General features: G+C 38.0%; 11 protein-coding genes, 1 long non-coding RNA gene and 1 pseudogene across 16 annotated transcripts; 6 read left to right on the top strand and 7 right to left on the bottom strand.

Moving 5' to 3' along the window:
- Window positions 1-22,186: 22,186 nt before the first annotated feature.
- jag2a (jagged canonical Notch ligand 2a) lies at window positions 22,187-72,756 on the top strand. 3 transcript variants are annotated; one of them, XM_052150982.1, is made up of 27 exons: window positions 22,187-22,386; window positions 22,998-23,318; window positions 36,163-36,223; window positions 44,977-45,231; window positions 46,714-46,774; window positions 48,237-48,367; window positions 49,343-49,462; window positions 51,901-51,945; window positions 55,179-55,292; window positions 55,456-55,569; window positions 56,756-56,869; window positions 58,754-58,800; window positions 59,010-59,183; window positions 59,298-59,448; window positions 60,580-60,744; window positions 61,209-61,322; window positions 61,558-61,671; window positions 61,757-61,870; window positions 61,955-62,071; window positions 62,282-62,309; window positions 62,785-62,870; window positions 62,964-63,077; window positions 63,329-63,444; window positions 63,722-63,976; window positions 64,214-64,345; window positions 66,888-67,041; window positions 67,712-72,756. In XM_052150982.1, the coding sequence occupies exons 1-27, from the start codon at window positions 22,324-22,326 to the stop codon at window positions 68,179-68,181; spliced, it is 3,750 nt and encodes a 1,249-aa protein (XP_052006942.1). In that variant the 5' UTR covers window positions 22,187-22,323; the 3' UTR covers window positions 68,182-72,756. The 3 variants fall into 3 exon arrangements, with proteins under 3 accessions (XP_052006942.1, XP_052006943.1, XP_052006944.1); XM_052150983.1 differs by lacking the exon at window positions 51,901-51,945 and having other exon boundaries at window positions 67,712-72,755; XM_052150984.1 differs by lacking the exons at window positions 51,901-51,945; window positions 56,756-56,869 and having other exon boundaries at window positions 67,712-72,755.
- Window positions 44,272-50,804, bottom strand: LOC127660661 (uncharacterized). Its single transcript, XR_007972666.1, has 3 exons — window positions 50,701-50,804; window positions 48,219-48,354; window positions 44,272-44,370 (listed from the first exon to the last, which is right to left on the bottom strand). It is a non-coding gene; the product is annotated as an uncharacterized LOC127660661 (long non-coding RNA).
- Window positions 72,757-112,082: 39,326 nt separating the features above from the next.
- cfl1l (cofilin 1 (non-muscle), like) lies at window positions 112,083-118,406 on the top strand. Its single transcript, XM_052151005.1, has 4 exons — window positions 112,083-112,236; window positions 116,899-117,194; window positions 117,542-117,618; window positions 117,693-118,406. The coding sequence occupies exons 1-4, from the start codon at window positions 112,234-112,236 to the stop codon at window positions 118,001-118,003; spliced, it is 687 nt and encodes a 228-aa protein (XP_052006965.1). The 5' UTR covers window positions 112,083-112,233; the 3' UTR covers window positions 118,004-118,406.
- A 147-nt stretch (window positions 118,407-118,553) lies between these two features.
- Window positions 118,554-146,841, bottom strand: rrbp1a (ribosome binding protein 1a). Its single transcript, XM_052150981.1, has 29 exons — window positions 146,676-146,841; window positions 142,536-143,844; window positions 139,113-139,267; window positions 138,660-138,782; window positions 138,007-138,159; window positions 137,572-137,690; window positions 136,785-136,938; window positions 134,527-134,665; window positions 133,107-133,258; window positions 132,910-132,944; window positions 132,719-132,794; window positions 132,540-132,577; window positions 132,342-132,423; window positions 132,216-132,253; window positions 132,041-132,116; window positions 131,332-131,372; window positions 128,760-128,847; window positions 127,986-128,078; window positions 127,451-127,543; window positions 127,254-127,343; window positions 127,080-127,172; window positions 125,354-125,425; window positions 125,020-125,115; window positions 122,099-122,182; window positions 121,878-121,949; window positions 121,080-121,157; window positions 119,892-119,987; window positions 119,238-119,381; window positions 118,554-119,146 (listed from the first exon to the last, which is right to left on the bottom strand). The coding sequence occupies exons 2-29, from the start codon at window positions 143,815-143,817 to the stop codon at window positions 119,108-119,110; spliced, it is 3,801 nt and encodes a 1,266-aa protein (XP_052006941.1). The 5' UTR covers window positions 143,818-143,844; window positions 146,676-146,841; the 3' UTR covers window positions 118,554-119,107.
- Window positions 146,842-154,860: 8,019 nt separating this feature from the next.
- snx5 (sorting nexin 5) lies at window positions 154,861-165,035 on the bottom strand. Its single transcript, XM_052151000.1, has 13 exons — window positions 164,892-165,035; window positions 163,975-164,079; window positions 163,620-163,730; window positions 163,279-163,400; window positions 162,739-162,862; window positions 162,212-162,307; window positions 162,021-162,126; window positions 160,552-160,627; window positions 160,034-160,073; window positions 159,828-159,914; window positions 159,165-159,324; window positions 157,893-157,978; window positions 154,861-156,460 (listed from the first exon to the last, which is right to left on the bottom strand). The coding sequence occupies exons 1-13, from the start codon at window positions 164,925-164,927 to the stop codon at window positions 156,410-156,412; spliced, it is 1,200 nt and encodes a 399-aa protein (XP_052006960.1). The 5' UTR covers window positions 164,928-165,035; the 3' UTR covers window positions 154,861-156,409.
- A 917-nt stretch (window positions 165,036-165,952) lies between these two features.
- mgme1 (mitochondrial genome maintenance exonuclease 1) lies at window positions 165,953-167,648 on the top strand. Its single transcript, XM_052151002.1, has 4 exons — window positions 165,953-166,611; window positions 166,704-166,926; window positions 167,109-167,241; window positions 167,330-167,648. The coding sequence occupies exons 1-4, from the start codon at window positions 166,086-166,088 to the stop codon at window positions 167,459-167,461; spliced, it is 1,014 nt and encodes a 337-aa protein (XP_052006962.1). The 5' UTR covers window positions 165,953-166,085; the 3' UTR covers window positions 167,462-167,648.
- A 76-nt stretch (window positions 167,649-167,724) lies between these two features.
- Window positions 167,725-169,830, bottom strand: si:dkey-76k16.6 (uncharacterized protein LOC566817 homolog). The gene is given in 8 exon segments (XM_052150453.1): window positions 167,725-167,809; window positions 167,811-167,897; window positions 167,899-168,084; window positions 168,272-168,341; window positions 168,344-168,388; window positions 168,500-168,608; window positions 168,706-168,743; window positions 169,746-169,830. Coding segments are annotated over 8 exon segments (705 nt in total).
- An 8,114-nt stretch (window positions 169,831-177,944) lies between these two features.
- cst3 (cystatin C (amyloid angiopathy and cerebral hemorrhage)) lies at window positions 177,945-179,153 on the bottom strand. The gene is made up of 3 exons (XM_052151010.1): window positions 178,834-179,153; window positions 178,415-178,525; window positions 177,945-178,312 (listed from the first exon to the last, which is right to left on the bottom strand). The coding sequence occupies exons 1-3, from the start codon at window positions 179,032-179,034 to the stop codon at window positions 178,235-178,237; spliced, it is 390 nt and encodes a 129-aa protein (XP_052006970.1). The 5' UTR covers window positions 179,035-179,153; the 3' UTR covers window positions 177,945-178,234.
- Window positions 179,154-192,145: 12,992 nt separating this feature from the next.
- Window positions 192,146-194,615, top strand: ephx5 (epoxide hydrolase 5). Its single transcript, XM_052150452.1, is given in 7 exon segments — window positions 192,146-192,197; window positions 192,709-192,940; window positions 193,082-193,221; window positions 193,323-193,445; window positions 193,448-193,483; window positions 194,116-194,155; window positions 194,468-194,615. Coding segments are annotated over 7 exon segments (771 nt in total).
- A 1,602-nt stretch (window positions 194,616-196,217) lies between these two features.
- On the bottom strand, window positions 196,218-199,322 carry mad2l1bp (MAD2L1 binding protein). The gene is made up of 3 exons (XM_052151001.1): window positions 198,884-199,322; window positions 198,409-198,686; window positions 196,218-197,286 (listed from the first exon to the last, which is right to left on the bottom strand). Exons 1-3 carry the CDS (start codon window positions 199,209-199,211, stop codon window positions 196,756-196,758), a joined length of 1,137 nt encoding a protein of 378 aa, XP_052006961.1. The 5' UTR covers window positions 199,212-199,322; the 3' UTR covers window positions 196,218-196,755.
- Window positions 199,323-203,965: 4,643 nt separating this feature from the next.
- macrod2 (mono-ADP ribosylhydrolase 2) lies at window positions 203,966-989,057 on the top strand. 2 transcript variants are annotated; one of them, XM_052150996.1, is made up of 20 exons: window positions 203,966-204,178; window positions 208,162-208,263; window positions 211,801-211,902; window positions 412,996-413,025; window positions 495,765-495,881; window positions 728,521-728,642; window positions 777,453-777,483; window positions 792,892-792,965; window positions 907,210-907,291; window positions 929,698-929,742; window positions 934,426-934,467; window positions 948,481-948,519; window positions 949,229-949,273; window positions 954,071-954,136; window positions 957,374-957,478; window positions 959,394-959,468; window positions 969,068-969,136; window positions 982,117-982,173; window positions 982,703-982,774; window positions 987,305-989,057. In XM_052150996.1, exons 1-20 carry the CDS (start codon window positions 204,142-204,144, stop codon window positions 987,340-987,342), a joined length of 1,350 nt encoding a protein of 449 aa, XP_052006956.1. In that variant the 5' UTR covers window positions 203,966-204,141; the 3' UTR covers window positions 987,343-989,057. The 2 variants fall into 2 exon arrangements, with proteins under 2 accessions (XP_052006956.1, XP_052006957.1); XM_052150997.1 differs by lacking the exon at window positions 982,703-982,774.
- Window positions 346,024-356,830, bottom strand: flrt3 (fibronectin leucine rich transmembrane 3). 2 transcript variants are annotated; one of them, XM_052150990.1, is made up of 3 exons: window positions 356,560-356,830; window positions 350,324-351,060; window positions 346,024-349,223 (listed from the first exon to the last, which is right to left on the bottom strand). In XM_052150990.1, the coding sequence occupies exon 3, from the start codon at window positions 349,193-349,195 to the stop codon at window positions 347,246-347,248; it is 1,950 nt and encodes a 649-aa protein (XP_052006950.1). In that variant the 5' UTR covers window positions 349,196-349,223; window positions 350,324-351,060; window positions 356,560-356,830; the 3' UTR covers window positions 346,024-347,245. The 2 variants fall into 2 exon arrangements, with proteins under 2 accessions (XP_052006950.1, XP_052006949.1); XM_052150989.1 differs by having other exon boundaries at window positions 350,324-351,057.
- Window positions 989,058-1,100,416: 111,359 nt separating the features above from the next.
- LOC127660319 (threonine aspartase 1-like) lies at window positions 1,100,417-1,145,462 on the top strand (annotated as a pseudogene).
- Window positions 1,145,463-1,153,433: the final 7,971 nt, after the last annotated feature.

The raw sequence follows: 1,153,433 nt of genomic DNA, 5'->3' as shown, positions 1-1,153,433 counted from the left end.
GAGTGTTTCTGGATCAGGAGTTTGGAATTGTGTCCCTTTACAATGTGTCTGACAAAATAACGATCCTACACAGAATCCAGACAACATTTACTGGGCCCCTCAATCCTGGCTTTTCGTTTCTGCAATGGGGAAATTACTCATCAGTGGCAATTTGTGATTTACCATTTACAAACCAAACTGAGGAGATCTAATCTTGGCTTACAGTGATAGTTAGTGAATGGAAACTAAAGGCTTTTAATTATGAGCCATGGCAAAAGCAATCACTGAAAATGCACTTAATCCTAGTTGAAAAAAAAAAAGAAAACAAATATACTTTGAATCAACATTTAACTCCCTCTGCTCCCCCTCCCCAATCACCAACCTCACCCGACCCCCAACGAACATCCCTGTGGTCACACATAAGTACACAAACACACAAATAATAATAATCATACACATCTAAAACTACGCCTCTCTCTCCACATCCCCTCCCGAGAGTCCCCCAAAAACGCTAAATAACTGCCCCATTTCCTATCAAATTAATCCCAGATCCCCAGCCATCTATATGACATCTCCTCGAAAGCAGGCAGCCTCCCCATCTCCACACAACACACCCAAAATGAGTGAACTCCAGCCAACATCCTACCTCTTAAAAAAATCTGTCTGCCTATCATAGCATTGGCAGAACCTAATTTTGTATGTGTTTATCCCCTATTTTGATAACCACCCCATTGCCTAAAATACAGAGTCTGGGGCAAAACAAAACTGAGTGCCCAGCACGTCACACACAATACTCTGAACATTCAACCAAAATTCTTGGATCTTAACACACCCCCAAAAAACATGAGTTGTGTCTCTATCCTCTGATTGGCATCGCCAGCAGGTGGGCGTGTCTAAGACCAAGCCTATACAATCTAGAGGGGTTCAACAGAATCAATGTAAAATCTTAATGTTTTTTTGCAGACTTGATGTTTTTTAGAATCCTAGACAAAACTACCTCCTCCAATACCAAATTTAAATATTTTTTCCCATAATCTCTTGAGAGAAGTTGAAGCTCCATCACCCAGACTCTGAATTGCTGTCTGGCTTGGTTTTTCTAAATATATTTTACATTTATGAATTTTGCAGACACTTCTGTCATTTTATATTTGTAAGTGACTTACATATGAGAAATGCTACAACATTTTGTTTAGTCACAACATAAATTCCATAGTTTCATTTATGTTATTCCATAGTTTTGATGACTTTACTATTATTCTAAATAGTAAAAAAAAGACAAGTGTTTCAAAAATGTTGATGGGTAATGTGTGTGTGTGTGTGTGTGTGTGTGTGTGTATATATATATATATATATATATATATATATATATATATATATACACACACTGTATATATATATATATACACAGGGATGGGAGGGTTACTTCTGAAATGTATTGCAGTACAGATTACAGAATACGTGCTGTAAAATGTAATCTGTAATGTATCCAGTTACATTACTCAAGGTCAATATCATATTCTAAATACTTTGGATTACTTCTTCAGCACTGGTAGATTTTTTTCACTTGTTTTGACTATAAAATCTCTGCCAGTACATTAACACAAAATACACATGTTAAAAATACATTCTCTGAAAAACCTAAATATCTTATGCAGTGTTGTTTCTAAAACAAGATTGATCCTGTTTTATTATTATCAAGAATATGATTTTTGCTCTAATATCAAAGGTCTTACTAGAAAAAAGAAATTATGATCCAACATGAATTTCTTCAACAAAAAAAAAATATCGTGTCTGGTAACGTGTGCATGTAAAATGGCTAGAAATAACATTTTAGCTTATTGAAAAGCTGACAATTTTGCTCAAAACTTACTTCTCTGTCTGCTCGTATGAATGTAACGCATCATAAGAAAGTGTTTCACCGATGCTCAAATGCACTTTGGATCACATCATTTATATGTATAAATGTATGTTTCCATCTGAAAGGACTAAATATTAAATGAAACAAATGCAAAGTAATCTCTTCAGTAATCAAAATAATTTTTTTTTTTTTTTTTTTAATGTAGCTGTATTCTATCACCACTGATTTAAATTGTAATTGTAGCACATACACACACACACACACACACACACACACACACACACACACAATTATATAACCAGAGTGGGAGGTATTTTTACAATAATAGACAAATTGTACATTATTCATTAACAATATCGATGTGCAAATATGAGTTCTGTCTGTGTAGTATGACTGTTCATGTATGTAAAATAATAAGAGTCTCAGTGTTGTGCAAATATTGCAGAACAACATGGTAAAACAAAAAAAAGGTAACTATTATATATATATATATATAAAACTAACAGTAACTATTATAGGTTTAAAATATTTACAGAGAAAATATGGTGTAAGAAAGCTCTCTGCTTGCTACTTGACTTTTGTCCCCCTCTTGCATTCTGTATTGTCACACTAGTTTAAGACTTCCAGAGATTCTCAAGAATTATCATACAACATATCAATGGACCAATTACACTAAACATGGCAAATTCATTAAAAAAGAAGGAAAAAAATTGACGGTGTCATTTGTAGGTGGCAAAGTAAGAGGAACAGCAAAACTGAGTGTTGGTGTACAGTGACACCTGCTGGTTAAATGGGAGGAGCTTTATTCTCTCTCTCTCTATATATCTCACTCTCTATATATCTCAATTCAATTTAAAGTACTTTAGTAGCATGATTGTGTTTTCATAAAATATTGCCAAAGCATTAATACACAAAACAGATAATGACAAGACAAATAATAATAATAATAAAATGGTAACAAAGAACAATACAAATATAATTAAAATAAGGTGCCAGGTAATGAATAAAGTAAAATCTACAATAACAATATACACTATACAATATAAAATAAGCATTTATCAAGACATTATGAACATAAAAAAAAAAAATTGTAACTGAAGTAGATTAAGGCAGTGGTGACGTACATTTTCTCTCTCTCTCTGAACCCCCTATTTAAATCAATCTATACAGTCCTAAGTAAAATAATTTTTCTTTTCTTTTTTTCTGTTCTTTTCTTTTTTGTATCTGGAGATTGAATATATATATTAGCACTGATGAACATGATCACTCATTAAATCTTTCTTTTGTGATATTCTCTCTGTATCCCAGCAGAGCTGGAGGTGTAGCAATCTGCATAAATTATAATCTCTTCATATTCCAATCAGGCTCACTGGTCATAGACCCATGAGATCTTAACGAGGAGAGAAAGCTCATTAAGGGCCAGGCCAATTAAACTGCATAAGAGCCCCTGCAGAAAAGCAATGCATAAGGAGGGCAATTAAGGACTAATTAGTAAGAATTTTCTTAATTAATTTCAAAAGGGCTGCTGTATGTGAGACCTCCTAAATGATATTTACAAGCAATAAAAATACAGATTGTATGTAGAAAACACATCTTCATAATATTTTTCACCGAGACATCAAGTGATCACAGAAAATGGGTCACCAAAGACCCATTTCAAAGAGAAAACCGATATATAATGAAAGATTCTGCTCAAAGATCATTCGAATTTACCACCAGGGACTTGTAAATAATTTTTTTTTAATTCAAAATCTAATTCTAAAGGATAAGATGGGGATTGCTACACTTCAGAAAACAGCAACACAAAGATTTTTACTGTAGGGTGACTGTAAAATTTAAGCAGAAAACAATTATGTTGAGTACAGATTGAGTACCTTTCTTGTAATTAATAGCCTATTTACTTCACCATTCAAACTCTGGCCTTGGTATTCAAACGTTGGTGTTTGTTTTTCTAGAAAATGATGAAAAATCTATAAACCACTGTTTTCATCGTAGTAAGCATATATCATACTGTATGCAATATTCTGTTTTCTCAGAGAGTGCAATGTGACATTTTTGTGCTGAAATCATAAATGTATTTATTGTAAAAACAGTGATATTCCATTTAACACTGCATTATTATGTGGTCAGGTAATAATTGATTTCTGTGTAAAGGCCTGACCATAATCCTTTGTTTTGCTGCCAGACAATTTAAAATCCTACTTAAAAGACACTTTTCTGCTCACACACACTATTAACTTAATCCATATCCAGCCTTCAAACGTGCAGACACACACACACTGATTATGCAATACCCACCTACATAGATTTCTCTAAGTAAAGAGAGAGACGCCGTGTCTGTTGTCACGAGAATCTAATGAATGTTAGTTCAGTGGAGCAAGGCATAATGTATAAGTGTTGTGCATGTCTTTGATACAATGTGGAGACATAATGTCTGGCTGTGTTTAAGAGTATAATGCTCAGGTAAAAGTTCAATTACCATCACTACCCTGTCCGGTGTGTGGGCTTGTGATATATCACCCTTAGAAGATGACAAATTATTCGTACAGAGGGCAGATCTGATGCCTTTAATGTACTGAGAGCCCTAGAAAAAAACATAAAACATATTTGATAGATGGTTTAGATTAACATAAAGAGAACAGAATAGAATAAAATGCACTTTCAAACCTATACATATTTACAGTATCAAAGTGTTTGTTTATCTGCATTATTAAACCATGTGTAATGAAAATAAGGCCCTGAAATCATTCTCTTATGTTAAATAGTCTGATTGAGTGGGACATGTCATTATAACTTAAAATAACAACTTAAAATAAATTGTAAACTTTCTGGTTCATTTAACAAGTGATTTGCTCTTGTTTTTGTCACTAGTCGCAATATTTACAGAATGCCAGAATACCAGCGATACTAACATACACATACACTGATGAGCCAAAAGATTCTGACCACCTGCCTAATATGCTGCTGTTGGTCCTCCGCGTGCTGCCAAAATAGTGCCGAACCGCCGAGGCATGGACTCTACAAAACCCTTGAAGGTGTCATGTGGTATCTGGCACCAAGACATTAGCAGCAGATCTTCAAGTCCTGTAAATTGCGAGGTTGAGCCATTTACAGGACTATGGATCAGACTTGTTGGTCCAGCACATCCCATAGATGTTCAGTTGGATTGAGATCTGGGGAATTTGGAGGCCAGGACAACACCTTAAACTCTTTATAATGTTCCTCAAACCATTCCCCACCAATGTGTGCAGTGTGGCAGGGCACATACCATTGCCATGAAGGGGTGTACCTGGCCTGCAACAATGTTTAGGTAGGTGGCACATGTCAATTTGACATCCACATGAATGGCCAAATCCAGGGTTTCCCAGCAGAACATTGCCCAGAGCATCACACTCACTCAACTGGCTTGTTGTCTTCCCAATGCATCCTAGTGCCATCACTTCCCTAAGTAAACGCCAAACACCTACATGGCCTTCCACAATGATGTAAAAGAAAAGGGGACTCATCCGACCAGGCTACCTTCTTCCACTGCTCCAAGGTCCAGTTCCGATGCTCGTGTGCCCATTGTAGGTACTTTTGATGGCAGAAATGGGTCATCATGGGTCCTCTGACCAGTCTGCGCCTACGCAGCCCCATACACAGCAGGTTGCAATGCACTGTGTGATGTAACACATTCATAACCATTTGTAACCATTATTAAAATATTCTGTAACTTGTGCCACAGTCTGTGGTTCGGACTAGATGGGATAGCCTTTGTTGCCCTAGACATGTGGCCTTGTTAGGTGAGGATCAACGTTAATTACTTTACCTGTGAGTGGTCATAATGTTTTGGCTCATCATTGTAAATCTATACATTATAACCATTAAAGTTATTTGGCATTAAAAGAATATTCCAATCTCAATCAACAATTTGTGGCATAATGTTGATTACCACAAAAGTTATTTCGACATGTCCCTTCTTTTAAATAGCAAAAAATCTAAGTTACAGTGAGGCATGTACAATAGAATGTACAAGAACTTTAAACTTTAAACTTTACAATACTCACTATTTAAAAAATGATAGCTAAAAGACAGAAACAATATATGTGTTAACATGATTTTAGTTTGATAAGTCGCTTGCTAACCTTTTCTGTGTAAAATTATATTTAATTTTATAACTTTGTTGCCATGACAACATAATGCTGTAAACCCTAAAACCCTAAACAACCATAAAAACAAGGATTAAACAACTTTACAACTTAAATTATACAAATGTTTTAACAGATGAATTCATGTAAATGCTTCTAAAAAATTATAAGCTTCACATTTTTACCTTTTAAATCCTCCAAAAAGTCCATTCACTTCCATTGTAAGTGCCTCATTGTAACCTCGATTTTGGCTTTTTTAAAGAAAATAATATTTTTGGTAATCAACATTATGTCATAAATGCTGTCGACTGAGCTTAACTTGCATTGAACCTGGAATATTCCTTCATGCCACAGCTGTCATATTATCAGTTTAAATGAGGACAATCAGAAAATGATCAGTCACTGACAGGCATGTTTATCTTCCAGAAGACAAGATGCTCCCAGAAGCTTCTGAAATACAAACCACCGTGAATCTGGGTAGAGCCAAAGATCTGAGGCGTCAAAGTGGAAACCAAGACAAACAGATCAGACTCTTTAAACTCTTAAATGTCAACAAAGTTGACTTTTTAGAGCCGATTCAAGAACCTTGATCTCACAAAAAGCCCTTGGAGAACTCTGGAGTGTTCTGTGCTTACAGTAAACAAAGATAAGAGCCTTCCTCATCTTCTCTTGTTTGGCTAAATTTTTCCTCTCTTCTGTTCTTCTTTGATTGATAAGATCTGCCCAGGCATTACTTTTGGCATTAGTGTGTGTGTGTGTGTGTGTGTGTGTGTGTGTGTGTGTGTGTGTGCGTGTGTGTGTGTGAGTGTGTGCACTTTGTAGTGTGCGCACATCTCCTTGACATGTAAAGGCCAGACTTTCTTCCTCTCCAATCCTCTCTGTCTCCTTTTCTTTGGAAATTAATACCAGAATCCTGAACATGAAAGGATTACTGCCCTAGATATAAAGATTTGCCCTCCAACATCGTGTCAAGGTTCAGAAATGAGTAGCATTCATGCAGGAACTAGGAATGTGGTTTGGCATTGGATTTACAGGCAGAGATTTACAGTGAAAGAGGGAGAGTGACATCTCTTGACTCATGAACTGAAAAGTGTTTGAAACAGACTGGAATGTCTGTGGAATTCCCCCTTCAATCCACTGCATCATGCAGTTCCTTTGATAAACATTACTACAATAAAGTCTCTCTCTCACTTCTTTCTCTTATTCTCTCTCTTACTTTGCCCCCTCTCTTTATCGTAGGAAATATGACCTCATCCAGAAAAATGCCCCTATGTGTAAAACACAATTGTACAGGATCTCTCCCTGCCCAAGAAAATTTCCAAGTTTCTTCTCGAAAAGAATCCGGAACGCGGAGGAGTGTTGAGAGCGCAAGAATTCATACAACAACAAAAAAAAGAGTCTTAACAAGTCTAAACAAGAGAGGAAAACATGCTCAAACAGCAGGTAATACATGGCTTTGAATGCAAGGCAAGACTGAAATGGAACTAATTTCAGGGTTTAGGAAGGGTTTATACGACTATTGATATTTTATGTAACCCCATAAACGTGTAGAAGGTCACAATCACACACGAGGGCTACTTAGGGACTTCTCTGGGAAATACATAATCCATGCACAACCAGCCCTGCCTAGCTCCTTCTATTCAGCACTGTATATAAGCAACACAATGTCTCTGTGTGTGTGTGTGTGTGTGTGTGTGTGTGTGTGTGTGTGTACTCCTCCCTTACTGTATACTAATGCAGTGAATGATTGGCACAGCTGACATAGCTGATAACAGCTCTATCCTCTACACACCCACTCACTGCAAGGCACGCATATACCCGCCTGAGGTTAACCCTCCTGTGCCACAGACCTAAATGCTGCCTACCTGGATCTGAACTACAGCTGATGCTCTGGGCTTCAAAACGTGGCCTGGTACATGTGGTCCAGTGTTGGAAAGCTGCTTTAAAATTGTAGCTTCTCAAGCTACTCTTAACTAAGTAGATAATCTATAGTCAATCTTTTTCAATCTACACTGAAGCTATTTAAAGAAAGAAAATGTTTATATATATACTACTGTGCAAAGGTTTTAGGCACTTGTGAAAAATGTTGCATAGTGAGGATGTCTTCAAAAATAATGCCATAAATAGTTTTCATTGATCCATTAATGTCATGCAAATTCCAGTAAACGTAAAAAAGCTAAATCAATATTCGGTGTGTCCACCTTTGTCTTAAAAACAACACCAATTCTCCTAGGTTCAACTGGACACCGTTTTTCTTGGTTGTTGGCTGATGGGATGTTCCAAGCTTCTTGGAGAATTTGCCACAGTTCTTCTATCTATATCTCAATTGCTTCTGTCTCCTCATGTCATCCCAGAATGACTCAATGTTCAGTTGGGGTCTCTGTGGGGGCAATGCCATTTGTTGCAGGGTTCCCTGTTTTCTATTCTATTTTACTTGCAAAAGAAATGTTTAGGAGTCTAAAATTTATATTTCCTTTACACACTATATATTACACACTAAAGCTGAAGATATACAGTAAATAACCATCTTAAGACAGGTGTTTTTGTGAAACATCTTATTAAGACTTTTGCCCAGTACTGTATATATAGTTCTGATTACAGAATTTAAAATGATTAACATCATTTTCTACTGTAAATATATATTTTAAACCTGTAGATTAATCCATTTGCAATATGGTATATTTACAATATATGCACTATAAACATGGCCAGGGATTTTTCGTGTGCAACCCCTGAAACTTCAGATGCCCAACACTGAAACAAGATCAAGAGAGACCAACCCAAACAAATTTATTAAGGAGGAGCACCCTTGGTCCGACAAAGAAATAAACAGTCGGCCACCCTAAAGATTATTGGACTTCTGTATGGTTAGGTGAGCGCATTTGATTACTCCCTGTATGCCAGTGCATGCTCAAAACAATTTGACAAATGTAGCATTAATGTATGTTGTAGCTACTCATTGGAAATTAAATCTTATTTCCAGAAAAGCTACACTATTGTGAAAATAGCCAACATACTGCAACACACTTCTAAAAAATGAAGAGCAAGTTTCTCCCCAGCACTGTTGGGGTTACATACATGTATTGCTGAAATTGTGTAATTAGCAGAGCTTTACAGTCTGGCTAGATATTTTGAAACAACAGTCAGTTTAGCATTGTTTTGTGTTTTATTGCCTAATAATTAAAGGAGAAGAGTGCATCTACTGTGTCATTAGCAGCACAAAATGTAATTGTTATTTGTTTGTTTGGACGACCCAATACACCTTATTCAGAGCAGTGCCATCTTTAATCTTTGACGGGTATGGCAACGAGGCTGTAAGGGATCGACATACAGTCTTTTCTATGGGCTGTACGGTTTAAAGTGTTTTTGGATCAGTCCTCAGACAAAACATTGAAAAACATATTTCCAAGAAAATTCAGTAGACAAAAAAACTCGTTGTGGAAAATCAACTGGGATCTAAGAGCTTTTTACAGCTTTATACCGTGAGTGGCATTGAAGAGATGGTCTATCCCTCACAGCCTCATTGTCATTTCCATTAAAAATCAAAGATGGCACTACAACGAATAAGGTCTATTGGGTCATCCAAACAAAAGTGTCAACTATGCCTGCCCACTTATTCTGCCGTCTTGGTTCCGGAAGTATTTTTCCAATTTACTTTTCATAAAATCCTTCATTAAGGAGTTGTAATTCATGAACCTATCCAAACTGCTCGTAGGAAAATCACAACATCATGAACTTTGTTTTGAGGCAAAAAAGTACTTGAAAATCGGACAAAAAGTCAAAGGTTCAAGACCGTGTACTTGACGTCTTTCATGAGGGCACAGACTACAATCCCATGAAGCTTTGCGAATTATGTTATTGAATACAAATTATGAGAAAACTATTGATATTAGGTTGTTGATTATAAGTATAGAAACAATATATTTTACATTTATTACAAAATATTCAGATATGTACAAATAGATAAGTAGTTCAAGGGTGAAGAGACTCGATTACATCCTTCACAATGCATCATGGGAGGCACATTTTGTGGGCTTGCATGGTTGGCCGCGGTTCTCTGATTGGTGAAGCTTTTTCTGCTGAACCAGGGGTAATGAAGTTGTTCATCTATCAAACTATCAAACACTATTTTTAAACAATGAAGATGTACTAACGCAGACGGATGGCTTCAACGGAAGCATTTCCAACTTATTTTTCAGCGTAACTGGGGTTGTGTTTCACTAACTTACCTCATGGGCTTGGATGTACATCATTGCTTACATTGCCCACACAGCATTCACAGATTCAGGTAAAGTTTAGTTGTATTTTCAGAGGCTTATGTTTAAATCATGTCTTTTAAGAAAAAATATATTTAATTTAAATTGATTTTTAGAAAGGATTAATCAAGTTTTACAAAAAAAAAAAAAAAAAAATTGTAACAATATTACTACCATTACTTTTCAAATGTTTCTACAGAATACATGTTGTAAAATGTAATTTATAGTGTATTCTTTTAGATTACTCAAGATCTGTAATGTAATCTAAATACTTTTTTTACTTCTTCAGCAATGGCAGATTATTTTTCACTTGTTTTGACTGAAAAAAAAAATCTGTACAGTAAAAATAAAAAGTAAGAGTAAGAAAAAATATATTTGTATTAAAAAATTATAATTTTTTATTCTTGATGATAATTTTTGTATTGTTTTCTGTAAAAAATATCTACAAATCTGTAAAACAATTTCAAACTTCAAAACCCCCACAGAGTATACACAAGAACATCATCTCATCGTATAACATTTTATCCACCTTTTCACTCATAACAGTGTGAAAGCACCCTCTTTCTGCTCGTATGAATGTAAAACATCATAAGAAATTGTTTCAGGCCTGTTCAAACACTCATCGGATTACATCATTTATATGGATGTGCTCCAACAAAGCAGACTAAAAATGTAATGAAACAAATAACAATAAAATGTTCTCTCTTTAGTAATCAAAATGTAATTGTATTCTAATTACCAACTAATTTAACTGTAGAGGAATACAGTTACTAATATTATGTTACATGTATTCCATTATTCCTAACCCTAGATATGGCTGTGTAACAAACAGTAAGTTACAATACTTGTAGGTAGCTACAAATATTATGCTGTTAAATCTCAACATAACTTTTCTAAACTGCTTTATTTACCAAACTTAACTTCCATCATTCATTAGAGTTGTGTGGGGGTGGGTCACTGCAATCTTTGGTTTGATGTTACAATTGAGTTGCATTGTGGAATAATGAGCTGCGTGAAGTGTACATCTGAGTAGGCTCGTACCCTCTGTCAAAATCGAGAGGTTGTGAGTCTGTCAACAAAAACTTCCCTTGCCCACTTAACGAAGTTAAATGGACTTCCAAAGAGGTTTCTCTGAGTGAAGTGCTTAGGGAAATTAGCGAGTGGATTTTTAAAGTGAAGTGGAATGCAGTCTAGGACGCCGTTATTACGAACCTTGAATATGACCCTCTCACAGTATAAGCCACCTTCAGCCATTTCAGCGATACAAAAACTGATTTAATTCTGCTTTATATCGCAGGCTGTCAATACATGTGATCGAATTACTATAATTTATTATTATTTTCATAACACATTAGTTTGGATCGCATATAGTTTTACCGTTTATCGCATTTTGCTATCGTTTTATCACACACAGTTGCACAGGTAGAATGTATGAGAGGTCAGGTGCTGACACGGATAGTCCTCCGTAGCTCTACACAGCTACCATAAACTTTATACAACCAGGAGAGAGCAGAAAGCTGCTGGGCAAATGCTACTTCAACTTTCTTTGCACCAAAACTGCATTTAGTTTCATTTGGGTAAAATAATTAACACATTTTTCTCTCCATTCTTGTCAGAGAGCATTCTCCCTTTCTTAGTGGTGTATAGAAAAAAGACACACAGATCTTCCATTCAGCATGGCTTACGAAACATTGCCTTTGGAAATAAATAAATAAATAAAAGTATCATTTGAGGTTATGCAGATAGATATGAATGGAGGTATAAATGGAGACATGAAAATACTGCATCGTCACGCTCTCTGTAAAGAAAAAAGCAAATTTTGTTATCTCTTTAATACAACAACACACAGCAACAAGTGAAAGATTTACTTACACTTTTTCTATCAATGCTGACATTAGAAAATGATCAGACATTAGGATATTATTCTGCCGTACATCCTGTGGTTGTATGATTGTTTATACGGCCATATCACTAAAATTGTTTTATTATTATGCTTCTAGTTATTTACATTGCGCTCAATGACAACAGAACTTTGTCACACATGCAGCCGCTGCTTACTTCTGTGTGGTAAAATAAGGTGTATACCATCCATGAACAACCTCAGAGGTCAAGGTAGATCTGTCTTTAAAGGTTTATAAGTTATCATTGAAAATCCAGTTTTTACTTCCAGAACCAGTCTATTGCGCTCTGTTGCAAGTGTATCTTTCCGATTAACATGTTTTATTTATTTCAACAAATGAACTAGAAAAGTGAAACATATTTTCACAGAATCAACTTTTAACCCTCATTATTCACCTTCTCTCTCCCAATCCCCAACCCCACCCCCACCCTGACCCCCAAAAAATCCCTGTGCTCAAAGCCAATGTACACACACACACACATTTTATATATATATATATATATATACAACAGTTAGTTCCGGTCCTCTAATCTGATTGGACGAGAGACGTTCCATGAGCACTAATGGTCTAACCCCATCAGCACTCTTCACTCATCAGACACTTCACTGTGTGTGTATCACTCAGCTTGTGTTCATGCCATTCTAAACTAACGTGTAAGAGCAGTGCAGATCTGTTAAGAGCTATGGTTTGTCTTTTTATTTTTTTCACATTAAATATGTTAGCCTGCAGGTGGTGGCAAAAGATCAATTTTGGGTGTAATATGGGCCAGTTAGGTGACGTGAAGTGAATCCGCATCAGCCGTTTACATACAACAGCTCTTCGTGATTGCTTGCTACACTTACTACACTACACTTCTGAAGCTAGGAAATAGCTTTAAACGGCTTTAAACGAACAACTTCAGCAGTAGGGCTCATCACAGCTGAGAGACACAACAGACTGATAAAATGTTTAAAATGGCAGAGGACATTGCAGTTTCTATAGAGATCAACCCTTGCGCACCAGCTAATGCAACAGAGAGAGGAATACCCCCACTTAGATGCTATTTTTCCACTGAGAAAGTTGACCTTCAGAAAGCTGACAGCATCTCTGCTTGGGTGTGGCAACAGGTGATAGCACACACTCTCCGTCTCTCTCTCTCTCTCTCTCTCACTCACACACACACACACACACACACACACACATCCTTGTTTATCCATGATTCTATTTCTAAAGTTACATTTTTTTAATAACTAAGGGGTGTTGGATTCATAATTTCGTTTGAACCAGCAATGGCAGATTCTGATCCATCACATAAGAAAGTAGTTCCATGAACAAATGCTTTTATGACTGTACTGAATTAAATATTTACTTGTAATTGAACTGATAATCAATATCACACTCGCAATTGTGCTATATGGCCCTAATTACCTAAGGCACTCGGCCTGCGGCTGATGCCTGTGTCCGAATCACAGCAGTGCTGATGTAGGGACATATCGCACTATTGCTTGTGTGATAGTGCTTAAATATATAAAAATAATAATAATCACACACATTTAAACTATAAATCCCGCTCCACTGCCCCTTCCCGAGAGCCTTCCAAAAAGGTCAAATTGATGCCCCACTTCTTATTAAACACATCCAGGTTGCCAGGATCTGCATCTCCTCAAATGCCACCACCCTGCCCATCTCCATGCACCACTCCTGAAATGAGGGTGCACAAACTTTTTTCCATCCCCTCAGAATGAGCTGTGTACCGATCATAACACTGGCTAGGAGCCAATTTCTTATCGATTTGTCCCCTATATCAATGACCGCCCCATCACCTAAAATACAGAGTATGAGGCAAAATGAAATTTGAGTGCCCAATGCATAACACACAAAACTCTCAACCAAATTTCTTGGATCATAACACATCACCAAAAAACATGTTGTGTCCCCATTTTCTGACTGGCATCACCAGCAAGGGGGGGGTGTCTTTAAGACCAAGCCTATACAATCTAGAGGGGGTCCAATAGAATCAATGTAATATATTAAATTGCATAAGGCGCACCCTTGCATCTCTAGATGAAGACTTTATGTTTTTTAGAATCCTAGCCCACACTACCTCCTCCAATACTGCCCTACAAAGGCAAAACGCCATAACATCATGTTTGGTCAAAAATGAGTTAATGTCATTTTTGGGGTATTCAAGACCTCCTTTATCATGTGAATAAATATCGTGAGTCAATTTGATTGTTTTAACGAGAAATTAAAGGGCTATGACAACCGTAACATCCAAAACCATACGAGAAACCACAGATGTTACGGCTCTTAGCCTTTGTTCCGGCACGCTGAATTTGAGTTTAAGGTGTTCTGACTTTGTTTCGCCTGGCATCAAGAGAGATGTTACGGTGCCGCTGTGATGTTACTGTACTCTGGCTTTGTCATACTGTCAAAGATTACCGCTCTTTTATTGTCACCAAACCGCGTAACAAACACACGACACATCTTTGAAATAAAGTGTAGACTGCCGACTGCTTGTTTGTTTTATTACTCTGTGATAGCGATGTGATAGGGCGATGGTTCAGATCTGTCAATGTCAGTGACAGCCCGGAGCTAGCTAAATTTAATCGGTGTCACGTAAATTAGCGCTAACGTTGACGCTGACACTCGCCTCACATCAGATGCTGAAAACCAAATATTAAATACAGAGGCATCCTACCTTTCCATGCAATCCGATATAATCCATAGAAGATATAATCCATAGCAATGCACGTCATCTGCTGTATCCACAACAATCCATACATGTTTGAGCCATATTTCCTTCTTGCAGGTGTTCACGTCAGATTTTACAGCTGGTTATCAGCTAACGTCCGTACAAAGTAGGCTAACCTAAATAGTAAAAGTAATTCCAACTTTTTTTCGGTATACTCTGTCTATATTATCTCAGAATTAAAAAGTAGTAATCCAAGTCAAGTTCATTGACTGAGCATCTTGAGCAGTTTGGACTTCAAAGTTTAACACTTTAACTGTCACCCCTCCCCTTTTTTCAGCATAGACATGAAAATCACTATCCAAACTTAAATGGTTGTATTTCAAGAATGCTTTGTCATATATACCTATGGACAAGTTGTGTTCCAAATTTTAGGTTGATATCGCAAAAATTAGCTTTCAGTAAGATTTTATTTGGAGCAGTAAAAAACTTGGAATGAGCAGTCTCTAATCTCTAATGTATTGGTCTAATGTTTAATTAATTATTACTCTATATCTTGCATTTAAATACATATACCTTTGTATTCAATTATAATTAAATTATCTTTATTGTGAAAATATGTATTGTATTTATTCATACTGTACATACTGTACTGCAAAGTAACTTATCTGTTATACTGTTTAACTGTGTTAGTGTTGCCGCACTATCCTGATCATTATAGCACTAAATAGGAACAACCAAAGGTCTTCTATATAATTTAAAACAAATACCATGATGACTAGACCTTGGTTAGGTGTTCTTATAATGGATGTAAGTATGGTGAACATTGTATAATCAAGTATATATTGATTATATGTCAGTTACGGCCTTTTGCCTTTGCATGACTCCTGCTTTTTGGCACATGATACAAAGGCAGAGTACATTAACTGCCAAACAAGGGTCAAAGGTCAATTTTGAGCTCAAGATTTTTTGCATACAAACATTTCTTCTGTATAGCAACTAGTTGTGAAATTTTGGGAGTCCTACCTATAATACTTTTGTCTGGACAAAACAGAAACTTTAAAGTCATTTTTCTCAGTTTCACACTCTAGTGAGTTAAGGTCTTTTGCTTTTGCAGGGCAGTATAACAAGTTTAAATATTTTTTTACCATAATATCTTGAGAGAAGTTGAAGCTCCTGCCCTGATAAGAGGAGTATTACAGGAGTAATGCACTGATACCTCGTAACATTTTTCAAAATAAGTAATCACAACTCCCAGAGTATCTGCCACATTAGGGGGGGTGCATTCTACTCCCAAAAGTATTAAAGAACAGGTTGCGCAGTTGTAAACACCTAAAGAATTGAGACCTGGGAATCCCAAAATGTTTAACAATATTTTCAAAGGATCTCAACACACTGGGTGTATTAATCTCCCTCACAATCCATTCTGTCTTGCAGAAAGGAGATCTACTAATACATAATTTTGGGTTCAGCCATGTGCTTGAATCAACATTTAAATAAATGTCTGAATAAAACTTTCTTGACACTTTTGTCCATACCGCAAATTCGAGATAATTTGTTGTAACTTAACTTCTCTGGTTAGTTTGATAGAAAGGCTTTGCAATGGTGAAATAGGGGCCAGAACTTCCTGTTCAATACAAAACCAGGGAGGGGCTCTCTCAGGTGGAAGCAACTAATGAGCCAAATGTCTGAGACTGAATGCATAATAATAAAACAAAATCTTGGGTAGGCTTAGCCTACCTTTTGTCAATTGGCCTATGCAACTTACTGAAGCGTAATCTGGGACGTTTACCATTCCAAATGAAGGACTTCGCGCTGCTATCAAATTGCTTGAAATAAGAGAGGGGGACATCTAATGGGACAGACTGTAGCAGGTAGTTGAATTTTGGAATACAATTAATTTTAACATTAACCTTCCCAGTCACACATAAATGTAATGAAGCCCACCTGCCCACATCGCTCAAAAACATTTTTATTAAAGGGTCAAAATTTACTCTGACTAAATCATAAAAATTTGCTGGGAATAGAATACCCAAATACTTAATGCCCTGTTTGGGCCACTGGATGGCACCTGCTGAAAAGCCATTACTTGGCAGTACACTGTCAGAACCAAAGCTTCTGATTTAGACCAATTCACTCTGTATCCTGAGAACTTAGAAAAGGAGTTAATAATTCTGTGGAGTCAAGGCATATATCTAATAGGGTCAGAGACAAATAATAAAATGTCTTCTGCGTAAAGCAAAAGCTTTATTTTTTTGCTCAGCCGACAGCTTAGGGAGTTCTAATGTTTCCACAAAGTTTCTAATATCCTCTTCAGTAGACGAAGATGTGGAACTATAAAGATCAAGATAGAATTCTTTAAAAGCATTATAAATATCAATGGAAGAGGTAAATATTTCACCACCAGCAGATTTCACTAAGGGATTGGTAGAAAAAGATTCTTTCTGTTTTATAAATCTAGCCTGAAGTTTCCCTGCCTTATCTCCCGACTCAAAGTATGACTGTCTTGCCCTGAATAGACAAAACTCCACCTTCCACAACAAAATAGTTTTATATCTGTATTTCAATCGGGTCAATCAGATGACATTCGGGGTTTCAGCTCTGCACTTTTAATATTCCCTTCCAATTCCACAAGTTCTTGTGCTTTGGATTTTTTGGTGAAGGAGGCATACTGTATGATCCGGCCCCTAAGAACCACCTTAATTGCCTCCCAAGACACGCCCACAGAGGATACCGAGGACCAGTTGGTCTCCATATAAACATTAATTTAAGCCTTTAACATTAGTTGGAATTCAGGATTTTGCAAAAGGGATACATTAAAGCACAAACTATATGATTTCTATTTCTCCATATGTGGCAACACATCTAAATTTGTTATTTGAGTCTAAAATGTTTCCAATTGAGCAATCAACAACAGATTAAATAAGGGACTTAAATAAAAAAAAACCTATTCTAGAGTAAATCTTATGGACTGATGAAATAAATATATAGTCCCTCCCAGATGGGTTCAGAAGTCTCCAAATATCTGTAAGTCCAAGATTTTTACACATCCCTTGAAGCATCAATGTTGTTCTAGGTTTCTTCCATGCTTTTGCTTCACTATGATCAAGGACTGAGTCTATCAGAAGATTAAAGTCTCCTCCCAATATTATATCAGGAGGGGTGCCAGCGGTTTATCTTTAACCTGTCTGAGACATTTGAATTGAAGATGTTATACAGCATAATGACTCCCCTGCTCTTACTCGAGCCAGCACTATAAAAGAAAAATGCCTACCCCATATCCTCTCAAATGTTTCAGCTTACTGCAGAGAAAGATGTATTTCTTGAAGGAATGCTATATCATATTTCTTATGCTTAAGAAGAGAAATAACCTTCCTTCTTTTTATGGGGTGCCCCAACCCATTCACATTCCACATGGAGAGAGACAGTCCAATCATATTAAAATTTTGACATATAAGAAAAATTTGATTGTGTGTCAAAAACAAGATAATAAAGACCACATTCCAACATTAGTGCAACAATCAGAATCCGAACATCCCCCAGAACCAAACAAACAGAAAAAAGACAAATTTGCACATAAATCCCGCGCACGATAGGGCCAACTGGCGTCCGTCCCTCCAAACTCAAAACGTCCATGCATGCCTATGAGAACCTTCCGTGACAACTTTGCCATCAGATTACTCAAGTCTGGTGTTTCTATACATATTTAGTGAGACAGAATTACACAGCAAAAGGTAATCTATAAAACAAACTCCAGCCAATAGGCAGAATAAGTGCAAAGAGCATGTAGATTCATCCATAAAACTGTCCTGAAGGTGTGACACTCTACAAAATAAACTCCAGCTGCCATTAAAGTACCTGTGAAGTGCCTTGACGAGTGAAGTTCTATTAGATGTTTTGACAGATTTTCTACTGAAACAGGAAGTGAGGACAGGAAGTGGATCGACTCATCCTATATTTTAAATTAGCCAATAGGCATTTGTTTACAGCCACTCAAACACATACCCCTTTCCGCCATGCTGCTCATGTCAGAGCCGCTTACCGTAAACTTTTCCAACAGGACAGCTTTTCCAACAACTTAAGAATGGAATGATATATAAACCTACAACATTAATCCATAACCAGCCCTAAAATGCACACAGCACATTGTGATATTTGCTTACAATGAGGCAATTTGCTTACAACGAAAAACATTTGATTGGACAAGGTTTCTAAACCTCTATGTAACATCATGGATATTCCTGAGTCATTTTAGCTTGAAGAGAGAGACTACAGATTTTACATGCTTGTAACTTCTGAAAACAAATTGTGTCCTTAAAGATGACCTTAAAGCTAATAGCTATGGACTAAAAGAAGCTAAACTTTAATTTTGATTTCACAGGGTCTTTAACTCTACCAATTGCATGATTTTGTGGTGAGTCTACAGTACCTGTTTGTCTTAAGTATATTTAAATGTAAAAGTACATTACAAAACTTAAAAGTGTATTTCTGTAATGATCTATAATGATACTTAACTGAACACATTATTATGCACTGATTTCTCATCTCAAACGTTGGAAATATTTTTTTTCTCTCGAATACATAAAAAATTAGTACATGTGTCCTGCATTTTCCAATAGAGTATGACCCCTATTTGATTTATCAGCGAGAACAGGGTGAGTTAAGTAGAGCTGTAAAGCTACCACCTCTGAAGACGGCAGATACAGGTCATCACACTGACACGCTGACATGTCTCACCCCTTCAGTCACCCTGAGAGAGGTGTTAAGTGCGCCCACACACTATGAGGGAATTTGCATTAGTTGTAATAGAAGTCAGCTTGAGGTCAGATGTTAAGCACTCTCACACTCTATCACTGACATTACAAACCTGAGACACAGAATTTCTCACCTCCCAATGACACACCTGTTCGCTTCTTCAAGAGGAAGAAAAGAGAAGGAACGAGAGAGGATGAGATAAAGAAACAGAATGAATGCATATATACTGTGTGTTTGTGTGATTGAGAACCTTATGAGTGATTTTGTATATGAGGTAATTTATGATACAGAAAAGAGTTATAATTTGTGGTGGTTGCTAAGGCAAGCATCACTATTACATTACTCATCCTTAGGATTAGGAATTTGAACAAATCCCTAACCCCAATTATTAAACTTTGGTGTGTAACTCATTCTGCGCCATTGGTGCTACGGATATGACTGATACCGCTATCTGTGTGGCTTGTTGAGGAGAGATGTGCTACTATTTTTCTAAGCAATCAGGTTTTTCACTTGGTAGACAAAAATAAATAAATAAAAATCCCATAGACTCTTTTTGAAGGACTTGGGGTTGGGCTCTTTTGACTTGGATCAGTAGGCAACTGTCTATATCTTATCATGCAACCAAACCACTTAATCGGGAACACTGCATCAAAACTACAGTTGTACTTTTGACTGCAGACCAAAGTTACAATAGAGCAAGAAGACAATGTGCATGACAAAAAAATACAACATCGTTTTCAAATAGTCATACATTCAGACCCAAATAATATCTCGATCTGAGATGTAGAAATTATCCCTTGTGCATTAGAAAAACTATTTCAAACTTTCCCATCCCTCTCCCCAATCAGAAAGCTCCTTTGAGTCATACATGTTCTGCAATCTCAACAGAACGCAGGTGCCTTTCTTTCGATCAGAGCCCCAGTGTGTCACATCCTCAGAGTGTTGCAAGCATTGTTCACATCTAATTTCTCTGCATGCAGCTCTGGAGCTGACTTCCTCTCTTTATTCTGACTATGGACCAGCACTAGAGGAATGCAGGATGGAGTCTGACGGCAAGATTAGGACCACAGCGTCACCCATTTCTTAAAGAGGGAGAAAGAAAAAGAGAAAAACACTGACTGACAAAAAGCAGGATATTTATGATCCAGCCATAAAATATATACAGTATCATCTTGTTTAGTCTATTACTAAAAGTACATTTCTGCTTATTTGCTAAAGGGTAAAAGTTGGTTGGCATCACAGCTGGGGGTGGGGTTCGGAAGCCTTTGACAAAAAAATCTCCATCCAAACATTCCCACGCCATTTTATCAGGCACATTAATGACTTCAAGTCGGAACAAGATGAAAGAGTGATATGGCCAAGTAGCCTACTGAATACAAATACACAGCACACACACACAGATACACATATGACTTGTACCTCACATAGACAAATGTAGTTCATCTTTATTGTATGCTCTTTGCAGAAACAATCTGACGAAGGCAGAGAGTCACCCTAAATTAGCATGAAGTGCAACTTTATTGTTCAAGGAATATTCTGGGTTCATTTCAAATTCAGCACAACTGAAGCATTTGTGGCATAATGCTGATCACCATGAAAAAAAAAAAATTCAGCTTGTCCCTTCTTTTCTTAAAAAAAAAAGTAAAAACAGAGGTTACAGTGAATCACTTTAAAGGGCAGTGAATGGGGCAATTTTTGGAGAGCTTAAAGGCAGAATTGTGAAGTTTATAATTTAATAACAGCACTTAGATTAATTCTACTGTTAAAACGTGTGTATTATTTGAGCTGTACAGTTGTTTAAATTGTTGTTTTTGCGTAATGACAGGGTTTGTGGCATTAAGACGTCATGGCAAAGAAGTTGTAAAATTGGTTAACTTTACACATAAAAATTTAGTAAGTAAGCTATCACACTAAAATCATGTTAGCACGCATATCGTTTACATCTTGTGGCTATACTTTTGAAACAGTGAGTATTTTAACATTTATGGATTGGCCCCATTGACTTCCATTGTAAGTGCCTCACTGAAACCCAGATTTTTGCTCCCCACCCACTATGAATTAGTTAACATTTACTATATAGTGTAGTCAAAAAAAAAAAGTTAATAATGCTATTAACAATTTTGAACAGTACACTATATAGCAAATGTGAACTCATTTAAGTAAAGTAAAGTCAGGCCCATCCAGTATCAACAGAAAATTAGGCACAAGTCGAAATACATTTTTCTGGTAATCAACATCATGATTATAATTTTCAGTCTCTTTCTGCCTCATTGGCTCATTATAAAGTTACAAATCGTACTACACAGCTGATATAAATCATTTAAATATAAAAATAAGTGAGGAATAGATGAGGCCAGAAACATGGCCATAATGCCACGAGCAGACATGAGAGGTGGTTAGGGACACTTGAAAATGTTCTGTGCAATGCGACAAGTTTAACTGGTACAGAGATACTGAATCACAAGAGGGCGCTCTGTAGCTGTGGGCGGGGTGCTTTGTGTCTTTGTGATTGGCTCTCGCAGCGGTTCGACAACTTCTGATGGCTTGTAAATGGTTTATTGCGCTGTCAATCAAAGCCCGTTCTAACGACTTGTAGTTTACTGATATGCTGAGAGTCGCGCGCTAGAATAACGAGTGGATGTGTGTGTGACATTCATCTCATCTTCTGGGGTTCTTGTGGAGAAAGGAATCACTTTATATGTCTGGATTCTGTGGATAATAATGCGTATATTTGTTTTATTTTTTTAAGCCATGTCGTATTAACTTCATAGGAGTCATGCATAACTATTTTGGAGGTTGTTTATCAATAGTGTCCTTAATTTTGACGTTTTGGACTGAGGTGAGTTAAAGTTCCTTATTCCTTATCATGCCAAACAGCCCACAATTATTTATTTATTCAAGGGCTGTAAATGTCCATAAAAACCCCGCTTTACATTGAACTGATACTCATTCATTTTGGTCAAATTAGATTTTTGGGGGATTCTTGTCCTAATAGAATTATCCTGCTGTCCACTAATCATGTGATCCTTAAAGTTTAAAGGCGATTTAAAACCAGTAAGTGTGCGCTGTAGGCTAATGCATCTACATTTCATCTACAATCTTATGCATTGCCTACATTAAAAATACGTAAAAAGCTTTAATGTGCATATTTCATTAGTTTACTACTTATTCACATTAGACGCGAATGCGTTTGCCTATCTGACTGCAGTACCTGCTGCGTGTAAATTCTTATCACTATTTCAAGTAAATGCACTTCATTCTACTGTACGGTATTGTGTTGTATGTTTTCTTACATTGCATATCGCGTTGTGTTTAATGTGCTCAGTTAACAAGAATTCTTCATTAGGGTAGTCATACATGCCCAACAAACGTGAACATCACAGTTTATATGCTGTTTGCATTTCATATTATTAGTGCTATTCATATTTTACCCCGTTGTGTTATTTTTAGGGTTGCCACTCATCGGGTTATTTGGAGCTCCAGTTGATCAGCGTGGAGAATGACAGGGGTGAGCTCGCGAGTGGAAACTGTTGCGACGGCGCGCGAAGCGCACGAGACGCTCGGTGCGACCGGGACGAATGTGACACGTACTTCAGAGTGTGTCTAAAGGAATACCAGGTGGAGATCACCACGTCTGGCTTATGTACATACGGCACTGGACGCTCGAGCGTGCTCGGAGGGAATACGTTTCAGTTCAAAGGATTCAATGGAAACCCAAACAAGGCCAATGACCTCGGGACCGTTATCATCCCCTTTCAGTTCGCCTGGCCGGTAGGTGTTTATTGACATGCTTTTTCAGTCTTTCGACATCTTTTGAACAGAGCGCATTTGTAATGCCTTTTCATACGTATTGTAATAGGCTATTTGATATCTTTAGCTTATGATTTACCACATGTTTATTTAAAGAGTATTAAATGACATATAAATGACATTTAGTGTGTATTAAACTAAATGGAGTGCTTTGTGAAGTCAATGTTAAAGCATTTCTATATATTGATGTAATGTTTTATGGTTGGAAGAAGCAAGGACGCACAACTAAAACATAAAAAAACTTGTTCATTTTAAACATTTATTGCAAAGCAAATGTTTTACTCAGTTCGGTGTCACAGTGGTCACTGGCATTAATCGTAAAGCTGATGAGTGGAGGGTCTCCGGTTACCACGCGCGTTCTGTTGCGCGAGCGGCGTCAGGTGCTTGTCTCTCTCGCGCACGTTGAGTATACTGTTACACGCTTAACTGATTGTGTATGTATAGGATGTAGTGTGTTTCACTTCATGCGGATGGGGCTGCAAGATGCAAAATGACTATATTGCGTAGTATAAACTAAAATGCTTTGATAGGTAACCTAATAATGTGCTCCAGTGGTAACGCACAAATTTACTGTTTTTATATAAAAAAAAAAAATTATTTAATATGACTATATTATACTGACAAATTAGGTTAAACTAACAAAAGTAGTTTTATTAAATATTTGTTGGTTAGCCTAGTTCAAACAGAAATAGATTGTTGAGTTAACACTTGAAGGTTACCACTTTTTTTTGGTGTAGAAGGAAGACAATCTATACAAATTTCTACTTTGCACCTTTCCGACTAGATCAATGTAACTATGGGTTATACTATATAAAACAATCTTTGGTATTTGGTATGAAAAATAGCGCATATCTAGTAATGACAGGCTATATGCATCTTCCATAACAATAAAATTGTAGGGTAGCCTTACTCTCCTACCAGAAATCTCCCATTTAGTAGCTATGGATCTACCACATTTTCAACTAAATAACATAGTTCATGCCACTAAGTGTTTTTCTAGTAATACAATGAAATTGTTTGCTTTACTGGGTTGTTTTGCTTTCTATTTCTGTTGTACATTTACATCACAACCCTGTTGCATGGTCCTACTGAAACCCCAGTTTACACATTACAACACACATGTATTTACAACTTCTGTTGGCATATTTTACGATTATCTCTTTCCGAAAGAATTATGATGTATGGTCATCACTGAAGTGTGAAAATAGCATGAGCTCACATGAATGCTGTTTTGGGCATAAGTGAGATTTAATTTTGAAAACGGTTTACACAAGACATGGTTCGTGACTACAGCTGGCATGCTCATGGAGTGATAGCACAAGCAAAGAGATAGAGAGGAAAAAGTGAGAGAGAGGCAGTGGGAGTTGTCAACATGATCACGTTTCAGATTGTATTGTCGCTAAATAGACCAGAAAAGATCGTTTGTAAGATAATGCAGGATGCATTACTATGGGTAAAATGTTTAACTAAAACCACACACCACTTACACCAGTGTAAGTTTGTTGTTGCCATTTTTTACTTTAAAACTGGTAAATCTATTTTGCTAATTGGTGGAAAACTTCAATTGCTGCATTTGATTATTAATCTTTTGCTTCCAGATTTTAGCTGTGGTGATAAACATAGCCCTGGGGCAGGGCTGGACTGGAAAAAGAAATCAGCCCCGGATTTTACATGGCAACTGGCACAAAAGTTGTTGAGCGGAGGGGGTGGGGGGTTCGCTGTCCTTTTCTGCATATCGCGGCGCCATTTTGTGGTCTGTTCGGCATAACGTGGCGACTCATTTTAGCTTATCGTGGCCCATTCGACCCGTTTCACGGACAATCCACCGGCCCGCTCGGTCCTCCCCATGGCCAGTACGCCCCTGATTGGCCCCAAAGTGCGTTGGCCCACTGGGAAAATGCCCGGTATGCCAGATTACCTGTCCAGCCCTGCTTGTGTTCTTCTGTTGTGTAAACACACCTTTTAACACCTTCAAACGTATTGTCAAATATTTGTGATGGTTAATAATTGACCCTCTGCAGTGGAGTATCACACATTTGTGTATCTGCAATAACCAGTGATGTCACAAGCTGCCAGAATCAAGTCGGCTTTAGTGCCAACACATATAGAGATTCGCTGGCCAAGTGAATTCATTTTAGCACAAATAGTTACTAATACAATTTTTTCAAGGTCATGACAAGTTAATTATACACACAGACATCAAAATGGTCACAAAACCATGCTAAAAAGTTTACAGCTCATATACATACAGTCCACACATCAAACACAGTATTTCACGCAGCTGTGTCTGCCAATTATGTTGTTATGTGGTTGTTATTTATCAAAAGTCACGCAAACAGCTAACGAACAGTCTTTTCAAGCACATAATACATTTATTTTTTTGAATTATTCACTGAAATGGTCACAAAAGCATTATGATTGGTCCAGTTGATACTGATTACCTTTTCCCCTCTGCCCCAGCCTGGATTCCTGTTTTCCACAATGGGGTAGTTTTTGTGGTTTTCCTCCTCATGGGAGTTTTTATGTTTTGTTATTTTTTAATAAATCATATTTATTTTTACTCTGCGTTTGGGTCCTCATCTCTGCAACAACCGTGTCATTACGATCTGGCCATATTGGACCCAGCAGAGATTTATTTTTCTTTCAACTGGTCACATAGTGCAGTGCGCTATTAAGCAGCTTCATGGGCTACAACATGAGGGCACCCCTCTCACAGAGATAGAATCACTCCATTCCTCAACCTCCTTTTTGGCAGTTTCTCCAATATGGGCTCAGGGTCCAACAGCCCCAGAATTTTTTGATGGGGATCCAGACACCTGCAAAGTGTTTTTGGCCCGGTTCAAACTGCTTTTTAAGGAGCCATCTTTTCTGGTCATGGCCGAACACCAAAGGGTTGATTTACATCTCCCTTTTTCTAACTGGAAGGGCAAGATTTTGGGTCAAATCACAGCAGTACCTTGACTCTCCTTGCCTCAGAAGTGTGGCACTGTTTACTGAAGTCATCAGGGCTGTCTTCAGTCATCCTTTTGTTGGCAGAATGGTCTCAGGGTGCCCCATTTACTCCACTCCTGCTCCCTTGGAGACATCTACCTTGCCTGAGCCCGCTGCTACGGACCGCCAGGAGGCGGATGTTGCTTCAGCAGCAGTGCCACTCACCGCCCGGAAGAGGAGGTGGTGCCCCTCAAGCACCCATGTCTGCCACGGCCAATGAGCCAGCGCCCATGCCTGCCACATCCAACGAGCCAGCGCCCACGCCTGCCACGGACAACTAGTGCCGGTCAACGAGCATGTTACTGAAGCCTCGTCCGTCCCAGAGCCAGCGTCTGAAGCCTCGTCCATCCCAGAGCCAGCATCTGAAGCCTCGTCCATCCCAGAACCAGTGTCTGAAGCCTCGTCTGTCCCAGAGCCAATGCTTGAAGTCTCGGCCGTCCCAATGCCTGCGTCCCCGGTCCCACAGCAGTGCTCCCAGCCATCCAGAAGAGAAGGAGTGCTCCTGTTCCCCAGTCTCTGCCAGCGCATCCGGTCACGGAGGCTGCTTCCCAGTCACTGCCAGCGCTCCCAGCTATGGAGGCCGCTCAAATTCCCTCAAAATAAAAATCCTTATTGGTGGCTTACTGCAGTGAGACAAGGACATGATTTTGAACATGGATTTTTTTATTATTCACTCAATAATTAACTTTTTTTATTATAACCAAAAAAAATCTTACACAGTGCAGCTTTAACAACTCTTTTTGCACAGCGTCGTTTCAATAAAGCTCATTTGGTATATTTGGAGTTCAGAGTTTTGGAAAGAGGGAGCGTGGCTAATCCAACGTCTCAGTCTCGGGGAAGAAGAATGGCTAAAATCGCTTACAGCACATTTAACGCTGACCACTTGTGATAAGATAACCTGAAATACATCTTAAAACCAGGTGTAAACGGAGTCAAAGGGTTGCTTTTTTTTGCTTATTTCTCTTAATGAATCTGGCAACAAGACAGTTTATGTAGTTTGTTCAATTGTGGGAAGATTTCCTGGACACATCTTTGTATCTAACTGTCTGTCTGTCTGTAGTTTCTATTGCTAGACACCAAATTTATATATAATACAAATATATTGTTATATCATCTCCATCAGAATTTGTTTAGTTTGTTTTAGTTGTTTTGCTCTTTGTTTTCTGGAATGCTTGATAATCCCTGTATTTTTCCAAGCATCATATAACACCTTTTTCTTTTTGATTTGAACTGGAAATTTCAGTGGGTTACTACCCTTGAGAGTTTAGTTATAGACTTAATCTGTCCTGATCAGCAGAACCGTCCAACTCAATAATGTATGTTATCTTGTTGCTTGGTTTCGAAACTGGTGGTTTGAAAATTTTGCAAGTAGTTCTGTGTGAAGTCTGAAGTGAGAGATATTTGCAGTCCAGTGTTAATCCTAGTGAAGACAGCTCTTAGTAGGAAGGAAATCCTCCTGCTGGGATGTTTAATAGTGCAATCCGTTATTTTTGGAACTGGCAAACCACAAAAACAAACACTTACTAATGGCAGGAATCCTCCCATAATGTTTTCTACAGTGTCTCTTCTTTGTAGTTTCAACGAATGCATAAAAGGCAAATAAAAATTATGGTAGACGATACAGTGTATTTTATAAGCGTATATACTACAGAGTGTATCACCACAATGTCAGCAGAACAGAAACCTGCCAAGACACTTTCATTTGCCATACTTTCTTAGTGAAATGGGTGTGCCAGGGGAGGTATACAGTTTACGGAAGGTGATGTTTTTGAGCCTTATAAGTCCTGCTGTGCCTGAAGTTCTACAGCTGGGAGATCTTTGATACTCTTCCAGCATACCATCCTTTGTTTCTGGATAAAAATCCCACCACACACACACACACATTTTTTTTTTATTCTTTTCCAAGAAGCAGCTTCCCAAATTCATGGTCTGTCTCATTAAAATAAAGTTCTCAGCCTTTAATCTAAACCCCCGAATATACAGTTAAGAAAATAAATCATCTAAAAACCAAATGAAAACACAATTGTATTTTCAATGATAACATTAGCCAGTGCAGTCTATTTAGTTGGTTTAAGATTTGGGCTCAGTGGGAGTGGGGGAGTGTTATTTATAAAATATCTACTTTTTAATGCAACGCTAAACACTCCAAAATGTTGTCCTGGTCTGTGCTACTCTCTCTATTTATTCTTCTTTTTTATTTTCAGAGCTTTCCTGTCCTCCTGTCACCCCATCCTGCTTTCTTTAAATCTTAGATGAGCGTTGGGCGTTTTCTCTTTTCTGCAAGTGCTCTGCGCAGTTGGCTGAGCAGTAGATCACAGGTGTTTAATGTAGACTTGCTTAGTCTGATTGATCTGGACTGTGATTTCTCTTTGTTATCTGTTGGCTGTAGAACCGATAGCAGTTCAAATTTAACAGTATTATAAAATTGAAATTTTTATAAAAAAAAAAATAAGAAGATAAAATTCCTGCATCATTTACTTGTTTCAACTTTTTTCCTTCTGTGGAACACAAAAGGAAATGTTAGGCAGAATGTCCAATTTCATGGAAAAAGGATGATATGAAAGTAAATTATGACTGTGGCTAACATTCTGCCTACCATTTCCTTTTGCCTTCAGTGGAAGAAAAAGACCCATACAGATTTGGAACAACATAAGCTGAATAATGAAATAGCCTTGGGATTGATGAGTTTCCAGATGTCTTTCGATATACACAGATGAGCCAAAACAATATGACCACTCAAAGATGAAGCGAATTATGTTGATCACATCCTAAAGGCTACATGTGAAGGTCTGGGTAGATGAAATGGTTAGCTAACGATAAGTTCTCGTAGTCAACATGTTAAAGAGGAGAAATGGGCAGGAGAAAAGACCTGAGCGAATTTGACAATGGCCAAATTTTTATGGCCAAACGACTGAGTCAGAGCAGAGTGGAGCAGTGGAAGAATGTTGTCTGGCTTTGTACATGTGTGCCGTTTAACTGAGGAAGTGATGGCACCAGGATGCACTGTGGGAAGATGACAGTGGAGGGATTGTGATGCCCTGGGCAATGTTCTGATGGGAAATCCTGGGTCCGGCCATTCATGTGGATGTCAGTTTGACGTGCCACTTACCTAAACATCATTACAGACCAGGTACACCCCTTAATGGCAATGGTATTGACTGATGGCAGTGGCCTTTTTCAGGACACATTGTTTGGGAATGGTCTGAGGAACATCAAGGTGTTGCCCTGGCCTCCAAAGTCCCGAGATCTCAATCCGATTGAGCATCTGTGTGATGTGCTGGACCAGTAAGTCCGATCTCCACCTTGCAACTTACAGGACTTGAAAGATCTGCTGCTATTGTCGTGGTGCCAGATACCACAGAACACATCAAAATTCTGCAGTGCTACAGACTGCAACATGCATTGTTTTCCAAAGGACAAAGATTACAGTATTTACTCTAGCCATCACTGGATGATATATTGTGTATATGCATCTTTCATATAGCCTACACAATACATCTTCAGTTACAAGTATGTCTTTTTATGGTTTGACAGATTGAATGAAAGACCTATTTAAGGCTACATACAGAGAAATTGCATAATATATTTAGCCATTTCTAATCGTTAAGTTTGCACAGTTACATCAGTTTCTTATAATAACCTGAAAACTCATCAATGTCACTTTATTTATTCTTGAAGTACAAAAAGCTTTGTAAATTTGGAATGCCATCTGCTCGTAATGCATGTTATATCTGTGCCTTGCCTATGCCACAATTATTATTCATAACACATGTCATTTATTGAATTGGGTGGATTTATTTATTGGGTCTATTGGTGGGGTTTGACATTGTGATTCCTGTAGCTCATTTGGTTTCTTAGGTTTGGGTTTGATTCCCAGGTAACTCACTTATTGATAAAATATATATATTGAATGTGCTATACTGAAAGTCTTTGTATAAAAGTTTTTGCCAAATGCATAAATGTGAATGCTTTATTATAGAGCTGTTGCCGCCATTTTTTATGGGCTTTGAAAAAATGCCACTCAAGGATTGTGATTTTACCATGTTAAAGGTGTTTTAAAGTAACAAGACCCTTTCACTGTGACAAAATCATTGTAATACATGGCCTCTCATACTGTTTTTATAAACCACCTCTTTCATTAAAAATGGTACACGGTGGAAGAGCATTGTTAATTCTGTGGCACAGAAACTAAAGCATTGTATAGAGTGACTGTATAACATAGGTGTGTTACCAACCAGCACCTATCACGTTCAGTTTTAATAGGCACAGCTCCTACCTTTGTGTGTGTGTAACTGTGCATTGATTTTCATTTGACCGGAATCCTTAAAGACCAGTATATTCTGCTCTTTCAGACCTGGTGTGTGTGTGCGTGTGTACGATATGTGAGTGCGTATATTAACAAAAGGGACATACAGACCGTGATCTCACAATATACTGTATGTTCTCACTCCCTCTGAGGTGTAAAAACTATGGTACTGCTTGCTCAGTGTCACTTAGGAGGTGTAATTTATTAGTTGGTAGTGTCTGTATATGTGTGTGTATCTGCTGGCATGTGTAAATGCATGTGGGTGCCTTATGTCCATCTGACTAATGAAAGATAAATTATTTCAATCCTCACAGCTTTTTTCCAGAGTATCAATCAGTGAATGAAAGCCTGGTTTGTTATTGGTTCATTGCATTCTGTGGTTTTATTTAGGGCTGCATCAACTAATCGATAAAATCAATAATTATCGATAATGAAAATCATCGACAACAAATTCCATTATCGATTAGTTGGATATTTGCGGTGAGCGGTCCGTGTTGTCACTTGACAGCCCAGTGAAAATGTGTTGCATGATTAAACTCGTTCAAAAAATTGAGACCAATTGAAGAGGGAGAAAACATGACCCAAATGTCCAGCGCACAAGAGCATTTTATAAGCAAAAAAAAGGTCATAAGAAGCAAACAGTTTAATGTGGAATGGTTGCTGCATCAGGTGCATTGAAAGAGGGCGTGTGATGTTTGATGTGCTTGAAAGTTGTTTCTCTCCAGTATATAACTTCTATTTTACTGCTATTTTCTATGTTTTATAATGTATAAATGCCATGTATTAAAAATTTCAGGCACCACGTGCATCTCTCTCTCTCTCTCTCTCTCTCTCTCTCTCTCTCTCTCTCTCTCTCTCTCTCTCTCTCTCTCTAACTGGTGTCTCTGTCTCCCTTTTATCTCACTCTCCCCAAGATCAGTGGCACCCCAGGCTGATTTGGTCTCCGGTGATGTCATGGTTCTGTCAACCGGTCAGGTTGGGTTTTGTCTGACGAGAACCATGACATCATCATCCCCTGTCTGTCTTGTGTTTTGTGTTTGTATTTTTTGTTGGCGCATGGGTCTGGGGGTGGGTTATCACTGTGTGCTCCAGTTCCATCACCCTCCAGTGATGTCACAGTCACTGCACCTTGCCAGGTTTTGTTTGCCTGTGGAGGACCTTGGCATCATTGCCCCTTGTTTGTTTTGTCATAGCGTGTTTATGTTTTGCCTTTATATGTCTCAGGTGTTGCTGGTATGCTGATTCAGCGTTTCCATGGGAACCCTGATTGTTTCCATGGGAATGCTAATCATTACAACATTCAGCTACGAGCGACACCTGCCTCGTGTTTTCTTCTCTTATTTAAACCCTCGCGTGTGTCATGTCCAATGTTGGATCATTGTTTACTGCCACTGTGTTTGTTTACTGTTACTGTGGTGTCTTTGTAACTGTTACTGTGTGTGGTAAATGTGCTCTCTCATCCAGTTGGAGATGGCTGCATTTTAGTTTCAGGAGTGGAGAACCTTCTGTTCTCATTTGCCGTGGCCCTCGCCAGTTCAGTGCCCATTGCATGTGGAGGAGGATTCCTCGATTTCTGCCCACGTCTCAGGAGAGGAGTTCAACGCCTGGGCTTGTTTTTAGTTTGAAAAGAGCTGTTTGAGTTGTGAATAAATTCCCACTGAACTTTCCCTCTGCTTTTGGTTCCTGTTTCCCCAGCATTGTGACAAGATAAATCTGTTACTTCTGTCTCCCATGAGCTATGTATTTTGCAAAATTTTCATGACAGATGCCCAAATGAGAGAGTATCATTAAATTTGATGATCAATAAATCATGACGTATGTTTCTGGGAATGGAGTCTGTTTGAAGTCTTCTGCAAGATGTGTTGATTGTAAAGACCTTCAGGCTAAATCGCACAAACTTAGACATATCTTGAATATTAGTCACAAATTACACATGTTATTTCAAGAAATGCAATAATTTTGTTTGTAGGTTTTGCCCATTTTGTATTTTGTAGCCCTGCATACGTTTTTCAGTGTTCTGATGGTTACAGTTATATAGTAGTTACAATGAAGCTAATAAGGCAGCAAGTATGACATTATTCCTGATGCAAAATTATTGCCAAACTCATATAAAATATAACGGGGCTATTAAATAAAATTTTCATGTTAAAATGGTGATGGTGATTTAGTATTTGTCCGGTAGTTGTTCTGCATTAGAAGCAAGATTTATTCAAACCACATATGTTTGCTGTAATTCTTTGTCTTCCATAATCATCTATTCCATTGTAACACTTACCATTCATGTATAATGTTTTCTGAAAGGTTTTATATACTTTTTTTGTATCTGTTGTAGCCTGTCTGTATATACACTTACATCCACAACATTTCACACTTCAAGTTTCTTGTAAAAGTGAGTTTTTAGCAATGTTTTTGGTGAGCACCCTATGCAAATTTTGTATCAGGTTTAGTTAAAGATATGCCTGGATCAGGAGTCTTTCCTGCCAACCCTTTATTGCATGCACCTACAAGTTTGAACGGTTTGGCTTCACTGATGTTAGCGTGGTAATTCATGCTTCCAGAGAAAAGATGTGAGTGTCAGCACACGAAATCCATGGGCATGTTTCTCGTGCAGCCCTGCTGCAGTAAACCTCTGCCCAAACAATAAGTAAAACCTGTTACTCAAACATTCCTGCTAAATCATGAGCTCAGAAATGGCAGTTTTTAAGTTTTGTTTCTTGTTGTTTTGGGTTAGTTTTAACATTGTCAGGCTTTACAATTAACACCCGCCAAATGCAGGTAAAAATTGGTAGTGGCGGGTTACACCGTCACTCTTACTTGCCACTTTGGCAGGTTTCGTTTTCAGGGTTTTACCAACAGTGAAAATTCTCTGAATGACGTGCGACTCGGAGCCGCTGCCAAAGTAAATTTAAAAGTAGCTTATTCACCTAAAAACAAAATGCACATCATCATCCAAAGACTATGAACATTGATCTAACTACAGTAATGTGAAGCCATCCATGGTCTTACCTGTGGTAATGGCTTTATCATTACAAATTAACACTGTTAAACATTGTTAGAACAATGATAAACTTTCATAGGCAAGTAATGTTCTATTTTAGTCCTATTCTAACTGGCCATGATTACCTTCAGATATTGTAAAAGTGTCTTATTAAATAATTAGGCTTGCGTCCTGCTAAACTAATATCATCCTTATTCAAACAAAATGTACAAACAAATGAATGCAGTTACAATCTCCAGGTGGAGCATTTTGTCTAGTAAAAATGCTAAGTGGCTAGTGACCTTGGAAAACTACTAGCCACAGAGGACAGTGAGCCAAAAAGTTACTTTCAAACACTGAACATCATAAAAAGCTGATTCCTTGCATTTTTCTTAAAATTAATGGAAATCCAGTGGTTTATTTTAGTACAAACTAAAGCTTGATTTTGTTTTTGTTACAAGGAAAGAAATCTCTTAATTAGACAGCAGCTATTCCGTGGATACAAACGGAGATGTTAGGCAGCATGTTAGCCTCAGTCACCATTCACTTTCATTGCATCTTTTTTCCCATACAATAAAAGTAAATGGTGATTGAGGCTGCCATTATGCCTAACATCTCCTTTTGTGTTCCACAGATGAAAAAGTCATATGGATTTGGAACAACATGAAGGTGAGTAAATTATAGAATTTTTATTTTTAAGTATTTTGTTTGTGTCAGAAATGGGGGAAAAAAAATCTATAAATATAAATCTAAATAGCTATTCAAGTTCAATTCTGTTCTCTTTTTTGCTTGTGCCAGAGATTTAAATGGACAATGGATTCCAGGACAATGTTTGTTATCCTAATGGCACTCAAGTTCTGTCAGATTAAAGGGAAGAGACTCTAGTACCCCTCATTTGAGTGAGGAGGGAACATGACCTCTCCTGCCTTACAGTTAGCTCACCTCACTTACTGTACTTCTAGTTCAGGAACCTTTTGAAGTGATTCTGCCCCTGCTGTTTGTCCTCTTGAGTTCACATGCTATTTTCCCACGAAATGAATGAGCTGACGAACGTTCTTTACTGGAGGCGTGTGTCTGTGTAAAACACAATCATTTATGAATAGTTGACTACAGCAGTGACCTGATATACACGCACACACACATCCATGCATCATCTCACTGCTCATCTGGTTTATAACTGGGGTAATCAGTTACCAGACTGTGGGAACCAGGTTATTGTTTTGACTTGCATCCTGTCAAACACACACACAAACAAATTTACACACATATGAACATGTTTTCACACTTGGGTCCTTTTTAAAATAACCAAAGTCTTAGTCCATTTTGCATTCACACTGTTGTTTTTGTGGAGCCCAGACCACATTTAAAAGACAAAATTTATGTTAATTTATATTATTATGGCTTTAAAATGTTAATAGTACAATAAGCGCTGCATATTAACGTATGAGATTATTAAACAGGTTTAATACCCTTAACATGAATAATTAACATTAGTACAGGTGACTTCTGCATAAAAAAGGAGCTGTATTACATAGTAAAAATATATAACATCTTGTTTTGAATAAATTAAGAGGGAAAATCAATGCATCAAAGCAGTGTATTTTTATATGAATAATACTGTATTTAGAGTCAAAATTCAAGAAATGTACTAATGCATAATGGTAGATTAATCGCAATACCAACAAAAAATAAGATTGGTTTTATCTATTGACTGCCTTGGGCAACATCCATTAATTGAAAACAGTAGTAATATATTCATGTCATAATCTTTTAACCGTCACGTGCCATACCAATGCGGTCAAACATGTTTGTCATTATTTGAAAGGGAAAATCAAGTGAGCCCAGAGTGCTTTGTGTTCACAATGCACTTTAATTCAAACCGAATCTCTGGCTGCAAGTAAACTGTTGTCAGACCACCTCTAGAGATAGTTGTGGCAGTGGGGGCGTGGTCGAGCGTCCGTCGGGGGAGAGAGCAGTAAGGGTGCATACACCTGAGCCAAATTATGACTAACACTTGACTCTAATTGTAGTGAGATTGGGGAGAGCGGCATACAAGGACCATGCCAGCGCCAGTTTGGGAGAGAGAGACTGGGTCGAGAGCCTTAGTGTGAAGCTGATATGTTATTGTAAAGCTGATGTATTATTGTGAAGCTTATGAGTTATTTTGAAGCTGTAAACCAGAGAAGTGGTTAATTAAAAGTTCCCTACCTGTGTTTGAAGAATCCAGCTCCCGGTGTTCTTTGTTACAATGGTTTTGGTTCGGTTCCCTTTAAAAGGGTCTGAGATCATTTGGATTGTTCACATATGGGCCAAAAATCCTGTGAACTGCACTCAGATACCTGAAATTGACCAAGTGTGAAAACTCGCTAAATGTCCCAGTTGTAAACTCTATTGGTAGACTAACAAAGTTATTTTTTGTTGGTTTTTGGCTGTGTTGTTTTATAGATTTTTTCTGTTTGAATTTGATTGTGGAGATCTACTTGTATGTCTAAATTAGCTAACCTCTCTATCTCTCTTTCTCTCTCTTCTAGCGAGCGTACACTCTGATCGTAGAGGCTTGGGACTGGGACAACGAAACAGTCACTGACAACCGTGAGTAATGATTTCCCAAAACACACATCATCATCCATCACTGCATACATTTCAAATATACTTATTCCATCAATTTATCAGAAATGCCAACAAATCACTCCTTTGAGCAAGCATCACTCCAAGTTTACATCTATATGACTTTGACATTAGACTTTTGTCTGTAAGAGAAACATACAGGTATGTAGAATGACAAGGTATATGTTTTTTGTGGATATACAGATTCAGTTACTCAAAGCAGATGGGTTGATGCCTTAGCCTGGGTGTTGCGCTATGCTATGCTATTATGTGTTTAATGTGACTCCTAAATATTTAATTGACATTCCTCCAAGTTACAACAGATTTTCTTCCCAAATCAGTGCAGAAAATGATTCCATCTGGGCCTGGGAGTAATTCCGCATTTACAATTTGAAGAGAAATGCAGAGATTCTGATTTATTGGACCTTCGGTCCAAATGGTGTTGAGAAATGGTGTGGTTGGTGGTATAGGGACCCAGTGTGCAGGGCATTTTAACACACGTTGTGAATGTTAATGCATATGTGTGTGTGTTGTCTCACACAGATGTGTCCTGTTTTCCTTTTCTCCTCCTGTCATTCTCCATTGCTCCATTATAGAGGATGACTCTGACAGGAAGTACCACTAATGAAGGAATTCAGTTTATGTTCTGGGTGTTGGCCGGCCATTTGCAAGCAATGCAGTTTTAAGAAAGAGAAAGAGAGAGAGAGAGAGAGAGGGACAGAGAGAGAGAGAGAGAGAAATATATTTAGAAATAGAGATTGGACCTATTTCCTGCATGCTTCTTGATCTGTCAGATTGGCACATAAATATTAGGTGTGTAAAAATTGTGATGCATCGATCTGTCAAAGAAATTTCGAGGCATCTATTATGGAATTTAAGAATCGATAATCATTACTGTATTAAAACCCAATGTGACCATCTCATATTACATAAGCCTTCTCACAACTGACATGGAGTGGAGCATGCAAGATTGAGGGGAAATAAAGCACAAAAATTAAGAAAGTTAATGTGGCTGATTTCATTTATATGATAAAATGGATGGATGGATGGATGGATTGATGGATTGATGGATGCTGCCGAGTTCGGCTCTCTGTGTCATTATTCAAAACTGTTTGCATCATCTGACCAAAGCAAGTTCATTGTCATTGTCTTCTTCTCGTATTATGATATATAATGTTAATATTGTGTAAATAGTGTTATTTCTGCATAAAACCATTTAACCACAAATAGAACTCAGTTTAAATAAATATGATTGTTGGGCAGAAATGTGGCTGTGAACAAAAACACTCACTCATTCATTCATTCTCTTTAGAGTCAAGGCTACAATACATAGTGAATAGGGAAAAATTTCAGACAGTTCTGAAGGGAATTAACTAGTTAGCTAAATGTCTGTTGATTACAGTAAAGTGTAAACGCCTTTGCCCGCTACTAATAGATCGTTTTTATTCTATGACTCTGCTTGATTTAAAAATGGATCTCATCTGCCTGCACATGACATTTCACCTGTAATTACTGGTGCAGTAAATCTCAAAGTTACATGAAATGCAAATCTATTATGCTTATTTCATGGTTTACCATCTGTTTGTGTGTGTTTGCATCAGATATTATGTCTATATGTAACATTTGCAACATATTTATCTATAATGCATATCATGTAATACATTTGTTGTTAATGCTGTATATGCAACCACACATATAAGCCAATCCTCCATGGTTGTAAATGTGTCTGTTACTCTATTGCTCAAGTCTGGTACATTTCTGTGCTGTCTAAATTAGGAATGTTCTGTAAAAACTTTAAATCATTTTTCGGCATATTATTTTTAATAATTATGAATCATTCCAAAATAATCAATTTGAATCAGATCAAATCAAATCGGGACCAAATTCAAGATTTTATGACGCATTGTAATCGTTAGATAAATGATCACAATTGAAATTAAACCCCTACTAAATATCTCTCATCAAAACAAGATATAATTCTGTTCTGCTTTTCCCATGCTATATGCAAATATAAAGCAGTTAAGCTCTGTAATGATGATAATGCAGCTTCATTTTGTGGCATATACAATTGCTTAGTCAATGGCACTACAAAAAACAACAGCTGTTATATGTTACATTTTCTTTGTTATCAGCAGTGCCAAGTTAAAAGGTTAGTAAACCCAAAAATGAAAATTCTTATAATTTTCTCACTCTCATGTTGTTACAAACCTTTATAACTTTCATGTTTGGAACAAAAAAGGAGATGTTAGGTAGACCATTCACTGGAAATGCAATGACAAAATGCAATGACAGTGAATTGTGACAGAGGCTGCCATTCTCATTATATGTAAGAACCCACACGCCAATACAAACTTTTCAATGTGCTGAGTCAAAAAAGAAGCATGATCAAAAATAGAAAAAAACTTGCACACTTGCTCACTGCTACAACATTATAATCTAAAACCATGTGGTTAAGGTTTTGACCCATACGAATCTTCCACAGAACTGTCTTTCCACCTAGCATCTCGGTTTGTGTTGTATGGAAGAAAGAAGAAAGTTATATGGGTTTGGAAAGACACAAGGGTGAGTAAATGATGACAGAATTTTCTGTAGTTCTGTTTGAGTAATACAGTGCATCTGGAAAGTATTCACAGCACTTCACTTTTTCCACATTTTGTTATGTTAGAGCCTTATTCCAAAATTGATTAAATTTGTTATTTTCCTCAAAATTCTACAAACAATACCTCAACATGACAATGTGAAAGAAAAAAAGAAAAAAAAAAAACCTCACAGACACATATGTATTCACAACCTTTGCTCAATACGTTGTTGAAGCACCTTTGGCACCAATTACAGCCTCAAGTCTTTTTTTTTGTATGATGCTGCAAGCTTGGCACACCTATTTTTGGCCAGTTTCTCCCATTCTTCTTTGCAGGACCTCTCAAGCTCCATCAGGTTGGATGGGGATCGTCGATGCACAGTCATTTTCAGATCTCACCAGAGATGTTCAGTCGGGTTCAAGTCTGGGCTCTGGGCCACTCAAGGACATTCACAGAGTTCTCCCGTAGCCACTCCTTTGTTATCTTGGGTGTGTGCTTAGGGTCGTTGTCCTGGTGGAAGATTAACCTTCACCCCAGTCTGAGGTCCAGAGCACTCTGGAGCAGGTTTTCCTCAAGGATGTCTCTGTACATTGCTGCATTCATCTTTCCCTTGATCCTCCCTTGAGTCTCCCAGTTCCTGCCGCTGAAAAACATCCCCAAAGCATGATGCTGCCACCACCATGCTTAACTCTAGGGATGGTATTGGCCAGGTGTTGAGAGATGCCTGGTTTCCTCCAGACATGACACTTGCCTTTTGGCAAACACCAAGCGGGCTGTCATGTGCCTTTTACTGAGGAGTGGCTTCCGTCTGGCCACTCTTCCATACAGGCCTGATTGTTGGAGTGCTGCAGAGATGGTTGTTCTTCTGGAAGTTTCTCTTCTCTCCACAGAGAAATGCTGGAGCTCTGTCAGAGTGACCATTGGGTTCTTGGTCACGACTAAGGCCCTTCTCCCCCGATCGCTCAGTTCTAGGAAGAGTCCTGGTGGTTCCAAACTTCTTCCATTTACGGATGATGGAGGCCACTGTGCTCATTGGGACCTTCAATGCTGCAGAAATGTTTCTGTAACCTTCCCCAGATCTGTGCCTCGATACAATCCTGTCTCGGAGGTCTACAGACAATTCCTTGGACTTCATGGCTTGGTTTGTGCTCTGACATGCGCTCTTAACTGTGGGACCTTTGATAGACAGGTGTGTGCCTTTCCAAATCATGTCAAATCAACTGACTTTACCACAGGTGGACTCCAATCAAGTTGTAGAAACACCTCAAGGATGATCAGTGGAAACAGGATGCACCGGAGCTCAATTTTGAGTGTCATGGCAAAGGCTGTGAATACTTATGTACATGTGATTTTTCATTTTTAATAAATTTGCAGAGATTTCAAACAAACTTCTTTCACATTGTCATTATGGGGTATTGTTTGTCGAATTTTGAGGAAAATAATGAATTGAATCCATTTTGGAATAAGGCTGTAACATAACAAAATGTGGAAAAAGTGAAGCACTGTGAATACTTTCCGGATGCACTGAATATGACCAGAACAAACAGATGCATTTACATTTGGTGAGCTGTGACTTAGTTTATGTTTAGTTAATTAAGAATATCTGGTGGTGCAGTATGTTGACATGCATATTTAATAAAGGTACATTACTGCAGCATAATTGTAAGTGTTATTAATGTATTATTACAGTGTTATAACTGTTTTTGCATGTCTTTTTACTGGCTTAAGTGTACTAGTGCCCTTAACAGGGCATGGAGGTTGTTTTAGGATGAAAATGCAGACTGTTTATACTTTGCGTGTCATGTTTAAAGTCCCTGGAGAGAGTTTGGGTCTAAACAAAGAGTGTGAGGTCATTGCCTTGATATGCCATTAATTTCTGTAGCTTCTCATTATTTTCCACACATGTCTATGAGCTAATTAATGTCTGAGCAGCTGCAATGCTACTATTCTCCATATACACACTCAATCCCACATGCTCACAACACTTTATTATCATCCAGTAAGGCTCTGACAGGACACACACATACCTACAATTACACACATAGATGCACACACACTCATAAAAACAAATGTACCTCGCCAGATAATTACCAAGAAATGGCCACTGACAGATCTGGCATGAATATACGCTATCACAAACAGACACACATACTTACACTGCACTTTAGTAAACACTATCAATGCTCTTATATGTTTACACCCATACCTTTATCAGACCTTAATATCTTCATCTTTAATTTGCTTCAAACTGACACAAGGTCTCAGTGGCAGATTATGAGCAAATTCTAGTCTGTGTTTTTTAAAGGGATAGTTCACCCAAAAATAAACAATCTGTCATTATGCTTTCACCCTCATGTTCTTCTAATCCAAATTGCATTCTTTCTTGCGTGGAACTCAAAAAGAGATGTTAGGTGTAGTGACATCTTTAGTCACCATTCACTTTCATTGTATGGAAAAAAGATTAAATTAAAGTAATAAGTGAATGAGTCTGTCTTTTCTCTCCTTTTGTGTTCCATGGAAGACATAAAGTCATATTGGTTTGGAACAACATGAGGTTGGGTGAACTATCCCTTTAAGATGACTGGAGCTACATCACTCAGAAATGACTGCTTAAGTGGTTATTATTCCTCGAGGGTATTTATTTTACCTGCATGCAGATTATTGATTAACATTTTATTATGCATCTACATTTGCTTTTTAATCAGGTAATTTAATTTATAACATTTAATACCAAATCATCTGTTATTAAGTACTGTATACTCAAGAACAATGTGTCTGGCAAAGTAGTATAGTTAGAATAATTATACAATTTTTAAGTACACTTTGTTTATTTTTGAAGAATACTAAAGAAATGAGCATCAGAATTCATAAGCTTTACTTTTCAGTTTATATCAGTGTTTTTATGTTTCCTAGATACAGATTTAAGTGCTGTTAGCAAGAGAGCAATTCATCATGATTGTGTCATACCTGCCTCATGTTTTCATTTTATTTCTCAGGTGTGTGCATCCCAGAGAAAAATTAGTCTTAGCTCACAGGTTTTCACTGAAAAAAATAAATAAATCTGGAATGAGATCTTACTAGGCTTTAGATGTAGTAAGTCAGTTTACTGGGCATCAGGTAGGAGGTCCCTATGGGACTGTTTAATTAAGTCAATCTCTCCAACTCTGCATTTGGACTCTAAGCAGCTCTTGCTGGCCATTAAGTCAAGAGTATTGTTCATTTATTGTCAAGGGACAGAAAAAGGACCGTTATTGTGTTTCACTTCAGTGCTGGCCGGTAGATCGGTAGATGTTAATAAAGTGGATGAATAGAAAAAGAGGCAAAAGGGAAGTGACAGTTGAGAAGGTGGGGGACATTAACATGGAGAAAGACAGATATAGAGAGGAGAAAGAGAGATAGGTAATATGGTGTTGTGTAGTTATAGAGGGATTTATTTGGCCTTGTTATTGCCATGGCAATGGGGCTGAATCACACCCATTTTGATGGAGGCAGTGAAACAGAGCAAAATGGAGACAAACCGATGGAGAGATGTGAATGGAATGGAAAGGAAATAATAGGAAAGAGAATAAACAAAGAAAACAAAGAAGGAACTCTTTGTTTTTAAGCTAAAATTCAAGCTTTGTGGCTTTTAGTCCATTTATGTTGGCCTTGAAGCCATCTATATGAAATAAAATGTTAAGAGAATTCACATCTTTCACTTCTGGGAAACATATATTTCTATACATCTATATTTGTGTCCAATCAAATGCTCTCTAGATGATAATGTCCCTCCCCCTAATACTACCTGTAGCCTACTAGCAAATAGGTAAATGTGTGATGAAACTAAAGCCTTTTAGCTATTTAAAAACAAAAAAATGGGATGAGCCCTTTGATACAGTATGTCCCATCCAAAATCATCAAAACAGTATAGAGAAAACTGTGCTTGTTAAGCAATTTAATGGGGCTTTGAAGCAAAACAGCAGCCTTTATCCATGTTTCCGCAGGTTTTTCTTTATCTAAAGGTGTTGTTATTATGTAAAGAGAGGCTCTCAGAACAAGGCTGGAGTTCTTGTGTTGATAGAGCCTATGGATAAACACAACTGATTACATTGCAGAACAGGTGAGAGCTGTTCATCTGCCTACCTGCCTGAGTGTATCTGTATGTGTGTGTGACGGTTCTTGAACTGTCTTATCCCCAGGGTCTCACACACACACACAAACACTGATGTGTGACTCTACCCAGTAACAGTCTGTAAGTGACTCCTTAAGCTTATAGAGAGGGAGTGATTGGTGTGTATTTTTATAACTAATTGCTGGAAATGAATTAGGAGTTGAGTACTAGTTTTTTATATATCAAGTGGGGGAATGGAGATAGAAGAGATTGAGCTTTAAAGAAGTGAGGACTACAAAAGGGGGGATGGCACATTTGATGTGAAAGAGTGTGGTGAATTTCTTTTTTTAGTCAGAAAGTAGGACAGTACAGTATGTCAAAGCTTTTGTTCCACTTCTGGAATTGTGTGTCCATTTAAGGAAGAGAGCGAGTGTACTAAGATGGGGTGAGTGGGGTGAATTGGACTTTGTATGAGAACATGCACAAGGGCAGTTTATAGAGCACCTTGGCTAACGGTCAAAAACAGCAACCTATCAGTAATAACAAAGACGAATTCCTGAAATTTCCTCAAAAAGGACAGCTGACTAGTTTCTTGGTCTTTTTGTACATTTAAGCCAAATTCCCAATATTTTAGCCATTCTCATCAGAAATCACGAGTTCTTTAGGAACAAGATAACAGTTCTCGCAGACAGTCTGATTGGGATTAGGGGTAGGAGAAAAAATTATATTTCAAAGTAATGCAGTATTTTACCTTAAAATACTTCATTGATATTCTGACACCAAGAATTTATATTTTAGTTACTTTTTTATTTTCAATACATTTTATTTTATTACATGATATGAATGTTCCGGGATCAGAAGATGAATCAACAGCATTTGTGGCATAATTTTGATTACCATAAAAAATTATTTCAACTCATCAATTTTCTTTTCTTTCTTTTTTATTTAGTTTTTGAAGCCATTCTTTGTAACCCTTTCCAGCATTATGCTATGATTAAGGATTAAGATTAATGCTGTCCCCTCCCACTGGTAATAAATATGCAAATTGGTCTCTGATCTTGGGTAAGTGATTGGGCCTCTGATGATCTCATCACTTGATTCAGCCACCTTATATTTAGATAAGGATGTTGCTAATTTAATAAGGTGTGAAACCCTAACCCTTGTTTGGAAAGGAGATTTCAGTGTTTCAGCCAGCACTGATTTTAATCAACAGTTTAGATTAGATTTGTATCATTGTTGATGTTGCATTCTCTCCCTCTGTCTCTTTTGCGCTTTAAAGCAGACAAGCTTTCCCAGTCCCCTAGAATGTGACTGTAGTTGTCAGGAAGGTCACTTTGTTTCTCTTCACTTCTCAAGAGGGAGCTTGGGTGTGTGTCTGGTTTTTTTGGGGTGGTGGTGGGGAGGGAGGGGGTACTTCCTGGTCCTTCCTGATTGTATTATTTCCTTACTGGCTCACAAGCAGTCTGAGACAGAGAGAGAGAGAGAGAGAGAGAGAGAGAGAGAGAGAGAGAGAGAGTTCCACTGAAACAGGAACTCTTACACACAAACACTGTAGTTTGCAACAGGTTCTGCTTGAGGACCTATATTTTACATTGGCAATCAAAGGTGACCCAATACAGTACCAAAACTGTACAAAAATAAACAATAATGTTCTTAAAATGTATCACTGAAATATATTAATATGACCTCAACTGCATAGGGACAAAAATATACAAGTGAACTCGTACGTAATGTAGTCTGGGTTGTTTTTTTTGTAGTGTTGTTTGTGTTTTTTCATGATGAGGGCATGTCACGCAACCTACCCATGTTGGCATTTGCTTCATTTGGCTAGCAAGTGGCAGATGATTTTGCGCCAAATTACAATAAAGTTTGATTGGATGCCTTTGGCAACAACAGAAATGAGTATAAATTTTCCCTTAGTTGAATATTGATAAGCCTAATTATTTAGTTTAGTTGTATTTAATTGATTGCATTTAACATTGTTTTCCCCTGCTGATCATCACAACCCATCATTTATGAACCACGGCACTAACAAACCCAAATTAATGTGTCTGTTTCTGCTGTCTTAGGTGATGATCTGTTGATCGAGCTGAGTGTTAACCGTGGGGAAATGAACCCTGGAGAGGAACGACAGATGATTCAGCACAAGGGTCAAACTGCCAGCTTTCAGTACAGTGTGCGTGTGCGCTGTGACAGACATTACTACGGCAACAAGTGCAACAAACAATGTCGCCCTCGCGATGATTACTTTGGACATTACACATGTGATCACCTCGGCAATCAGCAGTGTATGGAGGGCTGGACTGAGCAGGACTGCAAGAAAGGTGTGTGTGTGTGTGTGTGTGTGTGTGTGTGTGTGTGTGTGTGTGTGTACAATGGGCGATTCTAGAGTTTCAATTTCAATCTCAGCCCCCAATGAGACTATTAAATCTTTCCATTAATGTAATGAATTCAACTTTATTGCACAGATAGTGTTTTGTTTTTATCATTCAAGCATCCATCTAATATTCATTCAGAATACTGTTATTTTCTATAATAAACATTTACAATGTTATAAAGAATAACTGTATATAGCAACGTGTTTCATCTGGCTCAATAATGTTATGAGTGTTCATGAGTTTAGTATGCATCTGTGTTTGAGTGGATTTTAGTACATATACCGTGGCCTAAGAAATGGGACACTAAAATTACATTTTGAATGTAATTATGTTAGATATTACAGCATCAGATCAAGTTGCATCTGTGTACTAATGATGCTAGTTGTTTTCTCAGGACTTTCTTCAGCTTTCTGAGCCATTTGTGCAGTTACTTTTGACCAACTGCTCCCAATGTAATTTTTAGTGGCTGTATGAAGTCAATAGCCCTCAAGTTCACAATGATGTCCCACACCTACACTGTAAAATGTGGTAATGTGGAATTACTACCTTAAAGATCTGTTTCTACTATTCTAACCCCTTAAAAATTATTTCCGTTGGTATAACTTAATATAGTCAGATTGATGCAGTCATGATAAATAGTATTTTTGACTTTGATATTGTGTGTGTGGGTGGGTTTGGGTGGTTACGAGGAAATTTTTTAGGTTACAAACTGGTAATTACACAGTTATTATGCTATAAATGTGGTTTGTGAGGACATTTGTATTGTTCCCATAATTCAAATTGCTTAAAAACATACTAAACTATGTTTTTTGGAAAATGTAAAACTGCAGAATGTTTTTTGTGAGGGTTAGATTTAGGGGTAGGGTTAGGGGATATAATCTATAGTTCATACAGTATAAAAATCATTATGTTTATGGAGAGTCCTCATAAGGATAGCTGCACCAATGTGTGTGTGGGCATGTTTATGTGGTTTACCAGGACAATTTTTTAGGTTACAAACTGGTAATTACAAGGGTATTATGCTATAAATGTGGTTTATGAGGACAGTTCTAGTGTCCCCATAATTTAAATGGCTTAAAAAACATATTAAACGATGTTTTATTGAAAATCTAAAAATGCAGAACATTTTTTGTGAGGGTTAGTTTTAGGGGTTGTGTTAGGTTTAGGGGATAGAATCTATAGTTTGTACAGTATAAAAATCATTATGTCTATGTAAAGTCCTCATAATGATAGATTGCCCAACATGCGTGTGTGTGTGTGTGTGTGTGTGTGTGTGTGTGTGTGTGTGCTTGCGTGCGTGCATGTGTGTGTGTGAACGCCCCGTTAGACTTGTCATCTGTCTGTGACTATCACTCATCTGTCACATAGCTAAATGATGGGAGAAAAGAGGACTCTACTAAAGTTCATTCATATTTCTCTGTCTTTCAGCTATCTGTAAGCAAGGCTGCAGTGAGCTGCACGGAAGCTGTGACGCTCCAGGAGAATGTGTGTAAGTCTGCTTGTTGATCTTTCTCCCTCTCTCTCTCTATTCTCAGGTCAAGCATCATAAAGAGATGAATGAGTCCCTTTGTTAGGGTAAAACTGTTTCAACCACACGCCACACACGCATGGACTGCATCTTAAAATAGTTCTGAATGAACTGAGCTGACAACTGACACATAATAATATGAAATTAGCTCTATCACCCTCATGAAGGGAGGTTGGCTATGTTCGGAATGAAATTCTAGCTTACTAAATACTGAAAACTGTGCAGTATGTACTGTATACACTGCCTACTATTATTTTTAAATACAGAATGTCTTAGTATTCTGTGCAAATGGTAAGTTAACATACTGTGCACAGTATACATACCATATACTGCACATAGAAACAAAGCTGTTGACTCCTCATTCAGGAGTGTGTAAGTGCATATTTTGTATTAAAGTGACATTCCCTTTCCCCTGCGGAACCTCAGACATCTTTTTAAAGCATGTGAGGTGGAAATGACCTTTGACCACCAGTCTGTCTGGAATTCATTGCTGTCTAAGATTAGGAAAGAGACCGAGGTCATGACCTTTGTCTGCTACTGGAAATACGTTTTTACACTCCTGTCTCTATGACACCCAAACTCCTTTCCCTCAGAGTTAACAGTGTAGTGTACATGTTAGTTTGTTTTTTGACATTTCCAAAAATGCTAAACTTAGTAAAAAATAAAAATAGCTGAAATATGTAAAAAAATAATAATGATGCATTAATGTTGCTAATATGTGCAGTTGGGATTATTACATTAGCTTATATCTCATGTAAAAGTGGACACCTGTTTTCTATGACTGTCATAATGGAGTTACTAATAAACGTTTAGGAAAGTGTCGGCAAACTTTTTGACATGGAGTGCCATTTGTATTTTCCTTGTTAATGGCTTTAAGGACGACCCCATGTCATCTTATTTAAATCAAATGTTGTTCCGAAAGCAAAAAACTAAAAATAGAAAATGAAAATGTAGGCTGTCATCCGCCCAACTGTGCAGCGTGCAGATTTAATCAAAGTGGATGCGTTTACTTGCACATTTCATTGAAATTAAAGCGCCGCCTGAATTGATCTGCGCTGCCGGCTCGTGATGTGTGAATTGCTTGCACGCTCTGCACACATCTGATGACTATAACAATGTCTTTTCATACTTAAATAGTGTTTAGCTTCCCATACAACTCATAACTACATAAAACACGCTGTGAGATCATGAGGAAGGATTACATCAGAAGGTAGACATCTTCATGCAAGTGCAAGGGACTTCATATAAATAAAATAGCCTACTTCTCTCTTGCTGTTGCTTGTGTTGTGAACTGAAGGTTTAATAGTTATTGTTTTTGCCCAATAAATCTATGCTGCACTCTCATTGGTTAGTGGATAAATTCAGTCCAGAAAGGCCCATGCTGAAATGTCATACACACACTCACAATGTGTTGGTGTTCCAGGTGTAAGTACGGCTGGCAGGGTCCGCTGTGTGACGAGTGTTTGCCGTATCCAGGTTGTGTGCACGGCACCTGTGTGAAACCCTGGACATGTACCTGTGAGACGAACTGGGGAGGACTTCTGTGTGACAAAGGTAGGAAATGCTCACTAACACAAAAATACACAAATGTACCTATATTCACAAAAAGACACACTTGTGCATACAAATGCACACACATATGCAAATACAAAAAAGGAACAGGGTTCTCACAGTTATGAAAACCTGGAAATGTCAGTGAATTTGAATAGGATATTTTGATGATAAAATATAATTATTTCCAGGAAAAGTCATGGAAATTAATAGATCTCAAAGTCACAGCAAAGTGAATATTTCTTTGAAATATCTTATTGGCTACAAATTGATCTGTCAATGCAATCTCCTTCAAATTATTTTTAAAATCCTTATCCAATAATCAAGAATGACTGGAAACAAATACATGTAAATACATTTGTTGGCCAAAAGGTGTGGGAACCCTGAAAGAAATACACCATAAACAACATATCCTTCAAAATATTCTTTAGAAGCCCTTACTCATTTATTTTCAAACTTGTGCCCTCTTCTTCTGTGATTCTTGGTATTATGACCTATAACCCCTCACTTAACTCAAAACTGTTTTTTTAAGATAATAAATTAATGCAGTTAAGGTCTGTTCACTCTCACTCTGGACATTTACTGACATCCACAAACATTTCTGCTCTGAATGGAGTTTTGAGTCATCTTCTCCAGAAAAACCCTGTTGTGTTTTCAATGCTGGATTCTGGTATTTGATGCTGGTGTGCTGGTATCCCTACTGGACTTCTTAACTGGCTTAACCAGCAAGCCTTCCTTGGTCAACTAGCTTCATCAAAAAGAGCATGCTGGTTGACCTATAATATTATCAATATATTTGAAACTAAAAAGCCAAATATTTCTGAGCAATTGTTTTGCTGGGTCTTTGGTGGCTAGTTCAATTCTCACCCTGTCTGCACTTACACTTGCATTATTACATTCTAGAACATCCTGCAGGGTTCCTCTACTATTGTTTCACAGAAATTATGTTAAATAGTTTATTTGTTTGTTTCTCCACAGATCTGAATTATTGTGGGACGCATAAGCCCTGTGTGAACGGAGGCACATGTCTGAATACAGAGCCGGACGAATATTTCTGCTCCTGTCCTGAGGGTTACTCTGGCAAAAACTGTCATATTGGTGAGGAGTAGAGTGGTTTGCTTTTTAACACTTAAACTTTGTCATTTAGTTCTTTAAATTGTGTTTAAAAAGTATGCATGACAAATGTAGGAATGGAAAAAAATAAGAATGTATATACTGCACAGTAATTTGCAGAAGTCGTAGGCATATTAGATGTTTCACAAAAACATTTGTCTTAAGACGATTATTTTAAATCTTCTGCTTAAGGAAATATACATTTTAGATTCCCAAACATTCCTTTTGCAAATGGAATAGAACAGAAGTTGAAAAAGTAGTCTTGCAACAGAATGTATGGCCCCCACAAAGCCCCGATCTCAACATTATTTCATTGAGTCAGTTTGGTAGTACATGAAAAGACAGAAGCAACTGAGGCATCGAATACATAGAAATGTGGCAAGTTCTCCAAGATGCTTGGAACAACCTATCTGCCAACAACCTTGAAAAACTGTGTGCAAGTGTGAATGTGTGCTGTTTTAAAGGCATATGGTGGTCTTACCAAATATTGATTTAGCTTTTTATGTTTATTAAACTTTTTATAAAGTTAAATGAAAAACAAAAATTCTTCATGACATTATTTTTTAAAGGGGCCATGAAATGCTCTTTTTTTATATATATTTATTATGTTCCCTGAGATCCACTTATAATGTTAGTGAAGCTTTTTTGGCATTAAAACAGTCCATTTTTTTAATATACGATAATTTTGTACCCTGTCTCTGGCGCTCTGTCTGAAACGCTCAGTTTTGGCCTAAGCGCCTCCTTAAAACTTCAATGTAAACATCCACTGTTATGATTGGCTAACATGTGCAGCCCCTCGAATAGAGCCATTTTTGAATCAGAATGAACCAGCTCAACACGCATTTGGGTTTACAGATAACGGACATCCAACACATTGCATCCATATATATTAAACTGTTCATCTCAAGCACAACTGTTAATGTCTTCACCAGACATTGCGTCAAAAGCAATAGAAGAACCCATTATAATCAATGCTGTCCACCAGAGAAGTGTCCGTTACAGCACGCCACGGCAACAGTAAACAGGTGTCCCATTCCATTTTGCACTGGCACTACTACTGCCGTTGCCAACGACACAAAGAAACGTTTTAGAAAGTTTGTGTCAACGCGACCCATGTAGACAGCCTCAAGCCGCCGCATCAATGGACACGCCCAGTGTAGACAGCATGAACTATTAAACAACCATGACATTTGAAATATTAATGAATGTAACTGTTTACTTACATTTTGATTGGGTCTACTAGCGATTGCCCCATATCCATCAGTTACAATTCCTTGGCAAAGCTTGACTTGTTTTATGACTGCTCCACAAGACGCACAGTTTCCAGTAACATACTGCACTGAGGTGCACCAGAAACAACTCAATACAGTCAAAGACGTCCATCTAATGTGTGTTTACATACACCAGTAATTTAAAATAGCACTGATGGGCAAAAGAACAGTTGTTGAGCTGTTTAAGCAGCTAAACAAAAAGTGACAGCTGCTGATGAAACCTCATCACTCTGCTTAAATGTAATATATAATTTACCATCTATAAATGTCATTAATGTTAACAAAGTATACATCTTTTCAAAGGTCTAAGGGTTCAACATTGATATCCGATCTCTGTTTCACGATAGCAATGCTCCAGAAACAGCAATTTTGTTATTTGGCCAGGTGTACAAATGAAAACGTCTAGATTATGTATGTAACCTCTGTTCCCTGATGGAGGGAATGAGACGTTGTGTCGAAGAAACAACACTAGTCAATTCAAGTCAAGTCAATTTTATTTGTATAGCGCCTTTCACAACACACATCGTTTCAAAGCAGCTTTACAGAATATCAGCATTAACAGACGATAAAACTGTTATGTCTGTAAAGTCGATTAATCATCATTGTGTAATTTAGATAAAATACGATTTTTAATAGTGTTTAAAAATAATTAAATGATAATTGTATTAATAACCCCAGTGAGCGAGCTGTAGGCGACTACTAGTGGTCTCTCTTGAGCACCGAATATGCCTCTGATCTATGAAAAAATGAGAATTAGGCAGACAGTATTTGCATACCCCGCCCCCGGACATACGGGTATAAAAGCAGGGAAATGCGTCGAGTTCATTCAGGATTTTCCTGAGGAGCCGGAAATGGTCCGGCCACCACAGTGGCTCGGCTCAGCGACTTGGGCTTGAGGACACAACGTCTCGTTCCCTCCAAAGGCGACCAGTTGTGTCAGGCTGCACGTACCCTTCCCCAATGCCTCATAAAATTCGTCGGAATCCTTCTGGTTACCCTAAACAGGGGAACAAGGTGATGCTTGTCAACCTGGGAACAGGCCGAGCCTAGCCGGGCTTCTTTTCTCTATATGTTTCTCAGATAGAGCCAAATGGCTATTGACCTTACATGCATCGTGGGAAGGGGGTCTTACCCAGTTTCCTATTCTTTCAGGGGGAAAAGACACTGTGGAGACCACACCTGCCCAGGGACGTGGAGGTAAAAGTAGCGAAATACATCACATGGGACACTCGGGTCACAAAATGGCACGGTGGTAGATCCAGCCTCAAGGAGGGGGGAGTTGCTACAGCATGGCGACCGGAGGGCAGCCGGAACTGCCTAAGGGAGATGCGGGTCCACTCGTAAAGGGACCGTACCGCGGAACATACACATAGGAGGAGTCCACGCAGGAGTCCCGACCTGTGGAGCACCTATTCCAGTACAGGGTAGATTTGAGTACCCGCAGTGGATTGGGTTGGCGAATTCCTCCACTGAATTGCGGACCCATAGGGCTAGGGAGGAGTTATCCAGGGATCCGAATGTACGGGATCTCCTGGGAGAGAAAGCGCACAGTTTTACCTCTGCCGAGGGAAAGGGTGCAAGCAATCCACCCGGCCAGACCGTCAGCGTGTTACCAAGTTCTACCGGCTCGGACCTGAGAAAACACGGGACGATACTGACTCAACCCTGAGATTGTAAAATCTCACAAAGGTATTAGGTGTTGCCCAACCCGCTGCTCTACATATGTCTGCCAGGGAGGTGCCTCTGGCCAGTGCCCATGAGGACGCAACACTCCTTCAGAGTGTGCTTTGACTCGCAAGGGGAGGGGGGTCTGCCTCCTCCCTGGGCAGCGCTTGCAGGTTCACTGTCTGGTCTCTGAAGGGCATGGTAGGAACCTTGGGCACGTAGCCCGGTGTGTCTGCCGGACCAAACTCCAGGCAAGTGTCGCTGACAGAGAATGCTTGCAGGTCCCCAACCCTCTTGATTGAGGTGAGCGTGATCAGCAGGGCAGTTTTTAGAGAGAGGGCACTGAGTCCAACTGATTCCAGCGGTTCGAAGGGGGGTCTTTGAAGGCCCGTGAGGACCACTAAGAGATCCCAGGAGGGGAACAGGCTTGGCCGGGAAGGATTTAACCTCCGGGCGCCTCTTAGGAACCTGATGATTAAGTCATGCTTGCCCAAAGACTTGCCGTCTATTGCGTCGTGGTGGGCCGCGATAGCAGCAACATACACTTTCAAGGTGTAAGTGGACAGCCTCTCCTGCAGGAATAAGAGCACTGACCTAACTGTGCACCTCTGTGGGTCTTCAGCCCAGGAAGAACACCAATTTGCAAACAAGCACCACTTCAGGGCGTAAAGTTGCCTGGTAGAGGGAGCTCTGGCTTGGCTGATTGTGTCTACGACGGCTGGTGGTAGACCAGCTAGATCTTCCGGGTCCCGTCCAGGGGCCAGACGTGGAGGTTCCAGAGGTCTGGGTGTGGATGCCAGAGCTGCCCCGTCCCTGAGAAAGAAGGTCTTTCCTCAGGGGAATTCGCCAGGGAGGGGTTGTCGTGAGGAGTATGAGGTCTGAGAACCAGGCCCGGGTGGGCCAGTAGGGAGCCACTAGGGTGACATGTTCCTTGTCCTCCCTGACCTTGCACAGCACCTCTGCAAGAAGGCTCACTGGGGGAAATGCGTACTTGCGCAGCCCCGAGGGCCAGCTGTGTGCCAGCGCGTCTGCCCCGAGGGGAGCCTCTGTTCGGGAATACCAGAGCGGGCAGTGGGAGGTCTCTCCGGAGGCAAACAGGTCTTCCTGGGCCTTGCCGAATCGTTCCCAAATCAGCTGGACCGACTGGGGGTGAAGCCTCCACTCTCCACCGGGCCAGCGTTGTCGTGTCAGCGCCGGGGAGGTGGGTGGTTTGAGGGGATTTACCCGGCGAATGGAGCCCATCATTATCCCCAAATCGCCTTCATCGCCCGTGGCGCCTGCCCCAATCCCGTAGGAAGGAGGCGACTGGCCTTTTTTCATAGATCAGAGACATATTCGGTGCTCAAGACACACCGTCGAAGTGAGCGACAGACAGGGAACATGCAATGTCAAAGCGGGCCTTTATACATTTGTTATGAAAATGCGATCGCCAGATGAATCCAGTTCGCCACACTTGGGTCAATTGTTCATGTCAAGTGTTCATTGAAAAACATCCTATAGCACTTTTTGTCCATAAAAGTGATAAATCTGAGAAATATTTATATATTCTCCATTGTTTGAGATCTCGCCTGAAAGAATTACCCTTTGTCATCGTTCTTCAACAAATTATGCAATCTGAGCAGCATTCATGTTGTATACTGTATATTATCTTATATATTAGAGTCCCGTAAACAAAACGAGCCTGTCTCCAAAGTCTATTTTTAAAAACGGGGCGTAGTTTTATTCATAATAGCCAAGCAGTGCAGTCAGATTTTGTGTCGTCTTGAAAGGCGGAGCCTTAATTTTACTCTGTACGCTTCCAGCAATTTCACAGAGAAAAAAGCGTGCAGGAACATAACTCCTTTAAGCTTGTGGCTTTGAGAACATCGTATTTCTGGATTTTCTTGGTACTTTTTTTTTGTTTTTTTAGATTATAAAAACATGTTCAGCACAAAATATTTCCATTACTATAAAGGGAGCATCTCAGCTTCTCTAACTTAAAAAAAATAACAACATATATTAATTCTGAAACTTGGGAAATAAAGCCCAAAGTGTCTTCTTTCAAAAGATACAACAACTGTGTATATACTCCAAAGAGTCCAGTAAATACAACCATTTAAGTTCAGGTTTGTCATTTTCATGGTTTGTGCTCAAAAAGGGGGAGCGTATCAACAAGTTAAAAGCATGCTAGAGACATGACAACAGTCAAAGACGTCTGTGTAGGGCATGCTTGTGTACAAATAGTCAAGATGGGTCCCATTTGGCATTCAGGAGTAGTGAGGCCACAGTAGGCCTTTTTTCCTTCTCTCCGTCTCTCTGTTTACGAAGTGAGCACCAATGGGCTGGGCCATGGGAGGGATGATTTTAAGCAGGTGTTGATGTTGTTGCTGTTGAGGTAGTCATGAATTAATGGATAGCCGTTGTGACTTCACTTATATATGGATGTAGAGAATGAGGCATTTTGGCAGTTTGGTTTTAAATAAATGCTTTTATTGCATTGGGGATTAAGTTATGAGTTCTAAATTTACAGTATGTTTTTATATGAGAAATACCTCTTATATGCCAAAATATCAAGTAAAATTGGATTCCTCATGACATGACACCTTTAAAACATCCTCATTATACAACATTTTTACAACTGCCTAAAACGTTTACACAGTACTGTACATGAGGAATGTAGGTAATGGCAATCTGCAGTTAATGCAATGACCATATTTATATTTGCTTTTACCAAGGTATATCAAAACATCTTATTTTTTGTATGTATATGTGTGTGCATCTTACAGCCGAGCATGCATGCATGTCAAACCCATGTGCGAATGGCGGGACTTGTCATGAGCTGGGATCAGGGTTTGAGTGTCAGTGTCCCCCTGGCTGGGATGGCCCAACCTGTGCTAAAGGTCAGAGGTCATATACTTTTCATCCCAATTTCCTTCATGTGAAGCAGACTGTACTCTCAATTTAAATATTTTAATATCATGTATACTGTATTTATTTACATTTTGTATGGGACTATGTTTATGTTCATGGTTTACCACTCTTTGGTATTTGTGTGTATTTCAGACAAAGACGAGTGTGCGTCTAACCCGTGCGCTCATGGGGGAACCTGCTTTGATCTTGAGAACGGTTTTGATTGCTTATGTCTCCCACAATGGACCGGCAAGACCTGTAAGATAGGTGAGCCCTAATGTGTGTGTTTAAGTGTTGAATTCATCTGACTTATTTTATACTCAAATCTATGAATAACTGAATCAAACCATGTCAAAATAGCATGGGGCTGTTTTGGCAGTTGTCCGAGTGTGCAGATTGCTTGTTTAATTTAATGAAGCGTGTAACATGATTGTTGTGTTTACCATTTTTGTGAGAGCATGAGAGGTGGTATGCCTGTAACTACAGTAGGTATAAATGTTTGTTGTGTATGCTTGTATGTTTATTTAACCTGGGTTTTGGGTATGTGCGTGTCTGTGATATGAAATTTCAGGCTTTGTGGTCACGGCAGATAGCTGAATATTATCTGCAACCTGACCCAGGTGATTTAAGTAAAGCTAAATATATCAACGAGCCTGGCAACTGCCAAGACAGGGGCTAAATTTATCTTTTTGGGGGACTATAGTAGAGTGACCATGGGGTGGAGAAAGAAGCTTAAGAGGGGTATTTTACACTACACTGTTGGTGCAGCCTGTGAGAGGAAATGCTGTATAATCTGTAAACAAGCAATGTGGAATTGTAGCTGTGGTGTTATGTTTGGGGAGCAGGTCAGGTTGCCCAGATAGGTCTCTGGTCTCAGGTGTGGGGCAAGCAGTGTTACCTGTGCAGGACGAAATCAGATTTCAACCAGGACAGAACGCCGGTCCTATATAGCTAAAGCGTCATACTCAACTGTCATTTATCCAGACAAGAAACACAGTAAACATATACAAGCTACTTTACTGTATATACACCTACAGATAATCATATAAATGACTCCTTTCACACACTAAAAATATGACACTATGTAGTACACACAGTTGCTAAAATGAGGATGCTGTGAGTAAAGTTGTAAGACATTAAGATAACATGGTCTTTTATTTGGATATTCACTGTGTAGAAAAAACAGCTTAAACCAGTCTAAGCTTATTTGCTGGTCTCCCAGTATGAGGTTTGTGAAGGTGTTATTTAGTTTAGGCTGTTTTCGAGAAGTGATACACACAGGGGAGTTTGAAGCTGTTGTTGGTAGGATAGAGGATGTGTATATTCCAAATCTAGTGCATCAAGGAAAATGGAGTTTGCTTATGTTGTTCCACATGAATGAGATCATGTGCTTGGTGGCGGGGCTTGATTCTACATTCTCTCTTACTCCCCTCATCCTCCCCTTCTCTCACAGATGTGAATGAGTGTACGAGAAGACCTTGTCTAAATGCTTACGCTTGTAAAAATCTAATTGGTGGATATCATTGCAACTGCTACCCAGGCTGGGCGGGACCGAACTGTAACATCAGTCAGTATACAAACATTAGTCTCTATCCCTCATTTTCGCCCCATCTTTTTCTGCAGAACAACATACTTTTGTTATTTTCCTCTTCTCTGGCATTAACGTTGATTAAAGCTGCTTTGTTTTTTACACACATTCCACATTAAAGGACTGTTCCGGGTTCAATACAAGTTAAGCTCAATCGACATAATTTGTGGCATATTGCTGATTACCATAAGAAATTGCTTTGACTCGTCCCTCCTTTTGTAAAAAAGGCAAAGATTTAGGTTATAGTGAGGCACTCACAATGGAAATGAAGGGGGCCAATATTTGGAAGGTTTTAAGGCAGATACGTGAAGCTTATAGTTTTTATAAAAGCACTTGCATTAATTCTTCTGTTAAAACTCATGTATTATTTGAGCTGTAAAGTTGTTTAAATTGTAATTTTTACAGTCTTTTGTATTTTTTCAATTAACAATTTTATTGATTCATAAATATATAACAAAATAAAAAAAACACAACATATATACACTGAATCGACATTTAACATTTACCCCCCACCCCTCCCCATACCCCTCCTTCCTCCAATCCCCTACAGTCGATTTATGGTATGTTGACATTACATCATCATGGCATTGAAGTTTTAAAATTGGATATAACTACACAGAAAATGTTAGTAAGTGATTTTATCACACTAAAATAATGTTAACACGCATATTTTTTGTCTTGTACTGTACTTTTGAAATGGTATTTTCATGTTTACAGATTTTAATTTTTTTAAGAAAAGGAGGAGCAAGTTAAAATGTATTTTTGTTGTAATCAATATTATGTCACAAATGCTGTCGACTGAGCTTAATTTGTATTGAACCCAGAATATTCCTTTAACGCACCAAGTTGCTATGTTGCTTAGCAGCCAAAAACAGCCAACAGTTAGAATAATAAACTATTTTATTTGGCGGAAGAAGTGTTTATTCTGATTATTATTCTTAATAAACTATTCAATAAACATTGTTTTCTGGGGGCCTGGGTAGCTCAGTGAGTATTGATGCTGACTACCACCCCTTGAGAAACAAGTTCGAATCCAGGGTGTGCTGAGTGACTCAGCACATAACCTCCTCATGATCGTGATTAGTGGTTCTCACTCTCAGTGGGGTGCATGGTATGTTGTGCATGGATCGCGGAGAGTAGCATGAGCCTCCACATCAGTCTCCGCGGTGCACAACAAGCCATGTGATAAGATGCGTGGATTGACGGTCTCAGACGTGGAGGCAACTGAGGCTTGTCCTCCACCTCGCGGATTGAGGTGAGTAACCATGCCACCATGAGAAGCAGTGTGAATTGGTTATTCCAAATTGGGAGAAAAGGGGAAAAGAATTTAATAAAATAAAAACATTCTTTTCTTTTATGATATTCCAGTTACCATGTTTTACAAAAGCAGTAAGCCTTGAAAGATGTGCTTTACTTTTGTTGCTTATTGCCTTATAAAATACAAAAGAATAAATGAAAAGGTTAAGCAGGTTGCTTCATCTAGCAGGCTACTACTAGTATGAAAACAGCAAGGGCATTCAAGCAATAGCTGATTTTATTATGACATCTTTGCAAATGCACAGGTAATCCTTGGGGTTCAAGTGATACTGTGTAAACAATTTTGGGTTGTACCCCTTGGCTATTTTGAATGATAGGGCCATTAGCAAGATGTAATTTCACTCAGGTCTCTCTAATTTTCACTTATATCAAGATTTCTCCTGCTGTAGTAACTGTGCATGTGTTCTGTTATGGGTCGATCCTTGTGCCTGCTTGTGCATGACTAACAGATTTAAGCTATTTAATCTCTTGGTTTCTGCTCTTCTGTTTTGTTTACACATTTTCGACCAAAATGTTGTGCTGATTGTACTCATGATTATTTTATAGATGTCAACAGCTGTTATGGTCAGTGTCAGAATGGAGGAACCTGTCAGGTGGGTTATTACATTTTAATTTGATTTCTCTGGACAACTTTAATCAACTTTAAAGTACAATTACTTTGTAAACTGCTGTGATTGATGTTGCTTTTGATCTAGATATTCCTAAGAAGGTGGTAATTAAAACTCCCTAACATTTACAAGTTGGCTTCTGTCTCTGCCATACACCCCTATGAATCATCTCCACCCCTGTGTGTTTCTGTTAGGATGTTCGTCATGGTTATGAGTGCCATTGCCAGCCGGGGTTCGTGGGAAGACACTGCGAGGTGCAGCAGAGCAGGTGTGCAAGCGCCACATGCCAAAATGGTGGACGCTGCCGTTCACTAACTATGGGCTATGAGTGTGAGTGCCTGTACGGATACACCGGAACTAACTGTGAGGTGAGGTGAATAACCATATACGTACATACACACAACTTTTCCGCCCTGTCTTTGTTTTGTTTTTTCAATCACTCTCACTCATTTTTATCTCTCTTTCTCTCAATCTCGCTGCAGGTACAGGTGGATCCATGCATTCTAAACCCGTGTCAGAATAAAGCTCAGTGTCACTCTCTGCAGGGAGATTTTTACTGTGCCTGTGATGATGAATACGAAGGAAAGACATGCAGTCAGCTTCGAGACCACTGCAAGACCAGCACCTGCCAAGGTAGACAAATTACCTAATTAAAAGCCTAATATAATTCATGACATTAACTCTTTATGCACCACCACATTTGATTTTTCCCCTTATATTTTCATTGTAAGTCCACTTATAATGTTAGTCTAGGCTTTTTCCATCACAATCAGTCCTAATTTTATTATACTTAACCATCTTCCACTTTCTCTCTCTGACCCTCGATTAAAGGGTTAAATTTAAGTTAGCTCAATAGCATTTGTATATATAAAGTAATTATATATACAACACAAATAATTTAGACCCAGCCCTCGTTTATTAAAAGAAAAAAAAACAGTTACAGTAAGGGTCTTATAGTGGAAGTGAATGGTAGCAGTGCATAAGCATGAAAATACACATAGTTTCAAAAGTATAGCCACAAGACATATATATTATACATGTTAATATGATTTTTGTGTGATAAAATTGCTTACTAACCTTATCAGTGGAAGTTATCCAATTCCGTGATTACAGGGTTGTGTTGTCAAGTTGTAATATTGGATATAAATGTACACAGAAAAGGTTAGTTAGCGATTTTGTCACACAAAAATCATGTTAACGTGTGTAATGTTAAAGTCTTGTGGCTATACTTTTAAAACTATGTGTATTTTAGCGTTTATGTGCTGGCCCCATTGTAAGTGCATTACTGAAACCTAGTTTTTTTTTTTCAAAATCATTTTTAGTGGAAATGAACATTATGCCGTAAATGCTGAAATCTTGTACTGAAACTGCAACAATCCTTTAAACAGACTGTTTTGGCTACTGTATCTTTAAAACTTCTATATGTATATGTCATCATTTATGAAAGGCTACACTATTGGCCTGTCAATTTTATGCGATGTAATCCACACTCGTTCACCAGGTTGGGTTACATTGCAGAATATGTAATATTTTGTTAAGATATACTAAATGTAGGTGGTCATATGTGCTTATAGTTCTGAAAATATAACCTTGATTTGGTCTGAGTGACTGCATTTTGCTGCTTAGTTTTAATAAATGGTTCAGGCGAGCTTTGCCTTGTGAACAATGAGTATGTCTTTATATTTAAATAATATTTCCCCTTTAAGATCATGATATCAAACACAAACATGAATCATTTTAGTTTTGTGTTCTGTTTCTCATTAGTGATTGACAGCTGTACTATTGCCGTGACAACCAATGGCACAGCAAAAGCAGTTAGGCACATCTTATCCAATGTGTGTGGTCCTCACGGGCGCTGCATCAGCCAATCAGGCAGTAACTTCACTTGTACCTGCCAACCAGGGTTCACTGGGACATACTGTCATGAGAGTGAGTAACAGGCACGCACGCACGCACACACACACACACACACACACACACACACACACACACACACACACACACACACTCACTCTCTCTCTCACACACACACACACACACACACACACACACACACACACGTTTATTCATCTAAATGGGGACACACCATAGACTTGTATTGTTTTTATATAAAGCTAATTATAATTACTATAAAGTAACCCAAACCTAACTCTAAAAATTTATTTTTGCATTATTTGAATTTTTAAAATAATTATTTAATTTATGTATGTGTTTACAAATGAGGACGTCCCAAAATGTCCCCAAAGGGAGGTTTTGTCTGATTTTGCTCACTTTTGGGTACAAAAGTGTAAGTACACATACACACACACACAGACACACTCAGAACAAAGAAAATAGCCAGTGTGTACACACAGAGCTTCTAATTAATGTATCTGTGTGTCGTTTTCTCTCAGATATAAATGACTGTGTGTCATCTCCGTGTCACAATGGAGGAACCTGCATTGACGACATCAGCTCCTTCCGCTGTGTCTGTCCTGATGGCTTTGATGGACAACTCTGTGACCTGGGTAAAATATATGCTCTATTTGCTCTTAAAGGGTTAGTTCACCCAAAAACGAAAGTTCTGTCATCATTTACGCACCCTCATGTTGCTGTAAACCCGTATGATCTTCTTTCTCTGATAATGTTAGGAACTTATGGCCTTTAATCACAATTGAATTTAGGGAAATGAAAGGGAATTGGGACTGAGGCTACTCTACTTCACCCCTGAGACTTATCAACTTATCTTTTTTCTTTTTTAAGAGGTGAATGAGTGTAGTGATGAGCCTTGTCTAAATGGAGGTAATTGTATCGATCTGCTGAATGATTTCTACTGTCGCTGCACAGACAACTGGAAGGGAAAGACGTGTAACTCACGTGAGTGAATGTCTGTTTATGTGAGCACATAAATCCTCATGTTTTAACATCTTAGACATCTAACTGCATGCGTTCATTGTTACAGGAGACAATCAGTGTGATCCCAATACATGTGCTAACGGGGGAACATGCTACGATCATGGAGACTCATTCCGCTGTGTGTGCCCATCCGGATGGGGTGGAAGTACCTGCAACACAGGTGAGATGGAGCCATTTCGGTTTATTACCAATGATGAGCTTATTCAGTCGCTCTCCTTTTCTTACATATTCTCTCTTTCCCTAGCGATGAACAACACATGTGAATCTGGGCCGTGTCTGAATGGTGGAACTTGTGTTGGAGGAGGCGGAGCCTTCACATGCATCTGCAAGGATGGATGGGAGGGGCCTACCTGTGCTCAGAGTAAGACCACACCCAATTATCTGTTGCCCCAACTTTTAAAAATATCTGTTAACCAAAACGTGTGGAGATAGAACTGTAATTTGCTTACATGTATATTCCTGTGATTAGGCTTCATGTGTGTTGGCAGGCTGTGATTTGCCCTGACTGGTCTGGTTTTTATGTCCACTGGTAGTTCTGCTCTCATGAGATCTGTTTTCTTTCTGTTTTCAGATGTTGATGACTGCAACCCTCATCCCTGGTAAGTGATGCAAGCAAAGTCTACACTTATAAACAAAACAAAACAGGGACTAAAAGCTAAATGTTTTTCATTTTGTTTCGTTCTGAGCAAAAATAAAATTTTCACTCTGGAACAATTGAAAATCATTTTTTTCCACTTTTCGGTTGTTAGGCTAAAAAAAATTCATTTTCTTTTTTCGTTCCTTTAACTATTTTTAGTCCCTGAAACAAAACCAAAACCAAAACAATGCATTGTGTTCTTTGTAAGGACATGTACACATTGCAGCTAAAAACAACTCACAGTTAGAGGTACTGTGTCATTCTGGTCTACAGCACAAATGGTGTGGGATGAGCTATAATAATAAGTGTCGATACCGAACTACCTGCACCATTAACGAACCAGGGCACCTGTGGCATTTTTTGTCTTTGTCTGCTTGTGAATTCATATTAAATATGTATTACCCAGATGCTATCTCACTGTCACTCTCTTTCTGTAGTTATAATGGAGGACTATGTGTGGATGGGGTGAACTGGTTTCGCTGTGAATGTGCTCCTGGATATGCTGGGCCTGATTGCCGCATAAGTGAGTAAAGAAAAACATGGTCTTATCTGTGAATATGATATAACAGTGGCTAATAATGTTGATTATATGAATATTGATCTCAATATCTCTCAGATATAGATGAGTGTCAGTCCTCTCCCTGTTCATATGGAGCCACATGTGTGGATGAGATTAATGGATATCGTTGTCTGTGCCCTGTTGGTCGAGCTGGACCACGCTGCCAGGAGTGTGAGTTACCACAAATCCTTTCTTATTCAAGTACTGTTTGCATTATGCAAAAAATATTTCAAAAACTGATATTGTCTGAACACACCTTAACAAAATTGGATTGCTGTGCTAAATTGCTTGTTTTATTAGCACACCAAACTCATCTTATGAGGACCGTAGGAATTAGATCAGAAGCAACTTTCATTAAGGTGTGATCAGTATCTGATCTCTCATTCTTTCTCCTTGTATCTCTCATCACTCTTTATCTTTAGTTATCGGAGTCGGGAGGGCATGTGATCGCTCAGGGTTGCAGGTTCATCATGGTGATCGTTGGGAGGATGGGTGCAACAGCTGTCAGTGTATGAACGGAAACATCCTGTGCACTAAAGTGAGTTCCTATAATCTGCCTCACTCTGCACTATTACTGTGGTGCAACATGAGTCATCAATATTTTTGGTCCGCTTTTCAAAAAGATGACTTCAAAGCTAATAGATATGACCTAAAAGCCACAAAACTCCATTTGATTTTAACAAGTTTGTATATATGCCACCAATGAGTTTAAAATTGCAAGTTTAAAAATGCATTAATGAAATAAACTCAAATGTAATTACATTTTTTAAGTTAAAATTTTCAAGTTTAATTCTTTTATCTCCTGCCCACTTCAGGTGCGTTGTGGTCCTCAGCCCTGCCTGTTGCAGTCAGGCTTTGGTGAGTCACAGCACCCCCTGTGTCCACTAGAGCAGGAGTGTTTAGAGCATAATTTCCTGTCTTGCCTCCGTCCCCCCTGCCATCAGCTGGGGATATGCTCCACTTCTGAACATCCACAACCAGTCAGCACTCAATGCCTTCCCAACAACGCCTACATAGATGACAACTGTGCTCGTGTTACGCTTGTATTTGACTCTGATAGTGTTCCGCAGGTGAGAATTAGACACAGGTCCATTTTGTAAAAGGTGAAATATGCATTACAAAGTAAATATAAAAGCTTGTTATGGTCCATTAAAGTGGATACTATTGTCCTTTATCTCAGATAAAGATGATTTTTCACTCAAAACTCAAGCTATTTGTGTGTGTGTGTGTGTGTGTGTGTGTGTGTGTGTGTGTGTGTGTGTGTGTGTGTGTGTGTGTGTGTGTGTGTGTGTGTGTGTGTTAAAAAGGGGACAACTGCTGAAGGTGTTTGCACAGAGTTAACGTATCTGCCAATCACACAAATCCTGGCCAAAGACCAAACCCTTTACATTCTTTGTGACCAATCACCTTCCAGCCACAATGCAGTGGAGGTTGCTATGGTAAGCTCACTTTCTTCAGTCATTAGTTGTTAATTCTGCAAAATGACTTCATCTGCTGTAAACAAACCTTGTCTGCCTTGGTATTCATTTTCAACCTCTGAGCCAAGAGAACATATGTCTTGACACATAACATAAAACCACAGGACATTAAGGCTTTAATGATAAAATGTAAATTTTCATTGACAAAAAGTTTGTCACTTTCAAGGAGCTGCATTGTTTGAAAAAGAAGTGTGTGAAATCACCCCACAATTTTGCCAACATAGTTGTGAGATTTTTGTAAACCCAAGAGCCCTAGATATTCTCTACAACATTGATGCAAATTGCAAAATTATTTTGATATGGAACAACCAAGAATCTGCCAGCATTGACCTGAGTTACAGTAGCTTTACATAAACAAGCAGTGAATGCACACACTTCTATCCTTATAAGAAAAGATAGTTTTTTATATTGTTTATGTTTTAAATGTATTAATGACACTCAAATGAAACTCAAGTTGAATTCAAGTTTACCACCAATCTTTTCATCTAAAGTCTAGTGTAAGAAATATGTTGTATACATTAACTGTATAACAGCGTGTATCAGAATACTTAAATTGACACTTTTCCTGATACCATCACATCTGTTTTCACTTACTTTTGAGTGTTTACTTCTCTCTTTGTATCTTCTCTCCAATAAAACTTTCCCTACTTTTCTTCCAGTTTGCACCCCTTAAAAAAGTTCACTTTAATTCAGTCAAATGGTTTTAAATGGCTTCCAGAGCGCTTATAAAACATGACTTTCTCTTATCCCTTTGTGAAACTAAGACTTTCTTTCTTTCTTTCTTTCTTTCTTTCCCATTGTGAAACTGAGACTTTCTTTCTTTCTTTCATTCCCTTTGTCAAACTGAAACTCTTTCTTTATTTTCTCTAGAAATCAGATTCTTGGAGAAAGTCCTGGGGCCTGATGTATAAATGTTGAGTACACACAAAATGGGAATTGAAATGTGTCTAAGCAATTTCCAATGAACACATCGTGATTTATAAAAGATAAACTTGCTGTAAATGTGTGTGCACCGTTCGGACACTCTTGATTCTGCATACGCCCTCTTTTACTGGTGTTTGTGAATTGGCAACTCCAGCTGGACAGTACCTATAAGTCAAGCACTTCTGGCCACATTTAGTAGTTGAACAGATCATTGGAGAGACATGTCTCATCAGAAACAGTATTGTACATAAAATGCGCATCAAATGTGCTGCCTTCTCCACTTCATCCCAACCTTCATCGCAATAAAAACCCTGTCCTAGTCTAATAAATATATTCTTTGTAAACAAGTTCATATTTTAATAAATTATGTTTCTTCATGGTGCAGCATTTAACCTTTGGGCACATGTGATGTAATCACGTGTCTGGATGGTGAAATGCATATCGTAAGTGTATGCAGATGAGGATATGCATAGTAAAAATAGGTGTTGTACACTCCATATATGGTTATTTTGGGGAGGAGACGGGGTTGGGAATGAATCATGTGCATGTACGCACAATCGTCCGGTAGCTGAGATAAATTGGCATGCCCAATTCCCAATGTGCTTTTAAGTTCTCGTGGTCTCGTAGTGATTCGCCTCAATCCGGGTGGCTGAGGATGAATCCCAGCAGCCTCCATGTCTGAGACCGTCAACCCACGCATCTTATCATGTGGCTTGTTGAGTGCGTTGCCGCGGAGACATAGCGCATGTGGACGCTTCACGCCATCCACCACGGCATCCACTCCCAACTCACCACGCGCCCCACCAAGAACAAACCACATTATAGTGACCACGAGGAGGTTACCCCATGTGACTCTATACCCTCTGCAAGCGGGCCAATTTGGATGCTTAGGAGACCTGGCTGGAGCCACTCAGCACGCCCTAGGATTCAAACTTGCAAACTTCAGGGGTGGTAGTCAGCATCAATACTTGCTGAGCTACCCAGGCCCCCATAGCTGGGATTTATTAAGGGATCAATGCGTAGTTTCTAGCGTACGTACAGTTTATAAATCTGAATTATTTCGTACATATGCAAATTCTGACTTTTGTGCTTACATACACTTTTAGGAAGAAATCTAAGCAGAATTGTATCCATGAGGCCCCTGGTCTTCTACTTTAAGCCCATATTGGCTAGAATCTTATTTCTACTCTTTCTGTGATGTTGTAATGCTGCAATGATTTATGTTGTAACATTGAGAGTTTTCCGGAAAAGGAGCGGTAACTTTTATGGTCTGAGCCCTACTAAGACTTTAATTTGTGCTGATGTTCTAAGTATTGGGACATCTTCCATGGAATCCTGTGTGGTTATACTCTGACAATTACCTCATAAAAATTACATGTGGCTGATCGTGAAATGTAAAGGAAAGGTGAATAACTTTCACATTCAGGTCTAACACATCTCTGATCTAGCAATTCTATTTTCTTTTTCACCTCTTCATTCCTTTCATCCATTCTACACTCTATCGTTACAATATGTCACCATCTTTCTATGCCTCGCCCCTTCTCTGTTCTCTGACTTTTCTGTTCTTTTTTATTCACAGTCATATGAGCAAAACAGCTTTGTGGAGGGACGTGCTCAGATACAGGATGTGGTCCGTTCCATCATTGATGTTCTGACCAAACGTCACAACAGCACATTACTATTGGCTGTGAGAGAGGTCAGAGTTGACACTCAGGACCTGCGACCCTCAGTTGGTGAGTGGGATGTTTCTATCTCCCTTTTTTGGACATCTCTTGAACATGATGACCCTTCTCTTTTCAACTGCTTACCGAAAAAAGAGCCAACTCTGCAAACTGTGTTCCAGACAGATGCTTCCAGTATAGATAGCTTCTACATTCATAATGGTGTCATGCTGCATTTTTAACTGATATTCAACAGATATGCAGTGACAGGTGTGCAATTGTGCATATATCTTCTATTTTACAACACAATATTTGGAATGATGTATGAGATTTTTTGTGAATGGGGTTCAAAAAAGGACATAAATGCAGCATAAAGTAATCCATATGACTCAAGTTGTTTAATCCATGTCTTCCGAAGCAGAGCTTTGGGTGAAGTTATTTTAGTTTTAATGCCAGATTTATCATTCATTTGTTTTCAATAACATAATAATTCAATATCTCAGTTAAGTTCCAAAAAAAGTTACTATTTTTCATGTTTCATTTTTAAAGTTTTTACAGCAACAGTTACTATATTGTAATATAGATTGTTACTGCAGTATAAAATTAAACTGTGATATAAGATTTTGGTCATCTTAGTCTTTACATATCTTCTTCTTACATTTAATTTTATTTGTATTATTTGTTATTAATTTCCTCTTTTTTTGTGTTTTCATGGGTTGTTTGTGTGTGTGTTTCTCTGCAGGATACCTTGTCCCGTTACTGTGCGTGCTGTTTGTGATATTGTGGATCTCCTGTGTCGTCGTGTGTGTGTGGTGGTTCCGTAGACACAGGAAAGCGAGAGAAAGAGACCACACGCAGATGCAGGAGAGAATCAACAACCAGCGTGGGATGCTACTAAGCACTCATATGCCACACAAAGACAACACAGACACACTGCAAGAGAATAAGAACCTGATTTACCCTCTGGATCGGGTGGGAGACGGAGCTGAACGAGAGGAAGACGAGGAAGAGAGGGAGGAAGAGGGGGAGGAAGTGGGAGACAGAGGGCTTGTTATGCATAAATGCTCATCTCTCGCATACTCTAAGGGGAATGTAGTGTACACTATTCACACTTCAGGTCAAAATCAGCCACACAGAACACTCTACAGCAGCAAGGATAAGAACAATGTGAATGAGAGCATGAGCAAGCACACGAAAGATCATTATGTATGAAAGAGCCACACAAACTGGAAATATAAAAGTATTTTTTGGCTAGCTGACTTAAAAGCACCCTGGGCTTGTGCGATTGTTTCTTTTTATTGTTTTCTTTTGTCTTTGTGTGGACAAATGCAATGGGAATTTGTCACAAAACTGCAACAAATCAGATATTCAGAGAATGGCTTTCAAAATCCTTTTCTTCTGTTTACACTTGCACTCACTTTCTTTAAAAAGAAGGACATTTTTACACAAGGCTGAACTTTTGGATTACGTCTGTGAACTGTGGCGAGATCTGTGACTTATGGGGCAAAGGAGGAATCAGCGATAGGCAGCTTTGAATTGTTTTTGATTATGTCCAGACCTGCCCTAAGTCAAGTGTTAGGAGCAGTCATGTGTTCCAGAGGGATATTTACACAAGTGCCTCATTAAACCTTCGAAAAAGTGCTTGCAGCTGACAGAAGCATTTTATTCTTTTAAATACACTTTTCACAGTGATACTCAAAAAATATTTGTAGTTTTTAGTTTTTTTTTGCTGACAAATGTGGTAGACACACTTAAGAATGTTTAGACAAAAAGGTTTACCTTTTAATTTAAATTCACCAAAGTACACTTACACTAGTGGGTGATTCTCACGAAACCTGTCAAGAAAATGTGTTAGGTCCTATTTTACTCCAAAATTAAAAGAAACAAATAAGAAATTATTTTGCCTGTAGAAAGTGAAACCTGTTTTGGGGTCATTAATATTTTTTACATTGTGATATTATGATTTATATGACATTTTAGCTTCCAGTTCTCATTACTGCAACGTTAAAAAATGTCTATATCTTCATGCAACCCTTCGCACACATGCGTGGACATTGTATTTTGGCTTCACTATATGCAATGCATGGAGTCATGTGACAATACAACATGGTGCCGACCACAGCATAGTTTATTTTTGGGAGAAACACCAACAAAATTACATGTTTTCGTGTTAAGAACCCTAATTAAGTTTATACATTGAGTCAAAAGATTACAGTTTTGAGTTATTAGAGTCATCAGTAGTTTCATCCATATGCCATTTTTAAAATGTTAGCGATTTATCACAAAATGTCACGCTGCTAAACACAGTGCACACTAATGTGTTTAGCAGGTTTTTTCCTTATAAATCCTATATTTACTGTGCATTATCACTTTGAGAATCAATGGGTTCATCCAAAAACAAAAAAAAATTTCTTTCAGAGGCTTTATCTGAAGTTGTATTTAGAACTGTTCTGAGACCAGTGCAGACAGATAGAACACTGGAGGTTAATTCATTCACTAACTAGGGAACAAGGGAGCACCCTGAAGTGCATTCAATCCAAACTTCTGATCAAAAGTTCAGTTTCAATCTGCAGATGATGTTTGGACCACTCAACATGCTTGGCAGACATGTGAAATTGGTAATGAGTACATAGATTCAGAATTTATAATGCATCATTTTATTTTAACATGTTTGGCAGTGATTGGATGATGCTGGCCATTACTTTGAATAAGAGGTAATTCTGCAAATTTCTGATGTAATATCTGTAACATCTCGAAAACTTGAATAGCCAACACTCCTGGACACATAATACACCATTTTATAAAAACAAATCTGACTTTCTATATAAAATTTCACAACATAGTCTCACTGTCCACATATGTTGCCATTAATTTTTGGGAAACATATTTGCTCTATTTCTTTTTTTTTTTTTTTTGCATGTTTATTAGGTGTTACTATTTACAAATCAAAATGCATACAGCAGTCACCCTCATGTCTTAGGAGTATATTAATTAAATTGTAAAGTATTTATACCTTAGTCCCTTAGTACTACATTTCATTTGCGCTGATTTTATTAAAGAAAATCATTGTACAATAGCATATTTTTTATTCTAATAGAGTAAAAAAAATGACTTTGTTATGGTTATAAGAATAATAATTGATAACAAGGAAAATAGTCAAGAAAAACATCCGGACACATCATGACAATGGTATTTGGGGGTAAAATGTACACAAGTGTCCTAAAAACAATGTCGCAATCTTTTTGTCCTAAATCTAGGCTTAATGCAAACTATAATTTTGTGTGTATATATATATATATATATATATATATATATATATATATATATATATATATATATATATATATATATAATCATATGGATTTGGGGTTAAATTTGACCAGGACTTTTTCTTGACATGTTTCGTGAGAACCACCCTGTAAAACTCCGTAGGTTAGTCTGTTAGGGGTCTTTTGCTGGGAATTGGTACTCGCAGTCCTAACGCAGTAAAATAGTATTTTGACTGATACACTCTCACCCACATAGTTAATAATTATTGCTTGGTTTTTGATAGTGTGAGATGAATATGGAGCTTTTATTTCATGTGACAGTCTATGACAGCCATATAAATAGAAAAGACACAGTTTAAAGGATCAATGATCCTTTCTATGATCTTTCTTTGATCTTTGAGACTCTTTGAGAGTTTGTGTTGGTGAGAAACACACTGTTGTATTCTCCTTCTCCCAGAGCTCTTGGGTTTTTTGGTCACCCATTAAATGAAAATAATTTGAGTTGTTTGATCACTGAAAGATGAATGAATTAAAAAGATGATACATGTATATACAAATGTAAATAGTGAAAGAAAGACATAGCTTTGTATATTTGAGTTGACTAACTTATGTGATGCCATTTTATTATTTTAATTCTTGAATTATTATTTTCTTCTCTTTTTTTGTCTCTTTCAGTCTTTCATCAGTGTCATTCCTTTTATTTATGTTGTTCGGAAAATGTTTTTTTAATATATAAATTTGTAAAAGGTTCACAGGCTGGTAGTTTATCTGCAAAGACTTTTGATAAGAGATTATTCTGAACATTAAATTATCTATGTTCATGTTAGAATAGATTATCTGTGTTATTTTTATGCATTTTCTAATGAATGTTGACTAGGCAGTGGACACACTGACCATGCTGAAAGTAAAAAAGAAAACAACAATTATTTTGCCGCTAATTAAAACCTGCCTTTTTCTGAAACTCAAAGACTTCAAAGAACTCTGATGCATGTCTGAGTGGCACTTTGTCTCCTTGGAAAAGTCCAACACCTGCATTTTCAAGCCAATGTCTGTCGTGATATAATTATGTGTTTATATTAGTGTCCCAGACTGTCTGGACTTTTTTTTATTCATAATGTGCTCAGAACGTTACTGCTTGTCATAATACTACAATTCAAACTGAAACCACAAACGGACCAGATTCTACCATGTGATAATGACCCACGTAAATAAAAGAAGTAACACTTGAGTGCAAACTAGCAATACACTACTAAGTGTTTCTCCTGCCTAAGTATTACGTTAAACTTTAGATTTTATAAATATGACATCTTGTATAAAATGGTACTATATTGCTATAATACCATTGTAAGAAAGAACACTAGAGCTGTGTCCCAAACGACACATTATACACTATGCACTTTTAAAATATACTATGCACTCAGCCGTGTTGTGTATGAATTTTCAAAGTGCACTATCATCCCAAATGGAACACTTCACCTTTTTTACATGGAAGCATTCGCCGTTTAACAGCTGACGGAAGTGACGTTTCAAAGCCAAGCATTGTGTTGCCGCTAGCTTTAGTGCACTATCCACCCTTAGTTCAACACCTGTATGTAATATTCACCCAGCATGGTATGATGTTAAATGCTTAACTCACTTTTTTAAGGTGCTGTCTTCACTGACGTTTCACCAGTTGTCATATTCTCCATTATTTACAATTGTTTTGCCAGATCACCATCGCTGTCGGTAACTCCGCCCCTTCCGCTATGTACTGCAAGCCGCGTACTCTGAGTACATGAAGTGTCCAACATTCCACACTCCGTTTTGATGGTTGAAAAAGTGCATCATTTGGATACTCGTAGTACACTTTTTTTTGTTGCATTGTCAGTGTAAACATACTACTCGCACTACTTAAACTTCAAAATGATGTAAAATAGTGCAGAAGTGTGCGGTTTGGGATGCACCTATGAACAAAATAATGGTATAGAATGGCAGGTGTGGGACGGCCTGTTGTAGTTTCTTGGTCAAATACAATGCAATTGTTTCAAGGTTTTTGGAAGACCAGGAGAATTGTATCAGTGCATGTTGCTTTTGCTGAATGAAGGGAACAATTTCTGTTTTTCTATTTCCTTTCTGTCATCTGTTATATTTGGTGTCTTTATACAGATTTTATATTTATATGGATACAGGAGGAATTTATGAATGCAAAATCTGACAGTCAATTAGATGTATTCACATTCTGATTTATGTCACTACTCAAATAAAGTTGTGCTTTCCATATTTTTGATCATTGTACAATAAAGGAAATGAAATAATGCCCTCACATATAAAGAACAGCTCAAAACTCTTAATAGTCCATCACAATAGTGGCTGTGATATTTCTACATGCACTGTACCTAATGCTATTTCATTTAATTTGTAGTAGCATTTATTTATTTATTTATTTATTTGACTTTTCCAAAAACAAGAAGTCATGACTCATCTGTCAATCTGTCTCTCATCTGGCATCATGCATGATGGTTAAATCCAGCCACAGAAGAATCCACCAAGTCAAAGAGTCATAAATGAAAGAGTTTTGTTTTGACTCAGAGTGACAATGTTTATCATATCTTTCTTAAAGATTTACCTGCTCTAACTCATCCTGGGTCTCAGGGCTTTAATTCTCAAGATAAAAAAACCACACCCACATAAAAAATCCTTTTCAGAACCATTCCCTTTGGATTATTGGATCTCTTAGGAGAATGAGGGCATAAAGCATCAGGGTTTTAGGTGAAAGAGGGCTTCAAAGTAGTGGAGCAACTCTCAAAAATACCAAGTACTATAGATCATGTTTCAGGCAACTAGGACAAAATTATGAAAACTGAGAAATCATATCCGGCATGTTAGCCTTTATTTTATATATACGATAGCCCACAAAAAACATTTTGGACACTTTCTGGTTGTTCAACTCCTTATTCTGCTAAAGCACCTGTGTGAACTTCATACATCCATTAAAAATCAGACTTGAGACTATTTGTTTCAAAGTAATTGCAAATTGACTAAGAAGGTAGTTCTGTGAACCGGTCTGGAATACTGTAATTTGTTTGCAGATGCCATTAGTTTTGTTATTGAATGCAATGACATTCATACATTTTTAAGTGGTCTTAAGTGTCCAGATACTTTTTGGCGCCACTGTATATTGCTTTTGTTGTTGCTTTTTTAATTTGCACACCTATAAACTACATACATGGCATTATACAGCATATTTCCAAAACCCACCATCCATCCTATAGTTAATCAAAAAGATCAACTCAGTGACTTGAGTTTCAATGATGTTCCTATTCCATTTCCTGTGTAAAGGAAACAGGATTTGTTTAACCAAGAGATTGTCCCCAGATAAACAATGTGTGTGGTTTTACACCCCCTGGTCCCAATAGGCAGCCTGGTGCCCCTGATCTGAACTCTGGAGTGTAATGACTTTATCCTGTAGTTCTCTTTCTATATGTATATTTTAGGGGCCTGTTTTTCTCAAAGCACCGTAATATATACTGTAGTGGATAGAGCATATGCTGCAAAGCTTACTGTAGGGAAGGATATTAATGGTACTTGACTTCTAAAGTCCACGTGTGTGTGTGTGTGTGTGTGTGTGTGTGTGTGTGTGTGTGTGTGTGTGTGTGTGTGTGTGTGTGTGTGTGTGTGTGTGTGTGAGTTTGTGTGAGTGTGTGTACACACAGGTGAATGAGTGTGTATAACAAAAACATAAAGCTTTGATTTGATTAGTTGATGCACTGGATGTTACCTTCTTGTGCTAAGCTGTAATATTATTATTGAGTCAGCAACAAGATCAGGTTTAGAATCCAAGCTGCATGCACAAACATAAAAAAAGAATTTAGTGAACACAGTCCTTCTGCCAACAAAGGAAGCTGCCAACTGGAATCTGGCAGCTCGTACCTGAAACCTGAGGTACATCTCACATTCCTCTTTAAAAGTGAGAGAGAGAAAGTGACTAAGACAGAACAAACTAAAGACTAAATCAAACAGAAAAAGTACTTTTTCAGCCTGTGTGTTAAGGCTGCTTTGGAATCCTCCATTGGATCCCATTCAAATTTTCTTTTGTCTTACTAGGAAAATACACTGGTGGCCAGAATGTACAGATTTAGCTGTTTTTGGAAATTGGTACTTTAATTAATGGGGCTTTCAACTGATCACAAAGTATAGTCAGAACATTACTGGTGTAAAAAAATAGCACCATCACTATTTGAAAAAGTAATTGTTGATCAAATCTAGATTGGCCCCATTCTAGCATCCATCACTCCAACACTTTACCCTTGAGTAATCATGCTAAATTGCTAATTTGTTACTAGAAAATCACTTGCAATTATATAAAACACAGTTGAAAGCTATTTGGTTTGTTAAATGAAGCTTAACATTGTCTTCATGTTTGTTTTTGAGTTGCCACTGTATGCAATAGACTGGCATGTCTTAAGGTCAATATTAGGTCAAAAATGAAAAGAAACAGCTTTCTCAAGAAATTATTTTGATGAAGAAATGTTTTGATGAATGAAGGCTATACGATGCTTGAAATTGCCAAAAAACTAAAGATTTCATACAATGGTGTACACTGCAGTCTTCAAAGACAAAGGACAACTGGCTCCTACAAGGACAGAAAGAGATGTGGAAGGCCAGATGTACAACTAAACAAGAGGATAAGTACATCAGAGTCTCTAGTTTGAGAAATAGACACCTCACATGTCCTCAGCTGACAGCTTCATTGAATTCTACCCTCTCAACACCAGTTTCATATACAACAGTAAAGAGAAGATTCAGTACAGACAATTTCTTCAAGTTCACTTTAGCAGAGGTCTGTATGAAAACGGCTTGAACTAAGAAAGTTTAGAATATTTATATAATAAAACAAGATAATATAATATGTCGTCACAGGAAAGTAAGCGTCATCTTAACCGACCACTCAGAAAAATCATCCAGACCGCCCTAGCAACCCTGTTTCATGCTAAGTGCCATTCTACAGATTAGTATTTCAAGCGATGACTGATGTGCAAATGAATCATTCTTTTGAGTCGATTAGTTTAAAAGACTCAAGGTGCATCCTAAACCATACACTTCTGCATTATTCCACGCCATTTTGTAGTGTAAGTAGAGCGAGTAGTACTTTAACACTGATAATGCCGCAAAAAGAGGTGTACTTTAAGTACTTCTTTCAACCGTCAAAGTGGAATGTGGAATGTTGGACACTTCATGCACTCAGCTCACACGGCTTGCCGTACATAGCTCACAACAAAGCGTTTTTGGACTATTTATAATAAGCATGAATGACATTTAGGCCTACTATTAATAGCTCCATTCTAAGATTAAATCAGGGCCTATATGCACATGCCAAAGCGCAATGCTTCAATCCCATGAGATAAATTTGAGGGAAGTTTGAGTAGATGTGCCTGCATTTCGAAGAACTACTGCATATAATCTTAAAAGCACCATTTAACCTATATTGAAATTGTCTGTTATCACTCATGAGTTTTATATTAGAATGTACAGTAATTGTCCACCACTGTTTGTACACTGAATAAAATGTCCAAAGAATACACACTTCAGTTTTAATAAAAATCTAGGTTGTTGTACTATTTAATTTCATAAATTGTAAATATACATTTTATGAATTTGTATTTAGTTTTTTTATTTCATCAAATAATTTTCATGTAAAATTGTGTAAAATGTAAGTGCACATAAGAAATACTGAATGGAAATGCTTGATATGCGAACAAACTATCAAAAATCGCTTTAAATTTAAAGCGCTCACTTTAGCACGCTGCTGGCACTAGATTTTCTGTTGTAATGCTTTTGGAGATGTTTTTTTGTTTTATAATAAACATGTTTTAGGTCAAATTACAGCCCCCAATTTCAATATTCTATATTTATAAATTATGTAAAGTAGATAAAATGCACTATAATACTTCACCCACACCTATTATATTGCTTCTGAAGATATGAATTTAACCACTGGAGACTTATGGATTACTTTTATGCTACCTTTATGTGATTTTGGAGCTTGAACAATCTAGTCACCATTCAATTGCATTTGATTAACCTACAGAGCTGAGATATTCTAAAAATCTGTGTGTTCTGGAGAAGAAAGTCATACACATCTGGGATGGCATGAGTGTGAGTTAAAGATGAGAGATTTTTCATTTTTGGGTGAACTATCCCTTTAAGTAAATTTTTCTGTAGAGTAGTAGGTAGCTAGTTTGTAGCTGCATTTTATGAATAGTTTGCCCAACACTTAATTCTTCAGTATGCTGTATCCATGAATTAAGGTACTAATACTTGTATCTGTGCATATTTTAAAAGGACCAACAGATCAAAGACTGATTAGTTACTTGTGCTTACGTAAAATTATGTGTGAATGCGTGACTATGCTGATGGACTATATATAGGCAGTAGGTTTATGCATAGTCTGTGGAATGAAGGTGTGCAGAGCCCCTGCAAAATATAAGGCCACAAGGCCTCTGATAGTCTTTATGCGGCAGGCTCTGCCAACCTCAAGTTGTTCCAAACCTAGATGATTTTCTCTCTTCCACGGACCACAAAAAAGGTGATGATAGGCAAGATGTTAGGAACTTACAGGACTGCCTCACTCCCCATTTACCTTCATTGTGTTGAAAAAAATTCTTAAAAAATCAATATTCTTAAAATTTCTTAAAACTCTGTTTTCCCCCCATGGTTCTGGAATGACATGAGGGTGAATAAATTACAACAGAATATTCATTTTTGGGTGGACTTGCCCTTTAATGTTTGATCATCTTAAAACAGATCAGTGTTTCAAATGCTGAGGTCTCTTAATATGCTTTAGTCTGATTTCCAACAGGAGACTAACACATACATAGATGAGTCTAAGCCTATTTTTTTCTCTCTGGACGCTCATCTCAATACTTTAATTGTTTGTGGAAACAGCTGCTAAAGACCCTCTGTGGGTAAAGACTCCATGCTGGCACTGAACACATCCTTGACTTACTGAGATCCTTTTGCGCTCAACTTAACTTCATTCAGCTGGTGTTGGCAAAACATTAGAACAGCTGCCAATCGAAACTCCTCTGCCCTCCTCTCTGTAAAACTTTCAACATTTTTTCAACTGTGGTTTAAAAGTAGATAATGAAAAACAACATACTTGTTGGGTAGCATCCCTATAAAACAATAGTAACGACACATTTTGCAGTGCACCATTAAGCATTTGCAATTTCAGGCATGAGTTTCTGGGAAACTAAATGGACAGTGATTGTATTATTACGCAGATTAATCATTAAATTCCTTCTATAGGCATTCTTAGGCATGTTCCGATCTGCCCTCTTACCTTGTGATATTTATGAAGAGCCATGCGGTTCTAGATCAAATGATCCACAGGACTGTTGCAGAACACATCACAGGTGTTTTAGGAAATCTCAGCACTTTATCATGTCACAGAGTTCTGAGAATGAGAAGTGATTTGCATTTTGGATCTATGGCCCAAAGCAGGACATACAGTTTCAGAGTTCTATGGAGAGTACTCACACACAGATCTCTAAAAATAGACAATAATCTTAACTTCTATCTAACCAAACTTAAACATAGCATCTGTGAATGAAATCTTGAGCTTAAGCTTGAAAATGCTACTTTGCAAATGAGTATTTGTGTGTCTTCAGCTGATCTCTGCTAACAAAAATCATGTAGCAGCATGGCAATCACATTTTGCACACAGACCACACCCTGAATTAAATCTCTTCTTGGGGAAAAGGCTTCTTGTGTGATTTCCATTTTGAGACAAGAAAAGACCTGTGTTGTTCTAGGCTCTGACACATAGAGTGTTCAGTGCTCTACTGACGCTCACAACAAACACGATTAAGATCTCATGTTCACAGGTATCACAGTTATCCATAATACAAGTTAATCAATTCTTTCTATCTTTTTCTCCTTCTTAGGGTGGATCCGTCGTTATGGCAATGCCAAAACAAAAAGCAAGGTAAAAAGCTTGCTATTCAACACTCATGTACACCCACCCACACGCACACACATACTTAACCTATCCAGTTATCCATGCCTTTCTCTTTCTCTCTGTCTACCCATTGCCACGCACAGAGTTGAGTATCTTGTCCTGCGTTATTACAGTTGAATGGCTATACAACACAAGTTCACAACATCATAACATTATTTGGTTAGTTGGAAATAATTAAATGAGTAGAGCTTCTATGGCCTGGTCACTTGCATTGTATTAACCTACAGGGATATATTCTTCCATAAAATTTTGTTTGTGTTCTGCAGAAGAAAATCATACACACCTGACATGTAAGATTACATATTATGTGGAAAAACTGATCTTAGTTCAGCCGGTAATTGAACTTCTACTCATATCAGACTGTTGAGCATATTATTCTCTCTTCTGCCTTGGAAACAAGAGGCTGCACAATGCACATGTAATCCAAGGCCATGAGGTTACTTGCATATGATGTGTTGTAGTGTAATGGAGATAGAGTAGATAATGGCTTGAGACTTTAAGGCCTCAAACATTCTTTTATCATGTATGTTAGCACAGACAAGTCCAGCTATGCAAGCTTAGTTTCATGCGCCATTTCATTCTAAAATGCATCAGGGCACAATTTATAATGCAAAGCAAGTATGTGTTGCAATATCAGCATTGCCACATAGACAATATGGGCATTAGCATATACCAGTCCTTTTACATTTTTTGGGTCATGCTTCCCTTTGAAACCAGAAAACTTTTTTTTTCATTTTCTTTCATGTCACTCTTTTAGATGAATAATGAAAGTGTCATTAAAAAAAATCTGTAACATTTTACAAGAAGGTAATTGACAATGTTAGTTTACATGAATTAACAATGAGCAATAATTTTACAGCATTTATTAATCCATTTAATAAATCCATTAAATAAATTTTTTAAATTAAACGTTTTATTAGTTAACATTAGTTAATGCACTATAAACTAACATGAACTCACAATGATCAATTGTATTTTTATTAACTAACATTAACAAAGATTAATAAATGTTGTAAGAAATATATTGTTAATTGTTTGTTCATGATACTCAACAACTTTTGGGCCAGTTTCTATGTCAAATTTAGGGCCGATTTCACTTCCCAGTCCACGCCTGGTGCACTGTAAGTCGATTTGAATACAAGTGTCTTCCAAATGAATAAAAGTAAATGTAGTTCATATTAACTTATGTTGTTAACAAATGGAATCTTATTGTAAAGTGTTAAAGGAATAGTTCCCCTAAAAAGACTAATTCTGTCATCATTACTCACCCTCAAGCCATATCAAAATAGTATTACTTTTTCAATCCGTGGAATACAAGGATGGGGGATGAGAAAGGTGATTGTAACAGTCAAGCTCCAAAAGCACATAATAGCACCATGAAAGTCAACTACATCACCCCTGCCTTCTGAAACCATGTGATAGTGTTGTGTCAGGAGCAGGCTGAAATTTAAATCTTAATTCTCTGTAAATTTTCCCCTTCACCAATTAGAATCTGGATTGCACGCATCGTCTTTGCTTACATAACCTGACACCATATAAGGAGAAGGTGGCGAAGGAGAACAAATTGAGCACTAACTTCATTGGTTCTTCCGTATATAGTAACTGCGGCAAACTTTAATGAGTGAAAGTGGGTGTGATTTGATAACTAGGGCTGTCTTCTGCACTCTAGCAATACCTCAGGTAGCTATAGCTTGCTACCTGATGCAAGAACATATGTTAAGTATGTACAATTGGACTGCAGATTTGCAATGCACTGGCCAAGCACACACCTCTGCAGTTGCGTATTGCATAGAGTATGTTTCTGGCCTAGGTTGCTAACTCGATCCCTGCAAGGGATCAAACAAGGTACTTGCAATCTTGTCCTTTGCTACATTTTGTTTTGTTTTATATAAATACGTATAATATGGTATGTTTATTGTTATTGTAAACTGAACACAGTCTAGAGCAGTGTGTGAATATTTGTGTGTGTATGAGCACATACATGTGTCTGAGTGATTGGTCAGCTGTCATTCCCACTGCAGCTGTCTGTCGTCGTACAGGCAGCTGCCACTGCCAACCTATCAATGTATCGTTACTCCTTTACATAAACAAACCATGAGTGTGTGTGCTTTTACAAATACAAGTATTGTGTTACAACAAATGTTAGGATTGCTTTTCCTCCCTTCTTTGGTCTATGCGTCTGTATGTGTTTGTAGAGCATATTTATGCACTGTTTGATGAGACAGATTGATGGATCTAAACTCTGCAATAGCCTATTGTCGTACGAATTCAAATGTAGAGCAGGGCTAGATTGTTTTTGTTGGGTACAAGGTATCACTCTGTAATGGACACCATTGTATAGATGTAACAGTGGTTTTTATCACAGTAGCAATACATAGGGGATATTGCAGTTGTTACCTGTCCTAGAGACCCTCCACCAATGCATATTGTGAATGTATATCCCCTAAACCTACACCTAAACCTAATAATTTTGGCATTTGTACATTTTCATTAAGACATTTAGCATGATTATCAGGCGATTTTCCTTGGCTGCTACTATAGCGTGTCCCATTTGTCATTTTATGATTCAGGAAAGTGCCCTCTTAACAGCCGCTTTGCACTGTTTCTGAGACTGCGATGGTTCACACTCCACAGTGCACTACTGTGCGGCATTCTAGGCAGCATTACATAAACAAAGTGTAGACTTGATGGATGACTGCAAAGGCTGAGGGCAGCATTTAGGACAGGGCCTAAATGCATGTAAGACCTATGGGAAAAAAAAGAGTCTGCTGTATGTATGTTCCAGAACTATAACCTTACAATGTCATACAGACAATTATTTGTGTGTCAGTGTGTGTATATGTCTCTGTCTGTGTGTGTGTGTGTGTGTGTGTGTGTGTGTGTGTGTGTGTGTGTGTGTGTGTGTGTGTGTGTGTGTGTGTGTGTGTGTGTGTGTGTGTGTGTGTATCTATGTATCTGTTCTCTCATATTTCTGGCAATAGTTAGGTTGCAGCTGTTGCTCTCAGATGAGTCCAGTCACTCCTCAGCTGTTCCACTTCTGATCACTGAACATGTGTTTGTGTGTGTGTGTGTGTGTTCCTTCAAAGAAAACTCACTAACCTCAAATCACAGAAAAGGTGCAAATGTACATTACCTGTTATTACAGATAATCTGTATTATCATATATATATATATATATATATATATATATATATATATATATATATATATATATATATATATATATATATATACACACTCACCTAAAGGATTATTAGGAACACCAAACTAATACTGTGTTTGACTCCATTTCAGCCTTCAGAACTGCCTTAATTCTACGTGGCATTGATTCAACAAGGTGCTGAAAGCATTCTTTAGAAATGTTGCCCCATATTGATAGGATAGCATCTTGCAGTTGATGGAGATTTGTAGGATGCACATCCAGGGCACGAAGCTCCTGTTCCACCACATCCCAAAGATGCTCTATTGGGTTGAGATCTGGTGACTGTGGGGGCCATTTTAGTACAGTGAACTCATTGTCATGTTCAAGAAACCAATTTGAAATGATTCGAGCTTTGTGACATGGTGCATTATCCTGCTGGAAGTAGCCATCAGAGGATGGGTACATGGTGGCCATAAAGGGATGGACATGGTCAGAAACAATGCTCAGGTAGGCCGTGGCATTTAAACGATGCCCAATTGGCACTAAGGGGCCTAAAGTGTGCCAAGAAAACATCCCCCACACCATTACACCACCACCACCAGCCTGCACAGTGGTAACAAGGCATGATGGATCCATGTTCTCATTCTGTTTACGCCAAATTCTGACTCTACCATCTGAATGTCTCAACAGAAATCGAGACTCATCAGACCAGACAACATTTTTCCAGTCTTCAACTGTCCAATTTTGGTGAGCTGTTTTTCTTGTAGCCTCTTTTTCCTATTTGTAGTGGAGATGAGTGGTACCCGGTGGGGTCTTCTGCTGTTGTAGCCCATCCGCCTCAAGGTTGTGTGTGTTGTGGCTTCACAAATGCTTTGCTGCATACCTCGGTTGTAACGAGTTGTTATTTCAGGCAAAGTTGCTCTTCTATCAGCTTGAATCAGTCGGCCCATTCTCCTCTGACCTCTAGCATCAACAAGGCATTTTCGCCCACAGGACTGCCGCGTACTGGATGTTTTTCCCTTTTCACACCATTCTTTGTAAACCCTAGAAATGGTTGTGCGTGAAAATCCCAGTAACTGAGCAGATTGTGAAATACTCAGACAGGCCCGTCTGGCACCAACAACCATGCCACACTCAAAATTGCTTAAATCACCTTTCTTTCCCATTCTGACATTCAGTTTGGAGTTCAGGAGATTGTCTTGACCAGGACCACACCCCTAAATGCATTGAAGCAACTGCCATGTGATTGGTTGATTAGATAATTGTATTAATGAGAAATTGAACAGGTGTTCCTAATAATCCTTTAGGTGAGTGTATATATGATAATACAGATATATATAAATGGACTGCTATTGGTTATAAACAGAGCTTATTATATTTTATCCTTATATCCTTATAGAAAACTTAGCATTTTTATTTTTTATTTAGATATTATTAAGTATGTTTATTAAAAGATAAGTTCCCTCAAATATTATAATCCTCTCATCCTTTATTTACACTTATAGTAGCTCAAAATTATATGACTTTCTTTCTTCTGTAGCACACAAACAAAGATTTTTTGAAGGAAATCTGATGTCTGTTTGTCCATACACTGCAAGTCAACAGGGTCCAAAATTTTCCATCACCAAAAAGATCATAAAGGCATCATAAAGTTAATCCATACAAGTTGTTAAAGTTGGTAAAAACTAGGGCTGCACCATTATGACGAAAATCATAATTTCTGATCATTTGTTTTGACATTGATATTCATTTCGTTTAATAGAATTTACATAAATATTATTGTTTTGTGTGGGGCAGCTGCATGCCATATTCTTTATTCGTTAGGCTATGCATCAAAACAACATGAGAACGGTGTTCCTAAATTGCTTTAATATTTTAATTGTATGAAAAACAAAAAGTGTTATTGACATTTTGAATAAATTGCACACAGTATAATTTAGATAGTGAGCATTACTGATATGCCTACTAATTTAAACTCGTCAGATTTGCCTTTGCATTCATGCACAAAACGTCCAAAAAAATATGTTGTGATTAGAAAATGTTGACACAATGGGTGTACATCTAAATGGAATGGTGTAATTGACACTGTCCACGATGATATAATTGCGACAGCTGTAAATGTAATCTCGGTTAGTTTTTCGATTATTTGTGCAGCCCTAGTTTAATCCTTGTCTTCTGAAGCCATATGATCTGTTTTGGGTATGAAACAGACCAAAATATAACTCTTTTTTCACTATGGACCCAATTGACTTGTATTGTATGGATATAAACAGAATATATCCCTCAAAATATCTTTGTTTGTGTTCCACAGCAGAAAGTCATACATGTTTGAGATGGCATAAGGGTAAATAAATGATGAGAGAATTATAATTTTGGGTGAACTATTCCTTTAAGCTGATTTACTTGTGGGGTCTGTTGGCTGGCCTGGTCCCCAGTACTGCAGGTGATTTCAGGTTTTACTATACTTGCAGGGACATTTGGTCCCCACAGTGTAGGCAAACCCTGGTGCGCACCCACACAAACACACACAAATATCACAATGAAATTGTGAGACTGTCTGAGTGACTGATTTTTCATTTCGGAATGTTTCAGTGGCTAGTTTCATACTCTTTGTGACAACCTGCTTCATGAGATTTTAAGATCTCCTCCTACTCACATTACCTAAACACCTTTGGGAAAAACTGTAGAAATGTTGCATGGGAAAGGCTTCAAGTGCAATAACACATCATCAGTCAAGCTGATTGGCCACTAACATGAAAAAGATTGTTCTGGGAAAGTCTTATTGCAAAGAGGGGTATGAGTATGTGTCTGTACGTGTAAAGAAAGTGAAAGCCAAAATAAACTTTTATTCATTTAAAGCCAAATCATCCACTTGTAAACACACTCGCACACTTTTTTTTTTTTTTAATGTATCAGGTTTTCCATTTGCCGATTGCCATAGATCTGATTGGTTGATTTACAATCTGTGCATTATATAAAACTGATTTAAGGTTATAATGTTCAATGTTTTATAAGGTTCAATGAACCCATAATTACATCAGTAGAAATCTATCAAAAATAATCTGATGGGTGCATGCAGGTATTAGCAAAAACACACTTAATAAAACACACACGTTTGTTTTTCTATGTTGGGGACTTTTCATTGATTTCTATTGTTTTTATATTGAGCTAATGTTGTTTTCATTCCCCTAAACCTAACCATCTCAGAACACTTTTTGCACTTTTGGATTTTTATTAGACATTATTTACTATGCTTACTAAGACATTTTCCACATGGGACAGCTGACTGCCCCCCCGCCACATACAATACACACACACACTTTGCATTTACATGCTCAAGTTCAATGATGTCATCAAATAACCCATACGTGTTTTTCCCCTGGAGTGATGGAAGTGTGATTGTGCATCTCAGAAGAGAGTATTGTAGTGGTTTACTGATTTATCGAGAGTCTTTAATCAGTCATGTCTTTATTAGGGTCTGTCATTAACCAGCTTGTATGATAAAAACACATTGGTAGAGTCTGGGAACTGGCCTTAGGCTGTGGGGTGTAGCCTGGGATTGTGCGTGAATGTGTGTGTGGATGCGTGTTAATGGGTGTGGCAGACTACTGTCTCCCTCAATGAGACACAGACTTTTCCCAGCCTTGGTTATGGAGCCAGTGCTAAAATAAACCATCCAACACACACACACACACACACACACAAAGATAAACATACACTGCATTATTACTAGTAACTGCAGAATGCGTCACCTGAGATTAGATCCTTAGAGGACACAGATCAGTTCAAAGGGAACCACAGTGAGCCATTACATTTCAGTAACTTCCCCAAATTGCGTTAACAACTAATGGAACTAATGACACTAGCGCATGGATATCTAGTGACTTATAGTCTTCATATTGTTATAGTGCCAGTCCAAAAGGATTCATCGTGTCATTCTGGTATTCTCAGACTCATGCCCGATTTATACCTACACAGTGGTTTTCATTTATAGATACTGTATGTGCTGGTGTTTCTGCGTATCGTTCTGCAAGTTCATAGCCAAAACTCTAGTGTATTTCTGCGTGTGTGTGCAGAAAAAAATCACTTAATTTCTGACAAATTTAAATAAACAGTCCCTTAACTTGTTGATTCAGAAGTATTTATTAAATTATTCAAGCATTACAAAAACAAGTTAATCTAGGTATGTGAACATGTTGAGATTTAGATATATGCTATTTTGTATACATGTTGCCTGTCATTTAGAGAAAATAAATCACCCACATATGCTTGCTCTTGAGTCGATTAAATAATAATAAACACATATTTTGGCATATTTTGCCCTTTCATGCTGCAAAAATAATTAAATAAAATATATAAATAACTACTCTGACTAACACAAAATGGGTGTGACTGACAAGATTTAGCTGGACTTTAGCTGTACACAATACTATCAAACATAAGGTCAAAAGTTACGTCAGATTGGAAAGGTCTCAACAAAGACAAAATAACAAGCCTATTGTTTCACAAACAGACCAAGTATATGTGTGCATGAAAGCACACAGGTTACATATAAAGTTGTTAACTGCTTTTTGTCATGATTTCGCTTATAACTATGGATGTCACAATTATAAAATTCGGCTGACAATTTAGAAGTAATTTACTTCTGTTTGTTTGAAATCTTTGCAAATTTATTAAAAATAAAACTACAAAAATCACATGTATATAAATATTCACAGCCTTTGCCATGACACTCAAAATTAAGCTCAGGTGCATCCTGTTTCCACTGATCATCCTTGAGGTGTTTCTACAACTTGATTGGAGTCCAAATTCAGTTGATTGGACATGATTTGGAAAGGTACACACCTGTCTATATAAGGTCCCACAGTTAACAGTGCATGTCAGAGCACAAACCAAGCAATGAAGTCCAAGGAATTGTCTGTAGATCTCCAAGAAAGGATTGTATCGAGGCACAGATCTGGGGAAGAGTACAGAAAAATGTCTGTAGCATTGAAGGTCCCAATGAGCACAGTGGGGCAGACCATCATCCTTAAAGGGAAGAAGTTTGGAACCACCAGGACTCTTCCTAGAGCTGGCCGCCTGGCCAAACTGAGCGATCGGGGAGAAGGGCCTTAGTCAGGGAGGTGACCAAGAACCTGATGGTCACTCTGACAGAGCTCCAGCATTTCTCTGTGGAGAGAGGAGAACCTTCCAGAAGAACAACCATCTCTGCAGCATTCCAACAATCAGGCCTGTATGGTAGAGTGGCCAGACGGAAGCCACTCTTCAGTAAAAGGCACATGGCAGCCCGTTTGGTGTTTGCCAAAAGGCACCTGAAGGACTCTCAGGCCATGAGAAACAAAATTATCTGGTCTAATGAAACAAAGATTGATCTCTTTGACCTGAATGGCAAGCATCATGTCTGGAGGAAACCAGGCACCGCTCATCACCTGGCCAATACCATCCCTACAGTTAAGCATGGTGGTGGCAGCATCATGATGTGGGGATGTTTTTCAGCGGCAGGCACTGGGAGACTAGTTAGGATCAAGGGAAAGATGAATGCAGCAATGTACAGAGAAATCCTTGATGAAAACCTGCTCCAGAGTGCTCTGGACCTCAGACTGGGGCGAAGGTTCATCTTCACACAGGACAACGACACTAAGCACACAGCCAAGATAACAAAGGAGTGGCTACGGGACAACTCTGTGAATGTTCATGAGTGGCCCATCCAGAGCCCAGACTTGAACATCTCTGGAGAGATCTGAAAATGGGCTGTGCACCGATGCTCCCCATCCAACCTGATGGAGCATGAGAGGATCTGCAAAGAACAATGGGATAAACTGCCCAAATATATGTGTGCTAAGCTTGTAGCATCATACTCAAAAAAATCTTGAGGCTGTAATTTGTGCCAAAAAAAAGTGTGTGATTTTTGTATTTTTAATACATTTGTAAAGATTTCAAACAATGTACATGTGATTTTTTTTTATTTTTAATACATTTGTAAAGATTTCACATTGTCATTATGGGGTATTGTTTGTAGAATTTTGAGGAAAATAATGAATTTTATCAATTTTGGAATAAGGCTGTAACAACAAAATGTGGAAAAATGAAAGCACTGTGAATACTTTCCGGATGCACTGAATACCTTTCAGGCTTTAAAAAGCCGGCAGTGGGAGGTCTCTTAGGAAGCCAACAGGCCTGTGCTTTGCCGAACCACTCCCAAATTAGCTGGACCACCTGGGGGTGGAGACTCCACTCTCTTCTGAGTGTGCCCTGTTGCGACAGCATGTCCGCTGGAATCAGCCAGTCATCGAAGAAGTCGAGTACCGAGGCAAAATGAGACATGAAAGTATGTATCCTTCAGGTCTGCCACTGCGAACCAATCTAGATGCTGGACACACGTTAGAATAAGGGTAGGTACGATGAAGATAGGGCCGTAGAACCCTGGCTTCATCTCGGCTGGAGGGATGGCTCAATCACAACCCTGTGGGGCGAGTGCATGATGAACTAAATCTTGTCGCCGCCAGCGCAACGGGTTGGAAGCATAAGCGATGCGTCCAAGCTCCAAGCGGGGGGCACTAAGGGGACGATCACATATGACGTACCCGGTGGGGCTTCACAGTGGGAGGAGCAGGTAAAACTATTGTGCTGAGAAAAAACTCAAAGCACTTACCTTGCTCCACGTACCCAGCTGGGGGCGGGAAAGTGACTGAGGAGGAGGTCCTATGGAGGCGTCCTATAGACTCTACAGAACCGGCCCACCGGGAGTCTACAGTCGAGGGCGTGGAGGGGGCCGCATCCATGGTGCCGTGACTGTAGGTGCTTGGTGCCAGACCGCCGTGAGAATTGCGTGTGGGGACAGTGGTTAGGTGGCCAAAGGAGTGAGGAAAACGCTTTATTTTTCCTGGCAATGTGGGTACCACGGTCCGGGCGGGGTGCGGCAAGAGGATTCCCTCCCGCCCCTCCACAGGGGGATGGAGTGGCCCAGATACCAACTCCGTAGCATCCATCTCGCTCCTTGATTTTTCAGTCTCAGGAACACTTGGGAGCCTTCTGGGTCACGGTAGTGGTTCGTGAGATGGGGGTGTTAGTTTCCTGCAGGGAGCTCTACGCTGGGGCTGAGAGCTGGGCCCAGGTTAAGCGAAGCTGCCTGTTGTTTAGAAGCCACAGGGGGACACCCTCAGCAAGTAGATGGAGCACGGCTCGCGCTGGAACGGCAGCGCGAATTGTGTATTTGTGTGTGTTTAGTTTCATTCATAATGGGTCATGAGAACTACATTTAATCTTAGGGCATCTGGTACTCAGGATGTGACGTTCCATGGGAACTCTATCCATGACAACAAGCGGGAGAAGGCCCATAAATAGGGGGTTATGGTGCCATCTAAAATGAAAAAAGAAAAAGAGAGATGGCAAACTATGAAATGTTAGTATGTTCAACTTTGAAAATAATGAAGATTTGGTTTGTAATTATTATTATGTCCCTTTACTTTGGAATGTAAATATGAAAAAAAAAAAATTTAATGGAGTACTGTGTGTCAGGCTAAATCATTGTTTGTTTATTTTTTTTTATTAGAACTGTCAATTTAACTCATAAATTTAGTGCAATTAATTGTTCAAACACAGCTGTATGGAGCGCAACTCTAATGCAAGGGTCTACGTAACCAAAGTAAGATGCTCCAAAAGCATCCGTCACACGCATGTGTACATAGCATCCTTAAAAATGCCCTTTTAGAAGTTTGCCTCTCACAGATTGACGAATTCAATTGCAAAATGGATTGCTTTGGACTGTAGACCAATGATGGTCTTGTATTCGATGTTATGGAAATAAACAGTAGTGTATTGTCTAATCATTGCTTTCTCATCTGCCATAATAATGTAATGCATTTTAATTATCTGAATTGTTATATTACACACACACACATATATATAATGTAATTGAATATAATTATTAAATAATATCTATTGGATTGTTCTTTGGAAATATTGATACAGGTGATTAATTGCAATTAATTTGATTAATTAATTGGTGTGTTATGTACTTAGTTTGATTTAACATTTGGATTGATTGACAGCCCTACTTTTTTCATTTAATATTTCCATTAACTGTTATGCAGCACCAGCAATGAAAATAATCCCATGCCATTTTATAAAGGTGTTTATTGTTGTTCCTCACCACTTGTCTTTTGGCAAAGAGTCTGAAGAATGTGATGTGGATTACAAATAGCAAAATATATATTCTTGATGAAGTTCTAATCGTTAAACTAAAGCTGCTGGGAGGAGCATGGTGGTGAGTAATATAAATCAGGACCTTGAAATAGTTCATTTTCACATTTGTTCCCTTTGTCAGATGGTAGGGCAAGCATCAGCCCTGCAAACGAATGCATTCTTTAGCAATGAGTCAAAAATAAAGACATCTCTCATACATGACATATTGTAAAAATCTCTCAGAGTTTTACTCTAGTAGAGCTTTATCAAAGCTTTATTAGAGGGTTATCAAATCTGCACTCAATGTCTTTTCAAAAATGTTTTTATTCCTTCATTCATTCAGCCCTCAAAGTATTTCCAGGGAAATGTATACTAATTGAGAACATGGCACTCGGAGAACTATGATATATTTCCAATGACGGTAGAAATGTTAAGTGTAAGAGTTTATTGTAAAACATCTGCACAGATTTGACATCTCGTCAGAATTTAAGATTAAGTTTTATGTGTTGCTTTGGATTTGACAGCATTCAATTGAAGAATGAGTTTGATGCGATTCATACACGAGAGTTGATTAAAAAAATCAGCACGTCATATTGCAATCCAGGTATTATTATAAGAATTTCACATTCCTAAATCACTGGCAATTCCAAACCCTATGTAAGGAGTTGGTAAAAAATGGCATTGATGTTTTTCAGATTAGCAATTACTGAACCGTTGTCTTTGAGATTGCATATTGACCGAAGCAAACACCTGGAATCTTTTAAAGTGCTATGCATTCTCATCTCAAATCCATTAAAAATGTTGGAGGACTTTTTAGACACCTCACCTCAAGATATCTGGTTGTATTTAGGGCACATCTGTACTGCAGCTGTGATATTTCTTGATTCAATATTATTGACAGTTGTTGGGCATACAAATTAAGCCATCTCTTACACACAGACTTTTTGCAGTTTAGTGCATGTCCCATATTTTCATAGTCATCCTCTTCATAACCTGGTATGTAATAATTTTCAGGGATTCTTTGACACTGATCTTGGTTGGGTGTATACATCTCTGCAGAATAGTAGTAGAAGACAAAATCAGTATGAAGCAATTGCGTTCTGCATCCAGTGGGATGAATGTGGGGAGCTGAAATTTCTGCCTGAAGGATAACACAAAAAAGCGGAAATCACAAAAAACATCATGGTCCATATGTTTATAGGTCTCTTTACATTGGTAAGAAAATGTATGTGAACCCTTTGGAATTAGTTGGTTTTCTGCATTAATTGGTCATAAAATGTGATCTTCTCTTCATCAAAGACGCAAGTATAGACAAACAAAATGTGCTTAAGCTAACAACACACGAACAATTATAATCTTTCATGTCTTTATTGAACTTTTTTCATTAAACATTCAAAGTGCTGTGGAAAAAGTAAGTGAACCCTTGGATTTAGTAACTGGTCGATCCTCCTTAGCAATATCCTCAACCACTCATGTCCAGTAACTGCAGATTAAACCTTATTTTTAAGCCATACAAGGATGTCTGGTGTGAACAGCTCTTTTGAGGTAATTCAACAAAATCTCTGTTGGGTTAAGGTCTGGGCTCTGACTGGGCCACACCAAAAGGTGAATTTTCTTTTTTAAATCCATTCTGTAGTGGATTTACTTGGGTCCTGCTGCATCACCCAACTTCTACTGAGCTTCAGCTGGCGCACATCCACCCTGACATTATCCTTTAGGATATCTTGATAAACTTTTCCCTTGATGATGGCAAACAGTCCAGACCCCGAAGCAGCACAGCAACCCAAAATCATGATGCTCCCTTCACCGACTTCACCGTTGGGATTATGTTTTCATGTTGGTATGCGGTGCCCTTTTTACGCCATACGTAGTGATGCATGTTCATCCCAAATAATTCAACCTTAGTTTCATCAGTCCACAAAAACAATTCCCGGCAGTGTTGTGGAGTGCCATGGTGGTCTTTGGCAAACTTAAGGCATGCAGCAATGTTTTTTTTAGAAAGTAGTGGCTTCCGTCGTTGTGTCTTGCCATGGACACCATGCCTGTGTAATGCTTTCCATATAGTAGACTCGTGAACAGAGATGTAAACCAGTTTCAATTATTCCCTCAAGTCTTTATCTGTCACTCTGGGGTTCTTTTTTACCTCATTGAGCATTTTGCGGGATGCCTTCTGAGACATCTTGGCTGGACGGCCATTAGGGAGAGTAGTCACAGTACTAAATCATCTCTATGTATAGACAGTTTGCTCTTCGTGATAACTTTGTAACCCTTTTCAGCTTCATGCATAGGAACAGTTCTTGATCGTAGGTCTTTTGAGATCTCTTTGTTGGAGGCATGGTCCATAGTCCATGGTCAGCAGATGCTTCTTGTGAATAGCAAACTGTGTTTTGAGTGACTTTTATCAAAAGTCAAAGTAGCTCTAACCCACACCACCAATCTACTTTCATTAACTGGATGCCAGGTTTGCCAACTCCTGTCTCTAAATAGCTTTTTGTTCACATACTTTTTCCAACCTACACTGTGAATGTTCAGTATGTACAAGAATAATTTGTCTGTTATTAGTTAAAACAGATTGGGTTTGTTCATTATTGTAACTTAAATGAAGATCAAACTAGATTTGAAGACAAATTCATTCATAAATGCAGGTAATTCCAAAGGGTTGACATGATTTTTCTTTCCACTGTACTTAGTTGGCTGGAACTATCTTTGGTACAATTGTCTTTAGATGTAATAGGCTTGCCATCTGCCACTTACTGGCACTGAGACATTCTGATACTGTTTCTGCAGAGGATTCTTCTTTAACAGCTGTAAGCCCATCATCAGCTCACTTCTGTTGTGAAAACAGAATTTTTTATAGATCGGCCAGATTAAGTCAAGTGCATCAAATAACCCATAAAATGCTTCTGATGATTTGACAAATGTGAAAGAAATGGCTACCTTGTATTATTAAATCCACTCTCCTGTCACTAAATACAGTGATTTCGGAAAGGAATCTGTATTTGAATTGTAATAATTGTGCCAACAATTCATTTATTTTTTAAATTGCAACTAATATTCTGGATTGAAATGGATCCATTTAAAACTTCAATGGAATTGGAAGATGTTGAACAGCCCAAGTCCCGAAGGGAAAAAAACAACCGTTAGAAATATTGCTTTAAAATGTACTTACTGTATAATTAATTATCATAAGAATTAAGGCACTGCTAAACTGCTCAAACTGCTAAGATTGAGAGCTGCTTACATGCTATGTCACATGGGACAGGACACTATTACTGCATGCACACACTTACTATGGAGCATTCAGTAGCCATTGGATGTACAGTTGTAATCAGTAAAGGTGTAATTATCTGTCTCTTTTTCTTCTGTTTGGGTTTGGCTGTTTGTCTGAGAAGGGGTCAAAGGTTACCATAAAGAGAGGTCTGCAACACCCCATTAGATCACACACATACACAGGCATTCACACAGTCTCAAATTCATTCTCTCTTTGACATAACTGTTTATCCCTCTTTGTGGAGTGTGTGTTAACAGCTGTTTTCTGCAGTTGCTTGTCACTTTGTCTGTCGGTTTTTCCTCAGTAAATTTTATTCAGGACCATGACCATGAGTATGACACATATCCAGTGACTACACACTTGCTCTTACTAAACATTTTGAACTAAAGTCTCACAATGCATCAGTTCATGTTGGCAATGTACCGCATCATTTATTGCATTTATTGCATACGCCTACATCTCATTCGTAATGTACCATGCAGACTGACCTGAATCAGTGTGGCTTTTTCACAGAATATTCAAGACATATCTTGTTTTAATACTGTGAGAAAAAGCTAAGAGCAGATACTTCTAAATTGTACCGTTAAAAAATTAAGAAAATTGTTTTTGCTTACGTATCTTCTCTGCAATCTCATTCTCTTTTGGGTTGTCTTTAATGTTCTGTTGAATCATGACTCATTTTTAATAAGGCTGCTAAACTGAGGCAGCTTTCCAATATATCAAAAAGACATATCCGCTTTGTGCATACACACACAGACAAACTTATTCACATGCATTCCTCAAGATTTCTGACCTGGGTCAACCAGCAAGCCCGGACATGCCCATCTTCTCAGATCTTTCACACACACATGCACATTTGTGCACTTACGCTAAAAGCACCCATAAAAAAAAAAGTACTTCTGTCCTTTGCCTGCTGGACCAATCATTATCTAAATCTACTCAATCCGTGCAATTTTGTGAATATAAAACTTTCAAACAAAAGCAAACAATCTGAATAAGAAAATCAATAAGATCTTCTGTTAGTGTGTCTGTGTGTGTCTGTTTATTGAACACCATACACTAGTGGATCAAGATGTTTGTGCAAGTGTGAATCCATGCATCTCTGTCCTAGAACTCAGAGAACTCTGTGTGTGTTCGTACCTGTCCAGCCATCTGTGCTCTATTAAGGTGTATTGTGTGTAATGGAAGCTTGGCCATTAATCTGGGTCTCAGACACTCTGTCATAAACACATATTACTTTGCTAGAGGCTATACTTATTGAATGGGCAGTGTGTACAATTGTGTATGCTTATGAGTGTGTGTTTATGTGTCACACCCAATCATAAACTGTGACTCTGGGAGGCCTTCAGGCTATGCTTTTTTTGTCATTTTAATCCCAGTGTAGTGTCTCATCCTTCTCTGTACTCACCGTGTCTGCACCTGTGACATTTGCCTGGCAACGCTGCCTCCTGCTGGACAGGAGGGATTAAGTTTTATGTTTATTTGTGTCTTTTCATTAATTTAAAGGAATTAGTTTAACTGTAGAGATTCGTGTTTCATGCAGTATTCTGGAATAGTAAAAGGTTTTGGTGAATTAAGATCTAATTTGGTTAATTGAAATCTGCCATTTATTAAAGGGTCACATGTAATAACCCTAATATAAATACCTATTTTTATTAAGTTTGAACAGTATAATGTATCATTTTATCATTTAAAACCACTGTATGATAGACCAAAGTCCTAGTGCACTTAATGAATGTCATGCAATGATGAAATCAAAGTTGTATGATTTATTATTTATAAGTAATAACAACCTGCTACTGATGTGTACAGTTACACTGCTAAGATCTTCACAGGACATATTATGACACTTTTATATCACTTGGTTAGGGGGGTTTTGTACAGTGTTAAACCACTTCTATGAAGGTCTCATGTTCCCCAACATCATTGTTCACTCAGAACTCACAAGGAGTCTTTTGTCCTCAATAAAGCTGAATGGTTTTGTGTGGCCTATATAGCACAACCATAAAAGACAGTAGAACACAGAACTGCCTCTTGCAGAGTAACAGGGTGGGGATGCAGAATCCAGCCCGACACACTAGGGGAACAAAACCTCAGAGAAGGAACTGTGTTGCTTGCAAGAATTACCATTCACCTCACAATGCATCAGTCAGCGGAGACCTCCACACTCTGAAGTTATCACCTCTATCACAGTTATGCGATAAAGGATAAAGTCATGTGCATCAAATGCAGGATATTGGGCAAAGGGGGTGGTTGTGTTTTTCCAAAAATCATGCCTTAAAAAAGCATTTCACCCCAAAAATTATGATTTGACAATTATGATTGACTCACTGTCATGTCCTTCCGAACACATATGACATCTGTCTTATGTGTAACATTGAGGAAAAAATTTAGGAATTTTGATGCTTCTCTTTCCCATAGTGAAAGAGAACTGTGGCTGAAGATTAAATTGTAAGGATACTTGTGAAATTGAAAGGCTAATTATTAATTTATTGTCTTTAAAGTCCATCCTAAAACACACACCAGTGCCGGCATTGGGAAATCGAAAGGAACTGAACCGCAAGACGAAAAATATGTGACAGGTTTTTTTATGTATTAAAACCAATAATGATGATTTGCACGCATACATTAGTGCTCAGATCTTGAGCTGTACAGGATGCATGCAAAGATACATAAGTTTTGCTCTCATCCTGCTAGTTTGTGTTTGTGTGTGCCTGTGTGCATTTATATAGCCTGAGGGCTTGTTACCACATCAAGGTTCAGGAACAATGGACCCAGAGCGGATTTCCTCCATATGGACAGGTGTGGTGAGAAAATCTCCCACCCTCTTTTCCTCTCTTCTCTTCCTCTTTTTTCTGTCTGTCTGTCTCTCTGTCCATCTAACTCTCCCTTTTTGTGTCTATATCTCAATGCATTGTTTATTCCTGCCACACACTATATGGCCAAAAGTATGCAGACACCCAAACACCATTTGTGCTTCCATTTTATTTCAAAACCACTGGCATTTACAGGATTTCCACTAGATGCTGGAACATGACTGCAGGGATTTGCTCCCATTCAGACACAAGCTTATCAGTGAGGTCAGACACTGATGTTGGGTGATAGGGCCTGGCTCACAGCATTCCAATCCATCCCAGAGGTGTTCAGTGGGGTTCAGGTCTGAGCTTTGTGCAGGTTGGTCAAGTTCTTCCCAAACAGACTCAGTAAAGCATTTCCTTTTGGACCTTGCTTTTTGCACATTGCTTGGCATTGTCATGCTGGAACACAAATTAGAAGCTTACAATTCTCTAGGAAGGCATTATATGTAATAGCATTAAGATTTGTATTCACTGGAACCTTTTAATTTGATGGTGGTGTCCACATACTTTAGGCCATGTATATCTCTCCCTCTAAATTTTCTCTGTCTCAGGCGATTGTCATTATGTGAAGGACAGGGTCGATTGTGAAGTAAGACAGATGCGATGTAAACTGATATTACTGTCCCTACAACTGCTCTCAACAGTTTCTTATCAGTTGCTATTTTATGTGTGTGAGTGTGAGTATATTTGGATAAATCACAAGAGTGGCTATATGTGTGTGTGAACACATGTGTGTTTGTATGAGGAGTGTATGTGAGTGTGATTAAACAGTTTGCCCAGTTGCTCATCTCAAGGCTTCTTTGTGTATCAACTCTTTATGTCACTCTGTGGCTTGGGCTGTGAATCGATTAAAATAAATTAACTAATTAATTTCACTGATTTCTGTGGTTAATCACGATTAATCATGGTATATGGTGCATTAAAACAAACATGAAAATATAATCATAAATATATTCACTTTACACTTTGTCGCAGAGAACTTTCAGAAAATTGGTTTGTCATCATTTATATTAACAATTTAAATATGTTATAATTATTTGTATTGTTTTTTTGCAGACAAATTTTTACAGTTATATATATTTGATACAAGTATACTGTATGTATACATACCATAAAATCACTTTAAATGTTATAATTCAAAGTAGGGCAAAATCGTCATGGTTACTTTGTAACCTCCATTCCCTGATTGAGGGAACCAGATGTTGTGTCGATTGTAGTGACACAAGGGGTCTCCCTTGCGTACCTCTGAACTTGAGAAAAGGCCCATGTGAAATTGGCAGTGGTGGCTCAGCGGTTGAGGCTCTGGGTTACTGACCAGAAGGTCGGGGGTTTAAGCCCCAGCACCACCAAGATGCCACTGTTGGGCCCTTGAGCAAGGCCCTTAACCCTATCTGCTCCAGGGGTGCTGTATCATGGCTGACCCTTCACACTGACCCCAGCTTAGCTGGGATATGTGAAAACTAATACATTTCACTGTATATATGAAACTAATACATTTCACTGTATATATGCAATAAACTGTGTGTATAATGTGTGACCAAAATAAAGGATTCTATTCTATTCAGATTTTTTCTTCGGAGCCAAGCGGTTGTGCAACAGCAAGCTGTTCACCACTGTTCCACTCACCTCTATTGGCAAGAAGCACTGCTGTTGGATCTTACGGCACATTTCCAGCTGGCGTTCTCTCTCTCTGTGCAGTCCACACCACTGGGCATTTCGACAGCACTTTCACTGCCTAAAAGTGTGTTTTCCCCTCCTAAAAGTGTTTGTTTCTCTAAAAGAGTTTGAGTTTTCGCTCATAAAAGAGCAATACACTGCAGGAGTTGAACGTCCTTTTCAGGACATGTCTTTTTAAAGATGTCTTTCCGCCTCAGGGTAGTTCCTGGATGCGGTCGATTTCTCTCCACTTCTGATGGTCATAAAAGCTGCCTCGCATGCCTGGGCTGCGATCACACGCAGGCAGCGTTTTATGAATGGTTTATGTTCTCAGTGTGAGAAATAATGCCAGAAATGAAGATAGTTGACAAAGACCTATAGGCCTTTACAACAATTTAACTGCAATTTTAGTTGCATATTTTTGATCCCTGATCATGAAATTAAGGTCAAATAATGTCAGAGCTGTGGCACAGTGAGTAATGCATGTGGACAGGACATCAGAGGGGTCAAAAATAACCAAAACATGCTCTGTGTTTGTGAAAGGAATAAAACCCCTCTGCAATTTTTGGTGCCATTTTAATTGCTCCCAAAAACCTTAGTGTGCTTTAAGCTGAACTGCTTTCATTGGCAACTGGAATCTTATTAAACAGTTTCTCAAATAGTCTGTCCAATGGCCCAAACTCTCAGAAGAAAAGTGCTAGCTTGTGACCTCTAAACTTATTACACACCCTAACAGTTTTATAAAGGGTTTTTAACACATTTATAACAACATTTTAAAAGGTCACTGATTTTATCCTTGCAGAGTTTCTTTGCTCATGGCAAAAGACTTTTAATTCTAGAGCATCCACAAGAATGAAAGCCAGAGAGAGAGAGAGAAAAAAATAGGACTGAACTATTTGGGGTTCATTGGAGGCACCAGCATCTCTTTATGTTTTTTTCCTGACACTCTTTTAATCAGCTCTCTGCTTTCATTTTATGAAGTCATAAATCATTATCTGACTGCAGTGAAACAATTTTGGAACCATAGCAGCTGGTCAATATATACTGCTGACTAAAAGGCACTGTGTGTGTGTAATATGTATGGTAACTTGAGATTCACTCATTCATGGCTTTGAAAGTGAGGCTGATTTTCCTTTTTAACAACCTAAAATCAAATGTGAGGAGCATTAATATTATATGTTTGGTCACACACACACACACACACACACACACACACACACACACACACACACACACACACACACACACACACACACACACTAACACACTCACACACACAGTGTTCTTAGTCTTCAAAACTGACATTGTTAAACTACACTGCCATTTCATTTAAGGATTTTCAGCTATTAGATTGACTTCATATAACCACAGACCCCAAAGAATGTTCATGCCCTGCCATTTTCAGAATAATAACATAATATAATTTAGTTACAGTGTAACATTAGGCAGTGGAGATTCTTCCAAGAATCAGAAGCTAGTATAGTCTCACATGGGCATGGAAATGTCTCATTATCTTTGATTCTTGAATATGATAGAAAAGAGCAGGGATGGGCAAAACCAGTTGTGTTGAAATAACCTTTGACCTCTTCTTCCATGCACTAACTCGGGTTATAGAGTTCAAGGTAGGACATCTGCCCATAAACACACACACTCGCGCACACACACATGAATGCACAGAGCTGAAATCAGTTTTGTCTGCAGATTAACTCATTCTAATGCACATACACACACAAACACATAGGACCCCCTTGATTGGGAAAGTGCAATGATTTCATGTCTTCTTATACAGTAGGACCCAGTGAACATCAAAACTCTTGTGTACCAGGAGACCCCTGAACTGACAAACAGGGTTCAAAGAAATCATCACTATCTGCACCAGATGGAGATCCACCCCCTACTCACCAGCCAATCAACATTCGACTATCTATGTTATACCAACAAACCAAAACGCTTCTACCCATGAGCCTTTTGAGCAATCACCGTGCTTGCTTCATCTGCACGCTGTGTGTAATTCCATTTTAACAGTCACTTGGATTACAGATCTACTGAGCAACGGTTCAGTAGCATAGAGACATTTTAAATTAGCATTGCACAACTGCGAAACCGCAAACTTACACAAGTGCACATCTAGAGAACAATTACCAAGCTGAAACTTTGGCATCATGCACAGCAGCGCAGCATTGCATGTGGGTAAATCCTAGAACCTTTTACCCTGAAATCATTCAGTACATTGCAATATTGCAGTAGTAAGAACAGTGTGCCACAACAATTTTGTCTTAGGTACACCCATATTTTAGTCCATAGTAGCCCTGAGGGGAGCCAAGGATTAAATGTGTTTAGACTGGACTTGGTGTGTGTGTGTGTGTGCGTGTTTATGTGATTTATGAGGACAATTTTTTAAGTTACAAACTGGTAATTACAAGGGTATTATGCTATAAATGTGATTTATGAGGACATCTCTAGTGTCCCCATAATTCAAATCGCTTAAAAATCATACTAAACAATGTTTTATTGAAAATGTAAAAATGCAGAAAGTTTTCTGTGATGATTAGGTTTAGGGGTTGTGTTAGGTTTAGAGGATAGAATCTATAGTTTATACAGTATAAAAGTAATTATGTCTATGTAAAGTCCTCATAATGATAGGTAGACCAACATGTGTGTGTGTGTGTGTGTGTGTGTGTTTGTTTTGAAAGTGTGTTCAGAGTAAACTGGAATCCATCTGTGCAACAAGCAACTCTGATGTCCAACTGGCACTTCTAGTTTTTTCACTTCTGTTTAAAAAAAATAAAAATAATAATAATAATTATATATATATATATATATATATATATATATATATATATATATATATATATATATATATATATATATATATATATATATATATATATAATTATTATTATTATTATTTTATTTTTCAATTACTTTCTCCTGCATTTTCTAGATTGACCTGGTATCAGTTAACTGAATACTTGAAGTATTCTCCTGATAAAATCGCAGTAATTCTGAATTGGCTTTAAAACCTAAACGCGCTACCCCTGAGGATTTACTGAGTAGACTACAACGCCCTCTTCTGGTCAAGAGGGATCTGTGCAATAATTCCTTTACCTGGGCGAAGGCGTTCAACAAGTATTCGTGGAGGAAACAAGGATTTATATATATATTCAGGACACTGTATTATAAAGATAATTTCCAAATAACTTTACAGATATTTATTGTAAAGGGTTTAAACAATGTTTTCCATGCTTGTTCACAAACCTGTTCAGTTTATTGCTTAGTTGTTGAATCTTTTTATGTTCATACAAATATTTACACTTGTTAAGTTTGCTGAAAATAATAGCAGTTGAAAGTGAGAGGATGTTTCTTTTTTGCTCAGTTTATATATATATATATATATATATATATATATATATATATATATATATATATATATATACATACACACACACACACACACACACACACACACAACTATAATATTTACAATGGCAAGAAAAAGAATGTGAACCCTTTGGAGATCTTCATCTAAGTTGCAATAATGAACAAACACAATCTGTTTTAACTAATAACATTTAATTAATAACATATTATTGTATTTTTCTTGTACATATTGAATAAATCATTCAAATATTTACTGTGTATGTTGGAAAAGGTATATGATTCCCTAGGCTAATAAAGTCAACAAAAGCTAATTTGAGACAGGAGTTGGCAAACCTGGCATCCAATTAATGAAACGAAATTGGAGCTTGGTTAGAGATACTTTGACTTATAAAAAGCACTCAAACTTTTTGAGTTTGCTATCCACAACAAGCATCTGCTGATGTGGACCATGTCTCAGAAAAAAAGAGATCTCAGAACAACTACAATCAGGAATTGTTGCATTGCATTAAGCTGGAAAGGGTTACAAAGTTATCTAGAAGAGTTAAGACATTCATCTGTCCACAGTTAGACAAACTGTCTATAAATCTAAAACTGTGGCTACTCTCCCTAGAAGTGGCCGTCCAGCCAAGATGACTCAAAGGGCACACCGCAGAATGCTCAATGAGGTAAACAAATTACTCTAGAGTAACGACTAAAGACTTCAAGGAATCATTGGACCTGGTTAACATCTTTGTTCATGAGTCTACTATACAGAAAACATTAAACAGGCACAGTGTACCTGTAGTGACAAAGGACACCACTAAGGAAGCCTCTACTGCATAAACTCAAACATCAACAGTGTCAACACCCTCAAACGGATTACCACTTTCCCTAATCAGAAGCCATGGATGAACAGTGAGGTCAGACTCCTGCTGAAGGCACGAGACATTGCATTCAGATCAGGTGATGCTCAAGCCTATAGCTCATCCAAGGCTAACCTGAATAGGGGCATCAAAAAGGCCAAGCACAACCACAAGCTAAGGATTGAGGATCACTTCAAGAACAACTCTGACCCCCGACACATGTGGCAAGGCATCTAGGCCATCACAGACTACAAAGCTACTAACTCCACCCCCCTGTCACTGACACCTACTTGCCTGATGAGCTGAACCACTTCTATGGCCGCTTTGATAGGGACAACAAGGAAGTGGCGATCAAGGCTGTGGTCTCTGCAGTTCACCAGCCCCTCACACTCTCCTCAACCGATGTGTGTGTGGCACTGAGCAGGATTAATGCACGCAAGGCTGCTGGTCCTGATGGTATCCCCGGACACGTACTCCGGGCCTGTGCTGTGCAGCTGACTGAGATTTGGATTGACATATTTAATCTGTCACTAGACCAAGCAGCTGTCCCCGCGTGCTTTAAAACCACCTCCATTGTGCCAGTGCCAAAACACTCCAATGCAACAAGCCTTAATGACCCATCCAGTTGCACTCACCCCCATCATTATGAAGTGCTTCGAGAGGCTGGTACTGGCCCATCTCAAGACCTGCTTATCACCCTCACTGGACCCCTTCCAATTCACCTACCTTCAGAACAGGAGCACAGAGGATGCCATCTCTACGGCACTTCACTCTGCCCTGTCCCACCTTGACAATAGCAACACCTATGTGAGAATGCTGTTCATTGACTTTAGTTCAGCATTCAACACCATCATCCCCTCCAAACTGATCACCAAACTCAGTGAACTGGGCATCAATTTCTCCCTCTGTAACTGGATTCTGGACTTCCTAACCAACAGACCTCAGTCTGTAAGGTTAGCTAACCACACCTCCTCAACCATCACCCTGAACCCCGGCGTACCACAGGGATGTGTGCTGAGCCCTCTCATTTACTCCCTCTTCACCTACGACTGCACATCTGTACATGGCTCTAACACCATTGTCAAGTTCGCAGACAACACTACGGTGATTGGTCTCATCAGAAACAACGATGAGGCGGCCTACAGGGAGGAGGTCCAGCACCTATCATCGTGGTGCACTGACAACAACCTGGCTCTCAACACTAAGAAGACCAAAGAGCTCATTGTGGACTTCAGGAAGTCTAAAGCTGGCACACACACACACACACACACACACACACACACATTTCTATCAACGGGACTGAGGTGGAGCGTGTAACCAGCTTCAAGTTTCTGGGTGTCCACATCTCTGAGGACCTCTCTTGGACCCTCAACACCTCTACCCTGATCAAGAAGGCTCACCAGCGTCTCTTCTTTCTGAGGAGACTTAAGAAGGTCCACCTGTCTCCTCAGATCCTGGTGCACTTCTACCACTGCACCATTGAGAGCATCCTCAACAACTGTGTCTCAGTTTGGTATAGCAACTGCTCTGCCCATGACCGGAAAGCACTGCAGAGGGTGGTGAAAACTGCCCAACGCATCACCGGTTCCTCGCTCCCCTCCATCGAGGCCATCCAGAGTAAGCGATGCTTGCGTAAGGCGCGCAGCATCATCAAAGACTGTTCCCACCCCAACCACAGACTGTTCACCCCACTCCCCTCTGGGAGATGTTTCAGAACCAGCAGGTTCAGAGGAAGCTTCTTTCCTGCAGCTGTCGCCCTACTGAATTCTAGCTCTGCATCCCAGTGACAATTGACTACCCCCCGGACACTACCCTATTCCACCCATTCTGTTCTATTATTTATTTAAATGTACATACTGTAATTACACCTATACATAGCCATATTCTACTACTCTTCAAACTATTCATCCTGTACATACACTTATTCTTACTGCTCTTATAATGTTACCACACTGCACATAGCTGTACATACTGTACATATCTATCTATATTGTTCATACAGATTATCCATATTTACTGTTTTTCGAACTATATATTCTGCTAATACATAATTATGTTGTTCATACACTGCTCATATTACATAGCCATATTTATTCTGCTCTTATAACACTGCAATATATTTCTGTACCTGCCATGCACCACCTGTCTATACTTGATTATCACATTGCACTTTTCTGCTTTTTTGCACTTCTGGTTGGACGCAAACTGCATTTCATTGTCTTTGTACTTGTACTCTGCACAATGACAATAAAGTTGAATCTAATCTAATCTAATCTAAAACTTTCCAACAAAAACATTGCTGTGTGCCTTAAGTTTTCCATACACTCCACAATACTACTGGGAAAATGTTTTGTGGAATGATGAATCTAAGGATAAATTGCTTGGGAAGAACACGCAGCACTAAGTATGGCATAAAAATTATGAAGTTTGGTGGAGGAAGCATCATGATTTGCGGCTGCTTTGAACCGCTTGCCATCATCGAGGGAAAAATTAATTCTCAAGTTTATCAATAAATCCTACAGGATAATGTCAGTGTTGCTGTGTGCCAGATGAAGCTCAATGGAATTTGGGTGATTCAGCAGGTCAATGACCCAAAACCTCAAAGTAAATCCACAACAGAATGGTTTTAAAAAAGAAAATACACCTTTTGGAGATGAAGCAGTTCTGTAAGGAAGAATGGTCCATAATTACTTCTCAACATTGTGCAGGTCTAATTTGCAGCTACCGGAAATTTTCCACAGCACTGTGAATGTTTAATAGGATGTGTTCAATAAAGACATGAAAGATTATAATTGTGTGTTGTTAGCTTAAGCACATTGTGCTTTATCTGTACTTGTGACTTTAATGAAGATGAGTATTAATGCAAAACAGCTAATTCCAAAAGGTTTACATAATTTTGCTTGATACTGTACATAATATATATAAAGACAATATAAAAGTATTTCTCAAGTGATTTTTATTTTTTTTCAATAATAGAAGTGAAAAAGGGTCCATGATGTTTCCCTTCTGTCACTCACTCGATGTTGTATCGAATTAAGTGATACAAGGGGTCTTTCTTGAGAGCCTTGCGTACCTCTGAACTTGAGAAAAGGCCAATGTGAAATTGGCAGACAGAATTTGCATGTCCCGCCCCTGAACATACGGGTATAAAGGGAGCGGACGTGCGTCTGTTTAGTCAGATTTTTCTTCGGAGCCGAGCGGTTGTGTGATCAGCGAGCTGTGTTTTTAAAGATGCCTTTCAGCTGCTGTGTAGTTCCTGGATGTGGTAGATATCTCTCCAGATCTGACAGTCATAGACACTGCCACATGTGCCTGGGTCGTGATCACACTGAGGTGGCGTTTGTGGATAGTTCATGTTCTTACTGCGAGGACATGACCATGGCAACGTTGCGGCCACGGATTTCGTTCTTAAAGATGAACGCCACTTCATCTGCCCCCCGCATCTCTCCTTCTCACGGGATTAAGGACGACCCGGCTGGCGATGGAGGCGATTTGGGAATGGCAGTGGGCTTGGTTTCGCCGGGCACAGCCCCACGAACCACCCGCCCCAGGAATGCCAGATGTTTGCTCCGGAGCTGGTAGCAAGACCACTCCATCCCCCGTTGGATGGCCGGGAGGAGAATCCTCAGTTCTCCCTTTTTCTTTCGCCGCTTCCCCTTCAGGCTGCGGTAACAACATTGTCGTCAAATTAGCTATTTCCTCACTTCCTGGGTCATCAGTGTGCACCATTCTAACAGCACATCGGCACCAAAGCAGTCCCAGCTCCCCGGACAAGGCCATCTCGCCTCCGGACCCACGATTGCCCAGTCAGCAGGCAAGCGCCTCAAAAACGTCCCTACAGGACCTCCTCCTCTGTCTATAACCCACCCCCTGCCGGGTGCATGGAGCAAGGTGCTTTGGGATTTTTCTCAGCACCCAAGCCTCGGGACATGCTTTTGCTTCCCGACACATTATTAGCCTGTTCCTCCAGCCAAGATGAAGGGTTTCTACAGCCTTACTTCATCGTACCCAAAAAAGGTTGTGGGTTGTGTCCAATCTTGGACTTGTGAGTTCTCAACCGGACTTTACACAGACTCCCGTTCAAAATGCTCACACAGAAGCAATCCTAACCTATGTTCGGCATCAATATTGGTTCACGGCGGTAGACCTGAAGGACGCGTACTTCCACATCTCCATTCTGCCTCAACACGACCCTTCCTATGGTTCGTGTTCGATGGCAGGCGTATCAGTACAAGGTCCTCCCCTTCGGCCTGTCCCCTCGCGCCTTCGCCAAGGCCGCAGAGGCAGCCCTTGCCCCGCTACGGTAAGTGGGCATCCACATACTCAATTACCTTGACGACTGGCTCTTCCTAGCACACTCTCGAGAAGTGCTCGTGCACCTCAGCCGTTTAGGGCTTCAGGTCAACTGGGAAGATAGCAAGCTCTCTCCGGTTCAGATCATCTCTTTTCTCGGCTTGGAGTTAGACTCAGTCTCAATGTCAGCGCGCCTCACAACTGAGCGTGTGCAGTCAGTGCTCAGGTGCCTCGCTCGCTTCAAGCCAGGCACAGCGGTTCCTTTAAAACTGTTCCAGAGGTTCCTGGGGCATATGGCATCCTCGACCGTGGCCATGCCACTCGGGTTGATGCATATGAGACTGCTTCAGCGCTGGCTTCAGACTCGAGTCCCGAGATGGGCATGGCGTCGTGGCACATACCGTGTGTTAATCACCCCTGCCATCAGACTTTCAACCCTTGGACAGACCCCTGTTTTCTGTGGACAGGAGTCCCCCTACAGCAGGTGTCCATATGCGTCGTGGTCACCACAGATACCTCTCAACTGGGTTGGGGTACCGTGTGCAACTGGCATGCAGCCGCCGGCTCCTGGACGGGGCCCCGACTGCATTGGCACACCAATTGCCTCGAGTTGTTGGCTGTATTCCTTGCCCTGCAGAGGTTTCTCCCTCTAGATCGGGGCAAGCATGTCTTGATCCGTTCAGACAGAACCGTGATGGTAGCGTACATAAATTGCCATAGCGGCGTGCGCTCTCGTCATATGTCACAACTTTCCCGCCATCTCCTCCTTTGGAGTCAGCCACAACTCAGGTTGCTGCACACCACTCACATCCCAGGCGACCACAACACAACAGTGAGAGTGGAGGATCCATCCCCCAGGTGATCCAGCTGATTTGGGACCGGTTTGGCACGGCACACATAGATCTCTTTGCCTCCTAGGACAACTCCCATTGCCCGCTCTGGTACTCCCTAAGGAGGCCCCTCTCAGCACAGATGTGTTGGCACACAGCTGGCCCTGGGGGCTGCGCAAGTACGCATTTCCCTTAGTAAGCCAGTGGCCCCTTATTGGCCCACTCGGACTTGGTTCTCGGATCTTACGCTCCTCGCAACAGCACCTCTCTGGCAAATTACCCTGAGGAAGGACCTTCTTTCTCAGGGACGGGGCACCCTCTGGCAGGTTGTGATCTCCGCAGAGCCTTTTCCCCCTGAAAGAATAGGAACGGAAAAGGATGCTTTCCCCGACTCATCTATAGCGTTAAGATAACCCCAGCCACTTAAAACTCTATGACGAGAAACATAGAGAGAGAACGAGACGTTGTGTCCCTTCTGCCACGACACTAGACCTACCATTGTAACGTGCCGTACCTTATACTCGGATCATCAATGCAAAAACCTGACTAAACAGATGTACATCCGCTCCCTTTATAGACTGGGGGCGGGATATGCAAATTCTGTCTGCCAATTTCACATTGGCCTTTTCTCATGTTCAGAGGTATGCAAGGCTCTCAAGAAAGACCCTTGTGTTACTTAATTCGACACAACGTCTCGTTCCCTACATCAGGGAAAGGAGGTTGCAACAGTAGCCATAATGTTTTTATAGTGGGCTATACCACCCTCTTGTGATTGGTATTGAGGCTTAACGTTTATTGCCTAATGCAGTGTTTCCCAACCACTGTGCCAGCGGCACACTAGTGTACCGTGAAAGATTGGCAGGTGTGCCGTGGAAAATTACTAAATTCCACAAAATAAAAAAATGCATGGAAAAAAATTATAAAAATTGCAGGGATCCAAACGCCTCACCTTTCTGAGAAATTCTCCGTTTTGAAACCATAATCGATCACATTTGTGATTGTGAAGAGCAATGATTAATGTGCAAAAGTGAATGATATTTATACGCATTAAGCGTCTTTCATATGACAGCAGAATACATTGAAGTCTATGAAGTGACGTCACTTTACACCAAAGTGTTTTGGCGACGACATTCATCTGCTTCCTGTGGTGTCTCTGCTTTTCATCTGTTCTCTTCATAAAAATATACAGTGGGTACGGAAAGTATTCAGACCCCCTTAAATTTTTCACTCTTTGTTATATTGCAGCCATTTGCTAAAATCATTTAAGTTCATTTTTTTTCCTCATTATTGTACACACAGCACCCCATATTGACAGAAAAACACAGAATTGTTGACATTTTTGCACATTTATTAAAAAAGAAAAACTGAAATATCACATGGTCCTAAGTATTCAGACCCTTTGCTGTGACACTCATATATTTAACTCAGGTGCTGTCCATTTCTTCTGATCATCCTTGAGATGGTTCTACACCTTCAACTGAGTCCAGCTGTGTTTGATTATACTGATTGGACTTGATTAGGAAAGCCACACACCTGTCTATATAAGACCTTACAGCTCACAGTGCATATCAGAGCAAATGAGAATCATGAGGTCAACGGAACTGCCTGAAGAGCTCAGAGACAGAATTGTGGCAAGGCACAGATCTGGCCAAGGTTAAAAAAAAATTTCTGCTGCCCTTAAGGTTCATAAGAGCACAGTGGCCTCCATAATCCTTAAATGGAAGACGTTTGGGAGGACCAGAACCCTTCCTAGAGCTAGCCATCCGGCCAAACTGAGCTATCGGGGGAGAAGAGCCTTGGTGAGAGAGGTAAAGAAGAACCCAAAGATCACTGAGCTCCAGAGATGCAGTCGGGAGATGGGAGAAAGTTGTAGTAAGTCAACCATCACTGCAGCCATCCACCAGTCGGGGCTTTATGGCAGAGTGGCCCGACGGAAGCCTCTCCTCAGTGCAAGACACATGAAAGCCTGCATGGAGTTTGCTAAAAAACACCTGAAGGACTCCAAGATGGTGATAAATAAGATTCTTTGGTCTGATGAGACCAAGATAGAACTTTTTGGCCTTAATTCTAAGCGGTATGTGTGGAGAAAAGCAGGCAATGCTCATCACCTGTCCAATACAGTCTCAACAGTGAAGCATGGTGGTGGCAGCATCATGCTGTGGGGGTGTTTTTCAGCTGCAGGGACAGGACGACTGGTTGCAATCGAGGGAAAGATGAATGCGGCCAAGTACAGGGATATCCTGGACGAAAACCTTCTCCAGAGTGCTCTGGACCTCAGACTGGGCCGAAAGTTCACCTTCCAACAAGACAATGACCAATGACCGCTAAAATAACGAAGGAGTGGCTTCACAACAACTCCGTGACTGTTCTTGAATGGCCCAGCCAGAGCCCTGACTTAAACCCAATTGAGCATCTCTGGAGAGACCTGAAAATGGCTGTCCACCAACATTACCATCCAACCTGACAGAACTGGAGAGGATCTGCAAGGAGGAATGGCAGAGGATACCCAAATCCAGATGTGAAAAACTTGTTGCATCTTTCCCAAAAAGACTGGATGGCTGTATTAGATCAAAAGGGTGCTTCTACTAAATACTGAACAAAGGGTCTGAATACTTAGGACCATGTGATATTTCAGTTTTTCTTTTTTAATAAATGTACAAAAATGTCAACATTTCTGTGTTTTTCTGTCAATATGGGGTGCTGTGTGTACAATAATGAGGGAAAAAATGAACTTAAATGATTTTAGCAAATGGCTGCAATATAACAAAGAGTGAAAAATGTAAGGGGGTCCAAATACTTTCCGTACCCACTGTAAATGCATAATCTGCTATATGCTCGTCCTGTAAATTCATGATTAAAAATAAAAATGTGAACGATGATAAAAGCTATTAAATGTCTTAAATGATGGGTAATAATAGATTGTGACGGATTTTTTACAACCCTGTCCGTCAAAATGAAGGACGATAAGAAAGTTTAACGCAAGCACCGTATGGGACTTGTTTATTTACTTTGTAAAAAATGTTGCATAGCCGAATTTCAAACATTACAAGTAATCATGCTACTATATGGACAGAAAACATAGACAAGTTCTTGAAAAGGATCAATATTGACGATGATTAGCCTGTGTGGGGTAGTGGTGTGCTGAAAAAAAGGTTGTGAAACACATATGTCACAGATTTTTGACAGCACCTGAAAAGTAATTAAAATAAGACACATTGCCTCTTAAAGACAATAAAGATTAAAGATTAAACTTAGTACAGGAAAGATGATATTAAAAAACAGAACTGAAATGTTAAAAAAAGAAGAAGTAAAAATTCAAAAAAGAATGTCAAAACTTATTTACTTGATGACACCTAGACACCTTATTGTCTGAAACATCTCAGAAACGGTTTTCATTTAAAAAAAAAGCCATTGATATCTGCTTCTTTATCCAGTGATATCTTGTAGAAGAACTCTATAAGAAGAGAACATAAGGATAGTTGATATGAAATACATTTTGGAAGCTGACTTGTGGTATGACATGACAGCTATATACTATTTTAAAACTATTAAACTATTTTTAACATTTTGCCTATTTTTTTATTTATTATGCATCAGCTTTATTATTACATATAAAATTATATATATTCATGTATATTTAAACCTAAAATCTTAATGTTAATAACAAAAAGACAATTGACACATTATTCATCAACTTCCCATATGAGATCTTAATAAGGCACCATCCTTTTCCAGTCCTGCAACACAAGAAAGTCAGCTTAGTGTCATTTAAAATGGATTACATTGGTGAATCTGCACTTTTAAGAGTGTAGATGATATGCCTTTATCAGGACTGCACATGCAGGCTGACACATTCTTCCATGAGCGGAGAACCTGCCTCATCATGCTCAACTCTACTGATGAAGTTTTACACTCAAAAACAATGTCGAGAATTATAGGTGTGGAGTCAACTCTAAACTCTAAGAGCAATAGTGTCTCTAAAATTAATATAAGCTATAAATAACTAGCATGAATAAATGCAGGACAGTAACCACCATGATGTGTCTCTTTTCAATGATTGATTCTTTTTTTTTTTTTTTTTTTAAATATGGAATGCCTAATTCCCAATGTGCTGTAAGTCCTTGTGGTGGCATAGTGATGGTCTGAGACCATCAATCCATGCATCTTATCACGTGGCTTGTTGAGCGCGTGACTGTGGAGACATAGCGCGTGTGGAGGCCCATGCTATTCTAAGCACCATCCATGCACAACTCACCAGGTGCCCCACCGAAAGTGAGAACCGCACATTATAGAGACCACAAGGAGGTTACCCATGTGACCAATTTGGTTGCTTAGGAGACCTAGCTGGAGTCACTCAGCATGCCCTGGATTCCAACTCGCAACTCCAGATTTGGTAGTCAGTATCAATACTCGCTAAGCTACCTAGGCCCCATTCAATGATCGATTCTTGAACATTTACATTTGGTCCCCATCAATCTGAAATATTTGGTTACATCCTACATGAATGGATGAATTCATGTTTGAATGAATGAACAGCATTTTCCAATAGAAAAAATAAGGCAAAACTGACTTGACCACAGTGGCTTATAATGAATCCACCATTCTTAGCACTGCAATAACCAAAATCATCCTAATAAATACAAAATATACATATAAAATCAGACAAAGCAGCATCCCAGCAAACACAAAGAACAATCATCTAATGTTAGTGTATGGTTCCCATTTGGTTATTTTTGGGAACAACTCCTAACATCCTTGGAATGTTCTTTTTAGGTCTTATTTTTACAACCATAAACTAACCTTCCCAGAACATTGCAGGGAGGTTTTTGTGTGACAACCTAATAAGGTTTTATTTTGCAGTATCACATTTTTGTATTATTTTACATATTTTTCAAAATGAAATACAGCATTTAATTAAATGTAAAAAATTAAGATCACAGTTTATGGGTTTGCAACCAAAACATATTATAATGATCAGATTAACTTTATGAAGAATTATTTCCAACATTGAAAACTAGGGTTAGTCGTAGTGTGAAAAGCATGAACACAATTTCCTTTCAAATTAACTGCTGCTCTGTGATAATCATCATCATCACCCTACGTCATGTAACTCATATTTTCACACCTGGATCCTCCCCTCTGTAATATGTGTGCCCTTCTCACCAAATAAGGGTTTTTTGGCAGGCTTTCCTCTGATGCCCTGTCTTCCTTATAAGGGTGTTTTGTGCAGTCTCCTTCTGCACACTTATAAATAAATGCATCACTTTTATATGGCTTTCTTATCACAGGTAGAAATCAGATATAACTCCAGCAACAGCAGGATGCATTACTGTACAACTATCCAGCAATTAAAGGTGTTTGTAGCTGCGAATAGGTGACAAGGTATTGCAGTGGAATTTCAGGACAGTGAGGCCTGAGCTGTGGAATAGAGGGTGTGTTCAACTTTGTGAGTTTGATTGATCGTGCAGTGTTGAAGCACTTCTTTCCTACTCAGGGCAACAGTGTACTTCTCCCTTCCTTCTCTCAAGAAGCTTTAGGCATGGTGAGTCCTGAGACATTTGTAATTGTGTGGTATATTTTAAATGTGCCTTTTCAACCATTTAGTCAAAACTAATAAGGGCATTGTTATTATTTGCACAATAACTGTTAAAAACTGTGCTACTTTTATTTCTAAATTGGTGTTGTGAAAGATCATGTAAAATGGGTGGAAAAATAAAATGTATTCTTATCATTCAATTTACACAACTGAAATTTCTTTTGCAGCATTTATATTAGTTTTAGCTAATTTCAACCTAAAAATATGGGTATGATTATTTATTTTTATTTATTTATTAAGTGCAATCAACAATTTTGTAGATATTTATTTAAATGGGAGATAAGTATTGTGTCTCACATTACATTTCATAAGTTCTGAAGTAATACTAATTAACTACATGTACTTCTGTGTAATTCTTTTGTGGAGGTGCTTCTAATTAGTCATTATAATAGCATTTAATATGTGTAATGTGGAAACTATAAAGTGTTACCAAAGTTTGATTCAGAGGCATTCCAGAATTAACTCCCACCAATGTGTCTTGAGGTGTAACATCTTCTTGTTTCAACTTGTTTGTAAAGGAATGGAATGTGAAGGCCACAAACTTGTTCAGGTTTTAATCTAAATTTGTGTTTATAGAAAATAAGGTATATATATATTGAAGCTAGCATTATATATATAACAAACATATGCATGTATTTTACACACACACACACACACACACACACACACACACACACACACACACACACACACACACACACACACACACACATATACAGTATACATACATATACAGTTGAAGTTAGAAGCTTACATACACTTAGGTTGAAGTCAATAAATCTAATGTTTTAACCACTCCACAGATTTAATATTAGCAAGCTATAGTTTTGGCATACCTACTTTGTGCATGACACAAGTCATTTTTCCAATAATTGTTTACAGACAGATTGTTTCACTTTTAATTGACTATATCACAATTCCAGTGAGTTAGAAATGTACATACACTAAGTTAACTGTGCCTTTAAGCAAATTCCAGAAAATGATGTCAAGCCTTTAGACAATTAGCTTCTGATAGGAGGTGTAATGAATTGGAGGTGTACCTGTGGATGTATTTTAAGGCCTACCTTCAAACCCAGTGCCTCTTTGCTTGACATCATGGGAAAATCAAAAGAAATCAGCCAAGACCTAAAAACAAAATAAAAAAAAAATAAAAAAATTGTGCAGGTCTGAAAAAGTCTGCAAAAATCTGGTTCATCCTTGGGAGCAATTTCCAAATGCCTGAAGATATGACAATCATGTGTACAAACAATAGTACGCAAGCATACGCCATGGGACCACACAGCCATCATACTGCTCGGGAAGGAGACACATGCAGTCTCCTAGAGATTAATGTAGTTAGGTGTGAAAAGTGCAAATCAATCCCAGAACAACAGCGAATGATCTTGTGAAAATGCTGGAGAAAACAGGTAGACAAGTATCTATATCCACAGTAAAACAAGTCCTATATTGACAAACTGAAAGGCTGTTCAGCAAGAAAGAAGCCACTGAAGCCACAGACTTCAGTTTGCAAGTGCACATGGGGACAAAGATCTTACTTTTTTGAGAAATGTACTCTGGTCTGATGAACCAAAATTAGAACTGTTTGGCCATAATGATTATCATTTTGTTTGGAGGAAAAAGGGTGAGGTTTGCAAGCCGAAGAATACCGTCCCAACCGTAATGCATGGGGGTGGCAGCATCATGTTGTGGGGGTGCTTTACTGCAGGAGTTACTGGTGCACTTCACAAAATAGATGGCATCATGAGGAAGGAAAATTATGTGGATATATTGAAGCAACATCAGCCAAGAAGTTAAAGCTTGGTTGCAAATCGGTCTTCCAAATGGACAATGACACCAAGCATACCTTCAAAGTTGTGGCAAAATGGCTTAAGGACAACAAAGTCAAGACATTGGAGTGGCCATCGCAAAGCCCTGACCTCAATCTGACAGAAAATGTATTGGCAGAACTGAAAAAACCTGAGCAAGCAAGGATGCCTACAAACCTGGCTCAGTTGTACCAGTTCTGTCTGGAGGAATGGGCCGAAATTCCAGCAACTTATTGTGAGATGCTTGTGGAAGGCTACCCAAAATGTTTTGACCCAAGTGTAAACAGTTTAAAGGCAATGCTACCAAATTCTAACAAAGTGTATGTAAACTTCTGACCCACTGAGAATGTGATGAAAGAAATAAAAGCTTAAATAAATCATTATCTCTACTATTATTCTGACATTACGCATTCATAAAATAGTGATCCTAACTGACCTAAAACAGGCAATGTATTCTACGATTATATGTCAGGAATTGAGAAAAACAGAGTTTAAATGTATTTGGCAAAGGTGTATGTTAACTTCTGGCTTCAACTGTATGTGTGTGTATTATATATATATATATATATATATATATATATATATATATATATACATACACATACATGCAGTGCATCCAGAAAGTATTCACAGCTCTTCACTTTTTCCACATTTTGTTATGTTACAGCCTTATTCCAAAATTGATTACATTTATTATTTTCCTCAAAAATCTACGTGAAAGAAGTTTGTTTGAAATCTTTGCAAATTTAAAAAAAATAAAAAACGAAACAAATCACATGTACATCCGTAAGTATTCACAGCCTTTGCTCAATACTTTGTTGAAGCACCTTTGGCACCAATTACAGCCTCAAGTCTTTTTGTGTATGATGCTACAAGCTTAGCACACCTATTTTTGGGCAGTATCTCCCATTCTTTTTTTCAGGACCTCTCAAGCTCCATCGGGTTGGATGGGGAGCATCGGCCCATTTTCAGATCTCTCCAGAGATGTTCAATCAGGTTCAAGTCTGGGCTCTGGCTGGGCCACTCAAGAATATTCACAGAGTTGTCCCGTAGCCACCCCTTTGTTATCTTGGGTGTGTGCTTATGGTCGTTGTCCTGTGTGAAGATGAACCTTCGCACCAGTCTGAGGTCCAGAGCGCTCTGGAGCAGGTTTTCATCAAGGATGTTTCTGTACATTGCTGCATTCATCTTTGCCTTGATCCTGACTAGTCTCCCAGTTCCTGCCGCTGAAAAACATCCCCACATCATGATGCTGCCACCACCATGCTTAACTGTAGGGATGATATTGGCCAGGTGATGAGCGGTGCCTGGTTTCCTCCAGACATGACGCTTGCCATTCAGGCCAAAGAAATCAATCTTTGTTTCATCAGACCAGAGAATTTTGTTTCTCATGGTCTGAAAGTCCTTCAGGTGCCTTTTGGCAAACTCCAGGTGGGCTGTCATGTGCCTTTTACTGAGGAGTGGCTTCCGTCTGGCCACTCTACCATACAGGCCTGATTGGTGGAGTGCTGCAGAGATGGTTGTTCTTCTGGAAGTTTCTCTTCTCTCCACAGTGAAATGCTGGAGCTCTGTCAGAGTGGCCATTGGGTTCTTGGTCACCTCCCTGACTAAGGCCCTTCTCCCCCGATCGCTCAGTTTGGCCGGGCAGCCAGCACCAGGAAGAGTCCCGGTGATTCCAAACTTCTTCCATTTACAGATGATGGAGGCCACTGTGCTCATTGGGACCTTCAATGCTGCAGAAATGTTTCTGTAACCTTCCCCAGATCTGTGCCTCGATACAATCCTGTCTCAGAGGTCTACAGACAATTCCTTGGACTTCATGGCTTGGTTTGTGCTCTGACATGCACTGTTAACTGTGGGACCTTATAATCTTAAGATTATCAGTGGGAACAGGATGCATCTGAGCTCAATATTGAGTGTCATGGCAAAGGCTGTGAAAACTTATGTATATGTGATTTTTATATATATATATATACACACACACACAGACATACATACATACATATACATATATACACACATCGATCAGCCACAACATTAAAATCACCTGCCTAATATTGTGTAGGTCCCCTTCGTGCCACCAAAACAGTGTCAGCCCATCTGGGACCAACAATCATCTATCAACAATCATCTACCAACAATTATCTAATCAGCCAATTGTGTAGCAGCAGTGCAGAGCATAAAACCATGCTGATATGGGCCTGGAGCTTCAGTTAATGTTCACATCAACCATCAGAATGGGGAACAAATGTGATCTCAGTGATTTGGACTGTGGCATGATTGTTGGTGCCAGACAGGCTGGTTTGAGTATTTCTGTATCTGCTGATCTCCAGGGATTTTCACAAAACAACAGTCTCTAGAATTTACTCAAAATGGTGCCAAAAACAAAAAACATCCAGTGAGCGGCAGTTCTGCAGATGGAAATGAGAGAGGTCAATAGAGAATGGCCAGACTTGTTCGAACTGACAAAGTACGGTAACTCCGATAACCGCTCTCTGTACAATTGTGGTGAGTAGAATATCATCTCAGAATGCTATGAGATGTGGGTTGGTGCTATTTTGCCAACACGAAGGGGACCTACTCAACATTAGGCAGGTGGTTTTAATGTTGTGGCTGACTGGTGTGTGTGTATCTATCTATCTATCTATCTATCTATCTATCTATCTATCTATATATATATATATATATATATATATGTGTGTGTGTGTGTGTTAATTATGACAAATGTGTATTATTGTGAACCTGCCTTGGTTTAGCTTTCTCTTTTACATAATATATAACCATTGATTATCATCTAAACCAGACCTCAGGTGTAGCCATCAGTGATGAGGTGGTAACCATCTATAACTTGATCAAGTTGCGCCTCCGGGGTGCTGAGGAGAAAGAGAGATACAAACTTGTGATCATGCGTATGAGCGATGACCAAAAATGCATTATTGTGGACCACGACAACTGCCTGAGAAACAAGGATGTGGAGAACGAGGCGGACGTCTTCAAGAAGATCATCAGTAAGCTTCCTCCCACAGAGTGCCGCTATGCCCTGTATGACTGCACCTATGAGAATAAAGGTCTGAAGGAGGATCTGGTCTTCATCATGTGGTATGACATTGATTGATGAGATTTTGCAAGTCACGTGACAGCTTGTGTTCCATGTGGCAAGCTTAAGTGAAGCAAGTTAGCATTTTTAGGCTTTAATTTTGACAGTTGTTATAAATGCATCCCTCGAATTAATCAGGAATTGGCTGAAAATGTTCTGCTGCAGTTTAGTCTAGGGTATATTTGTCACTGTTAAATATATGCTCATTGTTGAAGGCTGAGAAGTTTAGTGGGAGCAAACCGATATAGAACAACTCCTAGGACAGCACTTTTTCTATGGCTTGAATTTTTAAAGATTTTTGTATGTGCAGAATAGTTTTCTTCCTGTAATAGTGACTTCTTCTGTACAGGGCCCCTGATGAAGCACTCATGAGGAGTAAAATGGTCTATGCAAGCTCAAAGGGAGCTCTTAAATCCAAATTGCCAGGTTTGTTAAGGTGCTGATGTTATAATGAATTTGGTGTCCAGTGATGATGCTAAGCCTCTGTTTTTTATTCTCAGGTTTGAAATTTGAGTGGCAAGTGAATGACTGTGCAGACAAAGATGTATCGAGTCTTGTGGAGAAACTTGGTGGGCGAGGTGTAGTAAAGACTGTGGAGGGTAAAAAGTGTAAAACTCCCCTTGATCAATGGTTTTACAGACCAGATGTTCAAAATGAAAATGTTCACAGAAATGTTATGTTTTCAGGTATGATAATAAACTTGGCATGTCAAGTATTTGTATTTCATTCCACCAAGTATTCCCAATATAATAAAAGTGTCAAATGTTGCAACTGCTTTTGCATGTATGGGAGTTCAGTTTGGCATTGTTAGCCAACTCTTTTTTTTTTTTTTTTGCCATGTCAGAACAACTCCTTATCTTTATACACACATGCAGCATTATTCAGCAGATAGGATTTGTTTTAAATGTTAAACCATCAATGAAAATTATAGTGACAGAAACACTGTTTTTAAAGTTACAATTACAAATGACAATTTATACAATTTGTACAACTATGTTAAAATGTATACTTAAAATCATGTATTGTGTGATTGTAAAAAGATTTAAATATCTGTTGCATCAGGGGTTTACCTTGCAATATTTTAATGCAGTTACTGTCAGAGGGCTTTTGCATTATAACATACATCTTTTGTTTAGCATAAAATATATCTGCGGTTGAATGTTTTACTTTGTCCAGATGGACCCATGTCCAAATAAACAGCCACTTTAAAACCCTCTTCCTGTTTCAATGAATAGATGAGAAACAAAAAACATAATTCAACATACTTCGGACTTAATAACCTGATTTAACAGAGAGTGATTTCATATTTCAGATTCATAAAAGGGATATTTTGACTGATGCTGGCACTACGATTACTAGTTCATATACATTTATTAATGTCCCCTTCCAATACTAGTAAAAAGAGACCATTGCTTTTTCAAACAGATAAACAAGCCACAAAATACCAAAAAACTATTTTAAAAGGAATCTGACAGTAATACTAAAAGCTATGTTGTAGGTATGTTTATTAATCATCAAACTTATACAGTGGTCTTTAAACCAACTACACAGAGGGCATTCAAATGCTTTATCCATGTACCATAAAAGTATGTATACTCATTCACTTACAAGTAATTGCACTAATTGGTGTACACTTAAATGTACATATGGTTTCCCTTTTAACACTGACATCAGAGGGGAGAGATCCAGGAGCAATCAGAAAATATAAGGCAGTTGAGGAATAATTCTGACATAGCCATAAGATTTTACATGGAATGTGTAAAGTAAAAATCGTTCCAGCACATCTCCTAAATAAAAAAAAAAAACGATTTATCCAAAAAGTGCAATTTATTCCCAAAAGACTCCAGTACAACATAAATGCTCCATTTTGGTCATCCTAAGGCAATTTTTGGCAAAATGTGTAGCGTTTTCCTCCTCAAACAGAAGTGCCTTTCTTCACCTCTCCACTACCCTCCTGAAAAGACCACAGTAAGATAGAAGGAAGTTAATGTAGCCATGTAGAGGCTCCCCCTCTTAACTTGTATTAATATTGGTGCAGTATTTACCTTTTCAAGCAATTGATCCTGCAGGGTCTTGACTTTTTCTTTTTCTTTGGCAAGTAGGTCCTGACTGTTTCTGAGCAGCTGCTGGAGTTTGGTGGCTGCCTGGCCTAAATCTTTGGTCATCATTCGCTCCATTTCTAGACACTCCTAAAACACAAATTCATGAACATTAGGGCTTTACGCAGAATCAAAATTTCAAAGAGTTTTCTAAACAAGAACATTTCAGAGAAAGTAGAAGGGCTAAATGGACAAATTAAGGATAAGTGGGTTTATCAGAATCAGATACCGGTAATATTATTGACTTTTTTTTTAAGCCAGAATTCAAAGAATTCACATCTTTTCTATTGTATTCATTGTTCATTTTCATTTTATGATGAGTGATTTCAACTGTAATAGTAAAAAGGTAGCTTCAGTGTTAGGAATCGTTCACCCAAAAATGTTAATTCTCTTATCATTTCCTCACCCTCATAATCTCCCTTGCCCAGTAGGTGGCAATATGCACAAAGAATGCAAATTGATGAGAGAACTGTAATTTCTGAGTGTGAACTATCCCTTTAACTGATTTTATGTCCGGTTATTGGTTATCAGCCACACCATATTTAGTAGCATATGCCCAAATTTCTATATCAATGCATGCCTTGTCAAAATGCACAGTACCTTCATCTGAGCAACATCCTCCATGGATTCAGTGTCTCCAGCTGACTTTATTTGTTCTATATGGGTTTGAAGCTGGTTTCTGAGGGTCTCCTGTGCCTTAGGAAGAATGAGTGGATGGACATAATGAGCTTAAAATGAAAGATACACAAAGAACCAGATGCGCATCAAAATAAAGCTGATGGAAAAACATATTATCGCTAAACTTTCACAAGCGTCTACATAATATTTTTCCGTTTAACTCAAGTGCATCAACTATGTCGATACTTCAAATGTCATGAAAAACTGGTTTGGAAACACATGATTTTTTTGTGTTGGCATTAACAGAAAAATATATATTGTCACATGACAATCGTTAGCCTGTATTAATCATGACTACAGTATACATACTAGAAAGCCAATTTATTATACATGATTATGGATTGATCTTAACGGCATACCTGCACAGATCCGATGCTGCAAACATGACAATTCCAGGAGTGCCAACACAAATATCTCGTATCATGCACATCGACACGTGCACAGAAAACAAATTAATGGCCACTATTTGTGATTAATTTAATTCATCCATTCATTTATTAAAGTTGCTTTTCCACACCATTCAAAATAATAGTCGGCAGTCATGGAATAAGCCCATAATACAAAAAACATAATCTCTGTGCACAATGATGTTTTATTTAAAAAATAAATACACAATACTAGGAGAAAAGCATCAGTGTGCTTTTTTTGGAACTCTAACATATAACCCAATTCTATAAAATTATTGTTTAGCTTACTTTTTTTTTAAATGTCGACAAAATTCCCTATATTAAATAAAATAAATTAGCCTACCAAATGAATAAAGCATTAAATAAAATAATTAATGGCTTAAGGGCAGATTTCCTTTGCGATAAACCAAAACTAATGCGACAAAGTGTTTTTTAGGCATGAAGTCATCACGCATACCTTTTTATCAATAAAAGGCCATCTGAATGGAAACAGGCACAAGACGGCAAATTTTGCATTTTCACTTTGTCGATAACAATACAGCGTGAAAAGTGGAATGCGACAAAGTGTTTTTTAGGCATGACGTCATCACGCATACCTTTTTATCAATAAATGGCCATTTGAATTGAAACAAATTTCCGCATTGTCACTTTGTCGATAACAAAACAGCGTGAAAAGTAGATGGAAACTTGGCTACTGATGTACCTGCTCTACTTCTGCAGACAGCTGATGGTTTAGAGCCTGTTCAATTTGCAGTTTTTCCACCATCTGCTCAGCCTGAATCTGAACCACAACACATATTTAAACCATGTCAGTCCAAACTGTTATTTTGAACATTAAAAATCAGTGGCAAAAAGACTAAAAACTTCAAAAAGCATGCAGTCAGATCTTTTAAAAGCAAAAGAGACAAATGTTAGTGGTTAAAAAGGTAAAAACTCAAAAGTGCAGATATTCATAAGTGAAAACAGGTGCCGTGGTTAACAGAAGCTATTGAAAGAAAATGCTGAAATATGAAATGGCTGGAATATACATTCGATGTCCCCTTATTAGCAGCACTGGATAGTGTGATAATTCTGTAATTATTTGCTCACAATGATGTTGTTCCAGACCTGTATGTCTTTCTTTGTACTGTGGAACCCTTAAGGAGATGTTAGGTAGAAGTTTAGCCTTAATCACCATTTACTTTCATTGTATGTAAAAAGATGAAAGTGAATGGTGATTGAGGGTAAAACATATATTAGCCAAACCTAATATGCCTAATATAAAAATGAAATTCATACAGGTTTAGAATGACTTGAGGGCAAGTAAAGACAGCATTTCCATTTTTGGGTGAACTACCCTTTAAGTGAAACCTAGAGATTCCTAACTAGCTAGTATTTTAGGGGAATCATCAACATCATAGGTTTTGGGACACAGACTACAGCTAGTAGTTCCACAATTGCAGTGCATATCTAGTGCTGCTCAGTAAGGTGTGCAGGGTGCCCCTGTGTGTCGAACCCTAACCTGACACTCAGGCTGCCCGTTCTCGGCCACTCCCTGAGCTCGCAGTGCCATGTCACCAAGCTGCTTCCTAACCTGCAAAAGGAAGCAGTCACTCAAGAAAAACCACCACTTTGATCTGTCCTTGGCAATCCTTCCCATTGGCACAGGATTGAGGGTAGCACTATTAGAATTATAGGTGTAAATGCTCACCTTATGGTTTTTGAGGGAAAATGGTAACTGACCTGTGAAAGCTCCTCACTCTGTGTCTGAATCTCTTTCTGGGCTGCACTCAGTTGTCTTTCCGATTCCGATAAAAGTTGCTTTAACTGAAAACAAGCAAAGGAACTGTTAAATGCCAAGGCATAAATAGCCACTCAATAGATGGTCATATGTATGTGAATCTGATTTAATGCCTATTCACAACAAGCACAAATTTTTTTTATTAACATTTTATTTACGTGAAGAACGCATAGCTTATTGGTGCCATCTTGTGAAACCGGTAATTACCGACTCAAGTTACTGACTCATTCTTCTATAATAATTTTGAGAAGCATAAAACCTTTGCTTGATGGCTAATAGCTATGGAGTCCCCAGTTAAATCATGAAAACAATAACAATGCTTGGATGAAGAAGCCACCGAGACACAAAGTGCTGGATAAGAGAGAGCTTAAAACAGAGAAAGACAGCAATAAAGCAACAGTAAAAAACATCATAATGGGCTATGACAGATTTCAAAGGTTGGCCAGTTGAGCAGGGTATCGATTACGATTTACAAGTTCTCAATTCAATATCAATTCATATGGGTATATTTCAGTTTATAAAGGGCACCTTCTAACTACGTACTTCAAGAAAATACTTAATTTTACTCATTACATTCAATGTGTTTTTCATCATTTTGGTCACATTTTGGCTTTTTAAATATAAACAAATTCATGTAATCCATCAATAAATATGATACAATACTGCATATATTATGTTTTGTTCAGGGCAGTCTATTGATACATTTTTAATTCAATTAATTACATGGTATGGCGATTAATTAATCGTAGTTAATGGCATAATAAATATTTGCTGAGAAAGCCCCTCAAGTAATTCTAAATTTTTACAAATTATATACACACACATATACATTATATATATATATATATATATATATATATATATATATATATATATATATATATATATATATATATATAATTACACACACACACACACACATTATTATTTTTTATAATAATAAAATAATAAAATAAAGGGATTACATTATTTAGGCACAAAAGTTAAGCATTAAAAAAGACAATAAAAAAAAAAGTGGCTTTAGAATGCAATATAGTTTATTTCAATATTCATCATTGGCCTACAGCTGAATTCGAGATTTATTATAAGGGCTTGTCTAAGGATGCATCAATGTACACATGTATCAGACGGATGCTTTTGGAGCATCTTGGTTGCAATGTGTCATAAACAACAAGGTCACCCTGTCAAGATAAACAGTTTAAAACTTAGAAAAACACGTCTTGAGATCACTGCCTTTTGTATTTGTGCTCCATGAAGCTGCGTTTGTACACAAGAGCATGTTCTCATCTTGTGTTGTTTGCCCTCTGTAAGTGTGATTTGTTCTCTCTGTTAGAGCTGTGTCACATGTTGCCTATACAGTGAGTTTTGCTTACTGCCCCCTATAGAAAACAGTTAGTACTTCATGTATGAATTCCTAATATGGAAGGAATATTCCTTATTACGGTCTAGGGACATGATTAATCGCAATAATTGTTTTAACAGAATTATGGTTTATATTATTAAGAACACTGAATTAACACATTAAATCGACAGCCTTATTTTGGTTACATGTTTATAACATGGATAGTGCTTGTCCTGGATGCTGACTGGTCAACAGCTGTGCTTTATTCATGATAAAGCACAGCTCTGACCTCTTCATGGAAACTTTTATTTGTATTACTCAGCCGCGCCCATAGCTGACAGTTATTCTTTTTGCCAAGCAATGTTCTATTTATTATTCACTTTCAGGGACTACATTTTCAGACAGAAGGATGATTTGTGTCCTTAATATTTGTATTATTTGGTTACCATTTTACAAAAGCAATAAAATACTTGAGGCTGTGCCATATTGTGAACATATTCACGGCTGAAGGGGTTGCAGGCACTCCGCTTTGCTTTGTGCCTAATAACGCCCTTTAGCCATGATTATATTAACAATATAACATGGCCTCTCATGACTTTTTGCTTAATTATTGTTTAATTGCATAGTTTGTACTATTTAAAAGTATTTATTTTATAAGAAAACCGATTGTTCTGTAAAGAGTGTCTGTAAATGAGCGAATGTTAACGAGAAAGAGACTTCAATTGCTTTATCTCATCTATGCCATGCATGAATAGAATTCAAATGTTATTTATTTTTTTATCAACAACTGACTCTTAAGAACAGAAAGGGTATTAAAAGAGACATTATTCAATGACAAATGCATCACGTGGATCTCGTTTTTGGACACACATTACACAGAACAACTTTTACGCTCATCATGCAGTGAAAGGATTTTGCTGCTGAATAGTTCACCACTATACTACACAATCACTGGTAAGGGAAATCTGAACATTTACCAGCCAGTTGCCAAATATATACTATATTTTATTCGCACAGTGCAAAATTTGGTTGCATACGCGTATGATTTCCTTGGATTGTGTAGAGGGTTGAGTAAAAGTTTGATCTTGGAATTTAAGAATTGATATCGAGATTGTTCAAATGAAGATTGTAACTCATCAGAAAATCTATATTTTTACTCACACAATTGAGGGAAACAGAGTGATCACAACAGGTAGAAAACCGCAATAAAGTTCTAGTCATTTTATGCATCTATTCAAAATGCAAACGGTCAGCCTTCTTCAATAGCAAGTTACATGACATAAGGGTTGGTAACAGCAGAAACTGAAAACATTTTCGATCTTAAAGAGTATCAACAGATCTGTTACAGTTTAGTGATGGGTAGCATTTTGCATTAAAATTGTGAACGATATTAGTATATGCCACTTTTTTTCGCTTATCTCAGGGACTTTTTTTGTGCACCCGAAAAATAATACGTATTTTGTTAGGCAATTTGCATCACTGTAATTGTTAATAGGCCTCTAGTCAGGAGTTTTCGCTCACATGTGTCATCTCTTCAAATTGGCTCTGGCTGTCCGTCGAAGCTGACTGAATGCGTTCCTCTAGTTGGGCCTCCAGCAAAATAACCTTGTCCTTCAGCTGCACACAAATGAACAAATGTACAAGACTAGAGTCACTAAGGATTTTTAGTGTGTTTTTCTTTACATACTCAGTTGCAATCAATGGAGTACTACAAAACAAATAATTAACTCGCTGCATACATGACAATCAAATGTTGCTCAGTGAGGAAACACTCATTTACGTACAGCTGATTAAAGTAGGATAATCTGAAAGTGATATATGATTTGTCTTTGTCTTGGTGAGGTGAGAGTGGTACCTCTTGACTGCTTTGATTCTCCGCTCTCAAACTCTCTGTTGTCTCCTCCAATTCTTGAATGTTTTTGAGTGCCTAAGAAAACAAGACAAAATGACACATTGGCAAAATGTCAGGATGACACTTAGTATACCTCAGTAGTGGAATGATCCTCCAAACGCCACCCAATAAGGAGAGTCCAGCACAAATTTCAAAAATGTAATAGTAAAGCCATTATAAAGTTTTTCAATTATGCTACATCTATGTTTTAGCCTGCACTGGGTTAACTTTTCAATTTGTATTGCAGTACTGCTAATATTATGGTCTACAGTTACTAATCACTAGCATTTGAATTGTTCCTTATTTAAAATTATCTACTAAATTAATAAATGTAAATGAATATTTAATATGGAAAACAAGGAAAAGAACCTTTATTATCAAAAATGTTCACATCAATCTTCACTCCATACCCCATAATGATAAAGCAAAAACCAGATTTTTGATAACTTTGCAAATTTAATAAAAAGAAAAATCTGAAATATCACATTGACATAAGTATTCAGACCCTTTGCTATGACACTTGAAATTTAGCTCAGGTGCATCCCATTTCTCTTGATCATCTTTGAGATGTTTCTACACTTTAATTGGAGTCCACCTGTGGCAAATTCAATTTCTTGGACATGATTTGAAAAGGCACACAACTTTCTATATAAGGTCTCGCAGCTGAAAATGCATATCAGAGGTCAACGGAACTGCCTGCAAAGCTCAGAGACAGGATTGTGTCGATGCACAGATCTGGGGAAGGATACAAATACATTTCGACTGCATTGAAGCTTCCCAAGAGCACAGTGGCCTCCATAATTCTTAAATGGAATTAGTTTGGAACAACCAGAACACTTCCTAGAGCTGGCTGCCCAGCCAAACTGAGCAATCTGGGGAGAAGGGCCTCGGTAAGAGAGATGACTAAGAACCTGATGGTCACTCTCGTTGAGCTCCAAAGATCATGTGTGGAGATTATAGAAACTTGCAGAAGGACAACCATTACTGCAACACTCCATCGATCTGGGCAACACTCCTCTCCTCAGTGCAAGACACATAAAAAAAAGCACCTAAAGGACTCTCAGACAGTGAGAAACAAGATTCTCTGGTCTGATGAAAATTGAACTGTTTGGCCTCAATTCCAAGCTTCATGTCTGGTGGAAACCAAGCATCTCTCATCACCTGCGTAATACCATCCCAACGGTGAAGCATGATGGCGGTGGTAGCATCATGCTGTGGGCGTGTTTTTCAGCAGCAGGGACTTGGTGACTGGTCAGGGTTGAAGGAAAGCTGAACGCAGCAAATAGGTTCACCATCCAACAGGACAATGAGCCCAAGCACACAGCCAAGACAACGCAAGAGTGGCTTAGGGACAACTCAGTGAAAGTGCTTGAGTGGCCCAGTCAGAGCCTGTACTTGAACCCAATCAAACATATCTGGAGAGACCTGAAAATGGCTGTCAACTGACATTCCCCATCCAACCTGACAGAGCTTGAGAGAATCTACAGAGAAGAACAGCAGAAAATCCCAAAATCCAGGTGTGCAAAGCTTGTCACTTCATACCCAAAAAGACTTTAATTGCTGCCAAAGGTGCTTCAAATAAGAACAGTAGCAATAAATATGAACATTAAAAATTCTCCCATTGAACCTCAAATGCTCCCAGTGTTCACCATGGGTTATGTGTGTGTATGTATTAAAAATGTAGACACACCATCCTCAGTTTCTCCTCTGATTCTGTTATCTTGGCCCTCCACACACTTTCCTCCTCCTCTACACTCTTCTGAAGGGTCTTAAGCATCCCCTCCTGTAAAACACAAAACAGACCTGGCTCAATCACCTTTCCATTAAAGCTTTGCTGAAACAGATTCCTGAAGTATAATATTACCGTTTCAGCCAGTACGCTCCTGTACTGTTCACATTCTGCCTGTAGTGTAGACTGACACTCTTGGGCTGTCTGTAGTTTCTCCATTACCTCCTATTAAATAAAAACAGCATTTTAACCTTTACAAGTCTGCCTCATATCCCCACTAGGGGTCGACAAAGATGAAAAAATTACAAGGCCAGAAACTGCTGCATTCTTACCAACATCTCTGTGCTTTGTTGGGATTCTGGGGTCTGTTGCTTTTGATTTAATTCCTCTTGTGCTTTCAAAGCAAAGTCCTGCAGCCATTTTGTCTGAATAAATAATATGCACAGAATCATCTAGCATTCAATGACTTGCAGAGAGAAAGTTACAGAAGATTAAATGGATAGTTCCCCCAAAAATAAAATGATTAACTAACCTTCCGTGAAACACAGACAGCATCAGTCACCATTGACTTTCATTGCATTTTTTTTTTTTTTTTTGTCTAGACAAAGTAAATGGTGACTGATGCGGTCACTATGTGTAACATCTCCTTTCTCCATGGGAGAAAAGTCACAGATTTGGAAATACATGAGGGTGAGTAAATCATAATGAGGGAAGTTTTTGGATATTAGATAGTTACTCTATGCATACTTAAACTTAAATCATTAAATATAGGAATGATATTCCCTCTATGAAGTATTTGCTTTTACAAGTTAATATTTGAAAGACTATGTTCATGTGATAACTATGAGACACTGAAATATAAGCCACCTGTTCTGTCTCTATGTTGATATGTGGGAAAAGGGAATGAAGAACTTCTTTGGTCTCAGTCTGGAAAGATTTCAACATGTCCTCCAAACTCTCCTGTAATGACATGTTCAGTGACAACCAAAAACACTTTCAGTACATTACAACAAAAGTGCTAGAACCTTTCAAACCAACATCAATTCAAATTTTAGCTAACAAATTAAACGTTAAATAACTTTATAAGAACTGATGTTAAACACTATTCCCTGGTCAAAAGTGACAGCTGAAACTGTCTTGGCCCAACCAAATACTGACTAAAAAAAGAAAACTACACTAGAAAAATATTAAATAAGACATTTTCTGTGAAAACAGAACAGCAAACCTTTTATTCTGCTGAATAAAACTCAAACAAATCTTGAGTGGTTTCTTAATAAATTGCATTCTTCTTCATTTGAAAGTGTTTGCTAAATTACCCATACAGAAATCTGATATATGGCCATAAATGAACACACACTTACACACATTTGTACAAATATATACACACATATGGTCACATAAAATACACACAAAATCCCCTCACACTGAAATTGGAAATGCAAGAGTACTGCTTAATTGAATTTTATATAGCAGGGCCATATAATGTACTGATATGGTGAGATATGATGTGTGCCTCTGCATATTTATATATATATATATATATATATATATATATATATATATATATATATATATATATATATATTATTGTGCATATGCAAGATAATGACAGACACGTTTACAATAGCTTTGTCTACTTACGCAACTCTTGCCTTGTGACTGATATAGTTCCTTGAGTTGCTGCAGTTCCTGATGTAGTGATGTTGCAAGGCTTTCTTTCTCAGTTACACTGGGAAACATCAAAACCACTCAATATAAGAATCAAGAGACTTTATTATAGAGTAATCTTAAAGGGATAGCACATCCAAAAATTTACATTCTCTCCTCATTTACTCAACCTCATGCCATCCTAGATGTGTATGACTTTCTTTTTTCAGCAGAACACATTTGAAGAAAAATGTCTTAGCTCAGGAAGTCCTTAAAAAGCAAGTGGATGGTGATCAGGCCTTTGAAGCTCCAAACAGAACAGACTGTCAGAATAAATGTCATCTATACAACTCCACTGATTAAATTCATTAGTTAAAGCTGCACTACATAACTTCGTGCTCTCTATCGACATCTGTGGTAGAAACTTGAAATTGCAAGCAAATTGCACACTCAAAGCACTTTTAAACAGAGAACAGGGGACTCTGGTCAGCCACCACAAGTGATTATTTAAGTGTTTTATCTACTCTTAATGTTTGAATTGTACAACAGTTTTCAATTTAAGAGGTTAAACTCATAATATGGCTGATATGATTTCAATAGAAGACTTCATTATATGTATACTATATTGTCCAGCCTCAGTTAAAGGGGTCATGACATGGTTTTTTTTATTGTATTATTATGTTCCCTTAGGTGCAATTATAGTATTAATATATTTTTTTTTAAGAAAAACTTTTAAAATCTAGTGATTTATGACCTTTTCCCACCCTGTTTCTCATCCTCTGATTCAAACAGTCTGTTTTGGGGGCGTTTTCCATTTAAGACTTCAGTGTTAACGCCCACTGTTATGATTGGCTAACGTCAGTGCCTATGTATCAATTATTGACGCCCCAGCCAGAACAATATGCAAGTAAACTAAGTAAAAACACTGTGATTATTCATAATGAATGAAATTGCGCTTTAAAAAGTAGTTTAAAGTTTAAAATAGATTACTTACAGTTTGCGTCGTCGTTGTTCCCAGAATAGTCGGCACGGACTTATCTTTGAGCAACAGTTTTCTGGCAAAGCCAGCATCATATTGAGATTTGTTCTCAAAACAGTCATCCTTAAAATGTACAGAACAAACGCTTAAGTTAACACTGCCGTGACTGGAACGTCCGCAAAAAATAAACTGCATCCATTTTTCCCTGACGTCTGGATCTTTCGGCAGCTTATTCAGAGGTTTTGTTTGACCACAGCCAGGAACAGCACATCTGTGTGGCATCGTAATTTTCCTGTGCACAAGTAGTCTCTGTCAGAGCTCGCTGTCCATCGACTGAACACTTGTGAGGCGCACGGCGATACTGAAATGAGCGTAGCTGTCTTGCGCTTAAAGCGTAGTTATCTTGTGCTGGAGGCGGTCATATGCAAACGCTGTTACGTCACTTCTAACCGACACGTCACTTCTAACCATGAATCCAGAACGAGCTGTATTTTGAGCTTGATTAAATAAATGATTCGTTTAGAATGGGGAGGACGTCTTAAAATATTAAACTTGCAGGACGTTTTAATGATACAAAGACCTCTTATATACCAAAAGATCAAGGCAAATTTGGTTTCTCATGTCATGACCCCTTTAATACAAAAGCATGTATATGCAAAGCACACAATAACACACAATAAACTAAAAACATAAAATGAGGATTCAATAATGATGGGGATAAAATATACTTTAAACATAAAAATAATATGCTTAAATATGCAATATAACAACTACAAGAGTATATTACTTATGGATATTACATTATGACGCAAAGATGAACGTCATAAGCCAGCGATTTTGTGCCAAATACAACCCGACAGCTCAAAATACAAATCATCTTTATAGGCTTACGGTAGTGAATCGGGGTAAAGGACATTGTTTTGAACATTGACTGTATATGTATTCAATCAATTATAGCAATTTGTTAATTTTTAACCAAAAATTTTTAAACTGCCCAGCAAGAGGTACATTGTGCAGCTTTAAGAACTTTTTAACTATAAATCATCACTTCCGATCAGCATTAGTATGTGCATTCAAGAGAGGGCGGAGTTCACACAGTCTCTATGGACCCAAGCTCACATTTTTCTCTCTGTTGAGACATCCAGGATGAGCACACAGAGCACCACTTTTAGTAAACATACAGATACAAATAAAGATCTAATCCAAAACCAACAATTCTTCCGTACAGCATTCCTCCTACACAGTTGTAAACAGCGCTTCTCTTCCGGGTGTGTCACGCATGCGTCTGTTCTCGCGCGAATATGCTGCTGACCGGAAGCAAAGATTTATAATTAATAAGAGATTAAATATTGATCTTTTTCGCATCAAAATTGATAGTTTTGCTTTAGAAGACATTTATTTAACCAGTGGAGTCGTATGGATGACTTTTATGCTGACTGCCTGTTCTTTTTGGAGCTTCAAAGATCATATCTCCATCCACTTATATTAAGGGCCTACTGAGCCAAGGTATTTTTCTATTTTTCTTCAAATGTGTTCTGCTCAAGAAAGAAAATAAAGTCATACATTTGACTTAGAGTGAATATGTACCTCTTAATTACTGACTCCATTTTGGCTTTGTTGTCTTCCATCTACAGAGAAAGAGTGTGTTATCAGACATGGTCGAATTGATCCAAATACATTTAATAATAACTAACAATCCTGAACAGGTATTTCAAATTTGTCAGTGCTTTTTGAAATCCGTTTAAAAGGCCCAGTGAAATCAATATTGCAGTTTTATGGCATTTAGTCCATGTCTATTAGCTTTGAAGCCATCTATATGCTACTGTACTCCTAATAGTTAAAATATACCTTTAGCAGATACTAAATGCATTTACAGTCTCTCTCCTCCAGGAAAATGGGCCAAAAGTATACTTACAATGACTCATCTTGAACATTACAGATTTTTGTCCAATCAAATGCTCTCTAGAATGAGAAGGTCCCTCCCCCAAATAGTCCTAACAACAGGTGGTAACTAAACGCATTTAAAGCCAATAGGCTATTTCTTAAAAAAAAAAAAAAAAGAGACATCCATTCGATATATTCCACCCAGACTTCCTGTTTCAATGGAAAATACATCAACACGGGAAAGAAACCTGCACTTGCAAAGCACTTTCATGGGGTCTTTAAGATCTACAAAACATACTTTATGCATGTTTAGTATTGTTCCAAAATGTAATAAATGCAATTCTGTCAACTTAAAGTCAAGATAAGCTTTCTGTGGAGCAAACTAATAAAATAATACAATATATGCACTTACTGTAGTGTTGCACTGTTCTTTATACTGTCTCAACTCATTCTCAAACGAAGCCACCCGAGCCTCCTCTTCTTTCAAACTACAGGAACAGGAAAAACAAAACACATGACAATTAGAAACAGCTTAAAAACAAAATTGCTTTACTTAAGTTTTTGCTTGGATTACAAATGATGCCTACCTGTTTTGTAGCTGTTCCAGCATTTTTGTGTTTTCAAGCTATAAATAATTGAACAAGCAAATTTGCATGAATGTTTAAGTCTGAATTTAAATATGTTGAGGAGTACAGTTGACATGATAAACTTACATTGTTAAGGTCAGAACTTTTTTCTTTAACCTGTTGAAGTTCTTCCTGAAGAGTAGCTATTTGGTCATCTTTTTCTTTGATGCTTACATTCAAATAATAAGGATAAATAAACAAGATTAATATTGGGTGACATGTCGTGTGCATACTAAGCTATATTCAAATACATTAGTGCAGTGGGAGCAAATATGCTCACTGTACCTGTGCAAAAACTGCTGCACCTCTGCTCTGTTATCCACCTGAGAGGGACATGAGATTAGTTCAAGTCAGCACAAAGAAAACGAAAAGACAAATAAAATTAAGTTATATTAGTTGTTCAAATCAAAGCATTTTAACACTTTTACTTGCAACAACCCCCAAAACATCAAGTTCACCTTCACCTGATTGCCGATGGTGTTTTTGAGTTGGGTCATCTCTTCTTCAAGACTTGAAACTCTACTCTCTTTCGCCTTCAGGCTACAGATCAATGAGTGAATGAGAATTCAAGTTCAACTAAATGTTATGTCAAAAAGCTGACGTACATTTTTTCATACAACCAAGAAGGGAGATAGATGCAGACAGTAAATCTCACCTGCTCTTTGCTAGCTCCAGTTCAGCCATAAAAGCCTGTAAAGATACATACAAATGATTATCAAATCACTGCCTCGCCATACACATAGTAAAATGCAGATGAAAAGTTAATATTAGGGATTTTTAATGGTAACGCATTAACAGAAAATACATAGCAGTAGCTCTTGTAGCTTATAGTCAAGGAAAGTGGAATCTCACCTCTGAAATGTGGTTCCGTTCCTTGTTCTGGCTTGCCTCCTGCAGCTGCTCTTTCTCCACCTGTGTCTGCTTCAGCTGGCTCTGCAGACTCTCCACCTCTCCAGCACTCACTCTTAGTTCTGCCTCCACACTAGCCACACGAGCTTGAGCCTCTGATAAAGTTCATTAAGGAAGAGATACATTTTAATGTGGATGTCTTTTTGATTTAACTTGTGCAATACAGAGTTCAAAAGTAAAAAAGAAAAAAAAAAGGATTTATAACGGAAGTAGGAATATTTCTAATTACTTATTCACAGTTTAGCTGATGCTTTTGTATAAAGTGACTTACAGTACTCTCATACACAAGCAACCTGAGATTAAGTGTGTTGATATAGGGATGGGCAATATGGCAAAAAAAAAAAAAAAAAAATCTTGATTTTTATCACATTTATAGACTATTCACGATTAATTTTATTTTCAACTTTTAAATGTGCTCCAACATGATTCAAATTGTATGTTCTTTATTAGAATGCAAGGCAATCTGGTTAGAGAAATCGAAGTTCTTTTGATTATAGGAAACAAAGGTGTGCAAGACAAATGTACAAATGCACCGCAGGGGTAAGTTGTCAACAGTGTGTAAATGTAAAATGGATTAGAATCTAATAAACCCAGATATTCAGAAATAATAGAATAAGAAAACTGCTAAATAATTCTTAGCCAGTGTAGGTATTCATTTGATCTAAACGAAGTCTATCTAGAAAATTATCTAGAAATCAATATCTATAAATGATCACATTTATCTGGAAAGTACACATTGAATATCCAAAAATGTGTGTGTATATTCATAAACCCCTGCAGATAGAGAGATGCCCTCTAGCATTTTACACCGAGCAGTGCAACAACATGAAATAATTTATAATTACAAATCAACAAGCAACATTTGTTAAAATGATCACTTGCCAAATGTTGGCTATAGCCTATTGTACAATTGAAACACGTCACAGAACAAAGCAATATTAGCTATCTATCTGAATCATCATGGCAAAAGGAGCAGTGGATGTAGGATTCTCCCATACACAGCCTCTCCATGATTTGAAATGAAGTGCCCATAACTGTCACGTAACATTTTTTATTGGTAAAAAGAAAAGAAAGGAGACCGTTCATCAATATGCGCTTGATATGGTCTTAAGCCGGTGTATACCTCTATGATGAACGAAGCCTAGCCACAATCACACCACTGTCTTTTATATCAGTCTCCGTGTTAACCTGTCATGTTTTTTTGAGCATGCAACACGTGCAGCTGATCAGATCAAGATTTTTTCTCTTCCACATTCGGCCTTTGGTGGATTTACAACAAATCTAACTTTAGCGTTTGCAATATTTTTTGTAAACGCTTAAGATCTTAGCCCTGCACCCTGGTACTGTAATGTTTGGTGCTGACCTGCTAAAGCATTGGCATCTCGCTGAGCTTGTTCCAGCTGTGTCTGAAGGCTGCTTTTGCTGCTTTGGGTCTGTCTGAGCTCCTCACTCACTTCCTCCAGATGCTTCTGCAGGGCCTGTTCACTGCTCACACAGCTTGCCTGCACCATAACACAAACACAACACGGTCAGGTTTAAGAATGAAATGCCACTGATTTCAGAGTGTTTATGAAAAAAAGAAAAAGCAGGTTTAATAATGTTGGAATGTTAGATGTGAATTCTTTCAAAAGTATTTGTATCAGCTCATTGAAAAAGTTGAGGTGCATTACTCCATTAAAGGGATAGTTCACCCCAAAATGAAAATTCTCTCATAATTTTCTCACTTTCATGCCATCCCAGATGTGTCCGACTTTTTTTCTTCTGCTGAACAAAAATGAAGGTTTTAGAAGAATATTTCAGTTCTGTAGGTCCTTTCAATGCAAGTGAATGGTGATCAGGCCTTTGAAGCTCCAAAAATCATATAAAAGTAGCATAAAAGTAATCAATAAGACTCCAGTCTTTTGAAGTGAAACAGATCAATATTTAAGTCAATTTTTTCACATTCTGAAAGTGGAAATTTAAAGTAAAAAAGGACTTAAATATTGATCTGTATCTCACCCACACCTATTATAATTATTATAATTGCTTCTGAAGATTTTTAGAGCTTGAAAAGGTCCGGTCACCATTCACTTGCATTGTATAGACCTACAGTGCTGAAATATTCTTCTAAAAATCTTTGTTTGTGTTCTGCAGAAGAAAAAGTCATACACATCTGGGTTGGCATGAGGGTGAGTAAATGAGTGAATTTTCATTTTTGGGTAAACTATCCCTTTAATTCCATTTACAGTACATCCATTAAAGGACATTTGGGTCTTAATGCACTTTAAACTACTTATCAAAAGGGGATAGTGAAAATGGTTTACTTTGCATCCAGTTACCCAGATATTTAATTTATATTTATGCACTTGTCAGAGTTTTATCCAAAGCAATTTACAGTGCATTAATTTTGGCAGTTTGTGTCCCCTGGGAATCCAACCCATGACCTTAGCATTGCTAGATTCATGCTCTACCAGTTGAGCTACAGGAGCACTGGAATTCTAAATTATATTACAAGTGTAGTTTCTCATTGCAAGCTGTAGAGAAACACTCCATTTGGGATTTGCATCTTGTCAAATGAGTCTGACTCACACTATCCAGACATTACCTATGTCTCTCTTGAGTCAGTACAGTCTAGAAATGCTTAAAATATGCTCAGAACACACTGTAACAAGGCTGTACTTTATACAGTGGCCTTTGTGAGTTGAGACAGTTTGCTCTCAAAGTAAGCGAATAGGAGTGTAGATCGTCTCATATTTTATCTGTACTTTCAGTAAGTAAAGAATATTTAAGAATTAGACACTCGTGTGTATCTGTGTGAAATCCTACTTCTTGGGCAGGCTCACATTCCAGATTGTTCAGAGTAGCTCTTCTGTAGCGTGGGCAATGTTCCAACCCACAGAGCAATGCTGAGTGATCAAACTGGCAATCAAATGTTCTGGCAGCATGCAAACAATCCCAGTAGTAGAGGAACCAGCGCCAAGGGGTCAAAGCTTTTACCGGCAAGCCTAATCAATATTTTTTCTCTCTCTCTCTCTCTCGCGCGCACACACACACACACACTTGTTTGGTTTCCATGTTTTATGGGGACTTTCCATAGACATAATGGTTTTTATACTGTACAAACTTTATATTCTATCCCCTAAACCTAACTCTACCCCTAAACCTAACCCTCACAGAAAACTTTCTGCATTTTTACATTTTCAAAAACATAATTTAGTATGATTTATAAGCTGTTTTCCTCATGGGGACCGACAAAATGTCCCCACAAGGTCAAACATTTCAGGTTTTACTATCCTTATGGGGACATTTGGTCCCCACAAAGTGATAAATACACGTGCGCACACGCGAGCGCGCGCACACACACACACACACACACACACCAAGCAACTAAGCTTGCCCACCTGTAGATGTGAAATGCTAAACCCCCAGTAAGAGGTAGCTGACAACGCTAATGAGGCTTCTGCTGATGCTGGGAGATCTTTAGTAATAATCAGAGCGGTATTTTCAATTCTTTCAGAAAGGTACTGCTTGGGCCCTTGTTGTGCAGTTTTTTGGTACAAAACAGTGCAACTCTGCAAACTAAACAACAGGAATAATTGGTGAGTGTGATGCAAAGGTAATGTCTAGAGGCCGGCATCTGACCTGCAGCTGGGCCAGTTGCTTCTCAGCAATGGCAGCTTTAGATTCCAGATTTTTCTTGAGCTGTTCATCAGCCTTCAAGGACTCATTCTTCTCAATCAGCTCCTTACTCAGCCGCATGCAGTCCTGATGCAGTTTGGCCAACTCAGCATTTTGTCTAATGGACCAAAAGTAAAATGTATTTCCAAGTGAAACAGGATATTTAACAATAAAACAATGTAGGGCAGAACTTTATTGTATCCATCTTGTATTGCTTGAATGACAAATATTGGGTGTTATACACCACAATGTAGCCAGGAGATGTGTTGAAAAATATTGAAAATGTGTGAACTGAAAAGGTATATCATTTCAAAAGCAAGCAAGATAATACATTTTGATAAATTATGCAAACTTCAAATAACGTGCTACAATTAATCAAGCACAATAAGACCAGGGCCATGCTAAAAGAAGGTAAATAGGGTCAATGTTGATAATGTTTTTGAGTGTAGTTGTTGAGTTTGTACTCATTAGTCATGACCGTCAACAGCATCACACATGAAGACATTTTGACTGTTGCTATGATGGGTAGCACACTGTAATCTCATTGGCTATCATTTTCTTTTTTTGTAATTACGTGGCAGAACATTTCTCTTTAACGGAGGCCAAATAAATTATTTGCCACGTTGTGCCAAGAGAAGATAAATTGCATGAGTTTGCTGTGGTCTTTGATAAGAAACAATGTTTTTCACCATTACAAAACAGATGAGTGAAAAATACATTATTAGGTTTGGGAGGAGCTGTAAGTTCATACTTGCTCTCAGTCTGACTGGTGGCTTGGTTGAGAGCATCTCTGAGGATGGAGTTCTCCTGCTGTAGACGGGCCAGCTGAGCATTCGGGCCTTTCTCCAGCTGGTCCTGGAGAGCCAAGACCTGAGAAGAGTAATGGCTTAGATTGTCACCTAAATATATGAGCTGCCAAAGTTAACATGTTCACTTACAGTATGAGATTAATGAAATACATCTTAAAACATGACATTACCTTTAAAAATTGACATTAAAACTGTTCACGAAATTACTTAATTTGACATTAAAGATAACTTTAATGAGATAAACATTGTTTTGTTTTCCTTCAGAGGAACTGAATAGATTAAAACCAAAAAATATTTTGAGCCAAATTTCTGCAAACTCATAATGTGAGATTAATCATGTTAACTACAATTGTGCAGGTTTACAGCAGAGTTCTCACTTTGGCATTAAGCTGCTGGATCTCGGCGAGGTGATCTTGATAACTGGCCTGCATGCGTGCTTGCAAGGCGATAATATCCTGCTCTCGCTTGCTCAGCTGAGAGCTCAGCCTGGTCTCTACAGATGCCACCTTTGACTTCTCCACAGACAGCTCCTACATACACAAAAACAGGTCATGATCTGGGCATCTGGTGCAGGTGTAGTGTAGCTTAGTTGTTAAACATATGGGCTGGCAACTTGTAAGATTGTAGTCAAACCCTACAACAATTACCATCAGACCCTTGAGCAAAGCACTTATCCCCTGTTCCTCCATGGGAACTGTCCCTGTTAAGTGTACTAGAAGCTGCCATTCAAACAGGAAAATTTTTTTTGTATTATTATTATTTGCTGGTTTATTGCTGATAACTACATTCTGTTCCATTACCATGTCTAGCTGCTCGTGCTCAAATGCAAGAATGCATTCTGTGTGAAGTAGCCATGAATAAAAGTGTGAGCTAAATGATAAATTAATACTTTGTAGCTTCCAACACAGAACTTCCCACAGTTTCATTTAAGTTAGATTCAACTGATAGGGCCTGACCTATGTCCACTTGTCAAATAGCACTTTTAACAAATGTTTCTTCATTTTGTGTGTGTGTGTTTTAGAGGCTTTACCTTATTCAGTTCTCTCAGACGGCTCTTAGCAGCTGCTGCATCCTCCTGCTCGGCTGCCAGCTGCTTTTCCCGTTCCTCCAGCTGTTTCTTCAGAACGGCTACTGGATCACCCTTCTGTGTAGCCTATAAGCACACACAGAACTCTGTTTACACAAACTTCCTGCTTGAGTGTAAATAAAGTGAGCACGGAATGAAGATAGAAGCATAGGGGATGTAGAATCTACATGAAAATGAATCACTGATGAATTTAAGATTGCATTCCTTTGGAAATATTTAACAGAACACCACCACAGAAGAAATAAACACCCACTATATTTAAATCTCTAAAAAATAAATTGTGTCTTAACATGTGATATTGTATGACTACTTAAAGCAGGTGTGTGTCATTTCTGCACCACTAGTGGCAGCAAACAAACAGGTTTCCAGACCCCTGTACCCATTGTTTGAACATACCCTGTGCCAGGTGTCCTGGATGATGCCAGTTTTATCAGACAGAATCTCAATGAGCTGCTGGGCCTCTCCTTCACTGAACACCATACTCCTAACAGTGGACACCAAACCCTTATACGGTAGGTACATCGGACTGTCTGCGGGGTCTGCAGCCGCCGCTAGAAAGAGAGAGAGAGCATAGATAATTTATTAAGGTGTGTGTGTGTGTGTGAGAGAGACATTGAAGGAGTAACCTGAGAGAGAGAAATGAATTAAGAAATGACTGCTATCCGCTGAGAAGATTCAGTTGGAGTGCTGCCCCCTGTTGGAGTGTGCGTGGGTGTAATTCAGGGACGCCAAATAAAAATAAATAAATAAAAACTTAATGGCAGTAGGGTGTACACAAACACATTGTTTTTATGCAAAATCTCCAAATAGATTTATTTCATTTATTTATTCACTGCCTAAATACCCATGCCACAATCTTCTGCATCCAATCTGTCATGTTCCATCCAGTTCAAATCAGAAAAGCAGTGAAAACAAAACTACATTGTTTAAAGGAATATTACGGTTTCAATACAGGTTAAGCTTAATCAACATAATTTGTGGAATAATGTTAATTACCACACAAATTTATTTTGACTTGTCCCTACTTTTAAAAAAAGCAAAACATGATTTTAATATTCAAACTGCTTACAAAACTTTGTGTAAATTTATATCCAATTTTACAACTTCGTTGCCATGACAACGTTATGTTGTAAACCCTTAAATAACCATTTAAATAACTTTACAGCTCAAGTAAAACATTAATTTTATCATTAATTATAGTGTTTTTATACATTTTGAAGCTTCACATTTTCACCTTTAAATGCTTCGAAAATTGGCCTCATTCACTTCCATTGCAAGTCTCACTGTAACCATGACTTTTGCTTTCTTTTTCTTTAAGAAAAGGAGTAACGACTCAAAATTATTTATGGTAATAAACCTGAACCCGGAGTCCAAATCGAATCCAGACACACAGGCCATGCTCTAAATCAGGGCTACTCAACTTCAAGGTCAAGGGCCGCAAAGCTGGATCAATGTACCCACGAGGGCCACACTCTTACTTTTTATGATTATATATACGAAATGAAAATTCTCTCATCATTTACTCACCCTCATGCCATCCCAGATGAGATGTGTATAACTTTCTTCTGCTGAACACAAATGTTTTTTTTTTTTTTTAGAAAAACTTTCAGCTCTGTAGATGAGAGACAGATCAATATTTAAGTCCCTTTTTTTTTATTTTTTTTTTTACTATAAACTCCACTTTCACTTTTAGATGGGAGGGGGGGTTACATTTTTTTGGCTATTGAAAATGTAACATTTTAATTACATTTTGCTTAAATGAACTAAATGAAAAGATTTGTCCATTTTGCTGAATGAGACTCAATGATTCAAGTCAGTAAAATGATCCGATCTTCCCATCACTAATAAACACCTATTGTCAAGTTACTAAAGGCCTTTGTATGCTCCCCTAGCGGAGCAGCTGAGGCAAGAGTATTGTTTGAATAGAGTCAAGAGGAGCTGTGCTCTGTTTAGAGCAGTGGAACTCAAGAGTTCTCGAAACCCACCTGAACACTGGCACAAACTCATTGGCTTTTCCCACTGGTGCCAATACCACATCACAAGTGAGTGGAAAATGTATAATGTCTGACTGTGTGTATTTTTAAAGAAGGAGAAAAAGAGAAAGTGAGGGAACTTGTTTGACTAAGTGTGACAGAAGGTTGATGGAAAACAGTGTGAAAGAACAACAAAAGGTAAAAAAGTGAATCCAACATTATGTATAATAGCATGAGGCTCAAGGAAATCGTCGATTATGAATGTGTTATTAAAGGGACATTTAAACCAAAAATGGAAATCACCTTTTGTGTTCCACAGAAGAAAGGCATATGGGTTTGGAACAACATGAGGGTGAGTTAAGCATGGCAGGATTTTTAGTTTCAGTTGAACTAATCCTTTAAGTGAAACCTTTGCATGCTTTTAAGAGCCTGTGAACTGGTGCACTTGTGCATGAAAATCAGCTCATGGGCAGAAAATGCAGCTCAAAGCCTTCGTTCCCCTGTGAGTAGCACTTTAGACACAGAGTTTTTTGCTCTCAATACAACAGCCAGTCAGGGCAAACATCAGCAAATAAGGAGCAGTGCTATTCCAGCACCCGCCCAGAAAGGAAATAGAGCATGTCAGTGCTATTTGTCAGTAGAAACCATCCAGAGAAGTACTTTGAACTAGATTAATGAAATCAGGAAGTGACACAAATATAAACTTACATCACAGACAATCTATTTGTTTTTGGAAGTTCATTAAACAAAGATAGCATCTGTGAGCTTAAGCCAAAAATGCTTTATCTCTGTGTATTTAAGAGTCTGGTCAAACACTAGCAAACCAGTCAGATGCATCCTGTTATTGCGTACTGAGGCCAAGCTTCCTTGAAGACTTACCTACTCATTATAATTAATTTTTTCATTTAACAAGTTTAATAAATGCTTCTGCTACATTTCAGAATGATTCTGCTGCATTCTCCTGATAATGAGAATGACGATGATAATGGCAAATATTTATTTTATGGGTCTTTATTACTGATATATAATATAGAACTGGATTGCTGATGGCGTCTTAGTATTGAAGCCACTGTGCCGCCATATTGCTATGACCAAACATTCCATTGACATCCTTGCTCTGTGTAATGAATATGATCCATAACAAGCAAATTAAAAGTTAATCATGATTGTCATACGAGTGAGAAATGCGACAATCGTATCTGGATGTCACAGGTGGCGAGACGTTGATTGATTTATCTAGTTGAGCCAAACCAGCCTGTCAAAGGACAAATCCCTCCTATTTTTGTTCATGATTGAATTTTTTTTTTTATTATATAAAACATGGCCTGAAGAATCTGTGGTGAGGCGTGTAGGTATATTGGCGATAATGACAATGAGATAAAGACACAAAGAAGTTTCTGTGGAAGGTCTCATGTGTTATCACACACTGAGCTACAGTACTGTGGCCTAAGGCCATGACGAAACACAGCACGAGGCCTTTCATAAATACCTTAAACACAATATGCATGTGTTTGAAAGTGAGTTTTAATGTGAATGAATTCATTCAGCAGGACCTATGTGTACTTAAATGTAGCAACAGAAAAAGATAAAAAGGAAAGCTGGAGGAACTTAAGAAAAAACTATAGCTCTCAAGGTTTGATGATGTCTTACTACATCATACAGACTCAAGTGAAAGGCCTGAAAATGTGAATAGAAGATGTCTTTATGTAATAAAATGTGCCAAGCCTTGCATTGTGTCAAAAAAGGACCAGCAGGGGGCAGTCACCTCTCCTGAACACTAGCCTGAGCACCCTGACTAGTAAGTATCAGACCAGTTAAAGGCAGTTTGGTGGAGATAACAGCTTACCTGGCTCTGCCTTCTTGGATCCTGCTTTCTTCTTAGGTGGAGCCTCTTGTTTGTGTTCCTCTGCTTTAGTCAGCACAGCAGTTACTGGGGAGTCTTTTAGAGTGCCCACTGGAGGTACAGCCATCACTGGAACCTTTTTAGTCACTGTCTCCAATGGAGCCACTGATTTGAGCAAAACCTCAGCAGAGGCAGACTCCACTTTGGCTTTCTTCTTCCTCTTATTCTTAGGAGATGGGGCAGGTGGGGCATCAACTAGAATGGAACAGGGTGTAGGACCTGCTGCAGACTTAGATGATTGAGCTTGAGATGATTTCTGGGTTGGGGAAGTTTGTAAAGTCTTTTGGCCTGGGGCAACTAAAACAGCAATTTGGGCTGGTGCAGGTGGAGCTGCTTTCTGGGCTGGGGCAATTGAAGCAGACTTTTGGGCTGGGGCAGATGAAGAAGATTTCTGGGCTGGGGCAGATGGAGCAGATTTCTGGGCTGGGGCAGATGGAGCAGATTTCTGGGCTGGGGCAGATGATTTCTGGGCTGGGGCAGATGGAGCAGATGCAGATGATTTCTGGGCTGGGGCAGATGCAGATGATTTCTGGGCTGTGGCAGATGCAGATGATTTCTGGGCTGGGGCAGATATTTGTGCAGGGGCCGGTGGAGCAGATTTCTGAGCAGGGGTAGGAGAAGTGGATTTCTGGGCTGGGGCTGCTGGCGAAGATTTTTGGGCAGGAGCTGCTGGAGCAGATTTTTGGGCAGGAGCTGCTGGAGCAGATTTCTGGGCTGGGATAGGTGATGTAGATTTCTTGGCAGGAGTAGGTGATGTAGATGTATTGGCAGGAGAAGGTGATGTAGATTTATTGGCAGGAGTAGGTGAAGCAGATTTCTGAGCAGGAGAAGCAGATTTCCGGTCTGGGGCGGGTTGATTCAACTTCTGGGAAGGAGCTTCTGGTTGAAGTGTCGGAGCAGCTACTTGTTCTGGGGCAGGTGGTATTAATGAAGTGGGTTGAGCTGGTGCTTCTGCAACCTCAGGGATGACCTCTGACTCCCCATTGGCCTTATCTTCTTTTTTCTTACCTCGGTTTTTCTTCTCAGCTGCCTTGTCCTTTTTCTTCTTGTCTGTTCGTTGACCTGTTTGGGACTTTCCTTGCTCCTTTCGTTGCTTGGCTATAGCTTCTTCATACGAGGTCTCCTTCATGGAAAATGTTGAGACAAGGACAATCCCAATTGCTGAGAACAACATGAAGCCCCCAAACACAACTATTCCAAGGGTCTGAGGATCGTAGATGTCCATAGCTGCAAGTGTGCCTTCTTATTAAACCTTTTAAACAAGAATTGGATTGGGTAAATTTTGTGGCATTATAATTTATTTATATAACATTGTTTTAAAGTTCTACCTAAGGACAATTTTTAAATAAAATTAAATACCAGCTGAAATCTTTTCCACTGGAGTTGCACTGTTAAGTATTAACCACTTTTTCATTCAAACACCTAAACACTCACAGTTCTACAACGCAAAATTATTTAGTAGCATCTCTTCCTCAAACATATGTCTAACACCACAAAACTGGGCTTTTGAAAGCTGACATAGAGGGAAGAAGTCAAATCCCAAACTCTACACTGCTCTGAAAAAGAAAGCTAGACGTTTCAGGTCCAGAATTATCCAATTGACTGAATTGTTTAGTGTGCTTCAAGCCAGTGAGTAAGTCCAAGTTCCTAGACACAAGTATCTTAAAGCATTACTAGAAAAAGAAGTCCAGTGGGCTACCCTCAACTTCTACTAAATACTGGTGAAAAAAAAGTTTTCCATATGATATGCAAACACTGCATTTGGTCGGTTAGGACAGAGTTATGCAACAGTGTTCTCCATTACAATATGTGCTGCACTCATCTGCCAAATAAAATTTCTATACTCTTCTACTTCCATGGGATTCTTGCCATACAATTCTCACATTTCAACTGCACATCAAAGCACAAATGCTTTGTTAGTCTAGAAACACATGGCAAAAATCCTTAATCATTGTGCTGTATACCAGAAGCAAGAACAATCTAGACAACCTTCAGAGCACATTATTAAAAAGTTTTATTGCCCATCTGTAACATGTAGCCTACTTTGGAATGTTGAGGATCTGGGGACCACAGATTTGCATACAGGCTGCTCTTTTTTGCATAGCTTTAAACTGTATTATTGTGTTGTAATATCAAACCTAGAACAGCATTGCTTGACACACAGCTTCCCAGGTGTGGAATCAGCGAAAATCTACACATTTGACCAGATTTTAAAGGATCATAGTTGAACAATCAGTAGTATGTAAAAATGAGTTTTTAGAAATTAATCCTAGTCCTGCACAACCAGATATGTTAAAACCACTTAGATTTTGTCAGTATGAGACTTGATTGTGTGCCATTTAAAAAGCCAATTCAAGATTTTGGGGGAGATATTACAAATGAATGAACAAGCTTGTTTAATATGAAAAACCTCATTCAAGTACAGTATATTAAAGCTGCTAAATGAGACTACAAGTTTTACTTGGTAATGGTTCATCTGCATTTTGGATGACATAATAGACTTTTTTTTCACACTCAACGTAAATATTTGCAGGGTAAACCTTGACAGCGGTGAATAGGAGTGAATGGGACCAAATATTATTTTCATTTAACCATTTGCTCCAAGACCAAAAGATACTTAAAATTACTTTTGAATGACTTTCCAGAAGAGGAAAATATAAAGAAGGGTGACATATGCAAGTCAGGTGGGAGAAGATGACAAATGTACTGTCATTCTCTCAGCAGATTTAATGGAAACCCCCTCGCAGCTGCAGTAATTTGTTTTTTTTTTTAAACTAATTTCAGAGTAATAAAACAATAAGCATAATGTTAAAACACTCAATATTTAAAAAAATTGGCAAGATTTACGCAGCAAAATAAGGTGAAAACGCATCATCACAGTCTGTGAAAAAGGTCTATAGCAGTGCTACTCTACAAGCGGCCCTCGAGCAAACTTTTGGAGCCCGCGTTATGATAAGAAATATATTAATCAGCAGCCTGTCAAATCTGTATGAGTTGTCCATTTTCATGAGGATTTACGCTAGTTCTCTACACTGCTGAATCATGTTAGAGAGGGAATTCAACTGCAAGAGGATTTTGGGGGAGGGGGTATGGCAGATGCCTCCTCTTTGGTGCCCTCTCAGCAGGTGGCTAGAAACTTGCCTAGAAACGGCCCTGCGTCATGACAACAGTATTTACAGGAAAAATAAGTTTTTCCTGTACTGACGGAATTGAGAAAACTTCACACAAATGCTTTTTAGTGATCTGCTTGGGGCAAAATGGAAAGGGGGTGAAAAAATATTTATTACTTCAGAACTTTTGGGGTTAAGAATGGATATATCGCTCTTGTTTTTTAAATATAAGTATCACTGGTGTATCTGATGTTGAACACTCATTGTGTATATTAGTTGACAATCACAGTGACGACAGAACTGATCTATATCATAAAATTGAACTGTTACACACCTTAAGATTAAAATAATTACTAAAAGTGATAGTTCACCCAAACCTGACCTTTCCGAAGTTGAGAAGCCCTGGTCTATAGGGTGCCGTTTGAAAAGTCAATTAGAAATTGTGTGGGCGAGGGGGCGGGGTTAATTTTTTATATATATTCATTAATATTTTTATTGTTTATTTTTATTCACAATGAAGCCGTTCGTAGAACATACAAAAAAGACAATGAAAAAATATTAGTTTATAAATTAGCCTGTTCTACTTCTCACTCTGAAACTTGAATGAACTATATAAAGGATGCGATCAGAGCAGACATAGCTTTGCTAATTTTTACAGACATTAAAGCTGTTATAAGGGATGAAAATTGATTTTATATCGGTACTCTACTTTTCTAGCTCACTAAAGAAGCAGAAAATCTGATATCAACTGTCTGCCTACAACTGAGCATCACCAAAACCAAAATATAACACCATTAACTTACTTTTAGTCAGGCCCTTTCGTTCCATAAATGAAATAACATATTGTTTTTACCTTCCCTGTCTACAAGCTAGTTAAACAGCAGAGTAAATAAAGGACAGAGATCAAAGTTTATGGCTAATTGCTACTGAAGCTTCTGAAGAATAACCCTTTAACCAAAGCTTTATCTCTCACCTTTTCTCGCGGGCAGAGTTCCGTGAGATGAATCACTTCAGGAAGAGTTTAAAAAGAAGTGAATACCTTGAATACAACTATCTTACCACGCCGGCAAAAAAAACAAAACAAAAAATCTTAACAACGGGCTGAGGAGTCAGTCGATGTATGTGTGGAGTCGTGGCACTTTCTCTACGCCGGTCAGTGGCCCACTTTCCGTCCACCCTCAAGACAGCTGATTGGTCAAAACAGAGTCTCTCATAAACCTGAGAGCCAATAGTATAAGATGATAGTGGAAAAAGGCGGGTCCTTATGAAGCGTTTGGGAGTTGTAGTCTTATTTATTGCGGTTCAGAAATTTCCATGTGTTTTCACAGGTGAGCAGAGCAATTTTATTTGTTTAACTCTTTCATTTTCAGTCGTCAGTTGTTGTCTATATGCATTTTTTATTATTATCTATCTATTTATTTTATTTACTAGATTCTTTTTTGCATATCACGTTTGATAAAAGTGTCTGCTTCTTTTCATAGTCAAGATTGGAGAGGGCCTTTTTTTGTAAAAGCCATTGAAAACATATTTTTGTTGACAAATAATCTGAATAATGGGGGATTATGGCCCTGTATTGAGTTTATGTTTATCCACAGTAGCCTACTAATTTAAAAGGGTGTCTTTTTTGTGAATTATTTGATGCAAAATGATTTTTTTTTCCCAATGGTCTTTTATCAATATTAGATCAGACAACATTTATTTTCTATAGGCTCTTCTCTGAAGATTATCTGTATTTGCCTTATGCTCATGCCATGACACCCATTATAATATAGCTGCTCATTAAACATTTTATTGACTTTTTAAAGGTTATACTTTAGTTTTACTGTGCCAACTGTGTGGTGTCACATTCATTTGTTTAGCAGTGGGTGGGGTTTACATCTGCAAACATTTGGTTGACAACATTAGTATAAATATTGAATGATGATACATATTAATATATCCTTCCTTAAATGCAAGTGTTAGTCATGGTGTTGAACAAATAATTACTTTACTTAACAACAATTTGTTAACAATTCATATTAAATCGCAAATATATAAAATATCCAAAACTAATCAGTTTGACATATGCATTAAACTAAATGTTTCATTAAATTAGCACATGAACATATTCCACACTCATTCCTTTATTGTGTCATAGAACAGGTTTACAGTCCTTACATCATCATAAGAGGCATTGAAAGGTCACAATGGGTAACAATGAGGATGCCATAGAGCACATTTACCGGCACTCAGTGTCTCTCACCACACCTGTACTTGCCTCTCCCAAGAAAACATTTCTGATGAGCATCTTCTATCTGAGCTCACTTCTGCAATCACAAATATGCTTTACACTTAGTTACTTTCCTGGTGCAATGTTTCGTTTTTGTTTTTCTTGCAGTACATACCTTTATATGTGCACAGAATTTCTATATAGACATGTGACAATGCTATGCATGACTGAGATATTTTCACTTCATTTCCTTTATAGCATAATCCTCCATGAATGTTGCACCTGTCACATGTATAATATATCAGAAACTATGCATAAATGTCAAATCTATAACTCCATAAATTCCCTGTATTCAATATTTTTAAATGTTTATTCAACCATAGGACACACAACAAGAAAGCAGTGGCCACAAAATTGAATTGCTTCATAATAGTCTTGAATTTTACAACAGGTCCCATATGAATGGATATGTTTAAAAACCTGGCATGAAACTGCAGATTTATCACTGACTCATTGATTTCTTGTTTAACCATTCAAGGATATGTCAACGTGGTCTGTTTGCTCAGTGAGTGAGAAAGTCAAAACTGTAAAAGCACATAGCAAAGAAGTAATCAGAGGAAGCTACATCAGATGGCCATTATAAAACACATTCACAATTTTTGATTTGATAAGAAATACATAGACATTTAGACAAAGCATGAACAGTACATGATTTGTAAGCCTTTTGCATTGTTATCCACTGCACAGATGGAGCCCAGAACCTTATATAACCTATAAATGATGGCACAGTGGCGTGTTTCTCAGCTGTTACTGCAGTGTTTGATTTTTGTTAAGAATAAACATGACTGCTTCTCCAACCATATCCTGAGAAATGTACAAACTGGTCTGGTTCACACAAGAATAGAAGGTAAAGAAAAGGACACAGGATGCTGAGCATCATAACCTGCTCTCTCAGAGGTCCACTGACTTGGGAGAGCATTGTGGAGTACTGCACTTTATTCAACAGTGTTTCTAGTGGTTCACGCTTCATGGTTTGTGGCAACACCCTGTTGCTAACAACTTTACACCATCAACATCAGCCCTGCACTCTGTTTCTCTGGTTCATTTAACAGGATCTGAGTTCTATACTTGCTGCAGTAAAGAAGCGCAAATACTGAACTGTCAATCAACTACAACTTTAAACATCAGTGTCAGCCATAAAACTTGTGTGTAATTTGTGCATCACTATGGCGTCGTCAAACGGAACAGCAACACATAAGGACTGTTTTCAAACAGGCAAACACTCCCCAGCTTTTATTGGTCTGACAAACAGATAGTCCCGCCAAAATTCACGCTATTGGTTGAGTAGGTTTTGCTGTGTAAGGCTGGTTGGGATTCTCAAACAAACAGAGCAATGTTTTGAAAGCAACACAGAGCCACAGTATTTTTACTTCAGGGACATTTCTTAATTGTAATTGTTTCCACACATTTAACTAGGATAAAGTATTTTAAACTGAAAAAATGACACTTCACTTTAAACTTAGCTGATAACAAGAAGTTTCATTTAACATGCACTTCCAGTATTTATTACATTCCCCATGTCACTTGAGCCTACATTTTATTTATGTAATTCATTGGGCTTTTAAATATACAGAAAACTGTTCAGAGTCTTACTTTAAAACATGCTACCAAAAATATATTTATTGAGTGGGGGGTGGGGTCTTCTGTTCTGTGTGCAGTTACAGTTCTTTGACACAGGACAAGGCACTTTGACCCAAAATTGATTGAGTAATCTAAATTAAATTGAAACTTGGCAGGAAACTAGGTCCAAAATGTGCCAGTTAAAAGGAAACTGGGGCAGAATAAGATTTAGTGGCATTGCGTAAAAAAAAGGCTAGTATGGTAAGAAAGTGGGTGGAATTACATTGAATGATCCACTTAAGGTCTTATAGTTCTGCTTGAACTGCTCAACTATTGTATTTAAGGGATAATGTAGTGTCAGTCAGTCTTCTGTGTGTCGGGGTCCGGATCAGACCGGCGGGGTATATTTTGCGATTATGACCATATGACTGCATTATCATGTTTATAAGATACTGCATGTTCTAAATAAAAGTAATGAATGGATATGAAATATTTGTTTGTATTGAATTGATTTAATTGTGTGTAAAGATAGAGACCAAAGAGTGAAACAAGAGACATTAAACTAGCAGGAAATTGATTGCCTGGGACAATGGTCAATTATACATTTTAGCGATTTAGCGATTAACCAATCAGAATAATTTATTCCAGAGAGTAGTGTAATACATACATTTATAAATCCTAATATATATGTAAATGCCATTTTAAGAGCCAAACCAAATATTTGCATATTAGTGTAGTGTGTGTGCATGCATGTGTGTTTGTGTATGTGTGTGAATGTTGCTAATTTTATCATCCCATTTCTCTGGACATTTCATCATGTACTGACATGCATTAATACATCAGCCACATTATTATAGTTTTTTTAAATGGCAGCCACCTACACAATCAAAAAACTCATATGGAAAGAAATTATAAAACAGTGGTGTTACGACCCTGGTTTATGACCAGAGCTCAATAACAACAACAAAAAAATTAAAAAACATGAAATAAATAAAAAGCCTTTCTGTTTCACTGGTGAAACAGATGAGGAACTCTCACTCATGTATGACGATTTAAATGCAAACCCACAAAGTTTCCACCTCAACTGTTGACACCAACCATAGTTATTGGAAGTGCTGACTCATTTCCTGACTGCAAAGAGAATATTTTAGGAATATTTAGAAGAGTCCAGCTGCCCTCTTCTATGGTTTAACAAATTATTATTATATTTTTGTTTCTTGGTAGAGCATAGTAGAGGCCTGTAATGAAGTTCTTGCATCAGTACTTGGACGATTAGCCAGTTATGATGAGTCATAGACAGTATGCTACATCAGTAAACCACCATCATCTGAATGACTGAATGGAAAAACAGACCCAACCATCATTTTGTAAAAAAAAAAAAAAAAAAAAGAATAGTTTTCAGTATTTTAATAACTGAAATCTAGCAGAAACTGGAGAATTTGACCAGTTTTCTTGCATGGAATTTGGACACAGGAGAAGTTTAGCAGAATGTTGACATTGCTCTTTTACATATAATGAAAGAATATATTGACAAGTGACTATCAAACTCCAAAAAGGACAATATAATGAATTAATTATTTAATTAATGCATTTATTTAGAGCTTTTCTGATACTAACAGGGGACTCTCCTCAACCACCACCAGTATGCAGCATCCATCTGGATATGCAAAGGCAGCCAGTACGCTCACCACACAACACATAGAAGCAGCTCATATGACTTGTGCACTATATTCCAAGTCTTCAGAAGCCATACAATAAAGTGAATCTTTCATCTTTAAAGTGGTCCTGTTATTACAGTGAATTTGACAGATTTTTACAAAAAATTACTTGTGGTGGTACCATGACAAATGTCAGACATATCATATTAACAAGATACCAACTAACAATACTATTATAAAGTCTAGTAATAGCTATTTGATGTTTGAAGCTTAATATCAGGGACATGATTGACCATAGACCAATGCAGGGGTCTTCAACAGGGGGTTCCACGAGCCCTAAGGGGGTTTAAATGCATTCCTTGTGCAGTGGTGCCTGATTTAGGGCGAAGTGCTGACTGAGGATAATTATAAAGCTTCTCAGAGGGTTATTAGCATTGGCACAAAAGATCCTCACATGTTCACTAAAATCATTTTAGTTTCCTCTAGCCTTCTATTTTTTGTTTTTATTCAATCAGGTAAAACCTCCATTAGACCATTGTAGACCAATAAATATCGAATTAATGTCCTAATGTCCCACAAAATTTGTATAGAAACACCAGACTTGAGCAATCTGATGGCAAAGTTGTCACGGGGGTTCTCGTAGGCACGCATGGACTATTTCAGTTTGGAGGAATGGACGCCAGTTTTCCTGTCGTGCACGGGGTTAATGTGCACATTTTTCTTTTTGTTTTGTTCTGTGGGATGTTTGGGTTTGGATGGTTGCAATAATGTTGGAATATGATCTTTATAATCTTGTTTTTGACACATGATCTATTATTTCTTATATGTCAAAATGTCAAATGTAAATATGAGTGGATTGTCTCTCTCCACGTGGGATGTGAATGGTTTGGGGCACCACATAAAAAGAAGGAAGGTTATTTCTCTTCTTAAGCATAAGAAATATGTAGTGAATATATAGCGTTTCTTCAAGAAACGCACCTTTCTCGGTTCTTAGGGGCCGTATCATACAGTAAAACTCATTAACCAAAAAATCCAAAAAGTCTCTTGATTCTGAGATAAACTTGGAGGAGCTTGGCGAGGTAATTAAGGCCCTGCCTACAGGACGGTATTGCACTCGCTCTATCGCACCGTTGTCACGAAAAGAGAGCTGAGCCGAAAGGCAAAGCTCTCGATCTACAGGTCAATTTTTGTTCCTACCCTCACCTATGCTCATGGAGGCTGGGTCATGACCGAAAGAACTAGGTCACGAGTACAAGCGACCGAAATGGGCTTCCTCAGAAGGGTGGCGGGCTTCTCCCTTAGAGATAGGGTGAGGAGCTCAGTCATCCGTGAGGAGCTCGGAGTAGAGCCGCTGCTCCTTTGGCGTCGAAAGGAGTCAGTTGAGGTGGTTTGGGCATCTGGTAAAGATGCCCCCTGGCCGCCTCCCTAGGGAGGTGTTTCAGGCACGTCCAGCTGGGAGGAGGCCTCGGGGAAGACCCAGGATTAGGTGGAGAGATTACATCTCCAGACTGGCCTGGGAACGCCTCGGGGTCCCCCAGTCAGAGCTGGTTAATGTGGCTCGGGATAGGGAAGTTTGGGGCCCTCTGCTGGAGCAGCTGCCCCCGCGACCCGACTTCGGATAAGCGGTTGAAGATGGATGGATGGATTTTATTAAATTATAAGCTTAACATTTCTGCCTTTAAACCCTCCAAATATTGCCCCCATTCACTTCCATTGCAAGTGTCTCACTGTAACCTCACTTTTTCATATTTGAACATAGAAAAATGAAACATGTATACACAGAATCAACATTAACCCCCACTATTGCCCCTCCTCCTCCCAATCCCACCCTGGCCTTCAACAACATCCCAGTGGTCGTAAATGATATAGACACAAACAAATACAATACAATAAATAAATAAAAAAATATAAAATATAATAATAGTAATAATCACACATCCATAAATGACAGACATCTGCCCCATTTCTCCACAAACAAATTAAACTTCCCCATTCTTCTAAATGACCCTTCTTCAAAGGCCACCACCCTTCCCATCTCCAAGTACTGCTCCTGAAATGAGGGCGCTCCAGCCGACCTCCAACCCCTTAAAAGTATCTGTCTGGCAATCATGACACTGGTTAAGACCCAACACTTTGTGTCTATTTTCAGCATCGATGACCGCCCCATTGCCTAAAATACAGAGTCTGGGGCAAAATGTTACCCGAGTGCCCAATACATCACACACCAAACTCTGAACTTTCAACCAAAACTACTAGATCTTAATGAAGAGAGAGGGACATCTATGGTGAGAGACTGTAGCATGTAGTTAAATTTTGAAATACAATTCATTTTAATAACATTAACCTTCCCAATCATGGATAAATGTAATTAAGCCCACCTGTCCACATTGCTCAAATGGGTTCAGAAGTCTCCAAATATCTGCAAAACCAAGATTTTTACACATCCTGAGAAGCATCAATGTTGCTCTAGGGGGCTTACACACTTTTGCATCACTATGATCAAGTACTGAATCTATTCCAATATTATATCATGAGGGGTGCCAGAGGCTTGCAACATCCCTTCAAGATCTATAAAAAAAGCCCTGATCATCAGTGTTAGGGGCAGAAATATTAACCAAAATCAACCTTTGCCCCTGAATTTCTGCTAAACAATAATAACTCTTCCTAATTTATCTTTAATCTGTTTGAGACATTTGAATTGTTCAAATTTTTCAGCTTCCTGTGGGGAAAGATGTGCTTCTTGAAGAAACACTATGTCATGTTTCTTTCATTTATGAAAATAAATAACCTTCCTTCTTTTTATAGGGTGCCCCAACCCATTCACATTCCACATGGAGAGAGACAATCCACTCATTTTGAAATATTAGAAAAAATAGATTGTGTGTTAAAAACAAAATTATAAAGACATTTATAAAAACATTAGGGACTGTTTTCCTCAGCGGATCTCCGAGCAGGGATTCTGTGAGCTCGCTAGATTTCCAGCTTATGGCTGTTATGTCGAGCAGACTCGGGAAGTGCTAATCTAGAAATTTCACCATATCTCGGCCTTCTTCGTTCTCAGGAACTCCAACAATTAGGACATTGTTTCAACGGCTATGATTCTCAAGGTCTCAAATGCATTCCAAATCTACTTTGGTCGCTAGGGAATTAGCAGCTAATTCCCTCTCGGATGATTCCAGATAATCGATCCGTTTCTTGATATCCCCCATTCTTGTAACCAACTCAATGAATTTTGTCTCCATGGAAGTGATCCTCCAATTTGGCTACGACATTCGCCAGCGTCACCGACATGTTGGGACAGCAGCCGCTGAATTTCTCCCACAACTCCATCCAAACGAGTCCCTGGTCTGCAGCTCTGTCAGGGGTATCAGCTTGAACATATATGTCTTTAAATGTCTCCAAATTCTTTGAAATATTGACCTCACAGAACAATTATGGAACAGGGTATATCAAATCTCACCGGATTATGACACAAATAGAATGAAAAAGTGTGCAGAGCTCGCTGTTCACAAGTCTGACCCTCGCAGGTATTGATTGACCTTTAGTATTTTTCATGGAAAACTACAAATATCTGACACTTTATCACTGTTATGCGGAAATACATAAGCACTGCCACCCTCTGGTGAATAAACATTTCTAAACAAATACAGCAGAGACATAAAAGACCGAAATTTGAAAGCAGGGCTTATTTAATTTTATTATTGCAAGTTTTCATAAAAATTATAATCCATACGAAAATGCATTTTCTATACATTCCTTTATAAAAATTTATCTATTTTTGAACTACCTGTGCTTGTACATGATTGCAATAATGTTTTACAAAACATCATCTCAATAATCAGAATAGTGTGGAAATGTTTGTGGGTTTTACATCAAATTAAACTTTTTTGGTCCATTAAATGTAGCTAATTTTAGACTGTTAGTTTCAGTAACAACACCAAGAGAAAACATTTAGTCAAGCAAAAAAAAAGATAAACACATTTAAATAAGGAATCATGATTTGCATTTAGAGGAAGAAATGCTGTATAGTGAAACTGGATATAAATTGTTATCAAATGTCTGAATAAGATCTGTCTTCAGTCTCCTGAAAGGGACAAGTTCTGGGAAAACACACAGATAATTTGTGGTGAAATGCTTCTTGCATACACACACTAAAGCACCATATTATTTGTGGCAGTGTAGCCTTTACCATAAAGAAAACAATCAAAAAGAATGACAAAAACTGCTAATAGTTGTGTGATTCACCAACACACACACCAACCAAGTCCTCTAAACAACAGGGACATTAGGGTCAGCAAGCCCTTTACATCAATGAAATCACAATTTCAAAAACAACCTGATGTAATGAGAAAGTGCTGTTTTTGACCCTGGCAATGTTCCATTTGAAATGGAATTTGATCATTAATGACTGTCAACATTCCCTTTTTTCCCCCTAGTAATGCATGATGTTGGGTCATGTCTTTGGATGAATTTCTATTGAACAGAAAAATGGTTATGAGGAATTTTTATTCACCATATTTGGAAGAGATCTGTCAGCCTATTTCACAAATAGTCCATGTCACGCAACACTTGATTTAGATTTATACTGATCTGTTTGTTACACCTGTATTTTTTTAATAAAATTTATATGATAGATGCTAGAACGATTCATAAACATAACATTTTCCAAAGTGACAGAAAATGCAGATTAATGATCATATTTAGATGTACAAAAATGCAGAACAACAACAGAATGATTTTGAGAGTGAATTAATATATGACAACTTGCTGTAATCGCAAAATATAAAATTCACTGAAGTGATTTAATTTGCCTGTTATTGTGATTGCTTATAAATGTCTTCATAATCTAAGATAAAGCATCTCAGCTAATGCAAGCAAAACATAAAGGACAAAGAAAGGGGTGAAAAAACATGTATTTGTGTTCTTAATAACTCAAAATAGAGACAAATAAATGGGAAAGGTTTTAAGTGTTATTCATGGAAGGGGTCACTGCCCTCAGTTTGATGTTGCAAGATACTGGCAGTAAAGAGGGAGAGAGAAGCACAATACAGAAAGTGTAAACATAGTAGATACATTGTGCTAGTGGTGGCTCTTTTTTACATTTTGAGTGGTTGCTGAGCCATGTTAGGGCTATGTGAAGAAGGTGCATCCACGTTCCCCTCTATTAAGTCAGTAACAATTCGAAGTGCTCAGGGTGGTACAGTGACGTCATCGTTTAGGTCAGTTGCTTTTGAGCATCTCAATGCTGCTCTGCAGAAGGGACACGCTGTTCTGTGGTGAGCATGAAGGAGAGAACACAACAGAAAGATGGCGAGAAAATCATGGAAGAAATTCAATATGTAATCAATCAATTTATATGACTTATCCCATTTTCATGGAAAAGTCCATGATCACTGGATAATTTTTTTAACCCTTATATTGGTTTTTTTTATTATTTCTTCTGAAAACTGTAGTTTTTTCATCCAGTTGGAATAAAATTCCATGACTTTGTTCACACATGGCATCTGAACAAAAAAATAAATAAAATAGTATTTGTTTTATTTCACTTTGTTACACCTGTGGTATTTATAAGTGACAAGCCTTTGGAAATGAATGGATTAGATATACAAAATATTGAGTGTTCAGGAGCATCCGAATCCTTTAGATAAGCACTTATGTGGACACAAAGTCCTCGCACATGTGCACACACGTGCATCCTTTTGTGCATCATCTTTCCATGTACAATCTTTGAGGAACATTTCAAAATCTACTTATCGTCTTTTGTTGTGTTTGGGCTCCTTTAAAATCGGGATATTCTGCTTTAAGTTACGATATGTCATTGCCTATGTTACAAGAAGATGTATGTTTCAAGAAGTAATAAGGAAAAAAACGTGACAAAAATACACTCTTGTTCATTATATTTGTGTGTGTCTGGGAATTTCATACATTAATACTCTCTGCAGTTTAGTCTCTGAGTGAAACATTTGCTCATTGCATTTTACAAAATGAGACCTTTCCAACGATATATAACACATGGCTATCTAATCTTTTTTATGTTTTTACCAACTCTGAATATAATTGTTGCGATTACAAAATAGAAAATTATGAGATCAAAACAGTTTTTTCAGCAAATTAAAAAGCATTATTTAAGAATTGTTAGGATTGGCTATGTGCATTGTAAAGTCCAGCTTTAAATTCGAAGCTTTAAAATAACACCTATTTTGTTTAGTTCAAGCAAGTGGTTATTAACTTATTACATAATAGCCGAGTAAAAGCTCAGATCAATTACTCCTTCTATCAAAAAACAATTATTTACATAATTACAAAAATCAAAATTGACAAAAAGATGCATTCAATAAATAATGCAATATCTTGGCATAATATTTGCAAAATGAGAGATTTATTAACAACTTAGTGGGCCGGTAATTTTTGACAGGGAACACAAAAGGTGTAGGCACAAACATTGCAAATTATTTTAAATATCAAATATTTAAGAGCAAAGCACAACTAGAAACATTTCTAAAATTCACTATAAGAATTACCATGACTTAAAATAAATAAATATATAAATACATTTCCACGACTTTTCCCAGTTCTGGAATTCAGGGTGTTTAAATTTCCCTGATATGTCCATAGGGAATTGTCAAAATACATGTTCCAATACACATGGATAACCTCCTGTACACCATTGAATAAACAGAATGCATGACGCAACTCATCTCACCTTGGCATGTTTTATTTCCAACTCAGTCATCTCGATCAAGTTCTTGCGGAAGGCCACTACACGCCTCGTGTTGAAGCTGGTTAGCTCTGCAGACACAACAAATCTGCATTAGTAAGTAGTCACTTACAAGCTTCCATCAAAAGTTACTTAAAGTATACCAATTGCAAATGTCTTGCACAATGGTGAGCCTACAACATTTTGGTTACCAGTTCAAATTTATAAACGCTATGCCACCCCACCATATAAACTGTTCATACACTAAACTCAGACCATAAGTTTAATTTATTAAAGGAATTAAAATGAAACCTAAAATGAAAATTCTCTAATAATTTACTCACCCTCATGCCATCCCGGATGTGTATGACTTTCTTTCTTCTGCAGAACACAAACAAAGATTTTTAGAAGAATATCTCAGCTCTGTAGGTCCATACAAGTGAATAATGACCAAAATTTTTAAAAGATCAAAAAAGCTAATAAAAAGGCTGTATAAAAGTAATCCATATGACTCCAGTGGTTTAATAAATCCCTTCTGAATCATTCCAATACATTTTGGACCAAACTGTAACTAATTTGGACCAAAATGTATCTAATTTGGACCAAAATGTAACTCCTTTTTCACTATAAAACTTCAGACATCAGAAGTCTCCTTGGCGATCAATATTTTTATGCTCTATTACATTTACGCATTTGGCAAACACTTTTATGCAAAACGACTAACAATGCACTTATTAAAGGGACTATCCCCCCCTGGAGCAACCTGGAGTTAAGTGCCTTGCTCAAGGACACATTGGTGGTTGGTGTGGGGATTGAACCGGCAACCTTCTGCTTACCAGTTACGTAATTTAGCCCACTACACCACCACCACTCCATCTATTACCTTTCCTAGCACACAGCGCATGCGTCAAGCACTAGGAAATCTAATCAAGCTTTAAATCATGACTGCAATGGCAAGATGTGCAGTGAAAATGAGTTATGTTCTTTTCTTACCCAAAAGCAACTGGATCACTTCAAAAGACAATGATTAAACCACTAGCGTTATGGATTACTTTTATGCAGATGTTATCTCCTTTTTTGGTGCTTTTGAAATTCTAGTCACCATTCACTTGCATTGTATGGACCTACAGAGTAAAAAATATTCATCTAAAAATCTTAATTTTTGTTCTGCAGAAGAAAGAAAATCATAGACATCTGGGATGGCATGAGGGCGAGTAAATAATGAGAGAATTACAATTTTTGGGTGAACTATCTCTTTAAGATGACTGTAAAACATACCTTTCTTGCCAGACACAGAGAGCTTGTCAAACTTCTGCAGACACCGCTTCTGCAGCTCCTCCGCCTGTGCAATGTCCTTACCCTTCAGCCGAGCCTTGTCAAGAGCTTTATTGGAATTCTCGTAATCAGCAAGCGCCCGAGCACGTCTGTATAAAAGGTCCTGAAGGAATTTGAATGTGTTATTATTAGTCAGGCTATAATCAGAACATCACAGCTATTTGAGTGTTGTTGGTTTACAATTAACCAATTCTCAGAATCAGTATACATTTTTTTTTAACATAAAACATTTGGGTTTTGCAACATAAAACACCTGCTTTAACTAGCTAGGACACTTTCTTAAATAGGAAGTCCTAAAATGTATTTGTAACAAGATTTAAAATGGGCAAGGAGGAGGTAGAAACCGACTTAACAGTCAAAATAATGTTTAATGAAAACTTAAAAAGACACAAAGATAAAACACACATGGCAGCTGCGTGTGGCTCTCTCTCTCGAATTGCTGCATCAGTCTCGGCTTTATCCCTCTCCTCGGCTGATTAGCCAGATTGAGGGCCAGCCAGCCCTGACCTTCTCCTCATCAAAGTCTTCTAATTAAACCATTCTTTGTTGACTTTAATGCATCTTGTAATTTTGTGAATTGAATTTAAAATAGAGGGAAGGTTTCACCTTGGCTGCTTGAATGTCCCTTGAGTAATATCTCAAAAGTTCTGTCAACTTGAGATCTTGATCTGATGCCACTCTATCATCCACTTTCTGCAAAACACACCCACACGATCAAAAATAAAGGGCCACATAATTATTAGTTTCCATAACATGATCTTATGAACGTAGCAACAGTGTGATTGGAAAGAATACTCCTAAGAGATACTCACTCTAAGCTTTTCAAACACATCAGCAAATGTTTCTAAGTGCCTGGGAGAACAAAAAAGAACATCTTACAATGATGGTTAAGCTTGTTTTTTGGTGGGCTAATATTTCATATCAAAGTTTTTTTACATTTCATAGAGAGTCTCAACAACAAGGATTTCATGTTTCATTATAATTTCTTGGTAATAAATTATTGGTAGAAAATAGTTTTTATTTTGTAAATGTTCAATAAAAAAATAAATATATATATATATATATGTTGCTAAAAATGAAATACATCATTTTGAAGCAGGGCCAATGAAAATGTTGGTAGATCAAGTAAACATTAAAAATACTGGCTAGCAGAAAAACAACCTTATTGTTGAGCATTGAGCCAATGTTTAAAAATAAAAAAAGCAACTTTTAGATAGTAACTATAGGCTATATAACAGATAATACAGTATAAAATTGTTCACTACTACCAATAAAATGCTGTGAAATATATCAAACACTTAAACTTCTTGTTTGAATGCATGTTTCTCACTTTTTCAAGGCAGTGCTGTTGTCTGCAGCAGTGCTGTTCAAAGCAGTAGAAATGTGATTATAATCCTCAGCAACATCTTAGAAAAGAAAGTAATAAGAGAAAAATAAGCATTTATTAATTAGGGATGTACCGATCCAGCTCAGATATTAAAGTTTTTAGACGGATCAGATATCGGTCCGACGAGCCCGATCGAAATGCGATACTGTGTGTTAGTCATGTTTGTTACCATCAAGCTCAAAAAATGACACAAAAGAACCATAAAAACACAATTAAAGTAGTTCATATGACTTGTGCATTTTATTCAAAGCCACTTGAAGACGTGCAACAGCTCTGTGAATCACAAAAGGCTGTGTTTAATAAGTAAATATATAAAATGCACACGCAGCTCCAGCACATCAGTGAATGGTGCTGCTCTGTTTACATACACTTGAGGCTATTTATAGCTATTTTTAACTACTCAATAGTTCAGTTCACTTATAATATGCATTTAGATTGGCACCGGAGGTGCATTTTTTTTAACCAGAATTTGAATAAGAAGTGAATTAAACTACTGTGAACTTGCCTAAAAACAGACACACATACAGGACTTCCTGGAGAGTTCAGAATGTCAAAATAAAAGCTTGAGGGTTTAAAAGTTAAAGGTGCACAATTGAGATATATAAATTTTATAATGTATAATGAGATATATTAATTTTATAACGAGTGGTGGTGGTGTAGTGGTCTAATCACATAACTGGTAATCTGATAATCAGAAGGACACTGGTTCAAGCCCCACAGCCACCACCATTGTGTCCTTGAGCAAGGCACTTAACTCCAGGTTGCTCCGGGGGGATTGTCCCTGTAATAAGTGCACTGTAAGTCGCTTTGGATAAAAGCGTCTGCCAAATGCATAAATGTAAATGTAATATATTATTATTTGTTTACAAATGTTAATAATATTTAAGTTGAATGCGTTCCAAAAAATAACTGTGTGAATGAAAAGTGAGCTGATATCTTACAACTAAATTGAACAAAAAAAAGATCTGAATCCTTTAAAGTACAGATACAAGTTGAAAAAAAATTTGCCCAAAAAAAAAAACTGCTTATTTTCTACTGATGACTTACACTGGAATTACTGTTAATTTTGCTCCTACATAATCCAGTATTCTAGTTAATAATTAAGTGTTTCTTAATAAGCTATACATTTATATTGATATAATGTGTAGTTAGAGGTTTGTGTTTCTTTACATATTAAAGAGCACACCCAATTAGTTCCACACAATAATGTAAAGATATTCTAAACTGATTATGCAAAAAAACAACACTGGGATCAGATCGGGATCGTTATCGGCCAATACTGAGTTTTCCGATATCGGAATCAGAAGAGAAAAAGTGGTATCGGTGCATCCCTATTATTAATCTCTAAGCATTGAGAAATTATAGCCAAAATATTTCCTGCCAGATTCACGTGAATTAAATAATAGTCTCACTTTTGTGTGAATGGGTCATTTTCTCAGCCTTAGCAGTGGCATCTTTGATTTTGTTAGAATAATCCAACAGAAAAGTCTTCTCCTGTTCAAAAAAGTCATCAACCTCCTGCAAAAATAAAAAATAGTCATTGTAATTATCAATCAGTCATACACTCCATATACACCAATGGAGAGTTTATTTACACACTGACCTTGACCCCTGAGATGAGGAACTCATCAGCACTCTTTACCATGATTTTGAAAAATCCACCAAACATTTCCTTGGTATTTTTCCTCCTCACACTGAGCTATACAACCAATGAGAAGAAGAGTGGAAAGTCAAGCATCCTATGAATCAGAATGCATAAAAACAGTGAACCACACTCTTTATCACCATTGGCTGCGATTCAGTAAGTTCAGTTTTCTGTGTTATCCGTTGCAATAACTGACACTTATCAGTGCCATACAAGACTTTCAGGTTATGGCAGATATGAATTAGCAAAAAAACAGAAGTACAGTCAGAGAGATTTTATGCTGAACTAAGCAGGAAGTGGCCCTTATAGTTATATCCCACCTCCCTTCCCCATTTATCTTCGATGCTCATCCTCCACTCTCTCTCTTTTTGCTTATAACATTGCAGCTTCACAGGAAATAAGCACAGCCAACAGTTTCTGTCACCGTCTCTCTGTTTCCTGAATTGGGGAAAAAAGGTCTGGACTATATAGAGAGGAAGACTCACATCCTGGTCGTATTCCAGAAATATCTGGAAGTTTCTATCCTTGCTGAATGCGGGGTGGGAAGAGAGCCGCTGGAGAAAAACTTCATGAACCTGCACGGTCTTCTTAAAAACAGCAAGATATTCCCTGAGAGGATAAATCATTTAAAATACATTAATTTAAATGGCTGGTTTGCTATAAACTAAAGCTGCAGTCACACTACGGTCTCAGCATATAAAATTACATTTAATTATATTATGTTATAATTTAAAAAAATATACATATAATAAATTAAATTAGACTATCTACACCACTTTCCTGCAATGTTAAAAACTACACATCTTTGAAATTTGCATCTATAGAGCTTAGAGAAAAAACTGTGACATTTATATCCTCTACGCAAGTAGATGATTGGAAGTTTGCATGAGTATGAATGTAAGAGAATGGAAAACAAAAACTAGTGCGACTGCACCTTAAGTGCATTTAAAGCAAAAAACATAAGATCAAACAGAAATTAGCTTGGCGAGACAAAATACAAAAATACAATATAGAATTAGACTCACGCCTCAAGTTCCTGCTTCATTTTGGTATATTCCTCCTTTGTCATGCTGGATTCCCCCTCTCCCAGCTTATGCATTTTCTCCCTGGGACCCTCAAAGTCAGGCTTTGGTGGGGCGGGAGGGATCTGAGGAATATTGAGAAGTGATGGGGAAGGAAAGCACTAGACTTGTAAACTTACAATTCAGCTCCAACTTGAAGGTGCTATTTGGCTATTCCAACTGTCTTCAATGCAGACTGATGTTCAGCAGAGAAACTCTGTGGTTTGCATGTTGGCTGACAGTTGTATAATGTGGCTGTGGATGAGTTTAAATCTGGACAACATGAATATGGGTTTTGGACTTACAATGAGGCCAGCATATTCCTCGGTCTCCACCATTGTGTCATGGAGCCAGATGAAATCTTCGTGCTGGCGTGGCACAGACAATTCTGGCTTTTGAAATGAACTAAGTGTGGTCTATAAGGAAGTGAGGGGCAAGTCACATATATGAGTCAAAGACATACTGTGTGTCAAAAACTGAATCCAAAAATGTAGAAACTAGATCAAATGTGACAAATCAAACAAAGATATACATTCAAAGAAAGAAAGTTAGAGAAATTCTAGATTATGTTATGCTCTACTAAATAATACATGAATGTACGTGCAATATACTGAAATATTGATTTATTTTCAGTGGTTATAAGTTTATCTGTAGGCTTACCATGGTGTGGACGGTAAATTTGACTTTGTCACGTTCACAAAGGGCATCAGGGATATCAATAAGAAGAGATGCATCTTTGTTCAAGTCCACCGATACGGAGCGCACCTTAATTAAACAAGACTTGAATTATAGTGTAACAAAACATGTCATGAACATGGCTTAACTTCAGACAAAGTCTTAAGGAGATGAGAACAGTATCTGCTAAAAACATAAATGCAAACATATTGACAATGTTATTAACATGGACTAAATCTGAAAAGGTTTTCTGGAAACAAAAAATATGTTATTCAGTCACGTGCTCTACTAAACACTTGTACTAAACTGCTTTCACACATGCAGCCTTTTCCAGAAAAGTGGCTACAATTTCCAGTTTAGAGGTCATTTAAGAACACGACCCTTTTGAAAATACTGGTAAATTTTGTTATGGCAATTTTCCTTAATACAAAGTTGTATCATTACATAAATAGTGTATTATTAATGGTATGTGTGAACAGCACATTTGGTACATTTACCAGTAAAGGCAACCCAACGACTTTCCTGTAATTTACCTGGTTGCATGTGTGAACGGGGCTAGTGTATTAACGGCCCACAAAGTTTGAAAAAGCAGCTTTGGACAAACTTCTATATAATTCCTACAGAAATGAGACTTAATATGCAATATTTAAAGTTTCCACTACACTAAATCAATCATAATCTTTCAGAATATATGTCATACACCCAAAACAAATCTTACATTTCTGACTTCACTGCCACTGACTGGCAAACGATTACTGTTATTGAAAATAAATAAACGCGCGCGATTGTTTACTGCATGCCAGAGTTGGGCGGTTATAAACCAAGCGAGCTGGTTGAGTGCTTCAAACATTCTTCATTAATAATACCTGTCTCTATAATTAATGATCTACCGTATGACTCACCTTCTCCTTATCTCTATTCTCTGAGACAGATGTCATGATCAGAAGATTTTTCACTTATCTGCTAGTCTCTGGATAGTACATTTAAACTGTACTTTAAACTTTCCAACTGCAGTTCTTCACTTTCCACTCACGCCTGTCACTGTGGACTTCCGGTTCGAAATTTCTTCTGGCAACACATCAAAATAAAAGACATTTTAATAAAATGATTTAATATAATTTTAGTCAAAACACAGACATGATTGTTGGGGTATGGAGGACGAAACTTGTGAAAATAATAAATATTTGTGCATAAATAAATATCTAATTAAATTTGCGAGGAGATATACAAATAATTTAATAAATAAATAATATATAGATTTATTTATATATTTATGTATGTACGTATTTTTGTATTTATTTATCATTTTTTGCAAGTTTGGACCTACTTATTGGGGGACCCGTTCATCTTTAAAGAGGAGCGGTCAGAAAACAATCCCAATTTCAACTTTTTTTTCTCAACTATTTTTTATTACATTTTTTAAAATAATAATATTTATAATTTGCTTATTTACATTGTTTAGTTACATTTACCGAACTGTAAATATTTTTCGCTGTAGATGTTTTAAAATAGTATCTTGCAAGTCAAATAATTACATATAGTGAAAGAGCCCGTTGTAGAAACAAAATAAAAATCCAGCCAATTATGTAAGGGTACTGTAACGATAAACGAGATTTATTATGCGCTCTACGTTGTTTTCACCACCAGATGACAGTCATGTACCGTATTGAACTGAAACGCTTCGAGTAATAAAACAAATAAGTAAATGAGTAATGATATTTTATTGAAACCCTCGTCGCTTCAGAAAGCTGAACATAACTTGTGTATTTTCTTTCAATAAAAATACACAACGTAGCTTTACAGTCCACTGATTCGATTGATGCCAAATAACAGCATTGTGGGAAATGATGTTTTATTCAGACGAATTCTATGCACTTGCGACGTGTTTAGAACTACAATTCCCACAATTCACTAAGAGGAATTGTCCATTCTGTTCAAACTGTTGGCTCCATTTGAAATTACAATAACAGTTTGGCTAATCCACTCTAAAACGTTTTGTTAGGTTTTTAAATACTTTTATCAACTTTGTATCCAGCGCAAGAGATGCAGAAGTAAGGTTTAATCCTCACAATAGAAACAGAAAAAGAACATCACAAATGAGGATCACAGTACAGGTTTTGAAGCAGATGCTACAATGTAACCGCGTGAGATCAATGGGCTTCCCATCTGGTCAGTTCTTACGTGTGGATAACTTTTCAAGCAGCTGTCAATGGCGAACACGCAAAAAGGTCAGTCAGTACAGCACAGTGGACACAGAACGGTACTCATCACTGGTACGGCCGGTTGTATCCTCAAAAACGAGCTCTCAGACTCCTGAAAGCATTGTGGATGAGGACTGTCAGCTGTACGGACCTGTAATAAGATCAAGACTACCCTCACAGGAGCGCAGAGTGCCTAAAAACCTGCATCCACTTCTAAATCAGGCCAAAGTTCAATCGGAGTATGTGCCGGGACATTTGGCTCGTATAAACTTACAGAAAGACTTTAATAAGCCATCTATGCCCAGTGTGACCAAGATCCTACAGAAGACCATGCCACCTGAGCAAGCCTTTTACCTGGAGAGGTGGAAGAAAAGGATGATTGCTGAGCTCGGGGAAGACGGGTTTAAAGAATATAGCTTGAGTACGTTTTTTAAATATATATATATATAAATAATTTTTCTTTTATTACTTTATAACAGCACTACACCTCATAATTCAATTGCTTTGTTTTAGATGTTTTCAAGCAAGGAAAGCTGTTCCATTCTGCCATTGAGGAAACTTTCTCACAGGAAACCCCTTCTAAGGAACAATTAGAGTGTCCAGAATTGGTGGCCGGATTTTTAGATAGTGTATCTCATGTGCTGAATGATGTCACAGGAGTGAGAGCTATTGAGAGTGCTGTGCATCATTCAACATTACAGTACCTGGGCATAGTAGATTGTGTCGCCCATTACAGGTGAGATGCAATCCTTTATAACAATGAGACGCATGCATAAGAATTCATAATCATACATTTCCATAATGTGATTTTTAATTTATGTGATTGCTAGTTTATTTTAACTGAATCATTATTTATTGATCTTTTCTTCCATCTTGGCAAATGTTCTGGCCATATTGAATTCTACTACAAAACTAAAGGGGTTCATTGTGTGTCATCGACTGGAAGACCTCAGAGAAGCCTAAACCCTTCCTTCACAATACTTACGATAATCCATTACAAGTAGCCGCATACATTGGAGCCTTGAATGGTGATGACAACTACAGTTACCAGGTAAATGTCAGCAAGTGTCTTCTCTTTTCAAATGGCTTGCTGTAGTTTCACTATCCATTCATTCATGTGGTGTTATGTTTATGTACAGGTAGAAAATGGGTTAATTGTGGTGGCCTACAAAGATGGATCACCAGCACATGCCCACTTTCTGAACTCAGAGCAGATTATGGCATTTTGGAAGAAATGGCTACTTCGACTAGAAGATTATGCTGAAAAATAAGAGACCTTCTGATAGTATAACAAAATCAAGCAGATGCTTTTGAATGAGGTCTACACAATGTGTAGTTTAACTGTAAATGTTTGTTTAACATTTGATACAAAGAATAAACTGTTGTTTTTACATATTTAAATCAAGTAATGAGTTAATCAATTTTTGGTGTTGATGATGGATGGCCTTGTGACCATTCTTATTTGCTGTTTGGTCATTACATTAAAAAAAAAAACTTTGCTGTTTACAAATCATCTGTGTCAAATTTGTTCACATCAGTGCAACTGATCAAAACTCATTAAAGACAAACCAGGGACCTCAGTGAAACCCAAGTGTGTGAAGAGGCTGTAAGATAACTTTCTCTTCCCCTTTAAAACAATACACTTGATAACCCTGAGAGTGAAGTTTTTGTGACATAATGGTAACCAAAGCTTTTGCATAGCTTGCATAGTGCACAGGAGTTATAAGTAAGTATCCATCCTACTGGCTGATCATCTGAGTCCAGAACACAACATGAGGGAAAGTTCAAAATCATATTCCTAATCATCTGTTTGTTGTGCACATTGCCAAACTTCCAGGTGCTGTTGACTAGAGCAAGATGAGACTCACTGAGAGAAGACAGCTTCAGTGACAAACTAGGAAAAAAAGAGAACAAATGCACCTGTAATTTAAACGTTTACCTTTTAGATTAGGTAATGATGATGGAAACTGATCTGGGTTTAGACTCTAATGCAAGATCCTAAATTTGAAGAGCCATTAATAGGTTACTTACCGTACATGGTTAGACTGATTGAGTTAATGATAATAGTTGATCTACTTTACGTATCAACTGGTGACAGTTTTGATGGTTCCTGAAGAATCATCAAGTGTCACACAGCTTCTTTACACCTCCGTTGGCAGCCACAGTTTCCACCATCTTCTCATGACAAAGCTCAGCAGCTTGATAAAGATTCATCATAAAAAAAGAAATAAAAAAAAAAACTGATATCTTCAACATTTTCATTGATTCATAGTAAAGTAAAAAATTAAGTACAGAGTAGATATATGTACACAAGCAAATAAAACTCTTCCAATCAATAACGTCTGTCTGAGCCAGCATTTCTTTTAGATAGTTATCACTTTTGGAAAATACACCCAAGTCTTTGAAATTATCTCCCTCCTACTGTAGAACAAAATAAAATAAGGGCAAAACAAGAACACTATCCTAAACCATTGTAAATCAGCCAAAGATTAAAATGTTGCAGTGTTTCTTACACCTTACTAAATTTTGGTTTAATTAGTACAACTCTGGCCACTTTTTAACACACCAGTCGGATCAGCTCTCTGTCCAGTTCTGTTGAGGTATATATATATCCATAGGCCTGTAGATATCCATGACAAAGAAAACATAAATAAAGATAAAAGTAAAGGCTTTTAATAGCCTACAGAATAATTCTATTTTCTGATTGTTTATAAGTGTGTCATTAATCATGTCTGTCCTTGTCACCATGCACATTACATGCACAGTCAGCAGCTTCAAGTTCCTCTGTGTCCACATTACTGAGGAACTCACATGGTCCGTCCACACTGAGGCCATTGTGAAGAAGGCTCACCAGCCCCTCTTCTTCCTGAGACGGCTGAGGAAGTTTGGAATCAACCACCACAACCACCACACCTGCAAAAGCACCGCCCACAACCGCAAAGCCCTGCAAAGGGTGGTGCGAACTGCCAGAAACATCATCGGAGGTGAGCTTCCCTCCCTTCAGGACAAATATAACAGGCGGTGTGTGAAAAAAGCTTGGAGGATCATCAGAGACTCCAGCCACCCGAGCCATGGGCTGCTCTCACTGCTACCATCAGGCAGGCGATATCACAGCATCAGGACCCGCACCAGACGACTACATGACAGCATCTTCCCCCAAGCAATCAGACTTTTGAACACTTGATCTCTCACGATCAATACACATCAGCACTGCACTTTATAAATCTTACACTGGACTGTCATTAATTATTTTCTCTTTACAATACAATCTATTGTATATTTTTTTTATGCACTTTATATATTTTTATTGTTTACTGTACATTGTATATTATTATTGTGTTGTGTAATTATGTGTACATTAGATATGTAAATTGTGTTTTGTAAATCTGATGTTTATTTTAATTGGTATATGTCTCGTCACTGTCGTGACTGCTATGTTGCTCGGAACTGCACAAGACTTTCACCCACTGCTGCACTTGTGTACGTGATAGACAATAAAGTAATTTGATTTGATTTGATTTGATAAACACCGATCAGCCACAACATTAACATCACCACAGCTGGACTGGTAATCTGGCATACCAGGCATTTTCCCAGTTGGCCGACCGCCTTTGGGCCCGTTCTGGTGTGGAATGGCCATTGGGAGACCAGTGGGTCGGCCACGAAACGGGCCGAATGGGCCGCGATAAGAAAAATGAGCCGGACCACAAAACGTATTACATGGTGGAGTGATGGTGGTGTAGTGGTCTAAGCACCATACCTGGTAATCTGGCAATCAGAAGGATGCTGGTTTGAGCCCCACAGCCATTGTGTCTTTGAGCAAGGCACTTAACTCTGGGGGGGATTGTCCCTGTAATAAGGGCTCTGTAAGTCGCTTTGGATAAAAGTGTCTGCCAAATGCATAAATGTAATGTATAACAAAAAAAACTTTTTTTATTTTTTTCAGTCTTGATACATTTTGTGACCAGAAAAAAAGCTAAATTTCCTTAAGGTGTGCCTATAGCCTCGTTGTACCTTATTATCAGGGCTGGACTGGAAAGAGAAAGCGGTCGCGCATCTCGGCACCATTTTGTGGTCCAGTCGGCGGCTCATTTTTAATTATCACGGTCCATTCGGCACGTTTTGTGGCCGACCAACGCTGGACAGTCCACCCCGATCGGCCCAAAGTGCGTCGGCCCACCAGGAAAATGCCCAGTATGCCAGATTGCCAGTCCAGCCCTGCTTCTTATACCTTTATTAATTCATTAACAAACATAATATAATGCTTGACTGATTAGATTGGCTGTCCATGCACATTAAAAAAGCTATAAGTCAAATCAAGCAATCAACGTTTCATAACATTTCTATATAAATGTATCTAATATAAAAGGAGTTAGTTAAGTCATGCTGTTTTTTTTAATGTTATTAAAAAGATGTATCATAAAGCTTTACCGAATGTACAATACACTCCCTAGTCTTCACTTTTGTCATTACAATGGCATGATTTTGTTGGTTTGACCATCATCTATGAAAATGTTTTAGTGGTAACAGCTCTGTATAACATTTACATTTATGCAGACACTTTTGTCCAACGTGACTTACAGTGCAATTATTACATGGACAATCCCCCAGAACAACCTGGAGTTAAGTGCCTTGCTCAAGGGCACAATGGTGGTGGCCATGGGGTTTGAACCAGCAACCTTATGATTAACAGCCCTGTGCTTTAGCCACTACACCACCACCACTCCATAAACGAGATCTTCCTATATGAAGGTTTATAATGAAGCTAAATGCTGATTTTGTTTAAGGTTGGAGATTACTGAACACTGTAGTATCACTCTATTAGATAAATTCATACCAGGCAGCCCTATAAGAAGGATCAAAATGCTTTAATTTGTTTCTTAATTGGGAGGAAATTCTAAATCTTCATATTTAGCCACAGATCTCAAAATTACAGAGTCGTTTACATATTAAGGGATTCAAATTGTGCATGATTTTGAGGAAATATTGTCAATCAACTACGCTTTAATAATCTCTGTCTATTGATAGATTGTCAGCTCTACCAATCTCACTAATTGGCCGAATTAATATTTTAAAGATGAATATATTGCAGAAATTACTCTAATTACAAATATAAATTATTCCCTTAGCACACCCCACCTCACTATTTACCACATTACAGAAATTGTTAATTAAATTAATTTGAAGTAACAAACATCCAAAGATGCGCACAACTTTATTATAGCTTCCATATGAGTGGTTTTATGTTTTCTGTCTTTAGGTATATACATACAGATAGGTTGTATTTACACTAGGTATTCTGTAACAGTATATTATAGGCTAGCTGTCATACATACCTTTTAAACAGCATTCCATCTCTTTCAAATCATTTACCTGTTTGAGAATATCTCTGAAAGTCAATATAACTTCTACTATGAATTTAACCAGATAGTGCTCAATGCAGAGGCATTTGTCATTCAACTATTTTTTTAGTTAAGCATGAACAAATATAGAAACATATATTATTTAATAAAAAGGTATGAATGAGTCTAATGACACGCATGGCTGCGTGTTAGTGTTGTTAGATCCAGTCTCTCACAAGATCTTTCTCTATCTCTCATAAGACACAACATCAATAGTTTGTTATGTTAAGTTTTATACAAGCCCAAGAGCTAGGTATAGACAGAGTTTACTGAATAGTCTTAGTTGCGTCTTTCTCAATGCTCAGTCTGACTTCATCTTATCTGCACAAGTTCAACAAGTGTTATTATACCAAGCAAACAAGACCTTATATTGTAGACAACTCTTTATCTCTAAATTGTGAAGACAATTGTTAAGATTGAGGACGGAGTAGGACAAGGGATGAGGATCCAAATGCAGGGTTTATTTGACATGAATGGAAACGAACAGGTATGAACAAACAAAACTACCACGATGGGCAAAATGAAAACAAAACACGAGAACACCCATGCATCAACAGGCTACAACTACGTTCACATACAATCAACGACTGACAGAGACTGAACAAACAGACAGGGTTTAAATACAAGAATGTGGGACAAAGGGGCCAATGAACAAACAGGACTCAAACAAGATAACAAGGTGATCGACAGAACCCAAAGGCAAACAAATGAGGGCAGGTGCAAACAATGAACGAAAGCTAACAAGGAGACAGTGGAGCTACCAAAGGGCCAAAAGTGAAAACTAAGGAGTACAAAAGTGACAAAAATGGTAAACAAAAGGGCAACGGTGGAACAAGACAGGGTAAACATAACAACAATAGAGCACCCAATATAAGATAAAGGACAGAAAGAACTGTAAAAAGAAATATATAAATGTGAAATAATACGTACAAATGAATATATAAAATGATATATGTATGAATAAGACAATAATATGAAAGAAATAAAAGAAACAAAATAAATGAAGTACAACACATTTGTATGTTTGCGCTCTTGAATTAATTTTAAAAACTCAAAATTGTCCTATAAATATGAAGCATTCTTTTATTTGATCTGTTGTTGATATCTAAGGTTATCTGGACAAATAAAATTCCAATTTTGTCAACAATAAAGTTTTATGGTTTACTCATCTTAGCAAAAGCAAGTCAATTTTATTGCTGCATGAACGGTAAAAATACCCAAACTGCACTAGTACCATGTGCTCTATGGACAGGTATTTTTAAGGACCTTAATTGAGTTCTTCATCCATAGGATACTGACCACTATTGTGCATTTAGTGACTTAGGGACAAGACGTAAAAATGTTGCATTATCACTCACAAAGCCAATATCTTTCATTTTGAAAGCAAGAAATGTAAACAGATAATCAAATATCTGTGCATTTGATTCCAATTTGTGTCTAACCTGTGCAACAACAGGGTCCTCATGACCTGTGCAAAGGGTCTCGACTCCCTTTCTGCAGCTGGTTCTGGCCATTTTAACTTTGAAGATGTACTTCACACCAGAGGAAATCTAGAGTGTGCACTAGAAACATTTTTAGAAATAATTGCCGCAGTGTTGACTAAATGTGTCACCAAGAATAGTCCCTTCATTGAAAATCTGCTTATATGAAAGACATTCAAATTATGTTCCTTATGTGAGTATGTTGGACTTTTAATCTGCTTTTTATTTCTGAAAACATGCTGGAGACAGCAGAAGCTAGGCAACACTTTTTGGACATGTCTACTATATCATCCTTGAACCAATATTTATTTTCTTAACCCTACAATTATTTTGTTCTCTTATTTAGCTTATAATAAAATGAATAGTCTTACTCCATGTGGGGCCAAGTGTTTTGTTGCTCTCATTTGAACTTTCTTTGAGGAAATGTACAAAGAAGGAAATTATAACTGTGAACAAGCAAACTGTTTCTGTAATTTTGCTTTATTTGATGTTAAATACAGCCATTGCTTAAAACCGCCCTATCAACACACACCTCTTTGAATGCCAGAGAAACTGATCATGCCCTGTCATGTCCTAAACAGGCCCATAACAACAGCTATGTCTGTCACCTATACTTAATCGGAATTATCCCACTTCCCACTTCTGAAGTGGTAATTACGAGTATGTGGCATTCAAGTGCTTTGTTGTCGGTAAAAAAACATTCATTCATATATATTTCTTGAGGAACTTTAATTTTTTTTATAAAAAATATTGCTCAGCTTGCTGATGATAATGGAATTTTGGTCAAATACAAGCTATTTTTTACAGTGTAAAACTTTACAACATGCATCAAATAGCTGCTGATATTCATAAATGAATATGACCAAACGGTAAGTGCTAACAATTAACTATATTTATAAAAATTTATAAAATCTGTCATTCACTACAGAAACTGTACTCTCCTCCGCCATGTTGAGAGTTTAGGACTCAGAAACTCAGGTATCAAGAGTTTCCCAGTCATAATTGTGACTTAAATGTCATATGCAACTTCCAAGTGGAAAACTCTTATTTACGATAATTCCTACAGTACCAATGTTAAAGAGGAAAGGCAAATCAACGTAAAATGTACTTACACATATTTGTAGTTGTACATGTACAACGTGTCGTTTTGAATAGTACTGAATAGTTTTTCTAATTTCAGCAACTTATCACAAGTTCAGCCAACAAAATCTTGGATAATTGAGTTATTTCAACAAGATCAATCCAGGGTAGTTATTCTAAATCTTCATTTTAAGTAATGATAACTAAAAGTCTAAATACCTTTTGTGTTAAAATTAAAACAGTTTTGCCCTCAAAGGTAACCAAAATATTATTTGAATATTTTATTGAGCTCTATGAAAGGTGCAAATGTAATATCCACATTGGGAGATCCACAAAAAATATAAGGTACTTCAGATGTTAAACAAATTCACCATATTATTACTTTATAGTTATAACACCTTAGTTACTGAGATATAGCCATTGTGACAACTTCACCTTCTTACATCTAGTCCTTGAATTCCCTAAAAAGCTTTGGATTGTAAATAAAATGGATCTTATATGTAATCTCACATTTGGATCTGGTCGAACAATGATGTGGAAAAGGCTGGCCAAGAGTCCATCAATACCTCCAAAGTGTGTGTTTTTCCTCTGTTCATAGTGAAAAGAAATCCATGCACCTAAAAACATCAGGGGGTTGATGAAGTGTGACAAAAAAATTACCTTAGTCACCTTTAAAAATGTAGGCCAGTTCTGGTATAAAATGGTCTCTGCATCTTTAACTCATCTTGCAAATTGTAGCCTCTTTTTCCTATTTGTAGTGGAGATGAGTGGTACCCGGTGGAGTCTTCTGCTGTTGTAGCCCATCCGCCTCAAGGTTGTGCGTGTTGTGGCTTCACAAATGCTTTGCTGCATACCTCGGTTGTAACGAGTGGTTATTTCAGGCAAAGTTGCTCTTCTATCAGCTTGAATCAGTCGGCCCATTCTCCTCTGACCTCTAGCATCAACAAGGCATTTTCCCCACAGGACTGCCGCATACTGGATGTTTTTCCCTTTTCACACCATTCTTTGTAAACCCTAGAAATGGTTGTGCGTGAAAATCCCAGCAACTGAGCAGATTGTGAAATAATCAGACCGGCCCGTCTGGCACCAACAACCATGCCACGCTCAAAATTGCTTAAATCACCTTTCTTTCCCATTCTGACATTCAGTTTGGAGTTCAGGAGATTGTCTTGACCAGGACCACACCCCTAAATGCATTGAAGCAACTGCCATGTGATTGATTGATTAGATAATTGCATTAATGAGAAATTGAACAGGTGTTCCTAATAATCCTTCAGGTGAGTGTACAAAGTGGAAACTTGGTCAAATGTGTTATATTTAAGTAATATCACAGGACAAGAGTGCGATATGGCCCTACATCAGCACTGCTGCAGGCACCAGGCCGCAGGCCGAGTGCTATAGGTAATTACAGCAGTGCTGATGTAGGGCCATATAGCATGATTGCGAGTGTGATATTGCTTATATACCCTACAACAGTTCAATGAACAATTAAATTTTGAAAAATTAGGAAAAACCGAGTAAGGTCAAAAAACGCATTTGTTCATGGAACTACTTTATTGCTATGGATCAGAATCTGCTGTTGCTGGTTCAAAACAAATGATGCGTCCATGCCTCCATTAGTAATTCAAAAAGTTAGCTTCAGAAATAGTACCATGGCTTGCGCTATCTCTAACAAGTTATTGGATGGATTGATGAGTGTGTGCATGTCTATGTGTGTGTATTAGAGAGAGAGAGAGATAGAGAGAGAGAGAGAGAGAGAGAGAGAGAGAGCATGTGTGATCACCTGTTGACACTCCCAAGCAGAGATGCTGTCAGTGTTCTGAAGGTCAGCTTTCTCAGTGGAAAAATAGTGTCCAAGCGGGGTTCTCCCTTTTTGGTGGTAGGCACGCAATCTTCCATTCACTATAGAAACAGCGATGTCCTCCGCCATTTTAAACAGTGTGTATCCGATGTGGAAACCCGGTATGCACCTCAAGTTCTGTAATCAAACATTCCTTTGTGTCTCTCAGCTGTAATGAGCCTGAATCCTGAAAATTGTTCATTTAAAGTTGTTTAAAACAATATCCTAGCTTCAGTAATGTAGTGGTAATACGAAAGATCACAGAGCGCTGTTTTATGTAAACAATGACTAACGGATTCACTTTACGTCACCAACTGGTTCATATTACACACCAAAATTATCTTTTGCCACCACTTGCTGGCTAACATATGTAATTTCAAAAATAAAGACAACTCCTAACAGATATGCACTGCTCTTACGCCATAGTCTAGAAAGGCACGTACACAAGCGGAGTGATACACACAGTGAAGTGTCTGAGTGCTGATACTGTCAGACCACCAGGGCCCATGGAACGTCTCTGTCCAATCAGATTTGAGGACCGGAACTAACTGTTGTATATTTAACCATAACTTAAGAGTGCATGGAACATTTAATCGAATACTGTGATTCTATCCTGACTTGTTCATTTTTTGTACCCCACCAATTTTATGAGCAATCCCGCCCTTGACCTCAATACAATCTAAACAAACAACTTCTCAATTATGCAATCGCAGACCGCCAATCCGTATTCAAGAGGCGGAATACGTCAGCATACTGTTAGATTTAAAAAAAAGTGTAGAAAAAAAAACACTCATGCAGTCAGAGAGTAGAGTAATGACTTTACACTAACAGATGAATTCTGCTTTATGTTTTGCAATTCTTTTCTTCAGCGTACTGTCTGCCCTTTATGTGTGAATTTCTGCAAGAATGGGTAAACTCTGACACGTGATTACATTGTAATCACAAAATATATAATAAAATATGTCTCTATAATGTTTTAACTTGAGTAATTTACTCCAACTTAATTTCAAATGATGCTTTGTTTTTGTTTTTACTATATTATAAGAACAAGACATAAGAAAAATTCCCAGTTTACTTCCTAATTTTTGTTAAATAATAATAATAAAAAAGGCAAAACATGATACAGTAAATCATACTGTGTTTGAACATTACTGCTGACACTTGTTGTCATGATTCCCTTGTTGTCTGCCCTGTGTTTCACCAGTTTTTGTCTAAAACTACACTTCCCACAATTCCCGGCCCTCATCACTGCCAGCCCTGTGTCATTGTTCTCACCTGATTGTCGTTTGTTATCATCATGTCTCCTGTGTATTTAAACCCTGCTGTTTCTCCACTCCTTGTCGATCGTTGTATGTTTCACTGCTTTGTATGTTTCAGATGTGTTTATTTTCTGGTGTTTGCGCTGTTGCCTGTCTTGCCGTGATCCTGTCGAGTTCATCCAGTTCTGTGTACTTCCGATGTTTCAGTTTTTCCCCCTGTGGATGTTTCATTTGTTCCTGTTTGTTTTGTGTTCACTTTGTTTAAATAAAGAACCCGCTTCTAGATCCTCACTCCTCGTCTGCATCCCTAACACTTGTATTCAAATATCTTACAATTACAATCAAGGCAGCAATTTTGCAAAGGTTAATTTTATAGGCAGAGGAAAAGTATTCTTGTGTTTAGCTGTATTCTGACGTATATTTCCATATTCAATTTTAACATTAAATAAAAAACAAATATATCTGTTCTGGTATCTGCAGACCTATAACTCATATTAAAACATAAAGACTACTTTTGTTCAACTCTATATTGTTTTCTGACTTTCGGTATATACATATAGAAAACAAACTACTGTTGAATACAGTATGCTGTCTCTTACCATTTCTTTTTTACCTGTTTAAGAATATCTCTGAGAGTCAAAATAACTTCTACAATGAACATAAACAAATAAACTCAAAGCACAGACATTTTTCAATCAACCATGTTTTAATAGTAAAGAATGAACAAATATATAAAAGTGCCATTTATGTTTTAGAAATTCATAAAAACTAGCTTTTTCATTTGAAAGAGTCTAATGAAATGCATGGTTACATGTTAGTGTGAAGCATTCTTATTTCATGATTTGTCGTTGACTTCAAATGTTATCAGGACAAATACAATTCTAGTATTGTAAATTATTAAGATATACATATCTCAAAAGCAAGTCAATTTTATTGCTGCATGAATGATGAAAATCCCCAAACTGCATTGGCAGCATGTCCTCTATTGACAAGTATTTTCTAGGACCTTAATTGAGTTCATCCAAGGCTGGCTCCAGACCACTATATTGCATTTAATGACCTAGGGGGTTAAAAAATTACATTATCACACACAAGGTCAACCTCTTTAATTTGGAAAGAAATACATGTAAAAAGATGGCCTGGTTTCCAGTATGTGTCTAACCTGTGCAACAGCAGGGTCCTTATGAACTGTGCAAAGGGTCTCGATTCCACCCTTTCTGCAACTGGTTCTGGCCATGTTCACAGTGAAGATGTACTTCAGGCCTGAGACAACCTAGAGTGTGAACAAAAAACATTTTTTAGATATACTTGGCTCAATGTCGACATGATGTATCACCAAGTAGAGCTCCTTTATTGACGATCTGCATATAGGGAGGGGGGCCCTTGGAGATAATTGGGCCCAAAGCCTTTGCAAGTCATAATCCGTCTCTGCTTAAATGATGTTACATATGGAAGTAAGTAATTCCGTTAAGGACACTATTTGTTTTCTAGTAGGGTAAATGTTTAACACTGGGCTGTGATTTACTGTCGTTCAAATGTTAAACAAGGGAAAACGAGTAAACGTATAAAAAAATGACTTACTTGTCTTTGGGCACTGATGACTTCGGAAACCTGACGCACATACGCATCATTGCTTTTTCTGTTGTACTGGACCACTGCGAACTGTAACGCATTCTGAACGCCTTCATCATTCATGTCCGCATCAACAGGGGCTCCAACCATCGCGGAGCTCGCCACGGCCAAGATCACCGCGAAAACAGAGACAATCATCTTAAGATACATGTTGAATTTATGTCTTGTATTAAATTATTCCAAATACTCAAGATACTCTTGATAGTTCTGTCTATGGGTAGAGACCGCGAAGTGAAAACTGCGGTCTGAGATTATATAAACAATACGTCATTCGCTACAGCGCTGCAAAGGAGGCGGTGTTTGCGGCTCTACCAATCACAGTTGTAGGCTGGGTAAGTGCTTTGGGAAAATTATATATAAAATGTCAGAAATTTTCCCAAAGTAAATATATATATACGCGTTTTACGAAATTCACATACATGTAAGAAAGAACAGAAGAAAAAAAGAGAAAAAATGAACATAAATAAATAACTATATAGCCTAGCCTGGGTGTTTCTTCAACTTCTTGTCCCATGTGATTTTTTTTTTTTTTTTTTTTTTTTTAAACTAACAGATTTCCACATTTTCTTTTTGTTATATGAAGGTCAAATTAAAACTGACTTTTTACCATGCCTTTTTCATTTATTTTTGGTACTTTTTAAATGCCTTTTATTTTATAGTTTTAGCCTTGTCCCAGACATTCAACATTAAACAATGAAAATCCATTATTAAAATACAAATTATAACGTGTGTAAAACTACAATACTCTAAACAAAAATTGAAATAAACATAATCAGTTTTACTATTTCTTGTTTTAAACAAAAACATTTAAAAAGTACGATTTTCAATCAAGCTGTAATTTTGTCAAAATATGCCAAAAGTGTAGAAATGTTATTTTATTACGCGTATTATAGGATGCATAAAATGTTAGCTATAAAATTAGCTTTAGCAAGTTTATTTTTAAAACGTTAAACATTTTATTTTCATCACTGTTATTTCTAGCTATAAAACACAATAATGAATTCCAAAAGCCACAACCACAAAAGCAGATATTGTTTCGAGATACTGGTCAAGTTTCTCCTTTGACCATCTACATTTATATATACAACATTAACCTAAAATAATAAATCAATTAACAGCATTATCATGATACATTGTCAGCTGAGGTTTTTGTGGTATCTGGTTTCGCTGAGATCTCAGCACAGGAGTGGTAAAATGACTCACCAGTATATGCATAGCAAGGACAGATTTATTAAATCACAGACAACAGGCCATAGAGACCTGCAATTATCTAGCTGGGAGAGTAACTTTAAAAACAGAACTGGACCTGCTGCTCATGATTCAGAATCAACTCGGACAACATGTTCTTTGTTTTTGTTTGTAGTTCAGCAATTGCAACAGACGCTCTATTGTTCTGCATTTCACATTTTTAAACGTCTTATATGGGAACGGATTGCAAAATTGATAATCTCTTATTGTAGAAAACACTGCCAGTATCTTGCTGTTACTGCAATTTTGTAGATTTGGCTTGAACAATCCCCCCTGGTATCTACACCCCTGGATTAATTATCAATACTTGCATTCATGGTAACTCATTCATACAGAATCAGGATGCAGGATGTTTTAGCTCACTGATTAAACAGGATTGATACTGATTACATTTACTGACAAGTTTCAGATATATGTTTTCTTTTTCCAACAAATGTACAAAAACTTTATGTACATATACAAACTATAACATATACAATAATGCATTTTGTATGGTTTGGAAATGATCGTAGGCTACTATATCCCCCCTTCATATTAACATGCAGTTGACTGATATATAGCATATCAGCCTTATGATATAGCCTTTTCCAAACTACATAACTGCAATTTTATGATAATGGTACTATGGAAGTATACTAGCCTACTAATAATTCAGAGGGAACTGCAAATGAATGACCAACATATAAGGTTAATGTCGAATAGCATGCATTTTTAAAACAGGCAACTTATGAATGCAATAATACTGTAGTAAAACTATAGTTATTATATGAGTCCAATATTACTGGAGTAAAACCATGGTTATTATATGAATGCAATATTACCAGAGTAAAACCATGGTTATTATATGAATGCAAAATTACCAGAGTAAAACCATGGTTATTATATGAATGCAAAATTACCAGAGTAAAACCATGGTTATTATATGAATGCGAAATTACCAGAGTAAAACCATAGTTATTATATGCAATTACCAGAGTAAAACCATGGTTATTATATGAATGCGATATTACCAGAGTAAAACCATAGTTATTATATGAATGCAATAATACTGTAGTAAAACTATAGTTATTATATGAATGCAATAATACTGTAGTAAAACTATAGTTATTATATTAATGCAATAATACTGTAGTAAAATTATAGTTATTATATGAATGCAATATTACTGGTGTAAAACCATGGTTTTTATATTAATACAATATTACTGGTGTAAAACCATGGGTAATATTATCAAAACCATGATTTCTGCAAAACTATAATAAAATAAAAAAAGCATACAATCATGGTTACTTACCCTATATTAGTAATACATTACCATATTAAATCCATGGTTTCTGCCAAAAGACCATTGCAATCAATTACAATCATGATAACTATAATATTACTATAGTAAAACTGTTTATTACTATACTATAGTAAAACAGTTTTTTGGAAGAACTGATCACAATTTTCTATATTGCAATGAAGTGGAAAAGTGGCTCTTCGAAAAATTAAAAACTAAACCACGAGTGAATTAAACTGTAAAACCCTTAATTTATATTTTAAACTTTAAAAATTAACTCTCAATTTAAAATTCTTTCTATAAAAGTAATAAAATAAATCTAAAATAAAATAAAGATTGTGGCCCTCAAGGTTTAGGGGTCTTGCTTTGCAGCCCTTGAGCTCCAAAGTATAAAATAATACAGGTTTAAAGCACATTGAATGATTGTGCTGATGAGCTATAAAGTGCAGCATGTATACATTATTGTCAACTTTCTTTCTTCACTTTTAGAGACACCCTTAGCAACCTTGATTGGACTAAACTACAGCTCTTGGCACTCTCTTCTGCTGGGATCAGGGGTCTTTTGTACTATTTGGCATGAAGGAAATGCCCCAAAAAGATAAATGGAGGAATGGCTGGTGGGGAGCTGGGGAGAAGTCAATAACAGAGGACAAAACTGTTCACAAATATGAAGTGAAGACCTCAGTGGAAGCGATAGAGGTGGCAAACAGTGGTTTATTCAAATGTAAAAAATACATAAATAAATAAATACATTGTACTTGTATATTTTTTGAATACTATTCTGATGCTAGTGAAACATTGTAGTATGGCACTTTTCGTACCATTGTCTCTGTAAGGCGGGTGCTAATGTGTTTGCATTCAAAGGCAAACAGCAAATGTATGATCTTTGAGAAAATCAACATATAACTTTCTCACAATTAGCAACTCTTCCTGAGGCACCACACCCCACTGAGTGAAGACTGCATATTCACACCTCATTGTTGCCCTTCTACATCTGTCCCATTCTCTCCTCTCTCCTCCTCAACCATTCCCTTTTAGCTCAGAATCACCTCAAAATCACCTAAGATCTGTATGTAACAAAAGTATATATCTGATGTATACAAATAATGTAACTAGTGTAACATGTTTGGTATCATTTAAAATGTCTCAGTGCGTCTGGTATAGTGATCTTATTCCCAGGTTTGTAAAACTTAATGACAACAAAGTTATAAGGTCTTTGCCAAATACTGAATAATTCTGGAGGTCTATCCCCCTCCTTGAAAGTTTAACACCAGGATGTCAAGAACCCATTCACCCCCAAATTCTCATTGTTCAAAGGATTTGCTACACAATGTGTATTCTGTCTGGATATTTAAGGAAGGCTGGCCCAGAGCTCAGGGTTCTCTGTAGAGAAACGATCCCACACAGTTTGCTGTGTGTAGTTTATATCAGGTAATTGCAACTTGAATTTCTTATGTTACCTGGTTAATAAATTGTAAACATTAGATTTTATTCTGACTGACTCTGAAATAGTTTTTCCCAAACAGATTAAATGATTCGTATGTTACTGCAAGTCTGCGTCAGATTAGTGACGACTAATATTTGGCATCAATTCAAGTGTACTTGGTTTGCAAAGACAAAAAGGGAATTTCCGTTTAGAACAGCAGATGCTGCTTGACCAATCTAAATTCGGGTGTGTTTCTCCAGATAAGTGTACGCGGGAAACCACGCATGAACATTCCAAAGCTATTACAAGAGAAGTTATGTTGGTCAACATACATCTGTAATAGTGGCCGTGACCTCTACTGAAGAAAACGTCAAGTTAAATTCAAGTGTATGCAATTCCATGGGGGCTATACTGAAGTATGCATTGATTGTGTAAACGTGAATGTGACCGATCTTAGGTATATACCAATTATCTCTGTTTGATGATCCAATACTGGCTGCTTGTGATCATGAGACCCGCAGTGTAGAGAAAAACATGCGAGGACCTCAAAGCGACATAGTTTCCGAATCTGAACGGGTAAAATATAATTAAAGGAGTTAAAAAGAACAATCAAACATTCGCTCACTTTTAATGATGCTCAGCTATCATTAAAACCTTTTTCATTTATGGAGTCAGATGAAATAACGAGGTAATACATAAGAGAAAATTTATTTCATTTAATCTTGTTGTGTTGCGTAAAAGGAAAGACAGTAACGCGCAGAGACCTTCACCCGTATTATTGGAGACCACCATTGGACCGATAAACGGGCTTACATCTCCTTAAGATGATTAGTTTATGTTTTCCTCTTTTGTAAGTCGCTTTGGATAAAAGCATCTGTCAAATGAATAAATGTAAATGTAAATAAATGTAAATATAATTCTGGCTGATAATGATAGCTGAAAAATGTTCTTATGGGTACCACGTTAAAATAAGGTTGTATTCATTAACATTAATTAACGCAGTAGTTAGCATGAACTAACAATGAACAATACTTTTACAGCATTTACTAAAGGGTTAGTTCACCCAAAAATGAAAATCCTCTCATGATTTATGTACTGTACCTTTAAGCCATCCCAGATGTGTATGTCTTTCCTTCTTCAGCAGAACCGAAGTGAAGATTTCAGCACATTTCAGCTCTTTTTGTTAGGTCGATGTGGATCGATCCTAAAGTATCGAAACTTCCGATACTGGTGTTGTATCAAAAATATCGATCCTCACACAAAAATATTGATTCTAACTTTTTTTTTTTTAAAGTAGGGATTTCATTATTTGTTACAATGAACCATTATTTGTTACCATTAAGCTTCAAAAATGAAATAAAAAGGATTAGGTTATATTAACAAATACTTGTGCAGGATGGTAACTATTTCTTCTTCCGCTCATCTTAACATGCATGCTGGAAGTCACAAGCAGACAAGCGCTTGTGCTGTCACAAGGCTCGTTCAAACAAGAGGGTTCAGTGCCTTGAGTAAATTCACACTAAACATAACATTTCTTATAATGAGTTTGTGTGACCTTTGTTACAAGTTTATTATTGTTAAGTTAAAGTTATTAGAACATTGATAATGTTCTGTAATTGTTGTTAAGAATTATAAATAAAAATAGTTAACCATGGTTTTACCAAAGTAATATTGTATTAGTAACCATGGATAATTGTGTGGAAACTATGGTTTAACTAAATACTATGGTTAAAGGGTAACTAAACCCTAAACCAACATTTTTTAGTTAATGATCTGTAAGCATGGGGCTTTATTAGTACTGGTCATTGATTCAAGTAATTTTTTTGACATTTGTGTATAAAGTGTTTTAATTCTACAATATATGGTGTAAAAACGTCTGAGTGCTGCCCTCTTCAGGTTGAACGGTGGCTACTGCAGTTGAAGTTTCCTATTGGCTGTTGCGGTACTTCGTGACGTAAGCGGTGACAGCTGATGTAAGCAGGTTCCAGCTCACCACGCCAGATTCATGTACAAGTCGTCTTGCGACCGTGTGAGGAATAATAATAACACAGAGTCTGACAGCAGCTGTCAATTAATCAGTCACTAGGAGTCTCAGGTGCCCCCGCTCAGCCCCGCACTCGGTTCGTTCCCTCTATCCCCGCCGGGGTCTGCCCACTTTTCCTGCATTTTCAAATATTTATAGTGGGTGGAGTCAGACTCTGAGCAGGTGTTCCCTTATCGAGAGGTCTCTCCTATTGCATAAGTAGCTTACGCTATGGGAAAACTCCGTTTCTCGAGAAATATTGAAGTCTTTATGTAAAACAGCAGACAGTGATGAGCGAGGCAGCTCGGTCATTGGCTGTGCTGCGGCAACTGCTCGAACCAATGACGGGGTGATTTAGAGCAGCGCCACCAATGGGGCGCCGCTTCGCAGGCTCATAGCCTGCTGAAATTAGCATATGAGGGCTATATAATGAGCATCCCGTCATTCCGGTCCTTTAGATTTAATCTCCTTCAGCGAAGACCTTCTCTTCGCTGGATCCTCCGGATTGTTGGAGTCTTTCGCCGCCGTTGAAAAGCTACAGCGGGACTGCTAAGAGGACGCTGGCACCTTCAGCCGCCTTCGAAGCCTTCTGCTACGCCATCCGGCGCGCATCGCATATCCTTTTACTAAGCATATTGTTTTACTGCAAGCGCTCGCCCCGCGACGCTTTTTTAAGTAAAAGAGTGATGTTTCTAAGGCGTTGTTTCAGATGCCTTCAGCCTGCGCCTCGTGCAGAGGCCCTCTTCCTGACGGGGATCATCACATCATTTGCACTCGCTGCCTGGGACCAGACCACGCAGAAGCTGCACTCATTCAGGGCGGATGCCCCGAATGCGACTCACTGGGCCTCGCCGGGCTGCGTGCTCGCTTTGCCGTTTTCACCGCAAGCGAGCCGTCTGCCACCGTGCTGCCACCTCTGTTCGAGCCGCGCAAGAAAAAGCGCCGCTCACAGAGGCTGCCAGAGTACGTAGACTTCGGTGACGTCACGCCGGCTCAGTCCCCGCGTGCTTCACCGCTACCAGAGATCTCCCCGCCGCCCACGAGGCGGACCAGCACCCTCCAACAGAGCGGTGGGTCTCGTCTCGTTCGGCGCGCCAGGGACGACGATGGAAAGGATGACATTCTTTCTATTGACGCTGCATCCAACGACTGGCCGGGCTCATTCGACCCCGCGCCATCGACATCAGCGGACACGAGCGCGGGCACCAGCATGGAAGAGACCGCCTCAGCAGCAGCAAGCAAAACGTGTAAAACATTACCCAGTCCCCTTACAGGTGGCTGGAAATGTCTGTACAGCAGTCGATGGGCCAGTCACAGAACTCGCTCACCTGCACTCAAACGCCGTGTTAACGGCAACACACAGAAAACACAAAAATCATTTTCTGCCTGTGTCACTAAGGGGTCACGTGTCCACGCTAAAGTGCGCACTCCCACTTATCAATACTGTCCAAACAGTGCCAAATACTTCCCCAGCTCCATCTGGACGACCCATAAATGTAGATCGTGTGCCTACTGTCATGTATGCACCACTACACACAAGCACTGTTCCCACAGTTATAAACGCTTCCCCAGTAAAAGCGGGAAGTACTATAAGTATAGCGGCGTGCCTGCTGTCATGCACGCACCCCTACACACACATACCCATACAGTTTCACACAGCTCTCTAAATGCCGCAAGCATCACAGATGCAATGCGTGAGCTAAGAAACTCCCAGCTAAATCGCGGAAAGCTTTATGTGGCGCGTGTGCCTACCACAGTATGCACCCCCACCCATAAGCTGCCCATACAGTTCCAAACAGAGCCGCGAGCATCACAGATGCGACGCTGAGCTAAGAAACTCCCGCTAAGAGCGGGAAGCTTTATGGAAGTGCCGCGTGCCTATGTATGCACCCCCACCCGTAAACACTGTAGTTTCTAACATTTCTCCGGCTCTTTCTGCAGAGCATTACGGAGATAACGCAGCGTGCCTGTAATCTCACACGCACTCAACAAAGCTGCTCAGCGCACGCGCACCTCTGAGAGCTGTAAGCTCAGTGTAGAAAATTAGAACATTACCCAGTCCCCTTACAGGCGGTTGGAAATGTCTATACAGCAGTCAATGGGCCAGTCATAAAACTCGCTCACCTGCAATCAAACGCCGTTTTCACGGCGACACACATAAATCACCAAAGAGTCATTTTCTGCCTGTGACACTAAGGGTTCACATGTCCACACTAAAGTCGCATTCCCACATATCAATACTGTCCAAACAGTGCCAAACACCTCCCCAGCTCAGGCTGGATGTCTCAAATATGTAGATCGTGTGCCTATTGTCATGTATGCACCACTACACACAAGCACTGTTCCCACAGTTATAAACACTTCCCCAGTAAAAGCGGAAGTGCTATAAGTGTAGCGCTGTGCCTGCTGTATTGCACGCACCCCTACACACAGCTACCCACACAGTTTCAAACAGCTATGCCGCAAACATCACAGATGTAATGCGCGAGCTAAGAAACTCCCCGCTAAATGCGGAAAGCTTTATGAACGTGGCGCGCGTGCCCATAATGATGAATGCACCCCCACTTCAAAACACTGTTCATACAGTTTCAAGCACTCATGCTGTCAGCATTTCGGAAATAGCGCATGTGCATGTAATCTCACACGCACCTCTGCACTCGGCACTCAATACAGCTGCTCAGCGCGCACCTGCGCCTCTGAGAGCCGTAGATTCTAAGTTAGCACAAAGCGATTTGCCGGCGGGGCCCATATGTCACTGCGACACACCCCCAGCCGGCATTCAGCCCATATCTGTGCGAGCAGAAGCCTGGGAAAAAATCCCCCGCTTTTCAGCGGTGGTTGAGACGAAAGTGAGGAAAGATGTGTCACATGTTCTATGCACCGAGGTGTTCAAACTGATAGAGAAGGGCGCTATAGAAACTGTTCCTCCCTCTTTGAGCAAGGCGGGTTTTTACAGCCGCTATTTTCTCGTCCCGGAAAAGGACGGTGGCCTTCGCCCCATCCTGGATCTCAGACATCTGAACAAAGCGTTAATGATTCGCTCGTTCAGAATGTTAACAACCAAACACATCCTCGTGCAAGTTCGCCCGGGATTGGTTTCTATCAGTGGATTTGAAAGACGCTTACTTTCACATCCCGATAGCGCCTCATCACAGGCCCTTTCTGAGATTCGCTTGAGGGACAGTCATACCAGTACACAGTACTACCATTCGCCTATCATTGGCCCCCGTACATTCCACGAAATGTATGGATGCAGCACTTTCCCCTGAGACAGCGGGAGTGCGGATACTGAATTACCTCGACGATTGGCTAATCATAGCACAATCAGAGTTTCAGTTAATGACACACAGATCTTGGACTATCAGCCATTTACAATGCCTGGGTCTGAGAATAAATTTTGCAAAGAGCGTGCTATCCCCAGCCAGAATATTTCTTTTCTGGGAATAGTGCTAGACTCAGTGCAGATGACAGCGCCTCTCATCAGAGCTGCGCTTTCTGTCGACGCCTTGCAACATTGTTTAGAACGGCAGCGCACGCCCGTCAAACGATTTCAGAGAATGCTCGGCCTCATGGCCTCGGCATCAGCTGTACTCCAGCTAGGATTGTTGCACATGCGTCCTCTCCAGCGCTGGCTCAAGAGCCGCGTCCCCACTCACGCGTGGCGCTCAGGCCACTTTTTGATCAGAGCGAATCACGGCTGTATAAAAGCCCTGACGCCCTGGAAAGCCATAGAATGGTATCAAACCGGCGTGAGTCTGGGCGTGAATACGCGGAGAAAAATGATCACGACAGATGCCTTACGAGGGCAGGCCTGTTTCCGGTTTTTGGTCAAACCCGGAAAAGCGCCTACACATAAACTGTCTGGAAATGAAAGCGGTCGCCTTGGCTCTCAGAGCCCTGCTTCCGTACCTGCAAAACGAACACGTCCTGGTCCGAACGGACAACATGACGGTAGTTTCGTATATAAATCGCCAAGGTGGACTCAGGTCGAGCTCCCTGCACTCTATGGCCAAGAGCAGCGCATGTGCCAGGCGTCCTGAACCAAGGAGCGGACATGCTATCCAGAGACAAAGTTCTCCCAGGAGAATGGTCTCTCCACCCTCTGACGGTTCATTGGTTATGGCGAACCTTTGGCGAGGCGGAGGTTCAGCCTCCAGGAAAACGCAGCACTGCCCTCTCTTCTCAAAAGCACGGACGCCTCGCCCAAGTTTGGCCGAGCCGCCCCTTGTATGCTTTTCCCCCGATCGCGATGCTGCCTCAGGTCATCAGTCGGATCAGGGAGGTGAAATGTGCAGTGCTCCTGGTAGCCCCACTCTGGAAAAACCAGACGTGGTTTCCAGAGCTGGTACAGATGATGCAATCTGCCCCATGGCCGATTCCGCTGAGGCAAGACCTCCTTGGACAGGCCAGCAGGATGATTCTTCATCCCCGCCCCGATCTGTGGGCCCTCCATGCATGGCCCCTCAGCGGGTTCCCGAGAACCTCCCCAGTGGAGTTCTGAAAGCCCAAAAGTGGAAAGTGTTCAGTGACTGGTGTGATACCAAGAGCTTGAACCCCAAAACGTGCGAGATACCGAGCGTACTCGCCTTTTTGTAGGAGCTGCTGGAGGCGGGCCGCACACCCTCCACGCTCAAAGTCTATGTGGCTGCCATAGCGGCGTCACACAGTCCTGATAAAGGACACTCATTAGGAAAAAACGATCTGATCGTTCGTTTCCTAAGAGGCGTTAGGAGGATGAACCCTCCTCGCCCACCTTCGGTGCCGATCTGGGACCTGGCCACGGTCCTGGATGCACTCAAAGGTGCCCGTTCGAACCTCTCCGAACCGTGCACCTCAAGCAGCTCTCGCTCAAAACCACGCTCTTGCTGGCACTTCGCTTCAGTTAAAAGAGTGGGCTGACCTGCAGCGCCGTCATCAAGCTGCTTGCCTGGAATTTGGACCTAACGACTGCAGAGTTGTCCTTAGGCCAAAGCACGGGTATATTCCTAAGGTGCTCTCCACTCCCTTCAGAGCACAGGTGATATCTCTGGCAGCGTTATCGTCCTCAGCAGACGAAGGCGACGCAAATTTACTCTGCCCGGTCAGGGCGCTCAGAGTATATTTGGAACGTTCTGCCCTGTTCAGACAGATGGAACAATTATTCGTATGCTTTGGCGGCCGAACTAAGGGTCTCGCTGTTTCAAAGCAACGAATATCGCTGGATAGTGGATGCTATAGCTAGCTTATGAAGCCAAGGGCCTTCAATGCCCCTTAGGCGTCAGAGCTCACTCTACGAGGAGCATGGCCTCCTCGTGGGCATGGTCGAGTGGGATACCCATTTAAGATATTTGTGCAGCGGCAGGCTGGGCCTCGCCTCGACATTTATCAGGTTTTATAACCTACAGGTCCCTCACTACATTCCAACATTCTATCAGTCTGACTGTGGAATGAGCTGGAGTATGTACATGCTGGGCATTATCTCCTCCCTTATAAGGTCCGTCTCTGACCGACTTAGAGGGTTTATTATGCGTACCAGTACACAAAAAACTCAGTACATAAGATGTGAACTTGTGTTTGTACAAGGAGCACCCACCTTGTAGGTAAGGGCGCCCTGTCATACCCCACTAAATAGCTCGCCTCTGGCCGGCTCGTGGAATAATCACTTTGCTTTAAGGCTCAAGCTACGTACACACTGCCAGCGACTTTATCGCTGCAGGTCGCCAGTGGCTGGCGGCGAAGTCGCTAGTGGGTGTTCCCACTACTGGTTGCCTAGTAACGTTTATAAATGACATTCACGGATGTCATTCCATTGCTGTAAAAACAAACATTTTGTAGGGAAAAGACTAAATATAAATGGAATCAGTACATAAAATGCTTTATATCAAAGATGAATGAGAAACAAGGCGTGCTGTTTGCCAGAGCGGCTGTTTATCTGCGGCGAAAATGCAAATGTCGGTCTGTATGGGTCCATAAAATCCCCGCGATCTCAGATACACCTTTCCACGCAGTATTTTTCTTTAAAATGTCCTTGTACGTGGGAAGAGACATATCATAGAGCACTGGAACATTTCTAACAGCAAGAATTAGCCTTTCATCCATCTTTCCGTTACTGCAGGAGCTGAGAGAAAGAGAGAAGGATCACGTGAGCTCTCCCGTCGTCTCTCCTATTGGCTGTCGCTTCCGTTAGTCGCTCCAAAGTTGAACTTTTCTCAACTTTGTCGCGTCGCTGGACACGCCCACACCTAGCGCCAACGGTCGCGACAGCTCGTATCGCCGGAAGTCGCTGTGCTCGCATTGAAAATGAATGGTATTGAGTCGCTGTCGCGCGCGATGTCGCTGGCAGTGTGTACGTACCTTCAGGCACCTGCCTCTGGCTTTACACAGCGAAGTCAGCACGCACGGCGTTCTACATGGGGTTCCCATATCGCAAGCTACTTATGCAATAGGAGAGACCTCTCGATAAGGGAACGACTCGGTTACTAACGTAACCTCGGATCCCTGAGAGAGGGAACGACTATTGCGTAAGCTGCTGTGCCTGTGCTTTGTCAGTCGCTTCAGTCGATTGAATCTAAAGAACCAGAATGACGGGATGCTCATTATATAGCCCTCATATGCTAATTTCAGCAGGCTATGAGCGCGCGAAAGCGGGGCGCGCCCCCATTGGTGGCGCGTTCTAAATCGCCCCGTCATTGGTTCGAGCAGTTGCCGCAGCACAGCCAATGACCGAGCTGCCTCGCTCATCACTGTCTGCTGTGCAGCTGCAATGCGTTTTACATAAAGACTTCAATATTTCTCGAGAAACGGAGTTTTCCCATAGCGTAAACTACTTACCAAATAGTCGTTCGCTCTCTCAGGGAACCGAGGTTACGTTAGTAACCGAGTCGTTTAGTTACCCTTTAAAGTTTAGTTACAGCAGTAAAACCATGGTTAATTTTTGTAAGGTAAACAAAACAGAAGTTAAGGGTTTGACAAAACAGAACAGCGGTTTAGGCTCATAAATATATATATAAAAAAATGACTTGAATTATGACTAAACATACTATTTTAAATACCCATTTTATCCCAAAACAATCCATACATTAAAAATCTATTTAATATAGGCTAGATAATAATTTAGCTAGATAATAAAGTTTGAATTATCAATTATGTTTTTACACAAACATATCAATTTGCTTCAGAAGACATTATTTGATCGACTGGAGTCATGTTGATTACTTTTATAATGCCTAAAAATGCCATTTAGACTGTCAAACAGCCAGAAGCCTGATATTTGTCACGTATGCAAAGTGAAGTAATGAAAATCATGAAAGATCCCACACATCCTGCTAAGTGCCTGTTAACTCCTCTACCTTCAGGTAGACGACTCAGGGTAATTAAAGCTAAATCCAAATGCTTCCTAAATAGTACTTACTGCAGGATTGTTCATGTTCTTAATTCCTCCAGGACACACACATCTGCACCTTATACAATACAATGATGGACTGTTTTCTTATGTTGTTCCCAGTGGTGCATGATGTTGATATGCTATTGCGCTTATGATGATATTCTCTGTATTTTTTTTTTTTTTCTCTTTATTGTATGCTATTATTGTTGTGAGCTCACCAGGAAGAATCCCAGACAACTATGTTGTTTGGCAATAAAATACTGATTGACTGATTGATTGATAACTGAAGAAAAGACAGATAACTGTTTGGTACTTACAAAACCTTGCAAATAAAAAGAGTGAATTGTAAGTCCTGATATGGACATTGACCTAATCAGAACAATGCAGATAATAATAATATATTCAAAAAATGCTAATAATCTCTTAAACTAATTTGTTACTTTGACTTTTTGACCTCTAATGTCTGTATTACATCCTCTCAGGAACAGATGTGCATTTAATTCACGTGAGGCCTGCTCAGACACCTGGACAGAAAGTTGTCCCTCTTATGATGGTTCATGGCTGGCCTGGTTCATTCTACAAGTTTTACAGGATCCTGCCCTTGCTCACTGAGACCGATTCAAATGTGGTCTTTGAGGTCATTTGCCCCTCCATTCCAGGCTATGGCTACTCTGAAGCTCCACATAAAAAAGGTGATACTGTAAAAGCGCAGACATAACTTTTCACTGAAAACTAATGGCATGTCAGAGATAATCTATAGTTTCAACATCTGTAAACATTTTCCACTAGATGACCTTTCATATGGAAACTGGTGAGTATATCAGAGTTATAAGGGAGTTATTTCTGTTAATGAACTTTTTGGATGCTGCTCATGGAAAGATTAGGATTTACTCATTATTACATGCAAGGGGGAGACTGGGGTGCCTTCATTACAAGCAACATAGCCCAGATGAAGCTTGAGTAAGATTCCAGGATTCTAATCACTATACCTTTCAGTTAATTCTAATCCCATGTCACTTCCCTAATGCAGACAAATGGATTTTACAAGTTTTAATTGTCAATTAAAAAGGCTCTTTGTTTTTCTTTGATGAATAAGGTGTGTTTGTGGTCTTACTTGTTGGTTTTTACCTGCCGTTCCTGGTTGGCTTCAGCAAGGAAGATATCAAACGACTCTATCACTACATGGAGAAGAATATATATGAATTGCTGAGAGAAACTGGCCATTACACATTAAAGCCACAAAACCAGATACAGCAGGTATATGCCTGCCACCTTATATGTAATGTATAACCTGTAATATACAGTATTATATTCTTTTTTTATGCCTTTTTTAAGAAATTCAAAAACCTCTAATAATTAACCATAATTTAAAAAGTCACTGTTTGTGCTGTCAATGTGTTTTTGATAAAGAATTATGTTTTTGAGCATTGCAAAATGTAAAGAATTTGTGTATTGTAATTATATTTTCTGCACTTTGTCTGCCTCTACAAGATGTGGACTGAATGACACTCCAGAGGGATAAACTGCCTATATCTTTGAAAATGTTCCTCCTGGACAGACTTGGTAATGGGAGATTAATCACAAAACATTTATACAGTATATGCAGATAAAAGGACCTGTTGCACATAAACTTTCATACATTACACATACAACTAATTTTAGAGATTAATAAAATACATGTTACATTAATAACTGCACTTAAATGCACAACAAAGTAGTGCTCACACACGCACTGCAAAACCTGAAAGCTATGTTTAGTTCAATTATTATTGAGTGGCTTTGTCACTTTTTTGTTCCATTACAGAAAGTTCAATCTAGATGATCTCCTAACAAATATCATATCTACTGCACTACATGTTCCATCATTCCCTCAATGTGTTTCTACAAAGAGAACCTGAATTCAAATCTCAGTACAAGTGTGGACAATAAGTAAGTGAAAACAGACAGTTATGAATCCTTTAATCATATAGCGATGGTCTAAATTGTTTGTTATTTCTTTTATACTGAATATAACTTTTAAATTGAAATATATATTATACACATTTGAATAGTGTAAAATTTTAAAATCAGGACCAGGGAAATTCAGACAAAATGTTTTGCTCTGGCAAAGAATAAAAAAAATATGGCTCTCCTAAATGTATTAATCATCTTGGCATACTTAATTCTTGGCAGCCTTTTCATAACAGATTCAATTTTTAATTACAAAGATGTTTGTGCCCACTAGTCTGTCCACTTTCCTAGGTCTTGGACTGGAATGCAGTTTAGGGATGTCCGCTCTAACACCTACATGCCTGGAGGGGGACATTTTGCTGCCTTTGTGGAACCCCAGCTTCTGGGTCAAGACATCATGCAGTTTGTGGAAAAGATGGAGAGTAAAAGGCGCAAATAACAGCTGTCTGGGAAACAATTTATTGATTATGGTTCTGATTACATTGGATTTAGATGTTAAGTTGAATATTAATACCTTAAAGTGTTAACATGACATTTAGTAGTAGAGTTAGAAATGATGTTTATGGCTCTGCTGATGTGTGTGTAGGCCTTGAGAAGAGAGCTCAGAGAGCTTTCTCAGAGGTGTCAAGTCTCTAAACATAGCATAAGAACTTGTGATGCATACACACACATTATCAGAATCATGAGTCAATACGCCGTTTCCATCCTAGGCATGTTTTTTTTTTTTAAAGAAATGTATTGAAAAGAATGGTTATTGCATGCCCTGTCTGCACTGGTTTAGCGCTTGATTCGCTGCAGGAGTTATGCAGATCAGATAATGGCGCAAGCGTGAGCACAAATTCAGTGCCGAATGCAATTTGCAGATGAAATTCTGATGTTGCGATACAGTTCTGAGCACTTTATAGCAAAGAATGCAGCAGACCACCATTATATGAAACACTCTGCCGTGGCTATAAAGCATTACTCCACTACTGTGGTCCAGACACCTGAATTATCTCTTTAACATGCCAAAAGCCTGCTTCACTACACCGCACATCTGGATATATGGCAGGTTATAATGTTGTTTCATTTGATCATTATGTGATGAATATGCTGATATGATCAGTATAGAATGTACACAAATAAAAATAGTTTTACCGCCTGCTTTCATATTTAGCACGATGTAATTTTTTGTGAATAAAGCAGTCTATAATAAGCCTTATTTACAGAGAAAGCAGGCGTGGTTGTGTGGAAATGAATGACAATAATTTGATTGCGCCTGCTTAAACTTGATTGGGGGTGGTTGTTCATGAATTAAGATGCAGGTTTTTGCGCTGAAATACCACTCGTAAAAGTGGTGCAACAATTTAGTTTATTTGCTCCAGTCTCTTTGGTGCTACAGAAAATCCTATTTTTAGGATTAAAATCGACCAATGTCATAAGTTTGGTGTGGGACTATCTGTTTGTTCATTCAATGGTAGACAGAGTAAGTGTTCGAAAAAGCCATCCAACAATGTATATTTTGCTATTCTCTTAGGTTGCTATAGTGGCGAAGAAAATCTAAGTTAATTCTTGGACAAGCAAGGTTTACTATTTAGGAATGATGTGGGTTTAAATTAACTGGATGAAAATACAAGAAGCTCTGAATCAGTAATTTTGCAGATTTGTTGCATGTTGCTTTCTAAAAAAAAAAAACTTTTAACTTTAAGGACTCTGTGAAAGGCAAGAACATATGTGAAGTTTTAGAAACTAACATCTTCAGTTTTTAAAAAGATTTGGTGGTACATTGGTCATTTGGATAGACATGCTACAGTCATCAGTTTGTATCATTTCATCAAGATTTAATGAACCCTGGCAAGATTTAATGTTCTTTTATACGTTAACTGAAATAAAATGCTAACAAAACAAGATCCTAAAGAAGAACAAAGATGTAGCACCAAATGGAAAATGAAAAGCTAAATTGCATTAATTTCATAAAAATAAAAAAAGTATACCTATATACACACACACACACACACACACACACACACACACACACACACACACACACACACACACACACACACACACACACACACACACACACACACACAGTACTGATTTTGTTAAAGTGTAAAAAACACAATTAATTGATTTCTCAATGGGTAAAAACTAACATATACATTCACCAGTTTACAGAAGCTGCCTTCCAGCAGTTAGTTTTAATTCATAATGACTTGAGTTTGTTGCCCCAACCAGGGAATAACTTCCTTGCTCAATGGTGCAAATGGTAAAAGAGCAGCATAATCATCACAGTAACATTTCAGGTCCTGGGTCACTTCTACTTGAAGTAAACCTGCAACTCATTAGGTTGTTAAACATTAGAAAAGCACTGTATAATAAAGCTGCAAGGTGGATCATCTGATGATAATGTAAATGTAAACTTTGCATAAACAATCTGAGGTTTTTAAAACACTAAAATTCACACAGAATTCCGGAATTAAGCATAATAATAAGACAGCCAATATCCCTTTGGGTCAGAAATACAGTGATCCCTGAGAATGGAGTGAATTGTATTACAACATTCCCTCTCTTTGACATTTCATTGTCTGGTCATTTTATTATTTACAGAAACCTTTGACAGTGACAGGGGCCTGAAACCAAATATAGTCCTTCAGGTCTCCATTACATTTGTGTGCCTCTCCAGTGAGGGACAAATTACTGGCTAAGGAGATGACCTTTCTTTTCACCTTTGTGGGAACCCTAAAATCTATTTTGGGTTTAAATCCAGTCACTCCACAATCCCGGTGACCCAGAGCCATGACTGTGGTGCTCAGGAGACGAACAGACTTTGCATCTGACAGCAGGTCGGCCACAATTAGCGTGCGGAAAAGCTGTCTTAGACAAGATGAAGTCCTTACACTGTTTTCCCCAGCCCCGACAGCCACCGCTTCCAAGTTAACCTCGTACAGCTCATTGGGGATGATGGTAGAGCCCCCTAGCATAAAGAGCACACGGGGAACATGGCTAAGAGAGAACAGTGTCTCCAGGTGGGCCAGCACCTCGTCCAGCTGCTGCAGCGTCCGCTGGCACCGGCGCCAATCCAAGCCCCCTGATGTCTTCACAGGCCGATGGTTCACCATGTCTTCTGTCTGAGAGAAAGGAACTAAAATGTCACACCAAGGAAAGTCATTCCAGACACACATTATATCAGTACATCATTATACAATAAATAAACAGTATACACATTTTTAAATAATAAGGGTGATGTTAAAGGGATAGTTTACCCAAAAATGAAAATTCTCTCATCATTAACTCACCCTCATTCCATCCCAGATGTGTATTACTTACTTTCTTCTGCAGAACACAAAGATTTTTGAAGAATATTTCAGCTCTATGGGCCCATACAATGCATGTGAATGGTGATCAGACCTTTCAAGCAACAAAAAACACATATAAGGCATCATAAAATTAATCCATAAGACTCCAGTGGTTTAATATGTATTCTGAAGCAATGCAATCACTTTGGGTGAGAAACAGATCAATATTTCAATCCTTTTTTATATATAAATCTCTACTTTTACTTTCACATCCAGAATGTGAAATAAAAAGTGGAGATTTATTGTTAAAAAAAGAACTTAAATATTGATTTATTTCTTACCCATACCTAATATATCCCTTCTGAAGACATATTTAACACTTGAGTCATGTGGATTACTTTTATGCGGACTTATGCAGATTTTTTGGAGCTTGAAAGGTCTGGTCACCATTCACTTGCATTGTATGGGCCTACAGAGCTGAAATATTCTTAAAAAAATCTTCATTTGTGTTCTGCAGAATGAAGTAAGTAACACATTTGGGATGGTATGTGGGTGAGTAAACGATGAGAGAATTTTTATTTTTGGGTAAACTATCCCTTTAAAGACACAAAATACAATAAAAGTAGTCCTTGTGTCTTTGAAGCTTAAATGTTTCAGTGTCTTATAAATATATCTCTCAGAGACCCAGTGTAGCAGAATTGCAACATTTGTTTAAAGCCACTAAAAAGTACCTATTTTTATAATGATTCAAATTTTAAAATAAACTAACAAAAACATTACACATAACCGTAGCTAAACACTCTGAACTGGATCACAACACGAAGGTAAATGACAGAATTGTCATTTTTGGGTGAACTACTCATTAAATTGGATCTTATTTCACAAAATTTTATTTGGGACAACAGTGAAAAACAGTATGCTCTTTGTGAACACATATGAGGCCTTCAGTCCTACCTGTGTGGAATTATGCTGTTGTTTCTGGAGGAACACCATTTGGTCATATGTCATGGGCAGCTGTTGACACTGGTAAAGGACACACTTAAGAAGCTCACAAACAAGTCTACAGCAACCATCCTGTGTGATACGCCCTGGGAAGACAACAGTCACTTGTCCCTCCTCTCTTGCTCTCCTGAATATTTCCTCATCATCAATATGGTGTGCAGCCACAGCAAAAGATTCACAATCCCTCTGTGAGCCAGAAGCACAGGCCAAAGTGTCTGTCTGCTGGCAACCTTGAAATAAAAACATAAGCCACTTACATGCCATTCAGTACATGCCAAACAAGCAAAATCAACATTTCAGAGATTTTCAGTCACTGGAGACTAGTTCAGACAGACGTATTATACATTTAGATTCAAATGGCTGGTGTTAAACCATTACATTTAGTTAAGATGAGCATGAAATACAACCATTTGGAAAGACTACTTACTTAAATCACCTCTATATCCTGTTCTTGAATCTGTAGGGCAATTTCTATTTTCTTTTTCATCTGACGTATTAAAAGACTCCATCTTACTAAAGCTATCCAACATACACACATTTTCCACCTTAGACTCATGGGAGGACTCGGCATCATCGACATGGCACAAAATGTTCCTTTCCGTCTCTCCATCTGATGGAAACTTTAACTCTTCTTCCACAGTTGTGCATTGATTGATCTGATTAAGTCTGATATTGGAACATTCTGCTGCGTTGCTGTATTTGATCACAGTCACGTTTGCACTCTCAGACTCTCCCTTCCTCGATCGCTCTTCCATTTTTACTGTTTGAATTTACCTAACAGTACTGCATCATGGGAAACATAGGAACCGGAAATATAGAAAAGTATAATAAAAGTCCGCATCTTGCGCTGATATCTTATTTTTTTTTTCTTCTTCTATAGAACAAGGCATGGTAATTCAATTTATACTTGTTTTGATAAACCATACAAAAGTATTCTCTAGTTTAATTATGTATATTTTTGTTTCCTTATTTGGGTTTTGCGCAAACCGGCCCAATGACGCCATCTACAGTTACTTATCAAATAATCTCGTTAGGAAACTTACTTTTTTTATTCAGTAAACGTAATCAACATCATACAATTTATTAGATTATAGACATTAAAAATTATATAATAAGTTAGGATACAACAACGGGGCAAAAGGCACCCCTTAATGAAGATGCTTTTTTTGTTTGCATCAAGTGCATCAAGATTGAAAAACGAAAGTTTATATATATATATATATATATATATATATATATATATATATATATATATATATATATATATATTTATTGAGCAATATAATTTGAGTGAATAGAAATAATAATAGGAATGTTGTTTTGATTAAAATTATTATTTTTAAAAGAGGTGGCGAGGTTGATAATAGTGATACAGTATAAAAATGGGAAAATTGCAGGTAATTTGAGACAGCAGTATACTTTTTTTGGAGTAACTAATTAACATAATGCATATTTAAAATAACCACTTTAGAATAGGGTGCACCATTTCCTGGTCATTTCAATCTCAATCTCATTTGGCAATTGATTACATCTCAAATATTCTATAAACAAATTACCAGCCATTGTGATTGGATCAGTCAATTTGAGACCTTTGAATATTTTATATTAAAACATACAAATATATTTTCTAAGACTAAGCAAAGTCTTATTTGCCCTATCTTAGAAGATGGACAAACAAAGGCAGGACTTTGAGAAGGAAACTTCCCCAAATATTTAGATTAGTGTTCAATCAATGTGGGTTTTTGTATGTGGTGCTCCTAATCTTAAATATTTGGTGTCATCCTAAAGGAAAAGCATTGCACATATATTATACAACATTGAATTTGAACAAAGTCACTGTGTTTATGTGGTTTACAAGCTCAACTCATTTAGGAAATGCTTGCTTTTAAATCCTTAGACCTGTGTGTGTTTTTTTTTTTATTATATTAGTTTATCAATTAGAATCCTGGAAAATCTGGGATTTTGTGTCTCGGGCCAGTACATTTATTTGATTTATTTTTGTCTTTGTTTTTAGGGTCTTTAAAGTGCTATAACTCCAGCTGCCACAAGCCTTTTAGTCTGGAGGTTTACTTTTGTCCTGGCACACTTACTATAGAGACCTGATTGATCAGAGTGCTGCAGAGGTGACTATATCCTTAGGCATCATTTATAGGTGGGACTGGTGGGACATGCCCCTACACTTTTTAGCTTTGTCCCACCTTTTTAAATAGCCCTTATCAGGCAAGTGTTTAATGCAGGAGAAACATCTCCACTTCATGAACAGGAGTTTCATTTGTGTGTTTTATAATAAGTACAGATTCAGCAGTGGAGTTTGATATCTTTAATGTTATAATGAGTATTCGCTGCAGCTTTTATCAGTGACGCTTGAGAACGCACACATTTCCATGATATGTACATGATATGCACTCACTGAGCACTTTATTAGGAACACTATGGTCCTCTGCTGACACAGCTCGACTCAACAATCATTGATTTTGTCCTCTTCACTTAAATAACTGTCTGGTCTGATTCAGCAACTAAATCAGACATCAGAAGACTACAAAGGACAGTTCGGACTGCTGATTATTGGTTGCCCCCCTGTCCTCCCTTCAAGAAATAGAAGTTACCTTCTGGCCGACGCTTCAGAGCTCTGATCACCAGAACCGCCAGGCACAAGAACAGTTTTTTCCCTCAGGCTATCCATCTCATGAACAGTTAAAACTGCCCCATTGAGCAATAATTATGTGCAATACACAGCTTAGTCTATTTATATTTATTCAATATATCCTACCTCTTCTATATAAAAATAAAAAGCGAATCGAAAATATATGTATAGAAATACACAAGACTATATATATATATATATATATATATATATATATATATATATATATATATAGTCTTCTGTATTTCTATATTTTCGATTCGCTTTTTATTTTTATTCTATTATTATCTCTGTCTTGTTGTTGTATTGTTTGTGCACTGGAAGCTTCTGTCAATAAGACCCAATCCTTTTATGTGTAAGCATAGTTGGCAATAAAGCTCATTCTGATTCGGATAAAGTGCCTGACGTGGTCTTCTGCTGTTATAGACCATCGCCTCAAGGTTCAGCGTGTTGTGAATTCTGAGATAATATTCTGATCACTACAATTGTACAGAAGGGTTATCTGAGTTACCATATCATTTTGTAAGCTGGAACTAGTCTGTCCATTCTCTGTTGACCTCTCTCATCAACAAGGTGTTTCCATCCATAGAACTGCCGCTGACTGGATGTTTTCTGTTTTTGGCACCATTCGAAGTAAATACTAGAGACTGTTGTGTGTGCAAATCCCAGGAGATCAGCAGTTACAGAAACACTCAAACCAGCCCATCTGGCACAAACAATAATCCATGCCAATAGTGTGGCAGCATTGCGGTACATAAAATCAGGAGCCAGGATCTTCAATTAATGTCCACATCAACCATCAGAATTGGGAATATGTTAGATGTTTTTTGTATTTGGCACCATTTTGAGTAAACTCTAGAGACTGTTGTGCAAATCCCAGGAGATCAGCAGTTACAGAAATACTCAAACCAATGTGAAAATTAACTGAAGCTCTTGACCCATATCAGAATTATTTTATGCATCGCACTGCTGCCACACAATTGGCTGATTAGATAATCGCATGATTAAGAAGGTGTACAAATGTTCCTAACAAGGTGCTCAGTGAGTGTATATCCACTGATATACAGATGCAATCTTAGTTTATTAAATTAAAAAGTTGTAGTTGAGTGCAGAAAAACCTGGAACTGTATGTGAGGTGAACATTTGATCAAGAGTCTGATAAGTAAATCTGAATTATCCATATGTAGTTATCCACTGACTAAATAAAACCCAGTACTGACAGTTTTAGAGGTATGGTACAAGTTGTCAAATTAATTATGAGAAATATTTACTGGTGCACTTAATTTGGTAATCAAGAATGACTATTTATCAAAACAGTGAAAGATTATTTGATATTATCTGCACATACCAGATATGAGTGAGTTTCATCACTTTGAATTACAGAGTCCAAAAATAACTTTTTTAAACGAATTATATATATTTAATAATCAAAATATATATTTTTTTAAATTATTACTAATTATTACTATCCATGAAACTGATTTAAAAATGTTTTTTTTATTCAAATGTATTTGTCCCAATGACACTGGAATTATTTAGCTGTTTTTCCCTTGCATATCAAACAACACAGGTTATTAACTGTGTCGGAGTTACTACACCACTCAGAAAAAAATATTTAAAATATATTTTCATGATTTTGTTCCTCACATATTCTTTTGGTGGCATAATGTAAGTAGTATTTCGCATACATCTCATTGAGTTCTGGAGAAACTAAATAATGGGCCGATTATAGGGGGACTCCCCATTTTTAAAAATGGAAAACAGTGTCTTATGATGTTTTATTCCTAACAAAAGCATGTTATTACTATTATAATATCACTGAATATCAATATAGCCTTTCTGTGGCTCTAGTACTCAGGTCCACCATAACCCAGTCCAACACCTCTGGTCAACACCACTTTTTTTCTTTTCTTTTTTAAATGTGACTAACGGTCCTGATGGTTCATCTGGTCTACCCAGCAGCTATGGGTCTTTGTTAGAGTGACCACTGGGTTTTTGGCCATTCTTGCTCAAATGCCCAGTTTTTTTTTTGCCAGATTAACAGTAATTGGTCAATAACAGCATAGTTTTCAATTGTAGCATTTGTAAAGAAGTTTATTTGGATTTCAAAACACTTTCAAAATGTGAAATCTGCATTTTCTTTTTTAGAACAGGCTCATTTTGGTATGATTCAATTCATCGTTAAATTGTCAAGTCAGTGTCTTAAAGCAAGAGATTCTGAATATCCTCAAAAGGCTATTATTCATTTCTATGGTCATGCTCCTTTTTGAGAGGAGAGGCTGACCATTCAATGTGGCTCTGTGTATGCATTTGGTAAAATCTGGGTTAAAACACCTCCCCAGGCACAAAAAGGATGTATTTGTGCACATAATACAGTAAACCTGTTGCTGAGTATTGCTTTTACCATGTCATCACCAGTATCATCAGATTCACACTATAGACCTATATAACCTATCCAAATTATGTATAGTAGCAAAAATACAAAGAAATACTGAGAATAACAACTTTGTAGCATTAAATAACAGATAATAGCATGATGATAGAAAGATGATATATGATAGATAGATAGATAGACAGACAGATAGATAGATAGATTAAAATCTGTTTGAGACTAAACAAATGTGACTCATCTGTGCTCCATTCCCGCATTCCCCTAACACAAACGGGACTCCAAGGTTTTCCAGCGGTGGGCAACCCGCCGTTGCTACCCTACCGACCTTACAACGCTGTGACGCTCAACCTACCGCACGTCACGTCAAATGTCATGCATCAAGCATCAAGCCATCCAATCGCAACCCCACTTCCTCGTACGAGCCAACCAACCACAGCGCGTCATTACCCACACAGTATCCACGGTTTCAACCATCAGGTGCGGCTGCGTCTTAAACTACAGGTTCCCTCAACTACAATTTGACAGTTTCTTAGGCGTTACGCTATCGGAGCGCTTTCACTTTCTCTTGACTTCCAGAGCGCATATCACTGTGAGCCTGGGGTTGTTTAATTCCAAACCCAGTTACCAGAAGCCCTCACACCACGGCACCATGAGCAAAAAGAAAAAGGAGTGGAGAGCGGAAAAAGGTAAGTCTCTTTTGGACTCTACTCGTGTCTCCTCAGGATTCATTAATAGTATGCCAGTATGTGGTTTGATATGCACGGGGTGCATGCTGACTTCACCCGCCACCTATAGCGCGTGAAGCATGTTTATATTGATGTACTGTCAGAAGCATCAATAGCATGGACAGATGCACACTTTAAGTAGCAGGTAGAGCATCTGTACATGATGCTGTGATCAAGGCCCTGATTGTGTCCATCATATACACCTGTTTGACTGAAAAAGAACAGCTACTGTTGTTCACGTATTCAGGATGGAGTTGAGTAAGCCTTGACCTTTTAAAACAAGTTGGCACATGCATGTGTTTGCTTGATGCAGACCGTGATGCACTGTAACAAACAGACCCACATGGTGCTTTTAACGAACCATGATGACCATAGTGTACTTGGTCAAAACTCAAAACCCCATGTAACTCCACGGGCACTGGATCTGTAACAGGTGTGTAAGCCTGTTGGGATAAAAGTGTTAATTTAATTCCAAATTAGTATGGCTGTTAATAAAGTAAATCTATTTAATTACATGAACATTAAAGTACAGGCATGCACTTTAATGTTCTTGAATATCCACCTTCATACAGAGTTTAGTGCCAACCCTGTTTTGAAACACGTGCCTGTAATTTTCAATGTTATACTACCATAACATACCACTATTTCTGCCATATCTGCTGTATATATGGCAGAATTGGTAAGGGTAGTATGCCATTCTGAACTCAGCCAAGTATCCCAAAAGACATTGATTAGGTGGTCCAGGTGTATTTGATTGGAGTTGAAGCTAAACTCTGCAGGAAGTCTGATTTGGTTGAAGTACAGCTGGGCAAGTGAAACTTTGGTTGTATATTTGGAAGTTTTGTATGGTCACAGGCATCAGTTGATCTCCATTTGTTGTGATCATATTCTCACACAATTAGTGTTGTGAGCTGAAAGCAAAGTAAGCTTAATGAACCTGTACAAGGTTCTATCATTAGAATACAATACATTTTTGATTAAATTAAAATAATTTTGAGTGTATCTTCAAGGATTTGTAATGCATAATGTAGCACATAACTGGCACCTGTTCTTGACATAAATATTACAAGGTGTTTTTCATAAGTGCGACCTGAATGTTCAAGGCATTATATTTTTGGACAAACAATTAGGACTATAGTGAATTCTGTGTTTGATATGTGTCCAGTAAAGTTGTAGGAATGTAAGCTGTTAGGACAGTTATTGTATTCTACACACCACACATTTACATTTATTTACTAGTGGACTCTTTTATCCAAAGTGACTTACAAATGAGGAATACCACAAAAAAAAAAGTCTTGCTATGATGAAAAGTACCGCAATACAAAGTTCTACAATTGCTCAGAAAATGATGAGCTAATACAGAGATTTACTGTGTGTGAGTCCCTATGAAATACCAGAAAGACCATTTTAATTTTTATAATGGTCCTGTACTGTACTGGTCTCTTGCACATGCAATGTAATATGATAAATACAATCTTAAACTGGCTCTACACTAGCTGATTTTTCCAATGATTTTCAGGTGTTAGCTTTATTAACATAATCACCTGCCAGGCAGAGGGAGACAGAGCTCCCATTAGCACCTCTCAGTGGGAGGTGTTAATCCCTTGATTCCCTGCTGAGTTAATTGCTTCAAGCGCTGAAAAAACTCATGTTTTGTTTGAAAAAATCATTCTGATACTGAGAAGAACTGACAAGATGACAAGCTGATCAGAATTATAATTTTTTTTGATCAAACTCTGCTGCATATCATCTTAAATTCTGATTAAAATCCATAGTGATTCTGTAATTCTGCAATTCTGCAGAAATAATGCAAAAGCAACTAATGACAGAAAAAGTTATCTTAACAGAAATGTACAGTTTTGGTGCATTTTAAATATAATCTTTTGAAAGCAAACCGAACCATTTTAGCCCCTGTTTCGGAACAATAAAGCAAGATACTGGTTGGAAAATGCCACAATTTTGTTTATATTGTTATTTTGGCGAGCTCCACATGACTGGTTCAGAGAGAGTTAGTTGTGATGAGTCGTTTTGTGTGTCACCCCTCCACCATTTTCAATCGGCAAGTGTGTCATACCTCAGACGAAGAGAGTGAGATCTCTGCAAAACAGTCTGCATTGGTCAAAACTAGTTGTTTTGAGTCTATTAGTGTAGAGCCAGCTTTATGAGAGCTGTTGGCCTATCAGATTTACGAATGGTATAGTATAATACAGTGTAGAACAGTATAAAGAAGTATTGATAATATCTTTATAATGTGTTTTGATGGTGATTCCATTAAATGGATCTGTGCGAAAGAGTGTAGCATTCTGTTTTAAAATCATGAAGAAACTATTGTGCTTCATTTGTCTAGCAATAGGGAGTACAGGAGGATAAAAGCAGAAAATAAATACATTAATGAAGATGGTACAAGGCAGATGCAGGGGCAGTCAGCATGAAATATCAGATGTGTTAGAAGAGGCTCTTTGGAGCTTGTTTTATCAAAAATATTTGAAGATGAAATTTCAGTTCTTCTTGAGTGAGATAGAAATAATGAGAAAAACATTTCTTTAGTTTTAAGAGTTGGGAGGGCCTTCAAGCTTGTGTGATATTTTGGAGTGGAGTTTGTTAAACATGGATGGTTATTTAAGGAGGGCTGCACAATTATAAAAAATCGGAATAGTCGATTATTTCCTTTGATATTGTAATCACGATTATGGATTTTGATTAATAGAATTTACATTTAAAAATACGTATTTTGTGTAGGGTACTTTGTTCTTTAATAATGTCTTGCTTTTATATTGTTATATTATAATGAGAGCTTTCTAGTTTTGTGATACAATTACTGATAGGCTTATGTACTCCACATACATTGCTGTGATGGTTTCAATGCTCAGCCACTGAAATATTTTTTGTAAAGACCATATAAAATATTTATGAAATTTGAGTAGATTCCCAAAGCTATTATGTCAGACTGTTAAACAGGCCAACTGAGTGAGTTGGGAAGCATGCACATTAGGCTTCTAATTTATATGTTGGTTAATTTGAATATATCGATGCCTCAAAAATATATAAATTAAATAACGTGCCGATTAATAATCTATTTGAATGATTAATCTAATTTTATGACATCCCTACTGACCACATAACAACTACTGATGACATTACATGTAATTTAATAGGACAAATGTCATGAAATACCAGATGTTGCAAGTTACTAATTTCCAGTTATATCTCTGCTATGCTCTATATAAATCACTTTGTTTCTGTTATTTCTTAATTTATTAGACATAAAGAATTAAGGGAAGTAAATTAATTGAAGAAGTTGCTATTGCTTGCCTCTTACTAAGGGGTTTTATGCTGTTCAGTAGCAACAAATGTCCAATAAATGGGAGAAACAAAAGTGAAACTAAAACAATAGAAACAAGTTGTCAAGAGCGGACGGAGAATGAAAAGAGAAAGTTGGAAATGTATTGTACATTGAAGCCACCTGTTTAAAGCCACTTTACCACAGCCTAAATAAGTGTATGAAACTAACTTAAGGCCTCAAATTTTTATCATGCCTCAAAGTCAACAAATAAATCTATGATTGGAAATCAGTCATTGATTTTGAATAATATTTTCATTGTTTACTTGATAGAACTGATAACAGACGGTCTGTTTCCATGTCAAGTATACAACTTGGGCCTGTAGCTGTATACAGAACAGTGTACCCTCATTAGCTTGTCACTTCTTTCTCATGCATACTTGCACGGCTGCCACAATTACCACACCAAAGAGCACCACTCTGACAGCGATGCACAAAGAAAGTCACAGATGTTCCTTTATGAGCCCCTCTGATTCTGTATAAACTGATTAGCTTTGCTTCACTATATATCCTCTTGTCTGTATTATGACAAAGTAACATAACACAATGAAATGGAATTAAAAATGACCATCTGTTCTATAACTTAATTTCTTCTATTGCACAGATCGCTTGCTCAGCCTTGGACTAGACGAAAGACGCAAAGATTATCGGGGCAACTATTTGACACTGGACAAGATTCATACCTGGGCAAATCATGACAATACAGGTAAATCTTAAGACTTGGCACACACGGTATATAAAAGTAAATAGGCACGAGGGGGTATGCATTACAGTGATTTTACTAGTTAAAGTGGTCATTTTGATTCTCCTTTACCAACAGAGTTGAGTGGCTTAATGCTTTTATAAAACTGGGGCAACATCAATGGTTACATTTCTTAATAATGATTGGAATGAACAATTCTTCTGCCAAGTAGTTTACTTATTTATTCAAATTTTAGGCTGTTTGCAATTGCTAAGCAATGTATCAACTTGACACAGTAACATATAATGTGTGTTCACAGGTGTGCGTTTATAGTCATTTTACATGGGCTTGGAATGAGGCCCATCCAGTCAGAATTTGAAGTCAGAACTATTTGCTTTTTAAAGACCTATTTTCCAGTTGCTGCAGCATTGGGGTAGATACTCCTGAATTTGGCATGTGACAAGTGCCTGCCATGTGAGACAAACCTGCCACTTGCAAATTTATATCGGTTTGTCTTATGTTGGTGAATAGCTTTAGGATGTTGGTGAATAGCTTTAGAACTCTTTAGTGAAGTTGCATAGCCATTCTACAAGATGGTACCAGTTGTTTTATTCTCTTGTCTTCCAGCAACCATGATAGCCACTCTGCATGCAAGTGACTTGCTGCCCTTTTAAAAGAAAAAGGACACATGGATCAGTCTTGCCATGTCAGCTCATATGTCATGGCTTATTTATGGATGAAGCTGCTATCATTTTGAAAAGGGTGTCAGCCACCGTCCCTTTTGTAGAACTTTGTGCTACGTTGATATGTCTGATGGTTGAGCTTCCTGTTCTAGTTATCCTAACTTATTTTTGATAAGATTGATATGATAGATTATGATGTATATGCAGTACAGAAAGGCATAAATGGTGTTAGAAATAGAGACTGAGTTTTTCAGAGTAGTCTTTAGGTGGTCTAAAACATCTAAAATATAAAAAGTGCTCAATACACTCACTGATGACTTAATTAGGAACCCTGTGGTCCTAATAAAGTGCCTGATGTGGTCCTTTGCTGTTGTAGCCCATCGGCCTCAAGGTTCGATGTGTTCTGCATTCTGAGATGCTATTCTGCTCACTACAATTGTACAAAGTGGTTATCTGAGTTATATAGCCTTTCTGTCTGATTTTCACTGTAAATCTTAACATGAGCAGTCGCCATGTCCATGGACATGGATTAATCCACTGGAGTCGTATGGATTACCACATTTATGCTGATTTTTTTGAGCTTGAAAATTTGATGACATAGGGAAATGTACTATAATTTTTGGGTAAACTATTCCTTTAAAAAAACTTTAAGGACCCACACAAATGTAATTTTTTGTTCACCCTTATAGTGACTCTTTGAGGCAGTATGTGTTTATACTCTTAAAATGCTTGATCAAATAGTAATTTTTCTATATTTTGGTTAATTTGATCATGTTTTCAGATATCAATAAGAGAGTAGTACTCTCTGCTCTGTTTAACACATTTTACTTTGTTTCAATCCATTTGGCAGAACTCTACAGATTTAAACCTACCCCAAAATCAGTTCAGAAAATGCAGTAAAAATGTACAGATTTCATTTAGGTTTGAATATAGATCATTCTGATTTATTGGTAACTTGTTTTTTTACTTGAAGGGCTAGTTCACCACTGCCCAACCAAATGCCAAAAACATAACATTTCAACAATTGTAGGGTTTTGTTGGATCAGTGTGTTAAACATGTTGGTATTTGTTGGGGTATTGTGAAAATGACATGTTATGTTTCCCAACATTCTAAATCCCACTGCCAACTTTACCCACCTTATCTTGCAATGCGAAAGTAAGCAGCGGCTGTATTTCTGGCTAATTTTACAAAGTTCTGTTGTCATTGAGCGCAATGTAAATAACTAGAAGGTTATAATACCAGAATTTTGTGATATGAGCTTATAAACTCTCACACAACCACAGGATGTACTGCAGAATTATGTGTCAATGTCGATAATTTTCTAATATCAGTGTATATATAGTAAAAGAGTAAGTAAATCATTCACCTGTTGCTGTGTGTTATAGTATTGAAAATATGGTAATAAGATCTGTGTCTTTCTTTACAGAGATTGTGGCGATGCCATATAAACCTCCTTTCATATTTACCTGCATAACCTCTGATGCCTTTTATTTATTTATTTCCAAAGGCATTTTCATTATCAAGAACGGAGAGCAAAATGCATTTATTTTTTTGCCAATATGAATCGAGATGCCATTTTGGTGCAAAGGAAGTTGAAGCAAGATTTTCGCAGCATTTTACTTCTCTCTACTGGGTGTTTAAATTTGTGGAGGTGTGTCAGACAGCACGGAGGAAATTCTGCCTCTGCAACAGTGTGATAAAACGATGGCAAAATGTGATAAACGGTAAAACTTTGTGCGCTCAAAACCAATGTGTTTATGAAAACCGTAATTAATGATAATATGTCAACATTTAATGCCAGCCTGTAATATAAAACAGCCTAATGTAGTATTTTTGTATAGTTGTATAAATGGTATACATTCAAGGTTGATAATGGCGGTGTACTAGTTTAGCTGCAAAATAAGTTGGATAATGTTTGAAATGCTGGTGTTTGTTAGGGAAGTCTCATTTGATACATTTTGGACATTTTCAATATTTTGTGTAAATGAGGTTTTATTGAAAGTACTTGACAGGTGATTTTAGATGTTTATTAGTTTTATGTAGTCAAAGGCCAGACAACTTCTACTTTTGCTTTTGACTTTTTTTTAATGATATGAATTTAAATGCATTTATGTCAAAACTGATAAATGGGACATTTTCACTGTCTTGGATGAGGTCTGTTCATAGGCCATCCTGTTTTTGCTCCACCAAATGTTTTTGTCCTGTGCCAAATGAACTGACAGGAGCTGAAATGGTTAGTTCACATTAGATATTTTCTCCAGCCCTGCCAGTCTAAGAGGACAGTCTGAAGGATGTGTTATAGGCAATTATGCAAATAAGCACATTGAAAACAGCTTATAAATGATTTATCATTCTTTGCATACTCTGGCAGCCTATGACATCTAATTGGCTGACCGACTGGCCAATGGTTACAATTTGTGGCTCGATTTTAGGCTGTTCTCACAGTTGGACCACTACAGTATCTTTTCTGCTAACCCATATGTACAGTGTTACATGCCAGTGCTTTAACCAGCCAGATTTGTTTTAATTGGTTCCCACTCTCTCAGGGTTCTGGTACATGGTACAAATCTATGAGTATCCAGTAGGTGATTTTGAGTAGGTCAGAATGTGCAAATACTAATGTTGTTAGACATTTGATCATGTCTATTTAAGTTAAGGACAAATCCCTTTTCATCTAATATCATCCAGTCTAGTTTCCTTTTCAAAATCCAGTGTTTGCCCTTTATATGAGTGTGTTTACAGAGTGGATATGTGTCAGTGGACTGCAAGACCTCTGAACCTGTTTGTTCCAAACAAGTCAACATGCAACTTGACATTTAGTAGTACCTTTCTTTGTACATCTTATACAAGCTAATCTTTACTCTCTGCTCCATACAGCTACAGAGGAAGAAGAACCACCATCTTTCTCTTTAGCTAGAAAAGTGTCTCTGCACAGAGGTGACATAACTTCCCTTGAGGTGGATGCCATTGTGAATGCTGGTGAGTTTGCAGATTCTGATAAATTTTAGTGTCACAGGCTCAATATAAATTCCACTAGAATTTAAGTGCAAAGTGAAAATGTTGTAATTGTTTCAAGATCAGTTGAAGAATTGCATTGCTCAGGGTCAGAAATATTGATTTATTATGAGGCATTGTTTTTACCATTATGAGGGTATTAAAACACTGCGTGTCATCCTTTTTATGTAAAATAATTTGAAATGAATTAAAATTCCAAATTAATTACCTATGAAATGAAAACAGTATAAACTCATATTTTATGTGATATGGATGAGACCTAGAACAAGAATATTAGGAAATATATCCGAATGAAAAATAAGGAATTTATTACAAGGGTATTTTTTACAAGTTTTGAATTTCAGAGGCATTTTTGTCACTTTTGGTGGTGTTTTAATTTCTGACCCTGGCACCAGTTTTTTTTTTAATTTTAACCAAATCACAAGCTTTTGATTTTGCACATGCTACAATTCACTTTGCATTTGTTGAGTTTGCCTGTCCTCTAGTGTCAGTAAGTGGTATAGGCAATACTATTGTTTATTCTTTTGGTGTTGATTTTACAGGAAGGGTGAGCTTTCTGCATGTATATTCATATAAAACTGTGTGTGTTTTTCTACAGCAGTGCATTTTGAAATTTAAGTTTTCTTCTTAATAACATTCTGTATTGTTTTGTACTGATGATATTTCCAAAGGATGATGTGTGTGCAAATCCAAAGACATCCAGACATGATGCATTTCCTCTGTAAAATGAAACCTCTTGTCTGGTGAGGAAGCCAAGGATCAAACTTATACAATAATTATTTGTTTGCTCCCTTTGTTTGATGGGCTTATTTTGCCTCTTCATTGTCTTGTTCTTATGTTGCAGTGAGGTTGTATAAAATCAGTTTACTTTGTGCCTTTTAAAACCTAGATAACTGTTTAGTTTGGAGGCTTGTTTCAAATCATTCTGTTGTTTCTGAAAGGAAAAAGAGCTGTTTAAATGGAGGCATTCTGCAGAAACAGACAAGAGTTTAACGGTTTTCCGCTGTGGTGAGTGAGCAGAAAAAATAGTTATGGTTTACTTTGAATCATGTACAGTTTAAATCAGAAGTTGACATACATCTCAGCAAAATATATTTAAACTCAAGTCTTTTCACAAGTCCTCAAATTTAAATGTACAAACATTGCCTGTCTTAGGTCAGTTAGATCACTACTTTATTTTAAAATGTGAAATGTCAGGATATTAGTAGAAATAATTATTTATTTGAGCTTTTATTACTTTCATCGCATTCCCAGTGGTTAAGAAGTTTACATACACTTTTTTAGTATTTGATAGCATTGCCTTTAAACTGTTTAAGTTGGGTCAAACATTTTGGGTAGCCTTACACAAGCTTCTCACAATAAGTTGCTGGAATTTTGGCCCATTCCTCCAGACAGAACTGGTGTCAGGTTTGTAGGCCTCTGTGGAGCGGAGGGGGGCGGGGCCGGGTCGGAATATCGCGCGCCCGGTCCCCAATCGGCCTGTTGAGGCGCGCGAGGGATAAAGGCGCCCGGTGACGATTGTTCGAGAGAGAGAGAATTACGGGCATGTCCGTCATGTGTGTTTGTTTATGTGTTTTTGAGTTTACGTTTCTCATTAAAATATCATTTATGTTGACAAGCCGGTTCTCGCCTCCTCCTTGCCCATCCTTTAACTGTTTTACAGCCTCCTTGCTCGCACACGCTTTTTCAGTTATGCCCACAAAGTTTCTATCAGATTGAGGTCAGGGCTTTGTGATGGGCACTCCAATACCTTGACTTTGTTGTTCTTAAGCCATTTTGCCACAAATTTGGAGGTATGCTTGGGGTCATTGTCCGAAAGACCCATTTGTGACAAAGCTTTAACTTCATGGCTGATGTCATGAGATGATGCCATCTATTGGCACTAGTCCCTCCTGCAACAAAGCACCACCCACAACATGATGCTGCTACCCCCATGCTTTAAGGTTGGATTGGTGTTCTTCAGCTTGCAAGCCTCATCCTTTTTCCTCCAAACATAACGATAGTTATTATGGCCAAACAGTTCAATTTTTGTTTCGTCAGACCAGAGGAAATTTCTCCAAAAAGTAAGACCTTTGCCCTCATGTGCACTTGCAAACTATAGGCTGGCTTTTTTATGGTGTTTTGGAGCAGTGGCTTCTTCCTTGTTGAGCAGCCTTTCAGGTGATGACAATATAGGACTTGTTTTACTGTGGATATAGATACATGTCTATCTGTTTCCTACAACATCTTCACAAGGTCCTTTGCTGTTGTTCTGGGATTGATTTGCACTTTTCGCTCAAATACGTTCATCTCTAGGAGACAGAATGCGTATCTTTCCTAAGTGGTATGTTGGCTGTGTGTTCCCATGGTGTATATACTTGCTTACTATTGTTTGTACAGATGAACGTGGTACCATCAGGCATTTGGAAATTGCTCCCAAGGATGAACCAGACTTGTGGAGGTCCACAATCTTTTTTTCTGAGGTCTTGTCTGATTTCTTTTGATTTTCCCATGATGTCAAGCAAAGAGGCACTCAGTTTGAATGTAGGCTTTAAAATACATCCACTGGTACATCAGTCTATCGGAAGCTAAATGTCTAATTGCCTAAAGGCTTGACATAATTTGTCTGTAAACAATTGTTGGAAACATTACTTTGTCATGCACAAAGTAGATGTTCTAAACGACTAATATGAAATCTGTGGAGTGGTTAAAAAATTAGTTTTAATGACTTCAACCCAAGTTTATGTAAGCTTATGACATCAAATATAAGTGCTGACAGCTGAGAGTATTTAATGTGTATTGGCTGTGACCGTATAGAAAGGACCTGTTATCCATTCAAACTGTTTATCTCCATGTCAGTCATTCAGGGAGAGTGTTTAACATGTCCACCACAGAGGTTGATTGGAAATAGCTAGGTGTGTTTCATTTGAAGTCTGAATCTTCTTTCTGTTTGACAAGAGCATCTGTGAAATTTGATTTTTACTGGACCGTTGAATCTGCAACAGCAAGCAGATCGGCCTGAAACAGCTGTGCTGTGATCTTTGCTAACAATATGTACAAAGATAATGTGCTTGTGAAGGATTGAGTCTGTGTGTTTTTTTTTTATCTTGAAGTAGTTCAAGCATTAAGTATTAAGGTAATCAAGGTAATGATTCATTTGAGATTTGTCAATTTAAATGAATCTAAACCATCTGTTGCCCACCCTGCCATTCTGTAAGCTCTGGAAACATGAAAGTTGGTATTTTGATCATCATTGAATCTTATTTTGTTTGAATAATGCCTTTTGTTGTCAGAGATATTAGGCCCAGGATATCTCTTTAGTTGTCATGAAAGTGGAATAATCGAAACCTGTACATTTTTATATTTGTCAGGAACATTTCTGGAATTAAAGCTGAAATGCATAATTTATGCTCCACTATTGTCTGTCCTCTTGCAACCCTGCAGACAAATGGGTGGACATTGTATTTTGGCTTCACTATACACAACGCATAATTTAATTTCATTAAAACCAACTTAAGAAACCTAATTAAGTTTTTACATTGAAACCTGTTTGAGTCAAAAGATTAGTCTCTAGATTCATCCAATGCCATTTAAAAAATGTTAGCTATTTATCGCGAAACACAATGCTGCTAAACACAACGTACACTATAGTGTACAATAGCACAAGGTTTTTATTTGAATTCCTATATTTACTCTGCATTTTCTCATTGAGAAAAGAAACTGTTGCTTTCAAAGGCTTTATATGGAGTTGGGAAGAAAATAAGGTGCATTTCAACCAGTGCAGACAGACAGCATACTGGAGGTTAAGTCAATCACTAAATGGGGAACAAGGGAGTATCCTAGCTTTCCTACGATGCCAAGTGCATTTATTCCATATGTTTGAACAAAAGTTCAGTTTTAGGCTGCAGGTGATGTTTGGCCCACTCAACTTGTTCGGCAGACATGGGACAATGGTAATCAGTACTTTGATTCAGAATTTCTAATGTATAATTTTATTTTAACATGGTTGGCAGTGATTGGACAATGCGGGCCATTCCTTGTATCAGAAATATTTATTTATCATTTCTGATTGGAAAATTTCTCTTTTTTTATTTTACAGTGCAAAAAGAGAACATTGTTACAATGGGTTTTTTTTTTCTACTTTGGCAACAAAAATTCTAATTCAATAAATTTTTATTTGTGCTTTCCCCAATGCACATTGTTTCAAAGCAGCTTTACAGAAAAAAAGCTGTAATATCTGTAACGTCTCAAATCATTAATAGCCAACACATCTGGAAACAAACAATTTGATAAAAAAAAAAATCGGACACTAAATAAAGCTTGGCTTTATTTAAAATATCAACACTTAGGCCTTAAAATATAAAAATTTCATGATACGATATGATACAAATTATGCAAACACCTACACATGTTTCACTCAAACTTATTCAAGGATTCCACAAATGTCTTTTTAATCATAAATGCCACAAAAGTGTCTGACATTGGCAACAAAAAGTAGAGCTCTAAGTAGCTTAAACAACAGCACTGCATTTATTTAGTTTGATTGTTGAGAAAAGCAAATATGAGCTCACAATTTTCAAGTTTTTCTTGATAAAATAAGTTTGTCTACAGTCTAGTCATTTATATTTGTACAACACTTTTCACAATACATATTTCAAAGCAGCTTTTTAGAAAATCATGCCTTGTTGTTTGAAAGCCCCCTGTGTGACTGTTGCAAGGAAAAAAAAACTCCTTTCAATGTTATTTAGTGGTAAAAAAAATCTTGAGGAACCTGACTTCTGGTTATACGATATATGTACATAATCCAATATTATTTAGCGGCTTGAGCAAAAAATCAGCACACGTCATTTATTTTGCCCTCTTCCGTCTTTTGCATGTAAACTTTACTGGCGTTATTTCCAGCTTAAATGTGCGCATTTGTTGTTTTCAAAGCTGTTTACATTTCTAAGTTATCTGTCCCATGTAATTGCGGGTTTCTTACTTTGTTGTTCTTACTCCGTGTCGGCTGGGAGAGGCAGCTGTTAAACTTACTGCTGCTGTCTCTGCCTCACAAATCCACCTTTTTTTTACAGGGATGTTGGCATAAATAAAATGACACTGATGTACTGTTGCACCAGGACATGACACTGTTGTTTGGCAATTCAGCAAACTGTACCGCTACAGTACAATCTACTTGGCATTTGCCATCGATCTTCTCACCTACTCTAAGTGCGTTGCTCTGTTTTTCTGTGAGTGCCCAGTGATGCCTCTCTGGGGAAGAGAATGTTCCGCAGCTCTCAATGCTGTGCTGCTTGGTTTTAATTACACTGTAAGGCCATGTGTCCACCAAAGCATTTTTTTGCAGCTGAAAATGCCAGGTGCTCTTCTGAAAACACATCTTTTGACACATGGTCTAATGTGTTTATGTATTGAATAGTGAGCGTCATATCATATTTTTTTACACCCCAACTATCCACATGCTAAACTATTTGCTCTAGAATGTTTTTTTTTTTTTTTGCATGTTTATTAGGTGCTACTTGTTAAAAAAACACATTTCAGATTCAAATACATTTTAGGCGGTTTGTATTGAACAAAATATGCAATTAATCGCCTGAAAAAATAAGAAAAAATAAGGCTAAATGTCTTTAAATGACGTTGATAATCTGTTAACCAACACATGATGCATTTTACAGTATTCAAAACATCATAGCTATTTAATTCACATAATTATCCAGGATGATTATAACTGCTCATCATTCAGGCTGTATGTTACAGGTAAGATGTGTCAATCACATTAGCAGAGGCATGTCCAGAATGTTTTGACTGGGGTGGCCCATGTGGGGCACAGACGCACGCATTCAAGGGTGGCATGAAGCGTAAGTCAACATCCCTGTTGTATAATTCTAAGATGCACATTTTTAGGAATTTGTAATGGTCAAATGTTACTTAGCAAAATAATTGATTTATTGTTAATATTGCAAAACACAGAACACTCCAAATAGCCTTTCTTTTTTTAATTTTGTATTTTTTTCTGTATATTATGTGTTTTTAAACTGCATGAATGTTATTGACACTGCTAATATGAACACAGTATTTCTATGCCATTTTGTGGAGTTTTGGTGTTGGAGAGATGACACTACCAAGGCGTGACTTCATACTATCAATTAGGCTATCGTTTTATTTTTAGTAAATAAAGAATATATTGAAGACATTTCTAAATATTACCTTAGTCCTACACATAAAGAATGTGCATGGATTTTGTGTAGGATACTCAATTTAGCAATATATTTGGTCTGCCAAAGTTAATTTGATTATTTAATTAAACAGTGCTTTAAAAACAACTTAATTTGATATTAAAACTTTTCCTGATCTCCAATTTGTTTTTAAATTTTTGCATCTTTTCTTAAGAGACAAGCTATGTATTAAGACTGAATGCATTACATTATTCAATTTTTACTCCCAACACATGATTATGATATAAAAAAAAAATGGCAATGTGACATTATATCTTTTTAAAAAGATTTTAAAAAACTTTAATGTAGATCCTTTTTAAGTAAACTAGATATGAATGCATGTTAAAAAAAATACTTATGATGCACACATAAATGTTATACACACCCCAAAACATCACGTGGGAAAGTAGGGATTTCGTATTTGAATGAATGAAGGGTTCTGGGCTAGAATAAGATGATTAAATATGCAGAATATTACAGCATTACAATTTTTGTCTAGTTGGGATAGAAGTGAGTACTTGTTCACTTCATGCACTGTTGACGAGACATAAAGGTGTATTCCCACTGAGCTCCCATAGGTTGTTTCTTGTGGTGCCAGATTAAATTTCCAAATTGAAGGCGGGAGCGGATGGTGATTCAATGAGATGTGGATGCGATGGGATAGGAGCGGGCGGTCAGAAAATATCCAGAGGAAACCGTGGCATCAAAGGATGTGTACCTGGGACAAGAAAATGGTCAATTTAGTGTTAAAAAAGTCCAGATGTGCATCATGTCACGTGTCATCTGATATTAGCAATTCTTCAAAAAAAGTTTTTGTGTAGGCCTACACTTGTTGTCTATTTGTATGCCTTTGGCCCTATGTGGAAAACAAATACTGGGTTGAGGGAACGGGAGTGATCGTGAAGAAAATCACTGTGGGCAGAGAATGGGTGAACATGCTGTAAAATTCATCAGAAGAGTTCAGGTGCGGGACAGAAACTTACGGTAGCGGGATGGAAAAAAACTGTCCCGTGCAGACCTCTAATGGGATGGATGATCATACTGCGTTTTGTCACATTGTACAGTGTTTGCAGTCAATGTGACCATTGTTTAGAGTGAAATGGTCCCTCACCTGATTTCCTCAAGACCTCTTCACAGGTGCACTACATTGTCATGGTCTTGGAAATTGATTTAAACAAACCAATGAGCCAACACAATTGGCTAAATTACATATTTACCCCCAACATCTAAACATAAGCACACTGTATGCAGTGATTTCCACTCGAATAATATATAATTTCGTGACACTGCTTTTCTTAAACCAACGAGGTGTAGCAGCCCAGCTGAATATAACAAATTTGTTCTCTTTCACTGATATTTGTAATTGTCTTCATTTTTTCCTTTCTCATATTTTGACTCCACAACACACTGTAAGAGCTAGAACAAGCAAATAACATGGTATGGATATTTGCAGAGGGAAATTGATTTAAATAAACCAATGAGACAACACAATTGGCTAAATTACATATTTACCCAAAACATCTAAACATAAACAACATAAAATTAACCAAAGTTACTGACATGAAGACTGAAATATACAAAATATAGTACTGTGCAATATTTAGGCACGTAAGATGTTCACAAAAGCATTTGTCTAAAGATGGTTATTTATATCTTCAGCTTTAGTGTGCCAATAGGAAAAATAAATTTTAGACTCTCAAACATTACCTTTGCAAATAGAAAAGATTAGAATAGAAGATCAGGGCGCTCTGCAAGAGATTGCTTTGCCCCCACAGAGCCCCCCACTGAACATCGAGTCAGTCTGGGATAACACAAAGAGACAGAAGCAATTGAGACGGCTGAAATAGATTCTCCAAGAAGCTTGGAACATCCTATCTGCCAACAACCAAGTAAAACTGTGCCCAGGTGTACCTTGGAGAATTGGGGCAATTTTTCACAAGTGCCTAAAACTTTTGCACAGTACTGTATGAACACATAAAATAAACATTACTGACCTTGTGCACTTATCAGCTAGAGGTCGACCGATATATTGTTTTTGCTGGTTAATCGGCACCGATAACAGATTTCTGGAACTACCGTTTATCGGCAAAAATACTCACCGTTAGTTTTTCCCCAATGTGTCCGGTGCTGGAGTGGCTGGGAAGGGTCCGCTGGTATTATACAGCATGAGAGTGGCCTCTATAGGCAAAATAAAGCACTTCACTGATGCCTTGTGGTGTTTGATTTGACACGTGAGACTACACTCTGCATAGTGTGGAACATTTCAGATGCTGATTTAAAACATCAACAATTAAAAGATATGTATACAGTACACTACAGTACTCGTTGTCATATCATTATAAAGTAATTAATTTGTTGACTAGATGCTGCATTAGTAGAGAACAGCAGTATGTTTGCCGACAAGGCTGAGAGGATGCTAACAAATACATGCAAGTCCTACCCAAATGTTTAAATGTCACGATTGTTACCATCTATTACCATCCATTTGCATTAGTTTATATCCAGCTGGTCACATGTTTGCATTCATTAGCCAGCTAAATTGCATATAGGTGAGAAAGCAAATTAATATCTTCATGCAGCCAAGAGAAACATATAAACAAATAAGAAATGCATCTTCTTTCAATTAAAAATATTTTATCCTCACTGTAATAGGATGACATCAGATCGATCACATTGTTGCTCTATAAAAGGCTAGACACAGCATAACAGTATGTTTTTAAAGTTCTTTTAAATTTTTTAGATTCTAAAAAACAGCGCTACTGCATGAGATGCTGAATAAACAAAAATAAATGTTTGTGTAGCACACGTTTATGGATGGTTGCAAAAGTGTTTTGTGTGAACAGCCCCCCTACTGAATTTATGTATTTATTGCACCCCCTTGTGGACTAAGGAAACAACCTCAATTTAAAAATCAGCTGACACGCCCCTGGAGGTGAATGACATTATTGCTTCTGTTTGCGAGACTGCGTATCTGACTTGACCTACGGCAATCTTGCGGAAAGTTTCAGAAGTGTAAGTGAATAAAACAGGAAATGAAAGAAGGGGAGTCTAATCTGGTATTCTGATACAATCATACCGATGTGAAACTGCAAGGGAATCTACATTAATCATGAGTTAGGCTGCACCTTGGATGAGTTTCTCTCAGTGATTATTTCAACAAGTTTGTTGGTGGATTCTTCAAATCAGTGGTCACAAAGAATGCAGACTCTTTCTGTTGGGTTTGTGCGATTGAATTAGGGAAGTAATTGGTTTAAAGGCTTCAGAGTATGAGGGAGGCGACTTATCATGCAGACGGGTGGCTGTTCATCCATCAAAAGCCAGTGGCTCAGGCCAGGAAAGTAATCGCTTTATTGCAGCAGTGCTTTGGGCTGACGCTTAAAGCCCCATTTGCTCCAGTGTTTTTGAGTTTAGATTCCTGGAATGATGTTTTCATCTCAAAAGCTATAATACGATGATAAGAACAATCTGAAAAAAGCTCTTTACGATTGCAGGGAACTGCTCTTTCTTTTCTTTTTTTCTTTTTTGTTTCCAGTAGCCTGCATGAGATTTTTATTTTTATTTGTTTTACTTTATTTACTGTAATTCCTCTGTTTAATTCTGAAATAGACTGCAATTTTGTAATTACATTTAAAAATATTTTTGTCTTCTGCTCTTTTGAAGGGACTGGGAATGCCTATTTTTCAAGATCCAATCAATTCCTGATAGATAAAGTCCAACCCTGCATATTTACCCCCCCATTTTTTTTCTTGAGTAGCTTAGTCCTCACACCTTTTTTCACTTGGCATCTTTTAAAACATCATTGATCTAGTAAGATGACAAACCTCCAGCTGACTCGGACTCAACTAACTGTAGAATTTACATTGGCCCATCTCTTCATTTTTGTATTTGGGTGGATTTACTGAGGGTAATCAGTTATTTTCCTGCACTTCCACACATCGATTGTCCTCACAGAAAGAAACTAAGTCATAAAAACTCCAGGAGAGGAGTGAAATTGACTGATTATCATTGTTACTCATAATTGTGTGGAGAAATTGGTGGAGAGCTGTTCGCCCGTCTTAAGCGGTTCCTCCCCTTCCGATTATTATAATAGGCTAGTTTTTTACTCTTCTCTCTGGCCCTCCCTCCCTCAACCAATTTACTGCATATAAGTTTGAAGAATATTGCTGCAGTAATCATGTAATATTTTATATATATATATATTCAGATAATTAAAATGCATTACATTACAAAAAGCGGCTTTAGAATACAATGTATTATTTACTACGATATTATTGATCATAAGTCAATCATTGGCATACAGTTCACAGCAATCCATTTCACAAGTGAATTTTTCAATCAGTTGGAGATTTATTATGAGGGCTTGTTTAAGGACCGTCAATTTACACCTGCATCAGACATTGTTTTTATTTTTTTTTATTAATGCTTACAAAACTTTTACATCTAGAGCCAAGAGGTATATTAAAACAAATAACAACAAAAAGGAAAATAAATAAAATAGTTTAATAAAAATATCAAATTGTTTACATATTTCAATACACTTTACAGCTTTCTTGTTACTCAAATTGGAAACTAATGGTTTATAACCACCATACTTACATTTATGAATACTAAACTTTGCCAACAAAAGCAGAACATTAATCAAATAATATTCCTTATGAAGAGAAATGTCATAGCTAAAAAAAATGAATAAAACATTTTAAAAACAAAGTTGGTAATGATATGATCTCTAACAATCTTGCAGAAATCAGACCAAAAACAAGTCGAGTAGGGACAACTCCAAAATAAATGTTTCGCCTGCAGACCACAAAATGTACAGAATATATCGACATCACAATTAAATCTCTCTACAAGAAAATAATTAGTGGGGTAGTACTTATAAATAAGTTTGAAGGAAATTTCTTTGATTTTATTCGTGATTAAATATTTATGGGTAATTTCCAAATTTTGCACCATCTCAATCCAGCGTCAGACATGCCTGTGTAGTGTCTCGGGTGCGTTGCATCATAAACATAAAATATTTAGGTCACAGTTTCAAGTTAAATATAGTTTAATACTCAATCTTTAAACACATCTTGAGATCCCTTAGTTCGCATTTGCGCTCCTTCAAATGTTTTGAACGCAAGAACTTGTTGTTCTGCCTACTTAAGAGTTTTCTTCACTGTATACACTGCGCGTTGCTCATACAGTTGAAACACTTACTGCCCTCTGGAGTAAACGGGTGGTACTACAAGCTTGCATTTCTCAGGACTCTTTCTAATTATGGTCCGGGGGGGGGGCATTGCGATTTAAATGCGTTATTCTTTTTAAAATTAATCGCACTGAATTAACGTGTTAAATCGGCAGCCCTAATTATTATATTCTAGAACTTGGTTTTTGAAGACTTTATTGGTGACCTGAAGTGAGCAGGATTAGTTTATTTGGGGCTATTTGTTCCCTCTTTATTAGAAAAGTGTGGCTGCAGATGTCATGACTGCACACCTGTGGACATCTTAAAGTTGACCTGCACACTGTTTTGTTTAAATGGATAGTTCCCCACAAACTTCTGTCATATACACACACCCTCATTTCAAACCCATTTGAAGCCAAGGAAATATTTTGAAGAATGTTCACGCTGTGTTTTCCATAAAGAAAAAACTCTTCAGTAACTTTTTACAGTGAAAACCTGTTTTATCTATCAAATTGATTTGACTTGCCCCTCCTTTTCTTTAAAAGCTAAAATCTGGGTTACAGTTTATTTGGACACCAGAAAGCGGCTTATTGCGAGAAAGTTAACAAACCCTAAAATTACTGTAAAATTACGATTTAAACAATTTTACTGCTTAAATAATTTTAACAAAATAGTTTATGTAATAGCTTTTATAAAATTATAAGCTTCACATTTCTGCCTTTTAAACCCACTGTAACCTTTTTTTATTTTTTATTTTCTTTTTATTCATTTATTTTTTTAAATAGGGTTGAGTCTAAATTAATTTTGTGGTAATCAATATAATGCCACGAATGCTGTCGATTGAGCTTAACTTGTATTAAACCCAGAATATTATTTTAAGTCAACCAATCACAGGAGAAGTCCTCCTTGAAACCTTGTGAGTTTGTTGCCTTCACAGCCATTTGAGAGGTTCACCAAAAACAAAAGATTTGTTTTAATGCAGCAATATTGGTTAATAAAGTGTGCTGGTTTTACACCCAGGCTGTGTAGAGTTTGCATTGGAAATGCCAGGAAGCATGAAATTAAATGGCAACAGTAATTAATTCTGGGTGGCTTCATGCTGCATGCTGAGAGGGGTGAGGCTGTAAGCATGTTAAATGGGTTTTTAAATCACTCTCTGGATGGCCAATTATTTTTTCATAGAAATACATTTCTTGTCAGAGCTGCTAATTGAAATGGCAACTGACATCAGGGTCGTGATAGGTGCAGAAATTTTAATTGCTCTCCCTTTCTTGTTTTCACACAAGGTGCTGCTAGGCAGAACAAACAAAACGAACACCAAATAAAAACGCTGAAGTCTGACAGGGTGGTCAGGCGATGTAGCTGTTAAATTTAATATAGTGTTGAAATTTTTGCCCCAAAATATCCATCTGTCTTTGAAAAAGCAAATGAGAACAAATTAAAACAAGGACTAAAAATGAACGTGTAAAATATTGTTACACAGTATCCTTTCCCTTTTAACAAATCTGAGTTATGTAAAGCATGCCATTGAGCTCTCCGCCATTTGAAGATGCTGTGCAGCTTTTGTTCGCAGCATGACAGTGTCGTTTTGTAATTACAGCAGCTCTTCAAAGAAGAAGAGGAAAGCTGTGTCTTTTGCCCTGTTGCGTGGTAAGACTGAGCCACAGATGAATGCAGTAATGGAGTCTAATGCACTCTGCACATTAAATGTTCTATGACTCACAAAGCTTAATGGAGAGCCCTTGCATGTTTAACCGAAGACGGCCTGAGCTCTTTTGCAATTGACATTTGAGAGTTGGAAAAGAGCACTCCTTATCAACATGACTTGCATAGGGGAAAAAGGGCCAGTGTGCAATAGGCATGTGCAAATCTACCAATTTGTATAATCTACTAGTTGGTCAGGGAAATATGGACTCTAAGTGCAAATAAATAAGCTAAAAAAACGAAAACTCCTTATTTGCACAAAACTATAAAAAGAAGAGAGTAACCAAAGTAAGAAATAAGAAAGGCTCCAATACAGATCGGCACAAAACTGCTTTTGCGCATTCAGAACACATGCTTCAACGTAACTGGAGTGCTTCAGGGCAATCCTCGCTGTGCATTCAAAAGTGCAGAACTGCAAGATAATATTGCTGGTATATACAGTGCATTCAGAAAGTATTGAGACCCCTTCATTTTTTTCACATTTCATTTCAGGTCTCTCCAGAGATGTTCGATTGGGTTGAAGGCTCTGGCTGGGCCTCTGGCTGAGAATTGTCCCCAAGCCACTCTTATGTTGTCTTGGCTGTGTGCTTAGGCTCATTGTCCTGTTAGAAGGTGAACCTTCAGCCCAGTCTGAAGGCACTTTGTACCAGAGTTTCATAAAGGATATATCTGTATTTTTCTGTATTCAGCTTTCCTTCAACCCTGACCAGTCCCCCAGTCCCTCCCATTGAAAAACACCCCCACAGCACGAAGTTTCCACCACCATGCTTCACCGTTGGGATGGTATTATGCAGGTGATTAGCGGTCCTTGGCTTCCTTCAGACATGACGCTTGAAATTGAGGGCAAACAGTGCAATCTTCGTTTCATCAGACCAGAGAATGTTGTTTCTCACAGTCTGAGAGGCTTTAGGTGCTTTTTTTTTTTTTTGTCTTGCACTGAGGCGAGGCTTCCGTCTGGCCACTTTGCCATAAAGCCCTGATCGGTGGAGTGTTGTAGTGATGGTTGTCCTTCTGTAAGTTTCTCCCATCTCCACATATGCTCTCTGGATCTCAACCAAACTGACCATCAGGTTCTTGGTCACCTCTCTTACCAAGGCCTTTCTCCCCTGATTACTCAATTTGGCCAGGTGGCCAGCTCTAGGAAGAGTCCTGGTTGTTCCAAACTTCCATTTAAGAATTATGGAGGGCTCTTGGGAAAACAAATTATCAAAAGCACACACATCCAATGGGAAAAATGTGGGTTCCTGTCCAAAAAAATTAATTAAAAAAATAAATAAAAAATAAAGACACTGTGCCTTGAGGGCCTCTCCAGGTCTCTGTCTTACCATTAGACGACCAGTTGGAGGATCGGTGATGATATGGGGGTGCTTCAGCAAGGCTGGAATCAGGCAGATTTGTCTTTGTGAAGGATTCATGAATCAAGCCATGTACAAGGTTATCTTGGAAGAAAATTAGCTTCCTTCTGCTCATACAGTTTTCTAAGGATTGGTTTTTCCAGCAGGACAATGCTCCATGCCAAGCAGCTAGGTCAAAGTGTGGATGGATCCCCACTCCAGACCTGAACCCCATTGAAAACCTCTGGAATGTGATCAAGAGGAAGAAGGATGGCCATAAGCCATCAAACAAAGCCGAACTGCTTGAATTTTTGCACTAGGAGTGGCATAATGTCACCCAACAGCAATGTGAAGGACTGGTAGAGAGCATGCCAAGACGCATGAATGTTGTGATTGAAAATCAGGGTTGTTCCACCAAATATTGATTTCTGAACTCTTCCTAAGTTAAAACATTAGTATTGTGTTGTTAAAATTTTTTATATAAACTTGTTTTCTTTGCATTATTCGAGGTCTGACGACACTGCATCTTTTTTTATTTTGACCAGTTGTCATTTTCTGCAAATAAATGCTCTAAATTACAATGTTTTTATTTTGAATTTGGGAGAAAAGTTGTCTAATTTATAGAATGAAACAAAATGTTAATTTTACTCATACACAGACCTATAAATAGTATATCCAGAGAACCTGATCATTTTGTAGTAGTCTCCTACTTTATCCAGAGCTGTATATATACACTGACAACCAAAAGTTTGGAATAATGTCCAGATTTAGCTGTTTCTGAAGGAAATTGTTACTTTAATTCACCAAAGTGGAATTCATCTGATCACAAAGTATAGTCAGAACATTACTGATGTAAAAAACAGCACCATCACTATTTGAAAAAAGTAATTGTTGATCAAATCTAGACAGGCCCCATTCCAGCAGCGATCACTCCAACACTTTACCCTTGAGTAATCATGCTAAATTGCTAATTGGGTACTAGAAAAAAAAAACAGTTGAAAGCTATTTGGGTTGTTAAATGAAGCTTACATTGTCTTTGTGTTTGTTTTTCCTTGCCACAGTATGCAATAGACTGGCATGTATTATGGTCAATGTTAGGTTAAAAATTGCATTAAAGAAACATCTTTCTCTAGAAACTTGTCAGTCAATCATTGTTTTGAAGAATGAAGTCTATATAATGCTTGAAATTGCCAAAGAAATATATATATTTATACAAAGGGGTACACTACAGTTTTCAAAGACAAAGGACAACTGGCTCTAACAAGGACAGAAAGAGATGTGTAAGGCCAGATGTACACAACTAAACAAGAGGTACATCAGAGTATATAGTTTGAGAAATAGACGCCTAGCATGTCCTCAGCTGACAGCTTCATTGAATTCTACCTGCTCAACACCAGTTTCATGTACAACAGTAAAGAGAAGACTCAGGGGTGCTGGCCTTATGGGAAGAATTGCAAAGAAAAAGGCACTTTTGAAACAGAAAAACAAAAAGAAAAGAGTGCCAGATCTTAACCCTACTGAGCTTTTGTGGGATCAGCTAGATCGTAAGGTGCGTGAGAGGTGCCTGACAAGACAGCCACATCTATGGCAAATGCTACAGAAAGTGTGGTATGAAATGTTACCTGATAATCTGGAGAAAACCACAGCTAGAATGCCAAGGATCTGCAAAGCTGCATTGCTGCTCGTGGAGGACGTAGAAAACACTTTGAAGTAGTTCTGAAATTATTTTATTTTTTTCTTCACATTTTTATAGTAATTGCTGAAAAATGCAGATTTAAAACTGTATGTTTACAGTACATGTTGTCATATTATGAAGTAATTAATTTCTTGAATATATGCTGCATTAATAGAGAACAGCAGTATGTTTGCAGACCAAGCTGAGAGGATGCTAACATTAAAGCTAACCTCAAGCTGTTAGAACAATGTGACAAAAAACACGCAAGTCCTACCCAAATGTTTAAATAAAATGTATTACTATCTATTTGCATTTAGTTTTTAATTCCTTTTTTATCCTCACAGTAATACGTTTTTTTGTCATTTTGATTAGATAATCAAGTGATCGGTGTTTGTGTGACGAGTTTCTTGGAGAATGTAAAGGAGCGTAACGGCGCAAAATACAAACCAAAATATCACTGGATCTTATAGAAGTGTTAAGCGCTACTCACGAACAACATCTCAGATGTAGATGCTCAATAGTTCAGTTCACTTATAATATGCCTTTAGAACGGCACCGGAGGTACATTTGAACAGAATTTGAATAAGAAGCAAATTAAACTACTGTGAACTTGCCTACAAGCAGACACACTTACAGGACTTCCTGCAGAGTTTGGATGTAATGTCAAATTTGAAAGTGTGAGGGTTTAAGAAGTGCATGACTTAAACATATTACTGTTGTAGTTAAAAAAAAAACCCAAGTATTTATTATTATTATTATTATTGTCATCATTAGTATTTGTTTACAGTTTATAACTATATTTAAAATGAATGGGTTCCAAAAAATAACTGTGTGAATGAAAAGTGAACTGTTGTCCTTTAAAATCCAGATGCAAGTTGAAACATTTTTGGGAAAAAAAAGAAAGAATGATCAAAAATAGAACACTGGTTTCTTTTCTACTGAAGACTTGAAGACTGGAATTACTGTTAATTGTGCTGCTACATTATCCAGTATACTAGTTAATAATAAAGTGTTTCTTAATAAGCTATACATTTATAATGATATAATGTGTAGTTAGAGGTTTGTGTTTCTTTACATATTAAAAAATACTCCCAATTAGTAATGTAAAGATATTTTAAACTGATTATGCAAAAAAAACAACACTGGTATCGGATCGGTATTGGCCGATAATGAGATTTCCGGTATCGGAAGCGGAAGTGAAAAAGTGGTATCGATGCATCCCTACATTAAATGTTGTTTTTCATTCAGAATCAATTTTAAAAACTATCGGCCGATTAATCTGTTATCTGCTTGTCTTCTCAATTAGTTATCGGTATCGGCAAAATCCTATATCGGTCAACCTCTAATAAATGTATATATAAATATGTATATGTGTCATGGACAAATACGAATATAACATATACAAAACACTTGAAATCCATAGGTGAAACGCATCAGGTTAAGATACCGTCATAATACCATGGACAAGGGGCTAAGAAAAAGGTCACATTAAAACATTAACAAAAGGTGACAAACCCAAAATAATTGCAAACAATAAGCTTACATGTTTACATAATGCTGTGCTACAGACCACTGGTTTACAGTGTACCATATCGCACATGAAATAAGATGGAGAATGGGGAAAATGTCAAAATCCCCATTCAGGCCTGTAGGCACTACAGTATCTAAAGTATAGATTCAATATGTTTCACGCCTCAAAAGCAAGTTATTAATATCGTGACCCCTCCATGGACACTTGACTGTTTCTTTTCCTATATATTGAAGAGTCGAAAAGGAATGTCTAAAAGCAGTAAAATGTTGTACTACAGGACTTTTAGGATCTCGATGCCTAATGGCACTTCGATGTTCAGATATGCAGGTTTTAAGAGGTGTACTAGTTTTGCTGATATAGTGAAGTCCACAAGAGCAATGCAACGTGTAAATAACAAACACAGTCTTGCAGGAAATGATACCTCTGACTTTAAAAGTTCTCCCCATATGTGGATGTTTGACTGTTTGTGTTTTGTAAGACAAATTACATTGCTGGCAACCACCACATTGATAGTTTCCGAAAGGCACATTACTCAAGAAATGGGAAACTATAGGAATTGTAAATTCTGACCAAAATGTTAGGTGGGTTGGGTGGTCTCTTGTATACTAAACACCGTGGTTTATCAAATCATTTCTTAAGGTGGTGGTCACTATCCATAATGTGCCATTGTTCCTTAATAGTTAACTCTAGTCAGTGGTGAGTACAGAAGATACAAATTTACACTTTCCTCTGTTTTCTGGGGTTCTTCTACCAGACAATCTTGCTGTGACATGCTTATGAATTGAGTCACAGCAGATTGAATCCATTCCTCTACATAGAATCTTTGTCTAAACCTATCTGAGAAAATGTCAGATTGGTGCTGGTAATCATACTTTCTACTACAAATCCTATGAATATGGCTAAATTGAGAAAGAGGTAGCAAACTCTTCAATGGAACAGGATATGAAGAACAGAGTAATAACGTATTGCAGTCAGTACGCTTTACGGTATAGACTTACTTTTAAGACCATTCTCAGTATTGGCAACATATACATCTAGAAAGTTAATTCTGTCATGATCACAACATACTACTGTTATCATTAACAAAGCTATGAAATTCCTTTAGCTGAGACTCCGTACTGCTCCAAATGAAATAAATGTCATCAATGTAATGTTTCATAATAGAACAAAATGTGAAAAATTGTTACACTCTTGACTACACAAATTGTTGTTCAAACAGTCCACAGAATAAAGAGGCAAAACTCAGGGTGATTTTAGAACCCATGCCAACTCCAGAGATCTGTAAACCGAAATCAGATTATACGACAGAAACAATTTCATCAAATCAAGTAAACATATAGTGCTAGGAACCTACAGCTTGTAACGCAACTTAAAAAATGAGTCCTTCCCAGATTTCCTAGGTTGCCTATTAAAGCCTGTAGACTGATTTTCATCCGAAGGGAGTGGGTCGATTTTGCCGGGAAAATCCAAAGGATGTGACATTTATGCACGCTCCTGATAGCCTTGCCTCAGTGTGTCTCTTCTGCTATTCAACATCGACAACTGTCTACAACACTAGGTAACTTTATCTTAGAGATCTTAGAGAATCCAGCAAACATCTGGTTCCCAGCACAACACCGACTCACAAACTCTGAGTAAGCCAAAAAACCAAAACAAAAAATGTATGTACTGAATCCCGTCTGGCTAATTGGGAATGTGATCGTGCTCGATTTGATTTCTGGAGGGACATTCGTTCGGTTTTGGGGATCAAAACTGACCCTGAATTGGTGTTGTTCTTATTGGACAGGTAAGCTTACGTAACTGCAAAGCATGTGAAATATAGTACCATAAGGATTGATCTGTGTAATTTTAGCTAACTTGATCTTGCCTGCTAACGCTGACGAATTGCAAGCTACCTTGCTTCGTAATTTTCAAATAATTTCAACGATCTTCTCTTTATACTAAAAGTCAGATATGCTGAGTCACAGTAACTGACATAATGTTAATCTGTAATTATTCAGCAAGGTAAACTATAACGTAATGAACTAAATTAATGCTAGACAATGTTAAAAATAATTCAAAAAGACACTTTCAGTAGTGTAACGTAACTTGGTTATACAGAAAATATATACATTCTGTTATTATAAAACAATAGCACATCGTAGCATATATCAAAATGACAGTTGTGAAGGAATCAAATCAATACTGAAATGTGTCAACATATTTATAAAGTACAGTCTATTTTATAAACGGCTACTTTCATCATCCACCAAATTTAGCTAACAGCTATTGATAAAGCTGGCTAGCTAGCTAACGCTGACATAGGCTATCGTATAAATGCAGTCAATGTATCATGCAAAGAAAAGTGATTACTTCAAACTACAGTATTGTATAGCCAGACCTATATTCGCACTTTGTTTTAGCCCTGTTCCAGCACTGGATATATATAATATACAGTCTCAAATTTTGTAGTAAAACAATCATAACTGTGTAATTTTAATTATGCTACCTCATCTGTCAGCATGATATCTTTGTACGTTACATCATTGTTTTGGACGTTTCTCGCTCATGACCCTTTGGAGTGTGTGCACGAGCAACAGGTAGCTGGCTTAAGTTCACTTAACGGCCACAGGTGTCATTAATAACAAGGGTTTCTGAATCTTACAAACTGCACCTTTTAATTAAAATTCTGCTGCTTTTAGACCACTTTCAAAAGGAACTTTGGTATAAAGGGATTCCACGTCCATATTTACTAAGAGAACTGGTGTAGTAGGTAATTGTACAGATAGAATAATTTCAATAAATCCATAGTATACCTAATGTACGAGGGTAACGAAGAGATTAGCGGTTGAGACTAGCGGTTGAAGACTAGCGGAATTTGGCCCAACTCCAGAATTTTTTTAATGAGTCGTGTACAGATATTTTAAATCAAAGCACAGGATTACTGTTTAACTAATCATAAAAAGCCGTATTAGAAAGTTGTATCTGGATTTCTCTCTCATAAGCTTGTCGATCAGTTGTAACCATATCTACTCCTTTTATTTGCACTTTGGATAACTGTAGAATTGTCTTTTTGAAGAGACTCAAGCAATTAATTCTCTGAGAGATTATATACCAATTTATATTGTTTTTTACGCTTCAGTATCAATATGAAATCATGTTACACAACTCTTCAGTAGGTGTCTAGAGCAGAGTTTGTATTTTTATGTAGGATTAAAGTGGAATTACCTAAATGGAGTGCAAGGTTGCACATTCAATGTGTCATCGTCCATTGAAGTACCTCTAAAGTTCCCAACACCTGTACAATTGATAGGGCCATATGAAGAGCTTATAAGTGTCCTCGGAGTACAACAGATCAGGTACAACCGCTAAAAAATTCTCAATCTTAAATTACCGAATTTTGTTTTTATATCTATGTATGTGTCAAACTCAAAGTCCTTTATTGATTGCAGTTAGTCAATCTTCTGAAATGGGCATACTTGAAAGATTGATTACATTGAATTAATCTGGGTTGTTCTGCGTGTGGCATATTGTTTTCTTGCAGAAGCAAAAGTTACCCCTCCTACATTTCTTTTTGTGTGAGATGTATCTGATTGATGTCTTGCCTCCATAAAAACTTCAATGGAAATCTTCAATGCAGCCCAAAAATTTGCCTCTACACAATACTGGCTCTGAGCAATACTGGCTCTGAGCTCTGCAGGCAGTTCCGTTGACCTCATGGCTTGGTTTTTGCTCTAATATGCATTTTCAGCTGTGAGACCTTATATAGACAGGTGTGAGCCTTTCCAAATCATGTCCAATATATTGAATTTGCCATAGGTGGACTCCAATCAAAGTGTAGAAACATCTCAATGATCCAGAGAAAAGGGATGCACATGAGCTAAATTTCAAGTGTCATAAAGTGTCTGCACTGTCAGTGTTATATTTCAGATTTTTCTTTTTAATAAATTTGCAAAGTTATCTTAAATGTGGTTTTTGTTTTGTCATTATGGGGTATGGAGTGAAGATTGATGTGAAAAAAATTATAATTTAAAGCATTTTAGGCTTTAAATAAGGCTGCAACATAACAAAATGTGAAAAAAAATGAAGGGATCTGAATGCACTGTACCTAGTTCACAACATCAAGCAATTTAAACAATTTTCACAGCAACTATTTATTTAAGTGTCAGTCAGAATTGGAAAAAATACTTTTATCTCTCCACAGCACCTCACAAGTACTCACAGAGGATTTAACAACTGACAGTGTTTGTCTTGAAATAAAAATTTTATTCTGAATTTTGATTGCTCTACATATCAGCTGCACATACATCTGAAGTTAGAAGTTTATATACACTTAGATTTAAGTCATTAAAACACATTTTTTAACAACTACACAGATTTTATATTAGCAAGCTTTAGTTTTGGCAAGTCGTTTAGGACATCCTCTTAGTCATGCACAAAGTATTACTCGTGCCATGCACATAGTAATTTTTCCAACAGTTGTTTAAAGGCAGACCGTTTAATTTTTTATTGACTATATCACAATTCCAGTGCGTCAGACGTTTACATACACTAAGTTAACTGTGCCTTAAGCATCTTGGAAAATTCCAAAAAATGATGTCAAGCCTTTAGAAAAGCTTCTGATAGGAGGTGTACTGAATTGGAGGTGTACCTGTGGATATATTTTAAGGCCTACCTTCAAACTCAGTGCCTCTTTGCTTGACATCATGGGAAAATCACAAGAAATCAGCCAAGACCTCAGAAAAAAAAAATTGTGGACCTCCACAAGTCAGGGTCATCTGGAACTGGAAAAGTGCAAATCAATCCCAGAACAACAGTAAAGGACCTTGTGAAGATGCTGGTGGAAACCGGTAGAGAAGTATCTATAACCACAGTAAAACAAGTCCTATATTGACATAACTTGAAAGGCGGCTCAGCAAGAAAGAAGCCACTGCCCCAAACCTGCCATAAAAAAGCCAGACTACAGTTCACAAGTGCACATGAGGACAAAGGTCTTACTTTTTGGTGAAATGTCCTCTGGTCTGATTAAACAAAAATGGAACTGTTTGGCCATAATAATCATTGTTATGTTTGGAGGAAAAAGGATGATTCTTGTAAGCCGTAGAACAACATCCCAACCGTAAAGCTTGGGGGTGACAGCATCATGTTGTAGGGGTGCATTGCTGCAGGATTGACTGGTGCACTTAACATAATAGATGAGGAAGAAAAAGTTATGTGGATATATTGAATCAACATCTCAAGACGTCAGCCATGAAGTTAAAGCTCTAATTTGATGAAAGTAATTAAAGCTGAAAGCAATAATTCTCTCTCCTATTATCCTGACATTACACATTCTAAACTAAAGTAGTGATCCTTACTGACCTAAGACATGCAATGTTTTTTACAATTAAATTTGAGGACTTGTGAAAAACTGAGTTTAAGTATATTTTGCTGAGGTGTTTAACTTCTGACTTCAACTGTATGTGTGTGTGTATATATATATATATATATATATATATATTAACTTTCATTATTGGTTTTGCCAGACTCACACATGGGGAGTTGAAATATATCTCTCAAATCCACTATCATGTATATACAATTATAACCGATGCTATACCCACCTAAATGTCACCCTAGAAGTGAAACGAATGCAAAATAAAAACAGACCATGATAGAAATTTTACAACGTGATAACATGGTGATAAAGATTGTTCTATCGCAACCCATATGGCAATTGATTTGTTTGAAGTGCAGAGAACAGCATAACCTTTCTGTAGAATAATTCCCAGGGATGTGGTTGTGAATAATATGGGAAAAACACAGTTTTAACACAACCATTTTCTCTAAATGTGTAAAAGCTTCACAAACACTCAGTTTTCATTGATTTTGCGAGTTGTAACACCCTTCTACTGATTGGAGAACTTCAGCTAGATCACCAAATTGGTTTGTTCAACAACACACACCTCACGAATGCAAGCTGACAGAGGCCCAATTTTTTTCGACAGTTTTATAATTGATCAGGAGGTCGTGAGCTGTCGTGAGAATTCCTCTCACACGACACAAGCCGCGACCACAGAAGCACCAACGATTTCCACGCAAACTCTCGGATTGGAAGAAATCGGTCAGGAGCTCGCACGACAGCTGAAAATTGCACAGTGTACGCCTACCTTTAGTCACACCGGCGGGGGAAAAAGGTCACAAAAAGTGACCATTTAGTCACTGTCTAGAGCCCTGTTCTAAGCTTTTCAAGGTATTTTGTGTTGGTCAAGACTGTAGTTATTACTATTTTGACAATTTTGTTTTTCTCTAAAGGGTTAACCTGTATTTGTTGTTTTCTTATGTCATCGTTTTCCAGAGTTTGCTGTAATGGAGATTGTTTTTGAAATGGTGGAGGAAAACACCATTCTGTTGTGGATGAGAGGTGTAAACATATCAAAATAAATGTTTTCAAACTAAAATATGTTAGTGTGGACATGGCCTAAAGAAATATATTTCTTTTTTTCATTGAGCTATCAATAAGAGTGCAACATTTTAAACTTAAATCCAATTTATGGATTTCTGCAGATTCATTGCAAACAATTGGGGAAAAGTGAATATTTTCTGTCGTGGGTCTTGTTATGTCTGACCTTTTAAAACTAGATGGAAAGCTTCTGTCAAGCTTAAAGTGTTCTCACCTCATGGTAAAACACACCTTTCAGAAGTTCAGAAACAGCAGTCCTTGTTTCAAGGATGTTTTTCTGTGATGTTTGTGATTGTTTTAGTGCAAGGGAGCTTAGACAATTTGAGGACTTCAAGGCTAAACCATTTTCAGCAGTATTGATTCTGTGGTGATGTGAGCTAGACAGAGGGTGTGTGTGTGTGTGTGTGCGTGCGTGTGTGCGTGTGTGCGTGCGTGTGCTTGTGTGCTTGTGTGTGTTTGGCTGGATGTAGCCAAGGGGAAGTGAGGTTGACATTTTTGTCTAGTATTGCTGTTCAAGGCTTTGTCACTTAATGAAATCAGTTTTTGATATAATGCTTTAGTGGCCTTTGCTCTTAAGCTTATATTGATTGTTGACCCACCAAAACACACACACACACACACACAGACACACACACACACTGACACAGTTCATGTCATTGTCCAGGGTTTCAGCTGGACAGTAGAAAGTGAGTTGATGTGCAAACTTGTGATTGTTACTGTGTTGCATCAGGAATGCAAATCGATTGCCATGGCAGTTGCTGCTCTGATGAACAGTAAAATAACTGTGTGTGCTTGTGTGTGTGAGCGAAGAACCAAAATCCTGTTAATGCTGTCAGAGTGATGGGAATCATGGTTTTCCTTGATTAGGCTGTAATCAGTGTTGGGTGACATTACTTTTAAAAGTAATTCGTTAGATTATTGCATGACTCAAACTAACTTAATTAAAAAGTAACTTTTTATGGAAAGTAAAGCATTACATTACTTTTGCGTTATTTTTGCATTACTTTTTTCTAACCGCCACACTCTCTTCTGCTATGCATTCCATACAAATAAGCCATTACAGTGAGACATTATAGGTCTATCATGCTAGCTACTGTACATCACTCTTGTCAAAACAACATACTAAACAGATATTTAGAAGGTCTACAATCAGTAGGTCTTCACATCATATTTATAATAAAGACTCTAACAGGAATATGCATGGTTTGTTTTCCATCGACATGGCAGCCAACATGAATAATGAAGAATAACCTATTTAGTCTTACTAAATGCAAATAAGTTCAACATCTGAACCTGCATCATACACTGATCAGCCACAACATTAAAACCACTGAATAACGTTTATTATGTTGTTACAATGGCACCTGTCAAGGGGTGGGATATATTAGGCAGCAAGTGAACAGTCAGTTTTTGAATTTTATGTTTTGAAAGCAGGACAAATGGGAAAGCGTAACGATCTGAGCGACTTTGACAAGGGCCAAATTGTGATGGCTAGAACAGAGCATCTCCAAAACAGTAGGTCTTGTGGGGTGTTCCTGGTATGCAGTGGTTAGTGTCTACCAAACGTGGCCCAAGGAAGGACCATCAGTGAACTGGTGACAGGGTAATGTGCACCTAAGTCTCATTGATGAGCATGGGGAGCGAAGGTGAGCCCGTCTGGTCTGATCCCACAGAAGAGCTACTGAAGCACAAATTGCTGATAAAGTAATGTTGGCCATGATTGAAAGGTGTCAGAACACACAGTGCATCGCAGCTTGCTGCGTATGGGGCTGCGTAGCCACAGACTGGTCAGAGTGCCCATGCTCAACCCTGTCCACTGCTGAAAGTGCCCACATTGGGCACGTGAGCATCAGAACTGGACCATGGAGCAATGGAAGAAGGTGGCCTGGTCTGATGAATCATGTTTTCTTTAAGATCATTTGGACAGCTGGGTACATGTATGTCATTTACCTGGGGAAGATATGGCAGCAGGATGCACCATAAGAAGGCGGCAGGCTGGCGGACAGTGTGATGCTCTGGGCAATGTTCTGCTGGGAAACCTTGGGTCCTGGCATTCATGTGGATGTCACTTTGACACTTACCACCTACGTAAAGATTGTTGCATTCCCTGATGGCAGTGGCCTCTTTCAGCAAGATAATGCACCCTGCCACACTGCAAAAATGTGACAGGATTCAAGGTGTTGACTTGGCAAAATGTTGCCTTATGAGGACACATTTCTGAACTATTGCTGTGATTGTCATGACAACAGCAAAGTTTATGACAGCTACTCATTTAAGCTTCAGTGCACAAACAAATTAACTGCTGCAAATGATGAGTACACCTGGATTCCATTGAAGCGTTCAGATTTACATAACATTACCAGCAATATTTTGCAATTTTTAAAACATAAATCTCAGGGTGTGATAAAGAAGACTTGTTTTGCCCTGCCCATCACTGATAAGCTTGACTCGTACTCTCTAGAACTACAATACCCATCATGTGCACACATAAACTTAAATGTGCAGCTCTGGTAATCAAGCCTCCCACTCTCTAGAACTACATTGCCCATCATGCACCATATCTCCTCCCCGAAGTTTGCAAGATTTTACTCCTGATTTATCATAATACAGGGAAAGGAGATGTGTACAAAAGCAACATGTTACTTAATTAAAAAGTAACTTTGATATTATGGTCTAAAATAAAATAAAAATATCACGTTACTTGTTACTCTGAAAAAATTATTCGATTACGTAACGCACATTACTTACAATGCTGTACCCTAACACTGGCTGTAATACTACACACACCCCTCCAATTCATCCAAATCAGCCATTTGAACTGCTCATTACAAATGAAAATAATTTAAAGATGCTGTTTACATAAATACCGGGTTTTGTTGAAGAGACTGTACCAATTTTTAGCACATGTTTAACAACTCGATGTAAATACCTGTAATCTGTACAAATTATGAAATTAAACAATAAACATGTAACAAAATATATGCAATATAATATCATATTGATTAAATACATTAATTTGTTCATTTGTTCATCACAAGCCAGCTTCTGAAAGGCTAATTGGTTAATTGGAGGTGTACCTGTGGCTGTATTTTAAGAACTACCTTCAAACTCAGTGCCGCTTTGCTTGACATCATGGGGAAATCAAAAGAAATCAGCCAAGACCCCAGAAAAAAAAAGATTGTAGACCTCCACAAGTCTGGTTCATCCTTGGGAGCAATTTCCAAATGTCTGAAGGTACCATGTTCATCTGTACAAACAATTGTTCATAAGTATAAATACCATGGGACCACACAGCCATCATACAGCTCAGGAAGGAGACTCGTTCTGGCTCCTAGAGATGAACATTGTTTGGTGCTAAAAGTTCAAATCAATCCCAGAACAACAGCAAAGGACCTTGTGAAGATGCTGGAGGAAACCGGTAGGCAAGCATCTATATCCACAGTAAAACGAGTCCTTTATCGACATAACCTGAAAGACTGCTCAGCAAGGAAGAAGCCACTGCTCCAAAACCATATATATCAGTCAAATTAATATTTTTGTGTTGTACCTAGTTAGACGGTACCTTGTATAATTAGCAGCGTAAGCTGGGAGAGAATTTATTTCATATGTAAGCTAACTGAACATAAAAAAAAAAATATGACATGAATTGAATTCAAATCAGAATCGAATCGAGAGCTTGTGTATCGGAATTGAATTGGGAAATCTGTATCAATACCCAGCCATAGTATTCAGTGTTGCTCACAGCAGTCAAATGCACAAAGAAAAATCTATTTGCGATATTAGAGTAGTGTTTTTAATAGGTGATTAGCTGGTGCAAAATGAGTACTCGATTAGTCGATTAATTTTGCACATCCCTAGCCATTAGCATCACCAAACTGAACTGCAAAAATAGGCACTGTTTTTAAAGAGGTTTACCATTATTGGTCAGCTAAACGGATAGTCCCGTCCCAAACTCAGGCCAATGGTTTGTCAGGATGCTCAAGCAAACAGAGAAATCTTTTGATAGTACCACAGAGCCAGTGTTTAATTTTTTCAGGGGAATCAACCTAGCAATAGATTTCTTATAGTTGACTCTAAAAATTAAGCTGGTATAAGAGGAAGTATTGTAACATCGAAAAAATTACATACTTTACCTTTAAGAAACCATGAAACATCTGCAATTATTTGGTATTCATCTGCTTTGTGCTCTTAATGGGCCAGTCCATGAAATCTCATTACACAAGCTGATTTCTTACTACCTGATTGTGAATTAATTTAAAGAGAAGATAGTATCTAGTGACACTATACAGGGCTGTTCGCCCTTGCTGTGTTATGAGTTGGTTGGTAATTTCCCATTATTAAAGTTTTTGAGAACATTTTAAAAAATGAATTTCCCATACTGATACTGACAGAACATAATAAAATGTGTTTTAATTAGTACATAATTAAATATACTGTTGATTTATTTACTGATAAACTTCTATGTTTTGACTGAATGTTTGTCTCTGTATCTGAATGTAACATCACATTGTTTAGAAAGGAGAGAGAGATTATTATTTTATATAGATTATTGTTTTATATAAAGTATTATTTTATTTGGCACAAAAGATAAACTTACTAAGTAATATGTGTAGAAACTCCTTATTTAAATCCTGGCCCTTATGATATTTAGAATTGTTTTCTATGTTGTAAGCTTTTCTACAGGACTAGTATATTCTCAGTCTGAATGTGTCAAATGCTGATGAATTAAAGCCCCTTTTTCGGTTTTAAAAATTTGAGTTTTGGCTGGAGCTGCAGTCCAGTTGGACTCTTTGGCCTAAAGGGGGCACTGTGCACCCACGAGAAACCTGACACGCCTGAAACCCCCCCCAAAAAACACAGCTCCAACCTCTCATGCAAACCGCCAGTGCTCATCTCTGTTGTTTTGACCAAATCCACATGGCTTGTTTGGATAGCTGCTTGTATTCCAAGGATGCCGCGGTCGTGATGGATGTCTCTTGTCTTACTTTAGTCTCAGATTACTAAAATAAGGAGATGTAGCTCATCGTTTCTTCGAAGTGTGGACATGTAGTTGATTTTATGCTAACATAATATACAGTATATGCGTATGAGACTGCTTGTTTTGTGTTTGTTTAGAGTACCTTAAGGAGAGAGAAAGTGAGCGGTAGACTGTATAAACTGTTTTAAAGTAAAGAAAAACAGTCTGTCTTTTCAGATCTTTTAATTCTGAGCACATGAAGAGAGAAGCTATGCAGAGCAGTTGTTCTCAATGGGTCACTACCAAAAAACACGACGCAGTTCTGTCAGGCTGATCTCCTTATACATGACAATTTTTGGCTGTTTTGACAGCATCGAAAACTTTCACGTTCTAATTTAGACACTTAAAAATACAATATTTAAGAATCTTTTATATTAGAAATATTTTATAGATATCTAAACCCCCTAAACCTAGCCATTTTACAACAATATGAAAAACATAACAGCTAGTTAAATGTGCAGTGATGGTAATATTAGTTACAATGTACTATTATATATAGTTTTGGTAATCTCACCGCACAGAAATCCTACAGAATAATAATAATAATGTCAAATTATGTAAATGCATCAACTAACTTCATTAAATAAATGATGGCATTCAATATTAAATTAATCTTGTTGATTTTATATACAATAAAATCAACCAATGAATTCAATGTTTATATAAAAAAATAAGGATTTGTGAAATGTGTATGTTTTTAAAGATGTTCATATAATTATTTGCGATTTAGATGCCGTCAATATGTCAATATTGTACATTTCGCTGTCATTGCAAGCGTAAGCAAATTACTACCTATGAATACTCAAGATTACATTAGTTCTGATTGGGTCACAGACAGCAGGGAAAAACAATGCTAAATAAATAATAAAATGCAATTAACCATATAATCGTGCATTGGATAGCAAAATAAATAGGCTTATCAAGTTTTAAAAGGGAGTAGAAAATAAATCCAGTCAAAAACTTGCCGCAAATTGTGTCACATTGTGGAAGCCAAATTAGGTGGCAACTTGGACAGGTTGCATAATTTGCATTCATCCATTATCTGTAATATTAATACGTTCAAATGTTTGATCCATAAGAAAAACTAGTTGACGACCACTGGCTTGGAGAATAACTTGCCAAAACAGAACATCAATCAAAACATGTAGCATCAGTGTGGTTTTCTTTGTGGCTTGGTGAGTGGGAAGAGGCACAAGCAAAGTGACAGCAAAACAATTTATAAGAAGCAAAGTGAGTTGAATGCATTTATTGTCGTATAAGAACAGGCCATTCCTTTTCATGGAAATTCCTTTTCCCAGAAGTTCCTCCTGCCAGGCCACCTGCTGGTTGTCCATTGTCTGTGCTGCTGCTGCTTTGCCCAGAAGTTCCCAAGATACGTCCATATCTTCCTAATTTTTTTCTTTCCTGCCGTTTTGTCCATTTACATGACTAATCACTAGGTATTTTGACATTCGCTAAAGCCTGGTCTTATAATCTATCAACACAACACTCAGGAAAACCATGTGCCTTAGCAGAAATGCTTATTAGGTGCTTGGTAACATGCCCACGGTGGGATTATTTGCAGTAATAGCCCCTCTAAACATGTTCATAATGGGCACGTTCACTGCTCCACAAATACAGATTTCAGGAACCATGCTATTTTTGAAGGAGGTTGCTTGCTCAGTGGACGCTCTCTTTTTTTTCTCTTTTTGAAAAAGACATGTCGGTTAATGCAGACCACCAATAGGCTTATCAGAGTTACGACTTCCAGTAATACCCCTATGCTATAGTAGGATACAATTGGATTTTCTTTCTCGTTCTTGGTGAAGGACCTCTTACACACTAATTTTTATAACAGTCAGTCATTCCTTTTATGTGTGCCGCTTTGTAATCACTAAGATGTAAAGACTGAGAATATTTGATCTGTTCACCCTAACCCCTAACCCTCTATTTTTTTTTTTTCTATAGTTGCTCAGAGCCTTTTGCAAAGTGAGCTATTCCTTCAAGGGTCTGCGATTTAATTCAGGCATAAATGCAGTTAAAGTGAGCTTTAATTAACAGCCCATAATTATAAAACACTCTGCTTAAAGCAACACATCAGTGGGTGAAATCTAGACTTGATATTTAAATTGAAATGTGGCTGCACTTTCCTTGTGTTAGTGTGTAACTTTATCTGTGCTTCTCAGCACAATTGCAGATCAAATGGTAGTATGAGGAAATTGATTTTGATTTTGGTGTAGCTGTCTGCATGGAATTGAATGCATCTCTGCTGCTTAAACCAAGCTCTCAAATGTCCTTCATCTGTATGCTTATACTAGCTGAACGCAGTTTGTTAGGAAATTAGTTTCAATTCACTTGACACTACATCAGTAAACCCTAATTTTGCACACTGAAGTTTAATGCTGTCATGGGCAGATACAATTTTGAAAGCCTTAGTGTGATTTCTTCCTAATAATACTTTGTAATCAAATCCAGGAAGTATTATTTAAAAGCAAGCTGGAAAGCAAGATTTCCTGATCTCTGCTTTAGGTAACTTTGGAGGAATGTTTAACGTAGTCTTGGATGTATGTTAAAAGCCTTTGAGTACTTCTAGTTTCAAAGGCAAACCGAAGTTTTGAACTGAAGTTCAAGCTTTTTTTTTAATCTGCTTTACAACAGTAAACAGAGTATTTATATATAATCTACAAAATATACAAATAAGCATGAGCTAGAGCTTGGAGGCCATGAAAAAGTATGTAGGTTGCTTTTCACTTGATAATTGATTTATTTTATTTAATCCCATTTTTTAATCATGTTTTTGCTGCTAAGCCCTGGCTGACACCTTACTGTGACAGATGTAAAAAAAAGAAAAAAGAAAAGAAAAAGGAAACATTAGTATATCAAAATCTAACCTTTAACCTTTGAGAGTTCACCTCAAAATGATAATTCTCTCATTTACTCACCCTCATGCCATCCCAGATGTGTTTGACTTACTTTCTTCTGCTGAACACAAAGATTTTTAGAACAAAATTTCAGCTCCGTTGGTCCATACAATGCAAGTGAATGATGATCAGACCTTTCAAGCTCAAAAAGTCAAGGCAGAATAAAAGTAATCCATAATACTCCAGTGGTTAAATCCAAATTTTCAGAAGCAATATATTAGGTGTGAGTGAGAAACAGATCAATATTTAAGTCCTTTTTTACAATGGCCATGTACACACTACAAAATTTCGGGAGTGACAACTGCAATTGAGAAGATTGACAAGTGATAACCATAGCAACGCTGCATCGTCTCACAGCTGTGAAACATGACTGCCACTACTTGAACCCGTTTTGTGTTCACTGATTTTGAGCAAAGAGATTATCCACCACAGATGTATTATCATCTGAAAATGTCATTCATGCTTCCATCGACAGAATCACTGTGTTTTGTTTATGTCTTTCTAAATGGCTGTTGTTAAACAGCTTGCGCACACTGTGGACTGTAATGTACCAGTTACCCTGAGAAACTACAGAGGAGAGAGACAGACTGGAAAAATTAATGAATAAAGACTTGCCTCCGATTGTGTAAGTTGCACCAGGAGAAGACAAACACATCTCACTTGAACCATTAATCATGTCATTAACAACTAGTTGTTCAGTTCGGTTCTGTACACACTGCATGCATGGACATTTTTGAAATGCGGTTGTCACTACCTGAATTTTTCGGGAGTTCATTCTGTGTAGAATGTGGTTGTCACTCCCGTATTTTATCGAACTGTGTGTGTTCAGAACAGGATTAGGCACTAAAAGGTGAAATGACAACAGCAATTATCTTCAGTGTGTACGTTGCCTATAAATCTCCACTTTCACTTTTACATTCTGAAAGTGGAGGTGGACATTTATAGTAAAAAATTATTGATATATTTATGTGTTTCTCACCCAAAGTGACTGGTTAAGAACACAGATATTAAACCACTGGAGTCAAATGGATTACTCATACTATGACTTTTTGGAGCGTTGTATGGACCTACTGTACAGGGAGCTGAGATATTATTTTAAAATCTTCCATTGTGTTGTATTGCATGTATAATTAAAGTCATAAATATGTATCTGGGATGGCATGAGAGTAAATGATGAGCGAATTTACATTTCGGGGTAAACTGTCCCTTTAATTATATCAGCTATAAGTGGCACAAAATACATGAACCTCATCTCCGTCAATAAAAGTTAATTATAAGACTGTGACGACAAGGAGGAGTGTGGGCCTCCAATCTGGCTAATCAGCTGAGGAGAGGGATAAAGGCAGCCGGGTGCAGCAGTTCGTGAGAGAGCGCCACACGCAGCTGCCTTGTGTGTGCTTTCTCTCTCGAATTGCTGCACTTGGCTGCCTTTTATCCCTTTCTTCGGCTGATTAGCCAGATTGTGGGCTGGGCATGTGTAGTCATGTCCCGGCCCCGCCCTCCTCTTCATCACAAATGCATTTCGTTAAAATAAACTCAAGGTAGTTTGCTTTTATCTGACATGCTGGATACGTAGAATAGTGTTAAATACATTTTTACATATGTTGTGTAGCAGAGAGAGAGAGCAAGAGAGCGAGAGAGAGCGCAAGAGCAGAGGTTGCCTTGGATACATTGAACAATGCCCATTTTGTGTAACACTATTCTAAACTTTACTGGCTTTCTCAACTGGCCCTTCATTGAACTCATGATAACACATGCCATGATATCTTTTCTAACTGGTAATAGTGTAATTTTGCACTTGCTAGGTCCAATAAATGAATTCCCTTAATTGCATCATTCCTATCACCTGGATTGATTGCATTCTTTTGAGTATTAGTCACTTTCAGGTCTTGTAAATCTGGTTGTCTAATTCCATTAATTGCCCTTAATTTAATGACATGCTGCAGCTGAATGATTGAAGAACATTTGATCCATACATATGTTATGTTCGGAAAAATAAACTACCGTACTACTCTTATTATATCAATAGTTTGCATACACAGTGTGTATACAGTACACAGTATACAAATGTAGTTTGCATGGAATATCCCACAATACAGTGTGATCAACCTGACCTTTCATAACCTGTGACAAACAAACTGGAAGTAATATCAGCCACTATCAGACAATTTTACTTGATTTAAAAAATTTATTTTTTGTCATACACACAAGATAGTGGGTGATATTACTAACAATTTGGAATGTTTATCATTGTGTAATGTGTGCTTGTTTCACATGTTATTTAAACCCTGTAAAGCCTGACATATGAAAGAATTGTCAGAATTAAAAAAAAAAAAAAAAAAATATATATATATATATATATATATATATATACATATATATATATATATTTTTTTTTTACATTAAACTGTTTTTAGCACCATTTGACAAACAACAAAAAAGATTTATAAAATTGTTTTTGCAATTTTAATTTCTTTATGTTTCATATTTTTAGGTAAAAAAAAAAACATAGCCAGCATGTAGTGCTGATTACACAGTAAGCAATATACTAGTGTTCCATTATAGTATTATATAGTATGTGTGCCCTATTAAAAAATATATATAATTCGATAACAATATTTATCACAAAATACATTTTACACCATTAATGGGGATGGAAATGCATTCCACATTTTCGTTGACCTCAAGAATAAATGTAACATAACTTGTTTAAAAGTAAACGCCACAGGGTAAACTACCTTTTAATTTAATTTTGTGTCCGGTACGTTACCTGAACATGACATAATTGCTGTAGACTAAAAGTAATTACGTCTGCTGTCAAAAAATTAGCAGACGTGATTGCGCTATGGATCATGAAAAACCTTTTTTACTAAATAGTACATAAATAAATGTAATGGGATGATAGCTGTTGCCATCACTATGATGAAATGGCCAAATAAGTGATTTAAATGTAGCCGCATCAAGGCTTGTCACCCTGTTGTTTTGTTGCCTTTTGATGGCATGGTCGGCGAGTTCAACCAACCGATTAAGGCTACCAATATGACTGGAACTAGTCTTTTAAGGTACAGCAGGATTATTAAAAATGTCCAACGCTCATATATTCTGACATGCTGTGAGACACAAAGAATTTTGAAACTGTCTTGCAGAGCATTTGCAGTGATTTGTAGTCGTGCTTTACTTCTGTTATTTTCTTTACGAGGTGAGACGGAGGAACTGTAAACCTAATAAGACTATTTAAGATTAGAGATCAGACTGCTCTCTGTTGGCCTGTTATTGTCCTTCAGCTTTAATGCATTCTTCTCAAACCAGCAATGGCATGAAATCGTTAATGATGAGTTTTTTTTGCCTTAAACCACTGTGGCTTACTTTTTTTCTTCTTCATTTTTTCACAGCCAGGCTAAGGCTGCTCTGAGGAGGCTCTGTGGTGACTAGGGATACACAGATTACACTTTTTTGAAGACCAAGTTTTTGTTATCTGCCAATACAGAGTACCGATTCTAGTAGTTTTGTGTTTGTGTGTATGCCACTCCATTTGTCAATGTTAGCGTTTTCATGCACAGAAAGTGCAACTACTTCATTGTCAATTTACTCATACTCGGAAACGTTAAATGATTATACTGAGAATAATACAAGTATTTACCCCCCCATTATCAGCCCAATAAAAGTACAACAAAGCAGCAGTGTTGCATCCCTAGTGCCGGCTCCAAGTTATGACCATTACTGACCATTAGGCAGTATAGACCATTTCAAGACAGTTTAAGGAAGTGATGTCTTTTAGTTCCTTGAACATTTCTTGCTAGTTGTCAAACTTACTCTGTGTTCCAAATTGGATAAATCACCCTCCGAAGAGCAATTTTTGGTTTTCTGAATTTCCTATAAAAATTGCTTAAAAGGTGAGTTCTGAATGACCCTTATTTTTGAGCACCACACCTTTTTAGCCTTTTAAATCTCTCACAGTGGATGGTAAAGTCTTCAAAAGGGAATAGGGCATAGGGATGATCACTTCTGAATGGAACGCACTCTCATTCAAAACAACAGCGAGAGGGGCTTCATTCATAGTGACTTAAACACAATTACCGTTACTAACGTTAACACGATTAAAATGTGGACCATGTTGTTCAGTGGCTGGATGGTCCTTGGATCCATGGAACTAATGGAAATTAAAGTGTTTAGATCTCCGACAAATGGGTGCTTGAAGTGCTTCAGTGAAGCAAGACGGCTGGATGGATACATTCAGAAACTGTAGCACACATCTTATCTTTTGTAGGTGAACAACATTTATGCCAAATAATTCTATGTTTAAGAGGTAGAGCTCTAAAAGTGGCTATCACACCCATTATAATGAATTAAGCTCTGCAAGTCATTTACTTTAAAATTTTAGTCATTTAGCAGATGCTTTAATCCAGAAAAAAGAGACAAGAAAAGTATTTATCATAAAAAAAAAATTCCTTACCTTGTCGGTAGGTCATGCGGACTGCTTTATTGAATGACTTTATTGATTATAATAGGAGCGATCCAATATTCAGACCTTGCCGCTGACTATAATACAAGTGTACATAGAAATAAGAAAAAGTTGATGACTAACGCCCGTTTCACACATACTCCGTGTGCGGTACGTATGCGGTGCGTATACGGTACAGGAGCAGCACGCGCTATAGTGCTTTCACATATGTTGCGTTTGCAGTGCGCTACTGATCCGCAGTTTCTGTGTGCCACAAAATCAAAAATGTGTAAGGAATTTTGATTTTAAACCCAGACGTTAAATTTGAGATTGTTTAAGGCATTGAAACAGTATGAAAATTCATTTTAATCATTGTGATTCTTTGTTTTACATGTAGTTCGAGTTGAAGAAAAGCTATCGCGCTATATCTGTTGCTAAGAAGAAGAATGAGACGCATTTGCGTTCACGCTGTCTTTTTTTAGGGTAAAAAATCATATAGGATGGCATTTTGCAACTTTTGGGACTATAATCATTCTTTTTTTTTTTCTTGACCCTGTAATTTAGTAACTGTAGAACACATTAACTGAAATTATGCGTATATGATGAAATGATTACAGTTTCTTGTCAATCTATGTCTATTTTAATGTGAACAATGTGCTGCCACTTTAATTCAGTGCGGTGCAGCACAGCAAAAATAGACTCGGTGCGTAAACGATCGCTGCACTGCTGTATACGCACCGCAATTGGAACGGATCGACGGACTGCATCCGCGTGCAGTGTAAAAGCTCTAACCTGTTAACATGGGTACGGAAAAAAATACGCACCGCATACGCACTGCAAACGGAGTATGTGTGAAACGGGCGTAAGTCTCATGAAGTTGTATCTATTATCAAAATACCAAAATAATGTGAGTGATTTAATTTTTAATGAGAATGTTGTAAATCATACTTTATTTGAAATGTTTTTTTTTTTTCCATTTAGAACTATTTTAATATGAAAAAGAAGCTAGCAATACCACAGAAGGCAACATTCTGTCTTAAATGTAACATTCCTTTGTTTCATATGTAGAGCACACTGAGCACAGCACTAATTAGATTCATATTTTGATTCATCATTGCAATATAATTTTCGCAATTGTAATTACTACATGAATGCATTTATTCAGCCATTGTACAGCATTACACGGTCTGTGCTACAGATTCATCTTCTGCAGTAATGTCAAGTTCGTAAAGGGTAACATATAGTCAGCCTGTCATTAATACAAAATAAACCCTGCTAGGGTAATCAGGATCCCAACATGAATCAAGTATTCTAGAGAACTGTGTAATAATGAACCATGAGCATTGGTGTTGTATAACTTAACAGTTAATTAGGATACCAGATTCATCGATTGCACAACAAATTGGTGTCTTCATTACTGATACTAACTTTTCTGGGATATTTGTTTTCCTGGAAGCTATTTTATCTTCATAGCTAAAATGGAATGTCACAGCGGTAATTATCTCCAGACATCTCCTGAGTTAAACATGCCGCGAAACATCAGACGCTTCATTCTTAACAACCTAACAGATACTCTCAAATGTCTCGTCTCTAATGAAACAGCAAGCAGACTTGCACATTCCTTAACGCATGCTCTTTCACTCTCTCCCTTTTCTCTATCTCTCTTTAGCTTTTTCGACAATACTTCCGGCAAGCAGGTGTTGATTGATTTGAAAGAATATAATTTGCTGTTTTATTGTGAGAGTGAAAAAAGGAGGGAAAAAAGAAAAACAGGCAGAATAGATGTCTCCAGCATTTTTGTCATTTGATGGTTTTTTTTTTTCATCATGACTTCTGTTACTCTGACAAACAGGAAGACAAGGTGTCTATGCCTTGTAGGGAAAATGTATTTATAGTGCTATTCTCAGAACTGCACCAGCAGTCACAGCAAACAGCAGAAGGAAGAACAGCTAGAACTGCAGATGAGTGAAGCTGAGACAATGTTTTCAATCTGAAGAACTTAATTGCACGTTTGTCATGTTCACATGCAGCCCACTGAGCAGACCGCTCTCGACTGTTGTGGTGCGTAAAACACTGTTTAACGGGCATACAGCCCCAATGTATTCACAGCCCCACTGTGAAATGGAACTAAAAGTGCTGTCAATCTAAACTGAATACAATGTGCTGCTCTGCCTCTGTTTTTAGTAAATAATCAATTATAAAAATAAAAAAAATAAATATGTTAAAATATATTACCTGCTCCAATTTCCTGCAACACTATAAGAGTCTGTTCACAACCAACAAATTGTTTGTGACCGTTTTGCACTAGATGGACATCTTTGAACGTCGCATTGCACCTCACTGTTTTTGTTTTTTTTGTCGGAGCCACATTTTTAAGAACCTATGCTGAGAACTTTAAAAACTCATCTCGAAGCACCTGCATTCTGTTCCATTTGTTAAGCTACATCTATCCATTTTTAAAGCAAAAAAATGATCGTGGGAATGCCACTTATCATATGCAGCTTTGAGGTTGGTTTTTCTTTGTGTTGAGCCAAGTGGTTAATCTATGATGATTAGAACATCTATTGGTCAAACGTTATATCTCTATTCTAATTCACAGGAAAGAATTTACCTAACTTGAAAGTTCAGTTCGCAGTTGAAGACAATTTCTTCGCATATGCGTATGTTTCTGCTCTCGTGTTCGCTCATGGAAGTAAATGGAGCACAAAGTTTGGTGTTACCGCATCTTTAGGTGGCCTACTTAAATGATTATTAACTTTACGTTAAGAAGATGCAGGTGTACAGATAAACAGGAAGCGGCAGGGCTACCCAGTTATCTTGACGCATGCACGATGCATTACTTGTCTCGTCATTCTGTTTTCCTCTCTCACCCCATTTCTGCCTATGCCTCCACACTTGGGATGCACCAGTACATAATTTCTGGGCTGATACCAATAATTCACAGCTCATTGTGGCAGATACCAATAACTGATATTTTAAAAGTTTTCATTTTTAGTCCATCAACCTGTAACTGCAAGCTAATTCATTACTAGCTTCTCATTTGAAAAATATTTGTAATTTAAAAGCTTGGAATTTAGACTTGCTGCTATTTAAGGTTTGGCTGATGTAACGTGAACCAGAAATGTGCCTATAAAACAAATGTATGCTGATTTGAATGACCAATAAATTACAGTACACTTGCATAAATGTTTACGGTAATCCTGATGACTTGTAAACAGAGAATAATTAACTTAAAAAAGCTCTAACACTGTATTTAATCAAAATTAGGCGATAAACAGCATGCAACGAACATTAAAACAAGAAAACACCATACAAAACCTAAACTTTGTATACATGGTGTAATCTTTATGATAGCATCTAGACTGTGTGAGCAGTGGTGGTTGTGTGTGTCAGTTATGTATGTGTGCTTATGCGTGTCTCATTCAGATACTTGTTACGGCGCTCATCTGTGACACTTCCACTAACTTATGAAATGTGAACACAACAATCATAATGGGAATATGTAACATTATACAGATCGAATAGTCATGAGTCATAACATTCTAAAAGTCTCAACTCACAAAATACAACAAGCTCATTATTTTCACAAACTAATGTTTTAAGCCATCTCAAGTCACTCTTTAAAACCTTTTTCAAGATCTATGAACTGTCTTAAGTTGTTTTGGGGCTTGTTTTAATCGCATTGCTTAGCAAGTAACAATGTGCAATTTCCCACATTCTGTTAATGTTTCATTAGGTAATAAGCAAAAATTATCACCCTAAAGTAACATATATATATATATATATATATATATATATACACCCATCAGCCACAACATTAAAACCATTTGCCTAATATTGTGTAGGTCCCCCTCGTGCCGCCAAAACGGTGCCAACCCATATCTCAGAATAGCATTGAGATGATATTCTTCTCATTACAATTGTACTTAGCAGTAATCTGAGTTACTATAGTCTTTGTCAGTTTGAACCAGTCTGGCCATTCTCTGTTTACCTCTTTCATCAACAATGCATTTCTGTCTGCAGAACTGCCACTCACTTGATGTATTTTGTTTTTGCCACCATTCAGAGTAAATTGTAGAGACTGTTGTGCATGGAAAATCCCAGGAGATCAGCAGTTACAGAAAAACTCATATCAGCCCATCTGGTACCAACAATCATGGCACTGTCCATATCACTGAGATACATTTTTTCCCAATTCTGATGGTTGATGTGAACATTAATTGAAGCTCCTGGCTCCTGATTTTATGTACCGCAATGCTGCCACACTATTGGCATGGATTATTGTTTGTGCCAGATGGGCTGGTTTGAGTGTTTCTGTAACTGCTGATCTCCTGGGATTTGCACACACAACAGTCTCTAGTATTTACTTCGAATGGTGCCAAAAACAGAAAACATCCAATCAGCGGCAGTTTTGTGGATGGAAATGCCTTGTTGATGAGAGAGGTCAACAGAGAATGTCCAGACTGTTTCAAACTGACAAAGTCTACAGTAACTCATATAACCGCTCTGTACAATTGTGGTGAGAAGAATAGCATCTCAGAATGCTATTCTGAGATGCGGGTTGGCGCTGTTTTGGTGGCACGAGGTGGACATACACAAAATTAGGAAGGTGGTTTTATTGTTGTGGCTGATCAGTGTTATTGTTTTTTTGTGTGTTTTCGTTATTGCCTTAATGAAGCATCAACAGAATATGGGAAATGGCATGTCGTTACTCACGGCAGATGAAACCAGACCTGAAACAACGTAGCAAGGTGCAGAGAATTTGAAATAATGCTCACAGAGCGAAATGAGGTTGGCTCTCACCTGCTTAATCACACACTTGTGGCTGCCCGAGTCCCTACCTGAAGGAAAGATGTTGCAGTCAGTTAGAGATTCTCATCCGCAAGCACTTAACCCGTAACAAGTTATCTGTAAATATATCGTGGTAATTCCATTATCGGTGCGATTAATAAAATATGATTTTCTGGTTATTGGTCAATAATATAACGGCCTCTGATATCGTGCCCCTACTTCACACTGCTCTTTACAAGGATCCTTGCTCAAAGCGCGCTCTGCTCGCATCCATGCGGCATCAGCTCCGGCAGAATGAGCCCTGAATGTGAGCTGAGTCATGACAGTGGCCGAAGGGCTGCTGAGAGGATAGTTTCATTGAAATCGAAGCTGTGATGCATTGGTAGTGAATAGACGGCAACGTAAGATCAAGAAATAGGGAAACAAATCCTCTGAGTAATTTACACTGGCTAAGAGCAGGCCCCATCATCAAGAGCCTCTGTCACATTGCCTTTCTTGGAGCATTAGTTACCGATGAAGAGGAAAACATGGAATAATTGCTCACGGTTGCCTCAGTTTTTTTAAACGCCTTCACCTACCATAAGTGCACAGTTCTAAGGACAGCGGGGGGAGACTGAAATGTTTAGGGGGCAGTAAAGGGGACATAGGAAGAGTGTAAGAGAGCCCAGATAATATGTTTTTTTTGGCCAAGTCCAAAGCGGCCATAGAACATTGAGCATATCTTGCGTTGTAAAATTTCCCAGGAAGCCTCACTGGAAATGGCAGATATTCTATGTAAACATGCATTCCCTGCTTTTATTGTGTTTTGGATGTTGGACCCAATAATGGGGATGCTGTGTGCTGGTGTCTCCACCAGGCTTCTTAACGAGCTTAACCAGCAAGACTCCTTTGATTAACCCAAAATTGTCTCATGACAACAATTTGTTCGAGATGGAAAAATCATAAGATATCGTTCAACTTGGCTTTAGGGCTGAATTGATTAGTCGATGTTATCAACAACGTCAACAATAAAAAAAAAAAAATTGCCAACAAAAATGTTCTTTGTCGAATAGTCGTTTGATCTCATTTAACGTAACATGATATCACATTATACTCTGTCGCGCAATAGCAGGTCATGTAATTAACAACAAACTCTGAAACTGTCATTTCTCTGTGCGGTCAGCACTTCTGAGTTGCGCGAATGTCCAGATCTAAGGGGGAGAAATTGGAACTGCACCCGGCTGATACACACTCTGTCGCAGGGACACTCAACCCTCGAGCGCGCTTGCTTAATGCAGCTAGATTATAATGTGATGGCTTGTGATTTATTGAATCATAAAATATGTCACTTTGCATTTCTTAATTGGCAATGCACAGCTTTTGTTAATAAGAGAGAGATAAGGTGAGAGAGGCTAGTCTTCGTCCCATTATACACTGCAACAAAATACGTTTATGATTAGTTTTGGCTTGTTTTCCAATAAAAATATCTAAAACTCATTTGAAACAATGTACATTTACTTTAGGAACTATACTGCAGAAGAAATAATTGTTATCTGAGAATGTTGAATATAATATTAAAAATACAAATATTTTAAAATATCTATAAATCGTTAAAAAAAGATGCATTCACCTGAGAAGCAGATAAAGATATTTAGACTTGCTTTTAGACAATAGATATTGAATATAAGTATATTTTGTATTTTCTGCATTCGCAGAAGAATAACCAAGTTAAAAAAATACACGTATATACTAAATACACTTATATCTAAAGCAAATCTAAATATCTTATATGTTGCTTCTCAAGAATTTTATCTAGTTTTAAGGATTTTTAGACCATTTTAAATGGAAAACAAGACAAAAATACTTTGAATTAACAATAGAATTTTGCAGTGAATATATTTACTGAATTAAACCTAAAGGGTTACTTCACCCAAAAATGAAAATGATCCCATAATTTACTCGCCCTCAAGCCATCCTAGGTGTATATGACTTTCTTCTTTTAGCCAAACACAATCTGAGTTCTATAAAAAAATATCCTGGCTCTTCCAAGCTTTATAATGGGAGTGAATGGTACCTTAGATTTTGAAGCCCAAAATAGCGCATCCATCCATCAAAAAAGTAATCCATACAGCTCCAGGGGGTTAATAAAGGTATTCTGAAGCGAAGCAATACATTTTTGTAAGAAAAATATCCATATTCATAACTTTATAAACTATAATCACTGGCTTCCGGTAACGGCCATCCTCGTGTTCATGAGAGAGTCGAGTTCCGGTGTATGACGTAGGCGTAGCGTAATCTCAGGTGAGAAGTGACGAACTAACCCTTTAATACAAATTATTTTTTCCCATTAATTCAGTGAATGTCATTTAGAGGTATTTTTAAAAGATGATTTGGACCTCCTTATTGTTGTAAGCATGTTTAATACAACCTATTAAGTCGGGGCACAAGCTGAATAATCGGTTAAGAGCTAATGATTAATTGTTACACTAATCGCAGAATAGTCAAATGATCATTCTAATAATCGTTAGATTAATCGATAAACAAAATAATCGTTAGTTGCAGCCCTACTTGGCTTGTTCGAGAAGGTATGAATTTATTTCCATAGAATCAACAAACAAAAATTGAAATAGATAGAATAAAGGCATAAACTTTATGCTAGCCTCCTAAATTTGGATTCTGATTCCATATTTACACTATTTATGCAATACAAATGACTGATGTATATAAATAACATGTAACACAAAACCCAAATGTTTTTTTCTTCCGTTGTACACAACTTATTGGGTTTGGGTAAGGGATAACATTTTTAAGGTTAGTTTCAGGTTTTGGTTGATGGTTAATAAAGGAAAAATCTTAATTAAATTCTTTGTTGGTTAATGTAGTTTTCTTTGTTAGAGTTTGTCTAAATTTCGTATGATTTCGCCATCATGTACTTTTAGGCCTATTACGTCTTGTAATGAGATCGGGTTGGTCTACCAGCTCCACCAGAAATATCTTGTTGGTCGACCAACTTCACCAGCTAAGTTTTTCTATTGAAAATCACGTCTTTGCTTTTCAGTAGGGGTTGTGTTTTGTCAATGAAAGCTTTTGATTTTTTTTTCTTTGTTTTTGATTCATGGATAGCTTCATAGTTCATTCATTATATTGGAACCATATTGTTATTTTTTTTTATACAAATACATCTTTTCAAGAATGGGTCAGGAACTCAAACTTTCAACCACACTAAGGGACTTTTTATAGAGACACATTGTCTACACACATTACCCAACTTTTTTGTCATATAATTTTAACATTGTCTCCCTGCTCCAAAGCAAGCAAAGAAAACAATCCTTTTGAGGATTGGAACCCGAAACACTGTATAAAGTTTCAGCAAAATGGCATTTTCCCAAACTTGCCAGAATCAGACTTTGAGGAAACTCATCCTTTCCTTACATGCTGGAAGCTATCTGTAAGGGTTTGTAATGCCGAGTGCATGGCAGAGAGGATTTCTGAATGGAATTGACTGAGACCTTCATGCTGCCTCGTCCCCAGAGTCTCATCAATGTCAGGCACAGCAGCAGACCTGCCTGTCATCTCCGATATAGAAGCTGTCATGGCTGAAAATCAAGTACTTGGCCCAGGCCGGTGCTTGGCCCTGCAGAGGTGTTAAAAAAGCACCTACTAAACAAAATGGAGGATGACTGTAAGTCAGAAGCAGGCAGGACCGCTCCCTATAGACCATCAGTCTTTCAGTTATAACATTCAAATCTCACAAACTCTTCCAGCTGATATTTTAATTACGATGTTCTGCTGGGCATTTTTAACATTTACTTCAGTTACTTATGTATACAGTGAGAATTCCTTTTATGTTAGATTTTTTTTTTGGTGATGTCTTCCTTTTGATTGAGAGGTTGTTTTGAGATTTTGGGACAAGGCAGCTAGTATTGTGATGATAATTATAAATAATTTTTAGGCCAAATCAATACGTTTTCAGTTGAAAATGTATTTGTTTGAAAATGCAAATACAGTGTTGGGAGCTGGTATTATATAGCTAGAGTATGCATACCTATGTGCATATTATTGGCTAATACTGTGTCAGTCATTTGTTTATAGAGATCTTTGATAGTTACTTTTCTTGGCAACCATAAAAGCTTACAGTTAGGATAATAAACTATTGTTTTCCAGCAACAATTCTTTATCAGGATTATGCTATTATTAGTAAAAATGTAATTTTTTGTTGAAAATTAGTGTCTGTTATCATATTTTGGTTTGCACCATTTGATAAAAAATGTGTTAAAATCACTGACACATGTTGTGGCTTAATGCTTTAACAACTATCTTGTTTGATTTCGCATCTGGTTTTTACTTCTGTGGTGAATACATTGAATGTTTGGCTTTTCTTGCTACATCGCTTTTAGTAGAAGATAGCCATCTGACATGAGAGCCCTCAACCACAGGCTAACACCAGGTCACATCACTGTATACCTATGCACTGAACCTACTCGTATTAAAATCAGGCAAGTGATTCATCATGCAGCCTTTACTTCTCTCCTCGCACAAGGGCATCATAGAAGTCCCTGACAGCCAAGGCAGGAAAATCAACATCAGCATTTGAGCTACCATTTCTAAAGATGAAGATGAGATTTCCACTTATCTATTCATATATTCCTTGTCAGGCCTTAATAAATGCAGCTTCTTTTACCATCTTTTTTTCTCGAGGAACACTGCCTGTCTGTTCGTATGACTCCAGTTTTGGTGGGTGTTAGAAGGGGCATGAAGGATGCGCTTGTAGCTTTACTCTTTGGTAATGGGATTTCAAAAAAATCCTGAAACAGACCAAATGTGAAAGTAAAGACATGGATATTAATCATCATAAAAAGACAACAGCACCATGTCCTGCATAGGTCTAAAAATGGGAGATAAAGAACACATTTGGATGGGATATGTTACAATGTCCTCCAAGTCTCCTTATTAACTGTATTTTATGTCACCTGTTACTCCACCAGAAACTTCAACTACAGCGATTGCTCAAGTGCCCTTCCAAAAGTCTGATACATTTCTGAGTCAAATTGAAAAATGAAGCCAGAGGTCTTGATTCAGGATGAGAGCATAAGTGCACTGTGACAATCTGGCCAGGAGCTGGAGTGGCTGTTAATGAAATGTTTTGATGTTTAATGGAGTGGTCCAAGATTTGATCCTCATCCTTGAAGTGCTCCACTTGCAGCCAAACAACCACAAGGTTATTTCTTAATGGCACCACATGCTCTCCTCACTTCACCATGAATGGATGGGTGATTGAAGATGTTTTTTCTGTGGTTCTTTTACTAGCAGGGACCGTCAACGGCACTTGGAAGAGAAAACAGAAAGTTGACTACCCAACATGATGGTGTAATTTTCTTTCAACTGTTGTTCCCATTTCCCTCACCTCTTTCCCCAAACATACGTGCTCACGGGCCATTTGAACGCATTCCAGGAGGCTTCGCTTTTAGGCGTAAGCAGTTAGGTCTGGTTTTCATTATGGAAATGCACTGATTATAATTGGTGGTTAACAGATTACCCCGAATGTTACCCTCTGATTATGTTGTTTTTTCAAAAAGGCAAGATGGATAGCGTTCCATTTAGTGCACTTTTTCAATATTGTCCGTTGGCTGTGTTTATGAGGGAAAAAGTAATTGAAAATCTTTGTGATGTGGAATTCTAAAGTGTGATCCAGCATATTAATAAAACACTAATGTAAATGAAGGGACTGTTCTGAAATTAAGTTATTTTGATTGTAATAGTCTTTTTTTTTTTTTTCAAGGATCACGGCTAACTAGCTAAACAGTGGTGCTATTTAAAGACCAAATGTTTACCTGTTGATACGCATTTCCCCACATGCGGTGGTGGCGTCACTCTGCTTACGTTTAATATATAATTTACCGTCTATAAATTTAATGAATGTTAACAAATTATACATCTTTTCAAAGGTCTAAGGCTGGGGTGCCCACTCTTTTTTGTGTGATGATCTACTTTTAAATGACCAACTCAATAAGATCTACCAACTAAAAAACACAGTTTCATTTAAAAAAAGAAAATGCTTATTGGGACTACTGCATGTATCCCTACATGGAATTCATCTTCTATTTAATAAAAAAAATATATAATAATGTTCAATGTTGGTATCATTCAGTTTAAAACTAAACCCAAAACACCTACAGCACAATAGATTACAATAGCCAGGGCATTTACCTTATTCTGATGACTTGCACTGAATGGAATCAGACAGTTTTGCATAATCCGGGTAGTAGCTGCTGGTAGCAGGTCTCAAACACTGCTAGCATCGCAATTTCGCGCTCTGTTCTTAGAAGCCTTTGGAAGGCGTGTATGCGCAAACCTAGTTGTCATGGCAACTGAATAAACAAAAATCTCACCTGGTCAATATTTACTCGTCAAGTGCAAGTCAGACAGAATCTAAAAGAATTTATATTTTACGAAAGTACATTTACATTTTGTGCGATCTACCAGCATTGCCTTTGCGATCGACTGGTTGATCGCGATCGACATATTGGGCACCCCTGGTCTAAGGGTTCAACATTGATATACGATCTCTGCTTCATGATAGCAATGCTCCAGATACAGCGATTTAGTTATTTGTGTCAGGAGTACAAATGAAAACATGCAATATCAAAACGGGACTTCATACCTTTGTTATGAAAATGCGATCTCCAGATGAATCCAGTTTGCCACACTTATGTCAGTTGTTCATGTCAAGCGTTCATTGAAAACATCCAGTAGCACTTTTTGTCCATAAAAGTGATAAATCTGAGAAATATTGATATATTCTCCATTGTTTACATAAGATCTTACCTGAAAGAGTTACCCTTTGTCATCGTTCTTCAACAAACTATGCAATCTGAGCAGCATTAATTTAGTAAAACTGTATGTTATCTTATATATTGGAGTCTCATAAACAAAATGGGCATGTCTCCAAAGTCTGTTTTTAAAAATGCGGTGTAGTTTTATTCATAATAGCAGAGCAGTGCAATCAGATTTTGTGTCTTCTTGAAAGGCGGAGCCTTAATTTTACTCTGTATACTGGCAGCGATTTTCAGAGAAAAAAGTTTGCAGGAAACTAATTTTTTGTTAGATCATCTTCAAATTTTAAACGTAACTTCTTTAGACTTGTGGTTTTGAGAACATTGTATTTCTGGGTTGTCTTATCACTTTTATTATTGTTTTTTGTTTTGTTTATAAAAATATGTTAAGCACAAAATATTTCCAATACTATGAACTTCAGCTTCTCTAACTTTTAAAAAAATAACAACATATATTAATTATATTTCTAAGATACTACAACTGTGTCCATACTCCAAAGGATCCAGTAAATACAACCATTTAAGTTCAGGTATGTCATTTTCATGGTTTGTGCTCAAAAAGGGGGTTCGTATCAACAGGTTAAAGGACTAGTAAACATAGAAATGAAAATGTTGCTTACCATTCATGCTGTACCAAACCTGTATGACTTTTTTTTTCCATGGAATAAAGTAGATGTTAGGCATATTGTAAGCCTCAGGCACCATTCACTTTCATTGTATGGAAAGTGAATAGTGACTAAAAATAACATTCTGCCTTAAAAACAACATAAGTTTGAGTATGACAGATTTGTATTTTTGGGTTAAATATTCCTCCCCTTATGGTCAGTTTTTTTTATTCCTCTCAGTTTGTACATAACAAATATATTACAGGTATGAAGAATAAAATAATGAAGAATACATCTGAATGTAAAATTGGAAGACTTACTGCATTTGACCTCCTTTTAGTGCACTTTATTTCCCAGTAGACACACCAAATAAGATTTTGCCGTCCACCAAAGTTGGAAACACTTTTCTGTTCTTAACCAGAATGGAACACATTTCTCTGTGGCTGAATTCTTGCTGATTTATCCTGCTGCTGACTGCCATGGAGTACGTCTCTGTTATGGAGGCATCCCTGACTTCAAAAAGCATTTCTGGGGATAAATTGCCATTTGCAGGAAGAGGTGTTGACTGACTGGAGATTTTATTTATTCATATATGCATTTGTGACTGCTATGCTTGTCTTTGGAGCCAGGGCAACAGCATAAAAGTGTGCAAGGCAGAAGATGAATACCTGATAGCTTCTCTCCCTAGACATTGTCAAACGTGCAAACGGGCAGTTTACAGCATTGCCACAGCCAAGCCTGCATATTTTATTAATGAGTAGATTTGGGCACAGAGGGATCTACCCTCTCCCTCAGAATGGTGCACCATCCTGCCAATTTGATTTTAACAGGCACTTAAAGGCTCTTATTACATTCTTTTCCCCATATTTGCTTATATTTTTCAAAAACGTCCATTTGGAAAGGTGGAAAAGCTTAAATGAAGCCTTAAACACAGCAATGTGCTATTAAATGTCATGACTTTTATTTCACAGACCACCTGTGTGGTTGTTTTGCTGAAGTGGAGAGTAAAAATGAGTGTTAACTCCATTCCTACACTCTAAAATAGCAGGAAAAAAGGAGATTGCCAAGCAGTAATAACTATTTCTCTGCCAGCACTGCTTTCATGACCTTTCTCTCCAACCTCAATTATGGCTCAGTATGAGCCTCCATGTGTAAAAGCACATGCATGAGCTGTGTGTGTGTGTGTGTGTGTGTGTGTGTGTGTGTGTGTGTGTGTGTGTGTGTGTGTTTAATAGTCTAAATACGGTATCTTTAAAGCACTGCTTCAAGTTTCATTGACATTATTTATAGCATATAGGTTCTGGTTCACATTGCAGCATTGTAAGTTAACTCTACCTGTGATTAGACAATGCAGGTTCATAATTGGTCTTGGAGATCCACTTCCTGTGTTTATTTCCTATACGCCGAGACACAATGCTCCCCACCTGAGTTCAGAGAGCCTGCAGATATCGTGCTGAGCACTCTGGTCTCGATTAGCACAGTCTCTCAGGCAGCTGTGAAGAGGGGAATGTGTCGCCCTCCTGCCGTTTAGGGTTGATGAACCTGGGGATGAGGCGAACTCTCCAGAAACGCATTACAAAAGGCCTTCAAGCTTCCAATTAACACAAGCTCCATCTTCCCCTGTTGGGAACCTGATACCCCTTCCAACAACAACACAGCTCTCTTCTCAACATGTTCCTCATGAAAAATGTCTCGTACTAGTCAAATGAAGGTCATCAGTCCGAAACAAAAACAATTCTTATCTCTATTTTCTGAAGTGTATATGGGATAGTAGGACTATTCTGCAATTACCTAATGTGTTGTATTGTTCTCAAAGGTAGATCATTTTCTATCAGGCATTAAAAAACTGAATAAAGGCTGATCTTATTATAATCATTTTTCTTCTGTTAATTTATTATTCAATTTAACACTCTACATCTGGAGTTTTAATAAAATAAAAAAAAAATTAATTATAGAACTTTTAATGTTTGTTGCAAAGTGGTGAGTTTTTACTTTTTTTTATTCTCAAAACATTACCAATTTACACCCTAAAAGGGTCATGATGCGGGTCTCTCGTCAGTGATTTGACATTCCATTCAGCACACAACTGACTTCAACATTTCTAAATTGCACAAATAAAAATATATATATATACATATTCGTCTCTCGCTTGCTTTTGTTCGTGTGCTAATGATTACCCCTCTGCTTGTCAAGGATGCCGAGATCTACTTTTATATATAATTTAATCTCTGAGAAGGTTTACCTGCAAACTTAGTAGCACCAAACATCACAAGCAGCCTAAATAATAAGTTTGTTCAAAGGTGAAAGCAAGAGCTAGAAAGAGCGCACTCTTGTGCATGGCTGCAAACATTAAGTGGAATATATCCAATTTGCGCAAGGATAAATGTCAAATTTGTAGTGTTACGTCTCTTATCTGGCAACCCTGAGTATGTTAAATACTTGTGGAGGCGCGTTAGGTCCCATGCTAGGTAACTGGAATATCTAATGAAAAAAAAATGCTTTTAGGATACATGAGCCACGGGCCACATTAAACCAGATGGAGGGACAGATCCGCAAGTTGCCCAGGCCTGCTCTAGGATTTTCTTTCTTTCATGGAACACCAAAGGAGACCTTTAAAGAGGAATTCATATTTTATAACCAGAACCCCCAAACTTAAAACTAACCATCAATGGAGTCAAAATATGTGTGGCACTCGTCACTGATTATGCAAACTCTATTACTTCCTGGTTTCAACTTGGGATCTGAACTTGGTTCTCCCATACTGTTGACAAAACGTGGTATGGGATTCGCCACAAGGGAAGGTGAAGACACTTGAGCTGATTCAAAAATGGCTTTTGGGAGATGGTTCTTACTACCACTTCCACTTTCAGTGTGGAAATACAAATTAGTGAGTGAAAATTCTCACCCTCATACCATCCCAGAGAAGAATAGCTCAGCTCTGTATGTCCTCACAATGCAAGTGAATGGGTACCAGAAGCACATAAAGGCAGCATAAAACCAGGGACTAAAACGGTTCAAGGAACAAAAACAAAAAATGAACAACATTTTTTAGCAGATCGTTACCAAAAACCAGAACAAAGTGATTTTCAATTGTTCCGGAGTGAACATTTTATTTTTAAATGCTGGTAACCGTTTATAACTGGTTATTTATGTTCCAATATTATTTTCATGAAGCCAGAGGGTTTATCACAATATAATTTTGGAACTACAGCACTTCATGTTGCCTGAAAAAATTAAACGTGCTTTGATCCTGAAGGAAAATTGCTGCATCACACATCTCTTTGCCTATAATTGTCCTTTTGTGGATGTCATATTCTGTGAATGAAGACATTTTTAACAACCATGTATAATTACTAAATACATGCATGGCTAATTCAGATACATGAAAACATTATTAGAAGTAAAAATTGTTTTCTTAGTTGTTTCCAAGCCTTCACTGAATTATGGTTAGATATGATGCATTAATACAGATTTGATGCTGCCGGGTTTTGACTCCAAAGCAGATCTGTAAATAAAATTATACTTAACTGGTTATTAATTGCTTGTTATGATTTCTATGCCGATAAATCCTTAAAAAATATATATAATTGCTGTTTTTTGCTTATTTTGGTGAGGCAAGTGGCTTATTATGGGCTTGTTTTTCCAGACCATGTTGCTTGTTTCTCTTGTGAGTTCTGGCAACACTGCAATTGGTAATTCCCTCACCTCTTCGCACAGAGTACTGTAATTTCAAAAAGAACATTATTAACCGGTAATCTTTTGGAAAGGAGGCTGCGGAACGACTGTACCGGAACGAAAAAATTCAGTTTTTGCTCAGAACCAACCAAAATGAAAAACATTTCATTTTTAGTCCTTGCATAAAAGTATTCCATACGACTCCAGTGGTTAAATACATATCTTCAGAAACTATCTTCGTAAGTGAGTAAATTATGAGAGAAATTACATTTTTGGGTGAACCATCCCTTAAGAATTGAGCATTTTTGTTTGGTGTTTTGCCTGGTTTCCCCTCTTATTTAATACAACAATTAAAGTAATACATAGTTTTATATGCATATATGTCCTTGGAAGAAAGGAAAAACATTTGATGATGCCACACTGAAACCCAAACAAGTGTTAGCACCACCCCCAGGCCTGGGAAAAGATAAAACAAACATAACTATCGGTGTTGTGCTGAAGATAGATTTTAAAGGTGTCCTTTTGTCCTGTTCATCTTCCTTTCAGTGACTTAAGTCTTGGCTCAAGAGACTCTTGTTAGGTTTTGGGTTAACCACAGCTCAAAGCACAGCCCCCCCCCCAATATAAACACAGTGAGGCCAAGTGGGACATTTTATTTAAAATTTGTTGGCAGTGATAAAACAGTGGCACCACTGAAATGTTACTGGGTGATAACAATGGATGGAGATGTTAAGGGTGCAGGTCATTGAAGAGACTGACAGGATTACTAGGTAGTTAAAGGGTTAGTTTACAGAAATAAGATAATTCTGTCATCATTTACTCACCCTAGCCCAAAGTGGAGATATTACCTCCAAATCCAAGAGAGATTTTTTAGGTAGTTGTTTTGCATCAATCACCATTCAATTTTATTGCATCTTTTTTTCCATACAATGAAAATGAATAAAGTTTGCTGAACATCTCTTTTTGTGTTCCATGGAAAAAATAAAAGTCATGTTTGGAACAATATGAGGGTGAGTAAATGATGACAGAAGTTTTATTTTTGGATGAACTATACATTTAAATATAAGTTATTTGAAGCCATTGAAACTTGCAGATATCAGGTAGTAAGCTGCAAAATACAGTTCATTCAAACATTTTTTCAAGAACTTTTCTTGAGTCACCCCTAGGATTACGCAATCTTGTGTGTCTGAGGCTGTTTTACCTTGGCTTTTAAAGCAACTTGGCTTCTCTTCTTAACTGCAGTTCTGTCCTTTTGTTGGGCAAAACACTACAGGATCATAATTAAATATTCATTGAAAACTCAATTGACCTGTCCTCTTTGTCATTACTAATCAATCAAATCAATGACAGATCTATCTGCAGATTACAGATCTTGAATTGGAACTCCTCTGCAATTGAACGATCAGTGGAGGTCATTGTCTCAAGACCATCAAATCGATTAAAGCTATTCCCGGAAACTGACCAGTGCACTTTAGATCAAGCCATCCAGCCACGTTAATTCACTCTTCGCAGAGCCAGTGTCACTCTGAAACTTCACAGTAACAGCTTGTTGTTCACGTGCAACTCACTGCCTGCCTGGATCATCTCGGCGCTCTCATCTCCCGTCCCTCATCCGCCTTATCTCTGTAGGTGTTAATACATCTGAGAGTAGAGAAAGCGGGGACAGCTGTGTCTTTCTGGTGGAATGAATGTAATGGAAAGGTTGAGGGGGTGGGAAGGGAATCAAAGGGAGGACTGCATTGCCCCTGTGGCTACGGGCGCAGGGATAATAGAGTAAAATTGCACTCAGCCCTAACTCTGGGCAAGCCTGGCTTCCTCCCCATACTAGTGTGTTCTCAGCATGGCGGCCTTTGTGGTGACTCCTGTGTTCTGGTAATGAACAGGGCAGCCTGCATGCCTGCTTACTTGCTTTCTCTCAGGCTGAGAGGTTCAGGGATGCAGGGAGGGGATAAAAGCTGGTTTCATTAGCCAGGGAGAATTGGCAAATTTCAGGGCTCTGATCAAGCGTGACATGGAGGGCTACATTTTTCTTCTTTTTTTTGATGGACACGGTCTGAAGTTTGTGGAACTAAAGCTGCTGTCCGTCCAGATGGGCTCTGGCTGCCTCTGATTACGCTCCCCTCCAATCTTCTTCTCTGGTCATATCCTCATCTCCCTCCCCTGGACGCCATCTGCCTCCTTGTAATGATTTAGGAAGTAATGTTGTGTAATATTTCCTGTCACCTTAGTCTATCCTGATTTTTTTGTAATCTACGTAAAACCTGTCAACGGGAGCTTCTCGCTAGTCACATGTGAGAACAGCAAAGTTACTGTGTGAACTAAAAATACATTTTGAAAAATGTACAATAAATAAATGGCAGCTGTGGTTGCCAGAACTTTACCATGAAAAATACAGTGACAACGTTTAAGGCATAACAGGATGACATTTTGGTACCTTTATATTTTATATAATTTATTGATGTATATATATATACACACATACACACAGCCATTTACTGTAATGCTAATATACTAAACCTATTGGAACATCATTGACCAATTGAATGAGCAATGACCAAAAAACATGTTCAGACAGTGGACTGAGTCGCCCACACAAATACAAAACTCTGTGTTTTACCATACCCCTTGTGGTAAAACACGTGACATTAAAATATGGATATCTGAAATTACTATCGGTTAGGTTTAAGGTTTTGGGTGTGGGGAGGGGATACATTTGTTAATTTAAAACGTGATAGATCATTAACCTTAACCTTATCTGTTTGGGAGAACATTTAACTTTTTTTTTTTAAGTTAAATTTAAAAGTACATTTTATTTATTTATCTTTTTTTAGCGCTACACACTGGACATTTCACCTTGGAATTGCCGCGATACTTGTAATGAACCATGTAATATAATTTTAGTAGCCATATCAACCTGCAGCTCTTGCCTTGTTGCCAACTGAAGCTATGCAAGGTTGAGCATGGCCAGTACCTGGATGGGAGACGTTCTGGAGAAAAACAAAGTTATTGGTAGAAGAGATGTTAGTAAGGCCAGCAGGAGGGGGGCTCACCCTGCAGACTGTATTGATCATAACGCCCCAATAGTGATGAAGACACTATACTTTAAAAAGGCACTGTCTTTCAGATAAAACGTTAAATCGAGGTTATGACCCTCTATGGTCATTAAAAAGTCCAGGTTATCATAAAAGAGTAGGGGTGTAACCCCGGTGTTCCCATTAGCCCTTATCAGTCATTGCCTCCTAATAATCCCCATCCATGAATTGGCTGTGTCATTCTACTCTCTCCTCTCCACCAATAGCTGGTGTGAGCATACTGGTGCACAATGGCTGTCGTCGCATCATCCAGGTGGATGCTGCACACTGGTGGTGGTTGAGGAGAGTCCACTGTTCACTATGTAATGTGCTTTGAGCATAGTTTAAGAAAAGCTCTATATAAGTGTAACATTAACTAATTCATTTAAAAAAAATGTCACCACAGTCACATAATTTTCATGAAATCAGGCTGGAAGAAACGTAACTTTCATTAAAATATAACTGCTACTACTAAGAACACAAGACCTTTTTATAGTTATAGTTTTTCACCAAATTTTTAACAACGCTTTACTGTTAAAGTACATGTATTGTCTTGTTAAACATAATTTAAAATTTCATCATTAACTATAAGGTAATTCATAAATATTTAGATCTAAAAAACATAATTCTTACAATGTTTTACACTAAAATTATATGTATTTTCCTTAATTACAATATCATTTTTCACTTTATATGGTAAGTAATTAGAAGTTAACCAAGAAACACATTTTTATATTCTTTACAGTTTGTTTCTGCAGTGATTTGCGTTGGCTTGTCCAGTGATATTCTGATCATCGTTGTGAGATTGCCATCCATGAAGGGAACATGGTTTGTGGTAATGGATTTTATGATGCAATAATGGAGAGTGACCTCATTTTGATTGAGGGACCTCATTAAAAAGCAGCAAAAAGAAAAATGGAAGAAAATAGCAAGCCATCATGAATGAGGTGCCAGCAAAAGGGAGCAATGAATTAAACCAGTTGCAGATCATTGTTGTCCAGCCACTTGAATGGGAGGAAAAAATAAACTATTTTGATGTAGGTAAATGGCTCCTAAGTCTCCAAACTTCTGCATTGTTTGCTGTTGGGCATACAACTTGTAATTAGTGTTGTCAAAAGTACCGGTACTTTTATGACTCTATCCAGTACTAGCGTGCAGTATGTCTGTACTTTAAAATGCTCACAGGCTTATATTGAACACATTCTCTGTTACTCCTTTTACACTGAAATGGACAATCAAATTAAAATCGTGATATGTCCTAGTGTTATTTATTAAATGCTGAAGGCTGCAGTCTTTAATACTTTAACACTTTAAATAAATCCTATCAATCATCCACTAGAAACTCCACAGACATTTAGAATCATTCACGTTGTATTAGATGACAGAGCAGAGCACTATTCTACTGTGAACCATGCAGCACATGTAAAATATATATTTATATAATTAAAATCATAGCATTTGGGCTTTAATCTCAGCTCAGGTTTATTTATATAGCATTTAAAACAACAGAGTTGACCAAAATGCTTCACAGTAATAACATTTTAAACATAACATTTCAAAATTACCACATACACAAACACCAATAATCTAAAATACAAACACTTCAAAACTGTGTCCTATATTTCATTTGTCAGACTCCAGTATGCAGGCCAATGTAAAGAGATGAGATTTCAAACATGACATAAAAGTATTCAATGATCACTTTGGGCCGTGTTGCAAACTGTTTATCCGGAAAAGTGATGCTTCCTGCAAAAAACACATGTCATAATAAAAATATGATTCAAAATAAAGGCTAGATGCATGAAATAGACCATTTTCACAGACTGTGATGACACGCCTTATTCATCAACATAAATCTTGCAATTTATTTTTATATTATACATTTTTTAAATATTGAGTGTAAATTTATAACATTATGCTTATTGATATATTACACTGGAATTTGTAAAAACAACAATTAATTACCGCAGCTGCGAGGGGGTTTCTATTACATTTGCTGAGAGTGGGACAGTGAATTTGGCATCTTCTCCCATCTGACTTTCTTAATCCAACACTCTCTATTTTTTTCATCTTCTGGAAAGTAATTCCAATGTAATAGTGGTGGTTTTATTTTGGTCTTGGAGGAAATGGATAAGTGAAAATAATATTTGCTGTGATCTCCCATTCACAGCTGGTGAAATTTACCCTGCAAACGCTTACTTCTGCATTCTAAAATCCGGAGTGTGAAAAGGGTCTGTTGAAATTGTGAAAGAAATATATTACAACTATTAATATTCACTGTAATAATAATAATTCATAATAATAATAATAATAACAATTAAACAATATATCACAAGCAAGACTGCTGTTGAATAAAAGTTTAGCAAAAAATGTCACTTGTTTTTTTTAGAATTTATTGATTAGACACCATTTTGATTATGAAATGTAATTAAACTATTTAAAACATGGAGTTCTGGAAATTATAATAATTATTAAACTATAATTATTAAACTAATATTTAAAATAACGAAACTGGTGTGTTTAATAGCACATTATCATATTAGCATTTTTTTTGCTGTGGTATCGAAATTGGTATTGAGAACCGTGAAATTTCATTAGTATCGGTACCGACTGCTGAAATTTTGGTACCGTGACAACACTGTGTGAAATTGCAAATGGCAATTTTCTTCAGTCACAACACCCTGCTTGGCATGGGTTTGAAGCCTTCTACAGACACATCTGAGTAACTTGAAGTACTCCGTTCTCTTATCTCATCCACTCTTTTTTGTTTCACGCACTTTAACGCTTGTGGTTTAGCATAGTCATCTTGATCCCTGGGTTGAATCCTCTCCTACACAAATTGTCCATTGTTGCAGGCCTTGGAACCATGTGTGCTGCAGATGGTACAAATCTCTTGTTTAGATTGAGGATTTAGGTATCTTAATTAATTTCACAGGCATCTCTCTAAGAAGCAAGTTAGGAGCGTGCCGCAGCTTTTTCACCTGACTTAATTGATCTCAACTCTTGGGGTTTGGGCCATTTGTTTTAGAAAGAGTCTCTCATTTTAGTGTGATATAGAACAGGCCACTTTCTCTTTATTCACATGCCATGCAGATAGAAGAGGGTTTTGTGCTGATCGATTTCCACAGCAAGCCAGTGAGAGCTGAGCTATCCTCAGAAGGGTCTGCTTATTAGGTGTGGGTTTTGGGCCAGAGGAGACTGTGCGTATCTGTAGGTCGTGGATGAGCTTTCATGCAGGCTGCACTCAATGAAAAACCCAGATGATTCATATGCATGGTGTAATGCTTACACTTTTCTTCTCAGTTACTCCCTCTCATTATCTTTCTGTGCTTTTTCTCTATGGCCACTTGTCAATCACAGGGGTAGATCAGCTGGTAGAACAGCTGCAATCTGGTGGTGGGAGCAGACAAGAAACTGATGGAACAATTGGAGAAGGCATTCATGGACAAATGAAGATGGGCTAGGATTGCAGTATAAACCATCTAAAAGGCATCAGCTTTAATATAACTAGTAATTTGTCATCAAAAATCATGATTACTTTCTTGACTCTTTAGCTCAAAGGGGGGCAATGATCTGACCTCTCGGACCATCCCTGAGGGATCATAGGAGGAGAAGCCTTTTATCTTTTGTTTAAGTGACACCAGAGGCTCCAGGGTTTCATAAATTACTTCTTACAGCATTGGTTGTGCATTAGTTGTGTGTGATCATGTAACAAAATAACAGTTTAAAAATGTTAGTGTTGTCAGTCAACTCGAGGCTGATTATGGAAATATGAGTGACAGTGGAATAATCTCCCTTGAAAAGTGTAAAATCCACACCTGGTTGACAAATGTCAAGCTATCCTAGCAGAAGGCAAAAGTTTTGCTGGAAAGACCAGTGCCGAACCATTGAAATAATGTTTCATGAAGTTTAAGCAGTGTGCTGTTGTCTGCCTGCAGTATTAGAAGACCAAAGGTTTAAAAACAAAGGAGCGAGATGTGGGGAAAATTTGCATATATTTGCATGCGTTTTCAAATAAACCCAAATAAATTTGTACCCATCTTTTAGAAATACGCTTGCTTATGATCTCCTTATCTCTTTGTATGTCTGGATGGATAATAGCGTTGTGGGCTTTAAGTTTTTAAGACTATACAAAGGTCTTGTGCTTATAGCTTTGCTGAAAACGACAATTTTACATCACCCACACATTTTCTTTGTGTCGTGTACTCTGTATTGTATCCTAATTCCTCTCTGATTATGGTTCATTGATGCATAACTATCATTTCCTGTGGATCTACACAAGAGAACTCATCATGAGATAGACACCTCTTTTATCTCTATGAAGAAATACGGGAAGTCCAGAACTTGGGTGGTTATACTAGAGCAAAGGGTTAATTTCAATATTCAAGCTTGACATTTCACCCTTATGTCGTTCCAAATACATATGACTGATTTTCTTCTGTAGTAACGGACATTGCTGGCAGAATGACTCGATCAACATTAACTGTCATTGCATCTTTTCCATAAATTTCCATACAATTAAAGTGAATGCTGACTGCCAAACATGTCGAAATCAGCACTAGAGTTTGCAAAGGTGTCCAGGATTTGCCATCACCTTAATTAACAGCTTTAGCATTGATCAAACAGAGAGGGAGATAATTTAACAGACGTGTTTCATTAGAATGTGTCCATTGTGTTTTTTTTTTTAACGAGATAACATATGCTGAGGGAGATGGCAAGACCACACTGGCACTGATAAAAACCATCAAAATATATATAATCTTTCATGTTAATCTCATTTTTTGATTTTGTTAACGATAATGAATTGAATATGAAAAAGACTATTTTATTACTTTTGACGAAATATAACGAGAAACAAATTATACTGCTAGATATTTAGAGTACACGATATAAACAGAAGAAGAAACATCTAAAGAAACAATTGTTTTTAGAAAAGACATGCCATTTTAGTCAAGAGTAAAACTTTTTTAAAAGACTAAAACTATGACAAACAAAAAACTGTTTAAAAATGAAAACATATATGTTAAAGGGATAGTTCACACAAAAATTTATATTCAGTCATTGTTTACTCATCCCTGTGTTGTTGTAATACTAAATAGCTCTTAACATGAAGGGTTGTGGTCAGTGATGTCATACATTGGCAGTTTATGGTGACTACTTCAAGCTCCAAAAGAACGCAAAAGTATAATTCAGAAGTCTAATAAATGATTCCATGAGACTCATGATTGTTATGAAAGTATTCGATAAGGTTTGGTGAGAAAAAAACTGGAATCTAATGTATTATTTTGTAAAAATATTCACTGACCATTGATCTCCTGTGCATGTTCATGATTGGGCATGAGAGCAACAGTTCACACAGTGCCCTTGCGAGATTGGTGCATTCAAACGAAAGCTCATTTTGTTTATCTAAAAACAGGTCCTCCACAATGATCGTGACAACAGAACACAACACAGCTGCACACAAAACAGAACTTACTAAACATGTCTAAAGAGTTTGCAGTTGAAGAATCGATGTATTTCTTCGAGTACTCTGAAATCAAACAGAAACATATAGAGGAGACTATAGGCATCCACAGTCAAAGCATATCCTAACCTGATGGCAAACGACATGCGATATAGGTATCTTTTCTTTGTTAATCAGAATTTTTGTCCTAACCAGCAGTGACGAGATACGGTGCATTCTATAGATAGGTTGTTTTAAATGTTTTGGCATTGTGCTTGTAACTCCATCTGCTGTGATCTGGCACTGGTTCAAAAACTAAATAAAAATAAGGCTGGGCGTAGAAATGCATAAATTCTTCGAATAACTATCCAGACATGTTTAGTAAGTTCTGTTCTCTTTTTTTTTTTGTTCAGCGGTGTTCAGTTGTCGCCATCACTGTGGAGGTCCTGTTTTTAGATAAACAAAATTAGTTTTCTCTTTAATGCCCTAATGTCATGAGGGGGCTGTGTGAACTGTTGCTCTTGTACCCTATCATGAAAGTGCACAGGAGGTCAACAGTCAGTGGACATTTTCAATAAATAATACATTAAATTTCGGTGAATAAACAATGACTGAATTTTCATTTTTGGGGAATAATCCTTTAACCCTCATATTCTGTTTTAAGCACAAAACCCACAATGACTACATGTACATGGACACCAGAAAGCAGGTTATTATGAGAAAGCTAGTTATTGTGAGACCGCAGTGTTCCTGTTTACATGCACTGTATAATTGGCATACACTTTCTTCCGTATACATGCAGCTCGTCAATAAGCAGCTTTCTCCATAGCAACGTAATTTCTCCGCAACACTTGTGTAAATAACAAACATGGTATCTGAAGTAAGACTTTGCTAATTTATTCTCTGTTGCTTCACTTTATTTTCAGATATTTCAGAGTTGTTGCTGTGTTTTGTTTCTTTACCTTTCTTTCGAGACCTTAGCGGAATTAAATTTTGGGGTTTCACTTTACGTAAAACACCAGGATTCCCTCAATGTACAAGTGCCGATACGCAAACGTGAGGGACCGTCGATATTTTACAGTGGTGTTTATAAATAGGTATAATTTATAGTGTTTGTGCTTTTCCCACTGTTCTCTCAGAGATGTTTTGTTGTCTTGTTGGCCTGTGCTGCTACGATTGGACCATAGCAATCCCACCGTTGGAAACAATTAGTGAGGCAGCCGGTGGGAACACTCCTTGTCCTAGCTGCATTACCGAACATAATGTTTTTCCACCATTACTAAGCCCCAGCATTTTATAGGTGTTCTTAGTTTGCCACAAATAAACTGGAAGTGCCGTCCGATTCCAGAAGAACCCAATTACCCCCAATGGCACCAGTAGAGTAAGTATCATGTTTTGTTTGTTATATATAGGCTATATGACAAAGTTTTCACAGATACTCAAGTTCGCTGGAAAAACGGCACGGGCACAGCCGATGAATTCAGATATTGACCCTTTGTTTCTTTCGATGGTCTGAAACCCTTAGGGGTAAAATGCTCACAGCACACCTCCAATATCTGAGAGAATATAGGGGTGTAGTGATATCCAGGTTCAGCGTGATAAGCCAGAGCTTCAACCACTCATGATCATGTACAGTCAATCGATGAAAAGTTAATATTTTTCCCATGATGCATTATCTTTGGGGTTTCTAAAGGTTGAAGCATCCAGGATACACTCACCAAATGACCATTTTGAACAATACACTTACACAAATACAAATCTACAACAAAGACTATTTAACTTTTGTGCATCACTCCTTCTTCCTTTCCATCTTGTAAACAATGATGCGCTTCCTGCCTCCTCCACATGGTGCATGACCTTACCAACAAGCTTACGTCATCCCTCTCGTGAGCGTGTGTCACAGAGATGAACGGAAGTTAACATTTGTAATTAAAATTATGTAAGTATTTCAGAAGAACTTTATTTGTCGACTGGAGTCGTGTGGATTATTTTGATGCACACTAAATATGAATTTTGGCTGTCAAAAAATTTACATTCAAATGCATTGTTTAAAAGAGGTGGCCTGAAATGAAATCCTAAAAATCTTAAATTCTGTTTTGATGAAGAAAGAAACACAGATACATCTTGGATGGCCTGAGGTGGAGTAAATTATCAGCAAATTTTCATTTTTGGGTGAACTATTCCTATTGCATGTAAACTTGGTCAATGAGATTCTAGGCATATTGTTAGCTGTAGTCATCATTCACTTTCATTACACATTTCTTTCCATACAATGGAAATGAATGGTGAATGATGCTAACATCCTGCCCAACTTTTGTTTTCCACACAAGAAAAAAAAAGTCCTACAGGTTTGTAACAACATCAAGATGAGTAAATGATGACAACATTTTCATTTTTGGGTCATAAGTACACACTGTACTACTACTGTATGTTTCTTGGTACCACATCTACTTTACTATTACATTCAATCAATTTATTTTAAAGATCAGCAGATAAAGACATTTCCAATGTGAATGCAAAGCTTAAGGGTTGTTAATGCTGATCATTTGGCACATTGTCATCATCAATGGAATGTTCCCAATTGAATCCCATATCAGAATGTTCCTACCCAGCAACAACACAATTTGCACCCTTTCTATTGTCTTTTATAGTCTTACCTTGCCTGGCTGAATTAAAGTATTTCTCCAGGCTCTGAAAATGAAGGCACCAATATATTCTCCTTGTTGTGAGATGTATCCTCAAGGCCGCCACTGATAAGTCTGCTGTATTCCATCTTTCAAACAGACCTGCACATCCTGTCCTGATTGGGTGATATTCAGAGACAGAACATAGTGACCCTTTGAATGATGCTCATTACAGACTCCATTGAGTTTTTTGAGAATCTTTTAGATCAACCATGACTACTTAAATTGGAGGTTCAGTTGATAATGCTGCAATTGACTGGAAATTGAAGAACCCCATTGATCCTGTGAGTAAAATCTACCAAAAATCGGGACAAAAGTACAACGTGTTGCACTGACCAGACAACTGAATATGAGAAAAAAATCAGTTTTGGAGACATGGCCATTCAAAGGTGCTGAAAGCTATTTTTTATGGAATGCCAAATAGAAAATGTCTCTCTTACCTGACAGTTGGGTAGATGACATCACTTTTGTTTTGTCTGGATGTATTCATTCAAATATACACTAGAAAATCAATTCATACAAAGCAATTACTTGAATATGCTGCTACTATGAGTTTTCAATGTATAAATTCAATACAATTTTATATCATTTCATATTCTGAAATTCTTGAAACATTTTGGCATAAATAGTGTGGAGTAATCTTTATTATTTCTTTACAAAAATAAGAAATATGTTTTTCAAGTTTTATTATTGAATATATACAGGTGAAACTCGAAAAATTAGAATATCGTGCAAAAGTTCATTAATTTCAGTAATTCAACTTAAAAGGTGAAACTAATATATTATATAGACTCATTACAAGCAAAGTAAGATATTTCAAGCCTTTATTTGATATAATTTTGATGATTATGGCTTACAGCTTATGAAAACCCCAAATTCAGAATCTCAGAAAATTAGAATATTGTGAAAAGGTTCAGTATTGTAGGCTCAAAGTGTCACACTCTAATCAGCTAATTAATCCAAAACACCTGCAAAGGGTTCCTGAGCCTTTAAATGGTCTCTCAGTCTGGTTCAGTTGAATTCACAATCATGGGGAAGACTGCTGACCTGACAGTTGTGCAGAAAACCATCATTGACACCCTCCACAAGGAGGGAAAGCCTCAAAAGGTAATTGCAAAAGAAGTTGGATGTTCTCAAAGTGCTGTATCAAAGCACATTAATAGAAAGTTAAGTGGAAGGGAAAAGTGTGGAAGAAAAAGGTGCACAAGCAGCAGGGATGACCGTAGCCTGGAGAGGATTGTCAGGAAAAGGCCATTCAAATGTGTGGGGAGCTTCACAAGGAGTGGACTGAGGCTGGAGTTACTGCATCAAGAGCCACCACACACAGACGGGTCCTGGACATGGGCTTCAAATGTCAAACGCCTGACCTGGGCTAAAGAAAAAAGAACTGGTCTGTTGCTCAGTGGTCCAAAGTCCTCTTTTCTGATGAGAGCAAATTTTGCATCTCATTTGGAAACCAAGGTCCCAGAGTCTGGAGGAAGAATGGAGAGGCACACAATCCAAGATGCTTGAAGTCCAGTGTGACGCTTCCACAGTCTGTGTTGGTTTGGGGAGCCATGTCATCGGCTGATGTTGGTCCACTGTGCTTTATTAAGTCCAGAGTCAACGCAGCCGCCTACCGGACATTTTAGAGCACTTCATGCTTCCTTCAGCAGACAAGCTTTATGGAGATGCTGACTTCATTTTCCAGCAGGACTTGGCACCTGCCCACACTGCCAAAAGTACCAAAACCTGGTTCAGTGACCATGGTATTACTGTGCTTGATTGGCCAGCAAACTCGCCTGACCTGAACCCCATAGAGAATCTATGGGGCATTGCCAAGAGAAAGATGAGAGACATGAGACCAAACAATGCAGAAGAGCTGAAGGCCGCTATTGAAGCATCTTGGTCTTCCATAACACCTCAGCAGTGCCACAGGCTGATAGCATCCATGCCACGCCGCATTGAGGCAGTAATTAATGCAAAAGGGGCCCAAACCAAGTACTGAGTACATATGCATGATTATACTTTTCAGAGGGCAGACATTTCTGTATTTAAAATCCTTTTTCTTATTGATTTCATGTAATATTCTAATTTTCTGAGATTCTGAATTTGGGGTTTTCATAAGCTGTAAGCCATAATCATCAAAATTATATCAAATAAAGGCTTGAAATATCTTACTTTGCTTGTAATGAGTCTATATAATATATTAGTTTCACCTTTTAAGTTGAATTACTGAAATTAATGAACTTTTGCACGATATTCTAATTTTTCGAGTTTCACCTGTATATATGAGAGAGAGAGAGAGAGATTAACAAATATTAGATTAATACTTTATTACTTTTATTAAATTATAAGAAACTTTATACTTTACACCCTCATGATATCTTGACATATTTATGAAAAGGCACATTTTGTTCATGTCAAAGCGAGTAAACCTAAGAAACAGTTTTGATATTTCTGACTCAGACATTCATATTTGTAGAAACAAATCTTTACCTTGAAATACTCACATGTATTAAAGGAGCAAGGAAAGAATTTTAATACCTTTTACTTGGTTACTTGACTTTTTTTTTAGTCATTAAATAATTGTTTTGTCAAATGCTATAAATGTTTTTGTTTTTAAATGAGTGAAACCACAATGGGCACACACAAACTTAAACTAGATTTATAAAAATATTTCTTATTTTATGACCTTGGATAACCTTAATGACCTAGTTAGCAGTGAATTTAGGTGTCATGAAACACCTGTCTCTATGACCGTGTAAGTCTCTATAAATCGCAAACAAAAATGTCACCGTGGTCAGTTGCTTTGTTTTAAACAATCAAATGCTTTTTCACTTATCAATCATTTTGTATGTTCACAGGACAGCCCTTATATGGGCAGCAGGAAGCTGAAAGTATGGTAGTTGAAGCAGATCATCCAAGTTTAATGCATTTCAGCTTCATAGCATGTATCAGTTGTTAGCTTGTCGTGCAAGAATGCTGTTTTACCAATGCTGCCTTTGATGACATTTAGATTATGTTGCTGCTCTGCTGCTCCACCTCTCAACAGCACAATGGTATATTTATAGGGCCGGTTTTGAAAGAGGTGGAAGTCTGGTGGAAGTTCCAGAAAGTTTGTCATTGCTTATTCTCATTTGATTTTGTATTAGCCAATTTTCTTGGAGCTAGGCTGTTGCCTACTAGGATACAGCATTACTTTACAAGTTATGAGCCAATTATATTTTGGTTCTCATCTTTTGACCTCAAGTTTAATGCCCACTTACCACTCTGTTGATGCTGAATGGTCTTGCATTTAATATCCTGAAGGGAATTTTGTCACTTAGACTTATGTTGTCTGAAAGATAAATATCCCACCCATTAATTATTTTAACTAAGAATCCACAACATCAAATAATTCCTTCTCTTTCTGTGTTAGTCTGAAATGTCACTAGAGGCCCAAAGACACCAATTTTCTAATGAAAATATCTCTTTTCCATTTTGCCCTTAATTACCTGTGGCTGGGAAAAAAAAGTGTATTTCACAGATAAAAAAATAGTGTTCTATTTCTTAAAATTTTTCAGAAGACTATTCAACTATGCCATTATTCAGACATACTTGTAATTTTCTGTAATGTAATGTGATTTATTTTTTTTAATTCTCGCTTCCCTTTTACTTTGGTCTTTAGCGACATTAAATAATCAGAGAAAAAGAGGGCGGTGGCGATGTTAATGAATCTAATTGTTGCTTTTTTCCTCTCATCAGAGGCTGTTTAAAGTAATTGTATGGAGCCTAAGAATATGGCCCTCAGGGAGGGGGAATGGCATAATTGTAAGCACCTCACACGCCTCTGCAATCTGATCCTATTATCTGACAGTGCTCTAAAACCAACCTCAATCACTACAGTTAGTGAAACACTGTGCCTTCGTCCCCTCTATTTGTCTCCTTATCTTTCATCTTTCTTTTCACTCATAGTTTGCTGAAGAAAAGTCACATTTCTCATCACATTGAGCATTTTTTGAAAGCTCAAAATAAAGTAAATTCTCTTTGTCTAAGGAGCGTACAGCCTCTATAAAGAGCACTACCTAAATGATATGTCTAAATTTTTCTCGAGAAGGTTGACATAATTGCGCTTTTTAAACATAAATTGAATTCTGATCAACACAATACGTCTTTTATTTTTGAAATGCCTATTGATGAATAAATAATTGTCAAGTAAATCATAATTCACAAATTATTCCAACGAAAATGATTCAAATCACTGGTAATTAGTTGTTATTTCTTGACAGGTTGATATGATGTATTACGGTACAGTTTTGCATTATTTGATATTCAAATTGTTCAGATTTTGTTACATCTTCAAGTAGACTACAACAGAGATTATTTAGCAGAGATGGGCCACTTCTATTAAAATGAATTGGAGAAATTGGAACGCCCAACCTGTCAACAGATGTAGAAAGGAAGTCCTGTCTTACAGGTAAAAGAGCCTATCACCTTTTAGATACAGACATCACCTGTCAATCAACTCGAGCTATACAATTTATACACAACTGTAACGCAGTCCAACGGAAAGGAGGTGGTGAGAACCGGCTTGTCAATCTAAATAATATTTGAATTATAAATTTAAACAAAAGACGACAACCACATACACATGATGGACATGTCCGTAAACAATCTCTCGCGTCGCACCACCGCCTGCCATCGTCCCTTATCCCTCTCGGAGGCTTAGTTAGCCTGATTAGGGACCGGGTGTGTATAATCACAACCTGGCCCCGCCCTCCGCCCAGCCACAACAACAAATGCATTTTTGGGGGGTAATATAAGGTTTAGAAGAACAATTTACTATTCCAGTGTTTATGATTATCTGATTTTACTGTTGATTTGAAACATTTTCTTTTGATCTTAATCTTGACAAACTTTTTTTTTTACAGATTTCGGTGTTCCCCCATTCAAGTAGATAGGAGCTGAAATTTTATTACTGGAAATAGCTTCCCAAGAGCATTCCAAAGATGGCCGCCTGTGCACTGACTTGCTAAGAAGACTTTGACTATGAGTAGCACAATATCCAATATCTTTGTATCTCTTAAGAAGATGATTCTTTTGGTCTAGCAGTTTGGTTGGAGGTTAAAGAAAGACCAATATCTGCAGCACCTGTGTTCAGAGAGCTTACTAAGCACAGACATTTAAGAAGGGTTTAGACAAATTGACCTGCTGAGAATCTAAGTGTGCGATCAGCCACCAACTCCGTTTTGAAAGAGTGGGCAGTAATTACATTTGACTTGCTCTGATGGAAGGATTAATCCACGGTCAGTACGAACAATGGCAGGAAGAGAGTCTTATTCCAGCCCCACTCCCCCACAGTCTAGCTTTAAATAATATTCATACCCTGATAGAATGTTACTGATGTGACATTTTCTTGGCTGTTTCATGGCAGCTTATTGTTCATATTTCAGGACCAGGACTTAGTAAGACCTCAAGATGATAGCCTAGGTTTAGGTCACCAATCAGGGTTTCAAGAGTCACCTCAGTTTTTTATTACACCACATCCAAAGTAATCATATCAGTTTATTAATAAATTTACCAGAATTTGTCAGCGCTCCTTATGTTTCTTTCTCAAGTGTTGGGTAAAGCAGAAACCAAAGAGCACTATGTACCTCATCCGCTACCTCCGTCTCCCTCCACACCCATTCTATTACACTTAATGTCCTAATTCTATTGGATCTGAGAGATGGAATACTTAACTCTGACAAAGGTTTTAATCTCTCTTATAAAAGACAGCATTTTTCAGGTAGGATGTCATGGAAATGGTTTTCCCTTGCATGAGGTGTCTGTCTGTATACGGCAAGAGCTTCATCAAATTGGTAATTAAGTTATTTTTCCAGCAAGCGGGAACGGGGAGTTGGAGAGCGAGAGAGGAATCAATAATGATATTGTGCTGCGTGAGTCTGCCATATAATACTCCATGGTACTGGAAGTGCTTAATTTGGCTAGCAATATGCCTCTCCACCCATTGTCAGAGCATACCTGCACCCTTAGCTCTCTTTAATAGCTTAGAAAAACAAGAAAGAATGCATTTTGAAGATACTAAGAAGCAGATAATCTTTGTCTTTGTTTACAGAGAAGTACAGTGCAGAGTACTGTATGTTCAGACCTGCTTCTTGCTCTGAGAGAAGAGAGCTCACTGGTGACCTGTTAGATTGATGCTTTTAATGTGTCTACCACTCATCGACTTGAGTTACACCGACAGCGGCCCAGCTGGAATGTAAAATAACCGCTAATGGATTTGGGCGTGTAAAAGTACCTGCATATATGACGTTTAAGGTTTCGCACCACCTGATCCAAGAACTGAAAAGATCAAACACTATTGCCCTGAACACCTCATATCTCAAAGTGGAAGACCCATTATCTTTTAGTTCTTTATTTCCATGTGCATGACCGTGACACTGAACCAAACAGAGGCAGGAACTTGCTGCTACTTCTGAAAGTTATATAGCTTAGATGTAACCAGAAACAATATCAAAACATAAGAGGGCCTTTTTTGTGGTCAATGTTTTGAGATGGGGGTATACTGTAATCACAAGAGCATACACTCACCTGCCTACTACAAGATTAGCAATAAGAGATTTGTAGACAACCAAAGCAAAACTGTTACTCATTTTTCAGATGCTGTCATGTCTGAATCCATTAGTATGTATTACTAACAAGTCAGACATTTATGACATCAACAAACTCCGCTCGAACAATAATTAAGATCTATCACAATAAAATGGTTTAATTTTAAGCAGAGTTTTGTCCACTAGCATAACTTGTGATGAGTGTCAGAAGTGTTTCAGGATCACCCTTATGAAAAACCCTGGTTTTACCACAGTAATCATGGTTTAACCATGGTATTTGTAGTAAAACCATAATAATCACAAACTTAAGGAGCATATCCATCTCAGGGTCATTCAGCTGCATTTCTGGAGGTTGTAACTGTGCTGTCTAGTTGACGTGGTGTTTTCTTTGCCAAAGATTGTGCTCCAGATGCATCTTTAGACTTTAGATGAACCGCAGTGCAAATGCTCACTGAACTGTGGGTGGCGAACCGTACAGTTCGTTTTTTTTTACTGATAACTGTTACACCCATTCTTAGGATATATTTAGTATGTTTACCTGCACAGCTATCAAGCTACAACAGGTTTTTCCATTGTTGAGCTATAGTTTTCATCTGTATGTCCAGTTGTACATGTCACAATGCTCAATCAAATATTTGAAGGAACGACATCAAATACGCTGGGTTAAATGCATGTCCTAAGTCACCTCTGTTTTTCAGAGCATGAAATCACACAACCATGAGGCTAAGTTTGGTCTAATTAATGTAAAGTATACCTGCTGAACGAAGCAGTGCTACAATTGTATTATGTATGTCTTTTAGTACGACTTTGCAAAAATTATTTGAATTATTGTTTGAATCTGACTGAAATCAAAGTTGTGTTAACATAAAATATTGGCTGCTGCTTGGTACATTAGCATGGGTGTTCTACAGGCAACCAAAGTTTGACAAATATTCAAGAGTGGTAATTTGTGCTGGTGATAGGGCTGCACGATTAATCGAATTTTAATCACGATCACGATTTTGGCTTCCCACGATCAAATTCGCGTGATCGAGCGATATTTAAAATGCGTCATTGCGTTCCGTATCAAAGTTTTTTGTTAGCGAATCTAGGCTCTGTAAACCACTGTCTGATCACGTGATTCCATGCACCGCGCGCAGCTTGGTTGACAATCACAGAGAACAGAGTAACATATAACAGATAGCGGGTCATAAGGCTATAAACAAAGAAAAGTCTAACGTAGCAGAGGGCGAGGCTGAGGAGCTTGTACCGAGAATCGGATCGTCATCCATTGTGTGGAAGCATTTTGGGATCAAGGCAAGTGACACAAATCAACAACAGGTTATATGCAAAGAGTGCCGTAAAGTTGTGTTGGCGCCACAAAGCAACACAACGAAACTCTTTAACCACTTAAAAAAAAAACATAAAGTTCAATACGATGAATGTATAAGGAACAAGAAATGCATTGCAAAGACTAATCATCCCACGTCAACTCAGACATCCATTGAAGCAAGCCTTTTTAGCGCATCGCCATACCCATCCATCTCCCAAAGACACAGTGAAATAACGAATGCAGTCGCATTTTATTTGGCCAAAGACATGTGCCCAATAAACACGGTGACAAACGAAGGCTTCAAATTCTTGGTCAACACTCTGGATAAACGATACGTGATCCCCTCGCGCAATTATTTTTCCAAGGTGGCACTACCTGCGATGTACAAAAAACGCAGAGGGGAAATAGAGAGTGATCTTGCCAATGTACAGTACTTTGCAACTACAACGGATCTTTGGTCAAGCAGGACAATGCTCAAGTACATGAGTTTGACAGTTCATTACATCGATGAGGATTTTGCAATGCAGAGTCGATGCTTGCAAACGTCTTTTTTCCCGCAAGATCACACGGGAGAGTCAATTGCCCAGGGTCTGAGGGAGGCGATGGCCTCTTGGAGCTTGCAGGAGGAGAGGCTTGTCTGCATTACAACAGACAACGGAGCTAATGTGGTGAAGGCAGCTTCTCTAAATAACTGGAATAGGCTACAGTGCTTTGGCCACAGACTACATCTAGCAATAGGTGAGTAAAAGTTATATTAACCCTTAGGGGTCTACAAACGAGCCAGCTGCTTTTGCTGTTTTTTTTTCCCCAAATAAATATATTTTATTATTTATATTTATATAAATAAAAGTAATATTTAAAATATAAATTTAATTTTAAATATAAATTTAAATATTTATTACATTAAATATATAAATTTAAAATATAAATTTATATTTTTTTCCAATATATTCTTAGCAAAATATACTTAAATTACTCCGTAATTTATGGTCATACAGAATAAAATAAATATGAAAAAATAATCTGTAAGATGTCTACTTTTGTATGTATCTACTTACAATCAAAACAAAACAAAACATTGTGCTTTTGTAAAATTGCAAACATGCATGATCAATATATATATCAATATAAACATGTAATTGTCTTCTTTTAAATTCTCTAATTAAAAGTGAAAACAAATATTCTCTGTTTATGTAATCTGTATGAAAAGAGAGATGTCAGTCTAATGTGAAAACGCCCACGGAGAGCTGCAGCTATTCAAACGCAAATGATCTGAGGTGATCCATCAGATTCATGTACTTTATGCTTTGAGGAATAACAATAGCCTAATAGTAATAATAATACTGGAGAAGTTTACCTCAGAAGTGTTGGTTTTGGTTTCATTTCGAGGAGCAAAATGAATTAAAATAATTTTATATTAATTAAAAATATATAATTAATTAACCATTTATGCTATATTTGTGATAATTAATTTTAGTTAATCAGTACCTATTATGTTAATGTGTGTGAATATGTTACTGATAATAACAATATAGCCTAATATAACAACTGTTATTTCTGCTAGTGTTGAGAAACCAAACAGTTTTACTCATGTTGTCTGACATAGGATTGAACTAACTTAAATCTTGAATAATATGATTGTGGTTGTTTACCAAATATTTGGTTTAATTTTGCATATTATTTGTTCATGTTCTTTCTTAGAGTATGCAATGAGAGCTCCTCGGATTGACCGAGCAGTGGATCTCTGCAAAAAGCTGGTAAGCAGTTTCTCTTACAGCTGGCGACGTAAAAAGCAGCTAACAAAGGCACAAATAGAACTGAAGCTTCCAGAGCATACACTGAAGACCGAGTGTCCCACAAGGTGGGGATCAAGGCAGGCTATGATTGCACGAGTCCTGGAGCAGCAGAGGGCAATATCTCAGGTCTTGTCCGATGACAGAAAAGCCCGACACCTCATCCCCACTTGGCAGGACATAGAAGTCCTTGAGGCCATCAATAAATCCCTCAGCCCTCTGTCAGAATTTACTGATGCGCTTTCCAGTGAGAAGTATGTCAGCGCTTCCTTCTGTGAAGCCAGTCCTCCACCTTTTCAGATCCTCCATCTTGAAAGTGAACGATGATGAGACAGACCTAACCTGCACCATCAAGACAAAAATCCTGAGCTATCTGGATGAAAAATACAATGACCCTCTGACACAAGAACTGCTTGATCTGGCTTCTGCGCTTGATCCACGGTTCAAGCTGAGCTACGTCAGTGAGGACAATGTTGCACAAATTCATGCCAGACTGACTTCTGAAATGGCGAGGACTGCACCTGCAACCATGGCTGTAAGTAATAATATTGATTTTAGATACACAGAATGTATGATAAATTAATGATTTTTTTAAGTGGATTAAAATGATATGAAGTCCAGTGGTGTAATGTACTCTCTGGAAATGAGTGTTGAATAGATTTAGATTATTAGGGCTATTCATTATTCATATCTTATTTACTACACTCTTCAAGGAGATGGGCCCAACTGATCCTCATGGTGAGACTGCTGAGGAGGATGCCAATGCACCCACAACAAAAAAGAAAAAGACTTTGGGGAGTTTCTTTAAGACTGCTGCTGCTGAGGGAGCCACACAAAGACTCAGTCCTCTCCAAGAACAACAAGCTATATCTTCTGAGCTTCAGTCGTACCTACAATCAGGTAACCTAGACAGTGAGGAGGACCCGCTTGACTGGTGGAGGGAACATCAGAGACTCTTCCCACGTCTCTCAAAACTGGCGAAGAAGTACTTGGGCATCCCGGCTACAAGTTCTCCCTCTGAGAGGGTGTTCAGCACAGGGGGAATGTGGTGACCTGCCTTCAGCTCATCCCTCAAGCCAGAAAATGTCGATAGGCTAGTGTTTCTTTCCAAAAACCTGTAAACTAGTCTTTTCTTCATAGTTCTGCCGTAAAATGTTCTCATTTGTTTACATTCTGTTATGTTATATTTGTTTTTTATTGACTGTATATTTTGTGTTTTATTCACATCCATTGCAGGTACAATGCAAGTTTATATTTTGCTTCCTTAAATACTGTATATTTACACAATGGAAAATAGTGCCCTGTTGAAGTTTTTTTTTTTTACATTTTCTTTATGGTTTTATTTTGTTTTTATTTATTCTTTACGGAGATGCACTGAATTTTGGTAAATAAGAAGACCTATTTTATTTTGATGCACATATTTGTTCAGTAGCAGGAATGTAGCACAAAATGGATGTGAATGCAGTTATAATTAGACAATAAAATTTGTTTTGGTTAATCAACAAATAATTGTGATGATTAATCGTGATCTCAATTTTGATCAAAATAATCGTGATTATCATTTTGGCCATAAGCGTGCAGCCCTAGCTGGTGATTAAGTTTAAGCAATCGTTGGTAGCTATCTGTACTATGCACAATTGTCATGTTTTTAATCCTCTTTAATATATCTTCGTGCAAAGTAACAATTAGGCGACTGGCTACTCTGTAAGTCACAGTACACTGACAGCATGAAAGGCCTTGGCATTAGCTCTCAAATTTGTCCAATATTCCCAACCTTTTAAGATCAAAGAGTGTGATCACTTCCACATATGGTGAGTGGGCTCCACAAAGTTCTTCCTAGTTCACTAGCCTTGCAGGCAATGTCTTAAGCCAGCCCTTTAGTTTGGGGTCCTACAAACCTCACATCTTGTCCTCTCAATGGCCAACCAACCAATTAAATGTGAAGAGGATTAGAGCTGAGTATGCTATGCTTGAAGGAGCCTGCCCTTTTGATGTCATATCTTGAAAAGTGAAGGCTTCAGTTTGAATCTCTAGACTCTGAAAGAAGCTTTGAACCTACATGCATCTGCATGTTTATTTAGAATCTAAACGGATCCTACATATTTGTGATGGATAGTTGTGTGCCTTATTTATATTTCGCTTTGGATAAAAGCATCTGTTAAAAATAAATGTGCCGTTTTTGTTACTAAACAATGGATTTGACTGCAATTATTATTAAGTAGTACTTTAAGGGATATTTCACCTAAAACTTTGTCAGAAATTACTCACTCCTAAGTTGTTCGACGCCCATATGACTGACTTTCTTCTTCGAACACAAAACGAGATGATAGACAGAACGTTAGTCCTCTTTGTATGGAAAAAAGATGGAATGAAAGTGAATGGAGACTGAAGCTAACATTCTGCCTAACATCTCCTTTTATGTTCCACGGTAGAAAGAAAGTCATACGCGTTTGGAGCAACATGAGGATTGAGTAATTGATGATTGAATTTTCATTTTTGGTTTGAACACTTTGGTTTGGTTTTCCCTTTAATTTCCTTCACATTTATATCTCACAATTTTAGAGCACGGATTGCTTTCATTTAAGCAATGAAAAGGCCCGTTTGGAGAATCCTGAATAGCCAAGAATGTTTCTTTCAGGAATTGGGCAGGTTTTCTATGAATGGAGAAGACCCTTCTGCCCATTAGCAAAGCTCTGTTTCAGTCAGCACCAGGCTCTTGCCAATGTGTCAAGGTGGCATAATAATGAATCAAATGGGTGGCCGAGACAAGAGCCAGGACTGAATACTACCTATCGTTATGTGCCAGGTCTTCTAAACTCTGCTGAGGGGGAAGGTTCCACTGAATGATCACGTCTTTCTCTTTACTTTACACCTGCTCCCTCTTCCCAGCTTTCATCTTCTCCCTCACTCTATATCTGCCTCTCTCGGTCCCCCTCCTTTTCCATAGCTTAGTGAGTCTGTGGATTCGGGTCAAGAAAGTCTGGTAGCCCATTTTAGCAGCTATTAAATCCACCTTCTTCAGATCAATTCTTATGTGGACAGGCTTCAATCGGAGAAGTTAGAGTAAAAAAAAAAAAAAAAACTTCTTTGGCTACGCAGATAGAAAAAGACCACATGAAATCAAAAATGGAGTTTTGTGAATTTTTACGACTATTAGCTTTAAGGCATATATGTATGCTGGTACACTTCTTTTAACCTGGTTCTTTAACAAAATTAACCTGGTAGCAGTTTACAAAATGGTTCGGCCACCGCTTATCTCACTCTCCCGCTGATCAGCTGAATCATTGCCCGACCACGCCCTCCTCCTCGTCACACTCATCCCCCTCATTTAAATACTTTTCCCTCCTATTTTCATTAGTGGTTCTTTTTAAGGCAAGTATCATTGTTACCATAAATTAAAATTATGCAAGTATTAGACTCAGATGGTCAGACTTGAGATATTTGCCTGGTGTGTGATAAAACGATTAAGAAAATACATTTAGATTTACTTTGAGATGGGAACTGAGCCATATCTAAGGAACAGAATATCATAGAGACTTGGGGGTGGACTCTTTTCATTTGGGCCAGTAAACAATCTCCCAGAACATCCTAGCAACTGCATAGCAATGCGCTAAAAAAACAAGGCAACCACAGGCAACCACAGTTCTGGCTAGTTTTCTCCCCCCCAATGAACTGCATGTCAGTTTCTAGGTTAACAGATTGTGTGACGCAAGCTTACTGTTTGTTTGTACTGCAGGTCAATCACACAATTCCTCATCACCGGGATGTAGAGAAGCACACCAGTGTTCATAAACAGGATGCTGGCCTGTAAGTGTAAACAATATATGCAGGTGAAATTACAGGGTGGCTTCTCGTCTGAGAACAAGTCATCATTAAAATTATCGGTGGAAGCTTCTGAAGATCACATAGCCAGAGCTCAGTGCCAAACAAACTTACTTGACCCAAATATTTTGACTTTCTTTTACCCTAATATGAATTTAGGGTCTTAAAAAAGAAGAAGAGCATTACAGTATTAATTAAATGATTGATCAAAGCTTTTAAGTACAGAAGGACTCTTTCTTGTGGGTATTGCTAAAATGTAATTATTATTGATATGTTATTATTACTACTAATACTACATTTAATACTCAATTTAGCTATAGAGTAGTAATATTACTTAAGCAATTTCTTAAATTTCACACGTCTTGTTAAATTTAGGCAAAAAGCTTTTATTTTGGAGTGAAGCCTTTACAGTTTCTGTTTGTTTTTGACGGACGCTTCTCACTTCCTGATAAGCAGTTTGCTGAATGGTTTAAGGTCCTTATTAAACTGTGTAAGGCTGCGATTTAAATATTTAAATAAATAGTCTGTATGTGCTGCACGCTTCAAGGTTAATGAGTGCTCCTCTTTCTGTAATTTGCAGAAAAGCTGATGCTACTGATCAGAGACTATGAAGTCTTATTAAGCTGCTGGCTTCACACATTCATTTTGAAGCACGCAGAACATGCAAACTTTATATTTATTTCATTAAATCACAGCCTTTCACACGTCACAATTTTCATTTGATTATCTTTTTTATCCCAAATATGTCACATTTTGTAACATTCCACATTATATAGTTAATAACATTTTTATGACTGGATTCTGCGATTCCTTCTGTGTTTTTCTGTATCATGGAAATCATATGGCCCTATGACTTTCTTTCCTATGTGTAATACAAAAGGAAAAAAATTTGTTTTATTTGTCATATAAGTCTTCGGAAGTCATATGGTAGTTTTTGGAGAGAAAATACACTAAATGCAAGTAATTTGTCAGTGAATTTTTTTTTAAAAATAAAAACAAGTTCTGACATAAAAAGCTCTAGTATCTGTGAACAAGCTTTTCACAAACTGCTTATGAATGTGCAAGGAACATCAAGATTTGCACTGAAAAATTACTTTTATTTGTGGTTGTTTTGAACCAAAACCTATACTATCAAAAGACATGGAAAATTAAGCACAAGCTTCATGGACTACATTTCATGGACTACATTTAATGCTACATTTAGCTGCTTTTTAAGCTTTTAAGGGAGCCACAATCAACTGCTGTTGCATTGAATAGTTGGTCTGGTATAATCTTTAAAATTATTCCTTTTTTCTTCAACATGAAAGTAAGTCATGTATGTTTGGAATGATATGGTTGTGTGCAAATTGACAGAATTTTCATTTTTGGGTGAACTATTCCTGTAAGATTGCATGGACGCTACCTTGACTTCCTGAGCAGGTGGAACTAAATGTTTATAACTTATGTTAACACAGGAACAGCTAGCACACTCTGTTGCAAGACCTCTTGCAGCTCCTCACAAATGCTCCCTTCATGGCACGCACAACATCACAATAGAAAATAAAAAAATTGTACCGTTGGGTCACGACTTAATATTCAGCATTAGTCAGAGCTTTCGCTTGTATTCAATGTCCACAGCTCTCACAGATGGGTTTCGAAAACATTTCAGTCACACTGGAGGGTGTCCTTTGTGAAAGAATCAGTCATAACTCTAGAACTCTCTTCTCAACATTGGTGGCGCATGTATTTTCACAGCTGCTTCTACATGATGGAAGCAACCATAAGATGGAGGATCCCTAAAGCTGAAGACGAGGCCTTCAAAACTAAGCAGGGCTAGCAAGGGAGAGCTTGTAACCTTCACAAGGTTACTTCCTGTTCCAATCCACACACATAGAAATGCTCTCTCCCACAGGAGAGCAGTCCTTTGGGATGTCCAAACAAGCCCTTCACAGTCAGTTCATCTGTTCCTCCAGATAAACAGCTCCATCCATGCTGGTTTCTCTGCCAGTGTTAGATCCAGCAGTCTAAATACAATTCCCTGGAGAGAGGTAAAAATAGGAACCACACAAAAGATTGACAATAATGGCAGCCATTGTTTGAGTGCATTCTCTAGACACAATGTCCTTGATCAACATATCTCTCCGTTTGGGATTTGTACAAAATGTTGATTACTGGATAGAAGCCTTTATTCCTTATTGAAATCGAGTCCTCCCTCATGACACATTCTCTGTGACCACATATGCCTACTTCACTACCATGTAGTGTTAGGGATGGGAATTGCTATAGACCTCCTGATTTGACATTACAACAATATTTAGTGGCCTATTCAAAATGTACGTTTTTTACTTAAGATAAGTTGCGTCTACAAACTTGTACAAACTTTTTTTTTACAAAGTAAAAAAGACAGAAAGTCTCCTTATTGCTTTTATGCTCACCTAATATACACTCACGGAGCACTTTATTAGGAACACTATGGTTCTAATAAAGTACCCGACGTGGTCTTCTGCTGTTGTTGCAAATCCATCTCAAGGTTCGACATGTTGTGCTATTCTGCTCACTATAGTTGTACAGAGTGGTAATCTGAGTTACCATAGATTTTCTGTTAACTCTAACCAGTCTGGACTTTCTCTGTTGACCTTTCTGATCAACAAGGCATTTCTGGATGTTTTTTGTTTACTCAGTAAACTTTGTTGAATGGTGATTCTGAGTAAACTTTTGAGACTGTTGTGTTTGAAAATCCCAGGAGATCAGCAATTACAAAAATACTCAAACCAGCCCTTCTGGCACCAACAATCATGCCATGGTTTAAATCACTGAGATCACATTTTTCCACATTCTGATGGTTGATGTGAACATTAACTGAAGCTCCTGACCATATTTGAATGATTTTATGTATTGCACTGCTGCAATAGATAATTTTTGATACTGAGTAATTTTTGTCCCCACACACCTGTAATGGTATGTGAAAAAGCTGTTTATTAAATGAGGAGGATGTCCTAATCATCAGTATTCATAAAACAGTAATTCATTTTCCTGGTTGTCGTTACTACGCCATGCATTCCCGAGGACAATGCCCGCGATCCCGGATGAAGGATGTCCGGGAATGTACTCATACTTGTTCTCAAAAGAATGCAATTTATCAATGTTGTTCTTCATCAAATGAAGTAAATACTCTGAAAGTATGCAAATTCAGATGCAGCTAAATTCAGATGCAGCTATTGTTTGCGAATTCAAAAGTTCTAGCACTTTCCAAACAGGTGACTGCTTTTAATTTACATATTTGTTTTCTCTAAGAATAACTTCCTGGTGAGATGATTTAGACTATTATTTCGTAAAAGCAGTGTAAAACAACAATAACAAAAAACAACCTGAGCACCTTGAATGGCATCGTAATCACTTCTCACATTACAATGTGCAAATTAACAACGCATCTCTTGCGCAAATGCTCAATGCCATTTGGATGTCGCATGCAAAATGAAAAACGTGTCATTTGGGAGCATAACAAGTCATAAAAGCCATTGTTATACCAGATTTAGTGATACACTGTACAAGGAAGTCTCTTTGCATATTTCTGCTACTCTTACCAGTAGAGACAGTTCAATATTAAGAGCGGTTACGATCGTGTCTTTTTAGCAACTCTTGGTGCTTTTCCTTTTGTTGCGGCCAGTTTGGCTGGCTTGGCAGGGGGAGTTAAAGACATTAAGCTCGTAAAGGATTAAACTTTAGTAAATTTGATTGTCGTTCCCTTGCGGCTTTCGGGGACTGTTAGGACTTCAGGAGAAGGGCACAGAGAGGGTCCTGGCCCCTAATCCGCGGATATTAAGCTGGATTCCTGGGACACGACTGCTTTCCACTCCTTTGCTTCCTGAGGTGTGACGATAGATGCTGGGGAGGCCGAGGACGGGTGGTTTTCTTTTTTTTTTTTTTCATGTGGGGGGGTGGGAGTTTTTGGTAGGATTCTCTGTGTCTTTTGTTCATGCTAGTTTTCACAATTTTGGGCCCGAGTAGAGAATTGTGTGTCCAGTGGTGTGCGTCTGAAGTTTGGGAGGAGGCGGCAGGGGCTTCAGAGGATTAGTCTCTCTGAGAATAATCACAGGATCAGTTCATAGCTGCTCAGGAGGGGGCCACACTCAATGCATAGACAATCCTGTGAGAGAGAGAGAGAGAAAGAGTGAGTGATTGAGAGAGTGAGTGAGACAGACAGAGAGAGAGACAGACAAGAGAGAATGCTGTGACGTAACACTGACATAATGTTACATTGCACATTTTCAAAAAAATCCTTCACGTATGTCTAGTGGTAGTTACAAAATGTTATATATAATATTTAACAGTTCATATTGTAATTGTTTTACAACAAAAGGGCTAAATTATTATTAAAAATGTCTTATATAATTTTTATTAATTAGATTAATATTAATGATTTAAAGTATACAAAAATAATTAAAATATTATTATTATTGAATGGTTAAGAGACCTAGCTGAGCACCTACTGAAAATCTTTAATGGACATATTATATGTCAAGTACCCCTATGCATGTTTTAAAGATACAAACATCTATTATTTGTAGAAAGATATACAAGATTTGGTAACAATGCATTCAAATGCCCTCTGATAAAATATATGAAACTAGAACATTTAAAATGAGTTGATGTAATTCATATTTTTGGCTAAGCCTTTTATGTGATCCAGGCTGTTTCTTTTAGCCAACAAATGCTACATTTATTCTATTTTACATTTACGGATTAAGTTTTCATACCAGAGCTGTCATATGTGGAGCTGTTACGATTATGAAATTTGTCGGATGATTAATTGTCAAACAAATAATTGCGATTATGTCTATTAATTATCTGTTTTAGGGCTTTGATGATTAATTGTCTCTAAGTGCTTTCACGATTAATTGTCATATAATTGTCATATTTCTTAAGGTGTGCTTTTTTAATGTGTAAGTCATTTGTACACATTTATCTTGATACATAAAAAACAAATAATAAAATTGGGATTCCCTTTTAAGGCTTTAAAAACTTATGAATGACATGTTTTAAATATACAAATATTTCTAAATACTTAAAATATGTACCTAGTTTTGGTAAATTTGTACATTTTAAACAGTTTTTTAAACTCATGTTTTACATTTATATATTTTTATAAAAATATATATTATACAGTATTATATTTATATAATATTTTATTAAATTAAACAATGGTAAAATATTTCTGTCCTAATTTCTTCACTTTCCCACTTGATGCTCTTTGATTAAACCCATGAGCCCTTATTTGTCATTAAGCAAAACCCTTGAGATTTCGTTTCATAATTTTTTCACTCCAAGGAAATAGAGCGTGCAATAAGCGTGCATCTCCTGCTCTGTAACTGCATATATGAAGCAGAAACATTTGCCATTACACAATCGTTTAAAGTGAATCCGGAGTGCTTTGCGTTCACTTTCACAGTTTATACTTGTTCGTTTATAGTTTCATGGGAATTTGGAGTGAGCCAAAATCAATATTTAATCGATACCTTGGCAACAAATAATACAAAAAAAAAAAAACTTGTCTTAAAGAACTGCATAAAGTCTTGGATACAAATGATGCCTTTTCTGTTTTAATTTTTCTGGATTAAAGTTAAATGTTTTAATTAAATGTTATGATCAAATTGCATTTAATCAGTTGAAAATATATTACTTGTGTGTGTGTGTGTATATATATATATATATATATATATATATATATATATATATATATATATATATATATATTATACATACAGTAAAGTATTCACAGCGCTTCACTTTTTACACATTTTGTTATGTAACAGCCTTATTCCAAAATGGATTAAATTCATTATTTTCCCAAAAATTCTACAAACAATACCCCATAATGACAAAGTGAAAGCAGTTTGTTTGAAATATTTGCAAATTTATTTAAAAAAAAAAATTCACATGTACGTAAGTATTCACAGCCTTTGCTCAATATTTTGTTGAAGCACCTTTTGGCACCGATTACAGCCTCAAGTCTTTTTGAGTATGATGCTACAATCTTGGCACACCTACAGGACCTCTCAAGCTCCATTAGGTTGGATGGGGAGTGTCTGTGCACAGCCATTTTCAGATCTCTCTAGAGATGTTCAAGTCTGGGCTCTGGCTGGGCCACTCATGGACATTCACAGAGTTGTCCCATAGCCACTCCTTTGTTATCTTGGCTGTGTGCTTAGGGTCATGGTCCTGTTGGAAGATGAACCTTCACCCCAGTCTGAGGTCCAGAGCGCTCTGGAGCAGGTTTTCATCAAGGATGTCTCTGTACATTGCTGCATTCATCTTTCCCTTGATACTGACTAGTCTCCCAGTTCCTGCCGCTGAAGAACATCCCCACATCATGATGCTGCCACCACCATGCTTAACTGTATGGATGATATTGGCCAGGTGATGAGAGATGCCTGGTTTCCTCCAGACATGACGGCCAAAGAATTAAATCTTTGTATCATCAGACCAGAGAAAATGGTCTGAGAGTCCCTCAGGTACCTTTTGACAAACTCCAGGCAGGCTGTCATGTGCCTTTTACTAAGTAGTGGCTTCTGTCTGGCCTCTCTACCATACAGGCCTGATTGGTGGAGTGCTGCAGAGATGGTTGTTCTTCTGGAAGGTTCTCCTCTCTTCACAGAGAAACGCTCAAGCTCTGTCAAAGGCCTCACTGACTAAGGCCCTTCTCCCCTAATCGCTCAGTTTGGCCTGGCGGTCAGCTCTAGGAAGAGTCCTGGTGGTTCCAAACTTCCATTTACGGATGATGGAGGCCACTGTGCTCATTGGGACCTTCAATGCTGCAGAAATTTTTCTGTACCCTTCCCCAGATCTGTGCCTCGATACAATCCTGTCTCGGAGGTCTACAGACAGTTCCTTGGACTTCATGGCTTGGTTTGTGCTCTGACATGCACTGTTAACTGTGGGACCTTATATAGACAGGTGTGTACCTTTCCAAATCATGTCCAATCAACTGAATTTGGACTCCAATCAAGTTGTAGAAACATCTCAAGGATGATCAGTGGAAACAGGATGTACCTGAGCTTTTTGAGTGTCATGGCAAAGGCTGTGAATACTTATGTACATGTGATTTTTTTTTTTTATAGATTTGCAAAGATTTCAAACAAATTTCTTTAACGTTGTCATTATGGTGTATTGTTTGTTCCACAAAATGTGGAAAAAGTGAAGTGCTGTGAATACTTTACAGATGCACTGGATATATAACTTGTGGTAAAAAAAAAAAAAAAAAGATCTTTACAGTATTAATGAAAACATTCAATGAAAACAATCTGATTACCTGAGGCAAAAGGTTGCCATGTCTGAATCAAAACATGCTAATATTCAGTACACTTGCTTATGTGATATTGCTTACAGATAATAATACTAATAATATAACCATTTAATATTATATTATTGTTACTATGAATATTATTGCAACTGCTTTGAATAATACACTTTTATACAGTAGTAATATTTTTATGTCGTACTGTCTAAAATTTCACGCTATCAGTTGAATAGAGCTCTCATTTCAGTGGGACTTCTATTTTGAAATATCTTTGAAGTTCTTACTGTTTGTGAATAGTTCATTAATTCAAGCTTCCCACGACTCACAAGCTGAAATCTCAGAGCTGAAACGGAGAAAGAGTTAATTTGATAGTTCACAGGTGTTCATACATTCAACGCACTGATCTGCAGTTGTATACTATTGGAAACACTGCATGAAAATCAAGCATTTGTAGTGTGTGTGCCTGTGCGTTGGTGTGTGTGTGAAGGAGATGACAGGGTAGAGAGGCACCTCTTATTCATTCTGGGGATCGCAGTGCATGTGACTGTATATATTTTCATTAAATTACATCCTTCTGCTGTTTAATAATCACACTTGGCCATATAGAGGCTTTTTTATTATTATTTTCAAATGATCTTTGATTTCATCTCAAAACTTTCACATTACATTATATTTTGCTAATGGTAACATACCTTAATATGTTACCGAAATTAAAAACAAGATGATATCGTACCATTTTAAATGTTTTTGTATAGGTGTATTTCGTTAGTACGTTATACTGGGTGACCCAACTCTGCTGACAGCATACTCTGCTCTTCCGTAAAGGAGCTGTTTGACGTCTGTGGCTCAGTGATGCTCGGACTTGGGAGTTCAACTAAACGATACACAAACACACTGTTCATGGCATTTGTACACTATATGCACTTAAAATTCCCTTATTTAGGCATTAGATTGCCTAATAATCATGGTTGTCTCAAATAACCGTGGTTAGATCAAATAACTGCCATCAGATGGTTATTTAATAATCTCGACAGGCCTAATCGTAGAAATGCGAACAATAGAAAAAATTAATTGTGATGAAAGCTCTTTATTATCGAATTATTGCACATTTCCATAGTTTTTTGCATTTCCTGTGCAGTTTGAGAAATATCAAAACTGTTGTTATTTTTGTGGTACAAGTAAAGAGTGCTGTTTTTTTGCGCATTTGTTTGCACTATGAGTATCATCCACACAAACTACCAAACCTAATAATAACACAGGCCTATTATTTTGCTTTATTTGAAATGGAATGTTTTAATATGTTAACTATGAAACAATTTAGCAATTAATCACAGTCAAATATTTTATTTTACAGCCCTAGTTTAAAGATGATAGATGTATACCTAATACCATGTTTGATTAGTCCTGGACACTGATGATATGTAGAAAACCAGAGGCAAATTTTTTAATTTTTTTTATATAATTGTATATCCTGTATGAATCATTCCCTCTCTTCCTGGCTGGTGTGGTCACCTTGATGGGTTCTCAATAAGGAGATTTATTGAGAGGCTGGCAAAGGCAGATGCCAAGCTGAATGAGCCACATCTGTTCTTCTCATTCCCTCGATGTCTACTAACAGGACAAAACCCGGAGAAACACATGGAAATGAGTTCTGCAGGCTTTTCTTTTGACAATACAGGGATGATGTTATAAACTGCAAATGATGCCAGCCATCATTAAATGGCGTAAACACCTTGGGTGTGTAATATCTGTTTCTCCACTCCTAAAGGTCTGTCTGTATTGTGTATGATGCATATCTTTTTAGCAGATCTTATAGATCATTGTATCCACAAATAGCACTGAATCACAATTTCACATGCGTCATTCATTTGTCTAAATATTTTTTTCTGTTCCTCTATTAGCTGTTATGCTGGAAGCATTCATGCACTTCTTTTCAAAAGTACAACCCAATAAGATGTTATCTTTAGGGTTCTCAAATTAACATGTTAATTCAGTGAGATTAATTAGACAAAAATATTAACAGAATTTATCAAGCTCCTGGAACGTAATAAGAAATTGTTCTAACATCGGAGTAATTTAAGCTTGAAACAACACCATGTTTTAACAAGTCTCAGTCAGCAGAGGGCAGTAAGTGCAACTCCAGCTGTACAGGAAACAAACCACACTTAATGACAGCAGTCAGCACAAGAGTTGGCCCAAATTTGGAATTGTATACTACCATACTACTATAGTATGTTTAGGATGCTGTTTTGAACTCAACTGAGGAAGCGTTGTTGTGTTCAAACACAGCTGGATTCAATGTTGCCAGTGATTACCCCTCCATAGGTTGCTGACCCCTGATATAGAAGCCTGTAAGGCTGAGTAGCCTGCCAGGAACAACTCGGGGCACCTTTATTCAATCGCGTTGGACAGCTGCTCTTGTGCACTCGCATGAACGCGCACAGAAGTGCAAATATCATTGATGATTTTCACTAAATATTAAATTAGATTAAGGTTTGTTAATCACCTAACTTTATCGTATTCCTTAAGAACAAGGAATAAGATGCATGGAATAATTTATTAGACTTCTGAATTTTACTTTTGCATCCTTTTGAAGCTCGCAAAGGTGGTCACAATTAAATGTCTTCAGTGAGCATAACTTCTCGCTTTGTGTCCTGAAAATGAAAGACAGTCATATGTTTTTAGAACAACCCAAAGGAGCACAAATAATTACTGAATTAAAATGTTTGGGTGAATTATCGCTTTAAGCATATGTCAACTACACACACACAGGCAAACAGATTAAATGCACATACGCCCTTACACACAGTTGTCACCCAACAAAAAAATGGTGAGAATTGTAAGATGAAAAGAGACCTTTTTTTCCCAGTCTGTACAAATGGGATTTTGGGGCAGCAGAAATTTAAGCTCATCTGAGCATTCCGATAATGGAATGGCGCAGGAGCCCAACTTGACAATCCTTCATTTCTGTACACTCTCGATTGATCACCAATCCAGTTGCTAACTGGAGTAAATTGAATTTTGAGCCCTAACATTGTTCGTTAACCACAGTGCCGAAGAGATCACGATACAGATTAATGATAATGGAGGGCCCGGGATGGCTCTCTCTTGTAGTCTGCGAGATTTGATTAGCCTCAGAAGGCTGCGGAGACGGAGATGGCCCTCCTCGGCTGTTACGAGGGAGCACTTAATGAAAGGCCTGTATGGACAACTAATCGGTAAATGTTTGTCTGGCTCTCCACTTACTGTAGATGTCTGCCATAGACAGAGTGCTTGTACATGTGTGCGAATGTATGAGCATACACACACGCTCCCTGTGACTAATGTCCTTGAGGAGACTTGTTTATTACGCTCTCGAGGTTAGTCTGTTCGTATTCACGCCATCCGTGATGATGTGCTGAAGGGTTCTTTATGGCTTTTAGCCTTACCCTTTCCAGACTCTGGGTAAGTGAGCGCTTATCTGTGTGAACATGTGCGCAGTGAATTAGCTTGTCACTGACACATTTCATCATATTTGAGACATTTACTTTGAGTTGTTTCTAAACTGGCCCGTGTTAGTTGTAAGCACCGTAGCACTAATTACTAAGCAGTTAAATATGCAGAGTGATACTCTGAGGCAGTATGAGTTGAATCAGGTCATTACCAGACCGTGCTGGAGACACACACACATTAACTTGTCTTTCTAAATAGGGACATACCATGTACATATATTGTTTTTGTACTAACTCTATTTATGAATAGTTTTTCTTTTTCAAATGTGGATATCCCAGATGTCCAATAGGGAGTTTATGCCATATTTATGTCATATTTTGGGGACAAATTTTCCATTAAATTACAGTATATTTAATTTAACCCATCACCCACACATTCACTTGGCCTAATAAGGACATACCATACACTTCTATTGTTATTATATCAGCTTATTATGATCATAACAGACTAATCAAAACCCTAATATAATTTTTATTGACTTCTTAATATTAAAATTAAGAAATAAATAAAATAATCATTTTATTTATGAATCACGTTTCTAATAGAGCACAACAGTCTGGTTCTGGAAGTAAAAATCTATTTTTTTTCTGTAAGGGACTTGATTTTTATTGATAATTTATAAACTTTTAAAGATAGACCTTCCATGATCTCTTAGGCTTTGTTCACACTGCAGGAAAAATCTAATTTATTCTAAAATCAGATTTTTTTAGACTGACTTTTCAAACTGCAGATTATATATGGACAGATCGGATTGTTTTCTGTTCATTTACATTTACATTTATGCATTTGGCATACACTTTTATCCAAAGTGCCTTACTACAGGGACAATCCACCCAGAGCAACCAGGAGTTAAGTGCCTTGCTCAAGGACACAATGGTGGTGTCAGTGGGGATCAAACCAACAACCTTCTGCTTAGCAGTGCAGTGCTTTAGCCCACTACGCCATCACCACTCCATGATGTTCAGACAGCAGTTGCTTTTTCTATTACGTCCACGTTAGTTGTCATAGTAACGATGCAAACTTGCGTATTCACCATCCGTGAGGGTTTAGCAATGGAGTTTTTCATGAGGGCAGTATCAAATATTACATTCGTCACAGACTACTGCTTAAAAAATGAGCGAGCCTGTTGTTCTGTATTTTAGTGGGTAGCGAAGCCTCCCATATTGACATGCACCAGTCAATACCTTATCACGCTGTGGTGGCTTTCAGCCGGGTGTGTGTTACCGCACCTTGGCGCATCTCTTTTGGTGAGTAAAGCCAATATCTATATTTTTTTAGAGATTTGCACCACTTTGGTTTCCCTGTAACTTATATAAATGACACTTGGGTGCGTTCCATTGAGATGTGATCAGCCCAATGCCCTATTCCCCTCATAGACTTTACCTTACATTACCTTCAGAGGGCTGAATGGTGTAATAAAACATTCTGAACACCCTTTTAAATGAATTTTTAATTGAAAATATACTTGTAATGATCCTACAGCGCGGCCATCATCATTGGTTTCCCTTTGAAGTGCCCTGTGAAGGCATCATTTAAGCCATTTGGAATGCAGTACATGTCTTCTCCATGAATCAACCTGTCGCGCACAATGAAAGATGAACCCCCCTACATAAAAATCCTATCTGACCATTCAGACTGAGACGCATTTAGAAAAATTCGATTTTTATCGGATTCCAAACCACCACCAAATGTGATATGGATCAGGCTTGTATAAATCAAATTTTTTTGTGTTTTTGTCCTGTTCAGACTACAAAATCCTAAATGGATTTGAATCAGTGGCCAACATTTTTTTTATTTCTTCTGCCTGTGTGAACAAAGCCTTAGGGTGTTAATCTATTGTATTTGCTACTTTTGAAGCCATCAGTCTGTGTAATTTCAACTTGATTAAAAAAGAAATGTGTTTAGTAGCGGAATTCCTGGGGAAGATATACAATACACATGATCCACCAAGAAAGAGCCACCAATTAGAAAGTTACGGCAAACCAACCACGGCACACAAGCTATATAGTGACCGCCAACTTGCATGACTGCAGATGATGCAGCTGGATCAGTCTCCTACACTCTCAAACTGCTTATATATTTTAATTGTTCTGGTTTGCAATATACCCCAAATATTATCTGTCTATACTTATAATCCACAACTTTAAATCAATAGTTTTATTTATTTATTTAAATTTTTATTAAATTATGCCATTCCTAAGGATTTATGGGATTGTAGTTCACACGCTCATTTAGACATTTATTACAAAATCTTGTACCTTTTGTTTTTTTTTTGCTTTAAATCAAAGTTTATGATGACGTAATTCACCTCAAATCTGTTTGATATGGTTCATGGCATAGAACACTTTTATGAAATCCCTAAGAAAAAATAAAATAAAATGGGAAAAACACTTTTGGAACCAAGATGTCTAAGAAAGTGGGCGGTTACTGTTGCACTCTTTTAAGGGCATCCCTAATTGTCCCCAAACGGAGGTTTTGTCAGATATAGCTAGCTCATGGGGACAAACTACAGCTAGATAATCACATACACACTCACAAAAGAGGGATACAGTTGTTTCTTTCTCACAGTTGTGTACTTATTCCATGACTTATCCTGCAGGTCAGTCAGTTTTTTTTGTCTGTAATAAATTCAGATGTTTCATCACAACACTGAGGCTCTAGGACAGTTGGTAGGCTTAAAAAAAAAAACAAACAAACAAAAAAAAACCCTCCAACCAACTGGCTTAGAGCATCTGTGAGATTACCGAGCGAGCTTTGGAAAATCTTTCAGTTTTCCATCCTACAGCTTTAAGAGTGTTTACTCCGATTTCGAACACAGAATCCATCGCACCACTTGCAGATTTGTGCGCCATATGTGTTTGGCATGGTATTTAAACAACTTGTGTAAGCAAGCTTTCAGACTAGCTACTGAAAAGCCAACACTTTTTGTCTAAACCTGTGATCTACTGAGACAATGGGAGGAATTCATATGTGAAAAGCTGCAGTCCTACAACATGCCATTTATTTATCAAAAGCTGGTGAGCAGCCAAACTGTCTACTTAGGCAGCTACTTTCAAACGCAGCCTCATAACCTATGTGTGAGCACCATTCTATTCACCCACTCACTATTTCATGGTATCAACCCTGCAAACGGTCAATCATGCACACCAAATTAGTTAAATTAACTAATTGTATACTTGGCAAATAAGTATATTTAAATAAATCAAATTTAAACCAATGGTTTAAATCTTACTTTTGTTATTTCAAAACTTGTTTGCGTAGATGGGCATATCACTAGGTTTTCATCAATTTATAATTTGTTCATATAAGCCAGCAGTAACATTGTAATATTGTTTATTTCATATAATTTTAGACTTCAGAGGATTCAATGGGTTTTAGTACACAGTGACCATGACTTTGAATGCACTGTATTTAAAGGAGAACCGCTTTCCCAGCAGCAATGCTGCTTGACACTTTGACCTGCGCTGTTGCGAAACAGGATTTGCTCCTGTTGGATATTAATTGTCTTGTTTAATTACAGCTTATTAATGAGAGGGGTGTGAGACTCCTATTCCCCGTTGCTTAGTCCTTGTTAGTGTTTGCACTTTCAAAGTCAAAGCTGTATGTTCTTAAGGATCCTCCCCCGCCAGTTAATGGACAGAGACAGGGCTGGAGTCAGCACCTGCTTGGCGGGAATGTGTAGAGTATGAGTATTTGATGACATTGCAAACATTTTTGTGCTGAGATGCGTAGAGATGTGTTGTCGGTTAAGACCCCCACTGGTATTAAACACCTATAGATTAATGGCACTCCTTAAACGACGCTCAATGGCCACATGATATCACCTAGACTGACCGCAATCCTGCAGGCATTACCACAACAAAACTTTAAGTACCATTAAAAGTAAGGAAAAAAAGGTAAACCTGTATTCTACTACATTGATTGGTTTTGCTCTAAGATCCACATTTTACACAGTACATCAAGTGTTGACCCAAAATTGTTTATCAAACTTAGGTAATCTAAAATGTTGTTAAAGGGATGGTTCAGCTCAAAATAAAATGATATCATTTACACACACACATGTTCAGAAACCCATATGATATGTTAGGCCTCAGTCAACATTCAGTTTAATTTTATGGGGGAAAAAATCAATACAAATATAAATAAAAATGTATTGTATTTATATAAAGAGTATACATTATAATTAAGCAACTAAAATAATTAATTTTCTATCCATCTAATATTTCAACATACAAAAAATGTTGGACAGCAGTGACCTTGTTGCAAGTGAACCCATAGTTAATGTAGCCTGTGTCATATTTTCTTTTACACTGCATATTTTTTGTGAATTGATTTCAGGAATCAGGGCATGTCATACCAACTGTTTCAAGAAATTTCAAGACACCATATATATATTAAAGAAGTACATGGAATTTGTAAATTTTTAAAAAGCTGGAAGATTATTCTTTTTTTTTCATATTTAAGCAAAATTATAATTAGAATTGAAATATACCCAAATTATTCAGAAAGAAATCGGAATTAGGAATTCTTAATCAATACCCAGCACATTTGCGCATTGATAAAGGGATGTAAATAAATCAAACCAATACTAATTGATTAATAATTATCTATATTAATGATGTTAAATTATATTTAGTCTTTGGTACACATCTTTGTAGGGGTACTACAGCCTTACTGATGGTGCTGAGGGTGTACTTAAGGCAAAAAAGGTAGGAAAACACTTTTCTAGTTAATTTACTTCTGGAAACACGTAAACCAGGATTTCACTCGCTTAAAAATGAAACGCCATTCCAAAAGCCAACCATCCCTGCACAAAACATGGACTTAGTCATCTCAGTGGATGCTTGTGTATTTGTGTTTTTACGACATCATAAATCCAATCCCTGCTTAAGCAGAGGACACGGACTATGGGCTTGTACAGCTGGCTTAGCACGTTGAGGCTTTTCTGTCCATGGTCACACAGAGTGATGTTTTGCATTTAGCCTCAGTCTTGTGATTGTTGTCCAGCATCCGTCTCATTGAGCCATGGGCTTCCTGCAGTATTGCCGCGGGATGCAAGTTGCAGTGTTGAGATAACAGGCCCAACCCAGCTGTGCTATCACGATCTCTCTTCCCGTTAATCGGCTTTCGGCGCAAATAAAGTTTAATGTTTCTCTGCATGATGAGGCTAGCCTGCTTAGTTAAGCAAAAGCAAATGGCAGGGCAGGCAGGGTTAATTTACTCCGAGCCCGTCTCACAGAAAACCATCCGTCATTGGCACTAAACGCCACGTCCATATTTTTGCTCCAGTCTGAATGTGAAGACTAATTATGAACCATTAAAAAGATCCATCTGCATGAAATCTGGCTTGTTTTTTTAAATGAACAGCAGTAAGGTAGAAAACAACAGCACAGATAATGTTTTTTTTATTTTATTTGGTATGTGTTTTCAGTGCTGCACAACTCTGTCATTCAATGGCAAATAGCAGTTGATACACAAACATTGATACTGAGGAAGATGACTTCATAGTTTTCTGATTGTCCAGCCAAATGTAGATTACCACAGTTTCCCCCTTCGTAGATTTCTTCTGAATCTATGCAAAGTCTAACAAGTCACAGGACAGATCAAAGTCTAAGAAGTTTTAGGTGTTTTTTTTTGTCATTGTTTGAGCATTGTAACCAATCTTATTGTTTGCGTGAATGCAATTCTGAATCTAACGTTTAAATAAGTCTGAAGGCATGAGAAGTTAACTGCAGTTTGTTTATTCTACAATAGACGTCTTCATTGATTGGAAGAAGTGCACGCACAGGTTCACTTCCGTGAACAGACAGTCAGTGAGGTCGTACAGAACTGCAGGGCTCAGACAGTTGTGTAAAACTATGTAAATCTGCAGTCTCAGTTTTGTTAATTAAATGGGGTGGGAACATTCTAGTGTGGTTGCACAGCCCGTTTTCTGCATATAATTTATTCAACATTCAAATTGCAGTTTTGTTATTCATGCTGCTTAGAAGCCAAAGTTGAAGTGACTGTTGTCATCAAGCGAAGTCTTGATTCATTACCCACCCTCATGTTGTTCCAACCTCTATGTCTATATTTTGTCTATAAAACACAAAGGGAGATTTTATGCAGAATGCTAGTCTCCGTCATCATTCACTTTCATTGCATTTTGCTACTACAATATCAAGGCAAATATTAGACAATTATACTTTTTCATAATCATGCAGCTATTTGTGTGTATGACAGAATCAAGATGCAGGCTCTTTTATCTCTGCGGTTTATTCCTGCAGAGTATCCTGTGCATTTTCAAGATGAATTTCACACTTTCAAAAGCCCCCTAACCCTCTTCTCTGGAGATGCAGACAAAGTGGAAATGAAGCGAGACGCAGACACAACTTGATTAAGCGTGCATAATTGTCAAAGAGCAGCATAAACAGAAGTTGCTCATCAGTTCTCATGAATATGCAGTAAATATTCATAAGACTCTGCTGTTACGTAGAACAATGAGAGCAGAGCTCATGGCATGCTGGTTAAAGGTTAATGACTCAATGAGGGAATCCAGCCATTGCCTTCTTTTTTTCCTACTCAAGCGGATCCTGACCTTTGGAGGCCTGTATCGCCACGGTTCTGCTATCACTGTTTTGCATGCGGTCCTTCTCTTCATGAGTTCTTCACACTCATCAGCTGCAGTTTTGCACAGTGAAAAGGATGCACACACTTGTCAGTGCCAAAGTGGCGAAATGAATGAAAATGTGGGAACATTTTCTCCCTTCCCAGTATTTATTAAATTTGCAACTGATATATGAACATCTCCTCAGTTTGTGCCAAATCTTTTCTTCTCTGTAAGGAATCTAGTTCACATTGCCTGGCAATGACAGCAGGTAACAGATAACCTACTGTAGATTCGGTGCAACAAATTGTAGTGTGCTGTACACATTGTGTTTAAACAGAAAATGCAGAAATGTAGAAAAAAATTATATAAAGTGTTTTGGGTCTGTTAAAGGAATTGTTCAACAAAAAATAAAAATTCTGTCATCATTTACTCATGTTGTTCCAGACCTAAATGCTGTATTTTTGGAATGTACAACACAACAGGACAATTTTGAATAATCTTTGCATAGTTCTTGCCATACACTGACAGTTCATAGTGACCATGGCTGTCAAGCTCTAAAAAGGATAAAACAACACTACCATAAATGTAACAAACAAGATGTTTTCATGTCTAGCCCAAATGCACATCCACAAATAAAAAACACTACCTTTTATTTCCTGCTATATTAAGACATCAAACCATTTTTACTATAGTGCATGACTTGTAAGGCAATGCATTTAAAAGTTTACATGACATATCCATCTACATTTACAAGCGTATTCAGGCACGATCAAATTAAGCAGTAGCTCAACTGATAGAGCACTTGTGATGCAAAGGACCGGTGTTTGAGTCCTGAAGAGCATGCAAGTTGTTTAGCATGACAGTTTTTAACTGTCTCATCCATTCAATAACAGTTCCTTTGCAAAGCTGGAATCATATTATGATGGCTCACAAAAAATCAACGCTGACATGAGCTGAAAAAAGCAAACACATCGTTGTTCAAAGCCCAGTGAAAATATGCACACTCATACTGAAGGCGCACTGAGTTGTACATTACCATAAACACACCGAAATGGTCAAAGACATCCGTAGTCAACGACATCCTGTGTTTACCTACAACAAGAATTAAAAATAGCACAGATGGGCAAAAGAACGCACACATGACGTGTTTGTGCTCAAAGCAAAATAGGCAGCACCTTTCAGAGTTATAACTTGGCTTTTAAAAGTGGCGAGATGCATGATAGCGGTCAAAGAGTCTGTGTACTTCATGTTCATATGCAAAATTATTAAAAATAGTCCAAATGGGTCCGCTTTGGTATTATGTTAGGAATAGTTAGCCAGACAAGGCCTGCCATCTTGACTTGAACTGCGTACCAGTGGGTGGGGCTAAGTATGCGATGACGCATGTTGTGGGATGTGTAAATACAAGTGAGCAATGTGTCATGTCCTCACGAACAGACATTTCTGCAGGGTGGCAACTATAAATGCTCTTTTTAAACTGGAGAGGAAGTTTTGAGTTCTGAAATTTACAGCATGATTTTGTAGTACAGTTACCTCTTACATGTCTAAATACAAGCACCCCTTAAGGTTTAGGGTAGGCATGTAGGTTTATTAATTAAAACTTGAAAGTTCTGGTGTTTTTTTTTTTGTGTCCATTTTGGAGCTTGACAGCTCATTGTCACTATGAACTGTCAATTGTATGTAAAAAAAAAAAAAGCACATGGTTTTGGAATGATATAAGAGTATGTAAATAATTAATTTTCATTTTTGGGTGAACGATGCCTTTTTCTTGTGCAACTGATTTAAGACCTTGAAGGAATATTTTTCCCTCTCTATTTCTTATGGGAGATGTTGAGGCCCAGCAGCAGGGATACGGCTATGGAGCTTGGCTTTCGAGCAAATACGTCTTCACGAGTACTGATGGGGAAAGCTGCCAATGCATTCTTCTTTACCCAAGTAAGATTGAGGTGTCTGCATAAATTGACAGCAGCAGAGATAAACTTTCAGAGGTAGATTTGGTTTCCTTTTCAAAGCTCAAATATGGGCCTGGATTTGTTGTCAGGGTAAGAATGATGCTGTGCATCACTTAACAAGCTATGTTTCAAACAGAGCTTTCACTGATTTACTGCTGATGGGAGAGTGTGATTAATGTTCCCTTTTAAAACCCTAGCACTTTATTACATGTCGCAGCTCGGCCCAATATTCCCAGGACGGCACATTATTTCAGCATGTCACATCAAATGGTGAATCTTCAGTGGTTTGTAATTAATGCTCATTGTCGAATTTTATTGCATCATCTCCAGGCACAGCAGTGTTTTAATTGTTTAATGTGTAAATAAAGCTGGAAAGGCCCTGCCCATGGATTTTTTAAACGTTGTATTAGTATTTCTATTTAACTCTGCAAGCTTTGGTTTTGTATGGTAATTGTTGCATTCTGCTGTCATATACGTATTTGTGTATTATGACTGAAAATTATTTCCTACATAACTGTGCTACATTTCATGTCTACTTTCACAAAATCTCTCTTCTAATCAATATTTAATATTCACTTATTTGGTGAGTAGCCATTTAAGTAAGGTATAATCTTCAGTCAGCTGGTCATTATCACAAAATAAATCCAGACAGGGTGGTCAGATCCACCCTGTTTACTTTGCAATAATGACCATTTGACTGTAGATTATCCTGCTTATTACATGAATACTTTATATATAAAAAAATTTATATATGGACATGAAATAATGATTTCAGTTGAAATGTTTATGTGAGGTATTATATGAGAAGAGACTAGGGAGTCTCAAGAAACTGTTGAATTCCGCCTATAGTTTGCGTTCTGTAAAGTGTTTATGTTGCTAAAATGACCACCGGAATGGTGGTTCTCATTTATTGCAAGACTACTTTTCCAAAAATATGTAAATGTAAAAAATCTATTTTAAACTAAAAATATTTCTTTGAGTTAAAAAAATACAAAGTAGCTTATAAAGATTGCATAGTAATATGAAAAGTAGGAAAGATGACTTGTTATACCCAGATGACTGGTTAAATATATATATATATATATATATATATATATATATATATATATATATATATATATATATCAAACTAATATATAAATATCTATATATCAAACTAATATGTTTTCGTTTGAAAACGCACCTTTTTCTCTCCGTTTTGGCCTTCCGTCCACACTGAGATGGCGTTTTTGTCTGCAAAAACCGAGCTTTTTGAAAACGCACTCCAAAGTGGATACATTTGAAAACGCCGTCTTCACGTTGTAGTGTGGACTGTGAAAACGGATGCTTTGGATTTTAGTCATGTGATCTATCCAACCAAAACAATCAAGATGGTGGCTTGTGTTACTCACTTTGATAGCGTTGTTAAAAAATAATCACTTTGTACAACCTTCACATTGCATTCCTTCAAAGGCGAAGGGAAGTTTACTCGGATTTTGTGTCCGATGACAGAACACGAGGACAATTGCGTTTCAGACAGACATGCAGCGGGGATTTTTCGCATGCAGTGACACAATTTAAGCATTTTCATACGTTTCAGTGTGGATGAGCAACTTTTGGAAAAATGCTTGAAAATGTTTGTGTGGACAGAGAGCGTTTTGAAATGAAAATGCCGTTTTCAAATGTATCCGGATTAATGTAGACATAGCCTAAGTGCTTTATTTATAATGTCATTATTTAGAAATGACAGACCACTGAATGGTTGGATTGACCAGAATTTAGAATTTATTTTCTCAGAGATCTTTGTTATAATGAGTAGTAATGCATAGTAATCTGGTCATTATTGCAAAATAAACATCTTAAAGGTGATGTATGACCCCTTCTATTGTTTGATGGTCCTGTTTTCTTGAGCTAAAGTCAGTCTGTACTGACTGAAATGCCTCTAGTGTTTTGGAAAGTAAGGGCTCGTGTGAGTTCAGTTTCCAGATGAAATGCACAAAGAAGTGCACCAAAAGCAAGTTGTTTTAGCTGTAAATAATGTACAGCACTACTGCATAATTTAATAACCCCTAAATCTAACCGTCAGTGGAGAAAAATAGAACCTCAGAATCACACTTGTCACTGATTATACGAATGTGATTACTTCCTATTTTCAGTGCTGTATGAGAACCCAGGTCTTCCATGTTGCTGACACAACATGCCGGTTGTGTGACAGGAGAAGGTAAACACTTGAACTGATGCAAAAATAACTGATGGGAGATGTGGCTTCGAAGTAACTCAGCATAATGGGGTCGATGTCAGAGTATTGGAACATTCTGATGAAACATGTCGACTTCCAGTGTGATCAAGTTGCCTACAATCACATTGTCTGGGTTTATTTAGCGATAATGACCGCCTCACTGTACATTATCCCTAACATATTTTCTGTAGAATTTGAATTCTTGATTCGATGAACCGTATCCAGCTATGACCAGCAGAATTTACACACACTTTAACTGAGCAATTACATTTCAGCTGGCTGAAAGCTCATTTTACAGTGTTAGAATTTATAGTGCTCATCATGCCGATCATTTAGTTTGAATCTAAATCCTGTCTTTAGTTTCAATTCTTCAGATTTGTTCTCAGTACAAGACAGCTCACATTCATTGAATACAACCTCCCACTGTGACCTAAACAAAACACTATATTTTTCAGTTGTTACCAAAGGGTCATTCCTGTCTCCATCTTTATCCTTCTCAATCCTTAATCTATGGTGAGTGATTGGCGATAGCCCTGCCAGGTGTTTTGGATGGTTTCCACTAGTTCCACTGTAATGCTCAAGCCTTTTTGTTTTATCCATACACAAAACAATGGTATCTCTGTAATTAGTATGTCAGTTGTAGAGAATTTACATCTAATGCACTCCAGTGTTGGTAAAACCACTTTTATACCAATGAACCGAACCGTGACATCAAACTGACTCTGTTCTGCATGAAAAGCTCTCATATTAAAGTATCATTAATAACCTCAAGAGCTGCCTCAACCAAAGCATCTTTAACAGTAGCTCAGAGATAAAATGACTTCTACTATGCTTTATTCATAACAAGTATCACAAGCATGCTGAGGTTAAGTCAGTATGCCCCGTGTCTAAGATAGTCTGGAATGCTTTATGTGAGTTCTGTCAAAATTGTGAATGTGGATTCTTCACAACCTCCATTAGCAGCCCATTAATCTGAGGGCTTTACCTGAAGGCCTGACTCTGGATCTGTTTGCATTTTCAACCAACCTCTCCCTTTCTCCTTCATGACTCTCCCCCAGCCACCATGCAAACGACTCAAAACGCACACTACCTTGACAGCATTTTAAGGCATCATAGGCGCACTCCTGACAGGAAGGCTGTTTCAAAATGTAGATCCAGTACCCAAAATGCCTTCTTTTGGAGAACTTCTAAGGCAGCATAATATCCTTTGTAATGAACGGAATAGCACAGAGCTAAAGTGAAAGAGTTATTCCAATTTGGCGAATGAGAAAAGTCTTTACTTTTTATTATTTCATTTATATACTGAAAAGCACCTGTAAACATGGTTGTCTTATTAAAAATCGATTATTGTATCTGTGTGCTTTGTACTGTTTTTGCTCTATAAAGTATCACATTGTAAACTTCACACCATGCAAAACTCTTTTGGAACTAATTGTGAATCTCCAGTGTGCTTTGTGTGAGCAGCTTCCAATGTTGATTGGTTATGATAAGTGTTTCAAATCAGTCACTTATGAGGTTCTATATTTTGGTTAGAATGGTGCTTTAGAAGGCAACTGCCTATATAGGTAATTAACAACAATGTAGCTCACTAGGTTTTAGACTAGAGATACTTTGTAATTGATCCTTCTAAAATGTAAATATAGGGAACACAAGTGGCTTGTTCACTGTTTACATTAGCTCAGCACAGGGTCCTCTTAGAAAACGAAGCTAGCTTGAATATTGGCCCATTTCTGAATTTGATTCTGACGCATTTCCTGAGCTCTGGTTCTCTGTCATTTTGTCTTAGCTGCCAGCCAGTCCTTCTCCCTCCACATCTCACCAAACTTGCAGTTTCACTCCCTCTCAAACTAATTGACTTTTCTTCCCTCCTTAATTATAGACTGAGTGTCCGTGTCACAGCAAGTGCCATTTTAAAACGTATTGCCCAATAAAAAACATGAGTGTGACTGATATTAATTAATATTCATGCTTTATGAAGTGTGATACTGGTCTTCCATTGTTTTTGATACCCTTTGCCATTTAGCATCATACAGTAAGCGCTGATCTACTGACCAGGGCTAACGAGCCTTGTCCCCTGAAATGGAACCCAGTAAGGAAATGGACCTGAGCTGTACATTATCTTAACACAATGAATGCGTTTATATGTCCGGTACTAAGGAACATTTCAAAGGGAATTTCATTTCCCTCTTTTAATACATTTAGCTCAGTATTTAGAGTCTTTCTTTCTCTAAATTAGTCATTAGAGGTTACATTACGACCGGTTTTATTGACAATATTTGGAGGCTTTTATTTCAGGACAGCTTAATCAATGGTACTTTGTTGCAATTTATCCTTCCTTGGTTTGTCTCTGTCCTTTTTAGTGATCTTAATTTTTTGCCAAGAGGAAATTTGTAGATAATTATTACATTCTGGGCAATAACAGCAGGTTTTGCCTTATTACTTTTGTTGTTACCACTAGGAGGACCTGGCGTCTTACAGAAAGGGAGGGAATGTTAATTAAATCCCTGCCATTTTTGTTAATTTTTGCATACAAGAGCTCTATTTAAGAACACTCCAGTCTGTGGCTTTGGAGAATAAACAATTACCTCTTGCCACAAAGCCAAAATTTAAATGAGGGTTTCATAAAACCTTTTCTGGTTTACTCATGTTGTCTCATTTCAAATGTGGTTACTCTTATCTGATGTTGTGGTAATTTAGGTCTGGGCTATGAGTGCTTCTCATGAAAATGGAAGCTCTTGGACCTCAACAAACAGACAGCCATAGACGACAGCTTCTGGCACAATTACCTTAAAACTCTGCCTGTCTTTTAACCTCTCTGTTTCTTGTGAGCGCTTTACGTCAGTCACTATGGAATGTTTAAGTTGTGAAATTCGCTCAAAGATTAGGCGCAGCTCACCGTTGGGTTGCCTCATCTTTTTTAATAACACGTGGAGGTCGTGAAGTCAGTCCATTTGTCCTATTTCTCCCTGCCTCTGAAAACCAGCTCAAGGTTGCTGTTTGAAATGCACATCTCCAGCCTGTGTAAATAAATTGCCTTTGAAAGTATTTTCTCCGTGCCTGGGTTTAAAGACCTGGCTTTGTGGAGCTGGTTTAAATAATTTTTCACTAGGGTGGTTATGTACTGTATTTGATCTTCAGGTTGTTGTGCATTTTATCTTAGTGAATTATTTACATTATAAAAATAAACACAAACCATATTTCAGCTCGTTTCTGGAATCTTTGCAATGATTAAACTTTCAAAAATCCGTCTTTGCTGTATCACCCTTTTGGAGGTCGAACGCCTTTCTTGTTTCACTGTCAAATCGATACGGATTACCTAGAGAGAGAGAGAGATTGTGAATACCAGATCTGTTCAGTAACAACTGTTCTGCGTTTCTGCCAGGTATTTATCTATTATGAACTGAAGAGTCGAATGAGTGAGTTCGTTCACCTGAATAGATTTTTTATCTCTACTTTAACTCCAGTCTCTCTGATACACACATATTTCACTCTCTCTTTTCACTCTGCATTCGTTGTTGCTTGGATTGAATTATATCTCATTGTGTATTTTAGCATCAAGGTTCAACAAAAATCCACTGAAATGGAAATTCCTTTGGTTGCATATGTGAATTTATACTGGTGTTACAAGCACACAAACATCTAAAATACAGTCACTGGTGTCTTCCCTGTTTATTTGTTCACATAAAATGTAAAGCCAAAAGCTATCTGAGGGATAGGCTTTTTAAGGTAGACTTCACTGAAGTTTTTTTCAATTATCTGCTTCTTTATCCTGAGGTATTGTCCAATTCACAAGAAGGAACTCTCACTCACTAACCTTTTTCTTTATGGGCCTTAGTAAAGGTAGATGGCATATTTAATTTGACATAAATGAAAATGAGGTTGTGAGGGCTAGACGCACAGTCCGCGCACAAAAAAAAACTTTGTCATGAACAATAGACGTGACTTAGGATAATACAACCCATTGAACGCACTGTATGCATATTCCTCACAACCTTGTATTTAATTTGTATTCAATTAAATATGGCGTCTACCTTGACTAAGGGCTAAAGCGACTGTTTCGTGAGTGGTTTTCGTAGATATGCTGGCATTTGGATGTTGAATGCTTTTGACATGACAAAAGAACATCCAGACTGTGATTTTACAGTTGGACTGACAGAGCATCATGAGGTCATTTTTGGTGCCTTCCTTTCAAAATAAAAGGTTTTAGATCTAGTCCTCCTTTCAGTCATCTATTTTGAAGCAGGATTAATTCATGCATTTTCTAATACATAAATAATGAGGATCAAAGAATTCTGATTGAAGGAACCAGAGCTATTAAACATATGGCAACCCTTTTATCAACAAAGGCAGATCTGCTTAAAAATAGTTTAGATTAATTATGTTTTAATCAATTCTGTTAGCATCTCATAGGGTGTACCTTTCTTTTTAAAGGCTTTAATAATGACTGCACTGGCAAACATTAAGCTATTGACTTATGTCCTCTAGAAGCCTTTGGAATGGGTTTTTAATGGGAAATATCTGCTCGGAAGGTGTATCGGGTCTAAATCATCACTGCAGTTTGAAGTAATGCTCTTTGTTCAGTAGTAATTGTATGAGTTTCTGAGGGCCTCCCAAGCCATAAATTAGTGATGACGGTGTTTGCTGAAATGAATTTTGAGATGGATGTTGCAGTAACTGATCTCAGAGGTTTTTTGGCAGGGTGGGAGATGGACATGGGCAGGAGATACATTAACTTTTTCAGTTTTTTTGCCAATAACTAGGCAGCCTAATGGATCACAAAGCCCTTGATATGGCACTGCGCAACCCCCCCAGGAGGCCTTTTGATGGAAAACATCCTTGTGAGGCCACAGTTAGTGTCTGGACACCCAGAGCTTCTCAGAGGCCACAGATTTACCACCACCTTTTAACAGAGCCTTTTAATGGAGTTATGGAGTGTATTAGTTGAGGTGTGGGACCTAATGTTTTGGGAATTAATTTCTGTTGGTTTAGACTGAGATTTATGTGGCGATTTCAGAGTTGAAGGGTGTGGTGTTTGCATGCTCCTACCTTAAGGTGATTTTCATATATATCTCATTGCACTGTATATGTGTACATTTGACATTGACTTCAAAAAGGTGCCTGGAACACCACTGTATTTCTAGGGTCCTGTGTTTGAGATGCGGGGTTGAAAAATAAACTTTCTGTAATGAAATTGGCTTGTTTGCTGCAACTTTTTTTTTCTTCAGACAATTCCCAAGACTCTGTCTCACAGTCCCACTGCTGGCTCTTTCTTTCAACAACTCTAACATGCTCTAAACACATCAGGCACCTTGTCAAATCTCCCATCTGCGCACTTTGTTATTTCCTGCCCTCTGTTGCTGTTGTTGGCTCCACTGTCTGTTCCCAACTTGCTACATCTGTTGTCATTCTCTCACCCCTAGCGAAGTGTGACCTCACACTCCTGTTTCTGTGGAACGATGTGTTTTTAAAGAGCCCTCTCTCTCCCATTGGCTGCCACCGTCAGGTAACGCCCGACATGTTACAATAGACATGCCGGCTCGCTAGATCCCGCTCATTCCCAGATAGTCTCCAGAGAGGCCTGCAAATGTTGAACAGTCAAGGCTGCTTACACTGAAAAGAATTATACCTTGCTTCAGTAAATATCGCTCATTAAAATAAATAGATTTTACTGAAAATGTAATGCTGTCAACTTTTCTTAATTACTTGCTATATGTGTGACACAAGATATTGAGATTATGCTGTACTCATAATAATTAAGAAGCTTTGTTTTTGATGCCATAAATTCTTTGGAGCAGGAACAGAGAAAGTTGTCTTTCAACCCACTGGATATACAGGTGCTGGTCATATAATTAGAATATCATCAAAAAGTTGATTTATTTCAGTAATTCCATTCAAAAAGTGAAACTTGGATAATGCATACATTCATTCCACACAGACTGATATATGTCAAGTGTTCATTCCTTTTAATTTTTATGATTATAACTGACAACTAATGAAAAACCCCAAAATCAGTATCTCAGAAAATTACAATATTGTGAAAAGGTTCAATATTGAAAACACCGGGTGCCACACTCTAATCAGCTAATTTACTCAAAACACCTGCAAAGGCCTTTAAATGGTCTCTCAGTCTAGTTCTGTAGGCTACACAATCATGGGGAAGACTGCTGACTTGACAGCTGTTCAAAAGACGACCATTGACACCTTCCACAAGGAGGGCAAGACACAAAAGGTCATTGCTAAAGAGGCTGGCTGTTCACAGAGCTCTGTGTCAAAGCACATTAATAGAGAGGCGAAGGGAAGGAAAAGATGTGGTAGAAAAAAGTGCACAAGCAATAGGAATAACCGCACTCTGGAGAGGATTGTGAAACAAAACCCATTCAAAAATGTGGGGGAGATTCACAAAGAGGGGACTGCAGCTGGAGTCAGTGCTTCAAGAACCACCACGCACAGATGTATGCAAGACATGGGTTTCAGCTGTCACATTCCTTGTGTCAAGCCACTCTTGAACAAGACAAAGTGTCAGAAGCGTCTCGCCTGGGCTAAAGACAAAAAGGACTGGACTGCTGCTGAGTGGTCCAAAGTTATGTTCTCTGATGAAAGTACATTTTGCATTTCCTTTGGAAATCAAGGTCCCAGAGTCTGGAAGAATAGAGGAGAGGCACAGAATCCACGTTGCTTGAAGTCCAGTGTAAAGTTTCCACAGTCAGTGATGGTTTGGGGTGCCATGTCATCTGCTGGTGTTGGTCCACTGTGTTTTCTGAGGTCCAAGATCAACGCAGCCGTCTACCAGGAAGTTTTAAAGCACTTCATGCTTCCTGCTGCTGGCCAACTTTATGGAGATGCAGATTTAATTTTCCAACAGGACTTGGCACCTGCACACAGTGCCAAAGCTACCAGTACCTGATTTAAGGACCATGGTATCCCTGTTCTTAATTGGCCAGTGTGGAGCTTTCCACTAAGGAAGACACGGGAACCAGCGTCGGCTTCAAGGTAACGTTCTTTTAATTATCTATTTTCAGTTTACATATAATTTGCACAGCACACGTTTCTTCTAGCTGCTACTCAGGGTGTAGCCATTCTCCCCAGGCTCTGTGGCTGCTGCTCTTTTATGCCGCTCTCCTCATGCTTACTGCAATTAGACACAGGTGTTAGACATAATTTAGCTCAGGTGTAAGCGCCCTTGCCGCTTTTCTCTCCCGGACGGGCGCTTGACCACGCCCCCGCTGCCACATACCCCCACCGCCCGACTCAGGCCGGGGCGTCATCCGGCCTGCCTACCACTCCCCCCACATTTCTGGAGAGGAAGTCAGCGGCAGCCATCTGCACCCCCGGTCTGTGGATCACCTTGAATTTAAAAGGCTGGAGTGCCAGATACCAACGGGTGATCCGGGCGTTAGTATCCTTCATGCGGTGAAGCCACTGGAGTGGGGCGTGGTCCGAGCAGAGGGTGAAGGCCCGCCCCAGCAGGTAGTAACGGAGTGTGAGGACCGCCCACTTGATGGCCAGACACTCCTTCTCCACGGTGCTGTACTTGGTCTCCCTCAAGGAGAGCTTCCGGCTGATGTACAGCACCGGGCTCCTCTCCCGCCACCACCTGCAGAGTACGGCCCCCAGCCCTCTGTCTGAAGCGTCCGTCTGCAATACAAAAGGGAGAGAGAAGTCAGGTGCATGCAAAAGCGGCCCCCACAAAGTGCAGCTTTAATCTGTGTAAACGCCTGTTGGCACTGCTCCGACCATTGGACCGGATCTGGAGCCCCTTTTTAGTAAGGTCAGTCAGCGGGCTGGTGACATCCGAATAATTAGGCACAAATCTTCTGTAATAGCCAGCCAGCCCCAGGAACTGCCTCACCCCCTTTTTGGTCTTGGGTCTAGGGCAAGTCGCAATCGCTGCGGTCTTGTCAATTTGGGGACGCACCTGGCCATGACCCAAGTGGAACCCCAGATACCGTACCTCCACACGCCCAACCGCAAGCACTTTTTCGGGTTTGCCGTGAGCTCCGACCGCCGCAGCGATCTCAGGATCGGCCCTCAGATGTTGCATGTGCCGCTGCCAATCATTGCTATAAATGATGATATCGTCTAGATAGGCAGCGCGTAAGCAGTGTGCGGTCTGAGGATCCTATCCATGAGGCGCTGAAACGTGGCTGGTGCCCCGAACAAACCGAAAGGAAGCGCCACGAATTGGTGTAATCCGAACGGCGCGGTGAAGGCCGCTTTTTCACGGGATATTGGTGTCAAGGGGATCTGCCAATAACCCTTCGTTAGATCCAAGGTCGAATAAAATCGAGCCATACCTAACCGATCGAAGCAGTTCATCAACACGGGCATTGGGTACGCGTCAAATTTAGACACCGCGATTGACTTTCCTATAATCCACACAGAAACGTACAGACCCATCGCTCTTGGGAACAAGGACGACCGGGCTGGACCAATCGCTGTGGGATTCTTCTATTACTCCCATCTCCAGCATAGCGTCCAATTCTTCCGAACTACTTTCTTTTTATGTTCGGACAAGCGATAGAGGCGGCAACGCACCACCACACCCGGCTCGGTCTCGATATGGTGATGTATGATGTCTCATGCGGCCCGGTAGAGGAGAAAACACGCCTGCAAACTCCTTTTGTAATTCGGAAACCTCTGCGAGTTGACGCGGTGAGAGGTGGTCTCCACAAGAAACCGGGTATTGAGATTGCGGGCTTTGTTTACCTCCGTCCGAGCTCCGCCCTCTCCGAACTACTGTTGCCAACGCCACAGAGGCCGCCTCTTCTCTCCACAATTTCAGGAGGTTGAGGTGATATATTTGACGCCACCCTCTATCGGTATCGCTTAACCTCATAATCGAGATCCCCTACTGGCCGTGGTGACCTCAAAGGGTCCTTGCCACTTGGCGTAGTAATTTAGAGCTCGATGTTGGGAGTAATACAAGCACTTTATCTCCGGTGCGAATTCTCAGTAGCTGAGCACCCCTGTCATACAGCCGGGCGTTGGCGTTCTTGAGCCTGGAGCAAATTCTCCTGTGTTAATTTCCCCAGAGTGTGGAGTTTTGCTCTAAGATCAAGAACGTACTGAATTTCGTTTTTACTATTAGAAGGTCCCTCCTCCCAAGCTTCGCGGATGACGCCGAGGACCCCGCGTGGGCGTCGCCTGTACAGCAGCTCGAACGGTGAGAACCCCGTGGAGGCTTGTGGGACCTCCCGTACTCGCGAATAACAGGGGTCGAGCCACCTATCCCAATTCCTAGCGTCTTCGGGTACGCTAACTTACTGAATCATATTTTTTAGTGTTTTATTAAATCGCTCCACTAGGCCATCAGTCTGCGGATGGTAAACGCTAGTGCGAATCGACTTAATGCCCAACAGTTCAGTAAAGCTCGCGAGCGTATGCGTGACATAAACGTTAGTGCCCTGATCGGTGAGGATTTCTTTCGAATCCCCACCGGAGATTATTTTGAAGAGTGCCCCTGCAACACTACGTGCTGAGATGTTGCTCAGGGGCACTGCTTCCGGATATCGCTTGCGTAATCCACTAGGACTAACACAAAGCGATGTCCGCGTGCGTCCGTTCTAATGGCCCGACGAGGTCCATTCCAATTCTTTCGAAGGGACCTCGATCAATGGAAGGGGCGCAAAGGCGCTTTTGGGGTGGCCGGTGGGTTTACCAACTGACATTCATGGCACGCCGCGACACCACCTGCGGACGTCACCGCCAATGCCCGCCAATAGAATCGGGCTATTAGACGGAGAAGTGTCTTCCTTTCCCTAAGTGACCGGCCATAGGATTATAGTGGGCCGCCTGGAAAACCATTTCCGGCGGCTCCGTGGAATCAATAATTGTGTCACTTCCTCTTTTGTTTGAGCGTCCCGCGCCACTCTATACAACCGATCTTTAATAAGCGTAAAAATATGGGTATGCAATGGCGATGCCCGGCCGGAGCTGTTGACCATCAATTACTCTCACTTGGTCAAGAGCATGTTTAAGGGTTTCGATCCCGCGACTGCTCTAGAGGGAAGTCCCCTCAGGGAATTCCCTGAGAGGAGGGGCGGCCACCTCGCCCTTCCCTCGTCATTCCGAAGCAGCCGAGGACGGCCCTGCTCCGCCTCCCCTGCCAAAGCATCGCACACCGCACACCTCTTCATGCAGGACCCATCCGCACAAATACCCTCTAAAATATCTTTGAAATCCGGCCAATCAGTACCCAAGATTAGCGGATGGGTGAGGCGGGAACTGACCGCTGCCTCCACACTATGTTTTTTTCCCCTGAATTCAATCGCCAAAGTCACCATGGGATACTTGTGAACATCCCCATGCACACACCTCACCCTCACCAGTTTAGCTAAACCCAAAGCCCCGGGTTGAACCAAGCGTTGGTGGATGGTGGTCTGGTTACAGCCGGTATCCAACAATGCTTGGTATCTACCCCCCTGGATCCTTACCGGAATACGGTACGCTCCAGCCCGATCGGGGGCAGCGTGCGGGAAGTCGGAGACCCGCACCACCGTCCCTATTTCCATCAGCGGACACTGATCCCGGAAGTGGTCCGGGTCTCCGCACCTCCAGCAGACCGGCCCAGGCGCCACGGCTGCACCCGTGCTGGCGGGTGCCCCCACCTGAGGAGGAGAGCGGCTGAAGGACGGGGAAGGTGTAGGCGGGTTCTCCCATGGCCGGGAAGCTGGTGTCATGAACCCTCCGCGCCTGCGGGGGGCAGGAACGGACCCTGGGGAGAGAGCAGAGCGAGAGGGAAGAGGGGAGGGGAGAAAAACAGGGAAGACACAGGGGAAGGGAGAGAGAGAGAGAGGGCTCATCCGCCCTTGGAATCACCGCCATGTGGTCCTCCGCGAGTCGTACGGCTTCCTCCAGCGACGCCGGGCGGTGGCACTGGACCCACTCCGCCGTTTTCTGGGGCAAGCGCTGGACAAACTGCTCCAGTACCACTTGATCGACGAGCTCCGCGACGTCGCGGTCCCCCGCTAGCAGCCACCTCCGACAGGCATCACGGAGCCGCTGGGCGAACGCAAACGGGCGGTCGGATTTATCCAGTTTCATGGTCCGGAAGAGCTGGCGACTTTCTTCCGGGGTCCGACCCACCCGTTGCAGGATGGCTCTCCTCAAGTCGGTGTAAGCCAGGAGACTTGTTGCCGGAAGTTGTTGTGCCGCGAAGTTGTGCTTCCCGGACAAGAGAGGGACGAGGCGGGCTGCCCACTGGTCGCATGGCCAACCCCAAATTTCCGCCGGCGCTCAAAGAGGTCCAGGAACGCCTCGGATCATCTGCTGGCCCCATCTTCTGTAGCGGGTGGGGGCAGTGTGGCGCGGGTGTCCGGGGCCGCGGCTGCGTCTGGAGCAGCCTCCTGGCTGAGGAGGCTCCGGATGGCCAGCCGGTCCTCTGCCTGAGCCCGCATGATCTCAAAGAACCGACGATCCTGGTCCTGTCGGAGCTCAAGCAGAGACTGTTGGTGGCCCTGATGGAGCGTAGCGAGGGACTGGAGGACTTCCGCCAGCTGGGAGGACTCTATGGGGCGACTCTGTTCCATAATTTGCAGGAATTTTTTCCTTGCTGCTCCCGGGTTTCGGCACCAGTGTGGAGCTTTCCACTAAGGAAGACACGGGAACCAGCGTCGGCTTCAAGGTAACGTTCTTTTAATTATCTATTTTCAGTTTACATATAATTTGCACAGCACACGTTTCTTCTAGCTGCTACTCAGGGTGTAGCCATTCTCCCCAGGCTCTGTGGCTGCTGCTCTTTTATGCCGCTCTCCTCATGCTTACTGCAATTAGACACAGGTGTTAGACATAATTTAGCTCAGGTGTAAGCGCCCTTACCGCTTTTCTCTCCCGGACGGGCGCTTGACCACGCCCCCGCTGCCACAGCCAGCAAACTCGCCTGACCTTAACCCTATAGAAAATCTATGGGGTATTGTGAAGCGGAAGATGCGATACACCAGACCCAACAATGCAGAAGAGCTGAAGGCCACTATCAGAGCAACCTGGGCTCTCATAACACCCGAGCAGTGCCACAGACTGATCGACTCCATGCCACGCCACGCCGCATTGCTGCAGTAATTCGGGCAAAAGGAGCTCCAACTAAGTATTGAGTGCTGTACATGCTCATACTTTTCATGTTCATAATTTTCAGTTGGCCAACATTTCTAAAAATCCTTTTTTTGTATTGGTCTTAAGTAATATTAAAATTTTCGGAGATACTGAATTTGGGATTTTCATTAGTTGTCAGTTTTAATCATCACAATTAAATGAAATAAACATTTGAAATATATCAGTGTGTGTAATGAATGAATATAATATCCAAGTTTTTTTAATGGAATTACTGAAATAAATCAACTTTTTGATCATATTCTAATTATATGACCAGCACCTGTATTGATTGCCCTTAAAAATGAGCTGGGGACATTTGTCAAAACTTGGGTCAGTGCAATTACTTCTTGGGCTACTTTATGTCCTTCACATCAGCTACCCAAAGAAGCTGACACTTTTTCTTTCTTTTTCTGATGTCATACAGTAAATTATGTTGCATCTTGATGATGGCAATATCTGGCCAAGTTGAAAAGATCTTTTGAATTAATGGTTTCATTTATAAATACAAACTGTTTCTGGTGTTTTTGTTACAGTATTAGTTCAGACCGTTTTCTCCTACCTGCATATATTTCTGCAGTGTTCAGTCTGTTAAAATGCGTTTTGAATGGTTTATTTCGATTTACTGACATTTTTTAATTAATTGTTTTTTGTTTATCGTCATGATTTTGTTACTATTTTTGTATTTGAGAACGTATTTTGGTTCTAGGAAAGCATGAATATCTGTTAGATTGTAAATTTGTAAACAACCATAAAAACCTATGACATTCACCAGTTGTCTGTTATTTCTTCTGGTAATTTTATTTTAAAGTTAATTGAAAGTAAATTAACAGCACCTAGAATTTGAAGCTGCTAATAGCACTTACAATTGAGCTAAATAAGCTTAAAATGCATAGTTGGGTAAACAGAGACTCTTAGGGTTAAAAACCCTTAAATGTAATAGCTGGTGTGGCACAGTATTTTAAGTAAACATTTTTTAATGGAAGCTTATTAATTTGTCCATAACCAGCTATGTTTTTTTAGGTAACATTGATTACAATTCCTAGTGGAATGTGGGATGCAAAAATGATGCACTATATTTATATTTCTTTTTTTCAGTGTATACAACATTAAGAGTGTTCTAGTGTGGCCTGTCAACGGCATTTGAGTTGAGAAAATGTAAAAATGCTTTACATGTTTGGTCAAGTTTGAAATATTGTTTATAATCCATTCATATAAGATTAAGAAAATTCAAGTATCAGCCTGATTCTTAAAAGCAGAATTCACTAAAAAATGAAAATCCAGTCATCATTTACTCACCATCATGTTGTTTCTAACACTTGTGATTTTCTTTTCTCCATGGAACACAAAAGGAAGTGTTAGGCAGAATGTTAGTCTCAGTGGGCATTCACTTTCATTGTATGGAACAAAGATGCAATGGAAGTGAATGGTGACTGAGGCTAATTGTCTACCTAACATGTTTTATGTCTCAAAACAGAACATGAGGGTTAACAGATGATACATTTAGATGGTTTTTATCAGTGTCTGTGTGGTCTGCCCAGCTCCCTCAGCGTACGTTATCTTGTTCAAAACAAGATAATGGGCACATTCTAATAAAGCACATCTGTTCAATTCTCTCCCTCTCTGTTTGATCAATGCTAAAGCTGTTAATTAAGGTAACAGCAAATCCTAGACGCTTTGCAAGCTCTGGTGCTAATTTCGACTTTATCGATTTCTGCAGCATTGACGGACGGATTGATTTCTTGCGTCAATCCAACCATTCACCCGTTGAGCAACAATAGGATTTACCACCTACAACCGAATTTTGAATTTCTTTTTTACTCAAGACTGCAGCGCTCACACAGAAACACAAGCATGCACATATACAGATTGGAGGTCAACATCAGTCAGCCTTAGAGGAGAAAAGAGTGAGACATTGTGTTTTCTCATCTGGAGTCAGTGACAAGAGTTCACATTCAGCCTGTTTAGTATGCCAAAGATATTTAGGTGAATGCAGAGCCAGTCAACTCCTGTTTTCTCGCCAGCTTGCACAGTCTGCCTCTTGAAGCCGTAGCTGTAAAACTATGATGACTGAACATGGCGCTTCATTTAAAGTTTCAATTAATCACTCGGCAGAGGATATGAAATGCATTGAAGTATTTATGTGAATATTTTCTAGTTTGAGCCTACTTAACATTCAGATTAAAGCTTGTTAAAAAACAGACTATTATCGTATTATAACAATCACATTATTTTATCGCAGATAATTCTATTCAACCTGTCAAGCAGACTCTGCTCAAAGCTATTGAAATGAACTGCCTCTCAGGAGAAGCACATCAACAGATTGTTACAAGGCTTGATTGATATGTTATTCTACATTTTTCCAGCAGGACTTTTATTAGATTTGGAATGCAAACGGGAGCTGCTCTCATGATCAATGTTCCATCTCATTTTTGTGCTTACTAAAAAAGCCTATTTCTATTGGGCAGACCCTTCGGCTACCTGAGCAGAAACATTAATATATTATGAAATAATATCAATAAACCATTATAATAACAAAAATACAATAAATAAACAAAATATATAAAAATAAATATCATGATTATTAATCTAATTTTAATTAATAAAATATAAAAAATTTAAATGATCTTATATTCAATATAAATGAATGTGTGTGTTTGAATGTACACTCACCTAAAGGATTATTAGGAACACCATACTAATACTGTGTTTGACCCCCTTTCGCCTTCAGAACTGCCTTAATTCTATGTGGCATTGATTCAACAAGGTGCTGAAAGCATTCTTTAGAAATGTTGGCCCATATTGATAGGATAGCATCTTGCAGTTGATGGAGATGTTTTGGGATGCACATCCAGGGCACGAAGCTCCCGTTCCACCACATCCCAAAAATGCTCTATTAGGTTGAGATCTGGTGATCTTAGTACAGCGAACTCATTGTCATGTTCAAGAAACCAATTTGAAATGATTCAAGCTTTGTGACATGGTGCATTATCCTGAGGATGGGTACATGGTGGCCATAAAGGGATGGACATGGTCAGAAACAATGCTCAGGTAGGCCGTGGCATTTAAACGATGCCCAATTGGCACTAAGGGGCCTAAAGTGTGCCAAGAAAACATCCCCCACACCATTACACCACCACCACCAGCCTGCACAGTGGTAACAAGGCATGATGGATCCATGTTCTCATTCTGTTTACGCCAAATTCTGACTCTACCATCTGAATGTCTCAACAGAAATCGAGACTCATCAGACCAGGCAACATTTTTCCAGTCTTCAACTGTCCAATTTTGGGGAGCTCTTGCAAATTGTAGCCTCTTTTTCCTATTTGTAGTGGAGATGAGAGGTACCCGGTGGGGTCTTCTGCTGTTGTAGCCCATCCGCCTCAAGGTTGTGCGTGTTGTGGCTTCACAAATGCTTTGCTGCATACCTCGGTTGTAACAAGTGGTTATTTCAGGCAAAGTTGCTCTTCTATCAGCTTGAATCAGTCGGCCCATTCTCCTCTGACCTCTAGCATCAACAAGGCATTTTCGCCCACAGGACTTCCGCATACTGGATGTTTTTCCCTTTTCACACCATTCTTTGTAAACCCTAGAAATGGTTGTGCGTGAAAATCCAGCAGATTGTGAAATACTCAGACCGGCCCGTGTGGCACCAAGAACCATGCCACGCTCAAAATTGCTTAAATCACCTTTCTTTCCCATTCTGACATTCAGTTTGGAGTTCAGGAGATTGTCTTGACCAGGACCACACCCCTAAATGCATTGAAGCAACTGCCATGTGATTGGTTGATTAGATAATTGCATTAATGAGAAATTGAACAGGTGTTCCTAATAATCCTTTAGGTGAGTGTGTGTGTATATATATATATATATATATATATATATATATATATATATATATATATATATATATATATACATACACACACATACAGTACTGTTCAAAAGTCTTAAATCACATAAGATGCTTCACAAAAATATTTGTCTTAAGATGGTTATTATGGTTATATATATATATATATATATATATAAGTAGGCCTCCTTGCTCGCACATGCTTTTTCAGTTTTGAATCGGATTGAAGTCAGGGCTTTGTGGTGGCCACTCCAATACCTTGACTTTGTTGTTCTTAAGCCATTCTGCCACAACTTTGAAGGTATGCTTGGGGTCATTATTCATTCACAGGGGCGGCTGTGGCTCAGTTGGTAGAGCGGGTCGCCACTAATCGCAGTATTGGTGGTTCGAATCCCAGCCCACATGACTCCACATGCCAAAGTGTCCTTGGGCAAGACACTGAACCCCAAGTTTCTCCCAATGTCAGGCTAGCGCCTTGCATGGCAGCTCTGCCGCAATTGGTGTATGAATGTGTGAATGAATGGGTGAATGTCTCACAGTGTGAAGTGCTTTGAAAACCGTTAAGGTTAAAAAGGCACTATATAAGTGCAGATATTTACCATTTGGAATACCCATTTGCGAATGAGCTTTAAGTTCCTGGCTTATGTCTTTAGATGTTGCTTCAATATACACATACCATTCCTTCCTTGTGATGCCATCTATTTTGTGAAGTACACCAGTCCCTCCTGCAGTAAAGCACCCCTACAACATGATGCTGCCACCTTCATGGTTCACAGTTGGGATGGTGTTCTTTGGCTTGCAACCTCACCCTTTTTCCTCCAAAAAATAACGATGGTCATTTTGGCCAAACAGTTCCATTTTTGTTTCATAATACCAGAGGAAATTTCTCCAAAATGTAAGGTATTGTCCCCATGTGCACATGCAAACTGTAGTCTGGCTTTTTATGGTGGTTTTGGAACAGTGGCTTCTTCCTTGTTGAGCAGGCTTTCAGGTTATGTCAATATAGGACTCATTTTACTTTGGATATTGATACTTGTCTACCTGTTCTTCAATAAGATACACACGTGACACATAGGCTACAGTATATTATGATTCAATACGTCACAATCCATCACGTTATTAATCCAGCTACAGCAAAAGCACAAGTGACGGGCATCCCCACACCAGAGGGTGCCTCAGTCGGGTGCAGTTTCAATCTCTCCCCTTCACGTGACACATGGACGTGGCACTGATTGCACAGAGAAATGCCATTTTTGTAGTTTATGATACACTTCCATATTATTTGAACATTAATAAAGGATGCATTAAAGATATAATGCTAGGTTGTTTGCTTTTTAGATGCTTTGAAATTCAGGGTTTGCTTAAGTGGAATGCCAGATCCGGCTCTGCTTTATATCACGATGCCAGTGCTTCTGTATTTCCTTATTTTGCATTTTTCATTATAATTTAGTTATATTTTGTGATCTACCATCACCTGATGCTGTTTGGAAAGTTTAGAGTGCATCTGGACTTGTGTTTTCTTCCTCTCCTCAGTCAGGCGCGAGCTTTTGTGCTCCTCTCTCGTCATCATTAGAGTTTCATGTGATCTCATGTTGTGTTAAATGAGATCAAACGACTATTGGACAACGAACATTTTTGACGATAATTTGTAATTGTCGATGTTGTCGATAACGTCAACTAATTGTTTCAGCCCTACTCTCTACAAGTCTTTAACATTGCTGTTGAGTGACTTCATGAAGTTCAAGCAGCTCGGCTTTGTTTGATGGCTTGTGGCTGCCATCTTCCTCTTGATCACATTCCAGAGGTTTTCAATGGTGTTCAGGTCTGGAGATTGGGCTAGCCATGACTGGGTCTTGATCCGGTTGTCCTACATCCACACCTTGATTGGCCCAACTCAAACACATACCTAAATCCAGAGAAACTGATAATTTTGCAGTGGTCACTTAATTATATATATATATATATATATATATATATATATATATATATATATATATATATATATATATATATATATATATATAAAATATTTTTTATTATTATTTATTTATTCCTAAACCTCTAGCTATTTTTCCTCCATATATTTTTTTTGCTTTCTGCACAGATTCGATTTTTTGCGTGTGCAGAAGCAACAGAATTGCTTGGCCACAGTCATAATTTAACTGTCCAAAACTTTTCCCCCTACTCAACTTCCACACCTTTCGTCTGTGCAGCTGCTGGACCCTGTTGGACACTCAAGCGTTCCACCCTCATCTACATCCCTCCACCTCCTCCCACCTGCCATTCCTCTCTCTGTCTCTCTGTCATCAGAGGGATAATTAAACTGATCCTCAGCTAGAGTCCTGAGGCCCCGCAGGACCGACCATGTGCCAAAGCCATGCCTGCTGACCTATGAGACATATTTCCCCACCAACGGCCCCGAAGATTGATTGATGGATGGATGGTGCTGCCTTCTATGGAACTGCATATTTGCTCTTTTTGTGTGTTATCTAATAATGCATTGGCCATACATATATGTGAGAAATTACTTATGCTTGGCTAAGTGAATTAGCCCAAAACTACAGCCATCTGGCTAATGAAAATAAGAGAGGAGGGAGGGAGAATTAGAAACTAGATTTACATGCTCAATTTGCATAGCCCTTTTTTTTTGTTTGGCAACGATGTCCACAACAAGAAGTTACAGAGTACCCACACATAATCTTTTATAATTTCCCTACTAGTAGTTCTCCTTTTGGAGAGGTTGACCTCTGTTTGTTGAGGTCTCTTTAGAGGGCTTGGCCTTCTTACAATAGCTAAACGAATTCAGTGCCTTATGCTCTCCTGCTTTGTTGACGTAATTCGATTAGTGACCTGGTAAGCATGAATGTGGCGGACCGTTTCATACAAGTTCATAGAGCCTCAGTGGAACAGGCCTTGTCACATTAGACTCCGCCCACTGCCCCCTCAATGCCCCTGCCCTTTTGTCATGTTGCCAACATAGGAAAGGCATGATTAATGACCAAGCTCATGAAGTCAGTGTCAACCACTAGTGATGAGGACAAAATAGACACCCTGTGTCTCGTTAACCCTGCTTTAGAAACAGTTGGCTGGGTGGAGGGATATTGTACTGCGTCCAAAGCATTGTGTTGAGGTGCCTCGCAGGAAACAAAGTTTATGGTTAGATCTGCTTGTGGACAGTGATTGTGGACAGTAAAAATAAAATTGTTTTATTGGTGGTGGGAGATGTTTTCTTACAGGAAAAAGAAAAGGCACAGTCAGGGGTGAGGGCTTTGTCTTTTAGATAGATGGCGAGAGAGAGAGAGAGAAAAAAAATGATCTATTGTTGGACTGACACTAGATTTGTATCCCTGCTCATCTCTCTTTTGAGAGACTCCTTGGGCAGTTCAAGCAAACATTTATAAAACCTTACTCAAATTTTGGATCACCTCATCGATCAGACCTGTGGCTTCAAATGCTGTTCCGCACAAATCACGCCAGTTTCCATTTTCATCTGACATTTTAGAGCTTCATCTTGTGAGCAGATATTTAATGTTTCATTACAACACTGACACCATTAATTCAAAGCCAGTTTTCCTTTCTGCTAATAATAGGCTGGCTCATTAATTGAAAATGAGAAATGAGCCTGCCAGGCAACCCGGCAGAGTTTTCCAAAACGGAAGAGAGCATAATTTCATCTTATTTTGCGCTTAAATGAAACGTTTGCATGTAAAAGCAGGAACATAATTAGCAACCAAAAAGAACTGGAGGAATTTTTTAAGATTTCATTCTTTTCCCAGACAGGATTTGTATTGTTCCCATGTAACTTGTTGAGAAAAGAGTTTTACTGAGAAAAAAAATACTGGCTGTGGAACATAAAAAAGATGTTAGATTTCAGAATCAAGTCACTGTTAAAGCTGGTGTATGCTATTTATACCAGAAGCATTTTTTGTTATACTGGTTGAAAGCCTCTTTGCATCCTGATAGCAACCAATATATCAAGTGCTCTGATATGAAAAATCCATTATCTGTGGCAGTCACAGGCCTGTAAAATGCCTGTCCAATGATTGGATGGCCTAGCAGCCTGTCTAAATACATACCAGCCTACTTTCAAGCTCTCTTCCCATGCACTCAATGGCGTGAGTTGGGGGTTGGACTATCTGACTGTTTGAACATCTGCAGGCAAGATGCATATTCAGAAACATGTTTTAAAAACAACGCTTATTTTTGCAATTCAATTCGGTGGCGTTAGTGTCAGAAATTACATACCCCAGATTTAAGCACAGTAAGTAATCATCACGCAAAAATGCTCTCTGAGAAGTGGCATCACAATTAAATCGAGAATTGCGTCTCTCACCACTAAACATATGAATGGATTAGTTCACCTTTTGGACCGTGACTGGACCTTTTGGTTGTTGGACGACTAGTCGATTAGTCGACCACCCTGCCACATCCCTAGCTTCAGACACCATTAACTTTCATTGCATCTTTCTTCCATACGTTTTAAGTAAATGGGACTAAGGCTAACATTCTGCTCACATCTCTTTTTGTGTTCTATGGAAGAATAAGCCATACAGGTTCAGAACAACAGTTAAACATTTTTTATTCATGATTTCGTTCATTTTGGCTGAACTATCTCTTATTGATAGTAATATAATATTGATAGCGATGCTTCATCAAGCTCCGCTAAACATTGAATTGGCCTGACTTGTTTTTTCCAATGGTTATAGCCAAAAAACCCATAGACATGAGCAGTACATCTCAAATATCCTAAATGTGACATACTTGAATAATCAACCAGTATTTGTAGAACACTAATACTATTATACAATGCACATGCACAGTTTATCAAATGCTATGTTAGCTCCCTGTGCTCCTAAAGAGAAATATCCTTCATGAAAAAGACTGACTTGTATTTCTCTTGAGCAGGATAAGAGTGTGTTGTAGACTGAATGCTGTGCCACTTCTTGTCATTCTATAATCCTTTTCTTATCAGCACAGCTGTCAGTTTCTAAATGAAGTCGGGCTTCTGAACTCATTTAGAACTGCGACACTCAAAACCTTCACTTCCTCCTTTCACTACCAATGTCAGACACGGAGATGTAAAATATGTAGAATACACCAGTGTTCATTTCACCGCCTCTCCCCAATAATTTGTTCTAATTACATAGTAAACAAAACAGTACTATTTGTATCATAATACAAATAGTATTCAACATGTAAAATCTGTGATATTTGTAACATAGTATTTACACATTAAGCGTTACAATAAATGCATAGCTTTAACTACAAAGCTACAAAGCTCAACTCAAAATTGAATCACTGAGTCAGAATTAAGTAGACAAATTGAAACCACAAGAGCTCATATTCTGATTTAAATGTGATAAGATAAAAAGAACAACCCGTCTTTCTATTGTGTTGTCGCTGAATACACTATGAATAGAGGTCTGCACTTGCCTTAAAATGAAACGTGAACCCGACCTGTACCCGAGGCCTTGTGCCCCAACCCTACACGGCCCAAATGATACCTTCAGATTATAAGCCAGAACTTGAAATCACTCACTATCTTTATAGTTTCTTGTCCTATTTAGACGCAGTGCAGTGAATGAAACAGAACACAGGTGTCTCGACATGCATTTTTGAAAATTTGAAGTTCTTTTTAACTTGACACGTGTTTAAACAGTGCCGGTCCTGTGCCAGACGCTGAAGAAACAGCGAGACACGGCGCATCAGTTAAAGACATTCGTCCAGCATGTGTTTAAATATGAAAACAATGGGAAAACAGAACAGACACTTGCAAAAACACGTTTGGTGTGATCGGCCCCTAACTCGTACGTTTGCGTTTGTCTATGAGTGCAAGTTCAGTAGGCCTGTTTAATTTTTCATTAATTACGAACCTGACCCAAACCCGAATATATATTAGAGCTGTCAATCATTTCCAATTTTTTATCGAATTACTTTAATTAATTACAATTAATCGCATAAATATTTCCTGAGAAATCCCCTCAGATTATAATAATTCAGTGATTAAATAATTAAATAGTTATATTTAAATATATAATAAAAGAACATATAATTTGGTTAATTAAAATGCATTACATTATTTTGGCAGACAAGTAAAGAATTGATCATACAATATAAAAATTGGCATTTAAATACATATATATATATATATATATATATATATATATATATATATATATATAGATGTACTTATTTAATCTAAAAAATGGAGGATGGACTGCTGGACATTTCATGCACTCAGTAGAGTAGGTGGCTTGCCCTATGTAGCAGAATGGGTGGGGTTACCTGGCCTCAATGCTACTATTGATAAATGTGTCAACTACTTTTTTGAAAACAGCACCTTGCAAATAGGAGTTGAATGCTTTACCATCACCCTACGCTTTGTGAAAATGCATGTTATTTGAGATTTAAGAGTTGGACTGAGATTGGCTAATGCTCTAAAGCTAGCAGCAATACATTGTGTGCATTTGAAATGTCGCTTCCATGTAGTAAAAACGGTCAGTGTTCTATTTTGGACGATAAGATACTACACTTTGAAAATTCATACAGTAGGTGGCAGATTGCAAAGAGCGCAGTTAGGGCTGGGCGATAAAACGATATCAATATTTATCGCGATAATTATTAACTCCACGATATCAACGATAATCTTTTGAGTAATTTTCGATATTTAGCCTGTGTTCTACATCTAGACATACATGTTGCTAAAAAAACTAGCAGTTTGACTTTCTTGTCGTATGTTTCCACTGGCGCGTGCTGAGCGAATGTGAGCGAGCGCTTTCAATTCCTTCCTATGGAAGCTGAGCGTCAAGCTCGCGAGGTGGATTGTAAAATTGACAGCAGTGCAGGGCAAGCAGTTCCCTAGCGTTGGGAGTGGCTTTTTGCGGATTTATTTGCTTCAGTGGAAACGCAGCCTCAGACTGTATGAAGTTGCTATTGCCCCGCTACGCTGGTCACCGCGTTCCGGATCTGAACCCCAGATTGATTCCATCTTGACTGCAAGATATTATTACAATGGTTACACCCTCTCCTCGTCTCTAGTGAGCAGCGCGACAAAACAAGAGCGCCGATTACATCATATATGATCTTTCTGCGCTGTATTCTTGAATATTTTTCTCTAGCACTGAAACACTCTTCACTGATGCCCTGTCCCGGTCCACACCCACATCCTCTATTCCCCATATATGCGTAAACATGAGGTACATGTTTCCAGAGCGCCTTTAGACGCTTTTCTTTCTAAATGTAGTTTTATTAATCAGCATGTTCCAACCCTTTAATAATAAACAAATAGATTTCAGTTCTAATTTTGTGAAATTATTCAGATGTTATCATCTCTGACAAGGATTTAAAAACAATTATTAGTTTGTAGCCTAGTCTTTCTCCCTTTTAATGAAAATATAAAAATGGTCCAATCAGTCTTTTACATTTTCAAAAGTTTCTCTCTGGAGATACCCCTGAACCCCATACAGTATCATTCCTCAGTCACAAGGGCTTCTATGCCCCCTTACTTGGATATCTGTATGTAAAGAAATATGAAAATCATTTTAATGTAAAAAAATATATACTGTCATAATGATTCAAAATGAACAGATCATCTTATAACATTCATGTCCAACTGCACTTAATTGATAAACTCTATAAAATATTGTAATATTTTCATGGAAGATCTCTCAGACACCACTGCGTTGGCTGTGTCTGGGCCCCAATGCAGTTTTGTAAAGACTATTTAGACTTTTCAGGATTTAGTTTTCTTTTCTTTTTTTTGGAAATTCAAATGTGATTCAATATAGTGATAAATATCGATATTGAATTATATGAAAAAGAATATCGTGATAATATTTTTTGCCATATCGCCCAGCCCTAAGCACAGTTTATATTTCATAATTTGGTTCATTCATTGAAAACATTAATTCTATCAGCGCATAGATTCGAAGGTTTGCTCATGTGAGAGTGTGGCGGGTTTAATGCCATAGATGGAAATGGCCTTGTGGTCATTAAAATGTCTCTTCAGATATTACCAGTCATCATTGTATTAACTGAGTAAAAATGTTGCTTTTATCATGATTGATGTCTTTACGGCTCAGTGGTCAGTGTACTGTATGTTATAAGTGACATTTCACTTCAGATTTCATTCTGCTCTTGTTTCACTCTATTCTTGGTCTTTACTGGAGGTCAGAGAAAGTTTTTGACTGCTGACATCAAAGAGTCAAATTGCATGCCACCGGCTTTGTCCATGGTCAAATGATCCCAATGAGATTTGTAATGACTTTTTTTCTTGCCAGCAAGTGGCGCCTCATTTCCTATCATCGTCTCTTCGCATTCATTGGACAGTGGCCTTCTAAGTGATGTATGTGTTGAAAAATGGGTGGAAGTACCAAAACAATGGGATGGTAAATGGTCAGCTGTCCCTTTAAGCCATGTGTAAGTGAGAGTGTGGGTCCATTTTGGGACTGTCCTGGCTCTCGGAGGCTTGTCATTTGGGATAGGCAGTCACAGGAAGGTCTTAAGCAGCTGAGAGGCGTGGATTAGACTGGCTTATTTCCTTACACTCTTCTTGTGGATCATTGGAGTGAAATAGCTTTGCTTGATTTATATATATATATATTGTGTGTGTGTGTGTGTGTGTGTGTGTGTGTGTGTGTGTGTGTGTGTGTGTGTGTATATACACACGCACTACCAGTCAAAAGTTTTAAACACTTACTTATTTTTTATTATAATTTTGTTTTTCTTTAGATTTTAGAATAATAGTAAAGTCATCAAAACTATGGAATAACATAAATGGAACTATGGGAATTATGTTATGACTGAACAAAATCCAAAATAAATAAAAACTGTGTTATATTTTAGCATCTTCAAAGTAGTCACTCTTTGCCTAGAATTTGCAGAAATGTACTCTTGACATTTTCTCAACCAACTCCTTGAGGTATCTCCCTGGGATGCTTTTTAAACAGAACTGAAGTAGTTCCCATCTATGTTTGGCACTTATTGGCTGCTTTTCTTTATTATTTTGTCCAAGTCATCAATTTCAAAAACTTTTTTTTAATTAGATTTTAGTTTTATATTGAAATAAATTAATATGGTGGCACAATTATATTTTTGTCTACAAAACTAATTTCAAACATTTAAGCATACGCCTTCAGATCAAAAGATTTTTAAGCTCATGAGAAACATTTCAGTCAAGTGTTTCAAAAGTTTTGACCAGTAGTGTGTGTGTGTGTGTGTGTGTATGTGTGTGTGTGTGTGTGTGTGTGTGTGTGTGTGTGTGTGTGTAAATAAAGTGGGGGCCAGAGGACATCCCTGTCGCACTCCAAGGTGAACAGGGAATGGCTCCGACTCACGACCACGTAGTTTTACCCGGGCCCGCTCGCCATCATGAAGGTCCTTAATGATCGCGAGCAGCGGGTCTGGGACTCCGAAAGCACGAAGAACAACCCAGAGCCCAGGCCTACTGATGGTATCATAGGCCTTGACCAGGTCAATAAAGCAGAGATGTAGGTCTTGCTGGAATTCCCTACACCTCTGCTGTAGCAGACGGACAGAGAATATGGCATCCGTGCAAGACCGCCCCTGTTGTTGAATAATCCTTGCCAGGACCTTTCCTGGCACACTGAGGAGTGAGATGCCCCTATAGTTATTACAATCTGAGCGGTCCCCCTTTTTAAAGAGAGGGACCACCAGGGCATCCTTCCAATCCTGCGGAACCCGCCCAGTGGTCCAGACTGTTGTTATGATGTCATGTAGGGCAGTCTGTGCACAAGCACCACCCTCCCTCAGCATTTCACTGGGGAGATCATCTCTGCCCGGTGCCTTTCCTGGCCTCAGGCTCCGGATCGCCCTCAGTACTTCCTCTAAAGATGGTACCTCAGCCAGCCACCCACAAGGAGTGACTTCTTCCTTCAATATTTGTGGCACCGCAGCCCCAGCAGGGTCATCCCCACTTTGTCCCACAATGTTTTTCAGGCTCAGGGACTTCCCCTCCCCCAGGACCTCACAGAAATGCTCAGCAAATCTGTAAACCTGTTTCTGGGGGTCGGAGATTGGATCACCATTCTTTCCCCTAATGATGGTAATAGGTGTGGCGCTGCAAGTAACTTTTTTGATAGAATTAAAGAGCGATTTGTGATCGTGGGACACTGAGGCAGACTCCATCTCCTCAGCAACCCGCATTGCTCTGGCCCCCACATTATTTAATATCTATTTTGACCATGTGGTTCGTGAAGCCTTCGATGGCTGTACTGGAGGAATTTCCATCTGGTACAGATATAATGGGAGGTTGATCGATGCCCGGGTGCGGTCAAGGGATGGCTCCCTATTGGTCAACCACATTATGTATGCTGATGATCTGGTGATTGCTGCTCACTTAGAGGAGGAGTTGGAGGCGCTGCTGATGAACCTGGAGCTTGCCACTAAGAGATGGGGCCTGACCATCAGCCCAACCAAAACTAAGCACCTTCCTGGGTATTATGTACCAACGGACACTACACCCCCACAGCTCCCAATTGGTGATGGGGCAGTTGTGGAGAGAGTGGAGTGTTTTCCATACCTGGGAAGTGTGCTTATGACCAGCTCCGGCTTGACAGCAGAGGTCTCACTCGAATCAGTCGAGCGGCATTATCTTTTCATCGGCTGCGTAATGCTGTGTGGAAGCTACCCGGTTTGTCGCTCCGCACAAAGCTTCAAGTATTCTCGGCCACGGTCGTTCCCTCCCTTCTTTATGCTTGCGAAACGTGGACCCCCCTAATGGAACATCATCGCCGGCTAGAAACATTTAGGCTGGCCTGCCTAAGATACATCCTGGGTTTAACCAGGCTGGATTGTGTGAGGAGCTCACAAGTCTTTGAAAGATGTGGACAAAGTCCCATCGGTGAGCTCCTCCGGCAGGCAAGGTTGCGTTGGCTGGGTCATGTAGCCCGCATGCCCAGCCACCGCATGCCTAAACAGTTGTTGTTTGGCCGGATAGAGGGGCTAAGCGGAGCGGCACGGGCTGGAGAAGAGATGGAGTGATGTGGTACAGGAGGATCTGGAGCTGAGTGGACTTGCCGACGACTGGTACCAGCAGTGTCAAGATCGGCCTCTTTGGAGGAGGCTTGTGAAGGATGCTGCTGGCCAGTTGGAGGCAGTCGCCTCCAACAACAACGGAGGGCAGAGGAGCGATGCTCACAACAACGAGCAGAGCGCAGGGTGGCTAAAGCACAGCAAGTTGGCACAGTAGGGGGCACAGGTGGTGCATCAACCAGTCATCTCAGTCATTCGACCCATGTCACCGGTTGGATCTGTCCCGTGACCTCCTGCCAGCGGGCGTTCGACACTTCACGTGGCCTTAACGTGCACATAGCCTGGCACAAGCGTCGTGGTGACGTCACCGCCACTTAGTGGCGAATGGCGGTTGTTTGTTTGTTTGTGTGTGTGTGTGTATTATTCTTTTTTTTTTATTTGTGACATTGAAAATGATAGAATTTTTATGCATTGTTACCTTGTTTACGTAAAAAAATATATAAGAATTGCTTTCATTTCTTGCTATGGTATAATAGCACTGAACCAAACCTATCAGATACTAGACTAATAGATTGACAGCCACACACACTGCTTACAGACACATTAATCCTCATGGGTAAAGTTCCAGCCCCAAGAAGTGGCAACATTAGATCTGGAGTGCACAAACACACAATCACATGCATAATGTGATTACAATTGACATTATGGTCTACTAGTCCACAAGTTTATTCTGAGAAAACTTTCATCTGAGTTGCAGATGCAACTTGGTTAGATATTTTGTTTTCTATTGCAGTGACATTTGTCCAAATACTTGTTTGGGTCACTGTATTTAAAATAAAAAAACAATAAGGCTGTATTACTTGCCTAAATAGCTCTTATAAACAGTTTGTCTTTTCACCAAAGTCATGTCTGATTGACATGCTGTAACTCTCTAAACACAAACCTTTAGCAAACTCCTCACCTTGCACACATGCAGTGATACAAAGACCTTGAGGTGTCAGAGTGACACTGTCGATGTTCAGATGAATAGTGACAGCCAGTATTTAGAGCCTGCTGACACCACTGATTGTCCAAGACTCGGTGTAGGCAGCCAGGCCCCCTTCCAGATCCTCCCAGAGAGAGACAGAGGCCACAGAGAGAGAGACAGGGCTGTGTTGTGGTTAGGTCTAAGTGTATTGATGCCGACTGAAGTGTTGTGTAAGACGAGCCCATAGGGAGGTGGTTTAAGTCTCATGGTTTCTGCAGAAGGTCAGACTGTCACAGGCCTTATAGAGTTAGCGTGGCAAATCCCTGTTTTGTTTCTAAATGCACTCTTCTTAGAGGCAGGTTTCACCTCATCTATGCGATTTTCTACTATGAGAGCTTATGCCTGGGCTTTTAGAAAAACAAACAAATTTAAATTGTTTCCTTTTTGCTAGGAATATGAGTGTCACATCAAAACTTGGGAATTTTTTTTTTTTACCATGCCTTCGTCGTTTATTTTTGCTACTTTTTAAATGCATAATGAGTTTATTGTTTTAATTCAAGCTTAAATGTTATGCCTATCATAGAAATATTGCTGTATTTGATATCTAATTAAAGGGTGCACTAGTCATTATCATTTAATTATTGTGTGAAAATTATTTATAAACTATAAAAAGAAAATAACATTCAAATAATATAAGTAAAATAAAATGTAAAATAAATTAAATAAAACATATATTATTAAGTTTAATTAAAAAAAATCAGTTGTGGCATTATTTCAACCACATTATTCTAAATATTTTCATTTTTTCCAAATATTTATCATTTACATCACAGAATGCTATCAAACACTAAACATAATTTGAAATAACATTGGAGGAAAAGTTTAAGAAAAATTACTTCTCAATTGATGCATGGATTTCCTCTTTTGGACATTGTTGGTAGAAGAGTGTGAAACGTGTAAGAAATGTTTTTTTTTCTGAAAGTCCACAAGGCCGAAAATCCAAAAGTACTCATAGTTGAAGAAACACCCTTATATGAAGTTTTTAAGGATGGCAATGGAAATCCGAAATAAAGGTTTATGATACATGGGTTCGTGCGTGGACAGGCTGTTGATTTTTTTTTAAACACCTAATTTAGTAATGACTGAAGCTTTTAGTGCTCCATAATGGAGAATTTTGAAAGGTGTTCTTAAGAACTTCTTGAGTGGTATGACTCATATGTACAGTGAGTCACTTCACCTGACCCCCTGTTGCAGAAAATGACCGCTAGACAATAGCCACAGCTCTTAGTCCCTGGGATTTACTGAAAGGTGTATATTTTTAACAAAACTTAACTTGAGTGTACATTTTTTAAATGAGGCTGAAAGTTGTGTAGTAGGTCTCTTTTATGGTCTTAAAATTAAGTTATTTCTCAAGTTCGGTTCCTAGTCAAGCTAAGTTGCATGTTTTTAACCCTCAGACTAACTAACAGCAGAAGTCTATAATCAGTTTCCAGAAGGTTTTTGCAAATTACTGTTGTTCTCAATCTTCTTTTGATGCTGAATAATGACCGTCACATTTCAAAAATGATCTGATTGAGTCTCAATGGCCTAATTTGACCTTCAGCTGTTCTTTTGCCAGTTTTCTTAGAAAATCAGAAGAGAAACTTGTTTAATTTGGCCTTTGTAGAAAATCTTCATGTGACAGTGGCTGGACTTTCTAGTCATGTGTCATTTTTTTCGTTTCATCATAGAACACTTGCCTGTTATTTTCCACAACTCAAATACTTCCACTGTGACATTTAAACTGAGCCTCATCAGAGTAGGGGTAATCTAATAACATCTCCCTCTTACAGTTGGCCATGTCATATCAGTAGGCTACATCAAATCAGCATACATAACGCCAACATGCACAAATGAACCAGTTGGCATTACAGCATGGCTTCACCATCTGTCAGTAGCGTATATCTTACCACCATGCAAATACGCCATTGACATTTAAAACTTGGCCCTTGCATGAATGAGAATTCTAACTAGAATGCGGTCCTCGGAGCATCACCATCATGGAGGGCTAAAGGATGATTGTGCCGCACAGGACCTTTCTGATAGAATGAAATGATTATTCCCAAGAAGAACATTCTGGACAAATACCCCTGAAGGTCGATGGAGCCATGGAGAGCAGGCCACACAGATTTGCTAAAGGGCACAAGAAGATATATCACTTTTTAAAAGATAATTTAAGCCACTTAATATATGACATGAATTAATGTCTCTCATCTAGTAAAGTCAATTAAATGGATGTTCTCTAAACATATGATGCTCTACATCAAATTATCAAAGCCGATGTTTGCCTGCAGGAATCAGTTGTCACATGTTATTACATTAACAAATGCAGGCTGGACGTTGGAATCAGTTGCCGTGCAACAGTTGTAAGTCATTTTCCTTTTTCAACAATTCAACCAGCTCCACCAGCAAAGTGTTTGAAGCCCTAATAAACGAGCTCCTGTTAATTTGTATTAATGTCAGATGATTTTATGGGAAGATAGATGTATGCACACTGTGTGCTGTCAAGCAAAACATTGGATTCATTAAGATGATGGGAGATTGTAGTTGTTGTGGCCTCAGAGTTTCAGGTCATCGGTCACAGCAAGGAGAAAAACTGTGTCTTGGGTTCCCTAAGTTGTAGAATAAATGGAGAGATATTAATGAATCGAAATAGAGAGGATTGAGAGGTACAGTGAGGACAGGAGAAATAAATGGTGTGAAAGAAAGAAAAAATGACAGTGAAAGCTGTAGTGTTATAGAAAGAAATGGAGTGTGTTATGATGTGTGTGAGCAGAAAAGCAAATAGAGTGAAAGAACAAATGACAGCAATGACATACAATAGTGTTAAAAAGTCTTTGGACACTTAAGCCACACTTAATGCATGAATATCTTTGCATTAGATAACAAATTAACAAACCCAAATTTTTAATTTTTAAATCTTTAAATTTATTTAAAGAAAAGTAACACAAGCACACTTTTCATACAAAGGATATATATATATATATATTAGCTAGGTTTCAAATGATAAAACCATAGATACAGTGTATATTATTTAAAACGAAGACAAAGTAGGTTTGATATTTTGTATCTACAGCAATGACATTGAGACTTTTTAATAGGGATGCTCTGATCTATCTGCCACCGATAGTTATCAGCCGATATTCGCGTCCTATGACTCGATTGGTGATCGGAATTTGGCCGATCGCCTAAACCAATTGCTCATGTCGCAAAATACTTTTTAATAAGACTTTAAACTTTATAAACCGTTTTGCTAACAAAAACCAGGCAAAGTGATATTACTAGTAAGAGGAAAATGTAATTAATAGTGACGGTGTGCAGAAAGCTTGCATATAGCCAGTTTTCACAGAGATCCCAATAAAAGGTGAAATGATCAGTATCAGAATCTGTATTGGCCGAACTAGTGACAAGAAGAACGGTGATTGTTATCGACTGTAAAGATCCTGATCGGAGCATCCCTACTTTTCAAGTGTGAAAAGGTGTCTAAATGCTTTTTTGGGCCATTATATTTATACTTTGTATAAATGTGTCTAAATATGTGCAACCCAAGGAGTCTTGGTTCTTCCCAGGGTTCTTCCTTATTTATTTAACATCTTAGGGAGTTGGCCATTATATAAAACTAATGTATAATATATTTGATATATATAATACATTAGTTATGGTTTTCCTTCATTTTTGAGCACTAACTTCTGTCTGTTTCTTCTGTCTGTTTCTTCAAATATTTGCTTTTGACATTGCATTGTATTTTTTTACCACATGACCGTGGTGACAGCAGAGCACATGTGGCCATGGCTTCACGCCCAGACCGCAGCTGTCTCTTCAAGACATGCATAACTTATGTTGTGGTTTCAGCATCTCAACGACCGCTTACAGGAAAGGGAACGTATCCATTAAAAAAAAAAAAACGAAAAAGAAGAGTATGAACTGATGTAAACCCTGAACGTGTTAGTTGACTAAGGGATCTTTAAAAAAAAAAACTCCCCTTACCTCAACAAACCAATCAAACTTTGACATAAACCATACAGGAACACACAGTTTTGTATGTGCTAGGTATTATTCTTACTTTAGACTCTCATATTTGCTGATTTGATTCATAAACACACTTTTGGCCGTAGTCCAGGCTTGTTGGGAGGCCTTGTTTGCGCCCAGTGCTGACATTTTGACCTCCCTTCCTACTCTGCATCTCGAAGACACACAGCAAGGGAGCTAAGCTTTGATGTGCACGATGTCTTGGACCGAATACGAGGTGCATAAGGAGAAGAGAAAGCAAATGGCTCATTAAGAGGAGTTTTGCTATTTTCTATTGGAGCTTTGAGCTGAGCTGTGGGAAAGGGCATTGCGGCAAACGCGAGGCCAGGCAGAATGGGAGCAAACACATCACGCACTTGGGAATAGATATGCAAGGAGTTGATGACTACATCTCCCTGCAAGGTGAAAAAAATTAGATCAGAATAAGACGGTGCTTTTAAAGTCAGCTCCCTTATGTCTCTTTTGGTAAATTAAACTCTAAAAATAATTGAATGACATGTGGCTTCTGCATTTCCCAGTAATTGCCTTTCTGGTCAAAAGCATCAATCTCATTACATTTTTCGTTGCTCTTATAAACATTTTATGATGCAAGAAATAAAACTGCTGCATTATTTTACAGACTAGGCTATTTGTTCCTTTAAAGTGCAGGACGTCTATCATTGTCTGTGATGACAATGCCTGACCTGACCTTGATGTTTCTTTGCTTATATAAAGAGATCATAAATTTAAAAAGATGAAAATTGTATACCAATTGCTTAATAGAGGGGTCAACATCCAAAAAGATGAAAAATGTCTACCAATTGTTTAAGAATAGGTCAAAAGTCCAGTTAGATGAAAAATGTCCTCTAATTACTTTAAAAAGGGGTCAAAAGTCTGAATAGATGACAAATGACAAATTTGTGACCCTTGTTTCACCTGCCTTTATCTGTCCTCTGATCAGTCATGGCTTTCTCTCAACCTCAATCACTGCCAGTGAGATGACCAAGCAGCATCCAGTTTCTTGCTGTACTTTGCGTGATATTTTCGATACCTTATTGTGATGTGTTGACCCACAAACTCCTCCATGGTTTAAGGTTAGTTTTGAGGGAGTTTTGTCCTTGTATCTCAAGTGAAGTGCCCTAGGCAAGGTAGAATATCAAGTGTGCACAGGCCTCCCTGACATCAGACCTGATCAATGATATTCTCAGAGAGCGGGTGAGGTCATCTGTTAAATCCAACAATGTGCTGACAAACACGCCAGAGGTTAGGTCATTGTATTAAAAGGGTCATCCCAGTAGCAGGCACCCAACTCCCCCTCCCCTGTTACTTAAGATTAATGTTCGGAATAGATCATTCTAACTGGAAAATACAAGCTGTTTGCACTATCCTCCAAATTATTTGCTTTCACCGTACAGCAGTTGTTCTCAACTGAGTGCCGCGACTCACTAGGGGGCCTCAGCACACTTCCATATTAAAATAATTAAAATAATACAACTTAATTCAAATACTATGTATGCCCACAAATTATAATCAGACTTTTTCATAGTCATACACGTCTACTTTCGGGCGAGGGGGCCTTCAAAAATGGTCTTGGATAGTGGGGGGTCTTGGAGTCAAAAAAGTTGAGAACCAATGCCATACAGCACAAGATATTAATATTTCAAACCATTTTGCTTGTAGCTCAAGCACTGACAATTCTGATGGTTTTAGGAAACTGGAGATTAATTTACTGCATACAGAAAGTAACATAAATGAATTCTGCAAACTCACACAGCTGTGTGCTTTGATAATTTAAACTGCTGTGATCTCATTCCTGCTTGATGCTGCTTCAAAACTTGAGGTCTGACTGACATCTCATCTCCAAATAGCATGATTTATTTGTAAATTACAACAACCACTTGGATTTAGAAATAAAATAATTTTTTTTTATAGGGCAATCCTCACTTTAAAGGTGGTAACAGGGTTCCCACACCTTTTAGGTAATTAATTTACTTGACATTTCAGTGACCTTTCCAGTTGTATTTGATATCTCAATATGGATAAAAAAAAAAATAATGCCGCTGTGACCAATTAATTCATATGTGATTTGCTCATTGCTCTCAAATCAAACATCACTATTGAAAAAGTTCAAGTTTACACGAGCAATATTAACATTCATAACATAAAATACAAATAATGTATATTAATTATGGAAATTAGAACATTGAAAATATATTTCCATTACTTTTTCAGGCCTGGATAAGGCCATCCCTGATATTTCCATGTTTTTCATGACTGTGGAAACTCTGGAGTAATAAAACTCTCATTTCTGAGCATATTAAACACAATGGATTTGATATCCAGCAATTAATATGGTTCTAAATTCAATTTTGAATGTCATGGTTTTCATATAAATTTACATTCTTTGTCTGAATTTTACATTCTTTTCAGATTTACAATCAAAAGTATAAAAGCAACCATGAGACAAATGTAAATTTAAAATAAATTGTTAAATGATTATTTGAAAAACAAAAGGGGGAAAAAAAAGAGGCTGATTTACAAGGAAGTGACACAAATAAAACTTAGCAAAGGCCATCATTCAGCATTTGAAACTTGCTAATAACTTCAGTCAGGAAACCACTTAAACAAATGATAGGGCAAGTTGTGAAACATCAACAATATTCATATATGTGGACCCATGCTTAACCATGCACTCACAGGGGTGTTCACTTTAAATTCAAGCTGATGTGTATTTTTAGAACATGGGTAGGTTTAAGTATACTTAAGGTTTGGATCTTACTTGTTTCTTTTAAAGGCACCGTGAACTGTAATTAAAGCTTGGGGCGTGTGCACCTACGTGTGTGCATCTGTGCCTCAGCATGTTTGCTCACTCGTGGCCCACAAAAATGTTGTGTCTATGTGTATCAGACAACCTACTCATAAACTACATATGAATGGGAAAAATCATAACAATAAATATAGCATCTGAACTGCCTTTTGTGTTAAAAGAGCCAGTCACCTTTTTGATAGAATTTTGATTATTTACTTGAAAACGTGCATGAATATTATCTGAATAAGTATTAAAAAAAAAAAAAAAGTGTATTTTGTGTGTTTTGAGGTAAAGATGCACAATTTATAGAACAGGTGTTGTCAGATTTTATTGCTGAACATAATCTGTTATTTGAACAGTCTTAATCAAAAGTTTTGGAGAATTCTGTCTTTCCTCATTCGATTAGATAGAAGCTGTACCTGCCTTAAAGGGACTTTGGCAGTGTGCTAGGTACCTACATCCACCTGTGTGATTTCTGCCTAAGTCATTGTGGAAGCGGACTGCCCCAGCAGCCAGTGACATCCTCCTAATGCTTTATAGTCATTGAATACGTTTTCTCCCCCTGTGGCTGCTGGATACATCAAATCCAGCACAGCATCTCTCCAACGGCCTCATTTAGCTTCTGTGCCATACTCGCTGATATTTCCCACTTGGGCCAATCATATAAGTCATACATGGCTTAACCACACAAAAGAGCACTTGCAGCCCCAAGCGGATGCTGCACTATGAAGAAGCCTCTTCACGCTTCAGATGAAGATTGTGAGAATAGTCTATGCAAAGCTTAGAGAGATGAAAAATAAACTGAAAGCATTCTGTTGGGGAAAAGAGACCACGAGTTGGGTTTTAACCACTTTTATTTTGCAATATGACCAGTATCCTATCATATTAAAGTGTGTATGAAAAAAGTTAAGTCACTGATTTACTTTTTTGAAAAAGCTAAATACAATAAGCATTGGATCAAGGCACATACAAGACTAGCCAAAGGGCATACAATGCACTTTGGTCTTCAATTGTAAAGAACAATTAACTTTCAACTGTGGTAACTTAAAAGTGGCTTGAATTAGGAAAAAAATACAAATAAGAATTACATGAACAAAAAAAATAGTTGACACTTTATATTCCAAATAAAAAAGAGCCCAAATGTGTTTCTTGCCATATATATTTCTGCCCAGAATATGTTCATTTTGGAGGGCAACGTTTACAATGACAAGTGGTTAACTTTACTGAGGGATACGGTTAATGTTATTTCCACTTGCACACTTGAATGGGCGATATAGAGTTTTATCCTGTGTTTAACCCGTACACACTGATTTGACTGAAAAGTTACTTTTCATTTGATCTGTGTGCTTCGTTTGCTATGTGCTGGGGCAGAACCGTCTTGCTGAGGCACAGGATTTAGGATTCTGTGCTGTGTTGCTGCCTCTCCAGGCCAGAGAGGAAGCAATAGACATCTCATTCCTTAAAAAAAACTGCAGAGATGTAAAGCCTGTCGACATTCTAAAATGGGCAATCAGGATTCGTAACAATACCCAAAGGTTTCTGTGATACCACAGTAAGTGTGTGGCCACCCTACACATAATTAAACACTTTTGTCTTTCATTCCTTTGATCAACTATGCCCATATTTCTGCAGTCATTTTTGTAGTTTTTTATTCCACTGACAGCAACATAATTTGACCTGTGCTTATACTACATGGTTTTCTAAAATCTGATTGTTCAACACAGCAATGAAAACCCACTTTCACAGTTGACAAGTCCTCATATCTCAGTAGAGCACAACGTTTTTTAATTGGTCTAAAACCATAAGTAAAGGAAGTACAGTACAAATTACTACAAATCTCTAAAATATAGAATTGCAGTTTGTGGCAGCATACACTGATGGCTCAGTGATTGCCTGCAATTGGAACCTTCTCTCCTTTTATTAAATTGTCCTTAAATATAAATTATATGGCAAATGTACATGACAATGCTTACTCAGTCTTTTCAATCCAGTGTTTTGCAAAAGACCAAGCAGTCTTTGAGTCACTCAATCACAATACAATGTCTATGTAATCCGTGCACACTATCATGAATGAGAGTAATCGGAATCTGGTATTCCACTGTCTCTATAGCTTCTGTTGTTGATGCTGTTGTCACTGTGTGGACTCTTGTAGGGGCATAAGCCATTGGGAGGAAAAATTGTGTGTATCACAAACTCCTCCTTTGACACCGGCATGTGATTTATGGGTATCATTTGAAAAGAGGTCTCTCTAATCTCCAAAATGGAGTTGTCCTTCTTTGTCCCAGCTTCAGCATAATCATCTTTTCTCCTGCGACCTTTGTTGTAATTGCAGTTCCTGGAAAATAAGGAACCATTCCTATGGACATACCAGCACACCAGGGCCAACATGATGATGGCCAAAAGGGCCACAGCCCCTCCGATAATAGCAGCTAAAGGCAGATTGGAATTTTTGTAAGGCTCTTTCTCCTGCTCCCTGTTCAAGGTTGTGGTGGGATTGTACGCTTTGAGAGAGCCAGTCTCTGTTTCTATGCAAACAGGTGTCTCGTCTGACAGGTAAATGTTGCTTGTCTCCATGGGAACCATGCATATCCGATATGAGGATTCAGGCTCTAGAGCTGTGAGCAGGTACTCTGTTCTCTCCCCTTGCACAATAGTCTCGGTTATGGATCCAAAAGCAGGACTGTGACCCAGCTTTAGCCAACTAAGCCTCAGGGCCGTCATAGGCTGAGATACTCTCCAAGAAATGTGCACTGTCTCAGCGCTACTGGATTTGACACTTATCGTGATGATCTTTCGACTGGACGGTGTTGTGCTACGATAGTTTCTACCCAGTTCTGGGCCCTTAACCACAGGTCTTTTAGTTACATAAGTGGGCCATTGGGGTCGAGAAGGTGGTATAGTGTTAGAAACCGTGCTGGTCTCGAATGTAGGTGAAAACTCTGTTTCAGAGCAGCCAAAAAGCTCTGTCGTTAGATCCTTGATCGCCATCCCCTTGACCTTATCAGGGCCCTGGCACATAAAGCCACGTACATTGACTTTAGATGGAAGAGTTCGCAGCCAGTCTCGTACCCACTTCATCCTGCAGTTACAGTACCAGGGGTTGTTGCGCAAAAGCAGCTGGGTAAGGTTATCCAGATCTTCAAATACCCCCATTGGCAGGCTGCTCAAGTTGTTGCCTGACAAATCTAAGCGGTACAGCTGTCGCAAAAAAGCAAAGGCACCTGCTGGCACATGATTGATGTGGTTGTCTTGAAGATTAAGCTTCTCCAGGCTCATGCCCGGCAGGTTGGCAGGTGGGGACGTAAGGGAGTTCCGTACCAATGAAAGCTCGGTCAGGTTGACTAAATTCACTAAGGCCATCTCCCCAATGCCTCTGTTGTTCAGGAGGTTACCATCCAGAACTAGTCGTTTCAGGTTTATAAGATCCTGCAGAGAGGCTTCAGAGATAGATGAGATACGGTTATCGTCAAAGCGAAGCTCCTCAATAGTCATTGGTAGACCGGATGGTATCGTGCTGAGGTGGTTCCGTGACAGGAACAGCAGTCTCAAATGGTTGCTGTCCCTGAAAGCACCCTCTTCGATGCTGACTGCTGACACTGAATTGTCATCAAGGTGTAATTCCTCAATAAAGGGAATTTGTGCCAAGGAGGCATGTGTGATCATCCGGATATTGTTCTCCTGCAAATGAAGTTCCTTGACATTCAGTGGCAGGTTGGTGGGAAACTCATCCAGGTTGTTGCAGTACAGGTAGATCTTTTCAACGTTGTTTAGCCGACGCAGATCCGTGGGGATACCTGCACTTTTGATGCGGTTGTTCTGGAGAAAAAGTACTGTAGCATCCTCTGGGATGCCCGAGGGGATGGAAGTCAAATCCCGGTCATTACAGTAGATGAAAGTCCCATCACACCGGCACTGTGAAGGGCAGGAGGCTGAGGTCACCAATGGATTGGCCAGGCCGAGCAGGAGCCCAACTCTGATGAAAAGGGCAAAGATGGACTTGTATTTGCATGCCATTGCTAATGTCTTCTTTTCAGTTGTAGCCCTTAAAAGAAAAATGAAGATTGTCAAATTCAGGCATTCTGACGAGAAGGCAAAGCCCTGCTCTAAATAATTGCTGTATTACGTATGGTGCCTGCAGCACCTTTTCATAGTACATAATTTGATTTAAGACAAAGAATTATATATTTCTGCTGTTGAATTAATGAAAAGAGGCTATTAACATGAACATGAACAAATGAAAAAACTATAGTAGCGAGACATGCCTGGAGTGTTTATCGTGATTGAATTTTTTTTCCAGGATATATCAAAACAATACAAAGTAATGAAAAGAAAGGAAGAGGGATTAGAGTGAAAAAAAGGAGAACTGAGAGGTTCAAAAGCAAGTCTAATTGAAGTGGAAGGATATTCCCAATCAGCCGTGGATGCAGATAACAAATCCTTAAACACACAAGCTTTTCTTGAATGAAATGCCTGTGTGCGAGAGGCTTTATCTTTTGCTGTGTGTAATGTAATCGCAGGCTCTTGTTGTTTTACACATTTCTGCAGTTAGCCAGTGAATTTCAAGGCTGCTGTTCATTGCTGAACACTGTTCTGGTAGAACAGGCCTTGTTGATTTGATTGTTGTATAATTAGCTTGCTATTTTGCCCTGCCTTTCTGAAGGATTAGTGTCTCCTGTAGGTTATATCAGGGTAATCCTAGTTTGCAAATGTGTGTAAGATTGCTACTTAAAAAGAAATAAGAAGTGTTATGAATTATTCCTGACAAAACTAGATTAGTTGTAAAGACATGTCTACATTTTATAAAAATGAACACTGCCATCAAACTGCTCAGTCAGTTAAAAAATGCAGAACTTGAAACAATAATGTTTAGATCTGAGGCACCATGGGAGATGACAAACAATATTAAGGCAACCTTCATCTAGCCAATATCCATATTACAGGGGGATTTTGTTTAGTGTGTGTAGATCATTTTCTACTGAAAAAAAAGGCTACTGAAAAAATTTGCCTCTTTTTTTTAAATGAGCTAAATGGTGATTTATTACTTGAATTTAACATTATTTTCATGACCTCTATCCCGCAGATATATTATTAGATGAAACGCACATAAGCACAACAAGACACAAGCATCCATATTTGTCATACCTGATTTAGAAATGCCGGTTAATCCTCTGCTGCCACCCAAAATCCAATAGGGTTTTAAGCTCCCCTTTCGTTTCTTTCAGAAGATGTTTGTCCGTCTTGTCATAGGGCTCTCTTTGTTTATATCCTGACCAAACTGGTATTTGCTGAACTGATCCTCGTTTGTACCGCTGACCTCCTGTCTTGTATTGCAGTGTCCACAGTTCATGCAATCAAAGGCTTTGCCATGGTAGATAAACCTGTAAAGAAAGCCCCTCTGCTTTCAGACAGACCTTGGGCAGTTGTCTCCTGTGTAGGCATGCGATTCAGTGCATTATTTAACCCCAAAAAGAACAGAAAAAAGCAAGATGCCTACATGCAAAATCCTTTTTTTGTTGCACTTTAAGTTGCAATGCCTAGTTATGCCCTTTTGATTTTAACGCAGAGTCCTCTTTTAGAATTTAACTGCTCCCATATTTCCCGGGGCAGACCGGGCATGGCATTAAGACCACAAATCAGACTGAGCCCTGTCTGCCTGCAGTACTGTGGGCTCAAATCCAGGGCGGTTCGGTTCTGAAGTCCGGCCCTGTAGTCAGCCTGGGATCCTGTAGTCTCAATCCTGGCCCGAGCATGAATAACGTATCCAGCCTAGTGGCTTGGAAGCAGAATCTTCAGTGCTGCAATAGCACTCCGCCTCCCTGGCTCTTGTTTCACAAAACCCGTGCTTGACGCCCACTTCTTCTCACATGCTTAACTTCCTACTGGCAGAGAGGGGGAAAAAGAAGAGCCAATAAGATCAAATTCTGTATTATGGAAAGCAGGTCATAACTGAATATGTCATTGATGCTGAAAAAAGGTGAGCCTGGTATGTGGCCTTGTTTAGGATTAGTTATTGACTATGCGTAATATGCTATCTAGGCAGCATTTATTTAATACTGAGATGATCGTGCCAAGGCTAAGATTGAGTTAGACAACGATGCAGCCAGCTGCAATTGGCCACTGTCCTTCAAAACAGAGCAGATTCATGCTGCCATCAACAGAACACTAGTTGATATAAACGAATGGCTCTTCTATTTTGGTGAAAATGTAGTTTAGGCTATAACAATAAGGTTGCAATTTCAGTTGTACTTTTTCTATTTTGACAAGATGTGGCATGTTTGTACCTTATATAAAGGTACACCACAAATTCTCTGCAGATTGGACCACTGCATTCGTGACCATTATCAGATGGAAGATAGAAAAAGTGAGAGGGGCTATATGGTTGAAACAGGAATTTGAAAGTCCCTTAAGCTTATTGGGTCTCTATATATCAGGGGATTTCTTTGCCTCTGGATAAATGACCACAGAGAAAAGCCCCACAGCTTTTTGATAGTCTTTTGATAGTGGACACTCTTTGTGAAACCTGGATTAGAGGATGTTGTGGATTTTTATAAAAACCTTTCTTTTTTCTTGCCGTAAACCTGTGCTGCCAGGATAGCCGTGTTCATTGCGCTGTCTGCCTCTATCCCTAACACCCCTCCCAATCCTCTCTATGGAGATAGGAGAAAATAATTCCATTGCATAAGAGAAGCAAAAGTGACAATAGCTAAAGACTGCTCCCTCACGTCTCGCTAAGTTCTCCAATGGGCTGCACTTTCAAAAAAAAAATCAAAGTAGCTGGGGCATGCTAAAGTAGAAAATGCTCAGGAAGGAGAGGGTGAAGGGAAAAATATGAAGGGTGCAATCACTGTTGTTGCTTTCTAAAAGTTAAACTTATTGTTGCTGAGGTGCTGAGCAGGCAGCAGGGTTCCTTGCGGCTGGCCCAACAGTACTTGAATGCAACGCCCTCTCACTGCTCAAAAATGCACATGACAGATGAACATTGCCAAGCTCATCTCACACACTCATAAATTTCCAAACGGGATTCTCATGCAAGTCACCACCAGTGGCCCCAAGGAGTTGTCTGTGCTGCACCGTCTGTGCCCTAATTTCCCACTGTGCAACTTCCCTCTTAGACAGAGTGACAACATACATTTTTATCCTCCAAACCTAACATTGACAGCCTCGGTTTGTGCCCTTGCCTAAAACCCTTCCAGTGACCTGCTGATGGTAACCTTCCTGTAAAACACAAGGGGGCATGTCAGGCAGCTCTGAAACATTTAACAGTAGTAGCCAGTGACAAGAAGATGTTAGGAAATTGAAGGCCCTGTAACTTGATTACAGGTCTCGCCAGCACAGTCTAATAATACGCCCCATCCTTCTGTTGAGCCTAAGTGCTCTGAGCACCTGGTATTGTATTAGTAGATTAACATGAGTTTGGAAACGGCAGCTGTGACCCTAGTTTTAAGGACAGCTGATGTTTGACAGGGTGCTTTTAGTATTTTCTTAAACAAGCTCCTTTGTTTTTTTGTGTTTTGTTTGTGTGTTTTGTTTCTATACTAAGATTGAATACCTTGTGCAAAGTGTCCTCTACAGGGTTCAATCACAGGTAGCTGTGTATTTCATAAGATCATAGTCTGGAGACCTTGATAATAGGGAAATGTATGCTGGCCGATAGACTGTTATGGCCATAAAGGTCAAAAAAAAAAAAAGGAGGGAGAGAAAAAGACAGGGCATCAACATTATATGCCAGGTCTGCGTCTCAATGATCATGCAAGCCATGATCTGGCTGCATGATTAACTGCATTATTTTGTTTTTGTGTCCCTCGGCTACTCGGATTTCACTGAAGTGGCGATGCTTTATCGTTCGCTACAAAGCAAGCATAAGGGCCCTGGCCTTCACTCTTCTGCTTTACTGAACTCCTTTCACTGAGAATTATTAGCTTTTTCACATTTGGTTAAACCTTCCATCCCCTCTGCTCATGGTCAAGGAATGTGAAGTGACGGACACCTCTCGTTATCATTCTAATAGGCCGTGTTTCCCAATAGGAGATTGTTTTAATGGCCTGGGCCTGCTTCTGCTCCATTGCTCTCCACTAGTGATGTTTAATCGAGCATCCTGTTTAAAAAGCTACCGTAGCCACAGCTACATTTGCTCATTTAGTCTCTTGCGTTTCGAACACAATGGTTGTGAAATAAGATTAAAAAATGCAGATGGAAAAAAAGTCCCTGTTTCTAAATGCTTTCTGAATGTGATTATGCAACAAGAAGTGAAGTAAAAATATTAGTTTTAAAGAGTTACAGAAAATATTTATTTCTAAAAGCAGCACAAAGATTTGATTTCATATGAAGATAATATTATTGCTGGATCAAGATCTTCCTTAAGGCTATCAAGATTATATGAGTCTGGAATAATTCTATATGCATATATACACACACACACAGACATTTATATATATATATATATATATATATATATATATATATATATATATATATATATAAAATAAACATATACATTTTACATGATTATCAGTTAATGATAATTGTATTGCTTTATGCTTTTGCATTTGGGGAAATTAGTTAATGCCTGAGATGTTTTCTATTAGTTCCCAAAAATGCAGTCACGTTTCATCAGTTGCCATGCATGAAAGAAGGCATTTAGAATGAAATTACATTTGCACTTCAGTCTTTATTGGTAGGTCCTGGGCTATGATTATGAAAAACAGATCTGTCATTTTCATAGGATAAAAGAGTTTGTACCCCAGGCAGGATTGGAACTAAATGCCTCTCTTTGTCATGTTGTATCTTATGTCTATGAACCTAAAGGCAGATCAAGCCTGGAAGCCTAGCGAACTGAGAGATGAAACATATTTGGAAAGAGAATGACAGTTTAGACATGGTTTAAGCATTAATTTAAGAGCAGGCTATTGTGTTAGTTGTTCCCCACTGTGTGCTGTTTTAGGCCAGATGATTTGCAGGTTTATCTCTGGCTGGCGTTCAGAGAGCAAGAGTGGATTCTAGGGGAGACATGGGGTCTCTTTCTTTTGTACTGCACTGAAAAGAGAGTGTTCTGCGGCAGCTGCACTGTTTTTCCCCACTTGGGGGTGGTAGGTGCTGCTGTATCAGGCCTGAGCATGGCAGATACACACACACACTTTGAGGCTGAGCTAGCGCTTTAATTACCACATTTGTACCCCCTGCCAGGGAACAAGGGGCAGCAGTTGCTGGACAAGGGCAAAAAGACTTGGTTTGATTTACAGCACTGCATTTTACTTGTTCACCTCAAAGGGGGTCAATTGTATCTACATTAAAGCTAAAATTCATAGCACTTTTCTGTTTGCACTTTCTTATACTTTTTTGTTAGGTAATAATCATTGTTTAGGAAGGTATATTTTAGCAGCAGTCTCTTGAGCATTTCAGAAAATGAACATCTTGGCTAGTTTTCGAAGGTACATTTTAATGAACGGCCTCACTGAGGTCAGAGGTTGTCTGCCAACATGAGTGGAGAATTCTACTAGATGATTTTTTTTGTCCTCGGCACAAAAGGGTGACAGACGGTTTTTTTTTTCTTCGAAAGGCCTGAGAGACATGACCATTTCATGTTGACTCTGAGGGAATGCCATGGACCACTGGGTTTAGCCTCAGGCATTCATAGCTGGAAACAAAGAGTGCTGTCCGACCTGGCTGCCAGTAAACGTTTACTGCATTGATGCTTATGTTTTTGTATTGAAATGCAGACATCTTATTTTATATTCCTGCCTATTGGTATCTAAAGTGTGACTGGCCTTAGGGGTATGTTTCATTTCTTTTAAAGCTCGGAGGTGGGGTGTTTGAAATGCACTGATACAAATTGTTTATGCAAGTGGAAAGGCCGCCACAGAGTGCTTTGACACGTCCAACAAAGAACAATGGATTAGTTAATTTGATCAACCGCCTTACATAGTCAAAACAGCCTGTTTGTGTTTGTCAGCCATTATTATGCTAAAAAAACTACCTCTACGAATACACACTTCTGTCTTTTTAGTGTATTTGCCAATATGAAACTCAAAGCTGGGGAGAAATAACTTAATCTTAAAAGTGTGATCAAATAGGGATTCAAAATGTCCACTTGAATCTCTTGTACTGTTGTGTATCAGTGTGAATCTACTTTATAATAGTCTTATAAACTGATTTAATCAGCCCTGTCTGAAGGCATGGAGTGTTATCATTACCTAACAGTCCCTTTATTTCTTTTTATCTGCTCAAAACTATTATTTCAGTATTAAGTTGTCTGCTTAACAGATATGACGGCTTATCTTCAGATAACTTTGCAGGGTTTTGTCGTGTCGCTCGCTCGCAATGTACTTGAGGGGCCGTTCACACCGAACTTACTTTTGCGCCCATCTGCGCCTGTTTTCGATGTAGAAATGCGCTAGACGGACGTCTTAGACTGCATGTGTTTTCAGCGTCTCGCTGTTTTCAGTGTCAAATTAAAAATAACTTAAATTTGTTAACACCTGCGTTCGGTTGCAATCGTTTTTTTGTCTGTTTTTTTTTTTTAGCGTAAGAACACGTTGGGTCGGAATGGCCCCTGTGGGTGCCAGGCTCCGCATCCCCTCGATTTGCCCATTCTTCATTCCAATCACTCGCTCACCGTGGTTCCAAAGCTTCGGGTTCGGAATTATTTAGTATATTTCCCCCCCCGTTTTTTTATCGACATATGCTCGTTTGCTTCGTGCTACTCTTCTCGTATAAGAACATGACTGTTTTAAGACGAAACACATTAAGTTTACGTGTATTTGATGACTCCACGCCGTAAAAAAAAAATGTAATCTGCATTGCGTTTTCTCCCCCAAAACAGAGCTGTTATTTTATAGATAATTCCTGGTAGTTTTTAATCATTCTGACAGAATTGTAGAGCACAATAATGATGCGGAGGAGGATAAAATGGAAGTTGTGCGCCTGTAGTGCGTTTATTCTGCACGCAACGGCACATCAAAATGTTTTGGAGATGCGCATCGATTCCTAAATTACAAATGAAGGGCTCTTATATTATGTGCTATTGGATTTCATCGCCACTGTACTTGTGTGAGTTCAAATTGCTATTACATTCCCGTCAAATCCCCATGGGTAGGCTATGTCTATAGTCGAAATAAAATGCAATAAACCCCCTTTTCCCACCGCAAAGCTGCTTTAGTGAAGTATAAAAACTGACAGTGCAAGCAAATGACTAGAAATCGAAAAGTTTAGAAGCAAAGGTTACAACTTCAATCTCTGCGAGTGACTTTGAATGGATGCTTTCCCTATGTAACTAAAATATTGCTCTATATGCATGATTTGATGGTATTTGATCACCTCAAGGTGATGAAACAGAAAAGGTAGGGGTTAAAAAAAAACAGCCCAGATCAAAACACACTTACCTGCCAAAGCAATACTTCAAAAATGTAAAATCAAAAAATAATATCCTCAATGAAAAAAGTCACTCCGCAGGATAAATCCAATATGTTGGAAGATGGTTTCAATCCCCAAAAAAGAGCCCAATGTCAGAAAGGCTCAGTAGCAGCAATGGTAGCAGGGTGTGTTTTTATTTCCACACACATATATACACACACACACACACACACACATACTCATTTGGCTCAGAGAGAGAGAGAGACAAGATAGAAGAAACGGCAGGGCTGGTCTGCTGACTGGAGCTCACTACAAGTGTGAGGATGCATCTCCGTCCAACTCTGCCTCAACACAGTGGTGATGTCATCTGGGGGCGGAGTTAGAAGCTCGTCCTCTCTTCATCCCCTTTCACTCTCTCTCTTTCTCCCGCTCTCATCTCAGTATGTGAACGGTGGCCACAAGGGGGAGTAGGAGAAAGGAAGATAAGTGTTGAACAGCCTTGAATACATGGAGGACCAAATGTGACAATATTAAAAATAAATAAACAAATAGATATATTTGCAAAGAAATGTAAAAAAAATGTATAAACTGTATTTATAAATAAATAAATAAATGTTAAAATCTGACCTAAATGGGTATTTGCATGTTTATTTCTTTATGTATTATTGTATTTATTTTCACGTGTATTTATTTCCTCATTGATTTCTTTCTACATTTATTTATTTCCAAATGCATTTATTTATTTATTAATATTTGTTTACGTTTCCATATTTGTCTACATTTATATATTTCCACATTTATGTATTTCTCCATATCTGTGTCCGTATGGTAATGAGGGGGCGTGCTTTCTACTTCAGGCATAACAAGGCTCGGAGTGCTCTAGAGGTCTTCACAGGTCCAAAAATTTGAGGAGCCATCTATGATTTGAAAGCTGGGACCCGGACCCGTACGGGAGACACAGACTCGATTGACACAGATTTCACAGTTGATTGCTATTAGCAAGTTAATTTATAAGTTGTGAAAACAAAACTTTGTGTCTTACCTAATGTAACCTTAGTAGCCTTCTGCCCTGTGCCTGGCCGTGACATACCAACTTTATTTGTTAAGCACTTTACAACAACCAAAATTGACCAAAGTGCTGTACAGAAAAATATAGAAAATATACATAAACCTATGTACAATTAATAACCATACAATAAAAACAAAGTAACAAATACAATCAAGTAAATAAAATCGACCTCTTACTAGGTGTCAAAAGCCACAGAGAAAAGATGGGTTTTAAGAAGGGTTTTAAAAACAGATAAAGAAGAGGCCTGCTTTACATGCAAAGGCAGATCATTCCATAGTCTAGGGGCAGACACAGCAAAGGCACGGTCCCCTCTGAGCTTACGCTTAGTTTTAGGCACAGTCAGGAGGAGCTGATCATCTGACCTTAGAGCGCGGACGGGTTTATAAGAGTGTAGAAGCTCAGAGAGGTATGGCGGGGCAAGACCATTTAAAGATTTAAAAGCAAATAACAGAAATTTAAAATGGATCCTAAATTGAATAGGCAGCCAATGTAATGAAGCTAAAATAGGGGAAATGTGCTCATGTTTACGTGTGCCTGTTAAAAGACGTGCTGCTGTCGAGACAATTGAGTAGTTGTCCAACAGAGTTATCATTTTTCTTTTTAAGGGGTACATAAATCTGACTGTCATCTGCATAACAGTGGAATGAAATGCCGTACTTTCTAAGTATGGAACCAAGTGGAAGCAAATACAAAGAGAAAAGTAGAGGGCCGAGGACTGAGCCCTGTGGGACCCCACACAAGAGAGGAGCAGTGGAGGATACAAATTCACCTATGCTGACACAAAAAGTTTGATCCGCTAAATATGACCTAAACCACTCCAGTGCCATGCCACTGATGCTCACCCACTGCCTTAAACGTGAAATCAATATCTCATGATCCACTGTGTCAAATGCAGCAGTTAGATCCAAAAGCACAAGGATAACACAGTCGCCAGAGTCAGTCGCTAAAAAGATATCATTAAAAACTCTTAAAAGAGCGGTTTCGGTGCTGTGCAAGGTTTTAAAGCCGGACTGGAAAACCTCTAGTATATTATGTTCTAGGGGTGACACACATAATCTATCCTCCTTGCCAAGAAAGTTGATAAAATACATCCACGTTTTCTGTGATTCCTCTCTTGCTGATTGAAACAGCATAGCTTATCCATTATTTCATCTTCAAAAGTCACAAACGTGACAAACACTGTTTTTTTTTGTATCTCGCATAAGATAACTTTAACTGTTTGCCCTTTTGAACTATAATAATGATTGCTCGTTCATTGCCACGGCTGCTAACCTTAGCATTGCTAATTGCTATCGTGTGCCGTAACTCATCCTAATTTTACAATGTAGCAAGTTACAACACATACACATAGCACCATCATCATCAACGCTGTGTGATCACGACCGGGTCTTATCGGATCAACTTGGGTGTTACACATAATGTTAAACAGACCCGGGACCCACAGCAATAGAATGGGACCCGACCCGGACCTGGCTAACCGTATAAAACGTGGATCTGTACCCGTATGGGTCCCGGGTTGGGTCTCGGGTCCTCAGGTTAGGGTGGACCTGTGAAGACCTCTTGGAGGCCACAGTGACATCTTGTGGTTGAAAAAAATGTAATAATTGAAATATAGCCAGGTGGGTGTCGGCATGCATTTAGAAATTGTAAAGCTTGAGTGCTCATGTGAAATTATCCAGTATCAATTAATGCAAATGTGTGGATGTTAGTGATAGGAGCTTGATTTATTCAGGACTGGGCACATATAAATAGTCAAACAAAACAGCTCATAGAGGGTGGAAAAAGGGAGGGAGAGAGAGAGAGAGATCGCTGATTCAGAGGTTGTATTGAAGTACGATTAGCAGGGCTGGACTGGCAATCTGGCATACTGGGCATTTTCCCAGTGGGCCGACGCACTTTGTAAGAAAAAAGCATTTCATTTTTTTCAACCACAAGATTTCACTGCTCAACTCTAATGTTATGCCTGAAGTAGAAAGCAAGCCCCCTATTTACCATATGGACACAGAAATGTGGAAATAAATAAATGTAGAAATAAATACATTTAAAAATATATAAATGTGGACATAAATACGGAAATATAAACACATATAAATAAATAAATGCATGTGGAAATAAATGTAGAAATAAATAAATGAGGAAAAACATGTGGAATTAATGTGGAAATAAATACAATAATACATAAATAAGGAAATAAAAGTGCATTATGTCAGATTTAAAAATGTATTTATTTATATGTACACTTTATTCATTTTTTTTATATGTTAAAATATGTTTATTTGTTTGTTTATTTTTTAATATCGTTACATTTGGTCCACCATATGAATAAGGCTTGAGTGAGCACTTCATGTGTTTGTGTTGAGAAGCCCACCAGAAGCATTATTTAGATGAGCTTTGTGTGTGTGTTTAAGAATTAATTAATAGAGTTTATATGTGTAAGATGCTAAGAAAAGGCAGAGCAATTCATCAGCTGCTGGTGTGCATTTATTTAAATCTAAGCAATGCTCTTAAATTTTAAGTGGCGTGTCTTTGTAAGAGAGAAAGAGAGCACTGTAAATGGATTCTTATTTTCACATTACATTATGAATTTTTAAGCTCGGAAGTCAGGCGTTATGTTCAGCCTCATTATGCTTATTAAGTATTAAAGTGCCACCAAATGGTGAGTTTGCTCCCTCATAAGCCTGTAGTACAGACTGCGTGTGTCAACGTCTCAAAAGGGCTTTTGAGGACTTTGTACAGTTTGTTCCATTCTGACCTGATCACACCTCTTCTGCCTCTGGATAAACAGTTATTCTCCTTCATTTTGTTTGCAGATTGAAAGTTGGCATGTCCTATGTTGTGGAATGCAATACTCTATATCTAAAACTGTTTTAAATAGCATTTTGCTAATTCTTTCATAAATATTGTTCATGCAGTTTTACAACCATATTTATTGAGAGACTACATGGAAGACTTGTATTTTTAAAGATCGTTTTGTCTCACTGCAGACCAAAGCACCTAAAATAAACACTTATAAATGCATAAAAATCTTGATGTTCAATACAAAAAAAGTTAATGGACGTGTTATGCATCAACTACACTAGAGACAGTTGTATATATTCTTCACCTTGTTGTTAAGGATAACTTTTTGGTTTACAGATGTAGTTGCATACTTCTACCCATATGTGAGCTTAATTTGGTGTTGAATTCATTGTTGGATCATGATATCTAATGTACTAACTAATGTTAATGAATATAAATGAGTGTTACCAGTTTACCAATGAGTATGTTTAATATATAACTGTAGCATTTTTCAGTACAAAAATGTACACCGTTCAAGACTAAATGACTTCAAGAACAAATCATGTTGAATGCCTACTTAATGATGTATGCCACACTGTAAAATCAAATTATTTGACTGTTTTTAAGTACGGTTTACTAGTTACAAGTAAATGTAACTCATCTGTGTATAAAATGTTTTTTCTATTGAATTATTTAACTTGAGTTATAGTATGTCTTATTCAGTGTAAGCGAAATTATGACTGGCCTCTAGGTTAGCCATGGCACATTGAATTCTCAGTACTTCTTTTGTAAAGTACAATGCACTATAGAATAATGACTTATATGTAACAGGCTCCAAGTTCACCAGAGGTAACTCTAATCACCCTAATAGTGACTTCACACAAATCACAACTGTCAACCAGCTACAAAACAACAACAATAGTCATAAGAAGGAAAACTATATAATTTTTTTTTTTTAATAATTATTATATTTCTTCACAAGTTCCTTTGTCTTGACCAAACATGCATCATTTATTCAAGTGTGAGGGCTTATGGGGATCCCACATAGCCACAATTTTGAGTTGTACTTGAAGCCAAAATTTAAAGAATGTGTATATTTGAGTTATGATTCCAAAATGTGACATTTCATGTACTGTTTAATTAGGTTTTAATTAAGTTTTTTGTTTTATTTGAGATAACTATTAGTATTTAAAGTTTATGGCATGCTTCACAAAAACCACTTCCCTTGGAGGAGGGCATTTTTGTAAATGTACTATCCACTGTAGACTTTTACAGCAGGCCCAGGTGTCATGCTTTTAGGGTCAGAGGTGGAGAAGCAGGGGACTGTCGTAGGTGACAAGAGGTCACTGCAGGGTATCATGGGCAGAGGCCTGTCCGTCTCCCACACTGGGACGGATTGCAACTGGCCCCTTCATCCGACCCTTCCGGCACTTTTCTCTCCTAAATCTGACTAGGCTCTGTCTGTCATCGGCCCTTGATTGACTCTTAGACGTACAAAGGGCCCCAGTGGAGGGCCTCGAGAGAGTCTGATTACCGTTTTTTCAAGACTGTTGGGGGAGCCTACGGCTGGGGTCATCTGTTGTTTGGGAGGATGAGTTCCTCATCTTTCCAAAAGATGCCATTTACTTTATCTCCTCCATCTCAATGTGTTTTGACAACAGACATGGCTTTGAAGGAACTCAAACCCTTCTACTCTTGCTCCTCTCTTGCCCCTCTCCTCTCGTTTGTTGTAGTTAAGGGTTGGAGACGAGCATAGCTAAGTTTATTAAAGCACTTGATATGGTTAAGTGCTAACAAGAGCGTTTTTAGTTCAGGATCTAAGTGGACCCATGACTGAAGAACGTCTGACCTCTGCTTTCAAGGATGTTCATGGGACATTCTTGGTATGACAAGCAAATTACTCTCATTGAATTGGCCTTTCATTTACTGATTTCTCATATGGTGCTGTTAACGTGAATGGAATTTATGGTGCAATTGTGGCAAAATCAAAGCCATACCATAAGTTGCTAATTTCAAAGACTTGTTGAAGGTGTTGTCATTCTGATCTTTATACCTCAAGTGTATATTTCATGCCCTCGGCCTGTTCTCAAACAAACAATCCTCAGCTCAGCGCTGTGCTGTCCAGACCTGGAAGATTTGTGATGTATTTTTCTTGCGTCTCAAGCGACTCCACTCTCTCTCAAACACATACTCATGTTTACCTAGCTAAAATGGGGACATTACCATAGACTTGTTTTTAAATAAGCTAATTAGAATGACTACCAACCAACCCTAACCTTAAAAATTAATTTGTTTAAAGTAGAAAACATTATTTATGTATTATGAACCAAATTTCCATTGGAAGATGTTTACAAATTGTGTATCCATCCGTCTGGACACTAACGTACTTGACAAATTAATACTGTCTTCTCTCTAACCCCTTTCTAATTTTTTTCAAACTAATGAATACCAGATGTTTAACATTAACTTCTCTTGGTCTCTGGAGACCAGTAATCTTCTAAACAACAACAGCCTACCAAACTGACCTCCTGCTGTTCGAACCCAAACCAGAGGACTGAGTCAGCGGTCACCACTCTTGTGTATTTGAGGAATGAGCAAATCCTCACAAATAGCTCTCTGGGTTGTCTTCTCTTTTTCCCCTTTGTGTCTGTCGCTCGTTTTTCTAAGGCCCCTTGTGTCTTGGCGGCAGGGATAGAGGGAGGGGTGAGGTGGTCGGTTGGGGTTACAGGGGGATGGGTTGGGGTTGACTTGTCAACTGTGTGGAAACCTCTGGACCCCCCAGCGGGTAATGAGCTTCAAAACAATGGTCTCTGATCAGATAGCCCACCCCTTTAAACCCCCTCACTTCCCCAAACTGCTCCGTTAGCCCTATCAGTATTGAGACAGATAAAAGATGGCATCAGCACACAATGCATCCACAGTTTCACCACTCTAACGCTCTAATGCAACTCACTCAAGCACCTCACTTTCTTCTTCCTCTCCACTGGTTTTCTGTTTCAGCTCTAAATCTGTAATTAGCCAAATAACAGTTTTCTCACTCCATTTCAAATATAGAAGCCTCTCCGTATTCACAGTAGGAATTTAGCTGTATGGTTGTCTCTTGAGGATTTTCTCTTTCACTCATTTGCAAAAAGTCTTCGCCATAAAAATGTACACCAGCATTTTATTCTTTGGTATCAAAGGCAGCTTGCTGGTAGTTTTTGTTTGTTTCACTCCTCAGAGAGGAAGCAATGCCTAATGACATTATAGGTTTGCTGACACAAACACACACATGGATATTATAGATAAGGTTGATAAAGCTGCATTCTTAGTCATCACAAACATGTTTATTCCCACTGGTTTGGCTAGATTTCAGGAAGTCTCATTTGGCAGAGATAGGACACAGAGAGTTATACAATGATTAAAGCTGTTGGTATGAGGTTTTATAATTTGGTGCTAAACAACAGTCAGTGCCTTTGTTCATTTTCTGTTTTCATGAATTTTTATGAAGCAAAAAGAATACAAATACAGTAGGCTTTGCCTGGATCAATTTTTAATCAGTTTTGGTCTTAATTTAGCTAAATCCACTAAATAATTTTCTTTGTTTCCTCACATCTTGTTTTGAGATATGACAGAAACTGCCATTTTACTACTACTCATAAAAACTTGCTCTGCTGCTATTTCTAACAGTGTACACTGAGAATTGAACAGCTCTTTAAAGAATTACATCTGCTGTGAATCAGTGTGCTGGAGAAAGACAAGGAGCCCATTGTGTTTTCATGTTCTCCAAACTAAGTTCAAACAATGCACTTTGAGCTATGTACTTTTTACGACACATCTCACCTCACTTTGTCTTATGTTGTAGCTACAGCAGGCCTACATCAGGGCATGCAGCTTCAGTCTCTTTTTCTTTTTAAAGAATTTATAAATATTTTTCAATAGAGGAAAATCATTATGAACCTTGAAATAATGAATACCAAGTGGCTTTCACAGAACCTTTAGAAATGAAAGGAAATGTGCTATATTTATTCACTCTCGTGCTGTTCCAAGCCAGTATGATGTTTTTGTTTCCATGGAACAAAAAAGGAGAATTTTTAAAGAAACCTTACCCAACTCTTTTCCATATAGCTCATAGTGAGTATGACGGACACGTTCCAAAAACACATAAAAACATCATAAAAGTAGTCCATACGACTCATTTGTGCTATATTCCAAGTATTGAAATAAGGATGAACCGAAATTGAGGACATTATTTACTGAAAATCTTCCCTTCCACCGTAGCTGTCTAATATGGCACCAATAGGTTTGACGTCAGTGTTGTTTTGTCATAAAACTTGCAAGAACCAATAATGTTGGATCAAATTCCATGTTTTATTTTAGAGCTTTGGCAAAGGGGAAGTTTTTCAGAAAATACTGACTAAGAAAAACTCAAACAAAATTTATTCATACCTAATGAGACAAAGTACTACTACTACTTACTGTATGACACTTTGGTGTTTGTTTTTGGAGCTTGACAGACATGGTCATCATTAATTGTCTATTTGTGGAACAAAATTGGTGAAAAGAACAGTAAAAAAAAATCTCCTTTGGTGTTCCAGGGAATAATGATAACAACAGCATACTGGTTTGTAATCAAATATTGGTGAGTAAATAATAACGGAATTGTAATTTTTGGGGGAACTATTCCCAGAACTTCAGGCACTGTAAAACAGCATAGAGGTTTTATTATGTGTGAGCAAATACCATATCAACTGTCTTAAGCAATCAGTCACTGTTACTTGTGAAAAGGAAGAAAAACATGATAGATTGTTGTGTGTCTCTCTTCTAACTCATGTATTTAAGACTTTTGGCTTTGAACCTTTAGCCCATAATGAAATTTGAGTCATCCTCACAGATCTGGAGGTGTTTTTCTCAACACCTCTGAAGCGTCTGCGTGCCTCAGCATTCTTCTCAAGCACTTGTGTGACTGCTGTATCAAATGTACCCCACGTCTTTGTGAAGAACGGCTCTAAGGCAGTCTGGAATTGAACGTTGACAGATAAATAAGGGGAACCTTTTAGCGCTGATAGCTTGTGTATACCTCTCACTTGAGTTTCCCCCTCCATTAGTGACCATTGTTCCCAATGAGAACTGGCAATTTGTCGCCACTGCTTGGGACGACGAAAGGCGAGGATTAAGGAAACTGGAGAAGGTTCCTCACGGTTGGTCTTTGTCCTTGAGTGAGGAACGATTATTTCTGTCATTTCCCATGTCGCTCTGAGAACATATGGGGCTGTCTGGCCAGTGATTTTTTTTGTTAAGTTTGGTTATATTGTATAATTGTGCCTTTGACGATTGCCAATAAACATCCTATATTAATGCAGCAAGTTGCTTCAGGACATGGTTCCTTTTCACATATCTGGATTTGGAACACATAAGCAAACACTGTCAGGGTTAAATTTGAAAAAGGAATGGGTTATCATGGTAAATGTTATGCTCCAACAGAAAAATAAAAAAAATAAAAAAACTTTGACTTTTTCACAACTTTTTTTCACGTCAGAGCAGTGGATTAAGGCAGTCAAAAGAGATAAAGAGGACAAATTTACTCTCACTCACTCAACAGCTTTAGTTGAAACCCCATCAAAGCAGTTGACTAGTGTTTTTTTTATGGCAGGATTATATAACAAAAAAGTATAGTGATGTAATATTAAAAAAATTGACTATAAAATGTCTGTTAAATTGATGCTGCTAAATTAAGACATAAAGGCGGTATCTGAGAAAAGGATACATTTACGCTACATCATGGTAACAAAGTTTTAAAATTGGGTATAACTTTACATAGAAAAGTTTAGTAAGCAATTTTATCAAACTAAAATCACGTTAACCTGCATATTGTTTACGTCTATTGGCTGTTCTTTTGAAACAGTGTGTATTTTAACGTTTACAGATTGGCCCCATTGACTTCCATTGTAAGTGCCTCACTGGAACCCAGATTTTTGCTTGTTTTTTGTTTGTGTTTCTTTTAAAGTGGGACAAGTCTAAATTTTGTTATCAACATTGTCACAAATGCTGTCGATGAAGCTTAACTTGTATTGAACCCAAAATATTTCTTTAAGGAGGTGAGAGAGTTGATTTTTAACACAGTTAAGTGATTTTGGCTTGTTGTTTATGGCTTATTTCTTTATTAAACACCACATTGTACATGAAACCAATGTTCAAAATATTTGAAATCTCTAACAAGGAGCTCTTAGGAAAGTCAACCCGCATTAAGTGTGTAGTTCAAACTGAAATGGTCTCTGAAACTCCCACTTAAAACATCTTTTCTTTTTATTTGCCACTTTTGATTAAAGAGATGAACCAGGTACTATTATTTACCATTAGAATGCTCTAGGAAGCGGAATCTCCTGCTATAGCGTTGTCTTCAAATTGAAGGTCAGTCTAATAATGCATGGGTGACATTTCAGCCCACTCCTACAGTACATGAATTACTATCCTGCTGAGATCAGCTGTGATAAAGGAAGTGAAATCACTCCTCTTTGTGTGAGGATGTCGCTTTTTTTCTGTGCGAGTGAGTGAGAATGTGTGATGTCCACCAGTCTTTGTGGGAACAATGTCTGTTTCTGTCAGTCTGTTGTTTTTACATATTACTCACGCTGTTTTACATGTCTTAGCCTCTATTAAAAGGACCCATTTGCATGAGACCCACAGCGCTGAGTCTGTGCTGCAGAAATGTGGTCAGTGTGAAATGAGTGAGCAGGCATGCGGGGCTCCTTTGAGATGAAGAGGGAAGACGGATGGTGGTAATGCTGGTGTTGATGGGGAGAAGAGGAGCATGGAGGCACCTTTGCAGTGTTGATGTATTCTCCTCTAGGGCTCCGAACGTTTCCTTTCTGTTGCTGACTCAGTGCTGTCTGGGCCCCCTCCATCCCCTTTGGCCACAACCTGATGTGTGTGTGTGTGTGTGTGTGTGTGTGTGTGTGTGAGTCTACTCCAACACTCTAGCAATCATCCAAGACATTCACCTTCCCAATAATTGCATATAGAGTTAACAAAATAACAGGATTCACAAAAAGAAACAGCATAGGTAAGTGGTAGTGTGCCAAAATGTACAGAGTTATCAAGATAATTGCATAAAAAAATATTGGCAGGGTGTAAGAGATTATTTATTTATTCATTATTTGCACAGAAACTGAATTAAAAGTGTTAAATCTGTGAGCTGCTGTGCTTTTGAATTTTATCAGTACAACTTGTATTAATGTTGTTGTTGTGTATATACAGGGTACCCATGGTCATGGAAAACCTTGGAATTTTAAAACTGTTATTTTCAGGCCTGGAGAAGTCATGACAAATCATAAAATCTTAAAGCCATGAGGAAGTTGGAAACATTTCTGTAGTCAATTTAATATTTTTCTAGTTATTCTCAGCCATAAAATATTTCATCAGCTAAAAGTAGTTCTTTTTGAGTGTAATAGAAAATTTTATATATATATATATATATATATATATATATATATATATATATATATATAATATAAAAATCACTAATCATAAACGACAGGAAAACAATTATGGAAATCAGGAAACCCTATAAATGAGTTTATCTGAATGCCCACAAAGTGCAGCGCAGCAATGGCTGATTTCAAACTTTCAGCTTGGCACATGCAGTTGCCCAATAACAAGCTAATGTCTGGCTCATTGATAGGCAACTGGTTGTGTGTGTGTAGGTGGGTAAAGGTGTGTGTGTTGTGACCAGTGAAAGCTCCGTACAGCTTTTCTCAGCTGTGTGAAGGTCACTTCTCCCATGCAAAAATGTCAGACTTCTCTGTTGAAAGCTTTTAGCAAATAAATTACATTGTACAGTGTAACCTCATAGTTCTGAAAACAACCACTTTTTAATGCTTTTCTCACTTCCTTTCACCTCATATGATCCACAGTTGAGTTAAACAAAATGTTATTTATATTTTTTTAATCCCCTTTTCTCTCCAATTTGGAATGCTCAATTCCCACACAGTAGGTCCTCATTGTGGCACAGTTACTCGCCTCAATCCGGGTGGCGGAGGACAAGTCTCAGTTGCCTCCGCTTCTGAGACGTCAATCTGCTTATCTTATCACGTGGCTCGTTGTGCATGACACTACGGAGACTCCCAACATGTGGAGGCTCATGCTACTCTCCACGATCCACACACAATTTACCATGTGCCCCATTTAGAGTGAGAACCACCAATCATGACCACAAAGAGGTTACCCCATGTGACTCTACCCTCTTTAGCAACCGGGTGAATTTGGTTGCTTAGGAGACCTGGCTGGAGTCACTCAGCACACCCTCGATACGAACTCGTGACTCCAGGGGTGGTAGTCAGCGTCAATACTCACTGAGCTACCCAGTCCTAGTTAAACTAAGTTTTTACCACATTTACATAAGTTGACTAAGTAATTTGCTTGTCAGAACTCAGGAACCTGCAAACGGCCTCAGTAATTTAATTAGTGGTGCTTGCTCAACCAAACATCAACATCACTATCACTATTGCTATTGCTCATTTGGATTTGGACACAAAACTTGCCCAGTATTGTTTGTGCCACGGACATTATTAATACATCAAATTGTGTGGTTTGTTGAGAGGTGTGCTGTTACTTTCTTAAGCAGTCAGGCTTATGATTTTCTCCTGTTGGATGATAAACCAGTTGAAAAAAATCCTATAAACTTACTTTGAAGGACAAACCTGAGCCATTTCTAGTGACCAGACTGTCATAGAGACATGGGATGGGCTCTTTTGACTTGGGCCAGTTAGTAGTCACCTAGCAACCACCCAAAATAAAAATACCTGAGCAATTGTAGTTCCTTGACAGAAATTGCTTTTAGAACCATGCTTTTTAAGTTTCATCTGAAGGCAGGGTAGAGCCACCATACTTCCTTTTTAATTTATGCTCTCCTGTAAATCTTTTTAACAACCAAAGTATTGACATTTTCAAGTATTTCTACAATTCATGGAAGTCACTCTTTCTTTGCTGTGAATTGTAGTGGAACATCATTCAGTCCCCAGTTACTGTCCTTGAATTGCGCAAGAAGTAGCACAGAAAGAGTGGAGCAGGTTCCACTTAAACTCTGCAGGATTAGTCCTCATGCGTGCTTTAGCAAGACTAAAAGGTAAATGTCTCAACACATCCTGATGATATGGGCTAAACCTGGCTGATCACAAACAGATCAACTTAAGCCTAACTTTAGACATTAAGCTGGTCTCAACTTGCTAAGGGAGAGGAAAGGGCTGATATGCCACTAATAGAGTGATCTGCAACTAAACCTGCAGTTACCATTTATGTCTGGGATTTAAGAATTAGCTCTTGTGTGTGTGTTTGTACTTGGCTATAGTTTCAAAAGGAGCTAAATCTGACAAAACCTCCCTTTGGGGACATTTAGGAAAGTCATCATTTTCAAAACTGATTCATTTATTATGTTAATCATAAAAAAATATTTTAGGGATAGATTTAGATTGTGGGTTGAAGTTAAGGTTAGTTTATAGTAATTTAAAATAGGCTTTATGTAAAAAGACCAGAAGTCACTAGCGTGTGTGCGTGCGTGTGTGTGTGTGTGTGTGTGTGTGTGTGTGTGTGTGTGTGTGTACGTACATGTTTAGCTATAGTTTCAAAGGTGAGATAAATCAGACAAAACAGTCTTTAAGGGACACTTCGGGACGTTTTCAATTGGAAGAAGGCATTAAAATGATTCAAAAATCAAAATAAAGCAAAAAAAAAGTTTTTTGGTTAAAAATAAGGTCCATAGTAATTTTTTATTTACTTTATATAAAAAGAGAAGAATTACTTGGACATATATCCCCATTAAGACAGCTAAGAGAGCTAAATCTGACAAAACCTCCCTTAAGGTACATTTGCGGACGTTTCTCAACTAAAAAAATAGATTCATATAGCAAATGAAATTGTTTTTAATCACTAACTATTGTAAATGTTTTCTTTTAGGGTTAAGGTTAATAATTAGATCTATAGCAATTATAGTTGGATTATTTAAAACAATGGAAGTCTTAAGTAAATCCATTTAGATAATCAAAGGTATGTGTTTGTTGGCATTTGTTTGTACGCCTGGCATTCTCTACTGTAGTATTTGACCCCTAAAGGCAAGCTGTTGGCAGGTCAAACCACGGAGACGGAGAGACTGTGTGTGTGTCTGAGAAATGACTGTAGTCGAGTTGTCTCCGCAGTGTTGACTCAAGATGGTCGTTGACATTCCCCCCCAGTGTTCGGCTTGGCTTTCGTCAGTTCTCCTTTCAAACATGCCAGCAACTGCTAAAACACACACTCGCGCCATTCAGACAGTTGGAAGAGACATTGTGTGAGTGTGCATACACTCTGAACATGTCGGCTCATAACACTGTCATTCACATTTAGAGTGTACACTCTATAACAATGTTTAGTCTTGGCCATACAATCCACCAAGCGTTCCCCTCCCTGAATCTCCATGCTGTCTTTGCCTGCTGTTAAGGAGGCTGGATATATGTGGCTTGTTGTATATTGTTAATGTTTATTTCAGGTGTTGTGGCACTGATGTGACAGGATAATGGGTTTTATGGATTTCCAGCACCAGAGGAGGGGGCAACCAGAACAGCTGCGCTTGTGTATTCATTCATATTTATCTCATCATCACCCTCCCAATCACAACCCCCCAAACCATTAATCAGACCCCAGTCAGGCAGCCAGGAGAGTAGCGTGTGCGTCTCTGTCACTTTTTTTTTCGCTTTTAACAATGTGGATGTCTACCCACAGACGGCATGTTGGGAAATTTCGCGCCTATAGTGTCACTCCCCAGAAGAGAAAGGGTGGCAGAGAAGATGTATACGAGAAAACAAAAGTGACGTGTCATATTAGGCGAGAATTTAATCAGCTAAAACCCCATTAAAGCTGGGAAGTCTGTTTATTTATTTATTTTCAGAGGAGACCAGGTGCATGCTTCACCTGCAGCATTTTGTGTGTGTGTGTGCGCCTTCCACCTATCTTAATTGGAGTGTGCTATTCTCGCTAATGAATTTTCTCTTCCAGCCTCGATGTGGGTGGGAGACGAGAGGGTCATTGGGGAATTAGTACAATCCTAGTGCCTCCCCCAAGAGAATTTAAGCAGCTCTCCCTTTTAGTCCTTCTTGAAGTGCTCACTCGATCCTTGTTGACCACATTATCACAAGAGCCTGTTATCATTTTTCTGAAAGTTTTTTCCTGTAGAGTTTAAAATGCGCTTTCTCTGAGCTGCTATGAACGTATAATATACAAAGTCTAAATAAACAACAGCAGCAGAGGATTGCAGTGTTAAATAGGGGTGGGAATCAGCTGGGACCTCAGCGGGGATAGAGGATTATATCGATATTTGGGTTGCGACACAATGTGGCAAATCTTAATGTTTATAGTGTATTGTGATTCAGCACTGTGCTATATTTACTTGCTTGTTTATAATTCTTCTTCAATGGACATCTGAGTTTGTATTTTGGTCGAATAGAAATAATGTTTGTTGACCTAAGGGACAGAATGCTTTTGCATATAAACAAAAAGTTATGAACTGCCCCTAATGCTGCAGTACATTTGAATATTAATGTTAAAAATAATACAAAAACATTTAAAATATTGCATCATTTTTAAATATCAATCCCCTCCCCCAACTCTAGTATGCAAGAGTTTTTTCGTGGCTTTGTAATGGTGAGAAGGCCAAAGGGGAGGTCTAGGTTAGAATTTCCAGAGTTTACCTCATATGGTGACAAACCACATGAAAGCTCCCATCTCTCTAGGGAACGGAGTGGGGATTTTCCATTGAGCAGACATTTCGGAGGCAATATTGTAATGCAGAGAGAGCCAGGATTGTGATAAACTAGTCACTACAGGAGCAATCACAGATTCAACACTGCAGTAATGGGGCTTAAAGAAAAGTGCACAAGCCTGCATGTGAAGGGTGGTCCACTTAATCCTTACCTACCCACCATCTACTACCTGATCATGAAATGCCCTGTCAGAACATGTCAGTTATGCTGGCCTGGGTGTGCATGTTTGAGTGCTTTCGCCTGTATGTATAAGTATGTGTACAAAAATGACATGCTACGTGTCACAATCACATCCAATAAGAACATGTACTGTATGATGCTTAAAAGAGTAGTTTACCCTAGAAATGAAATTCTGTCATTTTGTATTTCAAACCTATGTTTGTTTGTTTTTTGGTGGAATACAGAAGTATTTTAAAGACTGTTGCGATCACTGATTTCCATACAAAAGCAGGCGATGGTGATTCACTTTAAAGCTTAAAAAAGGGCACCCAAAAGGGCCATAAAAATGGTATTTGCTTCATATTCCTAGACTTATGAAGGCATACGATCACTTTGTATGTTGAACAGACCGAAATTTAAGTTTTTATTCACCCTCAAATGAAATGAAAGCATTGATCAAATGTATACAGAACCCAAATCAAATGTGGTGACATGCCAATAATCAAATATAATTGGCTCTTGTGTCATGATTTCATAACGTTTGGTCATGAAAGCACAATAACCAATGAGGTTTGATTGGTATAAATGTTCGCCATAAATTATTTGGGCTCTGATTTGTGTTCTGGAGCAATAACACAGTCTCCATGCCAGTGATAAGAGAGATCAAAGTGCCATGGTTTATAGAGCAGTGACTGTACCAAACACATTCCCATTTGTGCTTTCCCTAGATCAATTATTGTCTTATGGACAAAGGTTCAGTGCTGGTCAATAATAAGTCAGATATGTAGAGATATCTTTTGAAATCAGAATTGGTTTGGCTCTCTTTGAATATCAGTGCTACAATGCTAACATACAGTATCTAGAGTGCTCCCCCAAGCCAGTGCGACTGCGGTGCTTTAGATAACATAGCTACATCTTTTGTGTTTGGGATTCCATCTGCTTGTTGTGTAAGGCTGTAGCCAGACACAGCAGTAGGCTTGCCTTTCATTAGCCAAGGCCTTGTGGTGCTCCTGGTCTCCGACTGTAAAGGCCTTTGAAAACAAAACAACAGCAAGCAAGCAAGCAAACAAACAAACAAACACATAAAGGACAAAGATGGTGGCCCAGTGATCCTGCTGTGGCTATTTTGGAGGGATTTTTGGAGCTGCCCCCTCCTCTTTTCCCCTCTTTTATCTCTTACATTATAAATCTAATGTCGAGGTACTGTAGATTCACTTGTGATTCAGATGGATTTTTTTTAATGAGTTTCTGTGGCTTTAACAAGGAGAGAGCTACAAATCACAGCTATTCTGAATTTGTGAACATTAGTGATCTACATTTGTGTATCTAAACTGGTCAACAGTGCTTCTGTCGATATCGTGGGACAGACCACAAAACATTTGCGACCCATTGTAATTTCTATTGAGAATTGTTTATTTAAAAGCACTATGGAGGAAGTCAAAGCTTTCAAACACATTCCGATATGCTAAACATCACTGAGGAGGTAAAGAGCAACACTTTGCGCTAAAATAGAGGTTTTTCAAATGATACATCACCATTACTAAAACGTATCCTGATTTGACAGTTGTAACAGTAGCTGTGACATTTTGACAAAAGTTTTATAGTTTCATTTTAAATAATCTATTAGCAATATTTTTTTAGACCTCATTTCGATTACAACTGTTGCAGTTATAGTTAAAGTTTTTAAATGGGTTTAGGCTAACATTTTCTTTCATAACAAATACTATAATTTATTATCTTTAATATTATTATAATTTTTATTAAGACTATAATGTCCTAACCACAGTAATGAGGAGCCATCCATGGTCTTACCTGTGCTTACATGGCATTGCACTGTAAACATAGCAGCAAGTAAATAAAGGGCTTTAATATCTAGACCTCCAAGACAGAATAATAAAACAGAAAAATAATTATAATAGGCTTATATAAATAAAAAGGCTTATCAACTTTTGGGAGAGAAAACATCCTTTATCTTCTACTGTTTACATCAGCAACACAAATAATGCTACATGTCATGTCACATATCCTTATACTTAAAAACCATGAACAAAACTATGCCGAAAATGTGACTCAGGCTACATTAAATACAAGATAAGTTTTTTTCTGTGTTAGGTCGCTACTTGATGTCCAATGTAAAATCTGTGTTTTAGTTGAAAATCATTGATCGACACAATTGTCTACCATTTTGTCAACACCACAAAAAATAATAATAGGTGACCTGTCAACAATGTCCAGATGACAAAAAAAAATAAAAATGACAAACAAATATGAATTTAAAAATGCTATACAGAAAATGAAACCTATTTTGTGACGAGTATATTATTTAATTTTTTTAATGTTTTAATGACAATTAAATACATTGCCCCCCAAAAAAATTCTCAATTCTATAAAAAAAGTTATTAAATATTATTTTAATAGTAAAATATTCATACATTATAGTAGCATTTGTTGTATTGCCTTTCATTTGTGCTATTGATGATTATTAATAATTAATAAAATGGTATTATATTTTAATACTGTAGTACAGTCTTAAAATCTAATGAAAATGGGAATAAAATAAAAAAGAATTAAAGGAATGAAAATTTTGGGGTAAAATGTTTGTCAGTTTGCAATATAAATGCATATGGCTTCATGCACAATATATTTTCTTATTGTTTTCTTTTTATTTTGGGGTGAAATGATTTGACTTGGATTGTTTTTTGTCCGAGATTCACCCAAACGTGAGTCGTGAGCCTCTCTCTGCATTTGTCATCAACTTTTCTTGCATCTCAAATTGGCTATTAAACAGTATTGAATGATTGTGCACATAGCACAAGATGCTGTATTTGTGAACTGCCTGTTTGGGGGTTTTATTTTTACACTCTTAAACGGTGGTCGTACGCTGTGTTCCTCATTAGCGTTTATGGGTGTTAGGCAGTGCTTAACAAGCTATTTGTTTATGTAGCTTCAGCAGGTGTGTCTCTGGGTTCACAAGCCGCCATGGTGAGATTGGTTTGTGTGACTGTAATTACTAATTTAGGGAAAGTGTGGTGAAAACAAACAGCGATGGAGGAAGAAAACGCTGGTTGTTTGAAGGGGGAGAGAGGGAGGACGCCTTCAGCTCTAGTTCTGCACAGGTAATTCCTTTCAAAGCCATCGAATCAGCTCAGACGATTGAATTTCAATGTGCCTGGAAACAACTGCCTCTCTTTGTGCACTCAGCTGATTGGTGAGCAGCCGCTCTTTTAAAGTGACATCTGGCAAGAGGTTGACGTCATAGAAATGCATTTTTTCTCCCTACCATATTATACATTTAAGAGTATGCCCTCTCAAAATGCAGAGCAGTAATCACGTTTTAAATGTTCAATCACAAACTCGCCTTCACAGCTCAAACCAATTCAGTTTTTTGATTGACAGACCATTGTAAAATGTGTTTAGATATTGCATTAGTGGAGCTGTTGAAATTCACCCTTTTGAGTTTACCAGCACACGTGCATCCGTTTGTGGGTGTGAGGTCCTTTATCATTTTAAGACCAACATATACTTCATGTGCTTACATGTTTCACAGAGTGTCGTGGATTACTGTATATGTGGAAGATGGCTGATTTTTATCACCCATTCTGCATCCCTCTTTATTGAAATGCAAAGTGTCTGGCAAATTTTACACCTCTCCTAGGCTAGCAGCTCCCTCATGTTTATGCAGCAGTAGTCAGGAGCGATAAAGCTTTTCAGCTGCACTGGCTGGAACACATCAGAGGCTGAATTTGTACCACATCTTTAAACACGACCCACGTTCCATGGTCAGTCAGACGTATGAAAACCTTCACTGAAGATTATAAAGCCAAGCTTGTTTGCTGTTCATTTGGCTCCCAGGATTTTTCGTCTGCTTTTTCATGTCACTCTGAAGTAGAGCTGCGCAAAACAAATATTCACTGTGTTACTGCGATGACTTGCCATGGCATATTAAGCAATATTGTGAATGTGGCATATTATTTTATTGCTCTTTATATTTGGTGATTAAGTTTCCTGAAGACTATGCCATTAGAGTTTTCATGACCCCTTCTTGTCAAGCAACTTAAGATTTTTAATAGCATCTCTAATTTAGACTCAAGTAGCAAAAATGTCAACGAGGTGGTAAGTTTTATTAAATACCATGAATAAGCAATTAATTGATTCAACATTCATGATTCAGCAATTTTTTTCTGAACAGTCAAATCGTTCACAGAAGTCTTGATGTGGCATTTTAGTAAAAATAAATGTAGATGAATATTACTGTTTATAACAATATAATTATACTGGTGTTTAAAAAAAATTATAATTATTTTAGTGAAAACAGTGTGGTAAACATGCCTTGATTATTTTTCACTTAATTTTAAACTTATTGTATTGACTTGGCAAAAATGGGTGGTGGTTCCACTGATTGAAAAAAAACATTGCATTTACATTTTTCGACACATGAAACTGTGTTTGCCCTTATGGCTTTGGTGCATTTTTGAGCAAATGCTTTTGGCATGTTTTTTGTTATTTAGTTTTTATTTCGCCAAAGCAGACAAAAGTGTAGATCATTCAAACAGAATGGTTGAATTGTCCCTGAAGGAGCTAACCATCTCCTTTCGATAGTCATTGTTTGGCACTCAAAAAGGAAAGAAGAAAAGAGCTTCACTCAAAGTCCACTAGTATGTCTCACTAAGGAAACATCTGTGTCAGTGAAATCCTCCACAAATGTCACCCAGTGGAACTTCATACAGTAGTGTGCGACCGCAGTTACCCTTCACTGTCATGTGAAACCATGCTAGCTCATTAGCACACACTCACCTCTTGTGCTGCTTCCTCTGCAGATCAGATGCGTGCCGGAGGATATTACTGACGAGGTGTCGGCAAGCGATCACACTTTCAAGCCCTCTTAAATTCCTATCACACTTTACCTCCCCCATACTTTTTCTTACCTTTCCTGACACCTCAAAAAAGGATCTATAAACTCTTTAGAAGGACTTAGTAGAAGTCACATGGCTATGTGCTTGATAGTTTTTTTTATCAACTACTAATTGTATTTTCTGCAAATTGCCTGGATAGTCATCCAAATGAATAAATTGTTAAAAGTCATGAAAATGTTTTAAGTAAATATATATATATATATATATATATATATATATATATATATATATATATATATATATATATATATATATATATATATTTATTTATTTATTTATTAAGCTGTACTCTAAATATTTAACCAGCGAGATATTGCTGTGGTGTAGACTAAAACTTGGTGGCAAGCCATAGTGATGTCCAGTTTGTTAGTGAAGCGTTCTTTTGAGTCAGTTATTTTCTATGAACTGGTCCAACCGATTCAGTAAATGGTTTCAATAATTAATCAGAGAGTCTGAATTTTTCAAAATCAATGTCCAATGATTGCAAGCGACTGAAAAGGTCATGGAAAAGCCATGGAAATTCATTGGTTCATTGGGAACCCTGTAATATTAAAGCAGCTAATTTCTAAAGCATAAGACCTAGTCAGCCTTCATATCAAAGTCACTATCATATACTCCAAGTATATCCATACAATTTTAACTTTACAGATCAGACTATCGCAGCTTCTTGAGGTGGACAGGAAAGCCGACTTTTGGCCAGTTCATCATGGCAACAATTGAGGATGTAACACCCACATAATAATTGATGATATAATCATAAACTCAATTCTAAAATGTAATTGGATCTCCACTATGAGTGACAGGTTCATTTATTTGAACCTTCATGCATTTTCGAGTTCCTTTGCACAAGGATTCGGCCATAGACTATTTATCCCGTGACTGAGCGCTTGTATAAAATTCAATGGGTGAAATTGGTAGGTCCTATATGGCGGATATAGGAAAGGAAGTCTTGCCTTACAGGTAAAAGTGCCAATCACCTTTTAGATACAGACATCGTATGTCAGTGAACTCAAGAAGGCGCAAGCACATTAGCTGGACCAGCAGATGTACTTTTATGCTATATTTATCACTGTAGCTGCCCAGGAGTGATCAAAAGATGGCAACTAAGTGGACTGACTTCCCTTGAAAGGGACTTTGATTCGGTCCCCTCTGTTATGACAATCAGGGAGAGTATTTGAGCACCTCTAATTTGGATCCAGGGTGGACTTTGATCTTCTGTACACAGTGCCCTGCAGTCAGCAGATCAGAAGCAATTGAGGATTTTTTTTGCCATGTTAGGGTTAAAGAACACCCACAGAAAAGTCGGAGGTCATTCTTCATTTACTGCTATGGTCATAGTATGGTTAAATTTTTTCCTAAGGGGACGTTCACACCATGATTGTTTGGTCTGAATAGCCCTTAAGGCCACAGAAATCCTCATCATCCACATTTAATACACACTCACTTGCAGCACCTCACGTTCTTAGTGTTTAGCCTAAAACTTATTCAAGCTGGGAGTCTATAACTTCCAACTGCTGTTCCAAAAACATCTGCAGGGCTTTTTCCTAAAAGATCCTTTGACCAAATCTTGATGCTTATCTACCAATTACTTAATGGCATGTTTAAGAGATATGATCATGCGTTAGTGACCAGTTGTCATAATATGGAAGGAAAGAGGGGGATTTTGTGGGTTTAAAGCCTATTGTCTCAATTGACAAAGAGCAGGATTAGAAAGCAACACTGGTGACTGTTTGAGCCCTTTTACTCAGTGCCAGTAAGTTCAGCTCCCCTGATCCAGGGTTTAATCCCTCTTCTCCAGGGCTGGCAGGCTCATTGGGATGGAGCTAGGCTCCTACAGTTTCTTCGAAGAGAAAAAAAAGTGTCATCATTAGCTTTGCATCGTCCCTCCTCCCTCTGCTATGAAGGTAGTCAGGCCTGGACTTCTCTTTTCCAGGGCAACCACCGTTTCCACATGCATTAGCTTCCACAGCCACTGGGCCACATCCTAATATCTCCTTTTTAGTAAAAGCTCTAATCCTCATCTGAAAAGAAGCAGAGGTTGGATTTGCAGATGGCTCTGCAAACCCTTGTGTGCCTGGTAGTGTGTGTGGAGCAGTAAGAACCAAACCAATATTTATGCTCAAGATTTGGACCTTGCCTGAAATGGACTCAATCTAGATTAGTGAGGAATGATGGCAACAGAACTCTGTAGATACATTTACCTAAATCGTACATTAGAATCACTTGACCAAACTCTACTGGATCATCCAACTTTAGGTGATGGCCACTTTAATTTGGAAACTGCACAACTTGTAGAGTCACTAAACAAGGTCATTAGTCAAACTGCATTCAAATAGAATTAATTTGCTTGACCAATCGTTTTCACTGCAACACGGACCATTGGCATCTGTTGCTGTAGATGTACAGGCACTCAGTCACAGTTTCCAAGCGTTTCTCTTTTCTCTACTGAGCTCTACTTTTCTTTAGAATCTGCTTGCTGGTTACATGTCTTAAACCCTCAGGCCAGAAGTGTGGATGAAATAGTGATGGGGACTAGTGCCTTGTCCCTGTAGTGTTAGACTCCATCTTTTAGTCAGAGAAGATTAGGTGCATTGCTGCATTTGAGAGAGAAGGCCTTTGATGAAGTCAGAAATGTGGACAGAAGGATCAGTTTCAGAGATTCCACCTGGCTAGCACTGCTTAAGCACCAACTTAGTAATGGACTATTTCATCTGTTATTCTGCCACATTACCTTGTGGGAATAAAAGAGAGATCTCTTTAAAGTTAATTTTGAGGTTGTCAAATATGGCAAATATTGGTAACGACTATACTCTGAAATATATTTTCAAAATACATTGATACACACAGGACCTCGACATGTTGCTACTGAAAGTTTCAGTACCCTGACTGTGTCCATTTCACCCTGACTGAATTCATCTGAAGATCTTTCTACCTAAATTCCAATTTTCCAATTTTGATTGTAACTTTTCAGACTTTAAAAAGGAATAGCAGGTGACATGCAGCAACACTGAACAGTTATGGCTGAGACATGCTTTAAACCAGACAAGCAGTGCTCTACAGCTAAGCTATCGTGTCTTATTAGATTTCAGAGTGGTGCATACTATAGATGTTTCTCTGGGCTATTTGGGCAGCAGCCAAGCAAAATGTCCTTTTGAACAAACATTTTCTGTTTAAATCATGAACTCTTCTTGCAGACAGCCATTTTGCTCTTTCGCTAAAGAGCTTACAAGCTGCTCTCATTGCTTTACAATAGGCTAACCCTTTTGCCAAGCAAAGTGGAATTGTAGCAAAGTCTTGCTACTAAATCTCTTGGAGTTAAGAACTACACATTACAATTGAATTTACTCTAAAGCCAGGTCCATATAAGCTAATCTTTGAATATTCGATCCAGGTTGACGTACAGTATTCAACAATTACAAAACATCATGAGCCTTTTTAAAGGGTCCAGGCTCATTCCAATATATGAGCTCTGATATTGACTAAAATGTCACCATAAGCATTCATCACAAGTATTGCTATGGTCATAGGCTTCTGTTGAGTGTTAGCCTACAGTCAATTTAGTTCAGTATCTAGCCTTTCGATTGTGGTGATCTCAAGCTGCAAGCACACTTTTTGTTATGAAAGGAATGGCACATTGCCTGGTGTAACTGAAAGGAGGCTGTTTATGTAACATAGCCATTTGGGAGATAAGAAAGCAAAGCATGTAGGTGGTGTTGCGGTGTGCCCTTCTGGGTCAGACAAAAATGCTTTTCATAATGCTTTTTTTACCATTTATAGTTTGTCATGTCTTATCAGCCTGCATCGCCATATCATGGGAATGACGTAACATGTCTCCTTGACACTTTGTATATATTTTAGCAGCCATTTCTCACTCACTAATTCCCTGACATGAAATGAAATTCCATACATATGGGAAGGTTTCCAGTACATTGAATGGTTAGTCTTCAGTTTTTGTTTTCAGTCATCGTTCACTTTAATTGTATAGAAAAAAAGCCTCTTTTTGTCTATGATGACAGAATTTTCATTTTTGGGTCAACCTATCCTAAAATATTTAATTCATATACAAGAGTGGGGTTGGCATTAAATGCTATAATTTTAGACCAGTATGGCCATTTTTCTTATAACGTTTGTATCAGGGAAAATGGTCTTGGAACTGCATACAACTGTAGCTTTTATTTGGAGTATTTAAATAACCGGACAAGAGGAAGAAAAATGTAGAGAGGTCAGTTTGACAGAGCTACAGTGTGACTCTGTTCTGTTTCAGACAAATCCCTGTCTTATTAATTACAGAGTCAAGCCCTTTTCTTTATATTAGAACACATTCCCTGAATGGATGTGCAAACCTGTTGGAACTACTTGACACTGTTAGAGCATCTGTCAGTTGCTTAATGAGATGACATAGGAAAAAATTCCCTCTGATTTGAAATTATTTATGGAAGTTTTTTCATGATTAATGTATATTTATAATTTTATTATGTCTCATAACTGATGTCATTTTGTACAGGAAATTTAGAGGACAATGTGTTGGTGGGTATTTTGCTGCCGTGTTTTGGGTGACTGTTCCACGGAAAAGGCAAAGGAATATTTATTACCCCTAACTGATGTTGCAATTGAACATCAAATTTAGCTGTCAATTTAATCAGTAAGCATTAATTGACTGATTAATAAGATATAGTGCTGGATCAGTAAGGTGTTTTAACTCTGTAATCATGGCGAATAGTCTGTACATTCATAAATGGCAGAGCTTTTAAAGCGTGTATGTGTCCATTTAAAGTCTCATTAAAGAATATTAAATAGTGCTAGATACTAGGCTTTCACAGAGTTAAATACAGGCTACATTTTCAGCTGACATAGCATGTTTTTCCTTTAACAAATCTACTGCTCTCTTACTGTGGGTCATTTCAGAACTGATCGAATCCTCTAGGAAATCAAGGTTTCACAATGTTTTTTAGGCTTTTATTAATATTTTAGAACATATTTAAGCTATATTACTCAAGCAAGAGATCTATATGGCTCTACATCAGCACTGCAGCTGAATCACAGCAGTGCTGATGTAGGGCCATATAGCATGATTGCGAGTGTGATATTGCTTATATACAACAGTTCAATGAACAAGTAAATGAAAAAAATAGGAAAAACCAAGTTCTGTCTTAAAAACGCATTTGTGCATGGAACTACTTTATTAAGCTATGGCTCAGAATCTGCTGTTGCTGGTTCAAAACAAATGATGCGTCCAAGCCTCTATTAGTAATTCAAAAATGTCACTTCAGAAATAATATCGCGGCTTGTGCTGTTTCTAACAAGTTATTTGATAAACAAGAATGGATGGATGTGGATGTGTGAGTGAGAGTGAGAGAGAGAGAGAGACAGACGGAGTGTGTGCAATCACCTGTTGCCAATTCCAAGCAGAGGTGCTGTCAGCTTTCTGAATGTCAGCATTCTCAGTGGAAAAATTGCATCCAAACGGGGGTATTCCTCTATTTCGCAGTAGCCAGTGCGCAAGAGTCATTCCCTATAGAAATTGCAAGGTCCTCTGCCAAACAGTGTGTATCCAATGTGGTAACTCCGGTAAGCGCCTTGATTTCTGTAATTAATCAGTCTGTTGTGTCTCTCAGCTGTGTTGAGCCTTAATGCTGAAGTTGTTAGTTTAAAGCTATTTCCTAGCTTAAGTAATGTAGTAGTAATACAAGCGATCACGGAGCACTTTTCTATATAAACAATGACAGATGAACAGTAAAATAGTAAACAAATTATATAATTGCAATAATAATAAATATGAATGTACAATAATATAATAATGAATGTAATTGCTAGAAAACTTTTCATACATCTAATGCAGCTCAAAGTATTTCTAAGATCAGAGGCCTGTTGCTCAAAGCTGGTTTCAGTGGCTACTCGGGAAAGTTTGAAAATCAAGAAGGCGAATCAGTATTTACTGGTGTTCATCGCCATAGAAACTTACACTACAAGGCTAACCAGCTCTGGTGCAGGTTTATATTCCGGGCAACAGATCGCTAACACATAGTAGTTCAATCACCTGTGAGAAAAGTGACATCTCTGACACAATAAAGTCACTCCACCCGTTTCACTCCCACCAAATTAAAGCGCACTTCAAATGGAAATGTTTATGCCTAATGAATTTAGATTTATATATTTAGCTTTAATATATGTATAGTATATGTACAGATGATTTGTATAATTGATTGGGAACCTTGTATCTTTTGAACAGCACATTAAAAATGTATTATACTATGAACCGTAATACATAATTTTTTTATTATGCCTATGTATTATGATGTAGAGAACCTCTGACCAAAAAAATACATTTGTAAGGTGATTTCCAACCTTTAAAGACATAAACTGTGTAAAAATTCTTTCCACCTGAACAAATATGCTGATTAAAATTATGTTGTAGGCTCTCACAAAGTGACATGGTATGCAGTTCATTAAATATATAAGCTTTTACACTTCAAATGTATAGATTTGTATGCTTTTAATATTAATACACAATAATTATCTTATTGTGAACATATATACATTCAATTACACATTACAGTTAGTAATTTTTTCCAGCAATTACCTCAAACTTGTTTGTTATTGCTGTGTAAATGTATTAAATTCTTCATGCTTACATAATGATCTCTTGATCTTCAGCAGAGACATAAATCACAATAAGCACATTCAGGATCAAACTCTGAGTTGACAGAGAACATTTATAGTGAGCCTCTAGAGATCGCTGAACCCAAAAATATTAATGTCTCATTTCAATTGGTAGGATGTTCTAGATATTTGGTGCATAATAACTTAAAGCTAATTTTTCTTATCCCCTAGACCTTAAACAAAGTTTCTTGCATTTGCAAGAAACAGCGCAAAAGTGGAGTAAACATATTTAATCGTTTTACATAAAGATCTCCAGCAAAGCAGATCATAATCAGTGTAAAGACAGCATGGCATTGAAATTTGTAGCAGACAGGAAGGAGTAACCTGATTGTGGATAATAGGGCGAGATCGGGGTCATTGCTGACTCAACAGTGAGTGGGCTCTGCTCTGCTGTCTTCCCTGTCGGTGCTTGCCAACTACTGCACAGACACAATTTTACAGTCACTCCAGATGGTCAGGTCTATATGTGTGTTAGCTACGGCTGTGTGTTGACATGCTCTCTATAAAAACTCCCTGAAAAACAGATGCTCTGCTTAAATGACACTTCTGACATTAAAAACAGTTTGCCCTTTCAAAAGAGGCCTTTCTCCTCCAGCTGTTCAGAAGGGTATTTCTCTCGATCATAGATCATATATTACATTAGCACAGTAGGCTCCCTTGGCATGTCGGCCGAGGAGTAAGAGTGTAAGCGGCCTGTTGTTGAATCACACCCCATTAAAGCGCTCTGTTTTCCTAACTGATTTTACAGATCGTCTGGCAATGAGCATATTTGGGTTAAAGGGTTAGTTCTCCTAAAAATAAAACATTACTCTCCCTCATTTTGTTCTAAATCCTTTGTTCTGTGGAACACAAGAGGAGAAGGTATGACGAATGTTGACACTGCTCTTTTTTTTTTTCTCTATACAAAGACAGTGAATTGTGACTGATCTCCTTTTGTATTCTATGGGTTTGGGACAACATGAGGTTGAGTAGCCTTAATTTTGGGGTGAACTATGCTTTTCAGTTGACTTGTGCTTATGTGTGATGGGATGTAGGAAATGCTGTTTGCATCTTGTTAGGTGTATCTGTACCCTGTCGTCTAGAATCCAGAGCAGGAAATATTTATTTAGCCTCCAGGAACTAAACTTTTACTTTGTCTAACCTAATTTTATTTTTAAATGGATGCAAACTGAAAAACGAGATGCAGCGTATGCAAAGATTGAAAGATATCCAGTCTAACTCTCCTTGATTTTTCTGGAGGTCGCAGTGCTAGCTGTCTAGACTGTTTGATGGTAACATATCCTCGCTGTCTGGCCAGCAGTGACATATTATATATTTGTAGGAGACAATCCCCTTATTTATATATTAGTTAAATATGCCTCAGGGACCCCATCGGAGATTGCATATCTGCAACCGGAGTGCCTGCCAAGATTGACAGAGGCCTGTTACTCTATTCAAACTTGATTAAGTCGAATAGAAGAAGGAATGGGTTCCACTCAGGAATGGGATGGAGGGGAGGACTGGAATTAAAAAGAGAGCACAGCGATGGCGACATTACATTTACTTTAAACAGGCCATGAATGCAGCGAAAACCTGGCTGCAGGGTGAGGCATATGGTGTTCCTATGGGAACATTTGTCCAGTAGAGTAATAGACTGTGCCTTTTGGTCCTGCCTGGATAAAATATTGAGGTGACATTTGATCCAGACTTTCAGGGTTCCACATAAACCATCTGACTAAAGGGCTCTCATAACTGTAGGAGCACAGGTGACCACAGGGGGGGGGTCCCTGAATTTAGGTGGCGATCCATTTCACTTAAGCGTGAAGGGCTTGGGGAGGTTAATCCAAGACTAGCAGCGGCACGTTCGGGTTTCAAGATGGCTTCTTGCTGAAGTCTTGTTGAAGAGGAAGGCTTAATCTCTGGAAGCTTTCTCATTTATGCGACAAACCTTTTTAACCAAAGCATCAAAGCATCATTTTAACCACACATCTAATCGAGGGCATGTTTTAATGGGTTGTGCTGTACAGAGACATCAGGCTAAAGAGAAGTCAGCATCCGTGCATTAGGGAAGGCCACTGAGTCCTTCCTCCGTCTGTTCAAATAAATGAAAGAAGTGCACAGTAAACCACATCCTTGCATACCTACTGATGCCCCCCCGTCTCTTACTTTATCCAACCACGGCTGTGTCCGAAACCTACGGCTGTTTCCGAAACCTAAGTCAGATGCCTTGCTGCCCTGTCAGTCAATTTCTTAACAGGCAGCGTTTTGGATAAATCTAGTTAAAAAGTACTTAAGGTAGGACTGCATGATATTACAAAAATCTTAAGTGTTGATTACTTCCCTTGATATTATATTTGCAATCAGTTTGATTATTAGAATTTATGTTAAAATACTTATTTTGTGTCTAGGCCATATTCCTTATTTAGGCTGCTCATCCAAAACAAGCTGAGAACTGTGTTCAAGAATTACATTATTTGTGTGAAAAACTAAGTGTTATTCAAATTTGAATAAATGATACACAGAAAGTGAGCAACGCAACAATGGTAGAATACTAGGTTGTCATTCATGATATGCCTATAGAATAATTTATTTGTCTGCATTCTGCATTGTTAGTGCCTCACTGGATTTCGCTCTCGGTGTGTTGCTTGGTGAGTTGTCCGTGGATGCCGCAGAGAATAGCATGAAGCCTCCACACGCGCTACGTCTCTGCGGTAACGTGCTCAACAAGCCACGTGATAAGATGCGTGGGTAAGATGTCTCAGGTGTGGAGGCAACTGAGATTTGTCCCCACCTGGATTGAGGTGAGTCACTATGCCACCACGAGGACCTAGAGCGCATTGGGAATTAGGCATTCCAAATTTGGGAGAAAATGGGGAGAAAAAAAAAAAAGAACTCTAAGGACTGTCAACATTTCCTTCAGAAATCCCATCATAAGAGAAAGGCTTTGAGGCATTTTAAATATATATTGAAGTTCTTTGAGTACATAAATAGAATATTTGAGGCACCTTAAAAAGGGTATCTGTAAGAAGCTTATGCTGGTGTGGCATCTGAGGAACCCCAAATGGAGCCTCAAGTATCTTTTAAAAGGTGCTGTAAGCAATTTTATATTTTTATTGAATGGTATGCTGAAAACATTCTTTCTCCCTGAAAGATCTATTTTGCCACAGTTGTGTTTGACAACTTTGAGAAGGTGGCGGACTCAACGGAAGGCAGTGTTATGAAAAGAGGGGGCATGTGTAATTCAACGGCATCTTGTTGATGATCTTCAAGGCTGCAACTAATTAATATGTTTTTAATAGATTAATCTAACGATTATAAGAATGATTATTTGACTATTCTGCGATTATTGCAACAATTAATCATTAGCTCTTAACCGATTATTCAGCTTGTTCCCCGATTTAAAATGTTGTACCAAATGTGCTTACTAACAATAAAGAGGTCAAAATACCTCGAAATGACATTCACTGAATGAACGGGGAAAAATTACTTTTCTTTACGGTTAATTCAGTAAAGAATTATCCCTCTTTTATTAATAGAGCGGTATATTGCCAATTTTCTTCATGATAAGAAATGCAGTGACATATATTATCATTCAATAAGTCGCGAGCATCACGTTATAATCTTGCTGTAGCAAATGTGCTCAAGGACAAGTGTCCCTGCGACAGAGTGTGCCTCAGCCGGGTGCAGTTTCAGACTCTCCCCCTTAGAACGGGACATTCGTGCAACTCAGAGGCACTGACCGCACAGAGAAATTCCAGTTTCGGTGTTTGTATTTATTTACATGATCTGCTTCCATATTATTTGAACTTTAATAAAGCTATAACGCATTCAACATAACTGCATTTAAGATGTAACATCAGGGTGTAACATCAGGCTCTGGCTCTGCTTATTCCACAACTAGAGTGCTTCTATATTTACTTATTTTGTAGTTTTGCATTATAATTCCCTCATACTTTGCAATTGTACTTCATCTGAAGCTGATTAGAAAGTTTAGAGTGCATCTGGACTGTGAGCTGTGTAATTCTTCCTCGACTCAGTCAGGCGCGAACTGTCCTGTTCATCAGAGTTTAATGTGATCTCATGTTATTTTAGTTGAGATCAAATGACTATTCGAAAACAAAAATTTTTGTTGACAATTTTGTATTGTCAACCTTGTTGATAATGTCGACTAACCGTTTCAGCCCTACAGAATGGCTAAAATCGCTTACAGCACCTTTAATTGTTACAGTGTACTAATGCTTATTTCTTTGTAGAAATGTCAGTTGAAGAAAAACTGTGCATTTATTCATGAATATGCTCCTTTCAACAGCTCAGAAGCCATTTTTATTTTTTCCACTGTCAAACTTGTGGGATATCATAGGCAGCGAAGGATAAATCTTTACTTAAATTTCTTTTTTCTGATTTTAGTAGTCAGGATTTGATGCAATGTTAGATTTGGATGTGCCTTGTTGCTTTTCTATGTCCACATACTGCTGGAATGCAGCTAATAAAGCTTTCGTGATTCCAACATCCTATCAGCATCCACTTGTGGAACATGCCACCACCTTATAGGAGGTATCTGATTGGATGACCAGACTGAACAACGATACCTTTGGGGTTTGGCCTGTCATCCTGACAAAAACTTTAGCTGAGCCCAGACAGATTTCCTCCTTGAGGCCTGACACTGGCTGATAGGACTTCACATGAAAGTGTATCAGGAGATTTAAAGGAGAGGTGCTTGGGGAGTTCAGTACACAGACTGGTTCTTCACACACAGAGTCTGATGGATCCACCTCAAGTACAAACAGGGTGTGCCGCCTTCTCCAGAGCTCTGTAAACTGTTTCATGTTGAATTCCTTGCTGTGTGTGGAACGCCGACATAACAGGAAGACAGAAATTCAGATGAAAGTTGGCAAAACATGTTTTGTATGTTTCTGTTTATGTGTGGGAGTGTGTTTGTAGAAAAGCCTTCACTTTTCACCTCTTCCTGCAAGTGCAGATGGCGAAAAAACATTTAGTCTCACCTTCTGATTAAGTAATGTCGTAGGAGGTATTTCAAAACATATTTTGTGTAAGTGAGCAATAGGTGCATCGGTTTGATAGAATTCATCGGAGAGGTGCCAATGAGACACTTTTGTGATGGTACTGTAGCCATTCTTCATAAATAATGAGAACGGTGAGCGCACTAGTGCATCCTCTGTAATTAGGATCTCCATGAATGATCACAAAGTCCCACTCATTTGAAGTCTTCTTCTAATCTTACCAGTGTCACATTCTTTTAGTCTGTTCAGGGAGAAATATCATAAAGAGCTTAATCTGATGCCAAATCCCAATTTAGCAGTAGTGCTTCAATTATATCAGGCTGCAGACCCTCGCTAGGGCTTTTAAATTGAATATTAAGATTGGTGGGACGAGAGCAGAACATCTAGTCTCGGATTTAAGCAGCTTGCGGTAGCAGTTTATAGTCAGCTTAGACTCTCTTACAGCGTTGTTAAAATAAGAAGAATGCTTGTACAAAAACAGCAGGAACCAAGAGCAGTTTTTAAATTGGTGATGTAGGTTTGGGCGATACCCAAAAATATTTTCAAAAATGCGAAATCCGATTACATTGTCAAACCCCCTAAACGTATTACCTACCTGACAAAATGTATAAGTAAAACAAATAAATCGAATAAAAAAAATATATACTAATTTGCCATCAATTTCTTTGCATTACCCTCATGTCTTGAATTGTGTCTGTGACAAGCAGTCTGAATGGGTTTTCAGCTGGTCCCATAGTTATTCCTTTCAGCAATGCTTTAACCTTGTATTTTCCTTTCTAGAAACCTGTGTTAGATGATGTCGCCAAAAACAAAAAAACAACACAGATTCAGTTTTTGTCTGCTCTTTATGATAAGAAGTCCTTTAATAGAGCGTTTAACTACTGTTTGTGTTTCGGACTTCCAGGTTAGGCCTTGGAAATTAATTTATTGAAACACAGAAAGCATAAACCAGAGATTTCTAAATTCAAATACACTTCAAATGAAACAAAAAATACATGTAAATAATGTAAAATAATAATAAAAAAAAAAGCATATATAACCACCTCCCTAAATCCAAACATTTACTGTCTCCAGCTTCCTCCACCAGCCCCATTTGACATGACGCGCATCTGTCTACGACAACAGGTGGAAAATTACCAATACAACTATAAAGACAATAATAAATGCAAACATAATGATAATAATAATAATTTAAATAGACAATAAATAAACCATTACCTCTAAAAAGTTTAATACAACACACACATTTTTTTTTTTTTTTTTTTTTCATAAAACGGCTACAAGATTTTGCTTACCTCACTTAGTCTGTGCTCAAACAAATAGAAATCACCAGTTTTCCTATTAGGTGTAAGCCTAATAATTTCCCTTGTGTTCCCCAATTAATGCTGTCTAATTATTTCCAGTGTTTTCTTATCAAATTTGTGTTTGTGTTGCATTTTGTTAAAGCAGTTAATGCTGCCTAAAGAAAATGATATAGAATAGTTATAGAACCTAATTTGTTGGTTAAAGCTGGGCATGTTTTTGTATTATTTATGATTTAATCAATTTCATTTTTGTTTTTCAAATGCTTTCCCTAAGCAAACCAAAAGGTTTGTTAGTGGGGCCTATATGCACGCCATAGATACATTTCAAAAGAAAACTTTAGTTTAATTCCATACCTGCAAATTAAAAACTTTTATTTATGGAGTGGATGATGGATACAATTGATATCACAAACCAATGTGTTTTATATAACATTTATCAAAGTGTTTCTTGATGACAGACCTCTCATTATTTTCCATAGCTAATAGCTTATTTTCCATAGCATTAATATCTAATAAGAAAGAAAGAAAGAAAAGTACATGGTAATTTATTATTGTTATACATGGTATTTGGCAACCTCCTAGCTCCATGGTTTTTCTTTTCCTGATATTGTTGATCATCGCCTATCTATGACGACATCAATCGGCATCTGGGTATTTCTCAAATATCATCAATATCAGACTAAGTCTTCCCAGCCCTACTGGTGATATGTTTAAGCATTTGCTAGGTTTGCTAGTTTTATTGAATAAGACCTAACATTTACCCTAACAGGAATATTATTAATGTATTTTTTTAAGTTTAGCTTTTTTATTTATGTTAGTCATTTCGTTTTGCTTTGCTTTGCTTTTTGTTTTGGGTTGACTTGGCTTTGTTTGTTTTGTTTTGGTTGTTTGTTTTTTTGTTTTGCTTTGCTTTGCTTTTGCTTTTGCTTTTCTTTGCTTTTTGGTTTGGTTTGTTATGGTTTGTCCACAGCTCCATATTAGAGAGCGTTTACACTTGACCATGATTAGCGACAAGCTGAACGTTATTTTCAATAAGATTTATTTACAGTTGAGCAGAGATCAACTTCATGATTAGCGACAAGCTGAACGTTATTTTCAATAAGATTTATTTACAGTTGAGCAGAGATCAACTTCATGAAAATCTTGTGCTGCAAATGTGATGCAATGCAACGCAACAACTACCACTGCGAGTGCAAACAATGGAGCTTACTTAATCTACTGCCTGATTAAAGGTGCTGTAAGCAACTTTTTCATGGAAAAGTATGCACAAATGTTCCTACTTCCTTAAAGATATTAATGAAATAAGTGTCCTGAGATATCTCGCTGGCCTCTGTGATAGCTGTAGACTTAGTAAACAGCAAACAAATATGTGTCCATGGAACGCAGTAACACAGAATTTGAGAGCCACCAGAACAAAAAATGCTGCTGTTTTGCTCTGTATTTGTCTCAGAATTATCCTTGGAGCACCTTTAAATTGGATATTGCAGGTGAGAAGGAATGCCTACTAGCAATCAGTGATCACTGAGGAAGCTGTTTATCAATCCAGTTAAACTTGGAGGCCCTTTTTCACTAATCTGCAAGCAAAGCATCCAAGTGGTGATTGAATATAGAATTGAACTGATGTAGACTTTCCATGATGTTCTTATCTTGGCCTGAGAGAGAGGAAGACAATGAGAGACTGAAATAAATATATAGGGAGAAATCCCAGAAATGAGTAAGGTGTAGCACTGGAAAGTTCTATCTGCGTTCACGCCTACTCCTTTCTCTCCATCTCAGAAGCCGTGATTGAATTGAGCTTTAATCACATATGCACTCAACCCATCTGTTGCTTCACTTTAATATGCCTCAGCATTCTTGACTAAATGCATGAAACTTTGTATTAACTGCCAAGTGAGGACACAAACAATAGTGCAAGGTCACCTTTGCAAGCAGGTGACAGGTGCAACATGAGGCCCTGACTTGTCTGAGCTTAGGGCTTGGAAAGGAGTGACACTAATGTTTACACCCCCAATTTAAAAAGCCCCTAATTAATCAGCTAGGATCATGTTTTTTTTTTTGCCAAATGGAATATTTCAAAATGCACTTTATTCGCCCGGATCTGGTTAAGGAAAGAAAGAACAAACAAGACAGCTAACAAGCAGCTAGGGGTTTGGGAACAGGGGTCCTGTCTCAGCATGTCCAAAATGATTGTTCACTGACAGAAGAGTCAAGTCGAGTTAAGCATGTCCTGAGATGAACGCTCTGACATTCAATGCATTTCAAATGGAGTGTCCTTGAGATGCAAGGTCGCAGAGATGTCTTGGTGACAAACTGAATGAGGCGATTCTTGTTGTTGGGCCTAATTACACAATTGTTCTGTTATGTGTGTTTGGTGGAAATATAGGGCGATGCAACATTTGTCTTTCAGTTTTCTTTCGATCATCCACTATTATTACTGCGAATTACTCTTCACAGTCTCTAGTAGTGGTTTTTGTGGCTTTCATGACAAGAAAAGTGAGTATCTTGCCATTCACATCCAATGGATGGAGCTTTCTAGAAATTAGTTTTTTCTCATTTCTGCAGTGCTCAGGCAGTGTGTTTTTCATAGGATTTTTGTTTTCTCTTCACCAGATGTCCCTAGCATTTTAACTGAGGTGTAATTCAGACGTTGAGGTTTATTTACAGAAACACATAACCCAATCAATGTTGGAAGTAGGGTTGCATGGTATTATCGCGATACTAAAGCTTCAAAATACTGGTAGTGCCACAGTATTTTTTAAACTGTAGTACAGGCAATACGGTAGTAATTTAAGTTTTGTTGTATGTGTGGATTTTCGGTAAAGCCTTCATTTGAGTCTTTTCGAGTGGTGTCCCCGTCACGCAGTGCCTTTTAAGAGCGCCAAATGCTGAATTTGCCCCTTATATGATATTGTTTATTTTTTCAGTGTGTGGTTTTCCCATACCTCAAACACGCATGTCTGAATCCCAGCATGTTAATTTGTCAATTGTGTCTCCTAATGGATAATGTATTTAACGGGTATTTAAAAGGGTTATGAATCTTTTTTTTTATTTTTTATAATTGTATCATCTTCCGTGAGGTCCAATGATAATGTTATAAAAGTTTTTTACACCAAAATTTTGTCACAATTTAGTAATATATGATTATTTTCCATTCTGTTTTTGGCCCTCTGTCTGAAACGCTTCGTTTTGGCCTAAGCACATCCTTAAAACTTCAACGTAAACGCCCACTTTTATGATTGGCTAACATCATACAACCCCTTATTCAGCAAACTGGGAAGAGAATGATCCTTGACTTTATCAAACTAAATTGCAGGGTTTACGCAACATTTACATTTACATTTATGCATTTGGCAGATTTATTACAGGGACAGGCACTTATTACAGGGACATTCCCCATGGAGCAACCTGGAGTTAAGTGCCTTGCTCAAGGACACACTGGTGGTGGCCGTGGGGATCAAACCAGCGACCTTCTGATTAACAGTTTAGTGCTTTAGCCCACTACATTTTGTAAGTGTTTTTAACTGCCCCATCCTACAAAAACAGTTCCTTTGCAAAGCTTAAATCATATTTTGACTGTTCACAAGCAATCCATGCTGACATGAGTTGATAAAAATAAAAATAAACACATCATAGTCCAAGGAATGGTGAAATTACACACACACATAATGGTAGTGCACTGACGTCCATTGTCAAAGACATACTATGTTTACACACACCAACAATTAAAAATTGCACAGATGGGCGAAATAACGCACCCATGACAGAGGTAGCAGCTGAATAAGAGAATTACTTTGCCCTTTCAGAGTTGTAACTTGACACCACATCTTTTAAAAGCCACGAGATACATGGCAGTGGTCAAAATGTTTGTGTAGTTCATGTTCTTCTACAAAATAATTAGAAAAAGTCCAGATGGATCCCCTTTGGTGTTATGTTAGAAATAGTTAGCCAGACAAGGCCTGCCATCTATACTTGAACTGTGTGCCAGTGGGCGGGGCCAAGGGTGCGATGACGCATGTTGTGGGATGTGTAAATATAAATGAGCAATGTTTCATGATGTCACGAACAAACAGATTTCAAAAAGAGATGTTTCAGTATGGTGGCAACTATAAATGCTCTTTTTAGACTGGGGAAAATGTTTTAAGTTTTGAAATTTACAGTATATTTTTATAGTACAGTTACCTCATATATGTGTAAATATCAAGGAAAATTTTATTCTCCATTTCATGACCCCTTTAAATAAAACGGAGAGTAAGAAGCTTTTTAAAACACAATTCACACAATGGGATTTTGAATTATTTTGGGATTTGTTTGGAAAAACATTCTGCCATGAATGTTTACAGAGATTTCAAGTCAAACGGATGTAACCAGTCCTACTCAACCCGCTCTGTGCGAGATATGAACCGGTGTCTCCGGCATGGGAGGTGGCATGCTAATGAGGAGGCTAAAGGCTACAGCCCCTCTAGCGTCAGTCGCTAGTGTACCTCTTTAGGCCAGGGGAGTGAGGTTTACATACTGCACAGCTATCTACCAGCTGGCTCCGGCTACACTCATCCCCCTAAACTTCACTCACATCCGGGTCACAGCACTACTGTAACCGGTCCTGCTCAACCCTCTACGAACGGGATTTGAACCAGCATCTCCGATATGGGAGGCAGGCATGCTGACAAGGAGGCTTAAGGCTACAGGCACTAGCGTCAGTTGCTAGTGCGCCTCTTGAGGCCAGGGGAGTGATGTTTTACACACTGCATAGTGGTGGTGGTGTGGTGGACTAAAGCACATAACTGGTAATCAGAAGGTCGCTGGTTCGATCCCCCATAGCCACCACCATTGTGTCCTTGAGCAAGACACTTAACTCCAGGTTGCTCCAGGGGGATTGTCCCTGTAAAAAGTGCACTGTAAGTCGCTTTGGATAAAAGCGTCTGCCAAATGCATAAATGTAAATGTAAATATATAGTGTGTACCAGCTGGCTCCCGTTACACTCACCCCCCTAAACCTCACTTCGCACTTAAGATTAGATAGATTTGATCATGACTTTGAACTGTATGATGAGTGGAGTGTGTGTGTAATCTGCATTCATGCTGCTGTTTACCAGGAGAGAGGGGCAGAAGCGGTTGTAATAATTAAATAGCTGCTCAAATAACAGCTTTTCTCTGTTAATCCAGTGGTTATTTTCACCACTTCCGGAGCAGCAAGTGTAATGGCTAGTTTCTAAGAACCACCTTTGCTATGACAAACTGCGTTAAGAGTTAACATTGTGTGGTATTGTGATACTACTTAGTATTGTGTTACTTTAGCTGATATAGTATTGTAAGATATGATTATGGTATCATGACAACCCTAGTTGGGACTATTCAATTTGGTCACGTTCTGTCAAATCAGTCTGTGTACTTATTACAGACATGTTTGGATTTTCATGCAAATTTCAGTGAATTGTTCCATAGTATGTATACCAGTTTCCTAAATATTGCTACAGACATAACTGGTGTATTGTAGCCTTATGGGAAGACATCTGACAGTGCAGAGAGATTCGTCTGACAGGCGAGTGCTCTTTACACTGACATGCTTTTACTCTACTGTCACTCAGTGTATCTGTGAAAATGAATTTGATAATAACTAATGCTAATGCTAATCATAATAATAATATATACACTCACTTATCACTTTAATAGGAACACCTGTACACCTACTTAATTTTTGTGATTATCTAATCAGCCGATTGTGTGACAGTAGTGCAGTGCATAAACTCATGCAGATATGGGTCAGGAGCTTCAGTTAATCTTAACATCAACCATTAGAATGGGGAGAAAATGTTATCTCAGTGATTTCGACCGTGGCATGATTGTTGGTGCCAGATGGGCTGGTTTGAGTATTTCTGTAATTGCTGATCTCCTGGAATTTTCACACACAACAGTCTCTAGAGTTCACTCAGAATGGTGCAAAAAACAAAACAAAACAAAATATCCAGTGAGCGGCAGTTCTGCAGATGGAAACGTCTTGTTGATGAGAGAGGTCAACGGAGAATGGCCAGACTGGTTTGAGCTTATAGAAATGCTACGGTAACTCAGATAACCACTCTACAATTATAGTGAGCAGAATAATCATCTCAGTGTTCACAACATGTAAAACTTTGAGGTGAATGGGCTACAACAGCAGAAGACCACGTCAGGCACATTATTAGGACCATGGTGCTCAGTGTGTGTGTGTGTGTGTGTGTGTGTGTGTGTGTGTATATTCATATAGTATATGTGTCTAAGGTAGGTGGCAATCTGATGTTGAGATATAAATATATACATTTAAAATGTATCATGCAAAATATCACTTGGTTGTGCTAGGGTTTAATATTACATAATTGAGCTTAATGCTAATGTTTGAATATCCATTAGATTATTTCCATATATACATACCTTAGCACTCCAAGAATGTTTTTGACACATTTAGTTCCCATGTTTAGCAGCTCGAGTGAGGAACATCAGGATTAGTGCTAGAGCTCTTTCTGGATATCAGGAGGGAAGTTTGCATCTTATTTATCCCCACACATATTCAAGCTCATTATCCCTTATTCTCCAATAACAATTTACTGTTTCCTGCTTGTGGCTTCTGAAAATGAATTTTGCCAGATGTCGTGGCAGCGTGGTGCAAAGACATTTGTTATTATTTGGCCTGCATTGGAGACGTGGAGTTCTGAGAGGAATAAAAGGCTCATGAGACGTAAGCCAATTATCCACACTGTGGGAATTCCACTGCCTAATGCAAACTATCGTTTACGTAACACTCATACACACACACACTCTCTCATGTACGCTTGAACCCTCTCTAACTTAATATAGCTTCTTCTAGCAAAGAAAAGTGTCCTATAAAGATTGCTTTGTAAACTAGATCCAGAGAGCTTGATGCAAAGAAAGACAGAACACTCCATTGTGGAAATATTCATAAACCTGTAACAATAACAGTAATGCCAAGAGCCAGACATTTTTAAAGATTACTTTTTTTTTTCTGAATGAGTCAGAAATGTAACTCCAATCCTTGTGCTTCCATTTGCCGTTGATGCCATTGAAATTCAAACAGATACCTATGCAAATCGGAAGCCTTTAATATTTGGGCTGTTTGCCTTTACTTGGCCTTCAAACTATGAGAGATGCATGTTATGCCTCAGATAAGTTGCAAAGATAAATACTTTCCTTACTGCAGTCAACTCGAAATTACATTTTAAATGCCTTCTGGAAAACAGACGGCTTCAACTCAAGCTCAAGTATGGATTATCAGAGTAATTTAATGTTTATGTTTCCTTTGAACACTGCAACTGGTTTATGATGATTCCACAGTGGCCTTTCAATTTGAACATATGGCTCTGCTACATCCAAAAAGGTTCTTTTAAAGAAATGTTATTTGGCCCCATTCAAAAATCCATGAAGGTCTAAAGCGGTAATAAGATCTTTTGTTTTAGCTCAAGAGCTGGTTCTGGTTTACACTTCATTGTTGTCCCCCCTCACAATATTTTTTTTAACCATAATTAAAGAATTCTTCATGTTTGTTTTTTCTTTTTCCTTTCCTTTTTTTCTGGATTCTGGTCATTATCTACTTGATGAAGTTACACTTATCAAAGCAGTTTGTGTTTAAAATAGTTGCATGTTGCCTTTTTTCATGCTCATTAAGTTTTTAAAGACACAACATGCACATTTGCTTTGTAAGATCATGGCGGTTTCTGAATAGGACACCATTAATAGATGCACAAATAGAGAAGCACTATTTTTTCCTTTGATGGTTTTATGTTGAGATGAATAGCGCTATAAACGTAACGCGCACATGATGCCTTTATATCGCCTTTATTTGTGTGTGGCCCTGGGCACTAATGATAGCACACGATTTTAGGTAATAACCTTGTTTATCTCCTCTTTACGGCTCACCGAGTAACAGTGGGCACAGTCTGCGTGTGATTTTAACCCAAGTGTGATGCTTTTCTCTTTGAGGTGTAAAAACCGGCCTTAGTTTCAACTTAGAGTGGCAGAAACATATAACAATGTTTCTTCAAAGTTTCATTGATCTCCCCTCAAGGGTCTGTATGTAAATGACCCCAAGATTATTAATCAGGTACCCAGAGAGAGTACAAAGCATCCTGGTTTACCTGTTATTTTAGCTTTCATCTTGAGCTTACAATCCACCATGTTGGACCTAATATTATGAATGAGTGGGACATCTGTGATTTAGATGGGATAAACATTGACGTGTAAACAACAGCGTGGAGCATTTTTCAGGGTGTATTTGGAAGATTAAATTGATGTATATCTCATCCAAAAAAGTAAAGTCAAAAAGAAAAGTTGCAGTTAAATACAGTAGTTGTAATTTAAGATAGAATTGTGGACATCCTGAGAGTTATCTGAGAAGAGATAAAAGAAGTTAGAGTTTTGAAAGGATGATAGTTAAATGTTTCTCTAATTAACCTAGGTTTGTTTATAGCAATATTGGATTTCTAAAGGCAAAAAAATAACACACTCCATGTTGTTGGAGAAATCCAATGCCTGTATGATTGCAGCTACTGAAGAGATTTGGTGTGGTCTGTATAAAAAGTGTATGCTGTATACTTTAGGCTATGCTATAAAATCTGGTAAGTCAAGAGTTCCAGGTCATATAAATTTTATTCACAGCAAAGAAAATATACTTTATTGTTTAAAAATTATATTTTGTTACAAAAAAGTCTAAAGTACAAGCTAAAGTTGAGTAAGTTACTCGAAGTAATTTACTATACATCACTCTAATATTTTAATCACACAACTGACTTTACTGACTACTTAATTAAAAAAGTTCATTGACATTTTTTTTATTTTTTTTACAAAAATTAAAACTAAATTACATTTGTCTATTTTCCTATTTGTTCATTGCATAGACTGTAAAAAAGATGGACGACACACCTTCGCTCTTTTCCACTGGTGAGAACTGAAGCTGCCAGTGTCCCGAAATGGCGCTGACATCTTGGGACTTGAGTCTGCGCAGTTGCGATTTCGGGACCAGACCTGCGCAGTAGTGAGCAGGAAGTAAAGCCGCGAAATCAAGGCCCCGCCCTCACTCTCGCAGAATCAATCGCAAGCACACGCCCCTGCACTTTTGACTTTTGACTTATGACAGTGTGAAATAATTAATTATAGAAATTTAGATATTACATTTAAAGCTCCACTCTCCTCAGTCCTCTGAAGATCCTGAAAAAAAGTCAGTTGGTGCTTCAGTGACTACTTTGCTCAGAGAACCTGTCAATCACAGCTGTCAATCATGCTGTCACAGCACTGTTTTTATAGCATCAAATAACTAACTAAAAACAAACTTATTTTGAAAACAAACACTTGAAATTACATCAACGTGATAGAAACTACAGTAAATGACAGAAACTATCTTTGGAAAAAAGATATGTGAAGTGTAATTTAATTGTTTAGTTGGTCTCACGTCCCGTTGAATAACATGGGGAGGTGGGGTTTATGACCTATACTAGAACCATCGAGACGTTTTGGCTTCACTTTTGAGGGCTTGTGCGGCACACTTGGTTCATTTCAGCTGTTAAAGAATGCAAACAGATGTACATATTAAAGGGGTCATGACATGAGGAATCACATTTTCCCTTAAATAGTAAAATTGTACTATAAAAATATACTGTATGTTTCAGAACTCAAATTTTCCTCCACAAAAGAGCATTTGTTGAAACCAAGCTGCCTAAATGACGACTCCTCAACTTCATCCCATTTGTGATGTCACACTGTGGTAGATGTGCATCTGACCGCCTGTTTCCAAGTGTTTCTGACAGAGGGTCAGAATGAGGCTGGAAAATTATAATGTTTTATACATTTTTGACTAAATATATACTATTATAAGTGAACCTTAAGGAACATTTAAAATAATAAAATAAGCCATGCCATGACCCCTTTAACGTTATTAATCTTTCAAAATGTATTATACACTCACCTAAAGGATTATTAGGAACACCATACTAATACTGTGTTTGACCCCCTTTCGCCTTCAGAACTGCCTTAATTCTACGTGGCATTGATTCAACAAGGTGCTGAAAGCATTCTTTAGAAATGTTGGCCCATATTGATAGGATAGCATCTTGCAGTTGATGGAGATTTGTGGGATGCACATCCAGGGCACAAAGCTCCCGTTCCACCACATCCCAAAGATGCTCTATTGGGTTGAGATCTGGTGACTGTGGGGGCCATTTTAGTACAGTGAACTCATTGTCATGTTCAAGAAACCAATTTGAAATGATTCGAGCTTTGTGACATGGTGCATTATCCTGCTGGAAGTAGCCATCAGAGGATGGGTACATGGTGGCCATAAAGGGATGGACATGGTCAGAAACAATGCTCAGGTAGGCCGTGGCATTTAAACGATGCCCAATTGGCACTAAGGGGCCTAAAGTGTGCCAAGAAAACATTCCCCACACCATTACACCACCACCACCAGCCTGCACAGTGGTAACAAGGCATGATGGATCCATGTTCTCATTCTGTTTACGCCAAATTCTGACTCTACCATCTGAATGTCTCAACAGAAATCGAGACTCATCAGACCAGGCAACATTTTTTCAGTCTTCAACTGTCCAATTTTGGTGAGCTCTTGCAAATTGTAGCCTCATTTTCCTATTTGTAGTGGAGATGAGTGGTACCCGGTGGGGTCTTCTGCTGTTGTAGCCCATCCGCCTCAAGGTTGTGCGTGTTTTGGCTTCACAAATGCTTTGCTGCATACCTCGGTTGTAACGAGTGGTTATTTCAGTTAAAGTTGCTCTCTATCAGCTTGAATCAGTCGGCCCATTCTCCTATGACCTCTAGCATCAACAAGGCATTTTAGCCCACAGGACTGCCACATACTGGATGTTTTTTCCTTTTCACAGCATTCTTTGTAAACCCTAGAAATGATTGTGCGTGAAAATCCCAGTAACTGAGCAGATTGTGAAATACTCAGAGCGGCCCGTCTGGCACCAACAACCATGCCACGCTCAAAATTGCTTAAATCACCTTTCTTTCCCATTCTGACATTCAGTTTGGAGTTCAGGAGATTGTCTTGACCAGGACCACACCCCTAAATGCATTGAAGCAACTGCCATGTGATTGGTTGATTAGATAATTGCATTAATGAGAAATTGAACAGGTGTTCCTAATAATCCTTTAGGTGAGTGTATATAAATTATATTATTTTAGAAATATGTGTAACCCAAGTAAAGCAATTAAAATTATTTAGAAAATGTTTTAAAGTCAGTAACTGTAATCTGATTACAAAAATTGGCAATGTAATGCACCACACTGCCTTTTGTACTAAAAATGATTAATTACATTATCTAATTAGAAAGTAATTAATTAACACCTAACACTAAATATGAGAAATCAGATAATCTTCTTTATTCTTCATGCTTATTTAAATTAATTTATTAACGAAATACTATAACTTGCATTTTGACACTTATGTTAACTTGTTAATACTGACAGTTTAATTACTCAAGAAACATTTGTTTACATTGTTTACAAGTTTTACTGCTTCTAGTTACATTGCAACAAGTTTCACTGACTATATCGTATAAAAGAAACACAGGTAAAACTAAATTTATGCAATATAGAAAAAGATTGATCTCAATAAATATAAATTTAGGCTCAAAATAAAAGCAAGTTTGACATTTATGGTGCTTGCAAGCATTGGCCATGACTTTATGTAGCAGCTCACTTAAAAGCATTTGCCTTGACTCCAGTCACATACTCTGCAACATGTCCCTTATTTTATCTCAACATGCAGGCTATACCTTGTCCCTTTTTTTTTTTTTTTTTTTATGAAGTTTTTCTCAAATTTTAAATCTGTCTCAACGATATATAAGCAATAGATCTTTCCTTGTTTGTAGGCCTGCATGCTACTGAACAAGAAATGTTTTGATGAGTCCGTTCTCCGTCTTCACACATTTTCCTGCCACTTATGTAAAACTTCTACATTACCTCTTTTTCAATCAACTATAATGTTGTTTCTGGCTACATGGATATAAGTAATTTAGGCCAAACCAGCTGAAAGAGACTCTTTTTTTTTTTTTTGTTCTTTTGGTTTTGTCCGTTACTTTATCCTCTTTATTTATTATAATTTTTTTGCTCAAATGATGAATCATAACACCTTTGCAGAATGCATTAGTCCATCTTTGCATTCACCAAAGGGAGTATCATTATATTTCACCATTATTTTTTGTTATTGTTTTTCCTTCTGCACACCTAACGGAAAGAGGACAGCGGATAGATGCAAGCAGACATTGATGTATGGAGGTTGTTCAGATCTCTGCAGAGTCTTTGAAAGAGACCAATGAAAAAAATGTCGTGCAAACATGAATATAATGTGTATTATTTTGGTTATTGTTCTCAGTTTTATTCAGGGATAAAAGGGATTAAACCTCAGGTTGGTTGGTAATGTTTTTGTAGTTATGCAACTCTGATATTTAAAATATTAGTTCTTAAAGTTGTTAAGCACCCCATGAAACCAAAATGGGAGTTTTGTGTCTTTTAGTCCATACCTGTTAGCTTTGAGGCCACTTGTATGCTAGTGTACTCCTCAAAGTAGCTGATGTGCACATTTAAAAGTCCTGTCTGTTTCTGGTCTGGGAAAATGGACCAAACAAATTGGTGGCTGATGACTTGTCTTGCACTCATGAGGATACAAAAAAAAAAAGGTCAAGTCATTTTATATGTCCCAACCCTACTTCCTCTTTCAATAGGAAATACAGTATATGACTCAGGAATGAAAGCTGTAGGCCTCAAGCGATTTCATTGATCTTTAAAATAATAATTTTATCATGCTTTGATGACAGTACCACAATGTTGCACTGAGTAGAAAATATATCATAATGCACATAATTGCTGATTACATGTAGACCGGCTGGACATTTCTAAATGCATTCAATTTACAGGAATATGTTGGGCTGACAGTTCTTGAAAGTCTTGTCATCTTTTTTTCTTTCTTAAAAAAGAAAAAACATATTGCTCTGACCTTTGTAGAAAAGTAAAAGGTGCTCTCTCTCGTAAAAGCTTTTTTTTGTGTCCTTCAAAGGAAAGTTCTAAGTTAAGAGTGGCATGACAATTGTGCTGCTTGATGAATTATGCATCCTAGTTTTCACTTTCTTGCGCTGTTGATGAGGAGAAGAACGAATGTTTCTTCACCAGATACTTCAGGGCCACCTAGAATGCCTTTGACACATTTTAAGGAATTTGTGATTTAAAATGAAGCATGATAGATGTTCCATGCAACCGTTCCAGCTCTGCGGTGCTTCTATTCTCAACAGGTCCCTTGACAGCATCTTTCATTTTTGATGGTTCTCCTCAGTTTTTAGTTGAAGCTATTTTGTGTTTGCTAATTGTCCTCAACACAATGAAATGGTGATATCTTGATTTGCACAAAAAGCAGAACAGGTCTTTTGGTATAGCTCATTTTGTTGAGAAAAACAGATGCAGCAGGATGTTATCTTGATGAGTAAAGATTGAAAAATTGTGTTTTGAAAAGTAGCAAAAGTGCATGTTGACCTTGTATAGATAAAATAAAGGTGTGAAACAAGAACAACAAAAAAGTATTTCGGGCTTATTAATAGAAGTTTGAAGGTCAGCTAAGTATCGAGCCGCAGTTGTTTGGCTTGGTATCGGCAGCTGCTGTGATTGATATTGTTTATAAAAAGTGCTGTCTAGGGTGCCAGAAAGAGAGTCAAAAAACATTTCATGATGCCACGCAACCCAGCCAGTTGTAAGAATTTACAGTTTGTGTGTTTATTTGTTACGCAGGATTTAGGGGTGGGTAAGATGACCAAAATATTATATCACAATATTTTATATCACGATAACGATATATATCAAGATAGAAATGTATTTATAAATTAAATCTCTCTTTATTTGGAACAAGACAAAGTCAAAGTAAATAAATTCATAAAAATCAACTTGTTTTCAAAAATCAATCTAGCCAAAGTGCTTAGTATGCCAAATTTCAGTTTAAAATGTTGTTGACCATTATTATTATTATTATAAACTTTGCTCAAAAAACTTATGAGCAAACTTAAGAGAAGAAAATAAAACACATCCAAAGAAAATAAACACTACTAGAAGAAAATATATAGCAAATAAATAGCACTTCTTGATAAACAAATAAATAGACCAAAATAATGTTGTTCAATAGAGTTCATCTTTAGCTTTCATAATATTCTTTTGTGTGCTTCATTTTGAGGCTGGTAATCCGATAACCGATTGCTTGTATTACGAGTGATTATCATTATTTTAATAACAAGCTTCTCTTCATTTTCTTGACCTGTTTGGGAGTTGTCCCTTTCTGTGGAGATTTCTTTCTCCATTTGGGGTTTTCCTGGGTCAAAAATGATTGAGTAGCACGAGTGATCCCTCTCTGAGCTCTCCTGTCTCTGGAGCACAAGTATTGGAACGCGTGCTGGATTTGCTCAAGAGACAAAGCGTGCCACAGTCAATTCTTTTCCCCTTGATGTTTTCAAATAAAAACAGCTTCATATAAATCAAAATGACACATTCACGTGCCTATTTTTGCTGCGTGGCTCATGGTGAACTCAGCGGCTCAGGGTGCAGTAGAAAACTAAAATAATCAGGTGATTTTAGAAAAGAAGCAAAAACAAATAATCAATATATAAACCCAACCAAATATATACTACAATTTATAGATCTGCATCTTGACCAACCTTTTTGGAAATTTCAGTCTTTTCCCATTCAAGTAGATAGGAGCTGCACTTTTATGTCGCATGCTTACAAAGAAAATGGCTGCCCAGCCTGCCGAGAGCAGCACTTGCTTACCTTGAAAGGGATTTTGAATGTATTAACCAATTATGACCAAGTACGCTGATAAACAATTGCACGTGATTGCCTGCCATTGCCATAGGAACCTAGAAAAGAGATGCGGCCAATATGAAAGCCCAAACGCAACACTTTGCTCACACCTCGCTGCGCGACAGCTGGTGAAGCCCTGCCCACTGACAGTTAAGCCCACGCTGCACACATGGATATTTACATATCGCAATATACACAATATAGTAAAATCTGTATTTGTTGACACTTTATATCGTCGCAACGATATACATGGATATATATATCGTCATATCGCCCAGCCTTTACAGGATCTTTATATTGTACATCAGGGCCATCTTTTGATATTTGTCTCCATACCAGATGCTAAACCTGCTGAAAAGAAAAGAAACCAGCCTAAGCTAGATTGGTGGTCTTAACTGCTTTAAGTTGGTCTACCTGCACTACCAGCCTTGCCAAGCTGGTCTTAAACTGGTCTAGCTGGTCACCCAGCCTGTTCTAGCAGGTCTCCTAGTGTGTTTTAGCTGGTCTCTCAACCTGAATCAGCTGGTCATCAAGTGGTCTCGCTGGTGTTCCAGCCTGGCCAAGATGGCCTCCAGCTGATCAAGCTGGTCTTTCTCCCAGCTTGGCCAAGCTTGTTTTTAGATGCCCTAGTTGGCTTGCTTGTCTTAGCTGGTTTAAACTGATCTTACTGGTCTCCCAACCTGGCCATGCTGGTGATCAGCTGGTTTAGATGGTCGACCTTTACTCCTTTAAAACCACAAAACAGACTAGTCTGACCAGGTTTAGAGACCACCTAAAACCATCAAACCAGCTTGGGCTGGTTTAAGGTGTTTCTTTCTGCAGGAGACTTGGAAGACTACTACTTCTACGATCACTCACATCCCTCAAAATGAACATTCAGAACTTGCCAGCCTGGCTGAAATCGCTGAAGGCTAACTAGCCTTGGGAGGTACGTTTGAGGATCTCTTGATTGTCATGTTGCAAATCATAGAGGATAAGAATCCCTCCTTATACAGTTGTAACCACCAGAGATGCAGGGCTGTATTGCTGTGTCTGTTGAATGGATCTCACTGATGTGGAGAAAAGGGGCTTTGATCAAGAGTGGTACGCTACTGAGTGTTTTTGGGCCTTTCCTTCCTTGACTGAAATATATGAGTATGGAGAGGGAGAGAGAGAGAAAGAGAGATCTGTTCTGGTCTCATACGCTCTGATTTAGCTTGTCTTGTTCTGGTGCTTAGTGGTTGCTGTCAGATTCCTCTGGGAGTGCTCGGTGCAATAAAGAACAAAAGAGCCAAGCAGAGTTATTCGCACTACACTGCGTCTGGGCCAGGCAAAATGGCATGTATTTTTAATGTGTCGCAAATAAGAAATACAGCCCCTCTTTTTTTCCTCTTTCTCTCCCTCCCACTCTTTTTTCTTTCTCTGGCTCTGTGGCTAATAAAGAGTCTTATCATTACACACAAGACTTAGTTTAATTTAACGCTGAGCTTTGCTGACATGAGATGAGTTCTCCCTGATATTTTCAGCCTTCAGCGATTTCCTGGAAAGCTTTGTGTATGTGTACGTCTGCTTTTTTTGTGTGGAGGTGTACAACCCATTTCTTACTGTATTAATAATCTCACCTCAAAATTCTGGATGTCCGGCAGACCAATCTAAGTTGTTTTATGAAGTGGAAAGGCCGATGTGTATGTGTGTGTGTGTGTGTGAGCTGGAGTGTGGTTCTTCTATCGTTCCTATTCTGAGGTTTTTGCAAGCTCATTTTCACGTGGTTGAACATTTGTACTATTGAATTCAGCTCGGCTATACTAGCAGCAATACTTTGAACAACACTTGAAGATTATTGAAATTTGAGTGTACTCTCTGGCATCCTGTTTTCCGCCTTTTTCTTTTCACGAAAGGCAAATCATTTTTTAAGCCAGCTACATACTGGCATGTGAGATATGTCTGGCCACTAAATATAGCTCTGTTTCATTTTCTTCCTTCAACAGCTTCTGTTTGTACTTGCTTTAATTTTGTGGGAAAAGCTCAAAATGTCTGAAGAGAATTACCTAACTTTTTTTTAACTTGGAAACATAAAAGCGAACAAGCTGAAGGTATGGTGTGTATCCAAAAGCAAACTCCAGGATAAAGGGTTTACAAACATGGCAACATAAAAGCGAACAAGTTGAAGATATAGTGTGTATCCAAAAGCAAACTCTTGGATAAAGGGTTTACAAACAGGCAAGAAAATAAAGTTTTAACTTGGTTCATTTGAGGCCCAGGCAGACAATTTTTGTTTAACCTCAGGTTATCACACACTAACTCCATTTACATGCAGCCTAATTGGTTATTATTCCGACTGATGGCTCAATCAGAATGAAAAAGCCTTTACTTAAACACCTCAATCAAAAAAGAAAGATCCGACATAGTGCGTTCCAATATCTGAACTCCGAACTGTACTGTCAGTATACTGTAAGTCACTTTGGATAAAGCATCAACTCGGTGACTAATTACAATATGAGATGATTACTTCAGTGTCATCCTGCCATGTTCTGCCCTGTCTTTGTAGCATCTTATTGTTTGTGGTTTCCCACAGTGTTTTTGTCTCTTTGTGAGCTTGTATGTGTGTGGTGTAGGAATACAGAGTGTTTTCTCTTTGGTGTGGTGGTTTTTCTGTCTGGGCAGCATGTGCTACTTCCCTAGGGTCCTGACAGGAAAGTGTGAGCAGCTTTTAGCTGTTGGGTAACAACCCGGAGTGCAAAAGGAAACACAGGAAAGATGTGATTGTGTGCGTGGAAGTGTGGGAACGTGTGAGGATGTCGTCAACATGGAGGCCGCCATTTCGTGTGTTGTTTTCTGACATTAACTATTGACCAGCGCAATCTCTGTGTTGCACTATTGTTAGTTTGATGAGTTTAGCTGGCACTCCAACAGCCCTCATCAGCTCTCCAGAAGGGAGTAGGAAACTTAGATACAGGGGTTTAAGACCTGGACAGGACAGGAAAACTTCACTAGATGCAGACAGAGCTTTGTCTTTGTGTCTCTTGAGCCTTTTGGTCTTATCTTGGGTGGACAGCCAACAGAGCAGATGTCCTGGATGACACAGGAAGTAGCACATGTGTTTCTTCCTTTCTGATTTCCTTCTCTGGACTGGCATTGTTGGGTGATGCTTGTTTTTGTTTCTTTTTCTTTTTGGTGCTAATCCTCTTTCATTGTGTTGAACAATGGTGATTCTTGAAGCATCAATGTAGTTTTTTGCACCCTTGCATTCTAAGCAGCAAACATATGAGTTTAAAGGATCTAGATAACATAAATTATAAAAATAACATGCTATGAATGGCTGTTTAGTTATGTATTTTTGAGTGGTACCATTGGGAAATGCAGTATAAACTGCTTAATGAAATACATGATGCATTATGCAATACAAAACAAAACCAATAAAAGCATAAAAATATGCTTAAAACTTAAAGCAGCTAATTCTTCTGTTCCCTGTGATGTTTTCAAATAACAGCTTCATATAAAACAAAAATAGGTCCCAGCTGGATAACAGATACCATTTATGGATGATGTCCTGGATGCTGGTTGGTCAATACAGTGTTTCAGCCATAATTAAAATTAATCAATATCACACTTGCAATTGTGCTGTTGTACTGAATATCATGACTGTGATTTGGATGGAATTCATCATCTGGTGGTAGCATGACAATTTATGAATATGCTTAATAAAATAACACTTTAATAAGCAATTGAATTAACCATAAAACTTTACAGAGAGTGAGCTAATGTGTTCTATGATTAATTTTTCTATCAAAAGAGCAATATGGCTTGATTATGCCTCTGGTGTGGATTTCTGTTTAGAGTTTGACTCTGACCTGTTTGAACTCAAGTTTCTGTCACTTTGGATCATGCTGCAAGTAGCCAGTTCCACTGTACACCAGCTCTGAGACATTCTTCTGAAAGTACACACTTTTTTTCTCTCTCGCCTCACAACAGCTGTTTTCTATTTGTTCTCCTCCCTGTCTTCTGATAAGGGATTGTTAAAGAAAGTCCCCATCCATTTTGAGGATTTTAATGACTCCCTTGATATCAGTTTGCTGATGAGTTAGTCTTGTTCTCGATTTTAGTGGCGGTAACAGTTTTTTTTCTGGTGCTGAAAAAAGAGCAGGGGCACGTGAAAGAAAGATCAAATGAATCCTGTTGCGAGACTCGCATCACAAATGAAAAGAAACATTTATGAAAGTTAAAATAAAAGGGCCCTTGTGGGTCGTTATTCTCAACTTTCTGGGTGAATGAAGTCTCCACATGAGAGATGCCGAGGTGTCGTATTTGGAAAAGCTCAGACATAGGCATGCTGTCACCTCATTTCATCTGTGTATTGTAAAAAGCTCACGTATCTCTCAGAACAGTGTAAAACTGATGTTCCTGTTGCCAATATTGTTCAGGGTTCTTTCTCAGTCAAAAATGGCCTTCCACAGACTTGAAGGTAGTTGATTGGATAATTGTAATTAATTAATAATTAACATAATTACTTAAAAAACATTTTGTTTACATAGGTTATTTGCGTTATTATTTAAGAAGCGGGAGCCTTTTGAATTCAACACAGAATTTTCTACTTCAAAGTGTTATAATAAGTCAAACCTAATGTATTTAACATTTTGATATAGGTTTAGTTGAAAAATGTTGACTGTACCATAAGTAGATTACTTTATTACCCCTCAGAGCCCCTCTTTACCCCCTTTAGAGCCCCTCAGAGAACAGGGTGGGATTTCTTTTTTTTTCTTCTGTAATTGCTGTACCTTGCAATATATTTTGCGTGCCCTCACAGTAGTTTGCGTTCCATTGCAATACGTTTTGCATGCCCTCGCAATAGTTTTCGTTCCTTGCAGTACGTTTTGTGTGCCCTCACAATAGTTTGCGTTCCCTTGCAGTTTTTTGCGTGCCCTCGCAATAATTTGCGTTCCCTTGTAATAAGTTGTGTTCCATTCACAATACATTGACCATAGTTCTACAATAGTAACCATATTTTAACCATGAGATTCATAGTAAAATCTTTTTCTGATGGTTTCTAAAGGCAAAAGTGCTGACCACTGCTTTTTGCATGTCATCATTTACACAAAATTTTGTTGTGTCTAAACAGCAAAAAAAGGAATGTGAATTCTGTCAACACAAAGTCGCCATACTCTGCCCAGCAAGTGATATACGCGAGAAGCTTTTAACCTGTGTGCATACGTTTTGATGAAAAGTATGAAAAGAATGTCTCATCTAAAATAGGGCTGAAACGATTAGTTGACATTATCGACAACGTTGACAATAAAAAAATTGTCTACATACATTTTAGTTGTCGAATAGTCGTTTGAACTTATTTAACATAACAAGAGATCATATGAATGATGATGGCACACAAGAGCGGCACAACAGCTCACATCTGATTGAGGATAGGAAGAAAAAACAGCTCACATTCCAGATGCAATCTGAACTTCCCAAACAGCTTCAGGTGATGTAGATCACAAAGTATGAGGGAATAATACAACATAAGTAAATACAGAAGCACTCTCGTTTTGAAATAAGTGGAGCTGGAGCAAAACTTGCGTGACGAATATCTGTAAAGGAAACACCCTTGCATTGCATCATAAATGCAGTTATATTGAATGCGTTATAGCTTCATTAAAGTTCAAATAATACAGAAGCAGATCATGTAAATAAATACAAACTCACAAACTGGAATTTCTCTGTGCGCTCAGCACACCTTCTATGAGTTACATGAAGTGTCTCGATCTAAGGGGGAGAGATTGAAACTGCACCCGACTGAGGCACACTCTGTCACGGGGACGCTCGTCCCTCAAGCACACATGATTAATGCAGCTAGATTATAATATGATACTGAATATAATATATAATAACATAATTTAACATAGCATGTGTCACTGTGCAATTTTTAAAAATATCTAAATACTTAAAAAAAAAAAAAGGTGCATTCACCTGCGAAGCAGCATATAAGATATTTAGACTTGCTTTTAGAGAATAGAATATAAGTGAATATAAGTATATTTTGTCTTACTAACTCGCAGCAGTATAACCAAGTTAAAAAAATACACATATTTATAACTTATATTTAAGATATATTCTCTAAAAGCAAGTCTAAATATCTTATATGTTGCTTCTCATGTAAACGTGTTTTGTTTTAAGGATTCTTAGACAATTTTTAAGTGGAAAACAAGATAAAAACACAATTTAATTCAGTAATTTAGTCGTCAAAAATGTTGTCGTCTTTATTGCTAGTAAGCAAGTTTAATGCAACCTTTTAGTGCCCCGACTGCACAAGCTGAATAATCAGTGAAGAAAAGCAAACTTAAGCATTCTTCTGACGGGGCTTGTTGGATTTACAACAAATTCAGTGTGAAACAAGTGCACAATTCACATGGTTGCAAAATATCCCAAATGCAACCGTTAACATAAGATAAGATATGGCTAGGGTAGTTGACAAGCAGATAGAGTAGGAGACTATAGCCTGTTCTGGATAACATTCACTAGATAATGTACTCGAAATTTTAGGTCATTTATACAGGTGTATTTGACACACAGTTCATGAAAAGTCCACGAGTGGCTAATTTTCTAGTTTGAATACTTTTTTAAAAAATATATGTCTCTATGATGCTAATATTCTAACATTCTAATTCTAATATTTAAAAAATATAAATATTGTTTTCAAATTTCAGTCCATCGTTTATTTTATTTATTTATTTGTCACAACTGATAGTCAGTTACAGCTCTAAAATCAATACCTCCACAGATCATCTTGATTCAAGATCAGAAGTCATTCTGCTATATCTTTGATTTTGGATATATACAAAATATTTTTCTTTGAATTGGTGAATTCTGATCCACAAATACATATATCCAGTAGTGATGGGAGGGGCAGGAAAGATGGGAAACAAATGTTGTGCCTACCCTTCTGATGAACTTAACTGTTGGGAACATGCAAACCCAAACAATGTTTTTAATTTTTATTATTATTATTTTTATTATTATTTGTGGCAGGGCGGAGGGCGGGGCCGGGGCCGGGTTGTGATCCTACACACCCGGTCCCGTATTAGGCTAATCAAGCCTCCGAGAGGGATAAAGGTCGACTGCAGAGGATCGTGCGGGATAGAGATCGTTTACAGACATGTCCGTCATATGTGTGTGTTTGTCTTTTGTTTAAGTTTTATATTAAAAATATGATTTATATCATAAAGCCGGTTCTCGCCTCCTCCTTTCCATTGACTGCTTTACATTATTATTATTAATCCCTTCTGCAATCTTTTCCTAAGGGTTGTATCTGTAACAGACAATAGGAACCTTCCTCTAGGTGACTCTTACTTGTGTTTTAATGGGGATCCTCTTTTAGAACAACTTGTTTGCTTCACAATTTTACTTGTAGATGAACTGAGAATGGTAATACATTGTGACAGTGTGTGGTAACAGTGTGTTGCCATACCAAACCACACACTTAACAAGCATTTGTATGGCTGATTGCCACTCTTAAGAAAAGTGGAGTGGAATAGTGTTTTACTCAGTCTGTTTTTAGCACTCTTATCTGGGCAGAGGGAACGATTTCTCAGACAGGCCCCTGACGCTTAGCCGCCTGCTGCACTATCAGAGATCTGAAACATGGCATCAAAGAAACGGTCGGGCCCCTGCCGCTTCTTCTTAAACTCACCACAGCAGCCCTACGTGTAGCCCACTCAACACTGACAGAAAACACGCAGCCTGGGCGTTAAGCGCTCAATGGCGTTCATTTAGAAGTGTAATGATAGCGTTGTGCGGCACTGCTGCTTGCTCAGTGGTGCCTCAAACCTCTATTCAATGCAAACGTCTGGCTTTGGAGTGTACTTGACCATCAGGTTGTACATCTCTGTTGGTTCTCATCTGAATGATGGTGTGCTATGGTATTCTGCGCTTTGAGCTAAAGTGCTTCTTTTCAAAGTATTCTTGAATTCAGACACTCATGTTGTTTTTCCTCTCTTTTGTTTCCTCTACAGCAAACTCGTCTCTGCTCGGGGGTGGAGGAGGTAAGTGTCTTGTCTTTTACAATGTATTCATTGTGACATCATTTAGACTATTTCTGAGATTTTTGGTGGATTCTTCAGGTTTTTGATATGTTCAATAATAAGATCTATTCATGATTTAAATGAAAAGTTAATTAAAGTTCAACAGGTCATTATTTAGTCACTCTGCTGTTGTTCGAAACCCTTTAAGCTGTTATATTTTTTATAGATCTAAAAGTCTAAAAAGACTTGTGTGCCCATTGATAACTAAAAAGGTTATTTAATGGTTTTACATCAATAACATTTGGTCACATGTAGGGATGGGAATCGAAAGGAATTTAATGATTCCGGTTCTGATTCCTCTTAACGATTCTGGTTCCTTACTGGTTCTATTAATGGTTCTATTAATGGTTCTAAGTATTTGGAAATAATACATATAATTCATTTTAGATTTACTGCCCTAAATAGCATGTTGCAACACAAAGAGATCATTTCATATTTGAACACAACAAATTATTACAAAATACTAGTAATTACATCAAAACTCATAATGTGGATCTTAAACAACACATTGTCATATCAATACCATCCAGAATTTACTCAGATTTAAGTCTTGAATGCCTTAAATACACATAACACAGCAACCGCTTTTGTATCATTTCAAATCGTATATGACAAAATGAATAACGGTCAGCAAGTTATTCGCAAAAAAATGCGGCTTATAAGAGTCATTTGTTCAGGAGGATACGGTGTATATTCTGCTGTCTAGATTCAAGAGAACAGATTAAAATTAGTCCTTTGCTCGGGAATCGTACTACACAGATTCAAATGAGAAAAACAGATTCAAATGAGTCGTTCATGCAGGAATTATGCTACACTGGTTGTGCTTTATGTTTCATGCTGTAGATTCAAAAGAATTGGCTCATAAGAGTCATTCATTTGGGAACCATACCACACTGGTTGCATTTGTCGTGCTTGAGATTTACAGTAAAAGAACCGGCTTTTAAGAGTAATTTGTCAGGAATCGGATTACGCTGGTCACGTTGTTGTGTTTCATACTTGAACGAAACCAAAATTCTGAACATCATTCGGTTCTGATAAAAAAAAAAAAAAAAACATTTCTTGATTCTCAACCATACAGAATCAATAATGTAGGATGTCATTGGTGTCCAACCTATTTGATGTGAGTGCTCCAGCAAAAAGGAAAGATTTTCAGTGCATAACAATAACATTTTTGTGTTTTTAGACAACATTCTCATATGGATTCATAAGACACTTTCAGAACTATTCCTTTAATTGGCAGATGAAATCCAGGGTGTCCAACCATGTCTGGGATTGCCTATGTGGGTGGCTGTTAAGCCTGATGGAACAACACAACACAGGCTTCTTATTTGGAAACATTTTTGCACACACTTTGACATGATTGAAGTAATTACCCATGAAGCACGAGACATGACAGAAGAAGTAGAGAAGTGTTGGGGGGTGGGGTGGTGAATCAACCCAATTTCAACTGGAATTTTGATCCAGGGAACACCTCACTTTAGCAAGGAATCCAGTTAGTCCCTAGATAATTAATGTGGGTCAGTCATTTCCACCATTTACCACCGATCCATTGTTTATCCATCTGTGCCATGGTGTCGGGGAGGGGCCCTCTCTCATGCCACATCTCAGGAGCCAACCATGCTTGATTTGGTCCCTCGTGAGGAAGTGATTAGCACTCATGATACACTATCTGTCTCACATCACACTCTCCTTAGTATGGCTCTTATGTTATCTGATGTGTGCTAAAACTGCCCCAGACCCCCCCCATGTTCATTGTAGCAGTGATGTCTGCTCCAGAATACATCCTTATCAACCACTGTGACTGATCTTCCTGATTGGAGAAGTGGCAAAGAAAAAACCCTGGCCTGATTAAGGGCAGAGATCGCACGTCTGTGACAAAATTACTTAATGCAGCACTTGTCAGTGAATCAGTGTGACCCAGCCACTGGGAGTCAAATGCTTCTTTTGCCCTGCACTTTATTGGCACCTTGTTGTATGTCATCACGGTCCTTTTATTGATTTGCCATGTTGCGTGATATCTCAAGGGCAATTCAGTTTCTTCATTATTTTATCGTAATTGACCTCTGCCTTTTGAAATACGTGTGTAAATATGTGAGTCTGGGTGACTTCAATTGCCCTTTTCCACTGGCCTGGTATTGGTTCTGGAGCCAGTGCACAATCTTGAAACTTAACACATTTTTACAGCAAAAAAGGCATTTCTCAGCCACTAAAACCTATAGGTGTCAATCTTGGAATTTTTAAAAACATAACCTGGCGGCTGGATAATGTTCGTAAGTTATCATAACAACAGTTTAAAGGGACAGTTCACCCAAAAATGGAAATTCCATCATCATTACTGATTTTTAGTGAATAACAACTTAAATTTAGTTTTTTTTTTTTTTTTTATCAGAAAAAAAATATTGGATTCAGAAGACCTGAACCTATATGAGGGTAAATGATGACAGAATTTTCTTTTTTTTGGGAAATTGAAAAGTAATTTCTGATTCAAGACAGATGCAAAAACAAAAACTAAACTAGATCAAAAACAGGCTTGTTGCATTTCATCTGAAGATGTTATGCTTTCAGATCCATCAGCCCCCAAACAGAGCTCACATTCGTGATATAAAAGAGCGCATTGTCATATTAAGCACCAAAGGGAGTTTAATCAAAGCCCATATCAAGTGTATTGTTTCCCCTAATTGCCATCCCATGATGCCAGTGCTAGAAAACCAATTAACACGTAACTATAAGACATTTGGTGCAGCTTCAAAAAAGAAAAATGCAAGGTTGGCAACACAAGGAAACACAAGTTGAAGACTAAAAAAAGCAGGAAACAACCATGCTAGTTTGAAATGGGACTCGTGGGGGAAACATAGGCCATGTTTATTTGCACTTAAGAAAGAGGGTTATTCCTGGGTTTTTGCAGAAAGCAGCATTCTGAAACATCAGGTAAACGAGAAGACCGATTTCCTTTTACCATTTAAGGGATTTAGATGAAGCTTAACTAAGTTTAACACACCTAGGTTTCTCCCGGAGAAAGCTGCTTTTGTGGCCATGTAAACACATAAACAGCATTCTAATAGGTTTTTGAAGAGTGCGCATGTGTATGGAACAGATCAAATGTCATAGCACGGAGCCCAACAACAAGTCAAAATAAATTTCTGCGATACAATGGGAAAAGCACATACACCATTTATAAACACCACTGTAAAATATTGATGGTCCCTCACCTTCGTGTATATGCGCTAGTACCCCACTATTGAAGTGTAGTTCCGCTGCAGGTTGCTAAAGAAAGAAAGTCCTTCTTCCTCGGATACCATGTTTGTTATTTACACAAGTGTCATGGAAAATTTGCATTGCTGGAGACAAAGCTGCTTACTGACTGAGCTGCATGTATACAGTAATGAGTTTGCCACTTATACAGTGCATGTACAACCTCAGTTCCAAAGAAGTTGGGGCAGTATGAAAAATGCTAATAAAAACAAAAAGGAGTGATTTGTAAATTATATTCAACCTTTTCTAAAATGAAAACATTGTAACTACACATTATATGTTTTACCTTGTGAATGTCTTTGTTGTTTTAATTTTATGTACAGTAATATCAAATCAGATGATTGCAACACGGGCAATTTAAGACTAATAACAATTTGACGTGTTAAAATAACATGGCAATGTGAAACAGGAGATTTAACCAGGTGAGGCAATATTGTCAGTATATACAGTAAGGAGCCTCCAAAAACAGCCTAGTCCTTCAAGAGCAAGGATCGTTCGAGACTTGTCAATTTGCCAACAGATGCATCTGCAAATAATCCAGCACATTAAGAACAATTTTCCCAAAGACAAATTGGAAGGTTTTTGGGCATTTCGCCCTCTATAGTGCATAAAATAGTTTAAAGATCCAAGGAATCTGGTCAAATCTCGGCGCATAAAGGGCTAGAAGAAAACCACTTCTGAATGTGCGTGATCTCTGATCCCTCAGACATCACTGTTTTGAAAAAACATCATTCATATGTAATGGATATCATGAGCATGGGCTTGGGATTACTTTAGTAAACCTTTGTTAGTCAACACCATTCACTGCTGCATCCACAGGTGCAAGTTAAGACTTTACTTTGCAAAGCAGAAGCCCTACATCAACACTGTCCAGAAGTGCTGCTGACTTCTCTGGGCTTGTTCTCATCATAGTTGGAAAGTACTGTAGAACAGTGGAACCATGTTTTTTGGTCCTATTAGTCCACATTTTCAGAAAAAAAACAGCTGTTGTGTTCTATGGGCCAAAGAGGAAAAGGACCATCCAAGTTGCTATCAGCATCAGGTCCAAAAGCCAGTGTCTGTATGGGGCAGGGGTATGACAGTGCTCATGGCATGGTAACTTGCACATCAGTGAGGGCACTATTAATGCAGACAGTTATGTACAAATTTTGGAGCAGCATTTACTGTCATCCAGCACCGTCTTTTCCAGGGATGTCCCAGAGTTTTTAGTAGAACAACTTCAAACCACATACTGGCCGAATAAGCAGAGAGTGCGGGTGCTAGATTGGCCTGCCTGCAGTCCTGACCATCTCCAGTTGAGAATGTTTGGTGCATTATGAAGCGCACAATATGGCAACAAAGACTCCGTACAATTGTGCAGCTGAAGACCTACATAATGGATGCTTTTTCACAAACTTGTGTCTTCAGTGCCTAAATGCTGAATAAATGTTATTAGAATTAATGGTGATGTTTCACTGTGGTAAACACTCGACTGTCCCAACTTTTTGGAGTGTGTTGGAGTGTTCTTAAATTTCAATAGTCTGTACCGATACCAGTGAAATTTCATGGTTCTCGATACCAATTTCGGTACCACAGCATAAATATGCTAATATGACAATGTGCTATTAAACACACCCATTTAGCCTATTTAAAAAATTACACTTCAATGTAAATAATACATTAATTAAAATGCATGTTTCCTTCAAGTTTGTTTCAATCAAGGATGCACTACTTGTGTGTAATTAAGTAGCACCCTACTGAAATATGTTTTATTCTTTACCAAATCATGTTGTTATTATTATTATTATGATTATTATTATTATTTTCCAGAACTCCATATTTTAGAGTTTAATTTAATTTCATCATCAAAATGGTGTCTGATCAATTCGTTCTTAAAACTTTTAATAAGTGAAAATATAACTTTTCAATATCATTACATTTATTTTGCCAAACAGCAGTCTTGCTTGTGATATATTGCTTAGTTATTATTATTATTATTATTATTGATTATTATTATCATTACAGTGAATATTACAATTTACTATACAGTTGTAATATATTTCTGTCACAATTTCTTTAGTATCAGGGCTCTAGCTTATATTTTGAAATGTGTTTTTATTACAATGTATTTTTTACCGGAATCGTCCCTTTCCATATAAACAGTTTGTGACACGGAGACTTTTAAGTCACATCTCAACTCATCTCTTTACACTGGCCTCTGAGTCTGAAAAATGAAATGTAGGACACAGTTTTGGGGTGTTTATATTTTGAGTTTTAGATTACTGGTGTCTATGTTCATTTTTAAATGTTACATTTTAAATTGTATTGCTGTGAAGCAATTTGGTCAACTCTGTTGTTTAAATGCTAAATAAATAAAGTTGAGTTGAGATATTAAAGTGCAAATGCTATGATTGAATTATATATATATATATATATATATATATATATATATATATATATATATATATATATATATATATATAGTTTACATTTGCTGCATGGTTCACAGCTGATAAGTGCTCTGCTCTGTCATCTCATACAATTTTAATGATTCTCAATGTCTGTGGAGTATCCAGTGAATGAGCGGTCGGATTTATACATTCAGTTAAAGTATGCATTTCTTCCACACTAAGATCACAGCCTATCGGTTTAGTAAATAACACTAGGATATGTCACAATTTTAATTTGATGAATTGTCCATTTCAGTGTAAGGAGTAAAGGAGCACATGGTCAAAATTAGCATTTTAAAGCTATGGTGTGTCAGTACTGCGCGCTGGTACGGGATTGAGTCGGTGCTCGGTACTAACGGTACTGCAGAAATACTGGTATCGTTACAGCTTTTTTAATTTAGTATCGACTTGGTACCGAAGTACCGGTACATTTGACAACACTAGTGTGTTACAATCATCTGATTTGAAATTACTGTACATAAAAAAAAAAATACATTTTCAGAAGGTAAAACATCAAATTGTAGTGCTATTCAATATAGCAAAGGGTGAATATAATTTTCAAATCACTCCTTTTTGTTTTTATTAGCATTTTTCATACTGTCCCAACATTTTGGGAATTGGTGTTGTAAACCGGAACACAGCTTACTTGCAATAACCCTCTTTCTCGCAATAACCCGCTTACTGGTGTCCATGTAAACGTAGTCATAGAGTATAATCTAGGGGTGGTAATCTTTAGTCACCTCTCTAATATACTTGGGCGAGTTCAAGTGTTTCATTGCCAAATTCTGTGTAAAGATTCCGCTTAAAAAACACACTAAAATATATTTGCTTTAACTCGCAATTTGAAGTAGAATAAGCAGGTGTAATTAACTTATATCAGAGCCAGGTTGTCAGCTTCTGTTCTATGTAAATGAATTACTACATCAGCGTGACCTTAAAATTTGCCATTTTCAATCAGCTGCATCTTGTTTTCTGGGGGTGTAAGTTTTGACTTTTGAGGATGTCAAACATTGTGTCCTGCAATTGTGATTACTGCGTAAATACATATTCCCTTTATATATAAAGTTCATGTTGCAGGATGCTGGTTGCTTGTTTGAAAAAAAAGAAAAAATGTGATGATTTACAAAAATATATATTCAGCAATTTTGTGAGTTAAACTAGTCTGAAAGTTCCCACATACATTTCAAAACACATTATAAACTCACCTTTTTGTGGTAAATGCTGTGCAAAAAACAGACTTACATGAGCAAAGCCTATTCTAGAAATAGCATGATGGAGGACTGATCTTGGATAGCAAGAGATCTTTGGCTTTTATCGACAGGAGACTTCAATCAAAGGCAAACATTTTCCCTCACCCCCCTTTTTTAATCCCTCTTTCCTGTTTCACTCCAAACAAAGCTTTTAATTTCTCTCACTCTGTCAGGTATTTAAAAAAAAAAGTGTCCTCGAGTGCTTTATCTCTTGACCCTAAAATGTCACCAATGGCAGATACACAATCCTGTTTTCTTTGCTCCCCCATTCTCTACCGCCTATCGTTTATCGAGGTGAGGACCTACATCTGTTCATCTCAGCTTGCTCCTCTTAAGAAAGACTTTCTCTTATCTTTAGAAGGTTTTCCCTACTCTTGTTTTGCTTTCTAATGACCTTAGGTCTGGCAGAAAAAAATGATACTCTAATGTAAATAAAAGAGAAAGTCTCTACTGTATCAGGCTTTGAACTTTGTGCAAAAGTTCATGGTCATTTAATTGTTCTTATAAACTGTTTTGACATTTTAAGCTTTCGTAAACAAGCATTCCACACAGTTTAAGATTCTCGAGGGGTTCCATAGCTGTGGCCAAGTGGTTTTCCTGTTGTTAAGCCACAAACACAACACACAACAAACTCAATGTAAATATAAATTGGTGTGGTAAGCAAAACACGCTCTTTAGTTCCATTGCAGTTGTCAGTAAATCTCTATTTTGAAAAGGCAAAAGCAAGCATTGTATATATCCTTTATCTTAATGCTCTCCGACTAATTCTAAAAGCAATAAACAAGCCCGGTCAGTAAGAGTGTTTTTCAAGTAGGGTATCTTTATACTTTTAATTGCAAAATTTGTTAAATGATTATTATTGGATTATATTTAGTGATGGTTACAAGACCAGCTTCAATATTGAACACATCTTGAAATGAATAAAGTGGAATGTGCCGGGGGAAATTGTCAATCTCAGGCAAATAGCAGTAAACTACACAACTGATAGCAATAACTTTGTTTGCTTCTTATTAAATAGGCAACCCAGAGATGCATCTGATTATGTAAACTGTTTGGGGTTGTTTAGTTGACTGGGTGATGATAGAGGCCTGATCTAGTGTGAATAAGTCTTTCTCCGTCGCCTTTCAGTCTTCCTGTCCGAGGCTTTTCCTTGGCATAGAGCATAATAATTTAGTTTTTCCTTGGCATAGTAGCTTCTATAGCGGAGAGAACTTTGATGTCTTAATTCAGAAGGGAAATTGGCTCGTTAGCTGACTATAATGATTCCGCCTATTTAGCGCTGGGGTATAAATAGACCACCCAGACAAATCATTGCACTTAAGGTGAGGTTTCCTCCTCGTAAAGTTGTGTAGAACAAATTAAATTCTAATGACGTGTTGAAATGCAAGCAGACATATCATGGCGTAATTTCAAATGCCAGTATGCATACTTCACATATTAGAGTTATCATGGTCATGGAAAACATGGAAATATATGGCTGTGTCCACATTAATCCGGATACATTTGAAAACTGCTTTTATGTTTTCAAAACACAGAAGTTATTTTTAATATAGGTTTGTCTCTATTTTGTGTTGCTGATGTCATTTTATTGTTTCATTAGAAGTCACTATAATGGTGATTAGTGTTCACTTTGGTTAGACACTTGCACTTTATATGATTTTTATATGATTTTCTTCCAGCCAGTGCAGTATTGTTCAAAAGAACAGTTGTGATGCACTATGGAGAGAAAACATTTTGATGAGTTCAATTACCTCATTGAGACATAATTTAGAGTGTAAGGATTAGAAGTCAAAACTTAATTTAAAGTTTGAATTTTCTGTGGAAATATCATTTGTAAGTAATAAAGATGGGCAAATGCAATGACGTTTTAACAAAGTAAGCACACACTTCTCAGAGATACAATTCTTTAGTTATCAATGATACACACAGACATTAAGACTCAGCATACAAAACGCAACAACGGTGACAATCAACAAACTCATTTTCAGTCTCATGCCACAATGCATTGTGGGTGTCCACATAGTATAGAACTCAATATTGGCACTCAGCATGCATTGCGGCATGAATCTGAAAATTAGTTTGTTGATTATCTCCGTTGTTGCGTTTTGTGTGTGCAATGTTGATGTCTGTGTGTCTTATTTTCAGCTCAATTAATTATATACTCAACTGCACAACAGTATCACCCATCTTTATTACCATTTTTAGTCTGAATTAAAAATAATTTTTCCCAAAGCATATTAGAAAGCCAAATTATATTTTGTTTTATGCCTTAGTAATACTTCAACCAAATATTTCGTTGTTCTCGTGAATAACATTGCTCTGGCTGGAAGGAATTTGTTTGTGATTAAAGTTCAAGTGTCTAATCAAAGTGATAAAAGTGAAACCTCTCTTAAAAATAACTTTTGTACATGTATGAAAAACAAAATAACCGACATTTCTTAAACATCCTCACACAACTTGTTAAGAGATTGTTGTCCAATAATCTTTTTTATTTGCAGTTGATATACATCTCAGTAAGACAGATTCAGCTGTTGTGGTGTCTGCTGGTTTGTTCTCTTGTTTTCCTGTTCTTGTTGTTCCTCTTTCCTTCAGTAGACTCTGCTTGTTAACAGCAGGTGTCATCACTAATGATCATCACTCAGGGAGTGTATCTACTTTATTTATTTGCATTTATTTATTTACAGATTTCATTAAATGAAGCTTAACATTATCTTTGTGTTTGTTTATGAGTTGCCACATTATGCAATAGACTGTCAAAAAAGAAATGGCTAGAAACTCATCAGTCAATCATTGTTTTGAGGAATGAAGGCTATACAATGCTTGAAATTGCCAACAAAAATTAAGATTTCACACAAAGGAGTACAGTCTTCAAAGACAAAGGAACTGGCTCTAACAAGGACAGAAAGAGATTTGTAAAGCCAGAAATACAATAAAAAAAGAGGATAAGTACATCAGAGTCTCTAGTTTGAGAAATAGACTCCTCACATGTCCTCAGCTGACAGCTTCATTGAATTCTACCTGCTCAACATCAGTTTCATGTACAACAGTAAAGAGAAGACTCAGGGGTGCAGGCCTTATGGGAAGAATTGCAAAGAAAAACTCATTTTTGAAAAAGAAAAACTAAAAGAAAATGTTAAAGTGTGCAAAGAAACACAGACATTGGACAACAGATAATTGGAAAAGAGTGTTATGGATCTTAACCCCATTGAGCTTTTGTGGGATTAACTAAACTGTAAGGTGCGTGAGAAGTATCCGACAAGACAGCAACATCTATGGTAAGTGCTACAGGAAGCGTGGGGTGAAATGTAACTGAAATATCTGGACAAACTGACAGCTAGAATGCCAAGCATCTGCAAAGCTGTCATTGCTGCATGTGGAGGAGGATTTTTTGAAGTTGTTTAGGAAGTTCTGGAAAATAAAAATCAAATTGTAATAGTAATTTTTCATATAATTAATGTCCTGACTATACATTGTGATCAGTTGGATGCCACTTTGTTGAATAAAAGTACCAATTTATTTCTGTACAAGCAAAATCATTATTCTATTCCAAACTTTTGGCTGCTAGTGTATAATATGTCAAGATTATTGATATATTGATACAACATGGCCATTGAATAGCTGTGTAAAATAGATTTTTTACACATTGAACCATCCTATTGATACTGATGGATTTTAATATTCTTTTTCTTTATGCTTGTTGATGTTTATGTTTAGCAAAAATACTATATTTGGTTTTGTTTTGCTTGCATTATTTTGTTTCATTGCATTTATACACTGAGCTCATTTCAGCTAAACAAGCCTAATGCTTCTGTTTCAGCTTTATTTTAAAACTAGTGTTTTTTACACTACAATCCCAACTGTAGTGTTTGGCTTTAGAGTGATTTCAGAATATTAGTTCCGGCTGAAAGCCAGTGCGCAATTTATTCATTCTTTGCTCTCAAATCGTCCATGCATCCAACCCCTTTCTCTGTCTCCCTCAATATCACTTTTTTACTTGAGAACAGTTCAGTGTGTATACATTGGTAAACACTATTCTAAGTCCATCTATATGTTATGTCTGCATTGCTTAGTAACTCATAAATCAATATTTACGAAGATGGTTTTATTCATGCACCTGCTATGAGGCAGCTCTCATCCATGTTGCGTTTACTAGCATTGGAAGAAAAAAAAAAGAATCACACCTGCCACTTAAGCTGCATCCACATCTATCCCCAAATTAAAGCCTGTAATGATGCAAAACCCATCTTTTTGTCCCAACTCGTACCAAAGCATCATTCACAGGCAGTTGTCAAAAGGCGAAAGTCAGCACATGGATACATCTAATGGATCTCAACAAGGTAATTTTACTTTTTGATAGAGATGCTTGTTACGAAAGCACATGAATGTGTGTTATTTTGGAGGGGAAAGTTTTACCAACAGTCCATCGCTGTGTGCTTGTTTCACATGTTTTTGTAGGAGGGAGCCTGAAATAGATTCTGCTATCACACTCTGGCCCAATCAGCATTGATGGATGGACTAATTGATGGGAAATGATCACACCATTAGTTTTTGGGCTACTTCAGAAAGCTCTATATTTGGATGTGACATTGTGTTATGGTATCATGTAGAAGTTGTTAGAAGACTATTTTAATTTTCGGACCTTTTAGAAATAGGCTTAAGTTTATGGGAACCGGTACAGTATATTTTATGCAAAAATCCTGTCTTAATTTTTTTGTCCATTATTTCCTTGTTTGTTTGTTCTTTATTTGGTTGTTTGTTTGCTCACAAAATTGAAACACATTTCCTTAATTTATCCAAGCACACATTTAAAGATTCTCACAACACTGGTTTCATAAATTATGCACCAAAATGTAAAACTTAATTTTAGGGATTTCTTAAAATCTTTAAGTTTGAGCAATAGTAATAGTGATGCTTGCTATATCAATCACCAATACATATGCTACTTCATTTTTCATTTTTATTTGTATATGAGTCCAGGCAGTCTCAGTTTTCAAAACTTCATATAGAACACTTTAATGCAGGTGTTAGACAAGGTGACAGGTCTACTGTCAAATCTTGGTTAAAGAGCGTAGATTCTACCGCTGATGCAGGGCTCAGTGTTCCCAAGAACTGATGAATCATTCATCTGTGTCTCCACACATAAATCTCCCTGCTGCTCGTCGCCAGCAGCAACCATGTCATTAGATAGTCAATTGCATTGCTTGGGCTCTGCCTAGGCACATAATGCCAGAAAGGAGTTTTAACTTTTACTAGCAATTTACTGTGCACACACAAACATGTTTACAAAGTTATCTAAATGAGGATGTAAAATAGACTTCTATTCTGCCTTGCAAAGGGCAAAAGTAAATAGACATTTTGTGAAAATAGACCCTTGTTTAGAAACTGTAAATCTAGCTATTATTATAATTTTTTTTCAATTTATATATTATTTCAATGTACATTTATATCACTACAATTTGAGTGATATTGTGAATTTTTTTTATTTTGCTGTTGGAGCAAATGAGAATGAAAAAATAATATTTGCCATTTACCGCTTATAGAAGTTTGCCCATCTACATCTAGTTTACTCCTGTGTTCCAAACCTGGAACCTGTGATTGATGGGTTTTGTTCAACAATGCTCAGAAGGAACAGAGTGATCTATATTTGGCTGAACACAAAAAAAAAAAAAAAAAAAAAAAAAATACAAAAATGAATCAAAAGCCATTTTTCTCAGTTTCAGTGTTGGCATAGATACTGCTTTTTGTATTTGTTAGGGAAGTTATTTTGTGTAAATAAGGCTAATTAATAAATAAATAATAATAAAAAAAACTTAATTAGCGTTTTTTTTAAAAAGCAACAGTCCCCAAAGAGAGGTTTTGTCAGATTTAGGGAAAGTATGTAATAAGTACTAAGTGCCACGTATGTACACACACACACACACACACACACACACACACACACACACACACACACACACACACACACACACACACACACACACACACACACACGTTGTGTTTCCATGTTTTATGGGGACTTTCCATAGACATAATGGTTTTTATACTGTACAAACTTTATATTCTATCCCCTAAACCTAACCCTACCCCTAAACCTAACCCTCACAGAAAACTTTCTGCATTTTTACATTTTCAAAAAACATCATTTAGTATGATTTATAAGCTGTTTTCCTCATGGGGACCGACAAAATGTCCCCACAAGGTCAAAAATTTCGGGTTTTACTATCCTTATGGGGACATTTGGTCCCCACAAAGTGATAAATACACGCTCACACACACACACACACACACACACACACACACACACAAACCTGTATTACTATATTATGAGTCATTTCATTAAGTAAAGAAATATGCTAATTTATTGAAATCCCGCTATATGGGTGAAGCTTTATTATATTGCAAAACAGTTGTGGATGATGTGCAGTATTTAGGTTTTCATCAGACACAAGTGTAAAAGTCAACAGACACTCACTTCATTGCATTCCAGTGAAGCTTATATCTTCCAGTAAACACCTGAACAAACTACTTCAGTGAAGCCTTCATTCCCATGGGAATAACTCTGTTGGGGCTTTTAAATGCGTTCCCCTTCACACGTTCTAACAGTAAACAACAGCAATCTCGGGAAACCATGATCCTTGTAATGATGTTTGGGGAAGGAGTCATCTTTTTACAATGTTCTGTATTTTTGTCTTTTCTTGTCCCATGTAATGTTTCTCATGTTATTTCCAATGTTTGCACTTTAGTTACACACCCTCACTGTGCTAACGTGTGTATGTTTTAAAATGTGTGATGCTGGGATTTTTTCTATGCTACAGTATTTGAAACCTCCAGCATAACAGAGAAAACCGCCACAGCTATATCTGATTATATCTGCTTGGGGAGGAAATGTCGTCCAGGGAATGTTTATCTCCTATTTGACCCGTGACAACCTATTTTAAATAGAAGACTCCAGGTAGAAAATTCCAGTGTGTGATGCAGAGATGGGTGTTTTACAGTGTTATCAAATAAATGTTTGCAGAAATGGTCTGCAAAGTAGTGATTTATCTTCCCTCAGTGATGCATCACAACATTGGAGTTCTGAATCAAGCTCACCCTCCTCACCCCCACCCCCTTCCATGTCTTTCTGGGTCAGTCGCTGAGATTTCAGACAAAACCGAACATTCCCTTTCTGAATGTCACTTTGGATTTGGCTCTGGAAAGCCTCGTGTTTAGTGCTGTGGTCATCGAGCCTAGCTGGGTTTGCCCATTGGGATTCATTCTTGTTTGGGAGGATGAGTTGTCCTGTCAGTTTACTCACTGGTCAGTTTTTGCATCCTCCAGACCAGGGCTGTGGACAAAATTCATCCTGACAGTTGTAGGAGAAATGAGGAATAGTCCCCACCAGAGCGCCATAGTCTCACCAGCAAATCACATCACAGGCCTACCGTGCTCACCCACAATTGCTTTAATTTTTGTGGATCTGTCAAATTGATGGCTGCTTTAAACATGAAAATGGACTAGTTTTGAAAAAAAGCTCAGTCAAAATGAATTATACAACAGTCTCTAGCACTCAGGAAATAGTTATTCTAAAACCCTATTTGGGTGGGTCTAGTTTCCCCTGAAGAGTGAAGGTAAATTAGTATTTCATTGACACTTCCCCTTTAAAAATTAAGAAGCAAATTACCTGCTTTTTTCATCTGAACATCTGAAAAATGTAATTCCTCATGAGTAGGAGCATCTGTTATGATTCCTTCCATTATAACTAAATATATTGTTAAAATGAATTAATCACATAAACTGGTATGTCTTGTTTATTTCAACATGATTTGAGATGCATGCATCCTTTGTTAATAATTGTTGCTGTAATGTTGTTATGGTAGCTAATCCCATTCAAATTGTGCTTAAGTGAATTGCAACAAAAGTACGCACACTTTAGCAATCTCTCAGTGAAATTGTCTAAAAAAAAGATTATTTAACTTTTTAAATACTCAAGGTATTTAGCCAATTAATGCCTCGTTTTGAGCCCATCACAGAGACTGTCATTTATTATGACTATTATTCATTTAAATGTTTCTTCACCTGGAATGAATTTAACACTGGTTTTAGAAGATTAAATTGCCTTTAGTAGATAATAAATGGATAAATAGATAAAGTCAATGTGATATATTCCCATATACTCACGGAGCATTTGTGTGATTAGCTGTCTGGTTTGCAGAGCATTAACTCAAGCATGGGATTAAATAGATTTGGGACATAAAGCGATTAGGTTCAGTGCTATTAGGTTTTAATGGGCTAGAGTTTGCCTCAAGAGTGTGTTGGAGGAAAGTTGGATACTTCCTCGTAAGTGAACCAATTCAAAAGGTTTTAGAAATTATCTATTAATTACATTTTAAATGGAATTTACTGAAGACAATTGTTAAGTCAACTGTAAAGAAGACGGCATTATCCACCAATGCAGGAGGCTGGGATCAGTATGGGGTGTATCTTAATCACGACAGTACTAAAGAAAACATTAGCATTCACCAAAACCCACAACTTAGTCTTATAAAATGCAGTGTCCATAGGAAGCAATTAGTTCTGAGTGTGAAACAATATTTATAAGTACCGATCGGCCACAACATTAAAACCACCTGCCTAATAATGTGTACGAGATGCACGCTAACCCACATCTCATAATAGCATTCTGAGATGCTATTCTTCTCACCACAATTGTACAGAGTGGTTATCTGAGTTACCATAGACTTGTCAGTTCAAACCAGTCTGGCCATTCTCTGTTGAACTCTCTCATCCACAGAACTGCCATTCACTGGATGATTTTTGTTTTTGGCACCATTTGGAGTAAATTCTGGAGACTTCCCCCGAAATACTCAAACAAGCCCGTCTGGCACCGACAATATTCCATGCAATTATCTAATCAGCCGATTGTGTGACAGCAGTGCAGTGCATAAAATCATGCAGATATGGATCAGGAGCTTCAGTTAATGTTCACATCAACCATCAGAATGGGGAAAAATGAGATCTCAGTGATTTGAACCATGGCATAATTGTTGGTGCCAGATGGGCTGTGAGTGACAGTTCTGCGGATGGAAACGTCTTGTTGATGAGAGAGGTGAACAGAGAATGGCCAGACTGGTTTGAACTGGCAAAGTCTACGGTAACTAAAATAACGCTCTGTATGATTGTGATGAGAAGAATATAATCCCAGAATGATATTCTGAGATGCGGTTTGGCACTGTTTTGACGGCATGAGGGGGAAATAGGCAATATTAGGCAGTTGGTTTTAATGTTGTGGCTGATCGGTGTATATATGTTTGTATGTGTGTGTTTACTTGAACACTCATTATCAAAATAATGTGTAAACTCTAAGCATCTTATTTGTCAGTTCTTCTGTCATAATTGCAGACTTTATACTTTCACAGATGTCAAAATTGTCTGGAAGAAAATTAAAACCCCTTGAATAATGTATTTTATCCAAGACATACATTTGAAGTCAGAAGTTTACATACACTTATGCTGGTCTTTAAAACTCAGTTTCTAACCGCTCCACAGATTTCATATTGGCAAACTATAGTTTTGGCAAGTCATTTAGGACACTGCAGTAATTTTTCCAACAATTTTCTACAGACAGATCACTTTTCAATTTTAATTGACTATATTACAATTCCATTGGGTCAGAACTTTACACATACCAAGTAAAAAAGAGGGTAAGGCTTGAAAGCCGAAGAACACCATCTCAGCCGTGAAGCTTGGAGGTAGCAGCATCATGTTGTGGGGGTGAATTGCTGCAGGAGGACTGGTGCACTTCAAAAAATAGATGGCATCATGATGATGGAAATTTATGTTGATGTATTGATGCAACATCTCAAGACATCAGCCAGGAAGTTAAAGCTCAGTCATAAATGGGTCTTCAAAATGGACAGTGCATACCTCCAAAATTGTGGAAAAATGGCTTAAAGACAACAAAGTCAAGGTATTGGAGTGGCCATCACGAAGACCTCAATCCGATTGAAAATTTGTGGGCAGAACTGAAAAAGCGTGTGCGAGCAACCAGGCCTACAAGCCTGACTCAGTTACACAATCAGGGGTGAGTGAAACGGTGTTGTAATTAGACAGAGGTTTTTAAGGTGAATATTTGTCGGAGGTTTTAATGAGTAAAACGTACCTACCTAATCCTAACCAGTAGTGACCTGAATTAAATTGAGAGGTGAACAAAACAGATATCCTTACCCTTTTCCAGTGCCTAAACCTAATCAATAGTGTCCAAAATGTGAAATGAAAAGCACATTTTCTGAACTATCTCGTGTCGCTTCTATTATACACTCGTTTCACATTTCAGCTTACGAACCGTGGTCTTCTGAGTTCAAAGTCCAACACTAGGTGAGCCTGTAATACAAGCGTTAAAATATATAGTTTTTAAAATATTTAATATTATATTAAAAGTGTTTTATTGGGCTGCCAATCGCTAAAAATTTTTATCAAAATAATTGCACGGTGTCCCACATTTAATCGCATATACAAATATTTGCTGAGAAAGCCCCTCATATTACAATAATTCAGTATATAATAATGAAATAATTATACATTATATATAAAATAAAATAAAAATTTAGATAATTAAATGCATTAAATTCTTATGGCAGAAGAGTTAATCATTGATAAGACAATACAAAAAGTGGCTTTAGAATACAATGTATTGTTTACTACCATATTATTGAACATACAGTGGGTACGGAAAGTATTCAGACCCCCTTACATTTTTCACTCTTTGTTATATTGCAGCCATTTGCTAAAATCATTTAAGTTCATTTGTTTTCCTCATTATTGTACACACAGCACCCCATATTGACAGAAAAACACAGAATTGTTGACATTTTTGCACATTTATTAAAAAAGAAAAACTGAAATATCACATGGTCCTAAGTATTCCGACCCTTTGTTCAGTATTTAGTAGAAGCACCCTTTTGATCTAATACAGCCATGAGTCTTTTTGGGAAAGATGCAACAAGTTTTTCACATCTGGATTTGGGTATCCTCTGCCATTCCTCCTTGCAGATCCTCTCCAGTTCTGTCAGGTTGGATGGTAATGTTGGTGGACAGCCATTTTCAGGTCTCTCCAGAGATGCTCAATTGGGTTTAAGTCAGGGCTCTGGCTGGGCCATTCAAGAACAGTCACGGAGTTGTTGTGAAGCCACTCCTTCGTTATTTTAGCGGTGTGCTTAGGGTCATTGTCTTGTTGGAAGGTGAACCTTCGGCCAGAGCACTCTGGAGAAGGTTTTCGTCCAGGATATCCCTGTACTTGGCCGCATTCATCTTTCCCTCGATTGCAACCAGTCGTCCTGTCCCTGCAGCTGAAAAACACCCCCACAGCATGATGCTGCCACCACCATGCTTCACTGTTGAGACTGTATTGGACAGGTGATGAGTAGTGCCTGGTTTTCTCCACACCGCTTAGAATTAAGGCCAAAAAGTTCTATCTTGGTCTCATCAGACCAGAGAATCTTATTTATCACCATCTTGGAGTCCTTCAGGTGTTTTTTAGCAAACTCCATGCAGGCTTTCATGTGTCTTGCACTGAGGAGAGGCTTCCGTCGGGCCACTCTGCCATAAAGCCCCGACTGGTGGATGGCTGCAGTGATGGTTGACTTACTACAACTTTCTCCCATCTCCCGACTGCATCTCTGGAGCTCAGTGATCTTTGGGTTCTTCTTTACCTCTCTCACCAAGGCTCTTCTCCCCCGATAGCTCAGTTTGGCCGGACGGCCAGCTCTAGGAAGGGTTCTGGTCGTCCCAAACGTCTTCCATTTAACGATTATGGAGGCTACTGTGCTCTTATGAACCTTAAGGGCAGCAGAAATTTTTTTGTAACCTTGGCCAGATCTGTGCCTTGCCACAATTCTGTCTCTGAGCTCTTCAGGCAGTTCCTTTGACCTCATGATTCTCATTTGCTCTGACATGCACTGTGAGCTGTAAGGTCTTATATAGACAGGTGTGTGGCTTTCCTAATCAAGTCCAATCAGTATAATCAAACACAGCTGGACTCAATTGAAGGTGTAGAACCATCTCAAGGATGATCAGAAGAAATGGACAGCACCTGAGTTAAATATATGAGTGTCACAGCAAAGGGTCTGAATACTTAGGACCATGTGATATTTCAGTTTTTCTTTTTTAATAAATGTGCAAAAATGTCAACAATTCAGTGTTTTTCTGTCAATATGGGGTGCTGTGTGTACAATAATGAGGAAAATATGAACTTAAATGATTTTAGCAAATGGCTGCAATATAAAAAAAGTGAAAAATTTAAGGGGGTCTGAATACTTTCCGTACCCACTGTAAGCCAATCATTGGCCTGCAGTTCACAGCAATCCATTTCGCAAGTGAATTTGTCAATCAGTTCGAGATTCATTATGAGGGCTTGTTTAGGACCCGTCAATGTACACCAGCATCAGACATGCTTGTGTAGCGTCTTGGGTGCGTTGCGTCGCGTCAATAAACATACAATTTTTTGCTCACTATGTTAAGTTAAATATAGTTTAATACTTGGAACACATTTTGAGATCCCTTAGTTCATATTTATGCTCCAAGTGTTTTGAATGCAAAAATGTAACTCATGTTTGTGTTATGCTGTCTGCTGAATTGTTGTTTTGTTCACTTTATAAACTGCGTTTCATTTACTGCCCTCTGGAGTAAAAATTTGGTACTACAAGCTTGTATTTCTCAGGAATCTTCCTTATTACGGTCCGGGGGCATTGCAATTTATTGCGTTAATTTATTAACGTGTTATTTTTTTATAAAATGAATCACACTGAATTGTGTGAATGCGACAGCCCTAGTGTTAAGATATCATAACAAAGCAATTTGTAAGTAATAGTATTAAAAACAAGTGTTTATAAAGTCATAGTCACCCATTGTAGTCATGATTTGGGTGAAAGTGAATAAAACACACAGTTGTTGTTGCGCCTCTTGTGTTAATGTTACCAATGTAAGCAAGCAGGTTATTGGCTCTTTTAACTGTAAGGTAGGACTTCTATTCCTATCGCCATCATATTGAGAGTTGCAATGCCTCTATCATAAAGGCGATTGGGTCTCTTAACTGTGAGCGAGACTGTAACCGTCATATTTAGTGTTAGGATTTCTCCCCTTGATAAATTTTATATCCCCCCCTCCCCCCTTTACAATGTCAAGTGAAACTAAGATTGGGGTTTGGGGGTGTTGGGAAGAGAGGTGTGGTTGTGGGAGCAGTAATGTGTTGTGAGACATCTCCTTGGCACATCCAATGCGCAGACCCAGATCAGGAGTCGTACCCTTTAACCATACCGTAACTGACTGTCAGCCTTTTGGTGTCTCTCAGGAGGCTGTGCTAGTTAGCACTATCTGTCAGGTTGTGCTTTTGCCAACAAACGCAGTGTTTCTGCCGAGGGATGGAGGGAAGCTCCAGAGAGATGCTGTCATCTTTTTTCTCTCTATCTCTTTCTTTTTCTCTCTCCTGTTACCAAAGCAAGAGAGGTCATCTTTCCTTCTCGATTTTCAGCTTGTGAAGCCTGTCCAAGAGAATGCTACATCTGTCTAGAGAGTGTCACTCAAGCAAAACAGAGACAGCTCCTTAGGGCCATAATGGTATTAATTCATGCCATTAACCCTATGGTACCTTTAGCCCTCCTGTCTGGTGCCGGCACATTTCACACAGACACACACACACGTACGTGCACATACACATACTACGTGCCTCCGAGGGACTTAGCTGAAATATGAGAGGTGACTCAGAGGACATAACATTGAACTGGGAGCCCTACATTTTGTTTTGTGTGGGGGGGATACACTTTCACCACTGTGAGTAAATACAGTTCCCTGACACAACATGGAAGCTTAGGGAGGAAAGGTGCCGATAGAGAGAGAGCGAGAGATATTCAGGAAGTGAGAACAAGAGGAAAGGAAACCAAGACATGGAAAAAATTATATAAGACAAGACAGAGAGAGAGAGAGCTGTTGAACAGGACAATAAAGTTGGTTATAATGATGTGAAGTGCAGAGCTGCGAATGGGCCCATATTTCCAATGACTTAAGAGCTGAATGATGTATTGACTGTGTTACTACTGTACATAACCTGTCCACAAACACATATGCAACATTGCAGTCTTTGCTTGCATGGCTTATTCCTAGTTTTGAGAACTTTAACATCAATAGTAATCAGGTTACTGTGTATATAATATATTTTTTTTAATTCAGGGTTTTGACAGTCAAGGAAAACCTGAAAATATCAGGGAATTTTCAAATTGTGATTTCTGGAGTGACTCCAGCCAGGTCTCCTAAGCAACTAAATTGTACTGGTTGCTAGGGAGGGTAGAGTCACATGGAGTAACCTCCTCATGGTCGCTATAACGTGGTTCTCGCTCTCTGTGGGGTTCGTGGTGAGTTTTGCATGGATGCCGCAGAGAATAGCGTGAATCCTCCATGCTCCATGTCTCCGCAGTAACGCACTCAGCAAGCCATGTGATAAGATGCGTGGGTTGACGGTCTTAGACGCAGAGGCAACTGAGATTCGTCCTCCGCCTCCCGGATTGAGGCGAGTCACTACGCCACCATGAAGACCTAGAGCAAATAGGGAATTGGGCATTCCAAATTGGGTAGAAAGGCATGGTAATTGATAAACCTTTCACAATCATGGGGTTTTTGTAGTGAATATGCATTTTTCTAGTTTTTCTCTGCTAAAAAATATGTCATCAGACAGATTTTGCTCTTGTACGGAGTAAAACTTGTTTGCAAGCAATATTAATATCTGATATGTAAGTGAATTATTCTTTTGAGTTAATGAATAGGTGAAAACGGTATACAAAACTGAAATATTTATTGTTAAATGTTGTTAAAGATTGTGGAAAAATCAAAAAGGGTGGGAACCCTGTTAATCCAATAAAAAGAAAATATTGTGATCTTCATTTGGATGATCGTGATATTGTTTAAGATCTCAAGATCGATCTCTTTTACTTGAAAGTTCACTTCAGTTTTGTTGGTGTTGATTATTATATGTTAAATAAATAGCAACTACACTGCATAGATTTTTTTTTTTTACATTTTCTATAATGTGGCTGAAAGATAATTTCTTACATATGTCATCAAAATGGACATTATAGCTGAAATATAACCAAATGAATCAGAATTTAATCAAATCGTATCAGAATATTATTGTATCGAGAGCTTATGAATTTGAATATAATCAAATCAGGAAATCAGTATCAATTCCTAGCACTGAAAGTAATATTTTTCAGTCTATTTATGCCTTCTGAAATTGGCTTTGATGTAAGTTATTTAATTTACAGTATAACAAATTACATTTATAGTAAGCATTTAAAACCTATGGTATGCATAATTAAAATAAAAGCATAAACTTTATATTAGAAGGACATGTAAATACAGCTAAATTAAAATGCAATGTTCTGTATACATTTTAACAGTACAGTATGTGTTTCCTGGTAACCCATGACCTCGGTATCGCTAGTGACATGCTCTGCCAGTTGCTCCACAGGAACATACTTTTATGGCACCAGCACCAACACCCAGTGGGTGGAAAAGGGGTAGAATACAGCTGCCGATCAGGAAGTCAGTTATAATGCTGTGGAATCGGTTATAATGCTGTGGAATGGGAAGCTCACAGTGGTGGATGTTATCTTAGGCAGAGTGTGTGGAAAAGTAGGACTGAGAAGCAGATTTGCAGTGGAACAAGGTGGTGCAGGTTAATGAGGAGTGAGATGGCAGTTTTTGGGAGGTGAAGGGATTTATGAGCCAAAGAAGAGATATTAGCAAAGGGGAAAATTTCCTTCAACAATACTATCTTCAACTCTTAGTCCTCATTGGCTCTTATCTCTCAGTATCTGTAAACAGTCCGCTGTGTGAACTGCGGAATGGAGAAGACATGGGGAGAGCGCTCAGTAAAATATTCTCCATAAATGAGATTTATATTCATTGCATTTCCAGAGTGGCTGTTTTAATTTGTCAGTCACCAGGAGTCTTATCGTTTAAACCATTAATGGTCTTCAAATGGTGTCTGGATCCTAATGGCCAACCAAAACACAAAGCCAATTTCTCTTCTTGTTTCTAAGCACAGAGAAATAAAATCCTTTTTTGACAATTTGTTTGATTTTCTCAAGAGAACAAAGCTAAAATAAAGTCCAGTTTTAAAGGGGAAAGATGCGATTAATATGAACTAATTAAGATAGGGTCCTCAGTTCCTCAGTATGTGTTTGTAGAACAAGTAATTAATTGGTAGAATAATAAGGATATTTCTAATGCTGGATAAGATGTTTCTTCTGCAGTGAATTTTCTTTTCATGCATGCTTCTGAAAGTCAACTGATATGTCTGAAACATGTAAGGGGGTTGACACAAAAGACACATTCATACAGTATACTTGTCAAAGTTGGAGTCAAGGCAAGAACTTTCAAGACCCAGATTAATTCATCAAGAACCTTGAGGACTTCTTCCAGACCAAAACCTTACCTCAAGACCTAGATCAAGACCTATCATCCAAGAACCAAGCTGTTTTAATGAACTGAAATGCAAAGAATGCTGGACATGTTGGCATTCTTACAAATTTTGTCTGTAATAGTAAAGATACTGGGCCAACCAGTGGTTGAGGTCATGTTTTACTTTAGGACAATGGAAATCGACTGCAATCTTGTCTGAGGCCTTAAGCATAAACCTTGATCCAGACATTTTGTGACCAAGACATGTTTATCTTGTCTTAAGACTACATAACTAAGACTCCAACTCTGGTTGCTGCACAATTTAGTCTATGCGCACATGTGTTATTGTATCACATCTCACAGATTTTTAGCATCTTACTCCATGTATGTTTTTAAGACATTGAGTTAAACACTTCAACTTTTGTTATACAATGCATCAGTGTCAGTTTTAAACTGATAGACCAATCAAAATAAACTGAGGATGGTACAAACATCTCAGGTGTATTGATATTGGGTGTTTATAGCAGCAACTGTGAAATTGGTCTGCTACAATATCAAAGGTTACCCTTGTCTTAATGGTGTCTGCTTACCTTCATGACAGTATCACAGATAAACTATCATAACTTGTTTTTTTTTTTCTTCCTTTAAACACCTTTGAGAATTATCTCTGTTAGAAAGAAGCTCTCAAATCTTACGTTCTGCGCTGTGTTCCATTCTGTTGCGCTCCGTCGAACTGCTTTTGAATGCAAGAATGCATCCTGTTCGTGTGTGCCCCAAGTCTGTTGTGGATTTGCACATGGGTAGCTAGGCAGACACACAGGGAAGAAAAAAAAATATTATCTCAATTGTTCCTCCTAGACAGAAATGCAACCTAGTCTCATACAATGAACAAAATGTTTGCAAACTGAGATTTGCGTGAATATTTCTATGTTTTGCTGCAGTTTCCTTGTGAAATGTACACTAGAGGCACTACAACCACTGTGTATGTCTAGTGTCACTCTATTACTCACAAACTGCTATACTATGATATATAGACAATTTTACTGTAACGCATAATTTGAAAATCATAAAATTTACACGCTTGTATTACAGACCTACATTTACATGTGTATTTCAATATAATTAACCTGATAAGAGTTTTTGACTTTGGACTCAGAGACCGAGCCTTGAATCTAGCCAAGGACATTTGGAGTGAAAGTGAAGTGAAAGTGCCATAGAAGCGACAAGAAATGACTTGGTTGCGTCAGTTAATGTGTTTTTCATGTTGAATTTGCTTTTAAAACACTAAACTAACTCAGTTAGGTTTAGGTGTTGGTTGAGGGTAAGGATATCTGTTTTGTTCACCTCTCATTTATTTTTTTGAACACTATTGATTAGTTTTAGGCTAAAGTTTTAGGTTAGCGAGGTACGTTCTCTTACGAGAGGTTCTCTCGTATTGCGTAAGCTAGCTTACGCTACGGGAAAGATTCATCTTTTCTGAGATATTGAAGCCAAAAAATTATCCTTAATTTTTGTATCCATTGTCAACGCAGTGCGGCAACTGCAGACCTTGAGCGGGCTAGCTAGCGAGCTCATAGGTTGCTCTGCGGCAACTGCTGCAGCCCATAGATGAGCTTGGGCGAACTCGCATCCAATGAGAGGCGTCCGCGCACTCACTGCATCAAAGCCCGCCAAAATGGCCGTGACTTGAGTGCATATAAGCGTAGTTCGTAGGCTGGAACCCTGATTTTCATCTCTTCAGCGAAGCTCTTCGCATCGCTGACCTGGAAGCCGCGTCGCCGTTCGAGGGGCATCAAGCAAGCGTGGACAGCGCTAGAAGAAGCCGGCCGTCTCAGCCACCTTCAGCCATCCTGCGAACTGCGCCATCCGACGACGTATCCTTTTATTCAGCAAGCTAGTTCTCACGAACTATTCACAAAAAGTACTGGCGTCTTTTTCAAGATGCCTCGCTCCACTTGCGCCTCATGTCGCGCCCTTCTCAGCACAGGAGACCGCCACATCATCTGCGCTCTCTGCCTGGGACTGGGGCATGCAGAGCTCGCCCTCACTGAGGGCGGATGCGATTTCTGCGAGGAGCTACCGATGTCTCGAAGCGCTCAAAGCAGAAACCGCCGCGCCGCCTTACCTTCAGCCGCGCAGGAAGAAGCGCCGCTTACAAATGCTGCCGGAAACTGTGGTTGAAGCGACTGCCTCGCCGGAGCCTCTCCCTCGAGCATCGCTTTCACCCACCCCGCCCCCCCGGGACGCGCAGTTGCCGCCGAGCGGCCACACTGCTGCTATCTCGGATGACAAGGCGGAGGATAAGGGCCGCTGTTCCATCATGGCTTCGGACACCGAGGAGTGGTCAGGCTCCCAAGCCTCCTCCTTGGCCCAGGAATCCAGCAGGACCCGCGCCGGAGTCGAAGGGGAGTTAACACGCCTCCTCACACAGGCCGTCGACCGCCTCGGGCTCGAGTGGTCACCGCCCCCTGAGCAGGCACCCAACAGACTCGGCGGCTGCTTTCTTCAAAGCCATCGCCGCTCTACACCCGCGGCCGGGCCGCTCCCTTCCTGCCGGAATTACACACGGAGCTTGCAAAGTCGGTGGAGCGCTCCTTTTCAGCCAGGTCACGTTCCCACGTCTCCACCTCTCTCGCGTCGGTGGGCGGCGCCACTGAGAGAGGCTACTCTTCCATCCCCGGTCGAGGACTCGGTAGCAGCACACCTTTGTCCGCCCTCCGCGAGATGGCGTTCCAAGCCTGTGCTCCCGTCTAAGGCCTGCAGAGCGACTTCCGCCTATGTTGGCCGCGCCTATTCCGCCGCCGGCCAAGCCGCATCTGCTCTGCACTCAATGGCCGTTTTACAGATCCTACAAGCAGACCTTCTTCGGGAGTGGGTTGAGAAAGGCAGGCACCCAGAGGCTGTTACTGATCTACTGGCGCGACAGACCTCACCCTTCACGCTACCAAAGCTGCAGCCCAAGCTCTAGGGAAGTGCATGGCCTCGCTGACTGTGACCGAGAGACACTTGTGGCTAACACTAGCCGACATGGGAGAAGCAGAGCGCTCCACGTTCCTCAACGCACCGCTCTCTCCGACCGGTCTCTTCAGCTCCGTGGTGAGTGGCATTGTTGACCGCTTCTCAGAAGTCCAGAAAGCCACCCAAGCCATGAACCTCTTCCTGCTGCATCGCGCTAGCTCCTCTGCAGGCCGCTCACGTGATCAGCCTCCTGCACGAGCCTCTTCATAGCGCCCAGTTCAACAAACTCAGACTTCTCAGCGTCGACAGGGCGGCCGCCCTCGATCGCGCTCAGACAGCCGCCGCAGACTGCCGCCCCCCCCGCGGGCCTCGATCTAAGGTAACGCTGAAACCCGAGCAGCCGAAGTCTTCCTAACTGTGTTGAACAAACAACGGCTCAGTCCCGCCATGGCCGGACCACCGTCAAAGCTTCGCCCCCTGTCAGTCCCCTTCTCTCAGGCTACTGCAGTGGTGAATTTAGCAGCCAAAAAGCCGGTGACACTGCCCGCTTGCCTGCACTCAAGCGCCATTTTCACGGCGACCCAAATAAATCTTGTAAAGAGCAAACATGTCTTATGTGTAGAAAATGTGCCCACAACCCAGTGTTCACCCCTACACACAAGCATAACACATCCCGTGCCCCTATCAGAGCACGCTCTCATAAAGCGGTTATGAACCGCTCGAGCGTCAGAGTCAATGAAGGTGCCTACAAATGCATGCGCGCGCCCATTCTCTGGCCGCTCTGTCACACGACCAGCCCTATGTGTAGAAAATGTGCCCACAATCCAGTGTTCACCTCTACACACAAGCACTGCATGTCTCGTGTCCCCACCAGAGCACGCTCACATAAAGCGGTTATGAACCGCTCGAGCACTAGAGTCAATAAATGCGCCCACGAATACGTGCGCGCGCCCATTCTCAGGCCTCATGGCCTCAGCCGCAGCAGTACTTCAGCTGGGTTTACTGCACATGCGCCCGCTTCAGCATTGGCTAAACACCCACGCGTCTCGCCGGGCTTGGGCCACAGGCCGCCAGCCCATCAAGGTGACTCAGACCTGTATTTCAGCTCTGCAGCCCTGGACATTGGCCGAATGGTATCAGCGGGGAGTGACAATGGGAGCTGTATCTCGCCGAAAAGTCATCTCGACAGAAGCGTCCAACACGGGTTGGGGCGCGGTCTGCGAGGGCTCTCTGGTTTTCGGCCTATGGTCAGTTCAGGAAAAGCTCCTTCACGTAAATTGTCTGTAAATGATAGCGGTCGAGTACGTGCTCGTGCGCTTTCTCCCGGTCATTCAGGGTCACCACGTCCTGGTCCGTTCGGACAACAGATCTGTGGTATCCTACCTAAACCGTGAGGGCGGTGTCAGATCCAGGAACCTATTCCATCTGACAAAACGCATACTGAGTTGGTCCCAGTGCCACCTGCGCTCGCTGAGGGCGACGCACGTGCCAGGCCACCTGAACGACGGCCCGGACAGACTGTCCAGAGACAATATTCCCCCAGGGGAATGGTCCCTGCACGCTCAAACAGTCCAGACGTTATGGCACCTATTCGGCAGAGCAGAGATAGACCTCTTTGCATCCAAAGAGAACTCTCACTGCCCAATATTTTTCTCGAAAAGTGAGGACGCGCTGGCCTAGGACTGGCCCAGACGCCCGCTTTACGCCTTCCCTCCCGTCTCGCTATTGCCACAGGTAATGCAGAGGATCAGGGAAACGCGTCACTCGGTGCTCCTCATAGCCCCGTGTTGGGAGAATCAGACATGGTTCCCGGAGCTCGCGGCACAATCTGGCATCCCCACCCAGAGCGCTGGGCGCTGCATGCGTGGGTGATCAACGACTACCCGTCGCTCTGCCAGAAGGAGTAATAAACACCATCATACATGCTAGAGCCCCTTCCACGAGAAGACTCTATGCGTCCAAATGGTCTGTGTTCTCAAAATGGTGCACCGACAGAGACCTGGCCCCGCGGACATGTGGGGTGTCGTCGCTGCTCATATTTCTACAAGAGCTGCTGGATAAGGGCAGATCCCCATCCACGCTCAAAGTGTATGTGGCGGCCGTTGCGGCGTTCGCTGAACCCCTGCACGGCCAGTCATGGAGTAAAAACGAGCTGGTCATCCGCTTCCTCAGGGGAGCTAGAAGGATGAACCCCAGCGCCCCATCGGTTCCTATCTGGGATCTTTCTATAGTTCTCGAAACTATGAAAGCCCCCCCTTTCGAACCACTTCAATCTGTGGATTTTAAATACCTTTCACTCAAAACCGTTTTTCTGACTGCCCTGTCATCAGTCAAACGTGTGGGAGACCTTCACGCGCTGTCTGTCAGCGCTGCGTGTCTTGAGTTTGGACCAAGTGACTCCAAGGTCATTTTAAAGCCTAGACACGGCTATGTTCCCAAGGTGATCGGTACTCCTTTCAGAGCACAGGTCATTTCCCTATCGGCGCTGCCAGCACCCGATAGCGAATGCGACGCCAATCTCCTTTGCCCGGTCAGAGCACTGAGATTGTATACTGCGTGCTCCGCCGCTTTCAGACGCTCTGAGCAGCTTTTCGTTTAGTTCGAGGGCGCACCAAAGGTCTCGCCGCCTCGAAACAGACACTATCTAGATGGATAGTGGACGCTATTGCTGCTGCATATGCGTCAAAAGACCTGCCATGCCCGTTGGGCATTAGGGCTCACTCCACTAGAGGCATGACATCCTCGTGGGCATGGTCCAGCGGGATTTCCATTCACGACATATGTGTGGCAGCGGGATGGACTTCCCCTCCACCTTTGTCAGATTTTACAATATGGAAGTGCCCGCTCTGCAGGCAAAACTACTAGCAGTTTAATACGCTACAGCTCCCTGGTGAGCTGCACTGTTGGGACACATTCCACACAGACCGGCACCGCCGCTCTGTCGTTCCCTTCCCACTATGTGCTTATGTATTACACAATCAATGACCCGCATTCTTGCCGGCCAAATATTATTTCCCCACTCATAAGGGCTCCCCCGGGTCCCCCCTTAATTCCCTGGGGCTCATACAGTGGATGCTTGGCGCGCATGGCGTTGACAATGGGTTCCTGTAGCGTAAGCTAGCTTACGCAATACGAGAGAACCTCTCGTAAGAGAATGTATCGGTTACCTAACGTAACCTCGGTTCTCTCTAGATGAGGGAACGAGTATTGCGTAGCCGGCCGTGCTTGCGCCACGAGCGACTTTTCGCTTCAGTCAATGAAAACCAGGGTTCCAGCCTACGAACTACGCTTATATGCACTCAAGTCACGCCCATTTTGGCGGGCTTTGATGCAGTGAGCGCGCGGACGCCTCTCATTGGATGCGAGTTCGCCCAAGCTCGTCTATAGGCTGCAGCAGTTGCCACAGAGCAACCTATGAGCTCGCTAGCTAGCCCGCTCAAGGTCTGCAGTTGCCGCACTGCGTTGACAATGGATAAAAAAATTAAGGATAATTTTTTGGCTTCAATATCTCAGAAAAGATGAATCTTTCCCGTAGCGTAAGCTATCTTACGCAATACTCGTTCCCTCATCTAGAGAGAACCGAGGTTACGTTAGGTAACCAATACGTTTTACTCATTACAACATCCATCTAATATTCACCTTAAAAACCTTGTCTGATTTTAACATCATTTCACTAGCTTTTGGCAACCCCAGCTGGACATTTCACTTGAAATCTGCAGCAAAACATGTAATGAAGCACATAATTTTGGTTTGCAAAAATTTTGCCATTGTCGCATAAATTTCACGACATCAGACTGCAGATATTAGATTTAATGGAGAGCAAATGGAGACATTTGGACAAAATGGAGATGGTCTATAGAGTTTCCGCAGAGGTCTCAACAATGTCACAAACTTTGCACAGATGTGATTAGGTAATTGCATTGAAAAGTCAGAGATTTAAATTTGAACTAAAATATTTCTCATCAATTACCAAATTATCTGAATTATTCACATACAATTTTAGCTATTTGCTTTTTATTTTTGTCTATTTAAAAAAAAATTCTTGGGGATATTTTTGAAGAAACAGATGGGACCAAGTAGATTATTCAATGTAACAATACTGAGAACTAAATTAAGAATACTGAGCTATGAAACAACACAATTTTAAGCACAACATTTTTTCCTCTGTTTAATATCAGTGAATTTCAAAAACTACTTTGCTTCTTCTTTGTCTCTGAATTCTAAAATGCTTTCCCAGTACCCTAACTTATCCCTACATTCTTTGCTGCTGGTAAAAGTTTATGTAGTAAATAAATGCATATAGCATGTATTTGAAAACAGTCCTTGCAAGGCTCTGTGTCGCATTGTCATGTTTATTCTCAACCACAACTGACAGAAAACAAGATGCATACTAACTGTCTTGGTAGTGTGCATTTCATTTATACATAACTAAAGCCTAAATCCCAATGCTATTCTTTTACTGCCTTGCAAGCACTGGTATTTCCTTCAGGAAAAATGCAAACTTTGTCTTTAGTTGCAATGTGAAATACAAGACATAATAATTGTGACTGTTAAACCAGTTGTGTAAGTGTAAAAATGCAATCAACACAGTTGCACACATTTCCACTTTTCCACCAACATGGTTCGGGTTCCTGGGCCTGTACAAATTGTCGAACTGTTCCGCACAAAAGGTAGTTACGGGGCTGAAAACCTGGTTCTGCACCAGCCCCAAACGTTTGCTGGTATCTACGCAGGAACCGATTACATCAGGGAATGGAGGTCGGGATAAAGTTTCGTCACCATGGTAAAGTTTTCCCAAACAACAACTGTAGCTACTGTCTACAGCAAGGAGTAATTGTTCGCTCTATAACTATTAAAAACCTACAAAATATCATCAGTGTTCAGGTAACACGACGAAATGAGTGCTCTACTTGCGATATGGTATTTATTAAGATCCGAGACAAACTAGAGAGATTGCAAAGGACAAAAAAAATACTCTACGATAATGAAGATACAGCTCGAAATGATGCATGCTGCCTTCAATCGGACAATTGACCAAATCATAAACAAATTGAAAAACACTTAAGGGATGTGACACGTCTCTAACTCTTCTATGAAGGAGGAAGAGGGGGTCAGGTGAACAGTCCACATAATTCTTTATTCTCACTTTTCAGTCTAACACATACGTTTTCTTTTCAGCACAACATAATCCAAGGCACACATGATCACCGCTGCGTGCGTTTCTCTCTGACCAGCTACTAACAAAGTTTGGAAGATCGCGGCTATCTGTTACGTAAAACGGTGGACTTCTCTGTCAATAATATAATATGCTACACCAATGTTAGTTATTCCTTGCATTTACATAGCGCTTTTCTAGGCACTCAAAGCGCTTTACATAGTATAGGGGGAATCTCCTCAACCACCACCAGTGTGCAGCATCCACCTAGTAATGATTCCACTGTAATAATTAACATAACTTAGCAAGTTAATCCATAGTTTATACAATATTATGTAATTCCATTACCTGTCTTCTTTATCGGAGATATCATCTCTGACATACTTGTTGAACAATTTTATAACAATGGATTGCATTAATCCGTATGTTTAAATATGTCCTCTATAAACAAGAGTAAAAGCTGTATACAAACACACTGTCACCGTTCGGCTCTCTGGTCAGTGGAAAAAGCGTGTCCGGTTTACGATTGGCTCCAGATTGCCCCGGATGTGAAACAGCGGAGCACAGGCTTGGCACGAGACCAATCGCAATATCGGTGGAAGAGGGCTAACAGAGGCTTTTTGGATACCGGTTTCATACACTGCTGTGTGAATAGTTTGGCTGTGTCTGGTTTGGCACTGCATTTCACTTCCCTCCCTACTGTGTGGTTAAATGAACTCCAGAGGTTGGCCACCAAGCTTGTGTGAAATCTGCACTTACACCTGGGCCCATGGCAGGCCCCTGTGGGCCAGAGACCCCAGCTGGAGACAGGCTTAAGAGGAGATCAGTGTTTGAGGTGGGCGGTATGACCGCTGTGGCCCTAGTCCTGTGACAGAACTGTCTCTATATTTGCAGTGTGGACTTGTATACGTTTACACAGCTCTGCAACCTTGAAAGCACAGGATCAACTGCCAGCGTCCCCTTAGTGTTGTTTGAAGTGCTGTGGTGTTTTCTTTTTTTTGTTGGCCCTGAACACTCTTCAAAGGGCCTTGACTGTGGGCCTCCTGATAGACTGCAGAGAGGCTGTTTACACTGCACAAAGTTTGAAGTCCGCAAGAGTCTGTTAGTGCGATTTGTTTGTTTGGTGTCAGGTGATTTGCAGGACACCGGGAAAGACATGACCGGTTACGAGAACATCTAGTAAAACACAATTAGTCTCTTTTATAAAGCTCAAAATAGAAAAATAGAGAGTGTTTATCGAGAGATTTGGGTGAGATTGGTGGTTTCTTGGTGTAGTAAATAGACCAACAAATATAGGCAGTCAAATCATTCTCATTCTAGTGAGAAAAAAATTTGAAAAGCTGGTTAATTTGAATTGATCTTAAAAGTGTATTTTAAAAAGGACATATTAAAGAAATGATCTGTTATACGCTATGTTGTAATGATTTTGCAATGGGTAAGGAGTGTTCTCAGGCACAGTCTAGTGCCAAAACCCTGTTAACGCATATCCTTTGATGGTCTTATTTTATTTAGAAATGGTGGCAACATCAATACTATAAAAAAAATATCAATGCTCATTAGGGCTGGGCTATATGGCCAAAATTGTTATCATGATAATCTTTTTCATATTGTTCAATATCAATATTTAACAGGATATATATACATTTAAACATTTCACTTTCTTTTTTTTATTTAATTTGACGGAAAAAAAGAGGAAAAAATTTATTCTAAACAGTCAAAATAGTCTCTACAAAACTGCACAGGGGGTCCAGAGATGGCCAAAGCAGTGGGTCTGCGGGATCTTTTACCGTTTATCAATTGAAAATGAATGTTAAAAGATCATCTGTTTGTTCTGAAGCATAGTGACAGCCGTCCAGTATTTGTTGGAATATTTTTACATTCAAATTAAATATTTGTATGTATTTCTTTAGATTCAGAAACCCAAGTATGGGGCATAGAAGCCCTTGTGACTGTGGAATGATTCTGAATGTGGGTTATGGGGTGTCCCGAGAGAAAATTAATAAAACGTTTAAAAAATTTTTTTAAAACATTTGTATATTTTCATTAAAGTGAGAGAGACTAGTCTACCAACTAGTAATTTTAGTCTTTCCTTATCCATTCCAGACATCTAATACATTTAAAAAAAATTTGAACAGAAATCGATTTGTTTATTAAAGTGATCGATTTGTCATTAAAGTGAGAGAGACTAGTCTACCAACTAGTAATTTTAGTCTTTCCTTATCCATTCCAGACATCTAATACATTTATAAAAAATTTGAACAGAAATCGATTTGTTTATTCGATTTGTTTATTATTAAAGGCTCGTAACATGCTGATTAATAAAGATACATTTAGAAGGGAAAAACGTTATGGTCTAAAAGGTGCTTTGAAACCACGTTATCTCATGCAGCGTTTCATGTCTACACACATTGCAGGAAAAAAGAGGTAACGCATGCGGAGTGGGACAAGGCAGACATAATGAATGTTTGGTGCTAGAGAACAATATTCAAGATTACAGTGCAGAAATATCAGAGCTGTTGTCCATATCACTGTTGTTGTCGCGCTTTTCACTAGAGACGATGAGAGAGCGCAATCGTTGTCATGAAGTCTTGCGGTGAGGATGGAATCAATCCGGTGTCCGACGTAACCTAACTGTTAGCAAGGCAGCTAGCATTAGCAAGTTCATTCAGTCTTACCCTACGTTACCACTGGAAACGCAGCCTGAGAAAGCCGAACTGCTTGTGTTTTAGTGACAATTAGTAAATATCGAAAATTCCTCAAAAGCTTATCGTGGATTTTCTTTATCGTGATATATATCGATATCGTTTTATCGCCCAGCCCTAATGCTCATTAAATAGTTATGTCTTCCACCTAATAATATAGTGTACTATATAATATATGTATAAGTAGTATTGGATAGTATATGTATTATAATAATATATTAGTGTTTTAAATCGATTAAATTTGACTAATTTTATCTAATTAATTGCACAGTTTTCTGTTATTTTCTGCGACTAATCATGGGACATTAAAACATACATTAAAATATAATCAGAGATATATTTACTTTACACTTTGTCTTAAAGAACTTGCAAGATGTTGGTTAGTCATAATTGTTTTAATTTTTTAAATATTTAATATACTAAAAAAATTAAAATTATTATTAATGTAATTAGACACATTTTGTACAGGTATAAATATTTGAAAAAAGTATAAGCATACATGCCATAAAATCATTGGACATGCTTTAATTAATAGATTGGACAAATCTTCTGGGTTTTTTCAGTCGACTTTTTTAATGACTGGATCAAATAGGCAGATTCAATTCATATCAACCTATTTTTGCAAGAAAAAAAGGAATAGTTCACCCAAAATTCAATATTATCTCATCATTTATTCACCCTTATGTCTTTGTTTCTTACGTGGAACACAAGCAATGACATTTTAAAGGAGATATGATGTCTTTTTGTCCATACACTGCAAGTGAATGATGACCAAAATTGTAAGCTCCAAAAAGGAAATAAAGGAAGCATAAAGATTATCCATATGATTCCAGTGTCTTAATCTGTCTTTATAATTTATATATGCCATTTTTACCCACAAGAAGAGGGGGAAAACATTAGATGAGTTTCAGGAAGTGAAAAAAAAAGGATACTGCATTAATTGCATTTTTTTTTCAATGCGTTAAATAGTCTTATATTAATTGCAGAAATTAACACATAAAATTTCCCAACCAAAATACTCTGTGTGTATGTGTGTGTGTGTGTGTGTGTGTGTGTGTGTGCATGTGCGTGCATGTTTTATTACTTATAGTATAGCATATTTAAGGTGGTTGCCATGTAACAGAAAATTTGTGTCGGATTATCAAAATTTTTACAATGGTCTTAAATGCGACTCATTTATTAAAAATGTTGTCTGTTCCAAGTGTTAATTTAGTGTGATTTTTGACTCTACATGTGTCAAAACCCTTGGTTTTAATGAACCTGGCTTACACATGGTTGGCTATTTGTTAACTATTCAAGGTTCATTGTGTGTGTAGGTACCAGTGAGGCCAGGCAGGGAGCCCAGCAGTCTCATGTATGAGTCCTTACTGCAATGCAGTTGTTAATATTTTATTACCCAAGCCCTGATGAGATAAGAGTAATGACTGAGTAAAATATTTCCCTCATTCTGTCTGTTCTGTTACTTGCCAGCCTGTCACCTTCCCTCCCCTCAATGTGTATCTGAATACCATTAACTGCCCTAGACAGATATAAAAGTTGTCTATAAAATGTATCAATGCAGACAACACAAAGAGATATGTACAATATAATTATACATTTAGATTTGTTTTGCTTTGTGTTGTTTTGAAGGAAAAACTGCCTTTGACTTGTTACGTCTGTCGTAAAAGTGTGTTTTTCAACACCCAGGGCATTGAAAGCGGGAACTCTCAGTTGGTGGTGGTGGCTGAAGTCTCCCAAGGTAAACCGGCGATGATGCGGATGGGCCCTTTGATCGCACAAAAAGCACATCACGCCCAAGTCTGCTTTAGTCGACAGCAGATGGCCATTAAATTTACAGTTTTATTTTTACAGCCTTTTTTCCCCCCCTGAAACGTGGCTTAAAGATTTACAAGTCCTTTTATCACCCTTATTTAGGAGGGTAAGCATGCTGATTAGAAACATGGAGTATTCAACAACAAGATGAGAAATGTTTCATAAATGCTTTACAATATCACTCATCTTGTTTATATCTCTTTCTACACACAAACTCACTTTGCCTTTTTTGAGTCCTGTGAACGAGTAAGTCAGACAAAACCAAGAACGGTGTGAATCTGATTAGGCCTGACTGTAAAACTTTTAAACTAGTGGGGAAATGTATAACATTGCCTATAATTTGTTCTTGATCTATGCTGCAGTAGTGGTGAGCAAGTCTCTCTGGTTTATTGGAGAATAATATGAGTCTTTGTTTGGTTATTTTCTGTAGAGGGTCACAACCAGTGTGTTTAAGTGTGTTTCATAAAAGGAAGAGACACACATTTACAGATGTGTGTAGTAACTGTAGCGCACACCAGCCCCACACTTCCGCTGGATTATAACACGTTGTTTCCACGGGTCTGCTCAGACAACAAGCGGCGAATGTCACACCTCCATTCAAGCGTGGCACGAATACTCGTTAATCTTCATGTCAATCTACACAGGCATGCAGGTCTAATTACCCCAGCTTGATTAGTCTCTTAGCACAATGTGGAAAGGAAAAAAAAAACTGTTTAATAACGTCTGCCCTGTGCTCTCCTCAGCGCAAACTGACCGCCTGGGAGAAAGGGAAAATACAGGAAACTGAATTAAAACCCAAATAATTTTTACCTGTACTTGCGCACCTTTTCTTTAAAAACATTTTGTACCCATCTCATGCTTCCATTGCACACAATTGCCTTACCAAACACTTGAAAAAAATTGTAAACAATAAAGTGCAAACCGTAGCATGACCTATTTTGCAATCTGCGGCTAGCTATCTTTTATAACTTTTTAATTTACTGTGAGAATAAGAGTAGTTTATCCTCTTATTCCAGAAAGTCTCCTGTGAAATTGGAAAATGAGGTATCACCGACCATTTCTTTGTTATAGAATAGACCACATCTGTGGTTTGGGTAACTATGTTTTGCCATTGGAATATTGTGAAGCTTTATTACACAGAATGAATAGGGTTCTGTTGGATACAGGCCCAGTGCCGGGATTGCTGCCACAAGTCCATGTCCACCAGATTTCTCTGCGAGTATTATCTGTGAAAATACCCAGTGGAGTTTCTCCATTCTTCCCTTGTCTGACTCCACACCAGAGTAAAATCTAATATATCAAAAGTCAATGGTCTATTGTTGCTCTTGCTTTCCTTCCGTGATGCATCTGTTGTTGATAAATGTTAAAGATTGGAATCCATCATCCAGCTTTTCTCCTGAGTTGAATGAATTCACTCATCTTCAGTGTCAGTCTGCACACATATACACCGACATCAGCGCATTTGTTGTTCGAGATAGCGTCCCTCACCTTTTACCCTCCCCTTTTTAACAAAAGATGGCCATTTTAGGGGGCAGTGCATTAGGGGCCAAAGTTCCTGACTGGGCAATTTGCAATCTATTCTGTCAGGGTCTACTGAGTATGACCTGGCAGAGTGTAACCCTGTGGGACAGTGGTGTGAAAGCGGGCTGCTCAACTAGCGGACAACTTTAGTCCTAGTTAGTCTAATGAGTATTAATCAGCTCTCACTGGTGCTCTTCACATGTGACCTCATCCACCAAACTCTATTAAGAGAGGTGATGAAGACTATTTCATGTTCTGTGGGGTTTGTGCATTTCATTTAGCTAAGAATTAAATGGTAACAGGTATACATACAGGATCATTAATAAGAGTGATCAAGTATTACCATCGCCATGAACTGCATAAAGAATTAATATGCTACATCTACCTCCGTCTGTCTGCCAGCTGATTTGAATTCCCTCTTCGTTTGACTACCCATCTGTTTATTCAGTTGCAAGTCATCAAAATTCTATATAATCTTTGCCTTTATTTTTTGTAATTTTTTAAATTTATTATCTCAGTACAACTATTTATTAGATATATCTATCTATTTCTCTCTCTCTCTCTCTCTCTCTCTCTCTCTCTCTCTCTCTCTCTCTCTCTCTCCATCCGTCCGTCCACAGTGTGTGCGTATATATATATATATATATATATATATATATATATATATATATACACTGGTGGCCAAACAATTAACAAGTTTGGAATAATGTACAGATTTTGCTCTTAAGGAAATAAATTGGTACTTTTATTTACCAAAGTTCCATTCAACTGATCACAATGTATAATCAGGACATTAATAATGTGAAAAATTACTATTACAGTTTGAATTACTTTAAAGAGATCCTTGGCATTCTAGCTGTCAGTTTGTCCAGATACTCAGGTAACATTTCACCCCATGCTTCCTGTAGCACTTGCCATAGTTGTGGCTGTCTTGTCGGGCACTTCTCACGCACCTTACAGTTTAGCTGATCCCACAAAAGATCAATGGGGTTAAGATCCATAACACTCTTTTCCAATTATCTGTTGTCCAATCTCTTTTTCTTTCAAAAGTTGCTTTTTCTTTGCAATTCTTCCCATTAGGCCTGCACCCCTGAATCTTATCTTTACTGTTGTACATGAATCTGGTGTTGAGCGGGTAGAATTCAATGAAGCTGTCAGCTGAGGACATGTGAGGCATCTGTTTCTCAAACTAGAGTCTCTGATGTACTTATCCTCTTGTTTAGTTGTATATCTGGCCTTCCACATCTCTTTCTGTCCTTGTTCAAGCCAGTTGTCCTTTGTCTTTGAAGACTGCAGTGTGCACCTTTTGTATGAAATCTTCAGATTTTTTGGCAATTTCAAGCATTCATTAGCATTAATCATAGCCTTCATTCCTCAAAACAATGATTGACTGATGAGTTTCTAGAGAAAGCTGTTTCTTTTTTGCCATTTTTGATCTGGTATTGGCCTTAAGACATGCCAGTCTATTGCGTACTGTGGGAACTCAAAAACAAACACGAAGACAGTGTTAAGCTTCCAGCAAGTACAGATTCTCCATATGGCTAGTCTGCTCCATTTTATTCCATTGTGCTGTGTTTAGCTGTTTTTGAATGCAAGAATGTGTTCTGTGTTAATTGCCCCTAAAACTGGGTATGTTATTGAATTTTGGGTGCGTTCATTCTTCTTTGGCTGCTTCATTATTCATGTGCTGTACAGAAATATTTCAGCATAACTCACCCGTTGTTTCCCTATTAACAGTATCATGTCAAATAATTGTAATCATACCCTACGACTAAAAGAAATATAACCTTCTTTTCTTTCATGGTACAGTTAAGTGAAATCTAAAGTAATACGTCAATTATGCTTATTCCAAGAATAATTAGATTAGAGAGTCTTAAACAAGTACAGGATTTCAAATCAATTATATTCTGATTCTGAAACAAAACAAAAATGAATTAGAAATGAAAACTGAGAGAAGCTTGGCAGCCTGTTTCTCATTATATCATAAATAAGAGATGTGCAAAAGAACAGAAGTTTAACTGACATCCTGGGAGGAGGTTATTAAATTCTAATTATAAGGATGTTCCTTCTTTGAAAAAAGTGAGGAAAATATTTCTCATTACAGAGAGAAAAGAAAAAGGCCTCCATTTTACGGTTAGCCAATTTTACAGTTCAGCCGCTGATACATTGGTAAGCCTGTCAATGTATTTGTAAGGAAATAATGTTTGACTCACGATTAAATAATGCAGCCAAATATACATCTGGCTTCTTTCTGTAGACATAGAGGAATAATTTCAGTATGCTTTCAGTCCATGTCTGTTTACTTTTACACCGTCTGTATGCTAGTTTATTCCAAACAGTTTTAGTAGATTTACACATTTAAAATGTACAGTATTGCTGGTCCAGAGCAACAGACCAACAATTTTGATGACTCCTTTCCTTAGGGGCATATATATAAACTTTTGTCCTGTAAAAAGCTCTTTAGATTGAGAATGTCCCCTCCCCCAATACAACTGCCTCTGGCTAGCAGTAGCAAGTAGCAAATCATGGTTCATGGCTGTGATTGAAACTGAAAGCTATTGGCTAGTAAAAATGGGCCCTTCAAAATGTCCCGCCCCAAATTCCTGTTTCAACAGGAAATGTGTCAAAGCACAGGGGCCTGTAAAACTCAAATACTAAGATGGAAAGACAAGCAAACGGACGATTCCAGCATAAACACAATGTTTCTGAGCTAAAACAAGAGATAAAAGAATGAAGACACTTAGATGCCCACAATTACATAAAAATAGCTGGTATGTTGGCTCGCTTTGAAGCTGCAAGCATATTTGTTGGCTAGATCAATAACGGACCTCCTGGCAAACCTCATCAAACATTAATGAAGTGGGAAATGAGAGAGTGAAAAAATTGAAACAGGAGTTGGGCATGGAGTTGTTGCATAAAAGCAGATCCATGACATGGAACGGTAGAACACTTCTGTTCAGCACACCTTTCTGATGACATTATATTTATAATAATATGCAAACGTCAGGCAGGGGAAGATGCATTTCTCCATTCAACCAAAGATTAAACTTGAATAAAGTGCAAACTATTAAAGTTGATTAAAGTATTAAACCCTTCCATTAACCCTCTTACACAGCCATGCTGGGTGTTCTCTCTCGGTTATTGAGTTTTGTTAATTTACGGAGCGGCAGTTTGAATTGATCCCTGACCGGCAGTAAGGGACGTTTTACTGGCTCTCAGCGCATGCTCAAAGCCCACTTTAATAAAGCTGGCCTGTCAAAAGCCGTTAAAGATGGAGGTGAGAGCCATAAACAAACAAAGATGCCTTATACATGCAGTCGCCTTTCACAGCAACCATTCAGAAGCACAATGCAGAAAACTAAGCCGCATTCCTGATATCTTGTACACTGCTGTAAAAATCCCAGCAATTAATACTACTATACATCACATGCAATGGCTCATTAACGTTCCTATTAACATTCTCTTAAAGGTGTATCGACTGTTTTTGAGGGGAAAAAAGGTTTTCAATCTCCTGCCGTAAATAGTATCAATTAACTGTGACTCTGCTTTTTTTAATCACTTAGAGATGTTTACAAAGGCAAGCATCAATATTTGTACTGTTTATACTCATGCTTTTGGATTTAAACAAGCCCCTAACCTTAGGTATTAAACTTCGACATGTAACTTGTCCCGTATGTATGTGCTATGAACATAGTGATGCCTCCAATGGCGTGGCTTGTTGAAGGGAGGTGGACTATTGCTTTAAGCAATCAGACAAACGATTTTCGGGCTCTTGAGAAGATTTGATTCCTTTTGTTGACAAGTTAAACAAACAAAAAAAAAACATAATATGACATGTCACTACATCTCGATCATACAGATGTAGGTACATTTGCACCAGCTCGCTAATAACACTACATGCCGGTGTGTTCTTGTTCACTGATTTTGACTGACTGTACAAGATAAACAGTATTGGCTGTCAGCCTCAAGGTAGATGAAGCTTCAGGTCACACCTACCGATCACATAGACTAATGGCAGTAAGAAGGTGGTTAGCAGTTAGTAAGAGTTTTTCCTAAATGTTCACCCAAGTGAGCTGTTACAAACCACCAAAACGAATGCAAAAACACCTTCTTTTTGGCCATATTTTGTTCTAAATTGCATCCCCCGTCTTTGATTTCGCATGAAGTATATCTGGTTCTTCAGGATCCACATAGCAGCGCTTTGGCAACCACCCACATCACCCAGCTTTGTCACGGAGAGTTTTGCATGGGTAGATTTTTTTCTAGAAATTGTCCAAAAGAATAGGAGAGCAGTGTGAATGTGCGATGAGATGGCCTCCACATCATGAGAGTTTGATAGAAGGTTTGTCTGGTCTATGCAGATAGACCTTATCGACAGCAGAGGTGGTTGAGATTTGGTCCCAGACGTGCCAGGTGAGGAGACGCTGTCATGGATCAGACACTCCCAAAAGATACACAATACCCCAGTGCTTTATATTCAACCCATGAAGAATAGGGCATCATTTTCCAAGACAGCAAATTAGGTGTTTCCTTTAGAGAAAATTCTATTATTCTTGAGCTGTCACAATAGAGCAGAGATACTCTTCAGCTCTGATTTCTCTTGTTGCATCCTATGCATCCGGTGATGGGGAAAGGATCTGTCATCTGAAGGAACGATCTGAAATTGAATCTTCTTAACTGTGGCTCTCTTGGCTGCAAAATGTGAAGTATCTCTCTCTCTCTCTCTCTCTCTCTCTCTCTCTCTCTCTCTCTCTCTCTCTCTCTCTCTCTCTCTCTCTCTATATATATATATATATAATCACTATCACTGTATGCTGTTACTCTGAAGTGTTTGTGGAAGAAGTATCTGTATTCAGTTCTTCTCTTGGACACAAATGGAAGGTTTGATTTATGAGACTCTGGAATTAATGATCAACAAGTTACCCATAGCATCAAGGACACATTTACTAGTTTGAGAGTTTTACAGGAAAATTAGTCAACACATCTGTGGGAGAATGGTAATTGTACTAGTACTTTAATTTTGACATCTACCAGCAAGGGCTAACTGCCCAACCTAACTAGCCCAACCTTGACTCCATGTTTTAGTTGCTTAATGTGGCTTTCACATAAAAAAGTAAAGCATTTCTGGTTCCGTCTTCTATATTCCTTCATGACCTAAAACTTGAAACAACAGCGCAGAAAGTAATTTTGGTCACTCACAGTTGTAATTGACTGAATGCACTTTCCAGAAAACCCTTCTAAAGGGAATGGGCTATAGGCTATGGACTGACTCAGGGTTCAGTGCCAAGTAGCCTTGGCTTGGCCTCGAGTTGCGATTTGTCTCTCTCTATAAGCATGTGCTTTCTGATTACTGATAATGGTTTATGCATAATATGAAAGACTTTAGCCAAAGTAGGATTGCACCTTCATTATTCTATATCCTTTTAAAGCTGTATGCTAGCATGGTGGCTCTAATGGGCTGTAGCTGAAGGTGACAAAGGAAATGTGAAAGGGAGAAAAAGACCAAAGCTAGTGAAACCTTCTCTTGTGATTTGCTGTGTCAAGTCATGGTATAATTTTCTGGAGCATTGCAAAGCTGATGCTGAGGTTAAGTCTCAGTGAAAGGCCTTAATTTACAAGCTTCATAAAATATATTGATGCTGACAGTGTTTGCTTAACGATTTAAATGGGAAAATACCATATACTTCTACTGTCTTTATATAAAGCTAACTATAATTACTATGAACTAACCCTAAATTACTAAGCCCTAACCCACACCTTAAACCTAACCTTAATATATATATTTATTTAAAAATCATAATTTAATTTACGTGTGGATTATTTTAGAAAATAAGGACATCCCAAAATGTCCTCAAATGGAGGTTTTGTTTGATATTGCTCACTTGCTGGGTACAAATCTGCCCCCAAACTTTAGCTACCTGTAAGTAAACGCACACACACACACACACACAAGCTTGTTTTTCTATCATCATGGAGACTTCCCATTCCGTTCTATTCTTTTTATTATAGGATAACATTTCTAATCAGCAGTCCCTAAACTATATCATTAAGACATTATTTAGTAGGTTAACTATGCTGTTTTCCTCATGGGGACATTGGCTGGTCCCCAGAGTGTAGGTGATTTCAGGATTTACTATTCTTGAGTGGGCATTTGTTCCTTAATAAAGTTGTATTGTTTTTCTTGAAAACTAATTATAAGCACTGATAACCTAACCATAACCCTTAAAAGCAAAACTATGTTTATATTATAAATTATATGATTATTATTTATTTTTTCAATTGAGGGATGTCTCTGGATGTACCCAAAAAGTGGTTTTGTGCCATTTATCCAAAACGAAACTTAAATTAAGTTTTAGAAATTTTAGGTAAGTTTTACCCAAATTGTAACTAGGTAAACCCACACAATACATACTGAGTGAGTGGAATCAATGTATGTTTGTTCACCTATAGTCACATCTTTAGTGGTGACCTCTCCACCTGGCCACTGACAATGAGACTCACTGGGGCCATTCTGGAGCTGCTAAACACATTAAATAATTTTCTCTTCCTCTCTCTCTTCTGCATTCCTGGTCTTTTCCTCTTGTCCCCAGGGCTCCTAGTTGAATCGAGGACCTTGAGGTGGACTGACTTACTATCTATTTTCCAACGTGAAGATTGTTTTTCAATCCTTGAAATTTTACCCGAGAAGATCAGTGTTGCAGCTGGTATGTGTGTTCTGTGCAGGGGAAGGGGGAGAGGTCGTGGGCTGTGGCCCGGCACCCTGGTGGGCATTTAGGAGAATTCAGAATGCTCCTGAGTTCCATGTCAAGGACCAGACTTTTTTTACTTCCTCTAAAAGGCCTCTTTATATGAGCACCTCTTCCATACCCCTTTTCCACCAAAATGGTGCGGGTTCTCATATTGAATGACAACGTAACTGAATACTTATCCACAAAATAAATATACTGCACTAACATCTTTGTTTATGAGTGTTACAAGTTTTGAGTATGTATTTAAACATCCAAAGTATTTTGATTCAGCAACGTTGCCATCAAAATCTGCTTCTGATGCAACAATGCCATCAATTTCTGCTATTGATTTTAATAATCAGATGTTATAATGAATAAATTAATTTCAAGTAATTGAAACTTTTTTTTAAAACAATTGAAATTTTTGACCGAGAGGGAAAATAAAGCTGTGCAATACAACATAGTACTTAGGAATGGGATGTCCGTCTGGACGCACGTCGTATCAGGCGTTTCCAATGAAGAGAGCTTTGTGTGGAAGCTTTCTACAGTAGTTTTGCTTGACATCTTTTTGTTATGCATCAGTCTTAGCAGATTGTTTTTCTAAAAGCTTTGATTGGTAAAGTTGCTGTCATGACTTCCAACCTTTGCTGTTATTGGTTCTTGGTTTGACACCAGCAGGATTTAGAGGCCAATGGCAAGTCGATTTTTGAATGGTTTGTCTGAGAACTGTCACAGAAAGTGTATAATGCAGTTCATTCTCAAACTATCAATGGACACTTGCAAACACAGACAGTGGTTTTTTGGCATAAGACAACCTTCCCTTTTTTGTGTGATAATTCTCTTTCTTGTTTGAAATGCATAGCTAACAAGGGATGTTTTGGACGTCCCGACAGTTCCTGACGGGCGAGTTTAGAGTGCAGTCTAAAAAAAAGTGGCCTACAAGGGCATTATTCCCCCCTCTCCTTTATCAGCCTCCACAAAAATGAGTCTCAGTAGAGCGATTTCATGCTTTCAGCTTACTAATAGCATTATACAAAATACCATTACCCTGGGAAGGACACTGGTGTGCTGAAATCAAGGCAGAGCTCATTTTAGCCAGCCGAGTGTTTTTGCAACAAAAAACTTTTCTTGCGAGTCATATTGCACTGTGATCCTAGACACAATATAAAAGCTCTGCTTTTTCCTTTTGGGGTGTTTATTGTTTACTATGTATTTGCATTGGTTTCAGGCCTTAAACTTCAAGAGTAGCCATTTTCAGTTCTTTCATCTTTGTTTTAGGAACTGGAATGATACAACATGTTATTTAATTGATGAGAGCAATGGCACACGGTTTGCTCAGGTGCATCTTCTGTTGTTTTTTCCTCTTTATCTTCTCTCTCTCTTTCTCTCCCTCTCTCACTTTAGTGAATAATGAACAAACTCTTTGAAAGCAGATGTTGCCTCTTCGGCAGCCTCTTCAGAGAGGCCCTTTTGAACAACAAAAAAAAAATGTTTGTTTAAAAAAGGAAAGAGAGAAAGGAGAGCTGCATCAAAGTGCCGTCTGACTGATGATAAAAATGGTCAAACCTGTGGCAGTGTGACAGAAACAATACCTCTGGCACATCTCTGGCTAAGAACCATGAACGATAATGACATTAGACATGGCCTGATGAAATTCCTGACCCTTGAGAAGCCCTCTTTGTGTGCCTATTTTAGGACTACTACCAGAACTCACTCACCAAGTTAACTTTATCTTTAATCCTCTCGATTCTACTTTTAACACTGTTTTTTTCATGAGGCCCGGTCTCACTTTAACACAATGATGTAAGAAGAAAAATAAGCAAGCAAACAATAATTAAGCCAGAAAGGAAGAAAAGCTAGTGTTTAATAGTAGAAACAGAAAATAATAATAATACATGATTTCACCATCCTCAAGTGTGTTTTTCATTGAAATGAAGCTTGAATGAAAGCTGTGCGTATTAGCATGCATATGGTTTTGAAAAACAAGAAGAGTTTGGCCTTTAGATATAATGCATACATATTAAAGTGTTTTAAGGGGAAACATATCAGGTTACATATCTTTCATCCAATCAATACTTTGCAGATTAAATCAAAAGAATGAGGATTAAACTTGCAACAACTTGAGAATGTAGTCAATGAGAAATTAATGAATGAATTAGACATTTTCTAGGGATCTAGAAAATGTCTAATTTATATATATATATATATATATATATATATATATATATATATATGTAGCGGGTAGGGTGGTTGAGGCGGGAAGTGTGCCTTTAAGACTTGTTCACTGGCACTGATTAATTTGATCAGGTGGCATAAGTGGCGTGTCCCTTTAAATATGTTGTGAGACATGGACAGAAAAACATTAGTGCGGTGTGAGTTGAAGAGTGAGCTTCTTGGTGTATCAGCTGGGCAAACGGGAGAACCGCGGTCTGGCGTCTGCATGTATGGTGGCCAGTAAATGGTACACACAGTTACAAGTCCATAGAAACGCGCTTGCATAATAGCGGGTAGTGATTTTTATGCGGGTTTGCAGTAACAAGCAACACTGGTGCGAGTGTGCACCGTTATTAGTCACTCATACTGATTAACTTTATTGCTACGGGGCATATAGCTCTAATTCATCTAGGCTGGTGTCTAAAGAGAAAAACGAGGATTGCCTTCATCTGTCTAACTAGCCACTGTTTTTCCTGGGTTCAACTATTCTGGTTTATTTTTTTGGGTGTGTCGTGGATTTCGACCGCCACCATTCTGTGATGACCTGGACCTAGGTGGGACTAGGGCGGAGTCCTGCTAGTGGTAGCCTGTTCATTTAAATGTTTGGTTTCTTTTTGTGTCTGTTTGGCAATCTTCATATTCTAATATTCGGCCTATGGGCCTTGTGCAATATCTCCTTTAGGTATAGTGCTTATTCTGCAATGTTCATTAGTGTGATGTGTGAAATACTGGGTTAGTGTGTGTGTGTGTGTGTGTGTGTGTGTATGCACGGCCGATTTGGTTTGAAGTGTTTCTTGCAGTGTTGGAGTGTTTGTATGTGAACAATATCTATTTACTCACTGTATTCTATTTATTATAAGATTTTATATCCAGTAACTCATTTAATATGAGACTTCTATTCACTGTGATGTATTTATTGTAGAATTGTTCACTGCTACCTATGTGGAACATTTGCCTGTTCTAATTGCCAATCGGTGTATTATTGTGTTTAGTGGTTAATAAAATTTATATTTGAGTACATCAGTCCCATTGCTGTTCCTTCATCGGACATAACCTGCCTAAAATATTTTAAAGGGGAGCGCTGTGTGGGTTTTCTGGCTTTGATAGTTAACTTCTATGATAGAGCGCCAGTGGAAATTCAGTTTGTGTTTGTGCTTCCTGTCTATGCAAGTTCCCATGCCCAGAAGTGATTGGTCTCTTTGTTCTTGGCACATTAGTGAAGATTTTTCTTGTTATGCTAAATAGCTTAAAAGCCTTTGCACAACCAAATTTAGTAGATAAATCATTTGTCATGTGACCAGTCAGAGAAGCTTTTCTCACCTTTCTTTTTTAAATTGATTTTTCTTTTGTTCTGTATCATTAAACACAGTTATTGTGGGGTACAATATGGGCTTCTTTCCATATTTCTATGCTTATTTAAGGATTGTGTAGTTAGCTTAGCACCACATTTTGACACAGGAGTTTTGTCGTGTAGTTATAAAAAACCTCTCTTTTTGCAAATGGTCACTTCAGTGTTGATTTTGTTGATTTTTTTTCTGTAATGAGCACAATTCTTTGTTTTATTTTGTTTTTTGGTCAGAATTGTTGCTGCATTATTAAATGTCTCAACACAGGGTGATGTAAGAGGCCATCCTAGAGTCTGCTTACATTTGTTAAAGACTGTAAAAGTGATGCTAAGAAATCTTTCTTTAGATAATTTGTTCTCTGATCTGTTCTGATTTCTGACCTCGAACATAACTGTCAGCGAGCAAACGGAATACGTTGAAGGATTAATGGCTTACCATTGTGAAAGTATTTATATGGGAGATTTCTGAATAGAATTGCAACAAGATAGAATGATCTTAGGTTTCTGAATGCCTCTCTAAATGAGAAAATAAAGCTTTTTGAGAACAGCTCATTCTCTGGTGAAGCATATCACATTGTGAAAGGAGTCACATTGCCCTGTAGCGGTTGACCCTTGTTGTTTCTGCCTTGTTGCACAGGTTGGTGATGTTAAAGTTGCCGATGTGCCAAAGCATGTGTATTCCCGTAGCAGGACGAAAGTCTTTGAAGTCATTTTACACCTATAGATCCAACACTTTTGCCCAGTCTGCCGGAAGATCAAACATTATCAAAAATGAATTACGGAGTGAAGCTAGCCCAAAATGTCTGTTGAACTAACTTTCACTTGATTGATCACAGGTGGTTCTTGTGTTATTTTTACGCTTTTCCTTTAGTTTTTTTTCCACTGAAGGACATGACCTCCCTAAAGCGTCTTCCTGAATAGTTATGCTTGACTAGAGAGTATTAATCACGGTAAATGTCCTAGCCGGGTCATTTGTTTGGGGGTTAATCAGGGTGGCATTTGTCAACCTCTGACTCCAAGGTCAGGTGGAACCCCAGGCCCAGGTCACGTTCCAGAAATGCAATTTATAATCGAGATGCTCTGCTCTTAATTGTTTCATCTGGGTGATGACAACAAAATGTTGGTTGGGTAAAGTCAGTGGATTATTGCCAGCTCCATTTTTACAGATGCTTAAGGTCAAGGTATTATCTATGTAAAACATACATAATAAAAGGAGTAGAGGTAGACTGATATTGTTTTTTCTATGACCAGTACTGATCATTCCTGTGTCAGACAGCAGATATACATAACATATTTTTGAATCGGTTGATTATTTATGCTTTTAAAAACATTATCTAAATCATTCATCACTAATCTCTGAAGATGAACAGCCTGCTTTACAGTACTAATATTTGGTTATTAGTCAACAAGGAATGCTTTAGGAATTAGTAAAAAAGGAGTGTTTAAACTGTTTTATTTGCAATAGACATTTGTCCAAGTCTTTTTAAACTGTTTATGCTGCTCATAATATATATATATATTATGAGCAGCATAAACTATAATATATATATATATATATATTATGAGCTGGCTGTTCATATATATATATATGTAGTAGAGCTGTCAGAATTAATGTGTTAACGCATGCGATTAAAATAATTTAGCGCTTACATTTTTCTTAATTGCAAAACACACATTTACCATTAATACAGCATTAACCAGTATAAACATTTGTTTGCCAGTGATCAAGTGATTTACTGGGCGATATGGCAAAAAAAATTTTTAAATCATGATATTTTCTTTTTTCATATTGTTAGATATCGATATTTATCATGATATACATTTCATACCATTGGGGCGAGACTGCATTGCACATGTTTGTTAGACCTCAAGAATGAATTAAACATAACTTGTTAGTGTACAAGTAAACTCCAGAGGGTAAGTTACCTTTAAAGTATAGTTTAGGATTTAATCCTACATAAATTGTGTGTGACCTCTTTTCGATGAAATTTCACCAATATCATCTTCAGCTAATATCAATATAGATTTTTCGCCCAGCCCTACATTTAATGTTACTTGAATTGGTGCTAGTTTGGTGCATTTCTATATATACTGTGAAAGGCTTCATTTGGAAAATAAAGCATTAATATGTTACGTTTTGTTTTATTTCCTAATATTGAAATAAATGCATTTTGACCGGAAAAGAAGTATATATAGTGTCAAATTTCAGCACTTTCAGAATCTGCGATTACTTGCGATAATACATTTTTATCGACTGACAGCACTATCAGTACTTATTTTCTGAATATTATACATTGTGTTGTTAAACATTTCTCATTGTGTTAACTTGTATAACATTTTAATGCTATAGTACTTCTTTATCTGCAGATAGTCATATGAATCAAGACTCCTCACTTAATAAATGCAACTTTAAATGAGACTTTTTAAATGTAAAACTTTTAACAATTTGTCTTTTGCTATGTTAGTTCATCTTTGTTTTGTGCCATGTCTAGCTTTATCTGTAAACCTGATATTAAAGAACTGATTGGAAGTGTAAATATCGACTAAAATATCTGTCAAATGGATTATTAGTCTATCTCTTAAAATACAGCGTGTGTGTGTGTGTGTTCGTGTGTGTTGGTACTGTTTTAGCCTCTATTCTCTCACCTTGAAAATTGTTACTGTCAGCTTGCCATTACTCTTGGCGAGCTACTGTTGCTCACACTTTTCCTTGTATTGGTGATGATTTCCACACTGGTAATTATTGATGTCTCACAGGTGTGTGTGTGTGTGTGTGTGTGTGTGTGTGAGAGAGAGTGTGTGTGTGTGAGCTCCAGTCTAGACACTGGCAGTCTTATATTAGACATCATAAAGAAGGCATGACTGTCGGGGGGGGGGGGGTGTCTGTGTTTTTGACATGGGAATGCTCAAATAGTGTGTTTTATTGCACCTTTGAGTGTAAAACCCAAGGCCACAAAGATGATGCTAGGAGTGTTTGTGCCTCCTGTGTGAGAAACCGTTTTAATGAGCAGACAATAGAAAAAAACAGGACATCTTTGTCAAAGAACGCTGATGCCCACAAAACGTTGGCATGCAACTCATCCTGTTTTGTTTGTGCTACTTATTATTTTTGCCTGGTGGATGATAAAACAAGTAAAAAATAAATCATTTTGACTTGCAGAGAAGGAGGCACCCAAACCATAATTAGGGACAAGAATACTATGTAAGGGATAATGTATACAGCCAGCCAGTTATTATCACAAAATAAACTTTGACAGGGTGATCAGGACCCCCAGACATGTAGCATTATTATGCAGCTACTTGCCATATAAATAAACATATAGACTTGAAATATTAATCTGAATTCAAATTAGTTAATTAGCTTCCCAGGTGAAAAAGACGTACAATTAAGTGTATTAAAAATGTACTTAAATATGTTTTTAGTACAATACAAATATAATGTAATGCATTTTTAATACACTTAATTGTACGTCTTTTTCACCTGGGTTGTTGAGACCGTAGAATGATATAAGAAAAAGAACACAAGCACAGCTATGCAGGAAGCATAGTTAGTCTGGATTACATAGTTTATTATTCAGAAACAGTTGACTTTGGAATACCCAGATTGGCTAATAAGAATCAAGGATTCCAGAGAGCATATAATAAAGATTCTTATTGTATTGGTGCGCTCTTTTGACTTGGGGTGAGCAACTGCTTAGTAAAACCATAGAAGTCATAGCAACCACAACAACCTCTTAGTAACCACCTAGAAGATCTAGCAAAACATAAACATCCAGAACACTGTAGCAGCCACCTAGAAACCTACATTCTCATTTAGAACACCTTAGAAATTGTGTAGCAAAGACCTGGCAACCACCTAGAACACCTTTGTGGTGGTTGGTTTTGCACAAGCAAACACCATTTTCCAAATTCTCTTCAGAAAAAAGAAGAAGAAGAAAAAAAGAATGAACCAGCCTCGTTAATTTACAGTGTTTTAGATTACACGGCAGTCTTTTTTTCCCTTTCAGAGGGTTTTAAGGTAGCCTAGTCTGAAGTATCTTTTAGGGCTTATCCGTGCCAATATAAATCTTAAGGCTATTGTATGCCCCCAGAGCCTGTGCTCTTAGACACAATTATCATTCTTTTAATGAAATGGCTTGGCGTTTAGCAAACATGTTATGAAAGGATAGTTTCTATTAGAACTGGGACACCTCCTCCCCCATCTCTGGAGGATCTAATTAAACTAAACTAGTTTCCAACCCGTTCTAAATGACTTCAGAAAAACCCATTCATTATATGTGCCCTCCAGTCCTGTTAGAAATACACTCAAACATTATATTTATCAATTAAATAGGTTATTAAATGACTTAAGTATTGTTGAGAAAAATGCTGTATCTGAACCCTTGAGATTTGTGGTGTTTTATGTCACATAAGGAGAGTAATGTGGTTACTGGACATGAGCGTTGTTACTTAAGCCCAGAACAAATGTGCTTATGAATGTATGATGCAGAACTTGCTTTCTACATTCTAATAATTAATCCTGACCTCGGGTTCTGCGAGGTAATATTTTCTATAGTTCTTATCAGATTTGACCCGAGTGCAACAATTCGATAAACTAATCCACCTTCTCCACTTTATCTGATGAAAGTTTAAACCTATTGATCAATGGCTTACTGCAAACAGAGACTTCTCTCTGGTGCCATGGCAACAGTATAGACTTTTAACTGTGTATTTACCAAATGACTTTGTGGACCCTGGTGAACCTAAGCCAATTGCTTTTTTTTGTAGCTAAGTGTGGAAAAACAAGTATTGAGGGAACTGGCACATACTGAATTAAGTAATATTACATGACTGCTGATTACTTTTTTACTGACAAAGTAGCAAGCATCAGCAACCAGTTCTCTGCACCTAACACCCACAGCCACTCTCTTCCAACATCCCACCCTCTGTTTCCTCATTGTCCCCTCTCTCTGAGACTGAGGCCTCCAAAGTGCATCTAACCTTCTACCACCTGTCCACTTGACCCACACATCTTATCAAGCTGCCTCTCCATCAATCTTACCCACACTCACACACATTATCAATTCATCTCTCACAGCAGGAAACTTTCCCAAAACATTAAACAGTCTCGAGTAACCCCATTGCTAAAAAAACAACAACACATAACCCAACAGTGGTCGACAACTACAGACCAGTCTCTCTCCTTCCTTTCCTGTCTAAAACTATTGAGAGGATCGTATTCAACCAGTTATCTGCTTTTCTCAAACAGAACAACCTACTTGACGGACATCAGTCTTGCTTCAAAAAAGGACACTCAACAGAGACTGCCCTCTTGTCAGTTGCTGAAAACCTGCGACTGGCAAGACCTAACTCCAAATCATCTGTCCTCATCCTCCTTGACTTTTCTGCTGCTTTTGACACAGTGAATCACAAGATTCTCCTGTCCACCCTCTCTGACCTTGGCATCACAGGAACTGCGCTTGGATTGGTTGAATCATACCTCATTGTCAGATCTTTCATGGTCTCCTGGAGAGGTTTCCAAGTCACACCAGCTGACCACTGGTGTTCCTCAAGGATCAGTGCTTGGACCCCTCCTCTTCTCAATATACACAACATCACTTGGACCAAACATTGAGGCACATGGCTTTTTCTAACACAGCTACACAGATGACACGCAGCTCTACCTGTCGTTTCAGCCTGATGACCCTACTGTCTCAGCTTGTATCTCTGCCTTCCTCTTGGACATTTCTGCCTGGATGAAGAAACTTCACCTTCGGCTCAACCTTGCCAAGACAGAACATCTCGTGATCCCAGCCAACCCATCTGTTGACCACAACCTCACTATTCATCTTGGTTCAACTACATTAACACCAAACAGAACAGCTCAGAACTTGGGAGTGGCGGTAGATGACCAGCTTAATTTTATCACCCACATCTCATCATCTGCACGGTCTTGCAGATTCGTGCTCTACAACATCAGGAAAATCAGACCTTTCTGTATGAATATGCTGCACAGCTTTGGTCCAAGCTCTGGTCATTTCAAGACTGGACTACTGTAATGCTTTGTTGACTGGCCTCCCTGCTAACACAATTAAACCACTGCAGATTGTCCAGAATTCAGCAGTGCATCTTTTCTTCAATCAGCCCAAAAGGGCTTATTTCACTTCACTGGCAACCTGTAGCTGCCCGCATCAAATTCAAGGCTTTGACTCTGGCCTTCAGGACAACCTCTTACTTCAATTTACTTCTCCAGGTCTATGCTCCAACTTGTTCTTTGCGATGTATGAATGAGCGACACCTGGTGGGCCAATCACAAAGAGGCTATTTCAGGATCTTTCACTTTCTCTGTTCCACTGTGGTGAAATGAGCTTCCAACATCCACATGATCTGCTGATACCATCTCAACATTCATGAACCAGTTGAAAACACATCTGTTCCACGAGCACTTAACCAATCCACACTAATCGCACTTACTATTGACCTTAACTTCCACTTACTGTACCAAAAAAAGAAAAAAAAAAGACTTCTGTGTTAGCACCTATACTACTCCAGCCACCTTGAGAGCTTGTCAGTACAACACTGTCGATGTTGTTGAACTTCGTATTTCAAATTGCTTGCCATCTTTTTTGTAAGTTAGCTTTCCATAAAAGCTTCTGTTAAATTACTAAATGTACTATGTAAATTAGAATTTTACATCAATGATTTGTGATTGTGACTTTTATTTTAGGTATCTTTGTCTTGTTTTTATGTTATATACAGACAGATGTCTACTCTTGTAGTAATATCCTGATGAAAACAGTGGGTGGGCTGTGTTTAGATCTAGTCAGTGAGAGGTGCAAAGCCATTAGACCTGAGGTGTGGCAATGACTGCTAAATTAAACAATTTCTCTTCAGGCTTTCCTCATCACCATATTCACCATAACTCATCCAGTCTCAAGTCCATTTGGCTAATAGCGCTGGGCACCCTTGTCCAACAGGGTTGCTGATTGTCTGTCTCTTGTCTGTACAGGCCCATCCAAGACCTCTTAGCTGAGGACAGGGTGGATTATACGTTCTGACAGAGACAAATGGCTTGAGAGAGAGAGAAAGCGATAGAGAGAGGTAGACGGGGAAGTAGACAGTGAGAGGTGAGATAATCTTTGAGTCGCCTGAAAATGAGCCCTGCCGGACTGCCAGGTTGTGCCTCCTTGATTAGAATTTCAGATAACCCAGACAATGAGGTGAGACTGAGCTACTGGTGCTAGAGCTGTGAGTGACAGCAGGAAAAGCTCTGAAGCTCCAGGCCCAGTCAGTGATTTTGCAAGTGTGTGTGTGCACACTCAGCCGCCCAATAGACACTTTCTAATAGACTGAGAAAGAAGAAGCCATTTACTGAGATGTACTGTGGTTTGATGGATGAATGTATAATATCTGAAAGTGTGCATCGGGGTTGTTCTGGCTAAATTGAAGTAACAGTATTTACTAACAGAGGTGACCGTCCAGTAAATTGTCCAGTACATGCAACTAATGACATAATGGCTCAAATAATATTTGTTTAGATGGGTAACTGAACTCATTCTTTAACTTATGATTAGGGTTGCACTGATGTATTGACTGTCAATATTTATTGTGCAATTATTGAAACCATCTGTATATTGTTATATGCATGAAAATGGCAATATGAAAAAACTATGGTTTATTTATAATTAATACACACTTTGTAAAAACTCTTTGAATTTGAATTCACAATCAAGAAATAATCATAGCCACAATATCTAGAAAGGTTGGCACTCCTAAGAACATGCAATATTTATTTTTAATCTGTCTCGTTCTTACATAAATGCGGAAAAATACGCCATAAATGGACGTTACAGTTGTGAAAGCGGCACTTACCTATAGGTTACATGATGAGGGAAACCATCCAAAAAACTTTTAAACTAGGGATGTGCGAGACTAGTCCGGTTCTGATGCTGCTAGTTGACACTGGAATTACTAGTCGGTTAATATTTCCATCCATTAAACTGATCAACATTTTTACAGATTTACGTTTGGCTTTATATTTTTACAGAGGCTGTGCTTAAATTACTGTCAAATTAATGTTACATATTTGAAATAGAATAAATAATACAAATATTATTTAAATAAAGATGATATCTGGAGCAGATACAAAGTTTCATTTCATCTCAGGCGTCAAGTGCTTCTTCCCTCTCTCACTCACGGAATGCAGGAAAATGTCCTCTCGCTAGACAAACTCAGCAAAGAAGTTATGCAATCACTTTGGTGGTGGTGCAGGAATCGGATTTCCAAACGTTTGAAAGTCCTTATGGATGTTTTCACATTTGAGTCTTCTTTAAATATGTGTGTGCTTGTATCCAATAGCTGCTTTTTTACGTCGTAACTTCTTGGTTAATTTTCTTTAATGAACAGCTCATATTAGATCAATGGCTAATGCACGACAAAACATCGTGAAATGCACGCAACATTTTGGTGCATTTTTCTCTCGTAGATTTTATTTAGCCTACCTGTTCATTATTTTAAACAATGTCCTGACTGTTTTAATATGTTAATTAACTTTTACTTGGTGAATTCCATTTAGAATAGGCTATAAATGCCCCTTTTCAATTAGCATCGTATTTGGAATAGATTTATGATTTTAAATGGGTCGCATAAACAGGTTTTTGACTGTTTTCTGAAGGTTGGTTTCTTTTTAGACTAGTCGACTTCAACTTTTTATTTTGAACGTCAGTGAAATTAGTCACTCCGCATATCCCTATTTGAAACCAGCAGATTTTGACTTCTGAGATATCGGTATGATATCTATTAATGCTGCCTGATTGAATCAGTTAAGATTGAAATTTGCAATATGGCTTTGTGCGATTACTAATTTTTTCATATCAATCATCATGTTATCATATTTAGTTGTTTTTTGTCTCTTTTTTCTTTTCTTTTTATCTTGTATGTATCTTTAACTGTTTTTGCGGTTATGTGTTTTAACAAATCCAATGTTCAATGGAAATGATTTATTGTTATACAGAAAAAAGATTTTGCACCTCTAAATTTTACATCTAAAGTAAAACAGTGAATAGATGAGAAAATAATGTAAATTGCAAAATGTCTGTATTGTTATCGGCCTTTAGTTTTTTGTTAGAATATCGGCATATAATTTTCATCTCGGTGCATCCCTACTTACAATAGTATTGTGTAATGCCTGTGACCATAGTGACAGATAAGAATAGTAAATATGAAGACTTTATATAGCTTATATTCCTTTTAATTTAATCCTACAGGAAGGGAAGCAAACGTGGCCCTTAAAGGACAGGTTGTCTCCCATTGCAGTTTAAAACAAACGCAGTTAGTTTTAAACAAAATGTGACCCATAGGACATCAATGTAGTCTCTGAAGTGACCTTCATAGTGCGGTACTGTCGGAAGCTCTATTTTAATTTACTGTTTAATTTAGCAAGTTGTGTAGAGGATAGCAGGAATACAACAGTCCTTAAAGTATGCACACACACATTGAAAATGGAAAAAAGTGTCAGAATTCACTGCATGTCATTTCTAACCGACATGCTGGACATATTCTGTCTCTTAAATGAACCTCAGGGAATTCTCTGCAGAATATATTTCCACTCTTCGGCTGACAGAAAGCACTAGAGCTGCCGTGGATACACATGGGTAAAACTGGCACTGGTAAAGACACATATCTCCACCTGTGCCAAACCAGCTGTCTTACTCTGCCAACTTAGTCAATCCCTGCTAAGCATGGATAGTAATTATGGTAGTGTGTGTGTGCATACTAAATAAAGAGAAGTAAACAGTTGTAGGTGGGATTTTTTTTTAAATATTAAAGTCAACATTATACAGCATTTGCAACACACTTTAATTTCAAAAAGAGACATTTAGGAGTGAAAGAGAAAAAAAAAATCTATGCTGGGACTTTATTTGATCAATTGGGAATTGATTGATTTTGAAAAGTGGATTAAGATATGTTTGGCTATTGGTTAACATTATTTTCACTACCCTCACATTTTGGTGAATTTAGCCAAGTGGGAAGATCATTTCAGAGATGGAGCAATGTATTACATTTTAATAAAAAATTACGAAGTCACTTCTTTTAAGAATAATGTTCAACGATGAATCATTACAATAACACCAAGAACCATAATTAAGAAAATAAAATAGGGTACATTTTGAGTGCATGTTGACTTGATATTCTGCTTTGTAACATAATATTGATGATATTCTGCTCTGTATATTATTTGAAAGTAAAATGCAATACTTGAAATCAGGGAAATAATACCTACCTGTAAATTTAATTGATGGCAGCTCTCATTTGTGTTACCAGAGCGTGCCGTTATGAATATGTGCAAGATAGATTATGAAATGCCTTATCTGATTTCACCTCATTACCTCATTTAAATGTCATAACCTTTAATACAGCTGATTATCCCTCTCATTGAAATACTGCCACAAAGTAAAACTTTCTATGTGTGATAAAAGGGCATTTAAAAGTTGAACACCCTCTGCCTGAGAGCGTTAATTCTATTCAGGCCTTTTTAAATTCACACTGTGATTTTGGCGTGACGACACATTAAAATCAATCAAAGGTGTAAATTATAATACATTATAATAAGTATATTAAAATTGTTCTAATTACTGAATTCACTAATGCAGTTTTTAGCCCTGTTCCCGTTTTTGGCAATTATTAATCTAATATTTAGTTTTTGTTTTCTTTTGTTTGGCCAGGAGCACAAATTCTGTTCAAGCCTTTTAAATTCACACCATGTTTTGGATTTTGTTGTAAGTGAGTTGGGGGGACAACACATCAAAAATAGAAGCATATGGAAAGTGTTCTAATTATACAGTTCTATAGTTTTCATTCACGTTCCTGTTTTTGGCTTGAAATATATTTACTCCACTGAGATAAGTTATTTTTTTAATTTTTTATGTTGTTTGCATATCAGTGAAGCTTTTGCTGCTGTGAGTAATTAATTGGTTGAATTGTGATGTATTGTTTTAAGATACCATCCGTGTTAATTGGAATTCAGAGAGCGACTGCCACAGGGTTTCAGGATAATGGTTGCTGTTACTCTTTAGTTACTCTTCAGTGGCATTTTTACACTAAAGAAGGTTTTATAGCAGGAAGTCCTGCATGACTACTTGCACTGAGAACGAGAGGGTAAAGAAAAAGTGATGAGTCAGGCTTGGAGGAGCTCAATGGGAATTGTGTATCCTTCATGTCAATCATAAGCCAGACTGACAGTTCACACAATTGATTTAAAAGATGATCTACAGGGAGAAGACCTTCCACCTTTCGGCATTGATCACAATTTCAAAAAGGTCTCCCTAGATGTGCAGCATTTATTTTATATCCACTTGACACCGAGCATAGGTCGTTTTGAAGTTGTTTTACCACATTTCCTATTCCATAACTCTTTTAAACATTTGTTTCTTTACAAGGTCTGATTAGTGTTTCCAATATTTGGTGTGAAATAGTCTTGCAATTGTATCAGTGCTCATCATTTCCCCCCTCACCAGGAGAAAATGATGGTGTTAATAATGAAGACCAGCAGGAACAGACTGGGATCAAGATGTTGCAATTATTAGAAGTCTGCTTATGCTAATGCTCTGCTTATTAGCTTTATCTGAGTGGCTGATCTCTGGAAACAAAGAATCTTGCCTTCAAACACATATGCAACTGTAACGTATACATGGCAGTTCTTATTTGCAAGAGACTCATGCTGTTTTTAAAAAAAAAAAAAAAAAATGATTGATTATTTTATTTTATTCTTTGCTTTGTTTTATTTCTTTTTTGCTTTGTTTTGTTTTGCTTTGTTTTATTTCTTTTTTGCTTTTTGTTTTGCTTTGTTTTATTTATTTTTTTGCTTTGCTTTGTTTTGTTTTTGCTTTGCATTTTGTTTTGTATAAGTTGTGCTTTTGTTGTTTTCTTGTTATGATGTTTTTTTATGTTCTTTGATGTTTTATGTAAACCATTCAGCATAGTACACTTAAATGAAACAACTAGACACTCATAATTCATTCCGTCCTGTAATAATGCAATATTTGGAGAGCAACATGGCAGTCATTAGTTGGAAACCTGTCTAAAGAACCATTTGACCAGTTTCAAACGGAGATCTTCCTCCAAATGTTTACATGACTCTGTGTGGCACCAGTGCTTTTGATGAATCCTGAAGATGCTCTGTGCTCCGGGCCGGCGCCGGTCAATGCAAGGCCAGTGATTTGTGCCATACAGCTGGGCCTGCAGAGGCTGGAAGGAGGTGTGGAGGGGAGAGCTGAGTGTTTTAGTGGGCAGCTGCTAATGCTTAATCTCCTCAATGCTGACACCGGCTGAATTAATTGACAGTGTTCTCTGGAAGTCTGCTGGAAACTTGTCAGGGCCTGTCAGATAAATCACTGGACAGGATTCCTCTCTGTCGTTTACTGACTCTGGCCTCAGCCGCCTCCGTCTTTGTTGATTCTGGTAGCTGGTCATAAGAAGGGAGGTTAGAGAGAAAGAAAAGTAAAGCTCAGTCAAAGAGTAAGTTTTTGTTTGTCTTTGTTCATTAGGTTTTTCTCTTGTATTTCTGACCCAGTAAGGAATTCAACGCTTGGAAGGAAATGTGTAACCAATTGTACTGAAAGGACCACCTTTAATCTGTTTGTTATGTTGTGAATTTCTTTATTTTCTCTTTGTAAAAGTAAGAGTCAAACTGAATATATGCACATTTTGATCTCAGAAGGAATGTCTTAATATATATTTTTTATTATTATTTACTCACCTGAGATTGTTTCAAAATCATATGACTTTCTTTCTTAAATGGAATGCAAAAGGAGAAGTTTTGCAGAATCTCCAAGCTTCTCTATTCCATACAATAACAGTAGATGGAGGCCAGGGGATGTCAAGTTCCAAAAAGGAAAGCAAAACACCAAACACGTATCATAAAAGTAACGTAAAGTACCGTAAAGTAGTCCATACAACTCGTGCACTTTATTTTAAGGATCCTGATGCCATATGATGGCTTTATACAAGGGGCAGTCTGAAATTTAAGAATTTTCCTTGAAAATCTTGCTTGAGAGCTGTGGTCAGTATTCACTGTGATATAGAAAAGAGCTGCTGGGGCTTTTTACAATTAATCTGCTATAAATAACTGCTTTTGCTAATTTGTTTTTGTTTAAACTATTCCTTTATTGCGTATATATTTAAAACAAACTAAAAAGAGCACCATTTTATCAAGGAGGGTGAAAAGGGTAGCTACATCTTTGTCCTAATGTTCTCAACTAAGAGATGAACTTAACATTATACAGCCTATTGAATGACTTCCTGTTTCACAAGAGCATTCCTGGCCCAGCATTCACTCTCCATAGTGACTAATTCTAAAAAAGCTATAGCCTTTATTATTTTTTATAATTTACTCAGTCTGTACTTATTATGATCGAGAGCAACCTAGAAGATTAAGACGTTAGGAAAGAATAATTGAAGGATTATACTAATAGTAGCTAATGTAAACAGCAGGATTATATATACATTTTCTCTAGTCACCACTAAAAAGTCTTCCTCCCAGCTCTGGTTTATGTATACATACATCACTATGGACACTTAATATATATATACACACTCACCTAAAGGATTATTAGGAACACCTGTTTAATTTCTCATTAATGCAATTATCTAATCAACCAATCACATGGCAGTTGCTTCAATGCATTTAGGGGTGTGGTCCTGGTCAAGACAATCTCCTGAACTCCAAACTGAATGTCAGAATGGGAAAGAAAGGTGATTTAAGCAATTTTGAGCGTGGCATGGTTGTTGGTGCCAGACGGGCCGGTCTGAGTATTTCACAATCTGCTCAGTTACTGGGATTTTCATGCACAACCATTTCTAGGGTTTACAAAGAATGGTGTTAAAAGGGAAAAACATCCAGTATGCGGCAGTCCTGTGGGCGAAAATGCCTTGTTGATGCTAGAGGTCAGAGGAGAATGGGCCGACTGATTCAACCTGATAGAAGAGCAACTTTGCCTGAAATAACCACTCGTTACAACCGAGGTATGCAGCAAAGCATTTGTGAAGCCACAACACGCACAACCTTGAGGCGGATGGGCTACGACATCAGAAGACCCCACCGGGTACCACTCATCTCCACTACAAATAGGAAAAAGAGGCTACAATTTGCACCATGTCACAAAGCTTGAATCATTTCAAATTGGTTTCTTGAACATGACAATGAGTTCACTGTACTAAAATGGCCCCCACAGTCACCAGATCTCAACCCAATAGAGCATCTTTGGGATGTGGTGGAACGGGAGCTTCGTGCCCTGGATGTGCATCCCACAAATCTCCATCAACTGCAAGATGCTATCCTATCAATATGGGCCAACATTTCTAAAGAATGCTTTCAGCACCTTGTTGAATCAATGCCACGTAGAATTAAGGCAGTTCTGAAGGCGAAAGGGGTCAAACACAGTATTAGTATGGTGTTCCTAATAAAATATATATATATATATATATATATATATATATATATATAAAAACCACAGTTATTTTAAAGACATTTTGAATTTTTTTTGATGAGTGTAGTTTTCTTTCCCATGTTGACAAACTTTCTAAGCAGAATGTTGGGGAGGTACATATTGAGGACTTTTTTTTTTCTTTTTTTAATGGCCAAAGGTCTGTAGTTTACATCACTGTACACTGTAGTTTACTATTGATAGATGGATTTGCGATTCTCATTTTAAAGTACATTTTATAAAAAAAATATTATTATTATTTTCATTTTGTATCCATTTTCTCAGAGGTGAAAAACTGCATTTTAAATGTGTATATCTTTTAAAAGTTTATTTTGTCAGGAGTACACTAGTATATAGAAAGCCTTAAAATGAATAATAATAGAATACTGTAAATTTTTTTACTTCATGGTGTCTTTATGTTCTGCATTCAATACAAGTTAGGTTTAGTAATCAACTGCATTTGTGACAATGTTGATTACAACAACAACAAAAAAAAACAATGCTGTAAATGAATGTGGCCAGAAACAGTTAAAATTACATAAAGAATAATAAATACAAATAAATAAAAATACAGTGTTACATCATCATGTAATATTAGATGGTGTGATTGTTAAGCAATTTTATTGCAATAAAACCATGTGTGATGAGGAGGAGGGCGGGGCCTGGCTGTGAGTTTGCATGGCGGCCGGCCCCCAATCAGGGTAATCAATCGGCCCAGCCCCACCCTCCTCCTCATCACACCATGGTAATGCATATAATGTCTTGTGGCTATAATTTGGAAAAGATGTGTATTTTAAAGTTTACATAATGTCCCCAGTTCCTTCTGTTGAAAGTGCATTACTGTAACAGCAAATTTTGCTCTCTTTTTTTTTCATGAGGGATGAGTCAAAACTTTTTTTTTTTGTGGTAATCAACATTATACCACAAATTCTGTCAGTTGAGCTTAATTCGTTTTGAACCAGGAGCATTAATTTATAGATCAACAGAGCAGCTTACAAAAATGATTTTCATTATTATCATTTATTTTAACAGTTGTGCCATTCTGTAATGAAAAGTGGAAAGCAAACACCTGCTTCATTATCCTCAGAAAATATGGCGTATTAAAGTATTGATATTGGGACTTATTTGTCCTCCTGCAACACTGTTTATTTGTAACATAGGCCTTATTAATGTTTACACTCTCAACAGCCACTGCGTTCATAATGAGATTAACACATAAAAATCAATTAAACTTTCACGAACCAAAGCAAGCATGTACCTCAGGGATATTGTTTCACCATCAGATTTGGCTCCTAATGTTACACATTGTCTCGACCAATCTCAGCTCCCCGCAATCACATTGACTGTCCAAAGCCATCTCATCCAATTTCCACACAAATGTGTTCTCCTAGATTAGGCTACGCAGTGTTAATTTATCCTCTTTCTCTTGCTTAAGCAGAGATGCCAGGCAGCAATAGCTTAACCCTTATCAATGTCAAGGTTTTTAGTTTTACAGTGCTTTGCTGTATTAAGCCTTTGAGCACTTGCAATTTTTTTTTTAATTTGCCGTCTTTCAAACATCAGTGAGCTGACACCTTTCAAATGCTCTGCCTGGCAGGTTACATCCCTCAAATTAGAGATATTTTGAGCCAGATGCACTGATGTTTGGCTGTTAACCAGCATTATTTAAGCCGCTGAGAAATGTCAGGTGGAGGCAGTCATGAATATTGATTTGTTTCTCCACTATTATTTCCTCTTTACACTTGTATAGTGTAGCTAGATTTCTGTCTTTTTCACTTTGGGAATTCCTTTTGGAAACTTTCACTTCTAGTAGATTTCAATCCATGATCAAGCAGTTAAAAAAGTAATTTTCCTCATAAAATATCTTATCCTGCAGCCTGCTGTATATAGATTTTTTTTTTTCAACTCAAGGCCGCCTTGGCAACATTCTGTACATTCAGGCTATCACATTTTCTGTGACCTTCAAACACTGTTTCTCTCACACTTACTCTGGTCCAGTTATTCATTTCCTGGCCTATGACCTTTGACCTCACAAATTCTCCACACAACAGCTTCAGTGCGTATGATTTTGTTCAGCCGTTTTCATTTAAGTTCATTTTGTTTTGGCAGAGGAGTCGCTACATCATTCTTGCAGTGGCGTCTCCGTGCGTGCTGCCTTAACACATAGGTTAAACGGCCCCACAACAGAAGCAGATGTTCATGCATTTTAATCTGAAATTGTGGCTTTTGTTTTTCTGGCTCCATCGCTCTTCATTTCCGTAATTACTGCTTTTGTGGAAAAGTCCATTTGAGTGCCAGGGATATCGGGGGTGCAGAATAGTATTGTCTCTCCCTCCTTTCGCACTTTCTTTCTAAGGGACAGACTCCATTTTACTAATTGCCTGTAATTACTTGGGTTTGGTGGTCAGTGCTATTGTCATTTTCCCTGAAATAACAAGTGAACAGGGGCCCTCTGTCCCTGGACTCACCTCTGAATGCATGGCTATTTACCTTCATGGCACCAGGCTGAACTCAGGATGGAATTCACTTTGCCAGTGTCCTTGTACTGATTGAGACACATCTGCTTTACTGTTATAAATGGAATACAATGAAATGCCTCTACTTATCTAACATAAATTTAAGTCACGTTTTGATCATGTCAGGTTTTTATATATGATATGTTCCATATCAGATTAATCTCGGGTTTCTACCATAATGGAAAACCTGCTGATATTACTAAAGCAATATTACAAGAGCAAGAGTGCGATATGGCCCTACATCAGCATCAGTGATTCGGCTGCAGGTGATCACAGCAGTGCTGATTTAGGGCCATATAGCACGATTGCGAGTGCGATTTTGCTTATATACAACAGTTCAATGAACAAGTACATTTTAAAAAATTAGGAAAAACTGAGTACAGTCATAAACGCATTTGTGCATGGAACTACTTTCTTACGTGACGGTTCAGAAGTGTGTGTGATCACCTGTTGCCACATCCAAGCAGAGATGATGTCAGCTTTCTGATGGTCAGCTTTCTCAGTGGAAAAATAGCATCCAAGCGGGTGTATTTCTCCCTTTTTCGTGGTAGCCGGTGCCCAAGAGTTGATCACTATAGAAACCGCAATGTCCTCCGCCGTTTTAAACAGCACACATTTTGTAATTAATCATTCTGTTGTGTCTCTCAGCTGTGATGAGCCCGAATGCTGAAGTTGTTGGTTTAATGCCATTTAAAGCTTTTTCCAAGCTTTAGTAGTGTAGTGTAGTAAGCGATCACAAAGAGCTTTTTTATGTAAACAGCTGATGCGGATTCACTTCACGTCACCTAACTGGCTCATATTACACACAAAAATGATCTTTTGCCACCACCTGGCTAACATATGTTATTTAAAGAATAAAAAGACAAACCATAGCTCTTAACAGATCTGCACTGCTCTTACACTTTAGTTTAGAACAGCACAAACACAAGCAGAGTGATACACTCACAGTGAAGCGTCTGAGTGCTGATGGTGTCTGACCAACAGTGCTCATGGAATGTCTCTCATCCAATCAGATTCAAGGACCAGAACTAACTGTTGTATATATATCAATATCTATTTACTGCATTCCCTCAAAAAAAAAAAAAAAAAAAATATCCACACTTTACATTTTGGGGACTGACACAATTTGGAGCCAATACTTATGGTAATTGGCCAAAAGGAAAAGCAAATATTCTGCCGATTAGCCGGTAGGGCCAATATATTGTTCTGTCACTAGTTTTAGTATTCATTTTAGCCATAGTAACTATTAAGCATTCTATCTGAACACCCTCAGGGTTTTCTCTGGGTAAGAAAATACATCAGAATAATAAATGAAGATTAAGAGTCAGTGCTAAGCATTTAGAAGGTCTAGGACAGAGTATAACAATAATAAATCATTGCATAGATGTGTAAGGATATGATAAAATAAAAGATACTTCATCTCTTTCACACTAAGTGAGTAATATATTTAAGTGTAATTGGTTTCCAGGACTGTCCGATGCATATTCGGAAGTGAATGAACACAGGGGAGCGTATTTATGTGTTTGTTTGTTCTGTCCTTTCTGGAGAAGATTGCTTATCTTCAATTGTACGAAAAGGTGCCAAAGGCAATCTGACCTGGGAGTGCAGGTGATAATGGTCATATCAGCAGAGAGGTTGTTTGTAATAAGACACTGTATGTGGAGTCAAAGGTGAAAAATGAGTGTTATATTGTCAGAGGGAAAGGAAGGTGTGAGTGTGTGTGTGTGAGTGTGTGTGTGACTACATTATGTTGAGAATGTAGACCCTCTCTCACCCATATTTGACAGACAATGCTTCCTTTACAAATGCCCCCCCTTAGAAACACAAGACTACCAAAACAGCGCAAAACAATCAGAATGGCCGGCAAGTGTCAGGGCTATGGTGTCCCCAGGAATCCAGCTCTGCCGGGGGCTGGCACCGAGCCGTCCGCAGCTGTCAGGGCCCTATGCAGGAAAATGCTCGCACCAGATGAGCTTTGGTAACTTAACCTGGCCAAGGACGCTTTATGAGCCTGGGAACAATCCTGTGTTTTCTTTTAAATGTTTGACCTGACCCCCTGGATGTTAAACACGGGAGTTATTCCAGTGTTACTCCAGTGGCTTTACTTTTTTTTTTTCTTCTTTTCTTCCTCTCCTTTCTGTTTTCTGTGACCAAAACATGTTTTAAAGAAAATGCATCTGTGGATGTTCTCATCCAATATGAGATATTATAAGACACCTTTTGAATCAACTCAGAGACACAATATATATATATATAGTGTCTCTGAGTTGATTTAAAAGGTGTTTTGATTATTTTTACTGCTCTGGTCTAATGACAGTGATATGTGAGAGTGCAGAGAAGCGTTTGATCACGGTGAGGGACTGAGGACTAAATAAACAAAGATGGTCAGAGGGCCTATCCAGAGATTTCTGCTTTACTTTGAGAATTTAGTCACAACAAAGACAGATCATATGTAGTCTTCAAAGATGGTCTGGAAAAAACAATTTGGACTTTTTAAAGAATTAAAAAGCATTGTGTTTGTCGTACAAGTGTGTGTGGGTGTGTGTGTGTGTGTGTGTGTACAGTATCTCACAAAAGTGAGTACACCCCTCACATTTTTGTAAATATTTGATTATATCTTTTCATGTGACAAGACTGAAGAAATGACACTTTGCTACAATGTAAATTAGTGAGTGTACAGTTTTTTAACAGTGTAAATTTGCTGTCCCCTCAAAATAACTCAACACACAGCCATTAATGTCTAAACCGCTGGCAACAAAAGTGAATTCACCCCTAAGTGTCAATATTTTGTGTGGCCACCATTATTTTCCAGCACTGCTTTAACCCTCTTGGGCATGGAGTTCACCAGAACTTCACAGGTTGCCACTGGAGTCCTCTTCCACTCCTCCATGACGACATCACGGAGCTGGTGGATGTTAGAGACCTTGTGCTCCTCCACCTTCCGTTTGAGGATGTCCCACAGATGCTCAGTAGGGTTTAGGTCTAGAGATATGCTTGGCTAGTCCATCACCTTCACCCTCATCTTCTTTAGCAAGGCAGTGGTCGTCTTGGAGGTGTGTTTGGGGTCATTATCATGCTGGAATACTGCCCTGTGGCTCAGTGTCCGAAGGGAGGGGATCATGCTCTTCTTTAGTATGTCACAGTACATGTTGGCATTTATGGTTCCCTCAATGAACTGTAGCTCTCCAGTGCCGGCAACACTCATGCAGCCCCAGACCATGACACTCCCACCACCATCCTTGACTGTAGGCAAGACAAACTTGTCTTTTTACTCCTCACCTGGTTTCCGCCACACACGCTTGACACCATCTGAACCAAATAAGTTTATCTTGGTCTCATCAGACCACAGGACATGGTTCCAGTAATCCATGTCCTTAGTCTTCTTGTCTCCAGCAAACTGTTTGTGGGCTTTCTTGTGCATCATCTTTAGAAGAGGCTTCCTTCTGGGATGACAGCCATGCAGACCAATTTGATGCAGTGTGCTGCGTATGGTCTGAGCACTGACAGGCTGACCCCCCCACCCCTTCAACCTCTGCAGCAATGCTGGCAGCACTCATACGTCTATTTCCCAAAGACAACCTCTGGATTTGACGCTGAGCGCGTGCACTCAACTTCTTTGGTCGACCATGGCGAGGCCTGTTCTGAGTGGAACCTGTCCTGTTAAACCGCAGTATGGTCTTGGCCACCGTGCTGCAGCTCAGTGTCAGGGTCTTGAAAATCTTCTTATAGCCTAGGCCATCTTTATGTAGAGCAACGATTTTTTTCAGATCCTCAGAGAGTTCTTTGCCATGAGGTGCCATGTTGAACTTCCAGTGACCAGTATGAGGGAATGTGAGAGCGATGACTCCAAATTTAACACACCTGCATCCCATTCACACCTGAGACCTTGTAACACTAACGAGTCACATGACACTAAGGAGGGAAAATGGCTAATTGGGCCCAATTTGGACATTTTCAATTAGGGGTGTACTCACTTTTGTTGCCAGTGGTTTAGACATTAATGGCTGTGTGTTGAGTTATTTTGAGGGGACAGCAAATTTACACTGTTATACAAGCTGTACTCCCACTACTTTACATTGTAGCAAAGTGTCATTTCTTCAGTGTTGTCACATGAAAAGATATAATCAAATATTTACAAAAATGTGAGGGGTGTACTCACTTATGTGAGATACTGTATATGTATATATATATATATATATATATATATATATATATATATATATATATATATATATATATATATATAAGAACATAGTAGTCACTGTATTTATTGATTTTACATATTGTCAGCTAGCTATACACTGTATTACTGCAGGGATAATTTTTACTACACTACAGTACACATGCTACAAAATATAATTTTCTTAATCACTATTTTTTGTCTTATTTTTCAGTAATTAAATCAGAATTGTGCAAGATAATAAGACTTATTTTTTAAGTAATTATGTTGAATAAGTTAAATAAAATCTTTGTCTTAGCCCTTGTTTTGGAGACAATGCCTCCTCAATGCCTCCTCAATGGAGACAATGCCTCCTCAAAAATTCAATTTAGAAAAATAATCAACTCTACATAAATATAACATAATATTTTTACAAATATTCTTCATAGCAGTTACTGTATATTTCTGATAATGAGTGTATTTCTGATGGAAGTTGAGAGAATCATTTATAGAGTAAACAACTAATCAACTTGGACAACACCACTTTTAGTCACGTCAGAGATCAAAATAAACTAGAAATGACATGAAACATTAATGTCAACACGCCACTTTTAAGTTGGCACTCATTCTTAAAGGCACAGCTCCATCGTGATACCTACTGAGGAATAGAAGTGTAATGATCCAAAATATTAAGGGATTATGAAAAATAATAGGCCAACATATAAAATATAAATGAAAAATGATTGTTGCTGTATTATTCTAGGTATAATTTTTTGAGCTATGTAAAAAAAGAATTATTGTAAAGTGCACACACTTGATGAGTCTTTGATTTGTATTGATTTAGTTAAAAGATGGTTAATATTAACATCGCAAATAATATTATTGAATGTTTATTAACAGTGTAAGATAAAAGGTATTTCATATGCCTTCCCATACTGAAATCTGATATATGTCAATGAACATAAATATAAAACTATAGTTAATATTTTTTGTGTATATATATATATATATATATATATATATATATATATATATATATAAGTAGGTTACATAATCAAATTCCAATTTGATTATTTTAAATATGTAACATCCTGTCTATGAAACAGACATTTTTCTTGTATGTTTCACATATATGTGCCTGTATGTGTTTTTAATGTAATGCGTTTTTTTTTATATACTGTATATAGGCCTACAGTGCATCCGGAAAATATTCACAGTGCTACACATTTTGTAATGTTACAGCCTTATTCCAAAATAGATTAAATTAATTATTTTCCTCAAACTTCTACAAGCAATACCCCATAATGACAACGTGAAAGAAGTTTGTTTGAAATCTTTGCAAATGTATTAAAAATAAAAAACGAAAAAATCACATGTACATAAGTATTCACAGCCTTTGCCATAGCACTCAGAATTGAGCTCCGGTGCATCCTGTTTCCACGGATCATCCTTGAGGTGTTTCTACAACTTGACTGGAGTCCACCTGTGGTAAATTCAGTTGATTGGGCATGATTTGGAAAGGCACACACCTGTCTATCAAAGGTCCCACAGTTAAGAGCGCATGTCAGAGCACAAACCAAGCCATGAAGTCCAAGGAATTGTCTGTTGACCTCCGAGACAGGATTGTTTCGAGGCACAGATCTGGGGAAGGGTACAGAAACATTTCTGCAGCATTGAAGGTCCCAATGAGCACAGTGGCCTCCATCATCCGTAAATGGAAGAAGTTTGGAACCACCAGGACTCTTCATAGAGCTGGTTGCCTGGCCAAACTGAGCGATTGGGGGAGAAGGGCCTTAGTCAGGGAGGTGACCAAGAACCTGATGGTCACTCTGACAGAGCTCTTTCTCTGTGGAGAGAGGAGAACCTTCCAGAAGAACAACCATTTCTGCAGCATTCCAACAATCAGGCCTGTATGGTAGAGTGGCCAGACGGAAGCCACTCCTCAGTAAAAGGCACATGACAGCCCTGAAAATGGCTCCCGATCCAACCAGATGGAGCTTGAGAGGTCCTTTAAAGAAGAAAGGGAGATACTGCCCAAAAACAGGTGTGCCAAGCTTGTAGCATCATACAAAAAAAGTCGTGAGGCTGTAATTGGTGCCAAAGGTGCTTCAACAAAGTATTGAGCAAAGGCTGTGAATACTTATGTACATGTGATTTTTTTTATTTTTTATTTTTTTTATTTATACATTTGCAAATATTTTAAACAAACTTCTTTCACGTTGTCATTATGGGGTATTGTTTTTGGAATTTTGAGGAAAATAATGAAATTAATAAATTTTGGAATAAGGCTGTAAGATAACAAATTGTGGAAAAAGTGAAGTGCTGTGAATACTTTCAGGATGCACTGTATGTTTTCATATTATGTGTTGTGATATTATAGTTTTCTGTATCAGTTTAACCTGAAAGCTATATGACAAATTAAACTAAAATATGAAATCACATACAAAAATAAAATAAAATAAAACATGGAACCAAAACATTTAAATTTCAAAAGTCCAACACATGCCACTGAAACAATAAATGAATAAATGAATATTTACAGACAGGGGTATAAACAGTAAACTTAATTCAATATATATATATATATATATATATACACTCTGAAAAAAAGTCTTATAAATATATATCATATGTTTTATTTTTTATTTAATTTGTTTTGAAGGGCTTGTTGATGCATAAATGAAAATGTTGTCATCATTTGTTATTTCCTACCCATATGACTGACTTACTTCCATGGAACTGAAAATTTGATTTTTGGCAGAATGATAGCCTCAGTCATCATTCACTTTAATTGTATGAAAAAGAAGTAAAAGAGAAACATAGATGCAATTAGAAGTGAAAGGTGACTGAGACTAACTGCATAAAGTTCTTTTTTTTGTCCCATGGAAAGAAGAAAATCAGGAGTTTGGAAGAACATGAGAGTGAGTGAATGATGACACAATTTTATTTTTTGAAACACTTAACGCTTAAGAATGAAACTGATTAAGATGTTTTATTTTTTTTTTAGCTAACAAATGTTCACTGAAACAGTTCACTGAAACAGTCTAAAACAACAGTTGTTGATCTATGTTCCCATCATTATATATATGGTCCAAAAGAGAGATCCACTCCACCCCGTTATCTCATTCATGGCCAACATGACTCTCTAAACTCAATGATAACAGCAACTATTCTTATCAGCATCTTCACTCTCAAATCTTATATTAACATTGGTACAACAGGTGAGATTTTTATAATTGCAGGCACCATTTTGAAGAGTACTTGAATAATGTCTCTTTCTTTATTCCCACTGCCTAAACCGTGCGTGTGATTAGCTAATATAACAATTCGTTGCCACTCTGGAACTAGCGATGGGTGACGAGACGTGTAATATCTGACATTTAGAGTTCTAAGGATCTCTGATTGGCACTTGATTAGGCCTAATTCATGCCATTATCTCATCCAGTAGAATTAGTTGGGTAGAAAATTGTGTGGTAAATCACAGAGCCTGGGAACAGGAGGGGCAGGGAAGAGTCAGGAAATAAGGCACAGAATCACAATCAATGCCAGAGTGAGGCTATGTGGCCAATGTAGTGCAGCTTTCAGTTACCTAATAATAAAATGGACTTGTAGCCCCAAAGAATGGCACAGGACCCTCAAGTCTTTGCCAAATCTCTTATGAATGTTTTGGCACAGTAGTGTGTCATTCCTCTCAGTGCAGTTCATTTAGGGCAGAGCTCGTCTTTTTCTTTCTTTCTTTTCTTTCTTCTGAGTTCTCGTTTCTCACCCAACCCACCCTAACCCACCCTTGTGTGCACTTAATGGCAGCTGCTCCCCAGGCCTGAACTCCAATCCTCACTGGGGACGGAAAATAATTAGGGAGGGAAAATTGCACCTGACACCATTTCTGAAAAGCAGGGTATTGTAATGAAAGCAGAGCAAGGATCTTTGTGTCAGAGGGAAAATTGAAATGAAAGGAGTTGGCTGAGAAAAAGACTTTGCGAGAAAGGCCTTTGGGGGGGTTATCGAGGCATTAGTGTCTCGCTGCAGTGCTTGTGGGAAAACGGTGAAACTCATGCATTTGCCCGGCTGCACAGAGGTACCTGACTTGTCTCTAGGTACTGTCTGCACTTGTGCAGAAGAAGAAAAAGGATATATCGAGGTCGTGAGGATGTGGGACAGGCTGATGGCTTGTGTTCCGCTTCTACACGTACATCAATTACTTCTCAAACCTCCTGTCCCCTCAGCTGTCCCTTCAAGTGATCATTCTGTCTTCTCACTACCTTTGGTCTTCATTAAAGTCAAACCCCAGCCCAGGATGCAGAGGACTCTCAGGCACTATTTATACCCGGTATATTAAGATCTGGTTTGGACAATCTGATCACTAGTGGACAGGCGAGACACATTAAGTTTACACCTGATCTTACATGCATCTCTTTTGGTCACTTGTGAAAAAAATCACTGCACCTTTACTCCCAATTATTCTACTGATGTTTTATGTGGAATTTGTAATTATTTTGTGGGTGCCTCACTTCTCTGTTAATGCATTTTGATATCAGGCACACTGAAGAAGTTCCATCAAGTTCTGGTGCTTTTACATGTGTTTTTATTTATTTATTTATTTATTATATACATTTTTCTGATCAAACAATTAGCCACACTTCACCTGAAAAGTCAAATAAATAAATAAATGTGTTTGAGCACAATACAGGTGAGTTGGCGGCAGTTTTGGGAAAGCTACTGACGCTGTAGTTTCCCAAGCTACTCATAACCTAAAGTAGTTAAAATACAGCCAAGCTACCCTTTGAAAAAAGTGGTTAGCCTTACTATAAGCTACTAACAAAAAAGTAGCAAACTACATTGACATGTTTTTTGATATACAGAATAGCAATCAGATTATATTACAGTGTGTAATTCTTCAATAAGTTCTGATTGCAGAATTCAATATGTTGATATCACCTGATATTTACAGTAGATATTTAATTAGGGTGACATTCCCTTACAAAGACTAACCATAGTTTTACTATTGTCATGGTTACTGCAATATTACTATAGTATAACCAGTATTACTCTTATAAAACTAAGGTTAATTGTATCAAAACTGTGGTCAATGTTTTAAGGGTTAAACATATAGAGTCCCTATTTTATATAACTGTATTGGAAAATGGTGATAACCAGCAGCTATACACTTAATATTTCACTGAAGGCAAAGCCGTTTTAAGCTGTGTGGGGCTCAAGTGAATCATTGAATCCTTTTGCATGAATCATCCAAAAAACAGACCCACTATAATTAAGTTCCCAACGCTAAATGCAAGGAAACATTGTTTTTTTTTCACTGATTCACTTGCATGAACTATCCAAAAGAATCAATTCACTTGATTTGGATTTCCAAGAGCTACATAAAAGAGTGAGGACGGTTTAGTTGACCGTGTTTTATTACTCCCTCGGCTCCATTGCTCATTTGTGACTCTACTGCACCACTTATTGATAAAAATATCCTGTTACTGGAAAGCTAAACTATTGTGAAAATAGCTGATCTAAATTCATGCTACTGAAAAATGTAGTTATGTTAGTTGCGTCACTTCTTTTAATGAACTATTCCCCAACCTGGAGGTGAGCGTTTACACTAGAAGCCTAGTATTGTCGCATGCATTTTCGACCACCCCTGAATGTAGTTGAAGAGTACAAATCTCAAAATGTTTTGGACCCTGTTTAAACCCGTCTTTAGCGTCGTTCCATTTCAAACGGATTACCTAAAATCATCTTAAAACCAGATGTAAATTGGGCCGCAGAATAAACACACATAGGCACACACACAGCCACAGGGTACCAGGGCGTGGAAAAGACAGATGAGCCATTAGTGTTAATATTCTACAGAGGTTGAGAAGACCTGAAATGGCGGTCGTGGACAGCACCAGATGCTTTGACGCATAGACGGGACTGTGCAAATGACAGATCTGCTGTTGAAAGGTCATTGGGCTTTTGAGGAGGAGTGAAATATTACACAGGATGGCATAGTTGCAGGATTACTGCAGGCTGAAAGTGCTGTTTTTAAAGCCTTGGCAGCTGTCTTGAAAGCAGGGGAAGCCAGGGCCTGCAAATTTCTTTAATGACCAGGCCATCAATGTTTGTACTGAAGCATCATCAACTCTAGGAGACTGCACAGATCTGCTCTTGGTGGATTTTATGCGATTACCTGGTTCTGATGTCATGGTGCAGTGCCTAAATTTACAATATGAGCCACACGGAAGATGATTGTAACTGGCCAGTGGTTGACTCATGAAGATGTCTTGCTGTCTTGGACTGTGCCCACCATGTATTAATTGACACCATCAAGCCAAATAAAGAAATAAATGTGTTGCTTAAGTGTATCGGGAAGACCATTACTTGCAAGTGTTTCACCAGAAAGATGCAAATAGCACACTATATCTCTTGATGACACATTCTCTGCGTATAGGTGAAAATAAACACCACACTTAGCTAATGATGATCAGAGGCTGCCCTTGTAAGTTTGCTAGTGTTGCAATCAGCAGGGAATTCTCCTTAAATCTTCCCTAGATTAGAAAATAAATTGACACCCCCACTCACATCTGGGTCAAGCTTCTGCTGTGGCTCAGCTGAGACCTGCTTTCGGTGTTGCAAATTCATTTGTCATGAACGGAAATCATCAGAGTCGCTAGGGAACGATTGGGAACAGTAAGTCCTGCATCCAGAGCTCAACAAAAATTCCTCTGGTTAGAAAGGGTTATTGATTCTTGCAAAGAATTACATTGTTTTGTGCCACACGTTGTTGTGTCTGACTAAAAGTCGAGGAATTGGCTGACTGCACATGATTGCGCCCCGGATCGAGGCCCAGGCCCCTGGGCTCATTACCTGGGCTGGATGGAGAATCTGCTCTCACCTCTTCTTTCTCATCTCGAAAGTCATTTTTTTTAATCGGAATTCATCTCTAAATATACTTGCAGCAGGGAGGGGGTGAAGGAGGTGGAGGGTAAGAGAGATTACGGTATTGAGCTGGTAGACGATTCCAGTTTTAGTGCCCATTGCAATTTCATATTGCCTGTATTTAGAGATGTATGAATGCTGGTGCATTTTTATACCTCTGCTTAGCAGTGAAATGGGGAGAACAGGCTGCCACTCACAGTGATATGGCATCTGCAGCACTGCGAGTCAACCCAGCTCCCTGAAACAGTCCAAACAAATGGAGCAAAGGTACACCTTAGCTTTTATGATGCAAGGCCACCGAAATCAGCTGAAGCCTCTCAACTATTCTAACAGGATTTATTGGCACAGTGAGCTGAACTCCAGATTACTTCTGAAACTCATAATTTCGGTCATACAACAATGTAATCAGTTAAATATCCTACGTTTGGTAGCAAGATTGTAGAGCCCCAAGTGCTGGGATTTTATATATATTTTTTAAGTGGACAGTTCACTCATAAAGGATAATTATGTCATAATTTACTCACCCACATGCCATTCCCAACCTGTGTAAGTTATTTCCTTCTGTGGAATACAAAAGGATATTATTTTAAGATTTTTTTTACATGCAATTACAATAAACAGAAACAGAACAAATGTCTCAATTTTGAAGATTTTAAAGATTAGAAGATTTATTAAAGCAAGCATAAAATTATTAAGACATAAATAACATTAAGGAAAACAGTATAATGCAAGGACACTGCTCTTGCATGTGAAGTACATACATTTGCATATTTATGTAACATATATATACATATTATCAATGCAGGCTCACAAAGCGTATTTAGAACATATCTATGTATATACACTTATGCATGCACTTGCATGCGTACACACACAAACAGGGCTGCCACCCCATTCCTTTAGTAGCATCAGAGACTTGGGCCTGGTTAGGGAAGGTTTGATGATGCGGAGGAAGATGATTCTTCAAGCAGCTGAAGGCTCTAGGGCACCAATAGACACCTCTCACTCGCCCTCACTGTCTTTTCTCATGGGATGAGTTCACCCAGCACCTGCTGGAGGCGAGCTGGAGCTCCATAAAGGACTTAATCTGCAGTGGAGCCTCAGGGTTCTCCATCTCCCACAGCCACCTTAAACCCACCACTGTGCCTATGTGCACAACTTTCATCAGCAAACTCTGCCTTGTCTCTTGGCCATTTTGCTGTGTTCCCTAGACAGCTGTTAATTCTACAATATGATGTCCATTCTGCATTGCTGGATGGGACAGTGAGGTCCATGATATTCATCTAGATTGTTTCAGATACACTCACTGACCACTTTTTTAGGTACACCTGTACACCGGCTTATTCATGTGATTATCTAATCAGCCAATCATGTTGTAGGAGTGCAATGCATAAAATCATGCAGATATGGGTCAGGAGCTTCAGTTAAGGTTCACATCAACCATCACAATGGGGGAAAATATGTATGTCACTTGCTTTGAACATTACATGAATTCTGGTGCCAGACAGGCTGGTTTGAGTATTTCTGTAACTGCTGATCTATTGGGATTTTCACACACAACAGTCTCTAGAGTTTATTCAAAATGGTGCCAAAAACATCCAGTGAGCGGCAGTTCTGCAGACGGAAACGCCTTGTTGATAAGAGAAGCTTATTCGCCTCAGGGTTCGACATGTTGTGCATTCTGAGATGCTATTCTGATCATAACAATTGTTATCTGAGTTACAGTTGCCTTTCTGTCAACTCGAACCAGTTTGGCCATTCTCTGTGGACCTCTTGCATCAACTAAGCATTTCCTTCTGTAGAACTGCCACTAACGGGATGCTTTTTGTTTTTGGCACCATTCTGAGTAAATTCAAGAGACTGCTCTACGTGAACATCCCAGGAGATCAGCAGTTACAGAAATACTCAAACCAGCCAATCTGGCACAAAACATCATGCCATGGTTTTTCACATTCTGATGGTTGATGTGAACATTAACTGAAGCCCCTGACCTGTTTCTGAATTATGTATAAATATAAAAAATATATATATGAATAAGTAGATGTGCCTAATGAAGTGGTCATGAGACCAGATAGATGGACGGACAGACATTGATTTGAATGATTGATTTATTCATTGATTGATAAAACCTCAGAAATCAAACTTTAGTTGACTAATTATTTAGACAACTCTCCAACAAGCAGTAGTTTTGCACAACCCTATACTTAACCTTCATACGCTGGGGTTTGAGAGACTTTCTACAATAGATTTCTACAATTACTTGACCAAATTGAAAACATGCCTTTTTCGAAACTAATCCAAGTCACTGTCCTTGTCACTGATAGCACAAAGCAAGCAAAACAAATATACAAGAACAAAAGAAAACATCTGAGCAACGATGAAAGCTCTCTGTCCAGTATGAAACATGGCGTGGGATTGAAAGAAAAGAGGATAGGATAAATCATCATGTGATGTTTCTCTGAACAGATTTGACATGTAGAAGGCACAAAAACGAGAGTTGCATAAGCATCAAATAATCAGACACAGGAGATAAGGCTCCACCTACGCCAAAACGCATCTGCTGTGTTCGACAGCAGCATCAGGTCAGATAATAATGTGCCTTGACAGGCTGTAAGCCAAAATCAGGAGGTGAGAATATCCTGATTTTTATCATGTACAGATTGACTTGTATCACCCGATCTCCATCAGCTCCTTGGCCTCCAGCTACAGATATTGCTCGACAGCTCAGCACATACAGGAACCTTGGAAGTTCAGTGTATGAACTCTGACATAATTAGATGGAGAAATTATGCTAGTTTTCACCTCTTGGTCAGGTTAGGCAGCCATGTGTGTATTGAGATTTTGGCAATACATGTTGCTTGATTTGTTTTATAGATTATTTTTTCAAGTTGGAAAATTTTCATAAACATCTTACAGACTTGAAAGTAAGGTTTTTTATATATACATATATTTAAATAACATTCTTGCTTCCAGTCTTATTTAGGTAGTCAACTATAACAAGCCACTTGTATGTCTCTATGGTGCTTTCAAACATTGCTCTGCAATGAGCATACCAATCAGCCCGACATAGCAAATTTGGCTCAACCAGTTGTGTGTGTTTGGGGTGGGATTATCTGCTTGTCTGGGGGGAATTCTAGAACATTTTCCAAAACAGTAATTATTTTTTAAATTGTGTTTGCTGATTGTAGTGGCATAGAAATTACACACTCTACCTTTAAGATTGTACAAACAATATGTGTTCAGATAGTAAAGCACAGTTCACCCCAAAACCATTATTTACTCACACTTAAGTTGTTCCAAACTTGTATGACTTTATTTCCATGGAAAACATAAAGTAATGTTAGGCAGAATGTTTGTCTCTGTCACCATTCACTTTTACTGTATAGAAAAATATGTGAAAAGTGAATGGTGACCGAGACAAACATTCCATGGAAATTTCTTTGGAATGGTCATACAGGTTTGGAACAACATGAGGGTGATTAAATGGCAGAATTGTTATTTTATTGACAGATAGATCCATTGAACATACGTATGAGCATAGGATGATCCATAATGTCATGAGAATTTGCTTTTTGCTGTCCTTAATAAAAATAAGCAAAATAAGTTATTAATTAGCACTAGTTTGTAAACACATTCAGCAAACAGACTGCCATAACTGAGGAACCATTTCCTGCATAAATGAGTCCCTCCAGCTGGAGTCAAACATTCATGCTTGCATGTTGATTACCTATTCAACATGCTACATGGATTTATTGCCTTTTAACTGTGGCTGCAATCTGCAATAACATGCTCTGCTTACTATAACACTCATCTCTCAGAAGCTGTGGTTTGTTTTAATGCTAAATAATAAGAGTTGCAATAATGGATGTTACATGCGGCAAAATATGCTACTTTTATGGTGATTCCGTTTGCACGGTATTTCCGGTCTTGGATGCTGATTGGTCAATAAAGATTTCCAGGCATGCAAAAATAAACAATACAGTGATGTGAAACTCCTGTTTGCCTAGCTAATTTGCATATCACTGCACAGCACCCATTGAGTCCAAGGATTATATATTATAGTGGAAATATTGAACTTTATGGATTTACTTAAGAAAATTGTGTTTTATTGAAATGAAAAGTTGTCCTACAAATGCTTATTGAAAGTTCTTGTGTGAACGAGCAGCACTGTGAACAAACTTTCCTTATAGTACTTATGAACATGCAGCAGACGTCAATATTTTCATTTAAAAATGACATACCTTTCAGGATCTTTCACCCCAAAAGCTATCATATGGCTTCAGGAGACTTGGAATATGATGCACGAGTCACATATTATTTATGATAGTTTGGGTGATACTTTTTAAAGCTTAACAGTGAGGCACAATCCGCTGACATTGCATTGACGGCCCGCAGTATTCATTCAAATATCTCCTTTAATGTTTTACATTAAAAAAATTAAATAAAAAGTAATATGGGTTTTGAACAGCATAAGGGTGAGTAAATGATCAGAGATTGTTCGTTTTTGGGGGAACTTTTCCTCCAAGTGTACTTTTCATATCTTTATGCTGAGAAGGAATTATAGTTTTTGAACTTTTACAAGAGGCTAAAATGCTTTCGAAAGTTTTGGTAGATATCAAGCTTCTCATGAAAACATTTCAGGACTTATACAAAATGTTACTAGAGCGAATGTTATAATATAAATGCAGCATATCTCCAAAATTGCTTTTCACAGTCACTCTACTGTCAGAATAATCTTCCTTATAGAATTTCTCAGGAATTGTATATGTATTAAAGACCCATATAATCTTCAGCCAGCCAGATTTAAAGAGATTCTCCTACACAGCTCTGTCAACATGTCCATTGCGTGCTGAAGGCATTTAATGCGGTAATTGTCAGACTGTCTGAAGAAGTGATTCCCTTATTGCGAGCTCTGTCACCATCTTCATCTTTTTCAAACTGAGTGCTTTCTCAAAAGCCATCGGAATTTGTATCTCTCGACTTGCTGTCGCTCAGACCATTAAATATGATTGATCGTGGTGGAAAAATCTTTCCTCCTGCTGGTGTCTTCCTCAGAAAATTGTGACGAGCTACAAAAAAAACACAAAAAAAAACAAATTTAGTTTTGTCAAGTTAGGTAGATTTTCTGACAGAGAAGAAATGCATGGGAAAAGGGAGTTATGAGTTAAGGTTATTTATTTTGGGCCAAGGCTGTTTACACTCATTTACAACATCTTTGCACAATGAATGAGCGAGTAGACAAGGTGGATCATGGAATTTAGCACATACTCAGGTCTCTCTTCTGGATCAGCGGGATGTCTGTCATCTTTATTGGCTCTCATCTGGATGTGCCATTAGTGTACTGAGTCTGATCTCCTCCATGACATGCTGCTCATCTCATGCAAACCAGATCAGTGACAGCAGCTAACTCATACATTTAGTTCATATGTATCATGGCCTGTGCAAAAGGTTTTTAGACCTTGACTATTAAATTAAAGGGACGGTTCATAGAAAAATAAAAGTTCTGTAAACATTCACTCACCCTCATGCTGTTCCAAGCCTTAATAACTTTCTGTCTTATGTGAAACACAAAATTAGATGTTAGGCAGAATGTTAGCCTCAGGGCCATAGCAGGTGGTGCCATGAAGTCCAAAAGCTTCACTGTAGTATAGGAATTGTTCACCCAAAAATGAAAATGTTGTCATTGTTTACTAAACCCATGTTTACAAAGCTTGGGGAAAAAAGTGATGCAAAAGCACTATAACATTTCTCCATAAGGCTTGTGCCCTATAAGTCACACAATAGCTTTGTGTGAGGAATAGACCAAAATGCAAATCATTATTCACTGAAAATCTTAATGAACAAATTGTTCTCTTGAGTCTTTTGAAATGAGTGAGTTCTTCAGTTTTTTTATGAATCGATCAGTTCACAAAACTGTCCTTAAAGGGGTCATGACATGAAGAATAAAATTTTCCTTGATCTTTTGCCATTAGGTCATTGTACTATAAAACATACTGTAAGTTTCACAACTCAACTTTCTCCTCACGGCAAAAAGAGCATTTGTTAAAACCAAGCTGCCAAAACGACTTGTTCTCTACTTCCTCCATATTGTGATGACACACTGTGGTAGACATGCGCATCTGACCGCCTCCACAACAACACATAAATTCCCACTTTATCTTATCACTTCCAAAGCCTCCTAGAAGCGGTGAGCAGTGAGATGGCAAAAAGAGAGCTAGGCTGTGTTTCCCAAAAGCATTGCAAGCTTAAGTTGATCGTAGAGACCAACAATGGTTTCTACGATCTACTTAGGCTTGCGATGCTGCCCTGGTCAGTCAAGAGCCAAGAGCCAGACATCAGTCATCGGTCAAGTCTTAAAGGAACAGCAGCATCAAAACCAAGCATTTCTGACATATGGTCAGAATGAGGGTGGAAAATTATCATGTTTCACAAATTTATGACGGATTTGTGTGCATAAAATGTCACTAATATTATAAGTTAACCTCAATGAAAGAAAAAAAAAAAAAAAGGTGTGTCATGACCTTTTTAATGATTAGTTCACGTTCAGTTCTCGAGTTTAACTCACTGACTCGATCCTGTTACATCGGTTGTTGAGTCAGTAGTCCACTGGAGGGGTTGAATATGTGTGAATATCTACTTAAATTTGGGTTTTTCTCCTTTTGTGTTCTAAGAAAAAAAAAGGGGTTTGGAATTCCACGAGGGACTAAATGATGACACAACTAATATTTTTGTTACCTTTTTTTGCAATGTCTGTATGATTTTATTTGCTCTTTTAATTAATACAATTGTTCGTATTTAAAAGCACAATTCAGTTGTCACATTAATATGTGTTTCTCTTGCAGTGGATGGCTGTATACACAGAGCTGCCGGCCACCTCCTGTATGATGAGTGCCACTCTTTAAACGGCTGCGACACGGGCAAAGCCAAGATCACGTGTGGCTACGACCTCCCTGCCAAATGTAAGCTCCAGCCTGTCTGGCTTATTTTCTCAGGAAACTGAACACCACTGTGTGACCTTTACAGCACTCACATACTCCCTTATATGATGCCTTACCGTGTTGTTCCTTACTACTTACTGACCTGAAAGAGTTGATTAACAGAATAATAAGTGTGTGCTACCACGACTTCTTCGGCAGCAGGGCACCCGTTGTTTGCTGCAATGCACTTCGAGCGTGTGTGTGTATGTGATTAATGGAGTGGAATTATGAGTGTGCTGATTATCATGATGACTTGCTGTGGTGTGCTTGGCTGGCTGAAGGGGCCATCTGTACTTCAACGAAGACATTAAGGGAACTATTAGTTTGTAATTTGATTGATATTTCATCCTAGATTTATTCCATTAGCTTATGGCATTCTCTGATGAGCATCACGCTGGTAACGGCTGGAGGACGACAACACAACATGCCATGAGGTTTAGAATACACCACATCAGGAGGGTGTGTTGTGTCGTGTCGTCAGCCTGCTGTGGTGAAGATGTGCTTCAAACATTGAAGAACTGTATTGGCTTCTCCTGAGGTGGCTCAAGGGTTGCAGCCAATTCATTATTTTTTGGTCGCGGCTTGCCGTTTCTTTCTGCATTGCTGGTCTGACTAAACAACTGTAAATAGCGGAGAATGTAGCAACTAGCGAAACTTCAGTGAAGACAGAACTTTACAAATGTAAGTTGAATGCTTTAACATCACCTCACATTATGTGAATATGTACATTGTTTGAGATACATGTGTTGAACTAAGGTTGGCTAATGCGCTAAATCAAGCGGCAACACTTCACCTGTGTTTGAAACATCACTTCCATCAGCTGTTAAACGGTGAATGCTTCCGTGTTCCATTTGGGACGATACTACACTTTGAAAATTCATACTCTACATGGCTGAGTAAATAGTATATGTTGTAAGCGCTTTCCTCATTACTATAGAATGTGTTTTTGGATCAAAATGAACACCTAGCACACATTTCTTTTGAATAAACCCACCCCTAAATGTCACTACAAAAAACAAACCACCTGATGGCCTCTATTTAAGTGGGTGTTTCTTGGCCAGAAAGAGCTTCATTGTGTACCATAACTTACACTGTTGAGTCAAAGGTTTAACATCGCAAGACTAACTTTTACCCAGCTCTTCTTTGATACTTTTACTTTCAGAGTGCTTTCAAAACTGATGTTTTTTTTTATTCAGTAGTGATTTTCCATCGTTTAATTGCAAGGTAGGTCGGATATCTTTCAAACATTGTTAGATGTTTGTGTTGTTCAACCTGTCTTTGCTAACAAGGAGCTGATATTGAATAAATCTGAATCTCTGTGGTTTTCTCTACTGTCCTTGATCTAATGTTATGTCACTTCTGAGCTAAAACAATTGAATTGTATGCAGCATCCAACAACCTTGAAGCAATCTTTTAGACAGTGATGCCCGAGCTAAAGCTTTTATGGGCTTATCGAAATCTCTATGACTGGATGATGTGATTCATTAGTGGATATGGCAAAAAATCAGCAAGAAGAACAGTGTGTTCATATCCACCTCATGCTTTAGGACATTCATCAATTCTAAGTACTATAAAATAAGCTGCATTTTGTCTCTGTCTGCATCCTAACATCCTGTCACTTCAACCATTATTTCTCTTTGTCAAAGCTGACATCTAGAAGTAGAAGAACTCTCTCTGTCTCTTCTTTCTTCCTCCTCCTCTTTCACTCTACCCATCGTTCAATTTTCTTGTGTTAAGCATTTACTCTGCTGTGACTAATTTCCACCCACACACCCATTCTGAGACAGTGTTTTTTAGCTTGTTTTTCCCCTCTCAGAATATGTTCTGGAAGGCCCTCATTCAATAGTCTAATTGCAAAACTTTTATTCAATTCTTTGAATGTGGTTTACAGAAATTGTGGCTTACAAATAAGTAACAATCTGTAACATGCATAATTCTAGAGGACACTTTCCAAGAATGGACTGTGAATTACGTCTTCTTTGGAAATGATTATTATTGTTTCGGGGAAAGTCAGTCACATCAAATGTGTTAAGCAAGAGTCGAAACATTCATACTGTATTACATTTAGATTCATGCTTTTGGCAGACACTTTTATACATAGCCATTTATAGTGCATTCAAGATGTACATTTCTGTACAGTGTGTTTCTAACCCCATGTTCTACCAGTTGTGCTACAGGAAGTCAAGCTAAAAAAACATACAGAAACATACTAAATAACAAAGCTTCATATGACATAATTTTTATAGTAGTAAACAAAGACATCACACACACACAACTTAATTCTGTATAAAAAAAAAACAGGCTGGGATAGTTGCCATGGTTATGCATGCAGCTTGCAACATGTTAAAATGCATATTTGTGCAACTTGCAGCATGTTAAAATGCATATTTGTGCAATTTGCAGCATGTTAAAATGCATATTTGTCATCTCTGAGGCTCGTTGTGTTTGGGCACTCAAGCTCTCTCAGCATCACTAACTTGTATTCTTGCGTTTCATCAGCATCTGCTGCAAGATGGTTGACTCTACTGCACACGAGAGATGGCCAGGGACTGAGATGCAAATGGCACAGATGGTCCTTTTACCTTTTATATCTTGGCGTAGTGAAATATTTCCAGCATGGGCTTTTTTATGCTTCCATAATTTGCCAGAACACAAGCACGTTTTCCCTTCAATCTGCTCTCAGAAATTGTGTATTCCACTCTTCGCTCTGAGAGGCTGTGAGCAAGAGAGAGAACTTGACTACATCGACCTTTTCTGGAGCCTTACCTGCAAGCGTCTCTCCTCCCATTGGACTTGAGTTTTTACAGTGTGCAAGGCCACTTTATATCTCACTTTTCCTTTTCTTTCCTTCTATCCTGCCTTCCTTCCTCTAGTTTCAATTCAACTGAGACTGCCTCATAGACTGTGGTAATACAAAGCAGACACCACAAACAGAAATTCATTCTCTTCACGAGCATCTTTACAGACAGTGATTTAGAATGACTTATCCAAGTGCACGACATGACCAGATGTACTGTATGTGGACATCAGAACACCACATATATATGTGCTCGTTAAACATTTCATTTCAAAACTATTAAGGATTATTTCACCCAAAAATAATCTTTCCAAACCCCATATGCCTTAATTTCTTCTGCTGAACACAAAATAATATATTTCAAAGTGATGCCAAATGTACCAGTAATTAAGTACCAAGTCAAAACTAAAATAAAACAAAAAGCAGTGTTTCTCCAGTACCGAACTCTGAATCAATTCGGTCCCCATGCACTGTCTGACTGACTGGCGACTGCTTTCAAATGCTCAAATGCTTAACAGTGTGTGGCTACTCCTTTAAAATTGAAATACACAATCAATCAAATTAAAATAGTGAGATGTCCTAGTGTGATTATTAAACTGCAGATTTCATTTTAGAAAAAACTATTAAAACTAATTCCAACTTGAAACAATGTTCATTTCATTCAATGAAACATGCAATAGTTTAATTTATGATTCACATTGATTCATTTAACTTTGTTAAATTGGCTAAATGAGTGTGTTCAATGGCTTATTATCTTTTTTTCGTTTGTGGTACCGAAATTGGTATAGAGAATTACAAAATTGGTATTGGTGTCGACTTCTGAAATTTTGGTATTGTGACAACGCTTTTTTAAAAATTGTTGCAATTTCTGATTTCCATACAATAGCAGTTGATAGTGACTCACTTTAAAGCTTAAAGCACCCAAAAGTCTCAAAAAAGTAGTTGATGTGACTCAGGCTTAATATTCCATTTTTTCTGAAGGCATGCAATAATTGTGTATGATAAACAGACCAAAAGTTCTTATTCACTTTCTTGGTTGTTGTGTCATGACGTTTGGTCACGGGGTGAGCTAGAACTAATGATGTTTGATATTATTTAGATTTGACTTGAGTGAACGATTAAACAAATTCCATTCTGTTCATCACACAAAGCGATTGTACTGTATGCCTTCAGAAGACAGGATAAGACGCACAAGTCACATTGACTTCTTTTTGACACTTTTGGGGGTTTTTAAGCTTTAAAATGAGTGATCAACTCATGATATTGTATGGAAATCAGCAACGTGACACACACACACACACACACACACACACACACACACACACACACACACACACACACACATGTTGTGTTTCCATGTTTTATGGGGACTTTCCATAGACATAATGGTTTTTATACTGTACAAACTTTATATTCTATCCCCTAAACCTAACCCTACCCCTAAACCTAACCCTCACAGAAAACTTTCTGCATTTTTACATTTTCAAAAAACATAATTTAGTATGATTTATAAGCTGTTTTCCTCATGGGGACCGACAAAATGTCCCCACAAGGTCAAAAATTTCGGGTTTTACTATCCTTATGGGGACATTTGGTCCCCACAAAGTGATAAATACACGCTCACACACACACACACACACACACACACACACACACACACACACACACACATATTCTGCTAGTAATGAGTTTAGCTGAAATACCCAAACATATCATTAGAATGGGGTTGTCCATATCCATTGTCCACATACTTTTGGCCATGTTATGTATGAAGCACATGAATATATGAGGATTTCTATATACTGATTACGGATTTCAAAAATAGGAACTGTGTACAGTATGTCTCCAGGAATTTTAATGGCCATATAGTTCTTGCATAGTAACCATAGTTTAACTGTGTTATTTAAAGTAAGGCATACTGTAGTAACCATAGGTAAAGGCTATGGATGGCTCTCCTCACTACCATAGCTACATCAGATTAACTGTGGTATCTCTAAACAAACAAACAATGGCATTTGTTTTAAATAAGTGTTATAATTTATAATAAACTATAGTTTCAATTGCCAAAACTGTATTAAAATGTAGTTTAGTTCTCATAATAAATTATTTAAAACACAATTTTTTTTAAAAGCAGGGTAAATGTAAATAAGGGATCGCTCCCGTCTTTTAGTATATCATTCTCAGTGAAGAGAAGGACTGGTCTTACTTGGTCTGTTTTGCTTAATTCATGAATATATTAAATTTTGAGAGACAAATAGAAGGCCTTTGTCTTTTCCCAGATGGTGAAAAGATTATATTGTGTTTATATCTATGGGGCTTTTTGTTGTTGATTAAAAGTTAAATTGGACAAATAAAAATAGTGTTTGTCTGGTCAGAATGGACCCTAGTGTGCCCTAAACGCTGTGGGAGAAGAATTCACTTAAAGATGTACCTAGTGAACTAAACTCCTCCACTCATCAAATAGTCATTCCTCAAAGGCAGTCGGTGCTGGCTTGCATCCCTGCTACAATCTGTCAAGGTCACTGAATGGCAAATTATATTGCCTTAGCTAATGTCAAAATTAAACGCAAAAGAGAGTGGAGAAGAAAAAAAAAAGCTTAAGGGATAAAATGCTTCCTTGTGTTTGGACAGAGGCTATGGGCGCCCAAAAGGAACGACCCACTGTGGCCTCAGGAAAGTGCCTGTAAGTAATGAGGTAAAACTCGACTCTTTCTCAGAGGCATACTATACTTGAAGCCGATGGGACATGACATTTAAAAAAGGGCTCTTTTGGATCCCTGTTCTTGTTTGATTCACTGTCACCATTGACAAGAAAATTGTCTGCTATTAGTGATTAGCATGGCAATTTTTTATTCTTTTTGTATGCTCTCACTATTTTTGGCTTTGTTATAAAGACTTGTGTATCTCACAGTCAACCGGTACACTGTGGCAGGTTCAGACTGTCACATGTGGCACACATTACAGAAGACCGGCCCTGGGATTATTAAGAAATGACAGTAATTATCATCCCACCAAAGCGGATAAAGGCACTAAATAAAACTGTGTGTTACCTCAGTCTGATAGTGAAGCCAATGATTTATTTAGGACAATAACCTTTTTTTTTTTTATTGTGGTGGGTATGCCAAAAGTTTCTGGTTTGAGTTGGTTTGCATGTTTTGAAATTGTATTGTTTAGTTAAAATGAAGCAATTCCAAGGCCAGCTATACACTATAGGCATGTGGAATTTGTAGGATTAATTCTATTTTCCTCAAAATCTTAAAAGCTAAATTTTTTAGAATGCCAAGTGAATGTGTATATTACAAATGGCAAGTAAATTGCATAGTTTCTGCATAAATGTCCCTCTTTAAATTTATTGAACATCTCCCTTTAACAATCATTTATCTCTTGACATATTACAAACAGGACAAAGATAATTAGCAAAAGTATCAAATATTAATGCAGCCGTTGATGGTGCTTGAATTTCACTTCAAAACACTTTGCAATGCAATACATACTCCGACTAATCAGTGCAACGGAAACATTATATGATGGGTTGTTATGAATTATTGAACCATCACATAACAACAAATCCATTCTTTGTGTTTGGAGAAGTAATGGTGTTATTTTTCATCCCTTTTCATTTGTCAAAAAAATAAAACAGAGTTGGGTTGTTTGTAGGCGAAGTTAGGCCAAGGACAGATCTCAGACTGTGATATATCAGCTTACATGTGCAAGTTTGCTCTTTTATGTCAAATGTTCTGTTGTTTTGTGTCCAGAGGCTTTGCTCAGTCAGTGTTCAAGGTGAAATCTAAAGTGTGAATGTTAACTACTGGGCAAACAAACCAAAATTGTGGTATTTGTTAACCTCTTCAACTCTCAACAAAGCTCACCATTTATTAGTTATAGCCAAACATTTGTCTAATTTATTTTTCAGACACCCCCCAACTATTCATAAACAATATTGTGTATGTTTACCACATTTTTGTGTTGGTGTTTGACTTTTACACAGCATGTGTAAATGGTGAGCTTTGGTGAGAGTTCAAGAGGTTATTAAAGTCTTTATGTATTCCACTAGATGGGAGCAAGTACTTCACAAAATGCTGTTCTGAAATCTAGGAAGTGCTCTAACGCATTTTAGCCCTCACAAACTGCTCGTCCATAGACATTCAGTCTAATTTCCAGTTCAGGCACCACCCCCACTGTTTCATCGAATATCTCGGCCTCTGAGCGGACTAGGAGCTCAACCTTTGCGATGATGTAGAACATTTTATTATCAATAGTAAAAAACATACAATTCCAATAATTTTTTTTAATAAGCTTTTCCTGCTGGACTGCATATTTTGACATCCAAAATATAACATTGGATGATTAACACAAGCATTCTCACAGACATGTTAACTACCTAAGGTAAAAGCAGATATAAAGCTTTTAGCTATTGAGGGCTTTCAGCAGCAGTGATCGGTGTATTAAAGAGACGCTTGTATTTTTTTTTTTTATTTTGTCTTTTATAAATAATATTTCTCTTTGATTCTTTTGAAAATCTTTCGAACTGTGGTATTAGGGCAACACAATTAAAGAATGGAAGCTGTTTTATATATATGCTTTTCTAATTAAGTGCTATTTTAAACTTTTATGAACTTTTATTTAGACTTGTTATATTTATATTTCTACCACATGATGTCTGGTAGTGATATGCGATGCGAATGGATCCACCGGCAGGTCTGCAGAGTTGAAGAGGAATAATCACCTCAAAATGAAAATCCTGCAATCATTTATTCACTGTAGTGTTTTTCCAAACACATATGACGTTTTAGTTGTTATTAACTAATAATCTTCCCTCCATTGAAACTCTGGGCTACAAAAGTTTTATGTACTACAATAAATGGCTTGATTATGCCATTTAACAGCATTGACGGTGAACACCATTGGTTCTTGCATGTCTCGTGACCAAATGTCATTGATGCCAAACCCGAGGCATCAGATCTAATGGGACACATTTGATTTCATGGGATTTACATGAAATAAAAAATGTTGGTGTGTTCATCACACAAAGCTATTGTATGATTGTGAAAGACACATTGAAATATAGTACACAAGTCATAAGAGCCTCTCTTAGGGCTAGTAAACATGTGCGAGATGGACATCTTTGACCGCTGTGCTGCACTGTTTTTTCAGAGTTTTGCACAGGAGTGCTTTGTCAAGTTGGAAAGTTCTTCAACAATCTCGAGACTCTTGCATTCTATTCTATTCATGGTGCTGTATCTAGCTTTTTGCACAAGGACACTTTCGAATTGAATGGCCCCTTTGAGTACATAAATAGACCTAGTCCCCATTTACTGCTATTAAATGCAAAAGAGTGTCTAGGATATTCTTCAAAAATACACCTTTTTTGTATTACAGAAGAAAAACGAGATCAGTTAAAATTAGGGTGAGTAAATTACAAAATGTTTAGATTAACTATTCCCATCTACATAATCAACAAGCTGTTTTTTATGTTATGACAGTCCAAAAGTTGTAACACACGAAACCCTGAAACACTAATCCCACTCAAACAGACACACACACATAAACACAATCCATTTAACACTACAGGGCAGATTTCAGTGGTCCGAAATGTTGTGGGGCACTTGAATTCATGTTGGGGGAAAAGTAATTTTATCCTCCGCTCCTCCTCTTCTCTTTCATCTCTCCATCTATTCTCAACGAATCCAGCAGGGCCTCATCTTTATTAATGTGCTTCTACATAAACAAAACTGTGAAGTATTTAGCATCAGCTGTCACTGCAGAGCCTCAGCTCTTTAATTGTTAAAGCTGAAGAGGACTGCCTGGGAAAAGTTAACGTCCCTGAGGAACATTTAAGACAGATGAGTAAATGAAGGGATGGAAGAACAGAGGAGAAGAGGGGCTTTCATTCTCCAATCTCATGCGAAATCACCCATTCTCTCTTTGCATTTAGTTTTCCCTCCCGAGAAATGCTGCGGATTGTCAGTTCCAAATCATTTCGGTGCCATTTATTGTTCTGTTCTGTTTTTATTCACATTTTCTATAAGAAGAAACCTTAACGTGCGCTCTAAATAATGCATCATGAACTTGAGATGAAATGCACAAACACTACACGCTCAAAGATTCAGGGCCATATCTAATTTCTGCTTTCGTTTCCTATCTACAGATTGCACATTGTTCGATAATTATTGTTCGGATTCAGATGTGGTCACGACATCATGTTATGCATTGATTGATGTAAACATCAAATGAGCGAACATCATTCTGATGTTCTCAAAGTACATAATTACTTTTATGTCTAGTGTTTAACGTCCGAGGAATTTTTTTTGTTTTGTTTTTACCACCATGACAGGTGTGCCAGCATACACTGGGAAATTATCGACTAAATACATTTACGGTTTACATAAATGACAACAAAATAAGATTACATAAATGATGATTTATGTGGTAAGATAAGACACTTAACATACTGAAGTCTTGAATCATAAAAATCATAACTAATTAAATAAATATAAAAATAAATTAATAATTTTAACAATATTTGAATATAACCAATACATGTTGAATTTTTACTTCCATAAGTTTACATTATTTTACATTAAAATTACATGCATTGCCCCATAAAATGTAATATAATTTGATTTGGTATAATATGAATTTAATATAAAAAAGAGTAAGTATTATTTTATCATTTTGCCATACATGCTAAGGTAACTTATTACTGTAGCATTTATATCCTTTTGTATAAAAAAATAAAAACTAAAATAATTAAAAAAATCTTTTAGATTTGTCTTTTAGAATCTCTGAATTTGACCAGCCTGTGACAGTGCCACAACTTACATGTTTTAGCACTCAAACACCTACCACCCACTGTTCTTAACCTTTCAAAACAAAGATCTTCTTATAATAAAAATCCTCTGGACTCTTCTGTTTTCAGCATTGTGCAGGATTGTGGGAGGCCCCATTTAATGCATCTGGGGTTCACAAGTCACAAGATGTCCGCCCCTGCAGATGTTGTGTTTCAAACACACCGTGATTAGTTGGTGTCAGAGTTGCAGTGTGATGGATGGGCAGGAACTATATAAGTGAGTGGCAACCAAGGCTAAAACAAGCCTCAGAGTTGGAGTGAGAAACACTGCCTGTTTGGTCTGCCTTAACTTTGACCACAAACACACAGGGGTCCCTGACACAAGTCAAGTCAAGTCAAGTCAAGTCAAGTGGTTTTTATTGTCGTTTCAACCATATACAGTTAGTACAGTACACAGCAAAACGAGACAACGTTCCTCCAGGACCATGGTGCTACATAAAAACAACAAAGGACCAACACAGGACCACATGAGACAACACAACGAAATAAAATACCTATATAAAAAAAACCTACAACAGGTAGCTCATGCAGTCTAAGCCAGGCTGATCATGAGCATAATGCTTTATTATTATGTTCAAAAGCCTTGTCTTGGACATTAATACAATGAAAGTTTTTAGCTTTGAGCATCTTATTTGATTGCACCTTATCCTAAAAGCATGGTCTCGATCAAGAGTCACTACTAGGCATGTGAGTAATCTAGCGAGTAAATGGGTACTTATCTGAAATTAGGGAGGTCATGAGTGAGCTGGTTGTTTTTTCTCCATGGTCAATCCCAGTTAGAGTGCTAAGCACAGTTTTGTTCATACAAAGTTAGGTTAGTTTGCATTCTATAACCAAATTGACTCCCTTAAATTTTAGAACTCGCAACTGTTGGCTATTCTTTACTGTAAATCACTAATGTTAGGGCTTTATGATTATGGAATATGGCAGAACATAGGGGTATTGTGTGGCTGAGAGAGAGACAGACGAATGTTCTGTTAAATATTTGGTTTGGAGGGAAAAAAATTTTTTTGGCTGCATATCTGATTGGACGAAAGTAGTGTTGATTGGCCAAAATATATACAGTATGTATGTTGAATAAAATTCTTGAAAATGCAATATACATGTTTACTTTATTCTCTGAATTTGATATTTACTATAGTTACTGTGGTTACTGGCATTACTCAAGGCTATTATGAGTAAGAGAAGGGGTTGACTGATTGATTAATTTGTTGCTATGCACTTCAGATTTTTCTCATCATTGTTTTATTATTTTAATCAGACTCCCAGTTAGGAAAATTTTGATCTGTTTATAAAATAACTAAACTGTCTGTTCGAAATAATCAATAACAATTAACATTGTATTAACTCACAGTGTGCAGAATTCGATAATTATAGCAGAAAGATAAATTGAGGTGCATCGAGTGCACAGCAGTGTTAATTAGCTCAGTTTGAAGGTCGTATCATCATCGTCTCCATCAGAGTCAAATTCTGACTCCAAGTCAGATGCCAGGACTCTATATTACAGTAAACACACCTGGAGCAAAATTACTAATCATTAGCACATGTCTTAGTGGGTGTGATAATTTCAGTTGGGGCAACCGAGAAATCACTCGGAGAGTGAGAAATCACACAGATGCCCTATTTCATTTGTGGACCGTCTGTTAACCTCTCTTCGCCCTGCAAATAGAAATCAATTACTCCAAAGTACCCAATATTGGTTAGTGACACATTGCTCATTTAGTTTAAATTATCCCCTCTGCAACATTATCGTTTCTCTGGGTTGCATTTCCCACCCCGAGCTCTATCCTGATGTCTGATTGGATGTCATTGACACTTCTGTGAAGATGACTGTCCACTTTAATTTGGTAATTGGTGGTCTGCCTACGGCTCTTTCCTTTGTAAATTGGTTACACTGCCCTTGTGCCACCCTTTTAGAACATTTACAATTTAGTTTGCTGGAACTAAACTTTGTGATGCCCCTTCATTGGGTCATCACTTCTGAAATGACATCAGCTCACAAATCCCTCTTTTTTGCCCCCCTCCCCTCCAACGACATGGCTCCATTCTGGTAAATAACACCCACTTTTCCCAATCCAACCAATCCCTTCCCTCATTTTTTTATGAAACATTTGGAAATGCAAGTAATGGGAATGTATTAAAATCAAGTTAATTGAATAGTTCACCCAAAAATGAAAATTCTCTCATTATTCACTTACCCTGATGCCATCCCAGATGTGTATGACTGTCTTTCTTTAGCAGAACACAAATTAAGATTTTTAGAAGACAGAGCTCTGTCAGGTCCTTATAATTTAAGTACACGGGTGCCACAAAAGTCACATTTAGGAAGCAAATCGATATGATTCTGTAAAGATAAATAGACAATTAAATGTTATTATCTTTTAAAAAGCACTTCCTGCCAGCAACAGCTTATTTACAACAAAAGAATGAACCTCGTGTGAGAGTTAGTATATTTCAAACAGCATCAGAGACCTGGATGAAAATGGCAATTTAAAGATAAAAACGGTTTCCATATCGACTTTTTCTTATGGAAGTCGATATGGATTACTTTTATGCAGTTTAAATATGACTTTTGGACCATCAAAGTGTTGGCTTCTGTGTACTTGTATTAAAAGGACCTAACAGAGCTCTATTTTCTTCTAAATATCTTCATTTATTTTCTGCTGAAGAAAAACAGTCATACACGTGGGATGGTAGCTAGGTAAGTGAATTATGAGAATATGTACATTTTTGGGTGATCTATTCCTTTCATTTAAATCAAATTAAATTGAGGAACATAATTCGTTTTTTCTTCTAATTTTTCTTTGCTCTTAACTATTTCATGAGCTAGATATACATGCGCACAATAAAACATGCTCACAAGCTATAGTGATGTTCGATTTTGCCATAAATCATTATTTTGAGTCAGTTTTTTCTTTCTTTCAATTAATTAGTCAAAACAGTTCACAAACCCATCTAAATTATTCATTTTCAGATCAGTCTGAATACAAATTATTACATCCAGTAATCACAAATGTCAAGAAAGGTCTTGGCTAAGGCAAGATGTATTGGTCAAAAAGGGTGGAAACCCTGTATATGAGATTTTGAAGTAAAATAGGTTGACTTTAAGAATTGTCACATACTTTAAGTGTATGCTAATGTCCTTAGTGCAGATTATGTTTTAGAGCTTTATGAAAACACATAAAAAAAAAAAAAACATTAGAGGAAATCCACTGATGTTGGAATTCAGTGAGCAATTTCTCCATTTGTAGAATTGGCCCACGGTGCAATGTGTGATCTTCCTAAATCAAAATTTCTCACTTCACGCTTTAGTCAGAGTTTTGCCTCGGGTCCTCTCTTCTATACAAGTTTAGAATTATTTGATAGCTCTGCACTGAATAGGTGCTCTAATGCAGCATATTTTCATTATGCTTCTGTGGAAAATTCTTTCTTATTGGCTAATGCAAAAGAATATTCTATGGCTTCTTCTTAACATAATTCTGAATCGTATTTAAGAAACTTACCCTCAAAGCACAGGCATGGATTTTGGACAATGTTCTGTTCTAGATGTGGACAATTTAGCAGAAACTGCTTGGTGAAATATTACAATAGAATGTACGGTTTATGAGAAGTTTTAAGAATGATATTCAAAGGCATATGCAGCTCTCTTTCAAGATGCTTGATACAGTGGTCCCAAAAGGTATTTGGACAATTGTGGACACTTATAAATATTTACTCTGTACCAATTATATTTTGTTATATGATGCAAAAACACATACATTTGTAGGTTTCCAAGTGTCCAAATACAATTTGAGGCCGCTTTATATGTTTTTTTATACCTCTTTCTCTTCCATATAATCAGACAATTAAACTTATCAAACTAATTTCATTGTATGCAGATTCTGCTCGCATTAAAGGAGTCGGTTTTCTGATCAAATAAAATGAGGCACTTAAAGAACAAAAACAACAAAAAATAAAGTTATGTGCTATTCCTTTTTTATTATGAACCACCCAAGTGTAAAATGAGACATTACACCTTTCTTGCTGAGGTTCACATGCAAAGTGCTACTCGCGGCTTTGTGAAATGTTGAAGTGGGGCCCCCCATAATTCTCCAGCCGTTTGCAGGGCAGACAGAAAAGAACATGTTGGCATGTGGCTCTGGAAACAGCAAGTGGACACATCGTAAATGTAACAACCTTCAGTGTCTATTCACACAAAGTTGTTTCAGACTATGGTGGAAAACCAGAGGCCAGACTCTTGCAAGTCGTCATATGCTGTTATTATCACAGCACAGCTCAGCTTTGACAGTGAAATTTCCGGTAAATTAAAGGATGCATACAAAAGTGCAGACTGCTTTGTTAACGATTTACATGAGTTTGCATAATACAAATAGATGCATGTGGACCCGCATCTACTGTATAAGTCTGAGACCACATTGGAAATCTGGGGTTTCAAAATCTAATTTCAACTTTGAAATGAATAGATGTTTTAAGTTTTATTATTCGAATTAATAGTAATATTTAACATTCTGCACTAATTCTATACCAGTAATCTAATAAGCACATTTTTTATATTTATATTTGAACCCCTTTGCTTCAGTTGAAGCACAAAAGATGCTCTTTGAAACATTATAAAATGTTTCTTGAATAAAATTGATCATTAGTGTTTGTATGAACTTTCAAAGTACATTCATGCTTTCAATAAAATACATTTTTAAGTGTATGTAATTAATAATTTTTTTCAATTAAACTTTTTGAATAGATTATTATGCTTATAATATCTGTAATTTGCAATGAATAAATGCATTAAATCAGAAAAAATGCAGAGTAGAAGCCCTTTCACTAGTGGTCTCAGATTTTTGGACTCCTCTGTTTGTTGGCATAAGTTTTAATCAAACAAGATTCACCTTCAAATAAATACATGAAAGAACTTGAACCATCTGCTGTATGAAGAAGTGAGGAATTTCCCTACTTCCTCCATGCTAATCAAAAGCTGCTCTATTGCCTTATTGAGCATAATTACTGAGCAGTTACCAAAACGTGAGAGAGAGAAAGAGAGGGAGAGAGAGAGAGAGAGAGAGAGAGAGAGAGAGAGAGAGAGAGAGAGAGAGAGCGCGAGAGAGAGAAAGAGAGAGAGAACTGTTAATTGGTAGCTGTAGTTTTCTGTATAAGCTTGGAAAGACTTCTCTTGGAAAGACCCCCCCCCTTCTCCCCTGCACCACTCTGGTATATTTGTGTTTCTTTTGTTGGCTGGACCTGTCAGTCGCACCAGTGCCTCCTGGGGGTTTGTATAATTTGGTAATTTTGCCTAAACGGTGATACAGTGATTATGTGGCATCAGCTGCAAGCTTGTCAGAGTGACACTCAACGCTCATCCATCACCGCAAACGTGCCACCAGGAAAAAAAGACACAGGAGTGGAAGAGGGGAAAAATGCAGAGTGGGGGGATAATACGCTACCTATGAGTATCTATATGTATCAGTGCAAAAAGGGATTCGTGAAGGTTAGCTTTCTGTAGAGCAATACAGAGAGGGCTACAGACTAATGCAGGTCTGTCTGTTCAGAATCAGAATCAGAATGATCTTTATTGCCAAGTGTTCACAAGGAATACATTTTTTCCTTAGTGATAGGAGAAAGTGCACACAGAACATTACAGTGAGACACAGAATATAAAATAAGGTAAGAGTATAAATAGACATACAATTAATAGGACATAAAACAGAATGGCATATGTACATGTGCAAGTGGTAATGTATGTGCAAGGTAGGGGTTTGTACAGTTATTTAATTAAATATGTGAGTTTACATATATACATAATATATGTCAGTTCTGCCCACATGCTCGCAGATCTGTCCATTTACCCATCCTCTATGGCTCTCTGCACCATCATCAAACCATCCTTTTTACATCTCTTATCTAATGTATGAAATGTACTGCACTCAGTGTTTGTAACTCTCTGCTGAGCTGTAGGAGTTGTCCAAATGGGTCATAATTTCACTAAAGACAGACACTAAAAAGACATGTGGTTTCTGGAGACTTTCCCCCCACTCAAAATTCAAAATGGGGTTTACAACCATCCTGAAATAATCTTCATGATTTTGTCAGTGGAAGTGATTTTCTGGTCCTGATTTAGCACCAAATCTTGCATTTGTCAGGCAGTGTTTACAGTGTTGGGCAATCCTTCATTAAACAGCCCGCCACCGTAAAAATAAGCAGCCGCTACAAATACCGTAAACCCCCATGTTTAATAAAAACAGACACAGCAGATTGAGTGTGAATGCGGTCCTGTGGCTTGCCGGAGCCAAAAGCAATGCAGCCAATGTAGTTAATAATTAGGAGACAGATGGGCAAATTGGAAACAGCCAAGTAATGAAAATCACAGGCAGCGTTTGGACTGTTACTATACCGTTCCTGCATTTGCATCTCAAAGGAAAAGTTCATCCAAAAATTAAAATTCTTTCATGGTTTAATCACCCTTGTGTTTTTTCAAGCCTATATGACATTGGTGAAGCACAAAAGGAGAAATTTCAAAGAATATATTTGTTGTTTTTCCACCCATGCATTTACGAATTTACAGGAGTTGTCAAGGTAAAACATTTTTTACATGTTATAAACACTCACTGACCACTTTATTAGGAACACCTGTACACCTACTCATTCATGCAATTATCTAATCAGCCAATTGCGTTGCAGCAGTGCTATGCATAAAATCATGTAGATAAGGGTCAGGAGCTTCCGTCAATGTTGACATCAACATTAATGTTCTCATCAACCATCAGAATGGGGAAAAATATTATCTCTGTTATTTCGACCATGGCATGATATTTGGTGCCAGACTGGCTGACTTGAGTATTTCTGTAACTGCTGATCTCCTGGGATATTCCCGCACAACAGTCTCTAGAGTTTACATGGTGTAGTGCCAAAGCAAAAAAACAAACGTCCTGTAAGCGGCAGGCCTGCAGAAGGAAATGCCTTGTTGATGAGAGAGGTCAACTGAGACCTCATATATATATATATATATATATATTCTATGTATGTATGTGTGTGTGTGTGTGTGTGTATATATATATATATATATATATATATATATATATATATATATATATATATATATATATATATGTGTGTGTGTGTGTATGTATGTATATATATATATGTTTAATGGCGTTGTGCAGGTTTATGTGAATGTATCATAACATTAGGATGTTAATAATTATGACCATAGACGCTCGAGAAAAATATATACAGTAAATACTGTAAATGTATTATATCTTATGGGAACAGTCCCCTTCCCTCCAAAATTAAACACACAAAAAATGTATTCATTTCAAATATATATATAGATATACATCTGACTAATTCATGTCATTTTATTAATAGATTGGTGTGCCAAGAGTGACATTAGTCTTCATGTAGACTGAGTTAAGCAAGAGTCTTGTGACAAATTATAATAGGAAATTATGGCCATAAAAAATCATAGTACTTGGATACTTAAGTACATTTGAAGGCAAATACTTTTGTACTTTTACTCAAGTGAATGTTTAAAGGCAGCACTTCTACTTTTACTTGAGTAATATTTTACCTTGAGTATCTTTACTTTAACTCAAGTACATGGTATGTGTACTTCGTCCACCACTGCATAAGAAAGTGCCTGTTATTACCCTACAGCTGTCTGGAGTTACAACGTAAATACCATGGACAGTATGTACCATTGGTAAGTACACTGATGTTCCATACTTGTTACTATTTGTAAAGACTTCAGGTAAGTACCTCTTGTTACAACATATTTTTCTGTAGGTACAACATATTTATCATGTATGTACCAGGAAATTACACATACACTCAACACTAAATATTCATACTTTAAAAAAAATAAATACAAATAAAGATTCTTTGTCCGTCTCTTCTGCGTTAGCATCTTAACTACTCCAGCCACAGTGAGATCTTGGCAGTGCGCTACTGAAGATGTTTTTTACTTTTGTATATCAGATTTTGTAATTCATTTGTAAGTCGCTTTGGATAAAAACATCTGCAAATGTCTAAATGTAAATGTAAATATTCTGTGTGTGTTCCATTAGCTGAGCTGCATCTAGTTTTTCTTTCTTTTTTTTTCTCAGACTGAATCGCCCCTAAGGCTTGTTCACTACCCCAAAAAACACCAACATTTCACACTTCCCCAACAAGCACCAATTAAAACACTGACCAACAAAACCCAACAACAGGAATTTCATGTTTGTTGGTACTGTGTACACTAGCATTTACTTTAATGCTATGTGTCTCCAGAAAATAAATGAGAAACAAAGATGAAAAGCCACCTGAACAAGATGTTGTTAGAGCAGACAACTTTTGTTTACCTCACTGTTAAGATTTAGCAGCACACCTAATTAAAATAGCAAGTGAAAAAAGTACTGTCATGCCATTTTCCTGCTAATTATGTCTGAACACTGGCTGCCTAAATAGTTTCTCCTCAGTCCTTGATGTTCCTTTCGCTAAATTGCTGTTGTTACTTCCACTCATTATGTTTTAAGACTTAAATGCTCAGTGCCTGTGTGTTTGGATATTTTCCTCTAGCTCCTCTTACTCGTGTAATTCTAAGCTTGAAGCGACTACCGCATTAGCGGTGGAGGCGGTTTTTTATGCAATGGCTCGGTCGAAAAGTGATGTCAAGGGTTAAAGCCGAGCTGCGCTCGATACTGCTTTGAGCAGCCGTTTCGGTGTGACCTCGGCGGAATCCCACTGTGCCATTTTTCTGTTTTTTAATGTTGTGGATTTAGCTCAGTACTTGCTCCTTTAAATGCCATTAACCCTCTAATAAAAGTGCATACAGCTGTCCATAAAGCCTAATGGGTGAGCCAAGGCGTACATTGAGACCTTTGTGTGTGTGTTAAGTAGGGAGAACTTTGACAAAAACTCGGAAATGAGACTTAATAAAACACATATAAAAGCTTTTATAATACACTGTCAAGACCTGTAAATCCTCCGGTATCTACAGTATGACATGGTCTGCCTTTTGTTCAAAATTATGGGAAGGTGTATATTTGATTTAGATATTGTAAGGAAATATTGTCCAAACTCACTCACAGAAAACAGACCATGTTCTGAAGGTGTAGTTTTAAAGGAATAGAATTCCAAACCCATATGACTTTCTTTTTTACATTCTTACATTTGCTAGGCAATCTGTTAGTCTTGGTCACCGCTCACTTTTATTGGATATCTTTTCCCCGTACAGTAAAAGTGAATGGCGACAGAGACATTCATTATGTCATTCTGCAAGCATAATATATAAAAAGTAATATATTAGAATAACATAAGTATGACATCATAATTTAGATTTTTGGGTAAACTATCCATTTAACGTTTCTTCTTTTAGACTTGGAGAAAAATGTAGGTTAATGTCTCAATATTCTCTTTGTTCTCTCTACCTGCTTTGCAAAAAATAGGCTGCAAAATGCAAATATTGCATGCAAAATGCAAATAATGTCCTGCTGACCCTGAAATGGCTTGCCTATAACAACATTAGTAACCCCCTGCTGAATGGCAGAACAATAAAGGCTTGGAGAGACCATTTTGTATATTTACACCATTAACCACAAGCCAGTCTGGCTGCGAAAAACACTTTTTCAGTCTATGAATCCTCTATTGATCTCCAAAACTTGCAGCTGATATGAAGTATTCACAGTAACCGATCTCAAAAGCCAATTTGCTTATATATTAAAGGGGTCATGACATGGTTTTTTTTATTGTATTATTATGTTCCCTTAGGTGCAATTATAGTATTAATATATTTTTTTTTAAGAAAAACTTTTAAAATCTAGTGATTTATGACCTTTTCCCACCCTGTTTCTCATCCTCTGATTCAAACAGTCTGTTTTGGGGGCGTTTTCCATTTAAGACTTCAGTGTTAACGCCCACTGTTATGATTGGCTAACGTCAGTGCCTATGTATCAATTATTGACACCCCCAGCCAGAACAATATGCAAGTAAACTAAGTAAAAACACTGTGATTATTCATAATGAATGAAATTGCGCTTTAAAAAGTAGTTTAAAGTTTAATATAGATTACTTACAGTTTAGCGTCGTCGTTGTTCCCAGAATAGTCGGCACGGACTTATCTTTGAGCAACAGTTTTCTGGCAAAGCCAGCATCATATTGAGATTTCTTCTCAAAACAGTCATCCTTAAAATGTACAGAACAAACGCTTAAGTTAACACTGCCGTGACTGGAACGTCCGCAAAAAATAAACTGCATCCATTTTTCCCTGACGTCTGGATCTTTCGGCAGCTTATTCAGAGGTTTTGTTTGACCACAGCCAGGAACAGCACATCTGTGTGGCATCGTAATTTTCCTGTGCACAAGTAGTCTCTGTCAGAGCTCGCTGTCCATCGACTGAACACTTGTGAGGCGCACGGCGATACGAAATGAGCGTAGTCTTGCGCTTAAAGCGTAGTTGTCTTGCGCTGGAGGCGGTCATATGCAAACGCTGTTACGTCACTTCTAACCGACACGTCACTTCTAACCATGAATCCAGAACGAGCTGTATTTTGAGCTTGATTAAATAAATGATTCGTTTAGAATGGGGAGGACGTCTTAAAATATTAAACTTGCAAGACGTTTTAATGATGCAAAGACCTCTTATATACCAAAAGATCACGGCAAATTTGGTTTCTCATGTCATGACCCCTTTAAAAGAATAGTTCACCCAAAAATGGCACAGGGGTGGATGTTCAGTGAATAGTGACTTACATGTTGGTCTTGCCCTCACACATAAAGCTATTAAATAGCTGGTAACACTTTTCGAAAAAGGGTCTATTTTTTATTATTATGAAATGCATTAGGTATCATGAACTAATTACAGTATGACATTTTTTTTAACAACATTAAATACATTTTATTAATAATAAAAACCCAATTGTTCATTGTTAGGTCATGTTAACTAATATAGGTAACTAATGTATACAAATACAACCTTGTAAATTGTTACCAAATAGCTTTGGAAGACTTGCCATATAGTACACAATACATAAAGACTATTTTTTAATGTTGTTTTATGGCACTTTTTTGTTATTTTTGGAGCTTGGCAGTATAAACCACTGCACATTTTAATTTAATGGAAAGGAACAGTGTTCTTCAAACATCTTCAGACAGAACATTCTTCAAAACATCTACCTTTGTGTTCCACAGAAGAAAGATACCATACTTGAGCTTGAAACCATATAACTTTGAGTAAATGATGACTCTATTTCAAAACTAATTTCACTTTAGTATTAACTCATTCTTTAATACTTCTCACCAAAAGACCAACAATGTCAAGAGTTTCAGGGAAGAACCCCAGAGTTCCTGTAAATCCAAGTGCTTGTGGATTTGGCCTGGCATTGATGAAAGACGACGAGGGCTGGCACTTTTATGGTGACCACCTTGAGCTGTTGTTTTGGGATGGAGACCAGTGTGGGTAATAGATCCTCTGGGAGTTTTGAGTGGCTGAGTGCATTTATGAATCAGAGCTGGACTTGGATTTGAAATCAATAGCCCTCCTTTTTGCAGACTCTATCATGAATAATGCCACATAGTTTACACAAATTTACAGTTTTCTAGAAAAATACTGAGCCTACCCAGCACAGCTCTGAACAGGGGACATTAAGTATGAGGCTAGTTGGAGTTATGTCCTGTCATGGGGTCCTCCTTCCTGTTGTTCTCAACCCTCATTGCACAAATCAATAAGAGGAGCTGCCTTCTCACCTCTGTGACTTTTTTATGATTGGACTAGATTGTGACAGAATAGGGGTGGTTGGTATGATACAAATTTTAAAGCTGTGTTTAATTTATTCCATGTTAATATACTTTCTACAATCCTAGCTTAATATGCAGAGACAACCATATGTAAACAATCTGTAGGTTGATTTCCCCTTAAAATTAACCCTGTTCCTCTGTGGCAATATCAAACATTGATCTATTTGTTTGAGCAGCCCAGCCAGCCCAACATTTGGGGCGTGGCTATGTGTTTTTTTTTTCAGTCAAATTTAGATTGAGGCTGTATTTGGAAATCTGTTTGTTTTTACAATTCCGTTTGTTGACACTGGTGTTACATAAATTACACACTTCAGCTTTTAATCATGTTGCATGTACAGTCATTTTATTTCACTTCACATATACACTTATAAACATTTCTAACATGACATATTAGTTTGAAGGGGAAGAAAGTAAATAAAGCATTACTACAAAAACTTAAGATAAAATAATAGACTACTTTCTGCTAGTTTCAATATAATACTATTTAAGAAAACTCACACAAAACAATCTAGTTAACTAGAGTTATATATAAAAAGAAAAACACATCATTTCGGAGTGTGGGCAGCAAATGGAGTTGCTGCTGTGGGCGGCACGTTCTCCGCACAGGAAGGACAGAGAAGGAAGCAGAGGAAGAACGGATTTGATTCTCCCACCTGCAGTCTAATTATCGACCCAGCTAGTATTGTCTTTTCAATTGTCTCAATTATGATGGCACTGGTGTTCCTCCACTCTGTGGTGTCCCAGCCTGCATAATTCATGCGCAACACCCCGGACTCCACTCAGAACTTGGGAAAATGAGGAGAATGTCAATACTGTGGGATGAGGGTGGGGGGATTAAATTCAGCTCACAGTGGGCTCTGAACAAGAGAGAGAAAGAGATGCAAAGTGAAGAAGACAGATTTGTGTCAGACGCCCAGTTCCTTCTGTCTTACTGTAAAAAAGGACTAAAATAGGTTTTAAAGATGTTGGTTGTGAAAGATCTAATAGAACACACACAGTACTGGTGTGTCATGACCAAACACGACTCGATAAAGCAACAAGCGATCAAAGCTATTTCTTCTATTTTGGCCTAACCAGCCACAACAAGCGGTGAGCAACATTTGGTTAATCGCTTGGTTTCTACAGTGTGCAAAAGTCTGGTCCTGAAAGTACCTACCGTGAGCTCTGAGATTGTTAATCGATTGCATATGCTTCTGCTGCAATTATCAGTCTGTGCTATTTCATATAGATTTTATGTTATTTTTTTATAGTGAAATCTGAAGTGATGCATTGGATTTTGTGAATTCAAATTGCAAAATCTTTTGTTGTTATACTGTCTGGTTATTATTACCCTGACTCCTTAACATTGAAAGTAAATTTGCTTTCCACACTGTATGAGAGACAGAGAGACGCTGCAAAACGCTTGTCGTCACTCAGCAGCCGCAGACCCCTGTAGCACACAGAGTGTCCCTTCACATGTCGCCGCGGTTTATGTTTACAGTTATCTGATCTCAGGTCCAATTGTCACCCCAGACCTCCAAATCAATTGTGTTAAATTAACAATGAGCACCAGCCTCCTGAGCCGAGATCCACTCAAGCCACCCCCCAGGAGACACAGTGCCACCCATGGGTTAACCCCACCACCTGCAGATGGCTCAACAGAGGGAATTCAAACACGAGAGAGAAAAGGTTGTGTTTGAGAGAATGTTAGTGAGAGCAGGTGTTCAATAGAAGGTTTGAAAATAAATGTCAGATGTTTCTGTGATTGGCTGCAATGGCGTTGTATTGGAGGTTCTCGGAGCGGAACCGAATGCTACATCTTTAAAATGCTTCATTAGTGAGTGCAGCCACTGCAGGCTCGTTGTTTACTCTGGAGCGGTAGAGAGCGAAAGCTTTGGCTATGATCAAAGGAAAGAGGTGTACATGTGGTGCAAGCCTCATTTTAGCAAGGGATGATGGACCCTAATGATGGTAAAATTATGGACCAGGTTAGATGCCCAACACACACACACACACACACACACACACACACACACACACACACACACACACACACACACACACACACACACACACACACAGTGAATCTACCTTCTGCAATGAAGTAGATACAGAGTGTGCCTTCAATCACTGACATGTTTCCCAGAAATAGTTCTATTGTCCAGACATATCATTTATCTTTTACTAATGAAAAATACACTCTGCATCCTTTATGATGTACAAGAAGCCTGTTTGTCCAGCTGATGCAAGAGATCAGACGTAAATGCACTGCATGGTGGTTGTCTGTTTAATGTCTTGATCAAGCCGTTTGAATGAAACCCTCTAAGAAAACAAACAGGAATTGAAATAAGATGTACATGTCAAGTAATTTTGATTTGTATAGCACTTTTCACAACACACATCATTTCAAATTAAGCTTTACAGATAATCATGCATTAAAAAAATTAATTGTAATATCTATAAAGACTTAAGCTGCATTCACACTGCCAGCGACTTTGTCGCTGCAGGTCATCAGTGGCTGGCGGTTAGGTCGCTAGTGGGCGTTCCACTACTGGTTGCCTAGTAACATTTTTAAATTATATTCACGGATGCCATTCCATTGCTGTTGACAGCAAATCAGTTTTCTTGCTGCAAAAAACAAATATTTTGGAGGGAAAAGACTAAATATAAATGGAATTAGTACATAAAATGCTTTATATCAAAGATGAACGAGAAACAAGGCATGCTCTTTACCATAGCAGTTGTTTATCTGCGGCGAAAACGCAAACAGCAGTCTGTCTGGGCCTATAAAACCATTCAATCTCGGAGTCAGTACGGTGAGTACCACCGGCTGGTGCAAGAGCTGCGGCTGGATGTAGTCCATTTCAAGCAATACTTCAGGCTTGATAGGACCCAGTTTGATGAGCTGCTGCAGAGGGTGGGTCCCCTGATCTTTCCATTACTGCAGGAGCTGAGAGAGAGAGAGAAGGATCACGTGAGCTCTACTGTCTTCTCTCGTATTGGCTGTCACCCCCGTAAGTCGCTCTTCATTTGAATAAATTTAAACTTGTCTCAACTTTGTCGCGTCGCTGGACACACCCACATCTGGTCCCCAAGGGTCATGACAGCTCGTGACGCCGGAAGTCGCTGTGCTCTCATTGAAAATAAATGGGATAGTGTCGCTGTCTCGCGCGATGTCGCTGGCAGTGTGAAACGCAGCTTTAGAGTGGTCATTGTTGAGTTTGATTATATTTGATTGTAAATTGTTTTTACAAATATGATAAATAATAATTGTATTTAGAACCCATTTGAGCAAGCTAAAGGTGAATGTGGCAAAGAACACAAACTCCATAAGATGTTGGTTAATGGAGAAAAAACATGGGGAGAAACCAGTCTCACTGCAGGGGCCAGTTCTCCTCTGACTAACCAGCATGAATGTAATGCCAGTATTAGTTATTTATATGCAGTGCAGGTCATGGTTTAAGATTAGTAGACTGTTAGTTAAAAAAAAAAATAATATATATATATATATATATATATATATATATATATATATATACACACACACACACACACACACACACACACACACACACACACACACACACACACACACACACAGTGCATCCAGAAAGTATTCACAGTGCTTCACTTTTTCCACATTTTGTTATGTTACAGCCTTATTCCTAAATTGATTAAATTCATTATTTTATCTCAAACGTCTACAAACAATACCCCATAATGACAAAATGAAGAAGTTTGTTTGAAATCTTTGCAAATGTATTAAAAATAAAAAACGGGGGAAAAACAAATCACATGTACTTAAGAATTCACAGCCTTTGCTCAATACTTTGTTGAAGCACCTTTGGCACCAATTACAGCCTCAAGTCTTTTTTTGTATGATGCTACAAGCTTAGCACACCTATTTTTGGGCAGTTTCTCCCTTTCTTCTTTGAAGGACCTCTCAAGCTCCATCAGGTTGGATGGGGATTGTCGGTGCACAGCCATTTTCAGATCTCTCCAGAGATGTTCAATCGGGTTCAAGTCTGGGCTCTGGATGGGCCACTCAAGAATATTCACAGAGTTGTCCCATAGCCACTCCTTTGGGTGTGTGCTTAGGGTCGTTTTCCAGTTGAAGATGAACCTTCACCCTAGTCTGAGGTCCAGAGTGCTCTGGAGCAGGTTTTCATCAAGGATGTCTCTGTAAATTGATGCATTCATCTTTCCCTCGATCCTAACTAGTCTCCCAGTTCCTGCCACTGAAAAACATCCCCACAGCATGATGTGGCCACCACCATGCTTCTCTGTAGGGATGGTATTGGCCAAGTGATGAGCGGTGCCTGGTTTCCTCCGGACATGATGCTTGCCATTCAGGCCAAAGAGTTCAATATTTGTTTCATCAGACCAGATAATTTTGTTTCTCATGGTCTGAGAGTCCTTCAGGTTTATTGAAGTTGCTCATGAGGAAATTTATGAGACACTATTTTCTGAGGTGCTGTGGCAGTTGATTGCATAGTTCCAATTTTATTTCTGATTATTAAAAATTTTTTATCAGTAAAGAAATTCATGAAGTCATTCCTATGTTGCTGCGATGGACTATCTGGTTCAGTCGATGCTTAATTCCTAACCAATTTAGTCACAGTACTGAATAAACAGCTAGGATTGTTGTGGTTATTTTCTGAGTTTGCTAAAATATGTTGACATGGCAGCTTTTAGTGCCTGTCTGTAGCTACAGAAACTATCCTTCCATGCACTGCGAAATGCATGCTCCATTTTCCGAGCTGCTCTCTTGAGAGTATGAGTACCATGTACCATTGTACCATGGTGTGGGGCTTTAAAAAAACACACACACAAAAAAACATTTCTTTAATCAAAGGGGCGACACTATCAAGAGTGCTAGAGAAGACTGTATTTCTATTTTCTGTTATTACGTCAAGTTCAAAAAATATTTTTAGTTAGACTTTTTGGCTTACTGAGTATTTGAGACAATTCTGGAAGATTATTAGTGAAGCTATCTTTAGTGGTCAAAATAATAGATCTACCTGAATGATAGCATGGTGTAGATCAGGGGTGACCAACACTGCTCCTGGAGAGCTACCTTCCTGCAGAGTTTAGATCAACCCTAATCAAACACACCTGAACCAGCTTATCAAGGTCTTTAGGATTACTTGAAAATGACAGGCATGTGTGTTGGAGCTAAACTCTGCAGGAAGGTAGCTCTCCAGGAGCAAGGTTGGTCACCCGTGGTGTAGATTGAGTAAAAAAGACAAACATTTAGGAGAGGACTTGTGGATTGTAGACCTGAATATGAGTTGGCAGTTAATTGTTGAGGATTATTCCTCCCTATATCCCTATATATAACACTTCTGGGACTCAGTCTCGAGAGAATCTCCACGAATACCAATAGTAACACTTCTTTTAAAGGAATATGCTGTGTTCAATACAAGTGAAGCTCAATTGACAGCAGTTTTGGAATGATGTTGATAACCAGAAAGAAAGAAATTCTGGGTTACAGAGAAGCAGTTACAGTTGAAGTAAATGAGACCAATCAGTAAACATTGAAATACTCACTGTTTCAAATGTATTGCCACAAGATGTAAACAATGTGTGTGTTAAGATGATTTTGATGTGATAAAATCACTTATCCAATTTTATGGACATATGGAAATTATGTTTCCTTGTTGAAGCCATAAACCCTAAAATTCTAAAACGTATGTAAAAAGTTACGATTTAAACAACTTAACAGCTCAATTAATACACAAGTTTTAACAAAAGAAATAATGCAAGTGCTTTTATAAAATTTTAAGTTTCACATTTCTGCCTTTAAACCCTCTAATATTTGGCCCCCATTCACTTCCATTGTAAGTGAGTGTTATTGTAACAGTAAACTTGATTTTTGCTTTTTTTTTTTAAAGAAAAGTATGGACAAGTCAAACTTTTGTTAATAGAATCTGTAATAGGATCTGTAACCTATGCTGCTTAATATATTACTGCATTAACGTTTGGCAAGGTTTTAGATAGGCTGAATTAGTAGCCTAAAACAGAGCCTTAATTGCTATTTGGCTATTGGTTCAAATGAACAGGCCTTGGTGACATCAGCCCAAAAGGAAAGTCATTTTAGATGCGAAGCAAGTTATTACATTTTGATAACTATACAAAGACAATATTTTTTTTGGTTTCTTCATACTGATGAATTTTACAAAATAAGACCAGGGACTTTATTAAGAAGTAATACATTAAGTGTTGTTGAAATGTTTAAACTTAAATGTTTTTTTTTTTTTAAGACATCTGTGTTGTTGGAAGTGTGCAGATATTCTCTCACAAGTATACACTATGTGTACCATAATAAGACTCATTTCACATATAGCATCCAATTCTTGATAACCTCCCAAGTAGTGGTGGACAGTAACGAAGTAAATGTAATTCGTTACTGTACTTAAGTAGCTTTTTTGCGTATCTGTACTTTACTGAAGTATTTAAATTTGGGGAGACTTTTACTTTAACTCCACTACATTTCAAAGTCAAATATCTTACTTTTTACTCTACTACATTTTCAAAATCAGTCGTTCCTTTTTATTTATGAGTGGATAAAAACGTAACTGGTCAAACGAGCCACCAATCACAGTACAGCACGCGCTTTGTTTTGAACTTGCCTTGGCGGCATCTACTAAGCGCGAACCAGGGTGCGTTTCCCAAAAGCATCGTTAGCCAACTATGGTCGCAAGTTCCGTCGTTATCATCATAGTTCAACGAGTCGGTGTTTCCCGAAACCATCGTTCTGACGAACATTCGCAAAGCATGTTGTGTGGTTGGAACGACAGCTCTCGACCTGTGGTTAGAAGCAGAGTTTCTTGTTATTATAACATGTGGGCTTAATAAATTATTATCTTGAGCCAAATAAGCAAGATGCCATTCAGTACAATCAGTATCTTTTATTTAGAAGACATACAAATGTCCTTTTATATCTTTTAGTTTGTCAATAGATTTAAAGCACCGTTTTTGAAGAGTGCGCATTTGTGAACATGCTCTAGTGCATAAGAACGAGCCTATGATTGAATCTGGAAATAAAGAAAATAACTGAGAAAAATATGAGATAGTCCTCAGATGACATGTCCGTAATTTATAGCAAAACATCTAGCATTAATTCAATCGCAAACAGATTCATTAAAAGTAGTTTTTACTTCACCACATGTGTGACATCATTAACCAACGTGGTTGAACAACCAATTTGCGACAATACGGTTTCGGGAAACAGTCGTGACTAGCAAGTTGATTTCTTCAACAGTGCATCATACTACGGTAGTGGAGCAGCAAGTTACGTCGTTGTACGGGAAACGCACCCCAGAGCCGTTAAATATGAGAGTTGTGAACATAGACGGTTGTGACAGTGATCTCGCCGCCGCGCGGTCACGTGATTTGTGTAGCTCTCCCAAACAAATTGCGTTGTCAGTTATTTTAAGCGGGGCAGAGAGCAGCAGCTATTATTGCAGCAATTATCGGTAAATATTGACGCATAATTTACATTGCTTATTATGTTGACACTAAAATGACTTGCATATAACAGCATTTTTTGGGGGGGGAGTAGCAGAAACACTGCATTAATACGTTTTTGTGTTTAATTTTGGAGGGAAATTGGCTGCTCCCATAACATAGATATATATATATATATATATATATATATATATATATATATATATATATATATATATATATATACACTCACCTAAAGGATTATTAGGAACACTATAATAATATTGTGTTGACCCCTTTCAGCCTTCAGAACTGTCTTAATTCTACGTGGCATTGATTCAACAAGGTGCTGAAAGCATTCTTTAGAAATGTTGGCCCATATTGATAGGATAGCATCTTGCAGTTGATGGAGATTTGTGGGATGCACATCCAGGGCACGAGCTCCTGTTCCACCACATCCCAAAGATGCTCTATTGGGTTGAGATCTGGTGACTGTGGGGGCCATTTTAGTACAGTGAACTCATTGTCATGTTCAAGAAACCAATTTGAAATGATTCGAGCTTTGTGACATGGTGCATTATCCTGCTGGAAGTAGCCATCAGAGGATGGGTACATGGTGGCCATAAAGGGATGGACATGGTCAGAAATAATGCTCAGGTAGGCCGTGGCATTTAAACGATGCCCAATTGGCACTAAGGGGCCTAAAGTGTGCCAAGAAAACATCCCCCACACCATTACACCACTACCACCAGCCTGCAAAGTGGTAACAAGGCATGATGGATCCATGTTCTCATTCTGTTTACGCCAAATTCAGACTCTACCATCTGAATGTCTCAACAGAAATCGAGACTCATCAGACTAGGCAACATTTTTCCAGTCTTCAACTGTCCAATTTTGGTGAGCTCTTGCAAATTGTAGCCTCTTTTTCCTATTTGTAGTGGAGATGAGTGGTACCCGGTGGGCTCTTCTGCTGTTGTAGCCCATCCGCCTCAAGGTTGTGCGTGTTGTGGCTTCACAAATGCTTTGCTGCATACCTCGGTTGTAACGAGTGGTTATTTCAGGCAAAGTTGCTCTTCTATCAGCTTGAATCAGTCGGCCCATTCTCCTCTGACCTCTAGCATCAACAAGGCATTTTCAGCCCACAGGACTGCCGCGATACTGGATGTTTTTCTCTTTTCACACCATTCTTTGTAAACCCTAGAAATGGTTGTGCGTGAAAATCCCAGTAACTGAGCAGATTGTGAAATACTCTGACCGGCCCGTCTGGCACCAACAACCATGCCACGCTCAGAATTGCTTAAATCACCTTTCTTTCCCATTCTGACATTCAGTTTGGAGTTCAGGAGATTGTCTTGACCAGGACCACACCCCTAAATGCATTGAAGCAACTGCCATGTGATTGGTTGATTAGATAATTGCATTAATGAGAAATTGAACAGGTTTTCCTAATAATCCTTTAGGTGAGTTTATATATATATATATATATATATATATATATATATATATATATATATGTATGTGTGTGTGTGTGTGTGTGTGTGTGTATATATATATGTGTGTGTGTGTGTATGTATGTATATATATATATATGTTTAATGACGTTGTGCAGGTTTATGTGAATGTATCATAACATTAGGATGTTAATAATTATGACCATAGACACTGAGAAAAATATATACAGTAAATACTGTAAATGTATTATATCTTATGGGAACAGTCCCTTCCTCCAAAATTAAACACACAAAAAATGTATTCATTTCAAATATATATATAGATATACATCTGACTAATTCATGTCATTTTATTAATAGATTGGTGTGCCAAGAGTGACATTAGTCTTCATGTAGACTGAGTTAAGCAAGAGTCTTGTGACAAATTATAATAGGACATTATGGCCATAAAAAATCATAGTACTTGGATACTTAAGTACATTTGAAGGCAAATACTTTTGTACTTTTACTCAAGTGAATGTTTAAAGGCAGCACTTCTACTTTTACTTGAGTAATATTTTACCTTGAGTATCTTTACTTTAACTCAAGTACATGGTATGTGTACTTCGTCCACCACTGCTCCCAAGTACCAGACAGTTGAGAAAGGGGTTAGGGCACCCTGAGGTTTTAGGCTTTTAGGCTTTTAAAAGAATTATTTTTGTCATAAAGTATCTCCGTTTGGCATTCTCTGACATTTCACAAATATAGCCCTTTGTACTTGCTAATTGATTTGATTTGTTCCGTGGTGATGTGTTTTTTTTAGACCATGGAACTAAGTGAGTGGACTCATTTATGCACTGTTTTAAACATAGCGTCATTCAAAACATTAAGAGCAGTTATTGCACACACTCTGACATAATGAGCTGTGGTGCTTATATGCAGATTATTTGAGTTCAAATCTGTTACCCTCTCTTTCCCAGTTATTACAGGTTTCTCTTGACTCTCAAAGAGAACTATTGGAACTGTTGGTTAGATGCTCTGGTGTGGATTTGTAGCCTCTTGGCTTGACTACTATGTGGCCAAAAGTTTGTAGATTATATGTGCACATTTTTTCATCAAACACATACTGTATGTTCATTTGTTTTTAATTTAAAAACAAATTATTTAATTCCCATTTACTACAATAACTGCTTCTCCCAGGGTAGAACAATTTGGACAAAACAATCTAATTGTGATTATTTTAAAAATATTGCAATTGCAATTTAAATTGTGGTGTAGGTATTATAATAAAAATAAAAATTGTATAAAAAAATGTAACATTAAAAATAAATTTAAGTAATAAAGTGATGTTAGTTATGTTAATTAGTTATTACAGACACATATTTTTTATTGTACTGTATTTTGTTTATATTGTATGGTTTAGCATTATGATTTTATTGGAATCATTTAGTAAACAAATCTGTTCATTAGAAAGGGGTTTCCAAATACTTTTTGCTCTGTGGTACTTTCATAACATTGATCTGTTTGTTTGAGCATCTGAGCCAGTCCGACATGGCAACATTGGCTCAAAATTGTGTGAGTTTGGCACAGGACTATCTGTTTGCCTGATCACTGGCAGATGGAGGAAGTGTTTGGAAAGTCTGTTTAAATAAATTAATTAATGAAGTTTCATTTTGTGACGTTAGTGCAGCAGAAATTATGCATTTCACCTTCAGAGATGATATTGGTCATTATTAGAATGACTAACTTTTGTACATGATTAATAAGTCAAATCAAAGCCAAGTTCTGAATGTGATGTGCATGGAAATGCATCGTCTTGTCAGGTAGTGGGCCAGATTGGATAGATGGATGGACAAATGGATGTCTTACTGTTTTATGTCTGCCTCTCTGCTTCTTTAATGGCCATCACTCTGTCCCATCGCATTGTTAATAGCTTGTAGAAGATAAGGAGAGAGCTCATTAGGGCTATGAGGGGTTTCAGTTGTTCACATCATGGTGGAATGTCGAGTGAAATTCATTTAAAAGCATCTAGACTTGGTTATTGATTTGCTGAAGATGTTTTGATGCTCATCCGGGCTTTATGAGTTGTCTTGTGGTGATGAATCCTCAGCATTAAACCTATTCACACTGTATTGTCATGAGAATCGTGAGACTCTTGCTTTTGTTTTGGTAGGGCCTTCTGAAGGGGATTATTGGGGTAAATTTGTCATGGGTATGATGTAAGGGAGCATATTAATTAACATCATGTCTTCAATGTTTCCAGCTAATTAAACCCTTTTTTTGTGTCTTTGTTTGTGTCTTAACACAACCCTCTTGGTTTGGCTTCATATTTCATATTTCCCATTTCTTTTATTTTCAAAACATCTATTTTATAGGGAAACATATGCTTTGGTTTATGTATCTTTTTAAATGTTTTATTTTTTCTTGAAAACGGCTTCCATTGATGGATTCTGAATTTTATGCTACCATCACTTTTAAAAAAGTGCTCTGGCGGTGGTGCGGAACTGTGATGTATCAGACGGTAAAGCAAGGTTTTTAATATGATTGCAATATACATTTTCCAATGTATTTGCACGGTACTATTTACAATAATACCATTGTTTTACCAGTTTATAAAAAAAAAAAAAAAAAACCCTGGCCAAACAATGTCAAAAATACACATTAATACCATGGGTTTTTTTGGTACTCTTTTGTTGATGTTGTAGATAATGGGAACCAGCACAGATCTGAAAAGACAAATATATTAGTCACATATTTTGACAGGGTTTTTTGTGTTGGGGAATAGACCTATCAAGTGAAATGCAATCATTTTATAATACTAGATTGTCATATAAAATTTTATGATGCATACTTTTTTCCTCACGCCTCTACTACCATATACACCACACTCTTTAATTTGTTCTTTGGTGGAGCATAACATTATATGTTACTATTTTCTCCCCTTTTTATTTATTTAGGATTATGGTTTATGCCCGATTAACCTCCTTGATTAAAAATATTTGATTATCTCAGATTGGTTTGTTTATTTGTAATATTATATATATATATATATATTTGTGCATGGAAGTACTTTCTTACGCGACGGATCAGAATCTGCTGTTGCTGGTTTAAAACAAATGATGCGTCCAAGCCTTCATTAGTAATTCAAAAATGTCACTTCAGAAATAGAATCACGGCTTGCGCTGTGTTATTGGATAAACAAGGATGGGTGGATGGGTGTGTATGTTTGTGTGAGAGCGAGAGAGAGAGAGAGAGAGATGGAGTGTGTGCGATCACCTGTTGACACTCCCAAGCAGAGATGCTGTCAGCGTTCTGAAGGTCAGCTTTCTCGGTGGAAAAATAGCATCCAAGCAGGGGTATTTCTCCCTATTCCGTGGTACCAGAAACAGCGATATCCTCCACTATTTTAAACAGTGTGAATCCAATGTGGAAACTCAGTAAGGGCCTCGAGTTCTGTAATCAAACAGTCTGTTGTGTCTCTCAGCTGTGATAAACCTTAATCCTGAAATTGTTCATATAAAGAATATTAAAATAGCTCTGTGGCCCACATATGCCCCCCTACCCCATCCACCCCCCATAATGTCTTTCCTCTCTCTCTCCATTTAATTTTAAGGGCTAATGCATTAGAGAGAAAGGCCAAGACCACCAAGACATTGATGGAGCACCATGTGTGTCTGTGGTGTCAAATTGACCCCTCTAAATAAAGGCGGTAGTGTGTCTTTCAAAGCTGTGGGGGATTTGAGGCGATTCCTCATTAGCATCACCTGTTGTCCCAGATGGCATCATGGGAATTAGAGGGATCAGGTTGTGTGAGTTTGTGTTTTTTCTTGTTGTGTGCCATGCAAAGGTGTTTCAAAACCTCTGATGTCATCTGCTTTGTTTGTAATGTAGGAAAAGCCTGATGTGAAGGGTTAACACTAGCCCTGAGTCATAAATTTGGCTTACTTTGAGATTATATACATTGTTATTCTTTCATACTCTATACAGTAATTTCAAATCTGCAGGATCGATTATTTGCACCGCTGGCCCATATCAAATGTTTAAATATTGAGGTTAAAAAGAGTGGTTTTGCTGTAATGTTTTACTTTTACAATATCTCAGTTTGTTGGCCTGGCGGTGACCCTTACAGAATGTGCAGGTGACCCAGACACCTCATATAATTTCTTGAAACATTGCCACTATCTAATCAAGTATGACAATAAAAATAAAACAAAATTGTAAACAATAAATAAACAGTTTTGCTGTGGCAAAACAAAAGTGTGCACTGTTAAAACTTAATGAAAAATTATAGAAAAAGAACATTTGTCATATTTCAAATGGAAATTAGGGACATTTAAACATGCTAAGTTGGAGATACTAATGTAATTTCATTTAAATTTGCTTCTGTTATGCATAATGCATGTTCCTTCCTGCCTTTGATTTTTGTCATCTATTTGCATTATTTGGTGAATAATAAGTCACTGACTTTTAAATGAACCATGTTGTTGTGATATTTTCACCTATTCAACATTTTAGATTTGGCACTCTTGAATAAATACTGTTTGATCATGTTGTTTTCTTTGCAGTTGTTGGTTTGCTGTAGTACTTTAGGTCCTGTTTACACCTGATATTAACATGTATCTCAAATGCGTCTCCCATGACCACTTGTGATTGATTTCAAGGGAAGGGTCTCTGATTTCATGATCACATACCTCAATCACTTTTTCAGTGAGTTACAGCATGAATAAATTGCAAAATAAGTCATAATAGTCAAAGAAAGTGCGAAACAAAACCCGGTGCACTGTTGTGTCGCATAGGCTTAAGGCTTAGCACTCTTAAAATAGGGCGCTTTATGTGTTAACATGATTTTAGTGTTTTAAAATTGCTTACTAACCTTATATGTGTAAAGATATATCCAAAATTACAACTTCATTGCCTTGACAATGTAACACTGGGAAACCCTGTAGTATGGGATAGACCCTTACACCATAATGCTCATTGACTGCCCCCCTTCACTTCCATTGTGTGTCTTAATGTAATCACGATTTTTGCCTTACTTTAAATAAACAAAGGACAAGTTGAAATTATTTTTGGCAATTAACACTGTCGATTCAGTTTAACTTATAATATTGTCCACCATTTTGCTGTGTGACAGTACTGGATTTTTTCTTCTTCAGGATGGCTTTGTTGTACCATTGTTGTACCTGCAGTTAGCGTACAAACCATGTCTCCATTTAAAGATGGTCTGGGCAACAATTCCTCGGAGTACATTAGCCGTGTCAGTCATGTAAGTTCGTTATTACATCTTCGGAGCTCATCTATATATATATAAAATAAAAAATAAAAACCTGCATAGCATTAACAGTGTTAAGTAATGGTCTGTCCATTGCTCATTAAGTCAGAGAGCAGGAGCTGCGTTTAGACTGAACAGTGTGCAGGTTTAGGTGTCATCCCTCTTAGATTGCAAGCTAACAGCAGTGTGAGTGCCAGAGAGATAATGAATGCTTTCACACTTCACCTTGAAAACTGACCAAATGGCCCTCGTGCCAATTAAGAGCTTGTGGCCATTATCAAACCTGACCTCCCAATTATTTTTCAGAATTTCCCCTGCGATTCGTCACCTCGTTGTGGCCCCTAGCAAAGCAGGGCTTGGGTAAAGATGGTCCTGGAATGGGTAATAGGGCTTCTCAACAGAACTGCTGCAATCTACGTGCCATACCCAAAATCTCTCTCTCTTTCTCTCATTCACCCTCTCACCTTTATCTTCCTTCCACTTCCTTCTTTCTCTTCTCTCAATTTTATGGCTCTTTTTCTACCTAAGCCCGGAAAGTCTACTTTTTTAGAATGTTTCTCCTCCCAGCATATATTTCTTATTCCTTCTTTCATTTTACTAGTAAAATATGTTTTTCTTGTTGTTGCTGAGATGTAAGTTTCTGTCCATGACTGCTTTAAAGTGGCAGATAGTAGTATGTGAGGTCATTATGTTTGGCATATCCCTTAATGACAATATCCATACGTACAGTGCTGTTTTTTTTAATCACATAACATTTTTTATAAATAACTTTATTAAAAAATAATAAGTATTGCATTTTTTGGGTTTCATCATAGTTTCTGTGTTATTCATTATTCATCAACATAATAACTTTTTGATAAAAGTTTTGCTTTGAAATCGTATATTATTGAAGTGAATGAACATAACATATTATTTAATACATAAACATTAATAATTATCGTCTTTTTTTGCTTTGTCAGTGAATGCATTTTGTGATAAATATTTTACATTTGTTATTAAAAAATGTTTTCATTAATTTTATTTAAAAAGCGAGTTTTACTTTGAAATAGCATATTATTGACGGTGCAATTTTTTAAAATTCTTTTGACATATAAACATTAATTGCTGTCATGATGCATCCTTTTCATTGTCAAAATTCCTTTGTCAGTGAACATTATTGTAAGTAATTTGTAAGTCCAATGATTTTTTTTTTTTTCTCAAGGCACTGGCACACTAAAAGTCTCATAAAAGAGATGGAAAACTGCACATTCATTTTTCTTAAGAATAAAATGCCTTATTTCCAATTGATATTCATTCATTTGTCTTCATCCAGTTAATCTGGATGGCTTGGTTTTCCATTACCCATGAACCATGTCATGTTATAGCCAGCGATCATTTTTTCTTGGCCTTTGTAATGTTAAAAATGTAGATGAAATCATTAAACTTAATGTGACAAAACACACGTAAAGTGGAAACCAGAATGATGAAGAGAGGTTGAGCACAGAAGCACGAAGAAACTAGAACCCAGCTGCATGTGACTTATGGAAGTAGCAATTTAGAATGTAGATCCACCTGTGAAATCGGTAACTTAATCAAAACTCTATTCAGAATATTCTTTAATCATTTTTCAAATGAGCATGACATCAACATGTTGAGATCAATGGGAATATATATATATATGAAATTAAGCTTAGTAAATTATATTTCTTTCAATTTACTTACTCTCTTTTTTCTGACTGACTGCACATGCATTTTATAGTAAGGCCAGGTTAAGGCTTTTGTTATCAAATATTTAAGATATGTAATATCTGCAAGGAAAAATACATTTGCTCTGTCCTTGCTGACACACCATGATAACGAAATTGGCTCCATATTGGGCGTTTCATTTTTCAGATGATGCCCTTATGTCAACAGCTCATTGATCATTGTCATAGGGCTTCTTTTTAAAGGAAGGAGTTTCTCAACAGGCCAATGTTATCACCTTCATCAGGCTTGAACTCTCAGTTGGCTTCCCATAATTTTTAGCTGCTCCATGGCTATTGACTGCTAAACCGAAGTCCTGCCTCTGCTTGTTCGGCTGTTTTGTTTCTCTTTGATTTATTGGCATTACAGCACATTACTCTGTGCTAGTGATGTAACGGTTTCAAAACAGTCAGTTTTCATATTTTTAAAATCTTCCATTTCACAATATTGTATGAGAAGTCAGGTTTTTTCAGAACATTTATCAAATCCAAATCCATTCAGTTCAGACATAATCTACTTTATTTACACAGCCTCATGTAAACTTGATATGATAAAATATCTAAATTGTGATTTCCTCATTTTTCATTGAACCATCAATCCTAAAGTTGATAAGCGCAGCGCGACATGTTGGAGCCCTAACCTTTTTTTTCCCCCACCAAAGCGGTTGAAGTCCACATGTTGGAATACTTTGGGTATGTTAAAGACCTACAAGACACCATCAATATCTCTCAGTTGCCAAGTTTGTAAGGTTTGTCATAAAATAGGGCAGGTAACACTTAAAACCTGAAGCACAGCAAGCATCACAACACATCATTTACTGAGAGGGATGTAAGTGAAAATATAGTGTATAGGATTATAAATTACAGCACCCTGTTTGCGCAACCGTGGGTCTAAATTGTGTTTAATACTACTACTAATAATTTTTATTTGTAAAGTACTAAATAACCTATAAAAGTGAGTAAAACACACAGAAAATTGTACAATGATACTGTAACAGAAAATAGACTGTATAAACACCTGTAAGTAAACCTCTCTGTCAGCATATAGAGAGGAGGTGCAGCGGCTAACAGACTGGTTTAGAGCCAACAACCTGTCTCTGAATGTCGACAAAACAAAAGAGATGGTTGTTGACTTTAGGAGAGCACAAAGTGACCGCCCTCCACTGAACATCGACGACTCCTCTGTGGAGATCGTCAAGAGCACCAAATTCCTTGGTGTTCACCTGGCGGAGAACCTCACCTGGTCCCTCAACACCAGCTCTATTACCAAGAAAGCCCAGCAGCATCTCTACTTTCTCCGAAGGCTGAGGAAAACACATCTCCCACCCCCCATCCTCACTACATTATATAGAGCAGCTGCATCCTTGCCTGGTTTGGGACTTGCACCGTTTCGGACCGCAAAACCCTGCAGAGTATAGTGAGGACAGCTGAGAAGATCATCGGGGTCTCTCTTCCCTCCATCAAAGACATTTACAAAAATCACTGTATCCGCAAAGCAACCAGCATTGTGGATGACCCCACACACCCCTCACACAAACTCTTTACCCTCCTCCCGTCTGGCAAGAGGTACCGAAGCATTTGGGCTGTCACGGCCAGACTGTGTAACAGCTTCTTCCCCCAAGCCATCAGACTCCTCAATACTCAGAGACTGGACTGACACACACACGTGTCCTGAGTTGCACTTTAATTACTGTCCCTTTATAACTGTCTGCTATCTCAATAACTGCTATGTGCATATAACACTATCTCATAGTATGTTATGTTTACGTTTTTAGAAACTGTCATCTTTTGCACTACTGTGTACTGGTCGGTGCTGCGCTGTAACTCACTGTGCATATTGTCCTGTTCATTGTCAGAAATGTTTTGTACTGTCCCGTACTTTTTGCACATGTTTGCACGTGCACTTTATATAGGTATATATAGGTATTTTATATAGGTATTTTATTTAGTTGTGTTGTCTTATGTGGTCCTGTGTTGGTCCTTTGTTGTTTTTATGTAGCACCATGGTCCTGGAGGAACGTTGTCTCGTTTCGCTGTGTACTATACTAACTGTATATGGTTGAAACGACAATAAAAACCACTTGACACTTGACTTGACTGCAAATTAATATTAATTTATCCTTTAGTAGGTATTGTTTAGAATCAAACTAATAACAAAAGCAACCATTTACTGAATCATACAGCTACACTGTTTACCTGGCCAGTAATCAAATTTAATTAAATTAAATTTAATAAATCTTATAAAAATAATTCAAATTTGATGTTTGACAGGATGGCATACAATTCAATTGCTGTAGGGAGAAATTGAATAAAAAAAATATTTTTTTGTCTGAATTTCTAATTAAATATTAAACTGCTAATAATATTAGCCATGCACCCTAATATCATGATACTATAATATTGTGGTATTTTTTGTGGCAGTTATCATACTGTAAACAAATATCATAGCATTACATCCCTACTGTGTCCGATAACAATGTCTTTCTGGCAAGTCAGTCCACTGGCAGCCATCTTTGGTACGCTCAGGGAAACTTTTTCTAGTCATGAAATTGCAGCTCCAATCTACTTGAATAGGGCAACACAGAAATCTCATTAATGGTTGCTCAAGATTACTATCATAGAACATATTTCAAATCAGCAGTAGAATGTGACAACACCTGGAATCATAAATTGTACTTCTATACCTTTAGTAAAAAACTACATTTTCCCAGCTTGTTTAGCTAATGCGTGTTCTCGAGTTGATTGACAGGTGATTTCTATCTAAATTGCAACTGGATCTTTACCTGTAAGGTGGGACTTCCTTTTGAAATCCGTTGATCATTTCCAATTACTCCCATTAATTTGAATAGAAGTGGCCTGTCTCTGCTAAATAGTGTCTGGCGATAGCACCTCCCTGTACAGTTGAAATGTCCTGTGGCATTCATCAGCAAGGATTTACTTTTTATTTTTATTTTTTTAAGTAATTATTTCACTGTTTGTTTGTTCCTGTAGCTCAGTGGTTTTCAACCAGTAAATGGTGAACAGCATGACTATGCTGGTCCACCAACTACACCAGCATCAAACCAGTACTAACCAGCATAATCCAGCTTGAATCAATTTGGAAATTCATTGTAAGCTGTTCTTTTGAGCAGGGTAATCATTTCCATTTTAATTAATTTGTCAAATGTGCTTGAACGCGCTGCAGCTGTCATCCTTAGAGGGTCACTACGAAAGGATGTATCTCTTTAGGTTCCCTTCTATGGAAAAATGTAACATTATTCTGCTTACTAGACCATATAAGGACTTTCCAACCACGGTTGATCAGAACGGCACAGTTCTTTTCAGATTAACATTTCACTGGTTGATTCTCAAACATAACACAAAACAAAGCAAAATATGCATGCACATATGTATGCATGAGTCAACCATTATACTCCTTAACCCCAATTTATTACCTATCATCCTCCCAATCCCCAACCCCACCCCAAACAAACATTCATGTCGTCCAAGCCTAAGTACACACATAGAAACATGGAGAGACAAAAACACTTCACAAAGGGGTTTCTCTCCACATGGCCCGAGAGCCTTCCAGAAAGGTCATGTATTTGTCCCATTTCTTACCATATGCATCTAATCTGCCAAGCTGTTTGTATGACATTTTTTAATAATCTGCCACCCTGCCAAATTCGGTGAACCATTCTTGAAATTAGAGAGCACCAATTGACTTCCATCCTCTAAGAATTATTTGTCTGCCAATCATTACACTAGTTTGGGCCCATCTTTTTGTATATTTGTCACCTACTTTAATAACTGTCCCATCACCCAATATACATAGTCTGGGGCAGAATTCAATTTGAGTATCTAATACCTCACAGATAAAGTTCTGGACACTTAACTAGAATTTTTTAATCTTAGCCAGAACCACAGAGCATGGACAATGTCTTCATCCTCCAACTGATATTGCCAACATGTAGGTGTGTCTTTTAAACCAAGCCTAAACAATCTAGAGTCCAGTAGAAACAATGCTAAATCTTAAACTGAATAAGACATACCCTTGCATCCCTAGACATAGTTTTAAAATTTTTAAAAACTCTTTCCCACTCCCCATACTCCAATACCAAGTTCAAGTTTTTACCATAAGGTTTTTACCATAACCTCTTAAGAGATGTTAAGGCCCCATTACAAAGACACTGAATCAACAAGGAATCGTATACTGATGCTTTGTGCCCCTTTCCAAAGGCTGTGAGCACCATACTAAGGGAAGCTGTGTACTGCCACCAAACATAGTACAGTGTACATGGCACAACTGTCAATACCTGGAAAATTGAGACCTAGAAATACCAAATTGCTCTGTTATATTTTCAAATTATCGCAAAGCTTCATTTTCATAAAGTTCATTACGTGTAACGACACCCCTCTAAATCCACTCTTTCCAGTAAACAGGGTTATTACACAATTTGGTATTCAGCCATATACTTGTGGAATCATTTAGGTAAATATCAAAATTGAAGAAACAGGAATCCTTTGTCCATACTGAATGTAAACATGAAATAATGGGATACATTTTTACTTCTCAAGGCAGTTAGATAGAACAATTTTACAATGGCGAGATTGTGGCAAGGACTGCTTGTTCAGTGTTGTACCAGGGAGGGGCTCTCTCTGGTGGATGAGTCCAATGGGCCAAGTGTCTAAGATTAAAAGCATTGTAATAAAACAACATTTTGGGGAGGCCTAAACGTCCTTTATCAATTGGTCTATGTAACTTACTGAAATGCAACCGAGGTCGTTTACATTCCAAATAAAGGACTTTCTATCAAATTGTTTAAAATAAGAAAGAGGAACTTCTAAGGGGAGAGACTGCAGTAGATAATTGAATTTAGGGATAAAATAAATTGTTATATAATTGACCTTCAGCCATATATGAATGTAGTGAAGCTCACCTATCCACATCACACAAGAATCTTTTCATTAATGGCACAAAATTAACTCTCAAATTTGCTGGAAATAAAATGCCTAAATACTTAATGACATGCTTGTGCCATTGAAAGGTGCCAGGTTGGAAAGCCATTGCAGGGCAATATGCTGTCAGAGCAAGAGCTTCTGATGTAGACTATTTCACCCTGTCTCCTGAAAATTTGGAGAAGGAATTCATAATTTTATGGAGGCTAGGCAGAGATCTTCTAGTGTCAGTTCTGTGACTTAAAATCTAAAACAATTCTGCAGAAAAATCCTCTGGCCCCCTTACCTGTTGGCAAGGCTTTAATTACCTCAACAAGCTACTCCTAAGTAATATAGGAGTCAAGAGAGTTGTTTTTAATCACTCGTCAATTTAGGAAGTTCCATTGGCTCTACGAAGTTGCTAATATCCTTATCAGTAGACGAAAGCATGGAGCTATGAAGATCAAAATAGAATTCTTTAAAGGATTCATTAATATCTGTGGCAGTAGTAAATATATTGCATCTAGAAGACTTCTTTAAAGCAATGGTGTAAACAAAAACCCTCTGTTTTATGTATCTGGCCAGAGGCTTCCTTGTTTTGTCCCCTGACTCAAAATATGTCTGTCTTTCACTGAATAACATAAATATTAGCCAAAATAAGGTGTTGCCCCTTATTTCAGCCACAACAATATTGACTCTTCCTAAATGATCTTTGATCTGTTTGAGACATTTGAATTGTAAATGCTTGCTTATCAATGTGACGACTCCCCTGCTCTTACTCGAACCTGCGCTGCAAAACACATGCCTATCTCATGCCCTACCTAGTTGTTCAGCTTCCTGTGAAGAAAGGTGATTTTCTTGAAGGAACACAATCATATTTTTAATGCTAATGAAAAAATACAATCTTTATTTATAGGGTGCCCTAGCTCATTAACATTCCACTTGGAGAGAAACATTTTACCTATATTAAAGTGTGACATATTGACATGTAAATACAAATTGTGTACCCAAGCCAAAATTATATAGACCACTTTCCATCATTGATGTAACAGTGAAATCCTGAACAACACACGGAACAGGAAAAAAAGAAAATGTGCTTCAACACTGCGCACAACAGTACCAACTGGCATCCATCCCTCAGGAATATGACTGGCTATGCATACATACGAGATTTTCCCGCAAAACTATTGCTACCAGATTTCTCAAGTCTAGTGTTTTTTTTTTTTTTTTCCTGTTTTTTTTTTTTACCTAAACCTTGCCATTAAATTTCACAAAAAAGTATTCCATAAAATAAACCCCAGTGAATAATCACATTGAACCCTCAAAACGAACAAATGAACTCAACAATAAGTAAATAAAGGGAGAAAGAGAAAAAATAACGAAATAAAAAGAGTAGGGCGAGAGTCAGTGAGCCGCCAACAGAATAACATACCCTCTCAGGCTGCATCAGTAAAATGCACAATGTGTAGCCTGTATTGTTGACTGAGTGCAGGCAAAATTACCCACTCACACCATTGATTTAATGAAAGCCTTAGCTTGTCGTGGGCATGTAAAAGTCTTGCGATCACCCTTGGCATCAATTCTCAGCTTAGAAGGAAAAAACAGTGCAAAACCTTATGTTTTTGAAGCAATTTTTTACACTCTTGAATACATTTTGCTTCGCTTGAATCAATCTAGCAAAGTCTGTAAAAACCATGATGTTGTGGTCCTCCCAACACAACTTGCCTTTTTACCTTGCCTCTCATAGAACAAAGTCCCTGTCAGCCGACTGCAAGAATCCTGTCAGGATAGATCGGGTTCTGTCACCCGCCGTGGGAAGCTGAGCGAAAATGGGCGCTCTCAATTTCGAGGCGGCGGTCCGCTCTGCCAACTTCACCATATCGTGACCTCCCTTTCCCTCTGGGATTCCAATGAAGCAAACATTATTACGCCTGCTCCAATTTTCCATATCCTCTATTATCTTCCATATCGACTCCAGAAATTCAACCCATTTTTCAACATCATCCATTCTTGTGATCAGGGTGGAAAGTTTTGACTCCATAAATGTAATCACTTGATGTATTTCTGCGAGGCCCTCCATGTCAGTCGTGATTTTCGTCACGCTACTTAAATGTTCGAGATAGCCTGAACTACTTCACAAAGCTTTCTGCCACCAATCAACTGGACCTCCGCCATCCTGTTCTTGCGAGGCGTCCGACGCATGAGAACGTAAGTGCTTTTTAATGTCCCCACAGGCCGACGATTTCACATTTTTCGACATTCTGCCCTCCCAGCACAGTTTAACAAACCAAAAATATTACAGTTCTCACCGGTTAATATTGCTTAAAAGGATAATTGTAGCAAAGTTTAAGCAGAGCTCGCCTTTATGCGACCAAACTTTGCATAGCATCACGTGGGCTTTGCTTGTTTTTCCTTTTTCCTTGCTCTCTCTAACTTTGTTTACATCCATGTTTGATTTGTGTTGGAAAGAATCCTACATGACATACAATTACACCCAGAGCCAGGGGCCATGGCATTCTCCCTTCCTCCCAAAATAATCTGTTTCAAATTGGATCCTGCTTTTTTGTGTGATGGTGCAGAAAAACAAAAAGCCCCAAAGGTTCTTCTTTAACGTCAAGATTCTGGAGCTAAACTACAATCGGCATAAAAAATGGGAGAGTTTGAGACTATTATATTACTCCTAATCTGTCATTAAACAATCTAACATGTTGAAACACAAACCAGTCAAGGATTCTACCAGCGTTTTGGGAATTTGCTTGATTTTCAGACAAAGCAGATTCATTTCTTTAAAAATGATTCCACTCAAGGCTAGAATATGTGCTCTCAGATGTCATATTAGATCTCTTTTGGCTTTTTGTCATCACACTACAAAAAAAGAAAAGAAAAAATAACCACCCCTAATGGACACTATAGCAATGTAACAGTAAAAGAGATATGTTTGTTTGTATGCCACTACTCTGTTAAAGTAATGGTTCAAAAAAGGAAATTTGGTCATTTACTCATTTTCATGTTTTTTTTTTTTCTTTTTCAAACCTATATGCTGTATTTTTATTTTATTGTTTTCTTTTCTTTTCTGTGAGCACAAAATAAGAAGTTAGGCAGAATATTAGCCTCAGTCACCATTCACTTTCATTGCTCTTTGTTCCATACAATAAAATACAAGTTGGTTCCATGTGGATCCTGTGAATGATTCATCAGACTGATTAAAACTGATAGCTAGTAGCTGGAAAACACTGAGTGTTTTCCAGCTACTCATTAAAACAATCGTTTCATTAGAGTCTTTTATTGGCAAATCGTCCTACACTCATAATAAGTGGCGGACCGATATATTTTTTAATGACTGATGCCGATATCCAGAAAGCATGGTGGCTGATATATCGCACAATTTAATATAGTGAATAACATTAAAAGAAAATTGCTAAAAAATGTATTAATCTTATTTAGCACTATATTTACTCTCACTATTTTTACTCAGTTTCACACACAACTTATATTAATAAATTATATCAATAAATGTATATTATATTTAATTATATTTAAAAAATAAGATTTTATTTTAAATGGTAGATAGTAGTTTCTTTTGATTTCTGTGTAGTCATAATTTTAGTAATATATTTCTGCATGAAGAAATTGTTAATATATTATGAAGCAGGAAATAACAGTACACACAGTAGTCCAACAATGGGTTACATTTCTGCATTACCAATCACATTTTCTCATTAAAGTCTCAATCAAAGCAATTGTACATACAGGACACAGTTAATATGGAATTTCTCATAATGCACATTAAATGCTTTTACTTTGTGGCACTCACGCGCTCATGCTGATCCAGAGCTTGCAGCAATCTACTGACAGTTTAAATGCTGTGGATTGCCTGCTTGGATTATAACGGACTGACCACCATGATTTGTGAATTATTAGCTGAACATTTGATCCTTATCCTAAAGATTATGATTCTGGCTGCTAGAATACACGCTTCAGAGGGAGATATTAGATGAGCGCCGGACGGAAAGAAAACGCTGGATTTTCATATGGTTTGTGAATTACATTCTGTTTAAACGAGATATCCACATATTTGCAGATGGTGTATTATAGACGTATTATTGATATTTGCCTTTTTATCATTAGACAAGACAGTTAAGAGATACAGGGAACTGTTGAGGCGGGAGATGGAGAAGGAAACCAGCTAGCACTTTTGTGGCTCTGATGTGCGTACCGTTTATTTTGGACTGTGTTGCACAATGTCTGTTATTGGAGTAACATGATGGCACGTAGCAACAAAACAAACTGTGATTGGTCATTTACATGTCTCACATGCTCCTTCCAATGCAAGCAGGCAATTATCTGCACCCTTGTGGCATTAAGAAACTGACAAGAAAATGTATTTTCCAATAATTAAAAAATTCCTTTATCGGCCGATTTACCAGCCTCTGCGATATATCGTTTGACCGCTACTTGTCATTACTCAGTATGCTTTTTTTTTGAGTGAAGCCAGCAAGCACAATCGAAAGTTGTTTTGTCTTAACATTATTTTGTATTATCCTGTCTTTTTATCTTATTACTGTTACGAATGGAGGCAGACGAGGAGAGCGGATCTAAATGCAAACTTACTTTATTAACTTAGACAATCAATAAACACAAAGGAAAACCCTCAATGGGGAAATTAACATAACACTGAACACACGATGAAAACAAAACTGAGACCTCGGGCAGGGAACACAAACCAGGCATGACAACATTCAACGATAGACAGCGACTGAACAAACAGACAGGGTTTAAATACATGGACAAAGGACAAAGGGGCCAATGAACAAACAGAACTCAAACAAGATAACAAGGGGATAAACAGAATCCAATGGCAAATTAATGAGGGCAGGTGAAAACAATGAACGGAGAACACGAACGCTAACAGGGAGACTGTGGAGCTAAACAAGGGACAAAAGTGAAAACTACGGAATTACAAAAGTGACAAAAATGACAACCAAAGGGTAACAGTGAGAACAAGACAAGGTATGCCTAACAGAGCCCCCCCTCAAGGATCGGATTCCAGACGATCCGAAATACTAAAAAGAAACAAAATAAAAAACACCAGGAGCAGACGGACAGACCAGGGGGGGGCACGAGAGCAAGAAGGCAGTTCAAGGGGGCACAGAGGGCAGGCAGGAAGTCCAAGGGGGGCACAAAGGGCAGGCAGGGAGTCCAAGCGGGGCACATAGGGCAGGCAGGAAGTCCAGGGGGGCACACAGGGCAGGCAGGAAGTCCTGGGGGGCACACAGGGCAGACAGGAAGTCCTGGGGGGCACAAAGGGCTAGGACAGGTTCAGGTGGTCTGGGAGCTGGCCACAGGGCAAGGGTAGGTTCAGGAGGCCTGGGAGCTGGCCACAGGGCAGGGACCGGTTCAGGAGGCCTGGGAGCTGGCCACAGGGCAGGGACAGGTTTGGGGGACCTGGGAGGAGGCCACTGGACAGGGACTGGGTCAGGGGGCCTGGGAAGAGGCCACAGTACAGGGACCGGGTCAGGAGGCCTGGGAGGAGGCCACAGGACTGGAACAGGGTCAGGGGGCCTGGGAGGAGGCCACAGGACGGGAACAGGGTCAGGAGGCCTGGGAGGAGGCCACAGGACGGGAACAGAGCCAGGAGGCCTGGGAGGAGGCCACAGGACGGGAACAGGGCCAGGAGGCCTGGGAGGAGGCCACAGGATAGGGACTGGGTCAGGAGGCCTGGGAGGAGGCCACAGGACGGGAACAGGGTCAGGAGGCCTGGGAGGAGGCCACAGGACGGGAACAGGGCCAGGAGGCCTGGGAGGAGGACACAGGACAGGGACCGGGTCAGGAGGCCTGGGAGGAGGCCACCGGACAGGGACCGGGTCAGGAGGCCTGGGAGGAGGCCACCGGACAGGGACCGGGTCAGGAGGCCTGGGAGGAGGCAACAGGACAGGGACAAGGTCAGGGGCCCTGGGAGGAGGCCACAGGTCAGGGGCCGGGTCAGGAGGCCTGGGAGGAGGCCACAGGACGGTAACAGGGTCAGGAGGCCTGGGAGGAGGCCACAGGACAGGGACTGGGCCAGGGGGCCCGTGAGGAGGCCACAGGATAGGGGCCGGGTCAGGAGGCCTTGGAGGAGGCCACAGGTCAGGGACAGGGCCAGGGGCCCTGGGAGGAGGCCACAGGATAGGGGCCGGGTCAGGAGGCCTTGGAGGAAGCCTTTCCTCTTCTCCTCCTCCTCCGGGCGGACGAAGCTGGCAACGCTGGCTCTGGGACTGACGATGCTGGCAAGGCTGGCTCGTTGGCCGTGGCATGCACGGAAAGCCCAGAAGCGGAAACCGGGATCGAGAGAGGTGGTTCCCCGGCAGCGAGTTCTTTCAAGACTAGACTCACATATTCCTTCCACGTGAGGTCTCCGGTGTCTTGGTAGCCCGAGCCGGTAGATGGTCTTCAGGGATGTGTCGTCAAAGCCGGTGTGGATGGCAACAGTGGAAAAAAAGTGGGAGTACTCGCGGTAGGTCAGATCCGCCAGGGCCAGTTCCATAAAGAAAGCTGCTAGAACCATATTTGGCGGTCTATCGTTCTGTTACGAATGGAGGCAGACGAGGAGAGCGGATCTAAATGCAAACTTACTTTTATTAAGTTTGATTTCCCAGCAATATGGCTCCTGCCACCTACATCAATTGGTTATACATGTTCATTGTGAGAACCTCCGTGAGTGTGTACTACCAACTTCTTGATGCTGTGATGATTGCATACTGTGTGAGCAGCAACACACCCTACATGCTCTCTCTGCGTTCCTGAGAGCTCACATGAGTGATGACACTTCTCAGGCCTGGAAGAGTCAAGCATTTTCAGGCAGGTGAAGTGTGTGGATTTAAACGGGCTCTTGTCGGCCATCTCAGGGGTCTGGATTAAGGAGGAACAAGCATGTTACGGCTATGCGAATGTTGAGGGAATAAGAGATCGGCTGCTCTTTTTGCTCAGTTGATTTGCTCTCCACTTGGTTTCAGCTCTTTGATGTTTTGTTTCAATTACATCTTTTAAATGTTAACTTCCTGGCTTCAGATGGGGCCCTGGAAAACAGCAAGACAAGCACATCCTCTGCAAATGCTAAAGTATTTTATCACTGTTTTTCAAAGTTTAGTAGTCAAAAAGATCCTCTGAATGGAAGTAACAAAGTTTGGCATCGAACTTCATCCTCTCTGCCCTGTCAAAGTTTATGCACAATTAAATGATATTTTCACACATTTTGCATAATTTAGCAAAAAAAAAAAAAAATATATATATATATATATATATATATATATATAATGTGATATTTACCTTGAAGTTTCTTTGATTTCTTCAAACTTGTCTCATCTCAAACATGATGTTGACTGACACTTTAGTCAACTTGGTTAACAAGTACACTAACTTTGTTGGGGGGCTTCAATAGGGGCAAAATTGTGTGGTGTAGTATAAATGATGTCACAACTGTATGGATAACAGTCGTAATTGGTTTGTTTATTTCACTTTTTGTTTAGATTACCATAATCTTAAACATTTGTATTTTTCTAATGAATTTGCATAGTTAAAGTCTATTAAAGTGTGTTCTGGGACAAGGCTAAAACAATCAAATGCATACCTCAAGTATAATATACGGTATGTACTGTGTATTTCTTTATATAAGAGAGAGAGGACAAGAATGCTAGTTTATTTATTTATCTTATTATTTTTATTTTATTTTAGCTACTGCGTTACTGGTCACACTAAACTTTGCACTCCATTCACTCCTATTTAAACACATTAGAACTCAGGAGACCGGAAACGCAAGCTCATGCAAATAATTTTTTTTTACGACACTGCATACCAAAGTTCGAGCTGATGCGTGACTGATAGAAGATCGAAACTTCACACACTGACCTCTTGGCAAAAATCAAAGGATACATATTTCAAAGCTGCCTGTTTTTATTTTTACTGTAAATTGAGTAGACAGTGTTTTATGCATTTTAAAGTTGATTTTTATTTTGGAAATTGTATTTACTATAACCTGAAGCTCTCCTGTGTGACATAATATTATTTTCATTTGTGTTGTCTGAAGAAAAAAAATAAAAAACAGTATGTTCAAAGCCTAGTGTGACCACCCCTTTTATTGTAAAAAAGAAAAAAAAAGAAAAAAAGTAGCTTGTTACTGAAAGCTACACTTTTATGAAAACAGCTGAGCATCTGTCAGTAGCCTTGCAAATTAGTCGAATCACTACTTTTAGTTAGTTACTCCCAGACACAGTGGCACTGTAAATGCTAACACAATAAATCAAACATTGTGTCTCCAACCCTCCTTTCAGGCGATATCCAACACTCCCGTCTCATTGGATACATGGGGAGTTGCTCGATTCTCCATTTGAACTTCATCTAAAGGGAATTATATGTATACCGTCTGATGGAAGACATTTGCACTTCAGATTAACAGGCCAGCTTTAACCCAGCTTTGAAGCTGATTGCAATATTGATGTTTCTCATCTAACATATCTGAATTGTTTAACCCCCTTTTCCCCCACAAAGTGTTGGCTTATCAGGTTGAGACACAGCAGTCCCAAACAAATGATTCAGTTAATTCTTTATTCAGTTACTATTTACTTCTCAGTAAGGAATGAGGCCATTGTCATATTAGGCAGAGAAGTCCTTGCATTGAATACACACTTGATGAATCCTGCAGGTGAGTTGAATAGATAGTAAATGTAGAGGAAATGCTCTGTCAGCCAAAGTATTTTAATTATATTTTATACTAAAGTAAAAAGACATGCAGATTTAGACTCTAACTCTCAAGTGGAAATTATTTCTTAGCTTGAAGGTTATTTTACACACTACCCTTCCTCTTTCTAATTTCCCTTTCCAGTGTATGAGGGCTTTTTCGTTATACATGAAAGCCATTAAAGGGAGCCCTCAAAGTGTCTCAAGACAGTTCTGCCACATGCCTTAAAAGTCTTTAAAGAACAAACAAAAGGCCTTTTAGTTTTCTTTACAATAAAGAATCTCAGTAAAAGACCATTTCCCTCTTTACTGTCTATTGCTAATGTTGAAAAGGTTGCTTTGTCTCTGTTGCTGAAACTTTCTGTTACATTTCTGAATGGGAAAACCTGACTTCAGCCCTTTATGAATTGGAATGACTTTGTTTGGGAGGAGCAATGGGTCGAAAGCAAGGAGCGCTCATGCTGAAGACATGGAGTATTTGAAGGAAAATGTCACCTTTGATATCTCGAGAGCTTAATCCTCACCTAATGTAATGCAAACTCCTGTCCATTGGTCTTTCCTTCATTATGAGGTAGCATTTCAATACGCTTCATTTTCATGTCTTGCACGACATCCCATTTGTCTTCATAAGGTTCTCACTCTCTTCAGTCATTTTAAAGCACTGAGCATATTGACTTTTGCAAAAAGACAAACTTCAGGCCCTCTTCAACCAACATAAAATAATATCCATCAAGAGATAAGCCTTTTTGATTGATACTGTAGATGCTGTATGCCTACATATTAAAGGGATAGTCCACCCAAATTCTTTTATAAAATTATGACCATATTTTTATTTTTGGGTGAACTGTCCTATTAGCTATTCTAAATGTAGTAAAAGGTATGCAGTCCATGTTACTATAAGACAGTGGTCTTCAACTGGTTTTATCAGAGTAAGCACATGAGCACAAGGTCATAGTTTAGTTTAATACTGGTCTCCATTTCAGTAGTGTTGATCTACACGGCAAATCCTTTTAGCCTTGGAATTGGTCTAATTGGTTTCCAGACAACCTAACTAGAAATGTCATGTCTCACCTTACTTTCAGCCACGCTATGTATGCTTTAAAGTTGATGCATGTCTGGTATAGGGCATATAGTCTTTTAGAGTCTATTTAAACCCGATTATGTGAAAATAACAGGAAGTATAAATATAGCCACGTCTTTTACTTTTTCAGTTGCACAAAGTAGGAGTTTGTGCTCTTAAAACTGTTACAATTTTGTAAAGATGTTCATAACATAATTTATAATTTCGATATGGCACTCAAGTAATACAAGTTTATGAGCTAATAATTAATAATGTCAAGAGTCACATCATGACCCACGTGCAAGGAGAAAACAGACCTGGAGGAGTACAGGCAAAAGTGCATGAAAGTCTTGTGAGGTCTTTTCCACTAAATCACTGCTCCTGTCTGAGATTAAAGCCCTACAAACACCATCTCTGGCTGTCTAGTCTAGAAGGCAAGGTTTTTATTGAAGTGGTAGAGAGGTGTCACAGTCACTCTGTCTCTCTTTTCACTATGTTTGTGAAGTGTTTTAAAGAATGTGTTACTACACTGAACCCTGTAGCGCTCTCAACAGCACCCTGCTGAGTCGCAGTATTGGTGTAGCAGTAGCAGTGATGCTGGCAAGTGCCACATTTGCCAATGTTGTGCCAAGTCAATGATCATATGATATTTATTTAAGTTGTTGAAAGCAATGCTAGGTAACACTTTATAATATGTTCATCAAGTAACCAAACATTTAACTATTTTGCTTAACATATTGGTAATTTATTGATGTTTAAATACGATGTAAATAAATGATTACATTTTGATCAACTAGTTGAATGTACATCAAATCAAACAAAACATTGCAATTTGATGAATTCTTAGCAAGGCTTCCATTGTAAGTGGGTTACTCAGTAACGTGTTTTCAGAACTTTTTTATGAACTGAGCTACGACTCAAAGTTATTTTCTGTGGTAATCGACAGATAGCCATAGATTACTTTGAACACTCCTTTAAGAATTATAGTGTGTATTAATGTTTTTTAATGTTGAAAGAATATTACTGTAGAGGCTCTGTTCCAAAAGTGAGCTTGAATCTCATAAGCAGGGCTGTTCAATTCCTTTGTTTGATGTTAGCACTGGTGCTAGTGAACTAAAAAATTCATTAGCAAAAATAAGAATTTGTTGATTTTGACGCAACGTGAGTTTAGAGACTGCTGCGTCTTTGTTTTCACAGAGACGTGGCTCAGCGACAGTGTTCCGGACGCCGCCATTCAGCTAGACCAACAGAAATGCAGCTCTGTGCGGTAAGACTCGCGGTGGTGGCTTGTGTGTTTACATCAACACGGAATGGTGCAAGAACTCTATGCAGTATGTGGACTTTGCAACGAGAGGGGCGAACGCTCTTGATCTTGTTTACACAAACATCCCAGGCGCGTACCGGACGGAGCCCCGCCCCCACCTCGGCTACTCAGACCACATCTGTTATGCAGCATGGGCCAAATTATCCCGGGCCATCAGAGAGGCAAAGCACCCACACACCCAGAGAATCCACAATCACTTCCAGGACAGCGGTGACATGCAGCGCATGTGGCAGGGCATCCAGGCCATCACCAACTACAGGACAACATCAGTTGCCTGTGACAAAGATGCCTCCATTCCAGATGCGCTGAATGACTTCTACGCTCGGTTTGAAGTGCAGAACGACGCGGTGGCGAGGAAGGCTGCCCCTCCTCCCAACAACCAGGTATTCTGTCTTACCACGGCTGATGTGAGGAAAACTCTACGTAGAGTTAACCCACGGAAGGCTGCTGGACCAGACAACATTCCTGGCAGAGTGCTCAGAGGATGTGCAGACCAGCTGGCAGATATTCTTACCGACAACTTCAACATCTCTCTTAGCAGCACCGTCGTTCCTATGTGCTTCAAGGCCACCACCATCATCCCCATGCCAAAGAAGTCTTCAGTGTCCTGCCTCAACGACTACCGTCCCGTCGCACACACACCCATCATCATGCAGTGCTTCGAGAGGCTCGTCATGAGGCACATTAAGACCCAGCTGCCCTCCTCACTAGACCCACTGCAATTTGCATATTGTCCACACCGTTCAACAGACCATGCCATCGCCACCACCCTCCATCTGGCCCTGACCCACCTAGATAAAAAGGACTCATACGTTCGAATGCTGTTCATAGACTTCAGCTCAGCATTTAACACAATCATTCCCCAGCACCTGCTTGGAAAGTTAAACCTGCTGGGCCTGGACACCTCCCTCTGCAACTGGATCCTGGACTTCCTGACTGGGAGACCTCAGTCAGTCCGGATCGGGAACAGCATCTCCACCACCACCACACTGAGCACTGGGGCCCCCCAGGGCTGTGTGCTCAATCCACTGCTGTTCACTCTGCTGACTCACGACTGTGCAGCAATGCACAGCTCGAATCACATCATCAAGTTCGTCGATGACACGACCGTGGTGGGTCTCATCAGCAAGAATGATACATTCTTGCTGATGAGAGGCATACAGAGAGGAGGTGCAGCGGCTAACGGACTGGTGTAGAGCCAACAACCTGTCTCTGAATGTCGACAAAACAAAATAAATGGTTGTTGACTTTAGGAGAGCACAGAGTGACCACTCTCCGCTGAACATCGACGGCTCCTCTGTGGAGATCGTCAAGAGCACCAAATTCCTTGGTGTTCACCTGGCGGAGAACCTCACCTGGTCCCTCAACACCAGCTCTATTACCAAGAAATCCCAGCAGCGTCTCTACTTTCTTCGAAGGCTGAGGAAAACACATCTCCAACACCCCCATCCTCACTACATTCTATAGAGGGACTATTGAGAGCATCCTGAGCAGCTGCATCCCTGCCTGGTTTGGGACTTGCACCGTTTCGGACCGCAAAGCCCTGCAGAGTATAGTGAGGACAGCTGAGAAGATCATCGGGGTCTCTCTTCCCTCCATCAAAGACATTTACACAAAACACTGCATCCGCAAAGCAACCAGCATTGTGGACGACCCCACACACCCCTCACACAAACTCTTCACCCTCCTGCCATCTGGCAAAAGCAACCGAAGCATTTGGGCCCTCACGGCCAGACTGTGTAACAGCTTCTTCCCCCAAGCCATCAGACTCCTCAATACTCAGAGACTTGTTTGACACACACACACCCATGTCCTGAGTTGCATTTTAATTTTGTCACTTTATACCTGGGTGCTACCTCAATAACTGCTTTGTGCATAAAACACTATCTCATAGTATGTTAAGTTTACATTTGGCATTTTTAGAAACTGTCATCTTTTGCACTACTGTGTACTGGTCGGCTCTGCACTGTCTCTTACTGAGTCTATTGTCCTGTTCATAGTTAGTAATTTATTTTACTGTCCCATACTTTTTGCTCACGTTTGCACGTGCACTTTATATAGGTATGTTATTTAGTCTGTGTAGTCTCATTTGGTTCTGGGTTTGTCCTATGTTGTTTTATGTAGCACCATGGTCCTGGAGGAACGTTGTCTCATTTCGCTGTGTACTGTACTAACTGTATATGGTTGAAATGACAATAAAAACCACTTGACTTGACTGTTTTCATTCCAGCTCAAAAATGAGCTATATCTGTCACCATATATGTAATCGGTGAATATTCCCCCTCTAAAATCGGTATTTGTCTCATAAATCCCATATCGGTCGGGCTCTACTTTTTTCTTTAAAAAGTATGATGATATTTTAATGTGGATGCTGTGCGTGGCATGCAAGGGCATTTTTGAGGTCTTACCATTGCACAGCAGTACCACACAAGAAATAGAGAGGCAGAGAAGACAATGCCCTCGAAGCATCGCCTCCTGGCTCTTCCGACCTCATGCTGAAATGGCTTTTCCACACGCACCCAAAAGCCATTGGACTGCATTTTCAAGAATAATAGAATTGCTGCCTCCTCCCTGAGAAGCCAATTCAACCCAGTAATACGGTGGTACACGGACATCTCTTTGAAGGTGACTTTACAGCAACTTTTTTCTCACTCTTTCTGTTCTCTCTACTTGATTTGTTCTTTGTAGCATTTCCTCTAATACCTGACAAATCAAATCGTCTCCTTAAACAGCGCTTGCTTGCTGAGGTGTTGTGTTTTATCGCTGTATCAGAGGGAGCTCCTGGGTGGAACTAGGAAATGCTCAGATTTCTTTGGTTGCTTGTAATACCCCCGAAACAGTCACTTTGAATAGGTATTTTCTCTGGTAGAGATGCTCACAGGCATGTCTGCAAGGGAGTTTCTACACTATAAAGCTTGTACAGCATAGGAGAGAGGAATGTTCTGACAGGAACAAAGAGCAGAATGGGTAATCTAGTGCTGCATGTGTTCCATCATTAATTATCCATATGAGAGCAGAGCTGTTCTGAGAAGAATCCAAACGTGTGAGTCTTATGTAAACACAAGTGGATTTGCTTATTTACTGAAGTTCTCATGATAAAGAGGAACTAAGGCTGCTATTCTCTCTAGGATGCAGTCCCAGATATAAAGCTCCTTATTTTTCATCTAAATGAAATACTATTTTTTTTTTTTATTATTATTATTTTAAAACCACAATGTAAATGTATAAAACCACAATACAAAGTTCCCACAACATCAAAACACAAATGCAATACAAAATGAAACAAGATATTCAACAAGCAAAAATGTAGGACAGGACTTGATTGTATCCATGGGGAATTGATTGGATTGTGAATAGTTGGCCTTGCATACCAGAATGAACAAGGGATGAATTTCATAACGTCAGTGGAAAAGGTTAGTCATTTCAGTGGCAAAGAAAGTTTTTTACATTTTGATAAAAGATGAATCATGAAGTATAAGATCATTAAAGAGTCAATTTAGTTTTTATGTTTAAATTGATCTTATTCTAACTTAATATACAGAGACATCTATAAGTAAGTTATTCATAGATTAATTCCCCTGAAAAGTGTAAACAATAAGGCTCAGTAGCACTTTCAATACATTGCTCAGTTTATATGAACATGCTGACTAACCTATTGTAACAGGTTCTTGACTCTTTAGAAATGAGGGAGCAGGAGCCAACGACTTTTATTTTTAAAGCACTTTTCAGTTGCACCAAAATATCTACAAAAAATAGGGCTGCATCTAACGATTATTTTGATAGTTGATTAATCTAACGATTATTAGAATGATTATTCGATGATTATTCGATGATTATTGCAACAATTAATCATTAGCACTTAATCAATTATTCAGCTTGTGCCCCAAAGTTTGTAAAAAGTTATAAAAGGTTGTATTAAACATGCTTACTAACAACAAAAACAACAAAATATTTTGTTTAAAAATACCTCTAAATGATATTCACTGAATTAAAGGGGGAAAACATATTTTTATTAAAAACAAAAAATAAAATATTCCAAGGCACTCGAATTGTGTAGAAAAGTTAAAAAGCCTTTATTAAATCTTGGCTTTTAGAAGTAAAATTGGTGACAGATACACCTACACGTTGCGGCTTATGCCTTCGTCAGGGTGTGTGTAACAAACAAATTCACAGGTATATTTTAAGTAGCAGTTAATTAATCAAATAGCAAACACCTGGTCACACTATGCAAGGCAACCTGAAAGGAGAAAAGTTCAAAAAATGGAATCATGTCTCACACAATATAAAGTTAAATAATAAAAGAAAAAATAAATAAATAAATAAATATATATATATATATATATATACACACACACACACATACATATATATACACACATATACATGCATATACATATACACACACATACATATAAAAATATATATATATAAAAAATTATATATATATATATATATATACACACAGTGGGTACGGAAAATATTCAGACCCCCTTAAATGTTTCACTCTTTGTTATATTGCTGCCATTTGCTAAAATCATTTAAGTTAATTTTTTTTCCTCATTATTGTACACACAGCACCCCATATTGACAGAAAAACACAGAATTGTTGACATTTTTGCACATTTATTAAAAAGAAAAACTGAAATATCACATGGTCCTAAGTATTCAGACCCTTTGCTGTGACACTCATATATTTAACTCAGGTGCTGTCCATTTCTTCTGATCATCCTTGAGATGGTTCTACACCTTCAATTGAGTCCAGCTGTGTTTGATTATACTGATTGGACTTGATTAGGAAAGCCACACACCTGTCTATATAAGACCTTACAGCTCACAGTGCATGTCAGAGCAAATGAGAATCATGAGGTCAAAGGAACTGCCTGAAGAGCTCAGAGACAGAATTGTGGCAAGGCACAGATCTGGCCAAGGTTACAAAAAACATTCTGCTGCCCTTAAGGTTCATAAGAGCACAGTGGCCTCCATAATCCTTAAATGGAAGACGTTTGGGATGACCAGAACCCTTCCTAGAGCTGGCCGTCTGGCCAAACTGAGCTATCGGAGGAGAAGAGCCTTGGTGAGAGAGGTAAAGAAGAACCCAAAGATCACTGTGGCTGAGCTCCAGAGATGCAGTCGGGAGATGGGAGAAAGTTGTAGTAAGTCAACCATCACTGCAGCCATCCACCAGTCGGGGCTTTATGGCAGAGTGGCCCGACGGAAGCCTTTCCTCAGTGCAAGACACATGAAAGCCTGCATGGAGTTTGCTAAAAAACACCTGAAGGACTCCAAGATGGTGATAAATAAGATTCTCTGGTCTGATGAGACCAAGATAGAACTTTTTGGCCTTAATTCTAAGCGGTATGTGTGGAGAAAACCAGGCACTGCTCATCACCTGTCCAATACAGTCTCAACAGTGAAGCATGGTGGTGGCAGCATCATGCTGTGGGGGTGTTTTTCAGCTGCAGGAACAGGACGACTGGTTGCAATCGAGGGAAAGATGAATGCTGCCAAGTACAGGGATATCCTGGACGAAAACCTTCTCCAGAGTGCTCTGGGCGAAGGTTCACCTTCCAACAAGACAATGACCCTAAGCACACCGCTAAAATAACTGAAGGAGTGGCTTCACAACAACTCCGTGACTGTTCTTGAATGGCCCAGAGAGCCCTGACTTAAACCCAATTGAGCATCTCTGGAGAGACCTGAAAATGGCTGTCCACCAACGTTTACCATCCAACCTGACAGAACTGGAGAGGATCTGCAAGGAGGAATGGCAGAGGATACCCAAATCCAGATGTGAAAAACTTGTTGCATCTTTCCCAAAAAGACTCATGGCTGTATTAGATCAAAAGGGTGCTTCTACTAAATACTGAACAAAGGGACTGAATACTTAGGACAATGTGATATTTCAGTTTTTCTTTTTAATAAATGTGCAAAAATGTCAACAATTCTGTGTTTTTCTGTCAATATGGGGTGCTGTGTGTACAATAATGAGGAAAAAAAATGAACTTAAATGATTTTAGCAAATGGCTGCAATATAACAAAGAGTGAAAAATGTAAGGGGTCTGAATACTTTCCGTCACTGTATCTACTATATATATATATATATAAATAATCACAAAATGGTACAAAATCAATTCACCATTTAAGCCTGGAAATGTAGTAGCTTTCAGTGTATAGATCCAAAAAGACTCTCTTTGTAATAGTTTGTTAACCCTATCTCCTCCTCTTATGGACTTGGGGACATGTTCAATGCCAATTATCTTCAAAGTCCTTGGGCTACCATGATTTGTATCTCTATAATGTATGGCCATAGGGTAATAGAGGGTTACAGACTCGAATAGCATTTTTATGTTCTCATAATCTTATCTTTAATTTTCTAGTAGTCATTCCTATGTAAAAGCATCCACATGGACACTCCAACGTTTAAATCACAAATGAGGTATTGCAATTAATAAAAGATCTTATTTTCAATTTGGAGCCCGGGGTTACATCTCTAAACATTTTAGTCTTAATCATATTATCACAGTGATTACAGTTGCAACACCTGTAATTTCCTGCACTTTAATTTAACCAGGTATTTGATTTCTTAGAGGAAATATGGCTTCTCACTAATTTGTCTTTAATTGTTGGTGCTTTCCGGAATGCAATGGAAGGAGATTCAGGCATGACTTCCCTGAGATAAGGATCACTCATAACTATTTCCCAATTACTCTTTATAATTTTCTTAATTCTGTTTGCCTCTGTGCTGTACTGTGTCACAAAATAAACAGAGTTGTCTGAATCCTGTGATTCACGTTTTTGTCGTAATAGTTCGTCTCTACTAATGTTTTCTACTTTATTATATGCTTTGTTAATCATGCTGTTTTTGTACCCTCTTTCCTTAAATCTAAGAGTCATGTCTTGTGCCCTGATGTTAAAGTCTTCTTCCTTGTCACATATTCTTTTCAGCCTCTGGAACTAGGCTAGTTTATTATTATTATTTTTTTTTCTTTATATTGTGTGAGACATGATTCCATTTTTTGAACTTTTCTCCTTTCAGGTTGCCTTGCATAGTGTGACCAGGTGTTTGCTATTTGATTAATTAACTGCTACTTAAAATGTACCTGTGAATTTGTTTGTTACACACACCCTGACGAAGGCATAAGCCGCAACGTGTAGGTGTATCTGTCACCAATTTTACTTCTAAAAGCCATGATTTAATAAAGGCTTTTTAACTTTTCTACACAATTCGAGTGCCTTGGAATATTTTATTTTTTGTTTTTGAGTTTAATTATCCCAAGCAACCAAAGAGCACCGAGATTTTACACCCTATGCAGCACTTCTTTTGCATTCTTTGCACATATTTTTATTAAGTTTAATTCAGTAAAGATATTCATTGCAAAACATCCTATTGTTATCAAGTGATTTTGTCTTGTTTTCCATTTAAAATTGTCTAAAAATCCCCAAAGCAAGATACTTTTACTTGAAAAGCAACATATAATATATTTATTATATGCGTTTCTAAAGTAAATGTATCTTTTTTTAAAGTATTTTTACATATTTAAAAAATATTTGTATTTTTAATATTATATACAACATTCTCAGATAGTATACCTTCTAAAGAATATGTACGTTGTTTTAAAGGCAAGGCAAGGCAAGGCAAGTTTATTTATATAGCACATTTCATACACAATGGTAATTCAAAGTGCTTTACATAGAAGAGATTAAAATAAGAATAAAAAAATATAAGAATAATTGAAACAGTTTAGAATATAAAATAAAATAAATACAGCACAAACAGTCGGACACACAGTGGCACAGTGCTCATTCAGTAAATGCACAGCTAAACAGATGTGTTTTGATGTTGTTGTTTTGAAGTATGTTGTGAATGACAGTGTCAGATGCAGCACTGAGGTCGAGTAGTACAAGTACTGATAATTTGCCTGTATCAGTATTTAAGCGAATATCGTTTATTATCTTTATGAGCGCTGTCTCTGTGCTGTGATGCGATCGGAAACCAGATTGAAAATTGTCAAAGTATCCATTTGAGTTCAAGAATTTGTTCAGCTGATTGAAGACAACTTTTTCAATGATCTTGCCTATGAAAGGAAGATTTGAGATCGGTCTATAGTTGCTTAATATGGTCTTATCCAGATTGCTCTTTTTCAAGAGGGGCTTGACAACTGCAGTTTTCAGGGAGTTTTGAAAACTCCCAGAGAGAAGTGAAGAGTTTATCACTAAGGAATTTTAGATATTCATATTGGAAAACAAGCCAAAACAAAAAAAAATCAACAACGTATTTTTTGCAGTGTATATAATTGGGCGAAGACTACCCTCTCTCACCTTTCTGTTCACTTCAACTTGAACATCTTTAACTAAAAAAAAACTCTCTCTTATTAATAAAGCTGCATATTGCAATTTTCTTCATAATAAGAAATGCACAGTGACACATATATTATGTTTCAATATCACATTATAATCTAGCTGCATTAAGCATGTGTGCTCAAGGGACGAGCGTCCCCAAGTGTGCCTCAGCTGGGTGCAGTTTTAATCTCTCTCTCTTAGATCGGGACAATGCATTAAATATCATTGTATTTAAGATGTAACACCAGGGTGTTTCCATTAAAGAGCTCCGACTTCACTTATTCCACTACGAGAGTGCTTCTGTATTGACTTATTTTGCATTATAATGCTTTGTGATCTACACAATCTGAAGCTGTTTGGAAATTTAGAGTGCATCTGGACTGTGAGCTGTTTTCTTCCTCTGCTCAAACAGGCGCAAACTTCTGTGCTGCTCTAGCATGTCATCAATAGAGTTTAAGGTGATCTCATGTAACATTAAATTAGATCAAAAATGTTTTTTTGTAGATGTTGTCGATAACGTCGACTAATCATTTCACCCCTAACTTAACATACACACACACACACACACACACACACACAGCCAACGTGTGTCACTCCTCTCCCTGCCGGCGTTCTGGACTGCCCTTATATCTTTCTCCAGCTCTCACTGCAACACAAAACATCTGTTAGAGATAATTTCCCCCAGTTGTCATTCCTTACCGCTTTCCTCCCCCAGCCTCACTCTCTACAGAACGTCACTCGACCACGCCCTCATCTCCTCACCCATCACAGCAACATTGGCTCAACCAGTGGTGGAAATTTGGGGCAGGATTATCATTTTGTCTTTGTTCAGGAAACCTGTCTGAGACCTGTCATTATTTTTATGATGCCATTTGGTGACACTAGAGATTTCACACTTTACTTTTAAAAATGTGTAATAATTTATATTAGGTTTTTAATGGTACCACTTATTTATATTTTACTTGGGATTTTAAGCACATTGCTTCAGATATGCAGTATTATCAGGGGAAGATAAACTAACTCTAATTAATCAGTGTAGCAATGATAAACACTAAAGGGGAGTGGCCAGTGCAGGAACTCTTGGCCCACTATTCACCATTGCGATGTGAAAGAAAATCCATGCTGTTTTTGTGGATTTGAGGATTTCAGCAGTCTTATATACTCCTCAAGAGAATTTGTAAAACATGTCTGCTCACGACCCCTTGTCTTTAATTTCCTGCTTTTTATGCTTATGTTTTGCTGTGATTTTAAGTAAACCCTTTCTGTGATCTCCTTCAAACATTATAAGAATCTTTGAGAATCTTATATATATATATATATATATATATAATTGTTTTTATTTAATTGTTTAATTAGTGGTGAACACATACACTGACCTGCCACAACATTAAAATCACCTGCCTAATGTCGTGCAGGTCCCATTCGTGCCGCTAAAACAGCTTTGACCCGTCGAGGCATGGACTCCACAAGACCTATAACCGTCTCGTATTTTTAATACAAAACAAAGTTATAAAACGCAATAATGGGGTATTCTGTTTGTCTAATAGCTGTTCAAGAAGGAAAGATGATGCCCAAATGAATAAACACTATATCCGTTTTTATATTCCCATGCAAACAACAATAATTGTCAACACCCAAAAAGTAATTACAAGAAAAAACAAATCAACTACAATAAACAAAACAATGTAACAGGTAGGTCATTGGTTGCACACTTCAATGAAGTGTAAATTGATGTGAGTAGGTCTTATCTGCTGGTATAGATCCTCAAACAATGTCCAAAGTAGCAGCAGTCCCTTAGTAGATTAATAAGCCAACCATTTGCGATGAATTGACTCCAACCGATAACAATTCTCATGCATCTGACTCTTCCAAATCAGGAACAGTCATAAGTAAGTCAAAAGTCCCAAGCTTACATCCCTCTGGGCTCTAAATCCATATTTATAGTTGGAGACATGCAGTGTTAAAGTCATCAACAAAGAGTCCTTCTAAAATACATAGAAATAAACTGTATCAAAGCTCCTTAACAACAAACATCATCATCAAGGCATACATTTAAATAACAGGAAAGGAAACAAATCCTTACTTTAAGTTGAGCTTGAAATGGAACATTTCCCAACCAGGACATAACACAAATACAGGTAAGCCATGCTTCCTACTGCTGCTGTTCTGCTAACTTCCTCTACAAACCCACCTTTACTTAAGGAGCACATTTAGGAACCATAGCACCCCTAGCGGTGTGGAAGAAAGACTGCAGATAAAAAAAACTTCGTAACAAGCTTGTCTGTTACAGACCTCTGAAGGTGCCCTGTGGTGTCATGCACCAAACGGCAGATCCTTTAAATCCTGTTGCGAGGTGGTCCTCCATGGATCGAACTTGTTGGTCAAGCACATCACATAGATGATCAAATGGATGTAGATCTGGGGAATTTGGAGGCCAAGTCAACACCTTGAACTCTGTTATATACCTCAAACCATTCTTGAATTATTTTTGCAATGTGGCAGGGTGCATTTCCTGCTGAAAGAGGTCACTGTCATCAGGGAATATCGGAGTATGTGGTCTGCAACAATCTTTAGGTAGGTGGTACATGCCATGCATCAATGAGCCTTGGGCACCATGACACTGTTTGCTGGTACTAACCACTGCATACCAGGAACATCCCACAAGACCTGCCATTTTGGAGATGCTCTGATCATCGTCTAGCCATCACAATTTGGCCCTTTTGGTCATATCCTTACGCTTGCTAATTTTTCCTGCTTCCAACAAAAGAAATTCAAGAACTAACTGTTTATGTGATGCCTAGTATATCCCACCCCTTCACAGGTGCCATTATACAGAGATAATACATTTTATTAACTTCACCTCTCAGTGGTTTTAATGTTGTGACTGATCAGTTTATTTAGGCTACATATTTAAATTCCACTATAATTTTGGAAAGCATATGTTTCATACATGAAAGCAGCCATTTTTATAGCATTTTGAAAAATGTGTTGTTACATACATATGCAAGTATGCAACCTTTTTTTTATCAGTGAAAACTAAACATGAACATTCAAATTTTACATATTGTAATATATCAGATTTATGAATGGTTGTTCATAAAAAAATCTGCCTCCATTTCAAAGGTGGACAATACACCACTGATATAGTGCCATATTATTGAATTTAAATAGTTATGATATTTAAATGGAAAATCATTAAAACAAACACTATTGATGTATATCATATGCTTGGATGCTGCATTTAGGGATTTTCGTTATACTTTTATGTGGGAGGGATATCGGCAACATGTAGTAATTATGGTATTTTGTAGGAATCATTGGTTGCCATGGTATTTTATCTGTTACACATAAAGTGTTGGGAACATTACTCAAAAAGTAATTATTTACAAATGACTAATTGCTTATCCTATATTGTAATCAGATTACTTCACAAATTACTTAATCAAAAAAGTAATCACATTGCTAATTCATTTCAAGTTACTTTCTAAGCACTTCACAGAAAAGTTAGACTTTCTGCCAAAAATAAAAAAAATGTTTTCTCCTTGTTCAATGTCACATGCAAGCCATACTGCCAGCAAAACATGCTCCCCCTTACAATGACTCATTGGGGGCACATTCCCTTCTGCTATCACATAAATGCAAACAGATGTACATATAAACATAATTAGTATTTTGAGGGCATTTTAATTCAATATTATTTTGGAAATATGTGTTATCCATGTCAATAACTTCAAAGTAGTGCTGTCAGTCAATTAAAAATGTAATCATGATTAATCACATCATTATTTCACAGTTTTTTAAAGTGCTGAAATTTGACACTATATACTACTTTTCATGTCAGAATTAATTTATTTCTGTCTTAGGAAAGAAAACAGAATAATATGTAGCAATATAATGCTTTATTAACATTTTCCAAACAAAGCCTTCCACAGTAAAAAGACAATGCTCTAAAATATCACCAATTCAAGTAACATTAAATGTTTCCCAAAGTTTAAGTGGGAGTTGGATGAACTGAAAGAACTAGTGGCCACATAGGTTGCATATTCATTATGACTGGCATTAAATCCCTTAAACTTTCATCCTCTACAATAATAATCTGCCAGTAGACTGTGGCTATCCACTTTGTTACAGCAATCGTGAAGCTGTGTTCATGATTCGCATCAAAGTGGCAATGCCAGCGTTGTGTGGTGCTTTAAACTCTCCATGAAAGTGCTTGCAAACAAAAATGTCTCATTCTGAGTTTTGATGATAGTTAAGATTTGGTGTGCTTCTGCACAAGTCCCATCTGTACATTGTACATAATGTGCTGTCAGAGATAATTTTATTTACTGAGATAACAACCTCCATGGCTCTATCGTAGATTAGAGGATATCAATGATCAACTAGCGAGTTAAGACTGTTCTGCCCATGTTATGGTATTTTATGTTTGGCTTGCAGGCTCTCTTGGTAGAAGAGCTCTGGCGCTGTGGCGTTTGACTTAGTGTAATTACTCCGGCGGACACATTACGAAGGTTCTGCCCTTCACACCAGTGTTTATGCTGTATTGATGGTTAATGCATTAATAGCGATTAAGAAAAATTTATTCGGACAGCTCTACTTAAAAGTAATTAACTTTTGAATGTCAGTATGTATAATCTGATTACAAGAATTTAAAATTTGATGTGGCACACATCTAAGTTATTAGAACACAGTAACTAATTATATTATTTATATATATATATATATATATATATATATATATATATATATATATATATATATATATATATATATATATATATATATATATAAACCAAGAAAATCTAAACTTTAATTCATCAAGCCCTTCAGAGGCAGCAAAGACTTCTGAGAAACATAGTGAGAAGTTGATGTCACTCTGTCTGGATTGATTAGCTTTTGATTGCATCACTCATGAGCGGCTTTCATTAGCAACAGGCAGCGTGAATTGTGAGAAATCTAAAAGTGTCTGTATTTGCTCTCCATGAGACAACTGTGTGATGAGTTCTTGAAAGCTGCTCTCATTATACACCTATGGAGGACTGAAGCTTCTCACAGACTCAAGCAGAATCATTCAAGTAGAATCATGCCTCTAAATGGCTTATCTGATTACCTTGTTCAGGCTTTTATAGGAATATGAGCCACAGATCTGAAATACGGCCTTTGTCACTCACTATGAATGTAACCTTTACTCTCATTTGCATGATTTTTCTCACAGTTGAAGAGCTTTAAAGGGGTAGAAGGCTTAAATCAGCCAGGTGCTCAGCTTTAGTCAGTAATGAAAACATTGCAGCACTTGCATTTAAGAAGGTTCAGTCATTAGGAAAGGCTGTGATTCCTTGTGTTTCATAAGCTTGAGTCAGCCACCTAAGCATCCACTGCTTTTCTCCATAATGAGTCCTGCTTGATCCAGTATTAATAAACTATATTGGCTTTTACTCGCAGGCCCAAATAACTGTCACTCTATTCACACTGTCAGGAATAATTTTTTAAGTGTAACCACACTACCACTTCCTAATATAAGCCAATGGATTTGAAATATCCTGCTTTTAATATTGAATTTATCAGATGATAAATGACACAAAGTCTTGCTGTTACAAAACAAATACATTTACAGAATGCAAGAACAAAACACTGCTAATATACACTCACCTAAATAACTATTAGGAACACCATACTAATACTGTGTTTGACCCCCTTTCGCCTTCAGAACTGCCTTAATTCTACGTGGCATTGATTCAACAAGGTGCTGAAAGCATTCTTTAGAAATGTTGGCCCATATTGATAGGATAGCATCTTGCAGTTGATGGAGATGTTTTGGGATGCACATCCAGGGCACGAAGCTCCCGTTCCACCACATCCCAAAAATGCTGTATTAGGTTGAGATCTGGTGATCTTAGTACAGTGGACTCATTGTCATGTTCAAGAAACCAATTTGAAATGATTCAAGCTTTGTGACATGGTGCATTATCCTGCTGGAAGTAGCCATCAGAGGATGGGTACATGGTGGCCATAAAGGGATGGACATGGTCAGAAACAATGCTCAGGTAGGCCGTGGCATTTAAATGATGCCCAATTGGCACTAAGGGGCCTAAAGTGTGCCAATAAAACATCCCCCACACCATTACACCACCACCACCAGCCTGCACAGTGGTAACAAGGCATGATAAATCCATGTTCTCATTCTGTTTACACCAAATTCTGACTCTACCATCTGAATGTCTCAACAGAAATCGAGACTCATCAGACCAGGCAACATTTTTCCAGTCTTCAACTGTCCAATTTTGGTGGGCTCTTGCAAATTGTAGCCTCTTTTTCCTATTTGTAGTGGAGATGAGTGGTACCCGGTGGGGTCTTCTGCTGTTGTAGCCCATCCGCCTCAAGGTTGTGCATGTTGTGGCTTCACAAATGCTTTGCTGCATACCTCGGTTGTAACGAGTGGTTATTTCAGGCAAAGTTGCTCTTCTATCAGCTTGAATCAGTCGGCCCATTCTCCTCTGACCTCTAGCATCAACAAGGCATTTTCAGCCCACAGGACTGCCGCATACTGGATGTTTTTCCCTTTTCACACCATTCTTTGTAAACCCTAGAAATGGTTGTGCGTGAAAATCCCAGTAACTGAGCAGATTGTGAAATACTCAGACTGGCCCGTCTGGCACCAACAACCATGCCACGCTCAAAATTTCTTAAATCACCTTTCTTTCCCATTCTGACATTCAGTTTGGAGTTCAGGAGATTGTCTTGACCAGGACCACACCCCTAAATGCATTGAAGCATCTGCCATGTGATTGGTTGATTATATAATTGCATTAATGAGAAATTGAACAGGTGTTCCTAATAATCCTTTAGGTGAGTGTATAGGAATACTTTCTGTAAAGTGAAGCTTGATTAAGTGACCTGACCCGATGCTGGAAATGTCACTTTGTGAAGGCGGTTCGTTTATAAGCTATAGAATGATTAGGTGTTGAAATCAAATTAAAATATAATACATAAGCTCCCTGTAGACCATTCAGCGTAAGTGTGGGTCAGTTATTAAAATTCCTGCTGTGATTAATTATATTGTCAAGATAAATTTTGTTCGATTTTTGCTCTATAGAATGCACAGTCCCCACTCATGTAATCAAGGCTGCATTATTACCTATGCATGCACACTAGAATGTGGTTTTGCTATTAAACAGATAGACCGACCCTGTGACCTACTGTGGATGAAATGTCATTTTTATTTTCTTGTCTTCACTGTGGTAAACATGATTTGTGTGTGCTTTTGCACTTGATCATTTCTTGCAGGAGTTCGCCAGGTTATATTGCCTGTGGCCTGATCCCTATTTCATGACAAATTATTTTATTTCATGTTTCAGGTCACCTTGGCGCAAAGTGAGAAAGTTTGCCGTAAGAAGGTCTGTCACCTCTTAGAAAAAATAAAGGGGCAAATTAAAGTGATAGTTCACCCCAAAATTTGAATTTCTATCATCATTGACCTTGTTCAAAACCCAGATTACTTCCTTTCTACCATAGAAAACAAAAGGAGCTATTAGGGACTGATATTTTGTATTAATGCACAATATTAGGGACTGGCAGCCTCAGTCACCATGCACTTTACATGAAAGCCATTCTTTGTGAATGAAATTTCATTCATTATTAACGAGTTTCCTGCAGAATGTTTATTAGAGACAGAGAGATGTCATACACAATCACAAATTCAAGTGTCAACACTCAATTAATGCTTTTGCATTCATATTATTTCACAGCTGTAGCCAAAAGTGTCTTTTAAACCATATGTTGCTAATTTTCTGAAGTATGCAATTGAAAACAGTGCTAACTCCATTGCGTGCTTCAGGAAAGCATGCGCTTTGTGCATATGGTGGAGGATTGTTTGCCTAAGATGGGAATGAAAGGAGAGAGAGATTTTTGGAGAGTCATATGGCTCCCAGAGGCATTAGCTGTGGCAGGATATTTCCTTAACCACTCAGAATACATCTAATTTATGTTCGGTAGGGTTTCACAATGATGTGACTGAGACATTTTTAAAAGCGAGGGTTTAAGTTTGTTTCTTAAAACAGCATGAAGAAAGCTCTTGTGATTTGAGACTTGTAGTTGGGTGAAGAGGTTTGTCAAGTGCAGGATGGCACCACAGAAAATCTGATCTATGCACTGCTAAAACACCTGGCACAGTATCAGAGAGGCTCATAGGAGGTATTTGTGTCTCAAACATCTCAAACATGTAATAATGACATTGATCTGTCAAGCTGGTGTTATCTGGTAAATTGTGTGAACAAAGCATTTAGAATACAACAAGGCTAGTGACTGTTTGCTGACAGTTCTGGGCTTTTTATGTATTTTATTTTTGTTATTTCAGATAAGTTGCTTACACAGTGGGCCCAGAAAGTATTTAGACATGTTTAGTCACTTAAATCACTCTTAAAAACATCCTACTTGTATTTGCATTGCGTACAAAATATCATATCTGGTGCTATATGCAAAATAAATAAATGCTAGATCTTTTCTCAGAACTAATTTCACTTTAAAAAATGTTTTATTGCTTTTAACTAAGTGTTCTCAAAGTGATTGTTTTGTGTATGAAGTCAGTTCATACAGGTCTAGAACATCACGTTAACTATGCACATGTTCCTCTAATGTTTGGCAACCAGAAAGATCCAAACAATCAGTACTGTTCAACTATAGTTTTATAATTGGAATCTGAGGCCACTGTATTTTTTATATTTTAGATATGCTACATTACAAGAGGATCTGTTCAAGGGTTTCCAGCCATATGTCTGCCCCCCTGCCAAGATCTTTACGGTGGAAGTTATTGAGCTGGAGTATGCAATTCAGGGCTGTGCTAGTCTCTGAGCTTACAGCAGTCAACATGTTTGTGTCTTGAACTCATCTTCCCTGTCAAAACACACCCAAGGAAGCAAGTGATGAAAGCGTATTGCTGTTAATAGTTTTTATATATGATAAAGGAGGGCACTCATAGATCAAGCCCCCACTGCTTTAGCCTTGCTCATGAAGGTGGACATCCCTTTCACTCTCTTTTTCTCCTTTTTTTCTCTTTTGGTTACTGTCAATGTCTTACTATGATATGCATTTTGACTGTAGGCTACTTGGCTTTTTTATAGTCTGCCAGCTGATGTCATTTTGAAGTGTAATTAAGAACATTCTCTCTCTCTCTCTCTCTCTCTCTCTCTCTCTCTCACACACACATAAAATGATAAGCTGCACATACCTGTTTGTATTCTGCCACTTGAGCACTCACTTATGAGCCAAACCTAAATTAAGCTTTCACAACATTCACAAACTGCTTTGCAGCAGTTTGAAATATCCTGATATAAAACATAAAATGTGCCTGGTGTTATCTTATGAAAATAATATCAATCCAATCGACCAAATGATCTAAGCAAATCCAGATGGATAAAATACTCCCAGCTTAGATATTTTTTTCCGTTTCACTTGGGATTAAATCACATTACATATAATTTCAATGCATTCTGAATGTCTTTTTATGTTTGAATTTTCTTTCTTTTTTTAAACATGCATTTTTAATACATTTTCAGAGAAACAAACAACACACACACACAAAAAACAGAACATAGTTGCCACACATATCCAACAGTAATATCCAAGAATACATTACATGGTTGCAAGGCAACACAAGCATTTATATACACTCATCTCTTTCAACTGAAAACAAAACTTGTTTATTGAGTCATAGTTGGTATGTGAGCCTTTCCAATTCTTTAACTTCTGCCACTATTTGCACATTTCATGTTGTTTTACAAGTGTTTATGGTCCAAAGCCAGTCATTCATAATCCTTTTCAATCCAGTTCTATCCCTACATTCGAATACATTTTTCTTTTAGTTGTTTGTCTCCTGTTCTTTAAGCCCTGTTCACACCACAAGCAACACTGGATGTTGCTAGTCTTTGTTCTATGAAGTCGATAGTTGGTGTTCCTGCTGCTGTCACTCTTCCGGCTGCACAATTGACCATCATTTTAGAAGATCTGAACACAAATTAGCTGTACTGACTGTTAAACGAAGATACCATTCTATTATGTTTAGGAAGCAATTCTTTTGGCTCTAAAAATGAACATACACAAATAAAGATTTTTGGAAGAATATCTCAACTCTGTAGGTCCTCACAAAGCAAGTGGATGGTGGTCAGAACTGATAAGGTCCAAAAAGCATATAAAAGTAATACATACGATTCCAAAAACAAAAGAAGTATATTGAAGTGAAAGCGGATATCTGGGATGGGATTAGGGCATAACTGATGAGATCATTTTCATTTTGGATGAACTATCCCTTTAACAAGATGAACAAGCTTTCAATATATTAGTCAAACTCACTTAGAATGCTGATTGTTTCTGACATGGTTTCCTTTGTTTATTATATCCATGCATGTGGTTACAGAACAGTGAAAACCCTCACAACATTATAACATCTCCTCTGTCTTGTGTGCACTAGACACCAGTATCTCACTGAAGATGGATGACGTGAGCCCCATTGGTAGTCGCTCCCGAATGTCACTAGTCATTTGCATAAAGTTACATGTTTTGTTGTGTCACTTAACATGCCCACATCTTGTCGCCAAAAGTCACTGAAGCTTGTGTAACCAGAAGTCAATCTGTTCTTATTGAAAACAGATGAGATCGTGTCTCATTGTTGCTGTTTATACTGTCTCTGTCCTTTGCCTCTAGTTCTAATCAAAACCTGCAAGAAAGAAAGAAAGAAAGTGCTGAGCTAAATCCCCTCCAGATAGTCTTGTGTGTTAACCCAGCAACCAACCTGTATGTATTGGCCTGGCTGTTTCAGGACTGTCCCACATACAGTATAAGAGGTGCTTTCCTGTTATTTGTTTTAGTGATCTCATGCTGCCAGAGGAAATCTAAAAGTTTTGAAGTTTATATATCGTTTTTATAATTCTTTTCAACACAAGTTCAGATCTTGAACTACCACCTCATGAAGACAGTGCACTGCATCAGACCAAAATATGAGTTTATCATATTATCAATCACCGCTGAGTGACTTTGTAACCCCAAATGGCCTTTGTGTTAGTATGACATGTTATGAAGTCATCTGTCTGGTGTACTGCTCTGCTGGTGTCAGAGGTCACTGCCATACTCACACATAGCCACTGGCTCCTTGGCTTTTTGCCCCAGTTTTTTTGGCTTGTTTGCTTGATGAATTATCTCATACACTATAACAGCACAAAGGACAATTTATTTATTAGTTAAATATTATAGAGAGCTCAATTTAGCACAAGTTTTAAGTCATGTGTTGTAACAGTGGAAAATGTAGGACACTGTAAGATGCGTTAAACATGGCTAATTGAGACGAAATGCTGAGTGCATGGTATTCTAATGCCTTTTCAGCAAAGAAGTCAACTTTTCTGTTGGTTTTGTTGCAAAAGGCACTCGCAAAAAAACAACACACACACACATAAAACAAACAATCAAGCAAGCAGACATGATGCATTGTTCTATTCATGGTGATGTTGTACAGGGCTACAATACCACATACAGATTCGCATACAGCTGTAACATCCCCCATAAAATTTATAAAATATTACACTTTGGATCATTTGCAGGGGATTGTGTTCCATGCAAAGTTTGCTTCATTCTCTTCAATCAAAGACCATTTATTTTTGTCTCAAAGTACGTAAAAAAAAAAAGGAAAATGAACTAAGAACATACACTTTTTTTTTTATTCCTTGCTGACAAATCAACTTAAACCAGCCTTAGTTGATTTGCTGTTCTTAGCTGGTCACCCAGCATGGTTAGGCTAGTTTTTGGATGATAAGGAGGCGTTTTGGGTACTTTTAAGTTTGTCCTACTGGGAGACCAGCTGACCACCTAGCTAAATAAGCTGAAGACCAGCATGGCCAAGCTTGGAGACCAGTTAGTCCAGCTGAAGAACAGCTTGGCCAGGCTTAGAGACCAGCTAGACTACATGAAGACCATCTTGGCCAGGCTGAAAGACCAGTTAGTCCAGCCAAAGACCAGCTTGGCAATCTTAGAGACCGGTTGGAACACATAAAGACACAGATGGCCTGGCTGGGAGAACCTCTAGACCAGCTGTACACCAGTTTATCCAGGCAGGGTGACCATCTTAAACCAGCTAAAACCAGCAAAGGCTGGATTAAGCTGTATTTTTTGTTTTGTTTTTTAACCTGGGCTTTGCCGTAAAATCATACAGGCTGTGAGACCAGCGGAAACCCAAAACCTAAGACCAGCAAGCCATCTTGGCCTGATTTGATTTTTTTTTTGTAACCAGGCATTTGGCTGTTTAAATCACAAAGCCTCCAAATCATACAGTTTTCAGACTGCACTGTATGAGAGCTGCCATATTGGCTCCATTGTGTCAGTAATCATTGATTTAACTCTCTATGATTGGACCCTTCTGGCAGTTCTGGCCTACTTCACCTAGTCTTCCATTTGTGATGCTTTTTTCTGAGTGCGACTGACTGACTGCATGATGTATCTAGTGAAAACTGCTGACCACCTCACTCAACTCAGGGCCCCCTCAGCTCCCCCTTTGTCAGCCATGATGGATATGACACCCAAACCTTCTGCACCAAATCCGTCATTTCGGCCAGCATGAGACAGCTTAAAAAATAACATGGAAGGATGCAGGGAATAGCATAATGAAAGAGCCAGCAAGCATATTGTTCTCTTCTTCCCCGTGGATAGCCCTCTGAGGTCGCTCACAGTTCAACAGTGGTGGATGGTGACTGATTATGGATTTTTTTTCACTTCCTCCTCTTTTTCTAATGCTGCTACTGTTGCATCCCTCTAAAAGTGGTGCTCCTGCATGGTTATTTCTATGATTCACATCACTCCCTGGGACAGGGCACTGCTCTGGGCTCAATATTTTACATCAAATATTGTTGTACAGATGTAATCATAAAATGTTCAGAAATTGTATTTAATTGTATACAAATTTCAAGTGAAAATCTTTAGTGTACTGGATGTTTGGACTCCGTTCACACAGGCAGAAATGTTTTTTTTATTTTTGACTGACTCAAATCTGTTTAGGTTTTGTAATCTGAACAGAATTTTACAAGCTTGACCAAACCACATTCGTAGGTGGTTTGGAATCTGATTAAAATCAAATTTTCTTTATACATCTCTGTCTGAACTGTCAGATCTGTCTGAACAGTCAGATCAGATTTCATGTGTTTTTATAAGGTATTTTTTTCCGTTCTTTTTGTGTGCGTCAGGTTGTTTCGTCAGGTGTTGGTGTAAACTGCATAAACGATATCTTCACAGGACATTTCTAATGGAAAACCATAATGATGGCCATGCTTTAAGATTGTTACAAGATCAATTTCAATAATAATGACTTTAAAAGGGAGTTCAGAATTACCGTTTTATTAAACCTTTCAGAATACATGCTGTAAAATGTAATTTGTAATATATTCTGTTAGATTACAGATTTACAGGAAAACAATGTAAACATTATTATCAAGAATACAATATTTGCTCTAATATCAAAGGTCTTACTAGAAAAAAAAAATATCTGATCCAACATGAATTTTCGTGATAAAGAAATATGATTGTGTCTGATAACGTGCATGTAAAATGTCTAGAAATATCATTTTAGCTTAGCGTAAAGCTGACAACATACACAAGGTTTATTTCTATTTCTTCTACTCCAAAATTACTTCAAACTTAATTATCTGTCTGCTCGTGTGAATTTAACACATCATAAGAAAGTTTTTCACCGCATCATTTATTTGTAAAAATGTTTTCCATCTGAAAGGGCTAAATATAAAATGAAATAAATGACAATAAAATGCAAAGTTATCTCTTCAGTAATCAAAATACTTTTTGAATGTAACTCTATTCTAATTACCAATGATTTAAATTGTAAAAGTAGTGGAATACAGTTACTTATATTTTGTATTTGTTACTCGTATTCCGTTACTCCCCAACCCTGTATATACTGGATGGTACAGGGCATCAAAGCACAGCAAACCTCTTTTAAAATAATACAGATATTTTCCCAAAAAGAGGTGCGCTAATGTGCGGTAACACACCGGCTGCGAGTCACCACAGCGCAATAAGGATGAATGTCTCACGCAAATACGGGACGCTTGAGCATTTTGAGTGCTTTAATATAGGACGGTGGTTCTCTTCAAAAGTCTCGCTGTCTGACCCTTTTTTGCTTCAATATGGAACACAAATTCTTCAATATAATACGTTTCGTTACTCGCTAAAATAATAGGCATGTCCCGTTTGTGATAAAATACGAGACGTCCAGCAAAAACGGACATTTATAAACATTAGCAGCAATAAACATCAAATGCCAACTCTCCTGTTTTAGGCAATTTTGATCAGAACATGTTAATATTTAGATGCCCTCATGAAAAATATCTATTGATTAACACTCACACATGGTGAACAGATAAGAGTAAGTTTGCATCATTACAATGATAACTAATGTAGATGTCCTGGCAAAATGACTGCTGTCTGAGTGCCAAATAATCAGATCTGTCTACATATAATCTGCACTTTGAACAGTCAGTCTAAAAAATTGGTTTTGAGAAAAAAAATTGATATTTCCTGCAGTGTGAACAAAGTCAATGAATAGCATTTCATACTGCAATGTCCATATTGCACATATTGCATGTAAACATATTTATAATAGGACTACAATAGTTTGTTAGGGAGTTGCTGATCTTGAGAATAACAATGTGAAACCAGCTCCAGGATATTGTTACATATTAATTACATGCTTTCTGTAAAATATATATATATATATATATATATATATATATATATATATATATATATATATATATATATATATATATATATATATATATATTATATGTTGAAATTACATGGCCTGTGAAATTAACGAGTTAGCCTCTAGCACAAACAAGCCTTCTGTCCTAATGAACACTGGCTGTCCTTTGCATAACGCAGAGATCTTCCATTAACGCCATGTACATACTTAAAGCTTTTTGCATTCATTAAACTCAATTACTCTGAGTATATGCTGTTTAGGTTGGCAACTCACTAGTAGAGCTGTTCTTTCATAGATTTATTTAACTAATGCAGTTCAATTTAGGGATCTACTGTAAAGATTTATTTTTGAAAAGGTTTGTAACTTTAAAGAAAATTTGATGGACAGCATGGTGGATTTGGACATTATTCGTCATTGCTAGAGAGATATATGAGAAAGTTATTAAGTTGATTGTCAAATATGATTAATTAAAAAGACCATATTTAAGATTATATTTAGTCCAGATATTTTTTAGCAGCAAACATCATCTTAAAGCTATGTTTCAGTTTTCTTTGCGACATGCTTTAATTGAAGAACGTGAATAGAGAAAAGATTCTAGCTGATATGTTGATATTCGAGGGCTTTCACAGCTCTTTTAGTTAAGGGCAAACTGTCCTTGATTCAGTTCTCAGTTTAGACAAAGTCTGGGTGAAAAGAGCTATTTCAGCCCTTAAAGGAATTCAGACTCCACCCTTAGACAAATCGTCAAATAATGTGAAATGACACACAGTTCATTAGACTTGACTCTTACGGAACACTGGAGAGAAAAGTGTCCTCTAGATTTGCCACTTAGTTCTTCATTTACACACTGAGGAAACTGAAGAGATGTTTTAAAATCAAGAGTCTGTTTATTTGGCGGTTCATTTTAATAAACTTAAAATTATTTTTTCAGTGATTTATTTATCACTTGTTTTACTAGTGCTCCCTGTGGGACATGTTAAGTTTTTTTTTTTTTTTTTGTATTTGGTTTCAATAGTTTCAATGTCATAAACTACTGTCATAATGTCATAAGCCTTTTTGATAGTAACTTTCGGTCTTGCTAATTACTTTTCCAAATAAGATATCAGTCCACTTCTCAATCACACAGTTATTTTTTGGGAACTCAGTAAAGTTAAATAATATTATTGTAATTTAATTAAAAATAAATAAATAATGATTTTATAAAATGTATGTAATTATTAATTCATTATTATTAATAAAAACAACAACTACATCAATAATAATAGTAATACTAATACATATTATAATTGTATTACTCTGTAGTAATGTATTTTAGTCATAATTTACAAAAAGAAATAAATGAATAAACATGCAGCTTTTATTTTGATGGAAAAGGACCTTAGAGTGTCTGTGTGGGCTAGTTCACAGTACTTTAATTTACTTTTCATTAAAAATCTGATGAATTGCTCATTACAATCTTAATGCATGTTAACTGAACTATCGAACTTAACTATCGAGCATCTACATCTAAGATGTTGTTGGTGTGGAGCACTCACACTTTGTGTGCCATTCTGTGAGCTGAAAATAGCAGTGCGTCATCAGCATGTGTGTGTTTGTGTGACACGACAGAGCACCACTCATTTACTAAAGTGCACTGTGCATGCAGACTATATATTTATTTATTAAACACAACCTTTTGATATTCACAAAGCTATTGTATGTTTTCAAGAGACTTTAAATAAAATGCAAGAGACCTATTGACTACTTTAATGGTGCTTTTATGGTTCTTTTAAGCCATTATTTGGAGCTTGGCAGTAACAACCATGGCTGACACAAAGTATTGGCTTTGGATCTGGCTCGTCCGACCGATACCCGATCCGGTTTAAAATGTCAGTATTGGAGCAGATCGGTGCGTCCCTAATACTTTTATGTTACAAGTATGCTTGCGTATGAAAATTTGTACATTTGATGTGACATAATTTTGTGCACACAGCCTTGCAACTAAGTTAGCTGAGGCAATAATCAAGTCGGTTTGTTTGGTGGTTCATTTTAATGAATTGGTTAAAAAGAAAAATTTAAAAGAGTAAAAATGTAATCTTAGAGAGAAAATTATGCTCTGAATCATGCATGCACTTTTTATGTGCTTATTGCTATTGTCACGCCATATGAGAATGTAAACAAGTTTGAACTGAGGCAAAAAATGTCTGATGGGAGATGGCTCTTGCTTATCAGTAACTGCAGAATTGGGGTCGATATCAGGGTACTAGAACATTCAGAATGTTGACTTTCTGTGTGATATTTTTGTTAGGTTAGCTAACTACTTTTTCAAATGGGTTGTTTGACTCTAGTTAGACTATGAATAGCTTGTAGTTTAGCAAGCTACAGTTTCAGTTTAACTTCTCCCACTCTGGAAGCTAATATTTTGTCATGTTTTGTGTGCATGTGTTAGTTATGTAATGGCACATGTAAAACACAGAAGAAGAGTTCTTCAGTAAAGCAGCCACTGGTGTTGGTATGCATGAGGCATGTGTGAGGGGGTGAAAGGTTGAATGGATGTTAGGTGCAAAAAGAGCAATGTGATCTTGTAATGAGCTGACATCTGATCTCGCCTGCTCCTCTCCATTTTCTGACAACTGCCTTCCATCTGTCAGGAGCAGCAGTGGCTAATCTTAGCCATTCTCCCACGCCCTGCGCCATCCCAATACCAGCTCTCTCAATTATTCATCTCGGAACTTTAAGTACGGTTCACCTCGGCCAAATGTCGGGCTGCAGGGAGACTGTGACGGACTTCAGTGCAAAGGGCTCAAATCAGTTCAGTGATTTGAGCCCTTTGCACTGTGGATGCTTTTACGTCTCCTGTATTAACAAGACTTCTTCTGCAACTTTGTGCTGTGAGTAGAGACTAAGGAAATGGGCTGTGTAAAATGGTCATGAATACACCTGGACTGCAGGCTAGACACTTTCACTAATGCACACTGCCACCTCCAGGCACACCAGTGTGTTCCCCTGCTGTAACTACTTAGTTCTCTGTTTTGTTGTTTTTTTTTATACCTTTTTTCCATCTCTCTCTCTCTCTCTCTCTCTCTCTCTCGTTCACTGTAATCATTCCATGGAGCAGCTTTTGCATTCATTTACATAAATGCCCATTGACTAACTCTAAACATATTATATTTAAAGGTAGTTCAGACTTTTTTTTTTTTTTTGCTTTCCTTTTCTCAGTGACAGATTGTGGTGCAATAATATAACACTTTCAGTGATGCCCTATTTCTCTCTCTCTCTCTCTCTCTCTCTCTCTCTCTCTCTCTCTCTCTCTCTCTCTCTCTCTCTCTCTCTCTCTCAGTTGCAGTTTAAGGTGTTTTATTTGGCATGACAAATATTGCTGACACATTTGTAGCTGTTGCATGAAAATAAAACAAAGAAAAACAAAGACAGTGCATAACAACTTTTAGCTTGATTGTTGTACATAAATTTTGCCAGAGCATCCATACACATGCATGCATAAACAATTAATGAGGAGCCAATACAATTAATGAGGAGCCAATAAATAATATGCTTGTAAATAAATAAAACTAATATACACTGTTGGCCAAAAGTTTGGAATATTGTACAGATTTTGCTGTTTCTGAGGGAAATTGGTACTTTAACCAAAGTGTCATTTTACTGATCACAAAATATTGTCAGGACATTACTGATGTAAAAAACAGCACCATCACTATTTGAAAAAAGTCATTTTTGATCAAATCTAGATTGTCTCCATTTCCATCAGCCATCACTCCAACACTTTATCCTTGAGTAATCATGCTAAATTGCTCGTTTGGTACTAGACAATCACTTGCCATTGTATCAAACACTGCTGAAAGAAATTTGATTCGTTAAATGAAGCTTAAAATTCTCTTTGTGTTTGTTTTTGAGTTGCCACAGTGTGCAATAGACTGGCAAGTCTTAAGGTCAATATTAGGTCAAAAATGGCAAAAAAGAAACTGCTTTCTCTAGAATCTCTTCAGTCAATCATTGTTTTGAGGAATGAAGTCTATACAATGCTTGCAATTGCCAAACAATTGAACAAGGACAGAAAGAAATGTGGAAGGCCAGATGTACAACTAAACAAGAGGATAAGTACATCAGAGACTCTAGTTTGAGAAACAGACGCCTCACATGTCCTCAGCTGACAGCTTCATTGAATTCTACCCTCTCAACACCAGTTTCATGTAAAATAGTAAAGAGAAGACTCAGGGGCACAGGCCTTATGGGAAGAATGGCAAAGAAAAAGCTACTTTTGAAACAGAAAATCAAAAAGAAAAGGTTGGAGTGGGCAAAGAAACAGATATTGTACAACAGATAATTGGAAAAGAGTGTTATGGATCTTAACCCCATTGAGTTTTTGTGGGATCAGCTAGACTGTAAGGTGCGTGAGAAGTGCCCAACAAGACAGCCACAACTATGACAAGTGCAACAGGAACGCGGGGTGAAATGTCACCTGAGTATCTGGACAAACGGACAGATAGAATAAGCATCTACAAAGCTGTCATTGCTGCACGTGGAGGATGTGGAGAACTCTTTGAAGTAGTTTACGAAGTTCTGAACATTTTATTTTTCAAATTGTAATAGAAATTGTTCACGTTATTAATGTCCAGACAATATTTTGTGATCAGTGGAATGTCACTTTGGTGAATAAAAGTACCAATTTCCTTCCATAAGAGCAAAATCCGTACATAATTCCAACCTTTTGGCCTCCAGCGTATAATGTAAAATGCAGCAAAACAGGATAGAATAAAAACTGGATTTATAAAAATTATGAAAGAAACACAATGATTAATAATATTGAATTAATCTTTTGTTCAGATTACTGTTGAAGATGATGATCAAAGCAGTGATTGCTTTTTGAGGATTTGTAACTCAAAAATGAATTGAACGGCAGATGCGTGAATGCTAGACTGTGATCACCGAGCATGTATTTGGTAAGGATATGTTTCTGCTTTGTATTTCTGACAGTGAAGAGGTACTCTTCAGATTTCTCTCTCTCTCTTTGTCTCTATATCTCTCTCTTTCTCTCTATCTCTTTCTCTCTCTCTCTCTCTCTCCTCTGCTGTGGGGAGATTAGGATGCTGTGTAGAGGTCGTTGCCGAGCAGCAGTTTACTTTTCAATTACCTTGACGCTGTTTTCATGTCGCCGGAAACAAAAAACCCAATTTAAAATGATAATGAAGCAGTTGTCGTCTGGCAGGGACAGGGAAATGTGGCGAGCGTAGCGTGGATCGTAAATCTCGTGCTGTTACCCGCCACGAAGAGATGAATTTCTGTTCCTTTGCCTGCATTTTTTTCTTTCTCGCATTCTCTCCCTTTGCCTCGCACGACTCGTCTCTCACAAGAGAAATGTCTGCTTGAAAGCCTTAATGTGGTAAACAAGTGGACTGATTAATCGAGGTGTCAGCAATACTCGTTTACGATCAAAACATGAAAAAACAAAGCAAAACGTATAGAGGGTGTTCGAAAACATTTATTAAAGCATTGCTTCATTTTAGGTCTTAAGCAAGCATCAAGGCTGAGACATCAAGGCTGAGAACATATATAAGTCCTTCCTATGAGTTTTCAGTATGTGCGCTGGTCAGTGCAGATGTGATTCATACCGGGGTGGGGTGGGGTGGGGTGGGGGCATTTGGTGGAAAATAGAAAAAATAATTATTTGCAAGCCAGTGTTCCGGAATGAAAACATACTATCATAGATTTCATGATGTTATGCTTTAATGGCACTGGGATCAAATATTACATTTTTAATTGGTTCCTGTGGGGACATTTTTGTCCTGAAGGTCCTGAGTATAACTGTTTTGTGTATTATAGGTGTATTATTGGAACTGAGGTTGAAAAATCTAAATTCCCCCAGAAATACACTCCTTTGGCAAAATGTATGCATTTGGCATTAATACAGCCAAAAATGATTTAAAAAAACTAAAATAAAAAAAGACAAAAATATTGCTAAGGTCACACAAGGGTTAAGCAATACAGTACTTTGACCATGCTACAGTATACTGAATATAGTAATGGAAAAAAGGTGTTTGGCACGACACACAGTAGCTACTAAATAATACAAATATTAATGACCAAAATTCACTTAAAACATTATTTTACTGAGCAAATCCTGAGCAAAGCCATCCTTCTGCTAGAATATATACAGTGGTTCTTGGCATGTAAACCTAAAATGGATAAAATACGTTGATAACGTTAATATCGGCTTTATAGTTTCTGCACAGTGATGTCACCTATAAGCGTTTAAATTAATGTGATTCACGTCATGAATGTTACTATGATGTGCATTTTACTGCTGGAATGCCTTATTGAGCAATTAGCATCCAGGAACAGAAAAAGTAGTTTTATAAAAATATTGATATTAAATAAAGCATGATCAGAAACCATTAGAACCATCTTCACTTGTTGTTGTAAAACCATAGCCAAACTGTTGATTAGATTATGTTGTGTCTGTGATACTGGACATCCATTCATTAAGAGGGAATTCACGTCGGATTTATGGATTACCCTCATTTAAAGTTGAAATGTGCATTCCAGACAAGCTTGTATAGTCTCCAAGGACTAGGGTCAAAGGCCCTGGCATACCAGCTTCTTTTATGAGATCCATGCAGAGGTCAGACACAGGGAATGAGGCTGATGAGACAGAAGATGTCATTCACACTCTAAAACAGTAATCCCATAACAAACCTTGGTGATCATTTCCAGAGGATCTGAAGAAGAATATAAAACGTGCTGTACAAGATTGAAGTAATTTGTCACCCTGTGTGATCCTCCAAAATGTGTTCCCATCCCATTCCCATTTCCTTACTACAAATATGGTAAAATGTTGGTTTTAAAAATTGCACAAAATAAACTAATTTCTCTAGAAACGTGTCTCTCCATTGTTCTTTTGAGAGATGAAGGAAACTTGAAATAAGAAAGCAAACTGTATCTAACCAGGACAGAGAAAGAGTAGATGGCCCAGATGCACAACAACAAGAGGACAAGCATATCACAGTCTTTAGTTTGAGAAACAGAATCCTCACAGGTCCTACACTTGCAGGTTCAATGAACAGTACATGCCAAACAGCAGTTTCTTATACAACAGTGAAAAGAACACACTGGGATGCAGGCATTAAAGATGGGATTTTGCTATCATTATATAATGTTTGTGGCAGTTTTTTTGATCAAGTAAATGCTATCTTGGTAAGCAGAAATATCAAATTCTTAAAAAAAGATTCTGTGGCAGGTTGAGCAAGAAACAGACACAGTGGGTGTGGCATCAAGGCTCGGAGAGGCATTTATTGGAAATAATAATAAACATAAAATGTCCAAAAGGGGAAATAAAGTATCCATGAGGGAATAAAGAGAAATCTGGCATCCTCGTGGTGAAAGGTGGCTTTGTATAGAATGGGGAGGGTTCATGATGTGGGCAGGATCCGGCGGCTGCATGCAATCCCCCCCCCATGGTCTGTGGTGCGAGGGGCGGTGGCTCCGCTGGCGGCCTGTCTTCCCTGGAGTGCAGCGAGTGTGAGTGTAATGTGGCTGCCAAAAGAATACCAATACAAGTTAAGCTCAGTTAACAGCATTTGTGGCATAATGTTGATTACCGCTAATTGTTTTTTGACTCATCCATCTTTTTCTTTAAAAAAGATAAATCGAGTTTACAGAGAGTCACTTGCAATGGAAGTGAATGGGGCTAATTTTTGAAGTGTTTTAAGGCAGACATGTGAAGCTTATTATATACTCATAGCACTTCCATTAATTGTTCTTTATTTATCTTAAATATGTTTCATTTTTACACTTGTTTTAGGGTTTGTTGGCATTACATAGTCATGGTAACAAAAGTAATAAAATTGGCTGTAACTTTAGGATGAAAGGTTAGTAAGTGATTTTATCACACTAAAATTATGTTAATGCATTTATTGTTTGTGACTTGTTGCTATACTTTTGAAACGGTGAGTATTTTAACATTTATAGATTGACCCTCATTAACTTCCATTCAGTGTTGGGGAGTAGCTAGCTACATTTAGCGACGCTACTAACTTAACTAAATTTTTCAGTAGCTTTTCCAGTAGCGAACTACTTTTTCCAGCAAGGAGCGGTGTAGCGTGACCAGACTTTGGTCAGATTATAACTAATAGCCTTCCTTATTGCTTAGAAGCCAAACCTTTACCGGCAAAACGTCTGGCAGCATATTTCTGTCTGCTGATCAGAATCAGGCAGCATCGTCGTCTTCTTTTGTAACGGCAGATCAAAACAAAAATAGTGAACTACCATCATCTACTGAGAGCATATTACATCTCACTTAGACAAGAAGAGATTGTCTGATGTTATGTAAAGAGAGCAACCACAGTTTGATTACCAATACAGGAGGTACAGGGACAGGTAAATCTGAAAATGAAACAAAAGAACACCATTTTATTCTTCTATGTAACAAAGAATGTTTCAGACACTTTGTTCTTAATAGAGCACACAACAGCATATTTACCTTTACTATTTTAAATAAAATAATTAAAAAAGTTACTATTGGCATATTTTGTTCTAAATATGTTTATTTTGCTTCTCATCATCTCTGCGTTATTGGGAGCAGCGAGTGAATTATTATTATTATTATATTATTTAACTATCATGCAGAACTATATGATTTCTCAATTTCTTAGCATTTAATTAACTATTATTTTCATGTAAAATAAATGAAATGATTGGAAAAAGAAATAATTTATGTTATGTATTATTATGCAACAATTTTTCATCTTTTTTCACTAAGGAGACAATTTGTATTTATTTTTGGTTGATGCGTTTTTTCGAAAGAGCCATAATACAAACAAATAATTTACTATTTTCAAAAACAGTTTTTCAATAAAATAAAATGTTTATATTGCCCATAGACTACTCAAAAACAAACAAATATGCAAATATTAATAGGTAACATGTTGCAATATGGAATTTAGTACATGCGTTTGTGTGTGTCTCCATAAAATTACTTAATAAAATTGCATTTAAAATATAGTGATATTTGATTATATGATCAACCCCCAAGGTCAGTGAATATTTTTGCTTTATTGATTTTGCTTTAGAAATACATACATTTATTGAAACACAAAAAACTTAAAAGACATTTCAAAATTCAAATTGCACTTTAAACAAATCAAAAAAGCAATTAAATTAACGAAGTGATTAAAAAATCTTATAGATAACCACCTCCCCAAATCGCCCCATTTGCCATCAATCAAGTATCAGTATGTGGCAACAGGTGCAAATTAAGAACTAAAGACAATTATAACTGTAAAGATAATTATAAAAATCATCATAATAAATAAGCCTAATAATTTGCTGCCAAAATATGTGTTCTTTTCGAATGTGTTTGTATTGCGTTTTGGTAATACTGTTTATGCTGCCTAAAGAAAAGAAAATAGAACTAAATTTTAGGTTCAAGGTGAACGTGTTGTGTATTACTTTATGATTTAATCACTTTCATCTTAGTTTCTTTAATACAAAGATCCCTGTATATATTGCTGAACCTGCAGAGATGCGTTCACAATGTGTAAGAGCAAACTGCTTTGTGGAAATAAAGTGAAACTCAAAGCACCTCACGAGATGATCAGAGATCATTTGCAGCATTCTCATAGATTACATTATTCTTCCAAACAGTTTTCAGTTGAATGAAACAGAGAAAAACGAGTGATAACTCTTTACATGTGGTTGGTCCACGAGACAGGGTCCCACTGCATGCCAACCAGCAAATCAGACACGTTCACTGAGGGCTTTTCTTTTGACTGTTCTTAAAAAAATTATAAAGTGTGCTTCTTCAAGCACGTCTTTTTGACTAACAGCATTTCTTATCATGTGATACTCTGAGACATCTTACATGTCATCAACCTGTTGCGGGTAGATGAGCAAAATGACTTGAGCATGAAATACATTTGTACAGGGAGCTCGCAAACTGCATTTTGCAGGTGGCGGGTGCTATATCACACCCTGGGTGCACATAAATAATAATAAACGTTAATAAAAACAGAAAATGAAAATGCTCTTAACAGCTAAGATCAATAGTTATTGGGAAACAAGACCCAGAACTCTATGAATGTGCATGTCTTGGAGAAGCACTTTCATTGCACTCATGAACAGCAGAGCTAACTGCGCACACACATCAAATCAGACACGGATCGGCTTCTTTTCTTTTGTCTGTTCTTGAATATATAATATCACGTTTCGTCAAACGTGCGTCTTTGTGTCTAATTTCTTGTAATATATCACTACAAGAAGTCTTACTGGTTGCTTTCTACAGTGGCTGGTACATCAGCAAAATACTCTGTGTGAAAAATCTGTTCATTTCAAACCTTGTTCACCAGGAGTAGGCTGTATGACAAATTTGGGATAAAGGAAATCAAAACAGTGTCATTGACTTCAAGCTTTGCAATCGCACATACACTTTCTGTAGGAAAATGATCTCTAGAAATTATTAAACGATCATGTGTTGGAGAATGGTGACACCCAGCGAGCCACTTGATTTTTTAACAAAGATCCACTTGTGGCTCACAACCTATAGGCTCCCAACCCCTGATCTAGGATGATCATCGGTCCACTTTTTTTGGACCTGATCAAAGCAAACACATATTTGTAGATCAACCTCTGTATGTGACCAGTAAAGCTGGCACTTGCATGTTCACCCAGGTGAGGGGAGAAACAAGCCCTGAGTCTTTATTCACATATAAATATTATATTTATCCACACTAAATATTATGTGACAAGAACAAAAAATGTCAGCCCAAGGAGATTTTGTCTTAAAAATTGGATATTTAGGGAAGCTACACCTGGCCACAGCAGGACTGAAATGTTTGAAGTATTAATGTTACTATACATTAAATGTATTTAATTAATTAATTAATAAATGTCATTAGTGTACATTTTGATAATAATATTATTGGTTTGATAGTAACATTAAAAAAATATTGCCTCATTAAGTTGCTTCAATGCAGCTAGCTACTTTTTGATAGTAACTTGTAATGTAGCTAACTACTTTTTTATTAGAGTAGATTGACTGTAGCTTAATTACTTAAAATGATGGATAGCTTGTAGCTTGTCAAACTACAGTTTCGAAGTAGCTTCCCCAACACTGCTTCCATTGTAAAGTGCCTTACTGGAATCCAGATGTTTGCTTTTTTTTTTTAGAAAAGAAAGGGCAAGTCAGTGCTGTCTATTGAGCTTAACTTGTATTGAACCTGGAATATTCCTTAAGTACCTTTGCTTTAGTCTGGACCTGAATGCAGTTGCGTTAAAATGGATAATTCAATTACAGAAGAGATAATGAAACCAGCACACAATGTAATGAGACTGGGTTGAGGCACTTGGGCAATATTTTACCTCATTGTCCTTTCACCCTCATCCCTGTATTGGTGATGTGCATCACAAAAGACACTGTGATCTTTATAGTCATGGACAGGCAGATCCCGTGGGTTTAGTGGAAAGATAGTTTCAATACACTTGTTGAATATTGATAGCTTTATCTGCTGAGAATTTATTTTCCTTGTATAAGGCCAGCGATACATCTTTGGGATGAGATGATAAAAACCATTTCATAATTTTTTCACTGTGCTATTGGTGAATAAATTGGCTCTGTTTCAAGACCGTGCTGTCTTGCTTTCCGCTGCCTACATAAGCAGATTTGGAATGCTCTAAATATGCAGCAACTCTATACAAATAGCACTCCTCACATAAAGCACACAGGGGCTAAGTACTCCAGTAAACCGAAAATACATAGAACACACAATTATTGGGTCATTTTGGTAAATATTGGGTACATTTTTATTAGAATTTAACTACTTTTTATTGCAATACAAAATGTGGTTATTTTCTCTGCAAAGAATACATGTGATAAAGTCTGTAACTTTGAACAACATTGGGATTTGAATGGATAGAACATTCTGGAATGTGGAGAAGTTTCACAATTTACAATCTGCTGCTTCTGTCAAGAACCTCATGGCTTTTCTGTCAAGAGGGAACTGTTTAAAAAGCAAAAGATGGCCTTTGCTTCCTTACGATTAGAGCCTTGGAATACATTTATTATTAAGTGTTTCTATTTATGTGTATTCCACTGGGATGGCTGACATATGTGATTGTATTTGATGATAAATTGTTTAAACAAACTGTATCTCTTCCTGCAGCCAATAAACTGACATAAATGACATTGTATGAGAGAGAGAGAGAGAGAGACAGACAGAAAGGATTATGGAGGGTTTATGGCTGGAAAAAAATAAGAACTCTTAGAATGGATTATGGTATCACGTACTGTATTATTAAAGACTTCAAGGAACCTGAGGGCAGGCTTTTGAGCTCTAGTGTCTTTGTTTGTGTGTTGTGGTTTCAGTCATTACTCTTTGTTGCATTTATTTGTTTTTATTTCTACGTTAAGTTTTTTTTTATCTCTGCTTAGTATGCAGTAAGTTGATTCCCCCCAAAAGTATTAACACCGTGGCTCTGTTTGTTTGAGCGTTTTTTCTCTCCATCTTCTTTTATATCAGTTGATTCGCAATGTACTAACACAATTGTGATGTAATGCAATCTGCAGGCACCCTTAGTGAGTGTCAGTGAATACTCTCTAGTGGAGATTGTGTAGCAACTCTGGTTGTCACGTTAAAGGGACAGTTCACCCAAAATTTGAATTCTCATGTAATTTACTCAACCTCATGCCATCCCAGAAGTTTATGACTTTCTTTCTACTGCATAACACAACCCAATATGTTTTTCAGAATCAGCTCTGTGGGTCTTTATTCTGCAAGTGAATGGTGACCAGACCTTTGTAGCTCCAAAAATCACATACTGGAATCATAAAAGTAATCCACATGACTCTGTTTATCCATGACATTGTTTAAATTTGACTTTTCGCTCTAAAAGTGAAAGTTTAAATAGAGATTTAGGTTTAAAATGGGTCTTAAATATTAATCTGTTTCTCATCCACACTTATCATATCTCTTCTGAAGACAAGGATTTATCCAATGGAGTCTTATGGATTACGTTTATGTTTCCTTTAAGGGATTTTTGGAGCTACAAATTTCTGGTCACCATTCACTTGCATTGTAAGGACCTTCAGAGCTGAAATATTCTTTTAAAAATCTTTGTATTCTGCTGAAGAAAGTAAGTCATACACATCTGGGATGGCATGAGGATGAGTAAATGATGAGATAATTTTAATGTTTGGGTGAACTATCCCAGGATAATAGGCATAACAAAGGAACTCTCTACCTTTTGTATATAAATGTGAACAATATTTATTTATATTAAAATTTTATTGATTCACAAAACAGTATTGAAGAAACAGAACATACACACACCAAATCAAATTATATTATATCAAATCAAAATGTAATACCCCTCACACTACAAACATCCAGTGGTCTAACACAAAATTCAAATACTCACAAATACAAAAAAAAAAAAAACAAATACAGACAAGAGGAAACACCTAATAATTGATAAAAAAATAAAATCATACATTTAAAATGTACAAATCTCCCTCCACTGCCCCTCTCCGAGAACCCTCTAAAAAGTCCAACTAGTTGCCCCATTTTTTATTAAACTCATCCATGCTACCTATTCTTCTATATGACATTCCCTCAAATGCTGCCACCCTGGCCATCTCTGTGTGCCACTCTCGAAACGAGGGCACTCCAGCTGACCTCCATCCCCTAAGAATAATTTTTCTGCCAACCATAACACTGGCTAGGACCCAATTTTTTATGCATTTATTCCCTATATTAATGAACTCCACATTCCCTAAAATAAAAAGGGAAATTTGAGTTCACAGTACGTCAAACATAAAACTCTGAACCCTCAACCAAAATTCTTGGATCTTAACACACCACCAAAAACATGTGTTTTGTCCCATCTTCTGATTGGCATCTCCAGCAGGTGGGCGTGTCTTTAAGACCAAGCATATACAATCTAGAGGGGATCCAATAGAATCAATTTCAAATCTAAAATTGCATAAGGCGCACACTTGCATCTCTAGATGTAGACTTTTTAGAATCTTAGCCCACACTCCCTTCTCCAATACCAAGTTTAAATCTTTGTCCCATAATCTCTTAAGAGAAGTTAAAGCTCCATCCCCCAGACACTGAATTAGCAGGGAGTAATACACTGATGCCTCATGACAAAGGCAGTAATCACCACTCCCAGAGTGTCTGCTGCTTTGGGGGGTGTATGCTTACTCCCAAGTTGTAAATATTTAAAGAATTGAGACCTGGGAACCATTTTTTCAAAGGATCTCAACACTCTCATATAGGTCACACGTATTTTATCCTCCCTCACAATCCACTCTGTCCAGCAGAAAGGGGATTTATTAATACATAATTTTGGGTTCAGCCAAATGCTCAAGGCAACATTTAAATAAATATCTGAATTAAACATCCTGCACACTTTTTGTCCATACCACATGCAAATGTGAGATAATGTGGTGTAACTTCTCAGGTTAGTTGATGGAAAGGCTTTGCAATGGCGAGAAAGGGGTAAGAAATTCCTGTTCAATACAAAACCAGGGAGGGGCTTCTCAGGTGGAAGCGACCAATGAGCCAAATGTCTAAGACCGAATGCATAATAATAAAACAAAATATTGGCTAGGCCTAGCCCACCTTTGTCAATCGGCCTATTTAACTTACTGAAGTGTAATCTGGGACGTTTATCATTCCAAATGAAGGACTTCCAATGTTCACAATATTAATACCCTCTTCCTTGCTTTGGTATGTTAACCTGACTGCAAAACGTCCAATTATATGAACCCCTCAGTGTAATTGCTTTAACCTGTCAGGAGCAATGTCTGCAGCCCATATGCCCAGTGAACAGATAGTCCCTCACGTCTGTGAAACTGTGGCAAGTACGATGTTAATTCAGCTTCTGTCGCTGTTGTCTCTGAGAAGTTTTTTTCATCAGAGGACCCTTAGTGTTAAAAATGACAGAATGAGTGTGTGTGTGTACGTGTTGGCAAATACGAGACAAGTTGTGCTAACACCAAAGCCAGTCCTCTAAGCCATTCAATTAGCAGTCCCTGCAATTTCCATGATCCTCATTGTTCTCTGAAATTAGGTGGGGATTGAATAAAAAGCTCCTGTCAGCATTTCATTGGGGTTGACTGCTTAAAATCCAGCTCAACCCAACAAAGCAAGTTTCTGCCTGTCTGCATGGCAAGTTTGTTCACTATGAATATACCCACATATTGCATCCATGATCACGTAGGTGTTTGCAATGTGTTGAGCATCCACTTTTTGCGTGCGTGTAGGCGAAGGAGGACTTCTTATCTCAATGGAAGTTTATGTTAAGTAGATGCTAACATGAAACTAAAGCATTAGCAGGACGTGCTGACCCATTGCAACTAATGAAATACTTAACCAATTCAGATCTTCTTCATGTAAAGCACCATCCAAAAATTATGCGTACAGAGTGATACAACATCTTTTAAGTAATTTTGGAGGTAATGGGATTACAGGTGAAGCTGAACGGTGTGTTGTCAGCTTCATATGAGTCTTCCATGTGGCCTCTTAGGGCCCATATGCTGTTGGGCCTTATTCTCATCCATCTTAATTAAATGAGATAATAAGGATTCCACATTTGACCAATCACATGTATCCGAGCAGAATTGCTGTTGGGTCAATTACTACACAGATCCTTCATTTCAGTTGTTTCTTCCCTCCCCCCTCCATAAATCAATTTCAGGCCCGTAAACAAAGGTGGCATAAAATCTGGCTGTTGATACCATGGTTTGAAGTCCAAATGGCCTTTTTTTTTTTTTTTTTTACTAAGTACATCATAGTGCTGGTTTAGGAGCAAGGTGATGCTAATTTTTCTTGGCAGTTCAATTACACTCCCTCTGCCTTCTTTCTTTTCTTTCTTTCCTTCTCTCTCTCTCCATTTCTGCTTTTGAAAAATCGGATTCTGTGAGAATTTGTGGAAGTGAAGTGCCAAGAATACACGCAAGCAGCAATGCCCGAGGGAGCCCTTTCATTTGTTCACAATTCACACGGAATAGAACATGGCTCCACTCAAAGACATGAAATATGGAGAAGAGAACACATAAGGAACAAGAAGATACTTTCTGAACAGGTACAAGTAGCTTACAAGAAGAAATGGACAACAGGTGCATGCTTTTTACATGTGAAGGAAACATGCCAAGCAATACATTTGTTCTGTGCGTTGGTATTTTCATTTGAGATTATCCCTTATAAGAATCCAACATTTAGGTTCCAACAATGACACATGGCATTATAAAAATGAAATATTTCAGCCAAATTGATCATTTTACCAGGTATAATCTTCCACTGATTTAAAAAAAAACACATGAACTCAAAATCGAAGCTTCATGAATTTCAGTTCAGATTAAATTATCTTTGAAGTGTGTCCAGATGCTAGTCTACTCATAAATGTTGATCAAAGTTACTTTTATCAGAAATAAAAATGCAAATTTTACAGTATTTTCCATGAAAATTCATCAAAAACATTGATGAAATGTCTTGCACTACTCTTGTCCAATCAGATGGTCTGAAAGGAGATTGTCCCTCCCCCAACACCACCTGGAACTGACATGCAAATAGAAAATCATGTTTCATGGCGTCACGTTAACCAAAGCCTATTGACTATTTCGGGAAAAAAAGAGGGACATGCCCTTTTATATGTCCCTCCCGAACGTGCTGGTGCAATAAGAAATATGTCAACACAGTAAAGTTTAATAGCAACATTTCATTGATAGCATGTCTTCTTGAGCATCATATTGTAGTTTATATATAAATGTTGTTACTATAAATGTATTATGTATTATAGTTTATTTAAATATAGTGCTGTATAAATTTCATTAATATGTCTTTTTATAATCGCATGCTAAAAAAATATGTCCCAACAAAATATCTAGCTGCAAACCAGTGTAAGGTATCACAGGGTTTTGTTAGCATCACATCTGCACTCTTCTGATTACAGCGCTGTGACTTGAGCTATAGACTAAAGACTGGCAAATTAATTGGGCTGTCAATCACAGCAAACTCCTGCTCTTCGTTTCACAGAGAAATTCTGTGAGGTGACAGCATGCATCCAAAATAACACATTGATGCCTTTCTGGATTAAAAGGCGACATCGCTCATCAGAGTCTGATAGGTGCTCAATAATGATCTGAGGAACTGCGAAAACATGTGGAAGTCTTCTGGGCAGGGAATAAGTAATAATGTTTATTATTGTCTGAGATGAGGTTGGCTGAGTATTTGGAAGTCTTAAAGGAATATTTCATTCAAAAATGTATTTTCTGTCATTATTTACTCACTCATTTGTTGTTTTAAACCTGTATGGCTTTATATCTTCCATAAAACACAAAAAGTGAATATGTGAAGCATTTCCATATCACACTTCTCCATTTTAATGAAAGTGAAAGTGATTATGGACTGGGGACTGTCAAGCTCTAAAAATGACAAGGCCATACGATAGCTTTGTTTGAGGAACAGGCCGAAATTAAAGTCCATATCCACCCTAGCTCTACTTCATGACAGAAGTAGTGATGTCCGATTCATGAGTGAACTGTTCTTTTGAGTCAGATCTTTGTCAGTGTCAGTTGATCCTGTTCACAAAACTGTTCTCAAGTTTTGTGATTTAAAAAAAAAAAAAAAGAAAAGAAAATATGATATATAGATATATACATACACACCAATCAGCCACAACATTAAAACCGCCTGCCTAATGTTGTGTCCCCCTCATGCCGCCAAAACAGCGCCAACCCACAACTCTGAATAGCATTCTAAGATGCTATTCTAATCACCACAATTGTTTTTGCACCATTCAGAGTAAATTCTAGAGACTGCTGTGTGTGTGTGAAAATTCACAGTAGATCAGCAAGAAATGCTCAAACTAGCCCATCTGGTACCAACAATCATCCATGCAATAACCTAATCAACCAATCATGTGCCAGCAGTGCATACAATCATGCAGATACTGTTCAGGAGCTTCAGTTAATTTTCACATTAACCATCAGAATGAGGTAAAAATGTGATGATAGTAAATTGGACCATGGCGTGATTGTTGGTACCAGATGGGCTGGTTTGAGTGTTTCTGTAACTGCTGATCTCCTGGGATTTTCTTGCTCTACAGTCTCTAGAATTTACTCAGAATGGTGCCAAAAATAAAATAAAAAATACATCCAGTGAGCAGTAGTTTTGTGGACAGAAACACCTTGTTGATGAGAGAGGTCAACAGAGAATGGCCAGACTGGTTTGAACTGACAAAGTCTATGGTTCTTCAGATAACCCTTCTGTACAATTGTGGTGAGAAGAATAGCATCTCAGAATGCTATTATGAGATATAGGTTGGTGCTGTTTTGGCTGCACAAGGGGGACCTACACAATATTAGGCAGGTGGTTTTAATTTTGTGGCTGTTGACAATTGTTTGCAATTTTGTAGCTTGACAGCCCCAGTCCTCATTAACTTTCATAATATGGAAAATAACAGCCTGGATATTCTTCTAAAAATAAGCATTTGTGTGTGGAACGACATAAGGGGGAGGAAATAATTACAGAATTGTATTTAATTTTTTGCTTTTTTTCTGAACTATTCCTTTAAATCCTTGTGTATCTCTGTCTTTCTCTATTATTTTCTTTCTGTAATTTCTCAATTTGGTAGTCCTACATTTACCCATGATGAGCTTTTTGACCATGATCATCAATCATTTCCTTTGTTACATTAATCTAACTAGTTTTGCCTGAGAGATCAAAGTTCAAGGTGAGTTGTGAACGTTTGTGAAGTGTTCTGATTTAATGGAATAGTTGTTCCCAACTGTCCTAATTAATGCAGCTCATAGATCAATAATGACTGATGTGCATTCATCTTACCTCTCACTATGCCACCGTTAGTGCTTGCCATTGTTGTTCTGAAGCAACCATGTTTTCTTCTCTAATTGCTACAGCTTAAGCAACAGATGCTTTGACATGTGCGTGTTTATAGCATGAGCAATACAAGCTCAGTCTGGCATAATTTTTTTTTAAAAATACACTTATGTTCTTTAGTTCCCCTCCAGGTTGAGATGTATTGTCAACAAGCCCTTTTGTTGCACCTGCTGTCTCATAATGCATGTTTCCACTAAATGTTAATTATATTGCCATGCCTCTCTTTTGTGTACGCTCTGCCATGCATGCTATTCCGGCACGCGCCTGCCCATTGAAGCTCCATTCAAAATGTCAGCATTGTAGTCAAGTGTGCAGAGAGTTGTTTCCGAGTTTCCTCAGGCATGCTGTGGTCAGGTTTCTGGCCTACATTCAAAGCTGTAGAGTGCATTTGTGTAACGACAATGGAAGGGAAATGGATAGGGCTGTTGCGTTGACAGAATAACATTCATAACCTCAGAACATGTAAATGCTCTGTGTATAATGACATGTGGCTAGTTAGTAGTTGGGAGTTGCAGAACCTGCATTGATTATCGCATTACTGCATGTGTCCATGGACTTCTATCAATCTTAAGAATTTAGGGTCAAATGTAATTTTATGAACCTATAAGAGACATTTTAAAAGGTCTGTGACTGGTCACCAATTTAACATTTATTTATTTATTACCATTTTAATTACCTTTGTGCCATCTTTAGCTTACAGTCCTGCAGTGTTACAAACACATATTAAAAAATACAAATATTCCATACAGTTTCTCAATTAATATAATGATGTAAACAACTGCCTTCATAAGTAAAAATAAAAAAAATAAAATAATAATAATAATTAGCAAAATATTGTTTAATTAGTTTTAGATGAAGTACAAAATTTCACCCTGCAGGCCATGTAAACGTTTCAAAAGCATTGAATGTAATTTACCCTATACTGCTTGCCATGGTAAACGTCACTACTATTATTGTATTGTGTATTATATGTATTAAATATTTGTTATTAATTTTAGATTTTCAAAGTAATCATATTTACGATTTTTTTATTTTATTTACCTGAAATTACTTAAAAACTTTTTGAAAAGAGAGGGGGAATAGGTTTTGACACAGTGCTGTCTAGATATGAATCTGCATTTCCTGCTTGAGCAACACGGCATGTCATTAGCATGTGTATACACCGCTAGGCAAAGACCCCGCCATTGTTTAATAGTATCATACATAAACGATAGTAATATGTTTTGCCGGGGCGTATACTGTGTCATCTCTCAAGCTCTTTTCCTCATCTCTGTCTCTCTCTGTCTGGAGCAGTGAGAGGGTGGAGCTTAAGGACTATTGAGAGTGGCAGTAATTATGGTGTCATAGTGCCCTGTCAGAAACTGGCATGTCAATGTTAATGAGCTCTCCTCTGCCTCTCTCTTCACCTCCACATCTGTGATATCTCCACATGTCAAACGCAGAGATGCCACTTCTCACACACATTCTACGTCCTCTCCAGCTCTTCCCACTTTGTCGGATGATCTGCGTCTGTGCTATTCTTCCTCTTTTTTTTCTTTCAGTCTCATCACTCACACTTTTTCTCTGTCTTCCATTAGACATCCACTTCTCAGGGAGGTCCTGTTTAAGCTGCGTGAAGGTGGCGAGTTAGACTGATGTGAAATTGCAGTGAAAGGGCTTCAGTCAGAGTAATGTGTGTTTTAACCTTTCCTGCTCACAAACTTATAACGTTCTGCAGGTTCGAGCTCCGTGCAACAGAGAGAAACTTCATGAGTAAACGTATAACTTTATTTTAACTGTAATTAATAATATTTTTGGCTTCCTGGATCTGGGTTATCTTAGATAAGGTGATTATTACAATTTTTGAATTATGATTTCCAAGACTGGATTCTGTCCCTCCATCCATCTACCCATCCCTACTTTCAATCCATACATTCCTCCTTCCATACATTATCCATACATTCCTTCCTTTTATCCTTTCATTATTCATCCCTTCATCCCTTCCTTTATCTCTTCTTTCTTTCCTTCCTTCTTTCATTCCTTCCTCCCTCTATTCATCCATCCATCAATTGCTGATATTAATTTCTTATACTCAAGAACATGCCAGATTCAATTTAATTCCTGTGCTAACAACAACTAGATTTTTCAACAACTTATTGTCATTTAAGCAGCCATGCTCATAAATATAAAGAAACACTTATTGAATTCCAGTCATCCCCTTTTTTCCTCACAGCCTAACCCAGTCGCATTACGAAATTACATCACAGATATCGAGCAGACTGTTGTGAGATCAGCTCATTTGTTTTAATAATATCGTGCTAACAGCCCTGATGACCACAGAGTATGGACGAGGATAAACAGAGAGAGAGAGAGAGAGAGAGAGAGAGAGAGAGAGAGAGAGAGAGAGATAAGAGAGGGATCTGTGAAGAATGAGGCAAAATGCTCATTTGTTGTCATTAAGTGCTTGTCGAGGGTCACTTGATTTGTGCGTTCCAAAACACGCAACGATCACCATGGCCATGCAAAGCACCAGACGGTGAAAGATGCATTTAATGGGAGATGCTGTATTATCCTTTTATTATAACTCAAGGTTTGTTGTTAACGACAATTTGATTTCCTGTCATTAACTGTTGGTATATATACAGTTTCAGTCCACTAATACATTGTATTTGTGTCTTTTTTTCGTCATTGTTGGACCGTCTGCTGTATCATGATTCAAATGTTAATGTATTGTCTTTGAGTTGATGCACAAAATTCTAAAATGGTGATGGTAGTGGTCTAAGCACATAACTGCTAATCTGGTAGAGGGATGCTGGTTCGAGCCCCACAGCCACCACCATTGTGTCCTTGAGCAAGGCACTTAACTCCAGGTTGCTCCAGGGGCATTGTCCCTGTAATAAGTCCCTGTAATAAGGGCTCTGTAAGTCGCTTTGGATAAAAGCGTCTGCCAAATGCATAAATGTAAATGTAAAATAGCTGCATGTTCTAACAAAACATGCTTTTTGAGGCCCTTACATGTTTGAAATGGACATTTTTCTCTTATCTGACGCCTTTAATGTCACAGCTCAGGATTGTAGCTAGTGATGGGCTTGGAAATGTGCATGTTATGTGGTGTCAATGCTGTTAGGTAGGAATGCTAACAGATAGCTTTCTCCAGGTATTGTATTATAGACTGCCTTGGTTGTAGCAGGGTTCTACATTGTGCTGTGATTAATGGTTGTTCCAGTTGTAGTAGGGTTATTTTCCAGATCATCCTGATTATGAATCCCTTATTCAGGCTGTAGTACTGGCATTGCTGGTGTGTCCTTTGGGACCCCGGTGAATTTCTGGCAGAGTGGCACTGGGACTCGGTTAGGGTTGTCCTGGGCTCTGTTATGGCACCTCTGGTGCTGCGGAACTCATGTGCGAACTGCTAGCAATATTACAGACAGGCCAGCGGCCACCCACGGGAGTGCTAAAACTTATTATCCCATTCCTCTTCTCTTGACGTACAGCACAGCAGGCTGGGAAGACAAAACTTCCAGTCTCAGCTCTCTTTGTTATGGCCCACCTCTTTCATTCTCTCTTTATACATTAATTTCTGTTTCTTCCTCACCTTTTCCCACTCCACTCACACATCACACAGAGATGTTGAAAGTACTGGTATTACAGTATTAAGTCATTACTAAAACAATAATAATTATAAAAGTAACAATACTAGTCTTTCTACAGTCTCAGTAGTATGGCTGGGTGTATAATAAAATTCAGAAAAGGATACAATTTTATTAAATGAATAACATGGTCCATGCACTTTTGAGTGAATGGTTGACACACTGTTCTGCATTGCTCCAGGTAGGTACATTCACATTTCCATGGGGCCTTGGTTGTTCAGCGTAAATTGATGCTGACTACTACCTGGAGTCGTGAGTTCTCATCCAGTGTGCTGAGTGACTCCATCAAGGTCTCCTAAGCAACCAATTGGCCCGGTTGCTAGGGAGGGTAGAGTCACATGGGGTAACCTCCCCGTGGTAACAATTAGTGGTTCTCGCTCTCAATAGGGCATGTCGTAAGTTGTGCATGGATCGCGGAGAGTAGCATGAGCCTCCACATGCGGAGTCTCCGTGGTGTCATGCACAATGAGCCACATGATAAGATGTGCAGATTTACTCTCTCAGAAGTGGAGGCAACTGAGACATGTCCTCCGCCACCCGGATAGAGGTGAGTAACTGCGCCACCACGAGGACATACTAAGTAGTGAGAATTGGGCTGGTTTGAGTATTTATTTTACTGCTGATCTCCTGGGATTTTCACACACAACAGTCTCTAGAAATAACACAGAATTGTGCCAAAAAAAAACATCCAGTGAAGGGAAGTTATGCAGATGGAAGTGCCTTGATGATTAGAGAGGTCAACAGAGAATGGCCTGACTAGTTCAAACTGATGAAGTCTACGGGAAATCAGATAACCGCTCTGTACAATAGTGATAAGAAAAATATCATCAGAATGCTATTCTGAGATGCGGGTTGACGCTGTTTAATATAATAATGTTATATAAACTCATCAAAAAAAAAAGAAATGTCCTGTCATATTCAGTTGCTTTTATTTTCAACAAACTTAGCATGTGTAAATATTTGTATGAACATAAAAAGATTCAACAACTAAGACATAAACTGAACAAGTTTCACAGACATGTGACTAACATAAATTGGATAATGTGTCCCTGAACAAAGAGGGGGTCAAAATCAAAAGTAACAGTCAGTATCTGGTGTGGCCACCAGCTGCATTAAGTACTCCAGTGCATCTCCTCCTCATGGACTGCACCAGATTTGCCAGTTCTTGCTGTGAGATGTTACCCCACTCTTCCACCAAGGCACTTGCAAGAACGTGTTTATGGTAGTATAGAGTACAGACTCAAAGGCCAAAATGATCTTTTTTCAAGGTATTAATCTAACAGTTGGCAATGTTTTAAGTGATTGTAAATAGGAAGGACAACAAATTGATTTTCAAAATATCAGATCTGTGCTTTAGGCCTTGAAGTGTAAATGCTGCCTATTAGACCTTCCTCTGTCTATTATGTTGTTTTTAACCAAACAACATGTGGTGAGCAGGGCGGAGCCAAGTGACATCTGGGCAGAACGAGGCCGGGAAGATAAGTGGCGAATGACTTCCACCTATACACCACACCGGCCTTGCGTTCCTGCGAGGGGAGGCGGGATTATTTAGAGAGAGTGACAGACGGGAGAGAGATGTACGAAGCTTGTCCACATGTCTGAATGTTTTTTATGAGTTGACACAGCTGGCTGAAAACAGTGCATGTTTTTGTTTCTTTGTACACTGTTTCTTTGTGTTTGTGTTTGTAAAGCCGGTCCCAGTTTCCTCCTTACCTTCTTAAGTGTTACACAACAGTACTGACAGCGAAAGAAAAAAATCATTGCTCATAATTTATTTCTTTGTTATTTATTTAACACAATATTAATTACTTCATTTATTTTAATATATTTAATAGCAAATTAGTGTCTTTAATAGCAAATTAGTGTTGCATTGATAAGGAAAACTGTGAATTTTATTGGTATTGACTACTGATATTGTGTTATTTTTGACAGCCTTTTCACACAGAATAACATTTCTGTGTCTTCTTTTTTTTTTTTTTTTTTTTATTTGTCAGATTTGTGAAACAGACTAGAGCGCTGGAAGCTGGATGAATGTGGAATGAACTTTGACAAGACAATCTTTAAAAAATCAAGAGATATTACATTTCCCTCTGTGCGAGGAGTGATTGTGGGGCTCCGTACACAGTAGCATGGCCTTTCCTCAGATCTGCATGCTATGTGCGATTGCAAATTTCAATGCAATTCAACAGCAGCGATTTGAAAAATGACATAAATCAGCCGATGTCTCAAATCTCATTATTTACTTGATTTAAATTGCCTTTTTTCGGCAGCTACAGATGTGTATTATTGTCCTTGTGTTTTATGTTTGCTTTAACCATAAAATATAATTTCCATTATTTCGTTGAGCTCTCCGTTGTGTCTAAGTGTTTGTCCTTGGTCTGTGTTATTCGGTCTCAAGAACATCATGTGAGTGAGTGAGTGAGTGAGTGAGTGAGTGCCTTTGATAGGAAGAGCGCAAATGATAGCAGAGTGGTAACCAGTCAAGATTCTGTTTATACTGCCACGTTTGATGAAATCGTTTGATCCTCAGTTTCAAAGTCATCCAGTGTCCTTGTGAGAGCCTTTATGCTTCCCACTGATAATGATGGAAATGACTCTATCTCCCTTTGTTGGGCTCTCTTTAAGTTTTAACTCACTGTGGTAATGTTCTTTACAAATATTTTGACGGTTCTTTATAAACAGACAAAGACACTCTATTTCCACACAGATATAAACTGCACATCATGGCATTTTCCATGTTCAATGACTCTCCCCAGTAGTGCAGTTAGCAATAATTTATGTTCATCAGATGAGTTTATTTCATTCTAGACTTCTCATTTGACGTCTTTTACACTTAACAAACAAAATTCATTTAAAAAGAGCAGCGTTTTTGATTTTCATTCACATTTTTCAACGTATTTTTCTTTTTTTATTTCCGTATCCTTCTTCCTTTCTTTTCTTTCTTTCCTTCGTTCTTTCTTTCTTTCTTTCTTTCTTTTTTCATCTCTTGATTGACTTCCTTTTTATTTGCGTATTATTTATTTCTTTTCTTTCTTTCTTTCTTTCTTTCTTTCTTACCTCTCACTCTCTCTCTCGCTCACTGACATCTTATGACCAAGAGTTTTGATCAAACTACAAGACTTCATCTTACATATGAGCAGTTGTAATGATCCTCATTAGCTGGGTTTAGTGTGATGATGTGTTTCCTTTTTTAGTTTACTGAGGAGACCCTGATGTCACTGAAACAGACTGTAAAATCATTAACCTTCTATTGCCCTTCAGAATTTGATGTCCCTTTTAACTAATAGATGGCAGAGATGTCAATGAATAGTAATCAAAATACCCACAGGCCAATCATGTCTGTAGAAATACAGTAAAATGGCTCCGGATCATACTGTAGGAAAATTACCCCCAGCCCCCAAGGAAGTTCACACTGCCAGCAGCTCTCTTTGAAAACCACTACACTAGAGTGCTTTGAAATGAACACGAAAAGACTTCTGCAGAAGGCCAGAGAGAAAGAAAGAGAGTAACTCCCACCCCCGTTTTCTGTCATCTTCAGTCATTTCCTGCATCATAGTTGGCGAGTTCAGTGGTGAGAGCAGCATTGCATTATTTAGATAGGTGATTGCTCAGAAATTCCACTGTGTTTAGACTGTTCCAAGGCGTACCAGGCTAAAAATATCAGTTTGAGCTTTTGCTCCTGTTCTCTACGTCCATGTAATGAAATCTCCAGGTGTAGTTATTCATCTCTCTCTCGTTCTTTCCTGTGCAGCCCTCATTCTTGGTGGCATTGTTGCCGTGGAGATGGATGGATGCTCTGTCTTGGAATAAATCTGCATTCGTTTAATGATGAAACGGGCCTCCTGCCGCACAGGTGTCCTGTCGTACTCGCAGTCAGACCGATTTGTGTGGCGGCCACATGAGACGCCAGCCCGAGATGATTAGCACTGATTGGATGGACAGAGAAGAGCTATGGAGGAGAAAAATGAAAACACTCCTTCCATATGTGCAAACTTGGGAGGTGGTTTGTTTTGTTTGATTGTGTGTCTTTGTGTCCATCTTAGAGCTTTTAAATTTGAGTGTCTAAGAGAAGAGCAGAAATACAATAGATCTTGTTTTCACGCTGCTTTTTAATAGGCCTATTTTAGAACAATGTAAGATAAATTGATAAACTCCATTACTGGCATTCACAGGAGATGTGATACATTTATAAGGACACACTAAAATGTGTTGTACACAGATTACATTGAATATCAGGGCTCCAGTTGTGTTGCAATTATGTAATATATTACAAGTACATAACAAGTGTGTGTAATTTTTCTTTTGGGTAATATTGTAAACATTACAAAACAAAGTGCTACAGTTAAACAAATGTTCCTAACATGGTTTATGACAGTGGAATCTGCAAACATATTTTGTATATTTTTTCAGGAACTGTCTGTATTGTTATGACAGAAACAGATGGCATTTCTCTGTATTTTATGGGTGTTTCTATGCAATTGAATAGCACTGGTACATACAAAGCATTAGGTAGTCCTGTGTGTGTGTGTGTGTGTTGAAATGGGCGGTTTTATATTGGAATATTGTGTGTTTACATCATTAACAATGTTAGAGTGATTGGTGTCACTTGTGATATACTGTAGAGCAGCTGTTTCACAGACCATCATGTTGCAGCGAGGTTTAAACCCTGTGTCTGTCCAAACACTATCCATTTTATTTGCTAATGAATGATTAGCATGGATGAAATAGCATTTTGTTAATTCCAGGCCGCCTTTGACACACACACTGATTTGTTTGCATGCTGTGTAAGAGCTGTGAAGATTCAGAGAGCACATAAAACCTGAGACAATTTAATCGACTTTGTCAATACCTTCCTTCTGTTTCATTCTAACTTTCTGTCACTCATTTTGACACCTACAGCTGATTGCCTCTGCAATGTGTGTGTGTATATTTACTGCATAGAACTGTATATAGTTTGTATATAGTATATAGCCATTTTTGCAAATAAGGTATATCCTGTTCAATATAATTACTGTGCTGAATCAATCTTTTTAAATTCAGCACATATATCACAAAGAGAGTTGAATCTTATGAGTATGTGATTCAATCTTTAGAAAAGGCAATTTATTGTTTCTGTAGCTCAACTGGTAGAACTAGCAACATCAAGGTCATTGGCTCAATTTCAATGAAAGTTGCTTTACATTAAAGCGTCTGACAAATGTAATGAAAATGTATGCGTTTAAATATGCAGAAATACAAATATGTATTCCTTTTTGAACCCATATAATAATATTTTCACCACCAGTCAATTTCATTAATTTACAGAACTTGTAATATAAAAGTTTTTGATAAAGCTAGTCAGCTAAACACAATTAGTTAGAGAGATGTCAGTTTTTATTTAGTGTGTTTGCTCTACCCTCTTAAATGTACACTTACTGAGCACTTAATTAGGAACAACTGTACACCTACTAATTCATGCGATTATTTAATCAGCCAAGATGCAGTTCATAAAATCATGCAGATACAGGTCAGGAGCTTCAGTTAATGTTCAGATCAAGAATGAGGAAAAAATGTGATCTCAGTGATTTCGACTGTGGCATGATGGTTGGGAGGGTTACTTTTGAAATGTATTCCACTACAGATTACAGAATGCATGCTGTAAAATGTAATTCATAAAATTTTCTGTTAGATTACTCAAGGTCAGTAATGTATTCTAAATACTTTGGATTACTTCTTCAGCACTGGTAGATTTTTTTTCACTTGTTTTGACTATAAAAAAAAATCAAATTGATCTTGTTTTAAGGATTTTTACAGGAAAACAATAAATGTCTTACTAGAAAAAAAAAAATATATAATTATGATCCAACGTGACTTTTCTTGATAAAAAAAATATGATCGTGCCTGTTAACATATGTATGTAAAATGGCTAGAAATAGCATTTTAGCTTAGTGTAAAGCTGACAATTTACACAAAGTTTATTTCTATTTCTTCTGCTCCAAACTTACTTCAGTCTTACTTCTCTGTCTGCTCGTATGAATGTAACACATCATAAGAAAGTGTTTCACCGCTGTTCAAATGCACTTTGGATCACATCATTTATATGTATAAATGTTTTCCATCTGAAAGGGATAAATATTAAATTAAACAAATGCAAAGCAATCTCTTCAGTAATCAAAATATTTTTTTTATATAACTATTCTAAATACCAATGATTTAAATTGTAACAGTAGTGGAATACAGTTACATATATTTTTTTATTTTAAATACTTAATCCCATTACATGAATTTCGTTACTCCCCAAACCTGATTGTTGGTGCCAGACAGGCTGATTTGAGTATTTCTGTAACTGTTGATCTCCTGGGATTTTCACGCACAACAGCCTCTAGAACTTAATCAGAATGGTGCCAAAAAATAAATAAAAACATTCCATTGAGCAGCAGTTCTGCGGACGGAAAATAATTGTTGATGAGAGAGGTCAATGTAAAATATCCAGACTGGTTCGAACTGAGAGAAAGGCTACGGTAAACCGGATAACCACTCTGTACAATTGTAGTGAGCAGAATAGCATCTCAGAAAGCACATCACGTCGAACCTTGAGGCGGATAGGCTACAACAGCAGAAGTAGGGCACTTTATTAGTTTTTATTACTAATAAAGTGCTCAAGTGATTGTATATAGTGTGTTAAACGTTGTGTTAAAGGTTAAGGAGAGAGTGTTGAATGCTGTTTAGAGAGAGAGGAATCCCATTTCAAGTCATCAGTGTTAACATGATGTCCATTGAGATAGCAGGGAGAATTAAAAAAAATTACAAGAATGATGTTCTGACCTGGGATGTGATGATATGGTTATCTCACTATTCGATTTGATATACAATATGAGGTTCACAATTCATTATCTCGATTCAATGTACTGTAATAACATTGAAATTACACAGTATATATATATATTTTTTTTTAAATAAAATGCACAATTTCTCATCGAAATAAAGATATTTAATACGCAATATAAAGGCTCAAAGTTTAAATAATCCTTTCTTTATAAGAAAAAAAAGTTTACAAACAAATGAACCCTCAAAAACAGTGGGCTACATTCAGGGTGATGAGGTGCAGAACAAGCACCGGTTATTAACGGGAGAGATGTCTCTCAGTTTCTTTATCTGTTTTATTAAAGATGTACATTTATTTTTACTTTTTTGATTTTACTGTTAAGGACAGAAATTATATCCAAAATACATTATTCAATAGAAGGGGTGTGTGGATTTCATGTTTTATGTACACACATTACACGGAAGAAATCTGTTTGAATTTGAAGTACTTTTCAACAAAACAAAGCGGTTTTCCAGGTGTTCCTATTCTTAAATTTCTAAAAGCTAAATTAAGGACTTTAAGCACTTCAAGGACCTTGTAAACAGCGTACAATAAAAACACATTAGGGGTAAACTCAAGCAATTATGATGTTTGATGGGTCATTTCATTTATGATAACACAGACAGAAAACAGTGTTGCAAATCTTTAAATTTCGAGTTTTGCCTCGATATGGTTTGTCATTTTGTTTTTGTTTTGCGATACATCCCTCTGAACATTGCTAATGTTAGAGATGTGCACAATTAGAATGAAAGTCATACAGACCCTCTGCTAGAGAAAACATCTGTTTTAACAGCTTTTACCTCAGTGAAAAGAAAAATCATCACCAAGTGTATCTACTGTAGGATTTGTTTTTTTCTCCTGAATTCCATATGGTGACACATATGAGGAACATTCCTCACATTAAGCCACCACAATTAAAATTTTAACAACAAAATCCGAAGTAGTGACATGGACGCTAGCTTGAATATGATTCTGCAAGTGTTACAATGTACAAGGAATAATTCCATTATCACAGTGACAAAATATATATATATATATATATATATTGATATAAAATAATGCACAATAGATTTTTTTCTTTTACATATGGCCAGTTTAGCAAAAAGTTGTACCCTTTTTACTGTACACACATTCTTAATACAAACACATGCACACATATTCCACAGTGAGAGGCTACTGGGAAAATGCCATTCTAGCAAAAGTGGATCCATGACAGATAATGTGCAGTCTACAGTATGTGTGGGTATAAATGTGTGTAAATACATGTACTCTGTGTCTGGGGAACTGGAGGACAACAAATCACACCCTGCCTCACATAGGGCCAATTCCCTCCTTTACTCATACGGATGACAGCAGCGAGCCAGACAGTCACTAATTCCAGTTTCCATTCTCATTTGCCTGGACCTCCACCCCTGACTTGCCCCTTTGCTGTCAGGCAGATGGTCACTTATTGGTGCTAATTAAAACTCCATCATTGATCATAGTTTGTAATCATATTTAATTTGAGTCCTGTTAATAATTAAAGGGACAGAGATATATTGCCGTCATTTAAATGCAGTATGGGATCTCTGTGGCCATCAGACATGCTCCCTCATGCCTTTACCTATAATGGTGAGAAATGGACAGTTTTACATGCTGCTCTCCGGCTCACGCCGGATTCACATGTCCTCTGTGAGCGGGGCGTGAGTAATGTGTTGAGCAATGGGTTGCGTTTGGGCTTTTACATTGGCCGCATCTCTTTTCTAGGTTCCTACTGTATCAGCGGGCAGTCACGTGCAATTGTTTATTAGTGTACTTGGTTGTGATTGATTAATATATCAAAGTCTCTTTAAAGGCAAGCCAGTCCACTCGGCAATCAACTTTGGAAGGCTCTTGGGCTGGCTGGGCAGCTGTTTTCTTTGTAAACAACCGACATTAAAGTACACCTCCTATCTACTTGAATGGGGAAAGACTGATATTTCCAAAAAGGTTGGTCATGTTGCAGACCTATAAATTGTAGAGTGTAGTTTTAGGTTTAAATATAGTTTATTTGTTTTTGCATCTTTTATTAAATATTCTGATTATTTTAGTTTTCTACTGCACCCAGAGCCGCTGAGTTTGGCTCAGTACCGAAATGATCTGCTCACTGTCGCATCATGGACGCTTCACCTCGCGACTCACGCTTGCTATATGAAGGGTGAAGAATCTGTTAATATGGGTGCCAAAATGAAAACATGCTGCTCACAATCCGCTCACGCTCCCATTAGAGTCTTATTATAAAAAGAGTTCAAACTAGATCTGGATCAGATAAAGTTTGAATGCTCGTTCATTATTTATACGCAGTAATCACTTGTCGATTTCTCACAGATTCAGAAAGATGGCAAATAACACAACAATAATACACAGCCACAAATCATAGATTGTGCCCTTTCTCAGTGTGTAATGAAGACAGAATGGATGCCTTTAGTATGGCTTTCTAAAGGAGCTCAGACTGAGGGATACACAGCCATTTTTGGAAATGCACATATGCTGTACATGGGGAGAAGCAAGCCGACTAATTTGCTAACATTGTCATTAGGATAACCAAGGCGTCAGTTCACCACCCACATCAGTGTTTTAGTTGATATGCTTTTCAGATATGCTCAGTAAAGAAATTGGAAAACACCGGATATTGGTGCTCTCTGAGATGTGTTAAAAATATGCTTTTAGTTGGGCGGCACGGTGGTGCAGCTGTTAGCACTGTCGCCTCACAGAAAGAAGGTCGTGGGTTCAAACCCTTGTTGCCCCGGCCTTTCTGTGTGGAGTTTGCATGTTCTCCCCGTGTCTGCGTGGGTTCTCTCCGGGTACTCCGGCTTCAGAACCATCCAAAAGACATGCAGGCTAGGTTAATTGGTGTCTCCAAAACAATTGCCCTAGATGTGGATGTGGAGGTGAGTGTGAGTGTATGTCTGTCTATGTGTGGCCCTGCGATGGACTGGCGACCTGTCCAGGGTGTCCCCCGCCTTTCGCCCAATGTTAGCTGGGATAGGCTCCAGCCACCCGCGACCCTGTACACAGGATAAGCGGTTGACGATGGATGGATGGATGGATGGATGGGCTGGAATATCTGTTTTTATAACCAATGGGTGAAAACAAGTTAAAAAAAAAATTGTTTTTGTTTTTGGTGACGTAGATCACTGTTTAAATACAGGTTGCATAAAAAAGAAACATGAAAGAGATGCATGGATTAACTGATGTGCAGTTACTACATCAGGACTGTCAGTTCATATGTTATCTACTGAGGTATGTTTCTTTTCTTTTTTTACTTATTTCATCTCTCTCGCTCACTCTCTAAGGGGTAAGTGAAAATGAGTTCATCTGTTCATGGTACCTTAAGTCTATTCTCACCCTTGCTTTTCAGACTTAAATAGAGTCTTCAAATTCTTTCTCTCATGCAGCATTCAGTTTCAGTATGAATTAAATGCTCTAGAGTTTGCCTGCATCAAACAAAGGGTTGGTAATAGTTGATTTATTTATGGTTCTTTGAAAATTTTACACTTTAATATCACCAGTCATATCAGAACAGCTAAAAAGGAAAGATTTTAAACAACAAACTTTGTGTTTTTGTATAAATATAGCATCCTCTTCTCTACTTTAAATAATGTGTGTTGTGCGTTATGTTGGCTGATTGTTTGTATTAATTGGTGATGGAACATCTGCTGTGGCCCACTCATCTCCTCCACAGAGCCAATAATGTGATAAAACTGACCTGCTTCATAGATAAACAAATAAATAAAACACTCTGCTAATAATATGTAATATTGTCACGTCCCTGTGTTGTCTGCCCCGTGTTTTCTGTTTCACATATCACTTATCACGTTCCATGTCACGTTTTCCTTGTTGTCTGCCCCGTGTTTCACTGTCTGTGTATAAAACTACAATTCCCACAATTCCTGGCCTCTCTCACTGCCTGCACTCTTCATTGTTCTCACCTGTGTCTCGTTTAGTCGTCATTGTGTTTGTGTATTTAACCCTGTTTGTTTCTCCATTCCCCTGTTGGTCTTTGATGTATGTGGACGCCTGTTACCTGTGCTTTCTGTCTTGGTTTATTCCTGGTATCCCCTCTGTAAGCCTTCCGTGTTTTGTTAACCCTTTGTATACCTCCGTGTTTTGTTTTACCTTTTCCCCTCGGGGATGTTTCCTTTGTTCGTGTTTTTTCGTGTTGCCTTTTTATTTAATAAAGTCATCGCTGCTTTTAGATCCCCACTCCTCGTCTGCCTTCGTCTGATTTGTGACAGAAAAAAGGCAACACGAAAAAACACGACAGCAACTCTGATTGAGTGTTGAAACAGGTGATCGCACATGCTCTCTCTCTCTCTCTCTCTCTCTCTCTCTCTCTCTCTCTCTCACTCTCACACACATCCATCCATCCATCCATGTTTTTTCAATAACAGCACAAGCCGTGATACTATTTCTGAAGTGACATTTTTGATTTACTAACGAAGTCTTGGACGCATCATTTGTTTTGAACCAGCAACGTCATATTCTGTTCGGTTGCGTAAGAAAGTACTTCCATGTACAAATGCATTTTTTATGACTGTACTAAAATAGTTTTTTTCCCCCCAAAAAATGATTTACTTGTTCATTGAACTGTTGTATATAAGCAATATCACACTCATGCTATATGGCCCTAAATCAGCACTGTGGCCTCGTATCTGCGGATATATGGCCCACAGCAGTGCTGATGTAGGTCCATATAGCACTCTTGCTCGTGTGATGTTACTTAAATATCTATTCCCCATTTGACAAATTTTTACCTTAAATTATGAATTGGTTTGTTTGCAATTTTCACCCAAAATTAACATCAATGTACACCAAAAACATTTTGACACAATTGACTGAATTTGTTTCTTGTTACCTGGGCATACAAATCAATTTCATTACACAATGGAAATATTTATTTATTTATTTTTAATGGATGATTTGGTAAACAAGTGCCCATTTAAATCTCTTTCACAATTATTTAAAAAAAGTGTCACCTCATGACTTTGTTTGGGACTTTTGGTTTAGAGAATGCCCTTAGTGTGCATAGCTGTAATCCAGATAAAAAGTAACTACTTTGAAGATAGTTTGGATTTTTGGTCACTTAATTCGCATACTTTAATTTCTTAGATCATAGTTTTAATGACGTTTAAATTATTCTAAAATGTGAGAAATAAAAATTTTTGAAGTTCATATTTTGTATCAGATGTTTTTTTTAATAAGTGTAAAGGCACGTTTATGAGTATGAAGATAGACAGTTTAATATAAATGTATTTACTTTGATTTAGAGCCAATGAGACACTGTCAAGACAAACTAATGACTAGAAATCCTGTCAAATGCACTGCCACTCACTTATCGATTTGTTGACATGGATATTGGGTAAAATTATAATAAATAAATAAATCATGGCACAAATCCAAATTTACTCTTGACCACATCAGCAGAGTGACCTACAATTAAAAGCAATCGAAATGGAAACTTGTACCGTGAGACCAGTCATCTGGAACACAACCTGTCTCTCTTTCATGGATACAATGAGGATCAGACTAACAACACATTCTAGGCCTCTTCCAAAACATAGTAAGGCAGTATCCTAAAATAAATGAAACCTCATAAATGACTGATTTGGAACCATACATACGTAGGCAACAACTAGCAACATTGGCATGTAGCACACAAGTAGCATTCCACATGGGACACTCTACTTTAATGTTGCTAAGCTAATGATCAACCTGTCAGGCTCAAAGCAGAGCAACTTTCTGAAATCAGCCCTAATAAGCATAAAAATACATATCACTTTGGATTCATTTAGTCACTGAGGTCATCCCAAATCCTTTCTTGCATTGCCTTCTCCATGAAGGATGCATTCTGTACTGCTTTAGATTTGAGTCAAAACAAGGCATACATTTTATTCTTACAGTAGGAGGCTGCATAATTAGCTTGCCTATGATGCATAAAGGGATTGTTCACCCAAAAATGATAATTCTCTTATAATTTACTCAACCTCTGCCATCCCAGATGTGTATGACTTTCTTCTGCTGAACACAAACATTTTTAGAATAATATTTCAGCTCTGTAGGTCCTCACAATGGAAGTAAATGGGACCAGCATTTTGAAGATCCAAAAGCAAATAAAATGCATCATAAAAGTAATCCATATGACTCCAGGTGGTTAAATCTATATCTTCAGAAGTGATATAAGTGTTGGTGAGAAACAGATAAATATTTAGGTTTTTTATTTACTGTAAACCTCTACTTTCACATTATTATTTTTTGTTTTTAGCGGTTCACGTTCTCCGTGCATATCGCCACCTACTGGGCAGGGATGAGAATTTATTGTGAAAAAGCACTTAAATATTTAGCTGTTTTTCAACCAGATATATAATATTGCTTCTTAAGATATGTATTTAACCACTTGAGTCTTATGGATTACATTTATGATGTATTTATGTGATTTTTGGATCTTCAAAATGTTGGTACTCATTCACTTGCATTGTGAAGACCTACAGAACTGAAATGTTCTTCCTAAAATCTCTGTTTGTGTTCTGAAGGAAAAAAAAAAAGTCACATCTGGAATGGAATGATGGTGAGTAACTGATGAGAGAATTTTCATTTTTGAGTGAACTATCCCTTTAAAATGGTACTTATATAGTTCATCATATTTAGGAACAGAGCTTCTCTCTTTTCTGTTTTTCTCTTTTTTTCTCTCCTGGGTTGAGTAAAGGGGTAATACAATTACAATAAAGTTAAAATATTACCCTTGCAGCTCATATGATTTGTGTGGAAGTCATTCAAAAAAAATTACTTTAATGTTGACTCACACAAGAAGGCCATAATGGAATAAATTGACTTCACGAACAAATGCAATTACAACAGCCAGGTGTGCTCGCATGCAATTAGAAAATTATGCAAGGTGAGCTTCTGTTTAATTATGTCAGGGACATATTGTTCTATTGCCTCCCTCCACACAGCTTCCAGTGCCCTCATTCACATACAAAACTCATCAGCCATTCAAAATCAATTAAATATGCAGTGTCAGAACATGACATTTTATCAAAAATAGCCTTTAGTATTGTCGAAAGCATTAGTTGCTATAAGCGTTTCCACCTGTTTTGCCAAATGCCACCCTTTTGCTTACTTTAACCACCCGTCCCATTTAAAATTGTGCCCTCATAAAAATGTCATAATAAATGATATAAACAAAACCCACGTTTGCTAAATAATTCACCTTTAGAGAGTTTTTCTGATTGGCTATATTTATGACTTGCTAGGTTCCTGATTGCTTGACACTTTTTTTTTCTTAAATTGTTTTATTTTGGTGCTGTTTACAGAGCCCAGGACTGACACAGAGATTCATTCTCAGGACACATGCAGTATCTCTCAGGAAGTAGATAATTTTATGTATGGTATTCTGGAAAATAAATAAATCATATTTTTGTTATTTAATTCTTGCATCTATATGTTACATTATGACAAACAGCATAATCCACCGCCATGTGTACACTCACGGTATTACCGTTTACAGCTTGTGTAAATATCATAAATCTATGAACATCTTGACATGTTTGAGCATAATTACATTGCTTGAAACTTCTCCATATCCTGTCTCTACAGCTGAGTTACACTAACACTTATTGTGTATTTGCAAACAGCAGCGTTCTTTGTTCGTGCCTTTAGAAGTCAGTGCTGTCACCGAGGATGTAAGAACACACAAATACCCTTTTAACTGTGTAGAGAGCAGCGTACAAAGTGTGAGAGTTTGCCTCTCTCTCTCTCTCAATCTCGCTGTCACTCTCTCTCTCTCTCTCTCTCTCTCTCTCTATCTGATATCTGCAGCCACCACATGCTTGTATTTTGCAGTTTTTCTCTCATAGAAAAACATTATTCCTTTGAAAAGTGACAATCCCCTTTTATGGCCATATTCCTCCTTCAGCGGCGCGGCAACACTTTTGTTCGTCAATAAGAGTTCGTGTCTGAATTGTTCTTTGATCTGCCCTAGCAGGGCAGGAACTGTAGAAGGTTTAGCAGCGAGATGCTAATGTCGGGCTTGAGCATACTGATATCACCTCCCAGGCCTGTTTTATAGTATAAAGCCTCTCTGCTGCCTGCTGGAAAATTTGGTTGACAAGGTTTATGTGTTTTTTTCCCCCTTTCGCTTCCCTTAATGGCAGTTTAAACGTAGGAGACACACCATATGTAAAATTTATACAAAGTAATACTACTTAATTGAACAGGTTTAGATGCCTTCTTAAGCAGGCTCCTCCGTGAACCTGGATTATTCTGTCCTCAAAACAGCGCAAATGCAACCAGACAATCTGCTGGAAAATTACTTTTCACTGAAAGTAATTAATACAACTTTCTAATTTATAAAACATTAGAGAACATGCTTTGGCTGAAGAACTTGCTGATGCTTGGGTAGAGCAGCATTAGTGTAAAATAGCAATCTTTTATTGCTAAGGCAGGCATAGAGTAATAGCACAACCACAAATAGTTTTCAGATATTACAAATTCCATAATGACTCAGCCAGTGTTTGCACAGATAAATGCATATGGATTAGGTGGTGTTGATTTTTAATTATAGATCTGTACTTTGTTTCTACTTAAAGGTGCAATATGTAACGATTTTCATGTAATAGTTTTTTTTTTTTTGGCTACAGTTCACTTAACAGCCACAGGTGTCATTAATATCAAGGGTTTCTGAATCTTACAAACTGCACCTTTAAGAAGTCATTAGCTATTGAGTTGGCTTTTACATTTGGGATTTGCGATCAAATAAGAACAAATTGGGACTAATGATGTTCATTTTCACTATGTGAGGATGTGAGTTTGTAATTATTTTGCCAAGACCAAATTATAATCTTTTTCAAGCTGTACAAACCCTCTTAGAAGGAATTATTATTGATTCATTCAGAATCTGTCCCATGCTTTGAGCTCTAATCTGCTGACCTTTCCAGGCCCAGGAAAGCAAAGGGCACGTCATATTTACTAAGGTATAGATCGCTGGTTGGGAAAATAATTTTAGAATTCAGAAAAGACCCCTTACATCCCGTAGTGGAGCGAAAAAGAGGTGTTACACATCTTGCAGTGTCCTAACCAGCAACAAGCGATAAAAGCTGTATCTTCCATGCAAATCTGATTTTTTTTGCCCCCAACTTTGACCAAGATCAGCACCAAGCAATAAGACATTTTGTTGGTCACTTAATTTCTATTTCTGTGGTGTTGCGCTGGTAGCTCCACCAACAATGAAATGTCAGTGGTCCAAAATCTCCCTCCATTTTATTATTTGTTTAATATCAAATGTGTTTTGATTGGCTGTTATTGTGGCACATTTCTTGGTGTTTTTGCTCTCAATTTGGATAAACAAATATTGGAAACTTGTCAGCTCAGGTTATGAGTGGTTTGGTCACTTCAACATGTCTGATATGTACTGCGTGAACACGTCTTAGCTGAATTAGTAGATGAGTTAAGATAATGTATGCTCACAGTGTTATATTTGTGTCTACCATTTAATATTCCTTTTGTTATCTGGGCAATATTCCAATGCTTATATGAGAGTATTGTGGAAATTTAAACCTTGATCTAAATGTACTTATTAAAAGGTTGTCTGGAGAAAATAACTGACTGCTCTGCTTTAGTGGAGGATCATTCTGTTGTGAAGTTACTTGAGTCCAATATTTAGCTGCCAGATCTATAGGAATATTGTAACACCAGGCCAGGAACTATTCCTGGACACATGGAATATAACTCCTATTGTCTGGACCTTATGTGCCCCTTGACATTCTGTTGACTTAAAATTTTCATGGATGTTTCATGTAGAGAGGGAAAGAAGGAATTCAAGATCATTAATATATAAACAAAGAAATGGAGTCCTTCTACTATCTTTTATTGTCAGTGTGAAATCTGAAACGGGGATAAACTGGACTTTGGACTGAAAATAATACCTCTTTTCTACCAATAAAGATGCGTTTGTGGGGGAACAAATCTAGGAATCATTAGGAATTTATAAATGTCTCTTGTCACTTGTATTGGATTGTAAACCTGAAAAAATGATCTTTGGTTTGGGGTTATTCCATGTTTAATCACCCAAATTTCAGAACAGAGAAAAATGTGTCTGAAGGTCCTGACTCATAAGTTTGTTGTTGTTGTTTTTTAACTGGTGAAATAAATACAGAAATGATGATGAAACAGTTTATGCACTGCACACCACTGATTATTAGTCTTTAATGCTTACATCTATGCAATAATTACTTGTCACTCTATTTCACTTTGAACAAAGGACTTTATGTTGTGTTACCATACTAGATGTATGTAGTCACAGATATCATCTTTACAATGGCCACACTCTCCTCCTGCTGTCTTCGTCGCACTCTCACCCGCAGGACAATAACAACAGTGGTGTGATCCAGAGTTCCTGAACCAGAGAGATGAGAGCCACATCACTTATTGAAATCTCTGGATCAATAAATCAGTTGGGCGGCTCCAGACTTCTCTTGGGCATCAGCAGGCTCTTTTACTTTCTTCTTTTTGTGGCCTGTCAGTCCCAGGAATCATTCATCTGACTGGAACAAGTAGATGTTTTGTGTGAATTTTCATTAAGTTGTTTTCCAATGAGAGGCTTGGAATCAATACTGCAGCAGACTTGACTGACTGCCTCACATGCATGATTCTCTGTTTCCATATGTGTCTTAGCCCATTGGTTTCACTAAAGAAGACAGAGGTGAAAGCAAGCAGCACATTTTATGAAATATCTAAATAAACTGTCATTATTTCTAATTACACAAAAAAGTTTGTTCTGGACCTCTAATTTGATTGGACAAATGGTCTTTCTTAGCCTGCCAGTATTAATAACAGCACTGGAATGTGTTTTGTGCAACCTAGTCTCATAGAATTAATGTTACTATAACGTATATTTTGTCAACATTTACAATCCAAATTCTACGTTTTGCTGTGTTTCTCATGGTGAAACTAAAACTAGAGCTGCTACAACTACTGTGCTTTTTATTTACTTTCACACAAACCACAACTACAACATCTGATTTTGACTTTATAAGCACTTCTCTATTACTCACACTACTATGTTATGATTTTGAAACACCTTTACTATAACGCATCATTTGAAAATAGAAGACATGTCAAGTAGTAAGCTGATGCAAAATTGTCATAGAAGCAACACAATATGATGTGGTTGTTAGAAAATGTGCTTTTAATGTTGGGTTTTATTTTACAACACTATTGGTTAGGTTTAGGTTAAAGGTTTAGGCGAGGGAGGTACGTTTTACTCATTAAAACCCCTGACTAATATTCACCTGAAAAAACTTCCACATCACTCGCATTTGGCGCCCCCAGCTGAACTAGGAAACTGCAGCTAAACGTGTAATGAAGCATGTAATTATGTTTCTTCATGTTCATGAGACCAGGTTGGTTTTGTGGCAATTCAGATAAGAGTATATGAGCAGGAAGAGGAATTTAATTTGGATGATGAGCAGGTTTTTTGAAAGTCAAAGTGTCTGTGCTCCTGAGCAGAAAACGGATAATCCGTAGTGAAATGATTCCAGAACGCTTTTAGTATTGAGAGGAAATTGTTCTCGATCCACTCCACTCACATACTCAGTTCCAGTATGTGCATTACTTGACAACATGCAAAGCTTAATGATTTGGCTTCTTCATATCAAGTCAAGTCAAGTGGTCTTTATTGTCGTTCAACCACAGTACACAGTGAAACGAGACAACGTTCCTCCAGGACCATTATTTTTATGTTTATGTTAAATACATATATCAATAACCTAGTAGAGCATAAAGTGGAATAGCGAACTTGACTTCAGGGTTTGAGTGTAGTAAGTATAGATTTTGACCTTGATTGTTTGAGACAAATCTGGGATAGAAGGAATCATTCCTCAAGTGTGCTCTTGCTGCACCTGCTATCTCAAAACAACCACCAATTACAGCAATGTCTTCTGTACTCTTAATTACTTCTCAGTATTGTTGGTGAAGGCTCATTCACAAACCTGCTAGACATAACTGCCTGTTACCCTTTAATTCATAAGTGTTTCTCTATTGGGTATAGAAGCAAAGTACTTTGTTCATTTATTTCCCACCTTCTGTCTTTTCCTCAAAATTACTTTCTGAAACTTTGCCAAGGCAAACCAATCAATAGTTCAGCAACTGGAGTTCAACGCGGCTCAGTTTCAGTACCTCTCGACTTATCACCCCTGGAGATAATTTCCTTTTTTCATTTTCAAAGGGCAACTGTTTTGAGGCACAGAAGTCTCATAGCCACATAAAAGGTGGACTTGAGTGTTCCACTTTTCCATCTGCAATGAAGATCAGCAGTCACCACCACCACTTCAGAACTGGCTGTTTTCCCGAAACTGATTCTTGCACCGTCCTTCCTTTTTATAATGTGGGACCCAAAAGAATTAGACCACTTATGAATATACTACTGCATTTTTTCCAGAATTTAATACAAAATGTACATATGCTGTATAACATAATTTCTTCATATTTGGGATGTTACCCTGACAGCATGCAGTCAAGCTGGCATGGACTCCCAAAGTTTTGTGCAAAACCTGATGATCCATGTTTCAGAATCATAAAGAGTTTTATTTGACAACTGTGTTCAAGGAGTTAACTTGGTCAGGGTCACAAGTTGTATATTTGATTGGTGACCTAAAATTGTGCAGAATCATAATTATTTCTGCTTCATTATATGTCATAACTTTATTTTAAATTAAGAAAAAAAAAATGTCCAGGTTAAATGAGGGTAAGAATCCCATATTGTCAATGTAGTCTCATACCTTAGGAACCCACTTGATATATTTTGTGTTTGATTGCCTTCTTCATTTTCAGTGTTCTTTTGGGAATATTGCTGGGTGATTAATGAAATGCTTGCAGGCTTGTAGTGCATTGAGATTGCATGCAGCTGAAGGTGCCCAATGTAAGAGACAGATGGAGTTTTCTGGATATGACATCTCAATCAAAGATAAGAGCAGAGGACTGCAGTTCCTTTACACTCTTGATCAGAGATTCTTATCCTTTCTTATTGCAACTTACATTTATAAGTATCACAAGCTTTGGGTTTGTTTAAGTGACCATACATTTTTAATAGCTTCATTTTGCTTCACTAATTAGTAAAGCCCCTCAAATCTTAAAAAAGGATCATGCCCCTGTTTAAGGAGTCTCAAACACCAGTAAACTAAATAGCATTTCTCTCATTAAATTGTTTCAAAATATGTTTGGGTTTCACTTACTAAAGTTATACACTATGTTTCAAAAAATAGTATACATTAATGAACATAATTTTTTCTGACACTACACTCAAATCGCTTTACATTGTGAAAAGGGGACTTTCCTCAACCACCACAGCATCCACCTGGATGATTCGATGGCAGCCATAGTGTGCCAGTATGCTCACCACACACCAGCATGCTGTCCCTAGTAAGCTGACAGATTTGGAAAGCTCTACATAGACATCAGCTTTTTGCTCCACACAAATAGCTCTCTTCACGAGAAGCACATGGGAGACTCAACTCATTATTGATATCTGTAGATTTTGCTACTAGCATGTTGCTAAGCTAAAGGTAACATGCAGCACTGCTATAATTTTTGGACAAAATAATGCATCTTAGAAGATGCTGTCTACCTTCTGAAACACCCTTTGCTTCGGAAGCACACATATAGTGCCTTAAAATGCTGGCTACGTAGCTCAATAGATTTTAGAACAGCCATAGAAACTATAATGTCACTGGGTGTTTCAAGACATGAGGGGTCTCCAAGCACATATTTGAAATAAATAAATAAATTGACTGAAATGCCCTTTTTAACTTAAGAGAATGTATTACTACATATAATATTTGTAATTATATTACAGAAAATAACAGGTTATCTGCTGCTTGCTAGTTTTTTGTTTTGTTTATTTAAACCAAAAATTCCAATATCGTTGTAATGTTTTCATGCAGAATAAAGGAAAGAATGACAGGGGAAAGCACATGTTGATTGCATTTCATTTTATATTTTCAATTACATATTTGACTTTCAAATAAATACGTAACACTAGGTAAAGTCCTGTGGGTGCCGGTTGTACTGGGTAGCTCTGAAACGAGTTCTGAAGAACATAAAATACTATCAGTTTTCACTATTAGTTAAAAGGTTCCAGGAATCTGGTCAAATCTTGGTGCGTAAAGGGCAAGACAAAACCACTTCTGAATGTGTGTGATCTTCAATCTCTCAGGTGTCACTCTCTTAAAAAACATCATTCATATGTAACATATGAACATGGGCTTGGGAATACTTAAGTAAACCTTTGTTAGTCAACACCACTTCCTGCTGCAGCCACAGATGCAAGTGAAGACTTTATTATGCAAAACAGAGGCCATATATCAACACTGTCTGAAATCGCTGTGCTCTGTCTTATCTTAGATGGAAAGTAGAACAGGGGAACTGTGTTTTTTGGTCAGATGATCCCACATTTCAAATAGTTTTTGAAAAACACAGCCATCATATTCTCTATGCCAAAGAGGAAAAGGACCATCCAAACTGTTATCAGTGTCAGGCCCAAAGGCCAGTTTCTGTATGGGCCAGGGGTGTGTCAGTGCCAATGGCATGGGTAACTCGCACAACTGTGAGGTTACCATTAATGCAGACAGATATGTAAAACTTTTGGAGCAACATATACTACCATCCAGCACTGTCTTTTCCAAGGATGTCCCTACATTTTCTAGTAGGAATTTAAACTTTATACCACATACTACATGGATTACAAGTGCATGGCTGTGTAAGCAGAGAGTGTGGGTGCTTGATTGGCCTGCCTGAATTCCTGACCATCTCCAATTGAGAATGTGTGGTTCTTTATGAAGCACATAATATGGCAACGAAGGCCCTGTACAATTGTGCAGCTGAAGACCTGCTTAATGGATGAGTTGGGGAAAATTCCACTTTCTAAACTTGTGTCATCAGTGCCCTGCTTAATAAGTGCTATAGGAAGACATTGTGATGTTTCACAGTGGTAAACACTCAACTGTCCCAACTTTTTTGGAGAGTGTTGCAATCATCTGATTTGAAACTACTGTACATTTTCCAAAAAACATTGAAATTCACAAGGTAAAACATCATATAATGTTTTGATATAGTGCTTTCAATATTGCAAAGGGTGAATGTAATTTACAAATCACTCCTTTTTATTTTATTAGCATTTTTCATACTGTCCCAACTTTTTTTGGAAATGGGGTTGTATTAGGTATCATGAACTAACAATAAACAAGATGTTTTACAGCATTTACTAACCTTGGTTGATGCAAATTTATTAATTAAATATTGTTCAATGTTAGTTAATGTAAATTCATAATGCATTAACTAATGGTAACATAAATATATTTTATTATAAACAAAAAAAAAGTAAACATTAGTTGAAATTAACATTAAAGGAATATTCCCATTTGAAAGGTTAGCTTAGTCGACAGCATTTGTTGCATAATATTGATTACCACAAAAATTATTTCAACTTGTCCCTCCTTTTCTCCAAACAATTAAAAAGCTGGGTGACAGTGAGGCACTTTCAATGGAAGTTAATGGGGTCAATGCGTAAACATAACAATACTTGCTGTTTCAAAAGTATAGCTACACGACGTGACACAATATGCATGTTAACATGATTGTAGTGTGATAAAATTGCTTATTAACCTTTTCTGTGTAAAGTTATATCCAATTTTACAACTTAATTGCTATGGTGATCTAACATCATAAAATCTTGAATCCATGTAAAGGATGATGTAAACAATAGCTCAAATAATACACCAGTTTGCTTTTGTGAAATACTAAGCTTCACTTTTCTGCCTTTAAACCCTCCACAATTGGGCCCATTCTCTTCCATTGTAAGTGCTTCACTGTAACCTCGAATTTGGATTTGTATTTATTTATTGTTTTTTAGAAAAGAAGGGAGAAGTCGAAATAATTTTGTGTGGTAATCAGAATTATGCCACAAATGCTGTTAATTAATCTTAATTTATATTGAACCCAGAATATTTCTTTACCTAAGATTATTAAATGCAGAAAAAGTATTGTACATTGTTAGTTCATGTTAACTATTGCAATAATTAATGTTAACATGTGCAACTTCATTGTAAAGTGTTGTTTGAAATTTGACCAAACGACAGTGTGACTAGATGCATGACAAAACATAGACATTTTTGTAAACAGTATTTTCTGGAGGTTCCAAAGAGGATTTGGCTCGATTTACGCTGTTGTTTTAACTTTTTACACTGAGGAGGGTAATCTGAAGAACCTGATTTCAGACTGGGCTCTCAAGTCTTTGGCATATCAATCACTCTGCAGGGGAAACTCCAGGCAGTTTCCTGTGCTCAGCCACATGGAAGAGATTGGTCTAAAGCCATTACACAGACATAATTGATCTCTCAATGTGGGCTTTATTAACCCAGAGAGGAGTGGAGATCTATAACCATTTTATACCTTTTAGCCCCTACTACTGTTAGAAGACATAATAGTGTCATCTGTATATGCTCTGATTCCTCATCTCAATGTCCTATCGAGAGAGGTCAAAGTAAAGGAAGCATGTTCTTGGAAATGAACAGATGTCTTTAATAACATGAGCTGTGGCCGCAGATCATTATCTTCTGCTCATCACCCTTTTGCTGACTGTTAAATCTACTGGAAGAAAAAGGATGTCCACAGGACCAAATGATCCTCCAAGGACAAATCTACATCCCTGATCATCCCAGTGGAGCTAGAAAATGGGCTCATGATTGTAAATTTACAATAACAATGGCCTCCTTAGGGGGCATCATTGAGAAACAAGATTGAGGCCTCATGGTGGAAGAAGCATGTGGCTATTGAATTTGCAGGAGAAGCAAGAGGTTATTGATCTTCGATTCCTGCTGATCACTTGTTTCTCATTGACTTCTTGTCGTAAGGACAATGGGAGCACCATTTGTTGCATTGACTGGGGAAGTCATCCTTTCTCTTGCCATGTCAGAAGTTGGGAACAGGGTTTCCTGTTTTTTGGGCACAGCTAATAATCTAGTGAGGATGTACTAGTCAGCATGACTCTATTCATGGGCAAATTTTCTAGTCATTTTACCAGCCAAACAGATGTCACTGTGTTGGAAAGGACTGGATTTTTTTTTTCTCTCTGTTTGTACTATCCTCACAGTATATGTGATTCATGTACATATTTATAGATTAATTTCCTCTTTGTAAATTGATGTGAGTGGTGGCTTTCACAAGCATTGCTGTCATGTGTCTGTGAAAAACCATTGATCTTTGTAATTTTAGTGCCAAGATTTGCCATTGAATATAATCAATATTTGTATCTGTTCATACAGATCCAACAGCTTGTGATCTAAGGCATGGTTTAGCAAACTTGGAGTTGAAATGGAAATATAGGGGGTCGGAGAGGTTGTGAAAGATATCTCAAATTATATTGCATTAAAATGTGTAATTTTTTTTTCAAATTTTTCACTGACCAAACTGACTAGTTAAATGTATTATTTATCCAAAGGTTGGAATTCTCATGGATTTCTTTAAGTAAATTTCATATGATGGAAAATCTGCTGGGGGTCCCTTGTCTAGGGGATCTCTGATTTATCTGTTTTGATGTTGAAAAGAAAAAGTGAATTGCTCTGTGATTAGCTTAAAAGAGCTGCGGATCAGAGCATATCCGTGCATGGAGTTGTCTTCAGAAATAATCCCTCTCAGTGAATGACTCAGGCCCAAAGTGCCAGAGGATGTTATGGTTAGTTTAAATTAGTTCTCAGAAGTTAAATCCTGCTGTCTTTCTCAGATGTGTTTTTGTGTACATCTGGGATTGTTGTAATGATTCCAGGGAGTAGTTCGGATTCCATGGTCTTAACTTTCCCCACTCAAAATTTGGTCTTATATTTCACCCCTCAGTCACTGCACTCACAGGAAATACCTAAACTTATTAAACGTGATCCAAATAGGGTGCTATTAGTTAGAATCCTTAAGGGGAAAAGCAAACATCTTCAGGTATGTTACAGATCTTGTGCTTAAATGGAATTTCACATAGAAAGATAATAGTTACAGTGCTTTAAAGGTATGTTCCAGGTGCAATGCACATTAAACTGTATTGACACTATTTCATTGGAATAATGTTAATTCAGGAATTACTTGTTTATTTATTTTTAAAGTGAAAATTGTGGTTACACTAAGTCAATTACAATGGAAGTAGAGGGGGCATGCACTTTGAATGTTTAAAAGCAGATTTATTTTGTTAAAGCATTTAAATTAATTATTACTTATCTAACAGTGTATTATTTATGTCTAAAATTCAAATTGACCAATTGGACTATCATTCTAGGTTGTTTCTTTAACTTTGGGCACTTTCAGCCCTTTGAATTTCCAGAGAGCAAAATACTGTCAAAACATTTTTCCCACTCTCACTATTATCTTTGTCTACTAACAATGTCCAACATTGTATGCAGTAGAGATGTAACGGTATGAAAATTTAATATCATGATTATTATGACCAAAACTATCATGGCTATCAGTATTATCACGGTATTGTTCAAATGTGCTGAAAATATGCAAAAAGTTCTAATAATCCCATTAATGCCGAGTTTACACTACACAATTTTAAGCCTAATTTTCGCTTGCTGACAGTTTTGTGGAGATCTCCGTCAAAAGCCTGAAATCGTGGGCAAATCGGAGCTCGCTCTAATGAGTGACGATCGCAATGTATGAATCAAATACACTATTTGTGAGAATCGCCGACGCGTCAGCGAGATATCTAGAATGTTAAATATCTGGACCTGTCTGTGATTCCAGATCGTGCAATGTGAAATATGTTTTGACTGAATGAAACTGCAGCGTTGACAAACAACCAATGAGAGAGCAAGAAACGTGGCACGGGAAGTTTTAGTGGGAGGAGTCCTGATGTACCTGCAACAAAACATCAACTAGCATGGCTGCCGTATCAAGAAATACTCATTGGACCGAAGAAATGGAGGAACAATTAGTTTCAACATTGGCAGGAGCACCAGATTTGATGTTTTCTCTGAACTGTACCACAACCGGGTGGAGAAAGAGAAGAGTTGGAGAGAAATTTCCAATTCTCTTGGACAGTAAGCAAATAGTTAGATTTTACAGTAGGAGGTACTTTTTCATATTGTTACCAATAAAATATATGATGCCTTGAGGTGATTAAAAACTTACACATCATATTCTAAAATGCATAACATATGATCATGCATTTGTTTTCGTATCTCGTATCACTTCTCGTGTGTTCACTATTGTGAAACGTAATTTGGAGTCCAGGCAGGGTTGTCGGGAATTCATCAATAGTGGAATGTCTTGTAATGTGTTCACCCCTGTCGCCAATTTGTTGTGTAATTTGAAAACGCTACGACTTCCATGACAAGACAGGCAGTTGTGTAATATAAACGGTACCACGATCTGACGTCTTTGAAATTCGTGTAGTGTGTAGGAGCCATAAAATCATTTAAAACAGGTTTTATATTTGAAAATCAACAAACAATAAATACAATTAGTAAACAAGGGAATAGCAAATGAATAATAATAATAAGAAGAAGAATAATAAGAATAATAAGAATAATTATTATTATTATTGGTGTGGTTACATTATTATTAATTTAGACACACATTTTAAATGATCAAAATATGTTGGTTGGGTGACTAAACTACATAACATGTTATTACATAGCTCTCTGAAATTCTTGATTCTGGTCACTCACTCATCCTGAAACTCTGGGTTCTTTTATGTCTCACACTCTCTCCTTTCATACAAACACAACTGGTGCTATCGTGCGTCTGTGTTATAGTTATCGATTGTATTGAAATTTAAATCGGAGGACTTCAGTATTGGTATTGAAAGATTGTTTTGAAGAATGCAACGGATTATAAAATAATTAATGAACAGGAAACATTTTAAAACATTCATCTCAAATCACTATTTCATGTCCCCGTAATTATTTGAAAAGCTGTGCATTAGTGATATGAACGTACATCACTTAAATGTTGCACGTATTTGTTATTTGTTGCTGTCTTGTTTTCTTGTTCGTTTGTCTTTGCTCAAAGCGATGCAGTTGCTAGGAACTTTTTCTTTTTGGAAGCTTGCGTTTTTTACAACCCAATTAATTATTGTGTCGACTATTTACTTTTCTTCATACTTTTTCCCAACTCATGCACTGAGCTAAAAGTTAACTTACCTTGCATGCACTATAAAGTGATGGATGGTTTTCACGAAGATGACTCGCCAGATTAGACGTGTTGCCCTGTTTCGCTGCGACTTTCCTCTGGCAAGCTCTGCAGACAGAGTTACCATCTTCTACTAATGTTCCCTCAGTATTCTTATAAAATCCAAAATGTGTCCACACTTCTGATTTTGTCTTCTTGGAAGGTTGGAAATTATCCTGAGCGCTGTCATTGCCTTCTATGTTTTCACGCTAAACAAACAACAATAACAATGTTGCATCCTGCGCCCATGCGTCAGACTCATGCTGGGTGTGTGTGGACTTCATTTACCACAAGTTTTTCAAATCACAATTACATGCACAATTTTAATGATAATTAAATGTGACTCGGTAATACTAACCGTCTGGGAATTTTATCGTGTTTTACTGTGAAACCGGTAACCGTTTCATCCCTAGTATGCTCCTGCATCACATGAGATTTATGCTATTTTTGGCATTGTTATTTCTATTTTCCATTTCCCTTTTTATATTTAACTAGTAGCACATAATAAACATGCAAATAAATAAAATAAATATATAATATTTCTTCTTATTCTTCCATGCGTCTTCCTAAAATTCCATATATGGCAGCATTTGTGGACATCAGGACTAAGTTTTGTAATTTTAAATAATACCATACTATAGAAAAATGTTTCCTGAAGTGTTGGTTATTCATGTTTTCAAACCATTACAGACATTACATCAGAAATTTGCATAATTATTTCTGATATACAGTAATGGCTAGCATCATCCAATCAATGCCAACCATGTTAAAATAAAGTTATATATTATAAATTCTGAATATGTGTTCTGATTACCATTGTCCCATGTCTGCCAAACAAGTTGAGTGGTCCAAACATCATCTGCAGCCTAAAACTGAATTTATGATAGGACGTTTGTATTGAATGCACTATCCTGCATATAGAGCTATGGGATTCTCCCATGCTCCCTATTTAGTGAATGAAATAACCTCCAGTATGCTGTCTGTCCGCGCTGGCCTCAGAACAGTTTGAAATGCACCTTATTTTCATCCCAACTCCATAGAAAGCCCCTGAAAGCAACATTTTTTCAGCTTTTGGAAATACCCATTGATTCTCAATGTGATACTGCACAGTAAATATAGGATTTCTAATGAAAAAATGTGCTGAATTACACAGTGTATATTGTGTTTAATAGCATGGCATTTCACCATAAATCAAGAGTTTTGTTGGTGTTCCTCTCAAAGGCAAACTCTGTTGTGATCATCAACAGGGGGTTTTGTCACATGACTCAGTGCGCTGAAAGTTTAACCCTTTACTGACAGCACAGAGTCTCCTGAACTGAGATCAGTCGGTTTAAATGAATTTAAATTATGTGTTTCATGTAGCGAAGCTGTGTTTATGTTGTGTGGCTATACTTCTGAAACCGTGTGCATTTTAATGTTTATTTTGTCCTGTTTACATCCTTTGTAATATGTTGAAATATGGTAATGAAATGTATGCCTCAAATGCTGTTGTAAGTTTATGCTTTTTTTTTTTTTTTAAGAAATGACCAAAACCCACTTGACTTCAGACTTGACTAATCACTACATTAGCCTACTTTTACATTTGTTTACTTTTGTTGTGCTGTGTTTGTCAGTTAGATTTCCTGCATCCTCCCTCCCCTGTTTCAACATGAATAAGTTAAGGCCTATTAGCAAAGTTCATGTATTTCTGTCCTCCATTTCTCGAACTCCTGATCGATAAATCCTCTGCTGTGCTCATTCACCGTATTGGTAATGTCAAATTCATCAGGTGCTATTGGTAACAAGAGGCTTTCACAGCCACACAATCATTTGCTTTTCTTTGCAGAAATCCATATATTCACCTTTAGACTCTACCTGAGAGCATGCTATTTAAGAAATTGTTCATTTAAACATTTGAATTCGGAAGAGTTAATCATCTTTATGCTTATCAGTGAGAGAAAATGAGGGCTGGTGTATTTGGCAGTCATGCTTAAAATGTAGTATATTACGATTGATCATATAATGTTTTACATGATAACACCTTGACCAGAAAACCTTTTAAAATGATCATTACCTAGATTTTGTGTAGTTTAAGAGATGTTAATCTCAGCTTCATTAGTAATTACCAGTGGTAAATTGTCCCACCTCTGAGTTCATTGCACGGTCAGTAATCTGGTTTACTCATGATATTACAATGAATTTCACTAATGCCAATGGAGATTCTCCATTCAGAGATGGATTAAGATCAATTTCTTGGTCATAAGCACATTGCGGTCTAACAGGGGAAGTGGAGCATAAAATCAGCCAAATGTTAATTACTCATTTGTAGGGAAATGGATTTTTACATTGTGCTTCATCTACTTTAGAAAACATGACCTTTCATCTGTAATACCTTGCTTTTGGCTCTTTGGCAGCCGTGGTATAAAATTGTACAGAATTTTCATCTCTACTTGGGCTTATGAGTGATTCAGATGAGGCTTATTTTCCATTGTGCGCTGATTAAGAGTAAATACATTCTCCAGCACCCTGCAGGTCAGCCACTTCATTGGACTATGGGGGTTTGTCGTGTTAAGAGCCAGGTTTCTTTCTCTAGCTCTTATGTAAAAGACAAGCATATGTTTTAGGCATGCTGTGAAAAGGGCCCACCTAGCTAAGGAGAGTTTGTAATTGCATTTTCAATGGGAACACACTGCAACAAGACCGCGAATGGAAATTGGTGTACACGGAGCATCAGGCACAAAGATAAAAGGTTTATGAGGACTCAAGCTGGGCAGTTAGGCAAAGAAAGAAACGTCATTTGGCTCTAAACATCTGCACCAAGCAGGCACTTTCTCCTAATTCCCTGATTTGACGTGAGTGCAAGGAGGATGCCGTCAAGAGTGTTTTAAGCGGGGCTCACCCAGCTGCCTCTTAATCTATGTGTTATGCAAAAGCTTGTTTCTAAGCAACGGTGATCCTTAAGTTTCAGCTGTACTCATATTCTTTGTTTTGGTAATTGCTTCCCATAGAGGGCAACTTAGAGTTTGTCTCTTTTCTAGCAATTTTTATTGGTAGTAAGGGATTTTATCGGTCATGGAAATGTACTTTTTATATCAAAATAAAGGTCAGTAAGATTGTGTCTTAGTGAATTTGGTACTGGATTTGAATATAGTACCAAAGTCTGGAGAGGACAAGGGACTTGCAACCTGGACTTGTATAATGTTCAGTGATGTTCAGATGTTAGAATAACATCTGAACATAGCTTTATGTAAATATTAGCTTTATGTAAATCTTGTTTTTAAGATTTACATAAATAATAGCTTTATGTAAATCTTGTTTTTAAGATTTACATAAAGCTTGTAGACAAGATTTTGGGAGCCTTGTCCATTTCGTTCCAAAAATCCAGAGAATTTAAACTCTTTTGGTTGGAAATTGGCTAACTATGTTTTGTACTGATATCATTTTATTGAGTGGTTGTATTTTGAATGCAATATACCATATTTTGGACTACATTGAAGCATAATTTGGAGCAATATTATTTGTGTATCGTCTCAGATTTGTTTGCCTTTATGAAACATTATTTTTCTATTTAGCATAAATATACAAATGTGGGTTGCATCTTGTAGCTCATATCGATCATCATATTTCATTCTTGCTGTTGTTTATTCTATTCTATCTTTTTAATTCATTAATTGAAGTGCTGGAACAGTAAAAAAAATAAGAAAACTGTCTTGAAAATTGCAGGTTCAGATGTTGTAGAATCTGAAATGGGTCAATGCCAAGGAATAAACCTTTCACATTACAATAATGAAACATAAGTTTTTGGCTTAGCAAAGGATTTTTAATTCCCATATCTAGTATGTAAATCATTTTGGATTACACATCATATTTGTTAATATGTTGAAAAGCAGCAGAATGCACACATTCATTTAGAAGTTGTCTTGAATGTCAGGCATTCAGTATTCTCTTAGGCAGCATGACAGCATCTTACTGTCAGGATTAAGCAAGCATTTGGCTTGTTGCCTTCAGAGCTGACAATACCACCATTTTAAGGCCTTAATCTTCTAGCGGATGACAGCCAAAATGTTCTGCGGCCCACCAGTCCTTCTTCTCCTGAGCTCCTCTCACAAAGCTGTTCATTCCTTATCTATGGCAAAATTGATTCTGTACAGAGATGATATACAGTGAAGAATCATCATGTCAGCAGACTTGCTGTGTCACATATTCCTCCAATTTTCAAGTCCCTGTCATGGGCAGTATGGTTTTCATGTTTGCTTAGCCAGGGATGATAATAAAGACTCTACAGGGAAGGATGTAAAGATGACACATGTGGCCCTGCAGGAGACAATGTGTGTTAATTTCTGAGATTTTTTTTCGAACATAAAACTGCAGATTAGGACGTTTGATGTGAAACTTTTTCTCATTCTTTCCTTCCTATCATTAATGAAAACTACAAATTTATTTAAAGCATTTTTCACCCAAAAAAGAAAATTATGTCATCATTTACCCACATTCATGCCATTCCAGATGTGTATGACTTTCTTCTGTTGAATAGAAACATAGATTTTTAGAAGAATATCTCAGCTCTGTTGGTCCATACAATGCAAGTGAATGGTGGCCAGACCTTTGAAGCTCCAAAAATCACATAAAGGAAACATAAGAGTAAAACATACGACTCCAGTGGTTTAATATACAGTATGTCTTCTGAAGCGATGCAAACACTTTGTGTGAGAAACAGATACATATTTAAATCCTTTTTTTTTTTACTATTAATATACACTTTCACTTTCAGAATGTCACTTTAAAAAAGGACTTAAATATTTATATGTTTCTCACCCACAACTATCATATCGCTTCTGAAGGATTTAACCACTGGAGTGTTATGGATTGCTTGTATGCTGCCTTTATGTGCTTTTAGAGCTTCAAAGTTTTGGTCACCATTCACTTACATTGTATGGATCAACAGAGCTGAGATATTCTTCTAAAAAACTGAATTTGTGTTCAGCAGAAGAAACAAAGTCATACACAGAGTGAACTATTCATTTAAATAGGGAAATGATGTTACCTCAAAGAAAATTTTTAACATAATATAATTGGGAAAAGCTGAAACTAATCTACATTTCCCATGACTCGAAAAATTTATTTTAGTTTGAATTTTTGATACACTATATATTATACAATTTGAAACCTTTACAATCCACATCTATTAAACAGGAAAATGACACTATCCCTTTATTTCCGACTCGCTCTCTCGCTCTGGCTTTGTAGCATGCAGTTGTGAGCCTACTTTTTTTTTTCAGACACATTCTCATTAACCATCAGGTCCAACATTTCTTTTTTACTGTCCAATGATACAGGTCTGGATGTCAGCATCCTTGATTTGTGCCTGCTACAACTAAACCACTAATAGTCCCCCATTCAGAGAAACTCCCTGGTTCAATATACAAAAAGCACTTAAATGCTAAAATGGCTGCCATTGTCCCAGAATTGTAACAGTGATAAGAGGCTAATTAGCGTTTGGATTCAGCTTCAACAGAGGTCATGAATTATACACTGCTACACGTGACACCCCAAAGCTACCTAGGCACCTTTAAATTAACCCCATAAGCCTACCTCGGTAACAAAGACCCTTTTTGTGTCAGCACCGCATTCTTTTTAATGCTTAACCCTGAGAGTAGATGGCAATGGTTCTCCAGTCGTCAATAAAAAGGCTTAGAAATAGTGCTGAGACCTCTTTTCCTTGCTAGCATGGTAAATGAGTGACCTTTAGAATGAGCATTCTGGGGATGTGGGAGAGGAAATGGGCTACTAGGTTCCAGCTAAAGCTTTAGCCCCACTTTGACCTTGAGCATTGGTAAACATTGGTCTTTGTTTGTGCCTGGAACTCTCTATTTATAACCATTTAGGTACTTTTAGGGTTGTAATGGGGGAATTACATTCTTGGGGAGATTATGAGGTGGGCAAAAAAACTGTAACTGTGGATCATAATTCTCATGTGTTTGTGATGGAATTAATGTCTCAGAATTGGACCTTTGTGAAACAAGATGGTCGCTACAGTTTCCATCAAAATACTGTGTTAAACTTTGGTAATATTATATTATTTGAAACTATGGCTAACATTGTATATTTGCTTAAGGAAGGGTTATTTACATCAATACATCAGCAGTCATGTCTTTCCATGTCATTCCAATGAATATTTGAATTCATGCATTGATGGATGGATGGTTGGGAGGGTGAGTGGGTGGATGGATAGATGGATGGATGGATGGATGGATTGATGTCCTTTTGCATTATAAAAAAGACAATGTTTGATTTGAAAAATATGTATCTTGCAATATGTTACTCTGTAATGATTCTATTTTGCATTTATTCTGATTTCCTCAGAAAATAACACATGTAATTGAGGTGCCTGTCCAATTACAAGCTCAAGTTATTGGGGTGACACATTACCATTCAGTTAATCCAGAATGCCCTGCTTAGGTGCAATGATGATTGATTAATGTTTAAGATAGGTCAGGATTTTCACCATTTGAGTCCCACCTTCCAATAGTTGCTTGCATTCTTTCAGAAATAAGGTGAAAATTAGTACGTTGAGGATGTAAACATATTTGAAATGGCTGTTTTTCCTGCTTCTTAATCTGAAATGTGCTAAATGGGGTCTGTTTAAGGACAACTCTGGCGGTTATGTTTGAGAGCCAACAAACTGCAATGTTGTTAAAGCTTTGGGCTAATATAAGATAGCCTAAAGGCATAACCAATTAGCATTATTTAAAATTAGATTTGGAATAGCAAGTTAGTGGGGTCATATATTATATATGTGAAGTTGCTGTTTAATTCTTAAGTGTGGAAATTATTGCAAGCATGAGCAATTTTTCATTTGAGTTTACCATCGTATGCACTGAAAGGCTCATGGAACAGGTGTTGATGACCACTGTAAAACAGTCCATTTATAATGTAAAGAAGAGAGTGAGGGTTTTCAACTGATGTGTTGAAACCAATAGAGCGCATCAAGGTCTTGGATTAAATTTGCTTACTCAGGTTGGGTTTCTCTTTTTTTTCATTGCTTAGGCTACTTATGAAAATGTGTCTGAGGTATGCATTTCCCTGCATATATGTAATATCAGGTCTGGATTACTTAACCAATCTAAATTGAAATGCAAAGAGCCACTTAGGCCAAAGAGACAAAGGAAAACTAGGTTTTACTACATACTTAGTGGTACAGACAGCACAGTCGACACTTGCTAGTTAATGACAGCATGATATTTTTAGGCTATGCTATTTAGAGCAAATCAGTGAATAGCAAGACATTTTGTGTAAATACTGTTCAGAAATAGAATGCAAATCATTTCAAGACATATATATTGCACTCAGACCTAAAGACTACCAGAAATACAGCATTTTATATATATATATATATATATATAAGGAAGAAAGGGTATATAAAGGATATACAGGTCTAGTTTTCACACGGGAAGTTGTCACAATGGCTATTTCTCAAATGTGCAGGTGTGTATTTTTCTAGCATAGGTTTGGTATGTTGGTTTCAAACACCTATTTCAAAACACTTTAGCCACACTGGCATACATCAAGGCAAGACAATTATATTTTTAAGTCAGCACATTTTGTCACATTTTAATCCAGTCAGGTTGTCACACGTTTTCACATGTTACATTAAACCTACGCCACTAGAGGTTTATGGGCACGTTCAATTGTGACAACTTTCCCCATTCACTGTAGAAATATGCCCTGCTATTGGGGCACATTGTCACAAAAGGTGACGAGAATGTGCAAAAGCTCTTTGTGTGTGTGTGTGTGTGTGTAGCCAAAACTAAGGAATGTGGCCCTGCAGGGATTGGAAACAATGAAATCATTTCTAATATTTAATTTTATATCACCAGCAAAATTATAGCAAGCTTTATCTTAAATATTCCATACTTAAGCATTTACCCTCATACTTTACAATTTACCCCCCCCCCCCAGAGGAGAAAACCTCTGAATTGTTACAGATGCCGGTGATTACTTAACTTTCTCTCTGCTTCCTTGTCCATTTAGTCTGTCTTTCTCCCAGATAACCTTTATTTTATAAATTTCTTTCCTCCTTTGTCCTCAGTCGATCCCTCACTCTAGCCTGCTTCATTTGCTCTTTTGCCTCAAACCCAACTGCCCCTCTTCTTACCCCACTCACTTGTTTTTTCTCTTTTATTTCTCTTTCATGCCTCAATTGTAATGATATGCATTTCTACAGAGACAGCCTAGGTCTTTCAGATTCCAAAGTATGCAATGTTCCTTGAATGTTCTGCTGACATCTCTACATGAAACAAAACAGTCATCCCACCTCCCAGAGACAGGCAGTGCGCTCTGTTGGAAACTTCTGGCTTTGCTTTGACATTATTTGTTTTGTTCATTTACTCTTCTGCTTTCGTACAAAACAGTTATGAAACTTACAAAGGATTGGGACAAAGAAAAAAAGAGAAATGAAACATATATGGAACAGCCTCCTTCCTGCCCTACATTGTTACATACCATTATGGCAGTGGTTATGGTTTTATGGTTTTATGTCTATCCCAATCCCATTTGAAATGTTGTAGGGGAGAATGGGCTAAAAAGTTAGTTTCTTTAAAGCCAAATACTTTAAAGACTTGCTTACAGAAAATAAATAAATAATAAAAGGAATTTAAAAAAATAAATATTGAACACTTTCACTGTTTGTTGGCCAATGGATTAATTTGCCGCTTTTCCACTAATGGGCCAAATAAGGGCATGCTAGGGTCAGTTGTGTTCCCACTGTAACTTCCAGGGCTTCAGCGTGCCTCCTTGGGGCTTCCTCAGGGCCAACAGTACAGGTACAGGTTCGGGAAAAAGTTAAAACAATAAATAAATACAAAAAGACAATTCAGACACAGGACAAATCCGCATTCCATGTGCTTCCATCTTTCTTGTGAAATGGGTGGGGTGTGTGTCGTTGGCACCAGGGTGGCGGGTTTAACGCATCGCAGCTGGGTTATTGGTCCGATGGTGTGAATGCCCCAGGCTTTTCTGTGAAACTTAAACAGTAAAACAGTTATGAAATACACAACTTTATGAAGCAAAATGTGAAAGGTCACACACAAAAATTTAAAATCATCAGATAATGTGAATTATTATTTAAAACTGGTGACTTGACCAACTTTTTGATTAATTGTACATTTATTATATAGTTATTTATTGTCTTAATGTATGCTAGTGTGATTTTATTGTTTTCATTTTCTGTTAATCCAACATCTATTGAAAGAATATGTGATAATACATAATTATTAGTATGGGGGACAGATTTGATTTGACAGGATATAGTTTGTTACAATATGTTTTACCTGCACTTGGGCTAGATCTCACTAGACAAAATGTCAAAACAAGAATCAATTTGCTCTTGTAAAAACTAAAAGATAAAGGTTTATGAAGGAGAGACAACTCTCTATGTGATAATTTGTCAATTTGGCATAAATATTTTATTAATTCAAAATATGATGGATAATTTAGTTTTTTGTTCCCCTGTCATGTATTTTGATTTTAAATGTAAGTTGAATTTTTATCAGGCATGCATTTGCTTATATGTTGCAATGGGCCGATTAGTCAACCCTTTTCTAACAAATGTACTTAGTGCTTTATATTTTATAAATTGATTGAAGGCAGCACAAGCCAGCCACCCACAAATCATAAGCAGTGCTCAGATTCACTCATTGCACATGAACATCTGCACACACTCCACCTTAGAACCACAGCCAGAAGCAGAATAATATATTATGACTGATGAGTGAGCCATGACTACATAGACTTAATTTAAAAAATATCTATCTCTCTGTCTGTCTGCCTGTCAGTTGGTCCATCCGTCCGTCCGCACTTTAAGTAAAAAATAAAAATACTTTACCACTGAGAACTTCCATTGCCCTTCAAAGAAATGATTTGGACAGTTAAAGTTAATTGGTTCTTCTTTTATTTGAATGAATGTTCAAGAGCCAATCAAGAGGGTGGAAGGAAAACCTCTGCCAGACCAAGAAAGCAGCAGGAAACTGTTGGAAATTAAGAGCAAAACTGCATATTATTCCTCCATCTGTGTCCTGTTATATCCTTATCTGGCTGGCGGTTTATGGACTGCACAGCGGTGGCCAGACATTGCACTCAATCAGATGGGCTCCCAATTTTGGGATTACATTTTCACTGAATGCGGCATCTGTTGCCAATTGTCAGGGATGTAGAAAAATGTGGCAGGAATGTTGATGTTCTACGAACTCATCCGCTGGGTTTTTAACTCATCTCTCTCTCATTAATATCCCTCCAATCACCCCTTGACATCCCTCAGTCCGTTCTCAACACCGTTGCTGTGGAAGCTAGCTGCTATGGCAACTCTCAGGGCTGTCAGTGGCTGAGTATTGTGTGATTAAGCTTCAGCTTCAGTGCTGTTGATGGTCTGTAACTGTTAAAACTAGTATCTCTGAGCCAAGCTAGTCAAAATGCCAAAACACTAATAAACCTCAATAAATCAGTGTAAACACTAAAGTTGCGCTATAGCACTGATGTGGCAGGTAAAATATTACCAAAGGTGAGTGCATAATTGAAATTTGTTTTCAAAATATCACTTCTTATGCCATTGAAGATTAGGTTTAGGTTTGGATTAGTCATAACGGTAGTACAATTTGCATTTGAATTTCTGTTGACTATTTCATAATTTACAACTGAAAACACATCTCCCTTTTGGCACCACTCTGTGGACATTTCACCCAGAAACTAGTACTTACACGTGCACAAACATTCAACAACAATTCCAGCTTCAGCCACTAGGGGGTCTGTTATTCAAATTTCAGTTAGCACAGACAGATTTCAGCAGCCAAACTTTTTTCCCTGTCCACATTACAACATGAAGACAGTGTTTTCAAATGTATCCAATTGAGAGAGTGTTCTTGGTCTCAGTGTGGATGGATGGCTAAAACGGAGAGAAAAATATGCATTTTCAAACTAAAATGTATTAGTGTTGATGTGGCCATAGGCACAATTTAACCACATATTCACCAATAAATGAAATTTACCACTTAAAATTTTTCAACGGAAATAAGGATCATTCATTGTGTCGCTGTGCAACACATAGACTGGCTGCACAGGCTCGCTGTGAACACAAACAACTCAAACAGGGAAGCATTTCATTGATGCTAATTAAATTTAAGCTCTCTTGGAACACTGCTTGTCCAATCAGTTCAGAGCATTTGAACTAATTGTATATCAAATTGTTTTAAGTAAATAAATGTCTCACGATAGAATTAATAGCTCAACTTGCAATTTGTGCATGTTGTTTTTGCCGTGGCATCTCTGTGGTTGAAAAAATATACAAACAAATTGACTCAAATATGGAGAGAAATGTCATGGCATCAGTGAGATGAAAACAAACTTGTCATATCTCTCTTCAGTATTGCTAACCACATTGTCTTCTAATTTTGTTCTTTCTTATGTTCTGCCTGCTTGGGCCTGACTGATCGACCTCACTCGATTGAACATCATCTCATAGGTAAGTCACACCTATATTACTTCTCTCTGTGTGTCTGATTTGATCTGATCTGATCTGATCAGAGTGCCATGTGCGTATAATGGCTCCTCGTCACCTGCTGTGGTTTGGGGCATGTGCTACTGAAACTCAGCTGTGTTTTCATAAGAGGCCCCTTGCGGTAGCAAAAACAGGCGTCATCTGTGACAGATTAGAACAACAAGGCGGCATTTCCTGTGCCAGCACATTTTTGCTTGTGGTGATTTTAGGCTATTTGCTTTATTTATTATTTATTTTTCTAGGCTGTTTGTTTACCGCTTAGTAGCTGGCGCTACTCTGCTTAACTCTTGTGATTTGTCAGTCATTCGCTGATTATGTAGGGGTGTTTCCTCTCTTCATCTTATTAAAACCAATACAAAAATTTTACCAAATTTAAACTGAGCAAATAAAGCATCTTGGCAGCCCAAATTTGTTCTTATACCCTCCGAGCATTTATGCCTCAGTGACATTGGCTAATTAAATTAGCTTGTTACACCCTGCTCTCATTGTTCACAATTGTTTTGCATGCGGATGACTAAAAACAATCATTTGTCTCATGACCGACTCTTTAATTTCATTTTTTAGTTCAGTTGACTTTGACTACATCAATACGGCAGTGTATTGGAGAGCCCGGGGGGTCCTCTGTTGTCAGTGAATAATTAGGTATCTTTGTGTTTCAGGGCAAAGTATCTAATGAGTATCTGTGAGGTTCTTCATGCCCCTGTGTTTCTGAATAAGATACAGGAGCACTGCAGATTGTCACAGTATGGTATTGTTATAGAAATGATAAGTGAATCAAGGATACAGAGAAATTTGCCCCCTTTAGATTCATTAATGCAGCTTTGTGAAATTTGAATGTGTACTATTGAGGGAACTTCAGTGCATAATAATGCAGAGACACTGTGTACAGAATTATGTGGTTGGTTTTGTAGTTAATTAGCAGCACAAACTTGGAGATACTGTGTGTAGCTCTCATTATTAAGACAAATATCCACTATGGACTTTATAACCCCATAATGAATGTATTCAGAGCTGCGTCAGCACATTTTTTTATGTTCTGTGATCTGTAGCCAGCACATATCTGTGACAGTAACATCTGTTCTCATGCTGCAGTTTAAACGCCATTTGTCATTGTATTGACACAATGTTATTGATTACAGGAGGCAAATAAATCTCTTTGATATGCTCAGAAATATGAATAGTATGTTCATTGTTCCAAAAGGATGAAGTAAATAGCCTGTGATTATTTGCTTACCCCCATGTCATTCCAAAACCATATGCTGTTATCTTTTCTTTGGAACACAAAATGAATATTTTGTAGGATATTCACACTGCTCTTTTCCATACAACTAACCATGTCTGTCAAGCAGTTCATATGACTCATGTGCTATTTTCTTCTTAAGTCATACCATAGCTTTATATGTAAGTCATTATTCAGCAAAGAGAAGCTTGGAGTCAGTGTGTTAGAACCAAATCTGGTTTGAGAGTGAATTGTTTTGTCCAGAATTTAAATTGGATCAACCAGTTCACTGAAAAGAATTGGCTCAAAATAATATTTAGTTCATGAAACAGACTAATCCAGTTCTTGAGTTCAGCTAAATGAGTCAATGATCTGGTTGCAAATGTTCTTATGTTTACAGTTCACTGTAGCTGACAATTATGTAAGAATAATGTGCAGTTTGCCAGGTGTTGATGCAAAATAATCCCAGACAGGACGATCATGTAGAGGGGTCTTGTATTGCTCTGAATAGGATTATTTTGTGGTTACAACCGACTGACAGTGCATTATACTGCTCATAACACGGCTACTAACCAAATAAATACATAAAAGAACATTAAATATTGATTTGCGTTGAAATTATGTTGTGTGAGAAGAAATTAATTGCTGAACAGCTGAATTCCACCTCTGATTTGTGTCGGAGTTCAACAAATATAAAAAATATAAACTCTCCCACCCTGGCCACAATCTCTTTGAATCACTCCCCTCTGGCAGAAGGCTGAGGTCCATCAGGACAAAAACCTCACGCCACAAGAACAGTTTCTTCCCATCCGCCACTTGCCTTATCAACAATGCCCGGTACCCACCCTGACACTCTCCACACTCCACCTCTGGCTCTACATTTTACTGCACTACTCTGCTCTCTTTTATTTTATACTTTTAATTGATACTGCGTGGACATATTTATATTTATATTTATATTGCTTTATTTTTATTCTTGTTCATATATTTAGAAACTGTGTGAACACACCTACAACACCACAACAAATTCCTTGTATGCGTAAAAAATTTACTTGGCAATAAAGCTTTTTCTGATTCTGATTCTGATTGGCGGTCTCAGATGCGGTGGCAACTGAGATTCGTCCTCCGCCACCTGGATCGAGGCATCACTATGCCACCACGAGGACCTAGAGTGCACTGGGGATTGGACATTCCAAATTGGGGAGAAGTAAAAAAACGCCGTAAGTGACGCAGTATACAGACAAGGGTCTGAACACATAACAACAAGAGGTGTGAGAGCACTTAAATTTTCATTTGAAAACAATGCAAGACCTGAAAAAAAATCATAACATCACTTCAGCAATGCAACAGTACTCAAAAATAAGACCATACGTTGTTGAACTCAGCAATAAACACATTTGCATATAGGCTTTATGATGCAACATAAAATAGTGTATTGACAAAGATGTCTGCCGGACTTGATGTGACAGTGAGTGATGTAAGAATGCTGTTGTGAGTAGCTGGCTTGTCAGGCTTACTGTCTTGTTTGCTGAGGCTGACTTAGATCTGCGTGTCTGCTTGTGATTCCAAAGCCAAAACCAACAGATGGGATGAGCAAAGAAAATGGTGCTTTAGTGCTTTCCCTATGTTTGGCATTGGGCCAGTGCACAGTGACATTTTGGCAGTCAGTCCCTGGGAAAAAATAAAATAAAATAAATAAAATAAGAAGTGTCTAAAGAACTATCATGGCCTGGTGGCTTACCGCACTGAGATCTTTGTCTTTTGTCTAACAAGTGCAATTGCCAGAAACCCATGTTAAGTAAAGTAAACTAGACTCAAGATAATATAATTTTTTAACTACCATCCACTGATGTATATCACAGCATACCTTAATGATTCACAACATATTTTTTTTTTTCTTCCATACAAGACTCCTCCTTATGGTTGCCAACATGTTGAGATCACACGACATGCTGTATTCTCACCTGCACTTTTTCTTGGTAAGCTCCCTATTATCAGACACTGTTTTCAGCTGCAAAAAAAAATAAAATGGATGACAACAACTCCCAAATAGAATCTGTCTACAATGGAATCAGTAGTGGAATCTTTTGCTTTTGTGTAATGCTGCACCCACGCCAATTGGTGTCAGTTTAAAGTTGAGTACTACTGTTTGTAAATAAGAAGCAGAACTATAGGTATTATTTCACATTATTGCATGGCTCTCTGGAATACTCAATTCTGATTGGTAAATCGCACAATTCCGCATAGTTGTGTAGTACGTATGGGGATTTACAAGCAGTCAGACATATTTTACAATATAAACACCATCAGAACTCCATTCCACAAGTGGAATTCTGTAATTTCTGGAGACTATGCTGTCTTTACTCTCTACTCTACTTCAACTCAAATCATAATTTCTTGTCCATTTAATTATTTCTTTTTTAAAATGCTGTAAAAAGTGTGCAGTCAGCCCAGCCGGTAATTATTATAAAATCAACCTTTTGGGGTTTATTATTATGGCGATAATGGCCACCTGAGCGTACTTAGACATTTTAAACAGTATTATGCTATTTTGTTGTCATATGACTTCACGTTGTGAGTTATCATCTTTGAAAAACAAACCAAAAAAATACACTTATTTTGCAGTTTTGTAATCTGATCAAATAATAACTTTAAAAACCATGGCTGTAATTGCTTTATTCATTTTAGTGGAATTGGAATGGCAAGTTGAGCACAGTGCATTGTATGATGTACAGCACTGGAAAAAATTAAGACACCACTGCAAAATTATCTGTTTCTCTAGATTTACTATTTATAGTGTTTGAGTAAAATTAAAATTTTCATTTAATTATATAAAGTACTGACAACATGTCTCCCAAATTCCAAATAAAAATATTGTAATTTAGAGCATTTATTTGCAGAAAATGACAACTGGTCAAAATAACAAAAAACATGCAGTTTTTAGACCTCGAATAATGCAAAGAAAACAAGTTCAGATTCATTTTAAAACAACACAATATTATCGTTTTAACTTAGGAAAAGTTCCGAAGTCAATATTTGGTGGAATAACCTGTATTTTCAATCACTGCTTTCATGCATCTTGGCATGCTCTCTACCAGTCTTTCACATTGCTTTTGGGTCACTTAATGCCACTCCTGCCACAAACATTCAAGCAGCTCGGCTTTGTTTGATGGCTTGTGTCCATCCATCTTCCTCTTGATCACATTCCAGAGGTTTTCAATGGGGTTCAGGTCTGGAGATTGGGCTGGCCATGACAGGGTCTTGATCTGTCACCATCCACACCTTGATTGATCTGTCTTCTTGGCATGGAGCATTGTCCTTCTGGAAAAAAACAAAAAACAAACAGTCGTCAGAGTTGGGGAACATTGTCAGAGCAGAATGAAGCAAGTTTTCTTCCAGGATAACCTTGTACATGTCTTGATTCATGCATCCTTCACAAAGACAAATCTGCCTGGTTCCAGCCTTGCTGAAGCACCTCCAGATATTCACTGATCCTCCACCAAATTTCACATGGGATGTGAGACACTGTGGCTTGAAAGCCTCTCCAGATCTCCATCTAACCATTTGGTGGCCAGGTGGAGGATCGGTGATGATCTGGGGATACTTCAGCAAGGCTGGAATTGGGCAGATTTGTCTTTGTGAAAGTCATTTTACAGTGTTTCTTAATTATTTCCAGAGCTGTATATTATTATGTGCAATATGCTCTGGCGTCATTCTAGAGGAAGTCATCCTGGTATTTTATACATACAGAAAATTGGCATACTAAGCTGAGTATACACCATTTACAATGCAGAAATTGTAAGAGTAGTATGTTAACATGCTATTTCGAAAATAGCCAATGATTCAACCACTTGAATATGATTTGTGTATAGACAATTTCTTACAACCGGCACGCAACATCAATGTCATGGTTCTGATTCCCAATGAATAAACATTCTGTTCAAATGTGTAACTCATGTAATGTAATGCACTGTTAGTGCAAGTGCACACATGCCAAGTGTATTCATGCAAATTTATCCAGTTTAGCTCTCTAAGATGACGCCATAATGGCGTGTTTATTTTCCTGATTACACCCGCAATGCATTTAAAACCCAGCATCAAGCCTCCACTGTGAGAAATCAATTCCTGAGTTTTAATCAGGAAATATTAATATATGATTGAAACCAACACTATGTGACCTCAACCAGCTAAAGGGTTATAGAACCAGGAAAAACAGAAGTCAGGGAGGGAAAAGTTTAATGATATTAAATCAATCTGAGCCTCTGAGATGTTCAATGGAGACGAGAAAAATATATCATCCGTTGTTCTACCTGAGACTGTGGGGAATATTAGAGACAGGAAGAGTATGACGGGCTGTGATGAATCCAGTCAAGCTGCTAAATCAGTCATGCAATGTTTATCTGGAACGCAGATAGGTGTTCGACTGCTGTGGCCTTGTACTTCACTGTAGGGTGTAAATCTGCAGCAGATGATGGTTTTAGAATGACTACTCCTTAAAGCTGCTCTGCTTGGCCCCTACGGCCCTGTTTTCAACTCTGTCTTTCCTTCTTCTCCTCTTTTATCTTCCGATCCTCCTTTCTGTTGCCATTTGTTGTCATATCATGCCAAAATAATAAAACACAAATATCCATTCAGGCTCTTGGGATGCAGGCTTGTCACTAATTAGGGATATTTTGTGGGAAGTTTGGAATCTCGGGGGCATATTTTTCCCTAGCTGGGCTTGTCTTCTCATCTGGTTCCCACTGTTATTCTTATGCAAGCCACATGCTTTACGTGATGGCTTTAATCTCTCCCTCCCTCCCTTTTTTCTGATAAATTCTAAAAGTCCTTGCTGAATAATTCTTTTTAATTTTGTTTTGTTTTATTTTTGATAATAATAATTATATTTATTATTATATTATTGTAATTATTAGTTGTATATATTTTATTTTATTTATTTATTTATTTTATTTCATAACATATTTTTTTATTATATTATATTTTTCTTATTATTATTATTATTATTATTATTATTATTATTATTATTATTATTATTATTATTATTATGCATACATAATATTTATCTTTCATTACTACTTATAAATATAATGCAAGCGTCTTTGGTTTCTGGCCAGGACAATTTCACTTGCAATTCAAGTTTATTTTTTAATAATTTTTATTTTGTATCCTGAGTCTATAATTTGTGTGTGTGTTTGTTTTGCTTTGCTATGTTTTTATTTATTTTTTTGCTGAGAAATATCATGCAATGTTGCCCACTAATTACTTTTTCTCTTTGTGCACAGTGAGTTTGTAAAATGTTGGAAATTCACAAAAAAGGTTGTCAGTTTCTCTGAATGCTCATTTTGCCATTTATTCAGTGGCAAAACTGTTTATATCAGTACAAACATCAGGGTCAATACAATTGCTTTTTATAATAACAACAAAAAAATTCACAGATACTTTCCATTGTTTATAGCTGTGTTTACTTTCAATAATTATCATGTTTATGCTGAATTGCATTAACAATGTGATTCATGCCATTAATATTCAAAATATATGTTTTCCCCCTCTGGTATACTAAGACTCATTTTCAGTCTGATAATAGTATTTGCTTTTTGTGTCTGCTGCAGTAGGTTATCATTTTGCTTTTGTTATGCTTTAAAGCTTGTTAAAAGAGCTGGGAAATAGACTTATTCTTAATTTTATTAATCAGAGAGAAGCAAATAGCATGCAAACACCTCAGTGCGTGTGCACTCCTGTTGAGAATCCCCTTTATACATGTAAATTTGTCCTTGTGAAAGCACCCACTTACTGTGAGCAACATGCCTTTTTTCATCCCCTTCTGCTCATAAGCTTTCCACTGATTGGAACTTATTTATTTATTTATTTTATTTATTTCATTTTGGTTCACCTTTTTTATAATTTTTGTAGAAGTTGTTCACTCTACGCATCCGTGGCAGTTGTTTTGAAACACAGCTCAAAGCAGCAGAGTGCAATGGTAGATCAAAAGACTTTTGTCAAATCCAGTTTCATGAAAAACAGAAATGAGCGATGTGCTCGATTTTAATTTGAAATGTATTTGATCTATTAATTATATTATTGGTCCTTGTCGAATTATATGTGATACCTTACATGTTAGGGATGGTTCAAGATGGTCAGTACGTTTGTTAGAGAGGTTGACTAGTACGTTTTGTAGATGTTTTCTTTTCTTCGTGTAATTACTTAATTATTATCTTTAATTTTTAAGACAGCATATTAACAATATACAGTAGAGGTTAAGGTAATTTTAATCATCATAATTCATATTACAATTATTATTCATATTATGATCTATTGATAATTTACCTCATTTACATGTTTTGAAAGCAGCATGCACAGTTTAATCAAATTAGTCTAATCAAAAGACTTATATTTTATTATAAATCAAATCATATTGTAGATTATTTTATTAATTCTAGACTATTTACTATAATATGTAGGTCTCCTTTTTTTAAGGGCTTTTATAGTCATGAGCAATGAAAAGTTATTGTTAATAAGCTTTTTATTTGTTTATTCTCTGTCAATTACCATATTTAAGGTCTGCACTTATCCTTGAAGAAACATGTATAATCAGTGTCTTGTGGACCCTAACCAGCTAAATCATACAAGGCTGTCTTTTTTTTTTTTTTTTTTTTTTTAAGACAAACTAGTCATTCAGAAAACCCACCTAGTAGTTGATTTTATGAAAATATATTTTTTGAACATCCCTAATCACTCTGTTTGTGTCTATTTGTCATGTTGAACAATGTTCCTTTTCATCCTGTCAGTTCAATGGTCCAGGTAGCCTCCAGATTAGAGATTACATAGTCTGAGCACATAGGCCCACATTTAAGAACAAACAAAACAATCCTCACCAATCCCCTTTCACTGATCCAGGGCCAGTACATGGTCTAGTGAGGCTTTACTCTCAGGTTATAAAACAGAAATTCCTCTGAAGTGTTATTCAGAATGAAGGTGGAGATAAAGTCAAAAGCCATAAAGCCAAGAGCACAATCTCAGATGGCCCAGAACAGAATGTTCTGCCATGAGAGCTTTTCCCTCTGCTCTGTAACAAAGTAATGTGCTTATCAAAAATATTTCTGGTTTTCATCATTTTTTGCTGATTTTTTCCTATATGATTTTTACATTTTAGGAACACTCAACACAAAGATGAAAAAATATTGTCATAATTTTCTCACCCCTGTGCTATTCCAACCCTGAATTATTTTCTCTCTTCTGCTAAATAAAAGAGGAGATGTTAAACAGAATATCAGTGCTTCTCTTTTCCATCAAGGAAACTAGGTAGTCATTTACTTTTAAGCTAGGAAAAGGAAACAAAAGCACCATAAAAAATAGTCTGAACTATATACCAAGTCTTTTGAACTGAAATGATAGCTATGTGTGAAGAACAGATCCACATTTAAAAAGTTAAATCTTCCACTCTGTCGTATCTTTTAAATTTAATTTGCTGTTGCATATTTTCAACTTGACATGTTGCTAGCGATCACGTGTCACGTGAGAATCAATATCATTTGACAGCAGCGATTGCAGACCTGACACGACAGGACTGAAGGCGCCAGTATTGAATTGAGTTTGAATGAGATTTGTAAGCTTGAGCAGTGGGAAAGTTTATTGATTATCAGTGAATAACAAAAAAAAAAAATTAATTCGTTGATATAAGAAATATTAGTTGATCTAGTATATTTTTTTAGTTGTGCAGAAGTTAGAATATTCAACCATGTTGTAAAAAAAATCTAGTTGTAGCACTAACAGCAGACACACATGAATATGTTCATAAATCTACAATTTGTCTGCCACACTTTGCCAGACTCTTTCTTTGGTCGTCCATGCCTGCAGTTAGTGGTGTCTGGGTGTGGCTGTGTTTTTCTTGAGGTTTCCCTAAGCACTTGACAGATCTAATGAGAATCAAATAACCTTCAGCTGTGCTGATGTCATCCTCTCCAAACACTTGAAATCCTCCTGAAGCTCCTAAAAAATAACTTAGACCTTCATATGACTTGCTTAGTCTGTGAAGCTTTTGGATGCAAACAAACAAGCTTGCCACTCTCTTCATATTATGTCTCTGAGTTGCATCACTCCTAACATGTTTAAACTGGAAATATCTCCAGCGGTGCAAGAGCTTCAAACCCTGATCTCAGTCCTCCGGTTAACACGCACAGACACAATAGGTGGATTTCATATTGCCTCAGCAGAGAGAGCATTTGCAGCCCTGACCTTGAATTAAACAATGTCAGAAAGATTAAAACGAATAAAGGAGTTCTATTTATAGCCATTCATTTAATTAATTCTTTCATTCATTCATTTATTCATTCATTAATTCCCCTTTCTTGAAGCTCGTCAAAACATTGCGGTTTGCATTGAATGGACTTAACAGTGCAATATAAGTCCATATGCACTCATGCCCTTACAGGTCTTTCAAGGGTGACTAGTGCAAGAATTTAGTTTTTCCTACAATGTTGTTGATTTTTTTCGAGCAACTGCAAGCTAATTTAAAAAAGCACAGATGGGCTGCACAACAATGCTTTTTATTTACTTTCTGCCTTTCTTTACCAATAAATGTCAACATTGCTCATTGTATGAGAATACTTAATCCCATTGTCACATTAAATAGAATGGAAGTTTTAGCTGAAATTTAAGGAGTTGGTTGTTGGACTAATTTATTTAAGTCTGGACTGGTAACCAGGGCTGGACTGGGTAGAGAAATCGGCCCAGGAATTTACATGGCAACTGTTTCGCTGTCCATTTCTGCATATTGCGGCGCTGTTTTGTGGTCAGTTCTGCATAAAGCAGCGGCTCATTTTTGCTTATCTCGGCCCATTTCGCTACCGACCCACCGGCCCGCTCGGTTCTCCCCATGGCCAGTCCGCCCCTGATCGACCCCAAATTGCATTGGCCCACCGGGAAAATTCCCATGTGCCAGATTACCAGTCCAGCCCTGCTAATGCTGTTGGTAGCCTGTAGGGGGTAAACCGTGAATGAACACTTTACTCATCTGTGCATAGCATTCCAGACAAGCTGATAGTTTGCGTGTTGTTTGTCGACATGCAATGAATGATATTGCTTTAAAGCTTGCTTGCAAGCCATAGTGATGTGCATTTTGTGAGTTGTTCTTTTGAGTGGATTCTAGATAGTTATGATCTGAATGATTCATAAGTGAATCTGTCTTAATTAAAATGATTAGTTTTTAAAAGTTCTTCATCCAGTTATCCCAAATGACTTGAAAGGTCATTGAAAAGTCATGGAAATGTACTGTGACAGGTTGACACTTGCAGGTCAAGTGGGGAAAACTCCAACATCCTATGAATAAAGAAATAGATAAATTAAATAAATAAATACATACATAAAAAGTGTTAGGGCATTGTTAATATATTGCAATATTTGTTTTCCCTCATAACATATTCAGCAACAGTATGTTTTAATTAAAACAATGTGATCATCATTAAGATGTCTTAGTGTCTTTGTCGTCTTTTCTATAACACACACACACACACACACACACACACACACACACACACACACACACACACACACACACACTCAAAATTTCCATCAGTAATTTTGTTGAGAAGAAGTAGAATTACTTATTTGACTTGTTGTCCAATCATGTTTCCAGGTTTTCCTTTTTGCTTTCTTTTACCTTTTAAAGTTAGCAGCTGATTATACAATTATTGAGTGTGTTTACATGGACTTTCTTACGCTTAATAAGCCGACAACATGTGTGGTCATGTAAGCACACTAAATTGCTCTCCTTTATCGGTATAAGTTCACAAGCCGCTTAAGAATAAACTGATCAAATAGAGTCGATTTTTTTGTCCATTATGCCAATGTGCAAAAAAAAAAACTATACCCTGATTACGCGTTGCATGTGTAAACACCTTTGCCTTCATTGTTTCCGGCTTATCCAATGAACTTAAGTGTTGTGTGCAAGCCTCTTTGTTGGTTGATGATAAAATCAGAGAATAACTTGATTTTGGGTTTTCTTGCTTTGCCAGATTTTTTTTTTAACTGTTGTGTTCGGAATCTGCATACACCTTTTGCATTTACGGGACAATTCATGCTTATAAATCATTTGTAATCCAATGGTTTTCATCTAAAACTATATTGCATGTCATTAACATGTTCTTATCTGGTCATACATGTTAACATTTTTATATTTTGGCATGTTAATTGACTTATTTAAAAGTCAATAATTAATATGCCATTTACATTTTTTTAAATAAAATGTAGAATTTCTTCTTTAAATATACATAAATGGTGCCGTATGTAACAATTTTCATGTAGTATTTACAATGTATTTGCCAATATGTGAATGGCTTGTAACACATCTTAATATTTCAAAGCCTGTAGACTGATTTTCATGCGAAGGGAGTAGGTCGGTTTTGCCGGAAAAATTCAAAGGATGTGACGTTTATGCACGCACCCAAGAGCCTTGCCTCAGTGCTTCTCTTCCGCTATACAACATTGACAATAGTCTACAACACGAGGCAACACTATCTTAGAGATGGAATCCAGCAAACATCCGGCTCCCAGCATCACACCGACTCCTAAACAAACTCGGAGTAAGCCAAAAAAGAAATAAAAAATGTATCTACTGAATCCCTTCTGGTTAAGCGGTAACGTGATAGTGGTCGATCGAAAACTACAGTGAACATCGGCAGGGCATTGGGGATCAAAACCGACCCTGAATTGGCATTCTTCTTATTGGACACTTAATCTTACATAACTACAAAGCTTCATAACTTTCAAATAATTTCAACGATCTTCTCTTCATACTTAAAGTCAGGTATACAGGATAATTTTAACAGTAGTACAAAACATGGCATACAAAACACACAATAGTGCAACATAACAATGCAGTGCAACAGTAAACTGTCTGGTATTGTTCAGTAGTATGCAGCTGTATATGTGTATCAGTATGGTATGTTAGCTGATAAGTAGTTTTAGTTTAGTCTCAAAGTTTGTAGCAAAATAATCATAACTGTGTAATTTTAAGTATGCTGAACCACGTTCAGTCTGTACGTTACAACATTGTTTTGGCTGACGCTCGCTCGCCTCCGTCTCTATGGAGCATATGGGCGAGCACGAGCAACAGATAGATGGCTGCAGTTCACTTAACGGCCACAGGTGTCATGAGGTTTCTGAATCTACATACTGCACCTTTAACTACAGCAAAAAAATCTAATGTGAGCATTTCTAGTCATTTTAATTCTAGTATATCCATCCGTCCGTCCGTCCGTCCATCCATCCATCCATCCCTCCCTCCTTTCAATCCATACATTCCTCCTTCCATACATTATCCATACATTCCTTCCTTTTATCCTTTCATTATTCATCCCTTCCTTTTATCCTTTCATTATTCATCCCTTCATCCCTTCCTTTATCTCTTCTTTTTTTTCCTTCTTTAATTCCTTCCATCCATCCATCCATCCAATACTATACTATATAGTCTGGACAAAGTCCCAAAGTTTGGTTCCTGTACAAAAATCTATGTTGTATTTAAATATTAGTATTTACCTGTCCATGGTGTAAAATGACCCCACCACAATAGCAGGGATAAAAAGCAGATTTTTTGGAGATATTGGCGTATTGGTGCGCATGTTAGCAGGCTCAATATAAATAGACTACAGAATTCTTCCTTCTTTTTCAGCCTGCCACTGATTTTGTTAGCCTACATCTCCTGAGCTGATGGTTTGTCAAGCTGACAGTTCAGCTTTAAGGGCAGGGTGGTAGGGAGTTGAGCCCCAGGGCACGGGCCTCTTTGCTTCTCCATGGGCACTGTTTCCTTCATGGGCTCGATCGGTCTGTTCGGCGGCCTCTCAGGGCCTGCATGGAGGAGAGGCATCGGTCTCTAACCTGATCTGACAACCTCCTTCTGCTGTTGGTAAATCTAGCACGGAGCTCTGTGAACTCTGCTCAGCAGTCCTGCTCATGCTTTGTGTCTGTTGTGGCAGATGCATGGTGTGGCATTTCATGAACTCTATGTCATAGTCTCGTGCTCTTTTCTTTTTTTTTTTACCCCTGTTTGTCTCTCATATTCTATAATTATTGTTATGCTCATGATTTGCAGGGAAATGTTGGTGATGGCTTTCCTAATAGCTCACTCCCTGGAGCTGATCTGATGCAACACACAAAAGCAAACAAAACGGATAAACTGTAATGTGACACTCTAGACTGAATGTATTGACAGAGTAAACATTAGGCTGTCTGATCTGTACCACAACAGTTCATTTTCACGTTGTGATAGAGCATTCAATGTAGTATCAGTAGCAAGTAGGCCTGGGCAATCTACTTAAAAAATATTTCTCGATTTTTCAGCCTTTCGGCAGTATTCGATGTACTGTATATCTCATTATTTATGTATTTGCTCTGAAATGTCTTAAGAGAGGAATCATCATTGGAACCAAACAGCCTCTGTAGTCGAGTGTATTCAAAATGTTTCATGTAAATGTTTCATGTGAATCACGGCATGTTTTCAACTTTGATTTTCACCTAATGAACACTTTTTTTTTTTTTAATTATTGAAAAATGCTCAAATTATTGAACGAGTAATTTTCAGTTGGTTCATGGAAATGGGTTGGACTTATTAACTCTAATAGCAGTTTTTCTATAAGTTTAAATCACGTGTTAACATATTTGTCCTTACGATCTCACATGTGAGTCGCAAGAATAGGACAATGTGTGAAACCGGTTCAACGTTACATTTTTAGGAAACATAATGGCCTAATGAAAAATCAAAAAGGCAAAATAATTATATATACACAATTTAATGTGTAAATTTAATATGTTGTCCAAAATCTAATTTTTTAAGACTTTTGGTGATATTCAACATATATTTCTATATTTATAGTATATATTTTCTCTAAAAATGCTTAAAAGGGGATTTTTGTAAGAAGGAATACACTGGAAATATCTAGTTTAAAATAAGGTGTATTTTCAATAGTTTTTTATTTTTTTTTTATTTTCTCTCTCTGAATTAACACAAGATGATTGTATTTGAAAGAAATTTTCATTCATATGCACCTTCTTTAATTCTGGGACTTTTATTTACATTTTGAATGAATTAAAATGTTCAGAATCTCTGTTAATATGTCACAAGACAAGGAATGATTGTGAAACTAATCTAATGACACAGTCTTTAGGAATATTTATGGCCAAATAAAAAAAATAAACAAACAAAAAAACATTAAAATCATTGTGTTTTTCAATGCTTCATATTAAATTGCCCACACAATCATCACACAGATAACATGAATATCCAATATATTGTCAAGCATTAGTACCAAGTGTGACCACTGCTAGGCTTTGATTGACAAGAGGATTTGATGATCCAGTTACTTTGCCCATAAAAACAGAGACCACCTCTAAACATTTCAACATTTCATCACAAACATAGGAGGGCCTCCCAGCCCCTGAGGAAACTACTGCCTGCCATGTCAATCATATTACTAAAGACATTCAGTGCTGATCTAAAAACCCTGTGGACGCTGTTCTCTGTTTATCACTCTTTCATTCCACCATTCCCTCGGTTTCTTTTAGCACTGTTTTATGTCTTGTTTCCCCCTCCTACTTCACATGTCCAAACGCTCTCCAGTTTATTACCTTTTGGAAAGGATGAGAGCATGTGTAGCTAATCATGTCTGGAGTGAGTGAGAGAGAGAAGATAAAATTACCAGCTGCTGGCCTCAATTTACAAATTATCAAAATAATTTACTGTTTTCATTCATCTTCATTTGTGTAATGCAACACGAAAGCTGGATTTCAGGTGCAAGTACGAAATCCTCCCACACAAAATGGCTGCGTTTATGGCTTTTAGCTTTCATAACATGTACGATTCTGCCAGGACTCATTTTTGTATTCAGAGAATGACTAGGCATTAAACTCATCTAAAATGACCTAAAAACAAAACAATTCCAATCCTTGACCTCTCAGTAATGGTCTGTCACTTCATTGGCTAGGTACTGTATAAAGGTCAAATTAAAAGCCTTCAAATTATAAACAGTCATGCTATACAGTGTTATTCCTACCTCATGAAAAGTTTTTGTCCCTATCCTTAGTGTCTTAGTTTCCCTCTAATTATTTTATGTTTGATATTCTATGCTTCTATTAGAGAATTATATGATGCATGATAACTTTTAGGGGACTATCTTTGTAAACAGACAGGCGACCAGTGGTCTCAGCTTATAAAGCCTAGTAGGGTTGAAACTTGCTTTCTAAAGCGGCATCCTATTTCTTTTCTTTCTGTGTTTAGAGAAGAGATTATATCCATTCCTTACACAAAAACTTTTAAAATAAGTGTTTCCTCATGTTTACAATAGAATGCATTAAAGTGGAGGCACTCCAAATTTGCCTGACCGTAAGTGCAGCCATTTAAACTATTTACTGTAAATTTCATATTTAAACAAAATTGTACTACAACCATATCACAAAAATGTTAATACATGCTAAAATTCTGATTCATACTAGCTCTGTTTTAAAACCTAGTGAGCTGCCTCATTCCTTAATGTGTATTTAGGCATCATCCTAACTGAAATGGGGATTGAAACACTCTACATATGCAGGGAATCATTGCGTCATACAAATAGTGCTCTACACAGGAAATGTAAGTTAGACACAAAACAAAATAAAAATCGTGCTTTTTGTGTTATATTGGATTTATTTTTTTCATGGGGCATGCCTTTTTAGCACCGCATTCATGTTGGGATTGCACCTATTTTGCCTTAATATGCTGCCTACAGAGACATCTCTCTAGGTTTCAGAATAGAGCTATTCAGTGGAGAATGAGTGTCAGATGCAGAATGTTTGAGAGAAGGTCACCTTCAAACCTGTCCTACAGTCTTACTCTGGTACTTGCATCCCTGCAAGTCACTGGAGCATCCCATTCAAAAGCAGATAAGGCATGCCTGGGCCTATTGTTCCAAGGGGACGTGTCAGCCACAGAACATATTGGTGAGCAGTTTAATACAGATATTTCCATAAGTAAATAGCTCAAAAGTGTCAGAATGTGCTATAAATGAACACGGAGGATGCACAGCCTATCAACAGGACTGAGATGATGGGGAGAAATGGGACATGTTGGGGCATGCTTAGTAGTTTGGTGCCAGGTGACAATGATGAATGTCTGCACCTAAATATAACTGATTTTTATGTTGTTCATTCATTTACATATTGCTTGTTTAGTTGTTTGTCCCATCTGTCGCTTTTCATTTAGTTTGAGAATGGGGCATGTATTGTTCAATTGCACTTTTTGCTGGACTCTTAAAGTTAATTTATTTTATGAATGCATCCATCCAACCCTCCCTCCCTCCCTCCCTCCGTCAATCCATCCATCATTCCTTCCTTTCTTCCTGGCTTTCTTCTATCATTCCTTTCTTCTGTCTATCCCTTCCTTTTTCCATTCATTATCCATCCATCTATCCATTCCTTCTGTCCCTCATTCCAATATTCATTCCATCCTTCCTTCATTCCTTATTTATGTCCATCCATCCATCCATCCACCCTTCCCTCCTTCCTTCCTTCATCCTTTCCATCCATCCATCCATCCATCCATCCATCCATCCATCCATCCATCCATCCATCCATCCATCCATCCATCCATCCATTCATCCATTTCATTCACCTATCCCTCCATCCACTGAGCCACATGCTCACTCACTCATTCTGCTCTTGTGCTGTTCCATTATAAGGGTTGGTAAACAGTGGCTCCATATCCCTGACTGGCATTGAGTGTCATTACACTGAAAATACAAGCACCATAGCAGGGTGTAAACCTATGAAGGAATGCCACACTGCCTTTTACTGCTAGACACAAACACAGACAAACACTCAAACACAGCCAAGATATCACTGGAACTCAGCCACAACTAGAGATGTGCCGATACTACTCAGTAGTACTCATATCGGTCCGATACTGGGCTGTAAATACTTGTACTCGTATCGGTGTCATCATTTCATATATACGAGTACATTAATATAATGCTGTGGTTGCATATAATGTGAATAGTGCTTCTAAGACCAGTTTGAAAACATGACAAATTGTAATGTGTTTAAACCGTTTAAATCTAGGACATCATTTTTTTAATTTTTTTTATTTATCCATCTTTACCTGATAAATGTGGATTCTCTCATTTTCACATGCCTTCTCTCTCTTTCTCCCTCCAGTGTGTGTGTGGTGCGAGAGCTCATATTCCCAAGTGCTTGCCAGTCATCCAGGATTTTTTTTGCGGATAATTCCATGTTTCATTTTGAAAGATAAAAGACATCAAAAAAGTTAAGAAAGAAATTGTATGACACTAGTGTGTGAGTTTTCATTTCATCTGCCTTCTCTTTCTCAGCACATTTGTGTTTAAGGGAGAAAAAAAAAGAAGAGTGCTATGATCAGACTCATGCCAGCGATCCTCTATTATAGACATAACAACCATAGCAGTTCTGTCATAAAACAGAGCATAAAGGCTAGTAACGGTAAACTAGCTTGTTACAACAGTAAGTCGCCGTTTACAGATACCATACAAATGAATGCGGAGAGTACGGCTGACACCTCAGACCTGCATGTCATAAAATCTTCCACAAAATCTCTTAATAAATCACAGTTTTATCATATAAAACTCATAGTTTACACCAAACAGACTATTTAATGTAAATCATGTTTAAGATTAGAAGACAGGCAGTCAATTCATTAAGTGACTAACTGTTTCCTCACAAAAAGCAGTTTATTCAATGTTATAAAGCATCTTCTCCATCAAAAAGAACGGCCTCTCATCTCCTCACCAATGTACCACACATAGACCGCCACATTACTCTATTCTATGCTAACCTTGTAGGCTCACCTTACAGAAGGGCTCTGCTTGCGCTAGATGGTCATTGTTGCCAAAAACACGCAACTCCAAAAATCACATGTTATGTGTAAAGATGAAGCTGGAAAAGTGATGGGAGTTACTGTCTGTCACTTTACTTAAGCCCAATAACAACACATAATTTTATATTGTTCATATTGTTATGTACACGCATGAATGTACAGAACAATATGAATAAAATAACAATGATAAAGCATGAATAATGAAATGAAATTAAAGTACCAATTTCATTCTGAATCAAAAATCTGTACATTATTCCAAACTTTTGACCGCCAGTGTAAATAGGAACACTGATCAAAGTAGAGACGCTATCTGCAAGTCAAGTCATGTGTTTTTTTATTGTCAGTCAACCATATACAGTTAGTACAGTACATAGTGAAATGAGACAACGTTCCTCCAGGACCATGGTGCTACATAAAACAACATAGGACAAACACAGAACCACATGATACTACACAGACTAAATAACATTTCTACATAAAGTGCACGTACAAACATGTGCAAAAAATTATGGGACAATACAATAAATTACTAAAGGAACAGGACAATAGGCACAGTAAGAGACAGTGCAGCGCCGACCAGTACACATTTGTAATCGAGTAGTGTAAAAAGATGACACTTTCTAAAATGCTAAATGTAAACATAACATACTATGAAATAGTGTTCTATTGACAAAGCAGTTATTGAGGTAGCAGCCATGTATAATTTGACAATGAATTAAAGTGCAACTCTCCTGTGTTTGTTTCATAAAAATGGCCATTGTGACTTACAAATTCATTTTAATGGAGTGCGTCACATATGTGTGTTCCCCTCCCTGTATAGTTTTGCACTTGAAAGTGAGAAATAAGGTTTATTAGGTATTGGCGGCTTTCACACTGCAACCTGTTTTCGTTTTAGCTTAATTTAGGCACATTATTTGCTTGTTAAACACATCAAATGGTTTTCAATTTTGCTTTCTTAATCTGTTTACAGCAAAGTAACAGTGGCTGCTCTTTCTCTCTCAGAGGCATTTTGAAGTGTAATGGAAGTTTCTGGAATGTACAGTAGATGTGGAATAGGGTAACCCAAATCTGTTTAGCCTGATATTAATTATACCTTTATTAATAAAGATACATATATTTTCTTTATGCAACCATTATGGAAAGCATTAAATGTGACTATGAGAAATGTTATAAGGCAAAATTGCTATAGTAGCATGGCCTTTGTTGCAAACTCTCTACTTTAATTCAACATCTCAAAAGGTATAATCAGTATTTCCTGAAAGAGTGAAACCCAGGAATTACCTCTAGGGATAAAAGTAGTGTTTCATTATTGAAAACCTGTGGTAAGAGTCAGAATAGTGGTCACTGATGTTAAAACATTTTGCTGTTGCACAACTATTATAAGCCTTTAAATATAGCACTTTCACATTGTACTGTACTTCTAATTCCTCACTTTCCTTGTATTTGTTCCTGGGTTCAATTTATGGACTTCAATGGATGGTTAGCCCCTTTAAACTGTGTTGATTTTGTTTAGTTGTCTGCTAGCTGGTGTAGTCAGTGGCTCCAGCGCCAATGTTCAATTGAAGAAATGGAGAATGGGGAGGTGTGGGAATGTTGGCGTAGACCATGGAGAGGACTGTCCCATATATAGAGATGAATCTTCTCCACCAGGCCCACTGCGTTAACATGTCCACGACCGGACCCATAAATTACCTCTCCAGGCGTTTTACGGGCCCTGGTGAAACGTTCTTGGCTCCCTCTCCTGTTCACATCTATAGCCGGAGAGATAAATCATCTCTCCTGCTCTCTCCATCTCCCCAAAGATTCAAGTGAGGACACCGTTCCTCACTCGCCGAAGCTTTTCAAGTCCAGATAGGAGTAAACATTGGAAAAACATGAAGCTTAGCTGGTCAGCTGCATCCGTTGGAGGAGGTAGGAAGGGTTGTTATGATGTTCTCGGAGAGCAGAGCTGAATTGAACAGGTTTGGGCGAGACTTGAGGGATAATAAAGGCCCATTGCTGAGTTCCACAAGACCTGAAGAAGAGTAGCCATTAGAGACTCTTTGGTCGGCAAGGTTGGTTGACAAAGCAGTTTCCGAACGTGCTGTTTCTTTCGTAATCTTTCGGTGCAGATATGTATATAGGCCCAGTTCTACATCATTGGATCTTTGAAGGGGCCAGTTTAAATAACAGTCCAAATGTAACACTTTAACAGGCTATAAAAAAAAAAATGGTTCAGAATGAACTGTGGAAAAATCCAACTGCTTTCCCTCCCTTTATCCTCCATCCTCTTTGTCCGGAATGATCAGTCCAAATTTTGGGCAGACATTTTGGCAGGAAGTGGATTTAAGATGGAAACTAATCAGCCAGACAGCATTTTTCAATGTTATTTCATGCTCTATATGCTTCCCCCTCATCTTCATAATTTTCATTAAATCACTGCACAAAGAATTCAGTTCACATTTCATGGCATGACTGTTGTGATAGATTTTGTTTTAGCCTATTTTGTGCTTCAGTTGGAAAGTATAATCTGTGGTCTACTCCGATAATTGTTATACATGTTCCGTTGTGCTCCAGGCTCCAAGACTTACAGGGCTCAAGGGGCTTTTCTTTGGCCTATTGTTTTATCCCTTAATAAGGATTTTTTTTTTCTCGCTTCATATTTTTTTTGGTCAATTGTGTGAAATTGAATAGCAAGGTTAGAGATTAATGAGAGATAGAAGCTATTTTTCACATCTGTTAGTGCTGCTGCTATTTCTGTGAAGTAGAAAGATCGCTGCAGAGGAGAAGAACTGCTTTAAATGAGAATTAAATATTATTCCTCTGATTTTAATCTCTGGAGATTTAAATCATAGTTTCCAAGAAGTATTTGCAATGAAGCAAACCACTCTCCAAATAACATTTTGTACCAAACTTCTTCCAATAAATGTTATTATTTATACAATCAGCAACACATCATATACTAGAGGCATGGTTTAGCGAGGAGGAAAATAAATCCGGGTTACCATAGTAATGCATTAATTTACACTCATGAGCATTGTATTAATATTATATTTATGAGTATTACCAAAATACTCAAACCAGCCCATCTGTCACCAAATGATGCCACTGTCGAAATCACTGAGATCAATTTTTTTACCTGTTCTGATCGTTGAGCTCCTGACCCAAATCTGAATATTTTTATGCATTGCACTGCTGCTACATAATTGGCTGATTAGATAATCGTATGAATAAGTAGGTGTACAGGTGTTCTAAATAAAGTACTCAATGAGTGTATGGGGAAAACAAACAGAAATGTCCTATATATTTGACAAAAAAAACATATTTTTTGTTTTTTTTGCACTAATCAATTGAATAATTAGGCTTAAAGAAGACTTATGAATACAACAAATCCAGTGACAAGATAGTATCTGCAGCAGACTTTAGTTTGCATATTTGTTTGCAAGTTAGATAAAAAGTAAATGCAGTCTGATGGGATTCATTTCCCCCATTCTGGTATATAAAGGCTAATTTATACTTACTGGACAATTATGCTTCTTTTTGTTTGCCTAAAAATGATGATGAAATGCACTGATATGTTTGTTCTTCTAAAATATCAGTGCATTTCATCATCATTTAAAAAAAAAAAAACAAGCATGATTGTCCAGTATGTATAAATTAGCCTTTATATACCAGAATGGGGGAAATTAATGTGATATTTGTCCTGTTTGCGCAAATCCTTGAAATCCTTAACCTAGGGGAACTCCTCTAGTTGAAGAATGTCGATGATTGGCTTACCAACAGATGTGTCATCTACCTGGAAATGGATAACCTTCCATATAAACGTGGGAGAAAACAAGTTTGGCTTCTTTTTTCTTCTTAAATGTCTTTATCAGTGATTTTAGCTTTTGCTTATACAGTGGTTATAAAAAGTCTACACACCCCTGTTCAAATGCCAGGTTTTTGTGATGTAGAAGAATAAGACAAAGATAAATCATGTCAGAACTTTTTCCACTTTTAATGTGACCTATAATGTGAACAATTCAATTGAAAAGCAAACTGAAATCTTCCTGGGGGAAAAATGTAAATTAAAAACCTTACAATAACCTGGTTGCATAAGTATGCACACCCTTAAACTAATACTTTGTTGAAGCACATTTTGATCTCAGTCTTTTTGGGTAGGAGTCTGTTAGCATGGCACATCTTGACGTGGCAATATTTGCCCACTCGTCCTTGCAAAAGCGCTCCAAATCTGTCAGATTGTGAGGATTTCCCCTGTGCACAGACCTCTTCAGATCACCCCACAGATGTTCAATTGGATTCAGGTCTGGGCTCTGGCTGGGCCATTCCAAAACGATAATCTTCTTCTGGTGAAGCCATGCTTTTGTGGATTTGGTTGGTGAAAAAATAAAACAATTCTGGATATTATTTATTTTGTATAATTAAAAAACATTTGAATTGGTAACTTAAGTTACTAGTATTTGTTTCCCTCTACAGATGGGTGGGGCCTACATGCCAACTTTATAATAACTGAGTGTTATTATATCCCTTTAAAATACATAGGCACTTTTCAGATTCCATTACCATAATTGCCTTTGCATCCCCTTAAACCCATGTGCCTATGAGCTTATATGCACACTGCTTGCTTATATTATTAGTTTGTTTAATTTTATTTTATTCCCATTATACAGAATATCATGCCCATCTCTCTCTCTCTCTCTCTCTCTTTCTCTCTCTGTCTAAACTGGAATACTAAGACAGCAGTATTTCATTACCAAGGACCAGAAATGCATAAAAATATATAAACACTGATAATGGAATCACTAAGGCTTTTAAAAGAACGAAACATGGGGTCTGTGTTTGCGTTGTGTGAGATAAAATGCAAAAGCAATCAATGACTCCTTTTTGTTTGATGAGGCCAGTCGTTTTCCTCTGTCTGCTCTGGGCACATGAGGTACAACCAGCGATTACAAGTAGAAGTAAAAAAAAAAGTGTTTTCTTTTTTTATTCTATTATGCTCATTGCTTTAGTTGGATATAAGCAGAGTTAAAGAAACAAAGACTTGCTGTTTAATTAATTGATTGATAAATGCAGTTGCTTCAAAACACTTTACAGCTTACAGCTTACACTTTATAATTATAATTATAATATGTGCATGCCATTGCATTAGTTAACACCATTTCAAACCAAGTGACATTTATTTTTTAAATGCATATAGCACATGCACACTTTTCGACACTTAAGGTTTTACTTATTAAGCATCATACTGTTCAAAAATTAAGTCAAAAATGGACACTTTCTTGTTTTGGAACTTTCTGGTTGTCAAATGTCATTGGAATGTGTCCATAGTAAATGTGCTGAAGCACACATGTAGTTGCTCTGCAAGGACAGCTGTAATAATGATAACAACAACAGTAATACAATGCATTGTCTTCTAGTATTTTTTCTTCTTTCGATTGAAACAAGTGTATTATTTTCATTGTTCTCTGAGTGTCTAGCAGTTTTATTCAGACCATATGAAAACTGTAATTGAGGAGCTTTCATTCTGATAGCCACTTGTAGTTCAAGGCCCATGTCAGAGTCTGATTATTGTTGATGTCAGAGATAAAACAGGATACAGCGTCTTTGTGATGGAGGCCACATTTTTAGAGTTGATAGCACTGTAATCCCGTAATGGAATCATTATCAGGTTGATGGTCTCTGGAGAAAGTCATTTGAAAGGTTTCATAAGGTGAAATGAAGACCCAGCTGCGTTCCACTTTGAAATTCTGCACCCCTGCAGTCCCACGTAATGTAACTTATAAAAAACTGTCTGTGCTTATGCCAACAAAACCAATTGAGGTATTTGCTATAAAATGATTTTACCCTCAACTTATAGAGACAAATATTTAGCCTTTTTTTTCCTCCTGCACTTCCTGCCTGTTTTAATGCAGAATCTCCAAGAATTTTAAGCAGAGTTATGCTCATAGCCATCGCACTCTGCCTGGTGCTTATCACCATGGATGGTTGAGCACTGGGGAAAAGGAAAGGAACAGTTTGTTTATAATAGGTGACGTGCATCAGCTGAGGAATTTGAATTAAAATAGGATTTGACATTCACTTCACCGCATGTCCGGACTGGTAGTGGGAAGCATTAGTCTCTAGAAATGCCTTTGCAACACCATGCCAATGGTTTTCCTCTGAAATGTGTGGCATCGGTTTTCCAACAGTCTGTGCACAGCGGTGGTTATTATAATAGGCACATCCTTGTAAGCATCGTGTATGTGTGCGTGTTTGCAAACATGACCGTGTCGGTACTTGAGTGCGCGAGCACATTTCAGCGTTACTATTGTTAACAAAAACAAAATGCAAACATTGGTCATATGCATTAACTAAGGTTTATATATATATATATATATATATATATATATATATATATATATATATATATATATATATATATATATATATGTATATATATATATATATATATATATATATATATATATATATATATATATATATATATATATATATATTGGTATATGTAGAAATTATCATTAATCAAAATTAACAAATGCTGTAAAATTATTATTCACTGTTAGTTTGTTAACTATTGCAGTTACAAGTAATGATAAGGAAACAACCTTATTGTAACTGAACAAACTTATTTTGTAAACTGAAATAAAAATAAACATTAACATAATTAGAAAAACTGAAACTAAACTAAAATACATTTTCATGACTCAAACTCAACTAAATTGAAAACAATAAAATAAACAATAAGAATAAAATTAAATACAAATAAAATAAAATATACAATTGAACTGAACTGATATATAATTTAATAACTAAAATAATATGAAAATGACCACATATTCATTAAAATTAAAAATAAAATTTGAAGCCTCTCCAACTTGAAAAAGCTATGATATAGTGATAGGAATAGACTGTTCTGAGAAATTAACCCTCTGGGGTCGACGGACTGCTGGATTTTTTTGTCATTACAGCGGAAATAACATAATATTCTCCATAATTTTTTGGCATAAAGATAAGTGTAAGACATCATTAGAAACTATAAAGAGTGTGCTTTTATTTGTGTACACTCAAAGTGTACACTCAAAGTGTACACAATGACAATAAAACCTTATGCTTTTGTAAAATAAAGAAACGCGTCACAAAAATGAACTGAAAATCCGCGAATACTTATCACACAAACATGAAACATATGTCTAAAGAAAGCTTAAGATTTCTACTTTTAAATAAAGCAATTAAAATTTAAAACAAATATTCTCCTGCAATGTAATAAAGCGATGTACACTTTTTACCGGTTCATCTAATTATAGATAATGTGATCCCACCCACCAGCAGAGCACGCCATTCATACGTTAATGTGCTGAGACGATCAAGGCAAATGGTAAACACCCCCGACTGTGCCTAAAAAACAACAAGTGCATTCATTTTTCTGCGCATTTGAAAGACAACGCGATACACAAGTGAGAAAACACCTGGATAGTTAGGAAGAGTTCACATATTCCTCAGAAGAAGAGCGGGACTCTGATGAACGTTTGTATTTTGAAGAGAGTCAGCAGAGGATACAATTTCGGACGAATAAGCCATTTAGTTTTCATTAGTTGGCATGCTATTTTATATAAACATGTACATATTTTACTAGTGGGACTTTTTCCAAACTTGCCAGCCAGGATTCAGAGTATTGACATTTGAAATATGTCCTAATAAGCAAGTTTTAGTTACATGTAAATGGTGTTTGGAAGCAGTTATTTCAATTGTATTGTGTATGATATAAATATGATATGTAATATGATATAAAAATAATATGAATGTTTAGATTATATTTTAACTAGTGTTTATGCTGCCTCATTATCATCAACAAAGCTTTTGCTTGCAAATATGTGTTCAGGTTAAATTAGTAAAATGCACTTTATATATGCCCATATTAGAAAATCAGCATATGATAATGATTCTGAAAGATCATGTGACACTCAAGACTGCAGTAATGATGCTGAAAATTCAGCTTTGATCACAAATAGCATTTTACAATATATTCAAATAGAAAAAATGTCTTTTAAATTGTAAAAATAGTTCAAAATATAAAAAAAGCATAAAACATATTTACTGTAATTATATCTGTTAACACATTCCTAAAGTGCCAGAAATGAAATAAATGTCACATATACTCGTAAATTAAAGCCAAACCAAGACTAGAAAATACTGAAAACATCTAATACTAACAGTCATTGAGCAAAAGTGAAAATAAATTCAAGCAACAAATTGACAGAACATATAAGAATAGTAAGAAAAAATAAATAACTCTGGTACAATATGTATAAAGAAGAAGAATAAGAAAAAGCACATTTTGATAGTCCGATAGTCCTAGTTCCCTTCCGAGGGAACTCGCACTGCGTCGTTGAAAACGACTCTTTGGGGAACGCTCCTTAGCGTGCGCCTCTGAAGTATGAATGAAACTATTCCAATCTTGATTGGTGTTGCGCCATGACGTAACATGTGACGGCATAACCGGATGCATAAAAGTGACGCCGCACACATACACATTAGCTTTCGCTCTTCAGCAAGCTCTATGTTGAAATTGTTTGTCTTATTTGGTGTTGTTTGTCTGATTTAAAAATATTATGGCCACCGAACAGTTCAAGAGTGCGTGCACCCCTGCCCTCGCTTCATTACGGGTAGGGACACGCACGCTTTATGTGTGAACTGTTTGGGAGCGTAGCACGCATTGCAGGCAGCTCTCGAGGGATCTGCCTGTGAAAGTTGTGAAGCACTACCCATGAGAGTGCTGCGCCCCGGTTGGCGTGCTTTGATGAGCACGGTCAGGCTCGCGCTCCCCACGGTTTTGGTCCCGCGCCTGTTGAGGCAGCGCGGCGATTGAGATCGCGGGGTTCGCGAGCGGATTTTGCAGATGAGAATGAGACTGCTGCGCACTTTCTCATTCTTCGCTTGAGGATCCCGAGCCTACTGTGTGTGGTGCAGAAGCCCGCGTCGCGCTTCTTCTGCCCATGATCAGGTCCCGATGCTTGAGCTCACTGCTTCCGAGGAAGTGGATATGCTCAGCATCGATGCGGATCTAATCGTGAGCCAAGCACGCCGGTTTTTGGCCAAGCTTATGAGGAGCTGATTGAGGTTATGACGCTGCGTCGCGGGCCAGACTGAATATCAGCTGGCCACAAAATGAGCAGGGAACGCAAGTTGAAAGCAAATTAGACGCGCGCTTCCTGCGGCACAGATCACAACCTCAGCCGGGTTTGCCGCTTTTCCCCGATCTCCACAGAACGAGATCGTGGGGTAAACCGCGATTCGTCCCGTGATCTCCAGCCCCAGTGTTTGATTACAGAACGATGTTTTGGGGGCACGGGATATGGGCTAAAATCCCGGCGCTGCCTAGTAAGCCCTGCAGAGATACATCTGCTTTAATAAGTAGGGCTTACATGGCGGCACACAAGCGGTGTAGGTTTCCCGCCGCCTCTGACGCTCGGGCCACATCAATTTCCACCGAACGCACACTGTATGTTCGTGTCAAAAAAAAAAAAAAAATATATATAAAAAAAAAAAACAACAAGCATCAATTGTGGTCACAAGAACCATATCGACTAAATCCTGCCGGTCTCTCGCCTCAGGAAGTCGAGAACAGTGCTTGAAAAACACCCGGGAGGCTGGTTCCCTTAGTTGAAGCTTCGAAAGAGGTCCTACCGAGGTGGTAGAACCTCGGAGGGCTGCTCTCCACTGCAGAGCAACCGAGGTTGCTCTCGCGAGCGAGTCCTCAGGAAATCGGTGTCGGTTCCCGCCGCCTTTGACGCTCGGCCACATCATTTCCAGCTTAACGCACACCGCGCCGCTCGTGGTCAAAAAAAAAAAAACAAGCATTAATGGTGGTCACAAGAACCATATCGACTAAATCCTGCCGGTCTTTCGCTTCAGGAAGTCGAGAACAGTGCTTGAAAACACTCCGAGACCAGCCTCGAGAGGCTGGTTCCCTTAGTAGAAGCTTCGAAAGAGGTTCTACCGAGGTGGTAGAACCTCGGAGGGCTATCCCTCGCTGCAGAGCAACCGAGGTTGCTCTCGCAGCGAGTCCTCAGGAAATCGGGTGTCGGTTCCCGCCGCCTCTGACGCTTCGGGCCACATCAATTTCCAGCTTAACGCACACCGCGCCGCTCGCGCCAAAAAATAAAAAACACACATCAATTGTGGTCACAAGAACTGTATCGACTAAACCCTGCCGGTATCTCGCTTCAGGAAGTCGAGAACAGTGCTCTAAAAACACTCGAGATCAGCCTCGAGAGGCTGGTTCCCTTAGTAGATTTTGTTGAGGCATGGAATCATCTTCCCAACATATCTGCATGGGTCCTGCATATAATAAAATCAGGGTACAGACTGCAGTTCGGCACCACCCCCCAAATTCTCTGGGGTGGTGCAGACTACAGTGGTTCCGAGCAGGCTCAGGTGATGGAACAAGAAGTGCAATCTCTGCTGCTGAAGGAGGCCATAGAACGTGTTCCTCATTCAGACAAGGAGTCCGGCCTTTACAGCCGGTACTTTATAGTTCCAAAAAGGATGGGGGTTGAGGCCGATTTTAGATCTCAGAGTTTTGAACCGCCTTTGAGGAGGTTCAGGTTCAAAATGCTTACCATTCCTGTCATCGTGAGTCAGATCAGATCCGAGGACTGATTTGTCACGTATAGATCTAAAATACGCTCTATTTTCATGTACCCATCCTTCCATGTCACAGGAGGTTCCTGAGGTTCGCCGGGGCTTAAGCTTACCAATATCGGGTTCTTCCGCTCGCCTAGCACTCTCTCCCCGCACATTCACCAAATGTATGGATGCAGCTCCTGCTCCTCTGAGACTTCAGGGCATCCGCGATACTGAATTATATCGATGACTGGCTCATTCTGGCCCAGTCTCGAGAAATGGCGGTTCGGCATCGAGATGTCGCCCTGGCCATATTCGAAGTTTGGGGTTGAGACTCAACACAAAAAGAGTGTGTTACAACCATCCCAGTGCACAACATTTCTGGTAGTTGTGTGGGACTCGGTTACTGATGCAGGCACGCATGTCTCCTGCGCCAGATCGAGTCCCTTATGGCTGATGGTGTCCGGGTTAGAGCTAGGCCAGGCCATCACTGTAAAGCAATTTCAAAGACTGCTGGGCCTCATGGCAGCTGCATCCAACATTGTACCGCTGGGCCTTCTACACATGAGGCCCCTCCAGTGGTGGCCGAAAGCCAAGGGGTTTTCCCAGCGGAATCCATTTCGTGATAATCAGAGTAACGCCGCAGGTGCCTTCGCTCTCTGCTAATATGGAAGAAACCTTGGTTCCTGTCCCAAGGGCCAGTGTTGGGAGCGCCATGTCGCCGAAAACCGCTTCGACAGACGCTCCCTCACTGGCTGGGGCGCGGTCATGGACGGCCGCTTGCCAGGGGTCTGTGGCAGGACCATCATCATTCTTGGCACATAAACTGTCTAGAGATGTTGGCTGTGTTCAGGGCTCTGAGGAGCTTCCTTCCAGACATCAAGGGTTACCATGTCCTAGTACGCTCGACAATACATCAGTGGTAGCTTATCTGAACCGACAAGGAGGACTCAGATCGCCCTCTGTGCAGACTGGCGATCAGATAATTCTTTGGTCCCAAGGGAAAATACTGTCTATCAGAGCAATGTATATTCCGGGGTTCAGAATCAGGGAGCAGACATCCTGTCGAGGCAGGGGCTGAGGCCCGGGAATGGAGACTTCATCCAGAGGTGGTGAAGTTGATATGGGACAAATTTGGACCATCAGAAGTGGATCTGTTCGCGCCTCGAGAGACGCCCCACTGTCCACTTTGGTTCTCCCTCTCACATCCAGCCCCACTGGGGTTGGACGCCATGGTACAGGCTTGGCCGAGGCTTCGCCTGTACGCGATTTCCCCGATCGCTCTGCTCCCGGAGTCCTGGAAAGGGTCCGCCAAGAGGGCATCAGTCTACTTCTGGTTGCCCCCATGTGGCCGGCCCGAGTATGGTTCTCAGACATAATTTCACTCCTGATAGCTCCGCCATGGCAGATTCCTCTGAGGAGGGATCTGTTGTCTCAGGCGGGGGCACAGTCTTCCACCCTCGCCCAGAGCTGTGGAAACTGTGGGTCTGGCCCCTGAGGGGTTCAGTACCTAAATGCTGGTCTATCAGTGGGGGTGGTTGAAACCATACTTAGCTCTAGGGCTCCGCCTACTAGGAGATTATATGGCCTCAAGTGGAATGTGTTCTCCACTTGGTGTAGAGAACATGAAGTAGATCCAGTTAACTGCCCGGTGGCTTCAGTTCTGGAGTTTCTTCAAGATCGCTTCTCTGCGGTCTCTCCCTTCCACACTCAAGGTGTACGTGGCTGCCATTTCGGCGCTCCATGCACCACTGAGTGATGGGCCTCTGGGGAGGCACCAGCTGGTCATTCGCTTTCTCCGTGGGTACATGGAGGATGAGACCGACAACCAGGTCCAGGGTTCCTGCCTGGGACCTGGCTGTGGTTCTCGGAGGGTTATCCCTGGCCCCTTCGAACCCCTTCAGTCGGCTTCACCAAGGACCTGACGCTCAAGATGGCTTTTCTCTTAGCTATTACCTCTCTAAAGAGGGTGGGTGATCTTCAAGCCCTGGCAGTGACGCCAGCTTGCTTGGAGTTTGCCCCTGGCGGAGTTAAAGCCATTTTACACCCGAGACCTGGCTATAGGCCTAAGGTGCCGCCTAACACGGCACGTGCCCACGGTCCTGCAGGCTTTTCATCCTCCACCTTATGTGTCGGCAGAAGAAGAGAGGCTCCATTTGCTCTGCCCTGTCAGAGCTTTGAGCTGCTACTCTCGAGAGGTCCTCTTCTTGGAGGAGGTCGGACCAACTGTTAGTGTGTTTTGGGTCACCTAAGAAGGGGCTCCTGCCTCAAAACAAACCATTAGTAATTGTATTGTTCAGGCTATTATCTCGGCCTACAAGGTGCTAATTTGCCTTCACCTTTGGCCGTGAGGGCTCATTCAACTAGAGGCATGGCGCCCTCTAGGGCTCTCTTATCGGGAGTACCCTCCAGGAGATCTGTGAGGCAGCCGGGTTGGGCTACCCCGCACACTTTCATCAGGTTTTACAGTCTGCACCTCCCTAGTACGCCTGGCGACGTGTGCTCTCGCCCTAGCTGAGTGCCTGAGTTCAGTTTCACCCTAGGGCAGGCCTTTTTCGCGCGCGTGGCCTAGTGGGCATTCGCTCCTCAAAGAGTCGCTAACGACGCAGTGCGAAGTTCCCCGAAGGGAACGCCTCGGTTATGACTATAACCCTTGTTCCCTGAGAAGGGAACGAGACACTGCGCCGCCCTGCCACGCCCTCAAGGCCTGAGAGCGGCTTGCTTCATCGCTAGGCTAATGTGTATGTGTGCCGGCGCCACTTTTATGCATCCGTTATGCCGCCACATGTTACGCCATGACGCAACACCAATCAAGATTGGAATAGTTTCATTCATACTTCAGAGGCGCACGCTAAGGAGCTGTTCTCAAAGAGTCGCTTAACGACGCAGTGTCTCGTTCCCTTCTCAGGGAACAAGGGTTATAGTCATAACCCGAGACGTTTTACACAACACATAATGCCCTTGAGAAACCATGCACAAATTGTTAATTACCATCCATGAAATACTCAGAGATAGGAGTTTTTAGCTTTCTGGAGGCTTTTTAAAGCAGAAACAGCAAAACAACTTTAACTCTGCAAAGCATCCTGAGACCATGTAGCAAAGTCTAACACTCTTTACGATATCAACATTCACATTATGGGCTCATTAACAAGAAAAATGGTACTCAATAAAACCAGTCACACTGCAAAATAAACTTCAATTAGACAACCTTATTTTCCCCATTAGTGAGGTTTGCCGCCTTTAGGGGCTAGAAAAGATAACTCGCCTGCTCTCCTCCCATCTGCTCTAACTAATACTTCACAGGACAGCGATTGGAGCCCCTGTCTCACATAAACACATTAGCTAGCAATTGTTTGTGGCGTCAGCCTTCTTGCACAGTCCATAGCCTTTTTTGTTGTTGAGTGGAAGCCAAAGCAGGTATAGATAAACAGATAGTTACAGTCTTCCCACTGTTATGGAAATATTAGTGCCCACATGCAACAAACCCTTAAGTTAAGTAAACTCTTATTTAAGGGTATTATACCTTATGTAAGGGTATCAATACTAAAAAAAAATTCTTAGAAAAGTCATCAAAATGTATACAATTTTAAAAAGTAACGGTAAAGTCATGGAATGTTCTATAGTCACTTTACATTTCAGCAGCTAGAAATTGCTGTTTGTAAGTGCAATCTCTTTAAAATGACTTTAATGAAAATACCTTTGCAGAAATGCTAATCAATTAGAAAAGTTAGTGAAATTAATTGGTCAAAACTTGTGGGAAAACTGTGGATAATTGGAATGTGCTTATGATTCACAATATGTGTTTCAATGTAAAAAAAATGCATTGTGAATATTCAGGGTAAATTATGTGCAAAAATATTTTATGTGTACTCAGCATAGCTCATGACATTTTAGCATTCTTTAAATCCTGTGTTTCCCCTCCTTTCCCCTCCTTTCCCAGCCGTTTATAACAGCTCAGTTTAACAAAGAACAGTTGTGGTGTTAAGGTGAGAATAACAGAAGGTTGAGCTGATGGCAATAACTGTGACTCAGAGCCCGGATTGCATGGTTCTGTGTGTACATACTCGGAGGGTAAATTTGAAGGATTAATATTGCCACACACCGGATTCACATGTCTTATCTCTGCTGTCACTTAACCTCTCCTCCTCAAGTGTGAGACATGAAACTATAGTTTCAGCATTATTGCAAGACCCCTGTATTGATCTTGAACAGATGGTATCTCTCTCCTCTCTCTCTCTCTCTCTCTCTCTCTCTCTCTCTCTCTAAATCAATTCAATTTCAATTGCTTTATTGGCATGACTGTATGTTACAATGTTACTAGTTATAATCAAATCAAACAGAGTAGAAACATGTGTCTAACATTAATATAAAAAACTAGATATTTACTGATAGACAGTAATATACAGTATAATGGAATAATAAATGAACTAATGTATACATTTAAGTGAAAATTTTTGGTTTAATTGATCTACAGAATTCTTTATTTCATGTTATGGCACAGTGTGACATATTTAGCAACTGTAGGGTCCATGTGTTCATTCTCTCCTAATATGATTTGAATTTGTTCAGTTGCAGGCAGTTCATTTGTCTGGTATAGATTCACTGCATTTTGTGAAGAATGTGTTTCTAATTATTTTATATTTTCCACAGTGGAGGAGAAAGCGCATCTCTGTTTCAACCTCTCCATTCTGGAATAGGACACATGTCCTGTTTTCTCTAGGGAGCAAAGACATTTTAAGTCTATGCCAAGGTTATGATCACTCAGCCTGTATTTGATCAGGATGTGACTCTGTTTTACATCTCTGATGGTGGGCAGATAAACTGGCAATACATATTTTCCGTTTAGACCTATATAGCATTCAAATTTGTGTTGTGTTTTAGTTTCAATCTCCCAATGTTCCAAATAATTATTTTTATTGAGCTTTATGATTTGGCTGAATTTGGTGTTTTATTTCAGGAGTATTGGCCTGTAAATGGTTTGAGCTGGTGAGTTTCAGGATCAGCTGGCCGAGAGGACTGCTTTTGGGTTCATCTCTTGGTCTAAAAATGCTTCATGGTGGAGTGTTTATCTTTTTAATGTGTAAAATTAATGGATATGCCTAGTTCTGCTCGGCATTTATTAGTTGACATTTTCTTTGGACTCTTAAAACGTTCCTACAGAATACTGTATGGAGTGTTTTAACAGGGTGTTTATCCCATTTAGTGAAGTTGTGACTACAGAAGGGTCCCCAGATCTCACTTCCATACAGGGCGACGGGTAACATGACACTGTCAAATATTTTGTTCCAGGTTTTGATTGGGATTTCTATATTATGAAATTTTCTTTTAATGGCATAGAATGCTCTCCTTGCTTTCTCCTTCAGTGTGTTAATGGCTAGACCAAAGCCATTCATGACATGCTAATTGTTTGTCCAAGATAGTTTTATATATTTGATGTCTTGAAGTTTGTCTTTCTTTTGAAAAATCATAATTTGGGATTTATTAGGATTGACTGCCAGGGCCGAGTTGTGGCAGTACTGCTGGATCTGGGCAACAGCAGCACCAGATCATCTGCATAAAGGAGAAACCTCACATCTGTGTTGTTTAGGGTGAGGCCAGGAGCTGCAGATTGTTCCAGTGTTGTTGCCAATTCATTGATATAAATGTTAAAAAGAGTGGGACTGAAACTGCAGCCCTGTCTCACCCCACGGCCCTGAGTGAAGTATTCAGTTCTTTTGTTGCCAAGTTTTATAGCACACTTATTGTTCAAATAAATAGATTTCATGATATCATACACTTAACCACCTACACCAGTTTGGAGAATTTTATAGTTTAGTCCTTCATGCCAAATGGAGTCAAACGCCTTTTTAATTTTAATGAAGCATGCAAAAATTTTATATTTCTGTGTATGGTGAACATGCTTATTAATAAGAGTGTGTAGTGTATAGATATGATCTGCTGTGCAGAAGTTTGGTAGGAAGCCAATCTGGTTTTTACACAGACATTGTGCTCTATAAGGAAGGCCTGTATTCAGGTGTTTAGAATACAGCAGAAGACCTTGCCCAGGTTACTGCTGACACAGATGCCCCGGTAATTTTTGGGGTCAGATTTTTCTCCGCTCTTATAAATGGAGGATATTAGTCCCTTGTTCCAGATTTCAGGAAAGTGACCAGTTAGTAAAATAAGGTTGAATATCTTAAGTAAAGCAATTTGTAAGTCAGGTGAGCTGTTTTTGAGCATTTCTGTTCTAATACAGTCATGGCCACTTGCTTTATTTTTTAAGTGTATATAGTTTTTTGGCTCCTTGATTGCTGATTCCAGTGTTTCAGGCATGCTTATAGACAGTAATTGTTGGGATGATAGATTAGTTGATGGGAGTTATTTGTACATAGTTTTAAAATGATCTTTCCAGATATTTCCATTTGATATAGTGGTCAAGGTTATTGCAAACAGTTGCTGTGGGGGTCAGTTGAAGGGAAATCTTGAAAATGTGGTTGTATCCATGAGTGTCTATGATGTCACATTTGTGCCCTGTCTTGGCCCCTGTCGTGCCCTGTCTTGGCATTGAAATACACACGCAGCAGTATGTTTCCCTGTGCCTGAAATTCTTGAGAATTTTGTCATTCTCTGTGATGCCTTTTCAAAGTTTTAGCCAAATATGTGTGAGTGCTGTCTTTGTGATTATAAATGTGATGAGAGGATTTTTTTATACCACACAATGACTCCACCAGAGTCTCTGCCATAACATTTTTGTGTTTTTAGGAGGGAAGGATTATTTCTTTATAACTAGAAGGACAGAAGGTGAGCTTTTAGGGCCTAAAATGGAAGAAAAAAGGCCCTGGATATTCCATAAGCATATATAGAGATATTTATTTACTTATATAATTTATTTACAATTATATAATTATTCAAGCAATATAGAATAACAAAGGGTTTTTGTTTTTTCCTCCACATTTGTAAAAAAATAAATAAAAACAAAATAAAAGAGCATATTGTATTGCATTCTAGATTACTATTTAGCTTACTACCTTGCAAATAAGCTGGAGTGGTTGCCAAACTTCTACCATGAAGCGCCTCTGAGTGAGTGTAGAGCTGTGGAGGGGATGCCTGCTGGAGGGGTTATAAGGTGAGTGACATGGGCCACTGTAGGGATTCTCATGGCCATGTGCTGTTTCGAAGATGCTGGGCGGGGGTTTTTCTGTGGGGGTTCTCTGTGAAGGGCTCTGTAGTGCAAGGCTCTATCAGGTAGTCGTTTGGTACATTCCAGTGGATGATGGCTTGTGTTGATGGTGTGGTGAGCCTTTATTTGGCCTGTGGATTGATGGATCTCTTCCAAGCATTGCATCTTTCAGATTTTTTTGCAAAGATTCTCATCCCTTCTTGGTTCAGGTGTATGTGGTCTTACAGGTGCTGCTCTATCAGAGTGGGGTAATGAGTGATGGTTATATTGAGAAGGTCATAGTAGAGCTTTGATGATTTTTTTTGGTTGTTTTTTTTTTTTATTTTATTAAGTCCTTGGGAAAGTATGTACTTGGCAGCAGAGTGGAGATTGTTATTTTGGCCCTAAGCAACCTTTTCTGAGCATTTTCTGGCATATGTTTTTACAGCATCTACTTTTTTTCTTTTTTGGAGCATAGATCATTTGTGCCAGTGTGAATTACAGTGTTTTGTGGATCTCTGAGAGTAGATTAGAGGAGCTTAATAACTGAGTCTGTGGTTGGGCACCAGAACTTTGCGACTTTGTGAGTTGGGAGTAATCTTCTTTGGTTGAGATATTTGCCATTTGAATCAATTAGGGTGACAGTGATGGGACATTGATGTGTCATGTTTATGCGAGACCTGTTCTGTTGATGGGCAGGTGGTTCAGGCTGCAGTGAAGTTTCAGTGGGTGTGTTTGGTCCAGGCTGCAGTGAAGTTTCAGTGGGTGTGTTTGGTCCAGGCTGCAGTGAAGTTTCAGTGGGTGTTTTTGGTCCAGGCTGCAGTGAAGTTTCAGTGGGTGTGTTTGGTCCAGGCTGCAGTGAAGTTTCAGTGGGTGTTTTTGGTCCAGGCTGCAGTGAAGTTTCAGTGGGTGTGTTTGGTCCAGGCTGCAGTGAAGGTTCAGTGGGTGTGTTTGGTCCAGGTTGCAGTGAAGTTTCAGTGGGTGTGTTTGGTCCAGGTTGCAGTGAAATTTCAGTGGGTGTGTTTGGTCTAGGCTGCAGTGAAGGTTCAGTGGGTGTATTTTGTCCAGGCTGCAGTGAAGTTTCAGTGGGTGTGTTTGGTCCAGGCTGCAGTGAAGTTTCAGTGGGTGTGTTTGGTCTAGGCTGCAGTGAAGGTTCAGTGGGTGTGTTTGGTCCAGGCTGCAGTGAAGTTTCAGTGGGTGTGTTTGGTCCAGGCTGCAGTGAAGTTTCAGTGGGTGTGTTTGGTCCAGGCTGCAGTGAAGTTTCAGTGGGTGTGTTTGGTCCAGGCTGCAGTGAAGGTTCAGTGGGTGTGTTTGGTCCAGGCTGCAGTGAAGTTTCAGTGGGTGTGTTTGGTCCAGGCTGCAGTGAAGTTTCAGTGGGTGTTTTTGGTCCAGGCTGCAGTGAAGGTTCAGTGGGTGTGTTTGGTCCAGGCTGCAGTGAAGTTTCAGTGGGTGTGTTTGGTCCAGGCTGCAGTGAAGTTTCAGTGGGTGTGTTTGGTCCAGGCTGCAGTGAAGGTTCAGTGGGTGTGTTTGGTCCAGGTTGCAGTGAAGTTTCAGTGGGTGTGTTTGGTCCAGGCTGCAGTGAAGGTTCAGTGGGTGTGTTTGGTCCAGGTTGCAGTGAAGGTTCAGTGGGTGTGTTTTGTCCAGGTTGCAGTGAAGTTTCAGTGGGTGTGTTTGGTCCAGGCTGCAGTGAAGTTTCAGTGGGTGTGTTTGGTCCAGGCTGCAGTGAAGTTTCAGTGGGTGTGTTTGGTTCAGGTTGCAGTGAAGTTTCAGTGGGTGTGTTTGGTCCAGGCTGCAGTGAAGGTTTAGTGGGTGTGTTTTGTTCAGGCTGGAGTGAAGTTTCAGTGGGTGTGTTTGATCCAGGCTGCAGTGAAGGTTCAGTGGGTATGTTTGGTCCAGGCTGTAGTGAATGTTCAGTGGGTGTGTTTGGTCCAGGCTGCAGTGAATGTTCAGTGGGTGTGTTTGGTCCAGGCTGCAGTGAATTTCAGTGTGTGTGTTTGGTCCAGGCTGCAAGTGAATGTTCAGGGGGTGTTAGTCTGGATGCAGAGCTGTTGTCTGTTAGTGAAGAGGAGGTTGGTGTCTCAGGGCTGTTGGTAGTTAGTGATGGGTTTCTCTCTGTCTGTGAGGCTGAAGATGTGATCTGTGTATAGTGCTGTTCTGGGGTCAGGTAGGTCAGTTGCTGCATGATACTGTGGATCACAGCTTCTTTTCGTATCCGTGTGGGGGAGGGTGTGGCAGAGGCACGGACCTGAGGTGCAGGGGCTGTGGCTTGTGTGTGCATCTGTCATTCTGGTGATGCTGTGAAGAGAGCAGCTTTCTCTCTGTATGCTGAATCAAATAAAAAAAATGTCAAGACTTGTCTCAGATCCGTGAATAATTACAGTGCCAGTGCAAGTTTATGTTGAATTTAGGAGTAGTATCCATGTAGAGTTGTCTCATAGATTTATTTCCTACCATTTTAGGTCTGCATTAGCTGAACACAGGGCTTTGTGCCAAGCATTTGGACAGTCGGTGTAGAAAAGCAATTCAGTAATGACCTGTTTGCCATTAACAATAATAAAGTCTGCTCTTAGAATTTCTGGTAAATCCCTCAGAATCTTGGATTTGAATTTCTTCCCATCTCTCTCTCTCTCTCTCTCTCTCTCTCTCTCTCTCTCTCATTCGGTATATGAGCTATAAATGCATGGATAACATATCCTATGTTTACACACTCTCTGTAGCAACCTTTTGAGGCAAGATACAAACATCCAGCATCCCTCTGATAGTATAATATAATACTATATTATAATATAGTTTTTTTTAGACATCCAGTTCCTCTTCATGCAAACATTAATCCCTATGTAACATCTTAAAGCAGAAATGGTTTACTGGATAGTTCTGCTGTCGGATGAACTTTCGGAACGAGACAGTTGTTGTGTATGCACGACAATCCGGCTGACCCCCTGCCCACCGGAGGATCTATTTGCGTTAGCTATTAATTGGAGAGAATCTGGATGAGGAGGAGGTGGGGGCGGAAGAGGGGTAGGAGTGTAATTATGGGGCTGTTAAAGTGTCAGAAGCAGCATTAGGCTATATCAAGCTCTCGTCTCCCTTATGAAAAATTAAATATGAAAATATGCAAATAAGCCCCTATCTGAGCTCTGAGGAAGACTCCTAAGGCACCACGCTAACAGACTTGTTATGATTCAAAGCAGGGCCATTGTTATCTATATTCACATTGCCACACTTTAAGACTCATGGAGACAATGAGGCTGAAAGACCTTGTGCACTTTGACTGTAGTGTGATTATGATTAATATTTGACTATGCTTCCTCAACAAAAGTTATATAATTAATTATGTTTGCATGATTGATGACAGGCTTCACATGTACATGGAAAAGTGTGCAGGTTTTCAGTTGAAGCTTTAGATGCCTCAAAATGTATTCTGAAAGAATGGCAAATTACCCGGGTTGAGTCTCACTTTTAATTGCTTCACAGGTTCTTTTTACACACTGACCCTTGAATTTGATTTCTGTCTGGAAAGGCTGATGAAACACCCTTTAAAGATGAAATATTATGCACAGATGGGCGGTATTGTGTGATAAGACTATTTATGTTTCACAATGATTCTGGGTGTTCATGTTGTCAGGTTGCAGTCACACACTTTTCTAAAATGTTGGTCCACGTGCACAAATATAGATCTTTCTCTCTGACTCTTTCTTTCACAGTCCCTCATGATGTGTTTTGCAGTTGCTTCTTGCGGCCCAACATATTTGTGTCTTCCCACCTTTCTTACTCAGTCAGAGTGAACACTTTTTTTTCTTTATTTAGCTATTTAAAAGCTAGATACATATTTCTGAGGGAGAGTATGTGTACTTGATGTGTAGTGGAGTATAACCGTGAACTGCACTTTATTTAGTTGGAAATAATATCCACTTATGGAACCCTACGATTTGTGGGAATGTGTCTTCCTACATATTCCTTCTCGTTTCTTTTTCATTTGACCTCTCCCTGAATATTGTATGTTGTTTTATTATTATTTGGGTAGTAATAATCTTTTCATGTGCTTTAGTGTTAACTTTGTGCTATTCAAAGTGTCTAGACTAAGAAGCAAACTGAACTGAAAAATATTCACATGTATTGAGCTCAAAGCTCCACCTGAATTATGTTCATTAATTTCAAGGGACTTTGGATGAAGAAAAACTTTAACATACTATGTGGTATTGAAAATGTATGAATGTCTGAATATGTCAATTGTGTCTTCTGTAATGTGTATTTCTACATGTCCTTGACATGAGATGTTGACTGGCTAATGCCAGCACTCTTGATTATATAAGTACAGAATTATCTCTTCCTAGCAGATGACTTGTTAATGAACGCCAGATAATCTAAGTGCCCTCTGTGAGATGGCATTCAATATCAGCTCTGAGCCATTTGCCCTTCTGAATGGCTTTTAAAACTATTGTGATTTGTTTTTGATTTGTTGACTCTTTTTTGTTTATTTTCTTGTGTTTCTATTGTGAATTTTGATGTTTGTGTGAGTGACTCACTGCTGTGGGACTCTAGCTGTTTGTATTCTCTGAATTTATGGAACAGTGAAATATATTTGCCCTCAGTGGTAATGAAGTTTTACAACACAAACTTAGTTTCTTTCCCTTAAGATGATGCCTCTTATCTCACTACTTACCATTTCTTTCTCAATGTTTCATGTATTTGTTTCCAAACTGAGGGCATCTGACTTGCCTTTCTGCTATCATTATTTTTTTCCCTGAATGTTTCAACACTGAGGTCTTCTGGATCTCCACGGTTCTTCGTTTCTCTCCACCTTTACCTTAACAATGCACAATAACAGATTTAGCTGCCAGGCATCATATCACCCAGTTCTCTCCCTCACCTCTCAATTATTTACATGCCACTTCTTATGCTAACTATGTGCTATAGGATATACATTTTTCCTCTTCTCTGGGCGGTTATGTGTGCTTACCAGACAACCTCTGGGGGGGGGTGGTATGAAGTATGCTGCCTCTTTGCGATCCCTCATCTCCCTATATTTGCAGCTCCATCAAACCCGGACTATTACAGTTTGATCCAGCCAACTCTCTCCATTTACAAGCTCTGAAACTCTCTAGCGGTTCCCTAGCAACAGCTGCAAGCTGTGTTTCTTTTTTAACTGTATCCCTCTGTTGCTTAGCTACGCAAGCTTAGACACAACCGCAGCGTTTGATTGTTGTCCAGACTCATTTTTGCACATGACTGATGGTCTTTTTCAAGCACTATATTGACAGTAATTCCCCATCTAGGTCAGTGTTTAATTGTGATTCAGTTTAGTTGGGGCTTGATGAAATGGCTTCGATTTGTGGCTCAATAATTATATATTTGCTCTGACTGAAAAGTTGTTTTTTTAGTTGTTTTAATCAGAGAAACCATTATTTCAGCCAAACAGCCATTGTAGCTATGGAGGGCAAAACCTTCAAAAATAATAAATAAATAAATCAAAGTACAAATACATATATAAATAAGTAATTTCATCCATATATTTTTGCATAAATAAATATATAAGTAGATTAAAGATGTTTTTTTCATGAAATACAAATCTAATTCAAAATAATGAAGACATGTTTTCTACAGATTTTCACTAAATAAACATTATATATATATATTTTTTTTTATTATTGTTTTTTATTATATGCACAAATAAATGGAAATATAAATCAGTATTTATTTTAGGCTTACATAAATTTTAACTATTTCTTTATTTCTGAATGAGGAATGGTGTGCAAATGCTACAACATCACTCACTTATTTTTTTTTATTTAATTTTAGCATTTATATTTTATTTGTAAAAATACCTCTTAATATTTCTTTAATATATAATTTATATTGTTGGACACAGTCAAATTTATAATGCTAAATTATTATTATATATAATATTATTTTGGAGATAATAATGCATTATAATAATAATGCAATAATTTAAATAATGCATTTCTGCTATATGTTTCTTGATCTTCCTTGAATCTTCATTGAAGTTTCAAGCTGTGCCGTTTTGAGTCAAAAGCTAAACTGAGAACAACCGAAGCACATCTCCGCCAGTAGGAATCAATTGTCAAATGTCAAACATACTCACCTTACAGTACATCTTCACAGAGCAAGCAACGACTGGGCTCACTTCTTGCCAAACATGTGCAGTGTGTTCCTAAAACGGTTGCATAAACCTTGTATCTGACTCTATTGGATTAAGGCTATGCCCAAGGGTAGAAGGAACCATGCTGAAGAGTTGAGCTTGAAATTACACTCATTCAAACAGCCATCCTTTCTGTGATAACTCTGTTCCTCCACGCTCACCACCTTTCTGCGACCTCATTTCCTGTGCTGCCTGTTGGAAACATCCTCCTGCCTGCCTTGACCATCTCAGGAAAGCACTGGAATAAGGGAGATTATCTTTATTGCTTTTATTCTGCTTAGAGGGCAAGGGGCTTGATTTGTGGAGTGCATCTTTTATAATTTTTGGACAATAACCCATCTGAGGCAATAACAATGATGGAGTGCATCTGTAATTGAATGGCAGTACTTCAGATAAACTCGAATCATGAACTGTTGAGATGATCAGCATGCGGCCAGAGATGCTTCCTTTCTGTTTGCAGATGAAGAGCACATCCCTTCCACCCCCTGCACAGTGGTTGAGCTTGCTGGTGAAGGGAAGGGTTCATAGGTTGAGGTGAACAGCACAGTACTTTAAGAAATTTCACAATCACGACAAGAATACATTGTAGAAGGTGTTCTGGCCAAATTGCAAAAGCATCTCATACCTACTGTAATGCAAAGGGCAATCTAATGCTTTAGGTAAGGATCTGTCCTAGATGTACGGTTTATAAATGTAAAATATTAAAAGTAATATTAGAACTTCTGTGTGGTTTTGATTCAGGACAATTTTATTTTGAATTGGACATCATGTGGCGGACCAATACAATACCAAAATTGTTTATCGTACTCAAAAGTAAACAAAAATCTTCTTAAAATCAAACATTTAATGTATTAATGTTACTGTAAGCGAACAAAGTGACAGTGCGATGTACATGTTTGGAACTCACAAGGGTGAGTAAATGATGACATTGTCATTTTTGGGTGAACTATCCCTTTTGGAACCACTGCTTTAAGAAGTATTGTATGAGTAACAGAGAGCTTTTCGTAGGTTCGGTTTGAGTCAGATTTTGGCATGGAAGAGAAGCTTTGTCTGTCCAAAACGTGTTTACATGTCCCTTGAAATGCAAGTTCTCTCTTTCTTTCTCTGTACCTCCCTTACCGCCACCAGTTCTAGTTATCTTGGAGTAAGTCAAATTGTTATTCAAGGTACTTATGCACGCCAGAGCTGAGATTAATTCTAAGGAGGTCACCCGCACACACAAACTCCCCACAAACCAGGGTGCCGCACCAGTGCTGCGCTCCTCACTTCCTCCGGAGAGCCTGGCACCAAAGCTCGTTCAGGCAGCAGCGGGCATCTGAGGCGGACCCCTTGCTGCAGAGCCCCACATAATGAAGCGCCCTGTCAAAGCCGTTCTGCTGGATGCGCAGAAAATCTCCATCCAAGTCGCAACATGGGAGAGGGCCGCCAGCCTCAAATTACTGTCCTAGCAAAGAGACAGTGGAGGGAGAACTCTCTCTCTCTCTCTCTCTCTCTCTCTCTCTCTCTCTCTCTCTCTCTCTCATTCTTTCTCATTCTATATCTCTCCATTAACATTCTGATGGGAAGAGGTGACTAGCTCTCTACTCCACTGAGATAGAGTTAGTGGATTCAGGGCACGGAACAGAGTAGATTAAAAGTTTTTTTTTTTTAATGGTGGCAGATTTTTGCAGTTATTTTGTCACCCTCAGGTAATTATACAGCCTAGACAATAGTCAAGAGAAGACTCTATCAGATTATGGCAGAAAAAAAAATATTTTCAATCATTTGAGGCATAAATACAATGTTTTTTTATTTTGTTTACATTTTTAATATTAGATATGTAAAATTGATTATCTAATGTAAAATTAACCTATATGTAGCATGAGTTACAAAGCTAGTTTTATACATACTGTAGGATCCCTGTATTTGTTATTTTTTGTATTTATTTATTTTCAAATTTTATAAACTCATCTAATGAATATAAAATATGTGCAAAAATATAAAAGAAAGAATCTGAGCTGTGAATCTGTAGATTCCAGTAGACTTTGTTTATTTGGGCAGATTCAGTTTATGTCAAGCTTTATTGGCAATGTAAACTTAAGTGTACATTGACAATGCTTTATAAGACTCTATACATACAGATAAAATGCCAATTGAAAGCTGAAGTTTAAAATCTCAAAAATATTATTTTCCTTGGCTTCTTTTCAGTCTTTGTGACGCACATGCTGGGTCTCACTCGTGCGGTTTAGCTTTTCACACTGGTTCAGATGACTGAGTAAAAGTTTTTGGGTGATTCGAAAGATACTGCAGCTTGCCCGTATCTCCCACACCTAGATCACTGCCTGCAGGTGATGCCTCCATTCTCCTTACAGAAAATACGGCCACGTGTTTTTGAAAAAGCATGCACTGCTCCACACAATCTGTTTATGTGCTAGGATTTGCAGTTGAATCATACATGTACCTCCTGTAAATTACAATTTTCCAATTTTAGCCACAAGAAGTGGGGAGCAACAAAGTTTCAGGAAGTGCAAAAAGCAGATACTGCAGTAATTCGAGCTCCTTTGACAATGAAAATGTTTTTATGGTGACGCACCTCCTTGACTATTTGTTGAATGGGGGGGCGAACAGATTTCCTTGAGGTGTTCACTCTGGGAAATGACCATAAATTTTAATTTTAGCACCTTCACAACATATTTAGCCTGTTATTAACTGTCAACAGAATAATATCAACCGTTGCCCTAGTAACATATCGCAGCAGAGATCTCCAAGCTATTAGACATTATTACATGAAGACTCGATCTGTTTAAGAATTAGTTTAGATAAACAGGTTTAGAAAGAGTCAGCTGCTTCCTAAACACAAAAGCCCAAGCCATTTAAATTTTGAAACTTTAACTTTGGGAATTTGATCTACAATTAGCCTGTACTTTCCTTGAATTACTCTAAGTTTCCTGCTTGTACTCTTAAAAAGACTGAGGATGTGTGGTAAATTCAATAAGGTTGTGTTAATGGTGTATCTTTGCCTTTTTCTGCCTTCATTTTGGACCCTCCTCTCTGAATTTACTCTTAATTTGCAGGACATTTACAGTGAAGTTACTATGTTCTATGTCTTTTATCGTCTCAGGTGTTACAATAACAGTAAGTCTTTGCTGTAAAGGCTGCATTTGTGCATTCCTCACATTTCACGACCCAGGAATTCCTGCCATAGCTCTAGTGAATGGACTAAATGCTGCTGGAGAGGAGTAAGACAGCACTGTTTTTGATTCACTCTTCTGACCTTCCAATCTTGAATCACACCACTGAACAGTGATGAGAAATAAAATTGTAAACAACACCTGCTGTGACAGAAATATGACAGTGATACACTGTTATATAAATAAGTCATATTTGTACTTTTGGCCAAGAAGTTATTTTATGTGCTCTTGTATTTTCTGACATCTTTATTTTTTATATTTTGTATATCTTTATATTTTTTATATATTGTATTTTGTATTTTTTTGTACTACATGCACTGTGCATTTGTCAAATATATCACAGAGCATCTAACTAAATACTTAAGAAACTTTTAATGGCCAAAAATACCTTACACCCTATATACACCATAAGCAAAGGGAGTGGCTTAGCACAACAAAAGAAAATTGCCACGCAGACAATAAACAGTCATTTTGTGCTGCACGCGCTAGTGCTGCTTCTGCTAACTAGACAAATAAACAGTTAAGAGTGTTGCGATGTTGCGGCGTTCTGGTATGGACATGGTGTTACCTTGTTACTTTTAGGCATACTATTAGATTTGAAGTTCCTTACTTGTCTCCCCGTGTGCGATACAAGACATATAGAATAACGATTTTAAATAATATAAAACTATATTCATTAGAAATAAATGTAATATAAATATAGCAAAATTACACAAACCAGAAAATAACTCACTAAAATCACTAATCAAATTTGAATTGTTCAAATTACAATGTTCTCTCCTGAATAACTAGTCAGGAAAAAAGACTTTGATTAGTAGTGCTGGTTGCATTTTGAAAAGAGTGTAAAAATCATGAGAGATTTTACGCAGTAGTTAGTGACACCAAACTGCAAGCACATTCATTCTTAAACTGTTTACATACAGCTCACTCAGAAAGAATGATGGCAAGATTCAAGGACGAGTGTTAAGGTTTGAGTGGACACTTCTTCGACTCAACCTGAACACTCAAATTAATTTGAGTGGATGCCAGAGTCATTTAACATATGCAATTTTCAATTAATTAAGAAAGCAGATGCAGTGGCAACATATTGTAACACTGGTTAAAATTGAAGTCACTGCTGCTTTCTCCCTCTGTATAATATATATATGTATATATAATTGTATGATTGGTGCCAAAAAAACTAAAACATCCAGTGAGCGGCAGCTCTGCGGATGTAAATGCCTTGTTGATCAGAAAGGTCAACAGAGAATGGCCAGACTCTTTTGAGCTGACAGAAAGGCTACAGTAACTCAGATAACCGCTCTGTACAATTGTAGTGAACACTATAGCATCTCAGAATCCACAATACGTCGAACCATGACTTGGATGGGCTTCACCAGCAGAAGACCACGTCAGGCACTTTATTAGGACCAGTGTCCCTAATAAAGTGCTCAGTGAGTGTATATATTAAATAGTACGTGAAACATGCTTTGCTACATTCAAACAGCAGAATGCCACATTCTTGTCTTGTAATGTAATTGTTGGAAATAAACATGGATAAATTTCATCTTTCATACTACAAGTTTGGCAAATGTAGTCATGTAGATAATCTATGCATAAAGAAAATTGGCTCTGCACAGTATATATAATATATACTTAAAAAATAAAATAAGGGTTGTATGCTATTCCAAGCATAGCCTTAGAGGGATCTGTCTTCCTGAGCTGTGTATAAATACACTGCCATCTCAAAAAGATAGAATTTAATATATCAGACTGTTTAATACACCTAATGTTTCTTCATTGTGTGAGTTTGAGAATATCTGTGCCCGTGTGTGCAGAAAAAAGAGATAACAAAAGACAGATAGATACATGGAATAGAGTTTTTTGGTGTTATAACGCTCCATCTGAGTGACAGCTCTGATGTATGCATTGTTTTCTGAGCTATTCATCATTTTATTTCATTTCCGGCACGCACGCCTGCTTTGAGCCCCAGCGTAACTCACTGATGTCTGTGTAGGATGCATCGCCGGGATTCTGTGGGTTGTGTTGCTTCGCTCTGAGCAAAAGACACAGAACAAATCTGTATTCTCTTTTTGTCTCTTAGTCTTCCTTTTTCTTGGTAGCATATTTTTCAGATGTTACAAAACATCACGAACGGAGGAGGAATCTGTGGAAAACCTTTCTCAGATAAGCTCGCGATTTTAGGACAATTTCAAAGTAAAATTTCAAATATCCACCATAAGTCTAAACAGAAAAAACCTTTGTCTTCTGATGTACAGTGATCTAATGGTTGCCAAGATGAAGTAATAATTCTATTTATATCTTAAGTGTAAAAACATTAGAGGGTTCAAAACAGTTGAGGAGACACCAAATGTATGACACTTTCCACAAAATGACTTGGGGTTAAACATACTTGACGCATGTACACCAACACAAGCACTTTTAGTTACGCAAGCTCAATTTCATGCGCTGTTGCTTTCCAAAATATGTCAGACCGCAATTAATTTATTTTCCAAGAAAAAAAAACAAGATGAATCATCTTGCGCTACACTTTTTTTGTCCAAAGAAATACTCTCTTAAATGTCCTCTCTCGAATAAGACATTCGACTAGCAATAACAAGTAGCAAATCATTGTTTTTACAGGCTGTGATGTCAATTAAAGACTATTGGCAATTAAAAAAGGGCAATCACTTTGATATTTATCCTGCCCCAACTTCCTGTTTCAATTGGAAATACAACAGCTCAGGAATGAAAATGGCATATATTGAAATTCATTGGGCCATTACATGTCTTGATCATGGGCACAATGTTGAGAGAGAAATCTGTCCTTGCCGGGTTCGAGCCTAGATCATTAACCATTACACGACAGCACCCTTACCCAAATCATTATGCTTATTTATTTTATCTGTTTAATTTTAGTCATCAGTGCAGACAGTGTCCCCTTCACTTAAATAGATGGATATTTAGGCTTGCTCTAAATTCTATTTTACATTAGCCTCTCTTTTTGAGAATGGACAGTTGTGTGCGAATAGAACTCAAGTTATCTGGCCAAAAGTGTTTTTTTAGCTTCAATCTCCATGCTAAATTACACAACTTAAGTGTTGAGAGTTATAGACCACACACGCTCAGATGAGAGTAACATTTCTTTAGAGGAATAACAACCATCTCACTCACTCTCTCTCTCTCTCTCTGTCTCTCTCTCTCTCTCTCTCAGTCACACACACACACACACACACACACACACACACACACACACACTCCAAATTATCCAATCAAGCCTACATATTTGTGTAGTAGTGAGAAATGAGGGAGAAGCATCTGGCTCCTATTTCCAAATTACTCTTCAAACAAGAGGCTGTTGTCGGGGTGATGTTCACCGGAGAGTCCTGGGAGAGCGGTCAGTCTGCCCAGTGCTTCTACTGTCATGAACGTCACATAAAACCCCAGACCTTTCACTCGGTGAGCAGCATCCCACACCACGCCGCCATCTGTGTTTGTTTAACCTGGGAAAATGGCTAAGATCTGCTTCCATTGCCAAGATATTTCACATCTGCCAAACTGCCATATGTTATTACACGTTATTAATATTGGTCAGTGAAAGATAGAGCTGCCTGTGGTGATCTGGTGTTTGCTTTGCTTATCTGATGCATATGAGCTCTGTGGCTGTATTAGAGACAGGCCTCAGGTCACGACTCCTGATGAATTTTTCTGATCTTCAGATCTAAACTGCTGAAAATGATTACCCATATTAAAACTTTTTAGAAATAGGTAGAAAATAAAACTATGGAGCATATTAAGGATCCAACTATGCCATGTGTTATTCAGTCAATACAGATCTGTGCTTATGGAGATCATAAGTTTATGTTTGTTGAAAGGATAGTCCGATACATTGAAGGTGGGAGAAACCAGGTGGTGTTAAATATGGCAGTGATAGAAATGGAAATCACAACTTTCTGTTAAAATAGCCAATCACCGTTTTTAAAAAGGTATCGTCGCAATGCCATCGGAAAGGAAGTCTTCCTTACAGATTTTTTATTTCTTTATTTTTTTAAAGCCAATACCATTATTTTTATAATGGTATTGCTGCAATTTATGCTCTAATCATTAACATTAGCATGATTATTTTTATTTATTTGTGAGTGTGTGAGTGTGTGAGGATGTGAGGATGTGTGATTCAAACTAACAATTCACAATTTGTGATACTATTGTAATCAGACTTTATTGCTGATTTGAAATACTGTATATTATTGAAACTTAATATTAACTGTTTTGAAGGTTTGTTTTCTCTATTCAGGCAGAAAGAATGGTATTCTGGTATGAATGGAAACAGCTGCCAAAGGGTGTTATAAATTGGCCGGCATGTGAATTTTGATATAGTATGAAATATTCCACTTGCTTTTCCCTCCAGTAACCACTTAGTGAACATATCAGCCACGTGGATTGTTATTAGTCTTTAAAAAAATAAAAACAGTGCAAAGCCCTGTTCTAATGTTTTCATTCGTGAGGATAAGGAATGAGAAGCAATGATTTTTGTTACGGGTTTCGTTTGGTCACCAAATAAGGCATAAATTGCAATTTTTAATTCCAGAACATGTAGCTACTTGATTTCAGTCTGAGGTGTTCTATTTTTTTCGTTCGGTTGACAGGGCTGAACAGGCCTCTGAGGGAGGTGTGGGGCAACCTCCATTTATTTGGATGTTGCCCATGCCTGAGCCCTGTCACCAAGAACCCTGATTGATGGGTGATTCTTCATGACTCACTGCGGGTTGGCTGATGTAGGGTTGTGGAGCTCAGATGGGGTCGAGTGCCCTCTGAGACTGGACACACCATCATTTCAACACAAGGCTGTTGCTGGCTCAGCTTCATGAGCTGCAAAATGCATGAATATTCTCTTTGTTTCTGGTGACAGCATCTCGTCCCAAATGCATCGTTACAGTTTTTTCCTGAAGCATATAAATTTTTTAGGGGCAGATTTCCATTTGAAAACTATTACCATTTTATATAAGATCTTTGGAGTCTTGCAGTCACTGTATGAAATGAACACTCACCAAGCACCAAATGCTTGTAAAAAATGATTTGTAAATAAAATGTATTTGCTTGCCAGTTGGGCAAAATCTTTTTTAGGAACTGCATGGTTTAAGTTGAATTGAACAAACTGCCTACTAATGACAACTTGTACGCCTTCTAAAAACTTTTGTCCATGAGATGTTTATCTTGCATACATATAGGTTTTATGCATTCTATGTAAACATCAAGCAAAACTGCAGAATTTCGAACAACAATATGAGATTTTTGTAATTCAAGAATAGCTCATTAATCATACTGGGACTTGTGCTCTTGGTCACAAATATGCAAGAGAAAAAACTGCTAAATGATCCCATTGCCATGTGCAAAACAAAACTAAAAACATAAATAATAAAAAATAAATAAATAAAATGATATTTATATATTACTATATACTGTGTGTGTGTGCGTGTGTGTGTGTATATATATATATATATATACATAGATATAGATAGATAGATAGATAGATAGATAGATAGATAGATAGATAGATAGATAGATAGATAGATAGATAGATAGATAGATTTTGTTCAATAAAAAATATGCAAAGGACAGTTTCATGGGCAGTAAATTCCTGAAGTCCTAGCTATAAAAATTCAAAGCCTGTATTTTTTTTCCTCCATTCACCCACTTTTGGCAGGTGTGGCTATGAGTTTAATTTTTAACATTTCTTGCACTCTAGTGTTAGATGTTTAAAGCCACAAATCTAGTAAATGTATCCAACTGTTGTGTTTATTTGTATCTACTCTAAATATGTGCCGGGACACAGTACAAACATCCTGAGTGACAGTTTCAGGTTTGATAGCAAGAGACAGCAGTTTGAAGACAAGCTTTAGAGAAAATGACTGAACAGCCAAACAGCCCTTGAGGTATTGAATAAAAGTGTTTTGGTCTAATATGAGCATAGACAGACTCAGCGACGAAAGGGCTTTAAACAACTGATTCAAAAGACAGTTGGATTCTCCCTTTGAATTCCCAGCATTTATGTGGATCACAACTCTAGTGGTTCCATCAAGCCAATAACACCTTAAAAGGAAAGAAAGAGAAATAAATATATAAACAAGAGAAAGGAAATGAGGGAAATATGAACAAAGCTAATTTAATGGTGTTTGAGCAAAAATAATTTGAAAAAGGAAAGAAAAAAATGGACTTTGATTGCTGTAAGATTTGGTCTTATACCTTTCCTTGATTGCCTTCATTCCAAAAAAAAAAAAAAAGATGCTCAGTCAGACATGCAATCCAAAAAAGATAACAAATGCTAATTTACGCTTAAAAACTCAGCCTTGAAAGAAAAAGAGATAACCAACTCTCAATTTACTCTAAAAATCAAATTGAAAAATAAGAAAAAGAAAAGAGGAAAAGAGGTTTCTCTTTATGCCTGTGCCTTGATGGCAGGATAAAGTACAGGAAATGCAGTAAATGTGTGCACTGAGCTCTTGAGTGCTGGGTAATGATGATGAATAAGACACAGACTATCGGCTGAGTTCGGTTGATGAGCTGTCTCATTCATCACGTGGTTCACAGCGGACACACGGAGGGGCAGTGGCAGTTTGTTTTGATTAGCCACATAATTAAAGTGGAATGACAGTAAATGAAGAAGTAATTTGAATGACAGTCTTGCAGTGATTGGAGCTGATAAGTTGACTGGCGAGTTGCTGAAGAATTAATGGCGCTGAAGGAATGTTCTGGATTCAGTAGACGCTGGGGACACCCGCCTCCCTCACCCGTGACACTGATGGTATCACTGTCCAGGTTGATGGAGAAAACCCTGGGATCCTTTTTTCCTCCCCTGTTCTTAATCAACTAATTTCTGCTCTCATGAAGCAAGACAGTTCAACCTCCCCGATGTTTATCTCTCTCTCTTTCTCATCCCTTCCCTCTCACCAGAGTATGTGTGTGGAGTGTAGCAGCAAAAATTTCCCCTCCATGCTCAAATCATTCTTTAATCACTCCGCTCCAGCTCCACTCCGGGTTGTCATTTTTCCAGCTCCTTGCTCGGTCCGCGCTCCTGGATTAGAGAAGCCCCGCTCTGTGTTCGCTCCATGGCATAACTAGCGCCTAACCACCTCTCCACTGTAAAGTTATTGCAGTATGCTTTTTAATATCACAACCTTTCATGCAGAAGGTGTATTAAATGAAAAATAAATACACAATACTAGAAGAAAAGCTACAAATGTGCTTTATTAGAACACCAACAAGACTAAATGAAATAATTGTTATAGCTTACTTTTGAAACATATCGTCAGTATTCTCTGGGTTTGATCAATAAATTGCTACATGCAAAAAAAAATATATATAATAATATATTAAATAAAAAATATAAATAACCAAACAATTTTTTTATATATATATAAATTAACAGAACAAAAACAAATCATTAATTTAAATCAAATGAATAAATTATATATATAAAAAAAACAACATTATTAAACCCATGTATTATTGCCTATTATTTTCTATTATTGTGCTTCTTTTAATTAACCTTGCCCTATAATTCTGAGAACGAAAAAAAAAAAACAATTCTCAATGTTCTACACTTTTTTTTTTTTTTTTTATCAAAACTTGATAAGACTGTAAAAACTATATGTCTAATGCAGAGTTCACTTTTAGAAATACAAGGGTTTTAAATATTCCTCTATTCACATTTGCTGAGCTTTTTAATTTGCAAATGTAAAACGCATGAATTAGCCTACGGCACTAAAATAAATTTAGATGGCAATCGATTAACGTCAAACGCAATATTAACATGTTGATTAGTTCAGTTGGTGTTTTATGTCATTAATAGTTCATTTCTGTTTTATGCGGTACATAATAGCCTACAGTGAAGATTGAGATGCATTAGATTATATGTTGATCTGATTATTCAAAATATTTAATAGGGGATATGTGTATTACTGACCTTTAGATTTTCTCTGTGAATCATTGTTTTTTGGACACATCTTTTAGGATTTCACAACCCAACTTTGATCGTGGCAATCACCTCCCCACTCATGTTCTCCTTCGCCATCCCATCATTGCACAAGCATGTAGTTAAGGTAAGCTTTACAGCAAGCTTAAATCAATTATAGGGAGCATGAAAACAGAAAGCGAAAGTAACCTTCGCACTGGAGGTCGAACATTACCAAGTGCCACTAGATTTTAAATTAGTATATTTTTTTTATCACATTCTTTCTGGTTCTATCAGAAATTCCATCTTTCCTTCATGCCAATAGTGTTTAACACTTCTTAACACGTGGTGAATTATTGCATTAAGGTCCGTTAACAGGTGTTTTGCCCATGATAGAGCACTCTTGGAGCGAGAGAATACAATGAGATGATGTCTCACTTTACTGTAAAGTTCTAAGATGGTGTAATAGACATTTGCTCATGGCACTTTAATTGCTTGCGTTAGCTAAATGTTTCGGGTGTGTGCCACGTTTTGTCGAGGAACAGCTTGCTTTAATCTTTCAACCTGCTGCATCTTTCTCCATCAATTCAGTATTTAGAGTATCTTAATTGAAGTAGCTGATAATTTATTGAGTAAAAATGGCCTTCACTGTCTCTTCAGCTTTCTACATCGATGTTTCCTAGAAGAGTGAGGAGTCATGTTTGCCAGCAAGTCAGGACACCTGAATTTACTTCAAATGAAGGACCATTCTCATAATAATTGTGATTTTATTGAACCATTTAACACAGTGTGAATACCATGGCTCTGGTTCATTTAAAGGGATAGTTACCAGAAAAATGAATACGATCATCTTTTACTCCTAACGCTGTTTTTAATCTACTCAACTTTATTCTGTGGAACACTCAAAATGTTAGCCTCGGTCACCATTCACTTTCACTGTATGTTTCACAGAATAAAGAAGGTCAAATGGGCTCGAAACAACATGATGGTGAGGAAATTATAACAGGATTTTCAATTTTTAGCAAACTATTCATTTTATGTTTTGCAAGGTCCAAAAAGACAAAGCGATTTACGATTTTAATAAAAAAACATGGTAAGGGAACAAACATAGGCTTGCTAAGGCTTTGTAACACGCTGCTTAATGTTGCTCTTAAAGACAGATTTGGGTAAATACCTCCCTCCAAAATTCCACGAGTTCGGCCGATTTAATTCAAAACAGAAAAGAGTACTAGGATTCCATGGAGTCCCCCGTCAACGTTGTTAAATTAAATGTTGCATTCTCAGAGTGCCGTGGGCCAGGACAGATTTCTGACTTTTCGTCTTTGTGCGCGATCAGAAATGACCGAAGCAGCACAGCATGATCATTTATAATGTACCAGCAGTCATGTGCTGACGATGGCACACAGACCAGAGAAATCCACCAACCTGCAGGGATATGTAAATTAAAAATAAAACAAAACAAAAGCAAGAGTGGATAGAGTTTTCATCTGCAAAGGTTGTTGCCAGAGAAAGAAAGTGAGAGTGAACAGAGGAAGAGGAAGATATATAATCTCTCATCTAGAAGTCCTCTACTTCGCCAACTACACAAGTCAGTGGGCGGGATCTTTAAGGCAACGAGAAGACTCTCCGCTACCTTGCAGTGCCCCGGCGAACATCACTCTGCCTCTCCACTTGATGCTTCGCTGGTGAATGTGCCGCTTCAGCATCTTGATTCCCCGCAGCACTTCGGCACTTTGTGTGTGTGTATGTGGTGGAGCGGTAGTGTAGTGGTTAGCGCGCTGTGCTACAAACCTGAGTTCGATTCCCGCTCATGGCCAACACCAGTAACGATTATCTGAACCGGTCCCGGGCCTCCCATAGGTCGACTCAGCCTAAAATGAGTACCTGGTGCGGTGTGTAAAACATCGCCACTGGGGAGACAAAGGCAGTCGGGCGTGGTGCTGGCCACCCACCCCCTCGTGTACCATTCCGGCCTTCATAGGTGCTCGCTAACAGCACTTGCCCCTACAGTCTGTTAAGGCTAAATGTGGGATCTTTGTTTTTGTCTTTTGTGTGTGTATATGTGTATATTTGTGTGTGTGTGTGTGTGTGTGTGTGTGTGTGTGTGTGTGTGTGTGTGTGTGTGTGTATATATATATATATATATATATATATATATATAGCATCTTTTTAAAGATGTTATTCTGTAAGTGTTCTTTGTGCGAGAGGCACATCCTGCTGTCAGATCCTGCTGTCAGATCAGCATGAGAGCTGCTTTCACTGCAGTCAGTTCTCATAGAGACAGACTGCCCTCACTGCGAGGGCATGAGTCTCAAGATGCTTTTCTCGCAAATTGCCGTCATTCTGAGGTTCAGCCTTCTGTGCCCTACTGCCCGCCTCTTCTGTTTATCCCAAGTGCTCACATGAGGAGGTGCGGTGGGGCCGCGAGGTCGATCAGGATGAATTTGATGTAGACGTTGTGCTGGCACACACCCCGCCAGCCCCTCAATTTCCATCGTGTGTGTGACGAGCTCCGGCCTTCTGCTGGAGCTCACAGTCTCGTCTTGTTCGGCTGTTCTAATGCTGGGGATGATGACGATGTCTTGTCTTTTGCTGCATCAGGCGAGTGGACTGTGGATGATGCCGCTGCTCCTTTCCCCACCGAGGGCGATGAGCATGCACGTGCCACTAAAAAGGAGATGCTTTGCGTCCTTACAAGGATGGTTGAATAGAACGATCTCAAGTGGTCTCCTCCAGAGGAACCTGTACAATCTCCCCTTGATGAATGGTTCCTGTAGTCTGGATGCCGTCAAGCGACTGCAGATCTGCCCAGTTCTTCCTGGAAGTTCATAATGAACTATCAAAATCCTGCCGTGTGCCCTATTCGGCTCTTTATCCTCTCTAATGTGGATCTTGGGAAAGAAAATGGTTATGCCTAACTACCCTCTGTGGAGGAGGCGGTAGCAGCACACCTCTTCCCGGCGAGTAGCAGGGCATGGAAATCACGCCATGTTCATCCTTCCAAGTCATGCCGACTAATAATGTCCACGATGTTTGGAAGAGCATACTCAACGGCGGGCCAAGCTGGTTCAGCACTCCATCTTATGGTGGTGCTCCAGGTCATTCAAGCCAAGCTCCTCAAGCAAATGGATGAGCAAGGCTATGATCCAGAGACATTCAAAGATCTCTGCACCATTACAGGCTTAGCACTGCATGCCAAGATAGTAACTGCACAGGCCATTGGCAAGTCAATGAGCAACCTGGTGGTTCTGGATCGACACATCTGGCTAACCCTTGTGGAAATGCGTGACAAGGAAAAAGCCCCTCTGTTGGATGCTCCAGTGTCTCCAGCCGGCCTCTTCGGCGACTTTGTGAATACATTTGACGAGCGTTACTTTGCAAAATAGTAGGTTATGAGACACTTTATGCAGAAACGGATTAATAACTCACAGCCGGTTCACTCTCGCTCTGTTACGTGTCAGCGCCTGGCCAAAAGCCCCATGCCTGCTGGTGCCCCCCCGCCCCGTGCAGCAAAAGCCCTCCTAACGGGAGCTAGCTGTTTCCTCCGGATCTGCTCTGAAAAACACTGTTCCCCATCTCCCCACTTCTGTTTGTTGGGAAAGGAATACTGCTGATCACAATATTGTTCAAAATGTTGTTTCTGAATTTCACTTTAAAATTAATGCAATAAAAAAATGCATAAAAGCATACAACGCTCATTGCACATGCACAAGGCACTCAAACATTGTCAATAAAGAGCTATTATCTTCTTCAAAGCCCACACATTGTGTACAATCGCTTCCTACTAGCGAGTGGCACATTATATCATACAATGAACAAAACAAATTGCCTTCTGTTCCGTTACGCTGACGCGTGGCGAGACTTTGCGGGTATTTCATATTTGGTGCTAAATACAATCAAACATGGGTATATTATCCAATTTGCATTTCAGTCACCGTGTTTCAATGGCGTTCTGTCTTCCACAGTTACTTCCGGAGACGTGCCAGTGTTACGAGCCGAAATACACATCTCCTTGTGAAAAGCACGATTTTTCCACATTGTCAAACCTAAAAAGGTTTATTTTCTTGTCCCAAAGAAAGACAGCAGGCTTTGGCCAATTTTAGATCTGAGACATTGGAATCATGCACTCGCCCATTCAAAATTATTACTCAGAAATGGGTCTTATCGCACGTCCATAGTAAGGCGTCAATACACCTGAAAGTTCATTGTCCATATTTTACAACATCACAGGATGTTTTTGAGAGGGAATTACATATCAATTCAAAGTCCTGCCCTTCTGACTGTCTCTTGCTCCTCGCACGTTCATGAAGTGCATCGAAGTGGCCATCACCCCTCTGAAACCAAGAGGGGTGTGTTCATTTTTAACTACCTTGAAGATTGGCTGTTACTGGCCCAATCAAAGGCTCTGATATGCCAGCACTGAAACTTACTGCTTCAACATCTAAACAGCTTGGACCTCAATATAAACTGGGTGAAGAGCCGCTCTCCCCCAGCCAATAATTCTCCTTTTTGGCAGTCCGCCTCAACTCCATGAGCTCCGTTCAAACTGGGAAGAACACTTCCATTGGGGTTTATTGTGACGGCATCCACCGTCTTTACATTGTGTCTTTTACACATGAAACCTCTTCAGTGCCGGCTCAAGCACCATGTGCCATGAAATGCTTGGTGCCATGGGTGCATGCGTATTACTATATCTCGCTGCTGTATTGCCCTGGCTAAGGAGTCGCAGTGTAAGATTTGCCCAATTGGTGTTAAAGCACACTCATCTAGAGGCATGGCCTCCTCCTTATGGGCATGGACGTGTGGTATTTCTTTACAAGAGATATGACTCACAGCATGGTCTTCTCAAAACACATTCACAATGTTTTACAACCTAGACTTAACCTCTCTCTCTTTGCAAGTCCTTTCTGTTTAGAGTGCTTGCCATTTCATTGTCCAAACATATAATTATGCACCTCCTTTCAAGTATGGGCTCCCCATCATTTTACACATCCGCCTGCATTCAGGCCACTGCAATCTCCCATAAAGTCACAAACACTTTTATTATGAATAAACGTCCTTCCCGATGGGGTTCGTGAAGGCGTTAATTCATACCATATGACTATAGTTCATGTATCCATTGTAAGTGTTCCCTTCCTGGCCCACCATGAGGGTCAATCATTTGCGGCATACTCATGTCGGTCACTGTACTGCGGGACTATGCCATCATATTCCCTCTCTGAAAGGTTTTGTCGTGTAGTGTGGCTGGATGGGACTCTGTTCCCCATATTCCCCAGTCAGCAGGATGCAATGTGAAGTGTACAGAGTCATAAGGGAAAGTATTGGTTACGTACACTCCCCATACTCCCCAGCAGGACACAATGTCTCATTCCCTTTGTCTCAGGGAACTGAGGTTACATACATAACCTTTACCTTTTTTGGCTTTAAGTCCATATCTATTAACTCTGAAGCCATCTACACTCTATTTTGAACACTATGGTCTTAATAAAGTGCCACACATGGTCTTCTGCTATTGTTTCCCATCCTCCTCATGGTTCGACATGTTGTGCATTCTGAGATGCTATTCTGCTCACTACAATTGTAGTAAAGAGAGGTTATCTGAGTTACTATAGCCTTTCTGTCAGCTCGAACCAGTCTGGACATGGTCCGTTGACCTTCATCAACAAAGCATTTCAGTCCACAGAACTTCTGCTCACTGGATGTTTTTTTTTTTTTGGCAACATTCTGAATGCTCTAGAGACTGTTGTGTGCAAAAGCCCCAGGAGATCAGCAGTTACAGAAATACTCAAACCAGCCCGTCGGGCACCAACAATCATGCCACGAGCGAAATCACATTTTTTCCCCTTTCTCGTGGTTGATGTGGACATTAATTCAAGCTCCTGACCCGTATGATTGCATGAAAAAGTAGGTGTACAGGTGTTCCTAATAAAGTGTGCAGTGAGTATATATGGTGGTGTACTGTTAAAGTTGAATGAACGAACCTTTTGCAGATCAACACAGTCTCATAACAATACGTACATATTGACCTGTTTTCTTGTGACGTCGCCGTATGACCACGGCACCAGGTTTGTGACCAAAATTCCATATTTATTCAGTGTACTGCACTGTGGGATGCCAAAAAAATAATACATAAAAAATTGGATGCAGGCTAAAATGTTGTTCTCTTACGAGAGCGTTCTCTCGTATTGCGTAAGCTAGCTTACGCTACGGGAAAGATTAATCTTTTCTGAGATATTGAAGCCAAAAAATTATCCTTAATTTTTTATCCATTGTCAACGCAGTGCAGCAGCTGCATACCTTGAGCGGGCTAGCTAGCGAGCTCATTGGTTGCTCTGCGGCAACTGTTGCAGCCTATAGACGAACTTGAGTGAACTCGCGTCCAATGAGAGGCGCCCGCGCCGTCACTGTATCAAAGCCCGCCAGAATGGGCGTGGCTAGAGTGCATATAAGCGTATGTTCGTAGGCTGGAACCCTGATTTTCATCTGTTCAGCGAAGCTCTTCGCATCTCTGAACTGCAGAAGCTGCGTTGCCGTTCGAGGGGCATCTAGCAAGCTTGGACAGCGCTCGAAGAAGCCGGCCATCTTCGCCACCATCAGCCGTCCTGCGAGCTACGCCATCCGGCGACATATCCTTTTTAGAGCAAGCTAGTTCTTCAGTGAACTTCACAAAAAGAGCAATGAGCGTCTTTTTAAATATGCCTCGCACCACCTGCGCCTCATGCCGCGCCCCTCTCAGCACCGGAGACCGCCACCTCATCTGCGCTCTCTGCCTGGGACTGGAACATGCAGAGCTCGCCCTCGCTGACGGCGGATGCGACCTCTGCGAGGAGCTTCCGATGTCGACCCTGCGGGCTTGACTCGAAGCACTCAAGACCGAAGCCGCCGCGCCGCCTTTCGTTTCGCCGCGCAGAAAGAAGCGCTGCTCCCAAAGGCTGCCGGAACCGGTGTTAGAAGTGACTACCACACCGGAGCCTCTCCCTCGAGCCTGCTGCCATCTCGGATGACGAGGCAGAGAATAAGGGCTGCTGTTCCATCATGGCTTCGGACAGCGAGGAGTGGTCAGGCTCCCAAGCCTCCTCCTCGGCCCAGGAATCCAGCAGGACCCGCGCCGGAGTCGAAGAAGAACTAACGCGCCTCCTCACACAGGCCGTCGACCGCCTCGGGCTCGAGTGGTCACCGCCCTCTGAGCAGGCTCCCAACAGACTCGACGGCTGCTTTCTTCAGAGCCGTCGCCACGCGGTGCCCGCGGCCCGGGCCGCTCCCTTCCTGCCGGAACTCCACACCGAGCTCTCTAAATCGTGGAACGCGCCTCTCTCGGCCAGGAACCGATCCCATGTCTCCACCTCTCTCGCTTCGGTGGATGGCGCCACCGAGAGGGGCTACTCTTCCATCCCCCCGGTCGAGGATTCGGTAGCAGCACACCTTTGCCCGCCCTCCGCGAGATTGCGGTCTAAGCCAGTGCTCCCGTCTAAGGCCTGCAGAACTACTTCCGCCTGTGTTGGCCGCGCCTATGCCGCCGCCGGCCAAGCCACATCTGCTTTGCATTCCATGGCCGTCTTACAGATCCTCCAAGCGGACCTTCTTCGAGAGTGGGATGAGAAAGGCAGGCACCCAGAGGCTGTTTCAGATCTAAGGAGCGCGACGGATCTCGCCCTTCGCGCCACCAAAGCTGCAGCTCAAGCCCTAGGGAAGTGCATGGCCGCGCTGACTGTGACCGAGAGACACCTATGGCTAACGCTAGCCGACATGGGAGAAGCTGAACGCTCCACGTTCCTCAACGCGCCGCTCTCTCCGTCCGGTCTCTTCGGTTCCGTGGTGAGTGGCATTGTTGACTGTTTCTCGGAAGTCCAGAAAGCCACCAAAGACATGAATCTCTTCCTGCCTCGTCGCGCTAGCTCCTCTGCAGGCCGCCCACGTGACCAGCCTCCTACACGAGCCTCTTCACAGCGCCCAGCTCAGCAAAGCCAGACTTCTCAGCGTCGACAGGGCGGCCGCCCTAGATCGCGCTCAAACAGCCGCCGCAGACCGCCGCCCCCCCGCGGGCCTCGGCCTAAGATTGCGCTGAAACCTGAGCAACCGAAGTCCTCCTAGCTTTGTTGAGGAAACGACGGCTCAGTCCCGCCGCGGCCGGACCACCGTCAAAGCTTCGCCCCCTGTCAGTCCCCTTCTCTCAGGCTACTGCAGTGGTGGATTCAGCAGCCAGCAAGCCAGTGATACTGCCCGCTTGCCTGCACTCAAATGCAGTTTTCACGGCGTCCCAAAGAAATCTTGTAAAAAACAAACATGCCTTTTGTGTAGAAAATGTGCCCACAATCCAGTGTTCACCCCTACACACAAGCATTACACTTCCCGTGTCCCTATCAGAGCCCACTCACATAAAGCGGGCACAGCCAGCTCGAGTGTTAGAGTCAATAAGCGCCCGCGAGTCCGTGCAGCGCCCTTCTCTGCCCGCTCTGTCACACGGCCAGCAAACACCTCCCTGTATGTAAGTCCCATGCCGTGACTATGCTCGCATCACTTAACAGATGTGACTCTTTCCCCATTCACCTCAATCGGAAGTCACTCACAGAACAGCCTGTCCCTGCTGTCTGCGAGCAGTCATGCATAAGCACAGTAAGCGCTCACACATTCTGTTCAGATTGCTGTGTAGCGGCAATCAGAGCGACTTGGCCATTCACCCTCTAGCGTTACGCTTCAAAGCATGGAAAGCTATCCCAGGGATATCCAAATGGGTGTTAAGCACAATAAAACAGGGCTATTTGCTACAGTTCGATCGCCGCCCTCCCGCTTCAGAGCTGGCTCGAAACTACTGTGAACACGGAAGCAGCCTGCATGCTTTGTTCAGAAATAGCAAACCTTCTGTGCAAAAGGGCCATAGAGAGTGCCACCTTCTCTGAGCGAGTCAGGGTTTTTCAGCCGTTATTTTCTTGTCCCCAAGAAAGACGGCGGCCTCAGACCAATATTAGATCTCAGGGTTTTGAACAAGGTGCTCGCAAAAGACCGTTCAAAATGCTTACAATCAGGAAACTCCTCGCGCATGATGCGCCAGGGGACTGGTTTATTTCTCTCGATATGAAAGATGCCTACTTTCAGATTCAGATAAATCCCGTCACAGGCCATTCTTGAGATTCAGCCGACGGCCAGGTTTATCAATACACCATCCTTCCGTTCGGCCTGTCTTTAGCACCCCGTACTGTCACGAATTGCATGGATGCGGCGCTCGCACCCCTGTGGAGTCAGGGCCTGCGAATTCTGAACTATTTGGACTATTGGCTGATTTTTAGCACAGTCACATACGGAGCTTCTGTCTCACAGGACAGTTCTCCTCAGTCATCTGAACAGTTTGGGTCTTGCAGTCAATTGGACCAAGAGCTCACTACAGCCCAGTCAGGCAATTTCCTTCCTTGGAATAGAACTAGACTCCATGGCGATGGCGGCTCGCTTATCTACACAGCGGCGCCGTGTTCAGCGACTAGCAGCGTCCTTTCAGATGAACAGCCTCACGCCTCTGAAAAAATTTCAGAGAATGCTAGGTTACATGGCCTCAGCCGCAGCAGTACTTCAGATGGGTTTACTGTGCATCGCCCGCTTCAGCATTGGCTAAACACCGCGCGTCTCGCCGGGCTTGGGCCATGGGCGCCAGCCGATCAGAGTGACTCAGACCTGTATCTCAGCTCTGCAGCCCTGGGCAGTGGCGAATGGTATCAGCGGGGAGTGGCGATGGGAGCTGTATCTCGCCGAAAAGTCATCTCGACAGGCGGCGTCCAACCGCAGCGGTCTCGCGAGGGCTCTCTGGTTTTTGGCCTATGGTCAGTTTAGGAAAAGCTCCTTCACATAAATTGTCTGGAAATGATAGCGGTCGATGCACGCCGTCGTGCGCTTCCTCCCGGTCATTCAGGGTCACCACGTCCTGGTCCGTTCGGACAACAGATCTGTGGTATCCTATCTAAACTGTCAGGGCGGTGTCAGATCCAGGAACCTCTTCCATCTGACAAAACGCATACTGAGTTGGTCCCAGTGCCACCTGCGCTCGCTGAGGGCGACGCGCGTGCCAGGCCACCTGAGCGATGGCCCAGACAGACTGTCCAGAGACAATATTTCCCCAGGGGAATGGTCCCTGCACGCTCAAACAGTCCAGAAGTTATGGAGCATATTCGGCAGAGCAGAGATAGACCTCTTTGCGTCAGAAGAGAACTCTCACTGCCCAGTATTTTTCTCGAGCGAGGGCAGCTGGCCCAGGACTGGCCCAACCGCCCGCTTACGCCTCCCTCCGTCTCGCTATTGCCACAGGTAATGCAGAGGATCAGGAAGCAGCGTCACTCGGTGCTCCTCATAGCCCGGCTAGGAGAATCAGACATGGTTCCGGAGCTTACGCAGCTGTCACTGACAGCCCGTGGCCCATTCCAGTGAGAGCAGATCTCCCCTCTCAAGCTCGCGGCACGATCTGGCATCCCCACCCAGAGCGCTGGGCGCTGCACGCGTGGGTGATCCCTACCCGTCGCTTTGCCAGAAGGAGTAATAAACACTATCATACACGCTAGAGCCCCTTCCACGAGAAGACTCTATGCGTCCAAATGGTCTGTGTTTTCAAAATGGTGCACCGACAGAGACCTGGACCCACGGACATGTGGGGTGTCGTCGCTGCTCGTGTTTTTACAAGAGCTGCTGGATAAGGGCAGATCCCCATCCACGCTCAAAGTGTACGTGGCGGCCGTCGCGGCGTTCGCTGAACCACTGCACGGCCAGTCACTGGGAAAAAAACGAGCTGGTCATCCGCTTCCTCAGGGGAGCTAGAAGGATGAACCCCCCGCGCCCCCCATCGGTTCCTATCTGGGATCTTTCTGTAGTTCTCGAAGCTATGAAAGCCCCCCCTTTCAAACCGCTTCAATCCGTGGATTTGAAATACCTTTCACTCAAAACCGTTTTCTAACTGCCCTGTCATCAGTTAAGCGTGTGGGAGACCTTCACGCGCTGTCTGTCAGCGCTGCGTGTCTTGAGTTTGGACCAAGTGACTCCAAGGTCATTTTAAAGCCTAGACACGGCTATGTCCCCAAGGTGATCGGTACTCCTTTCAGAGCACAAATCATTTCCCTATCGGCGCTGCCAGCATCCGATAGCTGAATGCGACGCCAATCTCCTTTGCCCAGTCAGAGCACTGAGATTGTATACTGCGCGCCCGCCTCTTTCAGGCGCTCTGAGCAGCTTTTCGTTTAGTTCGAGGGCGCACCAAAGGTTTTGCCGCCTCGAAACAGACACTGTCTAGATGAATAGTGGACGCTATTGCTGCCGCGTATGCGTCAAAAGACCTACCATGCCCGTTAGGCATTAGGGCTCACTCCACTAGAGGCATGGCCTCCTCGTGGGCATGGTCCAGCGGGATTTCCATTCACGACATATGTGTGGCAGCGGGCTGGGCTTCCCCCTCCACCTTTGTCAGATTTTACAATCTGGAAGTGCCCACCCTGCAGGCAAAACTACTAGCGGTTTAATACGCTACAGCTCCCCTGGTGAGCTGCACTGACGGGACAAATTCCACACAGACCGGCACCGCCGCTCTGTCTTTCCCTTCCCACTATGCGCTTATGTATTACACACACACTGGCCCGCACTCTTGCCGGCCAAATATTATTCCCCACTCACAAGGGCTCCCCGGGTCCCCCCCCCCCGGGGCTCATGCAGTGGATGCTTGGCACGCGCGGCGTTGACAATGGGTTCCGTGAGCGTAAGCTAGCTTACACAATACGAGAGAACCTCTCGTAAGAGAACGAATCGGTTACCTAACGTAACCTCGGTTCTCTCTAGATGAGGGAAAGAGTATTGCGTAGCCGACGCGTCTCTCGCCACGGCGACTTTCAGCTTCATTCAATGAAAACCAGGGTTCCAGCCTCACGAACTTACGCTTATATGCACTCTAGCCACGCCCATTCTGGCGGGCTTTGATACAGTTACGGCTGGCGCCTCTCATTGGACGCGAGTTCACTCAAGTTCGTCTATAGGCTGCAGCAGTTGCCGCAGAGCAACCAATGAGCTCGCCTGCTAGCCCGCTCAAGGTATGCAGCTGCTGCACTGCGTTGACAATGGATACAAAATTAAGGATAATTTTTTGGCTTCAATATCTCAGAAAAGATGAATCTTTCCCGTAGCGTAAGCTAGCTTACGCAATACTCGTTCCCTCATCTAGAGAGAACCGAGGTTACGTTAGGTAACCGATTCGTTTCTATTTATAAATCTTGAAAAGGTGATACTCCTGTTTATTGACTAGAGCCAAAATGTCATTTTTATTTCAATAAAGTTTTTTATTTTTTTTTGTGACATGGCTTCATTTTGCCAAAGTCAGGCAGTGATGAGGGAGCACGGTCTTTGCTCAGTTATTCAGACATGTCAGTTATGTACGCATGTCTACTATGTTTATAAAATAATCGAGATGTCACCACCATTGTTTTCTCCCACGTGACGTCACCAAAACAGGTCAATAGCAAAAACCTCATCCTTGGTCAATTTTTAGAATAATTATTTTGAAGTGTAATGAAACATATTGCAGTTAAACACGCACAATAAATCAGAAGATTGTAGAGCCCATGACAAAATATCCAAACTGAGGTCAGAATGGCATCACAAGGAGTTCTTAAGGATGCAGGCAACGATTTTACATTTTTTTCCTTATTGCTTTAGCAGATTTGTAAGACTTTTTGTTTTTTAATCAACAATATATACTTACCAATTACACATATTACCAATGCACATTTTATACAAATTAAAGTGATATGTTTTTTTGAGAAATGCTGTTCAGTATGAAGCATCTGAGGTGTGTCCTGCTAAACGCATTGCTGGTGAACAGGAAAATGGAAGAAGCTTGGAAGCTTGGAAGCACATGTTTTATTCAGGATTCTGGCTGCCTCTTTTTTAGCAAATAATACACAATGCTCTTCAGCACCATTCAGTTCTGCCAGGCAAGTGTTGTGCCACACCATTGGAGGTGAAGGAGAAAAAAACCTTTATAGTATATTTCGTCATTTTCAATTTGATCAACAAAAAAAGACTTTTTTTTAATTTGACGATGAAGTATCAAACATATAAGATATTTTAGACAAAAACTCTTAACCCTTTTATTGTCATTACCAGGTAAGATTATGTTACAACTAAATTGTGTTTGGTACTTAAACCAGACATAATACTTTATCAAGACAAGCACTTTTTATTTATTTTGTTTATTATTTTATTTTGTTTTAGATAAAATATAAATGGAACTATTATGTTGTAACTAAGCAAAATCCAAAATAAATCAAATAAATCAAAACTGTGTTATACTTTACCATGTTCAAAGTAGTCACCCTTTGCCTAGAATTTGCAGACAAGTACTCTTGACATTTTCTCAACCAACTTCTTGAGGTATCACCCTGGGATGCTTTTTTAAACTGTATTGAATGAGTTCCCATGTATGTTTGGCAATTATTGGCCACTTTTCTGTATTATTTGGTCCAAGTCATCAATTTCAATATCTTTTTTTTTATTATTAAATTTTAGTTTTATAATGAAATAAAAAAAATCAAAAGTAACAGTCAGTATCTTGTGTGGCCACCAGCAGCATTAATACTGCAGCATCTCCTCCTCATGGACTGCACCAGATTTGCCAGTTCTTGCTTTGAGATGTTACCCCACTCTTCCACCAAGGCACTTGCAAATTCCCACACATTTCTGGGTGGAATGGCCCATGCCCTCACCCTCCGATTCAACAGGTCCCAGACGATCTCAATAGGATTGAGATCCTGGCTCTTTGCTGGCCATGTCAGAACATTGACATTCCTGTACCACATGAGGGAGGAGGATGTCTTCCCTGTATCGCACAGCGCTGAGGTCGGCTGCAATGACAACAAGCTCTACTCAATTGGTACTTTTATTAATTAAAATTAATTACATTCAACTGATCACAATGTATTGTCAGGACATTAATAATGTGAAAAATTTAAATTACAATACATTTAAAAAAAAAAAAATCATAACTTCTTAAACTACTTCATAGAGTTCTCATCAAAAAATCCTCCACATGCAGCAATGACAGCTTTGCAGATCCTTGGTATTCTAGCTGTCAGTTTGTCCAGATATTTCGGTGACATTTCACCCCATGCTCTTTTCCAATTATCTGTTGTCCAATGTATGTGTTTCTTTGCCCACACTAACCTTTTATTTTTGTTTTTCTGTTTTAAGAAAGTTACTTTTTCTTTGCAATTCTTCCCATAAGGCTTGCACCCCTGAGTCTTCTCTTTAGTGTTGTACATGAAACTGGTGTTGAGCGGGTAGAATGCAATGAAGCTGTCAGCTGAGGAAATGTGAGGCGTCTGTTTCTCAAACTAGAGTCTCTGATGTACTTATCCTCTTGTTTAGTTGTACATCTAGCCTTCCACATCTCTTTCTGTCCTTGTTCAAGCCTTTGTCTTTGAAGACTGTAGTGTGTACCTTAAGTGTGCAAGAGAAACAAAACTTCAAGTATAAAGTTGACTTGAATATTTAAAAAGGAATTTGGAAAGACCTGTGAAGTCCTGGAAAAAGGTTTTATGGACGTATGACACTAAACTTAAAATGAGGTTTAGACCATGAGTCAGCAGTATGTCTGGAGTAAGAAAGGCAAGGTGATGACAAGAACGACACCATCCCCACAAGCATGGAGATGGGTCAGTCCTATTATGGGGTGTTTTGCAGCTGCATGAAATGTCTAGCCTGACTATGTGATTGATACCATGGATTCTTTCAGATATCAGGACATTTTAGCAGAAATATGATGCTTTCAGTGTTTGAATTGAAGCTCTGTGATCACTGGACTTTCCAGCAAGACAATAACACCAAGGATACATGATGGGTCATGTCCTTGCATGACCCTATCAGTCCATCATTAAAATCCCATTTAAATCTTTGTTGGGATTTCAAGGAAGCAGTGGCAGCACAAAAACCAAAGAATGACAATGAGCTGGAAGCTTTTGTTCATGAGAAATGTGTACAAATTCCAATAGAGAGGTGTCCAAAGCCTGAGAACACTTACCTGAAACATTTATTTGATGTTATTAAGGGTAAAGGATGCTCCACAAATGATTGACATTGGGGATTGAATATATGTGACATGCCATTTGTGAAGCAAATGTCATTTTTTATATTAGAATTTGGGTAAACTGAACTCTTTGTTTTCAAAATCACTCAAATGTGTGTTAAAAACTTTGACTGTTTACAAAGGTTTTAGTTGATGTGTTTTAATTCACATCATCAGAATGTATTACTGGTCAGGGAGGTTGAATCATTTGGATTACAACTGTATATGGGACCAAAAAGGAGGTCTTTAAACTTGTGCCCTAATCATGAATTTAAAACGGGTCCAAATGACAATTAGGATTATGAATTGGTGCAGTTTCTTGGGTCATTTAGAAGAGTTAAGTTGGACTTTCATCCACCCACCCACCCACCCAACCAAGCTCTCTCTCTCTCTCTCTCTCTCTCTCTCTCTCTCTCATTATTTAAAATTGCAGATAATTTCCTTGATTAAAGGGTTGGTGAAACAATGGGGGTTGTGTGTGGGAGATGATGAAGTTTCTCAAAGGGTATCATGTTTCTGGAGGTGAATTCTTGTGGTGTACTTCGTAGACAGTCAGTTCAATCTTCTCTTTTATCCTCCAGATTATGGCTACTCTGCAATTAACGCAATTTACTTAATTCTATCACGGTATTATAGGCATGTATATTTGATCATTGGCTTTGTTCATCATGATTTCAATGTTGACATCATCTTTGTTATTAGCTATTATATGGTGAAGCAACAGAGGGTAATAAAGGTTCAACTGATGAAGAATAAAAACATTAGCGCAGTGAATGCAGTTTCACGCTCTTTAACATTTATACGGCAGCTTCCTGTTAAAACAGTATCCGCTTCACCCGGTGTCAGACTCTGCCACATTAAACCCATTAAAGGCTATGAAAATCAACTTTAAAAGGCAACTTCACAATTCATTTCATTTGTAAATTAAACAATTATCACTTTTCTACATTTAGACACATCATTTGAATGATGTCTTACCAAAGAGTTATCAAAGTCAATTTCCTCCATGATGCACTGCTTTTAAAAAAGGTCAATTGTATGCTCAGCCTATTCCCATAATCCCCTTCATTACAGCCTGTTCCATTCTCCGTCATTTTGTTCCTAACCCATATTACTTTCTTCCATAGCACACAAAGGAGATGTTAGTGCATTATATTTTTTATATCTTTCTAGTATATCTAGATATAAATATGTAGTATATCTACAGTGGAAGGGATGTGTAACTGAGGCTAACATTTCTACAGTCTATCCGCTCCCCTTTGCTTTCCATGGAATAATGAAAGTCGTATGTTTTTGTAATAACATGAAGACTGAGTACATGATGACAGAATTTTTGGGTGAACTATATATATATATATATATATATTTAAGCAATATCACACGGACAAGAGTGTGATATGTCCCTACATCAGCACTGCTGCGATTTGGCCAAAGGCACGAGGCTGCAGGTGATCACAGCAGTGCTGATTTAGGGCCATATAGCATGATTGCGAGTGTAATATTGCTTAGATGCAACAGTTCAATGAACAAGCACATTTTTTAAAATTATGAAAAATTTAGTACAGTCATAAGAAACGCATTTGTGCATGGAACTACTTTCTTACGTGACGGATCACAATCTGCTGTTGCTGGTTCAAACCAAATGATGTGTCCAAGCGTCCGTTAGTAATTAAAAAGTGTCTCTTCTGAAATAGTATCACGGCTTGTGCTGTATCGAACAAGTTATTGGATAAACAAGGATGGATTTGTGTGTATGTGTGTTCGAGTGAGAGAGAGAGCGAGAGCTATATACATAGTATGTGCGTTTCGCGGTAGCCGGTGTGCATGAGTCGATCACTATAGAAACCGCAATGTCCTCCGCTGTTTTGAACAGCACCCAATGTGTAATTAATCCGTCTGTTGTGTTTCTCAGCTGTGATGAGCCCTAATGCTGAAGTTATTTGTTTAAAGCCGTTTAAAGCAATTTCCAAGCTTTAGTAGTGTAGTGTATTAAGCGATCACGAAGAGATGTTGTATGTAAATCACTTCACGTCACCTAACTAGCTCATATTACACACAAAAATGATCTCTTGCCACCACCTGCTGGCTAACATATGTAATGTAAAAAGTGATATACACACACACTGAAGCGTCCGAGTGATGATGGTGTCAGACCATCAGTGCTTATGGAACATCCTCGTTCAAGGACCTGAACTAGCTGTTGTTTATATATATATATATATATATATATATATATATATATATATATATATATATATATATATATATATCCTTTTTTTTTTTTAATCCAGGTAAAGCTTCATATGGCTAGTTTTAGTGTTGAGTAATTAATTTTAGTATCAGCAATTTGTAGAGGTCTCAGGGATATTAGAAGAGCCTGGAGTCAGTGTTTAGTAATGGTAAATATTTGATGTGCTGTGTTGGTGGTGTGGAGCGCTGGGGGTCTTTCTGTGTTGGCAGTGTCTCCCTGTGGACACTCTGATCAGTGCCACTCCAACAGCTGGTGCAAGTCCCACTGTGTGTGTGGGGGGGTTTCAATGTTTCATGTAGAGGGAGCGAGAAAGAGGGAGAGACGTACACATGCCCTTATACCTTTTTTTTATTTATTGTGTCCACAGGGAAAATAGCCTCTCCATTGTGAAATTGTAAGATGAATGTTAACTGTGTCAGCATCATAACACGTTTTTAGTGGTGAAGCAACGATATTAAAGTGAAAATTCTATAAAAATGTACTCACACTTGTGCCATCTCAGATCTATATGACTTTCTTCTGCTAAACACAAACTAAGATTTTTAGAAAAATATCTCAGCCCTGTGTAACCATACAATGCAAGTTAATGGTGACCAGAATTTTGATGGTCCAAAAAGCATAATAAGGCAATATAAAAGTAATCCAAATGACTCCAGTGGTTAAATCCATATCTTCAGAAGTGATATGATAGGTGTGGTATGTTTTTTAACTATAAATCTCCACTATCACTTTTACATTCGTTTGTTGTAGAGGGAACGATCCCTTTTTTTAACATATTGCTCATATTAAACTCAAATCATTGTAAATTTTCACACAGTGTTTGAGCTACAGATACGAGTGATACCTCAAATTGTGCAGCTTATTGAAGAGTGGTGTCTTTAATACTTTTTTAGCAATCAGTCTTATGATTTTCACCTGATATTCAGTAAAACTGACAAGAAAAATGGCATATACTCACAACAAATGAGTGTCCCAAGCGATATCACTCAATCGCAACCCTTTTTCACTCCTGAGGCGTCAAAATAAAGCCACTTGTGCAAGAGCCAAGCATGTTAGCAATGCCTTAGCTACCACTCAGAACACCTTATCGACGACATATCAACGTCCTGGAAACCACCCACTCATCCTAGCATGTTACTCATGTTAGCATGTTTTGCACAGACAAGCACCACTCCTATTTTCTAATATTCAGTGATATGGGAATAAACAACATATTGACTTCAAAAGTTGCTTTTTTATCATTTATTTTTAATACTTCACGTTGCATTTTAAATATCTTCATTGTGAGGTTTTCCTCAGCAAATTTTGATATGTGATAATTTACGATCAATTTGATTAATTAATTAATCAAGTATATATATATCAAGTATAAATACTTTTTTTTTAAATAGATTGACAGCTTTAGCAAAATCCTAGTTTATGTGTGTTAACTGTAATGCCATTCATTGCACATGTTCCTGAGTTATATGCACAAATACACATGCTGTACATATATAGCAACACTTTACTCACTTTTACCTCATTACTGCTAGTCTGCAGTTCACATAATATGTATATATATATATATATATATATATATATATATATATATATATATATATATATATATATATTTTTTACAAGAGACTCATCCTGTGTCTTTCAAATGGTGACGGGCTTAAAGGCACAGACTCGTCTTTCTGTGTTTCCTCATTAGCCTCATGGTCCATTGGGAGTGCCGTTTCCAGAACAGCTTGTTGTAGCAGAGCCCTCTACTTGTACTAATCTTAAACACAGACAGCGCTCGTCTCTGCCTCTTTATTTATGATAATACCCCTGTGTTCTAACAGAACTGGGAAAAGTTCTTACTTGGGCCATGCAGATTAGTGTTTTGGCAGTCGCGTCCCTCAATTACACGGCATTTACATCAACATGTTTCACCCTAATGCTAATTAAAAGCAGCACAGGGAAGCTTTTGGATCTGAGCAGGTTAGGGTACACATGTTCGTCCCGATTTTTTCCGTGCCCACTTTTGTCCTTGTGAAGTTGACCTACCTGCATCTGCTTTCAAGTGGATAAACTTAGCCACTGGTCTCTAGTGTGTTTCAGAAGAGGCTATCATTCGGAAGGGGTAGGGGAAAGCAATATATATATATATATATATATATAGTACAATTTAGCATTTAAATTTCATAATGAAATTGCTTCAAATTGAACTAATCTTTAACACAATTTAATTTAAAAACCTTAGGTATTTTAAGCTTTATTGATCGATTGAACGATCACACCTTTTAATTTCATGGAAATTTGTTACGAAATGTAAATGCTTAAACCTTAAAAGATAGGCTTAATTTTGTTTTTCAGTGAAATTACATTTCCACAAGAACGATGTCAGTCACACCTCCAAACTCACATTAGAATGAAAAAGATACTGATTTTGCAGCACCACAGTGAAAATAAGAAAACGTAACCATGCCAACAAGCCCAGAATGGTACTAAACGGTGCGGTTCAGTTACAGTAACTGTTCGGCCTAATGGTAAAAGAGTATCTATTGCTGTTCCAAACTAGTAAAACTAACAAAAGTGGATAGTGATTTCAAAAACGAAAAGTCATTATTTATTGTCTTCCACTCTGGCATTGCTCTCAAATATCATCTGTGCCTGTGTTCAATTTAGAAATGGCACCTTTGCATCTTCCACTCCAGCTTTGATGTCATTGTCTGCAAACACCATTGGTTCTAAAATGTCACGTAACCGATCACAAAACAATGTGTTATAAAAGATAAATGACCAGTCAATAACAAATACATTTTTGGTTTGTTTCTCAATTTTTGGTTTGTTTCTTACACAAAGATGATATAAGTCTTCAGAAGACTTGAACTATAGTGCACCAGTTGTATGGACTACTGTTCTAATAAAATGATGAAAAAAAACTTTTTTAGAGCTTCAATTTAAAAGCACTAATTTCATTGAATGGAAAAGATCTGAAGATCTCCCTTTGTGTTTAGTGGAAGAAAGAACGGCATGGGGAGTAAATTATGACAAATTTATCATTTTGGATTACTCTTCAGGTAGACAATCTGGAATTGAAACACAATGCCCTTTAAAGAATGAATGTAGTGTAGTCAAAGTTTCTCTCAGGGCAAGTCAGTCCACTCAGCTACTATCTTGGGAATGCTCCCGGGCAGCTATTTTCTATTTATACAAGCAGTATCTATAAAATAACATTTCCTATCTACTTGAATGAGGATAGACCGAAATCTCTAAAACTGTTGTTCAAGATTACAAAGAAATAACATATTTAAAATCAGCAGTAAAATCTGACAAGAACTGCATCATTAATTGTGCTTCTTTAGTTCAGATCACACTAAAAAGTTGCTTCTTGTCTGGCTGGTCCAGCTTAAGTAACGTGCAGGCATTTTCTCAAGTTGACTGACAGGGGATATCTTTACCACAAAGGTGATTGTCTCTTTTACCTGTAATGCAGAATTTCCTTTTATACATCCGCCATGTTGGGCATTCCAATTTCTCTTATTCATTTGAATAGAAATGCTCCTTCTCTGGCTAAATAGTCTCCGGTGTAGTACGATATTCTTGGCTAGCAGCTGTGGGACTACATTGATGTAGCTGGGAGGCAAACTGTCTGGCTTATGTGTGAAGAACTGTGGGGACCTCAGTGAAGTGTTATGATGTGAATATGCACAGACAGTCTACAGGAGTGAGAGAAGGCGTGATGCTGTTATTGGCCTTGATCTTCCACTGTTTCTCTCTCTCATTCACTTCTTTTCGCTCTGGACAGCATCAAAGTTAACAAGAAAGACAGAAAGAGGAGATAATGTTATACAAGCCTGATTTTGTGGAAAATTGCTTTTAGAAATGTGCCAGACTGCATTGCACAACACAGCGCAACTATGTGTTGCATTCTCAATGTTGCTGCAATGGTCGATAAACCGTGCAATACTGTAAACTTGATGCTTCTATGGGGAGTTTTCTCTGTCAAGACAACTTATGTAATGATGAAGCAACAATTTGAAGGGAATATTGCTTAATCATGTAAGTTCATATCAAAATATTTAGTATGGCCGGAAATTGTTACCGACCTCCGGATTAGATATAACAAAGATAGCTAGTGGCCCAATCAATATGTATTTGGATTGTATGTTACGATATAATGTATTAAGCTGTGTTAATCACTTCTTTTCAGATGATCATTGTAGTACCCTGTTTCCTAGCATCTTAATATAAACTTGTGTATCTTGACTCCTTAAAACCATGTATTTTCAAATAAGATTGGAACTGACAATTTTAGATAGACCTTGCCATTTTTGTGTGTGATATGTTATCAGTGAAGGGTCCTTGGGCAGTCTATGGGTGTACTGCCTTAGACTGCAACTGGGGATTTGTTAAAAGAGAATAAGGACACCGCATAACAATGCCTACAGTCTAAATAGAAATGTAGTATTTCCTGCCACAAATGTGAAGCAATGAAACATTTTCGAAAGCAGAGTCTGCATATATAACAGCTAAAAAAGGTTATTGTTGACATGACAGCTCCTTAACTTTAACATGCTACTGGCAAATTGAATATGCCAAAATATGCATTATCTTCTATTTTATAGCTATACTGCATATCCACACATCCTTGTAGTTATCACAGTCTGGAGCTGCTAAAAATCTAGACAGGATTTAAATGTTGTAATATTTGGTCCAATTTATTTACTCGTTGCTGAAAACGCATATAAACATTAAAGAACTGCTGATATTCCTTTGGGTGTTCCAGCTCCTTTGAAACCCCAAACCCCCCCCCTTCCCCCCACCCCACCACTTTGTACTTTCTCCTAATCCCGGTCCATGAATTATCATTAAGGAAACCATAATCCCTTTTGAAAGGAGCAAAAATTAATACACTAACAACTGTGTCCATATTAGTTTAATTGGCATTTTCTTTAAGAATCGTACACTCACCAGTAAGATAAAAGAGTTCTGTAGCAAGAACCTCAATCAACAAGGGAACCGTGACAGAACGCTCCATCACCATGACAACAGCAGTTTGATCAGGTTGGACCTGGGTGGGCGTGTTCATTTTTATTTTGTAATCTTTGATATCAAACGTGCACACGAGTGGCAGCTAAGTGCATAACAGCAAAGAGACTCTCTCTTTCCAGTGAGTGGGTATGGTGCTGCCCCTGTGGGCAGGGCTGAAGAGCAGCTTTTTTGAACAGGGCTCTCTCTCCCCCCTCCTGTTAGCTTGATTCACTCACAGTTATGCGAGAACCAGTCTGCCTGATAAGGGGAGTGTAAAGCAGTCAGACCCCATGGCTGATTACATTGAATTCTATTACCACTCATCCATGAAGTGAATTATAAGAAGAACCCACCAGTCCTGCATGCTCCACTGACACCTCCTGCCAACCGAATAGTTTAAAACTAGACTGTAACAGAAAGCTGAGAATGAGAATCTGGATCGGTCTCTGGTCACACGCTGAAAACCATGAAGCAATTGAATTGTGGGGAATTGTTAGTAAAATACTAACAAAGTGTATGTAAACTTCTGTCCCACTGGAATGTGATGAAAAAAAGAATAGCTGAAATAAATCATTCTCTCTACTAATATACTGACATTTAACATTCTTAAAATAAAGTAGTGATCCTAACTGACCTAAGATAGGGAATGTTTTCTATGATTAAATGTCAGGAATTGTCTTGAGAACACAGTTTAACCTTTCAGTTAAAATCTATATTCATTATATAGTTGACTCTTGCTTGAATGTATGCCAATGTACTTTTATTGTGTTCACTTGTCTACCCAACAGCTATTGCAAAAATATAATGATATTGGAATTTGTGTTTAAAGGATAGAATTCAGATAAATGTCAACATTTTAGACAATTTTTAAAACAATATACTAAACTACTTCTAGAGAAAAAAGGCATTTGTATAGTTGGACTTTTGAATCAAAACTTCATAGTTACTGTGTGTATGTGAATGTGTATATCTTAACAAACATCAACCATTCGAAGAAGTATATTTCTGAATGTCAGTTGTCAGATATGCACTTTTCGTGTTATGATGATTGACTTGCAATCAATAATATACACCCATCTTGTCAGCATTGAGGTGGCTGTCTATTTTAATTGTGAAAGACATAGATTCGGATTAGCTGTCAGATCTGCTCTTGCATGGCATTATTTCATGTTTCAGACTATTTTACACACCCATCTTTCCTTCAACGAATCAATGCACTCATCTGCTTGTACGACTGCCAAACTGGCAGTCTGTATGTGTATCTGCATGCAGAGTTACTGTTTGAGTAATGTTTCAATTGTGATTCCACAATTTTAAAATATCCATCATTTGTTGGGCGGGATGTTCATTTTTGGCAGTCTGCTTATTACAATGTAGTTATTGTTTAAATAAACAACCACATACGTGTAGCACTGATGATTATAATCAATTTGTTTTTGAAAGATTTTTAAGTTTAGCCAAATCATTATTTACTCGTCATTATGTCATTCCAAACCTATATGACTTTACTGTATATATGATATAATATTCTAGAAGAACATACAAGCTGCTCTTTTTCATGCAATAAAAGTGAATGGTGACCAGGGCTGTCCCTTGTCCCCATTCTGGGTAAAAGAGCAGCTTGAAGATGCTGCTAAGTATCTGATTTTGTGTTTCACAGAAGACTGTAAGTCATACTGGTTTGGAACATGAGGGTAAATAAATAATTATATAATTTACGTTTTTGGGTGATCAGTACAGATTTGTGTCATGTAATCACTCTACTTGAAAGGAATACAAAGGTCTTATAATATGTACAAGTATAAACTGTATCAGGATTTTGGCCATCAGGGAGTGTTTTAGCCACAAAGAACATGATTATTGGCATTATTAAAAGCTCCGCTTGCAGGTTCATTGGTTTCTGCTTCACAATCAGTATATTAAGAGCAAATGAAATGCATTGTCTGTTTCAGAGAATACGTAGCGCTGAGTAGTGTGTGTTGAGTTTGAAACACACATGGCAACGTTTAACCTCTGCCTAGATTCAGGTCAACCATTCTTTGGTTTAACATGGAAAGCCTTACATGAGCTGTCATACCTAATCTATTCTGCTGAAGATATCTGCCATTTAAGACAGGCTATTTAGCAAACACGAAAGCTTCTCATCTTTCTTTAAGAGATCATCTATCTGATGTCATGGTCAAAGTATGTGCCGACCAGAATAATGGAGAATGGAAGCAGTGGGTTTAACAGACAAAACAGCTAATGAGAAAAGAAATGGAAATCGGGTTCTCTCTCTTTTTTTTTGTCGGATGCACTCATCCTTACATTTTAGCTCACCACTTGCTTTATACTAGAAATGTATGATTTGAAAACGTACTTGTAAATAACAATTGGAAGGTTAGTGGTCACTCTAAATATTTACTTAGAATGCCTGTTTTTTTTTTGTAGTTGCAGGGCCTTTTTATGTCTGAAGTTTGACGTCTTTTAACTTCATTTCAATTCAGCTCTGATGAGATGTTACAAGATGTTTGAACAATATATATATATATATAGATAGATATATATATATACAGGTGAAACTTGAAAAATTAGAATATCGTGCAAAAGTTCATTAATTTCAGTAATTCAACTTAAAAGGTGAAACTAATATATTATATAGACTCATTACAAGCAAAGTAAGATATTTCAAGCCTTTATTTGATATAATTTTGATGATTATGGCTTACAGCTTATGAAAACCCCAAATTCAGAATCTCAGAAAATTAAAATATTACATGAAATCAATAAAAAAAAAGGATTTTAAATACAGAAATGTCGGCCCTCTGAAAAGTATAATCATGCATATGTACTCAGTACTTGGTTTGGGCCCCTTTTGCATTAATTACTGCCTCAATGCGGCGTGGCATGGATGCTATCAGCCTGTGGCACTGCTGAGGTGTTATGGAAGACCAAGATGCTTCAATAGCGGCCTTCAGCTCTTCTGCATTATTTGGTCTCATGTCTCTCATCTTTCTCTTGACAATGCCCCATAGATTCTCTATGGGGTTCAGGTCAGGCGAGTTTGCTGGCCAATCAAGCACAGTAATACCATGGTCACTGAACCAGGTTTTGGTACTTTTGGCAGTGTGGGCAGGTGCCAAGTCCTGCTGGAAAATGAAGTCAGCATCTCCATAAAGCTTGTCTGCTGAAGGAAGCATGAAGTGCTCTAAAATGTCCCGGTAGACGGCTGCGTTGACTCTGGACTTAATAAAGCACAGTGGACCAACACCAGCCGATGACATGGCTCCCCAAACCAACACAGACTGTGGAAACTTCACACTGGACTTCAAGCATCTTGGATTGTGTGCCTCTCCATTCTTCCTCCAGACTCTGGGACCTTGGTTTCCAAATGAGATGCAAAATTTGCTCTCATCAGAAAAGAGGACTTTGGACCACTGAGCAACAGACCAGTTCTTTTTTTCTTTAGCACAGGTAAGACGTTTGACATTTGAAGCCCATGTCCAGGACCAGTCTGTTTGTGGTGGCTCTTGATGCAGTAACTCCAGCCTCAGTCCACTCCTTGTGAAGCTCCCCCACACATTTGAATGGCCTTTTCCTGACAATCCTCTCCAGGCTACGGTCATCCCTGCTGCTTGTGCACCTTTTTCTTCCACACTTTTCCCTTCCACTTAACTTTCTATTAATGTGCTTTGATACAGCACTTTGAGAACATCCAACTTCTTTTGCAATTACCTTTTGAGGCTTTCCCTCCTTGTGGAGGGTGTCAATGATGGTTTTCTGCACAACTGTCAGGTCAGCAGTCTTCCCCATGATTGTGAATTCAACTGAACCAGACTGAGAGACCATTTAAAAGCTCAGGAACCCTATGCAGGTGTTTTGGATTAATTAGCTGATTAGAGTGTGACACTTTGAGCCTACAATACTGAACCTTTTCACAATATTCTAATTTTCTGAGATTCTGAATTTGGGGTTTTCATAAGCTGTAAGCCATAATAATCAAAATTATATCAAATAAAGGCTTGAAATATCTTACTTTGCTTGTAATGAGTCTATAATTTATTAGTTTCACCTTTTAAGTTGAATTACTGAAATTAATGAACTTTTGCACGATATTCTAATTTTTCGAGTTTCACCTGTATGTGTGTATATATATATATATATATATATATATATATATATATATATATATATATATATATATTTTTTTGTTGTTGTTGTTCTATAAACTCAGTAGTAGTTTGGTATACTCTGCAGTCATATTTATAAGAGGATATTCTCTCTATCGTTTCACCTTATAACACAGTTATTTACAGTTATGTAGTTCTTCACAAGTTCTTTGGCCTCATAGTGTTTGTATGAATGTTGAGTATGGTGTGATATGGTTTTGCCTTGAAAATGTTCTTGTTATAAAAAAATACAAATACAATGTCTATAAACACACCACTCCATGAAAATCCATTAAACAACTACCATACTATTTTAAATGAATACCTTTCTACTTACTAAGTTGGCTCATGAGTTTGGGGCATTGATATTTGTCATATTTAAAATTGTGTAGTTGTTAGTAGCTGTTCAATTAATGTTGAGGAATCATACTGGATATATACAGTATTTTTGACAGGTTCCCAAGTTTTTTTTTTTGTTTGTTTTTTTAAAGTAAGGGTATCCTTCCTTAGTTATTTTTCAAAATGAACTCTTTTTGTGTTAACCAAAGTGTTGTAGTATTAAGGGCCGGGTATACTTAGTTTTTCTGCGTTCTGGATGTTAGACGTGGGAACACATTTTTGGCAAAGGGCAATGCGGTTTAGGCTGACGATATACACATCATACACGTGCAATGAGGGCATCAGAGAACCACGTGTCTCTCTGGGGATCATGCCTGTCACTGTAAACACACACATGCAAAACACAATGGAACGTTTTTACCAGCAATTAAGTCATTCAATAAGCCAGCCAATGCATTTGTCACATTCTACCATGGTCAAAACTGTTGCCATGTCAGTGTGAATGAGACATAACCATTAAACACAATATAATTGTTCAGACAAAATAACTATTAAAATGAACCCATATGCTAAAATATTAAGCTATGAAGAATTGTCCTACCTTTTATTTGAAGACTCCAAATGTGGCCTTGCGTTCAGGAGTGATGCTAGCACATGTCATGATATTTTCAATATCCAAGGTGTCATTGATCTCCATGTGTATGTGCATTAATCCAACATGTGTGGGTCTTTGCAAGCAATTCATGTTAATCACAAATAAACACCAGAAGATGAAGTTAGGGAGACAGTATATTGCTCAGCTGAGGTTATAACGGCATCTGCAGGTCGATGAAACACAAGCACTTTAAAGCACATATGTTCCAGATCGGATCGTGGTTTAGTGTGAATTTTAGCACAGTGAAAATCAATTTCTCTTTGTAGCGCCTGATATGTCTGAACAGAGACAAATAAAGATATAAGTCAAATTTTGTCAAGCAGTGTGTGTGTGTGTGTGTGCGTGTGTGCGTGCGTGCGTGCGTGCGTGCGTGCGTGCGTGCCCCCCAATAATCCCGTCAGCAAATTTGCAGTTTCTCTGTTAAACCTTTACTTGCTGTAATGCCGGAGTTCACCGCACAATTTGCATTGAAAGTCATTATGTGCTCTGTTGTTTCTTAAGTGCAAAGATTATTGCACCGAGAAGGATGAAAGTGCTTCGATTATTGTCTGCCAGTTAATTTTGCCTGACCAATCCATCATCTGAGCCTCATTTCTTTCCCAAATTAATAAAACTGTAAACGTACAACGAATGAGCAGGTGTCCCCTTAAAACTAATGATTGTAAGATGGAAGACATTTTTGGACTTATTATTTTGTATTTACTGGATACAGCTCTACAAATCCTTTGTGTATCTATCTGGAGGCTTAAAGTACAACTGTGTATCTGCCACAAGATCCTCTTTTTCTCTAGAGTGTTATCTCTCTTACTCTCCAGCACAAGACTGCAGTCGCAATCTGTATTGTGGATTCAGTGGAAGTGCCTGTATGCCCTGTCAATGTTTAATCTGCTGCTGGGATATCTTAATTAGTCTTCACTCTCAGAACTGTGCTCCAGTTCATCAGGGAGACTCGGGCACTGAAGCTGGCATGGTCCCTAACCACAACTGCCATCAAAAGATAGACATGGAGGTCATCAAATCAAGCACTTAATTCAAGCTTATACCTTACTGTGACCATCTGAAAGCAAAATAATAGCTGTTCAAAATATCTTAAAGATGCCTGCAATTCCAGTGTTTTTTTATTAATAATAATATATATATATATATATATATATATATATATATATATATATATATAATGAAAGCTAATGACTTAGGGATGTGCCAGTGTGTTCGACTAATCTACTACAGGTGAAACTCGAAAAATTAGAATATCGTGCAAAAGTTCATAAATTTCAGTAATTCAACTTAAAAGGTGAAACTATTTTATTATATAGACTCATTACAAGCAAAGTAAGATATTTCAAGCCTTTATTTGATATCATTTTTATGATTATGGCTTACAGCTTATGAAAACCCCAAATTCAGAATCTCAGAAAATTTGAATATTACATGAAATCAATAAAAAAAGGATTTTAAATACAGAAATGTCGGCCCTCTGAAAAGTATAATCATGCATATGTACTCAGTACTTGGTTTGGGCCCCTTTTGCATTAATTACTGCCTCAATGCGGCGTGGCATGGATGCTATCAGCCTGTGGCACTGCTGAGGTGTTATGGAAGACCAAGATGCTTCAATAGCGGCCTTCAGCTCTTCTGCATTATTTGGTCTCATGTCTCTCATCTTTCTCTTGACAATGCCCCATAGATTCTCTATGGGGTTCAGGTCAGGCGAGTTTGCTGGCCAATCAAGCACAGTAATACCATGGTCATTGAACCAGGTTTTGGTACTTTTGGCAGTGTGGGCAGGTGCCAAGTCCTGCTGGAAAATGAAGTCAGCATCTCCATAAAGCTTGTCTGCTGAAGGAAGCATGAAGTGCTCTAAAATGTCTCGGTAGACGGCTGCGTTGACTCTGGACTTAATAAAGCACAGTGGACCAACACCAGTCGATGACATGGCTCCCCAAACCAACACAGACTGTGGAAACTTCACACTGGACTTCAAGCATCTTGGATTGTGTGCCTCTCCATTCTTCTTCCAGACTCTGGGACCTTGGTTTCCAAATGAGATGCAAAATTTGCTCTCATCAGAAAAGAGGACTTTGGACCATTGAGCAACAGACCAGTTCTTTTTTTCTTTAGCCCAGGTAAGACGCTTCTGACGTTGTTTGTTGTTCAGGAGCGGCTTGACAAGAGGAATACGACATTTGAAGCCTCAGTCCACTCCTTGTGAAGCTCCCCCACACATTTGAATGGCCTTTTCCTGACAATCCTCTCCAGGCTACGGTCATCCCTGCTGCTTGTGCTCCTTTTTCTTCCACACTTTTCCCTTCCACTTAACTTTCTATTAATGTGCTTTGATACAGCACTTTGAGAACATCCAACTTCTTTTGCAATTACCTTTTGAGGCTTCCCCTCCTTGTGGAGGGTGTTAATGATGGTTTTCTGCACAACTGTCAGGTCAGCAGTCTTCCCCATGATTGTGAATTCAACTGAACCAGACTGAGAGACCATTTAAAGGCTCAGGAACCCTATGCAGGTGTTTAGCTGATTAGAGTGTGACACTTTGAGCCTACAATACTGAACCTTTTCACAATATTCTAATTTTCTGAGATTCTGAATTTGGGGTTTTCATAAGCTGTAAGCCATAATCATAAAAATTATATCAAATAAAGGCTTGAAATATCTTACTTGTAATGAGTCAATATAATATATTAGTTTCACCTTTTAAGTTGAATTACTGAAATGAATGAACTTTTGCACGATATTCTAATTTTTCGAGTTTCACCTGTAGTTGCCCAACAACCTACTGGCTGACTACTAACATTGACTTTTCAGTGGTGGTAATTTCTAATTAGAGACACATTTCTCAAATTTACTGAGGGGCAGCATTTCTTGGAGAGCGTTTTTGCATGATGATACCTTGCTATGCTTAATGGTGAATAGCAGTCAGAGCAGTAAAACCCTCTGCAAGACATTTTGTCTCTTTAATGCTTTAGGTTTAGTCCTAAAACCAAGTAATGCTCCCGTATTGTAAAATGTCTTGAAGAGACATTAACATTATTTTGCTTATTCTTATTTACACTTTTTAAATAGTTGTAGTAAAAAAGATTTACTGCTGGATGTCATGGACTAGATGTGTACCTGCAATCTTCCAGTTTTGAGCTTTTAAATTCACAGTGAGGAATACTCTGAAGCACTTGAGTTACACTGAAGTGCATCATTCTGTGTTCAGTATGTGCATAAGCGGATCTGGTCGACGAGTTCAGACAACCAGTTGACAAGTCGATTATGAAAATCTGTCAACCACTTCAGTGGTTAAATCCATATCTTCACAAGCGATATCATAGATGTGGGTGAAAAACAGATACTTTTTTATCATAAATCTCCACTTTCACTTTCAAACTTATTGGGTAAAAACGACTTTAATATCTATCTGTTTCTCACCCAAACCTATAATATTGCTTCTGAAGATATGATTTAACCACCAGAGTATTATGGATTACTTTTATTTGGCCTTTATGTGATTTTTGGAGCTTGAAAGGTCTGGACACCATTCACTTGTAGGAGCAACAGAGCTGAGATAAAAAAAAATCTCTGTTTGTGTTCAGCAGAATAAAATAATTCATACGCATCTGGGAATTGCATGAAGGTGAGTAAATGATAAGAGTATTTTCATTTTTGGGTGAACTATCCATTTAAAGTCCATTAATATTTATTTTAAAAGCTGAGTTTCCCTAATATGTATAGTAGCATTTTACTATTTTTTTTTTGCTGCTGTCCTTGACCATATCTGAACTGACCTATGACCTATTTTTGGGTCGCAACCGTTCAGTTAAGAAACCAATGCGTTGTACGATGAAGGTAAAGACTGTAATTCAGGAAGCATGAGTTTTCCATCTCCCTTTCAGCTGCTTTCCTTACAATGTTTAGCACAAAGAATAATCTTTTTGTGTCTACAAATAGCATTCACACGCTATGCGTAGTTCTGCCAAAGCAAGCTTGCACAACTGAATAACATTTTTCATCTTTTTGGTGAGTGCATGTCCATTTGGTGGCTCCTGTCTTGGCGCGGGGGGCTGTAAGAACAGAAGCCGCGTTAGTCTCCTCCAATGCGGCTGTTTGAAGGCAATGTTTGATGTACCTCCCGATCAATCCCAGTGCCTGCTGCTGTACCTGTCGCACATGGCTCAATGTTCAGCGGTAATGGAGGAAACGTGGGAATGAGGCTGTAGCGAATGAACAGTCTTGCCTGCCCCTGTAGAGCTACATCATCATAGTCCATCAAAGCGATGGGCGGGAGGCCCTCTTCTTAAGTTCTCACACTTGTTTTTACTCATCTCTCTCCGCTCGTTTCACTCTCTTTCTTGCATACAGTGGCCCTACAAATATTTGGACTATTAGGACACACTTAAAAAATAATACAATTTGCATTAAATAACAAAATATCAAACCAAATGGCAGTCATTTTGAAGAAAAATAACACAACCACACTTAGAGAAGTTAAATTGAAGTATAATAGTTTGTTAGCTTTGTAATTATAAAACAATAAAAAGGTTGTTCAAAATTAAGAAAGTATTTGGACACTTGTCTGTAATTAATGTGAGGAACTACACATTATTACTGTGGTAACTCTGCTTGAACACCTGTGTGAACTTGAGCGGAACTGACTTCATACATCAACTAAAAATCACCTTGAGAACAGCTGGTTAAAAGAAAAGTGACTGAATACTTTTCAGTTCCACTACATCCTCTCACTTTGCATTGGCATTCATTTTTGTTCAATTCACACTTCAAAGGACCCAACATGTGACTGTTAAATCACTCTCAGACATTGTTTTTAGAGCGCCCTGATGGCTCACATTATCATCATGAACATTAACAAAACATCTGGTTCAAGTTCCAGTTGGGCAGTACTGCTAACATATTTAAAGCAGATATAATGCCTTTAGGTAAACCAAGCGCAATGGTAGCATGTTGAAACCGTATATCTTTCTGGTACTCCATAACCATTCTCAACTCAGAGCTTTTCAAGCACAAAAAGGAATGGAAGTGGTCCCTCAGAGTGTAGCACTGGGAGACCCTGCTTTTCATTTGTAATGGCTGTTGACGGTAGCCCATGGGCGGTGGCTTGTGTCCGCTGGAATAAGATAAGTCCCTGCTGCCTGCACCTCTGTCTTTGCGGCAGGCGGTGCATATAAAACAGTCTCTCCACTCGCTTAGCGATTAGAACAAGGCATTGAAGAAAAGCAACGCTTGAGAGGTCAGTCAAGTAAAGTGAGCAAAAAGCCATCCATATTCAGAACCTATGCAATACGCCCTCTCTGGGCCCATCTCTTATGTAAGTGCCCTTGACAGACTCATTGTGAAGTGATTGTATGCATTATTCCCATTGATTGAGTTGAGGTGTGGGGCAAACACATATTCCTCAGGGTGATTATTCACCACACCTAGTGAACTTCACTTTTTCAACGGTCTTATCTGCTCTCAATTCCCTGAGAAAGGAATCTTTGACAGCTGTAGGGAAAGGCATTTAAATTCTCACTTCTTTAGTTCAACTGACAAGCTTAAAGGTGCATTCAATAGTTTGGAGCCAATTTCTTTTTTGTTACACATTAACAAATTAATTGTGTTTTTGTGAAGTTTGATTTGACTGGTGTGCACTCACATGAGATGAAGACTCATAAAAGTTTTCGATAAATAGTGTTTTTTCTACATCAGAATCAGAATCAGCTTTATTGCCAAGTATGGTTACACATACAAGGAATTTGTCTTGGTGACAGGAGCTTCCAGTCTACAACAATAAAAACCATACCAAAAACAGCAGCAAGACATAGGTAATTAAAAACAAAAAAGAACACAAAAGAAATAATTATACATATACGTACATACACTCACCTTCATACATACCCACATACACACACGTAGTGCAAATCTAATACAATCTGTATATAAAGAACAAAAAACAGTATATTATGTACAGAGCAATGTAAGTAATGGCAGAAGTGGATATGTTGGATAATATAAATTAAAAATGTAATTTAATTTAATTTATATTTATATACATGGTGCGGGTCACCCCCTTCAAAGAGTTTCGCCATGTTGAAATCACATGACCTGCTGTATTTCACTAATCGTCGAAGAAGAGAATCATCGCGCTGATTTGTCTTTTGGCTATGCTTAGAACAGTGTTGTTTGGTGACACGAATAGAGAAAATGATCAGAATGAGCTTGATTGCCAAGTATGCTTACACACTCAAGGAATTTGTCACGGTGACAGAACACAATAGAACATACTTATTTATCATGCTTTAGCAGCGGAGACAACGCAAGATCCAGTAGCTGTACTACCAAAGAAGCAAAAAAACGGTCTGAAGTAACTTGCTTCAAGCAAGAAGACAGAAAGTCTGGTAAAGGCAAAAAACGGTAATGGTAAGATATCTACATCTTCATTAGTTTAATGCAAAGTAGCTTGGCACACCGATTGTTTTACCATTATGTTGGTTGCTTAGAAATAAAGTGAGTTCATCAAATACAGTATTCATGGACTTGCAAAATGTATTCATCAAAAGCTATTCTAATCTTTGCTTTGACCATAACATTCTGTATCGCTAGATTGTTTTTGTTTATTTCACACTAAGCAGTTCTCTAATGAAGTTAATGACTCTCTTTAGAAATAATGTGAGATAAGATTAATCTTGAAAGATTATTGATATGAGGTATAATAATAATCTATCCTTAACATTAGAAGCATGTTTGCTTGATTGCTTACGTTTGTTTTTAGGCAAAGCCATTATATTTTAGCAGTGATAAATAATTGTAGAAATGAACTGAAATGGCGACATTTTCCAGATGCAAGTGATGTGATCCACGTTGAAAGACGGCAGTATAGTGTCTAACATCACTGTAACATCGGTACTTAAAATACATGAAGAAGAGCAATGCTAATGCTAGATAGAGAACTACTGAATGCCCCTTTAAGATAGTAGGACAATTTGCTCTTTCTCTGTGTCTGTTTTTTTTTTCTTCTAATTTCTATCAATTATTTATTTATTACCAGCTTTTGTGGGTGTGTGTGTGTGTGTGAGTGTGCGTGTGTATGTGTGTTGAAATCTATGCAAATTAAATTCTGCACATCAAAAGAACAGCATATAATAACAGAGTACAGATAAAAAGAGGACGTCTGTCCGCTTTACACAAAAGATGTTATAAGCGAAGCTGTGTTCATTTGCATGATTAAGCTATGGTGCTTTAGTCCAATCCAAACAACATTGTTTATTTTACTTTACAGCATATGCCCAGAGAGAGAGAGCGAGAAAGAGGAGACTGAACAATAGTAACATGCACCTTTGTGTTATTCAGTATTAATATGCATGGTTCCACGTTACAAGTTGCTTTATCGTGTGCATCGATTTGTGGCTGGCACATGAATAGAATAGAAAGCCTGTAGACCGGTGTAAGCACTCCGCAAAATGCTATTAATTACCATTACGTTTACATAGACTTCAATTATCATAGTATGTATATATTCTGAATAGGAAATTGCCATGCAATAAAGCAGTAAACCTCATGAGGATGTGCTTTACAATGATTTCACCATGGGTAAGAGGTGTTCATAGGCACAATGCAAAGCTTTTTGCTTTTTAAAAACTCTGGCAACAGCACTATGATAAAAGTTGCTTTGATTACTTCTGAAATGTAATCTGAAATGTACTGATTACAAATACACAACTGATTGTAATCAGTAAAGTACAGTGATATTTTAAGTTCTGAACTGGCTAATTATTTTGGGTTATTTTTTGATTACTTATTACAAGTTTTAATTAGAACTACACAATAGGACTTTGCAAGTGGATATCTGTCAAATATCCCAATGCTGATTGCGACATTCATTGACAGACGAGTTAGGAAGTCGCCAAATATATTTAGTAGCAGCCCAGGGTTTGAAATGAGTTCCGCCAAATCTGGGTAGCATATATCGTGTACATGTTGGGTCATTTTGCATTAAACATAATTAAACATGAATTCAAACATCAATTTGCTATTTTGTCAGTTCCTGAGTCCACAAACCTGAACTGATTGGTAAATTAATCGATATGCAATCATGTAATCCCTAAAAAGTAACTCTAATCGGATTACACACAATTTTGATATAAAGTAATCTAATTACAAATACTTTATGATCACATGTAATCCATTACTACCCTACACTTATCATAATAATCAGTTCTTCTGCCAAGTAATGTAGTTCATAATTCTAACTGTAGGCTGCTTGTGGTTGCAAAGAAACAAAGTAATTTAACATAACTTAATGCATGAATGTGCAGTCACAGGTGTGGTTTTAAAGATGAAGTTACTGTTACAAGTGCACCACTCTGACACTTCCTGGTTCTTTTACAGCAGAGATAATAACTGCTGTCAATGGGCAATATTTGGTCGGGTTGAAAAAGCGCTTTTCCCCAGAGATTTGGGAGATTTGGGCTTCTCCAAAAGCACTTAACCGGTCAATAAAAAAAAATAAAAAAAAATATATATATATATATATATATATATATATATATATATATATATATATATATATATATATATATATATATATATATTTACATTTCTTGTTGCACTTAAATCTGTTTTGTATACTATTATGATGATAGTGAAACTTTGTAATATGGCACTTTTTGTACCACTGTCTCCCTAAGATGATTCGCTGATGTTCTTCCTCTTTTGTAAGTCGCTTTGGATAAAAGCGTCTGCCAAATGAATAAATGTAAATGTAAATTTCCATCAGTATCAGTGGATTAGGAAAAACTAAGGGTTTTACTTATTTTTTTTTTTATATTTAATGGATCACCTTCATTGTTATTGCATCTGCTCTAATGACACCCACTTACCTTGCAGCTGCTGTTGGTGGATTTGAACTTTTCACGAAGGACTCTGATCACAAATGCATGTTTTTAATTTCCGAAGTGCAACAGCTGTGACAGAGGTGAGGTTAAATATGACCCAACGATGATCTTAGATGAACAAAAACCATGGAAGTTCAAAACAGGACCCCATCTTCACAATTGCATTGCATAGGCTAATGTTTGTGAAAGAATTTGTGAATTAAAATAGTCATACATCATTTAAAAAATTATGTTTTTACATTTATTTTTAATGAAGTATGTATAAAGTGTTAAATCGAAAACGGCTGAAATTAAGTTTGAACATGGAATTTGATGAGATTGTCATGTTTGGTTATGTAATTTAAGCATTAAAGATGCATATTTTATGTCTGATGATAGTTTTCATTATCATATGGCACATTTCTCAGGATTTAGACGTGTGTTAAACATGTGAGGATGTCTATTCATCAACCAGTTACATGTCCAACAAAATCATACAGGCACACCGAATCAAGTAATTTCTTTTTCTTTTTTCTGTTTTTTTTTTTCTTCTGAATGCCAGAACCTGCATAATTTATTTACTTAGACCACAGATACCCCTTTATAATAACATTCATTAACATAAAAAATGTATTACTTTATATAATGTTTAAAAGATTATTAAAAGGGCAGCGCTGCCAGTATCCACCATTAATAATCTACTGCTTAAAATACCCGGAACCGCAGTTGCCTGCGGTGTGATGTCTGAGTTATTTCATCTATATAGTATATAGTATAAGACTCTATAGTCATTTTTCAATGACTTCAAACGCATATAGTTTTGATTTTAAGTTCTTTAAAGAATTAAACAGAATTGTACAATTACCTTCATAATTATATAAGTATATTTGAATTCCAAGAATTGTAGAGTATCACAAGACTGTGCTTATTTTTATATCACATTTGCATGTACTGTGTTCTCTCTATTGACCCATTTGCAGTATTTTTTGGCAAATGTGTCAATCTCATTTATTGGCACATATTATATTGAATATAAATATAAACCTCGTTATAGACCTCGTTAATGGCTTAATCTCACTTTATTTCGAAGAAAGCCAAAAAAATTGTTGCCATTGCATGTAAACATAGCCATTGTTAATGAGACAGGGATACTGCTATCACCATCGACTGTGCACCTTCACAGGGTTTATTCAGAGGTCAGCACTTAGAAATGCAACTATTGTGAGAAACACACCGCACAAACAGATCTGTAAAGAAACAATCACAAGGATCGCTCAGAATAATGGCTCCTTTCCCCATCCTCACTGGTGACTGCTGGTCAGTCTTGCTGGCTAAATATCATGAATTGTGAATTATACGACCACCTTAGTGCCTCAAGTGGAAAATTACAGCAGATAAGTCAAATGGAAATGCTTGAAAAAAAAGCTGCATGGGAAGCTCTTCAGGTACTGGTTATGATTGCCATTTTATCTCCAGGGCAAAACGGACTGACTTACAAAAGCCCAGTCAATGACCCACCAGTAACCCTGAACACAGGCATAAATATAAACTTCAATAGCCTTAAAGGTTATTGATCTGTCTGCATTTTGTATTGTTTGGATATCATATGGATTATCCCACTCTCAAATATTGGACAATGACAATGGTTAACAAACTAAAGCCCTGTTTACATTAGATGCTGTCAACTCACTAGCTTATTTGACGTGTTAAGATACATGATAAGTTATATCACGCTACATGCTACTACACATTAGTAATTAAGTCTCTTGTCTTGTATTTTTCATTGGCTCTTAAGAATCAAAACCAGCCACATACTATTTGTAAAGAATGGCTCATTTGAGTCGATTCTTTTCAATGAATCAGCCAAACAGCATAGTAATGGTTTATTAATAAATATGTATAGTTATTCTCTGACTTAACCTAGATAATTAATTTCTGATATTTTAATGTTGGCATGCACTAGCAAAGTGACCAGCGGTTTTACCTTTTATTCTTTATACAATGCTTGAGCTTTAAGAAAGTGTCCAACTCACCCCACAATTGTCAAATTGCATTTGTATGCACCCATAATCTTCTAAAAATTATGAGAAACTGTTATGCGCCTCTCAACAGAGAGAGCTGAGATTAAGAGTGAAAATCTAAATAGAGATGAAGGGAAACATCACTTGTCAATCATTGTTGTTCTTGTTGTTCTTGTTGTTTTTAATGTCTATTCCAAACATACATATTCTCTTGGGTGCTGTTTGTTGTTAGGTGAATGCCAAAAAATAGGAATTGACCACCATAAAAGCATCTCCGTAGTCTAACAACACATCAGCGGAGTGTGAAACATTTGCATTTATTCATTTTGGAGCTAGCCAACCAGAAATAATGATAATCTTTTGTCAACATGCCCTCAATCATGCATGCGTAAAAGTAATGATTGTCTACCTTGTGTTTTCATCTAGCCGTTGTCTAATCTTATAGTCAAGCTGATATTTTTTTTTTTTTTTTTTTTACCAACCATATATAAAAATGTGTCTTGTTAGTCGTATCTTGTTTTATACACAAGGCAGGTGCATGTTAATGCTGAATCAATACTTACAGCCTGTTTTTATTTCTTCTATATTTCCATTTTGTATCTGTGCTTTTTTTTTTTTTTTTTTGCATTCCCAGACCCAGAACTTGATTGTTCAAAAGCAAAGTGTGGACAATTTTCTCAATGTGAGAAATAAAAAAACAAGTACACTCTTGATTATTTATATATGTGCAGATATCATGCACGCATACAATACGGGCATAGCTATAGTTTCATGAATTTATAAATGGTCTGTTCTGGTTCTCCATCCTCTAATTGAAGGGTTGTTGCTCTAGTGGTCCGGAGGTTCATGTATTATGCATAGAAAACAACTGGGCACAGATTACATTATGGTCCGATCAAGCTAGCCGGGTGCAGTCCTGCTAGTCTTGAGCATAGATGATATTTTATATAGTTACAGCCTCATTAAAGGGCCACACTAACGGCCAGAACAGGCAAACACACACACACACATACACACTTAGCATGCTGTTTAAGCAACACTGCTGATGTTTCTATGACCCTTGAGATCAGTGGGCTTAGTGAAGAAAAATTGAATGATTTGTTTAGATTTCGGCCAAAAGTCATGCAGATCTCAGGAGAGTTCCCTCACAACCTTCGTTGCTTACTGAGATTGTCCAACTGTATGTGTCCGCTGGTGTGGAGTGAGTGGAGCTGAGAGGGCATTTTCCATCCATTCTCCATGGGAGCCTAGTGACACATGGCAGATCCTCTAGCATTTTGAGTGGATTTCTTTCATGCCAGCAGTTTTTTTTTTTTTTTTTTTTGTTTTGTTTTTTTGGTCTGGATGTGACCAAAATATTGTGTTCTGCACTCTGTTAAAAAAATAATAATAATAATAAAAAAAAAAAATTACAATTGGAAAAATGAACATCAGCCTTAATGGGACTCATTTGTTACATACCATGATGCCAGTTGAGAAGTATTTCTGGTATTATCCAATCCCCTTTGATATTTACCTTAGTCATTGTTATTATGGTTACTGATGTTATTAAAGGCTATCACGGGAATTAAAAGGTTGTTTTGTTCATATTTGTTCATACAGAAAGTATTCAGACAGTATGCGTTGTCCGTCCCAAACACTGACTATATGGAAGTAGTCTGTTCAGTATGTAATAGAAGTTCAACATTGGTAAGCCCTAATGTGCATGACATTTGGGGAATGTTAAAATGATTATGCATGTCTTATCAATCTTTTATTAGGCCATAAAGATGTATGAATTTGGAGCTTTAAGGCTACCAAATGAATAGCCCTGGGTGATGGATGTTATTGCAATCTGCATAAACATTATTTTTGTCTCTGATACAAAAAGCTATTCATGCATTATGACTTCCTTAGAAATGTGTAATTTCAAGAGTGCAAGTAGCTATGAGAAATGTTTCTGTCTGTGTACCCCTGAAATCCAGCACGTCACATCAATAATTGACAAAGCTTTTATTCATAAGGAGCAGGATTATGCAATGAGAAAAGCACTAACCATTAATACCCCCACACCCCCAGCTATCATTTGCTGAACCAAAAGATAGAAATCTTTTTCTAAATAATGCAAACGCACTCCTCGTTCCCGATCCTTTCTGTACACAGGCTTTAGCTGAACAGACGTGTACAGGAAAGATCAATTTAAATATGTGACAATCTCAGTACATTCACTATGTCAGCATTAATGGCTGATCTTAGGTTATACTAACTGTATACACTTGAGAGAGAGAGGATTACAAAAAAAAAAACTGTGGATCACAAAAGGAGATGCTAGGCAGTTTGTCTGTCACCATTCACTTTCATTGCATTGCTACCCCAAGACAAAGGAAGTAATTGGTGACTGAGGTTGTCAGTCCCTAACATTCTGCCTAACATCTCCTCTTTGTGGTACATGAAAGAAAGTCATAGGCATACTGGTTTGTAACAACATGAAGTTGAGTTAATGATAACATAATTTACTAACTTTATATTTTTAGGTGAGGTTTCCATTTTATGCCATGTTTTTTGTTGCCATGTGTTTTTAATATGTCATATTTATTGTATTCTATGATGTACTGTCTACTGGAGTGTCCAGACCCACTTTTGTAGCTAATTTCCTCTTGAATAAAGAAGATGAATGAAGTTGTAAACAAACTAACTTACCTTCAGTGCCAATTTGAGAGCTGAGACTAACTGTAAAAATGGCTAACATCATGTGTTTAAAAAAAGCATCAGCGAAACAAACAACACTAAATTGAGTAGGTCATTCCTCTTTTCACTTTTAGAAATGCTGGTGAAATCTTGTGCTTCTTTCTCAAATGCAGGTATAATAATAAAGAACACTCTGCAAAGTTGGTTTGTTGACAGTCTGCAGTAAAATGCAGACTGCACAAATTGTCTTATTGAACACTGTATGAACGAGTCTAGCAAAGTAGCCTGTTTATTGTTATTAATTGCCAACTGCCAGCCACCTTCCAGGGCCTGGAGGAGTCAGGCAGGAAGGGCTAAATTATTTATCTTTCAGATTGCGCTCAACTTGCCTGACTCCCCTGTCATCACTCCAGTGATTTAATTAAACCAGCCTGCTTCCCACCTCAGACCAGCCTTGGCGCTGACTGACACCCCAAGCGCATTACTATGCAAAGGCAGAAAGAGGGTGGCTATGAGCAAATATGAATGTATGAATAGATAGTATAAAAGGATGAAGTAATTGATTTTCTATCTGCTCTGCCATTTCATTAAATTAATAAATGTACTTGAATTTGGACAGTTTTCTGAGCTTTTTCAAATCAGCCCCATTGTTGGTTCTCGGCATTGTTAGTTGATTCTTGTTTTCGTACCGTGATGACATGTCAGAAAAAACAACTTTGTTTGTACCCAGTAGGATTGTGAATATGTTGTTGTGTTCTCATGATCCACATAGTTTGAAAAGGTTCTATTTGTCATTCTCTTGTACGCCTTTGCCTTTGAAGATCTGACAAGAAGCTTTGATTTGTTGTTGTTTGCCTTTTGAGATTTGTCCCAGTGTTAAGCAGTGTCACAGTTTTAATTGAAAATTCATGTCTGCTATGGTGGTGCGTATTTACATTATGTATTATGATGCAGATCTTTACATTTTTGACAGGAGATTTGGCTGGTTTTGGAGATAAACTGGTATTTTTTTTTTTCTCATACAGATGTGATCCACACTGTCGGCCCAATTGCCAGAGGAAATGTGGGCCAGTCCCAAAGAGATGACCTCGAATCATGCTACCAAAACTCCCTCAAGCTGGTGAAGGACAATAACTTGAGATCTCTGGTAAGTTTTGAAACCTTTATAAATGGTTTACATCATTGGTCATGCTTCTTTGTGGCACATTTTTTATTTTAATTTTTTAAGTTTTGAAGACATATCATACGATTTTGAAGAAAGTAGAAAATAATTAGAGTGACATAATTAACCATAATGGTTTTGCCGTTGGACAAGAACCCTTGTTTACACATTGGGTTGGGGGTCAGTCGGTCGGTCGGACGGACGGACGGATGGGTGGATGGTTGGTTGGATTGAATTCAAACTTTTTGGAATTTGAGGCAGATCTAGAAACATATCTTGAAAAAATTTCATATTTGGGTTGATGATTTTTTATAGCAAAATGAGAAGCTCCTAGAGCATTGCACCAACTTCAAATCCAGTAAGCCAACTTCTGAATTTGACAAACTTATTTCATGGTTTAATTTCAAGGTAAATTATTTTGACTAGCTGCCAAGATGTTTCCAATGAACTCATCTGAGGATATCAATTTATCTATTTTTTTAATTTTGTATTAGTATTATTATTGGTGGATGATAACAAAGTCTTTAATTTGTTCACTATTTTGTGAAGAACCACAATACGTTTTAAGTATTCCATAGAACAGCTGAAATGGATAGGACTAATTTTTTCCATGCCTCAAGTACATTCAGATTGTTTCTCAGCTCAGTAAATTACCAGACAAGCTCCGGCTTTAATGAAGCTGGCCAAAGACCAGCAGAGTTGGACTGGGAAATGTGGAGTCTGATCCAGCTGCTGGCTCTATCTCCACCATCTGGTGCACATGAGTTATGGATCTGCTTTAATCCATAGTGGCCACAACTAGAGGGGCCAAGCGGAAGACCAACCAATCCGCTTCTTCAGCCAGACCAGCAGAGGCCCCTATAAAGATCTGTCACAATTAGCCATGATGAGACTGTCTTTGCGGGACAAATCGCTAACTCCCAGCACTTGATGAAGCACTTTAATTTCACTGTGAGGATGAGGTAGTCTACCTTCATCATCATTACAAGGGTGGAATCCTGCAGTTAAGATTCCAATACGGAATAAACATTAATTAATTTCTGGATGCAAGAAATGCAGATGCCGTGCCACGAGTCCAGAAGTGTCATGCTCATTCAAACTGGGGAGCACGCACCCCAAGTGGTTTTTGAATGCAGCTTCCAAAAAATATTATTATATTCTTTTTTTTGTGTGTATTTGATAATGAAATTATCAGTACAATAGTGTTTGTCTAAAATGCTCTGGTTGAAATCAAGCATTCACGTCGGAATTTGGTCAGTGCAATCGAGACGCACTTATGCAGATAATTTGCTTTAAACCAACAATCCTGTGACCTGCACTCATTTCGCTCCAAATGTTTATGACTTTATTTTTTGTCAGTTTCAATTTAACTTGCTATTTATATATACATAAACTAAACATAATTATATAGAACAAACTTCAAATATTTTTTTTATAACTTATCCTGCCTAACACCCTGTTAACTTCAACACATATGTTCTAACAAATTTATTTGTGTTGTTGGCTGTAATAGTGCCAGCGCTTGAAGTGCAAAATGGAAAGGAACAGCCGTTTACTGTTGCCGCAAAGGACTCGCCACAATAGACTCTTCAAGTGTTGACGGCATTATTGATTATAATGGGTTTCTATTGCTTTTGACACAACATGCCGCCCGCGTCCGGTATATACAGTGTGTCAGACACTAAGTGAGTCGTAACTTCCTCTGGTGCCCCCTAAAATAAAAAATAGGAGCTGGACGCACCTGTACGAGTCAGTGGGAGTTAAATACTTATTAGTGATTCTGTTTACTTTGTGTTATTTTTTGGCATGCTGTACACAGACCTTTATGGCTTCAGCCCACTTAGAAGGTCATGAATGTGGCTGGGGTGTTTAGGATATATACTTCCAAAGCAAAGTCCAGTGATTCTTACAGGCCTCATTAGGTAGACTAGAAGCCAGGAAAGGGGACGCACATCCTCACTCCTGTATTTCTTCCTCCAAGCAGTGCCGTTACGGTACCCACTCTCTTACATACACATTCCACGCATTTATTTAGCTTCCCTCTTTTATTTATTTATTCAATAATTCATATATTGATGTGAAACATGGCTCTGTTTTCACTCAGAGGCAGGTCCGGTTTGGTGGGACGTGTTTAGACAGCTGCTACAGATTATTGCAGACCCTTTGGGAAAATGCTGCAGACCCGTATTGACTGGACTCTGTCTGATGATTTCTGTCATCACGTTCGGGTGCTTTAGTATAGCTCACATTTACCATATGTTGAATTCAGTGAAATTATAAAATTCCCCTATTTTTATGGCCTATGCCAGTGGCTCTTCCGTAGCTGATTTATGGCAGGGGTTCCAGACCACTTACAGTACCTAGTTGATTTATTCTAAATGCGATGGGAAATGATAAGTTGCTCTGGCCTAGAAAAGAAGAGTTGAGTTTTTTAGAAGAAAAACAGCTCCCCCAGTGGGATCCAAGAGCATTGCAACAGTTATTTTTCATCCAGTTATTCTCACATTTCAGAAAATGAGGCTAATTTAGAATCAGATCTTGAGCTAAATTTAATTTCTGTTGAGAACTTCAATTATAATTTCCTAGAGCATTGCTCTAACCTCAAATCAAAGACTTGGATACATCTGCAGTTGGATTGCTATATTGATTTTGAGGGCATCTGCTGTATTTGCTGAACTCTTTCATAGTTTAATATCAGATTCATTTATTGTTAATAGTTTCCAAAAATGTTCACAAGAATGTTGTCCCTGGAAATATATTTTATACAGTAAATTATTAAATCCCTCTATTTTTATGAGTTATGCCAGTGACTCTTAAGTCTGAATAATAGTAGAGGTTACAGACCACTTACACTAGTGGATTAGTACTAAACTCATCAGAAAACAATGTGTTGCTTTTGCCTAGAATGCAAGAGAGGAGGTTTCTAGAAAAAGAACAGCTCCCCAGCGGAATATATTGCTTTGTGATTAAAGGCATAAATAAAAAAAATGCCTAAAAAAACACAAGCATGAATAACAAAATATGGGAATTGGATGAGGTCTCAAGCTAATCCTTGTTCTTGAGAGCCCAAAGACAGCCCCTCAGGCAGAAGGAGCTCTGAACATGCTGCGGCCTACATGTGCAGTGCAGACAAATTCCCAGAGATTATCTCAAGTGATAGGGACCTGTGAACATATTTTTAGACAGGAGGAATCCTGAATGTAAAGCAGTGCTGAAATGCAAGTATGAGAGGCCTCACTTCCTTTTTTTTCAGCTCATTCCTGAATGCATCACTGAAATTGTTTGATTTCAAGTTAAAGCTCAAATGGTGTAATTTCTGTGGCACCAGTGTGACCAAATGGAATTGCTAAAGAATATGATTGTTTTCAAATAGGTTTCCTAAACTGGTAGCCCTGCCTCAAAATCATGCCATTTGTTGAGACAATATTGCTGTGTCAATCAGCAAGGGTTTCAACAGAGACACAGTGATTACTCTTTAAAAAAAAATACTTATAGTTGTGTGTTAAGCTGAGAGATTAGAAAGTATTTTATGATCGAAAAAACAACTGCAAAAAAAAATATATGTTGTCTGTATTTTTTTACTCAAATTGCACAGTTTTATACCAAAAATAAATAAAGAGCACAGTCACTATATTAAAACACTTTTATTTACAAATCTTTGTTCCGGGTACCATGCGTTGAACGCCCTACAACTACTACAATCAAAATGGCTTTTTATTTGTTTTTGTTTTAGTTTTTTTAAGCTGTTATGTTACATCATACATATCACCATGAACATCTCGAGACAGGTGTGTTATCTGCAGGAAAGGTGGAAGGTATGCATTGATGTGCTTGTCGCTTGCCAACAAACGCTCCAGCAGATTGGGATGAGTAATGTTGTACTGGAAGGGAATGCTTAGGGCACATTAGTTTAGCATGACACCTGTGTTTGCTCCGTGAAGCTGAATAAAAGATGAGCTTCATCTTCAAAAATGATGACATCTGTGAACCAAGCCACTAAGTGCTTAACCTCCATAAGGTGGTTTAACACTTTTTGCACCACGAGCCAGAGAAGATGGACTCTCACTCTTCATCTCTGTCGGGTCTTTACATTTTTGTTGTGTTCCTAATTGGGGTTTGAGAAATCTAGAATAAACCTAGTGATGTAATTCAAATCTAGTGCATTGGGTCACATGATCCCATGTAAACCTCGGTAACACACTCCCCACTCTTGTACCCTGCTCATATCTGCAACTGAGTGTGCAATCTGTCATGTACCCCTGGAGGCACATTGGAGCCACGTGACTGTGGCCTGGTCTGAAGATATCAGCAGAGCTAACCGCACTCCAGAATGCCAGTCTGGGGAATAGTTGGGACTGTGGCTTTGGAGAAGTGCATTTACCATGCACCCATGAAGCCACAAAGTGCTCTGAGGTGCTGAGAAACGATGATTTACGATGGCCCATGTCGTGATTGGCTGCCTAGATAAAAAAATACCCATCACAAAGACCTATGCTGATTTACACCATTAGCAGTAGTTGCTCAGATGGGCGGCACTGTGGTAAAATGAAAGCAATGGAAATTTGTCGAGACAATAAAACTGTCCGCCATCCCTGAATGTGCGGAATCCTGCTCTTGTGCTCTGTCAATATTTGTGGGAACCAAGAGGCATTAAATGGATGACACTTGCTGTGGTGTATTTTGGGAATTTGGGGATGTAGCACAGGCTTTTTGTTATACTGTTAATAAGAGAAAGCTTGAGAACATTTATGAAGACTAGAAAGGGAATGAAGAGGAACCATGCAGAAGACAAGAGGCTGATGCAGTGTTGCTGATACAGCATTTACCAGGGTGTTAATTGTCTGATTTAATATGTTTGTTTTTTCAATTATAGAACATCCAGTCGACTAATCTGTCTCAAAGAAGCATTGTATAATTTGTCTGGTTCTTAGTTCACTTGACCCCAATAGGATGCATTTCTTAGTGGGTGTTCACATGAGGCTTGCTCTTGCTTCATAAACAGATAGTCAGAAGGCAGCGGAATGGAACGGAATGCAGGTGTTTTGAGGCACGTTGTTAAAATTTGAACTACAGTGCTCTGAAAAAGTATTTGCCCCCATCCTGATTTCTTCTGTTGTTGTTTTTTTGTGTATTTTCTATATACTTAATTGTTTTACATCTTCAAACGAGTTATAAAATAAAACAAAGAAAACCTGAGTAAGCACAAAATATAGTTTTTATATACTTTTTGTATGTAAGCAAAAAAGTTATCCAACACCTATATCACCCATGTGAAAACCTTCTAAACCGATCCAGTTTCAGCAGTCCACAGAACATTCTCCCAAAAGGTTTGAGGATCATAAAGGTGTGTTTTGGCAATTGTTAATGTTCTTCTGGGTTAGTAGTGGTTTCACTTCGCCACACTTCCATGGATGGCATTTTTGCCCAGTGTCTTTCTGATTGTGGAGTCATGAACAGTGACATTTATTAATGCGAGAGAGGCCTGCAGTCCTTTGTATGTTGTCTTTGGCTTTTTTGTGACATCCTGGATGAGTTGTCGCTGTGCTCTTGGTGGAATTTTGGAAGGCCGGCCACTTCTGGGAAGGTTCACTACTGAGCCATTTAGAGATAATGGCTCTCACTTTAGTTCTTGTCCCATAGCCTTTGAAATAGCTTTGTAACCCTAACCAGACTGATGTATTTCAATCACCTTTTACCTAATAATTTCTGGAATTTATTTTGACATTGGCATAGTGTGCCACTGGGTAAGACATTTTAGCCAACTTCATGCTGCTGAAAAAGTTCTATATAGATGTTGGTTTGATTGAAAAGGGCTGGCAGTAATCAGGCATGGGTGTGTCTAGTCTAGCTGAACCCCATTATGAATGCATAATAGATTTGGGAATATAGGATCTAGGGGGCAAATCCATTTTCCACACAGGTCCAGTTGGTATTGGAGAAATGTTTTGTTTCAGTAAATAACATTATCATTTAAAAACTGTATTTTGTGTTTACTCAAATTGCCTTTGTTTTATAATAGATGTTGTTTGAATATTTGAAACAATTTAGAGATACACACAAAAACAGAAGAAATCAGGATAGGGGCAAATATTTTTCCACTGCACTGTATTTTTAACCTGCCACATTATCTTAAAAACACAACGTTTGTTTGTGGACACTAAAAAAAAGTCACGTTTTACCAGCTAAAAACATCTGTCTGAATATTTATGACTGTAGTGGCAGTGCTTTAAAGGGAATGAATATAAAGATTCACCTTGCTCAGAGATGGTTTTGAAAATTGTCTAACAGCTAACACACAGCATGCTAATTAAAACATCACCTCTAAAATTATTAAAATATGGATTGGACTTGTTGATCCAGCGTATCCCACAGATGCTCAATCATATTGAGATCTGGGGAATTTGGAGGCCAGGGCAACAACTCTTCACCATGTTACTATTTCTGATCAATTTGTGGCAGGGTGCATTATACTTCTGACAGAGGCCACTGCCATTAGGGAATACCATTGCCATGACGGGGTGTACCTGGTCTACAACAATGTTTAGGTAGGTGGCACATGTCTAATTGATGTCAACATGAATGGCTGCACCGGGGTTTCCCAGCAAAGCATTGCCCAGAGTAGCACAATTCCTCCATCAGCTTGTCATCTTCCCACAGTGCATCCCGGTGCCATCACTTCCCCAGTTATATGACACACACGTACACGGCCGTCCACGTGATGTAAAAGAAAATGGAACTCATCTGACGAGGCGACCTTCTTCCACTGCTCCAGTTCCAGATCCAGTTCTGATGCTCGTGTGCCCTTGTAGGCACTTTCACTCTGACCGCTCTTTGGCTACGCAGCAGGGTGTGATGCACTGTGTGTTGTGACACATTCCTACCATCATAACTATCATTACAATTTTCTGTGACTTGTGCCACAGTATACCTTCTGTCGGTTAGGACCAGATGACATATCCTTCATTGCCCTCATTCTGAGATGCTATACTTTTCACCACAACTGTACAGAGCGGTTATCTGAGTACCTAGTACGAGTTCGAACCAGTCTGGCAATTCTCTGTTGACCTCTCTCATCAACAAGGCATTTCCAACCACTGGTTGTTTTTTTTATTTTGTCACCATTCAGAGTAAATTCAAGAGACTGTTGTGTTAAAATCCCAGGAGATTAGCAGCTACAGAAATACTCAAACTAGCCCATCTGTCACCATCAATCATCCATGTGATTATCTAATCAGCCAATCATGTGCAGCAGTGCAATGCATAAAATCATGCAGATACGGTCAGGAGCTTCAGTTAATGTTCACATCAACCATCAGAATGGGGAAAATATGTGATATAAGGGATTTGTTGGTGCCATAAGGGCTGTTTGAGTATTTCTGTAAACAAAAAACATCCAGTGAGACATACACACACACACCACGGGTCTGTTGAATGCTTGATTCTGTTTGGTTTACGGACATTCTAATGTGTGCATTTATTTTTCAAGGAAACGCACGCAATGAAGTAGTTCCAGGTCTTGACAGCATAGTGGTTTCATATCAGTTCGTCCAAATATTTCAGTTATTTGAAAGAGCCCTACAGGCTACCAAAACAAAGTCATTGGTTTAAGTAAATCAGTTAAGAATGTCAAAACAATGTCTAAATTATGCTTGCACACACAGACACACATGCGCACACACTCACGCACACACGCTCACAAACACACTCATGCACTCACACTTATGCACGCATACACAGAGACACAGACACACACACAACCTTTTTACTCCAATGCCGAAAAGGAGTGCATCCTTCGCTGCTAGTTCTAACGTGACGTTTTCGAATTAGCAACGAAGACTTTAGCTTTACCAAAGCAAGATACACTTGATCAGTACAGCAGTTTCTATATGATCTGAAATATCTCTGTGAAAAACCCTCACGCTTCCGCTCCCACACTCGTGGACACACATTATATGTGAAACACACACTCTTAAGGCCCAAACGTACTCGTGAAAGAAAAACAGAGTAGTCATGTCAGTGCACTCCTGCATCTCAGTGGGGATGAAAAAAGTTATTAAGGTTTACAACAGGAATATGGTAACACATCTTGGCAATTTTTAACTGATGTTACTTCTGATGAGAGCTGCAATAAATCGAGATATCACAGTTTCTCTCTTTTGATCCATCAAATACTAACTCACACACACACACACACACACACACACACACACACACACACACACACACACACACACACACACACACACACACCATCACCACACAAACACATTCACACACCATCACCACACAAACACATTCACACACAAACACACTACTTCTACTCTCCAATAAGTGCTCCAGTAAAGCAGTGCAAGCCTCGCAATCCTCCATTGCTAGTTCTAACGTGACATTTTAGCAACGATGGCTTGGACTGTATTAAAGCAAGATGTTGAATCTATGGCGGAAGAAAGTAGTTTGTCTCATAAGAGCCTTTTACGGATGAAAACCAGAAAAAGTCTTGAGATAAAACCCTGAATGGGGGGTATGGGTAGCTCAGCGAGTATTGACGCTGACTACCACCCCTGGAGTCACGAGTTCGATATCCAAGGTGTGCTGAATGACTCCAACCTGGTCTCCTAAGCAACCAAATTGGCCCGAATGCTAGGGAGGTTAGAGTCACATGGGGTAACCTCCTTGTGGTCGCGATTAGTGGTTCTCGCTCTCAATAAGGCGCATGGAAAGTTGTGCGTGGATCGTGGAGAATAGCATGAACCCCCCCATGCAGAGTCTCCGCGGTGTCATGCACAACGAGCCACGTGATAAGATGCATGGATTGATTGTCTCAGAAGCTGAGGCAACTGAGACTTGTCCTCCGCTACCCGGATTGAGGTGAGTAACCGTATCACCATGAGGACGTGGGAGTTGGGCATTCTAAATTGGGAGAAAAGGGATAAAAAAAAAAGAAAAGCTGAATGACGTGTGTGTGGTAACCATGGTATTTAAGCAGAATAACTCAACTGACTCCAGCCCATTAAATTGTTGAAAAATAATGCACACCCAACATTACCACCTCGGGTGTGCATTATTTTACAACAATTCAAAGGTCCGTCATCAATTATTCCTTACATATTCCATACAAGTAAGGACAGTTAAAATATTTTTTAATTAAAATACACTAAACTATAAAGATTATATTTAATATAAAAAGTAGGCTACATGTACATATTATTTGGAGTTCTCCACATGCGTTTTGCGGTAATGCTAAAAAGGAATAGATTAATTGATCGTAAATTTCCACGACAATCGTTTATGAAAATGTCTGAAAATACACTTCCTTGTTAAATCCAACTGGTTCTGCCAACCTGGGAAGGAGAGCGGAAAGAGACAGGAGACGTGGGAGATACGGGGAAGGACCCCTTAGTTCCGAGAAGGTGTTTGTGTGGGGTTCTGTAACAGGAAGGGGGGTTGAGATGCAGGAGAGAGAGAGCGAGAAAAGAGAGCAAAAGAGATTGCTTCACTGCCTCCTGGAAATGATACAGTGTAATCCTCTGCCAGCTGGATGGCTTCTTTCAGTGACACGGGACGGTGGCACTGGACACACTTGGCTATCCCACGAGGAAGCTCAGTGATTAACTGCTCCAGTACCACCAGGTCGACGATGTCTATGGCACTGCGGGTCCCCTCATTTCAGGCAAGCACCCCGGAGCTGTTTGGCGAAGTCAAACGGGCAGCAGTGTTTCTTAAAACTCACGGATCAGAACCACTGGCGACTTTGCTTCAGACAATGACCAACCGACTGCATGATGGATTTCTTGTGGTCGGGGTACTCTCCCCGGAGAGTAATGGCAACAAGTACTTCCACACCTCAGCTCTCTTTTCAAACAGGTTGAGTTAGGCCTCTGGATCGTCCTCTGGCCCCAACTTCATGAGGGTCACGGGGGAAGTGTGCTCCAGGGGGGTTGCAGCACCAGCCCCCTCTCTGTCGTTTAGGCTCTGGAACACCTGCCGGTCCTCCGTTTGGGCCTGGAGAAAGAGTTGGAACCACTGTTCCTGCTCCAAGCGTAACTCTAAGAGGGCTTGGTGCTGGGTTTGCTAGATGCTGGTGAAGGATTTGATAACTTCGCCCAGCAGTGAAGATTCCATGATGGTGTCATCCTTCAAAGTTCCCAGAATGGCAATGGAGGAATGGCAGACTGAAAACAGTCTGTTCACGTAGATTAAAACACTCAATCAGATAACAAAAGAACTTTTTTTTTTTATTAACAAGGAACGAGTCGAAATTTTTTTTGTGATAATGTTATGCCACCACAAATGCTGGAAATTGAGTTTAAACTTTTTTGAACCTGGAACATTCCTTCAATGGTTGACCCTCTTTAGATAACAGCAGTGTTGAGGTCTGGATGAAAGTGGCTCCATAGATGCTTATTGGATGCCTGAAGAAACTGTAGGTGGTTAGGTCTCTTGTCTTCATTAGCCAAGCCAGTCTGTTCCCATTCCCAGCCAGTCAGTCCTGCATGAGGACAACACCATCTGGTAGCCATTCCGCTCTCCAAGGTGACTCATTTTTCCTGAACTCATAACATACCCTCCGGTCCTGACCTTTTACAAAGAGAAATAACCATGTTTACCCAAAACATCATCATCTCATTTTGCATTGACTCTTTCTTTTCTTTTGCTCATTATATGGCACTGATATGAGTTATTAAATTACCTACCATCTACTTTTTTGCTTAAAAGAACAAAACCACCCTACTTAATGAGTCTATTATAGAAAATTCTGGCAAACAAGTGATATAAAAACAATCATACCCCCAACCCCCACCATGAGTGGCCTATTTTGAATACTCTGTATACCACAAACATTTGTAATGCACAGCTATTAGTCCCATGAGAAACAGACCTCTATACAGTACATAAAAGACCACAGGCGTATGTAGGTCCTTTCTGTAGTGCTTTGTCATTGTGATGTTTTGGTAGATAAGCATTAAACAAACTCCTGGGCAATCTCTTGTCATTTTTGAAAGTAAAAAAGCTCCAGACAGCATTTTGTGGCCTCCCTCTTCCCAGACTGAAGTGTTTTTATAATCATAGCACAAGCTTACTTCAAGTTCTCAAAATCACAAATTGTTGATTCAAATTCTGAAAGCCCAGCAGAATGTGTGATGGATGGTATTGTGTGGTTAGACTGAACGTCCAGTTTCTGGATCAGCACATACACATGCAGACAGTGTTTCCAGTTGTTCTTAATTTTATTTGTATTTCTGCCCTAAAAAGGCAAACCAAAACTGAAACTGAGAAAATGGCTTCAAAGTTTTCTGGCTCTAGTGTGGATTTCATAGTTACTGCAATTTGCACTCTCTGTTTTCTCTGAATCTGAACATCCAAACAGAAAAAATGGGCTATCCAATTAACACCCTAATCTTTGAATCAAGAGAGAGAATTTGCATCTTGTCCCAGTGAGATGCCTTTATTGATTCGATTTCTTCTTCTAAATGTCCGAGGAGCAACATACATATTGTTCGATGCTGAACTGCTAAATGGAGGACTGTCGAACAAATTATTTGTCTAATACTAAAGTGATAAAACCAGATAAAACCATATGCTTTTTTTAAACTACCTGAGATCCAATTGTAATGGGTAAGAGATTGGCGAGGAGGAGGCGGGAACCGGCAGAACAGTCAATGTAACTTTAATGACAAACTCTACTTAAAACATCATAAAATTAGACACACACACACACACACACACACACACACACACACACACACACACAGTGGCCGCATGTGTCTCTCTCGAACTGGCATCTCTGGCTCCCCTTTATCTCGCTCTCCCACTGATGAGTAGACTCAGTGCCGCTATGCACCCTCATGGCCCGTCCATGCCCTCCTTCTCGTTCCACTCCACCCCTACCCGATTCAGGCCGGGGTGCCATCCTCCATCCGGCACCATCTCTGGAGGGTAGACGCTGCCTTTCTGGCCATTTCACCAGCCGGTGGTCCACCCTGCCTCCTGGAAACCTGGAGTAGAGACAAGGGGAGGGAGAAGGGAGAGGGCAAGTGGGAGACACACAGAGAGACAGAAAAAAAATGGCTTTCCAGTACCCAATCACGCCGTCACCTGGTCCATAACCACTCCTCAGTCCTCTGGTGGACGGCAGTGAGTCCTCAGAATCCTGGTGGACTGAACGGCTTCTACCCTTCGTGGCGGATTGCATTGGTTCCTCCAACTCCCGACAGCGACTACTCTGTTCCCGGCAGATGGCCGTGGCTCCTCCCCTTGCGGACGTCAACTGCAAGGACTCCACGACAGCACATGCCTACTCCATCCTGAGTTTCAGCACCAATGTAATGGGTAAGGGATGGGCAAGGAGGAGGCAGGAACCAGCAGAACAGTCAATGTAAAACTTACTTAAAACTTAAAACAACATATGACACACACACACAGTGGTCATGTGTGTCTATCTTTCTCTCTGTCTCACTCTCAAACTGACATTTCTGGCTCGCCTTTATCTCACTCTCCTGCTAATCAGTTGTCTCAGTGCCGGCCGTGCACCCTCACGGCCCGGCCATGCCCTACTCCTTGTCACACCAATGTTAATGCAATAAACCTTATATTTTAAACCACAGTGTCCGAAATCAGAAAAATTTTGCCTTCAAAAGGTTTTCAAAACTCATGTCTACTATGATGTGTTCATCTGGTTGGTTTTTGAAAGCAGCATAGATATTTCCTTTCCCCTAAATTAATTCTTAAATGCCCTTTTTTATCATATCAACTTATGCCAACTTATGATTCTGTTACTACCAAGAAATAAGTAGTCATTAATATTTTCCTTGGTTATATCTAAAACTCACTTGAATTTGTTCTAGTTTAGATGTCATGTTATGGTACAAGAGGTCCTAAAAGGTACTTTCATACTAAAACACTGTCTGTCAAATCATTGACTGACTGGGCAACGAAGCAGCTGTCTTCGGTTACAGATACAGCCCATTTAATTTCTGTTGCACTTTGATGCATTGTGAGGGACATACATAATAACTCTGCTAAATACATGAGGTAATTAATAATTTAACTGTTTGAAATGACATGGCATTGGCCTGTACATCTTAAATAACCTCTGGTGATGTTTTTACACTGCACAAAAATCTCTAATCGTGATTCCAGCAACTCTAGTGTACTCTAGACTAGACGTCATTAAATTGTAATACAAAATAATCCTTCTGAAAAATACCTCTTTGATATTATGAACACTCCAAATCCGGTATTGGACCCCTATATAATTTTATCACAGCATTTAGAAATGTTGTGCTGCTTCATTAATTTCACATTTAAATGCTTGCACGTAAAACGAAGCAAGTGACCACCCCTTCCTCTCTCGCTTTTAAAGGATTTATTTCCCAGAGAGATTAATTAATGTACATTTATGTGCTTAACAGATCATGCAGCAACTTTCTCTGCAGCACTTTCCCCTCTTTCGCTCATAAATTATTGTCACAGTATGTAAGTGGCACCAGCTTCATTTCTTGAATAGAGCTTTTATTGTTGGTGTGCATGGGCAGCTCGTAAGGCCGCTAAGCAAACTGCAATAAAAGCTTGACAGTATTGAAGGCTTTATGGTTAGATCCATATAAACTTTCTCTTTTATTTTATGTTCCTCTTTTCCATTCCGTTCGACTTTTAATGGTTTTATTTAAAAATTTTTATCAGAATGGCATAGTGTTTTTTTTTACCGTGTGCATGATGGGGATATTGAAATACAAAAATAGATGTAATGAGGGAAATTATATATTTTTTAATTGCATTATTTTCCATCACTGTTCACTATATTGCACTAAACTTAATCAGGAAAACATGAGGCACAGCCTGCCATTTTTTTTTTTTTGTGTTTTTTTTCTCTCATAAGCCATATGCATAGAGATGAGAGCTTTGGTAATGAGCTGCAGGTTTGAATGATGAGGTAAAATTACTCGGCTGCAGGACGTTTTTATCTCAAAACGCTCTCTGTGTTAATGGTCTTTAATATCTGTGGTTTTCCAAGCATCTTTACTGGAGTCTGTACAACACCACAACACAGTACAAAATAAAACACAACACCCCTCCCTGAGACTTAAAGTTTGTTCAGTCTGCCCTACATACAAACACCTGCATGCATCTAAAAGTTTCATTAGACTGAAGCTTTAAAAAGGTCAAGGTGTCACTTAGTGTTATCTTAGCTATTTATCTGATTCAGAAACACAGACAACAGTAAGCCAATTACCTCCAATTAGGGCTGTGGTTGATTGGTTGCCATAGACATATTAACAAAGAGCACATCTGTAATTTCCAGAGCTGCCTTGCTATGAAAGTGACAAATTTTTGAGATTGCAAACTGGGGCACACAGGAATTGGTGCATCCCTTGACATTTCACCCCGTATCATCCTGGAGCTGTAGTCAGGTTTGGTGTTAGTCTGAAATATGGAGGTATGTAAAATGTGACATTTTACTCTAGCGTTCTAATCAAGGCTGATGAAGGGGCATAGTGGGGGAATTAAAGCATGTACCATGCGTGTGGGGTGTGGCTATCTGATTATAAGTCTCAGGGAGTCGTCAGCAACTGTGTGCATTAGCTGTCTTCCTTTTGTAGGTAATTTTAGATTAATAATACAAATAAATTCAATAAAAATAAATAAAAAATAAAAACAGACTCCGGCCTACTTTATTTGGAGTCAAAAAAGTTTATGCATGTAGACTTTATTAACCTAAATTCACTTGGATTGTCTTTGATATGTTGTGTCAAATTTCCCAGTTACAGACTTAGTGACTAAGTGACTTCTCAAAGTTGGGAACTTTAGGATCATCAGGCGAATATCAATTGTATGAATTCCTCTTTGACACCGTCACAGGATGGAATCGATAGCCAAGAGGTTGTCAATGGAAACTGTTGATTAAAGAGATGTTGATCTCAGTTGCTCTGTTAAAGATGAGAATTTCACAATGAGTGTATATATATATATATATATATATATATATATATATATATATATATATATATATATATATATATATATATATATATATATATATATATATATATATATATATATTAGATAGTACCTAGGGTGGGCTTCATATTCTGAAATTAAACAGTATAATCCTTTGTGCTTCACGGTGACACATGGCAGGAAAAAGAATTCTGGATGCCAAGGCTGATACCCAGTGGCTGATATTGAAGCAGAAATAATTGACTGAAATTGACCATATTACACATGTTCTTTATTGTGTAGGTCCATTATTATATATTAGTGATGGACCGATATGTCATCCTGGCCAGCTAATCCTATCCAGTCCATCCCATCCACTCCTATAGAGTCCATTCAATCCAATCCATCCATTGGTCCACCACTATTGTAAACACAGTTACTTTTTGGGGTTCTCATATCCATGCTAGAAATAAGCAGCATATGTTTTGTTTCCTAAATGTCTCAGTGAAAATCAATGTCATCATTATGACAGTGGAAAGTCTTGTAGGTGTTTGCTTAGCTAGGTTTTCGTTTTTCACTTTAATTATTATATGAATTGTGCATAGAAGGTATGTATTCATGCGTTCAAAACAAAAAGTATTATTAATTTTTTTTTCCCCCAAATTTGGAATGACCATTTCCCAATACGCTCCAAGTCCTCGTGGTGGCGTAGTGACTCACCTCAATCCGGGTGGCGGAGGACGAACCTCAGTTGCCTTCGCATCTGAGACTGTCAGTCCGTGCATCTTATCATGTGGCTTGTTGTGTGTGTGTTACCGCAGAGACATAGCGTGTGTGGAGCTACACAGGTCCCCTCTTTTCAAAACAAACATTAAAAACAAAATTATTATCTCAACTCTAGATAAACTGCCTAAGACATAGAACTGATTGCCATTGAAATGCACAATGATCAAATATAAAACCTGAGGAACTCCTATCAAATCATTATTCATCAGAGCACTTAGGAGAGAGGAGAATGTGTCAAAAAACATTTGTGTGCGAGATATATAAAGTTATGTCAGTGTGAGCCATGCCCCTAACATCTGCTGACAGCTTTCATCCCAGGGGTGAGACAGATTCACCCAGCTGCAAAAAGAGCAAGAAATCACCTAATCAGTTCATGCTGCCCGAGTTCCATCTTGCCGTTGTTATCACGGCATCTGTGTTGATTGCAGTGTGAGAGGTTTGTGTGAGGTGCAAGAGTTAGCCTCTCCCTAGTGATTGTTTTAATTGGTTATACTGTGGTAGAGGTGAGTTGGTCAGGATGAGTTCTTGTTTACATCATTACAATTAATTAACAAACAGGCAGAAGTGGAGTGGCAGGGAGCAGACACCAGTAGGGGACAGATAGAGCTGACACACATATGCACACATGCATATAAATAAAATGCAATAAAATCCCAATGCTAAAATTACCTCCTAAATCTGAAATTTAGAAGTAACTTAAAAATTAAGGCAGTGACATTTCTAACGTTAGGATCCATATATTTTTAATCTTACTTTAATCTAGCTCCTAAACTCACAACAATTTAGAAGCCTCAAAACCTATAATTTGGGGTAAAGTATAATGTAGTTCATGTACTGTAGCTAATGTGGGATAAATGTATATTCATTTTATATACACTACAGATCAAAAGTTTTGAAACACTCATTCTTTATTATATATATTTTTTTTTATTTTACACGTTTTAGAATAATAGTAAAGTCATCAAAACTATTGAAGAACATAAATGGAACTATGATTATTATGTTGTGAGTAAACAAAATCCAAAATAAATAAAAACTGTGTATATTTTAGCATCTTCAAAGTAGTCACTCTTTGCCTAGAATTTGCAGAAATGTACTCTTGACATTTTCTTCTTGAGGTATCACCCTGGGATGCTTTTAAACAGTATTGAAGGAGTTCCCATCTATGTTTGACACTTTTTGGTCGCTTTTCTTTATTATTCGGTCCAAGTCATCAATTTCAAAAGCTTTTTTTAATTACATTTTTGTTTTATAATGAAATAAATTAATATGGTGGCACAATTATATTTTTGTCAACAAAACTAATTTCAAAAGATTTTTAAGATCATGAGAAACATTTCAGGCAAGTGTTTCAAAACATTTGACCAGTAGTGTAAATCAAGTCAAGTCAAGTCAAGTGGTTTTTATTGTCGTTTCAACCATATACAGTTAGTACAGTACACAGCAAAACGAGACAACGTTCCTCCAGGACCATGGTGCTACATAAAAACAACAAAGGACCAACACAGGACCACATGAGACAACACAACAAAATAAAATACCTATATAAAATACCTATATATACCTATATAAAGTGCACGTGCAAACATGTTGCAAAGTACGGGACAGTACAACAAATTACTGATAATGAACAGGACAATAGACACAGTGCAGCGCCGACCAGTACTCAGTAGTGCAAAAAACGTAAACATAACATACTATGAGATAGTGTTCTATGCACATAGCAGTTATTGAGATAGCAGACAGTTATAAAGGGACAGTAATTAAAGTGCAACTCAGGACACGTGTGTGTGTCAGTCCAGTCTCTGAGTATTGAGGAGTCTGATGGCTTGGGGGAAGAATCTGTTACATGAAGAGAGTGTAACAGGCTACATAAATAGGCTACATTGAATGACAAATATTTATTTTCTGAGTATGATTACAATTACACATAAAGAATTAATCAATTACATGTGGCAGATGTTTGTTGCTTAAATTTCCATCTCTGCTCTTGACTGAGACTGAAGAGGGTAACACCATTTTCACACTCTTCGATTTTTCCCAGGGAATGCCACATTGATGTGGAAAAATACAGTATTTGTTTCCATGCTGCCTTTTTCTATTTAAAAGTGATATTATTTACTTGCATTTTATCTACATACAGAGCTGAGATATTCTTCTAAAAAAATCTTCATTTGTGTTCTGCAGAAGAAAAAAAGTCATATAGATCTGGGATGGCATGTGTGTGAGTAAATGATGAGAGAATTCTTTTTTTTTGGATGAACTATTCCTTTAAGCGAGCACTTTTATAAAATGTCATGTGATCCATAACAACAATATCAACTCCGCCTCAATCTTACCTTAAGATTTACTTTGTAAAACTAGCTCTTAGCAGTTTTGTAAATAGGTTTTAAGCAGAAACTCTTAGCTTGAAACTCTTTGGAGGACTCCTAGTGGTAAGATATAATTTGAGAATATGGGCCCTGATGGTCAGTGTAACGTACTTATGGGAGTTTCATGGCTTACCTCCATAAGTCATGAGAGTCTTTCTAGATCTGAATGATATGACTAGATAATCAGGGTGCCAGCAAGCATGCAAAGCACATCTTTGTCTCATAACCATCTCCTAATGCTTCCCTGCCTGTTACACTCTCTTCATTACACTTCGACGCAGTTACGCATGGGGGCATTTTCAATTTAATGCTCACAGATGGATATTTTAATTATTATTGAATCAACCATAATGAGGCCTACGAAACTGTGGGTTCTTTATAACACGTTTAATTAAAGTTGCAGGGCATGACATGGAACACGACACTGCTTCTGCATCAGACAACTGCTCAACGAGTATTGAAGGAAAAATTAGCCAATTAACTCACACCAACAACTAAAAGGTTTAGTACTTGTTTCTTTCTGAATATGAAATTAATAACTTCCTGTTTAAAAAATATAAAATATATATATATTTATATGTATATTTATATTGAGGGAGAGAGAGAGAGAGAGAGAGAGAGAGAGAGAGAGTGAGTTGCATTATGTTTTTTCCTGTGGATATATTTTAAATAAGCTACTAATGTGTCCTGGCCATTGGCTGTGCCGCAGGCAAGAATTGTGAAACGGAGTTTGATTTGTCTGAAGGCATTATTTTAAAATGTCGTCTCAATTTTAAAATCACACCACTTCATGTAAACAAGGACACTACACAATTGACTGAATTTGTTACTTAAACTTTTTGATCTAAAGGCTTATGAGTTCACATAGAAATGTCATTTCTAAAACTCTTCATTTACTTACCCTCATGTTGTTCCTAACCCGAATTACTTTAAATACAAAAGATGTTAGGTAGAGTGACAGCCTCACTCACCATTTACTTTTATTGCATATAAAAAAAGAGGCAATGCTAGTGAATGGTGACAGACTGACTCATTCTGCCTCATGCCTACTTTTGTGTTTCATGAAAAAGTAAATCCTTGAAAATCTTTATTATTATTATTATTATTATTATTATTATTATTTTTTTTTTTTACATAAAAAGTCCTCATTGTGTGGATTAATTTAATAACATGATAATGCCTTCATTTGTCTTTAGCCCCCAGTGCCAAAGGCGACTGTGGCAAGGAACACAAAACTCCATAATATATTAGTTAATGGAGAAAATAAATTTTGGAGAAATGCAGGGCACGTCAATATGGTTCAGGTATCAGAAGTTACCAAGGTTTTTCCCTTCTTCGAGAATGAAACAGTGACGTCAGTGAGTTTGCACTTTGCAGGTTAGTGTATGAAACTGGTGTAACTGCGCAAACTGAACTATTAGAAACAACGACATTAATGGGCTTCATTCAAGCTGTCAAACCAGAAAGACATACCAAAACTGGATCTAGATTTATTTGTTTGTTTCTGTATCCTGCATAAATGGATCTCCTATAAAATGGTTTAAAGCATTCAAAGTGGAGACCCCATGAAGTTGGTTCAAGAGAAAAATAGAGGGTTTTTGTTTGATTTTTTTGCTGATGTTTGTTGCATAATTACCATATTTCAATTTGTGTTAGTTTATACTTTTTATGACAACTATTATTCTAAAAAGTGAAAAATTGTGTCCAGGTGTGTCCAAGCCTTTTGACTGGTAATCTAGATTGAAATGTTTGGAACTGTAGTGAATTGCAAAAATAGTAAATTATACCTAGACAGTTTTTACACCTTTTACCAGTTTTAAAGATGAGGTGAGCGTCGTCCAATCTAGCACTTTTTGTATGAAAACAGGTGTCTGAGGTATATTTGCAACTCCAGACACACACAGATTGCTTTCCCGCAGAGCTGCTAAAGGCCTCAGTGGTTGCCTTAAATCCTGTGACATCGCTCTCTGTACACCCATTCATTTATGCCTAACATAGCCACTGAGTCAGAGAAAGAGAAAAAATGCACTCTGAATCTTATTAGATTCCCTTTGTAGTCCAGATATCCAGTGTTGGACATATTTAATAACCCTCAGCTAATTATAACTGCTTGTTATAGTTTTGAGCAAATTATTTTCTGGAGGGTAATGGTGAAAAGTGTGCTGATGGATTTCTGTGGCTGGCTTCCATGTTTTGGTGGTGTTGACAGAAATGAGGACATAGGAATGGGCTTCTTCAGGGGTTTTGCTCAGGGGAGAAATAACCTGCTCTTTGTTTTAGTACCTGAGAGACACTGGACCGATAAAGTACCTCAGTTTTTTTTTTTTTTTTTTTGGTGTGTGTGTGTTGCACAATGATTTACCAAATTAGGTTTTATCTCGTTACAAGCGTTTTATCATGTAAGTGACATTTACCCCTCAACTGTATTCCCTTGATATAGTATATCGACACATTTCAGCATCACATTTTATGTGAGCTCCAAAGACAAAATTAAAAATAGAAAACCACCATATGGCTGGATTACACACTGAATCCAGCACTCCCACTTTTTTCCCACTTGCAACATGTTCAACACATTTCCGAAAATAATGTCAATATTTATATGGCTTTCATAACTAATTATTTAAAATAATTATATTTATTTCTCTGCAAGAGGTAGAGGTATTTAGGGTGTGAGGGTTTAAAAAAAATATTTTGTGTATTGCTGTGTATATGTGGCTTTCTTTGCACTAACGTGACCTTCTTTAAAACAAACTGATCTCCTTTGACATTCAAATTGCATTTAGACATTAATATATGCAGCGTTTATACAAATTATGCACATACAATGTACATCAATTTCATGCACACATTCAGGCACCGCTCACATGTCATGACTGTGAGTTCTTCTGTAGGCTGTAGTGCAACTCTTGCGTTTGCTTGCTTTTTTTCCCAAGGATGTAAGAGTGAGCAGATTCATTTCAATGTAAGTGATGTTTACTCCCGCTTTCATAATTATTTCATCACAACTGTTATCCAAGTCAAGGTTATGATAGTTTTGAATTGTTAATTTAGATTTTATTTATTTTTCATTTTGAAATTTTCACTGCAATATAGTGTGGTCGTATTGCTGGACTCCCCAATGTCCAATTTGTGAATAGTATTATTGCGGGTGGCCTCTAAGCAGAATTTCTCTTAGGACCCCCACATACCTAGAAATGGCCCTACTGAAAATACACTTTTGCAATCAACTCGATTCTCTGTGACAGAGAACAGTCAGTAATAAAATAACAATACAGTAATGAATAGATCTAAATTAAATATAATAGAACAAAATTAAGAAAACAGTGCTTTTGTTAACAGCAGAATAAAATATTCAAGTAAACATTCAGAATGGAATGTTACATAAAACTACTTCTGGTCTTCGCTGTGTAATATATTGTATAAAACATTAATCATTTTTAAAGCTAATAAAGTTATCCAGTCAAGAACAGTGAGTGGTTTTCTTGTTATGGTTGTTTGAAATTAACAACTCACAGACAGCAGCAGGTCAGTTAGTTTACATTAAGTCAAGTCAAGTCATTTTTATTTGAATGGTGCTTTTTACAACACACATCGTTTCAACGCAGCTTTACAGAAAAGCATGTTTTAACAAAAAATGTGTGTACAAATTTAATAATATTTGTGTTTAGAGCCCCTGCATGAGCAAGCTGAAGGTGAATGTGGCAAAGAACACAAAACTCCATAAGATGTTGGTTAATGGAGAAAAATAACCTTGGGAGAAATCAGGCTCACTGTGGGGGTCAGTTGCCCTCTGGCTAACCAGTATGAATATAATGCCAATATTAGTTATGTATATTCAGTGCAGATCATGGTTTAAGATTAGTAAACTAAGTAAGTGTTAAGAAGGTCCTGTTGTAACATTAACAAGTCCGATGGTTTGATACAAATCAGCTTTTTCCCCACTGTTTACGTTCCCTTAATAGATCACTCTCTGCGTTTACATGAATACCTCAGCAAGACGGGCATTTTGGCGGAATTTTGTAATGTATTTCAGGCGTGCATCCGCATCACGAGCATTCTCGTAGCACACGCGCATGGCAGCGCACAAAAAGCCGCCTGTCAGTGAAAGTGCGCAGGCGCAGCTATTATTAGATCACTATCGAATTATTAAATTACACGATCTGGATTATTTTAACAGCAGTATAAGAATAATACATATATAAGGCCGTGGCTGTATCACAAATATTGCGGGTTACTTTTTCGTTATTGACATTCAGGATACATTTATCGTTTACTTGCCCCTTCAAAAAAAGTGTTAATGTCGAGCCCTGCTGAACCTCAAAACAAAAAACTCTTTACCAGTTCCAAATTAAATGTTAAATCACAGATTGGCAGGTTAAGAAAGAACGAGTGAAAATACTTTTATCTAGCCTGCCTACCTGCTTTGCCTCTCTGGTAGTGATTCCCGCTCTGTTGCTGATCAATGAGGTCTTCTATTATCGCCATCTAACGTCATTTTCATGTTACAGTAATGGGTTTAAAGGTTTAGAAACATACAGCAACAAAAACGGAAACTAAATCTTATTCGAGATTATTTTTTATTTAATTTTAGTTAGTTTCAGAGCCATACATTTACTTTAGTTTTTCCAATTATGCTTTTTTTTTTTTTTTATTTTTTTATTTTTTTTACATTTAGTTTTAGTTTTTGTTTATGATAATAACCTTGATCCCAGCACACCACCAGGTTTACTGACATTACCATTACACAAGGTCACTGCTAACGAAAAGCTCTTAACCACCTCTGCACACTGTTGATTGACTTGCAGTTTCAGTTAGGCACCAAACAATGCCTACTCACACATTCATGAGGGGGCCCCAGTGTACCTCGGCTGCATTTATGAGAGATGTGGCAAACCCTAATGCAGAAGATGAAGGTAGATCAGGCCTTAGTAAAGTCATGAATACCAAGACAGGCAGCACAATCCATTCTCATATACATTACAACTTGTATTTTCATAGAACTGGTTTGAAGTTGTTTTTCTCTGGCGGTCATGCATATAAATTAGACAGGCAGTTTTCTTGAAGTTTAATGTGTTAAAGAAAATGTTCACCGACAATGAAAATTATTGAATCATCTCCTGAACCCTCATGTTGTTCCAAACCACAAAAATGTATCCATAAAAAACATAAAAGTATCCTAAAAAACATAAAAGTATCATAAACGTGGTTCATGTGACTTTGTTTTGCACTGATTTCTTCTGTGAAGTTTGACAGCATAGTCCTTATTCACTTTCCTTAAAGGAATATTCAATGTTCAATACAGCTTAAGCTGTATCCACAGCATAATGTTGATTACCACAAAAATTAATTTAGACTTGTCCCTCCTTTTCTTTAAAAAAAAAAAAAAAAAAAAAAAAAAAAAATTACAATTAGGTACTTATAATGGAAGTGAACGGGGACAATTTTTGGAAGGTTTAAAGACAGAAATATGAAGCTTATAATTTTATAAAAGCACATATACATGTTTCTGTTAAAACTCATGTATTATTTGGCTGTTAAGGTGTTTAAATCATAATTTGTAGTCGTTTTATGGCTTGTTGACATTAAATCATCATGGCAACAAAGTTGTAAAAAAAAGTAACTTTACACAGAAAAGGTTGGTAAGTGATATTATCATACTAAAATCATATTAACATGCGCATTGTTTGTTTTGTGGCTATACACTTTTGAAAAGTGAGTATTTAGCAATCAGGCGGTGTGATAGTTTGACCTGAGATGGTTATATTGATATATTTATGTCCTCTGTCACATGTTCCCCATAGCTCACTCACAAAATGGTGTATCATGTACCAATTAAATAGCATGTTATGAGATTCTATTATGTGACACTGAGCTCAGAATAGATCTTAGAATATAGATATTGGTCTTTTTTGGCTCTCTGTTCGTTAATGGACTGACAGCCCTTGAAGTGAATCAATGCTCCTGATCTTTAGAGTTAATTACAAATGATATGGCACATTTCCATTAATTTGTCTTCTAGTGCCATGCTGAGAAGTTATTGGTGTAGTTTTGACAGGTTAACCATTCGTCTCACTGTCAGGCAGTGATCTGATGTTGTAAATGTTTCCTTTATGTTGTTTGGTTCTTATTATGCATATTCTGTAGTGCACATTCAGTTTTTCTGCTTCTGCCCACAGAATATACATTTGTTTTATGTATTTGTCTATATAGCAAGACAAGTACTTCAAAAATAAATGTGCAATCTGATTTAGATTATTATGTTTCTCTTCTCTTAAACAAATGTGCATTATTTGGTTCTGTGGCGTAGTTATAATACACCAGACACACTGTGGGTAAGACTGTTTTTTTTTTCTTTTTTTTTTCCAAACAGTCCCCTGTCTTCCATTGGTTGGACAAAAAGTTAGTCCTGCCCCAAACTCTCTGCATTAAGTCAGAGCATTGATGCTATAGTATTTAATGTGTCTATAATAAAAAATCTTGCTCTGTGATGTGTAAAGCCATCAAATATGACAATGATTGTAACAGCTTGCAAATGTGGCCACAGTGAGTCAGAAACCCTTGCAGAGAAACAAGAGAGACACATAAACATAGGCATTGCTGTGGTCTTACTGCATCCCCTGCTTGTAATAAATGAGCTGTATGTTCCAGCCCCTGCTCTGCATGCCAGTGGCCAGAGTCAATATCTGAAGTTTCATGTGGCCTGTGGAGATGTGGGGGGATAAGTTTCGTGACCGTATGTGTTGTGACACTTCCGGTATTTGTGATGTCCTTAGCTAAAGAGGCAAGTGCATTTAGGCATTATCATGTGTTGAACTTTCTTCAGTTTTCCTACTATTATATTCCTTCTATTCTAGTTTAAATGTAGTAGCATTGATGCTGGCACTAATGTACCATTTAATAGGGATGCACTGATACCACTTTTTCTCTCCTGATCCGATTGAGATACCAGAGCAATATACGGTCAGGGGGCCCAGATTACCTAGCTACTGCCCTGCCTCTCTGTATCAGCTGATACTTGTACTTTTTTAATCAGTTTAGAATATTTATACCTGAGTGCATGAAACTAACTTGGGGTACTCTTTTGTATTTAAAGAAACACAAATGTTCTTAATGTATGTTAAAAGAGAACCGAACTATCGTGCATCTACATCAGAAATGTAGTTTGTGTGAAGCGCTCACATATTTAATGCCGCTCTGAGTTGTGCTATGACTGTGTGTCAACAGAGCAGCGCACATTCATTGAAACTAAGTATTTACTTATTAAATGCTTCTTTTTGTGATTCTCAAAGTTATCGGATGCCTTCCAGAGATTTTGAATAAAATCTACAAGTCACATGGACTACTTTAATGGTGCTTTTATTAATTTTATTTAAGGTTGACAGTAATGATCATGAATAACAGACAGTATCGGGTTCGGATCAGGCTCTCAGACTGATAACCGATCCATCTAAAAACATCAGTATTGAAACAGATAGCGATCTTGGTATCAGATCGGTGAATCCCTACTGTAAGTGGAAAGAGAAATCGCTGTTTAAAGAATGAATGAAATGTTCATAATCCTTTTATATGTTTGTAAATGTGAACAATAGTTTTTTTTACTTGTATTTATGCTACAGCTGATGTGGTAGAGAGCTCCAACTCCCAAACACAACTGCAGCTGGAAATCACCAAGATGTAACTAAATGTTATAGTATTTTATAGACTGAATATATTCTTCTTAAGCAAAAAAATATGCGAGGCTGTACAGTATTTTGAATATAGTCACGTTCAAGGTTCTGAGTAAATCTTTTTATATTAAGTCAATTGTATATACACATTTGTTTATTTAATAATTGTATTCAGCAGTTTTGTACACATGCCATTTACTGTCATTATATTATGTGATATCAAATATAGAGAATATAAAAATTGTATTTATATGGGATTATTGTGTGTTTTACCTCGGCTGGAGCACTATATTGATCAATTACCATTAGTACCAGAGCTATCTGCTTTATAATGAGACAATCTAGATTATGGCATTTACTCTAATATGAATTACAACCTCCAAAACTGACAAATCGACTTGTTTTGCTTTCCTGATTTGTTCTTTAGTTTTTCAGTGCTGTTTTTAGCATGCTGCCCTTATATGTCTTTCTATTTTAATCTGTTTTGCAAGACCCTGACCTATTATTATACATAACTGATTATGGACTAGTGAGGCATGAGATATATAAAGCAATAGGGGTGATGCTTTTCCTGTCCCCCTCCATACGTTACAGCTCTCTAAGGGCTCTCTCCAGCAGAGCAAGTCTGATTAGGAACACAGTGTGAACTGTGTGGGTGCCTGGCCCAAAGTCTCCTCTCATTGTCTTAAAATGGCCCCAAACTCTGCAAATCTCTGATGGTGGTCTGATTACTGTATGTTTTCCTGATGGCTTATGAACTTTTTTCTCGTAGATTTTTTTCAAGTGCTCATGACCCTGTTCATAGTTTTAAAAGTGCTACTTTACATCGGTTTTCAACACTCAATCAAATTCCTCTAATGAAATAGTAAGTATGAAATTAAATTATTGGCCTGGTTTTGACACAATCCATCATATCCATTCTTGTGAAATTTAATTAGCTCACTGAAGTACTATGTTTCACACTGGCTAAGTCCGAGATGTAATTAAAAATGAAATGGCTAAATTTGGATGTTAATTAATGCATCATCAATATTCATGATGATCACCTATAACAGGGTTACTTAATAGGCCGATCCAGACCAAAGGGCACTTCAATCCGGACCGAGATCTAAATAGTCGTGCTAGTTATCAGAAATCTGGCTAAGTGATTGTGTAAGCATACGTGTATATGAGCGGGAATAGTGTATTCAACGCTAGAGATAAATATTTCTCTTTAAGGCGGGAATAAAGCACGTTCAGCACTATGCACTTGTTCTTGCTCTCTGTGTGTTGCCTCTTTCCCAGCTGTAGACATGAGGCACCACATAAAGCCTGATTTACTGTACGTAGTTGCAGGCACAGTTATTTTAACAATAGCAGTTTAGACCCCGCTACAGAATCTGCCGTCTTTTGCTTAAACAGACTCAAGAAAATAAAAATGAAGCAAATTGAAACTATCTTCATCTGTCTGATATGTGATTCTGAGAGTTCAGCTAAGTTAGGTTTGTGTCAGGACGCTTTATTTACCTTCTAAATCTAAATTTACCTTCATTAATCAGCATGTTAGGAGTCTTTTCCTAATAATTCTAATTTTGTGAAATTTAATCAGAAATATCACCATGGCATGGATGGCAAGGAAAGTCTATTTATACTTAAATTAAGCAAACAGTATTTTAATGCTTCAAAATTGTTATGTAAATTGTTTGTTTGTTAGTAGATTCTCACTTTAAGGAAAATATAAAAATGGTCAATTCAGACTTTTTATACATTTTCACTCAGAAGACACCCCTGAAACCCCATACAGTATGTTCTGTTGGTCAAAAGGCCTCCTATGTCCCATACTGTATATTCTGAATGTAAAAATATGTAAACACACAAACTGGACTGCTGTCATTCAACTTCAAAATTAACTGTTGATCTAATCTTTTAATATTCATATCTAAGTGCCCTCGACTGATAAAAGACTTGATGAAATATTTTAATCATTTGGTAGAAGATCCCTTAGACCCCACTACTTTGGCTGTCTCTGAACCCGCAATGTCCTCATCCCTGCCCAGCTTTGAAGAGACTATTTTGACTAAGATTTATTTTTTATTTCTTTACAAAGGACTATTGCTGTCAACTAGGCAAGTTATACATATTATGTAATTTCATAGCCATAAGCTACGTAAGCTACGTATTATTATCTGGACCTTTGCTGGGAGGTAAATGTAGAGACGGACTTCTTGGAACTTTAATTGAATACCCTTGATCTATTAAAATGTCCTTTTGTATTTTTTTGTATTTTTTAATATCACATTTTAAAGACAAGCATTAGTGAGAATAAGGGTCCCCATGTTACAATGAATCCTGGCATATGCATGAACATGGTTGTTTACAAAGGTGCGCACAGACTATTGCTTTTAACTATTCTTTAATGGGCTGTCATAACCAGACGAGAAGTGCCACGTCATGTCAAAGCATAAAGCACAGGTATTACTGCTAGAACGTGTCAGTGTGGTACAAAATGGCAGTCCAAAAACAGTGATTCTAATCACCGAATAGACAAAAGTAACATAAGAGGTTTTGGATCTCATCAGGAATAAACAAATTGACGTAGTTGATTTTGCAGGTTGGTGTATATAAAAAAAAAAACAAGGTACAACTGGGCAAATAAAGATTTGAAAGGGTGATGCTTATTATGCAATTTAAATACAGTATGTAGCCTACGTTTATACAAGCAGTCAAACCACAAAAAGAAAAAACTAAATATTGTTACTGAAAAATTGCCTGTTCTCAATATATCTTTTAGCCTAGACTGAAGTCAATAATGTTCCTTGATAATGATTTGGGATCGATTCTTGAATTTTATGGAAAACAAAATAAGTGATATGGAAAATTTTTGAGCAGCCTTTAAAGTCGTAGTTAAAAAATACATTTCACAAAAAAAGTTTGTCAATCCATGCCACTAGTGTGCCGCACACACTTTTGGCCTTCTTGAGAAAATCTCTCTTTATCCACAAGGTATCATTGGCTTGATAATGCCACTCCATATCCGCATGCATGTAGGCTGGGAGATGGGGAAGGCACTGGGCAAAGTGGCTATAATTCATCAGAACCACCTGGTGATTCCCCCTGTCACCTTCCTGTTTCCTGTGTGCCAGATGCTTCTTGCATACCCAATCAATCAGCACTGCCGAGCTGCTGCTTACCACGACCGACCTTGAATAACATTCCCCTCCTCCTGCATTTTGGGGGCTCGTCCGGGATCTTATTCCCTCTTCAGTGTTTCTCATTTGGAGACGCACCTGTGTCCAGACCCAGATAAACTGCGTCCTTCGAGACTGCTCAAGGTACTTTCTTGCTTCTATGGTAGAGAAACAAGGCTGTACTCTGGGAACCCCAGCCAATCATTGATTGGCCAAGCGAGGTGATTTAAAATGCATTGGAGGAAGGAAGGTACATAATTATGTTTCTCCAAGGGGAATAGGCTTAATAACCAGGTATAAGACAGCCAGTATGAAACACTATAGTGTTGTAGAATTACATGTCATTGTTCTGGCACGTCCAAAGGATTCTTTGACTGAGACAATAAAGGCAGGGTTCACCAATTCCTGAAGCTACTGTTTTTTTATTCGTCACCACTCATGGATATTTAATACTGGATATTTCACAGATGTTGACAAAAGCTTAATCTGTGCTCCAGGCAAAACCCATCTGAAGAGAAATTTGTTTTGGCAGTAGAGCTCCACGTTCTGAGCGGCTTTGAAATACCTGTTTCTGCAGTTCCTCTGCATTCTTCATTCCTCTGTAATGCACAAATATTGCTATGAGGCATTTGATTCACACAATTCACACTATAAATGGATACTCCACTCACAGCAGTGTGTCTTCTGATGTCAGCTGTTGTTAGCACAGTGTGTTTCGGTAGGTTATCAGGCTCACCGATATTGCCAACACTTTATGACTTCACCCTGCCCAAAATCATTGGCTTAAAATGACCTTTCAGGCTTTAAATATTTTTTGCAATTTAAATACAATAACTTTCAGTATATTCAGCCTTCTAAAGATATAAGCTTTAGGTGGTAATGTTTTTACATTGTTGCCATTCAAGTTATTTTTCAAATTAAAAAATTCCTTCCTGAAGAGGGGTGCTAATTTTCATCTCCAGAGGAAATGCCAGAATTCAAATATCATAGAATCAAATAAAAGATGTACTTTCTCTTTTAGGGGGTATTTACTCTTGGTAAATTAATTTGTTTTGACTTATGGGATAGCTATCTTATAAAAAAAAGTCAAGCATAAACTACAGTTTCATTTGAGACTCAATCTGAGCACATATGCATCTGGCTATTCATGCTACCTATGTGAACTTTATTCCTCCAAATCTGAACTACGTTAGAATATGTAAGCTTGAGAGCCCTAAGATGAAAAAGATAATGCAGCACATAGCAGCTATTGCCTTTTGAACACCACAATTGCCAAAGCACTTTTAGCAGTTTAATCCACCACCTGTTTTTAGTTTTTATAAGCCACACTTGAAGAGTACTAGAGAAGTGATACTTGGAAGAACTTGTTCTTGAAGAGAGGATTTCTGTAGGAACCTTGCTTCACCATACTGTGTAAAGTTTTTTGGCTAGTTTTGATGGTGTAGAGGTTGGGCTCTGCAATTCCATTTGAATGCTAGTGGACATCCATCCAGAGCACCTGGGCAGGGTGAAGGAGCACCTGATGCCAGGCTGGCCTTAGGGTCTGATAAAGTACTTCCTCCCCTGAAGGTGACCCTCACTCCCTGGAAACTCAGAGCTGGACCCATCGGCTGTCAGCTGCTCTGGACCTGCCACGGTCTGTTAAGCACTTTAATGATGACCACTGCCAGGGGCCGGCCTGCACAGCATTGCATGTGGACTGGAGAGACCTCTCTCTCTCCTCTGCCTTTTTTTTCCTTCCTCAGTGCTTAGTTCTCACAAGAATAGTGTTTTAAATGCCCTTCATTATATTTTTGTTTATGTAATCAGAGCATTTGTTAAAGCAAGCAACATACTGGATAGTAAACTACACTAAACATATAGAATTGCAGAGAATGAGCTTCCTTGTAAAGTGTTCTCACGTACACAGGGATTTTTTTTTTGGTGATAGGAGAAATAAGTGTCACAGAACATTACAGTGAGACACAGAATATAAAACATGGTAAGAGTATACATAGACATACAAGTAATAGGACATATAATGGCGTATGTAAATATGAATGTATCACAAACCATAAATAGATATAATACTGTATAGCCAGGTCCCTGATGATTCCCACCCCTACTGAATGGTCTGTTGTTTTTAACGCTGATACACTTTTGTTTCCTTGTTGCATTTTGAATTTGAATGTAGAAGATACATGAATATAATGTTGTTGGCACCTCATGCTGAGGGAGTCAGAGTGGAAGAGAGAGAGAGAAACTCATGGTTCTCACACACTTATTTACATTCCCAGCTTGCAACAAAATCATTCTGTCAAAGGGGAAGAGTAAGACTGTGAAAACAGCTTTGATCTTTCCATGACAGGAGGGGTATAACTCAAGATTTCAAATAATTTTCCTCTCAAAATGGTTTAAATTGTATTTCCTTATGAATGAACAGAATAATTTCCACTTCTCGTTTCAATATATGGCAACACAGTAAATCACAATACATTTCTCAGTGATTTCCCATAGTGCTGACACGGGAGACCAGTTATTGCTTTGTCTCAAAGTTAGAAATAATTTCCAAACCTTATTTTCCAAGAAGAAAATTTGTAAAAAGCAAATTATTAAACAATCAGTCCAAATGGGAATGACCAATATTTGGATTATAACTTTATTAGGAACACTATTGTCCTAATAAAGTGCCTGACGTGGTCTTCTGCTGTTGTAGCTCATCCGCCTCAAGGTTTGACGCGTTGTGCATCCGGAGAGACTATTCTGCTCACTGCAATTGTACAGATTGGTTATCTGAGTTACCGTAGCCTTTCTATCAGCTCAAACCAGTCTGGCCATTCTCTTTTATACTCGCTTAACAACAAGGTGTTCCATTTGCAGAACTGCTGCTCACTGGATGTTTTTTGGTTTTCCACCATTCTGAGTAAACACTAGAGACTGTTGTGCATGAAAATTCCAGGTGATCAACAGTTACAGAAATACTCAAACCAGCCTATCTGGCACCAACAGTCATGCCATGGTCAAAATCATTGAGATCACATTTATTCCCCATTTTGACGGTTGATGTGAACATTAACTGAAGCTCCTGACCTGTTTTTACATGATTTTATGCATTGCATTGCTGCCACACAATTGGCTGATTAGATAATCATATGAATAAGTGGGTGTACAGGTGTTCCTAAAAAAGTGGTCAGTGAGTGTATACAATCAAGGAAAACCTGGAAATATTAGGACATTTTTAAATGTGGATTTCCAGACTTTGAAAAGTCATTGAAATTAGGTAAATCTTAGTCAAGGAAATTTCTATGGTAAATGTACATTTTTCAAGTTATGCTAAACTCTGAACCATTTCATGACTAGAAATTGCTTTTGTGAGTAATGTCTTGTCAAATCATTGTCCAGTAATCCAAGCAACTAGAAAAGCCATGGAAAAATCATGGAAATTTACGGGCCTAAAGTTGTGGGAACCCTGGTAATAGCACGAACACCTTTTATATCCAAATATGCATACTTCCCTGCTACAGAATTATTTAAAAAAAGCAGTGTTCAAATACTCAGTGTTCATAATACCGTAGGCAAATGACACTCGAAACAACAAAAAGTTGTTCCTCCTTGTTTATCAACACCCAAGTAAATTATTTTCACAGTTGATCTTAATATGTCATAAGTCAGAGGTAATACACCATCATGGCAGATTTAGTTTGTAACATGGCAAATGTAGTATGTAATGTACCATCAAGAAGCAAGTTCTTCAATGAAATTTCTGAATGTATGGGAATTTGGACGTCGCCATAATCAGCCTTTCTTCCATCATTCAGAGCACTGCTCTACACCCGTCTTAGTGAAAGAAATGTTGAAAAGAATAAAGAATGTAATCAAATAAAGGTCATATGAATATGAAGCAACAGCATCACTAATAGTGAAGGGTTCTGCTGCCATGTGTGGCTTCGCCACAGCCACAAAAGTGTAATTCTCAAAGTGGGTCATTATATAGTTATCAGTGACTTTCGTTCTCCTTTGATCTCCCCCTTTTACAATGCCGAAGTTGCCTCAAAAGAAGTAGAGACATCAGAAGAGATTTTTTTGGGCACCATGGCATTCTCTGTAATTTTTCTGAGCCAGGGCGAACAAAGTGAGCCGTCATGCTTTATGTAGTCGTGGCTGGCTATTCTGGCCTCTTCTGGGTCTGGCAGCAGTGGGACTGTGGGATCAAAATGGCACCACTGCTTCTGTAGAGGTGCCCCATGGCTGCTCACAGGGAGGTCTAATGTGTGTGTCCTCTGCATACATACCTCGTCCTTTGACCAAGGACCTTTTTTATGATAGTGTTTTGTTGTCAGACAATATGAACACCCAGATAAATGTTGAATTGGGTGGCATTGGATGAAAATTGTTGCTGGTCATTTGAGTTTCCTAGAGTTAAATGGATAGTTCACTCAAAAAAGAAAATTATGTCAACATTTGCCCTCCTCCATGTTGTTCCAAACCCAAAGAAAGTATGACTTTCTTTTTTGAAACACAAAAGATGATGTTTGGCAGAATGACAGTTTCAGTCACCATTTACTTCCATTACATGGAAAATGTTAGTATGAACGTGCAATAGTGACTGAGACTAACATACTCCCTAACAGCTACAGGTTTGAAACTACATGACGGTGAGTAAATTATGATAGAATGTTCATTTATGTAGTGAACTTTCTCTTTAAAGTCACTGTACTCTACCTTTCCCTTAAGTCCCAAGGCTTGACATTTTCAAGCAGGTATGAATTATGTGCGCACCCTTTGCCTGAGCTCCCAAATGTATCAGCACATATGTGCAACTGTGTGTGTTTTTAGGGATCTAAGAGTAATCTGTCCGGGTCTCAGTGCTGCAGAAGGGGAGCCTTATTACCCCTCGAGCAGCTGATTGCTTTCATTTGAAAGATCAAGTTTATTAATGCTAATATTATAGGGGCCCTGACCCCTAATCTTTCTACAGTCAATTAGTGCTGTTGGTTCCCACCTCCAGGGCACAAGCAGATTTATATGCTTACATAGTGGGAGAGGGCCAACCACAACACTGGATCTTCCCATAGATTGCATTTGCTGCAGTTCTGTTCAAACACACCACTCTCCCAAAGGCACTTTTGATCAGGGTGGGCTGATGTGTTTGAAAAAGCCTGTTTGTTCAGAAGTTCAGATAGTTCTTTGAATAGTGCTTTGAAGTGAAATGCCGCCGGTACCGTAGGCAGGATCATGTTCTGTGCTCCGTGTGCTTGCATGTGCTTTTGTTTTTTGATTATTTGTACTAAAAGGGATAGATCACAGAAAAATGAATCATCATTTACTCCCCCATATTTTGTTCCAAAACCGTATGACGTTCTTCCTTCCGTGGAACTAAAAGGAAATAAAGGAGATGTTAGGCAGAATATTACCCTTAGTCTCCATTCACTTTCATTGTATGAAATCAAGATGCAGTGAAATTGAGAGGTGACTGCGGTTGTCCCTAACATACTTCTTAACAAATACATCTGTGTTCCACAGAATACAGAAAGTTTCACAGGTTTGAACATATGAGGTTGTGTAAATGATAACAGAATTTTAAATTTCCTGAACTATTCCTTGAAAGTCCTGTGCACATGATATGAAGAACTACCAAATAACGAAGTTTCAGTTTGGCTGTAGACACATATGCACCTGTGTTTGGCATTTTACATTGCTCAATTATATAGCACAGGACCTCACAAAAAAACAAACATTATATATATATATATATATACACACACACACTGGTCAGCCACTATATTAAAACCACCTGCCTAATATTGTGTAGGTCCCTCTCGTGCCACCAAAACAGTGTCAACCTGCATCTCAGAATAGCATTCTGAAATGATATACTTCTCACCACAATTGTATAGGTCAGTTATCTGAGTTATCGTAGACTTCAGACTTGTCAGTTAGAACCAGTCTGGCAATTCTCTGTTGATCTCTCTCATCAACCAGTTATTTCCTTCCACTGAACTTCCGCTCACGAGATGTTTTTATTTTTTTGGTTTGAGTAAATTGAAGAGACTGTTGTGTGTGAAATTCCCAGGAGATCAGCAGTTACAGAAATACTCAAACCAGCCCGTCTGGCACCAACAATCACGAAACGCTCCAAATCACTGAGATCCTAGAACCCTAGATGGTTGATGTGAACATTAACTGAAGCTTCTGACCCATATCTGAATTATTTTATGCACTGCACTGCTGCCATACGATTGGCTGATTAGATAATTACATGGATGATTGTTGGCCCCAGACTGGCTGGTTTGAGTATTTCTGTAACTGCTGAATATACTGTGATAAAAACACTAGCAGCATTTGCATGAAGAAGAAAAAAATATATAATATTTTTTTAAAGCATTCATTGATTAAAGAATATATATATATATTCTTTAGAGCAGTAGGTTTGTAATGTGTACCACAATCACAATTAAAAACAGAATACTAATCCCCTGCAGATAATTGTTGTGCACGCCTACACAATGCATTTGCAAACATATTTGACACACCTCAAACCATTCACAGCATTCAGCTTGCCACCTAAACAAAAATCTCAAGCCTTTTTCTGTATTATGAGGATCAATTAAAATGACCTTTCTAACTATGATTAAGTGTGCAGAACACCATCTAATGAATACCCTCAAGAACATTTGGAGTCAGAGTGAAATCTGATATTAAAATCTCTGCACACTGCAGATACATTAATTAGATGTGGAATTAAAAAGAGTAATCTGTGAAGTTTTTCTTGGCTGCGAATTCAGAGATAGAGATTAGCATTAATGTCACCTCATGGATTTTAAATTGAGTCATACAGCCATAGAAAGATCAGGAAATGTAGATAAACATGCTGAAGTAGCAGACAAATCAGCAGCTCAGAATCCAGTTTTATAGCTCAATAATAAATTAACTATTGCATTAAAGAACATAAACAGAAGTTAATTAGTTTCCTTTTTACGTAAGACCCTTATATTACTATCACGCAAAAACAAATATCCTTGAAACAAGATACTTGAAACAATCTTGTTTTGGAAAAAGTATAGATTGTACAAGCTAGAACCTTTAGACTGTTCACCTGAGTAATACTCCCCAATGACAACAATCCTCTGCCCTCCTTTAACTCTATATATTTGTCTAAAAATATACCCCAGATGCTATCCAGCTATTTCCCCTCCAGCACCACAATACCATTGACCTTTATGCCAATGTCCTGTCCCTGATTTCTCATCGCCCCACTAACATCTCGCGGTCCCTCTCTGCTGAAACAAACATCATTCCTCTAGTACATGATATTCCATTACACAGTTTGCATTGTGTCTGGTTTTCTGAACACAGATTCACTAATTAATTATGATGAAATGCCCCCTACTTCCCTAAGTTCATTATAGATTTACATTTATTCTCTCTTTGTTTTAATTAAAAGTTCAGATTTGTTAAATATGAATAAAGTCAAAGTGCAAGGCTAAAAAGAGAGAAACAAAGCTCGCTATCTTTGATTTCATTCCAACACACCCCATTAGTCAATGACGACTTGTTTTTTTTTTTGTGTGTGCTTTTAAAATGCTTGGTACTACAAGAATCAATTGCAGAACTTTTCAAAATGAAAGCAGGGAATATTAGTTGAGCAACCCCCCCCCCTCCCATCCAGTCATAATGGATCTCCACTGGTAGATCAATTAAAGTTATACTCATTACATCTTTATTTTTTGGGGCTAAACTTACTCATGCCACATCCCTCAGAAATAACTAAAGAAAAGTCCTTTATATGCAGAACATTTTGGTACCTTGTGCTTTTTTTTTGACTCAGGTTTAGCTTTGAACCCTCCTTTTACATGTGTCGTTTGAACTCCTGAAAGGAGAAAATGTTTAATTAGCTGTTTTACACTGGGAGCAGAGCACAGGAGAGAAACCCACGACAAGAAATGTTGAAAGGATTGCTGCTTGTCCTCTACATGATAATATATGCAGTAAACTTTGATTTATAGATGGAATGGGCCCTAATGTCACTTGAAGTCCTTTCATTATTATTTAATGTTTAATATTTGGTCGGGGAAAAAATCACTGCAGATTTAATGAAGATTACAAATTCCTTTTTTCAGAAATGTAGTTAAGCCTCTCACTCCTCCATCCCATAAACCTTTGGAGATTTAGAAACCAAAGGGCTTTTATAATATGAAGTCTTTTAGGGCAAATGCATTATCTGTAGAATCAGTTTCCACACCTTTTGACCAATTAATTACTATGATTTTCCCTGACATTCATGATTACAGTATATGGATTTATATGTTTTATGTATATATATATATAATTATTATTATTTATAAAGATTTCATTCACATTTTCTTTGTAATAAGATATTTTAAAGCTGAGCATAACTCGAGAAAAATACATTTACTTTTCCTTGGCTTATTTTTATGATTATAGTCATTTACATATTTGGGAAATCACATTTTTAATAGTCTCTGATGTTTCCAGGTTTTCGCTGACTGTGGGGACGGTGATAATTACATAACTGAAAAAAGTCTTCTAAAGAAACACCTGACGTCTGTCTGAAATATGTGGTGTTTTATTGTAACTTCATTTCTTCACAACTTAAGTCCTACCTTTCAAGTTCAAAAAGGATTTGACGTGCCAGTGTTTTGAGGTTAGTTATGTACTCTAAATGCAGAAAATGTGGTGGGGCCTACTGTACGTGCAAAAAGACACATCATATCCTCATTTCTCGCTTTCTTTTTCTGCGTCCTTTTCTCTATTTCCATTTTAACAGCTCCCCTTTAAACCCCTGATTCGAATGCCATCCTCAATTTATAATGTCATAGCTCTCATGATAAATACAATAAAACATTTAATAAGACCATTAGCTACATGTCAGAGTAAAGATCTTAATCAATGTAAAGTTCAGGGCGTTAAAGGAACTGATCTGGACGTTTTGTAATGAGAGGGAGATTGTGCGATGGATAGAGGAGAATCACTTCTATTATTCTGCCTGTCAGGGTGAAGCATCATCTCCAGGGCCCCACTGATAAACATGCTGGAGAGCCTGGCATACCAGCCTTCATCCACCAGCACAAACAAAGCAATCAGTATGATACATTTTTAAAGGGGGGCAGTGCTGAAAGCACACTTTAGGGTTGAACTGTAAAATTCAGCCGATGGATGGAATAAAAGTGATGTGTTGGTGTGTTTACAAGAACTGATTCCTGTCTGTTTGTTTGCCCTCATCTCATTGTTTTGGTTGTAACGTCTGACCCGGGATGTTTGTTACTGTGCATTTTATATTTTCCTGCTGTTCTTCTAGAATAGTGGAGACTGGAGGCAATTTGAATTGTTTTTAAATTTTCCTTTATAACTCACAATGTACTACAATTCTTTGGTATAAGAAATGTTTATGTTTAAACAATAACTGTACCATTACAAAGATGATATTATAGTATTAGATTTAATTAAAGAAGTCACAGTGAGACAGTCTCTCCCATTATGGCAGTTGTAACACTTGAAAAATAATTACCTAACGTAAAGGGATTGTTCACCCAAAAATGAAAATTCTCTCATTATTTACTCACCGTCATGCCATCCCAGATGTGTATTACTTTCTTTGTTCTGCTGAAGACAAACGAAGATTGTAGTTTTCACCTTAACTGTTTTAGCTGTCAGGAATCATGTGTATAGGCTACAGTAATTATCTGAATTGGTTTAGTCCTTCAAATTAATCAAAAATAGTATTCATCTAGATGGAAATAATGTTAATAACGCATTTTTAAATTGTATTTATTTGACATATAGTATTACAACTGTCCAAATCTCAAAACAATAAAAAAATTGTGTACAGTAGTTACTACCGATGCTCTAAGAATCGGTCATTCATGTACATGTTTACCAAACAACCCATCGATGAAATAGGATGAATTCAAATCACAACTTTAGACAGCATGAGACAAATATTAGACATCATATTAGACATATTAGAAAAAAAAAAGAATATACTTATTTTTTTTATTATAAAGTTTTCTTTATTACATTCCCTGTAGATTGTAATATATAATGGTTTGGTAATGGGGCTATGATAGTACTGTATTTGTCAAAAATTACTCCTCATTTTCATTCATAAGTTTGCATTTGTTGAGAGGATATTGAACTCTTTGTTTAGACTGCTTGAAGGAACAGCAATTGATTTAGCCATAAAGTGGTGATTGAGTATTTAAGATCAATGCACCAGTGGCTCTGTCAGTTACTGGCCTTTGTTCCCTGGTGTTTCTCTAATGAATCTGTCCATCATTTGGCCATCAGCATTACTAACTGGACTTCCATGTGTTATGGCATATTGGAATGAATTAATCTGGCCATTAAAACAACACAGTTTATGAATTAAAATATTTAATCATTTTAAGAAGGTATCACCTTATAAATGGTTTTCATTAATAACATTGACAAACACGATTTCTTTATGCATTACTTAACAGATCATCAGTTTGTAGAAATTTGAATAGTTAGTATGTCATGAAACCTTTAAATGTGAATTTTCTGTAGATGAAGATATATGAATCAATTTATGTGAACTGCTGATCTGTTAAAGGGGTCATAGAGTGGAAAACAGAATGTCCTTAATTCAAAAGCACTTTGAATTACCATTGTGTATGAAATGTGCTATATACTGTAAATAAACTTGCCTTGCCTTGCCTTGCCTTATATACTTTTGAAATACAAGAGTTGAATGTTCTTTGCATACCATTTATGGGTAAAATGGGTCATTTAGAATTCATGGTAATTATGTCATAACCTTAAAAATTTTAACATTTGAGCACCTACAATTATATATATAAAAAAAAAACATTCAATATTCAGCAATTTGGCATACCTTGATGAATGGCAGTCTGAAGTAAACAGAGTTTAGCCAATCTTAACAAAAGTCATTTAAATATAGAGGTCTTAATGGTATAGTATCATAAACTAGCTATGAATGGGTCTCAGAGAGGGTGGAAAATGGTGATGTAAGAAACCTTGACTAGCATAAGTGGACTTCAGGGGGAAAGTATTGTTAATGAAAGTTTTCATGAAGTGTTACCTTTATGTGTTAAGAGCCTTAAAACACAACTTCTTTATAGAAAGCCAGTGTGTGTGTGCCTGTGTGCCTTTTGAGCAGTGTTGGTGTCTGTAAAACAGAGGTCTTTTCTCAATAGTGTGATTTATGCCCTGTAGCTCCTGGAACAAACACACACATTAGGATAATCTGCGGCGAGTGGATCACCTCCTCGGAACTGGTGCTTTTACCAGTGTGCTCCTATGGCAACCTGGATATGCAGCTTCTTCTCGTGGCTGAACTTGAGAACATAAAAGTGATTATGAGCAATCAGGGACCTGACACACACACACACACACACACACACACACACACACACACACACACACACACACACACACACACACACACACATTGTTTTCACTATATTAGTTAATCTCATAGACACTATTGATACATCTCATAGACACTATTTTTATATATATATATATATATATATATATATATATATATATATATATATATATTTATACAGAGATTATATTTGCTAAACCCTAACCCTCACAGAAACCTATTGATAGCAGTAGATTTGAAATAATTTATGATGTGACCAGTTTATTAGCATTTCAACTGGTGAGGACCACTTCCAGTCTGTTTTCGACACTTTTCATTATATTTGAGGACATTTCAAAAATATCTGCGATCAAAGGAGTAGCAAAACCTGTGCACATACACACAGATGTGTGCTCCATGTCAGGTATATTTCTACACAGGTAGGCCATTGCCAAGTGCCCCGGTCCAAGTCATAGCTTGTCCTGTCCAAATGGCCTGGTTACCAAAGTGGTTACACTTAAATACAATTTTTAGATCTTCATTGTGATTACACTTTTTAATGTGGAAATTTCCTCTATTGGGTGGATGACTAAGAGGTTTGCGTGTGAATAAAAGTGGCTTTTGAAGGCTTCAAAGGCTTTATCAGGGGTTCATCTGCACCAGTTTAGTTCCGTCTCTAATCAAACACACCTGAACCAGCTAATAAAGGTCTTTGTAGTTTGAAGAGATTAAAGACAGACATGTTGATACTGGATTAGAATTAGCTAAATTTTGTAGGGAAATTGATCTTCTGGAGTGGAGCATGTTATTTACTCTTCTTAGGAATGGGCCAGTCAACCAGTCGCCTAATGACACAATAGTCAGTTAATGAAGATGCATAGTGAGTTTATAAAAAGATTTCATATTTTCAGCTGCTATAACTGTTATACCGTAACGTAACCAGGCACTATTTGACATTTTGTGGAGTGGTATTTTAGGCCAATTCGATTTAAAAGTGGGTTGGACTACTTCAAAAAGCCAAAGAAACAGAAACCAAGTGATTATCAAATTGTCCTATAATAGATCGCCTGTGACGATTGGAGCATACCACATCGCTTTAAGTTTGGACACTGTGTTAAACTGGCAGCAAGGTTTCACCAAGGTATGTAGCCTATATGAATCTGTCAGTCACCATATTGAAGGGCTGTGCTTAGTGTCCGTACAGTAATGCATCTAGTAGGTATCTGTTGAACTTAACTGCAAATCATCCTAACTATACAGAGCTTACATAGGAACCACTTTTCAGTTGTAAAAAAAAAAAATGATCACCCACTTAAACTTTAAGAACACAAATTGCTTAAATAGGATTGGGCCTGTTGACACGTGCAAACACCCTGACACACACAACAATACACTCTTAAACCTTGTGGGAGTTCCAGCAAAGAAGGTGCACTCATTAAAAATAACAATAATAAGTTAATAAACAACCCGGAGAACACAAGAGGGTGTGATTGATTAGGCAAGAGCGATTGCCGTGGAATTGTTTCCCTGGTGGCCAATTTCCACACGCTACTGCATGCAAGCTCTATTTGGTCCTAATGAACTGACAGATCAGAAATAATAATCCAGATGCAGGATCATAAGTCACAGCAGAAGTGTAATAATGTCAGCCTTGTTAATTAAGGTGGTGGTTTGATATAAATGCACCAGTGTAATATAGAAACAAGTTGTGTTGCTGGTCATGTACATAGTGGCGTGTCTGAACTGTGTCGTGCTAAATCAACTAGTGATTTGTGAGCTTCCTTAGTTGTGTACCCTGCACAATCAAGCTGTAGATCTGCTTAATCAGTCACAGCCTGAATGGTTGTGTGTGTGTGTGTTCACATAAATCGATATGGAGACGGCACTGTTGAAATCTTGATTGCTGCAAGTAAAAGAGGTTTAGATATTGAACACACAAGCATGTTATCATTATTGATTATAGACACAGTTTATGATCAATATATGATCATGTACATTGAATGAATGCGTGTGTTCCTATTTGTTATTTTTGATGATACATTAAGCTCTATGGAGTCAGTACGTAGGCTGTAAGGATGATGTAAAAGATAGGGGCAAAACCTGGAAAAAGATTAGAATTTATTTATTTGAAAATGTATTAATTGATTTTTTTCTGAAATATTGTGAATGTTTTTGGAAGAAGACAATTGTCTTTGGTATGATAATCGCATAGATTATTATTTCAGTATAGATTATAAAAAAAGAGTTGACAAGAGACAAATAAAAACACAATATGAAAAATAAAAATAGTAATAATACTACAAAACATACAACTTCAAAATAAATTCTGTGCTGATCATCTGCAATACAAACATAGACCGGTTATTGCCATTGACTTAGGTTAAAGTTAACATGAAACAGCATTTGCAAACCATTGCTTCCGTAATGTGATAAAAAAAATATATAGGCAGAGCTGGATTTTATCAAGTGGAAATTGATTGGATGTTGAGAAGTGGCCATTTTCAATGGTTGTGTGTGTGTGCGAGCGTGTGTGTGCGATGTGCAGGTGTGTGGCGAGTGTGTGTGTGTGTGTGTGTGTGTGTGTGTGTGTGTGTGTGTGTGTGTGTGTGTGTGTAATATTGAAGTTTTAGACCTTTCTAATGATCTCTGGTTTGTCAAGTTAAATACAAATGTGATGGTTTTATCATGCAGTAATGTGCATTAACAGGTTAACCCATACGACTTCTTTCATGGAACACGACATCTTTCATGGAAGGAGATGACAGACTCAGTCACCATTCACTTTCATTGAATGGAAAAAGGTGCAATAAAAGTGAATGGTTACTGAAACATAATATCTAACATCTTTTGTTTTTATGGAAGAATGAACATTATATTTGTTTGAATGGTGACAGAACTTAAATCTTTAATCCTAGCCTTAAGTGCAGTGGTGTAAAGTAACAAAATACAAAAACTTGTACTGTAGTAGCTTTTCCTTTCAAAAATGTTACTTTCTTGAGTATTTAAATTTGAATTTTGTTTACCACATGATTTTGCTGTTACGTGCTTTTGGTTCTTTTTAGTAGTATTGACTAAATTTGATACCTGTGCTCTGTTTGTCGGCTTCTTCGAAATTCTCTGTGGCATGGGGGCATGGTCAAGTCTCCCTCCACCATCACTATAACGAGAGACAGGTGTTAAAGATCATTGTGAACCAGGTGACGAGCCTTACCACTCTCTCTCTCCCGCATACCGACACATGACCCTGCCCCCCATGCCACACTCACATTTGTGCTTATGTCTGGGTGTGCTGTAATGTGCACTTATGTTGATTTGCCACCCACCCATGTTTTTTCCGGGATCGTCCTGGTTTTTGTCTGTCCTGATCAAATAAAGTTCCATTGGCAAAATGCCCTTGAATTTAAACATTTGTCTTATGCATTCACCCATTTGAGCACTTGTTTATGTGCACTGTATTCAAGAAGAAGACACTGATCAAACATGTTCCCCTAAACAGCTCTTTCATATGAATCTTTAGAAAGTCAGATTAATTTTAGTGAATCGGTTCGTTTGGATGATTCATTTATATGAAGCTATATCTAAACCATCCTCTCCCTGTCATATGATGTATTCGGAAGTTCAATTTATATTAATGAATCTGTTTGTTTGGAGGATTCATGTAAATGAACCACAATAAATGATGATTGATTTGAGTTTCATGCAGAATAACCTACGCATTATTTCACTTCTTATTTGTTGCCTAATATTTTTTTGAATGCTGCTGTTTACTGCTGTTTTCAATTAATGTATTTAAATAAATGTGTTTACATTTATTTACACTGTTGTATCTATTTAAATGCTTTGTAAACCTGATATTAATTTTTTGCAAAAAAAGTAATAGTGTAATTAGGTTCTATTGTTAATAGTTTGCATTGTAGTAACAATTTATTAAAGGGTAACTTTAACTCAAAATTGCTCAGGGACAGAATAAGTAAATATTTTGAATTTATACATTATACAATTACTGATATTAACGTTTGAATTCATTATATTTAGTTAATGTTCATTTCCATGAACTATAGCTTATTTTCTGAATAAAATACCCAGTCCTTATTCACCTGTGACTTTTTCACCTGCGAAAATTTCAGCAAAAAAAAAAACCTAGAGATTAAAGCGCATGCTTATTTTCATCTTCAGTCCCTAGATAGGCTTTTTCCCTAGATTTTTTTTTTTTTTAAATTAAACTAAATAATTAAATCTAAAAAAGTAAAACAAGCATTTGAAAATTGAAGAGAAAATATTAACTATAAAAGTTCATATTTATTGTATCCAATATAAACTATAAGACTGAATTATATTGTTTTAAATATAACAACATTAATGGGTTGCATTTTATAATATGAACGGATTTGAATTTGTAATATTTTTACTTAAGTAGTATTTAAACTGATGACTTTTACTTAAGTAATACATTTGTGTGGTATTTGTAATTTTAATAAATGTACTTTTTCCACCACTGCTTAAGAGTTGCCTTAACTGACACAAAATAGGACTTCAAGAAAATCCAGCATGTTGGATAGTCACAATATGCTTTTGTGTTGAGCATATCTTTATTTGAACTCCACTAATGCTCAGGTGAGTGTGCTTGCATTGTGTTGAGCAGAGCAGCCCTCTAAAAATGGCCGTGCTCCATTCATAGGGAATTTGAGCCAGAGCGAGATACACTACCGGTCAAAAGTTTAGAAACAACTTAAACATTCTTTATTTATATATATATATATATATATATATATATATATATATATATATATATATATATATATATATAATTGTTTTTAGTTTTTTTTATTGAAGTCATCAAAACTATGGAAAAACATGAATGGAAACATGGGAATTATGTTGTGAGTAAACAAAATCCAAAATAAATCAAAACTGTGTTATATTTTAGCATCTTCAAAGTAGTATTTTGCAGACATGTACTCTTGACGTTTTCTGAACCAACTTCTGGGATGCTTTTAAACAGAATTGAAGGAGTTCCCATCTATGTTTGGCACTTATTGACTGATTTTCTTTATAATTTGGTCCAAGTCATCAATTTCAAAACCTTTTTTTTATTAAATTGTAGTTTTGTAATTAAATAAATTAATATAGTTGTACAATTATATTTTTGTCTACAAAACTTATTTCAAACATTTAAGCATACGCCTTCAGATCAAAAGATTTTTAAGATCAAGTGAATCATTGCAGTCAAGTGATTCAAAACTTATGACCGGTAGTGTATATACGTACCCGGAAAGGTTGCAGGTTTAGTGAAAGTCTTAGCTGAAATATTGATCTTGACAACCTGAGCCTTGACTCAAAAATTTAAAATAATATACAGCCAAACAAAGCCCTGTCTAACTGGGAAAACAGATTGAAAATGCCAAAACATGAGAAATTGTGTGTGTACCGTCTCGTATCAGCTAATGTGCACATGCTGGATAATGTCACGTCATCTGCCGTACTGTTTTGATGTTTTAATTGTAACAATAAGTTACGGTTTGTAATCAGAGGTACACAGCTCTGCAGGAAGCTCATCTGTTCCTTATTGAAAAGCTCAACTGCCTTTTGATTTGTGCAGCTGTCACCTGAAAATATGCATTGTTTTGTTTTTGTTTTTCCTCTAATGTTCTGTTAGCGGAGCATTATTGCAATTATAATATGCTTTGTGTTAAACCTCTCTCCAAAACACAAAACATTATTTGATATGGTAAATACCTACTTTTAGCACTTCAAACATTTTTAAAACAAAGCCTTATTAGCAGCCTTTAGAGTGTCATTAAACAGTGTCTGAGTCAGTCAGAGCGTCAGCACACACGTTGCACACAACGGCACTCACACCTTTTCGCTTATTTGTCGAATGGTTTCTTCTATTCTAATCTACATCCAAACAAATGGCTCCATTCAAAAATGATAGGGAAATTTGCATTTGTCATAATGCTGCATTATCGCAGTATTCACGCTTTGTTTTTTTAGTGATAAATGCTTAGCTAAAACACAGATTCAGCTGGTTTGTGGAGACAAATGAGAGCTTTGAATAAATATCTCCTCTTTACTGTTTATTAATGTACTAAAAATGATGAATGTGGAACAGGCGCATTGAACAGTCGTGTAGAAAAATTATGGTTCTTGCCGCACTAAACCTGCTCTTGAGTAATGCATCTGGTGCAAAGTGCCGCAGAGCCAGACCTATTACAGTATGGTAAGTTTTTAATCTTTTAAAAAATATGGCCATAAATATTGGAGTTGCTCTGTTTCTCCCTGAGTTGCTCTGGTCTTTTTTTGTGGCACATTAGAAATACTCTTTTACTAGTTCAGACAATTATTTGGTTCAGACAATTATATGTTTGATTATACACAAATAAACATCCCTGAATAAACAATGCTATCATTTCTTAATTCATATTTGCTTTTCTTCTTTATGCTGTAGTCAGAAGCTTCCTTCCCTTCGTCATATTTAAAAAATGAATTAAAGTTCTTGAAAACGTTTTTCTTTTTGAAAAGAGCTCCCTGCTGAGTTTATTAAGTCCTGCCAAGCAAAAGAAGTTTAAATCTTATACCAGTACAGATGTTTCTGAGTCTTAAATCTACTCCATCACGTGTTCAGTGCGGTACTGAAAGGAATGAGGAATGAAGACGCTTTGAGATTATTACAGACACCTGTTATGTCAGCACATACTAAAAATGCATTATGCACCCTGGTGTGTATTTAGTTTTTTCCCCTCAACATTCTTAGAGAAGGTGATGTGGGTAATTGTTTTGATTTTGAAATATTTTCTTCTATACCATCTCAAAATGCAGATTAAGTAAGCCATTTGTATGCTTAATTCCCTGAAAAGTGTAAACATTGTGGCTCTCTAGCTTAATGAAAACATTGTTCAGTTTTTTGAGCATCCCTATCAGCCTGACATATCAAATTCAGCTCAACCAATGGCGTGAGTTTTAGGCGGGACTATCTGTTTCTCGACCAATGGCTTACTGTGTGATTTTTCAGGAAACCTATTTGAAAACAATAGCTGTTTTTGCTCTTTTTTTGTGACCAAATTGTGCTGGTCTCATAGAATCACGTTACTACATTCTTGCAAACTGCTTTTTATGTTTTAACACTAGAAGTGCTACAGCAATGACGTTTGTTCACTTTTACACAAATCACGAGTAAAACAGCAGATTATCTTTTCATAAACACTTACATTTCACCATGTTCCGCACACAATAGCTGATATGTGTTGCTTTTGTAATGCAAAGGACCAGGGTTCGAGTCCCAAAGAGCACGCAAGTCAACATGTGAGCTGAAAGTGCCATAAAAGCAACACAAAATTACGTAATTGCTTCAGCAATTGCATTTTCATCTCATATTTGATTTTGACACTCTATTTTAGGTTTAGGTTTAGGGTAGGGAGGGAGTTAAAATTCGATAGATAATTTACCATATAACCCCAATCATTTGGAAGTATTGGATTATATTGCACAACATGTTCTCCACGCATCATACCCACCGATGTACAGTTCCCAGAGGCCCCTTGTCTTCCAGCTACTGTATGGGTCCTGAAATACTGAAACATGGCCACCACTTAATTAACTGTCAAATTAATTAGATCAACAGCAGATGATAGGCAGAACGTCCGTTTTAAAACCTCTCCTCTTCTTTGAAGTGATGAAGCCGGTTTCCAAGAAGTGATTCTGTATAGCCTAGAGATCCACACAAATAAACATGTTGCTCTGTAATAAGCAACGCCCTGTGTCTTTAAGCCCTTTAATCGATATATATGATGTTTTGTGTAAGTCTGCATTAGTAATTATTCCTACAGGCTATTAATGAAACATTCTGAATTCAATGAATGTCAGATTTCTTGGAAAAGCTCTGTTCATGTGGTTCAATTTTATTGAGTTTGGTTTATTGAAGCTCATGTATGTTAATCAAACTGCAAGCTGGGCAGTAAGTGAAGAAAAAAAAACTAAAATACATTACATAGCTAGCCCCACTGCACTCTACATGTTCAGAGTTCTTCTTCAGTTTCTCTGTTCCTCTGTGGTGGAATGAGCTTCCAACCTCCACACGATCTGCTGAAATCATCTCAACATTCAAGAACCAGCTGAAAACACATCTGTTCCCCAAGCGATTAACCAATCCACATTAATTGTACTAGCTAATAATAATAATTAAGTAAAATTAAAACCCTTTTCTTGTCTGTCTTGTTCTTCTCTGCTACACTACTCCACAACTTGGAAGTGTGATACTGCAGATATTGTTGACTTTTGTATGACAAATTGTTTGCGATGTTCCTCATTTACAAGTTGCTTTGGATAAAAATTACTACATGTGCAGTCAAGGGATCTTGGCACTGCTATTGTAATGCTATACCAGTTGAGCTTCAGGAATGCTGAAATTGGAAGACTAAGTTTGAATTATTGTTGTAGTTGTTTACTCCTCCTTGATTGATTTTGGGTCATGCAAAAAAGCTCACGTCTTGCCTCTTTTTGTTTTCCTTTTACAGGCCTTTCCATGCATATCGACTGGAATTTACGGTAAGGAAAACATCTATTTTATACTCAAACCTCTTGTGTGTGTGTGTGTTTCTGTGCACACAAACACGTACTGTATACATGTGTATGTAGATGCACGTGTACATGTTTGATCATAAGAACATGCATGTACAGTATGTGAGCGCATAATTTAGGGATGAAAGAGCCGATTCTGAACCAATAACCTCGGAAATCTTTTCATGCCTTGTCTTCCTTCCAGCATTGCTTTCATTTTCAAAATTGTCTCTCCTTTTCATGCTTCTAGAAAGCAGTGCCTTCAAGTGTGCGTGTTGCTGTTTGATGTTTGTGTCCCTCATATGCAGGTGATATATGGATGTAACTCTGCACCTAGTGAAGCAATATTCTGTCACTTGAAAGTGCCAAGAGTTCTAAGCACTTCAGACAGAACATGTCTACACTGCAAACACATTAAGCGCTCTGTTCAGTAAATAATCTGTAGCTCCAACCTACATCTCTTGCACTGCAAAGACTGAGTAATTGTTCAGATCATTAAAGAGTGAGAAAGCACTTACTCTCAATGCAAAAAGAGTGTTCGCTTATATCATGATCATGCTTTTTTTCTTTTGGTGAAAAGACTGTAAATGCTAATTTACTGGGATTTGAATGAAAATGAATTTCATACACTTGAGGTTAACATGATAGTCATGTACTGTATGTTTGCATTTGTGATTGTTCCCACATAAGCATTGTATTTATCAGGGGTGTAGGAATTAACTAAAAAATGGATCATTAATATTACATTATATTTATTGTATATTAATTAGTTGTAGTAACATTTGTCCAATAGTTGTAACCGATTTGCTGAAAGCAGCAGGCTTTTTTTTCTTCTCATTGAAAAAAACCTGGCCTGGAAATGTAATTTGATTATTTCAATTTTGCTCTCTAGTGTGACTGCCCCTTAAAGTAATTTAACAAAATTATGTAATAAAATAGGGATATATGATTTCATACAGTGCGAGTATGAACCCACAATGAACAAAAACTTTTGCCATTACAGAAATGTTAAATTAAAGTGCTACTTTTGCACACACCACCCCACCTTCTAAGGGAAACCACTTTGAGTATGGTGCGTATTGTTGAGGTGGTCAGAGTTCATGTTGAGAGCTCAAATTATATGCATATATTAAAGTATATGCACTATAGCACTGGAAAATTAGACAAAAGTAGGGACAGTTTAATATTCGCTTAAATCGATGTATTTGAATTGTACAAGGTTATTGAAATTTAAAGTGCACAATATTCACAGTTATCTGAAATAATTGTCGTTACATCAAATAATTGTGATCAGACGATTATGTTAGTGTTGGGTTTGTTACAAGTAACTCGATGTAATCCACTAAAAATGTCTAATTACTTCTCTGCATTTCTAATGAGAATACTTTAATGATTATTTCAGTTAAAAAAGTAATCACAATCCTAATTCTAAAAGAGTTTTATTTCTAAAACAGATGTATATGTTTTTCTTAACCAAATACATTTAAACTCCGTTTTCACAAGTCCTGACATTTAACTGTAGAATACATTGCCTGTTTTAGGTCAGTTAGGATCATTACTTTATTTTAAGAATGTGTAATGTCAGGATAATAGTAGAGAGAATGATTTATTTCAGCTTTTATTTCTTTCATCACATTCTCAGTGGGTCAGAAGTTTACATACACTTTGTTTGTATTTGGTAGCATTGCCTTAATATTGTTTAACTTGGGTCAAACATTTTGGGTTGCCTTCCACAAACTTCTCACAATAATTTGCTGGAATTTTGGCCCATTCCTCCAGACAGAACTGGTGTAACTGTGTCAGGTTTGTAGGCCTAGTTGAGCAAACTTGGCTTGAAAGTGCCTTGACTGTGCACATGCTTTTTCAGTTCTGCCCACAAATGTTCTATCGGATTAAGGTCAGGGCTTTGTGATGGCCACTCCAATACCTTGACTGTGTTGTCCTAAAGCCATTTTGCCCCATCTTTGGAGGTATGCTTGGGGTTATTGTTGGGATGGTGTTCTTCAGCTTGCAAGCCTCAACCTTTTTCCTCCAAACATAAAGATGGTCATTATGGACAAATAGTAACATTTTGTTTCATCAGACCAGAGGACATTTCTCCAGAATGTAAGAACTTTGGACCCATGTGCACTTGCAAATTGTAGTGAGGCTTTTTTTATGGGTGTTTTGGAGCAGTGGCTTGTTCCTTGCTGAGCAGCCTTTCAGATTACGTCTATATAGGGCTCTTTTTACTGTGGATATAGATGCTTGTCAACCTGTTTCCTCCACCATCTTCACAAGGTCCTTTGCTGTTGTTCTGGAACTGATTTGCACTTTTCACACCAAACTACATTCATCTCTAGGAGACAGAATGAGCAGTATGAATGTTTATACTTGCATATTATCGTATGTACAGATTAATGTGGTACCTTCAGGTATTTGGAAATTGCTTAAGGATGATCCAGACTTGTGGATGTCCACAATGTTGTGTCTTAGCTGATTTATTTGGATTTTCCCATGATGTCAAGCAAAGAGGCACTGAGTTTGAAGGTAAGCCTTAAAATACACCCACAGGTACACCTCCAATTGATTCCAATTAACATATCAGAAGCTAATTGCCTAAAGTCTTGACATCATTTTCTGCTCCAAGCTGCTTTAAGGCACAGTTAACTTAGTGTATGTAAACTTCTGACCCACTAGGGTTGTGATATAATCAATTAAAAGTGAAACAATCTGCCTGTAAACAGTTGTTGGAAAAATTACTCATGCCATGCACAAAGTAGATGTCGTAAAGGACTTGCCAAACTATAGTTTGCTAAAATGATATATGTGGAGTGGTTCAAAAATGAGATTTAATGACATCAACTGTAAATATTTTAGAAACCCAAGTAAGGTACTTAAAAGTTATTGCCTTAATTAAAGTCAGTAAATGTAATCTGATTATACGAATTTAAAATGTAACATGTTACACTGCTTGTTTTGACTTAAAAGTAATTAGATTGCAGTAACCAATTAACTTGGTTAATCGTGACAGGCATATAAACAGTTATTATCACAAACAACTGGAAATGTCATGCAATTAATTTGTTTAAAAGGTGTGGGAAATGTGTGGCAAAACAAAACTCTAAAAATATAGTGATTATTTCCCAAAAGGTGTATGTGTTAATTTCTAGAGGTGATAATAACAACAGATTATCCAGCCCCATGCATCCTGATTGAACATGAAGTGCTGTCACTCACATTCAACTAGAGCTGACATAATATCTCTCTTTCACACTGCATCATGGAAGCTGAGGTCCAGGCTGACAGATGATCGGGGTACAGAGGATAGGGTATTAAGGGGCTATTCTATGGGGCTGGAAACGTGGACAGAAGGCAGGTAGAAAAATGAGGCCTCACTCCCAGCTGACAGTCCTATTCCTCAGCCCAGACCATTAGCACAGGTGGAGTTTTCACACACATGGCGTATTAAAGAAGATGCCACCCATAAACAAACTGGCGCCTGCCGCCAGCAGAGGGGTTGGATAGTATGAAAGAGATTATTAAGTCTGATGCTCATAGCCTATCAATCAATGCCACAAGAGATGGGTTAAAACAGGTCATTTCTTTTTCAGACAGGATGGCAAGGGTGGGTGGATCTTCTGTATCTGTGTCTTACATAGTGCGGACAGAGGCAAAGCATAGAGATGGACAGAGGTTGCATCATTCTTTACTCTGGCTTTATCTATTATTTACCCCCCACCCCTGCATATGCATTTGGCTCAATCCATTTATCAGGGGTTGGGGGGGCGTGCTGTGAGGTGATTGTCTGTGTTCTGCGACTGCTGTCGAGTCCTTGAATAACATATAACATGTGAGGAAGGGCAGCCAATTGAGTTTCTGGTGCCCACCCTAGTGTAAAATGGTGCCCCCTAGGGAGTTGGTGCCCTAAGCAGACTGCGTAATATGTGTATAGAGAGATATCAGGCGATCAGTGAACGGTTTGTGGGTAGTCCATGTGCTTGCTTGTCTGAGGTTGAGACTATTCCAGATCTGACAACTTAAAGGTGCTCTTCAAAACTTCTGTGTCTCAGATCCAATAGCCTTGAAACCCTCAGGTTAATTCCTACATTATTATTTTAGCTCAGTGAGAGTGAGTGAGAGAGAGAGATAGAAGGAGAGTCAAAAAGGAGAGAACTGCAATTACATTTGAACCATCTGGGCATCTTAACTGCCTCCGTCTTATGGCACTGTCACAATCTGTCATGATATATCCAGGCCCACTTTCAGATAAGCAACAAAGAGAAAATTATTTAGATGCCAATTCATCTTTCACTGAAGCCAAAGGAGAGAGATCTCTATCTGTGCCTGTGAGGTTTTACCATCCAACGACTTTATATTAGATGACCTTAACTAGTGTGTGTGTGTATATATATATATATATATATATATATATATATATATATATATATATATATATATTAGGGCTGTCGATTTAATGCGTTAATTCAGTGCAATTAATTTTTACAAAAAATAACGCGTTAAAAAAATTAACGCAATTAATCGCATGCCCACGGATCATAATGAGGAAGATTCCTGAGAAATGCAAGCTTGCAGTACCACTTGTTTACTCCAGAGGGCGGTAAGTGAAATTTCAGCTGTATGAGCAACACGCAGTTTATACAGTGAGGAAAACCCTTCAGTAGGCAGTGTCACTACTCGATCCACAAACACGCGTTAAGTTCTTGCGTTCAAGACACTCATGTGTTTAAAGATTGAGTATTAAACTATATTTAACTTGAAACAGTGAACTAAACATTTTATGTTTATGACGCAACACACCCGAGACATCTGACATAGGTGTAAATTGATGGGCCCTTAAACAAGCCCTCATAATAAATCTCCAACTGATTGACAAATTCACTTGTGAAATGGATTGCTGTGAACTGTATGCCAATGATTGACTTATGATCAATAATATGGTAGTAAATAATACATTGTATTCTAAAGCCACTTTTTGTATTGTCTTATCCATGATTATCTCTTCTGCTACAGGAATGTAAAGCATTTTAATTTTCTGAATATTTAAATTCATAAATACATAAATATGTATAATCATTATATATTGAATTATTGTTTTATTAGAGGCTTTCTCAGCAAATTTTTGTGTATGAGATTAATCGCGATTAATTAATTGGGACACCATGTAATTAATTCGATTAAAAATGTTAAGCGATTGACAGCCCTACTTTAAATATTTAACATTTATATATATATATATATATATATATATATATATATATATATATATATATATATATACAGTGACCAAAAATATTGGCACACTTTTTAAGTATGAACAAAGAAAGCTGTAAAAAATGTCTTTATATAAATTCATATGAGTAAAATATATCTGAAGTATATTCCTAATAATATTTAATTTTTTTAGTACACCTGGGTGACTAGGAAAATGAAATTGTTCAGCCATGACTTCCAGTTTCACAGGGTATAAATATGAAGTAGCACACAAGCTTATTCCATTAGTCATCCATCCCAATGGGTAAGACCAAATAATACAATTATGATGAGCAGCAAAAGGTTGTTGAGCTTCAAAAAATGGGAAGTGGCTCTTTGAAAACAGCTAAAGCACTGAAAATACCCTTGTCCACTATCAGTGCAATAATTAGAAGTTCCAATCAACTGGAGATGTTACGAATCAGCCTGGAAGAAGACATGCATCTAGATTTTCTCCACGCATGGTGAGGAGGATGGTTTGAGTGGCCAAAAATTATCCAAGGATCACAGCTGGAGAATTGCAGAAAATAGTTGTGCCTTGGGGTCAGAAAGTCTCCGTAGAATCAACTACATCACCACAAGATGTTACACAAGTTGTTTGGGAGGTTTTCAAGAAAAAAGACTCTCATCCAACAACAAACTCAAGAGTCTTCAGTTTGTCAGACACTACTGGATCTTCAAATGGGACTGAGTTCTATGGTCAGATGAATCAAAAATAGAGCTTTTTGGTAGCGAACACCAGAGATGTTTTGGCACACAGAGAGGAGACCATATGGAAAAGTACCTCATGCCCACGGTTAAATATGGTGGTTGATCGTTGTGGGGCTGTTTTTATACCATATTTCCAGGACATCTTGTTCAAATACATGTCTTCATGGACTCAATCAAATTCCAACAGATAAAAAATTAAAACCTGACTGCCTCTGACAGAAGGCTTAAAACGGGCCCTGGTTGGATCTTCCAGCTCGACAAGAATCAAAACAAACATAAAAATCAACACAAAAATTGTGCACTGACCACAAAATCAATATTCTGCTATGACCATCCCAGTCCTTGTGTTGTCTTTGTAATTGTTTGATATATATTAGATGATAGATTTTGGTGAATATTTTCAATAAAAGATCAAAAATATAAACAGTAAAGAGCTTGTGGTTGGTCTGTACATTTTACCAATACATTATTGGTAAAAATCAATTTCTCTATGGAGAGAAAGAATGGGTGTCTTATTACAGGAACCTTTCTGTTGTGTTCTTTTAACATATCATAGTCAAAAGTCAGAGGTCGACTCTTTAACTTGAAATTAAATCTTTCATGATGCTTTAGTCTATTTTTACTTTTCATGTGCTTAAAAAGGTAGAAAGCACACTTTAGTAGCTAAGACTTCATTCTATTTTAACAAGATAGCACTCTATTGAATGCACACCATTTACCTCTAACCCTGAACTTTCACAACGTGTCATTTTCTTTTGCCCTCCTTACTCCTGAACTATATTTACCTTGTCACTCAGCTGGACTAGAGGTGTGTTGACTGTCGGGTTTTTAACCCGCAACTCTGGCAAAGACAGCTATGTAGCAGTAATCCAGACAATGCATCCTTATGGCTTTTCTGGATAATTTGGGGCCAGCCCGGTTAAGTGTCTTCACTTTGAGATTCCCCTGTCCATCTCAATAGTGGATTAGGGCCGAAACCCTTATTTCTTTACCTTGATATTGTGCAAGTTGCTCTCTTAGAATAGCCATGTATTTAAAGCCTTAGGTTTGAACTGGGGGGTGGAAGAATGAACACAGGCTTAGGGAAGGATTCTTTTGTGATAGTCGCACATTGACGTGGGGTTAACTCTGCACAGGCAGGGAAAAGAAAATCTTCACATTGCATCTAAGGAAAGGATGGAGAAAGTTTTATGTTTTACACTTTGATGTTTCATCAATGCCAAGATATATTTTGCAGGCAGATGACACATTGGTTTTAGAAGAATCTGAATCAAGTCTATGACAACAAGATTGTATATTTTAGCTGAGTTGAAATGTTGCAGTCTGAATTGAATGTGACATAAGAAAAAGTCTAGGTACAGTGAAGTTATAAATCGGCGACATTAAATTCTATTGCATTAATGTCCGTGCTGGTTGCACACTGCAACAAATTGAGTGTGACGTTTTTCAGCTATAGCTATAGTTTTGTGTGAAATTTAAAAAAATTGTCCTTTGATTTATTTTAATGGCTTGGTCAAGACGTTTCAAAAATCAGTTGTCGAATCAGAGTTTAATTCTGTAGTTATCGGTCTGAATCATACAAATAGGCTGAATCGGTCAGACAACCAGACAGCTCACTGCAAGGGATATCAATGTGACTCACTCACTGAACCTCAATCATTATGTTCAGTCATGTTAGACTCTAATCAGGTGTACTCAATAGTCCGTATACGGACCGAAGGACACTTCAATCCGGTCTGAGATCTAAATTGATTATGTAACCATTAGTGTATACACGCACAAAGTGGGAATAGCGCATTCAGAAAGTGTGTCCAGCACTATGTTCTTATTTCTGCTCTCTGCGCATTGCCTCTCTCCAAACTATAGACATTAGGTGCCGGAGGAAGCCTGATTTACTGTACGTATTTGCAGGCATGGTTATTTTAACAATAGTAGCGGAGACCCAGTACCAGTCTTTCGCTTAAACACGCTGTAGAAAACAAAAAGTTAAACTGAAGCAAAGTTAAACTATCTTCAGCTTTCTGATATGTGATTCAGATTGTTTGTTTGTTTGTTTGTTTGTTAGTAGATTAACACTTTTGAGGAAAATATAAAAATGGTCAATTCAGAATTTTTGCACAGCGCAAACCCCTGAACTTTAATTGAATACCCCAGCTCTAAATGAGCTAAGAATCTTTAATGTGTATTCTGATTGAATGAGCCATGTTCAAAGCCATTGTTAAAATCTGATAAATGTACATATTTGACAGGACATTTTAAATAAATGTGCTAAGTTGCTATGTTGTTTGGCAACCTTAATCACCCCACAGTTAAGTGGCTTTCACATGACTCGCGTCGGGCCATCAACCCTCTGCTCAAAGCCAACGTCATGCTCGCTTTGCCCTCCTCATGACAAGAATTGCATTTGAATTTACAACTTTGCCAGGCAAGAAAGTGGGAAGTGTGCACAGTAAACATTGAAAATGTTTCAAGATATTAACATGAATTTAGACTTAAAAGAGGAAATATTCCTGGCAATTGCTTTACAGATTAATTAATTTCAGAAAATAATAGGCTGTTTTACTTTAAGTTCTTAGGATGTTCTTTTTGAATTTGAATGAGTTCAAGAACTGATGTCTCTTGATCCTTGAAAACTAAGGTAAATATGTATGAATTAAAATAATAAGATATTCAAAACCTCTTCATAAAGTTGGAGAGTTTTTATTTTAATTTCTTTATATATATATAATTTATTTATTGTTGCATCGTTCTCTAAAAGACATCATTAGTGAGGTAAAAATCTGTTAAAATCACTAAGGTGTTAAGTTGGACCTGTCATTGGATAAATAGACTTACGTGTATGCAAATTGCCCAGTAATAATTGGCTGATGCTTCGATATGTCAGAATTAACATGGTCAAAGTTGAAATAGCTTGAACTTTATTTATTCCTTTTATGTTGTTGTATTTTTTCCCCATTTTCTCCCAATTTTGGAATGCCCAATTCCAATGTGCTCTAAGTCCTCATGGTGGGCAGTGTCTCGCCTCAATCCGGATGGCAGAGGATGAATCCCAGTTGCCTCAGTGTCTGAGGTCGTCAACCTATGCATCTTATCACATGGCATGTTGAGTGCGTTACCGCAGAGATATAGCGCATGTGGAGGCTTCACGCACAACTCACCACGTGCCCAACCGAGAGCGAACCACATTATAGTGATCACGATGAGATAACTCCATATGACTCAGTCACTCAGCACACCCTGGGATTCGAACTAGCGAACTCCAGCGTCTTTACCACTGAGCTTCCCAGGCCCCTGAAATAGCTTAAACTTTGATCGCCACGTTACAATGCTTGACATAAGCTCAATGCGCCATTGGAGGTAACACTGAAGTGGACACTTTTTATCCCATAGTGTTCAATGTATTTGACATTGCTGATAGGAGTCATGTGGAAGCCCCTTTAGGCTAGTTAACTGTTTTAATTGGCAGAAGAATTATTCTGAATATTAATATTAATAAATTCTATTATATATTTAAAATTTTTGGTTTTATCATTCATTGCAGGCATTTTATAAATGCTATATAAAATGATATTGAGTTTAAGCGTGTGCTATGCCTAAGAACTCAGTTTATCCTTGGTAAAATCTGTGTTGCAATTTTGCACTCTTTAAAAGCAACATTAAAATGCAGTTTAAAGCTTTTTGATACTTGTAATACTGGTTGCGCACATGGCAAAAATGTAGTTGATGATACTTTTTAGTGTGAAAAAAAAACGTGCAAAAAAAGTAGTTATTGTTTAGCATGTTGTTAGTCTTAACAGAGTCAATGTTGAGCTGCAAGACAGAATCATATAGGAAACACTGTGTTTCTTTGTGTGATGACATGGTTTATAGAAAAGTAAAGGTTAGGAGTAATTTTAGCATGTGGGGCAAAAGTGTCACAACCATTACATATGGTTTTTCAAGGTCACACACTGACAGGTGTATGAGTTTATACATCCATTTTAGATGTGGGTCATACAGTATATCTCTTTTTATCCCTCTCTTATTCCTTATGTTTTGTCCTGACACACCAGCATTATTATTTAGGCTCTCCGGCTTGTCCTCTGCAGTACTGTTTCTTTCTCAGAGTATTGCTTAAGACATCTATCAGTGTGTGTCTGTTTCTGAAGCTCCTTCCACCAGCTGACATGTTCTTCCTTTTACACTTTTATGACCTCTGTAGTTGCAGCTCGAGCTGAACAGATGTCATAATAATCTGGCTGGACATCACCTTCATCACCTATTCTCACCTATCAGTCAAATCTTGACAGTGTCAAAGTTCTAAAATCCTTCCTGATCTTGCAGATTCCAGCCCAGCTGTTAGGCTTGTTTGTTGGTCACAGCATGGTGCAAAAGTTCTAAACATTAAAGATTGACTTCTACCAGTGTTTCTCTCTGCAGTTATCAGACATCTGTGTTGCCAAAAGTTGTTGTCTTGTCATTCAAAGTCAAAGTTCAGAAGGGCTCAGATTACGTTTCTGAGACAGCAGAAGGAGAGCATTAAAGTTATTATTTTAGAATAGTACTTTCATTTAGTAATCATTTTATAACTTAATTTAAATTAATTAGTTGATTCTGGCTTTATCAGGTTTATATAAAAATATCAGGTTTACTTCTAATAAAACGGCATAAAGCAGCAATTAAAATCATGAATGAAATTGTTTGATTAGATGTAGATGAATACACCACTTACTATAAAGGCAATAACCAAATGTTTGAATTGTCCACCAAATTTTAATTTGCTCTAAGTACAATCGGTTGAGTTAAAAATAAAATAACCTCAGTAAATTAGCTAGGGAACTAAAACTATTTGCACAGAGGAAATTTGTCAAAATCAATTACTCATTACCAATCGGTATGATTTTGGTTAGCTTGATTTAGATAAAATTTAAAAAAATCAATTGATAAACTAAGCTGCAGCCTGTTTCCTTTTTGTATTCACCAATCTCTTATGAACAGCATAGCACTAGTTTGAGTATATTGGTTCTACAGTATAAATTAGAATGTATTATGGATAATAAGCAGTGAACTTTATTGGAAAAGAATTTGGACAACTCAAAATGACTGACACCCTATAACGAGTCCATTTCTATCGATTCCATCTTTTTCTGTTTGCATTTTAAGTGAGAAAATCTTCTAAAAACAGTATCCAGGGTTCAAAATTAACTTTATGCCACACCTAGAACATTTATTGGCATTTCATATTTCATAGAAACTAGGGCTGGGTATCATTCAAAAAATATTGATACCTTGACTTCAATACCGGTTCCTAAACTGTACTTTTTTCGATACCAATTTTATGAAATCTGTTTTAACAAAATTACAAACATTACACATTACCTCCAAATAACTTTGGTTTTATTTTTTCTGGTTGTTAACTTTTTTTACAGACTCAAAGACTCATCACCTGAGCCTTCTGTTCTCCTCATGCCAGGGTTGGCTGGGGCAGAGACTATAACATTAATGTGAAGCGGAAAAAAAAAAACAAGAAACCTAATCTGTTAATTCATCCAACCCTAAGGATAAAGACGGTTTACCAAGATAACTAGTTTAATGTGAGTTCAGCTTAATCAGTTACTGTCAACCTTAAAGCATTTTAGCATCGATTTAGCTACCTATAGCCATACATCCAAACATTATCTAACGTTACGTAGGTCCCAGTTTGTAGGACTATTTCACAGCGCACAGAAACTTTAATTTAACAAGTACACAAGCATGTACCACTACAAGTTAGCTGATTTTTTTTGTTGGTTAAACGTTAACCTTACCTGTCAGTGTCCCAGTCATAGTGCTGCTGCATTCATCAGTAGTTTTGAGAGGGTGACTGCACCGGCTCGGTCTTCTTGCGGTCGAAGACGGAGCAACTTTCTGCTTTTATGTTTATTCCGTGCACTTTCAAGTTCTTCATCACATTTTTCATCAGACCAGTGTTGCTGGTCTTGGCAGCAATTATCTTGTCGCAAATATTGCATTGTGCGTTGTTGGCATCGAGCCTGGTGAAATCTAGCCACACTTTTGATCTTTTCCACATCTTTTACATCTATAGGGGTTGGAACGCACACACACTACAGCCTCACGTGAACTAGGGGTTTTCCTTGATGCCAAAACACAGCCAGATTTTGGCACATCTAGCATGCTACACGCTTATCACTGACGTTGACGAGATTAACCCCTTAGGTATTGAAATGTGGTGCTGAACGACAAGACATTTTTTGATACTCGATTGTTTAGAGGCAATTTAGTCGGTGCCTAAAGCACTGTCTTAGGTGTCTCACACTACGGACATTGCAATTTATTGCCCTTGCCACATCTACCGTCCTCACGCCTCTACGTAAGGCACGTTCACGCAGATGAGCAGGAACTCTGGGCATCTTTCTTTTGGTGTTTTTCAGAGTCATTAGAAAGATCTCTTTAGTGTCCTAAGTTTTTATAACTGTGACCTTAATTTCCTACTGTCTGTAAGCTGTTAGTGTCTTAACGACCGTTCCACATGTGCATGTTCATTAATTGTTTATGGTTCATTGAGCAAGCATGGAAAATATTGTTTAAACCCTTTACAATAAAGATCTGTAAAGTTATTTGGATTCTTACAAAATGATCTTTAAAGTACAGTGTCTTTTCCATTTGACAATTGCATTATGTAGTAGTGTGTGTTTGCGCAAGGTACACGTTTTTAGGTTTTCTTAAGACTGTTTGAATCATTCATGTGACTTTGGCGAGGGTAAGACTATTGTTATTACGATTACATTTTAATCACATATTATATAGCTGTTCCTAAAGTTACTAGTCAATTGGCAAGTGTAATTTTTGACCCTCACTATATCCAACCAGGAACCAGAACTTATCTAATACTTTTGAGATATTCTGTAACCCTGCTCTATTTCGTCCCAAAGACTTGCATTTTCATTTGTTGTGTGCTCTCACTGTTAAAGAAAAAGTGTTTTTTTTTTCCTCCAGCAAGACATGTAACATTTTTTGGATGATTATTTGATTGCACATGCTGAGATGTTTTAAATCTCACAGTGGTTTTGTGTGCATTTTGTGTGATTGCTATGCATAGAGTTTATACTTGACTGCATTTTTTATATCTCTCAAATTTCCCCCCTTTTCCGCGTATTTACTGAAGCATACACATTTACATTGTTTTCCAAAACTCCTGAATCCAAAGATCTGATGCAAACCCACTGAAAATCCCTCGTATTAAGGGTTTTCTTGTTGTAGCTTGAGATGATTGTTGAATGAATAGAGAGGGCATCTCGCATGCATGCTTGGAACATGTTAAGCAGTCAGAAGAGAGATGGGTTATCAGAGAGACCTCTCAGTGAGGTCTGACGGTTAACTCTGTTAACTCTGACCTTGAATGCACATTCCTCTTTACAGGCAGACATTATATGGGCTTCTCTCTGTTTCCTCTCCCTCTTTCCATGTTTCTTTTTTTAACTCACTGTGTATAATTAATACCCATGAAGCAAAAATCAATTCACATTTGAAACAGAAACACACTGTTTACGTGATGCGTACAAGAGTCTTGTGGCCTCTAATTTTGCTTTTAGCTTTTGCTTTTTTTGCCCTTAAGATATTGTGATATTGTATGCATCTGTGTTCTCTTAAAGGGACATTAGTGTTGCCTTCATGAAAAGCAATTGAAAAGTGTTAATTTAAAAAATGCAAATATATTATATTATTATTTTATCAATTTGAAAAGTATATTGGTGGTGGGGACAATTATTAACACAAAAATAGAGAAGTTAAAGTGAAAAATAATGGTGTATTTATAAAAGGAATGTTAATGCAATGCAATAATACAATAATATAATAATAATATACAATGGAATGAGAAACATATTGCATGGAATAATTTTTTAATCTGATTAAAATTAAGGAATATGACATGATGAATGAAAAAAACATTTAAAGGCCCTTTTTGTCAAAAGACAAAAAAATAAATAAATAAATAAATAAAACACAAAATAAAACATTATTGTTAAAATGAAACATTTTCAGTTGTTATCGTATAAATTGTTGCAATTTTGGAAGTGACTGCTGTATTACCTTGCAAAGGCAAAACAAAATAACCACATTTCTTAAAACGGAGTTATCAGATAAATCTGGTCTTTCAGCCCACGATCTGTCCTGTGATATGTTCAGATTCAGAGTGTGAAAATTCCAGAAATTACTAAATGCTCTCTATAGAATTTAAAGTAACTTTTAAGCTATTTGTCTGTGGCCATATAGTTTCACTGATGCCGTTGTTACCACGTTATTGACATTGTTGGGTACTGAATTCTTCACACACACAAAAAGCGATAATTTAGGGGATTCACTCTTGCATTTAAATGTGGGTGTCACTTCCAAAACTGAGTGTACATTGTTCTCTGTAAGGGGATTATTTTAGAACGATAATAGGTTTAGCGTGTCTCGCTCACATTCTTGACCCCTGGTTCAGTTCTGTCTCTGTCTGCTTCCAGCCAGCAGCAGAAATCAGCCAATGATTATTCCTGTCAGAAAGGGAAAGAGGGAACAGAATGGGGCAGTGACTGACAGAACAAGGCTCTTGTGAGATTCCTGCCCCTCTTCCCAACAGATCCCCAAATTATTTTGTGTTGAAAGCCACAGACAGGACGTCAGGAGACTCCGAGAACGCTGTGTCAGGCTGCTGAGGTGAAACAGACAGTGAAAACATCTCTTCGGCCGTTCTGAAGCCGTGTGTTTATTACATCTCCAATCACCCGGGCGTCTGAGCGCTGAGATGGGTCTTCGGGGTCAATGCCGCCACTTGCGAGTCAACAGATGCACCCATGTTTACTGTTACCCTTTTCTCTCCTTCAGCAATATTAAATATTAATCTCCTCCAATCTATTTATTCTCAGTCAATACGCTGTGTAAACACAGAGGCTGTTTTCCCATCTCGGCTGAGACTGAGGTGATTAATATAGCAGTTAGTGGCATAATCTTTTACATTCACTGGTCAATGTGTCATTAATTTTTCATTGGTGGCAACCCTATCACCTGCGCGGACAGCAGAACAATGTTAACGATCATGTCAAAGCTGCTTTATGGATCTGTAAATTTACAAGGAATTGGCAAGTCGTAGTGATGAATGTGGCTAAAGATTGTAATAGACCATGTTTGGGGAAGTTATATTGGATTGTAGAAAGATTTAAGTCAATTATGTTAACGCGGAGGTGCTGGGTTTGTAAAAATGTGGGCATTTTTTGGACGTACGAATAGGTCTTGGATTTGTGTGCAAACTCAACAGATTGTTGTTTGTGGTAACTGTTAAAAATGTGGTGAGAGTTGAGCAACAAACAGCCATATGGTGGTGTTTGCGTGAGTGTCAAAGTGTGAGTACATATGCTAAGCTTACTCTATGGCATGAATTTAAAACAGAATCCTTCTCCTTTCCCTACACAGGTTTTCCCAATGAGCCGGCAGCAGAAATTGCACTGAGAACTGTGAGGGACTGGATTTTGAGCAACAGAGATGAGGTAGGAGCTGTTGCTGTCTTCAAAACTGTGGACTTAATATGAGGTCATTCCTTGTCAACTTAACCAGAGGTCCTCAGCTCAAAATTGTATTTTTTATATTGTTCTATTGTCTAAAAAGAAAACACATAAATGATGAGTAGAACCAAAACAGTTAATGCCATGGATCAATATTTACAATGTAATACATTTGTGATAAGGAGGAGGGCGTGGCCAGGCCGTGAGGATGCACGCCTGGCTCTGAATTGTCCTAATCGGCCGTAAGGGGGATAAAGACAAGCTGGAGGCACCAGTTCGAGAGTGTGTGTGAGAGAGAGAGAGAGAGAGAGAGAGAGAGAGAGAGACAGACAGACAGGCAGACAGACAGACAGACAGACAGACACGCGGCCGCTGTGTCTGTGCGTTTAAGTTGATTTATGTCATTAAAAGTTTCTTTGACTGCTGGTTCCCACCTCCTCATTGATCATCCTTAACCATTACAACATTATTTAGTAGGGAGTCAAACTGAAATTTCACCTATGATTTGGACATTATTGTTTTCATGTGAATATACAATATAAAGGGGCATTTCTAGTTTCGACAGAATTGAAAAACAAACTACAGACCTTTGTTTGTTGGACAAGAAACTCTAGCTTCAGACCAAGTGACCAAATTTGTTTTTTGACCAATGAGAATAGATAAAATGTAACAATTTATGCATGTTGCCACACTGACAGCCCCATATGAAGATATCAAAAGGAAGGTTTGTTCTGAACCAGAATTTTAAAGGATTTTAAGATTATCTTTAATAGGGTTGCGTACCAATCACTGGTTCTTGTCCCATACTGGTTCCATTTCTTTCACAAGTACTGGAACCGTGTAATTTTCATGACTTATGTTTCTGTTAACAGTTGTTGTACGTGCATTTTGCACGGCGGATCAAACACTGTACTTCAATGCTCTAAAGAGCAGCTATGCTACCCGCTACTAAATCTACAGTGTGAAACACACAGCTCTACCAGTGTATTTTGTATTTGTATTTGATTCCCTAACTAATTATTCTGTATAGTCCAGTTCACTTCCCGTATATTCCAATTCACGAATTACACTCTTGTCACAATCCAGTTCTTTTGAGATTATTATACAAATATGCCTGAATTTGTTCATGTAGGCAGAAGATGCCCTAACCCCACCCTAATGCTAACCATATAGAGTATGTAAGGCTGAGTAGCCTGCCAGGAACAACACTAGGCACCTTTATCCCATTGCATTTTTGAGTCATATCTTTGGCATTAATGCAACAACAGGTGATCAAGTCAACTTATTTTAGTGATAGATCTACCTATCTCTGTATAAAATAATGTAATTGTTACCTTTTTATTTTTTTTTAACCTGTTGCTTTACTCCAAATAACAGGTGAAAATTGTCATTTTTATCCCTCTCTACAAAATAATTGATTATTCACTAAATATTGATTCATGGAATGTAATATTTTGGCTTTTATCATCATTTATATTTATTGTATTAACAAAAGCAAACATTTATGCCAGAGAATTTTCTAAAATTAGGTTGATTTGATATGGAACTACCCTGTGGACTTGCGTTTTAAACTCTGGTCTTGGAGGTCCACCGTTCTGAAAAGTTTAGTTCCAACCCTAACTAAACACACTCGGATGTAATTTTGAAGTTGTCCTGGTGACCTTAATTTGTGTGTTTAGGTGTGTTTGATTAGGGTTAGAGATACACTCCGGTGGACAGTGGCCCTCTATGACCGGAGTTAAATCCCCATTGCTGCAACTTTGTGCCCACAATGCACACTTTTGCTGAACCAAGTCTGGTGCAGACTGCTACCTGACAGCCCATTCAACAAATTGTAGACTCTGATGGGGACCACAAGGTCTCAGAGTGGTATTTTGGACAGGGCCTTCAATGCCGCTTGTCCTGGAGAGCTCCTTGTTTGGAGGTCAGATATTTTAAATGGCAAATACTTATGAAGAAGAGTAAATGTTGGAACAACAGTCCATTTCCCTGATGAAAAATCAATTAAAGCTCATAGCCCTTCCAGGAGGAATATATGTAGTGGCAACTGCTTTCTGCAATTGCCATTTTTGTCTTTATCACTCTATACCTCTTAGTGACATCCAGTTATAGACCATTTCAAGAATGTAAAAACAAAGGAATTAGAATTAAAACAAGTCTCTTTTTCAAGGTAAGTTAGTCCATTCGGCGGACATTTTTGGAATGTTTTTGGACAGTTTCGGCAGCTATTTTTCTATGTAAACAAGTGCCGTGAAAATGCAGCTCCTTTCTACTTGGATGGGGAAATACCAAAATCTCCAAAAGGGCTGGTTAAGATTACGATAAAGAACAAATTTCAAATAAGCAGTAAAATGAGCTGTCCAGCTTCCCTGGGCCTCAGCACATTAGGGGAATAGCGGCCCGGCATCCTGGCCCATCGGCCACGACTCTTGCTCCAACTCCCACTGGGGTTCCAGGTGCGGCTCCTCTAATTCGTATCGCACCCTTCCTGCTCCATTCCTGGACCTGCAAAGACACCAGCAGGTTGAGACCGGTCTTCCGAGGAGAAGCGCACTTGGTGTTTAAAGGTGGCGGTGATGAGGGTCTTCATTGGGATCACGTGAGCCCCATCACGCAAGGCAGGTAACGATGATCCACAGGAAGGGCTATATTTATGCTATAAATGCAATTATCCCATCTTATATAGCTAATCCGGTCAGTCGATTTTTGTATCTAAAAGGTGATTTGCTACTTTACCTGTAAGGTGGGTTGACCATTGGCTTCAATATCTCACATTCATTATATTTTTGTTTTGACAAGCAGGAAATGTTCATGGAAAAATGCCGTCACATGAGTTTACCAACGAACAGTCCTTGAAATGGTCTCTATGGGGTGTCATTTAACCACATTAAAAGAGTTCTTAACATTGTGCTTAGGATACACTTTGGGATTCAAATAACACTTGCTGCAAAACATTAATGAACTGCCTGGTCGTAAATCTGTGAGAGCATGTCTAAACCAAAGGCTACAAATGAGAGGATTTCTTTTGAAAACCCAAACCCAGCAATTACACATGCCTGACTTGATCATCAACGCAGCTTGTTACCTTGACGCGCATTGAATTAGAATGCAGTTCAGCTTGAGGAAGGTCCTTACATGGTCTGTTAGCGGTTTTAAATGGGTATGCACTTCAAGCATCAATGTGAACCAAGAAACAGAGAGTGAGGAATATGTTTGTGTGAATAAAAGTGTGGATAAAACTCAATCAAGATATATTTGTAGATTAATTAAATAATTATGGTGCTGTTTAAAGAGTGAATGCACAAATGTGTAGTAAAGTTGACAGGTAGACGTTCTAATTAAGTGTTTGACTGAAAGATTGTGGATATGACATATTTATAGGATATTCATCTTGGTGGACTAGATTTGCTATAATGCTGCTGCAGAGCAAGTACGGAGGCTACTCCTAGAACATACACTGAGATGCTGATTTCAGCATGTGGACATGTTGCGTCATCACAATTAGACAAATAACAAGATATGCTTCGTAAAGCATGCAGGACATGCTGCAGCACATTTAGATATAAATACAATACCACGTAGCAGATATAGACAAGTGAAGCTGGGGAGGAGGAGGGTTTCAGAGAACATTCTCTCAGTGTGGTGCAGTGAAATTGGCTAACTTGCAAACTGAGCACATTTTAATTCTTTTAAACCAATCACTTAGCAATCTAAAAATGTAATATATAATAATATCTGCAAACATTTGTACACATAGTAGAACGACTGACCATAGGAGATTGAAAGCCACACCCCATCATACTCTAGATTTTAAAGGAAATGTATAACATTAGATTGCTGGAGGTAAACTTCCATAGGATTGACAGAAGTAATGTGAAGGGAGCACATTCATTCTTTAATAAGGATATGCAGTGTAGCATATAAACAAGAATTTGAATAAAATTGTTCTAAAATCAACCTTGTAACTAGTTGCACACTCACATAAAAAAACATACAAACAAAACTTTGTTGATACAGCTCTACTACCTCCAGGCTTCTGCAAATGGATTGCATAACAGATTGCTGAGCCGCTTTTACTGAATGGCTGTTACCTACGGAGGCAGAGGGCAGTTTAATGTAGTGTTATTGTTAGGCCAAAGTAAAGCCTGTGGGTTGAGCATGAACTGTGGGGAAGTGAGGATTAATTACACACTATTTAGCCAGAGAGGACAAAAACATAAGTGCCGTTAGAGGGATTTACTGTTCTATTCTAATGGCACATCTACATTCATGGCTTCAATTTATGTATTTTTTCAGAAACAAAATGACAAAAACAGAAAAAGTGTCGTTTCAGTAAAATCAAGGTAAAAGATTGTGTCTTGGGCACATCTGCCACTTATTTTTAGGCTACTTATATGGTAGCTAGAGATGTGATCATAGTCATATTATTGCTGTTACATTGCTGATAAAAATAAAAGGCAATGAAAGTCCACAACTGCAGCCAGTCCTTTCCAAACCACAAGTTTGTAGACTGATTTTTGCTATGCTGAAATTAAAGCAAAATATGGTACTGTACTTCATCATTTTATTTAACAGAGAACTATACATAATTGTATTGTTGTGTTATATGTAGATGTGGTTTCTGTGAAGGGAATTCCTGTAAGACCCAGTCAGCTCCAAATTCCAAGCAGTCATATCTCCTCTAAAGTTCATGCTGGTAGTTAAAACTCCTGCTTGTTACAGTGAGAGATCTTGTGATAGGAATAAAATGGAGGTCTCCCCTCAGATCTTACACAGAATATTTAAGAACTCATCTCACTCCCCTCCGGTCAAAGTGAGAGTCAGGAAGCGAGAGATGAGTTGGATGAAATGTCTGGCCTGCAAACCTCTACTGGGACTCTAAAACTGTCTTTGACCTGAACAATGAAAAACTGTGAGAAGATGAGCGCAGAATATGAGTGCTTGGTCATGTAACTAGATCCATTTCAAATCACCAATTTTTGTACCAACAAGCTTTTAAAAATGTATATTATTTTCTACTCTATTCTATTGTACTGCACTGGACCACACTATTCTAATCTGTTATGTCGTACTGTAGTGTGGTGTTCTATTCTATTCTAGTGTAGTCTATTATTCTGCATTGTACCATTCTGCTATGTTCCATTCTATTTTATTCTATTCTATTCTATTGCACTGCACTGCACTGATCTGGACTGCTCTTTTATATTCTGGTATATTAAATTCTACTGTAGTGTAGTGCTCTATTCTATTCTACTCTATTATTCTGCACTGTACCATTCTGCAGTGTTCTATTCTATTCTTTTCGGTTTTATTCTACTACAATATGTTTACTAAATTCAATTGAACCTGGTCATAAATCTGTTTTATATCTTGAAACCAGCACTTATTTTAAGGACTTTCAGTTTTTCATTTTCTCAATGGCATCCTAGAATAAACACTTGAAAATCCCCTGTAAATGATCATTTGCTGTGCTGATACCATTTCTATCCATAACAGGGTGCCATTATGTGTAAGGCATGTGAGAGGTGCATTAGTTGTCAAGAGCATCAACAGACTTAAGTGTATGTATGCACTATACTGTTAACTTCACAATAAGGTGCATTAGCTTGGGCTTATATATTAGGTCCTGGGCTCTTAGCCACCTTAAGATGACTCCACTTACATGTTTAATATATCATAGTACAGGCGTGCTGCAGCACCTCACATGCCGACAATTGTGATTGATGACTGAAAGTTAACCTTCGCATGCCAGGTGTGTGTTCACTATAATGCATTGGGGAAGAATAATGGACATGGGATTTTCTAACTATGGCAGGCCTGCAGAGCGAAGGGGTGTGGGATTGGACAATGTGCTTGAAGGAATTTATATATATATATATATATATATATATATATATATATATATATATATATATATTTTTTTTTTTTTTTTATTATTATTATTCATGCAAGTCATTTTAGAATGTATAATTGAATTTTGTCAAAAACACCTGGACTTTACCTTCCATTTATGAAGACAGTCAAGTTGGTTTTCTAAAGGTGAGGTATTCTCATTATGTAAAGGTGCACACAATATGTTTTCCACTTAAAAAGTTTACATAAATAATTGAACTGTTTTCTTAAAAAGTGTTTAAATTTTGCACTTTCATATGAGTTAGATACATATATAGATAGGGAGAGAGAGAAAGACAGAGAGAGAGAGACTGAGTGAGAGAGAGAGAAATAGAGATGGATAACAAACACAAATAGGAGTCATAATAATACGCATGCGCACCTCTCTAGTGGTCCTGGTTTTAGGGTCACGCTTGCTCCAGAGGTTATTCTTGGAACATGCCATTGATTAGCTCTGTGTTTATCCTCTGGTCCAGCTCCCCATGACCCTGATAGATTTACAGAGAGCTCCACAGAAGGCGTTTATTTCCTGCATGAAATCATTCTGAAAAACCAAGCAGTGGGTGTTTCTTTCTATTGTGGTAAAGCTGAGCAGAAGCGGACAGCCTATGTAGATTTCTGTAGACTGCAGGGTCCAGCTCTGTCATGATCTCTCACATCTTAGGGAATCAAAGCAGGAAGTAATTCTTTGATCTGCTCTTATAACTCTGGACAACACTTCACCCACTTTTTCTCTATATATTTCTCATCAGACTATTACAGACTATGGCAGCTGTGCCCCAAAAAGCAGAATTAATCAGTTAGAGTAACAGCCCTGTTTTTAGACATTTGATAAACTGTTTAGCTCTATTTCATTCTCTCCATCTGTCATTTATGGACAACTATCAACACTTTTGCTGTTTTTTTACTTTGGTCCCTTTTTTATACTAAGAATTTATAATACCAGTCAAAAGTTACTTACTTATTCTTTATAATTGCTATTTTCCACATAATAGAATTAAAGCTATATAACTCAAATACAGTTTTGAAAGAGGTCCCATGTATTTTATGCTGGACACTTGTTGGCTGCTTTTCAATTGCCAGTCCTTGTCAATATACTTCAATAAAATAATAGTTAAAAAATATTAGCTCATTTTATATTTGGCTGCAAAACTACGTTCAAGCATTTAAGCATAAGCATATACTGTAGATCATGAGAAATATAAATTCAGTCTAAACGTTTTACTGATATTCAAAATATCCAAAATATGAAAGTTGTTTGCCACCAATGCAGGCTCAAGTATTTGATTACCATTAATTTCCATCTTTATATTTCCTTGAAAAATCCATTCCAATATATGCACATTTATTCATAGTGTTATGCATCACTGCCAGCAGGGGCACTGCTACCATTTACAGGGGTGTTTGCAATATCAACTTGGTCCCCCCAACATTGGTGCCCCCTTAACGTTTCAGGGCATGGGAGTCCTCTTTAAACGTTTTGCCAGTTGTGTAGCATCCCTATGCATTGCAATTGCTGCATATCTGTTTTATGTCACTGACTACCTGCATACAATTGTGGCATGTAACCGGAAGAAAACAGTCCCATCTTAGATAAAAAATAAAAAAAAGCTCCATGTAATTGTGCCAGCCTGTTCCACTGGCTGGAAAATTCTGCTACAATCACGGCAACTGATTTTCCACTGCATCAGCCACCTCCAGTCATCTGTTTGCTTTATTTCCCATTTTCACATCTAATTTGATGTAATTCAGGCCTACACTGCTTTAATCTGCCAGTGAAAAATGCAGTGTGACACTTTATTTGGCTGCTGGCTCGCCATTTGCCACCAGTAGACAGTTTAATATAAAGTCTCAGACCCCTGTCCAGACGGCCCCGTATCACCCACGCGGCTCTGACACATGAAACAGATTGTGGAGATTCCCTCCTAATAAAACCTCAACTGAACCAGGAATCCGTGCCGTGCTCAAAGGAACTAAGCGTTACTAAGCGACACCATTATTTCTAAACTCTGTGGCTTTTTAACGATTATGATAGTTTTCCTACTAGTTTTTATTTATTTTATAAACATGTTTGTTTTGTGCCATCTGTCATATAAGGGATTCAGGTAGTAATAAATGCAACCCCCTGCAGGAACTCCAAAAAGCAAGATTGATTAGCTAATAGAATCAAATGTCTGTTGTGATGGACGATTTGCTATCTGAATGGTAAATGCAGCATCATGCCAAGTTCTGTTGGGACTGTGGCAGATAATGCATTAGCGAGACATTTATTGTCATTTCAGTGAGAAAGACACATGAGAATGCTTCCTAGAGAATAGAGCAGAATGGCTTATATATATATATATATATATATATATATATATATATATATATATATATACACTCACCTAAAGGATTATTAGGAACACCATACTAATACTGTGTTTGACCCCCTTTCGCCTTCAGAACTGCCTTAATTCTACGTGGCATTGATTCAACAAGGTGCTGAAAGCATTCTTTAGAAATGTTGGCCCACATTGATTGGATAGCATCTTGCAGTTGATGGAGATTTGTGGGATGCACATCCAGGGCATGAAGCTCCTGTTCCACCACATCCCAAAGATGCTCTATTGGGTTGAGATCTGGTGACTGTGGGGGCCATTTTAGTACAGTGAACTCATTTTCGTGTTCAAGAAACCAATTTGAAATGATTCGAGCTTTGTGATATGGTGCATTATCCTGCTGGAAGTAGCCATCAGAGGATGGGTACATGGTGGCCATAAAGGGATGGACATGGTCAGAAACAATGCTCAGGTAGGCCGTGGCATTTAAACGATGCCCAATTGGCACTAAGGGGCCTAAAGTGTGCCAAGAAAACATCCCCCACACCACCACAACCAGCCTGCACAGTGGTAACAAGGCATGATGGATCCATGCTCTCATTCTGTTTACGCCAAAATTCTGACTCTACCATCTGAATGTCTCAACAGAAATCGAGGCTCATCAGACCAGGCAACATTTTTCCAGTCTTCAACTGTCCAATTTTGGTGAGCTCTTGCAAATTGTAGCCTCTTTTTCCTATTTGTAGTGGAGATGAGTGGTACCCGGTGGGGTCTTCTGCTGTTGTAGCCCATCCGCCTCAAGGTTGTGCGTGTTGTGGCTTCACAAATGCTTTGCTGCATACCTCGGTTGTAACGAGTGGTTATTTCAGGCAAAGTTGCTCTTCTGTCAGCTTGACTCAGTCGGCCCATTCTCCTCTGACCTCTAGCATCAACAAGGCATTTTCGCCAACAGGACTGCCGCATACTGGATGACCAGGACCACACCCCTAAATGCATTGAAGCAACTGCCATGTGATTGGTTGATTAGATAATTGCATTAATGAGAAATTGAACAGGTGTTCCTAATAATCCTTTAGGTGAGTGTATATATGACCTATAATCATCATGATGCTGAAGTGCAGTTATATATAACAATAAAAAATAAAGATGCAGCTAATGACAGATATAATGTGTTTTTAAAAGGATAATTCTTTAAGGATAATTCTTTTCTCACTTTCAATGCATATTTTATCGATTCAATTAAAGCAAATGGTGATTTCCACTTGACATAAGGTTTTTAAAACATGAGTGTGAGTAAATTATTTAAATTGTTTTAGTGAACTGTCAATTTAAGTTAAAGATCAGATGCTATTTAATGCTCTGTGGCACTAAGGGCTCTCATGATACCCAACTTTTAGTGCTTGATACCAGTAGCAGTGGAATTTCATGATTTGCTATACCAATTTTGCCCCGGCCTTTCTGTGTGGAGTTTGCATGTTCTCCCCGTGTCTGCGTGGGTTCTCTCCGGGTACTCCGGCTTCCTCACACCATCCAAAAGACATGCAGGCTAGGTTAATTGGTGTCTCCAAAAAAACAAATTGCCCTAGATGTGGATGTGGAGGTGAGTGTGAGTATATGTCTGTCTATGTGTGGCCCTGCGATGGACTGGCGACCTGTCCAGGGTGTCCCCCGCCTTTTGCCCAATGTTAGCTGGGATAGGCTCCAGCCCCCGCGACCCTGTACACAGGATAAGCGGTTGACGATGGATGGATGGATGGCTATACCAATTTTGATGCCTCTGAAAAAACTAATGGCTTTCTGCACTCTGATTTATTATTTAATGTAAAAAAAAAATAATAAAAATATTTAAAAAATATATATATAATGGCATGTTAAGTATTTATCAGGTAAAAAAAAAAAATTCAAGTAATTGTTTTTCTCTTTTTCTTGTAAATGCACATTTTTTTTTTTTATTAATATTTTTATTGATAGTAGCGACATAATTGACAGGAGTAATTATTTTAATATGCAAGGCCTAGTTAGAGATTGATTAATTAACTAAAATAATTTAGAAATTCTGTAATCATTATTTTTTAGGGTCCTCATTATTTTTTAGAATTGAAGTATTGATTTTGTACCAAACTACTAATAGTTTGCATGTCCTTTATAACTCTTAGTGTATGCAGAAGTACAGATGGGGCGTTCACCAGTGGCCCAGTTCAGGTGAAGTCAGTGAGAGAGACAAGGAAATGTTGGATGTTTCCTTCTCAGTGCTCACTGAACTGCAACAATGTCTTTTGTGTCTCATGTTGGTGTCAGCTGTGAGTTGTTCCCATGCCCTACCTGCCATCATGCTGTCTGCATTATATAGAGACATCCAAGCTCCCTAAGGCTGCTACTGCCATCAAAGTGACTGCAGACCTTTCTGAAGTTTCTGAAGTCTGGCCTTTCTTTTAGTGTGTATGTCTTAAAACAACTGAGTAACTTGCTGGGGTGTGGTCAAGAATAAATCACCAGAAGACTTGGAGAGCCTTATTTACACACATTACCTACAGAGCATTATGATGGAGTGGCCAAAAAAGTCCATGCAGGAGTCACTCCACGGTACCCCCACCAGAGTACTATTTAAGTACTTTTCACTTCCTCTTAAGGCATCTAATCAGAGCTCAGAATGCTGATACAGCGCTTTTTTCTTCTATGATGACATGGAATTGTCTAGCTCAATAGAAAAGGTCATAACCAGTTTATCTGACAAAACCCTTTATTATTTAAACACTGTCAGGAAAGGAAACGTCAAAAGGATGGCTTTTTGAATAACTGGCACTAGGGCTGGGTTGAATGTTTGTACAGTGGTACTGTAGAAATGTGTCGACCTGTAGAGATTTTGTTATACTGTTTATCCCATGGTAGATACTATATTCTACATGATTTCACAGAAACATTTTACTAAACCTAAAATATGCAAAATGTTTTTTACATGGATCATTGTATGTATCGCAGCAGTTTCTTGGTGAAATGAACACTAGAGGAGCCAAAACAACAATTACTTCTATTCCCTCTTACACTAATCACAAGTAAAATGGCAGATTATCAGTTTATATGTTAATTAGACACTGTTTCTCACAAAATGTTCTCTTATGACTTTAAAAATATTACTGTTGTGCTTGACTTGTAAGGCGATTTTAACATTTGCTTTACATAACCAACTCAGTTTACAAGCTTTTTCAAACATGACCAAATCGTGCAGTAGCTTAATTTACTATTAATATTATTGCTAATAATGGAAAGCGTCATCACTCACCATCATGTTGTTCCAAACCCATATGATTTATTTCTTCCATGCATCAAATTAAAGGGATAATTCACCAAATAATTTAAATGGTTTCATTTTCTCCCCCTCATGTCATCCCAGATGTGTATGACTTTCTTTTTTCTGCAGAACAAAAGTGAAGATTTTTAGAAGAATATTTCAGCTCTGTTGGTCCATGATTTTCAGAAGCAATATGATAGGTGTGGTTGAGAAACAGATAAATATAGATACCTTTATAATATATAAAGGCCTTTTTTTTACTATTAATTCTCCTCCCTGCCCAGTAGGTGGCGATATGCACAAAGAAGTGAATAACAAATACACGAGAAGAAGAATGTGAAAGTTATGGTTATTAGTAAAAAAAAATAAAATAATAATTAAATATTGATCTGTTTCTCAACCACACATCATATCCCTTCTGAATAAATGTATAGATTGAACATTCAAGTGTCATTTGAATTTCTTTAATGCTGCCTTTTTGTGCTTCCTGAGCTTCAAAGTTTTGGTACCCATTCACTTGTATTCTAGTATAAACTAACAGAGCTGAGATATTCTTCTAAAAATATTTGTGTTCAACAGAATAAGAAAAGAAAAAAACATATCTGGGATGGCATGAGTGTGAGAAAAAGGTGTGAGAATTTTCAGTTTTTGGTTCCACAATTTACAGAAAGTTCCACTGGGTTGGAAGAATATGAGGGTGGGTAAATGATGATATACTAGTAATTAAAGGCTGAACTATCACTTTAAGAATGCTTCTCAGATTTGGACAAATCTGTCAATTAGAAGAGAAGTTTGGAAACCTTTTTCTAGTCATTATTATGGTGAAAACTTGAACAATGTCACACAGTACCAAGTTATATATAATGTTTAATTATACACTGAGGCAAGATTATGCTTTATTCATGCCTTCTGTTGTTATTTCACAGCTTTTTACGACGTGACGGTCCAGCATTGTCAGTGTCGAAAGAATATAGATAATTAGTTCAGTACACTAAGGGTAAATTGCACATTATCTCTGTGTTTGGAAGCGTGCTCTACATAAGACAAAGCCGCACACATCTTGCACTTACAATCACGATAGGTAGGGCAAAACATTTTCTCTTAACGCAGATGTTTATAAGGCACTGATATGTCGCAGCGCTGATAAAAAAATGCAAACTAAGAAACTGAGGTCATAAGAGCCCACAGTAACAGATTCACGCTGAAAATGAATGAGTATCACCATGACACAGAAAAGCCCACATCTCTAAAACTTACCTCACCATATTTTCTTAAGTTGGAGCTGCCATTTTAATCTTGAAATATATCCTTGTCTTGGTGTAAAATTAAGAAATTACATGGAGTGAAGAAATGTTTTTTCGCACTTGCTGCTGTATTGTTGAAATCGACCCGAGTGACAGTGTGCAGCTGTGAAGTTCCATTGTAGCAAAAATCGCATTAAATTACACATTTATCAACACTTATTAAATTAAAACCAGTAATGTAATGACAGGAAGGCTACCCATTGTAACAAAGTATACGTAATTGTTTTTTCATCAGAAATTTACTTAAGAGTTAAAAATTTACCAACCATAAAATATACTAAAATATCCCCAAAATATTACTCAAGTAAATGTAAGTAATTATAATGGAGTCAATGTAGCATGTAACTACCCACCTCTGGGTTTAAGATAAGGTGGTAGGTTTTGTTGATTTGAAACTTGATAGGGCATTAACCTTAAAAACCTCTTCTGAAAATACAGAGGACCCAACAAGTCAAGACAAGGAAGAACTTATTTTTAAGGATAGTTCAATTGTTTTTGAATTGTTCAATTTGTCGAGCTAGATCACAACTCACTACATTAATATGAAGAACTTGATCAATGTGCGATCAATTGTGTGCATATATCAGTTATTTAATAACTTTGAAAGTGGTTCATCCAATCAGAAGCTACAGTATATGTTTTATAACATAAGTTTATGTGTAAATATTTGTATGAACATAAAAAGATTCAACAACTAAGACATAAATTGAACAAGTTTCACAGACATGTGACTAACAGAAATGGAATAATGTGTCCCTGAACAAAGGGGGGTCAAAATCAACACAGTTACAGTCAGTATATGGTCTGGCCTCCAGCTGCATTAAGTACTGCAGTGTATCTCTTTTCCGTGGACTGCTCCAGATTTACAAATCGATCCCACTCCAGAGTACAGGGCTTGGTGTAACGCTCATTCCTTTGATGATATACACGAGTCCGAGCATCACTCCTGGTGAAACAAAACCATGACTCATTGAAGACCACTTTTTGCCATTCCTGTTGGGTTCAGCGAAGGTGGGTTTGTGCACATAGGCGATGTTGTTGCCGGTGATGTCTGGTAAGGACCTGCCTTACAACAAGCCCTCTGTCTAGTCTCTCTCAACCTATTGAGTACAGTCTGAGTACTGATGGAGGGATTGTGCTTTCCTGGTGTATCTCGGGCAGTTGTTGTTGCCATCCTGTACCTGTCCCACAGGTGTGATATTCGGATGTACCAATCCTGTGCAGGTGATATTACATGTGGTCTGCCACAGTGAGGATGATCAGCTGTCCTTCCTGTCTCACTGAAGCGCTGTCTTAGGCGTCTCACAGTATGGACATTGCAATGTATTGCCCTGGTCACATCTGTAGCCCTCCATGCAGCATACCTAAGGCACGTTCACACAGATGAGCAGGGACTCTGGGTATATTTCTTTTGGTGTTTTTCAGAGTCATTAGAAAGGTGTATTTAGTGTCCTAAGTTTTTATAACTGTGACCTTAATAGCCAATGGTCTGTAAGCTGTTAGTGTCTTAGCGACCTTTCCACATGTGCATGTTCATTAACTGTTCTGTATTAACTGTATTATGGTTCATTGAGCAAGCATGGAAAACATTGTATAAACCCTTTACAATAAAGATCTGTAAAGTTATTTGGATTTTTATGAAATTATCTTTAAAATACAGTGTCCTGAAAAGTGACTTTTCTTTTTTGCTGAGTATATATATATTTATTATTTTATATTTGTCTGCTTTGCGTCCATCAATTTCTAAATATAAAAGAGAACATAATCAAATGGGACCTTTTATTTGTCAGGTATTTAATCAGCAAACTTATATTTAATATACATTATCCAAAATTGTTTTATATATATATATATATATATATATATATATATATATATATATATATACACAGGTCCTTCTCAAAAAATTAGCATATTGTGATAAAGTTCATTATTTTCCATAATGTAATGATAAAAATTAAACTTTCATATATTTTAGATTCATTGCACACCAACTGAAATATTTCAGGTCTTTTATTGTTTTAATACTGATGATTTTGGCATACAGCTCATGAAAACCCAAAATTCCTATCTCAAAAAATTAGCATATCATGAAAAGGGTCTCTAAACGAGCTATTAACCTAATCATCTGAATCAACTAATTAACTCTAAACACCTGCAAAAGATTCCTGAGGCTTTTAAAAACTCTCAGCCTGTTTCAATACTCAAAACCGCAATCATGGGTAAGACTGCCAACCTGACTGCTGTCCAGAAGGACATCATTGACACCCTCAAGCAAGAGGGTAAGACACAGAAAGAAATTTCTGAACAAATAGGCTGTTCCCAGAGTGCTGTATCAAGGCACCTCAGTGGGAAGTCTGTGGGAAGGAAAAAGTGTGGCAAAAAACGCTGCACAACGAGAAGAGGTGACCGGACCCTGAGGAAGATTGTGGAGAAGGACCGATTCCAGACCTTGGGGACCTGCCGAAGCAGTGGACTGAGTCTGGAGTAGAAACATCCAGAGCCACCGTGCACAGGTGTGTGCAGGAAATGGGCTACAGGTGCCGCATTCCCCAGGTCAAGCCACTTTTGAACCAGAAACAGCGGCAGAAGCGCCTGACCTGGGCTACAGAGAAGCAGCACTGGACTGTTGCTCAGTGGTCCAAAGTACTTTTTTCGGATGAAAGCAAATTTTGCATGTCATTCGAAATCAAGGTGCCAGAGTCTGGAGGAAGACTGGGGAGAAGGAATGATGGTCTGGGGTGCCATGTCAGCTGCTGGTGTTGGTCCACTGTGTTTTATCAAGGGCAGGGTCAATGCAGCTAGCTATCAGGAGATTTTGGAGCACTTCATGCTTCCATCTGCTGAAAAGCTTTATGGAGATGAAGATTTCATTTTTCAGCACGACCTGGCACCTGCTCACAGTGCCAAAACCACTGGTAAATGGTTTACTGACCATGGTATTATTGTGCTCAATTGGCCTGCCAACTCTCCTGACCTGAACCCCATAGAGAATCTGTGGGATATTGTGAAGAGAAAGTTGAGAGACACAAGACCCAACACTCTGGATGAGCTTAAGGCCGCTATCGAAGCATCCTGGGCCTCCATAACACCTCAGCAGTGCCACAGGCTGATTGCCTCCATGCCACGCCGCACTGAAGCAGTCATTTCTGCAAAAGGATTCCCGACCAAGTATTGAGTGCATAACTGAACATAATTATTTGAAGGTTGACTTTTTTTTTGTATTAAAAACACTTCTTTCATTGAATTGATGAAATATGCTAATTTTTTGAGATAGGAATTTTGGGTTTTCATGAGCTGTATGCCAAAATCATCAGTATTAAAACAATAAAAGACCTGAAATATTTCAGTTGGTGTGCAATGAATCTAAAATATATGAAAGTTAAATTTTTATCATTACATTATGGAAAATAATGAACTTTATCACAATATGCTAATTTTTTGAGAAGGACCTGTATATATATATATATATATATATATATATATATATATATATATATATATATATATATATATATACACACACACTCACCTAAAGGATTATTAGGAACACCATACTAATACTGTGTTTGACCCCCTTTCGCCTTCAGAACTGCCTTAATTCTACGTGGCATTGATTCAACAAGGTGCTGAAAGCATTCTTTAGAAATGTTGGCCCATATTGATAGGATAGCATCTTGCAGTTGATGGAGATTTGTGGGATGGACATCAAGGGCACGAAGCTCCGTTCCACCACATCCCAAAGATGCTCTATTGGGTTGAGATCTGGTGACTGTGGGGGCCATTTTAGTACAGTGAACTCATTGTCATGTTCAAGAAACCAATTTGAAATGATTCGAGCTTTGTGACATGGTGCATTATCCTGCTGGACGTAGCCATCAGAGGATGGGTACATGGTGGCCATAAAGGGATGGACATGGTCAGAAACAATGCTCAGGTAGGCCGTGGCATTTCAACGATGCCCAATTGGCACTAAGGGGCCTAAAGTGTGCCAAGAAAACATCCCCCACACCATTACACCACCACCACCAGCCTGCACAGTAGTAACAAGGCATGATGGATCCATGCTGTCATTCTGTTTACGCCAAATTCTGACTCTACCATCTCAATGTCTCAACAGAAATCGAGACTCATCAGACCAGGCAACATTTTTCCAGTCTTCAACTGTCCAATTTTGGTGAGCTCTTGCAAATTGTAGCCTCATTTTCCTATTTGTAGTGGAGATGAGTGGTACCCGGTGGGGTCTTCTGCTGTTGTAGCCCATCCGCCTCAAGGTTGTGTGTGTTGTGGCTTCACAAATGCTTTGCTGCATACCTCGGTTGTAACGAGTGGTTATTTCTGGCAAAGTTGCTCTTCTATCAGCTTGAATCAGTCGGCCCATTCTCCTCTGACCTCTAGCATCAACAAGGCATTTTCGCCCACAGGACTGCCGCATACTGGATGTTTTTCCCTTTTCACACCATTCTTTGTAAACCCTAGAAATGGTTGTGCATGAAAATTCCAGTAACTGAGCAGATTGTGAAATACTCAGACCGGCCCGTCTGGCACCAACAACCATGCCACGCTCAAAATTGCTTAAATCACCTTTCTTTCCCATTCTGACATTCAGTTTGGAGTTCAGGAGATTGTCTTGTCCAGGACCACACCCCTAAATGCATTGAAGCAACTGCCATGTGATTGGTTGATTAGATAATTGCATGAATGAGAAATTGAACAGGTATTCATAATAATCCTTTAGGTGAGTGTGTATATATATATATATATATATATATATATATATATATATATATATATATATATATATAGATAGATAGATAGATAGATAGATAGATAGATAGATAGATAGCCTAAACATGACATTAAAGTGCTCATACCATAACTGGTAAAATAAATAAATAATTCTTCCCAAAAAGAAAAAAGTAGCATACCAGTCATCTTGTGAAAAACATCTCAGATATTAATTTTCCTCATGTTTCCTACCCAAGGCTAATTACACGATGCTAATTACAATGTTGATGCATCAAGATAATAAAATACACTAAATGTAAAGATGCAGTTGATGGAATTTAATTGTAATGCCACATTACAATCTTCAAAAGAAGAGCGCTGCATCAAAGCCATTTGTTCTAATGTCGCAGTCTCATTTTTTACTTAATGAATTATCCTTCTGTCTCTAATATAGTGTGTTTGACAGCCTCACTTTATACAAAACAGTGTAATTACTTTGTCATTGTGTTTTTTTTTTTCTTTTTTCTTTTTTTAAATGAACACTTTTTACAATAATTATATTATGAAATCTGGAAATGTGTGACCTTTTTTCCTCACTCATAGATAACAGCACTAAATGAAAGAATTAATGTTTGAACAGAGCGTAAACACAGCCAGCAAGGGTTATAATTAAGCACCAGATCAAATAAAAGATATACATAGCCCAAGGTTAGCATCAATATGCCCTCGATGATATGCTCACATGAAAATCAATTTTGATGATGCATCTGAACTTGTGAAGATAAAAGTTTATTTAAAACGATAAATTGTCCTGTTAATTTCCATGCCTGGTTCAGTTTAATCTAAATACACGAGAAGAATGTTGCCATTAAATGAAAGTGGTTATCTGACCCTTATCTCTCTAGATTAAAGAAATAGATATGACTTAAATTAAACAATTTGTGATATTCTCTTATACTTGATTGATTGTCAGTTATTGTGTGTCGAAAAAAGAAAATCTACAGTTGTTCCATTAAGATATGCAGAATTGATCATTTGGGATAGAGCTTTGAAGCACTAAAAGTACTGCAAGTTAGGATTGTCGATGACATACAGGATACATTTTATCCGCATTATTTTCACTTCAACTCTCACGAGCAATCTTGCAGACACCTGAAAAATAAAGATCACCTTCAATGATTTCATCACTTATACACACAGAACACCATCTTTCCTTTCAAATTTCAGATCGTATAAAAAAAAAATAAGAAAACTGACCCACAACTCAGGGAAAACTTATTGCAGAAACAACAGAGACAGCCCACGTCCTCCAAAAGAAAGTGAAGACATCCTCATCTGTAAGCGGTTTATCATAGGGATTAATTATGCCTGCTATCTGTGGCGCACAGAAATGGACGATTATAAAAAAAATGTAATGGACACTTTTTTTTGCCTCTCTCGTTGTTGCTTGTATTAATATGGATTAAACCGTAAACCTCTGGCCTCAAAATGAAAAGACCATCATCAGCATTTTTTGTCCTTCATGAGGGGCTCTTACTATTGACGATCTGTTGCATATCCTGACTGACAGGAGATTAAATAAAAAACAGTGAAAGCATCAGCTCTTTCTTTCTTTCTTTCTTTCTTTCTTTCTTTCTTTCTTTCTTTCTTTCTTTCTTTCTTTCTATTCATTGTAATTTAATGTTGCGCTCAGTCATTTTGCTATATATGTTAGAAATGTGTATAGTGAAAGTGTATAATTACAGGGAATATTCATCTAGTTAAAAGATCTCACACAGCAGTGCTCATATATGTATGTCTAGCACCATAAAGCCATTTTTTCTAAATAAACTCATCTAAATAAATGCAGTGATGCTGTTTGTTACTATTTAATTAGGAGTGCTAATAGTATCTACTTCTATGTGCACTGATGTGCAAATAGAATCTAACACTATTTGCACTTAGTGCAAAGATGTTTTTTGTTTGTACTGCTATTTGCACTTAGTTTAAATAGCCTTTGACTTTTTTCAAATAAATGTTTTACTAGTACTATTTATTTCTACTTAACTGATAAGCCATAAAATGAAATAAAATATAAATAAAATATCAAGTGCACCTTAATCAAAATCTACAGTGAAAGACTTGAACTCAATGTACCTATACGGACCCAACAGACAACTTCATCAATTGAATGGCCTACATTGTGCATAATATTCCCCACTCCAGTCAACATGGCTGATTTTATATTTATGCATTAGTGTTTTTTTTATGGAAAAGCACAGATTACTTCCTATATTTTGCCCACTCTTTGGCCTTTCTTGTTGCTAAGAGAGAAGCTGAGGAGAGAAGCTGAGCATGTCATTTTGAGAAGTATTTGCATTTTGCCTTTTCCTATGCTGAAGAAAAGAAAAGGCAATTATTTGGTAATGCTTTAAAATATTCTGTTTCAGTATTCAGTCTAACCTACTACAATTTCCCAACTCGTCTCTTTAGATATTAAAAAAATATTTTCAATATTGACCAGTTAACAGGGCTTGTACTGTATGTTACTGCTGCCTGAGGTCTGATGTTGTACAAAGAATGAGACTTCAGGTTAGAAATGTGGAACACCATTGTGATGGCAGTAAATGTGAATCAACAGGTACAGGTCTCAAATCAGCATAGGAGAGCCAAATGATATTCATCTCTTACCTTCTGCAATCAGCCTCAAAGCATGGCCTGAGGCCACAGCCGGTTTTAATGTCGATGTTGTCTTTCACAGTATGTGCATTAATTATAGTCTGTCAGACCTGTCTGCCTGGGGGATGGGTGCTAGTCCAAACACATGCATGTCAATATGCTGCCTGTTTTCCAGAGGGCAAGAGTCACTCACATGACAAAACCCAGTGCTAATTTATAGGAGTGTGTTGTATTAGTAGATATGTAAACATATTTTTCAATTAAGATGGGGTGAACCCAATTACTTCTGTCTGCTCAGTTGGGTCAAGCATCAATACTTCCATTAGCTTATTACATTTTGACTGATATTGTATTCACCCCCCTCCCCTCCCCTACATATGACAGATAGTAGTTTCTCTCTTGACCACATTGTATTGAAGGTTAATAAAGAAGGGAATGTGTGACATTGGTCTCACAAGAGAGCAGAGGTTGAGTATCTAAGTGCAGCTTAATTTTCTTAATACAAGAGTAAAGTAAATTTAGGAAAATTGTGTTATTGAGCCAGTGAATTAGTAATTTATGTTAAAAACAGTGTTCTTGCCTTACCTTGATTCACTATGATAAACCTACTTAAATTATTACAATTTTGAGTTGTCGGGTCAGATTTGGAGGGAAATTGCATGCTTACATCATTCGTCCTTGTGTGTTACGTCATGTAGGTTTTCAGCAGGTAAAAAACAAAAGCGTAAGTTATTTACACATATATCTCTTCTAGGACTTTATTCTTACTATCAGTGACTTTTGGTGTAGCTAGTCACATCATAAACGTACATCGGTGTATCCCAAACCATCAGGTTCAAACTCAAAGAAGAGCATCTGCAAGTTACATGCAATTTTATGTTTCAACCACATTTGGTGATAGATAGGCAACAATTCTGTATTGCAGCTTTAAATTAAATGTTCAATGAAAAAAAATATTTTTTGTTTCATTTCAATATCAGTTAAATTACAAGATTTACACATTCTCTGCATATACTATAACTAACCTCAAAATATAATTGACTGTAGAATTAGTTTTTTCTTCTGATCTTTTGTGGATTCTTTATAGAATCAGGTAGAAAATATCTTACTGATAGCAGACACTGTATTCTTGTAAATATACCCAAAAACTGTTTGAAGAACAGAGACCGGAATTGTTGAAATTTAAAAAAAAAAAAAAACATTCGGATATGTATTTCTAAACATTTCTCAAAGAAGCCATTACCTGTGAATTATGACACCAGAACACTAGATTGCCCTCTGCCTGCATGTATCTACACACATCCTATGTGACTGCTTACTTCTGAATTGCTCATCAGATTGCATATTTAGTGGAGAATGTGTAATATATAATTCATCAATATTTCTATTTTAATAAGTTCTAATAGATGTTTACTGAGCCCTTGTTGCCATATAAACAAGATTGGACTTATCTGTACATCGCAAGTGCATAAAAATATGGAACTGAAATTACTGTCTCTATCATATTGTAAAACTGTGGTCAAATATTGAAGCTAGCATCTGAAGACCTTTAGAATGATTTACTGTTTGTCAAGATTAAAAAGGATTTACAATGGATTTAATGGTAATATCTTGCAGTAAATGTTAACAAAAAAGCATTCGTTTCTCCGGTTATATTTGATAGGAACATACAGGAATATTTCAAATGCACTTGGCTTCTCTATGCACCTAATTTATATTATAATAAAAAACAAAATACGTTTTTTCCCTAAAATGCTCTTGTTAGTGGAACTACTTTCTTCCGCCACATATTCAGCATTTTGCTTTAATACAGTCGGAGCCTTCGTTGCTAATTTGAAAAAGTCACATTAGAACTAGCAACGGATGCTTGCGCTGCTTTACTCGAGGACTTACTGGAGGAACAAGTTAGTGCGTTTGTGCATGTGTGTGAGAGTTCGCATTTGACGGATCACAAGAGAGAAACTCAGAAAATGAGGTAGATTATTTCTGGGATTACCTTTTTTGTTGCAGCTCTCGTCAGAAGTAACATCGCTTCAAAATCTGTATAGTCCTGTTATAGACCTTAACAACTTTTTTTCATCCCTACTGAGCTGCAGGAGTGCGCTGCCATGACATGTCAACTCTGTTTTCTCTCATGAGTATGTTTTGGCCTCAAGTGTGTGCGTTACAGGTATAATGTGTGTCCTCGAGTGTTTTTCCCACAGATATCTCAGATAATATAGAACCTGTTGTATTGTCCAAGTGTATCTTGCTTTAATACAGCTCAAGTCTTCGTTGCTAATTCGAAAACGTCATGTTAGAACCAGCAATGGAGGCTTGCACTGCCCCTCTCTCTCTCTCTCTCTGTCTGTGTGTGTGTAAGCGAAACAGGGGGTGGGGGTAGCGCAGTGTTTTACACCACAGCTATGCGAGGCTGATTAGGGCGAAATATATTGAAACATTAAAAGTTGTTTCGGAAAATAGAAATTGTTGTATTGATCAAGTCGCGGTGGTGCGGCTCTATTTTCCGGTTGCGACTCAAGTCTCTCTGTGTGTGCGTGTTTACAAGTGGGGGAGACGAGGTAGCGTGAGGGCTCTTTTTAAATGAAATTGAAATATTTTTTGGATATTTTATACATTTTTTGACGTTCTTAACCAATTTTTAACCGAAACTTTGTTTATATTGTTATTTTGTTTTGGTAGCTTGTAGGCCTCTTTGAAATAACTGAAATAATTTGGCGAAGTGATATGCAACCATTATGCAGTCAAGACCTGGAACTACTTTATAGCCGTGCATTTACTTAAAAAATTATTGCACACCATAGAACATCTGTGAACCAATCAGAATCAAGCATTCAACAAACCTGTGGTATAAGTATGATGTAATGGCAGGTTTGAATCATAGTTAGATATACATTCCCCTACAACTTGTTTCTTATTTCTTCTGAACATTAATGAACTTAATCATGTGACCACTGAAATGCCTTCAAACTTATTCCAATGCCCTTCATTTAATTCAGTCCAACTGTATTAAGCCTGGTTTTGATTTGTTCTGATTTGTATGTTTTTTTTTTCTTTTGTTTCATTTAGTTTTGTTTTGTTTAATTTTGTTAATAACATGGTAAAGTGCATGGGTTTCATAACCCTGGGTTAAATCAGTACTAACCCCCTTTTAAAATGACAAGTGTATAATATTGCTTAACCCAGGGTTAAAAACAGGGTTCAAAATTAAGTTAACACAGGATTAAGTGTCTACAATGGAGACCTCAGTGACAACATTAAACTTATAGTATTTACACTACATATAAATAATAAAACTCAAAACGCCCATTTATATGACTGAAAATAAATGACTATATGACTAAAATGCCTTGCAGGGATTTGCACGGGGACTCAAATGAAAATGTGAATGTTTTTTTAATAAGTTAATTTGTATTAAACATCTGAATGAACCAGTACACAAAAATGAATTGACTTTCTCAATGCTACATACTGTATGAGTGAGAGGACATTGTAGGGGAGTGTGTTCATGCGATATTTGCTTGTTTTGAATTGAAATAACTGTTTTTAAAGCTGCATCCACAATACAATGTGACAAAAAGCAGTAATATAGCTTTATGTCATGCTACACTGCTACTTTTTGGAAAAGATATCTTGTTATTGGGGGAAAAAATGTCCTATTTGTTGCTGAAGTACTGTCATGCTACTGGAATATGACTATATGTGTCTCCCCAACACCGCTCTGTACCATATTACTGCCACAGTTTGTAAGGGTCTATTACACACTGTACTAAAGTGTGAGAAGAATTTCCTGTTTGTTTTTCAGCATTCATTGTATTACCATTTCACTTTTACAGCAGCTATAGCAATGGCCGTACGAGGGCAGAATTAATAGGCTGACCCTGTTATGAGAGGCAGGTGGTCTTGAAAGGGGGGTCGCACCTGTCTGGAGAGAGGTCACCCTCTTCTGTTCATCTTTCTTCTCATTCACCTTGGGGTATTGCCAAAGCACTCACCTCTCTCTCTCTATCTCTCTCTCTCTCTCTCTCTCTCTCTCTCTCTCTCTCTCTCTCTCTCTCTCTCTCTGACTCAACAAAGTCATTCTTTTGTTACCAACTTCCACCACTTCCTCCAAAACCTGAAGAGGTGTTATCGGAATGGCATGCAGTCTCATTTTCCAGAGAGGCGTGTTTGAGACCACGGAGACGGCCCCGCTGTGGGAGCCCTGGTTTTCTCATATAGGACATCTGCTCGGCAAAGCCTTGCTTTTCTGCTTCTCATATGACCAATGCATTTATCAAACTCAGCCTGAGCCAATATTACACTGTCACATAGGAGCACATGGCATTCTATCACTACGAAGGTCTCTGACAGGACAAGTCCTATCCTATTATTTTTTCCTGTGTGTGTGTCATTTGGCAAACTGAATGCTGTACATGTGCCCTCTGTGTTTGCCTTCTCTTGGTCTCATTTTTCCATACTTTTGACTTGCAGCATAAATTCTGTTGAACTTTGCAGGTCATTCTGGCCAAGATCTGCTCACTTGGACATGAAGAGTCCATCTGACTGACATTTAAATTGACCAACTACACTTTGTGATTTATGTGCAGTTAAGGAGCAGGTAAAATTGAAATGGATGATACCTCATTAATAGAGTTGCACAGCAGTCTGTGAATTTTAAGATTTTGTACTTAAAAATGGCAAACCTGGCAAACTTTAGCAAATGCAGTGATGAGTTTTTCAGTGATGAGCATTCATAACATTAACCTGGTACCTGGTAATATCAACAATGGTCTCAGTGACCATTTAGCTCACTGCATCTTTTTTTTTTTTTTTTTCCTGCAATGAAAGTGCATGGTGATTGAGTCTGCCAGTTCCTGCCTAATATATCTTTCTGTGTTGAGGTGAGTAAAAGATGACATAATTTTCAGTGTTTATTGAAATAAACCTTTAAGCTATGGGGAAAAATATGGATGTACACGTGTATGTCTGGTCAAGCAGAATCTAGACTTGTTGTCTGGCAGGCTACTTACTTCACTGCAAGAGAGAGATGGAGATGGAGAGGGAGCAAGAGAGCAAGAGAGCTAGAAATAAAGAAAGACAGAAATTGTGGCAACTTGACATGCTCCTCTACCTAAATTTTTTCATTCAGTAGAGGCCGATTGAGGCTGGTGATTCTGAGGTGAGGGCCACACTGTCTCTGTGTCCCGCTCCTGATGCCTGGAGCGCTCAATTACTATTTATGTGCTGATCTTTGACAGCTCACTGCTGCCTGACGCACAGACACACACACACACACACACACACACACACACACACACACACACACACTTGTGCCGAGATATAAAATCTTAGCATTCTGATTTCTGTCTCTCACTGAGAAAACCTGGTTCTCAGGGTGCAACAATGAGCTCATTTGATTTTTCTTTGCTGGCCCGTTCTGATTTTTACATTCCCTGATTTTTACTATGGAGTCAAAACTAAGACACAAATAAATAGTCAAAACTAACTGAAAATAGGGATCAAAAATAAGAATTTTTTTTTCGTCTGATTGTACTCTTCACTGTACGGAAGAGGATTAGGGCCAAGCAACAATAAAAAAAATAAAACCATCTCGAGAATAAAGTCATTATAATGCGAGATTAAACTCGTTAAATTTCGAGAAAAAAGTCGAAATACAATCTTGAGAATAAACTCATTAAATATCGAGATTAAACTCGTTAAATTTCGAGAAAAAAGTCGAAATACAATCTTGAGAATAAACTCATTAAATATCGAGAATAAAGTCATTATAATGCGAGAAAAACTCGTTAAATTTCGAGAAAAAAGTCGAAATACAATCTTGAGAATAAACTCATTAAATATCGAGATTAAACTCGTTAAATTTCGAGAAAAAAGTCGAAATACAATCTTGAGAATAAACTCATTAAATATCGAGATTAAACTCGTTAAATTTCGAGAAAAAGTCGAAATACAATCTTGAGAATAAACTCATTAAATATCGAGATTAAAGTCATTATAATGCGAGATTAAACTCGTTAAATTTCGAGAAAAAGTCGAAATACAATCTTGAGAATAAACTCATTAAATATCGAGAATAAAGTCATTATAATGCGAGATTAAACTTAATGAGTTTTTTCTCAAACACAACGACTTTATTCTCGATATTTAATGAGTTTATTCTCAAGATTGTATTTCGACTTTTTCTCGAAATTTAACGAGTTTAATCTCACAATATAATGACTTTAATCTCGATATTTAATGAGTTTATCCTCAAGATTGTATTTCGACTTTTTTCTCGAAATTTAACGAGTTTAATCTCGCATTATAATGACTTTAATCTCGAGATGGGTTTATTTATTTTTTATTATTGCTTGGCCCTAATCCTCTTCCGTATCACTGAAAATAGTTTTTTATAAAAAATAAAAAAAAGAACAAAAAAAAAAATATATATATATATATACTTGTATGTTTCAGGAAGAAATATATTTATAACTCTATGACAGCTATTCATAATTTAATAATACATTTTATAAACACACTTGTGCTCAAACTATAGCATAGCCTACATGTATGTTTTGTTTATCATTTTCAGCCAATTGTAACTGATGTTTCCAACACAATCACAAATCATTCTCATAATTTCGATAAAACGATTGCCTGATAGAGAGGTTTACCTTGATGGCCTATTTAAGTCATCAGAATTCACAACAACTATGTTCTATACCTTACTGAAATCAAAATGTTCTGAAAGCATTAAAACATGCATATGATTGATGCATATAAGATCCGTCAGCTTACCCAAAGCTCTCGCACATTTGCCCTGGACTATCCTGATTGTTGAGCCCTGCAAATATCAAAGTTGCAAATCTCCCTCGTACCTTCCACTCAGTCTAGTAAAACCAATCATCCAAACTATTGCTGGAACATAACAAGTACATACTGCAATGTCACATTTATGAGTGTCGCAGGAAAGATAGGCTGCTTACATTAAGTCTTACCTCTGAAGGAAAGGGAGGCTGCTTTTTTAGAGGCATCAAGGATAATGGAGTCTTCAAACTGTTGAAGGAAGATTGAGAGTCCCATAAATTAGACAGGAACAAGCATAACTGCAGGACAGCTGATTCATATCCCCATACTGAAGAGTTGATCAGACTCATTTGCTACAAGGCCTGGAAAATAAAGAAGTACATCAGAATGCCAAGTTGTATCAATGAGAGGACACTGAAGAAGAAGAAGAAGAAGAAGAAGAAGAAAGAAGAAGAAGAGGAAGAAGAAGAAATTAAAATAATGAATTTAAAGGTTCATTCAGTAAAATTTGTGATTATGTTGCGCTGACATATTACGGCATAGATGCAGTATCATGCAAAGACGGAAGTTCTCAGTTACCGATATCATTGTAAAAATGTGAAACTCGCAGTCAGTCATGATTAATTTATTCAGTGTGTGAAAGCGTCCAGTCACAGGAATGAAATAATTTTCTTGCCTCTAAGATAGGAAAATAATCACCATCCATTCATGCAAACTGTTTCTGATGTGAGATGACACTGATCATCCACTTTTGTGTGATTATGAATTTAGAGTTGCTCAGTTAAAACTGCTTTCAAGATGAATTATCTATTAAACATATATTTTCTCTTAACATCATAAAATAAAGTAATTTTTAAAGGTGGAATATGTCATTTCTGCAGCACCAAATAAAATTGCAAAAATAATCACTGTTTTGAACTAGGGATGCACGATATACCAGTGGCCGATATATTATTGGCAGATAACTGGGAAAATAAAAATATTATTATCACGGCGGTAATGGAATCACCTCCGATATTTTGCTGATAATTTGTTACAGTTTATTTACTTGCAACTGAGAATCTCTGACTTCCTGTGGCTTCTTTCCTTCAGGCAGGGACTGTGTAAGTGAGAGCCAAGCTCATGTCGCTCTGTGATGATTATTTCAACATCTCTGCACCTTGTTACGTCGTTTTGGGGCTGGTTTTAGTAATCTACTGTTAGTAACGACATGCAGTTTCCCATATTCTGTTTGTTTAATGAGGAAATAAACAAAAATGTGCCAAAAACACGTGTTACTTGAGGGCAATACTTTCTGCATATTACTTGATAAAACATAAACAGTATGTGGGAAACATAGTTACTTACAGGGCAGCATTGTGATTTAAAACCAAACACAACCTAAAGTGGTACATTTATCTTGAAATATAAATGAAACTCAAGATGTCAAAAAACACTAGTTTGTGAGTGAAACTAATGTGCTTGTTGTATTTAACAAGTTAAGACTTTTCTAACCAGTGGCAAGCCCAGACTTTTTTAACTGGGTGGCACATGTGGGGCACAGACTCATTCAAGGGTGGAATTAAGTTTAACACAACATCCCTGATATTAATAATATTAAGATACGTAAATGTTCAGAATTTTTTAATAGTCATGTTACCTACCTAAATAATTTATTTTCTTTTATCCAATATTAATTCTACAAAACACAGGACTCCAAATAGCATTTATTTTTTTATATTTTTCATTATAATTTTTTATGTATAGAGTGTCTCTTTAAACTGCATAAATGTTATGGACACTGCTAATATGAACACGGTAGTGTCTTTGCAATTTTGTTGAGTTTTGAAGAGGTGATGCTAATGTGGCATGACAATACTGTCAAGTAGGCTATTGGTTTATTTTGAGACAATAAAGAAGAAATGCACTGGCAGCCAAATTGTTTTAATAATGTATAAATGTTGCTGTTTCAGAAGGAAATTGGTTCTTTAGTTCACCAAATTGGCATTCAACAGATCACAAAGTATATTCAAGGCATTACTGATGATAAAAACAGCACCATCACTATTTGAAAAAAGTCATTTTTGATCAAATCTAGACGGGCCCCATTTCCAACAGCCATCACTCCAAAACCTTATCCTTGAGTAATCTCGCTAAAATGCTCATTTGGTACTAGAAAATCACTTGACATTATATCAAACAATACTGAAAGCTATTTGGTTTGTTACATAAAGCTTAACAATGTGTTTGTTTTTGAGTTGCCACAATATGCAATAGACTGGCATGTCTTAAGGTCAATATTAGGTCAAAAATGGCAAAAAAGAAACTGCTTTCTCTAGAAACTCATCAGTCAATCATTGTTTTGATGAATGAAGGCTATACGATGCTTGAAATAGCCAAAAACACCTTTGTATGAAGATTTCATACAAAGGTGTACATTACACTACAATCTTCAAAGACAAAGGACAACTGGCTCCTACACGGACAGAAAGAAATGTGTAAGGCCAAGATGTACAACTAAACAAGAGGATAAGTACATCAGAGTCTCTAGTTTGAGAAACAGACGCCTCACATGTCCTTAACTGACAGCTTCATTGAATTCTACCCGCTCAACACCAGTTTCATGTACAATAGTAAAGAGAAGACTCAGGGGTGCAGGCCTTATGGGAAGAATTGCAAAGAAAAAGCCACTTTTGAAACAGAAAAACAAAAAGAAAATGTTAGAGTGTGCAAAGAAACACAGACATTGGATAACAGATAATTGGAAAAGAGTGTTATGGATCTTAACCCCATTGAGCTTTTGTGGGATCAGCTAAACTGTAAGGTGAGTGAAAATTGCCCGACAAGACAGCCACATCTAAGACAAGTGCTACAGGAAGTTTGGGGTGAAATGTCACCAGATTATCTGGACAAACTGACAGCTAGAATGCCAAGGATCTGCAAAGCTGTCATTGCTGCATGTGGAGGATTTTTTTGATGAGAACTCTTTAAGTAGTTTATGAAGATCTGAATATATTTTTCAAATTTATATACTAATTGTTCATGTTATTAATGTCCTGACTATACATTGTGATCAGTTGAATGCCACTTTAGTGAGTTATTGTACCAATTTCTTTCCATAAGAGCATAATCTGTACATTATTCAAAATGTTTGGCTTTCATTATATATTGAAGATAATTCTTAATCTTGTCATAGGCCTACACATGAATGTGCATGAATTTCAGTTTTGTGTAGGCTATTAAATTTAGCCATAAATTGGGACTGCCAAAAGCAATTAGATTAATTAAACAGTGCTTTAAAACAGCTTATTTAAATTGATATTAAAACTGTTTTCTTGATCTCCAACTCTTTTTTTTTTATTTTAAATCTGTTCTTGGGAGACATACTATGAAATAATACTGAAGGCATTACATTATGAAAGGAAATAAAATGTTTCTGCTAATAAAATAAAATAAAATAAATATCTGTGTTTTAATTTAATTTTAAACAATACATGATTATGATAAAGAACCTGCAAAAGTTTACAAGGTTTGTGGCTATGTGCCATCATATCTTTTAAAGGTTTTAAAACTTTGTTTGAGGCAGATAGTTTTAAGTAAAAGAGATACCCCTGCATGTTTAAAAAATACATATTATGCACATATCGATGTTATACACACCCCAAATCAACACGTGGGAAAGTAGTCAGACATTTAATATCTGAACGATTGAAGGGTTCTTAGACAGAGTAAGATGGGGAAATACAGTATGCAGAAGTTTACAGCATTACGGTTTTTGTTTCGTTGGGAAAGAAGAGAGTACTGGCTTCTTCACTTCAAGCACTGGTGATGGGACGCATAGAGGTTTTTTCGCTCTCCTTATCTCCCCAATTTGAAATGCCTAATTCCCAATGTGCTCTAAGTCCTCATGGTGGGGTAGTGACTCACCTCAATCGGGGTGGCGGAGGTCGAATCTCAGTTGCCTCTGTGTCCAAGACGTCAATCTGCACATTTTATTATGTGTCTTGATGAGTGCATTACCGTAGAGACATAGTGGAGTATGTGGAGGCGCCATGCTATCCACAAACAACTCACCATGCACCACACCGAGAGCGAGAACCACATTATAGTGACCACGAGGAGGTTACCCTATGTGACTTTACCCTCCCTAGCAACCGGGCCAATTTTGTTGCTTAGGAGACCTGGCTGGAGTCACTCAGCACACCCTGGATTCCAGCTCGCAATTCCAGGGGTGGCAGTAAGCGTCTTTACTCCCTCATCAAAGGCTGTGTAACTCGGACAATGGTCAGTTTAGACAGCCAGCCTCAGGCAAGTCAGATGGGCATCATGCCATACATCATCAGATAATTGCAATAACAGAAAAATTAAAAGTTTTTTCATGTATACTCTTGTCTATTTGAATGGCTTTCACCCTATGTGGAAAACAAATGTGGGGATAAGGAAATGGGATTTTTTCAAGACCTCTTCACAGGTGCACTTAAGTTTCGCGGTCTCAAAGATCATGTGACATGCAGCGCAATCTACAGTGCACGCTCAAAACAATGAAGGCTTATTTCATTTCGGATGACTGTATGCAGTGTTTCCCCCGAGTCCACTCAAAAAAGTAAAATTTCCTGACAATGCTTTCTGCTCCGATTTAAACCAACGAGATGTAGCAGCCCAGCTGAATGAAACTAATTTGCTCTTTCACTGATATTTGTGATTGTCTTCCTTTTATTCCGTTCACATATTTTGACTCCACAACACACCATAAGTGCTAAAACAAGCATACAAAACAGTATGGGTATTTTCAGGAGAAAATACATTTAAACCAACCTATTCTATTCACTCTCCTGTTCTTCAGAGGAATGGCACTTCAAAATGAAAGTCCTGATAGGTGAAATAACTCAAAAAGGAAAAATAGTAACAGTACATGCTAATATACACAACATTAAAACCACCTGCCTAATATTTTGTAGGTCCCCCTTGTGCCACCAAAAAAGCTTGAGGCATGGACTCCTCAAGACCTCTGAATGTGTCCTGTGGTATTTAGCACCCACACATTAGCAGCAGATCCTTTAAGTCCTGTAAGTTGTGAGGGCCTCCATGGATCGGACTTGTTGGTCCAGCACATGTCATAGAGGCTCAATTGGATTGAGATCTGGGGAATTTGGAAGCCAAGTTAACACCTTGAACTCTTTGTCATGTTCCTCAAACCATTCTTGAACAATTTTTGCTGTGTGGCAGGGTGCATTATCCTGCTGAAAGAGGTCACTGCCATCAGGGAATACCGTTACAATGAAGGGGTGTACGTGGTCTGCAACAATCTTTAGGTAGTTGGTACGTGTCAAAGTAACAGCCACATGAATGCCAGGACCCAAGATTTCCCAGCAGAGCATTGCCCAGAACATCACACTGCCTAAGCCAGCTTGCCTTCTTCCCATGTTGCATCCTGTTGCCATCTCTTCCACAGTTAAACTACGCACCCATCCATTCACATAATCTAAAAGAAAGCATGATTCATCAGACCAAGCCACAATCTTCCATTGATCCATGGTCCAGTTCTGATGCTCACGTGCCCATTGTAGGTGCTTTCGGTGGTGACCTGTCTGCGACTTCGCAGCCCCATACACAACAAGCTGCAATGCACTGTGTGTTCTGACACCTTTCTGTCATGGCCAGCATTTTCAGCAATTTGTGCTACAGTAGCTCTTTTGTGGGTTTGGACAAGACGGGCGCCCTGTCTTCAGATCACCGTTTGTCATTCTTTGGGCCACTTTTGGTAGGTACTAACCACTGCATACCAGGAGATCAGATGTCCTTACGCTTGCCCATTTTTCCTGCTTCCAACACATGAATTCAAGAACAGACTGTTCACTTGCTGCCTAATGTATCCCACCCCTTGAAAGGTGCCATTGTAATGAGATAATAAATGTTATTCACTTCACCTTTCAGTGGTTTTAATGGTGTGTCTGATCAGTGTATAATCAGCTAAAAACTAAGCTATAAGTAACTTAGGGTTATTTATACCAGGTTTTACCTGGATGCATTGAAGGCCTACCTCCGACTTGTGAAATGACCAATCACAGTTTAGAGTTTGGAGTGGCACCTGGGGTTGCCAATAAAATTCTGAGGGGGAGTGTGTGTGTGGGGGGGTATGGTGTGTGCCACCCATCTGGTCACGCCCCTGTTTCTTATGTTAAAACTCATGACTATTCGATCAGTATGATGTTACCTATTTCCATTATGATTGTTGTGTTCACATTTCAGAAGTTATACTTAATGAAGACAACTTGATTTTTTACAGTAATGACAACTTTAGGGTTTACAGTGTGCTGTATAAGATAATATTATCTTAATAATAAACTTTAAGGGTGGATACTGTTATGCTGTTGTAAAGCACTGGCATTTAGTGGAAATTTCTCCATAGTATAACAGTATAAGAGAACTATCCCCCTTTAATCTCAGAGTTCTGTCACTGCATTACTGAAACTTAAAAGCACACATTTTAAATGCAGTTTGCCTATATTAACAAGTTCTGCTTTCAGACTCTCTGAGGCTTTCGGGTGTTTATTTTAAAAGTACGAGAATGTTAAGAACTTTGAAAATTTCTGGAGCAGTTGAAATAGGTCTTTGTTACCTGAGGAATCTCTTGTCCTAGTTGAAGGGATTCTTACCATCCTTTGAAACTAGTAATGGTTGATAGATTGTTGCAAGAGTTCCTTTTTTACACGCTCAGAAGTTATACAGATGTGTGCTGAAATATGCGTCAGTAAATGTCATTTATTTGTCATTTAGATCAGCATACATCTGTAATATAGGCACATTTAGGGTTCATGTTACTTTCGCAAAACCTTAAATAGCAGCAAGTCCAAATTCCAAGCTTTTAAATGACAACTTTTTTTATTATTTTTATTTGAAGCTATAAATGAATTAACAGTTCCAGGTTAAATTATTAAAAATGTAAAACTTGTGTGTATGTATATATATATATATATATATATATATATATATATATATATATATATATATATATATATATATATATATATATATATATATATATATACACACATATACATATACATATACATATACATATATACATCGGTTATTGGTATCGGCCACATTGAGCTGTAAATTATCGGTTGTCGTATCTGCCCAGAAATTTAATATTGGTGCATTCCTATTTTAAACAGTTTTCCTGAACATTCCCCACATTTGCCACTTCCTTTGTTCTGTACAGATGATAGGCAGAATGACAGCCTCTGTAACCATTCTCTTGCATTATATGGGGAAAAAAAGATGCAAAAAAGATGGTGACTGAGGCTGTCATAACATATTGCCTAATATCTCCTTTCATGTTCCAAAGAAGAAAGTCATGCAGATTTGGAATTTTACTTATTCTCCACTCTTTCTTACTTTCATCTCTGATAGTACTTTTCGAAGCAATTTTGAGACTTTGCATTGCAGCACTTTTCATGTTACTGTCACCTTAGGATGAATTTCAATGAATTACAATACTATGAATGTTGTAGCGTTATTTATTTGTAATTTGCTTGGTTAAAATATTCTGTTACATGTAAATGTCAAATACAATCATTCTCATTAAATGTCCTTAAAAATGCATGCCATTCCTGGGGCAAATATGGCACACTCACATTGTTATGCACTGAAAAGCCTAATAAGTTAATTGCACTCATTTGATTGAGTAAACTCATTCTCTAAATTCCATTGAGTAATGGGGTCTCCTAAAACTTGTATATTCAAGTTAAATTTATTTGGATTTCAAATAGAGTGAACGTAACTGTATAAGTTGAGTTACCTACATGCAAGTAGACTTAACTCAGATTTGAATTTAAATATTGTTGTTTCTACTGTTGTACATTTTAATTGAATTGATTCTATTTTAGATCAAACAACAGCACAGTTTAAATAAAGATGATAACTGATTCTATGTCAGTTATTAAATAATTATTTACAGAAATGCATATATGCACTTCAGCTGCACATGCACAAAGAGAACTGAGATAGTGTGACCAGGGTCCAAAGAGACACAGATCACCCTAATTGTGGCGTTACACCAAACAACTATATCCAACAAAGCACAAATAATACAACAAAAGAGCTAAAACATCAATGAATTCTTAATAACAATTATTTCAATTCCCCATTCTGTTCCCTCTGACCAAGGTAACATAATTCGAGCAGCAAGAAATTGTGGGTATTCCCCGTAGCCTCAATTTTGTACTCAATAGTTTTGAGTAGGGATTGGGGGGATTGTACCTGTAATAAGTGCACTGTAAGTCGCTTTGGACAAAAGTGTCTGCCAAATGCATAGATGCAAATGCAAACCTGACATTTCAAGTAATACTTAATGAAGACAACTTGATTTTTTACAGTAATGACAACTTTAGGGTTTACAGTGTGCTGTATAAGATGATATTATCTTTTTAGTGCTCTGTACTTTAAGGGTGGATACTGCTATGCTGTTGTAAAGCACTGGCATTTAGTTGAAATTTCTCCATAGTATAACAGTATAAGAGAACTATCCCCCTTTAATCTCAGAGTTCTGTCACTGCATTACTGAAACTTAAAAGCACACATTTTAAATGCAGTTTGCCTACAAGTTCTGCTTTCAGACTCTCTGAGGCTTTCGGGTGTTTATTTTAAAAGTACGAGAATGTTAAGAACTTTGAAAATTTCTGGAGCAGTTGAAATAGGTCTTTGTTACCTGAGGAATCTCTTGTCCTAGTTGAAGGGATTCTTACCATCCTTTGAAACTAGTAATGGTTGATAGATTGTTGCAAGAGTTCCTCTTTGCTTTTGATCTGTCACAGTCCTTTTATGTCAGTGTTTATATACAAAGTCTCAGTTTGGGGTCACTTTTATTTTAAATATGAATTTATTTAGTTAATCGGTTACTCTTACTGAAGTTAAATGCAAGTGTGTATTTGTATTTATTTGTTTGCCACCCAAAGCTGATCACAAATCCCTGCGAGGCATTTAGATAATGCCTCTGTCTCACAATCTCTATTTACCTCTGATGTGAACTGAAAACCTCCTCATCCCAGACGCATCATTGGTAATCACCATCCTAATAGATCATTTTATTGCATGGCTTTTGTGGGCTCTTCTGTCATTACGGCTTCAAAGAATGCCCCCTGAATGTGTTATGTCCTGTTGTTAGAATCAATGAGCTGTGAATTATTCCATATAGAGTGAGTTAAGATCACTGATAAGGAGCTTGCAGATAGCTGTCAGAAAGAAAACACTGGGTAAAAGTATTGTGGAAGTGTTGTGTGTGCTTATGACTCTTTATGCAATGAGTATAATGTCTGCCATATAGAGCCACACATTTGGTGAATTCAGTGGAATTAATTCAATGTTATACTTGTTGAATAGCTGGAGGCTTTGGTCCTTGTAAATCGGCCATTACAAATATAAAATTGGCTTAATTCATAGCTGGTTCTTCTGGGGGTTTGATGAGCAAGTACTCTACATGTTTGCAAAAGGGGCCATTTGATATATATACTGTATATCAAATATAGCTTCCTCCACCAGTACCCAATGTTACAGCAACATAATTATTTTATTTTTTACACAGCGATTACTATCTATCACTAAAATCACCTTGTTGCATTATATGCCAATGGTTCATCCAAATTTGGAATGCCTATACCTTCCAGAAGTATTAAAGGTATCTTAACATCCTTTTAGATTCTGGTTCTGAGCAAACTTTCCTTTTGCATCTTTATTCTTAAGGCCCTATATGCTAAAATCCCAGAGATATGGGACTCTCAGTGTGGTCCCCCCAAAAAAGGCCTGAAGTACAATTCATGTTCAAACTAAATGTACCTTTATGTATTCACATAAAAAACAATATTGTAAAAATATTGGGCAGTCCCAAAGAAGTGCTGTTTTATCTAGAATCATCTCAATTCCATTTAGGAATGAATTCTACTTCTATTTAATGTAGCATAAATAAAAGAAGATAGAAAAAGTTTTTAATATTAAACCATCTCAGTGGTAACCTGTAAATCTCCAGCTTATGGAGTATTTCACCCAACAGAAAATGAAAGAATTATAAGTGCTTTGTTGCACTGGGGTTGCTTTCAATGATGGAGGTGTTAATACCGTTTACAACAGACAAGAAGGCTTTTAATTTCGCCGACCCACCTTTTTTCCCCTTTCATTCTTATCTTAGTCTTTCTCCACTTATCAGCCCTGCCATTTTTTATAATTGCTACACTGGCTGATGAAGGCATTATCCAACCGAAAAAAGTCCCATGTGCTTAAAGAGATCATCCAAAAAATTTATTTAGTCTTCATTTACACACCCACCCTCATGCCCTATTCTTTCTTCTGTGGAATGAAAAAAGGAGATTTTGGGCCAAATGTTATCCTTGGCCATTCACTTCAATTGTATGGAAAAAAGATGCTATCCGTTTTACAGGAAGTGGACTGGAGATGCACTACAACTACTGGAGAAAAGAGAAACTCAAAGTTTAAACAAATTACCAACATGAAGGAAAGCAGTTTTTGAAGATCAAATTCTCTTTCCCCTCTTTTCTTTTCCACATGTCTCCATCCATTATTTACTCTAGGTGATCCTCACTGTTACTGGACCATCAAACACATGTTTATTTCCTGGGTAAATGTGAAAGTAAAGCCGCTGTTGGTGAAATTGTTATTGATGTTTCATTTCTTTTGCAGCCCAAAGCTGCTGTGTTAGAGTGGTCTTAATATTGTAGCTGGGCTGCCGATTACATCAGTCTATTGAGAGTTGTTGTTAGTAGATTATTGAACTGGAGAGGAAAAACTGGCCCACAGTTTGTTAACTGCAGCCTTCCACATTAATGCGTGGTCACATTTACCTTTCCGCTGGTGAAGATGGTGTGGGCGGATGTTGAGCACATGTGAAACCATCAAAAATCAAATTGCCAAGCATCCTCTTTTTAATGCTGCACTTATACTCTGTGAAATTAAAGTTAAAAAGAGACTACTAAAATGACCGGGCTCTTCGTCTTTCCAGCCAGCTCTGCTGTTGAGTAAAACATCACCGTTCAGTTGGGCTAATCTATAATAACACCATCCAAAGCAGTCAAAAATCTTGGAGTAACCATCAACAACCACTTCAATTTCTCCGACCACATTTTAAAAACAGCCTGATCATGTACATTTGCACCCTTTCTCTCTGATCATGACACAATTTGTTCAGTCTCTTGTCATATCTAGACTGGGTTAATGTAATATTTTTCCTGAATGGGCAATTAGGCCTCCGCAAATGATCTAGAATGCAACAGCAGGGTTGGTCTTCAACTAACCCAAAAGAGCACGTTACACCCCTCCTTGTCTTTCTATACTGGCTGCCATTTGTTGAACATATCAAGTTCAAAGCTCTGATGCTGGCATACAGAACAGTAATTGGGTCTGTTCCAGCTTACCTAAAATTATTCTTGCATCTCTACGTTCTCATCAGGAGGCTGTGGTCTGCAAATGTGCGGCGCCTTGTGATACCAACACAAAGAGGCACCAAATCACATTCCCAGACTTTCGGCTTCAATGTAACTTGTGCACTTTTCGTACTACTGGCTCCTTAAGATGAATCAATTATGTTGTATCCTAACTCATTCGCTTTGAATAAAAGCATCTCTTAAATGAATAAACGTAAATGTAAAAATATATCCTTGTCTATTGTGAATATTCCATGTAGCTGTGTACAAAGCACCGTCCACAGAGAGGACACTGCCAAACCAATCAACTTCCTATTGGTAAATGCAGCAAATTGCCTGTCAAAGTTCACCAAACTTGAACTCTACTTGAAATCAGCAAGTGGAAATTATTTACCATGATTAAGCCAATTCCCATTTAAACAGTGTATTTCGACCACAGAATTTTGCCATTCAAAGGTAAATGTGATAGCACCTTAAGAAGTAAGATTGAAAAAGGCAGAGTGAGGTCTTTGTAAACACTACAGCAGGGAATAATGACCCTGCTTTGACATTTTTGAAAAGTGGTATTTTGCATGAGTTCTCCAATAGTCTCTACGAAAATGTGCGTACGTTTTTCTAGACATTTTTACAGTTGGACATGTATTGTTTGTAATGTAATAGTAACACTTGTGAAAATGTACCATAATTCCTGCTTAGAAAAAATGGTTTACTCGCTGTATTTTCAGCTTCTCGCACCCCATTTTAAGATGCCTTGTTAAGTTTAAAATAGTTTAACTTTCGTTGCACAGCCCATTAATGTCAGTTTTATGATATTGAACAGGTCAGATGAGTCTGGTGGTGGAATAAGCATCTTGGTTTTACTTTGCCTATTAACACAGCTGCTGTTCAATTCTTTTGCACTTCATCAAGTTGTTGTTTTTAATGCAGGAATATGTCCTGTGTGGTTGCCCCCTTAGAGGGTGTGTGCGCCATTTCTTTTTGTTGAAATTGATAATTCTGGTGACATCTGAAGTCCTGCAGTTAAAAAAGTCATTTTCACTTTGTGGACACTTGACACTGACTCAAATGACTTCGTGTAACATTAGGATGAGAGACATTGGCATCTGGCAGAACGTCACCATTGTGACAAACAGAGCTGTAGCTGAGAAATCTCATGGCTGTCCTTTAAACTGGCCAGGCTTGAAGTCAGTTGCTCTGTGTGAGGAATGGTGTTTATCCACCATTACTTCTCACTGACCTTGTGCCGACAGCACAGGGAAAGAACACTGGGTTACAGTTTAAACTTTTGGACAGTGATGGCTGGTTGTTAACTCTGACTTTAAGCTGAATTATTTAGTCATTCTTCTCCAGGTCCTGGTCCTCTCTTTTGACTCAAAAGTTTCAGTTACCTTCCAAAAACTTTAATGACTAAATGGAGGAGAATACAATAGTCATAAGAGTTAGAGAAAGAATGTGTTTTTAAATTAACCTCACTGTTCATTTACTGTTCATCATAGTTTCTTTCTGTACAAAATGAATATGAAGAGAGGGAAAACTGTTTCCGTATAGAAGTATTGTGAGAGATTATTTTATACAGCTGAAGTTTTGTGACTTCTGGGAGCGAGGGAGAGGAAACATGTCTGCAATCCTGATTAATACTGTGGCAATGTTTTGATAGTGAGTCGCACTTTGACTTTTTCCATTATTCATGCCTCCCAATCGATTCAGCCTGGTTCAGTCACAGCAACAAAACTTGACTTTTACTCATAATTAAAGCAATCTAGATGCAAATCAGAGCAAATACGAGCGGCATATTGTATTATGAAGCCTGCCATGCTCTCGAGAGCAAAATGTCATTACCTTATTAGGGATGCCCCACACACCCACACACACATATAAATACCATTCCTTACATTATATCACGCAGCATACCTTTATGTCCATACGGTGTGCCCCCAAATTTGGCTGATATACCAAAGCACTCACACTGATTAGTTGCATTCATAAAGCCTTAAAGCTTGTAATTGTCACTCTCAGAGCAGTGAGACCTGTCTGCATACTTTCACAACTGGTAATGCCAGTCGATGCCATTTAAAGCCATTATCTTGTCAAGAGTGATCCATCTCACCCTCCTCTTGAGAAGCCAAAAGACCTGCATATTCATTAGTGTAAAACCTTAAGTCATGACAGCTATCCATTGACTTCCAAAATGAGTCTACTACGAGTCTCTAAAATTTATCTAAAAAAAAAAAAATCTTAGATAGTAATTGCACAAATTTGATTAGGCTTATGGGACTCACATTTTCAGCACTCTTTTAAGGTAATAGAAGAGAAATGATTCAAGAAATTCCTCAGAAATGTGTCCTAGACCATTCTTTCAGAACTCTTAAGGTCAGTTCACACTGACCCTAAAAACGCATACGAACATCCAACAGCTGTTGTGTTTTGTTAGATCAGTATGCTTCCCCTGGTGGCGTTGTTTGGCATCTGTTTTCTCTGATTGAACATGTTCACTCTGCGTTTGTTGGGTCTTGGAATGGTTGAGCAGATAGGTATGATTTTCCAAGTAACAAACTCGTAATCAGACTTACCATTACCATAACTATGAGGTAAGTGTCCCTGCCATAGATAGATGGATAGATGTTAGCCCCAGTCACCTTTCACTGCATCTTTTTATCCATACAATGAAAGTGAATGGTGACTGCTTACATTCTTCCCAGTTCAATACTACCTTTTATTGAAACAAAGTTGCAAAAATTGCTTTTAAATTTATTTGAATAAATACACACATAGCCATCCATCTTTACCAACATCCATTCATTGTAGTAAATCAAGTATTTGTATTCCCATTGTCTAACTTTTTAAATATCTTTAACTTGCAGTTATACAGTATTTTATGTATTTATTCATTTATTTTTATGATTTCTTCTCTTTTCAAGTGGAAATGAAGTGATTTTTCATCCTTTTTTCTTGAACTCATTATTGATACAATGCTCCTAAGAGATTCAAACACATCTGTCTGCATCAAGGGGCTTGATAATCACGATCTTTATCATTCTGTGGTAATAAACATCTCCATATTTAGCCAGGCCCTCTTACATGTTTACCCTCTGCATTTGGAAATCCATTTTAATTTAGAATCTCAATGTACCAGCTGATTTTTTAAAAAACAATTTTTCTTTTTTTTTTTTTACGTTTGTTTGTTTTTAGTGCTAAGTGTCAAAAGAGAGACAGAGAGAGTACAGAAAGAGGCAAGCGGGAAAGGACAGGCAGCCAAGATTGAGAGGCTGGGTGTGTGTTTGTGTTTGTCCTCCCATCACTTCCTATCTAATTACCACATACACATCATTAGAAGGATCCAAACAGCAGCACAATACACAGGGAAACGAGTCATTACCAGCTAGGTGAGAATCAATTAATGCCTCATTTTCGGTTTCATTGTGCACATTCTAATTACGCAGGCAGTTAGGAAAATAGAGCAAGGCATCTTTTTTATGTTCCCACAGATGAGCAGGCGTGCTGGCGAGAAGGGCTGGCATTTAGTGACACCAGCGGTTATTATGTTTGCAAGACTCGAAAAGAAAGACTAAAACTCTAATTTCTCCAGATTGTCTTGTTGATCTGCATTTTCACAGTCTTTCTACCTGTATAACAGCAATTCGGTAGGACTCCAGAGGGCGATGTTTGTGCAAAATTACTGTTTACCCTCTTTATTATAAATGTATTCAACAGTGAGGTTAAAAAATATAAATAATGCTGTATCAAATGTCAGTATGTGTTGTATAGCTCGATTTCAAGCGTAATATTGTTTTATTGATGGTAGTGACCGTGTATATTTGGGCACAATACACATCTCTGAGACACCAGACAATAAAGTAAAATTATTATTAGTTGATTATTTACATTCTGACATCTCAAAATGTCTTTGAACGGTCATTCATTTTGTTGTCGCTGAAGTTTTTTTTATTTTACTTTTCAAAATGCACTCATTAGGTCATCTGTGAAACAATGAGCATCTCAGAAGACATGGGCGGACTGGCCACTGGGAGCACTGGGTGTTTTTCCAGTGGGCCGTTGGGTAATTTGGGCCAGCTCGTTGCTGCACAAGTACCAGCCCGTCCTACAGGCTATATAAGCGGCTGCCCTGAGCCCCAATGTGCCCATTACAGAGTGTACATTCAAAATACTCTGGTAGATAAAGCCAATACAATAGCTCTTATTTTGAAAAACTGAAATAACTTTTATTTTGTAAGTACTTGCACATCATAGCACAAATCCACTAAATTGCAATAACTCCATACCTCACGTGGACCTCATTATTTGACATATAAATCGCAATAATGGTGACAACCAAAGACAACATATTAAGTATAAGATGAGCTCTGAATAACCATATATAAAATAACAAATAAAATAACAGTAGTATATATAAAATCTGCAAACAGTAAAGATATGAGCAGTACATAATCATTTGCATAATTTATTCATACCGCAGGGAGCTGAAGCTTGCTCAATAATGCTCATGCCTGATAAGTATGTTGAAAATAAGTCATTAAAAATATTACTTTGTGGCTATTTAAGTCTTTGAGTGTTACTTAGTTTAAAGGATAGCAGAAACAGCATTTGTCAAAGCACTTGGCTTTAGTTTTCATGTTAATTCACCAAAAAAATCCACTCATTACATTTACAGTGTTTTTATAAGTTTTAAAGTTATGACGATTTTTGCACGGTGGGACCCGTTGTCATGACTAAAATTTTCAACCAAAATTTGAAATTGAGCCAGAAAATTTAATCAATGTGCGGTGTGATGTGTTGTGGGTCGAGTTTGGTGAGCTGCACTGGACCAGAAATTCTAGGGCCACTTTTTAGTCCCAGCCCACCCCATCTGAAGGCAGCAGAAGAAAAAGCACATCCAAATAAATTCAAATGAAGAATGTGAATGGGGCGGTTAGAGGTTAATGTGATGATAATTATGAATGTGATTTTCTCTTGGCTGAGAACCTGGAAATTGAAAGGGGGGGAGGGTTACGGTGTGATCATATCTAATGCATTAACTTAATGATGAGATTCAGACTCTGCCATTCTCATGCTTTATTAAACTCCACAACACTGTCATCATTCTCACCAATTTCATCCAGAGGTTGAATATGTCACCGCTTAACGAAATGCGCACGCACACACACACACACACACACACACACACACACACACACACACACACACACACACACACACACTTGTTTCAACATTTGTCTGCCTACGTCTTTCCATTTTCTCAATTGACTTCATCCTGGCTGAGCCACCATGTTTATATATCTGTTTTTTATTTGTCATGCTTGATTTAGCGGAACTGAAGTGTGAAAAAGGTTTAGAGCTTACACGTGAAGCTTGGAAATGTGATCGTGGAGGCTTTAGAAAATAATGTATGTAACCTTGAGTGCTTCCTGTTTATACCATCACTGCCACTGAGGATGATGGAACTGGACATCTGTCACAGGGTCATAGACACCTTCAGCTCCTTGAGCTACTCTGATCTTAATGAATGGCAGCCTACAGCCATAATCTGGAAAACCAGCGTTGGAGTTACATTTTTATGAAAGGTGAGGTTTGGTCCAAAAATAAGCCCATTTGGATTCCTTTATCAAATAAAAATTCTCATGCCCCTTTCACATGACTCACTTCTATGTTACTCAATGCATTGCACTCTATGGAGTAAAGGGTCAGTATTTCCCCCAATGTTGCATTGTGCGCAGGTCAACCGTTGTTATGTGACAGCCAGTGAATATTTCTGTGTCGAACCTATGGTGTAGCCTGCATGGTGGTTTGCATTTATAGTTCTGCATTGGTGTGTCTGCATCGTTCTGCAAGTACACAGCCCAAGCTATAGTGTATTGTTTTGCATATATGTAGAGAAAATGCCTTAATTTCTGATATAATTATACATTTCATAAATAAACAAAAGCAATGTAACTTGTGGATTCCAAAGTATTTATTAAATTATCTTAGCATTTAAAACAAGTTCATCAAAGTATGTGAACATGTTTTACATATTATTTATTATACATGTTGCCTGCCATGAAAAGGGAACATTACTCACGCATATATTGTATGCTTGCTCTTGAGTTGCTTAAATAATAATAAATAAATACTTATTTTGGCATACTTTGATGTTCTGTGCTAAAAGAAAATCATCAAATTAATTAAATTAACTTACTACTTAAATAATAATTAAATAATTGTACTTAATTGCACTTAACTTGCATCTTTGTTTCCACATCTGTCTTTGGCACGCACCACTGCTCTGCTATGATTTAAACTGACCTCAAGATTTAGAATCATTTGTGTATGAATCACGATGCATCGCTAAAACATTTTTTTCCAACAGCTCTATTACGTGCTCCAGCTGATATACCTTACAGGGCCGCAGACCAGGGACTCATTTTAGATGGTGCAGTGGAAGAAATTCAGCATCAACTATCCAACATGTCGGTGATGTTGACAAATGTGAGGGGAGGCATTTTCTTGTTCGCAGACTTTGCGAATTCGAGGAGTGCAAAATAATCGTTACAAGAATGCAAGAAACTCTTACATCAACGGAAGATCACTTTTGCACTGATGTTCCCGGCCAAACTGAGAATAGATACTAAGGATGGCTGCAAAATATGTACATGTCCACAGCAAGCATTGACCTAAATAAAGACATTTGAGTTGGCAGGTGGGCTTCAATAAATGCATCTATGATTGGGAAGGTTAATGTTATTAAAATTAACTGTATACCAAATTTTAACTACCAGTTACAATCTTTCCCGTTAGATGTGCCCCTCTTTTACTTCAAGCAATTTGATAGCATTGCGAAGTCCTTCATTTGGAATGGTAAGCGTCCTAGATTACATTAGGTTACATAGACCACTAGACAAATGTGGGCTAGGCCTACCCAGGATTTTGTTTTATTATTATGCATTCGGTCTCAGACATTTGGCTCACTGGTCGCTTCCACCTGAGAGAACCCCTTCCTGGTTTTGTATTGAACAGGAAGTTCTTGCCCCTATTTTACCATTGCAAAGCCTTTCTATCAAACTAATCGGAGAAGTTCAGTTACACCCTGTTATATCGCATTTGCACGCGGTGTTTAATTCTGACATTTATTTAAATGTTGCCTCAAGCATATGGCTGAACCCTATATTATGTATTAATAAGTCCTGCTGGTCTGAGTGGATTGTGAGGGGGTTTAATACACTCGGTGACCTATATGGTTCAACATTTTGGGATTCCCAGATCTCAGTTCTATAGGTATTTATAGTTGCGCCACCTGCTCTGTATTGTTTGTAGGAGTGGATTGTTGATTGGAATAACAAGCAACAACTCGCAGACCACATATATATTGAGTAAAAGCCACTGCAAGTACACTGAAAGATTATAAGTTGTATAAGATGTGGCTTTTTGTTGCATTTTTGCTTAAACAGAATATTATAAACAGCAGATGCTCCCCATTAAAATGAGCCCAAATAAAATGCCATATGATGTATAGATCTTAAAATTATTTTGGAGAAAATGCAAATCTACCTCAGATATCTTTTTTAAGCATCCTGGGGGAGGGTTTCTGGTTGGATAGCAGATTTATCACAGTTGTTGTGGTCTGCATACTAACTATATGTAGTTACGTTTTTGGAGAGGAGCATGTCAGGCTGAAATTGGCATGGTTACATGGAGCCTAGGTCATTGGTTCGAAGCAGAATTATTAACCAGCCTTCAAACAATCTAAACTTTGTCCTTTTTTGCCACTAAACTTTTGAATTGTAACCAGTGATTTCTGGACAACTCACATGATGTATCATTACACGGGTGGTGTTGAGACAAATATCAAAAGAAGGTTCAAATAGAGATTGATCTTGTGGATATCTGTATACTTGTAGTTAAATGACACAATGTTTAAGGCATTTCATGACAGCAAATACTCAACTTCACCTTCATTTTTTTGTAATGTATCTAAGCAATAGTCAGAACATTCTTTTTTTGGCATTCTAAGCTCAAATACATGTATTCACCGTTTACTGTGCGCACTTCTCGCTTTCTTGCTATCTAGCAAACTTGTAAAATTAACCTCCCATGATGCAGTCTGCAGTGCTTTTCACTGTGAGGTCAAAGTGGTTCATGCTACTCATGTTGAGAGGTTAAAGTCCTGATGCAAGTATTATGAAAAGGTCTTTATCATTAAATCTTTTTACAGAAAGATTTGTTGCATCTTTGCTAAAGTATTATTAATGTAGAAATGTTTAGAAGTGGCCACTAAACATCCATTTGACATTTGTCCGCTAACTTACATGGTTCACATGTCAATTATCATGGAGGCCCACTAAATAACTACACATTGATTATTACTGCATGTTTAGACAGCTCACTGTTTAAACTGCACAACACATTTATTGTTTATTACCCATAAGATTCTCCATGATATATAGTACTTATTTCTCTTTGATCTGAATGGACAGATCATTGGCTGTAACATCAGATAACTCAGCTCGTCTGTACAAAGCCTTAAAATTCAGGCAGTGCATCATCTAGAGGCATTAGCCAGAAAACGCTGGAATGTTTAATGACACACATGCTATTTATGGCATGCATTCAGATCCTGGACCCAGTCTGCTTTCTAATGAGATGTTCCTCTCTTTGCATGGTTTAAAGTGCTTCGGGCAGAATGTTTTGAGTGAAGTGTCTGTCATTTCTGTGGCCAGGATCACTACGGAAAGTGCAGCATTAGCAGAATTGCTCCTGGCATCATCACAGGTGGGCTGGGTAGCAGCATGTATCTGACAAATAGGGGTCTCCACGCCTTCTTTGGTGTGTACTTTAAAAGTAACAGATGGTCCTTCTTATACCAAGGGGTTACATTTGTAGCCTTTGGTAGCCATCAATACATGCCTTTTTATACTCTCAAGCCAGCAATATACCTTTGATTGATTGTTACAAAGTATAATATTTCAGCACAGCATGCATAAATGGGTATGCCAGAGGTCCAGCACTCAAATCTCATTTTGGTGTTGTATAAGAGAGGATTTGCCCCAGTGGCTTTTCCCGTCCCTTGAAATACAGGCAGGCCATTATTCTGAAGCATGCTATTGGACAAATGTATAATGAAGGATGAACTCGGAGAGATACATTTTGCTGAGCGATTAATGAAGATGGCCAAGTGCAGCCGTCACAGAGGAAGTTGGCTGGCCACATGCGTCTTGTTAGTAGGAGAGTTAGGTGAGAGGTGAAGTATTTGCATGGTTCCAGATCTGCCGGAAGGCCTGACACTGGGCAAACAAGTGCAGCACCCTAACATCCATTTGTTGTATAAACTGTACATCTGAGTGTTTGATGGGAGAACAGACTCAAAAGCACCATAAAAATGATTGATACTATATTAAGTTCTTAGTTATGGAAAATCTTGTCATTTGTTTTAGCTCTGTTTGGCACATTCATGAGAACAGTAGAATTGTTGGACTCATGAACAAATGATTCTTTAATTATTTTTTACAAATTAAATAGTTGATAAGGTTCACAAGACTGGTCTGAACAATTTGTTCACAAATTGGACATCGCTACTTCACTATTTCATTTTTGGGTGAACTATTCCTTAACCTGCCGTTTAATTTCTGCATGTTAGGAATTTACCTAAATGCTAAAATGATGAGCCATGCTGGACTTCAACCAGTTTGTAGATCTACTAATTCTGCTTAGAATTAGTTTGGACTTGTGAGTTGGTGGGAATGCAATAAAAGACAGATAGGAAGCGAGTCAGTTTTCTTGCGCTCTCCCCTTGAGCTTTTATGATAACAGGAAATCAGAGGATTGGCATTCCTACCTGGCCTGAACTGCACGCATCCCACCTTGTGTGCATCTCTGCCACCACCTGTTTGTTGAAGCACTATCCAAGGAACATATGCTAAATGAATTTACACTCATTCTGCCCAGAAAATTTGGCACTCTAATGGAATCGATGTGCCAGCATTTTATTTTTTTTTACATTATTTTAATGGCCTCTGTGTTTATTTTGTTTAGCACCACTTTGCTCACACAGCAAGGCTGAACGAATGTGGGAATGGAAGAGTCTCTCTTCCCCTTTGACTCCTAATTAATAGTCATAATTACAAAAAGTTCCAAATCAATTGGCACAAATTAAAGGGATTTGTCGCCAAGCACAGACTCCGCTAATTACATTGATTAGGAACAGTGATCTGGAGTCCATCCACTGTAACGCTCCCTCATATAAATTCTATTGTGCTAAAAAAAAAAACCTGCAAATTTATTAAAGAGAAAAAAATGTAATATCACATTGACCCTATCAGACCCTTTACTATGACATTTGAAATGTAGCTCAGGTGCATCCCATTTCTCTTGATCATCTTTGAGATGTTTCTACACTTTGATTGGAGTCCACCTGTGGAAAATTCAATTGATTGTACATGATTTGGAAAGGCACACACCTGTTTATATAAGGTCTCACAGCTGAAGGTCAAAGGAACTGCCTGCAGAGCTTAGAGACAGGATTGTGTCGAGGCACAGGTCTGCGGAAGGCTATAAAAAAATTGGTTGCATTGAAGGTTCCCAAGGGCACAGTGGCCTCCAGAATTCTTTAATGGAAGAAGTTTGGTATAACCAGGACTTTTCCTAGAGCTGGCCGACTGGCCAAATTTAGCAATTGGGGGAGAAGGGCCTTGGTAAGAGAGGTAACCAAAACCTTATGAACTTTATGGTCACGATCTGGTTGATCTCCAGATTTCATGTGTGGAGATGGGAGAAACTTATAGAAGGACAACCAACATGTCTAGAGGAATGGTAAATGGTCTGTACTTATATAGCACTATTTTAACTTTAGCCAAGACAATGCAAGAGTGGCTTAGGGACAGCTCAGTGAATGTGCTTGAGTGGTCCAGCCAGAGCTCGAACTTGAACCCAATTGAACATCTCTGAAGAGACTTAAAAATGGCTGTCAACTAGCAGTCCCCACCCAACCCGACAGAGCTTGAGAGGATCTGCAGAGAAGAATGGCAGAAAATCCCAAATCCAGGTGTGCAAAGCTTGTCACATCATACCCAAAAATAATTGAGGCTGTAATTGCTGCCAAATGTGCTTCAATTAAGGACTGAGTTAAGGGTCTGAATACTAATGTCAATGTGATATTTCAGTTTTTTATTTTAAATAAATTTGCAAAGTTATCAAAAATTTGGTTTTTGTTTTGTTGTTATGGGGGTGTGTACATTGGTGTGATTGAACTGACTTTGTCAGTTCAAACCAGTCTGGCCATTCTCGGTTGAACTCTCTTATCAACAAGGCATTTCCGTCCACAGAACTGCCACTCACTGGATGTTTTTTGTTTTCAGCACCATTCAGAGTTTTCTTTTTTTGGGGGGGTCTCCCTTTTTCTCCCCAATTTGGAATGCCCAATTCCCAATGCACTCTAAGTCCTAGTGGTAGCGCAGTGACTTGGCTCAATCTGGGTGGCGGAGGATGAATCTCAGTTCCGCATTTGAGACGTCAATCTGCATATTTTATCACGTGGCTTGTTGACCACGTTACCATTGAGACCTAGTGCATGTGGAGGCTTCATTCTGTTCTCCACCTCATCCATGTACAACTCACCACATGCCCCACTGAGAGCGAGTCATCAGACAAGTCATCAGACAATAAATGTACTGTATTCATGAAAAGTGAACGTACGTAATTTAGCATGTTCCCTTAAAACATGTTGTGTAGAAAAATTTTACCAGTATTTTGCCAACAAGTGAAACTTTGACTCAAGATACTGAAAGTGTAAATTATAAGTAGTTCACAAAATGTCAACCTCCTCTCTGACTCTTTATAAGTCTGCATTTCCTGTCCCGTCTTTAAGGGAAGCCCACAACTTTAGCTCAAGACACTTTATCTATCTTGCTCTTAATGAAGAAAGGAGAACTGACACCAGCAAAAGGGTTAATTGGGTCACTAATTAAAAGAGCTGCTGTGTCTGGCTATAAGGAATGAGTGGTTTAAATAGTGAGATAGGTAGGACAGATAAGAGGATGACTAAAGCCCCACTGCTCACTGCAAGGGCTCAGACTTACTGCTGAATTAGATGGAGTCAATTATATAGACGGAATAGCTGCTGCTTTCTGTTCGAATAGTGTGTTGTGTTGGAAATAGAATTGGGCTTATCCCAACTGGGAAATCTTACTTGTGATAAGAATTCATTAAGTTTGATACCCAACTAAAACCTGCACTCTTTCTGGTGCAGTTAAACCTGCTAGTAAAATGAAGGTAGATGGATGTGTGTAGTCCTAACTCGTACATTATAAAGATTAATCTGAATGCAGACGTGATATACATTAAAGGAGTATTTTGCATTAAGTTCAATTTAAGCTGTATCAACAGCATCTGTGGCATGCTGCTGATTTAACTCGTCCATCAGTTTACATAGACTTCCATCCAACAGCCATTGTATTTTGTTGGGATTTTTCTTAGGCACACCTGCTCCTCCTTTATACTGTCTCTGTGGATAGTTGCGGCACATTCCATTCTTTGTTTCCTTGTGAGTGTTGTGAATGTTACCAGGTTTACCTTGTTACATTTTCATGGCATGAGTGGAAAGATTGAATTTAACTTTACACAGAAGAGGTTGGCAAAGCAATGCTATCACACCAATCTCATGCAAACACATTTAAAGTGTATGTATCATGGCTATTTTCTTTTTGCATTGTCCTTTAGACATTGTACTGTAAGTGTGATACTTTAACCTCTTCCCAATCCTGTAAAATTAGCCTAAAACGCCTAATCAAGGCATACCCAAAGTAAATTTAAAGCTGTTCTTGAACCGTTTGGAGTACATGCATGGTTTTGGTCACATTTGAAAGGGGACACTCTGAAGTTTTTTCTCCAGCAGTCAGAATTACTGTAAGTGCTACTGATTTTGAGTAATAGAAGTTTGAACACAATGAAATAGAATTTTCTTTTTCCGCCTGAAATTTTTTTTTGCATACAGATGCCTGCAGATGACTATAACTTGTAGCTATTAGCTTGAGAACACAATGGGATCACAGCATGAATCCTTACCTAGTCCAGGTTCAAATGTTATAACAATATCATAAAAAATGAATATTTTACACATGTTTTTCTAAGGGTACACCCAGGCGTTTTACAAAAGTGCCTTTTGGATACTCCAAAAGGTCACTTTGGAAACCTAGGACAAAAAGGCTGCAACTTTTGAACGCTTCAACGTACAGTCATAATTGTGGGCTCTAATGAAAGATGACACTTAGAGCTATCATATTCCATATCCAGATCCACTATTAGTTTTGCTGACACAGAGTAACTGATGCATAAACACATTAGAGTGCCTTTTCCTTCTTGAAACTAAATGTTGTGCATATAAAAGAGTCAAAACTAGTGCTATGGTGGACAATTTGTTTATATAAAAAATACACAACAAACTATTTACATTAATTTTTACATAAAGTATTTACAAACCATTATAAAATTGTACATGTTTCTAGCAACATGCCAGTCATTGTAGCAGTCACATTTGTGTACAAAGCACATAGGCACAACACAGGAGAGTACTTCACTGGTGTCTTTGCATGACACTGCCTGCACTTCAGACGACCAGCGGTGCAAGATTTGGTGATGTGCAACAGCCTGTGATGTGCTCTTCGTGGAGCAGGAGATACGGGTCTGGCTGTGGATTGAGACCCCAACTCTGCCATGCTCCTCAGCAAGGGTCTCTCTGAAAGCCCTCCTCTCTTGATGAGGTGCTGTCCTGCTGCTCCACTTTATGTGGCCGCTTGCTGAGTGGGGGATAATAAATAAATGTAATTTACAAAGCTAGACACAACTTCTCCATCTTTTCTGTATTCTATATATATATATATATATATATATATATATTAGTTTTTCTTTTCGAGTGTGTAAAAATGTATTATTGTATGTATATTTACTGTAAATACTGTATACTTTGCCAATGTACTATGGAACAAAGAGATGGGCCTACACCTCCCCCATGAATTCAGCACTGTAACAAATAGATGGCCCTACACCTCCCCACCTCCCCGCATTGTAACAAATAGACTCTCAAACACAACATATATTCTTATTTTCAACTTATATTTATTGATTTATTTACTATATATATATATATATATATATATATATATATATATATTTTACAGTAAATATACAAAACATCTATATAGCATGTCAATAGATCTGAAACAAACAATGAACTAAAAACACGCACAAACGGTTCAAACACTCACTGAGGAAACACAGGACAAAGGGTAATTACAAAATGTGTATTCATTATTCAAACTAAAGCTTATTTATGCGGAATATACAGTAATATATGTTATAAACACAAGAAAACACTTACTTGTCCAGAGCCGTGTCTCATCTCTCCATCTGCCTCTGAATCATCTGTATTGTTTTCAGAAATTTCATCTCCAAACTCAGAATTTTGACAATGAATGCCTTCTTATATCACATCCTGGGGTGAAAATCCTGTTTTTCGCGTCCGTTTCACCATATTTAAATCGCCAAATGTGTAAACAGTTCCAAAGCAGCTCTGCATGCATTTACGCACGGAGGCGCACAGCAGGGGTAAACTCGAGGAAACTTTGCGCACAGGAATAACAGAGCCGTCATCTAATAGTTCCACTAAAGCCGCATATCACTGTTTTCAGAATTTCATTGGCTATACGATGCGCCAGTCATTTCCACTCTTCAATGTAATTGGTTTGATCAGTAAACAAAGGAAAGTGGGTATGCCCTTACACTCGACACAGATGGTGGTTGGGTATTGAAGGCTGTGGACAGGACATGGAAGCTCCTATTGGGTCAAATGAGGTGTCAATCGAAAGGCCAGAGTGCGTGCTTCCATTTTGATACCGGATATAGGAAATGTTTACATCTGAACTGAAGTTATTACCGGTAATATGTGAAAGATTAGGCACAGCTGCCAGGTGCTTTGAAATGATGCAACAAGAGTCTGTGGATATTTATTGATGTAATACTGTGATTTGGACTAAACATTTTACTTGATTTGATCATTTGGACATTTGACAATGAAACAACACCGTTTTTGTCGGGAAGTTATGGCTCAGTGTACAACTATGAGGCATCATAGGTGAGTTGCCTAAATTTTGTTATTGGTTGTTTATATGTTGGTGGTCTGACAAAGATATAGATTGTACCTGCTGTTGTGATTGTATCTTAAAATGGTTTATATCAATAGAAAATCAAGAAATGTAGCTTTCCAAAGATATGTGGCATGTGTACCAATGTAACACACAGCTGTTTTGTTTATCGCATACTTTTATTTTGTACATTTAAGGGCCCGTCCGCGGGCCTAGATTTCCATGGTGATAAACAATTTTTTTTTTGTTTGCTTTTTCTGAGAAACAAAAAATAATAATTGACAAATTACAAAAACTTTAGTCAATAGAACCCAAGTTGTATTTAACATGGAATATTCCTTTAAAAGGAGCCTACGCTCTATTTATTGTTCTGATAATGGATGCTCTCCATGTCCTAGGAGTCTGTGAGAAAGCAATTACATTTTTCCATTGTTTATTTTCCTGTTCTCTCTCTTCTATTTCCCTCTGCTACCCCTTTTTCTTTTGGAAAAATGACTTAACATTAGATCACATTTTCAAGCCCTTGAAGAACACTGATCAATCTACAGCAGCACCCTTCCCTCCAGAGCTGCTTACAGTCAATCACCATTAAATGAAGGCCCCTGAAATCCATCCAAGCTCTCAGAGCGTTTGAGCGGGGCCCTTTGAGAGAATGCCCAGTGATGGCGGCGTTACAACCAAGCGCTCTTAAAATTATGGTTCTGATTGTTGTTGATTACACTGAGAGCGAGTGAGTATATGAGAGGGATGGAATTCTGTAAACATTTTTAAGTGAGTAGAAATACAAAAAATATATTATGCATATTCATCTATATATAGTATAATGTCGTTTAATTTGCCCAACCAAATCTGAAAGGTTAATGACACACTCTTCTCATTAGTATTACAATTATTTGATTGATTCAGTCTTTTATAAAACTGCCAGCAATCTCTGAAAGTGATTTAATATAGGTTATAATGACTCTTTCCAATGAATGGTTACATTATATTGTATATTAATTGTAATTGTTACTGAATTTTTTTAAAATTCTGAACCATTCAAAATAGATGTTTCAGAATAAGTGATGGATTTCATATGTATCAAGCATTTTGTTTTATCTTGCAAACTGTCTACTAGAGAAAATCTTTGTTACAACTCTTACATCATCTAACAACAATTTTATCAGTTAATCTAATAATATTTATTTTCCACCTCCATGTGTCGAGACAGATGTGAAATATTCTTCATGCTAAGCCTCCAAAACGAAAACACAAGGAACAAAATCATGATGTGTCTCCACATTTTTGACAGCCACAGTTTTACAGAGAGATGGAGACTAGCTTGAAGCAATCATGACCGGTACTATTTTTCACAAATATACAAGGTAAAAATCGCTTTTTTTATATAAAACAAAAATATATTTTGTAAAAAAATGCTGAAAACTGCAAGCTGTCACAAATAACACACATTGATTTCATGTTTTAATTTTGGTTATCATATATATATATATACACCACAGTTAGTTCCGGTCCTCGAATCTGATTGGATGAGAGACATTCCATGAGCACTGATGGTCTGACACTTCAGGACTTGGACGCTTCACTGTGTTTGTGTGTATCACTCTGCTTGTGTTCATCACTCTGCTTGTGTTCATGCTGTTCTAAACTGAAGTGTAAGAGTAGTACAAATCTGTTAGGAGTTACTGTCTTTATATTACATATGTTAGCCAGCAGGTTGTGGCAAAAGATCATTTTTGTGTGTAATATTTTCCGTTAGTTATTGTTTACATAAAACAGCTTTCCGTGATCGCTCATATTACTAAATACATTACTAAAGCTAGGAAATAGCTTTAAAAGGACAACTTCAGGAATAAGGCTCATCACAGCTGAGAGACACAACTGATTTATTACAGAACTCAAGGTGCTTACCTTTTATTGGAGTTTCCACATTGGGTACATACTGTTTAAAATGGCAGAGGACATTGCTATTTCTATAGTGAATGACTTGCGCACCGGCTACCACAAAATAGGGAGGAATAACCCCGCTTAGACATCTATGCCAAAATAACAAACAAAAGAATCTACTTGTGCTAGTTTGACTAAATAATCTATATACAAAACAAAGATGCAAATAAAAGACAATACTGCTCCTAACTCCCTTTCTAATCATAAACAGGAGAAAAAGATATGCAAAATAATTGGCGCCCACCTCCCTACAGCTTCCTAAATTAACTAATTAAAGAAAGAAACAAGATTTCTCAAAAAGAACTGCACTCTGGGGTAACAGCGAATGTCCGTCTGCAATCAGGGTAACATTTCTCTCTTACAACAACTTCATACAAAAGTACAATACCTCACACAGCATATAACACAGGGAGAAAAACACCCAGCATCTGGGAGAAGAGAAAGGGACTCAGCAAGAGAGAGATGGACATGAAATGTCTCTCCCGTAACTCCAAACTTTTATTTCAGAGCACACAGCCACAGGTGCCAATCAGAAGAGTCAATCACGTTGATTCACAACAGGTGCCTCTACTCATCCTACAGGAGCAGAACAGAGAGACAGACAAACATATATGCACCCAACATATTACAAAATAAGATACATCTCGAACGTAACGGTAATCTACGGCACTCAGCCTGCCACATAGGTGTGTGTGTATATATATATATATATATATATATATATATATATATATATATATATATATATATATATACACACACATTTATATACATACACATATATACACACACACTGGCGGCCAAAAGTTTAAAATAATGTACAGATTTTGCTGTTTCAGAAGGAAATTGGTACTTTAATTGGCCAAAGTGGCATTCAACTGATCACAATCTATAGTCAGGACAGTAATGATGTAAAAAAACAGCACCATCTTTATTGAAAAAAGTAATTTTTTATCAAATCTTGTCAGGCCTCATTTCCATTATTTTCTCAAAAATACAAACATGTACATACATGTTGCTCACAAATTATTGTAGCCCAGTTTGTGCTGAATAGTGTTATCAGGCTTTAGCCATTATTATGTCCCTCAGACCCCAGAGGGTTAACCCCATTAAGCTTTTGTAGGATAAACTTGACTGTAAGGTGCATGAGAAGTGCCTTACAAGACAGCCACGACTATGACAAGTGCTACAGGAAGCGTGGGGTGAAATGTTACTTGAGTATCTGGACAAACTGACAGCTAGAATGCCAAGGATCTGCAAAGCTGTAATTGCTGCACATGGAGGATTTTTTGATGAGCACTCTTTGAAGTAGTTTAATTGTAATAATAGTTTTTCATGTTATTAATGTCTATACATATGACTAAACATTGTGATCAGTTGAATGCCACTTTGGTGAATAAAAGTACCAATTTCTTTCCATAAGATCAAAATCTGTACATTATTCCAACTGTTTGGCCACCAGTGTATATTTGATTTAAATACGTTTATTTTTATAGAATTTTCTCAAATGACTTGCCGTTGGCAGGTGTGGAAAAAAGTTCATTTTGGACCCTGGAAACAAATAAAAACTCAATGTCTCTTTAGCCACCCATTCTTTCTAGCCTTGTCCTAGTTCACTGACTGTCTTGTGGCATGATAGGTGGATTCTCTACCTCTGCTGCCCTAGTTCACCAGCAGTATGGAGTCGGGGGGGCTCAAGTGAGTCTGCCCCCTCCTGTTCACTGTTCTTTGCTGCTGGGATACTGGTTCACTGGAGCTCTCGAGTTTAGGGCGAGAAAGCTTTCCCAGGTGGCGCTGCAGCTGGCCCCCCCCTGCCTCTCTTCCCCTGTACACCCCAATGTGCCCGCTGGCACTGCCCCCTTTTTCACCCATGGAGTGAAAGAGAAAGAACAGTGTGACAGACAGAGAGAGAGAGATGTGCTTGAGTTACCCCAGGCCTCAGAAACTCTTCTGTACCCTTCGCTGTGTTTTGTAAAGTAGGGCAGCTCGTCCACATCACTGTGACACTGGCTGTCCACCACCAGTGGGGACTTGCTTATACACTCCACCGAGTGCACCTTTAAAGAGAATCCTTCAATGACACCCTGATAACAAAGCAGAACATAATGTGCTCATTCATTAACAATGCATGTTTGAATGTGTTAAGTGCTTTTTAATCACAGCATTTCTGATAGATTGGAATTAAATGTTCACATATGACTCTAAAATTAAAAAAAAATGCTCTATTTGGACTTTGGCCTTGTCACTGTTTGGTCATTTAAGCGTTCAGCCATGAAAGCCTTGAATTAAGTTGGTGTGTGGCTGGAAGCAGAGTCCACTTGCTTTGTCCTTGAGCTCTGTGTACATGCACGCTGTGTGTGGGTGTGTGTGCCGGCACTGACAGAGTACAACAGCTTAAGAGAAGCAGAAAGTAAATCACGGGGTCAAGTTTTCTCCCTGCCCATGGGAGGGAAGAGAGAGAGAGCCTCACACTCATGCCATTTTCAATAAAAAAGATTTTCTCAGTGTCGACTGTTGGTCCACTCTTTTTTTTGTTTTTTGTTTTTTAGGTCCAAGAACTGGTTTCACATTGACTGGTGTTAAGAGACAAACATCCAGACCTAATATAAGCTTCCCATTGAAGGGGAGGTGACAGGGTCCCATGACCCCATTAAAACACTTGACAAGCACAGGTTGTTTTTTTTTTTTTGTTTGTTTTTTATTTCCGTTGTCAATGTTGTTCCTATTGAAACAGGAAGTATGTGTGGGACATATCGAAAGGTGCATCCTTTATTAAAATCGCCAATAGGCTTTAGTTATGTCAAGCCATAAACCTACCTACCAGTTGTTTATTAGGAAGAGGTACGTTGTCATTCTACAGAGCATTTGATTGGGGAAAAAATTGGATAGTGCAGGATAAGTCATCAATATTTTGGTCCATTTCCTGGAAGAGAAAGAGTTTTTAGAGTACAGTAGTATATACACTCACTATGAGCACTTTATTAGGAACACCTCTTCACCTACTTGTTCATGTTATTATCTAACCAGCCAATCATGTGGCAGCAATGCAATGCATAAAATCATTCAGATACAGTTCTGGAGTTTCAGATAATGTACCCTTCATCCATTAGAATGGGGAAAAAACTGGATTTCAACCATGTTAATTGTTGGTACCTGACAGGCTGGTTTGAATATTTCTGCAACTGCTGATCTCCTGGAATTTTTGCACATAACAGTCTCTAGAGTTTACTCAGAATGGTGCTAAAAACAAAAAAAACATCCAGTGAGTGCAGTTCTGCAGACAGAAATGCCTTGTTGCTGAGAGAGGTCAACGGAAAATGGCCAGACCTAAAGGCTACGGTTACTCAGACAACAACTCTGTACAATTGTAGAATGCACAACACCTCGAACCATGAGGTGGATGGGCTACAACTACAGAAGACCACATCAGGCACTTTATTAGGACCATAGTGTTCCTGATTAAGTTCTCAGAGAGTGTAGATTGCTTCAAAGCTAATAAACATGGACTAATAGCCACAAAACCTTTTTTTTTATTTTTATTAAACTTCACCAAATGTGAGTAAAAATTGGAGAGTAAATGAGACAGATTTACAAGCCAGTTGGCCGGTATTAGGAACTGTGATATAAATTATGATTTAAATAAATTATCAGAACAATAAACTGTTTCCTGCTTATGTAAGTGACGCAAGAGATTTAACTGAAAGTCAAGGAAAATGACATGACTCTGTTCTAAGAGATTAGAAGTTCCATTTCGTAGGAACTCGAGCTGCGTAATCACATTGGGACACGCACTGAATGTCATGTGGTCTGAAGCCCTTATACAATCATGGCAATGTATTGGCTGATGGAAATACATCACAGGCTCCATAAAGCGCTCGCTTCATGCCATTGAGTTTTTCTGTTCTTCTGTGCACAATACCGTCTAGCCCTTGTTGTACAAACGACTCATGTCTAAGCGAGGATCATTATTATTCTCCCTTTTGAGTGTCAAAGCAGGATGGAATTTAGGAAGCGCTTACATCTGTGCACGTGGTTCATTGTCAGTGAGGATTGCCATGACGTGTATCCATTCACCCGTGGAGTTTACATGTGGGAATTTGCATCCTAGACTGCGGTTTCCTTTGGCGCTGAGGATGAGGACGCCATGTCTATGGTGGCATCAGATTCCAAGGATTGCGCCGGTTGTCAGGCTGAAGCCTTTACTCCTAGTGGTCAGAATTTCAGACCTTCGGCAACTTATGTGGAATTGCTGGAGGTTATTACACGTGCAGTGGAAAAATTGCACCTGGATTGGCCAGATGAAGTGCAGTCGGAGGATCATAAATTTTTTTTAGTGAGCCAATGCGCAGCTACACCTCCTAGGCTGCTCCCTTTTTCCCCAGACCTCCATCATGATGGAAGAGAAACTTGCTACCCATCTCTTTCCTTCTTCGACGACCACATGGAAGGCCTACTTCTCCCTTGAAGCCATGCAGAGTTACATCGTCCTTGTTGAGCAATGCCTACCAGGCCTCGGGTCAGGCAGTTTCGGCTTTGCACACGCTGACGATTTTGCAAGCCTTCCAGGCCCATTTTTATGGGGCATTTAGACGAGGGAGCTGGACTAGCATTGCATGTGCTGTTGGTCAGAATATGGTGGGCCTTGTGGCAGCGGATCGCCATTCTTGGCTTATGCTCACAGATATTCGTCATAAGGACAAGACCTTTCTAATGAATGCCCCTTGTCACAATCTGGACTGTTTGGTGATGCTGTCCAGTCAGCTTTGGTAAAAATTCAGTGCTTTGAAAGTGCTCTGGTCTCTCTCCTGGAGAAAGTGCCATGGGAGATTTCAGTCAGAACAGACATGTTGTCTCAGACTACGTGGCAACATTAGGCACTCCCGGCCTGACTTGTGGAAGTTATGGATATGGCTCTCAAAGGGGTGCTCTTTTGAATGATGGGTTATCCCCCTCTGTGGCTGATGCCATTCTGAATGCTAGAGCTCCATCAACTAGGAAGCTTTATATCTTCAAGTGGCGTATTTTTGCTTCTTGGTGTACAGCGCTAGATGAAGATCCAGTTTACGGCCCTGTTGGTACAGTGCTGGATTTTTTGCAAGACCGTTTTGGGGCAGGGGTTTCCCCAGCAACGCTTGAAGTTTATGTTACCACTATAGTGGCTGAGCATGCGCTTATCAATCGAGTCTCTGTCAGTAGACATTCTCTTGTCTCTCATTTTATGGCTGGAGTAAGCAGGTTTAGACCTTTTTGTCCAGTCTGCGTTCCTTTATGGGATTTATTTGTTGTTTCAGAGACACTCTTGGGTGAGCCCTTGGCAACAGTCGCTGATAAGTTTCTGACTCTTAAAACGGCCCTGCTGGATGCATAGGTGTCGTTTAAAGGATTGGCGATTTGCATGGTATGTATGGATTTTGCTTCAGGGTGTTCAAGAGTGGTTTTAAGACCTCGCTTGGGCTATTTGCCCAAGGTCATTTCTACATCATTTCGCTCACAGACTATTCATTTTTAGGCATTCTATCCTCCCCATTTGAGTCGGAGGTGCAAGAAAGTTTGCATATGCTTTGCTCAGTTTGGGCGCTGCGAGTTTATGTTGACCATACTACCCAGTGGCGTAAGTTAGAGCACTTGTTTGTGTGCTTTGGTGGCCGCAACAGGGGTGTTTCTGTGTCCAAGAAAAGACTGTATCATTGGCAAGTTTGCATCCTGCTTCCCAGGTTCTCTCTGCTGGAACAGGAATAAACTATTTACTGTTTTATTCAGATGCTTTAGCTTGCTTGTGCACTGCTATATGCTTGCCACATGGGCATAGACATTTGGCAGCTACTGTTTGCATGGTGTGAATGTATATCATCCTCAATGCGATTACGCAACTCAAGTTCCTATGAAAGGGAACGTCTCGCTTAAATAAAGCATAAAACTCTGCGTAAGATCGCCATACACTCTATCCTCCATACAGCTGCATAGGCTAGTGCCTTTATGCAGGAAATCTGTGTCTCGTTCCCACTCAGGGAACCAGGGTTACATTTCATGTAACCGAGATTTTTATCTAAAAAAAAATATTCCTCATATTATGCCATATTATTAAAAACATAATAGATACTATATAAGAAAAATAAATACATTTAGCAAAATACAGTTCTAATCTGAATTTAGCGTTGGAGGCATATAAACTGTCTGAAGTTGAAATTGATTGACTGATTCAAACATTAGTGAAGGAAATGTAAGGTAATGTTAACTATTATTACAATTTTCATTATGTATAGTAAATTAAATAAGAAACTCATGGGAAAACATAATTTCATTCAGCTACAACAATGTAGGCGCCCTTTTCACAGTTGGCACTGCCGATAGACAAGATCAGAAATTTATTGTAACTTCCTGTAATTCCTAGTATTACCATGTGTTTTTAGACATGATGTGTTAAATTATCTGAAAAATTTTGAGTAACTGATGTCAAAAGCATCATAAAAAGCAATGTTGTCGTAGATATTAGGGATGGCTACTCGTAAGGGACAGCAATGATCGGTCATGAAAACGATGATCAGTAATGATCTTGCGTGACGTGACTTTTCACTAAATGTGAAATTCATTGACAACTACCCTACAACTATACACAAATGTGTCAGAGGGGCCTTATTTTTAATTTTGAGATTAAATACATTGTGATTTTAAGCTTCTCCTTGACTGTCAGCAGAGAAGTCTCATAGCAACCACACTGCTAAATGATGCTGCAATACTAGCTTTTTTAAAAAAGATTTATGATAAAAGAGATAATTAACCATGTTTTGAACACCTGCCTCTGCCAACGTAAGCTGAACAAGGTTTCTTATCATATAATGTGGGAGCTTTGAGTCATTAATGTATATTATTTAATAAAAGTTTAGTTTATTATTGACAGAAAATCTCCCTGTGTGCTGACTTGTTCGCCTAACGTCACATACCTGTGTCTCGGTGAGATCTGAGCTGAAGATTTCCACATGAGTTTCCAAGTTTGAAGTTCAACATAAAATAGCATTCCATTGCACTTTTCCCAGTTGAACGGTGGAAATTCACACTCTCCGATTTGAATTGAAAGCAGCATAAATCATCACAGAAACAAACTCTAACACAGCGCAGCAATGCTTTTTCCGAGGTAGAGACAGCGCTCAAACACTCCATGCAAGTAGCTGAATGGAACAGAATACAGGGTCTTAAACAACATATTAAAAACACGTTAGTTATGACATCATTGGTCAAGTCAACTTCAGTTTGAAAATACACTGTTCAGCCTGTCACAACAAAAACAGTAGTGCGTGCTTACTAAAATAATTACGGTAATCCGAAGAAAGAGCAGAGATGTTGTGATCATTCTTTCATTGAGTTGGCCAGCGAGTCTTCACATAATGACAAAATATGTTGCATTATGTTTTGATTATGCTATCTTTTGTACATTTTGTACAGATTTTGTTATACAAACGTATAATAATGAATAGGCGAGACTGGAACAACGAGACACAATGCAGCAGCCAAAGACGTATGACTGACATATATGTAAATAAATAGAGTTCTTGGAGTCATGAAAAATATTTTGTTGGCTTAATATTTGCTAGATACTATTTGGCTAGATGTTCCATTTTTTTCTTACTAGAGAATATTTTACTCACATGAATACAAATGGAACCACCCAGTAATCTCTAGATTGATTTTCTTATTTCATAACTTGAAAATGCACATAAATTCATGCAAAGTCATTAGTCAAAATGTGTGAGAATCCTGTCAATACTGAACTTTAGTGCATTAGAACAAGCAGTGTCCCTCTTCAAGCTTGAGAATGTATAAAGAGTGTGAATACCACTGAATAACTGGACAAAAGAGCATTGGAACACACACACTTACATGCCCACCATTCCTTTCAGCTCCGTTGAAGGTCAGGGAAATGGTACAGATGGCATTTTGCACAAAATCAGCAACTTTTCCAAAGTGCGGTCAAATGCACACATATGGTATCAAACTTGCTTGGCTGCCACCCCACAACACATCATTTATTTCTTTTATTCTTTCTTTCTCTCGCTCGCTCTCTCCCTGCTCTGTTTTTCCGGTTCGTCTCACTATCAGACACACACTCACAGGCACTGACCTTCACACCCTCATAGAAAGTGCCACATATGTGGTGTGTGTGTGGGAGAGAAACGGAAAAGGGAGGCCTGTGCTATCCCTCCAATTTCCACAAATCACATCTCTCTCTCTCTCTCTCTCTCTCTCCCCCTCCGTCTTGCTCTCTCTCTAAAAGACGGCTGGTTTTTAAATACATTCTCTCTTTTTCTGCTTAGCCTCACATCTGTGATGCATTTATGTCACAGAGCTAATTGCACCTGATACAAATTAGGGGATTAAATAAATGGTTTGAAATGGGACCACAATTTCACCGTCTGCAAAGACACAAAGGCCTGGTATTTTTGAGCTTACAGTACTCAGGCACCACAAAGTTTTCTTTGTGAGCACAGGCATGGCCTTGTCGGGAGTGAAAATGCACGAGTGAGTTATCTGTGTTTTTAGATTTTCACCATTTTTTCCCAGGAAAAAGATTCAGTTCATTGAAAATTTGTGGCGTAGTGGCTAAAGCACAGGGCTGTTAATCAGAAGGTCACAGGTTCTAACCCCACGCACTTAAATCCAGGTTGTTCCAGGGGGATTGTCCCTATAATAATTGCACTGTAAGTCGCTTTGGATAAAAGCGTCTGCCAAATGCATAAATGTAAATGTAATAAAGAAATTGTATACATTTATCATATTTAAAACACATGTGAAAACCTGCCCTGGCAAAAATGTGACATGAAATATACCTTTTTCATAAGAACACATCTAAACCTTTTGATAAAAATCAGCATTTTTAATATAGTTGACTCTTGTCTTAATGCATACCAGTATGGTTTCATTATATTCACTTGTATTGTTTTTGTGATTACTTCTTCATGTAAAAACAATTCCAACTCTCTCCTACTTTATGTAAACATTATTAAACAATATATATATATATATATATATATATATATATATATATATATATATATATATATATATATATATATATATACAATTGTGAAACACACCCATAAATAGGAGTCAGGAATTGGCTGGTTAGCATCTCCCATTAGCCCCTGCTGGTAGATGCTGGAACGACATCATACTGTGCAACAAATTATGTTTTCCCATTGAAAGCCATTCTTAAATAATAATGTATTGTGACAAAAAAAAAAAAAAAAAAAAAACAATTCCCCAAGCCTAATATAAATTGCAAGTATGTAATTACCTAGTATATGTTTTATCAGTGACAGATCATTTTTGAAGGACTCTTAAAAGCATGAAACGGACATACTATTTTCCCTAACTGTTTCCATTGACTAGTGATTAGTCATGTAATACCTGGTGCCAAAACTGATCATCTATAGACCATTTCAAGGGCTATTTCGCTTTATGGAAGGGATATTTTTGTTCCTTGAACATTTACTGGTAGTTGTCAAACTCATTCAATAAAACAGCAGGAGGCGCTTCATTCATAGTAACGTTAACATAATTAACGTTAACAATGTTAAAATGATTGTAATAGAATGTCATTACTAAAACAACTGCTGTTAAGCGGGACGGCTGGATGGATATGTGCAGTACTAACATCTGTAGCACACATCTTATCTCTGGTAGGTGAACGACATTTTGCCAACTTATAGTAAGTTTAGGTAGAGTTTAGCTGGCTAATTAAGTCAAATATTATTTTATGGGCTATAAAAGTAACTATAGATCGTTCCCGTTATAATGAATGAAGTTGCACAGGTCATTTACATTTTCACTAATTTAGCAGATGCTTTTATCCAAAGCGTCTTACAAATGAGGAACCTAACAAGCAATTTGTCATTCAAAAGTCAACAGTATCTACTGTAACAATATAAAAAAACATTACCTTGTCTGAAAGTCACGTGCCTGCAGCATTAACAGCTTCATTGATTATGACAGGAGAGATCCAATTTTCCTGACCTTGCCGCTAAGGAAATAGATGTGAGCATCTAAACTACAGTACACTTTCATCGGCTCTCTTGTATATGTGCTCAGTATCAACAACATCTCAGAATAAGTTACTTCAGGTAAAAGTTTGATGTTCTTTGAGAAAATGTGTTGACTCAAGTCTTATTTAAAGAATCTGTTAATGACACTTATGATTCGCTACAAATGATTCGCTAATCATTTTATTTTGACAATTCTGGGTTGTAAAAATGCAGCTACTGGAAATGCTTCAGGGCCAGACATGTGCAGTAGCGTTATAATTTATTTGTTATTGTTTACATCCTTTAAATGATCTATAGCAACTTAAAACTCAATCACCAGATGATTGGGGATGCTAACGTAAAGGACTCTCCAGGTTTATTAGAACTCCTTGGTTACAAAACACTCTATGAAATGTTTTTCAATTCCCTTGTGCCAACTGCTGTGAAATCTGGAGGGATTTGTGTCTCAGGGAATCCTCTATTTTCTCTGTCATGTCTGGCTCTTGCTTCATGCTGTTGGTTCATCTCTCACACCATCTGCTTAGTCTGGGTGTCTCTCACGGTGGGACATTTTCCATCTCACACAGACACACACTCCAACGCACTAGCAGTCATCAAGCACACAGTGGCCCCCAGTCTGGGAGCTGACAAACCATGTCCGAGTGTGTTTGATTTTGTGTTTGGGTATCTCCTTAATCAACTAGTAAGCTCGGACAGAATGTTTAGAACATTGACAGCTCTGTTGGTTTGTTGCCTTGCAATTAACATGATCTGCTCTGATTTTATAAAATATTCCTGTTAATAAATAATTATTCATTAAGTGGTTGGATGGATAAAATATACAGTATTATATAAAGTAATTGCATTATGGTGCAATATTTTATGGCGCAATATTTGCTATATTATAGGCCTTATATATTGGTCTTCATCTATATCTCTGTTGTTCCAACCTGTTCCATTCTAGTTCTTCCATTTAGTTGTTTTGCTAAACTTCTGTTGATTTGGCTGAGCCCTGTCGTTCCTCGCTTTCATGGCAGTCAGTCAGGCCGGACTGTTTGTTTTCGCTAGGGTCAGGGGATCTTCTTGTATACACTGCCATTCAAGAACATCTGAATCTGTCTTTTATTGATGTGTAATTGTTGTAATTCGAATAGGAAGATGAGCAATGGCAGTGTGCGTAAGTTTTCTTACAATCTGTAGAATTCCATGAAGAGAGAGAGAAAGAGAGAGGAACATATGGTTGGAGTTAGGCAAGGGGATGTTAGGAGTAGAATACAGCTAGTCTCCCTGCAGGGAATGAGGATATTAAAGAAAGGAAGAGAGAGAAAAAAGAGTGTCTGAAATTGAGAAACATGATATCAGCTCTGTGGAAGGAAAACAAAGTTCTTTTAGCCTCCAGCCATTCCTGTTATTAAAATAGTATCAAGGTTTTATTGAATTTAACATGTTTAGGTTTAGGAGATGCATAAACGTCCTCATTGGTTCAGGACTGAGCTAGAATTCCTATCGACTGCTTTTCAGAACCTTTAGAGATAACATCAGCAATTAAGCGTTACATGCAAAACACTGTGAGTCTTGCCTTGATCCACAAGCATGACAACCATGTATGTGTATTAGCCTTCTAGTCAAAAGTTTTGAACACATACAGTACTCATTCTCTATTTTACTATTTTACACATTTTAGAATACTAATGAAGTCATCAAAACTATAAAATGACACAAATGGATGTTTGGGAATTCTGTAGTGACCAAATCTGTCTTATATTTTAGCTTCTTCAGAGTAGCCTCCCTTTGCCTCAATTACAGCTCTGCACACTTTGGATATTTTCTCAACCAACTTCATGAGGTATCCACCAAGAATGCTTTTTAAACAGTATTAATGGAGTTCTCATTTGTGCTGGCCTATTGTTGTCCTTTGCTATCAAGTCCACCTCGTCCTTTAAAGAAAAAATGTAATTAATTAAAATTTAATTATGAGAAACAAATTCAGTCAAGTGTGTCCAAACTTTTGCCTGGTAATATATGCATATGAAAATTGACTGCAGTGTGCTAGTCAAGGTGTTTTGCATACACCTTCGAAGTTATTATGGATGGGAATTCTCTTCAGTATCACATTAATCTGCATTTCTCTATCAAATAATCCTGTCATTTTCCACCACATTGCCCCTGTTAAGCAGACAATTAGCAGCACCGTCCTCCACTGCATCCTGTACATGCTCACTACGGAATCTGAGAAGGTTAATGCCACTTATGACAGCGTATAACTGGCAGGCATTCATGAGGGACTCTTTGTTTTTCTCTCGTCACTTATCAAACATAAAGACTGTGAAAGTGGTGTGAAGCTGAGGATTAAGATGGTGGGATAGCGGAGTTGTCGATTACAAGGGCTTCTTGCATGAAGCTGTTTCATATTAGATATAAAAGTTTAGAGATATTAGACAAATCTGACCCCTGACTCCAGAAATACTGATACTTCATCAATACTCATACATGTCATATATGTCAATACTCTGTTTTAAATAGTGACTTCAATGGCCAAAAGTTTGGAATAATGTACATATTTTGCTGTTTCGGAAGGAAATTTGTAATTTAATTCACCAAAGTGGCATTCAGCTGATCACAATGTATTGTCAGGACATTACTGATGTAAAAAACAGCACCATCACTATTTGAAAAAAAGGCATTTTTGATCAAATCTAGACAGGCCCCATTTCCAGCAGTCATCACTCCAACATTACTCCTTGAGTAATCATGCTAAATTGCTAATTTGGTACTAGAAAATCACTTATCATTATATCAAACACAGTTGAAAGCTATTTGGTTTGTTAAATGAAGCTTAAAATTGTCTTTGTGTTTGTTTTTGAGTTGCCACAATATGCAATAAACTGGCATGTCTTAAGGTCAATATTAGGTAGAAAATGGCAAAAAAGAAACAGCTTTCTCTAGAAACTCTTCAGTCAATCATTGTTTTGACGAATATAGGCTATACACTGAAGATTTCATACAAAGGTTCACAATACAGTCTTCAAAGACAAAGGCCAACTGGCTCTAACAAGGACAGAAAGGACAACAGATAATTGGAAAAGAGTGTTAAGGATCTTAACCCCATTGTTCTTTTGTGGGATCAACTAGACTTTAAGGTGCTTGAATGTCTGACAAAACAGCCACATCTATGGCAAGTGCTACAGGAAGTTTGGGGTGAAATATCACCTGAGTGAGAACACATTTTTAATGTCCTGACTATACATTGTGATCAGTTGAATGCCACTTTGGTGAATAAAACTACCAATTCCTTTCCATAAGAGCAAAATCTTTTGGCTGCCAGTTTATTTATTTTAAATTACTATAATTACACAATTTATCCTCTGAAATAATAAATTGGTTATACATTTTAAGAAGATTAAATTTGTTAACATTAGCAAAGGTATTATCAATTATATTTTTTACAGCATTTATTAATCTTGTTAATAATTATTACTAATTTATAAAAATACAATTATTCATTGTTAGTTCATATTGGTTCATAATGCATTAACCAATGTTAATATACATGTATACAACATTTAATGTTAAAAATGTATAATTAAAGGTTGACATTAATATTAACCAATATTTATAAGTGCTGAAAAAGTATTGTTCGCTGTTTATGTAAACTAATGTAGTAAACTAATGTTGACTTTTACAGTTGTCAAGTGTTTTCCATAGATTTCTATATAGATATATTTTTTATTGGTTGATATCAGCAAAGTTAGTCTTGATAGTGCCAGTATCAGACTAAAAAAAACTAGATTGGCATTTCCTAAAGGAAATACCACTGCTTGAAGGCAGCAGAAGAATAGTGTTAAAGTTTTAGGTAAACGTAGGTTTTTAACTTCAGCTCTGTGTAAATGTAATGCTGCATCAGAATTGCTTTGACATTTTTATGACTCTCTGTGTGTGTTTGAGGAATATTAGTGCATTGCTGTCTTTCAAGCACTGTAATAAAAATAGAATGTTTGAGGAACATCGAAACTAGTAAATGGTATCGGCCATCCCTACTAGACACCCGACCTGAGATCAGTTTTGTGTCTGTATGTGTTTTTCCTTGACAGTTTTGTCTAGAAGAACTGATCCATGGTGGCTTTATCCCAGTGCTTAATTTACAAGATACTTACTGTAAGATTTATTCCTATTCACCTTATTTAGCCCTGCCCCTTTTCAGCAATCCACTCTTCCGAATTTTGTCATCTAACTGCCTGTGTGCATTGAAGCTACTGAGAAGAGTCGATCTAAATGGATTTCATGTGGAAGTACAGAAAGTATTTTTTCATCAAGAGTAGATGGTGTGAGTCTACACCGTACCTCTATAACATGAAAATGCTTGTGAGGTGTTTTTCTGTCACTGTACAAGTTTGTTATCCGACACTCACAAAGGTAAATTGGACATGGCAGATACACTGCACTTTTTCACGATACAAGTGTTTCTTTGTTATACGTGTAATTCTGCTAAATTTTGTAGGGTTAAAATGTGTAGTTGACATGACATTTCAAACAGGACAGCTTGCATTATTTAACATGCAAGTGCATGACATTAAAGAAAATTATTTGTTCTTTTTTAAGAAGCTTTAATATGATTAAAATAATTGTAAAAGCAGTATTATATAAAACATACACTTGTGTGTGTGTGTGTGGGCAGGTTTAGGTGGTTTATGAGGATATTTATTTTAGGTTACAAACTGGTAATTACAAGGCTATTATGCTATAAATGTGGTTTACGAGGACATTTCTATTGTCCCCATAATTCAAATCGCTTAAAAAACATTCTAAACTATTTTTTGGGGGGTTTTTTGTGAGGGTTAGGGGATATAATCTATAGTTTGTACAGTATAAAAATCATTATGTATATCATAATGATAGCTGCACCAACGTGTGTGTGTGTGTGTGTGTGTGTGTGTGTGTGTGTGTGTGTGTGTGTGTGTGTGTGTGTGTGTGTGTGTGTGTGTGTGTGTGTGTGTGTGTGTGTGTGTGTGGATAAATGTAGTAGCAGCCCTTCCCCTGTCCCGGTTTAACACTCAAAAAATCTACTCACTTGAACAATAATGCAGTCGTTGGGTGAATGACATGAGAAAATGGTCAGAGGTGTCTTACAGAGATATTTTTAATGCCTTTTATTGTCTCTTGGAGTTTCATGTGCACAGAGGCATATTAGTACATCCACATTGTGAAGGTAAGTTCTTGTGTTTTATGAAGTACTCTTGTTTTAAAATCTCCCTGCTCTGCTCCCAGTTGTTAGGACATCCCCTGAACGCTTTGAAATATTCATCATAACTTTTGGCAACTATACAACCCCCAAATCCACTTCGCTATCCAATTAAACCTAGTCATCAATGAGAAATCTATATAGAAGATGCTAGGCTGGTAGATACTGTAAAAGACAACATATTTAAGATGGCTGTCTTCTAGATTCTCTGGTGCATATTTGTGAATAGTCTGAAAATCTCTGTATCATATTTACATTCTGATGAGTGTACATTTAATATTGAAACAGAAAAACATTAAATAGTGATCCAAACCTTTGATATGTTTTCCATTGTAGTTTCAACTTAACCTCACACTGTGTCTGCAGATTTGGACCGTTAGGCTGACCCCTTACCTTATTACTGTAATGATTTGCAAACACTGAGAATTTTTGTCATTGACAAGGTTAAGAGTAAAATGAGACAACATTGCTCTCCATTCATTGTGTTATAAATACTCTGCTCGGTGTTACAGGACACAGTTGTTCGTTATTAATGTGACGTGACCTGCACAATTTCAGCCATACAAACCCACCTCCTTATTGTCTACCCAGGATATTCAATGGAAACCTATGGGCTCAGGAAAGGGTAAAGGGTGAGCAATGTAACCATGTTATTTTCTCTGAAATCTACACTTGCTCCCCACAGTATGAGCTCTGGAGCCAAAGGGAATGAATGGAAACACATGAGCACTGCAGCTACACAGATTCAGCTGCATTTTAACCACAAAAAAACTTCTGAGAGTTTAAAGAGCCCCTGGCCACTTTAATGAAGACCTTTTCACTATATGGTGCATGGAGGCCAGCTTTAATATATAGTCTTGAAAGGGTTTGAAGGAGACATATAGAAGGATGACCTCCCATCATGCAGTTCTAGCATTGAATGCCTTAAAGATTAGCTTGGCCTTTGCCCTGTTGAACGCATTGTGTCTGGAATGTTTTGTGCGAGCTTAGTAGAAATGTGTGCGTTTTCAGGTGACACAAGATTTTCAGTTATGCTGGTCAAACTAGAATGCTCTAGATTAGGGATTTTCAAAATCAAAGACAGTGGGCCTCCCTTGTGACACAACGTAAACAATGCCCCGATCTGATCTGGAGTGCAAAAAAGGCTGTGCCTAATGCTGTCTAACACTTGCTCCTTCACAACCTGTGACATGTCAGAGATGTGCCGACCCACTGTATTGTCAGAGAGTGGAATAGAATCAAGCTTCACGTATCTTTGGCTGCCGGCAGAATCAGTGTCACCCCGATGTTATGTGCTTTGCCTGCCTTGGCAATATGCAGCGCAACGTGATCTAAAGCTTCAGTGGCCTTTAGATTTAATTTTTTCTGACCTTGAAAGGCTTGAAGTTTTCTTTGGAAAAATTCTGGAGGTTTTCCCGCCACCTCAGCGTGCTTGGTGTCAAGGTGTCTGCGGAGTTTAGCAGGTCGCATGCTGTCATTAGCTTAAATCTCTTGACAAACGACACATAAAGGCTGTGGTGCATCAACTGATCCTGTCCTAAACTTAAATACTGCTTATCGTAATGTCATCTTTTGGGTTTGACCCCTGAAATGGAAGGATTACAATTTGGTGGTCTCAGAAACCACTCATTATAATTAAAGACTAATGCGTCATGTCTGCTTTATTGGCGGGCTTGACAAATATCAGAGATTCTTCATAAAGATTTTTTATAATCTTTTTTTTTTTGCTTATTATTTTCAGAACTGTTTAAATAATGTTTTAATACATATATATATATATATATATATATATATATATATATATATATATATATATATATATATATATATACTTTTAAATACATACAAATGTATTATTTTATATATTTTTTTTATAGCTCTCCATGCCTCCCCTGTCATGCTCTAGCGCCCTATACTTTGAAAAATCCTGCTCTAAATTATTCTAGTCAACTGGATGTTTTTTCTCTGTTGCTCAAGACATTTCATCACTCATCTGAGTGGCTTCATCAGTTGTGGGTGCATATGATTGATGATTCATTGGGACTATCTAGAGGCTATTTTTGTGTGACATCGCAAGAAAACCAGATTTACACAAGATATTTACATTTTCTGGTTGCTCTCTGTAACAGTAAAAGGAGGCAGGAACCGGCTGAACAGTCAATGTATGTTTAATGGTAAAACACAACATGAAACAAATATAAACAAACACAGCAGCGCGGCCGCTTAAGTCTCTCTCTCTCTCTTTCTCTCCCGAAATGGCGCCTCCGGCCCCCCTTTATCTCGCTCTTCTGCTGATCAGCTTATTCAGCACCGGCCGTGCACCCTCACAGCCTGGCCACGCCCTCCTCCTCATCACACTCTCCAACATGTCAATATAATATTTGGTAAATGATTTTAGATCAGTTTGTGATCTCTAGTTAAAATAGAATATGTTATGTGCAAGACTTTTTTATTTGCAGTGTATTGCACATGAAAATTATAAAAACATTAACGTTCCAAACCTAAACACAATCCTGCTTAACAAACACTTCATATAAGGGTATATTCATTTTTAAGTAATTTACATTACTGTTACTGTACTGTTTTGCGTCATCATTAATATCTGACCACCTGATGATGGGAGATAGATAGATAGGTAGATAGATAGATAGATAGATAGATAGATAGATAGATAGATAGATAGATAGATAGATAGATAGATAGATAGATAGATAGATAGATAGATAGATAGATAGATATCTTTTAAATACAATAAATAAAGTATAATTTAAGTACAATTTTATTTAGTGATTTCACTGACTTCGAAACACTCAGTTTGATTTTTTAATATATGTCTGTCTCTGCCTGATAATTTCTGCAGCTCTTTAGCATAAACACTGTAACTGGAAATACTATCTGATCTGGACTCCCATTGTTATGTCCAGAGGTTAAGCTTATATCCTCTTGATAGCGGTCCATCTCCACGCTTCTTGGTCTAAGGCCCAAACTGTGTTCAGTGCCTGGGACCGTCGAGTGGCCCCTTGCCACCTGTGAATGCCAGGGACATAAACAGATAACCAGAGATCTGGACTCCCGCAGGGACAGGACTCATTAAAGTACTGTGAAACAAAATTACAAAGAAGTGACACACTAGTCTTATCAGCTGTGGAAATAATGCACAAAAATGGACCAAAATGCTTTTATGTAGCAGCTGTGATTGATGCTATTGATGGCTTGAATTCAAAGGGTCAGGGTTTGGCTGTTTATCATGGCCCATTTAGTCCTTGTTGGTAGATGCAGTAACTACACCATCTGGTAGCAAAAGGCACCATTTCCATTTATGCCATTCAAAATTGGTCATGTATGCTGAAGCAGTAAAACTATTTTCATATATATTGCAAATATTTCATTAACTTATATACATTCTTTTTGAATTAATTTTATATCCTGTCTACTGCCTTTCACATCATAGCTAAGGATAGTCGCTAGTAAAGAGACTGTAAGCGTTCTTGTGGTGCAATCAGCCAGTCCGTGTTGTAAGGACATAATTTGCTGCAGCTCCAGAGTAGGGTTGCCAACAGTCCCAGCTAATTACCCTCACTTTGGCTGAAATGAAGACACCTGTTTTCCCATATTTTAGCAGAGAGGTGCTCAAGAGGGACCTCTGGACAGACGGTAAACTTACTTGAGGAGGACACTCTCACAACTTCCCTCCTCCCTTTCAGATGGAGATAGGTTTCAGGAGGACACCCGTCCTGTATTAAAACACTTAAAATTCTCAAGTGTCCTGTTTTCACATGGCAAAAAGTTGGCAACCCTACTCCAGAGCAGGGCTTAAAAACCGTTCATGGAACGAAAATGAGAACCAAAAACGAACAGAACCAAAAATGGGAACAGAGTCCCTTCCAATTGATCTGGAGTGAAAACTTTATTTTGGTTAATAATCAGTTAACTTTCTATAAAAGACCAAAGGCTTTATCACAGTACATTTTCTGGATTACACTACATCCTGTTGCCCCAAAAAATGGGGCTTCAGTCTTTTTAGTAGAACATGATAAGCATGTGCATTGATCCAGATGGAAACCGCTGCATCAGACATTTCTTTGCCTAATTGCATGTTGTGGGTGTAGCCCCCCATTACATGATGAAGACCTTTTTGGTAACTATAAATAATTACTGTATATACATGCTGATTAATCCAGATGCAAGGAACAATATTGAGGTAAAAAGTTAATTTCTCAGTTGTTTCCAAGGTTTCACTGAAATATTATTTCTTTATTTATTATTTCCCTTTTCTCCCCAATTTGGAATGCCCAATTCCCATTACTTAGTAGGTCCTTGTGGTGGCGTGGTTACTCACCTCAATCCGGGTGGTGGAGGACAAGTCTCATTTGCCTCCACTTTTGAGACCGTCAATTCACGCATCATATCACGTGGCTCATTGTGCAAGAATTTCACCTACTGTTGCACTTGTGTACATGGTAGTGTGACAATAAAGTGATTTGATGACACCGAGGAGACTCCCAGTATGTGGAGGCTCATGCTACACTCCGCGATCCACGCACAACTTACCACGCACCCCATTGAGAGTGAGAACCACTAATCATGACCACAAGGGTTTTATCCCATGTGACTACCCTCCCTAGCAACAGGGCCAATTTGGTTGCTTAGGAGACCTGGCTGGAGTCACTCAGCACAACCTGAATTCGAACTTGTGACTCCAAGGGTGGTAGTCAGCGTCAATACTCGCTGAGCTTCCCAGGCCCCTCCAGAGAATAAGTTATTTTATATAAGCTACTGTATACTATGCCTGCTTTGATTTCTATGCTGATAATTATAATACAAATTAATAATAATAACAAAAAGCTTTTTATTTTTGCTTATTTTGGGTGAGGCAAGCCCCTTATTTTGAGCTTATTTATCCAGACCAGTCTCCTTTATTTTTTCTTGTGAGATTTGGCAACTCTGCAACAGGTATATCGCCCACCCTTAGCACAGAGTACTGTCATTTTAAAAAGAACGTTATTTTATTTCATTCTAACCGGTTACCAAATGGAAAGGTGGCTGTGGAACACCGGAACCAGAAGAAAAAAAGTTTCTGCTCAAAACTAACAGAAATAAAAAAAACATTTAGTTTTTAATCCATACTCCAAAATAATTAGGCACATGCCATTTGCAGCCAAGCAACTGCCATTAAGATATATGGGTATGCTAATTCATAGCTTTCTCCTGGCACTATAAACCTCCTTGCTTGAAAATAGAAGCAGCAGCGGTTATGTTATATTCAATGGTCACGATCAGAGGATAGCCCGGTCACTGCTCCAACCCATCATGCTGTGTATGCAAGACCGATTTTTACTGGGGGCAAAGCACAAGTGCAAATGGCTGCTTGGTCAATCTTTTATTACCTTTTAACGGATTATAATTGTCTGCTGAGTGCTCTGTCTGCTGTTCCTCCCACAGATGGAAGATGAACCCTTAATCCCTATTCTGGAGGCCATCCCACTGCATTTTCAGTGGGAATCTGAAATCACACACACACACACACACACACACACTTTTCCCACTAGGATGTCTGTAAATGTCTTCTGACAGCCGAGCAGACCGCCGACTTTTCCAACTGTCTTTAAACCTTGTTTTAATGATGATGTCTAGAGCATGTCGGCTCAACACTTTGGAAATGCTTTTCAGATGTGGCAGATTTGGCTGAACCTCTCTTATAAAATATTGGCAGAATTTGATGGTGCTTCATTTTTGTATAGAATATTATTGCTATTAGGGAATAGCTACTGGCATGGTATCATTTTTAAAGAGGTTGGTCTTGAACTTGAACTGTTAATTCCACCAAATTTTAGTTAAGACGACTTTCCCTCCAGAAATGTAACAGCTTGGCTCATACACTCTCTGAAGATATTAAAATTATTTATTACATTAAAGGTGTAATTTCTGTGCCACTAGTTCTGTCAGTTGCAAAAATAATTCTTCCTTGAATGCTCACCTGTCTTCATTGGTCAAACATACAGATAGTCCTGCCTCAAACTCACGCTATTGGCTAAGCCAATGTCAACCTGGTCGGGATTCTCAAATAACCAACAATGCTTTGATAGTGCCACAGTGTTTACAATCTTAAGGGAAATAAATAGGCATGCACCGATCGATCATGCCTAGAATCGGGATCGATCTTTTTTTGCAACACAAAGGGAATCACACATATACTGCTCCTCTAATGAATGAGTGCTTGCTCAGCCATTGAAGTATGACAGAGTAGCCTTTGGAGGGTGAGTTGTTGGCAATTCTAAGCATTCACGGGTGTAAACTTTCAGACATGATGTAATTCACATGAATATGCCGTTTTCGTTTTAAAAATGTGTAAGAATTGCACATGTATTATATTAAGTTGCCAATTTTCTAGACTCATTTTAAGGTAGTTATTCTGACTCGCTGCACAGTAAGCAGAAATAAAGATGCTGCTAACTGGTATAAAACTGAATTAAACAACAATAAAGCATGTAAATACAAATCTGAGTACACGTGATGTAACTCATGACTATCAGACGTTGTGTGGAACAATAGAAACTGCTTTGCGGTCATGTGCACTTTCAGCTTCACTTCCTTCAATATGCTAACACGCGGTGTCAATCAAATATGCATGCTCTCCAGGTGATCTCAGTATCTCATCAGTCACTCATCGCAGCGCTATTCTGTGAGGATCCCAATTTAAATCAGATTCATGTTTGAAAAAATACCACTAATAACAAATATAACTGTATTTCAAAAACAGCTCTGTGTCTTCACGCATTTGCTTAATAATTAGTGATTTGTGTTACAACAAGATGTCAAAGAGAGTAAACAAATCAGATATTAATGATTTCTCACTGGACCGGTTTTAGAGTTTGTAATGGATATATTTGTCTTATTTTTGAAAGTATCTCTGCTGTGTGTGATGCTGTCATGTTTTTTATTGGTTGCCAATGTCACAATGACCTTTGGATATTGACAGCAGAACTGTTAATAACTGTTTTCAATACAAATAAATGTTAGCAATTCACAATTAATGTAATTTGGTAATACTTTACAAAAAGGTTTCATTTCTTTAACATTAGTTAATGCATTAGGTATCATGAAGAAACAATGAACTTACAGCATTTATTAATTATAATATTAGTTAATAAAATACTATTGTTCTTTGTTAATTCATGTAGTGCATTAATGTGCATTATCTAATACAACTTTTGATTTTTAAAATGTATTCGTATATGTTGTAACTAACATTAAGTTCATTAGTTCATGTTAACTACTATAATATTGTTAAACAATGTTAAAAAAATAAAAGATTTTGTAAAGTGTTACTGTAATTTTACTGTGGGGCATAAACTTTTAACTGCAGCATATAACTTGCAAAAGTATGGCAAATAGCACTTTTAAAAAAAATTGATTTTTGGTTTTCCCTTCATATCTGAAAAAGGAAAAAAGAGCGTCTCTTCTAAACTCCAGTCTCTATTCAAACGCTTACGTTTTCCCCCTCTGGGCATCTGGATGATAAAGAGGGTTATTGTGTCATTTCCTGCCCGCATGACATGGGCTGCAGTGGGTAAAGCTGTCTGCTGACCTTCCCTACTCCCGTGATCTGGAAATGAAGTCTCCAACAGTGGCACATCCTGCCATCTGTCTGTGTCATGTGCTGCAGATGCCCACGGCTGGGTACCATGCAGACTGGTATGACAACCTGAGGGCAGGCACCAGGAATCAAGAGATCAGCAGCTCTAATGGGCCAAGTCGCTATGTTTACAGCAATCTTGAAGTGATTTCTTTTTTTGGGGGGGGGGGGGCATGGCATAAATATAAATATACATGTGTGCTTATAGGCAGTCTGGAGTAAAAAGTAGCCCAGTGAAAAATTTGCTTTGTGTGTTGCCAGAAAATTAGCATGCCCTCAGTTGTCGTGTTATGCCCGTCGGTTATTCATTGTTTACTTAACCCACTTGACTCGTTTGAGAGTTTATTTTCTTTATTTATTCTGGTCTCATTGGAATAGCATTGTTAGCCAATCTTGGAGGAATTAACAAAGGATCAGTGTTGCAAGAGTGGAGATGAGAGGAAGAGATACAGAAAACCCAAAGAGAACAACGTTTAGGCTACAGAGATAATCAAATGAAGATCACCTTAAGGAAGTTTATTTCACCTGCACATGCGGTTTGGCTTGGGGAAAAGAATCACATTGTTGTTGGAGGGCCCTGACAAACATTTGACTGGTTTGAGTTACGATTGTTTTCTCTTGAGGATGGAACACATTATAATTAGACCTAATGTCCCGTCTCAGTGTCCAAAACTGATGTACTTAGTTTGGCCCTTCTTTTTCCATGGGAAAAAATATTTTTGGAGAAGTCCAGTTGTAAATGTTTATATATACCTGATCTATGGCATCAGAGGCAGCATACAGGGTACATTTCAATCTTTTACAAGTCTTTTTTCACTCTTAAAAAAGGGGAAATGTTTAATGTAATACATAATTAAAACAAATGTTGCCTTTTCCATTGTGATGAACTAGGCATTTCCAAGAAACACAGCAGCACAGCATTTAAAGCCAGCACATGGCTAATCAATCCAATAATGGAAACGGTTCCTGTTCGAGACATAGTTAAATGGAACATACTGTATCCAATTTGTTTTAAATACTCACCAACAGCCATGAATCCTGCATTGTTTAGAAGATGTGAACATGTAGACCATTCTTGGCTTGGCTCACTTTCGTGTTTTTCCTGGTCTGTGGTGTTAGGGACGCTGCTTATGATTCACAAACCATGAGGCCTGACGAAATTGGAGCCGATTTTCCAGGTCGTGTGGTTTATGAATCAGCTTGTCAGTTCTTCTCTATTACATTCCCTTATGATGGCTTATGTGCCTTTGCACTTTGCCCTTGGCATTATATCTGATTACTTACCCTGTAAACCTGAAAACCAGAAGGTTCAAGGTTCCTCTTCTAATACAGGGTGACCCCCACCTGCCTCGCTGCTAGGGAATAAAACCGCTGTCAGCAGTTCGTCAGGCGAGTAAATTGACGTTTTTCAGATTGTTGCCCTGGTATGGGGCAAACGCATGATTTGGATCAGGTGTCAGACATTTGAATGAAGAATAGGAGTCTTTATGCAAAGTACACTAAGGGTACGTACAACATGATTGGAGCTATTTATTTCTGGTGTTATGCACTCATACGGTTGCGGTGGACTATTAACCTCATAGCGCTAGCTACTGTATGTAAATGTTTTCTTTGCTAAAACACGGAAATAGGAAAGCAGCTGTCATCTGCATCCCACCAAAATGTTAAAATGAAGCTGTGTGAGGAATAAGGCATAAGGTTTCCCTTTTTGACTATACAAATTTTTGTTTGTATTTGTTTCACTGTGCATACATTTATTTATATGCTGTGAAGGTTTAGCTCTCTGAATGTGATGTATTATGCTTCATTGGCTCTCAGTTGATGTCTCGGAGTGGAAATCCAGGATTGTTTTTTTCCCTGCTGATTTAGTGTAGAAAATGCTTTGATTCTCAAAGCAACTGATTTGATCAGTGGCACACTACAATTGCAGAGATCTGTCATTATTTATTCAACCTCATGTCATTCCAAACCAGCATTATTTGGTTTTGTTTGCTGCTCTTCTCCATACAGTAAAAGTGTATGGGGACAACAGGTGTCAGACAAGAAAACGGTTCTATGAAAAAAAGGATAGTTTGTTTACAATTTGTTTTGGTACATTTATAATACGTTTATCTGTGTGTAAAATATAGAAAAACCTACCTTACTTTCATCTTTTTCCTGTCATTTTGATAGCCCCAGTCCCTGTTAACCTTCACTTTATGGAACAGAGCAATGTGAGCATTCTTCAAAATGTGTCATTTTTTGTTCCACAGAAAAAAGTAAGTCATACCGATTTAAAAAAATGTGATGGTGAGTAAATTATGACAGAAGTTTCATTTTTGGGTAAACTATTCCTTTTAATTCATTCATATGAGTGTGGGTGCACATACATTCTTCTGAAAGTAAACAAGCAAAAAGAAATGAGACAAATGAGTTTTTTAAATACAGAATTATATATATATATATATATATATATATATATATATATATATATATATATATATATATATATATATATATATATATATTCTAAAAACACATAACCCTTGTAGGGGATTTGAGATGTAAAGCTTAGACACAAGTGTTCAGTAACTATAAAGGAGCTATAAATACATTTCTGCACCGTTTACCACTGAGCTCTTTTATAATACGCCGTTATTCCCTGCTGTGACAATTTACTTTTCTAACTCTCTCATTATGTATTCATACACATGAATTGACATACATTGTGGATGTGCTTGTCTTAATACAGACCATGCTTGAAATCACTGCCTGAAATGTTATACATTTTTTTTCTCCTTTCTTCATCCCCTTTGGACATGGTGACCCACTTTGTCTGCAGTTGGCACTGAAGACGGTTTGAGGGTTTCCACCTGGATTTAGTTAAGGGGTGTGGAGTCGGCTCGTCCCCCTCACACACCAGTCCTCTATTACTTCTCTGCCCCACCCCCACCCCCCCTTTTGGCACTTTGCCACACTCGCTGTTTAAAGTGGCTGTTTGCCAGGTAAAGATGAATTACATTTAATTAATTTACCACTATTTACTCTGTGGAGCTAGAGAGGGGATCATGATGGAATATGTGCCCTTCCGTCTCTTTTTTACCCCATCTCCTGTGATGAGGGACCCTGCATCCAATGGAATCTCCCACCACTGGCCTAATTAGTCCCCCGATGTGGCTTAACAATGTGTATTCATCAAGAACATTAATTAGTGTCTTGGGCACATATTAGTGGTTTTAATACCACACATAAAATGTCCCAACTACCTGACAGATACCACACCTGTCTTAGTCAGTAGGTTACATGTACTTTAAAAGTTTGATATCAGTCAGACTTAAACAATATTTATTTGTATTTTTTTAAATGTCATATAAATGCTTTAGTTCTACTGAAATCGTACCAGTTCAATTTTTGCTAAGTCGGACTAACATACCTTCATAATGCAATAATTTGTTGCTTTTTGTGGTCATGGCTGGTTCTGAAAAAATCTTGGATTTACATGGAAGTGATGGCTTATCACTTTATGGTGTTGCTTATGTGTCACTCCATTTTCGACAGGACAACCCCCCCGCCCCCATTTTTGCACGTTGCTATTTTTGCTCTAAATATTTATGAACACTACTACCTTTTAGCTTGTTTATGTGTTGCTTTCACAAAGTGCCAACTTCCCTCAATATGTGTTATTCATTAAGTAGCTCAATGTGTGGATTTACATTTGTGGTGGTTGGTACAGTTGGCATTTATTTCTTAAAACATTTTTATTAGCAGTTGGTTACAATGATGGTTCCACTGGACAGCCAATGGAAAACATTGCCGGAGTTGCCCAAGGGAATATATTTTTTCAGCATGAGCTGGACTGAGACACTAGACAGATTCACAATTGATTAGGGAATTGAAGTTCATGGGATAGTCATAGCGAGCTGAAGGTGTGGGAGGCAGGTCCATCTTCTAAAGCGCTTGTCCTATGTAGGGTTATGGGTAGTGCTGGAACCTATCCTAGCTGAAGGCAGGGAAACACCCTGGAAAGGTGGCCAGTCCATCACAGGGCTAACACTCTCTCACACCTAAAAGCAATTTAGAATTTTCAATTCACTTAACCTGGAGGTTTTCGGACTGTGGGGAAACCGGAGCAACCGGAGGAAACTCACTCGAACACAGGGAGAACATGCAAACTCCACACAGAAAGATCCTGTTAGTGAAAAGTTCTTAGACTGGATGCTTGATAAATCGCATACAAACCACCATATCAACATTTCAAATACTCCCAGGATTGCTCATCCCTCGCATGCATTAACTGTCCATCAAACCCGCTGAAAGCCCACTGAAAATTACAGCCTGTTTCTGTCACCGTCTTGACAGGAAATGGCTTGACATGTCGAGGCGTCTGAGGTAGTACTTGAAATGAAACATCAAGATCCGCAGACAGTGTCTCAAGACATTTGAGGTCTTTCATTCAGTACTTTAAGGAGCAGCACCTGTGTTAGAGTCACATGATCCTAAACGGTAATGTTTAAAGCTTAAGTACTTTTTTTATTTTTTATGTTAAATTTCTTTCTCGAACCCCAGCTTAATATATACAGACAACTAAATGTAAGCTATTTGTCGGTTGGTTTCACCTGAGAAGTTTAAATGTTGTGGATCCGTTGTTATGAAAACATTTCTTTGTTTGTTTGAGCATTCCTATCAGCCCAGCATAGCAACAAGCGTTCAACCAATGGCGTGAGTTTGGGGCGGGCTATTTGTATGTTTGACCAATGTAAGGCAGGGAAACGTTTGGGAAAGCTGGTTGAAACCAATCATTACTTTTGATTTCCTTTTGGTGAGACTAGAAATGTAATGCTTCACCTTTAAATGGTATGTTTACTGTTCTTAGTCCAGTAGAGACTGTTCTTAGTCCAGTAGATGAGTCTAATATTTTAAGGATAACATATGACTTGAAATAATTTAAGCTGAGAAATGCATATAACTGGAAGTTAAAAGGTCCCTTATTGCAATGAGTTGTTATGAATGGTTTCAAATGAAAATAAATCAAGTATTACATTCAATGGCCTATTACCTGCATTATGTATCTGTGGTGGTATCATTTACTTTATTTAGAATTTCTGTTGTTTGCAAAAATGGATTGTCTGCACCAACCAAATGCAGATAAAACATTTTAAATGTAAAATGGTCTCTGAGTGGAAGTGTTTGAAATCTAGAGGCTGATTGCAGTATTTAGAGTGCATGGGTCCTTGTACTTTACTGTTCATAAAAGCACAATTTAAAGCTTATTTTGTCAAATCGTCAGCACTACAGCACTCAAGGGTCACTTTGGTTAACAGATAACCTGTGTGGATTGGTTCTGTCTATAGCAGAGTCTGCTGGGTTCTGCTTTGCCATTGGATGGAGCCTCTGAGATATAACAGTGTGAATGTGTGTTTAACAGTCACTGTATACTGTATATAGTTCACCTGAAAATAAATTATGGTTTTGGAAGAACATGAAGATGAGTAAATTATGATATCATTTTCATTTCTGTGTAAACTATCCATTTAAGAGTCCACATTTCCAACCTGTTTTCTCAGTCCAATCTGAATAAGCAAACGAGAAACAAAACATTATAGAGAGAAGCGCACCAGCCCATAAAGATCCTTAACGGTCCATTCAAACAGCACATTCCATGTCCTCAAGCCCTCTGTTTGACTACAGGCATGTTATTGTGTTCAGCTGAGCTATGAAAGCAGTGCTGCCCACCACTTAGAATACTAATTGGATCTGGTTTCTGAATTCATTGTTGCTTTAGGTGGTTATTAGATGCTTGTATTTGTTCATATTGATTTCCAAGAGGCAGAAGAAAGAAAAAGAGGCCCTCCAGGAGGCCTCATGGCTTGGAGAGAAAGGTGAGAGAAGAGAAAGAGGGAGCGGGGAGGAGTGAGATAAAGGTCTGTCTCGGGTGTGAATGGTTTAAGAGTTGCTACAAGAGAACGTTTTCATGTTTTAAGTGGTCTGGGCATTGTTAGGCCCCAGCCTAGAGCCACCTACAGATCAGAGCACATTACACAGTATGAATGGTTAATAAAGATATAAACATTTGATTTTATATACAGAGGTTGAGAGACAGAGAGAGAAAATGCTCCCTGAAGTTTTATATTCTATTAGATGTGTGTGGCAAAGATCAGGCCGCAGCTCCCTCTGATAATGATTATTAGGGATGCACTCAATTTTCATCAGAAAGAGAAAGTAGGCTGAAAATTGTGGCTGAAAATACATTTTAACAGATATGATAACAAAGTTGGACACGGTAAACAAGCAGTGTGTATGTGTAATTATCCAGGTTTATTATTCAAAAATTAATTTGGAGACTGTATGTTATTTTACAGTCATACCAAATTAAGGAAATTATTGTAATCACTTATAAATACATTATAAAATTTCTCATAAACATTTGAAATTTTTTAAAAGTCTAGTGTAAAACACGTATCAAGAAATGTAATCTCTTTGCCAATGTTGGTTGCACACATTTTCAAAAAAATAAATTAAAATATCTAATTGTCAAATTGTGTGACCATCAAGGAAAAGTTATATAAATAATTTCAAGGTTAAAAATATATTATTTAAAATCATCTAAATATTAATAAATTATATTTAATTACAATTATAATATATATATATATATATATATATATATATATATATATATATATATATATATATATATTATAATTGTTTCACTGCTTATTTTTTAAGGAAATAATATATTTATAAAACATTATTGGAACATTATTCCAATCTTATAAAATATACTATGCACTCAGAGTGTATGAATTTTCATTTTTCATTTTTCTTCCCAAAATGGAAAATGTAAAAAATAATTTTTACTCCACGGAAGCATTCGCCATTCCACAGCTGATGGAAGTGATGTTTCAAGTGCACATGATGTGTTGCCACTAGATTTAGCATGTTTGCCAACCTTGGTTCAACCCTTGTATCTTAAAAAATGTACATAGTCACGCAGCTTGGGGTGATGTTAAAGCATTCAACTAACATTTGTAAGGTTCTGTCTTACCTGAAGTTTGTTGTCACATTCTCAATTTTTTACAATTGTTTTGTCAGACCAACATCACAGCCAGGTAAGTCCGTCCCTTCCGCTATATACGGCAAGCCGCGAGTGCTGAGTGCATGAAGTGTCCAACATTGCACACTCCACTTTGACGGTTGAAAAAGTGCATCATCCAGTGCACTTCTTTTTGCTGCATTTTCAGTGTTAACACACTACTCGCGCTACAATACAAAATATTCCAGAAGTGTGTGGTTTGGGATGCACCTTTATTGTTTTAGATTTTTATTTTATCTTAAGCCCCCCAAACAATCTACAAATAAAAAAACAAGTTCTTCACAGCGGAGGTGTATTTAAGTGATTGTTTTATGTGAATTCCATTTTTTATGTATTTTTAAATAACTTAAAATATCCAGGACAAAAAACTAAGATTTTCCAGCATTTTACATTTACATTTATGTATTTGGCAGACACTTTTATCCAAAGTGACTTACAGAGCCCTTATTACAGGGACAGTCCCCCTGGAGCAACCTGGAGTTAAGTGCCTTGCTCAAGGACACAATGGTGGTGGCTGTGGGGCTTGAACCAGCATCCTTCTGATTACCAGATTACCAGTTATGTGCTTAGACCACTACACCACCACCACTTTATTTATTTATTTATTGTCAAAAATAGTGCTAGGAAGCAGTGTTGTGTGTCAAGTCATGTCAAGTAAATGTTGTTTGTATAGCGCCTTTTACAACACACATCGTTTCAAAGCAGCTTTACAGAAGATCAGGTGTTAACAGACGATAAAACTGTAATGTCTATAATGTCGATGAATCATCATTGTGTAATTAGATCAAATACGATTGTTAATCGTGTTTAAAAATAAGTAATTAAATAATAATTGTATCAATAACCCCAGTGAGAAAGCTCCATAAGATGTTGATTAATGGAGAAAAATAACCTTGGGAGAAACCAGATTCACTGTTCCCCTCTGGCTAACATCATTAATATAATGTAAATATTACTTATGTATAGTTAAATTCATGGTTTAAAATTATTAATCTAAGTAAGTTTTAAGGGTCAGTGTTTAAACATCGATTTTGTTTGAACTGTAAGATTAATGACCAATGTCTTTGAAGTGTGTAAGTCTGGTATGAGGCAATAGTAACTATGTTTCATGCATATGGAAGTTGTTAGCAATCCAAAACAATGGAAAGGAGATATTTTTGTGTATGGCATCAGTTAATCTTTTTCATGAAAGTCATGTCTTTTGGAGAGGAAAGAGAGGGACTGATGTGGCTTGTACGTCTGTCTTGATTTCACAAACTTCAAACGCTTAATTAACTGAACTTGCTTTGCTTCTGTGTTATGAGCAAATTTAAATCCTGTGCTTATGCACCAATCATCTCTGTGGTTTGTCCATGATAATCAAAACCCTGCTTTTCAAATTAAACCTAAAAATGCACATCCACAGTAATGGTTTGCATCTATTGGATTTTCCATCTCAGAAAAAATTTACGAAAACCTTGGTTAAAATTTAGCCATAGAAATTATTGTTTCTGTTCTGTATCATAAAAAAGATATCAGCAAACTTCTCAAATTTTAAGCAGGGTTTCTAATTTGGCAGGGAGGCTCTTCCCCAGAGGGAACCTTAGCTTCATATTATTGGCTGAGCTTGTCTCTCAGGACTCATAAGGTTAGACTATGATCCTTTCCTGACTCGAAGGTAGTGTGGAGTTTTTTACCGGCAGCACTGAAAGCAAACACAACTTTAATGAAGCACTTACATTTTAGAGGTCTGGTTTCTAATTAGATTTCACTTGTAAAAGTTCAGTGGCAACAGTGGAGGCACTGCAAACACATGATTATTTCAGTGCCCGTATTGTTTATGTTGCCCTTGTAAAGTGAGTTGCAATAAAAGGGAATAATAGATTTTGCCAAGGACACATGAAAAACTGAGCCCCTCCTTTATGGGTTTGCTAATACTGGGTGAATGTTTGAGGTGTGAAAAGTTTGGAGGTACATAAGGGAAAATTTATTAGGGGGTAGGCAATGATAATTATAATGTTGGCGGAGAGAAAGATATCTTTCTTTTCTTCAGTTAATATTTGCATGTTGCATATACTTTTATTGCAAGGTCATTTGTACTCAAGTGACGATCCTGTGACCTGGGGATGTGCAAACTACTGTATATATTTTCAAAATTGACTAGGGTGGCTGCCTGAACAACTAGACGACTAATCAGTCTAAAGGAAGCCTTGTATATTTGGTGGGTTTTGGGTACACCTGACTATGATTGAACATGTTTCTTTGGAGGTGTTTCTATTTGGCATGTTCTTGTGTTTAATACATTTACTTAATATTATATATATTTAAGCAATATCACACAAGCAAGATTGTGATATGTCCCTACATCAGCACTGCTGTGATTCGGCCACAGGCACGAGTCTGCAGGACAAGTGCCTCCACTGTCGAGAAACTGAGTACGGTCATAAAAACACATTTGTGCATGGAACTTCTTTCTTACGTGGCGGATCAGAATCTGCTGGTTCAAACCAAATGATGCGTCCAAGCCTTCGTTATTAGTTCAAAAATGTCACATCAGAAATAGTATCATGGCTTGTGCTGTTTCTAGCAAGTTATTGGATACACAATGTGTGTGTGTATTTGTGTGTGTGTGTGTGTGTGTGTGTGAGAGAGAGAGAGAGAGAGAGAGAGAGAGAGAGAGAGAGAGAGAGAGAGAGAGAGAGACGGTGCGTGTGTGATGACATGTTGCCACACCCAAGCAGAGATGCTGTCAGCTTTGTGGAGATCAGCTTTCTCAGTGGAAAAATAGCCACCCAAGTGGTGGTAATTCTCCCCTATTAAGAGTCTTTCACTATAGAAACCACAATGTCCTCCGGCATTTTGAATCCAGTAAGAGGTAAGTGCCTTGAGTTGTGTAATTAATCTGTCTGTTGTGTCTCTCAGCTGTGATGAGCCGTTATACTAAAGTTGTTAGTTTAAAGCCATTTAAAGCTATTTTCTAGCTGTAGTTGTGTAGTAGTAGTAATAGGAGAGATCACTGAGCGCTGTTGTATGTAAACAATGATTGATGGATTCAATTAATGTCACCAACTGCTCATATTACACACATAAATTATAATTTGCCACCACCTGCTGGCTAACATTTGTAATGCCAAAAAATAAAAAATAAAATACATGTAAGAGACACTTATACTGTAACACTTAACACATATGCACTGCTCTTGTACTTTAGTTTAGAACAGCATAAGCAGAGTGATACTCACACAGTGAAGCATCAGAGTGCTCACAGAATGTCTCTCCTCCAATCAGATTCGAGGACCGAACTAACTGTTCTATATTATATATATATATATATATATATATATATATATATATATATATATATATATATAATGCTCTTTTAAAGGCATAGGGTGTCACACCTAAATATTGATTTGGAAAATATTGAAACTGGATGTACTACAAGTAACTCTGTTAAAAGAGGCCTGTGCAGGGTCTTTCTCTGCCCTCGACGCTGATAGCTGAATGACCCTTCTGCTGAACACCCAGCTGTTGAAGTCTCTTCACCCCAGCATCCCTCTCTTATCTTGTGTCTGGCCTTGAACCGATCGCAGGCTATAACACCACAGGAGCTTTTGATTCCCTTTACCAGACTTCTGGCAAGATTTGAACTAATTCCTCTGGCAAATCTCAATTACTCTTTTGGATCGAATCGCATAATTCAGATGCTCCAAAACAGCCTGCAGAAACATTTAATGACTCAGCTGCATGCAGAAATGAACTCAAACCACTTTCCAAAGTTTCAAATATTATTGGTGGTTTGAGGCCACATCTGTCAAAATGTTCAGAGGCAGAAAACAGCAGTATTAAACTCCTACATTTTTAAAAGTTGAAGTGTTTCATTTTTATTGTTAACATATTAAAATGTTTTCTTCTGTCCCAAATTAATATATAGAGACAACTATAAGTTAGCCATCTGTAGGTGAATTTTCCTAAAAAGTGTAAACACTGTAGGTCTGTGGTGTTATTTTAACATTGCTCTTTTTGTTTGAGCATTCTGACTAGCCTGACACAGCAACAATGACTCCACCACTGCCATATGTTTGGGGTGGGACTATGTGTTTGTTTAAACAATGGAAGACAGATTTGTGTGTTCGGGATAGCTGTTTGAAAACTATCTTTATTTTTGCGACTCAGTTTGGTGCCAATAATTGCACCAAATTATCTCACTTGACCTTCAATAGTAGTGTTTCTTGAAAACTTGCTTTTCTTGAAAAGTTTCATTTTAGTTTTTAACCTCTAAGAAACTTGTGGACCTCTACAATAGATAAAATTATCTTTCCAGAGACATCTTTTGTTTAAAAAAAATCCAGCCACAATAGTTCTTCTTTTAATGGGACAGAGAAAGAATATCGCTCTTCATCTTCCACTGCCAGGCTGCCCTTAAGATAAGCTAAATTAAGATTTGTTCCCCCTCCAAACATTTTGCTGCGTTCCTATCAGAATGCGTAGAGGCTGCTCATCCATTGAGATTAGAGAGGGACAATAACAGTCCTCCATGAGGGAACATGAAGCTTTGTCATATAAAGGATTGTGGAAAGATGAGAGGACAACAAAGCCTTCTCCCACTCTCCCTCACAAACACCTACTTGACATTTATTGCTTTGCCTGTGGTGGTCAATTCATGTGTGGAGAGTGGGATTTTGCCCACAAGGACATTGCAACACATCACCACAGGATTATGGAATGTGCTAGAAAATCCTAGCAAAAGAAAAACAGTAAATTCAGCAATCCACAGAGGATGTTGGGGAAAGTATATTTTGGTTTTGTATCTCCCTCGTTGGTTGTTTAATATTTGTTTTGATCCTTTACTGTCACATCACAATGTCATGTTGTGTTGGAGTGTTTTATGATGCCCAAGAACTGGCAGCACAAACAACAAGTGTGACACTCCTGTTTTGTTTTTTTGTAGAGTAGGTTTTCTCGTTACAAAAATATCAGTAGTCAATACAAGTGAAATTTCAGGATTTTTAAAATAATTTGTTAATGAACACATTCTTTTTTTTTTAAGGAAAAATGAAAGGGATAGGTCACCCTAAAACGAAAATGGTGTCATCATTTACTCGCCTTCATGTTGTTCCAAACCCCAAGTACTTTCTTTCTTCCATGGAATACAAAAGAACGGTGTTAATCAGTTTGATAGTCTCAGCTATCATTAATTTTCATTTTTCATTTAATGAAAGTGAATCTTGACTGAATAAGTCTGTCATTCTGCCTACCATCCTCTTTTGTGTTTCACACATGAAAGAAAGTCATACTGTCGTACATGTAAATATAAACAAATTGTATTAATCAATGGCATTTTCCCTTTAGGAATTTATTAATGAAATTATCATTCCAATGAATTAAGATAATTCATAACATAATAGCATACAGTATGTGACAGGGCGGAGGGTGGGGCCGGGCTGTGATGTTACACACCCGGCCCCTAATCAGGCTAATCAAGCCTCAGAGAGGGATAAAGGGATTACAGGGAAAAGAAGAGGCGAGAACTGGCTGGACAATATAAATAATAGTTTAATGTTTAACTAAACAAAAAGACAACACACACACACACACACACACACACACACACACACACACACACACACACACACACAGGTGTCAGACAGCTGCCCGTAAATCTCTCTCTTTCTGTCCCATTGCAGTCTCCAGTCGGCCTTTATCCCTCTCTGAGGCTCGATTACCCTAATCAGGTGCTGGGTTTGTAGCATCACGACCCGGCCCTGCCCTCTGCCCTGTCACACAGTAATAGTCCATTGGACCTTTACACTGCATTATCTAATACACAGGTTAAATATTTAACACACAAACTATCCATTTGTATATTATAATTTTTTGTGCTAACCATTTACATTCACTTTATACTGTACATAACAATCTGTTTTACCTTAATAGCTCACCAAGATGGGCATTTTGGCATGGCACAATAAGTGCATTTATAGAATCCTTAGAATAGAATCCTTTATTTTGGTCACACATTATACACACAGTTTTTTTGCATATATACAGTGAAATGTATTAGTTTTCACATATCCCAGCTAAGCTGGGGTCAGAGTGCAGGGTCAGCCATGATACCTGGAGCAGATAGGGTTAAGGGCCTTGCTCAAGGGCCCAACAGTGGCATCTTGTTGGTGCTGGGGCTTGAACCCCCGACCTTCTGGTCAGTAACCCTGAGCCTCAACCACTGAGCCACCACTGCCCCCATATGCATATGCAGACTTTATCAGTCACAACCATCAAGTCTGAAGGCTTTTCTCTGTATCTTCACCATATTGGCTTCCTGGTTTGACATACAACACTCCTAAAGTCCTAGAAAGGAGTTTTGAGGTAACTAAAAAGCAAGCTTTGACAGAAAATACACTACATCTGATTTGCTCATGCTGACGTTGCCGTTTCTCACAAGCTGTTTAAGGAAACAAGCTCACTGATTTTGACACATCTTGTCAGGGCAAGACATTGCACATACTCTAGTTGTTTGGGAGCTCCTACTTATGGTGTCAATGCCAGTGACTCTGGATGACAACAGACAAGATAAACAAAGTTGAATTAGAGAATTGCCAGTGGCTCTACTAGAGAAGAAGACACATGTCTGTCTGTGTCATGTTAGTATCTCCAACATACCTTTCTTTCCTGTAAGAGAACGGACACCCTGCTGAGGAAACCCAGCACTACTCCACGTAACTGAGAGAAGAAAAAAGGTAGAGAGATGTGTTGCATAGGTACAAATGCTACCTCACTCCCTGCAGCTGTTTCAGAAGGTACATTATGTTTAGAACACAGACCTGACTTTGTTGTCTTATGATCTGCAACCAGCAGAATCCATCCATAGTTTCACCGAATGGTGACTGTTTTAATGCTATTGTTTTATGTCATGTTGAAACAGCTGACTGAAGTATTTGACCAGATTCAACCAGACCCGGCACCACAGGGGGGAATTGATGGGCTTGGCCCAATCATGAGCTTGACCAACATCCATCCCTGATGAGCTATATGTATATACACTAGGGGTGTAACGGTTCTTGGTTAAAAAAAAAAAACTGTACAGTTTCTCCACCCACAGTTTGGTAAGCATTGGTATCATGGTTTACTTCAAGTTTAATTACGCATCTGGAGCACAAGGTTTGGTGAGGAAAACCAAGCGTCAAAATAGACACACGTACAACCTCCGCTAATGCATCTGGATGGATCTGTAAATGGATACCCTCTGCATGTGTTTCACATGGGTCAGCTTGATGATGTCACATTTCTGCACACGTTGTGTGTAGTTGAAAAAGGCAAAGGCAAAGGCCAAGCGGATAAAACGAGCTGCTGATAGAGAGGCTCTATACATTTTCAAGCCACCTGTCAGGGAACATTTTCTTTTTGCATTCAATTAAAAAAGCGATGGTCAAAAACCTTTACAAAACAGGCACTGTTGCAGATGTGAGTGCTGTATACTGGCAATGCATCGATATCTGATTAATCATTTATACCAATATCACCCAGAGAAAGATAGTTTGCGGCGCACACAGAGCAAACTGCATACACACTAGTGCTAATTCAGACATACATGAAACTATAACTAAAACGCTTGTGGTGTTCATTGCCATGAAGATATGTTGCCCTACTCCGTTGATGAAGATGGGGTATTTCAGCATATGATTAAAGCACTCGAGGCGCGACATCCCTGAACCTTCTTGTATACGTTTTAATAGCAAGGTCCCTTCTATAGTGACGTACAGCTTCCTAATGTTGAATATATGTTGAGTTTGAAATGCACTTTATATTGATGCATGTGGTGTAATAGTGCAGGTATTCAAAAAACTTATTTAATAAGAGATTTATTTAATTTTTTTCTTTTTTACAAGGTCCCAAAAGATTATTAACCATGGTTTTAAAACAATAATTCTGTAGTGGTTTTTACTATATATTATAACCTTGACAGTAACCATGTTGATTTTGTGGTTACTATAATTATACTACAAGTACCATGATTGAACTATGGTTAATGAAGTTAAACCATGATTTTTATTAAGGGCAAACCTATTGAAGTATTTGTTACGAAATACAGTATTATTTTTTTCCATAGCAAACACTGAACCGTACTGAAACAATGACCTTAAAACCGTGATACAAACCGAACCGTGAGAAATTTGAATCATTACACCCCTAGTATACATGTGAATGTGTGTGTACAATATCCTTATTATAGGAGTAATTGATAACCCACCATTGAATCATTGAAAAATAATTCATAAGCATAATAATGTGGCCATGATGCAAAGCAGTGCAATGCATAGGATCATGCAGATATGGGTCAGGAGCTTCAGTTAATGTTCACATCAATCATCAGAATGGGGAAATGTTGAGGTCATATAGCCCTTTTCCACTGAAATTGCCATGGTTCTCTTGACGAGTCTGTGCTCCACTGGTTCATGTGACTACCTCAATCATAAACAAACATGGCACATCACAGTGTGTTTGTATACAGCTTTTACTCTTGTTACTGAGGACATATTTAAACATATTAATGCAATCCATCGTTATTACATTGCTCATGAAGATTGTCAGAGACGACATCTACACTAAAGTCGACAGGTAATGTAATTACATTGTAACTATGGCTTAACTTCTTAACTTCTTTAAAATGCTACAGTGGAATAATTATTAACATTTGATGTAGCAGATGGTTGCAATTTGGATTTTTGCAATAGCAGATAATATGACTGATTGAGAATCCCACAGTTTACTTAACAGATAGCCGCAATCTTCCAAACTTAGTCAGTAGCTGGTAAAAAAAATCCCTTTACAGAACAAAACAATGCACACAATAAGATGGCAATAGTGTAAGAGAAGCTAACACAGTTGGCAAATATAACAAGTTATTGAGATCAGCTGCAGAGGACCTTGACACTTGATGAGAGAGGTCAACTGAAAATGGCCAGACTGGTTCGATTTTACAGAAAGGCTACGTTAACTCAGATAACCACACTGTACAACTGTGGTGAGCAAAAGCATCTCAGAATGCACAACATTACAAACCTTGAGGTGCATGGGCAACAACAATAAAAGACCATGTTGAGTTTCACTTCTGTCAGCCAAGAACAAAAAGCTGAGGCAGCAGTGGGCACAGGCTTACCAAAGCTGGACAGTTAAAAACTGGAAATACATGGTCTTGTCTGATGAATCTCAATTTCAGCAGAGGTACACAGATAGTAGGCCCGCTGCTTCCTGGGCCATTGAGAGCTATCACAATCCTGAATGTGTTACATATAATTTTCATAAGACCAAGGACCAAATTTACAACCAAATGAGAATTAATTTATATAGTCAGGCATGCTTTTTTATCAAACAATGGGGAAGTACTTCACTTCATAATTTTTTATTTATTTATGTTTATAGTGCATTTACAATACATTTTCTGCTAAGTTCAGCATGCAATGTGCAGCAACAATGAGTTCAAATTTCTGCAACACTTCTGCTACTCAGCACTGCTCTGCTTACACATACAGTGTGAAAACTGCAACCTGTTAAAATGGACACCAAATGGGCTGCTGACATGCTGCAGACACAAGATGTGTGAAACAGGCCTTAGAAAGCAGTTTTGAATGATCTGGTGTCTAAAACAGAACAAGAAGAAGTGATGATTTACGCTGAGCGTGGGCAGTGTGTTATCTATCGCTCATTAGATGTGGTTTGATTAAAATGCAGGGTTATGGGGCTCTGTTGGACACCACCAATCTGTCTTGAAAAAGAGATTGGGCCAGTCGCCTCTCCACTTTTGCATATTTGGAGTATCCTTCATTAGTGCCAAAGTCAGACACTCTCACTCTCGTCTGCCTATCTCTGTAAAAAAAATAGAGGGTTCTGTGGCAGTCAGCGCATTATCAAATGCTATGGTGCATTTAGCTGTCATGTAAGGCAAGTATTTGCCATCTTTTTCATCTGACCCCACAACAGAGGGCACTATTAACATTATTATGTTGTAGAATAAGAGAGCTATCTCTTTTGCGAGCTCATACGCACCCAAACACTTTCTCTCCTTGTGTTTATCCCACTATTTCCCTCTCTTCTCTTTGTGTCTTAACTATTTCAAGTAATCAATATGCATGAAACACACATACACTTGTATAGTGGTGTGTGCTTGTGTTATCTGAATATTTCATGTCTTTCTGATTCATTCTGTCATCCATCCTTTGTTTTAGTCTTGCATAGTGGATAACCCCTATTATCACCTTAATTGCAGTGTCACCACAGTCTGACAGCCAGCTCTATTGGATCAATGCTCTATTAGATGTATGCTCATGTTACATTGACACACACTTGTATTGAGCTCTGTTTTTCCTATGGATGGACACAAGTAACCCAGTATTTGAGAACTGTGAAGTGACAGCAGTAATTGATTATGACAGCACAGTAGTTGCTTATGTAGCGAATTTGGTAGTATAAATGTACACCGGATTGGTTAAAGTGCCTGCGATTATTTTTAGGGAAACAGTATGTGTGAGCTAGGAATTAAATTAAACTGTCCTTATTCTACATTATTATGTTAGGAAATGTATATATGGAATAAGTCGTGTTCGACAGCCATTATAAATTAGAAAAATTACAAATAACTAGATTATTTGTCTGAATAAAATTCTCCACCATTAAAATCGTAATACAATGTCTCGTTGTATCACTCACAATTTCTATTGTATGGAATTAGCTTTAATAAGGGAATTATGATTAATTCTCTTATTGGAATAATATTATTCTCATGGCTTATTTAAAATAATATTACACATATTTAGGTATAGCTTTGAAGCTAAATCTTTTAAAATACAACAGTCAAATTATCTTTAAAAGGGAAATATGAATAATTAATCATAACTCGTTATAATTAATTATAAATATTTGGATCAGTTAATAGAATTAACTTGATGTAGCTGAATTAATATTACAATCAATTAATCTGTTCATTCAGCGAACACTCAGTATTTATCATCTATCAACTCTCGGAAAGTACATTTTTCGTGGCCACTGAAAATAACTCTTTCTTAGCATGTAGCTGTGATCAAATCCTTAAATTGATGTTGATTTACAAGCAGACCAGAATCAACTCGCAAAAATGTACACAAAGCTTTATTTACCTAAATCACGAACACATAACTAATCTAAACACATAAATCACGCATACATGGGGAATGGAAATGTGAAAGTGAATGAAACGGAACAGAGCAGGGGAATGAAGCTATGAAAAGAGTTATTTAATCATCTGAAAAACCATCAGTTTCTTACTTCAAATAACCTTTGTTAACAAAGGGGTTCACAGCTTATACTAAACCTCTGTTTAATTAGTTAATTGTACGATACAGTCTGAGAAGAAAGTTTTAATGGTTCCTTGAGGCGATGGTGTTGATGTTGCAATCAAATTCTTCCGTGTTGAATGAAGAAATGATGATGAACTTGCGGTGTTAGTTTGACTCTGTTATGGTCGTGGAAGTTACACGTGGCTTGATGTGTTTGAGGCCAGCCAGCCCACGACCTCGCGGTCGGACGGGGTGTTTCCGGTCCCACACGAACAGCAACCAGGAAAGGAAGAGAAGAGCGAAGAGAGTGAAGAGAGAAGGTGGTCACTCCGACAGTGCCGTTTAACTCCTGAGGTAGGTCACTTCTCTCGAGTTTGGCTTGACCAATGAGAAAGGTGCAATTTTCCAGCGGGAAAAGTTCCTTGGTTTGGAAGCTGACTCATTTGCATGATTGGAGTAAGCTGGCAGATGGTGCCCCTTTATGCTCTGATTAATATAACAAGCATACAATGCATGCTATAAGGAGGTGAAATACACAAATGTGCATGGTGTCACACAAGGATTAATTTGATAGGAAGCATGATACCAATAATTTTACATTATCTGGTGGTTCTGTCATAAAGCATGCATAAAACGGTATTCAGTACAAAAGACACTATATGAGACAGTAATAATCATACACACAATGCCCTGGGGATACGCATGTTCATTTATAGAACAGTTTGTCTATAAATGAATGAAGAAAAGTCTCATGGGTTTTATGTGTCTTTCCTATGGGGGAATGGAGTGAATTACTACATTTGCTTTGCATGTGGCTACCTCCCCCACCTGGAATGTCTCTGAGGTCCACTGGCTGCTGGACCAGTGTCTGCAAATGGAGAGTAAAGGATCATGGTCAGTGGGAGAGCAGACATCTCTGAGTCTGCTTGGGCCAACTTGGACCTTTGCTTGTTACGGTCTTGAGACATCTGTTAGATTATTCATTAAATCATTAATAATTGTGTCTGATTGGTCCAGATGTTACACGTAACATTTCAGTCCTTTTGAAATTTAGTGAGAAATATACACAAACATGTCAAAAACTACTTGGATTTAATTTTGTTGGTTACAGCATAATTTTCAGCTCTACCTTCTTGTACGGTTTATCAAACAGATATTTGCGTCAACACTGTACACATTGACTTTCAGTCTGAGTCAGCACTTAATATTCCAAAGAGGATTAGGGTGTCGTTCACACTGTATGCATTTCTCCTTTCATAATGCTAGATGGAGTTCAGCTGAATGCTACAGAATACAGGGGTCTTCAGATGTGTTTTATGAGATACGTTGTTTAAAAGGATGGTTTTACGACTCATTGTTTGAAACAATGTCCATCTGGCACTGTACATACAAAATAGGACAGATGGACAATCCCCACCCCAACCAAGTACTTAGTTAATTTATCTTAATAAATGGTTAATAAAACTTCTTGACAATATGAACAAAATTTCCATCCCTAGTTTCTTGTCTGCTCTAAGAACACAGCTATTCAAACCATTTTAAAGTAAAAAGCTGGGCAATGTGTCCCTCATGAAATTGCATCTACCTCAGCCAGGGGCTATTTCCCAAAAAAGTGACTAAAGCAGTATTGTCAAATAAGCTGTTAGCATTTCGGTTCTGGTGAAATGGACTCCATTTTTCATCCATTGGGACGCTTCAGTGTGCTAGTTGACATTTACTTACTGCCGTATTATCTATCAGATCAAGAGCCCCAGAGAGGTCTCGAGAGTTACACCCATGCTGTGACATTTTACAATGTCCCATGTTTTAGTGTACATCAATGCAAGCTTTTCAAACATGCCTTTATTTTAACTCCAGAGAGAGTGAACATTGGTCACCAAAAAAAAAGTATTTAGGAAAAGGCTTGTCTCTTTGTTGTTTCATTATTGGAGAAGGGTTCATGTGAGGAGAGGCTTCAAGAGCACTATACTGTATTCTTGCTGACATACAGTTTTAATGCCTCGAGTTATCTTGCGACAATTCCCTCGCATCCACTGCATGTCATTTTAAAGCTGCTAATTTACTTTTCTATTATACATCTGTGAAGAATATCTTCGCTAGCCCTAAACCCCAGGCTTGGTTTACACAGTATGGTGCTTCATTTATCATCTGTTTTTCATTGGATGAGCACAATTTAGGAGCACTGCATTTTAATGTTTTAGTCAGAAAGTGTTATGCAATGTGGATTTTAATGAGACAAAACACATTCTAGACTGTTAAAGCATCTGTTGTAAAGCAGATAGTTTCAACTCTAAAATCTGATTGATGAGAGTTCAAAGTAATAAAATGCAGATAAATGCAAACCCGTGATTGCATATTCTGTTTTAATGCGCTACATTGCTACATTGATTGGCAACTATAAAAAGCCTATAACTAGGCTTAAAATCTATATTTGATGGAAGAATTTAAAAATGACTTTATTGAGCATCATTGTATTTTATCCTATTGCTGTTGCCTTCTTTATATATAAACCTTGACTTACGGTGAATTTACTATGGGTATGGGATGTTTGATTCAAAATGAGTGCCTAAATCCACCTTAACAGTGGTCACTTTATTACATGGCTTATTGTTGCTTATTGCTTTTATCTAGGTACTGTTTGCTGTGCAGAAAAGTTTTAATTTCCTCATTTTACTCACTTTAAATGATGTTTTGTCTTTATTTATAGGGCAATTGAGTCATAAATGAAACACGATGCTGCCGTTAGTTCTGACAAAATCAAAGATCTTTGTTCAGCACATTCCCCACGATCTCTGGTTTTTTAAAAGCTGTTGTCAGGCTCAGGATCTTTGATGAATAGATCTGGCCATTTTGTTCAAAGATCTAACCTTTCAGTAGCCTATCTCTGAAATGCTAATCCACCATTTGAGCTGCAGTTCGAACAACTCCCAAACCTCTATCCTTTGCTCTATGGCACATAGGCTGACCACTTCCAGTCTTCACCTTGGTTTATCAATAAGATGATGCATTTGCCCCAGTAGAAGTTAGTATAGAAAATATACATTGATTATCAATTCAACTGAATAAACCCTGTGAAATGCAGAGAAAATACTGGTTTGAAGTTTTAAAAACAATCTGCCTCAAGGTACATGATTCTATTAGAATAGAATCCTGGAATAGAATCCTTTATTTTGGTCACACATTATACACACAGTTTTTTGCATATATACAGTTAAATGTATTAGTTTTCATATATACAGTGAAATGTATTAGTTTTCACATATCCCAGCTAAGCTGGGGTCAGAGTGCAAGGTCAGCCATGATACGGCGCCCCTGGAGCAGATAGGGTTAAGGGCCTTGCTCAAGGGCCCAACAGTGGCATCTTGGTGGTGCTGGGGCTTGAACCCCCGACCTTCTGGTCAGTAACCCTGAGCCTCAACCACTGAGCCACCACAAAACTATTACTGTTTTTTTGTAGTGATTCAGCAATTATGACTTTTGAATTATGACTTTTAGAAGTCTAACAAACTTAGTCTTATATGTTCAGTATAAATTGCCTTGAGTTGCTGGTCTCAGCACTGTGCCTGTTCTCAGTGAATAGAGCTATTTGTGCACAGATGGATGTCACAATATTTAACCAAGGTCACGCTGACATTAACATTAGCCTTTGCTAATCGGCTTTACCTCCAGGAATCTTTACCACACCACTTCAGGATCTTGTCTCAAAGTTGGCCACCTACATCACTGTATCAACTGTATATCAAGTCATTCTCATTATAGGTGCATTTAAAAAATATATATAATAATAATGAAAAAAAATTCACATAGGATTTTATTTTAGTGGCAGTTTATATGTATGTATACTGGTGGCCAAAAGTTTGTAATAATGTACAGATTTTGATCTTATGGAACGACATTGGTACTTTAATTTACCAAAGTGGCATTCAACTGATCACAATGTATAGTGAATGAAGCAGTCAGCTAAGGATATGTGAGGCATCAATTTCTCAAAGTAGAGTCTCTGATGTACTTATCCTCTTGTTTAGTTGTACATCTGACCTTCCACATCTCTTTATGTCCTTGTTAGAGCCAGTTGTCCTTTGTCTTTGAAGACTGTAGTGTACACCTTTGTATGAAATCTTCAGTTTTGTTTGGCAATTTCTAGTAATTGTATAGTCTTTATTACTCAAAACAATGATTGACTGAAGAAATTTTCCATCAAACTGTTTCTAGAGAGAACTGTTTCTTTTTTTTTGTCATTTTGACCTAATGTTGACCTTAAGACATGCCAGTCTATTGCATATTCTGGCAAATGAAAAACAAACACAAAGACAATTTTAAGCTTAATTTAACGAATCAAATAGCTTTCAACTATGTTTGATTAAATGGAAAGTGATTTTTCTAGTACCATATTAGCAATTTAGCATGATTACTCAAGGATAAGGTGTTGGAGTGATGGCTGCTGGAAATGGGGCCTGTCTAAATATTTTTTCAAATAGTAATGGTGCTGTTTTTTTACATCAGTAATGTCCTGACTATACTTTGTGATTAGCTGAATGCCACTTTGGTGAATTATATATATATTTTCCATTTTATTAGGAACACCTGCACATCTACTTATTCATGTGATTATCTAATCAGCCAATAGTGTGCCAGCAGTGTAATGTATAAAATCATGCAGATATGGGTCAGGAGATTCTGTTATTGTTCACATCAACCATCAAAATGGGAAAAAAAAAAATTTATCTCAGTGATTTAGACCGTTGCATGATTATTGGTTCCAGACAGGCTGGTTTGAGTATTTCTGTAACTGCTGAACTCCTGGGATTTTCATGTGCAACAGACACTAGATTGTATAGAGCAACCAGTAAGCAACAGTTCTGTGGACAAAAACACCTTGTTGACGAGAGAGGTCAACGGAGAATGGCCAGAAAGTTGACAGAAAGGCTCCGGTAACTAAGATAACCCCTCTGTAGAATTGTATTGAGCATAATAGCATCTCAGAATCCACCACAAGTCAGACCTTGAGGTGGATGGGCTACAACAGCCGAAGACCACGTTGGGGTCCACTTCTGTCAGCCAAGAACAGAAATCTGATTCTGTAGTGGGCCTACCATTTGTGTACTTCAGCAGAAATCTAGAATTGTCAGACCAGGTGATGTTTTTCCAATCATCTGCTGTCCAGTTTTGGTGAGCCTGTGCCCACTGCAGCCTCAGTTTCCTATTCTAATCTTACAGTAGTGGTACCTGGAGGGGGTCGTCTGCTGCTGTAGCTCATCTGCCTCAATGTTCAACGTTTTGTACATTCAGAAAGTCTTTTCTGCATAGCACTGTTGCAATGCGTTTATTTGGGTTACTGCCACATTCCTATCAGCATGGACCAGTTTGGCCATTCTCCTCTGACCTCTGTCATTAACAAGCCGTTTTCACCCACAGAACTGCTGCTCGCTGGACAGTTTTTTTTTGTTTTTGCACCATTCTCTATACACACTAGAGACTGTTATGTGTGAAAATCCCAGGGGATCAGCAGTTTCAGAAATACTCAAATCAGGCACCAACAATTACTGAGATAATTTTGTCCCCCATTCTGACGGTTGATGTGAACATTAACTGAAGCTCCTGACCCATATCTGAATAATTTTTATATATTACACTGCTGCCACATGATTGGCTGATTAGATAATCACACGAATAAGCAGATGTACAGGTGTGGCACGTATTCTATCAGCTTCTCCTCAGCAGTTCCCTGTCAATTTTAACTTTCTTTTCCTATGATAAAAGGCAAATATCAATAAAATGTCTATTATATACAGTTTGCAAATATGCAGGTATCTCATTTCAACAGATGTAATTCACGAACCTCACGAAAATCCAGCTTCTTCCCATGGAGCGCTCATCTAATATCTTCCTCTGAAGGGCATTCTATCGAATCAAAACTTCAGGATCAAAACTTCAGGATCAAAAGTTCCTCTGATTCACAAATCATTGTCACAATCCAAGCAGGCGATCCAGGAGATTGCTTCTGCTCGCTTGATACGCACAAGCGTGTGAGTGCAACCAAAGTCTTTCTTGCAAATTTGTCCACTGTCTGCTATGTTTGTATTGCTCTCGGGGCTATTTCCAGTCATGACATTGCAGCTCCTATCTACTTGAATGGGAAAAGACTGAAATCTCCAAAACAGTTGGTCAAGATTACGATCACAGATCGTTTTTCAAATCTGCAGTAAAATCTGACAACACCGGTATCATAAATGGTGCTTCTTTACCTCAGATTACACAAAAAAACACGATTTGCCCAGCTTTTATTGTTAATGCACATGCGCGTTCTCGAGTTGATTGACTGGTGATGTCTGTATCTAAAAGGTGATTGGCTTTTTTACCTGTAAGGTGGGACTTCATATCTGTACCGCAGTTGGGCATTCTAATTTCTCCCATTCATTTTAATAGAAGTGGCCTGTCTCTGGTGCAACTTCAAGGTAAATGCACTTCACCTGTGCTAAAAGTAAATGTCTTATTTACTATGTGCTGTATGTATAATTGGTTTGATTCTGTATTTTTTTAGTAAATGCGATCGTTGACGTAGACATGCCATCCATGGTTGCTGGACTACTGTGTGTACTGTTATTTCCTTCCTAATATATTAACAATTTCTTCGTGCAAATAAATTACTAAAATTTGATCACTAAACAGTTTTTTTTTTTTTCAAGTTAAAGTTTTGTGTGAAATTGAGTAAATATAGTGCTAAATTAAATTTATAATTTTTTTTTAGCAATTTTATATTTTTGTTATTTACTATATTAAATTGTTTTATATATCTGTATAAGAAATTAGCTGCTTTGATAAAAGCTTTTTGAAAAGAAAACGTTTTGATGAAAACTACATTTATGTTCCAAATTTGATACATTTTAGAATTTAGACATGCCAGTGATTTCCGCCACGGCATTAAAGACTTAAACTTTAAATGTTAAACTTTTTTTTACCCACAATATTCATGCAACATGTCATTTAAATGTGTTTTGTTTTGCTTTGCTTTGATTTCCTTATTTATTTATTTAAGTTTGAAACAAAATATAATTCCAAATACAACTGGCTCAAACATCTGTGACTGAATGTTTCTTCCTTTTAATATGTTATCGCCACATTGTGACATCTTCCATCTTTTCTTTCCAGCATTTGACCAATGGTTTGATGTTCCACGTTCATCTGTGTGTGTTCATGCGTCATTTAATGTGTGATCTCTTCTGTTTTTATTCTACTCTCCCTCTTTATCCATTGGCAGATCTCCATATGTGTGTGTGTGTGTGTGTGTGTGTGTGTGTGTGTGTGTGCTTCTCTTATGCTTTCCCCAGCTCTTTAATTACTGTCCTCTTATGCAGGGCTGGCTCAGGTATGTGTAATTATGCTGGTAATAGTGTCTGGAAAGTGTCCACCTGCCTCTCGCTGCCTCAAAGTATACCCCCCCCACACACACACACTCTCTATTTATACTGACAGAGTCTTCATCACTTCACATCAAGCCGTAATGAGCCGGCTTTCTCTTCATGAACAAAGCATTGCATTGCTTCTTGTACTTTTCCTTTATTGTGATAGTGCCATGTCTGCACATAGAGCTTCAGCGGTGATGTCAAATTGTTGTCAACCCATTTACACACTATCTGGAACTATATAGCCACATCTTTTCTACATAATATTAATAATTTTTTGAAAAAGGTACCTCAATGTTCCATTTAATTACAATTATTCTAGAACGCACATCACAATTGCGTCTTGTTCGTGTTTTCTCATACCTTCAGCCCGATATATACATGGGGTTTGAAAGCCGCAGCATCCCACCCTCCTCTTCATTGTGCCTGACAGAAGCAATAAGGAAACGTAAGCAGAGGAGTGTGTTTGCTACAGCTAGTGCATCAAAGTTCCTCTGGCACCCATCCCCATGTAATTACGAGCCTGGGTGCCTGGTGACAGATCGTCGGCAAGAGGGCCAGCTGAATGTCGTGGCACCTGCTGGGCTCCCCATCTTTGCTTCTGGCTGCAGACACAGTCAAATTACAAGCAAATTACAAGCAACTGTATCAGTGTGAAGGGAATGGATTGAAACTATTCCTGCCTGGCCAGGTGTTGTTCTCCTAGCAATGCAGTTGTGTTGTTTCCTTGAAACTTTATTATCCAAGATGGCCCATTGTATTTTCATTTTCATTATCTCAGTGCTGTTTAAAGTACTATGACAAAATATTCTGAAGTGGCTTCAGACTATAAGGGGGAGATGGACAACTCAAAGCACACAGTATGGCAGCCATATGAATGGAATTCCCACCTTTCAGTTAGAAGAGCTCCTCACATTTTTCATAGATACATCATCTACTTGTTTAATTTTTACTTTGAAACACACATGCACATTAACTGGACTACCCTGAATATCATAATTTTAGGCGTGAATTAAGTACAATTAAGGAGGGTTGACACTGCCAAGATAGTAGCCGAGTCAGTTACTTGCCTTAAGAGGACTTTTATGAGTGGGAATACGTTGTGAAATTTTAAGAAATACCAAGAAAGTCCTATTATTTCCATCAAATTGATTATTATGTGTACAGGAGTGTTGGTTATTCATGTTTTTGAGATGTTATAGACATTACAGCTGATTTTCCAGAAAGATGAATACAAAAGTAATGGCCAGCATCATATACAATTCTGAATCTATATACTATATACAATTCTGAATCTATATGGTCAGATTTTAGGTGTGAATGCATTTAGCTGCATAGGAAAGCTATGGGATGCTCCCTTGCTTCCTATTTAGTTAATGACTTATCCTCCAGTGTGCTGTCTGTCTGCACTGTCTCGAACAGTTTGAAATGCACCTTATTTGTATCATAACTTCATATAAAGCCTCTGAAAGCGAAATTCTTCAGCTTTTGGATGAATACATTTATTCTCAATGTGAAAATGCAGTGTAAATATATAGGAATGCATTTACTAATGAATAGCACCTTATTGTACAGTGTTAACAAACACAAATATAACAATTTAGATTAAAATAAAGTGAAATTACCAACATATTTGTTACTGTGAAAAATTAATGAACACGTTACTCACGTCTGTCAGAAAACCGCACCACTCATCTGAGTACTTCATGTTTATCAGCGCACTAAAGTGCTAAAAATGAACAAAATATTTAAAGCAGCAAATCAAATGAAGCTAGAGATGCTACTCTTTACAACAAAACAGGTTTCTGTCAAATTTCTTTGAAGAGGTTTCTTACCAGAGGCAATTGTGTTGCCATTGAGCCCATGTAAGCCATTCATGGAAATCGACACCATGGTGTTTTGGTCACGAGACTCCATGAGCCAGACGCTGAACCCTTAAATGACTTCTTAGACTTTCCTGAACAGTATGCAATGGGTTTAAATTAAATGAAATCATGTGTTGCATATAGTGAATGCAAAATATCGAGTCCTCACATGAGGCCGTGAGGTCGCATGAGGTTAAAGAAGCATATTCATTTAAAAAAAATTCAAATATGATAAATATACCAATGTTTAATAATTAATTATTAAATTAATTATATCAGTAAACCATTCTTTAGCTAAAATAGTTAGTTGTAGATGCCAAATGTCAAAACAATTTGGAGTTTCTGAAAACCCAATTGCAAATTGTTGTTTCTCACATTTTATCTCATAAACCCAGGGCTCTTAATTAATAAGTTTAGTCCATAAAGACTCACTGAAGTAATGATCATAACATTTTGTATTTAGCTTGTGCTAATATATGAGTTATTGAGTTGCAAATCTCTCTCTCTCTCTCTCTCTCTCTCTCTCTCTCTCTCTCTCTCTCTCTCTCTTCCTCCCTTCCTCTCTGGTCCTTCAATCAGGGTTGAGTTATCACCAGTCTGGCCCGCACGCAGTGCTCTCTGCTTCCTCATTAGGCCTTCATTAACCCTCTCAAACTGAGCTTCCACTCAGCTTACCAGCAGATGTGTTTGGACACCATTCTTCATTTCCCACAATCCCCCGCTGCTGTATGGGAACTGTGATTCAGAACCTGGCTTTCAGCACATTTACTCTAAAAGGACATACAAGGCTCAGGGGTCTTACTTTGATTTAATGTTTTGAACAGACACATTCAGTAAAACTGCTTTTGATTATGTCAAACATATGTTGCGATTTACTGTTGCCCAACTGGGATAGCATGGTGCTTGCAACATCAAAGTTGTGGGTTTGATTCCCAGGGAATGCACATACTGATAAAATGTACGATATAGCTCAATTGCACGGCAACTCTCTTTGGACAAAAGCGTCTGTCTAATATCCCTTAAACAATTGGACTCCTGAACCATAAGGAATATAGCCACTGCTATTCCTTTGGGCCTATGTTCTGCAGAGGAACCTATATACAATATAGACACAGTATAAACGCTGACGTGCACAGAACATGAGAAGCAGGGGTGCAAGCTAAATCTAAAAAATATCAATCTAAAGGTGCCCTTTTGGTCGTCCATCAAAAGGGGAGACATTTTAATAATTAAAATAGTTAAATAAAACTAAATAAGCGATCCTCCATATGCCCTATGACCCTATGTCCAAAGCGCAGAGCCCTTGAAGTGGGTACTCTGAAAGAAACATTGTATTACTGTACTATGTATCCTTCGATAACAGTCTTGTGGAAGGGCCCTCCGAGAAAAGATTCATTTTCTCACTTTCGTTTTGAACAAGCTTTCGAGTGGGACCCCCTCCCGAAGGAGTGCCCTTCAAAGAAGAAAAAATGAATTTTTGAATTTGCCCCAGAACATCAAAGTGCCATTAAACTTAGACAACAAGTAAAAGGCCAGTTAAAAAGTTCACTCCATGTATTGTGTAGTAAGTTCATCAAAAGAATAATACTCGATTGCTACTGCATTTCTGACATCACGTACCACTAGTGTAGACAGATTTATTAAATATAATGGGAGCAGTTACGTCGCTTTCAGTGATATAAATTTAATTTGTCTTTTATGGAATATTGACAAACTGAAGGAGTGGTCAGGTTCAGCCAAAGCCAGTTAGGTTTTGTTGAAACAAATAATCCATTAGACTAATCAGTTTCAGAAAAATACCATTTCGCTACCACAGTACCGCAGCTCCCTATATGCATATTACGCAGTCTGCATAGGGCACCAACTCCCTAGGGGGGCACCATCATGTCCTAGGGGGTACCAGAAACTCCACCGGCTGCCCTTACTTGCCTGGTATACATTATTAAAGGACCCTATAGCATTCGCTGAACACAGTTGATCACCTCACGCTCGCACTTTCACATCGCGCCTTCGCACCATGCACCACGTTACCAGGGTAATGCCATGGTACTGAATGATTGATCATGTTCATATGTCATGATACTATCATGGTACTCCAAGGTCCTTTAAAAATACCTTGGTTTTGCTATGACACATGTCATAAACATGCGGTTATCACAGACCATGTCTGAAAATAAATAAATAAATTAACAAGTGTATTACCATGGTGCTTTTTGTGAGAAATATAACAGAATAGGCTTATTTGTGATAAAGGAAAAATATTATGTACAGTATATACTGTATATACAAGAAAATGGTTAAATAATCAAAGAGCAAAGACATTTGTTAAGTATTTATAATTACTACTCATAAACAATCAGTGCACTTTTATCCTTCCACCCCTGTCCCTTTCTAAGTTCTGTGCACGTCACTGGATATAAATATAGTATATCCCCAGCAGGTTTAAAGAAATAGTGTTAATAATCCTTCAAAAGTGGATTTTGATCTCAAATTGAAAGTCATATCTGGTATGCTGGTGGCTTCCATATTAAGTTTGGGACTCTGGGAGTTTGATGTGATGAAAATGATCATATGATTGGTATTAGCCCCTCTTTAGCAGTTCTGTGTGTGTGTGTGTGTGTGTGTGTGTGTGTGTGTGTGTGTGTGTGTGTGTGTGTGTGTGTGTTACACTGGAGCAGATCAGTGAACAGTAGAAAAGTGCATTAGTTCACCTAATAGTTTTGGAAAATTGGCTAAAATGTGAGCAAACATTGAATAAATAATGCACCGCTATTATGCTCACTAGGACTGTGTTTCAGCATTGTTATCCCAAGTAGCCATTTAATCAAAGCAAATTTCAGCAACAATATACCTTCAACACTGTTTAACTGTGTTTCTAGACCATTTCAAGGACGTAAACAATAACAAATGAATTAGAACACTTGTGTGCATGTCTGGCCCTGAAGGATTTCTGGTAGTGGGATTTATGTAATCAAGAACAGTCAATATAAAATGACAAGCGCATGCTTTTAAAGTCTAGCTTAAACAGAACACACAAGATATTTGTAAAAGCTAAAAATAAGCAATGAGATGTAATTTCAGGATCCTTTAAATAAGACTGAGTCAACAAATTTTCTTAAAGAACATCAAACGTTTACCTGTAGTGACTAATCCAGACGTGTTGTTGATACTGAGCGTGTCTATGCAAGAAAGGCGATGAAAGCGCATCGTAGTTTCGATGCAAACAATTATTTCCTCAGCGGCAAGATCAGGAATTTTGAATCTCTCCTGTTATAACCAATGAATGTTTTATTTTTAATTATAAAAAAAAAAAAAAAAAAAACTTGTATGTCTCTTTCTTCAGCGGTAGCTTCTATACTACTCCAGTTACTCTGAGAAGTTGGCAGTGCAATACTGCAGATATTGTTGACTTTTGTATTACAAATTACTTGTTAGGTTACTCATTTGTAAGTCACTTTAGATAAAGAATCTGCTAAATGACTGTAAATGACTTGCAAAACCTCATTCATTATAATGGGAGTGATCTATAGTTACTTGTAAAGCCCATAAAGAAATACTCTGACCTAATTAGCCTGCTAAACTTAAGCCCATCAAAAATACTATTAGTTGTCAAAAATTCCATTCACTTACCAGAGATAAGACGTGTGCTACAGATGTTAGTATTGCACGTATTCAGCCATCTCGCTTCACTGCAGCAGTTCATGCGTCCATTAGTGGTTGCTTTCGGAAATCCAAACACTTTCATTTCCATTAGTTCCAGGCATCCAGGGAGCATCCATCCACCGAACAACATTGTCCACATTTTTATAATGACATTCTATTACAATTGTATTAACATTATTAACATTAATCGTGTTAAAGTCACTATGAATAAAGCACCTCCTCCTGTTGTTTTGTATGAGTCTGACAAGTGGTGCTATTTCCTATTTCTGTATTTCCATATATATACTATTAAACTTTCCTATATAGGCCTATCTATTTATGTTATAAAATGTTCATATACAAACATTTCTACAATATTTTGCTGCCCTAAATACATATATCCATATCTAAAACTTCTTCATATATACATTCCCATATACATAGTATTTAACTTTCCTGTATATCTATATATGTAGTATTTATGTTTAGTAGTATTATTTTTATATATATACATATATTTAGTGTTAACTGTGCTGTAAATTTTTTTATGGAAATGTATGCAAAAAAAGTCAAACTCCCTGAAAGATGTTAATGAAATAAGTGTTGTGAGATATCTCACTGGTCTCTTTGACAGCACTAGACTCTGTAAACAGCAAACAAAAATGTGGGGCATGTCTAATCCAACAGCTCAGCTTGTGGAAATTCCAGAACAGCAAAAATTTCTTTCAACACCCTTAAGCTCTTTTATACATCCATGTCTTTATTATTGATACATCTGTATCTATAGTGTATTTATCCTGCTCTACCACTGCCGTTGCATTTCATTTTCTTTGAGTTGGCAGGGATGCTTACCTCATTGTAATGGCAAAGGTTCACGATGAATACAGATTACATAAGAGTTTGTTGGAAAATTATACCAGACTGCTCAAACATTCCAAGACACAACAAATGACGATTGCATTCAATCGGTGAAAACAGACACCAACAAGTGCCAAAAGGGTGATTACACTGATCCAACAAAACCCAACAACTATTGGATGTTGGTGTTTGTTGGGTCAGTGTGAACTAGACTTTAAGCTTTCTTATTTATATTTTTAGTATTAAGCTTCCTTATATATGCACATCTGAGTATTAAGCATTAGCAAACAGTCTATACATACAGTGTCTATTGTATCAAATGTTCTTATATATATCCATGTCTTTCATATTTAGCTTTATTTTATATCTATATTTTTTGCCCAAACTTTTCTTATGAATCCATATATACAGTATGAAACCTTTTTATGGTCTAAGACTTATAATTTGGATTGCTTTACACTCTTTCTCTCCCTTGCTTTTTAATTTCACTGTTAATTTATCCTTTATTTCACCATTGTATGCATATACTCTGGGGCCATTGGGATAGAAATAGCAAAAGACAAACAGAAAGTTATCTCCATATCTACTCCACCTCTGCTGAAGTCCCAATGCCCTACACTCTGTACACATTATCTGAAATGGTGTGACTGACCTCTTTCATCAGGACCCCTCACCTTGCTGTTCACTCTCTGCCTGAGGGCAGAATGAGAGAGAGAGAGAGAGAGAGAGAGAGAGAGAGAAATTTAGAAGAGTTCTCAGCAGGCAACACTTCCGTCATGTGTCCAATCCAACTGTAGCAACAAATTAATTTGTCATTTTGTAGATGCTAGCCAAATTGAACAGATGTCCACATGGACAGGTTGCTTGACATCCCCTTATCCTCTAAACCATACAAAAGCATGAAACCATTCAAATGTAATTGATTGTTTCCATTGAGAAGCCATTATTGTCAGCTAGACATAGTTCGGCCTATGTCAATTTAATAATTTTGCATGTTGTTAGGCTTATGCAGTTATTAGTGAAATTAATACATTTAAATATTTTTTATTTATTTGTGCAATGTATATTTTCGTATTGTATTGTGTCTCCAACTGTTGTCCAATGTAAAATGTGTGTGTTGGAGCAAAACTAGTTCAGAACATCTGTAACGACACATGCATTCTGGATTCTTCCCCCTTGTTCTCCATTGGCATTTTGAGGTTTAAAGAGAGGAGTAGAGAAGATATGTCTCATTCTCATTGTGGGTTGAAAGGGCAAAGAGTCAGAAAAAGTGAGTGAAACCATTCTTTCTCTTTATGGACACCGCAACCCCTGGAGACATTATTTTGCACAAAAGTAAAAATGTTACTAGTCTCAAGTCAAGTCTTAACATTTACTCCAAAGGGCAGGCCATAAACTATTAATATACAGCTGTCTGTCTCCTCAGGGGCTGTGAGAGAGGTTTTTATATTGAATCCTCATGTGGTTTGCCGGTAAGGGGGAGAGGAGGTGGTCTGGTCTCTCGCCATCCCACTGGGAGTCCTGCTTTATCTCTCTCACCCACCAGCAGACGAGACGGGATAAGCCATTACAAGGCTGTCTGGGAATATTGCAATATTCAGCAGTGTGATTATCTGACATCTCCCTGGGAGGCACATTTCCTCTGTATAGGGAGAGAGAGACGCACCTGCGGAAGAGAGGGAGAAAGTGAGGTTGATAAGGACCCTTAGATTTGGCAGAAAGGAAGTATCACCTTTCTTGGTTTTAAAGGAGGTCTTTTTAGGGCAGAAATGAATATGTATTTAAGGACTTGAAATCTACAGCTGATCACCCCAATGTTTAAGCAGTTTATAATGTGTCTAATGGTGGTCTAACCTCAGGGTTGTCCATGTTATATAACTTTTGAGGAGCGTATGTACAGAAATAGATTATTATTTTTACAAATCTGAGCCTATATAGACTGACTCCAAAAACGAATTAAGCCACACTTAAAAATGTGCTAATGTTATTGCACTTGATACATATTGTTTATACCAAGTGGAACCAGCATATTAATGATGATAGACCTTTTCACACTACCAAACACTACTTTTCACTTTTCACACAATAAATTTGAAATGTGGCTTAGGTGTCCAAGTCCTTTTTGGGGCCACTGCTTAATATGTGAATGCAACGTAACTGTTTGTTATTGGAACATTAGCTGTAAATTTGATATTAGTAAAACAGTGTATTCCCTTCTGATTTAAAGAAAATTTTATTTTTGTTGTTTTATACTTTTTCACATGTGGTCTTTGGGAAGAATCAAAAGAGGTTTTTGTACTGAGATCTTGGTTGTACTTGTGTAATCATGGAGATCTTCAGCAGGATGACCACTCTGGGTGGTCCAGAATGGAGAATCCGGTTTTTAGAAGTGATAGAGAGTGCAAGGAGGTTTTATGTTTTACTTTTAATCTTGATGTTCTGACATTACCTATGGTCAGCTTAGGTTTAGAGAAAACTGGAAGTTCTAACTTGAGAGGAGATTAATGATAATGTGTTCAATTCATTTATTTGTACTGTAGTTAAGCACATATCTTAATAATTACAATTGATTAAATGTAAATGGCCAATAACACCTAAAAGAAAACACTTATTTTCGGAATAGTATACTAATCAGGTATGTTCTGCACAGTATGCAAATTTTCTGTGTGCGTGGAATACATGGATGACCTACTATATTTCCCAAAATGTGAAGTGTTCCACAACATATACTGTGTGAAATACTATACTGTACAATGCAATGTACTCTGTTTGACATTTCATTTCCAGTGCGACCTTTTTCATGACTCATTATATGATCGGACAACTACGACTTGATAGGTTTTTAAGGGGCAGTAACACTACACTTCACGCTCCATTCACTCCCATTCAAATGCATCCGATTGCGGAAACGCAAGCTCATGTGAAGAAATTTCGTACTAAGCTGTGTACCAAAGTTCAAGCTTGGTGAACTGTGAATTTGTACAAGAGGACGTGCGACCAATAGGAGACTGAAACGTCACATGCTGACCACTTGGATCAATTCAAATGATAATTACTTAAAAGCTGCGAGATTTATTGTTGCGGGAAAGTGAATAGACAAAATATTAAAACATTTTTAATATAATATTATTAGTTTTTTTGTACTTTTACCAGAAGTCCTCCCACGTGACAACATATCCTTGTCCGCTGATGTTGTATGAAAAAAGTTTGCATGCTCAATGCCTAGTGTGACCGCCCCTTTACACAAAATTGGATGATGAATGCAAGATATCTGTTTTGTTTTCAATGTAATTGCTGGATGCTGAATTAGACATACAAAAATTATATCATGGGACAAAACTGCAGCGTACTACTTATTAGAATTATCTGAAAACGAGACTTTATATCATGCCATATTGCTTCTGGACTATTTTTTTCTACTTTCCACAATATTTATTTATTTTTTCTGTGTAACAGCAGCCTTCAATTAATAATTATATTTATGATATTGCACTATATGTTCAATTAACCTCAGCAAAAGCTCATCAAAGAAACTATCAACTGCTCTTTGAGCCCCAATGCTCAGAACGCTTATTTAGATTTGAGTTCACTAGAATATGTCAAAATGTCATAAATTACAATTTGACAGATTAGAGCACTGATACTCTCGTAATAATGTATGGTGCTTCCCTTAACATGTGTTTACCAAGTGATGCATCCAGGTTTCCATTATGCTAAATGCCTCTTTTGCACTCTTTCTGCAGATTGACCGTGTCATATTCTGCGTCTTTCTGGAGACAGATTATGAGATTTACTACAGGAAGATGTCAGATTACTTCTCCCCAGGTACTGTATCTTCTTATTTGAATCAAACTTAATTTTATTTGTTGGTTGTAACACTCACTTGGTTTAAAGTTACTTGGGTATCAAGCAGGTTCTCTTACGAGAGGTTCTCTCGTATTGCATAAACTAGCTTACGCTACGGGAAAGATTCATCTTTTCTGAGATATTGAAGCCAAAAAATTATCCTTAATTTTGTATCCATTGTCAACGCAGTGCAGCAACTGCATACCGTGAGCGGGCTAGCTAGCGAGCTCATAGGTTGCTCTGCGGCAACTGCTGCAGCCTATAGACGAACTTGAGTGAACTTGCGTCCAATGACGAGCCAGCGCCGTCACTGTATCAAAGCCCGCCAAAATGGGCGTGGCTAGAGTGCATATAAGCGTAGTTCAGTAGGCTGGAACCCTGATTTTCATCTATTCAGCGAAGCTCTTCGCATCTCTGAACTGCAGAAGCGGCGTCGCCGTTCGAGGGGCATCTAGCAAGCTTGGACAGCGCTCGAAGAAGCCGTCCGTCTTCGCCACCTTCAGCCGTCCTGCGAGCTACGCCATCCGGCGACGTATCCTTTTAGAGCAAGCTAGTTCCTCAGCGAACTTCACAAAAAGAGCAACGGCGTCTTTTTAAAGATGCCTCGCACCACCTGCGCCTCATGCTGCGCCCCTCTCAGCGCCGGAGACCGCCACCTCATATGCGCTCTCTGCCTGGGACTGGAACATGCAGAGCTCGCCCTGCGCTGGCGGATGCGACCTCTGCGAGGAGCTTCCGATGTCGACCCTGCGGGCTCAACTCGAAGCACTCAAAACCGAAGCCGCCACGCTGCATTTCGTTTCACCGCGCAGAAAGAAGCGCCGCTCCCAAAGGCTGCCGGAACCGGTGTTAGAAGCGACTACCTCTCCCGCGAGCCTCGCTTTCACCCTCCCCGCCCCCCCGGGACGCGCAGTTGCCGCCGAGCAGCCGCACTGTTGCCATCTCGGATGACGAGGCGGAGGATAAGGGCTGCTGTTCCATCATGGCTTCGGACAGTGAGGAGTGGTCAGGCTCCCAAGCCTCCTCCTCGGCCCAGGAATCCAGCAGGACCCGCGCCGAGTCGAGGAAGAACTAACGCACCTCCTCACACAGGCCGTCGACCGCCTCGGGCTCGAGTGGTCACCGCCCTCTGAGCAGGCTCCCAACAGACTCGACGGCTGCTTTCTTCAGAGCCGTCGCGCGGCGCCTGCGCCGGACCGCTCCCTTCCTGCCGGAACTCCACGCCGAGCTCTCTAAATCGTGGAACGCCTCTCTCGGCCAGGAACCGATCCCATGTCTCCACCTCTCTTGCTTCGGTGGGCGGCGCCACCGAGAGGGGCTACTCTTCCATCCCCGGTCGAGGATTCGGTAGCAGCACACCTTTGCCCGCCCTCCGCGAGATGGCGGTCTAAGCCAGTGCTCCCGTCTAAGGCCTGCAGAACTACTTCCGCCTGTGTTGGCGCGCCTATGCGCCGCCCGCCAAGCCGCATCTGCTCTGCATTCCATGGCCGCTTTACAGATCCTCCAAGCGGACCTTCTCCGAGAATGGGATGAGAAGGCAGGCACCCAGAGGCTGTTTCAGATCTAAGGAGCGTGACGGATCTCGCCCTCAGGCCACCAAAGCTGCAGCCCAAGCCCTAGGGAAGTGCATGGCCGGCTGACTGTGACCGAGAGACACCTATGGCTAACGCTAGCCGATATGGGAGAAGCTGAGCCCTCCACGTTCCTCAGCGCCGCTCTCTCCGTCCGGTCTCTTCGGTTCCGCGGTGAGTGGCATTGTTGACCGTTTCTCGGAAGTCCAGAAAGCCACCCAAGCCATGAATCTCTTCCTGCCTCGTCGCGCTAGCTCCTCTGCAGGCCACCCACGTGACCAGCCTCCTGCACGAGCCTCTTCACAGCGCCCAGCTCAGCAAAGCCAGACTTCTCAGCGTCGACAGGGCGGCCGCCCTAGAACGCAGCTCAGACAGCCGCCGCAGACCGCCGCCCCAGCGGGCCTCGGCCTAAGATTGCGCTGAAACCTGAGCAACCGAAGTCCTCCTAGCTTTGTTAAGGAAGCGGCGGCTCAGTCCGCCGCGGCGGACCACCGTCAAAGCTTCTCCCCTGTCAGTCCCCTTCTCTCAGGCTACTGCAGTGGTGGATTCAGCAGCCAACAAGCCGGTGATACTGCCCGCTTGCCTGCACTCAAATGCCGTTTTCACGGCGAACAAAATAAATTTTGTGAAAAGCAAACATGCCTTATGTGTAGAAAATGTGCCCACAATCCAGTGTTCACCCTACACACAAGCATTACACTTCCGTGTCCCTATCAGAGCCCACTCACATAAAGCAGGCACAGCCAGCTCGAGTGTTAGAGTCAATAAGCGCGCCCACGAATCCGTGCGCTGCGCCCTTCTCTGCCCGCTCTGTCACACGGCCAGCAAACACCTCTCTGTATGTAAGTCCCATGCCCGTGACTATGCTCGCGCATCACTTCACAGATGTGACTCTTTCCCCATTCACCTCAATCGGAAGTCACTCACAGAACAGCCTGTCCCTGCTGTCTGCGAGCAGTCATGCATAAGCACAGTAAGCGGCTCACACATTCTGTTCAGCTCGCTGTGTGCGGCAATCAGGGCGACTTGGCCATTCACCCTCTAGCGTTATGCTTCAAAGCGTGGAAAGCTATCCCAGGGATATCCAAATGGGTGTTAAGCACAATAAAACAGGGCTATTTGCTACAGTTCGATCGCCGCCCTCCCGCTTCAGAGCGTGCTCGAAACTACTGTGAACACGGAAGCAGCCTGCATGCTTCGTTCAGAAATAGCAAACCTTCTGTGCAAAGGGCCATAGAGAAGTGCCACCTTCTCTGAGCGAGTCGGGGTTTTACAGCCGTTATTTTCTTGTCCCCAAGAAAGACGGCGGCCTCAGACCAATATTAGATCTCAGGGTTTTGAACAAGGTGCTCGCAAAAGACTGTTCAAAATGCTTACAATCAGAAACTCCTCGCGCATGTGCGCCAGGGGACTGGTTTATTTCTCTCGATCTGAAAGATGCCTATTTTCAGATTCAGATAAATCCCGTCACAGGCCATTCTTGAGATTCGCCTTTGACGGCCAGGTTTATCAATACACCGTCCTTCCGTTCGGCCTGTCTTTAGCACCCGTACTTTCACGAAGTGCATGGATGCGGCGCTCGCACCCCTCGCGAGTCAGGGCTTGCGAATTCTGAACTATTTGGACGATTGGCTGATTTTGGCACAGTCACATACGGAGCTTCTGTCTCACAGGACAGTTCTCCTCAGTCATCTGAACAGTTTGGGTCTTGCAGTCAATTGGACCAAGAGCTCACTACAGCCCAGTCAGGAAATTTCCTTCCTTGGAATAGAACTAGACTCCATGGCGATGACGGCTCGCTTATCTACACAGCGCGCGCGACTAGCCGTGTCCTTTCAGATGAACAGCCTCACGCCTCTGAAAAAATTTCAGAGAATGCTAGGTTACATGGCCTCAGCCGCAGCAGTACTTCAGCTGGGTTTACTGTGCATGCGCACGCTTCAGCATTGGCTGAACACCAGCGCGTCTCGCCGGGCTTGGGCCACGGGCGCCAGCCGATCAGAGTGACTCAGACCTGTATCTCAGCTCTGTGGCCCTGGGCAGTGGCGAATGGTATCAGTGGGGAGTGGCGATGGGAGCTGTATCTCGTCGAAAAGTAATCTCGACAGGCAGCGTCCAACACGGGTTGGAGCGCGGTCTCGCGAGGGCTTTCGGTTTTTGGCCTATGGTCAGTTCAGGAAAAGCTCCTTCACATAAATTGTCTGGAAATGATAGCGGTCGAGTGCGCTGCGTGCGCTTCCTCCCGGTCATTCAGGGTCACCACGTCCTGGTCCGTTCGGACAACAGATCTGTGGTATCCTATCTAAACCGTCAGAGCGGTGTCAGATCCAGGAACCTCTTCCATCTGACAAAACGCATACTGAGTTGGTCCCAGTGCCACCTGTGCTCGCTGAGGCGACGCGCGTGCCAGGCCACCTGAGCGGCGGCCCAGACAGACTGTCCAGAGACAATATTTCCCCAGGGGAATGGTCCCTGCAGGTCAAACAGTCCAGAAGTTATGGAGCATATTCGGCAGAGCAGAGATAGACCTCTTTGCGTCAGAAGAGAACTCTCACTGCCCAGTATTTTTCTCAGCGAGGGCAGCTGGCCCAGGACTGGCCCAACCGCCCGCTTACGCCTTCCCTCCCGTCTCGCTATTGCCACAGGTAATGCAGAGGATCAGGAAGCAGCGTCACTCGGTGCTCCTCATAGCCCGCGCTGGGAGAATCAGACATGGTTCCCGGGCTTACGCAGCTGTCACTGACAGCCCGTGGCCCATTCCAGTGAGAGCAGATCTCCTCTCTCAAGCTCGCGGCACGATCTGGCATCCCCACCCAGAGCACTGGGCTGCAGCGTGGGTGATCAGCGACTACCCGTCGCTTTGCCAGAAGGAGTAATAAACACTATCATACACGCTAGAGCCCCTTCCACGAGAAGACTCTATGCGTCCAAATGGTCTGTGTTTTCAAAGTGGTGCACCGACAGAGACCTGGACCCACGGACATGTGGGGTGTCGTCGCTGCTCGTGTTTTTACAAGAGCTGCTGGATAAGGGCAGATCCCCATCCACACTCAAAGTGTATGCGTGGCGGCCATCGCGGCGTTTGCTGAACCCTGCACGGCCAGTCACTGGGAAAAAGCGAGCTGGTCATCCGCTTCCTCAGGGTGCTAGAAGGATGAACCCCAGCGCCCCCATCGGTTCCTATCTGGGATCTTTCCGTAGTTCTCGAAGCTATGAAAGCCCCCTTTCGAATTGCTTCAATCCGTGGATTTGAAATACCTTTCACTCAAAACCGTTTTCTGACTGCCCTGTCATCAGTTAAGCGTGTGGGAGACCTTCACGCGCTGTCTGTCAGTGCTGCGTGTCTTGAGTTTGGACCAAGTGACTCCAAGGTCATTTTAAAGCCTAGACACGGCTATGTCCCCAAGGTGATCGGTACTCCTTTCAGAGCACAAATCATTTCCCTATCGAGCTGCCAGCATCCGATAGCTGAACGCGACGCCAATCTCCTTTGCCCAGTCAGAGCACTGAGATTGTATACTGCGCGCTCCGCCTCTTTCAGACGCTCTGAGCAGTTTTCCGTTTCGTTCGGAGGGCGCACCAAGGGTTTTGCCGCCTCGAAACAGACACTGTCTAGGTGGATAGTGGACGCTATTGCTGCCGCGTACGCGTCAAAAGACCTACCATGCCCGTTAGGCATTAGGGCTCACTCCACTAGAGGCATGGCCTCCTCGTGGGCATGGTCCAGCGGGATTTCCATTCACGACATATGTGTGGCAGCGGGCTGGGCTTCCCCTCCACCTTTGTCAGATTTTACAATCTGGAAGTGCCCGCCCTGCAGGCAAAACTACTAGCGGTTTAATACGCTACAGCTCCCCTGGTGAGCTGCACTGATGGGACACATTCCACACAGACCGGCACCGCCGCTCTGTCTTTTCCTTCCCACTATGTGCTTATGTATTACACACACACTGGCCCGCACTCTTGCCGGCCAAATATTATTTCCCCACTCACAAGGGCTCCCCCGGGTCCCCCCACCCCCGGGGCTCATGCAGTGCACGAAAGTCTTGGCGCGCACGGCGTTGACAATGGGTTCCCGTAGCATAAGCTAGCTTACGCAATACCAGAGAACCTCTCGTAAAAGAACGAATCGGTTACCTTACGTAACCTCGGTTCTCTCTAGAAGAGGGAGCAGTATTGCGTAGCCGGCCGTGCTTCAGCGCCACGGCGATTTTCGCTTCATTCAATGAAAACCAGGGTTCCAGCCTACTGAACTTACGCTTATATGCACTCTAGCCACGCCCATTTCGGCGGGCTTTGATACAGTGATGGCGCGGGCGCCTGTCATTGGACGCAAGTTCACTCAAGTTCGTCTATAGGCTGCAGCAGTTGCCGCAGAGCATAACCTATGAGCTCGCTAGCTAGCCCGCTCAAGGTATGCAGTTGCTGCACTGCGTTGACAATGGATACAAAATTAAGGATAATTTTTTGGCTTCAATATCTCAGAAAAGATGAATCTTTCCTGTAGCGTAAGCTAGCTTACGCAATACTCGTTCCCTCTTCTAGAGAGAACCGAGGTTACGTAAGTTAACCGATTCGTTTTACACTCTCAGGCTTCTGACTGGCATGAAGCCTGAAAAAAATTAACAAAGTGCAGCACAGCAAGCAGTGATTGGATTCTACATAACCAAAACTAATGGAATGAATCTTAAGAACTGGGAGATTGAAACATAGTAAAGAAGACCTTCACCAATCTGAACATAACACCTTGTTTAAATATGCAAATCATACGTTCTTCTTCACAGGCAAAGTTACTGTGTTCAAGCTCAAGCTTCTTGATATTAAAATACTTTCTACTATCCAGCCTTAAATGCAGATACATCTGTAAGTAAGCTATTCATAGTAGTTGAAAAGTGTACACACTGGCTCTGCAGGACTATCAGAATGCTGCTCTTTTTGATTGAGGATCCCATCCAGCTCAATGAAGCAACATTGGTTAAACAAATGGCATGAATCTGGGGCAGGACTATCTTCAGTGGCAAGAAAAAGTATGTTAGCACTTTGGAATTACCTGCATTTATAAATAAATTTGTCTTAAAATCTGGTTTGAACTTCATCTAAGTTACAAGAATGAACAAACATAATCTGTTTTAACTAAAAACATACAAATTATTGCATTGTTCTTGTACATATTGAAGACATCATTCAAACATTCACAGTGTAGGTTGGAAAAGTATGTGAACCCCTAAGCTAACATCGACAACAAAAGCTAATTAGAGTCATTCATTGGAAAACCTGGCATCCAATTTATGAACTGAGACTGGAGATGTGGGTTAGAGCTACTCTGAATTATAAAAAACACTCAAACATTTTGAGTTTTCTATTAACAAGAAGCATCTGCTGACATGGACCATGGACCATGCCTCGTAAAAAAGAGATCTCAGAAGACCTACGATCAAGAATTGTTGCTTTGCATAAAGCTGGAAAGGGTTACAAAGTTATCCTTAGATATTCATCTGTCCACAGTTAGATAAATTGTCTGTAAATGGAGAGGATTTAGTTATGTTGCTACTCTCCCTAGAAGTGGCCGTGCAGCCAAGATGGCTCAAAGGGCACACTGGAGAATGCTTAATGAGGTCAAAAAGAATCCTATAGTGACAGCTAAAGGCTTGAAGGAATCATTGGAACTGGTTAACATCTCTGATCTTGAGTCTACTTTACGGAAAACGTTAAACAGGCATGGTGTACATGACAGGACACCATGAAGGAAGCCGCTGCTTTCCAACAAAACCATTGCTGTGCGCCTGAAGTTTGCCAAAGACCACTTTGACACTCCACAATGCTACTGGTAAAATGTTTTGTGGACTTATGAAACTTAGGTTGAATTGTTTGGGAAGAACACACAGCACGACATATGGCATAAAGAGGGGGCACCTCATACCCACATGAAAACATCATTCCAGCATGACGTGTGGTTGAGGGAGCATGTGGCTGAGCTGAAGCAGTTCTGCAAGAAAGAATGGTCCAATATTCCTTCTGAAATATGAACGGGTCTAATCCGCAGCTACCGGGAATGCTTGGCTGAGGTTATTGCTTCCAAAGGAGGATTGACCAGTTATTAAATCCAAGGGTTCACTTACTTCTTCCACAGCGCTGTGAATGTTTTATGGAATGAGTTCAATAAAGACATGAAAGATTATGGAGATTATCTAGATGTCTTGTGTGTTGTAGCTTAAGCACATTGTGTTTGTCTTTACTTGTGACTTTGATGAAGATGATATGACATTTTATTACCAATTAATGCAGAAAACCAGCTAATTCCAAAGGTTTCACATACTTTTTCTTGCAACTGTAGTTATCTGGCCAATAGCAGACAAGGTGAGTGTTCAGAAAACATGTTTGAAAACTTAACAACTGCTTTGGAAATCAACCTACAAATGGCTCATTTATAGTTGTCTCACTACATTAAGCAGGGTCAGAAGAAAGTATTTTAACTTTGAAAAACTACACACATCACCTTTAAAGCATAGCCTGCATAAAACACACAGATCCACAATATATGCATTTAGTGGGAAGAATAAAAATAGAAAACACTTTGTGTACTAGAATGTGTGTTTGCTGTCTGCATCTCATGGCTCATTTGTGTCTCAAGTTGTAACTAGGTGCATTTGAGTTGTGGAGTTCCCAAAAACGTATTTTTTATCTAAGCTCTGAGGCCACTAGAAAATCATAATTTTCCTGCCATCCCGGGAAATACTCCGCCGCATGAGTTTAACAGGTGTGGAACTTCTTTTAGGGCTGGAGTTTCTGCTTCTAGTATTTCACAACACCATTTGCTTCTCTCTGAAGCAGAATAATTGTTTCCTGAAGGTCCACATGTAGAGCATGACTCAGAGGGGTTTTGATTCTGTCATCACCCTGAGGTATCCTGAGTCTCTACTGCATACCCCAGATGTTGGAGACATGCTGGACGGCAACTCCTCAATGGCATCCTGTCTCACACTTCTGCTCATCTGTTTCTGGTATGATTATGTGATCTCCAGTGCCGTTGTGGTTTATGTACAAATGAAAGGTCATGTGACAGGACTTGAAGCTGGTTCTCTGGTTTTCTCTCTTTACACTTTAACCTTCTTTCAGTGTCAATATATTGTCACCCAATCTCTCAATTTTGTTCTGTTCCATGACAGAAGAATCTGCCATTTAAGTATCATGGAACCTCATAAATGCCTGTTTCAGAATGCTCGGCATGTATGGTTCCATGAAGAACCTTTAACCTTTTTGCACGTAAGTTTCCTCTGTACTGTCGGACCCCCCAGCGTGAGTTCTTTAATGTATCACAGCAGGCACACTAAAGATTAGATGATATATTATCAAACATATAATGTGGCATTTATAGGTTTATAACGATTGATTAAGCTAGATAAGATGCTATGCCCACCGCCATATTGTTTACATGCAATGCAACAAGGGATTCTGAGTTTGTGATATAATCATAGAAGGTTCTAAAAGCCTAGCCCTTCCACTTTCCCAGCACCGGAAGTGGTTCGAATGAGTGATGGATGGAATGGGAGAAGGTTCGAGTGGATTGACTAGTTTGTATATTCTTTGTTTGATGTCAGAAAACATGCTGCATCAAAACAGTGCGCTCCAATGGTAACAGCTGTAAACTTTTATTTACTGATTGTTTGAATGTTTGTATATATAAAGATATTGTGATGTTGAAAAGAATATTTGAACCGCTGATTCATTATGAAAACCTTTCAATCCCTCTTTTGCTGGTAAACTGCAGCACGAATGCAGATCACACCGGTTTGATCATGCGCATCTGAACCCAGCCTAGTGTAATCCTAGTGTAACACCAGTTTAACCGTACATGCAAAAAGGTGAACATCCATTGAACCTATCCATTGCACACATTTTTCTTTCTTTTTTTGTGTGGAAAAAGGTTAATTAGACTACAAAATGATTCTTCAAAAATGTTTCTTTGGAGAACCAAAATGGTTCTTAAATGGCATTGCTGGGAAAACCTCTTTTTTTTTTAACTTTATTATTAAAAGCGCAGTCAATTGATTTTAATTGAGTTTGACTTTAGCATGGTACTAAGCTAACAGTGCAATTCTGTTAGCATAAAAAAGCATAGGTTGCACAAATGGTTTCAATAAACAGTTTTTAATTACAATGAACTCTTTTTAGCGATACTTTTCAGCATAGAATGAAATCTAAGTTTATTTCTAAACAACATTTCTCTCACCTCATCCACACTCTTGGATTTAGTTTTTACTGTGGCACGTGCATGTTGCCTTAGGCCACGTCCACAGTAATATGTTTTAGGTTGAAAACTTTATTTTCAGTTTCCTAATGTCATTATTTTCCAAAGTAAGCAGTTATGGAGAACAGTTTTCAAAATGTTACATTTTCGGTGGAGGAAATCACTGTTCCAGTATGGATGAGAGGCGTAAACGTAGCTATAGCAATCCATTTTAAAAACAAATTGTGTGCATGTGGCCTTAGGAGGCAGCATAATTATGTTACCAATATGTGCCTATGATACCTTAAAATGTTCCCTCTGTGGGCACCTCACTATGTTTTTGGAACAAAGTCTCTTTAACCCCCTTTTTGTTTTCTCTCTCCCGCTCCTTACGAAACGTGGCACTTTATTGTTCCATGGGATCTTGCGTATTGTGCACCCATGTAGCATTTCCTCCTCTATAAATGCTCTGTCAGGAAGGCCCTTTACAATTGCACATTCATCTCCCTGAGCGCTAAACAAGCGATGTGAGTGCAGGCCTCACCATAGCCCTGTTGGACCTTCCCAAGTGTCCTGCTGTCTTGCTCTGTTGGAAGCGCACTGTACTTTCATGACAATACCCCCTGGAGGTTTCAAAATGAGCTTTTGACTGTAGAATGATCATTTGTATGGAGACACACACACACACACACACACACACACACACACACACACACACACACACACAGTTGTGTTTCCATGTTTTATGGGGACTTTCCATAGACATAATGGTTTTTATACTGTACAAACTTTATATTCTATCCCCTAAACCTAACCCTACCCCTAAACCTAACCCTCACAGAAAACTTTCTGCATTTTTACATTTTCAAAAAACATAATTTAGTATGATTTATAAGCTGTTTTCCTCATGGGGACCGACAAAATGTCCCCACAAGGTCAAAAATTTCGGGTTTTACTATCCTTATGGGGACATTTGGTCCCCACAAAGTGATAAATACACGCACACACACACACACACACACACACACACATAAATACTAGCAGATAAACCATAAATGCACAGTACCAGGTGAATAATATAATCTACCATTAGCTCTTTCTCACACACACACACACACATCAGGACTCACCACCACTAAGTGTCAAGCATTCACTTTTTCCCACATGCAGAGTGTTTTGTTTCTGTCATGTTCCTGTCACACACATACAGTACATACACACACTGCTCCCTCATTTAGGTCTTGCTGAAAAATAGAATTCACCTGAGATTTTGTAATTATATCAGCCAGTCCCTGTTCCCCAGGCGCGTCTCTTTGTATTAGTGTTTTGAAATTAGATTGTGGAGGCGCTGCTCACTTAGTTTACAAGTCAGAACGAGCCACTCACCTAACCACAGCTTTCTCAGAATTAGAAGACAGAATTAGAAGACAAAATCAACTCTCTCTACATCATTTGTGGAGGAATTCAACATCAGATTTAATATTCTGTTGACTCTAAATGCTTTATTTTACATTTTAAAACACAATTCTACATAGTATTTTAGTCCACTCATGTTTATCTTCTGTGTTGTTCCAAACCTGTATGACATTCTTTCTTGTGTGGAACACAAAAGGAGATGTTAGGCATAATGACAGCCTCAGTCACCATTTACTTTCATTTTATGGAAAAAAGATGCAATGAAAGTGAATGGTAACTGAGGCTAACATTCTACCTAATGTCTTCTTTTGTGTTCCATGGAAGAAAGAAAATCATATGGTTTGGAACAAGATGAGGGTGAGTATCTGATGATTCCATTTCCCCATTGTATAACCTCTTTTTAAAAAATCTCAAAGGCAGTATCACTGTATAAAGAGTAATTCACAAAGTCTTGGCCTTAAATGAGCCATCATCCAAAAGCAGAACATTTAAAGTGTTTGAGAGATAAGGTTAATAATTCCAAAGTCAAATAAATGGTTTTATTATTAAATGCTGGTCGGAGAGTCAAACATAAGCACTGATTAATAAATGGAGAGAGTGGTCTGATGAGGTCAGAGGTCACCAATGCAGAGACAGGGGGTGAATCTCAATGTGTGTTCTTTTGTGTTCTTACGTTCTCGTGGATGTGTTCTACGTCATCATCCACTGCCGATGTTCGATTCCAATCCTCAAGAATGCAAGTACCGAGAATGCAGGAATTTACCCGGATGTGTCCTTGAATTCGAGGATGCATCGGATGATGACTTGTTGTCAAGAACTCGGTACTACATTGGCAGAAGAAAGGACATTTATCATTTGGTTTTTCCTCAAGAGTCATCCGCTGTATGCGCGTAAAAGTCTGACGGCTCTTGAGAGTCATTATACTCCGTTAACATTTGTTTATTTTTTTTGGACATAATTTGAATACAGTAATAAACATGGAGAGAATGAGTGTTTACAGACTTTATTCTTTTAACGTGCCACTATTCCTGCAAAACCTCAATGGTGTGGTGATACTAATGCTGTCACTGGTGTGAATGCCAGTAGTTCTCTCACTGGATTCAGATGTTAATTTGGTGATGGTTAATTACGCAACAGGAAGATCGCAGCACATCTCAAAGCTCACAATAGATGTGTTCTACATCCTCCTGTCCCTCAGAGTTTGTTCTTCCAAGGATGCTTGGCAAGATTGGTTTTGGAGAACCGTTCTCCCTGTTCTCTGAATTGAGATTCACCCAGGGTCACCTGCATTAATTGTGACCTTTTGCAATTAGTGTTCTTCATCAGGATTATGAGGAGACCTTTTTTTGTTTTGGGAGTTTTTTACCATCAAACTATTTGTTTTAAATAAACCTTAATTCTTCTCTCTTAGAGAATGTAGTTTTCATCTAGTTCTGTCACAATCTACTGCAATGTAATCAAAGTATTTGTTCCTCTTTCTCTGGGTCTCATAACATTATTAAATTGCCTTTAATGTGTGAATCATTTTAAGTGACGTGCAGGGTTATTATCTGTAGTACAGTTTACTTGTCTTTCCCACTTTTAAACAATGAACAGTGTTCTTGTGTTTTCTTGGCTGCATCATTAGCATGTTTCTCTGACTCTGTATTCGATATTGATTGATGCAGGAGGAGAGAGAATGGAGAGAACTTTCCAGAAGAGTGAAATTATCATGAGGATAGTATATTGGGGCAATCTTGATTTGAAGTGCTTTTTAGATGGAGAGAGACAATAGGACTGAATTAGCTCTGCTGGTGTCCCTGATAGCGGTGGTTGTAAAATGTGCGAAAATAACAAGGGCCTGTCAGCTCGATCCCAACACCTCATCATCATCATCATCACCATGGGAACCAGCATGCTGAGAGCCGTGGAAGAGACGTGCTCATTTAAACTGAGCTTTAAAGTTGCTCTCACATCTCACAGTGTGGCTACTCTCTGGCATGCCACATATATTTTCCCTCTCTCTCTCTCTCTCTCCCACTCACTTATGTATTCATACAAGCCCGCGCCTGTTTTGCATCTATACCGGAACTGGAATGACAAATTTTCTTTGTCCCGGTTGCTACACAAGAAACAGGTTACTGTTGCACTGTCACTTGGCAAAATAGTTTGGCCACATATCCTTTTGAGAACCTTTCAGTTTTTTAATCTCTTCATATTCAGGCTATGTATGTGACAACTGGCAAATAGAAGGGAAGGGAATAGTGCAGAGACATGTAAACAGCATATTTGCATATGGAAAATTGTCTCATCAGTGTTTGCCACCGAACCAGCTGTCAGTTTCACAAAATAATAAGAAAAAAACGCAACAGAAATGAGAACATTTTCCAAGATGACATCAACACAACCATTCTGGAAACTGTAATGTGCAGAACAAGTACTATAATGCCTTGCTGCAATTCCCGGGTTCTAGACTTTCAATGCATTTCCAGATTTAAAGAGTTTCTGCTGTTAAAGACCTGCCTACCATCATTCTGCAACTCTAATTTTTATATATTTCATTTCTGTCAGAATTTACTCGCCCTCATGCCTTCATATATGGAACACAAAATGAGATGTTTTAACGAAGATAGCCCTCTGTCTTTTCAAAACAATGGCAGTGGATAGTTCCTGACTTTAAAGCTTAAAAAACACCTTAAAGTATATTAAAAGTTATCCATGTGACTCGTGTGTCAGATTGAAAGGCATATGGAATGATTTGGTGAGAAACAACCTGAAATATTATTATTGAAATTCTTGACATCTGTTGCATGTTCATAAGCCCTGTGAGAGAAGCTTGTACACAGTGGCTTGCCTGTTCACACAAGATTTTTTTATGACAGAAGCTCATTCCCAGGGGCTTGCATTTTCATGAAATAAATTTTTTAAGCGGTAAAAACAATGCAAAAAACAAGTCCTTGTGTGAATGCTTGTCACTGTGAACAAGCTTCTTTCACAATTAACATTTTTTTTTAAAAAGAACAAAATTACACAAATTAGGGTTTTAAACAGTATTTAGACAAAAATCTAAATAGAAAATTAATTTAATAGGAAATTGCTCATATATTTTTTGACTTCTTGAAGTTGACAGTAAACATTTTCTGAAAGTAAATCACATCCTTTCATTGACCATTTGTAAAAAAAAAACTTACTAATTTACATTTCTGCATTTGGCAGATGCTTTTATCCAAAGCGACTTACAGTGCATTTTTATTACAGGGACAATCCCCCCGGAGCAACCTGGAGTTAAGTGCCTTGCTCATGGACACAATGGTGGTGGCTGTGGGGAACGAACCAGCAACCTTCTTCTTACCAGTATAGTGCTTTAGCCCACTACCCCACCACCACAGAGTTTCAAGGCCTCTATTCGCACTAAACAGGCAATAAAACGCAATTGTTTCCTGTTTGTGCTTAAGTTCTTTAGAGCACTTCAACCCCTACTTATAACCATGTATATACATTACACTCAAATTGTCTTGTGTGCATCTTTGTGGGCACTTCCTCATACACACATTTAGCCCCGACAGCCCTAAGACGTTGATTTGCCCACTCCTCCCACAGCAGGCAAACTCTGAGACAAACTTCTGCTTAGAAGAGAAATCTCTTTGAAGTCCTGTCAGTTTATGAGACAGAGCAGCCGCCCTGTCAACAACGCTTAACCATGATCCCATCCCTAGCATCCTGCTGTTATTCACCCACAAGAGCCACAATGCCCAAAATAACTGTATTGTGTCCATTATGTGGGAGTTAGGGGGTTCAGGCCTGTGAGAGAATTGTAGAGAATATCTAACACTTATGTAAGAGAGTGCAAGTACATCACTGTCTGTCTGCGTCCAGTAACTGAAATAAAGAATACATTTGTCAGAGAATTAGGAGAAAATCAGATGTGTGAAAGAGCTTTGAGTCATTGCGGCATCATTGTGCTTCATTATATTATATTAATAAGATGAGATATGATTGTGTTTCAATAAAGCAAGTTACAGCTAGGAAAAAAGTAGGCCAATTTATTTTTTATATTTTCTGTCTGTGCTTTATAATGTTTCAGTGTCCTTCACTGACATTGTAAGTAATCAGATGTTTTTTTAAGGAATGGTGCTACTAAGTAAAAGAAGGGGGAAATGAAGAAAGTAATACATTACATAATGGCATAATAATATCAATAATTAGATAATGGGATCTTATTTTAGATTTTGGCCTGACAAAGTTTAAAAAGCCTTGATGTTTCAAGGTTGGGATGGATGGATGGATGGATGCAGCTCTCTCTCTCTCTCTCTCTCTCTCTCTCTCTCTCTCTCTCTCTCTCTCTCGCTCTCTCTCGCCTCTCGCTCTTGGTCCAGCCATATCCATATTTACATGGTGTTTCTATGTAGTGTTCTCAAACAACAGCTCCCCCCTGCTATCTTTAATGGAGGCTTTCCTCTCCCAGTGATACTGTAAGAAATCCTATCATTTTTAAAGCCGGTGTTTGCGGTGAGACGATGGTCGTCTGCTGTAAGTCGACGGGGCCCCCAAAACCCCCGAAAGAGTTGAAAATGAAGGCTGTGCATGCAACATACTCAGTCTCCAGGGAACAAATGTTGAGTGTGTTACGGTGCATTAATATCATCAAACACACCATGGGAATTTTTTGAAGTGTCACCGTGTGAAGGGCTTTACACAGCCAGAAATACAGCCATTACACTTCGTGTGAGGAGCTAGCAGTGATTCAGCTCTGTGTTATTTTCATGAGATGAAATCATTAACGCACACAGCTTCTTTCACATGACATTTAAATTGATTTCAGAACAGCTGCTGGAATATGAAGATATAGGCAGAGGTTGTGCTACAAATTAGCATTTGCCATCATTTTGATGGACTGGGTTGTGCATTTTCTTTCATGCTCTTTTTTTTCTGTCACACATATATGATAACGCTTGGTATTTTTAATGTCATAATGATATCACAAGAACTGCTGTGGCAAGAGCTCTTTTAGTCTTACCAAGCATTGTGTTATGGATCCTTGGCGTTTTCTTTTGTTCTCACAATGTGGAAAAGACAACATACCCTACGTTTTTGCCTGACTGATCACTTTGTGTATTTGGCAACATTCGGCCAAAGTTCTGCTGCTGAATTCAAATCACTGCCCCACAGTGACCAAAGCTGGAAGTGTTTTTAAGCATATGGGCACATGTGAGGTCCAGTTTCTGTGTGAATTCTGTACAAAGTGGCATCAAAAGTGAGTTGTATTTTTTGTTATAAATAATGTAATACTGTCAACAGAAATGCAGATTTTATTTACCATACACCCTAATGCAAAACCCAGCCCTACAACAAACCTCAAATATCATTTTAGAGCACATATACAACCTGTGAATTACTCCTACATGTCAGTGTCAGTAATTCAGATAAATGGGGTTGATTTCAGGGTACATAAAGTCAATTTCCTGTGTGATCATGTTGTTTATGTGGTCTGGTCACCCGAATTGATGAACAATATTCCATGAATTTTTCCACTGTACTCCACTTGAAAAAGTATTTATTCTCTCCACAAATCCTTAGTCACATCTCACTCCTGGTCTATTTTCACTCTAAAAATAAACCTGTTTCTCCTCTTTTCTTTACTTCAAATCCCTATTAGTATCCTTTACAGTTGGGATTTTTCTATTTTCTAGAATGATTTGAGTAGGATAACATAGAGACTTATTTTTTGTGTGTCAAAATTACAGAAATAATTTTGTGCTATCATCAGTGTTATTTATTTATTTTAATTTTTATTAAAGATAGAAGATTTGGTGAAAGCAACCTCAGCATAAGAGAAACCATATTTGTTGCCCTACATTGTAAAAGCATTTATATTGTCATTACATCTGGCCGTGTCTCAATCAGGCATTATTTTCTTTTTTCTTCAACCTGGATTTTAAATCCATTTGGGGGTGGTTTGGGGGGCACAAGATAGTTTTCGTCGCACCCCGGTGCTTTAATTGATTGATTAAAGTAATTGATTGGTTTGGGAGGCCCTGGAATTGATTCAAATGCTTTTAGACACGAGCAGATTGAAAGGCAGCATGTTCCAGCATACTATTTGGCCCCCGGGGTCCCATGTCTGGCTCTCTTCGAGCAGAAGAGTGAAAGGATGTATGCTGGTTTCTGTGTGCTTGCGGTCCATCTGGTCAGTGGAATTAAAATGGTCTCTGGTTAGCAGACTTACATGTGTCTTGTCCCTTTCCAGATTATTTAGACATCTATTGTTTTATCTTATATAATGGCTGCAACATTTGCTTGATTTGAAAAGATAAAAAATATCTAGAACCTGTGGGCGATTGTAGCCTTTATTTAAAATTTTCCTTCATAACTTACTAGAAATCTACCTGCCATCTTTTGGTATAAGAAACATACACTCACTGAGCATTTTTTTAGGAATGGTCCTAATAAAGTGCCCGATGAGGTCTTCTGCTGTTATTGCCCATCTGCCTCAAGGTTCGGTTTGTTGTGCATTTTGAGATGCTATTCTGTTCACTACAATTGTACAGAGGGGTAATCCGAGTCGCTGTTGCCTTTCTGCCAGCTTGAACCCATGTGGCCATTCTCTGTTGACCTCTCTTCCACTCACTGAAGGTTTTTTTTATTTTTTAGCACCATTCTGAGTAAACTCTAGAGACTTTTGTGCATGAAAATCCCAGGAGATCAGCAGTTACAGAAATACTCAAACCAGTCCATCTGGTACCAACAATCATGCCACGGTCAAATCACTGAAATATTTTTCCCCATTCTGATGGTTGATGTGAACATTATCTGAAGCTCCTGACTCATGTCTGCATGATTTTATGCATTGGACACATGGTTGGCTGATTAGATAATCGCATGAATAAGTTGGTGTATAGGTGTTCCTAATAAAGTGCTCAGTGAGTGTATAAATCTGTGTACAGTAATTATGGCATTTAACATATGTAAGACTATACTAGATAATAGTATTACATGTAATATGTCAAAATGTCATAATGTTATGATGATAATTGTAACTACAACTAAAAGTAATAATATAAAATTGCTTTTAATAATAGTGTTAATTTTAATATTCTAAAGTCTAAGCAAGTGTCACCTACAGTACATGTATAATTATTTAAAATGGGTTCAATCTTTTTTTGTAAAATATATTAATCAGCTGATAAGATAAAAACAGTCTTTAACCAGTTAATTTAATAAAATGTTGTTCATTACATTAAAAATAAAAATAAATAAATAAAATGTTGTTCATTACATTAAAAATAAAAATAAATAAATGAATGAATAAGTAAATCTTTCAGTTTAACCATTCAGTTATGACAACTGCCCCTGACCTCATAGCCATAGTAAAATTGTGTACAGTAGATCCCAGCTACAGTCTTTTTTAAAGGGTCCCAATGATCATGGAAAACCTGGAAATATCAGGGAATTTGAAAAGTAATTGAAAAATCTGTGTAATTTATATAGTAAATATAAATTATTCTAGTTATGCTCAATTCTAAAATATTTAATCAGTTTGAAATGTTTCTTTGCATGTTCAATCTTAATAAAATCATAAAAAAATCCTTATACAGTAAACACAAGAAACTGAGAAAACCATGAGAAAGTCATGGTAAGTTATGTAAATGTATGGTGAATTTTATAACTGTTAAACTTCATATAAAATAGATGTCAGTTTAAATTCCACGGCAGGATAACTTAAGATAGCAGAAGAAAAATATGAGACCTCCAAAAACGATCACATTTTGAAATGATTATACTTCTTTTTCTCAGACAGAGAGGACTTGACTAAACATATGCTGAATACGTATGACCATTGTTTATGATTCAAGATATATAGCGTGTTACAGTTGTCCCCTGTTACAATTGCCCTCCAGTCTACCCTACCTATAAAAGCCAACAAAGCATCAGGCACAAACACCTTGCATAGAGCATTTGGCATAAATTAAAGTGTATAAGCAGCACACAACAGCACAGCAGTGCATAAAATTCACAGCACTTTCATTGTGTTATTGTATAATCAGCTGGCAACATTTCTGCAGGGAGGACACATGTTCTTTGCTGAAGGTTGTCCAGAGGCTTTGCTCCTTGTCCAGCATGACTCAGCATGTTATAATGTCAGTGTTTCCCCTCTCTTCCTCAGATAAATGCATGCTCTGCTTTTATTCTGTGTTAAACAAAAAGGGAAACAAGGCCCCTCCACCCAGAGGTAGATTTGACAGTGTTTCTCTCGTGAACAGGTGACAGGAGCATTTCATCAAAGCGGAAGCTTTTGCAAGAGGCTGGATGTGGGAGTGTATGACAGTGTGTAAGTCTGAGCGTGATCATGTGCCTGTCTGTGAAGTTGTCATGCTGATGAGTCCTGCTAGAGGCTTACAAAACAAAATAACAAATCTATTTTTTAAGAAAAGGTTTTACCTCACAGATTTAACTAGAGCAGAGATTTTCAATCTTGGGGTTGTGACGGTATTTTATTTGAGGTATATTTTTGATGCAAGTTATTTTTTACATAACTTTTAAAGCCTTAAGAATTTTTGAACCACAAAATTGTTCAGAACCAAGCTAGAGTTTCAAAGTTACATTTCTTGGAATATTTTCTTTTATCAAATATTTTGTGAAACAGAAGAAATCTGGGAGAATAGATCTAATTAAGAGTTAGCAGTGTATAAATTGGAACCTGTTTGATTTGTGGTAATAGCTAGCAGTCGTCAGGGATGGCTAACGAGCTGTAACCAGTCAGGGAACAGTCTTGGCTGCTGATGCCGGCCGGGTTCAGGTCCAGTAGGTTTGGCATCATACAAGAGCAGAGAAGAGATTCATGCAGAAAACGAGAGATTCAAAATTCAGAGGACATATTGACTTTTTGGCAAGTATTCTGAGCTGCAAGTGTATAAAAGACAGTGGAACAAGAACAAAAGTGGGCCTGCACAGGGGGTGATGATCAGTCTCAGAGTAAAGAAAAAATAACATTACAGAGAAGAGAAGAGGACAAAGGGAGCTGAGTACTAAAATAATTCTGATCATTGCATATTAAGTTGGTGAACTGGTGATAGGTCTGAAATACTATTCCTTTCACTGTAGTTCTTACCTACTGTACTGCCAGCACAATGATTCTTTGGACAGCTTGATCCAGCAGTCCACATGATTACATCACTTGTCCATTGGTTCTCAACTGGTTGGACCCAAAAATTGGGTCTGTTTTGATAGAGTTGTGGTCAGCAGGGAATTAAATGCAAATAATATGCATATATTAATGTTTAGTTGGTATTAAAGGGTTAGTTCACACAAATATAAAAATTCTCTCATCTTTTATTCAACTTCATGCCATCTCAGGTGTGGATGACTTTCTTTCTTCAGCCGAACACATTTGAAGAATTATAGAAAAATATCTTGGCTCAGTAGGTCCTTAAAATGCAAGTGGATGGTGATCTGACGTTTTGAAGCTCACTGACAGTCAGCATAAACATCATCCAGATGACTCCGATGGTTAAATTAATGTCTTCTAAGGTGAAATGCTTGCTTTTGGTGCATAAAAGATCAATATTTAAGTAATTTTAACTATAAATCATTGCTTCTGGTCAGTAGCAGTATGCACATTCACGAGAGGGCAGAGGTCACATGGTCTTTCGTGTGACGTATTCGCGTTGGCATGTTACGGAAGTTTTTCTCTCGGTTGAGACATCCAGGATGAGCACACAAACACACCATTTTGAGTAAACAAACAGATACAATTACAGATCTAAACCAAAACCAATTAAGCTTCTGTTTTAGCTTCCTCCTACTCGGCTGTAAAGAGCGCTTCTCTTCCGTGTGTGTCACACATGTGTCTGTTCTTGGGTGAACATGCCAACATGATTTGGTCACACGTGTGTACTGCTGCTGACCAGAAGTGATGATTTATAGTTAAATAAAGTTACTGATAAGCAGCATCTCCCATCAGTCATTTTTGCGTCATGTGTGTTCATGTATGTTTACCTTCAGACTTATTTTAGCTCAAGAAATGTTACCTTATTGTTTCCCAATTTACAGTGAGATCAGTCTGTGATCTCTGTGGGAATAAAAGTAGAATGATATCTTAAGATTTCACGACATCGAAAAAATTATTACAAGATTTCGTGAGACTATGTTGAATGTTTCCCATATCTTTTTGGTTGATGTCAATGGCTTTGTGTTCAATCAAACTCTATAGTATTGAGCCACTATCCATAGCCACTTGGTATAATTTAGCCAAATTAGACAGATGTCAACGCGAACAGGCTTCATGCCCTGGTCCTAGCAAATCACGATCAACCTACGCTAGGTACACGCTGTGCAGAATTAAGCCACATCAACAAATGCACCAGTTTATTTGCACAGACTATGATTTTAGTTCTTGCTTGCACTGAAATTTTACTGAATTGCACTTAATGGCTGTGCATTTTTCATATTATGCAGCAAAATACAATATTTGTCCACGTTTGTTCCATGTGTTTCTCTGTTAAATCACAGTTTTGCTACTGTTTATGCGTTTACAAAATTGTTTGTTTTCAGTCTATGTTAATACATTTGCATAATGTTGGGTCTATTTGGTTTATGCTAATATGAATAACTGTTTTATGTTTGATTTCAAGGGTATTTTCTAACCCTTTTAATACTGTGTTTGGGTCACCACTTAATGTAAAATGTATAATCTTCTACCTGATGCAAAACTAGCTGAGATCTGAAAGCCTCAATTGAAACAATCTCTGAAGCTTCTCCAAATGGTGAATTTAATTGCTGCTTGGATAATATCAAACAGCACAATTGTCTTTCCACAGATAAGCATTTTATAGCAGCCTGAACTCAAATAATACATCAATCCACATCAAACAGTCTATGAGCTCTCAGCTTGTCTCTGCCCAACTTTCATTAGAACTAACTGCCTGAGGGACTCAACAAACCACATATTTTCAATCCTTAGAGAAACCTTGGATTCACTGTAAAAATCAATGCTTGTTCTGCCTCTGTTTCCTGTTTAGCCCTGTTCTGATGTCTTGCAAAGGGCCATTGCTGTAAATAGATGTATTGCATTCCTGCTTTGCTAAATTCTCATTACACCACTAACAAGGATGAGCCTACAGATATAATAGTTTGCCTGGCTGTTTTTTGATCATGTCATTTATAGCATTTGACCTCTCCATTCTCTCTCACAGATAATGACAGCCATGAGGAGGAGGCAGAAGCCAAGATGGAAAATGGTGAGTGACAGTTTTTTCTAATGCAGTGTTTACATTTGCAAACAAGGCAGGAAATTATCACATCCAATATCCCGTGGCCAGAAGAAATGTAATCCTCGGCGTCTACATCTAGGTCTGTGATTAATCAAGCCTTTTGTTGCGAGTGGCAGCACTACAATTGCCTATAATCTAGACAACAAGAGTTTGCATTTTTCTGAGCCGATCCCTGAAATAGTTTTGCATACCTTTGGTTTTTCTGGGAGTTAATTGTGATTGCTGAATGGTTTTGGACCATAGTCAGATTGATCGAAAGCTAATCAGACCCACACTCCACTTTGTCGTAGCAATGATAACATCAAATATTATCAATTTGGAATGCAATTTGCTCACCAGGTCTAAGTATGAAACATATTTTAATGGTGGTGCATTCACATGCAAATTGCCTCACCTTCTTTGTTGACTTCCAAACAAAAGTGAAGATTACAAGGCCTTCATCTGGATGCTTTCTTAACTGTACAGTCACACAGGGACAAAAGGAGATCGGAAATAAAGGTATTTCATTGTAACTAAAGGTATTTCATTGTTTGCCAAAAGAGCTAAACAGACATTGGCAGGTACAGCATTACAATTGCTTTAGGACTAAGCTAATTCTAAGCACTTGTCCTTAAATCCAGTTTACACACACAAAATAGTCCCAAATCTGCTAAAGCAACTGTCAAAAAGACATCTGAGCATCTTTCTATTGTAATCTAATCTGGGTTTATCTCTAGGTTAAGGCTGGACTACAAAACGAGTTCAGGTTGGATGATACCTGGTTTAAATAACGCTGTGTGGCCTATACTAGCGATTTGGTCAGATTACAGTAGGTTTTTCATGGTAATTAGGCTTGAGAACAGTCAAATGTTGAGCGGGAAAGAGGAGCCCATGTCAAACATGTCTGCAGCAGTCACATACCATCCATGGAATTATTGGAGAGACATTTTCTGGCAGTGTAACAAGGCGAGCATTAATGGTTTCCACAAAAGTTAGTTGATTGAAAATGCAGAGAGTGAGAAACCATTTTATACCTCAACAACAAGCTGCACGTGCAGCTAACAAAGCAGGACAGTGCACTATGATTTTTACAACTAATGTGAGAATGTGTGCACGGGATTGTAAATGTAAGGTCAGACACCTATAAAAACCAGATCCAAACTCTTCTTCAGTTTTCCAACTGTGCTGTTGGAACAAAAAGTTGATGAAAACATTTGCATTTGCAAGAAAACTTAAACTATAAAGATTGATATTTTTCCCCCTAATCATATCAACTGGATCTGAGAAAAAAATTGTGTTGATACACCAAAGCAATCAAAATTATAGCATTCAAAAATATTGTGTTCAAAAACGTCTCCATGTTTCCAAAAGGCTCTTCAAACAAAACATAATAATTGTACTTAAGAGCTAATTATTCTTGTAAACACAACAATGAATGAACATTACATTTATGTAGCGCTTTTCTGATACTACACTCAAAGCACTTTACAAAGTAACAGGGGACTCTCCTCAACCACCACCAGTGTGCAGCATCCACCTGGAAGATGCGACGGCAGTCATAGTGCGCTAGTATGCTCACCACACACCAGCTATTGGTGGAGAGGAGAGTTATAGAGCCAGTTAATGGATGGGGATTACAATGACTATAGATTTGCATAGCATGGAGACATGATTTTAGTAACGAGATTTCACAGAATGAGTGCCATTTGACTCAATGGCTATATTTTCACACAAGCAGAAAAAATCAGATGTGTTTGGATGCTGTCACTCAAATCCGTTTAGGTTTTTGTAGTCTGAACAGGTCAAAAACACATTAAAGCCTATTTTTACAAGCCTCATCCAAACCACATTTGTAGGTGGTCATTTGCTGTGCGTCACGGTTGTTATATGTCAGGTTTTGCAACAAAAAACCATTCCACAAAAAACAAAAGCGATCCGAACGACATAATTAATGCCTTTGCAGGGCTCTTCAAATTTAATACAATTATGATGGCCACGCAGTGGGATCGTTACAAACTGAATTTTCAATAAAAATTACTTCAGTAGAGAGTTCAGCTTGTTTTATTACACATTTTAGCCCCACAAAACTCTCACAGTGGAAGATAAAGTCTTTAGGGAACAGGGCATAGAGACCATCACTTCTGAATGAAACACACCCATATGTCATTTATATGTTACAGGGCACACAAAGCACTGCAAACCTCTGATAATAATACAGACATTGGCTTAACTTACCCTATGAGATGCGCTAAGGTGCCGTAACCAATACCGGTTGTAAGAAACCACAATGCGATGGGCATAAAATGGGCAGCATTTTAGAGGGGACTGCATTACCGTGACAACTAATGTGGACGTGATAGCAAAAGCGGCTATAGTCTCAACAGAAAAAGTCTGGTCTGGCCACATTTAACTTGCAGTTTAAACAGACTCCGATTAAACAAATACGATTTTTCCTGCAGTGTGAAATTAGCCAATGAGTCTGCATCGAGTTTGTGTCATTTACTTGGCGCCATCTACTGGTGGCCATATGTAACATTGTGCTTCGTGTGGATTATCTAATTACCTGTGCATCCGATTACCTTGTGTGTGGGCTCATTTGAAAGGTAATCACCTCCTCTAAGTAATGATATGTGATGTTTTATGTTCCATTTATTTTTCGTGATGTTTCGCTAAACGCAGAAAATAAGCAACACAAACTTCATTGTCAAAGACATATACGTCGCTGTTACTCACTATTTTGTGTGTGAGTAAAACAAATAGGCTGATTGTATTCTCCTCTTTGATAGCCTTCTAACAACATGGCTATTTGATTAGTTTGATGTTTTTACTGATTGCAATAATATCTACAGTGCCATTTTTTATTAATATATGATCAAAACAAAACACTTCTGATTTGTCTGCAAATTTCAAAGCACTTGTTCAGTTTTGGTCATAATCTCTGCATGCATTGGAAAGTAGAGCAAAGTTCAAACAATACCTATTTTGTGTTGGTCAAGACTGTAGTTATTTATATTTTGACAGTAATTGTTTTCTTGCAAAAAAAAAAAAAAAGGATTTCCACAAGCTTAATATTGCTATAATATAGCCATATCACCCAGCCTACTTGAAGCTAAATGAAAATAATCACAAATTAGTTATTTTTTGATACACAGTATATTATTAAAGTTGAAAACTACAACATGCCTCCATTAAACATGGAAATGCCACTTGAAGGTGATAACAATAGAAGGTCCTGAGAAATGTAATGGCGTTGAACATATTTAAATGATATCATGTGAAGCATGAAATTTGGGAGCGCTAAAATAATTTTAAAAGACAAATTGAAAATAAAATAGAAATAAAAACTCAATAAATTTTTTTTAAACTATAATAACCCTGTTCTTAATTACACTGTGACAGACACCTGGCATTGACATTTTACGAGCTCGTTATAAAAGGTTTTATTTTAAAACAATCCAAGACATTTCTAATAATCCACTAACCTATCTTAAATCCTCGTGTCTGGGCTTTGTGTGGTTGTGTTCACTTCTGCTCAAAACCAGGGAGACAATTACCTCTTTTGTGGACACTGTAACACCTCATTGTAAACACCGAATCACAATGACCCAGCATGACAACACCTATCAGGATTCTATCTTGTTCACAACACACCAAGCTCCACGTTTGCCCACACACACACACACACACACACACACACACACACACACACACACACATACACACACACTGTCTATTATGCCTGTCTGACTACACCTTGCTTTTCCAGCCCCAGTAGTTTCAGCTAGCTTAGCCTCAGTTTCATTCAGTGAATGTCTGACTGGCAGCCAAGCCCTGGCCTTTAGCAGCATTTACTTAGCCGTTGCGCCAAATCTCGCTTTTTTCTCTAGATGCAATTCAGCAGCTCAAATGGTTGCCATTCTCACATGGAATTGAAATTTTTCCCCCTCCTTTTCCTGTATATCAACACTCACTCTCTTTCCATCTCTCTATCAATCAATCCCTCTCTCTCTCTCTCTCTCTCTCTCTCTCTCTCTCTCTCTCTATACTGTATGTTTCTTCTTTTTCTCACTGTCTTTGACTGAAATCCCTTACACTACACTTTCCCTGTGCCCCTTTTTATCCGCTGGGTTTTGCAGAGGTACACAAAAGCCCCTGTTGATTCAGGATAACTTAGTGCATATATGTGCACACCAGCAGGGTCTACAACACAATACCAGGATATTTCTCAGCTCATTCAACCCTTATCAGAGCAGTTCAGCATGGACAATCTGTGTCTTGTACCTTTAGATGCTTTTTTTATGACTTTATATATTAGTAAGCCTGCTTTGCCCTTTTTCAGATCTGAGATTGGTAGCGGTTTTATTTTAAGAGGTTTTTGATTTCAGCGTATACCCATAACTGTATTTATACAGGTTCTTGCTAAGGCAAGCACATTAGCAGCACCCTAGCAACCACATAGCAGTTCTCTAACAACCACTCAGAACTCATTAGCAACTCCATAGCAACCACCCAGAACATCCTAGCAACTGAATAGCAGCATGCTAACAACCATCCAGAACACAAACAATTGCATGGCAATGCTTTGGCAACCACCCAGAACACCCTTGCATTGTGTTAAAGAGTAAAAATATAGTGTTCTCATCATCTCTGTGGCATGCTTTTGTTTAACAGATAACGCACAGACCGAAGAAGGCGAAGAAGATGCCACTCAAGGTATGTGTGAAAATCTTGATTGTGTTTGTGTGAGTGTGTCTTTCTAAGTCTTTCTCTTCCTACTGTAGTTTGCAAGCTTTCAACTATGTGCATGAAGCTTTCAGTTCAACTGTCAAAGTCGATATCATCCAGCATTCTCTTCCTCCAAGATTGCTGAGGGAAAGTGAGACTATCTCCCCTGGATATTCTCTCAGGGAGTGGAAACCTGTTTAAGGAGCCATTAGCTTACAAATCCTGCCATTTCAGCCTCTTCAGTTGTGTAATACAGAAAATGTTACTCGCTCCTCAATAAGATGGACCAAAGATAATTAGATTCGTACACTGGAGGGCAGTAGCAGACTATTAACACCACAGTTTCTCCATTTGTCTTTCAGGTTTTTCTTTCTATAATATTAAAGAAGACTGTAAAATTTTCAGCAATAAACAAAGTCATATTTTTGGGTTAAGTGATACTTTAGCAACAGCAACACATCAAGGGCATGTTTATTGTCCTTCTGATCAAAATAGACAAACTCCAGTACTACCTTTACAGAAAAGTTCCATAATAAGTGTTTTTTTGCCAAAACATTTCATTGTTACTAAATATTTTGTTACTACTGTAAAAACATAATACATTGATATAGGAAATATTTCATATGTTTGTTTGTTTGTTTGTTTATTTTTCATAAAATGTCATGATTTAGTTTTTTGGTACATATCATGTAAAAGGTAAAGTTCACCCCAAAATGAAAATTCTCTCTTTATTTACTCACTCTCATGCCATCCCTGGTGTTTATGACTTTATTTCTTCTGTGGAACACAATCAAAGATTTTTAGAAGAATATCTAAGTTCTGTTGGCTCCAAGTGAATGGGTACCAAAATGTTGACGCTCCAAAATGCACAAAGGCAGAATAAAAGAAATCCAGAAGACTCCAGTGGTTAAATGTTTTATGATAGGTGTGTGTCAGAAACAGATCAATATTTGTTCTATAAATTCTCCTCCCTGCCCAGTAGGTAGCGATATGCATGAAGTATGCAAATCACCAAATACAAAAGAAGAAGAATGTGAAAGTGAAAGTTTCTGAAGACATGGATTTAATCACTGGAGTCATGTGGATTTCTTTTATGCTGCCTTTATGTCCTTTAGGAGCTTCACATTGTTAGTTCCCAATTCACATGCATTGTGTGGACCTACAGAGCTGAAATATTTTTCTTGTAATATTTGTGCTCAGCTGAAGAAAGAAAGTCATACACATCTGGGATGGCATGAGGGTGAGTAAAGGATGAGAGAATTTTCATTTTTGTGTGGACTATCCCTACAACCATGGTAAATCTTGGGCATATCTAAGATCAAATCAAAATCACATACCTACCACACACACACACACACACACACACACACACACACACACAGACACAAATAATCAAGGGCATTTACATTTCACAAAATTATTTCAGACTGAATTAAGTCAGTATTTTCTGACACTATCTCCATTAGTTTAAAGCCTGTCTGGACTCTGATTCTTATTATTATTATTAACTAATCCAGTTGCAAAAAACGTTGCCTTGTTTAACCTTCATGGGACAGTGTAAACATTAAAGCTATCTCTGCAAAAGTTGAGCTCAAACAACAAACAACAGTGTTTGTTATGACGCCACCTTGACGAAAGTAAAGAACAGAGCAAAGCTTGTTAAACCACCACAGTCTCTGATTTATCCACAGGTGTTAACCACAATATAGTCCTCTCACGCTATCACCAATATCAAATGCTTTAGCTCTAATGTGATGTCACTCAGAGAACAAGATATGGCAACACATTAAATGTTTTTGATATTGTTTCTATTGATTTGCAAAAATTTGCATGCTAATTACTCTACCAACAAAGCTTGCCACAACTTTGTTTTTCATGAAAAGAGGAAGTTGATGTATAGCCATTGTGGGCTATTGCTTTGTATTACACATCCAGTACTCTCCCAGAGGGGATGCTCTCTAACTGAGGTTAGAGCAGGGGGGCTTTTTGCCAGCATGCTAATGACAGAGAAACATTAGTGCTGTTCTCCCTAAAGCAGTACTTCATACATCCACATACTCAGCAGACTATGGCCTTGCAAGCATTGATCTGGAACAATCCTCAATGGTTACCTGTGATAAGTGTAAAGGAAAACAATACCTCATTCCAGATCAACTCCCACTTGCCTTCTTTCAAAAAGTCATACCTAGTGTTTTTCAGAGAACAGAATGTGTGAATCTCAGAGGTTTTTTGTGGGAAAGTTGGTCTTGACAAAATGTTTTGAAGAGCATTAAAGAAACTGTTTGCCCAAAAATTTACATCCTGTCATTGTTTACTCACGCTTATGTGTTTTCAAAACACTGACTTACTTTCTTCTGTGGAAAACAAAAGGAGATTTTTATAGCAGAATGTCCAAGCTGCTCTTTTCCATACAATGAATGTGAATGGTGACCACATATGACTGGCAAGATTTTCAGTGATTTACACCTTATGTTTCAATCTGTTCCTCAAACAAATTCCTAAGGCTTTATAGTGCACAAGTTGAAAGGACTACTTCTACAATGCTTTGATGGTGTTTTTATTTTTATTTTTATGAATTAATGAATACAATAATTTTTTTCCACTTTTCGAACTTGACAGTCCTTAGTCCCCAGTTCATTTTCAACGTATGGAATAGATCAAGTCATACATTCTTCTTAACTTTTCCATTATCCCTATTACACGGTGCGTATCATTTGATACATGATTTTCTAATGCCTGTACATCATCAGCATGGTGAATACTTTGCTGAAAAATCTGTTATATGCAATTTACTAAATGTCTGCTGCTTCCTGGTGAAAGATTCAGTGCTGTTCTGGAAGTAGAAGCCCTTGTTATAGCATTTCCAAAATAGTTGCCTCCGTATTGTGATGCACATGTCTTTTTGATTTTTATAAAAATCAGGCGAATCTCAAGACAGTGCTCCCTAAATTCCATCAGTATGTGGACTTTGCAATGAGAGGGGCGAACATGCTTGATCTTGTTTACACAAACATCCCAGAGCCCTGCCACCACCATGGCTACTCGGACCACATCTCTGTTATGCTTATTCCAGTTACAGACCGCTCGTCAGACGCACAAAACCGCTCTAGAAGCAGGTGAAAACCTGGCCAGCAGGAGCCATGACCATCATAACACGCTCCAACCAGAAGCCGTGGGTGACTGCGGAGGTGCGTGCACTGCTGAGGACCCGAGACTCCGCCTTCAGAGCAAAGCGCGCACACGCTCAGAGAATCCAGTCACTTCCAGGACAGCAGCGACACGCGGCGCATGTGGCAGGGCATCCAGGCCATCACCAACTACAGGACAACATCAGTTGCCTGTGACAAAGATGCCTCCCTTCCAGATGAGCTGAATGACTTCTATGCTAGGTTTGAAGCACAGAACGACGTGGTGGCGAGGAAAACCACCCCTCCTCCCAACGACCAGGTGCTCTGTCTTACCACGGCTGATGTGAGGAAAACTGTATTTAGAGTCAACCCACGGAAGGCTCTCACTAGACCCACTGCAGTTTGCGTATCGTCCAAACCGTTCAACAGATGACACCATCGCCACCACCCTCCATCTGGCCCTCACCCACTGTTTGAATACGTTTGAATGCTGTTCATAGACTTCAGCTTCAGCATTCAACACAATAATTCCTCAGCACCTGATTAGAAAGCTGAACCTGCTGGGCCTGGACACCTCCCTCTGCAACTGGATCCTGGACTTCCTGACTGGGAGACCTCAGTCAGTCCGGATTGGGAACAGCATCTCCACCACCACCACACTGAGCACTGGGGCCCCCCAGGGCTGTGTACTCAGTCCCCTGCTGTTCACTCTGCTGACTCACGACTGTGCAGCAATGCACAGCTCGAACCACATTATCAAGTTCGCCGATGACACGACTGTGGTGGGTCTCATCAGCAAGAACGACGAGTCAGCATACAAAGAGGAGATGCAGCGGCTAACGGACTGGTGTAGAGCCAACAACCTGTCTCTGAATGTGGACAAAACTAAAGAGATGGTTGTTGACTTTAGGAGAGCATAGAGTGACCGCTCTCCGCTTAACATCGACGGCACCACTGTGGAGATCGTCAAGAGCACCAAATTCCTTTGTGTTCATCCATCCATCCATCCATCCATCCATCCATCCATCCATCTTCAACCGCTTATCCGAAGTCGGGTCGCGGGGCAGCTGCTCCAGCAGAGGGCCCCAAACTTCCCTATCCCGAGCCACATTAACCAGCTCTGACTGGGGGACCCCGAGGTGTTCCCAGGCCAGTGTGGAGATGTAATCTCTCCACCTAATCCTGGGTCATCCCCGAGGCCTCCTCCCAGCTGGACGTGCCTGAAACACCTCCCTAGGGAGGCGGCCAGGGGGAATCCTTACCAGATGCCCAAACCACCTCAACTGACTCCTTTCGACGCAAAGGAGCAGCGGCTCTACTCCGAGCTCCTCACGGATGACTGAGCTCCTCACCCTATCTCTAAGGGAGAAGCCCGCCACCCTTCTGAGGAAGCCCATTTCAGCCGCTTGTACTCGTGACCTAGTTCTTTCGGTCATGACCCAGCCTTCATGACCATAGGTGAGGGTAGGAACAAACATTTTTTTTTGTGTTCAATAGCACCAAATTGCTTTGTGTTGTATTCAACACAATACAAAGAGTGTGTGTGTGTGTGTGTGTGTGTGTGTGTGTGTGTTTAGTACGACAGAGAGAGAGTGTGAAAGTGGCGGTGACGATCGTGTGAGAGAAGGCAACGGTTATGGATAAACACAGTGTGCCGGTCTCATCCGCGATGGTGTAAATACACAAAAATCCAACGTGGTTGGATTACAACACAGCAAACTCTCTTTTGTGATAACAGTTTGTTACATCAATAGCTTGAGTATTATTAGTAACAAATGAGCGGACTCCGTGGTCTGTAAACTGTACAAACAATAAACTTGATCCAAAGAATAACACACCTAAATATCCTATCTCTGCCCAGACGTAACCTCTTACTTGTATCGCTTGAGGGCGCATGTAGAACGTGTGTTCATCCGTCGTTTGACTCCGACTTGGTTCCTCGAGGCTTGGGTGATGACAGGAGGGCTGTTTCCACGCTCTGTCGGCGGGCAGTACGGCTACTGATTCTCGGCGGGCTGGAAGCGAAATCAGCGACGTCAACCTGATTGAAGAGGGAAGGGAATTCCTCTTTCATCACTTCTGCAGGCAAACTGATGAAGATGCGGATTGCTCGGCGGTTTCCTTTGGATCCGTTAAAGTGTTCGGTGGAACACAATGTGATCTCAACTCGTCCAGCGAGATGGAGATTTTATGGCCGCAGTTTCAAGTTGCACGTTACTTACTTTTGCAAGAGGCAACACCTGAGAGCAGCGAGGACTGCGTCTACATACAGCACGCAAAGTCACTGGAAGCGAGGTACAGCCGATTTTCTAAGCATTTCTACTCATGATGACATTATAATTGAGGTGCGTTCTGTTGAGTGCCTCATCCAATAGGAGTTGAGAGTTCGACCCTTTGGAATTTCTCACAGTTGTAAAGTGAGCAAGGCTTCTTGGGATTTGTAGTCTGTTTTGTACTCCCTTTGTTTGATTTTGGAACGGCTTTTATCAGTAAGATTTATGACTTTGTTTTTGTGGGCCTCAGTCAGGCTTTACGACTGTGTTAGGCCTGCCTTTGTCTTGTATCTGAATACATGAGGCCCAACAGTGTTCACCTGGCAGATAACCTCACCTGGTCCCTCAACACCAGCTCTATTACCAAGAAAGCCCAGCAGCGTCTCTACTTTCTTCGAAGGCTGAGGAAAGCACATCTCCCACCCCCTATCCTCACTTCATTCTATAGAGGGAATATTGAGAGCATCCTGAGCAGCTGCATCACTGCCTGGTTTGGGACTTGCACCGTTTCGGACCGCAAAGCCCTGCAGAGGATAGTGAGAACAGCTGAGAAGATCATCAGGGTCTCTCTTCCCTCCATCAAAGACATTTACAAAAAACACTGCATCCGCAAAGCAACCAGCATTTTGGATGACCCCACACACCCCTCATACAAACTCTTCACCCTCCTGCCGTCTGGCAAAAGGTACCGAAGCATTCGGGCCCTCACGGCCAGACTGTGTAACAGCTTCTTCCCCCAAGCCATCAGACTCCTCTGACACACACACACACACGTGTCCTGAGTGGCACTTTAATTATTGTCACTTTATACCTGGCTGCTCCTCAGTAACTAATCTCATAGTATTTTAAGTTTACATTTGGCATTTTTAGAAACTCATCTTTTTGCACTACTCTGTACTGGTCGGCGCTGCACTGTCTCTCACTGTGCCCATTGTCCTGTTAATTTTTAGTAATTTATTGTACTGTCCCATACTTTTTGCACACATTTGCACGTGCACTATATATAGGTATGTTATTTAGTCTGTGTAGTCTCATTTGGTTCTGTGTTTGTCCTATGTTGTTTTATGTAGCACCATGGTCCTGGAGGAACGTTGTCTCGTTTCACTGTGTACTGTACTAACTGTATATGGTTGAACGACAATAAAAACCACTTGACTTGACTTGACTAAAAAGTTCTGCAGAGTTCTTGCATCTTTTAAGACCAGACATAGTTGTGCACTCATTCTAATGCATGATGCACAATTTATGTATAAAATGTATTAAGTGTAGATAGTACGTGACTTATGGGACTTATGGTTTTTCTCTACAAATAATGTTTTTCAATCAGGTGTTAGAAAACATGAATAAAGGTGGGGTATAATTAAAAAATATATATTTTACCATCTATAGGCTAAAATTCAATGCATTTGTAATTCATTATTCAATTTTACACTATCTACATCAGGGGTTGGTTTTAATAGTAAAATAAAATATTCTGAAACTAAGCTTCTTTTAGTGTTTGATGCAAAGCCAAACTTGTTTTACTCTCAGAGCATTACCTACCCAGTTATGCGCTCAGTGGTTCATGATGCGGGTCTTGTCAATGCTTTGTCCGCAGATGGTTTGGCATCCAATTCAGCACACAACTGAATAAAACAGGACGCATTACTATGATAAATGATTACTGCCAGAGTAACCTTCACATATAGGTGTAAGTGACTTCAACATTTTACAAATTTTACACATAAAAAACATATTCCTCTCTCGCTTGCTTTTGCTTGCGTGTAAATGATTACCCCTCCACTTACGAATGATGCGAAGATCTATTTGAATTGAATAAAGTTTATCACTGAAAAGGTTTTCTCGCAGACTTAGTAGCACTAAACAGCACAAGGAGCCTCATAATTGGACACGGAATGGCTGTATCACACTATCAATTGTTACCGAATTTTTTTCAAAGAGGAGAGGGGGCGCTTGCATGCATGGTTGCCAGATTGCACAAATGAAGTATAACATTAGGCAGAATATTTCCATTTTGTGCAAGTATAAATCTCTGATTTAGGGGCAGCATCTTTTATCTGGCAACCCTGAGCATATTAAACACATTAGGTCCCAGAGATCTAACAAAAACAAAAAATTTTCCAGACAGGAGACCTGAATAAATCAGGGGGCTTCTCTATCAGTGGCTCGTTATCTCTGCTACACACAACGCTTGCAGAATTGCGATGTCATCAAGTTGACTCATGTGAAACACGGGCGGAGCATATCCAGTTACAGATCTTTTCAGGTGCATTAGTAGAGTTTGTAACTGTGTGTGTCTATTTGATGCTTTATTTTCTTTGCAAAACCCTATGCTCCAAGTGCATCAATAAACTTGACGTGGACTGCGGTGCCAATGTTTACCGAACCATGGGTGGCGAACCATATGTTTTTTTTTTTAATTTTATTTTTTTTTTTCAAGAATAGTTACACCCTATATATATATACATATATATTTATATTTTATTTGAATAGAGGACATTGTCATGTCCAAACTACCAAACATTTGGTGTCTCTGAAAAGCCTTTGTGTCCTCTTAAGATACTCCAAAATGTACTATTGCAGCAAGATTGGACTTCAATGAATTGCTGGATCTCTGGAGGGTAATGGCTTTTAAAGCCTGATGTAAGAAATATGATACAAAATATTTTAATAAAAATCACCTTTTAAGTGAATTATCCAATTAACTATGGCAGACAGGTTTTGTGTCAGTTAGTGAAGACAAACATGCCCTGTGCCCACAGAACCATGGCAATGGCGATTCAATTGGTAAGACCCATTAGCGACGGGTTGTGGCCTTGAAGAGCTGGCTAGCTGCTCGGCTGGAGAGACTGGACTTCTCAACAGAGTTCTGGGGGATAAAGTGATTTGTGATGTAATCCACATGAAATCCATATATGGGGGGATTGGTGTGCTTAGAATCATGTGGGGATCGGTGTGCAGAGAAATGAGAAGGATTGACCACGGATCTGGACTGAGTGTGTTAACAGATGAGAAAAACCACCAGACAGCTTTTCAGATGGCCTTCTGGAGAAGTGTGTGTTTATAGTGTGTGTATCGTGTGGCATTTAAGAGATTATGAGGTGTCAGGTTAGATGGGCGAATCAGGATGCGGAGCCTCAGGTCAAGCTGTTGACTCTGTACTCAGCAGTTGTAGAAGGCAGAGGGGGCATGTTTGGAGAGAGAGAGAGAGAGAGAGTGATATAAAGAGATCAAGTATGTGTGTTGAAGAAAGACTATCATACCTCCATCACTTCACATAACACATTTAGTTTACACACAGAGCAAAATCAGGGTACTTTGCAAAAAGCTATGTGCTGATTGGTTTTTGCTTAAACTGTTTATGACCCTGATAAAAAAAAATAAGCATTTAAGGTGTTTATTTGAACTTGCACGTTAATTGCTTACTAAGCATAATTAGTGTAAGATTGTGCATGTAACACACTGATTGCTACTTTATCAGTGTTTTTGAATGTTATTTCATTTTTCTTTATTTCATTTTATTTTGCAGAATTTGCACTACTGATATTTGTGCATACTTTTGGATCTGTGGACTTTAAAAAAATAATCTCCCTTAAAAGTATTTTCACACTCTTGCTGATTCATTTAATTTGTCCACTAACAATGTCCCAGTGGAAATGCAGTACATGCATCAAAGGGGAATTTTGTAATTTTTATAATTTTGTTTCATTACGGTATGCATTTTGTTTGATAGCTTGTTTTGAATAATTTGACAAAGTTACAGGTTGATTGGAAATGACATACCATAAAAATACTGTGTCCATATTTAGCTTGATTTTCCCTATTTTGCAGGTCTCAATCATTGCATGTCTCAATCAAATACTTTGTATGTGTGTGTGTGTGTATAATATATATATATATATATATATATATATATATATATATACACAGGACTCAAGTTGAGGGGATGCGAGGGGATGGCACCAACTTGTTGCTAGAAATACCCAAAAGCAATATTTAATTTTCTATGTTTGATAAATAACATACTTTAAATATGGCCGAATAGTCAGTCAGAATTAGATTTCGACAAGTGTGTGGTTTCCAGATTTCAATAGGTGAAATTCCCCAGTTAGATATTGACACTTCTACAGTTTGGTAATATTATGCCAGGGTGACACTTTAGTCTACAATCTGGCAACTTGAGCGCACAAGCTCTCTCTCTACAGCAAAAAGATGCCGGTTTTCTGAAAACACTGGCAAACAGGTATGTCAGAGTTTAGCGATGGGTTGATTTCTCCTTCCTAGTGTTTACATGAAACTTATGCCACTGAAGGTAATGCAAGTTTTCAAAAGTTTTGAGCACTTTCAAAAATTGCCAAGAGAACAGTTCAAGAAATATTTGTTCTTTCTATAAAAAGAAGAGAACAGAATGTGAGATATTGTTATGATAAGTATACAGTTACAATGTGTACATGTTTTTAAATGAAAAAATGTGTAAGGTTTTGCCCATAAAAATGTGTAGAACAACTTTCTTACACCACTGTTTAAGCATCCTTCGTCCATTACTAGTTCAGTTTTTGGAGTAGAAACAATGTGTGTATGTGACAGTGGGCAAGCAATCAAGGGAATTTTTGTTTTTCATGATCATAATGTGGATTCTTTTCACACAAATCATCATAAAATACAATAAAAGGGTAACATGTGCATATCATGGTCATGTATTCTAAGGGTCAGTGAAGTGCCGCTTATTTTTTTCCAGATCTATTACAAAAAAACTTCTATGAGGAGCTTATTTTACATTTCTGAGTTAAGTCATACTGATATTTTTTCTTGGGCTTAAATTAAAAAATGTCTTGTGGTGCCCAGAAACAGTAACAAAAAAGTCAGTCTCATTAAAAGCTGAAATTCTTGAAACAAGAAATGTTGGCATGACTAGTGCAGAATAATCTGTTATTGTTATTTAAAAAAAAAACAGTGAAACAATTGTGTTCTAAAATATAATTCATATTTAAAAACACTTTTGTCCACCAAATCAAAGTCATTGGGTGAAATCAGCATGGTAGCCATTTTGTTGTTTATGTTGACCAGAAAAACCATAAAACATAGTGGACCCCTTTAAACCCACAAGACTGAGCTTGAAGTTTAAAAAAAACATCTGATTAATAATAATTAATAATATTTAAATAAAATATATAATTATTTTCTTTACCTTGAAAAACTTTAGGTTGTTTATAATTTTGTGTATTCAAGGTGCAAAGAAAGTATTATAATGCTTTTTACTTGATGGTTACACCACATGACAATTTATTTATTTGTAGAAAATGCTATGAAGTTTATATGATTGGATTTTATTTATTTTAAGATTGAAAGTCTAGGGCTAGAAAAAGGGTTGAAATTCTATACATGAAAGGTTATTCAAAAAGTAGCAAAAATAATAGCATGGTAAAAAAGTTTCCAGGACAGAAAACAAAAAGAAAGAATTCTGTTATTCTGCATTTATGTAAAAAAAACAAAACAACAACAACAAAAAAAAACCTGTTACATAAACATGCCCTTAGTTAGAGATATACTCATTCATTTAAATTCTTAAAATTACTTGTTTATTGTTATTTTATCTTTACTTTGCACGCAGGTAAGTTGCAAATGCTTTTGCAATTATTTTTTCCATAAAAAAACCCAGATATGAACCAAATGTGTGACTGAAACATTTTGTGTGTGTGAGGAAGATATAGAACCAATAAAACAAAAAATAAGAGTAGAGAATGGGAGGGGTAATGCGAGAGGAAGCTTCAGTGATGCATTCATTCAGAGGATGCACGGCTTTACAATTGGATATTGTAGACAGTGACTCGAGTGCCTCCAAGTCTACAGTTTTGCACAGCTGGAAACATGGCAGTTAGGATGCGACCCTGGCAGAGAGAGAGAGAGCGACTGAATCAAAAGCCTCTGCACCACATGAGCTATGTTTAGGTCTTAAAAGTGTTGGCCAACACACACACACACACACACACACACACACACACACACACACACACACACACACACACACACACACACACACACACACAGAGAGAGAGAGAGAGAGAGAGAGAGAGAGAAGATATAGATTCTGGACTGCTGAGGAGCATCTGTTGACCATGACACTCTTACTCACCTTTTTCTCTCATGTCTCATACATTTTCATGGTGCCGGTTTCCCTCACCACTGTGTGAAGGGAGGAAGTGCTCGGAATATTCTGCTATTCCTTTTTGTATGAATATAGATCCATAGTAATATGACTAAATGTATGGCTTTTGAAATGTTTTCTAGATGGCTCACGAAACAGTTCTGCTTGAACAGCTGGAAATATGTATATAAGTGTCCTTATCACTACTTATGCTGAATGTGTGCATTTATGTATGTTTAAGTGTGTGTGTGTGTGTGTGCACGTGCGCGCTTGTGGTTTTCATCTGAACCCTATTACACTACTGCCATCTGCTGTTAGAATGGTAGAAGGGTAGAATTTATGTCACTGCATTGACACTCAGCAAATTGGCTTTAGAAAATGGTCAAATAATGAAAACATGACAACTCATATACTTGTTGTTTTTACTGTCTAAAATAATAGTGTATTTGCTTGCTTTAGTTTTTGTTGACAAGAGGCTTAAAAGACAGGAAATCATTTGTGATGTACATACAGTAATTACTCCATATTGGGTTGTTTCATCTCAATGTCTCCCACGCAGGCGAAGATGATGAAAACCGGCATAATTTCAAAAACAAGAAAAATATCTTGGCCTTGAAACTTTCAATCCTTCCATCTTGAACTACTTTAATGATCAAGTGTATAATTTTTTATAAATTCTGCTTAATATGCAGTGACAATTATAAGATATCCATCTGTAGGTTGTTGTCCCCAAAAGTGTAAACATGTGGCTATGTGGCACTATAAAGTTTGTTTGAGCATCCCGACCATCTCGACACGGCAACATTGGTTTAACCAATGATGTGGGTTTGTTGTTGTACATTTGTTTGATGACCAATGGAAGCTGTTTTTTTATTATTGTGTGTACATCTCTTGCAAAGTTAAGCGTTGTGAATGTAAACATGACTCATGACTCAAATAGTAGGCTGCAGTAAAGCAAATCTTAGCTCTGTTCTCTCGGAATTATTTAGCTTTGTCTCCAGGTTATAAACAACATCCCTCATGTACATGGTGACAATATGACCTCACTTTGCATCTGAGGATGTATCATCTCAGCGTTTTAGAATCCAATTTACCTCAAAGTTCCTCACAAGAATACCATCAAAAACAATTGTAATATAAAGTCAGCCTTTTAGAAGAGGATGGTTTTGTCTGAAACAGAGGGCAGCTACCTTTCATCTCTGTCAGTTATTGCCTTAACAGGCAGCATTTTTGTATAAAGAAAGCTAGTTAAAAGCTAGTTAGAAAATCAAGTATGCTTTAAAAATATCCAAGTGAATATATAATTACTGTGCTTATTTCTCAATTAGTGTCATATGTTTATTAAAATTAAATTAAATCTAATATAAAAAAATGAACTGGCTTTTTTTCAAAAACTCTTTCAGATGCCAGTTTTATTGTTTTGATTAACCGTCCAACAAGATTGTAAGTTATAATTAATTTAGATGTGACTCTATGCCTTACTACCTCTGCATACTGCCTAAGAAGGCAACATTTTTAAGGTTTTGGGCTCAGCTGTGTGTCCACAAAAGTGGTATCATCCCATGGTTCACAAGAAGAACAGATATCTCCCACATTACAATGCATACAAGGGCAAACTATTGAGCTCTAGTAATGGGTGAAATGACCCTTGGCCTCAAAATGATTTAATTCACTATATCTTAATCCAATGTTATTGGTTGATCAATACTGAGGGTTAAGTCGAAAAGGTCCAGTCAGTTGGGTGTGAAGTAGCATTTGATTCTCTCACCTGCTTTTACGTCAGTGGCGCAATAGCCATGGTCAAGTACAGCGGATTATTTTTATCAGGGTCTTCATTTTCCAATTCATCCTAAATGTCATCTCAGTTGAAGAGAGAGATAAAGAGAGAGTCCAGAAGAGTGTTATGATATCAATGAAGAGAGACATGAAGAGATGTCAAGAGTTTAGAGGACTACACTGTAAAACTGACTGAGAGGGACAAAAATAACCCACATGGGATAAATGCATAGATTCAGCCCAAAACATGTAAGCCCATGGGGCGCACTCCAGCAGACTCATGGGAGTCCGATGTGGGGTTTGCAGAGATGTTCTGTATTTTGCTGTCCATTGGGACTGCTTTTAGAATAGTCTCTAAAGATATATTGAGAAAGCGCTAAAGTAGTGTAGCATTGAAACCGCCAGTATGCCAGAATAATTCTATAAATTTGATGCAGAACATGACCATAGCAGTAGAGCGGTCATCAAGACAAACGTATGGACTACTTTATAAACTCAAATCTTGAAGGGAAGATAAATGTGACAAAATGCATTTTAACTATAGTATTCTCTAGTCACTGTTATTTTGCTGGGTTTGTTTGATTTAACTGTTTCGTTTTAGTTTTAATACCAATAGAATGGATGTGTATGCTAATTTAATCTTTTTTTTATGTATGGCTCTTTGTTTTTGTGTTTTCAGGTGATAAGAAAGAAGACGAGGAGATGATGAGCCAGACAGGTAGACCTTTCATGACCGTTCAAACTTCTCTTTTTCCTGGCTTTGACCTACTCATAGGAAACCCTGGGACATTCCCTCTAGTTTAAGTTAACAGAAGTGGAGCAGGTCTGCAAATTTTAGTTCCATACCTATCTCTTCTGAAGAGATGACACATTAAACAGTTCTTGTGTCTCGTTATCCTCAGTGTTTTGCTGTTGCTATCATCTTGTCCCCGCAACATGGAAACAAGGGCAATTTGCTTTAACCTAATGAATTATTTTATCTATTACAACTTGCTGAATGGTTTCTTTTACTCAGAACAAATTTAATCAAATAACATTCTGAATTTTAATTGTTAAAACTCTGCTTAACTGAAAACGTGATTAAATATTCAATGCATCGCTGTAATCTTAATTCTGAAATCAACACCAGACTGAGGTTTTTCCTCCTCCTTAGTTGGCCAATAAGAAAACAAACAGAGAATCAAACATCAGCAAGACTGTTTCCTTTTCATCTCAACAGATGAATTTGTGCTTTCATTTCAGTCTGCCAGCAGCAGAAGTGATTAGATAACAATCAACCTCGCTTCTTTAATATGGGATTAGCCACTGTCATCTGATGAAAAAAAAACATTAAAGATTTTCCTTGCTTGTTGTTTCTGTAGGATTTAAGAAGAAAGACATGAATCTTGTCATTAAGTTTTTAATGTTTTTTTCTTGTTTGATTTCAGATGAAATCTATGAGGATGATGTAAAGATGGAAAGCCAAAAGCAAGGTTTGTATTCCTTTTTTCCCTTCTGTGCCAACAAGTTTTAGGGTTGATTGCTACAAGAGGATAATTGTCACCCACAAATCTGGATATACGTTTCTGGGTATATGCCTAGTTATAATGCTCTTCACCATCATTTGTTTGTCATTTGATAAATTACTGCTGTCATGATAAATAGACAATGTAAACAAATATATCTCTTAAATAAAATCCAAAGGAGTCTTGTTTCCACAAAAAACTAAATGACAATGACTAAATGTAAATACTCACACTGCAAATCTATTTAAGCACATTTAGCTCTCCGGTTAAGATGTATTGTGGGTGGTTAGTTAATTTGGGGGTATTTACACTTGGTCACTTCATTTGTTTTGACACTGATCGGATTGCTGTGTGTGTGTGTGTGTGTGTGTGCATGCGTGCGTGCGTGCCTGTGTGTGCTCTCTGTGTATTTTCCCCTTCGGGTCTTCTCATAGGTAAAACACATCAGCTGCACTCATTGTCAGTGTTTAGTTTCGGTTTCGTCAGCGATCTGCATTAAATAAATGAAGAAAGTTCTCTCTCTCCTACAACGTGCATCTGTTTCTTAATTTGTTATTATGTATTGCGTGAAGCGAGCCCTATGCAAATACGTGGTATTACACATTTTTCCTTTACTGATGTAGTACTGTTTGTGTGAAGTAAAGATTTAAATATGTGGCTTGTACAGCCACATGCATTTACACTTGTCTGCGTTTTGTTTGGAATGCATCTCAAACCACCACTGATATCCTTCTTGTATCCATCTTGGTTTGGCATTTACATTTGGTCTTTTCTTGATCAGATAGCAATCTGATTGGTAAAAATGCAAGAAGTGACCAAGTGTCGTGAGTTCGAATCCAGGGCATGCTGAGTGACTCCAGCCAGGTCTCCTAAGCAACTGAATTGGCCTGGTTGCTAAGAAGGGTAGAGTCACATGCGGTAAACTCCTCGAGGTCGCTACAATGTGTGGTTCTTGATCTTGGTGGGGCACGTGGTGGGTTGTGCAGGGATGCTATGGAGAATAGTGTGAAGCCTCCACACGTGCTGTGTCTCCGCGGATACTGATGCACTTTTGGGCCGATCAGGGGCGTAATGGCCATTTGGAGAACTGAGCGTGCCAGTGGTTCGGCCCCAAAATGTGCCGAATGGGCTGTGATAAGCAACAATGAGCCGCAGCGATATGCAGAAAAGGACAGCTAACATGCCCCCCACCCCACACCTCTACAACATTTGCAACCAACCCCCCCACCCCGCTCAACAGTTGGGACAGTTGCCATGTACAATCCCAGGCCGATTTCTCTTCCTAGTCCAGCCCTGGAGGCAACTGATATTCGTCCTCCGCCACCTGGATTGAGGCAAGTCACTACACCAACACGAGAACTTAGAGAGCATTCTGCATTCCAAATAAAAAAATATATATAAAAAAAAGTGTAAATACCCCCTAAAACGTAGGTTTTTGCCCCGAAATAACAAAAAAATTTGCAAAAGTCGCCCAGCTGTTAAGTCAATTTTCTCACTGTTTTCTTATAACATGCAGGGAAACAAAATACGTCACAGTGTAGTTCAGTATGTATAGCTCTCAACTAAACACATGCAGTCTATATGCTACCAAGCGGCGACAAAATTCACTGGGTCTTTCCACATCTTACCATTAGCGCAATGCGAAGACGCTGAAGTCTTTACGCTTCATGTGTCAGGCTGGGATCTGGATTGGCTCTGTTGTCCTTGAGCTTGTCTCATTACAGACAGAGAGAGTGCCTGTCAGATAGTTATTACCATGATGTCTGTGTGCGTGTGTGTTTAATGAGACACCTCGCTCCAATCCACATGATTGTACACACAGACAGACATCAGAACATGTTCATCGACAGACACACACCACTGCACATGCTAAAATAATTCACTATATCACTAATACACACACACATGCACTCGAAGGCACCGGTCCTGCTCCCTCTGGGGATTTATGGAGCATGATAGAATCTTTACATTTAAACCCAGAGGCCAGAACCAGCCACAGTCTGTTCCTTCTTAGCAAACATATAGTAAACACCCAGCATTACTTTGACTGCAGAGTGTCTACAGTGCAATGCCACATAACTAGATTTGTTTCCATTTATTAATTATTGGAGGTGACTACATTGTGTGGCGTGCTGCATTGCGGCATAAGTTTAGCCCTGCACAATGGCTAGCCATTTTATTTTCCCCATCCCTTAATTAATTAAAATAAATTATTTTATTTTAAAATACCACTTGTCAATTTTGCAATATTTGTATTTATTTTGTATGTACACAATTTACATACTGTTATATCGGTTTTGCGGGCCATTACATCAAGCTTGTGATGTTTTTGTTTTTGTGTATTTTCAGTACATTCAGTAGCAATACTAACTGTGTACATTTATTGAACTGATTCAACATCAATTTTATCCAAATTAATTACTGTTGAATTAATGAATTACTATTTTATTTTGAAAAAAAGTCCTAAAGTCTTGACTCAAACTCACATACAGTCAGGTCCATAAATATTGGGACCTCCCACTTTTTAAGGGACCAAAAGTAATGGGACAATTGGCTGCTCAGCTGTTCCATGGCCAGGTGTGTGTTATTCCCTCATTATCCCATTTACAATGAGCAGATAAAAGGTCCAGGATTACTTTTGGTCCCTTAAAAAGTGGGAGGCACATATACAAACTGTTGTAATTCCTACACCGTTCACCTGATTTGGATGTAAATACCCTCAAATTAAAGCTGAAAGTCTGCAGTTAAAGCACATCTTGATAGTTTCATTTCAAATCCATTGTGGTGGTGTATAGAGCCAAAAAGATTAGAATTGTGTCGATGTCCCAATATTTATGGACCTGACTGTATTACCAGAGTATATACTGCATTTGATGAAGATCTTCAGATCTTGAATGTTCTTTAGTTATGCAGGTTAGTGGTATGAATAAATTCCCGGACATACTTTGTAGCAACAAAAACCATGACAATAATTTACTCTGGTTTTTATACAATTTACAAGTACAATTTAAGAAAAAGGAAAAACTTTCATGGCACATACTGTATAGCACTTACAGTATATTAGAAAAGAGCTGCCCGACTAGCAGTTTTCTGAGTTTAATCTGACATTATCGAATAGTAAAGTGTCCATTGGTTGCACAATTCAGAATACCAGCAGATGTAGTAGGGTCATTCAGGATTTTTACATCCTGCTCATTTGACATGCTCCTTTTGGCATGCACCATAGTAAGAAAGTAGGCATATTTGTACACAGGGAGAGTGTTTGCCATTTGCACACCCATACACCTATATTGTTTTTTCATACAGCTTTGACGGCTGTAGCTATGAATACTATAAATAGTTTTTTTCAAATTAACAAATGTTTTTTTATTCACATATTAAACACAGAAAAACAAAACATTTACACACAGAAACAAACACACACACACACAAAATAGCCCTCCAGATATCTGCCCCATTTCCCCACAAACAAGTCCAATTTCCCCAGTCATCTAAATGACCCTTCTTAAAAGGCCACCACCCTCCCCATATCTGAGCACCACTCCTGGAATGAGGGTGCTCCAGCCGACCTCCATCTCCTTAAAACTATCTGTCTGGTGATTATGACACTGATTTGGACCCAACATTTTATGTGTCTATTCTCTACATCGATGGCTGCCCTTTCACCCAAAATACAGAGTCTAGGGCAAAATGAAACCCAAGTTCCCAATACAACACACACAAAACTCTGAGTGGTGTTAAGATCCAATAATTTTGGTTGAGGGTTCAAAGACATGTGTTGTGTCTCCATCCTCTGATTGGCATCACCAGCAGGTGGGTGTGTCTTTAAGACCAAGCCTATACAATCTAGAGTGGGCCCAATAGAATCGATGTAAAAACTTGAATTGCATATGGCACCCTTGCATCTTTTGGAGCAATACACCACCATCTCAGAACACCACCATCTCAAAACACCACCAACCCTGAACACCACCATCTGAGAACAAAACCATTCCTGAACATCAACGTCTGAAACCTTTTCCAAAAGCAGTAATCACCTCACTAAGAGTATCTGGCACTTAAGGGGGTTGTGTGCTACTCCCAAAAAAAATACAGTGCAGGTGCTGCAGCTGTAAATACCTATAGAACTGAGATCTGGGAATCCCAAAATGTTGAACCAAATTTTCAAAAGATCTCATTGAGCCGTTCACACATCCGAACCTCACATAGCATCACATGTTTCTCGCTATAGGTGAGCCAGAGCTAGAAATTGCACAAAGACAGAGGCTAAATCTGAGTTTACTGACACATGCATCACTTCCCTCTGAGTCAGGATCGGTTCATAAAGACGCATCTGCATTGTTTTCTCATGTTTGTGTGTGTTTGTTTGCTCATTCGTTCATGTGTTTCTCTGTGTATGCGTGCATGTTTCTGTATGCATAAATATGACCATAAAGCAGTGGGCAGACATTATCAAAGTTCTGTTGATAAAGTATTTGAATAGGTTTTCCATCCATGCAAGAGCTGTTTGACTGCAGGAGGGGTTCAAAATTCATACCCTGGCAGATTACATCTCATTTCAACAGGAAAAGCAAACCAACCTTGAAAAATAAATAATTTATCTTCAAAATGAATGGCACCCATATTGCTGTCTCTGCCTTTGTCTGCATTGGTGTGTGTGTGTGTCATCCCATAGTGCTTGGGGGTCTCTTGGGTGCCTAGATATTTAATGAGAGATTCCTAATTGTTTGTCTGTCTGTTTGTTTGTTTGTTTGTTTTCTAAAGATGATATACCAGATGCCGTAACTTTTGAGCAGGTGAAAGAAAAGCCTGAGAAAGGAGATCCTAAAGGTAATGCTACATCTGCAATCTTTTTGCTCTCATCTCTTGATCTAGCAGCAGCAGTTTTAATTCAGACAAAATCAAACAGTAAGAGATTAAGCATTCTTGACATGTAAAGTTCAGTTAATATTTTCCACACCAGACCCAGTAAAAATGTCTTTATGGACCTTGCTTTGTGCACAGGGGAAGAGAAAAGCTATGCCACATTCTGCTATAAATATAGAGTAGAATTCATGCCGTTTTGCTTGATTTTATACACCTGTTAGTAATGGGTGTAGCAGAAATAGTAGAAACTGTTAATTATGGGGGGATGTCCACATACTTTGGGCCATATAATGTACATTCAATTGAAAATGTAGCAATGACATTAGCAAACTGAGCTCTTTTTGGAATGCAGTGAAATCAGGTGTCATCGGGAGGCTAGTAAATAGTGCGAGTGGCCATAGGGATGAGTGTGTATTGGCAATGGAGCTGTGATTTCCTGCAGGATAGTGCATGAGTCTCAGTATCTCTAAATGAAGGACAGAAGCCTCCAGGCCTCTATGTAGCCCAGGTGCTGCATTCCATGTCACCTACAAACTATCCCACTACATTGATTACGAAAATGCATGTCTGTGTCCCTCTGAACTGCAACTTCAAATGCTTTCCACAGATGGAGTCAGGGTGGATGTGTGTGCATTAAATCCTGTTTTGTGTCTTTCATCTAACTGGGTGTGTATATGTATGTGTGGGCTACGGCAAAATTGATGTTATTTGCGGCCTTGTATCCCACTCTGGAGCAGACACAGGTGTTAGCTGGAACTGCACAGATGGATCCTCTGACTTTCCATCCCATTTGAAGAGAGAGAGAGACAGAGACAGAGACCCAAACACAAATTAAAGGCATTAGGCGGAAACAGCTGCTCCAGTTCACCCCAAAATGGCAGCTTAATACTGCTCAGTCTAAAGCAATGGGTCGCCTATTTCCTCTCCATTAGAACCAACGTTTAGAACTCATAAAGTTAATGTGAGCACTGGTCCACTTATATTTTGTCTCAAAGCATATACAGTTAATAAATCTTATTGCACGCTCTTTCCATTTATAGCCATTTTAGTGAGTATAGTTATTTCTTTGATCATACATCAAATTTGTAGCATGTTTGACTGTAGAACAAAGAAAAAGTGTAGTCATTGGTGCATTTTTTTCAATGAGAAATGAGATCTCACAAGGTACAAGGGTCATTAGTGGTGTGGTACACTATAGGGGACCTTTTTTGTATCTCTAGGTAATGAATTTATTTAAATTGTTTTGGGTACATAATTGTACCTGAAGGACTGTTTGTGGACCATTAAAGGTACATTTAACCATTAAACCAGTGACAGTTTAGTACCTAAAATTGTACTTTAATAAGAGTAAGAAGAAGAGTAAGAAGACCACATCTCAGAAAAACACCAACCAAAAATAACACCACCTTAGAACTGTACCATCTCAGAATAACATCAACCCAGAACATCAACATCTCAAAACACCACCAACCCTGAACTCCACAATCTGAGAACAAAACCAACCCTGAACACCATCATTTGAGAACAAAACCAAAACTGAACACCACTATCTCAGAACACCACCATCTCAAAACACCACCAACCCTGAACACCACCATCTGAGAACAAAACCATTCCTGAACATCAACGTCTGAAAACATGACCAACCCTGAGCAATACCATTTTAGAACAAAACCAACTCTGAACACTGCCATCTAAGAACAAGGACACCTCAGAACAACACCACCATCAGGAAAACACCACCCCAAAACACCATCATTCTTGAATGTCACCTTCCCAGAATACCACCACTTCAAAACTTAATTACTCCAAAACAGCACCACTGCAGAACAAAACCATTACAAAACCCCAGAAACACAACACCAAGAAAACCATTACACCTGAACAACATCAACCCCAGAATGTTAAGCCATTTCAAGTCCAAAAATTGAGGAGTTGTCTTAAAGGACAAGGATCCATGTCAACAAATCATCCATTTATGACCAAGCCAGGTTAATTCACCACAGTACCAACTCATAAGATATTTTCCTCTAATGGAAAGCTTAATCCTCATTCATGAAGTAACACACACACACACACACACACACACACACACACACACACACACACACATATCAGATCGTGCTCGCATACTCGTGTTCATACCTAAAGTTCACCTGACTGAAAGAACATGGCGAATCAGGCACTTTAGCCATGATTAGTGCCATTCACACAGATTCTTTTCACAACACTCACACACACAGAAAAAAACAGCTGGTGCATCCTGTCAGGTAGTACAAAGAGGGATCTCCATTTCCCAGATGCTTCTGTGCCCCCCACCCCCACCTCCACCCCACCAGCTGTGTCTAATTGATGAAGCACTCTTCTTCAGCACAGGGAAGATACAACAACTCATTGCATAATGCAGAGGGTGAAGAGAAAGTGAAGGAGTGGGAATTTGCATTTTACTTTGTCGCGGTTTACTCAATTTACATTTTAAACAAACTATTTTACTTCCATAATGTAATGCATTTCTGAGTGAAAGAGGATTAATTAAGAAAGAAATGTAGGGAAGACTTGATTGGAATGTGAAAAATGGTCTTCAAATGACTGAAGTGGTGGAGTTGAAAAGTAGGAGGGCTTGGTGACATCATACAAAAAGGAAAGAGCACGTTATTACATTTTAAAATAAAGATTATAAAGAAGATTCTTTCACAATAAGACCAGGAATGTGTACTAAGAAAGCAGATAGGGTCCATTTGGATTTAATGTTGACTTAAAGGAATGCAATCAGATTTTAAAATCTATGCTCATGAGGCATTTTGCCAATGTTTGAATGCTAATAGAAATCCAGTAAAGACCTTGAAAGTCGGACTTTACTATCATACACTATGATAGTAAAGTGTGTGTGTGTGTGTGTGTGTGTGAGCGTGTATTTATCACTTTGTGGGGACCAAATGTCCCCATAAGGATAGTAAAACCCGAAATTTTTGTTTTTTGAAAAGGTAAAAATGCAGAAAGTTTTCTGTGAGGGTTAGGTTTAGGGTTAGGTTTAGGTTTAGGGGATAGAATATAAAGTTTGTACAGTATAAAAACCATTATGTCTATGGAAAGTCCCCATAAAACATGGAAACACAACATGTGTGTGTGTGTGTGTGTGTGTGTGTGTGTGTGTGTGTGTGTGTGTGTGTGTGTGTGTGTGTGTGTGTGTTTGAATTTCAGTGGAGGAGAGTCCAGCAGCAAAGGAAGAACTTGAAGTGGGACATAATGAGAAAGAAAGAGAGGAGGAGAAGAAAGAAGACAAGGGAGGAGACCCAGAAGTTGCAGGTAAGTTATATTAGTCCCATGCTGTCCTTGCCACAGGAAATGGGAGAGAGATAATACTCTTACTTACTGTATATAAAAAAGGATAAAAGTTGAAATTGCAAGTAAAAAAAAAAAAAAAAAAATCTAAATATCTATATTCAGTTTGTATCTGACTGGTATAATGTCATATTTCAGCATGTTTAATACCAGCTCCAGCATTGTATTTATCACACTTCTAACACTGGCCTAAGGTTTGATATTAGGGATCTTGTTATATTTATCCCTCATCAGGATGTATAGATAGTTAAAATAAGTTTGCTCTAAATGTTCTGAAAGTCTAATTAGATGGAAAAGGATTTATTTAATAAATTCTGGCATGCGCATCCTCTTAATATTCTAGTTAATAACCATAGCGACACGGATCAAAGGAAACAGTTGGTAAACTAAATTAATGCATAATGACAAAGATATATCAGTGAATGCTTAATGGACTAAATGTGATTAATTTTCATTTTATGAAGAAATTATGATTATAAGTGAGTTACAGTGGCCCAAAAAAGTATATTAACACTTAAGATACAATTTAAATGTTTGAATAACTAATTATTGGATTAGATAACAAATTACTCCACAACGTGGCAGTTGCAAACAAATTATGCTAGAGCTTTTGTCACGACTAACTTTTTTCCTAGCCATCTTTTATGTATTTTTTTGCAATTGAAACCAACTGGTCCCAGGGTTATTTTTAGTAGTTCACACATTTCTTAGCAGAGTAAATTCAAAGGTATAAAAAATAAATGATGTCTCAGATTTAAACAGTATAAATGCCCCACCTGGTTTGCTATTTTGTTATCTAATTATGTGACATTCAGAATGACATTCAGCAGCCCTCCCTTCATTCCTCATTTCGAGAGCTTTGAAAACTATAGTATTGGCATCAGCCCATATCTCTCTCTCTCAATATGAGTTTTTTATTGTGTGTGCGTAATTGTTTGTTTTCTGTGTATGCGTGAATAATATCTGTGCATAAATTGTGAGCCCCTCCTGGGTCTGTCTTGATGGCTGGTTAGCCAAGCAAACTTCTTCATCTCTAAATTTGTCATGAAAATCCTTTTAGTAAAGCATTTCAGGCTTGCATTTCTGGCAATTCTTATGAAATTCACCAAACATTCAACGCACTGTCACCTTAAAGTCAACATGAAATCAAAATTGACCTTATTTACTTTCTTAATGCATGTTCCTGGTCTTAATGTGAATGATTCTTCAGTGTGTATTCCAAAGGAAAACTGACTCCTTCAGTGGACAGTAGATCAAATTCTACTTATTTATTTATTTATTTTTAAATATCTTGTTTTCTGAGGAATTTAATTAAATTTGCTAAGAAAAATAACCCTTTTCCCTTTATATTTTTATAAGTTTATTTTACCACCCCTTTTTTCTTGTTTTATGCATAAAACTCACAGCCTTTTGTTATATTTCTTTGAAAACATTACTTAATATCACATAATTTTGCTTCTCAAGTAAATGTACCTTGTTTTTAGAATTTCTTTACATATTTACTGGAAAACAAGACAAACTGCCGTGTAAGAAAAAAAAACATCTGTAGTGTAAACAGTGCAGATGTGTGTGTGGCACAATCAGGGCCCGCAATCTGCTTTTGCCGTTTCCTTGATTGATTACTCAGCCTCAGATGAGGCTGTTCTCCAATCACTCTCGAGAGCAGCGCTTCAAATTTGTCTCAGAGACCCATTATTAAAAATGATAACTGTAATCTCACCGGCTGCCGGATCTGAATGGAGAGATAAAGTCACGGTAATTCTGAACTGGATGAATTATGAATGGAGCTTTTTGAGAAGTGGATAAACTGGAGAGGAAAATCATCAATATTATTGGTTTTTTTATTCTTTAATTTGTTAATCCATCTCTTTCTGTGAAGGGGAAGAGAGAAGGGGCAGCCAAGGGAAGAAGATGGAAACTGGCCAGGCTGATGAAGAGGAACAACAGAGGAAAGGTAAGACCAGTATTATCTACTAATCAGAGAAAGTGTGAGAGATGGACATTATTTCTTAATATAAAGCACAATTATACACAACCAAACACAAATACGAGAGCTATAGATATAGGACAAGTCTCAAGTCTTTCAAAGCCTCAAATTCTTTTTGGTTATAGTTTTCTATGCTGCCAGTTAGTTTTATATACCCTGTAACAGGACAATTCATGTCATTTATACAGTGTGTGTAAATAATATATATATATATATATATATATATAGATTATTTGTATGGATTTCCTTGTTCAAGTCAAAGTTAACTAAGCAGGTTTTACTTGAATCAAAAGATAATTTTATACTTATTAATTATATTAAAATTAAAAGTTTAATTATTGTAATTTAATTATTAAGTCAGCAAGAGAGGAAATGTTACTTTAAAACTTTTAGGCAAGCTTTTTCTTTCTGTAAATGTTCACCCAAAACGTTCAATTATGCACACTGTTTGTGTACACAAAACTTGATTAAACTGTCATGCCAGAGATAATGGATAATGATTCCCATTTAGACACAAGCGACAAATTAATACACACATAAACACACCAGTGCCAGATGTTAAACATGGAGAAGGTGAGATCGATACAACATATTTAAGAGGATAAAGCCGAGCTCAACACCTCACCATAAGGTGCTTTTAACAAGAACACACACATGTTAGCACACACAAACAGTATTTCATAACAACTCCACTCTGTGTTTCTAAATGTTACTGGCACATGGTCATTATGATATTACTGGTATCTCAATACAGGTGTGTCAAAAATAGGCTTATCACCTTTTAAAAATAAGGAGAAAACACTTCCCATTTCTTTTGTTGTTGACATCAATAGTTCTGCGTCCAATGAAACTCTATATGGTCAAATATGGCAGTACCTGATGACAACCACAGTGCTAAATAACTACCTTCTTACATGGAAACAAATACTACAAATATCAAGCCTCCAACCCAAGAGGCTTGTTTTCGAGAATCTATATCAATATTTAAAACCAACTGTTTACCTAGTAATGTGCATTTTCTGTACAGACGCATTAGTTTTTGAAGTTGCGTTCAAAGAAAATCACATTCTGCTTGTTCAAATGCTTTTTACCTCAACAGGCCTGTGCGGTTGACTTGATTAATTTGTAAAACATCTATAAATTAAACAAAGTTTTCTTAGCCTGAAGCTATCTCTGAATAAGCAAGTCTTTGCTAATGGAGAGCCTTTTTTCGAGTTATTTTTTGCGGCTCCAGCTGTGAGTCGATAATGCCTCCAATCAAGGTCCGGCCTGTTTCTGCATGTTGTTTTTTGATTACACTCTGCAAATCGAAATTCTTATTGTGCCTGATTAAATCTACATTACATTGGTAATGTGAATCAACTAGAGCTCACACACCACTTTCATTGTATGATGGCTGAGAACGGGTGGATCCTTAGATCAGTGTAAGAAATCTCAATAGAAGTGTTGTTTTTGGAAGCTTGGAGTTGGACTGTTTTGAGTAGAGAAAACAGTGACACTTTACAGTAAGGTTCTATTTGTTAACAATAATTAACTACATTAGTTAACATGAGCTAACAATGAACAGTACTTTTATATCACTTATTTAAACTTGGTTAATGTTAATATCGACATATAGGCTACTAATAATATTGAATGTTGTATACATTAATATTAGTTAATGCATTAGGAACTAACATGAGATCAAATAGAACCTTAATGTAAAGTGTTATCAAGAAAACTGCAGTTTTTGTGAGAAGTTATCTAAAAGTAGCGACACTACTTACTTAACTACACTTTTCAGTAGTGTGACAGTAGTTGAGGTATTTTAACAAATTCACAATAGTGTAGCTTTTGCAGCTATATTTTCCAACGAGTATCGCTGTAGTGTGACAAACCGCTACATTTGTTACATTGTATCGCAAATGCAGCAAAACAGCTGATAGAGTAAACATACTTACCTAAACTGTTCTTTCTCTCTCATACAGTATGCACTACTTTTGAAAACCAAAGCATTTAAGGGAATTTTCTCTTTTGGACAGTTTGTGTGAATTCAACACAACGCGTAAACATCAATGTATATTGTTTTTAAGATGCACATTTATTTTGAAATTCTCATGCCCGCCACGTCACACATTTCCGTCAGGCAATGTATTAACCTTATGATATTAATCTTGCTTTTATAAGGGCTAAATATATTTCTCATGCGACCACATAGAAGTGCACTGAATGACTTAATCCTGAAGTTACGCTGTGCTCTATCCGTGCACACGCTTCAACAGGGCTGCGAGCTCCGTTTACAGGATAGCTCAAAGCCGATCACATGAGCGATTAACTTGGGCTTCCCTCAATATTGTGGCGCATGCAACGCATGTGAATTTGACATGAGAATTTTATATTTAAAGCGCTATGGAGCAGTTCAACCAATTAAAATGGCTAAACAGCCGCAATATTCTGAACAGTACTGGCGAGGGTAAGAGAAAACACCTGCCCTGCACCAACATCAATTTCAAGACTTTTCACATCTAGACATAAACGCCTTACTAACATTTATCACAGTAAACTGTAACAGAATTTTTCAATACAACTGTGGAAGTAAAAAAAACACAGATAGCACATACTCTCTTGTCATGGGTATTTAAGTGTTTTGGATTGGTTGTAGAGATGACAAACTGTCACTGTAGCGTTTACGTCATTCCACAAGATAATTAGCTGTCATCAAGCGATTGATGATCACATAAATGTAACTTTTTTTATATATTATTTCTTTGTTTGTATTATTTTTTCAACAACTGAGGTATTTTATTTTGTTGTGGAAATCCTAACGTGGATACTGGATTTGAACTTTTCAGATATCTCTATAAAATACTCCAATTGTATTTTGGTTGCATTTCTGAAACAATAAATATAATTGATTGTTTAAAATAGGCACATAATATCACAATATCGATCGCAGGCCCCTGAATCAAATCAAATTGACATTGTATCGTGGCAGACTTTGAGGAATTGCAAACATCGGGTCGCTGGATAAGATAATCAATATAAGATCGTATTGTGATGAAGCGGCCGATGTACACCCCTGGTAAATAACCTGCATATTTAGCATTATTTAGCATTTCAGATTTATGTTTATTCAGATTTCAGTTTATGTACTGTTAATGAACTAGTTCTTAATAATGATACACTGATTCACTTGAGGCCTGTAACCTTAACTGTTGTAACTATTGTAAATTTTTGTTGTTACTATGATTTTACAAGAGATACCATGGTTAAACTATGGTTACTGCTGTAAAAACCATGGTTAATGTTCGTTAGGGAACACCACCTTAATTCAATATATAACTGGTTTATCAGGTGATATTATTGAATAACGTAATATCACCCGATTGTTATATATCTAAAAATATTTTCTTCTTTGAACAGCTTCAATGTAGTTAGCTACTTTTTGTTTGTAGGTTGTAGTTTAGTGAAGCTTCTTAAAGTGGTCCAACTACACATTTCTTTTTTTTTTTAATTATGAGTAGCTTGCAGCTTAGGAAGCTACAGTTTCAAAGTAGCCTCCCCAACACTAGACAATTAAAGTAGATGACAGTTTACTGTAATACACACTACAGTACATCACCCCTTGCGGCAATGCTGAGAATTCAACATGTTCTTGCATTGTATTTTGACTTCCGTTCTGACGCATTTTGTAATACCATGATATGTCAAATGAATCTTGCGTAGCTAAAAGCATTTGCATTCACGTACTTGCGTAGAGAATGTTTTGTACCTTAGAATCAAGCCGAAAATGTGTGTGAAAAAACTTAAGAGAAGACAAAATGGGAGGTGAGATGACAGGTAGAAACACATACACTCTCTATTGCGTTTCTTTCGTTCTCAAGCATGGTTGGTAATCAGTGTTTCTCAACTAGAGGATGACAAATCAGAGTGCTTTCATTTTGGACACTTCTCATCACTTTCTACTCTCTCTTTAACTCTCTCCAGCTCTTTGTTTTTTTCTCTGATGCTTGTCATGGTGAGAATTTTTTTTGCCAGTTTTAACTCTTGGATATCTGTCAGTTCCTGTCTTACATCCTCTACTGTGGGATCACATGCCATCCATTCTCTGAGCCATTCTTTTTCCTCTCTGAAAAGAAATCATCAAAAGAAAACATCAATAATTGAACCGCTATGCTCACTTATTTATTTGTTTACTTCTTCAAGCTACACCCCCAGGATTCTCCATGTAATGTTTCCCGGGTTTGGATCTCCTGGGTTCTGGTTCCTCACGTATTAACTATTGATTGTGGCCAAGTTTTTGAGAGTGAGATAGTGACGCCATCCTAGTCGCTTTGCAGCCTTCTGGCGAATGTGGCCCTGAGGATGAGACCCAGCAGTATCCGCTCTGGCCATCTGTTGCTTGTGCTGAAGCCGTGTGCATTTCTCTTTTCTCAGTTCATTAAAGCCCACCAAACAACAAAGGAGGAGACTTCTTGGCAAACATTTTGTTAGCTTTAAACATTTAGTCTCCTTTTCTTTCTTATTCTCATTATTTGTTATGGTGGCCTACACTGATTTTCACCAAGTCTTGTGTATGGAGGCTAAATATGGATATGTTCACACACAGTTTGGTTCACAAAAATGACAATCACATTCTATAACCAAACTGAATACCTTAAAGGAATGGTTTACCAAAAATGGGAATTCATTATTACTCCCTTCAGTTGTTGGGGACTATGGAGGGTAAATATCTCTAGTATGTATTGTACTATGGATAAAATGGTGATCCTGATATCTTACTAATGGTAAAACTAACGGTTTTGACTACATATAGTCATATATATTTACTCACCCTCATGTTGTTTCAAACTCGTAAGACTTGTGGGAGAGTTTGTTTTTTTATTAATATTGCAGTCTGTATTTTCAAAACAATGGAAGAGTGCCTCACTTTAGCGTCTCACTTTAAAGCTTCAAAAAGGATTTATTTCTAGAACAAATCACATCAGCGAGGTCATGCTTCCTGTCTTCACTGTGACTCTCGATGCACATCTCCTCTGATACACCATCCATAGAGGCTCCACACAGCAGAGAGACAGGTGGACACAACGGCTTTTTTAATTGGCTGATTATATGCAACTTCCCCTATTCTGCTTGTGTGCCAGGGGAGATTGTGGATGTGAAGACAAGTTTAGAGAGCTGTCAGCCTGTGGCAAGGGCTTATCACAACACAATTAGCTATTGCCCTGGGCTTGTATATCTCAGTGGTCCAGCATTAGCCACATTTTCTGCATTAATGCAAATATTCTTGCATTGTGACTACATCCTGCCCCCAAACTGTCCCTATATTTTTCTTTGGAGCAGGACTCATTAAATAACACAAAGATGAGAACAGCAGGTATTGTCCTTAGTGGCCTTGTGTTTTGTGCATTTTCTGGGCAAGCTTGTGCTATTGTAACCTCTCTGGTGCATATACTCCAAACACATTGAGCCATTGTGCCCATGTAAGAGATGCAGGTTCAATTCCCAACTTTACTATTTGCCAATCACAATTGCAATGCTCTGCACTATTTCTACGTCACTAATCAAATTAGCAAATGTGTGAGATTGACAATAGACTCTTTTCTTCCATCGGGCTGAACTATTCTCGTTCTGGTTTCTTTTCTTCACTGTGATGCTGTGCAATCAGGATTAGAATACACTGAGCAAGTGACCAATTGTGAGTTACTATGTCACTAAAGCCGTTCCACCAGAGTAGTTCTCTGTCCTGAGTATGGTTAGCTAACCGTGATGAGAAATCCAAGCTGGGAACGGTTTGAAATCGTACAGTACTTAAGTGGAATTGCTGCTGGAACCATTACTCACTGTGCTCAAAACCATTCGGCCCAATGATTGAGAAGCACTTAATGTTATCTCTTTTGTATGCAAGGTCAGATCACCTTCCATTTTTAAGCAATACACTAATATCAATGCATAAATGTAAAATATCACTCCAACCCTGTGTAACTTCCACTGAACACATCTTGTGAATTTTTAAGAAGTCTTCACAGGCTTTATTTGCCATATAATGAAAGTGAAATCAGATAAGACGACTACATTGATAACATCAGACCTCAGTGGTTTATGCGAAATTACATTATAATTTTAGTCACAAGACATTATGAAAATCAAGAAGTTTTGATGTTGTTTATGTAGCTGCCATATTTTATTTTAGCAATTTGATAGAGTGAATAACTTTCTGTTCAACACTCAAAGTGATCATATGGCTTTGGAAGACTTGGAATATACTGTAATGCCGTAATGAGTCGTATTGATTATATTTACTGTGGTTTTATGGTGGTTCCTTTTACTTGAGAAACCATATTCACTGTCATTATATGATAAATAAACCATGTGAAGACATCTTAATAATTCACATGGTGTGTTCTATGTAAGAAAAAATATCATTTGGGTTTGGAACAATATAAGTGTGAATAATAGTTTAAATTTTTGGGTGAACTATTCCTTTAAGCACACAAGACGCTCTCTGGAACATGCTCAAATAATGCTGGGATAACATGGTATAACAAGGAAGAGGGAGTGGCCGGACCGTAAGGATGCACGCCTGACGCTGAATTGTCCTAATCAGCCAGGAGGGGGCTAAAGACGAGCCAGAGGCACCAGTTTGAGAGATTTGATGTGCATTTATGTTTGTTGAAGTTGACTTATGTCATTAAAGTTATGTTGGCTCATCTGCCGGTTCCCGGCGCCTCCTTGCCCATCCTTGAACCCCGTTACATTGGTGCCGAAACCCGGGAAGGAGGGGGGATGCACTGTCTTGGGGTCTTCACCGCTGCCATCCGCCGGGAAGCGGAGGAGCTGCGTCTGACCTCCAGGGGATGGAGGAGTTGCTGCTAGCCGCGGGGAGCCAGAGGAACCACTGCCGTCTGCCAGGAAGCAGAGGAGTTGTTACCGTCTGCCAAGGGTCGGAGGACTCGCTGACATCTGCCAGGGGAGGAGCAGCTGTCAGCCACCAATGTTCGTCAGAGTGGCTGAGAACCAGGCAACGGCATATCCCACCTCCTCTTGCCTATCCTTGAACTCAGTTACACATGGATTATCAGGTTTCTCACTAACTTTTAGGGTCCATGCCAATTTGAGCACAATTTTTCAATTGTGATGCTGATAATATAATTTGTTAGAAAGTCAAGTGAAGTCAAGTAAATGTTATTTGTATAGCGCCTTTCACAACACACATCATTTCAAAGCAGCTTTACAGAAGATCAGGCATTAACAGATGATAAAACTAATGTCTATAATGTTGATGAATCATCATTGTATAATTAGATAAAATATGATTGTTTATCATGTATAAAAATAAGTAATTAAATAATAATTGTATTAATAACCCCAGCGAGCAAGCTGAAAGCGACTGTGGCAAGGAACACAAATCTCCATAAGATGTTGATTAATGGAGGAAACTGTGGGGGCCAGTTCCCCTCTGGCTAACATAATGAATATAATGTGACTTATGTATAGTTAAAGTCATGGTTTAAAATGATTAAACTAAGTAAGTGTTAAGGGTCAGTGTTTAAACATCAATTTTGTTTGAACTGTAAGATTAATGACCAATGTCTTTGAAGTCCATCCTGGATTAACTGCAGAAGTTCACATAGGTGCAATTGTCCTTGTTAATTGGCTGATGAAGGCTTTTGTTGGCAATTGTTAGTCTATGCATTCCATTTCAAGATCGTAGTCCATCAATAGACCGAGGTGATGCAGGCAGAGATCAGGGATGTGAAACGCAGTTCAACCTGGCCGGTAATTTCGGTGAAGTTCGGTGTGGTCCATCCTAAATCCAAGGTTCAGACAATGGCATATGTAGTATCCCATGTCTTATGGTTAGAGTTGGCATCAGTTAATCCTCTGAAGCCAATCATAATAGATGACTGAAGTGATGTTTGGCTGGCACCGGCTGCATTTAGTCATCATCATTCAGCGACACGTAGCAGTGGAGTCCAACACGAAGTATGAATGGTGCTGGATCCAGCCGGTTCTGGTGACCTCAGAATAGGAGTCCCGAGGAAAACTAATTAAATAATATAACCATAGATGCCATTCAATTTATTGCAGAGATATAAATCATGATCAATGTTTCTGGTTTCTGGTTCAGCAGACTAAACTAAAGCAGCCTAATTGTGGTTTGGAGGATAAATTAGGTGTATGCCTGGCTAAATAGATGAGTCTTTAGTTTAGACTTAAACTGAGTGAGTGTGTCTGAGTCCCGAGCAGTGTTAGGGAGACTATTCCATAGTTTAGGAGCCAAATATGAAAAGGAAATGGGTCTATCCTAATTGGTCTGATTGGGAAATCCCTTGGGGAAATTTTTTTGTTTTCCTTAGAGTAAAACCAGAAATATTTGGATGAACAGAGGACTGGCTTGATGGAAACTGAGCCACATAACAGGTCTCAGGCAGAGGTGGACAAACGTCTTAGTATAGGCTGAAATGCATTAACCTCCGTTGTATGAATTCACACACAAATGTGACCATCACAAACCCTCTTCAGCTGAGCCACCACTACAACCATCTGCTGATGGACCCTGGACTTCAAACACACCTGATCCAACTGTCATTTGGGCTCTAGCAGAGGACCCACACTTCATTGTGCCTGCCTTCCATTATGTAGTCACCTATGGCCCACAACCCTGTTAGCATCAAAGAGGGAGGATGCTGGAAAAGAGGACCCCTGCTCAAATAAGCTGGAAGGAGCACTGCTCTCAAAATGTAGCTTTGAAGATCCTCTTTTGATCAGTGAGCTTGTCCCTCCCACAGCCCTCCATCTGACAGAGGGGGTTAGGGGGGAGTGTGTGAGTAATATGGAGGCTGGATAAACCACAGTGAAAGTGAGGAGTGCTGAGACAGAGGGCGTGAAGCTTATGTGTGATAATGGGAATTCTGTTTTGCTTATGCCCATTCATTTTATCTCTCGCACACCATCTCTCTCTCTCTCTCTCTCTCTCTCTGACACCTTACAAAATACATTCAAAATCACTTAGAGTTTAGGCAGTTAATCCATTTAAAAAAAAAAAGAAAGTACTTAGAAAAGGCGGTTTGGAGGACAAACAGTGGGACAGGTACAGGAAACTATGTGGCATACCTTTTTCTGACATTATGGCATCTTTGAAATTTAGTTTTACTGATTTAATCTCTTTTCTCTTTTAAATTGCATTTAATGACCTTCATACTCAGAATAGTCTCTTTTTGTTTTCTCTTTTGTATCTAAATCACAGCTGAAAAGTGTCAAATCAGCCTTTAGTCACCATGGTCCAAACTATCTCCCAGACAATCTTCAAGCAGCTGACTCAATTATTATTTTTAAAAAGTATCTTTTCCACAAGTAATTTTATTATCTTCTCTCCTTACTTAGTTTTGCATTTTTGTTAGACTTTTTGTTCATTCTCTTATTTTTATTCTCTCACTGTCGATTTTATTTTCTAGTACCTCCTTTCATATGTATGTGCAAACGTTTATTCATGTATAATGTCTTCGATAAATAACTTCTGTAAACACTTTTACACTTTTAAATGTGCTATATAAATAGTTTTACTTACTTTTCTGTCTCAATAGACACAATGAAGAGTGCGGACATCAGGGAGGTCACCAGTGAAGAGGCTGAAGTTCTCATGGATGTTCACAGTACGTATGTTCTTAATCAGAGATTTTAAACTTGGGTACGAGGACCCTCAGAGGGCCACAAGGGCAACAATTAAGAGATAAAAAAGTTTATTTTTACAGTTTAATTTTATTTTCTAAAGGCTACACATAAAAAAAAAGAAGAAAAAAATAAAATAATTTTTTTTTGTTTATATGTAACATTAGTGGGAAAAACATTACACTGTCAACTTAATACAAAGTAAATATTTTCATTATTAAAAATAATTATTTTATTCACTACAATGGCAATATAAAAGGCATTATTTAATTAAGCAAATAACATATTGTCTTTATGCGAACTATTTTTCCTTACACAATATGAGGCTTTATAAATGAAAATATACAGTATAGCTAATTTTATATTTCAGGAAGTGGGTTCCTCGCAGTCATGTTTGGGGGTCCTTGGCATCAAAACATTTGAAAACCACTGTTCTAAATCACTTTAACTGGTTAACATTCCATTCGATGCATTTCTGAATTATTTTAGATGTATATGTATCAGATTATGTAGCTATTGAAATGATTATATAATAGTTGTTCACATTTGATGCTCTTGCACTGGTATTTGAGGCCTCAAGAAGCTGTTGAACATTGAAAGCATTTTTCTCTTGATGGATCAAATATTTCAGTATATTGTTAGAATGTTAGTACATTAACTCTGTATTCAGAAAAGCACTCTTTGCTTTCTACATTCTCACAATGTTTTCCCAGTATCCACAAGGTCTAAAGGTGCTTATGAACAAAAAGGTTTTGCATCCTATTTTCCGCTTCTGTAACTTTAGCTAGCATATATCATCTCGTGCTGAGGCATTCGTTGGGGGTCAGGTTCAAAACCAGACCACACATTATGCAAAGTCACTCTTTGAATGTTTGGTTCAGGTCTTGCTACCTCTGACAGCTGCGTTTAGAGGTCATGGCAAAGGGGATGCCCTCTTTTTCTAACTTCCTTCAAAGATATAGTTTTTTTTTTTTTTACACTTAATTTTTTGTGAGTTTTGTGCTTTTTAATGTCTATTCTTTTTTGAGGTTACAGACTTCTCACGTCATAACACATTCTTTAAGGTCCAGAGAGGATTTTTAAATTAAGCTCATGCTGTCATTACAGTCTGAAAATGTATTTTAGACTTATGTTTCATGATGAGCTTTTCAAATTCCCATATGGTTTCTATACAGTTCTATAGAGTCCCAAAAAAATTCTACTGTGACTGAGATTCTCTCCCTGCATTGCTATAGTAAATATGCCAAAATCACCCCTGCTCAATTCTCTTCTCCATGCTTTTGGTGTAACCTTTAAACTAGATGATCCTTTGTACACTTAACATCTTTTTAGATGTTTTTTTGTTTTGTTTTTGTTTTCCCATGTATGGCCTTCTTGGCCCGAGAGAACTGGAAGCCTTTCAGACCTAGAGAGGGGCTCTTTTGACTTCTTTCTCAAACAGTGGCAGATCGACAATGAACATCTTGTAACATTAGGCAAATGCGGCCAGCAATACAATGCCACTTGGCTCTGTAGAAACCCTTATTCCTTCCCCCAGCCCTCTATTCATCTCACAGTCTTTGAAAGGATAGAATACATATGAGAGGAACCACTAGCTTCTCACTAAGGTATGTGTGTCAGAAGGATCTGTGGTATTTACACTGAAGCCCTTCCAAATGTGTTTGTTTCGACCCAATACCTTTTAATTGGCTCTAATTGTTTGAAGCTTTACCATCACACAGCAATGAAATAAAGAAAGAAACCCTGACACACAATCAAGTGCCTACCAGAATGTTTTTCTGTTTCAGTTCCTCTTCACATGTTGTTTTAGAAAAAAATGTTTGCCCCTGCAACCTTTGAATATTTATATGGGAAAATAAAGTTTGCTCTTCACATTAAGCTTTTCATTATCTCTCCTGGGCTGGCTTTTTGAAATGGTTGCCCTCAGTTGTTTCACAAAAATAGGCTTGGATACATTGATGGTGTATGTTTTAACGATGAGCTGAACTCTACTGTTAGCATTCACAAAACATTATAAGTCCTTTTTTGTCTGAGCAAGGTCTCAAATGTGGCTATTCACTTACAGAATACAGTACTTTACATGTTATGTGAAGAATAAGCAGCTTGTAAGCCACCCTGAGCTTTTTTTTTTACCGTTAGTAAGATATCAGGAATGGACACCATTTTATCCATAGTACAATACATACTAGAGATATTTACCCTCCATAGCCCACTTCAAGTGAAGGGAGATAGATCATGCCTTTTGATGTTTGAGATATCGAGTGGTTTTCCAGTGGCGGGCCGTGTATTAAATGTCTAGGCCTTCAGTGTGATTCTTGCCATTAAGAAAGCACTGTTTCACAATGAATAAGACACCCTATGCCTTTGGGCATCATACATTGTCGCAGCTAACTAATAATACCAACTGACATTTTAAAAACACATCCACTCACGAAAGCCAGAATTGAAATGACACTTAATGCTCAAGCAAGCCTAATTTTAACTGCAGCATGACTGTTTTGTGAAATGAACATCTCCCGAACAGACATTAAAAAATCATAATTTTTCATATGAATCTACCAAGGAGTTTTATAATACCTGGACAAATCTATCTAATAATATTTGCGATTTAAATGTTGCTTGCGATTCATTTTTGTCAGTTATGCTGCATTCCATTCAAGTTGGATGAGGGATATTCCTACTTGATATCTCCGACCATAAATGCATTCCATTCCCCAATATTCGGACAGTGACGTTTAAGGAAGCAAAACTGCAATGATCTCGTCAGCTTAGCAGGTGTTTGACTCTCATTAGAGATGTCTCCTAGCAACCCAACTGATAAACAATGCTGAGGCGCTAGCATTTGTGATTCAGATGTACGATTATCAAAAGAGATTATAATGTTTTATAAACGTTTGCTAAACCAGCTTTAATATCATATAATTTGAAAACTAACTCATTTATTGATATTACTTAATAAAGTGAATGTTTATTACTTACTTTGTATATCTCCCTGAGTGTCGACATGTTTGTGTGATATTATGCCCCAGCATCTTGGCGAAATTGGAGTTGAGAATTTCTGCACGAGCCTACAAGTTGTAATTCTGATATCAATATACATTCCACTGCACTTTTCTTAGTAGGAATTTGTAAAATCCGACTTTCTGAGTTGAATGGAACGCAGCACTACTTTACAAAACGGAATGCTCAAGCAGCCTAATTTACACTATTATGTGTAATGTTGCTATAACAATGTAAAAAGCACTTACCAATTTACTTGAAGTGAAAATCAGTCCCCCTTTCCTGATTAATAAATTAAGCAATCACACGTTCATGCAGAAAATCTCATGTTTTTAAATCAATAAGGACTCTCTTTCTCAATGGCGATAGCGGCAGTAATGACAGCCGACTCGTCAGCAAGATCTCGCGCTCTTCGCTTTCAAATTACGTCACTTAAAGCGTGATTGCGTCACTCAAGGCCAGCTAGAAGGCCTCGATCCTAACAATCGCACCCACCAAGAACAAATAAATCAATCTGATTGGCTGGTGAATCTGACTTTAGTTGCTCATTTATTTGAACTGTTGAGGGATTCTGTGGAAATTCTGAAGGCCTGAGGGGGTGGAGCTAAAAATCACATGCTGCTTCAGCTAACGAGCTTGGCTTTGGGCATGCAAATTGTGAAACAGTTGTCACACTTTGCTTGTAAGCATCAAGGAATAAATTCTGACTGGATAATCTTTTAGTTTTTTTCTATTTGTTTGTAGATTAATTAAGAGTGGAAAGTGATTAAAAATACATGGATGAAAAATATTTATTTATTTGGCATGTTAGGCCAGCAGAGAAGGCTTTGCTGGCCCTGAGAATTCACCACTGGGGTTTACGCAACAATTCTCCCACAGTCTCTCCTGAGCGTGCAACTCTTTCTCTTGTTTTCCTTTCAGTCGAGTTATTTTCCATTAACCTTCTGAGTGACACATGAAAACTGTCTAGTGTTGTGCTTTTGTGAGTCACTGGTTCGATTACATTGGTCCCCTGCTCCAGTTAGGCCAGGGTTATTAGTTTGGCTTCTTTGTGTTTGGCTTTGAGCTTCTAGCCCACTGTGTGAGTCAAAAAGCCTTGAGAAACAAACAATTCAGGTGTAGGATAAAAACATGCCTTGGTTATAAATTAAATGACCAGAGAAGCATTCACATGGGTGATAAACATTGCAGGGGCCTTGACTGAAAGAAAAGCTCTCTCGAACTCTGATTGAGCTGCTCGGTTGAGTGGCCACCTTTAAAGAATTTCAAATCGAGTCCAGTTGAGTTTGATGGAATTCTACCAGTCCGACTGCTTTGTCAGACTCTTATGTGTCATAAACAGTGAGAGTAAAGGCTGGATATATCTACACAACTTTTAAAATCTGAACAGATTCTTAAAATACTGCAAAGAAATCGGTCCATCACACACCAAACGACTGAGGATCACACTCTTCCCAACAGTCAAGTCAACAGATTTACGGTAGCGTTGCTGTTATTGTTGCCGATACTCCAATTGATAGATTGGCCAAATGCATTTTAGAATGAAGTCATGACCAGTACGGCCTTTATAGACTGCAGTGTGAGTGGCGTTAAAAGTTCAGCTCCACTTCGAGAACTTGTTCAGCATTTCCATTTCTTGAACTTCACTGGACCACAATTTCCATTGGCTAAATGGTTAAAAGTTAAGCTCCACTTCGAGTACTTGTTCAACAGACTGTTCTCACAGTGAAATCAGAAACAGTAGGATGACTTTTTACAAGCGGAAATCAGTCTCTACTTACTGAAATGAATAGCACTGCCCTCAGTGGCCAAAGCTAAGTGTTGTTGGGAGTATGAGCACTCCAAATGCTCCATTTTCTGGGTGTAATGGCCACAGAGGGCCAAAAGCAAGTTGCGAAGTGTATTTTTTTTTTGTACAGGCTGTAATAGAGTGAACAGGAATGTATATTTTATAAACTGTACTCCCCAGCCCAACCCCAAACCTAAACCTAACCATAATTGAAGTAATAATGTAATGTTAACCTCTGAATCTTCACTGATTATGCGAACATGATGAATTCCTGTTTTCAACTCGGTATCCGAATCTCTTGGAAACAACATGCCAACTTCCCCTGTGATGATGTTTGTCCAGTGTAAACAGAGAGCTTGCCTGCTGACTTATGCAAATACTGAGTAACTTCTCTACACCAACGTGTATTGGTGTTATGACAATTGATGGAAATGGTAGGATACTAACAGGGTTGGGAGGGTTACTTTTTATGTAATCTGTTACAGTTTAACGATTACTTAACAATAAATGTAATCAGTAATGTAATATGATTAAAAAAATGACAGTAATGTAATTTGATTACTTTTCATTACTTTTGGATTACTACAAGGGCACATATGTCAATAAAGTCAAGATCAAATCAATATGATCTCTAAAACTATAAATTATGCCTTGAATGCAAATGGGACATGTTTAAGTACTTTTATGAGATATGTTGTAGATGTTATAACTGTATATATAAGGAAAAGAAACATGTACACTGCACCCTACCAAGAAAACTGTTAGAACTGAGCTGTTCGAAAAACTCTATATTTTTAAAGAATTTTGGTGAGTTCCCTGTCTGCTACAGAAAAAGAAAAATTATCATAAATATAATCAGAACAAATGCACTGAATTATGTCTTTATCATTATACAGGATATAGCTCAGATTCAAAAACACTGCAAAGTGTAATTCAGTTAGTGTGTATAGGCAATTGTAATTTACACTATTCATTAACTTCAGACTGTATTCAAACAGTAGATCACACTTTATCATCATCATCATCGTTATTATTTTCACAAATGCTGGAGAGTGTCTTTTCTCTGCTTGCTCTTGATTCATAGACAAACATCACCAGCTAACAGTTTCTGGCTGATTTCTATGTTTATGTTTTTATTTAAGGAGAATATTAAAGGGGTAAAAAATATATAGTTTTAAAGAATAGATCAATACAGATTTAAACTTTTAGTGTGTTTTTTTCAATTACTTATTCCTAATTACTATAAACATTGAACATGTTGAATTTGCCAGAATTTCTCCCTCACCCAGACATTTAAACTGTTCTCAACAATAATTGATCAAAATCAGTAAATTCTTCATCTGACTTTTTTGAATTATTTTGTGGGGCTCTTATTACCTTCCACTGAACATAAATTCCACTGAACTTTAATGTTGTTTAGCTTTTCTCTTTTAAAGAGTGAGTAATGTTGAAATTTCCAAGAAAATAATGCATGTTCTTCCGTGGCCATCACGATGAAGCAGCTGTTTGCATCGAGAGTAGAGTGCTAATGTGAGACAACTAAAACCATTCGCTTCTGACTCAAGTGAGATATGAGAGAGAACCCGAAGAGAACCCGCAGCTAAACCATCTCTCATTCTAAACAAGCAGCTGTCTGTATCACTTTGTCAGGAAAATTCACAATAAAACTTATAATCCTGACAGTAATACCAATTTTTTTTTAAGTGTAACTGTAATCTGATTACAGGGTTTTAATGTAACTGTAATGGATTACCTAATTTATGTATACTAATTACCTAATGCCATTACAAGTAATCCGTTACTCCCCAATTTATCTCTTCTTTTTGCTCGTTTAATATATTAATATATTACAAAAGTATTTCATTTTAACCATAGTTTCATCCAATCTATTATCTACAGTTAGTACAGTTACAATTACAGTACAATTAGACAACAGTTACAGATTTATACAGAATACTAGTCAAACCAAAGTATTCTTTGGCCTTGAGTATCATGGTAAATATTTGTAAAGACATTGGCCAACCTTGTCTACCAATACCACCGTTTGAGTCTTCAGGAATCAGACATATCATATTATAAAAATTTGAACTACAAATCTGCCTTTGGCCTTCATCTTTAATGTCATTATTGAGTCCAGCCCAAGAGGAGGGGACGAGGAAACCTGACAAGTCCGTTAATTATTTGTGTAGCTCCTTCGATTTATGCTGACTACAAAAGATCCGCAAGCCCCTTATGATCTCTAGAGTAAATGGATGGCGGAGGATCTAATTTTCTGCTTGTCTGAATATGAATATGACTTACATCTGCCCCCAACACCCCCACATATTTCCCTCCCTCTCTCTCTCTTTCCCTCCCTTTCACTTGATTCAGCTTGGCATCTGAACATTTTCCATTGTTAGAATATTGGAGAGATACCACCCATATATTGAGACTATCATGAGAATCAAACTTTGACTATGGCCAAGTGCAATTACATTTAAGGGAAGCATATGAAGTAAAGATGATGTATGATTTATTGAAGCTAAGGTGCTCAAATGGCAAACCATTTTGTCAAATGTACTAATGTTAGGTTGAGTAAATCAGGACAAGAGGACCAATATCCAAAACATGTCATTATAGCCCAATTGTATAGGTGTAACCTACCCCAGATGGGGTGGTGATTTTTATGCCATAGGTGAGATATAAGATGAAACTAGTTAAATCTCAAAAAGTCAAAAAAAGTCATGGAATTTCTATAGAGAATATACATTTTCTAGTTATTCTCCTCTCTAAAATATTTCATTCGCTAAAAATGAGTGTAATCTCTTAAATTATGTTCGGCATTTTTGTCACACTTCGCATGCTGAAAACACATCGAAAATGCTCAAAAAAGTTATTTATCAATAGTATTTTTCATCATTATAAAAGTTTTACTCTTAAAGAAATGAAAAGTAATTTTGAAACATATAAAAATCATGACCACTTACAGTATGTAAGATCCCAATCATATCAGTGATCTTACACTGATTTATTCTACATGGAAAGGGTCCCTTGTTATGTATAACCTGTCACTGAATACTTTCACTCATGGATTCATTAATCATAGCTGACTATGAATAGTGAATTTCTGCAATGGCTTTGGAAACCGCAAACTTTTGAGCTTGAATGATGCTGCATCCATGCCCCTAGGTGTCAGTCTAAGTTCAAGATGGCATAAATCAAATATTTCTCAGCATTGCTTTAAAAATAATCTGCAGTTAGGTTCATTAGCAATTGGATGTAAATGTGATCCTCTTCCTCATGGAAAACAGTCTTCTAATTTTGCCAGATTTTATGTTATCAAATGAACACACTCAATGTCGTAACCATTCAAATTGAAATCATTCAATTTTCTTTATAGAGCTCTGCTCTCTTAAGGAGAAATGCTGTCAGTGTTAAAGCTCAATTGCTCTTTGCTTGCTGTGTGACACAGGCCTTAGTATGATGTTTAACATCAAATATACACTCTACACAGAGTGTATATTTGAGAACTTTATTATGAATACTATAGTCCTAATAAAGTTTCTGATGTGGTCTTCAGCTGTTATAGTCCTTACACCTCAAGGTTCGATGTGCTGTACATTCTGAGGTGCTATTCTGCTCACTACAATTGTACAGAGTGGTTATCTGAGTTAACATAGCCTTTCTGTCAGCTCGAACCAGTCTGGCCATTCTCTGTTGACCTCTCTCATCAACAATGTGTTTCCTTCGGCAGATCTTTGGATGTTTTTTTGTTTTGTTTTTTTGCACCATTCTGAGTAAATTCTAGAGACTTTTATGTGTGAAAATCCCAGTAGATCAGCAGTTACAAAAATACTCAAACTAGCCCTTATGGCACCAACAATCATGCCATTCTCAAAATTACTGAGATGGTTGATATGAACATAACTGAAGCTCCTGACCCATATCTGCATGGTTTTATGCATTGCACTGCTGCCACATGATTGGCTGATTAGATAATCTAATTAATAAGTAGGTGTACAAGTGTTGCTAATAAAGTGCTCAGTGAGTGAATCTCTATTTGTGAGCTATTATTTCTCATATGGCATGCATATAGTGATGAGAGGTATATGTCTCGTCAATGTCATGACTGCTATGTTGCTCGGAACTGCACCCAAGACTTTCACCCACATTTGCACTTGTGTATATGGTTGAGTGACAATAAAGTGATCTGATTTGATTTGCGACTTTTATCTCAGATTACCTCAGAAGACTGATGTCAATAAATTGGCTGCTGGGTAGGGAAATGAAAATCAGTTGTTTTCCCTCACATTTATAGACTACAGGACTCTTGTGCCCAGCTAAACACGTCACATTTTGCACACTTTTTCCTGCTTGACAACACCTCTCTTGCTACTTTATTAGTTTCACTGCACATCAGACTCACTTCCCAAAAAACAGAACTTACTATACTGTTGTCAGTTCTAAAGCTAAATTAGAGAGCTGGCAAATTTCAACTCCATCTACTGACATATGCGGCAGCAGTTGGAAGCGAGAACACGCATTGATTGAATTTCTAAGGCTCCGATTTTTTCAAAGGCTGGTTTGTTTTGTTTTGATCAGTGCTGCTTATTAGGAGCCCAAAGTGGCAGAGCTCCCTCTCAGCTCTCACATTATTACATGGAAAGAGACAGACAGTGCATCAGGAGGGAAGCCAAGTCTCAATTGAGCGTGCAGGTTCATACAAGCGGCAGCCTTAGCTTTCTCATTTCAGTGTCGGTCCATGCACTTTAACAGCTGTCTGCCTCTCAGAATAACTTACTGTGTTCCAAAACTTAGTGAACGGCCCAGCTACCTTTTAAGGCTACATCCTAATGGTCATGGAACCTCAAATATGACTGATTTGGAATGTTCTAAATTGGCAGCAACTAATACTAGAGGAATGGCACAATACTCTAATAAAATATTTTTTTTGGAAAAACTATTTTATAAATAATTCAGTATTAATTGAATTATAAGTACCAGGGTTCCCACGGTCATAGAAAACCTAGAAATATCAAAACATTTTAAAATAGAGATTTCCAGGCCAGGAAAAGTAATGGAAAGGTCATGAAATGTATGTAGCCCTTATGAATATTTCTGGTTATGCACTTCTCTTAAATATTTCATTGGCTAGGAATTGATCTTTGTGAATGCAATCTCAATTTCATTGTTTTTATAAAAAATCCTTACCCAATAAACCAAACAATATTGGAAAATTCATGGAAATGTATTAATCAATAGGTTTGGGATCACTGAAGTATATTTGTAATCAACATTTAATCGACATTTCTCACACTTTGTTTACCATCTTGGATTAATTTTTTTACAAGCTCGTCACAATGCTTTCTGAAATTGCCTTCTAGGAGATGGACGCATGCAATGCTGCTTAGGAATTTGGCCAAAATTAGGTATCTTAGGAGGCAGCATAGTTAAGCTGCCTAACTTTTGGAACAGTCTTCACTTCAGAGAGCACCTGTGTAAAATGCTGCCTCTTTAGGCAGCTCACTAGAATTTGGAACAGAGAAAGAATCTGTTAATGTATTCAGTGTGTGACCCGTTTGTTTACTCCGATTCCCCATTTGTGGAAGCATATGGATAAAACATAAAGCGAGCGACCGAGAGGAGACTCGCTTGCAGAAGTGGGCAGTAATTGAAACATTTTGTTGAATCGTATCACATTGTTTCAATTTCTCCTCTATGGTGCCGCAAGACAAGAATGAAATGAAATCATGACAGTGGCAGTTGGCCATGCTCTCCCTCACCTTTCCTCATCCTAGCACTCAGTCTCTGGTCTATTTTTCCAATGAGAAGAGCCTTTTTTCATGTTCCATACACAAATCCATCACTTTCAGCTTTGCGCCTGTTTAATCAGTAGAATTTGAGGGCTGGCCATCAGGGAGAGCAAAGTGTCTGGGTAGCTCTCATTCTAAAAGATTGCATTAAAGCCACAGTCTGTAGTCGTCGAAATGTTGTCCCCGTAACCCGTGGAATTGTCTCTCCGACTTAAAGCAAACCTTCTGAGCTGTTGATAAAACAAGCATGAAAGTGTGTGGCATCACAATGAATGCAGAGGGCATGTTGTTACACTGCCTGCACTGTACTTTTAAGATGTGTCCGTTTGTTCAGATGATGTTTGTGAGATTCTCATGAAGGTGGATTTTGTTGTGCCTTAGACAAATGCTATCATTTGAGTTTAGAGACAATCTGCAGCACTGGTTAAAGCGGTTGGGTTAGTTTGCATCATCCGTGGATTTGCCACAGGAAAGAGATTATTTCATGCTGTGGTTTGCTTTGCTATTTAGGCAGAGAGCGAGAGAAAGTTAGAGAGCGAGTTTGAATTAGTTTGAGAATAAGGCTCACACTGATACAGACTGAAGGCAGTTTGTAATTAATTTTCTATGCCTCCCCTTTCGCCTGCATTTGTTTTGTTCATCTTGAAGGTGAGAGAATTTTGGAGCATTTATTTTGTTCATATGTTATGCATGGGCCTCAAACCAAAGATTAAATTGCAATGAAATATTTTCTTATTGAACTTGCTGTCTAAACTGTACACATGGGGTATTTAGTGTGGTATGGAGTAGTGATTAATGATCTGGGCTGGCAACCAATAGGTTGAAGGTTTGAGTTCCAAAAGGGGAGATATATGAACTACTGTTGGTTCACACAAATTTGAAAGTTCTGTTATAATTCCTCTTGACATTCAACATTTCCAAATGGGATTTGAGACATTCAGCAAATAATGACCTAAAGTAATGTACAAAGCTATCATCTGGGATAAAGGTACCCAGAGGCAGCAGTTCGGGAGAGTGAGAGTTACAGGCCCCTGCTTTAAGTTGGTCATTAAATTATTATTTACACTGTCAAGCCGATTCTCGCCTCGTCCTTTCCCTTTTACCCCGTTACAAGCACATAACCCCTTTCAGTTTTATTGTATGAAACAGAACCGCCTGTAAACAGTTTGTTAAACATCGCCTTGTGTGTTCCATGGAAGAAAAAATAGCCTAGTTTGTTACAACATGAGGAGTAAATAATACCAAAAAAATATATATTTTTGGGTGAACAATTCCTAGGTTGCTACATGTCGATTGTCCCTGTTATGTGCAAGATACGTTGGATAAAAGCTAAAGTCTGATAAAGGTTTGCTTCTCTTATGTATTTACCTTGTTGGGTGCTCCCGGTGAACAGTGGTGAGTACCTACCGACAGTGGTCCATGGAGGGACAAACCACAAACTGGCGACAGGGTGTTGGGTACCCAAGGCTCATCAATGCACAAGGGCAACGAAGGCTATTGTTGCAGACCGGTCAGAGTGACCATCATGACCTCTATCCACTATGAAAGAAACTACAATGGGCATGCAAGCGTCGGAACTCGACCTTAGAGCAGTAAAAAAAAGATTGTCTGGTCCAATTAGTCCTATTTTCTTTAACATCAGCCATGTATGTGTGTGCCATTAACCTGCGGAAGTGATGGCACCAGGATGCACTGTGGGAAGATGGCATCTGGTGGAGGGAGTGTGATGCTCTGGGCAATTTTCTGCTGGGAAACCCTGGGTCCAGCCATTCACATGGACGTCAGTTTGACATGTGCCAGCAACCTAAACATAGTGGCAGACCAGGTACACCAACATGATGAAGATTTCGAGGGGTTGCGCTGGCCTCCAAATTCCCTACATCTCAATCCAATTGAGCATCTCTGGGATGTGCTGGATCAACAACTCCGATAAACTGCACCTCACCTCGCAATTTAGAAGGCTTGAAGGATCTGCTGCTCATGTCTTGGTGCCAGATACCACAGGACACCTTCATGGGTCTTGTAGAGTCCATGCCTTGGTGGGTCACGGCTTTTTTGGTAGCACTCGGAGGACCAACAGCATATTAGGCGGGTGGACATAATGTTTTGACTCATCAGTGTATAAGTATAAAGGTAATTTGTAAACATATATAATATAAAAAGAATATATAAAAAGATTAAATCATGTTTTGAGTGACACAAGCTTGTTATTCTTTGATTCATAATTTGCTATTGTTCTTTTTAGGAAGGTGATATTTAGGGATATTGACTATGGAACCAATAGAATAACAGAATAAAAATAAAGGGGGAAAAAATCGAATTAATTAAAGTGCTTAATAGAGACCTTAAATGACACATTATTATGTGACTTTTGTTTATTTAGGCGCTGATAAAATTGAGATCAAATCAACCCAGGAAAACAACACCACCAGCACTAAAGGTATGAACAAAGATGTGTTTGTGTGCTACTACAAATATTAAGAGAGAGGACATGAAATGACAGGGAGAAGTGAGGGAAGCAGTATTGGGAAATGTAGCAAGCCAGATTCAAACTAGCATCATCTGTATGAGCAGAGCACCAATGCTTAATTTTTCAGATCATGTGCACTAACCACTAGACCACAGCTACAACTCATGGATTATTCATGCAAAAGAAAGAAAAATGTATGTGTATGCATTTCCTAATGTTCGCACAGGTGTATCTTGTCTCTCTGAGCTCTGCAGTGTCATGTGCTCTGCTGAAGTCTCAGTAGCCTCAGGCATAGCCTCTAGCACCCTCAGCACTTATTTCAGATAGAATAGAAGTACAGTACTCAATAATGTGTCACTCAGTGGATTCTAACTTTTAATTTCTCTGCTCAGCTCTGATCCAGAGTCTTCAATTCCCTTCTCTGTGCCTTACTGTCTCTCTCATTCCCTTGTTTTTTTCTCTTTGTCACTCTCTGTTTCTCTGTCTAACATGTGTTTAGTTGAAATGAAAGCCCACGACCAGAGCTCCCAAGAGCCTGCATCATCTTCAACAGACAGCATTCAGTCCAAAGGTAAAACAAATAAATCAATTAAAGCAGAGGATAAAGGTTTGTTCACTGTAAACTTTAAGCATTCAACATTTACTTCAAATTCCACAATGAATATTGGTAGGAAATGACACTCTGTGGCTTCAGTTTTTAATAATTAATATATTTCAAATAAATTACAAATTTGTTCACCACCATAAACAAAGGCTTTTTATATTAACTTAAAAAACTTTCTCTTATCTTTTATATTTCTGCAATTTTTACTTGCTCTAGCTTTTGTATTATTCTATTTTACTCTTGAAACTCAGCAATGCGATGAAGCTAATATTGCTGGCTCTTATTAAACTGTGTGTGCTGTGTTTTTGAATTGCTTGTGAGGCTTCTACTAAATTATTAAACGTAAATGTTAAAATATACCATCACTTAAAACATAAAACACCTTCGTTTAGATCCTCTGTTGGTCAAGCATCTTTTCGTTGTACGAATTTGTGGCTCAGAGTTTACCAAATTTGAACGTTGGTACGTAACATAAGACAAAACTTTTTTGCATCAGCGTTGGGGAAGCAACTTTGAAACTGTAGCTTCCCAAGCTACAAGCTATTAATAAATTGAAGTAATTAAACTACAGCCAAGCTACATTTTGAAGAAAAATAAGTATTTAGCTACACTACAAGCTACTTGCAATAAGTATTTAACTATTTAAAGCTATTTATTTATATTTATATACAATATTTTTAAATAAATAACAATTAGATTATATTTTTAATCATGTAATATAACCTGACTTTAAACAATTATGTTGACAAATTTAAATTGAACATATACATTTAGAATAAATATATACACCAAATATTTGTGCCATTCACTTGAATTGGATGAAGCTAAAAACCTGGAATACTTTCCTATAAATCTTAAATCCTGTTCTGATGGAGAAAGAAGGTCATATACATCTTGGATGGTCTGAGTGTGAGTAAATTGTCAGCAAAAACTATTCCTTTAATGAGAACTAGTTCATTTACAAACCGACTCACATAATTGAATTGTATTTCCCAACACTAAATATAAGTTGGGATGCCAACTATCCTGTATTAGGCAGGATGTTCCATATGTGGGTTTAAATGAAGACGTTTAAGCACCAAAACCCTCGAAGGGGACATATTGAAGCACACAAAATTTAAATGTCAGTTTTGTGTAGCAAAAATCAACCCTGTTGTAAAGGGGTTCAAGGAAAGGAGGCGGCGAGAACCGGCTTGACAATATAAATAATATTTTTATGTAAAACGGAAACCAAAAGACATAAACACACACATAGGACGGACAGCTGCCCGTAAACGTACTCTCTCTGTCGCACCAACGTCCGCAGTCGGCCTTTATCCCTCTCGGAGGATTGATTAGCCTGATCAGGGGCCGTGTAAACTCACGACCCGGCCCCACCCTCTGCCCTGTCACACCTGTATATAATGAATCAAGTATTTTAACCAGTCCATTTGTGAACTGTCTGAAATAACCAATTCTCTTGGATTTCCCAATGCTATTGGGATAAGAGGCAGTTACAGTATATGAGTGTGATTGATTACTATCTCAGCTACATTGCTGTGGATAATGTTTTGGAACACTATAGCGCTACTTGTTGGAAAATGTAGCTTGTTACTGGATAACCCTACTATGTGAAAATAGCTAAACTACTGTAATTTTACTGAAAAATTTTGTTAAGTTAGTAGCTTCGCTATTCACATTCTTACAAATAGAAGTGAAAGAACAGTCTAGTGTGACTGCATCTTAAAGCAGAGGAAACACACACATGGAGTCCTCATTTTCAATAAATTTCATTGTCTCTCTCACTGTCTTGCTCGTTCAGCTAAAAGCACACAACTGTTTCTTCCTTGTTTCCTTTAACCATAATTCCTTTACTTCCTTTCTCTCTCATTCACTCTATTTCTCTCTGCCGATCTGTAACTGTGTAGAGTGACCCTGATTTTTCAGAGTAAACGTGTTGGCATGCCTCCTTAAATTGAGTTTGATAAATGAGCTGCATGCCCTTCTCACAGACATTAATAAATCAAACACAAAGTGTGTGTGATCGGAGCACACGGATGACGCAGTGAAAGAAAGCTGATAAATCATGTGTGATAAGAGTTTTGCTGTGCTGTCATTCCAGGAACCCCAGGGTCAGCTTCCCTCTTAGGGCCGCACATACAAACTCCCAACATGCCATTTATATTAATTCCCTCCTACATTTGAAAGGAAAATATTTAGTAACAGAACAGTGTGTGTGTGTGTGTGTGTGTGTGTGTGTGTGTGTGTGTGTGTGTGTGTGTGTGTGTGTGTTTTGTGCGTGTGTGAGCATGTATTTATCAATTTGTGGGGACCAAATGTCCCCATATTGATAGTAAAATCCGAAATGTTTGACGTTGGGGGGACATTTTGTCAGTCCCCATGAGGAAAACTGCTTATAAATCATACTAAATTATGTTTTTTTTTAATTGTAAAAATGCAGAAAGTTTTCTGTAAGGTTTAGGGTTGGGGTTAGGGGATAGAATATAAAGTTTGTACAGTATAAAAACCATTATGTCTATGGAAAGTCCCCATAAAACATGGAAACCCCACGTGTGTGTGTGTGTGTGTGTGTGAGTGTGTGTGCGTGTGTGTGTGTGTGCGTGTGTGTGCGTGTGTGTGTGTGTGTGCGCGCGTGCGTGTGCATGCGTGCGTGCTTGCATACCTATACTGGCAGCCAAAAGTTTGGAATAATGTACACATTTTGCTGTTTCGGAGGGAAATTGGTACTTTAATTCACCAAAGTGGCATTCATCTTATCACAAAATATAGTCAGGACATTACTGATGTAAAAAACATTTGAAAAAAGTCATTTTTGATAAAATCTCGACAGGCCCCCTTTCTACCAGCCATAAATCCAACATCTTATCCTTGAGTAATCATTCTAAATTGCTCGTTTGGTACTAGAAAATCACTTATCATTATATCAGACCCTGCTGAAAGCTATTTGGTTTGTTAAATCTTAACATTGTCTTTGTTTTTGAGTTGCCACAGTATGCAATAGACTTGCCTTAAGGTCAATATTAGGGAAAAAAAGAAGCCCCTTTCTCTAGAAACTCGTCAGTCAATCATTGTTTTGAGGAATGAAGGCTATACGATGCTTGAAAAGATTTCATACATGTTGTGTATGTGGTGTACACTACAGTCTTCAAAGACAAAGGACAACTGGCTCCTACAAGGACAGAAAGAGATGTGGAAGGCCAGATGTACAACTAAACAAGAGGATAAGTACATCAGAGTCTCTAGTTTGAGAAATAGACGCCTCACATGTCTTCATCTGACAGCTTCATTGAATTCTACTACAACAGTAAAGAGAAGACTCAGGGGTGCAGGCCTTATGGGAAGAATTGCAAAGAAAAAGCAACTTTTGAAACCGAAAGAAAAGTTAGAGTGTGCAAAGAAATATCACCTGAGTATCTGGACAAACTGACTGCTAGAACGCCAAGGATCTGCAAAGCTGTTATTGCTGCAAATGGAGGACTTTTTTTATGAGAACTCTTTGAAGTAGTTTAAGAAGTGCTGAACATTGTTTTCACATTATTAATGTCCTGACTATACATTGTGATCAGTTGAATGACACTTTGTTGAATAAAAGTACCAATTTCATTCCATAGGAGCAAAATCCAAACTTTTGGCTGCCAGTGTATCCATACAAATGGTGGTAGAATTATTTGTAATTTAATCAAAGGAAAATGTATCCTTTATCATACAGTCAACATGAAAGACTAACCGCAATCCATTTTACTTTTGTTATCTGACATTTTTCCAAGTGAAACAGGATATTGATAGAAATTGTAGGTTGGAATTTGATTTGATCCGTTTTCAAGCAAAGCAAGTTCTTGCATTTTGTATTTACATCTTGCATATATATATATTTAAAAATGAATATTTGAATTAAAAATATTAAATATGAACATTACATTTTGTAAAAGTATTGTTTATTGTTAGTTTATGTTAATTAATGTAGTTAACTAATGTTAATGGATACAACCTTATTGTAGTGTTGCCACTATAAAACAGGAACATGTATTAAGGTAAATAGGGTCAATTATATTTTCATGTTGACTTTAATATTTTACACTTGTACATTACAGTTGGCTTAAGGGATCGTTAAGCCAAAAATGTTGATTCTGTAATTATTTACTCACCACCATGTTGTTCCAAACCTGTATGACTTTCTCATATGTGAAGCACAATATTAGAAAATATTTGGCAGAAGTTCTAATCTGCATTTCTCCATACAAATGAAGTGAATGGTGACCTCGGATGTCCCTGGTTCCCATCTACTTTCATTGTATAGAAAAGAGTAGCTTGGACATTCTACTGAATACCTTCTTTTGTGTTCCACGTAAGAATGAAGGTCTTTCGGGTCTTGGAACAACATGAGGTTGGGTAAATGACGATAGAATTTTTGGGTGAACCATCTATTTAATTATTTGTTTGTTAACATGTACACCTTTCTCTTGACTTCATTGTGATTATTTGTTTGCTTCCTCCAAGATGGCCAAGTCGATAAGAGCGCACAGAGAAAGGAATGAGACGATAATCAGCCTCATAGGAATGTGTGCCGGCAAACTGTGTGAAGGCAAACATCACACCAATTTTGTCCCACGCCAGGGAGTTGCCCACAAACACTGGGAGAAGAGATAACCCCCATTCCATACACCATCTTTCCTTCTATTCACCCTGCCTTTCCATTTCCTCATATTAATGATAATTAAATATATAGCTACGTAAAAATGAACAAATGAGAGTTTGAACATATCAGAGAGAGTGCAGGAGTCGTAGAGGCTGGAGAAGGGCTGCTATACCTGACTGATATGCTTCTTGATCAATAGTTTTTTCAACTCGGCATCCTGGTGCTGGATCTGAAGTGGTTTAAATTAGATGGATTGGTCAAACGCATGCTAAAACCAGTCTGATACTTTCAGCTACGCACATATTTGTAATGAAGAGCAAAGCCAAGGCTGAATTTTCAATCCTGCAAACTCGTATCACAAGATTCAGACTTATAGCCCTGTCCAACAATTTAAAGGGACAGTTCACCCTAAAATTACAGTTCTGTCATTATTTACTCACCATCATGTTGTTCCAAACCTGTATGACTTACTTTCTCCCGTAGCACACAAAAGGAGATGTAAGGCAGAATGATTCAGTTAACATTCATTCACTGCATAAAAAAAATAATATATATATATACAATGAAAGTATCTTTCAAAAGAGGAAAGAAATTCATATGGATTTGTAAAACACGAGGGTGAGTAAATGATGACCGAATTGTCATTTTTGCGTGAACTATTCCTTTATGATGTCTTTCAGGTAAATAACACTAATATGGCTGTAAATGTCTGTTTGTGTGTGAGTGTGTGTGCATACACAAGCCAATGATGTCACTTTAAAGAGTTTTTATTTTGTGTGTGAGCTTCAGAACCAAGTCAGGTCAAATGAGCAGAAAATCTCTTGATTGTAATCTCACATTGAGTGGTGACACTCCTCCCTACAGCACGCTATCAACAAGTCCTCAGCTTCGACAGGGGCGCTTGTGCACGATTCTCCTTTGAAACAACGAGTCACGCTCGCAGAGCCCCACTTTAATCTCTCAAATGAGCATTGATCACTTTTCATCTTCAAAGCTGTTCTGACTACTGCAAATGCCTGTTAAAAAAGAAAAAGAACACATCCATTGGATCAAACTGTGGCTGTTTTTGACAAGTGTGCAAACTGATTAATTCCCTTAAGGTTTATCTAGATGCATGCCAGCATTATTTAAAATGTTTTATTTACAGTCCACTCTTTCTCTCTCTCTCTCTCTCTCTCTCACACACACACACACACATGGATTGACAGATATTCAATCACACTTGAAAACTCAGATTTCTTTTTTTTTTTTTTTAACCAGATTGGCTCTGCATCTCCAAAATTCTGACTTTTTTTCATGAGACATGATCTGTGGTGGCAAAAATTGGCATATACTAAGCTTGTGGCTTTGAATTAATTAAACTGTACTTAAGGAGATACATTTCTTTCTTTAAAAAAAAAAAAAAAAAAGAGTTTTTTGAGCTGGTTTTAGTTTGGTTGGTTGATTTTCTTGCTTTTAATGTTTTTTTGTTGATTAAAAAAATAATTAAATGTATTAAAAATTTTCATTTGCTCATTTAAGTGGTGCCATACTGTATATCAGATGAACTTCTGCCTTCTTTCTTTAATGTTTGCTTTGCTATAAAACAGCTTTGAATAAAGTTATAGTTGTTTCCCTGGGCATCATGTCTTTGTGTTTTATCGTAACAATGTCCAGTAGGTAATTTCAGAATGCAAGTAAAGTGCATCGTTTGACATTAAAACCATGAATATCTTTGCATTTGGTGAATTAATATCATCTCTTGAAGGCTCTAGGCCACTGTCACATCACAAACACAAATGGGCACATGTTTTTAATGCATTCGAATGTCAAACATGTCTCTATTATAATTGGATTTGCCTGCAGCACACAAAGCATAACTTTGTGTCATGCTTGTGATTGATTATAAGCTATTTTTGTATGATTATAGAGATGCGCCTGCAAAGTAATTGATTGAAATCTTTGCCAAATTCCATTTGTGAGTGTTACTATGCTATTCTCACTATTGAGGGCAGAGCACTTGGAGTACTCTGAAGGGTGCAGAGCAATAGTGTACACAAAGACATACTTAATATCCACTTTTTATGTGTTATAGTGCATCTTATACATTATTAAATTACAGAATTAATGACTTGAATTTCTAACCATATGGAACATTGGATTCTCCTCAGAACTTCTTAGTGCACATAAATCTGCACTTTTGTAAAGTACTACTGAGTAAACAAGAATGGCTTGAATTTAACAGGCTCCAAGTTCACCAGAGGTAACACTAATCACCCTCATGGTGACTTCACACAAATCACAACATGCTACATCAACCAGCTACAACAAAACAATAACTATATTCATAAGAATTAAAACGATATACCTTTTTAATAACAAGAATTATTTTTCTACATAAGTGCTCTTGTTTTAACCAAACATGCATCATTTTTTCAAGCACAAGGGCTTATGAGTATTCCACACAGCCGCAATTTTGTACTTAATTATTTTGAGTTAGTAGTACCCGAAGCAAGGGCGTAGAGTTTTGGGAATATTAGGGGCTGCAGCGTGAATCATTTACAGGTTTCCATTGATCATGGTATAAATAATGGGGGACATGTACTTGCTTGTTTGGATGGGAGAGAGTATCAAAATATTAATAACTACTGTCTTGACCAAGACAAAATACAGTAGGTATCGTTTGAAAGCTTAGAAACTGCTTTCCAATGCATTGGCATTATGACCTAAATATAATAATTTCTTTGAAATTTGCAGATAAATATGAAGTGTTCCGTTTTGATGAGTCGAAAGGCACTCATTCTGTGAAAGCTCATTACTAAAATCATGTCTGCATGCTATGCAAATTTTTAGTCACTGTTGTGTTTGCATGTGTGATTAATTCTTATGTACAATTATTATATATTATTTGTTTTGGGAGGCTTTTGGACACTAGGATTAACTATTTTTGTAATGCTGTAATTTTTGGTGGCTTGTCATATCAACACAGAAATTTTCTCAGCTACAGTTGACATTTTGGGAATAAAAACGAAAACGTTTTTCATAAGCACCTTATTAGCAACCAACTGTCAAACCGGAAAAAGTAATTTTTTGCTTTAAAGTTTTGTGTGTGTGTGTGTGTGTGATGATTGAGTCATTATACATATATTATTCAAAAATATATATTTTATTTTTTTACAATGATGCCAAACACTTGACCCTCCTTTTTTTTTTGTATACGCCTTTAATTTTGGGTATGCCATTGAAACAGGAAATCTTTAAAAACACCCACAGAGCTTAAAGGGTTCAACTTTCATATTGTTTAATGTGGTGTTTAAAAAAAACAAAAACAAGAAAAGGTAAAACTATGTAAATATCTGAAGAATATTTTGCTGGTAGTCTTTGGATGTACAAGAGAATTGGGTTTTCAAATCTCAGGTAAAACCAGTGTTCTGTGTGATGGCGTTCATCTCCAGACATGTGAGGAACATGCTGCTGCGCTCCTCCAATTGTGATCTCCCTTTGGGAGGCAGCGAGGCGCAGAGTGCTATTGCATCCTAAGGCACCAATATACTCACCGCAAAGTTCTTTGTTCTCCGCTTAGAGCTAAAAAAAGAAGTTTGAAACAATCAAGCAGCGGATTACACAGACCCCAACCATGCAATTGGGGGAGGAGTTTAGAAGAGCATTGAAATATAAGGAGCAACTACATTTACATTTACGCATTTGGCAGACGCTTTTATCCAAAGCGACTTACAGAGCACTTATTACAGGGACAATCCCCCCCGGAGCAACCTGGAGTTAAGTGCCTTGCTCAAGAACACAATGGTGGTGGCTGGGGGATCGAACCAGCAACCTTCTGATTACCAGTTATGTGCTTCAGCCCACTATGCCACCACAACATGTAAAACCTGTTTTACATGTGACATTATAATGTGTTATCAATGACTGGATGGGTGTATAACAGTGTGCCAGACAGGCATAAAAGAGCAGAATACAGACAAAATAATTATGATTAGAGACATATCTCTAATATAAATATGCAAATGCATTTGCTCTCATGTGCAAATGCATTTGGCACATGAGTGAATCAACATATTAGTAGATCTCGTTCCTTTTTAAGATTAATAAAAAAAAATAAAAAAAGAATAAATCACACAAAATAGTCTTGGAAAATGCCTCTACGTGACCGTTCATACAGTTGCACCAGCTTGGTATCTCTGCATGCCTGACTGTTCAAATGGACTGATCTTAACTAACTGAAGAACATGACTGGAATTAGCTGTCGGTCTCAAAATGGGGGGAGCACCTGGTCACACCCACCAATAATGTGGGCTAATGGCAGTATGAAGGTTTTTAGCAGCAGTTTGTTCAGACTTCACAATCATTCGTTCACACTCTCGATTTCGTTTGAAATATATGGGCCTTAACAGAGGCCGAGGAGTTCATCTTGAAAGGGATCCTGCAGGAGGGGAGCTACAGGGGCTGCACATCACAAGACGGCCTGGCCAACAAGGAAAACAACTTTATTTCTGTGGGAATTGTGAGAGTTTTATCTCCAAATGAGCAAACATTTGCTCAACAAATAATGCAATTTTGGGCCTGGACTATCTGCTTTTCCAACCAATAGAAGACAGGGGAGTGTCCAGGGAAACCTGTTTGAAAACATTCATTATTTTTACAAATCCATTTGTTGACACTAGAGGTGCCAAAATTGCACACTTCAAACTTTAAAACCTTTAAAAATGCTAATCATACACTTAGTCAATCATAAAAGTACATATTACAAATTACATGCATATTTTCACTGATCATACTCTTTGTATATATTACTTTTAACCCAATATGATGTCCTTGTTTTTATTCATAGAAGTAAACAATACTGAAACTTTTAGACTTTTAATGGATGAACTATAACAATTTACAAACAGGACAACAGCAGAGGTGGGTTGTAAAGTGCTACATTTACTCTGTAACATTTATTTGAGTAACTTCTTGGAGAAAATGTACTTTTAAGAGTAGGTTTAATGGTGGGTACATTTTAATCTTACTCAAGTGACATTTTAATGTCAAAATGTTCTCTTCGTTACAATGGGGACATTACTGGTTTTAATTTAATAAGTGTTAATAAATGGGTCATTTATTGAGATATTTATGAATGGGACTTTTATGGCACTGGAACTTTACAGTGGTGCTCATGTCACTCGACAAGTTCATCATTCAGCAGCAGGCCAGCAGTCAGTGCTAAAATCAAACACTTTCATTCACTACACAGTGAAAATTAAGAGTTACTTTTAAGCAACGCCTTCATTCAACACTAAAACAAGCAGGAATTTTTGTAGTTTTGTAATTTGTAGTTGAAAGATATGTAAATATTGTTTTGTTTCTAAAAATAATCAATCGTTTGGGTTCAGAAGAACTTTATTTGTTGACTGGAGTTGTGTGGATTATTTTGATGCACCCTAAATATGCATTTTGGACCATCAAAAAATATATATAAAAAAACCATTCACTTGCATTGTTTAAAGGAGGAGGCCTGATATGAAATCCTAAAAATCTTAAATGATGAAGAAAGAAACTCATCTTGGATGGATAGGTCTTGGATGGCTTGAGGGTGAGTAAATTATCAGCAAATGTTCCTTTTTGGGTGAACTATTCCTTTAAGTGCTCAAGGAAAAGATGTGGGTTTTTTTGCCATTTTTTGAAGACAGAGAGTGAATTGCTTCACGGATGGAGTTGGGAAGGTCATTCCACCAACATGGTAAAGCGAAACCGGCTTCTGGTGGGAACGTAGCTTTGCAGAATTTATTTTAGGTATGATAAATTATAATATTCTGTCTGGAACCAAAAACAAGGTGTTTCAACAAGGTGACATCCTCAAGTCACCATTCACTTTCAACAATGACAAACAAATGGAAGTGAAAGGTGACTGTGGAAGTAACTAGTTACTTGCTTCTTGAGTATTCTTTTAATTCAATATTTTTTTACTCTTACTCAGGTTATTTTTAATATTAATACTTTTACTACAGTTGAGTTTTTGGCTACTCTACCCACCTCTGGACAACAGGCCTGAAATAAAAGTCATATTTGACTTTTATCAGACACAGGCGGACCACCAGCACAGAGTAAAACTCCAGCAGCGAGAGGTTCCCATCGTGGCCAGCTGTAATTACTTTGCTGATAACCTGTCCCTGGGGCTGTGACTATGAATTATTACATGCACAGTAAATGATTTTCTTTTCTCCACTGCAAGAGGAGACTCAGGAAGTAGATGGCTCCACAAGGCCAGTGGACTATTTACAGTCAGCTGCTAAAGACAAATTGATGGCTAAAATATGACAAGGTAACATGGCAGATTTGAGCAAGCAAAACAGAATCGTAAAGGAACAGTTTCCCCACAAAATTACAAATCTGTAATTTTTTACCCTAAAGTTGTTCCAACCCTCTATGCTGTTTTTATAGAAACACAAAAATTGAATGGCGAAGGTTGGATGTCAATGACATAAAACGTATTTGGTTCTGGAGTGTCTTAAAAACAAATGTCACAACATTTACTAGTAACATGCTTTTTCATCTTTTCTATTGTTTTCTTTGTCCCAATTCTGAAACAGTTGGGGCAGTATGAAAAATGCTAATAAAAACAAAAAGGAGTGATTTGTAAATGATATTCAGCTAAACATTATATGATGTATTACCTAGTCAATTTCATTGTATTTTTGTATGTACAGTAATTTTAAATCAGATGATCACAACACACGCCAAACAAGTTGGGCCAGTCGAGCGTTTACCACTGTGAAGCATCACCATTTCTTTTAATAACACTTATTAAGCATGTGACTTATTATGCACTAAAGCAAAAGTTTTGTGAAGTTTAAAAAGTGGAATTTTGCCCCATTCATCCATTATGTAGATCTTCAGCTGCACAATTGTACGGGGTCTTCATTGCCGTATTGTGTGCTTCATAACGCACCACACATTCTCAATTGGATATGGTCAGGACTGCAGACAGGCCAATCAAGCACACGCATGATGGCTGTATTTTTCAAAAACTATTTGAAATGTGGGCTCATCGGACCAAAAAACACAGTTTCACTGTTCTACTTTCCATCTATGATGAAACCAAGCCCAGAGAAGTCAGCAGCACTTCTGGACAGTGTTGATGTAGGGCTTCTGCTTTGCAAAGTAAAGTCTTAACTTGCACCTGTGGATGCAGCAGTGAATGGTGTTGACTAACAAAGGTTTACTAAAGTAATCCCAAGCCCATGCTCATGATATCCATTACATATGAATGATGATATCAGAGATGACGTTCATTCAGAAGTGTTTTTTTCTTGCCCTTTACATGCCGAGATTTGACCAGATTCCTTGAATCTTTTAACTATGTTGTGAACTGTAGAGGGTGAAATGCCCAAAAACCATTCAATTTGTCTTTGGGAAAATTGTTCTTAATGTGCTGGATTATTTGCAGATGCATCTGTTGGCAAATTGACAAGTCTCGAACGATCCTTGCTCTTGAAGGACTAGGCTGTTTTTGGAGGCTCCTTACTGTATATACTGACACGATTGCCTCACCTGGTTAAATCTCCTGTTTCACATTCCCTTGTTATTTTAACACGTCAAATTGTTATTAGTCTCAAGTTTTTTGGATCGTGTTGCAATCTTCTGATTTGAAATTACTGTACATAAATATATATATATATATATATATATATATATATATATATATATATATATATAATAAAAATAGAAATTCACAAGGTAAAACATCATATAATGTTTAGTAGTCACTCCTTTTTGTTTTTAAAAGCAATTTTCATACTGTCCCAACATTTTCGGAATTGGGGTAGTATGTAAACATGCACAGATGGGTGTCTTAGACTGTTGCGCTGCATCTTGCTGTGTTTTCAACGTCTCATGGCAGAGAGCTGCATTATTTTTAATGCTACATTATTTGAATGTCAAATCAAAAAGAACTTCAGCTTTTAAAATCTTGTCAGAAGACACCTGCTTTCTGCTCTTCTCTAGCTTTTTTTTTAAAGCAAGGATGCATTTTGTGTGAATGGCCCAATATGCCTCATATATGCGTTTACATTTATTACTTTTATTCATTTATTCAATATTTGAATTGAGAGCTGCAGCTGAGGTGAAGATTATCAGTAAAGAATGACTGAAATGTCAGTCTGTTCCTCACACAAAGCACCCCACAATAGTAATTTAGACTATTCTCTTTTTTTTTTTTTTTTCAACATTTTTTTTATAAAATCACGTTCTATGAAGACAAAAAATTGCTCAATTTTCATTCAGCTCTGGTTTGTGAGAAATCTATCATGAGATCCACAAGAGGCTAAGGTAGTTCTCAAACTACAGTTTAAATGTACAGTGCCTCATCTCATACAGCGGATCGGTGTTGAATATGCAATAACAAACTAATATATGAAATGAGCCAGAACTGTGGCTTCCCAACACGATTCATTATTTTGCACCCTGGCTCCCAGCTGCTAATGCACCATATATTTCCATAACAAATTCCCCATCTAGGTAGGATGAGTAAAAGAACCCTGGCAGCCCAGCAGGGTGTTTCACTCCCCTTCCTGCACCTCAGCTGTGCTGCATGCGATTAGAAACAGAGCTGGTGATCCCAATGCATTTGAACAATGTAGTGGAAAAATTATATAAAGAAAGCTGAAAAATGCATAAAGATGAGAGGACAGATTGTCACACTGCAAAAATATTTTTGTCTTGTTTTTCGGTAAATATCTAAACCTTAAAATCCTTTAATCATGATTACTTGAGAAGCCAATAGAGACTTGTCTTCCGAGAAATCTAACCATATTAGAGAGGTTTATGCTTAAAAAAAGAAAAACTCTTTGTCATGGTATGAAAATAATAAATAAACCTGTTTTCACTTAGAAGTATGTTTCTTATTCTAACCACTTCGGCAAATCGTTTTATCTTCTTTTAAGTTTTGACCTCACAATTAATATTGGTTAGATTTCTCTAAAAACTTTTTTTATATGTTGTCATTTTGCTTCTCAATTAAATTTATCTTTTTAAGTATGCTATTTTCAGATATTTTAACTGAAAAATAAGACAAAAGCACTAAGTAAGAAATAATGTTTTTGCAGTGGTGGTTTTAAAAAGGTGGTTTGCAATTGGTATAAAAGCTATCCATTCATAATTTGTGTCTTTACATTTATGTGCTCAACCAAGTGTGAAAACCATGTGAAAAGTCTACGGCTATGAGAATTTTCAGAATAATTCTAATATACCTTTTCAGAGCACTTTATTAGGAACACCTGTACACTTACATATTCATGCGATTATCTAATCAGCCAATCATGTGGCAGCAGTGCAATGCATAAAATAATTCAGATACAGGTCAGGAGCAGTTAATGTTTACATCAATCATCAGAATGGAGAACATTTTTGATTTCAGTGATTTGGACGGGCTGGCTTGAGCATTTCTGTAACTGCTGATCTCCTGGGATTTTCACGCACAAAAGTCTCTAGAGTTTACTCAGAATAGTGCCAAAAATAAAACAAAACAATCCATTGAGCAGCACTTGGAAACCCCTTGTTGATGAGAGAGGTCAATGGAGTACAGCCAGACTGGTTCGAGCTGACCGAAAGGCTACGATAACTCAGATAACCCCTCTGTACAATTGTAGTGAGCAGAATAGCATCTCAGAATGCTCAACATGTCAAACCTTGAGGTGGATGGGCTACAACAGCAGAAGATGATGTTGGGCACCAGTGTTCCTAATAAGGTGCTTTGTGAGAGCATGTATAAACCTTAAGCTCAAAGTATACTTCAGTCAGGCTGAGCATCAGCGTACAGGACGTGTGACGCACATCATGAGCAGAGTGATTTCTATTAACCGCGCGTCTTTGAATGCGCATGCTCCTGCAGTTATTTGAACTAATTAGTGGGTTCACAAGATGACAACATTTACATTTTGAGCCATTGCTGTCAAAAAAAAAAGTAATCACCGCTAAACATCAGGAGACGAAGGTACAAACAACAACAGTGGATCTGCAAGTCAAGAGCGCTTGTGTGAGGAGGTCTGGAGATACCTACATTTGTTTAACTCGAGTATGAAGGAATATAAAGACATCATTATGGGTCTAAGCTACTGAAGAGAAAGTCTGGTGTCTCATAGCAGTCGTAGTGTGCATCCACCAACACAGTTATATGGAGTATATTTTTATAGGCTTGCGTTCGAAAATGGAAAGATACCTAAGGCTTTAGCATACATCTAATTAAACACATACAGTATTTAAAGTCAAAATCTGAATACACAGCATTTCTGTCACAGAACACACATCATAATGTGACTGGCACCAACGCCTTTTTTTGTTATTCACACGTTATGCTTTAAACAGGGGTGTAGGGGGCAATTTAGGGGTGTGGCATAGAGACAGCCAAAATGAGATCTGTGACAGCAATGGAATCAGGCTGTGTGATTCTCCAGAAGCAATTTATCATTTTCAGTTCTGGCGTTAAAATCTTGCTGTCATTCCTAACAAACCCAGCATCTGGTCAATGAAGGCTCCCGCATGAAGATGGTGAGAATGTTGCGATCACAATTATGATTTTTATTCAATTTTATTCCTGTCACCCTGAACAGAAGTGCATCATCCCTCAAACAGCCTGAAATAACAGAATATATCAATCAGTCATTACTCTAGGACATATTTACTTTGTGTAAGGTGCGCTCAATTCCCAAATAACTATCTCTGCAAATAGACATAAATAATTTAAATGTATTAAATGACATTTTCACTGTCTGTCCCTGATAAGTGCATTATGCTTTGTAATAAGTTTTCTCTTCTCAAGTTTCTTCTCATAGTCTCATATATGTCTTCTAATCAGTAAAACATTTGATGGAATATTTGCCCCGCAAGTGTCGAAAGTGCCTTCAATCTTCATTCCAGCCTCAAAAGGAGGGTGAAAACTTTAAAATCTTCTCATCTACAACCTCTTCACTTCTGCCATCAATTCATTCTGATGTGAACATCATTTGGCCAGCTCTCCATTTATTTCAGACACCTCATTTAAGATCCCTTCTTTTCTGATATAAGGCCATCACTACCCCCGAAAGCAATATAGATCCCAACCACTTCATTCAAGACTTCTATCAGACCCTGATAATGCAGCTTTTGACCATCTGTCAGGGTGCTGTCACTCTGCTATAAATTTCATGCTCTGTATTTCTATTCTTCCTTTACCCCAAAGAAGAAGGGGGGTGTGGGGGGAGAGAAATCAATTGGCACCTTTCTAAAGGGTCTGAAACACATCCTATCACCAGGTGTGTGGATGAGAGAGACAGACAGAGAAACTCTGATTCCTCCCTGGGGCCCCTGCCATGGAACCCAGTGGAGGCCATCAGATTGGCTGACACTAAGCATTCACTTGTCAGTCACCTGAAGAGAGACAGGCCTCCTCCTGTCCAGCCAGAGCCACTGGCATGATTTATCAGAGATAGAGCAGCGCATCAGAGCTGTGAAGAGGAGGAAGAGAGAAATCATTGGGCTGTTTAGTAGCATGCCTGCTCTGGGTGAGTATTGACCACATGCTAGCAGTCTCAAGAGATGGCTGCCCAAAAAACTAAATAAAAAAAATAAATTACAAATGGAAGGATGGATAGATAGAGTGAGTGAGTGAGTGAGTGATGGAAAACAGGGACATTCTCTTGCAGGATGGAGGGATGATTTTGCACAAAGTGCTTGACTTTTCTCATTATCTCCTTCAAATCAAAATCATTCAAGATATGTATTAAATAGATTGTATGATGTCAAGCATGTGATTCATGAGTTGGTGATCGATGTTAAAAGGTGATGGAATTCGTGTCGCAAATGACAATGAAACAGGGCTCAAAGGTCAGAGGTTCCTTAATAGGAATCTCTAGCAGGGGAATATAAGTGGCTGCCACCCAAGAAATAACAGACTACATGCAATCCATACATAAGTAGGATATCAGGGGCAAGTCAATGCCCCTGATATCCTACTTATGTCAATGCCATTTCTCCATGCACCAGAGACTGCAGTGCCCCAGCCTTTGAGACCAAGCAGACATTTCATGTATTATCTAGAGCAGTGGTTCTCAATTCTTTTTTGATGAATGGCATCCTATTTCATTCCTTTATAGTTTAAACATTGGTATTTGTAACATGACCATAGTAAGCACCTGGAAGCATGGATCTTCACTACCATGACTAGATGTAACATGATTTCTATAAAAAAAAAAAAAATTAATTTTTGTAAGAGAAAAAGACCTAGAGTAGACCTACTCTAAACACACGTAAAAACAATAAATACTAAATATAAATATTTATATTTATAAGCAGTGATATGATATTTATTATCAATCTATTTCTTCCTAAAGTACATTTAGTGTTACTATAGTAAATTCAAGGGTGGTGGTGTAGAATTCTGTGCCGAATTCAAATAGTCTTAATAGACTTCTCGTACCTTGCTTAAGTTTAAGAGCTCTAGTTTTAAGAGCTTTGCACTCGAGCTGCTCTGTCCAATGAGGCGTATCCATCTACAGAGCCATACAGGTGCAATAGCTGAGGTTGTGCCTCCATCTGTGTATTTGATGTTGCTAAACCAGATGATTCAGATGAACCACGGTACAAATGTGTAACAACCTGTATTACTCAGTGTGTTACTCAGGATGAATCTGAAAGTTCATTTCTTAAGATCCCATGCCCATTTGTGTTCAGGGTAGAAACTGCCAAAAAATGTGGCTGAAAGAAAACTAATTTGGACAATTACAATCGTCCAGGTCTTAAGTAGTAAAGCAGTAATGGAAGGACTCACTGCACTACTTCTTCAGATATGGGACAACACATGTTCAGCAGCTGTAACTGTTATTTCTATCGGGAAGACACGCAGGCTTGAGTGACGTTTGAGATGCCATTTATTTGATGGATGGAAAACGGGAGGTGATGTCTCTCTCTTTGGCGTAGGCCCCGTCCGGCAGTCCGAGGTAGTTGTACCCGGAACCGTCATGTCCTGCCGGAGATAGGAGGCAGGGGCGAGGAGCCTACCCCCCTGCGGGACAGGGCTCAACTGGTGGTGGTGGGGAGGTGGAGGTTGCGGTGTTAGCATACCGAAACGCAATGTAATAGATTGTGAGCGGACTTATAACGCATTGGCTTACATGCGATTGGCTAGGAGTTACCCAGCTAATGATGTGGTGATGTGCACCTGCTGGTCTTCCCGCTAGAACTACGCTCCACTTCCATTAGTTTTTAAAAGCTCCACTGCAGAACTGTGTGCTCTCCAGTGACATCTGTGTTTGAAGCTTAAAACTGCAAGCAATTTCCAGAAGAACACATTATTACATCAGTCATGTTTTGGCACTGCACTGCTGGCAGATGAATCTCATGAAATGAGCTTACCTGGACATCGCCTGTGTGTGACAGAACCAGTCATAACATGCTATTTTCAAGTTCATGTATGTTACATGATAAAACATTTAAATCTGAAAAATGACATGCTTTGATGAAGATAAACAACACTTGTATTTACATACTCTGAATGAATGCATTTTACGCTTATAGTGTTTTCTGACACTACACTCAAAGCGCTTTTACATGGATACAGGAGACTCTCCTCTACACCAGTACATTTTAATATGATTAAAAATGTTTACGTTTTATTTGCTATAAATGTTTGTATTTTACTACACTTATAGATTTCAGAGATGAAACTTGTGTTATGGCTGATTTGAGTTCAATGGAAGACTTTATTATTTTTTAATTACATTGTACATCCTTTTTGGATACTACAATAGTATGTCTATGCAATAAACATAATAGCACTGTAAACTAAAAACATAAAATGAGGATTCAATTATGGCATAAAATATACTTTCTTAAAAAGTATAGAAAATAGTATGTTTAAATTTGCTAAATAAAATGACAAAAAGTTAATTTCAGAAGACATGAATATACTTCCCCTGAGAATGTAGATACATGTGAACGTTAACTCACAAGTAATGTTCGATTCATACAAGCATAACAAGAAGTACAAGCTTCAACAGCCCTACAAGAATGCATATCCAAGCATTATAGCATCATCTCTTTGTTGTATGAACAATAAAATGGTTCCAAATGTTTTGGAACTTTGACTTTCTAGGCATTGTGTTGATCCATTTGTGATAGATATGTGTCTGGTCGCTAAATACCTCAGTATGGAATAATGCTTGGTAAAACACCCATGCATTTAATGGTTAAATAACCCTAACATAAAGTTTTCACTAAACCTAATCTGAAATTTTTTCTAACCTAACCCTATTGAAACCCTAAACTGAAATTTTCTCTGACCCCAGTGAAACCCTAGAGTCAATCTAATGAGATGACAATCGTGCACAATGATAAAAGAATAACAATAGATTCCAATATAGCAACTGAAGTATAGTACCACGGCCTGTGGAGGTGGAGGCTGCTCAGACAGAGGGAGAATTGAGGAGAAAAATGATGAAGGGGCCTTCTGAGAGGATGAATCCTATAGATGCCTTTCCAAAACCCATCCGTCTTTTTTCTTCTTCCCCCTAAGACAAACTCGGTAGCCAAACCCTCCCAGGACTCAAAACATATAGACCCTAATAATAAATCAACATTTGTTCCTACCAGACAACCTAGTATACACAAAAAATACCTGGATTTGTTTTTAACGCTTAAGAAGCCTTTCTGGTTGTCGGAGATTCATTTGGCAACAATCCCTTGCTTTGATAATAATAAAGTACACATTTTTAGTTTTCCTAAGGCCAATTTCTTACACATTAAACATTTTTGAGAAATTACCTTCACATCCAGATACAAAGATTGTAGATTTATCAGTGGGCATTAATAACGGGGCACACCACCCCAACAAAACAAGTATTAAATAGTTGCAGGGTCTGTGGAGAGTGTTAAAACGAAAGTTCCCTAATGCTATTATACATACGGCAATGATTCATTATTCTGAATGTCTACCACAAGCGGAGCAGTCTAACCTATAAATTCTTAATGAATATATCTATACACATGGTCATCCTCTTCAGGAGTTGAGTCCACGTAGATTCAAGGTACAGCCGCAAGACCATATTCACTGGACAGGAGAAACTGTGGAACAAATGCTGACTTTCTGGACCCTTCCGGCTTTATTTAGAGCCGCCTCGTGCCCAATTAGGCGCACCCTCTTGGCCTCGGCCGGATAGGTGGAGGGTCTGGTTCTTACACCCCCTGGTGGTTAGATCAATGTAATTTTTAATCTAGAGTTGACGGAAAAGGGTTAACTGACGTAATCAATTAATATTAAGTTTTAGAATTCTTTAAATACATCTTATTTTTTTTATTTATTATTTATTTATTTTCACCCCAATTTGGCAATCCCAATTCCCAATTTGCGTCCTCGTTGTGGCGTAGTGACTCAACGAATCTCCGCATCTGAGACCGTCAATCCACACACAAGTCAACACCATGAGCGAGAATCACATTATAGCGACCACGAGGAGGTTACCCCATGTGATTCTACCCTCCCTAGCAACCAGGCCATTTTGGTTGCTTAGGAGACCTAGTTGGAGTCACTCAGCACACCCTGAGTTCGAACTTGAGTCTCCAGGCGTAAAATATATCTTAATTTAAATTGCATAATTGCAAGAGTAATTTTACAATAAAGGGTTTTAGGTTTAGGGACAATAATTCAAACCTTTTTAGACCTTGTATATACAGAACCTTTATGGTGGAATTTTCTTTAAAGAATGCAATTTGTAAATAAAATGTTTTTGTGCACTTCCACAACAAATTTGCTTCTTTTCTAATTTGTAGATTTGTTCTTGCAACGCTACAACAAATTACAGGGATGCAAAATCACGAGGGGCAAAGAAGGTAAGACATTCACTGGTCCAATCATATGGTCCAAATATCCTGGGGATATTTTTTTTAAAGAATAAGCTAAAAGCACCAATTCCAGCTTTTTTAGTGATTCAAGTTTATTCAAGTTTACAATTGTGCAGGATTAGCTGCAAAATAAAGAGTATTTTGGTGAGGCTTGCTTCTGTTTCACAAATTTGTTTAATTGTATTAACTTTAGTTTAGTTCATTGACCCCTTCTGGAAATGTCACTAGGTGGCGACAAATGAGCGTCTTATGTGCTATGAGTGAGTCAGTGAATCATTTTGAGTCCTTCATGACTGAAATTTACCAAGAAGAGACTTTATAGTGTTTAAGCATTAAAAGAAAGATCTATAGTCTTCCTTCAATCTGAGCATTATTTTTCACCCAAAAAGACAAAAAATAATAACATTAACATGTTATTTCAATAACATTCTTACCTTCTCCTTAATTAAAACTTGCATGGCTACAAATCTACTGACTTCAGCAGAAGAATTATAAACACAAAGCAGATCTACAGTATCATTTTCCTACAGTAGTCTATTTAAACTGCTGAGCATGACTTTTATCAGAAAAGGCAACAATAATAGACAAATAATAATAACTTTGAGTTTCAATAATGTTCTTTCGTCATTGTAAAGCACATTTTGAGTCAAGTTTAGTCGAGGCGTTAACGCTCTGTTCAACGCCATTGTCAAGCAATCCTGAATATCACCCTCAAAGTGACGAGAGTTTCAGTAAGCATCACAGAGGGGCAATTTTACGAGTTTGCCATGTAAAAAAAGAGGGAGGTGTGCACAATAAACATTGAAAACATGCATTTGGAAGAGAGAAAAAAGCTTGCAGTTGCTTTAATAGCAGAAAGTATTAAAGGAACTCGTTTTTGTTTAGGTCTATGCGTTTTTTTAGTGAATTTGAATTAGTTCAATAACTGGGGTCTCTGATATTTGTAAACGATAAGGTAATATATAATTAAAATAAATTATAAGACATTCAATGTCTCTTCACAAATTTGGACAGTTTTTAAATATTTCTTGTTGCTTAGTACTCTCAAAGACATTATTGGTGAAGCAAAAACGTCTGTGTGAAAAACACTTTGGTGTAAAGTGACGTCACTTCATAGACTTCAGCGTATTCTGCAGCACTGACGCAAGTCATATGAAAGACCCTTAATGCGTATAAATATTAGTCACTTATGCACATTAATCATATCATCACAAAAGTGACTGATTATGGTTTCAAAACGGCGAATTTCTCAGAAAGAGTTTGGATCCCTGAAATTAATATTTTTTTCCATTATTATTTATTTATAGTATTTATTTATTTTGTGGAATTTGATAATTTTCAATGACACACCTGACAATCTTTCAAGGGAAACTAGTGTGCCATGGGACAGGGGTTGGGAAACACTGCCCTAATGAAACCCAAACCTGAAATTTTCTCTTACCCGAACCTTAGTGAAACCCTAACCTGCAATTTCTGCTAACCCTAATGAAACCCTCACCTGAATATTCTCTAACCCTAGTGAAACCCAAACCTGAAATTTCTGCTAACCCTAATGAAACCCTCACCTGAATATTCTCTAACCCTAGTGAAACCCAAACCTGAAATTTCTGCTAACCCTAATGAAACCCTCACCTGAATATTCTCTAACCCTAATGAAACCCTCACCTGAATATTCTCTAACCCTAACTAAACCCTCACCTGAATATTCTCTAACCCTAGTGAAACCCTAACCTGCCATTTCTGCTAACCCTAATAAAACCCTCACCTGAATAGTCTCTAACCCTAGTGAAACCCTAACCTGCCATTTCTGCTAACCCTAATAAAACCCTCACCTGAATAGTCTCTAACCATAGTGAAACCCTAACCTGCCATTTCTGCTAACCCTAATGAAACCCTCACCTGAATAGTCTCTAACCCTAGTGAAACCCTAACCTGCCATTTCTGCTAACCCTAGTGAAACCCTCACCTGAATGGTCTCTAACCCTAGTGAAACCCTAACCTGCCATTTCTGCTAACCCTAATGAAACCCTCACCTGAATGGTCTCTAACCCTAGTGAAACCCTCACCTGAATATTCTCTAACCCTAGTGAAACCCTCACCTGAATATTCTCTAACCCTAGTGAAACCCTAACCTGCCATTTCTGCTAACCCTAATGAAACCCTCACCTGAATGGTCTCTAACCCTAGTGAAACCCTAACCTGCCATTTCTGCTAACCCTAATGAAACCCTAACCTGAATAGTCTCTAACCCTAGTGAAACCCTAACCTGCCATTTCTGCTAACCCTAATGAAACCCTCACCTGAATATTCTCTAACCCTAGTGAAACCCTCACCTGAATAGTCTCTAACCCTAGTGAAACCCTAACCTGCCATTTCTGCTAACCCTAATGAAACCCTCACCTGAATAGTCTCTAACCCTACTGAAACCCTAACCTGCCATTTCTGCTAACCCTAATGAAACCCTAAACTGAAAAGTTCTCTAATCCTAGTGAAACCCTAAACTGAAAAGTTCTCTAATCCTAATCCTTGTAAAGTTTACCATGAACTGTACTTTTACCCTAACCCTAGTGAAATGTTCTCTAACCCTTGTGAAACCCAAAGCCTAAACCTGAATTAAATAATCAGACAATATCAAAGTCTGCTTTCAACTGCCTTTTTTTTTTAATTCATTTTTTACCTCTTTTGAGTTCTGTGCAGGTCTAATTATCTTTTTTTAATTATTATTGTTTACTTTATTATTATATGTTTACTTGTACAGTATTTTCTGACACAATCATGATTTGTAAACTATCCAAATTGTAAGGAAACTGTTGTTTGACAGTATGTGTTTTTGGAATCTGACAGAGCTTACACATAATAAGTGATATACATTTTTGTGCAAGGAATATACATTTTGTCTGAAAATAGAAGAAGAGTACAAAAGTAGCAAAACAGACATCTCTGAACATTCTGAACAGATGAATGAAAAATAACTGGTGCATAAAGTTAGTTTTTTGCAGTCTGTTTTGTCCTAGTATTTCAGAATCAGAGGACATTAGGAAATACGAGGACACAGAGTCATTACTTATTAGCAAAAAAAATCTCTTTTAAAAAGAACATTTTAACAGGATGTTTATCAGAGTTAAGTTTACAACAAATATTAATCAATTCCTCCTACATATCAGGTCACAAGATCTAGAGGCACTGAAAATTAAGTTGGCATATCAAGGCAAATTTGTCCTTGAGGTTTTAAAAGCATTTGAGTCTTTCTTCCTCTAAAAAAAAGCATTTTGCAAGCAGTTTGAAACCAGGCTCAGAAAGTGATATTTGATTACTTGAGATGCCAAGGGAAGATGATGATGTGTTGGTGGGGTGAGACAGAGGCCCCAGACTCAGCTGGCTGTTGGTGTAATTGAGGAGGTCAGGAGGGGGGCTGCCACGGCTGGCCGGGTCCATATGCAGTGCATGGTGGTGGGGGAGCCGAGCCAAAGTCTCCTCCCTACTGATGGACACGCTCCAGCACACAATGCTGTTGGTGCCCAGCACCTCACGCTGCAGGCCAGCTGTCACCCTTCTGACAGACCCTGAAACCCCAGCCATGCCTATTCATGACTGAGAGAGAGATCCAAGCTATCTCATTATAAAAGTTTTCAACCTGGCCAGAAATGCTTACAGGGGCCATATAACCTTTGTAGCATTTCTTCCTCTGAAGTCCACTTTTATGGTTAGTCAAGGTTTCTTGTACCAGAAACAGTCATTATGTAGTTTTACTTCACCATTGTCCACCCTCTGACTTAAACAGGCTGTTTTTGTGTCTTTAACCCTCAGAGACCCAAGCTGACCTTGATAATGTATTTTCTTTTTATTTCCTCCTTAAAAGTGTTTATAGGAAGCCACTGATTGTAAAAAATCTTGATTTTGAAGCATATTTTGTTTTCAGGTGAATCTTGTGTGACTATTGCAAACTATGGCAGTCAACTGGAAAATCTTGATTTTTAAATACTTTTCCATGTAACATTTTTCAAGTAATATTTGCCTTTTTTGCCAATGTGTGAATGGCTTGTAACGCAACTTAAAAAATGAGCCCTTCCCGGACTTCCTAGGTTGCCTATTAAAGTCTGTTGACTGATTTACATGCGAAGGGAGCGGATCGCTTTTGCTGAGAAAATCCAAAAGATGTGACATTTATGCACGCTCTCGAGAGCCTTAACTCAGTGCGTCTCTTCCGCTATTCAACATCGACAACAGTCTACAACACTAGGTAACGTTATCTTAGAGATGGAATCCAGCAAATGTCCGGCTCCAAACTCAAGAGTAAGCCAAAATAACATTTATCTACTGAATCCCATCTGGCTAAGCGGATATGTGATCGTGGTCTAGCAAAAACTAGAGTGAACATCGGCAGGGCGTTTGATTCCTGGAGGGACCTTCTTTCGGTTTTGTGGATCAAAACCGACCCTAAATTGGCATTCTTCTTATTGGACAGGTAAGCTTACATAACTGCAAAGCATGTGAAATATAGTACCATAAGGATTGATCTGTGTAATTTTAGCTAACTTGATCTTGCCTGCTAACGCTGACGAATTGCAAGCTACCTTACTTCGTAACTTTAAAATAATTTAAACGATCTTCTCTTTATACTAAAAGTCAGATATACAGAGTCACATTAACTGACATAATGTTAATCTGTAATTATTCAGCAAGGTAAACTACAATAACACACAAAATTAATGCTTGACAAATAATGCAAAAAGCTTCGTTCATTAGTGTAAAATAACTTGGATACACAGAAAATATATTCAATCTATTATTATAAAACAATAGCGCATGGATATATCAAAATTACAGTTGTGATGGAATCACATCAATACTGAATTGTGTCAACATATTTATAAAGTACAGTCTATTTTATAAACAGGTACTGTCATTATCCACCAAATTTAGCTAACAGCTATTGGTAAATCTGGCTAGCTATCCAACGCCGACATAGGCTATCGTATAAATGCAGTCAATGTATCATGCAAAGAAAAGTGTTTACTTCAAAATACAGTCTCGCATAGTCAGACTTATATCCACACTTTGTTCCAGAACTGGACAGTCAAATATAATGCAGTCTCAAAATGTGTAGTGAAACAATCAGAACTGTGTAATTTTAATTATGCTACCTCATCTGTCAGCATGATGTCGGTGAATCACGTTCAGCCTCTTTGTAGGTTACGTCATTGTTTTGGTCGATGCTCACTCGCTCGCGTCCCTGTAGAGTGTGTGTGTGTGTATATATATATATATATATATATATATATATATATATATATATATATATATAAACCAGCTAGTTCGGTCCTCAAATCTGATTGGAAGAGAGATGTTCCATGAGCACTGATGGTCTGACACCATCAGTACTTGGACGCTTCACTGTGTGTGTATCACTCCGCTTGTGTTTCTGCTGTTCCAAACTAAAGTGCAAGAGCAGTGCATATGTGTTAAGAATTACAGTATAAGTGTCTCTTACATGTATTTTTTATTAAATTTTTTGACATTACATATGTTAGCCAGTAGGTGGTGGCAAAATATAATTTATGTGTGTAATATGAGCAGTTGGTGACATTAATTGAATCCGTCAGTCATTGTTTACATACAACAGCGCTCAGTGATCTCTCCTATTACTACTACTACACAACTACAACTAGAAAATAGCTTTAAACTGCTTTAAATGAACAAATTCAACATTATGGCTCATCACAGCTGAGAGACACAACAGACAGTTTAATTACACAAATCATGACATGCCTCTTACTGGAGTTTCCAAGTAGGAGAAAAAGTACAGTTAAGTACAAAATGGCGGAGGACATTGCGGTTTCTATAGTGAAAAACTCTCTCACCGGAGAATTACCCTGCTTGGACGGCTATTTTTCCACTGAGAAAGCTGATCTCCAGAAAGCTGACAGCATCTCTGCTTGGGTGTGGCAAAAGGTGATCAACACACGCTCCATCTCTCTCTCTCTCTCTCTCTCTCTCTCTCTCTCTCTCCTCACTCTCCCTCACACACAGGCACACACACACACTCACTCACATCCATCATTGTTTATCCAATAACTTGTTCATTGAACTGTTGTATATAAGCAATATTATATATATATATATATATATATATATATATATATATATATATATATATATATATATATATATATACATACACACACAGACGGATCGGACTGATAGATATCCCTACCAAAAGGAAAATGTTCCAAAAATGACATTTTCCGAAAAATTCTAAATTCTCAACCTAAATTTGTATTTCTGTAAAATTATTTATACACTTGGAACAAAAAATAAAAAATCATGGCTCTGAAACTACCTGAAATAAAAAAAAGAATTGTCTCGAATAAGATTTAGTTTACCCCATACATATATATACCAAATTAGGTGATAATATCTCATTCCGTACATTAGTTACAACCGTTTTAGTAAAAGTGGCCACACCCATTATGTACATCTTGGCTTAAGTGTTTGACGATAAATTGAAAGTTCAAAATTCCATCTGTAACTTTTCATATTGGGACTCTGTTGAATCTTTCTACACTGGTTTGGTTCCGATCAGGTGAACGGCCTAGGACTAGTTCATTTTGTATTTATTTTTTCAAACAATCCAAAATAGCGGGAAAACAAAAGGGCAGAGCAAAAATGTTATGGTATTTGAAAAGATTCACCATGATGCAAGGAATCACAGAAAAAAAATAAAAATGTCCTAGGCCTTATGGCCCACTGTAGCGACCCCCTTATGTCAGTCGAGTCCATGCATATGACTAGCTAGCCAGACTATTTCCATTCCCCAAATTCTCGAGTCTAGGCCTTACGGTTTTGTCTGCAAGATCAGTTTTAGGGCAGAATAATAATAATAATAATAATAATAATAATCAGGCTTGAACCCTTAATAATCCTAACAATAACAATAGGGTTTCAGCACTTTGCATTTGAACCTCTAACAAATGCTTTCAAGTGGAATGTATAAGATGATAAGGAAAGTAAAACTATTTGCCCTGTGGTGTTGTCTTGTTTACCAGGCGGCGTGTGGCACAATTAGAAGTGTGATGAAAATGGAGGTGAAGCTGTTGGCACAGATGCTCCTTTCCCTGCAACTCTCCCTACACCCGAGCTCACAGCCATTCGCCCGAGCTTGTGTGTGTGTGTCAGGGGAGGAATCGAATTCCATTCACACTGGGCACTATACTAATTAATGCTCCTTACACCCACTGACACACTACAGTCACAGTGCCTCGCTCCTCCTTCCTGTTTCTCTAGTTCTTGTTCCACTTCTCGACTTATTTTCTCTCATCTCCAAACATCACCTTGTGCCTTCTTGATTATCAATCAATTTTAGGTTTAGTTACAAGTGTAAATTATTTTACAGAAATACAAATTAAATTTGAGGAAATTTAATAATTTTTTGGAAAATGCACCATTTCCCAGGGGACTGGTATATATATATATATATATATATATATATATATATATATATATATATATATATATATATATATATATATATGCCTTATAATAAAACACCCCAGATGAAATCAATAATTTTGTGGATTAATGCTGACAGACACCATAAACACCTAAAAAAAAGCAGATATATCCTCCATGTATCAATGCAGTTGTTCCATTTTGCAAGACTTATTTTTCTATTAATTTTATTTTTGTATTTTTCATACTCAGTGTCTTTTCAAACAGCCAGATGTCTGCAGGGCACAATTTCATTTTGAGAGGGGAGGGATGGGAGGAATAATATTGAACTGTAGTGTGCTACTGCCCCCAACTGACCATATTAGTGCATATCATTTCAATACTGTATAAACAATATACACAGCTTTGTATCTGAATGCCTTAACTTTAACTTAAACTCTCATTGAAAACATAATATTTATTTTAAACTATCAACTCAATAAACAACTATAATAAAGAGAAGACTGGTCACTGCACTGCAATTTCTGAGAATTGATTCTTAGGAAACAATACTTTTCAGGCACCTGCCCTTAACCTAAGCAGAAAAGTCCATCCTTCATCACAATGCTAGCCACCAATAGCAAACATAGAAAATTAAACAGTATCAAGTCTGCCCCTTTTTCATCTTGCTAAAAAAATACATAAAATAACACTTAATTTCAACATTTACTCTCTACACAGTCCCATGCCCAGTTTAGATTAATCCCATGACATTAGATTAATGCCAACCAGAATGCATGAAGTCCCAACGCAAACTGATTTAAGTAAACTTCTTTTTTTTACACATTTTAATTTAAAGTTTGACAAAATGTTCAAGAATTGTGTTTTTCATTTGCTTATTTTATTAAAGAGACTGTTCCTTTACTCACCCACATGTTGTCCCAAACCTGCATGACTTTCTTCAGTGGAGGACAAAAGGAGATGTTAGGTAGAATTACAGCTACAGTCAACATTCATTTTCACTGTAAGGAGAAAAAAAAAGATGCAATGGAAGAATGGTGACAAACATTCTGCCCAACATCTCCTTTTGCACAGGTTTGTAATAACATGAGGGTGAGTAAATGATGATAGAATTTAAATTTTTGGGTGAACTACCTGTAAGTAAATTGAGCAAGAAAATGTACTTCACTTAAGACACATGCTCCCTGTTTCTAATGCCATACAATTAAAATAAAAAATGAATGCATTCATGACCTCAAGACTAGATTATTGTAATGCATTATTGGGAGAATGTCCTACAGGTTCAGTAACTAAACTTCAAAATGCAGCAGCTACAGTGCTTACTAGAACCAAAAAATATGATCATATCAGTCCACTTTTATCATCGCTACATTGGCTAACTGATCAATTTGGTATTCATTTAAAAATGTTGTTAATTACTTTCAAAGCATTGAATAGTCTAGCTCCACAGTATTTATTTGACCTTCTATCACGTTATAACTCATCACATTCACTGCGACCGCAAAATTCTGGCTTGTTAATAATACCTAGAATATCAAAAGTCCACAAAAGGAGGTAGATCCTTTTCTTATTTGGCTCCTAAACTATAGAATAGTCTTCCATTGTTCTGGACTAAGACACACTCTCTATTTAAGTCTAGACTAAAGAATCATCTATTCACCCAGACATACAACTAATTGAATCATCAATTCATAGTTATGCTGTCAGGTCAACCAGAAACACTTCTCATATTCTATAACTCTGCATAAAAGTTAATGGCATCAATGCTAATAGTATTCTATTTGTTTCCCTGTCTCAGCCTCGGGATGCATATCCTGAGGTTACCAAAGCCTACCATATCCTAACTCTTACCGTACTCATGGGATACTTCACTGGCCATTGCCTGAACCTTGGACTTGGAATGGACTTCAACAGAAACAAACTGCCACAAGAGGACTACAGTGTTCCTCACTGCCCTCTGCCAGCATCATCTTGGTCAAAGGATGGAATACACTCTCTTTAAATGGAAAACATAGACAACATATTAATTGCCAGCTAAAGCCTTCATCAGCCAAATGCTTTTCTTAATTATTCGGTCCAAGTCATCCATTACATTTTTTTTATATAAAATTTTAGTTTTGTAATTAAATAAATGAATATATATATATATATATATATATATATATATATATATATATATATATATATATATACACACACACACACACACACACACACACACACATCGATCAGCCACAACATTAAAACTATCAGCCTAATATTGTGTAGGTCCCCCTCATGCTGCTAAAACAGCGCCAAACCACATTCTGAGATGATATTCTCACCACAATTTTACAGAGCGGTCATCTGAGTTACCATGGACTTTGTAATTTTGAACCAGTCTGGCCATACTCTGTTGACCCCTCTCATCAACAAGGCATTTCCATCCATAGCACTGTCGCTCCATGGATGTTTTTTGTTTTGGCACCATTCTGAGCAAATTATATATATATTTCTTAAAGCATAATCTAAAATCACGTTTTCATCAAACCGTAAAATTATGCAAGACATTAAGCTGGAATGTCTGAAAAGACATTCCAGCTTAATTTTCTGTTACAGCATACATTTCTGTAAAGCTGCTTTGAATATACAATATGTCTTGTGAAAAGCGCTATACAAAAGAAAGAGGAGTGAGATGGCAGAAGTGAAAGCAGCCTTCTCCGGGGGACATTAAGAGAGAGATGGCTCCACTAAGCAGTGGGAGGAAATCAGATCACCTTGAATTAGCATAAACTATCTTCAGGTACACACTGTGTAAATGCAGGCAATCCCAACTGGAATAAGTTCTACTGTTGGATTACTATTGGGTTCAGGCAGGTCATTTAGCACTTTTAGAGAGTCCCCGGAGGCACTGAGAGCATTCAGGTTGGACAAATTGCACCACCGCTGTGGCAGATCTCCACCAGAGGGAGGGTGTCTGGGGAACTCACTGGCTCAATTTACACAGTTCAGAGACGAAGCCTGGCACCTTGAAAGAGAGAAAAGGAGAGAGGTAGAAAACACTGAAGTGCCAATTACACAGTCATGCAAAGATTGTGGATCATCACCGAATCAGATTAGGTGACAGGGTCTAAGAGGTTGGCCCTAGCCCTGAGGGAAAGGAAATTCTAAATGGTTCTTCAAAGCTCTGAAGAACAGATTGGCACAGCCTGAGAACCTTCGATCTATTGTGTAAACTTGGCACACAGAAATGTTGGCCTCTAGATAGCTGTTAAGTGTGGTAGTGAGTATTTCTCATCTGAGTTGAAGGGGAGTGATGATGGCACAGGCCCCAGATGTTTGTGTTTATTGGCTGATGAAGGTCTTCAGTGGATCCAAGATGGCTTGACCTTTGTTCTCTTGTTAGTCCTGATAAATAAAAACTCAGTTAAGTGAACTAACTTCATTTTTAGTACCAGGTAGACATAAAGGAGCCCCAAAAATATTTGGACACTTTAACCCCACTTAAAATGTTTGAACATTTGTATTACATAACATAATATCAAACCAAGTGTCATTTTAAAGAAAGAGAACACACTTTCCAATGAAAAACAGTTTGTTAGGTGTCTGTAAGGGGATTCAGATGGGCAAGGAGGCGGCGAGAACCGGCTTGTCAATATAAATAATGTTTAATTAAACTCAAAACAAAAACCACAAACATAAACACACACATGACGGACATGTCCGTAAACTATCTCTCTCTCCCGCACAATCCTCCGCAGTCGGCCTTTATCCCTCTCGGAGGCTTGATTAGCCTGATAAGGGACCCGGTGTGTATAATCATGACCCGGCCCTGCCCTCCGCCCTTCCACAGTGTCATTTACATTTATTCATTTGGCAGACACTTTTATCCAAATTGACGTACAAAAGAGGAATAATACATCATAAGTGATACATCTTTAGAAGATGTAAGGAGTACGAAAAGTGCTGCATTACAAAGTTTCACTAGCATCAGAATTATAGTATCCAAGACAGATTAGAGTGCAACGATAATACATATAATTTTTATTTATGTATTTTGTTTTATTTTTTATGATTGCATGGTTAAGTGCACATGGAAAAGATGTGTTTTTAGCCGGTGTCAAATTACATAAAAAAGATTATAGAAATAGATACATTGTTCAAAATTATGACACTTTCTTGTTGTCAAACTTAGTGGAACATGTCCATAATTAATGTGTCGAACAACAATTTTGGTTTCTCTGCTAGGATTTGAGAACATGAGGAACTGAGCTCATAGATCCACTAAAAATGACCTTGAAACCAGATGGTTTGGTAGTTTGGTAGGAAAAGGGAAGTTAGTTCTGTAAATGCCACTTGGTTTGATAATTTTCAATCTGATGCAATGAAATCGATGCATTTAAAGTGTGGCTAAAGTGTCCAAATAGTTTTAGAGACATTGTATTATGGATAAAGCCAAATTCAGTGTTTAATATGATCATGATCACGGTGTTGATAAATCAAAGAGGTGAAGTTGTACCTGCTACCTCATGAGCTCTGCTGGGAATTTGAGACTGTCGTACATGCCTCAACATCGATTCACAATCACACTCCTGTAACCTCTTTGATTAGTGTTACATCTGACAAATCCAGCACATCAGACACATACTGACAAGCAATGATGAGAGGACACACACCAAAGCCACATACACAATATGTGGGAAATCAGTGGCAGGCCTTGCTTTTTAAGTCCAGGCCTTCAGTGTGATAAGTCCAATTAAGAAAATAGTTTCACAATGAATAAGACACCCTATGCCTTTGGGCATCATACATTAAGTTGCAGCTAACTAATAATACCAATTGACATTTTAAAAACACGTCCACGAACTTGAAACGACACTTAATGTTCAAGCAAGCCTAATTTTAACTCTAGCATTACTGTTTTGTGAAATGAACATAGTACCGCTATACATTTCTATAATATATATAATATAATATAATATCTATACAGGTCTATAATACCTGGAAAAATCTAATAATATTTGTGATTTAAATGTTGCTTGCAATAAATTTCATTTCATCAGGGTAAACAGTTATGCTGCGTTCCATTCAAGTTGGATGTGGGATATTCCTACTTTATATCTTAGACAGAATAAATCTCTCCGTTTATCAATATTACTTAATAAAGTGAATGTATTTTGATATACATTGTATATCTCCCTGAGTGTCGACATATTTGTGTGACGTCATGCACCTACATCTCGGCGAAATCAGAGTTCCTGCAGGAGCCTATAAACTGTAATTCTGACTTCAAGATGTATTCCATTGCACTTTTCCTAGTATGAAGTTTTCAAATCCAACTTTCCGAGTTGAATGGAATGCAGCACTACTACAAGCAGACTAATTTACACTTAGAAAAATACTGATGTTGCAATAACAATGCAAAAAGCACTTACCAATTGGCTTTAAGTGAAAATCAGTCCTCCTTTCCTGTTTTAAGCAAAATTAAGCAATCACACGGTTATGCAGAACATCTCAGGCTTTTAAATCCATAACGATGTCTTTCTCAACGGCAACACCAGCAGTGATGACAGCCAATTTGTCAGCAAGATCTCACGCTCTTGCTTTCAAATTATGTACATCACTTAAAGGGTGATTGCGTCTCTCAAGGCCAGCTAGAAGGCCTCGACTGGGACATATACTAAAGATCACACCAACCAATAACAAATAAATCAATCTGATTGGCTGATTAATATGACAATATGACTTTAGTTGCCCATTTATTTGAACTGTTGAGGGATTCTGAAGAAATTCTGAAGGCCTGATGGGGTGGAGCTCAAACTCACGCGCTGCTTCAGGCATGCGATTTGTGAAGAAGTTGTCACACTTTGCTTGCAACCATCAAGGAATAAATTCTGACTGGATAAGCTTATAGTTTTTCTCTATTTGTTTGTAAATTAATTAAGAGTAGAAAGCGATTAAAAATATATATTTATTTGACATGTTAGGCCAGCAGAGAAGGCTTTGCTGGCCCTGAGAATTCACCACTGTGAAACATAATACATGTATATGTCAGCCAATCATTATCGCAAAACAAACCCCTTCAGGATGATCAGGACACCAGTAAAGCTGCTCATTACATGGCTACTATAAAATATGTAAATAAATGGACATTAAATGTTGATATGAATGTAAATTATTGAATTAAGTAAGAAGAAATGCACTGCAAAGTTATAGCAGTAGCTACTTGAAACTAGCACAGTGTAGGAGATTGGTTACCAGGGCCAAGGGTCAAACACACAGTGTAGAAGTCATTATCCAATCATATATGACTACAGAATGTTGACTAATTAGAGTTAAGTATTCCAGAGAGCTGTGTAATGATAAAACATAACATATCTATGCAATACATAGCATATTGTTTTCCTGCAGCATACTATATATGACCAGCTACTATAAAACCTCTGAATACACCCATGTGATCTCAATCTGTATTTATTATTGCCTCCTCTTCTCTTGACCATAGCAAGGAGTTATGATAGAGAAAATAAGGTTCTTAACTGTCATGCATAGGACCACATTATCTGCTGATGCATGCCAGCTTCAATATATTCCAGAGTGAGCCATCACTACAATACACACAAATGACAAGCAATGCATCAATCATTCAAATAGTATGCCAAATATGTTGCCTATTTCTCTTTCATATTAAACACAGTAACCTCCACCAGTCAAGACAAGCACAGTGTGTCTCACAGGAGAAATTAATCTACTTCATGTGGTGTTGAATATCTCAGACTGAAGCAGGCAAGAATAAACAGGAGCTCTTTGGTGTTGTTGAGAAATTGGAAGGGTATGTGTCCTGAAGCATAAGCTGGCCTGAGGTTTGTAGATTGAAATTCATGATCTGTATTCTAAATGAGAAGGGAGTGGGATTTTATAAGGCAATAATGTACCATGAAAATTATCTGGTGTGCAGGAAAACAGCGAATTTCAAAAATGGGATTTTTTTTTTTTTTTTTAAGTGTAATGTCATGTACTGACCTTTTGTAATGGAAATCTAAGTTTCTACAGATAGGAATTTCAACATTGTGAGAATTTTGGTGGATGACTCTCAGGCTAAATGTATATTTTTCCATTAAAGATTTGTGCACTTTTTGATGTTTTACTGGCTCTTATTCATCTGCCTAAACCACCAGTATGATAAATGTAACTAGTAGTTCAAATAGTTTTTTCAGCTTGTTAACCCCAGCATCATTTGTCTAAAATATTAGTAATTATCTGTGCCGAAGAAGTAATCTGAATAAAAGGCTGAAAAAACTCATGTTTAACAGGCCCTTGCAATTTATAACAGTACACAGCCTGCAGTCACACTTAATGTCTGCACTGTGATTAATGACTTCATGTTGGAGCTACAGACCATTGAAATGATGGTGAGAGAGACAAGGAGATGTGGAGAAACCTCCCTGACATCAGCATTCTGATGGAGAGTCCTTCCAACCCCAAAGCCAAGCATTGCAGGTTTTAGAAAACAACCTTTTCTTGTTTGTGAGAGTGCTTGAGGGCAGAGTAAATAGTAAGTGTGTACCAAGGCTCTGGGAGTGAAGCTTGAACAGAAGTTAGGTTGAGAATATTTTTACAGAATAAACAGAAGTATTTATGAGTGGTGAAGATTCATCACGTATACACATTGGCAGATGCTTCAGCTGCTCTAGAACTGCAGAAAACAATACAGAGGTCATAATGTAGAGTGAAAGACATTTGGCAGTATGTCTAAAGCACACTATGGAAGTGGCAGAGAGAAGGAAATAAGTTGTTGAGGGGAAAACATGCCACTGTTTTGCATGAAGTCCATTTGCAAGGTGAAATTCCAAGACATTGAAACCAAATAAGACTATATGACTAGTTTATATTTGGCCTGTTGTCTTTATACACTACATGGCCAAAACTATGTTGACAACTAAACACCACAGCCATTCTTCTGAAGAGTCTTTCCATGAGATGTTGGAATATGGCTGCTGGAATTTGCTCCCATTTAGACAAAAAGTTAATCAGTGAGGTCAGGCACTGGTTTTTGGTGACAGGGCATGACTCGCAGTCTGTGTTTCAATTCACCCCCGCCCCCAGGATGACCAAGTATCTGAGGTAGCGTATCTTTACGATTTATCTTTACCAAAATTATTTTAATATCTATGCTTTATATCACATTGTATTTGGACTTGGAACCATTAAAGCAATTGCCTCAATTCGGGAGCATCTGCTATTTTTATTTCATGATGTTACAAGCAAAATTTGTTAGCTTGTAAACTCTAACACTGTTTTTTTCATCAGGGTTTTTACTAGATATTAATTTGATATGTGAGTGAAACAATGTGTGTTCTGTTGCACTGGCGAACTTTACAATCTGCATAATGATTTGACCATATGTTTGGCAGTATTGTGCACAGTAAAGAATAATATTTCATAAGTTATGGAAATTGAACTCTTCTAATTTATCAACAAATTAAAAAGCACCTGATAAGAGTTGGTTATATTACCTCTATGCATTGTTAAGTCTTTGAAAGACTAGTGTTCGCAAAGTGAGGTATAGTTATTAATTCATTTGATGATTTATTTTTCAGCACGGAACATCAAAAGTAAGCCAAAATATTTGTATATTATTAAGTGACTCAAGAGCAAGCATACAGTATTTTTCTCATTTATTTTCTCCCTGCAATACAGGCAACATGTATAAGAAATAATATGTAGCCTACCTAAACATCAGCATTTCAACTTGTTTTTAATGCTACAATAATTTAATAAACACTTTTAAATCCACAAATTACATTGCTTTTGTTTATTCATTAATGTAAAATTCACATTTTGGCTGTGTAATCGCAGAACAACAAAAGCCAACGCAAACAATGCGTTGGCCTCTACACAGAGCTTACGCCATAGGTTCAATGCAGAAGTATAAATCAGCCTTTATTCCACACCCGACTTGGCAAATCATTTCTTTATGGTCCTCACTTTGTGCAAAGGGCCATTGTCAAACTGTTACCACAAAGTTGGACACACAATTCTCTAGAATGCCATTGTATGTGGTAGCTTCCAGGGGCTTAGCGAAACCTGTTAAATAGAAGGGGTATCCAATTTTTTTTGGCAATGTGTATGTGCCGGCCAGGAGGATGGGCAGCCTTGCGGAGTCTTAGTACCTCCTAAGGTTGCTTCCTCATCTTATCTTACCATTTTAAAATATTTTTTCCTTGCTATTGTCGGATTGGCTTGCTCAATGGGGTTATAAAGGCATTATTCTCTATAAAGCTGCTTTGGAACAATATGTATTGTGAAAATTACACATTAGCCCTCAGTGCAAATTAAATTGACTTAATATAGGACCAATGTTCTTTTACTTAACTGATAAGTCACACACAAAAAAAAAAATCATAATTTCTAAACATACTGAATGAGAAACATTTCCAAAGAAAGTTAGAAAGTCAATTAAAGAGATACTAAAACTATAAATTGGAATTTCTGCTAAACTCAAACCGCACACAGCACTGAGAACAATCTGAATAAATTAACTTGACTTCTGAATATTTGTAGCATAATTCCTTAAATGTACAAGACTTAACACTTAAAATAATTGCTGGCATTTTATCAGGAATATATTATTAGCATAAAACTCTTTCAAATAGATACTTTATTTTGTATTAGCAGATTACTGATTCATTGTTAGGTCTTAATGGGATGACAGATTTAATGAAAACAGCCATAACAACTTACAACCTATAAAGAGTTATCTAAATTCTGGATTTACTCTTAAAAGAGCTACAAAACTGAGAGGAAGGGTTGCTGTAAATCATCTAAAATATACTGCTTATAATAAGGGAAAACTTAGTAAGAGTGCAACTTAGAAAGAGTGCATTCATTTACAAGCATGCTAGCATTCTCCTGTCCTTCTTTGTCATGTATGGATCACAGATTTTAAATGACTCTTGATTGTCATTCTGCAACACAGGTGTGCATTGTTTGTGATTTGTACAATTTAAAACTTTAACAACTGAATAAGACACAGAGCTCTAGCAACACACCTACAAAACTGATATCTGATATCTTCAGTGCTGATGTTTCAATATTAATTACAGAGGATCTGATTCTCACGTTTTCATGCAGCCGTGAGTGAAAACAGCCCAACACTGAGAAGAGTCTCAAATGAACACTAAAATCTGGAGTTTGGAGTGCAGCAGGCAACCAGCACAAGACATTTTCTTAAGAACCTGCTGGCTTCAGCTTCGGGCATCAGTTACAATTGAGCTTGTGAAATCTGTCACAAAACTGCAGTGGCCAAATGTCTCGCGGTTTCTGCAAAATGCTAATGTGACTTGTGTAAAAGAAGGGGGGAAAAGCACGGGGATTGTGGTATAGAGTGGTCCAATTTAAAAAATGACATCAGTTGATAAAATCATCTTTCTAAAGGGCAGAGAAATACGTTTGGCCAGAGGACAGACATTCACAAATGAGTCGTGGCTCAAAGGATGACATTCAGGGTTGGCATAATAAGTGTGTGTCTATCCAAGGAGGCTCACCCTTACTTGCCAAATTCCATCAGAGTCCCTGATACAGAGACTGCCCTGACTAAAACCGACTCAGCCTCAGTAATGAGGCAAGGAATCTGGTGGTTAAAGGAACAGACCAGTATTTTGCTAACATGAATTAACGCACTGGGAATCACTGTAAAAACATTATAACATTTAAAGTGCAATTTGCTTTAAAGCTTTAAATCTTTTTTATTTTCCTTTCTCTCCTTTAAATTTAAAATGCAAGTTTTAGGATTTTGATAACTTTAAAGCAAAGGGAAAAAAAGTTGGGAAATGAAGAACTCTTTAGGTTGTGCACCATTTCTAGGTCAACAAATGTAAGCAAACGTGTGACCATGTTAACGTTTTTGTAAAAAGTTCAGAAGTGAATCTATATAAGCACACAAGATGCTTTCTGGAACATTCTCAAATAATTCTGATATAACATGGATCATCAGGTTTTGCACTAACTTGATAGTTACTTATGTTGTTCTAATGAAATCATGCTATTACATTAATGCACATTTTTTTCAATTCATCATTTCACTCAAACTGTTAAATATAATTGGTAATGACAAAATGTATAAAAAAAATGTATAAAATGGATTTCCTCTAGTGGAATATATATATATACAGATCAGGTCCGCATCCCCCATGTCGCGACCCAGTACCGGATCGTGGAAGAGTTGCTACCGGGTCATGAGAACATTCTGGGAAATAAATCTGTGCACCACTGATATACGCCCTTTGCCCTTTATGAGGCACTATCCAAATTTACATAAAAGGAGGTGCTTTCAGAAAACATCGGTTCCACTCTTCCTATAGATGAAGTTACTGTTTACAAACAAACGCTCTGCCCTGCTCCTTCCTGGTTCTTTTTGTTGCCCAGAAAAGAACTACCGTCTATGTGCGCTTCTCTCAAATTGTGAAGCAGCGAATTGAAACACCAGATCATTGCATCAGGAAAAACTCAGGATTTTACATAAATGATGATATTTCATAGGTCACAGTCTTTGTTATCGCATCTGCTCGATTAGGCAATTGACCTGCAGCAGCTGTTGGTGTAGGTTATATTAACATTTTACAAAGAAAATCATGCAAACTCTGATCACAAATGGCTGTTTTTTATTTCCAACGTGCTGTCGCTGTGACAGATATGAGATTATGATTTAACAATTATATGATCAAGATCACCATATGCGATATAGCAGGAGGAACAGATACCTTCTCCATCACCGCAGCACATGGACTACTGTTTGTGAAAGGATAAGTGAATAAAAATAATACCATACTGTGAAAATGTCTTTGGATTTATTTTGAATGCAGTAAATACTATTGTTCAATCGAAACGGCTGTTAAGTTTTGATATGGAATATGATCATAATTAGGTAAGAATATGTTATTATTATTTACTGGATGTGGGTTAATAATTGAACAAGTAAAGACACATATTGCATGTCTAGTGGTAGTTTTTATTTTCATAGATTAGAAGTGTGTTATGTTAACATGTGAGGATGTGTTTTCATCAACCTGTTAATGTCCAACATAATCATACAGGCTCATTGAACCAAGTTTAAACTTGTTTTGCTGATATTTCAGAAAAGATCCCACATACTTCACTGCAAACCATAAATATTCCTTTATAATAACTTTTATAAACATTAAAATTTATTTTTACATTCTTTTAAGCTTAAAAGATTATTTAAACAGCAGCGCTGAGTATTTCCACCATAGAAATCTGCTACTCAGAACCCGGAAAAGGGGGTCCTGCAGTGTCTCGTCATAGTAATTTCAATGTTAACAGTTAAAGTTTCAGTTTAAGAGTAAATTAAAGAGTAAAAACAGCTTTGCTGTCAGCCAAACAGCCATGATATAATTCTAACTGAAAAGGAGGGGTGTGAATTACTACTGTAAGGTGTTACCAACAAACAAACTCATAAACTGCCAGCTGGTGTATTGTGCTATTTTGACACTTATAAACTCTCTCTCATACAATAACCTCTAAGTTTTTACTTTAAGAGAGACCATTAGACAGAAGCAGCACTATATTTCAATGTCATTACTGTTCAACTTAATATATTCTAACTTGATGGATCTTCTAGGATCAAGTAGGTAAGGTAACAAACAAAGGCATTAATGTATGATTGATGCCTCTTTTAAAAGAAGAGAGAGAAGCAATGAGACAGAGCTAGATAAAATTAGAAATTTTTTCAAGAGTTGTCAGATACCCCACAGGCACTGGGTATTACCTGAAGCCATTAAAGCAGAGGATGTGTGAAGTATATAAATGAAAGAGGATGTATCCCACCTCACAGGGCCTGCAAGGGTGAGATAAGAGGTCTCGCTAGACCAGACAAGAACCTCCACTCACACACGGAATAAGCCTCACACATCATTCCCGGCCTTTTGTCTGTCTGACCTGATCAGCGGTGCCGAGCAGGAAGAGGGTGTCTTTCTATTTGCACTGTCATCTTTACTTTATTTATTGTCCTTTAAATAGGATTGCATCTAATGTGTTGGATAGCATTCAAAAAGCACCTATAAAGAGACGAGGATGGCACAGAGCTCTCTGGCCTGTACAATTGATTGACCAGCATGACAACTATATGGTGTCTACTATTGTTATCAGGGTAACTTGCACATTTTGGAGCAGTGGGTTGAATAATAGTGCCCAGCATCACATTACACCTTGCATTCACATTATTTGTTATGGAGGATTTTTATGTTATGAATTTAAATCAAACAACAAGCTGTTCTCCCATCCCAGAGACAGATGCACTATTTTTTAGATGCACAACGCACTAGCAAAAGAATCATACTGTTTCATATTGTATTAGTGTAATGATTTGTGAGAGACGGAACGTATTTGTGCATGTATGAGTGTGCAAAGGGGACACTTGAGTAACTTTGCTTCAATTATTAGCTGAACCGCAGAAGACAGATGTCATCATTGTAGGCTCAAATGTTGTGAGGTATGTGAAGATCAAAGCTTGCTCCCAATGGACAAATCTGCATAAATGTTTTATAACACCAAGGTGCTTTGTTAGTGAAGGTTAAAAGAAAATGGAAGATGGTCTTTTCTTTTTGTCTGCTCTCGGTTAACTTCAGCTCGTAAAGATCATTAAGATGCCAGCAATTCTGATAACAGAAATTTCCCTCTGCCCAATCTTTTCTAATATTTAAATGACACAAGAATCTACCTGCAAACATTCAACATCAAAGGGGAAGAATGTTAGATGGTAGAAAAATGTAGGAATATTAAACCCTGCAGTCTCTTGACAGCTTTTATACACATGTATCTAATAGAACTGTCAAAAATAATGTCTTAATGCATGGGATTAATTTAAAATGTTTCACGTGTTTGTTTTTATTTAACACATTTACCCCTGACATTTAATTTTTTTTAGCACTGTGTGAGTTCTAAACACTGGTTGTAATAGGGCAAAACCTTTGAGATAAGACATTTCACTGACGTACACATCCCAAACCATTCCGTGACAATGGTCAAGTGATGGAGATTTGTTACAAAACAAACCCAGATGGAACTTGTGACAAAAATCAAGTACTTTGCCGCCTTTGGAAGGCAAAGGTTTATTTACCATGGAAGCATGTTAAGTCTTACCTATCACCTAAAATATGACACTGATGAGGGACCACTGTGGTCGGCTAGCTTGTTGGAATTGTCCCAGTTCAAATAATTTAAACTTTGAACCCATTGCTGCTGACATTTAAAAGGGTCAGCTAATGATTACTGGACAATTCAGATGAAGTATCATTACGTGGGTAGTGCAGCACTAAAGGCAAAATAAGACGTTGACCATGTTCGCAATAGCATACTACTCCTACTAGGGATGTCCCGATCCGATATTTAAATTTTAAATATCTGCCGATACTGAGTTGCGATCCGATACTTGCATTTGCCTACATAATAGAGCTGCAGACTGTTTTTTGTTTGTTTACAAAAATAATTAACTAAACAAAGTAACTAAAAGATGTCTTCTTAATGCAGTTAACTTAAGGCAGGTGCACACTGTACGATTTTGGCCATGATTCTGCCGTCTGAGACAAATTTAGGGAATCCTAAAGGATTTCTCTCATCGATTGGCAAAATCGGCAATCTTACAACGTTCAGTGTGACATGTTCACAGACGGCCGATTAATAGCCATTGATATGATCTTCAGCCTCCGATGAAGTACTGGCAGTGTCTGAAATTTAGCATCGTAGCCGTATAGTGTGACTGCTATTACGACAGGATGAAATATTCCGCTCCTCTCTCGCACACTACTTGGAAAGCAGTGGTTGAGGCTCAGGGTTACTGACCAGAAGGTCAGGGGTTCAAGACCCAGCACCACCAAGATGCCACTGTTGGGCCCTTGAGCAAGGCACTTAACTCCAGGTTGCTCCGGGGGGATTGTCCCTGTAATAAGTGCTCTGTAAGTCGCTTTGGATAAAAGTGTCTGCCAAATGCATAAATGTAAATGTAAATGTAAAATAGAAAGATTGAACAATTTATAATGGTAAGTATTTATGGGATACTTTAATCCAAATCAGCAAATACAGTTGGATAAAATTATAGAAATCTATGTCTGTTTGTGCATTATCTTTTTATGGGCCTATTTGACAAAATCCAACTTTTTTTGTAAATGTTATCCTATGCTTATGATGGAGTGGTATTGGAGCAATGGAAATGCTGATGTCCCGACTTTCAGAGAGAGAAAAAATATGCTCCTCCGTGGTGGGCAAATTTCGCCGTTTCGCTTCTATTCCGCAACACTCCCGTAATGTGAGTCATGTTCACTGATCGGGATGAATTTGACCACAGTAAGCTATATCGTGCAGTCTGACATAATGTCACACAGTGTGCCATGGTGATATCAATGCGTTCAGATTGCACAGTCTGACAAGCAACAATCGTAATGGACTACTATAAATCGTATAGTGTGCACCCAAATTTAGTGCAGCTAGCATTTTTATAAAACTCACATATAAAATCAACTTCTACCTAGAATGGTGTATTAGCTTGTTTTAACTTTAATATTCAGGTACACAAATAAATCACAAATCCACTGAGTTCTGTATGGATGAATAGAAATCTTACATAGCCTACACTTACAAATGGTGCAAATTGCTTGACTTGAATAGTCACAACAATAAATGAATTCTATACTTAAGAGTTTTAATTCAAAATTTCGCAATTCCACTTAAAAGTGGCATAAACAGTTACACTTGAACAGGCCCAAGTTCAAAAATAATGATTTCTATCTTTATACTGTGAAAGGCTTTGTTTGGAAAATGTTAACAAAGCATTATTGATACATATTGTTTGTTTTCATTTCTAAAAAGGAAATAAAAGCATTTTGACAGGAAAAGAAGTGTAGGCCTATACAGAATCACATAATAACATTTTCAAAATATGTGATTAATCACAATGAACTCACGATTAATCATGATTAAATATTTTAATTACCTGACAGCAATAAAATATACATATATGATATATTTTGTATCATTATTCTGAAATTATTTGTGCTATGAAAAAAAAAACATGATGAAACAGTTAATATTACTTAGTCAGCCACAAGAGAGGCTACTTGAAATATTTTTTTCTGGAATGTCTAGCCTTAGTACAAGAGCGTTTGCTCACACAGTATTTCAAACCTGGAAAGGTGAAAAGCACTTATTTCTGAGAAGGTACATGATGTACATAAAAGGAACTCTCTCCCATTCTCTCTGACATTCTGTCAAAGTGAAGCACAAGCTGATTGCACTGTACAAGCTCCCATAATTTTCCACAAAGGATAGTAGTATTCTTTTTAGGGAGAGAGGGCATCTTCCTCCTACTCCTCTTCTTTAGTGGCCTGAAGTCTGCAGCAGGAAGCATGACTAGCAAAAGGAAGCAACCTGCATTGTTGTTCTTCTCATATATTATTTGCCAGCTAAACTTCATTGCTAATGTCAGAACAATATCAACTAGCGATAAGACCTTATGATCCTGAGCATGGACAATACTTGTCCATGTGTAAATGTAAATGTCTCCATTCCGCCAATCCTAGCTGTACTGACTGATGCCAAATTTTTGGTGCCCTTTTTGTAGTATGCTGTCGGATTCTTCTCACCGGGCAGTTAATTATTTTTCTGGAAGGTCTTTGATCAAATGTTTGACAAGTTATTAATTAGCAAGTTGGCCTCAGCAGAGCTGCAAAAGTTAATTTCCACACTTTATTCCAGGGAGATTAATCAGTGATGTAGGGAGATTGGGCAGCTGCATCAAAAGCTCCTCAGATTTAAGGATGTTGAGGGTGACCCCTTGTACCACGTGATTTCTGCTACTCACGAGCAAGAACCACATTCAGATGCATTCTACCATATCCATCTCTGACCAGCACTCAACGGACATCTGAATGCTGCCACAGGTCTATCAGCCTTAACTGGGCCTGGAGTGCCACTATAGCAACTGAACATGGTGGGTGGTACACAGCATCCTCTCACCAGACTCAGGTGGGTGTCAGTCAGGACAAGCTGAACAAGTTCTAGGTGCCAGCCTGAATTAGGTCTAAGAGGGTCAGAGTGTGGCTCACCAGCAATGACTATGTACTGTAGATTTCATGAAATTGTTAATAGGTCAACTGGTAAAAAAACATTTAAAAAAATGTGTGTGACTTTTAGAATCAGGCACAGGGTCAAAGGTTCCACCAAAACTGAGTCTAAAAGAGGACATTAACAGCAGGCTGTTAGTCAGGCTGAGAGCAGGTGGCTACACTGAACCAGTATAAAGCTAACATTGTCTCTTCCATTATCACAGGGGCAGTGATGACACTATGTAGGCAGGAGAGTAGATGGTGAGCTGGAAGGTTCTGGAGGTGGAGCAAGGATTCAAGTACTGAATGGAGCCTTTGGCAGCACACCATCAGTACATCACTACTCTGGGTGGTCACTGAATTCAGAGTTGCCAGAGATATTGATGCTCAACATTTAGGAACCCAACGGTCCTGTTACGGCACTCCTCAAGTACACTAGTATCCCAGAGCCCTCCATTTACCCATGTTTACTCCCCCTTTGGCTCCTTTTCTATCATGTCCACTGACCGAGCTTCAATTTCTGATTTATGAGAGTCTGAGTGCTGCTTCTCCCCCTGGATGTTGAGGTTTGTCTGAAGCTCTTTTCCCAGACTTTTGGCAACTCCTGAAGGGTTGTCAGTGCCACAGTGTTCTTTATGAGCACTAAGTGTGTTTGGAATATACTGGAATTTTAAAGGTCCATAGAAACTACTGTCTGATTTGTGTTGGGGATAAAGTAAGTTAGTATGAGCAACAGATTTTGAGAATATCTGTAGGGAGATAAAGGAAATAGTGTAAAATGTGTTACACAGTTATTAGTTCACTACATTGTCTAATGTACTTACAATGGTTAAAAATGTAAACAGTCTATTAAAACTCTGTTTTGAAAATTCTACTAAAGTTTCTGTGAAAAAAGTTTTTTTTAGGTTCTTTAAAAATGTGTTAAACAAAAGTTTAAATGTTTTTAAGCAAATATTGTTTTCCCTTGTCACAGAAGACCAAAGGAGACTTGCTCTAGACCAAAGTTTATTTCTCAAAAGAGGGCTGTGCAAGCTGTGAAAATAATTTCTCATTACTTTACTCTCCCGCTAACTTCTGTTTATCTTGCAGGCCTCTGATTAAGTGGTCTAAACACTTCACCCAATATAAATAGAAAAGACAGGACTGAAAGCAGGAAGAAGTAATTGGTTGGAAACACCTACTCTATAAATCTTTATATCTGTTAGGATAACCTGCATGCTATTTGCATTAGCTGCTTTTCCACAGATGAAAATATGATTAAGCCATTGCTTTGATGCACTCTCTTTCCAGGGAGTAGAACATAAAGTAATTCAAAACAAATGTAATAGGTATAATAATTTATTAAAATGTATTAATTTATAAAACAAATTTAAAGCCCCATGGGACTTGTGACAAAAATCATGTACTTTGCAGCCTTTGGAAGGCGAATTGTTTTGTATTATTTACATTTTTGTATTCTTATGCTACTGACTAGCAAGGGGCAGATACAGTGTGCCCAAAAAGTATTTAACCTTTGAATTTCTTTGTATTACACTGTATAACAAAATATCAAACCAAGTTGCATTAACCTTACCTAAGCTGGTTGACTGGTCTCCCAGCCTGGTCAGGCTGGTCTGTCTGCTGGTTTTAAAGGGGTTTGGGCACTTTTCAGCTGGTCATTTTGGGAGGCCATCTTGAACTAGCTAAGACCAGCAAGCCAGCTTAGGCTAGCGTAAAATGTGCTTTTTTTTCATTCAGCAGGATTACATTAAAGAAAGTTGGCATAAACATTACGTATACTGTGTTTGCTTGGCATTTAGTAAAACTCCTTTTCAACACAGAACTGTTAAAAATTAGCCATTGTACCATTGTTTTGTGTATCTTGCACTAATCAAATATGTCCAATTACCTGAGGTACTTGCACATTGAATCTTTCATAGTAAATGGCCACATCCTAAATAATTAATTTTGGTTTGAAAACTTTTTTGTTTACTAACGTCATAATTTTCCAAAGCATGTGGTAATGAAGAGTGTTTTGAAAACACAACATTTTGGGTGAAGGAAAACGATGCTCCAGTGTGGATGAGCACCATAAATGAAGCGAAATAAATGTGTGGTTGTGAAAGTGTGACTTAAGTGCTTTCGATACATTTCCAAATACCTTATTGGAACACTGTATGAAAGGTGCTGGAAACAAATGTCAGCAGACTTGATTTTTTTTTATTTTTTTTTTAAAAGCTTCAACAAATGTAATTCTTTCAGTAAAGAGACAGAGTGGAGGCTAAACCACATGCTTACCCTCTTAAGGCCCAAGTATACTTTATTTGATCTGATCGCACCCGGTTGACCACATTGCCTTTCAAAGTATACTCTTTTGACCACGAGCAAATATGAATGCATCTGATGCATGCGCACTATGACTGCTTTGTGAAACTCTATTTTTGATACTCTTCAGACAACTGAAGTATACTCAGGCCTTTAGCCTCTCAGAGAGTGCATAAAACTGCTTTTTAAAGCTTCTGCATTTTCAATTATATATACTGAACACAATTTACAGCAGAGCAATTTGGTTTATATTCAAAACCACATTGATGTAGTCTTTGTTTTGAAGAGAGATTTTAATTATTTTTGCTCCGGTTATGACACAAGAGACCTCCAAAAGCCAAGGCAAAAGACGTTAAACCACACAATGCCCCGCATCTCCAAAAACTTCTATTAGATTTGAATAGCGAAGGGCCCAAATGTGTGGATGCGATTAGGGCCACTCAGCTTTCTGTGAAATGAAATAGAATGTGTGCATGTAGATTTGAGGATTAACATACAAGCAAGTAATTTTCAGATTGTTCGCACAGGGACAGAAAAGGAGCTTCTTGGGAAACCAATAACTTTCACTCAAGCTCAACAGGATTTTTGACAAAAAACCAAAGATTTAATGGAGCCTCCAGTACAACTTGTTGGAGCCCTGAAAAATATCATAAATGCCCCCAGTGAGAAAACAACAGCAGAGTGGAGGCTTAAACTTGAGCTTGGCTTATTGATCAATAGAGCATCTACTGAGAGTATGTCTGACACAAAGGTAAATACAATATATTCTATGAAGGCCACAAAGGCCAACTTATTCACTTCTACAAAAACTGCTTTATGGAATTTAATAATCAATTATGATTACTACAATTATTCCCATTGTATTATGCATTAATGTATCCCCCCATTTCTTTAATGTACGCAATGGTACTCACTAAACAATTAATACTGTTATCTTCATTATCATTGTACCAAATTAGGATTAGGATTAAATTACAATAGAAATGTGAATTGTAGAATTCAATGGGCACAATGAGAGTGTATTCGAAATAATTTCAACTATGGCCCATTAATCATGCAAATTATATGTTGGCTATTTTGAACATGAAAGTGTTTCTAACTCTGTTCCTTTTTTGTCAAAATGAGTTTATGGTGTGGATACACTGATGTTATTTTCCTTATATGGTCCAGCACCGAAAATTAACTTCTTGAATTTCAGCAATTTCTCAATTTCTAGTAGTGAACATCTCAGATAAAACATTACGATAATTTTCAGGTCAGTTTTCTCGACTATTTTATAAAAGGTGGGGTTAGACTAGTAACAGACTTTTATAGGACACCTACTGACAAAAATAAAATTTTACATGGCCAAAGTCTTCATCCCACTTTTTTGAAGAAGGCCTTCTGATTAATCAGTTTAACAGGAATAATTGTTTATGTAGTTCTGAAGAAATGTACAAAAAAATATTATAACATATAGGTTTCAGGAAAGAGGTTATATAGCTGGATTAAAAGGCAGCTGATCTTTTTGAAAATACAGCTAAAAATGAATGCCTCAATAGAAAACATGTAGACTAAAACAATCGTCTGTCTTGTATTATTTAATATTCTCCCTGTTCAAGTACTTGAACAGATAATATGCACATTTTGCCATGTTCTTAGTAAGGAACCTCCACCTACAATTTACACAGTTCGTGTGCGCCTAATATATGGATATTGCTATTAGAGCTCACCAAACCCCTAAATGTCCAAGACATTCTTTTCTTTCGGTTTCTGGTGGTAACTATAGATGCAAACAATGTGCACAATGCAATTTTACAACCTAACATTGCCAGCCCTGCCTATTACATTACAAATGCATCTGCATATGGTCCCCAAGGCCACCAGTGGCCCCCATTCCACGCGGTTCAGTATAGCCATAATTATTTGCAATAAGTGTAAATATCACTGGGCACACAGACTGGCTACATACCCCAATAATTTGATGGAACCTATCAAAACTATTTAAATTATTGCATATGCTTAGAAGAAAAGACATGTAGAGATAAGTATGCGCATTTGACCTTCCTCAGCATAAAATTTGGGGTCAGATGGGCGCACACACCTTTCCCATTCTGGAATGCGTGGTTGGCGGGTTTTTCCAGCGGCTCAGCTTTTCGCGGCCCGTCTGAAAGCGAGTGTCATGGCGGTGACACGGTTACCCATTTCCTGGACGTGAAGAGACTGCTCTAAAGCAGCACTCCAAGTTTAAAGAGAGCAATGATGAGGTACATTACATGACATATCTGGTGCGTTTCATCCCACTGCCAGCAATGTAGTTAATTTCAGTCACAACACTTATACTACATATACAGATGCTGTTATATTATATACCGCTTTATTATATACTGTTTTATAGGGTGCAAATAGCATATACTATTTACAGCAAGTGTAAATATAATCTACTGTAGCCTACCATACCTTTATTTGGTCATTTAAATCTTTGTTATTCATTTCCACATAACTTTATTAAATATACTCATTCATTTGTGCATGTGATATGTTTGTTTGTTTTTAAAAAATACTTTCTTTTTTTACTTCTGTAGTAGATATACCTGTGCTGATAAACTACAGTTGATAGTTTAGCATTTTTTTGAGTTGATGCTTTTGAATATATAGACCTGTTTATTTGCACAATTTAAACTTGCTTAGTTATTGATGTTGGGTGTGTTTGGATAGGTGTACTTGCAGGTAAGTGTCTGCCTGGAGTCATAACACAGATACACACATCACAAACACACACACCACAGTGGAGGCAGTGATCAAATATTGGGAAAAGGACCTCTTAACGCTATTTGTTGTACAAAACAAGCTCAAATTGGACTTGACAGGAATCAAGAACTTTGCAGCCTCAGTAAGTTGCAATTTAATTACCACAGAAGCATGTCAGGTCTTAATTATCACGAAAATGCAGAACAAGATGTTTGCTAGTGCTTTTCACATGGAGTTCAAAGCGGTGCTTGACTGGTTTTGAAGCCCTGACGTGATTTGTGAAATGTAAATAGATATTTAATGCACAATGTAATAAATATGCAACTTAAGGTTGCATAGTTCTTTCAATTAGTCAACCTCCCATTTAGACTTTGCAAAACATTTATTGTTACTTGAATTGGAGCCATTTATTGCAATTCTATCTTTATACCTGGGAAGGTTTTGTTTGGAAAATTTTAATAAAGCTTTATTGTTACATATTTTATTGTCTTCTTTCCTAAGTAAATAAGTGTATTTTGATAGGAAAAGAAGTATATATAGAGTAAAAGTTCAGCACTTTCTAAACTTTTCAAAATCTAAGTATAATTTCTATGATTAATCACGATTAAAAAATGTAATCGACTGATTAAACTAATGACAGCACTAATTTAAACATAATTTATCGACATTTTGATACTTAGGGATTGAGCAGGTTAAGATCCATACACTGCGTGCACAATGAGTATTCTGATCTTATCATTATTTCCATGCACATTTTCCAACTCCAAACCATATAGAATGCTTATTGGATTCAATAATTTTCAAGTGATATATATTTGTGTAATGAGGGAGGGTGTGGCGAAAGTGACTAACACCTTATATCAAGGTGTGCCTAATTATTAGGCAGCTTTACCTCAGGTAAAATGGGCCAAAAAAGAGATTTAACTGGCACTGAAAAGTAAAACATTTTCAAATGCATTCAACACTCTTGAAATAGCTAAACTATTGATGCGTGACCACCGGACAATCAAACGTTTTGTTGCGAATAATCAATTGGGGTGCAAAAAAACGCATGGAGAAGACGCAAATTAACTGCATGTCTAGATGTGTTTTTGTTCATGTTTTGTTTTCATGTCTTTTATTTTGAAATTCTAGTTCCTGTTTCATGTCATGTGGTTCCCTTTTCATGTGATTTCATGTTTCCCTCCATGTTCATGTGTCTTGTTTTCATTGGTTTATTATCTTATCAGTTCTAGTTTGTCATTGGTTTAAGGTTATTAGGGGTCAAGCCCCGAAGGTGCGAAAGACCCCTATTGTTTCAGTTAGTTTTCTTATTATTAGGGGTCAAGCCCCGAAGGGGGGTAACATACAGTTATTATGTTCATAACTTTTGAACCCTAGAACCCTAGAAATGAAATTATTTTTTCATCTGATTCCATGGCTCAAGACGATTCGATTGCACCCTATGAACGTCATTTTCGGTAAATTTTCTGAAAAACCTACTTTTTCGAACTCGTCCGAGGCCGTTTGTCCGATTTGCAGGAAAATTGGCCTGAATCATCTAGAGGCAGACATTCACAAAATTTTGATAAACCATACCGTTGTCAGATGGCGCTTCAACGAATTTGACAAAGAACGTGCAAAATTTAACTTGAGGCTGTATCTCCTTAATGCTTTGAGTGATTGGGATGAAATTTGGTACATGTCATCACCATTAGGCTCTGAGGTTACCTGCAGCGTTTTGCTGCACTGCCCCCTACTGGTCATTTGATATGAAAATAGCAAATTTTTGCTTACAACTTATGAACAGTTTTCTCATAAAATCATCAAAATAGATTGGGATGAAACTTTGTACGTTATCACCATTAGGCCCTGAGCTTGTCTGCAGCATTTTGGCACACTGTCCCCCACTGGTTTGGCTTAAAATTCTTGAACGTTTTCTTGCATGATAACCATCATGCCCAGATAGTACCTCAGCAGTTTCAGAACAGTGCCACATACTGGACAAAAGTGAAATAGCAATGTTTAGTTATTTTTTAAATCAATGGGGTTGTTTATGATTGAAAGTTTGTTTTTTTCTGACTCCTCATACACTGTTCATCGGACTCTAACCGAAAACATGTCACAATGCTTCTTTTGCTGCTCATGGTGCCAATAATTGGCTTGACCCCGGTATCGCTGCTTGCAGCTATATTTAGTCTTGTTATCTTGTTTATAGTTCTGTCTGTTTATTGGTTTTCTTGTTATTGTTTTACCCAATGTCTGTATATTTAAGCCCTCATGTTTGCCATTTTCTCTTGTCAAGTATTGTTAATGTACCTTGTTTTCTAAGTCTAGTTTAAGTCAAGTTTATGTTCATTTTAATTGTTCATGTTTATGTTTAGTTTAGTTAATGTCTAGAGTTAGGGTTTTGGACTTTTTGGACTGCAATTGGGTTCTTTATCTTCATGTCATCGTCTTCGTCAATTCCAGTGCCAGCACATCGTTACACTGCAAAAAAAAAAAAAAAACTGAAACCTACCTGAAGTGTCCAGAAGTACAAGGTGCCAAGTGCTCAGTGTCATGGTCAAGAAAGCTGAAACACGACCAGTGCAAGTTGAAGCATTAAGATTGGCCAAAGAAATACCTGAAGACAGATTTTTCAAAGGTTTTATGGACAGATGAAATGAGATTGACTCTTGATGGACCAGATGGATGAGCCCGTGGCCGGATCACTAATGGACACAGGGCACCACTTCGAGTCAGGTGCCAGCAAGGTGGTATGCGCTGCTATCCTTAAAGATGAGGTAGTTGGACCTTTTTGAGTTGAAGATGGACTGAAACTCAACTCTCAAACCTATTGCCAGTTTCTGGAAAGTACTTCCTTCAGGAAAAAGTCCTCAGCATTCAAGAAGGCCATGATCTTTATGCAGGACGATGCTCCATCACATGCATCCAAGTACTTCACTGCTTGGCTAGCCAGTAAGGGCCTCAAAGATGCCCAAATAATGAATCGGGGCCCCCTTCCTCATCTGACTTAAATCCTATTGAGAACTTGTGGGCCCTTCTCAAACATGAGATTTTCAGTGAGGGAAGACAATATATTTCTTTGAACAGCATTTGGGAGGCTGTGGTTGCTGCTTCAGAGAAAGCTGATTGTGAACAGATCAAGAAACTGACAGACTTCATGGATGGAAGGCTCATGGCAGTTATCGAAAAGAAGGGTGGCTATATTGGTCACTGAATATTTTTGAAAGGCCTAAAATTTCATTGTCATTTTGTGTTACTTATTTGTTGCACTTACTCTAAAAATTGAGAATAAACAATTGAGTTGGGAGAAATAATTTTTGTAATGTAGGTGCCTAATAATTCTGCACACTAATAGTTGCCTAATAACTGCGCACACTTATATATTCCCCTGAGAAAGACAAAACTCACATTTCCTTTGTTAAACATTCAGGTTTGAGGTTCAACATTTTGGATTGATTGAGAGCTTTGTGTTTGTTCAACAATAAAATTCATCCTGAGGAATAAATTTGTTTTGTGCATGCAGTGTATAAGAGGAGGTGATTTAACAAACTCCTGTTACAAAGAGAGGTGTTTTACATATACCCATTCAACATGCTCTCTCTAAAGGGCTCAATCAATCTAGATTTGGACTTAAAACCATTTTTGTGAAGTTTTTTTTTTTTTCTTTATTTAAATCTAAGGTTGGTTTGTTCTACATTTGTTTGTCTAACTGATTGATTTTGAGTAAATTATATTTAAATTATGTAAATCAATTACACTTGTTGAATGAAAGTGGGGTCAGATTAATTTTTTACATGTATTGTGGGACTTGTGATTTTCGTATTGGTGAAAGGTTACTCTAAAACTTTTAATCCAGGTATAACAGACTTGCAGATTAACCGCATTTCAGTGTCATGTTTAATTGATTATAGAATGATGTGGTGTTTGAACTATTAATTGAGTTTATGCATCTGCAGTGTTTATTGTTATGATAGTAAATGTAGATATTTATACACACACACTGTAGGTCTCTTGTGACTTTTATGATGGGATCATTTATTTTATATTTTGGTGTCTCCGATTGGGTAATATTTTGCATGTTTGTTGCCCATTCATTGGATAGTTGTTGGTTTTTTGGTGCCCACGGCCATTGTCAGCTGTGAGTATATACTGTTCATATTCATATAATTCTTCAACACTTCATGTTCTTACTGGCTGACGAAGACTTTAGCTCTCAAAACATTGCTGTTTAATTATTAAATTACACTGGCGGCCAAAAGTTTGTAGTAATGTAAAGACTTTGCTGTTTCAAGAGGAAATTGGTACTTTAATTCATCAAAGTGGCATTCAACTGATCACAAAATATAGTCAGGACATTACTGATGTAAAAAACAGCACCATCACTATTTGGAAAAAAGTCCTTTTTGATCAAATCTAGACAGGCCCCATTTCCAGCAACCATTACTCCAGCACCTTACCCTTGAGTAATCATGCTAAATTGGTTCTAGAAAATCACTTGCCATTATATTAACCACAGTTGAAAGCTATTTGGTTCATTCAATGAAGCTTAAAGGGTTAGTTCACCCAAAAATTTAAATTATCCCACAATTTACTCGACCTCAAGCCATCATAGGTGTATATGACTTTCTTCTTTCAGCCAAACATAATCAGAGTTATATTAAAACATATCCTGGCTCTTCCATACTTTATAATTGGAGTGTATGGTACCTTAGAATTTGAAGCCCAAAAATGCACATCCATCAAAAAAGTAATCCATACGGCTCCAGGGGGTTAATAAAGGCCTTCTGAAGTGAAGCAAGGCATTTCTGTAAGACAAATGTACACATTTATAACTTTATAAACTATAATCACTGGCTTCCTGTAATGGGTGTCGGCATGTTCACAAGAGAGTCGAGATCCGGCATATGATGTAGGCGTAGCGAAAGCTCCAGTGAGAAGTGATAAACGCAGAAGCGCACGTTGTTTACAGCAAAGGAAAACGGCGAAAAGAAGTGAATTGTTTTAGCTATACTGTAGATTTGTAATAGTCTTAAAATGGTGCGTTCGTGCATCTATCCAGTCATTCCAATCATCCATCTCAGCCTCTCAGCAACAGCCATTACCTCTCAGCAAGGTAATGCCTGTTGGCATTACCTTGCATTTCCTGCATGAGCACCACCACGTATCCCGTACTCTCCGTAAACCAGATTCTTTTGTTTGTGCCGCTGCTGCAGCCACCTCCATCACCCGGAGTTCCTGGTTGGTGTACTTCGGTTCAAACAAATAAGGCTGGGCAAAAAACGAAATTTCCTCTTCTCTTATATTGAAATCCTCCGACGTTTTTCTTTAAAAATCCTAATTCGTGACCGGCATTTTGTTTTGATCTATCCTCTGCACTTCCGCGTTCGTCAATTCTCACTTATGCTACGCCTACATAATATGCCGGAACTCGACTCTCCTGTGAATGAGAGGACGACCGTTATCGGAAGCCAGTTATTATAGTTTATTAAGGTATAAATATGGATATTTTCTAACAATCGCATCGCTTCACTTCAGAAGGCCTTTATTTTCCATAAGAGCAAAATCTGTACATTATTCTAAACGTTTGGCCGCCATTTTATAGGAGCATATGTAGTAGTGTGCCTCTTTTTTTTTTTTTTTTTTTTTTACAATGACGTTTTTTTACTAATGTATTCCAAAGACGCATGCAGAAGAAACAATAACAAAAACACAAAACATTCTCTCTGTACTGAATTAAATAGCATAACTGCAGCATGAACTAAAGTGTTCAATAAATTACTACACATACAACACAATTCAATATAGAACTACAGAGAAAAAACTCTGCTGCTATATTGCAATTCTGTGGCTTGGTGCACAGAACATGCAGATATAATCAGAATTTAATAAAATATAATATTACAAAATAAGAATAATACCAATAATTGCTTAGGTGCTAAGACACCAAAATGCAATAATGTGCCTTATGCTGAAAAACTATCCCTAAATGAACATGCCATTCTCTCCATGTACTCATCAAAATGTTTCTCTGTATAATGTTTCTCCAATTCTTCCAAACATCACTTCATTTTCAATATGAAATATTAAAAACATTCAGGCCAATGACAATGTCTATCAGAGTTTGTTGATGGTACGTACTACTACTTGGTCATTTTATCCAAATTACAATGCACTTACAGTTATATGCTTATATTGTAATTTATATGCTTATATAGGTTCAGTCCCACTTGAGTAACCTGAGGGTAAAGCTGAATTGTGTCATTTTTGCACCACTAGTCATCAACGGAATTGCCAAAATAATGATCCCAAACATTCCTCCCATCTACCATTGGTCAGAAAAACAAATAATCCCGTCCCAAATTTAAGCCAATGGTTGAGCTATTATTGCTAGGTCAGGGTGATTGGAATGCTTAGACAAACTCGTAAATGTTTTGAAAGCTGCACAGAGTCAAAGTGTTAAAACTTTAAAGTGAAATCCACCTAAAAATGGCTTACATAAAGCTGTCTTTGCATATTAACAATCTCAAACCAGCAACCTTTCATTTGAATTGGATAAGAAAGTGCATGAAGATAAGTATGATTCAGCTTCAGGGATTCAGAAACATAACTTGTTGTATTAGAGGGGCACTTTGACTCTTTGCTATTCAGCTGTCTTTCAATGGTGCTCCCTGAATAGAAAAGGCAGCTCAACACTTCATGTTTTCAAACCTCATGTAGCTAACAAGACCGAGGGGAAAAAGATCAAGGCATTTTTGAAGAAAATCAGTCAAGCAAAATGTTGCAAATTTAGCCGACAGGTAAGACATAAACCACAGCAAAAAATTTCCACTTTCCAAGGAGCAAAGATATAAGATGTGCAGAGGATCATTCATGTCTCTCTTTCCCCCTCTCTGCAAACCTCTGCACGAAATTATGCATCAAACCCAAAGCAGCTTTTACAGAACTTAATAGCATTCACCATGCAGCCTAAGGGCTGACCTTTGGCCTGAACTGAGATCCATCCGTACAGTGGCTGAACTGATGCTCAGTCATTTCTCTCCAATTTAATTTCGTCAATGATATTAAAATCCTTAATTCTTAAAGGGATAATTTACTCAAAAATGTAAATTCTGTCAACATATACAAACACTTTTCATTTGTAAAACAAAAAAATTAAATGCTATGCAGAATATTAGCATAGGTCACCATTCATTTTTCTTGCATCATATTTTTTTTTTCTTCATATAATGAAAGAGAATGTGAACTGAGCCTGTCAGCCTACAACTTTCTGCCTAACTTCTTTTGTGTTCCATGGAAGAAAGTAAGTAATATGGGAGTTAATGATGACAATTGTCAATTTTGGGTGAACAATTCCTTGAGACAGTCTTGTGAATGGAAATAAAGTAATATTAAGAGGCATTTTGAAGGTTTAAATGTTGATAGTCTGCATAATTTCCAGAAAATTAAATGTTATCATATGTGTGAATGTACATAATTAAAGAGTAAAAACAGAATGAAACAGTTTTCCAGCAGAGTGACATAACAGCTGAGAGGCATCTGTTTCTTGAGCTGATGATAAAAGTTTTGCCGAAGTGCACCATCTGTCTGCAGACTCGAAAAAGGAAGAAGAAAAAGAAGGAGCAGGGGGCAGACAAACACATGCACACACACATACACACATTCATACTCCTCTGTACACTCATCCCACTTACACAAAAAGACTGAGCAAAAGCAATGCCTTCCCAATGGCCTGTGAACCCATGAGTGTAAAGGAGGGTCAGGTTCATTTTTAACATGTACTGCGGGACTTGTGTTTTTCGTATTGGTGAAAGGTTACTCTTAAAATTTCAATGCAGTAATAACAGACTTGCAGTTTAACAGTTGCTAAGCTGAAGGAATGGAAAAACAGTCATCTTTCAGCTCAGTGAAAATTATCTTATTTATGAAATATGGCACTATGGGAAAGATGCAAAGAACAGAACCTAATAATCCAGGGGTCGACAACCTAAAGTTATGTTGGCACATGGAAGGGAATCAACTGGCATGCATAGAAATAAAGGCATAAGCAAATTCCCCTTAAGGCAAGTTAGTTCTCTCGGTGCCATCTTGGTAATACCCCGGGAAAGCTACAGTGCCTTGCGAAAGTATTCGGCCCCCTTGAACTTTTCGACCTTTAGCCACATTTCAGGCTTCAAACATAAAGATATAAAACTGTAATTTTTTGTGAAGAATCAACAACAAGTGGGACACAATCATGACCACTTCAATAAACGAAATTTATTGGATATTTCAAACTTTTTTAACAAATAAAAAACTGAAAAATTGGGCATGCAAAATTATTCAGCCCCTTTACTTTCAGTGCAGCAAACTCTCTCCAGAAGTTCAGTGAGGATCTCTGAATGATCCAATGTTGACCTAAATGACTAATGATGATAAATAGAATCCACCTGTGTGTAATCAAGTCTCCGTATAAATGCACCTGCTCTGTGATAGTCTCAGAGGTCCGTTTAAAGCACAGAGAGCATCATGAAGAACAAGGAACACACCAGGCAGGTCCGAGATACTGTTGTGGAGAAGTTTAAAGCCGGATTTGGATACAGAAAGATTTCCCAAGCTTTAAACATCCCAAGGAGCACTGTGCAAGCGATAATATTGAAATGGAAGGAGTATCAGACCACTGCAAATCTACCAAGACCCGGCCGTCCCTCTAAACTTTCAGCTCATACAAGGAGAAGACTGATCAGAGATGCAGCCAAGAGGCCCATGATCACTCTGGATGAACTGCAGAGATCTACAGCTGAGGTGGGAGACTCTGTCCATAGGACAACAATCAGTCGTATACTGCACAAATCTGGCCTTTATGGAAGAGTGGCAAGAAGAAAGCCATAAAAGTGTTGTTTAAAAGATTTGCCATAAGCAAGTATCACTCAAACCTGGGAGACACACCAAACATGTGGAAGAAGGTGCTCTGGTCAGATGAAACCAAAATCGAACTTTTTGGCAACAATGCAAAACGTTATGTTTGGCGTAAAAGCAACACAGCTCATCACCCTGAACACACCATCCCCAGTGTCAAACATGGTGGTGGCAGCATCATGGTTTGGGCCTGCTTTTCTTCAGCAGGGACAGGAAAGATGGTTAAAATTGATGGGAAGATGGATGGAGCCAAATACAGGACCATTCTGGAAGAAAACCTGATGGAGTCTGCAAAAGACCTGAGACTGGGACGGAGATTTGTCTTCCAACAAGACAATGATCCAAAACATAAAGCAAAATCTACAATGGAATGGTTCACAAATAAACATATCCAGGTGTTAGAATCGCCAAGTCAAAGTCCAGACCTGAATCCAATCGAGAATCTGTGGAAAGAACTGAAAACTGCTGTTCACAAACACTCTCCATCCAACCTCACTGAGCTCGAGCTGTTTTGCAAGGAGGAATGGGCAAAAATGTCAGTCTCTCGATGTGCAAAACTGATAGAGACATACCCCAAGCGACTTACAGCTGTAATCGCAGCAAAAGGTGGCGCTACAAATTATTAACTTAAGGGGGCTAAATAATTTTGCACGCCCAATTTTTCAGTTTTTATTTGTTAAAAAAGTTTGAAATATCCAATAAATTTCGTTCCACTTCATGATTGTGTCCCACTTGTTGTTGATTCTTCACAAAAAATTACAGTTTTATATCTTTATGTTTGAAGCCTGAAATGTGGCAAAAGGTCGAAAAGTTCAAGGGGGCCGAATACTTCCACAAGGCACTGTATCTTCTTGAATGGGCAAAGCACATTTGTCTTGAAGAGCATGCGAGTAAACGTGATGTGAAAGTCTTATAGAAGCACCAAAAAAAATGACGTGGTTCATACAAAAAATTGCCCTTTTCATTTTATAGTTGCTTTTTATGATACTTTCAGGTTTAAGGTTGTTAGGTAGGTAGATAGGTTAGGTTGGTTTTTAAATCTCGATAGAATATAATTCTCTCATCATTTACTGACTTTTATGCCGTCAAATTTGTATGACTTTCTTTCTTCTGCAGAACTCAAATGAAGATATTTTGATGGAAAATTTTTGTTCATACAATGAAAGTGAATGGGGACCAAACTTTAAAGCTCCAAAAAGAACATATAGGCTGTGTCTTGTGCTAGGTAGGACGCATCCTTTGTAGGCAGCAGCATACAGAGAGTCCTCAACTTTGAATTAGCTTTGTTTAAAAGAGATGGCCTTCTTGAACAAAATGAAACAGAATGTATCATGGTTGCTATGACAGCACGCATCACTCTCAACCTGAATGAGTGCTCTGAGTGAGAGGGAATCTCTGAGGTAAACTTTCAGAGAGTTTTAATGACGTAGAATAAAAAGAAAATGGATTTTGTGATGGAACTTTTATATTTACTTCATAATACTTTATTTTACATTATATATTATCATAATTATACATATTATAAGTACCCTGCTGAGGTACTTCAGCTTGGGAATTAAAATTACTTGCATTTGAACATCATATTTTTGGGTAAATCTGCGTCATTTTTTTCAAATAAATTATGTAATTTTCTGTTGAAGCAAAGAATTGTGGGTTGTGTGTGCCAATGAAGGATACACCTCTTGCAACCTCCAAATTCCTGTGAAAGAAGGTTGCATTCGAAGGCTGCTTTCGGAGTGTCCTACTCGCTTTTCTTAAACAAGTAAACAAGAGCACACAACCTTCAAAACAAGACACAGTTAAAAGGTAGCATAAAAGTAATCAATAAGGCTGCAGTGGTCAGCTCCATGTCTTCTTTTCACTATAAAACTGCGGGAAGTTACTGCAAGAAGCATATAAATGGAAATCGTGGATATAATTGGTGTGTTTAGTGTGTTTTTTGACAATTCAAAAAGACTGTTGACCTTGTAATAATCAAAGCAGATGATTTTTTAAGATATGAAGCTTGATTCTGTCTATTTTATCTTATTTGCTTTTATTTTATTATTGTTCTTGTGTTAGGAAAGCTGTTGATGTTTTACACTTGCAAGCTTTCCTTCAGAAATTGGAAAACTATAAAAGTACACATAGAAACAGGAATCCATGTAAATGAAGACCTAAGATGTGTTTTATTCTGTCAGGACTAAAATATGCAAACATTTTAATCAAACCGATTGTGGCGAGGTGGAGTTGCGGGTTTATGACATAAATATTGATCTTAATCTTTTGCAATTCGACAACGCCACCCCAGGTATTGCCCCCAGGGAAATACTAAAGAAAACCCAGAATTCAAACTAGGCCACACAGGTTTGTTTCTATAAAGAGGGCAAGAGACATGAGTCACATAGAAAAATAATTACACTTTATTTGTACAATGCAAAAGTTTCACACTCATTCACTGATAAGTCTTCTGTTCGCTGTCCTTTTCTGCAGGACAGTTTTGTGGTCCGTTCTGCATAACGTGGTGCCACATTTGAGCTCATCATGGCCCATTCGGCATGTTTCTCGGCCGACCCACTGGCCCGCTCAGATCTCCCCATGGACAGTCCGCCCCTGATCGACCCCAAAGTGCGTCTGCCCACCGGGAAAATGACTGGTAAGCCCAATTACCAGTCCAGCCTTGCACACATGAAAACCACATCTGCTACACACACACTACACACACAACAAAAAAATGTAGCAAATAGAACAATTAAATGAAAATCCAGTCACAACAAAAGAAGATTACACAAAAAAAGAGAATAGGCTTTGTTCACCAAAACCCAAAATTACACTCAATTAGCCACAAGCAGGTGGCCCTCAATAGTTTGACTGTCCAATACAACCTATAAAACTTACCTGAGTGGTAAGCGTTCGCCAAAACGCACTGATGAAAGTTCAAGGCATTCCAAACTCAAACATAAACAGCATATCTTTAATACTACAAGTTATTTTTTCGCCAAACAGCACATACCTTCCGCTACCATCGGAAACCAGGAGTAGTGGGGAAGTAGGATGTGACGCGTCCCAAGCTAAAGCCAACCAGCTCTAAATAGGTGGCAACCCCTGCTGATAGGAGGTCATTGACATCACTCAATAATTTGTCCCATTGTCTTGTTCTGCCAAACATATTTGGAGAATGCTATTCTTTTTTGACATGCCTTAAATCCCATTGAACAATTATGATGATTTTGCAGAAAGCTAATCCACAGTCTATCAAATGAAAGCCAGAACCAAATAAAATAGCAATCTGCTCAACTGGCTGTGTTCACTTCAAACACGCAAATCCATTATCTATAGAAAGCTTTGAACAACAAAGCCAAAGACGACAAAATAAACAAACATTTTGTAAACAAAGACAAAGGAACAATTTGGGGTAATAGCATTCAGAACTTTGCTGAAGGCGTGTAGAGCACCACACATAAATCGTATATGTGTGTGATAGAGAGAGAGAAATGCCTGGAGGTTTACAGATGATGCATTTGGTCTCACAGCTTCAGCTGCAAACAAGTAACGTGTCAAAACTCAGTTCCCCAACTGGGAGTGGGAGCATTCTCTGTTGTTATAGTTGTCGCCACACTCTCCTGCTGATGAGCCAGAACCTCTCTGTCTGTCGCCTGTCTAATTCCATTTTTCTCATTAAAATTTCCTAGATGTTTGTAAATTCTTTCAGAGACTAACACATTCCTGCTACAAACACTTTCCACACACAAAAACACACCAGCAAGGGGCATTGCCTTGTAACAATGTTTTTCACTAATACAATTGTCTCAATTGCCTCTGTCTCTATATGTAATCTCAGACAGACACAATGTTCAGAGCGGGGTTTTGTGGGGGCCATGACATCTGTTGCAGGGCTCCCTGTTCTTCTGTTCAAATCTTTTCTATTTGCAAAAGCAATGTTTGGGAGTCTAACCTTTATATTTCCTATTGACTCACTAAAGCTGAAGATATAAATAACCATCTTAAGACAAATGCTTTTATGAATTATCTTATGTTTCTAAGACTTTTGCGCAGTACTGTATGTTATATAATATTTATTATATGTAACAAGTGTATTTTTAATCTTTGGGAAGTGACTGAGGATCTGACACTGTCAGGAATGCAGTAACATTGTTAACTAATTTAGCCCAGCTTCATCATAAGAAAAGATATGAATGAAATTTTCAGCGCGAGCCACAATTCATGATACTCATCCAAGTTTTAGAATAATTTATGGTTATGATAATGAATGTTATGTCTTCAATAGTATTGTTGTCAATCAGTCAAATGAATGTCATGTTTGGAGAAGTTTATGTAATCGTATTATGTTTGTACCAAAATGTGTCAGAATGTTAGAAAATTTGACACATAAACTAATTTTGCATATGCCTATAAAAGCTAGTATTTCTGTATTATATCTAGTATATATGTAGGAAGTTAGTTCACTCCCTGAAATCATTTGTAACCTGTCTTTCTGATTGTTGCCATTGGAATTGTGGAGAATGGGAAACACTTCAATATACTCAGTTGATTGTAACCTTGACTCTGGGTCTTTGTTCATGATGGTCTCTTTACTGGGATAAGATATATTCCCCCAAAGAAATTATATCTCACATTTGATGTACCAAACAAATTTGACTTCAAGATACTGAATACCTGGTGCACTTTACATGACCACATTTTGGTCTTATATTACTGCAATACAGTTTTACAAAACAAAATCACAGATTTACTTTTATATAAAAAATATTTCATATTTCATAATTGTAACATTTATGTTGTATTTACTTGTCCGTCACATATTGTGCTGTGTCTGTGCTATTAAACAGCAGACTGCTTCTATCATAGATTCTTTTTTCTTAACTGCATCTGCCAGCATGAAAATGGCTAATTGCAGTAGAAAAAAGCTGAACATTAAACAGATGGGAAGCAAGATTCACTTCAAATGAGTGCCACAAAGACATGAGTATAATTTGTGGATTTAATTCAAATGCAGCCACTGATTTAAAATACAGCCAATTATACATTCAAACTAGGACAAAACTTGAATAAAGGATATAATATTAGAAAGAGATCTTGAAAAGATTGTCTCAATAAAAAGTAACAGAGGTGTGGTTTTCTTCACACAAACTAAAAGGTTTATTCACATGATGTTCACATTTTTTACATGAAAAATATGCACTGCACAACTGTAAAGCCAAACAGTGGATTTTTATAGACTTCCTCATACAGAATACAAAATGTCATAATGTGATGTCATGCAATATTATTTCCTTGTAGGCTAGGTAAAAAAAATATAACAATTAATTTAGGTATCCAACTTTTCATTCTATTTTTTTTATTTTTAAGGAAAATTCAGTTTCAGACTCAGTGTAAATAGTATTAGTGCAAAAATAAATGAGTTGTTTGTGAATATTTTATACTTTTGTGTTGTTTAGTGACATCAGGCTTTGCATAGGCCTTAAGCCTTGTCCTAGAAGCAACTAGAAGGGTCCTAAATGTGTTTTTATATCCATTTAGACCAAGCTTAGGTCTATAAAAAGTCTGAAGTAAAGCATCAAAAGTAAAATTTTCCTGCAAAAATTACGTTTGGGGAGTAGATAAAGCTAGCATGCTGACTAAACGTTATATAACATAATGAATCAAGAGGATAGATGGGATTGCAGCAGAGTCTGGCTCAAAGCAGGTGTACTCACCTCAAATTACTGTAAGAGTTCTCAGAGGACACGGAGAAATTAAACACAGTACATATACTTGATGCAAAGAGCCTAGACTCACAGGCCATATTCACACAGCAGCAGAATACGGATGTCAGTGCTGTATTTGTGTGCTTAAAAAGGTTACTTTCAAACACAAGTCGGTTATTTAAGAGAGTGACAACCGCATTCTGTTTACCAAACTGACAAATGCAAATTTTTAGGCAAAACCATTCCAACGGAACCGTACTGGACAACTAAGTCAACTAATCCGTCACGTCATATAATGTGAAAGCCACGGTGCTCAATACACGCGTGTCTCGTGTTTTCGTGTAGAGTTTAATTAACTCATGGAGACAGAAATATGAGCTGTGAGTCGTCCAGACTTCAGCAGAGCTCATCAAATTTTATCGTCTGGGTGCGAGCCGTGCAACTCAAATGATGCGATCTACACTTGCTTAAAAATCATTCAAAGCCGCTGTTGTTAAATTATGATCTGATGCATGATACGGGCTTCACATCTGTTGTTCATTTATACGGACAGTATCAAGCTGCTACTGCAAGCTGTTGTATGAACAGGACATTTCGAGACTCACAACCGTAAGTCCCAAACATCAGACGCATTTGGCTATCGGGCCAAATACAGGCATTCTAGTGCGTGCCAGGGCCAGTTGCATTCCCACTGTCACTTCCGGGACACTGCCACTGTCGTGCCCCCTCAGGAACAACTGGCAAGCTCCATGGCATGCTGCTTACCCTTGGACCAAAAAGGCCAACAGGGGATTGAGGTGGGGTCAATGTCAGGTCAGAGGTTTCAGCAACAAGATAATAATTTCCCAATTTTTCCCCCAAAAATTGCAACGTCATATTGATGGTGTCTACTGAAACAAGGGCGTGATTAAGTACATTGCCACCAAACTTGCTAAGTGGTGTATCCAGTGCACAACTGTACAGATTTGGGGGAAAAAAATACAAGCACAGTACAAATCAGTGTTAATTTCGAGGGCTAGCTATCAGCTTGAGTTTCCCTTTAATTTGTGAAATGGGTTGGGTGTATGACGTTAGCAAAAGAGCAGCATATTAAGAGAGGGTTTTAGGGAAAAGCTGGCACAATGGTGGGAATGCAGATTGATTTTAGCCTTGCGGGTCAAGATCTGAGGCCATTGGCCTGGCTGACAAGTAGACAGCCCTGGTTTGCTCTGGCCTGACGTTGGAAAAGCAGCTATTGAGTGTGTGAATGTGCCCCCCCCCCCAAGATTCACACAACACTGCAGTAAAAAACACTCATCGACACAACTAAAAGACAGCTGTTTATAACACACAGCAATTACAGCACCATAATTAAAGCAAACATTTCATTAGAAAACAATACAAATCACCATCATTCAGCACGAAATAAGAGAGTGGAGTGCAAGTAGACTGTTAAACATCATTGCAATGCCTCAATAAGCATGGAAAACAAAATACGTTTTATAGCAAACAGTCCTTGTTCAAATAAAAGTTTAACTAATGTACAGACAGAGAGAAACCAATAATATGTGAAATTACAAATTAGCTATACATCAAAGATCAAATTCAAGAGCAGGAAAAACTTGATCTATTCCAGGAATCCCTCGTTGACTGTCTGAGGAGAATATTGGACACTTAAATGGGCATTTTATCGTAAATTGAGAAAATGAGGCAAAAAACGACAGTACAGCTCATCTTGCTCACTTTAAGTGTGAAGCTTTCATGATTCAAGTTTTATAGTTTTAATTTGAAAGGAATAGTTGAGCCAAAATTTTAATTCTGTCGTTATTCACCTTGATGTCTTTCCAAACCGATATGTGCTGTTATTGTTTTCTAGAAACATGAAGAATAATTTACACAGATCATGCCATATGAAAGTTCATAGTGACCACACTTTCAAAAAGGACTAAAAATGCCACAAACACAAAAAAAGACAATTAATAAATACGGGTTTGGCATGAGGGTGAGTAAAATATGAATTTTAATTTGTCTGAAATATTACTTCAAATAAAAATCATAATATGGCAGAAAATATTAATAACAAAAGCATTCAGAGGCTGGTTTATTCAAGAAATCTTCAAACTATAATGTGCCATTGTATAAAATATAAATTAGGCGTTTGTCTGTGTAAAAACTCATGCAAAAGCAACGACTGAATGGTGAAGCTGAGAGCTCCATGAGCAAGTTAACAGTTGTTTGAGTGCGTAAGAATAGCTCACGCAGCGAGAAGGCGCTGTAATCTCAGCACACAGGAGAGGACACAGCTGCTGTCTAACTTTACAATGAGAGACTTAACAGTAAGGAAATATTTAATTACCTGTCACAGCAGTGAGAGACAGAGAAGGAGGGTAGGGAAGAATGAAAGTAATAGAGAACGTGAAGGTGCACACTTGCAAACCACTGAGGTGCACAATTACTTTACATATCTGAGGAAATAAAGGAAAACATTTGTAAAAAGATAGAAAGAAAAAGAAAACTGGACTCATACCAAGCAGGATTTATCATTGTCGCTTGAGCAGGTGTATATGTGCCTTTTTGAAGAAGGCTCTATTTCTACCTTGTGTGGAGGAGCACAGCCAAGTGGTATTGAGTGTTTTTTGATGACTTGCATTTTTTTACACAAGGGGTCTATTTTCGTGACCGTGCTAGGTGCAAAGCTACATGCAAAGATCGTTCACTACATCTTATACAATTTCTGTGAGGGCGCTAATTCTAAGTGCAATTTTATTCCAGCGCAAAGCGCTATGAGTGGGAGTGTTTGCGCTATCTGTGGGTTAATTGTATGTTAATGAAGTGGTGCAAAATGCAATTTCCTTTTTTTCTGAGAAATAGGTCATTGCACTATGATGTTTGAGATCCGGGTCTATTCTTGGCATGAAGTCAAAACTCAGTTCCTGCATTTGCAGTTGATATGCAAAGATGATATCAAAGAACTATTGATCACTTTAAATACTAGCCATGAATTGAGTGTCAGTATATCAATATGATTTATAATAATAATATGTTTATTTTGTATAGTGCCTTTCCAAAGCTCAAGGATGCTGTATAGAAATTATGCAAAAATATTTTAAACAGAGAAGCATAAAACAAATATGCATTACAAAACAATGGACAATGGGAGAAAAGAAAAGCATATTTCAATAGACGAGCAGGACAAGAGCCAACAGTCCCAGAGAGGCTGACACAGCCCTTACATCCCTATCCAGAGCTGTATCTTTAAAATGCAAGCTTAACAAACATGCAAGATAATATAGAAGGAAATTGATGTAAACAGATGATTCTTACCATGGGACCTTTCACATTCCCTTTCTTTCCCAGAAAACACATTATGAAACATTTTACTGAAACATACATTTCCAGGTGAAATGTGAGACTCAGGTTCTTCCAGAGCAGATGCCCATTTCTCTCTTCCTCTCCCCCTTTATTTTAGGATGAAACACAAAAACAAATCTTGCCTCTATTAATGAATTCCAAGGGGTGACAAAACCCTTGAAAAGCCAGCGCTAGATGGATTTGGGCCATGGTTGTTGTGAAAATTACTATCATTTGTTCAAAGGAAATGGCTTTAGATGCCACCATGTCTAAAGAAGGGAACCGTGGCAAATTGAAAATTGTGAAAAGGAGACTAGTATGGTTCCCTCGCTCTCTTATGATGGCTTTTCTTTCTCTTTTTAATCTTGCACCCAAAATAGATCAAGCCCTAGAAATACAAGCTGTTCTGTCTGAATTCTGGAGGTTTTACCCTTTTTGAAAGGTTAATCCCACACATGCACTTCAAATCCCCTCTGTACTCTATCTACTTCATCTGCCAATTAACTGGGTGTTGGGTGCTTTGTCCGCCATACTCTTAACCTCAATCATGTTTGGCTGTTCTGGAAGCGCAGTGAGTTTCACTTTTAGATGAGAGTCGCTCTGATGGACCTGGACAAGAACAGAAGCAATAGTCTGTTTCGAGGGGCTGGGAATGTAGAGAAAATGTCTGACGTGGCAAGACTTATGCACACTCAAGAACTATGAGATTCTAGTTAAAATCAGAGAGTTTGATGTGTTTCATCCATTTAGAATATTTTTCTTTCCTTATCGGCTCATATGGCAGTTCTGGTACATGAATATATATGTTTCTTTACATTTGATCACACAGCAAAAATAAATATGGTCCAGTCAAAACAAGTTTTAATAAAGTATAAAATTGATTGTTCAGGCTCTAAATTTGGACTGGATGAGACTTAGGAATTAGAAGGCATTGAACAATTTTAATAAAGCTATTATAAAATAGCGGATATAGCGGTTCACTCCTTGACAGTTAACTCAAAAGCTTTACGCAGACTTTACACTTTATTACAAATTTTATACAAACATTCAAATGTAGATGCAAATGCTTAGCCATTCCACTTCAAACATTGTAAGTCAATATGTGATAGAGGCAAAACAGGCCATAGAAGACAATTTACTTTAATTTCTACCATAGCTTTATGAATTATGGTCTGACAACGCAACAATGCACAAAATTGAACTTGCATAGCTAGAAGCATTTGATTCATATACTAACTTAGAATGCTTGGCATTTATAAACAGCCCACAGTTAGGCCAATAATCTCAAGCCACTCAAAGCTACGTGCTACACTGATTTTACCAAGGTTAAAGGCAGGGGTTTCCAAAGTCTCGGACTGCTCTGATGTGGACCGTGCGAGATTTTAAAAATAGCCACAGATTTTGGCTCGCTATATGGAGAAATTATATGAAATTCTTCTTCTTGACACTGGACACTATCACGTACAGCAGCTATTTATAGCACATAGTCTCCTCTAGCATCAGACTGGGAAGTATGATGGAATTACTCGGTTTGTTCTGATGTTTCATTGAAACAAGAAAAATTATACACATGCTTCCAGCGACATTAGAGTGAAGACATACTGTAGAAGAGAGCGCTTAGAAAATAACAGGAAAATTTAATCTAATTGATTATTGTGATGGGACACTGATCAGAAGCAGCTTTACAGTACATGTCATTATCAAAATATGGTGACAAACATGTCCCTTGACTTTCAGTCAAAGGGACAAAGATTTGAGTAACCCTATTTAAAAGGCATCATTCTACAATCTAACTTTTATAATTTTTTTATTGAATTTTTTATATATACAGTATATATATAAAATTGAATGGTTTGTCTCTTTATTGTTTAACAACTTTTTTAGAAAATATATTTCAATTTTTCAACTACCTGAAAAACCCTTGTCCCCTTCATCTGGCACTTCTTTGACATTTACAGTTATTTATTTTTATTATTACTCATTTTGTTTACTCAGGTCAAGCATTAGTGCAAGGCCTAACATGTGTGTAAAAAAAGCAAAACAAAATAGGCAATTAATAATTGTCCCTTGAATTTATGTCGCTGGTGTTATCAATGTTAAAAGCTTGTAAAGATCGTAAGTTGTGGAAAAGACCTGCCAAGGTCAAAGTTCAGGGAAGAAGAGGCTTCTCAAATGCACATATAGTTTTCACACCATGCAGAAAATGTTATTTATTTAAATGTTTAATTGTAATTTGTTTTTTTCATTAAAATGTTTCATTGTTACATTTTTTAATGCTAAGGATAATTAAATACTTTTACTGAAAAAAAATATATATATTTAATGGTATGAGTTCTTGATTTAAGTCTGACCAGTGGTGTATATTTTGTGATGCTATTTACACTCTATTTGAGGAATTTGTCACTGGTGTTATCGTCACTGGAGTTAAAACCCTTTCTTTGCTGTTAAAACCTCATTCATGAAACAAAATTAAGTAATAAAATAAAGAACAACAGTCAAGTTGTACTTTATTTATAATCATAATGTCAAGATGTTGCCAATACAGCTTTTATGGGTAAAAACAGAACTGATTTGAATAGAGAATTTAAATATTTTGTCGGGATGTAAAATTTTTGGAGAATGACCTCTGTAATGACACTGAAGGGATGTCAAAAAGATAAAGATGTGAATAAGCAAGTATCATAATTTATATACACGATCAGCCACAACATTAAATACGAAAATTGTGTAGGTCCCCCTTGTGCTGCCAAAACAGTGGCAACTTTCTCCTCACCACATTTGTACAATGTTATCGGAGTTACCATAGATTTTGTCAGTTCAAACCAGTCTGGCCATTCTCTGTTGACCTCTTGTGTTGCCACACAATTGGCTGATTAGGTAATCGCAAGGATAATTTTTTGTGCCAGGTGGGCTGGTTTGATTATTTCTGTAACTGCTGATCTCCTGGGATTTTCATGCACAACAGTCCCAAGAACTTACTTGGAATGGTGCCAAAAGCAACAAACATCCTGTGAGCGACACTTCTGCGGACAGAAATGACTTGTTGATAAGAGAGGTCAACGGAGAATAGCCAGACTGGTTTGAGCTGACAGAAAGGCTACGGTAAGTCAGATAACCACTATGTAAATTTGTAGTGAGCAGAATAGCATCTCAGAATAAACAACACGTTGAACCTTGAGGCAGATGGGCCAACAACTGCAGAAAACCATGTCAGGCACTTTATTAGGACCATAGTGTTCCTAATAAAGCCTTTCACAAAGAACCATGTGGTAATGGCAATTTTTGACAATTCGATTAATTAAACGATTTGCTGATGAAGTTTGATAATTTTCTCTTTTTATTTGGAACATAATGGGCACAAACCAAAAGATAATGATGAGCCGCACTTGAAGGAACTCAGCAAACAAACAAAAACGTTATTCTGCGTTCCCTTACAACGTCCTTACTAGCAAAATCTTATGTGTCTTAACAAAAGACATTTGATCATATCAATGAGGTATTCAATTGTAAATGAAAAAAAGAAAGAAATGTTGGCTCTGTACCCACCTTTAAGTGATAGAGAACAACCCCTGTGCTGAGCAGATCTTCTGCTGATCAAGTAGGGCATTTGGGAATCAATCACCTCAATACCCTCTTTTCAGAGAGCTACTTTTTCTTCCTACATATGAAACATAAATGTGGACAGAAAGAAAGATGCTATCAGAAAAGATGATGAGACAAACCAAAAAAACTGAAAAGACAGACATTTTATTGTAAAGCATCAGATCAGAGGAAAAAGTGTGTGTATGTGTGTGTGTGTGTGTGTGTGTGTGTGTGTGTGTGTGTGTTTTAAGAGTTTGCCATTATGCCCCAAGGCCAAGCAGAATAATATCTGGCTTTGGCTACATGTCAAAAGGTTGGGGAAGTGAGGATGATGGGAAAGAGAGGAAAAGAGTAAATGAGAGATGGAGGGATGTGAAAATAAGAAGGAAACACCATAAATCATTTAAAATCACTTTGGGTCCATCTCAAACTCTACATGGAGTTTGCAAAGAGAAACCACATTCCATGCCAAACCGATCTCAGAGAATCCTGAGAAATAAAGGACAAGCAACAATAAAAACAAAACATGCAACTTAAAAATAAAATACATTGGTATGTCACCACCAATAAGGATACTATTATGGTAGAATGAAAGTTAGATTCTAAAAATTGCATTAGTACTTAAATTGTAGACTAGAGGGAGACAGTTTTTCATTTTACACCCTCAGGTATATAATGTCAAATACGAAAAATTCAAAAAGTACATTGTTTGATTAAAAATAAAAGGATTTTTTTTCTTGCATTTTTCATCAGTTCCTTAGGCTGAGAGTCTCAGAATTTATCATAATCTATGTCATTAAAATATTTTTACATTTTCTTTAAAAAAAATACCAAACATTTGACACTCTGTTTGGCCGAAACCTGGCTTAAACGAGATGCATATATTAGTTTAAATTAATCTATTCCCCCAGGTTAATTTTATAAATATATGCCTCATATGAAGGGTCGAGATGGAGGTGTTGCTAGAATTTACAGTGAAGCTTTTGGTGTTACTCAGAGGACAGGATACAAGTTTATCTAATAATGCTTAATTTGACACCATCAGATATATATTTGCCTTGCTATTGTATATAGGTCACTTGGGCCTTATTCTGATTTCCTTGGTGAATTTTCTCATTTTATCAGATCTTGTTGGTGACTTCAACATTCACATAGATAATGAAAATGACACATTGGGATTAGCATTTATCAATATTCTCAACTCTCTTGAAGTCAGACAAAATGTGACAAGACCAACTCATCACCATAATCATACGCTAGATTTAATTCTGTCATATGGAGTTGATGTTGATACAATAGAAATTCTACCACAGAGCGATGACGTCTCCGATCATTACCTCGTCTCTTGTATGCTGCGATCAGCAAATTTTACTCAATCTACACTACGCTATCATTCAGGTAGAACCATTCTTTTGACCACTAAAGATAGCTTCACTAATAATCTTCCAGATCTATCGCATACACTCAGTAAGCCCCAAAGTCTAGAAGAACCAGATTAAATAACAGAAAATATAAAATACAGTGTTCTCTAGCACTCTTGTTTGTGTCGCCCCCCTTCGATTAAAGGGAAAAAATACCCACACCATATTAAAACGATCACACTCATGCTCTCAAGAGAGCAGCTCAGAAATTGGAGGACAAGTGGAAGAATACAAATTTAGAGGTATTTCGCGGTGCAAGGAAGGATAGTGTCTGTAGCCACAGACAGGCATTAAAAGCTGCCAGGTCATCATATTTTATCAAAACATATCGAAACATGAAAAGCCACAACATGTATGTTAGATCCAATACCAACTAAGCTCTTAAAAGAGGTATTACCTGTAATCTCAGAACCTGTTCTTAATATTATTAACTCCTCTCTATCCTTAGGACATGTCCCAAGAAACTTTAAAATGGGAGTTATTAAACCACTTATTAAGAAGCCACAGCTTGATCCTAGATAATTGGCTAGATACAGATGATGTTAAATCTATAATTTATATCGAAAATACTACAAAATATATTCAGAATCAGAATCAGCTTTATTGCCAAGTATGCTTACACGTACAAGGTATTTTGTCTTGGTGACAGGAGCTTCCTGTGCACAGCAATACAAAAACAATACAAAAACAACAGCAAGACATGGATAATAATAAAAAATAACTATACAAATACATAGATACACACTTATGTGTATAATTATCTTTTATAATTTTTGTGTTATTATCTATGTCTTGCTGCTGTTTTTGTATTGTTTTCACATTTATCACTTATGTCGAAAATACTAGAAAGTTTGTGTCCACCCAATTATTTTCATTTCTACAGATAAATAGTATATATGAACAATTTCAGTCAGGATTTAGGCCCTGCAATTTAGAGTTGCAAATGACTTACTCTTATCATCTGATCGTGGCTGCATTTCATTTCTAGTGCTTTTAGATCTTAGTGCTTCGACACAATAGATCACACCATTCTCTTGAATAGGCTAGAGAATTATGTTGGCATTTGTGGACTTGCATTAGCATGGTTTAGGTCCTATTTAGCAGACCGTTGGGAAATATTATCAGGAAGCGTGGAATAAATTTCCACTGTTATGCCAACGATACCCAACTTTATATTTCTTCAAAACCGGACGAAATTTCACAATTCTCCAAATTAGCTGAGTGTATAAATGAAATCAAAGATTGGATGGCCAGAAATTGCGTTCTACTCAATTCTAACAAAACAGAGGTACTAATTATTGGACCAAAAACCTCTAAAAACAAGCCACTAAAATATTATTTGACTCTCGATGGATGTACTGTTACATCGTCTTCAACAGCGAAGAACTTAGGTGTTATATTTGATACCAATCTGTCCTTTGAAAATCAAATTACCAATGTTTGTAGAACAGCATTCTTCCTCCTAAGTAATATTGCTAAATTACAACACATGCTCTCTGTTGCTGATGCCGAAAAACTAATTAATGCGTTCATGACCCCAAGACTAGATTATTGTTATGCATTACTGTGAGAATTTCCAGCAAGATCAATAAATAAACTTCAGTTGGTTCAAAATTCAGCTGCCAGAGTGCTGACTGTAACCAAGAAATATGATCATATTAGCCCAATTTTATCATCGTTACCTTGGCTACCTGTTAAATTTCATATTAATTTAAAAATTCTGTTTACTACGTACAAAGCTTTGAATGGTCTAGCTCCGCTGTACTTAAGTGACCTTCTAACATGCTATATTCCATCACGTTCATTACGATTACATCTGCTAATCGTTCCTAGAATATCAAAATCAACCAAAGGATGTAGATCCTTTTCACATTTGGCTCCTAAACAATGGAATGGTCTCCCTAACAATGTTTGGGATGCAGACACACTCACTGAGTTGTCTAGACTAAACACTCATTTATTTATCCAGGCATGCACCTAATTTATCCTTCAACTCACAATTAGGCTGCTTTAGTTAGGTCTGCAGGAACCAGAAACATTGATCATGATTTATAACTCCGCAATAAATTGCATGACATCTATACTAATATTATTCTATTTGTATCCCTGTCTCAACTTCGGGACTCCTATCCTGAGGTCACCAGAATCGGCTGGATCCAGCTCCATTCATGCTTGGTGTTGAACTCCACTGCTATGTGTCTATGAGTGATGATGACTAAATGCAGCGGGTGCCAACCAAACAACACTTCAGTCTATTAAGATGGACATCAGAGGATGAACTGATGCCAACTCCAACTATAAGACATGGTATACATCATATGCCATGTCTTGAACCTTGGATTTAGTATAGACCTCACTGAAATTACCGGCCGGTTGAACTGCATTGCACCTCACTGATCTCTGCATGCATCACCTTGGTCTAATGATGGACTACACTCTTATAATAGAATACATAGACTATCAATTAATTGGCAACAAAACCCTTCATCAGCCAACTAACAAAGGACAATGCATCTAGGTGAACCTCTGCAGTTAATCCAGGATGAACTTCAAAGACATTAGTTATTAATCTTATAGTTCTAACAAAACCTTTGTTTAAACACTGACCCTTAACACTTACTTAGTTTAATAATTTTAAACTTGCACTATACATAATGAACGGTGCTATATGTTATATTTTTACTGTAATAAATCATAAAATGACCATAATATGTCATTAGAGAATTGGAAACATGCTATGTTGAAATACTGGCTTCACCAATAACAATGCTATGGCCAGTATATTCTACTTTGAAGTTTCCATTCCGGGCCGGAATTTCTGTTCATGTTTTGGCCTGTGTGATCCCACCCACTGCAGGGTTTCCAGATTTGAACAAGTTTGCAGGCAAACAACTGCATGCTGCAGCCACGGAAGCCAGCATACGAACTGGATCAGAGATAACAGATTCCACCTGACCTAAAAAGCCTCACCGTCCATCTAAAAACACCATGACCAGAGGATAGTAAAACAAGTATAAATTCTGGAGATGCCTTTGGAAGAGGGAGACAGCTTAAAGCCCAGAAATCCTTTAAAACAGATGCTGAGTTGGATACTTTTCTCCTTAACAGGTAAGCATTGAGCGTCACCCATAATTAGCTATCTAATTTATCTCAGCTACTAGTAGGGATGGACATTTTGAGTAAATTCAACATTTGAGTACTTGCATTCATACTCTGTTTCATGTGCAGCCTGGTTTCAAGGCAAGAAGTCATATCCTGTGAAGTGATCCTGACTAATGCGGCAGAGCGGACAGCCATGGCTGTTTACTACCTTGGCAACAACAAGTGTGACAGAAAAATATGACAGAAACCACAAGCTTGACTCAAAATTGACTCAATTAAAAATTCGATTACACTATACGTTTAATGAATACTGATGTCCAAATCGAGTAATATTACTCATGCCCATCCCAAGCTACTTGCTAAAGGTTTTATCTATCTATTGTAATGTAAACCTTACATACATTTTAGAAGAGTCTATTGTAGTGTTTGACTGAATCAATGAATGTGGTAAAATGTTGCTAGCGTTAGACTGCTAGGTAGATATTTTAGTTCAATGATGTACTATTTTCTGTGTATATAGGTTGATTATGGCATATTATTTTTAGTTACGAGGGTCTAAGCACCTCCACCCCAAGCAAGAGTTGTCCTCATTCAGGCAACCCACATGAGCTTTGAGTCTGGGCCAGGACAGACAACCCTCCAATATTTTGAATTTGGACTGCTGTAACCATTTCAAACACTTGTTGTCAATCTTACATATAGCACCTTTATGTAAAATTGGTATTATAGTCCTGATGTTAGCCAGAGGGGAACTGGCCCCCACAGTGGGCCTGGTTTCTCCCAAGGTTATTTTTCTCCATTAAGCAACATCTTATGGAGTTTTGTGTTCCTTGCCAAAGTCACCATCGGTTTGCTCACTGGGTTTAAACACAATTCACAATTGTATTTTATAAAACAATACAATGATGACTAAGACATTATAGATATTACAGTTTAATTTTCTGTTAATTCATGTTTTATTTAAAGCCTCTTTGAAATGATGTGTGTTGTGAAGGTACTATACAAATGACTTGACTTTAAAGAAAATTATGTGAATTGGTTGATAGAACATGTTGCATTCAGTATAACATACTTTACATAGTTGCTTCAAACAGTTGCAGAGACCTCTATGGTGCTGCTCATGCATATACATTTGATGTCAGAAGTTTACATAAACCTTAGCCAAAGACATTTAAACTCAGTTTTTCACAATTCCTGACATTTAATAGAAAACAGTCTTAGATCAGTGAGGATCACAACTTTATTTTAAGAATGTGAAATGTCAGAAAAATAGCAGACAGAATTATTTATTTCAGCTTTTTTTACTTTCATCACATTCCCTGTGGGTCAGAATTTTACATACACTTTGTTAGTATTTGGTAGCATTGCCTTTAAATTATTTATAATTTGTATATTTATTTAATATAAAATTATATTAACTTGGGTCAACTGTTTTGGGTAGCCTTCCACAAGCTTCTCACGGCAAGTTGCTAGAATTTTGGCCCATTCCTCCAGACAGAACTGATGTAACTGAATCATGTTTGTCGGCCTCCTTGCTTGCACATGCTTTTTCCACAAATTTTCTATCGGATTGAGGTCAGGGCTTTGTGATGGCCAATCCAATACCTTGACTTTGTTGTACTTAAGCCATTTTGCCAAACTTTAGAGGTATACTTAGGGTCATTGTCCATTTTGTGCATTGTCCATTGACCACTGTTCAGCTTTAACTTCTGGCTGATGTCTTGAGATGTTGCTTCAATATATCCACATAATTTCCTTTCTCATGATGCAATCTATATTGTGAAGTGCACCAGTCCCTCCTGCAGCAAAGCACCCCCAAAACATGATGCTGCCACCCCCATGCTTCACGTTTGGGATGTGTTCTTCGGCTTGTGAGCCCCACCCATTTTCCTACAAACATTATCGCCAAACAGTTACATTTTTGTTTAATCAGACCAGAGGACATTTCTCCCAAAATGTACGATCTTTGTCCCCATGTGCACTTGCAAACTGTAGTCTGGCTTTTTTTAATGGCGGTTTTGGAGCAGTAGCTTCTTCCTTGCTGAGCAGCCTTTCGGGTTATGTCGATATAGGACTTGTTTTACTGTGGATATAGATACTTGTCTACCTATTTCCTCCAGCATCTTCAGAATGTCCTTTGCTGCTGTTCTGGGATTGATTTGCACTTTTCGCACCAAACTACATTCATCTCTAGGAGACAGAATGTGTGTCCTTCCTGAGCAGTATGATAGCTGCATGGTCCCATGGTGTTTATACTTGTGTACATTTGTTTGTACAGATGAACGTGGTACCTTCAGGCATTTGGAAATTGCTTGTGTCATGCACAAAGTAGATGTCCTAAATGACTTGCTAAATCTGTGGAGTGGTTAAAAAATGTGTTTTAAATTACTTCGTAATGTAAACGTGTGTATTTAAACGTGTGACTTCAACTGTACATCATGTTCCTGTATAACCTAAACAAAATGTCATTCTGTTTAATAGAGTCTTCTCTACCTTAATCCGAGTTCTGACCTATGCAAAAAAAGCCTTCCATCCTTCCCAGAACACAGAATATACACAGAACATATTATAAGAATATCTATATTTTCTCGTTTTCATCAGAACTTTTAACAGTTTCCATGCTCCCCTTATCTTATGCAAACAAACATCACTAAAATGGTGGAAAGTGCCATGCCTCACCAAATAAGTGCTCTACTTTGAATAATGTGTGCTTTCACTTGGGAACAGGCATCTGTTTCCAATATGAGGGAGGAAATAATGACAACAATCCACCTGACTGAAGAATGAGAAAAGATTTTGGTATGCCCGGAGCATACTGAAACAGCAATGCTTCAAAAAAGAAAAACTCTTGAATACCAATCTGTCTATGACGACAAATTCAAATTGGAGAGGGCCAGAGGACGTTTTGAAAGCAGACTGTGGACTTGGACAGAGTGCTGAAATTAATTCATAGATTTGGAGACTGGAGCACCTAGAGTTTTCCCTTCAGAATGAAACCTAATGTGCTTTGGTTCTTTGCGAAACAGTGACCCGAGGACTCAAAAGTCTTTAATTCTCTGTGGATCTCTGTGTTACACAAAAGTAACTGCTTTAAAACTTCTCCCCGCATACATGCAAGTGATTTGAAGTGATTTTCTATAAGGCTTCAGATTAAAAAATAGTTCACCTCAAGGAAAAAAGTCTGCCATTCACCATCATTTCAAACCCACATGACATTATTGTTTTATTATATATATATATATATATATATATATATATATATATATATATATATATATATGAAGTTTCACACATTTACTGGAGTAAACAGGTGGTACTACAAGCTTGATTTCTCAGGAATCTTTCTTATTACGGTCTGGGGGCATTGTGATTAATTGCGTAACTTTTTTAACTTGTTATTTTTAATAAAATATAATTATTTTTTAAATCAACAAAGTTAAATTGACATCCCCAACACACACACACACACGCACGCACGCGCACGCGCACACACACACACACACACACACACACACACAGTTAAAAGAGTTAAAGCTTAAATATAACAAATTCCTGCTACAGAAACAGGTGTATAAAACATTTTAATCTCTTTTGATAATCGTAAACCTGTAGCACAAATGCTAGCGCTGCAGCATTGTTTATCAGTTGGGTTGCTAGGAGACATCTCTAATGAGTCAAATCCCCAGGGCCGGTTGTGTCACAATCCCCTGTTGTCTGCCTTGTGTTTCTCACTTGTCACCTGTTCCGAACTACACTTCCCATAATCCTCTGCCCTCATCACCGCCAGTGTCATTGTTCTCACCTGTTTGTAATTTAATCATCATCCCTGTGTATTTAAGCCCTGTTTTTTGTTCAATCGTTGTCTGAATGTTGAATGTTATGTATGAAACATTGTTGAATGTTATGGTTGTCCTTGATTGTGTTCCTGCCCGTGCCCTCCGTGGATGTTTTTCATGTTTATACTTTGTTTTCCCCTCGTGGATGTTTTGTTTGTTCCCTGTGTTGTTTTATTTTTAGTTGTCCTGTTCACCATTTGTTCCTTCATTAAAAAGAACTGTATTTAGATCCTCACTCCTCGTCTGCCCTCGTCTGATTCATAACAGGTTGCACCAGCTATACGTACTTTACAACTTAGCCTAGTTGTGGTGTAAATGGGCACTAAGTCACAATTTACGCACTGCTAAATATTTGAGCATTGCACCATTAAACTTATGTAGGACGTAACCCTACGTATAAACTAAATATTTATGGAAGAGAGAGAGAGAGAGAGAGAGAGAGAGACACACACACACACACACACACACATACTGTATGGTTCCCACTCTTTTCAAGGCTCAATTTTTCAGGACATTTTATGTGCTCAACAAGGGTAATATTTAACCCTCTGGGCCGGCTCATCCTGCTGGATATTTTCGTCCTAACAGCAGAAACAACTTAAAATACTCCATCATTTTGGGGCATACAGATAAGTCTAAGACATCATTAGAAACTATAAAGGGTCTACTTTTATTTGTGTACACTCACAATAACAACAAAATCTTGTGCTTTTGTAAAATAAATAAAATAACAAGGGTGAGCTTTCAGCAGTCTCTGTGTTCAAGCATATTTCTGAATCACGTCACAAAAATGAAATGAAACTCCACGAATACTTATCACACAAACATAGAAAGCTTAAAATGTCTACTTTTAAATAAAGCAATTCAAATTTAAAACAAATATTCTCCTGCAATGCAATCTGTTTGAAACAAAGGGATGTACAGTTTTTACTAGGCTATCTAATTATCTGTAATGTGATCCCACCCACCAGCAGAGCACGCCTTTCATACGCTAATGTGCTGAGACGATCAAATCAAATGTACACGCCCCCGACAGTGAGGTTTGATGTAAACACAACACAACTCAACTTTTCTGCATGTTTGTAAAGATACACATGCGACTGTGAGGTTTGATTTAAACACATTTGTGGAGCGGAGGGGGGCGGGGCCGGGTCAGAATATCACGCGCCCGGTCCCCAATCGGCCTGATGAGGCGCGCGAGGGATAAAGGCGGCCGGTGACGATTGTTCGAGAGAGAGAGAATTACAGGCATGTCCGCATGTGTGTTTGTTTATGTTGTGCTTTAAGTTTCTTATTAAATTATTATTTATATTGACAAGCCGGTTCTCGCCTCCTCCTTGCCCATCCTTTTACTGTTTTACATTGGTGCCGAAAGCCGGGAGGGAGAAGGGATGGCCGTCGCAGAGTCCTCGACACTGCCGTCCACCCAGGGGAGCGCCGCTGCCATCTGCCGGGTGACGGAGTAGCCCGGCCGCCCAGATGCGGGGTACGGCCGTCGTCCGCGGGGCAAGTGGGGACTGGATACCCCGACCGCCTGGAGCGAGGGAGCCGCTGCCGGGGGCGGAGGAGTGCCCTGCCGTCCCCAGAGACGCGGAGGAGTCGAGGAAAGACTGCCGTCCGCGAGGGGAGGAGGGAAGAAACTCTCCGACCGCCTGGAGCGGTAGAGCCGCTGCCAGGGGCGGAGGAGTGTCCCATTTGCCGTTCTGTCCGCTGGGGGTCGACGGTTTCACTCCGGTTCGCCCGGGGGTGGAGCGGCTGTCGTCCGCCTGAGTGTGGAGGAGTGTTCGAGGACCACGCGACGGTACATCAGAGAACCGGTGAGTGAGCTTTTTCTCCCTCTCCTCTCTCTCTCCCTTTCGCACCGTGTTGGCCTTTTCCCTCGCCTATTTTGTTGTTGTTTGTCCCCTTCTGTCTCCTCCCAGGGCGAGGAAGGCGGGGATGACCACGCGAGATACACCCCGCCCCAGGGATAGGGGGGGGTGTAAGTCATGCCGGTGGCACCCCGGCCTGAGATAACGCCGGGAGGAATGTGGAGCGGAGGGGGGCGGGGCCGGGTTGGAATATCGCGCGCCCGGTCCCCAGTCGGCCTGATGAGGCGCGCGAGGGATAAAGGCGGCCGGTGACGATTGTTCGAGAGAGAGACAATTACAGGCATGTCGGTCATGTGTGTTTGTTTATGTGTTTTTGGTTTGAGTTTTCATTAAATTATGATTTATATTGACAAGCCGGTTCTCGCCTCCTCCTTGCCCATCCTTTAACTGTTTTACAACATTTCATTCCTTTTTCTGCACGTTTGCAACGATACACAGACGAGAAAGCTCCAGGATATTAAGGGAGAGTTAACATTTTCCTCAGAAGAAGAGTGGGACTCCGATGAACATTTGTATTTTGAAGAGAGACTTGATCCAGCTGAGGATACAATTTCAGATGAGTAAGTCATTGAGTTTTCATTAGTTGACGTGCTATTTTATATATACATGTACATATTTTACTAGTGGGACTCTGTTATCTCGCACACACAAGAGCACGTGAGTTGATCATGATGAGGTGTTTTCAGCGTATAAGCGGCCAGTTTTACACATTCATTTTGAAACAGGCATAACTTGCAGATCATATAATTATTTATTTATCACACTAGGATATAGTCCTTGTGAATTCAAACATAAATTTTTGTGCAAATATGTTGTATTCCATGACATTCTACGTTTTGTGGCTAATTAAATTTTGATGACTAGATGCAGTTTGTGTTTTCCACATACTACATGTGATAACTGCAGTATAAGCAGACTTCGATCTTTGAATTATTGAACATTAATGCACATCTTGAGCCTGTCACCATGCTACCAACTCAGGTGTGAAATCATAAAAAATAAAAACAAATCTGTGGTCCGACAATCAAATGTATTTGTGGTTAACATAACAGCAATGTTGGAATGAATTTTGTTTTATTTTGTACTATATCAATACTTCAACTAGAAAAGCAGGGATGACAGCAGATGAGCAGAGAAAGTATGTGACAGGGATTGGTTTATGACAGTTAACTGTTGATGCTGTTTCACAATGCGCAGACGCTGGCAATGAAAATATGATAGGAATGTGTATTTTATCATTACCATATTTTTGTACATGTAACATAAACCTTGTTAGCAACAGTCAAACAGTTATATTATACTAAAATATTTTCCAGGAAATGTATGTATTTTTCTAATTTTCCATGACTGGAAAACTGCATTGAAAAATTCCAGGTTTTCCAAGATGCGTGGGAACCCTGAAAAAAAAAAATAATAATAATAATATATATATATATATATATATATATATATATATATATATATATATATATATAGTGGCATGAGGGGCATGGTCATGTGTCGGTCTGCACGAGAGAGATAGCGGTAAGCCTCATCACCTGGTTCACAATTTTACCTAAAACCTGTCTCTCGTTATAGTGATGCGGGAGGGAGACCAAAAGGGAGGCCAGAGCGTCAGTGGGGAGAGTGACCAGAGAGCACGACAGCACTGTACCGAGAGAGTGATTATTATTTAGAGTGCTTTCATTTATTTAAAAACGATTTCTTTGTTATCGACGGTTACCGTCGATTGTGTGTTTAAGGAGAAGAATAAAAGGACCGACCTTGATCCTGCTTCGTTGTCTCGTGACTCCTTCATTGCCCAAGAAACTAAGATCTCATTACAGTGGTGCCGAGAACCTGGCTTTGGAGTAGAATGCTGCTATGGAGTCTTCACCGCTGAGCGAAGTCTTCAAGACCTTCACAAGCATCCAGCAATCACAACACCATGCCCTCATGGAGGTACGCCTAGAGCAGGAACAATGCTTCCAAGTCCTGCTCCAGGCACTAGTGGAGGAAGGGCAGGTCCTCCAGAGCCTGATCGCCAGGGAGGGGGCTGGCCCTGCGACCACCTCGGAGTCCCTTCGAGAAAATTGGTATGGATCTCTTCGGGCCATTAGAGGAGACTGCACGCAGGCATCGCTTTGTATTAGTTCTTGTGGATTATGCAAAGCGATATCCGGAAGCAGTGCTTTGCGCAACATCTCAGCACATAGTGTTGGGGAGGCACTCTTCAAAATTATCACCCGAGTGGGGATTCCGGAAGAAATCCTCACTGATCAAGGCACAACATTCATGTCATGTACACTTCGCAAACTATATGAATTATTAGGCAATAAGTCGATTCGTACCAGTGTTTACCACCCGCAAACCAAAGGGTTGGTCGAACGATTTAATAAGACCTAAAAATACATGATTCGCAAGTTCTATATTATATTTTTTACGCTTCAGAAAAGAAATAACCTTCCTTCATTTTATGGGGTGCCAATCCACTCATATTAACATTTGACATTTTGACATATAAGGAAAAAATATTGTGTGTTAAAAACAAGATTATAAAGACCACATTCCAACATTAGTGCAACCATCAAAACCCGAACATCCCCAAGAACAAAACAAACAGAAAAAAGAAAAACGTGCGCATTAACCCCACGGACGACAGCGCCAAATGGCATCTATCCCTCCAAACTCAAACAGTCCATGCACGCCTATGAGAACCCCCGTAAAATATTTACCATTGGATTACTCAAGTCTGGTGTTTCTATACATATATTGTGAGACAAAATTACATGGATAAAAGATAATCTATAAAACAAACTCCAGCCAATAGGCAGAATAAACACAGAGAGGGTATAGATTCATCCATAAAACTGTCCAGAAGGTGTGTTAATCTACAAAATAAACTCCAGCCGATCTTTATTGGATGATTTCAGAAATTTGGCCAGAATTGATTGGGGCCTGCCTCCCTCTGCAGATCGCCGGGTAGGAACCCTGTGAGCCCGATCGGTTTTCAGTTTATGGCAAACTATGTTAAGCAGATCCGGAAGGAGCCCATCCAGGAATTTCACAATATCCTCTCCCACTTCGCCCTCAGGAATTCTGACAATACGGATGTTATTCCGCTAGCTACGGTTCTCCATGTCCTCCAACTTCTCCCAGACATGCTCCAAATCCACCTTGGTCGCTAGTGAATAAGTAGATCATTCCCTCTCCGATGACTCCAGATAATCGATCCATTTCTCGACATCCCCCACTCTTGTAACCACCCCCGTGAACTTTGCCTCCATGGAAGTGATCGATCGACGTATCACAGCAAGATCCTCCAAGTCAGCAACGACCTGTGTCAGCATTGCCGACATGTTCAGCACCTCTTGCCGCATTTCCCACAATTCCCTGACTAAGTAGACTCCCAGTGGGTTGTTGTTTAAAAAAAGCCCTGCATGAAGTTCCTTTTGTAAAGTCTCCTATTGTGTTTCACAGACAAATTACAGCATAGGAGTTCTGAACAACATAAGGGTGAGTACATAATGATAGATTTTGTATTCTTGGGAAAACAATATCTTTAGGGCACCTCAAAATGATCAAAGAACCTCCTACCAGCTCTCTTAACTCTCATCTCCTTTTCCTCCTCCTTCCCTCTCTCTTCAGGCTAGAGAGCAATGTGTCAATTTCCACCTCATCGACAGCAGCAAACTGAGTGACATTTTTTTCTCCTAACAAAGAAGGAGAGGCATCGATTGTGTGGAGGGTCTTCTTTCCATACGTAATTAAATTAATTCTTTCAAGATGAGATAGAGAGATTGAGGGAGAAAGAGAGGGAGAGGCAGGGAGATAGATAGGAACCGAGATGGCAGATTAATGTACTGTATCTCTTTCTGGAGGAGGGAGAGATAGAGAAAACAGGGGTCCAGCTAGTACCTTCAGCCAAGGAAAAGTTCTTTAACTTCAGGTGTGTGATGGTTGTAAAATGACATGCAATCTACAACTCTTGCAGTAAATGAGATTTGGATGCATTTGAAAGCTCACCATAAAAATGATCATTTATTTAATTTTCTTGGCAAATGAAAGGTGGCCCTTGTGCTCAACACTTATTTTTGAGGCATTGAATGTGCTCTAAAAAAAAGGCAGATGCACTGAGTGAAGATAAAAAGAGCTTTGAAAATATATGGGTTGAGAGATTAAGAGAGGATAAGAACTTCACAATGGTGCACTGACTATAAAGAGAGAGAGAGAGATGAGAGAAGACAGAAACAAAGACTGAGAATGGGACTATTTTTAATATTATATAGGGTAGTGTACGCAAGAACAGTTAACAACAGGTAAGTAGATTTTTACATTTTCTGAAGATATTGCGAGTGGTGCATACACATACAAAACTCGTCACCACGATGCTAGGATGTAGTAGATGGATGACAGAGCATTGGTATGTGGTTGGTAGGTTCTTTTGGGTGGTTGCTAGGCAAAACCCTTGGTCCTCTTTCAACCATATTCTGATCCCTATATATGAGTCCCACCTTCAATAAAAATGTATTGCATTTTTATAAACGTCCATTTGATCTTTCACCATGTAAAAACCATCTGATCTCATAGAAAAGTATTAAACACACCTCTTCTCAACATGCCACACACTTTGATATATCATTCATGCCAGTAGTACATACTCTACATACTCTACAGTATGAATTAAAGGGTTAGTTCATCCATTATTTACTCTTACTCATGTTGTTCAAACCCAAATTACTTTCTTCCGTGAAACACACAAAATGAGATGTTAGGCAGAGTGTTTGCCTCAGCCACCATTTACTTTTATTAAATCCTTTTTATACATTGAAAGTGAATGGTTAGTGAAGGTAATATTCTGTCTAACATCTTCCAAAGAAGAAATAATTTTATATAGACTTAGAACAATGCAAGGGTTTTCATTTTTGGGTGAACTATTCCTTTAAGTTCTGAAGTTTAATACTTAAGAGATCTGAACAAACCCCTTATCTTTAGTAGCAAAAGTAATAGTGATGCTTGCCTTGCTATTATCACACTATCACCATCACCAATAAAAGCTTACATTCCTATTCCTTTTGTCCACAGCTTGATATGGTTCTCAGATTGATTTGACATCCATTGCACAGGTGCTTCAAGATCTATTTGGCTTCATCAGGTAGAAAGTGAACATGCATGCTACATATTAAAGGACTATTTAATTAGTGCCATTTATTCATTTGCAACCCATTTTATTATCTGAAGGTATTTCACACCTTTTCAAGGCAGAAACACAGAGTGATTATGGTGCAGTCACAACACTGCAATTAAACACAGTTGCAATACATAATTAAAGAACAGGTTTTAAAAAACATTAAGTGATAAAGAAGTGAGTGAAAGAACAGCAGAAGCAACAACAAAAATCCAAGAAATAGTTAGGGAGGGGGAGGACAAAATGATGTTTAAACTGATAGTTCACCTAATATGAAAATTCTGTCATCACTTACATTGTGACTTTCTTTCTTAAAGGACTGTTCCAGATTCAATACAAGTTAAGCTTAATAGATAGCCTTTGTAGCATAATTTGTATTACCACAAACACATTTAAACCTTCCAAATATTGGCTCCGTTCGCATCCATTGTAAGTGCATCACTGTAATCGTGGTTTGTGCTTCTTTTATTTTTAAGTCAAACATGATTTTTGTGGTAATCAACATTATGCCACAAATGCTGTCGATTGAGATTCATTTGAACTGAATCCGGAATATTCCTTTGTGAAACACAAATTGAAATGTTGGGCAGAATGACAGCCTCAGTCACCATTTACTTTCATTGTATGAAATACTACATTTACATTTACATTTACATTTATTCATTTGGCAGACGCTTTTATCCAGAGCGACTTACAAAAGAGGAAGAACATCAGCGAATCATCTTAGGGAGACAGTGGTACAAAAAGTGCCATATTACAAAGTTTCACTATCATCATAATAGTATACAAAACAGATTTAAGTGCAACAAGAAATGTAAATAATTATTTTTATTTTTTTTTTTTTTAGTGACTGGTTAAGTGCTTTTGGAAAAGATGTGTTTTTAGCCATTTTTTGAAGATAGAGAGTGAGTTAGCTTCCCGGATTGAGTTGGGAAGGTCATTCCACCACCGTGGTATGATGAAACTGAAAGTCGGGGAAAGTGTTTTGGTGCCTCTTTGTTTTGGTATGACAAGGCGACGTTCCTTAGCCGACCGCAGGCTTCTGGTGGGAACGTAGCTCTGCATAAATGTTTTTAGGTATGCTGGAGCAGACCCAGTGACTGTTTTATATGCCAGCATCAGGGCCTTGAATTTAATACGTGCATGAACCGGCAGCCAGTGGAGAGAGACAAAGAGTGGTGTAACATGCGCTCTCTTAGGTTCATTAAATACTAACATCTCCTTCAGTGTTCTGCAGAACAAGAAAATGTCAAACAGGTTTGGATCAACATGCTGGTGAGTAAATGATGACAGAATTTTTATTTTTGGGTGGAGTTGTATAAACACTCCTCCAGAGCCACCTCAAGACTGCAATCAGAATGAGAGCGTGTGTGTTTGGGTCTGGGGATTTGATGCATCTTTTTACAAAATGAAAACAAAATCTACTGGAAGATAAACTGCTATGGTTAGGCCGCTACGTCTGTCATCAATCCTCCCTACTCCCTTCAGTTCTGTATGAACACTCTTAATTTAACAAATGCAATGAGGGCACATCACCTTGCCAGGTGCCAAAGCTAACTCTCCTCTGCCGACACATACACTTCCCTTCTCTTATTCTGACACTTTCTCGCTCTCTCTAAGAGTCCAGTATTGAACCATGTCTCATTATTAACCACTGTTCCCTCCCCACCCATCCTGCAACCAATCTACATTGGCGCAGCTGCATAACTTTGCATTCCAAATCTCTCTCGGATGGCAAATTAAGATTCTGTTTACGTTCCACAGCCAGAGAATTGTCATCACTCTCTAAAAGCATCTTTTTACTCCTGTGAAGCAGCAAATCAACTCCCATCATCTAAATTAACCCTGAGCGTTCAGAAAGAGAGTGAAAAATGAAACACGAACCAGAAGAGATTTTAAGAATTCAAATAATTTGACACCTCTCAAAAAGCATTACAACTTCAAGATATTACAGTTTGAAAAGCCCATTCATAACATCAACATCGGAAAATGTGTAATTCCACATTATTCTTGGTGTTTACTAAAGCAAGCGTCACTATTACTAAACTCACATTGAAGGAATGACTTAAGCCATATAATAGAGGCTTGAGGGAGGGCTTTGACTTGGGCCAGTAAGCAACCACGCAAAATATCCTAAAAACCACATGGCAACCATTCTTGCAAATACCCTACCATCAAGGAGCCAAGTTCTGCAAAGACAAGCACCACTGACTTTTTCGAGAAACAGTAAAATCTAATATTTATTCGTAATTATTGGTTAGAAAATTGGTATACACATGTACTGAAAGACCTGCAGGTAGAAATCTGCCAGAGGTAAAACTATTCTTAGTGGTGACCTTTCTGAAGATAGTCCCACTTCTGCCTCAGTTACGGATCTTAACAGCTGGCCTTTTCTTCTCAAACAACCCTTAATGGTTCATCACGAAGGGCTTAAACAGGTTTGAGCAACATATATGACGATGAGTTTGGAAAGTGTTATTTATATATATGTATATATATATATATATATATATATATATATATATATATATAGACACATATATATATACCAAACGTCTTAAAGATGCCATCACACTGATCAAAGACAAATGGAATAGCTTTAGCCGGTTCGCAAAACACAATCAGTGGTCCAGATTGCTTGTGACGTCTTGCATCCTTGCTGTTTGTGTATCATATATTAACATGTCCCTGTTGAAAAGACCAGGTAAAACCAGCAGGTATTTCCAACTGATGCTGGTCTAGCTGGTGGACCAGCACAGCCATGCTGTTCAGAAGAAAAAAAAATGCCAGCTGGTCTTTCTGAAGATGCGGGTTGAACAAGAAATGCTAGTAAGGAAGCCAGGTGATGACACCATCACATCAGCATCCCATAATGTGTAGAAGCATAAAAAAAACAACCAAAGTTGGTGTTTTCAACAGCAGTATCCTAATCATCTTGTGGACACATTTTCCATTTGTTAGCATTCTGTTAATTTTTCCAACACACCCACTGAGACTGTGCCATGAGCTGTTAGCAAGCAAGCAACTGGAACTCTGACTAAACACAGATGGAGAGAATTACAACACGGCCATATTAATTAGCACGCTGGATGCTCTGAGATTAATCCACCATAAAATCCATCAAAATCTCTTAATTAAGGACCGTAGCATTGTCTCATAATGGGCCTTAGGCTTCTTGAATTAACCTGTTATATACCCCTGACTTGCCCTTTACGACTTACTCAAAGGATTTCTCGATTCGACAAGTTTTACTTTCGACTTTAAATACAGTATGGCAGAAAGCCTTCAAACACTTCATCAATCTTTGGCATGTGTTCAGAGGTCTTATGCTTGCTGGAGGCTGGCCCAGCCACTTTGATTTCTGCTCAGCACTTCCTGGTTAATGTCACTATCAACATGAGGAATGCTTTGATTGACTGAGATCTTTAGGGAGTCCTTTTGTAAAGATAAAAATAATTTGTTATGTAATAATCACCATAGGCCTAAACCTGGGCCTGCTAATTGCTTTTACGATATAATTATCTTCATTCAATCATGAACAAATTTGTGTTTTGATCCTTGAACAAATCTTTAAAATGAACTAATCATTCTAGTTCACTTCCATTGTTATGGTTGTGAAACAAATCTGTTGAATAAACGATTTTATGACTCACTCATAACACAAAGAGGTGTTCATGTGTTGCTCATATGTTGCCAACTACTGGTGTAAAGATGCAATCTGTAGAAATGGTGAGTGAATGTATCACTTTGGTGAAGGAACTCAAATGACTTGAGTCACTGGGATGAATCAAAATCCCCACCACTAACCTTTTACATATATAAATAAATATATGATACACTGTATATATGAGCCTCTTCAACAACAGAATTGCAAGTTATAAATGTCTTGTCTTTTCAGGGCCTTTTTTTAAATATATATTTGAGTATATTACTCAATAGTATATTTGCTCCTATATCTTCTAAAAGTAATGCTTGATAGTACATTTTTATACCAACTGGAAGGATGTGACCCAAAATGGGTGTGGAGTGAGGGTTATATGATGGGAACATCAGGGGAATATTACATATACTGCACTCACAAATTGTACGTAGTACACATTTCCTTTCACAGGATCTTAACGTAGGCCAGTCCATCACACTGAAAACATACATTTTAGCATCATTTGGACATCATTCCAATTCCAATTGTCCTTACACACAATGGGTGGCCATTGTGGATGTTAGGGTGATCGGAGGAAGAGAAATGGCAAACAGCTCGGTATGCATAATCTCAGCTAATATTTCTTCACCGAGAGAAGCCATTTTAATCATCTGCTAGTCGACCCCCTCCCTTCCCTCTGCCACATGTTGACTTCAACATCATTAAAGCAGTTTTAATGGTGGTTGGATGACATAGTAATCTAAATAGCTTGAAAATTAAATATGAACTATGGGCAGACTTTCCTTTGTTTATTTAATTGCTTCAAACCCATGTGGAAGATTATGAAACTCCATAAAGTGCTACAGTGCCATCTTTTGGTGCAACCCTTTCCCACATAACGTCTGATTATTTTATTATAACTTATTAGTGGTGCTAACTAAAGCAAGCATCACCCTTACAACAATCTAGAGTTCTGTCCAGTTGCAGCAAATTTGAGAAATTATTGACAGAAGTTTGCAGCTCATCAATGGTTGTTGTGAACCTGCAGAAAAACTTTGGCAACAAATGGACACTTATATCGCAAACCTGTGGCAACAATAAAGAGTTTACCTCAAAGCTAATTTGCGTGTGAAAATAATGTGTGACAAATTTGGGGGAATTTTTTCAACAGGGGTTTGCCAGAACTCTTGATTTTTGTAAGGGAACTTTAACTATTGCTCAATTTAAAGGTTAGGGATTTAGGGGGAAAAAAACCCCTAACCTTCAGTATTAAAATTTGGTGTGTAACTTGTAGCTGCACCATTTTGACTATGAACATGAAGGATACTTTAAATTGTGCAGCTTATTTAGGAGAGGTGTGACCTAAATTATGGTCATTATCAGATTTTTGCCTGGAAACCGATAAAATAAAATCCACTTGAATTGAAGGGGAGACCAAATACATATCTAGGGAGAAATGTCATATCTAAGAATAAGAACATCATAACTTTGCAGAGCAATGCATTAAAAAACCATCAGAACACCTTTGCAACTGCATAGCAATGCCCTGAAACCACCCACAACACTTCAGTGGCAAGTTCTGCACAAGTAAGCGTTTTCTTAAGAAAAGAAAAGAAAAGAATCTAGCAGATTAACATTCAATCCAATTGGATCTTCATACTTTAGATTTTAAATAGAATTTCCCTGTCTTAAGTGTATTCTTGTCTGCCATCAATATCATATGATGATCAAAGAAAACAAAATGCTTAACACGGAATCGCTCGCCATTGCTGGAAAAATAAAGTCATAAAAACAGCCGTCATCTGTGTTTTGGGGTTTGCACAGTCATGTTGCATTGTTCAATTTCCTGTTTCTCAGTCAAGCTCAGAGGCAGACAAAAAAAAAAAACAAAAAAACAAACAAACAAACAAACTTGTGAGCTTTGTGATCTGTGCCTTTGTTTTTTTTTATAGAATGTCTCTTTCTCACTCCAACACTTTCCCTCAAAAAATATGCCAAAGCACTTGAAAAGGTGGAAAAGAATAAGCAGTCGAGAAACAAACATGCTCATTATGGTGGGACTTGAGAAAACAGCCCTGGTGATGTGTTATTTGTAAAGATTATCTGCAATTAAATTCAGCTGATGTATCAACGTTTCATCCCCATGCTGTTAGGTGGCTTGGCAAGGATGTACCAGAAATTCACAGAAACTGCTGACAAATTGGTCCCAAGATATTCCCTCAACTTTCTGTCCCCACCAACACACACACACACACACACACACACACACACACACACACACACACACACACACACACACACACACACACACACACACACACACACACGTTTGATTGGCTAAAAGCAGAATGTGCAGAGGCAGATGACGCACTGGCATGGCAGGGAGTGAGTTAATAATTAAATGGTCTAACCATTTTGGTCCTCTGTGGCTCCCATGCCTTAGTGCCTAGACTGGAATGATGAACAGAGGATGAGAGGCCATCTGCCATCTCTGTTTTGCTCTATGGTTCATAGATATGTGTACGTGTAAATGAGATAGAGAGGGAAGAACCTGACGTAAAAAAATACATAAATAAATAAAAGAGAGAGAGAGAGAGAGAGAGAGAGAGAAATCATCCCTTGCTCTTCTTCCTTCTCCATCACAAACTCTTTGCCCATCTACCTATGCACACACACAAACACAAGCAAGAGCAGAAGAGAGGTAAAAGTCTCTCATACCAATGAGCTTCAGCCGTGGCATTCTGACAGTTCCAGCTTGTGGCCTGAAATTCACCCCCAGACTCCAGCTCCAGTCTGAAAACCTCTATTTAAGACACCACAGGCTGCTGCACAACACACCACCAAACACAAACAGGCAAAAGCAGTGCAAAACCACAGTGCTTCTCAAGCGCAACACTGCCACCAGGTGGAGGAAAACTAACAACATCCAATGACTGCTGTTGAACGGAATATTTATAGAAGAATCAAAATCTATGGACCAGCTTAGACGCCATATTTTATTTGATATGAATATATAAAAATTGCAGACTGAGGGACAAAAGTAAAGTCTGTTAAATTGGCTGTACTGACTTAAAGGGATAGTTCTCGTCACCGTAATATGATTGTAACTGAATAAGTTTTTTGTTTGTTTGTTTTTATTTAACTTGAGGAAAGTCATTATCTTTGCAATTATTATGGCATGACACAGCCCAGAATTAAACCTGCATCCTTGTGTGAGCTGTATGTGTGTGCTACTGGTGCATCATGGCTCTTACATTTAACTTACATTTTTACTGAGAAATAAACAATATACTAACAGAATACCTTTCTAGTTTTCACTGCACATTTAAATCGACAGAAAGCATTTTCAAAAATGATTAAATTCTGGTATCAGGAAACAGAAATCAATGTGTGTGTTGGTCACAGTACTGTGCTGTTTGGGTAAATTGCCAGACATGTCTACATCTCTATTTAGCAGCAAATGGAACCAGAGAACCACAGGAATGCACATAGCTTAATTGATGTTGTTTTCCACCTCTCAATTAGAGCTACTTCATTGACTGCCTCAATTCACACAGAAGGGTGCTGCTCAGAAAAGAAGAGAATGGATTCACTGCAATCTTTTTCAAGCCGTCTCAGATCACTGCAGATGAACAAATTACTTATGGAAGCAGAATCAATGCTATGCCCTTAAAACTACAGGGGATTCTGGGAAGGAAGCACACAGGCTGAGAGAGCTGAGAAATATGACATGATAACAAACCCTGTTTCACATTGAGTTTTACGGTCAAATATATTTCTTGGTACATTTGTATATTCTTTGCAGACTGCTGTTTGAATTGATCACTAGTTACACTAAGATCTTACATGAAACACTGAGCCTGTGGCCTGCTCTGCTATACATATACATCCTAAAATAAATGTGCAGGGTTGAAAACAAAATTCAGATCATGACATTAGTTTACCTTTACATTATCTTAAATAGAAATTCGAGTTTTATTTTTAATAATTAGCCCACTGTTTTGCCAGTTCCTGAACCTGAGGAAGAGAAATCATCAAGCATTTTTCCTCCATTTGAAAATGTAAATAAAATAAGTTTTACATAACTTGCTCTACAGTATTGTGAGTGTAAAGCAGAGGTAAAGAGCAACAAGTCACATTTGTTTTTTATCATAAAAATTGGATAAAGAAAATTTTATTCTGAGCGCTGTGATAAAAACACAGCCCAATCACATTAGAATTCTGTGGAATTAACAAGGTAAAAAGTGTTAAATTGAGTACTAAATGTACTGAACTCTATTTAGTAGATAAAAGCATATAGAAATTAACCAAAATATTTAATAATTAAACTTGAAAGGTGTTAACTTAATTAAACTTAAACAGTCTTCAACTGAATGATGACTTACTTGCTGCGAGTAAATCAAGAATTGATATGTTAATTTAACCAGGGGTAGAAAGAGTACTGAAAAATAATAGTCAACAAAAGTACGGTTACATCTTAAAAAAATTTAGTATAAGTAGATTAAAAGTACATGTCCTAAAAACTACTCAAATAAGAGTAAAATAGTAGCTAATTTAAAAGTACTCATGAGTAGTGAGTATTGAGTACTGAGTTGTGAAAACTATGCCCCTTTATAATAAAACTCTATGCTGCAATTAAAAAACATTGCACACATACTGTAATTTACATTCCCTTCTATGGCTGTTTGCCAGAAAGAATAAAAACATATAGATATTTTATAGGAGTTTGTGATTGACAGCTTTTAAAATACATCACTTATCTATGATACTGTAAACAGTACATTAATCTGATGGAGAAACACTAAAAAAGCAGGGTCACTAGGTGCGTTATGTCCCGCACATTAGAGGGGGTAAAATAATTTCTAGAAAAGATTTACATAAATATTGATCTTTTCTCACCCACACCTATCATATCACTTCTGAAGACATGGATTTAACCAGTGGAGTTACGGATTACTTTTATGATGTATTTATGTGCTTTGTGGAGTGTCAAAATGGGGGGGTTGCTATTTGCAGAGTCTATGGCTGTCACAGACACCGGTAAGATATTTAAGGACATTTATTCCATTAATATCTTTCAGGGAGTAGGAATTTCCTAGGAGTAACAAAAAAATGCTTACTGCACCTTTAAACTCTCTAAATATCAATGAAGACAGTTTGCCAGTATGGGAACATACAACAACATCATAATTTTGCTGGTAAATATCTTGGCTATGCTGGTCCACCAGCTAGACAGGACCAAACCAGTACTAACCAGCAAAACCAGTCTGAACCATCTTGGTAATTCATGCCGGGCAAAGCTGCTTTTACAGAAGGGAATCCTAATATTGAATACTATATGGTACGAATTGTATAAAAATTGGGATTCAACCAATGTCTGAGGACACAGCTTAACTCACTCACCTGATTTTGTGTGGACAGCAAGGCTTTTAGATAGCAATCTCAACACGTAGCTCTCTAATGGTCCTTACTGTCCTCTGGTGGTCTTGTTTAAAATGTTCTTGGTCTGGCTCGCATAATGAAGGGTGTTTAAAGTTTCGCTGTAGTTTAAATCGGCAGGTGAGATGGCTGCAGGGGGGAAAATAGATAAAAGGAAATTAACATTTGGAAAATACTGTATATCAAGGCTAAGATTAGATGAAATCTGCCTACAATGCAATATTAAGAAGTTCAACTGTGTTTCAAAGGTGCATATTTAGACTGAATCACATTGGTTGCATGGAAAAGGACTGCCTGGAAATTCTGCAAAATAACTTATTTTATGTTCCACAGAATAAGAAAAAAAAAAAAAATCATACAGGTTTGGTGAAATTAAAGTGAGTAGAAGACGACAGTTCACCCACAAATGAAAATTCTATCACATAATAGAGACAGCCAAGACTGATTAAAGTGATAGGAGGCAGACAGACTAGTTTCAGTCCTTGGCATCACACAACTGAGCACTTGAGCAAGACTCTAACTCAGGTTATTCCAGAACCATCTTGCAACTGGTATCAGCTTACAATTATTAATCATCTTACATTCAGAAAGAAAAGTGTCTGCAAAATGATATTAAGATTGGAAATGCTTAATGCTGCATGACAGCTGATCCCCTGGAGTGTCTGAGATGATTGTGAAAATATTAAAAGACAGCTCGATTTATTAGTGTATAACCAACAGAACCCTACAGGACTTCAAAATATTAGTCACGAACGAGCATGAAAAAGTTAAAAACTTAAGACAAAGTTATGACAAAATACCCTGCTGAAAAATCAAAATGACTTACTCTTCCGAAATGTTATCCTCGTCAGGATCAAGTTACTCTTCAAAATGCAAACGTTCATCGGAGTCCCGATCTTCTTCTTCAGATTACATTGCAGAAGAATATTTGTTTTAAATTTGAATTGTTTTATTTAAAAGTAGACATTTTAAGCTTTCTTTAGACATATGTTTCATGTTTGTGTGATAAGTATTCGTGGGGGTTCAGTTCATTTTTTTGACATGTTTCAGAAATATGCTCGTGAACACAGAGACTGCTGAAAGCTCACCCTTGTTATTTTATTTATTTTACAAAAGCACAAGGTTTTGTTGTTATTGTGAGTGGACACAAATAAAAGTAGACCCTTTATAGCTCTAATGATGTCTTGCACTTATCTGTATGCCCCAAAATGACGGAGTATTTAAAATTTCCGCTGTGATGACAAACAATACAGACCCCAGAGGGTTAAGCTGTCTTTTGAAACATAGTGACTGGAAAATAGCTAGTTACTAGCTGGTATAGCTGGTCCAAACTGATCATTAGTTGGTCCAAGCTTGTCAACAAGCTATCATGTTTTAAAAACAAACTTAACCACCATAAGCTGGTATGACCAGCATTTAGCTGATTTGTTGCTTGTCCAAGATGGCCTACCAGCTTGAATCAGCTAACTACCTGGATAACCTAATTACCAGTATAGACTAGCTAATAACTTACAGTTAGAAACTAGCTGCAATGTTCCACAACATAAATAAAAGCTTAAGATGGCTTTTCTAGAAAGGACAGATATACAAACTAGACTCAAAGGTCAGTCCAACACTGTGCTAAGTAACCCATGCAATACAAACATATGTATTTGAAACAATACCCAGTCGCCCACTCAAACACATGGAGAACTTGCTGGCTAATACAAATAGGGAGATTATCAGTTCTAGTTGTGATAGCTATCTGCACATGTAAAGTACAAATAGAGAGGCAGATGGCATTCTGCAGAGGGTAAATGGATGAAGCAAATGGTGAAGATGGCGTAGGATCGGCTGCTGACATGGTTTCTGCCCATGCTGGCTGTGGCACGTCTCCTGTTGCCCTCCTCAATCAGCTGGCCAATCTCTAGCTCTGCACCTAGTGTCTGGACAGGGCAAGATAACATACAAGTGCACACATACACAAATACAAGTCAAGTGGCATTAGCGAGATGGTGTTATTTTGAAACAAACAATGACAAAAATAAAAAACAAAACAAAAATTTTCAATGCTTTTCAATGTTGATAGTGCATTTTCCAATTGGTTTAATGTTCTGTAAAGCTATTCACTGGCTGTGCAGCAAATGGAATGTGGATGATGTCTTTTGTATGAGATATAAACAGATCTACATTTAAATGTATTATTTCCTCTTTGGCAGAATTAGAGCATAGATATAATGGTAAAGAAAAAACACTAAGGCTACTAAAGTTGAAATGGCTTGACCAATGTCTTTCCTGTGTTGAAGTATTTTGTATTGAAACAGAAGGTTACAGTGGGACATATTAATGGGCTTATATATAACCAATAGCCTTTAGTTTATGTCACAGCTCAGAAAACCATGATTTGCTACTTGCTTTTGCTTGCTTTGTTATTAGAGGGAAGTGTATAAAGTATGTCATGTTTGTAAAAACTATCTTTGTGTATATGTTGGTTTCACAAATGTTTTTCTTTAAATATAGAATTTTCAAAAATGATTTTTTTTAATGATTTTAAAAATTACATGTGGTGTAACCATCCCTTAAAATTTAATAAAAATACTCTTCTTACACCTGGAATATATGAGTGGGAATGCAACTTAATCATTCATTAAAAACATAAATAAAATAACATTTTTCAAGGTAACATTTGTTTTTTTTTTTTTTTTTTACAAAATATCAAGAATATCAAGGTTTTCTCACATGACCTGATCAAAATGTGCCTTTTCATAAAAACTTCAAAATATTGATATTCATTGATTTGACAAAATTACAGTGTCAATGTTGTATCTATGTTTAGTTTTTTTGTTACAACAACATGTCTACCTACATTTTGGTTACACCACATGGTGGAAAGTTTTTAAAATATGAATCATTTAAAAAAAACACTGCTTATTTATATTAAGAAATAAAAATAAAATATAATCCTGCACTATTCATTCAATCATCATTTCACATGACATTTTAAGCCCCAGAAAATATATCTCAGAATGAACTCAATAATGTAAATGTTCATCAAAGAAAAGGTATATTCAAGTAATTGTTTTGTGTCAGTTGCACTTGTAATGTATTTTTGAATAATTTAATAGATCTGGATAAAAAAAAAAAAAAGAACGTTGCATCATTGACCCATTACAGTGCTTGCGAGTTGTGAGTGAGTTCCAGCACCCAGGACCGGACTGGCCATCGGGAGCGGCGGGGGAAACTCTTCTGGCCTGGCGACTGATTTGGCCCACTGCCCCGCTTGTTTTTATTAATTTATCTACTTATTCACTATTATCTTATATTAGTGCCACCCAAATGATTTCTGAATTTGTCATTCGATATTAAATAAATACTAAGTCGCGAATACGCTAGTCTTGACTAATTTGTGAAATAAACAAATATGTAGTGTTGTATTTAAATGAAAACCAGATAAATGTTCTCACGTCATACAGAATAATAATTACATTTGTTTTTTTATATTCCAACGGTATTGTTGAGAAGAAAAAAAACTTAGTCACAAAAGCACTATGGTTGATTCATGTAAAAGTTCAATTTCACCCTATAATGATAGCAAATTATCACAACATTAAGTGAAATTTACAACAAAAAAGTCATCATTTATTTTTTACTGAGATTTCAATCACCAATGAAGACAAAAGAATGTATTATTCAGTGAACATGCGTTAGTTTAGGAGTCGCTGGGAAAGTGCATGATAATAGTATCTTGGGTAATAAAATAATCTGGCAATTGTTTCTTTAAGGAGCTATTTCAAGATGGCTGCCCATGTGTGGAATGCTTAGTTTGTTCTCCTGTCTGTTTAGTTGTACGTCTAGTTCTTTGTTTGAAAGTCTAATGATTTATTTTTGATACTGATCCTTCTTAAATTATGAAGTCCCTGACTTTTATCAAAAAATCTCCTTTGCTGCTGTGCCTGCTCTGCTGCCTGGTGCTACGGATTCTGGTGGTTGGCGTGTCCCTCGATGCCAAGGAAGGGCGAGGTGCACCTGCACCATGTCTTTGGTTCCCACGTGCTGTGACTTCCCTGGACGGAGATTCTGCCATGATGGCACAATTGTCCGTGAGGGGCATCTTTTCTCGGTTTTCATTCTGTTCACGAGATAATCTGCAAGGTTTGCGGTGCCTGTGGGCTCAGCGGAATGGGGAATTGTCTCCCTATGCAACGTCCATGTGTGACAGCAACTCAAATGGAGGCTCTGCAAGGAGAAAGTAGTTTGTCCTCCTTTTCTTACAGGTTTTGGGTAATATTCATCCTAACCCAGGCCCAGAGCTGGCGCACGATGAGTTTAAAACTAGCAACGGATTACGGTTTTTTCATCTTAATGTACGCAGTTTGGTAAATAAAATGGACTCAATATGAATATGGGCTGACTCAACTGATGCCGACATTATGGTTTTTTCCGAGATGTGGTTGAAAAAATCAATCGCAGATGGCATGATAAAAATAGAGGGATATAATGTCCTCAGAACTGACCACTTAAAAAAAAAGGTTTATAGTAAGTTTATATTAATATTAAATAGTTAATATTAAATCTAAATTATACTGCACCTGTATTCAGTCCATCAGTAAACAAAACTGTTTTGTCTCAGCCATTAAACTATTTTTCCTAAGTGGTTCAGACATCATATTGGTCGGATGTTACCGGCCACCCTCAGCTTCAAGTGAAGTGATTACTTTACTTTCTGACTTGCTTCACAATTGGACTAAATCCGAGCTGGTTTTAATCTGTGATTTAAACTGGGATTTGGTTATCGCTGTCTTCACATCCATTCAAGGATATTTGTGACTCTCTTTAAATGAAAAAGATATGGTCAAATCCACTTTAATTGATGTTATCGTAACATATGCACCCCACAGATTCTCTGCAGTTTTTGTAATAATGTGAGTGTGCAGTAGCTTGTGCAGTAAAATGTTATGGTTCTTAAGAGTATACCACGTTTTATTTATAAAAGTCAATTTAAACATTTTAATGAACAAGCTTTTTTGCACGTTGTTGACAACAGTTACTTACATATTGTTTCACATATGACTGATGTTGACCTAGCTTGGGAATATTTTAAATCCACTTTCTTAACTTTCTGTGATAAACACTCTCCTCTTAGAATATCTAGGATAAGTGGCAGAGATAACCCTTGTTTTAATGAATCCATTTCATCTTTTATTAGACAAAGAGAGGATTTTAGTAAGTTAAGGGAACATGATGTAAAAGGACATGTTGAGCTGGTTACATGTTTCCCTTCTTGATTGTTTACTTTTACCTCTATTTCAGCTATTCAAGTTCACAAAGCGCTACGGAGACTAAATTGTAAATAATCTGGTGGATCAGAAAAATAGAACTCTATTTTTGTTATTTTGATTTTTTTTTTCAATTACAGCTGGTCTTCTTGCAGAACCTATTGTTGCCATTTTTAACTTTTAAGTTTTAACATTTTTAAGCTTAACCTCTAACCAATCTTTAAGATGTTCTCACACTCTCAGCCTCTGTGTTTGGAAGAAAATCTCAAACTCACTTATTGTAGATTTCAAAGTAGCTGCAAGTATAAAGCATCAAAGACAAGCTCTGAACAATGCAGATAGTTTGCTTTTGTCATCCTCTTGAAGCACAACTTTACCTTTAACACAGTATAATATGATAAAATGTTGTCATCACACAAACTTTAACAGTTACTCTGTCTCTCAATTAAACTCACTAATATGGGCTGTTTAAAATAACACACATTTGTGCGACTTACCGCTTATTCGGTATATGTTTTGCTCTAATAGCTTGAAATTATTTTAGTTAATTAGATTTGCTTTGTTTTGATGAAATCAGGCTTGAAGCAGTTGATTGGAAACTCAATAGCTTATCTCGTTTGAATATTATCGTGTGTAAATAAATTTTGTAAACTCGAGGACTTGACGAGGAATTAGATATCACATTTTACTTGAATCTAAATATGCAGTAATATATCACAACAAAGCTTATTGCAGCTATCAAGGGTGGGGAAAAAATGTCTCTAGTCAGAAAGACATAAAATCCCATGAGATGACAGACCTAGTTTGGGCTGTCTGCAGAAATCGTGTGAATGTTTAAACAGTCTCTCAGAATGAAAGACTGATTGGTCCCGCTTCTGCTTTTAATGAAGCTGGAGAAAGACACAGTATCAGTCAGAGCTCAGTTCAAACCAACAGTGCACTAATTAAAATGTGGCATTTAGAAATCCGGAATACCTCTACTGCTTGAACAGTTCCCAATGAAGGAGTACCATTTGAAGGAGGGAATCCAGGAAGTTACACTACAAAAAACTCTCTGGCAGTAAGAACTGTTTACTTGTTTGTAGTCTGAACAGCACAAAAACAACAAAAAACAAACACAAACAGTTTTTTATTAACCAGATTCAAACCACATTCATATGTGGTATAAAATCTTATTAAAATCAGATTTTCTTAACAGTCAGATCGGATATTTTTTTTTTTTCATTCGGGAGTAAGGACACAATTTGACTGTAATGTCATACACAACGGCCAGTACTGTCTGCAGCTGTGTCCATATCAATTCATTCCGCTGCTCTGAGTTTCATGGAAACCTGGCTGAATTAAGCCATCGCAGACAGCTCGTTTCATTGGCTTCCAGCTGTTCAGAGCGGATGGAGTTGCGGAATCATGGGAGAAAACGAGAGGCGGTGGAACATGCTTTTACATCAATGAAAGTTGGTGTACAGACGTAACAGCATTGAAGAAGATGTGCTGTCCTTATGTAGAAGTGCTCATCATCAACTGTAACCTTTCTACTTACTGCAGGAGTTTTTCTTGTGTTTATATCCTGTGGCACAAGCATGCATGAACGCAGTGTTGCAACAGCTGGCTGATCACATCACAGAAAAAGGGACTCACTTATTACACCCGGACTCGCTTATTATTCTGGGAGATTTTAATAAAGCTAGAGATGTTGCTGCACTTTGATTGGAGTCCACATGTGGCAAGTTCAAATTGGACATGATTTGGAAAGGCAAAAACCTGTCTATATAAGGTCTCACAGCTGAAAATGCATTTCAGAGCAAAAATCAAGTCATGAGGTTAAAGGAACTGTGTTGAGACACAGATCTGCGGAAGGTTAAAAAAAAAATATTCCGGCTGCATTGAAGGTTCCCAAGAGCACAGTGGCTCCATAATTATTAAATGGGAAGAAGTTTGGAACAACCAGGCCTCTTCCTAGAGCTGGCCAAACTGGGCAATCGGGGGTGAAGGGCCTTGGTAAGAGAGGTGACCAAGAACCCAATGGTCACTCTGGTTGAGCTCCAGAGTTCATGTGTGGAGACTGGAGAAACTTGCAGAAAGACAACCAGTACTGCAACAGTCCACATATCTGGGCTTTATGGCAGAGTGGCCAGACAGAAGCCTCTCCTCAGTGCAAGACACATAAAATGCACCTAAAGACTCTCAGACTGTGAGAAACATGATTCTCTAGTCTGATGAAACAAAGATTGAACTGTTTGGCCTCAATTCTAAGCGTCATGTCTGGAGGAAACCAGGCATCATTCATCACCTGCACAATGCCATAACACTGATGAAGCATGATGGTGGTAGCATCATGCTGTGGGGGTGTTTTTCAGTGGCAGGGACTGGAGGACTGGTTAGGGTTGAAGGAAAGCTGAACGCAGAAAAATACAGTGATATCGTTAATGAAAACTTAGTCCAGAGCACTCAGGACCTCAGATTGGGCCAAAGGTCCATGACCTTAAGCACACAGCCAAGACAATGCAAGTGTGGCTTAGGGACAACTCTGTGAATGTCCTTGAGTGGCCAAGCGAACATCTCTGGAGAGACCTGAAAATGTCTGTTCACCGACGATCCCCATCCAACCTGAGAGCGCTTGAGAGGATCTGCAGAGAAGAATGAAAAATCCCCAAATCCAGGTGTGCAAAACTTGTCGTATCGTACCCAAAAAGACTGGAGGCTGTAATTGCTGCCATATATGCTTCAGTTAAGTAATGAGTTAAGGGTTTGAATACTTCTGTCAATGTAATATTTCAGTTTTCTTTTTAATACATTTGCAAAGTTATCAAAAGTCTGTTTTTTGCTTTGTCATTATGGGGTATGGAGTGTAGATTGATGTGAAATAATTTAAAGCAATTTAGTATAAGGCTGCAACATAAAATGTGAAAAATGAAGGGGTCAGAATGCACTGTCTACCAAATACTTATATTCTAAGTTTAAATATCTAATATTTCTTAGGTTAATGTATCTTGTTTGAAGGATAAAAAAAAAGGAAAACGTTTATATATATATATATATATATATATATATATATATATATATATATATATATAAACGATTGTGATTTTCGTCTTGTTTTCCCTTTTTTTTTTTTTTTGCATAGGCAAAATTTCATGTTTTGCCTATGTCCTCTCTTTAAAAAATGACAGCCACTCTGTCTCTTGCCACAATGTTGACACCTACATTAATAAGTCATCCTATGTAGATATACCAGATGTTTAGAGCAGATCCGTTTTTATTACTTGTAAAATCACACTTTCTACAGTCAGCCCTAAAGGTCAGATTTGAAAAACAAATGGCAATTGGGTGGATTGTGAAAAAAGCCTAAGAAAACCGTCATATCCAAGAAAAGTTATTTAGAAAGCTCATGATTAATGACACAATACTTATGTCCAATGATGAGGACAACAGACTGCAATCAGCAGACTACATGGGTTATTATCAAGAAATCACGGAGAAAACTGCTTGAGGCGGGAGCAGACGGAGACTGAACACTGACCTTCCTGATCATCTGGTCGTAATTAATGCCCTGCTATCTAAAAATGCCCACAAGAACAGACAAGCAGCCTGATTGGAATGCTCATTTACACTCTGCAATCTCTCTGTCTTTTTTCATGGGGTCTTGATGTGATAATCAAACAATAAACCACATTGGAGCAAATGATCTGGCCAGTAACAACTGTAGTCATACATACATGTCTGAATTACTTTGTCATCCACTCCTTTGACATTTCACCTGCTGCATTATCTGGCCATACAGTTTTGTGTTCATATCTGACCTCCATGTGAAATGATACCTGTATAAAATAATATATAAATATGCATTTAAAGATTGATTTTATTGCAGCACTTTGGTCATGGTGAATGTCGGGGAGTGCAGAGAAGGATTTGATCCAGAGTTGGGGTTTGTCTGTCTGTCTCATCCAGGATGAGAACAGTGATGCCATTATCAGCGGCTTAGCATCGCTTGTGTGTAGATTGTATCTCTCCTTTTGTGAAAGATGACAATGGTTTTGCTAACTATATTAATTGTTCTAAGTAACCATGTTTTAGGCAGAAACCATAGTTTTGAGTCCATAGTGTTACTACAGCAATATTGAGTTAAAATATTAATAATGGTTCATTTTGTGTTTACTTTGATTTTACAAAATACCATGGTCAAAATATGGTTACTGTATTAAAGCCACATATAATGTTCATACAGGAAGGAGTGACTGTACGACTCTAAATAAACACTATGAACATGCTGCAGTGATGCTTATATACTGTATGTATATGTACTGTGTGTTAGTATTTAAATATGGGTGCCAAAATATCTGCCACTATTTGCACCAGGGTTGGGGTGCAAACAATATCTTCCACTATTTGCACAGGGGTGTAAATAGAATCTAATATTATTTGCACCAGGGTGCAAATAGCATCTGCAAATCTTAAAAGTATAGCATACCTTAAAGTTTACTATACTTTTATAATCTCATGATGCTTTTGTCCTCCTTGGCACCCTCAGAAGTCCACACACTTGAGAAATTCTGTTTTCAGCTCTCCACTTTTTTCTCTGTCTGCACTTTTCACCAGCACTTTGAATAAATCGGAACTCCATTAAAGTCTCCCCACTATTTCCCCCTCTCATGTGCTATGGTGGTTTTTAATTACTACACAGGACAGATGGGGAATAAGAGAGAGAATAGCATTATTAGAATGAATCTAAATGAGTCTCCCGATTGACATGCCGATAATTAGTGTTCTTTGTGCACTGTCCATTTACCATTATTCTAAAATGTGAAGAAAAAAAATTATAATAAAGAATGAGTGTGTTTCAGATCTTTTGACCGGTAGTGTGTGTGTGTGTGTATGTATATATATATATATATATATATATATATATATATATATATATATATATATATATATATATATATATATAGGATAATCCAGGGCTAGGTGTGCGTTAAACTATTTTAAATGGATGATGTGGAGGTGATTAATTATCTTTGATGAGATCTCACTGGCAATTATCTTCTTTGAGTTTTGTACCAGCTTGCAGTGTGTAACAGTTTATCTGCTAATCTGTGTCCATCTGAATGTGAGCTATAATCTAAATGTCAAATTAGCAAAACAAAGCATTTGTATCCTTAATAATCCATGCTTTCACTTAAATTGAAGGAAAATAATGACACCGAAAAATAAATGAGGTACCTTGGCATGTTAAGTGGTAAACAACTCATAGGCACAGAAGCTAGTTCATAACATAGACTGTATATAAAGATGGACGATGTGTCTCCACTTCCTTCCACTGTACAAAAATGTAGCCAAATATCCTGGAAACGGGCATTGCCATCTTGAGCTGATGACGTCATTTGGAGCCCGATTCTGCACAATAGTGATCATGAGGTGGAGCCGTGGTATCTTTATAGAGAGTAAAATTCAGATTTGTACTATATTATTTTCTAAAATGTAAATTAATTTGAAACTGCTAGCTACCGATTCTTTTTTCCACATAGCCAACTTTAGACTGCTTGTTGTCTTAGCTAGCTAGCTAATAATATTAATTTACTGATTAGCTCACATGCACAAATTTAACTTACATCTCGTTTACGTACTTAACCTCGGTTCCTAGGGAAGAAGGAAATGAGACATTGTATGCTAATGCATATGGGGAGTTGTCCTTTGACACAACCTAGTTGAAACCTCTCTATAATAACACCAATAATCTAATATTGGCTATGGCATTTGAGCCCGGCCTTTTAGGTGTGAAGCTGTCCACTATAAAAGCAGGTGCACAAACGAGAAATAATTTTCTGACTGAGTGATAAAGAGCGCATCGCTCGCACTCCAGAAAAACACACGTGCGACCAGCGTTCACAATATCTCGTTCCTTTCATCTCAGGGAACCAAGGTTACGTACGTACCGAGACGTTCCCTTAGGACTCAGTACACTTGACCTTGCATGCTAATGCATATGGGGAACCGAATCCCATCACACCACTCTACATGACATAACCTTCCAAAGAGGAAACATGATGCCGCAGTCCCGCTGGACGGCGACTGACATGAGTGACCCTCATGTTGGGCCAGGAGGGGACCATTCAAAATGAATTTTTGGGGTAGACCTGAGCTGTTAAAGAGAGACAAACTCCATCCCTCCAGGGAAGGTGCCACTCTCCTCTAGTAATTTGGCTCATAATCATATTAGTGATGGTATTTGACTTACTGGGGCCCAGGTCAGGAAGCAGACAAACTGGCTAATCCGAAATAAAAATTACGACTTGACAGAACCTCCAAAAATGCCAGCTGGAGACACCGGATCATCAAACAGAGAAGTTTTTCCCACGTCATACATTTCCTTGAGGGTCAGCCAGATGTGATGATTCAAAAACACCAGGTTGCTCATTGACTTGCCAATGGCCTGTGCAGTGACTTTCATGGCTGCGGACGCAAGTCGACACGTCTTAGAAAGATGAATGGGGAATGAGTTCCACGCCCGGCTACTCGCAAGGCAGAGATGTGCCACAACCACTTCTTTCAGGGGGGGTAGTTGGTTATAACCGTTTTCTTCCCCGTGATCCACATTGGAGATGATGTAATTGCTGCCTGAGCGAGCTGAATAGGGCACGCGCCAGGATTTTGACAGTTTGTTCTGAACTTCAGAGAAGAATGGGGCTGATCAATGTGAAGCGGTCGCTTGATGGCATTTGGACTGTAGGAACTATTCATCAAGGCTAGACGGTATAGGTTCCTCTGGAGGAGACCGCTTGATATCAAGATATTCGATCGGCCACATACACTTCCTCACCTTCAATGTGGGGAGGGGCGGTAGCATCATCCACTCGCCCGATGCAGCGAGAGACATGACATCATCATCATACCCAGTGTCAGAACCGGCAAAAGTCATGAGGGCTGAAGCTCTCACGCACATAATGAATCAGCATAGACGTGTTGCATGGAGATTGAGGGGCTCATGGGGCATATACTGGCACAAGGTTCACCTCAAATTCATCCCGCTTGAACTCACAGCCCCGCTGTGCCTCTTTGTGTAACCCTCGGGTATCACAGAAGAGGTGGGAGGCTGGATTGTCCCTTAGCTATTTGCGAGCACAGTATCTTGAGACTCATGCCCTCACTACCCTGTAGTGAGGGCATTAGAATATTGCCGTTATTGTAGAGAGTATTAAACTAGGTCATGTGGAAGGCCAACTCCCCATATTTATTAGCACGCATGTCAAGTCGGCTGAGTCGTAAGGGAACTGCAATGATCCCTCAGATTGTTTAGTATAGTTTAGTACAAAACTAATTTTGTCTGTTTGAAACAGACAGTCACAGTTATGGAAAGTAAAAAGTTAAAGTTAACGATTCATCTCCTCCTGACGTTCCCGAAAAGAACACTCATGTGCCTCCATGACTTCTTCACTCAGAAGCTGTCAATCACGGCTGTCAATCACAATGTCACACCCCCTTTTTTATAGCATCAAATACCTTATTAAAACTAAAGCCTTCTATGCTGGACTAACATGCCAAATAAATAAAAATGTTCATCCTTTCATTCTCAGTCACCTTTTTGCCTATGTATTTTTAATCACTTTCCACTCTTAATTAATCTACAAACAAATAGAGAAAAACTAAAAGTTTATCCAGTCAGAATTTATTCCTTGATGCTTTCAAGCAAAGTGTGACAACTGTTTCACAAATCGAATGCCAGAATCCGAGCTCATTAGCAGAAGCAGCACATGAGTTTTAGCTCCACCCCCTCAGGCCTTCAGAATTTCGACAGAATCCCTCATCATTGCAAATGAATGAGCAACTAAAGTCAGATTGTCAGATTCATCAGCCTATCAGATTGATTTATTTGTTCTTGGTGGGTGTAATCTTTAGGATATGTCCCAGTCAAGGCTTTCTAGCTGGCCTTGAGTGACACAATCACGCTTTAAGTGATGTAATTTGAAAGAGCAGAGCGCGAGATCTTGCTGACGAGTCGACTGTCATTACTGCCGCTATCGCCATTGAGAAAGAGATCATTATGGATTTAAAAACAGGAGATGTTTTGCATGACCGTATGATTGCTCCATTTATAAAACAGGAAAGGAGGACTGATTTTCAATTCAAGTAAATTGGTAAGTGCTTTTTGCATTGTTATTGCAACAACAGGAGTTTTCTATTTGTAAATTTGGCTGCTGGAGCATTCAGTGTCAGATCAAGTTTTGAAAAGTAGTGCTGCATTCCATTCAACTCGGAAAGTCTGATTTTACTACTTCCTACTAGGAAAAGTGCAATGGAATGCATCTTGAAGTCAGAATTACAACTTATAGGCTCCTGCAGAAATTCTCAACTCCGATATCGGCAAGATGCTGGGGCATAATATACATTTTTTTTCCGGGTATTATAGACCTCCTTGGTAGATTCATATGAAAAATTATGATTTTTTTAATGTCTGTTCGTGAGACGTTCATTTCACAAACAGTAATGCTGCAGTTAAAATTAGGCTTGCTTGAGCATTAAGTGTCGTTTCAAGTTCTGGCTTTCGTGTGTGGACGTGTTTTTAAAATGGCAATTGGTATTATTAGTTAGCTGCGACATAATTCTTGATGCCATTGTGAAACTGAGTTTTCTTAATGACATGGAATCACACTGAAGGTCTAGACATTTAATGCACGGCCCGCCACTGAACAACACAAAATGCTGTATAATTGACAGTATAATATGGCCCGCAAAAATTTTGTAAATTCTCAAATTGCCCTTAATGGGAAAAAGGTTCCCCACCCCTGCTGTAGGTAGAGGTATTCGCAGGTGAAACGTTTTTCCTACAGGCAGGGGCGAACTGGGTCTTTTCCCGAAGGTCCGGCCGCGAAACGGGGCCATATGGGCCGCAATAACAGGTGTTCTGAAGCGTGTTTGATCTATCTGCCAACTCATATCTCTCCACAGACGTCTGTCAGATTAGAAAACTGACTCCAAATTGACTCCAATTTGCCATTTCCAAAAGTACATTTCTACTATTGTCTCATGATATTATGAATGCCTGGCAGACTAAGTTATGGTGCTCTCATAGCATTCCTAAAACCTCTCAAATCTTTTTAACTTGGGTCATGAATATTAATTAGGTTGCCCTGATGTTGCTTGCTAACTTTCCAATTGCATGGGTTGCCTCATGAATATTAAAGATTTCACCGAAGACAAGAGTAGAAAGGCAAATATTATGTTCATGCCCTGTAGATGGTAGTCTTCTTGCGGTTATAAAAGCCAGACGCACACACTTGTAAAAGTGCACTGTCTAATGATACACAGGTCATATTTCTTTTTAAATAATTCAAATGTTAGCTGCTACCGCACAACAAACAAATACATTAATACTATTTACGGTATTCACTGCTAATAATAAATACAGTATATTCACCATATAAACCAATATAACATTTTCAGGCTGTCTATATTTTTTATGAATTAATGTGCTATTCTTAATATAGCATGAAATCATTTAGATCATGTAATCATTTTTTTATCATCTCCAACACAACAACATAACTTAGAATATTATAAACTCTGCTGTTAGGAGATAAAATGAAATATTTTCAAATGTACGTAGGTACAAGCCACACATTGATTTGATATTAATTCACATGGTATGACTGCAAACATCAGAAAGCATTACATGATATGATAAAGGCTGTTTAACCACAACAAAGCATAGGAAATCTAAAAAACTATGCCTAAATAAATATCTCCCAAATCTTCTAAATGCAGGGTTGAAAATGCAAACAAGTCAAGGGAGCAGATGTAGCTCAGATGTTCAAACAAGATCAATAATAATGTAATGTATATACATAAACTAGACAGGCCTTGTGGTTTGAAGGACAAGATCTTGATGCTTTGGTCACTCTCAACTCTTCACTGATTCTTTTGTTCTAGACATTCTTCTACAATCACCACTGAATGAAAGGGAAGGAAGTTGTCAGTCACTGATCACATGGTGCACAGACTTTCCTTCTGCCTTGCTTTCCCACATTATACTTCATCATATCACAGATGTAAGCGTTTCCTCACGCCCGCTCAGAGAATCTCCAGACCATGAAAACATTTTTTTTTAAGTAATAATTACTGAATGTTCTGGATCAATTCTGGTTATTATGTATACAAACTGTCCAAATATGCACATGCCCCCTCAGATGTTTTAGCCTAGTTTGAATTCAACTTCCAAAAATAAATAAATAAATCAAATTCATTGAGTATTTCATTATTGAAGGGATAATTCACCCAAAAATGAAAATTCTCTCATCATTTACTCACCCTCATGCCATCCCAGATGTTTATAACTTCATTTCTTCAGCAGAACACAAACAAAGATTTTTAGAAGAATATATCAGCTCTTTATGTTCATACAATGCAAGTGAATGGTGACCAGAACAATGAAAGTCCAAATACTGGCAGCATAAAAGTAATCCATATGACTCCAGTTGTTAAATCCAAATCTTTAGAAGTGATATGATAGGTGTGGGTGAGAAACAGATCAATATTTAAGTCCTTTTTTCCATAATTTCTCCTAACTGCCCAGTAGGTGGCGATATGCACAATGAATGTGAACCGCCAAAAACAAAAGAAGAAGAATGTGAAAGTGGAGATTTATAGCAAAAAATGAATTACATATTGAACATTTGAATATTGAATATTTTGAGTGAACTATCCCTTTAATGTGCAGGATAGAATCATAGAAAAGATAAAAAGTATATATCTTAAACACTGTGGCAGAAAGCTCACAATCACACATCTAAATCTGGTCAATCACACCACAGAGGTTTCGCTTAAAACTCCAGTGGAACACAAAATGAATTAACAGAATATCAAATCTGCTTTTTTCCATTCAATAAAACGATATGATGATGACTGGCTGTCAAGTTCAGTTGAAAATGTGCTTATTTATTTAAAAGTCAATTAATTTACTAGGTGTGGATTTAATTCCTATTTAGGGTTTTTGACTCCCCTTTCACACAAAGTGTTTTTTCACCCTTGGTAATGTCTTATTCCTCATAAAAGGCATCAAGTGAGCCAGGACAGTCACTGGTGCCCCTTAAAAAAGATAGGTGCATAACTCGTTTGAACATGTCATGCTGGAAGACAAAAGATCAGAGACAAGTGTGAAGTCTGCACTAGTCTAGTCGTCTGCAGCGTGAAATTGGAGTATAGTGATTGGATAGCAGGCGGACTAATGTCTGATTCTCATGTCAAATAAACTTCACACATCAATGTTTTTACACAGGATTCATGCTAAAAAACTATATTGCCATGGCATAGTCTATTCACTGTCTCAAACAGACATTAAATTAACATGACAGATAACAGAATGTTCCTATTTTTTACATGCATTTTTAGCTGTAAACTGGACGATAATTTTTTACAGTCATATAAAAGAGAGAAAAAAAGTTTGGTGATTGGGTATTGGTCTTTTTTTAGGACATTCCAACCTCCTCAACCAAGATAGTAGAGGAAATGGGAACGTTAAATGGATACATTTCTACAGACATTTAAAATATAGATTTGTTGTTATTTTTAAACTGTACACGTGGTGCTTGAGTTACTACTTTAATCTATTATACTTAATAAACCACTTTCTCAGAGCTTTTGATAGAAACAAAGAAATAACAAACAAAGAAATCAATAAAAATAACTTGACCTTAATCATTGGGCCAGCAAAAAGGAGTTATTTGCCTTGTGAAGTTCTGCCAGAATAAACAAGCACTGTACCCTCAACTCACTTAAATCAAGTAACTAAAGGCAACTCATATTTTCTCTTCTTTCTCTTTTTTTGATCATGTAGTTTTGATAGCAAGAGTCAAAGAGGAGGCAAACGATTATGGTGACATAAGCTGAACAATGTTTTAGTCCCCCCGACTAAAGTACACTACTGCACTAATTGAACTGTGGTGTGAATGTAAGCCAACCTAAATATCATTAAGAAGGGAACAGATGATTAAAGGAAATCACTTGTTAGTTGGCAAACGTACAACCATCTGGATGCAATACTTTGATAAAAAGTAGGAACCAGTCCCTTTCAAATCATGGATAACATGTTTATCTCTTATAAATGAACTCCAATACATGCTTCTAAAACTCAGTTTTGCCTATAATATTACCTGCATTGTTACAACAGTTTTGATACTTTAAAACAAGCAGTTAATGGACATCACAGTGTGGTGAAATTAAGTGGGAACAATTAAATTGTTTCCAGATGCCAAGGTCAGCCACAACCCAAAAAGAATGATGAGACAATTATGTCTAAATGACTTTGCAGGGATCATGATGGGTGAAATGAAAACACAATGCATATTCAAAATGCAAGTCTTGCATTGTTTTCTGTCATAGCTTCTGAATCAGACTTGTTCTTTAAGTCAGTTAAATTATGTAACTAATATTTTATATAACTAATACTTTATACAACTTGTGCTCTGTTCCAGAAAGAGGTTTTTTTTTGTCAAAATGTGAGTTGTACTTCCATGCAAATCTTGTCGCAGGCATAGATTTAGGAAGGGATGATAGGGACACCAACTTTCAGAAAATCAGAAATGTCCCGGCCAACATTTTGGCAATTTTACCTCATTAAAATATTTTAACTATATAATATGTTTTTATTTTAATTTTAATGACTGTTAAAGTTTCTCAGTTTCATTTGTTATGTTTAAATTATACTGCTGATGCATAATACAACAAGTTTGCATATTACATATAAATTTTTTCCTCCATGTCATGCAGCCTTGTAGTGGTCAGTTCTAAACCTGTTTATTCTTCAGAGGGGAAAAAAACAGGCTAATCTATTGTGATGGGTACAATGAGACTTGTTGTATGAGAAAACAATGTTATTTTGCCTATATTACCAGACTAATGTTCTCACATTTCCTTAATAACAACATTTTAAATATGATCTTCCTTGCAATGTCCCTACCAACTTTCAGACCATACCTACGCCCTTGCTTGTTGCACCAGTGTTAGGGTGTTCTGGCTGGTTGATTATTGGCCCAAGTCAAAAGACTATAGCCTGGGTCCTTCCTTCAATTGAAGTCTCTGGGATATTTTCAGCCGTATCATTTGAAAACATTAAATCCGATACACTCAAAAAATAGCTCTTTGGCTGACAGTGGTTCTACATGTCTAATATTAGTTTTCTTAACTTAAATAACTATGTAATCTCAACTCAAACGCTTGTTGAATTAGTTAAACCAAACAAAATTAGACATGTCAATGTAACTCAAATAAATCTATTTTATTTATTAATGTACTAACTAGTGAAAGTGAAGGTTAGCATGCAAAATACATGAACAAAATGTTCTAGAATTGTGTTGTTCTAGTTTATTTTAATTAAGAAAACTGAACAAGCAGCAAAAATCATTTTGAGTGTAGTTTAGAAAAATAAAAGTACACCTCTCCTCAACAAGCCACACAATTTGGCATAGCAAGCACCACTAATTCTGCCCAAAGCAATTACTCTGGCATCAACAAAAGCCACAGCATTGAACAAGACACTGCCAGATATCCATCACAATACATGTAGAGTGATGTAGAGAATAAAGTATAAATTTGTTTTTATACTTGTAAAAGGTTTGACAGTGGTTTGGTAGCCCAGAAGGCGTGTAATGGACCAACTTCACAGATTGAATTCTATGATTAAATCTGAATTGCAAGGAAGTGATTGACAGGATGATGGATTTGTTTGATAAAAATAAAACAATAAATCACTCAATCTCAGCACCTAGAATGCAGCAGCTCAAAAGTGTGCAATGTCAGAAAAAGAAAATATGGGGTATAATATTAAAAAGACTTTAAAATAGGGCTATTACATAAAAATGACAACCAATGTGTTGCAGCTGGAAGACCCCATCATCAGGCCTTAATCAGCATACATCAGCATTCATAATTATGAAACTGACCAAAAGGAATTTTCTCAATCAACCAGGGTGGATGAAAAATATTTGACCAAAGGATGGTGTTACAGTCAGTTGCTTTTCTGAGGTTTTATGTCACCATTATCATCTTTGAATATTTTCAAATTGAGAAAATTAATTTCTGTTACCACAATTAAGATACAAATTAAACTGTTCTATTTCAGAACCTGGCACAATACTGTACAAGTAGAGTATCATCAATACTGTATCTGCCCCAACTAAATATACTATTGTTTGCATAAATAGAAGCAAAGCATGTTCCCATTGCAGATCCTTTCTGCTGTAACTGGTTCTGACCTTGGGTTCGGAACACACAACATTATTATTATTATTCAGACTCAAAGAAACTCTGCAATGAGAAGTCAGAAATTTCACTAAATTGTCATTAAATTCTTCCTATAGGCTAAATAATCTGAATGCCATCCACTATATTAAATTGCTGTCTATATATTCTTACTGTATATCAATAGTTATCTAATGCATATCTATTTACATTTCTCCTGATAGATTTATGGAGAAACATCTGAGACAAATTTTATAATGCAATGTTTGTTTGCTGCAATACACACCTTGTTGAAGACTCATCTTGTCGCAACATGTTGGTAGGTGATTTTAATGTAACAGACCTATTTTATTGAAGTATCTTTTATATTATACCTCACACAAGTGCCTTAGGTTTTTTGCCTCGTAGACTAATGCCATCCCTTCCTCAAAAGATCAGTGCAGGTAACAGCCAATACCCTTAAATAACTTCTTGCTGCCATTATTTTTTATTTGAAAAAGAAAAAAGTGTTTTTCAAACAATGGAGTCATCCATACTTGACTTCATTTGGAGTTCATGAACATGTTTAAGTAATCAGTCCCAAGACGAGTGTTTTCAATTCTGCTGCCAATTCTGGTTTACTTGACATAAAAAACATCAACTTAGTCAGACTGTCGTCTTGCCAGTGCCATCAGTTGGGCACCCGCAGCCCCGTGCGCATGCCTGCATATGCCCTAGAATACACTACTGGCTGACTCTGTGAATAGTGACTTTCTACAATGGCATCTTTAACCGAAAACTATTTTGTTTGAACAATGCTGTATCCACGCATGCCCCTACCTGTTGGTGTTAGTATAAATCCAAGATGACATGAACTAAAAGTGCACCTTTAAGATTGAGATTTCAAGCTCAATTACACTTTTTTTAGCACCATCTAGTGTAATAGAGGAAGTGTACTAGAGTTTGAAATCATGATCAAATCTATAGACTGCAATGGCAAGATGCACAGTGAAAAAGGAGTTACATTTTGGTCTGAAAATCGATTCGATCGCTTATGTAGACCGAAACCACTGGAGTCATATGGATTACTTTTATGCTTCCTTTATGTGTTTTTTTGGAGCTTCAATGTTTTTGTCACCATTCACTTGGATTGTATGGACCAAGAGAGCTGAGATAGTTTTCTAAAAATCTTTGTTTGTGTTCACCAGAAGAAAGTAAGTCATATATATCTGGGATGGCATGAGGGTGAGTAAATGATGAAATTATTTTTATTTGTGGGTGAACTTTTCCTTTAAGACTTAATTTTCTTTTGTGTTTTAGTACAACCAGGTATGTATATATATATATATATATATATATATATATATATATATATATATATATATATATATATATATATATATCAGTATGTTCCATGTGTTGTTGGGCAAATTCTCCTCTGTGGCCATTGTTCCTTAGTGAAAGCACTAAAGTTTTCTTCAGAGTGTTTGTTTTACCCAATTACCCAAGTGAGTTGACCATTAGCTCAAGTTTATGTATTTCCTTTACTCTTTCAGTTGAGACAGTATTATGCCAAACCCTGGGGTTTTTGTTTTTTGTACTACTCATGTTCTAAGTCTATCACTTGGCCAGCTCTATTAGCTACATCTGTTGTTCTCTTCTAGTATTCTGTAAAATAATACTGTAGTGTAGTGTACTAATCTATATGGTTGTTTATAAGGTAATATTCAAGGGACTATAATTTTAATTTAAAAATTATTCAAAATTATTTAGATTAAATAAATGGCTGTTGACTTTAACGAAACACTTTAACGTTAAGGACAAGGTCTTTCAGTTCTATGTCGTTGTATGTATTGGATTAAACGCATTGCACGGATGTGCCGCTGGAGGCCGCTGTTGCAGTCACACTGTGATGTATGTCACTGAACCAGGAAGTGTTTTGGTGTGACGCGAACACATGCGCCGCTTATCATCACATCACAACCAGTCACATATCTACATTCATATTTCAGTGCAAGATGTGTGTTTATGTTATCATTAGAGATGCTGAGTCATGCATTTAACAGTGAATATGTGCGATCCTTTGCCGTCATGCACCTAAAGTGTTCTCGCGTGTGAGTTTTGCAGTCTTTAAAAACCTTATGTTTTGATATGTATCAGTGCAATTGTCTGTAGTGGTTGTCTTCGGTGAATCTAATATTAATAAGTTATTTGTGTTATTTTTCTCATAGTATGTATCTTTTCTCATATTAGTATTATTAAATGTGGTAAGACTTGAGGGTTGTGCGCGCGCACGAGATAAGCTACAACATTAAAACCACTGACAGGTAAAGTTAATAATATTTATTATCTCGTTACAATGGCACCTTTCAAGGGGTGGAATATATTAGGAAGCAAGCAAATTTCATGTGTTTCATATGAGCGACTTTGAAAAGGGCAGAATTGTGATGGCTAGACAACTGGCTCTGAGCGTCTCCAAAACAGCAGATCTTATGGGGTGTACTCGGTATGCTGGGGTTAGTACCAAGGAAGGACAACTGGTGGACCGGTGACAGGGTCATGGGCGCCCAAGGCTCACTGATGCGTGCAGGGTTGGCAACCCTGTGCGTGTGGGAGCAAAGACTAGCCTGTCTAAAAAGCTACTGTAGCACACGTTGCTGAAAAACGTAATGCTGGTGATGATAGAAAGGTGTCAGAACACCCAGTGCATCGCAGCTTGATGCGTAGCCGCAGACCGGTCAGAGTGCCCGTGCTGACCCTAGTCCACCGCCGAAAGCACCTACTGAGCATCAGAACTGGACCATGGAGCAATGGAAGAAGGTGGCCTGGTCTGATGAAACGTTTTCTTTTAGATAATGCGGACAGCCAGGTACCTCTCTACCAAGAGATGGCAGCAGGATGCACCATAGGAAGAAGGCAGGGCGGCAGATGCATTGTGATGCTCTGGGCAATGTTCTGCTGGGAAACCTTGTGTCCTGGCATCCATGTAGATGTTACTTTGACATGTACCACCTACCTAAAGATTGTTGCAGACCACATACACCCCTTCATGGCAATGGTATTTCCTGATGGCAGTGACCTCTTTCAGCAGGATAATGCACCCTGCCACACTACAAAAATTGTTCAGGAATGGTTTGAGGAACATGACGAAGAGTTCATGGTGTTGACGTGGCCTCCAAATTCCCCAGATCTCAATCTGATTGAGCATCTATGAGATGTGCTGGACCAACAAGTCCGATCCATGGAGGCCCCACCTTGCAGTTTACATGATTTAAAGGATCTGCTGCTAACATCTTTGTGCAAGATATCACAGGACACCTTCAGAGGTCTTGTGGAGACCATGTCTCGATGGGTCAAAGCTGTTTTGGTGGCTTGAGGGGGACCTACACAATATTAGGCAGGTGGTTTTAATGTTGTGGCTGATGTGGCTGATGTGTGTGTGTGTGTGTGTGTACACACACGTACATACGAATAATTATATTTAAGTTAATATGGCCAGGTATGATATCTCTCTCCATTTAGGACTTTGAAAAGTATGTCGGATTTATGAGTAAATGATGGGTCAAAATGCAAGCTACACTCAATACGGGTAATGGAAAATCTAGAAAACTCAACAGATTGCAAGGACACTCTGTCTCCACTAAACAATTCAGGGTCTATACTGAACAGCACTATCTCCCGTCATGATGGTAAAGCGATGGAGTTTGTGCTGGTGCATACAGGTGAATTTATTTCCCTTTGGAACTTAATTACATAATGATTAAACATTAAATATAACATGTATTTGTGAGATGTTGCAAGTGATTGTCTAATTAATTTATACTTTGGGAATAGGTTAAAGAAAATTTGTCTTGAAATTGCCCCAACCCTAATCAATGGTATTCTGTACTTATAATATATTTCTATGATATATAATGTTAAAATGACTAGTTCACCCCAAAATGAAAATTCTGTCATTATTACCCATCTCATTTCAAACCCATGTTTTTTTTTTGTGGAAAACAAAAGAAGAATCATGAAGAATCTTCACACAGCTCTTTTCCATAGAAGGACAATTCACAGTGACCACAGCTGTCAAGCTAAAAGAAAAAAGAAAATGCCATAAAAATAGTCTATATGACTTGTGCGCTATAGTGAATAATAATTGACAAACTAAGCTTTTAAATCTCATGACAGGATTTTCCTTTTGTGGGTAAATGATTCCCTAAAGTTAATGGAACATAAAGACTTTTCTTTAATGAAAACTCACTTTACTTTGAAGGGAGTGAAAAGACTCCATCTCACTTGTAAGAAACAGACTGAGTGCATCAGTCCTAATTTTTGATGATTTTACCTCCTTAGGGGCAGGGTATCATTCAGAATCCAAAGCCAAGGAATACAAACATGTGTGCAAGAGAACTTGCCAGAGAGTGAGTTGCATGTGATCAAACTTGATGCCTTAAGGTACTTTTACATTTCTGCTGTGACTTATAACCTTTGGAATGCTCTGCCAGAGGTCATGTCTACCAGACGTCAATTCAGTGATATAAACAGCTTGTGGTTTCAGCTCAGATTGCATGTTTTTCACAATTGGATTGTATGTTGTTTATCTACACAAATGGATTCATTCTCTAGTGCTTTTTACTTGTTGTTTTCCTATTTTTTGCATAATACATGCTTCCAGTACTTAAGCAATAACTAATCATAATTGGGGAGCTGACATGTCTGTTGATGTGATATGCTGTACTCTTAAAACTATTTGAAATAACATTTTGCTGATTCTTTTTATAATTATTATACACACAGCTTTTATTACCTCATTATTTAAAAGACTGCATGAAATATTTATGCTTTTAAAATTAGGGCTGTGAATCGATTAATTTGTTTTACTAACTAACAGTTTTTTGTGATCAGGATTAATCATGGTACATTAAAATAAACATTAAAATATAATCATAAATACATATTATATGATATTTTACCTTGTGAATTATTATTACATTTTTTTATGTACTGTAATTTTAAATGAGACGATTGCAATACGCTCCAAAAAAGTTGATACAGGAGCTATTTAAGACTAATAACAATTTGACAAGTTCAAATAACATGGCAATGTGAAACAGGAGATTTAACCAGGTGAGGCAATATTGTCAGTATATACAGTAAGGAGCCTCCAAAAACAGCCTAGTCCTTCAAGAGCAAGGATCATTTGAGACTTGTCAATTTGCCAACAGATGCTTCAGCAAATAATCCAGAAGAACAATAATTAAGAACAATTTCCCCAAAGACAAATTGGAAGGATTTTGGGCATTTCACCCTCTCAAGTGCACAATAAAAGATTCAAGGAATCTGGTCTGATCGAAAACCACTTCTGAATGCGCTTGATCTCTGATCTCAGACATCATTGTCTTAAAAAACATAATTCATCTGTAATGGATATCATGAACATAGGCCAGTGTCTATATGGGCCAGGGGTGTGTCAGTGCCCATGGCATGGGTAGCTCACACATCTGTGAGGGCACAATTAATGTAGACAGATATGTAAAAGATTTGGAGCAGCATATACTGTCATCCAGCACTGTCTTTTCCAAGGACATCCTGGAATTTTCAGCAGGACAACTTCAAACCACATACTGGCCGAATACACTGAGAGTGCCTGTGCTTGATTGGCCTGTCTGCAGTCCTGACCATCTCCAATTGAGAATGTGTGGTTCTTTATGAAGCGCACAATATGGCAATGAAGACCCCGTACAATTGTGCAGCTGAAGACTTTCATAATGGTTGAATGGGGAAAAATTCTACTTTTTAAACTTAAACTTGTGTCTTTAGTGCCTACATGCTTAATAAGTGGTATTAGAGGAAAGTTTTACATTTCACAGTGGTAAACACTTGACTGTTCCAACTTTTTTGGAGTGTGTTGCAATTATCTGATTTAAAATTACTGTACATTTAAAAAACAAACAAACAATGAAATTCACGAGGTAAAACATCATATATTATTTAGTTGTAGTACTTTCAATATGGCAAAGGGTGAATATAATTTACAAATCACTCCTTTTTGTTTTTATTAGCATTTTTCATACCGTTCCAATCATTTCGTAATCAGGGTTGTATATTTGCTTTATACCTTGTCTCAAAGAACTTTGAAAATAAAATGGTTGGGCATCATTTATTTGTATTATTTAAATAAGTACATGTTAAAATGTAAAAAAAATTGTGGATAGTTTATTAGATGTATTTTTACATGTATAAATCTTTGATAGAAGAATATGTATACATGCCATAAAATAATTGGATATGCTGTAATTAAATATTGGGAAAAATCATCTGATGTTTTCCAGTGAACTTTTTGAATAATAGGATCAAATAGTATTCAGTTCATATCAAACTTAATTGGCAACTTAAACTAAAGTGTACATTCAATGTATTATAATTTCTCTCATGTGATTTTGCTTTTGACATTGGTTCAGATGACAGTGAGAGAGCGTTTTTGGCTGATGCGAAGAGATACGGAAGCTAGAAATCTGTACTGGCCTTAAAATTAAACCCAAACCCGACCCATACCTGAGACCCTACCCGGCCCGAACGATACCGTCAGATTTTAAGCCCTAACCTGACCCGATCACGAATCGCTTACTATATTATTTCTACTCCTAGCAAGCACTGTTGCAATAGGCTGTATTTTAACAGGGCACAGCAGCCTAGTACACTACAGAAGAAGGGGAAAAAGGCATTGCCTTGCCGTTTATTTGCTGAAAGTTGACCTGGTTCAGAACAATTTGAAATAAAATTATACAATGCAACATTCCCCTCTATGCAGCCTGAACTTGTTCAGAACGTTAAATCTTTGTGACAACTGCACTAAAAATAATCTAGGCGCAGCGCAAAGAATGAAACGGAGAGCTGGTGTCTCAATATGCATTTTTAAAAATGTGTTCTTTTTAACTTGACATGGTGTTTAAAATGTGCCGGTAAATTGAGACAATCGACAATCATCCAGCATGTGTTTACATAGGAAAACAATGGGAAAACAGAACAGATGCATGCAAAAACACATTCGGTGTGAACAACCCCTAACTTCGTTGTCTGTGAGAAAGAGAGCGCATGCATGAAACAAGTTCGGTAAGCCTGTTTATTTTTTCATTCATTACAAACCTGAACCCAAAGTCCTACTTGAAAAACTGACTCGAACCCGGCCCAAAACTTCTCAGGTCCTCAGGTCCCGTCGGGCCTGGGTCGAGTTGCAGACCTCTAATGGAAGAATGCCTGTATCTCTCCCACACCTTGCTTGCAACTTGCGTGTGAAGTCTCCATTCTCCATACAGAAAATCCGCTCCTGTGTTTATAATGCTAGGACATGCATCATGCATAAATATTAAGCATGCACTGCTCCACACAATCAGTTTCTGTGCTAGAATGTGCTGTCGAGTCAAGCATGTAAAAAACGTATTTATTGCGTCAATATTTTCAACGTGTTAAACAGTTAACTATTAATCGCAGAAAATCACGTGTTAAATTTTCCAGCCTTAGAAGAAATTAGAAATTAATTTGTCACACACTGTACAGGACTATTTAAATGAATGGTCAAATATTGATGTTGTTAAAAAAAAAATCTAAATACACATTATGTGTCAACTACCCAATATATTATATAGTATGGCAAGTTGTTGTGCAATGCTTTGTGCATGTCTGAAGCTCCATGTAAAGGATGAATAGAAGGGATCAGACTTGAGTAAAACACCTGTGCCAGGGAATTTGAGTTATGCGTTGATAACATGACACCAGCAGCAGCCTGAGCTACACCCTGGCTTAATATAATGCTCCACGCTCTGCTTCAAGCGTGTCAACTGGAAAACATTGTAGCTTTCTTTCTTTTTTAGCTGTTTGTATTGGATTTTCACTTTAAAAAAATTTCTAGATTGTTTTAATGTTATTTTCTCTGCAAATAACTCATGTTCTGGTGATGAAATGATTCTCCTGAAATTAGTGAGGAAACTCTCATTTTGTTCGAATTCATTAATTTTAGTCTTTGGCAAACATGAGCTTTGTGTTATCAGTTGTGATTTAATGTGTTGCAGGCTGTGGACAGGCTCAGAGCTGGAGGAATGGCACCTGAGGCAGTGACAGCAGCTCTTATAGAATTAGAGGTGACATTGGACAACAAACATCAACACACCTTCAGCTTTACCACTCATCCTAACTCTGCTCATGGGATGTAATTTCTGCTCCTTTTGTTTTGTACCAACTCTGATATACAGTCACACAATTGATTTAGCCTGTTTTTGTGTGTCAGACTTGTAGAGATGCTAAAACAAACAGAGCAATGCTTTAATGGTGTTCCACTGTTAACACATCTTGGGGTTGTCAACCTACGGATGGCATACTTGTATGGTGTTTTCACACTAGCACTTTTGGTGTGCCACCAGTTACAAAGTGTGATGTCAAAGTTCGGTTCAACTGGATGATGTGAACACTGTTTTCTGAAATCAGGTGCGCACCTGCGAATCGCACCCGAGTCCCCAAACAACCGATATGAACGCAATCATACCAAATCAAAGGATAGTGGTAAATCCAAAAAACTTTAATACTCAAAACAGTGAAGCTGAAGTCTTCTTGAGTTATTACTTAGTTACAGTGGTAAACAACTGCCGCTTGTACTCACGTTGATAACGCAATGGAAATGCGGTTCTGACCTAAATAATATGATTTAAATAGAGACCAGTGAGGGCAGGGGGAGGAAACAAATTTGCGTTCAAGCCAAACAGTTGTTCCTGCATAATAAACTGTGGTTGAAGTATTTTAAAGGTGCTGTAAGCAATTTTAAATTTTTTAATGAATCATATGCAAAAAATATTCCTTCTCCCTGAAAGATATTACTGAAATAAGTGTCCTAGCATATCTCACCATTCTCTGTGCCAATCTGAAGACTTTGATGTGCTTTCTACCTGTCAATCAGTTTGCACATTCTCATGTAGTGTAGTGGAACTTTCAGGTTTAAAGGGATCGTTCACTCAAAAATGTTAATTCTCACATCATTTACTCAGTCTCATGCCATCCCAGATGTGTATGACTTTCTTTCTTCTACTGAACACAAACAAAGATATCTCAGCTATGTAGGTCCATACAATCCAAGTGAACGATGACCAAAACTTTGAATCTCCAAAAAACTGCTAAAGACAGCATAATGGTAATCCATATGACTCCAGTGGTTTAAATAGTGTCGTCTTATGCAATCTAATTTATTTTTGGTGATAACAGATAACAGAATTTTTTTTTTTTTTCACAATACATCTTGCCATTGGAGTGTCTAGACAACGTTCATGATTTCAACCTCCTAGTGCTTGACGCATGGGTAGAGTGCTAGATGGTGCTAGGCAGTGTAATCAAGCTTGAAATCATGATTATCAAGGAGACAGCTGATGTCAAGATTTATTGTGAAAAGGAGTTGTATTTTGGTCTGTTCTCACCCAAAACCGATTGAACTGCTTCAGCAGACATAAATTTAACCACTGGAGTCATATGGATTACTTTTATTCTGCCTTTATGTGCTTTTTGGAGAATGAAACTTTTGGTCCCCATTCACATGCATTGTGTGGTCTGCAGAAGAAAGAAAGTTATACATATCTGGGATAGCATGAGAGTGAGTAAATAGTGAGAGAATTTAAATTTATGGGTGAACTATTACTTTAACGGTGCTGTGAGCCATTTTTTTTTTTAATGGAAAGGTATGCAAAAAAATGTCCTACTCCCTGAAAGATATTAATTAAATAAGTGCCTTGAAATATCTCCCCTGTCTCTGTGACAACTCTAGACTCTGTAAACAGCAAACAAAAAAGTGTCAATGGTCCGCAGACAACGACCCTTTTGACATGTTGATCATTTTTTGCATTCTCATAGTATTGTAGTTGCAGCGAATTATTGAGCCATAATGAATTTTAATGCCATGTTGTTCATAATAGTTGTCAGTTTTTTACTACTGTTGTTTCTAACAACTGTTTCTGCTCTCAATAAAGCTCATTTTGGTATCTTTGGAGTTAGAGGGGCCATGGCTTATCCAAAGGTTCAGACTTGTGGAAGTAGAATGCCTGAAACTGTATTCAGATTCATAACAGTTGTTAGCTGAGGGCACTATTTTGCTACTTTTGTGTTTGACAACTTTAAGAAGAAGAAGAACTGCTGCTGCTATCTTTTGAGGGCGATGTTTTGGAAAGAGAGGGCATGTTCAGCACTTGTACGATCAGCACTGGTGCCCCCCCAGGGATGTGTGCTGTTCCCAGGAGATCAGCAGTTACAGAAATACAATATACAGCAATATATCTGGCACCAACAATCATGCCACTGTCCAAATCACTGAGATCACATTTTCCCCCCATTCTGATGGTTGAACTAAAGATCCTGACATATATATGCATGATTTTATTCACTGTACTGCTGCCACATGATTGGCTGATTAGATAATCGCATTTATGATTTTTGCTGCCAAACGGGGTGTATATTGTATTTGTGTAACTGCTGATCTCCTGTTATTTTCCCACGCAACAGTCTCTAGAATTTACTCAGAATGGTGCCAAAAACCAAAAAACATCCAGTGAGGGCCATTCTGTGGACGGAAATGCCTTGTTGATGAGAGAGGTCAACAGAGAATGGCCGGACTGGTTTGAACTGACAACGTCTACGGTAACTCAGATAACTGCTCTGTACAACTGTGGTGAGAAGAATAGCATCTCAGAATGCTATTATGAGATGCAGGTCAGTGCTGTTTTGGCAGCACGAGGGGGAGCTGCACAATATTAGGCAGGTGGTTTTAATCAGTGTATATTTTCAATTCGCTTTTTATTTTTATTCTATTTTTGTATTATCTCTGTCTTGTTGTATTGTTTGTGCACTGGAAGCTTCTGTCACCAAGACAAATTCTTTGTATGTGTATAAGCATAATTGGCAATAAAGCTCATTCTGATTCAGATGTCTAATTAACTGCTCAATCTTGTGGAAGTTCCAGAACAACTAAAATCACTTACAGCACTTTTAACACTTAAAAAGTTACTCAAATCACCTTTAAGAAGAGGTTAGCACATGTAAAATATGATGCCAAACCTTTTAGTCTGTTTTCCCAATTTTCTTTATTTTTAAAATCAAGCCTTCAATATAGCAATTCTGATATTTACAGGACTCCCCATTCACCAATGCGGCTATTGGATCCAACTAGAACCTATCAGGTGAGATCGAGTGTGATGCCAGCATCATGGATGGGAAGACCTTAAAGTATGGAGCTGTTGGAGCCTTGAGCGGTGAGTAATAATTTTGATGGGATGCTGTATCTTGTCTGAATTCCAAACAAAAAAAATAGAGATCATCTTGCTCACTCTTCAGTCTTTCGTGAGAAGAGAACATGGCCAAATGCATTTTGTGTTCAGATTGGAGCTGTCTATGAAAACACATTGTTTTTTTACTCTCCATGATGTAAACGTTATCCTTAAAATTGATACATGAAAAACGGATGGTTCTTGAACTGCACATCACACGAGGTACTATTTTCCACTCTGGTTTTTATTCTGCCTACTTGAAACAAATTGAGGCACAGACCCAGGACCATTTCTACCTGTCAAACTGTAAAGTATTGTGAGTGTCATGTTTGTTAAAACAAGCAAAACTTGACTTGACACACATTGTCTTAAGTCATTCTGCTCTTCCCCACAAAGAATAAACAAAGACATTTAATTTGTTTTACATTGACATTAGTTCAACATTCTGTCATATTTAGCTCTTCCAGTGAAGTTAACTCTGTTCTGTCCTTCAGCAAAACCAAGCAAGCCAAACACAGATTTCCTTTATCATATTTAAATCCTGCACTTGAATTTGGAGTAAAACTGATTCTAATGCTGCTCTTTCTATCAGGAATCAAAAACCCAGTGCTGGTAGCCAAAAGACTATTAAGTGAAACTCAGAAAGGGAAACTTTCAGCTGGCTGGATTCCTCCATGGTGAGCTCAGCTTTTTGCTGTTGACTTCCTGATTTTCAACTTGGATAGATAAATATACATATACTGTAGAGGAATAGACATATTTTGATCATTAGGAGAATTTCAGGTGTGAAAAAGCAGCATGGCAAATTTTGTGTTTAAATTATAAAAACATAAATATAATGTTTTAAATTAAAACCAAAATAATGCTTATGTGATAACATTTTGTTTGCTGTTTACGGAATAATGAACTTATAAAAATTACTGCAATCATTTTTGCAATAATTTTGAAAAAGTATAACCTGAGAAAAGGTCTAGCATCATAACTACTTGATTTTGATATTTTGTTTTCTATGCAGTCATTTATGGGTAGTTGATAAATCTGGGTATTGATACACATTTCCTGATTCAATTCAGATTCACAAGCTCTTGATTCAATTCTGATTTTGATTCAATTCAATATCGATTCATATTGGTATATTCAGTTGTAATGCCCCTTTTGCTTACATTTGAAAGACATTCTCTCCCAGCTAATGCTGTTAGTTATACCAGGGGACCTTTTTAAATTCGTACATTACGAAAATGTTTGTTTTACTAATTATTTGATTTTATTAGGTTTTCATCATTTTGGTCACATTGTTACTTTTATTTTATTTTAAATGGACAAATCAGTGTATTTAATCAATAAATATGATATTATATTGCATGTATTATTTTTTGTTAAGTGTTTTTTTTAATTGCATAATTTGTACTATTTACAAGTATTTATAATGATTGTTGAACAGCTGCTAAAAAAGCATTACTGTCTCTTTAAGAAAACCGGTATTTCTTGTATAGATCGTCTATAAATGAGTGCATGTTAACGAGAGATACTCGAAGGGGTGCAGGCCTTATGGGAAGAATTGCAAAGAAAAATCCACTTTTGAAACAGAAAAACAAAAAGAAAAGGTTAGAGTGGGCTAAGAAACACAGATATTGGACAACAGGTAATTGGAAAAGAGTGTTATGGATATTAATCCAATTGAGCTTTTATCGGATCAGTTAGATTGTAAGGTGCGTGAGAAGTGCCTGACAAGTGCTACAGGAAGCGTGGGGTGAAATGTCTCCTGAGTATCTGGACAAACTGACAGCTAGAATGACAAGGATCTGCAAAGCTGTCATTTCTGCACTTGGTGGGTTTTTGATGAGAACTATTTGAAGTAGTTTAAGAAGTTCTGAATTTTTTTTCTTCAAATTGTAATAGTAACTTTTCACATTTATGAATATCCCGACTGTACATTGTGATCAGTTGAATGCCACTTTGGTGAATAAAAGTAAAAAATTTACGAGCAAAATCTGTAAATTATTCGAAACGTTTGGCCGCCAGTGAAAATAGAGGAAAACAAGGGGCAGACCAAGTGTTAAAAACAGAAAAATTATAAAGGCTCTTGCATTTCAATAAGTTTTCTCTTTTAAGAAGCACATTAGAGGCAGTTTTAAATGGTCTGAAAAGGTTTTATGTAAGCCACAAGATTCCCTCCCCTCTTTTTGAATGTGCAAGGTGAGACTGGCATCCAAGTTCCTTTAATAGGAAAGCTTGCAGTTTATTCTCTCATAATGAAATAAAAGGTTTTGTTTGAGGCCTGCGGTGGAGTTTCAACCTGTTATACAACAGTTTCACACTGCCTATTATGTTTCTTCCCTTCCTCAGTTAAATTTGAATAATTAATAAATATACTAAAACTCTATCAATTTTATATTTTTCATGTGGAGGTCCAAGGTCATTGTTACAAGTGAGACATTCATTTCTTGGTGTGTGTGTGTGTGTGGCATTTATTTCTCCTGCCAAATTCACATACATATATAAAATGAAGAGGCGGGGGATGGTCGTCATTGCTTTTTTTATACTGATGTCAAATAGAGATAGAATGCAACTGTTGTAAAGTATTTCCAGTTATTGCGTGCTACTTCAGGAATCAGGATGAGAGCTTGAGGTCAGTGGTTGCACAAAAAGAACAGAATAATCTCAAGGGTGGAACAAAGATTTATATGCATGCTAGACCGATTTGGAATCAATTTAAGTGAGACAAAAGTCTACAATCCCCAGACAGCAACTGAATTGTTTTAAGCTACCTTATTACTTAATTAGGCCTTTTTAACAGATAAATTGACATTCTACAGAGAAAGTACAATGCTTGCAAAGCAGCACTATTGATATTCATGGTATATGGTTGGATTTTTTTAAAGTATTAAACTTCTGCATTTAAATCATCCTGATTTGCAAACCTATTGCAAACTTATTTCATTTCATTTATGCATTAGGCAGACACTTTTATCCAAAGCGACTTACAGTGCATTCAAGGTATACATCTTAATAGTTTGTGTGTTCCCTGGGAATTGAACCCATGGTCTTGGTGTTGCTAGTGCCATGCTCTACATTTTGAGTTAAAGGAACCTTAAGAAAACATATTTTATTCATAATTCAGCCTTAGGTGTGCTATCAATTTTATTTTTTGTAAGCTTTAGATTTTCAAAGAAATTTAAGATGTAACAGACATTGATGATGTCATCATAATATTGCATACTGATTCGATAGATCTTTCTGGCATCTGTATACTGAACTGGATTAATCTTACCTTCCTTTCCTTACCATAACCATTTATGCATTTATTCAGCATTTACCAGAATCAAAGCCTAAGTTTAACTAAAACTTTAAAACTATATTTTTCTCTTTTGCTGTTTAGAAAGCACTGGTATTTCCTTGAGGAAATGCAAATTAACTTCTCATTGTCCTTTAAAGGTGCTATGTCATATTTTTACTGTACTAAATCATAAAATGACCATTAGTGTGTCATTGGAGAATTAGGAAACATGCTAAGTTGAAATACTGACTTCTTTGTTAACAATGCTACAGCCAATATATTCTACTTTGAAGTTTCCATTCTGGGCCGGAATTTCTGTTTATGTTTTAACCTGTGTGATCCCACCCACTGCCCACTCACCAATAGTATTTAGACACCGCCGAGTTGCCAGATTTTAACAAGTTTGCAGGCAAGCAACACCGTGTGCTGCAGCCATGCAACATGCAGCCAGTTCATGGAAACAAACCGGATCAGAGATGACAGATTCCACCCAACCTACTAAGCCTCGCCATCCATCTAAAAACCACCATGACCAGAGTCGTAGTAACACAAGGAGGAATATTGGAGATGCCTTTGGAAGATTGTGATAGCTTAAAGCCCAGAAATCCTTTAAAACGGATGCTGAGTTGGCTAATTTGCATGTCAACATTCTGGCAACACGCATGATCTTCGAGTCTGAGGAGGGGCAGACAACTCTCCAATATTTTGAATTTGGACTGCAGTACCCGTTTCAAATGTTTGTCTTACATATAGCACCTTTTATTGAATTCCCCTCACAGTCCTGTTGTGAGGCTTAAACTACTGCCACTTATCACTGTTATTAAGTCTTGACAGTGGTATATAATTTAATTGATTAATGATTGGCAAGAAGGCATGCGTTTTCATCTGGCAGACCATTTTTAAGCCATTGGCTCTGTAATATTTTTAGCAGCCCTAATTGCATTCCATTAAATTATTCTAAATGGCTTAATTGTGCCCATTTCATTGATTAATTTACTTTGATTAAAAGATTTTCACAGAAGTGGAATGTGGCGTTTGGTAAACAATAGCTTTTAAACTTTAATAGAGTGCCCCATGCTGTGTCTGAGAGAGATAGTGTGTTTTCAGTGCTGGAATTGATCTGATGCCAGAACCATGACTTCACTGTAACACATGCCCTATTATTTAGGGAGACTTTGAGGGTTTTAACCACATATCCACCAATAGACTGATTTATTATGAGAATAAAGTCTCTCCCCTACCTAACACTCACTATTACTGCACCATTTTGTCATGAATAATAATACTAATAATAAGATCAGCAGTAAGACCACAGGAGCAAAAAGTCTGTCAGTGTTCAATGAGTCATGACTCATCAACCAACGCAGTTTCTGGGATGAAAGTCAAAGCAGTGGAGTAATGTCTGAAATGGACTGTCATGCCTTTTTCAACACTTTGCAGAGTTCAGTTTGTCAGCCTACAAGAGAAATAAGAGGAAGATGGAGCTGGCGGAGCAGGTTGAGATGAAGAGGAGACGACAATCAAGTGGACGCGTGAGTGAACTTCCAAAAATACATGGGCCCTGAATTAATTCAAAGTGTCTGCCCTAATTTCCTGCTCTTGTAATCCAAACAGTAGCAAACAACTTTGATGTCTGAGAACATATTCTTAAAGGAATAGTTCACACAAAAATAACAATTCTGTCAACATTTGTTTACTCGCCCTCATGTTGCTCCAAACCAGTATTCTGTTATTTTTCTGTGGAACACAAAAGTATAATTTTCACAAATTATAAGAACCTTAAAATAGTCCATAGTGAAGGTTTGGCCCAACCGGTACTATACAATTTTAAGCCAAGCATGTCAATTTGTTGGAATAGGTTGTATTTTATTTAAGCATCGTATGCAACACAACGAAGAACTCTTTGCAACATGAGCTGCTTTGTGAAAGATGCTGATAAAACGGCATTCAAATCCAAATATTTATAATAATAATAATAATAAATTATCCATTTTTTTAATTTATTACTAGTGCTTTTAGTCGATTAAAAAAAATGTCATCCTGAACAATCGCATAATGTTTTTCATTGTTAATCGCGATTAATTGCAGATTTTGTAAGTGCTGAAATTTGACTATATACTTCTTTTCATGTCAAAATGCATTTATTTCCTTTTTAGGAAAGAAACCAAAACAGAATATAACAATAATGCTTTATTAACATTTTCCAAACAAATAAAGATAGAAATGAGCTAAAATATCGCCAATGCAAGTTCACTTTAACATACATTTTTAATATGAAAACATTAGATGCTTTCCAAAGTTTAAGTGGGAGTTTAATTAATTAAAAGAACTTGTCTGCATAGGTTGCGTATTCATTGCAATGGGCATTAAATCTCTTAAACCCTCATTCTCCACAATATTAATCAGCCTGCAGGCTGTGGCTATACACTTTGGATATGGAATTAATTTTATTCACATGCATATGATTGAATTCCACATGAAAAGGGCTGCAGACAGTGGCCATATCCAGAATGGCATATAACCCATACTAGTCTTACTTCTTCTGTAAAATCCATGTATAACAGAAATAGTAAGAGTTGTATGGTAGTATGCCATTTCGAAAACGACCAACGTCTTGTTTTTAGTGCTGGCACTGCCCCCGTAATGATACTTCATCTGAATGATCTGGTAATCATTAGCTGATGCTTCGAAAGATTAGCGGCAATGGGTTGAAAGTTGAAATTATATGAACTTCGAGCAGAGTGTCAACAGACCCTCCACAGGAGAACTCCAACAAGCTGCGCAGCAGTCCCTCATTAGTGCTATATATCGTGTTTGGCTTGTGGGTGATGGTTAAGATTTGACGTGCTTCTGTTGTAAACTTCCGACTTACAAAGGACACAAAGTACTTTATTTTTGTCACAAGTCCCATCTGGGTTTGTTTTGTAAGAGGTACTTTCTCCATCACTTGGTCTTTGGCACAGAATCACTGTTGTGTGTTTCTGGTTTGTACTTTAGTGCAATGTCCCTGCTGGACACATCAAAGGTTCCTCCCTATTTCAGCCAGTATTTAGAACTCGCACAGAGCTTCAAAAATGCAATAAACGTGAATTAAATTAATCACATGCGTTTACACGTTAATTTTGAGAGCTCTGTTGATAACAAAGCCTAACTTGACCCTAATTAACCTGGCCCAAAACACAGTTTTTCGTTTCCAATCGGGCTTGTGCCGGGAAGCAGACCTCTGATCCGTACAACTTGTGCTCTATTTTCAAGTCTTCTGAAGCCATTAGATAGATTTAGACAAAATGTCTTTTGTTATTCACTGAAATATTTCCTTTCTGCTGCATCTATCAGGTATATTTTCCATTTTGCATATTCAGACTGTCACCTTTGCTTATGACACACATGACTACCAGTGTTGTTGTGGTTTAAATGACATTACACCTGTAAAGCATCAAAACTAAATTTTTGGCTCTGTGTGTGTGTGAATGAGATTTCAGAGCTTTGGCGAAGGGGAAGATTATCAGTTAAAAGCAATTTAATTTTCTTTTTGTTCTGAACAGAATACTATTTAATGGCTTTAGAAAATTCGATATATAGCACAGGAGACCTTTTGTCTTGTTTTTTTTGTCATTTTGGGAACTTCTATTTGGAAGCAATTGTCAGTATGAACTGGCCAGCATAAATATGGAAAAGAGCGGTGTAAAGATTCTTCAAAATTCCTAATTTTGTGTTGCGCTGAAAAAATATGAGCATACAGGTTTGAAACGACATTAGGTTGGGTAAATATAGACCGAATGTTCATTCTTAGGTGCACAATTCCTTTACGAGTTCCTTCTAATAAAAGTGAAAACCGTAACATACAGGATATGCCGTTGTGCTTCGGTGGAGGCATTCTTAAAACTCTCGTATTAAAATAAAAAGACTGCACTAAATATGCAAGGTTCTCCTATAACGGCTCCATAGGTTTCCACCCTCACATTCAATTCAACTCATTTAATTAGGCATAAACACAGTGCTGCAGAGGCATTTGCTCTGACATTATTACTTACTGATAACAGGATCTGCATCTGTTCAGTCCTCTAATTCAAAACCACCACATACCCAGAGGAGGAAACCCATGGGCTAATGACGACCTTGGAGGGGGGCGTGTAGACCTCAATTACTCACAATCACAGGAAACACACACACACACACACACACACACACACACACACACATGTATACTTACTGCAATGCTGACATGGCACTGCACATAAGGAATTTGCACTTAGGTGACACTGTACTCCGAAGCCCTGCTTGTGCTGCTTCATGGGTATCAGTTGGCATTAGTTAGCCAACAAGATTTGAAAATAGCAACTATAACTTTTAAGGAAATTGATCACCCACAAATTTAAATTTTTCATTTTTTTTCTCAAGAAATTTAAGTAATTATTCACTGATCATCTTTCCCTTCATTTAGCTGTTCACAGCTGCAGACGGGTCATTGAGTTTGAGTTAGAAATCAGATTTATGAACTAATCATTCAGAGTGGTTTTGTGAACTGGATTAATAGATTAACTGAAAATATCAGACCCAAAAAGAGTGATTTGTTTACGAATCAGACAGCACTACTTCTTTCATTAACATGCTAAGGAGACCTAGGGCTGATTAAGCTGATTTTCAGTGTATAACGACTTTTGGTCTACTCCTCACTCAGTCACTATTATATGGTTTCAGAAGACTATGGTGATATACCAGTCGTATGGACCACTTTTATTATATTTTAATAGTGCTTTTTTTTTTTTTTTTTTTTTTTTGGAGCTTGATAGCCCCAGTTCTCATTCACTTTCATTATACTAAAATAAACTAAATGGGTCACAATTTTTTTAACCTAACCTTTTGTGTTTTACTGACTAAAGAAAGAAAGGAAGTCATGTGGGTTTGGGTAAGTATTGTAAATAATACATGTTCATGTTTGGGTGGAACCATTTCCTTCTGATTTCTCTCAGTGTTGTTTGGTAGGGTGTGTTCACTTCGTCATTGATTTCATGGATCGTTTATGTCTTAATTTAAAGAAACCAAAAATCACAGGTTCATATGTTGGTGATCTAAGACCAAATTAACATCACAGGATGTTTTAATGCGACTGTTGATGCTCAAATGTGAATTGAGAGATTGTTGCGTTTCAGCACCACCAGCCTGATGTCTCCTGAGCCCACATCTTGAAGTCATTTTATCAAATTCTTTCCAGTAATGTGCTTGAACATGTTAGCATCTCTCATACTTTTTGGGTAAATTTTCAAGGAAGCGATTTGACAGTTACACATGGAATACAGGTGTTTAGGAAAAATGGGTTCCAGTGCAGATCCATCAATGGAGCGTTTGGTGTGACTCTTGTGTGTTCCCTATGAGAAAGTAAAAATGTGGGTCACTTGTGGGTCATTAGCTGCAAATTACAGTGTCTGAATATCCCAGGGAAAATATGGCGAAAATATGATTGGACAGGAAAGACAAATACAAATTGGTTCAGTATAAATGGTATTTGTGTTTGTAGTTAGAACCTTGTATGGTTTGTTTGAAAGATAGCATCAGTTTAAATTAAATGATTGCCATTGGCTCTCTCTGCATGAGTGATCTCTGCCTCTGGGGTGCCACATGGCTTTGCATTCTTGTTTGCAAAATGTAGTCCAGTTCAATAAACCCTATTTCTCCGATTCTATGCATTAAATTGTGATTAAGATAACACCCCCCCAGTCTCCTCTGAAGTGGCCTGTGGTTTGTTTGATTTTATAAGTGGCATATTTATTGTCTTTCTGGGTATGAAATGAATTTGTATTGCTTGCCTGGGGTCTTGGTGTTCTTGCAAATTTTTTATGTGTTTTATGTGCTTCACAGAACTCAGCCGTGTTTGTTTCCTCTGTTATGTGGGCGAGTGCACTCGTGCAGTTTTCATTATGATACAAATTCATTGAACTTGTGTTATTTCTTAATCTGATTAAAATTTATTATTAAAGGAATGGTATACCCAGAAAATGAATATTCTTTATTTACTCACATGTCTGTATTTACTTGTCGTTCCAAACCCATATGGCTTTCTTTCTTTGTAATGCAGAACACAAAATTATATATGTTTTAAATATTATTATGGATTGTCATTTGTGCACAATGGCAGTGGATATTGCCTCACTTTAAAGCTTAGAAAAGGACACAAAAGGTATCATAAAAGTAATCATATTCCAAGTCTTCTGAACACCTACAATATATTTGGACACTAAATATTCATGAGCGCTTTGAGAGAAGCTTTTTCACAGTTGCTCGTGTTATTGTCACAGGGTTAGCATAAGGTCCTTAAAGTGCTTGAATTTAACTTTTAGAAATGTAAGCACTGGAATACAAGGGGCAGTACTCCATTTAATATGTGTCCATCAAAAACAAGATCCAAGCAATATATTTTTACTGAATAATGTCTTAATACCTTTGTTATTTACAGTCAGTTGTTCATCGAAAATTAAAAGAAACATTAATTCTAGTCAGGCACGTACATTTTTCTTAATCACGATTAACGCATTTACCATTAATACAGCATAAACACTGATGTGAAGTGAAGAAACTCTGTAATGTGTCCACCCAAAGTCATTACAATGACGCACACGCAACAGTGCCAGAGCCTTTCTACCAAGTAGAATCTACAAGCTTAGCCTAAAATAGCATAATGCAGCAGTCCCATAGACATTATGACATTATGCTAGTTGACCGTTATGCTCTCTCCTATGATAGAGGAGGTTGTTATCTCAATAAATAAAAGAATCTCTGAACGCACTTCCCTGTCAGTGAAAAAATAATGGTAAAAGGAACTCTTAACACTATTTGATGTACAAAACAAGCCCAGGTGGGACTTCTTATAGAAATCAATTATTTTTCAGCCTATGTAAGGCAAATTTTAATTACCACAGAAGCACACCAAATCTTAACTATCATCCTTAACACAGAATGAGACATTTTTGTTTGCAAGCACTTTTCGAGGTGAATTCAAAATGGCGCACTACGCTTGCATTGCCGCTTTGATGCGAATCATGAACACAGCTTCACGATTGCTGTAACAAAGTGGATAGCCACAGTCTACTGGCAAATTAATATTGTGGAGGATGAGTGTTTAAGGGATTTAATGGTCATTGCAATAAATATACAACCTATGTGGGTACTAGTTATTTCAGTTAGTCAAAGGGAAACGTTTAATGTTACTTGAATTAGTGATATTTTAGTGTATTGTCTTTATATTGTGGAAGGCTTTGTTTGGAAAATGTTAATAAAGCAGTATATTGCTACATAATGTTTTGTTTTCTTTCCTAAAATGGAAATACATGGATTTTGACAAAGTGTATATATATAGTGTCATATATATATATATATATATATTATATATACTTAAACATGCTATAGATAATGCGTTACTTTTCCTGGCCGATTACCTCCTATACATTTGTTAATGGTCCATTCATGTCAATGTTGGAATTACTTAAATTGCAAATTTCTGACTTGTAAATATTGTTCATGTCACTCTTAATACAAGTTGGGAATTTAGAATTATATAAAATCTCTGAGTTCTCACTGCTGTGAATATCTTGCAAATTACAGATTTATTGCTGGAAATGTACTTGAAAGTCCTTGATTTTCATTCAATGTTGCCTGCATGCACCATCAACTTTTTTTGTTTTGTTTAGCACTTAAACAACACAAGTTCTCATATGAACATTATGAAAAAAAAAATTCCACAATAACTGAAAACCTGGACACATCAAGGTTTTTAAAACTCTATGGAAATAAGCTAAATCTGTCATGGAAATTTCCACAGCGAAGTTTTCTAGTTTTGCTCTAATGTATATAATTGGCTAAATACATACAGTGAAACTTGCCCACAAGCCACTGTGACAATATCCATCTGTGTTTACAGGGTCTTATTGGAGAAATTTGTACACTAATAAGTATAATAATTTAAATATATTAATTCAAAAGATTGGTGCCTGACATAAAAATGGAAATATCCCCAGAAATCTCTTAAGTGTCTTAAAATTTTAAAAGATCTTCATCTAGTAATCATAAAAGACTTGAAAGGTCATGAAAATTAATAGAAATTGTTTGGTCAAACAAACTGTGAAGATTTTCGATTTATTTTTACACAGACACTTAAAGATGCAGCCCCAAGCTGGAAATGTTTCAACTTCCTTCACACAGCCAATTTAAGGTTTATTACCAACTTGCTTTCATGACAAACCAAAATGAAGATAAAGCAGGATCGTTTTTTGAAGATATAAAGGTTATACAAACAGCTACCCATAAAGGAGAGGAAAATTGATGCGCTTCTTTGGAAAGGTCTGCAAGCAGATGTTGTACTTTGTACTGGAGTTGATTTTGTCAGATTTATAGCTGATGGTGAGATCAATAATAATAACATTCTGATTAGCCAGTTCCCTCATGTTTTAGAAAATTATTGCACATAAAAATCACTCGAGGTCTGAAGACCTGTGGCCCATTAATGACACTAATTTATCAAGCAGCTCTATGACTGTTTAAATTCACAGTAATGCTCTCTCCAAAGTACATTGCAATCAGCAAATGAAAACATTCCTTTTAAAAATGACCACTTTACCCATTATAAATGAGTGTGCTAGGGTCATTTATCAGATGCTGATATATAATTGACCACAATTGGACTTTATTTGCTCAGGTTAAATAGCAAAGTGTATTTCACTTCTCAAGTTTGACGGAATGTTCAGGTTTAGTTATAGTACCCAGCTAGGCCTGGGAGCAGACTGCACAGACTATATTCAAAAAACAAAAACAGCAATGTTCAGTCTGTGTTTCGGTCTAGCAGTATTCCTGTTTTTGGAAACGTGCCTTTTTAATGTTGCCAGTAACTGCAGTCTCTTTGTTCTTCCTTCTTGGCCCGCAGTTTAGCTGGAAGATACATTGACACTTTGAGAGAGTAAATTTATTTTTGATTTCTCTGTGTAAATTAAGTCAGGATGTTAGACTGCAGAAACTCAAAGGGCTGTTTAATATCCATCTGTGCAATAGGAAATTGTAATTGAATGGTAATACTGTGTGCTAGGAGAACGATTATGGCTTCCTGGAGCCGGTAGGAGACATTGGATGCAAGGTGAGGTGAATAACTCAGCCTGTCTGGACACAGTAGGGGCGGTGGTGGTGGATCAGGAAGGGAATGTGGCGGCTGCGGTTTCCAGCGGAGGTCTAGCCATAAAGCACCCGGGCCGAGTGGGATAGGTAACTCTCAGCTAGTGCATAAAGATGCCGCTTCGTTTGACTTATATGTTAAAGACCCTATGAGATCAAAATTGGAGTGTTGGATTTTATTTCATGTCCATTAGCTTTGAAGCCATCTATATGCTATTGTATTCATAAAGGTTGAAAAAATTAACTGCTAGCAGGAATATTTACATTTACATATACATTTATGCATTTGGAAGACGCTTTTATCCAAAGCGACTTACAGAGCCCTTATTACAGGGACAATCCCCCCCAGAGCAACCAGGAGTTAAGTGCCTTGCTCAAGGACACAATGGTGGTGCACTCCATGCATTTGCATTTAAAAATTGCAGTCTTTGTCTTCCAGAAAAACAGAACAAAAAAATTGATGTTTAACTCTCAGTACACATATTTTGTCCAATCAAATGCCCTCTAGAATGAAAATCTACCTGGTACAGGATAGCAGGTAGCAAATCATGGTTTATGGCATAGATGTAACTAAAGCCTAGTGCACTTCAATATGTTAAGGGAAATATGTCAACACATGAAGCACTTGGCATGCCATTTCATGGGGTCTTTAAAGGAAAATTTTTTATTGCACTCAGTGTGTAGCTTTGGCGTAAAAAGTTGTGAGGTGTGAAAAGGCCTGTATATTTTAATACAAGTAGGTCAAAATGCTTTACAGGCAAGTAAAAGGCAAAATCTTTAAATGCATCTTTTAGTCTATAGAGATAACATTGACATGCTCTCCTCTGCTCCACCCCACCTCTGTGTTTGCATATGGATATATTCTTATTCTTTAACAGTGTTGAAATATTATTCTCCTAATCTTTCACTGGTTCTCAGGCTGCTCACTATGGATGTGGCTGCTGGGCTGAGAATGCCCATGACGACAGCTGTGAGTACCTCAGGTATGACAACCACTGGAGTCATATTAGTGTGATGTTATGTCCATTTACTGTCCTTAACTGATATACAGAGTTTAAACTATGAAACTGTTCTGACTTATTTCTGTGTTGTATTAAAAACAAATAGGCCTACCAGCCAAGCATTTTCTTTCTTTTTCCTTTTCTTTTATTTTATGTAATTTCTTCAGCTCTGGTATGGATTTTAACCATTAACTCCAGTATTTTAATGTAATTTGCAAGATGCTTTTTAAGGACGTATTTAGAGAGGAAATTTTTTTTTTCTGGGATTCCTGTTGAGAACGGGGCCCAGAGCTTTGCACTCTAGGTTTATAACTAATGCTTTCTGTCACATTAATAAAAAATATTTTCTTTAGTATATTTATATTTAGTATAAGTCAATAGGCCAATAGTGTACGGCAAATACAAGCATATTTGTACTTTGTGTCCAAAGAGGATGTCTTGTGCAGAAATTGTGCTTGATTGTGATGACATCACAATGCAAAACATGTTAATGGTCCTAAAATAGGCCTTATTATCCTTGTTTAAAATATACTGTAATTTCCTTTCTAAAAACACATTTTTTAGAAGGTGACTTTATTTACTCTGCTGCTTGATTCCATGATATTACGAGTGCTGTTTTACATGTGTGCTCCCTGTTGACATTTTTACTCTATAATCGCACAACTCATGTGCAACAGGCACGAAAATCACATTGTGTTTGGTGCCTCTTAGTTTTTGATCGTCCGCCATTCCAAAAACAAAAGCAGAATCACACATTTTATCACCTTCTCCCCCCATGGCCATTTCAGCATGCGTTGCTCTTTCATCCTCCTCGAAATTGAAAACGCATGGCGGTGAGGACGGGCAGTCCGAATGTGCGCTCCAGCGACGCACCTGCTTTTCATTTCCCAACTTGAAAGGCGTTCCTATCAAAAGGAGGAGAAAAACAATCATTCTGGCTTCACAGAGCTCACTTTCTCCCTCAGCTTATGTGCGGGTGCCCAGGTCAACCCTGACTCTTTGCGGTGTTGGCTGCGGTCTCACTGAGGGCCAGTGGCGAGATTCCTTGCACCACGTTTGCCTTTTTCATGACGACTTTGGTTTTAGTTTTATTTACTTTCCACTGGAAGTGGAGTTTGCTTTATCATGGCACTGTTTGCTTGTTAAATTAACTGTTAACTTGTGGTAATGTTGCCAATAACATCCATTTCCCTCAAGAGAACGAGAGGGTTTACGGTAACTTGAAAATAGCGAGCCAATGTTGGAGCCAGTCTTTTGTTCATTCTTTTGTTAAAAAACAAAAGGTAGAAAAGAAATTAGCATCTTATTGTCATGACAACAAAACCGCACTGAGTTTTGTTGTAGTTACCTGATATTTTACAAGGCCCACATTTGTGTTTACAGAAACAACACAGCTATTTTCTTAAGGATTTATGGTTTTTAAGAGTGGCTGCCAGAGTCTTTGTGTTCAAGGTATTTCTTTACACCCCCTCGATTTCGAAAGCTGGCTGCTGTACACGTTTGCATTTGAAAGGCAAATGACTGTGACTGTCTTTTTTTTTTTTACAATGAGATATGAACAATTTCTATATTTGACATTTTCTTTAAATCACAGTTCCATGGAGACCCCTGTTAATTGTTATTGTATGGTATTACCGTTAGTCTGAGCAGATGCTCTTGAAGTCTTTTCATTCGATGTTATGACTATTAAGACAATCCAGGCTTTTGAAGTGATGATAATAAAAAGCAGGGTGTTTTATCATAGTTTATATAAAAATAGGAACCAGTGTAGACGTTGTCTTATAATTTGACTACTTTTCTAATCCCTAATTTCCTCTATCTTTTTAAAACATTGTATCCCTTGAAAACCTCTGAAAGCACAAAAATGTTATTGCATTGTATGTGTAAAGGAGGTGGCAGGCCTTCACTTGTCTTTCAGGTAGATCATTTGCTCCAAATGAGCATTTTAAAGCTGCTCTTCAGGGAATCGGTTTGTTCTCTATACTGCTTTGTTTTACTTTAATACTACCAAAAAGAAATCCGCTCTCAGAACAAGTCAGGATGTAGATGCAGACACAGACACAGAGGAACACCACATATTTGGTAGATGCAGATGTTGTCAAGGTACTGAATTATGAAGAACATACAGTAAAGAACCTAAATAGTCCTTCTATTAAAAGGGCACTTCATCCAAAAATAGAAATTATGTGATAGTGTTCTCACCATCATGTTGTTTTAAAACGCTGACATTCTTTGTTTAAAAAAAAACAAAAAAACTACAGAAGTAGTGAGGTGAATTGTCTCAGGTGGTCCTTTCCGTGTAATTAAAGAGAGCTAGGACTGAGACTCTCAAGCTTCATATCATTAAAGTACTCCATCTCGTTTGCTGTAAACAAACTCTTCTGAAGTGACACGAAAGCATTGCGTGAGATTGAGAGCTGCAGCGGAGAGTACTTTTCTCAAAAAATAATTCTCAATATTTAAACGAGAGACGCAACAGCTAATAGCATTAGCTTGACACTGATGTCAAGCCTGGCAAAAAGCATCTTCACAAACAGAATATGTATTGATGCTTTTGATATGAGAGCTGCAGTGGAGGGGAAGATTTTAGCAAAATACAAATACAAATTTGGTCTATGCGTCTCACAGTTCTAATACACACACACAAAAATATTATTTAGCAAAAATTATATTTAGCATTTCAGTTTTATATTCCATAAAATTTATTAAATCATTAACAAAATAATAAAAACATATATTTAACTTTTTTTTATTTAATTGAGTTAAAAATGCCATTAATTTGATGGAATTGTGTTATGAAATAGAAATGTTTCATTTCTTGAGACCAGAGCATGAATGCTGTGATGCTAATATAGGCCCTAATAAACATGCAAAAAAAAATTATAAAAGAAATAAAATATATATAAACGTCCTCTCACTTTCAACTTCAAGACATAAACTGAACAAGTTTCACAGACATGTGACTAACAGAAATGGAATGGCCCTAGCCCTCACCCTGCGATCCAACAGGTCCCAGACATGCTCAATGGGATTGAGATCCGGGCTCTTCGCTGGCCATGGCAGAACACTGATATTCCTGTCTTGCAGGTAATCACACACAGAATGAGCAGTATGGCTGGTGGCATTGTCATGCTGGAGGGTCATGTCTGGATGAGCCTGCAGGAAGGGTACCACATGATGGAGGAGGATGTATTCCCTGTAACGCACAGCGTTGAGATTGCCTGCAATGACTCAGTCCGATGATGCTGTGACACACCGCCCCAGACCCTGACGGATACTCCACCTGCAAATCGATCCTGCTCCAGAGTACTCGTCACAGTGAAATGCTCATTCCTTCGAACGACAAATAAGAGTCTGACCATCACCCCTAACAAAACCATGACTCGTCAGTGAGTAGTTTAGTGTATTTTTTACCAGTCCTGTCTGGTCCAGCGAAGGTGGGTTTGTGCCCATAGGTGATTTTGTAGATGTCTGGTAAGGACCTGCCTTACAACTGATCTACAAGCACTCAGTCCAGCCTCTCTGTCTATTGCGGACAGTCTGAGCACTGATGGAGGGATTGTGCATTCCTGGTGGATCTCAAGCAGTTTATATGTGTTTATATGTTAATATGTGTGATATTTGGATGTACTGATCCTGTGTAGGTGTTGTTACACATGATCTGCCACTGCGAAGACGATCAGCTGTCTTTCCTGTCTTCCTGTAACGCTGTCTTAGGCGTCTCATAGTACGGACATTGCAATTTTATTGTCCTGGCCACATCTGCAGTCCTCATGCCTCCATGCAAGGCACGTTCACGCAGATGTGCAGGGACCCTGGGCATCTTTCTTTTGGTGTTTTTCAGAGTCAGTAGAAAGGTCTCGTTAGTGTCCTAAGTTTTTATAACTGTGATTTTAATTGCCTACCTAAATTGTTTTTTTTTACTTTGGCAAGTTCACAAAGTTCTCTCTTGCACTGTCAAACAAACAAGTGATGGCCTGTGCTGAAGCATTGTACCAATCAGAAATTAGCATAATTAATTCTGATACAAGTAATGGCCAGCATCGTCCAATCACTGCCAACCATGTTAAAATAAATACACAGTATATACAGTATAAAGTCTGAGTCTAAGTACTGATTACCATTGTACCATATCTGCCAATGATGTTGAGTGGTTCAAGCATCATCTGCTACCTGAAACTAAACTTTTGATTGGAAGTTTGGATTAAATGCACTTCATAGGAAAGCTATAGGATGCTCCCTTTCTCGCTATTTAGTGAATGACTTAACATCCAGTGTGCTGTCTGTCTGCACTGGTCTCAGAACAGTCGAAATGTACCTCCTAACTCATATAAAGCCTATGAAAGCAACATTTTTCAGCTTTTTCAGATTCTTAATTCATAGTGAATATTGGATTTAAAAGGGAAATAGAGTCCTATAGTCCTCTTATATAATCATTGTGTTTAACTTCATGCCTTTTGCGATAAATCGCTCAGATTTTTATAATGGCATATCGGATAAAACTCGGATGAGACTCTTAAATCTTTTGACTTAAACAGGTTTCAATGTAAAAACTTAATAAGGTTTCTTACCAGATGCAGTTTTCTTGGTGTTTCTCCCAAAAACAAACTCTACTGAGATTGGTGGCATGTTGTTTTGTTAAAAGTTTAGCTCTTTACTGACAGCCTAGAGTGTCCTGAACTGAGATCAGTCAGTTTAAATTAAATGTATTAAATTATGCATAGCGTAGAGCGAAGACACAATACAACGTCTGCAGGTTCGCACAAGGTTAAATCTTAAAAATATGCAAAAATATGTGTATGGCTTCAGAGAACTTGGAATACAGTGCATTAGTACTACTTTTATCGGGGTTTTATAGTTTCTTTTTGATGGAAATAATTATTCTGAAAATTCTGTGAATAAGTAGTAACGATAATCACTGAGAAATTCAGTTCTGTGTCAAAACTGTCTGATTTCTCCTAACATTCTTGAAACTGTTTATGCAATCAAAATAGAAACCAAAAAATGTCAAATGTCTTGCAGTTGAATAAGATATGTTATGTTTTAGTGTATTTTTTGTCATGCAATATGTAATTTTTGGTAAAATACTGATAAAGATTTGTGGAATGCTGGTTTCACAATGCATGTCTGCACTGTTACAGGCTCTGGGGAGCACCTGATTCGCACCTTTTTGGCCAAAGAATGCTCAACCGCCATGCAGGCTGAAAATGCACACCAGGCCGTACTGGAGGCTATACAAAAAAAGTTCCTCAGTGAGTCTCTCCCTCTCCTTCTCCCTGTTTTAATGTTTCTCTCTCTCTTTCAGGCTAACATCACTTCACCACAGTATGCAAAGAAGAGTAACCCTCAGCTGAATCTAAACAACAAAATCATTAACAACTTGGTTGACTGGAAATGAGCTCTTCAAAAATTTCAACAGCCACAACTTTTTTAAAGTTTGTTTGGATTTGGGGATCAATAACATTCTTTTGAATGGGCTCCACAAGCTTTTAGTTAAATTATATTTCTATGGCCACAGTTATTTTCAGATGTCATAAATACTTTGTTGACAGTATATTTGAAGATGTAGCTCTTCTTTCATGTTCAGAGGCTTTGCTCGTGTGGTTCTCTTTCTAGACTCATGAAATTGGGTGACCGCTTGGATTTCATGATTGTAGCACACATTGTACATGTGGGAATATTTGCTGGTTTTGGCCTGTGACCTTTATAGTTTTGTTGCACGGAAATCTGACACATTATTGGGAGATATTTAGGGTTTAGTATCTTATTTTGTTTATTTTCTTGTGTTTATATTAAATGCTGAAATGCTTGGTTAGTGAACATTAGGGCAAAACATATATAAATAAATGTCCAAAACATAACAGATTGGGACATTTTATTATAAACATGGTTTCCACAGCCATGTAAAACTGGAATAAATGACAGAATTTTAAAATTGGGATTTCCAGGCCTGTGAAAGAAATGGAAATCAATAAAATCTTAAAAGTCATGGAAAAGTTATGAAAATTTGTATAGTACTGAATAGTGAAAACAATTTCTCCTCTGAAATATTTAATCTGCCAGAAATGGCAAGAGGTTGAGCTTTTTACCTGAGACATTTGGATTAATATGATATTTTTTTAACAATAGTAAATTATGATTGCTATTATGATTAAGACTAGAAGGGTCATGGAAATTGCAATCATAAAAATGTGTGGGAACCCTGAATAAATCAATAAGCCACGAGACACCATTTGTAACAGTGATTTTACCACTTGTAAAGGGTGTTTTTAGTCATGACACAAAGCAGAGTTTTTAATGGCATCAACAACAATAGAATAAAAGACACCAATGTTCAATAAACCATATTTATTATTATTATTAATATATTATATAATTAATTTGTGCACTGTGGCAGGGGGCATTATCCTGCTGATAGAGACCACTGCCATCATGGAATACCATTGCCATGAAGGGGTGTACCTGGTCTGCAATGATATTTAGGTAGGTGGCACATGTCAAATTGTTGTCCACATGAATGGCCGGACCCAGGGTTTCCCAGCAGAACACTGGGAATCACTTCCCCAGGTATATGTACACAGCTGTCCATGTGATGTAAAAAAACCCGGGACTCATTGGACTAGACAACCCCTTCCACTGCTCCAAGGTCCAGTTCCGAACGGTCAGAGATCATAGGCACTCTGACCGGTCTGCGCTACGCAGCCCCTTATGCAGCAGGATGCGATGGATTGTGTGTTGTGACACATTCTTCAAGTAACCATCATTAACATTTTCTGTGGCTCACGCATCGATGAGCCTTGGGTGCCCAACACCCTGTAGCCGGTTTGTCCCTACTTGGACCACTGTTGGTAGGTACTCACCACTGGTGACCAGGAGCATCCCACAAGCCTTGCCATTTCAGAGATTCTCTTATCCAGTCGTCTGGCCAGAACAATATGGACCTTGTAAGAGTCACTCAGGTCTTTCTTCCTGCCCATTTCTCCTGCATTCCACATATTGAGTATAAGAACTGATTGTTCACTTACTATCCAATCTAACCAGACATTGACATGTGGCCTTGTTAGGAGATGATCAATGTCATTCGCTTCACCTATGAGTGGTCATAATGTTTTGGCTCTTTGGTGTAAATGTGTGGCCACAGATGTGCATATATTGTCATTTTACAAATGGCTTCAAACATGGCACATCCAATCAGAATTTAGAGTCAGAATGTTGTTTTATAATAATAATTATTTTATAGTAAGTACAGTTGATGAAACTATGGAGATGATTAGACAAAATGGAAAGAAAAGAGCAAAAGCCTTTTAATGGAATATTGGATAAAACTATGTTTTAAGATGCCTTTTGAAGTGTGCATTTAAGGCCATATTCTTTGTGAAGGCTGTCCAGGATTTCACTAAAGCGTTTTAAATGAGAGGTGTCATAAAAAGAGACTGGTACTCTGTAAACAAGCTGAATACAACATGATGTGCTAAATCAATATGGCTTTAATGAAACAGCACCTAAATTTCTCTCCTATGGACTGATGTTATTTGTGGTTTAAACCTAGTCTGTGTCCAACATTACTTTGGTTTTGAGATAAAATCTTTTAAATGGCTTAAAGCCTGTCATGCTGCTCAAAAACTGTTTTCAGTTTTTTTTCCCTTTGGGAAAGTATGAGTATTGGCTTTTTTTTTTCTGTCTGCATGCTTTCTTAACAGAGTTACTTTATCAGAGCTCCATGTGGGGTTACACAAATAACTTATTCCATCATTTACCTATTAAAGAGCGAAAAGTGGCTTTGCTCCCAATTTTTCTCATTTGGTTAATAAAACAAAATCTTAGGAAAGAATAATTGTTTTCAGTCATTTAGGTTGGCATGGGAAAGTACAAATATGTATGGCTTTTCCGCTCATTACATTAACTTCTCAGAATAGAGCATAACTAATAAATTATTCACAATATTGCTGCATTTTATTAGATATCTCCACTGATGAACTTTTCATGAATATTTCAGATTTGAATGGACGTTAATATGCACATAATGCATTTGACTTGTTTGTGTGTTTAAGGCTCGCCGTTCCTGGCTGGCGAGGACTGTGTTCTGGGTGGAGTCATTGTTCTGAGGTGCTGCACATGTGAAGACCAGAGGTCTGAAGACATCCAGGTTCTGCTGGGTATGTGCTCCTCAGACTTGCGGCAGCGTAAAACACTATCTGAGCTTTTATTCTGTTTTCTCACTTGGTTTGATAAATTGCTTCATATATGAGTTTGATTCTGGCCCCTCTGCCCTTTCCCCTGCTGGTCTCTTATCACATCTGAACCGTTGCATGTTTGCATCATCAATGTGTGTCTTAGTCTGATCATAGTCCAGTCTTAGCCCGATTTTAGTCTGATCATAGTCCAGTCTTAGCCCGATTTTAGTCTGATCATAGTCCATCCTTAGTCTGATCATTGTCTAGTCTTTGTCTGATCATAGTCCAGTTTTAGTCCAATCTTAGTCTGATTTTGGTCTGATCATAGTCCAGTCTTAGTCTTATCTTGCTCTGATCATGGTCCACTCTTAGTCTAATCTTAATCCTATTTTATTCATATCTTAGTCTGATCAAAGTCTTGTCTTAGTTTGATCATAGTCCAGTCTTAGTCTGATTTTACTCTGATCATAGCACAATTTTCGTCTGATCATTGTCCAATCTTAGTCCGATTTTAGTCTGATCATAGTCCAATTTTAGTCCGATCTTGGTCTTATTATAGTACAGTCTTAGTCTGATTTTAGTCTGATCGTAATCTAGTCATAGTCTGATCATTGTCCAATATTAGTCCGATCTTACTCTGATCAAAGCCCAAACTTAGTCCAATCTTGGTCTGATAATCTTGGTTGGTTTTGGTCTGATCATAGTCCAGATTTAGTCTGATTTTACAACACAAAATGCTGGCCCTACTGTTAAAATGTTGTACTATGTATCATAGTAAACTTTGTAACTAATACCAAGTTATTTCAGATTTAATGTTGTCTCTAAAACTGTAGTAACTATGGTATTTTGTTGGAATCTGTGATTATTATGGGACATTTTGTAAGGAATGTTATTAGGCTTTAGAGTAATAAATTGCGGAATCTTGTGAGATACAATGGATGATAACTGGCAGTTGTAGATTGAGGAAAAACTCAATTTAAAAATTTAAAAAAGACTCTTGCCCCCATTTATTTTGAGTAAAACTGAAATAAACAACCTTTTTGACCACATAATTATGTAAGCGTTCGTTTATTTGTGATTTCAGATTGTGTTTGTTTAGAAAAACTTGTTGCTCTTTATTCTGTTCTACCTCATTTAGTTTGTATGCATGTTTTTGCTAATTATGCATGAATGAGACATATTTCATATCTGTAGTTACTGAAAAATCTGTATGATATATGGGCTGACTTTGTTAACAATTTCTGAGGCTGATGGTTTATAGCAGTAGTTCCAAACCTGGGGTCCACACCCTCCCTAAGGTGGGCACCAGAGTTTCAGGGGAGTCACAGAACCTCATGCGCTTTGAGTTTTAAAATGTGCGATACCAGTTAAGACGGCATGTCAGCTTCCTTGTCTAACTCAAACTGATAAACCAAAAAAAACTGTGCAAAGACATTGACACCCTGGCACCTTTAGCAAAACTTCATGAAATATCACTCTACCAACCAAAGGCTCTTTGCACAACTGCATGAGGATGAAGCGCATCAAACATACTCTGCTTCTAACGGAGGTGCTTCTAACGGAGGTCGCTGACTGTCATGTGGCTAAGTGCTTGTGAGTTTTTTTTCTCTTGGATCTTAAAAATGTATGAAATTTCGGCAAAATAATAACCACGCACTGCAAGACTGCAAAAACCTCTTAAAACTGCATACCTTTTTGACATGTTAACTTTATAATGAGACTATGAAACAGCTGCAGGGCTCTGCGCCAGGGTGGACGGTATACCAGTATAAATGTGTTAACTGCTATAAATGTTAAAGGATCCTGTCTATTGGGGTTATGCAAAATCTCACCACATGGCAACGAACGCACAATCAAAAAATACATCATAATCATCATATTATTTGAATCAGTCATTATACTTTTGCATTGAGGGAGCGCAGACTTTCTTGTAGGGGGGGAAGGTTGGGAACCACTGTTTTATAGCATTTGGTATGCTAATTTTTGTAACATAGTCTTCTCTTTAAAATTAGAGCCTGTTTACATTTATGTGAATATCCAACCCAGAATTCCAAAAACATACAAATGTAGCATGTTAAGTTAGTGCCTCCGCACTGCTCTGAGGCAGGGTGTTACTGCAAAGTTTTGCCTGTTTACTGGACATTGTTTGTGGCCAACTGGACAAATGTCTACAGTGCGATCCATAAGTCTGAGATCACATTGAAAATCAGGAATTATTTTTCATTTAAACCTGGAAAACATTTTAAACAAAGAAATGTAATGATGTAAAATGAATTGTTTAATATTCTTATTTGTGATGTTGAACAAGTTAACTACTTTATACACTGTCTCGCCAAAAAAAAAACAGTCGCCATTTGGATTTAAATAAGCAGACACTTAAGAGCCTATGATTGAATCATTATTGCAGGGATTAATATGTTTCAGCTGGCAACAATTCTTTTAACTTATCTGTTGCTGTGCGTAGCTTTTCATTTATTAAACAACCATGTCAGAAGACGTATCCCGTGGTTATGGAAAAGATGTTCCTGTTTTACAGAAGGGGAAAATAATTGGCCTGCAGCAAGCAAAGAAAACAACTAAGGAGATTGCTGAAATCACTGGAATTGGGTTAAGAATTGTCCAACACATTATTAAAACATTGAATGATCGTGATCGGAGATCACAAAAAATTGACAGTAGAACACACGGCTATGTTTAATAGTAAAAGTAAGAGCATTTCCACCTTCACAATATGAAGAGAACTTACAGGATTGGGACTAAACAGCTGTGTGGCCACAAGAATGCCAACTACTTCAATAAAAACTACTTCAATTTCAGTTTGCTAGGGAGTATAAAGATTGGACTGTGGAGAAATGGAAAATGTGGTCTGATGAGTCCAGCTTTACACTATACCAAAGCGATGGGCATGTCAGGGTTAGAAGGGAAGCACATGAAGCGATGCACCTGTCACGCAGAGTGCTAATGTTATGATCTGGGGTCACTTCGGTTGAACAGGTCTAGACTAAGCAACGATATGTGGCAGTATAATTAAGTCAGCTGACTACCTGAATGTATTGAATAACAGGTTATCCCATCTATGGATTTTTTCTTCCCTGACGGCACGGGCATATTCCAAGACGACAATGCCAAGATTCATCGGGCTCAAATTGTGAAAGAGTGGCACAGGGAGCATGAGGAATCATTTTCACACATTTATTTCCCACCACAGAGTCCTGACCTTAACCCCATTTAAGGTTTTGGGATGTGCTGGACAAGCTTGACGGAGTGGTTCGACTCTTCCGTCATCAATAGAAGATCTCGGCCAAAAATAAATGCAACTCTGGATTGAAATAAATGTTGTGATAAGGTTTTCTAAACAATGCCACGATGAATGCGCACCATAATCAAAGCTAAAATAGGTCCAACAAAATATTAGAATATGCATTTTTTTGTTTTTGGCCAGGCAGTGTACAAAATGTCAGATTTGCTTGCTTTCATTGAAGCACACTAGATGCTCTTTGAAACCTTCTAATATATTAGAATATATCTGATGGAATAACATGGATTTTACATAAAGGACAAGGCCTTAAATAAACTTGCGGAGTCCATGCCAGCATTAAAGTACAATGGGGACTTAACAAATACTAAGAAATAATGAAAGCATCTAGTTGATCCATTTAGATTTTTCAGCATTTCTCAAAAATGTTATGCTGATTTTACAATTTGTAATTAAAAAAAAAAAATGTTTTGCATTAAAGTCAATAAAAGCATTTCCACCTTTCAGACTTTTGGATCCCACTGTATATCCGCTGAAAGGGACCACCAATAGATGCTCTCTGACCCTTAAGATTTACCATGGTAGCAATAGTTTCTGCCGAAATACCAAAAATACAGGTATGGATACTAGAAAAATTTAAAATAATGGTCACCTGTAGGATATGATTTTTGCGGAACATTTGAGTATTTAAAAAAGCAACCTGGAGTTAAGTGTCTTGCTCAAGGACACAATGGTGGTGGCTGTGGGGATTGAACCAGCGACCTTCTGATTACCAGTTATGTGCTTTAGCCCACTACGCCACCTCCACTCCGAAATGAATTCCTTTCTGATGCCTCCCTTGCATTCTTGTCTAAAGATGCTGACTATTTTTCCAGGCGTCTTTGTTTAAAAGTTCAGGGATAAACATGGCAGCTCACTGCTCTCACAAATGGCAGAATAAACAGGTCTCAAAGTGTGGTCTGGCCTCAGAAAATAGAGGCATTGTTGTGATTAGGCAACTGGGCCGAAATTCAATGAATGAACAGTCGCTTCACATTCAAAACTGATATTAATTGTGCTGCACAGTTTTGAAAAACACACTTTTCCGATATCAATCTATGTCTGTTGTGTTGATCATTAGAGAAGCATGCCAGCGTTCATCTCAACTGAGTCACACCCTTCCCTTTCACGTTCCTGCAGCTCAACTGGTAGAGCATTGCGGTAGCAATGTCAAGGTACCCAGGGAACACACAAAATGAACAAATGTATACCAGGCACTGTAAGGGCGTACTCACACTAGGCCTGGTTGCCTTTTACTGTGCCCAAGTACGATTGTCCCCCCACCCCACTCCCCCACTGGCCTGCACTCACACTGCACTTAACATTCCGGGCCTGAGCATGCTTATGTCATTACGATATGACTTTTTGTTTTGAAGAAAACAGGAAGAAAAGAGGTCTCGCAAGAGCACAATGGTATCCATCATTCTAACATTACTTTGTGGCTTATTTGGAGTCGTTTGGGGTGCGGTGACACACAACCCTATCACATGCCCAATTGTGGACAGCATCGTATCACTGGAATTTATCCATTAATATGTTGATCTATCAGATTTACTGTCAGATACTGAACCCGCAGTTTTTCAGCTTGTCACATCATCGCTCAATGGATCTTTGGTAAACATTTTAATTATCAACTTGTTTCTTCCATAAACCTATCGATTTGCTTCAGAAGACATTCATCGATCGACTGGAGTCGCATGGATTATTTTTATGCTGCCTAAATGTGACTTTTGGACCTTCAAAGTGCTGGCACCCATGTACTTCCATTATAAAGATCTGACAGAGCTTTATCTTCTTCTAAAAATCTTCATTTGTGTTCTTCTGAAGAAAAACAGTCATACACATCTGGGATGGCAACAGGGTAAGTGAATAATGAGCAAATTTTCATTTTTGGGTGAACTATTTCTTTAACTTGTATTAATCCCAAAATATTCCTTTGAAGAGACACGTTATGAGTTTTGTAATCAACACTAAATTAACTAAATGTTTTTATTTACTTTTATTAGAGTATTATTTTTATTAGAGTATTTTTTATTATTTGTGTATTATTTTAAGTATATAGTTAGTTATTGGATTGCCTTAATGCGCTTGCATCAAGTTCTAAATGAATCCTTAATAAAATTGTTAGGGAACCGGAATCATTAAGACAAATCTGAACCACAATCATTAAATGCCTTACTATTTTCATCCCTGTTTATTAGTGTTATTACAAAGATTAGTATTATTAAAGAGGCTCAAGGCAAGGCATGAGGACTTACTTGTGCCAATAAAATTGTTAAGACATGGCAAGCCACCCCTTCCCCATCTAACATATAGCTATTCAAAGATTCAGAGTCACTGTTGAACTAAAGATAATTAGTCCACAGGTTTCTGTTATATAATTGAAACAATAATCTCATAGAATGAAGCTGAACAAAAAGAGATGTGTTGACGAATTATACCTTTGACTGAACATTACGGGTGTGAGTGCATCTCTTTTCTGACAACTTCAAGGAATGAGAATGGCATAAAGACACAAACTTATTCCTGTACCATTCCAGAAACATTCCTCACATTCCTGTGTGTGTGTGTGTGTGTGTGTGTGTGTGTGTGTGAGAGAGAGAGAGAGAGAGAGAGAGAGAGAGAGAGAGAGAGAGAGAGAGAGATGAAAGCACAGAGCTGATTAGTAGCTCAGCGAGATAAAGAAAACAGTACAGAGCTCTCGGAGTGAGTGCCATTTTAACTGTTTCTATTCAAGCCAGTAGCTCGGAGCATGGCAGGAGGTGTGCATTGACCCGTTTTAGAATAGTCCTTTGTTGAATTTTTGCTCTGAACATGGGCTCTAGTCAGTTCTTGCAGGAGCCAATGTACTCTTTGTCCACTCTATTGTCAGTAAGGGTTTAGGTTGGCTGGAAGCAGAGGCTTGCTGTTGCTTCAAGCTCTTTGGCTCTTACGCCTGGCATTGATGAATCTCTTCCACTAACGAGCCTTCTTGCTTTCAAACTCCTCAACCTTTTCTGTGTGTATCTCTGTTTACCTAGTTGCTATGTTGGGCTGTATGTTGCAGTAAGGGTCTGTATAGGGGCCCTTCATGTGTAGAGCATGTTTGAAGAGCCAAAGAAATTTTACTTCTAATGGTCTTTTGATGGTAATAAAAACACTTTCTTTGGCACGGACAAAGGTGCTAAGACATTAAACTCCCAGAAAACACTTCATATCCTCGCTTCAGGTAATGTCTTTGAAAGGAGAATGAAGGTGCGGTGGTAATTTCCTGCTGACAGTACTTATTCAGAGGCAAATGATTTTAATGCTAAACCTGCCGTGACTGCTAATAGCATTGCTCATCAAGATATCTTGTTAATCGCTTGGTTTCTATTTCCAGTGCAGCAAGCTGGGTAGCTCCGCCCAGAGTTATATCTGATTGGTGCAAACTTGTTGCATCGAATTTAGTTAGGATGAAGTGTTACTCTTGTGTTCATCATCAGGGATCACATTCATCCATCCATGCATCCATCCAAAAGTATTAACTAGTTTGCATTTACATCCATATTTGCATGTCCGTACATCCATCCATCCATCCATCCATCCATCCAAGCATCCATCCAAAAGTATTAAATAGTTTGCATGTCCATCCATCTTTGCATGTCCGTACATACATCCATCCATCCATCCATCCAAGCATCCATCCAAAAGTATGGATAAAAGGCTCATTATTTGAAACAGCCTTAACATTCTCTAAACTATAAGTGCAATTTTTGCAACTGTTTTATGGGACATCAACTTTATTGCATGTCTGCAAAATTTAGTAACCGACAAAAAAACGTTTAATTCATACTTAAAAACCTAGTTATTGTGTCAGTAAATTGGCCACCAAAATGAAAAGCTTGTTTGTCATAGTGTGAGCCATACTAGTTAAAATGTTTAGATGTTTTTTCACCATGGCAGTCAACCCTGGAAATGTTTGTTATATCCAAATACAATTTTTGTTCTACCTTTTTGTTGACACTGACTGCTTACTGTACTATACAAGAATGTCAGTTTGGTCTGGCTGAATGCTATTGTGCATCACACTGAGCTTTTTAGATACCGATTTCAACTGGGAAAAGTCATTACTGTACAATACTGTAGTACACAGAAAACGATATTCACATTTGTATGTATACAGTACATTTATGTTTGTAGCAATGTGTTAGATGTAAACAGAAAATTCACATTTGCATGTCTATTTTTACACATTTCTTACATGTAAAGTAAGATTAATGTAAAGAAAATTGCCACAAAATGATACCTATGCAACCAAAAAAAACATAACAATGAAAAAAAGCTGTGGTAGTTCTGTAAAAAAACAATAAATTGTACCTCACAGAACATAAAACTACAAGTTCCCATCTTCTTGGTGGACATCCTGTCGCTCTTGTTGGTTTGGCCAGATATTTAGAAGACATCACAGACATTCCATGTCATAGATATTTATGGAATATAAATGTATGTCTGACAGATGTTGATAACTGAATGGATCGTTTTCCATGTGATGGCTCACACGATGTAAGAATGTTTAGAAGTTGTGAAGAGTTTGACAATTTCACTGAGAATCAACTCATCATATTTGATCAGCTAGCCATGTGCATTTAGTTATTGAAGACAGTTGTACTTACTCTTTTGCAAACATGCCAATTGAAAAAATTCAAATCTGGTGTGAACAAGAAACTATTTGTTCAGAGATTTGAACTTATTGTTTTGAAAAAGATTATTCTCAATCGAGAATTGAGCCAAAGCAATTGAGAAAAACTGTAATATGAGCAGAAGAAGAAATCGTTCCTATCCTGCACACATATTTGCTTATATAAGTAGGGTGACTAAACGTTAAGGGGTGTGTCCTGACAATTTTCTAAACAATGTAATTATGTCCCTGTTTCAGCTAGTAGGCTCACTGATTTTTTTCTACTTACATTTTATGTACTCATTCTCCTTCTCGTTATTGTCTTTGGAATAGTTTGCAGAGAAGAGAAGAAATTTGTATGCGTCGCATGTTGATTTGACGATATTTTCATTGTAGTCTTTCAACAAATCCGCTGAAATGTATCTGGTTACAATGGCAATGACGTCATGTGCTTGGCGCGCACTCTTTGGCCCTGTCCCAATACCCCCACTTGTGGCTTTGGTCTTGCTTACTTACCCACTTGTCTTATGTATATCCGGTGTTTGGCCACTAGTGTGCAAGTAGATGTGAAGACTGTGAGTGTGTGGATGACTTTTGATTGCACGTTGGTGCTTGTTGCGACAGCTGTTTTTGTATTTTCACCCAGCTGGAAACGGATTGATTTTGGTAGCAGTGACTGTTATGTCCTACTAAATATAATAAATAACTACTAACCCTAACCCATCTTTTCTTTTATTAATACACAACTGTGTATTTTAGTGTATTGTGCTGTAGAAAATATGTAAGTACATTTTTTTACATTTTTTTTATTGTGTGAAAATATAATTAGTTTTACTCATTTTGATTTTCAATACTTTGCACATAAAAAAAAAAAAAATTTAACTGTAAAATTGTGTTATCCATAACTAAAGTAAAATATGAAATACAAGCAATTTCTTTCTAGTTTGTTTCTCAATACACTGTATAAAACTCAATTTAAAAAATAAAAACTTTAAACCTGTGCGATCCATTCATAGCTACTAATACATACCATTTAAATTAAATGCTTTGGGTTGTTATTTATATAAGATGACCAAAGACTGCTTTACACAACTTATCAGTATGTGGTTTCATACAACAAATAAAAAGCATTAAAACATATAGTTTAAATACATAAATATGAGGAAAAGAACCTGTGGTTGTAATTGATAAATGTTTAATTTTAAAACAGCATTTACTAGACTGCAGATCGAATGCCACACTGGCTGATGAATGACCAGCAGTATAAGGGAAGAACAAACAAAATAATATTACTGGGCGAGAAGGGTAACAAAGAGGTATATAAATATACACAAATAATATTTTGTTATTATGATGCTGATATGAAGTCTTCCTAAACACGTTATATAATGTTGAATACTTTCATTTATACTAAAATAAATAAATGCTTCACTTTTCACTATCTGATTACAATAACTTATGTTGAAAAGCATCCCTTGACGGCATCATAGCAAAAATACACCGATTGCTCAGGTAGGAGGGGTGCGGCTCCTGATTGTGATGAACTCTGGGATACACTTAGCCTGAAAGACCGCTCCGATGAGCTATTCGCACTAGTGTGGATTTATTGTGGGTGAAGTGCACTGAGCTTTGGCATGTTTTAGAGATCGGACAGTCTTGAACACTTCCTGATGCGTGCACGTGCAATCAAGTGGCCAAGATCGCAAGTGTTGGTACTGGAACAGGAGCTCAGTCTTCCTGTCAGTCAGCGCAAGTAGAAATGCACCAATAAAAATTTGTTTTCAACAATGAGCTAAAAGAAGCTGATCCATTTCTTCGTGCAACATGTGAATACTGTAAGTAAGCGAGTATTTTTGAGCACGGACATAACATTGTCACATTCAGACAGCTACACTGCACTTTTTACATAGTACTCAAGCACTTATATGTTGAGATGTGGGCCTTGTATTTAGAATTTTAGGTTACACTGTTTTGAATTTTGCATTAAAATGTGCAAGTAATTTCATAATTACACAGGCAATATGACACGATATGGATAGAATAGGATACATGGATTTTGTACATTAAAAAAAGGAAAAATGTGGTTATATCGTGAAAAAACTCAATTTAAGATAAAATATACATTTTCACAAACTATATAGCCTATACATTTAAGTGCAGAAGTTTGCATAACCCTTTTGTTTTTATAAGTTTCCACACCCCTTTCAGAATTTATACTAATAGCCTATAAGAGATAAAAGATTATTTTTTTATGTAGTTCTGCCCTTCAAATCAAACAGCTGGTTCAAACAGCAGGGTGACACAGCTCACTTTTCTCTTTTTCCATTTAGTGTTTTGAAAAAAGGTCCTGCACTTGAAAACCCTGTGGCTGTGAACAAAATCGAATGTGAAAACCACAGCTAAAGCATGGCCATTGTCATTGACCTGTTTTTACACTGCGGACCCAGTTCTAATATGAACGTGCTGGTTTTCAGCTCTTTAACACATCATACACAAGATTTTTTCTTAACACAGCAATAAAGAAATAATTTTAATGGCATATTTGTGGTCATGTGTCTCAAATATAGCACTTTTCTGATTATGTACAGCTGCTTAAATGTTTGGCTGGGCAAATAACCCTGCTCACTCTGTTGTCTGATGTCCATCTCAGACTAATCTCAGAATCTCTGGTTTGGCACAGAGAATTGAGTCTTATCTGCTTTCTTCTTGTGTTAAGACCTTTAAATTATTTCCAGCAGTGGTCATCCCCACCACATGTGAACCATCTTAGATAAAACACCATTTCGTAGATTAAATGTGTTTAACTTCAAAACACTGCTTGTTATCATTTAACTGAAGTATCAGTCCGTTTTATGTCTGATGGTTTGGGATGAATTGTATGGCAGCTTTTTATTTTTTTTATCCATTTTCTCCCAATTTGGAATGCCTAATTCCCACTACTTAGTAGCTCCTTGTGGTAGTGCGGTTACTCACCTCAATCTGGGTGGTGTAGGACAAGTCTCAATTGCCTCTGAGATGGTCAGTGTGCGCACCTTATCATGTGGCTCACTGTGAATGAAACCACGGAGACTCACAGCACGGGAGGGTCACACTACTCTTCGCGATCCACTCACAACTTACCACACGCCCCATTGTGAGCGAGAGCCCCTAATCACAACCACGAGGAGGTTACCCCATGTGACTCTACCCTCCCTAGCAACAGGGCCAATTTGGTTGCTTAGGAGACCTGGCTGGATTCACTCAGCACGCCCTGGATTTGATCTTGCGACTCCATGGGTGCTTGTCAGCGTCAAACTCGCTGAGCTACCCAGGCCCCTTCCAATTGTATCTCAGCTTTGAAGATTTTGAAGGTTTAGTGAACTGACAAAACAGAAAATCAATCATTCACTTAGTCACTATATTAGTAATCTGCCTCGGCCTGTGCTAGGAGGTCACATGGAGTGTGGGTGTGAGGTATGGATCAATTGATAGCATAACAGACACACAGGATCTGTTCACTGACTGTCACCATGTGTCTCCTGCTGCGGACCAATTCTAGGGACAAGTGGCCTGGGCCAATCCACGATCGCACCTTCGCTGCCATTTTGTTCCACTTGCTTGCATGCACATTCAGACAGGGAGCTGTGTGATTGTTTTTGCTCCCCGAAGGGGTCGCTGATCATAGCCTGTCAGAGAGAATGGCCAGGAGTGTGTTGTAGGCAGGCAGTAGCTGCCTTTGATTCCAGTAAATACACTGCACTCCCAACATTCAACAGCTGTGTGTTTCCCCTCCATACTCCAAAGCAGTGTTTCCCAATGCCGGTGCTGGAGTACCCCCAACATTGCACACTTTGGATGTCTACCTTATTTAACACACCCAATTCACATTATGAAGCATACACTAAAGCCCCGATATACTTCCGGAGTAATTCTTATTCGCTTACTCTCCAATGAACTTTTTTATTTCCATATTTTTTCTAGTATTATTTTATATAACCTCAAAACTATAGTTTTGAGGTTATATAAAATAATACTAGAAAAAATATGAGAGAGAGAGAGAGAGAGAGATTGACCTGTAGAAAGAGAGAGAGATTGACCTGTAGAAAATGTGTTAATATGTTAAAGGTGCAGTAAGTAACAATTTCCATGTAATATTCAATCTTTTTTTTACAATGTGTGAATGGCTTGTAACGCTACTTAAAAAATGTGTCCTTCTCGAACTTCCTAGGTTACCTATTAAAGCCTGTAGACTGATTTTCATGCAAAGGGAGCGGGTCGCTTTGTCCGGGAAAACCCAAAATATGTGACATTTGCGCACGCTCCCGAGAGCCTTAACTCAGTGCGTCTCTTCCGCTATTCAACAGCAACAACAAACTGCAAAACTAGGTAACATTATCTTAGAGATGGAATCCAGCAAACATCCGGCTCCCGGCACGACACCGACTCCTACACAAACCAAAGCCAAAAAAACATTTATCTAATTAATCCCATCTGGCTAAGTGGGAACGTGATCGTTGTTGAGCGAAAACTAGAGTGAACATTTGCAGGGCGTTTGATTCCTGGAGGGACCTTAGTTCAGTTTTGGGGATCAAAACCAACCCTGAATTGGCATTCTTCTTATTGGACAGGTAAGCTTACATAACTGCAAATAATGTGAAATATAGTGCCATAAGGATTGATCTGTGTAATTCTAGCTAAACTATAATATCACATAAAATAAATGCTAGACAATGTTCAGGATAATGCAAAAAGACACATTCGTTAGTGTAACGTAACTTGGTTTTACAGTAAATATATACATTCTATTATTATAAAACAATAGCTCATCGATATATCAAAATGACAGTTGTGATGGAATCAAAATATTTATAAAGTACAGTCTATTTTATAAACAGGTACTGTCATTATCCACCAAATTTAGCTAACAGCTATAGATAAAGCTGGCTAGCTAGCTAGCTAACGCCAACATAGGCTATTGTATAAATGCAGTCAATGTATCATGCAAATAAAAGTGATTACTTCAAAATACAGTCTCGCAGTCAGATCTATATCCACACTTTGTTTTAGCCCTGTTCCAGCACTGGATGGATATAATATACAGTCTCAAATTTTGCAGCAAAACAATCATAACTGTGTAATTTTAATTATCTGTCTGCATGATGTCAGTGAATCACCTTCAGTTTCTTTGTATGTTACGTCATTGTTTTGGTCGATGCTCCTTATGGAGTGTGTGCACGAGCAACAGGTAGGCTGCAGTTCACTTAATGGCCACAGGTGTCTTTAATAACAAGGATATTTGAATCTTACATTCTGCACCTTTTAATATGCAGAAAATAATATGTTTTGAGTGAAATATTTGAATTTGATTTGGAAGTTTGAGGCTTGTACAAATGGTGTCACTCAAGCACAAAAAAGTCAACCATGAAAGCATCAACAGTAACAACAAACAGTACTACAATATCCAATAAAACATTGGAAGATACAATTTATAAACTCAAAGCATGCACAGTCATAAAAAAGCCTGTTTAAAAAGGTGAGTTTTAAGATGAGATTTAAAAGTATGAATACTTTCACTGTCATGAATGTCCAGAGGAAGGGAGTTCCATAATGAGGGGTAGTGTAACTAAAAGCTCTAGAACCCATAGTGTTCAGACGGATACGTGGTATGACAAGAAGAGTTGATAAGGAAGATCTGACGGTACGAATAGGTGTATAGGTATGAAAAAGATCAGAGACTTATGAGGGAGTAAGATTATTTAAGGCCTGGTATGTAAGAAGCAATATTTTGAAATCAATTCAGTACTTAACCGGAAGCCAGTCCAAATGTATAAGAACACGTGAAATGTGTTCAATAGAGGGGGTTCTAGAAATGATAGTCCTGGACCAGCTGAAGTTTATGGAGAAGTTTGGAAGGAAGACCAGAGAGGAGAGCATTGCAGTAATCAGTGTGTGATGTAACTCGATGAATAAGAATGGCAGTGCTGTTCAATGTGAGAGAGGGACGAAGACGGTTACTGTTATGTAAATTAAAGTATGCAGAACGAGTTATGTTATTAATATGGGTTTCAAAGGATAAGGTGCTATCAAGGACGACACCCAGAAAATTGTTTCATGAAATGGGTCTTAGCAATCAAGAAAAACTGTAACTCTCTCTCTCTCTCTCTCTCTCTCTCTCTCTCTCTCTGTCTCTCTCTGTCTCTGTCTCTGTCTCTCTGTCTCTGTCTCTCTCTCTGTTTACCAGACTCACATATCCAGACTTCCTCCTGGGGCAGTTGCGGGACAATCACTGGCAATTGAAGGTGGAGTTTGTCGCCTGGGGGCTTCAAGTGACTGAACCAGTGTGATATCATCCTCTATTTCTGCATCTTCATGGCAAAAGCTTGACATTCTCATTATATAGCACAGTTATCAAGGGGAAAGAGGTTGCAATATGTCTTCTCTTTCATCTCTGTCTTTGTCTCTCTTTCTAGCACACATATACACACATTCATTATTTTCATAGTGATATTAATTCTAATTAAATTATTTATTCAGTCCTTATATAAAACCACCTTTTATTTTTTTACCCATTTCATGCTGCAACTGTCACTTGGGAGTGGGACAGTGTTGGCAGGGTTATTTGCCTAAGGCCTCTGCCAAGTGCACTTCAGGACAGCGGTGCTCTGGTTTTCCTGGGCTTCCAAGAAACCTTTTAGCTTTTAGTACGTACTGGACAAGACTTGATGCTCCATTTCTATTCCTCTCTTTGGAACAATATGCAACATCCTGACCTTTGTAAATAAGCTATGGGTTGTTGAAACAGGGTGGCCATTGATATTAACGGCTTATTGTTTATTTTTTCTTCAATACTTGAGGTTTAATATTACTTTTACTATTTTGTTTTTACATGTAGCTAAAATTCTTGATTTGTGTCAGTTCAGTAACTCAAAATAAATGTCTGAGCAGTTTCGAGATATTTGATATCATGTGCTTGAAGTGAGTCTGGTTGAGTCACAAGTATATACGTAGCATAGATTTGAAACACTTTTTGAAATTACAGGTATCACTCTTTCATTTGATTTAAATTGAGCTATGTTTAGCAGTTTAGTTAAAGAGTTGGACTATTATTAAATGATATGCACTATTGAAAATGAATTAATTCATACTTGTTACAGTTTAACTAGATGCACATGCACTTTTGCCCAGCATCTTACTAAATAAGTGCACTAATCTGACTAACTGCACTGCTTGTGAGTGTATCAAGAGAACTACAGTTACATGCCCAATCATTTTGTGTACCAAGAGTTCACTTGACCTTGTTTGAAAGCTGCATAGTGTACTTGTGTGGTTGAGCTGTATTAATAGCTGAACAGCTTTGTGCTTGTGTTTTCTAATGCCATGTGTAGTGCTCAGGAGATATAAGAAGGCCCCCCAACAAAAAGATAAATAAGACTGTTAGTCCATCTTTGAAAATGCAAAATATATTTGAAACCAGATAAAGTAGGTCTGTATTTTATAACTGCTGAAAAGTGAGAGGATCTCTAAAATGTATTTATAAATGATACTGAATCAGTTATGTTGAAGGTTATTATAATGATGAGGGTGTTTAGCTAATGGAACAGATGTCTAAGATGATTCTGATGTTTAGATCTTTTAGTTAAATCTCTAGCAGTACTTGATAAGTGTGATCTTATGACATTGATTTATATGCTTTTTAGTTTTGCTAAACCCCCTTTGCTAACCCTGCATTTTACATCTGTAACATTTACAACAGCAGATTGTACTTGCCTCTTGCTATTGTAATGCTCAATAAATCTGAGACATGATCCATTTGTCAAAGTATTGAATAATTGATTGCTGTGAAGCTTCAAGGAATATTATGGGTTCAATACAAGTCAAATCAGAGACTATTACTAGACAGGCTAATTCTATTAAAATGAATGGGAGAAATTGGAACGCACAACAGATTTAGAAAGGAAGTCCTGCCTTAAAGGTAAAAGAGCCAATCACCATTTAAATACAGATATTGCCTGTCAGTCAACTCGAGAACACGCATGCGCATTAGCTATGCAAGCCAGAGGAAAAGTATTTTTTAGGTGTATCTGAGATAACAGCACAATTTATGATTGCATTGTTGTTAGATTTTATTGCTGATTTGAAATATGTTCTTTGATCGTAATCTTGATCAACCGTTTATGATATTTCAGTGTTTCCCCATTCAAGTATATAGGAGCTGCACTATAATTAATGGAAATAGCCTACAACTGTTGTAGGGTTTAGAAACAGAAATGTGAAGCTTATAATTTTATAAAAGCACTTACATTAATTTGTGTGTATTATTTGAGCTGTGAAGTTGTTTAATTTGATGTTTGTGTTTACACTAATATGTTAAATTAAAATTAAATATAACTACACAGAAATGGTTACTTAGCGATTTTATCACACTAAAATAATGTTAACACGCATATTGTATTTTAACATTTACAGATTGGCCCAATTCACATCATTGTGAGTGCCTCACTGGAACTCATTTTTGTTTTTTTGTTTTTTAAAGAAAAGGAGGGATGATTCTTAATTAATTTTGAGAGTAATCAACCTTATTCCACTAATGTTGTTGATTGAGCTTAGCTTGTATTGAACCCAGAATATTCCTTTAAGTGGAAAAATATGTAGTACATCAAGTTTTACACATCACACCACAACGTGGGTCACCCTTGCATGGTGGCCGCCATGTTGAGATCACATGATCAGTTGTATTGCTATTAGAGTATATAAACTTCAAACTTATCTCAAACTCTGAGATTTTCCATAGAATGTTGACTTAAGTCTAATTTATAGTTGGTGAACAGACTTTCGCCTAGAAATTCTGAAGAAATGCACTGACGTTTTGATTCTGCTTAGGTGTTCATTTGGTGATATTTCCCCTGTTTGTGCACATCCAAAAAATATTTTTAAATGATGCTGCAATTAGTATAAATGCATCGATGGTGCGTTAAATTTGGAATAATAGGACGATGAAAAAGAGCTGGTGAAACGTAAACAAAAATATATTTTGTTTACCTTTAACTCCAGTCAACTTTAAAAGAACCAATTTCAAAGTTCTCTTAGTGGACAAATAAAAAGAGAAAAAGAACCCAATTCTATTTGCATTCACAGTGTCTCTGGCCTTTAAAGTGGACTGAGATTTCTTCTGGCCCGCTTTTCAAGTTTGATTTCAAACTTAAAACAATACTTCATCTTTAAAATGTCATGTAAACAGTTCAGTCTGAATATCGGACTAACATACCTAGATCGTTTGATTGTTGATCGGCCTCGTCCAGCATGCATACATGTTAATCGGACCACAATTGGTCTCTGAATTGTGTGTGAGCTCCAAAATAAAATGGATGCGTGTATATAACCCACCGTAATTGATGTCCTTCCTTCCCATATTCGATTACACGTTGTGTCATGTATACTTGGAAGGCGAGATTATGACTGCGCATGCAAACTTACTGTGTTTGTATCCTGGGCCACTTGAATGCATTGTACTGTATGGTAAAGAAACAATGTGCCATTAATTCCAGTTAAAATATGTTGTCGACAGTCCAGTGTTGTGTCTAACTGTACTGTTTTTGCTCTTTTGTTTAGTCTCTACATCCCATGAGCAGTTGTATAGTTCCAGACAAAAACATTGCTCTATTTGTAGTATCACATTTGTTTTTGAGGCTATAACAGACAGCACAAATTCTATCCCTGTCTTCCCCTTGCCTTTCCTCTCCCCACATATCTTATAATCTTTACTGTGGGCTGCCAAAGATTTATAGCCTAGAGATGAATTACACACTGGACAATAACCCAGGGGTGAAAATAGAAGTTGTCAAGAGAACCTGGAGGAACGACAGAGCTCACAAATGTCTCATGTCAGGTTGCCGATAGATGGCTGTCTTAAAGTCAGAAGTTGGAATGTTCTAGTTAGCATACAAGCCTTTTAAGAAAGCTCAGTTTGTAACAATTCGTAGCTATTTCACATGTTGTGCAGAAATTTTTCCTACAGGGTGTCCCTGGATTTATAGTTGTCTCATTGTATTTGTGCTCAGAGGCACATTGCTTTTGATTTTCTTTCACTGCCTATAAGAGTGATGGCTTTTTCTCTTTTAGTTATACCGTTATTTTTTCTCTTTTAGTTATACCGTTATTCTATTTTCTCCTTTTTTCATTGTATATTTGCCAGACACAATTTGTGCTTTGTGTCATTTCAAGTAAGGGCACTAATTATAGATGATCTCATCCTATATGAAGTGTTTGGAACAAAATTGACTCCTTTTGCTGGAGCATAAGGATATAAGGCATGGGCAAAATCATTTGAGGTTAATAAAGCCAAAAATCAAAACGTATACCAACATTCTGCTAAAGAAATGCAAGCTCAGCTCCAGTGTTGGAGGTGACATCTAAATTGAATGAACTTTTTCATTAGTAGGTTCTAAATTCCCCTGCAGTGCCCCCTGGAGTGAGTTGTTTTTGCACGTGACACTGCGCAGCCGGTAGAGGTGGGCAGAGTGTAGAGGAGTATTTTTTATTATTATTATATTTATTTTGTTATTTCTTGTCATAAAAAAATAAAATACGGTATATAATATAGTAAGCGTGAACAAATGGGTAATGCCTGCTGTACTGTATTTATTTCATTTTATTTTTATAGCTGTAAAAACTAATGAACAAATAATATCAGCAGTCCGGTTTGCCTATGTTTGACTTCTCCAACATTGTGTGTGTGGGTAGTTTACAAGGACATGTTTTAGGTTACAAACTGGTAATAACAAGGGTATTATGCTATAAATGTGGTTTATTTCTAATGTCCCCATATTTAAAATCGCTTAAACATATTAACTACGTTTTTTTTTTAAATGTAAAAATGCTGAAAGTTTTTTGTGAGGGTTAGGGGATAGAATCTATAGTTTGTACAGTATAAAAATCATTGTCTATGGAGAGTTCTCATAAGGATAGCCACACGAATGTGTGTGTGTGTGTGTGTGTGTGTGTGTGTGAGAGAGAGAGAGAGAGAGAGACAAGCGCTAATGTAAACGGACTTGGCTGCGTGCATCAGATAATCACTCTCGATCAGCATGTTTTAGTATAAAAACATTTAGGGGATGGGGGGGGGGCGTTTACAAGTATGCTAGGAGTATTCATTGAAGTTTGCTTTTAATAACAATAATAAAACTTTCTTATGATCAGTCACATTAAAACAACATTACCGAATCTGGAAAATTTGACGGTTTTATGAAGTTATAAAGCCATCCCAACATGTCCAAAATGATTGGATATCACTGTGGATGCCTTTCCATTTCTTCCTGGCTCAGACAAATCGGTCCCGTAGTTGTTTCCATTTTCTCTTTACAGTGTCGTTATCAGAATTTTGGGAAGCTGCAATTTCTTGCCAAGTATTTTCAATCACTGCTTTATTCGAATGGAGAGGAGATGAGGGGTCGTAAATGTATTTGTATAACTTGTTTGGCAAGTTTCTCCTCAAAATGTTGCTCCACCATGACAGCTGTTGAAAACGGAAAATCCGCTCTAGCTCCTCATATTGTCATCTTGAAAAAAATGCATAAAATAACACTTAATTCAAAGTTTGTGTACTCCATCCAGTCTCATGCAAAGCATGCTGGGAAATGGAAATCCGCTGCCCAAGCTGTGTACCAAACGATACACTATGCACTTAAAAAATATACTATGCACTCCGCCTTGTACAGTATGAATTTTCAAAGAGTAGTATCATCCCAAATGGAACACTTATTGTTTTTTTTTTATACTACACAGAATTATTTGCTGCTTAACAGCTGAAGGAAGTGACGTTTCAAGTGCACATGATGTGTTGCCGGTATATTTAGCACACTAGCTAATCTCAGTTGAACACTTATATCTCAAACAATGTACATATTCAAACAGCTTGGGCTGATGGTTAAGTATTCAACTCACATTTGTAAGGTGCTGTATCAACTGAAGTTTTGCCAGCTGCTACATTATTGTTTACATTACATTATTATGCACTCAGTAACTTGTCTTTGTGTCTTCTTGGATGTACACTGACACCTACAGTATAGCGGCTTGTATGCATCATCGTTTAAAATCAATAGTTTTCAGTTTCAGATGCCATTGTAGAAATGTTGTTTTCACTTTCATGATTAGCCTACTTAAATCAATGAGTAAAAGTATCAAATAACATGATGATTACTGAGATTAAGCGAGTAGTATTCAGCTGGTCATGTGATTCTAACATGGAAGCCCCCATGTGCGGATCCCTCTCCATGTAGAATAAAACCGCTATTATAAGGTCACTGTGAAGTGGTCATGATTTCCTACATATATTGCAAAAAAAATTTTGATTTGTGTCCTTAGGAGTTAAACTTTAATGAGGGAAAAAAATGACTGAGTGCACCTTTAAGTAAACTGAACTGCAAAAATATTTTTTTCTTATGGTAATATTTCTCAAAAGCTTAAAGGATGGTAGATCTGTTTTTCTCTTGTCCTCCACTTGTTGTTCTGCATGACACTACAGCATTACATTTGTGACATAGCACACTTTGAATCCCAACACTTGACAACAAGCATATTCCAGGTTACTTTCAATTTCAATCCTTCAATTATATGGTGCTTTCATGCCATGTGTGTCTTAAGTGTTGTTTTTGAGGTTGTGGCAGTGGGGTTGTGGAGGGCCCCTTCAGCTTTGAAAAGAGATACTGGGTCTTTAAAGGGTGGCAGGGCACAGGGGTCCCCCTCAACATTCAAGGTGTATCCAATGCCTCGCGCTCAGCAAGACCTTAAACGCAAAACAGACGGCGATGCAAGCGAAGATCAAAGACTGCAGTCGTGCCCCTGGTCGGCCTGCTGTCCACACATGTTGAGCTCTCCTGTCAGAGAGAATCACTGTCCCTCTTTGCACTCAAAAAGTCACACACAGGTAGCTACTGCCAGAGATTAGAAATGAATAAAATAACAAAAACAGAAACTTTTTGCAGAAATTTCTAACCGAAAACAAACTTAACAGAAAACAAGAACGGAATCGCTTTCAATTGTTCACGAGTTAAAAGTTTTTCTGAAATTCTGGTAACCAGTTAAACTGATAAAAATGTATATGTCGGTTAATTTTGATGAAATAATGCATGTTTTTTTAAATGTATTCTCAATGTTTAGAATGATCTTGTTTCAGTTGTGTTCGCACTTGAATATTGAATTTTGTGGGCTTATGTGGAGCGTAAATAAAGCAGTTGTTGGTAATTAATAAGGTTTGTAGCTTTGTTTACAGTTCTGTTTAGTGTTACCCATGCTATTTTTTTAAATCATGGTGTTTAATTTGAAGTCACCATCATGAGATTAGTGTTCGTTCTAACTGATGTAAACCTTGGTCTGATGTAAACCTTGGAAAGAGTCACTTTCCAACACACTCATGGTAAAATTGTCAATTTTGCTAATTCGTAATATATCGTGCGACTGCACTCTTTTGAATTCCTAGGACTTTCGCTAATGGCCTAACAGCCAATGACGTCACTGGACATCATTTCCATCTAATTAGTGACAATTACTTGCTGCTGTCACACACAATAGCTTCTTATAATTTGTTTAACTACAAATACCAGGGTTAAATTGTGGTTAATATAATAAACCCTGGATAATTTTCCTAAGGAACTGTCAAAGACACTGTCTACCAATAGACAAAGAGTGTTCAGCATCACACAAACCTGAGATTTGTGAAATAAAAAAAGAGATATATTTCCTGTACTTAACTCCAAAAATGCTCTAGTGACAAATCATTAGCATTTGTTCACCCTGTTTAGTGTTTTGCTGTGAGGTAATGCAGTTCATGAATAATCAATTGCGTGACGACGTTTCAGCGGCGTTATTGCAAAATAAACTATTGTTTATAATTTTTTTCTCTTATTACTGTTCTGTTATACTGGGGAACATTTCAAACAGGTTTGAGTTTGACACAGATTCACACTGTGATAAGTGACTCTCGAGCATGGGCATGTTTGATTGACAGAGCGTGCAGGTGTGCGGCTGCGCGCATACTAACATCAGACATATTAAATGTCTGATGTTAGTATGCATCAGAAGTAACATCAGACATATTAAAATATTCTCTGTTGTTTAATTCATTCGTTACATTCTTAATATTCTACATTCTCATACAGATGGCATGTAGCCTATTTTTTTATTATTATAATTGATTATTTAGTTATATTGTATGCAATAAAAAATAATTTTAAAGTGTATTAGCACAGTCCACTCTGATTTTAATTAACCATTCATTTTCTGGTTCTTACTTTAGAAAGAAGGCCACAGAAAGCTCAATCCAGAATGTAAAAATACAGTTTCTGTT

This window comes from Xyrauchen texanus, chromosome 20 (assembly GCF_025860055.1).
Source record: "Xyrauchen texanus isolate HMW12.3.18 chromosome 20, RBS_HiC_50CHRs, whole genome shotgun sequence".
In the NCBI taxonomy this organism is placed as follows: domain Eukaryota; kingdom Metazoa; phylum Chordata; class Actinopteri; order Cypriniformes; family Catostomidae; genus Xyrauchen; species Xyrauchen texanus.
The sequence above is the reverse complement of the archived record's forward strand: the minus strand, read 5'-3'. Positions and strand labels throughout refer to the sequence as shown.

Excerpts from the sequence above, each read along its gene's own strand:
- flrt3 (XM_052150990.1), bottom strand. The coding sequence starts at position 349,195 with ATGGCATGCAAATACAAGTCCATCTTTGCCCTTTTCATCAGAGTTGGG.
- cfl1l (XM_052151005.1), top strand. Across the intron at positions 117,195-117,541 it reads GATCTGGTCTTCATCATGTG|GGCCCCTGATGAAGCACTCA; the intron begins GTATGACATTGA and ends TCTTCTGTACAG. Across the intron at positions 117,619-117,692 it reads TCTTAAATCCAAATTGCCAG|GTTTGAAATTTGAGTGGCAA; the intron begins GTTTGTTAAGGT and ends TTTTATTCTCAG.
- mad2l1bp (XM_052151001.1), bottom strand. The coding sequence starts at position 199,211 with ATGGAAGAGCGATCGAGGAAGGGAGAGTCTGAGAGTGCAAACGTGACT. Across the intron at positions 198,687-198,883 it reads AGGATATAGAGGTGATTTAA|GTTGCCAGCAGACAGACACT; the intron begins GTAAGTAGTCTT and ends TTTTATTTCAAG. Across the intron at positions 197,287-198,408 it reads AACAGCATAATTCCACACAG|ACAGAAGACATGGTGAACCA; the intron begins GTAGGACTGAAG and ends CCTTTCTCTCAG.
- mgme1 (XM_052151002.1), top strand. The coding sequence starts at position 166,086 with ATGAGGATCACAGTACAGGTTTTGAAGCAGATGCTACAATGTAACCGC. Across the intron at positions 166,612-166,703 it reads GTTTAAAGAATATAGCTTGA|ATGTTTTCAAGCAAGGAAAG; the intron begins GTACGTTTTTTA and ends GCTTTGTTTTAG. Across the intron at positions 167,242-167,329 it reads ATGACAACTACAGTTACCAG|GTAGAAAATGGGTTAATTGT; the intron begins GTAAATGTCAGC and ends GTTTATGTACAG.
- macrod2 (XM_052150996.1), top strand. The coding sequence starts at position 204,142 with ATGAGCAAAAAGAAAAAGGAGTGGAGAGCGGAAAAAG. Across the intron at positions 204,179-208,161 it reads GGAGTGGAGAGCGGAAAAAG|ATCGCTTGCTCAGCCTTGGA; the intron begins GTAAGTCTCTTT and ends TCTATTGCACAG. Across the intron at positions 413,026-495,764 it reads TCTGCTCGGGGGTGGAGGAG|TGGATGGCTGTATACACAGA; the intron begins GTAAGTGTCTTG and ends TTTCTCTTGCAG.
- cst3 (XM_052151010.1), bottom strand. The coding sequence starts at position 179,034 with ATGTATCTTAAGATGATTGTCTCTGTTTTCGCGGTGATCTTGGCCGTG. Across the intron at positions 178,526-178,833 it reads TCATCAGTGCCCAAAGACAA|GTTGTCTCAGGCCTGAAGTA; the intron begins GTAAGTCATTTT and ends TTCACACTCTAG. Across the intron at positions 178,313-178,414 it reads AGGACCCTGCTGTTGCACAG|GTCATTAAATGCAATATAGT; the intron begins GTTAGACACATA and ends TTAACCCCCTAG.
- rrbp1a (XM_052150981.1), bottom strand. The coding sequence starts at position 143,817 with ATGGACATCTACGATCCTCAGACCCTTGGAATAGTTGTGTTTGGGGGC. Across the intron at positions 138,160-138,659 it reads GTCTGAGAGAACTGAATAAG|GAGCTGTCTGTGGAGAAGTC; the intron begins GTAAAGCCTCTA and ends TTGTGTATGTAG. Across the intron at positions 132,117-132,215 it reads CTGGAACAGCTACAAAACAG|TTTGAAAGAAGAGGAGGCTC; the intron begins GTAGGCATCATT and ends CTGTTCCTGTAG.
- snx5 (XM_052151000.1), bottom strand. The coding sequence starts at position 164,927 with ATGACATCTGTCTCAGAGAATAGAGATAAGGAGAAG. Across the intron at positions 162,127-162,211 it reads TCCTCATCTCAGGGGTCAAG|GAGGTTGATGACTTTTTTGA; the intron begins GTCAGTGTGTAA and ends TTATTTTTGCAG. Across the intron at positions 159,915-160,033 it reads ATGTGTTTGAAAAGCTTAGA|AAAGTGGATGATAGAGTGGC; the intron begins GTGAGTATCTCT and ends TGTGTTTTGCAG.
- jag2a (XM_052150982.1), top strand. The coding sequence starts at position 22,324 with ATGCATAACTATTTTGGAGGTTGTTTATCAATAGTGTCCTTAATTTTG. Across the intron at positions 46,775-48,236 it reads GACGCTCCAGGAGAATGTGT|GTGTAAGTACGGCTGGCAGG; the intron begins GTAAGTCTGCTT and ends TTGGTGTTCCAG. Across the intron at positions 63,445-63,721 it reads GAAACATCCTGTGCACTAAA|GTGCGTTGTGGTCCTCAGCC; the intron begins GTGAGTTCCTAT and ends TGCCCACTTCAG.